Source organism: Anolis carolinensis, chromosome 1, assembly GCF_035594765.1.
Source record: "Anolis carolinensis isolate JA03-04 chromosome 1, rAnoCar3.1.pri, whole genome shotgun sequence".
In the NCBI taxonomy this organism is placed as follows: domain Eukaryota; kingdom Metazoa; phylum Chordata; class Lepidosauria; order Squamata; family Dactyloidae; genus Anolis; species Anolis carolinensis.
Window position 1 is genome coordinate 191,804,538 of NC_085841.1, and position 1,153,433 is coordinate 192,957,970.

General features: G+C 39.9%; 4 protein-coding genes, 6 long non-coding RNA genes and 2 pseudogenes across 25 annotated transcripts; 6 read left to right on the forward strand and 6 right to left on the reverse strand.

Moving 5' to 3' along the window:
• Positions 1–9,189: 9,189 nt before the first annotated feature.
• On the reverse strand, positions 9,190–201,636 carry ccdc141 (coiled-coil domain containing 141). 7 transcript variants are annotated; one of them, XM_062962994.1, is made up of 31 exons: positions 201,445–201,634; positions 178,856–179,097; positions 173,866–173,988; positions 141,286–141,477; positions 135,605–135,713; positions 120,840–121,093; positions 106,176–106,295; positions 92,749–92,943; positions 81,486–81,658; positions 78,601–78,742; positions 76,169–76,288; positions 75,525–75,716; positions 72,949–73,116; positions 71,047–71,226; positions 70,554–70,679; positions 69,088–69,276; positions 68,657–68,836; positions 65,780–65,929; positions 56,961–57,101; positions 54,263–54,457; positions 51,860–52,043; positions 49,512–49,624; positions 48,538–48,666; positions 44,518–44,671; positions 43,782–43,977; positions 39,408–39,580; positions 16,309–16,463; positions 16,081–16,210; positions 15,831–15,993; positions 12,808–13,012; positions 9,190–10,440 (listed from the first exon to the last, which is right to left on the reverse strand). In XM_062962994.1, exons 2-30 carry the CDS (start codon positions 178,955–178,957, stop codon positions 12,904–12,906), a joined length of 4,557 nt encoding a protein of 1,518 aa, XP_062819064.1. In that variant the 5' UTR covers positions 178,958–179,097; positions 201,445–201,634; the 3' UTR covers positions 9,190–10,440; positions 12,808–12,903. The 7 variants fall into 7 exon arrangements, with proteins under 7 accessions (XP_062819064.1, XP_062819027.1, XP_062819043.1 ...); XM_062962957.1 differs by lacking the exon at positions 12,808–13,012 and adding an exon at positions 11,189–11,415 and having other exon boundaries at positions 43,782–44,671; positions 201,445–201,636; XM_062962973.1 differs by lacking the exon at positions 12,808–13,012 and having other exon boundaries at positions 15,886–15,993; positions 43,782–44,671; positions 201,445–201,635.
• LOC134293907 (uncharacterized) lies at positions 112,371–126,478 on the forward strand. Its single transcript, XR_010000876.1, has 3 exons — positions 112,371–112,749; positions 120,832–120,908; positions 125,446–126,478. It is a non-coding gene; the product is annotated as an uncharacterized LOC134293907 (long non-coding RNA).
• On the forward strand, positions 165,062–206,667 carry LOC134293910 (uncharacterized). Its single transcript, XR_010000877.1, has 3 exons — positions 165,062–165,120; positions 175,462–175,630; positions 204,210–206,667. It is a non-coding gene; the product is annotated as an uncharacterized LOC134293910 (long non-coding RNA).
• A 3,952-nt stretch (positions 206,668–210,619) lies between these two features.
• Positions 210,620–391,033, reverse strand: sestd1 (SEC14 and spectrin domain containing 1). 3 transcript variants are annotated; one of them, XM_062963039.1, is made up of 19 exons: positions 390,945–391,033; positions 287,166–287,242; positions 264,587–264,667; positions 257,973–258,081; positions 251,237–251,327; positions 249,472–249,585; positions 237,665–237,778; positions 235,602–235,699; positions 234,188–234,243; positions 230,723–230,938; positions 226,664–226,782; positions 220,861–221,055; positions 218,889–219,003; positions 217,325–217,484; positions 215,152–215,233; positions 214,905–215,027; positions 214,302–214,493; positions 212,682–212,803; positions 210,620–212,186 (listed from the first exon to the last, which is right to left on the reverse strand). In XM_062963039.1, exons 3-19 carry the CDS (start codon positions 264,639–264,641, stop codon positions 212,057–212,059), a joined length of 2,091 nt encoding a protein of 696 aa, XP_062819109.1. In that variant the 5' UTR covers positions 264,642–264,667; positions 287,166–287,242; positions 390,945–391,033; the 3' UTR covers positions 210,620–212,056. The 3 variants fall into 3 exon arrangements, with proteins under 3 accessions (XP_062819109.1, XP_008116404.1, XP_062819105.1); XM_008118197.3 differs by lacking the exon at positions 390,945–391,033 and adding an exon at positions 296,815–297,120 and having other exon boundaries at positions 226,664–226,786; positions 230,736–230,938; XM_062963035.1 differs by lacking the exon at positions 390,945–391,033 and adding an exon at positions 296,815–297,117.
• On the reverse strand, positions 365,555–367,572 carry LOC134293913 (uncharacterized). Its single transcript, XR_010000878.1, has 2 exons — positions 367,206–367,572; positions 365,555–366,049 (listed from the first exon to the last, which is right to left on the reverse strand). It is a non-coding gene; the product is annotated as an uncharacterized LOC134293913 (long non-coding RNA).
• A 1,443-nt stretch (positions 391,034–392,476) lies between the features above and the next one.
• On the reverse strand, positions 392,477–696,611 carry znf385b (zinc finger protein 385B). Of its 7 annotated transcripts, XM_062963059.1 has the most exons (10): positions 691,454–691,605; positions 688,886–688,956; positions 640,153–640,455; positions 501,182–501,321; positions 464,648–464,758; positions 431,509–431,671; positions 405,558–405,818; positions 401,483–401,661; positions 399,125–399,226; positions 392,477–393,886 (listed from the first exon to the last, which is right to left on the reverse strand). In XM_062963059.1, the coding sequence occupies exons 3-10, from the start codon at positions 640,451–640,453 to the stop codon at positions 393,665–393,667; spliced, it is 1,479 nt and encodes a 492-aa protein (XP_062819129.1). In that variant the 5' UTR covers positions 640,454–640,455; positions 688,886–688,956; positions 691,454–691,605; the 3' UTR covers positions 392,477–393,664. The 7 variants fall into 7 exon arrangements, with proteins under 7 accessions (XP_062819129.1, XP_062819122.1, XP_062819145.1 ...); XM_062963052.1 differs by lacking the exons at positions 688,886–688,956; positions 691,454–691,605 and adding an exon at positions 696,196–696,611; XM_062963075.1 differs by lacking the exons at positions 640,153–640,455; positions 688,886–688,956; positions 691,454–691,605 and adding an exon at positions 619,875–624,040.
• Positions 511,574–512,611, forward strand: LOC100558562 (dnaJ homolog subfamily B member 13-like; annotated as a pseudogene).
• Positions 524,695–527,135, forward strand: LOC134293931 (uncharacterized). The gene is made up of 2 exons (XR_010000891.1): positions 524,695–524,811; positions 526,856–527,135. It is a non-coding gene; the product is annotated as an uncharacterized LOC134293931 (long non-coding RNA).
• On the forward strand, positions 661,118–666,389 carry LOC134293914 (uncharacterized). The gene is made up of 2 exons (XR_010000879.1): positions 661,118–661,294; positions 665,963–666,389. It is a non-coding gene; the product is annotated as an uncharacterized LOC134293914 (long non-coding RNA).
• Positions 696,612–721,791: 25,180 nt separating the features above from the next.
• LOC103280868 (small nuclear ribonucleoprotein Sm D1-like) lies at positions 721,792–723,559 on the reverse strand (annotated as a pseudogene).
• A 2,930-nt stretch (positions 723,560–726,489) lies between these two features.
• On the reverse strand, positions 726,490–772,161 carry cwc22 (CWC22 spliceosome associated protein homolog). 2 transcript variants are annotated; one of them, XM_008121145.2, is made up of 20 exons: positions 772,057–772,161; positions 767,724–767,845; positions 767,104–767,171; positions 764,806–764,922; positions 763,590–763,814; positions 761,922–762,050; positions 753,530–753,698; positions 751,827–751,880; positions 750,243–750,378; positions 748,770–748,976; positions 748,589–748,651; positions 746,676–746,786; positions 745,057–745,138; positions 743,811–743,871; positions 738,098–738,175; positions 736,272–736,424; positions 735,756–735,883; positions 732,873–732,974; positions 731,942–732,141; positions 726,490–727,313 (listed from the first exon to the last, which is right to left on the reverse strand). In XM_008121145.2, exons 2-20 carry the CDS (start codon positions 767,742–767,744, stop codon positions 726,742–726,744), a joined length of 2,676 nt encoding a protein of 891 aa, XP_008119352.2. In that variant the 5' UTR covers positions 767,745–767,845; positions 772,057–772,161; the 3' UTR covers positions 726,490–726,741. The 2 variants fall into 2 exon arrangements, with proteins under 2 accessions (XP_008119352.2, XP_008119351.2); XM_008121144.2 differs by having other exon boundaries at positions 767,718–767,845.
• Positions 772,162–964,816: 192,655 nt separating this feature from the next.
• Positions 964,817–980,923, forward strand: LOC134293932 (uncharacterized). The gene is made up of 3 exons (XR_010000893.1): positions 964,817–964,909; positions 975,321–975,367; positions 979,713–980,923. It is a non-coding gene; the product is annotated as an uncharacterized LOC134293932 (long non-coding RNA).
• Positions 980,924–1,153,433: the final 172,510 nt, after the last annotated feature.

The window sequence follows — 1,153,433 nt, forward strand, 5'->3', positions numbered from 1 at the left end:
AGAAAAATATGGGATGCTAACAGAGACTTAGGTGACCAAGAATCATCCGCTCCACAATGGACCCTGCTAGGATCCATCAAGGCAAACCATAGTTTTGCCTCTCTATGAACAAACCAGTTGCTACAAAATGCAAAATGTCAATCCACAAGCCTCCCAAAAAGTTGATCATGTATTGTATGGCATTATTTATTTATTTACAACATTTCTACCCCACCCTTCTCACCCGAGGGGGACTCAGGGCAGCTTACAACAACCGGCAAAATTCAATGCCACACAAAATCAATAAAAAAAAACAAATTTAAAAACCATTAACAATAATCCATAAAATACATTATTCAAGCTTAAAAACTTATAATTAATTACATCCATTCTTTAGTAAAATGTCTTGTTTCAGTTAAACAAATGGTTCTTGTTAAATGTTATGTTTGATATCAGAATGTCTGGCATTTCTTTGCTGAAAATAGTTCACCTATGGCTACTAATATAACTCAGGAAAATAATCCTTTATCGAGTTTCATTTGTTCACATCGTCTGAGGTGTCACTAACCATTTTGATGTTTACCGGCCATGGTTTGGGCTTGCTTACGATACATTAACTCATACCGTGAAGAGTATAATACTAAAAAGAGAGGTGTGAGATTGAAGTTCGTCCCCTCCTTTGGAGAAGGGGAATCAAAAATGTCTTTCTGTTTATGGAAGAAGTGTAGTTTGGGCATAGGCTTCACCATATGTGAGGCTGTCCTTGGAAACTCTTCAGAAATTTCAGAGAGTCCAAAACTGCAATGGCCAGAATGCTGATGAGGGCCAGTTAAAGAGAACATATAACTCACCTGGTAAAATGGTCTCAGTGGCTTTCCACATAATCATTCCCGGGAATAATTCAGTGCACTGGTTGTGACCTATATGGCTTAAGTTCAGATTATCTGAAAGACCGTATCTCCCTATAAGAACCTGGCAGAGTCTTAAGATCCTCGAGATAAGGCTTTCTCTTGGTCCCACCACTATCATAGAGATCCTTCTTGGTAGCTGCTCCCAGACTATGGAATTCTTTCAGAGGCTTGGTTGATCCCCCCCCCCCCCCACAATCCTTTGCATTTATTTTACTGGCATACAAATTCTGTTTAACCTGGGATATAAAAATATTTGGATGTTGGGTGTCCTTTTTATGGAGTATGTGCGTTGTATTTGTCTTACTTTATTATTATATTTTAAAATACTTTTAAACTTTAAAAATGTAATGACATTTTAATATGAGAAATTGTTTACTTGTGATTCAGTTTAATTATTATCAGATTTTAGCTTTTTTCTTGTTTTAGCATTTTTGTGAGCCATCTTGAATCCTTGAATGCTGGAATTAAAAATGGTGTTGTATAGGCAATTTTTATCCATTCCTCTATTCCCATGCAGTCCTTTACATCCACTTAAATGGTGCTCTGGAAGGTTAGAAGACACACTGGTACACCAGTTAGGAGAAAGACATGACTGGCTCCAACTTCTTGGGTATGTTTAATATTTGCTGTCATCCAGATGCTATTTATAGAGTAAAATTGATCAAGACGGTACATAAAGCCAGTTTGAATTATCATAGCAAAGACTGACCTATACATTTAAATGTAGGTACAGTAGAGTCTCACTTATCCAACATAAACGGGCCGGTAGAACGTTGGATAAGCGAATATGTTGGATAATAAGGAGAGATTAAGGAGAAGCCTATTAAACATCAAATTAGGTTATGATTTTACAAATTAAGCACCAAAACATCATGTTATACAACAAATATGGCAGAAAAAGTAGTTCAATATGCAGTAATGCTACGTAGTAATCACTGTATTTACTAATTTAGCACCAAAATATCACGATGTATTGAAAACATTGACTACAAAAATGCGTTGGATAATCCAGAACGTTGGATAAGTGAATGTTGGATAAGCGAGACTCTACTGTACCTCCAATTTCATTTGCTGTCAAAGGAGCTTATTAGTAGATACCTGAGCAATAAGCTAAGGGATTTTGTTAGCAGTTATCCGAGAGGGCCTTCAGATTTCTTAAATTAGTGAACAAGGAAAAGTGTGTTTTCTTTCTCCTTCTCCTTCTCCTTCTCCTTTTGAAAGAGCCAATTGAAAGCAAGACTCAACCACCAAATGCTTCTCAGACTGAGGAGATGCATCTACCACAACATTAAACTCCTCTCTCAGCATGCTCAGTATATACAGGTTTTGAGTGGTTTAAGTACTGAGCTTGAAATAACTAGTGGGCACATATATATCACCAGTGTGAGAAGGATGCTGTCAAAAATTGGACACAGAGTTGTATAAAAGTGTATAGGCCAATTTTATATCACCTGGCAGAATTCTGTTTGTGAATTTACAGTGACATAAGTTACTCATTGTGCTCATTCCAGAAGCTGGAAGTCTTTACTGATTGTGCAAGTAAAGTACCAAAATTTACCCCAAACCCAGTTTTTAACTAACGCAGCTCCTGCAACAAAGCCATTTCCATGCTGTTGTAGTTCAGGGAGATCAATGGAGATTCATCCAGCTATATTCACCAAGCAAAAAGCAATGCAAGGACACCCTCCCCAGAGATATACGGCAAGCCCCAACCCTTTTGAGTTTTAGAAAAGCCTTAAAAACATGGCTATGTGCCCAGGCTTTTAACGAATACATGACAAAGACGACCCAGACTGTTATATGGATAAAGTAGGAGGATATTGGACGAACGGGTTTTAAGCATATGTTTTATATTTTATACTGTATTTAACTGGTTGTAATACATTTTTATATGTTGTTGTTTTTAATGATGTGTCGGCATCGAATTGTTGCCAATTGTACGCCGCCCTGAGTCCTTCGGGTGAGAAGGGCGGGATAGAAATATTGGAAATAAATAAATTTTGGGGACCTCCCAAGGACACAGAAATCACCATATTGAGGCAGGGAGCTGCACCCTTTAAAAGAATGTTTGGCAGGAAGACAATATTGGGAAACATAAGGGTAGGGTAAAGGTTTCCCTTTGACATTAAGTCAAATTTGACTCTGAGGGTTGGTACCCATCTCTATTTCTAAGCCGAAGAGCCGGTGTTGGATCAAGAGCCAGAAACCAGAGCGGTGTGCAAAGATCCTTTGGGGATTCTTTGTATTGTTTCTGGAAGAGAAAAAAATTGTCATTAAATTTCTCCAGTAGGAGGAAAACATACCCCACAATTGGAAGGGGAGTGAAGTTGACTGTTTGTAGTGGCAACAGGCTATTCTATTTTTCCGAGTCTTCATTATTTGTGAATACTGGTTTCACAACTATTTTGCATTCTCCACAAATCGTAGAGCTATTGTGGGCTAGGCAACAAACAGGTTTAAAATATTAATGATGGAATAGTTTTAAAGAAAGTTCTGAAAAGTGGCCGTATACCAAAGGAATGAGAGAAAGGCAACAACTCAGAAGTTCTCTCGGAAAAAAAATGTCTTCTGACATTTGATTTTTATTTATTCATTCAGTGGAACTCTGTCAGAAACATGCCTTGAATGCAAGTTCGCTAGAGTCAAAAGGAAGTGGGTTATAGTCCGTGAAAGCTCAGGTTATAAGAAATGTAATAGTTTTAGAAGCATCACAAAAATGGCTGTTTCTGCTACAAGAGATCAACAGAGTTGGCTATACCTCTGAAAAATCATCAGGAAGTAAACATAAAGTATTTTTTTCAATTATAAGATGCACTTTTTTCTCATATAAGCACCTCTCAAAATAGAATCTTAGAATCATGGGTGCTTTTTTTCTATTGGTGGCACTAATGGCCTCATGAGATAGGGGAAAAGAATCGGTGCATGCTCCACTTTGCTGCTCCTTCAAGCACAGAGCCTGCCAGCTCCCATTACACGATGTAGTAGTATTTCTGCCAGGGCTTAATGCTTAAAGGGGCGGTGAAGTGGAGCATGCCGCCATGATGGCAACATGGGAGGCTTCCCATGTTGCCTTGGAGCAATGGGTAGAAGCAGGACAGTTGACGTTTCCTCCCATGGGAACACCCTGGGGATAAGATCTCAAGACCTGGCTCTTTACTAGAGCTTTTAATCTATGTTAATTTTATCAATATTTGTATGTATGTATTTTTATCCTTTACAATTTTATCTGTAAATCGCCTAGAGCATCTTGGATGGAGGGCGATTAATAAGTAATTAAATGATGATGATGATGATGATGAAGATGGGCAATGTGGGGCGTAGGGAGACAGGTTCCCACACATAACCTTGATGGTGGTTGCTGGATTTGACACAATGCATGGTGATTCTGGTGGCCAGTGTGAAGAGGTCATGAAATTAGTGTGTACCTTACAAAAAATTGTGTTTTGGACTAGAATAAATACAGTATATCAGAATTGTGCTGAAATCTTTACGATTTAAATGCTTAATAACTATGGCCCTTAAACACAATGGTCTCTCTCTTAATTTTGCAAAATATATTTCCATTATTGAGAAGCAACAACCAGTATTAACTTTACAAAGAATATTTCTCACAAATCATGAAAAAAGAAACTTCAAACAATGATGAACTGTTTTTTAAGATTTGCGTCCAACTTTCTTTTTTAAGTGTTGATTTAACACGGCCAAATATATCTTTGGAATCTGTGTTGAAACTACAGTAGAGTCTCACTTATCCAACATAAATGGGCTGGCAGAATGTTTGGGCCGGGCTGTGGTGCAGGCTGGTGAGCAGCTGCTGCAATAAATCACTCTGACCATGAGGTCATGAGTTCGAGGCCAGCCCTGGCGGGGTGAGCACCTGTCAATTAAAAATAAAATATAGCCCCTGCTCGTTGCTGACCTAGCAACCCAAAAGATAGTTGCATCTATCAAGTAGGAAATAAGGTACCACTTATAAAAAAGTGGGGAGGCAAGTTTAACTAATTTAAAACGTAGGAATGAGGAAGTGAGGAAGTGTCATCAGAGTGGATGATGAAGCAGCTGCTCCCCCCTGTAGCCAGAATCGAACATCCCCTCAGAAGAAAATTAAATTGCCTCTGCGTCCGTCTGTCTGTCTGTCTGTCTGTCTCTGTCTCGGTTCGATGTGTTTATGGGCATGAATGTTTGCCCTGTATGTGTATAATGTGATCCGCCCTGAGTCCCCTTCGGGGTGAGAAGGGCAGAATATAAATACTGCAAATAAATAAATAAATAAATAAATAAATAAATAAATAAATAAATATGTTGGATAATAAGGAGGGATTAAGGAAAAGCCTATTAAACATCAAATTAGGTTATGATTTAACAAATTAAGCACCAAAACATCATGTTATACAACAAATTTGACAGAGAAAGTAGTTCATTACGCAGTCATGCTATGTAGTAATTACTGTATTTATGAATTTGGTACCAAAATATCACGATGTATTGAAAACTTTGACTAAAAAAATGCATTGGATAATCCAGAATGTTGGATAAGCGAGTGTTGGATAAGTGAGACTCTACTGTATCTTATTAGAATCTGACTGTCCCAATGTGACCATAAATACAACACATCAAGTCTTTTGAACTGGATGACAGTGGTTGTAGTATTCTTCGTATGAAACAAACTCACCAGCCAGCAGAGTCTTGTAGCAAAGGTGTTTATTCAAACACTAGGAAGGCTACTGAGGCTTTGGCTGCACAAAAATATATATCCCAACCATCAGTAGTTAAATATATTACAGGTGTAACAGCCAGAGTGTGTGGTTTAAAGACACAGTATACCACAGTGGTGAAGCTATATAGAAATAACCAATTGAGCCACTAGGATAGAATTGCACAATGTTGCAGCAGGTAAGAGGCTGCATGCCCAGAACCAGGGCAAAGGATGGGACACCTTGGTCTTGGGGAACCTGCCCAAAAAACCCTTGGTGTCTCTCCAGCAGCCTGGAGTGTGGGGCTTCCTCTGTGCTCCCCATGGCCATCAAGGAAGGTGCCACTGAATCCCCCTCCTTCCCTGTCTTTTCCTCACTCGTGTCACGTGTGGCTCAGTGTGGCCATTCCCCAGCACTACAGAGCAGCTCTGCCTACCAGCCGTCGTAGGCCGCCTGAAATCCTTTGAGGGAAGCCCACGTGGCCTGTGAACTGTATGTTGTTCAGGGTTGTATGACAGTGAAATTTTGACCACACAGGTCAACATTTGTGTAGATAGATTTATTGTAAAAATGAATGAACCGTTGTTAAAATACGAAATGGAGGAAGAACAAGGGAAACACTGCATGCTTAAATGGGCTCACAATATAGGTACACATATTCAGCTGGAACAATAGGAACGGGTGTGGAAAAGGAGTTTGAAATTTACTTTGAGTAATGATTTGACTGTAGTTAACATAAAGAAAATGTGACAGAATCTTTACATTGCCATTTCTATATACAGTAGTCTCACTTATCCAAGCTAAACGGGCCAGCAGAAGCTTGAATAAGCAAATATCTTGGATAATAAGTAGGGATTAAGGAAAAGCCTATTAAACAGGGGTCCCCAAACTAAGGCCCGGGGGCCGGATGCGGCCCATCGAAGCCATTTATCCGGCCCCCATGGCACAAGGGCAGAAGGAAGTAAGTTGGACTAGATGGCCCAAGGGGTCTCTTCCAAACATCATCATTGTTATTATTATTATTATTATTATTAACATTGAGACCCGGAGGCCATCTGCCAGGGGTGCTTTGCTTGTGCTTTTGGTGCACAAAGGCAGAAGGGGATTGGACTCAATGGCCCAAAGGGTCTCTTCCAACCCGCTTTATTATTATTATTATTATTATTATTATTATTATTATTATTATTATTATTAATTATTATTGCTCAGTGGCCAACTATAGTCCGGCCCTCCAATGGTCCAAAGGATCATGAACTGGCCCCCTGTTTAAAAAGTTTGGGGACCCCTGCCTATTAAACATCAAATTAGGTTATGATTTTACAAATTAAGCACCCAAACATCATGCTATACAACAAATTTGACAGAAAAAGTAGTTCAATACGCAGTAATGTTATGTTGTAATTACTGTATTTACGAATTTAGCACCAAAATATCATGATATATTGAAAACATTGACTACAAAAATGGCTTGGATAAGTGAGACTCTACTGTAGAAATGGTTCTCCTTTGCTTGAGTGCTGGTTTATGTCAGCAGCAGGTGGCCGAGCCAACAATGCCAGGCCTACAGGCCATGTTCAGTTTAAAATAAAGCTGCTACTAAAATTAGTTGATGACCAGAGCATGGAGCACTGATACCAGCAGGCCATGACAGTGCACAAGTAAATGAAAAGATCTTTTAAGAGAGGTGTGTAGGGTCAGTTTCTGCCTTATAAGGATCGCTCTTTGGGGGGCTTCTCAATGCAACTTTTCTGTGAGGAAGAACAGTAGAGCCAGACCTGTGGGTCACAGCAGCAACACATTGGGAACAACTCCACAAGGGAAGCCTAGCATGCATACTGAATTCTTCCAATGATCTGGAACCCTACACTTATGGTTGTTATGGTTAGGCAGAACCCACAAATTGAACAGATAAAGTCTTTCTTGACAGACATGTTCTTCAATACATGGACCATAGAAGTGGCAAGGTGAGGGAATGAACATTGCAGCAGGAATAGTGCAATGCATATGGTTCATCCTCCCTGGGTTTACATGGTCTCAGTTGTATGGAAAATATCATCAAAGTCACTCGAGTGGGAGGGCTAATTCAGATTGGTTTTGGAAGTAAAATTGAGGTCCTAAATCTGGGGGAAAGGGGGGAAGCTGTGGGGTAGTGGGGCAAATCTGATGGGCAGCATGGGAACCCATCACCCCAGACCCCACATTGCCCACTTTGCCCCCATGCCAAGGGGGGAAGCATCACCGCCTGACTTCCTTTGCACTTTCCCGGTCCTATCAAATCAGAACATGGGAGCCCTTCTATGTTCTCAGGGCTCTGACATAGGATGCTTCCAGCACAGTTCATGGATGGAGGCCTGCCGGAAGTAGCCATGCATTGTCTGATGGATTCTGGCAGGCTCCATCCAGGAATTGTGCTTCAAGCATCCTACAACGAGTAAGAACACCCATGTGATGAAGTCCTTAATCTCTGTTTCCACAAACCTAAGAACAGGGTGGGGCAGGAGGCAAGAAAATCTATATAACTCTGTAGGTATTATTATGATTTTTAAAATGTGCTTTCCATTGTGGAAATGGCACCAACATGAAATAATATTTATAATAAACATTAAAATGTGGGGCATATTAGCTTTGAGAAACACATCTTTATGTCATTTAGGATCTAACAACAAACTACTTGAGTCATTCTGAACATCTAAGAGTTTACAATGTACCAGTGATAAGTCTTTGCAGAAGGGGAGAGAAATTATTGCTCTCATAGCTGTTCTGGTATGGTCTGAAAACATTAATTTCTTCTGGATCAGTATTACTTATCTATTAATTTTTCAGTGCTACGATAATGTCACTTTATATGCAGTGATTGTGACCAAGCTGCATCCAGTTAACAAAGGGTTAATTTAACAATTTTAGGAACAGATTTGTGTAAGATCAAGGAGATATTATTTGTCAATCAAGTTTCATGTCACAGAAGTTGCAAAATACAGTAGGGTCTCACTTATCCAAGCCTCGCTTATCCAAGCTTCTGGATTATCCAAGCCATTTTTGTAGTCAATGTTTTCAATATATCATGATATTTTGGTGCTAAATTCGTAAATACAGTAATTACAACATAACATTACTGGATATTGAACTACTTTTTCTGTCAAATTTGTTGTATAACATGATGTTTTGGTGCTTAATTTGTAAAATCATAACCTAATTTGATGTTTAATAGGATTTTCCTTAATCCCTCCTTATTATCCAAGTTATTCGCTTATCCAAGCTTCTGCTGGCCCGTTTAGCTTGGATTAGTGAGACTCTACTGTACTGTATTTGGGATCTTCAGATATGTCTTTGTTCTATTTCTAATGTTCTCTCATTCGTGATCTGATGCTCCTCATTGGCATGAGCTTGAAAAATACAGATAAAGATTGGGATCACGAGGACTCTGTTGCATGAATGAATATACATAAATATGTCTTGAATGTCAACTTTGTGTTTTCTAATTTTATCAAAAAGCACAACTAAACCCAACATGCATGAGGATAATAAAAGTTTCCAGTCATTTATGTGTATGCATTCTCTTAATTTTTTCTTCACAATATGTAATAGGGAAGAATTCGATTTGACAATGGCATTTCAAAGTATATTTATTTATATGCTCACAGTTGAGCTACATCTGTTACATTTTTTATTGCATAGTTAGATATAATGGGAATATTAACAGATTTCTGTGTATGCTTTTCAAGCAGGCGGAAAAGGTGAGAAGGTAAAGGAGCCATACATAATGCAAAGTATTCGACAACTTTTGTGAGAGATAAGCCAACCATCTTTTTATGAACTCACATAGAAGATATAGAAAAACAAGAGGGGAAGAGGGGTCAGATCCTTGAAAAAGTTGCTTTTGGATTACAAAACAGCGACCATACTGTTTGGTGGGGAGAGTATAGGAAAGGTTTTTCCAAGATTCATAGTCTCCTCACAACAACACCTCATTTGTTTGAAGTCATCAGTTAGAGTTTCACTGCCTTTTCAGTGATGTACAATAACTGTGCCTGTTAAAATATTTCTGCCCCATAGATCACCTGAGTAGCTTGTGCAGGCTCATCAGCCAGCCCTGAAGGTCAAAAGTCTCAGCTATGTGAACCGTTTAGGCTGGTTTTGAGCAAGTTACAGTTCTTTTTAGCTGTGTGCTGTCTGTTAAGATTATACAGAGATGACTAAGTGTGAAGGACCTGTGCTTCAAATGTTGTTTGAACCACAACTATCATTGGCCATAGTCAACAAAGCCTATGGCATGGGACGATACAGCTAGAAGCAACTTTGGAAAGTTTGTTTTCAAAATAATATGCATAAAATGACAGACAGAAATTGTCTTTAACTGAATGGAGATAGGGTGATGGATTGTGTTCTTGGAGGGTGATAGATAGGAGCTTCTCCGGTGCCCCTGGCCAAACAATAAGCCTTAGGATTCTATACAATATCACAATGGCAGCTCAAGTGGCACCATAGTGCGATTATTGTGAACTGTAAAAAGAACACTGGTGAGATGTAAATTAAGTGTGCAGGATAGGGAAAAAATGAATTAAGCAAACATGCTTTGTCCTTCACTGGATCCAAAAGAATATTCAGCACAGATATGAACACTTTGTACATGATAAACATAAAAGACATCAATCGAACATGAACCATCTATGATACGATATTTCAAAATCATTTTGGCAATATGATGAAAAGCTGTTTTGGGAGGACATGTATTCAAATCTTCATGAGGCTGATTCTAGTCTGTTATTTGCTCGGTCCATTCCCACTACATCTTCCATCTCCTTTGCTGATGATCTTGTTGGGTTCCCGAGGTTCTTAGCAGGCAGCTGTATAGTTTTCTGTAGTTAAAAGAAGGAAGCCCAGTTTTCTACTACAACAGGGAAGCTGAAGATCACCAACAATCATTATTACTGGAGCTTAATTTGTTCCCACAGATTCACCAGAGGTCAGCCCCAGGATCTGCTTTGAATGACAGGGCTTTGGTTCTGGAATGCACGGAGTCATATTTAGAAGTGCCACTGCTGGGCAAACTCTGCCTGCCCTCAGATTCCTTGGTTAAGAGGAGGGTTTCCAGAGCAGATGGTATAGTTCACCAGCAGATTTAAGCTGACATTTATATTTTTAGAAACCAAGTACTGATTATCATTTCCTGTACGTGGGGAATTCAAGACGTGCTCTGTACAACACTCCCTTCCATGAGAGTTTAGCAACTAGCACACTTGCCGGTGCTATATGAATATTAAGTACCCATCTATACCCCCCTCCCCACAATGCCTCATCTCCTGAGTACTGTGAAAATAGTCCGGTCCTTATCAGGGTTGACATGTGAGGTTAGCATTGGACACACACCCTACTTCTCATCCCCTGGTGACTATTGGTTTACCTCCTCTTGCTTCTAAGAAAGCCTTTTATCATTTGCTTCCTCTCTCTCTAAGAAATTTAATGCGAATGGGTCCCAGAAAGGTAGTGGCAATAAAAGAGGAGGGGAGAGCATTTTTCCAAAAATTCTTCTCATTAGGAACAGTTGACACTCTTATTGGTTCTCACAACCAGGAATGAAACAAGAAAACAACAGCAGTGTCTTACAAGTGATTGCATGGGAAGTCTCATGGGATCGAACGTTGCTGCTTCTTCTCCTCTCACATAATGTTACATTCCTATGAGAAGGATTCCCCAGTACAGCTTAAAGATGTTATTTTCCTGGATTGGCTCAAAGTGGAATTAATGAATCTGGGAGAAATTTCTTCAGCCAATTCAAGCACACACACAAAAAACCTTGTACAGCAAGGACAAAGAAAGCTGTGAGTTCCAACCTAGAGGAAAAAGACATACTTTGGTACATCTACTGAAGTAGACTTTGTGGGCCACTAAAGGTGGATTCTCTAGGCATGAAGGATTTTGCTATTTTCTAGTATAGCTATCCTGCATCTATGCTAAAATTCAATTTGTTGAAGAAAAGCAGAGTAATCATTTACGTATATGAGCTTTCATGTGTAATCTGAAGCTATACAGCAGGGGTCCCCAAACTAAGGCCCGGGGGCCGGATGCGGCCCTCCAAGGCCATTTACTTGGCCCCCGCCCTCAGTTTTAGACTTAGGCTCGCCCAAAGTCTGAAATGACTTGATGGCACAACAACAATCCTACTTGATTATCTCATTGGCCAGAAGCAGGCCCACACTTCCCACTGAAATCCTGATAAGTTTACAGTATGTTGGTTAAAATTATTTTTATTTTTAAATATTGTATTGTTTTTTCATTTACCAATATTGTAAATGAATGATATGGTAATAATATAATATATTGTAATAAAATATTGTGTATACATATAAAATTGATAATAAATATTTTAATGTAATACAATATAATATGTATTTATTTATTTATTACAGTATTTCTACCCCGCCCTTCTCACCCAATAGGGGACTCAGGGCGGCTAATAATAATAATACAATATAATAATATTGTATAATATAATAATATTAATTATATATTATATATTAAATGTAATATTACTAATAATATTACGGTATAATGGTATAGTACAATATAGTAATATATAATGCTAATATTGTGCTATGCTAATATAATATATTGTATGTACATACAATTTGTAAGCCACTCTGAGTCCCCTTCGGGGTGAGAGAGGGTGGGGTATAAATGTAATACATAAATAAATAAGTAATTGTTGCTGGGTTGTTGTTGTTTTTGCACTACAAATAAGACATGTGCAGTGATCATAGGAATTTGTTCATTTTTTTTTTCAAATGATAATTCGGCCCCTCAACAATCTGAGGGACCATGAATCGGCCCTCCACTTAAAAAGTTTGAGGACCCCTGCTATACAGACTAGAGCCCCCTCTCTCTGTGCTTAGGGATCTAGAAATGGGGCTACCAAGTGGAGTCCACAACATGCGAGTGTGGAGAAGAGCAAACCACAGACCATCTACTACAATACAGCCTGAGCCCTGCCACATGAACAATGGAGGACCTTCTTAAGGCAACACCAGAGGCACTCCAAGTGGCCAGCTTCTGGTCAAAGGACATTCAGTATAATGCCAAGTTGTTGTTGTTGCGTTTTCAAATACATGATAACTTGTACCATCAGTTCGCTTCTGACACGATAAATAAATAGAGATCTAGAACATTATCCCACGGGTGGGAGTGAAGTGAGGGAAAATGTTTGGAAATGTGGGGAATCCTCTTACCCCAGCAAGGTCCATCTTCAGGGATGGCCAGGCATCCCATGTCCTTTCACCATCTTCTTCCCACTATCCTCTGCAAACTTTTTCTTCAATCAGAAGTCAGATTCTTCTCTCCATTTTCACACACTGACAAGACGGATTCCCACAGGCAGCTATCAGAGGTGGCCATGCATCATGGGATGGCTTCTGTAGGACCCCATTTTGCCAACTTACAAAAATGGAGAGAAAAGGGGGGAACTTACATGGGATAAGGACTTTTGGCTTGTATCTCATCACAGAGGTACGTGAAACAGTGGGAGACAAATATAACAACTAGATACCTTCCTTCAATATTACCACATTTTGCAGTTACAATGGTGAGGTACACCAGTATTTTTCCTGCTCATACTTTACTGTTGTTGTTCCTGCATGTCCTCATGTTATTTTCAACTTGTGGCAACCCTCAGGCAATTCTATCATGGGGTTTTCTGCAGCTCAAAATAGGTGTCATGGCCAAGATCATCCAGTGGGTTTTATGGTCATGTGAGGAATCAAACTCTGGTCTCCACAGTCATAGTCCAATGCTCAAACTACTGTACCATGCTGGCTCAATTGTTTGTTTAAAATCTGTGCACCCTTGCCTCATCAGAAGATTTTAAACCAATTTAAAGTAATAACAAAAATCCAAGCATACGATGGACTTCTAAAAAGTCAGATGATATGAAGCTGCTGTGCTTTTCTCTATTATATTCCTTAGTTTTAAGGTCAACAATAAATCAAGTTTAGGGCATCCCTTTAGCTGTATTAATGCGAACCACTCTTTGCAAAATGCAAATAAAATCCATTAGCGGGATCATACATTATGAGATTTTAGATTTTAGCAAAGCAGCCTACCACAAATGTTAGGTGCTTATAATAAGCGTCCACACACACTATACTCGATTAATTTTTACAACAATCTTCACATTCATGCATATATTGCCATTTCTGTTGTGTTCACATAATTCCAAACTTTCAGAAATGCATATGGAAAATAAAATATCAAGGAAATGAATAAGCCCCTTGGTACAAAATAAGGCTCCTTTTTCCAGTTAAACAGAATTGGGCTGTAAAGAAACCGGCAAGAGAACAAGTGTATGAAATAAATTGTCCAAATCATTGGAAGACTTTATTCCCAGTCCTGGTTCTATTATCCTGCATTTTGCACAAGCCCTGCCCTTCCCTTGCAATTCTCAATAGGCCCACTTTTCGCTTCTGTGATGTCCATTGATGTATTTTATGATGTTTTTATTTCCTTGTTTTAATTGTTTTAAATTATATCACTTTTGTTATGTAGTTTTAATTCTGTACCTTGAATTCTTTGTTTTTCTGGGGTTGGTCCCCATGCAAGCTGTCCCGAGTCCCTTCAGAGAGATGGAGGCAGGTTATAAGAATTAAGTTATTATTATTATTATTATTATTATTATTATTATTATTATTATTAATTAAAGTTTGTTTGAGTTCCAAAAACTAAACCTGCCATCTTTTTTTCTATTTTGTGATGTGCAACGATTTAAATCTATAGCCTCTCAAAGGATTCCCTGGTGCAGGATACACAGATATAATGTCTCTGATTAAAAAGAGAAATGGCTTTCCCTTCCAGTTTTTAGCCAAAGTAGAAGATCCATTGGCTCTTGCAATTTTCAAAAAACTCCTAGCCATATAAACATGAAGAAGTGAGTACAAACAAAAGTATACTGAATCCCCCCCCCCCCCCCCCCCCGGTATCAGCAGTGGTTATGTTCCTGAACTTAAAGGAAATTGAGGATAATAGCAAATCCTGCTGTAAAAGCTAGCGTTCATATGGGACCATTGTACTTCCATGAGGGTGGCGGGCGGGGAGTTGCTTTTTTACTCCAAGTGCTCCTGCTTCAGATCTGTTTACTTTTATCCTTTGTTTTTAGAATTCAGGTCATTTCAGTGCCTTGCTCAGACACAGAAGGGATTCATCAGATCTCCCAGCTGGAATCAAAGTTTCTGGTGAGTCTTTTTATCATGGAGTGTGGAAGTGAGTTGGAACTCGCATTGGAGGGGAATGTCATCAGGACATCCCACCTTAATCTACCTTCAAAAGAGAGTATAGTGCCTATGTGAATGGGGCCTTTAATATGTCTTGAGGGGGTCCTCTCTTTTCAAGGTGTGACTTTGGAGAATGAAGGAAGTGTGGCAGAGCTACAATTTGTTTTTAAAAACCTGATGTATTCATAGAATGTAGGTCTGAAAACCTAAAAGTCATAGTCATTGCTGGTTAGTACTTGGATGGGAGACTGCCAACTGATATCAGGTGTATTAGGTCATTTTTCAGAGAAAGAAACTGGCAAAGCCACCTCTGAATATTTCTTACCAAAACAAATCCTATGACATTCATTGAATCATTGTAAGCCAGTGTTTCCCAACCTTTTTCTGACCAGGGCTCACTTGACCAGGGACCACTTTGATCAGGAACCACTCTCCAACATTAGTACCAAAAGGACTACGAATCAGTTTTTGGTCAACTTTAGATTTGGTTTGGGTATCTGGGATGCTGATTCAGAAAATTGCATTGGATAGACCACATCAGTTCTAGTTTCTGATACAGAACATATGCCATCCAGTAGTTGCCATCTGCTTGCCCACAGAGAACCATATTTAATAATCTAGAGCTGATGTGGTCTCTTCAATGCAATGGTCAGCTCTGCAAGAAGAAGCAGAAATAAAATTAATAAATAAATAAGGAAGAAGGAGATTCACGGACCAGATTTTTGTTCTCATGGCCCACCTTTGGCCCACAGGTTGAGAACCACTGTTGTAAGCCAACTGGCAACTTGCTGGCACATACATACATACAACTTGTCACACAGTCACTGCATTTGGTCTTTGGGCTTCTGGCTAAAGTTTTGCATGCTGTTAGCTTAGCATAAGCTAAAGAGCACATGGCAAGGGTAGTGTGGCAGTTTTGTAAGAGAGAAACATTTCTACAGCTGTTATTGCACTTTTGCCATAGGCAAAGCCCCATAAACTGAAGTTACCTCACAGAACGCTTTTTAGTTTGCCTTTGACCTCTCAAGCAAAGCAAATTTTGACCTTGTAATGCTTCTGGCGTGGCAGCCTTTTCTTCTTCTGATAGGTAACCTCTCTCTCTCTCTGATTTAGTCTCAGTTATGCTGGGAACGTAGACATTTGTATTCTTCTCTGAAACAAAATGAGGATGTCAGCCAGACTAGGAGCAAGGTCTTCATTTATTATACTAACGTGGTCTGATAATGCGTGCCTAGTTACCTATTATTGTTATGAAAGCAGAGCAGTGAGTCTCCCCGGCATCATTACTTGCAAGGCAGATATATTTCCCAGTGTCAGCAAGGACTGCATTCCTTTTAAAAAGGTAATAGGTGTCCCCTAGTTTCTCCATCTGTAGAGCAATGAAATATAGACAAAGGGAGATTAGTGGTGCGAAACAAGATGTATGGTGTTCTTCCAAAGGATCATTTACAAAACATTGAGACGTACACTAATTCCTCTTGCTGCCACTCTGATGCCATCTTTTGTCCAAGTAACATTTGGCCTTGGTCTTCCGGATATTGTACATTGCAGGTTTAAATCATCTCCTTCTTGCACAGTGGCATGGCCAAATTTTTTAACGAAACTTGGCTGTTTTCCTTGAACTGGGGGTGAGGAGATGGGAAGAAAGAAGAGAAAATGCTGCTGCTGAAATTGAATTGGGTGATTGTGCTGTCCTACATTGTAAAACAGAGAAAGAGAGAAGAGGAGAGCCTTGTCTCCAAAAAGGCAATGGAAGACAAACCAGGGCCAGGTTTTTACTCTCTCAGGAGATGAAGCTTTTCAATGCTAATTAAAGTGATTAACTACAACATTCACACTGGCCTCCAACTGACAAAGAGTTCTTCTCTCACCCTGGACTTTCCACAGATATATATATACCTCCTTGCTTAGTTTTTCCATACTTCACACCTCTGAGGATGCCTGCCATAGATGTGGGCGAAACGTCAGGAGAGAATACTTCTGGAACATGGACATACAACCCGGAAAACATACAACAACCCTCTTCAGTTTATTGTTAAGAAGCCTCCTTCAAGAAACTCTCCTTCAAGAAAGAGTTTTCATGTGGCCTGCCCTGGTTTTTATCGCTTTTTCTGAATTTTGGGTTGTAATGTTTGTTATTATTTATTGTATTGTTAAATTGTGTTATGATGTGTTGTTTTATATTCTGTTATATTGTATGGTTTTGGGCATGGCCCCATGTAAGCCGCCCTGAGTCCCTGTTGGGGAGATGGTGGCGGGGTATAAATAAAGTATTTATTATTATTATTATTATTATTATTATTATTATTATTATTATTATTATTATTATTATTTAGCATTAATATAGACAAGTGCAGAGGTCGGCAAATTTCAGTCCTCCAAATATTGCTAGACTATTATTAACTTCACCCGGCTGAGCCCCCAGTGGCACAGCGGGTCAAACCGCTCAGCCGCTGAACTTGCTGATTGAAAGGTCGGCGGTTCGAATCCGGGAAGCGGGGCGAACTCCCACTATTAGTTCCAGCTTCTGCCAACCTAGCAGTTCAAAAGCATGCTAATGTAAGTAGATCAAAAGGTACAGCTCGTCTGGGAAGGTAACGGTGCTCCATGCAGTCACGCTGGCCACATGACCTTGGAGGTGTCTACAGACAATGCCGGCTCTTCGGCTTAGAAATGGAGATGAACACCAACCCCCAGAGTCAGACACCACTAGACTTAATGTCAGGGGAAAACCTTTACCTATTAACTTCCAGCATTCTAGTTTATCTTGATGAAGGTTGAAGGGAACTGCAGTCCAATGACTTCAGAATTACTACCATAGATTGCATACCTCTAGATAAGAGGGACATGCCACAATTATTATTATTATTTATTCATTTCTATCCTGCTTTTTTCCTGTGGGCGGGATTCAAAGCGGCGTACAACATATAAAATTCATACAAATACATCCAACCACAATACATAATCAGATAAAAACCCAATTTAACATTTAAATAAAACAATTTAAAAACTTACAGTAAGCACCATTTAAAGATATCCATAACCTCTGGACACTGAAGTTATTTGTCAAATAATTTCAAAATATTTTATCAGACTGGCAGTGCCTATTATGATTGGTCTGGGAAGGCCTGGCTCCACAGAAAGCTTTTAATTTGCAAACGAAAGGCCAGTAAGGAGGGGCCTGATCGTGCCTCATCTTCTTATGCAAATACTCCTGCGCTATTGTTCCCACTCATATTGAATCCCACCCTTCCCTGATCATCTTTGCCGAATAACACAAAATACTGTAGCCACTGCACTTCAGAAAGTTTACCCTGTTATGATTTTGTTTATAAATGGAAAACTCCAAGGCTCACCAAGTATGCTCACACTAGTACTGCCTTCATCTAGAATAACAGAATAATAAATCTAGAAGAGATGCAATGGGCCATTCAGTCCCTATCATGGAGAAATACACAATCAAAGCACTCCTGACAGATGGCTATCCAGTCTCTGTTTAAAAACCTCTAAAGAAAATGACTTTGTTCTTACTATGTTCATTTTTAGAGAAAGTGATTGTTGTGTTAAATGTGAAGCTATTGTTTAATCTACACAGCAGGAGGTATTACTAATGACCAAGTATCATCAGTTTGTTGTGGAGTTGATATACGAAATCTTCGACTCTGACTCCAACTCTTTCATAATTAGCACATTTATAGCAAAAAATATTTTAGTAAAATGGCAGCACAAGGCTTTCACTATAACCATGTGAACCATTAGGTTACTTACATCGATAAAATGTAAATATTTTCTATTTGATTAACTTATCTGAAATTCCTATGAAAGTAAATATGCAACAAACTAAGCGCTTGATCCGTTTTTATTTTGAAGGTGGAATCTGAATTACAGTGTTCCCTCACTTATCGTGGGGCTTAGGTTCCAGGACCATCCACAATAACTGAAAATCCATGAAGTAGGGACGATATAAATTTATACATTATTTTAGTAGTTATACACTATTTTAAGTCTTTATCAACCATTTGTGTGTTGATAAATCACCTCCTTCTCCTCTCGTTGCCGCTTGAGCTCCTTTTCTCTCCCTTCGGCTTCTCCTTCCTCCCTTCCTTAGGCTGTAAACTGTAATTTTTTATGATTTATAATATTCTTTTAGAGTTTATTTAAAAACCGCGAAACAGCGAATCCACAAAAAGCGAACCGCAAAGTAGTGAGGGAACACTGTAGTGCATTTCTACTGACCCCAGCCAAAATTGCTTCTGACTCTGCAACCCCTATTCTGTTGTTCACCTTTCTACCAGTCTTATATATAGATAGGTACAAGCAGCATAACCCACCCCCTATTCAAGTGTACTGCTATGCTTCTTTCCACATTACTTGTTCATACAACATATCTGCTATGATAGTCTGAACAAGTGAAAGATGGGGAGTATTGTTGCTACATCCCTTACTCTTCCTATACTCCTCTTACGACCTCATCACAAAGAGCAGATTTTAGCGACATATGCCGGCTCCATCCTATATCACCCACAGAGCCCACAGACTTCCATCAAATGACGCTGGTGCCGCTCAGTGGGTGATGCAGAGCGGACCCGGTGCATGTCACCGCTGCAGCAACACAGGAGGTTTCCCGTGTTGCCATAAGAAGCAATGGGGGGATCTGTGTGGTTGACTCTTCTCTCCCCCCTCCCCATGGGATCATCGAATTCTGGACCTGGGCGATGTGAGGCAGGGGGTGCCATGAGGTCACTAGAGTCTGAACAAAACATATATGTAGGCTCTCTGTGGGTAAAAGCTCCTCTACTAGTGGGGTAGTGAATCTTCTGTGTTTAGTCAGGTCTTTGAAGGAGATCTATAAGGTGCCGAGCCAATTGGAAGTGGGATAGAGTTAAGCACCTTGGAGAGCTACTTCAAAGTTCAGACCAAAATTCAGAGTTAATAACTACCATCCCATTGACATGGAAACTACAGTAGAGTCTCACTTATCCAAGCTAAACAGGCCAGCAGAAGCTTGGATAAGCAAATATCTTGGATAATAAGGAGGGATTAAGGAAAAGCCTATTAAACATCAAATTAGGTTATGATTTTACAAATTAAGCACCAAAACATTATGTTATACAACAAATTTGACAGAAAAAGTAGTTCAATGTGCAGTAATGTTATGTTGTAATTATGTATTTATGAATTTAGCACCAAAATATCATGATATATTGAAAACATTGACTACAAAAATAGCTTGGATAATCCAGAAGCTTGGATAAGTGAGGCTTGGATAAGTAAGACTCTACTGTACTTGCTACCACAGGTGCCTCACATATGCAGGACCTTAGGCAATTCCTGATTGACAATACGATAGTGGCAAATGCAACTTTTTCCTTCTCTCTACAAATTCAATACAAATTGGGAGCCCCGATGGCGAAGTTTGTTAAAGCACTGAGCTGCTGAACTTGCAGACCGAAAGGTCACAGGTTCAAATCCCAGGAGCGGAGTGAGTGCCCACTGTTAGCTCCAGCTTCTACCAAACTAGCAGTTGAAAACATGTCAATGTGAGTAGATCAATAGGTACCGCTGCGGCAGGAAGGTAACGGTGCTCTATGCAGTCATGCCGGCCACATGACCTTGGAGGTGTCTATGGATAACGCCGGCTCTTCGGCTTAGAAATGGAGATGAGCACCAACCCCCAGAGTCAGACATGACTGGACTTAACATCAGGGTGAAACCTTTACCTTTACCTTTTTTTAAATTCCTGACATTGTGCAGTCCGGTGACCATTGGTGGAACATTGAAAATCCACTCTTCCCATTATTTCTGTTTGGCTGTTTGTAAGCTCTACTTGAATTTGTGTTAAAGATTTCTGTCTCTTATCCTCCTCCTCCTCCTCCTCCTCCTCATCATCATCATTTTTATTTATATCCCACCTTTCTCCCCATGGGGAGTCAAGACAGCTAACACTCCACAGTAGACCAATTAAAAAAGAACAATACAAAAGTTAAAAACAATTAAATAGTAACGGTGTGGTAACAATAGAATGAAAATACAATAAATACACTAAAATGGCCTTTAAAGCCATATTTTAATCCCATCAATGAAAATATGTCTCATGTATGATGTTACTACACCTGTCTGCTGTATCAAAGTAACTGCATTATAGTAGAGTCTCACTTATCCAACACTCGCTTATCCAACGTTCTGGATTATCCAACGCATTTTTATAGTCAATGTTTTCAATATATCATGATATTTTGGTGCTAAATTCGTAAATACAGTAATTACAACATAACATTACTGCGTATTGAACTACTTTTTCTGTCATATTTGTTGTATAACATGATGTTTTGATGCTTAATTTTTAAAATCATAACCTAATTTGATGTTTAATAGGCTTTTCCTTAATCTCTCCTTATTATCCAACATATTCGCTTATCCAACATTCTGCCGGCCTGTTTATGTTGGATAAGTGAGACTCTACTGTATTTAATCAAATAGGAACAAACAGTCATTGGAACAATCTCTTTTACTCATTGGTGCAATTATGCAATGATGCAAATTCCAACAATCTTCTGCTCTGACTCGCTTCTTACCTGTGTTTTCCCCCGTATTTTATTTTATCTCCCTCCCCCCATTTTACTGTAAGTTACTGCAGGTTTTGGTGTTTTTCGCAAGACTGTTCTCTGCTTTGTTTGTTTAAAGGATGTCTGGAGGACTGTGATATTGGATTGATAGGGTTTTCCCATACATCCAAGTGTAACATGACTACAGAAAGCCAGAACATTATGTAGTAAGCATAAACCTTATCAATAGACACTTTTATCCTGCCATAATTGCGCTTTAGCAATTATAAAGTGATAAAGTTTCGTTACTTTAGCTGTGATAAGTTTGAAAAACTTGGCAAGGGGAACGCATTTAAGACAGGGAGTATAGGCTCAAAAAGATAATCAGGAAAGCTTTCTAGAAAATGGAAAAAGCTAGTTTTTCAAATAGACCATGAAAAGAGAAAGTTTATAGTTCAAAATGTGAAAATCCTGCTGCCTGAAATTTCTACGTCAGTTTACTATGTGTGCAAACATTTTGACTGAACTTTGAATAAATATTTCCTAAATGTATTTGTCCAGTACTTGTTTCTTCTCTAAATGCAATGGGGGTGTGAAAGTGGAAGGGTTTACGTGTGAAATAGTTATTGATCTTCACTCAGTCATTGATGTTGCTTCAGTATGTACCCAGTTTGTAAGACTGCCCAGTATGGAGCCTTCACAGAAAGAGAAATTCTAGCCTGTTGGTTTCAAAACAGGTGGCAGCTCCCCATGGGGTCATAGACTACTGAAGTACCTTCATAGTTTCTTCATCTCTCTGGAACGAGATGCACTTCTTAAAGCTTACTCATTCAGACTATGGATGGGATCCAAAGAAGCAGGCAACTAATTTGGTTGCCTTATGAGGGCTTTGCACTTTGTAGTCTCAAACAGCAACGCTCTTGCGCTGTGTGGTAAACAGTGCTTAGAATTTCAAAAGGAATTTGTGATATGCTGTGTTGTTGGTCAAAGAAAGGAAACCCATGGGATGCATGCAAGTCCCTTGATGTACCTAAAGTAGCTGTTTGCATTCCCAGCAATGGATTTGCACATTTGAGAGAACTGAAAAAGAATCACCTAGTTACAACACCTATCTATACTGCAGTAAAAACCAGATTTCCTTTTGAACCAGGCTAATAATTTGTTCAATCTAAATAGATATGAAGATGTATATGAAGAGAGAATCTTGAAAAGGCCCTGCCATAAAATAGCACCTAGTGAGTAAATCAAGGACGAGAATCATTTTGTGTGTGTGTGTCCCTTACAATATCTTGTTTATATGACACTGTGACTTAGTTCAGATATTACAGCCAAATTGTGATTGGAATGTGATTGTAGCTATGATTCAAGCTCATGTTCCTCCTTTTTCTCTGCACATGCCCAAGTTTCCTCCTGCACTTTTTGGTTCACAGTAACTATAGTTTGCAGTGACACTGACACAGAACAAGTCAAGTTAAATTCATACCATATGGTGCCTTGAGTCCAAAATTATAGAGTTGTTTACCCCATCTGAATAGCATGACAAATTGCAGTTGTTGTAAACTAGGAAGTTGGGAAAACTGGAACATGCAAGGCAGTAAAGACAGAGGGTATTCATAATCCTCTAAATATTTTGCTCCCAGAATTTTGTCCTTACTCCCAACCCAAACCCTGGGATTTCCCTTGGAGAGTGGCTAGATGCTCTCCCAGGTCAACCAAAGGCTGATCCGGGGAGGGGGGGCATTCAGCCACCCTCCAGTCCCCCTATTTTCCCCTTAAAAACCTACCTGAGGGGCCTACTGGCAGTGGAGGCCCCTTTGGGGTTACCCTGATGCACAAAGATGATGTGTCAGGAGGTGGGAGGGGGAAGGATCCCCCCACCTCCTGATGCGTCAATTTCGTGTGTTGGGAGAACTCTTCTGAGGGGCCTATACTGCCAGTAGACTGCCTGGGTAAGTTTTTGAGGGGAAAATGGGGGGGCTGATGGGCACCATCCCATTCCTTCTGGATTCTGGAGCCAGAAGAACCAGATTGCTAAGGGGATTTACTCCCATAATCCCCACAGACTCAGCACCTGTAAAGATCCGGACCTTAGTTTAAGGTTCATATCTTTGCAGATGTCAAATTAATCTGGAGAAAACCGGGATATCCCAGTGGGAGCGAGAAATAACATCATAGGAAAGCTGACTGGCACAACTTGGGGATCACGACCAGACATGGTGGAGACATCTGCCCTTGCGGTTTGCTACTCTGCTGCTGAATACACATGCCCAGTGTGGAATACATCTCACCAGGTTGAAACAGTAGATGTGGCTCTTAATGAGACATTCCACATTTTCACAGGATGTCTATGCCCCACACCACTGGAGAAATTATACTGTTTAGCCAGCATTGCACCACCTGACATCCGCCGGGAAGTAGCAGTCAGCAATGAAAGGACCAAGGCATTGACACCCCCTGTTCGGATATCAGTCAACATGCCAACACTTTAAATCAAGAAATAGTTTTCTAAGATCTACAGAAATTCTCACAGGAACACCTCAAAAAGCGAGAGTCCAAAAGTGGCAGGCTAAAACCCGGAATTTCAATCAGTGGCTGATGCCGGATGAGAGACTCCCTCCTGGGTACACAGAAGACTGGTCGACTTGGAAGGCGCTGAACAGACTGCACTCTGGCACCTTAAGATGCAGAGTCAAGCTTAAGAAATTAGGCTACAAAGTGGAACCCATGGCAAGCGGGTGTGGAGAAGAGCAAACCACAGATCACCTACACAGACCACAGATCACAGACGTTCAAATCCAGACTGACAAAGTTCTGGAACACAAAACACCAGACCTCACAGCCCGGAAAACACACAACAACCCCAATAATAATAATAATAATAATAATAATAATAATAATAATAATAATGAAAAGAAAAAGGATTGGATTATTGATGTCACCATACCAGGTGACAGTTGGATTGATGAAAAACAACAGGAAAAACTCAGCTGTTATCAGGACCTCAAGACAGAACTGCAAAGGCTCTGGCAGAAACCAGTACAGGTGGTTCAGGTGGTAATCGGCACATTGGGTGCTTGTGCCAAAAGATCTCAGCCGGCATTTGGAAACAATAAAATTATGATCTGTCAACTGAAAAAGGCCACCTTACTGGGATCTGCGCGCATCATCCAAAAATATATCACACAGTCCCAAACGCTTGGGAAGTGTTCGACTTGTGATAAGAAATTCAGCATATCCATCTTGTTTGCTGTGTCATACTATGTCGTTGTGTCAAATAATAATAATAATAATAATAATAATAATAATAATAATAATAATAACAACTACTACTACTACTCTATATTTTATCCCTTCTCCATCTCCCCGAAGGGACTCAGGGCAGTTCAAGCCCGACAAACATGGGTTAAAAACACAATCAACAATTTAAAACATCATATAGACATAAAATAACATAAAACGACATAAACAACATCAACAGCAGTTTAAAACCTGGGTAATAATAATTACTGAACATTCAGAGGATTAGAGTTGTGCATAAAACTTTGGGTAGGGCTAATTGATGGTGTCAGGCAGTCATAAGTAAAGTGGAGGGCCGTGTTAGTAAGTATTCCAAAACCAAAAAGAAAATCTAAATCACTTCTGGTTCTGAGCATATTTGATAAGGGATACTCAACCTGTACTTGAATGAAAATGCAAAGTTAAATTTCTTTAAGAAGGTTTGTTGTGTGTAATACGTTGTATGTTTTTGTTTTGTTTGAATATTAGGGTAAACTCTTATATTTAATTTCTAAAAAAAAAAAAAATTGAATAGAAACCTGGATTGAGAGTGGTGGATGACATGTGGAAAGAGCAGTTCTATATGTTTTGAGTAACAGATAATAATATGTACTGTGTTAGAATTGGCAGGCTGGTTGACTAATGTAGATATGCATGTACATTTCAAAATGATTGTTATCTGACTATATTTGCGATAATTTGCTGTTTTGTTATGTAACGTTTCATTAATAAACTGTTTACCCACAAAAAAAAAAAAAAAGAAGGAATGACATTACAGGATGTAGCATATTTTCAATATATCAGCTCATTCCAGACTGCAATGCTGCAAAAGCTTATTTAAATTTGTAGTTGTTTCCACACCCTTCTCAATTTTATGCGATTACGCTATCAAGCATTTGGTAACTGTAACAATATTTGTGTAATCACATATAAAGGGTGAAGCAAACAATCTAAATATTTGCAAAACATGTGTAAGGTACAAAATTTGAAACATTATATACCTTCATGGATGACTCAGATCAAAACAAAACAGGCCTTAAGTAGTCCATGGTGAGAAACTGCAATGATATACTTGCATCCATCTTGAAGGAAATTGAGTCATCTTCCTGTTTCAGGATTGGAGATTTTTTTTTAAAGAAACAAGGAAGTTGGGGATTTTACCAATCCTTTGTTCCAACTTTGTTCCTCCAATGAATCTGAACAAAACTGAACCTGCTGGATAGAAGATTCTTTTGCTTAGTAATTTGGAAATGTAATTTGGAAAAGTAATTTGGACTACAACTAACAGGATCCCTTCAAAAAGCATTCTGGGAGTTGTGGTTCAAAAAGTAACTTTTCCAAAGTTTGCTTAATAGATACTATTATTAGCTGCCCATCCTGGCACTGCAGAAGTTATGGAAGTTTTTTGTTACTTGCTGTTCCATATCCTCCAATAGTCCTGATTAGGTTGGGACAAGCGCAAATAATCATTTCCTGTCTTTTTTTCATTTTTTAAAATAAAAATTATTTGATACATCCCAACAATTAACAAATTTTTGCCATAAAGTACTTATTTCAGAATACATTATTCCAATAGTAACTATTCCTTAAATTACATTTTAAACGTTCCTTAGAAATGTATCACCCACCACCACTGCCCTCCCCCCGGAACAGCAGTTCTAAATATTGTCATTGCATCAGTTTAACCGTGTGAAACGCCTGGTTCAAGGTGCTGTATTTTTTGTCTCTTTCTATTTTATCAATTAGCACAGACCATTTCCTGAACCAGTCTTGTTCTTTTAGGCAATTTGTGTATTTGTTTTTCCTTTGATTAATGAAATCATTACCTATATACTTGAAGATAAGCCGAGTTTTTCAGCCCTTATTTATGAATTGAAAAAGCCTCCTCCGGCTTATAATCGGGTCAAGGTCAAGCTGGCAGGGGAGCCTGGAGGCCATTGCTTGCAATATATGATCTATTTATCTCTCACCTTACCCTCCCTTATCAATGTTTTCTTTTCCAAAGCCTCCCTCTCTCTTAACCAAGGGAATGTTTTGTAAAGGGAAAGAAGCCCTTGCAAGCCCTTCTCTGCCACTAGGTCTACCTTCTGTGCCACTAGGTCTACCTTCTCTGCCATTAGGTGTACCTTCTCTGCCAATAGGTCTACCTTCTCTGCCATTAGGTGTACCTTCTCTGCCACTAGGTCTACCTTCTCTGCCATTAGGTCTACCTTCTCTGCCACTAGGTCTACCTTCTCTGCCACTAGGTCTACCTTCTGTGCCACTAGGTCTACCTTCTGTGCCACTAGGTCAACCTTCTCTGCCACTAGGTCAACCTTCTGTGCCACTAGGTCTACCTTCTCTGCCACTAGGTCTACCTTCTGTGCCACTAGGTCTACCTTCTCTGCCACTAGGTCTACCTTCTCTGCCATTAGGTCTACCTTCTCTGCCACTAGGTCTACCTTCTGTGCCACTAGGTCTACCTTCTCTGCCATTAGGTCTACCTTCTCTGCCACTAGGTCTACCTTCTGTGCCACTAGGTCTACCTTCTCTGCCATTAGGTCTACCTTCTCTGCCACTAGGTCAACCTTCTGTGCCACTAGGTCTACCTTCTCTGCCACTAGGTCTACCTTCTGTGCCACTAGGTCTACCTTCTCTGCCACTAGGTCTACCTTCTCTGCCATTAGGTCTACCTTCTCTGCCACTAGGTCTACCTTCTGTGCCACTAGGTCTACCTTCTCTGCCACTAGGTCTACCTTCTGTGCCACTAGGTGTACCTTCTCTGCCACTAGATCTACCTTCTCTGCCATTAGGTGTACCTTCTTTGCCACTAGGTCTACCTTCTCTGCCACTAGGTCTACCTTCTGTGCCACTAGGTCTACCTTCTCTGCCACTAGGTCTACCTTCTCTGCCACTAGTCTACCTTCTCTGCCATTAGGTCTACCTTCTCTGCCACTAGGTCTACCTTCTCTGCCACTAGGTGTACCTTCTCTGCCACTAGGTCTACCTTCTCTGCCACTAGGTCTACCTTCTCTGCCACTAGGTCTACCTTCTCTGCCATTAGGTGTACCTTCTCTGCCAATAGGTCTACCTTCTCTGCCACTAGGTCTACCTTCTCTGCCACTAGTCTACCTTCTCTGCCATTAGGTCTACCTTCTCTGCCACTAGTCTACCTTCTCTGCCACTAGGTCTACCTTCTCTGCCACTAGTCTACCTTCTCTGCCATTAGGTCTACCTTCTCTGCCACTAGGTCTACCTTCTCTGCCACTAGGTGTACCTTCTCTGCCACTAGGTCTACCTTCTCTGCCACTAGGTGTACCTTCTCTGCCACTAGGTCTACCTTCTCTCCCATTAGGTCTACCTTCTCTGCCACTAGGTCTACCTTCTCTGCCACTAGTCTACCTTCTCTGCCACTAGTCTACCTTCTCTGCCACTAGGTCTACCTTCTCTGCCACTAGTCTACCTTCTCTGCCATTAGGTCTACCTTCTCTGCCACTAGGTCTACCTTCTCTGCCACTAGGTCTACCTTCTCTGCCATTAGGTCTACCTTCTCTGCCACTAGGTCTACCTTCTCTGCCACTAGGTGTACCTTCTCTGCCACTAGGTCTACCTTCTCTGCCACTAGGTGTACCTTCTCTGCCACTAGGTCTACCTTCTCTCCCATTAGGTCTACCTTCTCTGCCACTAGGTCTACCTTCTCTGCCACTAGTCTACCTTCTCTGCCACTAGTCTACCTTCTCTGCCACTAGGTCTACCTTCTCTGCCACTAGTCTACCTTCTCTGCCATTAGGTCTACCTTCTCTGCCACTAGGTCTACCTTCTCTGCCACTAGGTCTACCTTCTCTGCCATTAGGTCTACCTTCTCTGCCACTAGGTCTACCTTCTCTGCCACTAGTCTACCTTCTCTGCCACTAGTCTACCTTCTCTGCCACTAGGTCTACCTTCTCTGCCACTAGTCTACCTTCTCTGCCATTAGGTCTACCTTCTCTGCCACTAGTCTACCTTCTCTGCCACTAGGTCTACCTTCTCTGCCACTAGGTCTACCTTCTCTGCCACTAGGTGTACCTTCTCTGCCACTAGGTCTACCTTCTCTGCCACTAGGTCTACCTTCTCTGCCATTAGGTCTACCTTCTCTGCCACTAGGTCTACCTTCTCTGCCACTAGGTGTACCTTCTCTGCCACTAGGTCTACCTTCTCTGCCACTAGGTCTACCTTCTCTGCCACTAGTCTACCTTCTCTGCCACTAGTCTACCTTCTCTGCCACTAGGTCTACCTTCTCTGCCACTAGTCTACCTTCTCTGCCATTAGGTCTACCTTCTCTGCCACTAGGTCTACCTTCTCTGCCACTAGGTGTACCTTCTCTGCCACTAGGTCTACCTTCTCTGCCACTAGGTGTACCTTCTCTGCCACTAGGTGTACCTTCTCTGCCATTAGGTCTACCTTCTCTGCCACTAGGTCTACCTTCTCTGCCACTAGTCTACCTTCTCTGCCACTAGTCTACCTTCTCTGCCACTAGGTCTACCTTCTCTGCCACTAGTCTACCTTCTCTGCCATTAGGTCTACCTTCTCTGCCACTAGGTGTACCTTCTCTGCCACTAGGTCTACCTTCTCTGCCACTAGGTGTACCTTCTCTGCCACTAGGTCTACCTTCTCTGCCACTAGGGTAGTTTTGCCTAGCCTACCTTCTCTGCCATTAGGTCTACCTTCTCTGCCATTAAGTGTACCTTCTCTGCCACTAGGTCTACCTTCTCTGCCACTAGGTCTACCTTCTCTGCTACTAGGTCTACCTTCTCTGCCATTAGTTCTACCTTCTCTGCCACTAGGTCTACCTTCTCTGCTACTAGGTCTACCTTCTCTGCCATTAGTTCTACCTTCTCTGCCATTAGGTCTACCTTCTCTGCCATTAAGTGTACCTTCTCTGCCACTAGGTCTACCTTCTCTGCCACTAGGTCTACCTTCTCTGCTACTAGGTCTACCTTCTCTGCCATTAGTTCTACCTTCTCTGCCACTAGGTCTACCTTCTCTGCCACTAGGTCTACCTTCTCTGCTACTAGGTCTACCTTCTCTGCCATTAGTTCTACCTTCTCTGCCACTAGGTCTTTAAACTACAGGAAAGGAGATTCCACCTGAACATTAGGAAGAACTTCCTCACTGTGAGAGCTGTTCAGCAGTGGAACTCTCTGCCCCGGAGTGTGGTGGAGGCTCCTTCTTTGGAGGCTTTTAAGAAGAGGCTGGATGGCCAGCTATAGGGGGTGCTTTGAACGCGATTTCCTGCTTCTTGGCAGGGGGTTGGACTGGGTGGCCCATGAGGTCTCTTGCAACTCTACTATTCTATGATTCATTCACAACTGGTGATAGAAGTAAGAAGTCTTCACATCTGTTGTATGCTGAATGACACCATTGTTCCATTTAGATCAATATTGGGTTGCTGTGAGTCTTTCAGACTGTATGGCCATGTTCCAGAGGCTTTCCTTCCTGTCCTGTGGCAGACATCCTCAGAGGTTGTGAGGTATGTTGGAAACTAGGCAAGGAGGTTTATATATCTGATAGATCAGTATTGTTTGCCCTGACAGGAAGTAGCTCTCCAAGATTTCAGGATTTCACAGCACCACACGTTTTGTATTCAAATCATACATTCTACCAACTAAATCAGGACTCTTCCCCAAAGCATTTTTCCCATGGTAGGACCTCTGAAATGAGAGCTAGGCACAATTAGGAGTGATAGTAGGTCAGAGATGCATATTTCTTGGTTTAATTGCTGTGCGATGGGCAAATATTGGATACAGCTTTCCAGTGACTTGAGAAAGAACCTGCTGTATCCCGACTTTCTTGTAATTGCCCATGAATGTTGCCAAGTAAAACATCACAAACTTTCAAAGAAAGATATAAATTAAACAAAGGGAAATTCTTTTTCTAAAATACCATATATACTTGAGTATAAGCCAACCCGAATATAAGCTGAGGCACCTAATTTTACCACAAAAACTGGGAAAACTTATTGACTCGAGTATAAAACAAAGGTGGGAAATACAGCAGCTACGGGTCAAATTAAAAAAAAAACAGATATTAATAAAATGGCATTATTTGAGGCATCAGTAGGTTAAATGTTTTTGAATATTTATATAAAACTGTTATTTAAGATAATTATAAGACTTTAATAAGATAAAACTGTCCAACTCTGAATACCTATATACTCAAGTATAAGCCGAACTGAATAGAAGCTGGCCAGGACTCTCACTTGAGTATAAGCCGAGGGGAGCCTTTTCAGCCCTAAAAAAGGGCTGAAAAACTAGGCTTATACTTGCGTATATATAGTACCTTTCAGTTTTCCCCCAAATTTGAGTGCAAATATTAGTGTCATAATTTACCTGTTCTTCATTTAATTTCATGAACATTCCCATGACATAGGAATCAATAAGAGACAAATACAGTGTATAAAATGCACTGCATAAAAGTCTTTAATTCCTTATTATTTTTAAATTGCTTTCATCTTGTTCGATGTTTTGTCTTGCTTTACAAGTTTGTGTTCTAACCTGCCCAAATATTATATATAAATTTAAAATATTAAATAAGTCTTGTCTTTTAGATGAAGAGGTTTTGTCATGGGAGAATACTATTCTGTCCCTTAGCCAGGGAAAAGTTATTCTGTTATATATCATGAAATGAACCTGCCACCATCTAATAATCTAATAATAGATCCACGTGGCCACATACAAGCTTGCAATAGCATATGTCAAAAGACGGACCGAAGCACATTTCATATTGCGCTGATCATGCTCTTACAAAGGAAGAAAGAATGGAACTAAAGTCTCTTCCCCTTCCAAAAAAAGAAAAAGAAAAAAGAAAACATCTAGGTTCAATTTTTAGCAATGCTAGTCAGAATAAATGGATAAATAAATGCTACAATAATTATATATGCTCAGGGATGGAAAGAACAAGTTATCCAACAGAAGAACGGCTGATGGAAATCTGTGAAACGGTCGGGATGGACCAGTTAACTGTGCTGATTAAGGGGAAATCTTTGACTCACTTTAAGAAAGATTGGCACCAGTTTTCCCTGTTGTTTCAGATGTGATTCTGCAAAAGCCCTGGATGATCTCTGGAACTTTTGACTGGTTTGAGTTGAGGAACCTCCAAAAACCTATACAATTTTCTCAGAAAGGACATATTTCACTTTTCTGACAAGAAAAAATTGGTCCAAAATTGAAGAAATGTGAAAATCATTGGCAGTTCAGTGGAGTTGACAAAGCTTATAGTGGGCCTGCGAAAGGCTGCATACACGCTCCAGCCCACACAATCCCTTATCATGGGCTAGAGCGCATTCAAAGGCCAAATCTGTGGCAGTGTAAGCAGGCAGCAAATCCATTATTGTTTTCTGCAACCATTGCATATTCAGAGAACCATTCAGTGAGTTGTTTCAAGTGATCAGTGGCCTGTAAGAAGAGAACACAAACCACTTGAGAGCCTGCTGTGAAGACTTTGCATAGCAATTTGCAAATTGCTCATGTTGTTCTGACTTGGATGCTTTAGTTGATAAACGTCCCAGTGGATATAAGTCTGGTGCCTGCTTATTCAACAATAATGTTGGTACAGCCTGAGGATGTTGACAAGGTCCTTAGAAACATAACAGCCACCATTTGGGCACTATATCCTGGCTCTTCCTTTCTTATTAGAAGGACGGGCACAGGTTGAGTTGAGTGAAGAGAGTGATGAATACAATATGACCCCTTTATCTACAGATGTGATATCCATGATAAAAGGTAAAAGGTAAAGTTAAAGGTTTCCCTTGACGTTAAGTCCAGTCATGTCTGATTCTGGGGGTTGGTGCTCATCTCCATTTCTAAGCCGAAGAGCCGGCGTTGTCCATAGACACCTCCAAGGTCATGTGGCCGGCATGACTGCATGGAGCGCCGTTACCTTCCCGCCGGAGCGATACCTATTGATCTACTCACATTGGCATGTTTTCGAACTGCTAAGTTGGCAGAAGCTGGAGCTAACAGCGGCCGCTCCCGATGTTTGAACCTGGGACCTTTCAGTCTGCAAGTTCAGCAGCTCAGTGCTTTAACACACTTTGCCACCGGGGCTCCTTATATCCATGTATACTCCAAAAAACATCCCCGCCCCCAAAGTGTTTGTGAGCCCCTTTATGATCTCCAGTGTGATTCCATGTCATGCTTTCTAATGAATTATAGGCAAAATATAGGCTTCACAATTATCCATAGTTTAAGATATCCACAGCAGCAACAGGGATGGAATATATACCCCACAAAAACAGGAGATGTTCCACTTGATTTCTTTAAACCAGCGTTTCTCAACCTGGGGTCGGGACCCCTGAGAGAGTTGCTAGGAGAGTTCAGAGGGGTCGCCAAAGACCAGTATTTTCTGTTGATCATGAGGGTTCTGTGTGGGAAGGTTGGCCCAATTCGATCATTGGTGGGGTTCAAGGGACTCTTTTATTGTAGGTGAACTATAAATCCCCACAACTACAACTCCCAAATGTCAACGTCTATTTCTCAAACTCTACCAGTGTGCACATTTAGGCATATTGAGTATTTGTGCCAAGTTTAGTCTAGATCCATCATTGTTTGAGTCCACTGTGCTCTCTGGATGTAGGTGAACTACAACTCCCAAACTCAAGGTCAATGCCCACAAAACCCTTCCAGTATTCCTGTTGGTCATGGGAGTTCTGTGTGCCAAGATTAGTTCAATTCCATCATTGGTGGAGTTCAGAATGCTCTTTGATTGTTAACTACAACTCCCAAATGACAAATTCATCCCCCCCTCAACCCCACCAATATTCAAATTTAGGAGTATCGGGTATTTGTGTCAAATTTGGTCTAGTGAATGAAAATATATCCTGCATATCAGACATTTACATTACGATTCATAACACTAGCAAACGTACAGTTATGAAGTGGCAACTAAAATAATTTTATGTTTGAGTGTCACCACAACATGAGCAACTATTAAGGGTTCGCAGCATTAGGAAAATTGAGAACCATTGCTTTAGATCAAGTGTGATTCCAACAGGCCTAAAGAAATCAAGTGGAAGACTTCCTTTTTTATTAAGGTAGTCGAGTGTGTGTTTTTGTTCCAACGTCAGCATTTTTTTTGGAAGAAATTGATAACTTCACAGCTGTCCAATCACAAGCAATTGTGTCTCATTGATTTTAGCGAGATTGAGGCTATGCTTTAGAATTAAACATTATGGCATTGCATTTGACCTGCTATTTGTTGGAGTTGCAATGAAAAAAGAACTACCCATATTTACCCGAGTATAAAGTGCCATTGAATGTAATGCACACTTCAATTTTGAAGGTGCACATTACTAAAAAAAATGGATTTGCCGTCAAATGTAACATGCCCAATGGTGCAGACATAGTGTGTCAGGGAAGTAGTCAGCATGAATTAGGCATTTGGGAAGCCAAACCCCTCTGTCAGGCCAGTCTTGTGCAATTGCTGTCTTGCTAGATTATTGTAACGCACTCTACATGGGGCTGCCCCAGGAGAGTGTTCGGAAACTTCAGTTGGTTCAAAGGTCAGCTGCTAGACTGCTTATGGGAGCGGGATATAGAGAACTACTCCGCTCCTGAAGAGCTATTCTGGCTTCTGATTTGTTTCTGGGTGCAATTCAAGGTGCTGGCTTTAGCCTATAAAGCCCTAAATGGTTTGAGCCCAGCCTACTTGAAGGATCGTATCTCCTTCTACCAACCCACTCAAGCCCTGAGATCCTCAGGAGAGGCCCTTCTCTCGGTCCCACCACCATCGCAGGCATGTTTGGTGGGAACGAGAGAGGGGGCCTTTTCGGTGGTGGCCCCACGGCTCTGGAACTCCCTCCCTAATGAGGTACGATCGACCCCCTCCTTACTGGCCTTTTGTTCACAAATTAAAACTTTTTTGTGGAGCCAGGCCTTCCCAGACAAATGATAATAGGCACTGTCAGTTTGATAATAGTCTGCATAGTCAAAGCAATGGTATTCCCCATAGTAACCTATGGTTGCGAGAGCTGGACCATAAGGAAGGCTGAGCGAAGGAAGATAGACACTTTTGAACTCTGGTGTTGGAGGAAAATCCTGAGAGTGCCTTGGACCGCAAGAAGATCCAACCAGTCCATCCTCCAGGAAATAATGTCCGGCTGCTCACTGGAGGGAAGGATATTAGAGGCAAAACTAAAGTATTTTGGCCGCATCATGAGGAGATAGGAAAGTTTGGAAAAGATCACGATGCTGGGGAAAATGGAAGGAAAAAGAAAGAGGCCGACCAAGGGCAAGATGAATGGACGGTATCCTTGAAGTGACTGGCTTGACCTTGAAGGAACTGGGGGCGGTGACGGCCAACAGAGAGCTCTGGCGTGGACTGGTCCATGAGGTCACGAAGAATTGGAAACGACTATGCGACTGAGCAGCAGCAGCATTTGATAAATAACCTCAGTGGCCGGAGGTTATGGATCCCTTTAAATGGTGCTTGTGTAAGACTTAACTGTTTTATATGATATGTTAAATTGGGTTTTTATATTGGTTTATGATGTTTTAGCTGGTTATATACTGTGTGTGGATGATGCCTTCAACACCTCCCTCTCAGTTTTGAAGGCCTCATGAATGAAGCCAATTGGGAACTGCGTAGGACTGAGCCTCAGGGGGTTGGTGGGCGTGACACCCCATGGGCTGCCTGGGAGGTAGGATGTGCAGCCAGGCCCAAGCCCAGAGGGAGGTGGAGAGGGCGATGCTTCTTGCACCTTTGGCCAGAAAGACCTGAAGACTAGTAGCCCCTCCCCAGCTAAACAGCAGGAATGATCAGGTCAGCAGTCGGGCACTTCTCATTTTTCTCTGGACACCACAGAGCTCGGAGGCCACCTTGCCTGTCTTTTCACACAGGTGGGTTTATATGTGCAATTCTAACACGCCATCAAATCTAACGTACACCTCAATTTTGGTGATGTAATTTAGCCAAATAAGATGAGCATTAGTAAAGGTAAAGGTTTCCCCTGATGTTAAGTCCAGTCGTGTCCGACTCTGGGGGTTGGTGCTCATCTCCATTTCTAAGTGGAAGAGCCGGCGTTGTCCGTAGACACCTCCAAGGTCATGTGGCTGGCATGACTGCATGGACCGCCGTTACCTTCCCGCTGGAGCGGTACCTATTGATCTACTCACATTTGCATGTTTTCGAACTGCTAGCAGGAGCTGGGGCTAACAGCGGGCGCTCACTCCACTCCCCGAATTTGAACCTGGGACCTTTCGGTCTGCAAGTTCAGCAGCTCAGCACTTTAACACACTCAGACACCGGAGGCTCAAGATGAGCATTAGACTCGAGTAAATATGGCAACATCGTAGCTACTTTTGTGTAACAAATAATATGTACTTCTTACTTTGCGGCAGGGGAGACTGAAATGCTATGGGGGCATTTTGTAAGCATTGCACCCACATTTCAAAGATTTTTTTGTTGGAAAAAAAGAACTAGAAGGAAATAGAAAACTAGCTAACGATACAGTGAACAATATATATGGCTTTGGTCCAGGTAATTTGAAGTATCATATCTTTCTTTATGAACAAATGTGATCCTTTGTGGAGGGTTCCCATCAAATGCTCAAGCACGTTTGATGGGAACAAGGGAGAGAGCCATGTCAATGGTTGCTCCCAGACTTTGGAACTCTCTCCCTAGAGCAGTGGTTCTCAACCTGTGGGTCCCCAGGTGTTTTGGTCTACAACTCCCAGAAATCCCAGCCAGTTTACCAGCTGTTAGGATTTCTGGAAGTTGAAGGCCAAAACTGCCCCAGAGAGACCAGGAGTGCTCCTTCTCTGCTGACCTTCCGCAGGCAAGTCAAGACCTTTCTGTGCCAACAGGCATTTGGGGGAGGATGAGGTGCACACCGCTGGGGAGGTTGTGAATGGGTTTTAGATGTAATTTTAATTATATTTTACTTGTATTTTATCTTTATAACACAGACTAATATTTAATTATTTATTATTTTTTTATTTGCTCTAGCTCAATCTGACATCAAATTGTGTGGTTGTGAGTCTCCACGGGGAGAAAGGTAGGGTATAAATAAAAATAATACTAATATTAATAATTTTGGTAGCAATAGCAATAATTACTTTGGGAGCACTTTAAAAAAAAATCATCCTCCAGCTGAGGCATTGAACAGGTAATTATTAGGATAGAAAATGCTTCTTCCTTTTTTTATTTTCCAGTTTACACAAATTAACACATGTCACCGTACATCTTGATTGTTAATTTAAACTTTATGTGCCAAGCTGGATATATAAATGGAAACTGGAATCGGAGAAGGTGCTGTATCGACAATCTATCTGTTGAGATATTTCTGGGATGGTGCATTCACATATGCAAGAGCACCACTATTGTCAACGGATGAGTTTGTATGTGTGAAATCATACACAGACACAGCTATATTGCCTTGGGGAAAAGCATGAAGCTGATACCAGAACCACTATGTGGAACTTGAGTTTCCCTTTCCTTGCAGTTCATCAAGGAAAGGGATTTTTCTAATTTTCTTCTTAAAGGAGCATTTTGCTCAACAGAACTCTATAGAGTTGTGGTGATTTTTTTAACGCAGAACTTTTATATAAGGGGAATGCTACCCATCGAATGCACAATATATTCTGTTCACTGAATGAGGATAAGTTGTCTTGTTGGATCAATTGACTTTCCGTATAGCAAGGATGGATGCTGGTGCTTGGAAGACAGATCTTCGTTCAGTTTTACATTCCTATAATAAATTTGTACTTGGCAGCTAAAAACATTGTTTATCTTATACTGGCCAACTCTCACAATTTCCAATAGATACTCTTTCCACATAATGTGGTGTGCATGAAGATTTATTTCCACATTTTAAATTTCTTTCATGAGGCTGGAAATATTTCTCCTTATATATTTCCCCACAAAGTGGTCATTATAGGAAAAAAAATAAAGTTATTCCTCAAGAAATACGCAAATATTTATCAAATATTTTTAAAAACCTTGATAGATATATGTCTTACACCAGTGGTTCTCAACCTGTGGGTTCCCAGATGTTTTGGTCTTCAACTCCCAGAAATCCTAACAGCTGGTGAACTGGTTGAGATTTCTGGGAGTTGTAGGCCAAAAACACATGGGGGGCCACAGGTTGAGAACCGCTGCCTTATACCCTTCCAAAACAGGAGATATTAATGATGATTCACTTCTTATCTGAATATGGTGAAAAATTCTAAGCAAACGTTCTCTTTAAATATTTTATTTGTTTATTTGCTTCATTTGTATCGTGCTTTCCCCTCAATAATGGGACTCGGGGCAGTTTTTGGATTCATTCTCAAAGCATCTCTTCTCTGACCTTTGTGAAAATTGGCATTATACTGTTCTGTGAATCAAAGATAATACATTTTGTGAAGCAAGAAATTCTAATAATATGGTGTCGCGCCATATCCACATTTAGAAAATAAAAACCTGTGCAATTCTCAAGCAAATTATTTCTTTCTGAGTATTGCTCAGTGTGGAATAACTGTCAATTCCTTCTTATTTTAACAAAAGTAGAACATGCTCATTAATATATATAATATAAGAATATATATGATCATGCCCTTGTTTTATTCGTATCGTTATAAACATGTTTCATCATGATTGATATCATCCCTAATGTTTTTGTTGCCTTTGGAAACATTTAAAATGTTAAGAAAACATCTCCATAAACCAGTTTTGCATATTTATACCTTGATAATATATAAAACCAGTGAAAGCAATTGCAGCTCAGACACCTGAGACCATGTAAATGAGCTTCTTTAAGACTTCTTATATCAGTGGTTCTCAGCCTGTGGGTCCCCCAGATGTTTTGGCCTTCAACTCCCAGAAATCCTAATAGCTGGTAAAGATGCCTGCCATAGATGTGGGCGAAAAGTCAGGAGATAATGCTTCTGGAACATGGCCACACAGCCCGAAAGACATACAACAACACAGCTGGTAAACTATCTGGGATTTCTGGGAGTTGTAGGGCAAAAACATCTGGGGACTTCAGGTTGAGAACCATTATCTCATATGCTATATATATCAGTTGTGAGACAGCATGTTTTAGGAGTTGGACTAGGACCCTGGGGGACCAGAGTTTAAAACTTTGCTCAGCCATGGAAGTCCACTGAGTGACCTTAAGTAAGTTCCACTTTTTAAACCAAAGAGGAGACAATGACTGCCCACCTCTGAACAAATCTTGCTACAAAAACCCTGAGATGGGGTCACCATAACTTGGAGTCAGGCAGAATGCACATAATAAGAATAGCAACATATAAACTATATCAAACATTTGTGCCATCTTCATTAAGTGGCATTCAAGCGGCCCTAGTATTTTAAGCAGTACATTTATTTAAGTGATCATGTTGTGCTCTGTGCTCAAATCATAATCCATTAAGACATTTTCTTGGTTGGTTTTGGTTCTAAAGCATATTTCCTTTAACGCACAAAACTCAATCAGATTATTTTACAAAACCTCTTTTCCCATGTCATGTTACTATAACATATAACATCATAACATCATCTAGTATAGCTGTGATATTACTACTTTTAAAAAGCTCCACTATATCCAAAGTGACACATAAGCAGGAGTGACAAAGGTGATGTGAAGTGCAGTGAAAGATGGCCTGTTGCTGTTGTCTCCGGTTGTGAGAATTAAAGTCCAGTGAAGTCAGTGTGCGATGTACTAAGTGAACAGCCAGTGTGCAAGTGATACAACCAAGAGGAGGGCACAGAGGACTATCCAGTTTATTCTTTGTATAGGTGGCCCGTTACCTTTCACATGGAGGATGGCACTTGAGGAGACTGTGCCACTAGAATTTTTTGCACGAACCACATAGAGGCCAGCATCTGTGTCACACACCTTCTCAATGAACAAAGTATGCTTCCTGTCCTTGTGTAAGAGCTCTATGTGCTCATCTCCAGTCAGTTTCTGGCCCTTCTGGAACCTGAAGCAGAGAGTCAGTTTTCAGATCAGGTTAACATGAATGTTGGTGGAAGCAAAACAATTTGTGATGTCAAACATACACTTACAGATCACAAAAAACAGCAGTCACTACCAGTGAATCCCTAAAAAGGTAAAGGTTTTCTCTTGACATTAAGTCTAGTTGTGTCCGACTCTGGGGGTTGATGTTCATCTCCATTTCTAAGCCGAAGAGCCGGCGTTGTCTGTAGACATCTCCAAGGTCATGTGGCCAGCATGACTGCATGGAGCGCCGTTACCTTCCCGCTGGGGCGATACCTATTGATCTACTCACATTTGCATGTTTTCAAACTGCTAGGTTAGCAGAAGCTGGGGCTAACAGTGGGAGCTCACCCCACTCCCCAGATTCAAACCGCCAACCATTCGGTAAGCAAGTTCAGCAGCTCTGGGGTTTAACCCACTGCGCCACCAGGATCCTTATATTTTGATATTTTAAAAAGTGTTATTTAAAGAGAGGGGAAAATAGATAAAAGAAGAGATGAAACAGAGTCCTAAATCCATAAATATGTGTTCTTGAAGCACTTCTAAAGTGATCTTTGCTTGTCTCCAGAAAGATCGAAGCAGAACTAAAATTTCATTTATATGAAAAAATCAATGTTACATCCAATTCCACCCAAAACAACAAGAGAAACCAGGAGCTGAGATTCAATTTCCTCCTGCATACTGAATTAATTACATTTATTCCTGACTTATACTTGCTAAATAGAGAGGAAAATCAAGCTTCAGAACCAGTATCTGTGGTTTCATTTATCCAAATTTGACAAAATATATCCTAGTCTAGGCGTTTTATAAATCCTCCAGTACATCTCTGCTATTCTTGGTCCAGATTTCACTAAGGCAAAGGGAAAGTTTTCCTCTGATACTGAATTCAATTGTGTTCGACTCTGGGGGTTGGTGCTCATTGCCATTTCTAAGCTTAAGAGCCAGCATTGTCTGTACATCTCTAAGGTCATGTGGCCGTCATGACTGCATGGAGTGCAGTTACCTTCCTGCAGAAGCGGTACCTATTGATCTACTCACATTTGCATGTTTTTGAACGGCTAGGTTGGCAGAAGCTGGGGCTAATAGATGGAGCTCACTCCGCTCCCTGGATTCGAACCATTTCACTAGAGTTCACTATTATCTGCAGTTTCACATACCCATACAAAGTCTGGGAATGCCTCCTCTGTAGATGTGGAGGTCGTCCTGTATTGATGTTTGACCTTGGCTCTTGTAATGAAGTTTTTCAAATAAAGTTTTTTAATAAAAAGGTGCTATGCTTCTTGTGCTCAGGCAAGAGGTCAGCATCCTTCTCCCAATTATAATTATTCTCTGCCTTTGAGAAAGGGATTTTTTTTTTATCGTGTCAGAAGCAACTTGACAACGTACTGCAAGTTGCTTCTGGTGTGAGAGAATTGGTCGTCTACAGACATGTTGCACAGGGGATGCCCAGATATGTTAGCTGGGAGGCTTTCTTCATGTCCCCACAAGCTAGAGATGACAGAAGGGAGTTCATCCCATCTCGCGGATTTGAACTGGTAACCTTCAGGTTAGCAACCCAACCTTTCAGGTCAGCAGTTCAGCCGGCACAAGGGTTTAACCCATTGCACCACCGCAGCTCCAGAAAGGGAAATGAGTGCCAGTGATCATCAGCATTCAGTAATGGCTGGGCAATATGAAAACAACTGATAGAATGAAGAATGTAAAGTCTTGCTAAACAGTGCATGGTACATCTGTGCAATTTCATCCTTGACTGACCTCTTTTTTTAATGGTTTGAAGATAACCCACCACAAATGCTGATTAACAAATGCTAGTGATAAAAGTCGGGATAGAAGGAAGATGTATTGATCACTCATTCACTCCTACCCACCACCTGCTATTTAAAACCACTTTTATGGTAAGAAAATAAAGAGCATTCAAGCTAATTACTTTCAGTTACTATTTGCCTGCTTGAATGTTATCTTGGATCTATTAGTGTCATTTAAATATAGAATTCTTGTTATGAGTTTTTCTATGAAAAGCAGGCTTTATTGCCACCAACATTACAGCACAATAGGTTCCAGACTGGGTTTTTATTGTTAAAATCCTTTTTTAAACTGCATTCATAACACTGTGACTTCAGGAAGATCATTCAGTCATAAAAAGTTTATTTCGTTTATACTTTGACAAACCTGCAATAACCTTTTTTGTATTAAGTAAAATTGCCTAAGTATTAAACTTTGCCTAAAGCTGGTAGCAACATTATTCCAAAGGGAAGATGACAGCATTTTAGAAGGAAAAAAAATGAAATTTTAAGAACGGGTTAGTGACCAAAACCCAACACAGTGATAGGTTTTAATTGTTTAATTTGCCTGTCAGTTAAATTCTAATTATCAGATTTTATTCAGCATGGTTAGTTTGGATTTCAGAGCTGTTTTACACACTTAAAAAGCTATTTTCCCTTCTCTTTGTCTGTCTAGTTCAATTTTCTTCCTGCACACAATGCTAGAAATTATAGAAACAAAGTGAAATATTCAGAGTATGCACTGCTGTAAAAAAAAAAAAAAGGGGGGGGGCTGTGACATGTGATTTTTATAAACTTCTCTAAACCCTAAGCTAAAATGAACCACAAACTCCAAAGCATCTATTTTAGGACAAAAATTGATCAGTGTCCCTTGTTTACTCCCTCCTTCCTTGGTCTCTTGATTGGAAGTAAAATAATGCCTTTTGTATGACTTTTACCAAATACCAGAATTCCAAATGTTTGTTTGTAAATACATATATAACAGTAGAGTCTTGCTTATCCAACCTTTGCTCATCTAACGTTCTGTATTATCCAACGCAGTCTGCCTCCCGTCCGGATCCACAGCTATTTCTCTAGATAGGCAAGGATCACAATTTTTTTTTTTTTAAAAAAAAATCCTCACAGGATTGAACTTTTTACGGATTTAACTTCCAACAATGTTGTTACTGTAAGTTCAATTTTATGCAATTCTATCTTTATTTGTAGTCGATTTTTAGTAGTTAATGATTTTGTAGTCAATGTTTTCAATACATTGCGATGTTTTGGTGCTAAATTCATAAACACAGTAATTACTACATAACGTTATCATGCACTGAACTGCTTTTTCTGTAGATTTGTTGTAAAATGTGATGTTTTGGTGCATAATTTGTAAAATCATAACGTAATTTGACATTTAATAGGCTTTTCCTTAATCCCTCCTTATTATCCCACATTTTTGCATATCCAACGTTCTACTGGCCTGTTTATGTTGGATAAGCGAGGCTCTACTGTATGTATATATATGGCTGCTACTGGATCTCACAAGAATATTCCCCATAAATATAGAGAAATTTGCTTCCACAGAGCAAGCATGGTGGAGTGGTGTGAGTATAGGATTGGGAATCCAGAAGACCAGGTTTTCTATCCCTGATTGGCCAAAGAAACTCACAGGGTGACCTTGGGAAAGTCACATACTCTCAACCTAAGAGAGGCAGACCTCCTTTCAAGACATCTTGCTGTGATAGCCTTGCCTTAGGGTTTCCATAAGTGGGAAATCCGTTGAAGGCATTTGTTATCACCAACAAATGTTTTAATCAATTACTCCCAAAAAGGTATAATTTACAATTTAGTTTAGTTTTTTTTTATTGCATGTGGCTTTATGTTAAACCAGAGGTCTGGGTCCAAAAAAATATCTCCTTTCCTCATACTTAGGCCTTGCCAGGAGTGAGCCGAAGTGTTTTAGCCACGGCAAATCCTGGGTGGACATACATCCAACTTGGGTAAACATAAAGGCCAGAACAAAGTAAAAAAAAACAAACTTCACTTTCTTCTCAAGTTTGTGGCCAAGGCAGACATTGGTCTGCAAATTGTGAAATTTAGCCACATGGTTAGAAAATGATTCTGACTGATTTTTAAGTGACTGGAATGTCTTGTCGTCAAAGAAACATGTCCCATTTTATAGCATACTTAAAATATTATTTCAAGTTGGATGTCTTTCAATAACTTATCGTGGTCACATTTGGGACTTACGTTATATAGACATGACAATGATCAATTTGGATTTCAACTGGAAATGTAAAAAAATGTGGAAATGTGATGTGATATGCAAATGTCACTCTGATTCTCACACTGGTGCCCAGATATATTCGACCCAATAGGGATTTCTCTATGTATATTTAAGTTTTATCATTATAAGCTACCCACCAGGTCAGTGTAGGCTCTGGGAATCCCGTTACTTCTACTTCCAAAGTCACCGGAGAACCTTCCATGACAGTTACATTAGACAGAAGCTTGGAGAAGTTAGGCGCCTGTCCAGATAGGCTGACCATGCGGTTCTTTTCAGATACACTTTTAATCTCTTCTCGGGTGACCATCTGCCTCTGACAGCTTCTGGTGGCGTCTGATTGAAACAGGAGATCTGAGAATGTATTGGATGAAGCATGCAGCCTATCTTGGTTTTTAGTAAAGTTATTTATGCCATGCAATTGCCTCTGTGCTTCTGTCATGCCTTTGTGAAGTTTATGGCGTTGCAAATGGCTCTGGCACACTTCACTCGTCATGCAATAGGAAGACTTGGTCTTGAGCGTGCAGGGAACAGGGCTGGCTTCAGGCATTTCTGGCGAACTATGAGCAACGGGGGATTCCACTTTGCATTCTGAATGGTAACTTATGGTCGAGGAGGAAAATCTATCTAGCTCATCTGATATACATTCCTTTCTGTGACCAGGCACGTCACCATAAGCAGCGGAGGTTAAGGGATCAGATTCACCAGCCATTCTTTTACTGCCAGCATTTATCGGCATTTGCACAGTATAAGAGCTGACATGCAGACCCCGCGAGCTACAGCAAGGTGGCTCTTCTAGATCTGTTTCAGAATGCAGAAGATTGGATTCTGGCGTCTCAGAAAGCGGAGGCAAAGAGATATCATCGGGGGATATACACTCATATTCATCGTCTCCAGAGGGCATTTCTTCTGCCAGGAATTCAGCCTGAAAGCTATCCTCTTTGGCAGAAGGCAAGAGTTCGGTGTCCTTTGAAACAGAATCCTCACCAGCCGGACAGATAACTGAAGTATCAGCCAAAATCTTCTCTTCCTTAAAAACAGAACAAGAGGAAGGGAGGAGACTCAGCACAGTTTACAGATTTTTTTGTATGTTTATGATAATTTAATTCCTGAAAGAACAATACCAGCACAAATAACATGGTGTATCGGTTGCTAGTAGAAACAATTAGTTTACAGTTTCTCCATTGCAAAACCAAGCTTATTGTTTCTAGGCATTTCATTTTGCCCAGTAAATATAAACACTACTAGCATTTTGAACATACACCATGTGCCATTTCAAGGGCTTGGTGAGTGGGTCGGTTACACTTTACTGTAGGAAGAGGAAAATAAAGGCCATTCCAAGGCTGATTTTGTATCTTCTGTCCTGACTTTTATCATGAAAAACAGGCTGTGTTTTTTCTTTTTTTATATATTGTGTTTGCCTAGTTTCTTATACACACACACACACACACACACACACACACACTAGAGTCTCACTTATCCAACATTCGCTTATCCAACGTTCTGGATTATCCAGCATAGTCTGCCTTTTAGTAGTCAATGTTTTAATAGTCAATCCTTTCAATACATTGTGATGTTTTGGTGCTAAATTCATAAATACAGTAATTACTACATAACATTGCTGTGTACTGAACTGCTTTTTCTGTCAAATTTGTTGTAAAACATGATGTTTTGGTGCTTGATTTGTAAAATCATAATGTAATTTGATGTTGAATAGGCTTTTCCTTAATCCCTCCTTATTATCCAACATATTCACTTATCCAACATTCTGCTGGCCAGTTTATGTTGGATAAGTGAGATTCTACTGTATAGTGCTTTTAAACATAAAAAGGGTGAGAACAATATTGGTTATAGGAAAGAAAGTGAAAAGGAAGGGGGAGGTGGTGTGGAAAAAAAGGGAGAAGAAGGGAAAAAAAAGAGAGAGAGAGAAAGAAAAATGGAAGAAGAAGAAAAGAGACCACACCAGAAAAAAGAGAAAAAGATGTGTTAAAAAATTTAAAAAGTAGGTTAAAGTTGTACTTCCTGTCTTTTCTTCTGGGTGATAAAATATATTGTTTTATTATCGTTTTTATATGGATATAAAAATAGGCCGTGTTTTTCAAAAGGCAAATAGCAAACAGGGAAAGCAAAGTTCTCATAAGTACTCTTGGATCAAGGAAAGAAGGGAGGAAAGTAGGAAGGAGAAAAATACCCTAGGAAATGGAGCAGGTAAATCATCATCATCATCATTATTTATATTTCACCCTATCTCCCCAGGGGGACTCAGGGCGGAGTCCAGCATACAAAAAGGCAAACATTCAATGCCTTACTAAAAACAAAACATGTAGTGGCAAAATAATCCAGAATAACCTCACATGTAAACGTAAAATTAGAACCTAACATCAATAAATTAAAATGTAAGAAAGCAAAATTATATAACGACATAAAACCTAAGCATGAGACATTCATATTGATTTACAGGAGCCAACCAAAGTTCACAAAGTCATGTGGGTTGATTGTGTGGCCAGTGATGACCGCTGGGCCGACATGGATTAGCACGGCCCAAATACAACCACAGTTCTCAACCAGAGGCCTGGTACTGATATCTCATTATCTAATCCTCCTCAATATACTGTCTCATGATGTTTTACGGCACATGTGCACTGACCACTTTGCACAAATAGATGCCCAGATCAGCATAGAGCTGATCCTATTTAACATGGGACAAAAGTGTGCAATGCGGTCTTGACCCACATTAACCAAAGTCACAGATTATTTTGAATTCTATCCCAGACTTCAGAGCAGGCATGAGCAAATTTGGGCATGAGGGGGCAGGACACATGTTGACTGCCCCAATCCTTCTCCCCCAATCCTCAAGCTGTCCTCTTGGCATTATGCCAGGAGGAGGATGAGACAGATGGTGTCTGAGAGTGCTCTGGAGGACTCTCAGCTGCCACGTGCCTTCCTTGAGCTATCCTCCCATCATAAGGATGAAGCCGCTCACACCATCCTTATGCCAGGAGGAGGACACTGCTGCGTGACTTCCTCCCCTGTCTTTTTGACATAAGGATACAGCAAGCCACCATGTCCTTATGCCAGGAGAATGGGTAAAATGAGGAGGGCCTGAGGTGAGCATCCGGGGGCTGCTTTAGTTTGCCCATGCCAGCTTCAGAGCAATCTGTGACATGCAAACAATTAGGTCACTTCCAAGATGGAACTATCCGCAACAGCTAGTTACACCATCGTCCAGTGTTTGCTGAGCTTAGACAGATTGGGGACATGGGATGGCACTCTCTATCTCATTCTTCCTTGTCATAACAGTGTCTGGGCATGATCTGGATCTTGCTGGTTAGTTGTCACCTGGGGTGATGCTGGCCAGGGAAAACAGGCGATTAGGTAAGTGATTCCTCCTTTCCTCCTTTCCCCATCCTTGTTGTTCTGGCACCTCAACCAACATAACTCCAAGCAAAGACTGACCAGCAGGACCCATACTGCTCCTGGAAGCTGCCATACCAAGGAGAACAGGAGGGGATAGTAAGGGTGCCTGACCAGCAGCATCAAACTGGGCTTGGCACTGAGGTCAGAGACCATGCCAGATTGGTCCTGAAAAAAGGGGTCAGTGTAGATCTGCTTTAATCATGGTCTGTACTGTGGGGAGGAGCACTTGCAGAATGGGCATGTATTCCTTCAAATCTCATGAAGGGCTTCTACGACATCATTTGAGGTCACTCTTCTCAAACCTGATGTCCTCCAGGCATGTCCCTCCAAGCTCTTATCATTTCTGTATGGTATAGGTGAATTTTACATGCTTTTAAAAGACTATGGGTCCATTTTTCAAGTGTCTGGAAAGCTGATATTGGATTACAAAAGTATATTAGAAATAAGTATCACCATACTTCTGTTATTGAATTTAATAAAGATTTGTTATCAATGTAATTACTATTTAATATTATAATATTCTCCAGGAGAGAGTTAAGATCACGGGAAGTATATTGGATTTTAAAATGTCAAAATCTGAATGTTATTCCATAGCTCAACCTTTTCCTGATTCTTCCTGTGGGCCATACACTTATTTCAGGCAAAATTAGAATGTGATTAATCATCTCTTTAAAAGAAAACCGTTTCTTAACTTAACCTTTAGAGCAATGGTAGAAATAACTGTTTTTTTCTGACTCAAAGTATAAATGGGCTTTGAGCTAATGTGTCTGGCTCCATCTAAAAGTAAGACATAAATATAAAGAATCAGCACATTAAACCTAACTGCTAGGAAAGCTAAAGAGTCAAGTACGTGTGGCAAAACTGTGTACCTAACTAGACAAGATTATTTCTTCAAATAATTTCCCCACTTTTTACTATACAAACAACTATATAAATAGGTTAGGTAAAAGTTTTCCCCTGACATTAAGTCTAGCTGTGTCCAACTCTGGGAGTTGGTGCTTATTTCCATTTCTAAGCCGAAGAGCCGGCGTTGTCCGTAGACACCTCAAAGATCACGTGGCTGGCATGACTGCATGGAGCGCTGTTACCTTCCTACTGGAGCGGTACCTATTGATCTACTCATATTTGTATGTTTTTGAACTTCTAGTTTGGCAGAAGCTGAGGCTAACAGCAGGAGCTCACCCCGCTCCCCGGATTTGAACTATCGACCTTTCTTTGTATAGCAGTTTAACCTGCTGGAGTGGTACCTATTGTTCTACTCACATTTGCATGTTTTCAACTGCTAGTTTGGCAGAAGCTGGGGCTAATAGCGGGAGCTCACCCCAGTCCACGGATTCGAATTGCTGACCTTTCTTTGTATAGTGGTTTAACCTGTTGTGCCATCGGGGACATATGTGGGTGAATTTCTTTCTTCACTTCAGTATTCAATAGCCCTGATTTCATGAACACAAACTGAAGACAGAAAAAATGTTCACAAACCTGCTCCAGCTCATTTGACTTGTCTTTCATATCCTCTTGATCAATCTTCTCTTTCTGTTTTTCTTTTTCTGCTTTGATATCATCATCAAAATGATCAGAATTAGCTAGTTTTCCCTCTTGTGGGTCCTCCTGTTAAATGAAAGGAAGAGCTACTGCACTGAGCCAAGCAATAAAAATAGTATCTGACTTGTCAAATAGTTGTATACATATTTAAAGTATGCACACAATTGCCCTCTGTTAATATCCACGCTTGACACTTCTATTTTTACCAACATTTATAGGCCACTTTTCTACCAGAGAGGCCCTCCAACCAAAGCTGCTTACAAAACTATAAAAAGCAATGCAATATAAATAAAAACCAAAGCAAGATGAGAAATTGTATGATCCAGTTATCATACAATTGGCACCCACCATTAAAGATGATGAAACCCAGCCCTGTCAGCATTTTGCCTTTTCTATAATAATCGGGGCCTGTCATATAAATATACGAAAATAAATAAATAAAAGAACATAATTAGACCCCACTGAATCCCAAATTGTAGATCTTTCACTGTTTTTTTGTCCTGTTGTCCACAGAACCCAGTGAGAATCAGAACGGCCATTATCTGAATGGCTCTAGCTGATCTCCATGACTATGTCAGAGTGATGGAACCTAACCATTCTCCATTTCTCCTTAATATGCTAGGTAAATTGTCATGTCTTCTGAAGTCCTGTCCATATCTGACATATTTCCAGCTGGATGCAACAAAAAGCTCTCGTATAATGCTGCCCTGTCACATCTACCAGTGGTGGCTTTTCTTGACACTTTAATGCCAACACATTTCTTCAATGATAATATTAATCTCTTCTGAAAGGTCAGAAGGCAATTCTAGCTCAGCAGTTGGATTCTAAACATTCGCTTCTGGTACAGACATTCATAGGATGGATATGTAAATATCCAAGATCTTTTTCTCTAACAGGAAGGAAAGAATTACCTCCAGCTTGTCTTCCAGTTCTGTTAAGGAACTGCACAGTTCACCGACAGAATCAAGAACTTCTTTGTACTTTGCTCCTAATTTTTCAACATACCGCTTTCCTTCTTCAATACCTGTAATTTGGGGAGGAGGGAAACATGGTGGTAGATCAAGCGTTATTTTTGCACTAGCCTGACGAAGCATAAGGACATGCCTATGTTTAGGGCAGGAATGAGCAATTGTGAACATTAACCCCCCAGAAGACCTTGGTGGACCATACCCCCAATTGCACTTGCTCTCACAAAAATTGCACCTGATCACACTGATCACAGGAGCATACTCTGGGGCATTGCTGAGTTCCTGGGGGTCATTTGGGGATATTCTGAGGAAATAAATGGTCCAGTAAGGCTCTAAACATGGTGGAAATGCCACCCCCTAGATTTCATTTTTGGCATTTTGGAGCAAAACCAGATAGTGGTCCCAGTGAGCCATAAAAATGCTCCTGAGTGAATCACACACACTTCAAGAATTGCCCTTTGCCAACTCCTGCTTTAGGGCAGATACGTTTGTTTGTTTGTTTACATATAGCTCTGTGTAGTGAAATCCTGAATCTCTGATTATGGATCTTTGCTGCCTCTGACATCTTTCCTGTTCTTATATATAGTGCATTTCCATATTATAATACAATTACAGTAGAGTCTCACTTATCCAACGTTCTGGATTATCCAACGCATTTTTGTAGTCAATGTTTTCAATGCATTGTGATATTTTGGTGATAAATTCGTAAATACAGTAATTACTACATAGCATTAATGTGTAATGAACTACTTTTTCTGTCAACAGTATTGTATAACATGATGATTTGGTGCTTAATTTGTAAAATCATAACCTATTTTGATGTTTAATAGGCTTTTTCTTAATCTCTCTTTATTATCCAACATATTTACTTATCCAACGTTCTGCTGGCCCATTTATGTTGGATAAGTGAGACTACTGTATATACAGTGTTCACTCCCTTATTGCGGGAGTTACGTTCCAGGACCACCTGCAATAAGTGAAAATCTGCGAAGTAGGGATGCTATATTTATTTTAATATTTATACATTATTTTATTAGTTATACACTATTTTAAGTCTTTATCAACCAATCGTGTGTTGATAAATCGCTTTCTCCTCTCATTGCTGCATGGGCTCCTTTTCTGTCCCCTTGGATTCTCCTTCCTCCCTTCCTTAGCCTGTAAATTGTACATTTTTATGATTTATAATAGTCTTTTAGAGTTTATTGAAAAACCACGTAACAGCAAATCCACAAAAATTGAACTGCGAAGTAGTGAAGGAACACTGTATGTAAGATTTCCCAGTTTTTATGCAGTTTTCTCTCAGATTGTTAAAACTAAACTAGAAATGTGGAGTAACAAATTGATAAGAGTCATTTAAATTATTCAGAAAGAATGGGAATGATGTTAAAGAACTAAAATAATGAACTTCTAATTTTGGACTATTTTGACAAAGCATTTTAAAACAAATTATTTCCAACATGTAGTTTGAATAGAGCTATCGCTGTTGCTCAGCACACTGTGATTCCTGATTGCTATCATTCTGTATTTCCTTTGTTATGACTTGTGTGAGGTTGACATAGAGTATCAATGACATTGTATAAATTAAAATTAAATGATTGAAAAAGCAGACCCCAAGAAAATGCAGTCTTAAAAATCACATATTGACTATAAATATGTTAAAATGCACACAAATATTGTTTTCAGTGCAGAAAATGCTGTAGCTGGAGAATTTCTTTTGCACAAAATTGTATATGGTATTATTAAGGGAATCCTACATTTTCTTTGCAGGGAACAGCATCTCTTTTTAAAGCAACCCCCCCCCCCCCCCAGCATTTTCTGCACAGATAGGTCTGTTTCCTCTGTAGAAAAGGTTGGGGTTTTTTTGTTGGAAAAAATATGAATTTTGCACAGAGTAAGTTCAACCTGTGAAGATTCCCTTCAGTTATGGGTTCTCATCTGGTCTTCTGACCTCGAGAAACACATTGTTTCACAATTTTCATATATTTTCAAATATATTTTTCATCCCTGTTGAGAAAATGCGTATTATGGTATCTAATATATTTTTATTTTGAAAAAAGGGTATCTTGGAATGATTAAAGCTCTGTTTTTCTTTCCTCTCCTCAGGAACACTCTTGCAGTTTCCAAAGTAATGAACCATCTAAGACAGTGGTTCTCAACCTGTGGATCCCCGTATGGTTTGGCCTTCAACTCCCAGAAATCCTAACAGCTGGTAAACTGGCTGGGATTTCTGGGAGTTGTAGGCCAAAAGACTTGGGGACCCACAGGTTGAGAACCACTGATCTAAGACTTACCATATAAGTCTTTTGCAAGTTTAGTGATTGTTTGAATTCTTTCTTCCTGTTGAGGAACCATAGGCTCAACAAACTTGTTGAATTGTTTGTGTAGTATTTCTACTGCTTCCTTCGTCTTGCACTCTGTTGAATATTTTTCAACTCTAACTACTGTAGCACTCGCTTCTTCACACCAAAACTGGCACTACATTGGGAAAAAGAAACAAAAATCCCATTGTACAAAACAATGTAGTTCAAGCAAATGCAAATTACTTGTCTCATTATTTTCCTATGCAACAAAGAATACCATCCTAAAATATAGTGGATATCAGTGTTCAAGGATGAATTTTGACAATCTCAGATGGTTTATGTTAATGTCACCATATTGGTAGGAGATATATATATATATAATCTTAAATCAGAATTCATATATGTGTGTGTCTGCATGTATATGTGTGAATTAATACATACACACATAGATGATTGATGCTGATTTAAGATGACTGTCAGCATTTATTGATATTAGGACGTTCACCATTTTTTTCAGTAGTGCATATTCATTCTACCATATAAAATGTGTCAAATATTTCTTCTAATCATCGCTGAAGTGTGGTTGGGGGGATTGCTGTTTTGTTTTGTTTTTTAAAATGAGATATAGCTGTTTGACGTATTATGAAATTCAGATTGGTTATGCAGTTAATCACAACTGGGAGTTGAATGGCTTTATTATTAAATGGGAAAGTAGTGAATCAGAAAAATGCATCTTCTCATATATACCTGCAGGATTTGAGGGAAAGAAAAAGTGTAATTTTGAACTATATTTCTTTAAGATAGGAAAGAAAACACAAAACGAATATTAACAATCTGTTTCATGGTGAGATATATGTTGGGAATTTATGCAAGGTTGTTCCATTAATGATACAAATCAAACATAAGTTTAAGTAGTAGTAATGATAGTATTCTAGATTTGCTTTATAACCGATGCTATACATTATAAAGCGAAGCCATCAATTCGGGGGAAGTGGGATTGATGTTTGATGTTTGATTTCTAATTATACAAGAACATTCAGTATGTAAAACTATTGAAATATCAGATTTGGCCAAAATTAATTCATTAGTGTGCATTCTACACCAAGTAGCTATCAAATTGAGCTAACATTTATCACAGCCTCCACATTTGGTTCAATTACTAAACATAGTTTAAATTAGTATAAATATATAATATATATTGGATGGGTGGAATGAAATCCACAAAAACACATGTTGAAATGAATATATCAGTATTGAAAACATTGCTACATTTCTTCCCCCACTTTAACTATAGGATTATGCATTGAGTTATTACAGCAAGTCTTACAGCCTGCTTTGTTTTGTAAGAATTATCTGTTAATTTAAATTATCACCTGGGCTTGCTGATCCCATAACATTTGAAAAATGGTTATAAAATGTTGGTAGGTTTTATGTAGTTCTTCTTGATATTACTTTTAGTAATAGTATTATGATACAGCTGCTGCTTCATTTATGCCATTTAACCTCCTCATCCCTGTATGTCTGACCTGGCTACATAAACAGGCCTTCTCAGTCCCAAAACAGGTTCCTTGTACAGTAGAGTCTCACTTATCCAACATAAATGGGCCGGCAGGACGTTTGGGGAAGCAAAAATGTTGGATAATAAGGAGGGATTTCAGAAAGTTACGTTATGATTTTACAAATTAAGCACCAAAATATCATGTTTTACAACAAATCAACAGAAAAAAGAAGTTCAATACATGGTAACATTATGTAGTAATTACTGTAATTACCAAAACATCGCAATGTATTGAAAACATTGACTATAAAAACACTGACTACTAAAAGGCAGACTGCATTGGATAATATAGAATATTGGATAAGTGAAGGTTGGATAAGCGAGACTCTACTATATATATCACTTGTTGAATCATGCACTGTTTGTGACTGTAAATCTGATACATGTGTAACTGAATACCCAAAGATGTACGTTGTTTTTCATCACTGCATTGCTTTTCAATTAGATGCACATTTAAATACTTCCATATTAGAATGTATCTGTATATCCTTTTATGAAAACATAGCTGGGGAAGTTGTATTTTCAGTGTTATTAGGCTGAAGTTGATTATTATAATAAACGAGCTTGCAAAACTCCATAAAATCGAAACAATGGTTTATAAATTTAAATAAAACAAAAAATCCTAAAATTCAGAGTGTAAATAGTTGGGTAAATTAAGAGTTGGATAAATGGGAAAGAGGTATATTCATTTAACACCAGGCCTGTTCAGTAAGATCTGTTACCATTTCAAAATGCAAAGTGATGACCACTGACACTGCACATTCATAGACATTTCTCCCATATCTCAGAACTGATCTTTTATCCCAACCACAACATGCATTTATGTCTTTTTATACCTCTTCCATCAGCTGCTGTAGGTGTTCCATGAGGTCTAAATTTTGCTTGTAATCTTCCATATTTTTGCCAAATTCACTCAGTTGCTTCTCTAGTTCACTGATTGACTCAGAAAGTATGCCAGCTTTATCATTAGGTAATGCTGGCAGGGAATCTAAGATTTTCTTCTTTAAATTCTCTTCTTTCTTTTTCAGTACCTGTTCCAAAGAAAATAATGATGATAAATGTTATCAACATTGTTAGTGTGTTCAATCTGTATATGTGGGTGTTATGTGTAATGTCAGCCAAGAAATAAGATACAGTTCCAGTTTTCAACAACTACCTAAAACTTGGACCAGGAACTAGTGGTGTACTTGCCTCTGTAAGTGACAATTGTTACCATCCATGTATCTATGCTAGTGAAACAACAGAAATCTGGCCTGTTTTCTTTTCGTTTTGAATTTTGGGTGTCCCCCCCCCCTCCCCAGTTCTGTTTTTGGGAAAATTCTTCCTGAAACAGAAACAGAACTCCGGATCCCAAATTACAAATCCGAACAGCCCACTTCCTAATCTCCCGGAAACTTCCCAAAAACAGCATGGGGGGCGGGGGGGGCGGTGGTGACCCAGAATTCAAAACGAAACAGAACAAAAACAGAACCGATTTCTGTCATTTCACACACCATTAATCTGTGCTATAACCCACTCCAAAGGACTGGGGAAACACATGGAAATGCTTTTTGACATTACAGAGGCCTGCAATGCATTTAAAGCATACTAAAATTATGTTGTTATATCTATTCCCAAATCTATATTCCCCCACCCCTCCTTTCATTCACAAAGTGTTATGAAAAACACACCTCTTTCAATTTTATTTATTCTATTTATTCTAATTTCACACATTACATATAATTATTATGTTTTCTAATTGTTCACCCACAATCATTTTTGGACATTTGGTGGCTTAATTTTGCCACTGATTTTACATATGGAGCTCATAAATGGCTTCCATATAACCCTGATACCATTACCAAGGTGTTGTGTCATCTCTATTAGAATCGGTACCCTGAAGGTTGGACAGATACATGTGACCTCACCTCTGATATACCACTTTGCACATTGCATAGATTGGCTGATACAGCAAACCTTGCCAGATATTTACCAGACATCCATGACTTGATGCCCTGCTTGAGCATTTGCTGGTCTGGAAACCGCTGGTCCAATGGCCCCTCTACCTTACTTTGTCTGCATACTGTACTATCTAATAGAGGGAAAATGTACACTAGAAATGTATTCTTTTCCCAGAGGTTTTGAATCTCTGTGCCTAAGTTTCAATATTTATAATTTTTCCTGTTGTTTGGCACCAATTCTGCTATCCCCAGGAACTGCTATATTTGCAGCCCAAATCGTGCTTTCTGCAACCACAGTTATGTTTGTCATATGTTTTAATGATTTGACTCTTAAAGCCACACAAGATTTTTAATCCAATGTTTTGACAATTTTTAAAGCCTATATTCAGGAGTTTGTTTGTTTTTTTAGATGTTAGCTCTCATACACATGCATAGTGTGAAGTCTTGGCTCTGTCTTTCCTCTCCTTTGCTTTAGTTCCCTCTGTTTAGGTTTTCCAATAGTGTAGATGCCTCCATTTGTATTAGTTTTGGGGTGGAGCATAAAAATCTCCCAAGAGGCTAGCCTTAGTTGGTCTGTTCCATTGGCCTGTTACAGAGTTCTCTTGTTAGACTCCCTTTTTCTTTCTGCAACAGAGCTACAGTCATTACAGGCTTGGTCACTGTCTGGTAATCTTAGGCCCAGCAATCCAAAACAGGCATCCTTAGCACTAAACTCTGCAATTTAGCAGTATTCATATACCATGAGTCCCAGTGACAACAGAAGCTTGTGGTCAGCCCAAGCTTCATAAAGTACAATTCCAACGCTTTACGTCAGAGGCAAAAGACTTTCAAGGATTCCAGAGAGATGACTACGACCAGCTAAGTTTTAAGCTATCTTGCAATAGCACCGGGTGGAATTAACCCTTTATTCATCTTGTTTTCAGTAAACTTGTTTTGGTTAACTTTCATCTTGCCTAAAGTGTCTCTGTATGTTAAAGTCTTGATCTTAACAGAAGGTATACATATAGCCCCTGAGTAAAGCCAGACACTATAGTTTTCCCAAAGGCTCGGGTGTGCCATTACACATAAGTGCCAATGTATAATTGTAGTCAGATTATACATTCAGCTTTTGCAATCTGTTTAGTGTGGTGGGCTTTGTCAATCTAAATAACATAGCTGTTGCTGCTGCTCCACTTAAAGCCCCCATTTCCCCCCTAAATTGGCACTCCAGATAGCTTACAAAATAAAATGGATACAGGTATTGTTTATATATACCAGGACTGTAATATAATGATTATAATGTATATAATGGCAAGGGTTCTTTGATTGTGCTTTTTCTGCATGGCAGGGGGTTGGACTGGATGGCCCATGCAGTCTTTTCCAACTCTATGATTCTCTGATAATGGTGATAGACAAACAGAGATTTAAAAACTGGTCCAGTTTGAAAACCCAGAAATCCCTAAGCCAATTACTAAAAGAAAAAGAGCATATGACCTTTGGTGTTCTGTTACATCAGCTGCTGTAGGAAAAATACCTGATGAATGATGCCTGTCATGTCTACATTTTTGGGATAAATCTTATGCATGAATTACAGTACTTCAGCGGCTATTGTTACCTGCATTTTTTCAGAATATGCCTCAACTTGCTGTATTTGAATTCTTAGGGTCTTCAGGTTTCTTGCTTTTTCGCTTTTCTTGCTATAGTTAAATTTCATGTTGTTGAATTTCTTTTTGAGATCTTTAAATGATTCTCTGATCTGGAAAAAATTAAAGGCGGAGAACTGTGAAACCAGTATAAAGTGAACTAAAAACTATACTTAGGTACCTAAGCATTTGAGTAAAGTAAGATCTGGATCCCATTGGTAGTTCCATAGTGAAACCATTGAAACTGATAGATACATAGGTGCTGATTCACCATTCAACAATTGATTTGACAGATGCACACTTTTTTTTTCAAAGATGGGGATAATTTGTACATGGGAAAAATAGGTAAACTAGAATTTGTAAAGAGTAGTGTAGGTAATTTATTTGGCTGAAAGCCAAGGGTTGTGAAAACAAGTCAGTTCCATCAATAAAGTACTTAAAAACATCACCAATAAATAATTAATGCAGATATCTTCGCTTATCCAACGTTTTGTATTATCCAACACAGTTTGCCTTTTAGTAGTAAATTTTTTTGTAGTCAATGTTTTCAATACATCGCGATGTTTTGGTGCTAATTTTTAAATTGTTTTAGATTTTAGCCTGTTCTTGTAAGCCGCCTCGAGCCCTAGGGGAGTGGCGGCATATAAGCCTGAATAATAAATAAATAAATAAATTTGTAAATACAGTAATTACTGCTTAATGTTACCGTGTATTGAACTGCTTTTTCTGTCAATTTGTTGTAAAACATGATGTTTTGGTGCTTAATTTGTAAAATCATAAAATAATTTGATGTTTAATAGTCTTTTCCTTAATCCCTCCTTATTATCCAACATTTTTGCTTATCCAACGTTCTGCTGGCCCATTTATGTTGGATAAGCAAGACTCTACTGTAATCAAATGCCATAAAGAACACATATTTGCACAAAACTTACGATCCAAGCCCATAAGCTACGATCCAGGAGTAAACATGTACACATTGCTTTTAGACACAGAAGAGGGTTGTAAGCCTCCTCCTTCATTATTTTAATTAAAAACAATATGATAATCAACCCTAAATGTCCCACTGGAACCTTCCTATTCCATCTGTGATCAGGACTGCAGGTCATATTTATTTTTGGTATTTATTCTTTCCGGGTTATCTTCTTCTCCACTTGCTGGGTGGTTTTGTGATCTAAACATGCTGCTTTCTCATTGGTCTTGCTATTTGAGCTCTAGTTTCTGAAATCCAAACAACTAATGTGATTAAGCTCTAGCTCACTGAATTTGATATTCACATGAACTTTCATAAGGGTGTATTTAGAAAGGAATTAATTGCTTCTTGGATATCCCTGGCAAAGTAAGCATTGTGCTGCAAAGTCATGGCACTAAATGCCATCTCAAAAGCAACAACATTACAAAGTTATATGTGGGTTGGTTTGTTAGAAGCAGGTCCATGTTTCGCCAGGATTTCTACATGCTGTATCAAAACAGGAAGAAAGGCAGTTTCTTATAGTCAACATGGTGGATTTGAGTCCCATTTACAGAAAATATTTTTGTTTCCCAGTTTGAAATGTTGTGACTATTGAACATTTCTGGGCTGACAATGAGGTCTATTCTTGGGGCAGACGCAACCCTTCTGGAGGAGTTGGAAAGGACCAGGAGCGATACAGATCTATTTCACTAGAATGCCCAAGTCAAGGGGCACAGCAAAGGCAATGCTGCCTGAGCTTTCCTGGGAAGCTAAAACTACTCATAGTAAATGAAAAGGGAATATGCACACTGTTGTAAAACAAAGGGGAAAACAGTAAATGAGTGTTATTAAGGATTGCAGAAGGGAGAATGGAGTTGTAAATTGAACCCTCTATCACTGCGCTCTGAAGTGAGAGCCAGAGAGAAAAAGAACAACAAACAACAGGTGCTTTTCAATCCCCTTCTTTCCAAGGCCATGAGGAATTATGGGAACTTGAGAGCGAAACAATAGCTGTCAGTTCCACCCTCGCAATATAGAAGATGATCATTTTTGTAACTGTTGAAAATCCCTCCAGATAATAAGAATGTAAGGAGAGTCACAATGGGATCAGACCAAAAGTTGATCTAGTCCAGCTTTTTGTTCACACAATTGCCTATTGAAAGGTCACACTATCAGGACATGAATGCAATAGCATCCTTCTGCTCATGTTCAGCAGCAACCAGACTACAAATAAGGCATTCTGGTTCTTGGGGAGTCATTGATAGCATTATTTCCATGTAGTTATCCAACCCCATTTTAAAGCATCTTTCCCCGTTGTTGATGTTGTTGCACCTTTTGGCACAGTTTAAATACGTGCTGTGCCAAAAAAATTACTCCCTTTTATTTATTCCAAATCTTCCAATATAGCAATTCTACGGATGACCTTGGGTTCCATGATTATAGAAAGGGTTGTCTGTGTGTCTATCTACTTCCTTTATACTGTGTAAATTTTGTACACTTTTATTTTCATCCTTCTTAAAATACTCCCTCTCCCACACCCACTCCCTGAAGTTTGTTACTGTTGTTTCCACCTTTGTTCATTGTGATTACCCTTTTCTGTATTCTTTTCCAGCTGTATAACATCCCCTTTCAGCTTCGCAGCAGTAGTCAATATTTGAATCATTTTAATATGCTATTGGCGGTCTTGTTTTTAATCTGTTTTTTCATTATGCTCATGAAATAAATCTGCTTTAAAAAATAGTTAAAAACTGGGCCAACATTCTCATTGAATGATCTGAAGCCCCAAGAGCTCTTTCTAGCTCATGCACCTATTATGGGATGCATAAAATTGTGATTTTTTAAAAACACTGTAAGTCATATAATGTGGAACAAATACCATTTACGCTCTCCTCCAGCTAGGAGGGATTGCTTTGGAGCGCCTTACACTCTATTAGTCTATTTTCATACCAACCATCCTAATATGCATTTGCCAGCAAGCCTGGCCCCTTCACTGCTCAAAACCAGATAATTATGAAGACCCAAAAATAGGATCACCACACTATTACAGATGCCTGCAGAGCCATTTTTGTTTACTTCCCTCTATTGAGGACGGACATAATTTCTGTTCTTTAGCCAGAAATATGTATCTGTTATGAGATGTTTTGCTTTCTGTTGGCATGCCTTTGATGAAAATTGTCTACCGACTTATTCCCTGAGAAGAAAGCAAGATCTGGATGTGAGAATCCAAGACACAGATCCTGGCTGAGACTTCAGTCTCACTAGCAAGCTGTAGAAAGCCAATGAATCTTTGGAAGCACTTTACAATCAGGTTTCCCCATTCATCTGAGTACAACAGAGCATTGGCTGTTCATTCTAGCCTAGTACAGAACTGCTGTGAATATACAAATTAAGTACATAGTGCTAATCAGCACTTCGATTGGACTAGAAAGCATCCTAAATAAATATTGGACACATGATCTACACTCACATCATCCCAAAATAAGTACACTCTAAAAGGAGCTTGTATGCTCATTCTGTTTGAGTGCTGTCTTTAACAGGCGTTATAAATACCTTTGAAGCTTCCCACTTCAAAATATGCTGCTCAGTTTACATGAAAGTTTTTCTAATAACCATTATTAAGTTAACCCCACCTGCAGTGGTTGCAGCTTCCCTAGTGGAATATCAGATCATCCAAGTAACTAATTTTGGCTTAGTTGAAGTTCTTTATTCCTCCCAAAAGAACAAAGAAACATTAAATGTCTCTTTAAAATATGACATTATTATTCTTTGTAAAGGATGTGGTCCCTAGAAGGAGTAATAAGCCAGAAATGAAATTCCTTTTCCTACCTTATGTCAATTTACCCATGTTCATATAAAAAGATTTTAAAGCTCCCCTTCTGATTGAGGAAATGGTTGAAATAGGATCTCCTTTTTCCAGAAGAGATTCTTCGTATGTAAAAAGATCTGCAGCTGCTGTCCCTTTTCTTGTTCTCAGTGGAAAATCAACACTGATTTAGACACATATGCATTCCTCTCTATATTATACCTACAGCTTTGACTATATTTTCCAGTCAAAGGAATGAGTGGTTCTGGTTCATTTGATAGGTAGAATCCATGGTACTGTTTCATTATCTGGGCAAAGGCCAAAGGGGGGGCTAGACAGAGAAGGATAGTCTATTTTTAGGGGAGGGGGATTAAAAAGTTAAATAATTTCCTTGTTTTCCTGTTATTCCTCCCACCCATGTTGTCGTCATTGAAACAACCGTCATGGGAAAGAGGGAGAGGAATAACCAGTGAAAACGGGAAAATTGTTTTCCTTCTTCAACTCTCCCACCTAAAATGAACTATCCTTCTCTGTCTAGGCCCACTTTTGGAGTCCATCTGGATAATGAAAAAGTACATAATCCATTTGCAAGTAGAAACAGTAATGTTCAGTTCAAGAGATTAGAGCCATGTCTACAATCACTCATAAATACAGGGCCAGCCCAGAAGAGGAAAACTTCAGACCCTCCCAGATCTGCTATGATGGTAAGTTGGAGTCTAATATCCATGTAGACCAGTGGTTCTCAACATGTGGGTCCCCAGATGTTTTGGCCTTCAGCTCCTAGAAATCCTAACAGCTGATAAACTGGCTGAGATTTCTGGGAGTTGTAGGCCAAAACACCTGGTGACCCACAAGTTGAGAACCACTGATGTAGACAAATCCTAGTACAGCGCCATTCCTTGACTTGTTGTGGTCATTTCTTTTTCCTCCCATTCATTTTATACATCAAAGAAGGAGAAAGGACATTAACTGTGTAAGGAAAGGGATACTGCAAGTGAAGCATGGAAGAGGAAGTGCAGACTGGCAGGTCTGAAATGTCTATTATGTTCATAAGAAATATGGCCAAGAAATGACTACTTTACAACCCTTCAATTGTAGAAGTGGTTACTTGAAAGAAGCAAGCTTTAAATCGACTCCCAAGTGTTTAGTGTTAAGATAAGGCTACCCCTGCTTTCATGTTTTCAGAAAGAATAATAAAAATTTGCAGCAAGCATAGTAGCTAAAGTAGCTCACTTGTGTGCTGGAATTAATAAAGAAAATAATATCATTGCAATGTTTAACAGAAAGTGGCATGCCTCATACTGATTTTCTAAGTTTTGGCCCCTGAGAGCCTTTCAGATACATTTTGAACATTTGTCTTGTGCAGCTGTTTGAACATAGGTAAGAAATAATGGAAAGGATGTTTGATGGCAACTGCAGTGATTTTTCACACAAGAAAGAAAAAAAACAAATAGAAGAGAGAGAGAGAAGGACATTGTTTTAATGATCCACTTGTTGCTGTGGTTCTCAAAAATAGAACAAAGGAGACATTTCACTTTCTACGCCATCCCCAGTCCAGAATAAAGAGCTGCAGTGAATTTTGAGACCATTGCCATGAACATAAGCATCCGTCCAACCTATTTTGCCAAGCATCAGGGAGAAAGAGATCTGTTCTGTTGGTGATCAGAACATGAGTGAATGACATTTCTTTTCAGGTTTACACGGGAGGGATGGGCCAGGAGAAGTCACTTAGTTAAGTATACAATACAGAATGCAGAACTTTATTTAGTATATTCCAAACCATTATATTTTAAATTGGGTTACAAGCATTTTGAAGTATGTGTATTAATTTTGCAACCCAATTTAGGGTAACTTCAATTTAAAGGCTCTCTAGACCTTAAAGGTTTCCAATCGAGTAGTGTAATATTTCACAGAAGCATGACTTGACCCTCATTATGTGTCTGCTGGATCTGTAATAATTTATTCCGATTACTATCCATATCCAGATATCAATTTTTTAACTGCATAGTTCTCAGAATATGAACTGCAACCCATACATATATTTCCTCTTGTAGAAGCTTTATGTCCCAAGAAGGTGAAAAAAGTTGCTGATACTGGTCTCTTGTTGATTATAGAAAATTGGTGCAAAAGATGCCGATGGGCAGAAATTACCATTGAAAGTCCACATAGAGAAGATAAGCTCTTTAAAATCAATGCTAGTTGAGAATTTGGTCACCTAATTATTGTCACACACTCTTTGGAGACTCATTTCATGGTATCACACAGAGAAGATGAGACTTGATTCAAAGCTAAACAAACACAGGTGATCACATGCATTTATACTTATATCTGCTTTTCTCTAAACATATCTAACATATTCTAAAATATTCTCTGGAATTCAAATTACACCAGAATTGCATTAAGTCCTCAAGCCCAAAGGCAATTTCAGTTTGTGTATCTTTCACAGTAGCCTGTCTGACTCGTAGGAAACCATTTTTGAAACTGATGAGATTTCGAGAAACAATTTACAACATGGCACTTGGGTCACCTATTTTCTTACCCTCATGCCAGAAATCTTGACCTATGAACATAGCTAAAAGAGCCATTTGCCATTATTTATATGTCATAAAATATTTAAAAGATAATAACGTATTTTGTATGCTCCAGAGGACTTCTATTCTTCAAACTGTTTCTCAGAATTCAACAGCTATATTATTATGCCAAATTGTTGTCAGGTAGGGAGTGGGAGTTGGGCTTAACTTCAAATGTCTCCAAATCGTATGGTACTGAATACAAGGAGAAGTAAAGAGAACTTCAGAATATGCCACTTAAGGCTACAGGAGGTACATGTCTCATACTTTTGACCTTTTCTTTTTCTTTTTGCACATAGAGGCCAGAATCCATCAAACCCACTGTTAGAGCATAAATGTCTACCAGCATCCAAACACTCATCTAGGAGACAGCTACTTACTTTCACTCTCTCTTCCCCACTTCTTCCCCAGGTGTACAATTGCTGGGAGGAGGGATCCCAGATGAAGCTCACCCCCAACAATTGATTGATTGTAGGGATGTGATCAGGTGCTGTCTGGCTGCCTCCAGCATATAGCTCCTCCTCCATTCCCAGTTGATCAAGGGCAGATGGTATACATTCAGGTGGACTCCTGAAACTGATCAGTGGCCAGGGGAGTGGCAGAATGGAGCTGCACCTGGGAGCTTTGTTTTACAAGGAGATATAGGATTCTTCCTTCCACAACTCCCCCAGAAGCACATGTCACCGAAAGATTGCAAGATCCAAAGTTCCTCCATGTGGCATACCAACGGTCAGAAATAAAGACTTAGAACAGTTCTGCTATTACTGGTTTACTACATGGAGATATCATTTGATAAAGGACAGATTATGAAAAGTTTCCATTTGATAAAGGAAAGTAGGCCCTCCACTTTCATGGGTTTCACTTTCATGAACTGGATTTTTGTGAAGTGTTTGCTGCCACCTCTGCTGCTGACCTATGCCATTTTTAATAGGAACTGTAAACCTTAGGGCCCCTGGTGGCTCAGTGTGTTAAAACGCTGAGCTGCTGAACTTGCGGACCAAAAGGTCGTAGGTTCAAATCCTGGGAGCGGAATGAGCGCCCACTATTAGCCCCAGCTCCTGCCAACTTAGCAGTTTGAAAACATGCAAATGTGAGTAGATCAATAGGTACCGCTCCGGTGGGAAGGTAACAGTGCTCCATGCAGTCATGCCAGCCACATGACCTTGGAGATGTCTATGGACAACGCTGGCTCTTCGGCTTAGAAATGGAGATGAGCACCAACCCCCAGAGTCGGTCATGACTGGACTTAAAGTCAGGGGAAACCTTTAGCTTTACTAAGCCTTGCAAGACTGAGGAGACCGCAAACACACAACAAGAACTGTACATTCCTATTAAAAATATAGGGCAGAAGTGGCATGGAGACCATCCTTGCCCCACCTACCCTTGCCTGTTAAGTGGCCCATGGAGGCTGCTACTGCTACTCCACTAAAGCCTTGTCTTTGTGGGGAGATGCCCAGGTCTGGCCATTGCCACTACACCCTGGACCAAAGCTAAATCCCTCCATTCTCCTCCACCACTGCTCCATCTTTTCTCTCCTCCTGTACACAGGAATGGCAGCCTCCACTTAGCACAGAAGGCAGATGGAGGGAAGCAAGCAAGGGTGACATGAGCTGGTACCTTTTTCTCAATGCCAGGACAAGGGGTGACTGTTTAGGTGACGGCAGGCAACATACAGGGTCTGGCACACACAGTAGTAAGCTTTAGGCTCTTAGAGCCAGCAAGAATGTTTAATATAGTTGGGAAGATATTTATATTTTTTCCAGTTTTTGTGGGGGTCTCCTGCCCAAGGTAAAGGTTTTCTCCTAACGTTAAGTTCAGTTGTGACCGACTCTGGGAGTTAGTGCTCATCTCAATTTCTAAGCCGAAGAGCCGGCGTTGCCCGTAGATACCTCCAAGATCATGTGGCCGGCCTGACTGCATTGAGTGCCGTTACCTTCCTGCCGGAGCGGTACCTATTGATCTACTCACATTTGCATGTTTTTGAACTGCTAGGTTGGCAGGAGCTGGGGCTAACAGCGGGCGCTCATTCCGCCCCCGGGATTTGAACCTGGCACCTTTTGGTCTGCAAGTTCAGCAGCTCAGCGCTTTAATGCACTGTGCCACCAGGGGCCCCCTCCTGCCCCTAACTTCTGCAAAAGTGGAGAGTCTACTATATTTTAAAAATACAATTCCTTGCAAGTAACCTGATCTAGTACAATCCAGAACTCTGCTAATTTAGTTTACTACTTTACATCATATAATGAGTGGGTGGAGTCTAAGATAAATATAACTGTGATAAACTTCCAGTCAACTTTTTTAAAAACCAGAAATAACACAACCGTAAGTAACATTTGTGGACACTGGTCATCTTTAAGAGTGAGGATCCAACTTACACAAACATGCAGAAAGAGAACCATGAAGAGTATTGAACAGCAAGAAGTCAAAAGACACAATAGCTTTTGATTATTTAATGAGTTCTTTTCACCAGACCTCATTTATCTCCTCTCTTGTGGTGCAGAAACGTATGGTGTGTGACAGCTCTTCCTCATACTTCTCAGCTTTGGAATCCCAGTGAATGCTGTCAGACTCAAGGGCATCTAGTTGCTGCTGGAGGTTCTTTACAGAAACATTAAAGGAATTCTAGAATGAGATGCAGAAATCAAGCTGAAACAATGAACATTTGCACCTTGAAACTAAGTGGTGGCATAATTTGCCAGTGTAAAGCGGGTCAATTTGTGTAGAACAAGCTCATCACCGATCATGGGATGCAGTGAAGGAGGATCTGTAGAAGAAAGGATATAACTAGAGGCTTGTCTGATAAAGAGTTAGAAACAGGATGAAATAGTAAGGGCCACTCAGAAATATCACTTAATCACACTGGGGGTTTGGACTCTTTGCTCCTCTTCAAAGAGGGCCCTGCCAAGCACAGTGCCCATGCCCCATTGATCACCAAAGTCGTGAGGAAGTATCAACAACAATAGGAGGTAAGGTGTCCATTGGAGCTACCCACATTTTTGGCCATTCTCCCCTGTCTGATGGGGGAAAGGGTTGCCGCAAGGAGCCACGTATGCTTTTTATTTAGCTGGAACTAAAGGGGGGGATCTGTATGATGGGGTCCATAGAGTGAAGGCCAATTAGGAGAGAAATTTGATAAAATACGGAAAGACAGGTCATGTTTAACCTAATTATTATATAATAATCCTGTACTGGTTTTATTTTCTCTTGTAGTTTCTGATTTTTTAAAATTTAAGAATTGACCAAGACCACTAATCATGCTTTCCCACAATGAAACCATTAATCCATACAGCCACTTGACTGGCATTTCACTCACCGTAAGACTTGAGAACCAGATCCAGAGAGGGATCATAAGTGTTAAGAGCAAGGTGAGTTTTAGGGTTGGAACTGTGGGGTTAGTTAGATAGGGAATATATGAAAATAAATAATTTTTGAAGATAGCAAAACCACCAATAAATTTAAAATAAAATTATTTCACATTAAGATTAGTTTGATGCACTATTTTAGGTAAAGGTTTTCCCCTGATGTTAAGTCCAGTCGTGACTGACTCTGGGGGTTGGTGCTCATCTCCATTTCTAAGCCGAAGAGCCGGCGTTGTCCGTAGACACCTCTAAGGTCATGTGGCTGGCACAACTGCATGGAGCGCCGTTACCTTCCCGCTGGAGCGGTACCTATTGATCTACTCACATTTGCATGTTTTCGAACTGCTAGGTTGGCAGGAGCTGGGGCTAACAGTGGGCACTCATTCCACTCCTGGGATTTGAACCTGGGACCTTTCGGTCTGCAAGTTTAGCAGCTCAGCGCTTTAACGCACTTCACCACCACTAGGGGCTGCACTATTTTAAGTAAGATATAAAGATATGGGATTCAGTGCTGCAACTGTTTATACACAAACAAGATGTGAAGTTTCTTTTTTATTTATTATGAAAATTACTTTAAAATTAGATCATGTCTTTTAGCTATTCAAGATTAAAATCATTGGTTTGGTCACATGTGTGAGGGTCATTTTTAATAGTTGAGTTCAGAAAGAAAAGGAGAGGAAAGGAAGTATAATTGTCAGGGATAAGTATTAGGCTTTTCTCACTTTGAATAAGGTACTAGGATTTTCAATTGTGTATTTTGAAGGGGATGGAAGGGTAACTTTCTATTATGCAAATGAACTTATTTTGTTTCTTTTATTTAGGTCTTTAGATTTTGCATTCAAGGCTGTAATATTGGTGAGCACTATATGTAGAAGAGCCATACAATCAAGCCCTCTATAGGAATGGAAGGAACTTTTGGGACAATTGATTTCTGTGTAACTTACTATACAGTTTATCATATTGTGGTTTACTTTTTTTGACTGAAATTGTAGTTGCTGTAACCATTTATAATTGGCTCCATAGAACCCAGAAAAGGGTGCAAATCCCTCTTGTGCAGTTTCCTTGTTTAATGGGTCAAACCCAGGGGTCCTCAAACTTTTAAAGCAGAGGGCCAGTCAACAGTCCCTCAGAGTGTTGGGTGGGTGGGTGGGGGGACTATAGTTTGAAAAAAAAAATGAACAAATTCCTACGCACACTGAACATGTCTTATTTGTAGTACAAAAAAGAAAGAAAGAACAATACAATATTTTAAAATAAAAACAATTTTAACCAACATAAATCTACCAGGATTTTAATGATAAGTGTGGGCCTGCTTCTGGCCAATGAGATAGTCAAGTTAATTAGGATTGCTGTTGTTGTGTGACTTCAAGTCATTTCAGACTTTGGGCGAGCCTAAGTCTAAAACTGAGGGTGAGGGCCAGGTAAATGACCTTGGGGGGCCGCATCTGGCCCACGGGCCTTAGTTTGGGGACCCCTGGTCAAACCAATAATTCATGGAAATTAAATTCATAGAGGTCAGCCAACATTTCATACAGATCAACAAAAATGTAGAAAGTGGAAGCAGCAATAAATACAGAACAATTTATAACTATAACAAAATAAAACATGAAAACAAAGGCAAAAGAAATAGTTAACAGCTTTTATACAACTTTGGCAAAATATTGTCATCATTGCAACTGGAGAAAGTCATATATACCTCTACCATGCCTTCTGAGAAAGTTCAAGGCTGAAAGGGGCAATTTAATTCTGGATTCAACCTGAATAGAATGGGACTCTTTGGACTCACATTTAAATCGTTCATCTTACAAAGTATATTCTCATGAGTGAATCATGTTTTAAAAAAGAAACTACAAACTGTCTTGATTAGCTCTATGTGTTCATACATTTATTGCAGGGTCATCCATCTAGCAATAACCCAGAGAGGGAAAATGCAAATTCTGTTTTATCTCTGCTTTGTGCTGATATACGATCTACTTTGGTTTTGACTTACAGGATTTTTCACTGTTGAAATTATATCCATTCCGAGTGTGAAGGCCAATTTGTACAGGTTCCTAATACGTGTGTGCTTCTCCTGGACATTATTCAGATGGATCTTAGCATGTGAAGAGTCACTGGGCACATCTTTCATTTCTGAGATCTCCAATCCTTGTGATTTTATGAGACTTTCGAGCTGAGAAAAGTCAAAAATGTTTTCATCACAAGCAATCTTCCATTCCTCTGATATATACATTATAGAAGGTTTGGGTCACAGGCATTTATATTTGTCAAGATCTATGACTTGATAACACTTTTCCATGGTTCTTATTGATTAATAGGAGTTCACATTCATTTATGGCAGAATAAGAATGATGGACACACAAACAGACATATAGTTGTAATGAGATACCATGTTTTCATGATACTAATGATGACTCTACTTACTTCCTCTTTGACATGGTGGAACTTGACTGTCTTGTTGAAAATTGCATCGTACTCGGCCATCCTCTCCTTTATCTCCTTATGGAGATGAATTAGCTCACTTACTTTCTCAGACTTTTCTGTGTCAGGTACTCCTTTCAAGCTCAGCTGCTCTGATAACTTTAATGTGTACTCCACCTCAGCACCGAGTTGCTAACAAATCAGATGCAATAAAAATATTCAGATTTTAAACAGAATTATGTTTACATTTCATCCAAGCAAACCACCCTCCACTTTATTTGAGCTATTTATTCTTTTTCTCTGAATATGAAGTCATGTCATGATGAATTCAAACTACCAGCAATTCACCTGATTCCATTTCTTTCTTTCCAGTGCCTTCAGCCTCCAAAGCCCACAATGGTGCTCAGAAAGACCAAGGTGTCTTCTTCATTCAATCCTACCTATTGTTTACATGTTAAATAGGGAGTTGCCTACTCACTTGCTCTTCTATCCCATTCATCAAAGTGAAGAGGCAGAAGCAGCCTTTTATTTGAACTATACTCATTTCAGCCTCCCTCCCTTTTTTGCTTTTTCTCCCTCCCTCTCTTCATGAAGCCAAACACACCAGGAAGAAAAACCACACAAAATCAGTTAACCCAAAGTTCCTCAAAGCAGAAAAGAACAAAGCAGACAGCAACCTCCTGAAGTGGATATGAGCACGAGGCACGGAGGCTGCTCCTTGAAGCAGTGTACTCTCATGCTAGTGATCCCTCTTGCAGTAGAGCTCCCTCTGGCACTAGCTCTTAACTCAAAATGCTGCTCTTATGTCAAAGTGAAACCTGGTCCAAGTGATGGCTTTTAATTCAAAACACTCTTAAGTTGGGACACTTTTACGTAGAGGTTCCAGTGTGCTAAGTTCCAGTTAAAACTTGAGTGGTTTTGTGTCATTCAAAAATGCTGCATTTCTTAAGTATCTTATTTCCCGCACATTTTCTTTATAGAAGACTGTGATGGCCAATTTGCTGTATATTTTCAACTTAGGCAGAAGGAAAAACAACAAGGAAGGTGCCTGACAAGGTTTAAATCTCTCCTAAACTTTGGTACAATATAGGTATATAACCAATTTGTTTTGTGAAGAGGGGAGGATTGCAAAGACACAAAATATAACAGAGGGTTATGTTTCATGACACCTTTTTCAGTTAGGTCAATGTTCCTCCATTTCTCTTGTGTTCCACCCAAACTAATCAACACAACTTTTATAAACAGCTTCTAGAACTATCAATGTGGACAATGCACATTTAAAATATTTACCCTTTCTTTCATACAAAAGATAATGTTTTCAATAGACATACGGTATGTATGTGTATCCCTCCCTCTAAAATTTTCTCTTCAGTTGAAATGATACAGCACTTTATATCTGACTTTCCATAGAAATGAAGTAAAATTAATTCTTCTGTATAAGATATCATACACTTGCATTTTGTCCTTACCTGAAATTGTGGCTTCATTTTGTTAAATTTATTTTGCATTTCTGCAAGTATTGAAGTGTTACTTCCAAGATCAAGTTCAGCAGTAGACCTTAGTGCCTCCTGAAGAGTGTTCAAGGTTTGGATAGTCTAAAAAAAATAATAGAAAATACGCTAATATATATTTTAAAATACACCTTGCTGATGTAACAAGAAAGAACCTGCTTTTTACAAAAATAAATATTAAATCTCTACTGGAGGAATGCTACAAAACCAGGTAGAATTGTGGATGGGATGTTATTGTAACTAACTAAAAAGATGCCAACCACAGTGTTCCTGAAAAGACCAGCTTTTTTGCCCTTCCTGAATATAATTTAAACATTAAGGACATTTCCTAGTCTGAAAATTGATTTGCTGATATGCCCGGACAAAGATAAAGACAACTTGCATCTTTACTTCACAACATTAAAACTACAAGGATAGAATGAGACATAATCATCTTGTCTATTCCACGTACATTTTGAAATTGCTCATTAAATTTCCCACATTGTTGTTTGATGGATTGCACTTGAGTCATATTAAGTTTCCATGTTGTCCAAAGCCTTGTCAATTCTTCTTTTTCTTTGTTCAGAATTTCAATAGTATCTTCAGTTACTCGAACAACATTTTCCACATTCAATATGAGATTTTCATTTACCTAGTCAATTAGAATTAATAAAAATGAGTAAACCTTATATTTTTGAATGTGGGCAATCTAAATAGTTCTTGCAATTTGATATCTACATGATGACCATGAGTCAAGTGAAAATAAACACATAGATTTCACATTCAGCTATCACATTTTGATATCAATAATCCTTGCATCATGGGTTACAGTACAATTGTGTATGTTTACTCTCAAACAAATCTTATTGTGTTCAATAGGGTATATTTCCAAGTACAATACCTGTCCTTTATCCATGGATTTGATATCAGTTTCATTTGCCCACAGTGCAGAGCCGGTCCAACAATGAGGCGAATTAAGCGGTCGCTTTGGGCGCAAAACATACGGGGGCGCAGTCGAGACTGCTTTTTCTGTTGATTTCTTGTAAAACATGATGTTTTGGTGCTTAATTTGTAAAATCTTAATGTAATTTGATGTTTAATAGGCTTTTCCTTAATCCCTCCTTATTAACCAACATTTTCGCTTATCCAACGCTTTTATTTTTCAGTGATTGGTTTGGGGGGGGGGCAAAATTATGTTCGCCTACACTTAAAAAATACCTAGGGCCGGCTCTGCCACAGTGCAAAACATACCCCCCCCCCAAAGTGTTTGTGGATCACTATAGATCAGGCATGGGAAAACTTCTTTGCCTTGAGGTCGCACTGTGGGCCTGCCCGAGAGGACTGGGCCAGGAAGGAGGGTGGCTGGGCATGTGCTGGGTGGGACGGGCCCGGGAGAGAGGGCCTATGAGAGGGTGGGGCCGAGAGGGTGTGGGGCAGGGCCCAGGTCATCCTCAGGTTGTCCTCCTGGCATAAGGATGGGGCTGCTTGCCCTGTTCTTATGCCGCGAAGAAAATGAGACGTGCAGCAACTGCCCTGATCCTCCTTCCCCAATCCTTGGGCTGTCCTCTTGACATTATGTTGGGAGGAGGGCGAGACAGGCAGTGGCCGAGAGCGCTCAGGAGAACTCTCAGATGCTGTGTGCCTTCCTCGGGCCATCCTCTTGGCATAAGGACGAGGCCACATACACAATCCTTATGCCAGGAGGAGGGTGAGAATGCAGTGGCTGAGAGCGCTCCAGAGAGCTCTCAGCTGCTGCATGCCTTCCTCCCCTGCCCTTTCTGCATAAGGATGCAGCAAACTAATGTGTCGTGATGCTGAGAGGACAGGGAAAATTAGGAGGGCTTGAGGTAAGTGCCTAGGGAGCCGCATCCGGCCCCCAGGCCTTAGTTTGCCCATGCCTGCTCTAGATCCTCCAGAGTGATTCTAAGGTGTGTATAGTCAATCTATAGTATCTGCTACTATCCATTGTTTCTTCAGAATGTATCCCCTGTGGATACAGGGGACATACTGTAAAAGTGCAATCTGAACTCACCAAGATGAGCAACATTAGGCTAGCTAAAGCTGTGTTGAATCCAAACCCCTTTCAGCTCAGGATTTATGGAAATTACTTCGGACTATTCTAAACTTAAGCCTACATTTATGCTGTAATTGTGGCTGTGTCCATGGGCTCAAGGCGGTTTGGATATGGCATAACTCAACTTCTCATTCTCTCCATCCCATCTCCAGTTTTATTTGTTTGTTTGGTTGTTGTGCCAGCAGGTCCATCTGCCGACTCATCAGTCATTTCTCAAAACTTTATTAAATGGGCATCAGATTTTTTTAACGTGGAAGATAGTCAGTTCTGGAGTCAATAAAGCATCAGAAATAGTCTCACCATGTTTACTAGATTTAAAAAGCCATGCCCCATATCTTGAGTGGAAAGAATCTTCTTTAAAACCATCTGCCACTGAGTGTCAGCTGACTGTATCAAGTTTTCCATTTTAGCTTCATTTTCTTGAACAGTGATATAGAACTTTTTCAGCCTCTGGGCATCATCACCAACCTAAAGGGATAGAAAAAAAATGAGTGCAGTTAATCTTACCTCTGCATGGGTTTTTGGTGGGGGGGGGGGAGTGAATCATATCATTGATACCAACATTGTTTGAACACTATCGAATATTGTTAATTTTTTTGTAATTCTGAAAATGTTCCTTCAATCTCCTATGAGGTAATGGTTTCCATCTGAAACAAAGACTGAATACCAATGCCTTAAACTGTTAGACTACAGTGCCCATTAGCCAGGACAGTGCTGGTTAGGGCTGATGGGAATTGGAGATCCAAATATGTTCTCCACCCCTGATCGAGAGAGACTTTATTATACAAAGCACAATTTGATATTTCCCTAAACAGATGCTGCAAGTGATAATACGATAAAACAGCATAGATTCATTGATTTACTTAATTTATATCCATCCTGTCTCCCACAATGGGACCCACGAGAGCATACAAGCCAAAAGCAACAACTAAACCAATTTGTAGTATGATTATAGAGTAAGTAATCCCATTTGTAACACTAATTTAAGATAATTTAATCATTTAAAATAATTTTATGTGAAATGTTTTAAGAATTTTAAAACAGGTGAAACATAATGATGATAAAACATCAACATCTTTTTGCAACATACATTTAGCAAGTGAAGGACTTTCTAGACACAAAGCTCTTTGCCTGCAGAGAGGGACCCAGCTACAACCTTATCACATTGGCTTAACTGTCTTGATGTCCTGGCAATGCACTTATTTTAAAGTTTCAGAGTTTCGAAATTTTAAATTTCCTGACCCTTAGACCTGCTGTGTTTGTGCGATACTGTGTTCCTCTTCTTATGAGCTGGTCATTGACGGAAATAAAGTGAACGTGAACATTGGCCATGAGAATTGCCGCAGACTGTGGCGGATTCGGTGGTGTCCAGTGGGGGGCATGTTGTTGCTCCATACCCCACATCGCCCATCTTACCCCAAACCCCATCCCACGGGGGTGAAGTGTCAATTGCCCAGCTTCCCCCATTGATCCGAATGCAACACAAGAAGGCTGTTACCGCCATAGCAATGTACAGCAGTTCTTCTTCAGTTTTGCCATGGAGCCCCACTGGGAGTAGAAATGTCATGAGATGGGAGCCAGCGGGCTCCATAACTAAACTAGAGAGGAACCTGTGTATGCCGCCAAAATCAGCTCCGTCTGATGAGTTCCATTATCTGAGAGTGACCACAGATAATGGATATAATAATAAAAAATAAATAATAAAACTTTATTTATATACTGTCCTATCTCCCGGGTGGGACTCAGGACGGTTTCCAATCATAAAAACAACACATACATTACATAGCAACACAATAACACACCATCAAGCAAAGTAAAACAATACAATTATACAACAATAAATAACACTTACACGACCTTATCAAGAGGACTGGAACCATAAACCCAATATATAAAATGTATCATTTTAGGCTAGATAAATCCTGTGCAATACATTCAGGCCCAGAAATTGGCGGTATTCCAATGTAATTACTCAAAAACCTGCCTACACCACCAGGTCTTCAGTTCCTTACGGAAATTGGATAATGTAGGGGATTGCCTGATCTCTTTTGGCAGTGCATTCCAGATATGTCCGGATATGTCCATGGCAGAGTAAGGATGGAGAGAAAGCCCTCCCCTGAGGATCTTCAAACAGAGGTAGGCTCTTGGGAATGTCATTCTCCACATACATAGTGCTTTAGCACATGAAGAATTTATCATGGATTGGGTTGTTGTGTATTTTCTCCTGGAGTTTTGCCCACATCTATGGCAGGCATCCTCAGAGATTGTGAGGTATATACCTCACAACCTCTGAGGATGCCTGCCATAGATGTGGGTGAAATGTCAGGAGAGAATACTTCTGGAAAATGGCCATACAGCCCGAAAAACACACAACAACCCTGTGATTCCAGCCATGAAAGCTTCGACAACACATTATCATGGATTTCAACCAGTTCTCCAAATCAGGATTGTAAATTTTGACATCAATATGGCAAAAGTTATTAACAAGGAAAAAGCTAGAAAAGGCTTCAATAGTTTGCCCACTGGAAAGGGAACACTTCGTCCCCTCCTCTCCTTTCCACCCTGTTGAGATAAATGAGTGCAAACTACTTTTATATTTGAACTCATTTCGCAGAAACCTAAGTAGGCTGAGGAACAATGGGGAATATAGGAGAAATTTTAAAAGCAACTGAGAAAATGGGGTGACAAAGGCTTTAAATCATGGCAGTTGGAGGCTATGAAGAACTAAGGCAGTATGGGAAGTGTGCAACTGTATCCTCATTTAGTCTTCATCCTTCAAACTGGAGACAGAGCTATGTGAAAAGGGAAGGATAGAGATCAAAACTTGGCTTTTTAAAATTTCTGACATTTCTTGAAAGAGAATTTTGTAAAAGTACCTCACTTGATGACTTTAAAAATGCTACATACGGCTTCAAAATTTCCAGTTTTAAACTAATATTTCTGTTAAGTGCTGCCAGTTCCTCATTTAGAAGGTCAGTTTTGTTAGAAAAGGCTTCCATTTCTGTGGTTTCAAATTCTTCCATTTCCTTAAAAATCCTGACGGCTAATTCCAGTTCGTTGGCTATCTCCTACATTGAAAAAAAATCAGAATATGATACATAATGTGAACATTCACAGCAATCATCTAAAATTTGGATAAATATTTCAGAATTTACAGATTCACATTTTTAAAAACATATTCACTATGCTAGCAAAACACCATTTGCTTGAAAATCAGCTTTCCAAATACCACGTGATTGTATTATGTTACAGTTTTGCTGTTACTGTAGGATATGGGCACCAAGCTAATGATTGACTTTCATACAAATTATAAACTAAATCTTTCATACATTTGTTAATTTTTCTTTCACAGTATCACAATCACATGGAACTATAATATACAATATATACATCAAGAAAAGTAAGCAAATATCTCGAAGTATAATGCAAACGTATTCTATATAGATATGTGGCTTATTTGTATGCTAACATGATTTAGCACAGCTTAAAAATATGCACTTAATAAATAGACTTTTTTTACCTTAGTTTGGTTTGCCATGTCTAAATACTTGTTCAAGACTTTCTCTGATTCAGACACAGACGATCCAGGATACATTGCGACTGAGAGTACTGGACCAAGGTTTTTTATCTTTGCAGAGGCCTTTGGGTTTAAATAAATATCTAAGATTAGTTGAAAGCAACAACAGCTCTTTATGCAATGGAAGGGAAAGTTCTGTTTTGGATATATTGGCCTGTTTCTGGGTAAGAAGCCTTTACTATGAAGCTTTATTGGGGATATTGGAGATATTTTGATGAGATTCCCAGCCCCAAGTTTACTGAATCCTGTGAAAAATAGTGTGCCATTTGTTTCCTGAAATGTTTGGTGTAACTTTGAGGACAAAGAATACAAGATAGCAAAATTTGAAAGGTTAAATTCTGAGCTCTAAGGGGAAACATTCTGAAATAAATTTAGAAATTGGTTTTCTTTTAATTCTGTATGACTGAGATTTTGTAAATCATAATAAGTGGATCATCAGAACCACAAAAACATACATGGGAATACTTAAACTCATTATGCTTCCATTTGCTGCTCTGACATATTTTTACCATGAGCAAAACTGGGACATATTTGTCCAGTGTAGAAATGGTCAAAGTCTCAAAAGTACTACAATATTACTTTGCACTTTGATCTAGGGACTAAAAAATCTATGCTACTTATTTCTATATGCATTTGTTACAGTGTCAGCAGCATGGTGTGTGTGTGTGTGTGTGTATTCACAGAGCCGGTCCAACAATGAGGCGAATTAAGCGGTCACTTGGGGCGCAAAACATACGGGGGTGCAGTCGAGACTGCTTTTTCTGTTGATTTCTTGTAAAACATAATGTTTTGGTGCTTAATTTGTAAAATCTTAATGTAATTTGATGTTTAATAGGCTTTTCCTTAATCCCTTCTTATTATCCAACATTTTCGCTTATCCAACGCTTTTATTTTTCAGTGATTGGTTGGGGGGGGGCAAAATTCTGTTTGCCTACACTTGAAAAATACCTAGGGCCGGCTCTATGTATTCATAGTAAGGAATGTAAAGATATATATATATATATATATATATATATATATATATATATATATATATGAGAGAGAGAGAGTGAGTGTCATTGCAAGGAATGTAAATGGATTTCTGTTGGACTATTTGAGAAATTTCTAAATTAGATTTAAGCTGCATCTATCAAATGGTAGAGCCGATTTTAGCAGCAACCAATCTTTTATAGTGGTGGCAGTTTAGCAAGATGGGTCATTTGATTTAAAGAGCATTGAGATTTCCAATGGAGCTTCCAATGGCTTTAAAAAAACCCGTCAAAATAATTTTTGTCCTTCTGTGAACTGTTTCAGTTAGCATACAGAAATGTTTTAGAAAAATCCTAAATGAATACAATCGACACAATTAGTTATTGTTTTCTTAGAGATATCATTGATTTTCTTAAATACAGAACCATTATTTTCCATTAAGGGCTTGAGATTGCTTTTATGATCATAGTTCTTGTAAAGCCCTGGTTGGTTAATAGAAGTTGACAGTCCACCTTGAATGAGAGAAGAATTGCCATGTGTTCAACTGGGTTTTCTTTTCCCTTTATTCATGCAATTTTGCACTCATATTTTTCTTCTTCAGATAACTGCTTTGCAAAAATCCTGGAAAGAGCAAATACTGAAGGACAGCTGCAGTCCCAGACCTGAAATCATTCCATGCTGTCCCCTTGTCATTCCTGTTCTTCACAGAGCAAACACTATCACAGGGCAAACTAGATAAAGCCTCACAGTAGGAAAATATGCTTGAGAGTCTGCCTGAAACTTTGGAATAATCCCATAGTTTCAGGACAGCGCGGGCAACATGATCGGGTCCGATTTGGACAACACATAGGGCACTGTTGCCTTCCCCTTTTTCCTGTGTTTAGCAGTACAGGTAAAAGGATATTGATAATGCCAGTATCACTAGGACCAGGAAGAAGGTGGATAGATCAGCTCCCCCCTTTTTTTGTTGTGTTGATGCCTCTGCTGATGTCAATACAGGGTGATGCCCAGGAGTTCACACAGAACTTTATAGCTGTTTGGGAGCATCAACAGTAACACGGAATATAATGTGGTGGTGCAGTGAGGCCAACGCAGTCTCAACTTGGCTGAATTGTGTGACTCCGACCCACTGCTGCTACAGATTCAGGCATATGTGTGGCTGTCTCTGGTGCCAATTCAGAACATTTCTGTTCTAGACTGGCCCCATATAGTCCTGGTCTGTGTAGACTCATCCTGCCTCACCTATGTCTTTAGACAGTATAAATTTGCTATGTATGTATCACAATATGAAATGAATGAAATTCTCCCCCATCACTACTGGATGTGATTTGTTGCTTGGTGAAATTTAAGAACTTTAAAATGGGTTGCAAAAGAGTTTATTAATGAAGAACCTTGTTTTCACATACCTTTATGACGTAATCATCTAAAGAGGTGGTGACGGGTTGCTTTTTTGACTCATGTTCTTTGTGACCAAGACACTGTTTCATCAGCTGATCTGTTCTTTTCTGAATGCAACTAACCGTTTCCTGGACACCAGTCATTGAAGAACTAAAGATGTCAACAAAACCAACAGTGATCTTTTTGTGGTTAATGAAATTGTAGTAAGCAGATTTTTTAAATACTTGATGCTTTCTATCTAAATAAAATTTAAGGGAGAATTTAAAATTATTAGCCTTTAAAACAAAAGTGAGTTGCACCTGGAACATAGTTGTTTACCCTCAAATCCTTCAGCAATCCCCCCCAAGCTCCCCCCACCGAATTTTGTAAAATAGCCTATTTTGGATGATTATATGTCCAAAAAAACCCCAAATGTACAAACAACCTACCCACTCTCCACCCTCGCAAACTCAAATCCCTAAAATGCTCTGTTTTCACAGAACAGTGAAAAAAGTGACACAACCACAAACTGGAGTGTTTTCATTCTCTGAAGATGTGTAACCTTGTTGAAGAGAAAGGATTTGCTGTGGACATACATATGAGATTCCCCACCCCTGCTGTGCAATGGTATGCATGAATAATTTGAGTTAAATATGTACAAATAAACTACAAATTGAGTATCCCTTATGCAAACTGCTTGGGACAAGAACAGTTTTGGATTTGGGGGTGGGGGGCATTTTGTATATTTGCATATACTTAATGAGATATCTTCAAGATTGCACCCGAATCTAGACCATGAAATTAATTTATTTCATACATAGCCTGAAGTTACTTTTATACAATATTTTAAATAACTTTCTGCATGAAATAAAGTTTATGTACACTAAAAATCAGACAGCAAATGCCTCACTGTCTCAATCAGTTTCAAATTTTGGAGCATTTCAAATTTTGGGTTTTTGGATTTCGGATGCTCAACCCATACTTCATTTCAATAAATGTATCAAAATCTGATATTCAATTAAAATAAATCTAAAACAAAGATGTAGAACACAAAACATCTCATTTCTTATTGGAATATTTTTTCAATAAAGAATTTTTTACTTTCTTAAAAACAGAACACAATTTGTATTCCCCCAGTGTCACAATATTTATTTAAAGGTGTTGTTTTAAACTGGAAGAAGCAGTAAGTCAATTTGCAAATAAAACAAAAACAAAAAAGAACAACTGACAATCATTCTATGCTTCAGGGTGTCAGTTTATAATAATGCAAAGACCAGAGGCAGTTCATTGCAGTTGTTTATCACAAAGAATTAATAACAGCAAAAACTGAACACTAAGAGAAGATTACATTCTTATATTCAGTTAATTTACATTGGACATTTTCTGTTATAAAATATTGCACAATTACATAGTAACCCAGATTTCATTAAAATATTACTATTATCCATGGAAACCATTTCAGTGTATGGAAAAGGATTATGCTTAAAACTGGAACAATTGTACTTTTGGAATTCACAATTTAATTAAAAAATAACTTGTCTCTTCTGCAGTGTGGGAAGCTATGTTGAAAACTCAAACTGGGAAAAGCACAGGCCTTTGGAATTCAGATGCTCAGAATAATTGGTGGTAATAGGGAGAACTTTCCTAAATTTCATAATAGGTCCATTTAGGATCTGTTAATATAGAGAGCAGTGTCCATCAGACACTTCTAATTAATTGGACTGAAAATCAACCTGCTTTAGATCTGCCTTAGTGCTCTTTTGGATCACTTAAAATTAGCCTTATTCTTTGTCAATCCTATTACATTCCCTTGCACTAGAAATACAACAAGGGACATACTGGAGAAAGAGGGAAGTTGGGAGAGATCCAAACATTCTTATTAACATTTAGGCTTCAAGACAGGATCTTACCATCTTGCATTTTTTCTTGCCTTTTCGTGATTCTTAGTATCCTGAATAATACTGTGTTTGCTTGCGGCTGCACATAAATTATGCTGGGTAACATAGCAATTATTTTTTGCATGATTCCTAATGGGTGTAGATGCAGTTTCACGTGATCATAGTGACATCCACTGCTTAATCCTAAGGGCCGTTTCACACTCTATAATTATAGAACAATTGTCTCACTTTAACTGTCATGGCTGATAATTCAAAATGTCTCTCCTTAATCTACCAATCCAGGACAGAACCATTGAATCATACGACCTCATCAGATGGGCCAAATTCGGCAGTATATGCTGATTACTTTTCCGTTTTGCCAGAGCCTGCTGGTTTCCATCCAACAACGTACATCTACTTCTAGCGGGGATCTATGGCAAAATGGAAGAGGAACCATCATATGCCTCTGCTCCTGCAACATGGGAGGCTTCCTGTGTTGCATTAGTATCAATGATGGGAAACCAGGCTGCGGATGCTTGGGATGGAATAAGGGGGAAGCTGAGTGATGTGGGGCGTGGAGCCCCCCAGTCCCCCGCAGGGCAATTCCAGCAGCAAATGTGACGAAGTTCATAGTATAATAATGATATTGTGTGAAATGATTCTACTATCCATGTATTCCTATTGATAAGGCTTTTAATCATCACCATAACAGTCCATTGCTCAGTAATCTGGGAAAGAGAAATAACAAATTGCTTTGAAGCAACGCAAAACTGATCCATTGAAGATCATTCTAGACCTGACCCTATCACCAAATGACCTAGTGGAAACAGAACCCTAAATTCCAGTGTAGGCATTTCCACAGCTTGAGAGTCCGTCACTATCTATACTTCCATTGATTGACCTTCCCTATGGCCATAACCATATAGAGAAAGTGAAATCTGACGTAGTACAACTGTACCAAGAGATCTTCCAGCAGTAACTTCTGTCTAAGGAACCCTTAAAAATGCCTGTGGAGTTCATTTAAATCCTTAACATACCTTTGGGTGTTTCCTTTACTAAGCAATGTGTGTCCCCTTTGCAAGGCTTCAGCTGTTCCATCTTTCAGTTCTTTCTCCAGTTCCTGGTGTTTTATTGCCAAGGCAGACAAGGTTATATCTTCAGAGTCAAGCAACTGAAGAGAAGCCTCTACTTTTTCAAGTACATCATATGCCTATAAGAAGAAATACAGGTTTTGAAAAGTAAAAGAGGCAGTTTAAATATAATTTAGAGGGGGAAAGCATGCAATAAGCAGCTTATTATTCCTATTCAAGAAGAGCCAGCATGGTGTGGTGATTTGAGCATTGGCCTATGACTCTGGAGACCAGGGTGTCATTCGTTACTCAGCCATGGAAACCCACAAAGTGACCTTGAGTAAGTTATATACTATCAGCCACAGAAATTCCCATTATAGGATTGTCATAAGTTGGAAACATGAAGACACATAAAAACAAAGTTATATTTAGATGTTACAGATTTGGATTTATGAAACACACAAGGAAGGAGAACATGTGAGATGAAACTTTGAAGAGAAATATTTCTTCTTTTCATATGGATGCTCTCCATACAGTTTGGAATCCTGAAGATTCTTATCAAAAACCTCCAGAGCTACAAGTTCTCCTTCTCACAACATCATCACTCAAAAAGATTCATGCAGCAGTGGAGGGGTTACTACTCCTCACACGACTAACAAACCTACTTTTATTACTTTCTGAATAGCACTCCTTCTCAATCTCAATGTACAAATCAATATAATACTGTTTGTTTCAACAGACAAGAAACAATCCATCTTTATTCAGAAAGAGAGATGTACATGGAAAAGCAAGTTTCTGTATTCTGATTTCTACTGGTTTTACATGTGTGTGTGCAGAGGCGGTCCACCGGCGAGGCCATTTAGGCGGTCGCCTGTGGCGCAATCATTCCGGGGGCGCAGTTGAGGCCCCCGGGAGGATGGCGCCACCCCCCGCCTCCTTCTTCGGGCCTTCCTCAGTCCGCCTGGTCCACCGGAAGCCCGCGTTGGGCACTCCGGAGCCCACTGCCATCTGTTGGAAGCAAGGCAAGCTGTCCCTGATTGCTTCCTATCTGGATTTCCCCTGTTTTCAGAGTGTTGTTCTTTATTTAGGCTTTTCCTTGATCCCTCCTTATTATCCAACATTTTAGCTTATCCAACACTTTTATTTTTCAGTGATTGGTTTTTTTTGGGGGGGGGCGCCAAAATTTCTGTTTGCCTATACTTGAAAATTACCTTGGACCTGTTCTCTGTGTGTGTTTTGAAAAATCCTCCTCACGTAGTCTCCAAAGCCACATCTCAATATAGGTGAAAGTCCACAAAGATCATCTCCTCCCTGTTATTCTAGCACAAAAAATCCAAAGAAGTCTATGAGGTCAACGCTAATGGAAGTATTTTGCTATATTGAAACCTGTCTACTTGCCTGCCTTTTTTTCTTTCTTTTCTATCACTGGGTAGGGGGAGATTTTATATTAATTTCTATCATATTGGTTTCCTTTTGGGAGATGGTGGCGGGATATAAATAAAGCTATTATTATTATTATTATTATTATTATTATTATTATTATTATTTCTACTACAGTGTACGTGAAACATGTCTATCACAAAACATAGAATAAGAGAATCCTAGAGTTTAGTCCCTGGGCACACAGGAATACACAATCCAAGAGCTTCTGATAGATGGCTATCTTGGCTGTAGCTTTCATATTATCTAACTTCCTTCTTCCTATGCAGAGTTTCCTCCTAAATGCCACTGAGAAGGAAGTAAAATATCATGTGTGGGGGGAAAAATAACAGATAAAAGCAGAAAAAATGCTTCTTTGGTAAATATCAGGATCCAGATCATATTGCTATTACTGTATAGATTTGTAAAAGTGTATCTCTAAATGTTGGGCTTCTATAATAAAAGGCGGCAAGTTCCAAGGAAAAGGTTTGTCTGAAATATTTTGAAGCTATATTTCACCATATTGTGCCTTCAAACTTCAAATTGTTCAGAAAATGATGGGTGAGGGGGTATTTTTAATTTTTAATCAAGGGCATCAGGCATTAGCTGGAATCCTATTGGTTAGTCCTAGTTGGAGTTGACTTGTTGAATTAATGTTTCAATGGTAAATCAACACACAAGTAAATCTCATTTGTTCAATACATCTATTCCAATTGGGAGTTATGATAGAACCAAAGGCCTTTTCAACACCTATCAAGCCTTAGCAGAAATAGTTTGGAAGTACAAATCAAATTTTATTCACTGTGCAAGACGAGCATGTGTGTGATTTGATTGAAAACCTGCCAGTACCTATAAGATGTTAATGCATGGCTGACCACATTAAAAGCATAACTTCAAATTCATGCCTTTATAATTTGATCCATTACCTCTGCTTCCAAGGGACAGCTATTAGAGTTTACAGTCAAAAAACAACTACCCAGAAAATCTGTAAAATGGAATTCTCTCCGGCTTTTTTTCTGAAAGTGCCATTAAAATAAATGTATCAACTGAAAAAAAAATACCCTGGACAGTGCCCATGAAGAATGTTTGGCCTGTGCTAGTATAACATGATTTGTTTCTTTCTTTCCATGTTATGTATGTGAACCATTTTTAGACATTTGGTAATCTAAACCATCTTTATATAAGAAGACACTGAAAGGCCTATAGGACTTATTTCCATGTTTTCCTGGGTAGATAGAACATTCCAGTGGTCTCTATGGCTATTGTCCTCCAACCCTGTTATACGCCTGTGAAACGTGGACTGTCTACAGATGTCACACACAACTTCTGGAACTCCTGTTGCCTCAGAAAAATCCTGCAAATCTCTTAGGAAGACAGACAAATTTCAGAGTGCTGGAAGAAGCAAAGACCATTGAAGCGATGCTGCTACAGCATCAACTCCGCTGGAGTGGCCACATTGTCCGAATGCCCGATCATTGTCTCCCAAAGCAGTTACTATACTTCCAACTCAAGAACAGAAAACAGAATGTTGGTGGTCAGGAAAATAGATTTAAAGATGGGCTTAAAGCCAACCTCAAAAACTGTGGCATAGACACTGAGAACTGGGAAGCCCTGGCCCTTGTGCACTCTAACTGGAGGTCAGCTGTGACCAGCAGTGCTGTGGAATTTGAAGAGACACGAATGGAGGGCAAAAGGAAGAAATGTGCCAAAAGAAAGGTGTATCCCAACCCTGACCTGGACCACCTTCCACCTGGAAACAGATGCCCTCACTGTGGAAGTCAAGCGGGTCAAGCATAGGGCTCCACAGAAACCTATGTAATCCACCACCAAGACACTACACTTGGAAGGCCATCATACTTGGACAATGAGGGATCATTTAAATATGATTTATCAAGGGAATCATCTTAAAGATGGAAACAGAAGAGCACGCCTGCCTTCTAATGTCTATCTTCTCATCCACGGAAATGTAGCTTTCTGCTGGTAGAGCTTTTAAGTGACATTTTAACTTTTAAGTGACATATCAATTTATAGACAATAATCTTTGAATTGCTTTGACAGTTGCCAAGTTTCTAACTTTAGCAAAGAATATTTTAAAAATAGTTGTGAGTATTGGTTCTCTTGCCTTGAAATGTTGATTCTCTAATGTTATTTTAAATACCATATCCACAGAGAGCATGTTCCTGGACTTTGCGTGAATATGTGAAACTGTGGATAATAGTGAACTCTTACTACAGTAGAGTCTCACTTATCCAAGCTAAACGGGCCGGCAGGAAGGATTAAGGAAAAGCCTATTAAACATCAAATTAGGTTATGATTTTACAAATTAAGCACCAAAACATCATGTTATACAACAAATTTGACAGAAAAGTAGTTCAATACGCAGTGATGTTATGCTGTAATTACTGTATTTACGAATTTAGCACCAAAATATCATGATATATTGAAAAAATTGACTACAAAAATGGCTTAGATAATCCAGAACCTTGGATAAGCGAGTTACCATAATGTTGGGTCACCCCCCCCCCAAAAAAAAACCCAACCAGTATTCACAGTTGGTCATATTGGGTATTTGTACCAAATTTGGTCCAGATCCATCAATTGGGGGCACATTGCTCTGTTGATGTGGCTGAACTCCCAACCTCTGAGCTCAGTCCCCTCGAAACCCCACCAGTATTCAAAGTTTAATATGTTGGGTATGTTTGGCAAGTTTACTAGTTCCATCACCAGTTTGGTACAGAGTGCTATTTGAGTGTTGATGAACTACAGCTCCTAGAATGAACCCCACCCCCACCCCACTAGTATTCAATGTTGGCCATATGGGTAGTGTGCCAAGTTTGGTGCAGATCCATTGTGGACTAGTGTCACAGAATGGCCTACCTTGCAGGTTTGGTGTATACAGAAAATTCTGGGCCTTGGTAGGAAAGGCAGAGCCAGGCAAGGGGAAGAGACTCAACTGTATTTTCAATGTTACTTGTACAAGAAGCCCTAAGAGAATAACTTAAAACTGTATACACGCATAAAGCTGGTCTGTATAAGTTGAGAGAAAGTTTCAGGGCCAACATTATGGCTTTTCATATGACTTGTGGATAAACTGAGGATCATTCTGTGTAGCAGAGAGAGGCCCAATTCCCACCTCAGGGAGTCTGCTGCCTGTGGAAGCCACTGCCATTACTCTGCCCAAGAATTCAAAGTGACAAAGTGACGCCACGGTGGAGAGAGTAGAGAGGAGTAGTGCTTAGGTTCTCCAAAGATGGACTAAGCTATTGACTTTTGCCACTCTGCTAAGAGAAAGTGAGGGTTCTTTTTTTGTGATAATAGTGAAGGTAGCAAGACGTATATTGACTTTTTGACTAACATTTCTAGACTTCTACATGAGTATATAGAATAATGACCTCATCACATTAGTGCGAATTCAGCAACATGCACTGGTTGGCCTCTCCTTTTACGATGGAGCCCACTGGCTCCCATCCTACAACACACCGCAACTTCTGGTGGAGCTCCATCATAAAGGAGAAAGCTTACAGACGCATGCTTTGGATCACCGGTGGAAGCCAGGAGGTGGACGCTTCCCCCTGTGAGTCGGGTGATACGGGGCGTGAGATGACTGGTTCCTCGTGCCCCCGGATTGGCACTGCTAGAATCACCACAATCTATAGCGATTCCAGTGGCACGTTTGATGAAGTTGTATGTGAAACTGTGGATACATGAAATGGCCAATATAAATTTCGGAGATATATGGAGGGGGCACCTTTTACTGCTATTTTATATATCATGATTTGTTCAATTTCATACTATATTTATTTTTTTATATATTTTGGACATCTAAACTTTTTTCTCTTTAAAGAGATGGCAGCATTATATTTTGCACTGATTTTGAGATGACTTCCCGCCAGAAAGCTCATTCTGACAACCTCAAATGACTTGTTCCATAGTCACTCTCATTAATTTCAATGAAACTAAGAAAGTTTCACAACCTCTGAGGATGCCTGCCATAGATGTGGGCAAAACATCAGGAGAGAATACTTCTGGAACATGGCCATACAGCCCGGAAAACATACAACAACCCTGTGATCCTGGCCATGAAAGCCTTCAACAACACATAGAAGGAAGTTTGAAGTCCACTGAGCTCGGTTTTTCCATGACAGCTGTTCTGCCATTCTGGCTGACAGGATTAGCTCTTCCTATAATGCTACAGTTTCACAAATGGTGCCAAGTCAACACAACATGATACTTGGTATCATGGACTTTTCATCCTGCTGCTGTAAGACCTTTACGTGTCTTAATGCAACAGTTGGTTGAGGAAACCTTTACATTGGAAAACACATTGTAAAGATTTTTACTTTTGATTTTAAAAACCCAGCTTCAGTTAAGATTTGATCACATTTACAGCTCATTTAAAAAACATTTGCAGCCCATTTATTCCTACATGAGCAACAAGCCACGGTAATGTTCCAGCCAGTCAAAATGTGTCAGTAAACAACTTGACAGAAACACTGCAACGATATATTGTGTTTCAAGGAGTGGAGACATGGCTGACACTAATTCTAAATGAGGGCCATTGGGTTTTGTACGTTTATTGTATTTTTACAATTTTGTTGGTGTAATTCTGTAAGCCACCCTGGAAATTATTATCGACTGTAGGGCAAAAGGTGCATTTGTAAAATGAACAAGCAAATAAACAAAATGCTTTTGTTTTGTTTTTACTACAGAGGCTTGAAACAGAGGCAGTTCTCCTCAATGATATTATATAGGAGGAGTTCCCATTCACAGATGGACTTTGGAATGGTTCAGTGTATTAATTAAAATTGTCAATTGTTTAGTTGGCCAGTCAAGTATTTGTCTGTTAAAGAGACCTTCAAATAATACTATTTCGGGCTTTGCTGGTTTTTAGGGTGTTTAAAATTCTTACCTAGAGAGCTCTTGTCCTTCACGCAACTACAAATCCCCAGATTCCATGGGATAAAACCGTAGCAGTTAGACTGGAATCAAAATGCTAGAACTGCACAGTGTTGAAAAGGACATTGCATTACTGGTGCTTCAACAGCTATCTTGAGGGCTTCATACTCTCTTAATGTTGATCTGTGGCAAAGAAGGATACCAAGGGCCCTTCTAAACTTGGCTAAAAACCCGGAAGTAACTGGGTTAAAGAGGGACATGCATGTGTGGCTAAACAATGTTTGGCCCAAGTGTGGGCAGAATCGGGTTAACAGCTGAAAAGAACATGTTAAAAAGGTGTGCTTAAAACCCAATTCCATTGGTTTTGTTTTTTTCAAGTGGCAATTTTTCTAGGATTAATTACTTTTCAGGCATCCATTCTTAACATGAAGTTATTGTCAAGAGCCAAAACTAATCATTGGATCTCTTCTGATGTATGAGATCCGTGGAAAAATAACTATGGGGCAATGCATACATTGATATCTAGCCTTTCTTTTGAGGTATGATTAAACAAAACTAGTATCTCTCTAAAGTTAAACTAATTAAATTTTCAAAGGAATTATTTGCTCATTGCTGCTGCCATGCTATTGAAGCAAGCATGGAATTTTTTGAAGAAGAAGGTTATTTATAATTAAAGAACATTAGCTTGATACCAAATTATAGTCTTTATATGTTTCAGGGGGCCCCCTGGTGGCACAGTGGGTTAAACCGCTGAGCAGCTGAACTTGCTGACTGAAAGGTTAGTGGTTCGAATCCGGGGAGTGGGGTGAGCTCCCGCTGTTAGGCCCAGCTTCTGCCAACCTAGCAGTTCAAAAACATGCAAATATGGGTAAATCAATAGGTACTGCTCTGGCAGGAAGGTAACAGTGCTCCATGCAGTCATGCCGGCCACATGACCTCTGAGGTGTCTTTGGACAACGCCGGCTCTTTGGCTTAGAAATGGAGATGTGCATCAACCCCTAGAGCCGGACACGTCTAGACTTAATGTCAGGGGAAACATTTACCTTTACCTACATGTTTCAGGACATATGAAACATACAATAGTATTTTTTTATAAATAGCTTAATTTAATGTAACTTTATGATCAACTGCAGTGTATTTTATAGCCAATTTTGGACTTTCTCCTGACCTTTTTAAACACATATTTTCCATGTGGATGTGCACTAAAGTGCACATTAGGAGTGCACATTTCTAGCTGCTGTTATTCCTCCCCAATAACCCAGATAATTCTGGATTTTACAGCATGTGTGGATGGGGCCACAGAATATCCAGCAGAATGATAGAAAAAACAATAGAATGGCCATCAGTTAGTACAGAGTTCATTTAGCAAGTCAGTAGTTCAGATAAATAAAGCCAGTAAGAAGTCTTATAAATCATATTTATCTGATCAAGAAATCACAATCACTGAAAAGTATTGTGAGCTGAATGTAACAAAACTGCCAGGGATATTTATAGACAGCTGTCTCCAGACACAGGTGCAGAATTAGGTCATTGCCTCTTCCTTAATAACTGTTGGCAGCAGCACATTCTCTCCTTGTCCCTTTGCTGCTTGATGAATGATGGTAATGCATCTTGGTATCTATGGCCTTCTTCTGGGATGTAAGACTCACTCTGCTTCAATCTTTGGCTCCTCAAACTCAGAAAAACCATTATGATCAGGAAATGCATATTCCTGATTAATTGCTTCTTCTCCTTTGTCTGAATTGTGTGATTCCAGAGGATGAGTTATCATGCCTGGAAGCTGCATTTTAACTCTTAAAACAAGGTTATCCTCTCTAGTGCTATTTTAGAGCCCTTCCAGACAGGGCCCAGAATGTGGGCCCTGTCGGACTTTTACCTTTTAAGGATTCCCAGTATCAGCAAGTGTACAATAGCTATCTATCCACCTGATGCCTCAGGTAAAAGAGGATTAATTGGGGACAAAGCAGGAAACCCTTGCTTTGTCCCAAATGAAATAGATACACCATTAGACTTGGGCCCCTTAAAGGCCCAGGTCTAATGGGGTATGGGCCCAATTCGCTTCTTTGGGCGTCATAAGCCTGGAGAAGCGAAGAGGGAACCCCCCATTCACAATCTCACTTCCAAAGCCTTAAAATAAAATAAAAAAATCCTTACTGGGACTGCTCTGGCAGTCCTCCTGGTGCATAAAAATGACATGCTAAAAGACCTCATAACCTCTGAGGATGTATATACCCCATAACCTCTGAGGATGCCTGCCATAGATGTGGATGAAACGTCAGGAGAGAATACTTCTGGAACATGGTCATACAGCCCGAAAAACACACAACAACCCTGAGGGGAAGTGGTAAAAACACTTGGTATTTGTCAGTAATTTTGCAGAAGCAGTGGTCTCATTCCATTACTGCAATACTATCACAGAAATAAATATTAGCTAAGTAGATCCTGCATGATGTAGAGTTTTAAGCACTGGACAGGGATTGTGGAAGATAGGAGTTTGAATCTCCACTTGGCCATGGAAACTCACTGGATGACCTTGGGCAAGTCTTACTCTTTCAACCTGAAAGGATGGCAATTCCAAACTCTGTTTGAAGAAATCTTGCCAAGTAAACTTCGCAACTGGTTCATCTCAGGCCCCTTCTACACTGCCATATAAAATCCAGACTTTCTGCTTTGAACTGGATTATATAGCAGTGTAGGAGGGGCCTCTGGGTCACCATAACCTGGAATCAGTTTGCAAGCATATAACAGACACAGCATCAGCATTATATTGACTAGGTATCTATTGGTGACATGGCATACACTGTGGGGAAAAAAGTCAAATTTAATCAGTGAAGCAGAAGTTGTATGAATGGGCAGAAAAAAATGGAATTAGGAATAATTCAAGTACAAGTGACTCAGGCCTCTTCTACATTGCCATACAATCCAATTCAGATAATTTTGATTTTATTTGGCAGTGCAGAAAGGGCCTCACATAACCCCCACCACACATATTCAAATAGATTTTGCTTTAGCAAACAAAATGGAGAAAATGTGGACTTCTGGCTTTTGCTTACTTATATCTTCCTTCTATTTCCAGGCTGGTTAGTAGCCAGCTGCAATAAATCACTCTGACCAAGAGGACATGAGTTCGAGGCCAGCCCATAGCGGAATGAGCACCCGACCATTAAAATAAAAATAAATAGCCCCTGCTCGTTGCTGACCTAAGCAACCCGAAAGATAGTTGCATCTATCAAGTAGGAAATTTAGGTACCACTTATATATGGGGAGGCTAATTTAACTAATTTACGACACTCCAAAAAATCATCCAGCAAGCGTTTGGAATGAGGAAATTGCCATCACAGTGGATGATGAAGCAGCTGCTCCCCCTGTGGGCAGAATTGAGCATACCCTCAAGAAGCTGGAAGCTGGAGAAGTTTAAATTGCCTCTATGTCTGTCTCTGTTCTATGTGTATATCGCATTGAATGTTTGCCTTCGGGGTGAGAAGGGCGGAATATAAAGACTGTAAATAAATAAATAAATAAATAAATAAATACTCCAGTAGTTAAAGAAATAAAATTTATGCAACTTTTTAAAAACTTTTTTTGTACTGAGATATATTCCTACAGAAGGAAATGCTATAAAAGCCCAACATCTGGGCCTTTTAAATATTTCTAAGCTACATAAAAATGTAATACTATTTAGAAAGCAAAAATGCTGGCAAAAAAACTCAATAATACACAAAGAATAATTGTGAGAGAGGTGCATAGACTATAGCTGAATAGCTTCAGGGTTGTCTGTAATGCTTTATATTTTTAAGACCAACTAAGCCTATTGGAAAGAGGAGCTAGAGATGAGGTAGATGCATGCCTTCAGAAGCTTAGCTGGGCAGCTTTTGTGTGCAACTGATATGACTTTATGCTTTGCCCAGTGATCTTGCGGGAGAATATACTCCCAACAGCTCATGCCTTTGCCATCTGGAGAGAAGAGTTTGAAATTACTACAATATCATCTGTTGCCAGGACCATAAGGGAACACCATAAGTACCTCTAACATATCCCGGATATTTTGCTAGAGAAATGGTGATCCATTCTGAGAACCAATCCTAACACAAAAACAAGGCACAAACAAAGGAGATACCACTTTCTAATCTTAATCTGTGTGACTTGAAAAAAAAAACAGTTCTGGTATATTTTTAGTAATTTTATTACCTTTCCAAGAATGATTTTTTAAAAAGGATTTGAAGAACGTCTATGCAAACAGCACCACCTGGTGATTGGAATATAAGCCACATTTGGGGCATTTTTGCTGTCTAGGAGTCTATCTGTGCTGTAGAATGAATCCAGTTTGACACCATTTTAAAGACCATAGCTCAGTGCTATGAAATCATGATAGTTGTAGTTTTACAAGGTTCTTTAGCTTTCTCTTTCAAAGAGCACTAGTGCTTCATCAAACTACAAATCTCAGGATTCCATGGCCTCTAACCCTAGCAGTTGACGTGATGTCAGACTGTATTAACTCTCCAGTGCATATTTACCCCTATATATACCCCTAGAGCCCCCAGCGGCACAGCAGGTTAAACCATTGAGCTTCTGAGCTTCCAACCGAAAGGTTGGAGGTCTGAATCCGGGGAAAGGAGTGAGCTCCCGCTGTTCGCTCCAGCTTCTGCCAACCTAGCAGTTCGAAAACATGCAAATGTGAGTAGATCAATAGGTACCGCTAGGGCAGGAAGGTAAGAGCGCTCCATGCAGTCATGCCGACCACATGACCTTGGAGGTGTCTACGGACAACGCCGGCTCTCCGGCTTAGAAATGGAGATGAGCACCAACCCCCAGAGTCGCACTCAACTAGACTTAATGTCAGGGGAAAACCTTTACCTTTACCTTTACATATACCCTAAAGAGTCATTTACTAGTATGGATCCAACCTTTGACTAACCTTCTTTGCTGCAGTGAAGAAGTCATTGGCTTCTTGCAATGAAGCCTTCCGGTCATCCATACAACGCTTCACTTCTGTCTGCAACAGATTAATTTTCTGATTTGAAAGCTTTAAGTGCTCTTTTTCAGCATATTCTTCAGAAAACAAAATTTTCAGAGCATCAGATTTCAATTCTTCCACAACAGAGTTCCATTCCTAAAAAGAGAAGATCAGCTTCATTATTGCTGGCTGCCATTTGCAATCCAAATCTATCTACTATTCATGTATCTTATCACCAGCTTTTCAGAAGAAAAATCCTCTCAAGACGAAACACAACAGGATAATTAAAAATACATGTATAAATAAAACTCACTGAAAAGCCCTATACTGTAGAATGCCAGTTTCCTTCTGAATTATTTTTAGCCAGCTTAAATCTGAGAGAGAGAGAAAAAAATCATTGTAGGATTTTTCCTGTCCTTTCTAAAGATTGGTTGAGAAGGAGCTGAAAAAGGAAAAGCTGGTCGAAATCCAGAGTCGAGCTAATTCTTCAAGTGAGGAAACACTGGACAAATATATTAATCAAGCCTTGTTGAAATCAGTGGAACTCACTGAAATCCGTGGAATTGCTGTTAGTTGTGACTGGGTGTGTGTGTATATGTGTGTGTGTGTATGTGTGTGTGTGTGTGTGTGTGTGTGTGTGTGTGTGTGTGTGTGTGTATATATATATATATATATATATATATATATATATATATATATATATACACACACACACACACACACACACACACACACACACACATACATACACGCCAGTGTGTAGTGTTTTGAGTATTGGACTATATTTCTGAAGATTAAGGTTCAATAATAATCTCAGCTATGGAAACTCACTGGGTGATCTCGAATGAGTTGCATACCTTTAGCCACCTTATGATTGGTTTGGTTTAGGGTCCTCATAAGTAAAAAATGAATTGAAGGCACAAAACAACAATGAAAACAACAAGAGATTTAAATCTTGATTTCACTTATTTTCTTGCATAAAGATAAGAAACAGGATTTATTTCTTCTCTATAGCACCTTCTACACTGCCATAGAATCTGTATTAGCAAAGTAGATAATCAAAATTATAAGAGTCTACACTGCTATATAATCCAGTTCAAAACAGATAATCTGAATTTTTATATGGCAGTATAGAAGGGGCCTAAGAGATGCCACCTAGGCACTTCTATTTGAGCCTTGCTTGGGGAGGCATAAAGATCCAGTATATCTCTCTCCTAAATGCAGTGCATTGCTATTTTCTTTCGAGGAGCAAGCTTTCTCTCAAGGGATTGTTAGTCAATCACGTAGGCAATTGGTTGGCTCAAAGGATAAACTTTTTTGTACAAAAATCATCAGTGAAGTATCCCCAAGGAGCATAAAAATGTTATCTCATGCAGCTTCATTCTGTTTTGGGTCTTCTTTCTGAACTCCTACTTTCAGTGTTAGTGCTTCAAGCTTGCATCAGACACTGGCTTATAAAATTGTATTACAATAGCTTTCTTTCGCACATCTTTGGTAGCTTTTGCATAAGGGTCCATCTAGTTTGGGGAAAATGGGCCAATGTGTCCATCATCTCTTAGGGAGCCTTAGAATCAGGCTTCCGAGGCCATTCCCAGGTAACAATGGAACCACATAGGGCTGTAGCCAAGGGGGAGAGGAGGTTAGGTGTTCAACCCCCCCCCCCAAATTTTAAGGTTTTTTTTTTTTAAAAAAACTTGGTTTACTCATTATTGTTAACTGATTAACCAAATCCCCATGAGTATCCACTGAAGTTTATCTGCATTAAGCGTCCACTGAAGTTTATCGACGGAGCCTGATTTCTAAATAATTTTGTGTTATGGAACTACTCTTCATGATTCGCTAAAAAAAAAAAATCAACCCCCCCCCCCCCCCCATTTTTTTTCTGGCTATGGCCCTGGAACCACATGTTGATTTCTGTCCATATTGAATCCCACATTGGTCACTCTAGGTTCTCTCCAATACTAAGGCTGGCAGGGTAGAGTTGCCATTGGTCACCTGACATCTGGATCTTGCCCCACGCTAGGGTCATGCAGAAGGCCTCAAGCATTTTCAGCCATAACAAATAAAGTTGTGGCCATTTGACTTCCACTGCTAGTCAGGCAAAAGGCAGATTTGGGAAGAAGGATTACACCAGAGATGGATGTGGTTATACAACTCATGAAGACATAGGATCACCACTTAGGCCTTTTCCACACAGCTGAATAAAATCCAACATTATCTGCTTTGAACTGGAATATAGGGCAGTGTGGACTCAGATAACCCAGTTCAAAGTATATACAGTAAAACCCCGCTAAATCGAGCCCCGCTCGTCCGAGCGTCCGGGCAATTCGAGCCAAATTCCTCCCACTCACCCCGCCAGATCTCAGTGCTGCCTGCCAGAATCCAGCCGGGTGAGTGAGTGAGCGAGGGATGGAGGGTGGTCTCTCTCTCTCGCTCCTCCGCCATGCTGGGCACCAGTGCTGCCGCCCCCCCCCCCCCCCAGCATGGTGAAGGAGCCGAGGCATGGGTGGGTGGGAGAAGGAGGGCCCCAAAAGTCCTCCTGGCTCACCCACTCACTGCCTGGCTCCTCCTCCATGCTGGGTGCAGGACTTTTGGGGCCCTCCTCGCTCACCCACTCGCTCGTGCCTCGGCTCCCTCGCTTGCTGGAGCCGGCAGTACCAGCATCCAGCATGGAGGAGGAGCGAGCGGGTGAGCGAGGAGGGCTCCAAAAGAGCCCTTCAGTCAATGTTTTTAAAGTTAATGTTTTCAATAAATTGCAATGTTTTGATGCTAAATTAATAAATACAGTAATTACTACATAACTTTACTGTGTATTGAACTGCTTTTTCTGTGTATTTATTGCAAAACATGATGTTTGGGTGCTTAATTTGTAAAATCATAACGAAATGTGACATTTAATAGGCTTTTCCTTAATCCCTCCTTATAATCCAAGTTATTCGCTAATCCAAGCTTCTGCTGGCCCGTTTAGCTTGGATGAGTGAGACTCTACTGTATTTGAGATTTTCTGCCTTGATATTCTGGCTGTGTGGAAAGACCCCCAGATTCAGTACTGGTCTTGGAAGTTCAGGTTTCTGTGGTGGTCAGGTGTGGATTTGCACATTTAAGGCTTGTGAGGCTCTGCCCATTCCTAGAAACATCTTAGAATCATAGAGTTGGAAGAGACCTCATGGGCCATCCAGTCCAACCCCCTGCCGAGAAGCGGGAATCGCATTCAAAGCACCCCTGACAGATGGCCACATTGATAACTGAGGCTGGCTACGGTGAGCATACAACTCCCATGTTGCAACTATGCTTTCTATGAGTATGTGTATTTGTAACACATTGATTCTATTATTTTGGATTCTGCTTTAGGAATTTTTGCCTTTCCTATATAATAAATATACTAAATAATTTTTGTTTAGAGACGTGTATTTTGAATTATTTAGTATATTTTGAACCTCTACAATCCATGTCTGCACATTGAATGTTCTATGACTATAGCATATATATGAAAAACTGTCTTATAGTTTGTTGTCGAAGGCTTTCATGGCCGGGATCACAGGGTTGTTGTATGTTTTCCAGGCTGTATGGCCATGTTCCAGAAGTATTCTCTCCTGACGTTTCGCCCACATCTATGACAGGCATCCTCAGGGGTTGTGAGATATGGAGAAACTAAGCAAGGAAGGTTTATATATACAGTAGAGTCTCACTTATCCAACACTCGCTTATCCAACGTTCTGGATTATCCAACGCATTTTTGTAGTCAATGTTTTCAATATATCGTGATATTTTGGTGCTAAATTCATAAATACAGTAATTACTACATAGCATTACTGCGTATTGAACTACTTTTTCTGCCAAATTTGTTGTCTAACATGATGTTTTGGTGCTTCATTTGTAAAATCATAACCTAATTTGATGTTTAATAGGCTTTTCCTTAATGCCTCCTTATTATCCAACATATTCGCTTATCCAACATTCTGCCGGCCCGTTTATGTTGGATAAGTGAGACTCTACTGTATCTGTGGAAAGTCCAGGGTGAGAGAAGAACTCTTGTCAGTTGGAGGCCAGTGTGAATGTTGTAGTTAATCACCTTAATTAGCATTGAATAGCTTCATCTCCTGGCTTCTTCCTGCCTGAGGGTTTCCTTTTTTCCGAGTTGTTAGCTACTCCTGGTTGATTCATGTCTGGAACTCCTCTGTTTTGAGAGTGTTGCTTGACCGCTCCAACAACTATCATGTCAGACTACACAGAGAAGCTACTGAAATTCACAAACATGTGGACAACTTCAACAAAAAGGAGGACACCATGAAAATGGGCAAAATCTGGCTACCAGTATTAAAAAACTCAAAAATCAGAACAGTAAATAAGAAGCAACACTCTGAAAACAGAGGAGTTCCAGACATGAAACAACCAGGGGCAGCTAACGACTCTGAACAAAGGATGCCCCCAGGCAGGAATAAGCCAGGAGATGAAGCTATTCAATGCTAATTAAGGTGATTAAGTGCAACATTCCCACTGCCCTCCAACTGACAAGAGTTCTTCTCTCACCCTGGACTTTTCACAGATATATATAAACCTTCCTTGCTTAGTTTCTCCATACCTCACAACCTCTGAGGATGCCTGCCATAGATGTGGGCGAAACGTCAGGAGAGAATACTTCTGGAACATGGCCATACAGCCCAGAAAACATACAACAACCCTGTCTTATAGTTCATATTATTGGATTATATTTCTGTTTGTATTGGCCTCTTGCCTTTATACTTTGGGGAATCCCTTCTCTGTACTGTGGCTGAGATTGTGACATCTTTGCTTTTTGATGATTCAATGTTCACAAACTTTGTTTCATGCGCAAATTTATTAAAAGTATATGTGTATAAGGTGTATATGAAACAAATGAGTTTTGTGTTTAACTTTAGGTTTCATCTCCAATATATCTCATTATGTATATGCAAGAATTCCAAAATCTGGGGAAAATGATAGAAATCCAGAATGCCTTTGGTCCCAAGCATTTCAGCTAAGAGATACTCAAGCTGTAATATACTTCTGAGCACAGAAGTACATTTCCAATGGCTGTGATAATCATGTTTCCTTACTTCGTCCCTGGTGCTGAGTTTGAAACAGCTTTCTCTGCCTTACTGAGTAGCATAAAGTCCATTCTGCCAAACCGAGATTGACAATGACAAATGCAATGTAACATTGATATAAAATATTAATACACTTCAGTGCCATATAAATTCAATTATATTGCCTAGGAACAAAGATATAGAGTGTCATGTATTTTGTTAAGTGAATTGCCATATTTCAGGATGGGCCCATGAACTATTAAAATGAATTGAATTAAGCGCTAGACAGTGTATTAAAACACCCCACTGAGCCAAATAATGTCATTCCTATCGCCTGAAAAATGGGCAGTGGCCAAAAACCCGAGAAGCACAAAAACTGTCTGCCCTTTTCTATGAAGGAAAGTTATTCATCTGCATACATTCCAAGAGGCTTCATTCTGTATGAAGAAGTGTGGTAACCACAGAGGATTTTACATAGGCATTTAATCTGTTGAATCAAAGCCAACATTTGGGCTCAACTAGGACTCTGTTTCATTCTTAAAGGTCTTGTGCAGATGACAACAATGATGATGATGATGATAACGCAGCCAGTCCTATGATTCATATGCCCTCCCCCACTAGAAAGCATTGTACAGTTCCAGAGAAAAGTGCCAGTCAAAGCAGTTGGCATCCAGCTTCCAAAGGGGACCATCACCCAGCCAGCAATGCCTGGCTCTGAGGACATATTCTGGACAGCTTGGTGGAAAGCAGGACCCAATATTATACATAGTCAGTGTTGCTCCCCAAAATGAGACAGAGAATGGCTGTAATAGAGATAGATCAAATGATGTGATGAGGGAGTGCGGTACAGTGGACTTCTTCAGGTAACAGATTGCTAAGATTGCCACTGCAAAGGAGAGAACCCTTGGGGACATAGATGAAAGTAGAAATAAATATTTAAGTGCCATAATCCTTAGAAGATCTTCCAGACTGACGTGCCCATTGGCTTGAGGAATAAGAATAACTTGTTTATGGTAGAGAAAACTAAACTTATCTGCTGACTCTCGTGTGCTTCACTTTAATAATATCTGAGATGGAAAGTTATATCACACTGATACTCCTTTCACTGCCTTAGGTTCATCCTGCAGAATTTTGTAATTTAGTAGTTATTTAGAATTTTCCAATAGAGTGGTCAAATACACTCTCTTGAACTAACGTTCTTAAAATGTCCTGACTAAGGGGTTTCAAGATATTGCACGGGATTCCTCAGCCATGTAAATAAATGTACCCCCAAGTTAAAATTATGCTCCTCCGAAGTGACATTTTCATTCAGTCTTCAAAGCTTTCAGTGGGTAAAAAACTCAGGGCTATGTCCGTTTTATTGTTGTTTTTATTGTTTTTATTGTTATTTTAAAGCCAAGTGTATTGTTTTAATCTATTTTTGTAAACCGCTCCGAGCCAAACTGAGAGTAGCGGTATATAAGTTTAATAAATAAATAATAATAATAATAATAAATAATTTTCTCTCATTGAAGAGAGTGAGACACTAAAAATTGTTCACACCTTGAATTCTCATATTTTTTTGTTCTCATTCCATTTGCAGTTTTGTCTGCTCCTTTCCTTTGGATACCTAAACTTTGTTTTAAAATGTTTAACTTTAGTTTTAGGTTACTACAATGCTATAAATTTAGGGACAGAACAAATATATTACGAGAGGCAATGCCTTCATCCTGCCCCATAGCTAAAGGTAAAGGTAAAGGTTTCCCTTGACGTTAAGTCAAGTTGTGACCGACTCTGGGGGTTGGTGCTCATCTCCATTTCTAAGCCGAAGAGCCGGCGTTGTCCGTAGACACCTCCAAGGTCATGTGGCCGGCATGACTGCATGGAACGCCGTTACCTTCCCGCTGGAGCGGTACCTATTGATCTACTCACATTGCCATGTTTTCGAACTGCTAGGTTGGTAGAAGCTGGAGCTAACAGCGGGCGCTCGCTCCACTTCCTGGATTTGAACCTGGGACTTTTCGGTCTACAAGTTCAGCAGCTCAGTGCTTTAACACATTTCGTCACCGGAGGTTCCATAGCTACACGCCTAATAAAACTGCTACTTAAATTCCTTAGTCTGGAAAGAGAATGTTTATTTGCTAATATATTTGAAGGCCAACTGAGAGCTTGTAAAAATCAAATTTCATTCTCATTTCTAATATTTGCTAGGAAGAAAATAATAGAATCATAGAAACCTAGAGTTAGAAGAGACCTCATGGGCCATCCAGTCCAACCTCTTTCCAAGAAGCAGGGAAATGCCAAGAAGCAGGAAAAGTACTAGGAAGGAAACATACTAGGAAGACAATGTACTTTGGCTGGTTTTATGTGCCACAAAAATCTGGTGCCAGGAACACTTATTATATCTATTGAAAATCTTAAGTGTTACCAAATTTCATCTTTATTTTCATCCATTATTTTCTATCCTTCAGTCCTTACACAATTCAAAACATGGTCAGTGCTATACACCTGTTGCCAACTCAGGTCCCAAAGCTACTTAGATTACATATAGGGAATAAGGCAGTAATGAAATCAAATACTCTTCTGATGAACTGAACTGTAGGGATCTCCAGGAGTGAACAAAATGCCTAGACTCATTTTTTTGGCACTGCTCTTCATCGTGCTAAGTAAAATGTGCATTCATGGCAAATGTTTGCTTTGAGGAAAAGATACTAAGCTCATAGTGAAATAAATGACTTTTGTGGAAATAACCCTGTCATAAATCTGTCACAGTTATTACTTCCTCAGTACCAACTGTTTAGATAAATTACAACTAAAATTTACCTTTAGCATTACGCCTATTTTATATCCAACAAGGTTGACTATTTACTCTTTTAATTTGAGTTTGAATTAGATCACATTACTATGATTTAAAGTTTTGGGGGGAAATGCTTATTTCATAACACTGCACACTTTTTCAGGATATTTAATATATTTAAACTTATTTAATAGTCTTCACCTAAACTTGTAAAAATGGGCTCATTATTCTTTAGACTATCTGCAGACAGCATTCTGTTCACTTACAAGCCACATTTATTTTTCAGTTATATAGTCTTTTTTAAACAAGGGCATAATTTATAGGTTTTTACCTAAAATGTGAATTTTCATTATAAGAAGAAAAATAAGTACAAAAACATGCACACAAATTATCATTTTCTACCATGATATGAATTTTGCAGTCAACTCCCGTTCTTCCTGATCTGTGACACTGTTTGAGTAACTATATGCAAACTAATCTCAGTTTCAAGTGAGACGTTTTCACTGGGCAGAATTCCATTTAGCAAGGAAAAAAACTGTTTAATTTGTTTTTGTTACTTGCCTTCAAGTAAACATTGACTAGTGGTAATTCTATCCCAATATTTTCTTAATGGTATTTTTTCCGAAGGATAAATTGCCTTCCTTTGAAGCTCAAAGGATGATTTGCCCAAGGTCACATACTGAGCTTCTGTGGCCAAATCAGGATTTGAATTATGACCTGATCTCCTGGTCTAACACTCAAACCACTGCAGCATGCCGGCTCTGGGTTGTATGCACATGTTTTAACTTTTCAAGTAACTTAATTCAACTTATGGCTACCTCATGAATCTCACAGGGCTTTCTAAGGGTGCATCTACACTTGCACTTTATGCTGAAAGAGGCCAAATCAGCCCTGTGGCGGTTGCATGACAAAGGAGCTGATTGAGATTAATGTGGCCTTGCACTGTGTTAATAAAGTTGCAAGATACTCTGGAGCTTTTCCAAAAAATTCCAGAATAACCTATGACTTTGGGCACATGTAATCAACTGTGCTACTTCCTATTTGAGAACTAGCCACACTGGGTGTGTAACCAACTGTGTCATCCCGCTCAGGCAGCCTGGGAACAAGAGATGGCACTTTTATCTTGCCCCTCAATTATTTGCATAGCCAGGCATGAAAAGTGCCTGTTCCTCACTCAGCACATGGAGTGATGAGGTGACAAGGTGATCAGAGTAGGAAAGGGACCAAAGTAGAGGGAGAATCCTTTCCCCCTTTTCTTTGTCACATCACTTCATCACTCTAGATGTCGAGCAAGAAATAGCACAATTTTCATGCCTGGTGGGCACACCTTGTTTGTCTCCTGAGAAATCTGTATAAAGGCCAAGTAGCCACAGTAAGAACAGATCACAGAACAACAGACTGGTTCAAGATTGGGAAAGGAGTGCAGCAGGGCTGTATACTTTCACCCTCCCTATTCAACTTGTACGCAGAACACATCATGCAACGTGTGGGGCTTGAGGAATCCTAGGCCGGAGTTAAAATTGCTGGAAGAAGCATTAACAACCTTAGGTATGCAGATGATACCACTCTGATGGCCGAAAGCGAGGAGGAGCTGAGGAGTCTTATCACCAAGGTAAAAGAAGAAAGTGCAAAAGCTGGGTTGCAGTTAAACGTCAAGAAAACCAAGATCATGGCAACTAAACCTATTGATAACTGGCAAATAGAGGGAGAAAATGTGGAGGCAGTGACAGACTTTATACTTCTAGGCACGAAGATCACTGCAGATGCAAACTGCAGCCAGGAAATCAGAAGACGTTTACTTCTTGGAAGGAGAGCAAAGGCCAACCTTGACAAAATAGTGAAGAGCAGAGACATCACACTGGCAACAAAGGTCCACATAATCAAAGCAATGGTATTCCCCATAGTAACCTATGGATGCGAGAGCAAGGTTGAACGAAGGAAGATAGATGCTTTTGAACTGTGGTGCTGGAGGAAAATCCTGAGATTTTGGACCGCAAGAAGATCCAACCAGTCCATCCTCCAGGAAATAATGCCCGGCTGCTCACTGGAGGGAAGGATATTAGAGTTAAAGTTGAAGTATTTTGGCCACATCATGAGAAGATAAGAAAGCTTGGAAAAGATCATGATGCTGGGGAAAATGGAAGGAAAAAGGAAGAGAGGCCGACCAAGGGCGAGATGGATGGACGGTATCCTTGAAGTGACAGACATGAACTTGAAGGAACTGGGGGCTGTGACAGTTGACAGGGAGCTCTGGCGTGGACCATGAGGCCACGAAGAGTCGGAAACGACTATACAACAGAGAGAGAGAGAGAGAGAGAGAGAGGGCACAGCAAATGCCTGATTGAGGGAGGAAAGATAACAGTCATGGTTGAGCAGTGCAGAACTGGTTTCAACACCACTTAGCCATGTAGCTGTCATCCAGCCGCGAGGGCAGCTTGGGACCATGTAGTTTAGCTTCCATCTAGCTTTCAAGCCAGCTTAGGGGCATGGAGTATAGGCCTCTGGTGATGTTAATCAGGAGTATCCCACTCTGAATCAGCATCACAATTTCTATCCAGTCAAGATGCTCCCTTAGAAAATTAATTCTGATGAGGTGGTTTTGTCATTTTTTCCTCTGAAATACAGCCAACTACAATTTATTGATGTATTCCATATAAATACTAACCAGGGCTGAACCTATTTAGATTCCGAGATTAGACAAGATTAGTGTCTTTAGAGCAGAGCTTTCCAAACATTTCATGTTCATGACACAATCATTCAGCTTTAATAGCAAACCGAAGGTTAAAAAAAAATTGTGTAAGGAGCGACTTGAGAAACTGCAAGTTGTTTCTGGTGTTAGAGAATTTGCCGTCTGCAAGGATGTTGCCCAGGGGACGCCTGTATGTTTTACCATCATGTGGGAGGCTTCTCTCATGCCCACTTATAAGAGATGCAAACACATAAATAACTAGTAATAACAAAATCCATGGGGACACAACATATTTCATGAAAATCTTTAACTTATACAGTAGAGTCTCACTTATCCAAGCTAAACAGACCAGCAGAATCTTGGATAAGCGAATATCTTGGATAATAAGGAGAGATTAAGGAAAAGCCTATTAAACATCAAATTAGGTTATGATTTTACAAATTAAGCACCAAACTTCATGATAGACAACAAAATTGACAGAAAATGTAGTTTAATATGCAGTAATGTTATGTTGCAATTACTCTATTTACGAATTTAGCACCAAAATATCATGATATATTGAAAACATTGACTGCAAAAATGGCTTGGATAATCCAGAAACTTGGATAAGCGAGAATTGGATAAGTGAGACTCTACTGTATATATTTAAAATATATGATTTATTTATTTTGTATGAACTCAGAGGTTTCTCTTTATGTTTGCACAACACACCTACACACTGCAATTGATGCACTAATACAGTGGTTCTCAACTTGTGGGTCCGCAGATCTTCTGGCCTACAGCTCCCAGAAATCCCAGCCAGTTTACCAGCTGTTGGGATTTCTGGCAGTTGAAGGCCAAAACTCCTGGGGACCCACAGGTTGAGAACCACTGCACTGTGTCTTAACAGCTAGTTTGGAAAGCTAGGTGTTAAGCTATGCTAAATGATGTTTTAAATCTCAAAGATAACCTTGCTGTACTAAAGATAAGCTCCTTTATTTCCCAGAGCAGTGCTTCTCAGCCCTTGGTCCTCCAGGTGTTTTGGAGTTCAGCTTCCACAATTCCTAACAGCTGGTAAGCTCTGGCTGTGATTTCCAGGAATTTAAGTCCAAAACACCTTGATGGCCAAATGTTGAGAAGGACTGTCCTAGAGCTTGAGTGGGAACTGTGCAGCACTCCAGATGTTGCTGAACTGCAATCCCCAGTATGGCTGACTGATGGGGTCAATGATGACATATGGCACAGTTCAACAACATCTCAAGGGCTACACAATTCCTTCCCTTCTAGATGTTAATGCACACTAATACACACTATTTAAGCCAGTAGGCAGTTGGGAATGCTCATTAATTTCCATCTAGGAAGAGAAAGAAATGTGCATGAATTCTACCAATTTCAGATCAATGATAGTATTTTTCTCAGCCTTCATGCATGCTGGGGTCTCTGTGCATTCTGTATCCAGTTCCTGAATAGTGAGCAGTTTGGTGGCATGATCTACTCAGAACCTAGAAGCAAAGTGCTACAGGTAACAACATTATCTGTAACAATCAGATAACGTTTTGGGATAATGAAGGTACGTCTATGTTCCTTTTGCAAAGAAATGCAAGGACTCATCACCTGTTCTCTTTCCTTTTTTATTTTGGAGGCAATTTTCTTATATTTTTTATATATGGTTTCTCCTCCTCAAAAAAGAGGAATAAGAAAGTAATGAGTAACACAACAAGAAAAGCATATGACAGGCAATGCTAATGAGTAATGGTGAAAGCTGAACAACTATTAATATTCCTTTTTTAAAAAAAACTTCAAACTTACCATATCTACAATTAACTGTCACTGGGAGTTATTGAAAGTGGCTGTAAGTATTATTTTTGTCAGACTGTGTTGCTGTTTGGCAATGAGGGGTTACTGTCATTCATTTCCATCAAGAACAAACAAAGGCCCTGCTGTGGCTACGCTTTTCCCTGCAATCTTATCAATACCTCTAAAGAAATACAGAACTGTGCTCCAGTGGATTTCAACAGAAAGGTCATGCTATTTTACTTTTTGTCTGTACAGTAAGTAACCTTTCCAACTGCAACTTTCAATTATCTATGTGGCAAGGAAATTGAGCCCCTTACGGGTCTGTTGATTGACCTGGAAGCTTTTGAAAAAATTAATGCAGTTAAGAGGGGAAAGCATGAAGAAATTATACACTATTTTTATTATTCTTTTCAAAATGTGGAGCATTTGTTCAAAAGAGATTAAAGATATTTCAAAAACATAAAGTGGCTAAGGGAAAAGAAAAAAGGTCATAATCCTACGCAAATCCAGTCACAGTAAAACCATGACCATAATTCAGTGAAAGTTAAGTGGCTTTAGGTTACTGAGTCCAACTGCCTAATAATAACAACAACAACAACAACAACAACAACAACAACTTTTTTCTTATAATCCGTCTCCATCTCCCCAAAGGGATTCAAGGTGGCTTACATGGGGACCAAGTCCAAAAAACAAAAAATTCAAAATACAAGAATTAAAACATAGTCAGAACAATATAAATTAAAACCATTAGGCAATTTACGAAATAAAATATTTAAACACATCTAAAAGCAACAGAGACCTAGTGGGGCCAAAGGGTTTTAGTCAAGAATAGATTTAGCTTAGAATTTAGTGGCATATATAATTGAAATGCTTGTTTACACGGAAATTAAGTTGGGAGGAGATGGCTTATCCACAAGGAAAAAGCATGGAGTTGGAAAGATGGTACAAGTAAAATATATTTAAATCAATGTGGAAAAGGATTTTGATTTTGATTAATGACCAGGACAAATATTTCTACGAAAAAATTGTGTATTCTGAAATAGCAGAACACTTTCTTGAATGATTGGTGTATGGGAGTGTGGATTTTCAAATAAGTTCTTACTTTAACCTTATTTTCCATTTCCTTGTGCTCCTCAAGTAAGTCTTCATTTTCTTTTAAAGATGAACCACAGCCTTGCTTATGGAAATAATCTTTTATATTCTTCTTGTACCAAGAAGTTACCTGAAAACAAAAACATTTTCATAGATATAAGCAATAAACAACATCAGTCATGGTATGAGTGACTTCTGAAGATTATGATGATTGTCTTGTTTTCTTTCCCCACTGTAGTATATTACATACTCCCAGAATTTGCTTTGGAGAATCTTCAAATGAATGAAATGAAAGTGTTCAGTATTTACAGGGACACATTTTTTTTTCATTTGCAGAACAATAATGCATTATACTTTTCTAAAGACTTTTAAATAGTGGTATTAAAGTCAGTTTTCAGCCTGTCAAGGTGACTAAAACTAACAACAGGTTTTAAGTCAATTATTCATAGTGTGTGTGTATGTATACATAACAAAGTATTATCACACACCGGAGCCCCCCGTGAGGCAGCAGGTTATACCACTGAGCTGCTGTACTTGCTGACCAAAAGGTTGGCAGTTTGAAACCGGGGAGCGGAGTGAGCTCCTGGTATTAGCTCCAGTTTCTGCCAACCTAGCAGTTTGAAAATATGCAAATGTGAGTAGATCAACGGGTACCCCTCTGGTGGGAAGGTAATGGTGCTCCATGCAGTTATGCCTATGGCCACATGACCTTGGAGGTGTCTACGGACAACGCCGGCTCTTTGGCTTGGAAATGGAGATGAGCACCAACCCCCAGAGTTGGACACGACTATAAGTTTAGTCAGGGGAAAGTCTTTACTTTACCTAACTCTTATAGTACTATTATCCTAATTTAATTGCTATAGCTGCATCTTGTGAAATTATGGCATTTGTAGATCCAATCAGTCTCTGGCTGAGAAGCCTAAATGCTCCTCCCGAAACTGCAAATCCCAGGATTCAATAGGATGTTGCCCTAGCAGTTATAGTAGAATAAGTGTGCTATAACTGTGTAATATGATTAGGACCTGAGTGGGGATTTAAAGAGCATTTTGCTGGGCATTTGGGCTATATGGGCAAAGAAGGGAAAGCAAGTTGTCATATGCCCAACATTCACAATTTCATTAACGCTCTGAAAGCTCCAACTCATGGATCCAAAGGTCTTCTTCTGCCAGATTTGACTACTTCTGCCAATATGAGAAATTCCTTTTCCAATGAATGAAACCTTATTTATAGCCCGCCCTATCTCCCCGAAGGGGCTCAGGGCAGCTCACAACAAAATATACAACGGCAAAATATTCAATGCTGATAGCAATACACAAATAAATCAATAAACAAATCAGGAACAACTCAGTAAATATAAATCAATATAAATGAACAAGACATAAAATAAGTCCACATAATTTCTAACATATTAAATCCTTAAAATATCTAAAATTAGGCTAAAATTGTTGTGGTGGGAGATAGAAAGCAACAGATTAACAGGATAGGTGCTAGCAACTAGGCAACGTACAAATGGATGTATTTAAACCTCCTCCTCTCCTTAAGCTAAATTGCATAAATGTGTTTTAATAGCTTTTTGAAAGAGAGGCGGGAGGAGGCCATTTGTAACTCTTTAGGGTGGGATTTCCAAAGGTGGAGAGTGATCATGAAGATGCTGCTCTCCATGAAGTATGTTAAACCTGTTGAGCATGTTTTTGGTAACACAGAAAATCATCCAGAATGGGAAGAGGAGGAGAAAAAAAAGTTCTGATTTCATTGATATTGGACAGAGAAGTATACCATTTGATCTTGGCCATAAAGTGAACAAGTAGCCTTTTCCCTGGGAATTAGGAAACTGGGCCCATATGCAGTTCCTATTGCTTATACCAGATAATGCACGTGTGCTCTTTCTTTCCTGAGCCTCATATCATGCCTGAGCAATCACATAAATCTGAGTAATACACTCATATGCGCAGAAATTTTTATCACTCAAGTTAAAATGCAGGTCGCCTATTTTAATCATGTATTAAATAATTACCCACAGCTAGGCCACAGTCAAACAAAGAGTATTCATGCTTAACCTCCATTAACTTCGGCGAAGCTTAAGCATGCATAACTGCACTGAACTGAGGTCGTCCTCTTTCTTTCTCTGTTACCGACTAAACTACAAAGTATCCCTCTAAGAATATTTTGACAGTAAACAAGAATACTTCCAACAAACTCTGTAACAACACACTTGGCAAATTACCCAAGGAGTTCAGCATAGCTAGGGATATAAAAGAGATAATTAATGTAATTAAATTTTAATTCGATGTCACATCACAAAGCTGTTTTGTAAGTGCTTCCAATTTATTCATTTTGATGTTGTTCCACATTCAAGGACCAACTTTATTTTTAACTCGTGGTACTGGAGAGCTGGATACATATATGGGTTTATCCAGAATGATAAAGATGCTCAGTAGCAACAAAGATGACAATCTAATATTTCACCATTGCAAGAGTGATCAAGTGGCCTACTTGATTGTTCTTGAAATGATGCCCTCTCACCTTCCTTCTTATGTTCCAGACATAGGTAAAGATTTTCCCCTGACATTAAATCTAGTCGTGTCCGACTCTGTGGTTTGGTGCTCATCTCCTTTTCTAAGTCGAATTGCTGTTGTCCGTAGACACCTCCAAGATCATGTGGCCGGCATGACTGCATGGAGAGCCATTACCTTCCCGCCGAAGCGGCACCTATTGATCTACTCACATTTACATGTTTTCGAACTGCTAAGTTGGCAGAAACTGGGGCTATCAGCGAAGGTTCACCCATTCTCCAGATTCGAACCATCAACCTTTTGGCCAGCAAGTTCAGCAGCTCAGAAGTATACCCCACTGTGCCACTGGGGGCTTTCATGTTCCAGACACGGAAACCACTAAATTAAAAAGATGGTGTTTCCATAGAAAACACCAAATTCAACCAGGTAGGATAGAAATCCATCACTCCCTTTAAGACACTTCCTAAATACAGACAAAACACAATTTTCCTCAATGAGCACAAGTAACAAATCCACATCCATATAGCTTTGTACCTAGGCACTTCACTCCAAACATCCGATAAAGTAGACTAAAGCTGATGAATGGTTATGCTACCAACTTCCTTGTCTCACTTAGTGTGGATCTACAAACTGTTACTCTGAGGCTGATCTGGCATGGCATATGCTGGATTAGCCTAAAGTATGGTTCCTAAAGTGAGGGAGTCCTCATGCTGTTGTAGATAGAAGAGTACCCACTGCCCAGTGGTTAGTGTAGCTGTGGCCTTAGTTTCAAATGTGCTACAAGATCCTATTTGCATACTGATCCATACTAACAGTTCACCAGATAATTGGTCCCCCCAACTGTAACTTACTATCAACTCCTGAACTTTATCATTGACCCCTGCCCTATAGATTTAGTGCTCTAAATAGCATTGCCCTCCTAGCCCTCATTTATTATTGGCTCCTGCACTTTCTCATCCGCCCTGTCTTGAAACTCTATTGTACAGGCTCCTACCCACCGAGTTTCAGTATTTATTACTGTTCGGGCTATTGATTGTTTGATTATGTTGTTTTTATGTTGTTATGATGTTGCTTTAAATTTTATTGAGTTGTGTTTTTAATCTATCTCTGATCGGGCTTGTCCCCATGTAAGCCGCCCCGAGTCCCTTCGGGGAGATGGAGGCGGGATACAAAAATAAAGTCGTATTATTATTATTATTATTATCATTATTATTATTATTATTATTATTATGCCTCTACATTCTACCTTCCTTCTTTGGAAGTGTTTACTTCATGTCAGGAGCAACTTGAGAAACCGCAAGTTGCTTCTGGTTTGAGAGAATTGGCCATCTGCAAGGACATTACCCAGGGGACGCCTGGATAGTTTTGATGTTTTACCATCCTTGTGGGAGGCTTCTCTCATGATGTCCCCGCATGAAGCTGGAGCTGATAGAGGGAGCTCATCTGTGCTCTCCCTGGGTTGGATTCAGGTCAGCAACCCAACCTTCAAGCCATCAGTCCTGCCCGCACAAGGGTTTAACCCACTGCGATACCGGGTGGTCCTTCTTTGGAAGTGAACTCTGGCCGGAGGAAAGATATTAGAAGAATCATCTTTGAACTTTCAGCAAATAAATTTGCCACTTGGTTCAAATGTGGCAAACTGTGGTTTTATACAAACCTGTCTTTAATCCTCCTGATTTGTGACTATCCACACACACACATTCCTTTAAAATACAAACAAATAAATAGGTTCTTTCTCCCACCCTGGACCTTCCACAGAAATATAAATCCCACTTGCCTAGTTTCCAACAGGCCTCACAACCTCTGAGGATGCCTGCCATAGATGTGGGAGAAATGTCAGGAGAGAATGCTTCTGGAACATGGCCATACAGCCAGAAAACTCACAGCAACCCAAATAAATAGGTGGCAAATTAAAAATTGAACCATAACCAAGCTCTCTTTCTGGAAGAAACAATGGTGTGACCTGTTGGCCCTTTTCACCTTCAACCAACCAATTCAAGCCATCCCTAGTTCTTCTCCCAGCTCCAGTGTGAAGCTGCCCATTTGGGGCAGCCACATGAAAAAACTTTGGGGTAAAAGGCAATTTTTTTTTTAAAGTAGTTTAAGGCTGAATAATCAAGTGGTATGTTAATTGTCATGAATAATGTGTGGCAAGATAGTGACCAATACAAGGTGGGTATGATTTTTTCTGTCCAATAAAAACATTTTTAGGGAAGTCATGGGGGTATATACAAGGAAACTTGGGAAGGAAGGATATATAACAATACTTAATAATGAGCCATGGTTGATGGGGTGTGTTAAAGAGAGGGAGGTGAACAGTTTTTTTAAAGCTCCATTTCTTTTTTTGTAGTATATCTTAATAATGACATTATCTGTCCCTGGTGCTACAGAGAAATGTGTGTGTATGTGTATTTTTGATGTATGGTAAATTACTTGAGATGAATGAAATATGAGTATATTTTGCAAATGTGCTCTTTTAAAATGTGCACATACTGGGAAGCCCTTCTTACATGGAAAGCACTGCAAGCCTATAAATGTATGTATTTCTGACCACAACTTGCCACAAGAGTCATTATTGGTTCCAGGCAGTACGACTTATATGATTTTTTTTTAAAAAAAAACCTCAGTGGTGCAAATTTCTCCCATATCACCTTCAACGGAGCATAATCTGAAAGTAATGAGTGTTGGTGCCAAACTCTGAAGGATAATGTGAATGGTTTTACATAGCAAAATGATGCTATCTTCGCTTCTAACTCATTCATTATAGTGAGTAAAAACATCACATTTTCAACTTTCTGACTTGCTGTCTGAGATGCCTATGCCTGCCTGTCATCTGTCTATCATCCAGCTATCAGATCCATTTTGAAAGGCATGGCATACTATGATCGTCAGTTAAATTAGATTAATATGGTCAACAATCTGCTTCCTGGTATTGTCAATGCCATTGTTGTGCTCAGCAGCTTTCCTCCATATGACTCAAAAGAATTCTCTATTTCACAGGTTGTTGGATGGCAGTTCTTATCAGCCCTACAATGTATAGCTAATTTAGAGGAATGATAGGGATTGCAGTTCAACAATATCTGGAGGGCCACATATTATCCACTCTAGAAAATATTTGAACTAACTGGCTGTTGACAGGAAGATGCAGTTTGTTTGTACACTAGACTCTCTGTGTAAGCCCACCAAAAAGTTGGAATGTTGAACTAGCTTTGGAAAACTGAGAAGAATCACAGGCAAATAACAAGCTCATGTTCAATTACCAAAAATCTTTGGAAGGAGAACTGAGGTCAAAGCAAGGCACAGGGGTTTCGCATGGTATGACTTCAGAAATGGCATTTCTCCCTTATTCGAAAGAAAGAAATAAGAAGTAGGGAGGAGCTGAGGGTTGTTGGTTGCCACAGGGCACTACTGCATTCAGCACCTTTCTTCTGTATAGATGTTATTTGTGAATTACGGCTCTCCCTGTTCAGAGTTATGCAACACCATAATCTGAATCAACGGTTCTCAAACTGTGCCCTGACCTCCAAAACTCTTGAAAATGTGGACTATTACATAATTCAAAATACATACCTAATTCACATTTATTAAACTGAGAATTCTCCTCCCCTCCCCCTCCTCCCTCTTTTCCTCCTTTTCACCTTCACAAGCCCCATCTATATAAATAAATGTAATGTCTGTTTGTGAGGACCTCATATCTCCCAAACTAATTCACCGATTGCTACAAAATGTGGACACAACGTAGCATTCAAACTGGCAAGTTTAAAGCTATTCACATATCTACTATCACAAACCTGTCACACCTGAGACAGGTGAAACCATGTCCCTTAGCAACGGCCAATCAGTCTCCTCCTCCCTTAGCAACTTCCATAGCAGATGGCTCCTCCCCTTAACAACAGTGCTAGCAATAGCCAAGCAGTCTCCTCCCTTTAGCAACTGGCATGGGTGGGACCGCAAGGGATGGCTAGGCCACTCAGTTTGGCTTGGCAAGTTATGTGCAGCCGAGGTTCTGTGGCCTATCCATGGAAAGGAGGTATACTGAGAGTGAAAATCCTTATCGTGGGCCCTAGCGAGGTAAGCGAGAGATACCACTACTTATTATATTATTATCATTGTATTACATTATTATATTTTATTATTATACAGTAGTCTCTCACTTGTCCAACACTCACTTATCCAACATTCTGGATTATCCAACACATTTCTGTAGTCGATGTTTTCAATAAATTGTGATATTTTGGTGCTAAATTCGTAAATACAGTAATTACTACATAGCATTATTTCGTATTGAACTACTTTTTCTGTCAAATTTATTGTATAACATGATCTTTGGGTGCTTAATTTGTAAAAGCATAACCTAATTTGATGTTTAATAGGCTTCTCCTTAATCCCTCCTTATTATCCAACATATTTGCTTATCCAACGTTCTGCCGGCCCGTTTATGTTGGATAAGTGAGAATCTACTGTACTTATATTATTATATTATTATATATTATAACTGTATTATAGTATAATTAAATAAAATATATAAATATATCTATATATCTGTGGAAGGTCCAGGGTGGGAGAAAGAACTCTTTTCCACTTGAGGCAAGTGTGAATGTTGCAATTGGCCAGCTTGATTAGTACAGTAGAGTCTCACTTATCCAACACTCGCTTATCCAATGTTCTGGATTATCCAACGTATTTTTGTAGTCAATGTTTTCAATACATTGTGATATTTTGGTGCTAAATCCGTAAATACAGTCATTACTACATAGCATTACTGCATATTGAACTACTTTTTCTGCCAAATTTGTTGTATAACATGATGTTTTGGTGCTTAATTTGTAAAATCATAACCTAATTTGATGTTTAATAGGCTTCTCCTTAATCTCTCCTTATTATCCAACATATTCGCTTATCCAACGTTCTGCCGGCCCGTTTATGTTGGATAAGTGAGACTCTACTGTAATGAATAACCTTGTAGCTTCAAAGCCTGGCTTCTTCCTGCCTAAGGAAATCCTTTATTGGGAGGTGTTAGATGGCCCTGATTGTTTCATGTCTGGAATTCCTCTGTTTTCTGAGTGTGTTCTTTATTTAGTGTCCTGATTTTAGAGTTTTTAAATGCTGCTAGCCAGATTTTCCATTAAAGGAAGGAGGAGGTACTGGGGTTGCTCCTTGGTAGGGGCCTATGGCCTCTTCCAGCAGGAAAATAACACGATTCTCTATCTTATCTTTCCCATTGAACCGGACTGGGCCACAGCAATGCATGGCAAGGTACAGCTAGTAGTATATAAATCTGGAATGGGACTCCTATAGCCTATAAGGCACACATGAAATCTGGGTTTGTAGTCCCCTTGTACATTCTGTGGTATCCTCTCTAGGTCCTTCCAGTGTGACTCTACAGCTGTATCTACACTGCCATATAAAATCCAGATTATCTGTTTTGAACTTGATTATATGGCAATGTAGATCCAACCCATCTCACGCTAAAATTAAAAACCAGTTCATCTTAAAGGTAGTACTACATTTCTTTTTTCCCTCTCCTTTTTTCTTTTTTATGCTGAAAGAGACTAACACGGCTACTTCTTTGGAAATTACCTTCATGGGCCTAGTATCACAATGATTTAGATAATTCCCTCCCAATACACACACAGATCCGTGGCCATTCGTTTCAAGACACAGAGCTTTGGGGGACAGGTAAGGCTGTGTATGTGTTATGCAATACTGTCACAAACAGCAAGTAATGGTTCCATGTGGCCAATCGAAATTTATTCCATCTTTCTTTTTTGAAATTGACACAAGATAATTAAATTCCTGTTGTTGGCAACCTTATACCAGATGTTACCGAAGGAAATAGATTAAGAAATTATTTTCAACTAACTATTTTTCCTACAACTTAATTTCAAACAGTACATATGAGAGTATGCATTATGACATGCAAACATTAAATTCCAAGACAGATCCTTGGCTGGCCATTTCTCAAGAGAGAAAACAGAACAACGAACAAGTTGGTGTCACATTGAATCTCATGAGCTATGATTTCTGATGTCTTCCTGACTTGCATGGTAATAGCAGTAGCCTCATGTTGTGTATTTCCCCCATTATATTACTTGTATCTTAAAATTGAGATTGTTCTCAGCTACTAGTCTATAGCCAAAGGCTGTGAAGATGACACTTCTGAAGGAAAGCTGGATTTGTCATTCTGGATACAGATCAATCTAGTCAAGAAACTGGTAAATCTACTGCTCCCGTGAGCAATTATTACCATCTGATGGATGCTTCAGAATCCCCGAGCAAGCCTAGGCAAAAGCATAACACCTGACTTGTGGGATTTTATATAAAAATGCAGAGAACAATTTGTGATTTATAATGTACCCATAGTGCATTACAAAACAGGTAATATGCCACTCTCCAGGGGACTATTTCAAGAGCTTTGAGAGGAATTCACAATACCGTGCTATTTGCATATTAAATTTATATGCCCTGCCTGCCATCCATTTCAGGCAGGGCATAAAACACTACTTTCTTATGTGTTTATTAAGATGATTTCTATATAATATTATATGACTTTTCAGTTTAAACTAAATATGCTTCCCATACTATGAATTACAACCTGTCTTTAACAGGTTGATGCTATTAAACCTGTGGGGATACTACAGGAACAACCTAAAATAGTGTGTTACCTGACCAACAAATACAGCCCACTACATCCTGCTCTGATTCCAGTTTTACATCCTTCACTGTCTCCTACTCCTACTCCTCCTCCAACATGGTGGGGTTATAGCTTCACAATGCCTACAATTCACTGCTCCCCTGCTATCTACTGCCCCATGTAGGACCCTTTTTTTTTCTTAATGACTAGGAACGGTTGGGTGAGATGGTCCTGGAAAGCCATAAAGCTGTCATTGGCAAATGCTATTTCAAGTTTAACAACAGTTGTAATGCAGCAGTGGCTAAACCATAGTTGGGCTTAGTCAGAAAATATACATTTCTCTTGGTAGGTAGGGAACTAGTGGTTGGTGGGATCAGCAGTAGCAGCCATGGGTGTTCCCACACATGATCTACCATTCTCCCCAATCATCTGCCTGAGACAAAACGTTCAACATATCTCATGTTAACTGGGTACTCTGTCAATTTTTATTTAATTGTTTAACCTGGTGTAGGTTTTTTTACAAACCAGTCAATTGCATAAAACATGATGTCCTTTTTTCTGGTGAGTATAAGAATTTAAGAAGAACCATGTTGGATCAAGGAGCCCCCCCAGTAGTGTAGCGGGTTAAACCACTGAGCTGCTGAACTTGCTGACAGAAAGGTCGATGGTTCATATCCGAGGAGCGGAGTGAGCTCCAGCTGTTAGCCCCAGCTTCTGCCAACCTAGCAGTTAAAAAACATGCAAATGTGAGTAGATCTACAGGTACCGCTCTGGCAGGAAGGTATCGGCACTCCATGCAGTCATGCCGGTCTTGAAATCAAACTTCAAAGTGAATATGGTCCAACCCACTGTGGCTGCCATAGATCCTTATAGCATCTTCTGTTGTGCCACACTGTTTTGTTATGCATACAATTGGCAAAGTGAGCCCCCAGATGGCGTAGTGGACTAAGTGACTTGAAGGTTGGGTTGCTGACCTGAAAGCTGCCAGGTTTGAATCCCACCTGGGGAGAGTGTGGATGAGCTCCCTCTATCAGCTCCAGCTCCATGCGGGGACATGAGAGAAGCCTCCCACAAGGATGGAAAAAACATCAAAAACATCCGGGCGTCCCCTGGGCAACGTCCTTGCAGACGGCCAATTCTCTCACTCCAGAAGCAACTCCGGTTGCTCCTGACACAAAAAAAAAAAGGTGGCAAAGTGTTACCTGTCTGCAGATGCTTCCAACTTGCTGATTTGAATTACATGTTGTTTTTTTGGTGGTCTAATCTGAAGACTCTAGTGAGAGAAAACACTTTGGAGATGTCTACAGACAATGGCGGCTCTTTGGCTTTGAAATGGAGATGAGCACCAACCTCCAGAGTCAGACACAACTAGACTTAATGTCAGGGGAAAACCTTTACCTTTACCTTATGTTGGATCAAAACAAAAATCTCTATAATCCACACAGTGGCCAATCAATATAAAAATATGATCACATAAAACTGTCACTATGATTTTATCAAAAATACCACAGTTCATTAAATAGATACACATGTGTACAAAACAACACACAAACAAAGAATTCCCTTCAATCTAGAATGAATTCAATATTTTAAATGCATGGAAAAGTTGTATATTTATTTATTTATTTCCAACATTTATATCCCGCCCTTCTCACCCGAAAGGGACTCAGGGCGGCGTACAAAATTGGCAACAATTCGATGCCTACACATAATTAAAACAGCAATGAAAATCCAATTAAAACAATTAAAACAATATAAAAATATAAAACATATGATTAAAATCCATTCATCCAGTCATAGATTCATAGATCAGCATGTGAATATAGGAATATTCTCTTCATCTTGCTGTTGTTGCTATCTGCCTTCAAGTCATCTCTGAGTTGTGGCAAATCTACCAAAAGTATTTACTTGAATAACTTGTCCAGAGAGGTTTGCTTTGGTTTTCCTCTGAGACTGAGAAAGTGTGACTTGCTTAGGAACACCCAGTGGATTGTTACGGGTGATTGGGGGTTCAAACTCTAATCTCCTATAATCTATCAGTCAAACCACTACGCCAAAGTAGCTCTATCTACCAATATCAATTTGTCAGAGTGTAAGAGAGCTTGCACACTCAACATCAGGATACAGATATATTAGAGATATTGCCAATTCCTATCATTCAATTTCCAAAAAGTCAAGCTTTGCACTCTGTTCCTTTATAGGGCCTTGGTAAAGTTAATTAAATGCTGAAGCATTGTTGCCAGGTTTTGCACTGGTATTAGTTACATTGGGTAAAGATGAGGAAGAAATGTGCCAAAGGACATCTTTCACGTAATGTAGGTTGTACTAATTAATTACCTAGGAGCCAGTCATGTACAGCAATTTGTGCACTGAACTACAATACTACAGACTGGAGTTGAATCCCTACTCAGCCATGGAAAGGTACTTCCAGACAAAGCGAAGTAATTAGAGACAAAGCTGGTAAACCTTGCTTTGTTCCAAATTATTTAGATACCCCATTAGAACCGGGCCTTCCTGAAAGGCCTGGTTCTAATGGGATATGGGCCCTGTGGGGACTCACTTATGGATAGTCCTGCAGCCCATCTCTCGCAGTTGAAATCACCACAAGCAGAGTCACTCCTTGTAAGCAATTAGGCACTATGTAAGTATATAACAGTTATATGGGTTACCTTTACTTCTGTTAATACTGCTGGTAAAATACTTGTTACTCTATGTTTTGTTTTAGATATAAGTTCATTGTTGCTGAGTATACCAACTCCTGAAGAAGGGGATTTTCTCCCCAAAACAGGGTACAAAAATACCCGGGAACCCCTGTAGACTTGGGACTTTATTTGGACTTTACTTGCGAAGGCTTTCTTGAGAGCGGTGCTCCATCATTATTTTCTTCATTCCAGTATACAGCAACATGACCAACCGTCTGTTTACTTTGTTTGGAAGATATTTTCATTGATTATGTATCCCTGAAGCCTATATACATTGGAACCAATGTCATACTTGGATAACTTTTGTGTTAGAGCTGTTGCTCCTTTTCATTTTCTCTGGAACTACCAAACTGAGCTTTGTAAGGGGAACTTTAATAATACTATATGCTATTTGGACATATTTTCTTTGTACATAGACCATCTTGTGTTTGTGTAGATACTTTACAAGTATTCTGGGATTTTGTATAGTAGTCCTGCAACTACCCAGGGGCCTGTCCCCACAGCCCATCTCGGTTCTTCAGGCTTCCAAAACCCTGGAGAACTGAGGAAGGCACCTCCCTTCCCCCCAAAAGCCTTAAAAATAAAGGAAAACCTACCAGGTCAACATTAGGCCTCTGTGGGGGCAGGATACAAATAAAGCTTTTATTGTTATTATTATTATTATTATTATTATTATTATTATTATTATTATTATTATTATTATTTTATTGTATGACACAGCAAACAAGATAGATATGCTGGGTTTCGTTTCACAAAATCACAAGTCAAACACTTCCCAAGTGTCTAGGACTGTGTGATGTATTTTTGGATGATGCGCACAGATTCCAGTAGGGTGGCCTTTTTATTATTATTATTACTATCTAGCATTTGTATTTACTAGCTTGGGTACCATGCAGTGCCCAGATCATATGATCATTGCTTGTTTTTAGATGATAGATAATATCAGTTTGGTCATATGTTTCACTAATACTAATACTAACAGAAAGTGACAGGAAGTTCCTATGATTAAAATGTTTTCATCAAAACTAGACAGAAGTGCTATTAAAGGCATCAGCAGTTTAGACTGATGAGTCATATTTGAAAGAGTTTTTATGTGGCCATCCAAAATATTTGACAATTTCTAACACATAGAAATCAGTATTCCTGTGACACAACAGCCCCTTCAACATGCCTGAAAAAGATTTTGATTTTTCTAGTACAACTTCATTGAGGTCAAGTACTGTCTAGATGTAAGCTTCAGTTGTGCTTGCCTTATCCTGTTGAAGTATTTTTGATAGCTGCTTTCTCTACATGGTTTTCCATTATGTTTCTTTCCTACTAGAATGTACAACAGTCTCTCACACTATCCTGAAGTGTTCCCGTATTTATTGACAATCCATGAATCCAGGTACCCATGTACTGTCCTTTAACCCTCGAATATTACCTTTTGAAGATAATACAGCCCAACCAAAAGATGTTCTTGGTGTCTTGATTTTTAGGCCTCTTCCTAGGGTTATTTGGGGCACCGATTCAGACAACTGAATTGGATTGACTGCATCAGCTCTAGTTTCTTAGATATGGTTCTCATGATTTTCTATGGGCAAGCAGATGAAGATTGGCATATGGCATATGTTATGTTTCTCAAAAACTAGAGCTGAGAGGGGTAAAACTGGTGCCATTTTTGGAATCAGCAGGTCGAATATACCTAGAAATAGGTCTAAAATTGAGACACCAAAATGTGTGTTGACCCAGTGTTAATGTTCCTGTTCTCTTTCTAATCAGATACTCAGTTTAGAGACAGCAATGTCCATCATAAAACTGTGAAAAAGTCACACTACCTATGCATCCTATAGTACTTCTCTCATCTGAAACAGTTTCAACACAAGCATGTGGACAACTTTAACAGAAAGGAGGAAACCACGAAAATTAACAAAATCTGGCTACCAGTATTAAAAAACTCAAAAATCAGAACAGTAAATAAAAAGCAACACTCTGAAAACAGAGGATTTCCAGACATGAATCAACCAAGGGCAGTTAACGACTCTAAATAAAGGCTGTCTCAGAGGCAGGAAGAAGACAGCAGATAAGCTTTTCAATGCTAATTAAGGTGATTAACTACAACATTCACACTGACCTCTCTCACCCTAGACTTTCCACAGATATATATTAACCTCTTTGCTTAGTTTTCTCCATACCTCACAACCTCTAAGGATGCCTGCCATAGATGTGGGCGAAACGTCAGGAGAGAATACTTCTGGAACATGGCCATACAGCCCGAAAAACATACAACAACCCAGTTTCAACACTATCATTCAGGTTTCTTACGGCTCGTCTACACTAAGCAGTTCAGCCCAGTCTAATGGGTTCCAGAGCAGCCTCAAATCCAGAACTTTGCCAAATCCAGGACTGTTGTTTACATAGCCGGGGAGCACAGCCGCTCCTTAGGAGCTGTGTGTACCATTCCTTCACCATGTCACTGTCACTCCTAGCTAGCCATGGATCTCAGTAAGAGCACCTCTGCTGGCCACAGAATGGGACATCAGCCATGAAAACCACAGCTCTGGATTCAGCAGAAATGTGCCAAATTTGGGGCTGCTCTGGGGCACATTTACAGTGGTTAAATTGTTTGATGTAGATGAGCCCTAAGTATGCCCCTACCAGCAGAAAAACAGTGCAATCCAAAGTATCACAAATTTAATATTTACATGTAATGTCTAAACAAGTATTTGGTTCCATAAATATATAACAACTGAACCGGAGGACTTGTCTGCATACATTTCTATGTGCTATTAGAAATGCACTCACACACACATTGTATGGGTGTCTTTTTCCTTCCAGAACTGTACCTGATTTTCCTGCTGGTGCCACTGACAGATTTGCAAAACCTGCTCCAGTCCTTGGCGTTGCAGCTTCAGGTATTTGTCCAGTTGCCTTCTCCTGTCTTGGAGAGCTTCAAGGAGACTACCAATTTTCATGCAGCTATTGTGGGCTCCTTGTATGAATGCTGGATTTACGTTCGGGCCATCAGACTTAAATTCCTCCATAAATTCTGTAAGGTCATGGCTTTTGTTTAAGAGAACCAGAGATTTTTCTAAAAGCTCTGTAAAAGAAGAATTGGAAGGATGCACATTTAAACATTGCCATATAACATATTGAGTGCATAGATATGGACATGAACATGGATAGATAGATAGATAGATAGATAGATAGATAGAGTTTATGAGGATCAGTATAAGGTGAAATTGCCTTGATGGCAGTTAACAACAGCAAAAGTGCAATTGAGATAATTATAGCTGTTTGACACCACTTTAACTGTCATTTGTCTATCCCAGGGAATTCTACTTTGCAGAAAGGGAAGGGTAAATACCACATAAAACTACAAATCTCAGAATTTCGTATCATTGATTCCGGGCGGCAGTTAATGTGGTGTCAAACAGCTATAATTCTGCAATGTAGACACAATTGTAATCTATTTGAATACATATGTGAAAAAAACATATTCACAGAAGTTTGCTTGGTCACAGGCTTGGAGCTACCATTAAATAGGACGAGGCAACTGCCTTAGCTGGCAGAAGCAAAATACCAATACTATTCTCCTAGCTGTTCCTCTTCAGCCCTATGGACATTTCCTTCAACTGACAGATAAAACTATGAGTACCCCAAAACTTCTCTTACTTCCCTAAACTTCTTTTCTGCTAACAGGTATGATGAAAAATGCATCATAATACAGAAATTTTTTGAATATCATTAAACCTGTATATAAAAAGGTAAAGGTTTCCCCTGACGTTAAGTCCAATCATGTTTGACTCTGGGGGTTGGTGCTGATCTCCATTTCTAAGCCAAAGAGCCGGCGTTGTCCGTAGACACCTCCAAGGTTATGTGGCCGGCTTGACTGCATGGAGCGCCGTTACCTTCCCGCCGGAGCGGTACCTATTGATCTACTCACATTGGCTTGTTTTTGAACTGCTAGGTTGGCAGGAGCTGGAGCTAACAGCGACTGCTCATGCCACTCCTGGGGTTTGAACCTGGGACCTTTCGGTCTCCAGCTCAGTGCTTTAACGCACTTCACCACCGGGGCTCCTCATAAATAGTAGACTCAAAAACCACAACCGGTTTCAACTCCAGAGAGTCTTCATCAAGTGGAATGTAGCCTATTATTTGAATTGTTTTTCTGAGTTACTATGTGTATTGTAAATAACCTTTAGCCACTATATATGTTCCCTACAGGATCCATATCAAAATAACTCAGAAAAACAACTCAAATAATAGGCTACATTCCACCTGATAAAGGCTCTCTTGAGTTGAAACCGGTCGTGGTTTTGGAGTACTATTCTTAGTAAAGAAATAAGAACAGTTATTATATATAAGAAGAGGAGTCAATTTGTGTATTTGGAGTTTATTACTTCCCAGTAAAGAACAATGATTGTTTACAAGAAGAAGAAGAGTCAATTCATCTTTCAAGAGAAAAATATTATTTTACTGTGAATGTAACAGTCCTTTGTTTTACTGTACAGCAATGTTTTTTTGTATTTGTATTCATATTGATGCATTGAACTAAATATAGGTTTAACGATATTCAAAAATATATCTGTATTACTATAACAGTGGATACTTGTCTTTGTAGTTCCAGGGAACCCATTTTCTTTCATGGAAGAATGCATCATCCCATGCCATCCCATCCAAGTATCCAAATCAAATTAACTGTCAGCCTGTTCAGTTTTTGTTAGCGCAACAGGAGAGCGGCACCATGTTGGCCTCTGGCATCAAAATGTCTCTGGCCACCCCCATTCTGGTTTATATCTTAACACGACATAAAAGAGTGAACCAGCTTCTGTTCTTCAACACTGTGTTTCAGTGAACACTAGGAGAGAGGTTGTGTTTAGCATCATTCCTATCCTTGATCTGGGCTTGTTTTCAATCCCTGCCTCAGGGTTTAATTGCTAAACGCCAGAAACACTGCAGTTCCCTATGGGAAAGAGAGGGAGGCATACAAAAGAAGGATTCAAAAATGCTTGAATATTGAAACCATCAGAGGGCAGTAGTGACATTCAGAAAATAGAAGCCTTTTACTGCCAGGTGACTTTCGACATAAGCTATCCAGGCATGTTGCTGAGCAGAAGCAATCACTTCTGAAGCCCTGAATATACAGCAAGTAATTTGCATACTGTGTCAATGCTATTTACATACATTTGCACATCATCTGCATGAGAGTTGTTCAAAACACCTTCTCATTTTTTAAAAAAAAACTCCTACCTGATAATATATAATATCACAATATGGTAATAGGGACTCTGAGTGCCATCGTTTAAATTGTCTTCTTTGGAAAAGAGATGAAAGGGCAGAGTTCAAAATCCAAGTGCCAATGTTTTATCTCTTTATTGGCACCACAATTTGCTCAAGTAGTTCATCGCTTCATTACCACATCTATGCTCTGACCAACTGACATTTCCCAGAGAACTGACTAATAGTGATTACTGCCACCAGTAAAAACATCTCATCCCTTCAACAGGCATCAGACATCATGTAAACGATCAAAACATTTCATAATATAACTAGCAGGAAATATAAAACACCTTACATATTTTCTTTCCTTATTCCCAGGACTGTGCCTTCTTGAGAGAGAAATGCCTATGTATAGTAAAGCTAAAGAAGACCACTCAACCAACCATTGTGCCAAAATACAACCTGAAGAACATTCTCATAGAATGTGTTGTTGAAGGCTTTCATGGGATCACAGGGTTGTTGTATGTATTCCAGGTGTATGGCCATGTTCCAGAAGTATTCTCTCCTGACGTTTCGCCCACATCTATGGCAGGCATCCTCAGAGGTTGTGACGTCCGGAGAGAATACTTCTGGAACATGGCCATACAGCCCGGAATACATACAACAGTTCTCATAGAATGTAAAGATTATGTGAAATATAGATTTTAACTATTAAGTTCAATTGATTGGAAACCAAAGAGCTCTGGACACTGAAGTCAGGCTTCCAATAAATTAAACTTAATAGTTAAAATCTATCTTTTACATAATCTTTAAGTTCTATGAGAATGTTCTTAGGGTTGTATTTTAGCAAAATTAATTGATTGAAAGCTAAAGAGCTCTGGACACTGAAGACAGGGAGCCCCCGGTGGTGCAGTAGGTTAAACCCTTGTGCCAGCAGGACTGATGACTTGAAGGTTGGGTTGCTGACCTACGGGTTGCTGGTTCAAATCCAACCCGGGAACAACGCGAATGAGCTCCTTCTATCAGCTCCAGCTTTATGTGGGGACATAAGAGAAGCCTCCCATAAGGATGGTAAAAAAAAAAAATCAAAACATCCGGGCGTCCCCTGGGCAATGTGCTTGCAGACAGCCAATTCTCTCACACCAGAAGCAACTTGCAGTTTCTCAAGTCGCTCCTGACATAGAAAAGAAAAACTGAGGCCAGGGACATTGTCAGGGAGAAAGGCAAAAGGGAAGTATCTGCAGCCAAAAAGAAAGACAAGCCTTAATGAATGAGAAATGAAGCTCCTTAAGCAGATGAGAAACATGAAAAAAAGGTGATCGGGATAGGGAACAGCAACAAGTAGGAAAGAGAACTTTGAATACATCTGGTCAGCAACTTGAATGCAGGGACACGGAGGACTATTTAATAAATAATGTTAAAAATAACAACAAAAAGGAAGAACAAGTGAACACTTCCAAAAGATTAAAAAAATAAAAAGACTGGGGATGCTAAATGTAGGGGATCACATTATATGACCACATAAAAAGAAAAAGAAAATGGAAAAAGTACACTAAAAGAGATGAAATGATGGCAGGTTCATTCAAGGAAGACCTATGTGAAGATGAACCTACAATTTTACAAAGTACTTGGGAGAAATAAATCATCAGGAACAGATGGCATACTTATAGAGATGCTTCGGGCTACAGAGACAGAATCAACAATAGTTGATTGATGGAGCACACCAAATTATTTAAAGCTTTTGATTGTGTAGATCACTATTGATACTTTTGATTCCGTAGATCACGGAAAACTATGGATTGCTCTTTAAAAAAACTGGGGGTACCAAAACATCCTGATACTTAACCTGTATTTAAGACATGAGTACTACTATGCAAAGAAACCAAATGTTTTCAATCCACAAGAGGGCCAGTAAAAGCTACATTTTATTTTTTCTTCTTCTTTTTAACTTGTATCATATGTAAAACAGGCTTAGACTCAAAGGAAGGAGGTATGAACATTGGAGTAAAGAATAGCAATAATACCATGTTTCCCCAAAAATAAGACATACCCATAAAATAAGCCGTAGCAGAATTTCTAAGCATTTGCGCAATATAAGCCATACCCCCAAAACTAGGACTTGGAAGGGCAGCTATGAAGCAATTAAAAAGATCTTGAAGTGTAAAGTTATATTATTTGAATAATAAAATTGGGATGGTCTATGCCATCATATTTCTAATTTCTGTGTAGGATTGTGAACGCTGGACAGTGAAGATGATGAGGCCCTTGGCCATATCCCGAGAAGACATGATTCACTAGAAAACGTAGAAACCAGCAAGAAAGGAGGAAGACCGCATTACACATGATGGACTCAATGACAAACACAAACAAACAAACTTCATAAAAATGTTAAAGCGAAAAAGTAGCCTTGGGGAACAGAGAGTCAGAGGGAGAAAACAGCACAAAGAGGGAGTGGTCCAAGAATTCGCTTGCAAACAAATGTACAGAAATATAAAGTTAATGCATCTGTGCTTGTAAAAGATGGAATTGTTACCTGTGTTTTTCCCGTTACTTTTTGCAAAGGCTGCTGGGAGTTTGGGCTTTACGAACAATCAACATGCCTAATTTGCATGTCTAGTTTCAAGACTGTGATTAAAATTGGAAAAAGTACCATCAAGGCATTTCTATTTCTCCTTCTCAACATACCTACTGATAAAATCTGATTTGACTTCACAAAACGAACAATGCAAAAGACAATTTTAATTACATACATGACTTCCCACTTCCTGAATCCTTATCTCTCCGAAAAGACGTAAAAACAAAGAATGAAAGATATTGGATGTCAACCCTTCCTTCTTTGGGAAATAGCCATATTTTAAGACAATTTTCCCAGTGGCAAAGTTTCATTTGATTGTTTTCAGTAATGGAGTCCTTTTGTGCAATAGCAATTAGTTGCTATCAGGAATGCTAACTCAAATTGTTTTGTGATGAGCCTTTAATATCAATGGAGATTGAAATGAGACCAGCTAAACAGGTATTAAACTTCAATTTGCTAGTCTAACTTCTTGAACAAGCCAATAAGTTTGGATCACTATTTTTTAAAGAGTTTGATAAAATGTGATAAAATAGTGTTCTGAGCAGTCAACAGTAGATTCTGAGCAGTCAACAATAGATTTATCTGCCTTCTCTATATTTGGATGAAAACCACATGGCTACACCACAAAGCTAAAGGAAGAAAAGAGGTATAATAAACCCATTAAGAATTAAAAAGGCATTTTGAATGGACTTCAGTTGCTTCTCTTCACAAGATATTGTGAAAAATTGAGTGTTCTAATGTTTTGTTTGTGATTAAGCTTTTAAATGACAGAAGCTGATTGTGGGAATACTTTATTTTAAGGATTAATAAAGAATTGGATATTAAGACTAAGGCTTTCATGGCCAGGATCACAGGGTTGTTGTATGTTTTCCGGGCTGTATAGCCATGTTCCAGAAGTATTCTCTCCTGACGTTTCGCCCACATCTATGGCAGGCATCCTCAGAGGTTGTGACCTCATAACATTATATTATATTATATTATATTATATTATATCTATATTTCTATATAAAAGAGTGATGGCATCAGGGCAGGGGACAAAACGACAAAACTACAGGCCCCCCAACCTCGAAATTTGACAACACAACCCATCATCCACGGCTCTAGGTTGATACAACAAAAAGAAAAGAAAAATGAAGTCCTAATTAGAGGGAGAGAAATAATTGTTTTTATCCAATTGCTGCCAGTTACAAGGCTAAGTTCTGCCCACTTGGTCTCCTAGCAACCTACTCAGCCCAGGGGACAGGCACAAGAGTTTGGAGAGACCCCTAAGGGCCATCCAGCCCAACCCTTTCTACTATGCAGCAGGACACAATCCAAGTATTCACAACACATGGACAACGTATAAATACTATACAATGCTACACAGGGACATAGACCCCCCTCTACCCTCACCACTTTCACAGTACACAAACAACCAAATGCATACTAAACATAAAGACAACCATACAACAGACATCCAATACCACCACTCTCAACAATTTCTCACCAACACCACCAGACAACGCCACAGCAACGTGTGGCCGGGCACAGTTAGTTATATTATATTATATTACAGTAGAGTCTCACTTATCCAACACTCGCTTATCCAACGTTCTGGATTATCCAACGCATTTTTGTAGTCAATGTTTTCAATATATCGTGATATTTTGGTGCTAAATTCATAAATACAGTAATTACTACATAGCATTACTGCGTATTGAACTACTTTTTCTGCCAAATTTGTTGTCTAACATGATGTTTTGGTGCTTAATTTGTAAAATCATAACCTAATTTGATGTTTAATAGGCTTTTCCTTAATGCCTCCTTATTATCCAACATATTCGCTTATCCAACATTCTGCCGGCCCGTTTATGTTGGATAAGTGAGACTCTACTGTATATTATATTATATTATACCTCACAACCTCTAAGGATGCCTGTCATAGATGAAATGTCGGGAGAGAATACTTCTGGAACATAGCCATGCAGCCTGAAAAACACATAACAACCCTGTGATTCCGGCCATGAAAGCCTTCGACAACACATAGGTCTTGAGTTCTGGCAAGCTAGAAGAATTACCATAGAAGGGGTATTATGTGATAGATTTCAGGGAAACAAAAGGAAGCATACAACTGTCGCAACTAGCATTGCTAATGTATAAAAGAAAAGCTCTGGGAAAAATACTTTTGCAGTTGAGTTGTTTCCTGAGCCCATGAATTTGTCAGTGACAACCACCAGGAAACTAAAGATTCAGATATGTGTCCCTATTTAGAATCACCTTTCCCCCTTAAGATAAACTAAAGTGGTTTCTGAAGGGGAGATAAGTGGGTAGAAGGAGCTCTGAGTAAGAAAAGCTACCCATTATAGGCCTGTGGATAAATAAAATGCCCACAAGCTTTTCAGGGTAGTAACTATATGTCGTAAGTGAGTAAGGGCAATTGCACTTGAATGGACAATGCTTTACCTACAGAGGGCAGGTAACTATGGCTGTGCTTTTTCAGCTATCTAATGTGAGGATTCAGCAATTTCCCCTAGTGTGTCAGTCAGGGCCCTTCCACACAGCCATATAACCCAGAATATCAAGGCAGAAAATGCCACAATATTTGCTTTGAACTGGGTTATCTGAGTTCATTCTGCCATATATTCCAGTTCAAAGCAGAAAATGTGGGATTTTATTCAGCTGTGTGGAAGGGGCCTCAGGTACAGGAAGCATATTTAAGCCCATTGGCAGCAACTGTTCTTTCTTTTTTTGAAAGTTTTCCAGAGCCTGGCTGCGAATGGTCCATGAAGCAATACTGGTCCATGGACTAACACCTTGAGTTGTGCTGCTATAGCATGTTCCTCTAAAACAACCCTGCATATGCTCTGTTTACAAGGAAGTGAGTGATCCAGACTGCTTCTCATAACTTGTAAGCAAATTATGCCAGGTAAATAAGTTATACCCCCCCCCCCCCCGCCATACTTTATTATGAAGGCAAATTTGGTCTTTCCTTTGCTGCTGCCACAGCTGCACTACCCAAACTGAGTAGCATGGTAGCAGCAAAAAACCCAAATCCAACAAATACAAACAAAAATGAAAACAGCCACCCCAACATTTGCTTTTGAAACCAGGACTGTACTACAAATGAAGACATACAGAACATTAACCACTTGGTAAACAAGACAGTGTGTGTCTATTGTTTTGCACCTTGTTTTAAGGAGAAATGGTGGTGGCAAAATTTGGTAACAGGAAGCGTTGCTGCAAAAATAGTCTAGGGTTGTGTATTTATTTCATACATTTGTATCCCATCCTTCTCACCCCTCGAGGGATGGGGACTCAGGGTGACTTCACAATTGGCAGTCATTAGATGCCAAAACAAACAATTATAACAATTACAATTAAAGCAGATAATTAAAACATCAATTATAAAACATAATTTTAAAAAATGATGCATCACCCCCTTCCTATGTTAGCAATCATATCTGTGCTGCAATTGTGATATTATTATTATTATTATTTCATATTAATTAATAGTATTTATATTCAATATGATTGAAGCATGTGACTGGCACTAATGTAATTACAGTAGAGTCTCGCTCATCCAACCTCCACTTATCCAACGTTCTGTATTATCCAACACAGTTGGCCTTGTCAATGTTTTTGTAGTCAATGTTTTCAATACATTGCGATGTTTTGGTGCTAAATTCATAAATACAGCAATTACTACATAATGTTACCATGTATTGAGCTGCTTTTTCTGTCGATTTGTTTTAAAACATGATGTTTTGGTGCTTAATTTTTAAAATCATAATGTAATTTGATGTTTAATAGGTTTTTTCTTAGTCCCTCCTTATTATCCAACATTTACACTTATCCAACGTTCTGCCAGCCCGTTTATGTTGGATAAGTGTGACTCTACTGTATTGCTTTTTGATGGTTTTTGATAAATATGCCTCTTGCCTCTGTGTCTCCTGTTCCTTTTAACCTGAGAGGTTTGTGCAAAGGACATGAGAAATGTTCTATATAGAAAAGGTCTTTTTTATTTTACAGAAACTACATGTACTTTAGGTCTAAATTGTTTGGTTACATATTGTCTTATCTGCCTAAGTTGCCAGTAAAGGAGGGAAAGGATTTGAATTTATCTCTTAAGCTCCCTCTGTCTGAACTTTGTTCATGCTCACTTTTTATTTACACCTAGCATTGTTTTCAAAAGGGTTTTAAATAACCATCAGTTTCTGTGTAGATTTTTTTTTAAAGCCAAGGGCACAGAAGCACTATTTTGCAGTTTTTACAAAACAGACAATTTCAAAGAGTGTGCAGAGCATATCAAACAATTCATTTGGAAAGATGGAGTCATTTCAAATGCCTTGATGCCACATAAACAGACCTGTGAGTGCTGCACATTTTGGTCCCAGTTGCCAAGTGGCTGCCTGCAGCTCTTTTTTAGCCCTGCTAATCCAGTTTCCCAGCACAGATGGAGAAGAGCACTCAGCAGACAAGCGATACATCACAGAATTGCATGGTGCCAAAAATGATCAAGTCTTTCCACAACATCATAACATTACCTGGATGAAGAATAACATTTATGTCCTAAGCAGTTAAATGTTATGCTTCCATGATGGGAATCAAGGAATTGTGTCCTGCTCCACTGTTCTGCCTTTTCACGTGCCTTCAAAATTAGGTTTGAGGAAGAGAACCTGTCCACCTTTCCTCCTGAAATGTCTATATCCAGACCGGAAAACACCCAGCCGTTCTGATCTCTCTAGTAGTTGGGTTTAATGCTGTAGAGTTTTGTAAGATGCAGTTTCCAATATTCCACAAGTACCTTCCAGTGGTTCTCAACCTGTGGGTCCCCAGATGTTTTGGCCTTCAACTCCCAGAAATCCTAACAGCTGGTAAACTGGCTGGGATTTCTGGGAGTTGTAGGCGAAAACTTTTGGGGATTCACAGGTTGAGAACCACTGCTTCATGCTATCATCAAACTCCCACTTTTGTGGTTATTTTTGATAGCTCTTGTTTCTAGCAGCTTTGGTGCCCATTTTCCCTATCCAGCCCTTCTTTCTAGGTTCTTCTGATGAACATTGTTTGGCTTCAAGACCCTAAATCCAGGGTAGCTGCCTTTCCGAGTAAAAAAAATGCATGCCCAGATAAGTGCCACAGAATTGTGTCCCTGAGACAGGTGGCTTGGATAGAGCTCTTGCCAACAGCTGCCTTAAAAAAAATGCAGGTTTTTCTGTCCTTTACCTTGGATGAAAAACACATTGACATTTGGACATATTTGTTTTTAAATGTGAAAGTCATCATAAATATTCAGACTAGCACAATGAAGCCATATTTGGAATTTTTATTTAACATATTTTAGCATATGAAGCATTGTTGTTTATCAGCTCATAAAAGAGCCCCCGGTGGCACAGTGGGTTAAATGCTTGTGCTGGCAGGACTGCTGACTTGAAGGTTGGGTTGTGACCTGAAGGTTGCCAGTTCAAATCCAACCTAATTGCCTATGTTTTATTTTTTGTACTATATACGGCATTGAATTTTGCCAGATTGTGAGCCGCCCTGAGTCCCTTCGGGTGAGAAGGGCGGCATAGAAATGATGGAAATAAATAAATAAAATAAATAAACCTGGAGAGAGCACAGATGAGCTCCCTCTATCAGCTCCAGCTCCATGCGGGGACATGAGAGAAGCCTCCTATGGAGGATTGGGGGGGGGGGGGTTCAACAATATGTAACGGAGAGTATTTTTCAAATTGCCAGAATTGCAAAGGCTTTTATTTCTGTTACCACCAATATGTGGAGGATTCGAACTCGCTACCGCTATCAATACTGCCACCAATGCTTTATTCAGGAACCTCTTCTAGGTTGAGATATTGAGAGAGACACACGTGACACTTTATGTGAGAAGAAACAAGAAATGGTTGTTTATTTGTAGTTTGAACAGTAAATATGCATGACGGTTTCATTAACACCGATCAGTAAAGATGCTTAACGGTTTCATTAAAGGCTTATGCTTTTCTTTTTAAAGGATGTTCATATAACTTGTTTTTTGTGTAAATATGTTCCTTCACCAAGAAAACACAAACAGGACAATTTACTTTTAAATCTACTTCTCCTGGGATTTGCACACTTGCAAAGATTGCCCCTGCACTTTTTTGATAGTCATTGCGAACACAAGGCATATTGGTAATTGTAGTCATTTGTACTCGAATGCCATGTTGGTCGGAATAAGTGGGATTTCCTGAGCAATCACCTCCAACTCCTGTGTGTATGTAGAATTGGCTATGTTGGGTCTGTGTGCCAAGTTTGGTCCACATCCGTTGTTGGCTGGGTTTGGGCTCGGGTTGTGGCGCAGGCTGGAGAGCAAGCCAGCTGTAACCAGCTGCAATGAATCACTCTGACCAGGAGGTCATGAGTTCGAGGCCCGCTCGGAGCCTATGTTTGTCTTGTCTTTATTCTATGTTAAAAGGCATTGAATGTTTGCCTATATGTGTAATGTGATCCGCCCTGAGTCCCCTTCAGGGTGAGAAGGGCGGAATATAAATGCTGTAAATAAATAAATAAATAGTGCATTCTGGGTAAGGGTGAACTACAGCTCTCATAATCAAGATCAATTCCAACATACCACAGAATGTTCAGTTGGTCATGGGGGTCCTCTGTGCCAAGTTTGGTCCTGGTCCATTGTCGGTGGGGGTCACAATTTCTCTGGTTGCTGGTGAACTGTAACTCCCATAAATCAAGGTCTGTTTCCCTCAAAATGTTGAAGTATTTTCTGTTGGTCATGGGGAGTCTGTGTGCCTAGTTTTGTCCTGGTCTGTCATTTGTGTGGGTCTCTGTGGTCTGTTGAAATTGGTGCTGAATTGGGTGAAGGTAATGTAAATCCCATCATTTGTGGTCCATCCTCCTCCTATTGGCACCAGGACATGAAGTGGGTAATGGGGTGTCTGTGTACCGATTCTGATCCATGTCCGTCATTCATGGGGATTGCAGTTGTCTGTGGGAGCCGTTTCAGGAGAAGGTACTGCAAATCCCATCATCTGTGTTCTGTCCTCCTCTAACCACACCTGGATGTTAAGTGGTTCATGGGGGGATCTGTGTACCTGATTTGGTCCCGATCTGTCACTGGTGCAAGTCGTAGTGGTCTGTGGTAGCTGAAGTGATTGTATGTACTGCATATCCCATCATCCATAGATCTCCCTCCCTCAAACTCATTTTACTCTAAAAACACGTGCGTATTGGAATGCAATGTTGTGTCCAAATTTCAAGTTAATTGGCCAACTACTTTTCAGGTTCTGCATGCACAAACATACACAGGCTCTATTTATATATATAAAGATTAACATTAAACACTTGAGTCCTTGTCCTGCAGCAGTTAGCCATGTTAATATAGTGAGGCAAAAACAACCAAGAGCTTTATGCTACATTAAGGAATAGACATTACTATTGGCATAAGCTTTCATAGACAACGGCCCACTGTAACATCCATGAAAAGTTGTAAATTTGTCTCTCCCTATGTACCCTAGGAGATCAGTAATCATGGTCATGTCAATACTTATCTTGATGTCATGGTGAAAATAGACATGTAACGTATTAATGGAGCAAAATGAAATGAAGCCATAAAGAAATATGATTTGTTCCACAGATGCCACAGATGTTGTGTGTATGTTTGGGGGGGGGGGGTATTTTACTGGATGGGAAAAGAAAAAAAGTCTGAAAGCATGCTACATTTCCCATTCTTTTTACTATTGTAGCCATGGCAATATGATCACAGAGAAAGTGTGACACCACTACATCCTTCTTCCTAGTCTCTGTAAACCAGCACCTCACATAATACAAATACGTCCAGAGTTTAGAAAAATTAATTTACAGGAATGTCCAAAGCCAGAAGAGGTTTTCCTGTCTATAGAACAAATGCCCCAAATTATTCAAGCAAATTAATTGGGGAGTGAGCAAAAAAGGGAATCAGATGTACAGGGTAAGACTAAAAGTTTAAGCGTGGGGGAAGTGAAGAACAAACCAGAATAAGAGACACAGTATACACATTTCTGGGTCTTTGCACAATGCAAGGATCTCTAGCCCTGCTGACTATGTGGTGGAGCTGTTTTGCATGCATTGCTCAGTACCCTTGCAGATTTATGTATGTGGTTCATCTTTTATTTCGGGAAGCAACATGAAAAGAAAATGGAGAAAATAGAAGGAAACTGAATATTTTGTTATTACCCTCACTTTTCACTTGTAATAGCCTCTGTAACAGATACTGTAGAAATACAGCGTTCCCTCACTTATCGCGGTGGTTAAGTTCCAAGACTACCCGCAATAAGTGAAAATCCGTGAAGTATGGATACTATACTTATTTTAATATTTATACATTATTTTAGAAGTTATACACTATTTTAAGTCTTTATCAACCAATTGTGTGTTGATAAATTGCCTCCTTCTCCTCCCGTTGCCGCTTGGGCTTCTTTTGTCGCCCCTTGGCTTCTGCTTCCTCCCTCCCTTAGGCTGTAAATTGTAATTTTTTATGATTTATAGTAATCTTTTAGAGTTTCTTGAAAAACCGCAAAACAGCGAACCATGAAAAGCGAACCGTGAAGTAGTGAGGGAACGGTGTACTGGGTCTAATAGTCTACCAAAGACACTAAGGCTGACTCTACACAATATAATTAATGCAGTTTGATGCCACATTAACTGCCCTGGTCCAATGCTGTGGAATCCAGGGATTTGCAGTTTTCTGAGGCAACAACACTGGTAGAAAAGGCTAAAGACTTGGCAAAACAACAACTCCTACAATTCCATAGTATTGAGCCATAGTGGGTAAAGTGGGCTCAGACTACATTCAGTCTACAATATAAATGCATCCTCAGTGTATCAGATACACTAATGCAGGTCTACCAACCACTCAGGAGTTGCACTTAGTCCTGCAACACAACCTCACAACCTCTGAGGATGCTTGCCATAGATGTGAGCGAAACGTCAGGAGAGAATACTTCTGGAACATGGCCATACAGCCTAGAAAACATACAACAACCCTGTGATCCCGGCCATGAAAGCCTTTGACAACACATTGAACAATGAGTTAGTTGAAATAGCAGAGGTAGCAGAAGAAATGCACCTTTGACACTACTATCTCTTTTCCTTGTGGTGCCTATAGTTCACAGTCCTATAAAAGTATGAGCTTTGAGTTAGGATCTGGATCTTGTTTTCTATCATTCTTGTAGTGCAACATTCACATCCAGTGGTTTTTGTTTTTCTAAAATTTGGAAGAATGGGGTAAGGACGCCACACCAGGAGAAAAGGGGATGCTAAAAAAGAAAAACAAAGCAATTTTTTTTGGGCGGGGGCATATAGAAAAGAGGTATGGAAAATATAGCTAAAGATAGCTACATGTTAATAATTTCAGTTCTTAAAAGTTCAGACCAGTGAACCAGAAAATGACATAATAGTTCTTCATTCTTGAAAATATTTTTAAACAATATTTATATCTGAGTACCTAAAGGAACCCCGGTGGCGAAGTGTGTTAAAGCACTGAGCTGCTGAACTTGCAGACCGAAAGGTCCCAGGTTCAAATCCCGGGAGCAGAGTGAGCGCCTGCTGTTGCTCCAGCTTCTGCCAACCTAGCAGTTCGAAAACATGCCAATGCGAATAGAGGTACTGCTCCGGCGAGAAGGTAACGGCGCTCCATGCAGTCATGCTGGCCACAAGACCTTGGAAGTGTCTAAGGACAATGCCGGCTCTTCGGCTTAGAAATGGAGATGAGCACCAACTTCCAGAGTCAGACATGGCTGGACTTAATGTCAGGGGAAACCTTTACATTTACCTCATGCTAAATGCGATAAATGAAGAAAGCCTTGTTGGTACCTTTTGTATGGTGTCCATGCTGTTTCAGAAGAGCTCTCAGGGACTCAGGGTTCTCAAACTCTTGGGAATTCTGCACAAAATCTTCAACTTGGTCGATCTTGATGGCAAACTGTTGAAAAACAAAGAGTCAGTCAAAGGAAAAACACAGAATTCAAAGATGTGTGACAAAATACTCCTGAAAAAATACTCAGTGGTTGGCTCAAATTCTCAAAAAACTGTGAAACTGACAATCAAGCTTCAAATGTTTTGAGGTTTAATATACTTGTTATTATGTTCTAAGAGGTATCTCACTGTTTTAACTATAAGGTCCAATAGTGTCTGGACTAAGAGTTGAGTGGCAGAGAGTAGAGGAGATTATTGAAGGAAAAAATGGTATGATCCAGTGGTTCTCAACCTGTGGGTTCCCAGATGTTTTGGCCTTCAACTCCAAGAAATCCTAACAGCTGGTAAACTGGTTGGGATTTCTGGGAGTTGTAGGCCAAAACTCCTGGAGACCCATAGGTTGAGAACCACTGGTGTGATCAAACCACAGTATCTATACACTATAAGCACATTTTAAAGATAGTGTCCCACGGAGAATGGCCAGAAGTAGTTTAAGCATTGTATGATGGACTTTGTGGGACTCCATAAACTTTTTAAATTGTATTAAAAGGAGATTCCACCTGAACATCAGGAAGAACTTCCTCAGGAAAGGAGATTCCACCTGAACATCAGGAAGAACTTCCTCACTGTGAGAGCTGTTCGACAGTGGAACTCTCTCCCCCAGACTGTGGTGGAGGCTCCTTCTTTGGAGGCTTTTAAGCAGAGGCTGGATGGCCATCTGTCGGGGGTGCTTTGAATGCAATTTCCTGCTTCTTGGCAGGGGGTTGGACTGGATGGCCCATAAGGTCTCTTCCAACTCTACTATTCTATGATTCTATGTATGATGGGCTCTGTGTGTAGAAATGGGGGATAATGCATCGGATAAGGTCCCTAGATTAAAAATCAATACTGATTTTACAAAGAAATGTGAATTACCAAGTAAAGAAACGTTAGGCTGCCTCTTACCTTTGTCACTGAATCTATCTACTGCAATTTCTGGCATAAGCTTTAATGGATTCAGCCCACTTCAGTTTTCATGGACTCTCTGGAACTGGAGTCCACAAAAACTTATGCTAAGATCTTTTCCTTCCCCGTTAGCCTGGGTTCATTTTGTGTTTTTACTTAACTTATAAAATATTTGATTTAATGAAAGTACAGTAGAATATCGCTTATCCAACATTCGCTTATCCAACATTTTGTATTATCCACCGCAGTCTGCCTCCTGCCCAGTTCCACAGCTGTTTCTCTAGGCAGCAAGGACTGAACTTTTTATGGATTTAACTTCCAACAATGTTGTTACTGTATGTTCATTTTATGCAATTCTATCTTTATTTGTAGTCATTTTTTTTAGTAGTCAGTGTTTTTGTAGTCAATGTTTCCAATACATTGCAATGTTTTGGTGCTAAATTTGTAAATACAGTAATTGCTACATAATGTTACAGTGTATTGAACTGCTTTTTCTGCTGATTTGTTGTAAAACATGATGTTTTGGTGCTGAATTTGTAAAATCATAACGTAATTTGATGCTTTATAGGCTCTTCCTTAATTCTTCCTTATTATCCAACATTTTCGCTTATTCAACATTTATGTTGGATAAATGAAACTCTACTGTATACTAAAACAAACTAGCATGGCTGTCTTTTTGAATTTAACTAGTAATATTAACAAAGACTAAATGCCTTAAGGCATCAGATCTTGTCCAATATTTGAAACTAAGTAGAGTCACTCATGGTTAGTGATTGGATAGGAGACAACCAATGAACAACATATTCTGTTACCTAAGATTCAGAGGAGGAAACTGGTAAATCTCTGAGTATTCCTTGCCCAAGAAAATCCTAGGAAATTCATGGGATCACCAAGTGACTTCAACATATGCACATGTTTTCTGTTGACTCCAAGTTCCAAAATTACAACAATATTCTACCTTTATTAATTGTAACATCTTGTGTCATTTTTATGCTTTGCCCTTTTTTGTAATTAATGACAATGAACAACAAAAGAAAGAAAGAAAGAAAGAAAGAAAGAAAGAAAGAAAGAAAGAAAGAAAGAAAGAAAGAAAGAAAGAAAGAAAGCAAGCAAGCAAGCAAGCAAGCAAGCAAGCAAGCAAGCAAGCTAGCTAGCTAGCTAGCTAGCTAGCTAGCTAGCTAGCTAGCTAGCCAGCTCAGGATGTTGAAAGTTCAGATTAAACTAAGAAGGATGATAAAAAATAAGCCTTTGGCTCTGCCTGCATTTCTTCACATGTTCCATCCTGTTTTTCTGATCTTTATGATATAAAACAAATACATTATCTTTCAACATGTGGGCTTTGACCTCTGATTTTCATTAAAAATATCCTTGAGATGAGGCTCACACTTTATCATAATAAAACAAAGATTATATATAATCACTTTCTGTCATTTAGAGCAAAACATTTCAATAAGAAATTTCCAGTTATTTCCATTTTGGGTCAATATGACATTTCCCATTTGTCCTTTTGCTCAGACATTTCAGGACATTTCTTGGTCCCACTTCTGTTGCCTTTAAATCAAATAAGCAGTCTTCCAGTCCCTTTTGTGTGACTATTCTCCTACTCGAAGAGAGTTCTGCTTCTCCAGTATTGCAGTTACTGCAAATACTATGAGCTTCTGAGGAACATAAATATTGCCATTGTCCATGTATAGTCCATAAAACAGCAATTCATGTATCTCCCCAGACACTGGAATAATGCTAATGGTTGGCAGAAGTGGAGAAGAAATTGCTATTTTCCTAAGAAAATACAGTTTGAACAGCCTTTATCCAGAACTTAAAAATCCTAAATACTCTGAAATCCAAAATCATCTGTACGCATAGCTGAGATAGCGACACCATTTTTGTCTGATGGTTCAACATACACAACATTTGTTTCATGTACAACATTATTAGGAATATTACCTTCAGGCAGGCCTGTAGCAAGGGTTTTTTTTAGGGGTTCAACACCCCCCCCCCCTTGAAAATTTTCAGGTTATAAAAAAACCCTGGTTTACTCATGAATTTTAACTGGTTAACCAAATCCCCATGCTAAATCTATGAGACACAAAACATTAAGAGTCCCTCCAGGCACTATCTCAAGCAGATATTGACAGGTTTGTAGCGGGGGTGGGGGGTGCTAGGGGTTCAACTGAATTTTCAAACCCCCCCCCCCCCGAATTTTTTTTCTGGCTACGGCCCTGCCTTCAGGCTATGTGTACAATTTACTATATATGAAACAAATGAATTTTGCATTTAGACATGGGTCCCACCTCCAAGGGGCCCCTGGTGGCACAGTGTGTTAAAGCGCTGAGCTGCTGAACTTGCTGACCAAAAGGTGCCATGTTCAAATCCCGGGAGCAGAATGAGCACCCACTGTTAGCCCCAGCTCCTGCCAACCTAGCAGTTCGAAAACATGAAAATGTGAGTAGATCAATAGGTACCGCTCCAGCGGGAAGGTAACGGTGCTCCATGCAGTCATGCCAGCCACATGACCTTGGAGGTGTCTATGGACAACGTCGGCTCTTCAGCTTAGAAATGGAGATGAGCACCAACCCCCAGAGTCAGACATGACTGGATTTAATGTCAGGGGAAACCTTTACCTTTAGCTTCTTACCCACCTCCAAAAAATCCCATTATGTAGGTATACAAGTATTCCAAAATCCAAAAAAATCCAAAAGACTTCTAGTTCCAAGCATTTTGGATAAGGAATACTCAACATCTTATCTTTACTACACTTTTCAAAACTGGCAATTGGATGAAGAGTATCTGTACATTTCTCAAGCATGTGATGCCTTCTGACAAATAATGTCTTTGAAGGCAATATAGAGCGGGAACAGTGTAGGAAAGTTTTTGGAATTCTAAGAATGCCATAGAAATTAAATCAGCAGATTTTGAGATCACTTTACATCTCCCTGAGTTCGTCCAGCAAATTTCCTCCAACTGTATCTCATCTTCCAGGCTATGATGCCAGGTCATGATGCATAATACTGAAAATATTTTGGCCCCTGAGGCAGAATAATTCACCATTTCATGGTTCTCAGAGTCAGCTGGCTGAAGCAACTTCTTTAACTCCAGGCATTCTTGTAGACACTGATTATCTGGATCTGGCACAGTCTGACTTTAGGCTGGGACACGGAGCTGAAACAGTAGATGATCTATGCCGGGAACTGGACAGGGGGAGTGCGTTGGTTCTGATGAACCTTTAATACTGTAAACAATGGTATCCTTCCGGGACACTGGGCAGGAATGGGTCTTCGAGGTACTGTTCTGCAGTGGTTCCGGTCCTTCCTGGAGGACTGCTCTCAGAAGGTGTTGTTGGGGGACACAGCCTTTGTCCTGTGGGGTCCCGCAAGGCTCAATACTGTCTCCCATGTTGTTCAACATCTACATGAAGCCGTTGATACAGATCATCTTGAGTTTTGGGGTTTGATGTCATCTGTATACATATGATGTTCAACTCTATCATTCCTCCCACCTGTTACTAAGGAGGTTGTTCAGGTCCTGAACCAGTGCTTGGCAGCTCAGACGGTCTGGACGAGGGTGAACAAATTGAATCCAGACAAGACAGTGGTCAGTTGCAAGGCCAAACAGGGTATAGGGTTACAGCCTGTGTTGGATGGGGTTACACTTCACCTGAAGACACAGGTTCTCAGCTTGGGAGTGATCCTGGATTCATTGCTGAGCCTGGAACCCCAGGTTTTGGTGGTGGCCAGGGGAGTTTTTGCACAATTAAAACTTGTGTGCCAGTTGTGCCCGTACCTTGGGAAGTCAGACTTGGCCATGGCAGTCCATGCTCTGGTTACATCCCAAATAGATTACTAGAAAGCACTCTACGTGGGGTTGCCTTTGAAGACTGTTCGGAAGCTCCAAATAGTTCAACGGGTGACAGCCAGATAGCTCACCAGAGCAGTGTACAGGAAGCATACAATCCCTCTGGTACGTCAGTTCCACTGGCTACCAGTCTGCTACCGAGCATAACTCAAAGTGATGGCTTTAGCTTTTAAGCCCTAAATGGTTCTGGCCCAGCTTACCTGTCCGAACATATCTCTCTCTACAAACCATCTCGGAGTTTAAGATCATCTGGGGAGGCCCTGCTCTCGGTCCCACCTTCTTCACTGGCATGATTGGTGGAGACTAGAGATACAGTCGTGGCACCTCTGTTATGAAACTCTCTCCCCAGGGACATTAGATCAGCCCCCTCCCTCCTGATCTGCCACAAGAAAGTAAAAACATGGCTCTGTGACCAAGCCTTTGAACAATCTGTGCAATAAACAGATATGGAATGACATGTAGGAACAGCCCGGTTTATGCTTGTGGATTATGTGATCAATTGTGATTGTATGGTTTTAAAATGTCTCTTATTTTTTAAATTGTATTTTATTTTTCTATTTTAAATGTTCATTTTAATTTTGTATTGTTGTTAAGGCATTGAATAGCTGCCTTTATGTAAAGCCGCCTTGAGTCCCCTTCGGGGTAGATAAAGGCAGGATAGAAATATTGTAAATAAAATAAATAATAAATAAATAAATTTTCCCAACAATAAGGTTGGCCCAGAAAAAATATATTAATTTTTTTTCTTAAGGATTAAGGAATGTTTAGAAATGTATACAAACCTCTAGAGCATTTTCAAAAAAATCTGCAGCAAGCTTCAAAAGCGACCTACGCTTCTCCAGGACAGTAATAAGCGAATCCCAAGCATCTCCCAATGTCTCTGCCATGGCATCATACACCTGTTCTTGACCTTTGTTTTCTGCTGCAGTTTTGTCTGCCTCATGTAACAGGTCCCAAATCTGGCCCTCCAAAGGCTGGAAAGAAAGCAAACAAAAATCCGTCAGAATTAAATTCTTTAAATTCTTCTTTTATTTTCAGTGCATGTATTTCTGAAATCATTTTATCCAGTTCTTCAGTGGAGAAAAGCTCCCATATCAGCCTTGTCTGTAAGTCTTGGAAACTATTACATTATTTTATCTGTAAGTCTTGGAAGCTTTTACATTATTTTATTCAAATCAATTTTATTTCATTTTTGTAATATTATTTTCACAGCAGTTTATGAATTAAATGCAAAACATTACTAAAGAACGATACAAATGTAAAAGCAGCCAATAAGCAGCAGTGAGGAATATCAAAATGCTTGTCAGCTGTTTGCTATTCATAGTCTCTCTATATTCCCTAGTTTAGGGGGCACGCAGGGACCATGAAGTCTACTAGGAGAGCTATGCATCAACTTCTTTTCTCTTCTCCCTCTCTCCTGAGATAACTGAGTGCAAAATACGTTTGTGATTTGAAATTGGTTTCCACAAACAGAACTAAGACTATTGGGATTAGGCAAGTGATGGGCTAGGCTAAGCTACATAGGTCCCATTTTTCACTTTTAAAATGTTAGGAAGTATGCAATAGATTAATCTCTTTCAAAAAGATAACATTACAGGAACATATAGCTCATGGGAACATTATATGCTATGCTCTGCTGTACTGTAACATTGCCACATTTCGGGCACAGTTCCACAAACCTGAATCATTAATAAGCTCTGGTTGAATTAGACAGGACTTGTTACCACAACGTTCTTCTCAATGCCTTTCAGTAGGACTTAACTGTGGTTATGTTTTTCTGTTGTGGTTCATGTTTTCAAGATGGAAATCACTGATATTTGCAGTTATATAAGAAAACTAGCTGTGCCCGGCCACGCGTTGCTGTGGCTTAGTCTGGTGGTGTTGGTCAGTCTACATTAGGTTGTATTTATGCTGTGACCTCCACCTTCTTTATACTCACATTAGTAGTAGTATTTGAAGTCTGTTACCTTTTTCAATTTTTGTGTTGATTGATAATTGCTTGAGATCCCTGTTGTCTTTGGTTTGTTGTTAGTTGTAATGTCTGATTCTGCTGAGTGCGGTTTATATTTTTATTGTGGTACAATAGTCTTTTTTTTTGTTTTGCCTGTGTAGGTGTTTATTATTATTGTTGTTGTAGTGGTCATGAAGGTTGGATAGGTTAGATGCTACTGTATTGTTTTTTGGAGGCCCAGTGTAGCACTGACTGGCCTCTCAGCCTCAGTGCCTGGCTGTTTCTTGCCTGTGATGGTGTTGATTCTTATTGTTGTTGTTGTTGTCATTGTTATTATTGTAATTGGTTTTTTTGGAGGCCAAATGTGAATGTAGGGATTGGGGAGGTGGATGAGTTGTGTTGTCAAATTTTGCATTTGTTATAGTCACAATGCGTTGTTGTGAGTTTTGTGGGTCCGGATTGTGGTATTGTGGTGTGGTTGTGTTGTTACAACTGAGAGGCAAGGCTTTTGTGTTGTGTTGCCAAGTTTTGTATTTCTGGGGCGTTTAGTTGTGTGCCAAGTTTTGTATTTCTGGGGCGTTTAGTTGTGTTGTTATAGTCACGATGCACTGTTGTGAGTTTTGTGGGTCCGGATTGTGGTTTTGTGGTGTGGTTGTGTTGTTACAATCAGGAGGGAATGCTTTTGTGTTGTGTTGCCAAGTTTCGTATTTCTGGGGCGTTTAGTTGTGTTGTTATAGTCACGATGCGTTGTTGTGAGTTTTATGGGTCCGGATTGCGGTTTTGTGGTGTGGTTGTGTTGTTACAACCTGGAGGGAAGGCTTTTGCGTTGTGTTGCCAAGTTTCGTATTTCTGGGGCGTTTAGTTGTGTTGTTATAGTCCCAATGTGTTGTTGTGAGTTTTGTGGGTCCTGTGCGGTTTTGTGGTGTGGTTGTGTTGTTGCAACTGGGAGGCAAGGCTTTTGCATTGTGTTGCCAAGTTTTGTATTTCTGGGGCGTTTAGTTGTGTTGTTATCGCATGATGCGTTGTTGTGAGTTTTGTGGGTCTGGATTGTGGTTTTGTGGTGTGGTTGTGTTGTTGCAACCTGGAGGCAAGCCTTTTGCATTGTGTTGCCAAATTTTGTATTTCTGGGATGTTTAGTTTTGTTGTTATAGTCACTGCGCAAACAACTTTATCATTTTATATATATAGATGAACACTATTTTTTGCAGAAGTCAGAAGAATTTATGTTGATTCTTCTTCAGGTCCACTTAATATTAACTGTCTCCCTTCTGTGCTCTCTTGCCACATTATCTGATACACATGACATAGGCAATATGCATGTAAATCATTCCATTATGATGTTCAGATTTAAAGGAAGAAAGGGCCTCTGTCCCTTTAGCAGCCTATAGAGGAGGGAATTCATAGAATCATAGAGTTGGAAGAGATCTCATGGGCCATCCAGTCCAACCCCCTGCCAAGAAGCAGGAAATTGCATTCAAAGCATCCCCGACAGATGGCCATCTAGCCTCTGTTTAAAAGCCTCCAAGGAAGGAGCCTCCACCACAGAATTGCATAAGATGACAAATTTCTCACCAAAGTGACTAATCTAACATACCAAAATTCATTTTCAGTGGAAAGGTTGCTGCTCAGCCATCTTGCTGTCTGGGAGGGAGCAGCAAATGTTCCTCTCTTCATGTCAAGAGGCTTAGAACTCTATGCTAGCCAAGGTGCCTTTGCACAAGGCAGGAAATATCACACAAGTGCCTCTCCACTTACAGTAGAATCCCGGTTATTCGAGATAAAGGGGTGGGCCCAATCTCAGATAGCCGGAACTGCTCGGATTGCTGGGAGGCCCTATTATCCCTCCTGGAAATCCAGTTTAGGGAAGTGGCCCTCGGCCAGGCACTTGCAGGAGGAAAAAGTTTCCTCCAGCAATGGCCTGGCCAAGGAAAACCCGCAGCACGCTCCTCGTTTCTCGGAGGGACAGGCCTTTGCTGCAGCAAAGGCCTGTCCCTCTGAGAAAAGCAGAGTGCGCCCCGGATTTCCCTCAGCCAGGCTCTTGCTGGAGGAAACTTTTTCCTCCAGCAAGGGCCTGGCGGAGGGAGATCCGGGGAGGCGTCCCTCGGGGAGCCCTCGCCCCTTGGGAAGCATCCTACGAGCGCTGCTGCAGTGATCGCAGGGCGCTTCTCTGGGATGAGCCCTCGCCAATCACAAGGTGCTTCCGGGGCACTTCCTCCTCCCTCTCCCTCTCCTTCTCTCGAGCTTCCTTCGCTCGAGAGAAGGAGAGGGAGAGGGAGGGGCGCCCCTGGTGGTGCCTCAAATAATATGGAGACTCGGTTAACCGGGGGCTCAGTTAACTGGGACTCTACTGTAAAAAGGTAAAGGTAAAGATTTCCCCTGATGTTAAGTCCAGTTGTGACCGACTCTGGGGGTTGGTGCTCATCTCCATTTCTAAGCCGAAGAGCCGGCGTTGTCCATAGACACCTCCACGTGGCTGGCATGACTGCATGGAGTGCTGTTACCTTCCCACCGGAGTGGTACCTATTGATCTACCCACATTTGCATGTTTTCGAACTGCTAGGTTGGCAGGAGCTGGGGCTAACAGCAGCGCTCTTTCCGCTCCCGGGATTTGAACCAGGGACCTTTTGGTCCGCAAGTTCACCAGCTCAGCGCTTTAACACACTGTACCACCAGGGGCCCTGCTGTACCTGACAGTAATAAGTAGAATAGCAAAGTCTACTCTCCTTTCATGACTCCCCAAATGTGCTTCTCAAAGTAACTTCTGCTAGATTGTTTTCGTGTAATGTACATGCTGCACATATGGAATGCACTTCATTTAGTCTCTGGAAAAAGTCATTTAGGGCCCTTCCAGACAGGCCCATATCCCAGGAACTGTCTCAGTTTTACCTGAGGCATCATTTGGATGCCTCAGGTAAAACCAAATTAATATGGAGAAAATTGGGATTTCCTAGTTTGGTACAGATTCATTAAACACCTGGAAAGATCTAGACCTTAAGCTAAGGTCTGGATCTTTTCAGATGAGGGCACTGTGGGGATTGACTCCGAGGATGGCTGATGTGATTGATAAGGGAAGCTGCATATTGGGGTTTTTTTTCCTTGTCAGCCAATCAGAAGAAAAATGCCAAATCATGCAGCTTTCTGCAAAGCTGATCTATTCCCTCAGCGTCTCTGTGTCTCTGTGGTATTTGCAGGAGAGAGATTGACGACCTTGTCACATAGCCACCGGAATCAAGAAAACCAAGATTATGGCAACCAGACTGATTGATAAATGGCAAATAGAGGGAGAAAATGTGGAGGCAGTGACAGACTTTATATTTCTAGGTGCAAAGATTACTGCAGACACAGACTGTAGCCAGGAAATTAGAAGACATTTACTCCTTGGGAGGAGATTCCCTGTAGTAACCTATGGATGTGAGACCTGGACCATAAGGAAGGCTGAGCAAAGGAAAATAGACGCTTTTGAACTGTGGTGCTGGAGGAAAATTCTGAGAGTGCCTTGTACTGCAAGAAGATCCAATCATTCCATACTCTGAGAAATAATTCCTGGCTGCTCACTGGAGGGAAGGATATTAGAGGCAAAGGTAAGCATTTGGCCACATCATGAGAAGACAGGAAAGCTTGGAGAAGAGAATGATGCTGGGGGAAAGGGAAAGAAAAAGGAAGAGGGGTGACCAAGGGCAAGGTGGATGGATGGTATCCTTGAAGGGACTGGCTTGACCTTAAAGGAGCTGGAGATGATGAATGATAAAGAGCTCTGGCGTGGGCTGGTCCATGAGGTCACGAAGAGTCGGAAGCAACTGAATGAATAAACAACAAAGCTGGATGTTCTCTGACTGCTCATCAAAATTTCAGTGGTCGTCACTCGGAAACAGGGGAATGAAGTTGAGAAAGGCGATACCCATGTCATGCACACAACAACATGTGGATTCTCCTAATCTCACTGCAGCAGCAGTAGTGACTTTTTGCACCATTGTTAATACCGTAACAAAGGACCTGCAGGAGGCTATCAACAAGATTCCCCCATGCATTGCAAGGTATGACCAATGAGGAAGAAATTAGTATGAAACTGGTTTGAGATGACCTTGTGTAAAAAGCTACATTTCCACTCATTCTTAACAAGCCACTAAAGTGTGCCTCAACTCTCGCGATAATCTCAATTGTCCAGTGCTTAAGCCACTACATTACGCCAACATTCAATTGCTAAAGATACAGGAGCCCCATTCTCCTTTGGATTTCATTATTCTAGCCCATACAGAACTTGAGGTCAGAAAACAAGAATGGTTTTACAGTACAAGCTCTAATTTATTCATGGTTCAAGCTATAGTAGTATAGAAGCCTTCAAAAAGTCCTTTAACTTTCTGTTCTTTTACTATCTTCACTCTAACGAGTAACAAGTGCTGCCTTTTCTGTTCATTTTGAAATCTTCAGAGTGGCTTCCAGAGACTTGATTTATGTTTAGCTGTTTTCATCTTGACTCTTTATCATGACAATGAATGAATTAAGTGCCAATTTCTGCTGCTCCGTTTGGTGCTATCAGTAAAAATGTATAAAGAAAAGAGAAACCTGTAATAGGCAAATTAAAGTCTAGGATAATTCATTCTCCTGATACAGACTCTAATAAGAACTGAAGATATGAAGATCTGAAATCCTCCCGATAGTGGCTGAGTTGAGAACAGGAAAGAATAGAGTACAAATACATCATTGCGCTAAACTCAGAATCACAATCTTAGGTCCTCCCAAGTCATCATCCACATTGGTACTGATTATAGTTTGCATCTGAATAGACTGTTAATCTGTTATCTGTTGTTTTTTTTTAAAAAAAGAATGCTCTGAGAAGCATTCCTCAGAAATAATTCAACCATTATCCCTTAGTTGAAAAAACAGATTAATTGATGTCAGCTAAAGTAAAAATGTGGAGAAAGGAATACATCACTAGTATGTGAAATAGGAACAAATAAAGATGGGATGAAAAGCCACTACAAAGACGTTTCCTTTGACATGGAAGCCAGGTTTATATTAAATTGTGTGCTTATGATTTGTTGAATTCTGCTTTGCTGTGGTGTTGCCGTAAAAGGTAACGGTTTTCCCCTGACATTAAGGCTAGTCATGTCCGACTCTGGGGGTTGGTGCTCATCTCCATTTCTAAGCTGAAGAGCCGGTGTTGTCCGTAGACACCTCCAAGATCATGTGGCTGGCATGATGAAATGGAGCACTGTTACCTTTCTGCTGGAGCAGTACCTAGTGATCTACTCACATTAGCATGTTTTCGATCTGCTAGGTTGGCAGAAGCTAGGGCTAACAGCGGGAATTCACCCTGCTCCCCGGATTCGAACCGCCAACCTTTTGGTCAGCAAGTTTAGCAGCTCAGCACTTTAACCCACTGTGCCACCAGGGGTTCCCTGTAGTGTTGAACCTATTCCTATAAACAAACCATGGTTTGTAGGCCAGCTGCAAACCTCAGTTAAAAGTCACAATTTCTGACCTATTTAAATAATGGCTTATTATTATACTTGAACCAAAGATTATAGCCTCCCCCTAGTTTTTCTCTCTCCTTGTTCCTCCCGCCCTCTAAAGTAGGAACTGACAAAGACGTGAAAGAGAACAGAACTGTGAAAACTGTATAAAGGAAGTCACAATACACAGTTAGCACTCTGCATTCACTTCCATGAGTCAAAGGTTCTTACAGTAAAAACCTTTATGCTGGAAACTCCTACTTAATGGCCTCATTTCGGTCTTATTGAAAAAGGGATAGTCTAATGTTTCTTAATGATATATTGCATATTACATGCTGAGCACAGCAGATATTAAGGGCAACAGAGAAAATTATTGGCTCATTACAACTTTTTACTGCTTATTATTATGAGGTTATAAGATTAAATAAAATGTACAATGTGATCCTATACACTCAGTGATAAATCTCACCGATTCCAAGGGGGTGGACTCTGAATGAGGTTAGGAGCCTTAGAATATCTTCATAAAACCTGTCTAGGTTTACAAGGTACCATTGCAAATTACAAAAAAATTAAAATTACTCTTGCAAAGCAGTGCTATGAACAATCTTTTGCATAGTTGTATTTTCCTAGCAATTGCATATCCATAGGAGTTTTTGAATTTATCTAACATCAAGCTCAACAAAAAAGAGAAGCAATTTCCTCGCTTGAATCAAGAACCAAGTCTGCTTTCCTGTGTTACTTTGGAGTCTGGATGTATCCACGTTTCTGGGACTTTGGCTTCGTTTTAAAGATCTTGTTTCATGCCTAATGTTTCCATGGATTTGTTTCTTTCAGCCTTGTTTTTGTAACTATTTACTGGAACTGAACTTTTACCTTTTAAAATCTATCTTTTCCTTATTTTCCAATAAACTACAAAAGACTACGTTCTGTATGCAGCCTGGTGTCTCTAGCAAGGTGAAGCTAACCTGAGATGCAACACATACATTCACCAAGCAGAGAATGTCAAATGTCTCAGTACTGATATATGTGGCTATCAGCATTTATAAACTGCTCCTAGAACCTAGGATTAGATACCCATGGAGTTTAATATGAAGTAACAGAGAGAGAGAGCAGAGAATCTTAGGAATTTAGATACAGTAGAGTCTCACTTATCCAACATAAACGGGCCGGCAGAATGTTGGATAAGCGAATATGTTGGATAATAAGGAGGGATTAAGGAAAAGCCTATTAAACATCATATTAGGTTATGCTTTTACAAATTAAGCACCAAAACATCATGTTATACCACAAATCTGACAGAAAAAGTAGTTCAATACACAGTAATGCTATGTAGAAATTACTGTATTTACGAACTTGGCACCAAAATATCACGACGTATTGAAAACACTGACTACAAAAAAGCGTTGGATAATCCAGAACGTTGGATAAGTGAGTGTTGGATAGGTGAGACTCTACTGTATATGCATATGGAATTATCTCTATATACAGACTGAATTTTTAAAAAAATGTTAATAGCATGCTTGCCAGGCTAGCCCGCCACAGGAACCACCAACCAACTTGTCCTGCCTACCAACCCCTTCCCAATTCTACCCCATGGCTTCAGCCTAATCCCATTTTGCACACAGGACACACATGTCAAAAGGACATTTTTTTCTTGAAAGTGTGAAGTAAAAAGGTAGTGTTTGAACTCCGAAACTGGAGAAACATCATGTGTTCAAACAGGACCGGGACCATTCTTGATATCTTTCTCGGGACTTCATCAGATGGATTTCTGGCTCCGTTTCTATGCACTTCAGAAATGGAGCCCTACGAGAGTCCCACAGAGGCTATCAGATGACATAAGGACAATTCTGGTGGGATTCCATAGGGCTCCGTTTCTGCAGCACATTAAAACAGAGCTAAAAGTCAGTCTTCAGGAATCGGGTGTTACCCAACTCCAAACCTGAGAAAGTGGGGGAAATCAAGTAAAAGATGGGGAAAAGACCTAAGATGGCTGGCCATTCCAGAAGACTGGAAACGACAGTAGGGAACTGGGTGAGACATTTCCTCCGCTTTCCCTTACCTCTCTGATGAAGTCCTTGGACACTCACCAGGGATTGACAACTGATGGTGTGTGGATTGGCACTACTTCCTAGCTAACCACTTTTAAGTATCACTGAGTTAAAATATCTCCTGCCTTCCCTGGATTATATGGCATTGTAGATCTAGCCTGAGAGAGATTTTATAATTGCTAATAATCTGGGCATCATGTCAGTTGTCTCCCATCATGTCAGGGTGCCTCTTGTATCTGATATTCAAAGGTATGCTGACTCTGAATATGGAGAATGTAAATAGTATACGGAGTATGAATGGATAGAGATCTCCTTTGTCATCTTATCCCATTCTTTTTAAAACCATCAAAAGTCAGTGGCCACCATCAGATTTGACAGCAGTGAAATCCAAAGTTTATGGATTCCCCAAGTCATTTGTTTCTCAGTACTTTGACAAAGCTCTGTTGTTGTTGTTATTGTTGTTGTTGTTGTTGTGCCTTCAAATAATTTCCAATTTATGCTAACTAACCTGTCACGGGTTTTCTGGGCCTGGGAGTGTGTAACTCACTCAAAGTGACTAAGGCCCCTTCCACACAACTAAATAAAATCCCACATTATCTGCTTTGAACTGAAATATATGGCAGTGTGGATTCAGATAACCCAGTTCAAAGCAGATACTGTGGAATTTTCTACCTTGATATTCTGGGATATAGGGCTGTGTGGAAGGTCCCTGAGTGGGTTTCCACAGCCTAGTGGGGGATCAAATCCGGTATAGTAATAATTCAATGCTCAAACCACCACACTAGCTCCTTTGTTTCTAAGTAGTGAGCCAAAACTATCCAAGATAATTATAACAGCACTTTCATGAAGGTTGTCAAGTTTTGTATAGAAGATTCCACACTTGCATATCTGTTACATGCCCATTAAGGACTATACCATGGGTGTCTTTAAAAAACACTTTGGAAACTACAGTGAGAAGTGGGCAGATGCCATCTTCTCCAGTAATTCCACCAGGCTCCAGCCAAGTTAACAAAATGGACAATGATTATTTCATTTTTAGGCATCTCTTCTAATACAATTAAAAATTCTGATTAACCACACTAGAGACAAGTTTGCACTATTAATTGCACATTGCGCTATTGGTTATATTCTGCTGGTAAAATCACTGTTTAAACTTGCAATGTGCCATTTCATTCTGATGCCGCTAATTATGTTAATAAATTTGTTTCTCAGCTTCTGGCATCCTGAATCTCAATGAGCAATTTATTTTTTAATTGGAAGCTATTTGCCAATAGGTAAATGGGCATGTTTGGCCATTATGCGCTTCTCTTGTTAGGCAGAATAGTCTATGAATTCAATAAATATATTTCAAGTCAGCCAATTTGTTTCCAATGCCAGCTGTTCCTCTTACTATTCATTACATTTCGCATACAGAGAAAACTCAGTAACTTGACATTTATGCACTTTCAAAATAGACCTAGGTATTGATTCACAGAAAAGTACCTGGGAACCACAACTACCTTGTTCACAAGAGAATTTTAAAGGCCACCTCAGTGAAAACATATAATTAGGAGATTGAAGCATTTGTTACCATGAATACACGCTCAAGGGCAGATTTGAGACATATTTCAGACTAGTAGAAATGGAGTGGTGTTGTAAATACTGTTACATGTGATTGCTTGAATGCCTATGTCTTCACAATTTTATCTCCAGAACAACAAGCATTGTTGTCCAGAACACCAAGCACCCGGAACTAATAACCGTTGCAAGCATCCATAGCCATTTTATCATCCTGGGGAGCAGGATGAGTTGAGAAATCTGACAATATCTTTGCTGTATCACTGAGGCCCCTTCTACACTGCCATATAAAATCCAGATTATCTGCTTTGAACTGGATATATATATGGCAGTGTAGACTCATATAATCAACTTCAAAGCAGATCATGTCCATGATCTGCTTTGATAGCCTGGATTATATGGCAGTGTAGAAGGGGTCTGAGTTATTTAGCAACATTAGCCAAAATGTCAGAGGAGAATACAATTTACTTGCTCATGCGCCAATGTGATCTACAGTAGAGTCTTGCTTATCCAACCTTCGCTCATCCAACGTTCTGTATTATCCAACTCAGTCTGCCATAGCTGTTTCTCTAGGCCAGGGGTCCCCAAACTTTTTAAACAGGGGGCCAGTTCACGATCCTTCATACTGTTGGAGGGCCAGACTATAGCTGGCCACTGAGCAATAATAATACGTAATAACAACAACAACAACAACAACAACAAAAAAGAGGGTTGAAAGAGACCCTTTGGGCCATTGAGTCCAATCCCCTTCTGCCTTTGTGCACTGAATGCACAAGCAAAGCACCCCTGACAGATGGCCACCCAGCCTCAATGCTAATAATAATAATAATAATAATAATAATAATAATAATAATAAGGGTTGGAAGAGACCCCTTGGGCTATTGAGTCCAATCCCCTTCTGCCTTTGTGCACCAAAAGCACAAGCAAAGCACCCCTGACAGATGGCCACCCAGCCTCAATGTTAATAATAATAATAATAATAATAATAATAATAATAATAATAATAATAATGAGGGTTGGAAGAGAAGAAGAGACCCCTTGGGTCATTTAGCCCAACCCCCCTTTGCCCTTGTGCTGTGGGGGCCGGATAAATGGCTTCGATGGGCCGCATCCGGCCCCCGGGCCTTAGTTTGGGGACCCCTGCTCTAGGCAGCAACACACAGTGGGCCAACACACCCAGCAACAACACAAGTACAGCCACACTCCCAAACAAGTGGCAGACTTGTTGTAAACATGATGTTTTGGTGCTTAATTTGTAAAATCATAGCATAATTTGACATTTAATAGGCTTTTCCTTGATCCCTCCTTATTATCCAGCATTTTTTCTCATCCAACATTCTGCCGGCCTGTTTATGTTGGATAAGCAAGACTCTACTGTGCATCATTCTGTATTGGGAATTGAGAGCCAGCCAAAGTGTAGTGGTTTGAGTGTCTGACTGCAACTCTGGAGACAAGGCTTCAAAACCCCATTCTCTCAGCCTCAGAGGAAGGTAAACACAAACCTTTCTGAACAAGTCTTGTCAAGAAATCCCTTTAATAGGGCCACTTTAGAATCACCAAGAGTCACACAACAACAACTTGAAGGTACACAACAACAACAACAACAACAACATTTCAGGAATACCCCTCTTCACTCTTCATCAAACAAACACTCCATGCCAAAGGAGAAATGGGTATAAATCAACCATTGGCTATATTCAAAAAAACAGATGTAGAGGAGCTTTCCAAGGAAACTTTCATTAGCAATAGTATGAATAAAGGTAATGGCTTTGCAGTACACTACATATATTAATACAGTAGAGTCTCACTTATCCAAGCTTCACTTATCCAATGTTCTGTATTATTCAAGGCAGTCTGCCTTTTAGTAGTAAATGTTTTTGTATTAAATGTTGCAATGTTTTGGTGCTAAATTCGTAAATACAGTAATTACTACATAACATTACTGTGTATTGAACTGCTTTTTCTGTCAATTTGTTGTAAAACATGACGTTTTGGTGCTTAATTTGTAAAATCATAATGTAATTTTATGTTTAATAGGCTTTTTTCTTTATCCCTCCTTATTATCTAACATTTTCGCTTATCCAATGTTCTGCTGGCCTGTTTATCTTGGATAAGTGAGACTCTACTGTACATGAATTCTCACACCGGCACATATAATAGAAGGAATCCCCCAGGAAAGGATTTGAATATAAAGGAACTGATTATTGCTTTCAAAGTCATGCTGAATATAAGTGCATCTACACTGTATAAATAATACAGTTTGACACCACTTTAATTGCCACAGCTCAGTGCTATGGAATTATGGGAGCTGTAGTTCAGCAAGGAAACAGTTTTTGTAAGCACAACTCCCAACTCATTAACCATTTTTCTTCTATTCTTTCTTCTCTTTCTTTCCTCCGTAACTTTTTGGTTTCATGTGGTTGGATGAGCTGAGTCTTAACTTTTTTTTTTTAGTGTCACTACAGATCACTAAAGAGAAGCTGTAGCCCCACCTACACTGCCTTATAATGCAATTTGAAACTGCATTATATGGTCAGTGTAGACTCATATATGCAATTTTTAAACTGCATTATACATGTCTACGCTGATTATGTAATGCAGTTCCAAGCTGCATTATATGGCCATATTACACAGACCCGGGCTGTGGCGCAGGCTGGAGAGCAAGCCAGCTGCAACCAGCTGCAATGAATCACTCTGACCAGGAGGTCATGAGTTCGAGGCCCGCTCGGAGCCTATGTTTGTTTGTCTTTGTTCTATGTTAAAAGGCATTGAATGTTTGCCTATACGTGTAATGTGATCCGCCCTAAGTCCCCTTCGGGGTGAGAAGGGCGGAATATAAATGCTGTAAATAAATAAATAAATATAGATGGGGCCATAGCTTTCCAGTCCATAAAGGGCCTTCTTGCTTTCTGTCTGTCTCCTCCCCTTCCCAACACCTTCCCCACTGCTTTTCCACACACATATTAGAAAACCTTGCTGTAATTGCATCTACAAGTGTTAGTCATCACTGATAGCGTCCAAATTGCAGTTGCTTAAAATATCTTTACAGTACAGAAGGGCATCAGGGGTCACATTATACAAGGATAACATAAGGTCTGTCACAAGGTCACTTGGAAGTTTTCCAGAGAGATTCCTTTCTTGGTCCACTCTTCCAGGTTACAGACTGTTTTGCAATGGTTTGCCCTACAAGAATGCAAATTACAAGCCACTTGAAAACCTGTAACCTGAACAAATGGGTGGTTTTATGGAAGAATATACTGTAAGCATGGACCCAGTGCAGACGTAAGAGATCTCAAGCCAATTCATTTCAATAAATTCTAAGATTTTAGATTCACAGAGAGTACACAGGTATTTCAGAATTCAGTTTCATAGACGTGGTAGGAGCAATCCAATGCTTCCAAACTTTCATTTACTATTTTTGCTCTATTAAGATAGAGGAAAGGGTTTGGAAAAGTTACTTCTTGGAGACTACAGTTCCCAGAATCCCCTAGTCAGTATGAACAGTAATCACAGTGCCCTATAAAAATGTTGGTATTAATTGCAGTCAAATTGGCTTTGACCTACAGCAACCCTATGAATGACCTCAAGATCCTTAGTCATTAATTGATCTGTTCAGGTCCTGCAAATTCAGGACTGTGGCTTTCCTTAATATAACACAGTCTCTTTTTCTCAAATACAGTAGATCTCACTTATCCAAGCTAAACGGGCCGGCAGAAGCTTGGATAAGCGAATATTTTGGATAATAAGGAGGGATTAAGGAAAAGCCTATTAAACATCAAATTAGGTTATGATTTTACAAATTATAAAAACGGCGCTCCATGCAGTCATGCCGGCCACATGACCTTGGAGTTGTCTACGGACAACGCCGGCTCTTCGGCTTAGAAATTGAGATGAGCACCCACTCCCAGAGTCAGACATGACTGGACTTAACGTCAGGGGAAAACCTTTACCTTTATCTTTACAAATTAAGCACCAAAACATCATGTTATACAACAAATTTGACAGGAAAAGTAGTTCAATACACTGTAATGTTATGTTGTAATTACTGTATTTACGAATTTAGCACCAAAATATCACGATATATTGAAAACATTGACTACAAAAATGGCTTGGATAATCCAGAGGCTTGGATAAGCGAGGCTTGGATAAGTGAGACTCTACTTACTTCTACTTTACTGAGCATTGTCATATGTTCCAATGAGTCGGATCATTTCACATCCATTGTACAATAGCCCCAGTTTAATAAGTTTAACTTCAAAGGAGAGTTCAGGATCTAGCACAGTGGTTCTCAACCTTCTTAATGCCGCGATCCCTTGATACAGTTCCTCATGTTGTGGTGACCCCCAACCATAACATTATTTCTATTGCTACTTCGTAACTATAATTTTGCTACTTTTGTGAATGTAAATATGTAATGTAAATATTTAATATGCAGGATGTATTTTCATTCACTGGACCAAATTTGACCCCCATGTTGAGAAACGCTGATCTAGCAGCTTTTAATACCATTGACCATGGTATCCTCCTGGGTCGTATCACTGGGGTGGGACTGGGAGGACCGTGGCTCCTGTCCTTCCTGGAGGGCCATACCCAGAAGGTGGTGCTGGGGGACTCCTGTTCGAATCCCGGGCCGTTGACCTGTGGTATTCCTCAGGGTTCAATTTGTCCCCCATGCTGTTTAACATATACATAACAAATCACAACTGAATTATTATAGTATGCTAGGCTACTTTCTTAGTAAACAATTTGTCATCCTTGCCGGGGTTTTTTTTTTTTTGTGAAAACAGGATGAAATTTCATCACCCTGTTTAATTTGTATGCACAGAAAGCAGGAATAAACTTGGAGAGACAGGTGAAAATTGGATGAACACCAACAAAGTAAAATAGATAACTGACAGCACTTTAATAGCAGGAGATACAAAGGTCAGATCTACACTGACCCTCTATCCCTGCGCTGATCTGGTATGGAATACACCAGAACAATCCCAGGATGGGGTACACAGGCTGCTGCAGAGGCAGAATCCCAACTGCCCAGTGGTGCCAAACGTTTACCATCTCTTCCCATTCCCTGTGTCATGGCTGTGACATTTGGTCATACTGGTTGGCCATTATGTATACTGATGGTAGGGACAATCGGGGAAAGGAGAGGGGAGAGAAGGGAGAAGAGGAGGGGAGAGTAAATCTGGCTCAGAAAACACTGTACCCAAAAGTGGAATAATTCAAGGCTGAACTTGAATCCAAAACCTGGCTATTTAAATGTGTGTTTGATTAAATTGACATAAATTGATGACTGTCCCTTACCTCCACCTAGACCCAGTTACTGCTCTCCTTTCGGTCCATTCAGTAGGTAAGATATTGCACACAGACAACATTTGCCTTGCCCCAGTGGAATATGTTCATTGTGCATGACTAGTAGCTATTGCTTGAGTATATTTTAATGTATTAGATGTTTTATGATTTTATGTTTATATGTTTTAAATGTATTTATGTGATTTTATTATATTGTGTATTGCTGGGCTTAGTCCCCATGTGAGCCGCCCCAAGTTCCTTCAGGGAGATGGGGTGGGATATAAGAATAAGGTTGTTGTTGTTGTTGTTGTTGTTGTTGTATTATTATTATTATTATTATTATTATTATTATTATTATTATTATTATTATTGTATGGCACAGAAAACAAGATAGATATGCTGGATTTCATATCACAAAATCACAAGTCGATCACCTCCCAAGTGTCTAGGACTGTGTGATGTATTTTCAGATGATGCCTGCAGATCCCAGCAGGGTGGCCTTTTGCAGTCGGCAGATCGTAATTTTGTCAATGTCTATTGTTTCCAAATGCCGGCTGAGATCTTTTGGGACGGCACCCAGTGTGCCCATCACCACCGGGACCATCTGGACTGGTTTCTGCCAGAGTCTTTGAAGTTCAATCTTGAGGTCCTGATTATTATTATTATTATTATTATTATTATTATTATTATTATTATTATTATTATTATATGACTGTTGTACTTTAGATACATGAATCATAGAATCTTAGAGTTGGAAGAGACCGCATGGGCCATCTAGTCCAACCTGCTGCCATGCAGGAAAAGCACAATCAAAGCACCCTGACAGATGGCCATCCAGCTTCTGTTTAAAAGCCTCCAAGGAAGGAGCCTCAAGTACACTTTGAGGCAAAGAGTTCCACTGCTGAACAGTCAAGCAGTCAAGAAGTTCTTCCTAATGTTCAATTGGAATTTCCTTTCCTGTAATTTGTACCTATTGCTCCGAGTCCTACCACGGCTGCTGAAAGTGTTCCACATTGCTCCGCTTCACTGCAGAGTGTGGGGAAGCCGCCATCACATGCCCCACATCGCTAGGCTCCTCCGGCAGCTGATTCCATGGGGGAAGTGTGGTGTGTGTGTGGAGCACGTGGCTTCCCCCCATTAAAGTTCCCATCAGCGGTGGCATGCTGATTCTGCCATCCTTCACTCATGAAGCTGGCACAACATCGTCCAATGAAAGCTGGACGGCTCCATGGATGACCAGGTCTAGGTTGGTGTATGCTGCCGATTTTAACCCCACATTATGAGTTCTCTCGTCTCCAGGGCAGCAGAAAACAAGTCTGCTCCCTCCTTCTTATGACATCCTTTCACATATTTATACATGGCTATCATATCTCCTCTCAACCTTCACTTCCTAAACATACCCAGCTCTATATGACACTGACATGACTCACTGGAAATGACAGTGATGCTTTGTAAAGTGAAAGGCAGCAGGAAAAGAGGGAGACAGCTTTACAGGGGGATTGATACAGCAAAGAAATCCATTAACATAGTTCATAAGCTATTAGCAGGATGGTTGATAACCAGGGCTCTTGGAGGTCTCCCATTCACAGGGTATTTGATTAGCCAATTTGATCTAAATAACCACAACTAATGGGAATTTGTTACTTCTAGCAACACTGTAGTTGCTTAAAAGGAAAAGCCATCCTCAGTGAGTATAAATGCTGACTTTATAATAGGAAGGAGAGAGAAATAATTACAAATTTCTGTACAGATTTGCCCTGATTCTTAGAGCTATGACTTAAACATTATTAATTGTTACTTAAAAATAAAATCTCTGGAAAAATATGAGGCACACAAATGTTACATACCTTCTTCTAAAAACTAGTATCTATAAAAAAAAGCCCTTGGTTATGTAATACAGAAATGTTGAAAAAGCTCTTAAATAACAAAGTGGACTCACTGTCTCTTATATAAATCCTACAAAAAAATTTGGTTAAATGACAATTGAAGTTTATGAAATTGTTTTGCTGAACTTATGAAATGATTTGACTATTTTTTGTGCCAAGTTTTAACCCATGGAATTGACCCATGCATCTAAGGCCCCATCTACACTGCCTATACTCCAGGTTTTGATTGTCTGCTTTAAACTGGATTATAAGAGTCTCCACAGCCAGATAATATGAGATAAAAAGATAATATGGGATCAGATTCTGGGATATAGGGGCAGTGTGCAAGGGGCCTAAGATAACATCAATTTAGAAGTGGCACTAAAGAGTCAAGTGTTGGCAAGTTATGAATGCTTGTGTTGCAGCCATCTATGATCTCCAGTCTTTTTGCATATTTCCAGAGCAAATGCAAACTCAGGCAAGTGGTTTGTTTTTATGAGCAGGGTAACTTTGGAGTAGGTACTCATGGATACGAGATCACAGTAACAATGGGAGCAATTATTTGTTCTTATCTGCCAAATCTAATAATGTACGTCCCAACTGATAAAGGATAAGGAAGTGGGCCAGAAGCAGTCTAGCCATTTTTAACTTCCATCCTATAGAAATGAAAACACAGGATATATGGGTTATATGGTTCAAGGAGTACGGCAGGGCTGTATACTTTCACCCCACCTATTCAACTTGTACGCAGAACACATCATGTGACGTGCGGGGCTTGACGGATCCAAGGTCAGAGTTAAAATTGCTGGAAGAAACATTAACTTAGATATGCAGATGACACCACTCTCATGGCTGAAAGCGAGGAGCTGAGGAGCCTTATCACCAAGGTGAACAAAGAAAGTGCAAAAGCTGGGTTGCAGTTAAACATCAAGAAAACCAAGATTATGGCAACCAGACTGACTGATAAGTGACAAATAGAGGGAGAAAACGTGGAGGCAGTGACAGACTTGTATTTCTAGGCACGAATATTACTGCAGACGCAGACTGTGGCCAGGAAATCAGAAGACGTTTACTTCTTGGGAGGAGAGCAATGACCAACCTTGATAAAATAGTGAAGAGTTGAGACATCACACTGGCAACGAAGGCTCGCATAGTGAAAGCAACGGTATTCCCCATAGTAACCTATGGTTGCGAGAGCTGGACCATAAGGAAGGCTGAGCAAAGGAAGATAAGACGCTTTTGAATTTTGGTGCTGGAGGAAAATCCTGAGAGTGCCTTGGACTGCAAGAAGATTAAACCAGTCCATCCTCCAGGAAATAATGCCCAGCTGCTCACTGGAGGGAAGGATATTAAAGGCAAAGATGAAGTACTTTGGCCACATCATGAGAAGACAGGAAAGCTTGGAATAGATCATGTTGCTTGGGAAAATGGAAGGACAAAGCAAGAGAGGCCGACCAAGGGCAAGATGGATGAATGATATCCTTGAAGTGACTGGCTTGTCCTTGAAGGAACTGGGGGTGGTGATGGCCAACAGGGAGCTCTGGTGTGGACTGGTCCATGAGGTCACGAAGAGTTGGAAACGACTGAATGAATAAACAACAACAAATGGATTATACTGTTGGCCCTTCGCATTCGTGGGTTTAACTTTTGTGGATTTGATTACTGTATTCATGGATTCAATTGATGTTATCTCTGGGAATCTCTAAAGCCAGTAAATAAGGGTCCATTTGGAGCAGAAAGGTGGCCACATGCACCCTCTTGAACCCAATGTGGTGGCATGTTGGAATCTACATGATCCAGCCAGGCTGAAACCACATCAGCCCCACTAGACCTTGCTGTCCAAAATCCTGGCCATTGTGGACACCCTGATCTGACAACCATAGAGGGACCTGCATGACCATGAAGAAGGAGGGAGCTGATCTCTCCATTTTCCTTCTGGTATTGTGGGCTCCTCTGTTGATGTCACAGTGGGGAACCTGCAATGGCCAGGAGCTCATATGGAGTTTTGCAGTGGCTGGGACGATCGACAGCAATGGCATGGGTATTTATTTCCCTTTACTCATGTGCTGATGAATAAAAGGAAAAAGTAATGGTGGCAGTGTCCACAATGGATAGTTCCAAATAGGACCCAATCCTGCTCGTCACACTGCCCTGAAGTCACAGGATATTCCAGAGTTTCAAGTAAACTCCAGTGGTCTCCTTAACATCTTAAAGGTGCAGCTTTTTGAACCCAAACAAGGAACTGTCAGATGTTTTTGATCTCAAGAAAAAAAGTTTATTTTGGAAAAATATGTAAAATGTGAACGAAAAAAAGTATAGGAAAGACAAATACTGGCCAGTGGGTGTCAGAAGAACTGGAAAAAAAGAATGATGCAATCACATTCACTTCTATAGGTAAAACAACGTAAAGCCACCCCCTGGGAACTCTCTGAGTTGATGTCCAGTATGGTTCCTCAAAAGTACAAAAGGTGAGATATATTACGCATATCAATAATATCTTACACTCACTGTGTGCTTTTGATATTTTACTTAATAGGCACTGTTCTCCATTAGCTTATCCCTTAGTTTGTAATTTTCAAGGCCATAAATGATGCTTTTTAGCAGAGAGGCAAAAGGAGACAGTTTCTGGCTTTGAGAGAACTTGGTTTTTCAATGGGGAGGACCAGTTCCCTGTCATGGTTTGCAAAGGCACTGTGCTGTGTGTGTGAACTAGAAAATGAAGTGCATGACGCCGATTGGCTGAGCCTGCAAAGATCTGGGCACTGATTCGATACTGTTTCTGTTCTGCTGCTGCAGAACCTGTTTGGACAAGTTTTCAGTGCTATCTGAGTACTGCTGGTGAAGTGTACTCAGAGAGGCCTTGCTATTTTGAGGCCTGTTTGCTTCTGAGAAAAGAGGAAGAAGAACCAGGATTGTATTCTTCTCTGAAGCTGATTTGTGAACTGAGAAAGGATTGTTTATGACTGTAGACTTCTCTAAGTGGTCACAAGGACCATTGTAAATACTACTGGTTATTGATCTCTTGGAATCAGTACAGTTCCTGTATTTTTTGTTCTGCAAACCTGAGTGACATGCTATTGTTCTGCAGGTGACTGGATCGCAGGCACATGTAAGAGCTTCCATTTATCAGCATTAATCCGCTACATTCCCCACTCTTACCCTGACATTTACTGAAGTGAGGCAAAGCTGGATTATCCCAGATCCACAATATGGACTGGAAGTGGAGAAATGTCATGAGGACAGCCAGGAGTCAACATACCCAGGGCCCTTCTACACTGCTATATAATCTAGATTATCAAAGCAGATAATCCACATTATATGCTTTGAACTGGATTATATGAACTGGTCTATACTGCACTGCCATATAATCCAGTTCAAAGAATATAATCTGGATTTTATATGCCAGTATAGAAGGTGCCATATAAAATCCACAAATGCATTTGTGGATGAAACTATGGCCTCTTCTACACTGCCTTATAAAATCCAGATTATCCACTTTGAACTAGATTATAGACTTGTATAATCCATTTCAAAGTAGATAATCTGTATAGGGTGTTTGAAAAAGAACTCCCTAGCTTTAACCTAAAACACATTAAAACTAGGGAGTTATTTTTCAAACACCCTGTATTATCTTTTTTGATAATGTGGATTATATAGCAGTGTGGATCCAGCCTATGTCTGCATGTTAAATATTTAACTATGGATCTGAAATAGTGGTCAGGCTGTGCGGAAGTGATAAGCAACACTATTGATTCTTTATGCAATAAATTCTTTCGCTAACAAGGATTTATAATTTGTAGGAATTAGAAACAAGAAGACTTGCATATTGTGTTGCTTTTTCTTTAAAGCAAATTTAAAAACAGCTGAATCTCATCAGCATTTAATATTCCTTTCCTTCTGAGGCTGTTTTTCAGTGGTGTAGTATTTTGTTATTATGAATATTTTCCAAATGGATTCTCTACAGTAATGTAGATTGAGTCTAATACAAATACTAGATAGTATTTTTTTAATGATCATAGTGGATGAACATATAGATCCCTTTGAAGGGGTTTAGTACAGCCTGTTGGAAATGTAAAGAAAAAGATGGAACATACTTCCACGTGTGGTGGTTATGTGACAGAGCAAAGAAATTTTGGAAAAAAATACAGAGTGAGATTCAGAAAATTTTAGAAATACAAATCCCCTGGAGACTAGAAACCTTCTTATTAGGCATACACGAGATGAAGATAGAAAAAAAACAGACAAACTACTATTTTTGATGACTATGTCAGCAAGAATATGTTATGCAAAGGTATGGAAGAAAGAAGAAATACCGGAAGAAGACAAGTGGATGACAAAAATATTAGAGATCAGAAACATGGATAGACTTACCTTCCTCATGTCAAAGAACAAGGGACTGAAAATGAAGGAAACAGATTGGGAACAAGTAACTACTGTATATACTCGAGTATAAGCCTAGATTTTCAGCCCTTTTTTTGGGCTGAAAAAGCTCCCCTCGGCTTATATTCAAGTGAGGGTCCTGGCTGGCTTATATTCGGGTCGGCTTATATTCAAGTACTGTATATAGGTAATCAGAGTTTGACAGTCTTATCTTATTAAAGTCTTATTATTATCATAAATTACAATTTTATGTAAACATTCAAAAACATTTAACCTATTGATGCCTTAAATAATGTAATTTTATTAGTATCTATATTTATTTTTATTTTTTAAATTTGCCAGTAGCTGCTGCATTTCCCACCCTTGTCTTATACTAAATTCAATAGATTTTGAACACGCCCATTTGTATTTTAGAATGTTTTTTATGAATGTTGATGTAAGTTAATAATTTTTAATCTGATTTATAGTGTATTGTATAATTTTTATATGTGTGTTTATTGTAAGCCGCCCTGAGTCCCCTCTCAGGTGAGAAGGGCGGGATATAAATGTTGTAATAAATAATAAATACAATTTTCCCAGTTTTGTGGTAAAATTAGGTGCCTCGGCTTATATTCAGGTCGGCTTATACTCGGGTATATACGGTAAATACCTTATACAGAAAAATAAAAAGATGTTGATCTAAGAGGAAAAAAAAGATGATAATATAAGGAGGAGTATTGGAAGAAGGAAGAAAAGGAGATGAAAAAACAAAGAAAGAATAATTAGAAAAAAAAGAAAGAAAAGGACAAGACCTCAAGAAGATACCAGATAGCCAAATATATCTTTTATTTTCATATCTTTCTGTATCTCTTTTTTTATTTACAGTTTTCTATCTATATCTTTATATAGTACTACAGTAGAGTCTCACTTATCCAACATAAATGGGCCGGCAGAATGTTGGATAAGTGAATATGTTGGATAATAAGGAGAGATTAAGAAAAAGCCTATTAAACATCAAATTAGGTTATGATTTTACAAATTAAGCACCAAAACATCATGTTTAACAACAAATTTGACAGAAAAAGTAGTTCAATATGCAGTAATGCTATGTAGTGATTACTGTATTTACGAATTTAGTACCAAAATATTACCATGTATTGAAAACATTGACTACAAAAAATGTGTTGGATAATCCAGAACGTTGGATAAACAAGTGTTGGATAAGTGAGACCCTCCTGTAGTACTCTCTCTTGATTCTACAGTAACAATGTTAATATCATTTAAAACTATTATAACACTTTAGATACGCAAGGTTTTCTTTACTTTCTTTATTTTACTTTTCCACTTCCACGATCTACACTTCTAATCTTAACTAAATTTTATTACTGTAACGAAAAATCTTAAGAATATATATATATATATATATATATACACACAGTAGAGTCTCACTTATCCAACATAAACGGGCCGGCAGAACGTTGGATAAGCGAATATGTTGGATAATAAGGAGGCATTAAGGAAAAGCCTATTAAACATCAAATTAGGTTATGATTTTACAAATTAAGCACCAAAACATCATGTTATACAACAAATTTGACAGAAAAAGTAGTTCATTACACATTAATGCTATGTAGTAATTACTGTATTTACAAATTTAGCACCAAAATATCACAATGCATTGAAAACATTGACTACAAAAATGCATTGGATAATCCAGAACGTTGGATAAGTGAGACTCTACTGTATATATAAAAGAAAGGGTTTAGTACCAGAAAATCAACTGGAGGATCTAGAGAGGTCCAGAAATACTTACAGGGACGAAGTACTTTTGAGTGTGAGTAGATTAAACTGTTGGAACTCGACCACAGCCTGGCACAAGTTTGTAGTCCGCATCAAGGATAAGTTAGCCAGCAGGGAAATGCCATTTCCCTATTGGTCTCTTCGTCTGCCTGTCTTCCATTCTCTCCTCCTATCCCTTGTTAGATTTGCTTCTTAGGGACACACCCCTTCTATACAAAGTATCTGAGCACATGGTAAGATTCTCTGTGCTCCATTTTCTCCTGAAAGCCTGGAAAGAGTCTGTGAGTCTTCTGTGAGTTAATTAGATAGCTAAACTCTGTTTTACTTTCCTATTTGGGAATATACAGTAGTTCTTTGAATAATGCCTTTTATAACCATTTAAGCTCGATTCTGCTAATGTATTATTCAAGCTCATTCGCTCTATTGCTGGTACAGTACTAATATTTTATGATCTGCTACTACTGCTTTATAATGTTTGAATGCTTTTTCCTTTTTTTGAAAATTACCCCCAACAGAAACTGGATATTGAATCCGTGACAAAAGGGGGGGTCATAACGTACCAAAATATTAATGTGTTGCCTATATATAAATCAGCATTCTACAATTAAGGATGGAATAAAATTCCATCCCCTGGTGGCACACTGAGCTGCTGAACTTGCTGACCGAAAGGCTGGTGGCTCGAATCCGGTGAGTGGGGTAAGCTCCCGCTGTTAGCTCCGGCTTTTGCCAACTTATAATAATATAATATAATAACTTTATTTTTGTATGCTGCCTCCATCTCCCCATCGGGGATAAGGAGCGGCTCACATGGGACTGAGCCCAACACATCATATAACATCGTAAAATGAACAGTTAAGACAAATATCAACATTAAAACTAATTAAACAAGTCATAATTTAAATAAAACATAATTAAAACAAAAATATTAAAACATTCATTCAGGCATCAAAAGTCTAGTACAGTAGAGTCTCACTTATCCAACATAAACGTGCCGGCAGAACATTGGATAAGCAAATATGTTGGATAATAAGGAGAGATTAAGGAGAAGCCTATTAAACATCAAATCAGGTTATGATTTTACAAATTAAGCACCAAAACATCATGTTATACAACAAATTTGACAGAAAAAGTAGTTCATTACACATTAATGTTATGTTGTAATTACTGCATTTACGAATGTAGCACCAAAATATCACGATGTATTGAAAACATTGACTACAAAAATGCGTTGGACAATCCAGAACATTGGATAAGCGAATGTTGGATAAGTGAGACTCTACTGTATAGCCCAACAATACGGGTGACAGTCAAACTGAGGAGAGAATGTATATGTTAAAGTAGAACATATATCCAATAGACAAGACAAATAGGGAGATAAATCTGGAATGGAAAACAAACTACTGTATAAAATGACAGGGAGATTTTCAATATAGATATGGGACCAGGTTATAATGGGCTTGTCTAGTCAAAAGCACAACAAAACAGCCATGTTTTTAACTGCGGTTTGAAAACATGCAAATGTGAGTAGATCAATAGGTAATGTGCCAGGTAGGTAATGACCACATAACCTTGGAGGTGTCTATGGGCAACACTGGCTCTTCGGCTTAGAAATGGAGATGAGCACCAACCCCCAGAGTCGGACACGACTAGACTTCATGTCAGGGGAAAACCTTTACCTTCACCTGTAATTTTCCTATTCAGACAGGCTCTTCAAGCATCAGAAATAAAGTTTGCCAGTTTTTACATTTCTGATTCTGAGACAATAATGTTACATGCTGATCCATCTGTTTCATGTAGAAGCTGTGAGTGATGTGGGATCAGCATGTGCCAGATGCATCAAGCTTGTTGCATCATTCATGCCATCTGAGTGCACAGATACTCAATGTCTCAAGCTTTTTTTTTCTTCATACCATCCCTATATCAAATTTCTTTCCTGATGACTTCCTCATTCAACTCAACACTGATCCTGTACCTGGAAGCACACTTATTCCCATCAATGGGACTTGTTACTGAGTAGGCATTGCATTTATTCTGATGGACCTTTGAACAACTTGCCTACTTTTCGAGCCCAAGCACAATGCATTTCTATGACTGAAAGTAACACATGAAATTGATCACAACTTTCATGAAAGATAGATTGAAATGAGAGCCATTCATAGGCTACACTTAAAGATGTTCTTGACTGGTAATTGTAAGCAATCAAATACTGGTTTCAGAAATAATTTTCTAGAAATGAAAGCATCTTAGCAAAGATGGAATAAATTAAAGAGCTCATCCTAGTGAAGAGTAGAGACATCACACTGGCAACGAAGGTCCGCATAGTTAAAGCAATAGTATTCCCCGTAGTAACCTATGGTTGTGAGAGCTGGACCGTAAGGAAGGCTGAGCGAAGGAAGATAGATGCTTTTGAACTGTGGTGTTGGAGGAAAATCCTGAGAGTGCCTTGGACCGCAAGAAGATCCAACCAGTCCATCCTCCAGGAAATAATGCCCGACTGCTCACTGGAGGGAAGGATATTAGCGACAAAGATGAAGTATTTGGCCACATCATGAGAAGACAGAAAAGCTTGGAGAAGAGATTGATGCTGGGGAAAATGGAAGGACAAAGGAAGAGGGGCCAACCAAAGGCAAAATGGATGGAAGGTATCCTTGAAGTGACTGGCTTGACTTTAAAGGAACTGGGGGTGGTGATGGCCAACAGGGAGCTCTGGTGGGCTGGTCCATGAGGTCACAAAGAGTTGGAAGTGATTGAATGAATAAAGTGGAGGTAACCATCTTATTTCATTCCTTACCATCTTCCCCAGTCTTCTGGCCATCCCACATCGTCTGCCATAATTTCATGTGGTTTTCCCATTCCCTGTTTTCTGCATTTAGGCATCACATAACACCCAGAGTATTCTCTCCGTTTTCAGGCACTGGCAACACGCATTTCCATGGGCAGCCACCGGAAGTGGCCGTGTGTCATGGGATGGCCTTCATAGGATTTGCCAGCACTTGAAAACGGAGAGAAGACACAAAGAAGACTGCATTCGAGAAGTTCCTAAGAGTGATTAAAATATTCTGACTATAGTGAACAGGACCTCTTAAAAAGGGCAACATCATTACTTAGAGAATGAATTGAGAGTGAGGGTGACTCTACATGATAGAATTAATGCAGGTTGATACCACTTTAACTGCCATGCCTCAATTCTATGGAATCATAGGAGTTGTAGCTTTACCAAGAATGCTGGTGCTTCACCAAACTATAAACAGCATTCTTATTCTACTCAAAATTTGCATGTGATAGATATTGTTGCACAGAAAACAACTTTTGTGTAGAAGTATTATTTTCTATGCAAAAAATTATGTTTTCTGTGTACAAAATGCAGTAGTTGAGGACCTATTCTGTTCAAAATTCACACATAGTATTTTTGCAATATTTTTCCCCGGTGGTGAAGTGTGTTAAAGCACTGAGCTGCTGAACATGCAGACCGAAAGGTCCCAGGTTCAAATCCCGGGAGCAGCTTGAGCGCCTGCTGTTAGCTCCAGCTCCTGCCAACCTAGCAGTTCGAAAACATGCAAATGTGAGTAGATCAATAGGTACTGCTCCGGCAGGAAGGTAATGGCGCTCCATGCAGTTATGCTGGCCACATGACCTTGAAGGTGTCTATGGACAACGCCAGCACTTCAGCTTAGAAATGGAGATGAGCACCAACCCCCAGAGTCAGACATGACTGGAGTTAACGTCAGGGGAAACCTTTACCTTTTACTATCCCAGTTCAAAGCGGATATTGTGGGATATTCTGTGTTGATGTTCTGGATTATATGGCTGTGTGGAAAGACCCTTTGTATCAAGGCTTGAGGAATGAAACATATGTACCTAGTCTCATAATATAAGTATTTTTTTTCTAACTGTGAATGCTCTTCATGAAAAACAAAACTTTTTTATAATGGGCAAAACAGAAGGCTTTGGCTCTACTTGCGCAGTGAATCATCTCTGTAATTAATAAATGGAAGTAACCAAGCACCAAGATTAACAGATAATGCAATACACATCTGATGTATTGAGAGCACCTAAACATCCTTTTTTTTTAAAAGGCAGCAAAAGATTAGAAATGCCAACGAGAAATTTAATAATTTTTGCTTTCAAGAATACTTTCTCTCCCTAATTTATTCCCCTGAATATTTGCATATAAATTACTCTTTTGCTATTTGGATTCTGCAAATGGAGTAAATAAAGTAATTAAGAGCAATCAAAATGTATCTCAAAGAAAATGGACCAAATTACTGATGATGTGTGTCGTCTGAAGACAGAAGGCTTGCTCTGTAGAGTTGGTTGGATGAGTCATGTCCCAAGTTCTCTACTGTAGCTCAATGTGACCTTTATTATGACAAAGTACAGTGCTTTGGTAAGCCATCAAGAACATATGGACAATTTTCACATGAGTCTCATAACCCCCACCCACTCACATTCAAAGGTTGATCCAGATTAATCACAGAACAGGAGGTGCAGAACACCTCTGTGACAACTGGCATATCTTTAATACCAAAATGCACAGACTGCATCAATGCACCTACCAAGTGTCCATACAGGTGAAAAGATGGATGTAGTGGTGTTAATTCTAATTTCTAACCAAAATAGGAATTATATGTCTGGAATACAAATCATATGTCAGGAAAATACAAAGCAGGATTTCATTTTTTAATATAAAACATAACACTGCATTAATAAAAAATATCATTTTTCATAAAATGAGATCTAGAACAAAATTCTGCTTTGAAGTTTTCCCACATGTCATTATTGTTTCTGAACTGGAATGACAAAGAAATTCAACACATTTGAACCTGGAAAAGAGTTCTATGGATACCATGGACTGCTGCAGTCTTGTTGTGGAGTTAGGGTGTGGAAGGGATGTGGCCCTTTGCTGCCACCAATTAATATTATTTGTTTCTTTGCTGCCACCAATTAATAATTTATTTACTTTTGCTGCCACCATTTATAACATATATGTGTCTCTGCTCTCCACTGCCAACATGCAGAGAGACCCAAAGATGGAGGAAAACTCTGTCTTATAAAGTAATGGTTAAATAAGCAAACTGGCCACCTCTGTATAAGACACATGAACTCTTGAAGTGAAGTAAAACAGAATTTTGTTTGTTTTTTTACTTGAACAGAAATGCATATTGGTTTCAATAAAAATAACAGGCTTTGCTTTGACAATGAATGGTTCTTAAACTGGAGTTTCTTGAAAAAAAATGTTGTTCCCTCACAAAGGAATATTAACAGGCTTTTCAAACCTTAAAGACCTTTTTCCAGAGGCTCCAAACTCAAGAGCTCTAAACCCTTAGAGGCTCACAACAGTTCTTAGCACTTCTCTCTGAAGGCTAATTACTTTTCCCTCAAAGAGGTTTCTCTCAAACAGTTCCCAAAACCTTCCTTTCTCCCTCCTTAAAATTCACTTCTTAGCTCTACAAACACCAAACGCTATCACTCTCTGGCTGAATAGCTCCAATTGTCACTTTGGCTTCACCCACCTCTTGTGCTAAGTAACTCCCTCCAATTTTATCAACTAATCAGGCTGCACTTCCTCACTTCAACCTGCCTAATGACTCCCCTCCTTCTTGGCTTAGCTTTTCCAAGCAAGGCCTTGGACTGCCTTATACACCAACCTTGCAAGGTAGGCTAATCCGTTACAGGGTGCATTTACATTGTAGAATTAAATTCCATTTGACACCATTCTAACTGCCTTGGCTCAATATTATGGAATTATGGAGTTCTAGTTTAACATGGTCTTCAGGCTTCACAACCAATGTGTGCTAGTGCCTCACCAAACTACAATTCCCAGAATTCCGTAGCATTGAGTTATGACAGTTATGGTGGTGTCAAACTGCATTAATAAAGCAGTGTAGATGTACTTGCAGTCCCTTTAGACAGTGAAATTTAGTTCTGAAAAAACAGACACAGGATTACTCTGCAAAATACTTTAGGTTGATGGGATTCCTGTTATGGTTGATAATATACATGATGTATTTCATTGCATAATAGTTGCAGCTGCGTAATAGTCACACCATCTTTTTTGGCCCCCCAAAATGATAATTTTGCTTTCATCACTTAGTAGTCACATCCTTCATTTGCTCTCACATGCACACACCCCCTTGGTGCTATGGCACTTCACTCGGCCAGCTGCCAAGTGAAGTCCCATAACTGGAAATGGGGCTTCATTTGGCTGGCAGCCCACCCCTTTGAAAAGGAGGCACCTACACCCTTTCCTTTATTTTCCTTTCCTTTTCAAAGGTACTTGCATGCAGGCAAGTGAAGCTTCACTCGCCCATACACTCACCCCATTTCTAGCTATGGGGCTTCATTTGTGTGACAGCCAAGTGAAGCCCAGTACTTGGATTTTTTTCACCACACAATAGTCGCACTTCCCATTTTTTCATTTTTCAGTCATAGAAAGGAATAAAAATTGTGACTATTATGCAATGAAATACAGTATGTGTCTTTAGCATTACATTATTGATTTGAGGATCTTTTCAGAGAGAGTTGCAAAAGAGCTGTCAATGAAATAAGCTCTGCTGCTTGAAGCGAAAACCCAAAACACACCACAATCTTTAATAAAACACCATGAAAAAAATAGTGGAGCGAATAGAGAAGCAACTAACACAGACGTTTAAGAGCTTCTTATGAGCCTCGAAAGATTGGTGGAATAAACTATTTCACCTTAGATATTTTCATGATATCTATGCCACCTTTCAGCTGAGTTTCCAAAGAGAGTTTCCAAAAGAGCACACGGGAAAGAAAAGATAAAATATTATTATTTAAAACCCAATAATATATTTTTAAAAATTGAAAACCTAGAGAAATTAAAACATATTTTTCTGGTTCTGAAAAGACAAAAAAAATGTACCAAGTGGTCTTCTCTATGGAAAGAAAGCCACAAATGGGATAATATGACTGAGTGCTAGGTTTAGGACACCGTAGGGGGGCCAGCATGGCATAGTGGCTTGAGTGGTAAATACTGAGTGATAAATACTAAAAGGCATCACATCCCACTCAACTATTGAAAGTTAAATCCCTGACAGAGCTGCTTAAGGGTTGCCATATGTCTGAAATGACTTGAAAGCAAACAACATGTATAGAAGACAAACTTATATTCTGTTTTGAAGATAAAGAACCTTAGCAAGAGAGCTACACAACAGTCTGAGCAAACAGGTACAAAATCCACCTCTTCGTAGTCTTCCCTGAAATGGTGAGAAAAATTCCTTTACAGGCATAATTCCTCAATTTGCATCTATGCAGTTTTGTATACAATTCAAAATCCATTTCGTTTTAATACAGATAAGCTATTAAACCATGCTAACCCATGCACTGCCATTTCTATGAAAAGTGAGACACAGCCAACACAAAGACCTTCAGAAGATACTATGCATATTTGCTAAAGCTAGGTAAGCCATATGGTCTTCTCTGTGGCAACCCCTTTTTTCTTTTTCTCACTTGATTAACTTTGACAAAATAAGGGTCACAAAGGGCTCTTCCACATAGCTGAATAAAATCCCACATTTTCTGCTTTGAACTGGAATATATGGCAGTGTGGACACAGATAACTCAGTTCAAAGCAGATATGGGATTTTTTTTTTTGCCTTGATATTCTGGGCTATAGGGCTGTGTGGAAGGGCCCAGAGTGTCTTCTGGTAATCTTTCTGTTCTTGGAGGTTCCAAGGAGATGATGCTTCCCATGTTGAATGAGTTCAGGACCTTTAGGATATACATGGGGGAGCTGTGGGCTGAACATAATCTAGAACCCTTTCTCTAGTTCCCAAACCCCTGACAACAGCTCCAAAGCCTCCTCACTCCCAAAATTTCCAGTGAAAGAATTGTCCTACTCAATGACAATATGAACAGATTTGTATATTATGGAAGCCTCCAGGAGTGCCACACTAGATCTAAATGCTCTCTCCAACTTTGTTGAGAGGGTCTGATTATACAGTAGAGTCTCACTGATCCAACATAAATGGGCCGGCAGAATGTTGGATAAGCGAATAAGTTGGATAATAAGAAGGGATTAAGGAAAAGCCTATTAAACATCAAATTAGGTTATGATTTTACAAATTAAGCACCAAAATATACAACAAATTTGACAGAAAAAGTAGTTCAATACGCAGTAATGCTATGTAGTAATTACTGTATTTACTAATTTAGCACCAAAATATCACGATGTATTGAAAAAATGCGTTGGATAATCCAGAATGTTGAATAAGCGAGTGTTGGATAAGTGATATTCTACTGTATTTGCATGGCAGATAGTTGGACTGGATGGTCTTTGTGGTGTCTTCCAACCTCACTATTCTATTGAATCCCATCTCCTGAAAAGGCCTGACTCGCCACGCTGTATAAAGGTTCAAAAGATACAAAAGGGAGGAGTTCCATCCAGTTTAGTTCTCAAAATCAGATACTATGGCCTCCTCCTTTATTCACTTTGAAGTTCCTACGTCTGTTTCGGATAGCAAATAGCAAAACTTGTACGTTGGAAAACAAACTGGAAGCAAAGGCATTATTTTGGCCACTGTTAGGGTTCCCATTCTTTTTCTTCCTTTGCTTACTGAGTTTTCTTCCTTTGCGTATTGAGTTTTACTGAGTAGTAGCCCTACTACTTTCTTAGAACTGAATTTGGGGTCCTGAATGAACTGCAGTTTTCACACTTGATTTAAAAGCAACAGCTAGCCATGGACAAGAAATGAACAATCCACAGTAATTTAGGAGACTGCTAAATACTCAATACACATACAAGCAGAATACAAATGTATAAATTACCAACAAAAACTGCCAAAAAGCTGTTTGGAAGAGAGATTTTATTACTTTTTATGAAGCTCAAACTACTTATTTCTCTATTTTGAAGTTAATTTCAATAATGTTTAGATGCTCTAACCAATCTTACAAATAGGTTGTGGGTGTAATTTGCCCATGGAAACACGAAGTATTCTGCGCGGAAATCCGACATTCAGATCAGCACCATAATATAACTTGCACTATTTCAGGGCATTTGTAGTGTCTGTCTTACCTTAATCTTAGCCAGGAGAAGTTCGTGATCTTGTAACAACTTTTTGGTCTCTTCTTGATTGCTGCCAATTTCTAATACATTTGGTACTGATTCTGCTAGCTGGAGCTGCACCCATTGTCCACACTGAAATCAAATTATAAATACATATTGTTCTAGGCACTGGTTTTTTGCATCTTTCCGCATTGACTTTGTATGTAGCATTGGCTTGTATGCAGTAAATTCACCAAAAACTAATTAGGTTTCATTGATTTCTCTGGGTCTTTTCCCACAGAAATACAGAAAAGTATTTTACTTCTATAACAAGCAAGGCATGCACTAGCTGAAATGATCTCTCATGTTGGTTCCATAGCAAGGATTTGTGGAAATTGGAACATTTACGGTTCAAGTTATTAAAAGGACAGCACTCTCCCTAATGAACCTTCCCATGTTTTGAAATCTGCTAGACATGCTCTCCACACTCACATGTGTATCTCGTGGGAACATGAGAGAGGGCCTTCTCAGTGGTTGCTCCTAGGTTCTTGAGCTCCCTTCCCAGAGAAGTTAAGACTGGCACTCTCATTTCTTTCGCCCCCTATAAACGTGAAGACTTCTGTTTCGACAAGTGTTTGATGATTGATTTAGAAGACTCTTTTCATCTAAATAATTGATTCCAAAACCCAACCAAAAATAATTCTTGGTGTCTTAATTTTTAGGCCTGTTCCTGGGGTTATTCAGAGCATTGATTCAAAACATTGCACTGAATAGACTGCATGTGCTCTAGTTTATTAGATATGGTTATTATGATTTTCTCTGGGTGAGCAGATTAATGTCATATGTTCTGTATCTCATAAACTAGTGCCATTTTTGGAATCAGCAGGTCAAATATACTCAGAAACAGGTCTAACATTTGAGGCACCAAAATGTGTGTTGGCCAGTGTTTTTCATGTGTGTGTGTGGGTGTGTGTGTGTTACTGTGTATTTAATGGTTTATATTTCAACTTCAACAAAAATAAGAAAACCATAAAAATGAACAAAATCTGGCTAGGTAAAGGTAAAGGTTTCCCCTGACGTTAAGTCCAGTCATGTCTGACTCTGCGGGTTGGTGCTCATCTCCATTTGTAAGCCGAAGAGCCGGCGTTGTCCATAGACATCTCCAAGGTCATGTGGCTGGCATGACTGCATGGAGCTCCGTTACCTTCCCACCGGAGCGGTACCTATTGATCTACTCACATTTGCTTGTTTTCGAACTGCTAGGTTGGCAGGAGCTGGAGCTAACAGCGGCCACTCACGCCGCTCCCGGGGTTTGAACCTGGGACCTTTCGATCTCCAGCTCAGTGCTTTAACGCACTTCGCCACCGGGGAACTCCTAAATCTGGCTACCAGTATTTAAAAAAACCTCAAAAATCAGAACAGTAAATAAGAAGCAACACTCTGAAAACAGAGGAGTTCCAGACATGAATCAGCCAGGGGCAGCTAACGACTCTGAACAAAGGATGCTCCCAGGCAGGAAAAAGCCAGGAGATGAAGCTATTCAATGCTAATAAAAATGATTAACTACAACATTCACACTGGCCTCCAACTGACAAGAGTTCTTCTCTCACCCTGGACTTCCCACAGATATATATAAACCTTCCTTGCTGAGTGTTTCCATACCTCACAACCTCTGAGAATGCCTGCCATAGATGTGCGTGAAACATCAGGAGATAATACTTCTAGAACATGGCCATACAGCCCGGAAAACATACAACAACCCTGTCATCCTGGCCATGAAAGCCTTCGACAACAGGTTTATATTTTCATTAATGTTTTTTTTTTGATGTGTTTTTATTTTTTTTTAAGTTTTGTATTTAGTGATTTTTAATGATTTTTTTTAACCTGTTGTATTCCCATTGACTCACAAACTAAGGAAAAAGCAGGATTGAGATAGTGATGGTGGTGATTATGATAATCAAAATAATATAGATTGTTTTCATACCATCCACAGCACTACCTGCTCTGCTTCCAATGCCTCTACTTTTATCTCCCCTCATCCTAGATCAGAGAAAGACAGGTGAAGTGAGATTCATGGGAGCAGAAAGGGTAATCTGAAATTGGATCCCCCTCTCCGTGTTCAGAACTGCATTTCTATGTTTGACCGGAAGTGGGTAGACTATCCCAGGTGACACCAGGAGAGCTGGGTAACACCTGGCGGAGCAGTCACTTCTTTTCCTGGTCCAGGTGCCTCTACCATCTGTCCACTAAGGCTAATGGTAAGGTACAGTCATCTCCCAACTAACCCTTCCAGCTGCTGGCCAGGCCAGGAAAGTGAGGCTGTGCAATCAGGGGCAAGGCAGGACAGGGTAGCACAATGGCAACAAGGTGGTGTGTGCCGGACAGCTGGGATAAGACAGAGGGTGCGAATAGCTGGGTAGGATGGGTTGGGGGATGGCGGTAAATGCTCCAAAGCAGGGGTCCCCAAACTAAGGCCCGGGGGCCACATGTGGCCCATCAAAGCCATTTATTCGGCCCCCCGCAGCGGCGGCTCCCTCCTCCACTGAGGAAGATGCAGACAGCACGAGGGAGGAGGGAAAGGTGCACGCCTTTCCCACCTCCTTCCTCGCCTTGTGCGTGCCTTCCAAAGCTTTGTTTGTTTATAATGGTATTTTAATTATTATTTAATTAATTATTAATGATTAAGGGGTGCTTTGCTAGTGCTTTTGGTGCACAAAGGCAGAAGGGGATTGGACTAAATGGCCCAAGGGGTCTCTTCCAACCCTCTTTACCATTATTATTATTATTATTATTATTATTATTATTATTATTATTATTATTATTATTACAGTAGAGTCTCACTTATCCAACACTCACTTATCCAACGTTCTGGATTATCCAACGCATTTTTGTAGTCAATGTTTTCAATACATCGTGATATTTTGGTGCTAAATTCGTAAATACAGTAATTACTACATAGCATTACTGTGTATTGAACTACTTTTTCTGTCGAATTTGTTGTATAACATAATGTTTTGGTGCTTCATTTGTAAAATCATAAACTAATTTGATGTTTAATAGGCTTTTCCTTAATCTCTCCTTATTATCCAACATATTCACTTATCCAACATCGTAGCATTACTGCCTATTGAACTACTTTTTCTATCAAATTTGTTGTATAACATGATGTTTTGGTGCTTAATTTGTAAAATCAACCTAATTTGATGTTTAATAGGCTTCTCCTTAATCTCTCCTTATTATCCGACATATTCGCTTATCCAACGTTCTGCCGGCCCGTTTATGTTGAATAAGTGAGACTCTACTGTATTATTATTATTATTATTATTATTATTATTATTATTATTATTATTATTATTATTATTATTGACAATATAACACAGCAAACGAGATATATATGCTGGATTTTGTATCACAAAATCACAAGTCGAACACTTCCCAAGTGTCTAGGACTGTGTGATGTATTTTTGGATGATGCGCACAGATCCTAGTAAGGTGGCCTTTTGCAATTGGCAGATCGTAATTTGGTCAATGCCTATTGTTTCCAAATGCCGGCTGAGATCTTTTGGCACGGCACCGAGTGTGCCCATCACCACCGGGACCACCAGAACTGGTTTCTGCCAGAGTCTTTGAAGTTCAATCTTGAGGTCCTGATAGCGGCTGAGATTTTCCTGTTGTTTTTCGTCAATGTGACTGTCACCTGGGATGGCAACATCAATGATCCAAACCTTTTTCCTTTCCACAACTGTGATGTGTTGTGCTCCAGAACTTTGTCAGTTTGGATTCGGAAGTCCCACAGTATTATTATTATTATTATTATTATTATTATTATTATTATTATTATTATTATTATGCCATTGTGTTTGGTGGACAATTTCGAATTAGTCCAGAGCACTCTCCCGGGCACAACAATGTATCGCTCTTAAGTTTTGAGAGAAGAAACATGGCAAGCATTCTTTTTCCCCCCTGATATTGGTAAATTATTTATGCTGACAATGAGGTGGTGTTGTAAAGTAAAGCTAAATCATTCCAGTAAAAGCTCAAGTAAGGCCTTTCGCCTTTCTAAAATGGAGATTGATGTCTGCATTAATTATTTGTCTGTGCAGAATGTCAAAAGAATTCCTTCAAATAATTTACTCACACTGGATAAGCTTTTGTGCATACTGGTAGCAATTTCAAACAATTACAGAAATGGGGAGTTATGTATTCTGATGCACTGCAATTACAATCAGAGACAAATAAGTACAGTAGAGTCTCACTTATCCAACATTCGCTTATCCAATGTTCTGGATTATCCAACGCAGTTTGCCTCCCACCCCGATCCACAGCTGTTTCTCTAGGCAGCAAGAATTGAACTTTTTATGGATTTAATTTCAGATAATGTTGCTACTGTAAATTCATTTTATGCAATTCTATCTTTATTTTTAGTCAATTTGTTAGTAGCCAATGCTTTTATAGTCAATGTTTTCAATATATTGCGATGTTTTGGTGCTAAATTCATAAATACAGTAATTACTACATAATGTCACCATGTTTTGGACTGCTTTTTCTGTCGATTTGTTGTAAAACATGATGTTTTTGGTGCTTAATTTGTAAAATCATGATGTAATTTGACGTTTAATAGGCTTTTCCTTAATCCGTCCTTATTATCCAACATTTTCGCTTATCCAACATTCTTCCGGCCCGTTATGTTGGATAAGTGAGACTCTACTGTACATATAGCTATTTCCATAGACATCATTTTGCTGTTTATTTAATGTTAAGGGATATTTCCTCCAGGGAAGTTGAACTCCGTTCTAGAGTGAATACATTATTTTGGATGATGCTAAACTAGTTTGTTAAATATTTTACTCAGCATGAAATCATTAGCAAACTTCCACACTCCTACCTTTAAGTTCATTGTCTCGCTTTTTCAGTGCTCTGTATCAATCAGTTAGAGAAATGGGAGCAGAAACGATGAAAACATGGAGCCACTCAATGGCTCAGTTCTATGTGTCCAAGTGTTAAGATCCATTTGGCTTACCTTAAGTATAGCTATGATGATTCTGCAGTCTCCAGCCTGAACAAGAACAGAGCTGATCGTTGTTGTGGAAGCTGGGCCATCAGGACCGTCATTGCTTGACATGGTGTTGCAGCCACAGGACTAAGCGTCGTGTGAAAAGGCTTCTTCTCTGCAGCTATGGGGATGGGTTGGTCATTGCAAAAGGCAACAAGCGGGGTGACTTGGCTCCATTCCGTGAAAGAGCTCAGCTAACACTGATCGCTCTGCCAAAAGGAAAGAACAGGAGGTTAAAAATAGACAACCCCATTGAGCTTATCATGAAGGAGAAGCATGACATATCCCGAGTTTGGTAGTTCAACCCCCTAGGTTAAACTGCTTTTCCTTTTAACCCCCCAATATAATCTCATGCTTTACAAAATGTCCTGGAAAAGTTAGGCACTTTCTGTTTGCTAGGAATCAAGTGTTATAATCTTGAGAGCAAAGGAAGAAAAACAGTAGCTTTCCCCAAGAGCATACTTGCTATCTGTGAAGCGTTGTTTACATTAACCAAACTGTCTTAGAGGCATAAGCTGAAGGAAATCTGAAGTATAATCTCCAGATTTCAAGCCTGGAAAAGTAACACAATCCAGCTGGCATTAAATGCAAAAAAAAAAAAATCTTAAAATTGCTGAGGTTTTTTTTTGTTATTTAATTGTGAATATGCAATTGTGAACACACATCTTGGGAGTTTGCTATGAGTGCGTTAACAGAAAGAAGTATTCCTCTTCCAGTCAAAATTCTGTTCCCACATTTTATAATTTGTAGAAGCAATTAATTTTGTGTTAAGATTTGAAGCTCTGCATATTGTTTTAATATTTGAACCTCATAGTGAGTAACTCCCCTGTTAGCCAAAAGACACTGAGTTTATGAGATGCCTTTTTAACACTACGTTTCAAAATGATATGGTGTCCGGCTCATTTAGACTGAAGGGGTGGTACAAGGAAGAACATTAATTCAGTGTTGGAGAACTCACTGACAGTTTTGAACCATGCCATAGGGCATTCAGGCTATTGCTAGAAATACAGAGCGTGCCAGAAGCAGCCTGCGGTATTAAGCAACAGCTGTCTGATTCCCTGCGACAGGACAGCTGAGAAAGCGAGACTGGCGTTTAGGCTGCAGGCCGCTTGTCAGATGACAGCATGTTCATCACAGAAACCAAAGGGACTCTCCCAGTACATTGTTCCTTTCAAATATGTCATGCATTTGAATGAGCTATAAGAAGACAAGGGGAAAGAAAAGTAGTCAGGGGGGTGCATTGCCTCATCAAGATACAAACTATATTTGAAAACCTGGATTTTGATATGCTGAATGAGGAGATTTTCAAGGCTATGCCCAAACATAGTGATGTCTGAGGCAGAGCAAGGAGTGGCACTCCATTACTCATGTTGGGGTCCTAGTAATGGTACCCAGGAGCAGCCAAATTATTTAGTCACACGAAGTAAAAAAAATTCCCACAAACCTCTTTACATTATTGCTGTTCTGTGCCTTCAAGTCATTTCTGACCCACAGCAAATCTGAGGCGAACCAATCATTTACTTAGCAGAATTTGTTCAGAAGAGGCTTGTCATTGTCTTCCTCTGAAGCGGAGAGACTGTGATTTGCCCAATGTCACTCAATGGGTTTTCATAGCCAAGCAGGGATTAAACCCCATGTTTCTTAGCATCCTTAGAATAATTAAACTACTAAACCAGGGGTCCTCAAACTTTTAAAGCAGAGGGCCAGTCCACAATCCTTCAGACTGTTGAGGGGCCAAATTATCATTTGGAAAAAAAAAACGAACAAATTCCTATGCACACTGCACATATCTTATTTGTAGTGCAAAACAACAACAATAACAACGAAAGAACAATACAATATTTAAAGATGAAAACAATTTTAACCAACATAAACCTATCAGGATTTCAATGGGAAGTGTGGGCCTGCTTCTGGCCAGTGAGGTAGTCAAGTTAATCAGGATTGTTGTTGTGTGCCTTCAAGTCATTTCAGACTTTGGGAGAGCCTAAGTCTAAAATTATTTATTTATTCATTTACTACATTTATTTACTACATTTATATCTCACCCTTCTCACCCTGAAGGGAACTCAGAGCATCTGTATGTACATACAATATATTATATTATTAGCATAGCACAATATTAGCATTATATATTACTATATTGAATTATACCACTATACTGTAATATTATATGTAATATATGATATATAATTAATATTATTATATGGTATTATTATTAGTATTATCTATATATATAAAGGAGTAATGGTGTCCGTTCCTCCCACTAAACAACAAAAGTACAAGTCCCAGAACCTAGAAATTTGGCAACACAACCCACCATCCTTGCCCATAGGTTCCGACAACAAAAAGAAAAGAAAAATAAAGTCCTAATTAGAGGGAGAGAAATAATTGTTTTTATCCCATTGCTGCCAGTTAGAAGGCTAAGCTCCGCCCACTTGGTCTCCTAGCAACCCACTCAGCCCAGTGTTAATAAAAGAATAAAAAAATTACAAATAATACAATAAAAAATAATAATAAACACTAAAATAATTAAAAACACTAAAAAATTAATACAATAAAATACTATAATAACAAAATAACTAAAAATAATACAACAAACTAATAAAATATAATAAATAAAAAAGATAAGTTACAATAAAATTAATTAAAAAAATACTAATAACGTCAAATAAAAATTCCACAACAATTTTTAACCCATACCACCACCACTTTGCCACAGCAATGCGTGGCTGGGCACAGCTAGTATTGTATAAAATGATAATATTATTATCAATATCATATGTATATACAATATATTATATTATTAAAACTGATATAAAAATATTATATTATAAATGAGGGCGGGGGCCAGGTAAATGACCTTGGAGGGCCGCATCCGGCTCCCGGGCCTTAGTTTGGGGACCCCTGCACTAAACCATGCTGTAGCTGTAACAACGACCATTTACAACCTCATCATACCAGCTGATTTGCCCATCGTATGCCACTTCCTTGTTCCTTTCACCATGGAGCACATTACGCTACACATATCTACTTCCAGCTGGGTTCTGTGGTGAAAGAGGCAAAGTGGCATATGGCGCCACAGCAGCAACATGGGAGGCATCCCATACTGCCTTTGCTACAATTGGGAGAAGCCAGGTAGTGGATGCTTCTTCCTGTGGAATGGAGCTGGTGGTAAGTTGGGTGATGCAGGGTGTGAGGCAACGGGTTCTCTATGCCCCTCACTGGGACCCTACGGATTTGCCACGATGTGTGGCAAATCTCTCCCTTAATGTAATAAGCTCCTTAGTTTCTCAAAAATGCACTGCCCTTTTATGACACTTTTGCTTTTGCTGCCCAAGCCAGCTACTTCACTAAGTCAGCCTGGCATCAGAGTTTTGTCAGTCAGACTGAGCAGATTGTGACTGGCTCAATGTTGCTAGCATTTTTATTTATTCGAGGTATTAAACCCTTTCACATCTATTGATACCAGCATAAATATTGATTTGATAGCATTGCTCTATTATGAGACACTGTTTCAGCTAGTAGAAATGTGTGTGTGTGTGTGTGTGTGTGTGTGTGTGTGTGTGTATATATATATATATATATATATAGTAAGACCCCTGTATTGGCAGGGGATATGTTTCTGGACTTGGCATACATTTGTGAAACCATGGATAATTGCAAACCCCATTGAAATGTAGGAATTCTGTCCCACAAATAATTTAGAATCATGTTTGAAGTACAGTGTTCCCCCACTACTTCGCGGTTCTTTTTTTGCGGATTCACTGTTTCGCGGTTTTTCAATAAACTCTAAAAGAGTATGATAAATTATTAAAAAATAACAACCTTAGGAAGGGAGGAAGGAGAAGCTGAAGGGAGACAAAAGGAGCCCAAGTGGCAATGGGAGGAGAAGGAGGCGATTTATCAACACATGATTAGTTAATAAAGACTTAAAATAGTGTATAATTACTAAAATAATGTATAAATATATAGTGTCCCTACTTCACGGATTTTCACTTATTGCAGGTGATCCTGGAACCTAACCCCCGTGATAAGTGAGGGAACACTGTACTAGATAATATGGATAAATTATTTACCCATATTGGGCATGGGTAAAGAAAAGCACAAATACCAGTCCTGTGGATACAGGGGTTTTATTGTAGATATAGCTCTCATCCTTACAAAGTAAAAGGAATGGGACTCCCATGGCCAACTGGTTTCATACAAACCCCAAAGGCTATTTTTTCAGCCTCCACACTTGCATCTCTCATACTTATTTGGAGGGGGGGGGGATAGAAATACTGTAACTCCCAAGAGCCACTCAAACAGTATGTCATGTTTTGAGTGTTGGACTAGAAGCCTATGAAATTAGGATTAGGACCCCTGCTCAGGGCAAGGGAAATGACTCCCTACCCTGAAGTACAGTAAGCCAAACTAAGATTCATTTTATTATGTTTTACACTTTTACATTGGCTTTGATTTATGGTAACCTTATTCTGAAAATAAGGCCTAATTTAAGGAAATACATGCATTCACACAAACACAGGCACACAGAGAGAATTAAAAAAGAGCTCTCATGAAATGTGTATTCTAGTTATGCCTTTGTGAAACTCCAACCTAAAAAACATACAGTTGGCTTCTTCCCTCTTTGCTTTCCAGCAGGCTCAACTGTCCTTTCTGATTCAATCATTTTTAAATTGATATAATTGAAACTGAAGTGTTTAAAATATAATTTCACTTTGTTATGAGTGGCATGGATAGTGGTCTGATTAGAAAATGTTTCACGCTGCGTTTTTTAGTTAAATATTGTTAACTACTGAAGTTAAATATTTTTATGACATCCCTGCAGCTGTAAGTTACCTTGAGAAACCATCTGCTTTTAGAAGGTGGCATTTTTTGAAGCAAGCATGCAAACAAACATTGAAACCCTGAAATAGAAACTGAATTCATCTGAGCCCAAGTTTTCTGATGTAGTAAAAAGAAGTAGCAACAAAGTCTAAGACAGGTGAAAGTAGTGTCTTGTTTAGAAAAATAAACCAGTCATGAAACTATGACTAAAATGCATGGTGAAAGCAAGAGATGAACAGGTCAAGTCTTTTGACTAAACATTTTGGCCACTCAGTAAATGACCATGAACTGACACAGGTAAGTATAGTTAATCATTGTGTCAAATAAATATGCAAACCACAAAATAAAAATAAGGCCCAGCAATTGAATGGCATGACTCAAAGAATGAATTAGGAGACCAAATCATCTTAAGAAGGCTCTCTGTAGTATGGAAAATGATTAATAAAGGGACAAAAATAGCCATCCAATGGAAAGGAAACATGGAGTGAGTTAAAGTAGTCCTGCTTTGCCCTTTGGGATTCTGCTTATAGAGTAGAGTCTCGCTTACCCAACATAACCGGGCTGGCAGAATGTTGAATAAGCGAAAATGTTGGATAATAAGGAGGGATTCAGGAAAAGCCTATTAAACATCAAATTACATTATGATTTTACAAATTAAGCACCAAAACATCATGTTTTACAACAAATTGACAGAAAAAGCAGTTCAATACAGGGTAATGCTATGTAGTAATTACTGTATTTACGAATTTAGCACCAAAACTTCACAATATATTGAAAAATTAACTACAAAAACACTGGCTACCAAAAGGCAAACTGCGTTGGATAATACAGAATGTTGGATAAGTGAAGGTTGGATAAGTGAGACTACTGTACTTCTAAGTTTGGATAACAATGAAGTTCTTCCTATTGTATTTAGGATCAAGATATACAGGGTAAAAGAGAAGCTGCTACATGCCATCAACTGAACATTGACCCAAAATTCATTCCTCAACATCATTGAAAGATGTCCAACAGTTAGAGATGGGTTTGAGAACTAGTGCTGGTGGGAGAAACAAATATTTTAGTCCAAAGTAGAAGTAGCAGAACAGGAGATAAGTCAGTTAATCTGAGGCAGCAAGAAGCACAGGGAGTGCAAACAGCAATGTGACCTACAGACCAAAGATAATATAAGCTTGGGTTGATGTCCATAGTAATACAGAGACAGGGCATTAAAAACAACAAGAATTTCCTTTAGATATACAGTGGCACCTCTACTTAAGAGCCCCCAACTTAAATGTGTATTGAGTTAAGAACTATTGGTCAGATCAGGGTTTGCTTTGACATAAGAGCAGCATTTTGAGTTCAGAGCTAACACCAGAGGGAGTGCTAGCGTGAGAGCGGCACAGCAGGTTAAACCTCTGAGCTTCTGAACTTGCTGACCAAAAGGTCAGTGATTTGAATCCGGTGAGCGGGGTGAGCTCCCGCAATTAGCTCCAGCTTCTGCCAACCTAGCAGTTCTATAACATGCAAATGTGAATAGATCAATAGGTACCACTTCAGTGGGGAGGTAGTGGCACTCCATACAGTCATGCTAGCCACATGACCTTGGAGATGTCTATGTACAACCTCAGTTCTTTGGCTTAGAAATGGAGATGAGCACCAATCCCCAGAGTTGGACACAACTAGACTTAATGTCAGGGGAAAACCTTTCCCTACCTTTTATAAGATGACATACCACTAAAATGCACATTCACACATATAAAAATATTTATATTATTATGTATTTTTTAATTTTTAAAATACATTTTAAAAGTATTTAGAAATGTATTTTATTCAAATCTATGCATGTCTAAATAATATGCCTTAGCCAAAGACACAGGCTTTGAAATGCATTTTAGTACATTTTCAATCCAACAATACCTGTGTCCAATTCAGAAATGTGTGAAAGTCAAAGGATAATTATATTCCAAGGTGCATTTTGGTCCAGGAGCTGCAGGTCACTTTACACTAGAATTATTGAAGATTGAACTCCTATTTCCCTGTTTTCACCTGAGAAAGCCCCCAACACATCAAATGCTCTGATAGTAAATTTTAAATGTGGAGTGTGAACAGAAATAACTTTTTAAAATGTATAGAACCTACATACCCACATATGAAAATAGTTTAACAGCCACAGCATGTTGAGTGTTACCTAGAAGGTATGTAATGGTATTATCTTGGAGCAGAGCATGTCTCACTGGATCCTACAAAAACAGAACTCCTGTTAGGAGGTGAGAACAGCCTACAAGATTTTGCTCAATGTCTCACTAGTTAACCATACTACTTGGAAAACTGTAAAGGAGTTTATTATTTATTTATTTACAGCATTTATATTCTGCCCTTCTCACCCCGAAAGGGACTCAGGGCGGATCACATTGCACACATAAAGGCAAACATTCAATGCCATAACATAGAACAGAGACAAAGACAAGACGCAGGCACGGGCTGGCCTCGAACTCATGACCTCTTGGTCAGAGTGATTTGTTGCAGCTGGCTTGATTTCCAGCCTGCACCACAGCCCGGGGTTCAATCACTTATGATCTTAGAGTTCTAGAATGAAATTGAAAATGCTGAGCCATTTCAATAAAAGGAATTATACAAAAATGTAATTGGGCAATTGCTATATATAAGTAGCTACACTCGTGTAGATACTGCTTTTACTGTAAATTTCTTAAGTCGGTATTCAAGTAACCCAAGTATAGCAGCTTGAAATGGTCTCAAAAGATTAATGAGGTATTTAAAGGAAACACAACATTTTTGTTTAGCCTTGAACCCTGATGATTCATTAACACTAGAGGGCTATGTGGACAGTGACTTTGGTAATATAGCCCTGATAGAAAATCAACAACAGGAATTTTAGTTAAATTTAGTAACAGAGTTATAGATTGGAAATCTAAAAAAACAAAGTTTTGTGTTGTAGCCTTGAGTTTGAGTGTGGCCAAATTTGGTGTACTATCTTTAGCCTACACAGAAGTATGTGTCCTAAAGCAACTGCTGAAGGATTTACAGATTCCAGCAAAGGAACCAACAAACATTTTTGAAGATAACCAAACTTGTGTATTAATGGCAACTCAAGCTAGGGTTGAACAAAGAAGTAAACAGGTTGACATCAAATACAATTGTGTCAGAGATGCTGTGAAAAATGGCAAAATTTCACTGACTTATTGCAATAATTCTCTAAATCAACTGCAAAAAATCAACTAAAACAATGAGATTTTAAAACAATGCAATACAAGATAAAAAACAACATAATAGTTACTTAAAAACCGGAGCATCTTGTGATGCTCTTTGCATCTTGAAATGCTTACAAGGACTATGTAAGTTTGTTACACTGTAAGATTTATGTTTTGATGCAACACTGCAAGTTTATGTTTGGACTCTGATGTAAAGAGTAAAGTTTACAGTTTTTCCTTTTGCAACTGTGCACAGTTATTGTGTATTTGTTACTCTTAAAGTGTAACAACCTTCACCATTAAGAGCCATGGAGAAGAAAAACTACACAAGTTCCTGGACCACATCACTACATCTACCCAAACATCCAATTTACCATGGAAAAAGAAAATGAAGGAAAACTACAATTTTTATATGTCCTAGTCATCTGCAAACCAACTCAACAATTGGGCCACAAAATTTACAGAAAGCCTATGCACACTGATAGATAAAGGTAATGGTTTTCCCTGACGTTAAGTCTAGTTGTGTCCAACTCTGGGGATTAGTGCTCATCTCCATTTATAAGCCGAAGAACAGATGTTTTCGAACTGCTAGGTTGGCAGAAGCGCAACTAACTGATATCTACATAAAAACTCCAACCATCATCCAGGTCAAAAAAGAAACAATTAAAGCATTGATATACTGTGCAAACAGGATCTGTGAACCCCATCTTCTCCAAGGTGAGAGCTGCAAGACCAAGAACAAGCCATGGGAGTAAAGACAAAGATCAACCAAGAGGAAAAGTGTTCTTACCATACATCAAGGGAACCACTGACCACATAAGGAAGCTGATGAAGAAATACAACCTACAAATGATCTACAATTCTGTATTCTAACCACTGTGGGAGTTTACCATATACCTTGCATCTGTGGACAAGTCTACAAAGGGACCACCAAACACAGCGCCCAGACACGAATCAAAGAACAAGACTAATTCAACCAGAAAAGTCACCTATATCAGAGCATTTGATGAACCAACCTGGACACAGAAAATTATTTGAGAACAAAGAAATTCTAGACCACTCTGACAACCATTATGTCAGACTACACAGAGAAGCCACTGAAATCAACAAGCACATGAACAATTTCAACAAAAAAGAGGAAAACATAAAAATGAATGAAATCTAGTTACCAGTAATTAAAAAAACACCAGAATCAAAACAGTAAATAATGAAACAAGAGAACTCCAGACAGCAAGCAATCAAGGGCCAGTTAACACCTCACAAACAGGATGCCTCCAGGCAACAAAGGCCAGGCTACCTCCATGCAGATACCCTCACTGATTCACTTTGCAGCTGCATAGCTACTCAATGCTAATTCAAGCTTGCTATTGCAACATTCACATTTGCTTTAAATAGACAAGAGTTCTTTCTCACACCCTGGACATTCCACAGGTATATATAATTCCCCTTGCTTCACTGCCAACAGAACCTCTGAAAATGCCAGCCAGAGATGCAGGCAAAACGTTAGGAGAGAATGCCACTGGAACGTGGCCATACAGCCCAAAACACTCACAGCTACCCAAAATAATTCTCTATTGTACTTATGCCGTATTGGGGATATTTCCTTAGAGGAAAATTCCACTGAGTTCATGGGTTTTACTACTAAGTAAATGTGCACATCTGTTTTTCAGCACAAACTCCAAGGTGGCTTAAACAAACACACATTTATAACACTGAAAACTCAATTTAAAATGATTCCATCTATCACCATGGAGCTTTATGAAATATTTTGAACTGAGATATAAAGGGGAACACAGAGTACACAAAAGTTAAAGTAATACTACTACTTTTTAATCATAAACCGTTTGCTGCATAATGGATGATGGAAGTGCTAAAAATGTGGCAGAATTAAATACATCTGCTTTGAAGGAAGCAGCCTTTGTAGGAATTGCTCAGACTGCTGGAAAATGTGATAGCAAAATTACTGAAGGGAACATGAGGCATTTGACAGCTATTTATGCAATTTTTTTCAACAACAAAAAAGAGCTAAAGGGGATTTTAGTAGTTGTGCCAATGTTGAGCCTCACTGTGGACTGAATTGACTTCAACAGTTTGCATTTTTCCAATTATTGATGTGGTTGCTGCCCCGTGAAAGCCCTGAACTCACAACAAATGAACTCATGAGCCTGTGCCAAAATGAACTATGCAGAAAAAGCCTTGTCGAAAAGCCGATTAGACAAGGAATCCTAAACTCCTGGGGAGGGCACTGAGGTGCTGTTTGGTAGTGCCTACCGCATCCTCTGTGAGGGGAAAAAAATCGATCATAGGTATCTAGATGTCAAAAACAGAGCCTACATGACAAGGCAGACAAAACAACATGCTCATTTCTTAGACTCAGAAGCTTGATACAGAAATTGTCCCACGGCCTATTTGGAGCTCCAGTGCTGTTCCTCTAATCTGATCCTTGAAATGCTGCTATAATTAAATATGATCTCCATTTCACTTTGACTCAAGTAATCAGTGAACTAGGATGGGAAGGAAATTCACACTGTATAGGACTTTACCATACACCCATTACAGCAGGATAAAAGTGTCTTTGTATGGAGCTTACTGCACGACGTAGTCACATTGTACTTGCAAAGATCATCCCTTTTCATTGACAGGAAAAACCGATCAATGAATTAAATATCATTGTTATTCCATCACTCTTCTTGCAATAATATCCTTTCTCTGCAGTCATGGTATGTCTAAACTGAGGAAGGTCTCACAAGAATGCTCAGACTGTGTGACTGTGCAGTTGCGGCCAAATGGGTGAGGAAGTGCATGTGCTCTTGGCAAGGCAAACCTGGGTATGAAGCAAGATTGTGCAGAAGGTGGCTTGGTTTATACTTATTGTTTATAGCTGGAGGCTGGAGAGAGTTATTTAAATTAGAGGTGACTCCATGTTGCTAAACGCAGCTTACTCAAAGTTAATGCTATGGAGATATACCTCAGTGAATATTGAACATGAAGTTCTGCACTTTTGCCCATTCAGCAAGCTTGCCAAAATCCGGGAGAGACTAGTTCTCCTCTTCCAGAAAGCAACTACTGCTTGAATATCCCTTTTGCAAAATACTTGGGATCAGAAGTATTATTGTGGGGGTTTTTTCGTGTCAGGAGCAACCTGAGTTGAGAGAATTGGCCGTCTGCAAGGACGTTGCCCAGGGGACGCCCGGATGTTTTGATGTTTTTGCCATCCTTGTTGGAGGCTTCTCTCATGTCCCCGCATGGAGCTGGAGCTGATAGAGGGAGCTCATCCGTGCTCTCCCTGGGTGGGATTCGAACCTGGCAGCCTTCAGGTCAGCAACCCAACCTTCAAGTCACGAGGCTTTAACCCTCTCCACCACTGGGGACTCCTGTGGTTCAGTCTGATGATGATGAAAGGGGATTTGGGGAACAGCAGTTTGTTCCAGGAAATGTGCAGCCGCAGTTTGTCTCAGGGAATGTTGTTGACTCAGAAAGGCAGGTGGATTCGGGAACTGAGGATGGCTTGGGCAAACAGACAGGAGGGAATGTGGAAAGTTCTCAGTCGAGCAAAGATAAGGATGACCTTCTACCGGAGTCTGAGAATTGTCACCAGAGCTCAAATGGTAGTGAGGGGGATGAATACTTTTTAGACAGGGATTCCAGATTAAAGTTGAGATCAGGCCTCCGTCACAGTGTGAGAATTGCAGGCAGACGCGGAGAAACAAGAGTGCACAGGAATGTGTTTATGTCTTGCAAGGAGGGTTAAAAGAGATGTAATTTGGGAAAGATTCCAGTCAGAGCAACCTCGCCTTTGGAGAATCATCCCTTGCCATGCTTTCAGTTCAAGCCTCGTTTCATGCCTAGAATCTGTGTTTGGATTACTTTTGAAGCTTGTGTATTCATGTTATCCCAGAACTATTGTGTTCATTTTGGGACTTTGGACTAATAACTACAAAATCATTGATCTGCATTTAAGGATTGTACTTGCAATTGGATTTTACTTCCCTTACTGCTTTTTATTACATTTTGCTATCTTTCTTCAATAAACTAAAAAACCCAAGCCTGCTGTAGTGGAGTTTGAGTGTTGGAGCAAGGTGAACCAGTGCTGAGGTGTGACAAGTATTCTGTATTTTGGATTTTGAGGAGTGGGGATTTCACCAAATGTCAGTGTGCTGGAATATCAGCATGCTGGAAGAAGCAAAGACCACCAGCATTGAAGTGATGCTCCTACGCCATTAACTCTGCTGAACTGGCCACGTTGTCCGAATGCCCAATCACAGTCTCCCAAAGCAGTTACTATACTTCCAACTCAAGAACGGAAAACGGAAAGTTGGTGGTCAGGAAAAGAGATTTAAAGATGGGCTTAAAGCCAACCTTAAAAACTATGGCATAGACACTGAGAACTGGGAAGCCCTGGCCCCTGAGCGCACTAACTGGAGGTCAGCTGTGGCCAGCAGTGCTGCGGAGTTCAAAAAGGCACAAATAGAAGGCTTAAGGGAGAAACGTGCCAAGAGGAAGGCACCTCAAGCCAACCCTGACTGGGACCGCCTTCCACCTGGAAACCGATGTCCTCACTGCAGGAGAATATGCGGATCAAGAATAGGTCTCTTCAGCCTATTGACGGGAGGACCATCATCCTCAGCCTACGAGGGGTCGCCTAAGTAAAGTAAGTAAGTATTTCACCAAAACTAAAGTGCCATGTAATTTAAGGTGCAGCATATTTTTGAAACTTCCGTTTTAGGGGAAAAAACCCCATTTTCTTAGGATATTTTTTAGAATTTCCGCTGCATGTACAATATATTTTGTTTTGTTTAAATGCAGCTTTGTAATGCAATCATTCCTGTGGAGTGCAGAGAGAGTATGAAGAAACCCACAAGTCATTTTGCTTGTATGAGTCTCATTTATTAAGGCTATGTCCCAATGGGAAGATAGCAGAAGCAGGAAGTGGCACTTAGCTAAAATAGTGGTAAGTAGCCTTCTGGCTAAGGCCAAAGAAGAGCTGTTGGGGCTGAGGCCCTTCATTCTCATTCTCCTCTTTCTCTCAGATATAACACTTTTTTTAAAAAAAAGAAAGTGAATCTAAGGTCCTTAAACAGGAAAAGTGCACCTTAGATTTGGTGAAATACTGTATATAAAGAGATATTTTGCACCATGAGATCCCAATCTAAACACAAAACCCATTTTTGTTTCCTGTAAACACTTTCTTCTTCATTCACACAGTCATTTCCGACTCTTTGTGACCTCATGGACCAGTCTACACCAGAGCTCCCTGTCGGCCATACCGCCCCCAGTTCCTTCAAGTTCATGCTAGTCACTTCAAGGTCAATAAAGCAGAAATAGATGTTTTCCTGAAACTCTCTGGCTTCCTCCATTATCCAGCAGATATTGGCAATTAGGTCTCTTGTTCCTTTGCCTTTTCTAAAACCAGCTTGGACATCTGGCAACTCTTGCTCCATGTATTGCTGGAGTCTCCCTTGCAGGATCTTTAGCATTACCTTACTGGCATGTTAAATAAGTGCCACTGTACAGAAGTTTGAGCATTCTTTAGCATTTCCCTTTTTGGGTATGTGGATATAAATTGATTTTTTCCAATCTGATGGCCATTCTTGTGTTTTCCATATTTGCTGGCATGCATCTCCATGCATCGTCTTTCAAGATTTTAAACAACTCAGCTGGGATCCCGTCGTCTCCTACTGCCTTGTTATTAGCAATGCTTCTTAAGGCCCATTCAACCTCGCTCCTCAGGATGTCTGGTTATAGTTCACTCACCACACTGTCAAAGCTATCCTCTAAATTATTATACTTCCTATACAGATCTTCTGTATATTCTCGCAACCTTTTCTTGATCTCTTCAGCTTCTGTTAGGTCCCTGCCATCTTTGTTTTTGATCATGCCCATTTTTGCCTTAAACACTTAGCCCAAAGTTAATATTTGAAAGAACCGTTGCTGTCCTCCATCACAACCCGATGAGCAGCTTCCTTGACTATATAGTCATGCTGGTGAACAAAGAGATTTCTAAAGAGAACATATTCCTCAAATCCACAAATAATCAAGTCTGCCAAAGTTAAACCCACAAGTACAGAGAGCTGACTATCATTGATTTTGCCAAATTACTGTAATTTACTGTTTTGTTCCATCCCAGTTCCCAGCGTTCCTGTCTAACCTGTACCTCACCTCAACAAAATAAAACATCCCAACTATGTGAAGTGCTTGCATATTTCCCTGGGTCATTTTTACATCAATTTTGTTTCTTCTTTGGCACTTTTTCTTCAAGCCACCTTCTCTTCTTTCTTCTCTGACTTCTATCTCAAATGCTGCCTACTTCGCTTGCTTAGTTCAATCCTGTTTCTACTCTTCATTCCTCTTTATTACTCAACTTTCTGGGTATTCTTTCAATCTTTAGCATTTCCTTAAAATACTAATCTTGGTATCTAAATGGCAACTTTTCTTTGTCTTACGGAAGTTTTTTGTAACAACATTTCCGTTCACATTCATTATCACAGAGGTTGAAATATATATGAACACCCTAAGACACATCACATCAGCTTTATATTTTGAAACACAATGCAGTCTCTCAGAAGTGCTCAAAAAACTATGCAAAATTGTATTTCCTAAGATGTTTACTAGGTTTTGGAAAAAATCTCTGCAGTTTGATTATTTTGATTATATTAACAGGGAACATTTAACACACATTCAATTTTACCACTTCATGCTTTCTCAGCAATTTGCATCAATAAACGGCACAAATTCTATTGAATCCTATTGTAGTGTGTGATTCTGATTAATTATTCTGAATAAAACAGCATTCAGTCAGATTTTCAACAACAATAAAAAATCATGTGAGTTATCCAGACTAAGACTTACTCCCTCCCCCTCTTCAGTCATTCCTGTTTGTACAGATTTTGACACCTTTGGTTGTTTTAAACAAATGAAATTCATGGTACTGATATAATAGTATAGAATCTGTTTAGCGGCTGCTTGTCACAAAAAATTATTTTGTAATATGCGGAAGGCAAAATGTAGGTTCCTCATTATTTGATTCCATTAACACAAAGCGTTTTGTACTCAAAGGCTTTCTCAATACTGCCAAACTTTTGTCAAATGCATTGCTTCCTGTAGTGTGGTCCTTTTTGTTGTGTGCTTTCAAATCATTCCTGTCTTATGGTGACCCAGGGTTCACCTGGCACCATTTGTTCAAAGTTGGTTTGCCCTTGCCTTCATCTGAGGTTGAGAGAACGTGACGTGCCCAAGATCACCCATGGCCAAGCAGGGATTTGAATCATGGTCTCTCAGAATCCGAGTCTAACTCTCAAACAATTACAACATTTATTTATTTACTGTATTTTTATCCCACTCTATCTCAGTGCCGAAGGGGACTCAGAGCAGCTTCCAAATTGGCAATAATTCAATGTCACATTAACATAAGACAAACAAAATATAACATACATTTTGCGTTACATCACTAACATAAATACATAAACAAGCTGTTAAAAGATTACACATAGACTAAAAATTATAATCCAGATGCCATTCCAATCACATTGTCATTCACTTCGTAGCTGTACAATAGCCCTGTGCTAGTCCCCAAACACTTGGTTCCATAGCCAAGTTTTAACTTGTTCTCTAAAGGATAGGCGGGAGGGGGCCAATCTAATTTCATTGGGAAGGGAGTTCCACAGATGAGGGACTACCACTGAAAAGGCCCTGTCCCTCGCCCCCCATCAGGCACACCTCTGAAGAAGGTGGGACCAAAAGCAGTCCTCCCCCCAAAGATCTTAGTGCCTGTGATGGTTCATAGGGGGATATGTGTTCTGACAGGTAAGCTGGGCCAGAACAGTTTAGGGTTTTATAGGCTTTGAATTGTGCTTGGTAGCAAATTGGCAGCCAGTGGAGCTGACGCAGCAGGGGAGTTGTATGTTCCCTATACACTGCCTTGGTGAGCAGCTCGGCTGCCACTCATTAAACTACTTGAAGCTTCTGAACAGTCTTCAAAAGCAACCCCACATAGAGTGTGTTGCAGTAATCTAATGAAGATGTAACAAGAGCATGGACAACCATGGCCAAGTCTGGCTTCTCAAGGTAAAGGTGCAGCTGGTGCACAAATTTTAATTGTGCAAAAGCTCCCCTAGTAAAGGTAAAAGTAAAGGTTTCCCCTGACGTTAAGTCTAGTCGTATTCGACTCTGGGGGTTGGTGCTCATCTCCACTTCTAAGCCGAAGAGCCGGCGTTGTCCGGAAACACCTCCAAGGTCATGTGGCCAGCATGACTGCATGGAGTGCCATTACCTTCCCCCCAGAGTGGTACCTTTTGATGTATTCACATTTGCATGTTTTCGAACTGCTAGGTTGGCTAACAGCGGGAGCTCACCCCATATCCCAGATTCGACCCACCAGTCTTTTGGTCAGCAAGTTCAGCAGCTCAGAGGTTTAACCTGCTGTGCCATCGGGGGCTACTCTAGCTCTTAATTAATCTCTCATGCAAGCAAATTAATGCTTAAAATTATACAACAAAGACCTTTACAATAGATGGAGAAATGCCAGATGTCCAAACTGGGTTCAGGAACAGAAGAGGCACTAGGGATCATATTGAAGACATACACTGGGTAAAAGAAATTATATTCAAAATGAATAAATCTTACATTTTATTTTACTTTGTAAAATAAATGTAAACTCATTTAATTTTTCTCCTGCTCAATTGAGTCTTAGTCTCCAGAGCAGCATTAAATTTCAGTTTGTTTGCCTTTATCCAGATCGTCATTCTGGTTCATAGTATAGCCTCCTGTTCCTACAGTAACTTTCCAGATTCCTCCCCTCTGCGCACCTTTCAATGGTCATATTTTTCAAGAAACGTGGTTTACATTTCTTCCTTCACAAGTGGACTGTACACATTTTTGCTTCTTATACCTTTTGGTATGGCTCCTCTCCATATTGAGTGTTTATACCCTTGAAATACTTGCTTCCTTATCTCTCCACTACAGGCGATATATTAACTTCTGAGTCAGGCCAGAACTATTTTGTTTCCTTACTTAAAAATTAAACTACTCGAGCCTATTAATGATTCTGGCCACTCTTAGTTGAGATCCCTCCAACTTGGGTAATTGGGGTGACAATGAAGTTAGCCAATCGTATGGGATGGAAGAATTAAATAACTATGATGCTTCAAGATGGAGAAATGTATAAATAGCAAATAAATTGGTTCACATGTCATAGCAATAGAAAATTGTTCTGATACCCATGTTCACTTCTGCTTTGGGCAATAAAATACAGTAAAATTCTCACCAGACTTTTGATTATCTGCTTCCAGCACTGTTTTTCATGTTTGCCACAGGCTGGCAGAAAGAAGGAGAAGTTGTGTGAAAGTCACATCTAGTAATATTTGTATTTGCTTGCTTAAAAATGCTAAAGACATGGCTTTGTGCACAAGCATTTAATGAATAAGTACAGTAGAGTCTCACTTATCCAACATTCGCTTATCCAACGTTCTGGATTATCCAACGCATTTTTGTAGTCAATGTTTTCAATATATCATGATATTTTGGTACTAAATTCGTAAATACAGTAATTACTATGTAGCATTACTGCATATTGAACTACCTTCTCTGTCAAATTTGTTGTATAACATGATGTTTTGGTGCTTAATTTGTAAAATCATAACCCAATTTCATGTTTAATAGACTTCTTCTTAATCTCTCCTTATTATCCAACATATTCGCTTATCCAACGTTCGGCCGGCCAGTTTATGTTGGATAAGTGAGACTCTACTGTACTATATTGACATGTTCTGAACTTAGGTTTATGTGCAATGGTTCCTCGGAAGAATGGTATTAAGTAATTATATGTTTTAAGCTCGATTAATGTATTTTATGGATTATTGCTAATGGTTTTTAATGTGTTGCTTTTTTTATCTGTGTGGCAGTGAATTTTGCCGGTTGTAAGCCGCCCTGAGTCCCCTCGGGTGAGAAGGGCAGGGTAGAAATGTTGTAAATAAATAAATAATATAATATAATTACAAATGTAAATAGACCAACGTCAGTAAGCATTTCCAAACTTAAATGGACTGAATCGATCTTGATTTTTTATTTTAATAGTCATCAGATAAAAACCATCTCTATACATAATAAAAGTGACAATCTGCATGTGTCTATGTGGCAGAGGTATCCATTTACACAGACAGGTTTCCACCTCCACAAATAGCTATAGTTCCAAGTGCTGAGAAGTCTGCAAAGGCACTCCCTCGACTGACACTGCAGGTTATAGTGAGTACCATAAGCATGTAGCCTAAACTCTGCTAATGTCTTCCACAAACACTACGATCCACCACCCAAGGATTTGGGGACCATTTCATCCTAGATTTTACATGTTTCCTCCACCACAGGCAGGCATCCCAGGGCTCTTTTCTCTTTCCATGGGTGTGAAATTTGCATGACCCCGCCCACTTCCTCTCCCTCAACTCTTTCCTAGTCTTTTCAACTCTGTCTACATAACAAACACTGCAGGAGTGAGCAGCAACAAAACATACTGGAGGAGTTTGGGGGATTGACTCCACATGATGGAAGTTGTAGTTCACCCTTCACCAAGACACAGCACTGTAACCCCCACTGACAATGGACCTGGATAACTTTTGGCACACAGAACCCCCATGACCAACAGAATATACTAGAGGAATTTGGGGGGAATTCACCTAGATTTATACCCATTGTAGGCACTGGGATTTATAGTTCACTTGCAATCAGAGAACACTCTGGACCCCCTGAAAAAGTGACTCCCAACAACAATGGACCTGGACCTAACTTGGCACAAAGAAGCCCCATGACCAGCTTGGATTTGGGGGTGATTGCCCTTGGAATCCGGGAGCTGTAGTTCTCTTTTATTCAGAATTATTCAAAATTGGCGCACAGACCCAAAATGGCCAACTTTGAATACTGGCAGGGTTCAGGGAGGATTGACCCATGATTCTGGGAATTGTCATTCACCTGCACCAAACTGAGAATACATAACATCCAAAAACAAACAATGCCTTTTTTAAATAACCCAGGCATCACCAGGTGCCCAAGTTAGTATAAAATAAATATTGCTTTGCCAAAAATCGTTTTTGCCTACTTTTGTGGCATTCAGTTAAATACAACTGAAAGCCAGTATGGTGTTGTGCAGTGGTTTAAGTATCAGATAACGATAAGAGTTTGAATTTCTGCCCAGCCATGGAAACCCACTTGGAGAGCTTGGGCAGGTTACACTCTTTCAGCCCCAGCGGAAGACAAATGCGAATCCCATCTGAACAAAGCTTGAAAGAAAATCTAGTGTTAAGTTTGCCATAAATCAATAAGTACTTTAAGTCACACAACACCAACAATGAAATCCATCAGCTCTAAAGTGTACAATACACTTCATTGTATTATTTCTCTCCATTTTTATCTCTATTAGTAAATGTATTACTAATTCTCCATTTTCTGATTCCATTAGTTCTTTTATATAAATTATATAAATGGATCTAGTGGCAAATGATAACCTGCTTTATTTTCAGTTTTTGCCAAAGGCGAAAGCATACATTTCCTTACAAATACAGTATATACAACCAAAATCTATAAACATAATAAAAGTGAAAATCTGTATGTGTGTATGCGGCATGGGTGTCTGTTTCCATAGACAGCCTCCACAAATAAGCTATAGTTCCCAGTGCTGAGGAGCCACCAAGTCACTCCCTCCCAGGACATTGCAAGTTACAGCGAGCACATCCCAGTGTTCTTTTCTCTCTTCATTTGCATGATCCCTCCCCCACTGCTTCTCCCTTAACCCTCTCCTACACTTTCCTATGGCACACAGCAAACAGAGGAATTGATCAGGAACTGTACATACTGGAGAGAGAGATTTGGGGAGAAATCACCATGATTTAGAGGAGTTGAAGGGACTGGGATGTATAGTTCACCCGCAGTCTTAGAGCACTCTCGGCGTCACACTTGCCACACGGACCCAACATGGCCAACTGTGAATACTGGCACAGTTTTGGGGTGATTGCCCTGGGAATCTGGGAGCTGTAGTTCACTCTTATCCAGACAACACTGAACCCCGCCAACGACGGATCTGGACCAAACTTGGCACACAAACCCAACATGACCAACTGTAAATACTGGGGGAATTTGGAGAGGGTTGACCTAAGATTTTTGGGAATTGTAGTTCACCCACATCCTTATGCATTTTTGTAATGGGAGCATTCATAAAAAACAAAAGCAAAGACATAGCGTAACGTATGACCACACTGAGATAACCTCATATCCAAAAACAAACAAGGCCCTTTTCAAATCACCCGGGCATCGACGGGTATGCAAGCTAGTATGTGATAAATATCAGTATTTGCTACTCAGCATCCTTAGCAATTTGTAACTCCTGTATTGAATTTGCTCAAGCATCCTAGAGACAGTTGCCATCTAACTGTAACCTTTAAAACCTTTGTCTTTTAAAATAAAACATACACGTTTCCCAATCTTTTTCCAAGTGTGTAAAAAACTACCTTCCTAAAAATTAGTTTTGTGTTTTGTCTGATAGTTAAGATTTTGAAGCAATTTCCCGAATAATGCACTCAGTATTTCTTTTGTATTCTTTCTGAAAAGTAACTTCTCAAATTTTGGTTTGACTAAAAACAATAGATTTATCACATGTGGTACCTGCAAACAAGAAAATAATTTTTATATTAAAAGTCAAATTTATGATGGAAAAGTTATGAGTGGATGGATGGGCATGTGAGTGAGTGGTTGGGTATTAATATGAGGGTTATCCAGAAAGTAGGTTACGTTTTGGAATTAAAAATGAACAAGGTATAGGAGAAAACATTCACCATATGCAGATGAAAGCCACACCCAAATACCACTTCTCAACATAGTTGCCATTCAAATATAGGCACTTACCATAGCGATGAATGAGCTTTGCAAATCCTTCCCCACAAAACTCTGCCGCTTGTGTCCTCAACCAGCCGGTCAGCTGTGCAGTGTCACCAAAACGCTGTGTTGCCAGCCTCCATTGTTGGAAACAAGTGGTTGAGGGCGAAAGTGGCAGAATTTAGTGGGGAAGGATTTGCAAAGCCTATTCATCGCTATGGTAAGTGCCTAGATTTGAATGGCGACTACGTGAGATGTGGTATTTGGGTGTGGCTTTCAACTGCATATGGTAAATGTTTTCTTCTATACTTTGTTCATTTTTAATTCCAAAACGTAACCTACTTTGTGGATAGCCCTTGTAATTTTAATAAAAAGTTATTGTTTTGGTCAAATCTAGCCTACCACATCATTTTATGTTGCTCATGAAGCTTTCAAAGCCAGGACAACAAAGTTCTATTTATACAGGCTTAGAATGATAAACGGCCCTTTGAAGGCAACCATAAAGTTGATGTAGCCCTTGGTGGAAATGAGTTTGACACCCCTGTATCAAAGGGACCGCAACTCTGCCTCTTATTTCACCTGGCAGAACTCTAAACGCACCGTGAGAAATAAGAGGCCTCAAAATCTAATAGGAATGCCACTGCAGTCTTCTTTTTCCACTCCAAGAAAGGATGTCTTGCATTTTTTAACATTTCCTATTGGCTACCAAGATTAGTAGGGGAAGAGTAATACTTCTAGGACAAAATGCCAATCTCTGTGCGCATTCTTCAGAAAACACGATAAACCAAAATGTTTCTGAAATACACATTTCAAGTGCATGAGTTTTCTAGTCTGCCCGGAGAGGAATGGGGATCAAGTACAATCCAGGCATGTTTGGGAAGTCAGAGTGAAATGGGGGATATGCTGTCACTCACTCAGTATTTATAACTCAAGCCTAGGCAGAGAGAGAGAGAGAATGTGAAACCAACAAACTAAGTTAGTGGCACTGCACAATAAGCTTTAAGTAGCAAGAAAACAACACTTTGAAAACTTGGACTTGTTTTGATATGCATTCTATTTTTGTTTCGGAAGCAGTCATAAAACAGGGAATGTGTATAAAAGTGGGGGGGACGGGACCCTATGATATTAAAAGCATAAGAAGCCTGAATTGTTTTTACTCCCAGTGTGCAGGAAGTTTCTTTCCTACTTTTTTATTTTTATACTTAAACTAACACTGAAACAACAAGTCTTGCTCAGACTGCTTAGATGTCACTCAACAAAGCCTTTTGGAAGGCAGAATGCCTAATCTGTAAACTTTAAGACTTTCCATTGTGTGTGATCAGAGTTTTCTGCCAGCACTTTTTTTCGACTTTCTTCCTTGCTGATGCTGAACATATTCTTCTACACATGAGCATATATATATATATATATATATATATATATATATATATATATATATATATGTGTGTGTGTGTGTGTGTGTGTGTGTGTGTGTTTGAACTATACTAACACAATTTTTTCTTTTAAGACTACAGAAATCTATTTAAGACCAGAATGCTGTACTCACTTACTGCTTTCAGAGTGATGTTCTTCTAGTAAACACGTATAGGATTTTTGCTGCCCACCCTGCCCTATCCATGTTTCAGAGCATCTTCTTACTCACAAACCTGGAACAGGTCACTGCAGACAGAGTGAGAGCTTTCTTACCTTCAAGGGATCCTGTCCGAAGCAGATCTGGTCAGTATCATGGGATCTCAACTACCAGCGTGTCCAAGAATAGAAAAGGAAAAGATAGAGGCTTCTTGCTTTTATTTTTGTGCATTACTTATTTTTACATACATTTCCAGAGACTGTAGTCTCTACTCCAAGAAGCCAAGACAGTTGAGCTTATGACATGTGCTATTTGTGCCGTCAGGGAAATGTGGATTGGTTTCAGAACTACAAGTGTGTTCTCTCTCTCGCTCTCTCTCTATATATACCCTGTTTCACCTAAAATAAGACATCCCCAGAAAATAAGACCTAGTAGAAATTTTGCTGAATTGCTAAATATAAGGCCTCCCCCGAAAGTAAGACCTAGCAAAGTTTTTGTTTGAAAGCATGCCCAACGAACAGAATACCAGAGTGTGCAGGATCAGTAAATGTACGTACCATAGAGTGTTGTACATGGAAATATTAGTAGTAACAAGAAATTCTTGATAGGATTCACAGTTTGTCTGGTTTTGCTGGTTTGTGATGACAACTATTGTATAGTATATAATAAATGTTCATTTTTTTTGTTCAACAATAAATGTGAATTCTTTTTCATGGAAAAATAAGACAGCCCCTGAAAATAAGACCTAGCGCATCTTTGGGAGCAAAAATTAATATAAGACACTGTCTTATTTTCGGGGAAACACGATATGCAAACCGTCCTAATGCCATGACCCCTTAATACAGTTCCTCATGTTTTAGTGACCCCCAACTATAAAATTACTTTCGTTGCTACTTACAACTGTCATTTTGCTACTGTTATTAATTTTAATGTAAATATCTGATATGCAGGATGTATTTTCATTCACTGGACCAAATTTGGCACAAACACCTGATACGCCCAAATTTGAATACTGGTGGGGTTCGGGGGGGGGGGGGGGATGGGGGGGATGATGTTGTCATTTGGGAGTTGTAGTTGCTGGGATTTATAGTTCACCTACAATCAAAGAGCATTCGGAAACCCACAAACAATGGAATTGCACCAATCTTGGCACGCAGAACTCCCATGAACAACAGAAAATATTGAAAATACAGTAGTCTCACATATCCAAGCTAAACGGGCCAGCAGAAGCTTGGATAAACGAATACCTTGGATAATAGGGAGGGATTAAGGAAAAGCCTATTAAACATCAAATTAGGTTATGATTTTACAAATTAAGCACCAAAACCTCATGTTATACAACACATTTGACAGAAAAAGTAGTTCAATACGCAGTAATGTTATGTTGTAATTACTGTATTTACGAATTTAGCACCAAATATCACGATATATTGAAAACATTGACTACAAAAATGGCTTGGATAATCCAGAGGCTTGGATAAGTGAGACTCTACTGTACTGGGAATGATGTTGTCATTTGGGAGTTGTAGTTGCTGGGATTTATAGTTCACCTACAATCAAAGAGCATTCGGAACCCCACAAATAATGGAATTGCACCAATCTTGGCACGCAGAACTCCCATGAACAACATGAAATACTGAGAGGGTTTGGTGGGCATTGACCTTGAGTTTGGGAGTTGTAGTTCCCCTACATCCAGAGAGCACTGTGGACTCAATCAATGGTGGATCTGGACCAAACTTGGCACAAATACTCAATATGCCCAAATTTGAACAATGGTGAAGTTTGGGGAATATAGACCTTGACATTTGGGAGTTGTAGTTGCTGGGATTTATAGTTCATCTACAAACAAAGAGCCCCTTGAACCCCACCAACGATCAAATTTAGCCAGACTTCCCACACAGAACCCCCATGACCAACAGAAAATACTGGTCTTTGGCAACCCCTCTGAATCCCCCTCGCGACCCCACCTCCAGGGGTTCCGACCCCCAGGTTGAGAAATGCTGATGTAAAGGATGAGATATTGCAAGTAAGCTTTTATATTTCCTCATATGTAACTTGAATTTAGACTGCAATTTTCTGGCTTTTCTTCCTATGGCTTAGATTCTTCTCATTTTCTTCACCATGGACTCCAGTTCAAATATATTTTGTTGCTGCAAACCATCAAGATGTAATTCAAGATTTAAAACCATAAAATGCATCAAATATTTATTTAAAGTAGCTCATCAAGGGTTTTTAGATTTAAATAGAAGGGAGAAATAACTAAATGCACATACTTCTATTATATTTTTATTGGAATGATTCTATAAAACAACACCTGAATACCGAACCATGGCCTAATATTATTTGTTCATTTCAACTCATTAATTAGAAAAGGCTGGTGCCGTGTTGGCGCAATGGCTTAAAACCTTGTGCTGGCTGGACTGCTGACCTGAAGGTTGGCTTGCTGACATGAAAGTTGCTGGTTTGAATCTGTGAGATTGGGTGAGCTCCCGTCTGTCAGCTCTAGCTTGCAGGGACATGTGGGAAGCTTTCCAGCAGGATGGTAAAACATCCGGGCATCCCCTGGGCACTGTCTCTGTAGATGGCCAATTCTCTCACATTAGAATCAACTTGTAGTATGTTTTCCAGTCACTTCTGACACTATAAAAAAAAGCTTTTGGATGTAGGCATTATAGCAAGAAATGTCATGTTTTCTCTTCGACACTCAGCATAGTTCACTTGCTATTTTTATAACTTTTGAACAGTTTGAGATATTGAAATGAAATCTTGCACAAAAGATGCCTATCACTGGCAAAAGATTTCTTTTTGAAATTAATGACTTGCCATTTTCTTTTTTCTTCCTTTCTTTTCCATTCGGTTTTCTTTCTTTTTTATCAAATAGAAATAAAAAGACAGTGGGAACAATACACGGAAGAACTATTTAAAAGAGATGAAAGGGTGACAAATTCATTCAAGGAAGAACCATTTGAAGCTGACCTCCAATTTTAGAAAGTGAAATGGAAGCAGCACTCAAAGAAATAAGTCACCAGAAACAAATGTCATACCAATAGAGCTACTTCAAGCGATAGTGGCTGAATCTACTCTAAAAGGTAAAGGTAAAGGTTTTCCCCTGACATTAAGTCTAGTTGTGTCCTACTCTGGGGGTTGGTGCTCATCTCAATTTCTAAGCCGAAGAGCTGGCGTTGATCGTAGACACCTCCAAGATCATGTGGCCAGCATGACTGCATGGAGTGACGTTACCTTTTGATGTTTTCACATTTGCATGTTTTCAAACTGCTAGGTTGGCTAACAGCAGGAGCTCACCCCGCATCCCGGATTTGACCCACTAATCTTTCGGTCAGCAAGTTCAGCAGCTCAGCGGTTTAACCTGCTGTGCCACCGGGGGCTACTCTAGCTCTTAATTAAAATCTGTAGGTGAATATACAAAACAAATGGCCCCCAGATTGGAAACACTCAAAATACATTCCAGTCCCCATGAGAAGAATTGCAGTAACCACAGGACCATGGTGTCAATCTCTCACACAAGCAAATTAATGCTCAAAATTCTACAACAAAGACCTTTACCATAGATGGAGAAATGCCAGGTGTCCAAACTGTGTTCAGGAATGGAAGAGGCTCTAGGGATCATATTGAAGACATACACTGGGTAAAAGAAATTATTTTCAAAATGAATAAATCTTTCATTTTGTTTTACTTGGTAAAATAAATGTTAACTCATTTAATTTTTTTTCCTGCAATTTGAATCAATTGCTCAATTGAGTCTTAGTGTTGCACCCCAAGGCAGCGTGAGCACTCGAAAACCAGAGTTAATATAACATATAATATCTTTATTAAAGCAAATATAAAGCCAGATGGAAATAGGTATAGAGTTTGAGTAAGGAATAGTTCTTTTTAGAAAGTCAATGGTAGTTCCAAATGGGTAAAGAAAAAGGTCCAATATTATAATCCACAATGAGAACTCGATAGCTGTCCAAAGAAATCAAAGGGTCCATGAGTTGAAACAGAGAAACAAGGCTGGCAGAAACAGAGTTCAATCCACTGGAAATACTTTGTAGCAATCAAGGCAGCAAGGTTTTCAAAGCTGAGGCAAACTTGAATCAGGAACAAGGAAACAACTGGAGTAAAGTCAAGGTCTACTTGAGAGTCACGGCCCGACTGGATCTGGATAAACCTGGCTTGGAAACAAACAAGAGCTGGAGATGGAGAACCTCTCTCAAGGAAGAGCTACATTGACACTGCAAAGAAGCCACTGAGCAAAACGCTTTTATGGATCCTAAACTGAATCCAAAATAGGGAGAGCAATACTCTCAAAAACTTCCCATGGGAACTCTAACCATTATCCCCTCGGGACGCCAGACATTGACTTCTACGAAGGTTTTGTTTTGCACTTCTCTCACGATTCAGAAATTCTCTTTGATTAAAATCCACATTCTCAGGCGAGCTGAGAACATCTGGCACAGACGAGGAAGAGTAGGAGACTCCCTTCCAATTAACAGCCCTTCCTGGCTGATTTCTCCAGGCACCTGGAGCTGCAAAGGGTTCAGAACTGGGTGAACTGGGTGAAAAGTCATAATAAGCCTCATCTGTGTCAGAGTTCAGCTCCTGATCAGGCTCTGAAGCCATGGCTGGCTGGGATATAACACTTAGTCTCCAGAGCAGCAGAAAAGAAGCTTGCCCCCTCCTCAGTGTGACATCCTTTCAAATATTTAAACATGGCTATCATGTCCCCCTTTAAGCATCCAGACTTTTTGCCATTTTGGTTGCCCATTGGGTTATCTGAAGAATTGATCCATTCATTTTGTCTGACTTTGATGCACCATTGATCAGGGCTGTGGAGTCAGAGGTGGAAACGATTTGAAGTTTAGCCAGTCAGTTGAAATGTGCCAACTTTGATTACAAAATAATAACATAATAATAATGCACTTTGTTTATATTCCGCTTTATCTCCCCGGAGGGACTCAAGAGTGGATTACAGTACATATATAGGCAAACACCCAATGCCTTTTTACACAACGAATAATGCCACGCAAACAAGGATAAGGTAAAAGGCGCTGCTCAACTTCCGGCTATGAGGACGTGCTCTTGTTCCATTTTCCATGTCGAGGTGCCTGCTGTCCATAGACATCTCCAATCTTTTTGCCGGCATGTCAGCATGGGGCGTCCTTTCCCTTTCCCACTGAGGTGGGACCTATTGATCTACTTGCATTGCATGCTTTCGAACTGCTGGATTGGTAGAAGCTAGGGCTGACAGTTGGGAGATCACCCCAACTTGCTGCTTCAAACTGCTAAACTTATAGTCAGCAGCTCTTCCTGCAGCTAGTGGTTTTAACCACTGTGCCATCGTGGTCCCTATCAAAATGAAAAGATATTGTCATTTTATATTTTAAATAATTTTATTTTTCAATCTATGTAATCTTGTATTGTCCAAGGCTTTCATGGCCAAAATCACTGGATTGCTGAGTTTTTTGGGCTGTATGGCCATGTTCCCAGAAGCTTTCTCTCCTGCCGTTTCACCCACATCTGTGGCAGGCATCCTTAAAGGTTGTGAGATATGTTGGAAACTAGGCAAGAGAAGTTTATATATCTGTGGAAGGTACAGGGTGGGAGAAAGAACTCTTGTCTGTAGGAGGCAGGTGTAATAATCAACTTGATTAGCATTTGATGGCCCTGTGGCCTCAAGGCCTGGCTTCTTCCTGTACGGGAGAATCCTTTCTTTGGAGGTGTTAGCTGTCCCTGATCGTTTTATGTCTGGAAATTTCTGTTTTCAGAGTGTTGCTCTTTATTGACTGTCCTAATTTTAGAGTTTTTTTCATACTGGTAGCCAGATTTTGTTCATTTTCATGGTTTCCTCCTTTTGGTTGAAATTGCCCACATGCTGGTGGATTTCAACATCTTCTCTGTGTAGTCTGACATGATAGTTGTTGGAGTGGTCAAGCATTTTGTGTTCTCAAATAATATACTGTGTCCAGGTTGGTTCAGCATGTGCTCTGCTATGGCTGACTTCTCTGGTTGAGTTAGTCTGGAGTGCCTTTCATGTTCCTTGATTCGTGTTTGGGCCATGCTGTGTTTGGTGGTCTCTATGTAAACTTATTCACAGCTGTATTATCGAAGGCTTTCATGGCAGAGAGCACAGGGTAATTGTATGTTTTCCGGGCTGTATGGCCATGTTTCAGAAGCATTATCTCCTGAAGTTTCGTCCACATCTATGGCAGGCATCCTCAGAGGTTGTGAGTTATATACCTCACAACCTCTGAGGATGCTTGCCATAGATGTGGCCAAAATGTCAGGAGATAATGCTTCTGGAAAATGGCCATACAGCCCGGAAAACATATAACCCTGCTATCCACAGCTGCATGGTATACGGTAGACTCCTGCTGTATACACAGACTCCTACATAGGGATCATCAAACACAGTGTACGAACACAAATCTATGTAATTTTGGTTGACGTTTTTTAAAAAATACAAATCCACAATGTCAAAGAAAGTCCCATGAGGTCAGCTCACGATAACTCAAGATGGAAATCATTTCGTTTCAGCATGACATAGGACTCAAAGGAGCACATATGCTGTGATGTCAAAGAGGAGATGGACAGTTGAAAAACAAAAATCAGAATGGCAGTCAGAATGGAAGGTGTAGGGTATTAACTCCACAATCCTGCTATTGATAAAGCTTGACCAGAAGAGGCTCCAATATGTTGAGGTTCACCCTTGTATTGGAAAGGATTGCTTCCTTTAATCTGTTCTCTGTAAAAGTTAATTTGCTTTCTTTTTGAGTCCCAAGCCTTTTTTTTTTAAACTTTATCCTCATTATTAGCACACTGGTTTGAAATGAGAGAGGTAAAAAATATTAGCAACTAAATTTCACTTCAGAATAATTGCACTGTTTCTAAGGAGAGGAGGCAAAAGAACATTTATCTGTTGCAATGCACTGCAGACCTTATTTTCAATTACATAAATGTGCTGTGAAATGCAAGCGAAATGTAGTGCTTTATTACATTTATTAACATACTTTAAAAGTAATTATAGTTTCCTTGCCAAAGAACATTGAGATTATATCTAAAATGCCTGTTCCTAGAAATGGTTACACATTTGACAATTTAAATTCAATATAAGCAGCTTGATTTTGAGTCATTATAAAATATAAGTTAAAAATATAGTTACTGAAAAGGAACATCATCTTTTTGTAGAACAAGAACTGGTGACCAATGAAGTCTTCTGCTTTGAACGAATACCGAAAGCGGATTAATTGGGACTCTTTGTCCATTATTACATATATTACGTTCTGCTTTCTTCCTTTTAAAAGGATTTCACTATCTAAAATGTATGGATATGCCAGAAAATATGTAGGCTGACCATTAAAATATGCATATGTTTCCCAAAGTTTACTCTGAAATTGATAAATCTATCCCAAAGGTCATCTTCTCATATAAGAGGATGGGCCGAGAATTATTTCTGGATCAATTTTAGCTTTAGCATCATTGATAAATGGGGCGGTGAATTCTTTCTGGGAGCCTCTTTCTATAGGGTAGTGTTTTGTCCCAATATCCCCTGCAAGACATGATGGTCTTGTTGCTTTCAAGGAGCTCTCCAAAGTGCTGAACTTGTCTGAGAATAGATTTGATAGCTCTCTCGATGCCTATTTCAAACCTTTTAGAGCAGGTTTTTCCAAGCACTTCATATTGGTGACAATCTTTTTTGAACATGCAATGCTTTGCGACACAGTGATTAAAGTTTACCAGCAAACCAGAGGTTAAACTAACCCTCTGTAAAAGATAGATACATACATAAATTGTAATAACGTATCTCAAGAAAACTTTCCATTTTTATTTTTAAAAACATACGATTTATTGCTCATTTCAGACAGACTCAAAGGTTTCCCGTTAGGTTCATGTAACACACCTACACACTGCAGCCAATACACTAATGTGTCACGACACACAGCTTGGAAAGCTCTGCTGTAGAGGGTTCACTATCCCACTGACATGGAGCCATCAATCACCATTGCACCAGAGATAGCAAGCACCTATTGCTTCCAGTGCTACTGTCTTTCATTGCCTGAAGTCAATACCTTTTAAAAATAAACACAGGGAAGAGGTCGAGATTTAGTATTTGAGTACTATGTCAGTCTATGGGTTGATTGATGATGTTATTTTATGTTGTTGTATGTTGTTTTATGATGTTGTTTTATAAATTTTACTGTGCAGTTTTAATTCTTTGTTTGACTAGCCTTGTCCCCATGTAAGCCACCCCTATTATTAGAGATAGCATAAGCTACCATCAGAACTATTGCCATGAACAGTCAACCAGGCAAGTTATTATTTTGCACTCTTGTCAGTTTCTTTCTGACACCTCCAACGCAATTCAGGTAGTGCAAAGTGAATTATGTAGACACATTTGTGAATGTGAGATGGGATTCTCTGACAAGGGGAAAGTCTTGAGTTCCTTAGTTATATCTCTTGCTCTCCCTACTATTATGTAGGGAGCAGAACATAAAATACACAAAATATTGGTGGTAGTATTTGGAACTTGGAACCTAACATCAGTTATTAATACAACTTGCAGTGTAAAATACTTACTAGGAATGTTGCAAGAATGCAATTTAAATAATTCTTTTCTGAGCTCATTTTGTGTCCCTACTAAAAGGAAGAAGTTTAACAGTGCATTGTGCTTGTTAGTAATAATCATTGGAATGGTCCCTTCATTTCCTTCCCTAAAAAATCATCTGGTGCTCTTAAAAATTGATGCTTGTAGTTCCTAAACATTGTAAGAGCTCAGATATTACCCCCACATCTACAACAGCTTGATGTCCCAGTGGACTCTTCCAGTGTGTATTACAAGAATATTGTGTGAGAGGATAAATCAAATGCATGCTATGACTAAACTGAGCACGGCTGTAGCTGGGGTGTGTGTGTTAAGGGTTCAACACCCCCCCCCCAATGTGTTAGGTTAAAAAAACCTGGTTTACTCATGAATTGGTTAACCAGTTCAAATTCATGGATAAACCATTTTTTTTTACTTGGCACATTTGGGGGGGGGGGGGGGGGTTTGAACCCTTAACACCCCCCCCCCCCTTGGCTACGGTCCTGAAACTAAATTTTGCTTTTCAAAGCTCAAAGCAACGAGTACTGTCTCACTTTCAGGGAACAGAATTATAAACACTTAAGCATCTGAGGAATCAGCTAAAACGAAGGGCAGCTAAAACTGAAAGCTGTTATTTCACAACACACAGCCTTTCAAGAGCTGACAGTGACCATGAGAGTGAGAATGAAAATATGCTCATCGCTCATAAATACATATAAAAACTTCTTTATTTGGTTTTTGCATATTGGAAACGTAAATACAATTTGCACATAATGACAATGCTAATCTTATATCCTACACTGAATAATCTTTCATTACAACATGTAGCATTTTTCAGTTCTGCCGATTGCGTACAGAATGCCTATTTAACTTCAGTTCATCAGTTCATGAGTATGTTAACAAAACATGTATCTGAAATGTTTGCGAATAGCAAAAAGATAGAGCATGACATGGTGATGGAACACTGCACTGAGGGTGCATCTACACTAGAAATAATGTAGTTCAACACTTCTTTTACTGCCATGGTTCAATGCCATGGAATCATGGGTTGTTTACAAGGCCTTTAGTCCTCTCGCCAAAGACTACAACTAATAGGGTCCCATGGCAGATAAAGTGCTGTCAAATGTATTTAATTCTACAGCGTAGAGTCTACACCCTGAGTCTTCCTAGCCATCATTACTCTAATAATTTCAACTGCTTCATTGAATCCCCTTTGCTACAGGTTTTCATATCAAATTTCAACTCCTTTCCTTCATTCTTCCCTCCCCAGCCAATTTTCAGATGGAAGTAGACAGGAAAGACCTAACAAAGTTTGCCTTGCCATTTAGGAAGGCAGGAGGAAATTCATCTTAAGGTGTTCATTTCTATTGACTTCTACCAGATCTGTTTGTCTTGATTATTAAGAAACACTTCCATCCCAAGGTCCACATTGTTCTCATGCATTCCTTTCACATCACCAGAGAGACACACAGAAGAGGAACAGGCTTTCCCCAAATTTGTAAGGCAAGAGGCTGAACTAGACTTCCCATTTGGTACCATACGCCAGGAAATACAGGCTTACATAAATGTTGTCAGATTTTAAAAAGATGGATTTTATTAAGCACAAAACAGCTGTTGGTACATTATCCATACAAAATAACCCAAGTGTAATGAATTTCCAAGATCTAATGGGCAGATCTGATGTACATTGGCACAATAAAAAGACTATTAAAAAGGTAATACAGAGTAAAATAGGGCCACCACTGTCCATACAACAGATAGCTTGCCTACAGCCTAAAAATACTACATCATCTGGAGAACAGAGAATATTGCCATTTTGTATCGAATTTGTATGTATTAGCACCATTCAAAGCTTACATCCGTTGCTGAGGCAAAGAAGTACCTGACAGACCAAGGCAAAGCTTCAAAGCAAAGGTTCGGTGCAACGTTATCATTTCCTTCTAATAATATTTGTAGTCTATGATTTCATTGCATGTTAAATAATTATGGCTTGGTAGAAATACACGGTTATGATGTAAAATTAGATTTGCTCCAAGAAGAATGATATTTTTATAACAGCTGTGGAAATGCATTTTAATATACTATGGCAGGCGTAGAATGCGGATGACATGCTGGGTTACAAATGGGCATCTTATGAGCAGAAACTATTAACTCTCTGTTGTACAGACTTCTGTTTGTCTCAGCTGCTGTTTTCTCAGACAAACTAGCTTGATCTTCTCTCTGATGTGTTCGGCTGTAGAGGCCATATCACTTGGGCTCCCAAAATACTGCTCAGTACTAAAAACAAAGGGAAAACAAACAACGTAGGCTCTACTGTGCATATACATTCATCTTCTCATACCAAAATATAAAATTAGCATACTATTTAATTCAATCACACCTGGCTAATCTAATTTTAAAAGAGTTTCCCAGACTTGACTAGTAAATTAAGCCTTGCAACTTGTCACTAAATACTTGATGGCTGAAATGATCCATTGCTTCTAATTTCAGCTAATGAAAATTGGGCCCCACTTTGAGATGCCACCCATTTTGGGAGAAAAGAAGCAAATAGATAATACAAAATAAACAAAATAAATGAGTTTCATTGTGTTTCTTCACTTAATTCTACAATATACAATGACTGATTGATCTTTTGAAGGAACAGAAAGAAGGCGCTTGAAAACAAGGTTACTAATTTGATTTTTTTTTAAAAATGTTTAAAGCCAAGACATTGATATTTCAATTTGCTTAGTTTGCTTTAAAAAGATCACAATCTCAATTCAAGCTACATACCCATCAGGATAAACTACTGGCACCGTTAATCTGTCCAGAAGCGATTTTCCAACAGATTCAATTTCATCAAATTGTTCCATGTCATTTATGGATTCAGATGGATCTGGGCATTCTTGTAAAACCTGTTTTTTAAAAAAAAGGAATTAAGGAAAAGAAATTAAATGAAAGCACATCTCTTTAAAGAGGGGAATGATCTTTATTTGCTACTCATCTTAATGTTTTCTCCCGGCATTCCTCAATGCAGGTTAGCAATACAACTGAGGACTTAGGATACAGGAATGTGGATTTCTGGGTGCCTAGCACTGCCAAAATCTGATAATCTGTGGTCAACTGGGCCCTAAAGTTATTTTGCTATACAAAGAATCACAGCCAGAAGCAGTGGCAAAGGTTTTTTAAAACCAATTATACCAGCAGGCAAACTTGGAAGCCTTTCTGTAATAAATGTATACATCAGCAGATTTCATATGTTGAATCATACTTGGTTTCAGTTTATCTGTATGGAACTATCACCAGAAATCCTGTAATCAGGAGCTCAGTTGCACAGTATGTTCAGTGGCTTCTTTGTATCATCAGCATATCAAAGCAGATAATTTTGCTGTATGTTGTTTAGTTCATATTATTTCATTGGGGGGGCAGGGGGCAGGGTTGTACTCCCTTATACTGAACTAGCTACAAGCATTCACTGAACAATCTGATTTTTACATTATGTTCAAACAAAGACAGCATTCACAGTAGATAGTTCACAGTGTTGGAAACCCATCAAAGTTTAGGCCTGAATTTTAAAAATACTGCCTGGTTTACATTTTGCAGAACAATTTCAAAGTTTACTTGATTATGTTTATTAAAATGGTGGATTAATGGAAACGAGATCTTGATTCTGTGCACAGTCCTATGCATATAATGTGATTCATTTTCAGGGAATAAAAAAACAAGCATAGACTCAATTCAAGCATACCCTTCTATATGTATGACACTTAGGTGCAACACATTAATTTAACTCAATTACAACCAGTAACTGTGCATTCTACTTTTCCACTGAATTACTTAAACATACAATTTCACTATCTTATTTCTGCTCTAGATTATTGTCAAAGACTGTTGGGACATTGAACCTCTTTCATAAAGCTTCCATGACTGTCTCGTTTTAATTTTTTTAATGCCATACATAACACAAAGGTACAGCAAAAACACCTCCACTCCTGATTGAAGGGATATAGTCCAGGGACCACTAAGCACACAATCAATACTTTGCAGAAACCGTGCCTAATTCACATGAGGCAACAAGACAAGAGGAAGTAAGGAAGAGGAATCTACACTAAAATGTAAATTCACCTTCAGTCTTTCATTATAAGTCATACTGATTTAGATGCTCTTACCAGTTCCCCAGTCTTACATCCCACTAAGTGTATTTAAAGTTAGGACACTAATAATTACAGTGTGATGATTTGTGCTAAAATATTATTCAAGCCAAGGATCAGAACATTTTGAAACAATTAAAATAAACCACCACTTAGATATGTTACGCCAAAAGCCTATTTAAGTTTTTGGAATTAACATCAGTCAATATTCAGGCCTTGGTATCTGGCATTAATATTCCTAGTAGAATGTGGAGCAACTAACTTTTTCAGCATTTGAATGGAATGCAACGGCCATCTCCAAGCGAGTTACTCTCTCTTCTGAAGTTATGGTGAACTGCTTCCATATTCTGTTCAGCTTTGGAAGTGTGTCTCCTGAGGACCTAGATGTGCATCTCAGAGACTGACACAGAACGACAGTAGCCTGTAGTAACTGTCTCCCGTAATCATAAGTACTCTACAAAAAAAGAAAAAATAGATGTAAAATTTGAATTTCAAATCCTAGAAGAGGCTCTCACGACAATACAGTGACGCATCTGAAGAAATGAAATCGAAAACACAAATCACAAAGCATTATTGAACTTATTTTAAGACCATTAAAATATCAGATTGCTTTTATAAGCTTTTTTGAAGCATGAAGGCTGCCTGTAATAGCTAAGCATTATGAAACACAAGAAGGGCGGAGGAAGGGAAGTAAAGGTTTTAGCTCTGGTTTTGAGATCAGTGCCTTAAATAAAGTGGTGGTGATCCCCAAGGGTTATATTAAACAGTCTAAATGACATTTGATGTTAATTTTAAATACAGACAGTTGGCCTGAGTGACTGCATTATGATGACTAAACTACATAGGAGGGAAACATATCACATACCTGTGCCACATCAACAAACTTTCGATGTTTTTCCAACAAAATTTTGGTTTCTTGTGCATCATCTCCCAATCGGATATGAGTTTTCAGTAATGCATCTAATAATTCACTTAACCATTCTACTGCCTAAGATGAGAGCAGAACAGAATGTAACACAGGCAACCAGTGAAATCCATTTCAGATGTACTGGATGAAGTTATTTGTATTTTCTCAATTTTGCATAAGAGGCCTGCCATATGTTAGAGCTCACCTGAGCCGCATCCTCTTCACATTTAAATAACTGTACCATCTGAAGCATCTTTAGCCGTCTCACATCTACCATGTCCTCACATCTGCAAAAGCCAGAGCAACATAAAAAACCTATCAGCAAGACCACTGAATTATATTTTAGTGTTAGCAGATCCTTACAGCAATAATTCTTGTTTCTATGTGTGCCACAAATATACAACTATGCAGTACAGTAAAAAAAAAAATCAAGAATAGTTAACAAAATGTTAATGGACACCTTACCTTTCTTCATTAAAAATACAAAAATTTCAACTTCATTGCATTTTTATCTAAATCAATGTACATTATACACATACATGAACTATTCTTGTATTTTGTATTTATAAAGGTAAGGGTAAAGGTTTTCCCCTGACATTAAGTCTAGTTGTGTCCAACTCGGGGGGTTGGTGCTCATCTCCATTTCTAAGCTGAAGAGCCGGCATTGTCTGTAGACACCTCCAAGGTCATGTGGCCAGCATGACTGCATGGAGCGCTATTATCTTCCCGTCGAAGCAGTACCCATTGATCTACTCATATTTGCATGTTTTCGAACTGCTAGTTTGGCAGAAGCTGAGGCTAACTGTGGGAGCTCACCCCGCTCCCCAGATTAGAACCGCCAACCTTTTGGTCAGCAAGCTCAGCAGCTCAGCGGTTTAATCTGCTGTGCCATCAGGGCTTTATAATTTAGTATTATTATGGCTTATGGTTAAACATAGATTGTTGTTATTGTGTATCTTCAAGTGGTTTCCAACTTATGGAGAATATAAGGTGAACATATCATAGGTTTTCTGGGGCTGAGAATGGGTGACTCGCCTGAGGTCATGCAGTGGGTTTCCACAGCAGAGTGGGGAATTAAATCCTGGCATCTAGAATTGTAGTCCTATGGGCCAATTAACACTACAGAATTACAGTACATTTCTTCCCACTGTTAACATCCACGTTTCCAGCTCATGGAATCCTTGGATTGGCATTTTAGGGAGGGAGCGGTTTCTAAAACCATCAACCAGAGAATTCTCTGTTGCAAATTGCATAGCAGGCAGTCATGGTAGTGACTCATAACATTATAATTCTGTACTGTGAATGGGCCCTACCTTCCTTAAAATTTGTTTTGAACATTGCTAGATGACGATATCATTGCATGGTTATACTCCAGGCTCCTCTCCTCTCTGCTGTCAATGCAGAACTCTGGTTAGTTGGAAATCAAAAATCAATGATTTCCCAAAGAAGCAACACTCATCTGATCTGGACTTCCAAGACTAGTTTTCATTCACCTTCTTGTCATGTATTTAGGGGTATTTTTTTCACAGCCTTTTGTATCATAGTTGGCCTTTTATAGATTTTACAGCCTCAAGTAGCCCCCGATGGTGCAGTGGGTTGAACTGCTGAGCTGCTGAACTTGCTGACCGAAAGGTTGATGGTTTGAATCTGGGGAGAGGGTGAGCTCGCGCTGTTAGCCTCAGCTTCTGCCAACCTAGCAGTTTGAAAACATACAAATGTGAGTAGATCAATAGGTACCGCTCCGGCAGGAAGGTAACAGCGCTCCATGTAGTCATGCCGGTCACATGACCGTGGAGGCGTCTGCGGACACCGGCTCTTCGGCTTAGAAATGGAGATGAGCACTAACCCCCAGAATCAGACAAAACTAAACTTAATGTCAGGGGAAAACCTGTACCTTTGGCCTCCGATTTCAGTATTCATGGTTTTAATATTTTTTTTTTAAGATTCCAAAAAGCAAACCCTGATCTTGTAATTGTATATAAGGGGCACCATACATAAAGTGCCAATGTATATAATAGGACTTGAGCATCTACGGATTTTGGTATCTACGGGGGTCCTGGAATCAAACCTGAGCAAACACCAAGGGCTCACCGTATATGCAATTAATGCAGAAATAAGGGCAACTATATTTTGTGATTTACTTATTCTGTTTGGGACTGACTATGGGATCCATGTTGCAATACTACTTGGCAAATCATATCTTCATATTCTTTTTAAAAAGGAATATTAAATATTGCTGAATTATCAGAAGGCTTCAAGTGAGTGGCATAATTTTAATTACAAAGAATTAAACTCATGACATGGAATTAAACTACAATGGCATCAATACTATTTTTAAAATGAATTGTTAAACAGAAATAAAGCACCACAGCAATTACCTTTGCTTCCTGAGCTGCATGTCGTCCATCACCCCTTGGATGTGATCAACATTCTCTTTGTTTTCAGTGGTTACGTCTTTTCCATAAGCCCAAGATGCCTGATTAGATATTTGATCAAGAAGATTCTGACCCTTTTCACGCAAACCTTGCAGACCCAAGTCTAGAGCACAATAAACCAAATTCTTAATTTCCCACAACGTACCATATCTCACTGCATATATCACAACTGTAATAGTAAAACTCTTGCCCCCCCCCCCCCCCCAAATTGTATATTTGCTTTCATCACATAATAGTTGCACTCTTCTTTCTCTCAGGTGTGCCCCTGTGGAATGGAAAGGAAAGGAAAAGGAAAAGGAAAAGGAAAAGGAAAAGGTGGGCAGGCAGGTGAGTCACTCTTTGGAAAGGAAAAGAAAAGAAAGGGGGTAGATGTGCGGACAAGTGACTTGCACACATTCCCATCGCCTTTCCTTGCCTTTCTTTGGAGTGACTTGCTCATGTGCCTGCCTGCTCCCTTATTTTCCCAAAGTGGCAGGTGTGTAGGCAAGTGAAACTTCATTCGCACACCTGCTCACCCTCTTTCCAGCTACGGGGCTTTACTTGGCTGCTGTCTGAGTGAAATCCCATAGCAATTTTTTTTCCACCACATAATAGAGGAAATCTCCTTAAGGCAAAAAAAGAGAGATAAACATGCAACTATTATGCGATGAAATACAGTACATATATTTATATACTATGAAAAAATTAGACATTATTCTTTATGGCAGTCTCCTTTTCAGCCCACATTACTTGTAGCAATCTCATTTTTTATTAAAATTAACTTCCTTGAATGCTCTAAAATGAGTAATTTTAAAAATCGTATCACACAAGAGTTGGCAATTATTTGCAATTAAAAAGTAATTCGGATCATATTGACATAAGCACAAACACAAAATCCAGACCAGCAATTCTCATATTTAAGCTTCCAGGTGCTTTGGACTACAACTCCCAAAAAACATGGGCAGCACACTGACTGATAAAAGAGTCTGGAAGCTAAAATTCAAAATACCCAGAGGATCTGCCACATAGGAAGATATGCTGATGTTGTTGGAGTGTATTTTTATATGGAATCATTTCAGCTGATTTATGTATAAAAATGCGGTAAGACATCACTGAGCCCCTATTTGTGGTTTCACTTATTTCTGCTTGCAGAAAATTGTCTTTCCAGAAATTTTCTAATTCCTCCAGGCAATTCTATGGCGTGCTTCCACTGGACATTACCACAGACCCACCCTGGAGGACCTAGCAAATTCCAAGGGAGGATACCTCTCTAGGAATTTCTAGGTCCTCCATGCTTATAGTATACTAGTACAAGGACTCCGGTACGGATACAAATTTCTTACTGTACTTCTTCTGAATAAAGTGATCTACTGACTTTTAGCTACAAGGGTTAATGTATATAATTGCGATGCATAGAGAAAAAAAGTGTCCATCAGAAAAATCAGAGTAGGCTTTAAAATGTACTCTTTCTAATTAACACACATTCATATTAGTGTAGATTTTGGCATTTTAATAATATTAGTCTTACCAACACTTTTTAACTTCTCTTCAAGTAATTTTAAAGTTTGCTGAATAGATGCTCCATCGGCAGGGGCAACATCAACACACAGCATTCCAAGTAAGCCATCTAGCTGTTGAGATAACTGGAAAAAAATCACACCCCAAAATACATTATTATCTCATGTTGGTTCTGACCTCAATAATATTGTGTAAAAACAGCAGGATGAATTGTGGTGAAGTTATTTACAAAAGCAGACAAAGACTAGGTGTTCCTAAGCAGATGGGACACATTCGGTAGACAGAATATACTACTCATCTAGCAGAACTTCTGCAAGTCCTAAACAGCAACTGTTCCCACTAATCTCCTGTGATGGAGATGAGGATTATCGACAATAATGGACACACAGACTTGTGTAGATATTGATAAAAGGGCTGAAGTCCAGACAGAATGGAAGATTTAAAATGTCTAGATGTCTTGAAGCAAATGGAAAACACAATTTTTGTTTAAAAATTCTAGCAAAATTTTTAAGTTTATATAACACTGATCAAGACTACGATTATTTTGCTGATTATTATGGAATCTATAATTTATTTATAACATCATTTGGACATAAAGTTGTATTATTTGGCTGTTTTTGACACTTACAGAGCAATCCTATAGGAATGAGTCCTACTCAGTGGATTTTACTTCCATGGAAATCTGTACAGGACTACACCTTAGTTTTGCACGAGACTGACTGTAAATATACCCAACAGGTTAAAAAAGGCACACAAGATAGCTGTATGCTGTGCAAATGGTCTGAAAGGAGTGTTTAAAAAAGATCAGAAGGGAACTTAAAAGTCAGAAAGCAGAGGCTCATTACTTAAATTTCCAAATAAATTTAAAAGGAAACAAAAGAAGGTAAGCAACAAAGCACCTCTAACAAAAATGGTTGAACTCTCTATGTGTGGAAATAAATTACATTTGAAAGTTGTATACATTTAAACCATCCCTTGCTTTTCATAGTTATCTTCATATTACCAGTATATAGGTAAAGGTTTTCCCCTAACATTAAGTCTACTAGCCATGTCTGACTCTGGGGTTTGGTGCTCATCTCCATTTCTAAGCCAAAGAGCTGGCGTTGTACGTAGACACCTCCAAGGTCATGTGGCCGGCATGACTGAATGGAGTGCCGTTATATATACCAGCATATATCTTCAGTTAATTAAGGTTTGTCTTGAACAAAATATTACCCATATCAAATTAAATTTTGCTCATTAGTATCTCCCCAAATTTCCCATTTTCTCATTGGAAATTCATCAAAACGGGCTGGTCTGATAGATAAAAAGCTCCTCCCTGCTTCACAAAGGAATAAACTTAACTCACACATGAAGAAAAAAAATAAGCTTACAACTCTCCATGAATCAGAAGTAAAGAGAGGCAGAGGTTGGAAGGCAATGCCAAGGTAAGTCTGAATCCTTTTCTATTCTGAGTTAAATATGTAACCCTTACAATATTTTGGATCATTTTTGTTATTACATAGTTAAAAGCCTGGTTATTTTGCCAGTGCTGCTGCTGCTGGAGAAAAAAATTCTGCACAACTTTGTTAAATCAAAAAGGACTATATGATACTGCTGAAGCATACTATGGATATATAAACTGTCCTTTAGCACAAAGAAAATTTCCATCAAACAACAACAACGGGAATGCTGCTTAAGAATAAAGGGCTTTTGGGTAAAAATAATTGGGGGGGGATTTCAGAAAGCAGTTAAGAGTAATATACTCCCTTTAAACATGTAAAAATAATCTGTCTTGTGTGCTACATGTTTAGTTTTGCAGAAATGCTGCATTCATAAGAACAGGTTTACAGAGGTTTTTGTATTTACTCGGAAATGGATTAGCATTGTTTAGAGTCTTTGTTTATTCTTGGTAAACAGAATCTGGCTGACCATCTGTAGCAGTAATTTACAAAGCAACCGTGCGCCTTGGCCATGAGTAAACATACATATATTTTACTCACATCTTGGGCTACACCATGGAAGTCGAGTGCCGCTTGTAAAAGATTCTGCCTAAACTCCAGCTGACTGGCTTGCCGGTAGCAAACATCACTCAGTTGTTGTTGCAACGCTTTCAGTTCTACGAGGTCTTCTTCATCCCCAGCATTGAGCAAAGCTGCAATCTGTTGATTAAGTTCCACATATACAGCAAACCACTCCTGCAAAACCAGCCCAGCAAGAAGTACATTGTCAGAATTAATAACTTTGCCATGTTCTTTTTAAAGCAGCACACATTAACAGATGATCAACCAACTCATGTTCTCACTCATTTCTGAAGGTATCCCAAGATATCACCATTTATGGTGTATTTTAATACATGGACTTTGGCTGATAGCCAAATGTTAGAGCTCTTTTTAAAGCCCCCAAATCACAAAATCTTCAGAACCACACTCCTTTTTAAAAAACTATCTAACCTGAGAGCTGCATCACAGACCTTTCCCTGTGTCCCACCATTTCTGGAATTGGAGGTTAGACACAAGAGACAGGGCCGTTTCTGGGGTGACACTGAAAAAGCAACCATCTCTTCAGTGATTCAACAAGCTCCTGATGCTGCATTTAAGGAACTAAAATATGCTGGTTTTAGTACAGGTTTTCCCAAACTAAGGCCCATTGGCCGGATGTGGCCCTCCAAGGTCATTTACTCAACTGCTGACCTAAACTTTAGATTCAGGGTACAGAAACTATGGATGTGAGAGAATACATCCTCTTATGGAACTTTCTTGGTCCTACTGGTGATTTGATGGTATGCTGCCACCAGAAGCTACCATAGAATTGTCCTGGATTATCTAGAAAATTCCTAGAGAGATATCCTATCTAGGAATTTGCTAGGTCTTAAAAGGTGACTATGGAAACTTTTAGTGGAAGATATAAATTTCAATAGTGTTCGCTATTATCCAGTTTCCACTTCCCACGCTCAGTTCAGTAACTATCCCTTGCAGATAACAAGGTCATATTGTACTAGTCTTGATAATTTTGAAGAAATACAGAACTATAAATAAAAGTATATAAATCTAACACCTTAATAAAATAGGAAGCCACGTCTTCCTATTTCATTTGAGAAGTGTTATTTCACTGCTTCCTTGCATGCTATGGTACTGTATTTTTAACTCTTGTTATCTCTAGTCTCGTATTTCAATGACAACATTTTAGGGAAAGGCCTGTTTTATTCACATACTATTAAGCACAGTATGAACATACTCATTTAACTGAAATTCTTAGACAGTAAGTAGCGGTATCATCTTTTAAAATAGGAATCATGACTCAGGTCTTTAAAGATGGTGTAAATCTTGGTGAAAGGAAATGACTCAATGTTAAATGAATATTTAAGCTATTTGTCGTGCCAGTGGAGTAATTTGCTTGCAATAAAGTCTGGATCCTTTTTAGTAAACACAGTTAAAAATAATTAGCTTGTAAATCAATGAGACAGCAGATTAAAGAAACACTTGAGTTATTTAAAAAGCTTTTATGTATATAAGGCAGTAACTTCTAATTGCTCCGTGCACAGCCCTTGGTGTCAATTTCTCTACCTCAGAGGCAAGAGACATATTGGACAATATTCTCTTAACATTTTATTTACTAAGGAGATCTTTCTAAATGAATAAAAAATTCATGAGTCCAGAGAACCTTTGGTTCTTTCAACATTTTTATAAATTCATAATATAAAGGTTAGTGGCGGAAGTTTCTTCTCACAGAGATCCTACTATAATGGCCCACCTTTAGACTTAAAGATCAGAATAATTTCTTGCCACTTCAATGGTACTTTCCTACAGATATGCCATTCTGTAAAGACCGTGAAATGACAATTCCCAATATGCTTGATCAAATTTTCAAGTTCCTTATTATACCAAGGTCATCCACGCCTTGGTTACATCTAGACTGGATTACTGCTATGCTCTCTACGTGGGGCTACCTTTGAAGACGGTCCTGAAAATGCATTTGGTGTAAAGATTGGCAGCAGGAGCAAATACGACTACTAGGGACGAGGGAGAGGGCCTTCTTGGTGGTGGCCCCCTGGCTCTGGAACTCTCTCCCTAGAGAGATTAGATTAGCACCTATCCTGGTCACATTCTGCAAAAATTCTCATTGCCTTGTGTTTTTGCACCTGCCTGCCTTCCCTGTAATTTCTTAATAGCCCCACCGTTTAGTCATGATGCTCCCTATGTATTTTCTGAATGTTATTTTACTGTTATTGTTCTAATTATATATGCTGTCATGGTATTGTTTTATCTGTTGACCGGGCTTGGTCCCCATGTGAACCGCTCGGAGTCCCCTCGGGGAGATAGAAGCGGGTTATAAATAGCTTTATTATTATATTATCATAACAAGCATATCAAGATCAGCTCAAGATTGTTTCTACGCTTAAGAGCACTTGAAAAGTAGTGTCCCATTTTATTTTTAGTTTGATAAGGTACTTACAATCATCAACCAAAGAGCTCTAGTTTCTTCCTAAACTATAGCATAGGGTAGCAAATTTTAAGTACCTCAACAAATGACAAACCCCAGGATTGTGTAGGAAGAAGCCATGACAATTAAGTGGCACCAAACAGCTGAAACTCTGTAGGTAAATACACTTTCTAGCGAAAAGGATGAAAGATTCAAAATGATTGTTATTATTAAAGGGTAGCTATGGAATAGAATCTCTTGGTGACCATCATAGATGACTTCAACCAAGAGATGGACCAGTGTGTGTAGGTTGAATTATTAATCAGGTTTCCCAAGGTGCAGGATTTCAAGGCAAAAGTAAGCTAGGTATCTTATCAAGTTTAAATTTTACTCCAGACCATCACATATTTAAAGAATAATAATAACAATCATCATCATCATCATCACCATCATTTATATCCTGCCCCCTCTTCAAAAAGCTTATAACAAAATTAAATCGTAATACATACATAAGCAAAAGCCAAAAGACAGGACATAATATAAATAACCAACAATCGTAAGCAGGTGAAAATAACTCTGGTCTGGTGTGTTGTCGAAGGCTTTCATGTCCGGCAGGAAAAAGCCATTAGAAGAAGCTTTTCAATGCTAATTAAGGTGATTTACTACAACATTCACGCTGGCCTCCAACTGACAAGAGTCTTCTCTCACCTTGGACTCTCCACAGATATATATAAACCTTCCTTGCTTAGTTTCTCCATACCTCACAACCTCTGAGGATGCCTGCCATAGATGTGGGCGAAACGTCAGGAGAGAATATTTCTAGAACATGGCCATACAGCCCGGAAAACATACAACAACCCAATTCTGGTCTGAGTATCCAAAGCTCAAATTGGGCATTCCTTGTAAATGATTATTATTGTAATAAATTCCAAAAATACTAAAGTCACACACACAGAAAACAGTAAAAATATACAGTTTGCATCAGGCATCAAATTTCCAGAAAGAATGAATGTGGAATATTCTATTTACCCACGCATTCCAGAACTGATCTGTACAATGTGAATCTGACACGTACATAATATTGTAACAAAAAAATTATCATGAAGAATGTGGTGAAATCAGAAGCAACCAACAGCATGGTATACTGGAAGCAACTATTGGCCACTTTATCAAAATCTGTCAAGCAATATAAAGTTCAAAAACATGACTGGATTGTATAATACGATGTCAACTCCTAATTAAGGTTTTTACCTTCAGTAAGTCTTTCTGAAACGCAAGTCATTCAAAAATATGTAAGTGCAAGAATACAAAAAAGATTTTAAAAGACTTTACAGAAAATAGCTGTTTGATACTTCTTCTTCTTGTGTGCCTTCAAGCCATTGCCCAGTTATGATCACCGTGAGACCAACCTATTTCAGATTTGTTTTACCAAACTTGTTCTTGCTTTTCTCTGGAGCTCAGAGAGTATGACTTGCTCCACGTCACCCAATGGGTTTCCAGGGCTGAGTGGAGATTTAAACCATTATCTCCAGAGTCACTGAAATCACTACAATATACGGGCTCCCTGATACGGACTATTCCAAAAAGCTTGAATGAGTTAGGATGATACACACACAAAAAATATGATACAAATATTGCTGGTTGAGAGCTGGAAGAGATAATTGTTGCCAATTATCTCTTCTGGGGAGGAGAGATAAAGTGTTACTGAGGTGTCATTTATCTTTCCATTTTGATGTTTTTTAAAAACAGTTTTATTCATGATTTGTTAATCTGATTTTTCATGGCTAATACAGAAGGCAAGCAAACAGGAGAGAGTGAATGCAGTTAGAAGAGAGACAATTTAGTAAGGAAGTTATCTGGCATGTCATGGTATTTATGATGAGCTAATTCTTCAAAACCGATGGGTGGCTACTATCACATTTCTTGGCCAGTATGACCCTCGTATTCGCTGGGGATACATTCCTGAACTTCATATGGATATGTGAAATCCTATTGTTGTTAATGGAACAAATAACAGACAAACTAATAAGAGGGTGCAGCTGGTACAGGAAGCCCTAAGACAATAATTAGATTAGTGAAACTTTGCATAAGTGAAACCATATATATTGGTTCCATGAATACGGAGATTGTAGTGTATCAGGAATAATATTCCTACTGATGTTAATTTTCAGGCCCAGATGAATCACTTCAAGAGTTGTGCCTATGTCAGTGGGACAGTGAGTCCATTCCAGGTATTGATATAGGCTTTAAAGAACACTCTGGGATGCTGACCTCGGTTCCTAAAAGGGTCCAGCATTGTTGCCAGCTCCTCTGAAATGGGCCAGAACCTGGAATGGATTCACCACCACACTGACTTAGTTTTCTGCCACCACAAGCAGACAGACAAGTACAGTGGAATATGGGTCCATTTGGTATGTATGCTATCCCTTCCTTTTTTTATTCAGTACATTCTACCTCATTAAATAGCCTCTGTATTGAGATGGAAAGGAGAAATGATCCATGTCGAATGTCTATCTAAGATATCCATTATGTAATGCAATGGTATTTACACTGACGTGCAGAGTATGTTTAAAAAGGCAAAACACATAAATGAATGTGAAAAAATGGTAGTATGTTAGCACTACATCTCTGGGTTAATGTCAAGCAGAAAGCCCAAATAATGTCAAATAGAAAGCCCAAACAATATTGATGCTGTAGAGCCATATTATGAGACAGTACTAGCAGAGCATTTTGCAGAACAGTCAACATTTGCCCATGTTCATCAGCATCATGAAAAATATACATGCAGGTGAAAGAATGTACACACAGGTTATCCATACTGACTGGTGACTGGCTGCAATGCCCCACTTGTGTGTATATTCATCCACCTCTGCATACTGTACATTTTTCATGATGATGGCAAATGTGACCAAAGGCTGAACTTGCAGGATTTTGTGTTTGCATTCAATTTGCACTGTCCCCAGACATAACATAATGCCTTAACTCTTGAAAAACAAAGTATGCCTTTACCAATCATGAAGCAACCTGCACTCTAAGTTTATAGGTGATCTGAGCTGAGCATGAAAATAATTACAGTAAGTGTTTTCCAGGGGGAAAATATTGTGAAATCAATGCTCCCTATTTTGTGTTTTGTATCTCATAAGACGTGCAACCATTCTTCTTCTTTTGAACATTAGTACACTGCCACAATGTTAGAATTTAATTAACAATCATTGATATCAGCAACAGTTACTAGGCTGGTACAGAAAAATAAGTGCAGTCTTTTATAACTCATAAATCACTGTCTGAAATTCACGAGAAAAATGTCACTGGAAAATGTTGCACGTAATTAATTACACATAAGAACAATCATGCAGTAACTTCCTTGGGAAAATGAGAACTCACACTGTGCTGGCTCTCAATCTCTTCATGCTTCTGCTGCAACGCTTGCGAGGCTCTAATTGAATCCCCTATTCCCCACTGGGTCCGAAGCTGTTCTGAACCAGGTCCTTCAAGCCAGTTTACTACCTGTTAAACAAACAGCAATGTTACCACCACAGCAAATGATTAAGCCAGCTCAATAATCTAGGTAGATTTTAAAGCACTTCTTTTATCAAAATAACCCTTCTTATAAAGTTCACGACGTGCATTTTAATAGCAGTTACGTCTCTATCACAAGTAAAACAATAGCAGTAGAGGGTGGTGGCATTTCTACTAGATGCAGCAGCAAGCATCTAGGGAAAATAATAATAGTAATAATAATAATACAAACATTTCCTAATGCTTTTTGGGGTATTGCGGGGAGGTGGGGACTGCCTTCCTTTTGAAACTTCATAAGCATTTTCTTAAACTGGAAATCAGAATATCAATCTTGTGCTTTCACCAATCACCAATTGGTGTGCAATCACCAATTCCTACCTGCATCACTAGCGGACCAAAAGCTAAGTTGTATTAATATGGAGGATTACAGTGCTTCACCAAATTAAGTAATTCATTTCGGTGTACGTGCTACTATTTAAATCTTTTTCATTACAGACTGCCACTTTGCAGGTTATTTAAGATAAGTATTTAGCAGCATGTCTAACAAGTGGGGCTAGATGAATAGCTGTCAGAACAGGCAGCTCACCACAGGAAAGATTGCCATACAAAACCCCAATGGATTCTCCTGGCTCCACTTATTTGCACGATGACAGAAACTAAGAACTACCGGCTTCACACAAAGTGGGAAGAAAAGGCATTTTAGAGAGGAAAAACATGAACAAAAAAGCAGGACTTTTGATATATATTGGGGGTAGGGTGGAGAGGAAGGAATTTAAAATATTATTGGACTAATAGCCTAATAATAATTCCAGCCACACATTAAGAGCTGCCACAAGTGTAGCAAACTTTTTATCTTCCCTTCCACCTCCACGGCTCCCACTACCGTGGCTTTCTGTGGTGCATTTAAAAAGGTTCCTTGGTTTTCAAAATCAGCAGTAGGTGGAGAAATTACTGTCAGAAAGGAGAAAACACCAAGAAGCTGGAACACTGACACATAATTATGACTACCTAAATCAGTATGGAAACGGTGCAGCCTGTGGGTCCCATGATCGGTTTTTAACACCAATTACCTCCCTTTTGCAAAAATCACACTTCCAGAGGTTTTCAGGGGCTTGACTCTGATACGTCACTTCAGCAGAAAAAAATGGAATGCAAAGATAGAGAATGGGGGACGCTTGGCTAGACAGCAGTACATGTGAAAAAGATCTTGGAGTCCTTGTGGACAACAAGTTAAACATGAGCCAGCAATGTGATGTGGATGCTAAGAAAGCCAATGGGATTCTGGCCTGCATCAATAGGGGTATAGCGTCTAGATCCAGGGAAGTCATGCTACCCCTCTATTCTGCCTTGATCAGACCACACCTGGAATACTGCGTCCAATTTTGGGCACCGCAGTTGAAGGGAGATGTTGACAAGCTGGAAAGCATCCAGAGGAGGGCGACTGAAATGATTAAGGGTCTGGAGAACAAGCCCTATGAGGAGAGGCTTAAAGAACTGGGCATATTTAGCCTGCAGAAGAGAAGGCTGAGAGGAGACATGATAGCCATGTACAAATTTGTGAGGGGAAGTCATAGGGAGGAGGGAGCAAGCTTGTTTTCTGCTGCCCTGCAGACTAGGACACGGAACAATGGCTTCAAACTACAGGAAAGGAGATTCCACCTGAACATCAGGAAGAACTTCCTGACTGTGAGGGCTGTTCGGCAGTGGAACTCTCTCCCCCAGACTGTGGTGGAGGCTCCTTCTTTGGAGGCTTTTAAACAGAGGCTGGATGGCCATCTGTCGGGGATGCTTTGAATGCGATTTCCTGCTTCTTGGCAGGGGGTTGGACTGGATAGCCCATGAGGTCTCTTCCAACTCTACTATTCTATGATTCTATGTGAGTATTTATGGTAGTCCTCCTATCCAAAGTGTTCAGCAGATAATTTCAAAATTGATTACTAAATTTAGAGTAACAGAGACAAATGCTGGCTTTCATTACTTGCCAAAGCTCAATTCATTTACTATGCAGCATCAGTAATATAGACAGACCAAATGGATGACAATATCTAATCAGAATGATGCAAATAGAGGTTGATGGCCCAGTAAACAAGTCTATTTAAATGCATTAATAATGGCAGTTTGCCAAAACTAGGTTGTAAACTTCATTATAAACAGCCCATCGTCCCTCATATCATTTGAATACGCAAGTTATTGTAGAAAAGAGGGATACCGTTTAAAATGTACATGTATATAATATGCAATTCTCCCCATTTTCAGACTTTTTGAAAAAAAGTGAAGTGCATAAAAATTATGTTCTGCACATTTAAAAGCAGAAAGAATTCTTAATTATCAGAATGAAGAACATCTGCAAAGTAAAATAATTTGACTTCATGCCTTTTGTCAATTGCCGTGATCTGAAAAACTAGTGTTTGAAAGCTAGGTGTTCATATGCATTCATTCCATTGAATACATCAAAATATACACACAGACTACACACATACACAGTATACACACACGCATGCAAATATACATACATCTAATTTCAAATAATAAGCTGCGGAGAATAAATTGAATCCTTTTCCTCTATTCCCTACTGAGAACTGTCAGCAAAAGTGTTGAAAGCACCAATTACATACTGATTTCTAAAACACCAGCCACATCCCTTGTGACCTTTTAGCACTCACTTCATTACAAGGATTTTTTAAACTATTATTACTATTATGATAATTCATTCTAGTCAGCGGCAATCCTCTGTCATAAATGCTGCTTTCTACTTTAATCACTGGATATATCAGTGTATTTCTATATTTGCTTGTTAGAAAAAATCTATTTGTGTTCTGTTTGTCTTAAATTGGTGAAAGAAACAAACATGGTCATGGAAATTCACTCACATCCCATTTATAAAGCAATCCTTGTTTTTTCTAGCCTGCGGGAATCTTCTGTTCAAGACTTTATTAGCAGCTATGTTTAGTATATATAATGTAGCAGAAGTCAATTAATACTGTATTTCTTTGATTCTAAGACACACTTTCCCTCATATAAACACCTCTAAAAATGGGATGGCCTTAGAATTGTAGAAGTTCTTTCTCTATATATCTTTCTTTCTTTTGTACTGAAATTAGATTGTTTGTTACAACTGATGGCAACTTAAAATAGAATAAATAGGGTATAATTGATTTAATGACACAAATGCTTGCGCAATTATGACTGCTCTTTGCCATCCCAACTTTCAAAGTTCTCAAATTATATATAGGATAGGTACCGTCCTCCAATATTCCCAGAAGTTGGCCTACTTAATAAAACGACAGAACAAATTGAAATCTGACAATTTAAATGACTAAACAGGACAAGGATATAAACCACATCTCATAATAAAGTTCATGGACAGTTCACTCACTCACCCTCCCTCTGATTGCCCAATACTTTTCTATCATCAAAGAACTGACAATATCTAAGAATATGAGGCATTGCTGAATTTGGCAGAGCAGTGGGCTCTTTCAGGGAAGTGAAAGATTTAGCAACTGGAGCATTAGCATGCACCAGTACACACATCCTCTCCTAGAGAAAACTCCTCTAATGGGAAACCAGAAGTAAATGAAAGGTTCAGAAAAGTAAGTACTGGCCAACACACATTTTGGTGCCTCAAATGTTAAGACCTGGGTATATTTGACATGCAGATTCCAAAAATGACACCAGTTCCCCCCTCCCAGCTCTAGCTCTAGCTTTCGAGATACAGAACATATGCCATATACCAGTTGTCATCTGCTTGCCCATAAGAAATAATGATAACCATATCTAAGAAACTAGAGTTGATGCGATTTATCCAAAGCAATTTCCTGAATCAGCACCCCAAATAACCCCAGGAACAGACCTAATTACCAAGATCAAAATACTTTACCAAAAATAACTAAAGAAACAAAACACAACCAAGTAGACCTTGGCAACCTACCTGCATTACCTTCTGTTGAATTTCCTCAAGCTGAGTGCGCTTGCTCCGTTGTCGGCATACTTCTTGGTACCGTGTATATTGTTCCCGGAGTGAGTCTAGCAACTTCATAACCTGGGGTTGAGCCAGCAGTTCATCGTCCATGGGGGACCAGGAGACCCCGCCATCTGAACCATTAAACCGGCGTTGTTGTAATTCGGATAATAATTCATGGCCTTTAAGAATTAAACAAGAGTTATATTATTATAGAAACTTAAATAAGGGTTTAGAAATAAGACTGGATCCCCTATTAACATACTGGTGACAGCTCAATACACAAGTACAAATAACCTTTCCCAAGCTTTCAGGCCCAAGCTTCATATCTATGAGAAACATTTACAAATACACGCATGCAAGTATGTACAAACATACATCCATGAAGGAGTAGGATGTTATTATGGGTTAGCTGAGGGAGCAGGAGGTTATATACAGGTGTTTGAAAAGTTAAAACTAGGGCGTTCTTTTTCAAACACCCTGTAATTTTAGTCTCATAATACTGACAGATTCTCTGCTGCCTGCAGTAGGTTAGAAGTAACAATTACGGCAACTTTGGGGCTATAGCTTCTCTTACAATTGTCACTGGTATGGAATCAATGATACCAGATGCTTAAAGGGGGGGAGGCATAGCTTTTTTCAAAATGGACCCCAGATGGGCATGGCTATTTCCTTGCTTCCATTAATGTTGCAGAAGCATCAGTCTCATCCTACAACCCTGATGATGGCAGTTGAGATTTAATAACAATTGATAAAGTAATGACTTGATCAGATAAAGCGTTGATGAGTTGTTCATGGAAGATTTACTATGATACAAGTATCTAACCCAGAAAGGATATAACATTTGTGAAATTCAGTGGTAACATGGCAAAGCAATAACCGCACAGTGTGTAACTGGTCAACAACATAGTAAAGTGGAACAACTGCAACTCATAGTCCCAACATCCCAGCCATTTAATAACCAATCCGGGATGCCATAGCTGATAATATAAAAAAATCTTGGGAGGAACAAGGAAAAGAAGTCATTCTGTGGAATGGATCCAGAATGTCAACATAAAGTCAGCCCTCTACATTTGCTGGGATTAGGACAGCAGGATCCCTGTGAAATTGAAAACCATGAATAAGGAAATTGCATTTTTTTTCTCTAAGAGAACCCTATTTCTTGGTCTTCAAACATGGCTCTATGGTCAATTTCTGCTGGAAGCTGGCCATAAAATCACTTTGGAAACTGCCAGCACGGGGTCAGCCTATAAATATCTATTTGCCCCCAACAAGGAAGAAAGCCCAAACTAGAGCTCTATGGTCAGAATTGGAAAATTACGCTGCAGACCTGATGATGCAGAACCCACCTTTCTGTAATTATGGGAGGGGACCTCAACGCAAGAATGGGATCTGATGATGCCACATTCTTCCAATGCCACAAAGGCCTTCCTCCCACCACTGAATATGAGGTCTCACTTCTAACCCGGTGTTCCAAAGATCAAAAAACAAACTTTGCAGGGCTGTGTCTGGCTCAATCAACATCAAGAATAGTGCTCTGGAAGGCGATCACCCAGCCGAATTCACATATCTTTCTGGCTCTAAAATGAGCGGCATTGACTACATAGCCATCTCAAGGGACCTCCTTCCGTATGTCAAAACCTTGGAGGTTAAGCCCAAGTTTGACAGTGATCATTTTCCTGTCCTGCTGCACCTAAACTCTTTTACTCAAAATACCCACATAGTGGAATGCTTCCAACCTTCAAGGCTTAACTTAGTTGCAGAAACTTGGTTTAAACATTGTTGTTATTCAAGTTATTTCTGAGTAACTGTTTATTTTAACTTCTGGTTGTATGTTGTATGTCTATGTGTTAAATGTTTTGATACGGCCGATGGGCTAATCAATAAAACGTGTTGTTGTTGTTTCACTTTGGAAACTTAAGAGATTCCTAAGGAAGTGTTCTTTCTAGGAATGTTTAGCTCCTCTAGTGAAAATCTATGGTCAACTTCCTCCAGCCATGATAGAGGACTAAGAATTTTCTAGAGAGAAATCTGATCCTTGAATAATCAAATCCACAAAAGAGGAGGGCCAACTGTAGTCCAAAAGAGCATAACCACCAACCACGTCTTTGAGCACAGTGCCCAGGTAAGAGATATAAGTAACCTGTCTGTATTTCTTTCTGTCTTTGGGATGCAAGTTAAACATTTTTAAATGGCTTATAGTGCTATCCCCTCTCCCGTTTAGGAAGTTATCTTTCTAGATCACATGGGCACGTCCTTCCTATTACATGTGCTAAGTCAAGAGGACCAAAGGTTGAACATACAAAGACTAGTCAAGCACACAGCCCATATCATGGAACTAGAAGAGACCACATGGGCTATCTATCCAACCCCCTGCCATGCAGGAAAAACACAATCAAAACACCCGTGACAGATGGCCATCCAGTCTCTGTTTAAAAGCCTCCAAGGAAGGAGATTCCACCACACTCTGAGGCAGAGAGTTCCACTGCTGAACAGCTCTTATGGTCAGAAAGTTCTTCCTAATGTTCAGGTGGAATCTGCTTTTCTGCAAGTTGAACCCATTACTTCGAGTCCTAATTTCCAGGGCAGCAGAAAAGAAGCCTGCTCCCTCTTCCTTATGACATCCTTTTAAGTATTTAAACATGGCAATGATGTCTCCTTTCAACCTTCTCTTCTGCAGGCTAAACGTACCCAGCTCTTTAAGACGCTCCGTACATTTGAAGCAGGCGGTGTTCTGGCAGTTGCCACTAGTAGACACACCCTAACTATGGGATTTCAGTTGTAATGGCTGTGATTAGCATTCTCTCCAATGAAACTTACAAGCTGTTCACAGGGTGGCAGCAAAAGTACAACTAGGTTTCTCTACTGCCAGTTGTAACAGGAGCTTCATGTCTAGAAAATGCAATACTGTGAAGATGTAACACAGCTAGGGAAAGAAGGTTTTCCCTACCAACACTACTGTCACAGATTAAGTTTGATAGAACACTGTGCTTGATGAGATAGTCTACTCCTACTTCAATTCCAGTCATCCTCCCACTTAAGTAAGCATATCTCCAGGTCTGTACTCCCCATTATCTTTCCCAATTGACTTTTTGTAAGAGTTTAAATTCTTAATTGCCTTCTTGGCATTCTTAGAGGTTGATTAGCATTTTCAGCAGAATGGGAGGCTGGCACTTTAATTCTGTAGTCACTGTTCCCAGAAATGAGAGAAGACCAAATGGGGGTGTATAGAAACATGATATTCAAGATCGCGAGGGACAAATTCACAGGATGCATTTTAAATTATAATTGAGTGATTGAGTATGAGTACTTTAGTTAATCGACAGACATAAGCCATTAGCATTATGTCCACATTCATACTAATTCATAAAAATCTATAAATCAAAGAAATAATAACCATGTCACAGTGGACTCTTTTCAGCATACCATACCTGTCTGCAGAACAGTTTCAGGATCAACAGATGGAAGAAAATTTAAGTCTATAGACCTTGAAATAGAGAGGCAAATCACTGTTAATTACTTGTAGATAGAACAGGAATTACAGCCTTTAGATAGGACTGTATCTTATGAAAGTCTAAAAAAATATCAAATTTTACAACTTTCTCATTTTGCACTCTGAGCACTAAAGCTATCTGCATTTAAAAGGACTGTCTATTTTGAGAGTTTTTAAAATCCTAAGAACACTTGGATATTTCACTCTTGGGGACTATATATTCTTTTCAGTTACTTTTCAAAGAAGACACACAAGTAGGTATTAATAGCTTCAAAAACATTATAAATAACACCCAGCTTTCATGTGTCTTGATGGGTCACTTCTGCATAAATTATTTATGGCAGATCAGTGGCAAATGGAGCCATTTGCTTTGACAGCACTGAAAACATATCAGGACCTATGTAGCCTTGGAGACACATTGATGCTCCAACACAGGAAAAAGGTCATGGTTCAAAATGTAAGTGCTGGGATTCCCCCTGCCATGCAAGCACACATTTTTTTTTGCACATGATTATACTTTGAACAAATTCAGAATTAATATGTTTTTATTTTCAATGAATATATTCATAATATACATATATGTAGGCATGAACCAATACAATACTTCCTAACATCTATACAGTATTTGTATTTGGTTAAACATTGAACAAATTAAAACTCAGCAGTCATTTCAGCATGTAATTTTATTCATTCTTCTTAAAGGTAACTTTCCATGTTATACCAAAGGCCCAATAGCAATTATCATCATCAAGCTTAGCCCCTACATATATATTTAGAACATTAGTCCAGTTGTTTGGTCCAAATATGTATGCTTTGATATTTCAATGTGTCATTGAATATTTGCCAAAACTGGAAGCTGCTCTGAATCCCCTCCGAGGTGAGATAGAGCAGGGTAGAAATACAGTAAATAGATAAATAAATAAATTCACAGAGACAATGAAATTTGATAGGTTCACTGGGTATACTTGGGACTACAAATGGATTCAAATTTGGGAACACAAATTTTGGTGCACAAAAACTGAAATCACTGTTGCTTGCAGTGCAGGTTTAGGAAATCACACTAGCTTAGAAACTCAGATACATTTTTAAGTTATAAGCTTGAGAAACTCTTTCCAACATCTCAACATTGACAGGTCACAGAAGCAAGAGTGAAGATGATGGCTAAGGGTTTTTTGTGACAATGCTAAGAGGCATAAGGGCTCAAATTCCTAACTAGATACATTTTTATATAAACACATAGGATATTCCCAAGTGCTGCTCTTGAAAAACAGTTGGGTTGCCTACTGTGACTTGACTATACAGGATTCAGTTGCTCATTAAAAACAAAAACAAAAGCCAAGAATATCGATTACCTCTCTTTTTCCTGTTGGTTTCCTTTATCACTTCCACTGTTGATTAAGGTAAGTTCATCCAGTAATGACGTAGATTCTTTTGTAAATTTTTCAAATGTCTATATAAAATATTTATAGTCAGCATTGTTTTGATTATTATAATCTTCTGCTTGAAGCTCAAATCCACTGTCCTATTCTACCACTGACATTGTCAAATCATCTCTAAAGCAATACACTGCTTAATCAAAGGAAGCATGTTAAGGCATGGACAAATAGCAAACTTAAATAGGGGAGCTTGTTATTTTTAGAATGTCTGATATAAAAAAATAATACAATGGCTTGAATCTTATTGACAGCCCCAACTGCAGCAGACTTACTAAATCAGTGAAACTTACATAAGAATCAACTTTCTATTCAATAATGGCTTCAGTGAGCCTAGACTAGAACTCTTCTCTTCCCAATATAAATCTTTTAAAGAAAACAAAGGCTGAATTTGTCACCTTCTGTTCATTCCAACAGTGCACTGAGCCGAATTGTACACCCAAACTGTGAGAAAGTTGTGCCAAATTTTAATACATATTAATATGACTTACAATATCTGTCCTTCCCTTTTAGCTTTCGTATTTCACTATAACATTCTTGAAATTAAGCCCAATATCCAGATTAAAATAATATTGCAGATATTATTTGAAAGAACCTCCATACAACAACAGTCACTGTGCTGTAATACCTTTCAGAAAAGCCATTTCTGATCATTCCTCAACCACTTCAGAAATGAATACACTTGGTTACATACCTGCCTATAATGGGCATACCATCCCATAGCTACACTTGCTAGCTTTGGACCCAACAGGAAACCCAGGCCCAAAGGATCGAACTATGAACCTTATCTTTAAAACAATCATAGAATCATAGAGTTGGAAGAGACCTCATGGGCCATCCAGTCTAACCCCCTGCCGAGAAGCAGAGAATGTTAATCCATCAAGATGAGGCTCATTTTATGTTAACATCCCATCAAAAGTATGATTGTGCATGGATTGGTATATCTAATCCAGTCTATTACTGCTCCCAGACACTGGTTTCAGGATATCAAGGGTTTCTCTGGATCAGATGGAAAGGAAAGAGATGTCTCCTGTATACTGATTACAATCTAATCCAAATCTATGGACAACAGATGTTCCACAGAGATGTTATACATCTGAGGAAACAAGACAGATAGTATTGTAGCCAAAAAGCATTGGGGTTGAGCCTCTGAAACTGATTTCCCAAAACAGAGTGAAACCTCCATAAGGCAATGCCCCAGAATTGATGAAATGCAGAAAAGTGTCATTAGTTATTTATCAAAAAAAAAAAAATGAAACAAAACGGATGTACTGTCAACTGTCCACATTCATTAGGGTTAACGGCACAGGACCCTCACAAAAGTGAGAAAAAAGAGCAAATAAAACCATTTTTAACAACTCTCCAGGAACCTCTAAGTGCAACTCTATGGTCAACTTATGCTGAAGGCTGATTATAAGAATCTCCCTGGACAGGCATGTAGCCCGGGGGGGGGGGGAACTTGAGGGGCTTCCGCTCCCCCCCCCCAACCGAAATTGGTCAGCGAGAAGGTGGTCGGCGAGAAGGCCTTACATTTATTATTTAAACTGTTATGTTTATTCATATCATGATCTGATCACCATGCTCAATATATCCCATATGCATGGGGGTATTGGGATAACGATACAAAAGGTTTGCTAGGGTAGATCCTCCCTCACCCAGACTCAGCCCTCCCCCCCCCCCCAATCAATCTGCAAAAGTTAAACTCGCAAATGTGGAGGGCTGACTGTAACCACCTAACCAGTTTCCAGCCAAGCAGGGGAACCCAAACAACACTCTACACCCCAAAATCACACCTGAAACCAAACTGGAATGTGTTCTAGAAAACTACTTTAATGGCTGATTACTTTAATCAATCTAAGTTATGTTAAACACTGCCAGAATTGTACATAACCTACAGTTTTTGTGAATGTTTTAACTCCCATCTCCTATGAAAAACCCTACTGAAACAATAAGATAAACATCTGCAAAAAAAAACAACTAACCAGCCTCTTGTTTAGCCAATCCATATGATCGTAGGTAAGGCTTCCTCCAAAATCTTCCGTCAGCTGGCATGGTTCTATATATCGAGTAAGTTTGTTGGCGGATACTAAAATAACCTAAGAATACATTAAACAGAGTTAAAATATCTTAGATCTTTAAAGTACTAAACATTGTAATAAACTTTCAACCATAAACCAGTTTTTTAATAATAGCCATTACAATAATTTTTCCTTTCATCTTGAAAAGCTTTTCACTCACTTAATGCTTTTCTCCTTAGTACTTAGGAAAGAAGCAACAGCCAATGTTTTGAATTGCAAGATGTCAATGTAATATTTTCTTTCCTTTAGTAATACACTCCTTTTCCATCATAAGTGGCTCTTGTCATAAAATCTTCGACTATTTCGGTTTATAAAGTATTTTGTAGAAAGTTACTGATCTTAGATCTTAGTAACATGAATACTATTATTTCTAATTAAAATATTCATAAACAAAATTAATTATTTATTGCAGTTTTAACTACAATACAGTCACGCATATCCAACATAAATGGGCCAGCAGAACATTGGATAAATGAAAATGTTGGATAATAAGGAGGGATTAAGGAAAAGACTATTAAATGTCAAATTACATCATGTTTTACAACCAGTCTGCCACGTGTTTAGGAGAATGGCTGCACTTGTGTTGTGGGGCATGTTAGCTTGCTGCGCGTTGCTCCCTAGAGAAACAGCTGTGGATCCGGGCAGGAGGCAGATTGTGTTGGATAATACAGAACGTTGGATGAGCGAAGGTAGGATAAGCGAGACTCTACTGTACCTACTTACTGTTAGTACAATTTTCATTAGCTCTTCCAGTAGCACAGGGAAAACGTTTCTACAATATATGGTTTTGTTACAGCCCAAACAAGCAAGCAAAGTGTAGAGAGGGGTCTGGGAAAATATAGCTTTAACTTGAGGATAGCAACTGATTTAGGTATTTTTTTCTTGCATGATGGTACTCACCACCAGCATGGCCAGCAGACATGCTGCACTGCCCTATTAAACTCTCTGGCAACATACTTTAAGTGGCCATTTTCTTTCACATATTACTTAATATTAAAAAACAAATAGCAAATTGCAGATAGAGATGTAATGTATACTCTTCAAATTATTTCCAACAGCCAAAATTGTTGTGTTTCTGTATGCCATGAAGCCCCCCCCTCAAAAAAAAAACCCTGCACTTAAGTCACATACAAGAGACTTCATTTTTAAAAAGAAAATGAAGTGTAAATTGTACAGAATAGGTGTCTTCAAAGTTAAACAGGTTATGTACAGACTGAGAGAGTATACTTGCAGCAGCAGTTGTGGATCCTTCGTTTCGTGGTACATTAGGAAAATAATGTAATAAAAACTAATAATAACAATAATAAAAAAACTTATAGACTGCCCTATTTCCCCAAAGGGACTCAATAACTAAAGACAAAGTTGTTTGTCACGGTATAACTTCTGAAGTTGCCTTAGGCTCTGCATCCCAGAAGGCAGGGGATTCCATTCCAGACATTTGAAGGTTAATCCAGACTGAATTAACATGAAGATCCAAGGATTTTCAAGGGAGCCTGATAAAGCCCCATTGAATTTAATAAATCCCACAGAGTTTAACAGTAGGACCTATTGATCTTGATGGAACCACTGGTTTACCCCCTACAATCTCTTCCTTCCCAATTATCCTGGATACATTGCTAAACTATGCTCCCTGGATTCTCATCATTTTGACATTGCAAATCCCATCATATCCAAAGTCTATCTTCCCAATATACAGTATTTTATTTATTTTATTATTACAATATTTATATCCCACTCTTCTCACCCAACAGGGGACTCAGGGCGGCTTACAATAAATAAGAGTTCCGGTTATCCAACATAAAGGAGCGGGCCTAATGATTGATAACCGGAACTGTTGGATAATGGAGAAGCCTTATTATCCAAGCCTCTCCAAAGGAGCCAGGGGGTTGGCGAGGAGGGGAGGGACGTTTCCCATGCACAGGGGACCTCTCCAAACGCCTGGAGCTTGCTGGGAGGGAAAAGTTTGCGAGGGTCGAGTCTCATCCCTCCCGGCAAGCTGCTGCATGTTGCTGCCTAGAAAAGCAACAACGTGCAGCAGGGCTTTCCAAGCGTTGGGCACCCGTGGGGAGGGGCGAGAAGCCGGCGCATTGGAAAATACTGCGCGTCAGATAAGCGAAAGTTGGATAAGCAGAACTCTACTGTATATGCAAAGCTATAATCCTAATCTTCATGCACTGCCATTTGGGCCACTCCCTGCAAAATGTATGTATGTGTGCATGTACACATACAAACACAAAAACAAAGAGGGATTACAATTCAAAACATTGCTATGTTAGGCTGAGTATCAGTATGCAAAGGGAAATGGGAGAAGTTGACAGCAAAACATTTCATAGACTCATTCCTCAGATGCATGGAGTGAAATACCCAGGAACCGACCTTTATAGGTAGGCTCTATGTATGAACAGTCACAAAAGGGCAAACTACTACTACTTTTTTGTTCAGATGGAGTATCTGGGAAGAACTGAACTGTCTTGCAACTGGTAGTTTTTTTCCACCTGACACATATGATTATATTTTGTGTTAAAGTGGCTTGTTTCTGTATGGCCATCTACTCATTTTCAGGATATTAGGAGTGCCTAACATATGAACTCAATATTATTTCCACAATAATTTGATCACACTTCGATCGCAATATTGGATTTCTTGTATTTTTTTCATATCTGCTTTTGATTCTCTTTTTTACCCTTTATGGCATTTACCCTTTTAACATCTCTACAAGTTCTTAGCCTTTCTGAGTGAAATTACATATTTAAACATGCATTAGCAGTCAAAAGACAATGAGAATGACACAGTGATTTATCCTTTTACTGGACCTTAAAGGAAATTAATCCACACAGATTTTTAAAATACCGGTTTGGAAATATTCTTATAATTATGTTTACTAATACCCTGAAGCAGCAAAAGAGAGTTTAAACAACTGTCTTTATTTCGAAAACTGCACTGAATTTTTTTCCAATTTTTTTACTCTAATTCTAAGCCCATGCTAGCCTATATGTCATATTAAAAAGGTATGTTTTTACCCAATTAATGCAGATATCATTAAATATATCCACGGATTAATTTCAGTTAGACACCATGCTGTTTTTAAAAAATAATTCCCATATTATTCAGGCGCATTGCCTAAGGCAATAAAAGCTGTTTTCTGGTTTCATCCACCCCCCCTTGCATCCACGTTTCAAAGCACAGAACAAATCTCTCCTAAGAAATCACATTAATTACCATAATTATATCAGGGTTTTGTCTCACCAACAGAGATGATTCTAAATCTTTCCATGAATTTAGATTTCACTTTCCCTGTATGTAAATATACTTTTAGCATTATTCTTTAGCTTCATTATTTAATCTAAATAAGATGGGGAGACACACACACCTGGGTACAAATGGCTTATTTGGCAACAGATGAGGATATAATATCAATGTATCGTAAAAAGATTAAACATCCTTAGAGACGAGAGACAAAACTGAGCAGATGGTAACAGGAATGAAATAGCATCCATAATTTATGCCTGAGGTTTCTCATTTCTCTTTGGATTCCTATGCCTGACCCATGGCACTATTCGTGGCTAGCAAGAATAGTAGTACAGGGATGAACCCGACTTTAATTTCTCTCCCTCTCACCATATCAAATTGATGCAATTTTTCTACTCTTAATGAAATTCTGATACGTAGCAACATCTTTAACCTTGAAAGGAATGCAAATTTCATGAAATTTTATAACTATACCATTATCATGCAAGGGACCTGTAGAAAACAACAACATTGGGCATAATTCAGACAACTTACGTACTGGATGGTCCTATGGAAACCATTGAAAGACATTTAAGCAAATGCTTCCACTAATATCAGTAGAATGGAGCAGGAGAGAATTTAACTTTAGCTAATATACAATTATCACAGATTTAAGATTAATAATAATTGTGCAAAAATAATGTAACATTTAACACACATTTCTTGCAAATACGAAAATGTACACATGAACAACCAGATTATACACATACATACACACACAGGCAGTCCAACTCTGGGGGTTGGTGCTCATCTCCATTTCTAAGCCGAAGAGCCGGCATTGTCCGTAGACACCCCCAAAGTCATGTGGCTGGCATGACTGCGTGGAGTGCCGTCACCTTCCTGCCAGAGTGGTACCTATTGATCTACTCATATTTGCATGTTTTCAAACTGCTAGGTTGGCAGAAGCTGGGGCTAACAGTGGGAGCTCACCCCACTCCCCAGATCTGAACCACCAACCTTTTGGTCAGCAAGTTCAACTGCTCAGTGGTTTAACCTGCTGTATATATAATACTTGGCTAGAATTACACTTTAAAATGTACCTATTCCAACTTACAAAAAAATTCAACTTAAGAACAAACCTACAGATCCTATTTGGGCACTGCCTGTATAGTGAATGCTATTATGTAGCAGTACATTTTATTCTGAACAATCACTATATTAATCATCAAACAAAGCCTAAATCTGACTATTTAGTTCAATATTTGGATACAACCATTGACAACAGCATATATATGAAAATGGTGCATTTTCCTCATAATATCTCATCAGACGGGCCGATTTGCCTGTTGTACACCGCTTCCTCTCTACTTTAAGCACTGAGCCCATTAGATGATGCAAAGGGATTTCCGGCCAGGCTCCATGCCAAAAGAGGAGAGCCTTCCATGTTGCCTTACCAGCAATGGGGGGAACGCTTCCCCCCATGGGATGGCAGTCTCGCTAAGTCATGCAATGCGGGATGTGGAATGACAGATTCTCCACATCCCATCCCGGGAGCACATTTATTTGCAAGGAATGTGTGAGAAATGTTACATTATTTTTACACACTTTGTGGTGGATCCATTGGCCTTTGTGATGAGTTTCCTAAACAGTACTTGATATAAATCAAAATTTGTTCACTATACTTGTTGAAATTAAGTTTTTTTTATCTCAAAGTTAAGTTATTTTCAATCCAAGGCTCTCACAAAAAGGAGTGTGCTTCCACAGAGATACTCAAGAAGAGATGAGGAATTTAGGTCCAGGGGACCCAGCATGATAAAAATGTTTCAAAAATATTTGGGGGTGGGGAGGAAGGTCTCCTAAGACCATCCCACCATGGTTCCTTCCAAAGCACTTTTAGATCCAGCAGAGGTTTTGTTTTTTGTTTTTTTTTACAATAGGAATTGGCTTGGAAATTAATCAGCCACCTTCCCCACTTTAGTGTCTCTCTGGGAACAGTTCCTTTTTTACAATAACTTTTGACAGACAGTTGTTTAGTAACTTTTGGTAGTAAAGGCAAGGCTATTTCATCTGACTTAGATGAAGGGTTAGAAGACATGATCATCAAGTTTGCAGACAACACCAAATTAGGAGGGATAGCCAATACTCCAGAAGACAGGAGCAGAATTCAAAACAATCTTAACTGATTAGAGAGATGGGCCAAAACTAACAAAATGAAGTTCAACAGGGACAAATGCAAGATACTTCACTTAGGCAGAAAAAAAATGCAAAGATACAGAATGGGGGATGCCTGGCTCAACCGCAGTACGTGTGAAAAAGATCTTGGAGCCCTCATGACAAAGTTAAACATGAGCCAACAATGTGATGTGGAGGCAAAAAAGCCAATAGGGTTTTGGCCTATATAAGTAGGAGTCTAGTGTCTAGATCCAGGGAAGTCATGCTACCCCTCTATTCTGCCTTGGTCAGACCACACTTGGAATACTGTGTCCAATTCTGGGCATCACAATTGAAGGGAGATGTTGACAAGCTGGAAGGTGTTCAGAGGAGGGTGACTAAAATGATCAAGGGTCTGGAGAACAAGCCCTGTGAGGTGCGGCTTAAAGAGCTGGCCATGTTTAGCCTGCAGAAGAGAAGGCTGAGCGACATGATAGCCATGTATAAATATGTTAAGGGAAGTCATAGGGAGGAGGGAGCAAGCTTGTTTTCCGCTGCCCTGGAGACTAGGACGCAGAAATACAGGAAAGGAGATTCCACCTGAACATTAGGAAGAACTTCCTCACTGTGAGAACTGTTCAGCAGTGGAACTCTCTGCCCCAGAGGGTGGTGGAGGCTTCTTCTTTGGAGGCCTTTAAGCAGAGGCTGGATGGCCAGCTGTCAGGGGTGCTTTGAATGCGATTTTCCTGTTTCTTGGCAGGGGGTTGGACTGGATGGCCTGTGACGTCTCCTCCAATTCTATGATTCTATCTGAATGACAACAATGGCTACAAACATAGGGACATTTCGGTGCATTTTGGGGTAAAGAGTGATGGGGGTACAACCCTTCCCCACAAGCCTCTGGGGTCCAATATTTCCACTAAAGACTAACAGTTATCTGGCCTTGTTCTATAGCATCTGTGTGCATTATTTACTCATTATTTCAAGTCTGCATAGACTTCACAAGTATGGACTATATCATGTTGTAATTCTGCTCATACAAGGTAGTGTACGTAATGTTTGCATTCTTCCTTACTGCAGCATTCTGGTTTCCAGAAACTGACAGGTAGAATAGGCAGGGGCTAGAGGGTTGCAGTGAATCTACAACCGGAAACAAAATATCTAGTGTTTTGTATTTAGTGCATTAGTGCATTCGACAATCTTGGATATTTCAAGACTTTAGCATTGTGCATACGTGAAAAGGTACACATTACTTTATAGCTTTATGGACCTTTTATTGTAAATTAAACATGAATGAGTGATGTATGAAATGATGTTTTCCAGCAAGTCAGTGAGATATTTCCTGAAATATATAAAAATAAAATTCTACTTAACAGACAGGAAGTCTTATAGCATTTCATGCTTACTCTTCTCCAAATACAGAAAAATCTAAAATTGGTTTATATTTTTTATCACGTCTTGCCTTCCAATACTTCACATGTTTCCTGCTCCCAAACCTAAATCTTTTAAACCTAATTCTACAATATTCATGAGACTGGTAATAGGCTAGATTTCTTCTCTTCATAGAACTTTCAAAGGAGTAATTCAAAAATTTTGTATTTAAAGGCAGATTTTAAAAAAACATTTAAAAATACATGAAAATATATCAAAATTGGGAGGCAATTTAGAAGCTTCAAGCTTCAAAAAAAGAAACCAATTCTTCGTGGTAATTGAATACCCTCTTTCTCTTCAGTTCCTCAGACAATTTCTATAGATGAAACAATACCATATTTAAAAGTTCCATCCAATGTCTTCATCTTGAAAAACCAACCACACGGGACAGGAAAGAACAGAAAATCCATATGAAAAGGTTTTAGTATCATGCATGTTTTAATCTGGGTTTAGGTAACTGATTCTGAGTAGTAATAAGGACATATTGCTTACCTGTAACCTTGTTTCTTCAAGTGGTCTTCTGTGAATTCACAGAATTGGGTTTGACTGCACCTGTGGAGTCTCAATGGAAACTTTTCTATAGATCTTTAGTTTAAATTTTGGTGGTAACCCTGCCCACTCCACCCAGAGCATAAAAGGGCGCCTTGGTGCAACTGCAGCTAGAAAGGGGGAGGTTTACATAATAGAGGGGAGGAATATGTGGGTTTGTGTGAATTCAAACTTGAAGAAACACAGTTACAGGTAAACAACCTGTCCTCCTTCTTCGTGATCTCTGTGAATCACACAATTGGAGACTAGCAAGCTAAAGTGAAGGCCAGCGGGAATGACAAACCGACTCAGATGTAGCGCAAAAGACACATCACATTTATTGAACATAACATATCAGGATAAATCTGATGAAGGTGAAAGTGCAACTAGCATGAAAACAGTGCAATGAGTCCTACTGTCAACTGAGGTGGATGGTGAGGTAGGAGCATTGAAGTACACAGTCAGGAACAGGTGAACTATGCTGTCAAACAAAAACCAATGTATAGTCCATGTAATAAACTTGTCATAACTCAAGAAACTTGTGTCCTCATGATCATTTAAAGTCAACACGTGAGGCATGGCCTCAATGCCCTGGATTGGTGAGATGCCCCTTGCCTGACCTGGTGGATCACTCTACTGTTGAGGCCACGTGTCCTAGAATCTTTTCTAAAAATTTCAACTTACACACCAGTATAGATGATAAATGGGGTTTCAGATGTAAATAAATGGTGCTTTTCGTCTATTCTGTACTGTCTGTAAGTGAGCTCTTGCTGGGATTTACTTTTGTCAGTTATCATGTTCTTTTATGCTCATTTTGCGCGATACGAGCATCTCACTTTTTGAGCTGACATTGCTAAATATTTAGCAAGTTGCAAAGTAGAAAAAATGTAATTATGAAGGACAAGCTATAGTCTTCTTATATGTTTATGTTATGCAATATATAAGCAGCTTTGAGATTATGTCTGGATTATATGTTTTTAGAGAAAAATACTTTTGGAGCTTGCAACTAACCCTTAAATGTGACTTTATATTATGATGTATAGCAGCTATTGCAATACTACACGTAAACACAGATCAGTAGTCTACAAATAGACTTGTAGTCTATTTTCAAACCAGAGAAATTATTTAAAACACCACCCCAGAACACTAGTCATGTTTTCTCCTTTCATCTCAGTAGATGAATATCAGTAGAGTAATATCGCTGCAAACCCAAGAAGATGATGATCTGTAAAATGAGATGGGAAGTCTAAACAACTTACAGAAACATCATATGTAATTTGGGCAAGAACTACAAAGAAGGGGGAAGAGTAGCCATGGTTTCATTATACTCTCATACCAATCACTATGCCTTAACCAACAACAGTGCAGTCAATAGCCGAGTAATCTCATCTGGAAGGGCAGAAAATCCATCTATCCCGAACAACACCAACTTCAATACTAGCCAGAGTAGAAAGCTGCTTTCTTCCTCTTTTCCCCAGCTACTTTCCTCATTAATTTCAATGGAAAAAGTTTAAGTATGCCAGGTCAAGTCTGGCATATTCCTTGCCCGTTCAGGAAGAGTGCTGGGAGAGTTACAGGGCCTCCTGTTCCACCATTATAGCCCTGTCTATGTCAGTGCCAACTCGTAGCTCTCAGGTCAGTATGGAAGTGAATCCATTCCAGATTCTGACTCACTTTTAAGGAGTTGGTAAAGGCACACAAGCTGTTTAGAAAGAGGGTTGAGCACCCCAGAGAGCTCTTTTAAACCCTGAATGAAGTTCACTGTTCCAGTGACATGGGAACCACTGCAACCCTTTAGCACCAAGAAGGAACAACAGCAAGCAACTTACTTTTCTCTGTAAAGGCTGGTACAGCTAACAATCCCACTGTGGTATTTTACCATGAGATTGCATCAATAATTTGTTTTAACACAGAATGGAAACAATTACATATCTTTGTAATGGTAAACTGTATCACTCCATCATACATGTAGTTAATGAACATATAATATGCAATGAATGGAAAAACGTTTTCCTTTCCCCAGACCAGTAGTGCAGTCATACCATTTCACACTTTTCTCTTGATCTTTAATTTCCTGTAACATTCTCAACAAACTACAGTATAACTCATTTATTGAAACCAACACACCTATATTTCAGTGCAGTTAACTTCATATCATTTAAGCTCAGAGGATTTCATGTTCTTAACAAAGGTTTAGCGATGGAGATGGAAATTATCCACATGGCTACAGTAACACTCTTTATTAAATACGTCTATACCAAATTTAATTAAATACATTTCTATAATTAAATGGGAGAGTATTGAATCAATCCTTCTAGACAAATAATAAAAACTGCCAACGTTTCTTGAAAGTGCTAGAATCTGGATATTATCCCAGCCTAATTAGGACATCAGATTTTTTACTCTAGGCATTCTGCTAATTCATCTGGAAAGATCTCAGTGTCAAGTCTTTAGTAAGAGCACTGATCAGTCATGTAGGGAAAATCCTATCAGAGCTAAATTTTGAACTACATAAGCCTGCAATTTTTATAATTATTACAAACAACATTACAAGGTCCAGTGGCATGGGATAACTCTATATAAAACACCTTCAAATATAAATTTAATTAAAATGATTATTGCTTGGGGAGAATCCAGTGTACCTCCAGAATTACTTTAGTCCACTGAGATACAATCAGGCTTATTAATAGGAGAATCTAAACCTTGTTTTGTTTTAAAAAATAAGTAAAAAAATACTTTGCATAGAAGGAGCTTTATAGAGAACATTTATTATTTCCTCTTGCTTACCAACATCCTTTCATAATCCATGATTTTGTTATCTTTCTTTTATGTAGTACTGTATTTTGTTGCTGCTGTTATTTCTGACTTATGGTCAACCTAAGTTGACTTCGTCATGAGGTCTTCTGAGGCTGAATGTGTGTGACTACCAAAGGTCACCTAGCGAATTTTCGTGGAGGAGTAGGGAATTCAATCCTGGTCTCCAGAATCAAAGCTCAAGGCTTAAGCCATGACACCATGTTGTCTCATCAATATGTAATGACCAAGGCTCTTGTATGTATTGCTTTTTGTAGGATTCTATGTTCAAGCACCAAATTGGAGTTATAGCCACATTTTTACATGCATAAAGTTCTCAGAACAGAATTCTGAGCTCCCTAACGTTTAGGGCAGATAGCGGTATCATCGGGAAAAGGTATCTTCACTGAAGCTTTATCACCAAACCATTTCCACAACAAACCAATTTTTTCAAAATCCAATTAAACAAAGTTTGTGCACACTGAACCATCAGAAAGAAAGGTTATCTCAGCTATCCATGCAGACAATTTCGAGTCTTATTTGGGATTTGTTATTTGGGATGGCTGGACAAGGCATGCTCAACCTGTATTGTCATATGAAGTCATCAGCAAGTTTTATGACTATCTACCGCAATCATAAGATATGAACTATCATAACCACAAGACTTTTTGTAGGAACACTGTTATAGCAGTACATTGTGCTTAATACAGAGACATATTTGAGAGTGTCAGCACCTGTTGTGTTAACTACTTGGTGTCCTAGCAGTTAAATAACTGGTAACCAAGGGGACAGCATAGTGTAGGCGTCTGAATACTGAACTAGGGCTCTGGGACACTAGGGTTAAAATTCTTCCACAAGTAATGCTTTCTCATTCTCAATCTATGTTCCCTGTAAGAGCACTCAAACTTTGACACTCTAATAAAAAGACGGATGGAATATGCCAAATGATCAACCTCTAGTCTAGAGTAAAAGTTACAGATGAAGTACTACATTTTTACCATCTCAGCCCAAATATTAAAATGTAATGCCTTTTCTACTCTCAGCCAGGGAGAAGTAAACATAGATGTCACAGACTGGCCCTATTCTCAAAAGGGAAATTATGTTGACACTGTATTGTGTTCATTTATCAGAAAAGTATGGTTGTGTTCATTTATCGGAAAAGGGGAGGAAAGGCACAGACCTCTAAAAAGGTGTGAAGTGGTTGAATATGTGACTGATGCGCAAGAACATGCTTGCTTTGCTACAATAGGTTAAGACATAAAGAATGAAAAATGCATATTTAAAAAGTCAAAATGCCTGTTGCATCAACCAGTCAGCTAAATTCACAGTAGTGATAGCTTCGTTTAAAGTGGACAACTTTCCTGAAAATATTAAAAGACTATTCTACAGTTCTAGAAGGAACAAAGGATCAGTTTTATGTCAATTAGAACATAATGTTGCAAACTCACTATAATGAAATATCTTTATAGTGATATCTAATCAGACATTCAATACTTGTTTTATAGAGGGAGAGCTATCCATTTTTGCTAGGAACATGGCATGCAATTGTAGTGTAACAACAAGTAAAAGTGTACACTTACCTCAAAGCCAAGCCTATCTTTCTCTTTCCAAAAGCAAAAATGTGTAACTTTCTTGTCCCAGAATTCATCTGGTTTTACTACACAGACAAGTGATACCTCTGCTGGAACAACATTCTAAGAAAATGTAAGATAACAAAGACAAATTTTCAGTTTCAGTAGAACATTACATTTCCATTTATGTTGTAACTCACAAAAAGTGTGGTATTATATTTTTCCTTCTATACAGACCATTACCCACTAGCTTCTACACAGAGAAGTTGCTATGCTACTGAATGTTCTTTCTAGTACTTTAGTAATGGAAAAGATGGTGAGAGCAAATCAAAGCAGAACATAAAAGCAAACACAAGAAGCAAGAAATATTCCATAGAAAAGTTGGAATAATGGTCAAAGCACTAACACTATAATCTTATACTCAGAAATCAGTCCCAATGTGTTCAGCTGTATTTCATTCCCTTGTAGTTTAACATAGAGGTCTGCAGTGTAAATAATGTAAAATTGTTAGTTGGGTACAGTAATCATGAATTTATTTCCTAAGTTGCAAGTGTAAAATACACATAATTTTCTTTTACATGAGAGGTTATATCGAACTATATTGCAGCCATTCAAACAAAAGAACACCCTCACTTCACTAACTCTTTGCAACTGCTTATGGTTCACAGTTGTCACCCACTGCATACAACTTGTTTCTCAAATTTTCCTTCTTTTAGGTGAACACACATATAACATATTAAATAGACAGACAGGAAGAACAAAGTGCTTATTATTCAGTGACCTTGGCAGCACACATCCAGTAAAAGAGCATTCATACAGAACAGAACAGAAAGTAAGCAATATGTCTTGCCATTTGACAAACAATGGTTTAGGGTCAAAGTGTCAAACCTCATTAAGCCAACATCTATTGATAATTTTCATAAATCCAAGAGGGGAAAAAGTGTTGTCCTATTTTTCAATCTAAAGCAGAGGGCAGGTCATTCAAGTAAAATAAAAAATAGCTATTTAGCATTCATTTTTCAATGCAGCCTCAACTCCTGCTCCCCACTAAAGGAAAATTTGCCTTTCTTTCTCCCTTGGTTAATTTTGAAAGGCATTCTTTCCCATTTTTCCCAACAAATATAAATACACCATGCTACTATTTATTGAATGATTGTTTAATTAGAGGTATTTTTAAACTTCCCTTCATTGCAGGATATCAGAAATGTATATAAACAACATAAAATCAAAATAAATTACAGGTAGAAAAAGAAATTGCAAATAAAATCCCATCTGTGGACCAGACCATCACCCAGACAGGGAATATAAATGTGTTTTAAAATACAAAATTATAAATGTCTGAGAATTAACAATGCAGCTCATGGGCATAGAATATTATTAGTAGTAGTAGTAGGTGTAGAAGTATTTATACTCCCCTTTTTCTCTGCCAAAAGAAACTCAATTTTATATTTGAGTATAACTTTGTAACATTATTTTTTAACTGTTTTAGGAAATTATGGAGTTTAAAAATAAATTGTACTTTTGAAAAACATGGTTTCTCTCTATGGAAACAAAAAAGGAAACTTGGGTTTATTATGAACTGCAAATCAAAGCTTCATGACTTCTCCCTGTTGTGGAAGAACAGAGTGCACAGACATGAGGCTCAATTCAGTTTCCACAAATAAACCACACTTGGATTTTATAAATATGTGATGCTGTGCACCAACTATTAATCTAAATAAAACTTAATTTTGTGTTACAATCTCATTTTTTTAAACAAAAAAAGCCAACTTACCTGTAGCATTAATACAACAGTTTTGACAACATTCCATTGAGATTTTCTACCATCAACTATAACAGTAAATCCTCTGGCTTTACATTTTTCACTGCAAAAATAGAATACATAAGATTAAATGAATGTGCACTTAAAACACATGGCACTGTTCTGGTATTCTAACATTGTTCACTGAGTTGGAACAGAAAAAAAAGAAAAAGAAAAAAGAAAAGAAAAGAAACCACAATGGACTCTTGATATCCACTGAGGTTTGGTTCCAGGACTCCCAAGCATACCAAACACTATGGGCGCTCAGGTTGCAGTATATACAATGAAGCAAAATGGTGCCCCAAATTTAAAATGGTAAAATTAAGGTTTGTTTTTGGATTTTTTAAAAAATTAAACCATGGATGGTTGAATCTGTGGATATGGAGGGCCAACTGTTCTCTCTTCCTTAAAATCTTTTTAAACCAGTGGATCTCAACCTGGGGTCCCCAGATGTTTTTGGCCTTCATCTTCCAGAAATCCTAACAACTGGTAAACTGGCTGGGATTTCTGGGAGTTGTGAGCCAAAAACATCTGGGAACCCCAGGTTGAGAACCACTGTTTTAAACAATGCAGGAACATTTTCTCCCAGTTCAAGTTTCCTGGAAAACATTTCATTGGAGGACCAAAGTTCAAAGGTTATATTATGAAAATTTTATGAGTAACCAATTATCCACCTCCCAACAAACCACCCTTCTGTTCACTTCCAAGGACATTTTCTTGTTGGTGGTTTTTCATTTTATTTTCCATATTTAGTATGGAAATTAACACACTGTGTTTACAGCAAAGAGCATTACTTTAAGAGGAAGAGTTACACTTATGCAATTTCTATTGGCTTAGAAATAGGGCGCTCAAATCAAGCCTTCTTGGTCTGGCATTATGTACTGCTAAGCCTCCACTGTAATGTTCTTGCCACATGAATGATGCTCTTGTAAATGTGTTTGGATCAGGACTCTGCCATGGCATGTCGGTGCTGCAGAGCAACGTGACAGTATTTCTGCTGCAACATCAGGTATATTCGAAACAACCATTTATTTTTATGGGACACCAAAATGATTGTTTAATTAGTCCGGGGTGTAGTAGTAGTAGTAATAATAATAATAATATTAATAATAATAATAATAATAATAATAATAATAATCCCCCCCGCAGGTGCCACCTTGACGTGGTGGTGGTGGTGGGGGGGGGGGCTTAACTGCTCCAATGATGACTGAGGGCTGTGCTGTAACTACCGGCAGGTCCAACCAAGCCAGAGAGGCCTATAAATATCTGGGCATATTACAGCTGGACAACATCAAGCATGAACATGTGAAAACTGTGGTCAGCAAAGAATACACACAAAGGGTCAGAAAAATTCTCAAAAGCAAGCTCAATGGAGGCAACACCATCAAGGCCATAAACACCTGGGCCATACCTGTCATAAGATATACTGCTGGCATTATAAATTGGACACAGGCGGAACTGGACAATTTGGACAGAAAAACAAGAAAACTCATGACCATTCATCATTCACTGCACCCTCGCAGTGATGTTGACTGGCTATATCTGCCTAGAAGATCAGGGGGCAGAGGACTCCTACAAGTAAAACAAGCAGTCAAAGAAGAAGAACATGCCCTGGCAGAATATGTAAAGCAAAGTGAAGAACCTGCTTTGATTGAAGTCAAAAATCAGAAACTCCTCAAAGAGCAGCAGACAAAAAACCAGTACAAGAAAACCGCACTACAAACTAGAGCTGACAGCTGGCACAACAAAACACTGCATGGAAAGTTCCTTGACAAAATTGAAGGAAAAGCTGACAAGGAGAAGACCTGGCTGTGGCTCACAAATGGGACCCTGAAGAAGGAGACATAAGACCTGATCCTTGCAGCCCAGGAGCAAGCCAACAGGACAAATGCCATTAAGGCCAAGATTGAAAAATCAGCTGATGACCCAAAATGCAGACTGTGCAAGGAAACCGACGAAACCATTGATCATATCCTCAGCTGCTGTAAGAAAATTGCACAGACAGACTACAAACAGAGGCACAACTATGTGGCCCAAGTGATTCATTGGAACTTATGCCTCAAGTACCACCTCCCTGCAGTAAACAACTGGTGGGATCACAAACCTGCAAAAGTATTGGAAAATGAGCACGCAAAGGTACTGTGGGACTTCCGAATCCAGACTGACAAAGTTCTGGAACACAACACACCAGACATACACAGTTGTGGAAAAGAACAAGGTTTGGATCATTGATGTCGCCAACCCAGGTGACAGTCGCATTGATGAAAAACAACAGGAAAAAATCAGCCGCTATCAGGACCTCAAGATTGAACTTCAAAGACTCTGGCAGAAACCAGTGCAGGTGGTCCCGGTGGTGATGAGTACACTGGGTGCCGTGCCAAAAGATCTCAGCTGGCATTTGGAAACAATAGACATTGACAAAATTACGATCTGCCAACTGCAAAAGGCCACCCTACTGGGATCTGCGCGCATCATCCGAAAATACATCACACAGTCCTAGACACTTGGGAAGTGTTCGACTTGTGATTTTGTGAAACGAAATCCAGCATACCTATCTTGTTTGCTGTGTCATACAACGTCGTTGTGTCAATAATAAATATTTATATACGGCTCTATCACCCTGGACTCAGGGTGGTTTCCAAAGGTGCAAAACAACATACAATACTTAATACTACAAATGATACATCAATTAAAACACAGCAATTTCAATTAAAACAAGAGTCACCATCAGCGCCTTCGATCAAGGGAGCGGGAATCATTTTTTTGCACACAGATATTGACTGGCAAGCAGGACACAGGTACACCTAAAACTGTTTGGCTTGCCAAGCAATGGCAGATGTATGATGCTTCCTCAAAAGCAAGGATGGAAGTAAGTGGCCTTGGCTGCATCCCCCACCATGTCAGTACTGACTAGGGCTGATGAGAGTTGCTGTCTAGGAAACATCTGAAGTGCCACATGCTCCTCTTTTTCTGTTTTAAAGAAAAGTTAGTTTGGAGTTTTAAATATTTAGGTAAGTTAAACGAGTATTATGTGAGACAATATTTCAAAATACATGGAAGGAGGGCACAAAAGACAAACTACTGAAAAAATAAATTTGCTACAAAAATTTACCCATTCATTGTACAGCCCAAGGGTATCCTAGATCTTGTTATTCAAAAAGAATCAGAAGAAACTGCCTTGAAACTAGGAAAACAACTTTTTGGGGGGGTTCTTTCTGACACAAATACAGCTTTATACAACAAACACTCTAAATCAGAGGTAGGGAAATAAATTAACTTTCAGAATCACAAGGATGTTCTAAATTCCTTGTTACAAGGTAATAGTTCACAAATAATGTAAATTGCCTGCTATGATTTACCATGTCAAGAAGCAGATGAGGGCATAACAAAGATAAACTTCAAAAGAAAAACAACATATGAGAGTGGTAACATTCTTATGTATTGGGAGTGGGGGAGATAAATCATTCCACAGGTAGTCCCCGATGGGTCCAGTATCAGTGGAAAGATTAATCTGGTTCAGTTTTAGTCTTAAATTCAAAGGCGCTCTCCAAAACAAACAAACAGATCTTTGTTACGGTCATAAACCAGCATAAGGTTACAGTGTCATAAAAGTGTTGTACACTGAAAATTAAAAGACTAGAAAACAGAGGTATGTTGAAAGATATAAAGCTACTTAGAAAAGGGAAGGGTCTAGCAGGGGATGGAGAGGGAGGAAAATTGATGGGGGTAGGAGCATTCAGGGGAGTGGGGGCACTATTTTATATTTCAATTAGCTGATGTTTAGATGGCTAACTTTTGGAGCCAGTCATCACCCAGCGGATTTTAAGTGCTGCTGCACAGAACTTGGCAACATTATGGGTTATAACTGAATTGGTACCTGAAAGCAGCAAGGTTGCATAAAATTGTTCTGAGTGGCCCTGGTAATTGTATATCAAAGGTAGGATGAGTCTAGATCAAATGTCCCTGTAGGACACTGGAGGAGAACGTCTTCAAGTGCTTTCCAAGGTGCTGAAATTTGCCATACTGTCCCACCTTGAATAGCACATGTAAAGTTGCTATTGTAGATCAATGTGTTTTGTGCACCCCACTGCTCCTTTTCTTCACAATTTTTAATTTTCTTCTCAAACAGCTGCTCTACCTTTAAGATGCAAATACAGATACAAATACAGTATAATCCCTGTATCTAGGAAGGATATACTCCATGATTTCCCCGTGAAACTTGAAACTGTAGGTAATAGCCAACCCTATATTTTGACCATACCTAGGTCAGAAGCATATCATAAAATTACACTGAAGGACCTAGAACAATGTTTCTCAACTTGGGGTCCCCAGATGTTTTTGGCCTTCAACTCCCAGAACTCCTAACTGCTGGTAAACTGGCTGGGATTTCTGGGAGTTGTAGGCCAAAGACATCTGGGGACCCCAGGTTGAGAACCACTGACCTAGAAAGACCCACAAACACTTCTGGAGGGAAACTATGGATATCAAGTCGGTGGCTTGTACTCAACACATAGTGTTATCTCAAAAATTGGGATTGCACACATTTTGAGGTCTTATTTGGCATGTCTAACCTAGCCAGTCTGTGGTGGTATATTACTTGTGTACCCATATCTCATTTGTAAAATCATAATGACTATCATGAGAACTACTGAGCTTTTGTAGGCAAAAAGCTGTGCAAGCTCTAAGAAACAAAAGCACCAGGAGCTGGCTTCTGTTTCAGAAATGAATCTTTAGATCAATTGTTTCTGAACAAGTGGAAAAGACTTTCCCGTCTTTGACATATAGTAATGTTGTTTTTAAAGATTTTGTTAATACTTTGATCATCTACAGTCTTTAATCCCAACAAAGACTGTAAACCCTAGGATGTTCAGTACTGAGCCTACAAAATAAGATACATCCATTATGAACACCCCACTACTATTATTTTAGATTCTTTAAAAGGACAGTTTTTTCTGATTTAGACTGTGATAATAGGTTCTGATCTTTAGCTGAGTTTACATACAGCACTAAACTCCCTTCTCAGGCACAACTGCATTGAGACATCTGGAAGTTTTCATATATCTTTTAAACAAACCACATTTTACTGTGATATCTGAGTATGGACAAAACTGTAAGTCTTACCATGTGACTTGTTCTAATCAACTATAAGTAAGAGATACTATAGTGTAGACTTCGTACGTAATGCTATATTATGGTTAAGCTAAAATGGAAATGAAAGTATAATAATAATAATTTTATTTTTATACCCCGACTCCATCTTCCCGAAGGAACTCGGGGTGGTTTACATTGGGACAAGCCCGATCCAACAAAAATTAAAATCAAACATAGATTAAAACATTTCTCAATAAAATCAACTACATTACAACAAGGCAATAACATAAAAACAGCATAATCAACAGCCAATAGTCTGAGCGGTAATGGGTACTGAAATTCGGGGGAAGGGTATTCTGCAATAGAATTTCAGAACAGGGCTGGTGGACAAAAAAGCAAAGGCCAATAATACATTAGAAGTAAAAGAGCAATGTCAGTTCAAAATGCTAAACCTATAGGAGGGATATATCCAGGGATAAATTGCGGGAACTGCTGGTAGATATAGTTGGGGGCTGAATATCTTGTGAACTGCTTAATCGAAAGCACAATGTTTTTAGCTCTTTACGGGCGTGGACAGTGTGGGTACCAGTCTAATCTCCCTAAAGAGAGAGTTTCAGAGCTGGGGGACCACCACAGAAACGGCCCTCTGAAAGCTTTCATTCTCCTCTGCATAGAGAAAAAAAGGATGTATGGGAGGATGAGGTAGTGTTCCCTCACTTATCGCAGGGGCTATGTTCCAGGAGCACCCGCGAAAAGTGAAAATCTGCGAAGTAGGGAAGCTATATTTATTTTAATATTTATACCTTATTTTAGTAGTTACACACTATTATTTGCTGCCTGGCTACCTCCCAACATGCTTCTTTGCAGCTCCTCCTTGCCATCTGCTTCGAGGAGGAGAAGAGGCTTGGGCGGTCTCAGCAAAGCCTCTGCCTCTGCCATTTGTGTGTGAAAGAGAGGGTGAACAGCAAGGAAAGCGGTATATGTATCTCCCTTTGGGGGGAGGGGAGGGGAAAAACCGCGAAACACTGAAGCCGCAAAACAGCAAACTGTGAAGTAGCAAGGGAACACTGAACCACTTGTGTATATGAAGGTAGTATGTGTGTATGGAGAAGTATATTCAGTACAATTGTCCTTTTCATTATTTGGAAAGGAGAACCAGAGGATGGATTCATACTACTACAGTGGTCCTCCTTTCAGTCAAACACGTTTTGCTTTAGGTTACATGTATTGTATTACTTGTAATTTCCTTTCAACATCACTGTTTGAAAAATAATCAGCATCCGTGCTGTGCCTTCTCACTCTCTCAAAGCAATATAATATTCAGATTTGAAATGTTACAACAGAACACTCCATTACAACACATCCATACTTTAGAACTAAGAAGAGGTGATTCTAATCAGCAGGGTCCTCAAGGACATAAAGTGTTTTTTTTTGTTATTCTTTCCTTGAGCTTTGTAAACAGTGTTTATGTTTGAGCCATGATTCACATTCCACATTAAGGTTTCTGGCTACCCCCTGTACCTCAATCCTCTCAAAGAAACATGAGATGTAATCAAGAAACATATTTAGAAATACAATGATAATAGAAAATATTTTAGAGGCACACTTGATGAGTCACCTTGGAATGCTGAGCAGGTAGTCCAAGGTGACACTCAGCTCATCCATATTTGTTTGTTCAAGGCATAATGGAATTGTCAGAATGAGGCCACTTCTTCGATCTTTCCCACCTGTAAAAGCATAAGAATTTTAAGGTTTGCATTAGTAGAAGGGGAAATGGCAAACTGTTCACCATATTTATATAATTGGCACTAAAATTTTTTTTAAAAGAGTTAATAACATGCTACACTTATGAAAAATGCTGCATGCAGATTTAGTACAATTTGCCCTTTTGGCCACGCTATGTGACAAGAGACTAGAATAGACATGGTGTGTACTAGCATAATCACATGGCTTAAGATCAGGCTTAACTTCAGAGAGAGTTCTATTTAATTCTTCTGGAATGCACAACCTACATTTCCAAAAGATAAGCCATTAAACCGATCATACAACAGATTCTGTTTTAGACACAGATTATGTACAGGTGAAATCTAGTATGTGGAAAAATCTTCAAGAACTTCCAAAAGAATTTATTTTGAGGTTGCATTACATTGTCTTAATATTCTGATGTGCAAAATGCTTATTTCTCAAATGTAGACTCTCTCTCTCTCTCTCTCTCTCTCTCTCTCTCTCTCGCTATATACCATGATAAATGTATAAACTATAATACAGGTTTACCCGGCTTTTTAAAAGTCTTGCACCTTGGATGAAAACACATCTATCTAAACTTATCAATGTAGTAATCTGCCTTTAACACCATTAAGTGTTTTACAATGAAAAACACTTGTTCTTGCTACAGCTGAAAAAGCTGCAAAACAAAGGTGTCAGAAGTTGTCTAGTAGATTGCATGATAAGCTTTTGAGATGTCGTTTTGATTGGGGAATTTCCTCGTGTTCAGTGAGCCACGCTTACAAATTTCACAGCTCCTTAGTCTCAAGCTTGCAAAGCTTCTGTGGTGGTGCCTAGAGTTCCCAGAAGCCTTAAAGTGCCTTTTGGGACATGCTTTTCTCCATTTGAGTGAATGAAACATAGAAGAAAGGTTAACTTGATATGACACTCAAAAGGTAAGAGACAAAACACTGATATGTTTCCAATTCTAAATCATGGTGAGTAAGCTTTCCATTAAAGTAAGCCATTTCCTATGTTTTTATAGTTTGGACCAAAATATCTTCAATGACTGGAAACATCATGAAGCATACATCAGAAGAAAAATCATACTGTAGCCTGCTACATAGAATTCAGTACTTCAGTTGTAGAGGAACATAGTCCCTTCTTCACTAACCATTTAGGTCAGTTTAGAACCGGTTTAGCAGAAACCATTTTTATGTGAAGATTATTAGATTGCCATTTCTAGAACAGATCAGAGGCCAGAAATGGGAATGTATTAATAATCATGAAAGGTGGCCTCCAACCAGTTCCAGAATCCACAGAACCCACAACTTGACAGCTACTTGAGAATGCTGATTTTTTTTTACTCTATTTCCTAGCAAGATGTGCACCAATGTTCCAGCGGCATACAAAGAGGAACCAGAAAGGGAAAGTAACAGTTAGCGGTGGAGATAATGAATTACTTGTCCCAGGGATCAACTGGCCCCCTGTTGCATAGCCATGCTATTGGGGTTTTTTGGTAGCCCCCCACCTGCACATTCCAAATTTTACAAAGCACTTCAAGCACAGGTGGGTGTCTATGAAGCACTTCACATTCCATAGATTTCCCCATGTGATGTGGCTTAACATCTGGGGCTCATTGGTGCACATAACTGGACTTATCTTGGACTTTCCCCCAATTTTGCTTGATGTGCTTTAAACTCTTTAACCCACACTGTAGCACACTTTGGCAGCATGGATTATCCAGCTACCACAATTTTAACTAGCTTCAAACTGCTTTATATGGTCAGTGTAGATATGCCCATAATCTCTCATGGAAATATATTTAATAACATTTAAACTTCTTTAGTCCAATGGCTTTTAAATATTTATTTCTACTCTTTGAATGAACCCAACTGGGTCAAATTGATGTTAAAGAAGCTTTATATATAAGTATCTTTGTCAAGGTAACAGGACATTTTTAAACTGAAAATTTTATAATGAAAATGGACAGTAATGAAGAATCAATTATTTCTAAAATTATTTGGTCAGAGGTATGACTTCATTAGAGCGTGAACACAGTAGTTCATTAAGCAACTTCAAATGCCAAATACAGAGAACAAAGGGCATTCTGTATCCTTTGCAACAGTTGATTTTGACATAATTGCAAGCCAGTTTATTCCACTTCAAGAAAAGGTTTCAATAACTTTAAGCTAAGAACAATCAGATCTGTTTTTATATTGAAAACAGAGCAAATTTTTGTTCACAGACCAATACAAATACAAAGTCACCTAATGGAAGCAAATTTAAAAACTCTACACTTAGCAGAACTGGGGGAAAGATTATTTTTCCTGAAATGCTCTGGAAGTGACTGATTATCCATTTTCAATACATTTTTGTATATTATGGAGCCAATATACAATTGTAGCCAAAAGTTACAATATGGATTTTACATGAAAACATTTGGTGAAGCCACCTGAAAATCTCGATGAAGACATGGGATGGGCACTATTAGAGAGTCAATGTCTTCCTCACCAGGCTACGCTCTAGGTTAAAAATTGAAACTACTGACAATGACAGCACATCTTATTGTTCTCTGTCTCCCAATAGCTATGGGAGGCAGACACAGGAGTGGTTCAGCTTGGCAAAGAATGGAACAAGGGATGTGTGGTTGCCAGCTCTTCCTCTGTTTTTAATGATTTGCTTGCTTTCAGAGTCCTACAAACAAAGGCATATGAGGGGAGGGGAGAGTGACTAGGCAATGACATTTCAAGGTGTCATCAATATGTTGATGACATGCAACTCTCTCTGCTTCTCTTTCCATATTCTGATCTCAAGGAGGTGGTGCATAATTGTACTGGATTGCCTTAGACAATAATGCTTATGAAAGTGGGATCAAATTATATATGTGAAGTACCTTGAGCTTTTTAAAAATGTGCAATATGTAGAATGTTAAATACAACGATTTTGTGATCAATGATTTGTAATGAGTAATTTAGCAAAGACATCAAAAGTTGATTTCAAATATTAAAGCTGATTGTTTTATAAATGCTAAGATTATAATCAACATTCCACCTCCCTAGTTTAACACAGTCCATTTTTTTAAAGGAAATAGTAAATACACTGGATGCACAACATCATTACAGTATTCTCTAGGTAATGTTCTCTGTCTTTTAATGACTGTATGAGAAACTCTCCGTTAATATTGGTTCCCAAACTTTGATCCTGTGGTTGTTTTGGACTTCAGTTTCCATAATCTCTCATTGTTGACCAAGACGACTAGGGTTTCTAGGAATTGCAGTCAAAACACCTGCAGGACCAAAGTCTGGGACCCACTGACCTAAAATATATTTTAGTTTTATAAATTACATCCATATACTGCTGAATGTGAAGGCAATTTCTGTCTTCATCTTGAATGGGGAATCAATTTCTTTGGAGCAAGCCTAGGAGAGGGAAAGAGCCATCCATGAGCAGAAGAACACTATCAGGTACAATCTGTGGTACTGAATCCATCTGAGACTGCAACACCACAACAGATGAGAAAGTGCAAAATAGAAATCTTCCCGAACACTTTTTACACTTTCTACAGGAAGCAAGTTTTGTTGCAACATTCATACATGAACTCTGATCCCTATTTACTAGAGTTGGGCCCGAATACCGTTTCATCCGTTTCTTTTGTGTTTTTGTAACGGAATGGTACAATCCCCTCCGGAACGAAAGGAACAACAAAACAGAAAAAAGGCGAGAATGGTAGCTGTTTGGTTGGCTGATATTTGGTGCTTGGCTGTAGGCTCTGGCTGGACGGCCCTGGCGTTTTGCTGCCCAAGGCCCAAAAATCTTCGTTTTTTCAGACCTTGGAGGAAAAGCTCATTCTTATAGGCACCCGTTTCCAGAAGCAGCGGACAGAAACGGAAATGGGGCAATACCAATGGGACAAATAGAAACAGGCAGCAATTCCATACAAATGCATGAAACTACTATTTACAATCTTAATTAGCATGGTTCTCCTGTAAGACCCTTAAAGTTCCTCATGTCACTAGCAATAATGGCAAATTTAGACAGAGAACTGAAAGGCTCTCTTGCATTGACAACCCATTCTTACAATGGGGAAAAAATCCAGTAAAATAATCCTAACTGAGTTTTCTTCTGGTTAAACTCTAAGTTATAAACATCAGCAACTGAGAGAGTTTGCCTTTACCTCCTCTGCTTCCAGAGAACAGGAATTTAATCAGCAGTAAACAGCAGGTGCAGGAAGAGGAAATGACTATGCATTGTTCAAAATAATAAGATCATATTGATCCTATAACTTGAAACAGCTATGTATGCTTAAGGAAATAGTTTTTGCCTTCCTCTTATTGTACATCTTGCAATCATAATTGTTTTCCTTTTCAATGTGTGTTTGTTTGTACAACAAGACAAAAACTAGACTTTCTTTTCAGATTATTTTTGAGCAGATTGTAAGAAATCAAAGAAGGTTCATTCAAGAGAATAAAAATTACAAAGCTTGACACTATGTTGGGGCTTCTTTTGCAAGAATTATTCTAAAATTTCTCAACGAAAGAAAGGGGGGAAATGTATTGGACAATGGGCCCTGCGTTCAGATTAGAAATGTATGCAATAGGTTGGATCCAAATGCTGGCTTTGTGTGACCAGAAAGGATTTCTAAGATGTAAAGCAGAAAAGTCTCAATGATTCACTTTGCCCACTGAAGTCCCTTATACCTCCAAATAGTAGCTACAAAAGACTGAAGAAACATTTAGTCCACTGTGGGACACAGAAAGCTGCAGCATAGAGAATAAGAAAGGCCTCTCCATTGGATTCAACTCAGAGAAGAATCAAGAATAATATTGGCCAAGAGAAGACATGAACAGAACAGGTTTTTCTAGTCAAATGTTTCCAACAGGTGAAACGTTCTCTGGCTGGAATGAAAATGATTGCCAGAAAACTATATATTTAATGCCTGCCAGGAAAAGGTACCGTAAAAATGTCTTTGGCAGGAAAGAAAGCTGCCCTGCTGCTTATTTATTTCCTCTTCTCTATTATGTTCCTCATCTTTTGTGAACATTATTAAGCAAGAGTCATTATTCAATTATAACAAATCAGCTTCCGTAACTGTTTATTTACTGTGCAAGTTTTAAAGGCAATACAATTATGTCTAGCAGAAAATGAGAGGATTCTTTCGTAATGAAATGCTTTCTTCTAAGAAGCAACTTCAAGTACGTATAAAATCAGCAAAATGCTACAGGAATCTTTCTTTGTCCTGCTCCATGCAAAAGACATAGAACAATTCAACTGGAGGTCAATGCAGCCCTCTCATTCTGGATCATTCATTCATTATAAGGCAGCAGTGGGGAGAATGTGTAGCTTGCTAGATGTTGCTGGGTTTCAATTTCAAGTCACATCCTCTCTCACCACGAGCTACATTGGTTGGAGCCAATCAGTAGAATTTGGAAGGTAGTATTTTCCTTCTCTCTACCGTCTTCATTCCATATCTTACTCATTCTTTGTATCTGTGTCTTGAATCACGTTTCGGTCACAAATACTTCAAGAAAGATTACATAGAGGGAAATACAGACCATAGTCTGTATTTTCTGGCAATGTAACATGGCCAAAGTGCAGTGGAAACTGGGTGACAAGACATAAATGGTACACTAATCTTTAGAAATGCAGTTTTGGAGTGTATTCTTCAAATGATGTCCGGTTATGAGAAAGAACACTATTTTTGAGTTTCATTTAGAACTACAGCTCATTTATGAGTTATAGCCTAAGAGAAATAGTGACATTGTGCAACCTTACCAATGAACAAATCCTCAAATATGATGCCAACCTAGATTGGGAGGTATGATTACAATGTAACGGATACTATATAGGGATCACATTCAAATAAAGTACTTAATAATATATATTTGGTTCTAAAGGAGACAAGAAAAGCCCTTTGTGGTTGCTCAGCAGAAATTATTAGGAACAAAGCTTCCATTATTAAAGGAAACACTCCTCCTCCACAACAAAGTCGGAAATTGGGCAGACAGCCAACTCTCCAGGGTCCAGCTTTGATTTCAAAATTTATGAAATGCTAACCAGAAAGCTGTATCTTTTAAAATGATAGTAAACTACTATCAATAAGACAACATGAAAGTAGTAGTGTTTGATCTCAGTGTAGTCAAAAGAGCAAAAGGTTATGTATAAAGGCCCCCCACACTTTTATAATGAATTATTCAGAAAGAAATTTGAAACTGCTTGAGTTCAGATTAATTCCGCATTTTTCAGCAAAGTAAAACATAACAAACTGTGTATGCAAAGTCTGAATAGGTAAATCTGGAGAGAAACCTGAACATCCTGAATATCATAGCAATTTATAGTCTTTGCACTTAGAAGGAATAACATGTTGCTAAAGATAAAAAGACAACTTCCAATTGGCACACATGGAATTTCGATATATTTGTATGACTTAACAAGAAGGAAGGGACAGAGGTAACCAAGTAACAGTTCAAGAATTCCGTTCTTCAAAACAGAACAAGGTAAAAAAAAGTAAAATCACAGGAACTCTACCTGAAAGGAAGGCCAACTTTTTCTTCAGAATAGGTAATATTACCGTAGCATCCATCTTGTCTTCTGTTAACTTTCAGAGCTCTGAAATACAAGATAGTATTGCAGTGTGTTAGTCAAGGGAAGTAAATTTTCTATGATCTAAAAATGATATTCACGGTTTGTGACAACAAAGGTTCACAGTTGCTTTCCTGGAGAAAAATTACAAAATGCATAATAAAGAAATAGTGTGGTAATTATACAGTAGTTTCCTTCTAAGATCGCTTACAAATTGCAATTACATGTTCATGTGTTTTCCCCACTATAAACTCCTACCTGCATATGTTGTGTGCGGTATTTGTTTATCTGTGTATTCGTTTCGTACCATCCATTCGGACACGAAGGCGACACAAAAGAGAAAGCTGCACAAACACAGTGCTTTGCTTTTGTTTTTGGGCCGTGTGGCATCCACTCTTGCAAACTTCTTCCTCATGTGTCAGAGGAGGAGGTTGGAGGTGGTGATCCTTGGCCAATCAGAGGCCAACGAAACAGTGACATGGACTGGACAGGGAGGGTATATTACGGGGGACTGTCCCTAAAGCAGCCATTGCGGTTGCATCCTTTACTGCGGCTGGGCGCTGGTGGCTGGGTGGTTTGCTCTCTCCCCTCTTGGCTTGGCTTGCTGGTTGCCTTGCCTTGCTAGTGAGGGCACTGGGCAAAGATTTGAGTTTTACTTTTTGCCTGGCTGTTTGGCACATTAAAAAAATATTTGAAGGGAAGGGGCTGGGATTTTTGAAGTGGTAGGGGTGGGTTTGGCTTGGGAGCATGTGTGGGGCTTTTCTTTATTCTTAGTGTAAAATCTCCTTCTTCCTCCCTCCTACTGGTTTTTTAAAAAAAGAAATACATTTCAAAGGAAAGAAATTGTTGGCCTTCCCTTCTCTGTTTAGAAATCAAACCTGTCTTTCTCTCTATAACTGGCCCTTGGAAAAACTACTCTTTTATTTCTCCCAATCTCTCTGTATTGCCTGTGGCTTGGTCCTCCTTCTCCTTTGGGCTGTATAGAGAACAAATACAATAGGATAGTCTTATTATTTGTTATAGATTACATATATTTTTGAAAGCAAATATATTTTTGGGCTCCTGTCTCTATTCAAACCTTCAGTCTCTCTCTAAAGCTGTCCCTTAGGAGAACTATAATTATTTTCTCCCAACGGACCGAATTTTTTTGTTCCCTTTTTGCCCTGTAAAAACATGACTTGTTCAATCTTTCCATCTTTAGTATTTTCCTTGTCTGTTCAGTATCACATTTTTGCTTGTGAATTAAGAGGGAGAATCAACCGTTCTCCTTCTAAAATCAGCAGCTTGTTCAGAAGTATAACACCCACAAGTATATCAATATTAGGAAAACGTTATTTTTAAATATTGTCTCACTCTGCTTCGTTAACTTACAAAAATCCAGTAGTGTTTTCTAGTAATGCTTAAAATAACTATAAAATTTGATTTCACTGGATTCCTAATCAATTATATTATTTCAAAACAAAATAAAAATTAGTATTTTATGATCTTATCATCCTCTCTACTCTCTCACCCTAATTATATTTGGAAGCTTCAGCTTATTATACTACAGCTCATATCCACAATACCCAATTTTCAGTACTGAGAGTTTTTGATTGCACTCATAATTTAGTCACCCCCAACTTGGTACTACAGGCAGTCCCCGAGGCACAAACATCCGACTTTCAAGAGCCTCACAGTTAAGAACGGAGGTGAGACAACGGGAAGAAAAAGCAATCTACCTCTAGGAAGAGATAGAGTTATCATGGGGAAAAGGTGTCTCAACTGAAGCTTTCCCACCAATCCTTGTTTCCACAACAAACCAATTTTTTCAAAACCAATCATCACAGGGACAGAAAGTGAGGCAAAATCTTCTGAACAGGGGCACAGACCGCAAAGCAAACACCACAGGTGTGTTAACCCTTCCCTATGCTATCCAAAGACCACACCACAATACTGTAGCTAATGAAGTTGACAAAATCTGCTTAGATAGGTAGATAGATATGTGGAGTTACACTTAAAAATGTACCTGTTTCATTTTACATACAAGTTCAACTTATGATCAAACCTACAGAACCCATCTTGTTTGTAACTTGGGGACTGCCTGTATTTAGATGGCTTTGGATTGTAATTTTTATCATTCCTAACCATTGGTAATGCAGATAGGGGATGGAGAATATAAAAGGGTGGCAGTGGGGTGAAAGTGCCATAACGTATGTGTTTTATTTTATCCCACATGTGAGTAAACACAACCTACTTAATATACTAATGTAAAAGAGTAGAATTTTTTGTCAAAAAATTAAACTCAAAAGCCTAGGCTGCCTTATCCACGGCCTTATGACCTTCATCCTTATTTTAAAAAAGAATCATTTTCTTCTTCCAAGTGGCAAAAGGCAAGAGCTCAGTTCATCCTGGAGAACACACTCTAAACTACCTTATTCTCTTTGCCATTGCGCCGCTTTGAGCCAATTGCGGCCGCTCCAAGACAGTATTTGTGTTTTTGCCTTGCCACAGAATGAACCTGGACTTTTCCATGGATCATATCACATATAATTTTGCCCTTAGAACCTACCCTCGACTTATACATGACACCAGTTCATACATGAGTAGAAACTGTTATTCTTTTCTTTCGGGAATTAAGCTTTATAGCAACCTGTTTTTTCCATAGACTTATCCCCACCAGTAAATTAATACATAGACTCCTGTTACTATTCTCCATATTTCCATAAAGCCTTCTCCCTTATTGTCTCTTTTGTTTTGTGCATCTCTGAACAACAACATGAATAAACCTTGCTGAAGGCATTAAAGCTCTGCTGAGTACATATAAAATCCTGCAGCTTTTACTTTTAATTCTAACATTAGTTATTTACGCTTATACAGAATAAGAAGCCTCAGGTTCAAGAAAGAAATGAAATTGTTTTACTTTGCTTGTTTGTTAACCAAAGGCAACATATCTATTTAAAACATGTAAGTATTTTATGCACATGTAAGTCTATAACTGAGCAGTTTTGTTTCAAACTGGTCACAATACGGTCAAATCAAACTCATTTAAGCTCTATAGATGGGGAAGGGTCACTTTCCAATCTGGAAAATAATAATGTAACCATTTGAGAGCAGTCGTATTCAATGTAGGACTGGGGGTACCAAAGTGCAATGTACAAAAATACTGCAACTCCGGAGTTTTCCAAAGTGTGTGTTGTGACACATTACTGTGTCTGCTGCAGTGTGTGGGTGTGATGTGTAAATATAATAATGCCAAAAAAATCTTGGAAATGTATATTTCAGAAATCATATATTTTAAAAAAATCTAAATTTAAAAAATCACCAGTTATGTTGTAGCCCCAAACACTTCATTATTGCAATTTATGAATGCCCTTATCTCTTTTAAGAGATTGGTTTAACCTCTGGTTTGCCAGTAAAACTGAATAATAATAAAAAATACCACTTTATATATATTCCATCCTTCTCCCCAAGGGAACTCAGAGCAGATTACAGCATATAAAGCAGACACGGGCAAACATTCAATGCCTTGCTACAACATATAATGAGACACACAAACAAAGGCAAAGGATTCTCCTTTCAATTCCGGCTCTGGAGGCGGTGCTCATCTCTGGCTCTGTGGGAGGTGCTTTTCTCTATTTCCAAGCCGAGGAGCCTGCATTATCACCGCCTGGTCATGCGGCCGGCATGATTGCTTGGAGCAACCTTTTTTTCTTTCCCCCGCTGAAACAGTACCTATTTATCTACTCATAATTTCAAACTGCTAGGTTGGCAGGAGCTAGGGCTTACAGTGGGAGCTCACCCCATCTCACGGATTCAAACTGCCTACCTTCAGGTCAGCAGTTCAGCAGCACAAGGGTTTAACTCATTGTACCAGCCCTGAATTACTGTGTTGCAAAATGATGCATGTCTAAAAGGTGTATCACCAACATGAAACACTTAGAAACCTCTGTTATAAGTGGTAATTTGCAGTCACAAAATACATTCGTTAAGTATCTCAGATAAAAGGGAAAAAAATAATTTTTAATTCAACAGAGATGGTATATGCTGCCTTGCATCTGCTTATACAGTATTTGCAATGTGGTTAGAAACATGCCTTCTTAAAAACAAGTAAAAATGAAAGTTTTTATTTAGAAACAGAGTTAGAAGAGACCACAAAGACCAGTCCAACTCCATTCTGCCATGTAGAAACATAGAATCTAAGCAACCCAACAGATTACCATTCAGCCAATGCTTAAAAACCTCCAGAGGAAACCCCCCCCCCCCCAGACTGCTGAAGTCTTTTTTTTATACAGACACATTTCAAAAGTTGCAAATGCAAAAATCAATTTGCAGACATTTGATGCCATGCCCAATTTGGAATGACAATCAGCCATCCGCATTTGTGAGTTTAGGCTTTGTGGATTGGATAATTCACTGATTAATATGGTCTCTATGGGAATCCTTCGATCAGTGGTTTTCAACCTGTGGATCCCCAGATGCTTTGGCCTTCAACTCCCAGAAATCCTAACAGCTGGTAAACTGGCTGGGATTTCTGGGAGTTGTCGGTCAAAACACCTAGGGACCCACGGGTTGAGAACCACTGCCTTAAATCCTCCAGTCAACTCTAAGGCTAATGTCCACCAGAGGTTGACAGTAGAGTTGCACTGTAGGACCTAGATATGTGTTCTCACATTAACAGGTATTTTTATTCACTTTCCCCCACTTTCATGGAGGTCCTGTGTTCCTAACACCTGTGAATATGGAGGACTGACTGTGTTGAAACTTATTTATAGCACTGTCATGTTTTTCTCATTATAGAATCATTAGCATCCTTTTAAAACAGTTCCTCACGTAGGGAAAATATAAGAATGCATCACTAACAATATTGGTTGTAAAACAAAAGCTATTCCAGAAATCAGATTCACGTTCTTTTGACTATGATAAGGTTTATACAACAAATTCCACATTAATGAAAAGCTAAGAAGCTTTGGATTCTGACCATACAAAACACTAATATCTTCAGGAGTGCCGCAGATAAACATTTATTTTCCTATTGCTTGGTGAAATGAAATAGAACACGTTACAAAGCAAACTAGTTTATTTTTCACAAGATCAAAAACTGGAAATGTTTGAGGTTCAAGACATTTCTGCCATACCGCAGAGATTAAGGTGCTGCACTTGGGAAATCTGGGTTCTAGTCCTCATTCACTTGTCAATCTTACTGGATGACTATGGGTCAATCTCTTTCAGCCTAATCTATTTTAGAGGCTTACTGTGAGGATAACATGCGAACGAGGAAAACCACATAGCCACCTTGAGCTAGTAGTGGAAGAAAAGCAATATATACGTTTAACTAAGAGACAAACAAATAAATAAATACTGAAGTCTCCCCCAAAGTTCTGGATGTGATTCTGCCATCAACCACATTCCCTAAAAGCCTTACATTGAATTCTATTGCGCCAAAATGCTAATGTGTATGTGTGTGTGTGTAAAAGAAATCCCTTGAAAGATTCTTGCAAAGAAAGAGCTCTGCAAAAAGGGAGCTGACTTTTTGCAGAGAGACAAGCCACGCCTAAAACAATGTATCGGTTTGATGGCAGTTGGCAGGCTTCGTCAGTTGGAAATCTGGGCTTCAAGAGAGAGCACAGAAAAAGGCAGTCTCTCTCTAGCTACGGTCAAGTAGCTGTTTTGAATATGCTATGCTGTATATATTGATGCTGATTGATTAGTTATTGATCTTATGCAGCTTACATGGACATTGTACGATTGCAGAACTGTTTATTTGATTTCAACTCAACAAGCAAGATTAAAGTTTCCATTGTTCATTTCAATTCCTCTGCCTGGTGTGAGTCTTTTGCACATGGTGTTAACTGGACAATACTGATTCCGCTATACTCTCACCTGGTAACAAATTCATCTGCCATTTAAAAAATGCACATAATCAGAGTGTGCATGTGATCCAGAGCCAGTTCTCCACCACAATGTGAGGGTAAAGGCAAAGCTGTGCCTGAACACCCCATTTCTGATAAAAACCCTTCTTCTTTTACCTTAGATGCCCTTTATACCAGAGGTAAACTGTGACTGGGGATCATCTGAACTAGCCAGCCAAGCAAGAAGTCTCCAAAATCCAGTGCATGTCTGCAATTTAGCTTTAGATAGCCCAAAGTTGACATCCGGTTCAGAAAAACTAACTTCCTGAAACTATTATTTTAATAAAACATTAAATTGCAGAGAACAGCCTGAAAGTTTAAAATCCTTCAGCTAATGAAACTTCAAGAATGGAGACAGGCTTCTAGTGGTCAAAGTAAAACAGTATTATATTCTTTCACATTTCTGATGTAGTCTATGTTACCAGGTGAGAGTATAGAGTAGCGTAGCGGAAGCAGTACTGGTCCAGATAACACCATGTGCAAAGAACTCACACCAGGCAGAGGAATTGAAATGAACAAAGGAAACTTTACTCTTGCTTGTAGAGTTGAAATATAAAACAGTTCTGCAATCTTATAATGTCCATGTAGTTGCATAAAATCAATAACTAATCAATCAGCATCAATATATACACAGCATAGCATATTAATCAGCTACTTAACCGTAGCCATTAGAGAGCCTTCTCCATTTCTGTGTGCTCTCTCTAGCAAGCTCAAATTCCAACTGTCAAACCAGCCATCTGCCAGCAAAAGATACATTGTTGTTTTGAGGTGTGGCTTTGCCTCTGCAAAAAGAGCTGAGCTCCCTTTTTGCAGAGTTCTTTTTGCAAACCAACTTTTGCAAGGATTTCTTCCAAGGGATTTCTTTTACACATACACATAGCAATTTGGCGCAATAGTCTATGCCTCCTGTCTTTTGAGATTCAGCTGGTCATTTAACCCAAGATGGGCAACGTGAACTTCTTAAACTTTTTTCCACTCGCGACCCCTTTCCACCTGAGAAAGTTTTAAATGACCCTGGATATATAGATATATAAAATAGGCATAAAAACCAAACATTTATTTAATCAGCAAGGCTAGCAAGGCTTGCTAAACACTTTGATATTTCTTTTTCTGGAGGACAGTGAAGAATTTTATCCAGAGTCCACTGTAAACACTGCACAATGTTGCTAACAAATTTTTACTGTTGATAATTTTTAGTGACCCCAACATTGAGCTAAGCCCATTTGGCATCGGAACTCACAGTTTAAGAAATAGTGCTCTGTTGACTCAAAATAGATAATGAGTCTCCCAACCAGATTTGACAATTATGTCTCATGGGCTCTAGACTGTGGTGATAATAATAAATCTTTATTCATATCCTGCCTTTCTTCCTAAACGGGACCCAAAGCAGCTTACAACATTATATAAAAGACAATACAAAACAATATACATATGTAAAACAATTACCTATAAAAACAAATTTACAGTAAGAAATAAACATTTTAAAAACATTTGTCTAATACTGTTACTACAGGCAACTCAACTAGATAGACGATGATCTTAGCAATAAAAATTAGTCTTCTTGTCATTACAGCTGAGTGTCTTCATCAAAAGCTTGTGCAAACAGGAAGGTCTTTACCTGTTTTTAAAAAGATGTCAGGGAAGGGGCTGTTTTAACCTCCTTGGGAAGGGAGTTCCAAAGAGTTGGAGCGGCTACCGAGAAGGCCCTCCCTCTCATCGCCACCAACCGCATTTGTGATGCTGGCGGCAACGAGGGGAGGGCCTCGCTAGAAGATGTTAACGTTCGGGCAGGTTGGTATGAAGAGATGCAGTCAGATAGGTAAGTAGAACCTGAATCATTTAGGGCTCCAAAGGTCAAAACCAGCACCTTGAATCAGGCCCAGAAAGGAATTGGCAGCCAGTGCAGGTGCTTTAGCAGGGGGGCAGTATGCTCCTTGGATCCAGCACCTGTTAATAACCTGTCTGCAAATCTCTGTACCAACTGGAGTTTCCGGACACTCTTCAAGGGAAGCCCCATGTAGGGCCCGTTACAGTAGTCTAAATGGGATGTAACCAAGGCATGGATCACCATCACCAAGTCTGGCTTCTCAAGGTACGGTCACAGTTGGCACACACGAGTTTTAATTGTGCAAAGGCCCTCTTGGCCAGCGTCGACACCTGGGCCTCCAGGCTTAGTGATGAGTCCATGAGAACTCCTAAACTGCGGACCTGTGTCTTCAGGGGACGCGTGACCCCATCCACCACAGGTTGCCACCCTATAACCTGATCCGCCTTCCGACTGACCAGGAGGACCTCAGTCTTGTCTGGATGATTTGCCAGGTTGTCAACATGACTAAAGTGAGGAAGAAACTTTCTCCAGAGCTGAGTGACTGGAAGTTACTTCTAGTTTGATTATTCTTTCAACAAAAAGCCCTCTAACAAGGTTGCTAGGTAGGTAATAAAGGATATCATTTATTTGAGGTCTGGGAAGCTTATCCTTTATACAAAGCTGGCATGCCCTTTATTACAAAGGATGTCCCCTATTTAAAGGTTGGAAAGCTTTTTCTTTTGTAGACTGGTTGATTTTAAAGACTCAGTTTTTGGTGTAGCCCCTTCACAAAGGCAGTGAATCACAAATGCAATTTATAATGGTGAACAATGTGTTACATTAGATACCCATATCCATGGGATCAGTATCTGTGGTTTCATGTATCCATGTCTGACCAAATATGTCCTTTCTAGGCATTTTCTAGGTCTTCCAGGATGAAAGCTTAGGCCGTATACTTGAGGGGTAGAGCTTAAGCTAGGTCACCTGACTTTTCTGGGGGTGAAACCAGTTGCAGAAGCCCAAAGGCTGAAGAGTAAGCAAGTGAGCTGTGCTTGGCAAAACCAGTTTCAACAGCATTTGATCTCTGAATAAAGTGAGGAAAAAAGTGAGGTGGTTTTGAAGAGAGGGATGGGAGTTTTGGGGGAAGTTCCTGCTTTTAAACTTAATTACCCCATTATGAAGCACAAAGATGGAGCTGTGGTCATCTGTAGGATTATGGCAAACTACATCTTCAACAGGTTGCTTCAATGACTGGAGGCCCATTTTCTACACTTAAGGACATGAGGGAACTCAAGCTCTTGGACACAGCCCAGCAGACCATTCTGGATGCACAATGCACATCAAATGAACATGTAGTAGGGTCTGGCTATGAGGAGGTCATGCTGATGCTTGGAGGACTGTCAAACTGAGGAGGAGGACCAGACATTGTTCTGTTAATCTGGAGTTACACAATCAATCTGAAGTTTTCTAATCAGAAACAGATGAGGAAGTAGAACATGTTGGGGAGGAGCGCTTCTTAGATACAACTGAGTGGGCTGTCCTTGACAAATGTATGTGGGATGTTTCTGGGGAGGAGGACAGTTCACAAATACAGAATCTGGAGTTAAAGAATGAAGTAGAGGCTCTTTCCCCAATCATAGACAATGCAGAACAAGAACACACCAGGGAGGAGTGTCTTAAAGAGCTGGGTATGTTTAGCCTGCAGAAGAGAAGGTTGTGAAGACACATGATAGCCATGTATAAATATTTGAAAGGATATCATAAGGAACTGGGAGCAAGCTTGTTTTCTGCTGCCCTGGAGACCAGGACTCAGATCAATGGGTTCAAATTGCAGGAAATGAGATTCCACTTGAACATTAGGAAGAACTTCCTGACTGTAAGAGCTGTTCAGCAGTGGTACCCTCTGCCTCAGAGTGTGGTAAAGGCTCCTTGCTTGGAAGCTTTTAAACAGAAGCTGGATGGCTGTCTGTCAGGGATACTTTGACTGTGCTTTTCCTCCATGTTAGGGGGTTGAACTAAGCGGTCCATGTGGTTTCTTCCAACTATATGATTTTACGACTCTATATAGCTTTTTTGGACCTAGAAAGCCTTCATTTCAGTAGTTTCACTATTATCTATGTGAAGTTCAAGTACACATACCCTGCAGATATGAGGGTTGTACTATAATTTTACAGAGAAATATATGACTTTAAAAAAATTCCATTTGGTATTTAAGTAGACACAAACTTTTAATAGCCACTTTCTGATTATAAACTCTGCCTGTAATTAATTTTGACTGTCTCTTATTGCTATTTTGAAAACCTAATAACACCATTCAGTCTAATACAGCCTGGGAAGAGGATCTAGTCTTCTACAAAGCCTTTTTCGGTTAAAAACTGGGGGTTGTGGGGGACCACACTGGGACCCTAAGGGACTACATGCAGTCCGTGTCTTACAATCTTCCTCCCTATTCAAACATATAATTCTGATTTCTATACATTTCTTCTCTAATTCTCTGACACATTTTCAATGACAGTTTATGAAGCAAAAATGCACATGCTGTTCAAACAGATTTTTAATTGCTGAGCATATACTGAACCGCTTAATTTCACTCAGAAAATGTTATACTGTACAGTAATGGTTTCTATTGCCCTTTATCACACAAAAATAGCTCAGTTCTCAGAATGAAGTTTGCATTTATATTTGCATAACTGGCTTAGGTAATAATTGATTGCAATTGTTTTGGAACAATTACTCCACTTTTCATAATTAGCTTAAATCCATTTCTTCCTTCGGCGGTAATAAATTACTACTTTCAAATGTACTTGGACCGTGTTTTATTGGCCAAGTAAGTCTTTCTTTCTCCCAAGGCCTGCCAAAATGACAATGCAGGATTTTCATTAGGAAATTTTTCTCTATAAAAATAGAATATTGTATTTGATTTTTCCAGTTCTCTACTAATTACAGAGGAACAAGATCCTGGGAAGGTATATGAAAAAATGTTATTGTGCAGTTATGAGCAACGGCACTCAGTTTCTGTGGTGTGTCAGAACTTGATATTTTCAGAAGTTCTACAATGCAGGTAGAGTATCCCTTATCCAAAATGCCTGGAACCAAAATGTATCTTGGACATGGGACGTAAGAGTAAATATGAAATTCATTGCTCCTTAACAAACACCTCACTCACATAGCTTGAAAATAATGTAATGCAATATTTTAAATAACTTTGCGTATGAAACAAAGTTTGTGCATACTGAACCAACAGAGAGCAAATGTGTCACTATCTCAGTTACCCAGGTGGACAATTTTGGTGCATTTTGGATTTCATAATTCCAGATAAATGATGTTCAACCTGTGCTAAATATTCCTTCATAACCAAATACTTTGGAAACAAGCAATCAAATTCAGCAGGTGCAGAATATTAAAAGCAGAAAATCAACATAATGGAAACAGAAGGATAGAAAATCAAAGGCAGAAATTATAGTTACTGAAATATGCCATGAATTTTTCCATGATGCAACTAATCAAAAACAAATATTACACACACATACATATATTTGATTATACACACACACACACACACACACACACACATCAATCTTTCCATATATAGAGAGATAGGAATAAAATATATCAATGTCCGTAAGTTTTCTAATCTCTAGCAAACCTGAACAGAGAATATGAACAAATGAAACACCTAGATTTTCCTGATATGGTTCCAGCTCGCACAGTTTGAAGATCTGCTTTTGCAAATAGACAAATATATTCCTTCAGTGTTTCAGATATTGAATTTCATATCAAATAAAGAAATAACAATTACTAGACATCACCAGCAATGGTACTTGTTATGCAAAAAATCCAAGTCCAAACTTCTAATCAAATGTAAATTCAATCAGTAATTTCATTTTTGGGGGACAGTGATAAAACAGTGAATTGCAGATGCTTGAACACATAAATTGAGGCTTATTATGGGATAGATTAAGTTAGAAATTCCTCAGAAAAACACATCTTTCATGAAACAAAATGAAGTATTACAGAAGTTAGTTACACTTTGTTTAGGAATGTTTCGGGAGACTTATTATGCGCCACTCATGAATATCAGCAAAGAATTAAGGATTTCAGTGCCAGCAGCCTTTCTGAGGAAGCTATTTAGATAGTATATCAAATCACCTGAATGTCTATTCAAGCATCATTAAGTCACAAATACAATAATAAGAAATATGTTATCTTATTTTAAAACTAGATGGAATGTAACTAACCTGGAAGAGTTTGTCTGAAAAGTTGGTAGAAAAATATGCAAAATAAGTAATACCACATTAGGCATGCATTGTTTATTGAAATCTAAGACCTTTTCTTCCACAGAGTAGCAGACCAACATTTTATGCTCGCACAGTTGGGAAAAAGTGGAGTATAAATTAAATAATAAACGGACTAAAAATAGCTATGCCTCCTTCTCATCCTGGTCATACTCATTTGCCTGTTTCAGAAACTCTGGTTTGTACCTTGAGCTTTACCTACCCACAGCCATAAAAATTATCAGAAGTTCAAAAAAGAAGCACAACAGTTTTTTCCTCATTATACCCTGTTTCCCCGAAAATAAGACAGGGTCTTATATTAATTTTTGCTCCCAAAGATGCACTAGGTCTTATTTTCAGGGGATGTCTTATTTTTCCATGAAGAAGAGCTCACATTTATAACAACAAAATGAACATTTATTATATACTGTAAAGTAGTTGTCATCACAAACCAGCATAACCAGACAAACTATGAATCCTATCAAGAATTTCTTGTTACTACCATTATTTACATGTACAACAATCTATGGTACCTCTTGCAGTTTAGGTTTCACAAGGTTTCCACGCTGATTTCTCTCTATTCTAGTTTCAATGTAGTCATGAATGATGAATAATATAATATACTATAATAATAATATGATAATATAATAATAATAATATAATGATATACAATATATTAATGAGATAATATGATAATAGGATATAAAAATAACAGAATATGATAATAATATGGTATTAATAGGATAATATAATAATGGGATATAATAACAGAATAGCATAATAATATAATAATAATAGGATAATATAATAGCATAATAGAATGGAATAGAATGATATAAAATATATTAATAGGATAATATAAAATGAAATATAATAATAAAACAGAATATGCTAATAATAATAAAATAATAATATGATAATATAATAGAATAATAGTATAGAATATAATGATATAAAATATATTAATAGGATAATATAAAACGGAATATAATAATAACAGAATAATAATATAATAATATGAAAATATAATAGAATAATAATAGAATAATAATATAATGATAGAATAATAATAGAAAAATATAATATAATGATATAAAATATATTAATAGGATAATATAATAATGGGATATAATAATAATAACATATATTATGATAATAATATGGTAATAGAATAATAGTATAAAATAATAAGTTTCATGGCATAGGATAGGAATAAGGATGAGAGGAGAATCCCTATGCATCCTGTACCTTTAAGAAACAGAAAGAGCAAGAGGAGTGGAAAGCCCTCTTCCTTCCCTCCCACCCTCCCTTGCCCTGGCTCCAGGAGCCAATCAGAAGCCTTGGGGGCAAAGGGAGCATGGCCAGGATGGAAGGAAGAAACGGCAGCGCAGCAGCAGCCACGGAGGCTGGGGGACAGGCAAGGCAAGGACAGCAAGCACTTTCTCTCCCTCCCTCCCTCCAGTGTGTATGAATGAGTGCTGCTTCTGCCCTGCAGCCATGTTTCCCAATGGAACTCTGCTGCAGCCTTAGCTGCTAGGTCTTACTTTCAGGGGAGGCCTTATATTTGGCAATCCCCCCAAACCCCTGCTAGGTCTTATTCTTTGGGGAGGTCTTATTTTAGGGGAAACACGGTATTAACATAATCATAGAATCATAGAATCATAGAATAGTAGAGTTGGAAGAGACCTCAAGGGCCAATAAAGTCTTCCATTAAAAAAATAATAATTACAAGACAGAATGGTGTACTGATTTGAATGTTAGACTATGACTCTGGTGAGCAGGGTTCAATTCCTCACTCAGCCATAGAAACCTGCTATGTGACCTTGGGTGAGTCACACTCTTATCCCTAGAAAACCCTGTAATAGTTGGCCTTAGGGTCACCCTAAATTGGAAATGACTTGACTGCACACGCAACAATTACTACAATACGAAGATGAAACTGAAAAAAACAGGATTTCTTTTCAGTAACCTATTTTTCTGTCAAAAATGGTGCATGAAGGGAAAAAGTGTTCTTGCGGAATGAAACCATAAGCATATAAGAGCATGCTGCTGGTCCCATAATGGCTCTTCAGGCCACATTCATTGAACATCTGTCTTGAATTGCTTCTAATGCATTTGAGAGATGCCGCTGCACACTGTACAAATCAGCGGAGCACTTTTCTTCTTTCCAGGATAGTCACAAAACTGAATTCTCAGCAGCTTTCAAACTTTACAACACAGGGGTGGAAGCTTTGGTAGGCTTAAGGGGTGATTTTTAGCATCTGATACACTCTGTATGCTATATGGTCTGCTAAAAATACCAGAGTAACAATTTCTGGTTTTGAAAATGCAGCGTTTTATGATGTTATACAGCCCCTGGCTACTCCTGGAGTCCTTCTGGGAAGGCAATTTCCTCTAAAAAGGTCAAGAGGGCCTGGGACAGGTAAGAGTTGCATCTTGCTTTCTTTGTCCATGCTTTATTTTTATATCTAGAGAGCTCATCATAGAATTTTAATCTCAGAATAAACCAGTGACGTGGTGTTGTTGCTGAATCCTTATCCGATTCCTCAAATGGTTATGATGCAATATCTTTTCTTTACTGGAAAGAACTGAATTGGTGAGAGAAGTTATTTACTGATATAGACTATTTAAAATACATTTTGTGGGTGTTTTGCAGATAAAATTGGTCCTGGTGCCCCTGTGAAACAGATTTGGAAACTACAGAGAGGGAAATTGCAGAAAAGCACACTTTCCATATTCCACTGATGGAAGCCTTCTGTTGGCAACCAGAAACTAGTTGGATTCCACTCAATCAGCTGTTTTCTAAGAATTTCTATTCCCAAATATGCTGGAAATTCTAACTGCGGTTTGGTCTCATCTGAATTACTTTCAGCAAGCCTAAGCCTATTACATAATCTTTCCTAAAGAAAATACTGGGCAAAGTAAATTTAATTCTTAAGAAGATTTCCTTACTCTGCCCAGTAAACAATCTGGATTTCTACCAGAATTAAATAAGGAAAACAGACATACCTATCAAGTTTGAACTCTCATATTAGGATGAAGTACATTGAAGTTGCCTGAAATTTGTAGATCCAGGCTGACATTCAACAACACACTGCCTTGACATAAAGACTAAGCAAGAGTACATGTCATAGGCTGAATATTTTCTGCCCTATGAATATTCGTAAGAGGTCTGTTCTCCTGTCTACACAAACAACTAAAAATCAAACAACTGCATTTTTCTGGCTATACATTTGATGTTCATATATATAGTACAACCCACATCTATGGGTTCAATATATAAAGTTTCACTTATCGGCACTACCAAAAGTATTTCCCCTGGAAATGTTTGTGGGCCTATGTCCTTCATTTCAAATTGATTGTATGCTGCCAGCCCAATTGAAGATATAGGGTTCACTATTCTGGATGGGATGGTAAACTGGTTGGGTGGGGAATGGTGAGTTTGAAATGTAATTTTAATTGTGTTTATTGTATTTAACTTTATATCCACCCAATAATGTTTAATTGTTTTTTTACATTTTTAAAGTTTGTATTAAATTGTGAGGTTGTTAGCCACCTCGAGTCTCTATGGGGAGAAAGGCGGAATATAAAGTTAATAACAACAATTGAAATTATAGGCTACACTACTCCTAAATATCCATATCCACTTAGAAAGTTTATTACACTAACATGCAGTTCTCTTGACCTCTGCTGATCAGACACATGGCAGAATGGGAGCAGCAACCTGAGTCCTGAGCATAAAATGACTGACATTTTCTTCCAGTTCAGTATTCTGCTGGATAAGCCATCACAAGTTAAAAGTTTGCAAAGGCGGTAAAAATACTACAAACCAGAAAGAAAGAACACTGAACCAGAAATAGAAGATTGTCTGTTTATATAAAATTAAACACTGCCCTTCTTGGGTAATATAAAACTCAAAAAAAGTTACCAGTAATTAAAACCAATCACAATACATAATAAAATTAACAACCATTATAAAAACAAAGTGGTAGTGTGCAAATCTAGGCAACTATGCCCATGGTATCTATTTACTGCATTTCTTCATATGCATAATTCAAGAGCAATTTCTGCTACCCCGAAGGACCATCTGTACTTTTTAAGGTTCCTTTCTCGAGGGTAAACAAGAAATAGAGAAGATATATGCAAAGTCCTTTATAAACAGGAGAAGAACAAAGTGCCATAAATTATAAATGCACAGATCGACCTAGTTAATTCTGAAGTTTGTCCTGTTCAAAATATGCAACAGATGCACCACTGTCTTAAAATATTTATCTTGCTGTATCTGCTTATCCGTTTTAAACCACTTGATCTCAATCTCTATTCTGACATTCATACCATAGCTTGGATTTTAAACCGTTTGATCTGTGAATCAAAGAAGCAAGTGCTCACTGAAGCAGATCTGCGCGCATGGAAGGGAACTTTCCCATTAGTACAACTCTCCTGCCATTAGTGGAGCAAGAAGTTAACAGCCAAGCTGGTATGAGCTTATGAGATCATAAATGAAACCATTCCTTACATACCTTACTTAAAATGAAAGCTCTGCTTACTGAAGTCTATGTTGTAAATACAAACCAGAATACCTCTAAATATCAGTCATATGTATAACTATCCCTTACTGTACTTTACAAGTCTTTCTCATGTCTCTGGGCACACCGTCAATTACAGTAAGACCAAATGGCTAACTTTTTATTTAGAATATTACACAGCATTCATGCATGCATGGAGAAACACACCAGCTCTTTGGATGGGCAAAGTTGAATCAGTTACATGAATTTCACAGCAACTACTGTATAATAAACATATGCAGACCTTCACTTCCCATTTGAAAGATCTGGGCATCTGCATTGCCCAATGACTTGAATGCATAAAGATATCATCAAACAACACAGCAGGGCTAGACAATACATGACCCTCCAAAATGTGTAACTTGACCTTTGATCATCCCTTATTACTAGAAATGTTGACCATGGTTGATAAAAACTGCAATCCAACAGCACCCTAGGGAGGTCTGACCAGGTTCCTCCTTACAGTCCTTTCATCAGCTAATGAAAACTCCTATTGGGTAATCTGCAAGGCCTTTTATTAACATGGTATTCTACTGTCCCCTCGGGGAGATAAGAGTGGGGTACAAACAAAGCATTAATAGTAGTGGTAGTAGTAGTGGTGGTGGTGGTGGTAGAAGTAGTATTACTGATATTATTTGTAATGGATATGTTTAACTATATATATATATATATATATATATATATATATATATATATGTGTGTGTGTGTGTGTGTGTGTGTGTGTGTGTGTGTGTGTGTGTGTGTGTGTGTTTGTATATTGTAATCTGCATGCTTTAAATTTTCTGTTTGATGTTTTCTGACCCACTTGAGTCCCAGTTTGGGAAGAATAGAAGAACAAAATGGATAAGACGTAGACCACTGCTTCTGAAACTGTGGGTCCTGACCCCAAATGGGGTCTTCTTAGATCAATATCTGGGTTGCAAACATTTTTAGTAACACTTTAAGGTCTTAGGCATTTTAAAGAATCTGTTAGCAACAATATGCAGTAGTCCTCCAGGGGCCCTTGGGGACCTATATACCAGCAAAGTAATTTTAAAAAATTAAATTCTCTCTTTAGAGCTTTAGTCCTGTTTTTTCATGTTTTCATAGGAGTTGTAAAGAGGCCAACAATATGGTGAAATTTTCCCTTTTGGTTATATGGGAGGCACTGTTAATAAGAAAAGAGAGTCAAAGTCTGAGGAGTGGTGAAAGTCTCAAAAATAGCTTGGTGGACAGCCTGCAGCCACCCTTGATGTGGATGTACAATTTACTTGTTCCTCTCTGCTACAAAAATAATCTATGTATTGATCAAGGGAGAAGACTAGAAGGCAGTTTCCCATCACAACTGATTGCCACCATAGTCACCCATTAAGAGACTGAAAAATAAGCTGGGAAAAATTTCCACTCTTCAGTTTTTCAAGAGTTGGTCCGAACAAACAATGGTTGACTAGATTAACAATCTTGTTAATTTCCCAAAGTCCCTAAAGTTTGGATATTATAAGGTAAAGGTTTCCCCTGACGTTAAGTCCAGTCATGTCTGACTCTGGGGGTTGGTGCTCATCTCCATTTCTAAGCCGAAGAGCCGGCGTTGTCCGTAGACACCTCCAAGGTCATGACTGCATGGAGCGCCGTTACCTTCCCGCCGGAGTGGTACCTATTGATCTACTCACATTGGCATGTTTTCGAACTGCTAGGTTGGCAGGAGCTGGAGCTAACAGCAGCCGCTCACGCCACTCCCGGGGTTTGAACCTGGGACCTTTTGGTCTGTAAGTTCAGCAGCTCAGCGCTTTAACACACTTCGCCACCGGGGCTCCATTTGGATATTATTGCAATACATAAAAACTGTTTATTTCACGTTTCTCAACTGTATCATATCTCCATCTCCTTTTATCTTAATTATTATAATTTCTCTTTCTCTGGATTTATGAATTGAAGTTGCTTATCTTCATACCTAAAAACAGAAGATAATATCCCATACTCAGATCTAAAATCTTGGGGGCATTTAAAAAAAGTCTCAATGCTATTTTCTAAAACACTCAGTTTAGCTTCCTAAAACATTGAATTTAGTTTCCCAGCAGTTCTTGTTATTTAGGCTAAATCAGTGATATTCACATTTTCTATTGCCAGAAATCGATTGGCATATTGATTTGTCTTCCAAGAACCAGAACTCCTGCAAAGTGAATAAAAGTCCATTTAAAAAATCAGATTAAAAATTAATAAAGCATACACACACACACACATATGAGAATGACTATAAATATATTTCACTAATAACTAAAGATGTACTAAACTGATTTTGGCTTTAAAAAACAATTCAAGCAGCATAGATATGCAAAAACCCCTCCAAGTACAAACAACTACACTGCTTGAGGTTTAATGGCAAAACAGCCACAGTCGTTTGGCACCAAAGCAAAAAAGTTCATATTTCATTTTCCTGCTCTTAAAAAAGATATGCAAAAATGGTGAGCTGGATGGTTAGGCTCACCTCCAAGATAGGACAGCTGATGAACAGCAATGGAGGTTGGGTAATGGCACTTACATGAATATACAAGCTTTAGGGATGGATAATGGTGTGGGAGGATTGCATGATATAATAAGGGGCTGGGGAAGAAAGTTGTGGGGAGGTTGGAAAGTTTCTTTAAGGGTTGTGTCACAGGTATATGCCTGTAGGCATTGCTTTGTAGTGTGTGTATTTGAACAGCTAAGGATAAACAGTTTTTGTGCAATGGTAGTCTCACAATTCAGAATTCCCTCAAAATGCAGGCTTCCATACCTGACACTTCCCAAGTTTCCAGGGCAGTAGGTACAATTAGGTCCAGCTCCACCAGCTGCCTGTTTGTTGCCAGGTACAATTCAAAGTGCTGGTTATGACCTATACAGCTCATGTCCAGGTTATCTGGAAGATCGTATCTCCCGGTACAAACCAGCCTGGGCCCCGAGATCTTCAGGAGAGGCCCTTCTCTCAGTCCCACCTCCATCTCAAGCTTGGCTGGTGGGAATGAGAGAGCGGCCTTTCTTCTCGGTGGCTGCCCCTCCACTCTCAAACTCCCTTCTTCCCAGGGAAGCCGTAATGGCCTTCTCCCTGCTGTCCTTTCAGCAGCAGGCTGACCTTTCTTTTCAGACAAGCTTTTACAGAAAGAAGTTTTTAAGACCATGTCAAGAGTGTTGAGTGGTGTTTTTATGTATTTAAATTGTTTTAATAGTTTTAACTGTAGATGTTCAATACTTCCCATGTTTAATCCTGTTTTAATGTTTGCACGTGTTATTGTTTTATTGTTAGCTACTTTGAGTCTTCTTTGGAAGAGAAAAAGCAGGGTATAAATGCTGCAGTAGTAGCAGATGCAGGGGAAAAAAAAACAGAAGATGAAGAAGAGGGTATCACTCCCAATAAAGTAGGCACAGGTTTGCAGCCCAAGGAAACATAGGCCACATGTACATCAGTCACTTAATCTGAATCACCTAACTGGGTGAACTGAAACTGGGTGAACCAAACTACCAAAAATTGGGCTCTACGGGCTAATCATGGTTATTCTACGACAGACATCAAAAGAGCTGCAAGACCAAGAACAAGCCGCAGGAATAAAGATAAAGAGTCATCTAGAGAACTGGTTTTCAACCTGGTGTTTTGGCCTACAACTCCCAGAAATCCCAGCCAGTTTACCAGCTGTTAGGATTTCTGGGAGTTGAAGGCCAAAACATCTGGGGACCCACAGGTTGAGAACCATTGGCCTAGAGGTAAGTACATCAAGGAAACCACTGGCAATATAGGGAAACTGATGAAGAAACATAACCTACAAAGAGTCTACAGACCCGCTAAAAAAATTCAACACTACGTTCAGCAAAGCATTTCCTCTAACCACTGCAGGATCCTCTAACCACTGCAGGAGTCTACTGTATACTGTGCAGTCCTGGATACGTCTACATAAGGACCACCAAACACAGTGCTCAGACACAAAAGGCACTACAGACTAATTCAGCCAGAGGAATCAGCAATAGCAGAACACATGATAAAACAAGTTGGGCACATAATATTATTTGAGAACACAGAAATCCTGGACCACTCTGACAACCAGTCCGACTACACAGAGAAGTCACTGAAATCCACAAGCACATGGACAATTTCAGCAGAAAGAAAGAAATCATGAAAATGAACAAAATTTGGCTACAAAATTTCAAAATTTGAAAAGAACTAGAATCAAGGCAGTGACTAATGAACACCACTCAGACACAGGAGTTCTCCAGGCAGTAAGAAATCAAGGGCTTACCCCAACAAAATATGCCTCTACGCAGCAAACAATTCAAAGGGAACAAAGGCCAGTCTACTTCTATGCAGATGCTGTCACTAATTGACTATGCTATCTTCATGGTTACTCATATGCTAATGAGTGAATCCCACTCAACACATGCAAATCAAGATTGCTAATTGCACCCTTTTACATTCCTTTAACAGACAGTGGTTCTTTCTCCCACCCTGGAGATTCAACACCTTGCCTTACTACCATCAGATCCTCTGAAGATGACAGCCACAGATGCAGGCAAAATGTCAGGAGAAAATGCTGCCAGGACAAAGCCATACAGCTCGGAAGACAAATGACACCCCACTTAATCTGTGATCAATCCAGAGCATTATGCTCCCGACTGGCCTCATATCAACTGTGATGATGGCCACAAGCACCAGGGTGAAATCTCTTTGGTGCCACTAATCTTCCTGGGTCGTTCCTTTGGTCTGATCATTGCGGTTGAATACGCTAAAGTTGCAACGGGGTGCCCATGAACAATAAGAGGAGGTAGCACACCCTCTTTGTTGACCATATGGGCGTCCCATTCTGACCTCTCCAAACACAACCACAACGGCCAGGCTCTTGCAGGGAGTTTTGTGATTAGTGAGGAACAGCAGCACTGATAGATGGATGACCTTCCTTGTGCTGAACAGTGCAAGCGATGGGTTATGGTGATAATATACACTGAAGTAATGGATCGGGCTGAAATGGACACTTGATGGCTGGAAAGTATCCTCTGACTTTGCTTAACGCAGAGCAAAGTTAAGGGCTAGAAACTCCGGATACTTAATGGAAGCTGCTTTGGAAGACTGCCATATTGGGGTATGTATTTTTTCCCAAATAGACACAGCATTAGACAGAATTACAGCAAAAAACCCCTCAAACAAACCAAAAACAAATTGACCTGCTTTGCTAGATTAGTTTTAAACTTCAGCTTCTCAGATGTACCACACCAATGTTTCTCATTTTCAGACTGCCAGCATTGGCTGTAATATGGGATTTACATTAGAAATTAATGAGAAACTTAAGTCCTTTAATTTTATAAAAACCAAGGCTTTGATTAAACATCATTGGGCATTTACTCATTCCAAACTAGGCCATGAACAAATTGTAAACTGCAATCCCGCATCTTCCCTACTCTGCCTTACAGCTGCACATTGCAGATGAAGACTGACAGTAGTAGAGACATTTTTCCACCATTCTGCTGTTATTTTCTCAATCAGGGATTCCTGATAAAACTCCTTAGGAACTCTGAGGCTTCCCGGAACATGGTTTGCAGAGTACCAACCTACATTCTAATCAAAAAGAGGAAACATACACCTCATTGAAAGAAACGAATTCTCCATGCCTATGCTATTCCTCAGCTGCATTTGAACATTAAAATGTCTCAATATTTGTATATGTCTTACGACATGGGAGTAAATGTCAGTGAACTAATGGGTCTTACCTCTGAATAAACACACACAGGATTGTGTTTAACAATGCATTGTTCACAAACACATTTGCTAATGAACTTCCTGAAGTTCACACACAATTCAAGACAGTTAAATTCTACTGGTTGGCCTCAGCAGATGCTTCAACCCTAAAGCAAAATGTTTGCCCTCATTTGAGACTATGTCATATGATACCACAAGAATGCAAAATTGACTGTGTAAGTTGTTTTATAAGTTTAGATTCTTATACTAATCCCACAATCAAAATAATACTTCAATATCTGAGCAGTCGTACTCACTGTGTCTGTTGTACTTTTCAGGAACATTAGGATTTCTTGATAAAATACGTTTGCGTGCCAACTCAAGTTTTTAAGTCCTGTTGATGCAAATCAGGATTTTATGTTAGTACAGTACCTGTTTAGAAAATGTTCTTACACCTCTGAATAGCCACCCCTAGTCTAGTACCCACAAAATATGTTAGCACTACAGTTCCCATTACTCAACATTTTTAATCCACCTTGAATCCCAATTTTGGGATGATGATCAACAACACCAGCATGACCAGCTTGCATAGTAGGAAAATATGCTGAGTGGAGATTACAGAAACTACAGTCTAACATGTAGAGGACATCATTTTTCAGTATGCCTTATACCACAACATTTATAGTGAATCATAGAAGGAGACCTTTTTATTATGGATCACTGGTGATTCACTGGTTGACAGGGGACAGAAAATAAGGAATTTATTTCCCCTGGTTCTTAAGACACCGCTTTTCTATTCTCAAGAGAAAAGGGGAAACTGGGAGGAAATCAATAAGGACCAGAGCTTATACCATCTGCAGGTTGAAGTTGCCAAACAGCTATCAGAAGAAAGGAATTAAAAGAAACGAGGAAAAGCTGATTAAAGGCAGGGATGAAGGCATCTAGAAAATCTTAACAGGAACTTTGTGAAAGGAATTTTCAAAATATATATGCAAAGTGTGATTACTTAATTGTTCATACTACCATGCAAGGCAATGAATAATTTCATTCAAATCACCTTTGACCACTATAATTAATTCCCTGACTTGTGGCTGCTAGCCTGTCAGTAAATTCAAGTGGGTACAACAGGCACCAGTATTTCTTTGTTGCATGTTCAGACCCAACAACTTTGGTTTCAGAATGCTAGTGTTCTATTGTTCTAACATGCAGAACATGGGGTGAGAATACCAAAGGTAATTCCCCTCTGGGAAAATGATGAATTATTGAGGTATTAATATTATTTATTATTTACAGTATTTATATTCCACCCTTCTCACCCCAAAGGGGACTCAGGGTGGATCACAATGTACACATCCATGGCAAACATTCAATGCCATATGAACATTGAAACAGAGACAGAGACACAGGTAGATTTAGATATGCTATTAATGGGAATAATGGGTGACACCAGAAATCAAAGCCAAAGAACAAGAAATGTTCAAAAGCATAATTCAAGCAGGACAAGATGTAATTGCATGGGGGTGGAAAGGGGGAAGCCAAAAAAGCATCTTACAGAAAATAAGAAAATTGTGTGCATGGTTAAAGATAATAGAATAAATATGTGGTCGGAGGAAGGAAGTGGGGATGGGCAACACAGGTGGCTTTAATATTTAAAAATTAGTCAAATGTTAATTTCCTTTTTAAAGGATGTATATAAGACAACTTGGAACCCCGGTAGCGAAGTGTGTTAAAGCACTGAGCTGCTGAACTTGCAGACCGAAAGGTCCCAGGTTCAAACACCGGGAGCAGTGTGAGCGGCCACTGTTAGCTCCAGCTTCTGCCAACCTAGCAGTTCGAAAATATGCCAATGTGAGTAGATCAATAGGTACCGCTCCGGCGGGAAGGTAAGGGCGCTCCATGCAGTCATGCCGGCCACATGACCTTGGAGGTGTCAACAGACAACGCCGGCTTTTCGGCTTAGAAATGGAGATGAGCACCAACCCCCAGAGTCAGACATGACTGGACTTAACGTCAGGGGAAACCTTTACCTTTTGTAAGACAACTTACGGTCAACAGCCTGTTGAGTGAAAGTGGAATGTACCATACAATATATGTATAACTGTTAAGGCTGTTACATATCTGATCATATAGTTATTTCAATTTTCCATTGTCCATTTTTTTGTCTTTCCATCCCCATGCAATTACAGCTTGTCCTGCCCAAATTATACTTTTGAATAAAAAAAATTGAAAACATGCAGAACATGGATTTACCTCCCTAGTTCTAAGGTGTTCTGGGACCACATGACAAGACACTCATGATGGTGGTGGTATTTCTAGCATCAAAGTGCAGTGACGTTAGTTGCTATAGAATGCAAGTAGGATGTTATCACACTCCTGCCTGGCCATGGGCTTTCCTTTGGCATCTGGTTGTCCACTTCCAGAAGAGAATGCTGGACTAGCTAGGCTTTGGGTCTGATGGAGCACACTTGTATTCATACAATGAATAGAGCAACTGGCCTCTGAAATAGAGGCAGGCCCAGAAACAGATGAAAAACTCTCCCTCCATTGCCTTGACCTTGGAAGGAGAAGAAGAAATAGGCACATCTTCATCATGTCTTGGCCCAGCAGCAGATGAAAGCCCTTCACATTTGCTGGGGTAAAGTGCCATATACAAAGGTGGGTGAAAAAGGTTTGCCTTCTGTGTCATAAAAACATTATGAATGAACATATAACAGCAGAAGTTGCTACAAATCATAGTCTGAACTATCCTCAACACAAAACTACCGCTCAACAAACTAGTCACCATCAATTTGTACACATTTGCGATATCGTTTAACCCAGGTATCAAAACATTTTGAACAAAATCGGGGTTTTGCTTTGTGACCCATGATTTTGAAGCTGTTTTAATGTCATTCAAGTCATTGAATCTGAAACCACGTAGGTTGTCTTTTCGGACCTCTGAAAGACAACCTACATGGTTTCAGATTCAATGACTTGAATGACGTTAAAACAGCTTTAAAATTATGGGTCACAAAGCAAAACCCTGAATTTTTCCAAAACGGTTTCGATGCCTAGGTTAAACGATGGCACAAATGTATACAAATTGATGACGACTATGTTGAATGGTAGTTTTGTGTAGTTTTGTGTAGAGCAGTGGTTCTCAACCTGGGGTCCTGAGATGTTTTTAGCCTTCAACTCCCAGAAATCCTAGGCCAAAAACATCTGGGGACCGCAGGTTGAGAACTACTGGTATAGAGGATGTTCAGGCTATGATCTGTAGCAACATCTGCTGTTATATGTTCATTTATAATGTTTTTATGAGACAGCAGGCAAAACCTTTTGACCCACCCTTGCACATGTATTTATTTATATAAATAAATATTGCAATAATATGTATTTTCTTTTTTTCTGAGATACTATATAGCAGTGATTCCCAACCTTTGGGCCTCCAGGTGTTTTGGACTTCAACTCCAGAAACCACAGCCAACTTACAAGCTGTTAGGAATTGTGGGAGCTGAAATCCAAAACACCTGGAGGCCCAAAGGTTTGTGAATCGCTGCTTTATAGGTTCTAATTTGAAAAGATGATGAAAATTGTAACAAATGGTGTAAAGTGTCCTTCTGGAGAGGTTGGAGGGATACAAACTATTCCATCACTCTACGGGGATGGGGTAGAAGCCTAAAGGCCACGTTAGATGGTGGCTAACATGCAGAGTACAGATTTACCTCCCTGGTTTTTATTAGACTCCAAGTCCTCCCTCAAGCCTCCGCATATACACCCTCAGCCTTTCAAGTACAAAGAGGGGAAGAAATTCCCCAGCGGATGCCCTGAAATGTTACCTGGAACAATTAGCTTTTCACATTTGCTGAGCTTAGGGACACAAGTCTGATGTGAAAGTGAAAAACTGTGAATAAAGAAATTGCTTATTTTACCTGAGAAAAAAACTTCTCTAGGTATTTCAGCACGACTGTATGATCAACTTTTGCTGGAAAATGACCACAGATTAGCACTACAGGACCTGGATATTCCTAGGGAGACATTCTCTGCAGAAATCTCTAGGTCATACAGCATAACCCTCCACGTTTGCTCGGGTTAGGGGCACAGAGAGGCTTCTGCCCCAACTACCACTGCTATGGCCTTAGATGGGGAGAAGAGGCAGGCAGAGTTTCATTATAAATGGGCCCAAAAGCATATGAAAGACCGACCATTCCTCTACTCCAACTGCCACTGCCCTGGCCTCAAGGGAGAAAATAAAAAGCAGTATCTGTTGGACTTACTCCCCTCCCACACTGTCATCCCCTTTTCTTTTTGTGTCATATACTAATTAGATAATAAGCTTGAGGCAGGGAACGATTTTGTTACTGTTTTACATGTAAAGCACCATGTACACAATGATGGTGCTATATAAATAATAATTTAGTGGTGATAGGTATTGTCTTTTTTCCTTTCTGAGTTATTTTACAAATTCAAATTTGAAGAAATGAGGAAAGCTGAAATAATGCAATGTTGTTAGAAAACAAACAAATGGGGGAAAGTATCCTATCCTTATGGAAAGGTTGGAGGAAAGCAAACTATTCCATCACTCTTTGTGAGGCATGGGCAAACTTCGGCCCATCAGGTGTTTTGGCCTTCAACTCCTACAATTTCGAACATCTGATAAGCTGTTAGGAATTGTGGGAGTTGAAGTCCAAAACAACTGGAGGGTCAAAGCTTGCCCATGCCTGCGCTATGAGGAAGGAGTGGCAGACCACAAGCCATGTGTGGTACCTTTTATTGGCCTCCAAGTCCTCTCTTAAATTTCTACACACACAACCCAGCCTCCCAAGTACAAAGGGGAAAATCATCCAGAGGATGCCCTGAAATGCAGTCTGGAACAATCCCCTGTGAAAGTGAAAAACCATGAATAAATAAACAATCAAGGCCAGCTAACATCTCTCAACAAAGGATTCCCTCAGGCAGGAAGCAGCCAGGCTTTGAATCTGCAAAGCCATTCCATGCTAATCAAGGTGATCAATTGAAACATTCACTCTTGCCTCAAAAAGACAAGAGTTCTTTCTCCCAACCTAGATTTTCCACAGATATATAAACCCCACTTGCCTAGTTTCCAACATACTTCACAACCTCCGAGGATGCCTGCCATAGATGTGGGCGAAATGTCAGGAGAGAATACTTCTGGGACATGGCCATGCAGCCAGGAAAACTCACAGCAACCCAGTGATTCTGGCCATGAAAGCCCTCGCAACACATGAATAAAGAAGACACTATTTTTAATTGCGAGTAAAACTCTTTAGGCGTTTCTAGATATTCCAGCATAACTTTTTGGTCAACTTCTGCTGGAAGCACACCACAGAATCGAGAGGTAACCCCTCTAAGCTCCCTAAAGAGAACATTTTTAATCAAATCTGTGCAGAAACAAGTCCACAAAAGTCAAAACCACAAATGGAAGACAACAGTATACATCTAAACACATGTTCCCAGCTCACAAAACCAGCTGAAAAAAAATCCTGATCAGTATTCCACTGAAAATCCAGCAGCGCAGCCTACTATGGGGATGCCCCCTTCTGTTCTACACCTTGCTCATTTCTTGCCTGTGTAAACTGTGCATCTGAATGCCAAACTTTACCACTGCTAACTTTTGGCAGCTACAGCTGTTTCCATTCCTCTGTCATATGTTCTTCTCTGCTTACTCATCTCTCCTCTTCCCTTCCAGTTCCTGCTGAGGGCTTGTACATAGATCTGTCATAGATCTGTCAAAAAGAAGCAACCTCAGATAGACAAGATTATTTGCTTTTGATCACCGAGTTGAGAAAAGTCATCTTGCTGCCTACAGCAATTTACTAAAAAGCAACAAATGTTAACCACAGCTTCAAATATCAGCCCATAAATATCAAAGAGAGGAATTATCTAAACCAAAAGTTTCACAAGAGAAAAATGCTCAGATTTGTTTCGGCACGTAATATTTTGACTGAGCATAAAACACTTCCTATCCACCTCAATGGGTAAGAAAGCAGTACAGGAAGGCCTCACGTTACAAACAAACAACTTACAAATGACTCACATTTAAGAGTGGGGTGAGACAACAGGAAGTGAGAGAAATCTACCCTTAAGAAGGGAAATTCACTCCTGAAAGATTTATCATGGGAAAAGATGTCTCAGCTGAAGCTTCATCTCCAATCTTGTTTCCTCAACAAGCCAAGTTTTTCAAAATCCAATTACCAAAGGGACAGAAAGTGAGGTAAAATCTTCTGAACAAGGGCACAGACAGCAAAAAAATAAAATAAAACAAAAACCCTAAGGTGTTAACCCTTCCCTATGCTATCCGAAGAATAGAAAGGGTTAACACCCTTACATTTAGATATTTAAAAAGGTAAAGATTTCCCCTGACATTAAGTCCAGACATGTCTGACTCTGGGGGTTGGTGCTCATCTCCATTTCTAAGCCAAAGAGCCGGTGTTGTCCGTAGGCACCTCCAAGGTTATGTGGCTGGCATGACTGCATGGAGCGCCGTTGCCTTCCCGCCGGAGCGGTACCTATTGATCTACTCACATTGGCATGTTTTCGAACTGCTAGGTTGGCAGGAACATTTAGATATAGATACATATATATACATATATATATAGAGAGAGAGAGGGGGGGGGTAGTTACAATTTAAAATGTACCTGTTCCAACTCACATTCAAATTCAACTTCAGAACAAACCTACAGAACTTATCTCGTTCATAATTAGATATTGGGGCCTAGCTCCAAAGGCAGAAAGGAACAGCAACATATGCTTTCTTTGTTTGTGTCAGATATCCACAATCAATACTCATGTGTATGCACTGCAAATGCAGTGATCATGAAGGAGAAGAGGAGGCAAGAATGACATCCAATACACCATTAGAATGAGTCCTTTGACATTTGTTCTGTTCTAACTTACAGCCTCTTTTCCTCTTGCCATGAATCGGTTTCAAAGAAGGCAAAACAGAAACTATAGATCACTGTAAAATTAAAACTTCACCAGGCTGCTTAATGGATAAACGGGACAACTATCCTTAGAAAGCATATAATCCTGGTTTCACCTTAAGAAGTATTATAGGGCATAGAAGAGGAAAAAGAGATCAATGCTGATTGGCTACCCTAGAGATTATCTGAAATAGTATCTGCAGAGCCACCATTTTTATTCTGCTTTAGAAAATGACTGCAAGGATCAATTATATTACCTTGTCAGAATAAAGAGGCAGGACAATAGTAATTAACAGAGATGACACAAATTTCACCTGACTTGGGAGTAATTCCAAATTAACAGGGGGGAGACTCTTGGCCCTTTCTATTTCCTATATAGATGTAACAGGAAGACTTTAAAATAGCTTTGAATCTTGCAGCCTTGACTATTATAAAGTGGCAAATAAGTCAAAGCAATGGCTCTGTCCTTAATCCAATGGCCATGAAAACCATGACTCAGGCCCCTTCCACAAAGCTGAATAAAATCCCACATGTTCTGCTTTGAACTAGAATATATGACAGAGTGGACTCAGATAACCCAGTTCAAAGCAGATATTGTGGGATTTTCTGCCTCAATATTCTGAGTTATATGGCTGTGTGGAAGGGCCCTCAGAAAAAAGTCGGCTGTGCTGAATGAACCCTCTCAGGCCCTTTCCAAACAGCTGAATAAAATCCGACATGGTCTGCTGTGAACTGGAATATATGGCAGTGTGGACACAAATAACCCAGTTCAAAGACGATACTGTGGGATTTTCTGCCTTGATAGTCTGCGATATAGGGCTGTGTAGAAGGGCCCAGAGTCACATAAGAATGTCAGCCATAATATGTACGCAAAAAGGATACATGACCTTTCTTTCCATCAAACAACTTTCAATTCTCACTCTCTTTTATGGGATACGGACAGAGGTTGGAAAAATTGCCTGTGATAACAAATGGCACAATCTGGGTATAACCTTCTGGAAAAATTAGCACTTCTCAACATTGTCCATTGACCTACAGCAGCCCCATGAATCTCATAGGGTTTTCTTAGGCAAGAAGTACTCTTGTCCCTTCTACACAGCTGAATAAAATCCCACATTTTCTGCTTTGAACTGGAATATATGGCAGTGTGGACTGGACACAGATAATCCAGTTCAAAGTAGATATTGTGGGTTATTCTGCCTTGAAATTCTGGGTTATATGGCTGTGTGGAAGGGCCCTTGGAGAAAAGAAGGCTGAGAGGGGACATGATGAGCCCTGTTTAAATATTGGAAGGATGTCAGCACAAGCTTGGTTTCTGCTGCTCTGGAGACCTATTTTCATTGACAATCTCAAGCAAAGACTGAGGGATCTTCCACACAGCCCTATAACCGAGAATACCAAGGGAGATAATCCCATTTTCTGTTTTAAATTGGAATATATGGCAATGTGGGCACAGATAACCCAGTTCAAAGCCGATATTGTGGGATTTTCTGCCTTGATATTCTGAGTTATAGGGCTGCGTGGAAGGGCCCTACGTCTCAAAGCCAAAAAGGATTAGATACCAATGCCATGACTACATGTTAAGTCACAAGAATAGTAGCTCCAGGTTATATTTTTACAAGCAGTAACATGTCACAAGGAGGGGATCATTAAAAAGGCCATGCACATCCATTTCCAGTCAATGACAGGTGCTCCTCTGCCAGGAGAAGCAACTCTTTCTTTTTTCCTATTGTGACTGACAATCTCAAGCAAAGACTGAGGGCCCTTCCACACAGTCATATAACCCAGAATATCAAGGGAAATGATCCCACATTTTCTAGAATTTTATAATTTTATTAAATTTTGAAAATAACAATAAAATCCACCCACATTTTCTGATTTGAATTGGAATATATGGAAGTGTGGACTCAGATAATGTGGGATTTTCTGCTTTGATATTCTGGGATATAGGGCTGTATGGAAGGGCCTTGGGTTATTATGGCTGCGTGGAAAGGCCCTACATCTCAAAGCCAAAAAGGGTTAGATAACAATGACATGACTACTCATTGTAAGAATAGTAGCCCCAGGTTATATTTTTATAAGCAGTAACAAGCCTTAAGGAAGGGTTCATTTTTTTAAAAAAACACATCCATCTCCAGTCAAGGATGGGGACTCCTCTGCCAGGAAAAAGAACACTTTCTTTTCTCCTATTTTCATTGACAATCTCAAGCAAAGACGGTGGACTCTTCCACACAGCCATATAACCCTGAATATCAAGGGAGATAACCCCACATTTTCTGCTTTAAATTTGAATATATGACAGCATGGACTCAGATAACCTAGGGCCCTTTCACACAGCCATATATTCCAGGATATCAAGGCAGAAAATCCCACAATATCTGCTTTGAAATGTGTTATCTGAGTCCACACTGCCATATATTCCAGTTCAAAGCAGATAATGTGGGATTTTATTCAGTTGTATGGAAAGGGCCTGAAAGCATTAGCAGCAGTAAGCTAAATAATAATTTTAAAAAAAAACAGTCAAGAGGTTGGGGAAAATTCTTTTGCAAAAAGGTGGGGGAGAAAGATTGGGGCCTTTTATAGTGAAAGCTGGGAAGTGACAGCACAAAGGGAAGGAAAAGAGGAGGGACAAGGAGGAGGGAAACCTGGAGTAGAGGGAAGCAGCAGCAGCAGCAGCAAAGAAGCAAGGGGGCGTTTACTCGTCTCTGTTTAATATATCATGCATTTAAATTAATAAACACACCAAAAAATCACAAGTTGCAAGCAACCTGTTGCTGCGGTTTGTACCAAGGCTATTGTAGAAAGGGGTGGAAAAAGGAGCACGTTGCTAGACCAGGAGAATGAGTCAAGGGCAAAAATGGCTGAGAAAGTGGGCTTCCTGCTGCAGCCCTCCCCACTCTCCCCGGGGTGCAGCAGTCTCTCTGCAAGGAGGAGGGAAAGCAGCAGAGGGGGAAACAAAAGCCCTGCCAGGCCTCGAGGCTGGGCCTCCTTCTGGGGCTTCTCCTTTATCCTGATGCGGTGTGTGTGTGAGAGAGAGACTCACCTGGAGGCCCGAAGGCTGGCGACCGTGAGGGAAGGAAGGAGGGAGGGCGAGCTGGGTCCGGCCCGGAGCCTTGTGGCAGCAGTGGAGCCGTGGGGAGGGCGGGACACGGAGGAAGGAGGGAAAGAGGGAGGCGCCGCCTCGTTGCTCTCTTTCCTGCCTTCCTTCCTTCGCCACTGGCTCGCGGCCTCCGGACAAAAGCAGCGCTTCTGCTTCTGCTGCTGCGGCGGCGTCTGCCTCTCCAAGTCCCCGCTGAGTCCGGACTGGGCGAGGAGGGCGGGGCTTCGCGTGGCCCGGCCCGCCCAATCGCGGGCTCAGCCTGGGCCAAGGCGCGCGGGTGGGCGCGCGCCTCGCTCCCAACGGCGCGCGCAGGCACTTAGGAGCTGCTAGCCCTCCTTCCTTCCTTCCTTCCTTCCTTCCTTCCTTCCTTCCTTCTCTCTCCTCCGCTTGCTGGGAGGCCCAAGCCCCACCCTGAAAGACAGCAAGCCAGCCAGCCACCCAAGGCACCATCCTTGCTGTCCTTCTACACTGGAGAATGGATGCAGCTTGTCATCTTCTGAATCCTGGGCAGGGCTGTCGTTTTTGTTGAGGATTGTGGGTTATGGATAGAAGCTCTTAGGTGTGCCCATGAACCCAGAGTCACCCTGCAGAATGATGCACCACTCAGCTTTGCTGAACAAATAACATAGGAACTTTTACTAAGTCCAAGAGATCAACAGAACAATGGTACAGTAGAGTCTCACTTATCCAAAGAGTATCTAGGGGACGGTTTACTAATCTGTAATCAGTTTTTGTTTTAGATTATAAAGATAGCCAAATAAACCAACAGAGATTGGACATACAGTAGAGTCTCACTTATCCAACACTCGCTTATCCAACGTTCTAGATTATCCAACGCATTTTTGTAGTCAATGTTTTCAATTCATCGTGATATTTTGGTGCTAAATTCGTAAATACAGTAATTACTACATAGCATTACTGTGTATTGAACTACTTTTTCTGTAAGATTTGTTGTATACATGATGTTTTGGTGCTTGACTTGTAAAATCATAACCTATTTTGATGTTTAATAGGCGTTTCCTTAATCCCTCCTTATTATCCAACATATTCGCTTATCCAACGTTCTGCCGGCCCGTTTATGTTGGATAAGCGAGACTCTACTGTATTTACAATAGTCCCTCTGATTGCTTACAGAAATCAGCAGTCATAAGCAGTCCTTTCTTAGTCCATAAATCTGCTTCAGTGGACATCAGCAGCAAACAAGGCCTCACAAATAGTCATTGGCTGGGTTCAGTGCTCTCTGGATGCATGTGAACTATAACTCCCAAAGTCAAGGCCAATTCCCAGAAACCCCTGCAGTATGCTCTGTTGGTCATGGGGTTCTCTGTGCCAAGTTTGGTCCAGGTCCATTGTCAGTGGGGGTCACTGTTTCCCTGGATGCAGGTGAACTATAACTCCTGTTTCCCCAAACTTGTCCGATATGTTGTGTTGGTCATGAGGCTTCTCTGTGCCAAGTCCACTGTTGTTGGGGGTCACTGTTTCCCTGGATGCAGGTGAACTATAACTCCCCTTTCCCCAAACTTGTCCAGTATGTTCTGTTGGTTATGGGGGCTCTGTGTGCCAAGTCTGGTCCCGGTCAATCATTGGTGGGGTTCAAAGTGCTCATTCATTGCAGGTGAACTATACATCCCAGTACCTACAACTCAAAATTGTCCAGGCCAATTCCCCTCAAAACCCACCAGTATTCAAATGTAGGCATATTGGGTATGCATGCCACGTTTGGTCCAGATCCATCATTGTTTGGGTTCATAGTGCGTTCTGGGTGTAGGTGAACTGCAACTCCTATAAATCCCTCAGTGGGGGTCACAGTGCTCTGCGTTGATGCAGGGTGAACAACTTTCATCATGTGAAGTCAATCCCCCAAACTCCTCCTGTATGTTTAGTTGCTGCCCAGTTCTGTTCTGTTTGTCATGGAAACAGATCTGAAAGGGAGAGGCAGGGGGCAGGGTCATGCAAATGCCACACTAATGGAGAACCCTGGGATGCCTGTGTGTGGCGGAGGAAACACGTAAAATCTATGATGAAATTGTTCCCAAGTGAAAGCATTCCTTGGGTGGTGGGCCGTAGTGTTTGGGGAGAACATTGGCAGAGTTTGGGGCTACATGTTCATGGTGCTCGCTATAACCTGCAATGTCCTCGGAGGGAGTGACTTGGGGGCTCCTCAGCATTGGGAACTATAGCCTGTTTGTGGAGGCGGGAGGCTGTCTGTGTAAGTAGACACCTCTGCCACATACACACATACAGATTTTCACTTTTATTATGTGGATAGATAGATAGATAGATAAATAGATAGATAGATAGATAGATATAATATATATATAATATATAGATAGATAGATATATAATATATATAGATAGATTAATATAATATTATATATATATATATATATATATATATATGGTAAAGGTTTCCCCTTGACGTTAAGTCCAGTCATGTCAGCTTTGGGAGGTGGTGCTCATCTCCATTTCCAAGCCAAAAAGTGACGTTGTCCATAGGTCATGTGGCTGGCATGATTGCATGGAGCGCTGTTACCTTCCCACCAGAGCGGTACCTATTGATCTACTCACATTTGCATGTTTTCCAACTGCTAGGTTGGCAGAAGATGTGTGTGAGATATATATATATATCTCAGCATGGGTAGAGTTTTACATCTCACCACATTAAAATGGTCGGTGTGGCTCTTAATGAGACATGCCATATTATCATAGGATGTCTACACCCTACACCACTGGAGAAATTATACCATTTAGCCAGTTTTTTACCACCTGACACCCATTGGGAATTAGCAGCTAGCAATGAAAGGACCAAGACATTGACATCTCCAATGCATCCGCTGTTTGGATATCAGCCAGCATGCAAACTTCTTAAATCAAGAAACAGCTTCCTATGATCTACATAGATGCTCGCAGGAACATCTCAGCAAGCAAGAGTCCAAAAGTGGCAGGTAAAAACCCGGAATCTCAATTTGTGGATGATACCGGATGAGAAACTCCTCCTGGGCACACTGAAGACTGGGTGATGCGGAAGGCGCTGAACAGACTGGGCTCTGGCACTACAAGGTGCAGAGCCAACCTTAAGAAACTGAGCTTCAAAGTGAAGTCCATGACATGCGAGGGTTTAGAAGAGCAAACCATAGACAGCTTACTACAATGCAGTTTGAGCCCTGCCACATGCACCACTCGGAAATCTAGTATAATTCCAAGTTTTTAACTTTGCGGTTTTTTATACGTTATAACTGTATTCTCAATTCGCTTCTGACATGATAAATAAATAAAATGGGCATACTGTTTGACCAACATAAACTTCACAGTATTTCAGTGGAAGAGTCCAGGGGCCATTCTGTCCAACCCCCTTCTGCAATGTAGAAAAAGCACAATCAAAATACCCCCAATAGATGGCCACCTAGTCTTTGTAATAATAATAATAATAATAATAATAATAATAATAATAATAATAATAATCACACAGTCCTAGACACTTGGGAAGTGTTCGACTTGTGATTTTGTGAAACGAAATCCAGCATATCTATCATGTTTGCTGTGTCATACAATAAAATAATAATAATAATAATAATAATAATAATAATAATAATAATAATAATAACAACATCAACCCAGGGGGTCATCCAGTCCAACCCCTTTCTGCCATGCAAGATAACAATCAAAGCACCCCCTATGGATTTTGGAAGCAAGGAAGGTGAGGAAAAAAGGCTTTGGGGGGCAAGGAAGGTGGGAGGGAGGGGGAGGAGCAGGAAAGAGGAGGAAAAGCTTCGAAAGGGGCAGGAGGAAAGCATGGAGACCTTTAGTATGCATGGAGCCCCAAAGGCTCAGCGCCAGAACACAGTTTGGGAACCACTGTTCTTAAAATACGCTGAAAATTTTTTGTACCTAACTTTTTAAATACAGTGGAATCTCAACTAAAGAGCATCCCAGTTTAAGAGCATTTTGAGTTGCTTGGCCTTGGCTTCGCTTTGACATATCAGCATTTTAAGAGCTAGTGCCAGAGGGAGTGCCAGCACTAGAGTACAGGGCTTTAGGGCTTCAAGTGAGCTGCCTCCGTGCCTCTTGCTCTTGTCTGCCTTGGGAGATTGCTGTCTGCTTTACTGTTGTCTACTTTGATGAACTTTGTGTGGGTTTTTTCCTGGTATGTTTGGCTTCAGGAATAGAGATGGAGGGAGGCTGGAGTGAGTACAATATGAAGAAAATGATGCTTCTGCCTATTCTCTTTGTGCTTTGTTGCCACAACTTTGTGCTTCTACCATTTTAAAGTTGATCTTTCTTTTTTATTGTTCCATGTGAATGTGCAGGTTTTACCTTGCTGTTACACTGGTCATTATGTGTCATTATTTTTATACATTGTTGTTATTTATAAAGTACATTTTATTATTTAAAAACACCTAACATAAAGGAGGGGGGCTTGCTGAGCCTAAGAGTTTAATAGCATTTAAGTGGGAAAATTCACTTTGACATAAGGATATTTTGAGTTAAGAGCTCAGTAATGGAATGAATTAAACTTTTAAGGCAAGGAATCACTGTAACTTGATTCGCCATTCTTGAACATGAACTTTGTAGACTTACAAACCATTCAGAGTTACAAAAATGGGCGAGATAACATGAAGTGAGAGAAATCTACCCCTCAGAAGGTAAATTCACTCCTGAAAGAGTTATCATGGGGAAAAGGTGAAGCTTTATCACCAATCCTTGTTTCTACAGCAAGCCAAATGTTTCAAAATCTTATTATCACAGGGACAGAAAGTGAGGAGAAATCTTGTGAACAGGGACACAGGGAGCAAAACAAACACCACAGGGGTGTTAACCCTTCCCTATGCTATCCAAATGCACACACACATATCTATCTCCATATTTCCATCTATATATAGCTGGGGTTATACTTATTGTGGTAATCTCTGAGCGATCAGACTCAATTTAACCCTCTCTGGGGGAGATTCCACCAAAATCAGTAGAGTAGCAAAAGCAAAGCTTCCAAATGCAACAGTTACTTACACTGGCGAGCAAGAGAAGCCTTTAGGATTGCAATGGACTGCAGAGTCTCAATAAAAGTTCAAAAAGTATTTATTCAGGTAAAAAGAACTCCATTGTAGATAGAAAGGCTTGGGAGCTGTCTAGACTACTATAGACTGGTTTCTAAGGAAAAATAAGAAAGGAAAAATAACAAACATCTACATAGTTACATCTTGCCAGGAGAGATGGCAGGATGCTTCTTGTTAGCTTGAAGAACAAAGGGAGAAGAGAGAACCAAAATGGTTCGACCTCATGGTCCAGTTTATTGGGGCCATAAAAGACATTCTGACCAATGGGAAGTTAGTGTCCCTAAAGATTCACATTTCTACTAACTTCAAAGGGATGTGAGGTAAACAGGATAGAGTAAAACACAGTAAAGCCTGTCTAGGCATGCTTTGGAAACAGGGAAAGGATTCCCTCAATCTAACTACATTTAGACTTGAGTAGTCCAGGATGATTTCCCAACAATACTTTAAAATTTACCTGTTCCAACTTACAAACAAATTCAACTTAAGAACCAACCTACAGAACCTATCTTGTTTGTAACTTGGAGACTGCCTGTAGTTGTGAATGCTGATAGGAAGGAAAGCAATAAATTTGGTGCGAGCCAATGGAGAAGATTTCTGCAGATACTGTGGACTACTAAGAAGAAAAATGGGCCCTAGAGAAAATCTCCTTAAAATGACTATTCTGAGACCATCATACTTTGGTCATATCATGAAAAGACATGACTCACTAGAAAAGACAATAGTCGTTGAGTATCCCTTATCCAAAAATTCTTTGGCTTAGAAGTGTTACATATTTTGGAATACCTGCATGCATATAATGTGAACTCTTGGATATGGGACCCATGGCTGATCATGAAATTAATTTCATAAGTATCAGACGGCCTCATCATAAAGCCCTGGTGAAGCATGCTGTGTTAAGAGGGAAGCGTCTGGCAATAGATTCCCTCCAGTTGGAGGAGAGGCTTCCACAGCAAGCTCCCTTGTGCCATCTGATGGGTAGCCAGCCCATCAGTCTTCCAGACAGGATGGAAGCAGCTTAGGATGCTAAAATCACTCCCTCTGATGAGGTGGTTATACGCATAAACATTTTAGATACAATATTTGTAATAACTTTATACATGAAACACACTTTTTTGTATGTTGAACCATCAAAAAGAAAACAACAAAATTTTGGAGTATTTTGGATTTTGAACATCCAAAGGATGCTCAACCTGTAATGCTTGATACGGTACGGCAGTAGGAAAAGGGGAATACCATATTCAAAATAGAAAGGCTAGGAATCCACTGCTGTCCTGAGTCTGCAGGACATAAGCAAGGCTGTTGAGGATGGGGTTGCCATAAGTTAAGCTGACAGCAGCTAACAACAGCTAAGATGTCCCCATAGGTTGTCCCTGTCATTTTGGGTTCTTTCGACCTTCAAACAAATAGAGGAGGACAGTAACAGCTGCAGTGGCAATACACCAGATAGTTCAGCATTTTTGTATCAAAAATGCCAAGAGCAAAATGTCCTCTAAAGCTGCAGTCCTATGCACAGTTGCCTCCATCCACTCGATCACTATTCTTTGGTGTGATGTTTCAGTTTCAGCTGAAAGGGCAACTTTCCCTTTCCACTGAAACCTTGGTCCACACACAGCCTTGTTCCCAAGAAGTTGAAGTGGCTATGAAAGTTCTTTATTAGTTATCCCTAACTTATCCCTCTAAGACCAAGATGCTTGTTTATAAAGCCATTGTCCTCCCAACCCTGTTATATGCCTATAAAACTTGGATCATCTACAGATGTCACACTCAACTCCTGGAACGATTCCATAAGCATTGCCTCTGTAAAATCGTGCAAATTTCTTGGGAAGACAGACAGACAAACGTCAGCGTGCTGAAAGAAGCAAAAAAAAAAAAAACCAGCATTAAAGCAATGATCCTTCGCCATCAACTTTGCTGGACTGGCCACATTCTCCCAAAGCAGTTATTCTACTTCCAACTGAAAAATGGAATACGGAGGGTTGGTGCACAGGGAATAATAATAATAAAAATAATTAAAAGACTCTGGCAGAAACCAGTGCAGGTGGTCCCGGTGGTGATGGGCATACTGGGTGCCGTGCCAAAAGATCTCAGTCAGCATTTGGAAACAATAGACATTGACAAAATTACGATCTGTCAACTGCAAAAGGCCACCCTACTGGGATCTGCACGCATTATCCAAAAATACATCACACAGTCCTAGACACTTGGGAAGTGTTCGACTTCCTGCATTCTGTCCAACCCCCTTCTGCAATGTAGAAAAAGCACAATCAAAATACCCCCAATAGGTGGCCACCTAGTCTTTGTAATAATAATAATAATAATAATAATAATAATAATAATAATAATACTCACACAGTCCTAGACACTTGAGAAGTGTTCGACTTGTGATTTTGTGAAACGAAATCCAGCATATCTATCTTGTTTGCTGTGTCATATAATAAAATAATAATAATAATAATAATAATAATAATAATAATAATAATAATAATAATAATAACAATAACAACTTTATTTTTGTATGCCACCTCCATCTCCCCAATGGGGACTCGGAGCAGCTCACATGGGGACAAGCCCAATACAAATCACTTAACATCATAAAATCAAACAGTTAAAACAACAAGCATCACATTTAAAAACAAGTTAAATAGGTCATAGTTTAAAAAACATAATTGAGAGCAGGAAATATAAACGATCATCTACAGCATTAAAAGGTCCAATATGGACATAAATGGGCAAACAATCAAACTGATAAAAAGAGTGTCTATATCAAAATACAACATACATCAAATAGACAAAGCAGATAGGGAAGATAAATATGGGATGGAAATCAAACTATAATGTGACAGGGCAAATTTTGATGTGGGTAAGGGCCAGGATATAATGGATTTGTCTAATCGAATGCATGACAGAACATCCATGTTTTTAATTGCTTCCGAAAGACAGCAAGGCTCGGTGCTAACCTAATCTCCCTGCGGAAGGAATTCCAGAGCTGGGGAGCCACCACAGAGAAGGCCCTCTCCCGCGTCCCCACCAACCACATTTGCAAAGGGAAAGGAAGCGATAGAAGAGCCTCCCCAGAAGATCTTAGAGATCGCACAGGTTCGTAGGGAAAGATGCGGTCATGAAGATGGGATTAAAGCCAACCTTAAAAACTGTGGCATAGATAGCAAAGGTGCTCATGCCAGTATGTAGCCACTATCTGTGATAGTGCGACTGCCCTAGAATAGTGGTTTTCTGTGATAAAGGGAGACTGCAGAATTTTGCTTTAGCCTAAGTCTATTAGAAAGGGCCAGGCTTCAGGTCTCCTCTCCCTCCTGCTGAAATTAACTGAATGCAGACTATTTTTGCACTTTGAACTGAGTTTGCAGGAAGTGTAAGTTAGCTAAGGATGTGGAAAGAAGGGACAGAAGAGAGAATCTGGTACATTTTAATAGCTGCTGGGAGGGAAAGCAGGACAGCGGAGGATTAACCAGAGTGATCCCTCCCAAACCAGGACAGTTGGAGGGTTTGATACTCTGGTGATTGTATTCCGTTCTGCAACAAATTGCCTACCATTACCATAGCCTCCTTTCAAATTTCTTTATTTATTGGTTTATAAACTACTGCTCCTATTGAAAATGGGCTCTTCCTGCCTTGTTAAGTGCTAATGGACCGGTCCTCACCAGCATCAATACTGGCATTACAGCAGTGATATATTGTAAGAGCCACATACCTCCAGGACAAATAATACCTACAAAGCTTGTGAGCACCAGAGATGAATCATTCTCATTGAGAAGGATTGCTCTGTGGACTAACTTCTAAAGGCGATTAGATTAATCCACAGTTTAATCACCTTTAGGATATTCTGTGTGTCCTTCTGTTTTAAAGCTTTTCACTAGTTAAACTGATGTCGAAATAAAATCCAAGCTATTCTAAAACATTTCCACAAACACAAAAGCAAGAATTCATCTCCCTTTGCTTTTTTTACTGTTGTAAGATGTAAATAAATATCAAGCAGCTGATGGATGAGTATATTATCAAATTAATCTGTTTTATTAAAATGCTCGGTATGTAATGGTGCTTTATTCTAGATATTACTAAATCATACATCATCATTTATGTGTATAATGCCAATTAGGCTGCTATATTATACTCATTTACCTGAAGGAAAGCCACATTGGACTCAGTGGAACCTATTTAAGAGCAGACAGGAGCTAGATTATGCAGTCACTTAAGAAACCCCTCATAGCTTTCTGTATTGGTATTCATGCTTAGTAAAAATGAAATCTGATTAAAAAAAACGTGGAGGAAAGCCGTCCTTTGAGAGTTAGATCCAAAGTTCCCAGCTATGTGTGTTAAGCAACAGGAAATCAAGTGATCAATGAGGATGCGGTTTTTATGTTATTGTCTTGTTGTAATGTTGATTTTATTGAGATATGTTTTAATCTATATTTAGTTTTAATCTCTGTTTGATTGGGCTTGTGCTCATGTAAGCTGCCTCAAATCCCTTTGGGGAGATGGAGGTGGGATATAAAAATAAAGTCATTATTATATTATATTATATTATATTATATTATATTATATTATATTAATAGCACAATACTCTATCTTAGGGGAAAACAAAACAAAGAAGTCCAAAGGATTTGAAGTTCCACTGTGTTCTGTGGGATTTCATTTCTGATAATCCTGCACATGAAGCCGGACAGTGCAATCCTGTGCATGTCTATTCCAAGGCTTCATTTAATGGGATTTATATCCAGGAAATGTGACCCCAATATCACTTACGTACTTTCAAGAAAATATGTCACAAGGGTCTGCTGTGTTTGTCTGGATGCACATTGCAAGTCAGGAGCCAATGAATCATTAAGCTAATCCTGTCTGCACCCAAGAGACCTTTTCTTTCTGAACAGTAACACATATTGTAATGTCCAGTGTTGTTCGGGATTCCTCTTCAGAAGAGGAAGGGGAATAGGAAAGTGTTCATAAATCTGTGGGTGAGTTGGAATCTGAGGAGGAGATTTTGCAAGTACCCACTTTTCAGGAGAGGCGAAAGGAAACAGAGTAGAGACGTCGTTCATCTAGGATAGCTGCCAGAAATGCAGCTGCGTAATTAGGAACTGCCCTAGCAGCTGTGAGGGGACTTAGGGCTATAAAGCAGAAGCAGGTGCAGCCAGCTCTTGCTGGGAACAAACTGACTCTAATACCTTCGCTCCCCATGAGCCTGCTCCAAGTCTGCATCTGGATTTATTGCTGTTTCTTTGTCTGAAGTAAGACTGCAATTTAATTTGGGACTGTATCAGAGACTAAGAACTGCATTTGCCCTAAGACTTCCTTGCTTCCTTTTGCATTATTCCACTGAGTGTGCTGTACTTTATGTTTTACTGAAGTAAATCAGTTTTCATTTACTTACCACAGTGTCTTAAGGCTGTTCTTGAAAGGCAAAACAGGACAAGTGTGGTGTTGATTGTATGACTGCTTTTCATGTTTGATTTTACAATGTGTAATTTGTCACTGTTTTTATTATTGTTGTGAGCTGCCCCGAGTCCCCTCGGGGAGATGGGGCGGGATATAAGAATAAATTTATTATTATTATTATTTATTGCACACTTCTTTTGGCCCCTTCTACACTGCCATATAATCCAGTTTGTCAAAGCAGATAATCCACATTATAGAGCCCCCGGTGGTGCAATGGGTTAAACCCTTGTGCCGGCAGGACTGTTGACTGACAGGTTGGCAGTTCAAATCCAGGGAGAATGGATGAGCTCCCTCTGTCAGCTCCACCTTCCCATGTGGGGACACAAGAGAAGCTTCCCACAAGGATGGTAAAACATCAAACATCCGGGCATCCCCTGGGCAACGTCCTTGCAGACGGCCAATTCTCTCACACCAGAAGCGACTGTCAGTTTCTCAAGTCACTCCTGACGCACACAAAAAATCTACATTATCTGCTCTGACCTGGATTATATGAGTCTACACTGCCATATAATCCAGTTCAAAGCAGATAATCAGGATTTTATATAGTAGTGTCTTTGGGACTTTAGAAGTACATGACCCCGTTCCCTACGTATATGTTTGTGGACTCTAGTCAAGTGCAACCTGAGAGCAGATATTCTCATTCCGTCCAATACAAAACCCTCATAAAATAAATACTGTGAAATTGCATTGTTTAAAATATTTATTTTCCTAATGGCAAAAAGTGGGCATGGAAAGGCATGTCCTTTTCCACCCCTGTACATAAAAATGGCTAGAATCTGTTTCTAAGTGATTAGCTATCCATTCTGGCTGCTAGAAGCATTTTTCAGATGTTGCAAGGCTTCTGTATCAATTGCCAACTTTTACATCAACCATTACATTATCCCAAGGGAAGGGCTGAAGTTTTAACAATTCTCCATGCAAACTGGCATGTGTATGCAGAAGGAGGGAAGTAGATCGTTCTCAGCTGTTACACAGCCACCTCTTTGCTTTCATACTTTCATTTGAGAGAAAGTTGGGAGAATGGCTGTCTGTCATTATGTTATCTGTAAATACAGGCAAGTTGATGTGAGGCCACCCGGCTTTGATATCATGCCTAGACATTCCTATAGCAGCAGCACGGCATACAATAATCACTGCAAAAATCCATGATTGACGTGGCATTTGTCAAAGTATACAGACTGAGAAAAAGACAATAGACTGCATTAAAGGAAATTATTTTCTCCACATCGCATGGAACGTGCAGCAAAAAAGTGGGGACATACTATACACTTTCACTCTTTTATATTCTGCATCCATCATGTTTTTGTCAGCCCCAGGGGGAAAGGGGGCATATTTTCCCTGCAGAAAAATAAACAAAACGCATACATACTAGAGTCAGTTGTTTGTTACGTGTCTTCACATTGGCTCTTATTTATGTTGATCTTACTGTAGAGTTTCCTTGGCAAGATTCATTCAGAGTTGAATTGCCATTGCTTTTTTCTAAAGCTCAGAGAGGTGAATTTCTGGCTGAGTGGGATTTGTATCTTGGGGTGCACCTACACTGTAAAATTAATGTAGTTTGACATCACTTTAACTTCCATGGTTCCATGCTATTGAATTATGGGAGTTGTAGTTTGGCAAGGCACCAAGACTCTTTGGCAACAAAAGATAAAGACCTTGTTATTTTATTTATCGTGTCAAAAGCAAAATGGGGATACAATTAGGTAAAGGTAAAGATTTTCCGTGACATTAAGTTCAGTCATGTCTGACTCTGGGGGTTGGTGCTCATCTCTATTTCTAAGCCGAAGAGCTGGCGTTGTCCATAGACATCTCCAAGGTCATGTGGCCGGCATGACTGCATGGAGCGACGTTACCTTCCCGCCAGAGCGGTACCTATTGATCTACTCACATTTGCATGTTTTTAAACTGCTAGGTTGGCAGAAGCTGGAGCAACAGCGGGCGCTCACTCCGCTCCCGGGATTTGAACCTGGGACCTTTCGGTCTGCAAGTTCAGCAGCTCAGTGCTTTAACACACTTCGCCATCGGGGCTCCGGGGATACAATTATAATGTGTTAAAAAAAAACCCCCACAAGGTTAGAAAACGTGACATTGCACTAGATTTCTTTTGACCAGAAGCTGGCCACTTGGAGTGCCTCTGGTGTCACTATGTGGCATGTGGCAGGGCTTAGGCTGCATTGTAGTAAGTTGCTTGTGGTTTGCTCTTCTCCACACTTGCATGTCATGGACTCCACTTTGTAACCCCGTTTCTTAAGGTTGGTTCTGCATCTTGTGGTGCCAGAGTGTAGTCTGCTCAGCTCCTTCCAAGTCACCTAGTCTTCTGTTTGCCCGGGAGGGAGTCTCTCATCCGGTATCAGCCACTGATTGAGATTCCGGGTTTTAGCCTGCTACTTTTGGACTCTCGCTTGCTGAGGTGTTCCTGTGAATATCTCTGTAGATCTTAGAAGCTGTTTCTTGATTTAATCTGTTGGTATGCTGGCTGATATCCAAACAGAGGATGGGCCAGAGATTTTTTTTATATTTCATATATTTGTATCCCGTCCTTCTCTCTCTCACACACACACCTCGAGGGTGGGGGGTGGACTCAGGGCAGCTTCACAACTGGCAATCATTAGATGCCAAAGCAGCAATTATAGAAACAAATTAAAATTAAAACTGATAATTAAAACATCAGTTATAAAACATCATTTAAAAATTACACAAGTCTAGGTCATAATCCAGCATCTGACCATTATCAGACACATCAATCGTTATTATTATTATTTTATTGTATGACACAGCAAACAAGATAGATATGCTGGATTTTGTATCACAAAATCACAAGTCGAACACTTCCCAAGTGTCTAGGACTGAGTGATGTATTTTTGGTGATGCGTGCAGATCCCAGTAGGATGGCCTTTTGCAGTTGGTAGATCGTAATTTTGTCAATGTCTATTGTTTCCAAATGCCGGCTGAGATCTTTTGGCACAGCACCCAATGCGCCGATCACCACCAGGACCACCCGCACTGGTTTCTGCCAGAGTCTTTAAAGTTCAATCTTGAGGTCCTGATAGCGGCTGAGTTTTTCCTGTTGTTTTTCGTCAATGCGGCTGTCACCTGGGATGGCAACATCAATGATCCAAACCTTTTTGTTTTCCATAACTGTGATGTCTGGTGTGTTGTGTTCCAGAACTTTGTCAGTCTGGATTCGGAAGTCTTGACATTGGGGGGCGGGGGCTTAACCATTCCGAGGATGCTGAGGGCTGTGCTGGCGGTAGTGTAACTACGGGCAGGTCCAACCAAGCCAGAGAGGTCTCAGCTGAGGAGTGGAACCAAGAGCACCTAACCCATTAGCATTATGGAGAATCAAACCAAAACGAAGTCTGTACTGGCTCGGTCGTCGCCCAGGATAAAAAGGACCGCGGTGGATGCTGCTGATTCTGGACATCCATCGGCAAGTGGGCTATGGAATCAAAATACAAATGAACAGTCACAGAAGCGGCAGAAATATACAATGCCAGAAAATCGCACTATTATTATTATTATGATTATTATGATGATGATTATTATTGCTGCATCTGCTGCTCAAATGCCTGGTCCCACAACCATGTTTTGAGTTTTTTTCTGAAAGGACAGAAGGGAGGGGGCCAATCTGATTTCACTCGGGAGGGAGTTCCACAGATGAGGGGCCACCACTGAGAACGCCCTCTTTCTCATCCCCACCAATTGCACTTGCAAAGGTGGTGGGATCAAGATCAGGGCCTCCCCTGACGATCTTAACCTCTGAGGTGCATCACAGAGGGAGATATGTTTGGACAGGTAAGCTGTGCTGGAACCATTTAGATCTTTATAGTCCAGCGCCAGCACTTTGAATTGTACTCGGTAGCAGACTGGCAGCCAGTGGAGCTGACATAACAAGGGCATGGTGTGCTCTCTATACATTGCTCTGGTGAGCAATCTGACTGCCACCCGTTGGACTAGCTTCCGAACAGTCTTCAAAGGCAACCCCACATAGAGCACATTGCAGTAGTCTATTCGGGGTGTAACAAGAGTTGTTACAAGAGATGTCACTGCTTTGGTCCTTTCATTACAGGGTGCTACTTCTTGGCAGGTATCAGGTGGTGCAATACCAGCTAAAAAGTATAATTCTCCAGTGGTGCAGGGTGTAAATATCTGTGATAATGTGACATATCTTATTTAGAGCCACATCCACTGTTTTAACGTGGTGAGTTGTATTCCACACTGGGCATGCTTATTCAGCAGCAGAATAGCAAATCACAAGGGCAGATATCTTCACTGTATTTGGTTGTGATCCTCAGATTGTAAAACTCCATCTCTCATGAGTTCAAGACAGTTAATGTGGGGTCGAACTGCAATAATTCTATAGTATGTAGATGCACCCCTGGCTCCCCAAATTTTTACATCTCAAACCATTACACTACACTGGCTTTCCAATATTCATTTACAGTTAGTTGCTCTGAGTGAAAAAACCAAATGACCATGGAATCCAATCTCTTTGTATGAAGCAGAAGGACTGCCTTCCTCCCACCAACTTCAATTAATTCCTACATCAACTGACCCAGTCTGGATTATTGCATGCCACAAAAACAACACTGCAAAAATGTTACCGAGCAATTAGCTTGAGACATATGAGAAAGGTCACAAGCTACCCTGGGAGGCAGCTAAGCAACGCAATCATAGAACCATCTGAGTTGATTTCTTTGGCAGGGATTTGTCAGCTTCAAATTCTGTATGCTGGTCTGTCAGCCCATGAACCACAAAAGCTCATTCACCAGACTGTACTGTGTTATAATTCTGTCATTTCTAATTTAGTCTTCAGTGACAGAGAATAACCTGCCCATTGTCTTCAGAACTAAATTTGACAAGTATTTGAATGAAAGAAAGCTACTTATATGTATAAAGACAATTAAGACAGGAAAAACTGGTGGAGAAAACACAACCATAGACACAGGGAGGGTATAAGAGAAATCACTAATACATAATTAAGATGTGGACAAAATAATTAAGATTTGGTCTACTGCGGGTGGCACAGGGAAGAAAACTGTCCTGCATGAAAATAGCGACCCATGCTGTGCCAATATTCAATTTTTCTCCTTCTTTGATGCTATTACCCCTAACTGCAATGTACTCTCTCTTTCCACCTTTTCACATTGAGAAATTTCCCCATCGAAGGACACTTCAGCCTCTTTTCAAGCATAAAGAGGCACGGAGCTCATCACATGAGTTAAACTGCTTCCGGTTGTTATGGTTGAAAAGAAGCAGAAGTGTCCTGAAAGGAAGGAACTCCATGTATACACAAGTGAAGGTATACTAGATGCTACATTTTTAAACATACTTGGCAAAAAGTACATTCCATTGAACTCAATGAGATTTGCATCCAAGTTAACACCTAGTGTAAAACAACTTCATAAAGTAGCAGGTTGATATGCACAGTAGATTCTGGTCAACTGGAACTCAAGCAATCGGAACTCTCAAGCAACCAGACAAAGTTGTTGTTGTTGTTGTTGTTGTTGTTGTTGTTGCTGTTATCATTATTTGTATGCTGCTTTTTCTCTCTTAACAGAGACTCGAATGGTGAATGGTGAACAGTACTAAAAACAATACAATGTAAAATTGTATCACATAATGGTATATTTATATTGCTATATTGTTTTAATTCATAGATTGTGTTTTAACCTATGTTTATGCTGGGCTCGTTATCATTTGAGCCATCCCAAGTCCCTTCAGGGAGATGGAGGCAGGATATAAAAATAAAGTTATTATTATTATTATTATTATTATTATTATACATTAAGTTTGTCTTTATTTACTTTTAATTAATGTATTTCAATATTAATATTACCGTATATACTCGAAGATAAGCCGAGTTTTTTAGCCCTTATTTATGAGCTGAAAAAGCCTCCCCCGGCTTATATTCGGGTCAAGGTCAAGCCAGCAGCGGAGCCTGGAGGCCACAGCATGTTTTCTTTTCCAAAACCTCCCTCCTCTGCTTCTCTTCCCAGGCTGGATATCTTATTTCTTATTTTTTGAGAGAGAGAGACAGAGACAAGAAGCGAATGATTTCAAAAGCGAAAGGAGAGTGTGAGAGAAATCCTTGCAAGCCAGATTGCATGAGTAGAAGGGGAAGAAAAAAAGATATTCTTGCAAATTTGCACAATTCATTACTATTATTATTATTATTATTATTATTATTATTATTATTATTATTACTACTACTACTACTACTACTACTATTGCAAGAACATTTGAGTCCAAAGGGAGGGAAGGAGGGAAAAGAGAGCAACAGAAGATATGTATGTCTTTTTATTCCTAAGGAAACAAAAATGAGGTGGGTTTTTTTTAGGAGGGGGAGAGACGTTTTAAAAAGCCTTTTCTGGCTACTTTTAGAGTTTGAAAAAGGGAGAAAGAAATGAGGTGGGAAAGGGCAGGAGAAAAGAAGACCAAGTTGTTTTTAGGGGGACTTTGCTTGCATTTCTTCCTTGGGTAAATGCATGCCCCAAAGCTTCTAAATATTTATATAGATGTCCCCCCTACAAAGACATTAATATATGAATTTTCCCCTCATATGTTTACAGGTCTTTGCAAATCCTATTTAAATATAGATATCTAGAGATTTCCATGTACTGTATATCTGTTCCTATATGTATACATTAATTTTATATATGAATTTTACCCTCACATGTTTGCAAGTGCAGAGGGAAAATGCGCGCGCGTGCACGCACACACACACACACACACACACACACAGGTGTCTAGATAGATATAAACATTGATAAATAGGGCTTGTAAATATTGCAGGAGGAAAATGCACATAGAGAGAGGATTTGCAAAGGTTTCAGGGGGAAATACACATGTGAAATGAGTATATATAATGATAGATCTATATCTAGCTCTGCATTGTTTATGTAGGCATTATATGTTTGCCTGTTACTATGTTGGAAGCTGCCCTGAGTCCCCAGGGGGAGATAGCTAGGGCAGGGTACAAATGAAGCTGTTGATGATGATAATGATGATGATGATGATGATAAAGTTATTTTTGCTTTTCTACTTATAGAGTTAGCTTACCGTTTTTCTTTGAAATACAGTAAATATTCAAAACATTTAACCCACTGATGCCTCAATTAATGTAATTTTATTGGTATCTAATTTTATTTTTGAAATTTACCAGTAGCTGCTGCATTTCCCACCCTCGGCTTATACTCAAGTCAATAAGTTTTCCCAGTTTTTTGTGGTAAAATTAGGTGCCTCCGCTTATATTCAGGTCAAGTATACTCAAGTATATACGGTAAGTTTAATACAGAGTATGGTATGGGTACATTATGGGTAAAATATTAGATAGGCCTGTTTTAATAGTAATTCTCAAGCAATCTAAACTAGGTTTAACCAGTATCTACCAATCCCCATGCATGCCGATTAACGGAGGCCCCTTCCAAACAGCTGAATAAAATCCCACATTTTCTACTTTGAACTGGAGTATATGACAGTGCAGACTCAGATGACCCAGTTCAAAGCAGATATTGTAGGGTTTTCTGTCTTGATATTCTGAGTTATATGGCTGTGTGGAGGGGCCCTGATAGTCTATTGTAATATCAAAATATATTGTTGTATGTTTGTTTTGTCAATGTTTCTATGTCATCTTGCATTTGTAAAATAAAATAAATTGATTAAAACTCTGTAAGAATGAGAAAAAAAACTGGTGCACTACATTCAGTTTGCTATAGGCTCTTTCGGTGTTCCTTTTCTACATAGAAACAGCTTGTGAAGGGGAAAGGAAAGAACAAGAGCAATATTTCACTCTTCTATAGGGCTCCGAAGTAAGCAAATTTCCTCATACAGAATATTTCACTAATCCTTAAAGCAGCAAATTCAATGAATTATGGCGAGGCCTTAGAATGGGAGACAATGGATTCATTTAAAGTCACCTTGTGATTTAATTGAGAAGGTATCTTTAAGAATCTGGGATTTCCTGGATCACAGTTCTGCCTCAAATCCCCAAATGATACAGTCTGATAGGAAAGAGAGCATGAGTATACAGCACTGAATGACACAAATGTGTTATTGCCAATGCATTAGATATGGAGAACCAGCATGGGCTATGGATGGGATATGGATTTAAATAAAAGGATTTGGGAAATGGACTGGGCCTCTATGGTGTGAACAGATTGTTCAACTTGGTGTTAGGGGGGGAAAGAGGAATAAGAATGTTAGTATGTTAATGAAGAGTATTTGATGCTAGGAAAATACAGTAATGGAAAGAATTTCTGCAGCACATCTGCTTCAACCAAGGAGACAGAAACACAATACACATTTGGCAGTCTTACTGTTTACACACCATTCTCAGGCCAGCAGCATTCAGATGTTATTTGCTGTGAAAACCTGCAGTAATTCCTTTGAGAAATGCTAACATTTATTCTTAAAATATTTTCTAAAAATTCCACCCTCATCCAAACTAGATTCCAGAGTTGTGTTTTGTAATTTCGTAATTTCAAGTAATAAAAAAGAATAGGTGACTATGGGAGAAAGGGACAGTTTCAACGATATTATTTGTAGTCAATGTAAAAAATAAAAATAAAAAACTCCCCGGTGAAAAATAAATATTATTTTCTATTTTGCTTCCTAGATTGAGTATTTTAATCCACGTCATTTCTGGTGGCTTACAATACATAAGCTTACAAAACATAAGCCAATGTTACAATGGTGTACTTAAGCATCAGAAACAAAAGCCATCAGCAAAATCAAATCAGTTCCAAATTTAATTGTGTTCCTTATAATGAAATTAATAAATCCCTTTTACTGCTATAATCTTGTAAATTAGATATGGGCAACCTTCCCCCTTCCCCAATTTAGAGTCATAGGTCAGAAGTGTGGAGAAGGTTGCTGACAATGGTCTAGAGTCAAAAGCAGGTGGTAATCATCTTCTGAGCAGTAAAAATGCAATAATAGGATAACAATTTGATGACAATTTGTTGCTTTTTCATAATACCCTAAATCTGCTGCCCAAGGCGGTTGACGTACTCTGCCAAATGGTAGGGCTGCTCTTGACTGAATAACAGATGTTTCTGAACATCTTAAAAAGTGACATAATGGTTTACTCCCATGGAATAAAATTATTTTGCTTTGAAAGAGGAGTAAGGCTACCACTCTGTCACTTCAAGATGAAACACTGCCCTTGCTCAGACCATGAAAGCCAGCCCTGTACAGCAAAATAATGCATCGTAACAACAAGACAACCATCCACAGAAGATTATATCAGTCATGGAACTGAGACAGCCATGGTCGCCATAGTGGATGATCTCCGCAGATAGCTTGACAGGGGGAGTGTGTCCCGTTTGCTTCTCCTAAACCTCTCAGCGGCCTTTGATACCATTGACCATGGTAGCTTTTTGGGTCGGCTCATGAGGATGGGTCTTGGAAGTACTATTCTGCAGTGGCTCCAGTTCTTCCTGGAAGATTGCACCCAGAAGGTGTTGCTGAGGGGCAACTGCTTGGCTCCGCATCCATTGTCCTGTGGTGTCCCACAGAACTCAGTATTGTCCCCTATGTTGCTTAACATCTACACCAGTGGTTGCCAAACTTATTTGGCCTACCACCCTCTTTCCAGAAAAAATATGACTCAACGCCCCCTGGAAAGAGAGCGTGAAAGAGGGGTGGGCATGGTTCCTGCTCGAGGGTGGGGCTGGTCCAAGATGGGAGGCTGGGAGGGGGAGGGGAGATGGGCGAGGCCACAAATGGGCGGCCAGGACTAGGATGGGTGGAGTTACGAGCTCTGAGGCAGGGCTGAGCTTCTATCTCTGTCCTGCGGCACCTGCCAGGACGGGGCTAGAGGAGGGAGAGGGGCCTCTTCCCCAGTGCCTGATGGGGCTGAACCTCTATACCCCATCCCTTGTTCTAACAAGTGCCTCAGGGGAGGTATACAGAGGTTCAGGCCCTGCCCCCACCCCAGCCCCGCCCTTTAGTCCTAAAAGGCCTCTCAGGAGAGGTATAGAGGCTCAGCCCTGTCTCAGGCTCTTGGGAGGAGCCCCCGCCCCCTTCCCTAGCTCTGCCCTCCTTGTCCCAATAAGTGCCTTAGGAGAGGTGTAGATTCTCAGCCCTGTCTTGGGCTCCTGGGAAGAAGCCACGCCCCTCCTCTGGCCCTGTCCCCATGTCTTAATAGGTGCCATCACCGCCCCCCTGGATCGCTGCAGTGCCCACCAGGGGGTGGTAGTGCCCACTTTGGGAATCCCTGATCTACATGAAGCCATTGGGTGAGATCATATTGAGTTTTGGAGTTCAATGCCATCTGTATGTAGATGACATCCAACTCTATCACTCCTTTCAGATGCTAAGGAAGTTGTCCAGGTTGTGAACCGGTGCCTGGACACTGTGACGGTCTGGATGAGGGCAAACAAACTGAAGTTGAATCCAGACAAGACAGAGGTCCTCCTGTTCAGTCGCAAGTCCAAACAGAATATAGGGTTATAGCTTGTGCTGGATGGGGTTACATTCCCCTTGAAGGCACAGGTTTGCAGCTTGGGAGTGATCTTGGACTCATTGCTGAGCCTGGAACCTCAGGTTGCGGTAGTGGCTAGGGGGGCTTTTGCACAATTAAAACTTTTTTTTACCAGTTGTGCCTGTACGTTGGAAATCAGATTTGGCCATGATGGTCCACATTCTCGTTACATCTAGGATAGACTACTGCAATGCACTCTACATGGGGTTGTCTTTGAAGACTGTCCATAAGCTTCAAGTAGTCCAGTGAGAGTTAGCCAGGTTAATAACTGGAGCGGCATACAGGGAGCACACAACTCGCATATTATGTCAGTTCCACTGGCTGCCTGTTTGCTACTGGGTACAATTCAAAGTGCTGGCTTTGGTCTATAAAGCCCTAAGAGGGCCTTCTCAGTGATTGCCCCGTGGCTATGGAACTCCCTTCCTGGTGAGATTAGACCAGACCCTCCCTCCTGTCCTCTAGAAAGATGGTGAAGACCTGGCTGTGGGACCAAGCCTTTGGGGCAGGGCAATGAGGCAATAATAGGAAACCTACTCGGCTGATTAGAGCCAGCATGGTGTCTTGAATTGGTTTAAACAGCTGATTTTAAAGTAGATATAACCGATTTTAATGTTTGTGTATATTTATAGTTATTTTATGTCCCGGCATGGAATGCTTGCCATATATATGTTGTGCTCTGCCCTGAGTCCCCTTCGGGGTGAGAAGGGTGGAATATAAATGTTTTAAATAAATAAATAATATATTTTGAGTTGAATCTCTGTAATAGTACTTGGATGGAAGTCTCCCAGGTACAGTAGGTTATATTTAAGGAGGAGGAACTGGCACCTCTGAGTATTGCTCTACTAAGAAAGTCCTATGAATGAAATTCACAGGGTTGCCACAAGTGGAATGGTCTCTTGGAGGCACATCCAAGTGACTAACTACTGTGACAAGTTATATATGAAATGAAATAAAACATTGATTGTATTCCCAACAATTTTTGTAGTGTTTCCACTCATAGTTCCAGTTAGTCATTTTGTAGGATTCTGCTTCATGGCCTTCCCTTCTCATTTTCTGGGTTTTTTTTTATTCTTTTCCAACTGGGAGTCAACATGCCATGGTTGCTGGACATGATGAATCTTCACTGTGGTGTTGGAGGTTTTTTCTGAGAGGCGGGGACATTTTGCATGTGGATGACTTCTTTTTTGTAATGTGTATTTATGCTACTGCAAATGTTGGCTTTCTCCTGATCATGTTGATCTCTCTCTTGGTTTCAGTGATCCTATTTTCACCTGTGTTATTTCTTCTCACCTATGTGAAGGAGGAGATGGCTGAATGAGTACAAAGAGCTACCAGGTAAGGCAGGAGTAGCAAGAGACAGCAACTAAAGTAAATGGGTTCGGAGAAAGCAGCAGCAGCTATTTGTTCTGTTTGGTTAGATGCAGTTATACAGGGTTGCACTATATTGCTGGTAATTAGAATTGATCTAAAATGGCACAAGAGGCGATTATGATTATTTTTGAATGCTTAAATATATATTTAATGACAGATTTATTATATCTTGAATCAGAGCAGAAGTGAGGAAGGATCATGCGAAAACCAATACTGAAAGTAAATTGGAAAGTGGTCTCACATATTAAGATTAGGTTCTTTCCTGTCACATGGATTTTTCAGAACGTTTAGTTGTGGGTCTTAAATAACTGTTATCTAATGTAACTTTCACTTCTGTCTTAGATATTTCATATTTAATTTTCCATATGGCAGCTCCTTTCTGATATTAACATCGTTTGCCTATAGCCATGCACTTAATGTAAAGAAGATGAACTATTTTTAGTGACGGGAAGCCAAAGCTCACTGATTTTTCTAAAAGGAGAAGCTGATCCAGTCAAATCTTGACATTCAATGGCTTATTGCTGTGGACATTTTGAGAGGTTTCTTGCACCTCCATTGAGCTTCTTCTGTTTTCAATTAGAAAGGATATTTTACTGGGAAAAATGACAGACAGAAAAAGTATAATGTAATGAAAAATCAAAACGTGTAGTCCACACACTGCCTTGCCAGCGAAAGAAGATATGAGCCAGAGCCACACACATGAACAACAAAGAACAAATGATTTATTCTTCTTAAATCTTCTAAAACCTGCTCAGTTGCACCAACTCACATATTGTCCTTTCTTGAGATATTTGAAATAGTCTTTCATTTGTCCCTGTGGATAAATTCCTTCCAGCAGCTCATGAAACAAGAGCACACTTCAAACTCTGTATCACTCTCTCTGCTTCTTTCTTCCAACAGTCTCTGTCCCTGCTTAGCTCAAGCCTGAACAAAATTGCAACATTACCAAAAACTCCCAGGATTAACAGCTCTCCAGACATGGCTTAACCAATCAGCTTCATGCATCTTATTTTGCAGTTAACACACACACTAATGGATTTCTTACATACCGTAACAAAAAGTACATATTGAAAAAATCTTATTATTATGCCATGTTTACCTTTTGGAGCATATGAAATATTATGGGTAGAGGAACTAATGTTTAATTAAGTTACCTGCGAGAAAATTGAGTGTTTCAAAATTATAATCTCAGCTCCTTGGGAAATGTCAAAATGATTAGAATTATTCTAAAGATTATTTCCATAGATTAATTTCTTTAATGATTAACCATATAAAATGTATTGCCTAAGGGTGCATCTTCGCTGTAGACTGAATGCAGTTTGACACCACTTTAATTGCCCTGGCTCAATGCTACAGAATCCTGAGCTTTTTAGTTTGGTGAGGAACTAGCAGTTTTTGGCAGGGAAAGCTAAATATCATGTAAAATTTCAAATCCCATGATTCCATGGCATTGAGGAAATTAAAGTGGTGTCAAACTGCAATCATTCTACGGTGTAGATGCATCCTGAGCTACAAGTATAGCTTTGGATCAAGACTTACGTATACTAAGGGTAGACCTACTGAAATCGATGGGATGTAGATTAGTCAATATGAATCTGATGAGTAACTTGATCCAATGACTCAATGAGTCCTAGGGCCCTTCCACACAGGCATATAACGCAGAATATCAAGGCAGAAAATCTCAAAATATCTGCTTTGAGCAGAGTTATCTGGGAGCCTGCCCAGACAGTACTTTTATCTCAGGAGCTCCCGCAGCAAACAGGAGGGTAACCAGGTGCCGTTCCCTATAAACCCGGAAGCAATCGCTACAAAAAGCAAAACACACGAGATTTCCAGGTGCAGGAATATCACGGTTTTTAGCAGAATATCCGGATCTTCGCATGTCTCTATGTCCCTGCAATCCGAAACACAGAATTTTTTTTAATCTGGGTTTGTTCCCAGGTTTTAGATGTTTGTTCCTGATTGGTCAGTTCCTTAAAAAAAGGTGACACTTGAGTAGAAGGCAAAAACTTTGTCCTGGGAAGAGGAACTTCGTTTTAACCTGTTTAATGAAGTTTGTGGCAGAAAAATGAAGTCCCTTGGGTGCAACAAGTACTTTCACATTAAGTAGTACACAATGACACAGCAACAGACACTTTCAAACCAGGAACAGAATATCATCATTACTGTAATTCATCAGACCTTGTTGTATGGCTATCTGTGCAGACAGGTTTCGTGGAGTACTTGTGCCATGGAACAACAGGATGATGTTGCCGGGTTATACATGTTGGTTCCTCATTGGGTGTATGCTGACAACATGGGTACAGTTTAGTAAATGGCAAAAACTTACTACTGGCTGTTGGGACATGGATGTGCTGGAGAGGAATGTAAATACTGAGAGCCAAGGTCATGCAGGTGGCTAATAGGAACAGCCATGTATAACCCAGGAACAGCACCCTATTGTTCCATGCCACAAGTACACAATTAAATCTGTCTGGACAGAGGGTCAGGCAGTCAAGCTCAAAAAAGTGTCAGTAATGAGAAAGTTCTACTCCTGGCTTGAAAGTGTGTCATCCTGTTTCATTGTGCAATGCTGACTTGGGCAGAAGTGGTCCTACCCCATGAGGTTTATTTGTGTGGCAGATACTTACAATGAAACATCTGGAGGGCACAGTTTTTCTGGCCGGGATAAAGAACTGAACTTTTGCAGAGATCCACATATCCGTATATCCACATCCTGGGGCTTTTTAAAAGAAAGCTTCTGAGGTTTCCAGCAGAAGTCCCACGTCAGCCATCTTGGGACCCCCTTAATCTTACAACAAAGCAGCAAGTCTGGACAATGGCAGCAGAAATCCCATGACTAACAGTTCTGTATGTGGACATCTTCTAAAGTCCTTGGATTTTTTACCCTTGTATAAAACCCATGATTTAGCCATGTTTGGAAATGCCCTGACTTCTCATTGCCATATATTCCAGTTCAAAGCAGATAATGTGGGATTTTATTCAGGCCTTATTTTAAGTTTGACCCAGTTCCATAATTTTCAACCAAGTATGAACAAGTCTCATAATCTAACCTGTAATCTTTGCCAAAATACAAAAAGAATTAAGGAAAAGCTGTTCACCAAGTATTATCTGAAGAGCAAGTCTCAAATGAAAAGCTATCTGCAGTAGCTAATCAAAACAAATCTTATTAGAAGATTATTTGTAGATGATATATTGATGCCTTTGGATGGACATGTTATGATATCCTGGGGGAGATGGAATAGCTAATGTTATCAAACGTATCACAGCAGAGTATTTACTTGTTCAACTCATTCATAAGTTTTGTTCCTCCATGCAAAAGATGTAATTAATAAAGGAGACAGAGAATTAGTACTAAGCCTCAAAATAGCTACAATTGAAATTGCCAGCAGATGGGAAAGTCTGGATATCTGAGCAGACAATTGGCTTCAGGGAGCGTGCAATACTCTATAATGAAACAAACATAAACAGGTTTAGAGAGAAGCGAAGCAGGACAGGTTTGATGGGGAAATGGAAATTGTTACTTACAGCAATCTTAAATATGGACAAAGGCAATATATTTCTTTCTGAAGCTCAGTACATGTCTTCTCAGTAGTAGGTCCAATTATTGTCAGTGGAACCTATTCTGAGGAAAATGTGTGAAATAATTTACATGGCATATTTGAGACGTGTCCTGTTGTGATTCTTTGTAGATTTTGCATATATAAATTTATCACTTTCCCTGTCACATTAAAAGAGAGCGTGAAGTTAGATATATACCATATCTGTACTTTTGTTTCATCTGTTCGGCTTTGTTGTAAAGCAGGAGTGCAGGTGTGTCATTAAAAAAAATCACTGGTTTTGACAAACATTTTTTTGTTGCCAAAATGGGCATATGTGTAAATATGTCCCATAACCTTCCCTTCACTGGGAGACATTTAGTGCATCTCTGCTGGGATTCTGGAAGCTGGTAATGTGGGCCTCCCAATTCTGTCGACCATATCAAGATGAGGCTATTTTAGCTGGTTCAGCTGTAGTTTGGCCATAGCCCGCTGGTTCCCATCTTCCGTCTGGACTCCATAGCTAAACTACTTCCGTCTGGACTCCATGGCTAAACTAGAGCGGAACCAGTATATGCTGCTATAGCGGCAACGCGGGAGACTTCTTGTGTTGCATTGGCAACAATCATCATCATCATCATCATCATCATCATCATCATCATCATCATTTCATTACTTATTAACCGCCCTCCATCCAAGATGCTCTAGGCAATTTACAAGATAAAATTGTAAAGGATAAAAACATACATACAAATATTAATAAAATTAACATAGATCAAAAGCTCTAGTAAAGAGCCAGGTCTTGAGTGCGAGGGTAAAAGGCCCTAACTCACGCATGGCTCTCATATAGGGCGGCAGGCATTCCATAAGCCAGGGGCAGAAATAGAAAAAGCTCTGCGTCTGGTCCTTTCCAAGTGCACTTCTCTAGGACCTGGTACATAAAGTAAGTCGCGTTGGGATGGTCGTTGCAACCTCCGATGATGGGAGAAGGAGAGACGATCCCTAAGGTACGATGGGCCCTGGCCGTAAAGAATTTTAAAGGTCAGAACTAGCATCTTATATAGACCACGGTAATCAGTTGGAAGCCAATGCAGATGCTGCAGCACTGGTGTTATATGGCATTTCATGGGTGTTCTTGTGCGTAGCCTGGCAGCCGCATTCTGAACAATACGGAGCTTTTGGGTCGTAGACATCAGAAGGCCAACATACAGGGCGTTACAATAGTCCAGCCTAGACGTGACCGTGGCGTGGATGACTATTGCCAGAGCCTCATCAGATAGATAGGGTGCCAGTTGCCTCACTTGTCATAGATGGAAAAAGGCCTGTTTGCTGGCAGCAGCGACCTGAGCTTCCATTGTCAGCTGCGAATCCAAAACGACACCCAAGCTCTTAATGGTAGACGAAGGAGATAGGGCAGCACCATCGAAGGCGGGTAGCAAATGGGTCAGACCAATCGAGCGGCCATGCCAGAGAATCTCAGTCTTCGCCGGGTTCACCTTCAGTCTACTAGCACATAGCCAGTTCGACAGACATAAGGTGAAATTGTCTGGTATTGTCGTTGCTCCAGGCTCCAAGCGCAGAAGGAGTTGGGTGTCGTCCGCATATTGGTAGCAGTCTAGGCCAAAACTCTGAGCCAAACTAGCAAGGGGTCTAACGTAGATGTTGAAGAGAAGAGGGGAGAGAATTGCACCTTGGGGTACCCCACATAGGAGGGAAGATCTTTCAGAGACTTGATCCATATACTCCACACATTGGCTCCGGTTTCGGAGAAATGAGTTGAACCAATTGAGGGCCTGACCGCGAACTCCGGGCATGGTGAGACGGTGAATCATTAGATCGTAGTCAACGGTGTCAAACGCTGCGGTAGGTCGAGAAGTAGCAGTAGTGCTTTTATTTATTTATTTCGTGTCAAAAGCATTGGTACAGCAAATACATTTCAAATAATGGAAATAAAATAAAAAAGAAAAGAAATCACAAGCAACTAAATAGTTTTGGACCAAAAGCGGGCAACAGCAACCGCATTGTCTGTAGCTTTAAACAACTCCTCCTCCGTACATGAGGCAGGGCATTGTGGGCAAGCATACATATGCTGAGTTGTTTGTTCAGCTCCACCAGTAGTGCTGATCCGCTGCTATGGCGATGGAGTTCATCTGTAATGGCAACAATGGGAGGGAAGCTGGCCGGTGGACGCTTCCCACTATAGGTGTTGTAGTTCAGTCCTTAATTGGTCCTGTGCCTGATGTCACTAGGAAGTGGAGCATGGGATTTCTGGTTCTGGTCTTATAAGCCAGCAAGAGATTTTAAGTCCTGAAAGCGAGACATCTCTGGGTCTATCCAGACAGTACCGTTATCCCAGGGGCTTCCGCAGCAAACAGGAGGGTGGCCAGATGCCGTTCCCTGTAAACCCAGAAGCAACGGCTACAATACGCAAAAAAGCGAGATTTCCAGGTGCGGGAATATCACAGGTTACAGCTGAATATCCGGATCTTCTCATGTCTGTATGTCCCTGCAATCGGATTTCACGGGATTTTTTATCTGGGTTTGTTCCTGGGTTTTAGATGCTTGTTCCTGATTGGTTAGTTCCTAAAAGGAAGATTACACTTGAGTAGAAGGCAAAAACTTTGTCCTGGGAAGAGGAACTTCGTTTTAACCTGTTTAATGAAGTTTGTGGCAGAAAAATGAAGTCCCTTGGGTGCAACAAGTACTTTCACATTAAGTAGTACACAATGACACAGCAACAGACACTTTCAAACCAGAACAGAATGTCATCATTATTATAATTACTCAGATCTTGTTATATGGCCATCTGTGCAGACAGGTTTCATGGTGTACTTGTTCCAGGGAATAACAGGATGGGTTGCCGGGTTATACATGTGGTTCCTCATTGGGTGTATGCTGACAACATGTGTACAGTTTATTAAATGGCAAAAAACATACTACTGGCTATTGGGACATGGATGTGCTGGAGAGGAATGTAAATACTGAGAGCCAAAGTCATGCAGGTGGCTAATAGGAAAAGCCATGCATAACTCAGGAACAGCACCCTGTTGTTCAGTGCCGTAAGTACACAACTAAATCTGTCTGGAAAGATGGCCAGGCAGCCAGGCTGTAAAAATAGTTGATTATGACAACGTTCTGATTTAAAAGTGTGTGTTCCTGTTTGATTGTGTACTGCTAACTTGGGGAGTAGTGGTTCTACCCCATGAGGTTTGTTTGTCTGGGAGATACTCATGAAACATCTGGGGGGCACAGTTTCTCTGGCCAGGAAAAAGAATGGAACTTTTGCAGTGATCCCCCTCTATTCCGCCTTGGTCAGACCACACCTGGAATACTGTGCCCAATTCTGGGCACCACAATTGAAGGGAGACATAGACAAGCTGGAAAGCGTCCAGAGGAGGGTGACTAAAATGATCAAGGGTCTGGAGAATAAGCCCTATGAGGAGTGGCTGAAAGAGCTGGGCATGTTTAGCCTGCAGCAGAGAAGGCTGAGAGGAGACATAATAGCTATGTATAAATATGTGAGGGGAAGTCATAGGGAGGAGAGAGCAAGCTTGTTTTCTGCTGCCCTGCAGACTAGGACATGAAACAATAGCTTCAAACTGCAGGAAAGGAGATTCCACCTGAACATCAGGAAGAACTTCCTGACTGTGAGAGCTGTTCAGCAGTGGAACTCTCTCCCCCGGGCTGTGGTGGAGGCTTCTTCTTTGGAGGCTTTTAAACAGAGGCTGGATGGCCATCTGTCAGGGGTTCTTTGAATGTCATTTTCCTGCTTCTTGGCAGGGGTTTGGATTGGATGGCCTGTGAGGTCTCTCCCAACTTTATGATTCTATGATCCACATATCCGCATCTCGCCATTTAAAAAACAAACAAAAAACCTCTGAGGTTTCTGGTGGAAGTCCCGCAGCGACCATCTTGGGAGCCTCTAAATCTCTGAACAAAGCAGCAAGTCTGGACAACAAAGGCAGAAATCCCATGACTAACAGGTCTGTATGTGGCTGTAATGGCATATTATGTTATAACATAATAATTAATAATAATAATAGTGATCCCAGCAAACAAAAATAAAAGCCTTATTCTCAGAAAACTACTACCACCTAGTTACCTCTCCTCTAGAGCAGAAAGTAGAAACATCTTTAAGGAAGCATTAAACCCGAAGCAGAAAGGCGTAAGGGGGAAAAAGGCAGGCACCACTCCAGTACAAATCAAGAGAAGAGAGAGGGCTTTTAAAAGGAAGCCCAGCAGAAACAGATCAACGTTCAGCCGAAATGCACAAGCCTACTTACTAGGAGAAGTCAGCGAGTTTCTGAGCCCCATTCAAGATCCTGGTACTTAAAGTCCTTATTCCTTAATGTCTTGGGACTCAAATATTTGAAAGGACATCTATTTCTATATCAGATAATCAGGACACACTGCCTTTCAAGATTCTTAGGCACATTATGCAGCAATAATGGAGGAATGTCAGATGTAGACCAGCTTCCATATGAAGTTCCACCTAATACAAACACTGTAATCTTTTTAGTGCCAGCTCAAAACCAGTTATTTTCCCCATGGCATTTCAACTAGTTGATATGATCTGTCATCATATTGTGTTTGGTATTCTTTTGAATTTATATTGACATTCTCTCATTCCATATTGGGAGCAAAACTTGGTGGTAATAAATTACAGGTTATGTTCTTACCTGTAACTAGTTACTTCTAAGGTAATGGGGTGTAACAAAATTACAGTTCAAAGATAATAAACACTTTCTTTGTGTGATGTGTATAATTTTTAGTTGTGTTCTAGTTGAAATGTATTTTTAAATTTTTTGTGCCAATCACTTCTCAATCTCAATGTTTTTCCTCCTTAAAAAGCAAGCAAAAGTCATAGAAAAGTAAGGAGCAGTATAAGAAGTAATATAACAAGTTATATTTTAATCACCTCAACAAATAACAAAGCAAGTTACTTTTGAAGAGTAACTCGTCAATTTTTGATTGTATAGCGTTTTGATCATTTGTACTATTCTGTTTTCCATTAGGATGAAAGGTGGTTTAAAGATATGCTTAGAATGGAAAAGAAAAAGAAAAAAAAACCCTGACAATCCGTCCTTGAAACATGTTTAAATTCAATCTAAGCTCTAAAGATTTTCAACCAGTTGTTCCATGATGACCATATTTTCAAGTTATTTTGTTTGTTTGTGCTATTTAAAATATGGTTTTCCCTTTTCAGATTTCTGTCAAAACACATTGCAGGAAATCAGTAACAAATGACTCATTGCTGTCCTGAAAATATTATTCATAATTTCAGCCAAAAGGATGGAGAAGCCCTTTGAAGAAATAGAAAAGTATATTTTATGTAATCATTAGATTATTATCTGTCAGAGTTATGACCTTATCTATAAACACATTACTTTTAAAATGAAAAACAGTAACTGGTGATAGTATTGTTTTTCGGCTAAAATGCAGATGGGGAGGAAGGGGGTTGGCCATATTTGCATTTTGAACAGTTTTTTTTGAAAAACAATAACTAAAAACAGAAAAATAAGTATCACGATGGCTGCTCTTCTAATAATAAGTGATGAATAACAAAATACTTTTAAAATATTAATCTGCTCTATTATCTGGATTTTTATCGTGCTATTTTTTTTAAAAAAAATAATAGACTCACCATGATACATACTGGATATTATCATGCATCTTGGCTACAGTGTTTTGAAATAATGTAGTTAGACTGCGCAAATGAGAAACTAGAGAAACTAATAAAAATGGATGATGCTTTGTACATTATTCCTAGGATAAACAAATTCTGCTTATCGGTAATGAAATAGGACCATGTGCAATTATTTTCCTAGCAGTTGTTATTATGAATGACATTTTAAAGGTCCTATTAACATCATTTCAAAGACCGCAAAGAGTACCACGTCCTTGCTTGCTTAAGGAAGTTTCAGTCTGTAGGGCTGGAGGGGAAATGATTTGCTTAACACTTTTTAAAATACGTGCGGAGATTTTACTCCATTGAATCACAGTGATCCCGTTAATTAGCTGTTCCAAAAACAGTCACTCATACTAATGACTTTCTGTGGCTTAAATAACTAAGAATATGAAAAAGCTGTTTGCACATATGGCAACAGTAAAAATAACATCAGAAACATTGGCTGTCCACATTACAAGTCGATATTCCTGCATCAATGAAAGAACTATTTTTTTCTTTCTCTCAGTAAAAAAAAACTATAAACCTGCAATCCAGTTCAAAATAGAAAGTCAAAAAATAAATGATATAAAAGGGGGAAACAATGGCAAAGGGAAAGCGCTTTGCATATGCTCAGAGAAACCGATGCTGCATCTACAGTGTAGTATTAATGCAGTTTGACACCACTTTACCTGCCATGGCTCAATGCTACACTGTTTTCCCCAAAACAAGACCTACCCTGAAAATAAGACCTATCAAGATTTTTCAGCATTTCTGAGGATGCTCAAAATATAAGCCCTATTTCAAAAATATGCTCTATAGTTCATTTGAAAAGTCAATTTGGAAAAAATAGGAATGCCCCTGAAAACAAGCTCTAAAGCATCTTTTGGAGCAAAACTTAATATAAGATCCTGTCTTATTTTTGGAGAAAAGAGGGTATGAAATTCTGGGATTTGTAGTTTTATGAGGCACCAGCACGCTTTGGCAAACAAGATTGAACATTTTGTAAAACTACAATTCCATAGTATAATAGTAAAGGTAAAGGTTTCCCTGACGTTAAGTCCAGTCGTGTCAGACTCTGGGGGTTGGTGCTCATCTCCATTTCTAAGCCAAAGAGCCGGCGTTGTCTGTAGACACCTCCAAGGTCATGTGGCCAGCATGACTGCATGTAACACCGTTACCTTCCCATCGGAGCAGTACCTATTGATCTACTCACATTTGCATGTTTTCGAACTGCTAGGTTGGCAGAAGCTGGAGCTAACAGCGGGCGCTCACTCCGCTCCCCGAGTTTGAACCTGGGACCTTTCGGTCTGCAAGTTCAGCAGTTCAGCGCTTTAACACATTGAGCCACCGGAGGTTCCACCATAGTATAATAATAATATTATAATAATAACTTTATTTTATACCCTGCTATGATTTCCTCAAAGGGACTCAGGGCGGCTTACATATGAGACAAAAAGTCCAACAGACTTAAAAGCACCAGCATTAAAACAAACCACCTCTAAAATAAAATAAAAACATCGTAAAATACAACTACTGATATAAACACAATTAAACGTAAGAGAAAAAAACAGTATTGAGCTAGGACAGTTAATGTGGTGTCAAACTTTGTTGATACTACAGCCTAGATGCACGCCAGATCTTCTTTTCTCTGTTAAGAGATAGGAACTGTTCATAAATTGGATGGATCTAGATCAGTGGTTCCCAACTTGTGGGTCGTGGCCCAGCAGTGGTCTGTGAGAACGAAAATCCAGTTCGTGAACCTCCTTTCTCTTTATTTATTTATTTATTTATTTATTTTAATTTCCACTTCTTTCCACAGAGCTGACCATTGCATTGGATAGACCAAATCAGCTCTAGATTATTAAATATGGTTTTCTGTAGGCGAGCAGATTGCAGCTCCTTCACAGGCATGACTGGTGGGGACAAGAGACAGGGCCTTCTCAGTGGTGGCTCCTCGACGGTGGAACTCCCTCCCCAATTAAATTAGATCAGCACTCTCCCTTCTGGCCTTCAGGAGAAAGGTAAAAACTTGGCTGTAGGACCACATCTTTGGGCAATAAGCAATAAAAGAAATGATCAGAGATCACATGCAATAGAGCTTGATATTGGAATGGCCCTGGACTTTGATTTTTGGATTATGTGATTTTAATGTTTAAATTAATATGTTTTAACTATGTTTTAATGTTAATGTATTGCGTGTTTATGATTCAATCGATTGTTGTATTTTATTATTCTTGTATAGGCATTGAATTTTGTCATAATGTGTTTGGAAACTGCTTTGAGTCCCCCATCCAGGGTGAGGAAAACGGTATACAAGTGAAGTAAATAAATAAGTAAATCCTGGATGGCATATGCTCTGTATCAGAAACTAGAGCTGGTGTGGTCTATCCAATTCAGTTTTTTTGAATCAACATCCCAAATAACCAAACCGAATCTAAAGTTGACCAAAAACTGATTTGTAACCCTTTTAGTACTAATGGTGGAAAGTGGTTGCCATCAAAGTGGTCCCTGGTCAAAAAAAGATTGGGAACCACTGATCTAGATAGATTGCACTGCCCTGTCTGATGCACTTCATGGGCTTCCATAATCTTCCCCCAGGACATTTTTGATAGTGGAAATGAAATACAATAAGATGGAACTGTAGCCATTAAAGTGGAATTGTAGTGCTATAACTGTGCAGTATGCATGGACCCCTTGTCGCTGATGCTTTGATACAGGAGATAAACAGGAACAATCTAATTGTATGAGACTTGCAATCTTATCAGATGGGCTGCTGGATTCGTCATGCATTATAGCAAATCTGGCGGTGCCTGTAAAGGGGGTGGTGGTGGTGGTGGGGAAACCATCCCACTAGGCCTACCACAAAAAAGAAAAAGAATAAACAATGAAAGAAAAAATCCTAGCCAACTAAAACGTATGCAAAACACAACTTGTTTTGGGAGTATGTCCAACAGAACGCTTTAAGAGCTTCCATAGAATAAATTAAGTAGGAAGAGATGCTCACATCCCAACACCATATCAGTTCAGCTTTCTACAGGGCTTGGAAGCACCTCAAATAATTAGGCGATAGAGATGTGTGCGAAAAATTTTTCCTTTGTTTCCATCGTTTCGTTTCGACCATTCGTTAACACAAAATGAATGGTGATATTTTCATAGGAAACGAGAGGCGAGACAAAAATGAAAGCAGTCATTGTGCTTGCTTTTGTTTTCCTTTCTTTTCAGCCCCCTAACAATAAGCAGGTACTGATAACGGGCTGCTTTCCCATTACAGCTGGTGTGTACCAATGGGTGTTAATAATAATATCAATATAAATAATGATAGTTATTCTGGGACCCTAAGCTGAGTCTGAGAGAGGAGTGCCTCCCCATTATATCTGATGTGTGCCAATGGGTCTTACTAATTATATATATATATATATATATATATATATATATATATATATATATTAATAATGATAGCTACTCTGGGGCTCCAAGCTGATTCTGAGGATGAATGCCTCCCCATGACAGCTGATGTGTGCCAATGGGTGTTAATAATAATAATAATAATAATAATAATAATAATAATAATAATAATAATAACAACAACAACAACAACAACACTCTGGGGAAGACCCAAACGTTTTAAAAGTTGATGGGCTAAAAGGGATCGAGATGCCCTCCGTGTGTAGCGATTTTCACCCCTCTAGCCCAAAAACCGGGGAGGGGGGAAGGTGAGCCTTGGAAGCCCTCCCATTGCCGGCAATGCCACAAACATTTTTGTGTTTTTCGATAGCCAGATGAAAATTCGTGTCGTATAGGCAATCCATTTTTGTTAGTAGGAACCAAATACGAAAATGAGATGACACAAATGAAACTACACAAAATGAACAGCAATTTCATACAAAAGCACAGCACTATTAGGCCACAGTTAAAAATCATCCAAATAATAGAAGTGGCTTTACATATAAACATTAAAGCAGGGTGATAAGAAGTAATAGGGATTCGAATAGTGTGTGCCAAACTGGTCCTACCACTGGAAAAGCATGCTTGCTAGTGGAATCAAATGTGTAAAGTGGGGCAAAACAAGAGGAAAAAGCTCAGTTGGATTTTTATGAGTTTCACAATTGCTTGAATTGTTAGCAGGTATTCCTTTTGCTTCTAATGGAACAAAATTTGTAACAATAATATGAAATGCATATTGCATATGATAAATACCCACTCGAATCAGTAGATTAATCTACAGTAGAGTCTCACTTATCCAAGACTTGCTTATCCAAGGTTCTGGATTATCCAATGCATTTTTGTAGTCAATGTTTTCAATATATTGTGATATTTTTGTGCTAAATTCGTAAATACAGTAATTACAACATAACATTACTGCGTATTGAACTACTTTTTCTGTCAAATTTGTTGTATAACATGATGTCTTGGTGCTTAATTTGTAAAATCATAACCTAATTTGATGTTTAATAGGCTTTCCCTTAATCCCTCCTTATTATCCAAGATATTCGTGTATCCAAGGTTCTGCCGGCCCGTTTAGCTTGGATAAGTGAGACTCTACTGTATTTTTTTTTTTTTTGAGAAAGAGTAACCTTGCTCAATTCTTTCAAAAGGCCTGCCGGGGCCAAAAATGATGGTGGGTTTGTTTGCAAAACTTGGAAAAGTTCATTTTAAGACTACACCTTGGACCTCTTCACATGAATTCTTTTTCAGTGATGGTAGCTGGATTTTTGGGGTTCAACTATGAAGCCGAATGGCTCCCATCATACACAGATAACTACTTGGCTCTGTGACTGAAGTTCTGCCACTGCTGCAAAATGGCAATGGCGGACAACAGTAGGCTCCCTGTCTTTCCATAAGTAAAGTTGGATCGAACTACCGAAAAAAGGCTCCCACTCTTGTCCTGAGGAAGGGGGAAGCTGCGACAAAACAGGTTGTGTGGTGACAGCTCCCCATGCCCCATGCACAACCGTCGCCAGGATGCAGAGATCCTCAACATTTTTGGTGGTACGTCTGACAAGGTCCCTTGTCTCACGTCCCCCAATCTAGCGAAGTTGACTGGAGGTTTATGGGAGTTGTAGTTAAAATGTAACAGTTCTAAATCTCCACTGTTTGGGTTAAAATTGGATTAAGTGCTTGTTTAATATTAAGGGATTTATCTTATCCATGTAGTCAATTATCCATGGCTTAAAAATATTTTTTAAACAACTCTAAAACACAAACTTTGATTTTTCCCATTATATAAGGGACACCATTTGACCATGCCAACTCCCAACAGATACCAAGGGTCCACTGCACAATGTGTTGTCGAAGGCTTTCATGGCCGGGATCACAGGATTGTTGTATGTCTTTTCGGGCTGTGTGGCCATGTTCCAGAAGTATTCTCTCCTGACGTTTCGCCCACATCTATGGCAGGCATCCTCAGAGGATGCCTGCCATAGATGTGGGCGAAATGTCAGGAGAGAATACTTCTGGAACATGGCCACACAGCCCGAAAAGACATACAACAACCCGGTCCACTGCACGTGAGTGAGGCCTTTGGTGCAGAATGACACATTTATCTAAAATATGAGTCACAAAAAGCTTTCCCCCATTCAATCCCTGATGGTAAAGCATTGCATTAAGTGGAAAAAAACAGAGTTCTTCCCATAGACAAATGCCAACAGTAATACCAGATGCTCCTTTCCCTAGCTGCAAAACCAACCCACACTCTTGAATTGGGAAACTAAGTGATTCTTTCAGCCAAAGTAGCTTCCAAACACAAAGTTCAAAGTGCTGTTAGTGCTGTTAGTAAAGTCATTCAGTTCACCATCCATCACAATAAAATGATTCCTCTGAGATATGCAGTCACATAGTAGTGACATTTTATACAGTATGATTGTTAAACCATTTTTTTAAAAACAAAAACAAAAAACAGGTGCATAGTGTAAACTGACTTTTTGTCTCTGAGACTGAAACAATATTTTTGCTTCTACAAAACCTGACAGGTTTCATATCAGTTGTGTTTTGTTGTGCTGTTAGTTCTCAAAATGCCTTCAAGGGATGGATTTCTGTATTCATCTGCACTGCACAGTGGCTTTGATCCTCCAGGAATGTTTTATGCCTTCTCTCCCTGCAGTACAACCCTCCTGTGCCCTAAGGAAAGGTGTTCTGGGTGGCATGGGCACCCTCCTGAGCACTGTGAGATGGGCGATACTGGGGTCCTACATCAGGAAGGAATTACAAGGGTAATCCAACATAGTTTGAACATTGATTCTGGAGATCAGGTTTGAATCTCTGCTTAGCCATGGAAACCCATTGAGTGATCTGAGGCAAATCACACCTTCTCTGTCTAAGAGGAAGGCAGTGGCAAACCTATTCTGACTTATACTGTTAAGAAAATACTTTGATAGGTCTGCCTTTTCAGTTGGAAATGACTTGAAAGTAGTCTTCTGCATTCAGAGCCGGCCCTAGGTATTTTTCAAGTGTAGGCGAACAGAATTTTGGCGCCCCCCCCAAACCAATCACTGAAAAATAAAAGCGTTGGATAAGCGAAAATGTTGGATAATAAGGAAGTATAAAGGAAAAGCCTATAAAACATCAAATTACATTATGATTTTAAAAATTAAGCACCAAAACATCATGTTTTACAACAAATCAATAGAAAAAGCAGTTCAATACATGGTAATGTTATGTAGGAATTACTATATTTGCAAATTTAGCACTAAACATTGAACAGGGATATAGGGCAGTGTGGACTTAGATAACCCAGATAGCCCTCAGTATTAAAAAAACCCTCTAAAATCAGGACAATAAATAAAGAACAACACTCTGAAAACAGAAGAAATCCAGACAGTAAACAATCAGGGACAGCTAACTCCTCCCAAAAAAAGTTTCTCCCAGGCAAGAAGAAGCCAGGCCTTGAAGCCACAGGGCCATTAAATGCTAATCAAGGTGATTAATTACAACATTCACACCTGCTTCAAAGAAAAGTTCTTTCTCCCACCCTGGACCTTCTACAGATATATAAACCCCACATACCTAGCTTCCAAGTTCCTACAGACCTCACAAACTCTGAAGGCCCCAAAGGTGGGCTTGCGTGGTGCGAAGGTGGGTCTGCGCTGGCCGGAAGGCCCAGCGCGGCCGCTGGAAGGCCCGAAAGAGAAGGAGGTGGAGAGTGGTGCCCTCCTCCCAGGACGATGGTGCCCCCGGGACGATGGTGCCACAGGCAAATGCCTATTTCGCCTTATGGTTGGACCGCCTCTGTCTGCATTTGTATAAAAGAGCTACCTGCTTCTGTTTGTTCCATTCGTATAGTCCCATTTCCGTATCTGTCCACTGCTTCCAAAATCGGCACCCATCCAAATGAGCTCTTTCATTTCACCATCCGAATATACAAATGCATTCATCTCATTGGCAGCAATGTGTGGGCTGCCCAAGCTCCTCTTCTGCTCAGTTTTAGGGCTAGAGGGGTGAAAATCCCCACACATGGAAGGCATAAGGTAAAGGTTTCCCCTGATGTTAAGTCCAGTCATGTCTGACTCTGGGGGTTGGTGCTCATCTCCATTTCTAAGCCGAAGAGCTGGCATCGTCCGTAGATACCTCCAAGGTCATGTGGCCAGCATGACTGCATGGAGCACTGTTACCTTCCCGCCGAAGCGGTACCTATTGATCTACTCACATTGGCATCGAACTGCTAGGTTGGCAGGAGCTGGAGCTAACAGCGGCCGCTCATGCCGCTCCCGGGGTTTGAACCTGGGACCTTTTGGTCTCCAGCTCAGTGCTTTAACGCACTTCGCCACCGGGGCTCCTCATGGAAGGCATATCTACCACTTTTAGCCCTCTAACTCTTACAAGGTTTGAGTCATTCCCCAAATTTTAGGGATTTTTTTCTTTCTATAAATAAAATCTCCTTAAAAACATTCCCTCTTTCCTTACTGGACCCGCCCTCGAACCTAAGGGCTTAAGACACCAATGATTCTGAGACATTTTACCCTCGATCTGCAGAGGAGACCTGAGGTTAAAGGCAGGGGCTTAAGGCACCACTGATTCTGAGAGGTCTCCCTCTCGATCTGCAGAGGAGACCTGAAGTTAAAGAAAAAGTAGGCTGCAAGGCAGGCACTGAGGCAGGCAAGAGGAAACAAGCGTGGCATGCAGAGGAATGAACAGCAGCAAAGCAAACGGTTTTGTGCTGCTTTTACTTTTGTTTCATGGCTTCATCCGTGTGGGAAGGGTTCTGCCATACCATGCAATACAAATGAACAGTACGGTACAAAAGCACGAATGAGACATATGAAACAAATTCCGGGCCCTACTCTACTTGAAAGCACACAGCAACAAACCGACGTGAGGAGCCAGCGTACTTTGTGGTTTGAGTATTGGAACAGAAGTTTTGAATTCCCTCTCAGTCCACTGCATGACTGTAGGCAAGTCACATGCTCTCATCCTAAGAGGAAGACAGTAGCAGACCTTCTCTGGACAAATTCTGCCAAGAAAACCATAGGATAAAGTTGTCTGGGAGATGGAGTTGATAATGAAAGACACACAATAAAAATAATTTGCCAGTAACTTTCTGGGTCCTGTTCGAAATGATTGAGCCTTCACCTGAACCATGAGCCCCCGGTGGCACAGTGGATTAAACCACTGAGCTGCTAAACTTGCTGACCCAAAGGTTGTCGGTTCGAATCCAAGGAGCGGAGTAAGCTCCTGCTGTTAGCCCCAGCTTCTGCCAAGCTAGCAGCTCAAAAACATGCAAATGTGAATAGATCAATAGGTACCACTTCTTCTGGAAGGTAACGGCGCTCCATGCAGTCATGCTGGCCACATGACCTAGGAGATGTCTATTTATTTATTTATTTATTTACTATATTTATATCCCGCTCTTCTCAACCCCGAAGGGGACTCAGAGCGGCTTACAGATTATGGCAAAATTCAATGCCGCATTATACAACAAATAATAAATATAACATATCAAATTATAAAACAATTAAAACATATACATGCAATAAAACATTAAAACATAGTTTTAAAGGAGCAGATGTTCCATCAGGCAATGAGACAAAACTGGTGTCGCAGTGCCAGCATTCACTCAAGAGGGCCCAGGTGAGTCAAGGACCATGGCCGGAAGAAAAAATGCCAGTATCTCTGTGCTGACCCCAGGATGCTGAAACGGAGGTGGGTCAAGATGGAGTCTGGCAGCACCAAACGGCCAGAGTCCCCAGGAGCTGAGCCAGGGGCAGCAAGGGAAACAAGCCCCTGGTGATGGTACCTTCACTTCTTGCTTTTGTCTATGGACAACGCTGGTTCTTCGGCTTAGAAATGGAGATGAGCACCAACCCCCGGAGTCAGACATGACTAGACCTTTACTTTACTTTCACCTGATTCTCTGCAAAGCCATTCTGGGGCTACTGCAAAGAGAGGAGGATGAGGAAGCATGCCCCAAAAGTTACATCCTCCACAAAAGGGTGTATTCTCACAAAAGAGCAGAATGTGAACTAGAACATTAGGTGTTTGAGCAATCACACTAAGAGATAGGTGTTTGAGCAATTGCACTTGCAAATCATGGCTATGTTAACTTTCCAGTGAGTCGTGATCAATCTCAAAATAAAGCACATTCACAGCAAAATACATAGGCGAGGATACATATTTTACCACTACAAAGACTTCCTCTTCTAAACATGTCCTATCTTGTTTGAATTATCAAAATGGGATTTACAATAATTCTTGCAAAGTTCTTTACATCTTAGGGTTTTTAGCAAGTAATTCAAAAGGCATTACAGTGAGACATGGCAAAGACGGCATGAGAAGACGACTGCGCTTTCACATCTCCAAGACGCAGCACACAAGCTGGTGTCCTTAATCAAAGTTTCCTGCCAAAAATGATGTGGAAAAGAAAGCGCTGATCTTTTCCATGTCATTGCTGGTACGGAATTTTGTGTACTCTTTGCTTTGCTTTCCGGAGCCAACACTCAGTTTAGCTTAACTTTCCCAGACAAAACAGAACACAAAACTTTCCCTGCCAAGGTACAGGGAATTACATATCAGAGTGACAGGAGTTTGTTGTCCTGGTACCAATACAGTCCATACATTTTCCAGGAAAACAACACAACACAAATCTGATACCCTTGGTGTCACCAAACCTTTGTGCTACATGCATCACTTATCAAGTGGATTAATGAGAGGCTGTGTGAGCCAAGTTTACATAACAAAAATTATTCCAGAAGGAAAACTTTCCAATGTACTTGTTTCTTAATTGCAAGCAACACAATCCTAGGCACTGGTTTCAACAGGACTTATTTTCTCTCCCTCCCTGTATAGTTGAATACAACTACCAGTATTCCTACGCACTGCCTACACAGTCCAGGACTACTGGGAGTTGCAATCCAACAACACTTGCAGGATTGCACTATCCTGCCCCAATCTATATATATATAAAAGGGTAATGAAATTTCGGCCTAGGACAAAACAACAAAACTACACATTCCAGAAACACTAAACTTGGCAGCACAACCCCTCATCCATGCCTCTATGTTCATACAACAAAAAGAAAAGAAAAATAAAGTCCTAATTAGAGGGAGAGGAATAATTGTTTATATCCAATTGCTGCCAGTTAGAAGGTTAAGCTCCGCCCACTTGGTCTCCTAGCAACCCACTCAGCCCAGGGGACAGGCAGAGTTAGGCCTCACTTAGGCCTCTTCCACACTGCCTATAAAATACAGATTATCTGATTTTAACTGGATTATATGGCAGTGTAGACTCAAGGCCCTTCCACACAGCTATATAAAACCATTTATAATGTCAGGGGAAAATCTTTACCCTTTACCTTAACTAACACAAATTCCTCAATACTTTAGTTCCCATACCACCATACTTCGCCACAGCAACGCGTGGCCGGGCACAGCTAGTAGGTTTATATAGGATTACAGCCTTAAGTTTTGTCCTATATTACCTAAAATGAGATTGATGTCACTATCATATGCTTGCTTCTATGCTTTTCAAATTTATATCAGTATCTTTCATAGGGTTGCTGTATCACTTGTTATTTTGAACCATGTCTAGATAGATTGCGACCATAGTACAGAAATATGTGAATAGGGTATTTAGATGTGAAAAAGAACAGGGCTCTTGAATTTTGAACAGTTTCACAGAAGCAGGAATTTGATCAAGTAAAATTTGCATGACAAAGGGACACTTTCTGAAATTCCTGTTCTATGTAACTGTTAAAGGTAAAAGAGACCAGTCTTTTCTTTACTTTTTTTTACATTTGAGCACCCTGCATGTGACAGATTTTAACCACGTGGTCAGAAATTGCAGGTATTACTGGGTATGGCATGATGAAAATGACAAAGAAACACACGCACACCTTTGAGCTATGCACTCATCCAGGGATAATGGCTCCTTTGGATTTTAGCCATTGTCTGCAGCTGAGTTTTTGTTTTGCCAAACAACTTCACTGTTCACTGTAGCCAGATGATACCCACTGCCAAAAACGTTAGCCTCAGAGCTGCCCAGTTATGACTAATGTATTCATGCTGGTGGTGATTTAATTTTTTTTCTCTCTCTCTCTGTTAGGGTTTCTGTACTTTTCACAGTCATGCAAGAGTTAGAAATTCAACAGGTGAGACACCAGATAGGACCGAATGCTGGAAAAATGTCTCTTGAAAGTTCAACTGCCACAGAGGAATTAAATATATAGCAACCCCACCATTGACAAATTAGGTACTTTATATCAGTAGTGGAAAACTTGTGCTCATCATATTTTTTCTAAATATTCTACAGGCACCAGATTCTGATCTGAGCTATACAGGGCCCAACCCTTGTAAATATATGTATGGGAGACTTCCAACAAATGCCAGGTATTTCAGAAGATGGAAATGAAAAAAACAACAACATCTCTTATACTTTCTTGATCAAGACAATAGCATGAAATTTATGGAGATGCCTAAGTCAGCAGGAGACTTGAAGGCACACATACACATGTAAATTGAAAGGAAAAGTGGGGGAGGAAAAAAAAAAAAGAATCTACGGCAATGGTTCTCAACCTGTGGCTCCCCAGATGTTTTGACCTTCAGCTCCTAGAAATCCTAACAGCTAATAAACTGGCTGGGATTTCTGGGAGTTGTAGGCCAAAACACGTGGGGACCCACAGGTTGAGGCCCCTTTGAAATGAACTGATTTATATTTTAGCATGTGTTTTGTGGATAGCCATCTAAGGTCCCATCCACATTGCCATATAATATAGTTTGAAACAGGCCTGAGGAAGTAGACTGATACCTACAAATATAAGTAAATTTTACAGGGATGGTGAGATTCCATTTTTCCCCCTTCTATTTCCCCCTTCTTCTGCCAAGACTAGTCTTTGGGATGGACAATTTCATTGTCCAAAGGAATTGGCGCCTATCATAGCCTCACCCCAAATCTCCTCTCTTTAATTTTCTGTCTTACTCAAGGAAATTCAAAGAGGAAGTGAGGGGAGGAGATTTTATTTTCACTACCTAACCCTAACCCTAACCCTAACCGAAAGGTCCCAGGTTCAAATCCGCGGAGCAGAGTGAGCGCCCGCTGTTAGCTCCAGCTTCTGCCAACCTAGCAGTTCGAAAACAGGCAAATGTGAGTAGATCAATAGGTACCGCTCTGGCGGGAAGATAACGGCATTCCATGCAGTCATGCCGGCCACATGACCTTGGAGGTGTCTACAGACAATGGCGGCTCTTCGGCTTAGAAATTGAGATGAACTCCAACCCCCAGAGTCGGACACGACTGGACTTAACTTCAGGGGAAACCTTTACCTTTACATTACTGAAGCAAATAACATTGAGAGCCATCAGGGTCTCCCAAGTTGTGATACCATTTGTGCAATCCTGTGCAATATTTACCTTGAAAGAAGTCAGTAAGATTTGTATGATAATAAGGACTTCATCAAATGAATTAGTACCAGTGTTGCGATTTGTTAACCTCTGTGACAAATCAGGGTGGCAGTGGGCAGGCATGTAGCCGGGCGTGGGGTGGGGGGTGGTATTTGAGGGGCTTCAACTCCTCCCCCCCCCCCGAAATTCTCAGGATGGTCTGCGAGAATAAACAAATTGTTATGTTTATTCACATCATGATCTTATCACCATGCTCAATATATCCCATATGCATGGGGGTATTGGGATAACGATACATAAGGTTTACTAGGCTAGGTCCTCTCTCACCCACACTCAGCCCCCCCGAACCAAATCCCAGCCCCCTCCCCCCCCCCCGATCAAAATCCTGGTTATGGGCCTGGCAGCGGGGCAACCCCAGGGCCCCAGCTGGCAGCTGATGCTTCAGCATTACGGGACATGGGGAGGCTTCCGCCTTGGTGGCTCAGTGTCCTACCACGCTGCTGCCCCAGTTCAGCAATGGAGCCCCGTCAGAAGTCTGATAGGAGGCGTGGGGCTCTGTGAGTGAACTGGAGCAGAAGCATCCTGGAACACTTTTTTTCCACGTGATGAGGTCTGATGTGTGCATATCCTACAGAACAGCTTTTCTGAAATCTAGCAGCCCCAGCAAGCTTAACCGCCCCACCCCGCCACTATTTTACAGAACACATTGTATCAAAGTTTCCTAATCATTCCAGTCAGATCTCTGCATTTGCAGGTTTTGGATTTGGATTTGATTATTTGGAGATATATTATGTTTTTATAGGCATCTCCAGGCCAGTGGTTCTCAACCTGGGGTCCCCAGATGTTTTGGCCTTCAACTCCCAGAAATCCTAACAGCTGGTAAACGGGCTGGGATTTCTGGGAGTTGTAGGACAAAAACATCTGGGGATCCCAGGTTGAAAACCACTGCTCTAGACCCTTCAGCACAACTCTATGGTCAGCTTCCAGCAGATATTGACTGTAGAGTCGCACTGGAGGATTTCGAAATTCCTGGAGAGAACATTTTTCTAAGCATTTCTAAACCCCCCTAGTGTGATTTTGTGGTCAATACCTGGGGGAGGGGGGAGGTTGGAAGAATGGATGTAATTAATTATATGCTTTTAAGCTTGAATAATGTAATTTATGGATTATTGTTAATGGTTTTAAATATGTTGTTGTTTTTTTTACTGATTTTGTGTGGCATTGAATTTTGCCAGTTGTTGTAAGCCACCCTGAGTCCCCTCAGGTGAGAAGGGCAGGGTAGAAATGTTGTAAATAAATAAGTAAATAAATAGAAATCGAGCATAAGGTCATGCTGGAGGATATAGGATTTCCTAGAGAGATGTTCATGTAGCTTAAAAATTAGTATATTTATTTATTTATTTAATCCACTTTTGTGAGGGTCCTCCTGCCCCAGTGAATGTAGAAGGCCTACGGCATTTCATAATTATTTGTCAGAAACATGGAAATTTTGAGTTGGAGTACTTATGAGTGTATTCCTCTATTTACAAGATGGATTTCTCAACACTTGTTTTTCTGGTGAAAGGTTTTAAAGGCATTAAAAAACTCAGATTAACACCAAATTAACTCCCTCAGCAATGGTACATGAGACAATGAACGCTCACTTCAGGCTTCTGCAGAGGGAACAGCTTCCATGTGAAATTCTGTTTATTCTTCATCACAAGCCATCTTCAGCTCCCAGGTCTGATGCAAGATCTGGCAAACAGGGTTTGGGGAAGGAGGCATTGTTTGCTCTGAAAGGCCACCATCCAGGAACTTAAGGACAAAGGTTAGCAAGAAGAATCAGCAACAGAGCAGGTCTTGCTTAGGACAACAGTTTGCTTTAGAAATATTCTTTTAGAGTTGGAAGAGATCATTTGTTCTAATGGACTGACCCTGACACACCTCCCAGTTGGGAAAGTGCAACCTCAGCCAGAAAAATATGATGGATGATTCATATTTCTACATACCAGCCAGAGCAGATGTCTCTTATTTCAGCTAGATTGCTTTATGCAACCATTCTAAACTGCTGCTGAGATGTTCCTTCACGTCATTTATGACTTATGGCAACCTTACACAAATCAATTACTGGATTTTCTTGGTACGACTTGTTCAGAGGAGGTTTGCCCTTGTCTTCTTCGGAGGCTAAGAGATTCTGACTTGGCCAAAACAACCCAGGGGAATCCTGGTCTCTAGAGTCAAAGCCTAACACTGAAGCCACTACACCATGCTGGCTCTAACTTGCATCGCTCTGATAGACCATTATTTTCACTATCTGCAGTAGATCCTGGAACCCATGGATATGGAGGTCTGTATTGTGCTCGTTTTTTTATAACCCAGATACTGAAGAAGTAACAACCCTATAGTGGATTCCTGATTTCTGGGGCAGTGCTTTGTTCTGCCTAATATTTGGGTCAATCCTCCCTGCTCAAGAATGAGCAACAACACATAAGATCAGATGCTTTGTGATTAAATTATTGAAATACTTCTCTTATAACCCAGATATTGGAATAATAGCAACCCACTATAGTGACTTATTTCTGGTCAGAGCTATGAAATGCACCAAACCAAAGAGATCACAAAAATGTTAGGTGGGACTTGCCTTACAGAGTTCTGAGTTGTGTATTCTAATCTGTGACCTGCATAATAAAGCACTGTTTAAGAATGCTTCATGCATCCCTTCCCCTGGTGTTAAACTTTAAAGAAGGAACCTTATATTCCTGAAAGATGAATTTATTAAATCAATTCCTGACCTTTTCAGGGTTATACAGGGAGAATATTACATTTTGAGCAGAAAATTCTCCATATTTTGCCCCTAAGCACCTTGTAACATGTTCTGTAATCAAATTATACATTTTATTTTAAAACATACCATTTTATTTTGACTGGAAATAACAAAAAAAATAACAGGTAAGCAAATATTAACTTAAATAACAATTCTGCTCTGGAGGCAAGGTTATATAATATAAAAGACTGCTTTTAGACAGAATGCTGAAACATGGATTATTTTCTTCTTAAATTAGATTCCATACAACTATTGAACAACATTGGATTAGGTGTTGTCCTGAATTTGTTGGCCAAGTCTACTCTTGCCTGCATACAAAATTCATAGAATAATAATACAGTAGAGTCTCACTTATCCAACATAAACGGGCCAGCAGAAAATTGGATAAGCGAACATGTTGGATAATAAGGAGGGATTAAGGAAAAGCCTATTACACATCAAATTAGGTTATGATTTTACAAATTAAGCACCAAATATAATGTTTAACAACAAATTTGACAGAAAAAGTAGTTCAATACACAGTAATGCTATGTAGTAACTACTGTATTTATGAATTTAGCACCAAAATATCATGATGTATTGAAAACATTGACTACAAAAATGCGTTGGATAATCCAGAATGTTGGATAAGTGAGACTCTACTGTAATAATAGTATTTTTATTTTTATATCTCACCAAAAATCTCCCTGAAGGGACTTGAGGTGGTTTACTTGGGGACCAAGCCCAGCATAAACGAAGGTTACAAACTAAAACACAATTAAAAACATAATAATACATAAACAATCTAATTACAATGTTCCCTCACTACTTCGCAGTTCACTTTTCGCGGATTTGCCATTTTGCGGTTTTTCAATAAACTCTAAAAGACTATTATAAATCATAAAAAATTACAATTAACAGTCTAAGGAAGGGAGGAAGGAGAAGCCGAAGAGAGAGAAAAGGAGCCCAAGCGGCAACGGGAGGAGAAGGAGGCGATTTATCAACACACGATTGGTTGATAAAGACTTAAAATAGTGTATAACTACTAAAATAATGTATAAATATTAAAATAAGTATAGCGTCTCTACTTCACGGATTTTCACTTATTGTGGGTGGTCCCGGAACTTAATCCCAGCGATAGGTGAGGGAAAACTGTACAATAATTAAAAATAGCAGAGTAAAAACATCATAAAAATACATCAACCACCAATTGATCTATGTATGCATTTAAAGAAATGCCGGCTATTCTGAATGAAGATTTATGAGTAAACTGGGCTTCTGTTTACTATACAAAGGTCTACTCACTGCCATATCACTATCTATCCTATCCCTTTCATGAAGACATGCTCCACCCCAGAAGGATCTCCAGCTAAAGCATCCCTAGCACGTAATTGTCCAGCCTTTTTTTGAAGACATATAGAGAAGAAGACTTCCACTACCTTCCTGGACCGGGCTGTGGCACAGCTGGTTAGTAGCCAGCTGCAATAAATCACTACTGACCGAGAATAGTGGCTTCATATGTTTGAAGCCAGCCCGGGTTGGAGTAAGCTCCCGACCATTAATCGTCTAGCTTGCTGTTGACCTATGCAGCCCAAAAGACAGTTGCATCTGTTGAGTAGGAAATATAGTTACCGTTTTATGTGGGGAGGGCTAATTTAACTAATTTACGTGCAGAAGAATGAGGAAGTACTCCATCAAGAACTCGGTGTCACAAATGGACGGTGAAGTGGCAGCTCCCCCTATGGCCGGACTCGAGCATACCCTTATGAAACCGGAAGCTGGAAAGTGTTAAATTGCCTCTGTGTCTGTCTATATATGTTGTATTTCTAATGGCATCGAATGGTTACCATGTATATGAGCATTGTGATCTGCCCTGAGTCATCTTCGAAGTGAGAAGGGTGGAATATAAATACTGTAAATAAATAAATATATAAATAAATACTGTCAAGAGGTTCCTCCTAATGTTCAATCAAAATCTACTCTCCTGTAACTTCAAACCTTGCCTTACCTCTGGGACAGCAAAAGAATCCATAAGTGCCAAAACTACACACACATACCGAGAGCCATATATAATAGCAAGCTGTCTGTGCTGTTGGGTGACATATTGGGGCTTTATATGATTAAAGGCAAACTTTACAGATGCCTTTCCTATAAAAAGTGCTGCCAGTGACCCCCAACATTTGCAAAGTACCCTAGAAATTGATCCAAGGGAGGGTGGCAGAGAGAAGGCCTGCAAGGGGAAATTGAAGGCTTATGATTACAGAAATAGCTTTTCAAAGAGGAAAACAAACTTCCCTTGTGGAGCTGAGGTTGACTAGCTGGACTAAGAGCATCTCTACAAAACAATTGAGTTTTGAGATAGCCTGCAATTGTCACTCCTGAGGATTCAGACATTTTAACAGTGGTAAGAACATTTTCATTAGCGATCTTGAAACACTTCACAGACCTTCAGTACTCAAGAATCCTTGAGTTGACCTCTCAGTTTTCTAGATCAATTTAAGTTTATCCTGTAGGCATTATCTGATGTTCCAAATGTGAAATACAATGCTTCTTTGATGGCCTATTTAATAAGAAAGGCTATGGAGGAGAAGAAAAACATTTACAAACCACCTAGAACTCCAGACAGTGTTTGGAAAGTTTCTTTGAAAGACGTTATTTGTTATAGGACTGATCACAAAAAACCCCAAAATTACATCATTTTTATGCTATTATATAAAATTATAGTATCACTTGTTGCTTTTTCTTAATCTCGTCAACATACAGTAGGATCTCACTTATCCAAGACTCGCTTATCCAAGCTTCTGCATTATCCAATGCATTTTTGTAGTCAATGTTTTCATTATATTGTGATATTTTGGTGCTAAATTCATAAATACAGTAATTACAACATAACATTACTGCGTATTGAACTACTTTTTCTGTCAAATTTGTTGTATAACATGATGTTTTGGTGCTTAATTTGTAAAATCATAACCTAATTTGATGTTTAATAGGCTTTTCCTTAATCCCTCCTTATTATCCAAGATATTCGCTTATCCAAGCTTCTGCCAGCCCGTTTAGCTTGAATAAGTGAGACTCTACTGTATTTAAAACATAAGAAAGTAGCTTAAACTGGCATTTTTGACAACCAAATGTAATGAGAGAAAATATTAAGTAAACTGTACTTGTTACACAGGGGAAAAAATATTTATAATAATAATAATAAAAAAACTTTATTTATACCCTGCCACCATCTCCCCAACGGGGACTCGGGGCGGCTTTCATGGGGCCATGCCCAAAACAATACAAAATAAACAGCATATAAAAAACAACATTTCAGAACACAATGAACAGTACAATAAATAAAATATCCATTACAATACAAATCAAGAGAACAATTAAAAACAAGGGCGGTCCGCATGAACATTAAATTAAATTTATATTACCAATCCTTGCCTCTTTTGGTAAACTATTGATGCCATCCTCATCATCCTAAAGAGCTATAAATGTTATAAATAATGGTAGTTATAACAAGGACCATACAATTTATTGGGCAGCCCATTTGTGGCCTAGGGCACAGCAGAGCTAGTGACGGGCGGCTGCAGTCATTCAATGGCTTCCTAGGTTCTCTTGAGTTCCTGGAGAGCCCTCAGTCAATGAGTTCATTCCTCATGTTTTGAATTCAATGGTTGGATACTCAGGCAATGGAGGGCATACAAACAGGTGGGAGCTCCCAGCTAAGCTCCCAGCCAGAGTGGAAGGGCTGTTTCCACTTCGGTTTGGGTCTGGGGAGTATAAAGCTACGTGCTTCAGTTGTGGTTGGGCAGTCATTTTTGGTGGCATCCCACCCTTCCAACCTATAGTCCAGGCATACCGACATGTTGTAATGTATGTAAAATTTATTGTGATGTCATGTTGATGTACTGTGTAAGTGAAAGTTTCATGTACTGGTACTGGTATGGATGGTACTGGTGTCTCCTAAGTGGGGACATGGGAATCTAGGAAGAGCAGGGGCCAGCTCCGTCTTGGAGGTGGCAGGCTCCTCCTTCACTCCCCAGGGACTAAGGATCTTATTCAATGGGCAGGAGGGAAGGGAGGCGTGGAAAGAGGGGGAAAGTATCCTTAAGAGTGGGGACGCAACTTACTTTGGCAAAATCTGTCTTTGGGAATGACCAGCCATCCCATGATGTTTTTAGGATTCACTCAGCACTTTAAGTATTACTCCTGCTGTGTAATTATCCCTCCCTGATAATTCGACATTGCTTTGCACCTTGGCCTGGATCTTTTGACCCACATCGTGATTTTAATATTATTTTGTATATTGATTTTCTATGACTGTTTTTAATCATGATGTAGTTTTATTGTTTGGTGATTTGTTTAATGTTTTTATTTGAGTTGTATTGTCGTACCCGGGCATGGCCCCATGTAAGCCGCCCCGAGTCCCTTCGGGGAGATGGGGCGGGATATAAGAATAAAATTATTATTATTATTATTATTATTATTATTATTATTATTATTATTATTATGTTTCCCCGTCCTCTTCCGGCCTTCCTTCGGCATTAAAAATGGAATGCAAAGATACAGAATGGGGGACGCCTGGCTTGACAGCAGTACACGTGAAAAAGATCTTGGAGTCCTTGTGGACAACAAGTTAAACATGAGCCAACAATGTGATGCGGCTGCTAAAAAAGTCAACGGGATCCTGGCCTGCATAAATAGGAATATAGCGTCTAGATTCAGGGAAGTCATGCTATCCCTCTATTCTGCCTTGGTTAGACCACACCTGGAATACTGTGGGCACCACAATTGAAGAGAGATGTTGACAAGTTGGAAAGCGTCCAGAGGGCGGCAACTAAAATGATCAAGGGTCTGGAGAACAAGCTCTATGAGGAGCGGCTTAAAGAACTGGGCATGTTTAGCCTACAGAAGAGAAGGCTGAGAGGAGACATGATAGCGTACAAATACGTGAAGGGAAGTCATAGGAAGGAGGAAGCAAGCTTGTTTTCTGCTGCCCTGTAGACTAGGATGCGGAAAAATGGCTTCAAACTACAGGAAAGGAGATTCCACCTGAACATCAGGAAGAACTTCCTCACTGTGAGGGCTGTTCAGCAGTGGAACTCTCTCCCCCGGACTGTGGTGGAGGCTCCTTCTTTGGAGGCTTTTAAGCAGAGGCTGGATGGCCATCTGTCGGGGGTGCTTTGAATGCGATTTCCTCCTTCTTGGCAGGGGGTTGGACTGGATGGCCCATGAGGTCTCTTCCAACTCTACTATTCTATGTTTCTGTGATTCCTCCTCTTCCTGCTGCTGTCTTCAATGGAGTCGACACCTGACTCCTGAAAATTGAGTCCTCTTTCTGTCTTCACATGCTTGCGAGACAGATTTCTATATACAGCCACTTAATGGCTGTGCATCATGGGATAGCCCCTGTGGGACTCTGTTACACCAGCATAGAAAAATGGTAAAAAAAAAAAAAAAGGGAGAGAAATTAGCGTGGGGTCAGGTGCTGTAGTCCCTCTTTGCCATCTTGCAGATTCCGGCAGTGGTCCAGAATTGTTATGAGCTTATCGATCAACATGTGGTTTGGTTGATTCCTAAATCTGGGACCCATGGAGTGGGACCAATCCTGTGTCAAATGTAACCTACAAAGTTGTGGATTTCAGCTTTTCCAACTGGAATGGTGTTTTTGTTGTGGAGCCTGATCACATAATGTTTTACTTAGAAACTTTAGTTTCAGGTCATACGTTCCTAGAATGGTTGAAGACGCAAGTTCAAGGGAGGACTATGGTGGGTCAAAATATTTTGCTTTCTGAGTCAAAGGATGCCACTTCTTTTCCATTTCACATGCAGGGACAAACTTGCAGTTCAAACGTTGGTGCTGGCAACCAGGCCTGTAGCGTGGGGGGGGGGGGGGGTTAGGGGTTCAACCCCCCCCCCGAAATTTTTCAAGTTATAAAAAAGATCTCGTTTACTCATGAATTTTAACTGGTTAACCAAATCCCCATGCTAAGTCTATGAGATGCAAAACATTAGGAGTCCCTCCAGGCACTATCTCAAGCAGATATTGACAGGTTTGTAGCGGGGAGGGGTATGTGCTAGGGGTTCAACCCCCCCCACCCCGAAATTTTCAAAACCCCTCCCGAAATTTTTTTCTGGCTACGGCCCTGCTGGCAACATGGTTACAGGAAAGGGCAATGCAACACACTTTAGCTCTTTCCTCCATGATCTCACCACTGTGACCGACCTATCCCCGGCAATATTTGAAACAGTTACCTCATTCTGCCTATTCTTAGGCATGCTCTTGCAAGATGAATCCCAAAATGGATCCAAGGTGAAAAATCAGTTTTTCCTGGAAGAAATCTTGTGCCTTTAAATAACCCCATGACAAGCAGGATTTCAGCAATTGTAAATTCTAAAGGCACCCGTGGAAGTTCTGTCTTTCATACAACTGTAACAAAAGCATAGGAGCCTTACTGAAAAGGCAGGATTCTGAACCTCTAGTATTTAAAATATTACAACTGATGGGGTGTCACATTTACAATGGTAGTATTCCAATGGAATGAGGAGTCCCTGGTGGCATAGTGGGTTAAAGCCTTGTGACTTGAAGGTTGGGTTGCTGACCTGAAAGCTGCCAGGTTCAAATCCAACCCAGGGAGATCCGGATGAGCTCCCTCTATCAGCTCCAGCTCCATGTGGGGACATGAGAGAAGCCTCCCACAAGGATGGTAAAAACATCAAAACATCCGGGCGTCCCCTGGGCAACGTCCTTGCAGACGGCCAATTCTTTCACACCAGAAGCGATTTGCAGTTTCTCAAGTCGCTCCTGACACGGAAAAAAAAAAATGGAATGAGGTGTGAAGTTATTTATGCTTTCAGTGGCACAAGAAATTGAGTCCTAAAGTTTACACTTGATAGATCAGCAGCAGTCATACTTAAAATGATGAGATCTGACTGATGTTTTTTCCAGAAATTACTGTGACATTCATATCCTCTTTATTTTTTTAAAAAATAAGCAAAAGCAATGTTAAAACTCGATGTGCTTATTTTCACCTCTGTAGACATCTCACTAGAGTTACTTAGCAACCAGAAATATATTTTTTTAAACTGAGCGACCAAACTTAAAAACAGCATGAGTCTCTGTGTGTGGATTGCTTACAAAGAAGTGAATAACAGTGTTTGATCAAAGAGTGTATCTACATTGCAGTTATAGCAGTTTGACACCACTTTAGGGCTAGATCTACATTGCCAAATAATCCAAATTATCAAACAGATCCAGATTATCTGCTTTGAACTGGATTATACGAGTCTGCACTGCCATATAATCCATCTTAAAGCAGATAATCTGGATTTTAGACGGCAGTGGAGATGGGCCTGTTATAGCTTCCACTACGGAATCCTGGGATGTGTAGTTTTGCAAAGTCTTTAACCTTCTCTGTCAAAGAGAGAGACATGTGACACTTTATATGAGGAGAAACTAGAAATGGTTGTTTATTTGTAGTTTAAACAGTAAATATGCGTGATGGCTTCATTAACATTGAACAGTATGGATGCTTAATGGTTTCATTTAAAGGCTTATGCTTTTCTCTTCAAAGGATATTCATATAACTTGGTTTCTGTGTAAATATGTTCCTTCACCAAGGAAACACAATTAATTATTGATTATTAAGGGGTGCTTTGCTAATGCTTTTGGTGAACAAAGGCAGAAGGGGCTTGGACTAAATAGCACAAGGGGTCTCTTCCAACCCTCTTTATTATTATTGACACAATGACACAGTATAACACAGCAAATGTGATATATATGCTGGATTTCGAATCACAAAATCACAAGTTGAACACTTCCCAAGCATTTAGGACTGTATGATGTATTATTATTATTATTATTATTATTATTATTATTATTATTATTATTATTTTATTATGAGACAGCAAACAAGATATGCTGGATTTCGCATTATTATTATTATTATTATTATTATTATTATTATTATTAACAACAACAACATTGAGGCTGGGTGGCCATCTGTCAGGGTGCTTTGCTTGTGCTTTTGGTGCACAAAGGCTGAAGAGGGTTGAACTAAATGCCCAATGGGGTCTCTTCTAACCCCCTTTATTATTTATATGATGATGATTATTATTATTATTACTATTAACATTGAGGCTGTATTTGTTCCGATTTTGTTTTTTTACTTCAAAATAAGATATGTGAAGTGTTCATAGGAATTTGTTCATAGTTTTTTTAAAAAACTATAGTCCAGCCCTCCAATGGTCTGAGGGACTGTGAATTGGCCCCCTGTTTAAAAGGTTTGGGGACCCCTCCTCTAGACTATAGAGTTCACAATATATAGTTCTCAGCCCTCCCTTTTCCTGGAGACGTTAACTATATTTCTTAAAGAAGCTTCCTTTTCAAAACACAGTTCCCAACTGACTGAATTCCAAAGACCCACTCCTAACTGACTGACTTTCAAACTCTAACTCCTCACTGACTGACTTTTAAACTCTAACTGAAAAAGTATTCTCTGGCTGCTTGGCTCAACTGTCACTTTGGCTCCTCCCATCTTCCATTGCTAAGCTACTTCTCATTTGCATTCAGCCAATCAGACTGCACCTATGGTAATGGCTGATTGACTGCTCCTCTCCCTTGCTCTACTGAGCTGCTGCAAATAAGGCATGCAAAATGGCTGTTCATCAGTCCTGCCTACAAAATGGCCACACACCAGTCCTGCAAGGTGGGCCACTCACCAACCTTGTAAGGTAGGCAAGATCCATTACAGTGCTCATCTCCATATCTAAGCTGAAGAGCTGACTGTAGACACCTCCAAAGTCATGTGGCCAGCATGACTGCATGGAGCCCCGTTACCTTCCCACCGGAGCGGTACCTATTGATCTATTTACATTTGCATGTTTTCAAACTGCTAGGCTGACAGAAACTAGGACTAACAGTGGAAGCTCACCCCGCTCCCTAGATTAGAGCCACTGATCTTTCAGTCAGCAAGTTCAGCAGCTCAGCGGTTTAATTCGCTATGCCACCGGGTGCTCGGAATTGTGTGTAATTCTCATTTAAATGCCAATTCATTTAATAAAAAGTTACAACATTCAGAAAACAGCAGCAATCATAAAACCAATACAGAAGGGACAAGACTACAAAGCCAAGAGAAGGAATCAGTGCCCATCTATTTATTTGCTATATTAATATCCCAGTTTTTCCTCTAAGGTGTTCAAGGGAGCTGAAATGGTCCTCCTCCCAGATATTACTCTTACAATCACCTTGTGAAGTACATTAGGTTGAAATGTAGTTATAGGATAAGGCTGAATGTGGATTTATTTGCACTATCACACTCACGCAAGCATGGGTCCTCAGTCTATCTCTGCAGACCAAGATACTGAAGATGCTTTGTCAGCTAATCTGTTATCTGTCTGGAGATTCCTCACATCTTCCTCTAAACTTATGATCAATACAATTGTCTAATCAAGCAGAATTAGCATCAATACTTCACTTAAGCATTATTGAGTAGTTTGAGTCTTAGGACATAAGTGTGTTTCAAGCTGCCCATTGACCTACGGCAACCCCATGAATTTCATAGGGTTTGCTTAGGCAAGAAGTACTCAGAGGTGGTTTTGCCAATTCTTTCCTTAGAAATCTGGCCTATAATACCTGGTATTTATTGTACTAAACAGAAATAGCCCCACTTGGCTTTCAAGATCAAATGGCTTTTATAAAGCCAGCTTGGGCCCCTTCCACACAGCTGAATAATATCCCACATTTTCAGCTTTGAACCAGAATATATGGCATTGTGGACTCAGATAACCCAGTTCAAAGCAGATATTGTGGGTTTCTCTGCCTTGATATTCTATGTTATATGGCTCTGTGGAAGGGCCCTTGGTCTCCCTTGCTCTAGGAACCAGAAATCAAACTAAACTAGAATTTTCTGTCTTGTATAGAGATGCTAAGGACTCAACTGAGAATGTTTTGCATGCACAACATGTGCTCTACCTCTGATCTATGGCCTTTCCTGTGGAAACTATTTCCTTGGGCACATGAGGGCAGTTTATAATATTGGCAAGACATAAGAGCTTGATTTCTTAAATAAATGATGGCATTAGAAGATGGCTCCAGATCAGATGCACACTTATACATTTAAATAAAGCTCATTAAACATTAACATAAAAGACTGTCATTAGAAAATATGCTCTTTGCCATGTTCTCATTCTAGAATAAAGCCTATATTTTCTCAGCTGAATTTTGGTTAGTTCATAAATAAAAATAACCCTGGAGGATGTGTGATTCCCATAGCCATGAGTAAAATTATTACTATCTGAAAGATATGAGATGACAGGTGAACAGTGAGGATGAAGTTACTTATACATAACATTACACAACGGTTAAAAAAATATTTAAATAAGTAATATTAATACTAGGGAAAGTACTGGGGAGGGTACAATTCTATTCTTACAATAAATAAATGCAGGGGCACTTATTTTCTAACTTTAAAAATAAATCCTCTACAAATAAAAGAAACATCAATTTTAAATGTTGTCAAATGTGTCCATTTCTATTGGGCTCCAGCACATCAGCATTCCTTTTGCAATGCCCTTTCCAAAAGCTGGATATCCCCGGAGAATGTCCCATTCCTGGGAGTGCTTCTGTTTACAGAGTTCTGTCTTCTGTGTTGATATTTCCCAATTTCTATAGTCTGAGATATTTTATTTGTTCGTTTTTGATATGATTATATACACTGTGTTTGATCCTTCTTGAGGGACTCTGTGGCTTTCTGTCAGCCAACAGTAATAGAAATAACCTGATGTTCACTTCAAATCTCAAATAGTAGAAAAACAAATAATTTTCCAGGCACGGGCATGAGCAGGTGCCCACAAGCACACCTATACCTCCCTCCATGTGTGTTTGTGTGTATATGTAGAAAGAGAGATGTTAGGGCACCTTGCTTAGTGAAAAACATCTGATGTTCTCAACAGCTTTTCTATGGATTTCCTCCCAGTGCACAATGCAGCCAAATTTCATTAGTCCATCTGCCTAGGAGGATTCAAGCGTGTATTGCCTTGGGGACACAGTCTCCTGCATACCAAATGTACATGCTAATGTTAGCTGATGGAGATGCAGTGATCACGGGGAATCTTGCAGAAATTTGAGAGTCATCACATTTGCTGTAAGGACTGCAATATTGTGAGGACAGATTATACAGGTATTAGATGTCACCAGGTTATGTATTACTCGCTGCAAATTATGAGAAGGCTGAGCATTAGAAGATAAGATGCATGAATTTATGAATTGGGCTAGAAAATTATGTCCCAATGAAGCACTAGCTTTGAGATTTACTAAGTATAGGAAAGTATGGACTAAGTTTTGACTACAAATGCCTGTCAGGACCCAGGCTGCAGAACACCAATAACCATGCGCAGAGGCCAGACTCTATCTAATATCTTTATTAAAGAAATATATAAAAACAATAAAAACAAGTGAAGGATATAGTTCAGAAGCAGACCTTTCAGATAAGGTCAAATATAGTCCAGAAATGTATTGTCCAATACAAGATATTAGAGTTCAAAGTTTTAATCCACTTGACCGAAACACACACTTTGCCAAGCAATAGTGTGGGGAAATAACAGAGTCTTTAAAGTCCAATGAAGCTTGACAACAAGGCTGAATAAACTTGATTCTCGACTAGATCCTTGACTGGAGGCAAGATGAACATGAAGCATGAAACATAGTCCGTGGTAAAAACATGAGACAAAGGCAAGGCTTGAAACTTGATCCGGGAAGCAAGGAACTGGGATTACGAAGTCCACACACGATCTCTCTCCTCAAGCTGATCAATTGACTCCGCAAAGTATCCCTGGCGCTAAGCACCTATATTGGGTCTCGTTTTCCCGCCAAGAGAACTCTTTCCCTAGAGAACGAGAAGCGAAACCCAACTCTGTCCAGATGCATGACTCCTTAGAATTTCCCAAGGGAAGCAGGCCTAATCAGCCATTTGTTTGGCAGCGATTCTCAGGCTTCTGCGATTAGCCTCCCTGACTCCCCTATCTTTGGTATAATTGTCCCTCCGGGAAAACGGGGGGGGGGGGGGAGTTCTGTCCAAGGCCTGTTTGGCTGGATTCTTGTGGGCAAATATCAACATCCTGCAGGTGAAGAGGCTCCGGCTCTGGCTGAACCGGCGAAAATCCCATGTTTTCCTCTTCGTCTGTCACAATAGTACTAGGAACAGGACTACAAGGCCCATGAGTCATCACAGCCAGAAATCTTAAACATCCTGACCATTAGTGATTCTGGGAGATGTAGTAAAATGAAGATGGCTCCAGATCAGATGCACACTTATACATTTAAATAAAGGTCATTAAACATTAACATAAAAGACTGTTATTAGAAAATATGCTCTTTACCATGTTCTCATTCTAGAATAAACCCTTTATTTTCTCAGCTGAATTTGGGTTAGTTTTTGGCCCACAACTCCCAGAAATCTCAGCCAGTTTACCAGCTGTTAGGATTTCTGGGAGTTGAAGGCCCAAAACATCTGGGGACCCCAGGTTGAGAACCACCGTTCTATGGTTTCTCAACCTGTGGGTCCCCAGGTGTTTTGGCCCACAACTCCCAGAAATCTCAGCCAGTTTACCAGCTGTTAGGATTTCTGTGAGTTGAAGGCCCAAAACACCTGGGGACCCGGGTTGAGAACCACCGTTCTATGGTTTCGCAACCTGTGGGTCCCCAGGTGTTTTGGCCCACAACTCCCCGAAATCCCAGCCAGTTTACCAGCTGTTAGGATTTCTGGGTGTTAAAGGCCACAACATCTGGCGACCCATAGGTTTAGAACCACTGATCTAGAAAATGCCCAGTGAGGACATATTTTGTCAGTCGTGTATACATGCATCCGTGGATATGGGGTCCAAGTTATATTTTATGTTTTACAAGAGAGTCAACAAATTGCAGAAACCATAATTGGTTTCCTTGTGGTGTGAGTGTGCAGGTTTTCTGAGTACCCAATAGAGGTTGATAGACACGTGGCTAATTTCATTTCCATTGATTAAAGTGAGAGAACAGGGCAACCAATGCCAACTTGAAGTGTGTGACTGAATAAGATGTGTTAATAATTCAGAACTCTTAATTGTAAAATGTTGACACTATAATATGAAAAGGCTTCTGCTTTAAATGTCAATAGGGATTCTTATTATAAATTTAAGGAAATATGTGTGAGGATTCTGTTAAGATTTGTAATTTCACCCTTGATAAAGCCCACAGTAAGGTAGGATAAGACTCATAGCATCTAGATATTATATGTGAAGGCAAGTCATAACTTCAGAGAAGGAGAAAGAATGCCTTACATTTTCATGTGCCATTTTCAGCTGAAGTTTCTACAACCAAATCAGGCCTCTATGTTAAGACTGAAGAACACATAAGGTCTCCTAAAATATTGGAAACTCTGAAAAGTAACCTGAAGAGGGATAATTGGAGAAACCAGTAGCTTTAGTCACTGACTTCAGTCTCCTAATTTCATGTGAAATAGAGGGAGAAAGAGCCAGTGTGGTATAGTGGTTTGAGCTTTGGAGAATTGGCCATGGAAGCCCACTGGTTGATCTTGGGACCTCATCACACTAGAGCTTGGATCCACTTTAAATCCACTTTAAGGAAGGGCCTTTAAACAGCTCAGCCAGACAGGTCCTGGGTCTCACCAAACTACATAGTCCAGAATTCTGCAAGAGGCAGAAACCGGATTTAAAGTGGATTCATGCACTAGTGTGATGAGGCAGTTGGACAAGTCACTGATATGTTCGCTGATATGTTCATAAATTGGAAATGACTTGAAATCATACAACAACAACAACAACGGGGAACAAAAACATAATTACTTTCCTAGTTCCTAACAACGTATGTTCTGATGGCTTTCACCCTGCAAATTTAGTAGAGATTTGAAAGGGGACCTGCAGACATGTGTTGTACATTTACAGATTTTTCACTGCATCAGAAATCCTGGGTCAAAATATAATGAGTTACAAGCAATATAGCTAACTATAATTACAGTAGAGTCTCACTTATCCAAGCCTCGCTTATCCAAGCTTCTGGATAATCCAAGCCATCCAAGCCATATATCGTGATATTTTGGTGCTAAATTCATAAATACAGTAATTACAACATAACATTACTGCGTATTGAACTACCTTTTCTGTCAAATTTGTTGTATAACATGAAGTTTTGGTGCTTAATTTGTAAAATCATAACCTAATTTGTTGTTTAATAGGCTTGTCCTTAATCCCTCCTTATTATCCAAGATATTCCCTTATCCAAGCTTCTGCCGTCCCGTTTAGCTTGGATAAGTGAGACTCTACTGTAGCTACTTCAGGAGAAAAGGAGGCCTCATCTACACACTGCCATATAAAACCCAGATTATCTGTTTTGAAGTGGATTATATGATAGTGTAGACCAGGGGTCCTCAAACTTTTAAAGCAAAGGGCCGGTCCATGGTTCCTCAGAGTGTTGGGGGGGGGGGGGGGAAACGGGACTATAGTTTGAAAAAATAAATAAATACAAACTAATTCTTATGTACACTGCACATGTCTTATTTGTAGTGCAAAAAAATATGAAAGAACAATATAATATTTACAAATAAGAACAATTTTAACCAACATAAGCTTACCAGGATTTCAATGGGAATTGTGGGCCTGCTTCTTGCTGATGAGATAGTTAAGTTAATTAGAATTGTTGTTGCTGTTGTTGTGTGCTTTCAAGTCATTTCAGACTAAGTCTAAAACATAGGGTGGGGGCCAGATAAATGACCTTGGAATCGACAGAAAAGGCAGTCCAAAACACGGTAATGTTATGTAGTAATTACTGTATATATGAATTTAGCACCAAACATTGAAATATATTGAAAACATTGACTACAAAACATTGGCTACTAACAAATTGACTACAAATAAAGACAGAATTGCATAAAATGAACTTAAAGTAGCAACATGGTTGGAAATTAAATCCATAAAAAGTTCAATCCTTGCTGCCTAGAGAAACAGCTGTGGACCGGGGCGGGAGGCAAACTGCGTTGGATAATCCAGAATGTTGGATAAGCGAATGTTGGATAAGTGAGACTCTACTGTAATCCAGTTCACATAAAATGGATTACAGTAGACTTTTGCGGGTATTAGGGTGCAAAATTGTAATAAAAGTGGAAAAAACATAAATGTTTGAAAAATCCTGGTATTTTTTAACCTGAGAGAACACCTCTAGGAATCTCTACATCCTGTAGTACAACTCTGTGGCCAACCTCAGGTGGAAGTTGACCATCCAGAGTACTTGTGCCAGAGTACCTATAAATGCCTAAAAAGAATATTAATCAAATCCATGAATATCAAATCCACGAAAGTTAAACTCACAAATGTGGAGTGCTGACTTTACTTCTAGATACAGAGTTGTTTGAAATCTCCATGGTCTCTTACACTTCTGGATCATCCTATGAAGCAGAGGAGAGCCTTGCTTCACACAGGCAGAGTGGATTGAGCATCCTCCCCATTCTCTGTCCACAATCCGGGCCACAGCCACAAAGTTCAGTCAAAGTCTCCCTTGTCTTTGATGCTTAATGCCTACTCACCAATCCCCAAGGAGGAAAAGTCATTGGTTGCTCTATGTGTTGCAAAAAAATAAAATAAATCTCATTTGTAAAAAATAACCAGATGATGTTGTCTGTTTCACAGCACATACAGAAGCAATTTGTGTCACAAACAGAAATATTTTCTCCTATCTAAATGTTGCATTCTTTTTATGCCATAATGCATTGCAATGACAATAAAATTACCATATTTGAAAGGACATGTAGATTTATGCATTAGCTTTAATACAAAGAATATAACGCACAAAACAAAAAACAAAACAAAAGGGAAACGTGAAATAAAGCTATACATATACAGTAGAGTCTCACTTATCCAACAAAAATGGGCCGGCAGAACGTTGGATAAGCGAATATGTTGGATAATGAGGAGAGATTAAGGAGAAGCCTATTAAACATCAAATTAGGTTATAATTTTACAAATTAAGCACCAAAACGTCATGTTATACAACAAATTTGACAGAAAAAGTAGTTCAATACGCAGTAATGCTACGTAGTAATTACTGTATTTACGAATCTAGCACCAAAATTTCATGATGTATTGAAAACATTGATTACAAAAAAGCGTTGGATAATCCAGAACGTTGGATAAGTGAATGTTGGATAAGTGAGACTCTACTGTATAAAGATTTACACACCTATATAACTAAGACTCCTTCTACACTGCCATATAATCCAGATTATCAAAGTAGATAATCCACATTATCAGTTTTGAACTGCATTATCTGAGTCTACACTGCGATATAATCCAGTTCAAAGAAGATAATCCACATTATGAGTCTACACTGTTATATAATCCAGTTCAAAGCAGATAAACTGGATTTGATATGGCAGTGTAGAAGGGGCCTTAAATTAATGCTGAACTAAAACTCAAACTCAGTACTAAAACATTACATTAAAATAACACACACTATCTAACTAGGAGACTAAGCACTAATACCAAAGAATTTGTATGTCCCCCTCCAATCTAGACTGTAATGAAAAGAGAAGGAGAAAAGCTGAAAGAAAATAAAATAGTATTTATCACTACAGATCCCACTACAATTTGCTAGTAACCATAGCCAATAATTATTCATGGTTAGTTTTCTCATTGCTGAGAGAGTCCATCAATGTATTATTGAAGGCTTTCATGGCCAGAATCACTAGGTTGCTGTGAGTCTTTCGGACTGTATGGCCATGTTCCAGAAGCTTTCTCTTCTGACATTTCGCCCACATCTGTGGCAGGCATCCTCAGAGGTTGTGAGGATCCTTACAACCTCTGAGGATGCCTGCCACAGATGTGGGCAAAACGTCAGGAGAGAAAGCTTCTGGAACATGGCCATACAGCCCGGAAGACTCACATCAACCCAGTCCATCAATGGTTTCCAGTCTTTCAGCAGATTTCATGTTCTGATTAAAGAGTGGACCTCTGGACGTAAACGGAAGAATTTATGGTATAACAGATTTTTTTTTTTGGAAAATTGCATCTTCAAATAAAAGAGTATGCACAGTCAGATCTCCAGAGACAATAGTGAACAACATAAAAGACCTATGATTGCCCTGTTGTCTATAGCATTGTGCAGTCTGAATAATGATTAGTCAAACTGTTTACCCAGTTTCATTTTCCCTACTCTTCCTGTAGGCCAGAGGTCCGTGTAGACAAAAATTGTCTTTCTATGTGTTCCAATCATTAATAAATAAGATTTTCTGTTGCAAGAGACCTTTTTTTGGCAATCAGGTCCTATATCTCAAACTCTGAGGGAAAGAACCAGCGTGGTTATCGGGACAGAACAGCAGACCAATTGGCCTGCTTAAAGAAAGCATTCCTCAGAGTCAAGCTCAGAGAAGGCACTTTGAGGAGCTCCCTTGGATAGTTGCTTTCCTGTTGATCAATCTAGAGGAAAAAGGACAAAACCACAGTGCAGCAGAAAATCAAGGTTAAAAAAGCAGCTTGTAGCCACAGAAATCCCTGTATATATAGACAGTTCAATAATCAGCTTCAAAAAAGTAATACCAAATAGCATTTACTAAGGATTAGGGTGAGCTATGATGTGATCTGACCTAGAAGGACGTGCTAACCTTAAAAAAACTCTGCAACCTACCATATAGATTATTTGGAGAGAAGAAAGAACATAGAGAAGCTTTCAGATTTGCCTAGGAACATTTCCAGTCTATAAATGGGGAAAGTGTATTCTTGTAATCCAAGTATCCTCTTCTTATTAAATAAGCTAGGAGTCAGTGGTCACTATAATTATTACTATACATATTATATATTATATGGAGCCCCGGTGGTGAAGTGTGTTAAAGCACTGAGCTGCTGAACTTGCAGAATAAAAGGTCCCAGGTTCAAACCCAGGTTCATGAGCGGCCGCTGTTAGTTCCAGCTTCTGCCAACCTGGCAGTTCGAAAACATGCCAATGTGAGTAGATCAATAGGTACCGCTCTGGCAGGAAGGTAACGGCGCTCCATGCAGTCATGCCGGCCACATGACCTTGGAGGTGTCTACGGACAACGCCGGCTCCTCGGCTTAGAAATGGAGATGAGCACCAACCCCCAGAGTCAGACATGACTGGACTTAACGTCAGGGGAAACCTTTACCTTTTTATATTATATATTATTGCTCATTTCTATTGTATGTATATAACTATATATAGAAAGAGAGAGAGAAGGAGAGCATACAAATATTATAAGCAAAAATATACCATAAGAATATTGTATTATAACCAAAAATTCTGTATAGTCTGGTATAAGACACAACTGAACTCTGAACCAAAAAAAAATTGCTCTCAGTTGACATGTGGTCACAAGCAATGATAAAAGGGTGGACTGTGTGTCAAATATATAGGTTCTAGGAAAAATACAGAATGGTTAAAACTAGAGTGGGTTGTTGAAATAATCCAGTGGTTCTCAACCTGGGGTTCCCAGATGTTTTTGGCCTACAATTCCTAGAAATCCCAGCCAGTTTACCAGCTGTTAGATTTCTGGGAGTTGAAGGCCAAAAACATCAGGGAACCCCAGGTTGAGAACTCACTGAAATAATCGCTAAGCGAGGAAACGCCTGTACAAGCAATGTTGCAGGATACAATCAACCATTTCAACTTATACTGGTCCATGTTTAACCAGGATGGGTTGGTCTAAGGAATTTCTAAGTATCTCCCTTCCAGTTTGACTGGTAGCAAAATATTGTTGCCTCTCTATTGCAACAAGTAGAGGGAGTAGCAGAAACAACGGGTTCTTTACCTAAAGTAGCTACTAGCTATCTTCCCAAGACTTGAAAAGGAAAATATTCAGGACTGGGTTGATAATGCCGCAAGCTCACCTATATGTCTTCAGTTTCCCTCTTTCCCCTTTACTTGCATGAAACAGTGTGACAGGGCTAGAAAAAAACCAGGAAATGTTTTCCTTGAAAAGTGCTGTCAAGTCTCAGAAAATAATTGATTTGGTTCCAGGATATCCAAATCCATGGATTCTCAAATCTTTGTATTCTTAATTTCCATTTAATACAGTGGCATAATTTATGCTCTTTATGTGAAATGTAAAAAAAAAAATCTTTTGGTATTTTATGAGTGTTGTTGTGTATTTCCAAGCTGTGGCTGGTGAAGTTTGTGGATGCAGAATCCATGGATACAGAGGACTGACAATACTTATCAACTAGTTGCCAAATAGGGAATGGAGTCAGAAAACTGTGAAGATGAATACAGCAATACTTCATTCATGCAGCATTTTCCATAGACACCCACCATATAGAAATCTGGATGAGTTTTGGTCCAGGGTTTATTCCAGATTCAGTCTCTCACACTCCATAATCCAGAATGGCTGAGGCATCTCTGAGAGATTCTGGTAGGTCTGATCTTAAGTTTTACTTTGCTCCTAAAGTTCTTCTTAAGAATACACATTCCACTAAATCCGTTTCTTTGCATTTTTGTAGGCTCCAGGTTATCTTGGAAATGTTCATATACATTAACACCCTTTCCGCTTTTTAAAGAAGCACACACAGAGCATATGTGTCCTGACACTTTGCAGATGAAAAGCATTATAATATAAACAACTTTCTTTCCCTTCCTCACTCCCCCCTCTCTCAAAAACTAAATTAAAAAGAACTTCCTGAAAAGATTACTCCAAATTACCACTAGCACTGCATCCCCCACACATTTGAACAAGATCTCTTTGCAGACCTTCTAATCTCTCATTTACATGAAGAACTAAACCACCAGCATAATCTGGTTTTGGTTTGAGGTTTCTGGCTGCTGTCCCAGCATGCTCCCCCTGCTCCTTGGCAAAGGGCTTTGAACAGGCTCTGCACGTTTTGGGGACTTTAAATAGAAATCCTTTGACTGCAAAGCCATTTAGGGAAAAGAGGAGGAAGAGCAGAACAGTCCAATTCAGAAGGGCTGATAAATTAGGGGCAGTCTTTCCAGACACTGAAAACAATAGTACACAATAATATCAAATAATGGAACCAAAGGGCAAGATAGGACCTTAAAAAGCATCTTGTCATCTAATCCTCTTGCACCAAGCAATTCCAAAGAAAATATTCACATCCATGTTTCATTTTGCTGTTGTAGTGATTTCAGCTAAGACTGTGGTTAAGAGGATCTGTGCCCGGCAAGTGTAAGCTAAACCAGAATGGCCAGGTCAGAGAAACAAATTCATCAGATTGAAAACAAGCCACAGAGGTTTATCACAATTCAGTGATAAGGGACCCAAAGACAATCAATTTGCTTCAAAATGTACAAGCATAATGTCTTATACCAGTGGTTCTCAACTTGTGGGTCCCCAGATGTTTTGGCCTTCAACTCCCAGAAATCCTAACAGCTGGTAAACTGGCTGGGATTTCTGGGAGCTGTAGGCCAAAACACCTGGGGACCCAGATGTTGAGAACCACTGTCTTATACAGTTCTGACAACCATTCAAACCTCCCTCTCCCTCTCCTGATTAGCTGGAAAGGAGGCTGATTTGGATCTGGGTCAGAATTGACGTCATCAGAATTTTCAGCCATCACCCCCAGATGGGGTTTTCCTTTGCGGGGAGAATGGAGGCTGGGGATTGATTGGAGATGCAGATATGCCCCCTGGGTGGGTGTGATCTGGGAGAAAACAATACCACTTATATGTTGAGGAGCTCTTGATTAGTGTCAGGGTCTGTGCTGAAGATGATGAAGGACCTTTCTGTTCAACATCTGCGTCAGCAGCAGAATTGGAGCAGCAACCTGACCCTGAAGAAACTAGCTCTGTAGAGTTGATTCAGGAGCCCCCGGGTAGTACAGAGGATGAGTTACAGCAGGATCAAGAACTCTCAGAGGAAGAGCAAGAGTTAAGCATCCCAGCTTGGCTACAGTTAAAGACCAATGCCATCCAGCTGTGAAGATCTAATCGGTTGGCCCAAAGAAGGGCCAACTGGTGAGAGCATTCAGGAAAGTGGCATAAAAGAGCTGGGAGTTTAAAGTGGTAATTCACTGAGAGCAAGGATTCTGAAATAACACAGCCTGAACCTCTGTTCATGTACTCTTGTTTTGGACCTGGTGAATTCATGACACTTTGTAATAATAATAATAATAATCATCATCATCATCAGGTGGCAGAGGACTCTTACAAGTAAAACAAGCAGTCAAAGAAGAAGAACATGCCCTGACAGATTGAACTTCAAAGACTCTGACAGAAATCAGTACAGGTGGTCCCGGTGGTGATGGGCACACTGGGTGCTCTGCCAAAAGATCTCAGCCAGCATTTGGAAACAATAGACATTGACAAAATCACGATCTGCCAACTGCAAAAGGCCACCCTACTGGGATTTGCACGCATCATCCGAAAATACATCACACAATCTAAACACTTGGGAAGTGTTCGACTTGTGATTTTGTGATACGAAATCCAGCATATCTATCTTGTTTGCTGTGTCACACTATGTCGTTGTGTCAATAATAATAATAATAATAATAATAATAATAATAATAATAATGACAGCTTTATTCTTGTATCCTCCCCGAAGGAACATAGTAACATAGGTTAAAAAACACTACATGAGTTAAAACAATATAAACAAAATAAATAGAAAAACAGCATAAAACACATAAAACACAACAATTACTTTCAAACCTGGCCACAAATACAGCATGCGAGGGTTAACTAGTGCAGGACTAAGTAGGATTCATGGGAAGTACAGGGACGATCAAGGATAGGGCAAGAGGAACTATCTCATTTGGTCGGCCTCTCTTCTTTTTTCCTTCCTTTTCCCCCAGCATCGTGATCTTTTCCAAGTTTTCCTGTCTCCTCATGATGTGGCCAAAATACTTCATCTTTGCCTCTAATATCCTTCCCTCCAGGGAGCAGCCGGGCATTATTTCCTGGAGGATGGACTGGTTGGATCTTCTTGCGGTCCAAGGCACTCTCAGGATATTCCTCCAGCACCAGAGTTCAAAAGCGTCTCATCAAGTTACCAAAAATCTAAAAATGTGGGGTAGAGATAATGTGCAATGAGAAATTGTAAACAAACTGCCTAACTGGCGAGGCTATTCACTCAAATGCGTTTTTAAATCCTTACAGAAGGTGGACAATAAATATGCCAGTCTGATTTCCCTGGGGAGGGGTCCAGAGTCAAGGGGCCACCACCGAGAAGGCTCTCTCCCTCGTCCCCACCAACCACGCTTGTGACGGAAGTGGGAGCGAGAGAAGATCCTCCCCGGAAGATCTTAAGGCTCGTGTGGGTTCATAGGGGAGGAGGTGATCACGGAGATAAGCAGGTCCTGAACCATTGAGAACCACTGCCCTATAAGACAAGAAAACTTTATTCTAAGGAGAGAAGCCCTCCATTGAACAGAATTACTACTGAGCATTCGCCAGAATGTTAATATATATATATAAACCACAGTAGCACATGATATGGAGCAATCATCATTTCCAATTCCACAGTGTTGTTTGTTTGTTAGTGTGTGTATACCCTTTGAAATGACAAGCCAGGAAAAGGCAACATTAGCAAATCTGCCTGAAGACAAGATTTCCATTATTGAGATTGATGTATGTGTTTCAGGTGTCTTGTACTTCTTTGAAATTGTGCACAAAGGAACAAATTCTCTTCCACCAACTTCCAGTGCAGCCTTGATACAGTAAACAAATACTGGGTTGTTCTCTTGCTTTGTTGCCCTTCCAGAAAAGCAGGAATAGTGTGGTTACTATTTTCTTACTGAAGAGCAGAGGATTCTGGAGAATTCATTGCTTTCCAAAAACAGCCGTGTCTTGGGCTGGCTTAGGTGAGAAACTCTTGCATGTTAGGATAATCAAACCAACTCCAGTAATTTAATTTGTTGGCAGAACTATGCCTTGAAACTCTTGCTTGCAGTCAACTCCATTCATATGTTGATACCCAGTTTTCTTACTCATTCTTGTGTGTTGAGCATAATGTATAAACATATCATCTGTGCTAGCTAGATAAAAACCATGGCTTGTGAAAACTCTGGGAATAGTTATTATGGAACAGAACTACAATCTTATCTCCACCTTTGTGTGTTGCAGCTTAAACCGAAAGCTGAAAAAGCTGTATTATTAACAGTTGGATTTTGGCTACTATGGAGAATGCCAGCAAAACAGTTTTGCCTGTTCTTACCCAGTGAAGTTCCATGAAGACGTCTTCCCATTTGAGGCAGAAAGCAGAGAGAATCATCTTCTTATCTTAGCATTTGGTGCCTTTCCAGTTTAAAGAAAAAATAATTATTTATTCACCCCGTCTCACGTGATGGACTCCATCTGTTTCTAGACAAATCTTCCATTTACTGAGCTATCACATGAGGGTGTAGTCTCCGCCCATACCACTTAAGTCCCTGCAAACTCTGCCGCTCACTGTCTGAATATCAAAAAGTCCATGCTCATCAACAAGAATCAGTCCAACAAAGGTAAAGGAGACTGACAGTCAAAGTTCAGTCCAAAGGTCCAAGTTTGGCAGTCTCACCAAATACAAGCAGTAGTCCCACCCTGGCCACATTCTATAAAGACTTGAAAACATTGATGTTTCAATGCACTTTTGAATAAATCAGCTTGCACTATCACCATACAGTCTTAATTTCCTCTTGTTGGTTCCAGCACTTTATCTCACGTCTGGTCCTATCATCCGTAATTTGCACAAGCCTACCCTTCCCATGCAATTTGAATAGCCCCACTCTTGTCTTATAGTGATAACATTATGTGATGTATTTTAAGATGTTTTAAATTATTTGTTCTGTTATGCAATTTTATTTCATATTTTGTATTGTGTTTTAATTGTATGTTGAACTTCTTGTTCTCTGGGCATCGTCCCCATGTAAGTCGCCCCAAGTCCCTTTGGGGAGATGGAAACGAGTAATAAGAAATTATATTATTATTATTATTATTATTATTATTATTATTATTATTATTAATTGACACTATGACATAGTCTGACACAGCAAACAAGATAGATATGCTGAATTTCGTATCACAAAATCACAAGTTGAACATTTCCCAAGCGTTTAGGACTGTGTGATGTATTTTCAGATAACGCACGCAGAGCTCAGTAGAATGGCCTTTTGCAGTTGGCAGATCGTAATTTTGTCAATGTCTATTGTTTCCAACTATGTGCCAATAATAGTTGTTGTTATTTTATTATGACACAGCTAACAAGCACAATGTCTATTGTTTCCAAATGCCAGCTGAGATCTTTTGGCATGGCACCCAGTGTGCCCATCACCACCAGGACCACCTGCACTGGTTTCTGCCAGAGTCTTTGAAGTTCAATCTTAAGGTCCTGATAGCGGCTGAGTTTTTCCTGTTGTTTTTCGTCAATGCGACTGTCGCCTGGGATGGCAACATCAATGATCCAAACCTTTTTCTTTTCCACAACTGTGATGTCTGGTGTGTTGTGTTCCAGAACTTTGTCAGTCTGGATTCGGAAGTCCCACAGTATCTTTGCGTGCTCATTTTCCAATACCTTTGCAGGTTTGTGATCCCACCAGTTCTTTACTGCTGGCAGGTGGTACTTGAGGCATAAGTTCCAATGAATCATTTGGGCCACATAATTGTGCCTCTGTTTGTAGTCAGTCTGTGTGATTTTCTTACAGCAGCTGAGGATATGATCATTGGTTTCGTCAGCTTCCTTGCACAGTCTGCATTTTGGGTCATCAGCTGATTTTTTGATCTTGGCCTTAATTGCATTTGTTCTGATGGCTTGCTCCTGGGCTGCAAGGATCAGGCCTTCTGTCTCCTTCTTCAGGGTCCCATTCGTGAGCCAGAGCCAGGTCTTCTCCTTATCAGCTTTTCCTTCAATTTTGTCAAGGAACTTTCCATGCAATGTTTTGTTGTGCCAGCTGTCAGCTCTAGTTTGTAGTGTGGTTTTCTTGTACTGGTTTTTTGTCTGCTGTGCTTTGAGGAGTTTCTGATTTTTGACTTCAATCAAAGCAGGTTCTTCACTTTGCTTTACATATTCTGCCAGGGCATGTTCTTCTTCTTTGACTGCTTGTTTTACTTGTAGGAGTCCTCTGCCCCCTGATCTTCTAGGCAGATATAGCCGGTTAACATCACTGCGAGGGTGCAGTGAATGATGAATGGTCATGAGTTTTCTTGTTTTTCTGTCCAAGTTGTCCAGTTCTGCCTGTGTCCAATTTATAATGCCAACAGTATATCTTATGACAGGTATGGCCCAGGTGTTTATGGCCCTGATGGTGTTGCCTCCATTGAGCTTGCTTTTGAGAATTTTTCTGACCCTTTGTATGTATTCTTTATTGATCACAGTCTTCACATGTTCATGCTTGATGTTGTCCAGCTGTAATGTGCACAGATATTTATAGGCCTCTGGCTGGTGACACTTTATTGTTTGGCCATTAGGCATATTTATGCCCTCACTTTCAATGATTTTTCCCTTCTTCAATGCCACTGTCGAACATTTGTCCAAAACAAACTCCATGCTGATATCAGTGCTAAAAATTCGGACAGTGTTGGTCAAAGACTGGATTTCAGTTTCCGTTTTCCCCATACAGCTTCAGGTCATCCATGTACATCAGATGTGAAATTTTGTGAGATTTCTTAGATATTTGATAGCCAAGATTTGTTTTTTGTAAGATTGTTGACAGAGGAATCATGGCAATAATGAAAAGCAATAATGAAAAGCAGAGAGGACAATGAATCTCCCTGGAAAATTCCTCTTCTGATGTTGACGAGTCCATAGCTTTCATTTCCAACAAACAGTTCAGTTTTCCAGTGCTCCATCATGTTTTCAATAAAGGTGCCAACGTTTTTACAAATCCCGATGGCATCCAGGCACTTGATCCAGCTGTGTGGGAGTGAGTCAAAGGCCTTTTTGTAGTCAATCCACGTCATTATTATTGTTGTTGTTCTTGTTATTATTATTATTATTATTATTATTGTTGTTGTTGTTGTTGTTGTTGTGGGTCCCCAGGTGTTTTGGCCTACAACTCCCAGAAATCCCAGTCAGTTTACCAGCTGTTAGGATTTCTGGGAGTTGAAGGCTAAAACATTTGGGGACCCACAGGTTGAGAACCACTGCTATAAAAATAAAAAATAAAATAAAATTTGTTTATATATCACTCTATCTCCCTGAAGGGATTCAGGGTGGTTTCCAACATAGGTAAAATATTCAATTACCAATACAAAAACATACAACACAACCATAATAAAACATTGACATAATTACTGTGACACAACATACTCATACAAAATAAAACCAGTTCAATACTGACCCATTGGTAAAGTCCAATGGACAAGATTCCAAGGGATGGAAGGGCTAGCCATTATGAGAGGCTGGGCCAGGGCTAGTGCAACGAAGTAACATATGATGGAGAAGGGTAAGGTGCAACCGGTGGGTAAAGTGCAAACTGGATTTCTTGATCTCATGGCCTGTTGGGCCACTATAAGAGGGTTTGAATAGTCCAATGACATGTGGCAGGGCTGGGGAAGTGGGTCAAGTACAAACAGTGTCCTAGCCAGTGGCCAGAGCTAATCATTTTCAAAGGTGTGTTGGAACCACCTATAGGGATTTCTCCCTACATTTAAGTACATGGCAAGAAGACTAAAGAATGTGTGGTGTATATTTTGCTTGGAGGTGATGTCAGGGGAGAAAAGATGGAGGATTGTGACATCAGGGCATGGAGAATAAGGTGAGGTGACAGACTAATGCACATGAAAAAAGGAAATAATGTGAATAAATGGCTGTAGTAGGGAAAGTCAGAATGTGTATAGATAAACAAGCAGAAGGTGGAAAACCTTTAATAGCTGTAGACTTTTCTTTATTATGCACCACCATCTTCTCTAGTATGTCTCGAACGCTACCATTCCATGGCCGTTACTAAGCACTAAGCAGCCTGTTTGGTCCTCGTCACAGAGGAAATAATTCAGAACAGTGTATCATCAGTTATTACTCCCCTGAATCTGGAAAAGCATTCTAGGATGAATTATTTTGCACCTTAATAATTTTACAATATTTCAATTTAGGGAACATGGATTTCGGCACTGTGCAATGTCCCTCATAGATGTCTCAGTCTTATGACTTCAGTCTGCTTAATGATTCGTCTCCTTATCACCCTAATGAAAGATGCCCACACAGCTCCGAACAAGAGCTGTGGAATCTATCACAGTAACAGTCTGTGGTGTCACCCCGACCATAAGTGGCAATTTCTGTTCAAGAGAACATTAGCATCCAAATTATCTTGAGAAGATGGATATCATGACTGGGTGCCACTGGTGGAGTGTGAGCAGACTCCTTTACCCCCTGGATCATGTTTGGAACAACTAGGGCTGTATTGACAGTAGAATTAATGCAATTTGACAACACTTTATCTGCCACAGCTCAGGACTTTGGAAACTTAGGGTTGTAGTTTTACAAGATCTTTAAGCTTCTCTATCAAAGAGAGCTGGTGACTCCCCAAGCTACAATTCCCATGATTCCATAGCATTAAACCATGAGAGTAAAGTGGCATCAAATGGCATTTTTTCTAACATTTAGATCCACCTTAAGTGGATCAACTTGCTATTGAGTAGGGGGATCTGTGGAATTCAGAAACCTACAGATTTATGTGACACAACTTTCCCATTACAAGAAATACCATATTCATCTGTACTTTCAGGCTGCTACCTGGAAAGCTTGGATGCAAAGCACACACTTTTCACAAGAATTGTTTCAAAGGAAATTTTTGTTGGAATTCAACCGTACACTGCCCAAGTCTGCGGTCCTCAATGAGGAGTAGTTAGTTAGCTTAGAATAGGCTGAGGGAAATCTCTTTTCCATTGACTCCTGAATGACCATTGGAATATATCTATTTCTTCTCTCCTCTCTGATTCTGCTCTCATTCTGATTGGTTACTGTATATACTTGAGTATAAGCCTAGTTTTTCAGCCCTTTTTTAGGGCTGAAAAAGCTCCCCTCGGCTTATACTCGAGTGAGGATCCTGGCTGGCTTATGTTCGGGTTGGCTTATACTCAAGTATATAGGTAATCAGACTTAGAAAGTCTTATCTTATTAAAGTCTTATTATTATCATGGGTTGGTAAAGGTTTTCCCCTGACATTAAATCCACTCATGACCAACTCTGGGGGTTGGTGCTCATCTCCATTTCTAAGCTGAAGAGCCGGCGTTGTCCATAGACACCTCCAAGGTCATGTGGCCAGCATGACTGCATGGAGTGCCGTTACCTTCCTGCCTATTTGTCTACTCACATTTGCATGTGAGTAGAATGTTTACATAAAATTGTAATTATTATCATAAATTACAATTTTATGTAAACATTCAAAAACATTAACCTATTGATGCCTTAAATAATGTAATTTTATTAGTATCTTTATTTATGTTTTTTTTGGAATTTGCCAGTAGCTGCTGCATTTCCCACCCTCGTCTTTCCCAGAGCTTTCCGGTACTAATGTTTAATGGCTAGATAAATTCCATTGTTTTCCATTGATCAGACTGCATTAATAAACTTGGAATCACCTTCAAAAGGCTTCACAGATGGGAACATCTATGCCTGATATATACTTATTGATTAGTGGAACATCCTGATTGTCTTCCTATTGATTCCTATTGATTGGTGGAACGTCCTGATTATCTTCTCAAGAGAGGATGTTCAGGGATTCTCTCCAGAAAATAACCAAACAGTGATTATAACTGTGTAGAGGCAACTAGAACTAGGAAAATTATTGTGGAGGACAGAATTTGCATGCAGGCAGAAGGCTGATTATTCCTCATATAAATGAACCCTGAAGTGGCTTTCATGCTCTTCATTTGTAGCTTTTCCTTCTCCATGCTTTGCTCAGCTTCTCTGAGCTGCCTTTTTTGGTGCCTTGGACAGATGCATCAATATACAAACACAAATGACCTTTAGGAACTTGTCTAAAAACAAACACACAGAAACAGCAACAAATAAACATCTAACTCCACAACCTTTAAAGAACAGGATGTCTAATCACCTTCCTTCCTTCCTTCCTTCCTTCCTTCCTTCCTTCCTTCCTTCCTTCCTTCCTTCCTTCCTTCCTTCCTTCCTTCCTTCCTTCCTTCCTTCCTTCCTTCCTTTCTGGCACCTTGAAGATGTCCAGTCCATTCTTCTACTTCCAAAATGTTATCCCTCTGAAAGGTTACTGAAGGGATCCAGAACATCATTAAGAATCTCACCACATCCAACCTAAGCTTACAATGTGCAGTTTGGTGTCAAACAGGAAAATACATAATCATGGATTCCCTTTTTTTTTTTTGCTGGCATGACATTTATAAATGCTTTTGATTTAGTTCAAACACATTTCATCTTGCTGGCCTGATAAAAACGTTAAGTTTTGCAGTAGAAGAACCCATACTTCTGAGATACTGCCAACCTTTCTTGATTAATGTTGTAATAGATATATGTATTGCGATTTGTAAATAGAGGGGAATGGGTTTCTTTTGTGTCAGGAGTGAATTGAGAAACTGCAAGTCGCTTCTGGTGTGAGAGAATTGGCCGTCTGTAAGGACGTTGCCCAGGAGAGGCCCGGATGTTCTGAAGTTTTACCATCCTTGTGGGAGGCTTCTCTCATGTCCCTGCATGGCAAACTGGAGCTGACAGAGGGAGCTCATCCGCACTCTCCCCAGATTCAAACCAGCAACCTTCAGGTCAGCAACCCAGCCAACAAGGTTAGCAATCCTGCTGGTACAAGGGTTTAACCATGGGTGACAACATGCCATTTGGGCACTGCCATATTTAAACCACAAGGCCAATCCCTGGTCTTTAAATTTGGGCGGGTTAGGGAAGGAGCCCCCGGTGGAACAGTGTGTTGAAGTGCTGAGCTGCTGAACTTGCAGACCGAAAGGTTGTAGGTTCGAATCCATGGAGTGGAGTGAGTGCCCGCTGTTAGCTCCAGCTTCTGCCAACCTAGCAGTTCGAAAACATGCCAATGTGAGTAGATCAATAGGTACTGCTCCAGCGGGAGGGTAACGACACTCCATGCAGTTATGCCGGCCACATGATCTTGGAGGTGTCTACGGACAACACCGGCTCTTCGGCTTAGAAATGGAGATGAGCACTATTACTGACTTTTTCAATGGAATGAAAGGGAAAGCTGCATTTTCTCCCTTATGCATCTAAATAATGTGTCTGGCTTTGAGTACTGTAACTTCCCAAGGGGAAGGTAGAAAGATTTGCTGCTCTAGTTCAGGGAGAAAAAAATTCTTGAGCAATCCATGATGTCTGCTTTCTTAAAGAGTTTGTGACAGTGATGCTGTGAGTCGGAGCTTGCTTCAGCTTGTCTCTGTAATCCCTCGATAGTGCTGGCCTGACCAGAGCCTGGGGCATACTGGCTCACATCCCTATTGGTGCATCAGTGGTGCCAAGAATCTCAGGCTACGTCTAGACAGGTCCAACAGGGCACCTTAACAGCATGGGTGCATATTATCATTAGAAGGTGCTTTAACTGAGGAAAGTATTTGCTCAAGTAACATGAAACGCACTGCAGACTAATTCAACCAGAGAAGTCAGCCATAGCAGAGCACCTGATAAACTAACCTGGGCACAGCATATGATTTGAGAACACAGAAATGCTGGACCACTCTCATGACTATCATGTCAGACTACACAGAGAAGCCATTGAAATCCACAAGCAATTTCAGCAGAAAGGAGAAAACCATGAAAATCAACAAAATCTGACTACCAGTATTTTAAAAAACTCTAAAATTAGGACAGTAAATAAAGAACAACATTCAGAAAACAGGGGAATTCCAGACAGGAAACAATCAGTGCCAGCTAACATCTCCCAACAAAGGATTCCTCCAGGCAGGAAGCAGACAGTCCTTGAAGCTATTCAATGCTAATCAAGCTGGCCAATTGCAACATTCATACTTGCCTCAAACAGACAAGAGTTCTATGTATTGTCAAAGTCTTTAATGGCCAGAATCAGTGGGTTGCTGTGGGTTTTCCGTGCTGTATGGCCATGTTCCAGAAGCATTATCTCCTGATAGACCCATGTCTATGGCAGGCATCCTCCAAGGTTGCGAGGTCTGCCATAGATGTGGGCAAAACATCAGGAGAGAATGCTTCTGGAATATGGCCATACAGCCCAGAAAACCGACAGCAACCCAGACAAGAGCTCTTTCTCCCACCCTGGACATCCCACAGAAATCTAAACCCCACTTGCCTAGTTTTCAATAGACCTCACAACCTCTGAGGATGCCTGCCATAGATGTGGGTGAAACGTCAGGAGGGAATGCTTCTAGAACATGGCCATATATCCTGGAAAATTCACAACAACCCAAAGCATATACTTTGCATATATCTCAAAGTATATACTTTGAGAGGGCATTACATGGTCACATACAGGCTAAGGAAAGGGGAATATGTGAGTGTGTGGGCATGCTTCCTTGATTGATGATGTGCATGCATTGAGAATGGTGAGTAAAATATGGGTTGGGTTGTGTGCCAGTATACATACTCACATGTGAATTAAAAATAGTGAATGGCAATCAGACATGTTTATGGCCTCTCTGTTGGAAACAAAGCAGCACCCTGTGTTGGAAATACAACACTTAGCACTGAAGAGTGAACAATGCCTCACTAGTGGGCTGTAGTCATAGGATAAGATAGTTTGAGTAATCCGAAGTGTCCTCCCTCTATGTCTACCCGTCCTGATCCTTTTGTGATGTAAACCAAGACTCTTGGGGATGTTTCTCCACCTCTTCTTCTTCTATGAGTCCTCTTGTTGACGTTTCCATACAATGCAAGACTTTGCACTTGTAACAACCAGGATGTTGAATGTATGTATCACATCTTATTGTCCTGCAGTTTTTACAAGCAGGCCTGACTACATATTATTAACCCACTACTGAGCAACCTGGGGAGCCCCTGATGGTGCAGCGGGTTAAACCACTGAGCTGTTGAATTTCCTGACTGAAAGGTCGACGGTTCAAATCTGAGGAATGGGGTGAGTCCCCGCTGTTAGTCCCAGCTTCTGTCAACCTAGCAGTTCAAAAACATGCAAAAGTGAGTACTGCTCCGGTGGGATAGCAATGGCGCTCCATATAGTCATGCCAGCCACATGACCTTGGAGGTGTCTACAGACAACACCAGCTCTTTGGCTTAGAAATGGAGATGAGCACCAACCCACAGAGTCAGACTCTACTAGATTTAACGTCAGGAGAAAATCTTTACCAACTGAGTAACCTATCTGGTAGATCAACCCATGTAAAGTTTTTAATAGGTGACAATTTCCCCCATGTGACTTTGGCTGTTACCAAGTTTCTCTCTGAGGTAGCCAGGATAAGAAAACTTCTAGTATTAGACTCAGGTTGAAACTTGCCTTGTATATATTTGCAGTATTTTTCCCTTGTTCATATGCATCTAGCATTGCATTCGTCCTGCTTTTAAGTGGTCTTATGAATCTGTTATGCACTTTTTACAGTAAAGCAAACTGGGTCTTTGGACTGTAATAAAGTTTGATTTATATCAGTATCCTGAGTTACTAGCCTAACTTAGAACGGAATTCCTACAGCAAAGCTTAGTTTCTTTCTGCAAACCTGTATGCGACCATGTAATGTCCTGTCAAGATCTCTAACCACTACCATGCAGTCTAACACCCTATAGCTCAGTGGTTCTCAACCTGTAGGTCCACTGGTGTTTTTGCCTACAACTCCCAGAAATCCAAGCCAGTTTACCAGTTGTTAGGATTGTAGGAATTGAAAGCCAAAACATCTGGGGACTCACAGGTTGTAGAACCACGGCTACAGCTCTTGGATTTCCATGTAGGTTACAATGGATTCTGCAGTAAGTAGTGACCGTGGCTCATTCCCATGATATTTAGATATAGAGTGTGTGGGCAAAGTGCCACCTGTGGGCATCATCCTCCCACACGGGACCATTCATGCAGCCCCTAGGAATAACATTTCCTAAAATACTACACAATGGCACTTGGGAATGTGGATGATACTTCTACATATTTGGAGCTCCCATAGACTCTTCAGAAGTCAAAATGAAATTTTGTGATTTTTTTCCAAAATATGTTAATTTCAAAATATCCCAAAATGACATCTAAGGGGCACAGAAAGGCTCAAAACATGTCCCATAGAAGTATTTTTTTTGGAGGCGGGAGGAAGTGGACATAATTTTTATAGGAGCAGGTCTGGCCTTCAAAAGTCTGCTGTTGAGCTAATGTATCTTCCTAGTCTTCCACAGTTGCCCATTGTTCCTAGCAGAGAGAATTCCACGTGCCTCATCAAACATAAGAGCCCCTGGTGGCGCAGTGTGTTAAAGCACTGAGCTGTTGAATTTGTGGACCAAAAGGTTGCAGGTTCGAATCCGGGGAGCGGAGTGAGCGCCCGCTGTTAGCTCCAGCTTCTGCCAACCTAGCAGTTCGAAAACATGCAAATGTGAGTAGATCAATAGGTACCACTCCGGCGGGAAGGTAAGGGGGCTCCATGCAGTCATGCCAGCCACATGACGTTGGAGGTGCCTACGGACAATGCCGGCTCTTCGGCTTAGAAATGGAGATGAGCACCAACCCCCAGAGTTGGACATGACTGGACTTAACATCAGGTGATGTAAAGATCTTTACATCAAACATAGACCTCAGGGTTCCATAGAATGGAGGCGTGACAGTTAAAATAGTATCAAACTGCTATACCTCTGTAGTGTAGAAACACTGTCAGTCTTTCCAGCTCTTTGCCCCAAATACACTCCAACCATTATCTTGAACGTAAACCATTTATGACATCTTTTACTATCCTTATATGCTCAACTGTAACCACTAGGTGGCATCAATAACCATACCATCATAGGCGATCCCTCTGCCTGAGTATGATTGTCTCCCAAGTGTAGAGTTTTGGTGGTAGGTCCGTAAGTCACTGTAGACTAGACACCTATTCTGGATCTACATGTTTTTTCCGTAGTGCAGACATTGATTTCCGGATGGAAGGCGATCCCAAATTCACTTGCAAAATACATTGGCTTATGATTCTAGACATGAAAGTATTCTCACTTTAGCTAAACATAGATTTTTTTTATTGTGTCAGGAGCGACTTGAGAAACTTCAAGTCACTTTTGGTGTGAGAGAATTGGCTGTCTGCAAGGATGTTGCCCAGGGGACGCCCGGATGTTTTGATGTTTTTTTTTAGCATCCTTGTGGGAGACTTCTCTCATGTCCCCATATGGAGCTGGAGCTGATAGAGGGAGCTTGTCCGCGCTCTCCCCGGGTTGGATTTGAACTGACAACCTTCAGGTCAGCAACCCAACTTTCAAGTCGGCAGTCGTGCAGGCACAAGGGTTTAGCCCACTGCACCACCGGGGGCTCCTATCACACTTCATAGATAACGTGTGACTACGAAGTCCAGTGCGACTGGTCATTTCCAGTCCTCAAATTTGGTTTGAAATCCCCATTTACTTGATATATGGGTTTTCTGACATGTTGAGAATTTAAACCCTTTTGATTTTCAGGCTCATTTATCATTGCTCCCGAAGCACAAACCAGCCAGTCAATCTTTTAGAGTTAAAACCAATTTCTGCTTAAAGGCTGTATCTCAACAAATAGCAAAGAGCTCATGCAATTAAGCATTTCATTTACCTGGCACAGAAAAAAATCACTACCTTTACTGAAAACATTAGAACAGATGTAAAATCCAGCTTTCCCCATTTTGCCATATCGACGGCGACCAAATGAAGGCACGTTGTCAAATATGGATTGAATGGGCAATGGATATAGCAGTCCATCACAGTGTAACAAGCCAACTGGAAAATATAATTAGATTTCCTTCTCCTCATTAACAAAAACAATTTCCTTTTGACCATTTATTTTCACCTGAGGAAAGGAAACTGATATTGGCCACAACTGTCTCCTCAGCACCATTCTTTGCTATTTGTCTATTTATAAACATGCTACATGATTTTCGTTAGGTTTTTAGTTAATGATATCCGAGTAGATTTCCAAGTGTCACCGGATAATGGAACCAATTATAAAACAAGTTGCGACAGTGGAATTATCCTTTCGCTTCCATTTACTTTCTTTTCCCCGAAATGCAAACGTGATAAAGTTTATGTGCAAAAACACAGGCTAATTAACTTTTTGAAAAGAAAAACATTTTCTGAAATCATTTCCCCGCCTGAGAAAATCATCTGTTTATAATAGCCTCTCGTAGGTTGATGGTTTTCACTCCATCAGTTGTGAAACTCTCAAAACACATCTGCTCACTTTTGACACTTAAGTAGCAAAGAATTTGTTTAAAGATAACTCTAATATAGCTTCGTCTTCTATTCTCTATTCCAACTCACGGAAATACTGTTGAAAGCATTTTTTACTAGTTGTAAGACTTCCCTGAAGGAGCCCCCGGTGGCGCAGCGGGTAATACTGCTGAGCTGCTGAACTTGCTGTGGTTCGAATTCTAATTCTGCCAACCTAGCAGTTCAAAAATATGCAAATGTGAGTAGATCAATAGGTATCGCTCTGGTGGGAAGGTAATGGCTCTCCATGCAGTCATGCTGGCCACATGACCTTGGAGGTGTCTACGGACAATGCTGGCTCTTTGGCTTAAAAATGGAGATGAGCACCAACACCCAGAGTCGGACACGACTAGACTTAATGTCAGGGGAAAACCTTTACCTTTACTTAAGTCTTCCCTGTTATGGAAACTGTCCATCTTTTTATGATATTTGTTGTTGATATGGCTGAATCTCTATGCCTAACTCTGCACAAAGGTTAAACTAAAAGACAATGTATTTGCAACTCTGGTTTATATAGGTCAGGGCTGTCAAGCTCATTTTCATCAAGGGCCACATCAGCTTTATGGTTGCCACTAAATCTGTGGATGGAGGATCTGTGGATACAGAGGGCCAACTATCATTTCTTTACATAGTGCTTGGTGCGCTTTAGTTTTTACCCAATGTGGGTCTCCAGATGTCATTGAATGAGAACACCTATATGTTCATCCACCATGTGAACTAGGGATAATGAGAATTGCAACCCAATAGCACTTGGTGTCTCTGAGGTTGAGGAAAGGTTTAAGGACATTTTAAAGGTGGACATCGTATCTACAAGCCTTGTATCCAATCCAAACCCCACTATCCTAAGCAGAACAGATGTTACTGTATCACAACTCCCATCAGTTCTAGTCATGATGTTTAATGATGAGCAACACAGGAGTTGTAGTCCAGCATCTGGAGGACTACATAAAATGACATGGAGGGCCACATTTGATCCACAGGCCTCGAGTTTGACATGTGTGCTCTGGGTGAATAGTCCCTAAATCAACATCTCTCTATGTAAGACATGGTTGTGCTGACTGGGATGATGGGAGATGTGATGGGGAAAGCATCGCAGAGAGGTAGCTGTGCGTGGAGTGCGGTGGGAAGCCACATAGTGATGCTTCCCCATGTGTGATGGGGAAGCATAGCTGAGGGTGAGGCATGGCGTGGTGTTCTGGGATTACCCCATTCACCCCACTGCCCCTCTCTTTTCTCCCAGATACCAGGCAAAGCAGGACCCTTTGCTTGGCCTTTATGATGAGACCCATACTTTGTTTTTCAGGAGTAGTATTGTGATGGACTTCCCAGTGTCCAGTGCAGAATCCCTCACAAAAAGCAGGCTGAAGAGCTGAAGGAAGAAAATAAAACAGGTCTATTCCATTTTGTATCTGGATTGGGTCATGTTCACTTCCTATAAACATCACTGTCCTTTGAGGTCATTGTTCCCAGTTCTTTCCTTCAGTCTGCTCTCTTTCCCGTTCCTATAGACCAGTGGTTCTCAACTTGGGGTCCCTAGATGGTTTTGGCCTTCAACTCCCAGAGATCCTAACAGCTGGTAAACTGGCTGGGATTTCTGGGAGTTGTAGACCAAAAACTTCTGGGGATCCCAGGCTGAGAACCAATGCTATAGACTAAACAATATTTGGCTGGGACTGGAAAAGTCACATTCATTCATTTGCTTTTCACTTTTTATCAGACCAGTCAAACAAGTGCTTGTTGATCGATGAAGAAGAGATAAAAGGGGGCCCAAATCCAATAGTGTGTCATTTATATGTCGCTAGTTTTATAAGAAATGCAATGGCTGCCAATTTGCTTCCAAGCTCAATTCAAACTCTTGATTGTAGCCTATGAAGTTGTCTAAGGACTTCATCACACAGGGGGCTGCAAGCATTGTAGGATGCTTTCGCCCCAGTTGATCCACAGAGCTCCATGCTTCTCATCACACAGTGCACACTGATCTCCGGTGGGGCTCTGTCAATCAATTGGGGTGCAAGCGTCCTATGAACACCCAAAACATGAAAGGCTTCCTGTGTTCCATAAGGAAAAACAGGGCTAGTGTGGTGGGAAGCCACATGGCAACGCTTCCCCGTGTGTTATGGGAAAGCATAGCTGAGGGTGAGGCATGGTGTGGTGCTCCGGGATTGCCCCATTGCCCTGCCGATTCACCACGGAGGCTGGCAAATCACCCTGTGCAACTTAATCAATGTGGTGAGGTCGAAAAACTTATTAAAGAGTTCCCAACATATAAGGCAGAACCATACAAATATATAAAACAACAAGAAAATACAAGGACAAAAGATTTAAAAAGGAAATAGGATACATACCAGAAAGATAGAAGTGACTCTAATCTTTTCTTCAAAGATAATTGATTAATCTACATTAATGTATAAGAACCTTCAATGCTTCTCTCATACATCAATACATTTACCTCCTTATGCTTATTAATCAACAATATATATATATGTGTGTGTGTGTCTGTGTGTGTATGTATATACAGTAGAGTTTCACTTATCCAACACTCGCTTATCCAACGTTCTGGATTATCCAATGCATTTTTGTAGTCAATGTTTTCAATATATCGTGATATTTTGGTGCTAAATTCATAAATACAGTAATTACTACATAGCATTACTGTGTATTGAACTACTTTTTCTGCCAAATTTGTTGTCTAACATGATGTTTTGGTGCTTCATTTGTAAAATCATAACCTAATTTGATGTTTAATAGGCTTTTTCTTAATGCCTCCTTATTATCCAACATATTCGCTTATCCAACATTCTGCCGGCCCGTTTATGTTGGATAAGTGAGACTCTAATGTATATATGTTCCCTATAGAAAGTCAGTAATACATTTATTAAGGATATTAAAAATCTTTATTAATAATCTTCAACTATTTTCTTTTCCAGGTTAAACAAAACTCTGTCACTTTGCCTCTCAACTACACGTATTTCCCTCAGGCTTGTCAAATTATCCGCTTCAATTCCCCATTAAACATCAATCTATCAAGCAATCTATCATAACATCAGCAGTGTCTTCAAAATATCCACAGAGAAAACACATTCTTCCATTTCTTTTTGATTATCAATCACTAGCTCCTTTCAAATACAGTAATTATTTTATAAATCGCCCTTAATCATTTTAAAAAGTAATTTTTAATTGATGGCCACTTCCTTCACACTACTAAATAACCACCAAACAAAGAGCCCCTATTAACACCTTACACCAGAAAACCCAATGTTTACCTTTCAAATAAGAAAAAACAATCCTTACTTGTTTGCCCTTTCCTACTTAAATTTCAAATTTGTTGGGTTTTTTTTTTTTTTTGCCAGACTTTGGCTGTTTGCAGCTCAGTGTGGCTATCAGAATAGCACTATGCAGTAAAGGTAAAGGTAAAGGTTTTCCTTGACATTAAGTCTAGTCGTGTCCAACTCTGGGGGTTGGTGCTCATCTCCATTTCTAAGCTGAAGAGCCAGCATTGTCCAAAGACACCCCCAAGGTCATGTGGCCGGCATGACTGCATGGAGCACCATTAAATTCCTGCAGAAGCAGTACCTATTGATCCATTCACATTTGCATGTTTTTGAACTGTTATGTTGGCAGGGGCTAACAGTGGGAGCTCATTCCGCTCCCTGGATTCGAACTGCTGATCTGTTGGATAGCAAGTTCAGCAGCTCAATGGTTTAATCTGCTGCGCCACCAGGGTCTCCAGAAAAGGCTTTACACCTTGCAAAAGCAGAAGTCTTGTGGTTCCATAGCACTGAGCCATGACAGTTAAAGTAGTGTGAAAATGCATGAATTCGACATACATTATTCATGGTATTGCATCAATTCTTAAAAAAACAAAACCTTGATACAGGCAAATTCTAATGCAGGGATATAATCAAGCTGTAAGCTTTACCTTCCAATGTTTATTTCTGTGCACGCGGAGCAAAGCTTGCTTATGCTCATGTCTAACCTTGGCCCGACTTCCAAGTTTCCTTGAAAAGTTATCTGTAAAATTATGTTATATTGCTCAGTCTAGAATGGTGCTAGCCTGGTGAATTCCATAACGGAGGCTATTTTGCTGGGTGTAAATAGCTCTTTATAACCTGGCAGGAGCTTTAAATTCTTTTCCTCTGACTAATGAGATAGCTCTTTGGACACCAAGTGCTTAACCTCTGTACTTTAAAATAAACCGCAAGTTAATAATTGCTTTTCTCCCACAGGGAAGCTACTTATTATTACTATTATTTAAAAGATATAACAGAATTAGACCCAAAAGTGCCTCAAAGAAGCTCGAATAGAAAGTCAGGGTAGTGTGGGTGTGTACAACACAGAGAGAGAGAGAATATGCTAATAATGCCAGGAGATTGTAGTTGAGATTATGTGCAAATGAAAGATAATCAGAGTCCCAAAATAACTTCTTCCATACTCCTGGATAAATGGAATAGAAAAGTTAGTGGGCGAGGGGCATTTCAGCATGAAAAACACTTGAAATATGCAGACAAGCTCAAGGAAATGATGAGAGTAATTGTGCACAATCTGCATCAGAAATGTGGAGCAGCAAACCTTCGATCATTTTTATCTCTTCACTTTGTTGTGATAACAGAATGAATATATATATATATATATATACACACACACACACACACACACACACACACTTTTATCACAACAAAGTGAAGATACGTGTGTGTATGTATGTGTGTATATATATCTCCAAGTAACTACTTTGACAAGGCAGTCTAATCTTTTCCTTGCATGAAAGTAGCACCTTCTTCACCCTCCCCCCCAATGCTTCATGTTTTTCCCTTGAGAAAGGTATTACTTTCCATTCCAGCTGTGCTTTTCTTGACCTCTCTTACAGTTCCTCAAAAAAATAAATCTACACTCACTTTGAAGAACTCTTGGCAATTTAGAAAATGTTTGAAGAACTCCTGGTAATTTAGAAAATGTTTGGCTGGAGATAAGCTACCATTAGAGGTTGCAATAAAAGATACCATCTTTGTTGATAAGTGTCTGAAGAAGCCCCTCAGATCAAATTCTGATATTTGCTAGAGTACAAAGTTTCACTGAGATAGTACCTATGTGTGGTTCCAACACTTTGTGATAAGGTAGCACAGGACTGGGAAAACTTTCATCTGCCAAATGGTTTCTTGGACATCCTAGAAATCCCAGACAACATGACTAACCATAAAGGGCTGTGGGAGTTATAGTTTATCTCATTTTGCTCTTGGCCGAAGGCGGGGAGGGGGAAAATGTGGTGAAACTACAGGTCAGTTATAGTTTTTAATAGCAGAACGGCCCAAAAATTCCCATTGCTGCAGTTTGGAACTACAGTAGAGTCTCACTTATCCAACATAAACGGGCCGGCAGAACGTTGGATAAGTGAATATGTTGGATAATAAGGAGGGATTAATGAAAAGCCTATTAAACATCAAATTAGGTTATGATTTTACAAAATAAGCACCAAAACATCATGTTATACAACAAATTTGACAGAAAAAGTCGTTCAATACGCAGTTATTCTATATAGTAATTACTGTATTTACGAATTTAGCATCAAAATATCACAATGTATTGAAAACATTGACTACAAAAATGCGTTGGATAATCCAGAACGTTGGATAAGCGAGTGTTGGATAAGTGAGACTCTACTGTATACAGTATTATATGTCAATGTAGACCAGTGGTTCTCAACCTGGCGTTCCCAGATGTTTTTGGCCTACAACTCCCAGAAATCCCAGCCAGTTTACCAGTTGTTAGGATTTCTGGGAGTTGAAGGCCAAAAACATCTGGGGACCCCAAGTTGAGAAACACTGGTGTAGACCCATATAATGAATTTGAACTGCATTGAACTGTGTTATATGGGTCTACATTGACTATATATGTAATGTAGATCCAGCCCAAGACACGCTAAAGCCATAAAATGTATCAATATTTAAATCTTCCTGACACTATCAAAAATCATTCTGGAAGAGAGGAAAACAAAAATAACATTCCAACATCTATTTGCATATATATCAGTGCATAGAGGATGTAAATTATATTGCAGCATTTAAGTCTTATTTTTGTCACATCAGAACAATACTGTCTGCTTTAGACTCTCGTTTCCCTCTTTCCCTTATTTTTAATGCAATGCATAAAACTGTGAATTTATCTTTTGAAGAAGATTTGCATTTATAAACCCCTCTAAACACAAGATCCTGAATGGAGGTACTAAGCTGTACTGTAAATTCAGCATTGCCTCCCTATAAGTGCAGTTGGTGATCTCCGTTGTGGCAGTAAAGTAACACCCCATTCTCCTTTTGCACCCACAACTTTGTTCACTGCAACCACCTGGCTGATGCTCCTCGACAACAGCTCCCATAAATCATATACTGAAATGACTTGAGTGTCTAATAATCAAGATTTTCCGCAGATCAGATAATACACTGTTGCATCCTTAATAGAAACATTGGTCATACTCTCAGTTTGACCAGAGTCCTGTAGTCTAATATCCTTACTGCTCCTAAAGAATCTGATACAAATTGAATATCCCATATTCAGAATTCCAAAATCCGAAATACTCCAAATTCCCAACTTGTCCACATGGGTGGCATTGTTTTCTGATGGTTCAAAGTACACAAACGTTTCATGCACAATTATGTATAAATTTACCTTCAGGCTACGTGTATATGAAACATAAATGAATTTCATGTTTAGACTTGGGTTCCAAGATATCTCATTATGAATTTATATGCAAATACAGCTATTATTTATTTATTTTATTTACCCTATTTACAGTGTTCTCTCACTACTTCGCAGTTCACTCTTCACTGATTCGCTGTTTCGCGGTTTTTCAATACATTCTAAAAGACTGTTATAAATCATAAAAAATACAATTTACAGCCTAAGGAAGGGGGAAAGGAGAAGCCAAAGGGAGAGAAAAGGAGCCCAAGTGGAGAAGGAGGCAATGTATCAACACACAATTGGTTGATAAAGACTTAAAATAGTGTATAACTACTAAAATGATGCATAAATATGAAAATAAATACAGTGTCCCTACTTCACGGATTACATAGCATTGAGCTATGACAATTAAATTACAAATCCTTCAAATAGAAGCTCCAGGTACTCCTGAAGCAGCTTCTCATATTGCTTTGGCTCAGCACCAAAATTACTCTATTACGTGGATCTAATGCGTACCCCAGGGTTCCCTGGTGGCGCAGCGGATTAAACCACTGAGCTGCTGAACATGCTGTCTGAAAGGCTGGCAGTTTGAATCCAGGAAGCGGGGTGAGGTCCCACTGTTAGCCCCAGCTTCTGACAACCTAGCAGTTAAAAAAATGCAAATGTGAGTAGATCAATAGGTACCGCTCCGGTGGGAAGGTAACAGTGCTCCATGCAGTCATGCCGACCACATGACCTTGGAGGTGTTTTGGACAACACCGGCTCTTCTGCTTAGAAATGGAGATGAGCACCAACCCTCAGAGTTGGACACGGCTAGTCTTAATGTCAGGGGAAAACCTTTACTAACGCCCACCCTAATTTTGGCAAGGTAATTTAACCAAAAAGGTGAGCATTAGATTCTAGTCAATACAATATTTTGGTCTATTTTAATAGTAATTCTCAAGCAATCCCATATTACATTTATCCGACATCTACCAATCCCATGGGTGCTGTTTAAATGAGAGTCTACTGTACATTATATCATAAGAAAGAAAGCCTACAACCATGTTATCCTTCACCTTCATGAAGCTATATAGTATAGAATAACATTATTGCCAATTGCTGTCTCTTCTAAGGTTTATGTGAAACATGCCTAAGTAAAAGGAGATCAAGAAGCATGACTCAAGAGTAAGAAGAAAAGCCCAATTTAAAAAATAGCTATTATTTTTTAAAATATTCAGATATCCAGTAGGAAAAAAAAATCTAATCTTGATGTCGGCTTTTTAAAAAACGTTGCACTGAAGATCACATTTCATCCCATACTGCTAAACCACAAAAACACACCGTCCTAAGTATCATTAATCAGTTATGTCCAGTTTGCATGAAATCATTTACAGGGAGTAATTGTTGACGTTGATGTATGATTCCAGCACCGGAGCCGGCAGCACAGAACCTCGGTTTGGCAGAAAGATTCAATGCCTTGAAGAAAGTGAGGAGGGGGCTTTGGTGTTCCCCTCCGCTCTGGCTGGCTATGAGCCCGGTGCGGGGAAAGGACAATGACATCCTATTTGCCACCTGAAGGAGATTTACAGAGCGGTGACTGTCACAGGTGAAAAGAGTTGGCTAATGAAGTCTGAACTGGTGCCACAAAGGCAGGGTGTTCCTTTCTGCTAGTCTTCTTTCTCCCGGTGATTAATTCATTAGCAACCATGTTTCACCTGTGAAAGTCATGCAAAATTTGCACACGGATTTCTGTGTGCCTTCCCTTAACAGGAGGGTTATTATATCTTTGATGGAGAAGCAATAGACAACACAAACAGAGGTGGCATGTACTTTCTCCCGATGAAGATATCTTCCGAAATCCTTATAGAAATTGTGAGGCAGGGACTGGTAACAGGAAATGTGTTGTCGAAGGCTTTCATGGCCAGAATCACAGGGTTGTTGTATATTTTCTGGGCTGTATGGCCATGTTCCAGAAGTATTCTCTCCTGACGTTTCACCCACATCTATGGCAGGCATCCTCAGAGGTTGTGAGGTATAATATAATATACAACAACCCGGTAACAGGAAACTGTGTCAAGCACATCCCAGGATACCCTGTTTTCCCGAAAACAAGACATCCCCGAACAATAAGACCTAGTAGAAGTTTTGCTGAATTGCTAAATATAAGGCCTCCCCAGAAAGTAAGACCTAGCAAAGTTTTTGTTTGGAAGCATGCCCAACAAACAGAACACCAGAACATGCAGTTTTGGTAAATGTACGTACCATAGATTGTTGTACATGGAAATAATGATAGTAACAAGAAATTCTTGATAGGATTCACAGTTTGTCTGGTTATGCTGGTTTGTGATGACAACTACTGTACAGTGTATAATAAATGTTCATTTTTTTGTTCAACAATAAATGTGAATTCTTCTTCGTGGAAAAATAAGACATCCCCTGAAAATAAGACCTAGCACATTTTTGTGAGCAAAAATTAATATAAGACACTGTCTTATTTTCGGGGAAACACGGTATCTCAAAGCCCTTCCACTTTCAGGTGGCTGTTCTTCTTAGCGTTATGTGGCCCACTCTGCTATTTTGATATCAGCCATGCATTTCTTTCCCTTGTGCATCTGATAGGATCAGCTCTAGCCATGAGAGCTTATGCCACAATGATTTGATTATTTAATAATAATATAATAACTCCCTGAAGGTACTTGGTGCGGTTCACATGGGAACAAGCCCGATCAACGTGGATTAAAACACAGATCAGTAAAATTAAAACATTATAGCCACATAAAACAAAATAAAGCAACATCAGCAGCAATTTAGAACCTGAACAGTAATAATTACTGGAAATTCAGAGGGTAGGAATTTGTGCATAGAACTCTGGGTAAGGCTTGTTGGATGGTGTAAGGACAATCATAAATAGGGTGGAAATCATATTTACTTATTATTATTTATTTACATCATTTCTATCCCACTTTTCTCACCTGGAGAGACTCAAAGCAGCTTACAGATCTGGCAAAGATTCAATGCCGATAAAAACAAAAATACAACATAAACATAAAACAGTTAAACCATTTACATTAAGCATTCATTTGATGGTCTTCTTTGTTTTGCTTCCACTGACTAGCATGGCTATCTCTCTGGAAATCACTTCAAAACCTACTAAGACCCACTAAGAAAATCCAACCAATGCTACGTTCAGCAAAGGACAAGAGGGATCCTCTCACTTCTGCAGGAGTCTACCGGATGCCATGCAGCTGTGGACAAGTCTACATAGGGACCACCAAACGCAGCGCCCAAACATGAGTCAAAAAACATGAAAGGCACTGCAGACTGATTCAACCAGAGTAGTCAGCCATAGCAGAGCACTTGATGAACCAACCTGGACACAGCATATCATTTGAGAACACAGAAATGCTGGACCACTCTAACAACCACCACGTCAGACTACACAGAGAAGCCAGTGAAATCCATAAACATGTGGACAATTTCAACAGAAGGGAGGAAACCATGAAAATGAACAAAATCCAGCTAACAGTATTTTAAAAAACTCTAAAATCAGGAAAGTAAATGAAGTGCAACACTCTGGAAACAGAGGAAATCCAGACAGGAAACAATCAGGGCCAGTTAACAGCTCCCATAAAGGATTTCCCCAGGCAGGAATCAGCCAGGCCTTGAAGCTGCAAGGCCATTAAATGTCAATCAGGGTGATTAATTGGAACATTCACACTTGCCTCCAGCAGACAAGAGTTGTTTCTCCGCCCTGGACCTTCCAGAGACATATAAACCCCACTGACCTCACAACCTCTGAGGATGCCTGCCACAGATGTGAGAAAAACGTCAGGAGGGAATGCTTGTGGAACATGGCCATACAGCCTGGAAAGCTCACAGCAAACCAGTCTCAATCTACACTGTTCAATGAATGGAGTTTGACACCATTTTCACTGCCACCATTGGCTCAATTATATGGGATCATGTGAACTGTAGGTTTACAAGATCTTTATCCTTCAAGGCCAAAGAGTACTGGTGCTTCACTAAATTAGACTGACAAATGAGTGTCAGAACCTTTGTCAAGGACAGCTCAGTTCCTCTGAAATGAGGCTCTGTTTTGTAACCAGGGAGCTAGGCAAGCAATACTTATTTACAGAAAAGTGGAGGGAAGCTAGTCAAAAACAGACATCCCTAGACATACGGAAATGAGATATCTAAGGTGACTAACTACCTTCGCTCAATGCTATGGAATTATGTGGTTAAAGTTTTACCATTTTAGTTTTCAGCCTTTTCTGCCTCACCAGACTCTCAGGATCCCATAGCATGGCTGTTGAAGTGGTGTCAAACTGCATTATTCTAGTGTAGATGTTTACTGACTAATTCACAGCACCTTTGTAGCTCTACAGGAAGGAAAAAAAAAAAAACAACGAGAAAGGAGGAAGAAGGGAGGTGATATGGTCAGTGTGACTCCTCCCTGATATTTTGAGGGTTCCTTTCCCTTCACAAAATCAAAATTCCCTCAATGGAAACTTGTACCCATATGTTAAAAATATCTGGTGGAAATAGTAGTAGTACAGGTAACAATAAGACACAACACATTCACCATAGCAGCTATCAGTTGAAAATGGAACAATGTGTTGTCAAAGGCTTTCATGGCTGGAATCACTGGGTTACTGTGCGTTTTCTGGGCGGTATGGCCATGTTCCAGAAGCATTCTCTCCTGATGGTTCACCCACATCTATGGCAGGCCTCCTCAGAGGTTGTGAGGTCTGTTGGAAACTAAGCAAGGGAGGTTTATATATCTGTGGAAGCAGAGCCGGCCCTAGGTATTTTTCAAGTGTAGGAGAACAGAATTTTGGCGCCCCCCCCAAACCAAATCACTGAAAAATAAAAGTGTTGGATAAGTGAAAATGTTTGATAATAAGGAGGGATTAAGGAAAAGCCTATTAAACATCAAATTACATTAAGATTTTACAAATTAAGCACTAAAACATCATGTTTTACAACAAATCAACAGAAAAAGCAGTTCAATACCTTGCAGAGGCAGGCCGCAGGAGACAGGAGTTGCCTCGATGGCGCCCCCAACAAGATGGCGCCTAGTTGGCCTGGTGGTTGAACCGCCTCTGTCTGGAAGGAAATTGGAACAGTTCAGCTCAATACTCAATGACTTTCTCTTTATTTCTGTCTGTCTTCCTCTTTCCTTCAATGAGCTCAAAGCAGTGTACATGGCTTTCCTTTTCCTTTCCCCCACTTCATTCTCATGATAACAGATGTAGAAACTATGACTAACTTGAGTTTTATCTATATATATCAAAGGGTAATGAAATTTCGGCCTAGGACAAAACAACAAAACTACACATCCCAGAAACACTAAACTTGGCAGCACAACCCCTCATCCATGCCTCTACGTTCATACAACAAAAAGAAAAGAAAAAGAAAGTCCTAATTAGAGGGAGAGGAATAATTGTTTTTATCCAATTGCTGCCAGTTCAAAGGCTAAGCTCCACCCACTTGGTCTCCTAGCAACCCACTCAGCCCAGGGGACAGGCAGAGTTAGGCCTCACTTAGGCTTCTTCCCCACTGCCTATAAAATACAGATTATCAGATTTGAACTGGATTATATGGCAGTGTAGACTCAAGGCCCTTCCACACAGCTATATAACCCATTTATAATCTTATATTATCTTCTTTGAACTGAATTATCTTGACTCCACACTGCCATATAATCCACTTCAGTATGCAGTCAGACACAACTGGACTTAATGTCAGGAGAAAACCTTTACCCTTTACCTTTACCACCAATTCCTCAATACTTTATTTCCCATACCACCATACTTCGCCACAGCAACGCATGGCCGGGCACAGCTAGTAGTTCATATGGGGATTTGAATCTGGCCCTCCCAAGTCCTAGCTTACCATGTCAACCACTACACCATAGGTTTAAGTAAAATCACAGAGAAGTGGTCCATTAACACTTCATACTCAGTGTATATTCAGTCACTAGAAGCTAGGGATTATCAAACAGGGAACAGATAAAATTGACATACCTTGCTTGCGATCTTCCTAGAAACATCTGGGTGGCAAATTCTGGAAATGGATGTACCAGCTTTCCTTCATCTGAAGCCTTCTGGATATGTGGGCTTCAAATCCCATTATGCCCAGCCAGCAAGGCAAATCAAGTAAATAAACACACCTGGCAGATATCAGGTGGATTTGATGAATCTGTGTAGTTGTTTTCAAACACCTAATCAGGTGCATATTATAAGGTTTTCCTTTATTGCTTTGTCTGATTTCAGTGTTAAACATGTTAACCACTGCACCATAGCCAAAGAGGAAGCAAAGTTTTCTACAGTGACTTATGAAGTACATTCTCAAATTTCAGTCTTTCATTATCAGTGACATTGTAATCACACAACCGTATAGCTGTTTGTTAGTTGCCAGCGTGCTCTACCATAATGGTGCTGCTCACAAACATTTTATAAAATCTATGCAATCATGTTTTAGCAATACAAAGGTCTCATCAGGGGGTCTCACATCAATTCCTGTCGCCATTAATAAGCAATATGCCATTTTCAATTTCATTTTATTAAAAATTTGCATTTAAAAATACACATATATTTTATTCTTTACAGATTGCAGGTAAAGATGTTTTTGGAGAGTACCCTCATTGATCCAAACAGAACACAATAGAACTTCAATATCCAGATTTGGAATTGGGAAAACCTGGAGATATAGAAAGCCGGAACAATAACATTTCAATCCGACAGAAGAGACAATGGATTTTATAAATACTTCATCTCCTATACATTATTGCATCGGGGAGCCACAACTGTATGTAGCATCATTATATAGGAAAGAAATTTTAAAATGGCAAAAATATATATATATATATATATTTAGGAATAAATACACTGCCCTGTTGTCTTAAGAAACAATGAACATGAGCTGTGGTAAACATATACATGTTAGAGCATTTCTCTTTAGCAACAAGCTGTCCAACAATACTGGGAATCAGGAGAGGAGAAACAATGAAAAAATAAGTTAAACAACAGTTTTAAATGAGTCATAATTTTCACTATTGAATATATGGCTTTCTTATTCTGAATCCTTCTAAAGAAAATGTTAAATTAACAGAGACACATTAATTTTTTAAAAAGAAAAAAAGCTTCAATCAAGGCTGCTTTGTTTCCAAACATTTACACAGCAACTAAAATGGTTTAAAAGTAAATGGGAGAGAAATCTCGAGCACTACACAAGATACACTAGTATGGAGGCCTAAAACAAGACACGGTCCCTAGCAAGGAGCACTCTGGAAATAAGAAGCTGCCGTCTGTTTTTGAGATGTTCTCAGGAATCTAAACCTTGTTTTGCCTAGCTTTGTTGCACACCAGAATCAGTCCAGATGGTTCCTGGAGGCCTAGGTACATCCACACAAAGGAGGAAGATCCTGGTTTTCAAGTCAGACAGGAAAGTATTCCACATTCGTTGTTTACAATGCAGGACATGTCTCATTTAAAAAATCAAGAAAGAAACCTATGAATCCTTTATATATTTTGTGCACAAATGATTTTCCATAGTCCATTCCATTGATCTGAGTTGCTATTGTTGTTTTAGAAAAAAGCCCAAAAGGCAACATTCCATCAATGAAGACTTCCACAACCTGCCTTACTTAGGCTGTAACTAGGCATGACAGAAAGCTTTTCTTTTGTTTCTCTTCCAAATGGCCATAGTCTACATGTTGTTGAGAACAAACATCAGTAGGGTGCGAACAGGATGGACGCTGGGGTGGCTCGGAGAGGGCCATGCCCTGCCCGTAGGAGAGCCGTGGGGATCGCAGGGGCCTGGAACAAAGCTGCCGAAGGGCGGCCTGGAAGAGTCAAGGTCGAGGATACCGCAGCAGCCGCGGCCGCAAGAGGAGATGAAAGGAAAGCGGGCGCCAAAGGCTTAATCATATCTTTTTGGAATGCAAGTTTAGCCTGTGGGAAGGAAACAAACATTACATGATTACTTGCCCTGTAAGGTGACTTTAAAATATTTTTTGACAAATGCTTTTAATCATTCCCCCTCCACCTTTTCACTTTCTACACAGGAGGCTACCAATAGCTACTTGGTACTAAATACAGTCTCATAAATCAGAGAGCAATTAATTGCATCAAGTTAACCTTCTCCAGATGGTATGCTTACACTTTGTATGGATGAGGGCAAAGTACAAGGTGTTGGTTTTGACCTTTAAAGTCTTACATGGTTTGGATCCAGGTTACTTAAAGGATCACCTTCTCCCGTACAATCCGTCCCAAAAACTTGGTCCTCTGGAGGGTGGTTACTCCAATCAGCTAGAACTGGTGACCGTCACCCAGAGAACTTTTTCATCGACTGCCCAAGACTGTGGAACAACCTGCTGGAAGAGCTCTGGCAGCTAAATGAGCTCTCGGAATTTAAAAAGCATCTAAAGACGTATATCGTCTGGCAAGTTACAGAATAATTAAAACACATACACATACAGCAGAGTCTCGCTTATCCAATGTTCTGTATTATCCAACGCAGTCTGCCTTTTAGTAGTCAATGTTTCTGTAGTCAATGTTTTTAGGTATGAATTTTAAACTTGGGTCCTTTGTTTAATCTCTGTTTTGTTGGACTTCATCCAGTCCATCACTGATGACAGGCACCAGTCAAATTTACGCAGATGACACCCAACTCTATTACTCCAGATGATTATTGGAAAAAAAATCTGCCTCCTCCTGACTGCTTTCTTACTAAGGGATAACACACTGTAGGGCCACTTCATACCTATATATTATATCTCTAGATTCCATCTGAACTTGCCGTAGAGCTTATTTTATATGCGCTTTTAATTATGATCTGTATTTTATCATTTTATCGTGTTATGTTTTTATGCATATTTGTTTCTATTTTTATGATTGTATACAGCATCGAGTATTTGTCTTTTGTATGTGTAAACTGCCCTGAGTCCCCTCGGGTTAGAAATAAAACAATATTACTATTATTTTCATATGTATTTTATAGAAATATGTTTTAATATGTAACTTTTATACAAATACAGTAGAGTTTAATACAGTAGAGTCTCTCTTATCGAACATAAATGTGGCCAGCAGAACGTTGGATAAGCAAAAATGTTGGATAGTAAGGAGGGATTAAGGAAAAGCCTATTAAACATCAAATTACATTAGGATTTTACAAATTAAGCATCAAAACATCATGTTTCACAATGAATCAACAGAAAACGATATGACTCATGGTAACGATATGTAGTAATTACTATATTTACGAATTTAGTACCAAAACATTGCTATGTATTGAAAACGTTGACTACAAAAACATTGACTACTAAAAGGCAGACTGCGCTGGATAATACAAAACAATGGATAAGCGAAGGTTGGATAAGCGAGACTCTGCTGTATGTGTATGTGTTTTAATCATTCTGTAACCTGCCTTGAGCCACAAGGAGAGGTGGGTAAGAAATAAAATTATTATCATTATTATCATCATCATTATTATAACTGGCCTACTAAAATGCTACTAGTTAGAATTAAAATTATTTTTCTCCAAAGGGCCAGAATAGCATGCATTATGAGTTTTATTTCTTAATGGGGCCTTTGTTTTCACCTCTACCTCCTAAATATAAGCCTGCAGCTTGTTTCCTGCAGTTCATCTGCACACCAACACAGGAATGCTCCTGGAAGGCGGTCCCCGACCGGGACTGCCTTCCACCTGGAAACCGATGTCCTCACTGTGGGAGAATATGCGGGTCAAGAATTGGTCTCTTCAGCCACCTAAGAACCCACCCCCAAGATGGAAGACAATCGTCCTCGAGCTACGAGGGATCACCTAAGTAAGTAAGTAAGTAAGCTCCTGCAAGTACTTGCCATAGCTAAAATTGCAATACGGAAGGTAATTTAATGAGAAAGGAATGCTTGCTGAACCCACAGTATCTTTTGCATTTTTGAAAGGCAGTCAGTTTCTTCCCATGATGACACAGAAACAAGAGTGATAGCTAAAAGTCCTCCTGTGTCCTAAGAATAAAGTTGGAAATTGGTCCTGAGAGTTCCCCAAACTTGCTGTTTGCTTACAGATACAAATGAGGTACTTAACTGAGGCCTGTGCTCTAACACACACCTGCTGTGACTTTAGCTTCCCCACTGTGAAGTTAATAAGTTAATAAAGCCTGGAGCTTTTTAATTTTATTCTGTATAATTATGCAGGGATATTCATTTTCTATTTGTTTCTGCAGGTCAGTTGCAAGATATGACACTTTTAAAACACATCTTCAAAATATACAAAACCCAGTATATTCTTGACTTGCAGTGATATGGTCACAATCCAGCCCCATTAAAAATAATTGCTGCTGACTTCAACAGGGAGCCTGTTTTTGTAGAATGCAAGCAGACTACTTCTCAGTACCCACATTAGCACAGCCAGACCCATAAAACCTTCCAACGCAACATGCTGTACTTGGGAAGAAGGTCAATGAGGAAAAAAGAGACAGGGAAGGAATTTCATGCTGAAGATGAGGATCAAAACAAGCAACCTTGCAATGCTCGTAACCTTTCTGGGTTGCTGTTGCAAATTGGATAAATGTCACTAGAATGGGAAAGAGGAAAGCTTTTAAAATGATTCAAAACCACTGGGAGTGGCATTAGCTCTATGTTATGATGAAACGGTGGGAAATATGCAATCTCCCACATACTTCTAGAATATACATCCTGGGAGACATCGCCTGCACAGCCAGTGAAGAGGAATATTAGGAGATGTAGCCCAACAACATCAGGAATGGCAAGTGATTCTCACTCTTAATCTAAAGGGTCACTTTAAGCACTAGATGCTATTATTTGCAGCTCAGGTGTGGCTATCAGAATAGCACTATGCAGTAACAGTAAAGGTTTTCCCCTGACATTAAGTCTAGTTGTATCCAACTCTGGGAGCTGGTGCTGCTCATCTCCATTTCTAAGCCAAAGAGCCGGCGTTGTCCACACACACTTCCAAGGTCATGTGGCCGGCTAAGGTTAGCAGAAGCTGGGGCTAACAGCAGGAGCTCATCCCACTTCCCGGATTCAAACCCCCAACCTCTTGGTCAGCAAGTTCAGCAGCTCAGTGGTTTAATCCACTGTGCCACCGGGGGCTCCACGATACAGTACAAACCCTAAAAATAAATACATTATAACCTACTAAAATACAATACAGTGGAACCTCAACTTAAGAACATGCCAACTTAAGAGCATTTTCATTTAAGAGCTATCGTTTGGCCCAGGTTTTGCTTTGACAGAAGAACAGTGTTTTGAGTTAAGAACTTGGTCATGGGATGAATTAAACTCTTAAGTATCATTGTATTCATTAAAAAGAATGGTGTGACTTTTGAGAAGAAATTGATATTGTTACAGTAGAGTCTCACTTATCCAAGACTCACTTATCCAAGGTTCTGGATTATCCAAGGCATTTTGTAGTCAATGTTTTCAATATATCATGATATTTTGGTGCTAAATTCGTAAATTACAACATAACATTACTGCGTATTGAACTACTTTTTCTGTCAAATGTGTTGTATAACATCATATTTTGGTGCTTAATTTGTAAAATCATAACCTAATTTGATGTTTAATAGGCTTTTCCTTAATCCCTCCTTATTATCCAAGGTATTAGCTTATCCAAGGTTCTGCCGGCCCATTTAGCTTGGTTAAGTGAGACTTTACTGTATTTGTTAATGGCTGATGATAAGTCAATTTTGACTTTTGGTAAACCCATTATTGAGAGGCACTCTATCATCTACAGCCCAGTGCAGTTTTAGCAGACATAGGGCCATGGTGTTCTTGATTGAGTCTATCCACCTGCAGTGTGGCCTTTCTTTGTTCCTTTTGTGTTTCCACTTTATCAAGCTTTATGGAACCCCCGATGGTGCAGTGGGTTAAACCCTTGTGCTGCCAGGACTGATGACTAGAAGGTTGGGTTGCTGACCTGAAGGCTGCCGGTTCAAATCCAACATGGGGAGAGCGTGGATGAACTCATTCTATCAGCTCCAGCTCCATGCGGGGACATAAGAGAAGCCTCCCACAAGGATAGTAAAAACATCAAAACATCTGCATGTCTCCTGGGCAATGTCCTTGCAGGCGTCCAATTCTCTCACACCAGAAGCGACTTGCAGTTTCTCAAGTCACTCCTGACATGAAAAAAAACCCCAAGCATTATTGCCTTTTCCAACGAGTTATGACATGGTCTGATAGGTCCATAGTATGACAGCTGTGCAACCTCATCAGACGGGGTGAAATCAGCATCCTAGGACACTTTCACTCCATCTGGAGGACGGAGGCCTACATCCACGTGTGCCTTCTGGTGTAGGCTCCACCCTCAATCAGGGTGAAAGCGTTGCTGGACACTTCCACCCCAACACGGGAGTCTTCCAGTGTTGTGTTGGCTTCAATGGAGCAAGCACAGGGCTTTCCCATGAGGGTGATGCTTTCCTTATGTGATGGGGAAAGAGTTGCAGATAGGGAGTTGCACACAGGGCGAGACTAGCCCCACTGCTCACTGTCTCCTCACAGAAGGTCGTTAGTTTAGTTATCTTGGCGTCACAGTGGGATTCATGCCACTAAGACATATTAATTGGCCATTTTGGCAGATGATGGCATTTGTAGAACTTTCTTTCTGCATCATTTTTCAAATGAATTGATTTTCTTCCTGTCAGCATTCTTCATTGTTCTGCTTTCACAGCTATACATAGATATGGAATTTAGACAGTATTGATTTTGGTATTCAATAGTACGTTGATCACTACACAATAAAGCTACAGGAAAATATTCCAGCTAAACATTAGGAAAAACTTCCTGATGGTAAGAGCTGCTGAACACTAGAACATGTTACCTCGTGGTGTATTGGCGCCTCCTTCTCTGGAGGTTTTTAAACAAAGACTGGATGGCCATTTGTTGGGGTTGTTTTGATTGTATATTCCTGCATGGTAATGTGGGATTGGACTGGATGGCCTTAGGGATCTTTTCCAATGTTATGAGATATCTTTACACTTGAGAACTTTTCCAAGTAGATACAATATAGTTTCAATTTCAGGCAGTGTGTTCATCTTTTACGCTGCAGTGCCATCTCCTTTTTGTGTAGCCTGACAGATCCACATCTATCATGCAAGTCAACTCTACTGCATCTGGAATCACTTGATTACTGTCTAGTGTAGACTACATTTAATCAATACTCACTGCTAGAATACTTGGGCTACGCTGTAGTTTGTTATAAGGGCTATATTTCGGTTTTGTGGGCTTCCCTGCCACCTTGTCCTTGTGTCTTCTGCTGGAAATGTGCTGAAATTATAAAAGAAAGTATCCTCTTTAAAAACATAGCAGTTTCTGTACAATAAAGATGCAAATAAACCAAACAAATAACCCAGAAAATCAAGCAATTGAAGCTTTAGCAGCAAATGTAGATATGTACAGGAAAAATTCTCTAAAACTACACAATCAGAAAACTCTCTTGCCAGAATTGTACAAATATTTAGTACATGTGGAAGCAGTGTTTTGAATCATCAGCAAGATATAATCTCTAGTGCATTTTTATTATAATTGTTTGACAGGGAAGAAACCTATGGAGCTGCTATTGGCTTGAAGATTGAGAGATAGAGGGAGCGAGGAAGAAATGTGTGGGAGGCGTTGGAGTCAAACCAAAGAGTATCAGTTAATATGAGTAGAGTCAAAAGGACAGGCAACACAAAGGATTCCATACAATTTGATGTCTTGTGATAGCACACAGCAGCTTCTGAAAGTATGTTTGCACATTTCTCCACTTCCAAAATAAATTTTTACAAATTTGCTTAAGCTAGTGCCTTAAAAAAATGCACAGTGAAGATTTTTCTCTGGGGAACAAAGACATGACATGTTGGAGCAAAAGCACAATATATCTGAAAAGCTAGAAAGGAGGTGCACTTAACAAAGCCCCTGTGTCATAATCCAAGTCAGAGAGGAACTCGCCTGCATTTTTAAACACTTGGATGGAATTGCTGCCACAGCCAGCACTGGGCAACTGCACAATTGCTGACTGAAATTGGGAACAAGCTGCTGAAATTGGCAAGGTTCATCATCTTAGTTAACAACTGCTTTAAGGAAGTGACTCTTAGTTGTTAATAAATTCTGTCTAAACATTTTCATGCTTATTCTTAAACAGCCTGAAATTTTGTTTTATCTGTATACTAGCATATATACCCAGCATTGCCCTGGTTTGCATTTTCTTTATGGCACTTTCTTTTCTTCTTCCCTTCCCCTCATACACTATGTCTCTTTCTCTTTTCTTCCTTTTCTTCCTTCTTGTCCCTCATAGACCTTTCTCTTCTTCTGTCTGTCTGTCTGTTTGCCTTCCTTCCTTCCTTTTTTGCTTTCCTTTCCCTTCTCTTCTTTCCTTCATGTTCCTTCTACCTTCCCTTTTTTCTTTTCCCCCTTCATCTTCCCTACTTCCCTCCCTCCCTTTTCCTCTTTCCCCCTTTTTCCTTTATATTCCTTCATCTGGCCTTTTCTTGGAACTCTGTCTCTTAGCTTCAGAGCAAGGCATAGGCACACACCCCTTCCAAATATAAATCTTTATTAAATTGCTGACTTCCTTATAGGTTGGCTGTCTCGACTGTGGCCTTCAGGGCTGTGTTGTAGACCTCATGGTATGACTATGTTGTCTACCAGTAGCTAATCCTTTCTATCTATATACTGCCCTCTTGTGGTTGCACCTGAGTGCTGCATATATAACTCCATCACTGGAACTCCTGGTGGTGCAGTGGGTTAAACCCTTGTGTGCTAGCAGGACTGCTGACTTGAAGGTTGGTTTGCTGACCTGAAGGTAACCGGTTCTAATCCAACCCGGGGAGAGTGCAGATGAGCTCCCTCTATCAACCCCAGCTCTATGCGGAGACATGAGAGAAGCCTCCCACAAGGATAGTAAAAACATCAAAACATCTGGGTGTCCCCGGGCAACGTCCTTGCAGATGGCCAATTCTCTCACACCAGAAGCGACCTGCAGTTTCTCAAGACATTCCTGACATGAAAAAAAACCTCCATCCCTATAGACAAGTAGCTAATCCCCCCTCTCTCTACACACACTCTGCCATTGTCTATTTTTTTGGGGTTCCTTGCCCCAAAAGAGGGTGAATTGTGTAGTTTAAACATAAGTTATTTTAAATTGGGTTATGATGGGTATGAGTGCTATTTTTGGTCCTGATCCATCAAACCCTGTAAGAGCCTTTATGGTACAAACAAACAAACACTCATATTTTAACGTGTGTGTGTGTGTGTGTGTGTGTGTGTGTGTGTGTATGTGTGGATAGTTCACGACACACACAGATGTATCTGTTGGGGAGGGAGGGCCCTGAAATGTGTGATTCTAACCCACCATCAGATTTTCCCATAATATACCTGGGTTCTGTGCTGATGACCTCTTGGATTTAAGGGACTCGCCTCAGGCAAATTAAACTGAGCTTCCTATTGAACTGAATCTATGATCTGAAACAAAGGACTCTGTGGCCTGCAAATTTGACAGCAGTGGTACTACTAATACAGTGGTTCCTGATGCAGTGAACATACCTGCTTCAGCTGAATTTCAGAATTGACATGCACATCACAGATTTCACAATGAAAGGTTTTGTTCTGCAATCCTGAACCTGTAGTAGTGGCATGGGTCTTCAGTCTGGATCCAGGCCGAGGATAAGACTTAATGGGACCGGCACCATTCCGAGCTTCAACCATGGTCTTGTGCTTGGAACCTGATGAGCCATTTTGCAAAAGAATCAAAACACTGTTCATCCTCTGCAGTGTGAAATGTAACGTTTTCAACCCTTAGATCTTCCTTGAGCTTTTATTATCAAGTAAACATGGAATAACAATGTGGCCTTTTCTATCTCACTCTTTTTACAATTTGGTGTTCTCTGTGTCAGGCTCATCAAGCTCAATTAGCATCCTTAGCCATGTGGAGAGCCTATTTTCTCGATCATGGTTTGTGGCTTCTTTGTCTGTGGGATGGTGAATTTGCCCCAAGTTTTCATCTGAGCTTTAAAGGAGACATCCAAGGTACTGAACTTACAGTGGAGTCAGAATTCAGCATTTTGGAGAGCTCTTTAATGGTTCCTTTTTCTATACTGTATTGTAACATTTAGCAGTTATCAAGCATGTCACCATGAGAACCTATTAACACAACTCTGAACTTCTTCAGGTATTGGCCTTTCAGGTTTCTTTTGCCACATCATCCATAATTTAAAATGTGTGTGGGGGGAATGATAACTTCCCCTACTGCAGGCCCAAACATCCTACCACTTTAGTATTCCTGGCACAACAGGAACAAGTGTTTTTCTTAAGGTTATATAATGCTTATCTGAGAAAGAGAACGTCATTAAATTATTTCTTCTTGATCTGAAAGCCATTTTCGCCATCTCCCATCTCTTTTTATCTGAGCACAAAGAAAAGGGAGAAAATAATAGAGAGCTATGTTCCCTTGGCATTACACATGAAAGCAGGAAAGACTGTTTAACTTTTAGTGCTGATCCTTAATGTGCCATGGGAAGCTCAATGAAAGCACAAATGCCACTGCTGTGGGGTGATCAGTCACAGAAAGCTCCCTGGGCTGAATGTCTTTTCACTTCCACACCAGAGATAGATAGAATTAGGGAGTTGTATGAGAAACTCAGGATGGAAAGATAGTGTGATCCACTTATCCATGGATTTGATGTTCATAGTTTCACCTACCCATCTCCAAAAAAATATCCCCCCAAGGTATTTGTGAGTCTTTCTAAGTATTACAGTGTTCCCTCACTATTTTGTGGTTCACTTTTCACGGATTCTGTTTTGCAGTTTTTCAATCAACTCTAAAAGACTATTATAAATCATAAAAAAATACTATTTACAGCCTAAGGAAGGGAGAAAGGAGAAACCAAAGGGAGCGAAAAGGAGCCCAAGTGGCAACGGGAGGAGAAGGAGGCGATTTATCAACACATGTTTGGTTGATAAAGACTTAAAATAGTGTATAACTACTTAAATAATTTATAAATATTAAAATAAATATAGTATTCCTACTTCACAGATTTTCACTTATTGCAGGGGGTCCTGTAACCTAACCCCCGTGATAAGTGAGGGAACATTGTATATACGTCCAGTGACAGGTATAGTCAAAATATAGGGTTCAATACTATCCACACTTTCAAGTATCCGGTGGGGTCTTTGAACATATTCTCTATAGGTTGAACTGTGCATGTTAGGTGGCTGAAAGGGGAGCCCCAATCCTCTGTGGCTCTCATTGATATAATGAGAGGGACAGAAGGGAATTGGAAGAAAAATCAGGTAGATGAATAAGTGTATAATGCCTTCTTTCACCTGTTAACCTCCCATTTGACAGTATTCTCCATTGATCTCACAGGTAATTCAGAGGCAGGGTATAAGCTTGGTCAGTAGAAGAGGGAAGATATGAGGAAAAGATAGAGAGAGGAGGAACTGAAGAATTAATAAAAAGTCAACTACAAGCTTCTACTTACTAATTCTCTGTCGTAAAAGCACTACATATCATCCTTGATTTATTTATTTGTTCTCTTGTTACCTTAGTAACTTGCCATCTCTCTAAGGATTTTAAGGCAGGGTACACAATTGCTTTCCTCCTTACTTTATAATTGCAACAACTGTGTGGGAGAGTAGGCTCAAAGTAAGCGGCTGGGCCAAAGTAATTCAAGGGCAACCAGAACCAGGATCGCCCACGTCCAGATTCGAACCATTATAGATCCCCTGACTACCTTGAGTTAAGAATCCTAGGTCTGGAAAGCACCAATTTTCTTCATGTGGTTCTGGGAATTTTCAGTTTCTGACTATCAAGACCTGAAAACAGACTATTCTTGACCAGAAAACAAGATGTTAAAAAGACTGTATTTAGAAAAAGGTGTGCAGGTGGGGAAAGGAGAGCTTTTATCCATCATGAAAGTCTAAGGGGAACATATGGCATTTTAGTTGTTGCTGTTCTTTTTAAATACTAAAAGTACAAAAACACTTTGATGGAAGAGACTCAGAGGTACAATTATAGTTTTTTTTTCCAGTGAAGCAATACAGTACCCCCATATCCACAGAGGATATGTTCCTGTACTTTGTGCAAATATGAGAAAGCACAGATAACATCGAACTCTATTGAAATGAAGGGTTTTTTTGCCCAAGAATACTATAAAGCCATGCTGGAGGTCCTTGAAAATGCCTCGAGAAGGTGGTATTTTGTTGCATATGGATAAATGAAACCATAGATTGTCCTGCAGATATAGGAGTCATACTGTACAGAGATGTTTAAACAGTATCTATGACTTAAATATTCAAAACCAATGTTAACACAAAAGAGCTACATGACTATAAACTTCATATGGGAGCAGAAGAGGACTCTGGGCTTCTGTACAATCTTCCTATGGTTTATTCCTCCCATTTAATATCACTAATGCATTACATTTTCTTGTGCATTTGATAGAATGGGCTCTGGCTCATGAGAGCTTAGGTCACAATATTAGAGAGCTTAGATCACAAGACTCTTTCTTGGTTTTGCTACAACTACTTAGCATGGCTTTCTTTCTGGAAATCATTTCAAACCATTTAGATGTTTCACAAATTTGAATTTGCAATTGCACTTATGACAAAAACATTATGGAATCACTTGGGGGTTGTGCTTTAAAACAGATTCTAATCATTAGATTCTGGAGCCGATATCACTACTTTCCTGGTAGTGGGTAAGTAGCCTGAAAAACGAGGATAAAGGGATTTCCTCATACTTGTTTTAAAAGTTCACACTTTTCTATATTAAACTCTTGGATTCTTCTGTAATTCTGCTCCCCCCAATTAATTCCAACCATTCAGTCCCTTCAGCTTATTTTATAAAGGACCATTCTGGATCCCATCCATTTGAATTTCCCCAATAGCGTAGCCTCTGAAGTTGCTCATCAAGATTTAGCACCTTAGCTGACATAGGTCAGTAGGCCACGGGTTAGACATAGCTTGACTTATTGTTTTTAAAATATGCATCTATACATAAAAATGCATATGTGCATTATCACATGCAAATTTTATGTAAAACTATTGGGTGATGCATTTATCCTGATCAATCATCCTATTAGAGAACTGTTGCACAAGTATCCATGCTCTGCATAGAGCCAGAGAGACATCCCAATTAAGAGGCTTTTCATGGTGAAATCTGCCATCTAGAAAAGAAGACATTTTTAGCATTTACTAGATAGGCTCTGACATTTAAAATTGTGCTGAAAGGTTCTCTACAAATCTAGTAGTAACTATTGCTTTCTGAATTGTGTTCTGTGGCAGTATCTCCTGGAGGTAAGGGTGTAAAATACAGAGTTGGGAACAAGCAACAAGAACATTAACTAAAATGGCTTCACTAAGCATGTAATAGATGTCCGTTTCTGTATTAACTAGATGACAAAGAGCTTTAATAAAGAATAGATTTTATGCCTTCTGTGTTGTCTCTTGGCAAGAAACTAGTAATTGCCTCTGTATGTTTTCAATACATGAAGCATTCTTTCCTTTTCAGAAGAAAGAATATACTAAAGAGATGAAGAGTTGCATGCACCACTATGTCTAAATGACACATTCTTTCACAAAACAGTTATGCATTTAGTTATTTCTGGCAGCAGCTTACCTGTGTTATGCGCTTCTAGCTGTGATAGGGAGTTCACAGCCACTTTGCATAAAGAGCAGTAAAGCAATTTTTTGGCTTTTTCCTCTTCTGATTCAGAAATGGCATTTGTGATTCCATTTGTGCGATTGGAAGGAACCGAGAGTGCTGGTGTCACTGTGGTGATGGCGACAGCGGTTGTAGTTGTGGATTCAGATATAAAGGAGGCAACTTCAGCATTGGGAAGCTCGCTAGAACCATTTGCTTTCAGGTTTGTCCTGCTTTCTAGGTTGAGACAAAGGGTGGGGGAGAAGAGAGAGAATGAATAAGACATTAGGTCTCTAGGCTGAATTATGATGATAACATTCACATCCACAACACTTTAGATCATGATCAGTGAATAAACTCAAGCATGAAGCCAATTTCAAGGTGTTCGTTTCTTGCCTGTGTTTTCATTCTGGAAAAGTGACTGAATTAATTCATCTCAATGTATGGTACAGTGTAGTGGGACAGTGACTCTCAATTTGCAGTAAGCTTAGAGAAAGGTTATGCTTTGGGCACACCAATATGCCTACATAACCAATGCCAGTATCACTGCTAATGTAAAGTACCCCCAACATCATACTGCAGAAAAAATGCAAAGGGAAATAGACAGATGGTGCATGTTTACACACACAAATATCCTGGATCATCTGAATGTAGCATCAAGAACAGATCACGTTTCTGTGATCATACATTACAAAAGTTAATATTTCGGCCTCAGGGCAATATTTTCTCAGTTTTATCTACACAAGTACACCTGTGATTGATATTAGAAATATGGATACATTAACTTATTTAATTAAAAGAAATACTGGTAGGGTCATGAAAGAAACAGACTGGTCAAGTTTTGAAGAATACTTACAAGAAGAATTGAGATGAGAAGTTAATAAAGGAAGCAAATGGACGACAGAAGATCGGAAGTCTACCCCCCCCTCCCCCAAATTAGATCATTCTTCCCTGGAGTCTGGACACAGACTCTTCCCATTCCCATCTGCCCCCACCAAGATTTCCCTTAACCTTTCATTTTCCCATATCCATAGTCAGGAACCTCACCACTCCCCAATCCCTATACATCCCCAACCCTTTTTTCCTCTACTCCTCCTATTATCCATATCCTTTACCTACCCCCTTTTTTCCCCTTAGCAATACAACTGTACTATGGTATAAAATCTCAATAAGAATCGTTTAAAAAAAAGAAAATTCACAAAAGCAAAATTTATTGTCTTTGAAGAAGGCATCTCTGGAGGTTCTGGGAGCCCTCTTGAAGAATCTAGGGTTGGCATGAAAGATGCTAGAAGAATAATCTAAAGGAGTTGGACCTCTCCCTAATTTTGGGTGATTCTCCATTCTCACAGCAACCATTCCACATTGCTCAGGAAAGGCTTCTGGAATAGGGAAAATAAATACAAGGAGAAAATATGGGAAGATGCATTCCTTCTTGAAAAGTTTTGATATCTTGGAATCCATGCCAGGGAACTGAGCTTTAGTAGAAACATGTACACCTAATTTTATGCTGTGCAAGAATACCCTACTAGATTCACACTGGTTTTGAATTCTGATGAATTGTTCAAAAGATGTAGATTTTGGAAAAGGATTCAGGTAAGTTCATGGAAGGCAAGGCTTGTCAATGGCTATTAATCTTGACAGCTATAGGTTAGAAGTAGGCGGCCTCTGAAAACTAGTTGTTGGGGAACAGTGATGAGAGTTGGCTATTGCTTCATGTCTACTTGTGGGCTTCTTAGAGTTATGTAAAATATTATTCAAGGTTAGATAGGCCAGTGGTTGGATCCTGCAGGCTTTTCTTACAGCCTTATCACATGGGGTGGAAGAACCATCGTAGGACGCTTATGCCCCAGTTCACCCATGGAGCCCCATGCTGCATATCATACAATGTAGAGCGACTTCTGGTAGGGCTCCATGGGCAAACTGGGGAGGCAACATGGTGGGACACTGGTGCTGACAACACAGAAGCCATCCCATGTTCGCCATGGAGGTTGACAAATCACAATGCTGGACCTCATCAATGTGTTGTCACTGGTGCCTTGATCCCTTATACTTGAGAGTACATTAACTATCCATAAGGTTTACTTTTAATTTTGGAACATAAAACAAGGGCAAAGGAGAGTTTCAGAAAAATAATTATACTATTTGCAAAATAATATGTATAGTGGCAGAAAACAAACACTGTGCAATGACCTTCACAAAAATGATTCACTGGGAGAAGTGCCTGAAATCCCACTTGGGCCTAAATCTGCTGTATGAATACTCAGTTGCCAATTGAACAGAAGCAATGAATCAATTGCTGGAATGTAAGTCATTACTTATGGAGATTTCATGAATTTAATGGATCTGCTCTGGTTGGGTCCAGCAATTTGGTTTAAGCTTGATCAACTTATAAGTGTGTAAACCACAGCAAAATGAAGCAATATTAGATCATTTTAGCTTGCCTTTTGCTCAGCTGATCAGATAATGAATGCTACAAGAATATTTCCACGTGAAAATGAACAAGGCATTTTGTTTAATGCTGCTTTCCCACAAGTACAGGAATTTAGAGAACTTTTAAAATTATGGAAAAAAACAGATGATTGATAGAACAGCTATTGACTGAATATAAACATGGAGAATAAAGGTTATCTTGTATTTTTGCATTACATTTTATAACTCTAGCCTCTAAAGCAGGGGTCCCCAAACTAAGGCCCGGGGGCTGGATGCGGCCCTCCGAGGTCACTTACCTGGCCCCCGCTCTCAGTTTTATAATATAATATATTCTATATGCATATAATATTGATAATAATATTATAATGTAATACAATACAATAATAATACCATATAATAATATTAATTATATATTCTATATTACATATAATATTACTAATAATATTACAGTATAGTTCAATATAGTAATATATAATGCTAATATTGTGCTATGCTAATAATATAATATATTGTATGTACATATAATTTGTAAGCCACTCTGAGTCCCCTTTGGGGTGAGAAGGGTGTGATACAAATGTAGTAAATAAATGCAGTAAATAAATAAATAATAAATAAATAAATTTTAGATTTAGGCTCGCCCAAAATCTGAAATGACTTGAAGGCACACAACAACAACAACAACAACAACAATCCTAATTAAGTTGACTATCTCATTGGCCAGAAGCAGGAGCACACTTCCCATTGAAATCCTGATAAATGTATGTTGGTTAAAATTGTTTTTATTTTTAAATATTGTATTGTTCTTTCATTGTTGTTGTTTTTGCACTACAAATAAGAAATATGCAGTGTGCATCGGAATTTGTTTGTTTGTTTTTTCAAAGGATAATCCGGCCTCTCAACAGTCTGAAGGATTGTGGACCGGCCCTTGGCTTAAAAAGTTTGGGGACCCCTGCTCTAAAGACTCGTGTCAAAATAAACCATAAGCATAAACCACACAAATAAATATAACTTTATTTGTTAAATGTCTATCCATCTTTTCCTATAAAGAGCTCAAGGTGGTGCATATGATTCCTCTGCCCTGTGAAATTGATTATGCTGAGACAGTAACTGGCTCATAATAGCCCAGAAAGATAAATGGTAAACATGGGATTTAAACACAACCCTCTCCAGTCCTCATTTCAAACACTGGCCAGTATAGCACTTTAAGACAAAGAGGAGGAAAGATGCTAACTACTAGGGTTGGGCTTGAATCCTGTTTCATCCATTTCATTTGTGGTTTTGTACCGTTTCATCCATTTAGACTGCACAAAACAGTACAACCCTATGGAAACAAAAGAAACAGTGAAACGAATGGCAAAGGGGAATGGTAGCCGTTTCCCTCTGTTGATTCGTCGCTTGGCTGTAGGCCCTGGCTCACAGGGCCTTCAGACAAGCGCTTGCCTGCTGGTCCTACCGTTTAGCGCTCGATGGCTCGTAGGCCTGGCTTGCAGGGCCTGGCACTTTGCCGACCAAGGCCAAATTTTTTTTGTTTTTTTTTCAGACCGTGGACGGAAAGGCCCATTTGTATAGGCGCCCATTTCCATCAGTGGCGGATGGAAACAGAAATGGGGCCATAGGAATGGAACAAACAGAAATGGTAAGTAATTTTATACAAATGCACAACTCTACTAACCACGGGAGTTGAAAATTAGTACAGATTTGAAGTGTCGAGTATTATGAATGTAGGGGAAATAGGTCATATATACCACTGGCAGGAAAGTTGGAAGTCACCCTTTAATTCAATTATCCTCCCCTTCCCCTCACTTTAATCTGTGTATTTCTTTTCGTTTTAGTGTTTTTCCAGCTAGTCTAGCCAACCCTTGGGAATTCGGAGTTGAAGTCCAAAACATCTGGAGGATCAAAGTTTGGGAAAAACTGGTTTATATTGTGGGGAAGTATTATTTGTAGGATGGGCTTATAGTGGCTTGTATATGTATTGCCATATTAGGTTTTGTTCCTTTTTTCTTTGCCCCCCACTCCCAATTATTCTATGTAGATTTCAGCCAATTAAAAAACCTTGTATTCAGGCATTTGGGAATCTGAGCAAAATAAATACTTGAGGGTGGAAACACAGGGGCTCTTTGTACTCTTCCCCATTGCTCTCCTCATATGGAGAGAGATACCTCGTGTAAAAGAGAGCCTCCTCTGAACCACATTGTAGAAATCAATGGTAACTCTTGTATGCTTCAAACAAATTAGTGAGGACAACTTCCCTCCCTCTCATGCACCCCCCCCCCCCAAATAAAAGCTTGGCTATTGACAAGATGGAAGAGCTATTTCTATCCTTCAAGAGCATGGCTGTGCTGGAAAAAGAAAGCATAATGAATTGATTTCCCTTATTTGGTCTCCGCAGGGGAACAATTTACACTTTATTTGTGAAGTGGACTATTTTAGTTTTCATTCTGATGTCGTAATACTGAGCAAAATAGGTGGTGACAGGACAGGCTGTCCTCCGTTTGGTTTTTCCCATGTTTGGTCTTTGGCCCATGTAAAAGCTTTGCATGACACAGGGGTTAAAACCAACACAGTCGTCCTGACAGCATGACAGCCAAAACAGCCCTGGGCCATTGATCTGAGATGTATTTCTGCTGCACCTCATCTTCACAACTTCCTTTGACAGCATACCAAGTTGTGGGCTCAGACCTGTCATTAGTTTTTGCCAACCCTTACAAAGGAGCTACAGATTTCAAATGTATCTGGCAGACAGCATCTATTGGCATCTTTCTCAAGAGTGCACTATATTTTCCCTTTATTCTTGTATCAAAGTTTGTTGCAAAAAGCATTGGCAAACATTCAGAATCCTAATGCAGCTGCTAACAATAGCACGATAGAGAATGGAAGAAACTCTGATGATAAAAGAGCCTGGCCAGAAACGGATAGGGAATAATATTTTGTGCCCTTTGATATAGTGGTTGATGGTGGCTCCCAAGCCGGAGGGGCAGTAGACTTGCTTCAGGATTTAATCCAAAGATTAAAGGCCCCACTGAAGGCTTTGAACCCTTTCCTCACATAGGTCCAGCACTTCGAATAGCTCCCTTTTAAATCAAACTAAAACCTCTGAGTTGATTCACTGGCAGGAAAGTCACCAGATGTCTTTGCTTTGATGCATTATAATTCTAAAAGGACCACAATTATACTCAGACTCATTATACAAAGAGGAATGGGAAAATTGGAATTCCTCCAATTGACTGCTTCAAATAATACATTTATTTTTACCTGGTTTCCCATGGGGGAGTGGGAGAGGCAGGTTCCTTTCCAGGGCTGAATAAAAGCCTCCATTTATGTTGAAGCCTTGACAAAGGAATCCCTCTAATTATGTATACCTCCAGGCACAATAGCACAAGAGTGCTTGTCTCTCATGTTGTCGGAATCTTTGGCTTGATGTAGTGGCAATGCACTTATTAATGGTTTACTTACACATACTGAGTCAGCAGCTGTGAGTTTTGTTTAATGCAGGTGTGGTTGTGCTCTAATTTCTGTTTACAATGTTGTAAAACTACAATAATACAACTTCTGGAAAATATCAATGTGCCCTTTTCTTTGCAATGAAGTGTTTCCACCCCAGTTGCATGGGTTGAGACTACAAAGAAGGAATTCTCAAGTACAGCTTCTGTGGTAAGGAAGGGAGCTAGCTGAGTAGAGTGAAACAGAAACAGAGAAGCTTGCAGCACATTAAGAATTTACACAGGTAGCACAAGACTTCATTGATGGGATCCAGGCACTTCTTCTTGTTTTGTTGTGGGTATTGTTGTTGCATTCAAGCTATTATTGACTTATGGCAACTCAAAAGCAGATCTATAACAGGGTCTTCTTGGTAAGATATATTCAGAGGAAGTTTGCCATGGCTTTCTTCTAAAGCAGTGGTTCTCAACTTGTGGGTCCACAGATGTTTTGGGCTTCAACCCCCAGAAATCCTAACAGCTGGTAAACTGACTGGGATTTCTGGGAGTTGTAGGCCAAAACACCTGGGGACCCACAGGTTGAGAACCACTGGCCTAGAGTGTGACTTACCCAAGGCTTATAGAGTGTGAATGAGGATTTAAACTCTCATCTTCTGAAATCCTGGTTCAATATTCAATCCACTATGCCACACTTGTCACACTCCAAGGCAGAAATCCTTATGACTGTAACAGCACACCAACTGAGTATACAGCAAGCAGTTTATTGTGAAATATATATATAAAAGCAAAGCAGTAAAAGTAATATAAAGTATAATCCAAAAGTTAGTCCATAAGAATGTTTTAAAATGTTTCAGTGAAAATCCATCATCAAATCTGTAGAAACTTCCATGGAATAAGACAGCCAAAAACAAGAAAAAAAGCAAAACAAAACCATAGGCATGACTTGGATAAAGTAATTCAAAAAGCACATATTAAATCCCAGAGGACTACTTGAACCAGGAAATATCCATTAAAACATGGAGCACTGAAAAGCAGGAACCTTGGAGGTTAAGCGAAAATTGCCTCGACTGGAAAAAGAAAGCTGAATCAGTCAACAAAAGGCTCTTAATCCCAATTCGTGAGGAATGCATTCCTTTTGCCCTTGAAGGAAGCTAGCTCATTATAATTATATCTTTTCTCTTGTAAACGAGCAGATCATCTGAGTCTTTCATAGACTTTCCTATCTTTCTTATAAAACTGCCTTCAATTCAAGGTTAAATTCTCACTAACACCTACCCTATTTTCCCAAAAATACGACATCCTCTGAAAATAAGACCTAGTAGAGCTTTTGCTGAATTGCTAAATATAAGGCCTCCCCCGAAAATAAGACCTAGCAAAGTTTTTGTTTGGAAGCATGCCTGCCGAACAGAACATCAGAGCATACAGGATCGGCAAATGTACATACCATAGATTGTTGTACATGGAAATAATGGTAGTAACAAGAAATTCTTGATAGGATTCACAGTTTGTCTGGTCATGCTGCTTTGTGATGACAACTACTGTACAGTATATAATAAATGTTCATGTTTTTGTTCAACAATAAATGTGAATTCTTCATGGAAAAGTAAGACACCCCCAAAAAATAAGACCTAGCACGTCTTTGGGAGCAAAAAATAATATAAGACACCATCTTATTTTCGGGGAAACAGGGTAAATCAACAGCATCTCAGTCGCTGTGATGCCTCATGGGCCTTGTAGTCCTGTTCCTAGTGCCATTGTGACAGATGAAGACGAAAACATGGGGTTTTCGCCGGTTCAACAAGAGCCGGAATCTTTTCACCTGCCGGATGTTGATGTTTGTACCCAAGAACTCAGTAAAACAGACCTTGGGCATTCCTCGCCCCCGTTCCCTAGGAGACAGTCCTATTCTGCAGACAGAGGAGTGAGGGAACAGAATCGCAGGAGTTTACGGATTGCAGCCAAACAACAGGCTGATTAGACCTGCTTCCCTTGGGAAGTTCTAAGGAGTCTTGCATCTGGACAAAGTTTTGTTTCCCGTTCTCTAGGGAAAGAGGTTGCTGGCGGGAAAACGAGACCCCAAAATAGGTGCCTGACACGGGAGAATTGTTGCGGAGTCAACAGAGCAGTTTCAGGAGTAAGACCGTGTTTGGACTTCGCAACCCCAGTTCCTTGCTTTCCGGATCAAGTATTCAAGATTTGCCTTGCCTTGTTTTTTAACCACGGACCTTGTTCAAAGAATCACTGTTTGCCTTGCTCCTAGTCACGGACCTTGTTTAAAGAATCAAGATTGTATCCAGCCTTGTTGTCAAGCTGCCTAGGACTCCTAAGACTCTGGTTTTTCCCCACACTATTGCTTGGCAATAGTGTGTGTTTCGGTTATTGGATTAAAACTTTGAACTCTAATATCATTTATTGGACAATACATTTTTGGACTATATTTGACCTCATTTGAAAGGTCTGCTTCTGAACTATATTCTTCACTTGTTTTTATTACTTTTATATATTTACTTAATAAAGATATTAGATAGAAATTGGCCTCCGTGTATGGTTCTTGGTGCCCCGCTGCCTCGGGTCTGACAGTTTGACTCCGCCACCCAAAGCACCAAGCAACCTAAGGCCAATATGTCTGTTACACCAGGAGCCGGAGCGGGCACCCCTGCCCAGCCACCACCAGCCATTTACACCATTTCCCAAGATGAATTTAACCGGATCCGGGACAAACTCCGAGAGCAAGAGGGAGAAATTTGGGGCTTGAAGGATCGCGGAGCCCGACTCCCTGCCCTAGCACTACCAACCAAGTTCTCCGGAGAAGCCTCCAAGGTTCATGTGTTCCGTCGCCAGTGCATGGCGTACCTAGAAGCCCACCACAATGAGTTTCCCCAAGAAGATGTCAAGGTGGCGTGGATTTACAGTCTCCTAGATGGACCTGCGGCCACATGGGCGACGGCGCTGTACAATGCGGGTTCCACGTACTTAATCACCGCACAGCAATTCCTGGCCCATCTTCGAAATACCTGGGGAATCGAGGATGACCAAGAGGCGGCTGGCCACAAACTCTGACGCCTCTTCCAGGGGGACAGACCGCTGTCCCGGTACATAGCCGAGTTCCGGGTGTTGGCTCAAAACACCGGCTGGAATGATATAGCCCTCAGAGGACAGTTTTGTGAGGGTCTCAACCATGAGATGCAGGAAGAAATCTCCAAGGTGGAACCGCCAGAGACTCTTGAAAGACTAATCGCCCATTGTTTACGGGCCGAAGTCCTGCTCGCCAACAAGAGACAGTGGCTCCGGGGCCAGAGTGGAAGAGCCGGGGTGAAACCCCCCTCCTCTACCAGTGTCCAGCCTCGTCCAGTCTGGAGACCCCCACAGCCAGCCACTAACCCCATGGGAAGCGAGGAGGAGCCGATGCAATTGGGCAATGTGCGCCCCAGGCTGGATGTTGCAGAAAAGGCCTGCCGCCAACGTTTGAACCTGTGCTGGTACTGTGGGAATGGGGGCCACTTCGCCAGGGAGTGTCCAGCAAAGAAAAAGCCCCCCGCCCGTCTGGCGGCAGTGGCCTCCGCGGAAGCGGAGACTGCCGAGGCGGCTGGGAGGAAGCCGGCGGGGGAAGCCTGCGACCGGGTGTAGAAGGGCTCGCCAACCCGGTCAAAAACTCCACTCAAGAGCCACAAACGGGGGTCCTACTTCTCTTGGTGGTCACGCTGTGGTCAGTAAAAAAGGGACCCGTCATGATCCATGCCATGATAGACTCTGGGGCAACAAACAACTTCATCGATAGAGACTATGCTAACTCCTTGGGACTACAATATCATGATTTCAAGAATGCCCGGGTGATGCAAGCCATTGACGGCCGACCCCTGAAGACAGGTCCAGTAAGCCAGTGGACCGAGCCCACCAGAATGTGGATAAGAGAGCACATGGAAGAAATCTCCTTCTTTGTTACTGAGGTTCCTCATTTCCCCGTGATCTTGGGAATCCCGTGGTTGACACTCCATGACCCAAACATCTCCTGGTCCAACAGAGAACTGCAGTTCGCCTCAAAGTATTGCCAAAATCATTGTCTAGTAGCCAAGGTCTGCCATGCCACAGACACAGAGCCCATCATCACTCTGCCCAAGAAGTATTCGGATTTTTGGGATGTTTTCAATGAAAAGGAAGCCGAGAAACTACCCCCACATAGACCCTATGACTGTGCCATCGATCTGATGGAGGGGGCCCCAATTCCGCGAGGACACCTCTACTCCCTGACTGAACCAGAGCAGGAAGCTCTCAGGGAGTTTATAGAGACAAACCTCCGCAAGGGGTTTATTAGACCCTCTCAATCCCCAGCCGCTTCCCCAGTGATGTTTGTGAAAAAGAAGTCGGGGGACCTACGCTTGGTCGTGGACTATCGAGCACTGAACAACATCACGAAGTGGAACCACTACCCATTGCCACTGATTTCGGACCTACTGGACCAACTCCGGGGGGCCAAGGTTTACACCAAGCTGGATCTTCGCGGGGCTTACAATCTGGTTCGCATTAGAGAAGGGGATGAATGGAAAACCGCTTTCCAGACCAAATTTGGACTATACGAAACATTAGTCATGAATTTCGGATTATCAGGAGCTCCCGCAACATTCCACCATTTTGTCAACGATATTTTCCAGGACCACCTAGATCGTTTCTTGATTATATATTTGGACGATTTTTTGGTGTTCTCAAAATCACAAACAGAGCATGATCAGCACGTCAGAATGGTGCTACAACGGTTGCGGGATCATGGACTATACGTCAAGTTAGAAAAATGCGCTTTCGATTTGCAAGAAGTAGACTTCCTGGGATACCGCATCTCGCCTCTAGGGCTATCCATTGACCCGGCAAAAGTTTCGGCCGTGTTGGAATGGCGGGCGCCAACTAACAAAAAGGAAGTGCAGCGCTTCTTGGGGTTTGCAAACTACTACCACAAATTCATCCCAGATTTCGCTTGCTGGTCTGATCCAATCACCAGCTGCATCCGAGGAAAACAGCCTTTCCGCTGGACAGAACAAGCTGAGAAAGGCTTCCAGCAGCTAAAGCGATTATTCACGACCCAGCCAATTCTACAGCACCCTGATCCTAAAACCCCTTTTGTTGTTCAGGCGGATGCCTCTGATGTGGTAGTGGGGGCTGTGCTGATGCAACCAGTGGGAGAGCATCTCCATCCATGTGCCTATTACTCACGCCAACTAACAGCTCCGGAAAGAAATTACACCATTTGGGAAAAGGAGCTCTTAGCCATAAAGACAGCCTTTGAAAATTGGAGACATTGGTTAGAGGGGGCCAAATTCCCCGTTGAAGTTCATACTGACCATCGAAATCTGGAGCACCTAAGGACTGCACGGAAGCTAAACCAAAGGCAACAACACTGGGCTTTGTTCTTTGAACGTTTTGACTTCCGGATCCACTATGTGACTCCTGCCCAGACCAAGCAAGCAGATGCCCTATCACGGAAACCAGAGTATGCAGCAGGGCGTAAAGATACCTCAGAATCCCGATTGCTGCAACCCGAGAACTTTGCCACGCTCACAGTGGGAAATACTAAATCCACTTCAATTGAGCCAGCTCCACCTAACCCAAAATCCCCAACCACAGATTCCCTTCTCACTCAGGAGATTAGGGCCAGCCAACAGACAGATGCCTGGGCCCAAGAACAGATCCGCCAAGGACTACGTTTCCCATTCTCACTTAAGAACGGACTACTATGCTACAGAAATCATGTTTATATCCCTCCAGGCCCCGGCAGAGAAAAGGCACTTCGTTTGTGCCATGACAGCAAGCCTGCCGGGCATTTTGGGCTATTTAAAACCATGCACTTGATCCTGCGAGATTTCTGGTGGCCCAAGATTCGCAAGGATGTGGAAAACTATGTCAGCACCTGCCCTGTATGCCAGCGTTCCAAGACGCGAAGGGAGAAGCCAACAGGGCTATTGCATCCCCTTCCCACACCTTCTCGCCCATGGGAGATAATTTCCGCGGATTTTATCACTGACCTACCACCATCCCTTGGATTCACCACGATTCTAGTAGTGGTGGATCTTTTCACCAAGATGGCCCATTTCATCCCCTGCGATGGCCTTCCCACAGCCAAACAGACCGCAGACTTATTTCTTCAGCATGTATTCCGACTACATGGACTGCCCAAGAGTTTGGTCACTGACCGTGGATCTCAATTCACCTCTCACTTTTGGAAAGCCCTGCAAAAACTATTGGGCATAGACTCCCGTTTATCCTCAGCTCACCATCCTCAAACGGATGGACAAACTGAGCGCACCAATGCCACTTTGGAACAATATCTTCGCTGTTACGTAAACTACCAACAGGACAATTGGGCATCCCTATTACCTCTTTCAGAGTTTGCATACAACAATGGTGTCCAGAATTCAACTAAAGAAGCCCCGTTTTTTGCAAACTACGGTTTTCATCCCCGTTTCTTTCCGTCGTGGAGACCTCAGAAGTCCCTGCAGCAGAAGATTGGCTACAGGAACTCACAGCGGTGCAAGAACTCTTGCACCAGCAACTTGATCAAGCCAAAGAGGACTACAAACGTCACGCTGACAGCCATCGCCAGCCTGGCCCCGAGATCAAGGTAGGAGATCGGGTTTGGTTGTCCACTCGCTTTCTACCCTCCCAGCGCCCTTGCCGGAAGTTAGATGCCCGTTTCATTGGTCCCTTCCCAGTGGTGGCACAACTTAACCCCGTGACTTTCAAACTCCAACTTACGCGCTCCACGCGCATTCATCCGGTGTTCCATCGTTCCCTGCTCCTTCCGGCGGATGGTGTACGCCCCGACGTGAGTCGACCGCCCCCCGCCCCTGTTTTAGTGGACGGAGAGGAGGAATTCGAGGTTCAGGACATTTTGGATTCTCCCTTTCATCGCCGCCGCCTTCAGTATCTCATTGACTGGGTGGGTTTTGGCCCAGAAGAACGCTCCTGGGAAGATGCTTCCACAGTCCATGCCCCCGACTTAGTCCGCCGCTTCCACCAGGCCTACCCTTCCAAGCCGCGGCCCCGCGACTCTCGGGGAGGGGCCCTAACTGAGGGGGGCCTTGGGAGAGGGGATAGTGTGATGCCTCATGGGCCTTGTAGTCCTGTTCCTAGTGCCATTGTGACAGATGAAGACGAAAACATGGGGTTTTCGCCGGTTCAACAAGAGCCGGAATCTTTTCACCTGCCGGATGTTGATGTTTGTACCCAAGAACTCAGTAAAACAGACCTTGGGCATTCCTCGCCCCCGTTCCCTAGGAGACAGTCCTATTCTGCAGACAGAGGAGTGAGGGAACAGAATCGCAGGAGTTTACGGATTGCAGCCAAACAACAGGCTGATTAGACCTGCTTCCCTTGGGAAGTTCTAAGGAGTCTTGCATCTGGACAAAGTTTTGTTTCCCGTTCTCTAGGGAAAGAGGTTGCTGGCGGGAAAACGAGACCCCAATATAGGTGCCTGACACGGGAGAATTGTTGCGGAGTCAACAGAGCAGTTTCAGGAGTAAGACCGTGTTTGGACTTCGCAACCCCAGTTCCTTGCTTTCCGGATCAAGTATTCAAGATTTGCCTTGCCTTGTTTTTTAACCACGGACCTTGTTCAAAGAATCACTGTTTGCCTTGCTCCTAGTCACGGACCTTGTTTAAAGAATCAAGATTGTATCCAGCCTTGTTGTCAAGCTGCCTAGGACTCCTAAGACTCTGGTTTTTCCCCACACTATTGCTTGGCAATAGTGTGTGTTTCGGTTATTGGATTAAAACTTTGAACTCTAATATCATTTATTGGACAATACATTTTTGGACTATATTTGACCTCATTTGAAAGGTCTGCTTCTGAACTATATTCTTCACTTGTTTTTATTACTTTTATATATTTACTTAATAAAGATATTAGATAGAAATTGGCCTCCGTGTATGGTTCTTGGTGCCCCACTGCCTCGGGTCTGACAGTCGCTATCAGAATTTGGTGAAAGGTCTTCCTTCCCTGGCCTCTCATCTGAACATTGGCCATCTTCTAGCTGCTCTGGCCTCTCAACTAAAGAGTCATTCCCTTCATGAATTTCAGGTTCAGGCATTACAGTGGGAACAACAGGCTGGCATACAACAACACTGGTCAACTAAGGGCATCTAGTCCAATTTCCTGCCTTGCGGGAATACACAATAAAAGGACTTCAATTGGATGACCACCCAGCCTCAAAAAAGTGACCCCGCCACATTCTGAGACAGGGTATTTCACAGTTGAACAGCCCTTCCCATCAGAAAGTTATTCCTAATGTTTAGGTGGAATCTCTTTTTCTGTAGTCTTAATCCATTGCTCTGTGTACTAGTCCCTGGAGCAGGAACCAAGCTAGTTCCACTTTCAAAATAACATCCTTTCAAATAGTCAAACATGGCTATCATGTCCCTTCTCAATCTTCTCTTCTCCAGGCTATACATACTATGCTCCCTAAGCAGATCCTCATAGGACATGGCTCCCAGACCAGAACGACAACCATAAAGTGAGAATGAAGCCTGAAGCTGTGTGTGTTCCAAATGCAGTGAAAGTAATCAAGAAAAGGATGAAAAGAGGTTTTCATAACTTTATACCCAGAGGAAAACTTTGGTATGGTGTGAACTGTTAATTAAGCCCATTGAAATTATATTAAGCATAGAGCAGCAACCCTGAAATGTTGATCAAAAGTTTGGAATTGACATTTTAGATTCCCGGTATATATGTGACAGAATTTGAACTGACACCTTTTTTTTCCCTTTCTAGTTCAAATGCATTTCATTCCTTCCACTATTTCATAAAATATGAAAACAACATCTTTTGGAAAATAGTCAGTTAATCAACTAAGCCATGGAGACCAGCTTGAGGACAGTTCTGACTTGTGAGGAAGGATTCTAGAACAATAACATTTCATAGCACATTTCCCCTGAGAAGAAAATATTGCTCTCTTTCTCTCTCTCTCTTCCCCACTATCCTTGCTGAATCTTTTGAAAATTCAGGATCACCTATTTGAAGAATTAATTATAATTTTTTATGATGGGCAGGATTAATAACATATATCATACAAAGCAAAAAGAATTAGACAACAGAGAAACAGAATAATTAAAAAGTTGTCAGAGGTCAGATTTTACTGCAATTGTAAAGGCTTCCTATCTTCAATTTTCTATCAATGGAAAAACAACAAAAGGCACCACATTACTCCATGACATACATTTAAAAAGTTAGACAGTTATGATAAGGAATTCTAAAACAATTATTTTCTGATTTACTGCCCCATTTTCTGAATAATGACAAACTAATGGGTGTCACCCAGAGTACCAACCTCCTAAGTGGCTGTGCAGTCTATCAAGAAATGAAGCCTCCCCCCTCGTCTTTTTAAGAGATTGTGAAGTAGAAAAAGAATAACCCTACAGACCTGCATAGAAATGTTCTTGGAGCAGAAAATTTCTTAACTCTTTCTATACAAAATACAACAATTCAGAATACAACTTTGCTTCTAAAGTAGGGATAGGCACAGTGTAGGGATGGGCTGGCTGTACATGGCTCACTAAACCCTGCTGTTGCTACCTAGAATCTATTTTGTTCTTCTAAAAATGACATCATGGTGTGCTACTGAAACATTTCAACAAGCCACTAGATCACTGTAGTCAATGGAGAAAGGAACGAAGCCAGTCAAGGTGGTCACAAGATTGGAACTGGAGTCCTGTGGGACTTCAATATACATGTGGCGGTTGCCCTATTGAAAGCAGTTCAGGAATTTATGTCTGCCATGAGAACAATAGACCTATCTTGTTTTGTTGTTATTCACACATACTGCTGAGCTGAACATGCTCTGTACCTTGTTCTCTATGTTGCATGGCACAATGGTGATCTTGGTGTGGAGGAACTTTCTGTAGTTTTGTTATGACAAAGAGATAATTAATTGATTGGGGTTAAACTTAATGGGACTCAAAACCACCAAAGGAGTGGCGATTGATTAGGGAGGTCGTTCCTAAGAGGCAAATGGATCCCAATGGCTTTTGGGATTTTTCTTGCAACTTTCGCAGGTGATTTTGTTGAAGTCTTAATTGACCTATGGAATGTGTAAATGGACAGGGATGTGAACATGATCATTCCTGAAGATGTCCTCTTTTGGAGTGGAATCGATCCAGTCCTATGGTTTTACAAGAAGCTGTCAGTAATGAAACAAGTGAGATGGAGACTCATGGTGACTGTTTGGGAACTGTGCTGTTGTACAGTTCTTCTCCACTACGTACATGTGAAATTGATCCGGGGTCTTAGGTAAACATCAAAATGTCACTGCCATTCTAGGCCCCCTTCCACAGAACTGTATAAAATCCTACATTATCTGCTTTGAACTGGGTTATATGGCAGTATGTATTTGGATAACTCCGTTCAAAGCAGATATTGTAGATTATCTGCCTTGATATTCTGGGTTATATGGCTGCATAGAAAGGCCCTAGACTGCAGTTACAGAACAATATTATGCACATCAAAGGAAGAATTCAAAGACAAATCTGGAATATCAGTATGCAAAGGGGTCTTGTAGTATTTAGAGACTAACATCTTCTTTACTGTGGAGTCCTGCAGCGACAAGAAGCTGGGCTAGATTATTCTTGTTGTTCTTTTCAACTATGTCATTCTATGGTTAATTTTCACAATAAATTTGTTTGCCACAGAAGCAGTATCCTAGAAAGTAATCTTTAATTGCAAAACCAAAAATATTATAGAGTCTAAGGAAAAGACCCATTAGGAATAAATGTAGAAATTTCACAACTAAGATCATGTTGACAAGAGTAGGAAGAGATCATACAGTGAGAGACTCAAGGGGAGTACAAGGCCTTGCATTTATATTCTGAGGAGTATCACTAGACCTCTTTTATGTAGTTCAGAACATATGCATCTATTTTCTCATCCTTTATATCACAACGGAAAAAACAAAAAAGGGGAATTAAATTTTCAGCACCTTCATTCTGAAAGATATTTGTTTTGATTGAGAAGTGTGATCAAAGGATTCCTATTTTTATTTGATAAGTAAACAGATACATTTCACCATTATGTTGTTTGAGTAGCCGGGGCACTCATTTGGTATAGTAGTTCAGGAAGCAAAGTGTCTCTCAGATATTTAATTCAGCCTGCTCTGCACTGAAAGGACTGGGAGAAATATATGTGTGTGCATTTCTCTTACATAATATCCCAAAACAACTCCTGGGATGCCTACATGAACATGTGAACATATGTGATTGCAAAGTCATTTCAGAACCTGCTGCTGGAAGGGACTTTTTTCTGGGGCGAGACCTGTGGTGCTATGATTGTACAACAAATATTTTAACTGATAAAAGGAGGGAAGAGTCACTAGGCATGTTCTATACATAAGGGAACAGTTGACTCCCAACAGCAATTAGATATGTCTTCAAAATTCCACTTTCTCTGTGAAAGAATGAGAGGGAAAAATTCCCACTATCACAGGGAGGGAAACATTCACAAAAATAGAAAACAGGCACATATTGCTAGGCCTCACCTTTAATTACAACCTTTTCAAATTTGAGTTTTCTGAAAAGGGATTCAAGAGGAAAGGTTTATCAGCAGCCATTAGTCAAAGCGTTTAACACTGAAGGATTTTTTTTTAATCGTGTCAGAAGTGACATGAGAACATACAGCAAGCTGCTTCTGGTGTGAGAGAACTGCTGTCTACAGAGAACAATGACTTTGTTCTCTAGATGGAATCAAGATTCAAACATGGTACAGATTTTTTTGATGTGAGAAAATCTGAATGCATGAATATTGCCTATATTTAAACAACAAGAATAAAAAAGCTATCACCAAAAAAGCACACAATACATTTCTCCCAGTCCTTTCAGTGCAGACAAATCTAGCACATCAGCATGTAGGATTTTAAGCTTCCATCTATGTATCTTTGCAAGTGCAGGACATTTCTACAACTTCATCAAAAAGGCCCATCAGGGCGAATCCATGGGTTCCTGGCGGGGGGCGTGGAGAAGACGCTGCTCCATTCCCTGCATTGCCCACCTTAACTTGCTTCTATATTGCTGCTGTGGATTGCTGCTGTGATGGCACACACTATTTTTGTCAGGGAGCCGGTGATCCTTTCTGATTGATGAGTCAGGTCTCACCTCTGCTCACCCGTCAGACCACTTAGCAAACGGCGAAAGTGGCACCGACAAAGAATGACAACTTTGTTGCTTTTGTCTGCTGATCCCAGCGGCACTGAAAGCTTTATTTACATTAATATTTACAGTGCTAATTACCAAAGCTGTCTGGATACATCTTGCCTCCGCAAGATCAAACATGGAGCTTCTCCATCTCTCTCAGAGTCCATTATTTGTACACTGAAGCACCTCCCTTGCACTCCACAACCTGTGACATATCTTCTTGTCAAGTAGCTCAAACAGAAGTCTTTGTCCTTTGCCCTTCTAGCAATCAATCAGGGCTTGCTGCAATTAACCTCTTGACTGCTGGAATGCTTGCCGGAACAAAATCCACACACTTCCACAGCAACAATAGATGAAACATTTCACCACATATCACACAAAACTCTAACAGTTTTCTCTCCCTTTCCAGCACAGAGCCTGACCGGAAGTGCCTGTGTGTCATGTGAAGGGCTCTGTGCCAAAAATGGAAGGAAAGCAGCGTACAACAAGCAAATCAGCCCGTCTGATGAAGTCTTCAGATGAAATATATAAATCACTATTTCAGTATATGCAAGAATATCCCATTCATTTGATAGATGACATTTCAGAAATAGACATCAAAATCCTAACATCATATAATTAAAGTAAGCTATAGTAACCTGATTCTGCATTCTGTACTTTTTAGAGATTATTCAGTACATATTTTCAATGTTTTCCCGTTTGAATTCCTGTGTTGTTTGCTATACCATCTTATTTTGAAACCAGGTTGTTGGTTACCAGATTTATTGCTTTCACACATCAATGCTAACAGAACACTGTAAAAATCTGAAAGACTTGTATAATTTTGCCCAGCCCTTTGAAAATTTTAGCCAAGAGACATGATTTGCATTTTCTGTATCATATTACATTCTGTCTCACCCCTACAACTATATAAATATGCTTTATACCTGAGGCTTTAAGATTATCAATATTGAATGCAGGCAAGTGGGTTTATTTATACCCATGGAAGTTCATGTAAAAGTAAAAACCAGCCAGTCTTAAAAGTGATGCCTCATTTCTTCCCCAATTTCTCACTTTTATTCTTATTAATAATTCTTCTTCCTTCCTCTTTTCCTCCAGTTACTGTTGGCTCCAAGAACAGCTTAGATCTTGCAGAAACCAAAATGCCTATTACTATGTTTTCAAAGTGATTGCAGTGCTGTGATGGAAAACTGGCAGATATCAAAATCCATCGATGCCCATGTCCCAATATATACAATGGCATAGTGAAATAGTGTTTCTTATATATCAAGGTTTTCTCTTTGGGATTGTAAAAATGTTTCAAATTGTAGGCGACTGAAGTAATAGATACAGAATTGGTGGATATGGGAGGCTGAGTGTACATACATGTCTGCTCCACTAAGTGGATGGCACTAGTCATTTGTATCTTCACGAACCCTGTCTTATTTTATTAATTCAACCTCCTCCTCCAAACTAAAGAAATTTAGAGCTGAGTGGTATCTGTGTGATTTATTCTGTTCCTGTGCATTTTCATGTTACTCCATAAAAGAGGCTTATCTCACTATCAAAGGAGGCTTTAAGCTATTAATGCTATCACATGATCATCTTTCATGAAGGAGAAAAAATGGAAGTATAATGCAAGTGAGCTTTCTTCCTAAAAGGCTTCACAACAGGGATGGTCAACCTGCAGTACTGGGCCTATTGCAAAAGCCTTTTGCAGGCAATGAGTGTAAATCCATTAACAACTCTCTGTAGGGAGAAAACTTCATTAACACAGAGGGGAAAGAGGTTGCCCTAAACCAGTTTAGGCTCTTTTTCTCTCACAGCTCACATGCAGCCAGCATCTGTGCCCCAATACCCACATAGATTATCTCATGGGACACATCCCTAGAAAATAATAATAAAAAATAAAACTTTATTTATATACTGCTCTATCTCCTCGAGAGGACTCAGGGCAGTTTCCAACATGAACATAAAAACATTCACTTGTCAAAAAACACCATTGTTTCATCCACACAATGCAACAACTAAAGGGATGGAAAATTTATGGTCCCAGAATGAAAACATCTTATGTCTGTGAGAAGTAATTCTGTTAGATAAGAGGTAGCAATGTGTAGTGTTTTGAGTGCAGAACTATGATTCTGCTCAGCCATGGAAACCCACTGGGTGACCTTGAGCCCCCAATGGCATAGTGCAGGGGTCCTCAAACTTTTTAAGTGGAGGGCCGATTCACGCCTTCAAGTCATTTCAGACTTAGGTCAACCCTAAGTCTAAAGTTTAGGACAGAAGCCAGGTCAATGACCTTGGGGGTCTCATGGGCCTTAGTTTGGGGACCTCTGATCAAGACAATCTCATAAGATTGTAGGTAAGCAAAAAGACCTCCAAAGACCATCTAGATAGTCTCATAAGACCATAGGTAAGGAAAGGGACCCTCAAAGGCCATCTAGATGGTCTCATAGGACCATAGGTAAGGAAAGTGACCTCCAAAAGCCATGTAGATGGTCTCAAAAGGCCATAGCTAAGCAAAGAGACCTTCAAAGACCATATAGATAATCCCATAAAACCATAGGTAAGCAATGAGACCTCCAAAGACCAGGTAGACTTAGGTCAACCCTAAGTCTAAAAATTAGGGCAGGGGCCAGGTAAAAGACCTTGGAGGGCCACATCCGGCCCCCGGGCCTTAGTTTGGGGACCCCTGGCATAGTGGATTAAAGCCTTGTGACTTGAAGTTTGAGTTGCTGATCTGCAGGCTGCCAGGTTCAAATCCCACCTGGGGAGAGCGCAGATGAGCTCCCTCTATCAGCTCCAGCTCCATGCGGGGAGAAGCCTCCCACAAGGATGATAAAAACATCAAAACATCCGGGCGTCCCCTAGGCAATGTCCTTGCAGATGGCCAATTCTCTCACACCAGAAGCGACTTGCAGTTTCTCAAGTCGCTCCTGACATGAAAAAACAAAAAACAAAACCTTGAATGAATGACACACTTTCAGCCCTAAAACACTCTTGTTGGATTTATGTTGCCGTATAATAAATATTATCAAATCAGATAATCTACATTATCTGTTTTGAACTGTATTATATGAGTCTACACTGCCATAAAATCTAGGGCCCTTCCACACAGCCATATAATTCAGAATATCAAGGCAGAAAATCCCACAATATCTGTTTTGAACTGGGATATCTGAGTTCACACTGCCATATATTTCAGTTCAAAGCTGATAATCTGGGATTTTATTCACCTGTGTGGAAGGGACCCTAGTTCAAAGCAGATAATCTTGATTTTACATGGCAGTGTAGATGGGTTTGTGATAGGATTCCCTTAGATTCACTATAATTTGGAAATGACTTAAAGGCACATAACAACTAAGGCAAAGCTCATGTCAATCAAGTACTAGTCTATCATACACACCAACAGGATATATTTTATTTCTCTTAAAATTTTATAGCTGCTCAGAATATTAATCTGACGACCAATTTCTCTGTATTCCTTTCTTCACAATAAGCTTAGTACTCCAATGCTACTAACTCTCGTTAGTATCACTGTTCCTACGTAATTATTGGCTGGTTCTGTTTCGAAGCTTATTCTACTTTATTCAGAATGAGAATACCATAAATTCAGGCTATTCCTTTCCTCTCTCTCTTTCTTAGACTGTAGATCTGCACTGCAATTTTATTTAGGATGCAATACTTATACTGAAAGCTGTATGTGCCAACTTAGATGTAAACATCATCAACTGCATTGACATTTACTCTCAGGATTGCTCCCTTAACAATGCAACAAAGAGTGCACTGAATTTTGGAATAATTTTGAACATTTTCAGATGCTGTAAAAGAATTAAAGTGGTGAGTGGTGTCTTATATTTATGCAAAAACTAATCCATGGACTCCAGCACTTTTCCTCAATTAAAATTAAAATGTGATTATTCCCATCATTATACACCACATTCATTTTTAATACCTTAGTCTCATATATAGGAAAACATCCACTGTTTATTCTATTTCTGTTTTAGATGTCTGGATGCCTATCAGCTGTTTTTCTAGGCAGCAAGGATTGAACTTTTTATGGATTTAATTTCTGACAATGTTGTTACTCTAAGTTCATTTTATGCAATTCTATCTTTATTTGTAGTCAATTTGTTAGTAGCCAATTTTTTTTAGTCAATGTTTTCAATATACTGCAATGTTTTGGTGCTAAATTCATAAATACAGTAATTACTACATAATGTTACCGTGTTTTGGACTGCTTTTTCTGTTGATTTGTTTTAAAACATGATGTTTTTGGTGCTTAATTTGTAAAATCATAACGTAATTTGATGTTTAATAGGCTTTTCCTTAATCTCTCCTTATTATCCAACATTTTCGCTTATCCAATGTTCTGTCGGCCTGTTTATGTTGGATAAGTGAGACTCTACTGTATCTCAGTGTCTTTTAGCTTGAGAGAGGAAGGCTGAAAGACCCACTGGAGTAACTAGACATCCACTGATAATCATGTAGCCACATGATGGGCCAGGAGTTTTATGACACCCTTCCGTGAGACAATGGTAATTTGTTGTCTTGCTACTTCCTTGAAATAATAATCATTCATGAGTACACAGATGATATCTCTACATCACTCATGAATAACTGATTCTGCAAGGCTGCATGTCCACTGTTGTATGTTTCCACTTGATCACTTGTGTGCAGCCTCGGCCCAGAAACTGGGCCAGTTGCTAACTGCTACAGTCACCTACCTTGCAGATTTCTTAACTGGAGCTTCCAGGTTGAAAAAATGGTGAAACTATGCTGGGTTTTAGTTCAATGTATCAAGTGCACTGGATTCTATCCCCCAAACTTCAGAAAGCTCCTTCAACATTTGGACTAGAATTCAAAGCAGATTCACTGACATGGAAGCTCTCAACTGCCACTGTTTCTTAACATGGAAAAAGGGATAAATTATTATTTTTAAACCTAAATTACTGTTAATGCAAATATGGAATTGGGCCCATTATTGTTATTTATTTTATAATTTATATTAAAATTTTGCCTTCCCCTTAGTGCAGTGGTTCTCAATCTTTTTTTAAAAAAAACCAGGGCCCACTTGACCAGAGACTATTTTGACCGGGGACCATTTGACCGGGGAACACTTTGATCAGGGACCACTCTCCAACATTAGTACCAAAAGGGTTACAAATCACTTTTTGGTAAACTTTAGATTTGATTTGGTTATTTGGGGTGCTGATTCAGAACATTGCATTGGCTAGACCATATCAGCTCTAGTTTCTGATACAGAACATATGCCATCCAGTAGTCTCCTTCTGCTCACCCACAGAAAACCATATTTAATAACCCAGAGCTGATGTGGTCTATCCAATATAATTTTCTGAATCAGCGCCCTAAATAACACCAGGAACAGGCCTAAAAACAAAGCTCTATGGAAAGGAGCAGAAATAAAATCAATTAATTCATAAAGAGGAAGGAGGTTCACGGACTGGATTTCTCGTGGCCCACTGCTGGGTTGCGGCCCACAGCTTGGGAACCACTGCCCTAGTGAGTAAGATGGGAGGTAATGTACATGCTTTTCCTTCCCTTACTTTATCCTCACAACAAGCCTATGAATAAGTTCAGGATAAGAGATAGAGAGACCGTCCAAAGTAATCCAGTAAATTTAATGTGTTAGTCAAAAGATGAATGTGGATCTCCCTAATTTCATTAAAGCACCCTAAGCAATACCCCACACTGATTCCCTCATAACTAATGTGAACATTTGTCTTCAACATTTGCTCATTATAAGACCTGCTTTTTGCCATATTTCAAACAATTTGTAGTTACAATGATAATGTTGCAGATATAGCCACATGATAGACAGCTGTGACTCAGTTCTAATATTTCAGAATTTGTATGAGATTTACTAGAGGTTACCCTGTACATATATAAATGAAAGCAATCGTACCATTAGATGTCAATGTTATCAGGCAGAATAACAATAAGTGTGCTATAGAAAATATAAATAGGCATTCCCCTTCTCCTCCTTTATTAGAACATGGAAATAGCTGAGAAAGTGCCAGAAACTACCCTCTGCAGATTGATTATTATGATTTGACTCCAAGAGGGTAATCCCAGGACACCAGTTTAAAGAAGAAAATGGCCCATCTTCTTTCTCGTTATCTTGAATTACAGTTGCTTACAGACCCGGTGAAAGATAAGTGTATATGTGCATAAGTAATACATACCATGCACATTTCCTCAGTTTCTGAAGAAACACATATCAGGATGGGAGCTGTGTAAATTATTCCTGGCACCCAGAGCTCAGGGCTACATGCCAGGCTCCCAGATACAGATCAGACTAGAGGCCTTAGGTCATCTTTTTGTCAACTGTAAGAAATATTCAGTTCTGCACACTTTTCTCTATCCAGAGGAGGAGTGGGAGCCATTTACCTTGACAGTATTGATCATCTGTGGGCAGCTTTGCAGATGATTTTAAATTAACATTTATGATCTCATCACACCGAGAAATTTCCCCATCATAGGACACTTCAGCCCCTTTTCAAGCATGGAGAGGTACAGAGCTTATCACATGGCATTAAACTACTTCTGGGGTTGAAAAGATGCAGAAATGTCCTGAAAGCAGGGAACTCTGAAGATGGGCCAGCAGTCATGTTCAGAGCTATGTAAGATGAATGTATTGCCAGCTCTTAAGTTTCCATGGGAGGCAGAACTCAAAACGGGATAGCTGATGATCTAGAGGGGCGATTTTCTATGCTAAAAGGATGGTCACCTGTGATTTCCCACCTCAATGTGATGAGGTTATTAGTGAATGCACATCTGTTGGGTCTATGCTAACAATAGATCAGAACCAATATTCTCCCCTTTCTCACTAATTGTACCAAGAGTACATTGACTTCTCAATAGCTACACATCTATATGTTGTGGCAGTAGGCAATTCACTGCAGATTAAGCAATAAATAATTTTAGTTTTGGAATGGATTTTGGATGTGTTCTCATCCATCATCTCATACAAAAGTTGGCTCTTATTCTACAATTGATTACATATTCCAGGATGAAACAGGAGACAGCTGAGAACTTCTAGTTAGCTTCCGAGTTTCTATTTCCCAGCTTCAAAATACTGAGATAAAATGATTAGCTCATGTAAAAACATGTGACTGATGTGAATTTAAAAGTGTATCTCTTCCTTCTCAATATCAATGTCAGAATAAACAAGTTCATGACATGGACGCCATGAAGAACAAAAATTTCACAGACAACAAGGAATGATGTGTTTGATATTACTATTTAGAAGTATAAAATTCCACCTACTGAAGTATCACCACAGGGCTAGCAGAAAACAAGAATAATACATGATTCCACTTTTAAAATAGAAAAATCCTAACTTTGATGGTAGATCATAACATGTAGGGGAGTCACTCAACCCTCACATCCCCGTGAGGTGATCTCTTTGTCTATCATTGCTCACCACACAAATGTATACACTAAATTGGAAACTAGAAAAACCAATCACACCATGTGGGAATAAGGATCAGTGGTTTCACTAGTCTCTTTCCAACTACAGAAACAAGAGCTTTGCAAAGTCAACAGATCATATTATATTGCACATTCAACCCATGCTGAAGTACTGAGAACAGAAGATGATAAACAGAACCTACAGGTAAGAGTTCTGCAACTTAATTCCCATGTTTTTTGAAATCTAATACTGTAGGAGAGTGAAATACACCTTACCATTTGCTTCTTTGGCAATCCGAAACTTGGAATAAGAAGAAGAATATATATTCTATACTAAGTATTATTAACCACTTAAGAAAGCATCCATTATTATTACAAGGCACTGACTAACACTGTAACAGACAAAAACTTTGCAGTCAAAATTGCATACAGAGCAAGACAGAGAAGCCAAGAACACAAAGAATGAAAATTTCTTAGACCTGATTTGTCAGTGATGATGGTCACGACCGAAGTAGTAGAGCCATTCACATTAGCCTTTGCGCTGTCCTTGGAAGCACCAGCTTTTGGTTTATTTTTCGTTGCTTCTAATGCTTTGACCTTCTTGGCATGTTTACTTCCTTTGTAGTGGGCCTCGGCCTGGCTCTACAAAGGAGAACAAATCAGGTTCACAATCCATACTTCATATCAGTCAATGGGATGATCATGTTGAAATAAATGTTACACAATTTTCAATAACAGGCACTACTACATTTCTTTGCTTGATGAAATTTTACAGGACTTTATTCTTGGTTTTGCTTTGTGTAGTCAGGAAATAAATAATAGATGGATGTTTTAAAGAAGAGGGCATTTCTATTGCTTACTCCAGTGGCTTCTTAGGAGAAATCTATTCAACATTTAAGCCACTTCATAAAGAAAAATATCAGATTTGGAAAATGCATGTATGTCAAACTTCTAAGGCCCAAATCTATATAGTCAGATGTGTCAAAATGGAACAAGGTTTTGACAAATCTAGTTTGAGCCTATTGAAATCAATGGGGCTTAAATAAATTATGCCTGATTTAAGACTCCCTGGTTTTAATTGCTCTACTCGACTAAATATAGATCCATACCAATGGGTTTAAATGAATTTTGCTCAAGGGAAGATTTGCAGAGAGTCAGCCTGGAGACCAGGGTCTGAATCCCTGCTCAGCAATGTAAACCCACTCATCCTGACAGCGAGAGCTTGCTTTCCTCTGAGGCTGAGAGAATGTGACTTGCCCAAGGTCACACCTAATGGGATTCCATGGGCATTCTCCCAGTCCACCATTAAAACAGCTTATAATTAGCATTTTTATAGCTACTCTTTCTTCTCCTGAGAGTAAACCATGCTCTTTTCCCTCCTAGCACTTTCTAAGTTCATATAGCCATTTCAACATTTAATAGGTTTTAAATAACAGAATATACATTTGCTCGTGCCTTTATTGAAGTGTTAAGTATTAACTATTTAAGTTAATACCATAAAAGTAATTCAGGTTAACACACAGGTCATCTTGTCCCTAAGCACTGCTAATTTGCAAAGAACTGCATTCATTTCAACAGGCTTGCTCCCCTCCCAACATGTTTAGAGGTGGGTGATTATAAAAAAAAACATGCTTCTTATAAATGATACAAAGAAGTGACTAGAGGGTACAAAAATACATCATAAGAGGCATTTCTTGTATTGTGCATTTTACTGTTGAGAATCATATGGCTGATGAGGATTAAATCTACTACCTTTTGGAGTGTTAAGGTGAAAACAAACCATAAAATTAACAGCACAAACTTTCTCAACACCTTTCTTGGATTTCAAACCCTCAGGGTGTTGTTGAAGTTTTGTTGCTACAGAAAGGATAACTGATTTAGTTTTAGTGGAACCAGGTGCCATTGAACAGTTACCCTGGGACTTTATGAAATAACAGAGACTTGCCATTGGGGTTTAAATGATGATAGTAAGAGCAGATGGAATGGAAAGGAAAACACATACATTCATCTGTGTACGGCAACAGTCCTCATGGCACAAACTTGCACTACTAAAATCATTGCAGTTAGGCTACGGAGCACCTAATGCAAAACACAAAACTCTTTTCAATTTAAAAGGAAGAAAACACACTATATACTTCTATGCCCATTTAAAATGAAAACAGAATTGGGGAGAAACTAGAAATAAAAGAGAAGTATATCCAGAAATGTACCACACTATATTGATAAAATATTGGCTACAATATTTTTGCCTAAGACACTAAGGACTTCATCAGAGAGGTAGGGGAAAGTGGAGGGAATCATCTTACTCTGTTTCCTACTGCCTTTCCCCATCTTCTCGGATGGCCAGCCATCCCATTTGCTTTCTGAGCCATTCCCCATTTTCTCCCTCACTTTCCCCTGCTTTCTTCAGTTTGGAGTCAAGTTACACCCAACTTCTGAAGACAACCTTTGGGGTCTGTTTCATGTGCTTCGGAAACGGACAGCCACGGAGTCCCACTGGAAGTGCCCTTATATCATGTGACAGCCTCTGTGAGACTTGCTTCCTATGCACATGGAAACAGAGCCCAAAAACCATCTGATGAAGTCCTAAGGATGATTGATTGTAAAAATATATGAGAACTCCAAACCTTTTTAGTATGATCGAGTATTGTACAAAAAAAGAATGCGACTGCTTAAAAAATCAACAATCAAGAATGGCTGCTTGAATGAAATTTCCACTAACTTCAATAGAATTTCCTTTTAAGCAAATAAGCTTTAGACTATAAGGTTAATTGAATATTCATTATCATAATTGTACATGTGCAGTACTTAAATTAAAGAGACACTGGTCCATTTAAAGCCAATCCTTTGTCAAAATATTCAGGTTTTTTTTTTTACTTAATCCTTCAATATAGGAACAGTGGACTTTCACTTAACTGGAACTCAAATAACAAATAACTGACAAAAATGGAAAAAATAATATTTTTTTAAAAAATAAAATGCACGTACAATGCAGTAAACCTGTTACATTGTGTTGCCTTTATTGCTTTTAATTACTATATTTTTCTATATTAATATTAAGTCAATACAGAGTTTATAGCAGCCTACTGGAAGTTAGGAATTATGGGAGTTGAAGTCCAAAACACCTGGAAGGTCGAAGTTTGCCCATGCCTTGTTTATAGTATGGTATAGTATGGGGTAAAGTATTAGTTAGGTCTATTTTTTAATAGTAACTCTCAAGCAACTAGGAACTACATTGATCTGGCATCCACCAATTCTCATGAGTGTTAACTGAGAGTCTACTGTATACACTTATTAATTTTTAAGAAATCATGTTGTATGGTTGTTAGCTATATTTAAAAAGGAGCTGATATATTGTTCCTTCACCTTTTTTCTTTTAAAACAAATTTTTTATAATATATTAGTTGTTTTCTTTTTTTAACGCAAATTTCTTGGAAGTAAACTGCATTAACTACAGATTGAACATCCTTATCTGAAATGCTTGGGATCCCAATTTCTTTGGATTTTGTTATATCTGTATTCTCATATATGTAGACAATGTGATATATTGAATATGGGAGCCAAGTTTAAACATAAAATTCAAGTTCCCACTGGAGGCATTTTATCACTAGGACACACTTTATTTCTTTCCTCTCTTCAGTTTTCTGTGCCTTCTCTAATAGATGCAAAGGATATTTCATATTCAAACAAATGCAAGTTCTCCTGGCTAATCCTTATCAGGGGCCCTATCTACACTGCCATATAATCTGCATTATATGGCAGTGTAGATCCACTGAGAGGGTGGGGGGAAGAAGGATGGTTTGAACCAGACAACCCACTCTAGCATCTTTCATTTATCTGTTTTGTTTCATCTTGACTTTCTTCTAGGTACGTGCACATGCTTCCCATGACCTAGCTCCCAGGATTTAGTGAGAAACCTTTGAAATGAAGGAATAACAGAGGTTCTTTGCACTGAAGTCACTTGCAAATTGTCACCATAGCTATTAGTCAAGCTTGGAGCATTGGGAGGCATACCCGACTATCAAATGGATAGTGTTCCTTTAAATGTTTTGCCTGTAACTATGCACATTACACAGCTAGTATTGCTAAAAAGGACCAAGGCAAAAGACCTCCCCTCCCAACTCCAACATGAGAGCAGAGGTGCAACCAAGAGAAAGGCTTACTTCATCTAATAAGCCTTTCTGCTGATATTGGCAACGGGGACGCCTGCAATATCAGTGATAACCTACGACTGGCTTTGAGTCACTTCATTCATTCCTCATTTACTGTACATGACACCTGTTGGAAACAAACACGTCCAGACAGATTTAGAACCAATTCACAAATTCAGTTATAAATATATCAAAGTGGTTAATTAATTCTGGTTACCTAACTGAGATATGTCAAGGCTGACTTCAGAAAAATAAGAAAACATACTAACAAATCTCTTCAATCTGAAAAGTGATATGATTACATATAAATTCAGTGATAGGTTCCAGGAGATTAATATCTTCTTCTTTGTTTTAGTTTTTTTATAGCTTATATTTAATTTATGTTATTTAAGCCATAGAAACCCTTATAACACATCAAATGGTCTAGATTGTACAGAACAGAATCAAATTATCAAATAAACACATTTGTATGAGAAAACATGTGAAATCTTACAAAGCACTACTTCTTACCTATGAAGTCTCCAATTCCTGATCTTTGCCAATGTTCCAAACTAACCTGACCAACTGAAAGTGCCTTTTTCTAACTAAACAGAAAGCGTTGTGGGAAGTGGAACTACTGTATATGTATAAATCTAGATCCACGAGTCAATGTAAGTACTGTACTTTACTATCTATCCATTCAACCATCCATCCATCTATCCATCCATCTTTGTGTATATATACTAGCTTGGGTGCCTGGCAGTGCTCGGGTTATTTGAAAGGGGCCTTGTTTGTTTTTGGATGTTAGGTCATATCAGTTTGGTCATATGTTACGCTATGTCTTGGAAAAAAATCTCAGTTGTTGCTTTTGTTTTGTTTTTTTATGAATGTTCCCATTAGAAAATGCATAAGGATGTAGGTGAACTATAGTTTCCAAAAATCTTGGATCAACCTTCCCAAAACTCCCCCAGTATTCACAGTTGGCCATGGTCTGTGTACCAAATTTGGTCAAGATCCGACACTTGCTGGGTTCAGTGTTTTCTGAATACGGATGAACTACAACTCTCTGATGCCAAGGTCAATGACCCCAAGTTGGCAACATTGGGTCTGTGTGCCAAGTTTGGTCCAGATCCGTCATTGGTGGAGTTTATAAGGCTCACAGAATAAAGTGAACGATAACTCCCAGAGTTAAAGGTCAATCACCCGCAAAGTCCATCAGTATTCCCAGTTGGCCATGTTGAATTTGTGTGCCAAGTTTGGTTCAGATCTCTCATCTGCTGGGTTCAGTGTTCTCTGAATATGGGTGAACTATAACTCCTGGAAGTCAAGGTCAATCACCCTCAAACCCTGCCAGTATGCAAAGTTGTTTGTGTTGGGTCTGAGTGCCAAGTTAGTTCCGGTGTGATACTCTAGGCTGCGAGAGCACTGGAAACCAAACACCAAGCCAATAAACAATCTAATATCTTTATTAAAGAATTGAAGAAATAGAACAAAAATAAGCAGAATATATAGTTCATCAATAGACCTTCTGGGAAAGGTCAAATATGATCCAGTATTATAAAGTTCAATGTCCAATATTAGAGTTTAAAGGTGAAAATCCAGTTAACCGAAACACACTCAAACTTCCAAGCAATTTGAGTGGGGAATAATCCGGATCTTTAGCAAGAGTCCCAAGGCAAGGAGTTCAAGGCAAGGCAAGGCAAGGCTGGAGACAGAGGATCCAAACGCGATCCGACTTGACTCGAAGGCGAGGCGTCGCGCCCAATATACACACGAGTAGAACGCCACAAGGACTAGAGGCGAAGTTAACACTCCAACTGACACGTTGACACCGCACTGGCTGGCCAGCGCGCAGAACTTTTAAGGGACTTCAAATCTCCCTTGCAAACAGGTGTCCAACACTTTTCCCAGGGGAAAAACTGACTGGAGACAACATCTTCAGCAGATGCAAACCTCCCTGAAAACTCCCAAGGGAAACTGGTTTAATTAACATTCTCTCTGGCAGCTAATCTAGCGCTTTGTCTCAGACTGGCCTTCTCAGAGCGACTCGATTCCCAAAATAACTGCCTTTGGAAAGGAGGGGAACCGCTGGGAACAGACTCGGCTTCAAGGCCTCTTTTAATGAGCTCTGGGTTTGAATTGTCAACAGGGAACATCTGGAAAACGGGCTCTTGCTGAGCCGGAAAAATTCCCAAATCCTCATCGCTCTGGTCCGCAACGAGTACCGGGTCAGGACCCAAAGGTCTCTGTGACATCATATCCGGATCCATCCTTGGTGGGGTTCAGAGTGCTCTTAGATTGAAAGAGAATTATACATCCCAGTCCCTACAACTCCTATAAATCATGGTGAATTCTCCCCAAACCTCTCTCTCCAGTATGTTCAGTTGCTTATTAATTCCTCTGTTTGCTGCATGCCATAGGAAAGGGTTAAAGGAAGAGGCAGTGGGCGGAGTCATGCAAATAGACAGGGAAAGGAACCCTGGAATGTGCTCACTGTAACCTGCAATGTCCTGGGAGAGAGTGAATATGGAATATGGTTTTCTTCTAGTGATCTAATGATGCCATTTCATAATTATTACCACTAGCATGTACCTCTGTGTTCTCTTATAGTTTTAAACATATGTTCTGGAAATTATTTCCTACTTTGCAATTTTCAAGCAGGAGGACTTTCTATGAGGCCAAAGGAAAACAATAATTGTGACTCTTCTGAGAAATGATAATTTATGCTTGGCCTGGTGCATTGGTTCTATATGGCTCATGTAGGACTATACACTTGAAATACAGTCTAACTGTGAAGACTGCATTGACCAGATATTGTTTAGATATGAGTTCAAAATCTGTGTCTTTGTGTTAAGTTATCAACACTAGTTCACGGGGGTCTTTGGAGATGTTTGGGAATTACATATCTAGTGGGAATGTGTTATGGCCCCCCTCTTGGCATACAGGTCAGTTGAAGTATTTGCCACTTTGGGCCCAGAGTTAGGAAACTGAAAGGCACCATGAATCCCATATTGGAAGAAAGGTGGGATAGACATTCAAGAAACAAAGAAATACAATGCTTTACATATCATGTCCCACTTTGCAGCACTCTTTAAGCATAGTTCAGGTATTCAGATTTAGCGCTTAACTATGTTTTTTTGGGGGGGGATGAGTGGGTAGTTTCCTTATTTATAGTTGTATGAAGGCCACATTGTAAATTATCTTCATAAGGAAATTCATTACTGTGTTGCATGAGACAAATGCATTTAAATTAAAAAATGCAAGGTAAGACATGAGATGGGGAGAACACACCACAGGTCACAGTCCTATTTATTACATCTATTATCCTAGAGAGAATTGCAGTGCCTTTTGTCACTGTATCTGGTTATGCTGTCTGGGCTGAAGACAATAAAGCAAACAAAAGTATTGTGTGGAGTGTCTTATTAGATGTTTCTAGTCCTTCTGTTACTGAGAGTAATCCTCAAGTGGAAGAAGAATGGTGCTAAATTACATCACCATATTGAGATCCCCTGTATTTATTCTCACACCATCTGGTTTCTTTGTTAATACAATCTAGTAAGGAAAAAAGGATAGATAATTTTGTCATGATCAGGGAGTAGACAGCTACAATTAAAATTTCTAACAACATACGCATCCAGATTAAAATGTGGAAAGAATTTCCAAACTTCTCTTGGATAATATTTTTAACCATGCATGTTTTGAGAAATAAATGAATGTATACATAAACAAAATTTAGAGTAGAAGGGTCTCGTGCCTGGAGCCAATAAAGTTGGCACCTGGAAACCAGATGTTCTAGAAATAATACTGAAATAGAATGAACAGTGTTGGGGTAGTTTTCCTGTTTCTCTGCCCCCTTCTACACTGCCATATAAAATCCAGATTATCTGCTTTGAACTGGATTAAATGGCAGTGTAGACTCATATAATCCAATTAAAAGCAGATAATGTAGATTATCTGCTTTGATAATCTAGATTATATGGCAGTGTAGAAGGGGCATCTGTTGCAAGGTGATAAGTGAATCCACTGCATATTCCTATCATTGCCCCCCAAGAGTAGGGCTAATGTCATAGAGTTGGAAGGTGCCCCATGGGCCACTGAGTCCGATGTCCCTGCTCTGTGCAAGAAATCCAGCTGAAATATTCCCAGCAGGTAGTTCTCTAGCTGTTTCTTGAAGACATTCAGAAAGGAAACCCCACCACCTTTTTCAGCAATTGTTCCCACTGCCGAACCACTCTTACTGTCCAGAGGTTCCTTCAAATATTCAGTCAAAAATCTGTTCTCCTGTACCTTAAAACCATTAAGCACTACACTCTGGGCAGCAGAGAACAAATCTTTCCCCTCCTCTCTGTGACAGCCCCTTTGATATTTAAAGAATGCATTTATATCACCCCATAACTTTCTTTTCAACAGGCTGAACATGTCCAAAGCCCTTAAGCTTTCCTTCTCTGCCTTCTTCTCAATATGACTTCTGAAGGGAGCTCTTGTTTCCCTTGCCTATTGTATGCAGGCTCATACAGCTACAGTGAAATCCCACATTTCTTTAAGGTGCGTTGCATTACTTACTACAGAGATGCTTTTGCAATCCAAAACTGAAAATATGTGTTTCACCATTCCTCTGATCCAACTGCTCAACAGAGTTTAAGGGAAAACAGAGGGGCTAGACAGGTATAAGAAGACATTCTAGAACAGTGGTTATCAACCTGTGGGTCCCCAGATGTTTTGGCTTTCAACTCCCAGAAATCACAACAGCTGGTAAACTAGCTGATATTTCTGGAAGTTGTAGGCCAAACCACCTGGGGACCCACAGGTTGAGAACCACTGTTCTAAAAGGTGAAGTAAAAAAGCTGTTTATTTTTTTATTACTCTCAACTTCCTTCCTATTCAAAATGTTCCTGCATATTTGGACTGCAAAGTCTTAGGCATCTTTCTAAATCTTAAAACTTTCTTTAGCCAACCAGTCTACACTGCTTAAAAGTAACAAACATGATGGCACACTCACGTGTTACAGAGGCTATAATGACACCCTAAAAAGAAATGTGGGATGATAGAATGGTGCTACAGAGAGAAAACGTCACAGAGTCAACAGCTTTGTGTTCCACATCAGCGGCATTCCTGGATTCTGGAACACCCTTCCAAATGATTTAAGCTTAATGTGTTGTCAATGGCTTTCATGGCCAGAATCACAGGGTTGTTGTATGTTTTCCGGGCTGTATGGCCATGCTCCAGAAGTATTATCTCCTGACGTTTCGCCCACATCTATGGCAGGCATCCTCAGAGGTTGTGAGATACAGCTGTGATGTACATACTTCTCAACCTCTGAGGATGCCTGCCATAGATGTGGGCGAAACGTCAGGAGATAATACTTCTGGAGCATGGCCATACAGCCCAGAAAACACACAACAACCCTACGATTTAAGCTTAACTTCTCTGCCTTCCCTCTTTTCTTCTTCAGGCAGGCAAAGATTGTCCTGATAAGACAAGTCTTTAACAACTGATATCTGACATTTTAAAAGGGGTGTATTGACCTTTTAAATATTTTATTGCATATATATTAATAGTATGTTATACTTAAACCTGTTTTACTAGGTGTTTTGTATCATAATTTATGTAACTTTTATTTTAATATGTTTAATGGAATGTGCTTTTATTGGAAACTTTGCCATTATGTTGCAAGCAATCTTACACCACAAACTTGAGAGAAAGATTGGCTGTATATAAAATCAAATAAAACATAACTTCTTAAGAGATGCTATTATCCTAGGCCCCTTCCACATGGCTAATTAAAATCCCACATTATCTGCTTTGAACTGGAATATATTGCAGTGTGGACTCAAATAACCCAGTTCAAAGCAGATATTGTGGGATTTTCTGCCTTGGTATTCTGGGTTATATGGCAGTTTGGAAGGGCCCTTAGTCATTCCTTATGAAACATCTATCTCCCTATCTCTCCTATTGGGGTTCTTTGAAGAAAATGAGGCTCACCATAGGGCCATGTACTGCATGTTGGAAAGTATCCAGGAGAAAAATGAGAAGCAAAGAAAACATCAGCAAGAAAGAGACTGATCAAAGAAAATACCAGGTGCTACAAGTTTTTTTTGACAAAAGTAAACCACAAACTCCCTAAATAAATGGAGGTAAATAAATATCCTAGCATTAACACACTTCTCTCCATGTCAAGCTTTTGCTCACTGGCAAAATGCAAAATGATCTTGTAACACAGATAGAAGATAACTTGAAGCAAATCAGACCACTAACTCTTCTAGCTCAATACCATTAACAATTGTTCCCCTTTAAGGCAGAGCTTTCCAAACTATGTGTCATGACACAAAAGTGATCACGAGTGTGTCACATACAACACATGCCACAAGCAAAGGCATGTGTTGGCCACCCTTGGAGGCGCCAGAGTCCAACGCCCTTCTGCCAGGCAGGAAGGCACAATCCAAGCCCTCCCAGCAGAATACCATCCAGTCATAGAACTGTAGAATCATAGCATCCTAGAGTTGGGACACCAAAAAGTTATCCAGTGCACAATCCAAATCTTCCTGACAAATGGCCATGAAGCCCCTGCTTCAAAACATCCAGAGAAGGAGGCTCCACCATCACCTATTCCGTCTTAATGTTTCCATCTTCAAAGTTCATAGAATAGAGTTGGAAGGTAACCTCCCCAAGGGCCACCCAATCCAAGCCCCTTCCTTTTAGGCAGGAAGACACAATCACATTGGCCTTTATGCTGCTGTATCACAGCCTTGACTCTTGTTTAGTTTGTGGCAGAATCCTAGAGTTGGAAGGGAACCTCAAGGGTCATCCAATCCAACCCTCTTCAGCCAATCAAAGTCCTCCCAACACACAGCAATCCAACCTCAGTTCAAAACTCCAGAGAAGGAGACTCCACTTGACTCCCAGGCAGTCTATACATTGTTAGGGTTCACAGAGATCCCCCAAAGGGCATCTAGTCCGACCCCCTTCAGCCATGCAGGAATGCACAATCAAAGTACCCGTGGATGGCTATCCAGCCTCTATTTCAAAACATTTAGAGACGTTTAATCATTACAGATGATTACAGGAGTGGAATGCTGGTGTTGGTAAAGTTTAAGTACTATTATAACTTTTAAAATTTGCACAATATTTTGACTGCAGCAATTGCCACTAAAATAGATAAGCTTTTAATTAAGAAAATAAAATCTGTTGACAATGTTTGTAATGAACCATATGGAACAGCTATAGAGGAAACTATACAAAAATGAAGTGTAGTACATAGAATCATAGAGTTGGAAGAGACCTCACGGGCCATCCAGTCTAACCCCCTGCTAAGAAACAGGGAAATCACATTCAAAGTACCCCTGACAGATGGCCATCCAGCCTCTGCTTAAAAGCCTCCAAAGAAGGAGCCTCCACCACACTCCGGGGCAGAGAGTTCCACTGCTGAACAGCTCTCACAGTGAGGAAGTTCTTCCTAAGAAGTGTGATGGGAAAAAATACAAACCTTGTTTATAAAGATATGAAACATGTGTGTGTTATAATGAGACCTTTTAAGGGTTGGTTTAACCTCTGGTTTGATAGTAAAACTGACTTATCATGTTGTGAAAGGATGCATATCTAAAAACGTGTCACCAACATGAAAAGTTTGGAAAGCTCTGTTCTAAAGTTTCAGACAAGGGTTATCCCAGGCTATCTTGGAGACACCAGATTGAATCTGAGGCTTCCTGAATGCCAAAGTATACCTTGAACTGATTTGTCGGGGGCCATCTCAATTAATCCTCTGGCATCTCATATTTTCTGCTATTTTCAAAATGTCGCAAGATAAGAGTTTCCCTCTTTCCTCCTGCCCCTTTTCCTCTTTGTCCTCAAGTGATTCAGCAACAGGAAGAGGAGAAGAAGGGTAGATGTTTGCCTTTCCCAATAGGTTCAGGCAAAAGCAAGCAGCTGTAACCCTCTCCTAACTTGTGCATTTTTCTTCTTGTATTTTGACATCTTGACCACAACTCTAATGTTGCTTGGCTACACATGTTCTGGTCTTCACCTGTGGAATATTGGATGGAGGGAATTCAAAGCGTGCCCTACTGCTATATCATAAATTGAAAAGGGGAAGATAACACATTCTTCCACTTTGTATGAAGCACAGCTTAACTCTAAGCTATCCCTGTGTCCATGGTACAAAGTAAACATTTCAATTTCTGAATGTGTCCAAAATGTAATCTGCCTCTGGGACTTATAGGAGAATTATTTATAATATATGAATCTCAAGGGCAGAACATCATCATCATATCAAACAGACGCATATGTGAAATGAGTTTCTACTTTACATGGATTTTAACAAAATATGGGCAGCACGACTACATACACATGTATAAAACTGCTCCAGAGTTTTCAGCAACCAATCTCTGACACACAAATTGAAAGTTACAGGAGCATGAAAAGAACAATTTGCATTAATATTTGAACATAAAAAATTCTGCTGCAAAAATTCATAGGCCTGGGAGTATATCTATGAAGAAAGTTAAAAATAGATAAGTATATGTCACATTTAGTCTAATGCCATCTTCTGCTTTACTTCAGATGTAGGCTGCTATTCTGGGTAGTAGAGACAGCCATTCTTACATAAACTGTCAATTTATTCCAGTGGGAATGATGTTTTTCTCTTCTTATATCTTTATAAAAAATTAATACTGTAGTAAACAGGATGCGGATTTAAGAATATTTTATATATAAGTTGAACCTGTTTTTTTAAAAAATGTAACTCAAAACAAGTTCAGCAACTGCAATGAGCAAGTGTTGTGTAAATATTTATTTCTCCACCCTTCTCACCCCCGAAAGGGGACTCAGGGTGATAAATAATATTTGTTGCATGTTTTATAATTATTATTGCAAAACATATTAAAGCTTTTCAATTATTAATAAATTAGTGATTAATGTAGTGTGTTAATTGATGGATTGCAGTTTCTATGTGATCGGTAGTGTCATTGCTTGAATTCATTATATTTTTTGAGTTTTGAATGCAAATATATGTGCACTGTCACCCCTTATGAATCATAGAATTGGAAGAGACTTTGTGGGCCATCCAGTCCAACCCCCTGCCAAGAAGCATTCAAAGCACCCCTGACAGACGGCCATCCAGCCTCTGTTTAAAAGCCTCCAAAGAAGGAGCCTCCACCACACTCCGGGGCAGAGAGTTCCACTGCTGAACAGCCCTTACAGTGAGGAAGTTCTTCCTAATGTTCAGGTGGAATCTCCTTTTCTGTAGTTTGAAGTAATTGTACCACATCATAGTCTCCAGGGTAGCAGAAAACAAGCTTGCTCCCTCCTTATGATTCAATTGCATTTTAATTCCATTACTGGGTATTTATTTATAGTTACAAAATATACATTAGAAATAACAGCAACTGCATTTTGCTAATATGAAGGGTATAATTTAAGAAAATGGGCTGCCTAGAGGTACGCAAGTGAAAAAAAAAAGATTGGGAACTATTGTGTTATATGGACTATTTGCAATGCGCTGTGGTGGGAGACATGTCTGGATCACATGGTGGCAAAACCCCTAGATGGCAAGTAAGTGGAGGAAAATGAGAGACACCAGCAGGAAAGCAGTAGTTTCAGGAAAGGCTGAAAATTCAGTACCACTTCTATTTTGTAAGAGTAAATCCCATATTCAATCCTTGGGTATGGCTGGGTAAGAGTCCTTTCCAAAACTGCAAAGTGTTACTACAGACTACTGCTTCTTTAAATTGTGGCAACAATAAAAGGTTTCTGAATGCCACCCACTTACATGAATCTGTTACCAACAATGTGCATTGTTTACATTGAACTCTGCAGAAAATGCCTTAGGTGTACTCTACATCAAGGAAAATCAGCCTGTTTCACAAGGTGGCGCAATGGATTAAACCTTTGTGCCGGCTGAACTGCTGACCTGAAGGTTGGCAGTTCAAATCCATGAGACGGAGTGAGCTTGTCTGTCAGTCATAGCTTCCCATGTGGAAATATGAGAGAAGCCTCCCAACAGGATGGTAACACATCCGGGCCTCCCCTGGGCAACATTTTTGTAGACAGCTGATTCTCTCACACCAGAAGCGACTTGCAGTAGGTCTCAATTCACTTTTGACACAATTTTTTTAAAGCCTGCTTCACGAGCCTTGAAAATGTTGGCTTATTATCAGTAAATTACTTGGTGTCATGTAAAATATTCTCGGACAGAAAGGGGCCACAAGTGGAAAAAGTTTAAGAAGCCCTGCTGTAGACTGTACTGTGAAGGACAGACCTACAGCCTGACTCACTTGGGAAAAGGAAGCTTCTTATGATTCTGCTACTCTGTATACTGTAAAGAAATTCCATTGCCACCTCATTGTTTTTGAAACAGCAATAACCTTTCAAAACAGCAGGCAGATGTTGAATTTTCTGGTCCAGTCTCAGAAGTAGCTAGCAACCACTGGGAGGACAAAATCCCAGGACTCCCTGCCTGAGCTATGTGACTGCTTTGCAGAGAGAACTGTCACATTCACTTTCGGAGTAGGCAACAGTGACTAAGAGCTCATTGGCAAAGCTAATATCTCCTCCTTGCCAAGGAACAAGCCTGAGAGTTTTTTGATCTCCACCAGCTGCTGGGAGCAGAGTCACTGTCACAAAGGGAGAGAAATGAACAAGTGACAGATGTCAAAAAAGAGAATAAGGAAACTGTATCCCAGCAGCTATTATGCTGCTCAGTATTTGAGAAAACACAAGGCAGCACAACACACTTTCATTCACCTAGAAGTGGGGTGGGATCAGGCAGGGGAGACCCTGAGCCATTTCTATTTTCATATTATGAATCTCTATATGGAGAAAATTGAGATGAATTTTAGGCACAGAATTTGCCTTGTTTCTTTTTTAATTCACATTTTCACATATCTATTCCATCCATTCATGCACCCATGACATGACATACTATATAGTTTGTATTTCTGATGCAAAAGGGAGTCAATGCAATATCATCATTTGAGTGTCAGCCTAGGAACCCGGAAGACCAGGGCTTGAATCTCAATTCATGGAAAACCATTGGGGGGGCATCTACATTGCTCTATATCTCAGGATCTAATCCCAGATTATCTGTTTATCTCAGATTATATGGCAGTGGAGACTCAAATAATCCAGTTCAAAGTAGATAATCTAGGATCAGATCATGGGATATAGGGCAGTGTAGCTCTAGCCTGGGAGACCTTGGGCAACTGTTGCTATCTTAGCTTCAAAAGAAAGCAATACCAAACCTCCGCTGAAGATACCCTGCCAAGAAAACCCCATGATAGGTTTACCTTAAGGTTGCCCTAAGTCAAAACAACTTGAAAATACACAACAACAATAACAATCTTCAGTGTAAATAAAAATCTTGTGCAGAACTCTGTGATCCATTGTGGAATCCTAGACTATAAGGCAGTGGTTCTCAACCTGGGGTCCCCAGATGTTTTTGGCCTACAACTCCCAGAAATCCCAGTCAGTTTACCAGCTGTTATGATTTCTGGGAGTTGAAGGCCAAAAACATCAGGGGACCGCAGGCTGAGAACCACTGCTATAAGGGAATCTGGGTTCATAAACCCTGACCTAGATCTTTACATTGCAACAATCGCCTCTAATGAGACTGCTTTACCATCCATATGAATTGTGGCACCTTAATACAAAAATCTTCTGTATGTAGAACTTGGGTGCTTCCTTATTCATCTGTGATTCGTCTGGGTAATGACATGCAAATGAGCCTCTTCCCACCCACAAATATGTATGCCATAAAATATGTGCCTGTTATCTCTTTGATTAATCTCGCCTTTTGGCTCCACTCTAAAGTTGTGCAGAAGAAGAAAAATACAAAAAAACAAGGTTTTGAATCATTAGGTGTGGAAAGTAGTCTATTTTCATATCTATAAATATTTTAGATTTGGCTTTAATGAACAGTAGCAATTTCGTTTGAAAATGTTTCATGTGGAGAAATGAAAATCTTCCAGCTGTAAAACTTTATTAAATACCTGAGTTTCTCATATATGAGGAAATGATATTGAGGAGATGACCCACACAATACCCAAACCAGCAATTCTGACAGCTGCCTTCTCCTGGCATAATGGCCTTCTAGGGACAAACCATACAATCCTGGGGAGAAACTAATTTCACCTTAGAGCAAATGCCAAGTGATGATTAACCTTGGATGACTATGAAAACAGAATGTATAATTATGTGACATAAGCATATTGGTTGTGACTCAGTTTGCACTAAAGTATGTTTTGGGAAAAAAATCCTTTTTTGCCAACGGATTGTTGCTGTAAAATCTCAGTAGACAACTTCCTAGATTTGCGTTTATTTGTATCTCATCTGATATACAGAAACCAAACAATAGTGTTCTGGGAAATGTTTAACCCATCTCGTACATAGGGAAGAATCCTTTTTCAAGAAACAACTATATTTATTTCTCACAAGTATTTGCTACTCTATTCTTTGGTCCAGAGATGACTGCAGTATCACCAATATCATGTTTTAAATTACAGCCTTCTTGTAAAAGAAAATGTTAGGGAAGAGGTACTGTTTTTAATTTTGCTTACTTGTCTGATATGAGATGCAAGTTGTTTGTCACACTTTTGCATGTGAGGTAAACAATTTGATTTCTTCTTCAAATTGTTTACCCCTAAAGAGTATAAATATTATTTCAAACAAACCTTCCCAATTCACAATCAGCGGCTAGGAAATTCAGTTGTTATTTTTCTTGATTTGGATATGGCAAGCGAAGAAATAGAGACAATTCACTCCCATAAATCTTTTCTCACCGACCTGAAAATGGCCATAGTGGAGCAATGATACCTACCTATGGAAAAATACCACAACTACCTAATGGATGGTAACTCAGCAGTGCCTCACTCTAATCACTCTGTGAAGTATCGTTGCTCCACTAGGTCTAAATTAAGATTAGTCAAAGAGTATCCTGGGAGGCTAGAGTATTCTCCTGTTTTTTTCTTATTAAAAATATGTTACATGTCTTCTCAAAGTGTAACTCAAGCAGAATATATAATACACTAGCTGTGCCCGGCCACGCGTTGCTGTGGCGAAGTCTGGTGGTATGGGAAATAAAGTATTGAGGAATTGGTGGTAGTTAAGGTCAAGGGTAAAGGTTTTCCCCAGACATTAAGTCCAGTCGTGTCTGACTCTGGGGGTTGGGGCTCATCTCCATTTCTAAGCCGAAGAGCCGGCGTTGTCCGTAGACTCCTCCAAGGTCATGTGGGATGACTACATGGAGCGGCGTTACCTTCCCGCCGGAGCAGTACCTATTGATGCACTCACATTTGCATGTTTTCGAACTTCTGGGTTGGCAGAAGCTGGAGCTAACAGTGGGGGCTCTCTCCGCTTCCCCAATTCAAGCCTTTCAGTCCAGAAGTTCAGCAGCTCAGCGCTTTAACACGCTGCGCCATCAGGGGATATTATTTCCTAAAGGTTGTGAATATACAATATTTCTGATTGGTTTTTTTTGTTTGTTGGAGGCAAGTATGAATGCTGCAATTAGGAAAAATGATTAGGATGTAATGGCCTTGCAGCTTTAAAGCCTGGCTGTTTCCTCCCTGAGTGAATTTTTTGTTGGGAGGTGTTAGCTGGCCCTGATTGTTTCCTGTCTGGAATTCCCTTGTTTTCAGAGTGGTGTTGTTTGCGATATTTTATGTGCTTCTACTGTTTGTGGCCCTGAGAAAACAGGATTTGCCAGACTTTGATGATGGGAATACTTTGTTGGGAGGTGTTAGCTGGCCCTGATTGTTTCCTGTGTGGAATTCCCCTGTTTATTTACTGTCCTGGTTTTAGAGATTATATTGTTCTGCATTATTCTATCCCAGTAATTATTTCATATTAAAGAAGAATCTCACTTATCCAACATTCGCTTATACAATGTTCTGGATTATCCAACGCAGTCTGCCTTTTCATAATCAATGTTTTTGTAGTCAGTGTTTTAAATTCATTGTGATATTTTAGTGGTAAATTTGTAAATGCAGTACAGTAGAGTCTCACTTATCCAACATAAACGGGCCGGCAGAATGTTTGATAAGCGAATATGTTGGATAATAAGGAGGGATTAAGGATAAGCCTATTAAACATCAAATTAAGTTATGATTTCACAAATTAAGGACCAAAACATCATGTTAGACAACAAATTTGGAAGAAAAAGTAGTTCAATACACAGTAATTCTATGTAGAAATTACTGGATTTATGAATTTAGCACAAAAATATCACGATATATTGAAAGCATTGACTACAAAAATGTGTTGGATAATCCAGAACGTTGGATAAGCGAGTGTTGGATAAGTGAGACTCTACTGTAAATACTACATAGCATTACTGCGCATGGAACTACTTTTTCTGTCAAATTTGTTGTATAATATGATGTTTTGGTGCTTAATTTGTATAACGATTACCTAATTTGATGTTTAATTGGCTTTTCCTGAATCCCTTCTTATTATCCAACATATTCACTTATCCTGCCGGCCTGTTTACGTTGGATAAGTGAGACTCTACTGTATATTTCTAATCTTATATTATCTGTTCAGAACTGGATTATCTGAGGCCCCTTCTTCACAGCTGTATAAAATGCACACGGAAGTGGATTATATGGTAGTGCGGAGTCAAGATAATCCAGTGCAAAGCAGATAATATAAGATTATAAATGGGTTATATAGCTGTGTGGAAGGGCCTTGAGTCTACACTGCCATATAATCCAGTGCAAATTAGATAATCTGTGGAAGAAGCCTAAGTGAGGCCTAAATCTGCCTGTCTCCTAACTGAAACCTGGCTGTCCCTTGGTTGCTAGGCAACCAAGTGGGCAGAGATTAGCCCTCTAAACTGGCAGCAATTGGATAAAAAAAATTATTGCTCTCCCTCTAATTAGGACTTTATTTTTCTTTTCTTTTTGTTGTATCAACCTTGAGGCGTGGATGATGGGTTGTGTCGTCAAATTTTGAGGTTGGGGGGCCTGTACTTTTGTTGTTTTGTGAATTGCCGTGATGCCATCACTCTTTTATATATATAGATTAAAATCATAGGAGACTGGCTAGGTTTAGATTTTTCAAAGGAGAAATCAGCTTCTGTTCATACGGATTTGCATGCATCTTTAATGCTCCTATTAATGCAGCCTAGAATCACATTGGCCTTTTTAGCCGACACATCACACTGTTAATGTGTATTCAGCTGATGATTTACTAAGATTCCTAGAGTCCTTTCTGCCAGAATCATGGGACCAGATGAGAAGGAGGGTTTCATCCCAGCAGCAGAGACTAAGCCTCAGGAAGAAGAACAGCTTGATGCTATTAAGGCTGAGCAGGATCAGGTCTTTCCAGGAATGGAAGTGCCTGAGATGGATCAGGAGGAGGAGAAAGAACAGGTGTTGGCTCGCAACACCCTGCTCCAGCTCAGGGTTAATGTCCCCCAGCTGCCACAGTCTAATCGATTGGCTGATAGAAGAAAATAGCAGCTGCAAAGGTTCATCAGGAGCTGCATAAAAGACAGTTGACTGCTGGAGGCAATTGTTGTTTGGTGTTACAGACATGAATTACTGATACCCTTGGACCTGGAACTTTTGGGAATATGCTTGTGGATATTGGACTTGTCCTTTGGACCATGTTTGGACATTAGACCTGGCTTTTAACCCTGGACTATGCCTTGGATATTAGGCCTGGATTTGTAGTAAACTTCTGTGTATTTAGACTCCTTGGAATGAATATTGGATTTGGCTTGCTTGCTCCTGTTTACTGAACTGCCTTTGGTATTAAATCCTGGACTGCCTCTGACTATTAGGAGGAAGGCTGCAGATTGCTAACACTTTCACATATACTGTTGTAATGCCAGATGTCATCCATCTTATATCTGTCCATTTCAGTTTTTCTGCCTAAGCATAGTATCTCACATTTTTCATTGCTGAAATTCATTTTGTTAGTTTTGGTCCAGCAATCCAACATGTTAAGGTGATTTTGAATTATATTTCTGTCTTCTGGGGTGTAAGCAAATTCAATCATCCAAGCCATTAATAAAGATGTTGAACAGCACTAGGCCCAGGACAGACTCCTGTGACACCTTTATAATCATGTCACTTCTAATTTACTAGTTTGTTTGCATGAGTATCGTGGAGGTTTTTTGAAGTTATACTACTTTCACAGCATTCCTTTAATCTATCATGAGCATAACTCTATAAAAAAAGAGATAATATTAGTCTGGCATGATTTGTTTTTGAGACTCACATGTTGAAATTTCTTTCTAAGTGCTTACAGATTGTCTAATGATCTGCTCTAGAACTTTTCTTGTTATCGATGTCAGGCTGCTTGGGCAATAATAGTTAGGGTTCTCTTTTTTTACTGTTTAAAAGATGGAGACAACATTTGCCCTTTTCCAGTATGTTCAGACTTCTGATCTCCGTAAATTCTCAAAAAACAATTGTCAGTGATTCTGAAATTACTTCTGCCAGTTCTTTTAACATCCTTGTGTGTAGTTCATCTGGCCCTGGAGACTTTAATCCATTTAAAGTAGCCAGGCATTCTTGCACTTTTTACCTACTGCATCATGTGCTTCATTTTCCCAGGCTGAACATTATTTTCCTTTTGAAGAAGACCAAGGCAAAGAAGGTGTTGAGAAGCCTTTTCTCTCTTCTAACTATCTAACTAACCTAGTGTTGGGAGGTATAACTGAGAACTTTCTCAATAATTGTCCACTTCAAGAAATGCCTTCCACAAAATGTTGGAAATGCGGCGAGAAAGAGGGTACATATTTCCACATATGGTGGAAATGCAGGAAAGCAAAGGAATTTTGGTCAAGCATACACCAAAGTGTAACAAAGATCCTAGAAAAAAGACTCAATAAACTTCCTGAAACATACCTATTAGGATTCTCTAACCTCCCCCCAGGCTCAAATGAAGAAAAAATAATGACATACTTAACAACAGCGGCTAGAATTACCTATGGAAGATACTGGAGACAGAAAGATATCCCCAATGAAACAGAATGGTTAACTAAAGTCGCAGAGATAAAAAATTCGGACAGGCTAACCTTTCTAATGGCTAAACATCAGGGAAAACCAAGAAAAGAGACTAACTGGCAACAAGTAGATAATTATCTAAATAGAAAGGATAAAAAGAAAAATAAGAAATAAGTAAACAAAACCCTATACTAAAACAAAAATAAATTAAAAACCAATAAGTAGAAATAGATAACTAAATAAGAATCTATCAATACATTAAGAAATAAGAAGAAACGAATGAAGACGAGGAAAGAAGAAGGAAACAAATGGAAAATACCTCATCGGGAAAGCTGGGAAGTTCCAGATGTTTTTTTTAAGTTAAGAAATGCCTTCCAAGGCAGATCCACTGGGTAGCATTTAGATGCCAGGCTAAGGCCTTACTTTTAAAAGGCATTCAAATACTTGATTTTCAGTGTTTAATACTTTCATTTACTATTGAAGTTTTAACACTGATAATTAATATGTTACTACAGTAGAGTTCTGGTTATCTGATTTAAACGGGCGGACCGAATCTCGGATACCCGAGTCTGTCAGATAACCAGATCTGTGGGCAAGCGCCCCGGCTTAGAGAAGTGCAGGGCGTGCTGCTTAGCGACACACCCCGCGCTTCTCTTAAGGCCCAAGCGCCTACCAAAGAGAGAAGTTTCCTCCCTTCGGCAGGCGCCCCGACCTAGGGAAGCGCAGGGGGTGCTGCTGCTTAGCAACATACTCCACGCGTCTCTAGAGGCCTACCGGGGAGTTTCCTCTTCCATGGCTGCCTCTACCTCTGCCTCTACTTCCCTCTCCGCCACCCCCTCCTTTGCATCCTCCTCCTTCTCAAAGGTGAGCAAGCAAGGTGCGGGGAGAGCGCCGCCAAGCTCCTGGCGGCGCCTCAGATACTCCAGTGTCGGAACAGCAGAGCTCGGTTTAGCAGGGCGCTACTGTATTTAAATATTTTGCCACTATATTGAATCATTTATGCTTTTTACCATAAAATCTGTGATTTGATTGCTTTTGTTTCCAAAACAAGGCCACTTACCTCTTGGGTATCATATAACTTTTCAGACTAATAAACCAATTTTCCTACAACACAGCAGAATGAAACCTCATATTTTAAGACAAAAGCAACATGCTTTCCTTGCTACAATACCAGCCCACAGCAATTTTCTGCCTGTGATGGGGAAAATGCTATTCAGCAATGTATACAGAAACCAGAGGTGACCAGGTTTCCTGTCACTTTAAATACCACATTTTACAAATAAATATCTCTGTGCTCAAGTAAATCTAATAACTAACCAACCTCTGCTCACTTGTGACACTCAAACCATCTGTCTGTGATGGCTACCTCATCTTGTTTAAAGATAATGCCAGCTCTGCCAGTGTTTGGGTGGTATAGGTGCTTATGTCAGCTATTGACTTATGGGAATTTTATAGAGTTTTCTTAGGCAAGAAATAACCAGAGGTGGTTTTGCTAGTCTCTTCCTCTGAAATATTGTCGACAGTACCCAGTATTCCTAGAGGCCTCCCAACTTGCACAATGTCTTTTTGAAATTAGAAGTACCTGTTTCATCTGAATAAGTTAATGGACCATTGTGTGTCAATGTAAAGAATGTGAAGAGTGAAGACATTCCTTAGGAAGTAACAAGTACATGGATTCTTGCTGAAAACAACAGCAAAAACACTTTTAAAAGGCTTTTGTTAAATAGGCATTACCAAAGAGAAATTTCAGCACATTATGCCCCTATAGCCTGTAATCATGTAATATTTCTGTCATGTTGGAACTGAAGTGTTCATCATTCTGTCAGCTCTGCCTGCAAAGCAGAGAATTACCTTCATGGGCTTCCTGAGATTTATGCTTTTAATTACCTCCTATCTGCTTCAATACTTAAAGAATCAATATAAATAGTCTTATTTTGGGGGGAGAGGGGCTTTTGAGAAAAATTCAGCTATGCTTTTGGTACATTTCCACTTAATGTTAATGTTATTGATTCTTTCTTCAATGGTAGTATCAGTTAGCATTCTGTGTCAAATTTTTAAACTGGCCCAGGGCTTTAGGAGTACTCCTGGCTGCAAATATACATACATGAATAATAAACAGTTATTGGAAATCTGCAAAAGTTATTGGTTGTTTCATAATCCTAATTTAGACTAAATTTTCTTTAGGGTATTTTCATTTCACAAATAAAACTGTTGTCAACATTTCAAGTATTATTCTTCTATTGGGACTATATTTTGGCATGTTCCAGGGCATTTCTTTGGGTTTGATAGGTTCTCTCTAGTACTTTGCGAGATTTGCTTTATCTTACCTTACATTAAAACTGGGGTCCTAAACGTTTTACTGAGCTAATATGACACCTGCAATTTATTTTTCAAATCTGTATTTTTCATTACTAATGGAATGGTTTCCACACTAAAGATACAAGTCCTCATAGTATTATAATTCCTGGTACTCTGCTCTTCCAACTTCACATAGCCCTTATTATTTGCACCAATAGCAAATGAACTAGTTCCCCGTCTGGATGATGATGTTTATTTACACCCCGCTTCATCTTTCCCGAAGGAGACTCAAAACAGCTTACAATTAAAAGTATGACCACATGTGTACATACTTTGCAATTGCTATAATTATGATGTTCCCAAACTGATGTAGAATGACACATTTACGGTACATGCCTGTGTGTGTGAAATCTACACATTTTGAAACATCACGTAAAATCTTTGCCATTCAATATTTAAAAACCCATCTTCACATTGTTCTTCATTGCAACACCTTGTGGAGAAAGGTCATACGGAGGTAATGATCAATCAATATTGTTTATAATGATTTCATAAGATCTTTCTATAAGTGGATGTAACCTTATCTGCATATGTTTCTTTTGCAAAAAAAAAAAAAAAGTCCAAAAATGGAGTGGGGGGCACACATATTCTTCAGTAGGTTCCTTGATGTGTCAAGACATATTTGATATAAACTAATCAGGAAAAAAACAACAACACACACACACACACAGATTGGCAATTGTTCAAAAACTATTTAAAAATGAAAAAATGAATATTAGTGTGAAGGGGGAAAAAAAGGAAGAGAATAGAAGAAAAATATCTGTTCCTAATTATTAGGGAAAAAGAAAAAGGATGCTAGAAGAAATAATATGAAATGCATCAAGATTTTGGGAAATGTTTTTTCACACACAACACCATGTAGTAGATAGAAATCAATATATGTATATGTATATAATTTGTGTTTTTTTCTCTTTTCTTCTTTTTTTACTTTTTTTTCTTCTGTTTTATCTTTCCTTTTTTGCTTAATAGTCTTCTGTTTTTATTATTTTTATATCACACTTATGGAAATATTCTCTTTAATAAAAAATATTTTTTAAAAAGACAGGTCTTTTTCAGAAACTTGAAATAGTGCCCAAATTCTTCGCATGGCTACTGGCAACTCTGAGAACACCAATCTTCTATGGGATGGTAAGGGTACTGAACCAAGTTGTCCTTTGTCAGAGTGTCTCTTGAATTTCAGGGTGAGCCATCTACTTGGCGGGTGTAAATGTGGAAATCCACATACACAGCCACAGCAGGATTTGTGGATTGAGGAAGCTATTTTTTTTCCTCAGATAGTTGACACTACAGAACAATTCCAGGGAAATTCTGCCCAAGACTGAACAGCTGTTGAGGAGGATAGCTGTCACATGGCAGATGGTGACAAAAACTGCACATGTTTGAAAAGGAGACACTTTCAACTCCTCTGTTATTATTTGGGCTGCTCTGTTGGTTAACACTGAAAAAAGAAGACAGATAGTAAGGTTTTGATATTTCTGCATGAGCTATTTAGAAGGATCCCACGGAAAAACAAAAATAATAGATTACATTTTCAAAGAAACTGTCTATCTGCTCCACCTTGATCACTTTCATTTCTATCTGAATAAATTTTCTTAGTTAGGAGCTTTTGCATCAGCTTCATGCTTTTGATAATCCAACTGTATTTTTGCACTCTAGACTTCCACACCATGCACTTTTGACTAAAAAAAAAGGGGGGGGGGAAGAGGCCAAACATAGTCAGACTGGGGTCTTACCCAGTAGTCGTCCCTTACCATTTTAAAAATTAATATGCAAGTCTTGAAGTTTTTTTTCTGTTCAGGAGAGTGTGTGAACTGGATAATGTTTGTCACACAAACATTAGTGCATCGTAGTTGACCATGGACCTGTAGCTGTTTGTCATTTCTTTTTAATTTCTATTGGTCATGCAATGTGCTCTCCTGCTGGTTGCAGAGCATCCACAGTCTTAGCTTAAATTTCCCTTTGATTTCTCAGATCTTGTGAAAGACTTCTCTTCTTCTTTTGTTGTCACCTATTTCCCTGCCTTGACTATTATAAAAGTTCTACTTGTCTTCTTCTTCTGGTTGTTGTTGTTGTTGTTGTTGTTGATGATGATGATATTATTGCTTCTTCTCCTTCTTCTGTAATTGGACCATAAACATGGGTATTGATGGGTTTTCTGTGAAGTTTTACACTAGCCAACACACATTTTGGTGTCTCAAATGTTAGCCCTGTTTCTGGGTATATTTGACCTGCTTATTGCAAAAATGGCACCTTATGAGCTCTAGTTTTTGAGATACATAACATGTGCCATATACCAGTCTTTATCTGTTTGCCCATAGAAAGCTATGATAACCATATCTAAAAAAATGCAGCTGATGCAGTCTATCCAATGCAATTTAAATTGGGTCCCCAGTGGCGCAATGGGTTAAACCCCTGTGCCGGCTCAACTGCTGACTAAAAGGGTGGCACTTCGAATCTGGGAAACGGAGTGAGCTCCTGTCTGTCAGCTCTAGCTCCCAAGGCGGGGACATGAGAGAAGCCTCTACCAGGATGGTAAAACATCAAAAAACATCAGGGCATCACCTGGGCAACATCCTTGCAGATGGCCAGTACGCTCACACCAGAAGCAACATGCAGTTTCTTAAGTCGCTCCTGACATGAAAAAAAAGCACCCCAAATTTCAGGAATAGGCCTAAAAACAAGGACGTCAAGATTTTTTTTTGGTGGGCTGTTATTGATGTAATTTGGACAGACTTTACATTATACTCTTAGATAGCTTTTGCTACAATTCTTATTATTATTAATACCACCAGACTCCTTCTGAGTTTTCATTTTCTAAGTAAAACATTATGTAATTACCTGATTCAAAATGTCCCATTCTTGCGTCCTTTAGTTTGGTCACCTCATGTGTTGTAACAATTCATGTTTCTTACAATCCATGTTGTTATAATATGGGTTGTGCAGATTCAGACTTTCCTTTCACCCCTGAACACACCAACATCCGTTCAAGATGTCCAATTGCATTATTGAGTCCACTTACATTTCAGTTGTCCTCTGCTCTATCCCAGCAGATCATTGAATGCAATCTGACCTGGGGATTCTCATATTCTAGCACTACCTCTTGTTTAATTTTAGATTGTCTCATCATAGGATTTTATTTAGAAAAGGTCTTCTGAATGAGGTTTATTGTATCTCCTTTTGTACAATACTTAAAGGTATCTTGTTTCTCTGAAAATAAGGCAGTGTCTTATATAAATTTTCGCTTCCAAAGATGTGCTAGGTCTTATTTTCAGGGGATGTCTTATTTTTCCATGAAAAAGAATTCATATTTATTGTTGAACAACAAAAAATAAACATACTGTACAGTAGTTGTCATCACAAACCAGCATAACCACACAATAATTCCTTGTTACTACCATTATTTCCATGTACAACAATCTATGGTACTTACATCCTGCATGCTCTGGTGTTCTGTTAGGCGGGCATGCTTCCAAACAAAAACTTTGCTAGGTCTTACTTTGGGGGGGGGGGCTTATATTTAGCAATCCAGCAAAACGTCTACTAGGTCTTATTTTCAGGGGATGTCTTATTCTCAGGAAAATGGTATTAGCTATGGAGCCAATGCTATTGTCTTCAACAGATCCTTCACCCGTGTCACCTCCCAGCACAGTGATTGCCTAGTAGTTGTTTGGGCTATGGTTGGTTACTACCTTTTAAACTGTGATGTTCTGATGCCTCTAACATTAAGGGCAGCAAAGATCCTTGTGCCTTGGTTGCATCAAGGTATAATTCTCACCTATGTAAAAATGAATAAAATAATCATTTCAGCAAACTTTATGTAGATGGGTATGAAAATGTTTGCTTGTGGCCATTGACAAACTAGGACAGCAGATATAGGTTTAGCGCTTGACTGAGACATTTCTCTGGTACTCCAGGATGCCTATGTTTCTACATATGAACCTCTAGTGCCTAGTTTACAGAGAACAGCTTTATCAGTTTAATATGGATTGCTGTACGGTAGACCTAGTGAAGTGATTACATCATAACAATAAAGTTCAGAGACACCTAGAAAACTGTTTTAGTGTTGAAAGTTTACATTGAGCAAAACAACAAGAACAAAAAAAAACCCAGGGTAATTCAACACAAATAATGCCTATTCAATTTTCCAACCCCTAAAGATCTCTTTAAGGGACAACTGAGCAAATCAGTTACATCAACTGTAATGGATACTTTTTAGTTTGTTATGAAACTAAGGACACAAACCAAACCAAGTGCTAACATAATGCATGCCTGAAACATACAAGTTATGCAACATTACATATTTCTATGTATCAGAATATCAGTGATCATCATGAAATAGCAACGTTTATCAGAACCTCAGTGACTTTCAAGAAATACCAATATTTAAAAAGGCAGTTCAACTTTCAGCAAGCTCCAAAACCTCAATTTTTATGTGTGTGGTCCACATTCTTAAATTCTGTCTAGAAAGTATCTACAAATTAGTGTGTGTTCGTAGTTCTTATGATAATATTTCTTAATCTGTGTATGGCCAAAAAATGTGTAAAGAAAATAAATTAAGGATATTCAATTCTATCTTTATGTTCTGTTTGATTGTCTTTTTGATGTTTTTTCAGAACTGATGGTAATTCTCTCAATGGGATGCAATAGGACTTTCTAGTGTATAAGGACAATAAATACTTCATGGTAGGCAGGCATGCAGGCCCCTTCTACACTGCCCTATATCTCAGGATCTTATCTCAGATTATCCACTTGAAACTGGATTATATGAGTCTCCACTGCCATATCATCTGGGATAAACAGAAAACCTGGGATCAGACCTGGGATATGGGGCTGTGTGGAAGGGGCCACAGATATCGCCGCATACTGAACAATTTTCAGAATAGTTCTGTTACATTGAACTTCTTAATTCTTTGGGTCCCTGAAACTAAATAGGTTTAGGACACTCTGCTCTGAACTACCTCTGTATGAAACTATTTCTCTGAAGGTACTTACAGTACAAAAAGGGTTTTAAGCTTATGATCGTGTGAACTATAGAACAGTTAATTGTTTCTTAACATGTGCTGATCTTTGGAGAGACACCTGCTCAGGAAGTCTCTAAATTAAAAAGCACTGGAGAAATGAAGGACCCCTTCAGAATAATGGTTACAAGAAAGTGATTCCCATCTCCTTCTTCTTTGACAGCTCTATTAATCTGCACCAACTGAAGAGTGGTGAGAAGCATTCGAATAAAAAAGGTATAGTGGCCAGGTAAGAATGGAGTCTGATCAGATAGCTTTGGGAGTCAAAATAAAGGCAGATTCTTTGGCAAAGGCCATACATATGTCCACACTCAAAGAAACTATTCTTGGTTTATTATAGTTATAGGAAAAAAGTTAAAACTTGTTCAGTGAAAAATTGTCATCTTAGCATGCCCAGAGCAGGAGATCAAGATGTAATATAGTAGAAGTCCAGAAGAGGGAGTCTGACCTCAAAGGTGAAAAGACAAGAATAAAGTCTGAGGCTGATAAAAAAAAGGAAAGAAAACACAGTAGCAGCAGGAAAAGCAGGCAATGTCTAGCTTTGCCTGATAGTAATTTAGTAGGAGGGAGGGAGGGAAGACAATACAAAACTCTTTGAAGAGGCATTGCACACTTTTTGTTCTCCTTCAAAAACACAGCAAATTTAACAGATAGGTATAATGATATATTAAGGAGAAACTGCCATTTTCAGTGTAAGAATGCAATTAATACAAGGAAAAAAGAGGAAAATTACATAGCTGGAGTTAGTTCTCAAGCTTGGCAAGAAGAGGGAAAAGAACTGCAAAAAATGAAGTTGTCAACTTGACAAACCAAATCTTATTGAACCGTTGAGCCAAACCTGGATCAAGGAAAGAAGGTAAATGAGAGCTCTTTCTCTCAGAAATCCTGATGCTGAAAAGCAGAGTAGAAAATCTAGAGCTTTAACGTCATGTCTGCTGCCTTTGTTGTCTTGAAAACCTTATCACAGTAAGGATCCAACATGAGCAAATTGAACATTGGATTCCAACACAGTCATGCTGCATTTTCTGCTTAGTTTGAAATTTAGTTTGGCTGGATCTTAAGGCTGTGAGTGATTTCAAGTGTTTCTCCTCATTCTTGGCATTTATACAGCGGTCTTAAACACAGTTTGCTTACAGGCAAGACCTTTTCATTCAAATAGGATTCTGAGAACTACACTGGGCCCTTGGTATCTGCTGGGGTTTAGTTCCAGGACTCCCCATGGGTATCCAAAGTTCATGGATGCTCGAATTCCATTACGGTGCAGTAAAATGTTGTTTATATAAAATGGCAAAATCAAGGGATGCTTTTGGGTTTGTTTGTTTTTTTGAGGGGGGGGAGTAGGTATTTTCAGGATGACTGAATCAATGGATGCAGAATTTGTAACTATTACTCCAAAATGTCACTATGGATATGGTGGGCTGGTTTTAATTGGATCTAAGTCAGGCATGGCCAAACTTTGGCCCTCCGGGGTGTTTTGGACTTCAACTCCCACAATTCCTAATAGCAATGGATGTACTGTACTTTGAAAGTTTAAATGACTGTTTTCATATTATATAAACTATGTTGCATCTTGATCTTGGAGGGTGGGGGGGGGAGAGAAACAAAGAGACATAAAATACAACTACTGATTTTCGTGCAACCAGCACCACCACATTTTAAGCAAACAAATGCTCATTTTAACTGGCTAGCAGTGGTTTCCTGCCAGATTTCAATAACAAACTGCTGCAATGCAATGCTCCCCCACAGCTGCCATCAAATTTTATTGGAAGTTGGCAGAGTAAGAAGTGCAGATCCTGGGAAGAAAAAAATGACCTTAGACCTGCCAACGCTTCGAGCAAGTTGTCTGACAGGGTTGGTATGAATCTAAAATGCTATTCAGAGCACAGAGGAAAGAAGGGAAGCAAACTCATGAGCTCTTTCAAACAGGCCTATGAGGCCTTGTATACATAGCTTCCTATTTCTTGGGTTGCTTGTTTTCTGCAGGGAGAATTTCTACAGCCTTTGAGGAATTCCAATGACGCTACAGTACATTTGGTACAAGGGATGGATGCAGGCTTGCATGGCAGGTGTGTGGTCCTTTATTTCCTCTACTCCTTTGTAAATATTAACAAATGTTAACATTGCAATGTATTTATTTATGTCACAGATCACTCAATTTAAATGTTACAGAAAGAGCATTTGATTGATTGCAAATGCTTTAAAAACCTTAGGAATATGTGAGTGTCATTCCCAGCAATATGGTTCAAAACAAGATGTCTTCCACTAGACTACTACTAGGAAGCATCTGCCACATCATAATGCATCAGATCATTCCCAGAACCATTCCTAAAACAGTTTAGAAGCAACTGCTTTTCTAAAGGGTTTTTTTTTGGAAAAGAAAATTTACCAATTATAAACATTCCCTGCTTCTTGAGGTCCTCCCGCCCTCTGTAAATGTCTGCTTCTCTTTCCAGATCTTGGGTTCAGGCTTTGCTCTCCCTTCAAACCATGAGCATTCCGAAAAGTTCCCCTGAATTGGGCATTCTGATCAGCCTTAATTTTGATTTCATAAATGCACACACTTTCTCTTTATGACAAACTTCACGTTGGTGTTAATGATGGTGACAATGCATTAATGGCGATCTTCAGTAATATGCATAATAATATTTTAAATTTGTTACACACAGTAATGAGTTGCCTTGAGGTTAGCTACCAAAGGATAATGTTAATCAGATGGAAAGTTATAACAAGGAATAATTTATATCATTTTAAAAAATGGCGGGCATTTTGAATTGGCTGATTTAAAATGTTTCATGGAAGAAATGATCAAAGCAAAGTATGCAGATGTAGGAAAGGGGTAATGGTTTGTTGTTAGATATAGTATTTTGAGGCTGCAATCCTATACATACCAGACTTTCCCCAACATGGTGCTGTCTATATCTATTAAATCATGGCTAGATGGCTTTTCCAGCCCCAAACTTCTAGACACTGTGACGTTGAAGAAAGCTGCAACACATACTTTCCTACAGATAGTGTCTATCCAACACAGCAGGTAAAGTAAAGGTAAAGGTTTCCCCTGACATTAAGTCTACTCGTGTCCGACTCTGGAGGTTGGTGCCCATCTCGATTTCTAAGCCAAAGAGCCGGTGTTGTCCATAGATACCTCCTAGGTCATGTGGCCAACATGATTGCATGGAGCACCGTTACGCATAAGCGGTACCTATTGATCTACTCACATTTCGAACTGCTAGGTCAGTAGAAGCTGGGGCTAATAGTGGGAGCTCACTCTGCTCCCCGGATTCGAACCGCCGACCTTTCAGTCAGCAAGTTCAGTAGCTCAGCGGTTTAACCCACTGCGCCACTGGGGGCTTTAACACAGCAGGATATACAGTACTTCTAAATAAATGTGTATAGGAGTGCACTGCATGTATTGTAGTAAGATAATCACCCAAGTATTTAAAAAGATAATTTAAACATGATAAAAATTAGAAATATTGGTGAAAATAGGAAATTTCTGTCCTAAATTCTTTTGAATTAGTTGAATTCATCTTGTGAAATGTATTAAGCCTCTCAGAAGCCAGCATGAAAGTTATTTTTTAAAAAACAAAATGAAGCCAGAGGTTAATTTCAAAACAATGCTGCACTGATTTAAGTTTAATTTTTGCCATGTTTTCTGATGAGCAAATCATATTCTGAATCTTAGATGTGTAGTGTGTACTAGGATCATTCTGTCATAAAGGTAATGCATTCCGACTAAATTTATAGTTCTCTTTATTACTATTTCATGTGTTTAAAAGGTCGACCTTGCATATTAAGAAATGGTTTTCTGGTTGTGGCCCCTATTATGTTAATGTCTATAACTTTTTGAAATAGCTTGTCAAGAGACCAAAAACATCTTAGCTTGTTAGCACGTACACAGACCTGCCTCTATTAATAATAAAAAACATTCTCCAATACAAACAGTGCTCTCCAGGGGATATATCATATAGCTCAAACAGCACCATCCAAATACAAGAAGGAGATAATCGCAGTGTCTGGGAGGCACTATTGTTTGTACTAATACAAACAAATCATCAGAAGGAAAAAGTCCAGGGTACGTGTGACCTTAAAACATCCCAACAAAGACTGAGTATGTTCAGAGACTAAGATGAAGGGGAAGCAGAAAGCACATGGAACAAAGTACTCCATACCATAACATTTTGCTGCAGGTTCTCCCGGTTATTGCCTGCTTTTATTTTCCAAATGTTCATAACAGGTTATAAACTAGTATGTACAGTTACCATATAGTGATGGTGCAATCCCCTTGACCATCTAGGCCTTCTACCTGGATATTTAGTTTCCTTCAAAGTAGAATCTGTAATATTTTATTCCCTTTTTATGTGTGAAGATATGGAAAAAAATGCTGCAAAACAAATCAATAGAAATTCAGCCTGTTCCCACTACCTGGTGATCTTGGTACTGAACACAATAGTACATGAAATGCCATTGAACTTTTGTTTTTTAAACTACATCAAAATAATATTATTAAATTATTAAAAAATAAAATATAACAATATTTTAGCTATCTACTGTGTAACTAAGAGTAAGCTCAGTGGAACTCAATTGGGCATATTTCTGAGTGAGTATGTACAGGATCGCATTGTGCTTGGAACAGTCTGTCTATTGTTATGGTCTAATTCCTCTGCAAAGATTCTCTGCTTTTCTCCATCAAGTTTATGGAAACATTATGCTCGTACCCTATTAAAATAGTAGAGGAGGATTGTACAATCAGCTCTCCACATTTGCAGGGGTTAGGGGCACAGGACTTCCATGGGAAAAAAACCTGAATACGTTTTTCTAGCCAAGAGACCATTTCTCTAAGCATTTGTGGGTTCTCCAGAATTGTTCTACGGTCGACTTCTATCCAGGGATTCTAGAAAGGTGTTCTCTCAAGTTAAAAAATGTTCTTCAATTAATGTTTTTCCCACTTTTATAGGGGTCCTGTGCCCCTAACCCCAGATAATGTGGAGGGACAGCTGTAGTCTGAAAAAAACTGACATCCAGCAAATTTTAGAAGGCCCTGAACCAAGCAGTTGATAAATCTTAAAAATCCAAACTTGAATACATTCTTAGAAACAAACATCCTTTGACCACATGGACACAACAGAGCAAAACTATAGACATAAAGCAGAGAATGAAGATACTCACATCAGAATTAAAGCGAAGTTGACAAACGTTACAAGAAATGACTTGTTTCTTCTTAGGTGGGAGTGACACGCCAAATGTATGGTTTATAACTGCTTTTTGCACTGGATCCATCTGGGGGGAGAAGAAAAAAATATCACAAGTTAGGAGAAGTATACATAGTAAAAAAAGGGAAAAGCTAAAAATAAGCCTTGTGTCTTATTTGTATTATAAGGAGGAATAAGATTCCAGATCTAACAAGATGATGGCAAAGATAAGAACTTTGTAAAACAGCAAATCTTTCTTTGACCTTTGAAATTCAAGAATGTCTGCTGCTAGCCAATACCTCATCCATGTAATTATGCAAAAAGGAGACATTTGACAGAATGCAAAACTCCCTGACTAAAAACAACTGTCGGAACCTAAAACTTCTTTTTGCTCCACCCTTTATGCAAAACTATTAAGAGCCAATTGAAATCTCACAAGCAAACATTTTCTCATGTTCTTTGCACTGTAGCAAGAGAAAACAGACAGCACCTTTCGATAAGGAAAGAAGGAAAGGAATGTGAATGCTCCACACTCGTAAGATTTTCTTTTTGGACTACATCTAGCTTGTTTGTTGCCAAACTGGTCTTGCTTCTCAGGGTTATAAATGAGAGCCCTTTGGCAATATACTTAGTCCGTATTTGGGTAATACCCTTTCAGCTAACTCAGAGCTCAGAGGACACTGTACAAGATTTTCCTGAACTTTTGGCAAACAAGGTCAACAAAAGGAGGGTGGGAAGAAAAAAGAGAAAGTTAATGCTGAAGTCTTGTTGGGAGCATTTTGTTCCTGCCTTAAGACAGAATGTGGAAGGAGGCTACGGGCAATTAGATTTATATCTAGCAGGTATTGAGATGGTTTCACTTTGTGCAATGGGCTCCACCGAGGATTACAGGGACGAAGAAACAATAATGTTCAATCACAATTTATGAAAATATAAAACCCGGATCTTCAAAATGTTTCCATACTTAGGTGAAAGAGTCAACTTCTTAAAGGCCAGAGAAAACACAGATTTTATAATAAAGCTGGGGCGTATTGAGGATGGGCTACATAGCCCTTAAAAATCAAAGAAAAGCCTTATTCGGAGCCATGAGGCTTGGCTTCCCTTCCTGGGACTTGAAAATGAAACAAAGGACCTATTCACATTACCGGGAGAAAGTGGGAGCATCCGTGGGACAGCGGGGCAAATCTGGTGGGTAGCAGGGCAAACCATCACTTTGCACCGTCCCTTTCCCCATCCCACAGGTGAAAACGTTATTGTCCAGCTTCCTCCTACACTTTCCCAAGCTTACCTTATGAGAACACGGGAAACCTCCTGTGTTCTCAGGGGTCCATCCTAGGACACTTCCAGGATGGAGAAATAGGGGGCCAAATATGCTATTATATAATTTAAAGCACTTCTACACTGAGCCTATAATCACTGAGTTTTAACCAGTTTAGACAAAACTGGTTTTGGTATGTGGTGCCTATACAAACACCATAGAAATCAGTTTAAGGCTGGGTAGTGATCACAGTATCCACTGAATGCAGATTGGAACCGAACCCAGGAACTACATTATCCACCAGAAAATACAGGTTTTTAAGAGCCACAGTTTGCTAGGACCCGTTGATGCAGAAAGTAGGTGTTCTCATGGAGGGAGTACTTGGCAACCTGCTTCCCTGAGGGCATTTACCTTCTGGTCAGCTATGTTATTGTGTTTTTCAAAGTGCTTCAGCACTAGCAGTGTCCTTACAAGCACTCTGCATTTTCTGGTTCTGGCTTTGAGGTGGGTATGCATGGGATATGCCAGGATCACTTGCAGTGCATTTTAATGCTTGTTTCAGACTTTCGGGTGAGTATTCTTAACACAATATTTCTGGCTTGATGTGTGGTACACTGCACATTGGGGGTATAGAGGGGTGTGTTTTATGGCCACTGTGACCTCGAGCTGGCTTTGAACTGCATTATATAATCCGTGAAGAAGGGCCCTTAGTTATTCAGAATCCTGGGTGTATCTACATTATAGAATTAATGCATTTTAACTGTCAAAGCTCAGTGCTATGGATTCATAGGAGTTGTAGTTTGGTAAGTAGAAGCACTCTTTAGCAGAGAAGGTTGGTGAGCCTGTTAAACTGCAACTCCCATGATTCTATAGCATGACAGTAAAAGTGGTGTCAAACTGGATTGATTCTAACATTTGTTTCATGTAAAAATACCCATAAATTCTTTTAATTTATTTATCTCCCTTTAAACCCATTAAAACTACCAGCCTTGTTTCCAGGTTGAGTATCTTATTGGAAATTCTTGGGACCAGAAGCATCCCATATTTCAGGGTTTTTTTCAGATTTTGGAATGCTTTGAAATATATGATGAGATATTTTGCAGATGGGATCCTTGTACAAACACAAAATTATTTATGTTTCATATACACCTTATACAAATAACCTGGAGATCATTTTATACCCATTTTAAAAAATACAATAGTTTTTTACTTAAACAACGTTTGTGTACAGAAAACCATCAGAAAGCAAAAGTGTCAGCAGCTTCGGTACCCATATGCACCATTTTGGTTTTTGGAGTATTTTGGATTTCAGAATGCCAGATAAGGTTTACTCAGCCTGTAATGCATTCCTTAAATCATTTGTGAATAATGTCAATTAGTTCTTCCCATGGACTGTCTAAAAACTTCTGCCAACCAATTTCACTGTGTTATATGTCTTACAATGTTTCTAAACCATTCACCGTTTTATATGACTTTATTTGGTTCCACATTTGCACTTATTAATTGGATCCAGATTGCCTTTTGAGAAGAATTGTTCTCATGAAATGCCCTGCTAAAGGAACGGAAAATGATTTGTATCAATTCTCCTTTACTCTTTTCCATACCTCCTAAAAGTCAGAAGCCTCTGTAAAGGTATGAGAAGATGGCACAAAGGTTGCTTTATACAGATGAATTACTTCTCCATTCACACACTTCCTCTGTCTGCGTCTATTCTATGAATAGAAGAACCTACAGCCTTGATTCAACCTAATATTTTTTTCTAAACTAAAAAATGCAAATGTTTTAATTTGGTGGGGAGGGAATGTTCTCAAGTGAAATATATGCTAGAGGAAACGAAGCATATTCCTGAATTCTTGCATACAGAAATTAATTGGAGGAGTCATCTTAGTAAGAGTGCTTATTTTAAAGCTATGCCATGTTTCATACTTTTGCCTTACTAGGAAAAAGAGTCTTTACTCCCTTGGGCATTCTGCTACAGAATCAACAAGTGATGCAATTCTACAGACAACTCAAAGAAAACCTTTTTCAAAAACCCACTTTGCATTAATACAATCAGTACCGGTGCTCAGGGTGATAAAATGTATAAATATTTGGATATAAAGCAAAAGCTCCAAAGCTCAAAAATATTTAATTTTGTGGCCAGTGGGCTTCCACCCCCCCCCCTTGGAATTGCAGATGCTGAAGACTCTTTCTTAAATACAATAACAAGTTGATATTTATTCTTATGGACTCCAAGTATAAAAGGCACCTCTGTTAAAACGACCTTCTCAATAAAAAGTGGAAGAAGGACATGGACACAACCACATTTTTACATTAAAAACATGAAATATAATGAATTGAAACATCTAACAAGTCACACTATAAGCGAATGAGAATTTTATCAGGTCCTATGCTGCCTCCAACTTGGATGGAAGTAAAACTACCAAGAGAAGAATAAGAAATGATTCTGAACAAAAGTAACTCTTTTGTCCTTAAAATGCTCTCTGAAAATCCCCATACCTTTTAGCAGAGGGCTATTACTAAATATCCATTTGCTTCTAAGACTATTGATACCAGGCACCTCCTGACATCCACGTTTCAAAGCCAATCACTCAAGTTCTTCTTCTTCTTTTTCCAGCCCAGAAAAAGAGAGCAGCAATGTGGCAATAGGGTCAAGGAAAAGGACCTCTAGATGCCATTCCCAGATTTTTCACTGTGCAGTGTAAAAACTGAACCCAGATGGTGGGTGATGGTGAGGTTGGTGCCAGAAAGAGTGCATAGTAAGGGAGATGTAGTGGGCCGTGAAGTTACAGAGCTATTTTCCACGATATAACCTCTCTCTCTTTGCAGGGTTGCAGTGGCGCAGTGGGTTAAACCCTTGTGCCAGCTGGACTGCTGATCTAAAGGTTGGGTTGCTGACCTGAAAGGTGCCGGTTCAAATCCACAAGATGGGATGAGCTCCCATCTATCAGCTCTAGCTTGCAAGGACATGAGAGAAGCCTCCCAGCAGGATGGTAACATTCCTTGGGTAATGTCTCTGTAGACGGCAAATTCTCACACACCAAAAGTGACTTGAGATACCGTATATACTCGAGTATAAGCCGGCCCGAATATAAGCCGAGGCACCTAATTTTACCACAAAAACTGGGAAAACTTATTGACTCGAGTATAAGATGAGGGTGGGAAATGCAGCAGCTACGGGCAAATTTCAAAAATAAAATAGATATTAATAAAATTGCATTATTTGAGATATCACTAGGTTAAATGTTTTTGAATATTTACATAAAACTGTAATTTAAGATAATAATAAGACTTTAACAAGATAAGACTGTCCAACTCTGAATAACTATATACTCAAGTATAAGCTGACCTGAATAGAAGCCGGCCAGGACCCTCACTTGAGTATAAGCCGAGGGCAGCTTTTTCAGCCCTTAAAAAGGGATGAAAAACTAGGCTTATACTCGAGTATATACAGTATGTTCTCAAGTTGTTTCTGACATGATGAAAAAACTCTCTCTCTTGTTAAATTCCAGAATGAATGTGCCAGGTGGTTTTCTTATTCTCTTAATCTCTAGGTGCCAATTTCTGTTAGCCTCCATGTTTGCTGGGGTTAGGCGATCAGGTCCCTCATAACAATGAAAAAACCCACAAATAAACAAACCACTACTTTTTTTAAACCTTAGGGAACACTTTTTTTAGGAATCTCTAGGTTCTCCAGTATGACTCTATGGACATAGAAATTCTTAGAGAAATTGTATTAAAACTGTGAAAAATCAAATCTGCAAAAGTTAAGTCCTCAAATGTGGATAGCTGATTATATTTCTGCTTCTGCTTGTTCTTGGTTGTCACAGCTTCTCTCTGAAATATGGACTATCTGCCATTTTTACTCTATAGACTTGATGTCAAGGCTGCTTATTCTTCAGTCACATACACTCTACTATGCTTAACGCATTACAATTTTCTGTCTTCTTGATGCTCTGAGTGCCTTGTTGACCCAGTTCATCATGAAAACAGTACTGAAAGGCCATTTTTAATTTTTTCCACACCGGTTGTTGTCTTTTTTTTCCCTTTTATTTACAGCTTTCTCCTGGCAAGTAATCCAAGGCAGCTCACAATAATGCTAAAACAAGATAAAAATAAAATCTTATACAGGCAGTCCTCAAATTACAAACATCCGACTTACAAATGACTCATAGTTAAGAAAGAGGCTAGACAACAGGAAGTGAGAGAAATCTACCCCTTGGAAGGAAAATTCACTCCTGAAAGAGTTATTATCATGGGCAAAAGGTGTTTCAACTGAAGCTTTATCTCCAATCCTTGTTTTCACGGCAAGCCATTTTTTTCAAAATCCAATGATCACAGGAACAGAAAGTCAGGTGAAATCTCCTAAACATGAAAACAGTCAGGAAAACAAACACTGCACAAGTGTTCACCCTTCCCTATATGATCTGAAGCTAAACCATATATATTTTTGACTGGAGGTAGTACGCTTAAAAATGTACCTGTTCTTACTTACATACAAATTCAACTTAAGAACAAACCTACTGAAGCTATTTTGTTCGTAACTTGGGGACCGCCTGTAATAGCTAAATTAAAAATTTGAACACAAGCCACACGATTAAGCTTTATGTAATAGCGCAGCAGTAAAGTTAAAAGTCATATACATAAAACATCATGTGTGCACACCGCGAAAGGACTCCTTGAAACCAATTAACCATGGGATGCCTATATGAACAAAAAGGTTTTTGCTTGCCAGCAAAAGGAGAGGACAAAGCATGCAGACTAGTCTTCCATGGAAGGCATCCCACAGCCTTGAATAGTCCCTAAAACATCTCAGATGTCCTCACCAGATCAACCTCTTGTGGTGACTGACCCAAGAGAAAGTCTTCTCCAAAAGATTTCAAAATTGTAGCAGGCTTATATAGGGAGGTAACATCTTTATGAACCTAAGCTGTACGTGGTTTTATAGGTCACAGTCTCCACTTTTAAATTCTACTTAGAGGGGTAGGCAATGAAGCTGTTTCAACAAGGCTGTTATGCATTCTCTGTACTTGCTCAAGTAAGCACTCTGATCACAGTGTATTCAACCCACATGAAGTTTCCAAGCAATTTCCAAAGGTTGCCCCATGCAGAGTGTTACAATATGTAATCAATACCCTACTTCTTCTGCAACAGGTGCAGCTAGCACATGACTCTTAACTATTCAAATGGTGTCACAACCATTTGTTTGATGTGCACATCCATTCACCAATCTGAAGGGCATGAAAACTTGCTCAAAGGGATTCTCCCAGGTACACAGCTGCTGATCTGTGCTGCAACTCAGTATCTAATTTTGTCATATAAAATCCAAGTTAGGAGGCAGTAAAGGACCAAATATGAGCTCTGTTGGCAATACTCCCAAGAATGTGTGGGTGTGTGTCTGTATATATGCTCCTTAGCATCTTATTGGGGTTTCACGATGCTCCTGCCATCATAACACCAACTTCCCTGATCACAGTGCCTGTTCTGCTATCCCACTGTTGGAAGGATGGGAGGAAACATTGCTTTTGTGGCAAATATTGTTGCATTCCATAACATTCTGCAATGTTACCCTTGTAACATCCAGTGTCAATGACTGAAATTTCTAGGCAACCAAAACTGGCAAAATACTGTCCGAACAGTAGAAATGCCATGATAGCATTGAGGATCAAAGATGTGTATCTCAAGATGGATGTATACGGCAATATATCCAAGGATCTGATCTGAGATTTTCTTCTTATTCCAGATTATCTGGCAATATAGACTCATATAATCCAATGCAGATTATCTGTGATCAGATCCTGGGATATAGGGCAGCGTAGATCTAGCCTTAGACATTTCATAAAGGGACTTTGACTATGATCAGCAGTTTACTTCTGTCCAAGTCTGTGAAGTTACCAGTCAACTGAATTCAGGATTGAATTAATAGTTTAAAATTGATTGGGTAGGCTCATTCAGCGACCGAAAATCTTCCGGAAGGTCATTCCACAATACAGGCCAATTAAAAGTTCTGTGGGTGATAGTTACCAGTTGAGTTCTGGCTGGTTGAAGTAAATGTCCTCCAAAGGATCTGAGTATATGGGATAGCTTGTACAGGAGGAGGCAATCCTATAGGTAACCTGGAGCCAAACCATGTACAGTAGAGTCTCACTTATCCAACATAAATGGGCCGGCAGAACGTTGGATAAGCGAATATGTTGGATACTAAGGAGGCATTAAGGAAAAGCCTATTAAACATCAAATTAGGTTATGATTTTGCAAATTAAGCGCCAAAACATCATGTTATACAAATTTTACAGAAAAAGCAGTTCAATACACAGTAATGCCATGTAGTAATTACTGTATTTACGAATTTAGCACCAAAACATCGCAACATTTACTACAAAAACATTGACTACTAAAAGGCAGACTGCGTTGGATAATCCAGAACATTGGATGAGCGAATGTTGGATAAGTGAGACTCTACTGTATGGCTTTAAAGGCAATAACCAGCAGATTGTACTTTGCCTGCCAACCAGTGGAATGACTTCAGTATAGGGGTTATATGCTTACTTCTAGATGTTCCTATAATCAATCTAGCTGCCATAATTTGAGCTACTCGGAATTGCAGAACTTGATACAGCCTAATGTATAGTACATTGCAAAAGTCCAACTTTAATCCATCCCAAGAGAACCAAAAGAAGTCCCAACCTCCTCTACCTCTCTCAGTGCTCCTTTAAGAGGAAATGGCAGATCTGCTGCTGAATTTCTCCATCCACACATTTTTAAAAAGCTAGCAATGGCACTGTGGCATAGAAAAGAGAGGGGACCTGTGCTTCTTTTAAGCTTTAGGACAGACTAAATTCTTGCCTTTCACCACTCTGCAAGGAGAAGCAGATGGCTTAATAAGAGTTAAATTACAGTATTTACATTGATAAGTCCATCTAGGTTATTTGGGGTCATTTTAATACTTAATTTAAGTATTTTAATTACATTGTATCGGTTACCAAACTAATGCGGACAGCACAGATTTAAACCTTTTAAGTGCTTTTGCTTGTTATTGCTGCTGCACACATTGTACTTTTCTTACATGGTGGCAATCACTATGGGTATTAATTAATCTAAGTAAAGCATTTTAAAACTCCGTTTATAATAGGATTGATTTAAATACTAATTTCACTCTCTCATGGAAATCTGTGTACTTAAAAGCATTTAATTGTGACTGGACTGTACCTTGTGTTAGAAAACCTGCATGTGGTGTGAATACTTTTTCTTCTGCAATAATAAAAATGAAATCAGTAAAATTAATCAGAAATACCTCCTTGCAAATTTGCTTTTAGCATCCAGTATTATGTGTTTCCATTTCATCCTCAGTGCTTTGTGCCAGATGTAGAGCTCATTCAAAGTTGTGCCACTGATGGATATGGACTGAAAGAGTATAGGATATTTGTTTGTAGGTGTGTGTTTATATCACACCTTTCTCCCAGACAGGACCTAAGGCAGATACAGCATAAGAGTACTTGCCCCTGGACTCCACCCTATTCCAGCTATTCACTGGTGTAACTAGTGGACTGATTCCTACAGCAGACTTCCAATGTATCAGAAATTTCCTACTAGCATACCTAGTATTCTACTGGCACTCTGTGGCTTCTCACAACCTCTGAGGATGCCTGCCATAGATGTGGGTGAAACGTCAGGAGAGAATACTTCTGGAACATGGCCATACAGCCCGGAAAACATATAACAACCCTGTGTGGCTTCTGCTAAATCCACTAAACAGCTCCTATGCTAACAGCTTCCTGAGTACAGAATGGCATCCTAAAGTAATATATATTATAAGCAAAATCCAGTAAGGTAACAATATCTTACTTAATCATTTAGCAACACAGTTATTAAGTATGATATCAAATGCATATGTTCAAAAGCTTCACTAAAGTGTCTACATCTTCAAATGACATAAATAAATAAATATTATTCTTAGCATCAGAGCAACAGTTTCTTTCACTAAAGTCCACCTCCAAGAGAATGTCTATACCCATTAAATGTCCTAAGGCAGATTATTATATTGACACATGCAAACACTTGAGACATGCCTTTCCTAATAATGTGCAAATTAAGCTCTTACACACATCACAGTATAATATTCTGCATTTCCTACTGCTTCCATTAGCACACAATATAATATACATCTTGCTGCATTTATGCAGCAAATCCTTTACCAGGAGAAAGCTTTTTTAAATGCACTGTGATTTCTTAAAAAGCTTCTCCCCACCACCAAACACGCATTAAACTATTAATTACTACACCAGTAATAACAGAATATTGGAGCGATGCAAAGTACCTGAACCATCTGAAGTGTCTGGCACCAGTAAAAAGGAACAGCAGAAAGAAACACTATTGTCTGTGCAGAACTGTTTGAAGACTCGGCAGTACTCCTCCTGAGATTTCCAGATAATAATCCACAGCATTAACACCAGGCAATTGTAGTTAAAATTAAAAAGGCAACACCACAATGCAACACCGTCTGTGATTAAAATCTTTGTCTCCAAAAGCAAGCTGTGACAGGAGAAACTCACATAAACAATACGGCTGGCTGACGGAGTCTCCGGAGGCTAAGCTCAGGACTCCTGGGGGGAGAAGCAACTGATGTGCTCTCCCCAACTGGAGGAGTGAAAGCAGCTTGCGCTCAACCAGAATCCAAGAAGCCTCAGCATTAAGAATTAATACACTTTAAATATGCCAGAAAGCAGGGTAGATTACAGCTTGTTTGAATAGGGAAAGAGTACATGTCCACCAGAAGGTTGATGCTATGTAAACTGATCTTGGGTTGCTAAATAAAATTAAACATGCCATGATAAGTAATTGGCATAATTTGTTAGTGTTCGCTGTTTACCATTGAGAGAGAGAGAGAGCTTGTCAGGCACTAATAGTTGTGGACTATTTAGCTGGAAATAAATTGTCAAGCATCTAATCCATTAGTCATTCTATTCTGGGTATGTTGTAGTTATTGCAAAAAACATACAATTAACACAGTTTGTGATATAGGCAAGTTTCAGGAGAACGGAGAGATTAAAATCTCCATTTAATCAATTTTTTTATTCACACACACAGATCTGAAACAGAAGAATGGGCACATCCATACAATTAAACTATTAAATGGACAGATAGAACTGCTTTTAGTTCCCCCCCCCCCCCCCATATTGTTTGAAATAATATTTATTCTCCCTTTGAATTGATGCTGTTAATTTTTTAATGTTCTTAAGAAACATCAGGATTTAACAATAAGAACATATAAGAGTCCTGCTAAATAAATCAAAAGTATGTTTCCAAAACTAGACAAGTAGATGGTTCTGGGAAACCCACTAGGAGGACAGGACAGGACCCCAACAGAACCCCACCACTTTTACTCCTTAATAAAGTAGATAAAAATGAATATTTAAGGAAACATAAAAAGGAAATAGTTTGTATGTTAAATGCAGTTTAATTTGTTTCAATTTTCAGTATAGTTTAATTTTAAAAGCTGATCCAATGCAACAATATTGAGTCTGGGCTATTTGTATGTTTTTTCTGTTCTATGAAAGATTGTGGCTGTTGTTGGTGCCCATGTCAGTGGATGGGAAATCTATTCTGGGTTTTAATGTCAACACTAAATATACTGAACTCTACCTCCAAATAATATTCACTACACTGGATACCTCTTTTAAAAATATATACCAAAATCTGGATTGGATTTATCATCTTACTGACATGGCAGCCACCAATGCCACAGCCAAAGTCTCAGCTTATGGCTAACAAATGCTTACAAGTCATTTCTGGAAGATTCTGAGCATAGCTATCAAGTAAATGATCCTGTTCAGTATTCCTGATCCTTGCTAGCTTCTGTGTTTCAAAAGGTTTGCCCCAAGCCAACACAACTTGGTGTCAACTCAGTGTTGTTTAGATCAGACATGGCTGCTTGCTGAACTGACTATTGTAAAATTTTAGCATGGCTTCATAAAAACCATAGAACACAGCAGTGTATGTGGCCAGCTTGATTCAGCATTTTGAGTTAAGATATCCAAAAGTATGAAGGTTCTGTTAGTTGTAAATGAACTACTGTCTATGGTTCTACTGGCTAGTTATTGTGTACTTTTGCCTAGGAAACAAATAAAGTACTAATGGGACATGTGATTTAAATCAAAATTCATCTTGATTTAAACTAATCCAGCATGGAACATCAGAAATACAACTCCATTCCTTCCATGAACTCAAGCATGGTACACAAATGTACTCACTTTCAAGCCTGGAAATTCTTTCACCCTAAAACAGGAATACTCATTAGATTTATAGTCCTACACAAACAGCAACCGTAAATCCTGCTTTCATTATTCATTTCTTTATCTATCAATCAATATATAGACCTTGCACTCTCTTTGTCTCTCGAAATCTCCCTCTCTTTATCTATTTGTATGTATATAATACATACACACATCTTGAAATATCCTCCACTGTCCTGCTCACTTCAAAGGATCAGTCTGAACGCAGATCAGAGATAGCTGCTCTCAAATCCAATCTTTATTGAAGAACACATGACTTTGGAAAAGTCAAGAATGACCTAATGTTTACATACAATCATTTTTATCACCTCTGATGCTACGTAACACCACACGTAAATATCATCATCAATCCCCACCCCCAATATCACATTACTACCATTTTCACACACTAGACCAATTATAATTGTTTATATTTTCAACCCCAAGTTCCCAGGCATATTCTATCTTCTTCTGCCAGGTGCTTCTAGGGTTGTTTATGTTATGACTCCCAGTTCAGGGCTTGGTAATTCAGCCCTGTAACTGGGTTCCATGACATGGTGCCCTCCTTTTCTTCGTCCTCCTCTTCGGTTCTTCTTTCATCACAAATCTGAAACAAACCAAACAATAATTCTATGTGTCCATTTTGTCCAAAGTACCCCTATACTTTTTCAGTAAGCTTCGATGGAATACGGGGTGTATTTTCCCCAAGCTTTTTGGCAACGCCAACTGGAAAGTCACCTCGTTGATAACACTCTGTATTCTGAATGGTCCAATATATTTAGGGCCCAATTTTTTTGAAGGTAGCCCCAATTTGATGTTTTGGGTACTTAACCATACTAGATCTCCTTTCTCCAATTTATCGCCTTCCACCCTTTTTTTGTCTGCGAATGTTTTATACTTTTTGTGTGCTTCCTTTAAGGATGCAGTCACTTGACCCCAGCATTCTAGCATTTGATTTTTCCATTTCCCTGCCCCTGTTTCCTCATTCTCTGTCCATTTTGGCAACTGGGGCAGAGGTTGTATTTCATACCCGTAAACTATTTCAAAGGGAGTTTTATTTGTTGCTGAATGTATAGTCGAATTAAAAGCTAGTTCTGCAAAAGCCAACCACTTAGACCAGTCATTTTGTCTTATATTAGAATACATTCGAAGGAACTGCCCAAGTGTCTGCTGAGTACGTTCCACTGCTCCGTTTGTCATGGGGTGAAAAGCAGAACTTAGACTCCTTTCTGCTCCCAGCATTTCCAAAAATTTTTCCCAAAATTTTGCTGTGAATTGAACTCCTCTGTCACTGACCACCCTACTGGGACATCCATGAAGTTTGTAAATATGATTTATGTATAATTCAGCTAGTTTCTCTGCCGATGGTAATTTCGTCAGTGGTATAAAGTGGGCCTGTTTAGAAAATAAATCTAATACTGTCCAAATATAACGATGTCCTTTGCTGACCGGCAGTTCCCCTACAAAGTCCATAGCTACACATTCCCAAGGTCTGGTAGGTTCCACTACTGTTTGTAATAATCCCATTGGCTTCCCTCCTCTTGATTTATTTCTGGCACAATCATCACATTGAACAACATGATTCTTTATGTCCTTCCTCATTCCTGGCCACCAACAATGTTTTGCTATTGCCTTTGTTGTTTTTGTGATTCCTGTATGACCAGCGCTCTGGTTATTGTGAAAACGCTCCAAAATCTTAATCCTTAATATTGCTGGGATATACAGTTTTTTGTTCACGAACCAAAATCCCCTCTTCTGCTCCCCCTTTTCCGAATTGGATGTGATCCACTGATCTCCCTCATAAGACTGTTTCAGTTCTTTTCCCCAATCATTTTCCCCGTCGAGTTCAATAATAGCAGTGTTCTCTTTTTGTGTTTGCGCTCTTGTCCTGACCGCTAAACCCCATTGTTTATCAGAGAATATTGTTCCCTCTTTTGCTGCGGCCAGGCCTTCGTGTTGAGGCATGCGTGAAAGAGCATCTGCCAAGACATTTTGCTTCCCTTGGAAAAACTTTAATTGGAAATCGAACCTGCTGAAGTATTGCGCCCATCTAATTTGTTTGGGGGACAATTTTCGAGGAGATTTTAAATACTGGAGATTCTTATGGTCGGACCAAATTTCAAATGGGATTCCGCTCCCTTCGAGGAAGTGTCGCCAGCATTCTAAGGCTTTTAATATTGCTAATGCCTCTTTTTCCCATATGGGCCAGCATTTTTCAGTTTCACTGAACTTCCGGGACAAATATCCACAAGGTTTTAAGTTCCCATTTTGATCCTTTTGCAATAGTACTGCCCCGTATGCACAATCTGAAGCATCGCAATGGATTATGAAAGGGCTTTTGATATCGGGGTGTTTTAGGATGGGTTCTTCTGTGAAGCATCCTTTTAGGGTTTCAAATGCCTTTTGGCATTCCGGCGTCCAACTCAGTTTGGCGCCAGGAGCTTTCACTTTTGCTGTCTCCCCTTTTCCTTTTGTTTTTAAAAGTTCAGTAAGGGGTGCGGTTATTTGTGCGAAGCCTTTTATAAAGGATCTATAAAAATTTGCAAACCCCAGAAATGATTGCAATTGCCTCCTTGTTTGAGGTACTCCCCATTCTTTTAGGTCTGATACTTTAGCCGGGTCCATAGCTAATCCTTCTGGAGATATCCGATACCCCAGAAAGTCAATTTGAGTTTTATTAAATTCACACTTGGATAATTTTGCATACAGCTTTGCTTCCCTTAGTCTCTGTAAAACTTCCCGCACCAATTCCACGTGCTTTTCTTTATCTTCAGTTACGATCAAGATATCATCAAGAAATATGAATACCCCTCGATATAATAATGGGTGCAGTATTTCATTTATAAGCTGCATAAAGCAACTGCCGCCGTTTTTTAATCCAAATGGCAAAATTTTATATTCAAAATGGCCGAATGCACAGGAAAATGCAGTTTTCCAAGTATCCTCAGGTTTAATCCTTAATTTATGATACGCTTCAATTAAATCCAGTTTAGTAAATATACTCCCCTTCTTCAATACGGTAATTAAATCCTTTACTAATGGCATAGGGTATTTATTGTCCTTAGTAATTGCATTTAAATTTCTATAGTCGATACACAGTCTTAGGGAGTTATCTTTCTTTCTTCTAAATAACACTGGGGCTCCTAGAGGAGAATTGGATGGCTTAATAAAGCCTCGGGCCAGGTTCTTATCAATATATTTCCTCAATTCCTCCTTCTCCTGAACAGACATGGGGTATACTTTTGGTTTCGGTAAGGTTGCTCCTGGGGTTATTTCAATTTCTACTTCTACATTCCTCTTGGGGGGTAATTTACTCGCCTCTTTCTGATTGAAAACATCCACAAAGTCTCTGTATTCCGGTGGCAATAGCTGTGGGTCTATTTCGCCTGCTTCATCTCCCTCGTCCTCCTCTCCTGCTAATTTGCTTATCTCCCATCGCGTCTGTTGTTCTTTAAATGCCAGGCTCTTCCCTCTCCAATCTACTTCAGGGTTTGCCTGTTCAAGCCACGGTATCCCTAGTATTACGTGGTATGTGGCAATAGGGGCTATCACAAAGGATATTCTTCCTTCCCATTTGCCTATTTTACATGGGACCCCTTGCATTTCCTTTGTAGATACTTCCCCAGCAGCAACTGATCCATCTAGCTGCGAAAATGCAATTGGGGAGTCAAGAAATGTCTGCTGGCATTTCAGTGCTTCTGCTAGTTCCGGAGTTATAATGTTCCTAGAACAACAGCAATCCACGAATGCCCTGCAGGTGGCCCGATTCTCTAGCCCCGATAGGCAGATCGGCACTACTAGCATGCGTTTGTCTCGACTCACCAGCCTTTCCGGAGATTCTGGGGCTCGCATCTCCTCCTCCCCTCGCCTCCCGACTGCTGGCTTGGGCTTTGAGGGTTTTGGCGGCTCCCCCTTCCGGGCCCAACATTCCGCTGCTCGATGGCCCGTCTTCCCACATACAAAGCATCCCGGTTTGGGTTTGTTGTCATCTCCTTTGAAGGGGATCCCCGGCCTTGCTCCGGGCCTTTCCTGCTTCCTCGTTTCTCCTCGACCTCTCGCCGTCGGTCTTTGCTGGCCGCCGCCGCCCCTGAAACGCTTCACTTGGGCTAGGGTGGATTCAACGCGCCCCGCTAGTTGTATCCAGCCCCGTAGTGTTTCTGGGTCGTCTCTATGTGCCGCCCAACTAAAAACCTCGGGGCGTAGTCCCTCCTTGAATATTTCCACTTTGGTCACTTCAGACCACTCTGGTACCTTTTCTGCGAGATGGAGGAATTCCTCTGCGTACTCGGGCACCGTTTTGTCCCTCTGCTTTATTCCTTTAAGCTGGTCTCGAGCCCTCAATTGCTCTAGCCGGTCTCGGAACCGGTTTTCCAGTGCGGCGAGGAAGCGGGGCACTGACCTCAGGCACGGGTCGCTTCTGGCATGTAGTTGTACATACCAGCTGGCCGCTCCTCTCTTTAGCGTGTTGCCGATGGCCCGAACCATGCTTGCTTCGGAGGGGAATGTGTGTGCATTGTCTTCTATATATCCTCTGACGCTAATGAGGAAAAAGTTCAGTTCAGATGATTCCCCTCCGTATTCCAGTTTGAGATCTTCCCTCCTTTGCATCCATTCTACGGCCCGCTGCTGTTGTCTGGGGGGCATGGGGAAGGGTTGCATCGGGTTTCCTTGGACGGCTCCTTTTAACACGCCGCGCCCCACTCCGGCGGTCGTCCTGCGCGGCTCCCGAAATTCTGCCGCTGCTGTCGGTCCTTCCACCCACCCGAATTCGGGCCTCGCTGTAGCCCCCGCATCTCGCCTTTCCTCGCCGTACGGCATATTCTCCTCCCCTTCCTGGGTCTCCGGCTCCTCTCCGCCTTCATCTGCTAATCCACTGGACCCAATTCCTGGCCCCAGGGGTCTTTCCACCCCGACGCCCATTCGGGGGGTTGGAAGCTGGATAGGAAGTTCTATTGGAGTCGGTGGTCTCAGAGTTCCCCGAGTGTGCTGGTGCTCCACCTCGCGCGCCATTCTGTCCCGGAACTCCAGTTCCTGCCAGTATTCTTCATCCCCCTCGCTCCTCGCCGCCATGGGGCTCTGCGTTGAGGCGCGTTGGCCCCTTTGGCTCCAAACTCCTTCCTTACGTGGCTCTGTCTCGGTGCCATATCGGGTGGGTTCCTTCTGGAGATTTTCTTCCAACAGTGGCACCAACCTCCCCACGGTTTCCGACAGCCTGGATAAATTCGTTTCCAGGATGGATAACCGCAGGGCCACGGTCTCCGGCATGCTTCCTCCAGATCCCCAACTGGTTTCTGCCGCCGCCGGAACGCCTCTTCCTCCTCTGGGAATCCTCTGGGTCACGCCGTCCAGCTTGGGGTACCCCGTAGAGGAAGCTATGGCTTGCAACGTTTCTTCCGCCAACGGCCGAGCCCCTAGCAAAGGCCTCTCTGCTCCGTCAGGGCTTTGATCTCCTTCTCCACTCATTATCACTTCACTGCGAATTCGCAGGAGGGTGAGAACGGGATTCTTGACTTAATTGTCCTGCTCACTTCAAAGGATCAGTCTGAACGCAGATCAGAGATAGCTGCTCCCAAATCCAATCTTTATTGAAGAACACATGACTTTGGAAAAGTCAAGAATGACCTAATGTTTACATACAATCATTTTTATCACCTCTGATGCTACGTAACACCACACGTAAATATCATCATCAATCCCCACCCCCAATATCACATTACTACCATTTTCACACACTAGACCAATTATAATTGTTTATATTTTCAACCCCAAGTTCCCAGGCATATTCTATCTTCTTCTGCCAGGTGCTTCTAGGGTTGTTTATGTTATGACTCCCAGTTCAGGGCTTGGTAATTCAGCCCTGTAACTGGGTTCCATGACACTCCACCATATAGATCAAAATATACTTTGGAGGTGGACAAATTTCAAGTACAAATGCAATAAAAAACAATGTCTTAATTAATCAAAATATAAGCATAGCTTTAAGTTGATATTCTTTATATCTAGCCAGCTGTGAAGTGCATCTAGTGTTGACTACACTCTAAGGCAGTGGTTCCCAACATTTTTTGACCAGGGCCTGCTTGACCAGGAATTACCTTGACCAGGGACCACTTGAACAGGGGGCACTTGAACAGGTACCACTTTCCAACATTAATACCAAAAGGGTTACAAATCAGTTTTTGGTCAACTTTAGATTCTGTTTGGTTATTTGGAGTGCTGATTCAGAAAGGAGCAGAAATAAAATAAAATAAGGAGGAAGGAGGTTCATGGACTGGATTTTCGTTCTCGTGGCCCACTGCTGGGCCACGGCCCAGGGGTTGGAAACCACTGCTCTAAGGGGAGAGAAAATCTGGGCATTTTAAATACATTTCAGAAAGTGAGATGGCGGATGATTAGCTGCAGCTAACTCTGCTAAAGTAAGACAACTGGATGGTATGCTCCACTCCAACGGACACAGGGTGATCCAAGTAAGCCAAGGCACATGATTGGCATGGCAAGGCTTCCTTGTCCTTATGGTTAGGGATTGCACAATATATAGAACAGGTTTACTCGCAAAGGAGGACAAAACTAAATATTCTTATTTGATTCCTTGTGACTTTGATTAAGTCACTGATCTTGTGCTACCCACAATAGGAGGCATCAACCTAACTTTGGGTAGGAGTAGAAGAGAAACAAATGCTTACAGAGCATATATTCCTCATAGGGAGATAATGGGGCTGCACGTCTTAGCATCTCCTAAAGGAAAAAATGCAGTTTTTTCAAGTGCTTTTGATATGCTTGGAGTCCATGAAAAAGATGCACATGCTTTCATGAAATGAATAAAAATGATCACATCCAGTTCAGAACTACCGATTATATATGTATGAGCCATTGTGATGGCAGCATGGGGATGCACACAGAAAATGTCTTAAGAGAGCTGCCAATTCAACTGTATACTGGGCCCTCAGAATCTGAGGGAATTATTATTATTATTTACCATATTTCTGTCCCGCCTTTCTCACCCCAGAAGGCGGCCTTATAATAGGCAGCAATTCAATGCCATACATACACGTATCAAATAAACAATTACAATTAAAAACAAACAATTAAAACATCAATTATTAAAACATCAATTAAAATCATGCCATCCAAAGCATAATCCAGGGCAGTTCCATTTATCAATCACATTGATTCATGGTCACTTGTTGCACTGCTCCAGTTACTTGTCAAAAGCTTGGTCCCAAAGCCACATCTTAAGTTTTTCCTGAAGGTCAGGAGAGAAGGGGCTGATCTAATTTCATTGGGGAGGGAGTTCCACATATGTGGGGCCACCACTGAGAAGTCCCTGTCTCTCGTCTCCACTAGTCGCGCCTGCAAAGGAGGTGGGACCGAGAGCAGGGCCTCCCCAGAAGGTCTTAACCTCCATGATGGTTCATAGAGGAAGATACCTTCAGACAGGTTTCCACACTCCCATGGATACCAAAATCTGTGGCTGCTTAAGTCTTATGCAATAAAATTGCATCCCTTATATAAAATGGCAAACAACTCAAGGAAGTGAAGGAGAAACCTTGGGGCCTATGGTATGTTGGGATGGTACAGCAGGGTGTGCATGTAGAGCTTCAATTTGTTGAATTCATGGATGGAGAAACTGTGGCTGACTATCAACTTTAGCTCACATCTTGTATTGACTAGAACCTTCAGAAATGTAGGTACTTTCATTTTACAAGAAAGTCTAAACAAAAGTGATTGACGTTGTCGAAGTGTAATGAGAAATAATAAACTAAACCCGAGGCTTTCAATGACTTAATAGTGATGACAGGTCTGAACTGAAACACCCTTTTTCTTTGCTTGTTCCTAGAAACCTGCTGATATTCTTATGGTCTTGTCAATACTGCTCAGATTTTTTTCTTATACCCTCTTCAGACTGCTGACAGTACAGAATAGATATTGGTAGAGTTTCCCTTCAAACAAATCACAGTTCTTACAATGTTACACAAGAAATGTTCACTAACTTATCCTTTCCACTTACGACAGCCAAATAAGTGTCTTATTTCTTAATCACAAAGCACTCATCAAGATATTATTAGTATCAATTACTGCTACTGTTGCTACTACTACTATTACAAGTAAAATACTATTAAATTTATCCCCTGCCTTTCCGCAAAAAAATAGTGGCTAACAATACTAAAAGTGTATTGTTCTTATTCCTCTACTTTCGACCCAACATTAGCACTCAAGGATTACAGTTTTAAAAAGCAATATAGTTTAAAATATCCAAAAAGTAAACAATGAAGTAGAATTAAATTAGTCACACTAAAACATTTCAAATATCTAGTTAAAAAACCAAAATATAATAAAGATTTATGAAGACATTAAAAACAGTTCAGTTTTAAACAATATAGCACCCCCATCTCATGGTTTAAATAATCTGTATTAAAAGCCTGCCTAAATAAGAAGGGTTTCGCCTACTGATGGAAGGGCAGCAGAAAGTCTCAGGCTCTTCCACATTGCCCTTATATCGCAGGATCTAATCCCAGATTATATGCTTATCCCAGATTATCTGGCAGTGGAGAATCATATAATCCAGTTTAAAGCAGATATCCACATGGGCGGCTGAGGTAGTGATACCTGTGCTTTCTGATGCACAAAAGCATTGTTTCATACATGACCTTGTTTAAAACACTCACCCTCAGGGTGTGTGTATATAAAGCACAAATGAATTTCATGTTTAGACCTGGGTCCCAGCTCCAAGATTTCTCACTATGTACATACATGCAAATACATGTATTCCAAAATTTGTGGGGAAATCCAAAATTCAAAACACTTTTGGTTCCAAGCATTTTGGATAAGGAATACTCAATTTCCAGTTCTGTTTCGTTTTCATTCAGGATTTCTGTAATATCTGCACCAAGCCTGAATTGTCAGTGTACTACTGAATCAGAAACTAGTTTAGCAGTTCTTTGGACTGAGAAAGGAGAAACAAAATCGGATGCCACCAGCATTTTAATGACACCATTAAAAAAAAGCTTAGAGACATATTTTTCAAACATCCTCCCACACACAATGTGAACAAACATTCCCATGACAAAAGCCTCTGTCATCTACTGTCATTGGCCAATCAAACCTGGCTCTTCTTTGCCGCATTGTTTGTTTTTGGATTTGTCATTCAGAAGCTTCATCCAGTCCCCCTGTCCTGGCCAGTAGTCCCAGCTGCTTTTTCTCTAGTATGAAGATATTACTTGGACCCCTGATTCTTCCATTACAAATCCCAGGCTTAATTGGAATGCTATGATGTAGATCTCATTACACTGGTAAAGTTTTTTTTTAAAAAAAAATTGGAAGTAATAATCAGAATACTTCTTAGGTATGCATAGCATGCCTTCCTCTCTGTACTAAGCATCAAGTGTTTCTGGATCACGTGATATTGGTTTCAACCTTGTTCACATTCTGATACTTAACAAAATTGACAAAGTTTATTACTGCCTCCATTAAGTTGCTCTGATATGTCTGAAGTCTGAATCAGAAATTTAGTCCCAAGGTCTCCGAAATGGCATTTAAGAAATGTTCATTCCTACAAGGTGTAACTATGCCACTAGAAACTGAGAAATCCACGGAGTCAAAACAATCTGCAGCATCCTCTTTCAGCATCCTCTTTAGCTGCCAGCAGATGTCAACATGAATCCACAGTAAGCCTGAATTCCAGCCTGGACTTTCTCAAGAGACTTGTTGTGGATACAGGCTATTATGAAAAGCCTCCAGTACACCCACGACATACATTTATCTGAGAACAGTGCTATCTACAAGACATAACCTGGTCAAAATCAATACATGGTAAATTATTTCAAGGTGGTAAACAGAAATATACCAAACTTTAGGTTTTTCCTTTATGAATTATAAGTATACGCATTGTCAACAACATGTTACAGTAGTGGCATGCTATAGATTTGGCTGTATTGTTATCTGAGTTGGATTATTCTGAATATCCGGAACAAAGTGAGGCTCTTTATCCATCACATCCCCCAAGAAAGCATTGTTCGTTATTTTAATATGAAATTACATGAAGCACTAGAAAGAATTGATAGTTTTCCCTAACTCTTGATATAAAGTATTTTTTTTATGTAGAGAGGGAGAGAAGAGGTATAGTTTGTGTGACAGCTCCCGCTCCTAATCCACCAGATATTTTTACCAGGACTCTCAAATCTGAGAGCTTTGGGGTAGAGATGACAAAGTACGATATCATTACACTTTTGGGATTCAGTTATCTTTGCTAGTCCTGTCTTCTGAGCAGGAATGTTAAAGGAATTTGTATGGAGCCCTTTTCTCAGCCACTTCCTTTTGCACTTGACCACATATTAATAATAAATAAATAAACTTAATTTATATGCCCTTTTAACATGCTGCATCTCCTGCAAGATTCATCCAGTTTTGAAAAACAGGAGAATAATTGTACCTATTTGCTGATTTTCAACAAGGCAAGAATGTATGGATTCCTGATTTGTATTTGAAACTGAATGAATTTGATAGCCTCCAAACTAGTAGATGCAAAATCTGTTTATATTCCAGATTGACAAATCAAAGCCAAAACTGGATCTTGTTGCCAGTGCACCCTCTTAACCCTAACTTTATAAATATCAGTGTTATTTTTAATGATCTGCACCCCTTTGTAGCTACTATGCACAGAATGCTTTGTTCCCAGTTAATAAAACACTTTGACAATACCCTATTTTAACAATTAGTTTTATTAATTGGGAACAAATTTTATTTTGTTAGCAGTAATCCCAGACTGCAAGATGCAGACGCATATTATTTCACCATTATCAGTTTTGGAAATAATTCTTCCTTCTTTAATGCAACCTAATATTTGATAGTCAACCTGTAGACATAGTGATAGCAAGGAATGTTTAGTAAACGAAGGATGTAAATCCATTGTTGTTTTCTCCATGTAGCAACAAGAAATGGAAATAGCTTTCTTTTTCACTGCAAAGCATTTTTCTGTCAGTCTCAATACATTTTTGTACTTGCAAAAAAGATGTTTGTGTACATTCTGCAAACTGCTCTAATTGTGTTTATATACATTCTGTAAATTGCTCAAATTACATAACTGCTGTTGTACAATAGCTACTGCCTTATTGCATTTATTGCTTCTGTTAAGAGTTTTGAAGTCAACTCTGATTCATTGCAACCCTATCTTGTGCATATTGACCAACAAAGGCAGCAATTCATGCATCTAAAGAAGTGGCTGGAAGCCACAAGAAGTGTGTGCCTGATAAAGCTTGTAGTTCTATTAACTGTAAACATTAAGGTTGTGGCATTTCCTGCAAAACTCCTATTGCATCATTGTGTGTTAGTTCTCAGCTTCTTTTAGTCTGCACCAGCCTCAGTCAATAGTCTTCCAAGAAAGATATTTTGTATAGTTTACAACTACTTTTCATACTTCATGAACTTTTGTGGTAAAAATTTGTTCACAGAAACAAAAAAAATGGAGAACAACATTTTTCACAAAAATCAATCAACTAGTTTGCTTGATATCATAGGAAAACTTTTATGCAAGATATCCTTTAAATCAGGTAATGCAATTATGGATAATTGTGGGTTTTTATGCTTTTGCTTGTAACATCTCATCAAATGTATGGCAGAAGCCCTTATGTTGCATTTATTGAACTTAAAGCTGCATTTGACTCATCTTTGGATGTCTTCTGTGGAGAGAATTAATTAATCTGCTAAATTTTGGCTGCTAGAATGAGTAAAAGATGTTTATACTGATACTACCCTAAAGGACAGATCTGATATCCATGGTCAATTGCTCTACCCTGTTAGAATATCAAAAGAGGTTGCCAGCTTGGCCATAGATTGCTTGCCAATCTATATATATAAAAGAGTGATGGCATCACGGCAATTCACAAAACAACAAAAGTACAGGCCCCCCAACCTCAAAATTTGACAACACAACCCATCATCCACGCCTCAAGGTTGATACAACAAAAAGAAAAGAAAAATAAAGTCCTAATTAGAGGGAGAGCAATAATTTTTTTATCCAATTGCTACCAGTTTAGAGGGCTAATCTCTGCCCACTTGGTTGCCTAGCAACCAAGGGACAGCCAGGTTTCAGTTAGGGGACAGGCAGATTTAGGCCTCACTTAGACTTCTTCCACAGATTATCTAATTTGCACTGGATTATATGGCAGTGTAGACTCAAGGCCCTTCTACACAGCTATATAACCCATTTATAATCTTATATTATCTGCTTTGCACTGGATTATCTTGACTCCACACTGCCATATAATCCACTTCAGTGTGCATTCTATACAGCTGTGAAGAAGGGGCCTCATATAATCCAGTTCTGAGCAGATAATTTAAGATTATCAATATACAGTAGAGTCTCACTTATCCAACGTAAACAGGCCGGCAGGATAAGTGAATATGTTGGATAATAAGAAGGGATTCAGGAAAAGCCAATTAAACATCAAATTAGGTAATCGTTATACAAATTAAGCACCAAAACATCATATTATACAACAAATTTGACAGAAAAAGTAGTTCCATGCGCAGTAATGCTATGTAGTATTTACAGTAGAGTCTCACTTATCCAACACTCGCTTATCCAACATTCTGGATTACCCAACGCATTTTTGTAGTCAATGCTTTCAATATATCGTGATATTTTGGTGCTAAATTCATAAATACAGTAATTACTATATAGCATTACTGTGTACTGAACTACTTTTTCTGACAAATTTGTTGTCTAACATGATGTTTTGGTGCTTAATTTGTAAAATCATAACTTAATTTGATGTTTAATAGGGTTATCCTTAATTCCTCATTATCCAACATATTCGCTTATCCAACGTTCTGCCGGCCCGTTTATGTTGGATAAGTGAGACTCTACTGTACTGTATTTACAAATTTACCACTAAAATATCACAATGAATTTAAAACACTGACTACAAAAACATTGATTATGAAAAGGCAGACTGTGTTGGATAATCCAGAACATTGTATAAGCGAATGTTGGATAAGTGAGATTCTTCTTTAATATGAAATAATTACTGGGATAGAATAATGCAGAACAATATAATCTCTAAAACCAGGACAGTAAATAAACAGGGGAATTCCACACAGGAAACAATCAGGGCCAGCTAACACCTCCCAACAAAGTATTCCCATCATCAAAGTCTGGCAAATCCTGTTTTCTCAGGGCCACAGACAGTAGAAGCACATAAAATATCGCAAACAACATCACTCTGAAAACAAGGGTATTCCAGACAGGAAACAATCAGGGCCAGCTAACACCTCCCAACAAAGTATTCCCATCATCAAAGTCTGGAAAATCCTCTGTTTTCTCAGGGCCACAGACAGTAGAAGCACATAAAATATCGCAAACAACACCACTCTGAAAACAAGGGAATTCCAGACAGGAAACAATCAGGGCCAGCTAACACCTCCCAACAAAAAATTCACTCAGGGAGGAAACAGCCAGGCTTTAAAGCTGCAAGGCCATTACATCCTAATCATTTTTCCTAATTGCAGCATTCATACTTGCCTCCAACAAACAAAAAAAACCAATCAGAAATATTGTATATTCACAACCTTTAGGAAATAATATCCCCTGATGGCGCAGCGTGTTAAAGCGTTGAGCTGCTGAACTTCTGGACCGAAAGGCCACAGGTTTGAATTGGGGGAGCGGAGAGAGCCCCCACTGTTAGCCCCAGCTTCTGCCAACCCAGAAGTTCGAAAACATGCAAATGTGAGTGCATCAATAGGTACTGCTCCGGCGGGAAGGTAACGCCGCTCCATGCAGTCATCCCACATGACCTTGGAGGAGTCTACAGACAACGCCGGCTCTTCGGCTTACAAATGGAGATGAGCACCAACCTCCAGAGTCAGACACGACTGGACTTAATGTCTGGGGAAAACCTTTACCCTTGACCTTAACTACCACCAATTCCTCAATACTTTATTTCCCAGACCACCAGACATCGCCACAGCAACGCGTGGCCGGGCACAGCTAGTCTATATATATAAAATGATAAAGTTGTTTGCGCAGTGACTATAACAACAAAACTAAACATCCCAGAAATACGAAATTTGGCAACACAATGCAAAAGGCTTGCCTCCAGGTTACAACAACACAACCACACCACAAAACCACAATCCAGACCCACAAAACTCACAACAACGCATCATGCGATAACAACACAACTAAACGCCCCAGAAATACAAAACTTGGCAACACAATGCAAAAGCCTTGCCTTCCAGTTGTAACAACACAACCACACCACAAAACCACAATCCAGACCCATAACACTCACAACAACGCATCGTGACTATAACAACACAACTAAACGCCCCAGAAATACGAAACTTGGCACACAACTAAACGCCCCAGAAATATAAAACTTAATAACACAACGCAAAAGCCTTGCCTCCCGGTTGTAACAACACAACCACACCACAAAACCACAATCCGGACCCACAAAACTCACAACAATGCATCGTGACTATAACAACACAACTAAACGCCCCAGAAATACGAAACTTGGCACACAACTAAACGCCCCAGAAATACAAAACTTGACAACACAACACAAAACCTTTTCTCCTGGTTGTAACAACACAACCACACCACAAAACCACAATCTGTACCCACAAAACTCACAACAACGCATCATGACTATAACACAACTAAACGCCCCAGAAATACAAAATTTGACAACACAACACAAAAGCCTTGCCTCCCAGTTGTAAGAACACAACCACAACACAAAACCACAATCCGGACCCACAAAACTCACAACAACGCATCATGACTATAACAACACAACTAAACGCCCCGTAAATACGAAACTTGGCAACACAACACAAAAGCATTCCCTCCCGATTGTAACAACACAACCACACCACAAAATCACAATCCGGACGCACAAAACTCACAACAATGCATAGTGACTATAACAACACAACTAAACGCCCCAGAAATACAAAACTTGGCATACAACTAAACGCCCCAGAAATACAAAACTTGACAACACAACACAAAAGCCTTGCCTCTCAGTTGTAACAACACAACCACACCACAAAACCACAATCCGGACCCACAATACTTACAACAACGCATTGTGACTATAACAAATACAAAATTTGACAACACAACTCATCCACCTCCCCAATCCCTACATTCACACTTGGCCTCCAAAAAAACAATTACAATAATAACAATAACAACAACAATAAGAATCAACACCATCACAGGCAAGAAACAGCCAGGCACTGAGGCTGAGAGGCCAGTCAATGCTACACTGGGCCTCCAAAAAACAATACAGTAGCATCTAACTTATCCAACCTTCATGACCACTACAACAACAACAATAATAATAAACACCTACACAGGCAAAACAAAAAAAAGACTATTGTACCACAATAAAAATATAAACCGCACTCAGCAGAATCAGACATTACAATTAACAACAAACCAAAGACAACAGGGATCTCAAGCAATTATCAATCAACACAAAAATTGAAGAAGGTAACAGACTTCAAATACTACTACTAATGTGAGTATAAAGAAGGGTGGAGGTCACAGCATCAATACAACCTAATGTAGACTGACCAGCACCACCAGATTAAGCCACAGCAACGCGTGGCCGGGCACAGCTAGTCTCTATATAAAGAACATATTGGATTTCCTATCAGGACCATTACTTTTTCCAATAACAGTAGGTGTAAACGCTATTCCAATCTTTATGCAGATGATACAATGTTAATAACAAATTGCCAAATTGGGTCTCAGGAAATTATTGAAATACTTTAGTGACTATTGCAAGCATAATTTGCTTATAACTATTGCTATAACTATGGTTTTAGAAGAAGACTATTGTCCATTTCACAAGTGGACAATGGTAAAAAAAAAACTATTGGAAAAGGTGTCATGTTTTAAGTACTTGGAGGTTGTAGTCCACTGGTCAGATTCTTGTAAAACTCGTATTAATTATTAACACAGAAATTTCAAAAAGCAGTGTATTGCATTCTTGGATTTTACACTAGAGGTGGTTGCCTCTTCCACCAAATTGTAGAAATCTACTAAACTCCTTCCACAGATACTAGATTTGGGGAACTAGCAAATTACAATCCCTACAAGTTATCCCAAAACAAATTTGCTCATTTATAGCTTGTTACACAGCCTTCAATAGCAAAGTTTTAGTTAGACTGGAATAATCATTTTCATAAATAGTGATCCTGATACAGAAAGCAATAATTACTGTACTTATTGACTAAACATGTTATTTTGCACCTTTTTGGATGTTTTAAAATTAGCATATGACAAGATGAATCTCCATTCATGGAGGATATTTATATCGAATTAAAGAAGGCTTCTAGGTTTTTACATTACTAAACTCACAATTAAACAGAAATTGTGAGATACAACTATCCAACAGATTTAGGATTATTACATACTGTGAGATCAGTGAACCTCCACAAAGAGAGTTGCCCCTTCCTTCTGACCCTACTATCCTATTCTACTGATATTGCCAACTTTGACTATAGAAAGGTTTTTACAAAGGTTCATCTGAACATATTGCCCATTGTTGGATCAGAAGGCTGTTATAATGGAACTCCTTATAATGAAAGAGTTTGTCTTTGTGACAAGTCTATTGAGAATTTCGCACATGTGATACTATGGTGCCCTATATTTCTGGCTGAGTGAAAGAAACTTCTGCAGTTTATCTTAGAACAAGTCCCAGGACTTGTTACTAACTGATATAGACAAATTTATTACATTCCAAATGACAAGGCTTATGGCTTTGGTTGTCAAATCTAGGTTAATGGCACAACTCAAGAGTGCTGTGGCTAGCAAAAAGCATAGACTAGGTATTTCACTCTCAGTTTTGTTTCCCCTTAACTAAACAAGAGTGTAAATTTGTAACTTTTAGTCAACTCTATATTGTGATGCTATTTTTCAGTAGTTTTATTATGGTGTGTTTTAATTTATGGAATTTTTTATCATGTTGTACATCAGTACTGTACTTGTTGATGGTATTATGATTTTTGTGTTGCTGTTCTCTATGGCTTTGTACTAGGAATGAAAGGAACACAAAAAGTACAAAACTGCAAGTCTTTCATTCTCATTGTTGTGTCCCTGTCCTGCCACGAGGAGGCAAAACATTACCTGCTGCCCTGTCTCTTTAAGGTTCCAAAGGGGCGGAGCTTAGCCTTGGCTCCTGCCAGCCTGAAATGGCAGTTATTTTTGTCAGTTAGAATTTGTCAGTTGGTGAGGCACTGGAAGGAAGTGTAGGAAGTAAAAGGATCACAGAAATTCACGTCACGTTGGAACTGTATTCAAATTAGATTAAAAAGCCATAGACTACAGCAATAGAGAAAGCCATGTCAACAACACTGCATTGAAGGCATCTCAAAGATACAAAGAATCCAGTCATAACAAAACTTTATACTCTGTGGCAATATCTATCCAGAACTGCATAGACTCAAAGATTTCTTTCCTCACAAGAGACTTCATAGTGGCATCAAGAGGAAAAGAGATCAATTTTGTCTATTAATAAAATATTTTGTTTCACAACTACAGTCTCCAATCTGTCCTTCGTGCCATGAGTCCTTCCAGTTCATTTAATTAAGCATGGAGGCAGAACAGTCCCATCTAACTGATTCTGACTTATGGTGACCCCAAGGTAATCCTGTGGTCACCATGACAATCCTGTCATGGGATTTTTGTGACAAAGGTTTTTTCAGTGGGTTGCCATTGCCTTACGCTGAAGCTGAGAAATTGCGGCTTTCCCAAGGTCACCCAATAGGTTTCCATGGCCCTTGTCTTTGAGTCCCAACAGTCAAACCTCTGCAATCTCTCCTCTGTTTCTTCCCATGTACTATCAGCAGATACCATCCTTCCATGTGGAGACAAAATTTGTGAGTATTCTTTGCTGACACTTGATAACTATACTACGATAGATGGCAGGGATAAAATGCTACTGAAGCAACTGAGAAGAAGGATGGAAGAGTATATGAAGTTGTTTTTGGTTGTATCTACACTACGAAATCAATGCAGTTTGACACCATTTTAACTGCTATGGCTCATTGCTATGGAAACCTGGATAACTAGTTTAATGAGGCACCAGCTCATTTTGACACAGAGAGCTGGTAAAACTACAACTCCCAGGTTTCCATAGCAGTGATCCATGGCAGTCAACGTGGTGTTAAACTGCATGAAACCTTCAGTGCAGATGTATCCTCTGTCAACATAATACATTGTTTTGCTGCCTAACCAGTTGCTTAGAAGCTAGAAGGGGAACACTTTCTTGTGTCAGAGATGGCTTTGTTTTTTTCACCCCAATGCTATTCTGAAAGTGCCTTATGCTATTGTAATAATGGAGCATTAAGCCAATATAGGTTATCAAGAGGATTCCAGCCATTGACAAGACTCCAAATATACAAAACAGCATGTAGTACAAAATGCACAATGGGATTTAGTGCAGTCTTCTCCTAAAATCAATTATTAATGTTCTATCAGCAAACTTCATTGACCAATATCCTTTGAAAAACATGATAAACGTTCATTTTGGAGTAGAATCAATGACAGAATCTCCTTGAAGCTTAAACAAAGAAAACAGATCTACACCATAAATGAAGGAGATTAAAGACAAAAGTCTTTTAATCCATAAATCTATAAATAGTCCTGTGGATCAAAGCACAAGGGAAGATGTCTGTTTATTGCATGATGCAATTTGGTAGCTAGACATTGGTAAAGCTTTCTTTTGAAGAGCGTTTATCATTTAATAGGTTATCGTGTCATAAGCACAGGCAATACATAAAAGGTATATAAAGTCTACACCCATGCATTTTTTTTTGCCAGTAATTGCATATGTTCAAAAATGTCTATCCATACTGTTGGGGGAGATGCATGTTCCAATAGTGATAAAATATTTAATGTGATTCAACACAATTCTGATCAACATTTACAAATTTTGCATAGTATAAATATATGCCAGTGTAATTGTGCTGGATTCCATGGTTGTGACACAGACTGTTACAATGGTGCCCCGCCGAAAGTTATTTGATGGGCTCCGGCGGACTCCGTGCCGGCAATGTTCTGACAGCACGCAGAGATGGAGAAAACCGTCCATGTGATGAGGTCGTAAGTCAAAAGTGTGAGATATGGCTGTGATTGTGGAACAATTGGCTTTACAAAGGCCTACATGTACATAACCTCTGAGAAACTGCAACTATTCTGATGAGCTATAGGGCCTCCAAAAGATTTCAGCCTAAGTTACACAAGGATATTCTAGAGCAGGGTTTCTTAAACTTTTTCTACCTGTGAACCTTTTCTACCCAAGAAATTTTTACATGACCTGGGGTATGTAGGAATGTAGGTGTACAAAACACGTATAAAATAAAACATCTACTAACAATAAATCAGCATTTGCAAAGCTCGTGAAACAGGCTGATTTTCTTTTTTATGAAGCATTTTCTGCACAGTCCATTGTAAATATTGCTCGTTGTTGCGAACAGATCTGTGTAAATGTTTTAAACAGCCACTAGGGGCATTCAGAAACCTTTCACTGTTGCCAAATTTTTTGGGACTCTAACACAGAGCTAAGCGGTCAGGGCTCACAGTTTGAGAAGCAATGTTGTAGAGAACTAGAAGTAGCAGAAGTGTCTCTCTTGCAAAATGTTTGAGGAGGAAATAATGTCTGGGAGAAACAGAATGAAAGATACCTGCTCATGATGACACTGAGTAGATCTTGGGTATACCATACAAAAATGACCTTGTGTTGTTGAAGGCTTTCATGGCTGGACTCACTGGGTCCTGTGAGTTTTCTGGACTGTATGGCCATGTTCCAGAAACATGTTCTGGAACATGGCTATACAGCCCGGAAAACTCACAGCAACCCAAAAATGAGTTTCTCCTTCAGATAGAAAGACTGGTTTCTCTTGGTATAAGTCTCTCTTTCCCACAACTGTTTTTAACAGAGGTTAGACACATGATCAAAAAGGAAATGGCTTGGCTGTCTTCTGTATGTGGCATCAGTCCTCATCAAAGTAAAGGGAACTATTGCAGGCTTCTCTCAAGAAACCTTAATTACCAGACTAGGATCAGAAAAGAAATTGTTCCAAGTGCCCTAGACCTGAAGCGTTGAAAGATCAAGTCCAAAACTAAAAAAAAAAACCCTTCCTAGAAGTGTACTCCTTAAAGGCAAATTAGCTGCTTCACATGAATTCCAAACTCTTCTGTCAAGAAGACTCTGACAGCAGTGGGCTAAAGCTCAGAAAATAGCCTTGCTACATTATACTCCATCATAGATTAATAATGACATCTGGAAGAAGATGTTTCATCATTCGGCAACCTCTACAGTGATCCTCCAAGCCTTGCACGTAAGTGTGTTTACCAGGCTTCATGTAAAACAATATTTGTATATTATCTCACCTATAATATGAAAGAGCATCTTTTCAACCATCATGAGACATATTTTGGGACTCTTTTCATAAAAGAGAGACAGGCACTGGGGAAAGAGTAGATTCTGTGCATGGAAAATATTGGTTTTCAATAAAAAAAAATTCCAGAAAAGTCCAACCAGCAAAAAATTGAAAATGTAAAAACAAAAAAAGGAACTGTTGCAATCCCATCCAACATGGAAAAAAACTGCTGTTCCTCAATCTTGCATGCACAAATGCAACAATGATTTAAAAGCCTAACTTGAAGCTTCCACAATGGAGGAATGATGGAAAGATATCTTCCTTCTATTTTCAGTTATATTTATCAAATCGCAAAGTAATGCATCAGAGACTTCACTCAAGTTGTTTCTTGCTGCAACTAGGGCAGGTGAGTGAACATGAAGATTTAAGTTTCCCCCAGCACAAATTAAAACACAAGTCACAGAAGTGTGGACGATGCAAGAGTGCTTAAAATTACAAATGATTATAGTAACCACTGGGGTTCATATTTTGAAGAAATAAAAGAAATAATGGCATTATTAATTTCTGCTTGCCTATCGTTGCACTGCTGGAGTTGGAGCCTGGGGGCATAGACTCCAACTACTCTTATCAGTGACCCATAGCACTGCCATTTGAAACTCATTGAGCCAAAGCATGACTGGGGGCCCTTCCACACAGCCATATAACTCATAATATCAAGGCAGATAAACCACAATATCTGGTTTGAACTGGGTTATCTGAGTCCACACTGCCATATAATCCAGTTCAATGTTGATTTTATACAGCTGTGTGGAAGGGGCCACAGTGTATAGTAAAATACAGCATTCTGAATAGGGAAGGTACAAGTATAGTTATATCTATACTGTTATATCCATTTAAATAAATATGAGGCACATACTTCTCCAGTTCTCAGATTTTCCTGTTTTGAAATGAATATATTAATATTTACATGCATTATATAGTCCTGTTTTCACTACATAATGCTATCCTATCATCTTCCTGTGATACTTTGTACTACAACAAAAGTTCTGTCAGCAGAATTTATTTACACGTAATAATGGAAGATGCCTGTTTCTTCTCTTTCTATCACAGGCAAATGTGGAACATAACCTTGCAAAGGCAACAGTTGGCATTAGTTCAAACACCCATCGTCTGGCAGTGCTGATAATATAGACTTTGCTCTGCTTGAAATTACAATCACAATCATAATGCTTTGCATCTTTTGTAACCATCATGTATGAGTAAACTATATTTACTCACTGGACAGCATTATCCAAAGAATGACCTAAATCAGTCTCCTTTCTATTGCTATGAGCTTGTTACTTACACAATGGATTTCTGATGAATTGTTTGAACATGGCAATACTGGTTCTTACAAACATGCAAAATGTTGTTTTAAGCCATATGCAATGCACGTTTATAGGAAAATTCTATGAACCATTCTGTTGTTAGAGATTTGAAAGCTACTTGGGACCTAATGTAGTAAGAGCACTGAGAAGATGAATTGTAAACATGTAAAACATTTTTGGAATCACAATTCAACATTAAGACAATAATTAATATTTATTAAACTCCTGCAATTACAAAAGATTTACAAAGATTAAAGAGAGTGGTGCCTGCTGATTGGTTTACAATGTAAGAGGAAAAATACAGGAAACAGAAGAAACAATTGTAATTCATAAAGCCAAAGTTCAAATGATCTTTCTGAACTTTGTGAAGATGAAGACAAATGAAGTAATTAAGACATTGGAGGAGAATTCAGCTATGCATATAGGTACGGAATGCAGATAGGATGTAGAATTTCTCTTCTTTAAATGCAGCATAAAGCTTAATAAGGAGAATAAGGAGAGGAAAGCAAAATGGGGTGGAAGAGGCAGCGGGCAAGGTGGAGGAAGGGAGACTGTTAAAGGTAAGTGTCTTTTGGCACCCATAAGACTAACATTTCTCTTCTCATGAATTTTAATGGATTCCAATTGGCTTCTACACAAATGATGTATTATACTCTATGGGCCGTAATCCATAAAACCTTGTGCTAAAATTATTCTCCTGGGTTTAAGTGTGCCATAAGGCTATTGGTTGCTTTGCTCAAACAGACTAACACAGCTGCCCCTTTGAAAACAACGTGAAGGAAGTATGTGGATCTTGAATCAGGTCACATAAATTAATAGAAGAATATTTAGCAAAGGAATACAAAAACTGTGTATCTCTGAGGCCACTGTAACATTAGTGTAACAATGATGTCTTGTTACACTGTATTAACAGAACAAGTATGGTTTATCCTAAACAATTTGGCATGTGAATAGTAGGTTCCCAATTTTTCCATGTGACACACTCCTTGCTTAAATTTTGTGGAAAAAGAACAAAATCCCATCAATATGAATGTAAAGCTTGTTCTTCCTCAAAACTCCTTGATAATTCTACAATTTCATCTTGTAGTGTTGCAAGGTTTTGCACTGCACTTCATACAACACACACACACAGAGACGGCCCTAGGTATTTTTCAAGTGTAGGTGAACAGAATTTTGGCGCCCCCCAAACCAATCACTGAAAAATAAAAGCGTTGGATAAGCAAAAATGTTGGATAATAAGGAAGTATAAAGGAAAAGCCTATAAAACATCAAATTACATTATGATTTTAAAAATTAAGCACCAAAACATCATGTTTTACAACAAATCAATAGAAAAAGCAGTTCAATACATGGTAATATTATGTAGGAATTACTATATTTGCAAATTTAGCACTAAACATTGAACAGGGATATAGGGCAGTGTGGACTTAGATAACCCAGATAGCCCTCAGTATTAAAAAAAACCCTCTAAAATCAGGACAATAAATAAAGAACAACACTCTGAAAACAGAAGAAATCCAGACAGTAAACAATCAGGGACAGCTAACTCCTCCCAAAAAAAGTTTCTCCCAGGCAAGAAGAAGCCAGGCCTTGAAGCCACAGGGCCATTAAATGCTAATCAAGGTGATTAATTACAACATTCACACCTGCTTCAAAGAAAAGTTCTTTCTCCCACCCTGGACCTTCTACAGATATATAAACCCCACATACCTAGCTTCCAAGTTCCTACAGACCTCACAAACTCTGAAGGCCCCAAAGGTGGGCTTGCGTGGTGCGAAGGTGGGTCTGCGCTGGCCGGAAGGCCCAGCGCGGCCGCTGGAAGGCCCGAAAGAGAAGGAGGTGGAGAGTGGTGCCCTCCTCCCAGGACGATGGTGCCCCCGGGACGATGGCGCCACAGGCAAATGCCTATTTCGCCTTATGGTTGGACCGCCTCTGCACACACATAATGGTAAAGGTTTTCCCCTGACATTAATTCTAGTCATGTCCCACTCTGGAGGTTGGTGCTCATCTCCATTTCTAAGCCGAAGAGCCAGCGTTGCCCATAGACACCTCCAAGGTCATGTGGCCAGCATGACTGCATGGAGTACCGTTACCTTCCCGTCGGAGCGGTGTCTATTGATCTACTCATATTTGCATGTTTTCGAAGTGCTAGGTTGACAGAAGCTGGGTCTAACAGCGGGGGCTCACCCCGCTCCCGGATTCGAAACTACAACCTTTCGGTCATTAAGTTAAGCAGCTCAGCGGTTTAAACCGGTGCACCACTAGGAGGCATATATATATACACATACACATACATGCATACATATATACAGTTGGGTGCATTTAAAACACATACACAAACACTGAAACCAATTCCTATTCCAGGCTAAGCTATGTATCTCCAATATAACTCTCCACCCTTGAACAACACCCACCTACTTGCCAAAACATGAAACCACCAACACGTTTCAAGTGGAATGAAAAAAGAGAAGCACATAGCCTTAGTATGACAATAGCACAAAGCCACATGCTGCAAAGAAAGGCAAAAAACCAAATGTCCTTTCACTGCTTAAATCCTATAATCTCAAAGTAAGAGGAGAGGGAATACCCAAATCCCTCTCCTAATGGTTGCCTAGGAAGGATATAATTTAGTAGTCTCTTTGGGGGCATTAAAATAATGGATGGATAGAATTTAGAAGATACACAAAAAGTGGTTTTTCCATGTATTGGAAAGACACTCTCTTTAGTTAAGATAAATGAGAAACAATAATGACTATAACTGGGATCCAATACAAATTTAGCACAACATAAATATGCAATAGCATAGTTGTCCTAAACAGTGAGTGTGGGATTGTGATTTCAGCATTGAACTACAACCCAAGGGAACAGAGTTCAAGTCCTCATTTGGCAGAAACCCAAGAAGCATTTGGGAAGAAGCTTTCAAGTAGTCCCTAGAAGAGTCAGAATGTTTCTGCTTATTTATGCAAGGCTTGCCTGACTGTGTTTCTTTTCATATGTGCACAAATATTAGTTATTAAGATATTATAATATATTGAACCGCTCTTCACTTCTTTTTATACTGTAGGAATTTATGGCTAATATTTCCATGTTATTTCTACTTCTAGTACCAATGTTTCTGTTAAAGAAGGAAAGCCCTGGAACAAAGCTAAGTTTGCTAACTGAGGTATTAATTATGTTCCCTTGAAGCCTGAAAGAAAAGAAGAGCAATTGTTACTTACAGTGTTAAAATTTGGGAAGAGTCCAACAGTAGAACTGCCATCCATTGGGAAAGGCATAAATGGTTTGATATCCAAAGAGGGTTGCATCATCAGCGTTGGTGTTCGGACAATAGGAAGTGTAGTAGTATGGCAAGTGCTGCCTGCAGAGAGGGGAGAAAATGAAATAATGTTTTCTTTAAAAAAATTACTACCGTAATTGAAGATACACTTGTATCCAAACCCCTGTAGCCATTAACCCAGTCCACATATTTCTCTCATGTATCCCAGTTGAATTAAATATCATCAACATTGGAAGTAAGAATTGATGCCATCATGAAATCACCACTTTCTTAGAGAACTTTTAGCTAGCTGAAAGTTCAGACTATGCAAAGCAAACAAAAGGTTCTGAGGTTATGTTGGTGTGTGTAGAAAAGGTCTGTTGCACAATTTAACTGCTCTGTCTAGTTGAAATGTCATGCACAGGCACCTATTGAGACCAGATGTCTTGGCCATTCACTGTTTGCTCTGTGATCATCAACCAAGGACTCATGCCAAGCTGAAGAAGAGAGAGGATTTTTCCTTAGTCTCTATGAATATAGATTTTGCACATGCATAATTTCGTAGTCCTTGAAAAAAATCTGTATCCCCTTCTGGCCACCACTCAAAAAGATGGCATGTATATGTAAAAGCAGGTTAATTGTGGCATCTCTAGTGATATATCTAGAAACATCATACTAGTGAAACCCATGACATTTTCCAACAAAACTATGCAAAATTTATGACAATGAATGAATAGTAGTAGTTCATCCACTATACTGGTGTTTTAGTACAGATAGGTAAAAAATAAAGTATAGTTGTTTTGATGGGAAGTTAGAGTAGACTTAGCTTCAAATTTATGAATTCCAGCTAAGTAAACCCACTGATTCAATAGGCCCTATATAAATGTTGGCTGATCAAATTCCCCTTGATTCCATTAGTCTTTTCTAATCAAGGCTAACAATTTGATTTGATGGTAATGCATAGGAACATGACGGATAAAGCTCCCCTCACACACACACAAACACACACACACACACCAGTGTGGAAATCACATATTGGACAGATGACAAGCTCTTTAACCTCATCAGGCTGAGAGCAGAAAGTAAGCTAATAACTTCTGCTATAGAACTCTAATATGCTGATGATAAAGTAGTATATACTCATTCAGAGACAGACCTACAAGCCACTTTAAACACTTTTGCAGAAGCGTATGAAAAACTTGGTTTCTTAACATATAGAAGACCAAAGTGCTCTATCAGCAGGCATCAACCAATCTCTCTGCAATCCCAGAAATAAAGTTTGGTGGTCTAAAGCTAAAAAATGTTGACCATTTCTGCTACCTTGGCAGCTACCTCTCCACAAAAGTCAACACTGACGCTGAAATACAACACCATCTGAGCTCTGTTAGTGCAGATTTTTTCAAATGAAGCAGAGTTTGAGAATCAGGACATTCATCAGGATAGCAAGATGGTTGTTTATAAAGCTCTTATCCTTCGAACTCTTTTGTATGTCTATGAAACATGGACCATCTACAAACATCGCCCTCAACTTCTGGAAAAATTCCATCAGCGTTGCCTTTGAAAAATTCTGCAAATCTCTTGGGAAGGCAAGCAAACATCAGCATATTGGAAGACACAAAAACCCCAGCATTGTCCACGTTGTTCAAATGCCCAATTACTATTTCCCAAAACAGTTACTTTATTTTCAGCTCAAGAATGGAAAACAGAATATCGGTGGAAAACAAAAGAATTTTAAAGATGGTCCGAAAGCTAACCTTAAGAAAAGTAGTATAAACACCAAGAACTGGGAAGCCCTTGCTCTCGAGCTCTTTAATTGGAGGTCAGCTGCTATGGATTTTGAGACGGCACAAAGAGAAGGCGAATGGAAGAAACATGCCAAGAGGAAGTTGCATCAAACAAACCCTTGTCGTGACCACCTTCTACCTAGAAATCTATGTCCCCATTGTGAAAGACCATGCAGATCCAGAATAGGTCTCCACAGTCACTTACGGACCCATCACCAAGACTTTACTCTTGGAAGACAATCATACTCAACTATGAGTGATCACCTATGATAATGATGGTGATTATATATATACTGCTCTTCTCCAAACATGGGATCCAAAGTGACACACAGCCTTTTAAAAAAATGTAATACGACGGGAAAACGTTCAATAGAAAAGTTAAAATACAGTGAAATCAAATTCAAGTTAAAAATACTCGTTAAAATGCAGGTTAAAACATATATAAAATGTAATAAAACAGAAACTATGCCCCTGATTAAAAGCTTGGTCTGTCTTGTTATATTAAAAGCCAGCATCGATATCTTTCCAAACATGTATGGTAAGCAGGATATATATGAAATTGCTGGAAGCCTAGATAAGGTGTTGGGAAACTGTGGGCCTTGAGAAATCATTGGACTGTTAACTCCCATAATCCATCAACATTGCTTGTGCTGAGTAGGGCTGATGGGTGTTGCATGAATGTCACTGTTGCTCATCTTCTTTGAGTCCAATTATGTATGGCTATTTTTCGGGCTGTCAAGAGCAACTTCTTCCAATCAGTCCCTTCTGGGTGCCAAACATAACTAACGACGGCTGGTCCAAGATTCAAACTGTTGCTTGGAAACTTGCTCCATCCTTCCTTTACTTTCTGAAGAATCAAAGTGCCTGCCTAATGATAATGATAATGATAATAATAATAATAATAATAATAATAATAATAATAATAATATACTTTATTTATAACCCACCCTATCTCCCAAGAGGAGCATGCTTTAGAGTCATAAGAAGAATTAGATCTCTATCTTTGTAGTTTATATGGTCCACCTCAAGGCAAACCACCCTATCTCATTCTCTCACCCTCTAATCACAACTACAAGCGCTTTGTAGATAATAACTAAAATATTAAGAAGGAGGCTAGTGGATAATTGGAATACATACATTGTGTAAGGCAAGAGGGGTCAGCCACTGCCTAATTCTTTCTAAGTTGCTTGACTGTATAAATTCCCTTCTTTGAGGCATACAATTTTTTTTTAATCTGGTTCTGTGGCTAAACAGAAACTACATGGCTTTTCATACCTAATTTTATTTTCCTGTCTAAAGAGCACTGTCACTATTCTGCTCTATTTTTTAGTCATTATTATCCACCCTGTTTCAAGACAGTTGAATATTCTTTTATTCTTGGTTTTTATGCCTCTGGGCTGGCCTGTCTTTCCTCTTATTATTTTAATTGTACTTATATTTCCATTCATGACGCTTTACTTTTCCTCCATCTGTTGAAGCTCATAAAGGTCCATCAGTCTTTTTGCTTTTTTATTCCTTGTTTTAATACTTCAGATTTTCTTTCAGTGTTCTTTTGTTAATTATCGTGTTTGTGCTGGTGACATTCAGTTTTCAGGTTTCTACTATGTTATTTATTAATTTTTCAGTGTGTCTTTTTACTGCTTTCTTTTGGCTCTTTGATCAGTCTTAAGAACTACATGCTCAAAGAAGTAATTTCTTATTTTTTATTGATTAGGAAGTTACCGTTTCTTTTGGTGTTCAAATCCAGCTGTTTTTTGGGTCCTTCTCTTTTTTCTCAGATTTCAGCATTTGTTGTGACAAGCCATTTTTAGCTGACAGATACTGATAGATAGAGTCTTCTTCCTCTTGATTCTCATCATGCATTGGTGTCTTATTTTGTACCAAATGGATTACTGCAATATTCTTTTAGCTAGTCTTGTCTATTTCAACCTTAAAATGCTGGTTTCTGTTGCTCATCCTGCGGCTTGTCTTATTTTTTATGCATGCAAATATGATCATGTTTCATTTCTCTCCACTAGCTTATATTTCCTTTTAATATTCAGTTTAAGATCCTGTTACTTATTTTCAAATGTATTGATTCTATGGCTCCTGTTCATCTTTCATTTCCAATTTCTTCATGTTCTTCTCTTCTGACCTGAGACATCATTAGACACTGAATACCATTAAAAATTATATGCCTGCCCCTCCTCCTAGCTTCTAAAATATCATTACTTCAGTCTTCCAAAACTCTATTACCTTAACCTCTTAGGATTCTGTTACAAGTTTTCTAGTGTTTCATTGCTTGTTAAATTCCTATCTCTCTTTTCATGCCAATGTGTCTCTTAGTACTTTCAATTTTTAAAAACTATTTTGGTTTCATTTTGTTTCTGGCATATAGAGATCTAAATTAGATTGCACATCTCTAGTTCCAGGACTGTCTTTCTTACATGGTTATATCGGCTTACATTCCCCTTGCAGACTCAAATTCTCAGGTTGGGTGCATTCCTGGATTTAACTCTTAGATTTAAGATTTCTGGCATTGGCCAGGATTACATCTATGCAGTTGAGGGTAGAAAAGCAACTAAAAATATCTGATTTGGACATAGTGGCACATACCGTAGTTATAACCTAACTTTAGGTTGGGCTGTTTCTAAAACGTCTCCTTATGGAAGTGGCCAGACCATTAACTCTTGGTCAGTTAAACAGAACGGACCATCCATTTGTTCCAGCAGATTTATTGGTCTATTTCTTTACACAGTTTGAAGTGATGGTTAGGACCCCACAAAAGCCCTGTATATGACTCTTGGTTATCTGAAGGCCTATAATTTCTCACAGAAGTTTGCCTGGGTTTTAAGATCTTCTCTCAGCCAGCATATCTTCAGGATCACTCGAGAATGACCAAAGATGTTGGGATCTGAGGAGAGTTATGGCATTCTTCCTGTTATCTTTTGGGGGTAGTGAATTTCTATTATCTTTATACATGGTGAGGAATTTTCTTTCTCTTCTAGGACAGACTGTGCTTAATGATATATGTCCCCATCCATTGTTTCTGTTGCCCAAGTGGCTGATGTTTGGAAATGATCACAGAGGTTTTCCACTGAGCTTTTTTCCCTTGATACACTTCTGTTTACCACATCAATTTTTTTCTTTCTAACCTGCTTTTCTTTCACAACAATAGTGTTAAAAGCGGTGTACTTTAGTGCTTGAAATAAAATATACATGTGCAAGGCAGGGAAAGTTGATATGGGGAAGAGCATGGATGGAAATGTTGAGTTGACTTAGGAGTCCATCTGGCACTTTATTTGTACTCTGTCTTCTCCTTCAAATTCCCTCTTTTCTGTCCCCTGAAATCCTTCACTGACCGCTTGAAACTTTCCAGTCATCAGATTATGTTTACCTAACATTTTGCTAAAATGTAGGAAAATATCAGAAAATGCCCCCAAATTCCCACATTACCTTAAAACTCACTCCTGCAAAATAACTATTTTTTTCAGCCACATATTAGTCATAACGTCAATGAGAAGTGGTCACTCAGCCATCATTTTTGTCAATAGGTGGCCAAAAAGGGAGGCATTTAGGTTTATGTGAGAGTAGGTATGACCCAGCCCACCAATATGGTTGGCAGAGAGAAATGACCCTTATAAAGTGATACATTAACTTAAGAGTTTGATTCGTTCTGTGATTGAGCTCTTAACTCGAAACACTCTTATCTCAAAGTGAATTTTCCCATTGAAATGCTATTAATCTGTTTTGGCTTCCCAAAACACCCCCCTTTTTGTTATGTGTTGTTTGTTTGTTTTTTTGGAAAAATAATGAAAGAATTATCGACTTTAAAATGGTAGAAGCACAAAGCACAATGTGAAGAGGCAAAGCACTATATTCTTTATACTGCACTCATTCCAGCCTGTGTCCCTCTCTTGTTCTCTCCCTCTCTCTCCTCATGAAGCAAAACACACCAGGAATAAAAACCACATAAAATCAACTCACCCAAAATTCTTCAAAAACAAGAGCAAAGAAGACAGCAATCTCTCAAAATAGACAAAAGCACAAGGCATGGAGGCTGCTCCCTTGAAGTCCTAAAGCCCTGTACTCTCATGCTATAGTGATCCTTCTAGCTCTTAACTCAAAATACAGCTCTTATGTAAAAGGGAAACCGAGGCTGAGCAACAGCTCTTAACTCAAAATGCTTTTAAGTTGTGATGCTCTTAAGTAGAGATTCTACATTACTTACATAACTGCCAGCTCCTGGTGTATAGTGTCTAATATGTTAGGCATTTCAACAACTACAGTAATAACTATAACAAAGATTATTGCTATATAAACAAGTACAACTAAACTTACATAAGAGGTTTATGAACTACATTCTTACAGTTCTAGTAGACTTCCTAATCTCACTGATGGAGCTAATAGGCAACAGGCAAAGGAGGAGCCTTTGAGCATTGTCTTTATCAGAATAAATGGCCCATGTACATTTCTCCAGACCATTCCCTTTCTGGAAATCTAGATTTTTTTTAAAAAAAATGTTTCCATTTATAAAAGTTGTATTCTCAGCTAAGCAGATTTCTGTGTAAAGCTTGTGCAAATGTTGGTTTTTCTCAATCAATTTAGGGCACAGATGCATAATCAATGGTAGCCTGAATATATGAACTGGATGGCAATATGAGCCAGGCTAGCTACTACCCTGTTTCCCCAAAAATAAGACAGCCCCAGAAAATAAGACCTAGTAGACGTTTTACTGAATTGCTAAATATAAGGCCTCCCCCTAAAGTAAGACCTAGCAAAGTTTGTGTTTGGAAGCATGGCCGCCAAACAGAACACCAGAGCACGCAGGATGGGTAAATATATGTACCATAGATTGTTGTACATGGAAATAATGGTAGTAACAAGAAATTATTGATAGGATTCACAGTTTGTCTGGTTATGCAGGTTTGTGATGACAACTATTGTACAGTATACAGTTCCACAATAAATGTGAATTCTTCTTCATAAAAAAATAAGACATCCCCTGAAAATTAGACCTAGTACATCTTTGGGAGCAAAAATTAATATAAGACACTGTCTTATTTTCAGGAAAACATAGTAGCATAATATAAGGAGACAGCTGGATGAGAAGAGCTGGTATGGTATAGTGGTTTCAATGTTGGACTAGGACTCTAAGGGACCAGGGTTTGAATCAATCATGAAACTCAATGTGTGATGTTGGGCAAGTAACACTTTCATAGTCCAGAAGAAGGCATGGCAAACCTGAACAAATTTTGCTGAGAAACTCAAGACAGGACTGCCTTAGGGTAAATATAAGTTGGAAACAGACAACAAGCTGGATAGTGAAACCGAACGAAGGAAATGAACAAGATAACCTTTAGTCTCCTTCAATTTATATGATTTTCTGTGAAAAGCATACCCCAAAAATATTGTGTGACTGTAGTTCAACATTCACCTACTAAGGATCTTGAAAATAATAATAACTTTATTTTTATATCCCGCCACCATCTCTCCGAAGGGACTCGGGGTGGCTTACAAGTGGGACCAAGCCCAGTGTAACAAGGTTTACAAGCTAAAAACATATTTAAAACATAATAATACATAGCAATCTGATTAAAACAATTAAAACAGCAGAATATAAAAGCAATATAAAATAAAGCAAACTTCAACAACCAAAACCAGGGATTAGGCGGGCAAGATCAGAAATTGGAGAGGGCTGGGCATAAAATAAAGGTAAAGGTTTTCCCCTGACATTAAATCTAGTCATGTCTGACTCTGGGGGTTGGTGCTCATCTCCATTTCTAAGCCAAAGAGCCAGCATTGTCCATAGGTCATATGGCCAGCATGACTGCATGGAGCGCCATTACCTTCCCGCCGGAGCGTTACCTATTGATCTACTCACAATTGCATGTTTTCAAACTGCTAGGTTGGCAGAAGCTGGAACTAACAGCAGGAGCTCACCAGGCTCCCCAAATTCGAACCACCAGCCTTTCGGTCAGCAAGTTCAGCAACTCAGCAGTTTAACCCGCTGTGCCATCGGGGGCTCAGGAGTTGGGCTGGACATGGGCTTGTGCAAAAAGCATATTAGAGAACTAGGGCTGGGGTAAAGTGCCGAGTTCAACTGTAATGGTCGGTTTGGGCTGGACATTCATAGACAAGGGCCTATGATAATATGCAGAGCCTTCTTCAACAAGCAACCAAGAGCTGGCAATACCGACTAAGGAAGTAAATGAAATATAATGTTCTGCAATGAATGTATGACACACGATTTCTGTTGATAACATCAAGGAAGTAATGGAAGATCCAATTATTTTCTACTAAATCAATATTTAATAGAAGATTTAAAAACGAGTACATAAAAACATAGCCTGTACCAAAAGCAATTGTATTTATCACAGTACTCACATAACTATATCAATCTAACGTATGCCATTATCCAACCCCAATGAAATAGCAGCCAAATTCATAGCTGGCTTTTTTACAGTCTCAGTCAATGAATCAATTGTATTATTTTGGCAAGCACTAACGCAGCTTCATAATCCATCTCTTATTTTTAAAGCTCGAACCACATGCTTCATTATCTTTTCCACTCAGTTCATCAATACAGCCTCAACTCCCATCAGTCTCATCCTATAATCCTTTGCTGGATGCTTCTCTGTATTTTCTTATAATTCTTGATGAGAAAGCATTGCACTACCTAGCTTTTCAGAGTAAACTGACTGACTTCCTCAAGACCAGCAGCTAGTCCACAAACATACTCACACACATTTTTCTGGCATGTACCTTCAAATCACAATGATGTGTACACAAAATGAAAAGTTTGAGCAAAGCATCCAGATTTTTTCCTTCTTAGAAACATAAGTGAAATTCTTCCCTTTGCCCCACAATTCCACATGCATACTATTTGATCATGTCTTATCAAGCTGCTGCATACAGGCTTTGTAGTGAAGAAAATGTATAGTCTCAACCAACTTTAATTGGAAACCAAAGTATATCTGTGGCCTACATCCAACTGCTAGTCTCATTGAATCACTGGGAAAATGTTGTGTCGAAGCCATTCAACTGATGCAGTGGGTGATCTTCTGTGGTCACATTATGGTTCAGTATAGGTTTCTTGTGGGGACATGAGAGAAGCCTCCCACAAGGATGGTAAAGCATCAAACATCCGAGCGTCCCTGGGCAACATCCTTACAGACAGCCAATTCTCTCACACCAGAAGCAATTTCTGGTTTCTCAAGTTGCTCCTGACATGAAAAAAAATCAATTCGCCAATATGTTTACAATAGGATAGTGCATTCTCTTTTTCTTACGCTAGCTTGGTTGTCTGCCATTTGCCATTCCATATATAGTTAACAGTCTTTGTGGTTAAAATCTTGATGATTTGCTTGCATGGGAGATGGATACAGTACTCCAAAGGTTACTATAATCCAAGTTATCCCCTTTCTAGGGCACTGGAATGTATATTGATTCTATTCTGCGAAGCATTGTTTTATTTTCTTATTTATTGGCAGAGTTTTATTAGAATTGGGATGAATTCCATCTCTTTTAATTGAAACAGCTTTATCAGTATGCATGCCATCCTTGGTAATTTATTTCTCATGATTATTTTGAGAGTTCTACTCCAGTTTCTAAAATTATACATTCTTCATCAAAAGATTCTGTTTTGAAGGATTCTGTTAAAGGGTCTTGCCTCTATTGTCTTTTTGTTTTGATCATACAATGGGTTCCCTAGTTGATCATTCAGCATCCCTAATCTTCATTTAAATTTCCTTTTGATTTTCAGTTCTTGAGGACAAGCCCTCCTGTTCTAATGTTTGTTATAGTCTTCTGTTTCTTTGCACGGATTTTTCTAATAGTTCTCTTTGTTCCTAGGCAGAAGTTATTGAAAGTTGCATACGGATTCTGGCACCTTTTACTTCCACTTTCCCACTTATCCTTAACTGTTTGAAGAGTCTCATCAGTCATTCAATAAGGTTTTTTCCCCATTTTTTTGGCTACAGATACTTTATTTTTTGTGCTTCTCTCACAATGCCTCTGGTTTTGGCTTACATTGATCTGGAAATAAATATTAATACCTTTTAAAAACTGCTGTCACAATTCCTCTTGGAAATTTCCAGCCATATAGTAAAATTGTTACTTAAGGTTATAAGTACAGTAGAGTCTCACTTATCCAAGCTAAACGGGCTGGCAGAAGCTTGGATAAGCGAATATCTTGGATAATAAGGAGGGATTAAGGAAAAGCCTATTAAACATCAAATTAGATTTTGATTTTACAAATTAAGCACCAAAACTTCATGTTATACAACAAATTTGACAGAAAAAGTAGTTCAATACGCAGTAATGTTATGTTGTAATTACTGTATTTACGAATTTAGCATCAAAATATCACGATATATTGAAAACATTGACTACAAAAATGGCTTGGATTATCCAGAGGCTTGGATAAGTGAGACTCTACTATAGCAACATTCACAAAACTATGTAACAGACACCACTCCCCACAACCCTAACAATCTCCTTCCAAATACATAACCCTCTAAATGTCTCAACTATACCCTTGCTAAAGCTGCATCCCTAGCAACAGGAACCCTGCGGCAGGTGGAGTAGACCCAAACCGGGAAAAGAAGGCAGAGAAGTCTGTGATGGGGCAGGACTACTACGCCGTGCTGGAACTCACCCAAAGCCCCAAGGACGCCGACATCAAGAAGGCTTATTGGAAACTAGCATTGAAGTACCCTTATAAGAATGATGCACCTTGGGCTCAGGAGAATTTCAAGCAAATTGCAGAAGTCTATGATGCCTTGAGCAACCCAGTGAAGAAAGGAGTCTATGATAAATTGGCGGAAGAAGGCCTTAAAGGAGGGATTTTTCTGGAGTTTGGGATTAACACTCCCTGGATAGAAGGCTATGTATTCCATGGAAGGCCAGAGAATGTCTTGCACGATTTCTTTGGAGGAGACAACCCTTTTGCTGAACTCTACATTGCTGAAGGGGCGGAAGTGAAGATGGCCTTTGGAGGCCTGCAAGGGCAGTGAGTGAAGAAGCAAGACCCTCCCAGTGAACGAGAACTTTCTCTCTCCCTGGAAGACCTATTCTATGGGTGTACCAAAAAAAATCAAGATTTCACGCAGGATGATGAATGAAGATGGCCACGCGTCCACCATTAAAGATAAGATCCTCACCATTGATGTCTAGCCAAGGTGGAAGCAAGGGACCAGGATCACTTTTCCAGAAGAGGGGGACCAGGGCCCCAATACCATCCCAGCAGACATAATCTTCATTGTCAAAGAGAAGATCCACCCCCAGTTCAAACAAGACAAGGACAACCTGATTTATGTGATCAAGATCACACTGGGAAAGGCTCTGATTGGGTACACCATTGAAATAAGTACGCTGGATGAGCGCCTGCTCAACATCCCCATCAATGACATTGTCCACCCCAAATATTTCAAGATTGTGCCGGGAGAAGGGATGCTTCTGTCCCAAGACCCCACCTGCAAAGGGGACCTCTTCATGTACTTTGACATCGTCTTCCCCGCAAAGCTGACCCCCGCCAAGAAGGACCTCCTGCGGGAACCCCTCCTGACATGAAGATAACATGAGCCTGTTTCATTTCACCCCCAAAGGAGAAATAAAGATCATCTATTTTTTAAAAATGTCCCAGCTGTATTCTCGGGCTCACTAATGTTGAGGTCTCTTGTGGGGATGGGTCCCACTTTTCATTTGCCAAAAGATTACACTGGTTTATATGCTGCGAACAGCCATTCATCCCAAGAAAGGAGAAACAGGACAAGATCTCTATAGTCCCTTTGTTCTGAGAATGTGGGGAAAGGGATAAAGCATCTTATTATCTTGTCTCTCTGGGAGGCAACTTCTAAGCATTACGCATAGCCTCTGCTTGTATATGGGAAGGCTGCCTCTCTTTCTCACATTTTTTATTTTTACTCAAAAGCACCCTTGTAATTTCATCACATTCCTCCCTACATGTAATTTTGGTTCAGGAGACACCTTTACTCAAAACTGGCACTGATTTTAAGTTTTACCAAAAGTCACCTTGAGCCAAAAACTATTCTTGGAGAACCCAAATCCTGAAAAATGATTTATTTATTTTATTTTATTTTTGCTTCCAGTTGAAGTTCTTACAGAGAAAAAAGTGGGGTGGCTATGGGTTAGTCCTAAAAATTGTCCCACTTTTTTCTGTAAAAAATATGACTGTCACTGGACTTCCTAGATAACCACAAAAGGTCCATGGGCCTCATTTTGTCCACATCTGAGGTAGAGCTTCATGTTTTATGATGAGGGCTGCTAAGTGTTGCTACATTTTCAAAATAGGAATAAGGAACAGCTGAAATTCATGATGTGCTGAGTTGTCAATCTAGAAACTGCAATTAACAAGTTCGTGTTTATTTAAATACCAAAAGCATTGATTTCAGTTTATCTAGCTATGTATTTCTTCATAAAATTAACATATTCATAAATTACATGACGCACATACTTTTGTCTTTATGAAGGATACACACCCTAAAATACATAATCTTTTTGGCATCTCATTCAGTCTCTGTAAAAGGAGAAGTTTTCCAGTCCTCAAATAAGGAACATCTTTGATAAGAAGGGATATTTGCCAGCTTCATGAGGCAGAAGATTTCTGGATATCCCATGAAATTTATCTTCCAACTGCTTCACCTTGGCACATTTTTGGCCACTTCTAAAATATCTGTTTCTCTCCTCTCCACCCACTTTCCCACTTATTTCAATTGCTGCAAACTGATCTCAAATTCCAAAAGTATTGTTGACTCTGTTAATGGGGAGAAACAGATTAGGGGTTGAATCTCATCTTTTCCAGTAGGTTAAGGCAAAAGCAAACCAATGCAGTCTCTTCTAGCTTGTGTGTTAATACTTTGTATCTATACTGTGGAATTAATGCAGTTTGACACCACTTTAACTACCATTGCTCAATGTTACAAAATCCTTGAATTTGTTGTTTGTTGAGGTACCAGCACTCTTTGAAAGAGAAGGCTAAAGACCTTGTAAAACTACAATTGCCATGATGGCAAGTGTTAAGCTATGGCAGTTAGTGGTGTCAAACTGCCATAGCAATGATGTTTTTTGGCTGTTGTATTTTTCATTTATGGAGTGATAGGTGGCATGTAATAAGAGTCAACTGGCAACCTGGGGACTGTTTAAATACTTTTATATATCTCAGGTGGTACTTTTAAAAATACCTAACCAGATTACAGGTCTTGTTCTGATCTATCGCATTGTTTGCTCTACAGAAGTTTTGCTCAACATAGCTGTTCAAAATTGTCCAGCGCAAGAACCATCCCTGGTAGACCTGATATCACAGTTCTGCAGTTTGTGAACTTGCCTTTGTCTATATTGACATCTGGGTTTTTTTTAGAGGCACTAGAGTGACTTTGGAAGGCATAGCCTAAAAAGTAAACTATCAGTTGTTAATGTCCTTACCTGGCTCACTTTGTGGGGAATTCATCCTGACAGATAATGTGTTAAAATATGATCCCCTTTCCTCCCCCATTGTTTATCGAATGCAAAACTTTCCTTAAAATCTTCTAAGTAAGCCAGTTCCTGTAGTTTGCATAAGCCTGAGAAGCACATTGACAGTTGTGCTTAATTATCTGTAAGTCAGGAGCTTATTCAAGTGTATTCATAAATACAAAAAACCTTACTAAAGGCACTCTAACATGCAAATATCATCCTCTCCAAATCTGCAGTGAAAAATATATCAGCAGGAAATGAAAAGTGCAGGAAAAATGTCTGAAGTTTTAATAGCTTTTACTCTGAGTTATTAGAACCACTGAGTCCGGTAGGATACCCACGTACTTTATTTAAATACACATCATCCTCCCAATTAGGAACTGTTACAGCCATTGTGAAGTCTGTGAGCACATGTTAATAGCAATCAATCTTATTTTTGCTTATAGGAATATATTCTTACCAATTTTACAAACCTTAATTGCACTATAGCACTACTTAAAAGGTTGGGAAAAGGGTGGAGGAAACAAAAGGATTGAATGTTCTTTGGTGATTTTAATTCTGGTAATTCAATATTGACAAGAGTTTTGGAGAGGAAAATGGAGGCAAATGGGAAAAGTCAACAGTCTGAGTTGAGGAAGATGCAAGAACAGTGGGTGAACTTAGATATTTTAACAGATGTTGGTTAAAACTATACAAGGGGCCAGTGGAGGATGGATAAAACAGCGGCTTTGAGGAGGGAGGAATAGGATGCAGTATTTCCTGTTGGAGTCTATCTGCCTCCATAATAATATAATTTAGAGGTTCTTGCTAAGCTCCCAGTAAATATAAGTTTGGATACCCCATGTGATAGCAACCTCAAAGAATATATATGTGTGTGTGTGTGTGTGTGTGTGTGTGTGTGAACTCTTCTTCAGCTCAGAGAAATCCCTGACCTTTATCATGCCTTTCCAGATTCCTAAAAACAATAAGTAAATAAATATTTTAAGAATGCAGTCCTGGCAATAAATCTCACTGTACACAATGGAACCTACTTCAAAGAAAGCATGTGCTGATGCTATTACAGGTGTAATGCTGTACTTGCTAGCCTGAGAATAAACTGGATCACTATTGATGTTAAAGGAATGATTTGCCAAATTTCCTTAAAAGCTTCTCAGAACTTCAGAAGTGTCTCCTAGCAACTTCACTGAAATTGTGCAAACTAGGCTGAACTAAGGATTTTGTATCCAGGAATAAACTAAAAAAATTAACAAGTCGAGAGAGGGTAATTTACAGCTCAATTCTATGATTTTTACTCAAATGCATGTTCAACAGGACTTACTCATAGGCAGTGGCAACTAGTGGCTTCCATGTCACCTGGGCAGTGAATCTGAACTTTTAAAGAAGTTATCAAAGTGCCAAATCTTATTCTCTAAATTGGCCTATCTCCTTGGATAGTTTAAAGTTTGGACTACAATTCAGTGTGAAGTGTTGCATATACCTTTATATAAATGGACATGGACATGTATAAGTCAAGGGCAGGTTTTAGGATCAAAATTCTTGATATGACCCATGGATAAGTTGAGGGACATTCCACAGAGAAAGGAAAGCACTTATGCAGCCTCTGGTGCCACTACAACCATTTCCCTGTCCAGGCATTCAAAAGGATCAGAAGCAGTGCCATGGCAGATAATAGAGGAGGTTGGTGTTTCTTTTAGGTTCTCAAGGAATGGAATAAGCTCTTGCCTTACACCAGTGGTTCTCAACCTGTGGGTGCCCAGGTGTTTTGGCTTACAACTCCCAGAAATCCCAGCTAGTTTACCAGTTGTTAGGATTTCTGGGAGTTGAAGACCAAAACATCTGGGGACCCACAGGGTGAGAACCACTGCCTTACACCATTCAGATAAGAACATAGTTCCTTTCTCAATAAGAGTTAAGGTGCAGGACTCCCAGAGACCCGTGGATATGCTGATCCAGTTCTTTTGGGTTATTTTGTGAATAAAATTTCTAGACTTACACATGAGTATACAGGATAATTGTGTCAATGGCATAAAAGCCATTGGCCGGGGCCATAACCAGAAACATTGTGTGTGTGTGTGTGTGGGGGGGGGGGGGGGGGTGAATTTTTTTTAGCGAATCATGAAGAGTAGTTCCATAATGCAAAATAATTTTGAAATCAGAATCCATCAATAAACTTCAGTGGACACTCATAGGGATTTGGTTAAGCAGTTAAAATTCATGAGTAAACTAGGGTTTTTTTTAAACCTGAAAAGTTTCGGGGGGGGGGGGGTTGAACCCCTAACATCCCCCCCCCCCGGCTACAGCCCTGACACCGGCCACTACTGATTGACTACTATCACTGATAACCCCGTATAAAGTCATAGCCAAAGAAGAAAGGCTTGCACTAGCAAATATATATATTAGCATTTCCCAGTTTCTTTTTGTTCTGAGGCCACTGTCAGGCAAGTGTTTCCCTCTTCCTCCCTGAATATTCCTGACAATACTACCAAGTTAAAGATAACCAGAGGGGCTGGCTCCATTCAATCCCATCAAGAATGATCACATCAAAAGCAGAATTCTGCCAGCGGTTCCTCTAAAGGTCAGATACATTTACACCAATGCCCAATCAAATTTGTATGCAAATTGGACCTAAGCAAGAAAGAACACTGGCACAAGAAAGATGTAGCTGCCAATGTTTATTATAATTATGAATGTAACAGATGTTTACAATTTAATTAGCATTTTAGTGATAAGGACAATTTAGCGTGCAAAACACAGACTGCTTTTAAAGGTATTAGTAAACACTGGGAACAAATATCCATTCTAAAGATTTGTAACCTGCCTTACCAGCGTAGCTATATGCACTAAATAAATATTATACAACAAAAACTACATGTCAGTCACCCCTATACTAAAGCATAAATGTTACTCATTCATCCTGTAATGTTCGGCTAGAGTAGTGGTTCTCAACTTGTGGGTCCTCAGATGTTTTGGCCTTCAACTCCCAGAAATCCTATCAGTTGGTAAACTGGCTGGGATTTCTTGAAGTTGTAGGCCAAAACACCTGGGGTCTCACAGGTTGAGAACCACTGGGCTAGAGGCAAGGTATACTTTTGTCCATTCAAGGGGGAAGGGGAGAGGACTAATTCATCTTTCAGCCTCTTTGTTGACATACAAAGTATAAGATATGGTCATAGGAAAGGGGGGTTGAAAAGATTCAATCTCAACACAACACCTTTGAATTCTGATCTTGGGTGCATCTACACTGTAGAACTACTAAAGTTTGACACCACTTTCATTGTCATAGCTCAGGGCCCTTCCACACAGCCATATAATATCAAGGCAGAAAATCCCACAATATTTGAACTGGGTTATCTAAGCCCACACTACCATATATCCCAGTTCGAAGCAGAGAATGTGGGATTTTATTCAGCTGCGTGGAAGCTGTGGAACCATGGGAGAAGAAGTTTTATAAGGTCTTTAGCCTTCTGTCAATGAATGCTGATGCCTAACAAAATTATAAATCGCATGATTTCATAGCACTGAGCCATAGCAGTAAAAGTGGTGTTGTTAGGGCAGTGTCAAACTGCATTAATTCTATAGTGTCGATGCATCTCTTATTTTCCCCAGCCCTTTCCCATTCATGCTGTTCGGGCTATTTTAACAACTATTTTTTATGGAAGAAATAAAATTTTCTTCATGTACATTCTCACTTTTAGTTGTATGCAGGCTGCATATTATCTGTTTGAAAAGGGTCTTTGTGTATGTGTTCTTTAACATCTTGTTTAGATCTTCAGGCTTCTTACACGTTTAATTACAAGCCCACATTTTCCCTCTTTGCCCACCAACCTCCCACCCTTTCCCCACTTCAGTTTTGCAATTTTACTTCGTGCAAATTGCTTGTAACAATTCAGGTTTTGTGAGAAAAAGGAGCAGGCGGCGGGGGGGGGGGGGGGGGGAGGGAAAAGAGAAGTGAGGCAGAAAGGAGAAGACTAGGGAAGAAAGATGAGCAGCACGTTATAGTTTGTCATCTTCTGTGGTGTGCTATGTTCTGTGGCACAGGTCTTTCAATGAATTTGTTTTATAAGGGCCCACAAGGATCCGTTGCTCTCATTTAAATGTTCCCACGTTCATCCCTGTGGACTGATGACCTGTGTGGATTTTTAAAACCTTAAATTTATGAGATTTGCACAGGTATGTATCTGCAGGAACAGTGGAGGTTGCAGTTTATTGACTCACATCATTCCTGAGTATAGTTTACTTCGCTGTGAGTGGCTCTTCAGGATTTCACCGGGCAGACAAGTTGTTTACACAAATCTCTTTCTGTTTTCTTATGTTCAATTCACTTAACCCATACTCGCTTCTGAAAAAAATGTGGCCACTCCCAGCATAAACTGTACTTTCTTTGTTTGTTATAAAAGCTATAATTTAAATTGTTTCAATTTCAGTTGCTTCCTAGTTTCTGTGTGTATCACAATCTCAAAAAAATTTGTACCCTGCTTCCCCTAAAATAAGACATCCCCAGAAAATAAGACCTAGTAGAGGTTTTGCTGAAATGCTAAATATAAGGCCTCCCCTGAAAGTAAGACCTAGCAAAATTTTTGTTTGGAAGCATGCCCGCCGAACCGAACACCAGAGCATGCAGGATCGGTAAATGTACGTACCGTAGAGTGTTGGACATGGAATTAATGGTAGTAACAAGAAATTCTTGATAGGATTCACAGTTTGTCTAGCTATGCTGGTTTGTGATGACAACTAATGTACAGTATATAATAAATGTTCATTTTTTTGTTCAACAATTAATGTGAATTCTTCTTCATGGAAAAATAAGACATCCCCTGAAAATAAGACCTAGAGCATCTTTGGGAGCAAAAATTAATATAAGACACTGTCTTATTTTCGGGGAAACACGGTATTGTTTCTACACCAACATGGTATAGAAACCACTTCCTCAGATACAAAATAAATCAGCTTGTCAGAAAGTTGGCACTAGATTCCTTCCTCACGCCCTTTTACATTGAAACAGACAAACTCATCTTTCCTTCTGAAATCTGGGAAAGAGAGCTTTATGGAAATGCCATAGTGATGTTTGTGGCCTTCTTATCCACCCAAGCATTTGAAATTACTGTTAACAAGTAATTGACCCCCCCCCCCCCCCCCCCTGATAATAAACACAACCAAGCAGAAATTAAACATTAATGCATTTTCTTTTTTCTTTTTATCAGTTTTGCAATGACGAAATGCTGTTCTTCCCCAACTCAAGAAATATCTGACCAGCATCATTTCCTTTTGTATATGAAATCTACCTTTGTGAAATTATACAACTGTATCAAATGAAATTAATTCTTAAAGTGTAAAACCACCTTGCTTAATATCATGCCTTGGGCCAGGAAATGGGCTAAGCCGGCTAATGTATGCATGCCTGGGGGTGTCCAAGCCCACTGATGGGATTTTCATTGTGTTTCTTTAAACTAAAACTACCTCCCATTGACAAACCTTTTCTTTATTAATGTGCTGGGAAACTTCCTGGCTTCCATTGATGAGATGGAGCCATCAGCTAATACACACTAGCGAACCCGCTGTGGGCAAGACCAGACCATTGTTTCATGAAGTAATCTCAATCACCCTTTTGTGTTTTCCAGACTGTCTCTTTGTGTTTACCTGGACTAAACATTAAGTTAATCATGGGAATATTTGCATTTAATGTCAACAAATTCCTGGATTCGCATCCCTCACAGGAGCGGACATTTAAATGGACTTGGATTCTAAACTATCCAACCACCGCTGTTTCTTTTTCCTACCATGGAGGGCAACACAGACTCTGTACTGATATCCTTTCTCACAAGAAACAATAAACTTCTGTACATTGCCATCTAATCTGGTTTGTTTCCCGATCTGCCTTTGCAGTAGTGAAGCATACTGAGCTCTGAATCCCTGACTTTTGTGGTCAGCTGAAATCGCTCAACAATACTGTAATATATGGCTTGAATGCAATAAGAAAGAAAGTACACTGTAGATGTAAACTTGTAAACTAGGATTCTAGTTTCTCCAAGATCTTTTTACTCATGCCCCCTGGATGCTAAGATTTATGTTTACAGCTCTGAGATGATTCCAGACCATCTTACCTATCATATCCATTGTACATTCATGCAAATAAACATTTAATGCAGATGAAGCAATGAAACTGTGCCACAAATAATGTCTTATTGTGCTTGGGATCACTCTTAAAGCAAGTACCCTATATACTCCTGTATAAGTTTAGAAATTTTAGTCAAAATGAACTCCAAAAATCTGGATTGACTAAGCCATAGTTCAGTGAAAGTACAGTATCTTAACTCTTATCAAAAAGGAACCGTTCCCTCCTCTGAGTAGAATGGTGAAAGGCAAGAATTTAGTTGGGATTTTATGTGCATTGTTGTTTTTATACTTATGTCACTGTGTATATATGTATGTATTGTTGTTTATATGCGGCACATGGAGTGCTTCTGTGAACCACCCTGAGTTCCTTCAGGGAGATGTGGTGGGGTATAAATATATTATTATTATTATTAGTATTAGTATTAGTTCATCCCAGGAGAACCTAAAAGAAGCACCAAATCCTTCAACTCTATCTGCCATGGCTTTTGGCCTTTTTGAATGCCTCAGTGGGAAATGGTGGCAGCACCCCTAGGTGACTGCTCCCCTGAGTTGACATTGGTGCTTTCCCTTTCGCAGAATGACCCTGAATTTATCCATAGGACATATCAACATCCCAAACAATTTCTTATGGGAAGGAAGAAAATTTACATAACACATTTTTAAATAATTAGGGTGATAGCCTTATAAGTACTTCAAACCTTCAGGAGGAAATCTCCCATACATTGTAAACACTAGTTTGGAAGGAAGCCCTAATGAACAAAGTGAGACATGGTTCAGAATAAATTTTCATACGACTGGCCATATAATTAGCAAATCCAAGTTCAGGATGTAGTGTTGCTACAAGTTTATAGATTGTGATGTAAGGCCAGCATTATAGGTATGTTAAAAGGAACAACACACACACACACACACACACACACACACACAAGATTTGCATCCCATTTTGACTAGCTTTCCCAGCATTCATTAAGTGCCACAAAAGTAAATAACACGATTTCATTCAGAATCAATCTGAATTTTCTGAAGTAAGTATTCTAGTTAAATTTGTATACTTTGTATAATTCAGTTATAGACTGATAGATATCTGCTAGATATCACATTGCCCATCCTTTTGCTTTTAAATTTTTATTCTACAATACAGAATTATAAAGAAGGGTAACGCTAATGGTTTCTTAAGTGCAGATATACATGAAGTGCCATGAAAAATAGAGAAAATGTGTTAGAATAAGGTTCATTTTTCAAATATGAACATTTATTTTTATTAATAATATCTTTTACCTTTGTAGACCTAGAGACAACTTGCCTAAAATACAATTCAATTAATTCAATGGTAACAAGATCGATGTTCATTCTGTTTCTATCAAAAAATTGTAAATATGTTTGCAATTGGATTTACCAATGGCTGCTCTAATGTAGTCACATAGTTATATTCTCTCAGTAATATGCCGGCACGGCAGCCGAATACCTAGTTTTGCACTTGATTCATTTGCTATGCAGTGGAGTAATTAAAACCAGCCTGGAGTGAACTTTGACATTATGACTGAATTCTTATTTTAAATATACACATAGGCTGGAGATAACAAATGAAGACATAGCAAGGAATATGGAATTCAGGAAGATCATAAATATTCAGTCTGATCCATCATCCAGAAAACAGTGGCAAAATCTTGGAGAAGGCAGAAACATTACGTTTGTGTAGTTTTCTTCAAGAAAAGTTGCATTATGTGAACAAAGATTTATGTATAAACACACACAGGTGGAAAATATGCTAAGGCTACTGAGAGACCTTCATTCTGTAATCACTCATGGAATCTTATGCGAGTCGTGAAAGAGTCCAAAGGATGTCATTATCCATTTGTAACATCTCACAAGTTTTCCTCTCATTTTTCCTAAATAAATCAATGAAGGATATAAAGACAAAGTTTTCTGACTGGTAGCACTCTATAACAGTGATTCTCAACCTGGGGCCCCCAGATGTTTTTGATCTTCAACTCCCAGAAATCCTAACAGTTGGTAAACTGGCTGGGATTTCTGGGAGTTGTAGGCCAAAAACATCTGGGGACCCCAGGTTGAGAACCACTGTTATATAATGAAGCATTTCAAATTCACAAAGGATATAACTCTTTCATTATGGTGTCTGCAATTACCAGTAAGGTAATAAGTAAGGGATATATCTATAGAATGCGATTTTACCATCTTAATGCTATGCCATTACTAGTTGGCTGCCACCAGCAATACAGTAGCAACAAAATGCATGACACTTTACAAAGCACATGAATTACAAAGAGAAAACTCAACTTTTTGTGAACTCAATGCCATTCAACAACTCGCTCACTGAAATCAACAAGATTTTAAAAGTGCTGTGCCATACCCTCTAACTATCCCAATCTGGCAAAGAAAGCACCAATTAATTCTCTGTCAGTGAACTTTTTCAACTGTTTCTCCTTCTCACACTTTCCTTTTATCCTTTGTTTCAGTTGCTGCAAGCAGAGTTCAAAGTGCAAAGATAGCTTGCATGCAGTTAACTCAGTAGAAGGGAAGGGATAGGAGGAGGCAGAATCCTTTTCTTCCCTGTAGGCTCATACAAAAGCAAACTGCTGCAGCGAGTCCTATCTAGTGCTTTTTCCAGTACTGTTCCATTATCCAGGTGGACGCTAGACAGAAAAGGATAGTCTATTTTATGGGGGGTTATTGAAGGAGGAAAATTTTCCCCCCGTTTTCACTGGTAATTTCCCCTCCCCATTTCATAAAACAGGGTTGTTTCCACAACAGTGACATGGATGGGGGGAATAACAGAAAAACAGAGGGAAATGGTTTTATTCCTTCAAACCCCCTCTCCCCTGTAAAATGTACTATCCTTCTCTGTCTAGCACTCCCTTTTGGCCTCTGCCCGGATAATGGAACAGTATCCCTTTTCCTTGGTTTCATCTTGACCACACTTTCCTTTTGATTGTGTCCCCATTTCCATCTGTGAAATGTTGGAAGGTAAACTATACTTGGATAGAAACAGGACTTAATATTTACCTTTACCTGAGCAAACCTATGAATCACAAGCAAACTTCTGCATAATCATCTACAGATCTGTATTACAGTTATCTTTTTTAAAAAATCAGAGATATCTTAAAGTTATAAGAATAAAGCATCCATAGCAAATGACATTCTCCACCACTGTCTTTCTTACATTACCTTTTTAATGTTCAGTTTATACCCGTTCATTCTCCTACATAGGAGCTGTCAGTTAGCAAGCAGGTGAAAGAAGGCACATGTTTTGTTATATTCTCTACAGGCTGCAGCCTTGCTATAAACTGTCATATCATTTTACCCAATTTTTTTCTCTCTTTAAATTTTTTTGCTGTATTAGCCATGGGGTGAAAATGGAAGACTTTTAAAAAGTGTTTTTTGGGGGGAAAATTCAACACACCATTCCCAGCCTCTTCAGAGATGTAAAGTATCAGATAGACTTTAATTATCTGTCACCAAACACTTGTGACCCTTGGAAAATGTATCTAAGACATCTTTTGATTTCAAGGATGTGAAATCTTCAAACAGACATTTTTCTACCAGAGGGAACGTTTTTGCTTCCCGCCCAAATACAATCAGCGCCAGTGTTCATGGCTGCTTCATTCAGTGCTGAAATGCTGAAGGCTGGCCGGAGTGCTGTAATCCACTTCGCCACCTGCAGCTTGTCTTCATGAGCTTATCCAGCCAACTGGCAATCGGCAATGGTGCTCAGCCTGGCATGAAACAGAGAGGCAGGGTTTGCCACTGCCATAGTTTATTACTCCAGAATGTCTCTGAGTCCCAGTGTCCATTTGTGCTGGGGGCCCTGGTAAATTTTGGCATATGCTATTGGCTGGTGTAATGGATCACCAAGGAGGTGAGAAGGAGAATCTATAAAGATTCATTCACAGTTGGATGTTTGGGGTTATGTGAGATTGCCCAGGTCTTTTTAAGGTCAGAACCTTAATTACATTGGAAATACTTCATTAAAAATTACCCCTTTAAACTGACTTTAAAGGCAGAATCATTTTCAAAGCTCAGGATTGACTACAGTTGGTCTTCCACATTCATGGGTTCAACTTTTGCCATTTTGATTGAAATGTTCTCTTTGGAAATCTCTAGATCCCTTGGAATAATTCTATGGATACATCTCTCAGGGATTTCCTAAGTCTTCCATTGTGTTTATCTCCAGAGAACGTTGTTTGGAAGACCCAAACAATCTAGAAAGGTGTTATCTCAGGTAAAAAATAGTATTTTTTAATTCAAGTTTTCCCACTTTTGCAGGAATCCTGTATCCCTAACCCAGCAAATGCAGAGGGCTGATTGTAATTGTAAATCACTGAACAATGAATTACTCCTACATCTTCATTCTTGATTATTATCCCAATACAGCATTCTAAATTTCATCTGCAAAATGCAAACTTGTTATTTCTACTTGTTACTGTGACAAATCTATACACAAATAAAAGTGAAGATCTATATGTGTGTATGTGGCATGGGTGTCCACTCACACAGCCACCCTCTGGCCTCCAGAAACAGGCCATAGTTCCCAGTGCTGAGGAGCAACCAAGTAACTCCCTCCTAGGATATTGCAGGTTATAGTGAGCGCCATGAACATGTATGTAGCCCAAACCCTGCCAGAGTCCTTCACAAACACAATTCTGCCCCCTCCCAATCCAAGTGAAGGCTTTCATGCAAGGACAATTTCATCCTAGATGTTCTGTTTCTCCTCCAGAATGGACATCCCAGGATTCCTTAATTTTCATGATCACACCCACTGACTCTTCCTTAAGCATCTCCTACTCTTTCCTACCACACATAGCAAAAAGAGGACTTGATCAGCAACTGAATAAGAGGCTTGGGGAGAATTCACCATGATTTACAAGAGTTGTACTTGACCGACATATCCAAAGACCACTGTTAACCCAACCAACGATGCATCTGGACCACACTTGCTATGGATGATGGGACTTGTAGTACCTTCACTGATATTGTGACCCCACTGACAATGGACTGGGACTAAACTTGGCACAGAGAAGCCCCATGACAATTGCAGGGGTTAGTTGGAATGGACCTTGATTTGGGAGTTATAGTTCACCCTTATCCAGAGAGCACTGAACCAAATTTGGCACACACATCCAGCATGGCTAACTGTGCATACAGGCCTGGTTTCGGGGTGACTGACCACAGATCTGGGAATTGTAGTTCACCCTTATCCAGCAAGCCATGAACCCAGCTGACAACAGATCTGCACCAAACGTGGCACAAAGACCTAACATGGCCATCTGTGCATACAGGCAGGGTTTGGGTGTTATTGTCCTTGGCATATGGGAGCTGTAGTTCACCCTTATCCAGAAAGCACTGAACACAGTCAACGACGGATTTGGACCAAACTTCAGTGATATTACCTAACATCCCAAAACAATCAATTCTTTCTTCTAATAACCCGGGCACCACTGGGTCCCCAAGCTAGTTCATTATATATTTGAGTTCCTACTGAGGAAGTTGTTCACACCTAAATTAGCAGAGGAACTTCAGTAAGATTTTACCAGAATGTGAGTTATTTCTTAAATGTACAGCTACCACAATATTTGTGCTCTCAGCATCTAGCTGGATGTTCATTTCTGCACCTGGACATCTGTTCCATTTCTGAAACATCATCTGTTTCACTACTACAGGCTGTAAATGACTGATCTAGAAAAAAATCTATGCTTATTTAACAATGCCAGGAATCTTCTTCAATCTACTATTTGTATCCACAATAACAAGGAAATTGAATAGGAAATTCAAGGAGATCACGGGGACACAAAAGTGCAACATATCACCAAAAATGATAGCAGTAATAATATCAGGAATGCCTCTTATCTTACGCACAATATTGTCCTGCTTTATTCCTAAACCAAACACCCTCAAGGTAGCTTACATACTTCCCCACTGCCACCTAAAGATTTCCGTCAATAAAATCAAGCCTCTTGTTATAATGCAGTCAGCCACTTCATGTGAGCATCGTACACAATGACTAATATCTGTCTATCATTATCAACAAGATTTCTGTAATTAGTCTGTAGCTGAGATGTTTAAGATGTGCCAAATTACATTCATCCTGAGAGCAATGTGCCATCTTAAAGACTAGCAGATTTATTGCGTCATAATTTTTCACAGTAAATCTACTAATACTGAAGTCAATGAGGAACTGATTGTTTATTTGAATGAATGATTGATTGATTGGACATCTTCTAGAACAGTTTCTGAGAGTGCTTTTAAATTATTTCCATTTTTTTCAGAATCAGATCAGCAGTTTACAGAAGGTACTTCCAAAACCACTCAAAAGCAAGAGGAAATAATTGTTCTTTTTTGCTTTCCCAGATTGGGAGCATCACCACTTTTCACTCATGAAGAGACCTATGTTGTTCCTTCAAGGACTGATTTTGAAGAAAGCCATCAGCAGTCCAAAAGCACATTGAACTGCATTAATTTAACAGTATAGATGCACCCTGACAGAGTTACCTGAGTGGTTCCTTTGACTTTGGCAGCCTCAGTGGATAAACATTCTTCCAGCCTGGATTTGGGGAAGTGCTTCCCTATTTTAAACCATATATCTCTCTCCAAAGGCTTTGGACTTCATCACATGGGCAAAATCTCCCATCCTATGACAGTTCGACATCACTACAGGCACGGAGTCCACTGGATCCCATCACATGATGTAGATCTATTTCCAGCAGGGCTCTGTGTCTGAATCAAGATCGAATTGTCATAACAGGCAGAACCGACAACATGGGAAGCCTCCCGTGTTGTCGGTGCTGTCTGTTATGATAGTTCGACCTCAATTCAGGCATGGAGAAGAATGGGATGAGGTAAGGGGCAATGCGGGCCACGGAATGAGAGGATCTCCATGCCAGATTTGTCACAATTCATGGCAAATCCCCCTGCTATTCCCCGCAATTGTGACCTCAATATGATGAGGTCCTTTGTTTCTGTAGCAGGCAGAGAGAGTTGCCCTTGATCAAACACTGCAATAAGTATGCATTCCAGTGTGCATTCCAAAATTGAAAAGTGTACTCCTAGAGTCATAGAGTCATAGAACCGTAGAGTTGGAAGAGACCTCATGGGCCATCCAGTCCAACCCTCTGCCAAGAAGCAGGAAAATCTCATTCAAAGCACCCCCGACAGATGGCCATCCAGCCTTTGCTTAAAAGCCTCCAAAGAAGGAGCCTCCACCACTGTCCAGGGGAGAGAGTTCCACTGCCAAACAGCCCTCACAGTGAGGAAGTTCTTCCTGATGTTCAGGTGGAATCTTTTTTCCTGTAGTTTAAAGCTATTGATCCGCATCTTAGTCTCCAGGGCAGCAAAAAACAAGCTTGCTCCCTCCTCCCTATGACTTCCCTCACATATTTGTACATGGCTATCATGTCTCCCCTCAGCCTTCTCTTCCTATTGTTATGAAGTCAAAAGGTGGTATCTGCTAAATTCTGGAAAAGCTTTATTGGCTAGTAATTCTTACTGGAGTTTATTCAGTAGAGTTCCCAGAATCTTCCAACCAGCATAGACATGTATTGGGAGATTTTGGGTACTGTAGTCCATTTAAATGATTTTCCTAAGCTCTGATTTCATATGTTTCACCCATTTCTCTGCAGTAGTTTGGAGATTGTTGTTTCAATGCATTATCCTGGACAACCCAACTTCTTACCACAAATCAAGGTATGAGTGCAAGAGTGAGCGAAGGAAAGTGAGCTCTCTAATCTCTGTGTAGTAACAGTATAAACATCTTATAGTGTCAGGCCTTTAATTTATATTTGGTCTGATGATGTCATTGGATAGGTTGCCCTCTTTCCGGAGTCAAGTTGCAAACCATCTCCTCAACTGTAATTAGATCTAAGCAGTGGTGTCAGGGAGTAGGATTTGTTCAGGCTTATCGCTTGCCTGCTGTCTCTTAGCACTAACTATCACAAAAGCACTATGGTAAAATGATAGAATTATTTATGCCAAGATATGTCGTTTCACATCTAACGCCTAAGCACTGTCATGGGCTATAATCTTATAACCAAGGTAAGCATTAAAGGATCTGTTTAGCCCACATTGCAGGATTCTTTATTGCCTTTATAACAATATAAAATGTGTCAGCAGGAAACAAGTTGGATAAAGACAAAAGAAAGGGTGCAATCAGGATAACCCTGGAATTTGTGGACTATGTTTTTTAACCTATTTCAGTAAAGGATAGGGCCAGGTTAATTCCTGATGTAACAGCATAAAATTCAGTTGAGTTATAAAAAAGTCAATTGGTGTAGAAAAGGAAAGCAACTTGAGCAGTTACTAAAGCCATCACACTCAAAAAATTTCATTCAGGATCCTTACAATGAGTTGCAAAGGATAGTATTAATTATATTAAAATAACTTAGTTTGTGATGTATAATTTGATATAATTGTAATAGGTTTCTTCAGCCTGTTCTCATTGTCATAACAGTTTTTTCATAGCTTGTTAAAATTTTCTACTGCCCTGCTTTGTTGGTATAACTTCTGAGTTTGAGAAGAACATTTTTATTGATCATAGAGTGGAAAGTCTTGGGCTGATATCTGATGGTTACCAAAAAAAGGCAATGTGAATGTATCTAAAGTTCTGATTTGGAGGGGGAAACTGGGTTACTGGTGGTACTGTATTTTGATTACTCATTTATCAAAAATTAACTATGCATAGCTTTGTCAATATGTTGTCCATGTTTTCCAGCCAATACAAAAACAGATCTCTGAAGCCTTTAATCCATGAGTATTGCTAAATGAATATGGCATATGTTTGCTTATGCAGGAACTGAAATGTAGGCTGGTGAAACTTTTCAAATTCATTTTGTATTGGCATATAAAGAGGAACATTCACTACTCCATATATTGGGCAGTTGTTGAAGTCACAGAAATAAAGCCAACAACCAGGATACCAATTCTAACCTTAAAAAGTTTGGATCAGCCTTCAATCAGAGAAAAATTAGAGATTAGAGGGGTCAGGACCATAGCCAGAAAAAACATTGGGGGGGGGATTGAAACTTTATTTAGCGAATCATGAAGAGTAGTTCCATAATGCAAAATAATTTAGAAATCAGGCTCCACTGATAAACTTCAGTGGATACTCATGGGGATTTGGTTAATCAATTAAAATTCATGAGTAAACCAGGTTTTTTTTTTAAAAAAAAAAAAACTGGGTTGAACCCCAAACCAACCCCCCTTGGCTACAGCCCTGAGAGGGATCATCTATAAAGAGGTGACAGTTTGGGTTCATCAATTAGATATGCAGAAGCTTTGGCAAAACAATGCCTGAGGGAGGGCATCAGGTGTTTTGAATATATGAGCTTTCAAAAACACAGTTTACAGCTGCCTCTCATAAAAGAGGAAAAATCCTGGTTTTCTGAATACCCCACTTACAATACCTAACAATTCTGGGGGAGCCAGAAAAAACAACTTCTATCCTTTACTCACCCCTTGTTTCAGTCATTTTTGGCTGTTCTACTGAATATGACTGAGACAACATCAGGAAACTGAAATGTTTGCATTCTTACAAGTAACCACCTAGCAATTTGACAGACAAAACCGGGGTTCACTGGATAGATCCTGCTCCTTCATATTTATGTTCAGTCCATTTACTATGAGATGTTTCATAAAGGCAACAATTATGTAGCATATCTGGCTCACCAGCTCTTTCCTTCACCTCATTCTCCATGCTTGCCCTATGTAGGCATAATAAGATAACTGTCAGAAAATGGCCAAAAGGTTAATGAAAAAAAATGAATGATGGTGATTCATCATCATTTAGAGGTGTCATGAACAGCCCAATTTATCCTTCTGGTTTCTATATAGAAGCAGACTGACGACCTCATCAGATGGCTGGTTTTCCCCATCTCTGCATGCTGCTGGCATGCTGTTGGGACAGAGTCTGCTGGAGCCCATCAAATGATGCAGGGCTACATCTGGTGGGGCTCCATTGGGCTCCATGTCAGTAGCAGGCCAGCAGCACAGAGAGACTGAGCCCTGAGGAGTCGGGTGACTACCTGACTCTGCACAGAAGAAGCTGGAGACGGCATAAAAGGAAGATTGGGACAGCAGGGAAACATTGTGAGATGGCAACCCATGACCCACAACTGTAAGGGGACAAAAGCAGAATGCGGCTCCATGGTTCCCCCACTGTCCGTCAGCTTCTGGACCTTCATGTGTTGAGGTCTTGAGAGGAGAAGGATTTTCATGCATCCTGCAACAGAAGCCTAAAGTTTTCTCCTTGCTGAAAAATAACTGATATTGGGATACAAGTTCAAGAAGTATTAACCATCCCTTTAAACTTAGGAAGAACTCACAGGAGTCCTACCAGTCTATAAATTTCCTAGGCAGAGCAGGTGCTAAATAAGATGGAGATTAACAAGCAATATAAATGGATTACAAGAAAGCAAAACGATTCCTTTATTTTTATTCCACAAAGCACTCATGACTTGAAGGTTTGAGAGTGTTTTACAACTTTGTTATATTGAGAAATATATTAAGTGTATCAAGCCTCAGCTGAACCTTCTTACTTGCACAGCTGTTTTCTTGTGTCAGGAAGGGTTTTCAGAGACTACAAACCTCCTTGATTAATATGGTGTTCTGCATATTTCTCATTACCTGGCTGTTGCTCCTCTTCCTTCCTCCCCGAATACACTCTCCTCAATCTGCTCTTGCCATAATGTAACTCATGCCAGCTATTTTTGTTGATCACCCTATATACTTTTGTAAAAAATCTAGAAATTTTGATCAAAAGCATCAAACCCCCAAACCAGGGTCGCCCTCTCCACTGGTCTCCACTGGTGTGAGTACTGTACCTTAACTTTTATCAAAAAACAAATCATCCACTCCTATATGTAGAGTGGCAACAGACAAAAGTTTGGTACAACCCCAGAAGAACCTAAAAGCAGCTCTGATCCCTCTAGTCCAGGGATGGGCAAACTTTGGCCCTCCAGGTGTTTTGGACTTCTACAATTCTTAACAGGCAGTAGTTGAAATCCAAAACATCTGGAGGGTGTGCTCTATTCTCTCCGCTATTGGACCATTTCTGACCTTTTTAAAATAACTGGGAGGGAGAAAGGTGGTAGACTCCTGAGGTGGCATTGTTGCTTTCTCCTCTTTATGGAAACACTCTTAACTTATCCATGGCTGATATCAAAATCCATAATTCTGGCCTCAAAACCCACCATGTTGACCATACATGAGGTCAACATACATGAATATTTATGGCATACCACAACGTCATATCTGACATGAAGGGATGATGAACATAAATGAGAAAGACAAATAAAAACCCACAGCAAACCTAATGGCAGGTGTATGCTATAAATATTTCCAAATAGCTGACCAGTAATTGATGTGCATACATGTTTTGGGCCTGGAAATTTGATACTGGGTACATCTATGCTGTTGATATCATGCAGTTTGACTGCCATGGCTCAGTGCTATGGGATAATAGGATCTGTAGTTTTGTGAGGCACCAGTAGGTTTTGACAGAGAAGGCTAGAGACCTTGTAAAACTACAACTCCAACAATTCCATAGCATTGAGCCAAACCAGTTAAAGTGGTGTTAAACTGCATTAACAGCTGCACCCCGATTCAACAAGAAAGGTTAAAACTATGACTATGAGGCCCTGGTGGCGTAGCAGGTTAAACCGCTGAGCTGCTGAACTTGCTGACCAAAAGGTTGGCGGTTCAAATTTGAGGAGCAGGGTGAACTCCCACTGTTAGCCCCAGCTTCTGCCAACCTAGCAGTTTGAAAACATGCAAATGTGAGTAGATCAACAGGTACCACTCTGGCAGGAAGGTAACGGCGCTCCATGGAGTCATGCTGGTCACATGACCTTGGAGGTGTCTATGGACAACGCTGGTTCTTTGGCTTAGAAATGGGAGATGAGCACCAACCCCCAGAGTTGGACACGACTAGACTTGTTAGGGGAAAATCTTTACTTTTACCTTAACACATGCCCACATTTTCCCAGCCACAGTGAAAGGAGAATACAGTAGCCCCTATGGATACCAAAATCCATAGCTGGTGTAATAAAATGCTATCCCTTATATAAAATGAAAAAAATGCTTATGCTTTTAGAACTTAAAAATAATATTTTTGAACTATGGATGGTTCAGTCTGTAGATACTGGGCCCGACTGGTACATGGAACTCCTGTTTTTGAAAGGAATTCTGCATCTCCAGTCACTGCTTATGTCCATTCTAAGTCACCAATAAAAGGCTGAAAGGTAAGGAATAATGAACAACATTTCCTGTAAGCTCAGATCTGGCTTTTCCTTTTGTGACTAGTCTAGAAAACTGGCACAATGTCTAGCCATTTTTGTTTTTCTACTAATGTATTGGTAAATAAGCATTCCTTCTGAATTATTAATAACATCCTCCTAATACAAAGCTAATGGGACCAACGATACCCAGATGATCAATATGTTTTTCCTTCAGTAGAGAGACAGCCCACAAAATAAATTTTAACTGCTTTCATTCATCAACAGTTTAAAAGAACTTCAGTTTAAAACAATTATACTTTAAATGTATCTAATGCAGTTGACATTAGTTTTTAATCTTAAAAACTTTTCACTGTCTTTACATCCTATTGCTTCATTGTGCAAGTGGGGATTCTTTATTGCATGACTTATTAAAAAGCCAATAGCACAAAGCAATACTTAATGACACATTAATGATATGAATCTTCAGTACATGGACAACAAAGCAGCAATGCAGGCTTTATGAGAAACAGCATGGGAATGCCATTAAAGATTTTAAATTATGTTGGGAATAATGTTAGCCAATAAACATCTTATTAAATTAATGAGATGTTTATTGGTATATGTTATTCCTAACATGATTTTCCACTTACGACCTTATGAGTTCTTCCTCCTCATGAGAGGCGAATGTAGAAGAAAGACAGGGAAATCTATGTACCTGCCGTTCTTCTCATTAACTATGTAACAAAATTTGAAAAACATTATGTTTCTGGTTTGAAAGCATTATTTCCTGTTATTTTGAAAGTAGTTGTGATACTCCAGAAACTTTGTTTTCATGGCTGCCACAAATTATGTTGAATTGGTTGAGACTCTGTAAGACATTCATAGCATCTATAGCAAAATGTGTTGCAGGTTGTCCCACAGAAACAACGTTTTTGAAGTTTTGCACCCTAGACAAACTCACATGGCATTCACTTCACGCAACAGATTGTTCAACTGCCAACATTTTCTCCAAACATATTTCTTATAAAATCATATTAGGATCTGAACACAATCAATATTCTGACATTTGATAAAAAGACAAAGTATGCATGTCCAGTATTTGCCAGATGTAGGATGGGGCAATTATGACCAACTATAATTTTCCATTGTGACTATATGAAGTGAATCAGAAATGTTTGAAGTCATCACATAATATGTGGTATATTGTTTGTGCCATATGTATGCGTAAGTCACACTATGAATGTAAAGGAAGTCAGTTACTATGCAACGTTGGACATATAGTATGACCCACGTATCAATGGGGCACACATTCCAAGACAAACAGATACCAGAAACCATATATAATAGTGAATGCTAGATTTTAGTCTGGAAGCATACCACAGAATAGCAGTGAAAGACCTAGAGCAGGGGTCCCCAAACTAAGGCCCGGGCGTGGATGATTGATCGTGTTGTGAAATTTCGAGGTTGGGGGTGTTTAGTTTTGTTGTTTTGCTCGGTGCCAGGATTCCATCACTTTTTTATATATATAGATTGTATGTACATACAGCTGCTCTGAGTCCCCTTCAGGGAAAGAAGGGTGGGATATAAATGTAGTAAATAAATGTAGTAAGTAAATAAATAAATAATGTTAGACTTAGGCTCACCCAAATTCTGAAATGACTTGAAGGCACACAACAACAATAACAACAACAACAACAACAATCCTAATTAACTTGACTATCTCATTGGCCAGTAGCAGGCCCACACTTTCCATTGAAATCCTGATAGGTTTATGTTGGTTAAGATTGTTTTCATTTTTAAATATTGTATTGTTCTTTCATTGTTGTTGTTGTTGTTGTTTTGCACTACAAATAAGACATGTGCAGTGTGCATAGGAATTTGTTCGTATTTTTTTTTCAAATGATAATTCGGCCCCTCAACAGTCTGAAGGATTGTAGACCGGCCCTTTGCTTTAAAAGTTTGAGGACCCCTGATCTAGAGAGACCCATAAGAAATTCAAAGGGGGGGGGGGTGACATTGTTTTGGAGTGTTGGTCAGTGAATCCATGGATACTGAGACTATGGATACGGGAGCAGTAGTCTAATCTCCTGATAGAGGGAAGCAGAGGTGGACATCAAGAATACCATGCATTGTGCTTATGTGTTGCAATTATACATTACAAGAGAGTGCAATATCTCTTTCTATGAACCAGCACGTGTTTTGAGATCTGCAGGGGAGGCCCTTCTCTTAGTCCTACCACCGTCTCAAGCACGGTTGGTGGGGATGAGAGAGAGGGCCATCTCGGTGGTGGCCCCGCAGCTCTGGAATACCCTTCCAAAAGATATTATCCTCCAATCCTTTCAATCCAGCTTAAAAACATTGATTTTTAAACAGGTCTTTGACCTTGAGTAGACTGTAATGGGCCCATGTGAGGTTGACAGTTTGGCACTTTAGTTTGTGAATTGACGGCAGCTAGTTTTATCTACAGGTGTTCTGCATTTTAAAAATGAGTAGTTTTATTTTGTTGGATGCGTTGCAATAGCAGACTCACAGATTAGTTTAGTGTTTACACCTTATTTTATTTTTTTGGTTATTTAATATTTAATGTTTATTTTACTTAAGTGATATTTGTCTTTACTGTTCTAATGTAGCACAAATCCTATGTAAAATCATACTATGTATTTTTGACATTAATATTGAAATCTGAAATATATACAGAAAGTCTTTATGTCTATTGATAATGGCTGTTGTTATAATTTTATGTGTTATTATTTTATACTTATATACCATTTTTTGTTATTATGCTACACCCTGTAGCATATAACAGCCTTTGTAAGCCGCCCAGAGTCCCTTCAGGGAGATGGTGGTGGGACATAAATAAAGTTGTTTATTACTACTACTACCACTACTACTACTCTCTGTACTGTGGTAGTGCATTGCATAGGACACAATGCAATTGATTGGACATTGCAAAATGGCACCAAAACATGTTACATGGTTTTGTCATTGTATGTAAGAGTTTCATAGTAGGGCATAGCGTATTTTTTCTTAGGGGTATTAATGCTGCGCTTAGAGGAGACATTGGTTGCAGGCAATATAATTTAGACAGATTTATTATGTTCTAGGCAATGCCTAGAAATAGCTCTCAAAATTGTTTTCTGAGAACCAGAATTAAATCTTATTTACTTGAATTTATCTAGGAAGAAATGTAATATTACTCAAATATTGCAATATACATGTCACAGACCAGGCAAATGCTAGTCTTTTTTTCCAATACTTGCGGTATGATTATTTTATAGGCCACCTAGCATTTCATTACAAAGCCCAGGCAAACATGAACGAGATGAGATAAAAGCAAGAAAAACAGCATGTTGAATATTTTGACAGATAAGAGAATATTCATTGTAAGATATGTATCCCCCAAAAATAGAAATGGATATATAGAGGGAAACTAATAAATACCTAAAAAGATGCCCCCATCCCTAGGATTATAAAAAAGGGAAAGAAATGAAAGGAAAGTAGGCAGTTTAGATTCAAGCTATATAAGAAAAAATAATTTAATTTAATTAATTGTATACGTAACTGCAGTACTCAGAATTATAATGACTTCTATGCTTATTTCAAGTACTGTCTATACTTATGTATAAGTCAACCTCATGTACAAGTTGAGGACAGTTTTGGATTAAATATTTTGATATGATCAATGTTGAAAGTCATTCTGTGGAGAAGGAAAAGAGCCAGTCCCATCTCAGTGAGGCAGCCAACCTGGCTGCTTCTGCCGCCCTTTTCCTGCCAAGGCATTTTAAAAGGTAAGAAGTAGTCTGTTGCTAGAAAGAGTATAGTGGGTTGGTGTTTCTTTTAGGTTGTTCCAGGATGGATTGAATTCTCACCTTTTGCCACCCTACTCAGCAATGGGGATGGCTCCTTTTTATATATAAAAGATATTCAGTATGTACATTAATCTGTGGATAAACTGACCCAGGATTTTGGGGCACAATGTTTTTATTAACTTGAGTATATGTCCAGACTTATACTTGAGTATAAGTATCCAATATGTTTCTAGGTTCTGAGATGAAAGTCTCTATGGCCCCTTCTACACTGCCATATGAAATCCAGATTATCTGCTTTGAACTGGATTATATGGTAGTAAAGACGCATATAATCCAGATCAAAGATAATGTGGATTATCTGCTTTGATAATCTAGATTATATATGGCAGTGTAGAAGGGGCTTTTGTCACTGGATAACATAAAGAGGCCCATGTGAAATCACACAAAGCAGTGAGGATAAACATAGGATTATTCATTTTAGAGGAAATGAAAACAGAAAGCCATGTAATAATATTTTCCCATTAAATACTGCAAGAGTACCCCTACTTTGCAGCACAGATAGTCCTTATTTTTTAGTAAAAGATGGTTCTAAATAAATGTGGAAGAAAATTATGCAGATCAGCAACTTAAACATAATAAGTGATGTACATAAAGTCTAATTTCTTGGAGATGCAGATGATAAAATACTTTTAAATCGCAATTATACTAAAGGTGTCTAGAAGGACTTTCCCACTTGGGCAGAAAAAAAGCTCTCCCACTCTGTCCATCAGTTTAGCTTGAAAGAGGTAATATAGACCTGGTCTCACGTTGTACACAGAGACAGAATCTTCACTCATTTTACATTTTTGTATCATTAATCATAAAATGAATAATGCACAAAAATAGTGGCAAGGATTCCTGACAAACAGGCTAAGAGAAGAGTATCTCTGGTTTTTAAATTATTTTAGCACTGAGGTTTTCCCTTAGAGAATATTTAATAACCAAATTATTGAAATAGCTACAGCAAACACAAGATACCGTTGTGATTGCATTAAGCCTACCTAGTACATCTATTTTCCCCAGACTATACATAAAACATATTGAAGTGAATCAGGAGAAAAAAAACAAACTTAAATACCTCATCAAGAAAAAAATGAATACATTTGGAAGAAACAGACTCACCTCTAGCACTATTTTCCACTGCTTTACATGCTTTCTCCATGACATTTCAAGTTATGTCCGGTGGAAAGGAAAAATATGTATTACAGTTTTTGAACTGCTGGATAATTCTTTCACTCAAACCACAAAGATTAATGCAACATAGCAGCCGCCAAAAATAAGGTCACAGCCACAGGTGTCGTGCAATTTGATGCACTTTCTCCATGTAAAGCTGTAGTGGAAAATAAGACTTTGATGGCAAGACGTTTCTAAATAATAACCACCCTTCATCATATGAACTAAACTGAGTAACATGCTTCACATATTACGTCAGGGTTAGCTGGAGGTTGCATGCCAGACAGATGCACTGTACTTGGACCATATGAACTATGCAAAAATAAGCATGCAGAGCATCAGAGCTTGGAAAGAATTTGTTACTTGTTACTTTGGTAGCTGCAGCCACAAGCTTGCAACCAAGGATGTTATTAACCACTTTTCAATGGAATGTGAATGGGATATTTGTCCACTACTTATTACTATTTGTGTGTATGTGATGACTCTGATCAATGAGAGGGGAGGAAGAAGGATCACATGCAATCATTATTTGGAAGGTATTATGCAGCTAAGTAGAAGACTCCAATAAAAAGAGGGAGGAGTAGGAGACCCCTTGAAAACATGAGCTCTACTAAAGACTCAGGTTGGAAAATTTAAAACAAAACACCTAGAAATGAGTGGAAATACTAAACAATTTTCATTGAATCAGAGATTGGGGATAAACAGTAATTCAGGATCTTGAGTTCTGTTTCTGTTTTGGGAAGAATGTTCCTGAAAACAAAATGGGGGGGGGGGGGAGTACTCGAAATTTGAAACGAAAACAGAACAGATTTCTGCCATTTTGAACACCCCTACCAGTTAATGAGAAAAAAGCTGGAAAATACAGTCAAGAAGTTAAAATTAAAATTCAAGTTTCCAAAGAGGGAATTGCTAGCTAGCTGCAGCAAAGACCACAGAAATCCGAAACAACACAGACTTCCGGGGCACCTTAGAAACTAACTAGTTTGTCTTAGCATGAGCTTTCATGGGCCATAGTCCACATTATCAAAAATATACAGCTAGAGAATGAACAAAAACCTTTAGTCAGAAGAAAGATGACTACAGTCAACCTACACCCCAGGGACAAAAGACACTGAACTCTGCTATAGCTGGAAGCTGTGCTAGTAATTGGTGAGGATGTGGTAGGGAAGCTTTATTATTAAATAGGGAAAGAGTCTAGACGGGAATTATATGGATATGATTTCACATGCTTCTTTCGTTTGCTTTAACCATTAACTATGCAAATTGTTTTTAAATTAGTTTCTTCTCCTAAACACATATTCTCAATTGCTGTGTAAAATCTTGCCTATCAAAACTGTTTGGAAAAGTAAAACCTATTTATGTGTATACAGTAGAGTCTCACTTATCCAACATAAACAGGCCGGCAGAATGTTGGATAAGCGAATATGTTGGATAATAAGGAGAAGCCTATTAAACATCAAATTAGGTTATGATTTTACAAATTAAGCACCAAACATCATGTTATACAACAAATTTGACAGAAAAGGTAGTTCAATACGCAGTAATGCTATGTAGTAATTACTGTATTTACGAATTTAGCACCAAAATATCATATTTTGAAATCACTGACTACAAAAATGTGTTGGATAATCCAGAATGTTGGATAAGTGAGACTCTACTGTACTTGTCAAAGGCTGGATCTACACTGCACTATTTCCCAGGATCTCATCCCAGATTATCTGCTTTGAACTGGATTACATGAATCTCCACAGTCAGATAATCTGCTATAAACAGATAATCTCTCTGTGCTGTAATGTCCCCAAAATGATGCCAGAGATGTGTAAAGCTTCTCAGCCTGCCTCCTCCTCACAGCAGAGTGGCCACATGAGAGGAACCAAGGCAAAGGTTGGTTGGGCAGCATGTTACATGTCATGTAAGCTGGATCTACACTGCCCTATATTCCAGGATCGGATTCCAGATTATCTAATTATCTGTGGTGCTGTGGTCTTTAACTTTGAATATGTTTTAAGGATATTAGAGGCAAAGATGAAGAAATTTGGCCACATAATGAGAAGACAGGAAAGATTGGAGAAGATTATGATACTGGGGAAAGTGGAAGGAAAAAGGAAGAGGGGCCAACCAAGGGCAAGATGGATGGATGGTATCCTTGAAGTGACTGGCTTGACCTTGAAGGAACTGGGGGCGGCGATGGCCGACAGGGAACTCTGGTGTGGGCTGGTCCATGAGGTCACGAAGAGTCGGAAGCAACTGAACAAATAAACAACATCATTTAGAGTAGATCTACATTGCCATACAATCCAGTATCTGATCCCAGATTATCTGATTTGAACTGGATTACATGAGTCTCCACTGCCATATAATCTAGTTCAAAGCAGATAATCTGGGATTGTAAACTGGATCATAGCACAGTGTTGATGGGACTGTAGATCTAGGCTCCCTTAACGTAGCATCGTCCACAGTATTTCTGTCTATTTAAAGTACATTGCCACTATTAGTATCCCCAAACAAGCAAACAAATATGCTTTTTAGCATATTGCTTCTCAAGACTACAGAAAACTCTGCTTTAGGGTGCTTGTACACTACAGAATTGAGGAAGTTTAACACCATTTAAACTGCCATGGCTCAATGCTATGAATTGTAGTTTTAAAAGGTCTTTAGCCTTCTACCAAAGAGTTCCAAGGCCTCACCAAATGACAGCTCCGAGGATTCCATAGCACTAAGCTGTGGCAGTTAAAATGGTGTCAAGCTGCATTTCATGTGCAGCGTAGAGGCAGCTTTACATACATTTATATGAGTGTATGTGTACATTTACTTATATAATTATATATTTATATTTACTTACTTATATGTACATTTACTTCAATTCTGAATGTTTAAAATGGAATGTCATTGTAAAGGGCCATGCAGTGTTTGAGTAAATGCTGCTCAGTTTATGCCATTATACAAGTTAAACAGCAGTTTCCTGCCAAACCTAAAAATATACTATCATGGATAATTTAGATAACAATGTCAGTTGCATTTGACTTATTCACTGGTATGTTTTCTACTTTAAAAGCATCACGTGAAATACCTCAGGGATAGGTGCTGTGCCTATTATTGTCTGTTCGTAACTCTTGCCGTGGCATCTGTTGCGTTGCTATCAACAATAACTTGAACGTGAGATTTTTAGGTGACAACCTCAGTGGCTATTTTTTTGTTGTGAAGACTCTCTGTTGTTATGGAGACAACGGAACAGACAAAGACGGATTTTCCTCATTGGAAAGACTGCTTTCACTGAAGAGACAATTCACTCTGCCATGTACTAGCTGAAAATTGATTCATACATGTGTGGACACCTGAAATGGAACTGTGTGCGCCAAATGCAAAGGCTGGAAACTGAAAGTCACATTTCATTTGTAGGAGCAAGTCCCTCATGTATTTCACCCTTCTTTTGGAAAGACCTGAACAAGTTATTCAGAAATCATCATTATTTGCTGTTTTTTTTTTTATCTTGTCCTATTGTCACTACCCCTATGAAGTGGGTTAAGATGACAGCTAATGGTTGCAGCATAATTTATCCAGCAAGCTTTGTGGCCAACCTGGAATTTGAACTCTTAGGCTGAAGATGAATATTCTGACCACTGATTGATGTTGTGGCCATAAAATGATAAATATTAATTCATGAACCCACAGTGAGACTCAAACTGTCCATCATACAGACATGGGTAACCCTGGAGTGATTTTTATGGCAAGGGCCAAATGATGTGATGCTTTACTTGTATAATTTGTCAACTAACAGCTGCAGCGATGTCTATGGGAAGATTTGGCCACACTTTACTTTCTCTGTATTACTGAGGATCTATGGAAGATTTTGAATAATTGAGGTAAGATTTTGAGAAGCTTCTAGATATCTTCAAAACCACAACTTAGTTGTTAGCTGTTATGGTGCAAAAAAAGTTCTGACAGTGTGCACAAATAGACAAGAAAGAACAAAAGAAATAGGAAGGATAGCTATTTTTTCCATGTGAACATCCTACTTTAGAGAAAAAAGTAGTCTTGCAGTTTGAACACTTTGGGCTTAGCAGCACCAGGATTCCCAGCTATAGTTTATGGAAAGCTGCTCAACAAAGGCTATTAACCCTTTGGAATTTGCACAGCACAGGTCGCAAGCGAAGTGCACTTCAGTTGTGAAAGTTTTATGCAAAATATTCCAGCTCTGTGATTTTAGTGTGGCCAATGTGACCTTCTGTGCTGTGTAAGTTGCCAAGCTCTGCCTTAATCCTTTCCATCATTTTAAACAGCTGCCTGGCTTAGAAAACAGAGCCATTTATAAGCAGCAGCACTTGAGATCCCTGTCATCTTCATTCCAAACTGCATGTTACTGTGAAGTCTAGAGGCTTACTACAATGTTTGCTCAACATATTCATTCAGAATATTTACAAAAGTGTGGAGAGATCGGGGTTGAAATTGGTTGTTCAAGAGTCCTTGAAAAAGAATTCAGTTTGAAAGACATTTAGTTTCTTTTTTAATGTGAACCTGGCAGTTTCCTTCTTTGCTGCAGCAGGAAAGAGAACGTGGGCTGAATATCATTTGTGCATTTGGTTTGGGTGAATGGGCATGGAGGTATACAATTAATTACTGCTACTTTCTCCTTTTGTTAAGACTCTGATTCCTAGGTAACTGAAGGGAATGTGGCTCAAATTACTTGCCAGATTAAAGTTTATTATTTATTTATTTATTTATTTGATTTATATACCACTCTTCTCCCGTAGGGGGACCCAGAGTGGTCTTACACAATGGCAGAATTAAATGCCACATATAATACAACATGTAGTAAGACCAAACATAAAACACAATTAAAAGCCGGTATCCAAATCAAATTAAAACAATTAAAACAATGTGACCATTACAACAGGGCAGTTTTGAGCCAAAGTCGGAGCCAGTCTGTCTTCGACTTAATATTAATTCACAGATCCCATCAGGTCATATCAACTAATATCTTAGGGTGGGCCAAAAGCTTGGTCCCACAGCCAGGTCTTCAGCTGCTTCCTAAAAGACATGAGTGAGGGGTCTTCTCTAATCTCCCTTGGCAAGGAGTTCCCCTCCATGGTTTCACCTGAAAGGCCATTTAAAAGGTTTAAAATAATAACGTGAGGGAAAACTAACATATATACTCATCTATAAACTGGACTCATATATAAGTCAAGGGCAGGTTTGGGGGCCAAAATTATGGATTTTCATATGACTCATGGATAAGTCAAAGGTCATTCCATGGATAAGGGAAAACACCAAAGCTGCCCCATGGAAAGAGCAGAGGAGATTGGTCCTTTTAAAATATTTCTCCTGTGATGGATTAAGCTCTGTACTGTACTTACATTGACCTATGGATAAAGCAACTCAAGTTTGTGGGCTTGATTTTTGACTGACATTTCTAGACATCTGCATTAATATATATGGTACATGTGATCAATGTTAAGTGTTGCTTGATTAGTATTTGCTTGAAATCCAAATCACTCACAAATACTATGGATTCATTTATTGTTTACCCAATTCATTCAAAATAATGTTCCCTGTTTCAGAAAGATTCTTTACATTTTCACTCTGATTCTGAATCCCTTTTGTCCCCAGATATTTCTTCAGCGAGTTCTTCAAGGAAAGCATTTCTCATTTTCCAGATGGGTAGTTGGGATCATTAAAAAGAATAAAGCAGTAGTTCTCAACCCGTGGGTCCCCAGATGTTTTGGCCTACAACGCCCAGAAATCCCAGCCAGTTTACCAGCTGTTAGGATTTTTGGGAGTTGAAGGCCAAAATATCTGGGGACCCACAGGTTGAGAACCACTGGAATAAAGCATTCTATGATAACTCAAAGACCTGCAGCATAAACTTTCTTACATGTGTATCATATGCAAGTTGTTTATAATCCCTATTAAATCTGAAGCCACAAAAGGGCAGTAAGTCTTCAATTACAGTAGTGTCTCACTTATCCCACATAAACAGGCTGGCATAACATTGGATAAGCAAAAATATTGGATAATAAAGAGGGATTAAAGAAACAGCCTATTAAATGTCAAATTAAGTTATGATTTTACAAATTAAGGACTAAAACATCATGTTTTACAACAAGTCTGCCACTTGTTTGGGAGCGTGGCTGCACTTGTGTTGTTGGGCATGTTGGCCACTGAATGTTGCTGCCTAGAGAAACAACTGTGGACCCGAGCGGGAGGCAGACTTCATTGGATAATAACAGAATGTTGGATGAGCAAAGGTTGGATAAGTGAGACTCTACTGTAATGGCAATGCACTTATTTTGTGGTTGCTTATCTTCTAGAATCTTCTAGCCAGTTTTTCTCCCTTTGATCAACTAGAATTGTCTTCTGTTATCCTTCAGACATTCAACTTATTGGATGACTTAACCAAAAAATATAACAGTACATTTGTTGAGCTATTTGTATAGCCATGTTGATAACTGCCAAAGATTTCCTTTACTTTTACTTTTTTTTGCCTTGGGTGGCCTTAAACACCTTTGATATTTTACTAATGAAAACTACAAAATCAAATTTCTTCGTCCTGACAAACAGGCCTGGACTCTGCACCTATCATTTCCAGTGAAGTTTTCAGGTTTTTTAAAAAATACTTTTTAAATAGTTCAGAGAACTTCCAAGTGAATTGATCATAATAGAATATTGGTGAAAAACACTTATTGACAAACAGAGATGGCTAAATGGAAATGGAACCTAAATGAGCATATCTCTGAAGCATCTGTTAAATTGAACCATTCAAGCTTTTAATGTTTTTTTTAAAGCACTAAACTATTCAAAAATGAGTGCTTAATTTTTTGAATTGATGTTATTGTGTCACACATTTCCGCAGCCCCATTTTGAAGACTTCTTGAGTAGAAAAAAAGGACGCTCTTTTAGACAAATATGTCTTTATTCGCAGGATGTTAGTATATGAGGTATAGGTCGCATATCTTTAGCATACTAGTGTTCTAAATATGGGGGAAATTAAAAAGGATGACACTAAAAACATATTATCCCCTTCCTCTAAATTCTGAAACAACATAGTTCCAGTAGTCTTGTTACATAAGAATAGTGGAGCAATGAACAAAAGAGCCAAAACTGTTGTTTCCAGTACATATATTTACATGCAAGTATGGTCAGCCCCCAGTGGCGTAGCGGATTAAACTGCTGAGCTGATGAACTTGCTGACCATAAGGTTGGCGGTTCAAATCTGGGGAGTAGAGTGAGCTCCTGCTGTTAGCCCCAGCTTTTGCCAACCTAACAGTTCGAAAACATGTAAATGTGAGTAGATCAATAGGCACCTCTCCGGCAGTCATGCCGGCCACATGACCTTGGAGGTGTCTATGGACAAAGCTGGCCCTTTGGTTTAGAAATGGAGATGGCACTACCCCCCAGAGTTGGACACTAGACAATGTCAGGAAAAAACCTTTTCCTTTACCTATGGCCAGCCCTTCCATATCCACAGATTCTTCATCTATGGATTTCACTATTCATTATAAAATGTTCCAAATGCAAGCATTCATTTTGCCATTATTTTTTTAAGGACACCTTTTTACTTCATCCCTGTATTTAACGGGACTTGAGAATCCACATGTCCCACTGTACTGTGAAAAACATCAGTCTGATACTCCAAGGCTGAAATACACTTGGGCAGTTAAACCTGTCTGTTAAACAACACAGCCTGGCGAGTGTCAAGCTGCTTCTGAAAAGTCGTGCACCAGGTGCTGCCCCTGACCAGCAACAAAGGGCTGTCAAAGCTAATCTTTATCTGTTTGCTCAGGTTTTATTTCAGAGACACAGCAAGTGCTCCTGTGTAATGTGTTTGTTTAATGGAACAGATATTGTTGATGCAATTCTGATAGAAAACCTCTTCACTTTGGCTATTTCAAATAGGTAACAAATCCTCTAATACCATGTTATCTATTCTGTGTGAGCTAGCAGACCATTTAAATCAACCTTGCGAAACATAAAATAAATCTTCAGGACCTGCTGCATTTTGTTCATGACATTTTAAACATACACTGTCAAAAAGAAGATATAAGCAGAGATCTAACAGTGATTTTAAAATATATAATAGTATATATGTATTAATATTACATAGACAACTGTCTATGATTTCATTTGCTTCTTGTGTTGGGAGAGTCATAAATCTACAATTAGTTGTCTCTAATCCCCAAGTGCTGGCTTGTGCAGATCAAAACACACTGAACAAGAGAGGTGCCAGTTTCAACAGTAAGATTGAAATGTCCAAATTCTAAAATTAATCTTTTACCTTGCCCCACATTTTCCAAACCAAAACAATTGCTGCACTCAAATACCTAATGCACACTTATGTGTTCTGCTCTTCCCTTTGATGCAAACAGAGTTGTGTCCCAATGCTCAGTTGAAATTAAAAAATCCATGCTATTCCAGTGAGAATATCAGGAGATATTTAGGTGAGAAAAGGCACTTCTACTGTGCTACAACATCATCCACTTTCTTGCATCAGTTATGACTTCCCCAATGAATACCTGGAGGACTGCCTCCAGGTGTTGCCTCCAAACTCCTGAGCATCATTATAAACAAGTCTGCACACACAGGCAATATTTTTGTTTTTAGTTTCCTTCTAAGAAAAGGTATTTCTTGTAAAGATCATAATATTTTCTATTATTTCAACCACAACATATATTATGACAGTTAAAATTCAATGTACTGAATTATTTAGGCAGGAAAAAAGACATTAACAGGTTGGAGAGGACAGGTTTATCAGGAATTGTGTTGTCAAGTGAGATTATCTATATGAGAGATTCTAAAGCAGGCATGGGCAAACTTCGGCCCTTCAGGTGTTTTAGACTTCAGCTCCCACAATTCCTAACAGCCTAGCTGATTCCAAAGCAATGTTGAGGTTGCATGTACAAGCCATATATCTCCAATAAAAAACCCTGAAGTCTGCGGACACTACGGACCAAATTGAAATAAATAATAGCATAAAGAATGTAAGATTTTACACATCTGGGGAAAATATATTTGTGTATTTGCAACAAAAAATGTTAATCTATACCAGTATTTTCCAAGACTCTGTTTTCCAGGGGTTTGGAACTTCAGCTCCAAGAATCCCTGATCATTAGTCAAGGCAGCCGAGTCTTCAAGGAACTGAAGTTCAAAATACCTGGAGAACTAGAGTTGGTGAATCAATGATCTCCTGTATCTAATAACAATTGTCAAAGCAACATGAAAACATCTTCCATGTGAAATTCCCTTCCAAATAAACTCTTCACTGCCAAATGCCTGCTCTTTAGCTGGAAGAAACTGATCAGAGTTGTCAGCTAAAGGAATTCAAATACAGAAAGTATACAGTCAGGCAGCAAAGCAACTGACTGAGTTGTGGAGATCCTTCCAGCAGAAAGACAGCTTTGAAACATGATTTCTTATCTGTGTATGCTGTTACTTTCTCTTCAACCTTTCTTGCGTGTCTTAAGGCCAAAACAGAATGTACTTTTAAAGGTGAGGCTGCCTGGTTTATACTTTTAATGTAAGAGCAGGATCCAACTGGAACTATGGAAGGAGCACCAGTCTTTTCCTTCAATCTGGACCAGGAGATCTAGGACTGCAACTTTCATTTGTTAAAAATTGCTCATTGTCAATACAGGTAGATAGATAGATTAAAGAATTGGTTACTTTGATTCAATACAAATTTTAATAATCTGTATTGTATTTCTGCAAGGTATGTTCTCCTAACACAACTACAGATGGGGACCCACCACAGTTACTATCAACTTGCACATGTTAGGTCCCATTAATTTCATGTAAATAATTAAAAAAATAAATTCAAATTCTAGCTACATTCAAGGTATTAACTACTACTCTTGGCACGAAAACATCTCTATTAACTATCCAGTCAATGGAGCTACAATTTCTGTTGATGAGTCCTCATGATTATATTATAGTTGTGCTGGGTAACCAAAGTGACCAACAAAACAAGGCAATGCAATGTTAAACAATATGACCATGGTTCACATTTCAGAGGAAGAAATCAGCAAGTCAATCTCTGTAACACCCTAAGAAACCTATGAAATTCATGGCATTGCCATAAGTCAATGGGTTACTTGACAGTATAGATTATACTTTACCCATAATGAAGCTGGCAGAGGTATACTCCCCACTTCTCATCCTGTAACAATTCTCCTACACCCGAAAAACTATACAGAGCATAAGGAAGATATAGACCAAATATGTTTAAGAAAAACACCTCTGCCTGATTATCCGGAATTTCCTTCCTATGCCTTCACCTTATCCCATACAGAGTTAAATTATCTATTTTAATTATTTTTATTTATAAATTTATCAGTCAAAATGTATAAGTATACATATAGCTAAATTGTCTATCAGGTTGCTGAATTTCTGAATTGCCTGCATGGGAAAAGGAGAGTTCAGGGAAATTTGCCAAACATAATTTTGGCTTCAACACATATAGCAACAACAGCAAATACAACAGCAAATAAAAACAGGGAGAGAAATAAAATGATGCAGGAGAAAAGCAGCCAACACTGAAAGAAAAAAAACAAGAGGCAAATAGGCATCGCCAGTTTGAATGCTTACCTGAACAGGAAAGCCTTAAAAGGTTAAAAGACTAAAAGACATAGAAAGAGGAGGGTTATGAAAATTTCCTATCAGGGAGGTCTGGCAGTGCAGGTATAGTTGTAGAGAGAGAATTTTTTTCAGGCTCTCACTGAACTCATGCAACTATCACAGTCAAGATGGCATGGATACATTTATATAATAAAATTGGTGCAATACTGCATATGGTTCTATTCTGAAAGGTTTCTAGTGGCAGACAGAGGCTGTATTCTGTGTGTCGAAGTGGAACACAACTCTACTAGGTACCAGAGATGGGGAGCCAAAGCACTGTAGAGCAAAGGGGGCCTTGGCTACCATCATTCAATTAAGCCATCTTCACTTCTGGCCAGTGAAGGTGAAACTGCAGCACCAGATGGGAGAGTGAGTGGCTTTAGGGCAACATCAGGCAATCTAACAAGCTGGAAAATTTGCTTATTTATTTTGGAAGGAAAATATTAAGTAACCCATATTTTCATTTTAATCTACCCTATATTAGCTGTATATTGCTGTACTGCCAACCCTCCACTTTTGGACCTGCCTATCTTCGTGACCGTGTCGTCCCCTATGAACCTACGCGCTCTCTGAGATCTTCCAGGGAGGCCCTCCTCTCACTTCCGCCTTCCTCACAGATATGTCTGGTGGGGACGAGAGAGAGGGCCTTCTTGGCTGTGGCCCCTAGGCTCTGGAACTCCCACCCTAGGGAGATTAGGTTGGCACCCTCCCTACCATCCTTTAAGAAACAATTGAAAACCTGGATGTTTGGGCTGGCCTTTGGAGAGACAGCTATTGGATGACCAGCCTCATTATAATTCTATCCTGAATGTTATTAGGCTCCTTTCATCGGGGTATTTTAATCTAATGATTTTATCTTATATTGCTGCTATAGTCCCCCCCCCCCCACCTTTGAAGTTGACGGATTTGCATTGGTGGTTGTTTGATATTATTACTGTTATATAAACCTTTGTTTTAACTTCTGTTTTATCATCTTCTTGTGTTTTAAACTGTGTATATTGTTTAATGTATTTGTGCTGTTACTTTTGTAACGTTGTGAGCCGCCCTGAGTCCCCACGGGGAGATGGTGGCGGGGTATAAATAAAGTTTTATTATTATTGTTGTTGTTGTTGGGGTTAGGGGCACAGAACACCTACAAAAGTGAAAAACCACAAAGTTAAAAAATGTTATTATTTTATCTCAGATAATAAATCTCTGGGAATCTCTAGATTGAAGGATTTTATGGCTGGAACTTTTCAATGCTAATCAAGGTGATTAATTGCAACATTCACACTTAACTTCAACAGACAAGAGTTCTTTCTCCCACCCTAGATCTTCCACAGATATATAAACCTCACTTGCCTAGTCTCCAATAGACCTCACAACCTCTGAGGATGGCCGCCATAGATGTGGGCAAAACATCAGGAGATAATGCTTCTGGAACATGTCCATACAGCCCGAAAAACTCACAGCAACTCAATCTCTAGATCCTCCAGTATGACTATGGTTAACTGCTGCCAGGAGTTGAATATAGAGTTGCACAGAAGGAGATTCTCAGAGAAAACATTTTAATCAAATGTGACTACTCAAATCCACAAATGCCAAACCCACCAAAGTGGAAGGCCAACAGTAGTTAAGCATCTGCTAGAGTACAACCACACGGAAATGATTTATAATTCAAAAATTTAATTTACCTCTGATTAAGCAGAAGGTTATAAGAACATTAAACTTCCAGACTTGCACACAAGAGATACGAAAAATAAAAATGCTAAATAAGTTGATTCCCAGCATTTGTGTACCAATACTTTGAGCTGAGTGGACCAAAAGTGAGATGGGCATAGGCTGGACAATCAGGAACAGACTAAAAGGAGAACAAAATATATGGTCCCATCTCAAAGAAAAGTGTGGATATCTTTTTCTTTATGCTCTTCAAAGCCATAATGCTTATTATTAATTTTATGTATTTGATTTATAGCTTATCTTTTCCAACATGGGTCCCAAACCCCAGCACAGATATCAACACTGAAGCTCAGTATAATGTGCTTGATCAAATGGAAATTCTATGAAATACACAAATACCTCTCTGAGCTTCTCAATAAAAGAGTTGTACATAAATACAACATGAAGATTTAGGACAGATCATGACCTTTTAGGACACAGAAATATTCCAGGGGATCTGGGAGCTATAGTATAAGTGACACATAGTTCCTTGTCTTTGCCCACACTTCTTTATTAGGGGAAATATTGTGACTACAAGTCTTATGACTTTCCATGGACATCTAGTGGGCAGGGGGAAGAAGGAAGTGGCAAGAAGAAACATTGGAAATGGCTGTAAGAATGTAATAGAAAGTGGCCTACGCTTTGTGTGTATCTTTACATCACTTAAAATATGGATTTATTTGGGGGTTCACACTCTCCTAAGATGATTTCCAACACACAAACTGGGATTCAAAATATAAAATCAATACTATATAGCAAACTATGAAAACATAATAGAAATTCAGTTAATAAGGATCTTTGTGAACTACATTCTGTTCACTAAGAACAGCAAAATAAAATAATTGTACAGTAAGACAACAATATTATTTTCATATATATTAGAGAAGACATTGAAATATGATGAAGCATATGCACAAAGTTAAATGTTAAGCCCTCAACAATGATCTGCAGAACTCAGTTAGTCAACCTGTACAGTTCAATTACCCTATGTAGAAGCAGATGTCCTACAGCTCACAGAAGTATAGATTTGTACAGTTGGCAACTTCTCAGCTGTCATCTAGTCCAAATCCTTGTCAATGCAAGGATATCCATAGCTAAAGCATACCCAACAGATGACAATCTCATCTCTGCTTAAATATCCCCAACAAAGAGAGTCTGGCAGATCCATTGCCAAATTCCTCTTCTTTTTCAAAAAGTTCTTCATAATGTTTGGTCAAAATTCAGTTGTCAGACCATATACTGGATATTGTCAAAGAAACAATTTTTTAGAAAGGAAATTGGAAAATACAGAAAAATATATGTAACAGTCCACCTTGAAACACACACACATGTAAATCCTAATCAGTCCTGCCTTCCAAGAAAATCACACAGCCCAGCAGCCACCCCCTTAATAAAAGCCAGTGAACATGACCTACACAATCCATAACACCACGGATTTCCACTACCACAATACATTTCCGTTACAACAAAGAAAAATACATGAAAAAGCTGTTAGAATTGAGACCAAAATCTCAGTTTTTCGATCACAACAAATATCCTTTAAAGCCCTCCTTTTCTATGCAGTTTGGTTGGGCATGCTGCAAGACAAAGTATTTTTGTCACTATCCTCTCTAAAAGTTTTCTCTCAACTTCTTTTGATGTTTGAATCTTGAGTAGCAGCCCACCACCGTCCCATATTGAACCAACTCTTGCCAGATACAGGGATGCTATTGAATTTCAGAATCCTTATTTAGAGTCCATAATTTCTCTTCTCTCAATCACTTTGTCTTATTCTCTCCTTCTCATTTGAGAAGTAAGACCACTGCTAGGCTGCACTATCACTTGTAGGCAACCAGCACTGCTGTCATCACACATGTGTAAATGATGATGTTTACATATGTGTTCATGATGTCCATTCTCTGTTGCTTAGCCCTGGTGCAACTGATATTTTAAGAGACTTTGACAGAGGAGAGAGGAGGTAGCTAGGCGAACCCACTGGAGAATCCGTAATAGCTTTCTGAAAACAAATTGCAGAAGCAAGAAACAAATTTCTGAAAACAAATTGCAGAGCACATTTAAAAAGCTCAACTATTAAAAATATGTTCAAGGCAGTGCTCTTTCTCTGAAATTTCACAATTTTCCTGGTAGCCCTGAAAAGGAAATCAGGCTTTGAGAGTTCGGCTGTCTGGAATCCCATAACTGATAAGACATCAAGTGACCCTTCATTAAACTGGACTGTCAATTGTATTAGGCAAAACAAATAGCAGACTTTACTTTTGCTCAGTCACTTTCCAACTTTATATAGCTGATCTACTTGTGAATAAAAACCAATACCTGCTCTCCTAGCCACTTAAAAGTAATTAAACCTTCATGCATGGTTGTTTTATGTAGTTTGTATAGAAAAGTGGATACGTGGGTGGGATAAGGATTAAAAAACGGAACAGGGCAGTCATAAGGAAAGGTGGTCAAAGCATGTGCGTGCATTAGGAGAAGCAAGTGTGTGTGGAATAAAACAATATTTGCATAGCACTTTCAACTGATCACAGTGTTTCATATGCATTATGTACTTGTAATCCTTTTAAAAACACAGCAACATGTCAGTATAATCAGATGAAAGGGGACTGAACCCAAGAGAGATGAGTTTGCTTAAGGCAACTAACCGAAGTAAAAACCAAACCAGGGACTTCCTGGCTCATATATATGTCTCTGAGCCAACTCCATATGTCTGCGTAAAAAAGAAATTCAGCTGAAAAATGAATGAAATGAAGACATGTGAATATGGTGTTGCTCTTGAGAATATTTATTTATATATTTATTATTTAAGACATTAATGTATCACCTCTTAGCTTGTCAGGACCCCTGGGTTGATATAGAATAGATGAAAACAATTTAAATATTAAATGCATGAATAAAAACTTCTAAAAGAGAATAAAACTTCCAAAAATAATTTAAAACCAGAAATTAGAACAATTAATGGATCAAAGGCCATATAGAACAGCACCATCTTAGCTGTCCAGCTTAACTTCCTTTGGCAAAAGAGATGAAGCTCAGAAGAATTGGAACTAGCCCAATTTCCTATGGTAAGGAATTACAAGTCAGGATGACACAGCAGGAAAAGATCAGCTGCCTTGTTTGAATCCCTTAGACCAGGAGTTCTCAAACTTTTTCAGCCGTGGAGCCCTTTTGGAAGCAAACGTTTCTCGTGGAGCCCCAAAAAATATTTATTTATTATATTATATATTATATATCTTATATAATGTGTGCATATGTGTGTGTGTGCGCGCGTGTGCATATCTGGTAAGGACAAACTTTTGGACACAAGGGCCACATTGCATTTTAAAATTTGACAGATGGGCCGGGCCAGAGGCAGATGTATGGAGAGTGTTGGTGGGCAGTGAGGGGGGTGAGGGAGAAAGGATCTGTGCCCTGCGAGGATACTGCTACTGCTGCTGTTTTGGCAGCTCCAAACTTCCAATTTCCCTGCATTTCTCAGGAGGAGGAAGGGGGAAGTAGCATGTGGATCCCCTGACTATCACTCATGGAGCCCCAAGGGCTCCGTGGAGCACAGTTTGGGAACCTCTGCCTTAGACTATTCCATTTAGTTTTATTGGCTGAAGGCAGAAGACAACAGATTTTGTCACTGTGAAGTTACACATTCATTGAAGTTTTTTAAACAATAAAATAACTTTAAATAGAGTAAATATGACACATACATATACACCAGATATTGTTGGGAACTCTTCTCAGCCTTAATCAGTTTGGGAAGGAATCCTGAGCAATTCAGTTTAGCAACATCTGGATGGTCACACACTACACAACTCTAATTTGAAGACTTAATAAATTCATGGTGCATTTTTTTTTTGCAGGAGAGAGAAAACTAAAGATTATGGGATGTATGAAATGATAGTGAAAGTAATTAGGATATTACATTAATTGTTAGGATTACAACATTTGGCCACATCAGGAGTCTCTGAAAATCCCCATGACAAAAATAAAAGGTAAAGGTAAAGGTAAAGGTTTCCCCTGACGTTAAGTCCAGTCATGACCGACTCTGGGGATTGGTGCTCATCTCCATTTCTAAGCCGAAGAGCCGGCATTGTCCATAGACACCACCAAGGTCATGTGGCCGGCAAGACTGCATGGAGCGCTGTTACCTTCCCGCCGAAGTGGTACCTATTGATTCACATTTGTATGTTTTCGAACTGCTAGGTTGGCAGGAGCTGGGGCTAACAGCGGGCGCTCATTCCGCTCCTGGGATTTGAACCTGGGACCTTTTGGTCCACTAGTTCAGTAGCTCAGCGCTTTAACACACTGTGCCACCAGGGGCCCTGACAAAAATAAGAAAAGGTTATTTATTTCATTTTAAAAAGGGAAAGGTTAGCGCTTTCTTTTCAAATGCTTGGTAATATTTTAAATCAGATTCCACTGTAGTGCGAAAAGCACAAATTATAAGTGACTTTTGAGGGATTAATTTATTTTCATAAACCTTCCTTAGAGATGGAGGATCAGATTGAAATGATCTGTCATCATGAATCTGTACACATCTTTCAGGCACTGTAAAGCTCCAAGTATTTGTTCCAAGATTCAAGGACATCATATAATTTTCGGTTATACCCTAGAAAACTTGCTCGAAAATTAATTACTGGCTTTCAGTGATCCATCAGGGCTTTTTACACTGTCGACAGCCAATCTACTGCTCTTTATAAACTCCACACAAGTTACCCTCTTCAGACATTTGAAGGTATAAATCAGTGTTAACCCTATTATCCTTAATGGGCTTACATTGATTTATGTGAAAAGAAAATAAGACTTCCTGTGTGGATGAGCAAGCAACAAAACACTGTCTCAGATGAGAAATGTTATCAAATGCCTTACTATTTGGGTAGCCGTGCATTAGCAGCTCTATGTAGCATAACCCATACCTAAATCCACTGAGCACTGATTGATCGTACATAGGTCTGTTAGGCCTTGGTTATTTATCAGGATCCCCTGCTGTGCCAGCTCTTGAAATGCTCTCTGTGTAACTGATCTGGAACCAATGTGCTAATATTACTGAAATTAAGAGTGGATACACATGAACATTTCAGATAAACCAAAGGTATATTCATAGTTTTATGGTTTTTTCCACTAGAAGAAATGATGTACATTTGAAAGTAAAAATGACTGATCCAGCTGATGTCAAATAAAAATATTTTGTCTGAGACAAAAAAGCTAATTGAATTAGTAGATTCTAGATATATAACACCATTCTGATAGCCTAGTGAAAAGGTCAACATAAAAAAGGACTGGGCATCCAAAAAACAGCAGAGGCAGAGCAAATGTTATTGATTTGCTCCTAAGGATGCATCTGCTTTCCCAGGAACATGTATGACAAGGGTTGTACCCAGGGTTCAACCCCCCCTGAAATTTTTCAAGTTATAAAAAAAATCTCGTTTACTCATGAATTTTAACTGGTTAACCAAATCCCCATGCTAAGTCTATGAGATGCAAAACATTAAGAGTCCCTCCAGGCAGTATCTCAAGCAGATATTGACAGGTTTGTAGCGGGGAGGGGTATGTGCTAGGGGTTCAAACCCCCCCCCCCCCCAAATTTTCAAAACCCCTCCTGAAATTTTTTTCTGGCTACGGCCCTGGTTGTACCTTCAAATCATTTCCAACTAATGGCAACCCTAAAGTAACATACTATGTAATTTTCTTGGCAATATATCTTCAGAGAGGATTTGCTCTTGTCTTCCTCTGAGGCTAAGAGGGGTTGACTTGCCAAAAAGTCACTCAGTAGGTCTCCATGGTCAAGCAGGGATGCAAACTCTGGTCCTGCAAGCACTCAAACCACTACGTTATATTGGCTTTCATACAAACAATGGACATTTATACATATTCACATTAGTACATGAACTGGAAACATAGGAAGACAGAGCTTTGATGCCAAATTTGTATTATATTTCCTTAGAAATGTTTTAATTAAAATGGATACATTCTAATTAAATCAAAATATACCTGTCTTGTATTCATATCTGTCTATTCCTATGTTTTACAGTTCAATTTTATGGTCACTTTCCTGACCCCATTTCCAAAATGAGAGAATAGAAAGGTAATACTAAAAGTGGCTGTATGTTTCAAAATTGTATCAGGTTGGATAATAACAGCAGTGGATTGATATAGACGCGGCTAGGGAAATTGCTAAGTGTGATTGCAACAGTATTGACAGACGTAGATAACAGGGAAGTTGTATAAAGTATCCATTGTTCTGTGGCTGCAGCGTGATGTAAGCTGCATTAGTAGAGTTAAAAATATCAGACCTATAATTACTGGACATTATCAGTTTGTGGAACGTAAAGCAGTAGACCTCACAAATTGCTAAAATTGCTATAGTTACCCACAATGGATTCTAAACATATAACAGAATTACATAGGAGAGATATTAATTCAGTAATGCTCAGAATTTCTTTCTCCATTATCTTTGGAAATTGCTATGGGCTCAAAATGCTGCAGCCACAATGCTGACAGTGGCCAGTTATAGGGTGCGCTTAACTGCCTTATTAAAACAGCTGCACCCATTTATTTTCAGGCACAATTCAGTATTGGTCATGACCTATTAAGCCCTATGTGGCTTGGTTTCAGACTCTTTGAAAGACTATCATCTTCTGATATGAACCTGTCAGGGCTTTAATTCTTCAAGGGAAGGATTCAGTCCTTCTCAGTGGTTGCCCACATTTTCTGGGACCCCTTCCCTCCATTCCTTTGTCGACAAATACATTTTTCTTCAAGCATACTTTTAATATGATATTATTCTCAAGGAGGCTTTGCTTTGGGATGAATGTTTTGTTAGGTTTTAACCATTTTTATCTGTGAGCCATTTTGCTAACTCTCTCCCAATAATCATAGCTGAGCCTAACTAACTTTCCTGAGTCTAAGTAAATCTCTATTTCTCCCTGACTCACTTTAACTTTGTTATCTTTGGCAGATTCATATGTTACTCTCTGACTTTTTTTCATGTCAGGAGTGACTTGAGAAACTGCAAGTTGCTTCTGATGTGAGAGAATTGGCCATCTGCAAGGACATTGCCCAAGGGAACCCCTGGATGTTTGATGTTTACCATCCTTGTGGGAGGTTTCTCTCATGTCCCCGCTTGGGGAGTTGGAGCTGACAAAGGGAGCTCTTCCCAGATACGAACCACTGACTGCTGTCTGTCATCAGTCCTGCCGACACAAGGGTTAACCCACTGCACTACTGGCTACTCACTGACTGATATCCATCCTTGCCTTTTAAACATCCCATTCAAACAATCATCCAACCACCATTAACCTTCAATATTCCTTTCTCTTGTGCCTCTTTTACACTGTCCTTATATCCTAAGATCTGATCCCAGATGATATGGCAGTGGAGACTCATATAATCCAGTTCAAAGCAGATTAAAAAATCAGATCCTGGGATATAAGGCAAGTGAATAAGGGGTCTTGGACTCTCATAACACATCCTTACCTTCTGACATATAGTATACATTGCATATCAAACCATGTTTTACTTTAATTCCAACAGTAAACACAACTTTTTTTTTACCTAAGTCCATGGGATCAAAGAATTACATAAAGCACAGATGAAACAATAAACAGGCAAATGTTTTACTGATTGCTAAATCATCCTAAGGGAGATAAAATCACAATCTAAAGAGAGTTCAAAAATAATTGTTAGTGCCACAAAAGACATGTTTAATATCACTGGCTTAATGTTCTATGGTTTACCAAATATCCATATTCACAGCACAAATGATGCAGAATTCCTGGTCCAGGAATGGGCCTACTTGTTTTTCTTCAGAAGCATATTTAAATTTCTTATAACAAATATAGCCATAAAGTTGAACTTTCATAGTCCATTAGAAGTAAGACAGAAACCAAAATTGTATTTTCATCTATCTGTGGTTATATCATATCCAGGCTAGAAGGTGGGACTTAAGGCCTAACAAGATTCCTTCTTTATTAGTTATTAATGTTTAGAAAGACATTTCTTTTGCTGGATGTAATCTTGAAAAGCATAACTCTGACCTAGAGACACAGTCTCCATGGATATGTTTAATCAGTGGCCAGTTACTTAATTCTCTACCAGCTACATAATTAAATTAGTTAAGTGCACTTAATTAAGTAACCTTCCCTGGCCTGATCCTCCCAAATCTGATGTAAATGTCATCCACCCATTCTCCAAGTAACAGTTTTACATTCATAATCACTGCTTAGTCACAACTGTAGCATTATTGCTGTGATCATAAATCCCACATCCCAAGTCTACTTTATAGGGCATCAACTGCATGGAGAGAAAGAGGTCCATTTTGCCAGTGATTGTTGCATGGATGAATGATGTTGTAGGTTTAGAAGAAGCAGAAGTGATTAGTCAAGTGTACTTTACTAAGTCACTGATAGAGAACACTGCCCAGTTATTTCCGTATAACAGAAGTGAAACATTCCTTAAATGACACTTTTCAGTATTGCTGAGACTGAAAAAAAATACAAACAACAATGTTTGGAAAGCTGAACTTCTATAACTGAAGTTGCAAAATGCACAGCTTCACATTAGAGATTGACACTTAGTTTTATACTTTAGACCAGGAGTCCTCAAACTTTTAAAGCAGAGTGCCGGTCCACCATCCTTCAGAATGTGGAGGGGCCAAATTATCATTAGAAAAAAAAACAAAACGAAAAAATTCCTATGCACATGGCACATATCTTATTTGTAGTGCAAAACAACAACAATAACAATGAAAGACCAATACAATATTTAAAAATGAAAATAATTTTAACCAACATAAACCTATCAGGATTTCAATAGGAAGTGTGGGCCTGCTTCTGGCTAATGAGATAGTCAGGTTAATTAGGATTGTTGTTGTTGTGTGTCTTCAAGTCATTTCAGACTTTGGACGAGCCTAAGTCTAAAATTATTCATTTATTCATTTACTACATTTATTTACAACATTTATATCTCACCCTTCTCACCCTGAAGGGAACTCAGAGCAGCTGTATGTACATACAATAGATTATATTATTAGCATAGCACAATATTAGCATTATTTATTACTATATTGAACTATACCACAATACTGTAATATTATATGTAATATATAACATATAATTAATATTAAAAAGGTAAAGGTTTCCCCTGACGTTAAGTCCAGTCATGTCTGACTCTGGAGGTTGGTGCTCATCTCCATTTCTAAGCCGAAGAGCCGGCCATGTGGCCACTGGCATGACTGCATGGAGCGCCGTTACCTTCCCGCCGGAGGTAGACCTATTGATCTACTCACATTGGCATGTTTTCGAACTGCTAGGTTGGCAGGAGCTGGAGCTAACAGCGGCCGTTCCCACCGCTCCCGGGGTTTGAACCTGGGACCTTTCGGTCTCCAGCTCAGTGCTTTATTATTATTTATATAATTAATATTATTATATGGTATTATTATTAATATTATATTGTATAATGATAATATTATTATCAATATCATATGTATATACAATATATTATATTATTAAAACTGATATAAAAATATTATATTATAAATGAGGGCAGGGGCCAGGTAAATGACCTTGGAGGGCCGCATCCGGCCCCCGGGCCTTAGTTTGGGGACCCCTGCTTTAGACCCTTATGAGTGAAGTAGTGGCTGCCAAGAATGTTGCCATGATACACTCATACAGCAATGTAAGGGAAGGGTCAGTTCAAGTCTATGTGAAAGGCTATTCCACATCAAGGGAAGGAGCTAACCCTATAACTCTGCCTATAACTCTGTTATATCTCTGTCTATACTCCTTTCTGTGGCTATCACCACCCACACAATTTCAATTTGTTTGACTGCAAAGCTGGTTAGGAAAGGTTGCCACCTCTTGACTGAAATGCCACATTGTGATTACAGTACTGCAGTCTTCATACACTGCCATGGTTAAAATAATTAAAACATTTTTTAAAAAAAACAATAATGTCAATATTGCACAGAGAAAGTTCCCTTCAGTGTACATGCCAAGTTTTAACATAAATTTCATTGTCTTGAAGCTCCAGTTTTCAAATAGATCAGAAAGAAATTAGGCTAACCCAGAACTGTCCAATAATCACAGTTTATGGAATGCGGTGGAGAAAATAATCTAAAACTAGAGGGCTGTCTGTCAAAAGAATCAGATACGGCCAGTTAGAAATAGAGATAAGAATAGGGCAGATAGGAATGAAATCTTGAGAAAATCCATCAAAGATAGATAGAGCTGGTTAGGAACAGAGGAACTGATAAGATGTGAATCGGACATTTGGTTTGATGGGAGCAGAGAGCGTGGAAAGATTTCAGGGAAAGTATTACTTTGATTTAAACTAAGGTTTTATAGTATACTGTGTATGAAGGCAGTGCAAGATTGTCAATTTAATATGCTTGTTGTACAATAATTCTTGATTGAATTTATTTTCTATGCCTCTTTCCGACTTCTGGATTTACTAATTATCATAGAAGAACATTATACTTTACCACACTGAACCAGTGACCAATACATCAACTTGTACAGTAAGCCCAGGAACCAGATTTAGGAAAAGACCTTAAGGGTAAAATGGCAAGGTGAGTGATAACAGTCAAGAGTTGGAACTGTGGGGTCAACCTGGTGAGAGGATCTATCACACCATTTTTATAGAAACAAGACAGATCAAATCATTTCACTGTGTCAACAGAAGGATTATATAGCACTGTCAATATCAAGGGAATAGTGTTTGGTGTGCTATACAGAATTACACTGCTTAAAGAGACATAATATATTCTTAGCATTGGGCAGACCTTTGTGTTTTAGAACAGATAGCTTTTCTTCTTTTTTTCTCCTCCTTCTCCTCGGATCTTAGGAATTTACAGATACACTGACACACTACAACTGTATATAGCAGCCACACACCGTTCTCCATTTTTTTTAAAAAAAAATGCTGGGTTGTTTTTTTTTTCAAAGGCACTGTGCTTAAGGAACTATTAAAAACTCCACAGGTGGTTTGAGCACACAGAAAAAATAACACACGTTACTTTAATAGTCCCCCAGAATCATCCTGAAAAATGTAATTAATTTTGCAGCATCTCACAATTTTTTTCAGATATTCTGGCTAGAAGCAAATACAAATTATTTTTCAAGATTCTGTTTTAGACAAAAAAAAATTCCCCAAGTTATCATGTTTAGAACCTCCTCAGAGAATCTTACTGTTGGCAAAGACAAATACCATTATAACATTTTTAGAGAACCAAGGCTGATTGAGAAGGGTTCGGCACAAATGTCCCTTAGTCTCTCAGACTGAATTTGGTGAGTGAGACAGACAGGTGAAAATTCTCTTTGGTGATTGTACTAATCAAGAAGTTGTAGATGGTGTTGATTAGCTGGCATCCATGATTCATCATAAAAGTTCCCCTATGCTCTTCTGAATAGCTTTTTTGTTACATCTCATTAGTACTCATTTTATTTATACTTTGTCTTCAGGACCAGTTTTGGGGATAGACTGGGTATACATGATGATGATCATAACTGTTTGAAGGAAAGTTTTCTATGCTTAATTCAATTCACAAAGTGGTGAGAAATTGCAGTGGTACAATATTTCTCTGGGCATAGCTTCCTTTGAAAGAGGGTTACTGGAAGCTTATAGTGCTTTATTTCATTTGTATGTATTCAGAATAAGGCAGGCTTGGTAGAAAAGTACACAGACTAAACACAACAAAAGCAATTGCCAATTACCTATATCAGATTGATATAATACAGTGGTTTCCAGCCTTTGTTCCTCCAGGTGTTTTGGACTTCACATCCAGAATTCCTGACACCTGGCCCAGCTGGCTAGGGCTTTGGGAGCTGATGTCCCAAACACCTGGAGGACCAAAGGTTGGGAACCACTGCTGAACTGTATCCAACGTTTCTAGATCACAACACTCTCTCCATTGAGATATCTTACTCTCCAAAACAACTGGAGAACATCATCCTCTGCAAGGAAGAAAAATATCCCGACAACTCGTTCTCTTTTTTTCCTTTCCAAAATATCCCTACAGTAGATCCCCTAACAAACAAAGTATAGGGAACCAACCAGGACTTGAAGTTGGTTTCCTATTCCTGGTTGATCGAAGGATACATTCCCAGACTTACCAGTTAGCAAGAATCATGGATAATAGCAAACCCTATGGCATGAATGAAGCACACCCTAGAGTCACATTGGAGGATGTAGGAGATGACTAAGAGAGGACATCTTTCTAGGCACTGCTAGATCCTTCAGCATAATTCTGTGGTCATCTTCTTGTGGAAGCATTCCACAAACTAATGCTAGAGGATCTAAGAAACATTTAGAGAGGAATATTTTGTTAGATGTGGATGAATGAAACCATGGGTACCTGTCCCACGGATACAGAGGTAATTTTTTTATGTGTTACATTCAAATACATCTAAATAATTTTAAATCACACAGTATTGTATTTTGAGTCACCGTATGAATTCCACAATTTCTCTTACAACTTCTCTCCTAGCAAGCTTCCCCAAATCATGCCAGCTTCCTCAGCCCTTTCAACTACAAAGGGGTCTACAATGAGGCTGCCAGGTAGCTGGTTGCCTGCCAAAATTGCAAGGAAAGAGGACAGGAAGGGGTAAAAGAATAACAAGAATGGAAAGGGTTGGTTTTTTCAGAGGAGGCAGATAGGAACTATGAAGCTTTTCATCTAATTCCAAAATGTTTCTTCCACTGAAGCCTAAATTCCAAAATTAGTTCACAAGGTTTAGAGATTAGGTCCAGAAGGGATATCATCTCTCTGAGTCAATCCTAGAGGCAATAGTCTCATCTCAGCTGCTACAGGTAAGATGAATCTTTTCCAAGAAACTTGGCTCCTGCTACAAAAATCAAAGGCAAAAGAGATAAACAAGGCTGACTCCACAACACTTTGATAACTGACAAGTACTAATAAAAGGTATCAACAAATACTTCAACACGATGGGATGTGTGTATGTGAGAGAGAAGGACAACTGTCCTACAGGGAAATACCGTGTTTCCCCGAAAATAAGACAGTGTCTTATATTAATTTTTGCTCCCAAAGATGTGCTAGGTCTTATTTTCAGGGGATGTCTTATTTTTCCATGAAGAATTCACAATTTTTGTTGAACAAAAAAAATGAACATTTATTATATACTGTACAGTAGTTGTCATCACAAACCAGCAGAACCAGACAAACTGTGAATCCTATCAAGAATTTCTTGTTACTACCATTATTTCCATGTACAACTGGTATGTACATTTCCCGATCCTGCATGCTCTGGTGTTCTGTTTGGCAGGCACTGGGCATGCTTCCAAACAAAAACTTTGTTAGGTCTTACTTTCAGGGGAGGCCTTATATTTAGCAATTCAGCAAAACTTCTACTAGGTCTTATTTTTCGGGGATGTCTTATTTTCAGGGAAACAGGGTAATATAGGCAGAGTGATTGCAGAAGTCTAAACAGTAGTAACTTCTTGTATTAGGGTGGTGTAGTGGTTTGAGCACTGGACTATGACTCTGGAGAGCAGCATTCTGTTCCCTGCCTGGCCATGGAAACCCACTGAATGACAAACCCAGTTTTTTAAACATCTGTTCCAAACTACCAATAGTTTTATTAGTCTCTTTGTTTAGGTGATGCAAGAGAAGCTCCTAAAATCTCCAACCAGTTTAAAGCCTGGTCTTGTAGCATAAGTCACTGCAGGTCCTTCTCCACACTACTCTATTGATTACTGTATAAATATTGGACTTCCTGCTTATGCAAGGTCTCTTTCAGTTTTGTTTGCATATTCCAAACCAGTTCAGTCTAAAACAAGGAACTTTATGTAATGTTCCAAAAAGTGCTGTACCTCGTGGCAGGTATGAGTATCCCACAGAGATGAATGCACAAATGTTCTTTTCATCAGAGATTCATGCAGCAACTATTTCCCACTGGATAAAGCAAGTTTAGTCACTGGATCATTTTCTGAATCATCTATCTAGTAATAAGGGGAAGAAATAGCTCAAGAATAACTCATATTTCTTTCATTTATTCAGAAAAATGAGTCTCTGACACTGGGGTATTTTTCCAGATTTAACATCTATGAACGAGTGTGTCACCTCAAGTGACTCATTTTACCAATAAAAGGATAAAGCACATGACTCCATTCCACAGGTGTTGATTATATATGGCACTTTTCTGTTTTCCTCCAACTCTGAAGAGGTCATGTGGGTTCTCAGAAGTGATGAAGGTAACTACGTGATCAGATGGTCATCCACAGAAGTTTATTTAGTCTGTCTGTCTGTCTGGATTTGCCAAGGCCAATTTTTCTTGGTTTCAGGTTCATTATACTGGGCAGCAACAGAAAAAATCCCAGAGTAGATTATTTCTAATCCTCAAAGTTCATTAGCTCTATTCATGTATTATACACAGGAAGGAGATCCACCTGCCAAAGGGTGAATAAATATTGTGTTACCAATTCCAATGTCATCTGCCTTCTCTAGGTCCCTGAGGTCCATGCTTTAGTCATAAATGCCTTACTTAAGAAAAGCCTACACATGCAAGTTTTCACATGATCAGAACATCATCTGCCAGGATTCCAGTTCCCAATAATACACAAGATTCCATGGCTAACTTGCAGATGTCAGAAGACAGAAAGGTGGGAGGTATTCAGAGCAGGAAAAAGTAGTTTGGCCATTCTGCTCCCTTCAATTGATGGATCCCCTTTAGACACACTCATGTGTTAAAAGAGCTATTCTGAAAGGCAGTGTATTTGCAAATGATTTTTAGCTTGACATGGTTCAGGGAAATGCTCTCCCAAAAGCATTTCTTTATCACCATACATTTGTTTCCCTTCTCCCAAGTCTTATGGGTCCCACTGCAGGAAGAAAGCCAAATACAGTCCACTGCTCTTCCCCCCCCCCCCCCCCGCCCTTTTGTACATGTTCCCACAGTTACAGGAGAAATTTGAACAGCCAATAAAACCAAACAGAGGAGCAGGAAGGCCAGGGACTCCAAGGGTTGATGCTGTTTCCCCTGCTGAGGAACAAGCTTTGGGAAATGTCTGGTAACTCTATCATCTGATGTCTAACTTCTACGGATGTACCTTTGACTTTTGCCCGGGAGATGCAATTATTTACTTAGCAAAATAACCAAGTGTGAATAAAGCTCTTTCATCAGGATGAATGCAGTATGGGTCATAGTTGCCAATAGAAATCCATACTGCCAGTCCAGTGCATAATGGAGCAAATAACACACACATTTTTCAGAGTTATGCTTCTTACACAGAAGAACACATCCCTCCTTCTTCAAATTTAGATTGCTTTAAATATCTGAAAGCAGAACTCTTAAATTCTGGAGTGCTCTTTACTCCTTTGAAACAGTCTTTATGAACCAGGTTTTCAAGGGAACAATATAAAAATGCAAGGTGTTCAGACATTTCTAGCAATCACAATAAGTGTATACCAAACAGCAGATGTGGCAATAGCTTAATGATTTTTATACCCCGCCTGAGAATAAAGATCAAGTGTCTTTATATAGACACACACAGAGAGATTTAAACAATAAAGAAAAGTGGCAGGTAATTTCTTTTGTACCTTGCATGCAAAAAAATGAAGGGATAAGCTCTAGTAATATTTAGTTCCTATAGATTCCAAGTCACTTCATGCTAATAGTTGCCTATAGGACTTGGTCCCAAAACCTCTACTAAATAAAATTCTGGGCAAATATACCAATATGACACCTCAAAATTACTTAAGGTATTTTCACTAAAATATAATTGTGAGGAGATCAAGAAAACATGCCAAAGAATGAAAGAAAATGACAAATATACTGAAAAAAGTCTAGTGATTGGGTAAAAGTGATGGGTAAAATTAAATTACAGCAAAGAACATCAGGATTCCTCAGAGTTTTCATTTTTGTAAGTATGTTTGCATCTCTTCAAATAGGTTCTGATGACATTTCTTCATTAGTATTACAACATGAACGTATTTGGAACATTTATGATGGGGAAAAAAGCTCTAACCTAAAAAAAATTCAGCCAATAAGTGATTTCTATAGCAATTTGATACATATGGCAATTTACAGAACAGCATGATCATGCAATAGGTATTGCAGGTTTTGATGGTTATGTCAGTCAATTAAAGTTTTGTGCAATTAATGTGTGGAAGTCAATTTTAAATCACTGAGAGCAAATTAATAGATGAACATTACAATTGATGATGATGGAGTGTTTGAAGACTATTTTGGTTCCTCCACAGAATAAAAAGGGAAATTCTAAGACAGTCTTTTCATCTAGCATTGCCCGGTACCTATAGCTCATCTAAGTACAAGTTATCTTCGACTATTTTAAAGGTATATCCTCATTGAAATTTTGATTTTCTGAAACATCTATACTTCTATCCAATGCCCACTTGGCTAGAGTAAATTCCACTAAATTCAATAGGATTTATGTTTGAACAGACTTGCTTAAAAATATAGAATTGATAGTATGACTGGGAATCCTCCAGAAGTCAGTGGTGAGATACTATCAGCTTAAGCCAGCATACCTAAGGGTCAGGGATGCTGGGAATTGTAATCCAGAAACATTTGAAAGATCCCAAATTCTCAATTCCTGTTCTAACTCCATGCTAATTTCTCATATACAGTAGAGTCTTGCTTATCCAAACTCCGCTTATCCAATGTTCTGCCTTTTAGTAGTCAATGTTTTTTTAGTCAATGTTTTCAAAACATTGTGATATTTTGGTGCTAAATCCATAAATACAGTAATTACTACATAACATTACTGTGTTTTGAACTGCTTTTTCTGTCAATTTGTTGTAAAGCATGATGTTTTGGTGCTTAATTTGTAAAATTATAATGTAATTTGAGGTTTAATAGGCTTTTCCCTAATGCCTCCTTATTATCTAACATTTTCGCTTATCCAACATTCTGCCAGCCCGTTTATGTTGAATAAGCGAGACTCTACTGTATAAGCCCGACTGAAATCAATGAGATTTATTCTAAAATAGCTCATTTGGGAGATAACTGTTAAAAATGAGGTCTTACTACTTTGGAGTAGACCACTAACCAACCAAATTGTACAATGACTATAAGGATACTCATAAGACATTGAGAAGAAGCATCACTAATTTTATGGCACCGTTCTGACATAAGGAAAGTATACGTCCTACATGTTAATAGGCATTCTAACATTTGCATTCTACTCACTCTCTTTCACAGGTTTATTACTGTCGTAGAGGAATAGGGTAAAAATGGCAAAACATTAATATTTTACAAACTGAGTGATTTAAAAATAACATTCTTTAAGTATATAAAGATAGCATTCTTCAAGTACCTGAAACGGCTCTAATTCATTATAGATGCCATCATGAAGCTTGCAGCAGAATCTTTAAATGAGAAGTATATAAACCTACGTTATCTACTTCTAGAATCGGGAATGTTTTCTAATAAACCACCTTAATATACATCTTAAAGAAAATGTCATGATCTTCTCTTATGCACTGGCAAAAGCAATTGCATTTCTGTACTGCCCAGTCCAATACTAAAGGGAGGCACAAAATCAAGATATGTGAGAATATTAATACAAGATATATTATAATATAATCTGACAGCTTGTGTTGATATAATTTGTAGCTGTGCAACAATAAAAACAATAAAATTTATATTCCTCTTTGTTTATGAAGGCAATTAAGCATGCTATGTATCATTTGGTCCTGCTAAACCCACACACAGGACCTGAACATGTTTACTGAGAAGCCAGTATTAAATCTAATTGATTTCAGTGGGGCTTACATTCAGGTAAGTTTGTGCAGAATTGCCGTGTTACAGCTCAAGTCAAGATTAACCAGATGCCTCCAGAAATAAATGCCATTTTATTTAAACCATGGGATTTATTTCCAAGAAAATTATGCTTATAAAAACAGACATGCAGTTTGATCCCACGGTTCATTGCATAGAAGTATGGCCCAATGATCTCAATGGGACTTACTCACAAGTAAGAATCATAAGAGAAATTAATATGCTTGGCACAGTTTTACTTACCCAGAAGCATGGTTCTCATCTGCATATAATTCATCAATGCTTTTTAAGTCCTCAGAAGCAAAGGATCCTAACAGTTGCTTTCAGATTTAGCAAGACTGGAGCTGAAGCTGTTGAGAAGTATGCCCTGAGCCGAAACTGCATATGTACAGTGTGCTTCATTCCTATTGGTCAACAGATAGCTCAGAGGAAAATAACTGAAACAAGGAAGACACTGTCAAGGAGTCTTTCCACCTCGCATGGCAAGGCTACAGTCCTCCTCAAGGAGAGGCCAACATGCAGCAACACAGCATCTAGGAAATAGCAGGTTCGGAGTTTTTAAAATTTTCCAATAAAATATTGTGTCGGGTTAGGAATGACCTTTGACTGAAATCCAGGAGAACTACCACTAGTATTGGATCAATTAAACCATCAGAAGTACTCAGGATAATACAACTTCATAAATACCAAAACCTAACCAGGCATTTTGCTACCTTGAAGAATATTATATGATGTAGATTTTAATGTACTACCCATTCTAATAAAATAAAAACAATCCAATAAATAAAGTCTGAAATTTGAAGATGTATTTTAATGTATATAAGGACTGGCCACCACTGAATGGTGGAGAATGGCACCACACCAATATATGTCTACTTCTTTATCCATGCTTAAAGGAAAGGGAAGATGTTTCTTCAGCATACCATCTGATTGCTGCAATATATTTCATTAAAAGCTACTCTAGTTCATTGGGATGTTGCATGGAATGAATCAGAATTATTATGCTGGAAAATCTGAACCAGTGCTAATCATACAAAATAGAAGTGGGTGAAACATAATAGAATTAGAAAGACAGAAAGGGGAAGCAATACATAATGTGGCCATCACATTCCTTACTATTTGAATGGAGAGTTTCAGAAAATTGTCTACATCAGAAGCTAGTGCACAGGCTTACTTCTACCTTAAAGTGAAAAACCTAGAAATACTAGAACAGCCATGAACTTGTTACCTATAGAAAGTCAACTAGCAACTGCAGCCTTCATCCCAACTTCTTAACTTCTGATACACTCTGTCTCAGATACTGAAGGACATCCATACTGGTAGCACTAGCCACTGATCGTCTTAATCTCCATTAATTGATCTAATCCCTCTTTAAAGCTCTCCAGATTTGTAGCCATCATGTCTTGTGACAGTGAATCCCACTATTTGCACACTATAAAGAAGCACCTCCTTCCCTCTGTCCTGAATCTTTCATATAAAATTATCCCACTCCAGTTTACCTCTTTTTTAAAGAAAAATTCCATAAAACTGAAATGCCAATTTGTTTACAGTGTTCCCTCACTTATCGCTGGGGTTAGGTTCCAGGACCACCCACAATAAGTGAAAATCCGTGAAATGGGAACACTATATTTATTTTAATATTTATACATAATTTTAGTAGTTATACACTATTTTAAGTCTTTATCAACCAATCGTGTGTTGATAAATCACCTCCTTCTCCTCTTGTTGCCGCTTGGGCTCCTTTTCTCTCTCTTTGGCTTCTCCTTCCTCCCTTCCTTAGGCTGAAAATTGTAATTTTTATGATTTATAATAGTCTTTTAGAGTTTATTGAAAAACCGCGAAACAGCGAATCCGCAAAAAGTGAACCGCGAAGTAGTGAGGGAACACTGTACTTGAGAAACTTAAGAACTGGGCTTTTTATTCAAAAGGCACAGAAATAACCAAGTTTCCAAAGAAGACCTGTTCTTCTGTTTTCTGGGAGGTTTAACACCTTGGGGCTTTAAGAACTTTTAAAAAAATGATTAGCCTTTCTACCTGAAAAGAAGGCCAAAGAATGTGTGCTATAAAAGAACAATGGGCAAGATGGACCACTGAACCAGCTGCTGTGACTGGTCCTTCAGGAAAAATAGGTAAGGAAAACATCTCTAGCTACACAACTATTGCAATCCATCTACCTGAGGAGATAATACTCCACTTGCTACTGCAAATGCTATACTCAGTCCATGGAGCTGGACAGCAGACATATGAACAGAAGATACATTAAGTATGAAGAAACCATTCTTGAAGTTTATTTAAAACTCTGATTAAAACTCTGAGAAAGGCGTGATTAGAAAATGGACTTTCTAACCAAGGATCATAGAGTTGGAAATGATCCTATTGGCTACCTATTAATCAAGTTCACAAGGACACCTAGTAAAATCATCCACATGTCTATGCATCATCAGTGCCTATCCTCACACTTCTATAGAGGACGGCATCATTGCATAGAGAACCATACTACGTGGCAAAAGAGATTCTGGGATCTATTTTGCTTTCTTCCAAGAATTTTAAGATCCACCAGTTTCAATTAGATGCAATAGTATGACTTAGTAGTAGTAGACATAGACTTAACTACAAATATAAATGTCTGGATGCATCTCAACCAAATAATTTGTGTTTAGTACTAGAATTTAAGTCTCAGTACTTGTATTTTAAAAAATAAATTCATAGTTCCCATTCCTCAACATGACCTGAACTTCAATAGCCTAATTTGTGGAGGAAGCAAGGTCCAATAATAGGGAGTGAAGCAGTCTTAGTGAACTCACTCAAATCGCTCAGAAATCTGCTGTAGATCTTGAATTACTTTATGTCTATCTTTACAGTATTTCAGACCTCCCTGGGAGTTTGAATTTCTCATCTAAAGTAAAACCTATGATGCCATTTTATTTCACAAAGGTTAGAATCAGAGTTGAGAGGTGAATTACAGCTTGCAGTGTTCTCCATATAATGGTAAATGGAAACGCCAATTATATCCAAAAAGCAATTTAAGACCAATGCAACAACTGTTATCACTACCTATAATCCAAAATCAGAATGTTTCTTTTTATTAAACAGGTCAGGTGATCTTCAGTTATTTTACAAATCTATACTATACTTTATTCCAGTGGTTCTCAACTTGTGGGTACCCAGATATTTTGGTCTTCAACTCTCAGAAATCCTAACAGCTGGTAAACTGGCTGGGATTTCTGGGAGTTGTGGGCCAAAATATCTGGGGACCCACGGGTTGAGAACCACTACTTTATTCGGTCAATAAAGAAGATGCACATTTCACAGTTTGCCTAATTAAGATATTCTACAAGAAGGATTTGGAATCTCTCTCATGATCAATATTATTTCAGGTCATTGGGGGGGGGGGGGTCCTGTGTGCCAGGTCTGGTCCAGATCCATCATAAGTGGAGGTTGCAATGGATGTGGGTGGACTGCAACTCATCCTCTTTCATTATCCCCAAACCACGCTTGTACTTAAAGTTGTTATGATTGCGTGCCATATTGGCTCCAGATCCAGCATTGGTTGGATTCACAGTGGTTTTTGGATAAGGGGCAAACTATAACTCTCATCATCCTAGGTTAATCCCCCCAAAAGCCCACCAGTATTTTCAGTTGGTCATGGGAGGGGAGCTGTGTGCCAAGTTTGGTCAAGATCCATTGTAGTTGCGAGTCACAGTGCTCTCTGGAAGTGGGAGCCATCTTGGAAAATACATACAAACATAGATGTATAGATACAAACATAGTTTTACTTCTATTATATATACTGTTCAGATATAGATCTAGATTTAAGTATAGGTATAGATGTATATGGCAGATATAGATAAATATGTCACTGAATTAATTTAATAAACCAATCAAATATCTGCACAGTTTTGCAACAAACTCAACAGAATTAAAATTTGTGACAAAAATGTGGGGTTTGGATTTGCAGATCAGACTACAATGGAGCCATGTTAACTTAAAAGGGGCGAATAATTTTAATGCTTCTGATTCATGGTTTCTAGTTCACTTTTGTTGAAGAAAGAATGGTTAAACCTCAAAGTAATGGTTTAGGCAGTGTAAACAATGAAAGAAGATACAGGATTCTTACAAACTCAAGAGAAATAAAACGTCAAATGCTTTCAATGCATGCCACAATGGTATTTCCAATATATTCAGCAACATCTGCTCAAACATTTTTTAAAGGGAAGGAATTTGAAATTTTACAAGCATAGATTGTTAGAAACACATTCCTTAATTGCTTTTGGAGTTCATCTTGATGCTGAAAATGTGAAAATAATATAGTGACACTGAAATAAAGTAACATGCTGGGAAACTGTCAACTATCAGCCAGCCTCCTTTCATAGCTGCAAGGAGTAACAGGAGATTAAAAACTGATCACTTTGCATGACTTAAGTAGAGAAAAAGATAGCTACCAAAATGTCATCTTGATGATTTTAAAATATTTTAAATAGAAAGACATCTATATTTACATAATGCAATTTTACACTGCAGAATTAATAGCCTGACACTACTTTAACTGCCATATAACTCAATGCTATGGAATAGGGGGAGTTGTAGTTTTACAAAGTCTTTAGATTTCTCTTCTAAAGAATATTCATGCCTTACCAAACCATAACTCTCATGATTCCATAGCATTGAGCCATGGCAGTTAAAATGAGGTCAAACTACATTAATTCTGGTCGGGGAATGGGGAGTTATCTTTTTAATAAGAATGTTACCACATAAACCATTCCTGGTGCTATCAACATTGTACAGCTATCACATATTTTCCTCATTGGCTGGTATATTTGGAACACAGAAAGTAGGGCTAGAAAACTAGTAAGGGAAAATTACTGAAAGACACTTTGGAGAAGCAAGGCAAAAGCTGTAATGAAAAGACCTAAACTCTACAGAAGGAGCAAGAATTGTGTACTGCCTCCAAATGTTGTTGGACTGTAACTTCCAACAACTATCCTCACCATAGCCAATGGTGACCAGAGTTGTAATTCAACATTTGGAGAACCACATGGTTCTCACCTCTGCTATACTGGTAATTTGGAGTTCTGGTTAACAAACTCACCAACCTATCCTGAGAGTACTTAGAAACTGGGTAATTCCACTAAAGTGAGTCTCCCAGCTTCACTAACTGAGTACGGCCCTCTAGGAAGGAGCGGAGCCACTGCAAGGCAGTACCCCCCAATACCCATTCCAGAGAGCCAACTCAGAAGGATACCATGGTCGATGGTATTGAAAGCCGCTGAGATGTCCAAGAGAATCAACAGGATCACACTCCCCATCTAGTTCCATGGGGAGGTCATCCACCAAGGCGGCCAAAGCTGTCTCGGTACTGTAACCAGGCCTAAAACCCGACTGTGATGGGTCCAGATGATCTGTCTCAATCAGGAATCCCTGGAGCTGTGAGGTGACCATATGCTCTAAAACTTTGCCCAAGAATGGGAGATTGGAAATCGGGCGGTAATTATTCAGCAACAACAGATCAAGTGACGCCTTTTTCAGGAGAGGTCTTACTACTCTCTGTTTAAGGTTAGATGGAAAACACCCTTGATCTAATGGAGCATTCGCAGTCGTGGTGAGCCATGACGCCAATCCCCTGCTGGCCAGTTTTATCAGCCACGAAGGGCAAGGGTCCAGAGCGCAAGTAGTCGCCCTCACAGCTCCAAGGATCCCCTCGCCACCATCCAGGCGAACAATCTGAAACAAATACATTAAAATAGGACAAGCAGATGCCTCGGTTATCTCCTCTGGAACTGCTTTAAGTCTGGCATCTAATTCGGAACGTATCCAAGTGACTTTGTCTGCAAAGTGATGGGCGAACTCGCCACATCTGGCTCCTGGGTGGTCTGTGGTCTTCCCCCCCCCCCCCCCCCATGTGTACGGAGAAGTTCACCAACCACCCAAAACAGCTCTGCTGGTCTATTAGTTGCAGACGCAATGCGAGCAGTCGATAAAACTTTTCTGGCTGCCCCCAAAGCCATAGAATAGGCCTTAAGTGAGGCTCTAGCCCGTGTTCGGTTGGGCACGCTCCGAGCCCTCCGCCAGCGACACTCTAGTCTCCATCTCGCCCGCTTCATCTCGGCCAGCTCCTCAGTATACCAAGGAGCTGGGTTGACTCTGCGTGATGATAGGAGATGCAATCACAGATCTTGCATTCAACAGCAAAGCCTTAAGTCTGAGGGGGACTGGCATGTAGGCTCTCCTGCCTATCTTTACTCAGGGTCACAAGAACTCTGCTGCGCTTCTCCCTGGGTAAGGCACACAACACTGTTTCTGGATTTTGTATCAGTGTAGATCGCTCTTTGATCAAAATGAGTTGCAACATATTGTAGCAGTGAAAAGCAAAACTGAAGCAAGAACAAGCAATACTTTCTTTTGTTTGTACAATAAGAGTCTTGCTTATCTGACCTTCACTTATCTGACTTTTTGTCTTATCCGATGCTCCTATCTGACACCCCCTTTTCCTCCAGCATTTTCCCTTCAATTAAAGGAGCTCTCCCCATTCCCTATAAGTGAAAAAGGCAAGACAAGGATGAGGAGAGAGGAAAAAGGCAGGGCTGGAAGCGGAAGCATCCTCCCTCCTTCCCTCTGTGATTTCCATGCTCCTCTTCCACATCTGGGCACTTCCTGCTGGGCCACTCTAGCTCCGAGGCATTGCCTTGCCTTAACCCTTTGAGTCCCTGTTGCTAGTATTCTAGGTGTCTAGCACCGCATCGGACGGGCAACAGTAGGAGACTCCGTATTATCTATTTTTATCTGACGTTCTGCTGGCCTGTTTATGTCAGAAAAGCTGTGTCTATGAGAAGATGAGATTATGAATCTGCGGGATCACATGACAGAAACAAAATTTAGGAAATATATTCATATTTGCAAGAAATGAAGTACTTTTATAATAAACATATCTCACCACTGCACTGCAGGAAACACTTTCTGGGATCAAATAACAGGTCCACAGAATTAAATACATGAAGTGACTAAAAGTGACCAGGGCTAAAGCATGTATTTCTATTGACACAAATTTCAGAACACCCATTCTTCTTTCTGTTCTCCACACATAATATGGGTATGTGATGTACAATCTCATGCAAAAGAGCCCTTAAAATATTTAGAATTGTATAATTCATTTAAGGATGCAAATTCACACAAGTGTTTATGCATGACACAGTTTTCCTTCTTACCCAGGCAAAAACAGTGACCTTTTTGTGCTTGATTTGACTGCATTTGCCAAGCCATTGTCTTAAAATGTATTTACAATACACACACGTATGCACATCAAGCTGTGCTTCACATTTTTACAGTGTTTTAGCTGCAAACCTGAACTACTCCACATAAATGTAATGTCAAAGATTCTTCATTATGATGTTCAAATTTTTATAACAGAATATTTTCAATCACCATATCAGTTGTGAAACCCATCTATACTGGTTCATCTCTACAATCATTCAATCAAGATGAACTATCCTGTAGACCTGTAAGTGTGATGAGGAGGTAAGGAGATAAAGTTTATACTTCTTTTTCTTTTGTAAAATGTGAATAATTTTGCATATTTGTGTTGCCATTTGTACATATTACTTTACTTGCTAATTCAGCCCATATAGATAGCAATGGGTTGACAACACTGCCAGCAACTTTGGAAGATGTACAGATTAATTAGATGTATAACTAAAGCTGAATAACTATAAAAATAACTTTTTCTCCATGAACAGGAGTTAGAACACCACTAACTAATGGTAAACAACCACACAAGGGAGAAAAGTATTTGGACCTTTATCCATTCTCAGATATGTACAGCAAGTGAAACTGTGTTAGTTTCCACTTTCCACTACACTTTGGAAGAGATTCTATACTGCTTCATTCTGGACCTCTGTGTAGCTTTCAATAAGTGATCTAACAGAAAAGAAACCTCCTACTGTGTTGCCGAAGGCTTTCACATACAACAAACCTATTTTTATTTGTAATAAGAGTCACTTCAGATGAAAGTCAAAATTCTCCAGTTTTTTTTTGTTGTTGTTTTTTTGCATAGTTAACGCTGCACTGCATGCAAGGGATGTTGTGGAAGACCAATATGACTAAATGACGGCCCTTCCACACAGCCATATAACCCAGAATATCAAGGCAGATAATCTATAATATCTGCTTTGAACTGGACTATCTGAGTTTATACTGCCATATAATTCAGTTCAATTTGGATTTTATACAGCTGTGTAGAAGGGGCCTAAGACAACAATTGTGAAATAACCCTTTTGTGTGTTCCACATTATAATACTCTGCCAAAGCAACCAAAATGTATTGGCTTTCCCCCACTACCGGGCTACTCTACTACCATAAACCTTCCACTCTTTTAGGTAGGTGTCCCTTTAAATAGGTGTCTCAATATAGAGATTTGAAAGCAATATTTTAAAACAAATATTGGTATGTTAACACACATTTATCCATTTTAACCTATCTTCATAATATAGGGTGTCCTTAAAGTCTCTTTACCATTTAAATGGCAAAGAGACTTTATTAAACTCAGTACTGATTTCTGCCACTTAAAACAGTGTGGAAACTAAAGTTTCTCTCCCTCTTTTATAAGATGATTTGCTTGGTATACTCCACCGTATCTAAATTATACATTCGGGTAAATCTATATGGGTTGGACCTTGATGATGACTAGAATGCTGCAACCTACTTCCTCCTGTGATGTCTTCATTTAGGTTCACTGTTTACAACTTAATCTAGTTCTTTTCTCAATTTGTTTTGAGGCCATAGTGCATGCAGTTTTCTTTTTGTTCCTCTAATGCAGTCAATTATCCACTTTGCCTTCTTTAGGGATTTCAGCTGTGATCCCACTGCTGACTATTTGCTGCCTTACACCTAGCTCTTCCCATTGTGAAACATTATTGGATTAAAATCACATAAACAAGCCTAGAAATTTTGAAACTTATAATGGAGGAGTGTATGTTTTTTCTGATATGTTTATAAGAAAGACAAGATGAGCTCAAATTAGAAAACAAATTCAGTATTTATAATATCTCTTCTCTATAATTCAGTGACTTGTTAAAGTCTTCTTTTAGATCTTTTGATTACAAATTCTCTAGATTGTTTTGACTTCACATTTTTCAGATGTTTCTGAATTTCACATCCATTGCCATGTGAACTGGGAATTATAACAATAATAGACCAACAAATGACACCCAGGTTGAGAAACACACTGGGTTGGGGAAGAAACAAATTTTTTTCTGACACTTTAAAAACAACATTGACTGAAATGTAAAATGACTTTAACAGTATTCTTTAAAGATAATAGGTTTCCTCTGTTAATTGATGGATTATCTAAATTTAGCATTTATACTTGCGATCTAAATTAGTGCCAAGAAATGTCAAGAGACCTACATCTATCAGCCTAGACGGGGACGTTTCTACATATGATACTAACATCTGCTTTAGAAAATCTTCAGCCACTTGTACCGAGTTATTTTTAAAACAGTATGTCCATTATAAATTTATTCACAGAGTAAAAAACTGAAATTAAGTCATTGTGAAAAATTAGGTACGAAAGCACTCAAAGGTCAGATAGCTTTGCTAATCACACACTCTTGCCTCCTCTGTCTTAACACTAGTGGAAATACTAAGGAATCAAATACTCTTCCTTCCTTCCTTTTGACAATACAGGTTGATACCCTTATCCAGAATGCTTGGGACCATAAGTGTTTTGAATTTCAAAGGTTGTCAAATTTTGAAATACAGTGTTCCCTCACTTATCGCAGGGGTTAGGTTCCAGGACCACCTGTAATAAGTGAAAAGCCGCGAAGTAGGGACACTATATTTATTTTAATATTTCTACATTATTTTAGTAGTTATACATTATTTTAAGTCTTTATCAACCAATCGTGTGTGGATAAATCGCCTTCTTCACCTCCCGTTGCCGCTTGGGCTCCTTTTCTCTCTCTTTGGCTTCTCCTTCCTTCCTTCCTTAGGCTGTAAATTGTAAATTTTTATGATTTATAATAGTCTTTTAGAGTTTATTGAAAAACCATGAAACAGCGAATCCGCAAAAAGTCAAGTAGTGAGGGAACACTGTGCCATATTTCATTGCATAATAGTCACAACTGCACGATAGTTACAACCTCCCCCCCCTTTTGGGGGTCCTGGTTAGGGACCCCAAAATTTATCATATAATAATCTCATCCCTATCTGCTTGCCTGCCCTCACAGCAGCCCTTATAGCTCCAAGGGGCAGGCGCACAGGTGGGTGAAGGTGCAAGATAATATAATAATTATTAAAACTTAATTTTTCTATCCTGCCTCCATCTCCCCGAAGGGACTCGAGGCAGCTTACATGGGGACAAGCCTGATTCAACAAAGATTAAGACCAAACATAGATTAAAACAGAAGGCTTCCCTCAGCTGCTGCCAGCTAAGGGAGGATTCCTAGCTCAGGCCAGCATGTGCATGGGTGAGTGAGCCTTCCACTGCCCATGTGCCTGCCAGGGAGAGCTACCGGGGCAGGTGAGGCCTATGTAGTCTCTTTCAACCATCAGCAGCCAAAGGAGGCCATTTAGGTTTCACTTGCCAGCATGTACCAGCAACCTCCCTGCATAATATTCGCACCCTCCCCCTCCAATAAAGAAAAGAAGTGTGACTATTATACGATGAAATATGGTACCTGCACTTGCATATATGCACATAATAAGCTAACCTGGAGATGGAACCAAATCTACATAATAAATTCATTTTATTTTCATAAACATCTTTATATACATAGCCTAAAGGTAAATTTAGCGGAGCCCCAGTGGTGAAGTGTGTTAAAGCACTGAGCTGGAAACCGAAAGGTCCCAGGTTCAAACTCCGGGAGCGGCGTGAGCAGCCGCTGTTAGCGCCAGCTCCTGCCAACCTAGCAGTTTGAAAACATGCAAATGAGAGTAGATGAATAGGTACTGCTCCGGCAGGAAGGTAATGGCGCTCCATGCAGTCATGCCGGCCACATGTCCTTGGAGGTGTCTACGGACAACGCCGGCTCTTCGGCTTAGAAATGTAGAATAGCACCAACCCCCAGAGTCAGACACAACTAAACTTAATGTCAGGGGAAAACCTTTACCTTTACCTAAAGGTAAATGTATGCAACACTTTTAATAATTTTGTGCATGAAACAAAGTTTGTGTACATTTTGGGTTCTGGAGTATTTTGGATTTTGGAATGCTGGATAAGGGATGCTCAACCTGTAAGACCCTTTCCTTTAGCCCAGTAAGTTTACTTATAAGTGCCAAATAAGTGTTATCATGTAGACAAACTGTAATATCTGTGTACACTTTATAGGCGTAACCTTTTTCTAATCAAGTTGACCAAAATTGAATCCATGGGTCATACATCTTGTTTCTGCAGTGAATTTTGCTCCATTGGGCTGTGAAAGATCTAGGCTATGTTACCTTGCAAGTTAAGCCTACAATCTTACATGGGAGTACATGCCTACTTACCTGCTATTATATATCAGTAGATTCAAGCAGGATCTATTTTTAAGTTAATGCATGTGGACAGGATTACACTAGTTGACACTGATCTAGTTGACCTAAAGACCTAATGGCTTTCACCACAAAGGTTGCTCAGTGGTGGGGGAGGGGGAGTCAGAAAATACCATAAAAATTCCAAAGCGCTTCTATGCAGACAGTAGATTTGAGGTGTCATGAAAAGACTGCAAAAATTGGGGATTTGCTTTGGTCTTTGTGATATTTTTTGCTTCCAGTGGTGAGAAGAAGCATTTGTGGGATTTTCTGCATCATATATCGAAGTAACTTGGCTGGGATGGTGGATGTGATGCCATTTGCTATTCCTTATCAGGCAGCGAAATTGGTCTAGAAGAGGTATTCAGAAATAAAGAGGAAAATGGTGCTAAAGGAGGCCACATTTTGCTGGAGCCAGAAAACATAGTTTAAAAGATATTAGTTATTAAACGAATTCTGAAAGAAAAGCCAGCTTAGAGTTTCTTGGCTGCTGAAATTGAATGTTTTATCCAATGGCTTAAAGATTAGCCTTTATTTATACATATGATTTTATGTCATCATTCTTCTCATGTAGGAAGAGGGTGCCCTTCAATATCTCAGCTAGGCAGGTTTGATTGCATAATGGATACTTTTTCAACAATTATTGCTTCTAACCCTAAGAGCCCTTTCATACTGCACAAATTTGGTTGTTGTTGTTCAATGCCTTCAAGTCACTTGCAACATATGGTCACCTGGAAGGATTTGTTCATAGGAAGTTTGCCTTTGCTTTCCTCTGAGGCTGAGAGAGTAGCCTGCCATTGATCATCCTGTGCATTTCCTCAGATGAGTAAGAATTCAACTCCGGAGTCATAATGAATTGCTGAAACCACTACACCATACTGACTGTCATCATTTCAGATTTATAGTACTACAATTCTCCTTTAATTGCTATGATTCTATCATATGACATCCTGCACTTTATGGAAAGATCTTTATAACTCTCATTCAGAATGTGGTACTTTTAACCAAATTCCTGGATTCCCTAAGATGAACTCATGACAGTTTGATTGGAATAATAGAAGTATAGTGACCTAAGGTTATGGGGTTGAATTCTGAAGTGAACCAGGCTTTAATGTAAAAATGTAGTGGATCGAGGGCTCTTAGTAGACCTGTAGTCTATTAAGAGTTCTATCATTTGGCAGAGTGAATTGTTAGTGGGTTGCGTGCAGCAATGGAGGATGCTTAAGCAAAAACAAAAAAACCCTGTAACTTCTGTATGAAAGAGCCCAAGGATCCCAGGCACCCCTTAATATTAAAATCAAAAGTTTCTGCACTTTCCAGTAAACAACCAACTATTTCAAGACATATGTAGCTGTGGTTCTTGACTATGAAATTAATCCAAGCAATTTAAGGTGACTGAATCACTCATTGCTATTCAGTAATGTGACCTAACTCCTTAGTTTGCATATTAAATATACCATTCTTCAGGTAAGCATTGGAAACAATGAGTTCCCAGCATCAAAGTATTATTTTTAACTGGATTTTCAGACATTCTTCTGGTTAATAACTAGAATTAAATTAAATATTCTTACTGTCATGAGTTGTATCGTTTCCGAATCTGTATTCACTTGTGTTATGGCCAATATGCTTTATGCCTTTTAAAAAATTACAGCTTGACAGCCTGCCCACTAGGAAGCTAACAAGGTTATCTGATAACGGATTGACTTCCGGGTGAGCGCACATGGCGGCGGACACGGGTCGCTAGGCTCCGGCGATTCACCCAATGTCGCGTCAATAGGGTCGTAAATCCTAACCCCCGGCGTGGATTGAAGCGAAGGGGGGTTGCCAAGCTAGTGAGGTTCCCGACGACCCCAGTGATCCCTCACTCCTCAAGAGTGGGGGCTCGAGAGGGTCCGGGAGCTCTGGCGTGCAAGACGCGGATTGGGAAGCGAAGATAGTTCGGCACAAGCCGCTCGCCGCGCTCGCTCCAATAAATAACATGGAGAATACAAGAAACAGGAGTATCTGGTGACTGGGGGCCCGGATAAAATGTAAGTAATTGCTTTTTTGAATCGCTAACTTCTGCGAAGACTATAGGCAATCAGATAGAAACTTCAGTATCTACAACAGGAGGGACTAGCCACAAGGGAAGGAAGGGAAGAAAGGTAAAGATCCTACCAAATACCAACCAAATCTACAGCTAATGATGTGGATAAAGAACTCAATATAGCACTGGGTTAGAAGAGTAAAGAAACGGCATATTTAGGATAATAACTGGATAACAGCACCAGATAGAACTTTTGCCTTCACAGCGGTTTCCGAGAGCTTCTCCCAGTCTTGTCGGCAGAAAGCTTGCTGCAGAACACACATAATTTGTTGCTCTCCCATGTGAATTTGTGAATTTGTGAATTTGAATTGGGAAAGAAGCTGCACGGGCGCCACAGTAATGGGGGAATAAAAAAACAAAAACAAACAGAGCTCGCCAATTTGCTAAACAAAGGCTGCTAAACAACTTGCTAAACAAAGGCTGACCTTGGCTGAGAGTGACGGAGGGAGGTGTTGTGTCTGAGAGGCGCATCCCACGATGCATCGTGCGAGAGCTGGGGAGTAGTCCGCAACTCGAGCTGATAGCGGGATTAGTTCCTGGCGAACAGGAAGTGAGTGAGGGGGAAACCCTTCGAAGCGACACACCAAAGAGTGACACACCGGATAGGCGGGTTCACAGAACTCTTATCGCAAAGGCCAGCCAGAAGAATCCCCCCATATTAAAGGAAACCAAGAACACGAGTACAAGAGCGGCAGAGTACAAAAGCGGCGTTCTCCGACACAAGCTAGGTGTAAAAAGCAGAAGTTTGGTTGCACTATGGCGACACCTAAGGGCAAGAATGACACAAAGGATACCAAAACTATACAGAGAAGGAACTCGGTGCCGGAGGACTCCAATTGGAGAGAATTACTACGGGAGATTCAGAATATTTCAGCGAAGCAGGATCTTATACAGAAAGAAATGCATGAAATCGCCACCAAACAGGACACACAACAAAGGCAACTGCAAGAAGACGTGGCAGATCTCAAGAGAGAAATTAAAGAGGAAATATCTAAGATTAAATTGGAAGTCCAAAACAATGCACGGGATATTTCAGATTTAAAATTGCAAAATAATAAAATGGAGAAAACTCAATCTAAATTACACAACAAAATAGAAGCGATGGAATTTAAAAACATTAAATTAGAAAAAACACAAGAAAAGTTGGAGAGAAGTGAAACAGACCACCAATTAAGATTTAGAAATATTACTGAAGACCCGAAAGAAAACATCAGACAAATTATTGTTCAAATAACAGCCAAAATACTGAACTGCACAGAAATAGAGGCAACAGGACAAATAGACACTGTCCACAGAATTCATACTAACTATGCCAAAAGGAACAAGGTAGCCAGAGACACAATTGTCCACATGGTGAAACGAACGACAAGAGAAGAAATAGTCAGAAGGTCCAGACTTAATCCGATTATATACAAAGACAAGAAAATCATGATTTATAAAGAGTTCCCCCAGTCCACCTTGAACAACAGAAGAAAATACTTCTTTTTAACGGATGAGCTAAAACGCTTACAAATCAGGTTCAGATGGGAGAGGCAGGAAGGCTTAATGTTAACCTATAAGGACGAGAAGGTCTGGATAAAATCAGAAGAAAAAGCTGATGAATTCTATAGAAAGTTAAAGAAGGACCAATCAAAACAACAACCACCAAGTTGGGGAAAAATCCAAAATAGTCAAAGAAGAAAAGAGAAGAGTCGCCAAAGGACATTCAAACACCTCTGTTCACCAGAAATGACTCAAAGGAAGCGTCGGATGAGGAGGAGGGAGCAGCAAGTGACACAGCTACAGATGAGTAGTTTTTTAAGCTCAATAAAGATTTTTTCTAACAACATTAACGGTTTAAATTCTCAAATTAAAAAAAAAGGTTATTTAATTATTTTGCTAAAAATAAGTATGAGGTTATAGCTTTGCAGGAAACGCGTATTGCCAATAAACATATTAGTCATCTAACAAATAACAAATTGGGCTCTTCCTTCCACTCTTTAGATGGGAAAAAAGAGGGGTTTCATTGTACATAGATGAAAAATTAAAACCGGAAGAGGTATTCAGAGACAGTGAGGGAAGAATGATCGCGGCTAAAATAATATTGGATCGGGAATCTATCCTAATTTGTAATGTCTATATGCCAAACGGGCCAAAGAGAAAATTTATTAAATTATTAAGGGAAAAATTTAATCAAGCAGAAGCGGACCACTGGTTAATAATGGGGGACTTCAACGGTATTATAGATAACAACTTAGATAAATCAACACAAAAAAGAAGTAAACAAAAGAAGGAAAATAAATCACTTCCGAAAAATTTTCTACAGTTAGTAGAAGAATTCGATTTACTGGACACCTGGAGAATTAAAAATCCTAACCAAAAAGATTTTACATACTATTCAAATAGACATAAACTATGGACCAGAATAGACATGATTTGGGCCTCAAAAAGTTTGATATCTAAAATACAAGAAACAAGAATACTTGAAAGAGATCTGTCAGATCATTGCCCGATAAGTATGTTAATCAATAGAAGTAAGTTAACTAGATGCTGGAGATTAGATGAAAATTTGATAAAACAAGAAGGAGATATTGAGAGGATGAGACAAATGACTAAAGAATATTTTTTATTAAATGATAATTCTAATACCAACCCACAAATTATTTGGGATGCATACAAGGCATACGCGAGAGGGTTCTTTATACAACAAAAGGCAAGGAAAAACAGGATCAAAAACCAAAAGACACAAAAATACAAAGAGAAATTGAGGAATGGGAAAAAAAATTGAAATTATACCCAGGTAATAGTAATATCTTAATAAAATTAAAATTTTTACAAAAAGAAAAGATAAATCTCCAGCTAGAGAATGTGGCTAACCAATTAAAATGGACAAGGCAAAATGCCTTTGAAAATACCAACAAGCCAGGAAAATGGCTAGCTAGGACAATTAGAAAGAAAAAAAATAAACAGCAAATTGTTAATATTAAAACAAAGGAAAAAACTATATGTACAGATGATGAAATAATAACTGAATTTGAGAAATTTTATAAAAAATTGTATAAAAAAGATGAAATTAACCTAGAAGCTATAACAGAATACATCTGTAAACAAAAGATACCAAAAATGTCAGAAGATGAAAGATTTAATCTAAATAGAGAAATTACAGTAGAAGAAATCAAAAAGGCTTTAGCAAAATGAAACTCAGACAAAGCCCCGGGCCCGGATGGATTTACCGCCGGCTTTTACAAAATTGATGAGGCAACAACATTGGAATATTTTTTAAAAATAATGAATATAGCTCTAAGCGAAAGCAAAATACCAGATTCGTGGAAAAAAGCTGAAATTATTCTGCTACATAAAGAGGGAACAGACCCAAGCAACGTAAAGAATTACCGGCCCATATCGTTACTGAATAATGATTACAAAATTTATACCAAGGTATTGGCGGAAAGATTTAAAAAATTTCTAAATGAATGGATTGCGGAGGATCAGACAGGTTTCCTGCCCAATAGGAGCACAAAAGACAATATCCGGATTGTTATTGATTCTATCGAATACCTTGAACAAAACCACCAAAAGGAAGTCGGCCTCTTAGCATTAGACGCTGAGAAAGCATTCGATAATGTAAATTGGGATTTTTTTAAAAAATCTTACTTGGGGAATTGGACATGGGAAATCAATTTCTAAATGGGATTAAGGCAATTTATGAAAAACAATACGCAAAAATAAAAATAAACGGCATGTTGACGGAAGAATTTGAAATCCAAAAAGGAACAAGACAGGGCTGCCCACTGTCCCCCTTAATCTTTATATTTACGTTAGAAATCTTATTGAGATCAATAAGAAAAGAGGAAAATTTAAAGGGTACTAAAATAGAGAAACAAGAGATAAAGGTACGGGCATTTGCCGACGACGTGATTTGTATATTAGAAAGCCCAAAAGAAAGAATAAAAGCCTGGCTGGAGAAAATAGAGGAATATGGGACCCTGGCAGGCTTTAAAATTAATAAGGAGAAAACAACAATTTTAACAAAGAATATGTCAAATAAAAGTCAGGAGGAACTTAAAGATATTTCGGGATTAAAAATTGTCAAGAAATTCAAATATTTGGGAATCTGGATAGGAAACAGAAATAATCAATTACTAGAACTTAATTATGGGATGAAATGGAATGAGATCAAAAGGGACTTAGAAAATTGGAAAAATTTAAATATATCACTATTGGGTAGGATAGCTATAATCAAAATGAATGTATTGCCTAAATTATTATATCTTTCCCGTAATATCCCCATTATCAGGGGCAAAAAATTATTCAATGATTGGAACCGCGAGCTAAATAAATTTATCTGGAAAAACAAAAAACCTAGAACTAAATTAGCCACGATGACCACTCCAAAAGAAAGAGGGGGATTTGACCTTCCAAATTTAAATCTATACCACGAAGCATGTGCATTAGATTGGATAAGAGATTGGGTAAGATTGGAAAAAATTAAAATACTATCATTAGAAGGAAGTGATTTGCGATGGGGATGGCACGGCTATTTATGGCAAGACAAAGCTAGAATAGATAAACAATTCGGTAACCACTTTATTAGAGCAGCATTATTGGCAATCTGGCAAAAATACAACAGATTTTTTAATGAGAAAACTCCACTCTGGTTGTCTCCGTTAGAGGCAATGCAACGTAGATTGCTCGGCTGGCAAAAATGGCCGACATATTCGGAAATAATTAAGAAAACAGAGGCGGGGATACTTATACCCCCTATGAAAGAATGGGAGGTTATTAAAAAAGAATATAAGAATGTCACATGGCTACAATATCACCAACTAAAAGAATATTACAAAAAAGATAAAATATTAGGTTTCAGTACCACTACAAGCTTCTGGGATAATCTGCTGAAAAGGGAGAAAAAAATTATAACAATCCTCTATAAAAAATTGCTAGAATGGAATACGGAAACCGAAATAGTCAAAGAATCAATGATAAAATGGTCCAGGAACATAGGTAGATCTATAACTATAGATGAATGGCACACTATATGGAACAAAAAAATTAAATTATGTTACTCCACTGATTTAAAAGAAAATTGGCTGAAAACAATACATAGATGGTATTTGACGCCTAAAAAACTAGGATTTATGTATAAAAATAGAGACAATAGATGTTGGCACTGTAGGGAACGAGTAGGATCATATTATCATATGTGGTGGAACTGTAAGACAATAAAAAAGTATTGGAAAACAATCCACAAAGAATGTAAAAAGATACTAAAACTGGAATTTGAGTGTAAAACGGAATATTATTTATTAGGTTTGTATAACTTTAAAGAGAGGGAGACAACAACTACAGAACAAGAGAAGAAGAATAAGGAGAGACTATTTACATATATGGTAACGGCCGCCAGACTGATGATAGCAAGAAACTGGAAGGAGGGGAAAAACCTCTCAAAAGATTTGTGGCTGGAGAAACTAATGGAAATTAAAAGTATGGACAGACTAACCTTTCTGATCAAAAAAACTACAGGAAGACCAATGAGAGAAACAAACTGGTCACCCCTGGAAGAATATCTTCAATGAATGATGAAATGAAGAAATTATACGCGTTGAAGATGGAAGCTAGCTGATTGGAAGTCACGTATCCATCCCCCCTTATCCTACCCCCTAGGTTAGGGTCTTCCTCCCCCCCATACTTACCTATCGCCTCCCCCTCTTCCCATTCACCTACCCCCCCCCATATTCCCTTCCCTTTTCTCCCCTTATGCCTCCCCTCACCTACATGAGTTTTACCTTTTCCCCCCATACCCCTCCCCACAATTCATTGTAAAATACCAATAAAAATTATTTTTTAAAAAAACAAGGTTATCTGATAACAGTTCTTATAACTGTCCAATGTACAACATTAAGCATTTGAACTTATTTTCACTGTCTATAAATGGTCAAAAAGCATTATTTTAAAGGTTTGTCCTTCAAACAATACATAATTTAGGTCAGATTTGGCTAAAGAACTGTGGTTCTAGGAAGTGCAAAAATGAGATTTCTGTTAATATAAATGGTTTGGAATTAAACTCCCTTGCTAGGTTACGAAGAGTTAAGAAAAATGTACCTAATATAAAAGCTCTCATTTTCAGCAAAGTATAATGGCTGTGTCTTCTCATTTTAGTGACAATAAATGAGTATGGAAAATTGCTAATGTCTTTCAGGATTCTACATGAACTATTACATTAATTTTTCCTTGTGCTTCTTAATCTTTCATAAATTGTGGGGACTTCTTGCAAAGTGCTGGTAAAGACTTGGATCTCTAAAGCTCCCTTATATCCCATACCAGGGTGTCAGAGCAGGCTGATGTTGGCTGTTTCTTAGAGTTTTGCTCTTAAAGGGAAACTATCTGACTCGATGGCATGTGCTATGTAAAGTCCTTAGAAACAGTAGCATGATTGCTTTTGATCATCACAATCAATTATTAACGTATACAATTTATTCCCCAGCCTACAGATACAAAAGGAAGAAAGGTTGTTCTCATCACTGTTATTATTGTGTGCCTTCGAGTCATTTCCAACTTACAGCGACTCTATTACAGGGCTTTCTTAGCAGGATTTGTTCAGACATAGTTTCCTCTGAGCCTTTTTCTTCTGAGGATTAGAGAGTGCTACTTGCTCAAACTAGCCCATTTATTTATTTACCCTATTTATACTCCGCCTTTCTCTACCCCGAAGGGGACTCCAGGCAGCTTACATATAGCAATTATTTAAGATATCTTGAGTCTCCTTCGAAGTAGAGAAAGGCGGGGTATAAACAGGATAAATAAATAAATAAATAACTACATGAACTTTAGCAAGTAACATTCTTTTATCCTTACCCAGTGCATTTCCATGGCTGATTGGGTATATGAGCTAGACTCAGTCCAATGCTCAAACCACTATACCATAGTGACTTTCTGAAGGAAGGTGACAAATGATTTAAAATGTCTCAGCTAACATTTTAACCAGAAAGAAATGAAATAATACTTATCATGAAAATAATCCAACAGCATACAATTCACTCAGGGATCATGGAGATTATACATTTAAAGTGTAACATACCCATGAAAATTAAATTGAGTTAATGGTGTAAACATCATAGTAACACCTAGGATTCTACAGAAAACAAAATCAGTCCTATTGTGCCTCCTACAAACATACACTAAGTGTGACAACAATGCTCATTAGGGTATTCTTGTTTTTTTAAAAAAAAATAAACATGGAAAGTGAATCTGCTTTCAAGTGCAAGAATACGAAATACCATATCCAACAAGCTAGTTAGAGGTCTGGAAGAGATTTCTTGACTAATATTAGGGAGGCTGGAGACACAGTCAAGCATCAGAAAGAAGAGGAATTCACAAGGGGAAGTGGTAAGAATGTTAGGCTGTTCAACTTCAGGCAATAGGATTTGGAAGAAATATTAATATTGTTGCGCGCTTTCCATTTCACAAGAAAGTTCCCTCCAAAAGTATTTTTCATAATCTTAGCAAAGAAGTAAATTACAGTCTCTGACATATTGGTCCCCCTTTCCTCCGTGTGTGAGGAGTTTTCCACCTTCTACCTGAACTGGTACAAATCCAATTCCAAAAGTACAATTTACAATCCATCAACTCTGTATAATGACCATATTATCATACCTTTGGCAGGGGCTCTCAGCAGCGCTTAGTTCACACACCCCGCTTCACCAGGCTCCTCTGGCAGCTCTTCACACAAAGGGGAGCATGGTGTGTGCATGGAGTGTGTGGCTTCCCCTATTGAAGGAGTAGCAATACAGGAGGCTTCCCATGTTTCTGGGGTGGTGGAAGCATGCTGGTTCTGCCCTCCTTCACCCACAGAGCTGGCATAACATCATGTGATCGGAGCCGGCTAGCTCCGTGGATGACCAGGGCTAGATCGGCGTTTGCCACCATATCTAGCCCCGTACAATGAGGTTGTAGATCAGTTCTGAATATAAGGCAAAAAATAACTATAGCCTGCCCTCCACATATGCAGTTTTGACTTTTGCAGATTTGGTAATTCATAGATTGGATTAAAATGTTCTTTAGGTAGCTAGTGGAAGTTGACTGAGTAGAGTCATGTTGGATGACCTAGAAATTTCCAGGTTATTGAAGATTTATATATATATATAGAGAGAGAGAGAGAGAGAAAGAGAGAGAGAGAAAGAGAGAGAGAGAGAGAGATTTATATAGTACCAACAGACAAGAAAAACAACAAGAAAGCCATTATTATTCAAGTTTTTTCACTTTCATGGGGATCTCTTGCCCCTAATCTCAACAAACGTGGAAGCCTGAATTTATATATTTTCAAAGCAATATATGTCAATTTCTTTATGCTTGATTCCACTGAGGTGGGACAATGCTGAATGTTGCATCTTTCTTGCTGGGTGGTTCGTCCCCAGTTTGTTTTCCTAAAGTATTGAAAGATAGTGAGGAAGAAGAATGGAAGGGGGGAATGCAAGCACTGTATGTGTGAGTATATGAATAAAGGAACTTTTTGTGTCCAAATTTTCCTTTTGATCTGTTTCCTCTTTATCAGGAAAAAGATACAATGACTCAGAAAGATTTACACAAGAAATTATTTGGACCTCTCTTTGCAGTCAAAGAACCTGTGAGGAATAGGCCCTGGGAGAGAAGAAAAGTCAGGCTTGCAAAGTAGCAAAAACATGTCTTCTCTGTAGAGAAAAACAACCATACGTTAAATATGCAGACAGTGTAAATATTTGAGTAACTCGGATTCAGGTTTGAAAGGAATGTGCTCAAGAGATAGGAACAATATCTCAGAGAGCTCACGATGACAATCTATTGATTTTCTTCTTATCTTGATGACCTTGTAGTTCCAAATAATGGTCTCTCAGTGGAAAGCAAGAACAAGACAGCTTTGAAGCAGAATGTAAAAGCCTAGTCATCCTCCTCTGTACAACATTACACATAGTTTTGGACACCCCCCTCACCCCTTACTCATAGTATGCCTACAAAAATTCAGATTGTAGTCTAACTTCAAGCTCTCGACTGGGAACCTGAAGCATATTTGCCTCTCCCTAATCATTTTGATTAGGAATTGGTAATGTGGGACCTACAAGGTACATAAGAAGGGTGCATCTAACTGTATAAGTTTGGTACAACTTTAACTTCTATAGCTCAATGCTATGGAATCTTAAGAGTTATAGTTTTCTGGCCTTTTCTGCCAAAAAAGTACTGATGCCTCACTAAGGACCTCATCACATCAGAGTAGTGGTTCTCAACCTGTGGGTATCCGGGTGTTTTGGCCTACAACTTCAAGAAATCCCAGTCAGTTTACCAGCTGTTAGGATTTCTGGGAGTTGAAGGCCAAAACATCTGGGGACCCACAGATTGAGAACCACTGCATTAGAGCATGGATCCACTATAAATCCAGTTTCTGCCTCCTGCAGAATTCAGTGGCTCTTAGTTTAGAGAGGGGCCTTTAAATAGCTCAGACAGGTAATGGGCCTCACTAAACTACAAACCCTACAGAATTCTGCAGGAGGCAGAAACTGGATTTAAAGTGGATCTGGTGTGTTGAGGCTGAAAACTACAAGTTCCGGGATTCCATAGCAATGGGCTATGGTAGTTAAAGTGGTATCACACTGCATTAACCATCCTTTAACAGTTCTGCAGACAGCAGATGCAACTTTACCTGCTGAAATCCACATTTTCATAAAGTAACCCTATATAAAGATGTCTGCAGGTAAAAAAAGGTAGGCAAGATAAACTTCATGCATTTTGTGAAAAAATGAGCAAATAAATTAAATTCAATTAAAGAAAATTTCATGTTTTTATTAATTACACAAACCTGAGTTATGGGCTCTTGGAATTACTCTCTAGTGTTAGCAATAATAACGCTGCTTCTAGTCTATGTCTTGGGCTGCAATAGGGGTTCATAATCAAACTGAAAGGCAGGCTAACAGGTATTCAGCTTTGTGTTCTCTGAAATCACCTCAACAAACAGATATGGGCTAAATTTTTAGCTTCTGTAACCATGTTTCCTAAAAAGAAGAGGGTTCAAAATCAGTGTCAGTGCTATCTTGCAAGCATTTCTATCTTGCAAGCATTTTTATATCCAGTATTGTTTTTGAGCAAGGAGCTTGTAGGAGCCAAGAAGAAAAAATAAGCCATCAGCATTTAGGGCACGTTAACATGTAAAAGCAACCATGGCTTGTTTCTTAAGCTATTAAGTCTACAAAGGATGACTAAAACAAAAACAAAAAAGCCCAACCCTGAAATTAAATGACCTGTAGCTTGTCTTCCTCGTGTCTCATAGAATCATAGAATCATAGAATCATAGAATAGTAGAGTTGGAAGAGACCACATGGGCCATCTAGTCCAACCCCCTGCTAAGAAGCAGGAAATCGCATTCAAAGCACCCCCGACAGATGGCCATCCAGCCTCTGCTTAAAAGCCTCCAAGGAAGGAGCCTCCACCACGGCCCCGGGAAGAGAGTTCCACTGTCGAACAGCTCTCACAGTGAGGAAGTTCTTCCTGATGTTCAGGTGGAATCTCCTTTCCTGTAGTTTGAAGCCATTGTTCCGTGTCCTAGTCTGCAGGGCAGCAGAAAACAAGCTTGCTCCCTCTTCCCTATGACTTCCCTTCACGTATTTGTACATGGCTATCATGTCTCCTCTCAGCCTTCTCTTCTGCAGGCTAAACATGCCCAGTTCTTTAAGCCGCTCCTCATAGGGCTTGTTCTCCAGACCCTTGATCATTTTAGTCGCCCTCCTCTGGACGCTTTCCAGCTTGTCAACATCTCCCTTCAACTGTGGTGCCCAAAATTGGACACAGTATTCCAGGTGTGGTCTGACCAAGGCAGAATAGAGGGGGAGCATGACTTCCCTGGATCTAGACGCTATTCCCCTATTGATGCAGGCCAGAATCCCATTGGCTTTTTTAGCAGCCGCATCACATTGTTGGCTCATGTTTAACTTGTTGTCCACGAGGACTCCAAGGTCTTTTTCGCACACACTGCTGTCAAGCCAGGCGTCCCCCATTCTGTATCTTTGATTTCCATTTTTTCTGCCGAAGTGAAGTATCTTGCATTTGTCCCTGTTGAACTTCATTTTGTTACTTTCGGCCCATCTCTCTAGTCTGTCAAGATCGTTTTGAATTCTGCTCCTGTCTTCTGGAGTGTTAGCTATCCCTCCCAGTTTTGTGTCGTCTGCAAACTTGATGATCGTGCCTTCTAACCCTTCGTCTAAGTCGTTAATAAAGATGTTGAACAGAACCGGGCCCAGGACGGAGCCCTGCGGCACTCCACTTGTCACTTCTTTCCATGATGAAGACGACGCATTGGTGAGCACCCTTTGGGTTCGTTCACTTAGCCAATTACGGATCCACCTGACCGTAGTTTTGTCTAGCCCACATTTTCCTAGTTTGTTTGCCAGAAGGTCGTGGGGGACTTTGTCGAAGGCCTTACTGAAATCCAGGTACGCTACATCCACAGCATTCCCTGTATCGACCCAACTCGTAACTCTATCGAAAAAAGAGATCAGATTAGTCTGGCATGACTTGTTTTTGGTAAATCCGTGTTGACTATTAGCAATGACCGCATTTGTTTCTAAGTGTTCGCAGACTACTTCCTTAATGATCTTTTCCAGAATTTTGCCTGGTATTGATGTGAGGCTGACCGGACGGTAATTGTTTGGGTCGTTCTTTTTTCCCTTCTTGAAGATAGGGACCACATTCGCCCTCCTCCAATCTGCTGGGACTTCTCCCGTTCTCCAAGAACTCTCGAAGATAATTGCCAGTGGTTCAGAAATAACTTCCGCTAGTTCCTTCAGTACTCTTGGGTGTAGCTGATCTGGCCCTGGGGACTTGAATTCGTTTAGAGAGGCCAAGTGTTCCTGGACAACTTGTTTCCCTATTTGGGGTTGGATTTCCCCCAATCCTTCGTCCATTCCGTGTTGCTGAGGTTGAAGATGGCTTTCTTTTTCTGAGAAGACCGAGGCAAAGAAGGCATTAAGTAGTTCTGCCTTTTCCCTGTCCCCTGTCGCCATCACCCCATCTTCTCCTTGCAATGGCCCTATCGCCTCCTTTTTCTTCCTTTTTCTACCAACGTAAGCAAAAAAGCCTTTTTTGTTGTTTTTTATGTCCCTGGCAAGCCTGAGCTCATTTTGCGCTTTAGCCTTGCGAGCCTTTTCCCTACAGGTGTTGGCTATACGTTTGAATTCTTCTTTGGTGATTTCTCCCCTTTTCCACTTCTTGTGCATGTCACTTTTGAGCTTTAGCTCAGTTAGAAGTTCTTTGGACATCCATTCTGGCTTCTTTGCACTTGTCTTATTTTTCTTCTTTGTTGGCACTGTTTGCATTTGCGCCTTGAGTATTTCACTTTTGAAAAACTCCCATCCATCCTTAACTCCCTTGTTTTTTAATATCGGCGTCCATGGAATGCCGCTCAGTAATTCCTTCATTTTTTGGAAGTCAGCTCTCTTAAAGTCCAGAATGCGTGTTTGACTTGTCTTAGTTTCAGCATTCCTTTGTATTGCAAACTGCAGGAGCACATGGTCACTTGCCCCTAAGGATCCAACCACTTCAACTGTATTGATCAGGTCTTCCACATTTGTTAAGATTAGATCAAGAGTTGCTGATCCCCTTGTTGCCTCTTCTACCTTCTGGACCATAAAATTATCTGCAAGGCAAGTGAGGAATTTGTTGGACTTTGTACTCTTGGCTGAGTTTGTTTTCCAGCAGATATCGGGATAATTGAAATCGCCCATGACTACTATATCTCTTCTTTGTGCCTGTTTGGTCAGCTGTTGACAGAAGGCTTCATCAAGTCCTTCATCCTGACTCGGAGGTCTGTAGTAGACACCCACGACAAGATCTTTTTGAGTCCCGGTTCCCTTGATTCTTATCCAGATGCTTTCAAGCTGGTTTCCCGGATTACAGTCTTGCATTTCTTCTGCAACGTAACTGTTTTTGACATATAAAGCTACTCCCCCTCCTCTCCCCTTTGTTCTATTTCTGTGAAAGAGGTTATAGCCCTCAATGGTTAAATTCCAGTGATGGGAGTCATCCCACCAGGTTTCAGTGATGCCTATGACATCGTATGTGTGGTGCTGTGCTAGGAGTTGGAGTTCGTCTTGCTTATTTCCCATGCTCTGAGCATTAGTGTAAAGACATGTAAGCCCCTGTGACCTCCCCTCGAACTGTTTATTTGGGATTATTGTGCTCTCTGTACTTGGTCCTTGCTGTGTTTGTGCAGCCCTCCGTTTAGCCTTTCGGCGGTTCCCTGTGGTCGTGGGTCTCATCTGTTTCTCTCCTGCTTTGTTAGCTCCACTTTCAGGGTGGGCAGCTGCTTCAGTGGTTGCTATCCTAACTTTACCATGTTAATTTATGAACCTCAACCCCCCCTCCCTCTGTAACTGCCGCAGTTTAGGACTACAAAGTGAAGTTTACATACAATAAAATCTACAAGAACACACTAATTGTGGAGCTGCCGGTGGCACAGCAGGTTAAACTGCTGAGCTGCTGAACTTGCTGACCAAAAGTTCAGCGGTTTGAATCTGGGGAGTGGGGTGAGCTCCTGCTGTTAGTTCCAGCTTCTGCCAACCTAGCAGTTCGAAAACATGCAAATGTGAGTAGATTAATATGTACCGCTACGACAAAAAGGTAACAGCATTCCATGCAGTTATGCTGGATCCATGACCTTGGAGGTGTCTATAGACAATGCTAGCTCTTTGGCTTAGAAATGTAGAATAGCACCAACCCCCAGAGTCAGACTAAACTTAATGTCAGGGGGAAATCTTTACCTTTACCTAAGGTGATATCTTGGGGAAATGAACACACCAGCTCTCACTTCTATCTTTTGCATTAAACATTTCTCCCCTGGCCTCTACAACAGATGATCTTGTGATATCCTGGAATATCCTTGCATCTTGAGAGGGAGGCCCCTTTCACACAGTTGAATACGATCCCACATTTTCTGCTTTGAACTGGAATATATGGCAGTGTGGACTCAGATAACCCAGTTCAAAGCAGATATTGTGGGATTTTCTGCCTTCATATTCTGGCATATAGGGATGTGTGGAAGGGCCCGGAGAGTGCATAGCATTGTCCATCCAAACTAGAACGATTGCAGCTACGTGGTAAAAATGGAAATGGACCTACCTCAAACTCCATCCTTGGGTGGTGCATTCTTTATATCTTGTGGACTTTGGAGATCTGAGATCTCACAAGAGGAAAATTACTGGCCTGAACAAATCCACATAAAAAGGTGACTAGAGGCCACCTAATCAGCTTAGTTCACATTAGCTAAACTCCAGCTAACAAACAAAGCCATTTAGAAAACTCTTTGTGAAAACTGCTTACCAACTTTGCTGGCCTTCCCTGTACAGTGCATCTACATGTGACTTTAATATCAAATAAAATTTCAATGATAATTTCAAAAACATTGATAATAGCTGGAATGCTACTGAACAGTTACAAATTCACAATTATACCTAGGGCCCTTCCACACAGGCATTGAACCCAGAATATCAAGGCAGATAATCCACAATATCTGTTTTGAATTGGATTATCTGAGTCCACATAGTCATATAATCCAGTTCAATGTAGATTTTATACAGCTGTGTGGGAGGGGTCCTAGTTTAGCTGATACACAGAGACTGTGAAAGTGCCCCAATTACCAGACAGCATTATGGGGAATCCTGCTGAGTTCAAATTATAGGAAAAGAGATGCCACTTGAAAATTAGGATGAGCTTCCTGACTGTAAGAGCTGTTCAGCAGTGGAACTCTCTGCCTCGGTGTGTGATGGAAGCTCTTTGCATGGAAGCTTTTAAACAGAGGCTGAGTGGTAATCTGTCAGGGGTGGTTTGATTGTGCTTTTCCTGCATGGCAGGGGGTTGAACTAGATGGCCCAAATGATGGTCTCTTCCAACTCTATGATTCTATGAACAGATTTACATTAATTGCTGCTGTGCAGTAAGTGGATATTTGGGAGATCTGGGCAAGAATGACTGTGTGGCACCATAAATAAGGTGCTTAGACATTCACAATTCTACAACAGTATTGCAATCAACATTTAAAAATACGAATGCTTAATAATATTGATAGTGATATCAATAAGGTCAAGGAAGTCACACAAAAAAACCTTCATGAGTTTACAAGAGAATAATAAATTTTCACCTTAGACATTTCTTTTAGAAAGCTGCTTTGTAAATGGTAGTATATGGTATCATTTATTATTTCAGTTATTAAATTGTTTTAACAGGCTATTTGTCACACACATGCATTTGTCGCATGGGATTTTTCTTTTTCCTGCTTGTGTTAGGTTCTTCCAATTTACTCTAGACTTTACCAAAAATGTCAAATGACACATTTTGGTGCTTGATTATTCATTGTGATTGACTACAGTGCTCTCCTGGCCCTATTTTCCCCTTTACATAGGATATGTATATTTCTTTCTGCATATTTTTCTCCACAATATGTTGTGCTCAAGCAGCAACTACAAAGATCCATCAGTTCTTTGTCTTCACTCAAGGATTCCTTTTATGAGTTTTTTTCCTAGTGTGTTTATTTTCCTAGTCATATTTTAAAGAATGTCATTCTGTGCCAAAGTAAAAAAAGTGTGTTGATGTTCCTGTGTTGTTAATGCCTACACCCAAGTACATTGCCCTGAAATCACTTATATAGGTCTGCAGCAATAAAATCTCCAATGTACTGCTGTGGCAATCCACCAAATCCAACATTTGAAAAGGAAGGATTACTATGAAGAGGCAGCATGTTTTCACCATTGATTAATTTGATGAAATTGGATTGGATGAATCAATTCCCTTAGTACAAAACCTGTCAATGGAATAGCACAATCAACCAGACTGATTTTGAAGGGACTTCTGATCCATTCAGTTTCTCATAAGAGACAAAGAGAAAGGGAAATTCACAACTGTTGATGGATGGTGCTTACTGCTGATTTAACTTGCTTGCTCACATCTCAAAACTATGGTTGAGTGCAAGGATGAGTAACCTGTGGCTTTCAAGTGGAACATTTCTGCCATTTTAAACTTTTTGCCCTGGCAGCTTTTGTGCTACTGAAAAATCCCAGATTGTCACTGTTTTTGAGAAAGTCTGTACTTTTGAGGCTCTTTGAAAAGCCCTTATATAAAGGAGTAGAGTTACTGGTAGCTGGTAAAGATTTCCAATGATGACTAGTTCTAATCCAGTGGTTCTCAACCTGTGGCTCCCCAGATGCTTTGGCCTACAACTCCCAGAAATCCCAGCGACTTTATCAGCTGTTAGGATTTCTGGGAGATGAAGGCCAAAACATCTGGGGAGCCACAGGTTGAGAACCACTGCTCTAATCCAATTGCCAAAAAGCTGACTTTCATTACAGCATGGCAAGTAATAGATGGTATTCTAGCAGGTGTCATTTGACCCATACATATGTCTAAACTCCCAGGATATTATAATTATTATGTTGCAAATGCAAAGGCTGAAGAACCACTTAAGTTATGATACTATCAGTCTCATCTCTCTGAAGTAGATATTGAAATATGAAAAAAGTGTTACAGTTGCTAGTAATTTATGTTTCTGAATATGGAAATAAGTTTAGCGTGGCGTTCATCATTCTAGCATCTACTTAAAATGTAGTAGTACTTTCTCTGTTCACAAAGCTTTCCCATGCTAGAGAAGATACTCAAGGGAATAAAGTGCAACAGACTGGATCATTAGCCCATAAAGAAGTAGGAGGAAACTTGGTCTATTCTTGTGCCATTTCACTTGTTGACATATTAACTGCAATCGAAATCCATAAAGTTTACTTCAGGCAAAGTCAGGGATTTTACTGAGGAGCTGACCTTCAATCAATTTATAGTTTCTTAGATCTATTTTTTTGTATATACAGATCACTGCCCAATGAAATATTAAATAAGTGCTCAGGGGGAGAGATGAAAGCTTATTTTTAAAGAGATGTTTTCTCTAAAACTGTTCCATTTGGACTGCATGCAATCCTATGAACACTTAACTGGGAGAAAGCACCTCAGAATATGATGGGACTTCCTTCTCAGTAAATATTAAAAGAAATGCACTATTGGAAAGGGAAAATGTAATCTTATACGATAACCAAAGCTGCATTTGCTCAAATATTCTGAAAAAAAATACTTGAATGCAAGTCATACCAAAAATAGAAAACATCACATAAAAATTTCAAGACGAAAAGGCTGTGGAATATAAGACGGATGTTTCTATGTAAAGTATTACTTATGGCACATATTCAGGAGCACTATACAGTTAACTATTTTAACCATATTTGAGAATAGCTTAGTACTTCATAATGTATACTGTATATTTTACAGTTGGCCCTACACATTTCCAGGTCTAACTCTTGTGGATTTGATTATTCATAATTTGAATAATTTGTTCCTTCTTGGAATCTCCAGGTCCTCCAGTGTGACTCTATGGTCATGGGTCCAAAAGAAGTGTTTGGTTAAAAAAAAATGTTTGTGTTTTCCCCACTTTCCCGGGGGCCTGCACCCCTAGCCTCTGTGGAAATAGAGGGTCTACTGTCAGAACCCTGCTACTAGAGCCTGTATGTGGCTCTGAGTTTCAGGGTCACTGACATTGATAAGACACCTGCGTCTCAGGACTCGGAGAAGAAACGGCTGCTGGACTTGGCGGGGAATTTGCGCGGGGTTTTACTGAGCGGGAAGAGACTTTTCAAATGAGGGGGAGGGTATATAAAGGATGGTTGGCCGGAGTCTCCCATTCTTGGCTTTTCGGATGTTTATGTTTCCTGCAGTAAAGTTTCTGGTGATATCACAGAGAGTCTCGTGTGTTCATTCAGGAGCGGCTGTGGTGAGCTGACACTAAGCCAAGAATATAGACACCATCCCGCCGTAGCGGTGAGGTGTAACATGCAAGTGGAGGATGAAGAACTCTTGGGCGCAGGAGGAGGAAGGTCGGGAAGGGCCACTCCCGAGCCGGACGCTGAGTTCCACCAGCTGGCGGCCCTGGCGTCATCCACCGCTTATGCCCAGCCAAATGGGGTAACCCAGAGGCGTGGAGTGGTGCGGGGAGACAGCACCAGAGGAGAGGAAGGTTCACCTTCCCCAGGCCCACAAAGGATGGTGTTTCTGGAGGAGAGGATGTCGGCGATGGAGACCACCCTGGCAGTGATGTCGAGGGCGATGGAGCGCCTGGCGTTTTTGGCGGAGCCAGAGAGAGGAAGGGAACTTCGGTCTGGCTCAATGTGGGACGTGAGCGTGGGAAGCAGCCAGGGCTTTGCAGACCTCCCAGCACCGAAGGGAAGGGAAATGCGAAAGGAGCCCGGCGCCCGGCCCAAGACCCAACCAAGCCTGACGCGGGTGGAGGAGAGTGACGACGAAGGGGAAAAGCCTCCGAGAATCCCGGCTACGCTCCCAGCTGAGACCCTAGTGCCCCTGGCGAATGCCGGGCGTGGCACAGGGCCAAGAGAAACAGCAGCGGGGCCCACTGGTCCGCAAGGGGGCTTGCGACGGGCGGAGAATTGGGGATTGCCACCACAGGGACCCCTACCAAGACGAGAGGAACTAAGGATCGAGTTTGGGGGAGAGTCCTCTGAACTGGACTTTTTCCTTACCACGGTGAGGGGCTATATGGAGGACAATGCTCACACTTTTAGAACGGAATCCAGCCGGATACGGGCCATTGGCGCGGTGTTGAAGAGGGGAGCGGCTAGCTGGCACGTTCAGCTGCACGCGCGGCGCGACCCATGTCTGGGGTCAGTCCGACGCTTTATGGGGGCCCTGGAGACCCGTTTCCGAGATCCATTGGAGCAGATCCGGGCGAGGGAGAAGTTGAAGACCGTCTCCCAGGGGCAGAGGTCGGTATCTGAGTATGCGGAGGAGTTCCAATGCCTCGCCGAAAAGGTGCCGGAATGGTCTGCAGTGACAAAGATGGAACTCTTCAAAGAGGGGCTCAGGCGGGAGATCCTCTCCTGGGCGGTGCATCGTGATGAGCCTGACACACTGCGCGGATGGATTCAGCTGGCGGGGCGCGTCGAGACATCGCTGGCCCAGGCGAGGAGGCACCGAGGAGCGCTACAGCAACGGCCGCAGATGAAAGAGGGGAGCCGGAAGGAGGGATCAGCCCCAGCCGGGAGGAGAGCGGAGCCGACAGGGAATGTGAGCGCCAGCAGGAGTGGCTGCTTTGTGTGCGGCCGGTTGGGCCACAGAGCTGCCGAGTGCTGGCAGAGAAAAGGGGAAGGCGGAGGCCAGCCCAAACCAAGAGCCGTGGCAGGAAAACGCGCCGAGGAAGAAACACCGATGAGGCACCATTCGGGGGGGTTGGTAAGTCAGGACAAAGCTATGATAGTGGTCCCCATTCAGCTTGAAAATGGCAGCAAACAAGCAACCTGCAAAGCGTTTGTGGATTGTGGATGTTCCAGGAACATCATTTCCCCTGAATTAGCCGAGGGATTAGGATGCGAAAGGACGAACCTAGAATCCCCAATAGCATTTTCGCAGTTGGACGGATCCACAGCATCAGGATCGTTAGCTAGGTACAGTGCCGAAGATGTAAAGTGTAAGATAGGGAGTTGGGAAGGAAAGGTGTCATTTGTGATATCACAAATAGCCAGCTATAATGTTATACTAGGCATGCCGTGGCTGGGGCAGGCCAACCCGCAAATCAACTGGGAGGATAAGAGCATGATTTTCGGGATGAGTTTGGAAGAAGGGAGCCAGGAAGTTGAGAGGGAGCCGGGGAAAAGGGGGGAGGAAGACTCTATCAGAATAGCAGAACTGGCAGATAAATTACCCCCAGAGTATCGGGATTTTGTGGACGTGTTTGACGAGAAGGAAGCAGACAATTTCCCACCGAAGCGGAGAGTTGAAGTGAAAATAGAGCTGGTCCCAGGAGCAGAGCTTCCCAAGGCAAAGATATACCCGATGTCGGCTAGGGAAAAGGAGGAACTGAGAAAGTACATTGATAAAAACCTAGCGAGAGGTTTCATAGAACCTTCGAACTCCCCTTTAGGGGCCCCTGTGTTGTTTAGGAGGAAAAAGGACCAAACGCTGAGGCTCTGCATTGACTACAGGGGCCTGAATGCAATCAGTACTGTAAATAAATACCCTCTACCCTTAGTGAAGGACTTGATTGCCCAGTTATCGGAGGGACAGATATTCACTAAATTGGATTTAATTGAGGCTTACCATAAATTGCAGATCAAACCAGAGGACAGGTGGAAGACGGCCTTCTCCTGCGCCTTCGGATTATTCAATTATTGTGTGCTCCCATTCGGTTTATGCGGGGGAGGGGCTGCGTTCATGCAATTAATCAACGAAGTGTTGCATCCATTATTGTACAAGGGAGTCTTTATTTTTTTAGATGACATATTGATAATGTCTCGGACCAAGGAGCAACACGTAGAACTAGTCAGGGAAGTCCTACAAAAGTTGAGGGAAGCGAAGCTGTATGCGAAGCTTGCCAAGTGCGAGTTCAATAAAGACCAGATAGACTTTCTGGGGTATAGGATTTCCTCCCAGGGAGTGGCGATGGACCCTGCGAAGGTGGAAGACGTAAGGGGGTGGGAAGCCCCCAGAACACGGAAGCAGCTGCAATCCTTCCTGGGGTTCGCAAACTTCTATAGAACATTTATCAAGGACTTTGCGCGCCTCACTTTGCCATTAACGGATTTGTTAAAGACTAAAGGCAGGGGAGAAACAGCCAAAGTGAAGGCCCCAGGGGCCAAACTGACCTGGACAATAGAATGCCAGGAAGCTTTCGAAGCCCTAAAAAAGCGTTTTACCGAGGAGCCTGTCCTACAGCACCCTGATATGTCTAAGGCCTTTGTACTACATTGCGATGCGTCAGACCGGGCATATGGGGCAGTTCTGCTGCAGAAAGACGAGGGGGGGAACCTGAAGCCATGTGGCTATCTGTCGAAAAAGTTTAGCGATACAGAAAAAAACTGGCCGATTTGGGAGAGAGAAGCCTTAGCGATTCTGAAAGCACTAGAGTGCTGGAGACACTTCCTGGAAGGAAGTGGAACACCGTTTGAGGTGTGGACTGATCATAGAAATTTACAGTATCTGAGATCCCCTCGTAAACTATCAGCGAAGCAGATTAGATGGGCCCAATATTTCAGCCGTTTTGATTTCAGACTCAAGTTCTTCCAGGGGAAACACAACATACTCGCTGACGCTCTCTCTCGGATGCCTCAGCACGGGGGAGGAATTCAGGAATCTGAGGGGAGCCTTTTCCTAGATAAGCAATGGGGCCTGGCAGTACTGACTCGAGCACAAGCAGCCAAAGAAAACAAACGCACTGCCATTTCCATGGGGGGAGGAGAAATATGGGAGGAAGAGTTGAAGCGAGCATATGGAATGGACAAATGGTTACAAACGAACAAAGAACAGGGAGAACTGTGTGGGGATTTGGTGTTTGTTAATAAGAAATTGTATATTCCTGAATGTTTAAGACAAGAAATGTTAAGGAAATGCCACGATAACAAGGGTGCAGGTCATCTAGGCCCCACCAGGACTATTAAACTGTTGGCCAAACAATGCTGGTGGCCCGGAATGAGGAAAGACGCCAGGGGGTACGTCACGCAGTGTGAATTATGTGCAGAGGGCAAGACACCGCCTGGGAAGCCCCAGGGGCTATTGCAGAAGGTGGTGGAGCCCATGAGGCCATGGGAATGCGTGGCAATGGATTTTGTAGGCGAACTACCCCCCAGCAGAGGCCACAGATACATTTGGACAATATTGGACCTATTCTCAAAACAGGCACACTTTGTGGCCCTGCCAAAACTCCCCTCGGCTGAAAAGCTCGCTGATTTGTATGTGAAGCATGTATATCGCCTACATGGGTGCCCCGACAAAATAATTAGCGACCGGGGAGTCCAATTCACTGCAAAATTTTGGGGAAAATTCTTACAGCTGTTAGGAGCGGAAAGGAATCTGAGCTCGGCTTTTCATCCCGCGACCAACGGGGGGGTCGAACGTACCCAACAGACACTGTGCCAATTCTTGAGGATGTACACCAATTATAGACAGGACGATTGGGCGGACCTTCTTCCGTTTGCTGAGATGGCTTTTAACGGGGCCGTACATTCGGCCACAGGTCGTGCCCCATTCGAAATAGTATACGGACAGGAGGTGGCACCTTTCCCCAGGCTACCCGAGTGGAAGGAAGGAGAGGGCCAGACCGACAAGGAATGGCCGGCCAAAATTAAACAAGGGTGGCAGACCGTGGTGGAGGCATTGAGGGAAACACAAAAGAAGTACAAGCTCTTTGCAGATCGTAGGCGCCGAGAGGGGGACAAATTGGGCGAAGGAGATCTGGTTTGGCTGAGCACAAAAAACCTGAAATTGGGATTCCCATCTAAGAAATTGGCTCCACGCTATATAGGGCCGTTCAGGGTAGTGAAAAGAATAAACGAAGTGACCTATGAGCTGAAGCTACCCAAGGACCTAGGGAAGGTACACCCGGTATTCCATTGCAGCCTGTTAAAAAAGTATAAAGGAACTCTGGACAGCGGAGAACAATAGTTGTGTTTAATCTTTTCCTTCCAGGACGAAGGGGAGGAGGACGCCATGTCAGAACCCTGCTACTAGAGCCTGTATGTGGCTCTGAGTTTCAGGGTCACTGACATTGATAAGACACCTGCGTCTCAGGACTCGGAGAAGAAACGGCTGCTGGACTTGGCGGGGAATTTGCGCGGGGTTTTACTGAGCGGGAAGAGACTTTTCAAATGAGGGGGAGGGTATATAAAGGATGGTTGGCCGGAGTCTCCCATTCTTGGCTTTTCGGATGTTTATGTTTCCTGCAGTAAAGTTTCTGGTGATATCACAGAGAGTCTCGTGTGTTCATTCAGGAGCGGCTGTGGTGAGCTGACAGTCTACTATGTACTGAACTCTGAACAAAAATGAATATACTGAACATATAGAACAACATATTTAAAGGATATTTGCTTTTTGTGAAAAATAATGTATTTTTCAAGTAGAGGAATCAAATTGGCAAGGCTGAACTGGTCCCATGCCTACCTCAATCCACATCATTATCATTATTACCTGACTACTGAAAAGATCTAGTAGAGAAATAAACAATCTCAGTCTTCTTTGCAAAACAAGCAAAAGTACTTCCTTAAAATTGTGCATAATCAAACACATGATCTAATTGAGAAGAAGGGAAGAAAAGAATGTCTGTAAGTTAGTGATGAAGAAGGAGTGTGGCAAAACAAGCAAATAGGAAGGTACCATAATGCAAACTAGCATCAGTATAAGCATTGTGAACATAAGTATGCAAAGGTTGCTTACTCTAACTGTAGATCCTAATGTCTAGCATGCTTCTCATCTCACTACTCTCTATTTAACCTCGTTTTAAACCTTCTAAAATTGAAGGAAAGTTATGTGAACACAAAGTATAAAGCTTTTCCAAGAAATTTTAGAAAGGCTATTCATCTTCAGGTTTTCAGTGACCATGATAATGCAGCAGAAACAGGACTAGTATACAAGATGGGAAAATGTTTACCGAACTATAACTCTATATGCACAACTCTTCCATCTTATTTCCTTACTGAATGAATTCAAGGGGAAATGGGATCACAACTCCTGGCTATGTTCTGAAATGCACTAATCAGCCATGCCCCTCCCAGTACTCACATATTTGGTATCAGTGACAAAGGGTTCTATGTTTCTGTGCCTGATTACATGCAGGGCTCTAACTTCACGCAGGAAACCTTTATTTAGCCATAAGGATCTGCATAATCAGTAGAACTTGCATGCAAGCCTGTAGCCGCGGGGGGGGGGGGGGGGGGGTTAAAAAAAACCTGGTTCACTCATGAATTTTAACTGGTTAACCAAATCTCCATGCTAAGTCTATGAGAAGCAAAAATTAGAGTTCATCCAGATTTTCAAACATTATCTCATCAAAATGTTGATAATTTATTCACACTGTATTTACCTACATTTCTGCCAATTTACACTTTTTTGTGTCAGGAGCGACTTGAGAAAATTTTAGACAGGCCCTATATACAGGATCTGACCCCAGGTTTTCTGTTTATCCCAGAGTATCTGGCAGTGTGGACTCATATAATTCAGTTTAAAGCAGAAAATCTGGGATCAGATCATGGAATATAGGGCCTGTCTGGAAGGGCTCTCAGTAAATCTAGCTTTGCAAAAACTTGCAGCATTCTACCTGTCAGCAACTGACAAAGAACAATATCATCTGTGTGCAGTTTCTTCAGAGCATCATCCATCAGACTGGAACTATTGAAGAAAAATATAAAAGACTTTCCCTGAATCAAGAGCAAACAACCTTTTGTCGCTTTGTGAAACCCATTGGGTTGAGCGACATGTTACAGTTTAATGTTTTGTTGAACTGTACAGTGTGGTAGTGAGAACACTCGAAGAACTAAAAGAGAGTCCTCTAAACAACAGTGAGAGTTCTTCCCAAGCTGGACACCTTCCTTTAGGAGTTCTAATGGCTCAATTTGTACTGACTAAGAAAGCTTCTGTCATCATCCCTTCAGCTTAGCAAAACATTACAAAGAGTATATTATTATTATTATGTTTATTTATATCCCACTTTCTCTCTTAATAAGGAAACTCAAAGCAGCTAATGCCAAAAGCACTACAAAACAATTTAAAATATACAAATATTAAAACAGTATTAAACATCATTAGTATTAAAAACAATTCAGATTAAATCCATGAAAACATATAAGAAGGTTTTAGTCTGCCACTGGAAGGACAACAGGGAGAGGGCCATTCTGGCTTCCCTAGGCAGAAAGTTCCAGAGTTGGGGGGCAGCCACACAGAAGGCCCGCTATCTCATACCCACCATCCGAGCCTGAGATGGAGGTGGGACCGAGAGAAGGGCCTCTTCTGAAGATCTCAGAGCCCAGAGAGGTTCGTACAAGGGGATGCAGTCAACAAGTTTGGGAGGGGGACTCATATGTATGATGGGATCCTAAGAAACTAGTGTGGTTTACCAATGTAATCCTCCAAATTAGTGCCCCAAATAATCCCAGGAACAGGCCCAAAAACCAAATCACCAAGGAAAAAGGTTTTTTGTTGGGCTGTATTTATTGGAGATATTTAAATGAGGGACTCATCATACCCAGTTTCTCCCACAATCTCTATGGGGAAATGGTTGAGGTATAGAGGGTTAAGTACCGCATGTAGTACATCATCTTTCTTAATAATATTTGTATTAATTTTTATTTATTGAAATATTTATATTCTAATCCACATAAGATCTTTGGGAAATTTAATTCTCATTTAAAAAATCACCCAAAGGCTGAAAAATGTTCCAAGAAACCGTATATAATGTCTACATTGTGTCTCATCTGACTATAGAGTCTGCTTTATTTTAGAACCTTTTTCTAGAAAAACAGGTTCATCCATAATTTTGATACTTATAAGTAATCTCTAACTAAACCCACAAAATCTTTTCCAGCTCTTCAGAAACTCTAAAAATCACTTCTCACTCAATCCACCAAATTGCAAGCTCCCCAAAGCATACCTACGGTGTGTTACAAAGATGAGAGAGTGAATATAACTCAGCTCTAATGCAAAATTTTGAAAGGAAGAAATATCCTGACAGTTCACTGCTTATCAAGTATGTAGTTATGACAACAAGCAGACAGAGGAACAAGACTGTAGTAAAGGACACTGCTTTTAAAACAAAGATATTTTGCAGCATACGACTGATATGTGACATTCCCCACCACAGAGAAGTATTAGTGTCAGCATTCCTCACCTGCTAACGTTTGAAGTATATATACTGACCTAAAATCTAACCCATATTGAAACATAAACTCAATATTACCTGTAACATTTTTCATACCTTTATAACTCATACCTTTATAACCCAGAAATGGCAGTTCTGGATAAAATAATCAAGCATTCCATAGTCAAAGGGATTTCTCTAATAATAACAGATCATCTCTATAAAAAGTAATGGAAATGCATCCTTCCATCCATAATTGCCTCCAGAGACAAAACAGGACAGTCACTCTGTTTTGACTCTTAACATTAGGAAAAAATATCTCTGTTCACTGCTATCCAGTGTGATGCTGGTGAAAGAGTTTCACAGCCTTTTGGAAAGGTGTCTGTCCTGTTGGTGAACCTCCTTCATTGTTTAGACCAGTGCGCATCACAACATTTGAACCTCCAGGTGTTTTGGATTTCTACTAGTTTGGGGCTGCACCAGCCCTCTTTGGCAAAGAAGGCTAAAGACATTGTCAAACCAAAGCTCCCATGAATTTATGGCATTGAGACATGGCAGTTAAGGTGGTATCAAACTTCATTGTTTCTTTAGTGTAGATGCACCCAAAGACACCTGGAGGACCAATGGTTTAAAACCACTGGCTAAAGAATGATAGTTGCATGAAGCTGTTTTTCCCTCAGGAGATATTTCAGTCATGTTCTCAACATGTCTCTAAAATGGATCAGCATAAAGACTTCACCCAATACCTATCAACTACCAGCACTTTGTCTAATACCCATTACCCACTAAAAAAAACCTTCAACAATAACAAGATAACTTGTAATGATGAATTAAATACTCTAATGATACCAGATCCTATCTGATCCTGGAAGCTAAACAGGGCCAGCTCTTGTTAGTACTTGGATATGAGACCACCACCAATCCTGGGTGCTGTGGTGTATATTTTAGAGGAAGGAATTGGCAAAAGGCACCTATGATTATTCCTTGTCTAGGAAAACTCTTTTGGAATCCATATGGTCACCATAAGTCAAAACACAACTTGAAAGCACATACTTGCACAAGTTATCCTTTTTATGGGATTTCATTTGAAAGCAAACAGATGTATATTTGATATATGCAGAAAATATATTTTATGGAGTATAAATTGATTAATACCTTGTAAAGTGGCTGAAATTTTAGTAGAATGTAAAAGTCCCTTGAGATGTGTTATGGCAACAGATATACAACCACCACTATTTGCCACAACTTCCTCCAGTATATGTAATTGTGTAACACAGACATTTGCAAAAGTGTTCACTGCATGCAGGTTACCTTTTGCACACGTTTTTCAAGCAGACATCTGTCAATCTGTGTACATGAATGTACATTATTGTGATGTCTCATGGGCCTTGTAGTCCCGTTCCTAGTACTATGGTGGCAGACGAAGAGGAAAACATGGGATTTACACCGTTTCAGCCAGAAACGGAGCCCCTGCACTTGCAGGATGTTTGCCCTCAAGAATCCAGCCAAACAAGCCTTGGGCAGAATTCTCCCCCATTTTCTCGAAAAGACAATTATAATAGAGATAGAGGGGCGAGGGAGGCTAATCGCCGCTCTCTCAGAATCGCTGCCAGACAATTAGCTGATTAAGCCTGTTTCCCTTGGGAAATTCTAAGGAGTCATGCATCTGGACACAGTTTGGGTTTCACTTCTTGTTCTCCAGGGAAAGTGTTCCTTGGCGGGAAAACAAGATCCTATATAGGTGTTTTACCGCAAGGAGATCCTTGCGGAGTCAATTCGTCAGCTTCAGGAGTGAGATCGTGTGTGGACTACGCAACTCCAGTTCCTTGCTTCCAGGACCAAGTTCCAAGCCTGCCTTGTTCCCCGGACCTCGCCACGGACCTTGTTCTTGCTTCTTGCTTCTTGCTTCTTGTTGCCACGTATCAAGTCTTGTTTGCCAAGAATCTAGTTTGTTTTCCAGCCTTGTTGTAAAGCTCCATTGGACTAAAGGACCTTGTCATTTCCCCACACTTTGCTTGGCAAAGTGTGTGTTTCGGTTATTGGATTATAACTTTGGACTCTAATATCACATATTGGACATTGTTTTCCTGGACTATATTTGACCTTTCCTGAAAGGTCTACTTCTGAACTATATTCTTCACTTGTTTTATTGACTTTATATATTCCTTTAATAAAGATATTAGATAGATTCTGGTCTCTGCGCATGGTTATTGGTGCTCTGCAGCCTGGGTCCTGACAGTTTGACTCCACCACCCTAAGCACCAATTAACCTAGGCCAGAATGTCTACAGGAACCGGGGCAGAAGCCCAACCACTCAGCTACACCATTTCCAAGGAAGAATTCGACAGGATCCGAGATACCCTCCGAACACAGGAGGGAGAAATACGGGGCTTAAAGGAGCGCGGTGTCCGGCTCCCTGGCCTAGCGCTTCCAACCAAGTTTTCTGGAGAAGCCTCCAAGGTTCATGTTTTCCGTCGCCAATGCCTGGCGTACATAGAAGCCCGTCAAGCCGAGTTTCCCCAAGAAGAAATCAAGGTGGCGTGGATTTACAGTCTCCTAGAAGGGCCAGCGGCCAATTGGGCGACAGCGCTATTTGATGCGGACTCCATGCACCTATGTTCCGGCAAAACTTCCTGAATCACCTTAAGGCAACATGGGGGATCGAGGACAACGTGGAGGCGGCCGGCCATAAACTCCGGCGCCTTTTCCAAGGGGACAGGCCGTTGTCCCAGTACATAGCCGAGTTCCGGATGCTGGCCGGTTGGAACGATATAGCCCTCAGAGGACAGTTTCGTGAGGGTCTCAACATCGAGATGCAGGAAGAAATCTCCAAGGTGGATCCTCCAAACTCTCTTGAGAGACTTATCAATCAATGTTTACGAGCCGAAGTCCTGCTTGCCAACAAAAAACAGTGGCTCCGAGGCCAGAGTGGAAGAGCCGGAGCGAAACCTCCCACTTCCGCCAGTATTCAGCCACGTCCAGTGTGGAGACCCCCACCACCAGCCCCATACCCCAGAGGAAGCGAGGAGGAGCCGATGCAGTTGGGCAATGTGCGCCCCAGACTAGATGTTGCCGAAAAGGCCCGCCGCCAACGTTTAAACCTCTGTTGGTACTGCGGGAACGGGGGCCACTTCGCCAGAGAATGTCCAGCCAAGAGAAAGCCCGCCGCTCGCTTGGCGGCGGCGTCCTCCGTGGAGACGGAGATGGCTGAGGCGGCTGGAGCTAAGCCGGCGGGGGAAGCCAGCGACCGGACGTAGAGAGGCTCGCCAACCCGGTCAAAAACCCCACTCAAGAGCCGCAAACCGGGGTCCTATTTCTCCTAGTGGTCACATTGTGGTCAGCGAAAAAAGGACCCGTCATGATCCATGCCATGATAGACTCAGGAGCAACAAACAATTTCATCGATAGAGAGTATGCCGACTCTCTGGGATTACAATATCACAATTTCAAGAACGCCCGGGTGGTGCAGGCTATTGATGGCCGTCCCCTAAAGACGGGTCCAGTAAGTCAATGGACTGAACCCACCAGAATGTGGATAAGGGAACACATGGAAGAGATTTCCTTCTTCGTTACCGAGGTGCCCGACTTCCCTGTGATTTTGGGAATTCCATGGCTGACGCTCCACGACCCAAACATCTCCTGGACCAACAGAGAACTACAGTTTGCTTCAAAATATTGCCAAAACCATTGTCTAGTATCCAAGGTCTGCCATGCCACAGACGCTGAGCCCATCATCACCTTACCCAAGAAATATTCAGACTTTTGGGATGTTTTCAATGAAAAGGAAGCCGAGAAACTACCCCCACATAGACCTTACGACTGTGCCATTGACTTGGTGGAGGGGCCCCCGATCCCGCGAGGACATCTCTACTCCCTGACTGAACCGGAGCAAGAAGCTCTCCGGGAGTTCATAGAGTCAAATCTTCGCAAGGGATTCATCAGACCCTCTCAATCCCCAGCTGCTTCCCCGGTGATGTTTGTGAAAAAGAAGTCAGGGGACCTACGCTTGGTTGTGGACTATAGAGCATTGAACAATATCACGAAGCGGAACCGCTACCCCCTGCCTTTGATCTCGGACCTATTAGACCGGCTTCGAGGGGCCAAGGTTTACACCAAGCTGGATCTCCGGGGGGTTTACAATCTAGTTCGCATCAGGGAGGGGGACGAGTGGAAAACCGCTTTCCAGACCAAATTCGGATTATTCGAGTCCCTAGTCATGAATTTCGGTTTATCCGGAGCTCCCGCAACATTCCAGCATTTTGTCAACGATATTTTCCAGGATTATCTAGATCGGTTCTTGATCATATACTTGGACGATTTTTTGGTGTTTTCTAGATCACAATCGGAGCATGAGAAACACGTCAGAATGGTGTTACAACGATTGTGGGATCATGGACTATATGCCAAGTTGGAAAAATGCGCTTTTGATCTACAAGAGGTAGACTTCCTGGGATACCGTGTCTCGCCACTAGGGCTCTCCATGGACCCGGCAAAGGTTTCAGCAGTATTGGAATGGCGGGCGCCAACCAACAAGAAGGAAGTGCAACGTTTCTTGGGGTTCGCGAACTACTACCGCAAATTCATCCCAGACTTCGCCCGCTGGTCTGACCCAATCACCAGCTGCATCCGTGGAAAACAGCCTTTCCGCTGGACGGAGCAAGCAGAGAAAGGGTTCCAGCAACTAAAGAAGTTATTCACGACCCAGCCAATTCTACAGCACCCTGATCCTAAAACCCCTTTTGTTGTGCAGGCTGACGCCTCCGATGTGGCAATTGGGGCTGTACTCATGCAACCAGTGGGAGAACATCTTCATCCTTGTGCCTTTTACTCCCGTCAACTAACAGCCCCAGAGAGAAATTACACTATTTGGGAGAAAGAACTTTTGGCCATAAAGGCAGCCTTTGAAAATTGGAGACATTGGTTAGAAGGGGCCAAATTTCCCATTGAGGTTCACACTGATCATCGAAATTTGGAACACCTAAGGACCGCACGGAAGCTAAATCAAAGGCAACAGTGCTGGGCTTTATTCTTTGAACGTTTTGACTTCCAGATCCATTATGTAACCCCGGCTCAGACCAAGCAGGCAGATGCTCTATCCCGGAAACCAGAGTATGCTGCAGGACGCAGAGAGACCTTCGAATCTCGATTGCTACAACCCGAGAACTTTGCCACGCTCACAGTGGGAAAAACCAAATCCACTTCAATTGAACCAACTCCTTCTAATCCAGAACCCCTTTGCGCTCAAGAAATTAGAGCCAGTCAGCAGGCAGATGCCTGGGCTCAAGAACAGTTTCGCCAAGGACTACATTTCCCTTTTTCACTTAAGGATGGGCTACTGTACTACAGGAATCATGTTTACATCCCTCCAGGTCCAGGTAGAGAAAGGGCACTTCATCTGTGTCATGACTGCAAGCCAGCAGGGCATTTTGGACTTTTTAAAACCATGCACTTGATCCTACGGGATTTCTGGTGGCCCAAGATCCGCAAGGATGTGGAGAAATATGTCAATACCTGCCCGGTATGCCAGCGTTCCAAGACAAGAAGGGAGAAGCCAACAGGGCTACTGCATCCCCTTCCTACTCCATCTCGCCCATGGGAGACAATTTCCGCGGATTTTATCACTGACCTACCACCCTCCCTTGGATTCACCACGATCCTAGTGGTGGTGGACCTTTTTACCAAGTTGGCCCATTTTATTCCCTGCGATGGTCTCCCCACGGCCAAAGAGACTGCAGATTTACTCCTTCAGCATGTTTTCAGACTACATGGATTGCCCAAGAGTTTAGTCACAGACCGTGGATCTCAATTCACCTCTCATTTCTGGAAGGCACTACAGAAACTATTGGGCATAGACTCTCGTTTATCTTCAGCTCATCATCCCCAAACGGATGGGCAAACTGAGTGCACCAATGCCACTTTGGAACAATACCTTCGCTGTTATGTGAACTATCAACAGGACAATTGGGCCTCCCTATTATCGCTGTCAGAGTTTGCCTACAACAACGGTGTCCAGGCTTCAACTAAAGAAACCCCGTTCTTTGCAAACTATGGATTCCATCCACGTTTCTTCCCTTCTATCATTGAAACCTCAGAAGTCCCCGCAGCAGAGGACTGGCTGCAAGAACTCACAGCGGTGCAACAACTCTTGCACCAGCAACTGGATCAAGCCAAAGAGGACTATAAACGCCACGCTGACGGTCATCGCCAGCCTGGCCCCGAGATCAAGGTAGGAGATCGGGTTCTGTTGTCCACTCGCTTTTTGCCCACCCACCGTCCCTGCCGGAAGCTAGATGCCCGTTTCATTGGTCCCTACCCAGTGGTGGCGCAACTTAACCCCGTGACTTTCAAACTGCAACTCCCGCGCTCCATGCGCATTCATCCGGAGTTTCATCGTTCCCTGCTCCTTCCGGCGGATGGAGTACGCCCCGATGTGGACCAGCCGGCCCCCGCCCCTGTTTTGGTGGACGGGGAGGAGGAATTCGAGGTTCAGGACATTTTGGATTCTCGCTTTCATCGCCACCGCCTTCAGTATCTCGTTGACTGGGTGGGTTTTGGGCCCGAAGAACGCTCTTGGGAAGACACTTCCACAGTCCATGCCCCCGATTTAGTCCGCCGCTTCCATCAGGCCTACCCTGCCAAGCCGCGGCCCCGCACCTCGGGGAGAGGGCCCATTTTGGAGAGGGGCCTTGAGGAGGGGGATAGTGTGATGTCTCATGGGCCTTGTAGTCCCGTTCCTAGTACTATGGTGGCAGACGAAGAGGAAAACATGGGATTTACACCGTTTCAGCCAGAAACGGAGCCCCTGCACCTGCAGGATGTTTGCCCTCAAGAATTCAGCCAAACAAGCCTTGGGCAGAATTCTCCCCCGTTTTCTCGAAAAGACAATTATAATAGAGATAGAGGGGCGAGGGAGGCTAATCGCCGCTCTCTCAGAATCGCTGCCAGACAATTAGCTGATTAAGCCTGTTTCCCTTGGGAAATTCTAAGGAGTCATGCATCTGGACACAGTTTGGGTTTCACTTCTTGTTCCCCAGGGAAAGTGTTCCTTGGCGGGAAAACAAGATCCTATATAGGTGTTTTACCGCAAGGAGATCCTTGCGGAGTCAATTCGTCAGCTTCAGGAGTGAGATCGTGTGTGGACTACGCAACTCCAGTTCCTTGCTTCCAGGACCAAGTTCCAAGCCTGCCTTGTTCCCCGGACCTCGCCACGGACCTTGTTCTTGCTTCTTGCTTCTTGCTTCTTGTTGCCACGTATCAAGTCTTGTTTGCCAAGAATCTAGTTTGTTTTCCAGCCTTGTTGTAAAGCTCCATTGGACTAAAGGACCTTGTCATTTCCCCACACTTTGCTTGGCAAAGTGTGTGTTTCGGTTATTGGATTATAACTTTGGACTCTAATATCACATATTGGACATTGTTTTCCTGGACTATATTTGACCTTTCCTGAAAGGTCTACTTCTGAACTATATTCTTCACTTGTTTTTATTGACTTTATATATTCCTTTAATAAAGATATTAGATAGATTCTGGTCTCTGCGCATGGTTATTGGTGCTCTGCAGCCTGGGTCCTGACAATTATTTTGGGGGGAACGCAAATGTCACTGTCTAATACAATGGTTCTCAACCTGGGGTCCCCAGATGTTTTGGCCTTCAACTCCCAGAAATCCTAACAGCTGGTAAACTGGCTGGGACTTCTGGGAGTTGTAGGCCAAAAACATTTGGGGACTCTAGGTTGAGAACCACTGGTCTAATAGATTCTAATGGGGGAGCATTTGTCAAGTTACTTTAAAAAAGGAACTCATTCATGTTACTTGTTTCAATGTTTTAAAAGTAATCCATAACAGATACTTATTACACTGTTTAAAAGGTAACTGTATGATTTATTATGGTCTCTGTTACTTTTTAAATCCCTTTTTGTTAATTTTGTGTTGTTCTTGTTAAAATGCATCAAAATGTCCCTTTAAATATAAAACCACCTAGAACCTTTATGCCAGAGGCAGGAACTGTGTAATCTTCCAGTTACTACCGGAAAGCAATTCCCATCAGTCCCAGACAGCATAGATAATGCTGAGAAATGCTGGTAGTTGCACTCAGCAATATTTAGCGGGCCACACAGTTCCCATCCTGTATTATAATAAGACAGCAGCCTTAGTTTCTTTTGTTGCATTACTTTTGAAGTGTGGCCTCATTATCTTCTCATTGAAATGTAGTGAACTTGTAGCTCACTGATGTCAATATATAGGCTTAAAGTCAAGCATCAGAATTATCACCTTCTTTTGCCAAAAAGAAGTTGAATATCTCTTATCCAAAAAGCTTGGGAACAGATGTGTTTTGGATTTTTTTCAGATTATTGGATGTGTGTACTTGCATATATATGTGTAATGAAACTTCTTGGAGACAGGGCCCAAGTCTAAACAGAGAAATCATTTACATTTCATATACAGACTGTCCCCGACTTACAAATGACTCATAGTTAAGAATGGGGGTGAGACAACGGGAAGTGAGAGGAAATCTACCCCTAGAAAGGGAAATTCATTCCTGGAAGAGTTATCCTAAATAATAATAATAATAATAATAATTATTATTATTATTATTATTTTATTTTTCTATCCCACCTCCATCTCCCCGGTGGGACTCGGGGCGGCTAACACAGGGCAAAGCCTGAAGACAATAAAACAGAATAAAACAAATAGAATAGCATCTTCGAATAAGTAAAAACACAATAAAATCAGACATCAATATAAATGCAATACAATAACAATAAAAACCAATTTAAAACATTACATAATAAAATAGAAAGACCGCCAATTTGGAGAGTGGAGTAAAATGGGAGGGCAGTTGAAGAAAAAGTGCAATGATGTATTTTATGGTGCCTTTTGGGGGCGAAGAGGACAAAGTGCTAAACATTCTCAAACATTGGAGTGGGGTAGGATGTCCAGTTGAATCTAGGAGAGGGTGAAATAAAGTGTGAAGTATGATGCATTCATTTAAGTAAGATTTTCATCATGGGGACTAGGTTATTCAAAAGTGCACTGGAAGAGCCAAGTTTTTAATGCCAAGTTTTTAATTTAATAAGCTGTTAAGGTGGGTGCTTGCCCGATATCTCTAGGAAGGGAGTTCCAGATCCGGGAGGCCACTACAGAGAAGGCCTGTTCCCTCGTTCCACAAGCAGAGCTTGTGATAGGGGTGGGAGCGAGAGAAGGGCCTCCCCAGCTGGTCGAAGAGATCGTGCAGGTTCATAGCGGGAAACACGGTCATGAAGATAGGCGGATCCCGAACCTTTTAGGGCTTTATAGGTAAGAACCTTCACCTCAAACATTTCATGAGGAAAAAGTGTCTCCATTGAAGCTTTATCACCAATCCTTGTTTCCACGTCAAGCCAATTATTTCAAAATCCAATGATCAGAGGGTCAGAAAGTGAGGGAAAATCTTTTGAACAGGGGCACAGACAGCCAAACAAACACTACAGGGCTGTTAACCTTTTCCTATGCTATCTAAAACATAACAATATCTATTTTTGGTCTGAGTTACACTTAAAAATATACCTGTTCCGGCTTACAGACAAATTCAACTTACAAATAAACCTACAGAACCTATCTTGTTCATAACTTGGGGACTGCCTGTACAACTTATACACATAAACAGACCATTTGATGCAGTATCTTTTAACAAGTTTGTGCTTGAAAGAAAGTTTGTGTACACTGAACTATCAGAAAGCAAAGATAACCCTGTCTCGGCCATCCATGTGGACATTTTTGGATTCTGAATATTTCAGGTTTTGGAATTCCACATAAGGAATATCCAACCTGTACTATTTGTGGTACACAAAGTAAAACAATTTTTCCTTGTATGGTTTTATGCAAGCCCAAAACTCCTATGAAAGTTTACCAAACCATCCTACTGTTCAGCCTGAGAGGACATCTCACACCCAAAGAGACTGCTTCCTCTGAGAGTTGCAGGCTATTTTAATCTGTTGTGAGCTAATCCCACTGAGTCCAGTGAGATTTACTTCCAACAGAGCCCAGATAGGAGTGCAGTCTGATGCTATTCACATTTACACAGAGGAAATTAAAACTGTGTTTCATAGGCTTTATTTCTCAGTATGTTTCAAAGCATCGCAACCTAACAGTGCAATCGTTTGCCTGTCTATTCAGAAGTCCCTCTGAGTTTCCATGGGAATTATGGTACTCTCTGTAAGTGTAATTATTGTATTGTAGCTTCACAGCCTAAGATCAGTGCTGTGAGAGACTGCATGTACAAAATGGAGCAATGGATCCAGCCTGAATCAAAAGAAACTGACTTTTTTGTTATCTAGTAAGGTAACTCTGAGGAAAGCTAAATGAAACAGTCCTGGAAAACAGATTACCAGAAAAGCCCATAAGTTCCTTTCAAGAGCACTTCACATGTAATAAAGCTCTTTCCAAGTTTTGTTATTTTTTATGAAAGAAGTACAAATAAAGAATATGCAATGACAATAAAAATAGTGAATCGACAGATGAACTTCAGAAATAATTCTGTGAATAGATATTACTGCTGGGAGCAGTTCCATTCTTTCAGTTGTACTAAGTGTTTCTCTCTTCTCTATTTCTTTATTTTCAGTTGTTATCTCCAATGGACACCTTACCAAAAGCTTTGACTGAAGACCCACATCTTGGCAGTGAACCATAAATTGACCATTTCCATAAAAAGAACTACTAAATGAGAAACCATGTGCTCAGTATAAAACTAATTTCATGCTTTCAAAAGCACACAGTGGTTTCTAGGAAGATAGTGGCCCTGGGACTTGCAAAGACAGATTGGCTAATACAAAATGGTTTTGCTCCCCTGCTTAGCCATGCTTTACATTTACTGTCAGTTAATGGAAATTCTCGAATCTTTTGACAAACAAACATATTCTTATCTATTAACTCTGTGGTTGGAAGCTATAAAAACAACTGCTTCGTGAATAATTGTACTGGGAAATGGCATGAGACAGGTGAGTTTCTTATGAAAGGGCTGTAAAGTTCTTAAATAGTCATTCAATAAACAGGAATCTCACTTTTCGTATAATGGCTGCTATTTTTCTCTAGGCAGGATACTATCACCCAGAGCTAAGACTAAAGCAACCCATATCACAACTAAGACAAACAAGTCAATAACATGGTTTAATGAATAATTTTAACATCAGAATGATTGACTAGAAGTTTTTAGATAGGTAAACACAACTTAATTCTCTGCCAGTCTGTTTCAAAACTTAAGCTCTGGTAATACAAGCTTTGCCAATTTATTTCAGCAATGTAGTTATGCCTTAAGTAAAGATTTGTGACACTTAAAATGTCATATTTAATTAGAGCATGGTTAGGCTGCAGTGACAGTAATTTTATGCCCATCATAAAACAAGTTGTCAATGCAAATGAATTACTGGAGGCTGTCCTGTGTCTGACAGGTCATACCATTTAATTATAACAAAGTCAGATCCATATCACTCCAGTCTGTAGTCTCTTGCTTTTATCTTATAAGTTGCAATGCATCTTTGCCATTTATCTCCAATACATCATTTTTGCTTATAGTTGGTAGGATTTAATGCCCAGCAGATTGTATTCTGTCCACAATCACACTGGCAATTAATTAGCCTGATCAATGATTAGCAAATCATATCCAATCAATAGCTACATTCTGACAAATCTGAAATGTATAATTATTGTCTATTAGGTCAGCCTCTTCAGCAAATCAAATGACACAAAAAAGAGAGAGAGATTAACTCATTTTATGGAAGTGTGTTTACAGTGCAAACCAACAACAACCATCATAATCTGATCTGGTTTTGTCATGCTTTTAGCTTTTGTGCTTGCGCTCTTGGCATAGCAGAAGCATACAATGCCACTTCCACAACATAACAATGCCAAACACGTGAGAATGCATAGGAATGTATCTCAAAGCCATTCTGCAATGTTTATTTTTTAAAACAGAAACAAATCATTGCTCACCTCTGCTAGGAAGTCCACTCCACATTATGACAGTAGCAGCTTATTAAAGAAACCAGGATAGAAATACAAAACTTCCAGATGTGACCAGAAAGAGGTACAGAGATCTGGCTTTCCAGCCCTGATCATCCGTGTGAGAGTAAACTGTTATACCAGTGCAGCTTCAAACCTTCTCCACTGCTGGCTTATTTGCACTGCTCATTGAAAATCCTTTACACGCTGGCAGCATTTTAGGGAAGGACAAGCACACTGAGTCATTTGTAAAGAAAGCAGAGCAATTTCAGTTCCAACCACTCATTTGTATAGAAACACACACACACACAGGCAGTGTCAAAGTAGAAGGTCTTTTGAGGTGGATTTTTGCTGAGAAATAGACAACCTTAAGGCTTCATTATCAATACATGGAATCAGCTCCTACGATCAAATTCAAGCAAAGACAGATGATTATGAAATGACTATAGATATACTGTAGCTCCAAACCACACAGAATGAAGAATCATCTTCCTAAACTGTTTGAGCGTTAAAATTAGCTCTGGGTTTTCCTCAGTGACAGAGGAGCATTCATAGCTAATATCTACACTGAGGTTTATTATCGAAGGATGTTATTAAAATGAAAATAGTGATGTATTGACTGAGGTTGTTGGTATTTTTCCCCCCGCTCACAAGAAAATGCTTAACACATGCTCACGAAATCAAGAAACATCAGTCATACTATGCCTTAAAACAGCTAAAGGCAGAAACTGTTTTTCTCAAAAGACAGAAATGAATATGGAAAACATGAAAGAGTCAGACTATGGGTTACTGACCTTGATAATTTAGACAGTGTGGAATCCATCTGGTATCCAACTACTCCATCCAATGAAATGCATGTTGGGATAATCACTCTCTGCCCTATTGCTCTTCCACTTCTCATCCAAGCTCTCTGCAGCTTCTAACTGATCCAGCTCTTCTATTCTTCTCCTCAACTTACAGCTTTTCCCCTCTAGCACTGTGACATCCACCTATCCTCTCTCTCTCTCCGATTCTCATCCCCAATCACTGCCTCCCACTGCCCCCTCCTTTCCTTTCCTTTCCTTTCCTTTCCTTTCCTTTCCTTTCCTTTCCTTTCCTTTCCTTTCCTTTCTTCCTACTTCCTCACTCTCAAGTTGGCACACACTAACTCCATAAGCCCTTCCTTAAATGCTCCCTCCTGGCCCAACTAACACCTGCCTCCCTCCTTGAATATTGACCCCACTGTGAAGGTAACAGTGGTACCCCCACATTCAGGCCTTTTCATTTCAAATATCTAGTGCTAATACCCACAGAGGTACAACTGGCAGCCCACCCACCCACTAGACCGATTGTGAATTCCAGCCTCTGACTTCTTCCCATACAAGCAAGTTATTTGTATAGATGTCTGTGCCTCCTCTTGCACTGCCATATTGCTGTACAGTCAGCCTTCCATGTTCCTTGAAGTTAGGGGTGCCTTGAGTCCCATCGGGTGAGAAAGGTGGGGTAGAAATGAAGTAAATAAATGATAATAAATAGGGGTGCAGGACACTGCAAAAGTGGAAAAAAGCAAATAAAAGCCAGTTGTTTTTTTTTACCTGAGCAAATACTTCTCTACGAGTCTCTAGATCCTTCAGAAGTTGACCATAGAGTGGTGCTGGAGGACCTAGTGATTCCTATCAGGTGTTCTTTTTAGGAATGTCTACATATTTCAGCATGACTTTATGGTTAATCTGTGGGGAAGGGATATGGTGGAAGTTGGCCATAGAATCAGACTGGAGGACCTAGACATTCCTTGAGTCCATATTAATCATATCTGCCTAGAAATTGCTAAAGTTAAACCACAGACGTGGAGGGCTCACTGCATTGTCACTCCTTCATCCCCACTAGTTCTTTGTATAGAACAATAGCCTTGACACATAGTTTGCCTTTGCCCTCTCTTGGGGACCTCATTCTATTTGAGGGGAAATCAGGGGGAATCTTCTTTTTTTGCATGGTGTTTCATGGAGTTCTGTTTTTAAAGAAGACAGAGAATTTATGGACCTCCATCACACAGGATTGCTTCCTCCCATTTCTAGCTCAGCCGTTCACTTAATTTCCCATCACATGACCTGGCAATGTTTCCTCCCATGTCACAGTTTTAAAACACACTTTTCAATGGGATGATCCCATTCTCTTTGAATTATTCCTCTTGAGTAGACCAACACAATTTCAACACCCTTTCCCGTGATCTTTCCCACTTTTGAATCCCTCCACTTTTAACACTCTTTTCAAAGGAATCTTCCCTCCACTTTTAACACTCCTTTCAATGTTCTGGTCTCCCTCTAGAGTGCCTGGCTTTGAAATCCTCCCACTTCTAGACACTGGGAAGATGAAGACCCATGAGCAACCACTGGAAGCAATCCTGCATTGTTTAATGGGCTCTGTGGGAGTCCGTCTTTGAAAACGAAGGAGGAAAATTGCCTGGTAAAGTCCTAATATTTTAGAGTTGCTCCTTGATGAATTCAGTGCATCACCAATCCAACTAACTACCAGCTGCTCTCACTAAACTCCTGCTTTGTCCTGAAACTTTGGACTCATTCCACTAAGACTTGCCACTCTTTCATTATCTGAAAGCTGTCTCTTTCTACAACTGACTCCCCACTCTATCCCAACACACACATAATCCATTTCTGTAGACCTCAACTCTGATCATAACCTACAGTCTAATGCTATAACAGCAGTCTTGCCCAAAGATTTTCCTTTTATTTCACCTGTCACTTGTGATCATGTTCTAAGCCAGCTTCCTCAACCAGATGCCTTCCAGATGTTTTGGGTTTCAGTCCAGTGATTCCTTACTACTGATCATATTAACTGGTGGAAGTTGCAAGCCGAAACATCTGGAGAGCTTTCAGGAAATTTAGTTAGGCAAATCTGTTTTATACTCTTGTTTTCACCTTCAGCATCTCCTCATCCACAAATCTCTACTAGTTTTCTCTAGTTTCCCATAAAAACATTTACCCTACTGACTCCATCTAACTAAGTACATTTTCAGAAAAATAAAAGATCTGAATTTTGCTCACTTTGACGTCTTCCTCTTTTTACCATTTCATCTCTTTTATTACTGGCTAAGCAACATTACTACACTGCTTTCACCATTATTGATTTCAGTGATCCACAAAACATCTATTTTTGATGTTATACCAAGATGTGCCTTGCTGAGTCCTCTCCTCATTTTTACCCAGGACATCACTCCCCTTAAAGACAAAATTGAAGTAATCTTCCAGAATTCCTTCCTTCCCCACCTTATCCTTCCTTTCCCTACTTCTTTCATTATGATATGATCACCATGTGCTTTGACTGTATATTCCTGCATGTCAGGTGGTTGGAACAGATGGCCTTCCAATTCTATGTTTCTATGATTTCTATGCTGTTTCTATCCAACTTTCTAGATGCAATCTTTATTCCACAAATCCAATTGTTCTCCATTTTGGCCATATCAACAATATTGCATCTCTACCACCTTCTCAACAGCATTCCAACATTTCACTATCACAGTCATGCCTGAAAACTAAAGATGCTGTTCTTGGCCAGTTCCCACCTTCAAAACTCTTGTCCAATCATGTTTCTTTCCCCTCAGAGCACAATAACCATTGCTCCAGATTCTTTCAAACCTTGGCATTCCAAGGATCCAGCTTCTGCTTTCCAGTGAAGCTGCCTTCGTCAAAGTTAATCTCACTACCAGGTCTCAACTTTTCCCTATTTACCTGTCTGCTATCTTTAATGGATGACCCTATTACTCCTCTTCTTTCTCTCTTACATGGTCCTGTTTCCTTCTTACAGTCTCACCATTCCACATTTCCTCTGTGAAAGCTCCTCTTAAATCTCTGTTTATCCTGTTTTTATATTCTCTCTTCTTGGGTGTCTTTAAGAATCCATATGGCTTTTGGTAACACATCCAGTGTGGTGCAATGTTCTGAGTGTTGGACTAAAACTTTGGGGGGAATGGGGGGGGGGGTTATAGCCCTGTTAAGCCATGGAAATCCACTGGATGTCTTGGGCAAGTCTCCCAGCTTTAGAGATCTTTAAATATATATTTCCAAGAATACCCCATGAGATAGTCACTTTGAGTAAGAGTCAATCTAACATAACACATAACAACAAAATACTCGTATTTGCCTTCTCCCCAGACCCCTTCCTCTCTGATAAGACCTACAGTTATATGTACTTGTCCAATATATTGACTTTACTATCTCCTTGTCATTTGAAATCTAGAGTAACTGCCTATCTTTAATCCCAAGCCTTTTTCTCCTTACCCTTTCTGTAACTATTCACAACATCACAATTCATTTTTTAAAAACAGACACACAAAGCAAGATAAAAAATAAAATATTTTAAAAGTTGCTCATATTTTTATTTCCCTCACATTATTTTTAAAAACTATATAGCAGGTAGATTTGTAGGCAATATTGTGTATTATATCCCATATAATTATAACTCATGTATGTCTCCTTAGCATTATGGACATTCTGGGAGACAAAATATCTTCTTCTTTTTTTTTACTGAAGCTGATGGTTTCTTTTCCATTTATTTGTCTTTTTTGCTTATTTCTCATAAACTGGTAAAAACAAAACCTTTCCTTGTACTTTCATTTGTTTTAGAAAAGATTTAAAGATCTTTGTAATAGTTTTTTGAATAAGCTGTTCTTTCAGTAAATCAAACATGCTAATGTTAAGCCAAACCAAATGTCGCATAATGCATTTTATGTTCCTGAAGGAACTTTTTATGTTCCAAAAGCAGTTTTCAATCTAAATATACATTGGTTTTTTTTGTGTTTAATGGCCATTTCCATTTTGCTCCCACTTGATTCCATTCAATCAGTTTTTAGCTTTCTGTCCATTCTCCCACTGACTCAGCATCATTCTTCAGACTATTTTACTGGCTTTCACTTTTTATTATAATGCTTCACTTAGTAAAATGTTGTTGTTGTTGTTGTTGTTGTTGTTGTTGTTGTCGTCGTCATCATCATCATCATCATCATCTTTATTTGTATACTGCTCTATCTCCCCAAGGGAACTCAGGGCAGTTTCCAACATGTAAGGCAAACATTTGATTGCCAGAAAGAAAACCATACAGACAATACATCGAAATAGACACATTCGACAATATAACACAACCTAATTAACTTAACAAAAATATCTAAAACCTGTTAAAATATACTAAAAGTAAAAATAAAATATTTAAAAACCCATTTCATTGTAGCTCCATTAGTAAAAAATTCAACAGATCAATGGCCAAGATTACAAGATGAACGTGGCCAACTATAAAAAGGCTGGGCCAGGGATAGTGCAACAACATATCATAGGGCCAGGGAAGTGGATGAAGTGCAGGACAGAGTGCTATCTGGTTACCTAGGGACTGGGCCTAGGGACTAATCATTCTCAAAAATTTGCTGGAACATCCAGGTTTTCAGATTCCTATGAAAGGAGGTCAGTCTGGAAGCTTGCCTAATTTCCCCGGGGAGATTTTCCCTGTTCCAGAAACAGGGGGTCATTGCCGAGAAGGCTCTCTCCCTCATTGCCACCAACTGTGCCGTCCCCAGAGGACCTTAGAGCCCACGCTCTAATAAGTAATTGCTTACTAGGTTAATGATACATATTATTTTGCTGCCGCATTTAGATAGGAAATATTACAAAGCAAAGAACAGATTAATGGTCCTGATGTGCAAAATGTTGTCACTCAGTTGTCAACAAAAAATCCCAAACAAACTCAGTCACAGATAATTATGTTGGCATTCATACATCAGCCAGTCTGTGTATTTGTATCAGGTCTCTGCATACACTTCTAACTAGCTGCAGTCTACTGATGTCAGAAGATTACCCACATACCCTTCCAAAATATCAAAACTTATAGTAGTGTACTTTAAAAAATAAATATATAAGACAATAGAGACTAAAATATTAATGTAAAATTGGGGAGCCTCTGGTTGGATAATTGTTTTCCATTAAATATACTGATCCTTAGTTGACTCATTGTTATTCAGTTTATCTCACAGAGGATAAAATGAAGGAGACCATAGACTCTACCTTAGACATAAGGCAAAAGGTTTCACTGTTGGTTTTGCAGCTAGACAGCAAAAGGATATACTTATTCTGCAGTATATGTGAGCTTCTGATGAGCAAACAGCTCATCAGAAGCTCACAGTTCAACCAGTCTTCAAATTACTGGTATGGAGAGAGGTAGTGGTTTGCGCATTGGACTATGACTCTGGAGAACATGGTCTGAATCCTCGCTTTACCATAAAACCCTCTGGGTGACCTTGGGCAAGTCACAAACTTTTAGCCTCAGAAGCTCCTGTGATAGGTTTGCCTTAGAGTAGTCAAAAGTTGGAAATAACTTGAAGGCACACCACAACATTGTGCATGATGGCATTGCAAAGAAAGCGAAATTCATTCTGCAGCTAAAGGATGTGCTATGAATTCTGTCTCTACCTATGCCTTTTTGGAATTATCGTGAAATGTAAAGGCAAGATGCATACAAACAGCTTTCACCATGACACAGAATCTTCACTGTATACACAAAAGGCACATCTGCTGAACATCTGTATTGGTCCTTACTGATAATGATCTGATTCTCACATTCCTGAAAACAAGTGTTTTCATTTTGTTATACTTCAGAGTTACAGTAATTTACAATTAGGTATTTTTGGGGGGAATAACACTTTCCAGCTGTTTAACTAAGCAATAGCAATAAACAAGAAACATTCATGTCCTGGGACTTAACAGCTATCAGTTCAGCATCTGGAGAGAGCAAGTTACAAAATATATAGGGGGGAAATCCGTTTTCTTTGGTGGAGACCTGACAAGTGAAAAATATTCAGGATGCCTAATAAAGAATTTCTACATTTAGAACAAGTATGATAGTACTTTCATTAATCAAGAAACAGATGTAGCTAATACCATGGGGGGGGGGGGGGTCTGTAGCATGCTAGAGAAAGACTATTTCAAAAAAAAAATTCAAATTATTGTATACAGTTCTAAGTTGTTTGCAGTACATCTGTTTTAAAGATCTAACCTAAACTTTTAAATCCATTACAAATGATAATTATGTAAATGAACCATTTTAATCATCTAACATCAGAAACACAGATTTTGTAGGTGCATGTAACTATAGTAGCATAGCACAATTAGTAGCTGTTCTGATAAATAAAACATGAAATAAAATAAGTGCCTTAGCATTTACTTCAAAATTGCTGGAGAATGCTGATTATCACTACGGTAGTATTTCACATTTCTTAAAGAGAAAAAAATCACTCTGATGATATACAAATATATGAACCTTGAAGGGGAAAAACTGTTGGGTTTTGGGGTGACAGGGTGAAATCCTAACTTCAAAGCAATGGTGATCTCATACATTTAGAAAATATAAAACCACTAGATCAGCAATAACTGCACAATGTTGACTTAACAATGGTTTTACCATGGTTCTGAAACTCAAAATAGTCTATAATGGATCTCCATGAATAAGGAAGAGAAAAAAAGTCCTTTAATAAAATGGCACGGGGAATTTTTTTTTGAAAAATAAGAATTTGCAGCAGAGTTAGTATTTCTTCATTATAGATATATGTTTTTCAATGTTACTAATACATTACATTTGCTCATGCCAAAGGATCCCATCCAATATCAGCTGGTGGCTTCCATGTCTGTGGGATCTGTGAATATGCATTCAGTTTTAGTCTGGACTTCAGATATGCTATCCAAGGTACTGAATCCTGTTCTGGGGATGGAATTCAGCATCTTGGATAGCTCATTTACTTTTTTGAACTTACAAAAGATAGGAAGGACATTAGTCTAATCTCAAAACATGAGCAGGCTCACATAAAGAGATATGACCCTTTAGAGACCATGGACCTGTGCTGTATAGGGCTTTGTAGGTAATAGCTAGCATTCTGAACTATGCCCAGAAGCAGACTAGTAGCCAATGAAGCTGTTGCAAGAAGGGAAATGAGCACTCCCTGTAGACAGTACAAGTTAACAACTCTTTGAGTTGACTGACATTTCTGGACACCTTTAAAGGCAGTCAGGTAGAGGGCGTTATAGTAATCCATGTGGGACGTAAGCAAGGCATGTATCACTTCGGGCAGATCTGACTTCTCAGAGAAAGGATACAGCTCATGCACCTCCATACAGTAATCCTGTTGTCACCAAAACCTGGTTCAATAGTTGAGTCCAGTAGTATGGCTAAATTCAACCACCATCTTCAGTACATGCAGTACAGGCTGAACCCCTCTCCCCGATATACCTTTTGACTGATCAGAAGCAGCAGTTTTAAATTGTTTGCCCAAAAGAAGTTGTGCTGAGCTATGAAAATAGACAAAGAGGCAACCAAATCACTTCCAAATCTGCAGTGGCACAATAACTTTATTCGAATCGAGCGAACTGCCACAAAACATCCAAATGCTATGTTGGGGTCTGGGAAAGTCAGGGAGAGTCACTTCTTTTTGACGGAAAGCCCACTCTAATGGCATAAAACAGTCCAGGGCAGGGGAAAACATTGTGAAATTGCCCATCATGCTCCCAGACTAAAAGTTCTGGAGAATGTGAACAGTGTCACAATTTGCTTGATTCTTAAAAATGTATTGTCCAATTGGTTTGTTTGCTTACTTGCTTGCATGAAACAATTCAACCACCTTTTTAAAAAAAAAACTCTACAAAGCACAGAGTACAATAGGCCAGTATCTGCTGAGGTTTCCAAGCACTACTGTGGATACCAAACTTTGTGGATGCTTTTGTTCTACTATATGTACTGCTATAGTAACAGGATGTCTCTTTTATAAAATGGCAAAATCAAAGTTTGCGTGTTGGAATTTTGTCTTGAATATTTTTTAAGCCGTGGATGGTGGAGGCAGCATTGGGAATATGGAGAGCTGGTTATACTCTTTTCATTTCTGAAGAGATGGGATCTTCTTTGGGTGTTGGACAATCTTTGTTGGGTACATCTGCCTTTAAGGGCTAAATGTAGCATTTTCCAAAGCAAATACAAAATCATATAACTAGGTAGTACACCTGTGAGACTGATGAAAAAAATGTTTAAATACTCATTAGAAAATTAGGGGGAACCGGCGAATTGTTTTTAAAGTGTTTCTAAAATATCGTTAAGTGTCCACTTCATTATTATAATGAAATAATAACTTCGGTGGCAAAGTGTGTTAAAGCACTGAGGTGCTGAATTTGCAGACCGAAAGGTCCCAGGTTCAAACCCCGGGAGCAGAGTGAGTGCCTGCTGTTAGCTCCAGCTTCTGCCAACCTAGCAGTTCGAAAGCATGCCAATGTGAGTAGATCAATAGGTACCGCTCCGGCGGGAAGGTAACGGCACTCCATGCAGTCATGCCGTCCACATGACCTTGGAGGTGTCTACAGATAATGCCAGCTCTTCGGCCTAGAAATGGAGATGAGCACCAACCCCCAGAGTCAGACATGACTGGACTTGACATCAGGGAAAAACCTTTACCTTTACCTAACAAATTATTCGTTAATATTTTTGTTAAGCAATTGCATTGGGGGGGGGGGGCTTCCGGGGCTCTATTCTCACTTATTTCTAGAGCTATTGGGGTAAACTTGCTACAGTCATAGAACATATTTACCACTGTTACCCCCACCCCTGCAAAGTTTCAAAACATTTCACTTATCTATTTTTTGTTGATTTACAAAAATCTTTTTTAAAGAAACAAAGTAGAAGAGCTATGTCCTTTAATTTCTCTACAAATACATAATATAACCAGGGCATCACCCCCCCCCCCAAAGTTTCAGAAAGATTAACACATCTCCTGATTTTCGGGGAATTTATATATATATATTTTAAAAAATTGAATCGTTTCTAGCTGCTATGGCTGTTTGGAGTGGTTTTTGGCTCAATGCACACAGGTAGCACAGCAGTAGCATTAGAAAATGTTGCAAAAAGGGCTTGTGCCTGACTGAAACAACTTGTTGTGTGGTGGTTGTTGGCTGCCAATAGATCAGCAGTGTATTCAGCAGTCCAGTAGTCCTCAAAGATTTTCTGAAATGCAGCAAAAAGATAAAACAGTCATAAGGCTAAAGGTGTCCACCCACCCCAAAAAAAGGATAAGCAAAGCAAGCAAGCAGTGCAAAGCCAGGCCAGTGCCTGCCTAGCCTACAGCATGCAAAGCTTTTATCTTCTTTCTCCAGTGTGGACTTGAGTCAGCCTCAGCTAAAGAAGCTAAAACATGGCAAGCTAGTCTCCTTTCTTCTCTTTCTCTCCAGAATGATGCCTGCCTATAATACTACCCACCCTGCAGTGAAAACTGAACCTGGCACAACACGGAGTCTCTTTCTCTATCCCTGTCTGATCACAAATGTAGCAACAGTTGTGCCTCCGCCTCCTCTCCCCCCTCCCCCAAGCCCTGATTGGCAATGCCCTCATGTTGGATATTGCGTCATATGTGTGAAGAACCAACAGCACCCTTTTCTAGGATATTCCAGCCCCATTCTGCAAAACATAATTATCCGTGCAGTTTTGTGGCATAATAATGTGAAACAACAACAACAACAACATTGCACACTTGGGGGCAAACAACCACATCTGGACAAAAAAAAAGTGAAAACTGGATTTAAAGGACTGTGGGCTTTCCACTTTGTATTGTTTCACTCAATATCAATATCTGCAGAAAAACTATTAATTCAATTTTGTTAAATTGCAAAGGCAACTCATGCTTCCTAATCTAGTTAAAGTATTTCTATAAAATTACCTATATTTAATGGGCTGGTGATATTTTTAGGGGGCTTTTGGAAGACTCTGGCTGTAAAATTCATCCTACCTCATTCACAAATTTTTACAAGTGGCTAACAATGACAGCTAGACAATGCTTGCTGGCAGTTAAAAAGAACTGCACACCCTGAAGCAGTCTTATTCTCCTTCACTTTAATGTTATTTGCATTTCTGGAAGCCTCACACTTAATTCCAGTCTATGCCTCTTGGGTATTTCTTGTAGTAAATTGCATTCTGCATGTGCTTGCATATTTCAAAGTGATGCCTCAGTTTTGCAAACTACTGCATCAGATTTGGTGCTCAAAAAGGAATAGATAAGTGACAAATGTCAGAATTTGTTTTTGTATAATAAATAGCTTGGGAAAACATGTGAATTCCTCTCTTCCTTACATCCGAAAATAAATATCCTAGCAATGCCAGTGGCAGAAGGATGTAAACAGGGGCGAGGAGAGAGGCATTTGACTCATAAAGCTGGGCCATATGTAGAATGATTACCTCTCTCTTGCCCAATAGTCATTACGAGTGGAAAAGAGAGACATATTCCCCAGATGAGCTGAATGATGCCAGGAGGAACTAGAAGGTTAAGTGTCTGTAACTACGACTGTGTGAATGCTCACAGCACCATCTTGTGGACACTTGTTGTTGCTACATTGAATCCAGCAAAATGCACACAGAAAATAATTATAGGATTCACTATTTTCTCTGGTGATAATAATGTATTTGTGATAGTACAAGACTACTTCAGGATATTCGTACATATCATGTAAGTCTTTTACAAATATCACAATAGGAACAAAAGCTAGAAACCGTATTACATTTTACAGACACATTACCTGATATCCTTTAAAATTCAGTGTGACTTCAACTGTACACTCTACTTTAGTCTTTCTCTTTTTAACACTCATATTTTCACTTATATTCATTCCCTTTCTCTTCTTTCTTATCATTGCTTTCCTTATTAGTATAATTTCTGTTGTGTTTGTTTTTAAAGGTAAAGGTTAAGTCCAGTCATGTCTGACTCTGGGGGTTGGTGCTCATCTCCATTTCTAAGCTGAAGAGCCGGCGTTGTCCGTAGACACCTCCAAGGTCATGTGGCCAGTATGACTGCATGGAGCGCCGTTCCCTTCCTGCCAGAGCGGTACCTATTGATCTACTCACATTGGCATGTTTTCGAACTGCTAGGTTGGCAGGAGCTGGAGCTTACAGCAGCCGCTCACGCTGCTCCCGGAGTTTGAACCTGGGATCTTTTGGTCTCCAGCTCAGTGCTTTAACGCACTTTATTTTTTCCTTTATCTGTACTGTCTTCAGCAAACAAAGTTCAGAAAAGGCTGGAATCCTGCAGGCTAGATGTAACTTTACAAGTGTTGCATACGAAAGCCTAAGACCTTTTCTTAAACTACCCACTGACAGTTCAGAGGGTTAGGATGCCGAAAAAAGGAGATTACTTTCTAGATGCTTCTAGGGGTATATTTACAGTAGCTGCTTAATCTGTGGCCAGTCCGGACCAGTAATGCTCTTGTTGGGCTCTTGAAGCAACCACACATTCCCTGACTCATAGCAGCAGCAGGGCAAAGATGACATAGTCCAGCCATGCTGGAATATCATCTTGCCATCCCTGTTGCCGAATGGCCACAGAGCTCTTAGGACCAGGCAGACAGTACCTTTATCTCAGGAGCTTCCACAGAAAACAGGAGGGTGGCCAGATGCCGTTCCCTGTAAACCCAGAAGCAATAGCTACAAAAGGCAAAAAAGCAAGATATCCAGATGTGGGAATATCACGGTTTTTAGCCAAATATCTGGATCTTCGCATGTCTGTATGTCCCTGCAATCTGAAATCACTTGATTTTTTTAATCTGGGGTTGTTCCTCGGTTTTAGATGCTTGTTCCTGATTGGTTAATTCCTAAAAAGAAGGTGACACTTGAGTAGAAGGCAAAACCTTTGTCCTAGGAAGAGGAACTTCATCTTCACCTGTTTAATGAAGTTTGTGCCAGAAAAATGAAGTTTCTGGGGTGCAACAAGTACACAATGACACAGGAACAGACACTTTCAAACCAGGAAGAGAATGCCATCATTACTATAATTACTCCAGACCTTGTTGTATGGCCATCTGTGCAGACAGGTTTTGTGGTGTACTTCTGCCAGGGATCTAGGAGGAGATAGACTGGCTGTATTTTCTTCTCCAACACTCTGTCAACACTCAGTCACTACTCTGCCTGGCACCTGCTGAGTGCTCACTCAAAATAGATCCTGCTATGCAGCAACAGCACCAGCTGAATGGTCCATGTGAGAAAAGCAATGCCTGCACATGTGTTGCAATGCATGGTCTAAGAAGATTGGTTCTCTTCATGATCAGTCGAGGATTTCCCCCAACAGTTGTATCTCAGATGAACTGAGAAGAAGGGGGCAAGACTGAAAATCCAAACTAGACAGAAGTGAAGTCGAAATTCAGCTATCCACCAAGGAGCGTGTTTAGGATCTGGTGCCCAGTACACTACTCTACTTTACCAACCAGATCAACATGTAAACTGGGTTTGAAGGCAACAGGAACAGAAGTTTATTACTTTCAGGCTTGAAAGGATGTCTGATACAAAGTATATGTTCAAAAAGATCACACCTAACCATCAAATACAGTGCAAGGCCATTTATCCCCTTTGACAGCCATTCAAAGTTCCCACACCCTCCCGATTGGTCAGAAACTAGCCTAGCTTTAATCTGAGTTCTTATTGGCTGGGGAATCCTTGTGATGTCAGAGGTGGATGGAGTGGGAAAAATAAACAGTTAGCATTGGTAGGTTTGGAGCTAATGTCATTTGGGAAGGCCCACCCAGAAGGAGAGTGTGCAGACAAACATATGCATGTAACAGTCAATGCTGGGATTATTGACCAAATTTGGTTTGTACAAAGGGTGAGCCTCAGAACACAATAGGGCTGTTATGCAGATATGATTAGTTCGATGAAAAACATACAGATTTTATCTGTATGTTGTTGGAGTCTGGCAGCATCTCATTTCCGGATTCCCTAAGGAGACTGAAGTTTCTGTTCACAGGATTTGGGTCTTCCGGCCAGGATTCTCTTTCACAGTAGGTGGGCAGCCCCGAGGAGCATCTGTACATAAGCAGGATATTTTATTTAAAACTTCCCCAAATGTGCTGGACTGCATCTATACAAATATGCTTACCCACTCCAGCGCAGCATATTTATTTTTAATACAAAGGGTCTCAAAAGGGTTATAACCATGTGTATATTAGAAATGGTAGTTGAAGAGAAACTAGAGATGCATAGTTTTGAAACATGGAGAGAAACTCCTTTTGTTAGGGAATTTTGGGGAGGCTCATTGTTCTGGATTTTGTGGGTATATATTCCCTCTTTATTTCCCTTTGGGGATTACTTTGGTAAAAGGTTAACTAATCCCTTCCAGAATTTGTAGTTTCCAACCGGACTGTTGGAAATGAAGTCTACTGTGGAAGGTGATGTTTTGACATTGCAAAATTTGAAATAATGTAAAATATATATAATAAAATTCATTTTCTGGTTTTGGAACTTCTGTTTAATTTATACTTTGGGAGGGGGGTAATTTTTTGATAACATAACCAAGACCCATGGCTGCTAACAAGAGGGCAACTCAAAAGGATGGGAATCCCCAGTAGGGATCAGAGGTCCATCCATCCATTTCCTCTCATTAATCTCATCTCCCTCCAATTCACATGTTCCTCAGCCCTACTGTACATAAACAAAAACAAATGTATTTTAACATATCAGTAGTGAATAAACAAACATTTACTTTAAATATCCAAAATATGTATGTGTTAAACCAAACAAGATCATTTTAAACACAATTATTAATGTGTCAAAAGAGATTAGTGTATGTGTCTGTTCTAGAGTTTAAAAACAACCCTGAGATCCTCCTGCTAAATAATACAGAATTTTAAATATCACCTGTATCATCACCATAATAATCCCTGCAAATCTAATAGGTAGAAAAGTATTATTCTTTTAATTCAAGTTAAAAGAGTTTTTAAAGCATGTATAATTAAACACCAAGTAGTGTTCCAAAGGGCAACTCACAATCAAAATAAGAACAGTGGCCAAGAGGCAAAATAATATCCTTAGATGAAATTTATTTGAGGGGAACAGGCTGACAATGAGGTCTAAATACCATAAAATAGGCCTCATCAACCAGTGGCCCTCCAGGTGTTTTGGATTTCAGTTCCCAGAATTCCTGACCATTGAACAAACTGGCAATAGGGGCTTCTGGAAGTTGGAGACACAAACTCCTGGAGTGCCGCAGGTTGAAGAGGCCTGGCTGACTCTGGAAACTAAACAGGGTCAGCCCTTGTTAGTGCGTGGATGGGAGACAGCCAATGAATACCAGGGGTTATGTAGACTTTATTTCAGAGGAGGGAATTGGCAAAACTGCCTGAGTATTACTAGCCTAAGAAAACCCTATGAAAGTTATGGTGTCATCATAAATCAACAGGCAACTTGAAGGACTACACATACACATTTCTTCCTACAGCATCTGACAGCAAACACCAGCTCAGATATATGTGAGTGAGTGTGAGTGTGAGTGTGAGTGTGTGTGTAGGGGGAAGATTCTGCTGCAGTGAAGAACTCTCCTATATCTGTAGAGCATCTCTGGAAAGCCACTGCCTGCAACATTTGTATCACTGACATGCCTAAATACAGTATAATTAAATTTCATGAAATACCAAAGCAAGTATTTCCCATCAATGACATAGTATGTATTGCTGCGAAAGCTGGACAATGAAGAAAGATGACAAAACACACACACACACACACCAAACAAGCAAGAAATAAAATCCCAAAGCCCCAAATCATCTGGAAGGTGGTGGTGGAGGAGCATCTGATGGCTATCAGGGACTGCCAAAAGGAAGAGAGTAAATCAAGTCTGAACTCTCAATTAAAACCACAATGATTAAATTGAGGCTATTATACTTTGGATACATCATGAAATGACATAACTTACTAATACTTGTTGCCACCGTGTGCCTCCAAGTCCAATTATCACAAGGACAGGTCTTCCGAACAGGGGCACAGACAGCAAAATTAACCTTCCCTATGCTATCCAAGCTTGCATGCATGTGTGTGTGTGTGTACACACACACACACACACAACACACATACACACACAGAGAGAGCTGAAGTTACACTTTAAAAATGTACTTGTTCCGTCTTACGTTCAAATTTCTCCATAAGAACAAACTGACAGAACCTATCTTGTTCGTAACTTGGGGATTGCCTATATTGTTAATGTTCTGATTCAATAAAAGAAGACACAGCCTTGGGTTTACAAGATCTGAGCGGGGTAATTTATAATAGGGTCTCTTGGAGCTCTCTTTTTCATAGTTGCCACAAGCTGAAGCTGACATAATAGTATGTAGCAACAGGAGGCATTTGATACACTGGGGCACATTGCCCTTCAACAGCACCAACATTAATATCAGTTGAAATTAACAAGGACATCCCTTAAAACATGATTAAAATTGTAGTTAGAACTGGGGATTCACATCCTGTATTCAGGGAAGCCTTTTATGGCTGCCAGAATGTTAATAGGAATGAATAGATCAGGAATATATTACCACAACATTATGTTAACTGCACTTGTCAACAACTTATTTCTTGTTTCAGAAGTATAGGAAATAAAGGAAATAAATACCTAATTGTTTAATAATAAAATACCTCCAAGGCATGAAAATTCCTTGCTGGTCAAAACCTTGCTCTTCCGACAAGCTTTCAATGAGTGAAAAACTCGGGGCTATGTCTGTTTTTATTGTTGCTTTTATTGTTGTTTTTATTGTTTTTATTGTTATTTTAAAGCCAAGTGTATTGTTTTAATCTATTTCTGTAAACCGCTCCGAGCCAAACTGGGAGTAGTGGTATACAAGTTTAATAAATAAATAAATAAATAAATACAAGTCTGCAAGTCCTCAATGCCTTCCAGAAAAGTTTCAAGACATATTTTTTTGGTGGATGTATTTGAAAACAGTCTGATTTTCATACTTCTGTACATCTATTCCAATTTTATTCTCTTTTCAATATACCTTGATTTTACCACAGGTATGATTTTGGAACAATAATTTTTCTATCTCTCAGTACAAGCCATTCAAAAGGAGGATAGGAAAGAAGAAGTTTTTAACAAGTATCAAGGTTTTACATGATAAAACTGCAAACAGAATTAAACCTCCAAAGTTTAAAAGGGCAAATCCTTCATATCTATGAAAACAAATAAGCTCCTTCCTAGGGAGATTTTCAGTCTGTCAGTTCATTAATACTTTGCTGTACCAGCAGAAGCTGTTCAAAAGCAGCTAACTCTGTCTCCTCTAGATAGCATTGCTTAAGCAGAGACATACTTTTCCATCTGTCTTGGTATAAGAAAGGATGATGGATATTACTTTTATAAAAGGTGACCCCTAAAAGCTTATGTCTAAAAAGAAAATAAGATCCAAGCACATTTCGCATCTTTATAAAGTGAAGAAAGCCACTTTTATTTTTTATATATATAAACAGCCAAAGATGAAACAGCAATAACTTGGAAAAAATAGATTTGTAATATTTATGTAATATATTTATGAGTACACCAGGAATTATCAGATTGTTTGTAATTTAGATTGTTAAAGCATTCAATTTCAAGACCTGAGGCAGGTTTCTCTAAGGACACATGCATAACTTCAGGAAGGTAGAAACTTCAGTTTGAGCCTAACTCGAGCCGTGTCTACATGAAGCAAAAAGAAAGAAAGAAAAGAAAACATATTCCACTCAGAGCTAGCAGGCTTGATGACACATGGTAACTTCCTGAAGTACCTGGAATTTTCAGCACTTAGCCCAACTTCCCTCTAAACCAGGTAAGTTGGCTGGGATTTCTGGGAGTTGAAGTCCAATACACCTGGAGGGCCACGGTTTGCCCATGCCTAAACTAAGCAAAGTTGTGTACACTTTGGCGTTTGTAGGGGACTCTTGAGTATCCTTGGCCTTTTGCAATAACTTGAACAGCTGGATCTGATTCCATTTGGCTTAATCCACTGTCCATGTGCAAACTACTACCACTTCCCTTTACCTGTACTGATCAGTGCAAGGAAGGACATGGGTTGTCCGCATGTCGCCACCACCACTCCTTCCTGGCCATGTCTGCTGAGATCAGAATGGGGCATCCACGTGATCAACAAGAAGAAAGAGAAGCCACCCATCACCTCCTTACTGATTATATGGGTACTCCATTCTGACCTCAGCAGATACGACTGCATACCCAAATGCTCGCAGGGAGCCCAATGGCCAACAAGGAGCAGCGTTAGCAACATGGAAGATAAGGGAATAACCTGGTGGGTACAATGTGGTCTCTGCCTGGTTAGCATTTGTCCCAGTGAATGTGGCCACCATCACAGTCGATCCTGGACCTGTCCGTAGCATAATGCTCCAGACTGACCCTGAATAAAGCAGTGAATATAGACAAGGCCTCAATGAGCCTTAAAGAGACTGACATTTAAATAAAATCAGTTGTGTAGCCTATCTTCTGATTATGCCACAATATTCACAAAAACAAACAATAAGATAAAAACCAACCTAGCAAATAACATCTCTATTCCTATAACCCCAATGGTGCAGCGGATTAAACTGCTGAGCTGCTGAGCTAACTGAAATGTCGGCGGTTCAAATCTGGGGAGCTCCAGCTGTTAGCCCCAGCTTCTGCCAACCTAGCAATTAGAAAACATGCACATGTAAATAGATCAATAGGTACCGGCACTCTATGACGTCATGCTGGCCACATGACCTAGGAGGCATCTACGGACAATGACGGCTCTTCGGCTTAGAAACAGAGATGAGCACCACCCCCCAGAGTCGGACATGACTAGACTTAATGTCAGGGGGAAATCTTTACCTTTTTTAACACCTAAACTAAATCATCAATATAGTTGTGAGACTAGAATACAAATTTAACCATATGATTCTGGCCATTCAAACGATACTTATTTTTGCTACACTCATGCATTTGGGAGACTGCTTTAAGTCAAGAAAGTGATGGAAAAATGTCTGCATCACTTTTGCAGCTATGTCGTTCTTCTTTCTAGATTCAGAGGTGCATGGATGGCTTGCCATCCGTTTTTCCAGCTGATTACAGCCGGGTAGACACCACCTGTATCTCTCTTGAAGTGTAGAATTAAATCCCTGTGTTCTGTTACTGACAAACTCAAGAAGAAAAAAACAGAAGAAGAGAAAGAAGAGGAGGAAGAGAGAGAGGGAGAAATCGTAGTAGACAAAGAAGAGAAGGAAGAGGAGGAAACAGGTGGAGGAAGAAGAAGAGGAGGGGAGGAAGAGGAGGAGAAACAGAAAGAAGAGAACTAGTAGTAGTAGTCGTCGTCATCTTTGTCGTTGTGACAGGGGAAAGAGTGGACACAGAAAAAGTGTGAAGTACCAGAGACAGAGGGAAAGAGTATATGAAAAAATTAAGAGAGTTAATAAAAGAGGTTAATGAAGAGTCAGAGCCATAGATGAAATGTGAGAATGTTATAACATGCAGATGAAAATGGTTCATGGGAAATCAAGAAAAAAAGGAATTAAATTTATCACAGAAATGCTTTTGTGTGATCAACATTCCAGTGCCACCTGTCTGGTTTCATAAAAATGTAAAACTGGCCTTAAGCTTTGACACTCAACTTAAATATTCAGTACCATATTTGAAATTATATTTGAAAAGATCCAAACGCATAAAATATTGCCTCAAGAAAGGTTAGAGTAGGCTCCTAAAGAAGCTTACACACATGTCCATGTAACTGTCCCAGTTGTCATAAATGTAATATTTTCCAATCTGTTCAAAAAACAAGACATTATGATGAAATCCTTTCACCTGAAGGTGATCTAGAAACAATGTGACAGGCCCTAAAGACAGTACCTGGCAGTTTCCTTCCTGAGTAATAGTTAGAATGGAATGATGAGAAGAAAGCCCTTGAATGAAATAACTCCAGTTCCTACCGTGTTTCCCCGAAAATAAGACAGTGTCTTATATTATTTTTTAATCCCAAAGATGCGCTAGGTCTTATTTTTAGGAGATGTCTTATTTTTCCATGAAGAAGAATTCACATTTATTGTTGAACAAAAAAATGAACATTTATTCTATACAAACCAACATAACCAAACCAGACAAACTGTGACTTCTGTCAAGAATTTCTTGTTACTACCATTATTTCCATATACAACTGGTATGTACATTTACCAATCCTGCATGCTATGGTGTTTTGTTTGGTGGGCACCGGGCATGCTTCCAAACAAAAACTTTGCTAGGTCTTACTTTCGGGGGAGGCCTTATATTTAGCAATTCAGCAAAACCTCTACTAGGTCTTATTTTTTGGGGATGTCTTATTTTAGGGGAAACAGGGTAGACAGAATTTTATGCAGATTACATCATTTCAGCAGCCTAAGGAATTACGTAATTTCCAGTACTATCTGTGTGTGCGTGGAGAGGGAGGTATCCATAATGAACTATTGCATTCTCAAAAAACCTGAGGGAGGAAAATTTGGATATCTGACCCATAAGACCATTGTGATTGTAGTGATCTCCATCATAGTGTAGGGGACTGTTTATAAGTCACTCATCTGTGCATACTCTTCTTTATCCCTTCCCTTGTATGTCCAGCTTGTACCAGTTTCTATGACCATTTCTCAGTAAAGTCCAAACTGGGAAACTGTGGTTTAAAGTTTATCTACAAATCAGTTCTTGGTCTGATTTCTTAATTTGTAGAAAGCACCCCAGCCACAGTTTCCCAGGTAGTATGTCACTGATGGTTTGAACCATGGTTTAAGAAACAAGCAAAGCTTTGGTGAAGTAATGAACAAGAGGGGGAAAATGGAGGTGAAGAGACACTTAGGTTATTCCTAAGCCTCATGCTTACCAGGACAGGGTCATTATAATGGAACTGAAACATAAAATGTGAACTTTCCATGGTATCAGCAGTTATAGAAAACTCACAGGACCCAAGGCCTTGGTCTCTATTTAAATGCTACCTTTTTTGCTCCACTGGAAGAAGGATTAATAAAATTTTGAGCTAGGAGGGATGGGGGAGGAGAGTGTGCAATTGTCCTACAAGGGTAATATTAGTAGTGCCATTTACTTTTGCAACTCATACTAAGTTCCCATAGGTCAAGAGATTTGATGGGATGGTGCAACACAAGACAGAAAACATATTACCTTTCTCTACTGAGACCAATCAAAATGTTACTGGCCTTATCAGGCCTAGTGATATCAGACCTAGAATCTCTTCCTCCCACTCTTCCCCACCCCATTAAAATTTACCCACAAAAAAGGTACATTTAAAGATATACCTGTGCTGTTGCTTGCAAACAAAGTGCCAGTGGCTGTGTTTGTGGGTAGCTTCCCATTATTCAGCTGCTTTATTCTTTTCAGGTGAGACTTTCCATTGTAATGAACCTGAGCTTGAGCTGCTGAATTCAACTGGATATTGCACACATCACAAAAAGAAAATAATATCTTCTTTTTCTCTTTACTTGATTGATGGTCTGGCCTATCATGCCTCAGTCCTTTTTCTTCAAGGCTCCGCAAAAATATTGCTGGATTCATAATTCCATCTCTAAAGATGTGGTCAGAACTCACGGGGTGCTTCATACCTATAAAACAAAAAAGCAAAAGGGGTGACTCAGAAAAGTATACTGAGGTCAAAAACCAAATAAACAAGTGCATTGAAGTCAGCATTCTCCTTCATGCACCTATTACTTTACGTGCATCAAAAGATGCAATTCAACAAATCATAAAATACAAAAATAGTACAAGCAGTATTGCCCAGTTTTGCAGAAGCTGCTGTTCATGCAGAAATATATAGCTGTGACACAGACCACAATTTAATGGTTAAAAAAACTGAGAGCACACATCTCTTGTACTCAACAATCCTCATAACTGTGTCACAGAATTTACAGAAAGAATTGTCTCCATCCACTCCCGAAATCACAGACTTTCACATGCATTTTCCAATTTATTACTGTTTTTTGCTTTCCTTTTTATTTTGTGGGGAGCTGCCTAAGATAATCAGCAATATATCAAAGAGAATTGATAGAAGTTTTGTCCTCTTTCTACAGTCAGTCCTCCACATCCACTGGAGTTAGGGGCATAAGAGCTTAAAAAAAGCATAGACATATCTAGAAAGAACACATCTCTAAACTTTTTAGGTCATCCAATGTAATTCTGTAGTCAGCTTCTAGTGAAAGTCAACCATGGAGTCATGCTGTAAGACACAGAAATGTCTAGAGATGTGTTCTCCCAAGGTAAAAAAAAAAAAGCTATTTCTTTATTCACGGTTTTTCACTTTCATGAGGGTCTATGTCCCTAACCACAGCAAATTGGAGGGCTGACTATAATAACGTTTGCCTGGTATTTCTTGGTCACATGATTCCAATCTGTATAATGTTGGAGGGTGTGAAGTATGAATGGGTTCTTATTTGACTGAAGAAGCAGCACCAGGGGGAGAGTTTCATTTTCAGAAAAATAATCTCTCTCTTGACTTGTGCATATTCCAGTCTAGATGTTCCACTCCTGCTATCCAGGTGGGAAAATACTACTCAAAATACTATCTCAAAACTGATGGCCCAACTTTTTACAGAGTGAACAAAGGAATAGACAGCATAGTAAAGAACACAAAAGGACTAGCCCAAAGATAATTCAACAATATATTCAGTGAAATGTTCTACCACTCCGCTGCTTATTAAGAGAATTAGTTTTTTAAAGCTGTATCCCCAGAGCATACGACTATAGCATTTTTCATAGTAACTAATATTTTTGAGCTGCATATATACAACTATTATTCCGAAAGCCCTCCAAGTATTATTTACTATGATTATTGAAAAGTTGTGTTATTTTAATGCAATTCTCAATTTAATTCAATTTATTCCAAAAAAAAAAAAAAAGCAAAACAAGTAAAATCATATTTAGGAATAAATGAAGGAAGTGCACCTGAGGAAGATACTGAATATTTTTTATCATATTGTTAAATGACAGCTGGCTGTATTACAGGTAGGCACATTATGCTGGTTGTCTATTGTGACATCACATATGCACTGCCTGAAGTAGCTGCCTATTGATAGGTAAACCCCTGACAATCAGAAATGAAGCCACAATGGAAAAAAGCAAGTGACATAACATTTAAAGAGCAAAATGAATTTGCCAAAATGTTCAAAATATTCATTTGTTCTCGTTTAAAATTAGAATAGATTCCCCTCCTAACTAAACAGAGGTTGTTGAAAGGAAAAATTAACTTTTCACATACCACTTGATCTTTAGCACTTTTCTGTCATTAAATAAAATTATTATAATGACTACTTTGCACTTATTTTTAGCCTTTGATATTAATTATATCCACAAGAGCCTACTGGAATTGATTTCTATGCTGCAGTACCATCCTAGATATTAGTTCTTATGCAGAAAAATAACAGCCTTTATTTTCCCATATTCCCAATCATATCCATCCCACATTGCTTTGTCCTCTGTATTTGTCCTATTAAATTGAAGTACTCTAAGACTCATAAAGGCCTATATGGTCTGGGTCCAGACTATATGAAATGCCATAATCTCCCCCTATGGACTAAATTCTGAAATCTTAAAAGACAGGATTTTACTGTCCTCACAGGAACATTTGGTGAAAACATCAGAGACTTCTTTCTCTATGGCAGCTTCCAGGCTGTGAAATTTCCAAGGTAGGATAGGCTGGCCACTTCTCTGCTCTCATCTGCCAGCAGGAAAAGTCATTTTTATTGTGGTAGGCTTTGGACATTAAATAGTAGTTGCAGAAGTTGATTTTAATTGAGTTTCTGTACCTTCTGTTAAATATTTAAAAACTTTAGAAACTTTTTTTAATTTAGTGCTTGATTTTAATGGTGATCGCTTCTTTATACAGTTGTTCTTTGCTCTAAAAATTGATTGCGTTTAGGCAGTATTTTGTTTTAATTTATATTCTAAGCCATGTTGAGTTCTGTATTTGGAGAGAAGCAGTATAGTAAGGAGGTAAGTAAACAGAATCTGGCTTTTTTTCAGCACACGGTTCAAACAGATAAGCTGAAGACAACTGGTATAGGCAGGAATGCAAAGTAGGCAGACCAAGTACAAAGCCTAGTGGATCTTTTCACTTCCAGAGCCAGTCCTGACATGACAACGTGAACAAAGTACAACAGCAGGTATTGAGAGTAGGGATGCCTAAATGCCCTCAAAGCACCAGATTCCCTCCAATCGTGTGCACAGAGCTGTTCAGTAAGTCCTTGAACAATGCCACCTCTGCCACAGTTAGCAAGTCTGCTTCAAAGGTCACATATGTGACCCTTGGCCTTTTAGTGGCTGGGAGAGGCTGCACATTGGGGAAACCATCAAACTGCAGCTGGAGAAAAAAGTGCAAGTGTCTACAAAGTACTGTTTGCACTCATCTGCAGAAGAGCTACAGTAAATTGTTTCCTCAACTGCTACATAGCGAAGGGAGTGTACCCCTGCCTTTTCAATTAGGCACATGGACATAGGCAAACAGAGGATTATGCTCTGTCCCATGGAATGAAAGATCTCAGAACATTACTAGGAGCCATCCCGAGTCTTCAAATCTCAGGGCTCAAGATGCTCTAACCCAGACATAGGCAAACTTTTTTGCCTTGGGGCCACATTGTGGGCCCGGCTGAAAGAGCCAGGCCAGGAGAGAGGGCGACCGGGCATGTGCTGAGGGGATGGGCCTGGGAGGGAAGGGCCTGGGAAAGGGTGGGACCAGGAGGAGGTGGGGCAAGGCCCAGGTCATCCTAGGTTCTCTTCCTGTCATAAGGACAAGGCTGTTCACCCTATCCTTATGTCAGGAGGAAAACAAGACATGTGGTGATTGCCCTGACCCTCCTCCCCTACTGTTGCACCCCAAGGCAGCGTGAGCACTCAAAAACCAGACCAGAGCCAATATAACACACTATATCTTTATTAAAGCAATTATAAATCCAAAGGAAATTAGGTATAAAGTCTGAGTAAGGAATAGTTCTTTTTAGAAAGTCAATGATGGTTCCAAAAGGGTAAAAGGAAAGGTCCGATATTATAATCCACAATGAGAACTCGATAGCTCTCCCAAGAAATCAAATTCCATGAGTTAAAACAGGGAAACAAGGCTGGCAGGAAACAGAGTTCAATCCACTGGAAAAACTTCGTAGCAATCAAGGCAGCAAAGTTGTCAATGCTGAGGCAAACTTGAAACAGGAATAAGGAATAACAACTGAAGTAAAGTCAAGGTCTACTTGAGAGTCGCGGCACGGCACGGCCTGACTGGAACTGGAATACTTGGCTTGGAAACAGGAGCTGGAAACGGAGAAACCTCTCTCCAATAAAGCAACATTGACACCACAAGGAAATCTACCGAACAGAACACTTTTAACAGATTCTGGGCTGTTCAGAATTTAGGGAGTACAAACTCCCAAAACTTTCCCAAGGGAACGCTACCCATTATCCCATCTATTTGCCAGTTTCTGGCTCCAGCGGATTCCTTGTTTTACACTTCTTTCTCTATTTACAAAATCTCTACAATTAAAAATCCCGTTCCCAGGCATCTCAGCCACATCTGGCTCTATCTGCGAGGGAGGAATAGAAGAATCTTCTCCAATTAGTAAGTCTCCAGAGCCAATATCTTTGGGCACCTGCAGCTGTAAAGGCCCCTCCGTGGAGGGTGAAATGTCATTATAACCCTCAGCAATATCTGTGTCAAAGTGCAAGTCCTGAATCACTGCAGGCCTTGGTGCCTTGGCTGGCTGGGATCTAACACCGATCTTCCTCTCCTGATATTTGGGGTGTCCTCTTGTCATTATGTCAGTAGGAGGGCGAGACAAGTGATGGCCGAGAGCGATCTGGAGGGCTCTCAGCTGCTACGTACCTTTCTCGGGACATCCTTGTAGCATAAGGATGGGGTTGCTCACACTGTCCTTATACCAGGAGGAGGGCAAGACATGCAGTGGCTGAGAGTGCTCCAGAGGGCTCTCAGCTGCTGTGTGTCCTCCTCCCCATCCTTTCTATATAAGGATGTGGCAGGCCATCATGTCCTTATGCCGAAAGGACAGGGGAAATGAGGAGGGCCTGAGGTAAGCACCCAGGGGGCCACATTCGGGCCTTAGCTTGCCCATGCCTGCTCTAACCTCTGGTGACCCTAACAAGGATAAAAAATTTTCTGACTTGACTTGAAGAGAGGTATTAATAAGAAAATATGGCACTGGATGGTGGAGACTGTCCATCAAAATATTGCTAGACATCTCAACTTCTGCAAGACCACAAATAGCTCAACTCAGTAGTAAATTAAGTGGTTTTGCAGGACCTCTAGTTTATCATAGTCTCCTATTTACCCTGAGAAAGTAATTTATGAATAGTACTAAAATAATGAGAGCCAGTGTGGTATAGTGGTTTGAGTGCTCTACTAGGACACCGGGGCCCCTTCTACACAGCCATATAAAATTCAGATTATCTGCTTTGAACTGGATTATGTGGCAGTGTAGACTTGTATAACCCAGTTCAAAGCAGGTAATGTGAATTATTTTCTTTGAAAATCTGTATTATATGACAGTGTGGAAGGGGCCTGGGAGACCAGGATCTGAATCCCCATTTGGCCACAGAAACCTACTGATTACCTTTGGGCATGTCATACTCTATCATCCTTAGAGAAAGGCAAAGGTAAACTCCCTTTGAACAAATTCTGCCAAGAAACTCCCAGGATGAGATCACTTTGGGATAGCCATGTCGGAAATGACCTGAAGGTACACAGCAACTTTTAAAACAGTATAGTGTGGAATCAAACTGCATGAAGAGTTGTTTTTTCTTCTTCTTACCACTCAGCATATTCACAGAAAACGTCTTTGGGTGTCTCAAATTTCTTTGAGTGTTTGTGGAGCGTAGTGTTCAATCTGTTGTTTTCATCCATAATACAAATCTGTGACTTTCCACACCACAAAGTGCCTTTGACTGTTTCACTATCCCAGATTCTTCAGCATTTTCACAATGGAAAACACTTCATGCCCTTGACATTTCTAGTTGTAATCTATTCCTTTAACAAATTTATGATATCACTTTTGAGATGGAGTAACAGGAATTGTACATAGTATTCTAAATTTGACCACACCATTGATTTATAAATTTAATATTCTATTACATTTGCTGTTCTTAGCTGGAAGAACCAAAAATAAAAATACCCAAAATGAGCTAAACTTGCATTTTCTGTTCTTTCCGTGCATGTCACGATGTCTTATCAGTGGGCAAATGTGTCTGACAACTTGAAAGGCTATGGCAGCTGTGAATGTTTAAAAATGCAGTTCTCTTTGAGTTAGTTTTTTAATATGTTCAATTTTGTAAGAATTATACTGCAATTATAAAAAATTGATGTCAGTATGTCATATAATGTATTTGAACCAGTTCAGAACTGATGTTAACTAGTTATTAAATCATTTATTGTAATTAGGATTAGAAGAAGCATTGTATGGAGAGTTATAAGTACATATGGCCATTGTTGTATAATGATTTCCTGATCACAAAGACTAAAATATTTTTAATGAAATCTCAATACTCTCAAAAGGTAACAATGCCCAGATTCTTTGGGGTCACTGCAAATCAGGACAAGTGATTGGAAAGCCAGTGCTATTCATAATTGCATTTAAATTCCACCCTTTGCCTATAAAGTTCACATATGATATTCAGCCACTGACGAAGCAAGTGTTCAGGCTAACCTAGACCCCTTCCACACAGCTGAATAAAATCCCAGATTATCTGCTTTGAACTGAAATATATGGCAGTATGGACTCAGATATCCCAGTTCAAAGCAGATATTGTGGGTTATCTGCCTTGATATTCTGGGTTATATGGCTGTATGGAAGGGCCCCTAGTGAACAAGAGGTTTAACCCTGACTTACTTGGTCCTATTCTGGTGGATAAGAACTGATATTCTGAGCAAACACACTATCATACCTGTATAGTAGATGGGCAAACTCCAGCTACTAACATTCAGACCCTTAGGAACTTTCCACCAATTATCCACTTTTTTTAAAAAAAATTAAAAATCTCTTGGACAGGACTGGGGGAGGAAGAGCAAGGCACACGTCTTTGAAATCAGAATCTCTGTTCTTTCAGGCATCTAATAGTGACAATTCTTTTTTTAAGTCAATGTCTTTTTATGGGAGTGACTCTATAAGCCACAAACACAATATGGAGCACAGGATTGCTAACCCTAGTATTAATAATATATCTTAAATCAACTAGTAAACGAAATATGTGGAGAAGGGGCTGCACAAGTCAAAAGATTGCCGCTGTTTGCCTACTTAATGCATGATTAATAGTGTTATGTGTGGAAAAGGGTAAATTAAATATGCTGAAATATTTACCATGTCATCTGCAGTTTTTTTATTTATATATTTATTTTATTTCTACTTCGCTTTTCTCACCCTGGAGGGGATTCATGGCGGCTTGCAAAATTCAACAAAAATTCAATGCTGTGCAGATACAGAAAAAAAAACCCACATCCACCAAATATAAAACAGTCTGAACATATAAACAATTAAAACATGCATCAACAAAACAGATTAAAAATCATGTAAATTATGAGAATTCACAGATACATTCTGTCTGTGACTTTTTTATGTCCAGTCTTCATTCCCCTTCACACAGTTCCACTGACACACTCTATGCATGTAGTGAAAGAAGAACAAAAATGGCTTTGCATGTGCTAACCCAAAAGAGCTTATATCCCTGTTATTTATGTATCCTATATTAGGAGGTAATTGCTGAGAACTTCCATTCTGTTGACATTCTGATGTGTCAGGGTAACAGACAGAAAATGCGGTTCCTTTTCTAAATAGAGTTGAACCCCTGATTCACCAGACCTGGTCTTCTAAGTCCCCTTTGGTGCTGCTTGCTCACAGGCAACTTGACTGATGTTGTTATAGTGTTACAGTAGTCTTGTTTATCCAACATAAACAGGCCGGCAGAACGTTGGATAAGCAAAAATGTTGGATAATAAGGAGGATTAAGGAAAAGCCTATTAAATGTCAAATTACATTATGAATTTACAAATTAAGCACCAAAACATCATGTTTTATAACAAATGGACAGAAAAAGCAGTTCAATACATGGTAATGTTATGTAGTAATTACTGTATTTACGCATTTAGCACCAAAACATTGCAACATCGACTACAAAAACATTGACTACTAAAAAATTGACTGCAAATAAAATGAACTTAAAGTAAAAACATAGTTGGAAGTTAAATCCGTAAAAAGTTCAGTCCTGTGAAGGCTTTTAAAAATCTGGGATCCTTGCCTGCCTAGAGAAACAGCTGTGGATCCAGGCGGGAGGCAGAATGTGTTGGATAATACAGAATGTTGGATGAGTGAAGGTTGGATAAGCGAGACTCTATTGTGCTTTCTTTCTCTGTACTCCAACCAGCAGTTCTGTCTGTGATGCTAATCTCCAAAGCAATCTTTTTTGAGATTTCAAATTAATGGTTTTTTATCTGAGGTGGGGGATGCTTTCCTGAAGATCCAACACCTGCAAGTGAGCAACTCTAAAGTAAATGTTGAGAATCTCTCACATACCTGATGACTGCTGAAAAATACAGAGACAGTCCAGTTAACATACACACACATTGCCAACATCAATCTCCACCATGCAATTTCTTCTTAGAAGTTATGTGATGCTCAAGCAGCAGCTCTTTCCATTAAGGATCCTCCGGTGCTATAAGTCACTGGAAGGCATGATATAACATTACAGCTAATCAGATTAAGTACCTGTCCATCTCTATTACCAAGTAACGTTTAATTCATAAGGATAAAGGGGCCAACAACTTTGGTCATCCACACTCATAACAGGTCTTGGGTCAAACATTCACTGATCACAGAACTATATAGCTGGGGCATTTAATCCTTTGTCCTCAAAGACGATATACATATTTTAAGACCTCCTTGGTTGTTTAATGACAATCATTTCCTGAAAACTACAAAGGAATAAATTACACACCATTTCATGCACAAAAATTCTTTACATTATTTCTATTTCTAGGTTAATCTATTTATTTTTTAGAACTGACTTACTTGGTTCTATTCTGCTGAAGTATGTGAAGATTTCAAAGCAAAGTACAACAATAATAAATCATAAAAAATATACAGAACATGGTACACACAATTTAAAATGCAATATTGTACCATGAAACAGAGGACAGGTTGGTAAATTTCAGACTGAAAACTATTCCACAAGTTTGAAGGGGTGCTAGGCAGATTTCAGGAGCATGTGGTCTTATGAGGAGGATCCTGACATCTGATATCAAGGGCTGAATAAGTCTATAAAGAAGTAAAGCAACCAGATCCCAGTAAAAATTTAAACCTGGTCCACCAGCAAACAGCAACTTGGTCACTTAAATTGGTCCAGGTATATTCTTGTTCTGTGCAATAATGTTTTTACTGACTGTCATGTTTAAATTTATTGTTTTTCTAATGTGGAATTTTTATTATAATGTGTATGTTATTGTCATTTTATACTTTTGATATTCATTAAGAAATTGTGGCATTGAATGTTTGCCATTTATATGTATGTTAACCGCCTGAGTCCCTCTGCAGAGAGAGGCCGGTCTAGAAATAAAGTTGTTGTTGTTGTTGTTGTTGTTGTTGTTGTTGTTGTTGTTATTATTATTATTATTATTATTATTATTATTATTATTATTATTATTATTATTCAGCCACTGCAGATCCTTCAAACAGAGGTTATGGAAGTTGTTCATTCAGAAACATTAAATGTCCTTGTGAACAGATATGGTTGACATCCTAAGGGAAGTATACATCTCTTCTGTAGTTTTGTCACCTTTTCTCCATTTACATGGGTTTCACCGTAGAACGGCACATTCTTGAGCATCCACTGAGATTTTAGGCTCTAAAAGGGATAATGCATTTTCTCTGCAGTGCCGGCCCAACGTAGTGGCCAATGTAAGCACCCGCTTGTGGCACATTTCACCGGGGGTGCCGTCTTGCAAGAAGAGCTAGGCCTCAATTGAAACCTTCCGTGTTTGGCGAGGAGGGACCCGATAAATAAGAATTTTGGATCCCCAATGAAATTTTCTCAGTCCCCAAAGTCTTCAAATTTCTAGCATTGCAGAGACAAAGGCACTAAACAAAAATCATTCACATCTAGAACTCTTATATCTGCTGTTTTATGTCCTGCTACAACTTTGCCTATCACTTTTTTTGGATGCCTAAACTGTATTTCTAAATGCAAAAATGAAAGCTTAAATTACTGAAAAGCTAGACATTTAGAGATTGAAGTAAACTTTTAATGTGGGGGCAAAATTGCTTTTAGGTGGGATAAATTTTTCCTGAATGAATTCTTAAATTATTCCTGAACATTTTGCGTATCTACCACGTAGGGGCTGGCCCACAAAGCTTGTACCACAATGTGTTTATCAATTACTAACTCGCTGCACGTTTCTTCATTCCTCAGCTTTTTCCTTAAACGTGTTTGCCATAGATTCCTTAGAGACAAATATGAACAAGCATATTTTCCCTTTTCAGTCTCTTATGCTAGGGCAAACTCATTCAGATGTTCCACAGAGTGTATGCCTAAGGCTATCATTACTTTCCCCAAAGCTTTGCTTTACTCTGATATCCTCGCTCCATCCCATTTATTACTATTCTCCTTGAGCAGTGGTGCCTAAGACAAAACAGTGTTCTCAACATGAGGTCTTCTTAGTGCTGCTGACTGCAGCAGTACAGTTTAATTCCCAAGACTTGGAAATATTATGCCTATTAACAGTAGGAAGGGCAGAATTGACAACTTCAGCACTCTTTGGGCTACCCTCAGAAAACCTATGTTGGCTTGAATTTACAATGCACATACTTCATTGGTGCATTATCCTTTGTCGTGACTTCTGACCCTTCCTCTTATTTGTGTGTGTCCTCCAATATTGCTTTTCTTTTTCTCTTAACAAGAGACTTTACATCACCTCACAGTAGCTGCAACTGATTTTCTACCTTTGCTTTTACTTCTCCTATGTGAACAGGTTTACTTTTAACACTGCTTTTTCTATGATTTTCTGATCATTAAGAAGATCTCTGCCCAAATCACATCTGTTTGCAATTATTCTCACCCTTCTCTTTCTTCTATTTTGCACGGCTATAGCTCATGATTATGCTCTTGGCGTAATAGTTTTCAAAAGCTGCCAGCCGCATTCATACGGTTCTTTTCATATAGCTTAATCTTTCTATGGTACTTTGCTTAATGACACTCTGGGTTTGTCAAAATATGCTCTTCTAAATTCTATTGCCAGAGGTCTTCCTTTCTGTTTTTTCAAATAGGAGCCCAGGTTCTGATATATTGTAGTTCTTTTTACCAAGGTGCCTTCTAGCTTCACCCAAAGAAATCGAAACAGTGAGAAGCACAAGGTCAAAAAGTCTTCAAAAAGCACTTATTAAAAATTGGTATTGCACTACTTGAAATATTGCAGTATCATTTGCAGCACTAAAAGGTATCCCCCCCACTATAATTTGCTGGACTACAAATCCTACCATCCCCAGCTAACATGAACAATAGCGATCCTCCAAGCTCTTAGCTCTATCACCAATTTTTCTTCTAGTGAGCTCAGGGCAACATTCAAACTTGTTTCTCCTTTGTTGATCCTCACAAGAACACTGAGAAAGAATATCTGGATCAAGATAATCCTACATATTGCAATGGAGACATGAATCTGGATCTCCCAAGTGAGTCCAACACTCTCTTGGGAGACACACATTTTGTGACATGGTAATTCAGTTTTACTAGCAAAGCAGAAGTTAAACTAACCCCTTAAAAGAGATGTAGGCACATATAAGGGGATACAAGTTATTTCATTTATATGATTTCTTCCTTATTTCACATATATTCAGAAGTTTCTTGTTACATTCACGTCACACATTTACACACTGCAGCTGACATGTCACTAACGTGTAAAGACACACAGTCTGAAAAGTTCTGCTATAACCACTACTCACACACTGACATGCTTATAAGCAATTGATTCAATTATTCTGCAATGCTATGAAGGATTACTGTGCAGGTTTTGGTTCTGGGAAAAGGTTATACATATTTCCTGAGAGCCTATGTATAATCCCATGAAGTATAGCTACATTCTGTCGAAACATATGGTCTGAACCATCTGGGCAGCAAGTTCCACTGGGATACCACAGTGAAGAGCATATGCAGAACACCTTGCATACCATATCCAACAGTGCTAACAAAAATACAAGCAGGGCTGTGTTTTTCTTACAGCAATTCTGACAGTGACAATATCCCCCATGTGTTTCAGCAGGAGAGGGAAGCATGATTCTACCCACAGACCGACTAAGCATTGTGACATGTAAACAATCATCTGTTATTCTTGTTCATGAAGTCATATACTTCAACAGAAATACACCACAGTATATGTCAGGTATCTGTGCTGTCTGCTCCCTCCTCCTTTACATCTTTTTGTAAACAAATGGCATTACTTCCAAAAGGTTAGTAATACTGAACTGCTAGGAGGTGACTGCTGATGCTTTTCAGGTGCCAACTGGTGATGTTATTTGTATTGTACCTAGGGTTATTATGCATACAACTGCTCCTCCTACAAGGATCTGAATTTCTTTCAAGGGTTATATTGGAACCAAAGTATCTTGGCTTCCTTTGAAATACCTGCTATACCCTGTTTCCCCGAAAATAAGACATCCCCGAAAAATAAGACCTAGTAGAAGTTTTTCTGAATTGCTAAATATAAGGCCTCCCCCGAAAGTAAGACCTAGTAAAGTTTTTGTTTGGAAGCATGCCCAGCGCCTGCCAAACAGAACACCAGAGCATGCAGGATTGGTAAAAGTACATACCAGTTGTACATGGAAATAATGGTAGTAACAAGAAATTCTTGATAGGATTCAGAGTTTGTCTGGTTATGCTGATTTGTGATGACAACTACTGTACAGTATATAATAAATGTTCATTTTTTGTTCAACAATAAATGTGAATTCTTCTTTATGGAAAAATAAGACATCCCCTGAAAATAAGACCTAGCACATCTTTGGGAGCAAAAATTAATATAAGACACTGTCTTATTTTCGGGGAAACACAGTAGTTAACCAAAGTATTAAAACACAGCATGAGACCCAAATACCTGAGGAACCATCTCTTCAAGTGCCCTTCCCATCTGGTGGCATTTTGATTCTGGAGGGCCTCCATAGTGGAATGCTCTTTTGGTGCTCCCTTTTGAGCCCAGAAATGAAGTGTTTGTATTCTGTTGCCTTTTAAAGTTTTAGTTTTATATCTTTGATCCATTTTTAGTTTTAGGGCATGTGTAGGTTGTGTGCAGCTTTGGTTTTATTTAGTTTTAGTAAGCTGTTTGTAAATGTACTTTGCTAGTATAACATTGTTCTAACATTCCTTATTTTTGAAGGATAGGAAATAAATCCTTAAAATATTTAACTGTGTATCTACCATGCATACATCTTACAGAGAGAGAAAGAGGGTGAGAAGGAGAGAAAGGGTTGATGCACATGCCACCACAAGATGTCATATCGATTTATAATCCAAATGGAATGGAAAAGAGGAGGAATTAAGGAATGAGAAATGGGATGTGTCTGCACTGTAGCATGAATGTAGTTTGACACCACTTTAACTGCCATGGCTCAATGCTTTGCAATCCTGGAAGCTGTGGTTTTGCAAGGTCATTAGCCTTCTCCACCAAGGCATGCTGGTGCCTCACCAAATTATAATTCCCATGATTCCATAGAATTGAGAAATGACAGTTAACGGCAAACTGCATTCATTCTACAGTCCTGGGATCTGGGAGGTGGGACATTTGAAGTGGGAGGGATTTATGTGTGACAAGACAACAAAAGAACATCCATAGCTAAAGTTGGGCTGTTGGAAAGTTAGACTTTAAAAATCCTAACAGATGTTCCCAAGTCTTTGAGCACACCTAAGTAGTTCTTTGGCTTCTAGCCTTACTATTTTATTTGGTTTTCACTTTTGATGTGGAATCATTGAACTGATTGATTTTGTATACAGTTTTGTGTGTGAAACTCAGAAGCATTATGAAGAAAATGTACCAATGGCAAAATTTATGAACAATTAGAGAAGAAAAATAAACCCAAGATAATTCAATTCCAATCCTCTACATTGGTCTTTCATTGTGAAATACTATCAACACGAACAATTAAATAGTATACTGCTGTACATTGGTTTTGCAGTGTCTGGATATCACAAAAGTTAGGTATTAAATATTTTAAACATAAGCAGAAAGGAAGAATTCAAAGTAAGATAGCAATCTCAGCTGAAGTAGTATTTAAATGACTCAATTAAAGTTCAGCTCTTTTATTAAATTACTATTCCATAAGCAAAACAAAGACATCAACCAGATGAAACACAAATAAAACATCTGTTAGAAACAACAACAAAAATCCACAAAAACTGCAGCATAAAGTCTATCAGAATACAAAATGTAATCAAAGCATTCCAGTCGTAGAGTGGCTATATTCAGTGTTTCCTGCTTCCAAATGTCATATAATATCAGGCTCAGCCCAATGTACGACTCAAGCATGTGGAGCAAGTGAATTGCCCACTGCAGTCATTTCTCTGCCTCCTTGTACTTCCAAGGTGATGAACAATGCTTCTATTTTTGTAAAGAACATTAGTAGTCTTTTGGGACTGAAGAAAAGAACTATAAACTGAGCATGTGTTTATTAAATAACACAAACACTGTCTTTTATGGGGTAAGAAGAAATGAAAAATATCTATTTTGCAACTACAGTATTTAAAACAGCAAAAAGGAAATCAGGCAACACCCTAATTAGGTACAATATTAGTTATTAGCTGAAATATCCATGTTCAGAGGCAGTATAACTCTGACAGCATACCTTTGGAAACTAGTTGATGGGGGCAAACAATATGTAACAAATCTTGCTTTCATGTCCTCCATTAACTAGGAAGCATCTTATAAGTCAACTCAAAGCAGCACGGAGGAACAACAGATGGATCAAGTCTGATCTAGCAGAACTCTTGTGCTCTTTAGGCTGAGATTACCAGTCTATACATACTTTCCTGAGAGTAAACCGCACTAACATTAGAGGGGCTTACATCGCGTAGGTACATGCAAATTGGCTCTGTAAAAAAGATGGAAGACTTTCAAGTTAATATCCCCCCCAGCCCCCATGTTCAGCTTCCTTAAAATTATCTCATGGCTAGATGATCATACAGAGGAGACACCGCTTAAAGCAGGCAGTGTATAGCACTTCTGGGAGACAAGACTTGGTATTCCTTTAAAAGGGGGGGGGGGAGGAACTCTGCAGATATGACTTGTGAAGGTAGAGAGGACAGGATTCACTCTCTCACTGAAATATATGACTGAAGAAGCTAGATATGGTAGGGAGAAGAGTAGATACACTTTCATTTCCCCATCTGCTTTTTGGAAAAATTATACATGTATGTGTATGTCAATTTCTTCTCTAGTTCAGATTACTCCCTACACATGCTAAAGTTTTGTAATTCTCTTCCAAACAATTCCAGCAATTTAGAAAGACAAGGAACTTTGGATCCACTGATGTGGGCCGTAGCCAAAAAAATGTCCACAAGAACAGTACACATAAGCAATTTTTGTCTTCCTTCCTAGAGAGATGAAACATATTTTTCTACATGGTGTACTATCTAAAATCTATAAAAACACAGTCTGACTCCAGACTACAATAGGACAGGAGGGAAACTGTACATATACATAAGACTACAAGAATATTGTTACCCTTAGAATGCCGGTCTTAAAATACTATGTACTGCCTTTTTAACCATCTTTTTGGAAGCAACCAGATTATTCTCTGAAAATTATTAAATATGAGGTAGAGAGGAAAATATTGGGGCCGAGATGCGATGTGGGGGTGGGGAGAGACTGAACAAAATCCCTCCTTCCTCCTTATGCTTGAAAATGCAGACTACTCTGATTGATAGAAACAGGGGAGGACCTTAATGGAAAAACAATCAAAACAAAACTGAGTAGCCACCGCAGGAGCAAGAATTATTCAAATTATCTTTCATTTGAGACATGAAAACGGAAAAAGATACATCAATATTCTAGAAACTCAGCCTGAAAGAGCAAACTCATTTGGGCACTACAGCTGCTGTGCTTTAGGGATTTGGATTAAAATCCATCATTATCTTTTGGTTAATACTCTTTCATGGACCAATCAGTGGTCATATGGTGTTTACCGACCCTGGACACTTAAACCCACTTGAACGGCCTTTGTGCTATAATTTGTACCTCAATACAATCAGATTACTTATAATCTAGATGATTTGTGTCCTTTATGAGGACAGATAAACCCTAATCCTCAGAGTCCTAAAGCAATTTTCAGTTTCCCATTTTGTGACGGATGGCACAAGCAAATATTTCATCATGATTATGATGATGATACTCTAATTTTAAGGCCTTAGCTTTAGATTTGTGAACAAACCAATAACAAATGCATGTGTATTGCAAAAACAGTAAGCACTAAATTACAAACTGCAGGAGAAATTAGCAGGATTGCTTAATGCCATTATACATAAGTTTAAAAGAATTATTTAATATTGTTCTAAACATGGTAAATAATGATACTGCCCAACACAAGAGTAAAACCACAACATAATGGAGTGTATAGATATGTTTATACTACCTGTACTGCATCTAATAAATAAATGTGTTGTGTTCAATGTCCCAGGTTTGCCAAGTGTTTACCAGACAGCTTTCTGTGACCTTTGACAAACATAAGAAATAACAACCTTCGCATAATAACACATTGTTGTGTAGTTTTATCATTAATGGGGAATGCACTTAGGGATCTGTATCAAAAACTGCATTTGAATAGCTAGAACCATAAGCCTTGTTCCATTAGGAGATTAAGCCATGGAAATGAATTTACACAGACACTTGCTGACCAAAGGAAGGACTGCTGGGTTGCTGAGAGAGCATTTCATTAAATGGAGTGTTATGTCAGTAAGTCCCTAATTCCTGGGAAACTTCAGGCCCTGGATCACAACCTCAAGGATTTTTCAGGATCATGATCGGAGACTGTCTGAGGCTGCTGTACTGCTATAGCCAAACAGGCATGGATACTGGAAAGCAAGGTCTGAGCCCTTAGGAGGAACACGTAATGGAATGATCTCATGCCCTCTCTTATATTCACATGCATTGGTTTGATCCTATGGTGTTTCAAGTAGGTCTGGTTCTGTATTTGTTTGTTATGCTATTAGATGCAATTTGGCCTCTTGAGGCTTGTCTACACAGGCATATCCTAGAGTAAGTGAAAAGTCAGTCGTGGATGTCTACATGGTAACCAAGAACTTCCGGTCCTTATTGTGGGATAAACTGGGTTAATGTGTTGTCGAAGGCTTTCATGGCCGGAATCACAGGGTTGTTTTGTGTTTTCTGGGCTGTATGGCTATGTTCCAGAAGTATTCTCTCCTGATGTTTCACCCAAATCTGTCAGGCATCCTCAAAGGTTGTGAGGTATACCTCACAACCTCTGAGTATCCCTGCCATAGATGTGGGCGAAACGTCAGGAGAGACCATACTTCTGGACCATAGCCATACAGCCCGGAAAACACACAACAAAACTGGATTAAACTAGTTTAGCCCTGCACTAGAAAGGTTTGGGGAAAACCCCATTTGAGGAATATTCCAAAGCAGCCCCACATTTTGGACACAGTGTGGACAGTAGATCCTATGCAGACTGGTCCTCTATCCGCATGTGCCGTCACTGTCAATGCCTTTTCCCTGCACTCATTAGTGCAGTGGTTCTCAACCTGGGGTCCCCAGATGGTTTTGGCCTACAACTCCTAGAAATCCCAGCCGGTTTACCAGCTGTTAGGATTTCTGGGAGTTGAAGGCCAAAAACATCTGGGGACCCCAGGTTGAGAACCACTGCATTAGTGCAGGAAAGGGGGTGGATTGGGGCTGTGTTTTCTTTACTCCTCGCCATCATGGGTGCCCCATGTTGACATCAGAAAAGGAGACCATGCAATCAGGGAGAAGAAAGGGGGAGTGATCCCCTCTTTTTTCTAATTAAGCATTTCTGCTGATGTCGGCAGAGGGCACCTGTCCTAGCTGGCCATCCCACATTTATAAGATACCATACAGCTGGCCAGATGACCCAACTGGATCATACAAACTCTGTTTCACAGCCACTGTACATTGGATACAGAATGTGTGGACACCTCTGGCCCACTGGGGTCAGTTTGGAGCATCTCTGCTTTGGGACTAGCCCTACAATAACTGGCCAATGTAGATAAGACCAGAGTTAATAAAAAAGGCTCCTGTTACAACCACTTATTTGAGTGTTATATGCTGAGTGCTAATCTGAAGGCAGGAGCAAGTGGGGCGTAGAAGCTAAGTGAGCCACACCTTGCCACAGAATCCACTCGGTGAGAATACATTACCAATATAATTAGACACCGTTGAGTATTTTTTTAAACTGGTCATTTTATTTTTACTTTTGTGTGGGATGAAGTATAAGAGAAAGTCCTGTCCCTTCATCTTTGTGCAGAGATCTTTCTTGATGTGGCTTATGAAAGGAGCTTGTCTTAGAATCACAGAAACGTTGTAGCAGCAACCCCTCTCAACTTTTAAGTTCACAAAGGTTATTTCATGATTCTTGGGATGGTTTGACAGAACTGTTCAGCCTTATTGCAATTGTCCTGGCTAAAGGAAATATAACTCTGTGCATTCTCAACTGACACATCTTTATTACAGTTTGTGTATATTAGTATAATGTTTAAAACCAGATTCAGAGCATAAAGCTAATTGATCCATGTGCATACATAGGGTAAAATAAATGACAAAGATAATACCAAATTTAATACAGTTAGACTTTTCAGAAAGACTCTTAAGGACTGCAAGACAAGAAATGAAAGCAGTATTATGGACAGCCATTTTAGCACAGTATCATTTATCATCAGCCTTCCATGTATATGATGTTTGGATTATTGAATTCAGAGATAATGAAATGGAAACCAGCAATCAAGAAGGCGCTTGAAGCTATATATACACATCATACAGAGAATTGTGGGGTCATTGTTTGCCTAGAACATAAGACCTTGAGTTTAAAATAAAATCAGCTGACAAAAAGGTCTCAGTTTGTAAAAGCAAGGTTACCGGAGACAAGAGTATGCTGCTCAGCAAATAAACTCAATGGTTGGCATCTAGAAAAGCCAACAAATCAGTAGGAAACAGTTAATCTCATTTTTCGTTTTGTGAGGTATTTCTTCAGACTGGGGAGGAGCTAAAAATCTCCATACTTTGTCCTTAAAAGATCACAAAGTTAATAGACCAATTGACTAGCAAGACTAGTCAGAATTAAACAACTGGAATAGTTGCTCTTTTTTAGCTTTGGCAAAGGCAGAAAAAGAGGTGTGTCAGAAGGTAATGGTATAGGATATCTCCTCAATGAATAATCATATCACCAATGTGAATAATGGGTGGAAAATATGCTTTAAAATATTCTAAATTTATACACTTCTAGGATTGATGTTACACATCATGTGTTATGTGTGATTGATCATGGTTTAAAAGTGCTAGACACCAACTAGCACACTGCAGATGCTACAGCCATTATGCATGGATCCGTTGACAAAACAAGGTTCCAAAAGTGAGCTAATATAGCACTTAAAATGGGACTAGGCAAAAGCTAGTGTCATGAATGGACCAACTGATTTTTGAGAGCTGTAATACCTGTTTAATAATAATAATAATCTGATTTTCATGTATTTATTTGTTTGCCCTATTTGTGAAAGACCTCTGGTCCAAGCATCGAATAAAATTTGACTAGGAGACTGGTGCTTCTTTTATATTGTAACGTAGCATTGAATTTTGCCATATCTGTAAGCCACTCTGAGTCCCCTTTGGGGTGAGAAGAATGGGTAGAAATATAGTAAACAAATAAATCTTTTAAGTTCTCATCCTTTGCCACTATACTCTATAATGTCTTTTTAGAAGATAAGTTCACCGTTTTCTTGGTCATGGTAAATGGGCTCTCCATCATTTGAAATAGCTACCCCATTCCCTGAAATATGACAAAATTGCCTTTGGAGACATTTGGGGGTAATTGTCTTCCTTCCACCCTATTGCGGGATGTTGGAGATAAAGGACCTTAAAGTGTGTAGAAACAGAGATTTTGGAGTCAAGGAGCAATCATCTTCAACGTTCCTGATTCGTGCAGAAATAGCTAAATGAGGCTTGCTTAAACGTGTGATGGGAACTGTCAGATTCTCCCGTTTTAGATTGTTGTAGTGATGTCAAATTATGGGCAGTCTCAAAATGTGCCTCAATGCTCTTTTTCTCACCATTAATACTCACGCATGAAACTTTTACCATCATTTAAAAATATAATTTATTCTTCAGGAATTGCGCAATTTTGATATATTACCAGTTGGCTGTATCTATATTTTCTCCCTTTTTAAACCTAGATTTTGGACTTCTGATATTTCCTCTTTTTTATAATGGAAAAATAAGCAAATGTGGTATAGGTGGAGACAGGGCCGTAGCCAGAAAAAAAATTCAGAAGGGGTTTTGAAAATTTCGGGGCGGGTTGAACCCCTGACCCACCCGTCCCCTGGGTTCAGACCTGTCAATATCTGCTTGAGATAGTACCTGGAGGGACTGTTAATTTTTTCCATCTCATAGACTCAGCATGGGGATTTGGTTAACCAGTTAAAATTCATGAGTAAACCAGGTTTTTTGTTTAACTTGAAAAATTTCAGGGGGGGGGGTTGAACCCCTAACACCCCCCCCCCCCCCGGCTACAGACCTGGGTGGAGACTACATTCGCTTGTTTGGTAACTCAGAACATGGAAGATTACTGTAGAAATTGACAAAAGTACATAATGTGTGATGGGGTGAATATATTATCTGTTTTCTTTATAAACAAACAAGACCAAAACACTACAGTAAAGAACATGACCCCCCCCCCCCCAATGAGATGAGGTCCTAAGACAGCCTCAAAGAGGCCTTGGGGGCACATGTGGCCCAAAGACTATACTTTCTCCATTCCTTTCTCAAAGTTATAAGCATAGCTATTGAGGATACATGTCTCCTAAGCCTGAAAGTGCCACCCCATGCTTATTTCACCACTATTTACCCACTCCCACCCCCTGAACGATTGGGCCCCAACAGGAGTTGGACAGTGCCAGCAACTCACTCCTGTGCCACGTTATATGAAATTGCAAGTATGTCACAAAAGGAAACAATGCTGTATCTTTTCTGAGTAGAGTCTCAGTAGTTTCACAGTGTGCAGGGCACAGCAGGGAGAAACCAACAGCAGGAGCTCTTAGCTGCTGGCTTGGAGCCAGGGCTTTCTGTCAAGGGGATGGCTGGAAGCCGCATCAGGCTTTAGTCTGCAAAGTGGTGCAGCAGAGAATGCCTTCATAGACACACCTACCCAAAAGAGGATGGACAACATGTACAGCCATACGAATGTAGCTACACACCCTCTCTTCCTTTTTACTTTTGTTTATGGGAAAACAGGATCTTAATGCAGGGAGAAGGAACTGATTTGAAATTTAAATTCCAGTAATTATTGCAAGATTAGCATCATGAAATATGAATTAGCCCTTTTTCTTGACTGTTTTTGGTGTGTGGGGGAGTATGGATCTTTTTAGTGATGCGTAAGTCACCAACGTCACACACACCTCAAGAGAACTTTGAAGTGGAACCTGTATTTTATTTTTAAGGCTTATATTGGCATGCTTGAAGCAAGGAACTTTATTTTAATCTTGTCTCTAAGCATGTACAGAGAGCATCCCTCTTACTCTCAATTAGGTTACACATAAACTATGTCATAACTACACCATCTTTTAGTGTGTAGATCAATGTATAAGGTTACATAAATCATATGTTTATTTTTATTTCTAAATATACATTCTAAAAATTGTGTAACTCATCATCATTCACAACAACAACAACAACACATTCATTTATAGCCTGCCTTTTGCCCAATAATAGGACTCAAGGCAATTTAAAACTTCTTTAAAATGATGTAAAACCTTTAATAAAAGTATAATTATAAGAATTATTTATAAACAATTAAATAATTTATAAAGTTAAAGGCAGTAAAATTCATTTAAAACTATATAAAGATGGCATGTCACATCCATAAAAGCCCACCCTTGTCAGTTTCTAAAAGCCTGATGGGGTAAAAATGTTTTGACTTGCTGGCAGAAGAGCAAGGAGAGAGCCATACTTTAAAATATAAATTGACAGGTGACCTCCTGAAGGCAAATGTATATACACACAAGAACATACTGTTTAAGCAGCAACACTAGGTGTTGTAAATAATAGATTGTGTGGAGAAGGATTCATTCCTAGTTAGTGGCTCCCAAGCCAATGAAATGTGAACTTATGCCAGTTTTTGTTGACAAGGGCATCACGATTCCACTTTCTGTGTTTCAAAATAATATGTTAAGGTGACACTCTTTATGTGTCAGTTTTCAATTTTGTAATGTGAAAAGGGAGTTCCACATATATTTGGAACTCAGGTGTCATTCTGTCAGAGAAAACGTGCCAGCTCTTACTTTTCCTTTTAAAAGACAGTGCAAAAGCAGCAGCACTGACCACACAAGTGCTATAACTTATTGCAGCAGAAAGCAAAATAAATAAATAAATAAATCAGTATTTTGCTTTCTTCTGCTGCTTTGTCCAAGTAGCTTGCTTATCTTACTTTTATGTGAGCTGTGGTCTATTTAACCCCAGTTATTGGTGTCTGCATTTTTCTTACTCCCACTGCAAGCAAATTATCTACTTTGATCACACAGTCTACTTATCTTACATATTTACTGAAGAGGACTGTAATTTTAGAGTGATCCGGAGTCAGCAGTTCAAGGGAAGTAGTATTTTTGGGACCCTCTTCTATGATTTATATCTAGTCCATTTTAAACTCATGGTTTAAATCTGTATATACACAGACTACAGTCTCTAGGTCAATGATGGGCAACCTTTTGCGCTTGGTGTGTCAAAATTCACCAAAAAACCTAGCATGACTTGGGTGGTGTGTCACTTCGAGAAAAAAACCATAATTTCACAATATATATAGTTTAAATAACAAAAATATATAATTGTAATATATAACTGTATTTAATAAATCAAAAACTATTTACTACCATTATTTCCATGTACAACAATCTATGGTACCTCTTGCAGTTTCCACGCTGATTTCTCTCTATTCTAGTTTCAATGTAGTCATGAATAATGAATAATATAATAATATAATAGTAATAATATAATAATATACTACAATAATAATAGAATAATAATAGAATGATTATATAAATATATAAATGTAATGTGCATAATTCCCATGGAGTAAACAACAAAACCACTGGACCAAATCACACCAAATTTGGCCACAAAAGACATTAGTCATCCAATCAATCAGCATGCGGCAGCGTGTCAGCAAAAATGGCTAGGCGTGTCAGTGCTGACACGCGTGTCATAGGTTGGCCATCACTGGTCTAGGTAATCCTAGGGTTCATCTAGTGAATGTAGTTTGACACCATTTTAACTGCCATGGTTAAATGCTATGGTGTCGTAAGTGCCATAATTAGCCTTCTCTGTCAAAGATCACAAATCCCAAGTTTCCATAGCATTGAGCATGGCAGTTAAGGTGGTGTCAAACTATATTAATTCTACAGTGTAGATGCTCCCTTTGTTAGGCCATGAATGGCTATTTCTTTGCCCACCCAGATATTTTTGCCTCTAACTCCCACATAACTTACGGATTATAGAAGGTTTAATCCTAAATACCTGGAAGGTTAAATGTCCCTCATCCCTAAAAATATTATTTTAACACTTCAACTGCAAGTGCCAAATGAACAAAAGCAGACTGACAAAGTAGCATGTTGCCATTCTTGCTTGATCTTAAATATTTACAATTCAAGACGCTGCTCTACTACAAAAGTTCCATGCAGCAACCACAACAAGTCAAATCTCTCCAAGTGCATTATTTGTACCATGTAGAACATGCAGTGCCAAGGTGGAAATTGTGCAGCCTTCCTAATGTTGCTGGAAGAAGACTCCTAGCAGCCATAGCCAATAGTGAGAACTTTTGGAAAGTTGTTCTATAACTTTTGAAAGCTTCCAAAAATCCAACATGAAATTGAGTCATCTCTCAATGGAACCAGCCAAAGACAGTATAGTACAGTTGCTTGAATGATGGGCAAACTGCTGAACCCCAAGTTCAAATTCCCCTCATATTTTTGTTGAGAACTTTGAAATACATTAAAAGAAAATCATACCAATAGAAAAAAATAAGAAACAGAAACAGCAAAAGATAAAATACAGAGCAAAGAAAAACTAAGGAAAACAATTATTTTGCTTTTCTTTGTTCTGTATTCTTTTATCTTTTTGTTGTTTGTTTCTTTTTGTTACTTTCATCTATATATCTTACCATATAAAGTAAGTTCTCCAACTAAAATGCTATTCTTAAACTTCTTCTGCTTAGCCAAATCTATTATCAAAACCTACAGTTAATTTATTGTTCTCATTTTTCTTCAAAAATAAGCCATTGTTTTCTTTAACCATTGGTAGTTAATTTATCAATTTCAGCAAGGTGGGTCATTTTCAGTGGGTTGATGTGAGTTTTTGGGCTATGTGGCCATGTTCCATAGCATTCCCTCCTGACGTTTCACCTGCATCTGTGGCCAGCATCTTCAGAGGTCTGTTGGAGGTAAGGCAAGCAGAGTGTATGTGGAATGTCGGGGGGGGGGGGGAGAGAAAGAACCCTTGTCTGTTTGAAGCAAGTGTGAATGTTGCAATTAGCAAGCTTGATTAGTATTGAGTAGACATGCAGCTGCAAAGTCAATCAGTGAGGATATTTGCACAGAGGTAGTAGCCTGGCTGTTTGGGAGGTGTTAAAACTGGCAATTGATTATTAGCTGTCTGGAATTCCCATTTTTGAGTGGTGTTTTTTATTTACTGTCTTGATTCTGGTGTTTTTTTTAATACTGGTAGCCAGATTTTGTTCATTTTCATGGTTTCCTCCTTTCTGTTGAAATTGTCCACATGCTTGTGGATTTCAATGGCTTGTCTGTATAGTCTGACATGGTGGTTGTTAGAGTAGTCTAGTATTTCTGTGTTCTCCAATAATATTCTGTGTCCAGGTTGGTTCATCAGGTGCTCTGCTATGGCTGAATTTTCTGTTTGTATTATTCTGTAGTGCCTTTCATGTTCTTTGATTCATGTTTGGGCAATGCTCTGTTTGGTGGTCCCTATGTACACTTGTCCCCAGCTGCATGGTATACAGTGGTCATTTCCATTTCCAGTCTTTGTTCATTGGAAATCCAGCATTCTTCCATTTGTATGCGCAAAATAATTTTCACTCAGTTTGGGCATTTATTGGGTGGCAATGGTCCAGTTGCTGTATATTAGCCTAATCTTCCCTACAAGATTGTTGTGAGCATCAACTGAGAAAGAGAGCCATGTTTTAGTTCCTTAAAGAAAGGTGGGATACAAATGCAAGTAATAAAATAAAAATCTTTGGAAAATAATTGCCTTAATTGTATTTTTAAAAATTATTACAAGCAGTCTTGAACCATGGTCCTGGAGAAAGATGGGGCATTCCTCCAACAGGTAGATAGGTGATAGATGGATAGAGAGATAGCTTACAGCTATAGCACTAAGTAACTATAATGGATATGTTTTTTCATTATGGTTCCCACAATGTGAAAACTAAACCATCTTGATTCACAAATATTTCCATAACAAAGAACTTGTAACAGGAAACTTGTAGCTCATATATACTCTTGATCATTCATTGCATCCTACAAAGGAATAGTTTTGGTTAGAGAAAAAAAATTTAATCCATCACTGAAACTTGCAAACAAGTAGGAAACTAGAAAGCTGTCTTATAGTAGTGTCAGGGCAGGGGTCCACCTGGCTCAGTATTGCCTACTAGGATTTACACTTTGTGAAAAGAGTCTCTTTGTCTTATCTTTTCCATATCCATGGATGTATGGATTCAGTCATCCACAGCTTATATATATATTCCCAAAAGAAAACCTTGATTTTGCCTATTTTATATAAAGGTTGTCATTTTACTGTGCCATTGCATATGATGAGACTTGAGCATCCATGGATTTTGGTATCCACAGGGGTCCTGGAACCAAACCTACCGCAGATGCCAACACAGAGTTTTGGATCTTTCATATGCAAGACATGCGGAATACCAAAAGACTACAGTCTCAGTGAAAGTTTCCTCAAACAGCACTTACACTCTTAGGAATTGCTGCAGTCTGCTGAACTACTATGATTCTCAACCTAAAATTCAGGCATCATTTAATTTTATGTTTATATAAGCAAGAAAAGAAAAGAAAAGGAAAGGAAAGGAAAGGAAAGGAAAGGAAAGGAAAGGAAAGGAAAGGAAAGGAAAGGAAAGGAAAGGAAAGGAAAAGGATTGTTTGTGAGTTTTGATGACTCCCACACTGGACCATTCCATCCTCTCTGTGGGAGATGCTGACTTCTCTTTCCTTCTCTCTCTGCCCACAATAGCCTCTCCAATTAAACAGAGATGTGAGCTCATTCTGGCTTTCCACTTCATTAAGCAATATTTCACTTTTTTTACATACTCGGTGTAAAGCTATTAATCATGTAAGACAGAATGAGAACTAATTAAAGGGTCAGCTAAGCATATAATTTTGAACTGGTACATGTCTGAAAAATTACCAAAATGTACAATATTTTACAGAAAACACTGCATTGTTAAGAAAAATACTGGAGTAAGTGATTTTCTATAGATTTTCTAGAGAGAGAGCTACATGAAACAGCAGGCAATGTAAGAAGCTCCAGTCACATCTAGACTTTCATTGAATAAAATGGAAGGGGGTACCACACAAAATACTTCTTGCTCAGGACATTTCTTTTCCAATATGCTTTATATATACAGTATCAATTAGGATAGGAAAAGAACCTCTTTTCTGCAGCCCCAAGTCTTTCCCAGCCTCACCTCAGTCCAAGTTTTTAAAACTTTATGTAAACATTGTATCTCAAAGCTCTGACTTAGGGAGCACCACACAAGAATATAATCCCAGCACTATCAAAAATAAACAAACAAGCAAACTAACAAAAAGTATCAAGGAAAATGCTGAAAATCAACTAAACACTGGCCCAGATAACCCCAAGGAGTTACTTTCATCCTTTTTCTGGACAAAACATTTGGCCACTTTTGGGACAAATGTACAACCTTGTGGTGCAATGCATCACAGAAAGGCTGCTTCCCCTCCTGCAAGCAACCACCCCAATACAAAGAAACATCAAGTAAAGTAGGAGCCCCTGGTGGTGCAGCGGATTAAACTGCTAAGCTGCTGAAGTTGCTGACCGAAAGGTCGGCAGTTTGAATCCAGAAAGCAGGGTGAGCTCCCACTGTTAGCCCCAGCTTCTATCAACCTAGCTGTTCGAAAACATGCAAATGTCAGTAGATCAACAGGTACTGTTCTGGCAGGAAGGTAATGGCACTCCATCCAGTCATGCCGGCAACATGACCTAGGAGGTGTCTACGGACAATGCCGGCTCTTCGGATTAGAAATGGAGATGAGCACCAACCTCTCTCTCTCTCTCCCTCTCTGCTGTTGGGAATTGTGGAAGTTGTAGTCTAAAACACCAGCTGAGCCTCTGCTTCTGCCGTTCCAAATGGGATTCCCTCCCCCACCCCCCCCCCACCCCCCACCCCTCTCTCTCTCTCTCTCTCTCTCTCTCTCGGCTGTTGGGAATTGTGGGAGTTGAAGTACTAAAAAGCAACAAGAGGGATGGTGGATGGGGCCAATTGTCTGCAGGGTGGAAACCTCTTCATTGAAAAATATGCAAGACAACTGAGTGCACTAAACAGTGTGATCCCAAGGTAAGGAAAAACTCCCTTTTTATTACGGAATGGAGTTAGACTGAACTCTCTTCTTCTGAACACTTCTGAACACTTCCCAGTATAATCTAATGAAGCCTTCAATGTCAGGGGGAAATTTTTACCTTTACAAGTAAAGTACCCTGTTTTTTGGAATGCTGCAAGCTAAAATTGGCTAACAAATATTTTGTTTGTCCACATCCCAACACATTCCCCCTTTTAAGAGGAGAAAGGGAGACTGAGAAAACTGACCAAGATGGACAATGTTGTGAAGTGGAAGAGACGAAGGCAGAAACATAGAGGAGGAGATTAGGTGGATAAATAGAAGAAAACAAACCATCTGAGAAAGAAATGTCAATTCTAACTTGTAGCTTGAGAATAGCATATGCCTACGGGCTGAAACAAAAATTGAGTCCCATAGCACATAATTTTAAATGCCTACACACTTTATATTCAGTCTTAGTGAATAAAAATAATGAACCACCATGTCATCTTACCTTAAAATAATGCACATCTCAGAATGTATTAAAAACCTGATACATAGATTTAGGACACAGTCCAGGTCAGTGGTTCTCAACCTGTGGGTCCCCAGGTGTTTTGGCCTTCAACTCCCAGAAATCCTAACTTCTGGTAAACTAGCTGGGTTTTCTGGGAGTTTTAGATGAAAACACATGGGGACCTTCAGGTTGAAAACAACTGGTCTAGGTACAGATTGTGCCCTAAGTACAAACAGATACTGCATATATAGGATGTAGCAACACCCTGTGAAATTACAATTATAGTAAACATATATATAAGTACAGGCATTATAAAACTCATTCCATACACAGACTGCTGACTTAACTAAAAGCAAAATCCAGAGACACCAAAAACCAACAAGTATATACAGTACTTCAATCCTCAATCTAGATTTAAGGAAGTATTTAAAAATGAAGAACTCAAAGATATGAAAAACAAACACAACACTTAAGTTTCTTAAAGTGGATTTTAATGCTATGATAGGAAACCCATGATGATTTGCCAGAAAATATGGATTAGGAACAAAGAAAGAATATACTGCACAATATGTGAGAAAGAAGAAATTAGTTAAATTGCTACCAAATAGAACTATGCATATAGAAGTTGAACAACTATATATATGATAGATATACCGGTATACATGGAACAATAATGATGTATTTGCTTAAGCTACCTTTACATTCTACTTTACAAGGTAGAATGTACAAGTAGCATATGGAACCATTAAGAGATAATTTGGATTCAGAAGAGCATTTAGATTCAGGAAAGCAAAGTTTTGCATATTTTGGAAGAGATGCCACAACATGAATATGGATCTATATATTTGCTTTATTGACCATGGGAAAGTACAAAATAGCATGTAAATGGGGTTGTTAGTAAACAAAGGTCTCAATTCAAGAGAGACTTGTATAATCGACACTTTGCACCGCAACCAAAAGATTCAGTGTAAGTTTACAATAACGTCACAGAGTACAAAGAGAGAGAAATAGGAGTACAAGATGAATGTATACTCCCACTACTGCTTGTAATTTCTACTCCAAGAGCTCTTGATTCAAATGATTGGTATCATTGTTAATGGAGAGTTTATCAAAAACATCTGATATGCAGACAATATCACTAACTGTCAGGTTAGATGGTATATAAACATTACTCAATAAAGTCAGTGGAGTAAGTAATGACCATGATCTAAAGATGATCAATGGCCTTTAAATTAAAAGATCTTTGACGTGACATTACAGTTGCTAACAGCTTCAACTTGAAAATGTTAAGAAAACTTATAATTAGATGTCACAGACTGGTTATAAAAACAGCTAAGGGGGAAAAACAGCTGAAAGAAAAAATATCATTCATGCTTTTGACTTAAAGCCATGGCTGGCCAGGGTCTGGGTTCTTACAAAAGTATGTAAAGTTTCTTAATGCCCCAATGTCACATGTTTTGATCACATTCAGTCTAGTTGAGATCAAAGTGGTCTTATGAAGACTTGTCTTTAAAGATGGTGGGAAAACATCAATGTTGTGAGAAGAATTATATTAAGCAATTCAGATCAACTGACTGGTTTTCAGTTTAGTTTCAGGCCCAATTTAAATTACTGTTATTAGTCTTCAATGTCCAAAATGATTTGGGATCAATTTATTTTATGGATTTGCTTTCAAGCATACGACCTGCCTGTCTTGAAGATTTGTATCTGAAGCTCTGCTCTGGTGCATCAGTCTGAACTGTTTGACTGACAAATAACAAGGGCATAATATTTTCTGCAGTGGGCCTGTATGTCTGGAGGACCCATCCAAAATTTCATCTTTAGCGGAGAAATTCTTAAAGGTCTAAATCCTGATTTTAGTCCTGAATACTAATAGGGTAGACTTTTGGATTTTTTCTGTGCTAACTTGCAATTCAACAGTTGGTTGAATGGATCTTCTCTAGTAAGGACAAACCAGCAGGATACCAACCAAAGTTATTTTGTTCTAGTACACAATCTGTTTTTTATCACAAGGTGTTATGATAATTGCTTTCTCTGTTAGCAGCACATTTTAAACATTCTTTCTGCTATTATCTTATTGCTGTTGTCTCAAACAGGCAGTGACAGGATGGAGACAGAATGGAGACAACCTCACTTTTAAATCTAGCATCACTTAGTAGGAAAGATGTCTATTCAGAAACACTGGAATCCTAGTCAGTGTAAACAATATTGCATTAAACAGATGAATGATCCTACTGCATATGAGAAACATTTTCCTACAGTCATCTTGGGAGTATAGGGTGTCCTTTTCTGGACTTGATGCCCGAAAGGTGAACTTGCTGCCTGGAAGGAGTTCATATGCTACTTTCTTCCAAGTATGTTCTATTTCCATATTTATAAATATATTTGGAAGTTAAGAAAATACATAACAAAAACGCTATTACATGACCAGTGCTCTCTTTCTTCCAAGGAAATACAAAATCCAACTTGCAGTATTACTCACAAAAGTTAGCAGCACTCAACAGTATTGTACTTGATTACATCAAGAAAGAAGTGTCCCCAAACTGCCTTGCGATATATTTATTAGGTACAAGTGCACAACCTTTTTATGGCTCTATTTTCCCATATTCCCATATATCTCAGAGGTGGTGTGGAGACACCACAAGATACAATACCACATCTAAAAACTTGCAGTTGATTTTGTGAAAACTAAAAATATCTGTTTGAATGCTGACAGTTGCTGACAGCATGGCAAGCAGGACCCAGCATACCTCCAATAGTACTGATATTCAAACATTTCCTACTCAAGACCCAAAGTCAAGTAACTAACCTTGGGCATGGGTGAAGAAGTGGCAAGTGTTGCTAGGTAGAAACTAGATAACCTTTTTTTCAATTGGGAAGTCCAACATTTTTTCAAAGTAATTTTATTGTAATACATAATTAAATGCATTTTAAATAGAGCTTTCAAGTATGGGACACAGGAATAGGATTGTTGGGCAGGGACAGGTGAAAAGTAAATAAGGAGAAAATATAGGGGTTGAGAAGGTTGCACAAAAAGAAACATATAAAAAAAAGATAAAAAATAAAAATAGACAAAGAGTAATTAAAACAAAAAAAGTGATAAGAAAAAGTTTATGTGACTTCCATCTATTCCTTGATGGTCGTTTTATGTTTTTTTCTTCCACAATCTTTCCTTTCTTTTCTGACTTCCCCTTCTTTCAGTCTATATCTCACGAACATTTATTTCTGATATATTCTTCTTCTTTTGGATTATTAGTTCCCTTTTTCATCTTTTAAAATTGTCTTTGACTGGTTGCCAGTCAGTCTGCTTTTTAGGTATTCCTTGGTTTGGTGTTATCAAATAAGTAAGTCTGTCCATGTTCATTATTTCCAATATTTTATTCTGCCAATCCTCTATCTGAGATGTTTCTTCGAGCCTCCAGAAACTAGAAAACCTTGAAAGAGTTACATTTTCCTGCTAGGAATTTTGAGACTGCTTAGCACCAAGCACACACACACACAGCAGCAGCAACTTTAGTGTGCCAGTGCTTGAATGTGTTTTTGCTAGAAAAAAGCAGTGAGTTTTGAAATTCTCATGCATCTCCCTAAAACTTTTATCATCATAAACATTTGGGAAGTTAGTCTTTCCTTATTTTATTCTCATAAGCAAAAAAAAAAAACATTTCAAAAGATTTGTCCTTGCTGGGTGCAAGCGTATGAACTTTGGTACATTTTTCTACTTTTTAATTTGGGGACTGTTTGCCAGAAAGTACAAATACTTTTTTAATGCACAGAATACAAGAAGTTCAAATACAATTCATTTCTGCTGGACATTTTTTCTATTACTGCTACTGCTAGTCTTTTTCACTTACAGGTAGCAAAAAAAATAATAATCTTGCAGTAGCTGACAATTTTTCCATAAGCATTCAATATGTTGAGGCACTTTCTTGTTGACCAAAAGAAAAAAAGGATTTTACATCTGTAGCATATACACAATGCCACAGACTGTCACATTGGATGAAGGTGAAAATCTTCAATTCCCCCAAGAAAGGAAACCATATTTTTCCTTATGTGTATGTGTTCCACCACTAACATCATGGTTCATGTACTACTCAAATGTTCAGAACAAGCGGAAGAAACCAACAGTTGGTATACAGTGGTTGGAGGCTTTGACTGAAACTGTTGAAACAGAAATATTATAAAGTGCATGCATGTTCAACAATCATTGCTCATGTCCCTCAAGGAGAAGCAGAAATCTGGTCCAAAGTTTTTACATGGCATTGGGCTCGTTTGGATGTCTTTAAGGTACACTGATTTATAGCTTGGCGCTTATATTTATACATGATTGAATCTGAAATTGATCAGCTCAACATAAATGTGTATGTTTTAAATTGAGATGCTTGCCAAAATTCACAACAGCCTATAGGAAAACTGCAACAAGACACGAGCAACTTGAAAAATTGTGTATGAATATATCTTTCAGAGTAAGAGAATGCAAGCATCAGAAGAGCAGAGCAAGACAACCATTTTGTGGAGTTGCTTACACATTTCTGACCACAAGTTATAAAGAGATTGGGGGTGCTTTGGAATAATAAAAAGTGAAAAATCACCACTACCTAATTCAGAGTACTCTGCAGCAAGCATTTACCTCACTAAGCAGAAAATAATATCATTTGTGCTGCAGTACTGCCACAAACTGCAGTCATTTGAGGAAGTCAATTGTCATTGAAACATAATTTCCAGAAATGACATGAACTTGCTGTAATCCCTGAGAGATGCCCCCTCTCCATGCAGAACCACTGTATAATGAAAGGCTATCTTCTTCATTTCATAGAGGGAATTCTTCCAAGAATAATGGAAATTTTCATCCAAAAAAATGGCAGATGTAGCATATAAACCAGCTCCTGTTCTCAAATTTAAGACAGTTATAGCCACAAAAATCATCTTGCAAGATAATTTAACTATTCCCCACCTTCCTCCTAAGCAGAGGACCCAAGGCAGGCATCAATCAGAGTTAATTAGAAAATGAATGAATAATTGGTGACTTTGAGTCCTGAGTAGGGACAACGTTGACAATTAAATTATTTAATTAACTAACATCACAGTCAAAAAAACTATGGCATGACCTCCTCACACGACAAGGAAGAAATTACTCTTCATATTTACCTAAAATTAAAAGGAAAATCTGATGTTTTTATAGTGTTTTGTTCTTCAGTCATCACTATATATCTGTGGAAGGTCCAGGGTGGGAGAAAGAACTCTTGTCTGTTGGAGGCCATTTGTAATTGATTTGTAATTAATCACCTTGATTAGCATTAATGCTCTTGCCAGCTTCATGGCCTGGCCTCCAACAAACCTTCTACAAATATATAAACCTCCCTTGCTTTGTTTCCAATATACCTCTGAGGATGCCTGGCATAGATGGCGGCAAAACGTCAGGAGATAGTGCTTCTGGAACATAGCCATACAGCTAGAAAAACTCACAACAACCAAGCTATGTTCTAATGCAAACAGCCTATTCATTCTTACTAAAATGCTCCTTTCACATGAGCAAATAAACAATCATGGAAGAAAAAGCTTCATGTGAAGTCCATACCTATACAGTAACAGCTTAAATGCCAAAACAAGCTAAGATAAATAGCAAGCTGTATATTTTTCTATTGTTTATGAATCTTGATATATCGGGGCACACGAAAACTTGGTTTAGACATGATATGAATCTATCTCCTTCCTAGACTAGTTCAACCACTCATCTGAGGGGAGGAATAAACAGGTTGAATGCACCAATATTTATAGCATAAGCCAAACTTTCTGTAAATTCTCCAAATGCGAAAACATCTTACCTGATAGAAGTTTCAGTATACAGTACAGGCAGTCCCCAAATTATGAACAAGATACGTTCTTTAGCTTTGTTCTTAAGTTGAATTTGTATGTAAGTCAGAACAGGTAAATTTTTAAATGTAACTCTGCTATGTTTGGATAGCATAAGGACAACACCCCTGTGGTGTTTATTTTACTATCTCTGCTTCGGTTCAGATTTCCCCTCACTTTCTGTCCCTGTGATAATTGGATTTTGAAAAATGTGGCTTGTTCTAGAAACAAGGTTTGGTGATAAAGTTTATTTATTTATTTATGTCATTCCTATCCCACCTTTCTCACCCGAGGGGACTCAAGGCGGGTTACAGATCTGGCAAAGATTCAATGCCAATAAAACAACAATACAGTAGAGTAAAAACACAGAGCAATTAAAACCATTAGGCATTAACACATGTAACAATATACAAAACTTAAAACATATAAAGTGCATAAATCCATTCGTCTAAAACCTTGCACATAATCCATGAACCAGAAACGTTCGGACAGACAAGTTGGACCAGAGCCATTTAAGGTCAAGACCAGCACTCTGAATTGGGCTCAGTAGCATATTGGCAGCCAGTGGAATTGTCACAACAAAGGAATAGTATGCTCCCTGTATGCCACTCCAGTTATAAGTCTGGCTGCCGCCTGTTGTACTAGTTGAAGCTTCCGGGCCATCTACAAAGGCAACCCCACGTAGAGCGCATTGCAGAAATCCAAGCAGGATGTAACAAGAGCATGGACCACTGTGGCCAAGTCAGACTTCCCAAGGCAACTGGTAGACAAGTCTTAGTTGTGCAAATGCTCCCCTGATCACTGCTGAGACCTGGGGTTCCAGGCTCAGCAATGAATCCAGGAGAACACCCAAGCTGCAAACCTGTGACTTCAGGGGAAGTGTAACCCCAGCCAAGACAGGCTGTAACCCTCTGCCCTGTTCGGCCTTACAACTGACCAGAAGGACCTCTGTCTTGTCTGGATTCAATTTCAATTTGTTCTCCCTCATCCAGACCGTCACAGCTGCCAAGCACCGGTTCAGGACCTAAACAGCCTCCTTACTAACAGGTGAGAAGTAGTGACAGAGTTGGACATCATATGTGTACATTTGACAACGTACACCAAAACTCCAGATGATCTCTCCCAGCAGCTTCATGTATATGTTAAACAACATGGGGGACAGTACTGAGCCCTGTGGGACCCCACAAGACAATGGTTGTGGGGTTGAGCAGGTGTCCCCAATGACTCCTTCTGGGAACAACCCTCTAAGAAGGACCGGAGCCACTGTAGAACAGTACCTCTGAGACCCATTCCAGCGAGGCATCCCAGAAGGAGACCATGGTCTACGGTATCGAAGGCCGCTGAGAGGTCCAGCAGAAACAACAGGGACACACTTCCCCTGTCCAGTTCCTGGCATAGATAATCTACTAAGGTGACCAATACTGTCTCAGTTCCATGTCCTGGCCTAAAGCCAGACTGCACTGGATCTAGATGATCAGTGTCTTCCAAGAATCCCTGGAGTTGCGAGGCAACCACACATTCCATGACTTTGCCCAAATAAGGGAGATTAGAAACATGCCGATAGTTGACTAATTGAGTGGGGTCCAGTGATGGCTTTTTCAGCAGCGGTTTTATAAGAGCTTGTTTTAAGCTGGCTGGAATCTTGCCTTCCCAAGGGAGGCATTTACCACCAACACCACCCACTCTGCCAAACCCCCTCTGGCTTCCTTTACCAGGCAGGATGGGCAGGGGTCTAGGATGCATGTGGTTGGTCTCGCCTCTCCAAGAATCTTGTCTACATCCTTGAGCTGCACCAATTGAAGTGAATCCATCAAAACTGGACAAGCAGGTGCTCATGTTACATCGTCAGAGACTGTTGTTAACATGGAGTCCAACTCGGAACGGATCAGAGTGACTTTGTCCACAAAGAAGTTTCAGTTGAGACACCACAATAACTATTTTAGGAGTAAATTTCCATTCCTGGGGTAGCTTTTCTGTTGTCTCACCGCAATTTTTAACTATGAGTCATTTGTAAATCATTTGTAAGTCAGGTGTTTGCAACTTGGGGACTGACTGCATACCATTTTTGTATCTGCTCTTCATATTCTGCATGCAAAGCACATTTTCAATAACTCAAGACAAACAAAAGCACTGAGAGTACCCAAAAGGAAAATTGTACATGGGAGTGCCTTTAAAGGATTAGTGACACCCCTATGGAATTCATGTAGCAATTATAGCTAAGTTCTTACTTGTTATAATCTGAACCCACATGTATGCACTAAACTACTCAAAGGATAAGCAAATCAGTACTACTTTCTTCAAGTAGCATTTTTTTCACTATTGTTGGTTGTAGTGCCATGAACACTTATTAGATTTAGTATGTACGGTCTGGAACTAAACAGCTCCATATTTGTTGGACTCCTGTCCTTATATGTGTGTGTTACATGGAGTATAGATCAAGCATATTTATATCTTCTGTAAATGGCAATACTGGCTGATATAACTGGACTTATCAAAAGACAACAGACAGAACTTTTTGTTGCGAATAGAATTAGTTGGGTTCAGCTAATATGTGTTTTCTACAACTTTCTCAATGGAAATTATGTTGTGCATCTGGCAGTTTCCTCCTGTTTCCATCAACAGACTTAGGACCTCTTCAAATGGGCTTTTATTTTATATTTTTTTTTTTGGGGGGGGGGCAGGTTTTTGCAAGTTTGGCTATTGAGCCCAACGGTTCCCATCACACCCCAGAGAAGTACTTCCGGGGTGGCTTCATGGCCGAAATGGAAAAAAGCCCTGCCACCGCTGGGGAGATGGGAGGCTTCCCGTCTTTCCCTTGAAATCAAAGGAAAGAGCTGACTTCTTCACGCTTCCCACTGAGTGATGAGGTAGTGGGGAGCCAGGACGGTGTGGGACATGATTCTGTCAGCACATGTGATAAGGAGCACCTTGCCTCCAGACCAACTCTTATGTTACGGTACTTGGAATGCTGGCCTAGGACTCTGAGAGATGAGGGTTCAGACCTTGGTCATCAAACTCAATGGGTGGTCTTGAGCAAATCACTCTTATTCAGCCTCAGAGGAAAGTGGAAACAAGCCCCTCTGAACAAATCTGACCACAAAAAGCCTGTGATAAGATTACCATAAACTGGAAATGGCTTGTCAGCACACAATGATAACCACAAGAACATTTCTGAATCTACAGGCAATCAGAGGTCCTGAGATGGCAACTTATAAATTGGAAGAGGTGCTGACAGGAGCAAAGAATCCTGTGGGTATGCAGTTGTCCATAATCTCCCATCTACTTACTTCAATTTGGCAAAATAACTGCATCATATTTGCCCTCATCACAACCCTGGAACCAGGTGTGGTAAATGAGAAATACCACCAAGCAACCAGAGCTTGGAAGTTTTTTATAACTTTGAAAGTTGTCACTTCTCCTGCCAAACTCAGCCCATCAATATATTTCTAATGAATAAAACAAGTCTATGAGGAACGATAGCCAAATAAAGTTTTGGAAATACTTGCCAATGATACTTCTAGATAATTTCCAAAAACAAAATCTTAAAAGTATTGATTCAAACTTCAATTTAGTTTTGAAATATGAAAGTTGGAGAAGTGTTTCATTCTTCTTCATTCGAACAATGTATTAATCATAGCTCAGGTACTTGCCAGATATGCCTTTTGCTACAGGGCAGTTGGAGATTGAGGTACAGTTATAGTATAGTTATGCACTCTCAAAGTACTTAATTAGAATCACTATTACAGGGTTTTTTTTTAAAGAACCCCATTTTCAGGAGTAACTAACATAGTTTACAGCTTAAGCCTTAAAAACATGTACACTACAAATCACCGACCTGAGGTACAAAACGCACTTTCTTCCTGTCTCCATCACCATCTCCTCAACATCCACATCAGAACAGGAGACAGCAGCACAAGGCACATCAGTTAAAGTATGTTGTAAACTTAGTCACCCAAAGCCATAACTATAAATTTAGTGATTTAGTAGTCATAACGTACTTGTTCCTTCATTATTGGAAACATGAATTATCATAGCCAATTAATCTTTTGTAAGTAGTTGCATCCAGATTCTGCTATTAACATACCAAAAATTCAGCCAAACAATCTTTTATTGATTGACTCACTGAGAGCACCTGCAGATGTCCACATAATACAGCAAGTATACTATTAATTGTCCCGCTTCAAAGCAAATGCTGCCATCAAAGCATTCTGTGGAACTTCCACTGAATCTCATAACTTAGTAATAATCTCATAATTTAGTAATAATGTATCTAAAAAAATGATCAAATTCAGATATTGAATTAACATACTATAAATAATGGAGGTATATATTATTAACTCAACAGTGGGGAAAAAGGAAAAACTGCAGATTATTAATTGGCAAATTCTGGATTTCAATGTGTAAATGTCATGGATGAGGGATAGATATAAAAAGGAAAAGTTTAGGCTCATTTTTGTTTAAAAAATCAGAGCTCTACTTAAAACGCATTTAATTATGTGAAATTAAAGAATATATTAAGAATAATACATTTAACTGTGGAGCTTGTTCCAATAAGGAGGAATTATGTCAAAGCTATTTTTTGAAAAATACACTTAATAGCAATGGTCAATAGGACAGATTCTCTAAATTTCCATAGATCATTATATATGTGTATTAGGCTTGATCGATCCACGAAAAATTTGATTCTAAACTCGTTTCAAAACTAGAGGGGGGCAGCTTTTCGTTTCTGATGGTATTTCCGAATTTGGCCCCCCAAAAAATTCGAAATTAACAAAAATTCGTTATTTTCTAAATTAATTCGTTAATGGCGGACGCGCATGCGCAATTCCCAAAAACAGCACAGAGGGAGAGGACTTTACAGGACTCTCCCACCCTCATTTTTTGAGTGATCTTCTTCAAACTTGGTACAGTAGTAGAACACATTTAACACTGATAGCTCACCAAAATTTGGAACGTTTCCCTTATCCTCTGATTTTTGGCGAATTTTCATAGCTTTTATAATAAACCATTTTTTAATAATTGCAGAAATCTGTTCCTGCTTTGAAAGTCTTATTTCCTGTTAAATTGGGTTGTCTTTACTGTGAAAGTCATTGTTCTACTTCAGAAACTTTGTTTTTGTGGCTGAAACTTTGTTAAATTGGTGTGTGTGTGATATATACTGTGTATATATATATAGTCCCTGCATATGTGTGTGTGTGTTTGTGTGTGTGTGTGTATAGGTAAAGGTAAAGGTATCCCTTGACGTTAAGTTCAGTCATGTCTGACTCTGGGGGTTGGTGCTCATCTCCATTTCTAAGCCCAAGAGCCAGTGTTGTCCATAGACACCTCCAAGGTCATGTGGCCGGCATGACTACATGGAGTGCCATTACCTTCCCGCCAGAGCGGTACCTATTGATCTACTCACATTGGCATGTTTTCAAGCTGCTAGGTTGGCAGAAGCTGGAGCTAACAGCGGGCACTCACTCTGCTCCCGGGATTTGAACCTGGGACCTTTCGGTCTGCAAGTTCAGCAGCTCAGTGCTTTAACACACTTCGCCATCGGGGCTCATGTATATATAATATACATACACATACACACAATGTGGAGAATATGTGGAAAGGTAGATAGATAGATAAGTTGGGAGCCACAGCGAAGGCACCTTCCTGGGAGCAAGGTCTAATAATAATAATAATAATAATAATAATAATAATAATAATAAATCCCTTACAATATCCAAGATGGGTACCATTATTGGCAGAGAAAGCCAAGCTGTAGGAGTTGAAATCCAATCATTTATCCTCCCTATAGAATCAATTTTATATGCATTTTTAGCTACAGAAAAGCTAAAATCAGGACAGTAAAAGAACAACACCCAGAAAATGGGAATTCCAGACAGGAAACAATCAGGGCCAGCTAATACCTCCCAACAAAGGATTCCCCCAGGTAGGAAGCAGCCAGGCTTTGAAGCTGCAAGGCTATTCAATGCTAATCAAGGTGACCAATTGCAACATTCACACTTGCCTCCCACAGACAAGAGTTCTTTCTCCCACCCTGGACCTTCCACAGATATATAAACCCCACTTGCCTAGCTTCGCACAGATGTCAAAACCTCACCGCCGGGCCCCTCTCTGTCTCTCTCGGTCTCGGCTCCATCCGCCGCCTTCCCGCCTCAGAGAGACACCAGGCCTGAGCTGAGGCGAGGCGGCGGCCATTTCCCCCCTCCGTCTTCCTCCTCCTCCTCCTCGGCCTCCTTCCCCCTCGCCCCCTCCCATTGGCTGAGCCCGTGACGCCCCTTTTGCTGAGGGGCAAAAGGAAAGGGCCTGAATGGTTTGGGTGATTTGCAAAAGCTTTTTTTTCCTAACGAAGAAAACGACGACATAACGAAAAACGGCCTCTCGCGATTCGAAACCACGATATCAGACGTGTGGACAACCAATGCTTCAAAATTGCTTCAAAACAAACGAAAATAACGAATTAATAACGGTTAACGGGGAAAACAAATTATTTGAGCAAGCCTAATGTGTATGTATATGTAAATATGTGCATTTTGTAAAAGTAATGCAGTTTGACACCACTTTTACTACCAGGAATCAGTGTCATGGAATGATGGGAATGTAGTTTGGCGAGGTACCAGCACTCTTTGGCAAAAAAAACAAAACCAAAAGCTACAGACCTTGCAAAACTACAACTCCCATGGTCCCACTGAACTGAGCCATGGACGTTAAAGTAGTGTCAGCCTGCAATAATTCTATAGTGTAAATGCACCTTGAATGTTGGTTTCACAATTGTTTATTTTTTCTACCAGAACTTGATATATTTTCTGTATGTCATTGGAGTACACCAAATAGCCTTTATGACCAGTGATTAGTGCATAAAACAGAAATGGAACATGGTAGAGTGCAATCATATTTATGACACCTTATGTGTAATACTTAAATTGTCAGTGTAACTTCCCTACGTGTTAACAATCTTATTATAAAGTTAACAATAATGCTAATTGGTGGAACTGAAGTGCTCAGATTAGTTTACAGGAGTTGCATATCTACAAACCTCAGCAGCTCAAGTTCTCTAATGCATTTTTTACACGTAAATTAATATGTGGTTTATAGAAGACACTGTCAGTTTTTCAGCTGATGCATAAGAAAAATCACAGCTCTGTGCAGAATCTATAACAGCTGTGCTAAGGCTGCATGCCCAAAGTTCACTAAACTGCAGCTTCCTTTGAGATTAAATAACAATCACGATGGAAATTCTAATGAAAAAAGTATGTATCTCAGGATAACAGTCAATAAAAATAAGGAAGTTAATGGAGTTGATTACTTAGCTTCAGGAGGATTATGTTCAGGAACATTACACAGAATCCAGAAATATACAAATCCACCATAAAATTGTTGTCATTTTTATCCTGCCCTTTTCCTACTTAGGTTCTCAAGATGGCTTACAACAGTTATAACAAGCATAGCTAAAAATTCATAGTGCACAAAATATTAAGTTAAGAATGTAATTAGGCTTTCAAAAATTTAAACTAGTTAAAATTAAAAGGAAACAACAAATAGAAAACCTAGCACATTATGTAATCCTACCCCTACTCCTAACGCATTCCCCCTAAGCAATCAAACGTCAAAAACCTGACAACACAGAGAAGCCTTCATTCACAGGCAGAAAGATAGCAGAGAGATTCCTAATCTAATCTCTCTGGGAAGGAGCTCCAGAGCCTGAGAGGAACCACTGAGGAATCCCCCTCTCATGTTCCCATCAGATGTGAGTGTGGTGGGATCCAGAGAAAGATTTCCCTAGGAGATCTCAAAATATGGGCAAGTTCATATGGGAGAATATAATCTAATGATGACCTGGACGTGATCTTTATAGAATTTATAGTAAATGCTCATAATAATAATTAATTAATAATTTCCCTTTTTCTCTTTCTCCTACGTCAGTATTTTAATTTGCCCAAAATATATTTTCGAAAATGTACTCAGTGCTATGAGGATGTTCCCACACAATAATAAATCCTAGTCATAACAACTCATTTCTCTGTGACTACTTCTGTCATCCCCCAAAAAACCAGAGGAGGTACATACCCCTCATGTATAAGTCTAGAAAAAAGCAACCACTCCAAAGCTCAGTGTGAGTATCCTTCTATGAGTAAAGCGGCAAATGGCAGGAGCTTGGTCCACCCTGGGAGAACCTAAAAGAAATACAGATCCGGTTTACTCTCTTTGCTGTGGTGCTGCCTCTGGCCTTTTTGGATGACTGGTATGGGAAATGCTGATGGTCTTCTAAAGTGACATCGGTGCTTTCCCCACTCCATAGAATAGCCTTCAGCTTAACCACTAGTCATATCAAAATGCATATTCTTGATTCCAAAGCCTGTCCTTGTCTTATATGTGAGTATATATGGTAATAGTATTCTAGGTTTTAAAGGAAACTCCTTCATGCTACTGCCAAAACTGGTTTCAAATGCGATGTTACTATTTTAGCCACACAAAATTCAATACATTTGAATATCAATGGTAGAGATTATGGATTTTCTAAAATGTGCTAAAATTCCATATCTTTTTATCATATGTATGTGTGTATAGTGTAAAACTGATGCAGTTTGACACCACCTTCCAATGTTTTCAATCCAACCTAAAAATTTGGCTCTTTAACCAAGCTTTCTGATAGATATAGAGCCCAAAAGGTTCAATTTGTAGACTCATTGGTTTTCTCACTGAAAGCACTTTATATTACTGATTGGTTATTATTCATCTTATGTCTATAATTACCATAACATTTTATTGATGTATATTTTAGGGTTGATTGATTTTACTGTGGCATTTTTATGTATTGGTGATGTGAATTATGTTTCCTTTTGATGTTTATGTATCTGTATTTATTACACCGTATGTATTATTACATTATGAGTGCTTTGTAAGTCGCCCTGAGCCCCTTTTGGGAGATGATGGTGGGGTAGAAATAAAGTATTGTTGTTGTTGTTGTTGTTGTTGTTATTGTTGTTGTTGTTGTTGTCAGGACTTGTTGCTATGGAATTCTGAAAACTATAGCTTGGTGAGGCACCAGCACTTTTTAGCAGAGAAGGGTAAAGGCCTTGCAAAACTACAACTCCCAAAGTTCCACTGTATGAAACCATAGCAATTAAAGTAGTATCAAACTGCATCTCAAAATAATAATAAATAAACTTTATTTTTATATCCCGCCCCATCTCCCCGAAGGGACTCGGGGTGGCTCACAACAGGGACAAGCCCGAAAACAACAACACAAGACATTTGACCAAAAACATTCCAACGATTCACAAAATAAATAATAAATACATTAAAATCCAAGCAATAAAATCAGAGAATTAAAAACAAACCAGCGGGGACAGGTTTCATAAAGTGCTGTGTCATGGAAATGAGTGATAAAGTGCCGTACGCCCTTAAAACAGAGAGAAGCATTCTAATGCCAGCTGTATTGGGCCTGTTCATTCAAACGCACTCTGGAACATCCATGTTTTTAATTCCCGGCGGAAAATGGGCAGGGAAGAAGCTAACCTGATATCCTTAGGGAGAGAGTTCCAGAGCCAGGGGGCCACCACCGAGAAGGCCCTCTCCCTCGTCCCCACCAGCCGCATTTGAGACAAAGGCGGGAGCGAGAGGAGCGCCTCCCCGGATGATCTCAGGGCTCGCGTTGGTTCGTAGGAGAGGAGGCGATCACGGAGATAGGCAGGTCCTGAACCGTTTAAGACAACTTCTTCACCTTAACAACAATTTGTGATTCTGCAAAAGCATTTTAGTCCCATTTATCTCAATAAGATAGACCAGAAGTATTTGCACATATCCTTTTGACTTTTTCCACATTTTGGTGTATTACAACCTGCAATTCCAATAGATATACCATTGTTACCATATGCTGTATAAAAGATACAATATTATTTATTATTATAATAAAATATACTTGACACTTTGAAGATGAATTTTCTTTACTGTGGCACTTGTTAGCACACACACATGCACACACTTGGCAGCAATTACAGCTGTGAGTCTTCTTGGGTATTATTATTATATTTATTATTACATTTATTTATACCCTGCTTCATCTCCCCCGAAGGGGACTCAAAGCGGCTTAACATAAAAGCATTAAAAAAGGGTAAATGTTTTCCCATGACATTGAGAGAAGCCTCCCACAAGGATGGTAAAAAACATCAAAACATCCGGGCGTCCCCTGGACAACGTCCTTGCAGATGGCCAATTCTCTCACTCCAGAAGTGACTCAAGTTGCTCCTGACACGAAAAAAAGTCTTGTAGACTCTGGGGGTTGGTGCTCATCTCCATTTCTAAGCTGAAGAGCCAATGTTGTCCATAGACACCTCCAAGGTCATGTGACTGCCATGACTGCATGGAGCACCATTACCTTCCTGTGAACTTTAAAACAAGATTAAATATAAACAATATTTTTTAAAAAATTAATTAAAAACTGTTAAAGAAAATTTAAAGCTAAAACCAGCATCTCCTGAACTGATCTTAAACATCTTCATCTTTAAAAGCCTGCCTGAATATAAAGGTTTTAGTCTGCTGCTGGAAGGACAGAAGGGAGGGGGCAATTCTGGCTTCCCTGGGCAAAACCAGTTCCAGACTCGAGGGGCAGCCACCGAGAAGGAAAGCCCACTCTCTTGTTCTCACCAACGAAGCTTGAGATGGAAGTGGGACCAAGAGAAGGGCCTCTCCTGAAGATCTCAGGGTAAGTCTCTGTCAGCTTTACCTTAACCAGATTCTGCATTTCTTCCCATTCTTATTAACAATTAACTTGGGTACCCAGTGCTGCCCAGGTTATTTGAAAAGGCCTTGTTCGTTTTGGATGTTAGTAATATCAGTTTGGTCATATGTTATGCTATGTCTTAGAAAAAAGTCTTTGCTGTTGTTTTTTATGAATGCCCCCATTAGAAAATGCATAAGGATGTGGGTGAACTACAATTTCCAAAAACCTTGGGTCAAACTTCTGTTTGCTGTGTGCCATAGGAAAGGGTAGGAAAGGGTTAAGGAAGAAGTGGGCAGGGTCATGCAAATTCCACACCAATGGAGAGAGTAAGAAACACTGGGGTGTGGCTCGCTGTAACCTGCAATGTCCTTGGAGGGAGTGACTTGGTGGCTCCTCATCATCCTCCTGCCCTCACCAAGTTTGTGGAGGCAGGAGGCTGTCTGAGTAAGTGGACACCTCTGCCACATACACACATACACATATTTCATTTTATTATGTGTATAGATATTGTTCTGGCTCTATCAAGCTGAGTAGCAACCACTGATGGATAGCAATGTTGAGTCTCATATAAGAGAAGAAAGCAGGATATAAATTTAACAACACCATTTTTTTAAATTCTGCCATAGATTTTCAATCAGACAGAGGGCTAGGCTTTGACTAGGCCATTCTAAAAGATGTGTGTTCTTGTTTGTAAACCATTCTGGTGTAATTTTGGCTTATCTCAGCTGTGGATTTTTCCCGTTCCTTCAGAATTACTATGAGTCTCTTGGTTGCTCCTCTGACTAATGTCCTTCTTACCCACTCACTGAGTTCCAGTGGATGGCAAGGTTCTTTAGGCAAAGTTGCAGCAGAATAATTTCTTCTCATTTTGTAACAAGGGACTTAACAGTGTCTTGGAAATATTAATTTTCAGAGTTTTCTAAAATACAGGCTTGCTTTATCTTTGTTGCATCATTTTTTCAACAAACCTAAATCATAAGCAGTGTATAACACTTTTGACTCCTGGTCCACTCTTTTGTCCAGGCACTGCCTCCTTTTCCCTCTCCAAATTGACTTGTCATCCTCTAGTGTTTAGTCAGGCTAAAAAAATAACTGGGTTCCATTTTATCATTATTTTCTGTTTTTGATATTGCTCCCTAACTTGTCAAATAAGTGGGGTATGCCTGCAACCCAATGCTGATTGATGCTTCTTCACAACATTGCTCTTAACTTTAAAAGTTCTCAGGGCTTCATGATGTTGTTCCTGAAGATGTGCTTTTAAAAACAAAAACAAACAACAAAGCAACATCCCTTTGGTACAGTTCATGAACAGGCAGGTGTCTTTAATCTGAGATAACAAGACATTAGAACAGCACTCTGGTGGACTCCATTCAATGGCTTATGTGACTTTTGGATTCAGAGGGTTGCACCAGAGTTTATTCAACGTGTCACAATAAAGGGACATGAATACTTTCGCAAGCAGGTTTTGCAAATGCCAGTTTGTTTTTGTTTACTAAACTTTTGGGTAACAAAATATTGTGTACTTTCAGAGTGCTGAGTTTTTTGTGCACAAAAAAGTGATGCTAATTAAATCAATTTTGCTTCCAAGCTGCAACGTAATTAAATGTGAAGAAGTCAAAAGGAGGTGGATACTTCTGCAAAGCACAATATGCATAACTGTACCATGAAGCCTCATGTAGCAAATTTGAGAACATTGTTTTTAAAGTGCCTACCTACATTGTTTTAATTTTCAAGTACACTAGGGTTGGTTCAAAAGAGCCGTCTTTGACTGAGAAAGTGCACAGCTTAGAGACCTTTTCCAGCTCTACACTGTCACTGAACTCCCTATGGAATTCGTGAATGTTTCCACAACCTTGAGGACCGAAGCTATAATGAGCTCCAAATAGTCTACTGCAGAAATAAACCCAGAACCATTATTTAATAATACAGAATGCTACTACTTGCCTATTGGCATAATGGATTCCTTGCACACAAATAAGGATATAAAATACCCTCTACAACCTAGACATCAACCTCTTTAGAAAAGTTATTTGTGATCTAGTTTCATTCACAGTAGTAGGGACTTGAACATTCAGAATGTACCTTTAATGAAAGTTATACATCTTTTCAGTCACTTTCAATCACAGGAAAATCAGTAATTTTCATAGATAAAACCCAAGGTTGATGGGTACTGTTCTATTATCCAGGCGGAGGCCAAAAGAGGGTGCTAGACAGAGAAGGATAGTCCATTTTATGGGGGAGTTGAAGGATGAAAACCACTTCTGCAGTTTTTGCTGGTTATTCCCCTTCCCCAATTTTCATTTAATAAATGAGGGTTGTTTCCAGAAAGACAACATGGGTGGGGGGAATAACAGGAAGACTGGCGGAAAAGGTTTTACTCCTTCAAACTCCCTCTCACCCAACGTAAAATGGACTATCCTCTGTCTAGCACACCCTTTTGGCCTCTGCCCGGATAATAAAACAATACCGTTGATAGTTTGCAGATGCCATTGATAATGTGAATTTCTCCCGCAACCCACCTGCAAATTTGTTAGGGGACCTAAGGAGTAGGTTTAGAAAGAGCAGGAGAAAAGAAATAAAATATCTCATTGTACAGATAGATACTCACATAACTGACACTGGATAGAAGCCATAATATTTAACAAAAATCAAATGCTTTCTCAATGTGGGATAAAATATGAGTAAATATTTTACCCATGGCAAAATGATTATGCTTTGAAATACCCAAGATAGGTATGGAAGTTAAAGGCTGCATCTTTATTGCTACGGGGTTTGTTTGTTTGCAATAGTCTGGAAAGGAAATATAGTAGAGTCTCATTTATCCAACACCTGCTTATCTAACGTTCTGGATTATCCAACGCATTTTTGTAGACAATGTTTTCAAATACATCATGATATTTTGGTACTAAATTCGTAAATACAGTAATTACTACATAGCATTACCATGAATTGAACTACCTTTTCTGTCAAATTTGTTGTATAACATGATGTTTTGGTGCTTAATTTGTGAAATCATAACCTAATTTGATGTTCAATAGGCTTTTCCTTAATCCCTCCTTATTATCCAACATATTCACTTATCCAACGTTCTGCCGGCCAGTTTATGTTGGATAAGTGAGGCTCTACTGTATATCCAGTTGATTTAAATGCATCTTGAAGGTATCACATGAGTACAAGGGAACTTAAGCATGAAAATGATGCTGGGACTCTGACACCTTTCGTTTCTTCTGAATAAATAAAACACTGACCAGATCTTTGCAACTGAACTAGAGTGTGGTAGGGATAACCTTATACTGAACTTTCGTACCCAATTACATGCTGACATTAGCTAACTTCCCCAAGATGAAGAGGCTCAACAACACAGTAAAAGAGATGTATTCAGCAGTGCAACCACATTACAAAATTGCATATCTTCAAAACTAAAATCCCTGGACTCATGTTATTGACCTACAGACTGCAGCAGACTAGTGAGAAATATAACACTTTTACTTAGAGACACAAGTTCTGATACAACACATTTTTTCTTTGAATCTGGCCTCAGCATTACATTATATATTATATATTCCAGGATCTTCCTGGCCTTTTTTGGTCAAGGGAAGTGGTGGGAGAAACGAGGGGAACAAATGTGTTAAAACACCAAAATTAGAGACAGTTGAGAACTAAAGGATACAAGGAGTCTCTATGAAATTATGATGAAGTAGACAAGCAATATGCTTCTTTATTCTTAGAAAGGATATAACAGTCAAAGGAGACTTTTACATTCATGAGACAGCAATCTGGAAACCTGTCATACTTTTTCCTCTTCAGAAACCAACCTGCTTGTAAAAGTAGATTGGTTATATTTATTTAGTTAATTATTACATATCCACCCAAAACATTGCTTGTGGTTGCGGAGAGTGGGAAGCTTTAAAAGGTATATATAAGGTTGGCTATTAGTGAGCGAAAGGAATACCTTCAACAATTTATCTTGTCTCCTATGAAGTCTGTTTAGAGCAAGAAAACCACGCAGTCCAACAGGGATCAACTGTACCTGTGTTCTTTCCCTGTCCCTGTTCTTCTGCATTCACAATCATGGTTATTTATTTTATATCCCTTTGCAAACATTTGGTCACCCCCTTACCTCCTGATATCACCTCTTATGAATAGGGTGGTTTTGTTTTCTTCCTGAAATGATCAACCTCGCTCCAGAAGCTAAAAAATCAAGATAATATTTCTATAGACATGAAGTACTATGAAAAGATAAATATAACAAATCAGGTATGAACTCTCACTACAAGCCAAGATAACTAAACTGAGGCTGTCGTACTTTGGACATACCATCACATAAGATTCACTGGACAAGATGGTGATTGTAAAACTGGAGATAGCAGGAAAAGAGGGAGATTATACTGCAGTGCAGATGGACTGGTTCAATCAGGGAAGTCACAGTCCTGAGTATGCAAGACCTGAATAAGAAAATTGATGCCCAGGGCGCTTGGAGATCTCTCATTCACAGAGTTGTGTATGAAAATGATCATTCTTACTGTGCTTATTCATTTTCCATTTCTTCTCTAATTCTATGAATTCCCTTTTGATTGTTTTGGACTACAAGTACTTGAGCTAGTAACACTGAAATATACTAAGAAAGAAAACTCTTAGCAGTAATAGTCAAAAGACATTGTTCAACTCTCACTTTTTTTCTTCAAACAAGGGGGCAAAAGCATACAAGCTTTAGGGAAAACATGGGAGAATAAAAAGTTTACCGGGGGGGGGGGGATTGAGTAATCCTGACAAGAAGAAACCTGGGGTGTCCAGAATCTTAACAGTTTGGAACTTATTCTGCACAAAATTTGCACATTGTTGTTTTTTACAGAAAACACCATTTTCTGAAGGGAAAATATCACTTCATTGTAGAAATAGTAATTCCTGTGCAGAGAAATTTCCTGGGTGAAAATGGGTTGCAGTTCATTATAAGGTGACAGCTACAATATTTTTTTCTGCCACCACCACATCTGTACTGATTTGCTCAACAACAGTTTTTTTTAGTAATTAAGGGCCCATTACATTCAGTGCTAAAAGAGCCCTCGGTAGCGCAGTGGGTTAAACCCTTGTGCCGAAAGAACTGATGACTTGATGGTTGAGTTGCTGACTGAAGGTTGCCGGTTCGAATTCAAACTGGGGAGAGAGTGGATGAGCTCCCTCTATCAGCTCCAGCTCCATGGGGGGATATGAGAGAAGCCTCCCACAAGGATAGTAAAATATCAAAATATCCGGGCATCCCCTGGGCAACGTCCTTGCAGACGGCCAATTATCTCAGACCAGAAGCGACTTGCAGTTCCTTAAGTCACTCCTGACATTAAAAAAAATTCAGGGCTAGAGAAAACATATACATTACTTGACTTAGAGACCAAGCTATCCTGATTTTGATATCATAACTGATATAAATCAGAGGGGCAGTAGCCAGTTGTTTTGGGACTGCAATGGTCTTCCGCAGGCTCTAAAAGGGCCACATCTCTTCATGAAGCTGCCCATCACACTTGAGCAGATTCTCATCAAAATTTGTTGAAACCACCTTCACAGCTGGCTGGTGGGCTGATTATGTTGGTGAAAAGGTAACACTAAAGAACATCCTCATGGAAATATATGCCCCTCACCAAGGCAAAGACAAAATTAAAGGAAATACAAAAGATAACGCCTCTGCCATATTTCCTGTGAATCAAGTTTTGGCTTCTCTATCAAGAACACCACATATCAACTTGCTGCTATGGCTCTGGAAAAGCTTTCATTGACAAGTGCCCAGTCAGTTCTGTTTTTTTCTCCTGAAATAAGAAGTAACTCTCAGCATGAAGCCAAGAGAAAAGGCAAAGGCTTATCAATGAGGTGTTCTTGTATTTTCTTTTTAGTTTAGCTTTCTCTTTGCTTTGAAGAGGGCAGATTTTTGGCATATCTTTGCCAGACAGGAGGACGTTCTCTGGCACTGCACAACAAAGCAGTGGTTTGATGGCACTGTATAGACTGCTGCCACCTGGTCGTCATCTACATGCTAGACCTAAGCAAAACACAGCCAGCTCTTATTATGGTATGATACAAAATTTCAGCAGGAAATCACTCAAGTGAGCTTGTGGCTTTATTTTTTCATGGGGGCGTGCGTTGTGGGAATCCTGGAGAATCTGAAGGGACAGAGAAAATATGCTGGGGAGCATGTGGCCTAAGGATCACTTATTCATCACAGTTCAATGAATTCAAGTTTGGGTTCTGCTCATCCGTTATGCTTTCATATTATACTGAACAAGGATGTGGGTGCAATTTTTGTAGGGATAACATCTGCCATGTGCACTTAACTTTTGCTCTTCCTGCTTTCTTAAATAGGTTGAGAGGGGAAGATGGGTAATGAAAGTGGTGAATGCCATGAGTAAAGATATGGGTGAACTCCTCTTTGTGATGAGGACAGGATTCAATTGTAGAAGTAGTTGTCAGAATTTTTTTATTTTTTTATTTGTTAAAGCTTCCCTTAATTCTGTTATTTTGTGATGGCAATTTCAGGCTAGTCTTCAGCATCCCCTTCTTGCATCTCAATTCCACGGATTTCTGGATTAGATGGATTGTGCAGATCTCTTTCAATGTGCCTATAACACTATGTAACAAAGTTTGAAAAAAATATGTTCCTGGTTTGAAAGTGTTATTTCCTGTTTAACTGTGTGGTACTTACTTTGAAAGTAGTTGTTAGACTCCAAAAGCTTGATTTTTGTAGCTGCCACAAACTATGCTGAGTTGGTTGAGACTTGATAAGGTATTCATTGAAGAACTATAGCAAAATATGCTGCAGGATGTTCTGCAAAATCAAAGTTTTTGCAGTTTAATAAACTTTTTTCATATTTTAATGATAGAACTAATTAGGAAATGGCATTTATAACCCGAGAACAAAAATTGTGTGATATAGATATTACACTCGTCACGTTAGTCAATGAAGGAGTGAGTCCTAGTTCATTTCTACTTCCAGTTCATCAACATGGGATGATTCTGGAGGGATTGTGATGCAATGGCTCCATTCCTTTCTAGAATTGAAAGTTCAGAACATAGTGCCACAGGGTTCATGCTGTGTGGTTTTGTGCCCCGGGGTTCCTTCCCAATGCTATGTAACAAATATGAAATCACTGAGACAAACAATTCAAAATCTGGGGTTTCCCTGGTGACATTCACTCTTACATTAAGGAAACCCTTATCCTAAACATAACCAGGGAACATCTCTAGCTAAAATTGGAGCCAGGAATCAGTATCTGAAACTCAGTATGGAAAATGCACACACCCTATAGGAATTTTATTTGCATTCCACACCACAACCAAAGACAAGTCTCTTTCATCTTTAACAAATCAACAAAAAACAGTATCAACTCACAATCCATTTGACTACTATAAACATTTAGTACCAATGCACTTACTTCATTTGTTTTGTTCTTCATTCTGATAATATTCATATGTTTCTCCCCCTTCATTTCAATTTAAGTGTATTAGTAATCCTAACTTGACTTTTTGCCATTGGAACAGAAGTCAAAAATTACCAAGAGCCCTTCTAAACTGCATGAAATTTTCTCCATATATTACTAGCAAAGTGAAAACTTCAATTACCTAGGTAGTGTAGTCTCCTTTGATACAAAAGCACGGATTTTTGAAAAACAACCATAATCATCTGCTCTGTACCCAGCAGATGAAGTAGTTGGATTTAAGCTGAAGCAACCATGCCACAGTTATATAATCGCTTCAGCCAATGACTGAGGGATGGACAAAATTAGAGATCTAGGCACAGTTATTTCTTTCAGCAATTAACTAAAGTGGAATATAGCTGACCATGTGTCACTACTATTTACTAACCAGATGTTTTCTAAGCAGGGTTCCAGGGACATCATGCTGCAGCACCTTTTATCCCCTAATTTTAGCTTCTACCACAGCATCCCTTCCAACCCTACGTTATTCACTGCCAGAATTAATAACATTTAACCTCCAGCTCAATATGCATCTGACATGAAAAATGTATTGGGTTCTATAAACCAAATAAAGTTGTATTAGACACATGTATTCAAAGATAAGTTGAGAATACTATATTTCAAGATACCTTTATACAGTTCTCTTGATGACAGGTTATTTTCTTTCCCTCTTTCTTTCTTTATAAATTATGTGACATCAAAGGGAATTCAAAGTAAAACACAGTATCAGTTTCAGCAACAGAAAGACATTTCTAAATTTATCCTGAACTTTTTTTGTCAACAAATGGCTGGCTGCCCACATTCACTCTATTGAATTGATTATAAGGTTACAAATCCCCCCCCCCCAACCTTCAGCGTTGACAACACAGCTCCTGAAAAAAAGGGGGGGATAACTTTTTACTGGCGTCGTTTATGAACTGGTGTGTTTCAGTAGATTAGAGGGCACTACTGTATAATAATCCTACAAATGCTAGCTGCTGCAGCAGCTGTTTCTAGACTCTCTTTACACCATCAAGGATTTTTTATGGTACATATCCGAAGTAGTGTATTCAATAACAAGCACTTGTTTCTTCACTAAGAACTTGTGGGCCATGTGTTTTTGATATGCCCTTAGTGACATAATCTTGGTGGTACTATTTTGTTATTGTTGTGTGTTTTCATGTTGTTATGGCAGCCTTAAACACCCTAAAAACACCAGATACTGTCTGATCTTGGAAGTTATGTAAGGTCTGCCATGGTCAGTCCATGGACAGGAGACCACCAATGAATCCCAGCCGCTGTGGGCTTTATTTCAGAGGAAGAAACTGGCAAAGAGAATTCCTTACCTAAGAAAATCCTATGAAATTATTGGGGTCACCATACGTTGAAAAACAACTTGAAGGCATACAGAAGACAAAGGTCTCATTCCTCCTCCCAAAAGAAAGTGCTATTGCAATTCATATTTACTACACTATGTAACATATTTTTTGTTCCTGGGTTATAAATGTCATTTCCCAATTGGTTCTAGTATAAAAACATGGAAAAGGTTTCTTAAACTACAGTTTGTTTTTGTGTGACTTCTTGCAGCACATTTTGCTATAGTTTTCATCCAGTCTCAACCAATTCAACATAGTTTGTGGCAGTCACAAAAACAAAGTTTCTGGAGTATAACAATTACTTTCAAAGTACTGAACAGTTAAACAATAAATAATACTATCAAACAGAAACATAATGTTTTTAAATTTTTGCTTCATTGTGTTATTACACCTCACAAATCCAATAGCTGAATAAATCCACAGTGGATCATCATAGAGGGATGTATACATTTTCTGATGCTTGCACCCTCTGTGCAAGCTTCAGATCTCAAACACAACATGCACACACCACTATGCTCGTAATTAGATCATGGAGGATGAATCCTTAAAGTAGGCTAATTCCTCATTTGTGAAGGAAATTCCGCTCTTTTAAGAAAAGGCAATGAAGTCAAGTGAGGTTAAGGGGACTGTGGGCCGTTCCACACAGCTGTATAAAATCCACATTGAACTGGGTTATATGGCAGCGTGGACTCAGATAGCCCAATTCAAAGCAGATATTATCTGCCTTGATATTCTGGGTTATATGGCTGTTTGGAAGGCCCCTGTCTCTCCCTCTCTCGCTGTCAGTATGAAAAACAAAGCCTGTCCTCTTCCTCCAAAAGGTTTCCCTCCTGATCATGACCCTCCCCTCCCCTCTCCCCACACAGTCATATAACCCAAAATATCAAGGCAGAAAATCCCACAATATCTGCTTTGAACTGGGACCCCTTCCTCGTAGATGTATAAAACCCCACATTATCTGCTTTGAGCTGGGTTATATGGCAGTGTGGACTCAGATATTCCAGTTCCAAGCAGATATTGTGGGTTATTCTGCCTTGATATTCTAGGTTATATGGCTGTGTGGATTGATCCTGGGTTATCTCAGTCCACAGCAGAAAATGTGGGGTTTTATTCAGCTGTTTGAAAGGGGCCTAGGACGCATAGAGGTGGAGGAGACTCCAAGGGCCCTCTAGCACCATGCAGGAAAGGTACAACACCAAAGCACCCCTAAGAGATGGCCATTCAGCCTCTACTTGAAAACCCCCGGAGAAAAAGACTCCACCACATTCCCATGGCCCTTCCAGACTGTTTCTATATCTGAGGATCTGAATCTGATCCCAGGTGAACTGGATTATATGAGTCCACACTGCCAGACAGAAAGGAGACCCTGGTGGCACAGTGGGTTAAACCGCTGTGCTGCTGAATTTACTGACCGAAAGGTTGGTGGTTCGAATTCGGGGAGCGGGGTTAGCCCCAGCTATACCGTCCTATCTTTTTGAAGGGACTCAGGGTGGTGAACAACAAAATCATCAAACATTCAATGCCTTACAACAAACATAAGTAAATACTCATCCCACCAATCCCAAAACGAGTACACATTTATACCACAAATAAGGGCTCTTCCACACAGATATATAACCCAGAATATCAAGGAAGAAAATACCACAATATCTGCTTTGAACTTGGAGCCCTTCCACACAGCTGAATAAAATCTCACATTTTCTGCTTTGAACTAGAATATGTGGCAGTGTGGACTCAGATAACCCAGGGCCATTCCATACAGCCCTATATCCCAGAATATCAAGGCAGAAAATCCCACATTATCTGAGTGTGGACTGAGATAGCACAGTTCAAAGCATATTCTGGGATACTCTTGATATTCTGGGATATAGGGCTGTGTGGAATGGCCCTGGGTTATCTGAGTCAACATTCCCATATATTCCAGTTCAAAGCAGATAATGTGGGATTTTCTGCCTTGATATTCTGGGATATAGGGCTGTGTGGAAGGGCCCTGAGTCAACATTCCCATATATTCCAGTTCAAAGCAGATATTGTGGGATTTTCTGCCTTGATATTCTGAAATATAGGGCTGTGTGGAAGGGCCCTGAGTCAACATTCCCATATATTCCAGTTCAAAGCAGATATTGTGGGATTTTCTGCCTTGATATTCTGAAATATAGGGCTGTGTGGAAGGGCCCTGAGTCAACATTCCCATATATTCCAGTTCAAAGCAGATATTGTGGGATTTTCTGCCTTGATATTCTGAAATATAGGGCTGTGTGGAAGGGCCCTGAGTCAACATTCCCATATATTCCAGTTCAAAGCAGATAATGTGGGATTTTATTCAACTGTGTGGAAGGGGTCTAAGAATAATTAAAACAGATAATAGCATATCAAATTTATATGGAGCTCCACTGTGGTCTCCAGAGCAGCAGAACCCAAGCTTGTGCTGACATCCTTTCCAGTATTTAACCAGGGCTCTCACCGTGTCCCCTCTCAGCCTTCTTTTCTCCAAGCTAAACAGACGCAGCTCCATTAAGTTCGCCTCCACCTGTCACTGGGGTCCTCGACGAGCAAAGAACCGCAAATCCCCCGAAGAAGTGGGAAGACAACAAGAAAGAGCGCTTTCCACTTACCTGCGCCAATGCTAGAGCTGGAGGCGTCTCTAGCAGGACCCCGGAGCCTTCCCAGAAGCAAAGCCCTCCGCCTGCTGCCATCCCAAAGCGAGAGCGAGAGACAGAGAGAGTCTAGGTCTGGCCAAACTTTGCTGGGAAGCGAGGCAACAGAGGAGCAGAGCGGCTCCGTCCTGAGGCGACGCTGCCTCTCTCTGGCTCGCTCCCTCAGTCCTTCCCCCGAGGCTTTGGTCCCTCCTCCTCCTCCAAATCCGGCGGGGCGGGCAGAGCCACTAGCTCCTGGCTCCTTCTGCTTGTCTCTCGGGCTGCTTCAGAGTTTGGCTCCAACTTCGTGCCCGTCCTCAAACCAAAGGCACCTGCCTGCCTGCCTGCCTGCGCGCGCACCGCACCCCCTCCAGTTTCCCTCGCGCCCCATTCATCCAGCCACGCGCCCTGCCTCGGAAGCACGCGCGCATTGGCGCTGCCCAGCCTGGGAACCGAGGCAGCTGGAGGCATGCCCGCCCGCCCTGCGCATGCGCCCGCCCTACCTCTCAGGTGCGCGAGCCTCCTTCTCCCCTTGGCATCAAAGTGCCTCCCAAACTTTGGATGATGAACTTGATGAACCAACCTGGACACAGCATATTATTTGAGAACACAGACATGCTGGACCACTCCGACAACTACCATGTCAGGCTACACCAGGCAGGGACAAACTTTGGCCCTCCAGGTGTTTTGGACTGCAACGCCCACAATTCCTAACAGCCTACTGCTAGGGAAGATTAGGCTAAGATACAGCAACTGGACCATTGTCGCCCAATAAATGTCAAAACTGATTGGAAATTATTTTGTGCATACAAATGGAAGAATACTGAAATTCCAATGAACAAATAATAATAATAATAATAATGATAACTTTATTTTTATACCCCGCCCCATTTCCCCGAAGGGACTCGGGGCGGCTTACATGGTGCCCCGCCTGATACAACAACACAACAACAATAATAACAAAACAATAACACAATTATCCCAACAATAAAAACATCAGCATCAATAAAACAGTCATTAAAATCAACATGCAGCATAAAATGTTAAAAACAGGAGACTAATTCATAGATCTAGACCAAAGTGCATGGGGAGAGGTAGTTTCACAGCTAAAATGGACAATAAAGTGCAATGTAATAATGGCAACGCATCAACAATGGAGCTATTTTAGAATGGGCAGATAAATCAAACCCAAAGACTAGAAATGGAGATGTCCACTATATACCATGCAGCTGGGGACAAGTCTACATAGGGACCACCAAATACAGCATTGCCCAAACATGAATCAAGGAACATGAAAGGCACTACAGAATAATACAAACAAAAAAGTCAGCCATAGCAGAGCACTTGATGAACCAGCCTGGACACAGAATATTATTGGAGAACACAGAAATGCTGGACCACTCTAACAACCACCATGTCAGACTATACAGACATGCCATTGAAATCCACAAGCATGTGGAAAATTTCAACAGAAAGGAGAAAACCATGAAAATGAACAAATCTGGCTACCAGTTTTTAAAAAGCTCTAAAATCAGGACAGTAAATATAGAAAAACATTCTGAGAACAGGGGAATTCCAGACAAGAATCAATTAGGGCCAGCTAACATCTCCCAACAAAGGACCTGGAGAACAATCCCTTAAAGAGCTGGGCATATTTAGCCTGTAGAAGAGAAGGCGGAGAGGAGACATGATAGCCATGTATAAATATGTGAGGACAAGTCATAGGAAGGAAGGAGCGGGCTTGTTTTCTGCTGCCCTGGAGACTAAGACGCAGAACAATGGCTTTAAACTACAGGAAAGGAGATTCCACCTGAACATTAGGAAGAACTTCCTCACTGTTTGGCAGTGGAGTTATCTGTGGTGAGGATGGCCATCTGTCAGGGGTGCTTTTAATGCAATTTTCCTGCTTCTTAGCAGGGGGTTGAACTGGATGACCCATAAGGTCTCTTCCAACTCTATAATTCTACTATTCCCCCAGGCAGCTACTAGCTAGGCCTTGAAACTGTGTGCCATTCAAATGTTTATCAAGGTGGCAAATTGCAACATTCACCCCTACCTCAAGCAGACAAGAGAGAATGCTTACATCCCAGAAAACTCACAACAACCCAATGAGACTTTTATTTCCATCCCACTCTATCTCCCCACTGAGGACTCAGGGCGGCTTACAACATACTGAGCGGCAAACATCCCATTCCCTATAAAATACAAAATAACATAAACCAAAAGATAAAACCCAAGCAAGCCCGTAGGGAACAGTTTAGGGGTTCAAATAACCTCCAAAAATTTTCAGATAAAAAAACCTGGTTTACTCATAATTTTTAACTGGTTAACCCAATCCCCTTGCCATGTATATAAGAAGCTGCAAGCATTATCTCAATCAAATTTTGATTATTAACACTATCAATACCTACCTTTCTAACAATTTGCATTGTTATGTTCTTCTTGATCAGTGATTTTTCCAGAGGTGGTCTCCACATATTCATGGAGATTTACATTTGCCAAAGGATATGTGCCCATAGACTTATGTTCGAATAGCTTATGCGGTAAGTTGTTTTGCAATAGGTTATGGAATGTCCAATACCATGTTATAATGTTGTTGTTTTATTTTGTTTTATATTGTTGTTATGTATTTTAATGTACTACATTTTAAACTGTGTCATTCAGGCTTGGCCCCATGTAAGCCGCCCCGAGTCCCTTCGGGGAGATGCAGACGGGTACAAAAATAAAGTTATTATTATATTAATATAATGCTTTTCTGTTAAACCACTTTGGGTCCTCTTTGGGAGAGATAGAGCAGGGTATAAATAAATAAATATAGTAATCGTAATATCTATGGGTTGCCCTGAATATTTTTAGGCTGTATGGTCATGTTCCAGTATCATTTTCTCCTAACGTTTGCTGCATCTGTGGTAAGCTTCCTCAGAGGTTTGTTCAGAGGTCTGTTGGAAATGACGCAAGTGGAGTGTGTGTGTGTGTGTGTGTGTGTATATATCTATAGGTAAGTGTCCAGGGTGGGAAAGAACCCTGTTTGTTTGAAGCAAATGTGAAAGTTGCAATTAGCAATCTTGATTAGTAGGCCGGGCTGTGGCACAGGCTGGAAAGCAAGCCAGCTGCAACAAATGACTCTGACCAAGAGATCGTGAGTTCGAGGCCAGCCCGTGCCTGCGTCTTGTCTCTGTCTCTGTTCTATGTTTATGGCATTGAATGTTTGCCTTTATGTGTGCAATGTGATCCGCCCTGAGTCCCCTTCGGGGTGAGAAGAGCGGAACATAAATGCTGTAAATAAATAAAATAAATAGTAGCCTTTCAGCTGTACAGTCCTGGCTGTTGTGCCTGGAGGCATCCTCTGATTGGGAGATGTTCATTGGCCTTTGACTGCTTGCTGCCTGGAATTCCTGTTTTTGTGTGGTGTTTTTTATTTATTTATTTATTTATTATTTATTTATTTCCCTCACTTGATGCCGAATTGCATTCATTTTGCAGTATACAGCCATGTAGTTTGACACCTCTTGTAACTGCCATAGCTCAATACTGTGGAATCATGGACATTGTAGTTTTGCAAAGTCTTGAGCCTTCACTGCCAAAGAGTGCTGGCATTTCCTGAAACTATACTGTAACAGTGATTCCCAGCCTTTGGTCCTCCAAATGTTTTGAACTTCAACTCCCAAAAATTCCAACCATCTTACCAGATGTTAGGAGTTGTGGGAGCTGAAGTCCAAAACACCTGGAGGACCAAAGGCTGGGAACCATGGTATCACTTTGGTTTCAAACAGCATTTATTCTACAGTGTAGAGACAGCCTCAGTTATGCTCAGAGCAAGGAAGGAAGAACAAGGTGAGGCATTCTTTTTCACCACTGTGGGCAGTCTCTTATTACAGAAGTGTGTGGGGAGAGTTCAGTGCAATTAAGCTGCACTTTATGAGTCTACACTGACCATGTAATGCAATTTCAAACTACATTATATGGCAGAGTAGATGGGACCTTCGTCTCTAAAGCTTAATATCATTTGCTGATTTTAAGGTACCTCAAAACATGCTTTTTTCCTCTTCTTTCTGTAGCCAGAAGCTTTCTGATTCCAAACCTTCAATAAAAGAATGAAAATCACTGGTTGCCAACTTATTTGACAGAGGAAAATAGGTAAAACTTTAAGGACATAGCTGCTGAGATAAACATGCCCCTACACTCGGTGTGCTATATAACAGAGCCTCATCTCACATTGGGCAAAGTGAGAATGAACAATCAAAGTTGTAGACTTTGGGCAGCATTATAAGAAACCAAATTACAGTACTGAATTTTCAGATGCATGGAACACATCCAGCCACAATAAAGTGTATTATGACACTTCACCAACTAACCAGAGTATAGCTCTATCTCAAAAGGGAATTACCAGTACCAGAACAGCACACATTTCAGCAGTCACCAGAGCTGTATGGTGCCTCATGGTACCTTTTCTGCCTGTTCCATTCCACGTGCATTTTTTTCCTTACCTCTCTTTTAAATATGGAAAATGATAGTATTTCTACATTTCTGGAGTGTAAAAAACAAACAGGAAACAATAGAGATTTTCTTGATTTCAGAGTTTCTGGCCTACAAAATTTTCTCCTTAGGAAGAGAAGGGGTCTCTCTGTATCCACATGTTTTTATTTGTTTGCAGCTCTCATATTCTATCAACTCATGCAGCAAGACTAATGGAAACTACAGTGCAATATCTTTGGAAGGTCACATACCCTTTTTGAAATAGAGCTATACCCTGGTTAGTTGGTTTTTAAAATACTTTTTGGAAGGCAGGAACAGGACACTAATTTCCCCTGAATTCACTGATTTGGGTTTAAAGGCTCAAGCTGTTTCAATGAGCACTGCAATTAGTTGATTTCAGCAATTTATGACCTTAAAAAGAGAGACCTAATGATATTCAGTAATTAGTAGGTATAATTTAAGCTTTGCACCGATTGTTGCAGTACAGATTTTTCTAGGCTTCATAGCTCCCTGACCTTTTCAAGTGGTCAGGCATATTAGTATATGATTAGAAACAATAAGCTCAGACTCTTACAATGAGCTCTATAATTGGTTAAGTTCAGCAATTTATGATCCCAAAAAAGAGCCCTAATGATGTTTAGTAATTAGTAGTTATAATTCAAGCTTTGGATAGATTGCTGCAGTACAGACTTTTCTAGGCTTCATAGCTCCCTCACCTTTTTAAGTGGTCGGGCATGTCAGTAGTATATGATTCAAAACAATTACAGTCTAAAGTCTGAAACCTAAAAGGCACATTATCATACCTACCTAGATTCTAAATCTGTGCTTTTTGTTTAATTCAAGCTACATAAAAACTGAGGAAGTTGCAGATCTTGGATATTTACGTTTAAGGTGATTGAATATAATGATGACCTGAAGCCAATTACCCTAATATAGTCACGTCTAAGTCTAAAAATTTTAGTTAAAAAAATCAATACAGAAAAATCTTGGTCATTTATCCATGGATCAGGGAGGTCACTGTATCTTCACTCTTATCAAACACAGAGTGGCGAAATGCAAGAGCTTACTCCATTCCTGAAAACCTAAAAGAAGCACCAACCCCCTCTACTCTCCCCACTGTGTGTGCCACTTCTGGCCTTTTTGAATGTTTGGGTAAGAAATGGCAGTGACCAGAGGATCCCTGAGGTGGCATTGGTGCTTTCCCCTCTTTACAGAATGACTCTCCGTCTATTCATAGATCATATCAAAATGCATACTTTTGGCCCGTAAAACTGCTCTTAATTTATACATGGTTCCAACTTATACAGTAGAGTCTCACTTATCCAACATAAATGGGCCGGCAGAATGTTGGATAAGCTAATATCTTGGATAATAAGGAGGGATTAAGGAAAAGCCTATTAAACATCAAATTAGGTTATGATTTTAAAAATTAAACACCAAAACATCATGTTATACAACAAATTTGACAGAAAAAGTAGTTCAATACGCAGTAATGCTATGTAGTAATTACTGTATTTACAAATTTAGCACCAAAATATCACAATGTATTGAAAACATTGACTACAAAAATGTGTTGGATAATCCAGAATGTTGGATAAGTGAGTGTTGGATAAGTGAGACTCTACTGTATATGAATATATACAGTAACATCTGAGGAAAAGCTTAAGTAACTTAACTTTTAAAAAAATCACAGGGCAGATTGTGTGGTGTGCTTTTCAGTAGTTTCTAATGTATGGTGAGCCTAAGGTGAATCTATCATACAGTTTTCTTGGTAAGAGAAGGGTTTACCTTTGCCTAAGATCATCCAGCGAGTTTCCATGGTCAAGCAGGAAATCAAACGCTTGTCTCCAAAGTTAGAGTTCAGTGCACTCAAATACAAGACAAGTTATAGAGATTGAGTATCCTATATCCAAAATGCTCGGGACCAGAAGTGTTTTGAGTGTCAGATTTTTTTTTGATACTAGAATACCTGTATACATAATGTTTGCCTTGAATGTGATGAAGTCCTTCTAATTTCAGTAAGAGAGGGTTTGCTGCTTAATTCTCTCAGCAAAATCAGTTCAACTCTAGTTTGCATCATTTTTGTTAGATCACATCCCTTGTTTGCACTGCTTCAGGTCTCTGTTGCCATAATGATACACTTCCTCAAAGCAATCCAAAATGAGTGGGTGAATGGCAAGCCTGCTAAAATGTCTGTAAGCATGAGTAGTAATGGAAGAGAGTATTAATATGGTTTCGCAAAAACGTGGCCTACGTCCAAGGCAAATGATGAAGCAGATGCTTCAAGATTGCTCAGATTATGAGAGAGAAAATATCTTTTTTTCCCACCAATGTTATTTCTCTTGGCAAAATCAGAAGTTGTGAACCAGATCAACTACCGTCAACATTTTCTGATGCCTCTAAGAAGTCCTTTGCCAAAAACTTTCCCAGGGTAGTGCTTCAGAATCAGAATTCCTTTGCCAAAAAATTCCCAGACTGGTGCTTCAAAATAATGTCTGATTGAAGTAGCCTATATGGGAGTGTATAAAAGTGCCTTGCTTGCAGCCCAGTGTGTATTTAGTTTGCTGAACATTCAGATCCTCAGGAAACCATTGAATCAGGACAATATTTCATGATATAAAATTATTATTGAAAAATAATGTTATTTGAATACACAATTTTACAATATTTTAAGAAAACATGCATATTAAAAGAATAATCTGATGTATTGCAAAAGGAGACAATAATCTATCCTCAGGTATTCTGATTGATTCATTAGATAACATGTCATTACTTCTTAAAATTATATATATATATTCCACATATATATGGATTACACACACACATACACACACACACACACACACACACACACACACACACACATTATATATATATAATGATTGTGTCACTCCAGCACTTGGATTGCTAATTTAAGACTGACAGTTTTATCCGCAGGCACTGCTGCATTTTATGAATTTTAATTTTTTTCTTATGTGTCATTTTTTGCATGTTTCTGTTATAAATTTATATTGTTATAGTCTATATGTTTATGTATTGTTTATTTTATGCTCAGCACTGGTAATACTTCTGTGAGCCACCTTCAGTCCCTTCAGGGAGATGGTGGTGGGATATAAATAAAGATTATTATTATTATTATCATCATCATTATACAAATTATCAGTGTATCATTATTACTTTACAGGTTGGACTGTGGTGCTGTAAAACCATTTCACATTTGCTCTGAATGAATGAATGAATGAATGAATGAATGAATGAATGAATGAAACCAACGCACTTCCAAACTGTCTGCATCTCTTTCTCCTCTTGGCATTTCATTTAACAGGTAGCTTCTTTCCAGAACACAGTTATTTGCATCTATTTTAGCCATGCCTTTAATGAAAAGTTATATTATGATTTCTCCTGCTTGACCTATACAACAATTAAATTACACTGAGATCCATGTCGATATGATTCTGTAAATCTCATGTAGTGTGAACATATAGTAGGGTTGTTTATTACATGAGCTCATTATACAAAGTTTCTGTTTTATGTGCTTTGAATACCATAGACATTTTCTCTCTAGGTTTCCAGTGCAATTCTAGGGTCATTTCCCACTGGAAAATCCAAAAAAAGTTGACGAAAAATTGCACTGGAGGCCTGAAGAGAAAACTACTCAAAGCAATTGTAGGTCCTCCTGCATGATTCTATGATATATTTCGGACAGAAATCAAGCTAATATTCAAATCAGGCAAGAAAAATATGGTTCCAGATTATACATGAACATCATATATAAAAAGTCTTGAACCTACTGTATTTGTGTAGTTTTTGTATCATAGGGTTTTAGCTATCATGTTAAAATAGATTTGAGTCTACAGCCTGGGGTTAGGCAGCTGTAGACACATGATGGACCGCACTCCACCATTAACCAGAAATAATAATCTGGTTGCTTCCAAGTGTGATTTTGAGTATTTGTGTAGTAGAGAGCATCCAAAATAGGAAGAGTCAATGAAGGGGAAATACGTTTTCTGGAGATCTCTAGAAGTGTGATTCCTCATTTCTTTCATCAATTCTTTTTATTTTGGAGATGATGGGTTGTATGAAGGACTTGTGGGTCACACAATTACCATTTCAATCAATTAACAGTGAAAACCCAGGTGGGATATGAGCACAAAAATGCACTGAGAGGAAGTTAAGTGCAATGCATCAAAAGTCAACAATCATCCAAGTAGTTACACAGCTACTTGAACTGTTATTTTCACATCTAATCAAAGTTGCTAGGATTTAGAAATTGCTATATGAATTAGTCTTTATTCCACTTTATAGTTTCACAGAGGTTTTGACAAATAACATAAACTTAAGGGATGAATGAATCTAAGAGCAAAATCATTTTTACAAAAACTTTGAAGGAAGGCACGCACTGGACAAGGCACAAGGTGGAACACAACCAGAGGCCAATTTGGAATTAAAGTAAGACAAATATTTGGGTTGTCTAGAAAAGTGCTTTTAAATGGCAGAAAAAGAAGTACCATGTTTAATCCAATTTTTTGCTGCTCTGCAGCTGTAAATAAAAAACACTTCAATCTGATTGGATAATATTTCCTTTATACTTCAATCTGTGCTCTTGGAAAACTACAGTTCTACTTAATAGCATGAAAAATTACATCACATGCTGTTTACAGTTCCATTTATAACATGACATGAACAAATTCTGCCTTGCTTAATCTTTCTGAGGAAATATTTATGATCTTTACCCTATCCTCTGTTCTAATTTGAGATACCATGTCCTTACTTATTATCTCCTCTCAGATGAAGTAATTATTGTATGGAGAAGAGAAGAGGGGGTTCTGAATGCAGAAGAGAAGCATCCAAATCCCCTTTTAGCTGTGAGTGCCTTTGTCCAATCCACTATGTCAGGCTGTTGTGAGAGCAATATGTGATGCTGCCTTATTGCCCTTTGCAAGAGATGGTCATGTACTGTTGTTATGGCCTTAGACCGAATGAACAAATAGTCTGCTGATCAGTTCTGAGAATTGTATTATGTGACGCAGGGAAGACAGAACTCTTAGGAATGAAACTCTGGGATTTAGCACCAGGTTGTTGTTCAAGAGTGGAGGGAAGGACTTTCAAAAAGACAAATAATTAGGTTCAATCTAGAGGAACTCAAGGATTAACTCTTTCTCAATCCAAAATGACCGAACTGAGGCTATTGTGCTTTAGATGCATCATGAGATGACTCATTGGAAAGGTGGCAGTGCTTGGTAAAGTGGAAGGCAACAGGAGAAAAAAAAATCCACAGTGATGGTGGATTGATTTAATCAGGGAAGCCAGACTTCTGAGTTTGCAGCCCTCAGCAATACCTTTGATGACAGAGTATCTTAGAGGTCTTCTCATTTATATTTTGTCACAAATTGAAACTGATTTGCAAGCAGCTAACAAACAACCCTACTGAGCTGAGTAACTGTGATGATATTATCACCTGTTCACCTTTTCCAAAGTTTCTCTATTTTCCAGTTATAATTGGTGGTCTCCCTCCAGTGAGCAGTGAGTCTACTGTGAACACTCACCTGAAATTGTAAACACCATAAACACAGTTGGAGTAATAGTGGAAGAGGCACACATAGTATTGCATTGCTAGATGTTCTTGATCTCTCTTTCTCCAGAGAGTAGAACCCCAGGTTTGAAGTTACACAAGGGAAGATTTCAATTAAAAGGAACTTCTTGACAGTAAGAGCAGTTTCACAATGAAACCAATAGAGAAATTCTTATGTCTCCTGCTCTGGACATCTTCAAAAAGAAGCTGGGCAGCTACCTGCTGTAGATCATCCTTTGAGCAGGGTATTGACTCAGTGTCCCATCAGGCCTCTTTGAACACTATGATTCTGTAACTCTAGGGCAGTGGTTCTCAACTTGTTGGTCCCCAGATTTTTTTGGCCTACAACTCCCAGAAATCCCAGTCAGTTTACCAGCTGTTAGGATTTCTGGTAGTTGAAGGCCAAAAACATTGAGGGACCCCATGTTGAGAACTACTGCTCTAGTGTATAAGCAATGCTGATTTTAAAGTAATCAAACCAAGCATGATTAGTCTTGGTAAGGACATGGATGGAAGACTACAAGAAAGACCAGGTGCTGTAGGCTTTATTTCAAAGGAAGGAACTAGCAAACCCATTTCTGAGTATTCCATGCTTAAGAAATCCCTGTGAAATTCATGAGGTCAATATAAGTTGACAGGCAACTCAAAGGTACATACACACATTGATTTATTTTGCTTTGTGTGTGTGTGTCTATGGCATCCAGCCCTGCTCATATATTGCTCTGAGATAACATTTCTAATATATCCCTGAACTTTCTTCTTCTAATACATTATCAAGCATTGCTTGCTTTTCCAGTCATTTTTAGCATGTATGTTTTGTTGGTTTCATTGACAGATTATTCTTGCATTCCTTGGCAGAGACAGATGGACTGATAACTACTCAGAAGTATATATCATTGAGTTCAATTGAATTTGCTTTCTGTATAATTCATTCATTTAAAATTGGAAATGTACAACATTCTTCTTGTTCTCCATCCTATACCTGTAAACTAGAACTAGGACAGCTATTTATTCAATATAGTTCATATTCCTTAATTAGGTTAAGCATTTCAGTGATAGAATAACTTGTGCTGTACATCAGTATGCAAATGGACCTCGTAGCACCTTAGAGACTTGGAGAATGAAGTTGGTAGCATAAGCTCTCATAGATTAAGGGCCAGAAGTTGCTCCTGGGCAATCAGATGATATCCAGGAACCTCTGGGCTTTAAAGAAGGGTAAAACCTATTAATCTGGTTTTATGCCACATTAACAGAAGTTAAGGAATGCTTTAGAGCAATGGTTTTCGGGACTACTAGGGGGCTCGCAAGGAGGGTTTCAGGGGTCACCAAGACCATAAGAAAACACACATTTTTGATGGTCTTAGGAACCCCTTTGGCAAAGAAGGCTGAAGATCTCTCTGTCTGTCCTGCTCTATGTGCCAAGATTGGTTCAATTCCATGAATCAAAGTTCAGAATGCTCTTTGATTGTAGGTGAACTATAAATCCCAAAAACTACAACTCCCAAATATCAAGGTCTATTTCCCCCAACCCCACCAGTATTCAAATTTGGGTGTATCAGGTATTTGTGCCAAATTTGGTCCAGCTCCATAGTTGTTTGGGTTCATAGTGTTCTCCGGAGGTAGGTGAACTACATCTCCCCTAAATCACTGTAAATTCCTTCCATAAAACAAAAGCATTTGACAACACAATTCCTCCTAAATCCCTTCAGTATTTTCTGTTGGTCATGGGGTTCTGTGTGGGAAGTTTGGCCCAATTCTATCGTTGGTGGGGTTCAAAATTACAATTATGAAGTAGCAGCTAAAATAATTTTATGGTTGGGGGTTACCACAACATGAGGAACTATATTAATGGGTCACAGCATTAGAAAAATTGAGAACCACTGGTCTAAGGATTAAGTCAAATATAATTCGATAGGATTTACTTCTACGTAGATATGGCTGGATTTTGTTCCTGATAATAAGGCTTGATAAAGAATTGTTCACAAAGTTATCCACAGCCCACTGAAGCTCCTTATGCTGGCTGCTATCTGATCAGTGTCTGTTCAAATAATTCCAACAATCCTTTTCTCAAGAGCCACACTTCCAGACTACAGAGCTGCACTGTCAGAATACATCCAATCATGACATTAGGAAAACCTACGGATGACTACATATGTAACCAAGCACAACATTTGTAACACATATGTAACCAAGCACAACAGAAATTGCAGTGTGACTGTCTGCATATTATATCTTGTAGTACTGGAGTTTTTGTATTGCTTCTACCACTGTCAAAACACAGTAGATCGATAGCCTAATCCCATAGAGAACCCCTTCAATGCACAGAAATTCACCCAAATGTCTTGCTGTCTGGCCATTACGGCAGAAGCACAGACAATTGCAAAAGTTTAATGTTCCCAGCCTCTGTTTTCCAAGTGCACAGATACATGCACACAATCTACCAAACTGCTGGGATGCGATGTTGGGAGTTATAATCTCTCAAACCAAAGTTTTGCAAATTGTATTTTTCACATTGAAAAAAAACTATTTGATAAACCCTTTATCACACACATATAATCATACGATATATGCAGCTTGTGGTTTTAATGCATGGGAGAGGGGTAATAGTTTAATATTGCAATGAGTGGTAGAAATACAGCTCTGGTGCTGTTATAAGGTGTTTTTTTATGAGGACTACTGCTACAAGCATTGCAACATCCATGTACACAGGATGTGTACTGTATAAGCTCTGATTTTTTTTTCTATTGCCATGTTGACCCCATTTTCTTGCACTGATGACTGTTCATTTATTTCCACAGGAGTCTAACATGTGCAGGTAATAAACAGAAAAAAAATATTTTAAGGGACTTTAAGAAATGGAAGAAAGGACCAAGCTAGCACAGCCATTTAAACCTCCTGCTATAGAAGATTCTGCAGACCGGTAGGTTGGCAGTTCAAGGCCGGGTTGGGGTGAGCTCCTGCCGTCAGCCCAGCTTCTGCTCAGCAGTTCAAAAACAACAATGTAAGTAGATAAACAGGTACAACTTTGGCGTGGAGGTAAAAAGGCACCCTGAAAAGCATACTGGCAAAATCTGATCAGGAAAGGCGTCCATGGATGACAGGCTCATCGGCGTGGAAAATGAAACAATAGCACTTTCCTATGGCCAAGTCGAGCACAGCCAGATGCCAGAGATCAAAAGAGGGAAGCCTTGCCTCTGCTTATGTACTGCCTGTCTTTGTCAATTGTATAACAGCATCGAATGTTTGCCATATATGTACCTGCAATCTGCTCTGAGTCCCCTTGGAGAGATAGAGTGGAATATAAATAAAATATATTATTATTATTTTATTATGACACAGCAAACAAGATAGATATGCTGGATTTCGTATCACAAAATCACAAGTCGAACACTTCCCAAGTGTCTAGGACTGTGTGATGTATTTTTGGATGATGCATGCAGATCCCAGTAGGGTGGCCTTTTGCAGTTGGCAGATCGTGATTTTGTCAATGTCTATTGTTTCCAAATGCCGGCTGAGATATTTTGACACGGCACCCAATGTGCCGATCACCACCGGGACCACCTGCACTGGTTTCTGCCAGAGTCATTGAAGTTCAATCTTGAGGTCCTGATAGCGGCTGAGTTTTTCCTGTTGTTTTTTGTCAATGCGACTGTCACCTGGGATGGCGACATCAATGATCCAAACCTTTTTCTTTTCCACAACTGTGATGTCTGGTGTGTTGTGTTCCAGAACTTTGTCAGTCTGGATTCAGAAGTCTCACAGTATCTTTGTGTGCTCATTTTCCATTATTATTATTATTATTATTATTATTATTATTATTATTATTATTATTATTATTAATGAAAGGAGAAGGAGTGGGAAATCCCAGATCTATGATCCCAAAACATGTTCTTTCCAGGTTTGGGCACAGTAGTCCACACTGTAGTGCTATAGTGCACAAATAATTTTACTACAATTGCAGCATATCTGGGCAGTGAAACAAATATAACAAATGCTCATCAGGGAAGAAAAGTGAATTATAGGTTGAATGAATCAGGTTGATGATATTGCATGATTTCTGAAGTGTGACTCATGGTTGTGAGGTGCAAGCATGCGTTATTTTTATCTTTATTCTATTTTTTAAAATTTTAACATTAGCCAAACACACTGTGACAAACCTTTTTTAAAAAAACAAAGTTGGTTGGCTAATAGAAATTAAAGGAATGGTTGCCTGACTTTACAAGATAAAGACAAGTTGGAAGGTTTTTTTGTTTGCTTGCTTATGTTGAGAGACTGCTTATCAGCAAGCTTTAGCAATACAGTTGTCCCCCCACATTTGTAATTTTGACTTTTGCAGATTTATTTTAAAATAATGCTTTTAGGACTCTGTAGGTTCTCCAGTGTGATTCTATGCATAACTTCCAGCAGATGTTGACCACAGATTTGTGCTGGCTGTCCTAGCAGTTGCTAGACAAGTGTTCTCTCAGGTAAAAATAGCAATTTATTCACTTTCCCAGAGGTTCTACACCCATAACTACAGCAAATGTGGAAGGATGACTATATATCAAATAGCTCTTAAGCATCTGAGACAATTCATCCAGGTCTCATAGCTATTTGCCCATGCACATGATATAATTTTCCAGTGCTACTATTATCTCATCGTTTATTACTTCTTATTACTGCTGCATAACTTACCCTAGAAATGTAAATGAAGGGGATAGTAAGCACATTCTACAAACAAACATTGTATTAGGATTAGTGGGTACTATCATGATGTTTACAATCTTCACAACTTTTACTCTTCGGTCTGTCTCATTTAAATAGTATGCCACCCATATATAAAGCCTCACAAGCCCTTCCTCTCACATTGGCATCCAATATAGTGTATGTAACCTTCAATAATTTCCTACCTCGTATGTTGCCACTGAAAGATTTGTGTGACTGCACGATACATCCTTGCAGATACTACCAGCAACTGAAGTGATACATTGACAGTGAGTCCTTTATATCCACAGATTCTGTATCCATAGGTTCAACCACACACAACTTTAAAATATTATTTTTAAAAAATCCAAAAAACAAGCCTTGTTTTTTTAAGTTCTAAAAGCAAACGCAAAGCAATTTTGCCACTTTATATTAGGAGCATTCATTTACTACACCACTGTAATATAATGAGACTTGAACAGTCATGGATTTTGGTATCCACAGTGGGCCCAGGGACTAAATCCCAGCAGAAATCAAAGGGCCACTGATCTAGAGATCTAGACTATTTTAAATAGTCCTTACTAGAAAACAACCATCAAATCAGTAGCTGAGTTGTGAGTCAATGCTTATGCAAATTCATTTGAGCCAATGGGCCTACTCTAATCGGGACACACAATTGATGTTAGACCATTTCCCCCAGGTGCTTAAAACTAAATAGTCTGTTTCAAGCTAGTATGCAAGCTGCTGGTTTTAACTGATTTTTCTTTATCAGGTCTGGGAAGTCACAGAAAAATTTCCCAGATTGTATTTGAACGTCCTTAGTGTCTGTATTCCACTTCTGCCAAAGAGGATGGCATCAGATTTATTAATATTAGTAACTAAATGCAAAAAGGATTGAGTCATCTCAAATTATATTTCATAGCCGCTTGGGATGTTGAAAATAAAATCATATCATTGGCATCTGTTCCAAATCTTGGGCACATTAAAACTTTGTTTACACAAAACTGACCCAATATCATTCATGTAAAAAATTAAAAAGAAAGGGCTTGTCAAACTCCTACATGCATATGAATCACATCAGTAACCACCCAAGCTCTAGCGTTGTTTCAGTGCAGAGTGTCCTAGTTAAAATAATAATCTTAGATCAACGTTCATTTCTGGTCATTTGTCACAGTTATGATTTTATTCATTTTATTTACGGACTCTAAAACTGTTCTTATGTTTTATTGTGTATTTGGATATGAGTTGAGTATTCCTATCTGAAATGCTTGGGTCAAGATTTTTTTTCCATATTCTGGAATACCTGTATGGCCATAGTAAGCATCCCACCCTATCTCCCCAAGGGGACTCACAGAGGCTCACAACATAAAAGGCAAACATTCAGTGCCATAAACAATACAACAATAAATTAAACAAATTCAAATAGACGATACAGCACATTCAACAATCATACAAACCAAACAAGAAGCAATAATAACAAGTTAAAACAATGTCAATAAAATGAGGGTTAAAAGCCATGTCCATATTACATTCCCTATTTCATAAGGCCAGGTCTTTATACATATATGTACTGTACATAATAAGATATCATGGAGATGAGACTCAAATCTAAATCCAGTATTCACTTATGTTTCATACACACCTTATGCACATAGCCTGAAGTTATTTTATACCCAATATTTTTAATACTGGTAATTCTGTGCATGAATTAAAGCCTGTGTGCATAAGAAAGCAAAGGTGTCATTTTCTCAGCAACCCAACTGGATAATTGTAGATTCAGGAGTATTCCAGATTTCCAGATAAGAGATGTTTAACTTGCATCAGATTTAAATAGCGTGAAATACCTGCCAGTGATGGGTCTTCTTTTCCCAAAAATGTTCTGCCATTTTGTCAGTATTCTCTTTTGCCAGAACCTCTAATTTTCAAAGATGTTTTGTACATATTTTGGCTGCAATATCAATTAGACTGACTGGTCTATACTTTCTAGGTGTCTAGTGGTTATCTTTTTGTAACATAGGGACTACAAAGGATAAGTTTCTAGATTCTCAGTATACATCTTGCATGATTTATGGGTAAACAAGCCAGCCAGTATTGAAGCCTACCAGTCATTGTTGTGTTTAAAGATTTCAGGAAGGAAGAAACCTTCTCCTGAGGCCTTATTAACCTTCAAATTCAGTGTAAGAGCGTTATCCTCTTGAGAAGATACAGAAAGCCACAGAGGGAATTAGTAATACCCGGTTTCAGGATATTCTCTACAAGTATTTCCTACTTGGATTACTTCGATAAACAAAATTAAACTATTTCCAAACTGAATCAACTCCTGAGATATCAAGAAAGAATTTGATTTACCCAAGTCTCCTGGAAACTACTTATTTCCAGGAACTGTTCAAGTCAGACCAAAATTTCATATGAAAGTCTAAGTGCTTTACTGAAATTAATTTTTTAACTCTCAACATTTTTGCGTATGTTAACTATATTTGTTGGGGCACATTAACACTATACAATTATAACGGTATGATTTCAATTTAATCTCCATGTTGCATTCTATGGAATCTTGGGGTTTGTAGTTTGGTCAGAGTCACCAGGAGAGCTCTTTGGTTAAGGACTCTAAAGGCTCCTTCTCTAAACTGAATGTCATGGCAGTTAAAGTGGAATAGTTGTGCTATAAATATGAAGTGTGAATGGGCCCAGTTGGAAGAATGGGGTAAGAATCATGAGTGTTGTCCATGCTAGGTAAATATGATAAGTGTTGGAGTAGAAGTACTGGAGGTTCCTTGTGCAGGTTATTTTCTACTGGAATAAAGCGTAACTAGCTTTATAGCTTTAATGAATCTGGGTTGCTGTAAATTTTCCGGGCTGTATGGCCATGCTCCAAAAGCATTCTCTCCTGATGTTTTGCCCACATCTATGGCAGGCATCCTCAGAGGTTGTGAGGTCTGTTGGAAACTAGATGAGTGGGGTTTATATATCTGTGGAAAGTCCAGATTGGGGAAAAGAACTCTTGTCTGTTTGAGGCTAGTGTGAATGTTGCAAATGGCCAGCATTTAATAGCCTTGCAGATTCAAAGCCTGGTTGCTTCTTGCTTGAGGGAATCCTTTGTTGTAAGGCATGAGCTGGCCCTGATTGTTTTATGTCTGTTAATGAAACTGTTTGGAGCAATGTTTCTTGAACTGTGCTCCTCCAGGTGTTTGGACTTCGGCTCCGACAAATTCCAGCTAGCTAACCAGCTGTTAGGAACTGTGGGAGCTGAAGTCCAAAACATCTGGAGGAGCAGAGTTTGGGAAACTGGTTTAGAGCATGAGTGGGAAAACAGTGGAGCAGAGACATGTTGGGGAGGGGGTCCGATACAATCTGTATTCCCAAGTCTTTCCAAGTCAACTGTAGCTTAAAAAAAAAAAAACACTGCAAAACACTTTCAAAGGGGTGGTTGAAATAGACTCATTATTGAAATCTTGAGAACACTTCATCTTCTCACTACCATGTTTTTACATCTTTACCTTCTAATGTACTGTTTAATCATTAGCTGCATTTAATTTCTGCTTTTCTAGGGTTCCCAGAACTGAAACATCCCAAGTTCCAACTCTGGGAGATTTCAGGGTCAAAACCAGAGACCTTAGTGGTGGCATAAAGGGCTGGTCCAGGGCAATATCATCACGGAGAATACATTTACAGTTGCCAGAATATGTCATTGAAAATATCTGGTTTCTAAGACATGAGAAAATATTTCTCTAAACTCTGCACTAAACTGAAAAAAAAATCCCTTAATTCTCAAGCATTGATTTTAACAATATGTAGGAGTTGTATGCCAACCCAATTTTTCAAGCAAAATTTCAGACCCTAATAGTCTTCTTCCATTAACCGGTGCCTCTTACCATTCTCTCTCCCTTCGTCCCTTCTTTCTTCTTTCTCTCTGTCAGGTTGAGGAATCTTCTCTCTTCCCCACCATAATCCCCATCATAAAGTTAGCATTGTGGGAAGGGAAGATGAGGACAGAGATAATGATACTGATGAGAGACCAACAGGGCAATAGAGATAAAAATAGCAATCGTGCGTGTCTATAAGAAGCAAGCCCCGTTGTGTTTAATAAGACTTAACAGCTTTAAAATGTTGAGAATCTAACATATTCCAGTCATGCCTTTAAAGGGTTTTTTTGGGGGGAGGGCGGAGAGGGAATAAACAAGAACAAGAGGCAGAGAGGAAGGCAGAGTTTAGTTAGGAAAAGTAAGGGTTGAAGATAAAAGAGGGAGAAAGGCTAAGAGATGGGGAAGACTAGTTCAGATATAAGAATTGGGGCCCCTTCTACACTGCCATATATTCCAGATTATCAAATCAGATAATCCACATTATCTGCTTTGAACTGGATTATATGAGTATTCACTTCCATATAATCCAGTTCAAAGCAGATAATCTGGATTTTATATGGCAGTGTAGCAAAGGCCTGGGAAGGAGGAAAAGGACAAATGGGGTAGGGAACTAGGGAATGGGGAAGAAGACAACTTGGAAATATAAGATGGAGGGGAATTAGAAATAAAGAAGGAGAATTCTGGAGACATGAGTGGGGCAAGGGCAGTGGTTCCCAACCTTTTTCTTTTAACCAGGGATCACTTTGACCAGGTACCATGCTCCAACATTAGTACCAAAAAGTTACGAATCAGTTTTTGGTCAACTTTAGATCCAGATTGGTTATTTGGGGTGCTAATTCAGAAAATTGCATTGGGTGGATCTCATCAGCTCTAGTTTCTGATAAAGAACATATGCCATCCAGTAGTTGCCATCTGCTCGCCCACAGAAAACTGTATTTCATAATCTAGAACTGATGTGGTCTATCCAATACAATTTTCTGAATCAGCTCTCTAAATAACCCTAGGAACAGGCCTAAAAACAAAGACACTAAGAAAAAAATTTTTTTGGTTGGGCTGTGTTATTATCCATAGTAGTAACGGTGAGGCCGTGGACCATATTTTAGTTCTTGCAGACCACTGGTGATCCACGGACCACAGGTTGGGAATCACTGGGCTTTGGGTCCAACCTATCTTCCTGACCACATCTCTTTCTATGAACCAGAACTGGCTCTGAGATTGACAAGGAGGCCCTTCTCTCGGTCACACCACCATCTCAAGTGTGGTTGGTGGTGATGAGAGAGAGGGCCTTTCTGTGGTGCCCCCCTCCCAAAAGAGCTTAGATTAGCCCCCACCCTTGAGTCCTTCAATTTCAATCTGAAAACATGGATGTTCAGACAGGCCTTTGACTTTGAGTAGGCTGAATGGGCTCATATGAAGCTGACACTTGGCACTTTGTGAATTGACGGCAGTTAGTTTTATCTACTATTGTTTTAAAATTGTATTATTTTGATTTTATGCTATATGTGTTGATGGAGGTTGTTATAATTTTATGTGGGTTTTTTTATACTTTTGTACCATTTTTACCTGTTGTATGTTATATGTGCACCCTGGAGTGTCTTGTAAGCTGCCCTGAGTCCCTTCAGGGAGATGATGGTGGGATATAAATAAAGTTTATTGTTATTTATTATTAATGTTATGGTAAAGAAGAAGAAGAAGAAGAAGAAGAAGAAGAAAGATGAGAGAAAGGTAAGAAAAACTTACGATTGGCAGGTGGGAAAGAGGAAACAAGAGACAGAAGGAAGTAAAGAGTACTGAAACTCACAATTGAAAAGGAATAGGGCCGAAGAAGAAAGACATTCAGACATTTTAATTGCACAATCTATGTGTATTTCAGTCCAAGAAATTGTAATGTAAATTTGACTACTGAAATAACACGAGTAAGTTGGGATCAGTATCATGAATAGCCACAAAACAATCCTGTGTTCAGCAGTTTTGGAGGTAGTAAATACTGTGGCGGTTAGTATTTTGCCATGTAAACTGGAGTTAGGTGAGAAGTTGGAGTTAGGTATCTGTCATGTTTCTCCTTTTGGTATGCATACTCACAGATGAATGATATGATAACCAGAAGACTGATTTTGAATATCTTGCTCCTCTTTTTGAATGAATTTCATTTGGAGGCTATGGGAACGTTTTTTATTAGGTCACAATCGTTTTGTGAACACAAGCAAATCTGAAAGAAAGAGGCATCCTTGGTTTATAGGGCACTAGCAAGATAAAGCAGCAAATGGCATCCCTCCAAATCACCCAAGTAAAGGCGCATGTCCAAAGACAGCCAAGTTAATTTGGCACATGAGGCAGAAAATGACACAAACCCCATATCTCAAACCTGGCAACAACTATAGAGTCATAACAAACAACAATTTCCTTGTTTTTCCATACAACCAACAATCTGGTGTCTATGGCAGATGCCTCAACTCTGTTTAATAGTAGGATGGGTCTTGATGGAAACTCATCTCTTTTTCTTCCTAAAGCGGTGGTTCCCAACCTGTGGGTCCACAGGTGTTTTGGCCCACAACTACCCCATTTATCAAACTTAAAATCATATTTCGTAGTGAAGTAGTAAAGGCACATGTATAGGCAGGCTGTGTTCTTAAGTAACCAAGAGCATCTATTTATCTGGGATTAATGGGCTAAGGTTTTCATGACATCCATAGGCTTGGCAGTTCTCCTTTTAAAAACTAAGCACAGAAGGGAACAAGTGGTTAGAGTTAAAACAGACATTAATCTTGTCTTTCAGAAAGGCAATTCCATAACGATTCTATAAATGAACAATGACTGTGCAAGTGACCTTGGAAATGGCTATTTCAACCACAGGACACAACATGCAGAGGGATTGCTCCCTGTGGATTGTGTGTGTTTCTTTCTACATAAATATACAAGCATTCTGGAAATAAGATGATCTATAAAAAGTATAAAATTGAAAGCTATTTAGATGATAGAGGCCTAAAAATGAAGTAACCTCTAGTTATAATTTCTGCCCTTTCTGAGCAAACCAATCATTACCTCTGCCACATGTGTAAGCAAAGGAAGGCAGACTGCAGAATGTGGCACATGCTGCCATAGGGACACGAAAAGCAAAGGCCCGACTTGACATGGACCTCCACTTCCATTTACTTTTGGAGTCATATAAAAGGGCCCTCCAACAGACGGAGGCTCCTGTGAGCAGATGTACACTTCCGTTTCACAGTCCTGATCACACAATAAATAGACATATCTCCTCCCTTGAGTTTAAAGAGCTTAGTCCCAGGCAAACCTTTATGGTTACTACCAATGTTTATTTTCTCTGTGTGTTCATTTCTGGACTTCACTACTCAGAGCTTTCAACTTTTACAGAGGTATCACGTCATGTAAAGTAGAATTCAAAAGCCTGTACTTTTAAATATGAGGTCTATAGAAGTATATATCTCAGATCTAGCTTTTCTAATATAGAGGAAGATCATGTGTGGCACTCTTTTTCATAAACCAGTCTTCACTACACATCAGATATTCTGAATATGTACAGGTAATAAAGATCCAATCCCTAATAACAAAAATAAAATCTACCTCCGGCAAAGAGTTTCCATAACATTCCCATATGTAGAAAATTATTTTGCTTAAATTAAACCTTTTGATTAAACCTAGGCAAACATTTAAGATAAATAAATGGCTCAGTGTGTTAAAGCGCTGAGCTGCTGAACTTGCAGACCGAAAGGTCCCAGGTTCAAACCTGGAGAGTGGAGTGAGCGCCTGCTGTTAGCTCCAGCTTCTGCCAACCTAGCAGTTCAAAAACATGCAAATGTGAATAGATCAATATCCGCGAGAAGATGGAAGGGGACAGCTGTGATATTAATGCCAAAAACAAAATCCAAATTTAAAATTTACTATGGACAAGGCACTAGTTTTACTTACCCTTGCCCCCGCTTAAACCTTACCTTAAGGGAATAATTAATTTTAATTTTAATCTTTTTATTCTGTATTTGCACAACTACCTAGGAGTGGGTTGGTAGGCTAGTAGGCTGGGATGCTTTGTTTTTACATGGTTTTACATGGTTTTACTGTATGTATGGGTAAGTGTGTACATTTTGTATGTTTCACATGTTTTGATATGGTCAAAATTGTCTAATCAATAAAGAGTTGTTGTTGTTGTTGAATAGATCAATAGGTACTGCTCCGGTGGGAAGGTAACGGCGCTCCATGCAGTCATGCCAGCCACATGACCTTGGAGGTGTCTACGGACAATGCCGGATCTTCGGCTTAGAAATGGAGATGAACACCAACCCCCAGAGTCGGACACGACTGGACTTAACGTCAGGGGAAACCTTTACCTTACCTTTTAAGGCAATTAATGTACATGTGTAAATCCCATTTCAAAATCTTCTTTAGAGAAAAAAAGAATTCAAAAGTAATGAACAGGACTTGCAATCAGGTGCAAGACAGTAACTATGCAAATACAGTTGGTCCTCCATATCCATGGTTCTGTATCCATGGTTTCAACCATCTACAACTTGAAAATATTCCCCATCTCCCCAAAGTTCCATAAAGCAAACTAGTTTTTTGCCATTTTTAATGGGCACCATTTTATTACATCAATTTTTAAAATGGGACTTGAACATCCACCCAAAGATTTTGGTATGCTGGTACAGGGATCCTGGAACCAAACCCCAGCCATCAGTACCAAGGGTTCACTGTAGAGTGATGAGCATGTATATGTAGACCAGTGGCTCCCAACCTGGGGTCCCCAGATGTTTTCAGCCTACAACTCCCAGAAATCCCAGCCAGTTTACCAGCTGTTAGGATTTCTGGGAGTTGAAGGCCAAAAACATCTGGGCCCCCCAGATTGAGAACTACTGATTTAGACTGAAATAACAAATTAACATCTTTTTCACTAAGAATATAAATGAAGAACAGCTGAGTCCTAAGTGTAGACACTTACATAAACCAAGAGTTTGCTTATGGCAGACATGAGTCAACTTGTGGTGGACATGAAAGTTCTCGACGGACGATTTTATGGAAAATGTGCATGTCACAGGATTTTAAAATTAGCTAACATAAAACCACAAAATCATTGAAACTACCTGCTCTATGAGCCACAAACTGACCACTTTGTTATCAAGGCATCACATGGTAAAGCTCTGTTGCAACTGGAGTTCTCTACATTTCCTACACAGGGTGAGATTGTAATGTTTCACCACTTGTGGTGCAAATCATTTAATGGTGGCATGCTCTGAGAGAGCATGACATCAGCTATTTGGACTGGATGTAGGAAGTAGTTGGGTAAGAGTCCTGCATTGCTTGTAAGAGGAGAAAATGACATCTGTTTTGTGAGAGCACCACAGCAGGTGTTTAAAAGATCTAAAGGAGAGCATACAGGCATTGCCACTATCCTGGCATCGGACTGTGTCTGTATTCTTCCATGGCAACTAAACAACATGTTTTTTTCTTCAACTTACTATGGTCGCAACAATAGTCATAGCAGGATGGAGGAAAATATCTGGAAGGTAGAGCAAAGCAAGAATCTGAAATGCAATGTGCACAGGCCAGAATCCACCAGCAGATTCACAGTTGCAGTTTCTGCATTAAACTGTGATGATGAAGGTTGAAATCCCAAGTATGCTTTTGATGTGATTGTGTCACTATGTGGGCTTCAACCTATGCCAATGCTGTGAATGAAGCATCAGCAAGACACCCTGTTATTGATAGTCTGTTATTGCGAACTCAAGGCTGCGGATTCTTTTATTGAGTTAATCCACTCATAATGAACTTCTCTGCTTTTCCTGCTGCCATCAAATTTATTGAAGGTAATTACACTTTTCCAGTGGGTCAGAGCATGCTTGCTGTTATGCACAGAGATTGGAAAAGATCAAAATCGGACATTTAAACAATAAAGTATTGAGACATATATTCGCCTATATATTTGATGCATCACAGAATTAAAATTGTGGCTTTGCAAAAGACAAAACAGCAGAACGTTAGAGAGCTGTACCCATCACATTCACTAACAGGTTATCAAGGAGGAGAGAAAAATTAAAGGGTCCTACAAAATCACACGGAAAGGCTTTGCTTCAGATCAAATTTGAGCAACTGTTGGAAGGCTAGGGTTTGCATTAGATCCAAGAAGACCTTTGAGCTCCAGCAAAAACGAAAAGCAAGGAAACAACAAACTAAAAAATCGCCCTAAATGTATGTTTAAAAAAGGTCTTTTCCTAGGCCTGCAATATGTCGTGGAAATAAATGCATCCCATGCCCCTGAGCATTTCAGGCAATCTCACTACCAGAAATATTTTTGTGATCTGGGGAAGAAATGGGGTCTCAAAATGTGGTTGAAACACCGTCTAAGCCCCACAGACTGCACTTGGGGCCATGGAGTGAATCAGGGGAGATTGGGATCTTTTCATGAAATGCTTTGTAGCTTTTAATAGAAAGATTCCAATTTTCCATTAACATCCAACTTTTCTCAAAGCTATTTGCTGCTATTCTTTCCTTTACTTATTGTTAAGTGTTGTTTTCCTTTTGGATTATTTTTACAGGCAATGCTTCTGAAATGAAGGCCTCATAGTAAAAAGTTATTCTCATCTATCATTTATAAAGTAGCTAAATTTTACTGAGTGCTGTGGAAACATGAAAAACAAGACTGCCTTCAAGCCTTACAAGTGAAAAAGCATAGCAGGGGAAAAAAAGAATAAACTCCAATATCATTTGTTAAAAGCTTGTAAAGCTGTTACAAGTCTATTTAGGCATTATGAAGACCAAATAAAGCAATGTGGAATCAGGGTAGTAAGACTAGTTCTTGTCATTTCTATTGACATCTGCATCCTGCATGTAGAATGAGATTGAAGAAGAGAGCATCCTTTATTTATTTTTTCCCCATTTTCACACTGGTTTATTAAAAATTGACATTAAACAAAACCTGTACAAAAAATAATCAAAGTTGCCTGGCATTTTATTTCAGTTGCTATAAAGAAATTATCGTCTTGGACGTCCTGTTCCTCGACAGTGTCCTCTGCCTCTCCCACATCCTCTTCTAACAACTGCTTCCCTTTTCTTGGATTTGACTTTTGGTTCAACATCCACCAAGAGGGTGTCCAGCAGCAAGTTGTCTGGCATAGTGAAATATCTAATATTATTGCCTCTAATACTCAAAGTTTCCTATTGGATGGGTTCATACTAACATCCACTCCTGTGATGGTTCCATGAACCTGGGTCCCATTTTTCAGTTCAAGTTAGTTTCATGACTTAGTTTCAGAAAAAAATCTCACGAGCTTCATGGCGGCAAAACCGTAGGCCGAAAAAGCTTAAGCAAGCCTAAGAGAGCATCCTTTATTTCTGAATTTTAATTATATATTTTTGGAAGTTTTCTCGATTATCATAGAATCATAGAATAGTAGAGTTGGAAGAGACCTCATGGGCCATCCAGTCCAACCCCCTGCCAAGAAGCAGGAAATCGCATTCATAGCACCCCTGACAGATGCCATCTAGCCTCTGTTTAAAAGCCTCCAAAGAAGGAGCCTCCACCACAGCCCGGGAGAGAGAGTTCCACTGCCTCACAGTGAGGAAGTTCTTCCTGATGTTCAGGTGGAATCTCCTTTCCTGTAGTTTGAAGCCATTGTTCCGCATCCTAGTTTGCGGGGCAGCAGAAAACAAGCTTGCTCCCTCCTCCCTATGACTTCCCCTCACATATTTGTACATGGCTATCATGTCTCCTCTTAGCCTTCTCTTCTGCAGGCTAAACATGCCCAGTTCTTTAAGCCGCTCCTCATAGGGCTTGTTCTCCAGACCCTTGATCATTTTAGTTGCCCTCCTCTGGACACTTTCCAGCTTGTCAATATCTCCCTTCAACTGCTGTGCCCAAAATTGGACCCAGTATTCCAGGTGTGGTCTGACCAAGGCAGAATAGAGGGGGAGCATGACTTCCCTGGATCTAGACGCTATACCCCTATTGATGCAGGCCAAAATCCCGTTGGCTTTCTTAGCAGCTGCATCACATCGCTGGCTCATGTTTAACTTGTTGTCCACAAGGACTCCAAGATCTTTTTCACATGTACTGCTGTCTAGCCAGGCGTCCCCCATTCTGTATCTTTGCATTCCATTTTTTCTGCCGAAGTGAAGTATCTTGCATTTGTCCCTGTTGAACTTCATTTTGTTCGTTTCTGCCCATCTCTCTAGTTTGTTAAGATCGTTTTGAATTCTGCTCCTTTCTTCTGGAGTGTTGGCTATCCCTCCCAGTTTGGTGTCATCTGCAGACCTGATGATCGTGCCTTCTAACCCTTCGTCTAAATCGTTAATAAAGATGTTAAACAGAACTGGGCCCAGGACGGAACCCTGCAGCACTCCACTCATGAAGTGCTGGGAAATTAGAAGTTCCCTTCTTCAAACTGTGGTTTTCCATTTGCAATGAAGTCATAGAAACGGCCACTGAATGGCAGAATTGATGTGCTCCCGCTCCACTCATGCTTTCTCCTTCAAGGTTTCAGAATAGCTATCTAAAGTATATCTCATAACAAGGAGCTTGAATGAAAGCAATGCAAAGTTGGCAGGAGTCACCATATTTACTGAAGTCTAGTGTACCACTGAATGTAATGCATACCTCAATTTGAAAAACATGAAACCCAAAAAGGGATTTGCTGGCGAATGCAATGCGTCTAACAGTGTAGGCAAGGTCGCCTCAAGGAGGCTGGCAGCAGAATGGCCAACAGGCCCTCTTGCCCTCCAGGATCCGGTCACCTCTCTCCATCAACCGCTACCATCTCCTCCCCTTCTCCCTCCTGTGCTGAGGTGCTTCTTTCCCAGATTGAGGCCCTGCTGTGCATGAAGGCAGCTCAATCGGCCAGGTTCCTCAGGGAGAAGCAACACAGGCTGAGCCTTTCTTCACCCAGCCTGGGATTCTGCCATCACAGTGATCACGCCCTAAACAGTGCCTTAAAGAGCAAGCCTGTCTGGCAAATGTGATCCATAACGTGCCATCAAATCTAATGTGCACCCTTATTTTGGAGAAGTAATTTAGCCAAAAAAGGTGTACGTTAGACTTGATTAAATATGGTAAATAGCATTAGAGTTCTACCCTATCCAATCAGATTTATGAAAATTTAGATCATCCTTTAGTTTGGAGTGATCTTACGTTGCTAACTTTTGATAAGACAATGTTGATACAATAGGATAATTTATTCTTCTGCAGCCTTCTTATGTTTCTTGAAACAAATAATTGTGCAGTCAATCCATTAAATATTACTTGGTGCCATAGAAGAAAATGGATTGGTTCTAAAGGTTTTCTTCTTCAAATTGAAATGTCCCCTACTAAATTGTAGTTGCTGTAACAATGCCAACCCTAGTCACTAATTGGTGGTCTCTGGTTTTTCCAGGAGGAAAAAAACTGTAGGCAATGAGCACAGATATAGTTCTGATCCCTGGCACATTGAGAAAAATAATTGCTTGAGAAGCCATCTTTTGTTAAAAGATGGTAGATCAAACTCAACAGCACACATCAAAACAATTTGAATAAAAATGATATTTGAATTCCACTAGTAAATTATGCTTAAGGAAAGGCTTCCTTGCACTTAAGACACAGGGAAGAAAAACAAGTGCAAAGCTCTCCTGGGATAACAGTAGCGGTTAGATGTGTGCACAAAATTAGTTCCTACCATTTTTTCGTGTCTTTGAAAGAAAATGAGAAGCTCCCTTCCCACACGAAAATCTGCTCGACATGAAAGCCTGCACACTGCTTTTGTGTGCATCCAAACTTGTTTCTTTGCCTTGGAAAGAGTGCAAGATGAGTGCGTGTGTGGTGGGGTGTGCAGGCAGAAAGGCAGGCCCAGAGCTCGGCTGCAGGTTTGCTCCAGGCATGTCTGCACGCCCCGCTACACATGCACTCTCGGAGAGTGTCATGGGGTGTGCAGTCAGGCCCAGAGCAGCACACGTGTTTTCCAGGCTGCCTGCACTCTGCCACACACACTCTCTTTCCAAGGTTTGTGTGTGTGTGTGTGTGTTGGGCATGCAGGCAGGCCCAGAAAGCATGCATGCACCTGCCAGTACCTACAGCCAAGTGCATCTTACTCTAGAGTAGAAACAGAAGGTGCCAGGTAAGAAGAACACAGACCTGGAAGGGGAGCCAATGAGTGGGAAGCCCCTTCCAACTGGTCTGATTTTCGGGCTCCAAAACAAAAGTACCGAAAACAACCCTTCTAATTTCGGGAGGCTTACGAAAAATGGATCGGGGTGCCCAACCAAAGCATTTTACATTTTATGATGTAATACTGATACCAAGAAGGCTTTTTTTGGGATTGGGGGGCGAGTGTCCTTCCTAAATGTCCCATCAGTTCCTCATAACAATGTCAGTGTTGGAGATTGTCACAATTTTTGCTCAGATGCTAACACCTTTTTGTACTTTATAACTGATGTATTTTGACATGGGTTCTTGTGGTAAATTGGATTTTTTAAAAACTCAAGATAATTTGCAGCACAAAGACATGAGAAATATTGAAACATCCATCATTAAGTCTAGAAGCGATCATCAGTCTAAGACAGTTGCAGTTACAAAAATCTTTGTTCAGTGAATGAGAAATAAGTTATCTTGTGAGGTAAATGCAACAAGAAAAATGTATATGCTGTGAAAGAGCTAAAATATTAGACCAGTACCTGAGAACTCTTTATGTTTCAGAAAAAGCTAGGCAGGCTATTTTTTGTCAAGAAAGTACAATTTCAAAATATCAATTATAATTTAGCCATACATAATTAAAAATACAAACATTTTTGGCAGTAGCAAATGCATATTATATAATACACAAGCCAGCTTCATGTAACTCTTGTAGCCGTTGCACCCATGTTTAAAAAAGGCAAACTAACCTGCGAATGCTTTTTTATGACAGTTATAAAAGAACATATAAAATGACATTCTTTATTCTATAATCATAAGTAATCTTTATAGCAACATTAGCTGGAGGGGAAAACTGCTATTTTCAATCACTAAATTATATATTCTAACACTCCAAATAAAAATGTAAGTTTTATCAGCTGCCTGTCTATTACTGGTGGATATTCACAACTGTCTCCAAGTAATAGCATAACATGGCCAATTAACAAAGCTCCTAATGTTACTTATGTGGCCCATGTTTATTTTTCCATATTGATGGACGGTTCCACAATAGTTCTTTGAACTTTATACTCTACCCAATGAAACCTGGTCCTAGATACTATTGAGCCAACTTCTTTATAGGGAAACCATGGCACCATTAGTTTGAGTGTTGCTACTCCCACAATGGGCCATACAAATTTCATTAGTCAAGTGCAAGGCTCATAGGATCACCATGTGTCTAACAGCAAGCAGTGGCAAATTTGTGGTATTTAAACCAACATGGATTCCTTGAGCACTACCCTTCAACTGGGCTTAGGGAAACAATTTCATACCATAGTTTTGTATTTTTCTCATCAAAACCCAAATACTCTGCTCTTCTCCAGCATCAAAGTAAAAAAACAACAACAACTGTTTCTGTGAACATCTTCAAAGTCCATACTTAGGCCAAAGACGTGTTGTTTTTGAAATGAAACATTTCAACATATGTACTAAATCATGATGTCATATAGACAAAGCAAACGAAGGCTTGTCTAGCACTTTCAAGGGACATGCATAAAATATACTGATATTTTTAAAACAGAAATATTGCAATGAAATAACATTTTAGCTAGTTTTTATTGACAAATAAGCTGAGTTTGATTTCTCTTGCATTCAAACACCTCTAAACAGCAGCTTAGCCAAAAGCTTCCACCATTAAAAAGGATAATACATACAAAGATAGAGTTCTGAAGACATTAAAAGGTTCAAAGAGTTATAAGAAATTTGTACAAAAGGTCCTTTTCAAAAAATGTTCAGCATGTTGTAAAAATCCAACCAAAAGGTAATGTTTCAGAAGTTCTCTACTAGAGTCATTTGCGCCTACGTGGGGAGTCCCCCCTGTGTTTTCTCCTGCCTTCCTCTCTCCTTGACTCTTTAAATTGGTCCTGGTATCGGCCACGTTCCTCCTCCTCCTCCTCCTCCTCCTCCCTGGGACTGGGATAGCTACGGGGTCTCTCTCGCGAACTGGATCTGTTCTTTCTCCGCCTCAGGAGCTCCCCCTCCCCATCCTTAGAGCGGTGCCTATCCCTCCCTTCATCATCAGAAAAAGAATTTCTTCTTTCTGCCCGTTTCTTTTTAGAATGGCTAGTTTTGCTTTCAAAATGCATACTTCTTTCTTGATCCCTGTCCTTTCCACTCCAGTAACTGTTCCTGTCACCAGAATAATCTCTGTCATAGAAGAGTTTCTGTGACGCCTCTTCTCTCCTATTTGAGTCTCTTGGATTTCTGTCAGCTTTCCTTCCTGGGTTTCTCTCAGTACCGTTTTCCCTCTCTGACTCCCGTCCTTCCTTTTTCTTTTCAAGATGTTTCTTTCTACTTCCTTCTGTTCTCTTAGTATCTTTGTCTGATGTTTTCCTCTTTTGTGACTTCTTCCTTTTCACATCTGGAAAGATTTGAAAAAAATTAGGTTTTGCATTTTCCTTAATTTATATGTCAAAATATATCAGCTTGAATCAAGAGATCCCACACAAGTAGAGAATTTTCCTCCATAAGCTACTCTAAAGGGGCTCTTGTTTTTCTGTAGCAAGTGGGAGGTCATACAAAATGAACAGATCAGTGGCACACCACCTTCATTAACTGAACTGCATCTTACTCAGGTGATTAATATCTTTGGATCCAAGGTATTATTGGGAATACAGGTACTTTTAAATAACATCCTATGATTATGATGTTTGCTAGCCAGAAAGCTTGATGCATTTCTGTCTCTTAAATAGAATATTTGCAAAGCACATGAAAATAATTTCGTTTGCTCTTCAATTTGGGCAATAATGTTTAGCAAAACAAACACCCACATAGTACTAATATGGTTCACCCTCTCACTTCCTACAGACTCATAAAGGCAGCTGAATGAACTGGCAGCAATTCAGCTCCCTTTAATATGAAGCGAGGCATCCTTTCTCTTTTCATTCCACTGAAACTAATAGGTAACAGCAATAATAAATTTTCAGACTTTAAATTATATTGCTAAACAAATAAAGTGCTTTATAATTGGGACATTCCAATTCCATTAAGGGTAAGAAATTTGTTTAACTGAAGCAAAGTCATGGAGAGTCATAGCTGAATATAAAATGCTCAATACCAGTTACCAATAATGACCTGTCCACATACTACTTCCACGGATCTGAAAGATGCCAAAATATGTTTCTGTTTTGAAGAAACATACTAATTTTACAAAATAATGATTCATGGACCTCTAAATCCATAGAGCTGACTCATTAATTTGGGCTATGCAGTATTTTATGATGCATTGCCTGTGTTTTGCCTTTCTTTTTACATATCCCCAGTCCTGCTGTGTTAAACTTTAACTTGTCCTTAGGCACTTTATTCAATATTTACCATGAAACTGACATTTTTCAAGTCTAATATGCAATTTGATGATACGATGACATGTATTGTAGGAAATGTGTTTGGTAAACGTTTGGTCTAGAAACCTTACACTTAGATATTTATTTACGGCAAGATAAGCACTTCCATGTGTTCTAATTATTAAGAACTTCACCTAAAACATGAATTGACAAAATGAATAAAGTTATTTCACCATCAGCAATAGCAGATTTGCTTTTGGGAGCAAAAGGTGACTAAATAACACACTTTTGAAAACTGATCACCGTCTCCCGACTTCCTGCAGCACAAGAAATAAGGAACCAGCTAATCAGATTTTGGTCATCACCCTGTCCCCCCCCCCCCCCCCCCACTTTACTATACACTTTTAACCTTCTTGGGGGCAACACTTAATTCCACAATGCACTTTATCAACCTCTCCTTCATTGCTGAAATTAGTCCATCAATCCATGAAGATAACAGAAACTTTTGTTTGGTTGCTGATATTATTTATTGTTATAATGTAGTTGTTCTATTTTGTTTACACTGTGAATTGCATTTTTATATAATTTACATTTAAATTGTGTTGTTGGGCCTTGCCCCATGTGAACTGCCCCAAGTCCTCTAGAGGAGATGGAGGCGGAATACCAAAATAAAGTTGTTGTTGTTATTATTATTTACTATGTAAAATATAGTTTGGGTATACTGGGGTTTCAATGAATGGCTTTTCTTAATGTAATTCACTTGTATTAACACATCCACAGCTTTCATAACCCATTCAAACATAAAACACAGCTTTTCATCCCTTCGCAAAAGATGTGCTGGATTAATATTGATGAGAAAATCTAAGACAACCATTTTTAAAACTGATCTAAAAATTCTGATATGTGAATGCCACTGAATTTTATGATCACCAACGTAGCTGTGATAACACGCCACTATGATGAAGTCACATCAAAATGAAAAATGGGGCGGGGGCAAGGGAAGCAGAGAAATACGGTGGACTCTTCTTTTTGTAAAATTAGATCATTCTTTTAAAAAGACTGTTTGAAAACCCAGTTTTCACTAAGTCAACAGACTCTGTCCAAAATACCACAGAGAAGCTAACTCTTGCACATCAGGCTGTATAAATACTGATGCATTTAATCATTCTGGCATTATTTCTGCTTGTGATGTACAAAAGAAAAAAAGGGGGGAGGGAGAGATCAGAACACTGCTGAGACTATCAAAATGTTTCATTACTGAATTTGTTTTCCCAATGGAATAAAGACAAAACATTAAAATAGAATGTATTAAAATAAAAAAACTCAAACAGAAGCCATTAAAAAAGCTATGATCATGCTAACAGACTTTGATAATTTGTCACTAAGGGCTTACCACCCTGGTTCCCCTCTCGCTGCAGCTGTCTGTGCTTAAGCCATCTGGCTCTCTGCTGAAATGCCACTTTTTTGACCCTGCTCCATTATGCCTGCCTTGAGTGCTGTGGTGTTTCTAATCTATTTGATTTGTAGTTATAGGCATCATAAAGTGAACTTAAAACAAATTGTAATAGGTCTCCTTTGTGGCATACTGAGTATATACTACATTTGTGAACTAGAAGATGTTTCCTTTTAAAACAGTCAACGGATCAAATTTGTTTCCAATCAGCATGTTTTTGAAAGGCAGAAGCTCACGCTGGGCGATCATCTGCTCGCACAACTGAGCACAGGGAGACTCCGAAGTGTACTAGTAGGCACTCTTTTGGATTAACAACATTCATGATATTTCGCGTCAGCTAAGTGGGAAAAATCGGCAAGAGGACTTTTGCTCAGAAATATTAATCATAATATGGAAGTGATTAGCGTTCTGTCAAGCAATGGAATCTGGGACAAAACAAAACATAATACACAAACTGCCTCACATTATATTAGTTGAACTGCCATATACTACCCTTAATATCAAAATCCTGATTCTCCTTGTAGCTAAACGTGAGCTTGCATTTCAAACTAAGTTGGTGGGAATAAAAGGGACAGAAGAGGGAAGGGGACAGGGAGGGCCTTCTTGGTAGCTGCCCCTCGACTCTGGAACTCCCTGCCCAGAGAAGCCAGAATGGTCCCTTCCCTGCTGTCCTTCTGGCGGCAGGCTAAAACCTTTTTATTCAGACAGGTGTTTAAAAATGAAGGTGTTTTACGTCAGGGGATGCTGTGGTTTTATATGCTTTTATGGTTTTAACTTGAATTGTTTTTAATATTAATGATGTTTAATACTGTTTTAATATTCGTATATTGTAAATTTTGTTGTACTGTAATACTTTTAATACTGAGCCACATTGAGTCTACCTTAGGAAGGGAGAAAGTGGGATATAAATAAACATTGTATTATTAATAATAATAATAATAATAATAATTAGAAATCCACTACGGTAAGCAATACATCACTGACTGCTGTAAATGAATTTAAATGCATGTCCTATTGAAACACTGTTGTTTCTTTCATTTATTGTGAAAGGAAACAGTGAATTTCATTTTATGATTAATACCTTGACGGCATGAACAAATCAGAGAAAGGTCTCAAATTAGGGGTCTTTGAATCTAGCCATTTCAAGTTTATTAAGGATACAGTGTTAAAAACGAAGGCATACGCCCAACACAGCAATAAACATGACTGTATATGGGATAGTACACAGGAATAGTTATCAGGAACCAGAGGTCCTTCATAGCGTCTATATACAAATTGGTGGGTTCTACATTTGTGAGCATGTACCACTGTGCCTTTCTTTTCAAGATGGGGCTGCCCCATAGACATCCACACTGCAGCCCCATGTTCAACAGCATACTGTGAAAGAAACTGCTCCATCAAAAAACTGCCTTTTTTCTCAATAATATTAGAGGAGGGTCTTTGAACCTTTCTGACTTTATTCTTTCAACAAATGTTTTAACCTATGATTGTGGATGATTTATTGTGCGGTTTCTGATTTTTTTACTTTTGAAAAAAAAAAGATTTTGATCGCTTAACGTCTTGAGAGTTTTTAGTCTATTAGGGCAACTAACACTTCAGAATAAACTCTTACAAGAATGAACTGAGGTAATATGGCCTATACAAAGAAAAACTGAAAATCTTTATTTGCCTGTATTATTTATTTATTTTATACAATCAAGTCTCCTAGCAGAACTTCGCAGATACTCTCAAAATGATTTACATGTATCATGTACTGATTTCTTAAGGCTGATATTGTATTACACTATGTAACAAAATTTGATTTTTTTTTGTTCCTGCCTGATTTGAAAGTGTTATTTCCTGTTTAATGGTGCAGTGCTTACTTTGAAAGTAGTTGTTCTACTCCAGAAACCGTTTTTTGTGGCTGCCCCAAACTATGTTGAATTGGTTAATACTCTATGAGATATTCATTGAAAAAATATAGCAAAATGTGCTGCAGGATGTCCAGCAAAAACAAAGTTTTTGCAGTTTAATAAACACTTTATATGTTTTAATGATCAAACCAATTAGGAAACAACATTCATAACCCAGGAACAAAAATTGTGTTACAGTGTTATTTGAAGATTCCCATTAACTCCCTTCTGCAAAAACCCTACCCTCAAAGCCACAGACATTGACACATTAATACATAGCCATCATCATTTTTCCTCAGTCCAAGTGAATCAGAATATGCAATTAAATAAAAAAAGATGGATGACAGATAAAATTTAATACCAGAGTCACTGCTGTGATCACTGTCAGAAGATGATTTGCTCTCGCTGGAGGATCCTGAGCTATCACTGCTGCTACTACTACTGCCAGCATCTTCATCTGAATCAGATTCTGAGGATGAAGATGAATCAGATGATTCCACATCTTGCTTCTGTGTCATGATGATTTTGGGTGCATTTTTCAGATGCTCACGTAGTTCATCCCTATGGAAATACATAGAAAAAGATAGACAATACATGGAAATGCATTTTTAACCACAGGTTTATCTCACTTCAAGTTTTGTTGTCATTTTATCTATGCTCCAAATGTCTTTATCGTGATTTTTTTAGGTGTTTAGCTCCTCCCCAGGGTTAGATCTAGTTTTAAATCTAACCCACACAGTCATTTCCTGCTTCCAAGATTGCTGATTATCCACACAGGTGAAATGTTTCAAATTACCAATTCACAGGGAGATGCAGGTATTATTATTATTATTATTATTATTATTATTATTATTATTATTATTGTTATATTTTGAATAGAGTATATGTATGTTAAAGATAAGAGGACATTCTCAACTCCCCAGTGTTCACTGTGAGGATGACCTCAATATGGGGTTATGAGCATGGATTTTAGACAGAGAGAATGTAGGGCAAAGCTTGAAGGGGACATATTTTTTCTCTACTATCATATTTCTTCAATTATGTCACTGTCGATTGTAAGATGAATCCTTATTTTAATACCACCACCAAAAAATACATAAGACAGCCTGCGATTCTAAAATGCACCTTATTTTTAGTGGTGCAACTTAGAATCGAGGAAATACAGTATACACACACACACACACACTATGGGCTCAATCAGAGATGGTTATCATTTAATTTCATCTTGAGTCAGAATTTCAGGAATGTACACATGCAAGCATGCACACATGCAACAAACTAGGTTCTCTTACGTCAGTCCACCAAGTCCAATTGAAGTGAAGAAGTTGATGGCAAATCTAGTATTTCTTGGATTATCCCGAGGTAACAATCCTTCAAAGAATGGTTGCAGAGTTCTGGTAGAAAATAAATACTGGAATTATATCTCAAAGTATAACCTTCTAGAAGAAATGCAGGAATGAGAAATATCACATTAAATAACCTTCCACAGGAAACAAACACACAGTACTTCCACTTCCACAGCATCTACATTTGTAGAAATGTGTAATCTAATTAAAGAAGTGTTCCTTGGCTGACCAGGAATTAAGTATTTTTTATACACAGCTTCTTTGCACTGAAAAAATCTATAGAAATCGTACAATATTTAGTAAATATTTGAATTTAAAAATAAAGGGGTAGATCAACATTTTACCCTTCACTATAGTTATTAATCTCAGGCTAATCAATACATTATGCTGACAGTCATGACATGTTTTTGTGAATAAGGCATTTCCTAGCACATCTGCCTGTGAAAATAATACTGTGGAGCAACAGTATATGGCTTACCCAAACAATCTTAAGATCACTGACAATTACCCTGAGTCCTAAAGTTAAGAGTGAAATGCATCTATTCATTCAAGTCAAGACAGAGTAAATATTCCAGTCTACCTAAGGAAATAAAAGTTCACTATAGTTTACAAGTGTCAAAATTTTTTACACCAATAAATGGTCCAATAAATAAATGTCGGGTCCTTCTATATACGTGTCTCACTTTTTGGAGCTAACAAAGCAACAATACAAGACTGATAGATTCATCATTATTTATTGCAGTTGCAAAAAAAATATGTTTGCTTGAACAGCTCCACTAGCTAGGATTCTAAGGAGACCGTTGAAACAAAATCCCAAAACCACAAACCAACCAAAATATACAAGACTAATTATGCAAGCTTTTCAAGCTCTGCTGGCTTCTTCATCAGACAAAAGATGTTTAAATAATCAGAAGAAAAGTGATGGCTTTAAAGTCATAGGTCCACATTTTATATCAGGTGTTTCTCTTTTTGTACTATTGATATGAAAAACAAAACTCAACAGAGGCCACTCGCCTCTTGGCCATATGGGAACCAAGACAAAGACAGTAAAATGTAAATTCTTTATACTAATGGAGCTAATGTTTTGAAACAAGTGTCTCTATATGGATTCAGAGGAATAATGTAGAGGGGAGCAAAGAACATAAAAGCTAACAAATGTTATGGTAAACAGAAGTTGGTATGGTAGGGAGAAAGGCAAGAGATGTCACTTTCCATGGTATTGATGGGCTCACATCTTCCACGGCTCGTTACATAACACAAAATCAGTGGTAAATGTCAGCTGTTTGCTGCTTAATTAAAGATGAAGCTAGTCTGAAATCCTGCTGTGTTACTGCTAATACATTGCCTGGATATAGATATGGGCAAGCCAGAAATCTAAACAACAGTGAGATACTAACAGTTGGCAAGGCTTACGTTTCTCTCCATGGCTGTATTTGTAGCCTGTAATAAAGTTGATCTGAGAGGCTGAAGTTTTAGCCTATTACAGGTTTTCACTTGTGTTAACTTGCTTTAAGGAGACATTTCTCATATTTTCCACCTCTCTTTTACTTCAGGATACAGCAGAATAGAAATAAGGAAAACTATTTCACGCTGATGAAAAAAGCCAGTGTAGTACAGTGGCTTGAATATAGGATTAGAACTCTGGGAGAGCAGGGCTCGGATCCGTATTCTGCAATGGAAAGCTACTGGGTGGCCTTGGTCAAATCACACTCTCTGAACTTCAGAGGAAGGCAAAGGCAAACTCCCTTTGCATAATTCGTACCAAGAAAACACTGTGATTAGTTTGCCATAGACTTGGCATAAGTTGGAAATGACTTGAAGGCACACAAATACTACTATTCTCTGCTAAACAGATATGAGATTCTAACAAAAATGCTGATAAAGACGTGAGGAATCCCAAGTGATGCTATTGTTTTCTGCCATTCCACAAAGACAGGAAATCCATGACCAGCCTACTGCCTTTAAGGTTTATCAGTCAAATGGGCCAAAAAAAGAAAGAAAAAAAGTTCTATAAGCAACAGAAAAATTCCCCATGGCAAATTAGTACTGATCATATTTTCCATTCTTACTGTACTGTTAATACTTGAGTTGTGGACATAATGTATAACTACTAGGTTAATTGGTTTGATCTGATTAATGAACTGGCTTTATTAATTGGATGGATTACTCCATTCTTTCACATAACTAAAATAATGTCCAAAGGAGCATGTTTAAATATACACACTACTACAAATAACTTGTGAAGCAGAGATGAGGCCTGTGTTAGAAGAGTCATTTTCATGCCTCCCTTACAGAATAAGGAATGTCTCAGGACAACGGTATATTAAGGACATTAAAAATACATGTTGATTCTTTTCCTTCATAGAAGGGGCTGCAATTCAGCAAAGAACTCCTCCCACTATTTCACATCCAGGAAGAGATTTTTGTGACACAAGGGGAAAGAAGAAATCAACAGAAGTTGATTTCCTCCTGCTTTCAACAGTGAGAGCACCCTATGAATAGAGTTCTACTCACAGGAATGCTGAATTCAAGTCAAGGAATATATTAATTTAGTGTCAGAACTGCTGTTCTTACTCAAGAGAGAACATAATTTTGAAAAAAGGGAAGAAAACAAACATTTCTTTTTATTTAAAAATTCAGTTCTAATGGAAGTTTATATTCTGAAATACTTATGTACAAATAGATTTACTTCTATAAGACTGCAATAATAATGTTTTATACACACACATATACACACAAAGATACTCTTTGTGGAAGCTTAATAATATTAAGATCTAAGACTAGAAGACTGCCTGCAAGACTAATTTACATGATGAGGTTTCTACTTACTCATCCTTCAATCTTGTATTAAGATTAGGAAGGCCCATATATTCGCTAAGCTCTTGGAAAAAGATCTTCACAAAAATTCTACTGGATGATGTTGTTGTTTCTTCACTCAGTGTTATGCATTCAAGGACCTAACAATGGAAGAGGTAGTAGATTAATGCCAAACACCCAAACTCTATTCTAACAATCCCATTTATTATTTTCCCCATCCTTCAAGGTGTGTATTTCTGTGACAAAGTCATCAAACATGCACTAGGTGGCTTAGCATTACTTTCACACAGCAGTGATACTTTCACTGGCTTTCTCCAAACAATTTAGCTGAACTTCTGTTCTAAGGTAAGTCTACTTCAAAGCTCTCGTGGCCCTTGTCAGTACCAACATCAATGCAGCATTCAGCTTTTGACCTGAATTTTAACTGACAGCACCTCTGTCTGAAGTCTTTCAAAAGAGGAAAAACAACATCTTGTCCTTTCAAATCCTACATACATATCCTGCAAGACTAAGAACATTTTTACTTACACTCCATGGAAGGGAATCTGTATACAAAAGGTGTGCAAACATCTTGGCCACATTCCTCAACTTGTTTGTTTCCAGCCGATGGATAGTATCATACTGTTCTTTGAAAATGCCTTCAAATGCTTCCATGTATTCTTTTTTCAACATACAGAAACGCTGAAAATGCAGAAAAAAGCACATTTAAAAAAATCATTTCCACATGTAAGCATATTATATTCGATCGAAGCTTGCATTTGTTCCTTAACATTTTTGAGCATAGGATGGAACCTAACAGCATTCCCCAATAAGAGAACATGTTTCCATAACATTTCATTGCATGTGGAGGACTTTCAAAACTTTTATCAATGCCTGTGCTAAAAACATATGTACAGTAGAGTCTCGCTTATCCAACGTAAACGGGCCAGCAGAACGTTGGATAAGTGAATATGTTGGATAATAAGGAGAGATTAAGGAAAAGCCTATTAAACATTAAATTAGGTTATGATTTTACAAATTAAGCACAAAAACATCATGTTAGACAACAAATTTGACAGAAAAAGTAGTTCAATACACAGTAATGCTATGTTGTAATTACTGTATTTACGAATTTAGCACCAAAATATCACGATGTATTGAAAACACTGACTACAAAAATGCGTTGGATAATCCAGAACGTTGGATAAGCGAGTGTTGGATAAGTGAGACTCTACTGTATAAGCAAATATATTATACGTGAAAACATAGCTCAACCCCCCCCCCCAAATACCTTGGTGTCTTGGTTTTTAGGTCTGTTCTGGGAGTTATTTGGGGCTCTGATTCGGAAAATTGCATTATATAGACTACATCAGATATAGTTTCTTAGATATGGTTATCATGGTTTTCTATGGCTGAGTAGTTGAAGAGTGGTATATGACATATGTTCTATATCTCAAAATCTAGAGCTGATAGAGGAAAACTGGTGCCATTTTTGGAATCAGCAGGTCAAATACATCCAGAAACAGAACTAATATTTGAGGCACCAAAATGTGTTGACCAGTTTAATACATATAAGCATTTCTAAAAATACACAAAATTGATAGTCAAAACTTAATGATACGCATGTTTATAGGTTTTCCATAATAGCCAAGATCCAATTTTATAATAGCCAAGTTCCAAAGAGTTCCACAAGTGAACAAAGTTATGTTTTCTGATGGCAGGCAATGTCTCAGGTCCCATGGCAAAGCTCTTCCACAAATTACTGAATAGGTTTCTGGTAAGAAGTATGGAAATGGATAAACCTGTAAAATGTCACAATCAATTAAATCTTGAATATTTTATGTTTTTTTTTTAAAAAGAAACAAATATAAGCTTGCTTACAGCTCCGCCAGCATTTCTGAATGAGCCTTAAGTTAGTAATCCACACCTGCCTTAGCTTTAAAACATTGATAGCAAAGTGTCTGTCTCAGAAACAAGAGAAAAGAGGAACACATTGTAGCAAGCTTTTAAATCTAGTGACCTCCTCACTAAGTCTGACAGGAAACACATCTGTTGACTGTCTAGGATAACAAATGCTTCTTCTTATCCTTCCTAAGTGCTTTTATGCCACCCAATTTTGATAATGCACACAAATGAATGGTGTCAAAATACCCGCTTTTTGTTTCCTGTCACTAAAGGACAATTCACACACTTTTGATGGCTGAGTGCCGATGAGCTGAAAAGCTTTGTTTGAGGTGAAGAGACATGGATAGCTGATGTCTGATGGCTGAGTTACGCTTCCAAAGTTGTCATCTGGTGCAAATATAGCAGTTTTGTAATGCATCCTGAAAGATGCTTATGCTATGGATGAAAAAAAAACAAAAACAACAACTCACCCCAGCTAGTAAACCAAAGAATTTCTCGTATGTTCGCTGTTGGGCACAACAGTCGAGTATCATGTTGCACAGTTCTTTCTGTTAGAGAGAGAGAGAGACTTCTAAGGGATTGAAGTGTTATGATCAAAAGAAATCAGTTCCTAAGCTAAGAAACAACATTTAACGCTCCATTATACTTTGAAAATCACAGATCTATTGATTTTTTAAAGCTATAAATTAAAAATAGTGGGGGGAGGGGGGATGCAATATGTTCAAAAGGTAAAAACAATTCAACATACTCCTTTCTTCCATAAACCAACTGTTTTGTTCTAAACTGTCATCAGTAATGGACCAGAGGAGGATGAACAAATTGAAAATCAACTCAGTCAAGATAGAGCTGCTCCATGTCATTTGGAAGGCAGATCAGGCAATATGGATTCAGCATGTGCTGGATGGGGTTACACTCCCCTTGAAGATGTAGGTTCACAGCTTGAGTGTACTTCTGTATTCAGCTCTGAGCATGGAAACTCAGGTTCCATGGGTAGCCAGGAGTGCATCTGCACTGTTAAATGCTTGTGCGCCAGTTTTTCACATTCCTTGAAATATCAAATATGGTAATGGCAGCACGTGCTTATATTACATCCCAGTAGGATTACTGAAATGCACACTATGTGGGGCTGCCTCTGAAGAGTTTTTGGAAACATCAACTAGTTGCAGACACATTGCTAACTACAGAGAATACACTGCTCCCTTGTTGTAGCAGCTGCACTGGCTGCCAGTCTATTACTGGACCAAGTCAAAGTGCTGGTTTTTAACCTATATGGCTCAAGTTCACATCATTCAAAGGTCCTTATTCTCTCTTATGAACCTCCCTGTGTTTTGAATTCTGCTGAGCAGACCCTTCTCTCTGCCTTACCACTTCTATAGGTACATCTGACGGGAATATAGGAGGAGGCCTTTTCAGTAGCTGCCCACTTCCCAGAGAAGACACTGGCATCCCCCCTACTTTCTTTTTGCAAATAAATAAAGACTGCTCTGTTCTGACAGGCATTTGATGACCGACTGTTGAAAATCTATCCCACCTAACAATCTTGCCAATTATGCTGGTATAGGTGGATATGTATGTGTGTTTAACAGTTAATGTTTTAAAGTAGTTGAAATGTTTAACAGTTCAATCCCTTTTGAACTTTTGTTATGCTTTTTAATTTGTTGAGTCTTTGAGTCTCAAAATGAAGAAAAGGTGAGATATAAACAAAGAAATAAACAAATGGCATGAAAATATCCCAACTGAATCAAATCACTCTGAGTAACTTTCAAGATAGATAATTACTCTAGCAGTTGTAGGACCTGTTCACAAAGTCTTTTTGATACAGTATATTTAAACATTTCCATTCAGAAAAAAATGTGTGACTGAACATAAGCGACCGTACCTATTGTTCTATATTTAACAAGACAAAAGCACCCACCACTAAATATTCAGGGAAAATGAGAAGTGTGTTTTATGGTGATGGGTTAAGGCAGTCAATGCCTTATGCGTTTTTCACCCCTAAAACATTATACTAGTTTAACTCTTTATACTGTTCTATTATAGTAATGTTGCAGTTGATCAGTTTTTATATAATAAAAAAGGACAGAGTGCTGATGCTGTTGCAAATGAAGTCAGCAGAATTTGCAAAACAAATTACTTTTTGCACTCTCAATTGCGGGAGAAATGTTATAATATTCCCTATAGGTTAAAAGTAATTAAATATATTAACTTCTCAATGTAATGTAATAATTTCTGGCAGACTATCCCCAACAGTGCACAGGAAAATAGATTTGCCTACACAGACACCCATCATAGTTTCTTCAAACAAAGAGCAGGTTAAACCCAAAGTATGTTTCCTAGAGTAAGCAAAAATATTCTCAATTATTTTGCATGAATGGTATGAGGGAACCCACAAAATCCTTCTGGCAGCAAACCACAGCTTCAAAGTTTAGAGTAACTTTTATTTCATGTGCCAAAATGTTTGCCTAATTCTGATCTTGGAAGCTAAGCAGGGTCAGCCCTGGTTACTACTTTGATGGGAGATTACCAATGAAGACCAAGTGCTGTAGGAAGGAACTGGCAAAACCACCTCTAAGGATTCCTTGCCTACAAAGAATTCATGAATTCATGAACAGGTAATTTGAAAGCGCACACATAAACACAAGTTTTATAAAGTTACTGGCAGGTTGTGGTTGCAATTTTTCTTAAAAAGAAAAAAAGTGCTCATGTAAACCAAATTCTCAACATAGTTTAGTTTATAAATGTGAGCACTTTTGTGTTGTCTTTCTTCAATGCTTGTTATAGCCATATGGAAATGACAAAATTTCTTCACCAAAATCTCCTCTTCCTGTCCTTTTCCTGTCTTATATACAGAACAGCTATTAGCTTTTCAAAAATAATATTTGGTTTGTGAGGCTATTAATGAAGACACCTCATGGATCTGTCATTTCCCATTATTAGGAGGAATGTCCTATTCCTCCTACTCTTTAATAGCATTCTCTTTAATGCTATTGCTTCTATTTTCTTCTCATCGAATAGTTATATTAATTGGGTTAGACAAGGGTTTGAAGGGTTGACAGCAATCCAGAAGAAATTGAAGGAGATGCCTTTCTTATCTTTGCTTCACTTCCAGGTACAGCATCTCTTCAGAATTTTCTGATCTTCTTACCATGGCTAAAAGAAAGGGAACAGTTCACATATAGCACCCCCCCCCCCCCCCGCCTTCTAACCCAGTGGTTCTCAACCTGTGGGTCTCCTAGATGTTTTGGTCTTCAACTCCCAGAAATCCTAACCGCTGGTAAATTGGCCGGGATTTCTGGGAGTTGTACCCAAAACACCTGGGGACCCCAGGTTGAGAACCACAGTTCTAACCCTTCCCCTCCTGTGAGGAAACCCTCTCACCTGTGAACATTAGTCATTTTAGTGCTAATCAGGATTGCTCTTAAATCACATTCTATAAATCTAGGTCTTGGTATACAACAAAAACTATGGTTATGGTTAACAATGGTTAACAATATAGAAATCTACCCTGCAGGAATTGCTCTTTCAGGAAGATGGGACCCTGTATTCCTGCCAATTGTTGTAATGTCTTACACTTACAGAATTCTCCACACCTCCACCAAATAATTAACACCAGTTTTCAATAAAACAGATGCTTCAGGATCCCAATTTGACAGCTAATGAAGAAACTTTAGCAGAAATTAGCCATGTAGTGGTAAGATCTGAAGACCAACAACTGGAAATTGTAAAATGTATTTTACAACTGCAGGTACTTTGCCATTTCTACCTTTTCTCCAATCAAACTGCTACCACCTAGGTCTATTGACTTCAAAACATTTTACCACCACATCACTTCTTGCTCTTATTCAGTATCAGGGATGCTCCTTAGATTAAAAGCAAGCAGCAGTGTCACACAACATCTGGTTTCCTAGCCAAGTCTGCTAGCCTCTGCCTCATGTGATTATTCCTGCTGACCATTTCCTTATAATATTGTGTTCATTTAAATATATTTTACTTCCTTCAAACATTGATTCCCTGCTCCTAATGAACCAGATTAATTAACAGGTACATTTCCTTGCAACTAGAAATGGGGCTGAGAATTTAAGATACTCATTAAGAAAATATTATTGAGTACAGCTGTATGAAGATAAATTGGATTGGATCAAGTATTCACTTCTTCCAACGGAAGAGCTCCTTCTGTCCAGAGAAGTTTTTTGATCCAGTAAAATGGTACCAATAAAGGGAAGAGAAAGAAGGGAGTCAGTTTACTGTCTCACCACATATACTTCTCTGAAGGGTCCCAAAACTTTCTAGAATAGCTTATCTGAGGCTGGAATGGGTTGCAAAGTTGTTCTGCTTATAGTTATGGGATGCAATCCTTTACATATAAAAAAAATACATTAGGCAAGGTTAAGCAGGTTTGTAGTATGCTATAGGAGATACTGGTACCCTATCACATTTCAGCCAACAAAAAGGCATCAACAAGATGGATTGTACTGAAAGAATTATAAAGTGTAAGCTACAACTGTATGCAGCTTCCTGCAATATTCATTCATATCAATATCACCTAATTGGTGGTGTCGTCCCACACCTCACTATATTAAACAAATGCCAGAATCACTACACAAAAATAAAGCCTTGTCATACAACTCTCTTGCTATGGAACAGAACAGAACACTAACGTAACAAAATGAAATACACACACACCCCAGGATTTCTGTATGTATTCTCTCCTTCCAAAGGTTATATAAGTGAATGTAGTATTGAAATCCTTAAACAACACATCTGAATACACAACAGAAAAATTTCAGAGACGAAACAAGTAAAACCTTTTTTAAAAGTAAAGCATCATTATGCTTTAAGATGAAGAAATTATATTGGCCATAAGACTCATGTGTGCCCCACCCTCAAAGTGTACAGCTTGCATTTGAAATGCTTGATGTCCTGTTTTCAACGAACCACACGTTTATTGTTATAATTGAAACAGAAGACTGAGATTAGGTTCAAATGATGGTTTCTTTAAATATTCAAGCTGTTAAACGGGTTCATTCTGGCTTCTCTCAATAAACAATAGTTTAATCCAGTTGTGAATCATGTTGTATATTTGCAGTTTTCAAGTGCCTCCCAGACACATAAATGAGCTTCTGTTTTTATGGGCTTGATGTCACATGTTGGTGAGTTTCCAAAAGAAGGCGTTCGGCCTTCAGACTTTGCCCATTCAAATTTAAATCAACCAGTTTCTCCTTTCTTTTGGACAAAACAATCAATTGTTTTTAAAAAACTGGAAAGGAGAGCTTCTCATCTCACAGATAGGTGATGGAACAGGAGAATGGAAGAGCAGAATTTAAAGGCTTTTCTTACGTATTACAATTCAAAAGCTTTTTACGTATCACTATTCAGAAAAGGTACAAAATAAATTTGTCCCTCCTCACAAAAAGCAGGTCACCATATAGGAATAAAGTCCCTATTATGTGGCATAACTATGGTGTTGTGGACAAAACAAGGGCATGTGCTCTTGCAAAAAAGAATCCTGACTGCCCTCACCAATGAAATTTTATTTCAGTCCCAAACTGACTCATGGAAATCAGCAATTCCAGAAATTTAGGAATTAAAGGAAAATTTCTTTCAGGGGTCAGTGATTACTAGGGTGATAACACCCCCATTTCAGACACATCCCATAGCTCTACCTCTTACTATTATTTACTTTATTTATAGCCTACCTTCCTCCCCTAGTTGAACAATAGCAAAAATATGAATATGTTTCTGAAGAAATAGCTTAAAAGAGCTCTGGCTTTCTTCAAAATTTTTGAGTTTTTACATATGAGCATTTTGTGAAAATTGTTTAATAATAGTGTCAGTAAAGTTACACACAACACAGTTTTCTGGAAATATTTTCTTCTGGTCTCAGAATAGAATTGCCTGGCCTCAATGTTTTTCAACTGTTACACAACTGTATTTCAGCAGAGCAAACATTTTTACACAAAAAACAGCAGGGTATCATTTTTCATCATTCTAGTGAGACGGATATTCAACAGTAAGGATATTTAACATTAACTCCTACTAGGTTTATTTTTATTATAAAGATAAAGCTCTGTCTATAATTTAGATGCTTTACTATATATTAGAGACAATACGCTGTGTGATATGACACTGTCAATATCTGATTGGGAAAAAAGTGCTAGAAGGAGGGGAATTAGAGAGAATTACCGTTTGGCTTTCAGGAAAATCCATCTTCAGCAATTTGTGAGCACATTCTTCAAAGTCTAAACTGTAAAAGGCAAAAAATATATCCAGAACTGACTTATGACCATAATAGCGCAAAACATTGGTGTGCTGACAATGCTAATATCAGTATTATAAAAATGAATACTTGTGGGCCTGAAATAGACTTGGTTTTTTTTAAACCCCAGCAGCCTCAAACAATGCTGATTTAAGCTAGTTTTTGAGACAAAGGGGGATTAAGTCAGTTATCCTTCCATGTTTTCTGATGTGAGAAAATATTGAAGGAATATCCTAAATCCTCCACAGCACCTCATCTATATCTCCACCTGTAACCTGTTCATTTATCTGACATAAGACAAACAGATCCTTGCTGTCTATGAACTTCAGATCTATTGTACTAAGCAAGCTAATACAGGCACGGAACAATAGCATTAATCAATACTGTAATTGCAATTAACTGAAAATCTGCCACAGCAGTTTTTGAAATTTCTGACATTTTATTAAAACAAGCATTTTTCTCCACAATTCTGGTAAACATAAAATTCTGTTTTAGCCACTTCACATTACTATATGAACCATGGCCAAAACCAATAGATTTTCAGACAGACTAAAAACAAGATGACTCTCATGAATGAGTCATTATTGCCACAACACCATGCTAAACAGAAATGTACCAGTAACTAAACAAATGAAGACATTATGGTCATTTCAAATGTTGCTTTGGGCTTCTCATAGAAAGTACTGACGTTAGTTTTAGAGGATAATTTAAAATATCCTGTTATTAACAGATTCATTTACTCAGGCAAGCCTCTTTCCTCCTTCTGTGTCATATCCTTCCTCTACTCTTACCATCAGACATGAACTGCACATATTTTCTTTTCTTTATTATATGTGGAACAACTCTGGCTGTCATAGATGCCCAGAAGACCCAATGAATTTATCTGAATGGCAATGACAAAGGATTATGGGAATTGCAATTTAAACCTTCTGAAAAGCTAAATGTCCCTTATCCCTTAAAAAAAATAAAACCAAAAGCATTCTCAAGAATGAATCAAAGACAATGCTGCTTCCTAAGGATGCTAAGAATTCTGAAACTGGTAATCTGGTATTTTGATACATGCCATTAATTATAGATCTCTACTGCCAAAGAATTTGAGTCCTAAATCTTGAACATCACACTTTCACTGATGAGGAGATTATTTAATTCTTGAATTTATATATTTAATGTTACCTTGATTGAATTGCGAGGTAAATCGTTCGCCGGAAGGAGACCAAGTTAATTTCTGTTTTATCATGGATGGTTACTTTTTGTCCTTTAAAAGTGGGGAGAAACAATGCAGGGAATTAGCATTCACAAGTAATGTTATTTCAAAGCACGATTAATATACTATTTAAATGGCAATGGCCTGCAAATAAATTATCCATGAAGTCATCTGTACAATGGGTAAATGCCAGTGATTGCGTTACTTGGATATCCAAGGTGCATAGCCATGTTCTGCTAATCCTCCTTGACCTACTGTAGTCCACTATGCCCCCTAAAAACATGGTCCTGAAGGTTAGGAAGAATATGAGATATGGGATAGATGCTTTGCCATGAATAACTAGACTTGTTCACAAAGTTTTCCAGTTAATCTCAAAGGGGAACCATGATCTGTGGAGGGCCCTGCATTAACTGACAAGCACCAGACTATTTCTGTCTGTGTGCATTTGCTTGTTTTTGCTTCTACATATAGGGATACTAGAGATCTATAATCAGCACAGGGTGTCTTATGACCAAACATTGAATCAATAACTAAGCCAGCTGCTTTATAATGAATTAATGTCCCATTTCTTACAGGAGTGGCTGCCACAATTTCCATATGAGTAATGCAAGCGATGACAGATTTCTGCAATTACCATGGTTAATTGCTTTCTGCCTGGAAACAGAAATTTATTTTTCTCTCCCAAAAGCATTGCTAATGAAACAGTGTCATTTGAAATAGTTTTATGCTAAGAACCCATCTCAAAGTCTTCTTGCCCTCCTGTCCAACTAAGTTTAACATTTTTGATTTCACTATTGAAGAGAATAATCTAAATGTAATCACAATTCTACTGAACTCAGGAGATCTGGGAAAACTGCTTAACTTTAGATAGATTATGCTCTTGCATAGACACGTGGAGGCTAAAAAGAGAAACAGAACACAACGCGGCACAGCACTTTATTATAAAATGGCTGTTAGGATTATACTGAGTATAATCCCCAGTAGCAAAGGAAACTGAACACGCCTGATATGCTTCTGAGCAAAAACCTTAGAGTGTGCATATTTTTTGTATGGTGACACAAGCAGATTGGAAAGGGGTGGTATTTTTGAAAGCCAAAAGGCTGGAGTTTAAAAAAAAAGTTATGAAATTCTGAATGCCTCAGAAGCAATGGACTACTTCTTTTCCTTCCCCCACATCAAAGGGAAAAGCACTTTTGAAGTGGAAAGAGTGTTCAAAGGCAGATACAACACAAAAACCTTCTGACTGTTTTTAAAAATAAAAAAAATCTAACTGGGAATCTATAAAATAGCACATTAGGTTGGTGGAATTTATCCAGACACTGGAAATTCCTTTGCTTTGAATAGCAACTAAGTAACATGGTAATACGCCACATTCAGTTTTGCTGTTGCCAATGAATCCAATCATAATCTGCATCTCTTTGAGGCCAATACGAAAACATCCACTAATTTATATAGTGCATGAAACAAACAGTACAAACAATAGAAAAGACATTTTAAATGTGAACAATGGTCATATTATTGGCCATCAACACAGAACTTCCACAGCTTGTAGCGGTACATAAACCCATTTACTACACAGCACACTCACCATCTTCATCCTCTTCTTTATCCTCCCCATCCTCCTCATCATCTTCCTCCTCTTCACTGCTGCCAGCATCTTCACCGGATTCTGAGTCAGTGTCACCTTCATCAAGAATTTCTACAAAAAAAGAATAAAAAAGTAAGGCAACACTAAGATTAGTTTGTTTGCATTAGCAAAGAAGGTATGAAGGATCTTCCTACACATTGGGAAGAGGAGACTTCAGAAGGGAAATAAAAATACTGCTGTCTCTGGCTACGTTCATTCATTTATTTATTTGGAAGCAAGGCCCAATGAGCTCGGCAGAACTTTCTTCAAACTGTGTGTTGCAACACATTAATGTGTCAGGTGCCGTGTGTAGGTGTGCTGTGCAAACGTAATGAGAAATGACAAAAATCTTGGAAATGCAGAATATTATCTTTAAAATCATGAATTTTTAAAAATATAAATGAAAGCTTTTCATTTATATTAAATTCTGTTATTACAATGTATGTAACGTTACCGTATCTTTCATAAAGGGTTGGTTTAACTTCTGGGTTGCCAATAAAACCAAATTATTGTGTTGCGAAATGATGCATGTTTAAATTGTGTTGCCAACAGGAAATATTTGGAAAGCTTTGGTATATACAAAGGATTGTAATGTTGCCACACAAACAACTGAATATGGGACTCTAATGTAGGGTTGTAGGTAGCATTGTCAACATCACAATTGGATTATTTTTTTAGAAAGAGAAAGATGGCTAACCAGTAAAGTATATACTGACTTTTGAGTAAAAGAAAAATCAAACTGTTTTCTGAAATATTTATTTATTTATTTATTTCCGGTATTTCTACCCCACCCTTCTCCCCTAGGGGACTCAGGGCGGCTTACAAATTCGCACACAGTGCCATCAACATCAACAATACAATACAAAAGGCATTAAAAACTAAAAACATTTAAAACATCATAAAAACCAATATACAATAATAAAACATTACCATGCACCAAGGTAATGTCCTTTCATTCACTAGAGCTTGTTAATCCAGTCTTAAAAACCGACCGTGCCAAGCACGAAAGTTCATTCATTGAACGCTTGAGCACACAGCCATGTCTTTAGTTTTTTTCTGAACCCTAGAAGGGAAGGAGCCTGCCGGATGTCACTGGGGAGGGAGTTCCACAGCCGAGAAGCTACCACTGAGAAGGCCCTGTCTCTCGTCCCCACCAGCCGCGCCTGTGAAGCAGGTGGGATCGAGAGCAGGGACTCCCCAGATGATCTTAAAAATTCTTATGGGCTCATAGGAGGAGAAACATTCAGATAGGTAAATTGGACCGGAGCCATTTAGGGCTTTGTAGGTCAAAACCAGCACTTTGAATTGGGCTTGGTAGCATATCGGCAGCCAATGGAGCTGGCTTAACAGGGGGGGTAGTACACTCCCTGTAGGCTGCTCCCGTTATTAATCTGGCTGCTGCCCGTTGTACTAACTGGAGCTTCCGGGCCGTCTTCAAAGGCAGCCCCACGTAGAGCGCGTTGCAGTAATCCAAGCAGGATGTAACCAGAGCGTGCACCACCGTGGCCAAGTCAGACCTCCCAAGGAACGGGCGCAGCTGGCGCACAAGGCGGAGTTGTGCGAATGCTCCCCTGGCCACCGCCGAGATCTGGGGCTCCAGGCTCAGCGATGAGTCCAGGATCACACCCAGACTGCAAACCTTCAGGGGGAGTGCGACCCCGTCCAACACAGGCTGTAACCCTATTCCCTGTTCAGCCTTGCGACTGACCAGGAGGACCTTTGTCTTGTCTGGATTCAAATACTTGTGTAAGATGAACAAAACTCAAGTCGCCTTCATTTATCTTGAGTATAAGTGAATACTGCTATACTTAAAATATTAGCTGACTCAGGGATTTGTGTCAGGAGGAAAACCAGCATAAGCTTGACCTACTTACCTTTTTTAAGAGCTTTGTACTTCTCCTCATTCTCCACAAAATCAGGGTCCATCTTGAACACATCTTCAGAAAAAGAGAAAAGAAAATTACCAATAAGAAAACAAATAGCAACATTGTAGCAGAGCCTTTAAAAACAATTCAGGGCTATAGATTGACATGTTCAGTTCCGTGTTGTACTTACTAAGAACATCATCCGGATTGTAGTCATCTTCCAAAGGCAGCATATGGGTGAATTGATCCTCCTCCTCAACAAGATCCAATCCATCTAGAATTATTGGGTGATCTTTGAACCCATCTTTGCGCACAGCAAACATGACTTCTATCATGTACTGAACTCGCTTGTCAGTTTCAGATTCATGCAGAATATGACGTAGGCGGTCAAAGATGGCTGTTGATTTAAAAACAAGGGGAAGGTCAATTGACAGCTGTGGGGAAAAGAACTTTTAAACAGACTGATAATGAAATTTTCATCCAGTGATCTTTAATATGGCTATTTAATTGTAGTTTAGCATAATAACTTGGCCCATTTTGTGGGAAATAGCAACCTCCCAATCCTCTATTTGTTTATTGATGTATACATTTTCTAAACTGTATTCTATGTGTATGTTGTTTAGACATGTGATTGTACAGAGCACGTTCACTCAGGACTCCATTTTGTTATTCAGTTTGCATCAGATCTCAGTGGAGGTGGATGCATGTATATGTTTGGTCTTCAATGAAAGCAGGCTGCTGTTAGGACTTCAGTGAGAAGTACTATTATGGACTTCAGTGAGAACAAGTATACTTAAAGACTATGGAATAAGGATTAAGAATGATACCCTGTGAGTTCAACACAGAGAGAAGTTACATCCTATCCATAACTGAACTTAGAATCATAGAGTTGGAAGAGACTTTATGGGCCATCCAGTGCAACCCCCTGGCAAGAAGCAGGAAGTCGCATTTAAAGCGACAGATGGCCATCCAGCGTCCGCTTAAAAGCCTCCAAAGAACTTCAATAAGACATGTGCCTGTATGGTGAATTCATACAAGATGTTTATGAGTAAACAAGATATATTATTTTTCAACTAAAGAAGACTTTGTTTTTATCAATGAGTGCATATTTTAAACTAAGAGGTTTCAAGTAGTGTATATGTTTTGGGCAACTGTAACTTCAAAGAAACAACCATCCTCTGCTAACCAAATATATTTTTGTAGTGGCATTTCTTTGTCCTTGGCAGTTCAAAGACATGGTTCTTCAGTTTAACAGCTGAGTTACCTGTATCCCATTAAATAAATGCTTATGAATATCACTTGTTCAAAGGGTTGACTTCCAACAAGGCCATGCTTTTCTTGACTAGTAGTTTTCAAAAGGTGGTCTCATGGGCTCATGAATGATGTCATATTCGTTTGGCAAATGAATTCGTTTGGCAAATTTGTTTGGCATATTCATTTGCCAAACGAATATGACATCATTCTTCCTTTTCAACAAGGTCATCTTTGTCATTTATTTCCAAAAGGTTATTGCCCCAGAGAGTGGGTGCAGTAATTCCCAGAACAATTTTAGCCATATCTCTTTTTTAAGCTTCTTGTGAGATTCACTGAACTCAGAAAGGAATGAAATACATCATAAAACAACAGAAGTCACAAAAGAAAGGTTTCTGAAGTATATTCGTACCATTAACACCTCTAGGAGACACTTCAGTCAACTTGAGGCCACATTCTTTTAGGAACCCAATCGCCACTTCAACGCTGTCATCTGTGGGTCTTTCCAGAAGCAATGTCAACATCTCCAAACATAAAACTTCATGACTCTTACCAGGAATAACAAATCAAAGACTCTTGTTAAACAACAGAAACACCAAATTTGTTTGATTGTACATATTTCACATCTACCTTTCAGATAATTGACAAAAAATCAGTATGGCTTCAGAAACTAACTAAAATTCATCAAGCAGAGTTTGGGACAGGTGGTTCTCAAAAAACTGTCACAGCTCAAGTTTTGGTTGGTCAGGGGAGTTTCCAAGGAAGAATCTATGGCTTAAAGTTTGGCTCCACTTGGCATATCAGAAGTGGTTCTCTGGGCATTTCAAACACTGGTAATATAACAAGACCTATGGTTGGAAGTGAGATTTAAAAGCTATCAGCAATGGCTCTAGCCATAGAGATATTTCAATATGAACTACGTTAAGGAGAAATGGCTTAAGAGTCAACTTCTAAGGAGAGACTTTGGAGCACCTTTCAGTATTCACCTGAAAGCAGAAGGCAGGTCTAGCGTTTCAGATGGACTCAAAATAGCCAGCCAATACAACCAATGCCTTGGGGAAACTGTAGTTGAAAACATCTAGAATAGCCATGATTCCTCATCCTTGGTTAAGGGCCCCTCATGTTTAATCGAGAAGAAAGTGAGAAATGCCCAAAGGGAGGGAAGAGGCACAGTATCCACAGGGTGAGGGACAGAACAACAGGGAAACTGCCTTCAGAATCAGAGGCCAGATAACAACCCTGAAGTTGATTATTAAAAACTGTGTTTATAGCTGCTTACTCTTCTAGTCTGTGGCCATTTGCTGGTTTAAAAGAATAGACGTATCATCATATTCATATCCCTCACCCTCAAACAGTAGCTCAGAAACCCAGACAGATAAATAGACATACATTGCAGCTCATTTTTGAGAGGCACAGCCTACTTCTGTAGGCACTAGTAGATAAAATTAATGAAATTTACTCCTTTGAAAAAGGAAGCTAGCAAGTCAAATAAGCAAAAAAGAAAAGTAAGGTATTACTCTTTTTTAATGGGAAACAAGTCACTAATAGTTTATTTTTCTACTCAATAGCCTGGATGTAATTTGAAGTTGGTTTTAAAGCATAATGCTTCAGTCAGATTTGCTCTGGTTCTGATTCTACAGCAGACATGGGGAAACACCCTCCAGGTGTTTTGGACTTCAACGCCCAAATCCCAACCAGCTTACTTGTATTAGGAATTGCGGGAGTTAAGTCAAAACACCTGAAGGGTTGAAGTTTAGCCATGCCTGCCCTACAGGGCTCAACTTTTATTCAAGCAAATGAGCGAGGGAGCATATGTATGTATGTATGTATGTATGTATATATATCACCCAGATGGGAAATAAGCCACGAAACTGCATTCTGTAAATGCTATGGACAAAACCTCATTGCTTGAGCATTTGAAATAAAATTAGATATACTTTAATATCAAAAGCTACAATTATTTCAGATACACTATTAGTAACTCAGAGTATCTTACCACATTCTGATTCATGAGATGTGCAACAAACTTCGAAGCTGTCAGGCAAAGTTGCTGCAAATAAATACACAAAATGTATTACTATTTCTATTAAAAATGCTTGAAGGCTTTTCTATTTGTTTTTATATATTTTACTATTCCAAGGACTTTAAATGACTTGCATATACAATTTAACATTTTACATGGAAAAGACAAAAAGTGTATTTCTTGTGTTGGAATTATTACATTATGGGTCAGATCCAGACTTGGTCAACTTTAGAGTACACTCACTGGAATCAATGTGGCTTAAGTTAGTCATGACCTATGCACATCCTAATAGATCTAACACTACATATGATGAAATCTGAATACAACAACAGTGATAGTATCTAACCATGAATTTAAATAGGCAACAACTTGCATTCAATAGTTCATTTCTCTTTTTCTAGAAAGTGATTAATTCTATAATGAGCAAGTTATTAAGAAACGGCCTGCTTTTGAGAATTCAACATGCAATGTGCTCATGACCCACCAAGCATTGGACAAACTCCAAACATTTTACTTGTTGCAACTGAGTAAAAAAGCAGAATTGACTTAGATTTTAAGAGATAGGGTGTTGCTGAATTCTCTACATCCATAGATTCATACACAGAAAACCTTTTTATCTGCACAATGAAAGTGTAATGATGAAAATATATCATCTCTTCCATAGAAGTTACTATATTCTGAAGAATGCTTTTATTTTTTGTGGTCATCAGGACAAAGCCAGTTGCAACCTTTTCATGGATGGATGCTTTCACATAGCCATTTTCCAAAGTAAAAAAGTAAGTCAAAGTTAATACAGGATATTAGAATATAGTTTTAACCTGCACTTCTTCCAAATGTATTTTAATAAGACAAGATGGGAGAAGCTTAGTATTAAAAGCTGTTGATCTACAAGAAAAGGTTAAGGGGGAGCAAAACCAACAGCGTGTGGATCAAATGTGGAACATAAGATGCTGTACTATCTAATAACGATGTACCTCAAACAACTGTTATGAGAGAAAGAACTGTAAGAGTCTGAGTCCTAAACACCTAGAGGGCCACAGGTTGTTCAGGCTTGTCTTAGGCTATTCTCTTCAAGGAAGATGGAAACAGTTTGAAAGAAGAGGTTTTATTTGTGGAGTGAACCGTTATCTCACATCTCTTGACTGAACTACATTTTTCTTTATTATTTGAAGGCCTGAGCAGTAAAAACTTTTGTTGGTTTACTACAATGCTGATGGTTTCTGTTTTACACTCTTTCTGCCTATTTTTAAATTGTTAAAAACTAAGAAATATTCAGTATGTTAAGATGCAGTATCTTGCTGTTTATTATGTAACCTAAGGTAAGTCTGTAATTACCTTGAATAAAATTAAGGTGTTCTTACTTTTGAAAATCATAAATACAACAGGAATGCAGCTTTATCTGCTAGGTTAGCATAGTCAAGAAATTAAGCACTGGATGTATTTCAGTTTCTGAGTAAATCAATTGCATGGGGTGGGGGAAGAGAACATTTCCAACTCCTCGCCTCAAAATTCCCAAAAACGGTGGTGAAAACACAAGGTTCCTAAAACCCATTAATGTGGAAATCAAACTCACTGAATACAATGTCATCTCCTCATAGCAGTATCTGAGATATGAGCAAGGGAAAAGCATAACAAATCTTGTCCTATCACTTTGTACAGTAACTTTTCTTGCATACCTTATCATTCCTTCTGTATCCTTTGCGAAAATTCAAAATGAGCCTCTTGAGAATCAGTTCTCCAATATTTGGAAACTTGGAATTGATTATTGCTACAACTGCTGCATAAACATGAGTGAAGATCGGAGAAGCACTCTGAGCTTGCAGAATTGATCTTGACAGTAATCCCCTGTAAATGAGGATACAGGCATGAAGTACTTTTCCCGGAAAAATAAAAGAAGTGTACAGGTTGAATTTACATAAAGGGATCGCCAAGAGGGCTGGGGAAAAGCAGCCATTATATTAATCTTCCTTCCCTCCAGCAGCCCCTTCAGCCCCATTAAAACCCTATCCTGAGGATCAGGTAACCCTGTTCAGTATGGCTTCAGTGACTGAGAGAGGAAGAGTCCTGGAAAACTGAGCAGATGCATCTTTTGTAAAGGGACTCTTCTCCTCATCTACTGTACAACAGTTTGTTTTGTTCAGTAGCATCCCTTGAGCCTCCATGTCAAGGACAGAACGCCACAAGATTCAAAGTAACAGAGTTTATTAGATTACAGAACTCAAAAATGCCCGTAAAACACAAGGGCCAGGCAGTTTTTGCCTTTAGGAGCAAAAAGGGGCAAAAGTAAATGTTCAAAAGATAAACCGGATTAAACCGGAGTTTAATCCGGGTAAAAACAAACTGCTTGCTTCAGCCTGGGTATAAACGAAACGAAAGCCAAGGAACAAAAGATACAAAGAATGCAACTAATTGGCAGCAGATTCCTCTCTGCTGCCAACACTGTGCTTAGAGTAACTTGCGTCGCTCCCCCACACACACAGCAGACAGGATCTCCAACACGAGTAAATCAGCCAAGGATTGTAGCAGTTGAGTAGACCAGTTCCGTTCCGTAGATCAAAGCCAGAAGCAGACGTTTGTAGTTTTTCCAAGTCCAAGAAGGGGGGAAGACAAGCCGTGGTCAGTTCAGTCCGAGTTCTCAAAGCAGGAGATGGCGTCCGTCAAGAAGACGACGGAAGGTCAAGCTAATAAGAGTAAGCACAGGTTTGCACAAACAAATGCCCACACAATCCCTCCCGCCGTCTGACCCTGGATTCCAATCAACTTACGTCACAGCACAGGAAAGCACACAAGTCTTCAGGGAAGCGTCCCACACACACACGGATCCCAAGCGTTTGCCCAGATTACCTTGCCCAACGCAATTTGCAATTGCTCTCAAGCCCCATTTTATGCCAGTTACAAATCTTCATCACTGTCAGCTGTCCTCCTTAACCCGGGCGTTTCCTCATCACTTTCCTCGTCAGAGCTGGAACACCTCTGACTACGCCCAACAGCATCTCCAGCTGTGGATCCCGTCCCATCCCTCCAGCTAAACCATGGGTCTAATCCTGAAGGTCCCCATTCATCTTCTGTCCCATCATGGCCAGTGGCACCCACTTCCTCCCTTACCCGAGTCCAATCCATCTCATCCTCCTCTGAGCTAACCAGCCCCTCCTCCATTCTCTCCGTAAACCCTTCGAAAGACTCCTCGTCAGATGGTGCTGCAAATATGTCTCGCAGTCTTTTTCTCTCTCGCTCCTCGAGAGTATCTGACTCTCGAGGAGTCTTACGCCCACGTCTGTCAGTACCAGAGCCATGAGGCTCAATCATAACACTATCCCCTCTCACAAAGGCCTCCTCCCCCGATGGCGGAGAAGTGGCAGTGATACCCTCCGCTATAGCACCACGACGACTAGAGGTATCAAGTTTCAACAGCGAACGATGAAAGACTGGATGGACCTTTAAACTAGACGGTAAACGCAAACGAAACGCAACAGAAGAAATCTTTTTAACGATAGGAAAGGGACCCAAATACCGAGGCGCAAACTTTCCCCCAGCCTGTTTAATATGTTTGGAAGATAACCACACCAAATCCCCTTCTTCCAACTCCTCCCCTGCCTGCCTGTGGCGGTCAGCCTGAGTCTTCTGCGTTGCCTTAGCTTCCAACAGTAAGCGACGGGCAACATCATGCAATGCAGCCATTTCCGAAGAGCGGTACACAGGGTCCGAAGAGACCACATTGGTCGACGGCGCCACACCTCCCCGTGGGTGAAAACCATAAGTTAGCTCAAATGGCGTATGCTGACTAGACGTGTGCACCGCATTGTTGTAAGCAAATTCCGCCACCGGTAACCACTTTACCCAAGCCGTGGGTTGATCTAAACAAAAACAACGCAGATACTGCTCTAAGAGCCCATTAACCCGTTCCGACTGTCCATCCGTTTGCGGATGGAAAGCTGAAGACACGTTTAACTTAGTCCCCAAACACTCATGGAAGTGTTTCCAAAAGCGTGACACAAATTGCGGAGCCCTATCTGAAATAATCACCTCGGGTGCTCCGTGCAAACGATAGATGTGCTTTGTAAATAGTAAGGCCAACGTAGGGGCCGCCGGAATGGTTGAACAAGGAATAAAATGAGCCAGTTTACTAAATAAATCCACCACCACCCAAATACAAGTATAACCCCCAGACTTAGGCAAATCTGAAATAAAATCCATGGAAATGATTTGCCATGGCCTCTCCGGAACAGGTAAAGACGATAACAACCCTCTAGGGCGCCCAACAGGCGTCTTACTCTGCTGACAAACGGCGCAGCTGTCACAAAAGCGCAGAATGTCTTGCCGCATCTTTGGCCACCAGTAGCTCCTGGTGATAAGCTGTACGGTCTTGAACCTGCCAAAGTGCCCAGCCATGGGTTCGTCATGGTGGGCTCTAATCACCTCCAACCTGAGGGTCCCTACTGGTACGTAAACCTGCCCCCTACGCACCAATACCCCGTCTTGATCCTGGAGATGCGGCAGTATGGTACGGTTACCTGCAGAGAGCAGCATCAGTTGCTCCTGAGTCCATACATCATCCTTCTGAGCCTCAAGGATCTGGTCATGTAACCCAAGCTCATTATCTACAACACACAGAGAGGCAGTAGGCAAGATGGTCTGACATACTACCTGCTCATTGGTCTTAAATTCCGGCTTGCGGGATAAAGCATCGGCCCGCAAGTTTGCCTTCCCCTCCACGAACTGCACCTTGAAGTTAAACCTGGAGAAAAACAAAGCCCAGCGGATTTGACGCTGGTTTAACTTCTTTGCTGTTTGCAAGTGCTCTAAGTTCTTGTGATCAGATCTGACCACGATCTGGTGCCGTGCCCCTTCAAGCCAGTGCCGCCACACCTCAAACGCCACCTTAATCGCCAACAACTCCTTCTCCCATATGGTATAGTTCTGCTCGAAGGGTGTTAGTTGCCGCGAGTAAAATCCACAGGGACGCAAGGTCCCTGAGGAATCCTTCTGAGACAATACAGCCCCCAACGCGTAGCTAGAAGCGTCCGCTTCTACCACGAACGGTCTGTCAACATCAGGATGGGTTAGTATGTTGTCCGATTGAAAACTAGACTTTAGTTGTAGAAACGCCTCGTGAGCTTCCCGCCCCCACACAAATGGCTGTTTCTTGCGCAGAAGCTGCGTCAAAGGTACCGTGAGCTTTGCAAAATTCGGAATAAACTCCCGGTAGTAATTAGCGAAACCCAAGAACCTTTGTACATCCTTCTTAGTCTTCAGCTCCTGCCATGAGTTGACGGCGTCAACCTTATGTGGGTCCATTTTAAGTTCCCTACCTGACACTACATGACCTAGGAACTCCACTTCAGGCACATGAAAGACGCACTTGGAAGCCTTGGCGAAAAGCCCATTAGCCCGCAGTCGGTGCAGAACCTGCTTGACATGTTGACGATGTTCTTTCTCGTCCTTAGAAAAAATCAAGATATCATCCAAATAAATCACTAAAAATTGGTCAATTAGGTCCCTGAACACATCGTTCATGAACCTCTGGAATACCGCAGGAGCATTACAAAGCCCAAAAGGCATGACTCGGAACTCGTGGCATCCGAAACACGTGTTAAATGCCGTCTTCCATTCATCCCCTTCCCGTATACGGATTAAGTTATAGGCCCCCCGCAGGTCAAGCTTGGTAAAGACCTTAGCCCCTTGCACCCTTGATAACAGTTCCGAGATTAAAGGCAGCGGGTACCTATCCCGAATGGTGTATTTGTTTAGGATCCGATAATCGCAGACCAACCTAAGTTCCCCAGTCTTTTTGGCTACAAAGAATACCGGTGCCGCAGTTGGAGAACTAGATGGGCGAATAAACCCCTTGGCTAAATTTTCATCTAGAAACTCCCGCAAAGCTTGCCTTTCCGGTACAGTCAAGGCATACAGCCTCCCTGCTGGCAGTTTCGCACCTTCTGCCAACTTGATGGCGCAATCATATGGCCTGTGCGGTGGTAATTTGTCCGCTTCTCTTTTACAAAATACATCAGAGAACTCCCCATACTCAGCAGGCACTCCCTCCATATCAGAATGAGTAACATTTAGAGTGCAACAATCCTGCCTCTTTAAGATCACTTTACGTGTTGCCCAATCTACATGTGGGTTTACTACAGCTAGCCAATCCATCCCCAGGATCACATCATATCTAGGCAAGCTCGTAATATCCCACACAAACGTTCCCGTTACTCCCTGCACCTCCCACGTTACTGCTGAGGTTTCATGGTTAACCACCCCAGTCTCCAGCAGTCTCCCATCTGCTCCTTCCACCCACACGTCGCATGCCTTGCGCACTCTAGGAATGCCATGCTTCTTAGCAAACTCAATATCTACATAGGAGACCGTAGCCCCTGAGTCCAGCAGTGCCAAAGTAGAAACAAGTTCCCTTCCCCCAACAGATAATGTAATGGGTACGAAAACATGCTTCCTCCCCTCAGTTGACTGCTTGAGGAGCCCTAGTGCGTTGGACTCACGTCGCACTAGGGCTGGCCTTTTCCCGAAAGCTGGGAAGGTTTCACATTACAATTTTTGGCAAAATGCCCAGCATTCCCACAGTACAAACACAAGCCCAGCTGCCTCCTACGGCTCTTTTCCTCTGTAGACAGCTTTTTAAGGACCCCAAGCTCCATGGGCTCTTCCCCCATCACCACAGGTGCCCTGGTTACATGCATGGGTGGCGCACACATTGCTTTTGAGTGTTTACGAGCCTCGAACCTTGCGTCTAAACGCAGCACCTTAGCTACTAAGGCGTCCCAGCTTTCAGCCGGCTCCAAGCGTGCTAATTCATCCTGGAGCATATCACTTAACCCGGCAGTAAATAAAAGCATGAATGCATTTTCCCCCCAATCCAGCTGGTGGCGATACAGGTTAAACTTATTTAAGTAATCCAAAACAGTCCCCTTTCCCTGTTTCAACCGATACAGAGCCCACCCAGCGTTCTCCGTGCGGAGAGGATCCCCAAAAGTATCAGTTAACAACTTTTTGAAATTATTCAAATTGTCCTTGACTGGGTCATTTCCCAAAATTAAATTAGTGGCCCATTGTCCTGCGGGACCGGTCAACAAACTCAAAATAAAGGCCACCTTGCTAGTGTCTGTAGGAAAAGCATGAGCACTGAGCTGAGAAAAATAAAGCTCCACTTGTGCCAAAAAGGTTGGCAACTTGCACCTGGTTCCGTCAAAGCGTTCAGGAGTCAAAACATGTCCTTTCACAGCCTGAGCTGTTTGGATAACGGTAAAAGCCGTTTGCAATTGGTCTACTTTGGCCCTTAACTCATCCATCGTCTTCCTGACGGGTTTATTGCTGCAATAAACTTTTTATGGGCGTTGGGCAATCTGTCAAGGACAGAACGCCACAAGATTCAAAGTAACAGAGTTTATTAGATTACAGAACTCAAAAATGCCCGTAAAACACAAGGGCCAGGCAGTTTTTGCCTTTAGGAGCAAAAAGGGGCAAAAGTAAATGTTCAAAAGATAAACCGGATTAAACCGGAGTTTAATCCGGGTAAAAACAAACTGCTTGCTTCAGCCTGGGTATAAACGAAACGAAAGCCAAGGAACAAAAGATACAAAGAATGCAACTAATTGGCAGCAGATTCCTCTCTGCTGCCAACACTGTGCTTAGAGTAACTTGCGTCGCTCCCCCACACACACAGCAGACAGGATCTCCAACACGAGTAAATCAGCCAAGGATTGTAGCAGTTGAGTAGACCAGTTCCGTTCCATAGATCAAAGCCAGAAGCAGACGTTTGTAGTTTTTCCAAGTCCAAGAAGGGGGGAAGACAAGCCGTGGTCAGTTCAGTCCGAGTTCTCAAAGCAGGAGATGGCGTCCGTCAAGAAGACGACGGAAGGTCAAGCTAATAAGAGTAAGCACAGGTTTGCACAAACAAATGCCCACACAATCCCTCCCGCCGTCTGACCCTGGATTCCAATCAACTTACGTCACAGCACAGGAAAGCACACAAGTCTTCAGGGAAGCGTCCCACACACACACGGATCCCAAGCGTTTGCCCAGATTACCTTGCCCAACGCAATTTGCAATTGCTCTCAAGCCCCATTTTATGCCAGTTACAAATCTTCATCACTGTCAGCTGTCCTCCTTAACCCGGGCGTTTCCTCATCACTTTCCTCGTCAGAGCTGGAACACCTCTGACTACGCCCAACAGCATCTCCAGCTGTGGATCCCGTCCCATCCCTCCAGCTAAACCATGGGTCTAATCCTGAAGGTCCCCATTCATCTTCTGTCCCATCATGGCCAGTGGCACCCACTTCCTCCCTTACCCGAGTCCAATCCATCTCATCCTCCTCTGAGCTAACCAGCCCCTCCTCCATTCTCTCCGTAAACCCTTCGAAAGACTCCTCGTCAGATGGTGCTGCAAATATGTCTCGCAGTCTTTTTCTCTCTCGCTCCTCGAGAGTATCTGACTCTCGAGGAGTCTTACGCCCACGTCTGTCAGTACCAGAGCCATGAGGCTCAATCATAACACTCCATTTTGGGGATACTGACATAATTATTGCAGGGAAGGAAGGGTGCTGACCCCATAGCATGTACTGCCAAATCAATCTAAGCCTTTTTTTAAAAAAATGTGTATGTCAGCATGTATCCCTGTGATTTGAAGGAGATTGGATTAACTTAGGATTTCAATTCCAGCAACAGTCAAGTGCCAAAAACAGTTACATAATACTCATTAAGAACATCCTTGGCTTTCTATCTTCTTCACTGCTCCATTATGATCCTCAATTCAGGTTTATACTGCAGTGATCTAGTCTTTCAAGTGTTCAGACATTGTACTTTGAGAGGGGCCAGTATTTTCGAAAGCAATAATCAACACATCTTTGCTCTTGCTATAAACCACTGTAAATTGGTAAGGTCTAATGAAATATATTCACGGATCATTAAAACAAGAGGGGAGGTTGCTATACAATTGGGAGGAAATCACTTAATTTTTTTAAAAAAAATTAAGACAAGTAAAAAGTTAATTATTGCCCTCATGTTGAACAGTAACCTGGCTAAAGGAAAATGCCTTGGCTAGAGCTCAAATACATTTCTTTAAGTACTATCCAAGCTGAAATCCAGTCAAGAGTTAATATTAAAGTACAAAAGTTAATTATTTTCACTGAATATAATTTGTCTCCTAATTCAGCCATAAAGTTATTTTCATGACTGCTTATAAGTTTTACATTTTTACAAAGCTCCCAATGTCCTGAAGAAACATGTTTGTTCACATTCTAATTTGTTATTAAGGAACTTGAAGGATATTAGAAAAGGATTTTGTTGATTGCTAGTTCATCTTATGCCAATGTTTATTCCTCTTCAAGAACAATAACTTCTATCAGAATGGCCATGTCTACTTAGAGCTAATTATAATTTAAGAAGAAAGTGAAAGAGCTAATGATTGAGTAGTGTATTACATAAACAAATTGCTGTTCTCTTCAATATTATGCATTTTATGTGTTTACACATGACACTAACTAATGTTTACCATTATTTTCTATTCTATCACCTCCTCCAAGTTACAAAGTTATTCTTTTCTGGTCACTCCTAAGCCTCACAAAAACTCCTCCTATGTAAACTCAGTAACTCTGATGAACAATAAGTATGTGTACAATCACAAATCAGAAAACATCGAGTTGAATTAAAAGGACCAGAAGGTATTTCATAAAGCTTTGCAACAAACCTACTAATTTGAAAATCAAGTTTTTATACTAATATACGATACCAACAGAAACTGCTTGGTGATTGATGTAACAAGTGTGGTGGCAACTTTATTTACAATTTCACTTATTCCCACATTCAATTACAAAGCTTTTAAAATAAGAAAGATTAAACATTTTGAATGCAATAGGTCTTACTTCCAGGTCAGCCTTATTTGAGACCCGCAGAACCCTCCCAGTATAACCTTATTTCAGACCCACAGAACGTAGATCAAACTGCTCTAAAAACCCTAATATTACTCAAACAAGAACTAACAAAAACCTTACGGACAATGTAAGATTTGCTCCCTGAATATAAAATAAGCAGATGGCTCTGTTTTAAGAGCCAGACACTCACCTTCCTCTCACAATATTTTCTTGAAGGAGTTCATGAATAATATTCTCAATATTAGAAACATTCACTTTATTGATGAGACCATTGATGGATTTCTTCAATGCTTCCCAACTCATCCTTTGATACGCTAAACTGTGTGCCAAATGTGACAAATTAAGTTATGGACTAAAATAGTAAAATAATTAGAAATTCAATACTTAGTTTGAATGCTTAACACATTATAACACTTTTTTGGAGAAACGTTTCCCGAGAATAATGCATAAAACCACATATACTTGCCTCTTTCCATTTTTAAGAGCAAATTATTTGCAGAAGAATTAGCCACAATGAATAAGTACTATGCCAATAAATCAGTATCATTGATAACATTAAATCATGACCTTACTTATGCCATCCCCAACAACCCCCAAAGGCATATCATGAGACAACTAAAGCTGGATCTACACTGCCCTACATCCCTGGAACTGATCCCTGATTATATGCTTTGAACTGGATCATGAGTCTCCATTGCCATATAATCTGGGATATAGGGCAGTATAGAAGGGACCTAATAATGGTAGTTGTTGTAGTTGCCTGTCATCCCAGAGTGTTTTATATGTGGTTAGCAATGGCTGAGGACAAATCTGGACCATCCCAATCATAATTAAGCAATTGACTTTATTCATACATGTTTGAGAATGTGCTGACAAGCATACAGCAACTCAAGCACAACAAATCTGATCATCATAAATTTGCCTTTGATATTCCTACAACTTCAGATAACACCTTTGAAGAGATCCCATTGGGCTATGAAGCCTTGGGTTGCAAAATGAAGAGTTTAGAGCAGGCCTGCATGACCTGTGGCCCTCCAGATATTTTGGACTTCAACTGCAAAATTCCTGAGCATTAGAAGCCCAAACATCTGGAGGGTCACAGGTTGTGCAGGCTTGGTTTAGAGGTACAAGTGATTTTCTCACCAATTCTACCAGTGAAAGATAGAGGATAGAGTAGTTGTGGTAGCAGCGAGCGCCTGGGGCAAGCAGGGTAATCGGGGAGCCTTCCTTTGCAAAGAAATAAAGAAGTTGCAGGGGGAACAGAGAGAAGAAGAGAGATTGAGAGAGAGAGGGAGAGAGAGAAAGAAAGAGAGAGAGCGGGAAGGGACCACTGGGATGGGATGCCAGAGACTAGAACCACCTGAGCAGAAGACGACACATAATCCCGAGTAGCCCACCTTTTTCAGGGCGCTGATCCCCAAGAATGAATGAACAAAGAGAGGGAAGAAAGAGAGGGAGGCCTGGAGAGAGAGTACCAGTGGAAATTTGAACAGGGGCTGCAATTGTCCTAGACAAAGGATTACTGGCTACAGATAGACTACACCTCATGAAAAATGTCTTTGGCAAAACCTTAGCAAAACTGATCAAAGAGGATTTAAATTAAATACCTGGGAGAGTGGAGATGATAGATCAAATACCTATACACATGCAGACTCTAAACAAAAGGATGTGAAATCTAGATGAGAACCTGAATGAAAGAGTGGGAATCACAGTTGAATTCATAACAGAACAGACCATGACAACAACCATTGTTTTAGATGCCTGTAGCATAATGCAGAGTTTGGGAAACAAACAAGATGAGCTTGAAGTCAGAGTGCAGGAAAGTAGATATGACGTTTTAGATGTATCAAAGGCTTACCTATTTTTATCAGTGATTTGTGCCTGCATCATTCGAAGCTTTGCTGGAGGTATGTATGCACCCCCAGTGCGGGTAAGAATGGGATCCACCTCTTCCTTCTTCTTTTTTGGAAGGGGTTCATTGTGCAGTGTTGATCTCTCCGCTGCATGTTTTCTGTCAGGTGAAGGAGATCTTCGGTATTTTCTCCGATCAGATTCCCTTTCTCTTTCTTGTCTTTCTCTCCCCCTGAAGCATAAAAACAATTACAACATTCACACTACTACAGTATTTGAAATATAACTTGAAAGTAAATGAATTAAATTGAAAGGAGTTCAAAATAGAAGAGCAATGAAATAATATTAAGAAAGTTATGGGGAAATTATATTGCAAGGATCATAAGTTAATTCACTAAACAACTCAGAGAATGTTCCAACAAAAGATATTAAAAAGTAAAGGATTCCCCTTGACATTAAGTGTAGTCAAATCCGAACTACTAGGTTGGCAGAAGTTGGGGCTAACAAAAGGAGCTCACCCCATCTGTGGATTCAAACTGTCAACCTTCCAATCAGCAAGTTCTGCAGCTTAGAGGTTTAACCTGCTGCACCACCACAGACGATATTAATATTGTGGATTTTTTAAAAATTGAGATTTAGCCAAAACATGCTTGACGTGTGTATTGAGAAGGGAGAGTTAGGCCTCTCACCAGAAATAGCTTAACTCTAGAATGTACTTAGGCTTCTGCGCAGATGCTAAAACCCATCTGGATGACTTCACAGAGATCACAACTAAATTCTACTTATATCCTGTATTTCTCCATGATTTGAGATCCAAAATAGCTTCCAATATAGTTTTGGTTTCAGTAAAAATCTATCTATTGAAATAAAAATTAAATCATATTATTAAAACACATATTCCATTGCAATATTTTATAACCATCTATTAAGAAGAAAAAAATATTTAGAAATTGACCAGATTAATTTCATAACCAGTGTCCATAACAGGCAGTCAGACAGGAAAACCAGCTAAAATAGAAAAAAATTACCAGTGGATCTATAACAAGCGTTCAGATAGCCTAACATTTCTTGGAAAGGCGCTTCATGAGAGATCCTTCTCATGAGCTACATTCTATTAATAGATGACATCAAGCTGAATTAAACAGAAAAGAAGCTAACTAAAAGAGCTTGCTAAAAGCTAAGCAGCATGATCATTAACTAGTTCATTACTGCTTGACATTTACCTTGACTCCATGTATTTGTCACCATAACGTCCCTTTTCTGAATGCTCTCGGTTGGGTCTGCTATGATCTGAATAATCTTTGCCTGGTGGTGACCGAGATCTCCCACGTTCTGCATACCTACATCGGGATTGAGAGAAAAACTGTAATATTTGGGGGTTTATTTTAAAAACTAAAGGATTTTCACATATCATAGAAACCGCAAATTTTGTAGGCTATGTTTTAATGTCAAAGCTCCAGTATTTCAAACAAATAGACACATATTTATTGTTTCTAAACTTTTTTTATCCATAGTAGTTGAAATTAAGGGAAGTGTCTTATGCTGCAAAGCCAAGAAAAGTAGAAAGGGTGACATGTAACAGAGGTTTTAGTATTTAAGCAATGGAGCTTTTGTGTTCTGTGCCGCAACTTGAAGAACTACATTGCTCCTCAGCCTGCTGTTGGGTACCCTGTGATGCAGCCCATTCTTTCTTACTCTACATTCTGTTACCTAAGTCTGACATCCGACAAAGGCATATTTAGCCTATTAATGTGAACTTTTGACAGAAGGGGATGAGTGACATCCACAAACTGGAACAGGTCTTTAACACATTGCAAAATCTATTATCTTTCCTATTTTATCTTATCGACTCAACAGTATAGTATAGTATGACCTCCACATTTACAGGGAATAAGTTCCATGAACCCCCCCCCCCCCCACCACCACCACCACCACCATGAATACCTGAAAGTGTAGATAATAGTGAACCCTGTATTTTGACTAGGCTGGAGGATCTGGCATGGGAGGGCAGATAAGTGAAACCATGGATCTCGAGTCCGTGGATAAAGGAGTCAGTAAACTTTTCTATGAAAAAAGCACTGCATGGATTTCATAACATATTCTAATAAAAATTAATTTAAACCGGACCACAAACCTCCACAGGAATTAAAATATGTAAAGGTGCATACAGTGACCATATCTCCTAATTCATCATACATTCTAAATTTCTGGTGTTGTGCCATAAAAACTGAAGAGGGGTTTTTAATGCATATTTACCTAGACACTTATAATCCCCTTTAAGGCCTGCTCAATCTGGTGAATGACAAGAAGGGACTACTATGCATGGGTCTTCTCAACCTCCTTAGGTTGAAATCTGCTAACAGGACTCACACAGGAGTAGGGTCTGAGTGGACATGATAATACAGGCTGTGGTTCAGTGAAAAGAACTTTACATGGAAGCAGCTTTTTACCACAGACTGACCCCCCTTTCCCTTTAAGGTGTACACATATGTAGTAGTAATAAGAATAATAAGAATAACTACTTTATTCTTATATCCCACCCCATCTCCCCGAAGGGACTTGGGGTGGCTCACATGGGGACCAAGCACAGCAATACACAATAAAACACAATCACATAAATACATTTAAAACATATAAACATAAAATCATAAAACATGCAATAGCTACTAGTCATGTGCAAAGAACATATTCCACTGGGGGCAAGGCAAATGTTGTCTGTATGCAATATCTTATAAATCTCTACTGAATGGACCGGAAGAGCAGTAACTGGGTCTAGGTGGAGGTAAGGAACAGTTGTTAATTTATGCCAATCTATATGTATGTGCATGCCTGTCAGAGACAGAAGGTTGCTAGAGGTTTCAACGGCAATACTCATGTTAATTTGCATCATTTCATAGTAGTGAAGGAACTGTTCTGAAAAATTCTTCTGTTCATCTACTACATAGGGGGGAGGGTTATGGATGTACGAAGCAGCAGACAGACATTTCACTACTGCTGCCATGGTTCATTAGAATGACAGATGTGTTTCTATAGAGATACCATTTCATTTACCTTTTCTTCACAGTTAATCTGCCTTTTGAGAGCAGTTTTGGTTCCCACTGTTTTAACAGATAAGGCATTTGATATCCATTCTCAAAAGAATCCACTGACCCTAAACCAGTATTCTTAGATGTCATCCATACGTATAATAAATGAAACTATCCAATAGAATATTGTTATTATTGAACTTTAGTTATGTAGGATGCCAAGTACAGTTGGAACTCCACATTTCCAGGTTTAACTTTGGCAGATTTGATTAATATGGACTCTAAGAATCTCTAGGTCGTTCAATATGATTGTATGGTTAACCTACATCAGACATTCTACAGAATTGCACTGGGTGACCTAGAGATTCCTAGAGAGGTATTCTCTCAGGGGGAAAACATTTTTAATGTTCTGCCTTCTCACTTTCAAAGGTGCCCTGTGCTCTAACTCCAGTGAACGTCAAGGGCTATCAGCAAAAGGAAAAAAAAAACCTTTACCTGTCTTCTGGAGACAAACTTCTCTGTCGAAGATTGTTAGCTTCTTTCCTTTCATAACTGGAACTGGACTATAAATACAACAAAATTTAAAATTAAAGCACAAATACACCAGCTAGAGCTTAAAGAATAGTATGCCACTTTTTTGTATTCCAAGATCCCCCCATTACATTCTCTTGCGCATCCAAGAAAGCTGTTCATCAGATGTACAGAGTGGTGTAGAGAGAAATTTGATGTTGGACAAAAAAGACTACAATCACAAAAGAAAAACACAATTCCCTCTTACCATCCATTTTCACTCATGAAACGATTTCAACAATCTAGTCCATGGATTGGGAACATGTAGCACCCCAGATGTTTCTGGATTGCAGTTCTCATCATCCCTCACCACTGGTTATGGTGGCTAGAGTTGACGGGAGCAACAGTACAACAACTAATAGGAGACCACGTTCCCCCAGCTCCCTTCTACCATATGTATCAAAAGAACTCATTTACACTGGATACAGCATTTCCAGTTCTACTGTCCACCTTTTCTGCAGGCTGAATCTATGGTTTCAAACATATGAATTTTATTTGAACATAACAGAAACAAACAGGTCCTAGTTGAAAAAACTTACATTCACCTGTGTCACCCCACTCTTCATTTTCTTCCTCTAAATCCACTTCAAGCTCTGAATTGATAATGAACAGTGTGCAGAAATCAATTTGCAGGATATGTGTTATTCTTCCAGTCAAAAGAGTTCATCTGTAAATAAAAAAACATAACAATGTATTTTTAAAAACACTGGGAAAAGGCAGAAGCAGACTAAGGCAATTCGGCAAATCTCCCATTTAATCTAGCACAATTACAATCTGTCAAGAATGTTCTCAGAAAATCCCCCCCCCCCCAAATTTTTTTCTTGATAATTAAGAAAATTACTATGTGTGCACGTAGAAAATGACGTGGAGCCATACAAAACGCAGAAGTGAAAAAAAAAAAGGCAGACCATGGCATAGATGAGCGATATAGTTATGGATATAACTCACATGGCCAGAATTCAACTTTTAAAGTCTGGAAGTGGAGGGGTTGAATATGGGCAAACTGGCATATATTCACCAATCCCACATATGTTCACATGCCTATACACAAAATATTATCTGAATATAAGCTATTTGGCCAGAAATGGAAAAGAATAGTACAGGATCATATATTTTGACAAATGGTAGGTTTGCATGAAGTCCAAAGGATGGATTGACAACAAATTGGATAAAGGAATATACTGTACACAAGTTGCTAGAAAAGAGCAAACCAACACATCCAAAATGACATATCACAGAAGAAATGATTCCATGGCATTGAGAGGTTGAGCAAAGAGGAGGCAAAGAACCATATTCACCCAACCCTGCAAAGCTCCATCCTATTTAGGGAAGCCAGACTGAAAACTACAGAGGGCTCCTGTTCCTTTAATGGCTGTGTAGTAAGATTTCAGGAAGTTTTTGACTGTTACCCAGCTATGGGGAAAGTAACATCTACCGAAATTCCTTCTTCTGTGTCACCAATAACAGTAAATAAACAATAACAACTGCAAAGCCTGGCTTAGAGTGGTGATGGTTGTTGTTAATGGCTATCAAGTCAACTTTGATTTATGGTGACCCTATGCATGAAAGGCACCCCTACTATCCACAACTGCCCTGTTTATATCTTGCAGACTTAGGCTGGAACTATACTGCCATATAATTTGGATTATCAAATCAAATAATGCAGATTATCTCTGTACAGATATCAGCCATCATGCCAACGTCTTAAATCAAGAAATAGCTTTCTAAGATCTACAGAGAAACTCGCAGGAACATATCAGAAAACGAGAGTCCAAAAGTGGCAGGTTAACACCTGGAACCTCAATCACTGCTGATACCAGATAAGAAACTCCCTTCTGAGCACACAGAAGACTGGGCAACTTGGAAAGCGCTGAACAGACTGTGCTCTGGTATCACAAGGTGCAGAGCCAATCTTAAGAAATGGGGCTTCAAAGTGGAGTGCACGACATGCGAGTGTGGAGAAGAGGAAACCACAGACCACTTACTACAATGCAGTCTGATTCCTGCCACATGCACAATGGAGGACCTCCTTACAGTGACGCTAGAGGCACTTGAAGTGGTCAACGGAAATTTAGTACAATGCCAAGTTTTTAACTTTGTGGTTTTTATGCATTATAAGTGTATTCTCAATTAGCTTGACATGATAAATACATATAAAGATTATTTGCTTTGAACTGGATTATATGAGTCTACACATATGCATATAGATAGGTAAAGGTAAAGGTTTTCCCCTGACATTAAGTCTAACCATGTCCGACTGGGGGTTGGTGCTCATCTCCATTTCTAGGCCAAAGAACCGGCGTTGTCCGTAGACACTTCCAAGATCATGTGGCCAGCATGACTGCATGGAGAGCCATTACCTTCCCGCCAAAGTGGTACCTGTTGATCTACTTACATTTGCCTGTTTTCGAACTGCTAGGTTGGCATAAGTTGGGACTAACAGCGGGAGCTCACCCAGTTAGGGGGCACATATAGATACATATTCATATATGAGTCTACAGGGGTTACACTCCCCCTGAAAGACTGTGTTCACAGCTTGGGAGTACTCCTGGATCCATCTCTCCAAATGTCAGCACAGGTAGATGCAATAGTCAAGGTTGGACTTCTGCAATGCGTTTTACATTGGGCTACCCTAGTACCAAGTTCGGAAACTCCATCAAGTTACAGGAACATCTAGGAGGGAGCATATTACACTGATCCTAAAGTCACTTCAGTGGCTGCCAATTAGTTTCCAGGGAAAGTACAAGGTGATGACTTTGACCTTTAAAGCCCTATGTGGTTTGGGTCCAGGTTATCTAAAGGATCAACTTCTCCAATACAATCCACCCCATACACTTCAGTCTTCTGGGCAGTGTTTGCTCCAACCAGCCAGAACTCAACTGGCAACCACCACTCATCGGCCACCCGTGACTGTAGAACAATTGGCTGGTAGAGCTCTGATAGCTGGATCAGCTGTCGGAATCTAAGACACAATGAAGACCTGTCTCTTCCAGCAGGCCTACCCAGGGCCGGCTTTGTCCGTAGATGCCAAAGGGGAATAGGGAAATGCCACCCTCCAGGAGAGTAATGTGAACATGACCAAATCACTTCTATTTATGTAATACCAGCAATTCTGTACTTTTCATATTGCAGAGATGATCATTTACCTTTTAATGAAACCAAAGAACGACACAAATTACAAACTAAAAACAAAACATATCACCACAAGGAATTTAACCAGTTCTTCTCCCAAGCAAAATGAGCAACATACAATTTACAAAATTCACATCCACATACGTAATTTATGTTCAATAGGCGTTTTCTTAATCCCTCCTTGTTATCCAATATTTTTGTTTATCCAATGTTCTGCTGGCCTGTTTATGTTGGATAAGTGAGACTCTAATACAGTAGAGTCTCACTTATCCAACGTTCTGGATTATCCAACCCAGTTTGCCTCCCGCCCCGATCCGCAGCTGTTTCTGTAGACAGCAGGGATTGAACTTTTTATGGATTTAATTTCTGAGAATGTTGCTACTGTAAGTTCATTTTATGCAATTCTATCTTTATTTGTATTCAATTTGTTAGTAGCCAATGTTTTGTAGTCAATGTTTCCAATATATTGCGATGTTTGGGTGCTAAATTCATAAATACAGTAATTACTACAAAACGTTACCATGTTTTGGACTGCTTTTTCTGTTAATTTGTTGTAAAACATGATGTTTTGGTGCTTAATTTGTAAAATCATAACGTAATTTGACATTTTAGGAGCCCCGGTGGTGAAGTGCGTTAAAACACTGAGCTGGAGACCGAAAGGTTCCAGGTTCAAACCCCGGGAGTGGCGTGAGTGGCCGCTATTAGCTCCAGTTCCTGCCATCCTAGCAGTTCGAAAACATGCCAATGTGAGTAGATCAATAGGTACTGCTCTGGCGGGAAGGTAACGGCGCTCCATGAAGTCATGCTGGCCACATGACCTTGGAGGTGTCTACGGACAACGCCGGCTGTTCGGCTTAGAAATGGAGACGAGCACCAACCCCCAGAGTCAGACATGACTGGACTTAATGTCAGGGGAAACCTTTACCTTTTAATTTAACATTTAATAGGCTTTTCCTTAATCCCTCCTTATTATCCAATATTTTCGCTTATCCAACGTTCTGCTGGCCCGTTTATGTTGGATAAGTGAGACTCTACTGTACTTCCTTCCCAAGCCTGACGCTCCTTTCCTGTCTTCTCACAATATGGCCAAAGAACAGCAGCCTCAGATTACTCATCCAGGGAGATTTCATGCTCCAGGACCCATTGATTTGTCTTTTTTGGCAGTTCATAAGATGTGTAGAACACCACAACTTCAAACGCGTTTATTTTCTTTCTCTCCACCTTCTTCGCTACACTGTAGGTTTAATGAGGTGTGAGACAATTTTAACTGCTATGGCGCAATGCTAAGGAGTAGGCACGGGCAAACCTCGGCCTCCAGGTGTTTCGGACTTCAACACCCACAATTCCTAACAGCCTACCGTTTGTTAGGAATTGTGGGAGTTGAAGTCCAAAACACCTGGAGGGCCCAAGTTTTCCCATGCTCACTATGGAGTTTAACAAGGCCTTGAGCCTCACCAATCAACAGTTCTCATGATCCCCTAGAATTGAGTCATTGAAGTTCAAGCGGCTTAGAATTCAACCTGCCAGTCAACCTGGGAGACCGAGTGGGAAATAAAGCGACGGGCTCCTGCCTCGCAGTGCACAGATGGGAAGCCTTTTAGGCTTCTCAAGCAGGAAGGCCGTTGCCACGCAACTCCTGCCCCTTTCCCGCCCCCTCTCTTCGAACGGAGAGGCAACGAGGAAGAGAGAGTGAGGGAGAGGGTCCCCAACGGAAACTTCCGCTTCGCTTTCTTCCCCACAACTTACCGCCAGCTCCGGAGCTCCGCCATAAACGCGCCCGCGCAAGCCCTGACGCTGCGACGACGCCACTTCCGCCAACTCGCCCGCCAATCAGCGACGAAAGAGAAGGCGGGACTTCCGGAGAGAATAAATATTGTGCGTTGCTGTGAGTTTTCCGGGCGGTCTGGCCATGTTCCAGAAGCATGCCTCTTTGACATTTCGCCCACATCTATGGCAGGCATTCTCAGAGGTTGTGCGGTTTGTGGGAAACTAGGCAAGGGAGAGTTATATATATATCTGTGTAATAATGTCTAGGAGAAAGAACTCTTGTCTGTTGGAGGCAAGAGTGAATGTTAAAATTGGCCACCCTGATTAGCATTGAATGGCCTTGCAGCTTCAAAGCTTGACTGCTTCCTGTGTGGGGGAATCCTTTGTTGGGAGGTGTTAGCTGGCCCTGAATGCCTGCAATTCCCCTGTTTTTGAGTGTTATTCTTTGTTCAGTATCCTGAATTTAGAGTTTTTAAAATACAGTGAAGTCTCACTTATGCAAGACTCGCATATCCAAGGTTCTGGATTATCCAAGCCATTTTTGTAGTCAATGTTTTCAATATATCGTGATATTTTGGTGCTAAATTAGTAAATACAGTAATTACAACATAACATTACTGTGTATTGAACTAACTTTTCTGTCAAATTTGTTGTATAACATGATGTTAAGAAAATTTGTAAAATTATAACCTAATTTGATGTTTAATTGGCTTTTCCTTAATCCCTTCTTATTATCCAAGATATTCGCTTATCCAAGGTTCTGCCGGCCCGTTTACGTTGGATAAGTGAGACTCTACTGTACTGGTAGCCATATTTCATTCATTTTCATGGTTTTCTCTCTGTTGGAATTGTCCACATGCTTGTGGATTTCAATGGCTTCTCCGTGTAGTCAGACATGTTGGTTGTTAGAGTTGTCCAGCATCTGTTTAAAAGCCTCCAAGGAAGGAGCTTACACTACATTCTGAATCAGAGAGTTCCACTGCTTAATAACTCTTACAATCAGGAAGTTCTTCAGGAAGTCAATCAGATGGCCAATACAGACTTTATTAAAGTTTCACACCATACACACTTTAACAATCACAGGCTGTACAACATGACAACAATGAATGTATTTTGAGCCAGTAAGGCAGCGGTTCATAATTTCTCCCAATCAGAACAATATCTATTATTCTCTAATGTCTATAAAATACCAATGACTGTAAACGGAGGGAATATTAGATCTGGAATTCTCCCCTGTCATCCTTCTTTGGCCATCAATGCAATAAAGGGATCTCTGTGTCTTGATTGGATCCAGTTGGAGATGGCAGCCAGGCACAGCCCCCTGAATTCCATACAACAACACAACCAGCTTAAAGCAGTGTGAACAGAACAGTTTAAAAATGTGAAGCACAACTATTTTGAAAGTTAAAAGATTTAAATTGGTTAACATAATTCAGAACCATTCATATGTGCATTTTTAAAAAAGCCAGTTAGTCCCAAAAGCCTTGTTGAAGAACCATCTTTTTCCAGATACCAGAATGACAACGAACTGCCAACAAGGTCTCTAAGGACAGCAGAGCTTTTCATATGTTCTTAGTGCTTTGTGTTCTAGAGCTGTGGTGGTGCAGTGGGTTAAACCCTTGTGCCGGCTGAACTGCTGACGGTTGGGTTGCTGACCTGAAGGTTGCCAATTCGAATCCGCAGAATAGGGCGGGCTCCCATTTGTCAGCTCTAGTGCTTGAATATAAATAGGAAGGGTATTTGCAGCCAGTGTAATTCCTTTAAAACTGGTGTCTTGCAGGTTCTTGACTTTGGCTCTGGAAAGTTGTTGCCACCTTAGCATTCCGTAACCAAACTGCTAAGAGGATAAAACCCTTAGTTCAAAAGGGCCGAAATGTCAGCCAAAATGCACATGAAAATCAGTAGGATAAAATAATAATGTAGCTGTATGCTTTTTCAGGATAGTATTTTTCATGCAACACTTGTCTGGTGAAAATGCTGTACTGCTAATTAGCATTTCCATTTGAACGCAGTGAGATGTTGCTGAAATTGCTACAGTTCAGTCGTCTCATAGAAGTACTAACTGTTTTAACACTTATCTCATAGGAGGAAATATAACACTTATCTCCTCAGATGCTGGCTATAAACCATTTTGCTGATGAAGCAGCAGGCATTTTCACCACAGGAATGCTATCCCCTGCATTTCTTTTTTCTGAAAGGCAAGACTAAAGATGCTTCGGTATACAGAAACCACCTATGGTAGTCTGACTTTGAAGGAGAGGGAACAATTTGTTTGCAAAATACTTTTCCTGCAGCAGATGGCATAAAATGTGCCTTTACCTTCATTGGACTCCAACGTCCTCAAATCATTATGAGAAGTGCCATTCACTTTATGGAGGTCAGCATCAGCAAAATGTTCCCCAAACATTGTAATAAGCTCTCTGAGTTTCTTTTATGAAAACATTTCTGCTCACTCATATCTCTGACCTTTTAAGGATAATTCCAGTTCTAACATAGCTATTCTCTTGCCAAATATTACTTTCCTACATAAAGTTTCTTTTGTCCTGATATAGCAGCCAAGAATGAATAATGATAATAAAAACGATGAATAATTGTATCATCATCTTGGCTTTCCAGTTGCTTCACAGTACCTTGCCCTACCACTTCATCATATTCATTAAATTCTGCTGAGCCACCCAATTAAGAAACGGCAACCTATTGTGTTCATCACATGACGTAGGCTTTAAATGTAAGGTAGAGATATGTTTTAAAGGGTTATCTTCAGATGCTTTCTAAGCTGGTTTGCAAGTGACTTTTTTTTTAAATTATATGCATAGTTATGGGCAAAATGGCCAATTCCCTGCCAAACATTTGACCTGTTCAATGGGATGAAGTGGCAAGTTACACAAAAAAGGTAACAGTTCTGTAGCCCACGTTTTGTCCAGTCTCCAGGAACTCTGACACGTCATGCGGTCCTTCCCAACCCAGGCAATGATTGATCTGGTGTTGGATTTTGCAGCACATTTACTGTGCTTTTGACACATTTAGTTGGCCTCTAAGCAAAATGGATCTTCAGAAAAACTATGCAGTCTTACCAATATGAAAATGCTGATGCTAAAATTCAGTCTGATAAAACAAATAGAACATAATATGCCAGACATAGCTGTGTTTGGAAAAAAAGGAATTTTCAATTATAGTTGGGAGGTAAGGTAAAAGTAAAGGTAAGCTTAAGTCTGGTGGAGTCCAACTCTGGGGTGGTGCTCATCTCCATTTCTAAGCCAAAGAGCTGCTGGTGTCCATAGACAGCTCCTAGGTCATGTGGCCAGCATGACTGCATGGAGCTGGGAGGTAGTAGGAGGAAAAAACGAGTGCATTGAGTCAGTCAAGAAAGCCCTGGCTTTGTTTTTGCAAAACATGAGCAGAACTGCTGATGACAGAATGATTTGAAGGTTTTTCAATCAGAGGGTCACTATAAATCTAAGCATATTAGATAGCAGTTAATGAGAAATAGTTTTTATGCCTGTGGGAAAAGAGAACAACTATGATTTTGGTGATTGATGTGCTGGGAGTAATTCCAAATGGTCTTACAAAATATCTGAATCAAATTGCCATATATAGGATCACAGTAGCATAGTTACAAAAAGTGACACTACAGGCACATCCAGATAGCTCAAAAAATGCGTGAGTCCCCGTTTTTTTACCTGGGGCATCCAAGCGATGCCTCAGGTAAAAACGAATTAATTTGACACGTGAAAAGACCCAGGTCTTTCAGAAGACCTGGATCTTTCCAGCTGTGGGCCCTGTGTGGATTGAGCCTAGGGATTGTGTGCATAATTTCCAGGCCCAATTCACACAGCTGTTTTGGGATTTCCAGGCTTTAGAAAACTCAAGACAGCCTCCACCCCCTCCCCAAAACCCCTTAAAAAGCCTTAAAAACTGAAAAACTTTCCCAGTCACTACTATCACGTGTTGCCAACTGGAGTTTTGGACCATCTGTGTTTTAGATTCTACCCAATAATCTTGAACTCACCAGCAGATTGTCAGATAATGTGGAACATTCCTAGACCGGTTCTAAAAAGCTGCACGATCGATGCTTTCCCCCATGGGATCACTCTTAACTGGAGCCGGGTGATGCGGGGCGTGGGGTGCTGGGTTCCCCATGCCCCTCGACAATGCGGATTGATTCCAGCGGCCGTGTGACAAGGTAGTAAGAGTGATAAATCCAGTAACCACACTTTGTGGTCAAGAGGAGAACTGAAGTTGCCTTCAGTGCTTTGGCTGGGGCAAGCCACCTGCTTATAAAGGTAGCTAATTCAAACAATGGCCTGATTCCAGGCAGTTTTTATGGAGCACATTTCACAAGTTGAGCTCGTCCTGATGCCTCAAGCACAACCATTTTTTTCCATCTGAGAGACTAAAACCTCCATCTTTCTTGAGGACGGATTCTCTTCAAACTCCTCTTCCTACTTTAAAGCCAACTTGGCCTACTGAACTGCAGGAGGGCTCAGCTAGTTATCAGACATATGCTCCAACTCCCCCACTGAAGAAAGACGAAATCTTGGGATGTGGGGAGTAGCACATAATAGCAAGGATCCATAAGAGTGGCTTAAAAATGACTTTTTCCCAATATAGTGATACTTTGACTTAAGAGTTTAATTTGTCCTGTGACTGAGTTCTTAACTCAAAATGCTATTACCTCAAAGCAAATTTTCTCATTTTAATTGTTTGAAATTCTATTAATCTGTTCTGGCCTCCCCCTCCCCCCCCCCCCATTTTTGGCTATATGTTTTTAAATAAGAAAATGTACTTTATAAATAACAAATAATGTATAAAAATAATGACCAGTGTAACAGCAAGGCAAAACCTGCACATTCACATGGAACACTAAAAAAAGAAAGATAAACTTTAAAATGGTAGAAGCACAAAGTTGCGGCTAGGAAGCACAAAGTGGAGAGGCAGAAGCATCATTTTCTTCATACTGTGCCTTCATCCTGCCTCCCTCCCTCCTTCGCTCTCTTTCCATCTCTCTCTTTATGAAGCAAAACATACCAGGAATAAAAACTACACAAAATCAACTAACCCAAAGTTCTTCAATGTGGACAAGAGCAAAGCAGACAGCAGTCTCCTAAAGTGAACAAGAACATGAAGCATGAGGCATGGAGGCTGCTACCTTGAAGCCCTAAAGCCCTGTACTCTGGCCCTAGTACTCCCTTTGGCACTTCCTCTTAACTCAAAATGCAGCTTGTATGTCAAAACACCAGGGCCAAGCTAGAGCTCTCAAATCAAAATGCTCTTAAGTCAAGGTTCCACTGTATTCCTGAAAATGGTATAGAAAAGCTGTGAGGAGAGGTGGGTAAGAAATAATAATAATAATAATAATAATAATAATAATAATAATAATAATTTGATACACAACCAGATGAGTACACAGCAAATAAGATCACTATGCTGGTTTTTGTATTGGATCACATGTTGAGCCCTTCCCAAGTATTTAGGACTATGTGATGTATCAGCGGATAATATGTGCAGATCCGAGTAGGGTGGCCTTTTGCAGCTGGCAGCTGGCAGCGCTGATTGTTTTCAAGTGCAGGCCAAGTTCTTTAGGCACTGCACCCAGTGTGCTGATCACCACCTGGACCACCTTTACTGGCTTGTGCCATTATTTCAGTGTGTTTGAAGCCCCTTTCTTGACCTCTCAGGGTTCAAAGTATGTTTTATGAAATTTTTCAAAAATATTTTTTACCTCAAAGTGGTCCAGAACATTTTTTGGGGTGTGTGTGTGTGTTTTTTTTGGGGGGGGGCAGGGCCAGGGATGGCGCTCCAAGGTCATCTAGCGGGCTACGTAGCTCCTAGTCTTCCATACTTGTTCATTTCAGTGGTTGAGGAACAAGTCAAGTTCTGTTTTAAGAAAGATAAAAAATGGAAGAACAGGAGGCATAACATTTCCTGTTATTTCCTCATCATTGTCAACTTCAATGCTGTCCTTAGTTGATATAATAAAAAAGTCCTTTGATGTCTGATACATTTCTTTTCAGGAAGTTCAGGAATGCCTTTACATAGACTTTGCCATGCTAACCTATCTAAATCATATTGCATTAACTTGTGGTTGACCCTACCACCTGGCACTATATTATGTCAGACCAAAAATACTGTTGCGCTACACAGCAGAGCCAGATGTTTTCGAAACAGATTAAAATACTAGGAACATCACGTAATATAAATAGAATGGTGCTGCTACTCTGTATCTCAGTGTTTTAACTGTGATAGTTTAAATAAATTTGAAATTGAACAAAATGTCTCTTTGCTTGTCTTTAATGAAACATCAGGTCATTCCTGTGGGCTTTCTGAATAGCAGTTAGGTGGTTAATCTTAGTTATGAAACCCTGCCCTGAAATTAAACAATACACCATCTTATCTCCAGTCCTCTGAGCCATCTAATCCCAATGATTCTGACCTTGCTTTCTGCTGATTTTATATAAGAGTAGTTGCACTGACTTACTGGAATAATACCCTCACCCCTGATTTATGCTGATGTATTTGAAGGCTGAATTGGCTTGTGCATTTTTAAAAGGAAGAGAGTGCTTCTGTGCAATTTTAAAATAGCATCAGTTGGCTGACTGACAACCGTCTGTTACAACAGAAAGTGGAAAAGTTGCAGCTCTCCATCTGTAAAATGAGGAATCACATATGCCACAGGCTGTTACAAAGAATGTGTTCAGGGCTGTAAAAATGAATAAAGAGTTCTGCATAACAGGGTCAATCTTGTTGAAATAAAAGGGGAGCATTTAAGGCAGCATGAGAGCCAACGTACTGTAGTGGTTTCGGTATTGGATTCAATTCTCTGTTTGGCCATGAAAACCTATTGGGTGGCCTTGGGATGAGACACACACTCTCAGCCCAAGAAACCCCTATGAAAGATTCGCCTTAGGGCCACCATGAATTGGAAATTGCTTGGAGGTATATAATAAATATTAGCAAGTATGAATGAGATATAAAGTCCAAATGGAATATTTTATCATTCAGATGTTTTCAACTTCAGCCCCCACAATTACATACTATGGGACATGCTGACTTGGATTTCTGGGACTTGGAAGTTCAAAACATCTAGAGCAGTAGTTCTCAACCTGGGGTCCCCAAATATTTTTGACCTACAACTCCCAGAAATCTCAGCCAGTTTACCAACTGTTAGGATTTCTGGGCGTTGAAGGCCAAAAACATCAGGGGACCCCAGGTTGAGAACTGCCAAAGCCAAAGGGCCAAAGCTTTTTTATTCTTTATCTATGGCAAGTACTGTCAAGATAATATTGCATGCAAGTAGGGTGGGAAGTGCTTTGGGATGTAGCCCTATCTGCCACTGGATTAAGCTTTTCCTACTGCTGGTTTGTAGTCTTGATAGGAGACCACAAACCATTGCCTATCCCCCATTGAATAGGTGAGAGTTCTTTATCATCTAAGGGAGAAATGATTTCTATTGCTTGCACCAGAAGGAGGAAATAGCAAGAGGAAGGAGAAAGGACTTGAATATTTCAAATGTGTGTGATTTCCAACTAGAATGGTCCATATAGTAAATGTAGAGAATTTTGGTTCATGGCTGGGGTTTGCAAAGGAAGCTTTAAGGAAGAGGTTTTTGTTTTTTTTTCCGTGTCAGGAGCAACCAGAGTTGCTTCTGGAGTGAGAGAATTGGCCGTCTGCAAGGATGTTGCCCAGGGGACGCCCGGATGTTTTGATGTTTTACCATCCTTGTGGGAGGCTTCTCTCATGTCCCCGCATGGAGCTGGAGGTGATAGAAGGACCTCATCCACGCTCTCCCTTGGTGGGATTCGAACCTGGCAGCATTCAGGTCAGCAACCCAACCTTCAAGTCACAAGGCTTTTATCCCCTAGGCCATGGGAGGCTCAGTAGGAAGAGGTCAATACCATAGATAGAGCCTGGAAAAATCCTGCCTGATAGCTATGAGCTTGGCTCATCCTTGCACTGAAAAAGCTCACTAACATTTGAACACAATAACAAAAAAATAAAATAAAAACCCAGATTGTGTTGTGCCAAAAAGAAGTCACTTTTGGGATTGAGCCCGCTATCTTTCAGTGGTCAAAACATTTCTAATATCACATTGTCAGCGAAATAATCAAAACAGACGAGTGTCAGCTAGAGGCTAGTGTGAATGTGAAGACTACAAGCAGTGAATTGCCTTTACACAATGCTTCATGCTCTCCCTGCAGTGCTATATTCCCTGCTGGCAGGCAGCAAATGGAGATAAACTTTCAGACAGTGCCACTGCTGCCCTGTAAGGAAGATTTCATCTTCTTGTGACACACTGAGAGCAGGTGCCCACGAATAAAGAGACATATGGCTGTCGGCAAAGCGAGCTCCTTTTCCGAAAAGGACTTCCTGATTGAGGATGAGCCATACAGCGCTGCCAGGCTGTCTATTTGACATCAGTGAGAGAGGAGCAAATGTTTTGGACTAAAATAACAACAGGCCAGTAGGTGGGCAAGTTCAAATTAACAGCTCTTGTATTTCAGAGATCTGGCAAAATTATGCTTTTGGAATACAATCCCAGAATCCTGCAGACTGCATGACAAACTAGCCAATGGCTGGTCAAGCTAGTTGGGGAAACCTGGAATTTGTCATGTTTTTCAAAACGAACCTTTCAAAACTCTACTGCGATACATTAATTAAAAATTACAATCATACACTGCTGTCTTCATGTGCAGGTAAGTCACCATGTGGTGGCAAGATGACACTTCTTTGGCCAGGTGAGCCCAATCTTACCCATGTTTTCGCAGAAACAACTCACCTTGAGTTCATTTGGGTTGTGGCACCAGTGGGTTTAATACTGCAAAAGGATCTTCTTGATTGTCTAACACAAGAAGTTCAATCCAGTGAACCTAGATTTTTGTATCTAGAAGAAGCAGAAGCCTCCATGATACACAATCCATTTTTCCCAGGAGCTCTCCTTTCAAATTGATGGGAAGAATAACTACAAAACTGAAAACCCGTAAGATAACCGATAACTCATTATCAGTTATTGCACTTTATCACTGTTCCTTACCCTTTATGGTCTTAGTGTTTACTGAGATTACTCCTCCGCCCCTATTTTTGATGGCCCTTATACCTCTTAGGAACTCTATTCAGAGTTCTACACAACTTTACCCCCTGAATGTTTAGTTATTATTATTGTCCTGGTTTTAATTCTATTGATGTATTTTATTATTTATGTAGTTATAATATTTTTAATTGATTGTTCTGTGTTTTAACTTGTGTTGTTGGGCTTGTCCCCATGTGAGTCGACCTGAGTCCCTTCAGGGAGATGAAGACGGGATACAAAAATAAAGTTGTTGTTGTTGTTGTTGTTGTTGTTATTATTATTATTATTATTATTATTATTATTATTATTATTATTAATGTAGGGATATCCCAGTTCTGGCCAGAAGATTCGGATCTTCAAAACTCTGTATGTCCCTGCACTCAGAAAATGCGGGATTTTTTTATGTTGGTTTGTTCCTGAATTATGCATGTCTGTTCCTCATTGCATCTATTGTAAAAACATGGAGAAAGTTGATTACATGGTAAAAACTTTGTTGTGACAAGAGGGATATCACCATCCACCCGTTTATCAAAGTTTGTGGCACACAAACAAAGTTTGTGGAGTATGACAATACTTTCAAAGTAAGGTTTAGACCATTAAACAGGTACTCACACTTTCAAACCAGGAACAGAATTGTGTCATTATTATCATTATTCAGAGACTGCATAGCCATCTGTCAGGACAGCTTTGGTAGTGTATTTGTGCCTGGAAGAACTGGGTGATGTTCCCGGGTTATAAATGTCAATTCCTCAACACGGGGAAAGTTGATTACATAGCAAAATTTTTGTTTGTGTGTCACAAAATTTGATAAATGTGTGGATAGTGATGTCCCTCTTGTCACAACAAAGTATTTGCTCTGTAATCAACTTTTGCCAGGTTTTTATGATAGAATTAATTAGGAACTGACATCAATAACCTGGGAACAAAACTCATACGAACAATGCACATACTCGCATCAGTGCATTAAAATTTTTTTTGAAGCCACCGAATTTTCCAGTGGACATCCCACAGCAGTCATCTTGCAGGCTTCTAAATCCCGGAACAAAGCAGTAAGTCCGGACGTCACAGGCACAAATCCCAGTGCCAACAGGTCTATGTGCGGTCCTGATCTCAAGTCCCAGGGTTTTTTTTTTGTCCCTCATAGAAATACCTCAGTTTGGTACTGCCTGGAAGTGCCCTTAGTTTGCTTAAAGAGTACACAATATAGAATACAGCAACAGTGTACAGATATAGTCACCAGATGTCATTGGATTAAACTTTCTTGCACTCCTCATCATTGGCTGTACTTGCAAGGCCAATGAGAATTGACACCTTGCATCATCTGGAGGACCATGCGTATCTGGGGGAGAGGGTGTCTTGCCACTGGCAGAAAATTCAAGCCTGATATGAGGAATGACACATTCCTGATATATTAGTGACTTATAGGAATGTTGGACAGGAAAAGCTGAAGTATGTGAAGGCAACTGAGTACTAACAGGAAAATAAAAGTTGACTAGCTAAGAGAGCAAGTCCTCCCTATATGTTCATCCACATTGCAGAAACTCTGTTGTATCACCAGATAAATTTGTGAAGGGAACTGAAAAGCACCAAAACATACACTGTGAAATGCAGATTCATGAACTGGCCGACCTCATATCTAATCAGTGCCTGCAATTTATTTCAGTCCACATCTTGATTGCAAATGAACATTCAAAACAGTTTTCTCTCTATGCTGCAGGCATGTTACTGATAATGCCTTTTTCTCTTCTTTTTACTCCTTTAAATTACACAGAAACAAGAAAGCTGTTTGTGAAAAGAATATACAGGAAATCTACTGTGAACTCTCAGAAGCTTAACAAAAAAGTACCAGTGCTTTTAAAGAAACAAAACAGGTAGTCTTATAAAAGTGACTTAAAAGATAACGAAATGTGATGATTGTAAACAGATGTTTAGGAAAGTCAGTCAGGGTTTTCATAATAGCTCCTGGTAATAATTTTTGTTGCAGAGGAAAAACACAGAGGCTAACACAGATTTATCCTGGAGTTTAAAACCTGAAAATTATTCCCAAATTAAGACAAATAATATAGTTTGTGTGCAAATACAAATACATGGGACACTTCCTTACTATTTTCTAAAAATATATTGTGGACATGTACTTCCCTCGTACAACACAGGGTTTTTTCAGTTTGAAGCTGGCTTGAGGTTGGGGTGTCCACAAAACACACAACTCCAATGCATCCTGCAATATGCATTCAGCCAGAAACACCATATTTTAAAAAAATCACCAGAAATTCCAGAATAAGTCATAAAATCTGCTGCAGTTAATCAACACATATCCCATGCAGAGCAGGAACCTGAGACCAAAATGCGGAGCACCTGTTAAGACAGAGCTAGAGCTGACACATTCAGGGGAAGAAACCAGATACACAGTTTGGCCAGAAAATAAACACCTTCTTTCCCCAGAGGAAACCACAGCATTCTAATGCTTTGCCCTGAATTCGTCTAGCACTGATGAGGTAGAAAGAAACTCCTTTAATTGGATTTATTTGCAATCCGTGAATCTTTGTGGACACCGTCCCAGCTTCCAACTGGTTCCTGTGATCCCTTGTGTAGATGAAGCCACAGCCTTATGAAGGGATAGTAATGTTTGATCTGGCAGTTTCTTAATATAGCCTTTGTCTGTGGGCAGCAACTTATATTTTGTTACTTCTCATTGCTATATAGTACATTTATATAGTATATTTCTATTTGTGACCCTTTTCAGTATTCTCAATTTCCAAGGGTACTGGTACTTCGAATACTTCATTAGGGAAATTGATGGAATCACTCTTTGCCCATATGATACTCTCCTTTCAAGGATGGATTCTCATAGCAGTTGAAATCATATATAGTCAGCTCTCTACATTTGCTGGTGTTAGAGGTACAGGGATCCTGCAAAAGTGGAAGAACGGCAAATAAATACCTTTTTTAAACCAGATGAATATCTCTCTAGGAATCTCCAGGTCTTCCATTGTGACTCCATGGTCCTATACTTTTTTAACACGTATGGACCTCTGGTCACAGTCATACCCACTGTGTTTGGGCATACTATATTTCTGTATAAAATTCAGTTATGATTTGTGTTGTCGAAGGTTTTCATGGCCGGAATAAATTTGTCTTATAACATGAGCCTGTGATGTTTACTTAGAAATAAGCTCAATTGACTTCATTTGACTTACTCTCAACTAAGTTTGCCTAAGACTGCAGTCTCAGAAGTTTTGCCCAAGGTTTATTTGATTAGATTCTGATGCACCACTTGTGAAGCCATTACTGCTTTTTAAAAAGTAATATTCTTGCCAGTTTGATCTCTGTGGCATATATTTTGTAGTTCTCAGATGCATTTTGCAGTTTGTGCAGAGCTTTTAATGCCCTTGGAAAGTACAGAAATATCATCCGTTATGCAGACTCAAGATATTTTCCAAGTAAGCCTTTGGCACCATTGCTGAACAAAATTAAGATCAGGTTAGAAATAAATTGGCTTTATGTCTGAAGTTTCTCGAGCTGTTTTGGGGCTGGGTGAGGGGTGGTCTGATGATTCAGCAGAGAAAGTAGGTTGAGACAAGGATACCTTGCATCTTTAATGAAATACAAATTTAAATGTTAATGAATGAAAAAGAAAAAGGAAAAGGCTAAGGTAAGAAACCTATATAGTTAGCCCTCCACATTTTCAGGTTTCAGTATCATGGATCTGATTAATATGTTTTTTTCTAGGAACCTCTAGATTCTCCAGTGCAATTCTATGATTAACACCCCAGAGAGGACACTTTTTTAGGCATTTGTAGCTCCTCCAATGTGATTCTATGGTCAACTTCCAAAAGAGATGCACTGGAGGACCCAGGGATTCCTAGAGAAGTGTTATATCAGGTTAAACGTGGTTTTCCCATTTTTACGGGGGTCCTATGGTCCAGTCCCGGTGAATGTGGGGTTTTTTCGTGTCAGGGGCAACTTGAGAAACTGCAAGTCGCTTCTGGTGTGAGAGAATTGGCTGTCTCCAAGGACATTGCCCAGAGGACTCCTGGATGTTTTGATGTTTTACCATTCTATGGGAGGCTTCTCTCATGTCTCTGTGTGGAGAGTTAGAGATGACAGATGGGAATTCACCCCACTCCCCGGATTCAAACCACTGACCTTTCGGTCAGCAGTGAATGTGGTGGGCTGACTGTATAGTTCTCCATAAATCAAGAACCCTCTAGCTAGGCAGCAGATAATAGGGAACCACAAAGACAATCCAGTTATCTCTTCTGATATCCACTGATACTGCTTTCTGCTTGAGAGCTTTATATGTCACAGAACTTACCCTGCTTCCCATAAACGTCCTTATCCTCAGGTGTGATGGAAGATGCTCTCCTATACTCAGCAGTGTAACCCCTTCTGCACTGCCATATAATCCAGATTCTCAAAGCACATTATTTATTTATTTATTTCCATCATTTCTATCTCGCCCTTCTCACCCGAAGGGACTCAGGGTGGCTTACAAAACTGGCAGAATTCAATGCCAATACACAACAATACAAAAGAATAAAACATAAGCAATTAAATACAGATGTAAAATAATACAAAATACTTGAGCCATTCATCCACAAAACCTTGTACATAAACCTTAGTCTAGACCGAGTCGAAGCCAACAAAACTTATTGTTTGAACGCTTGCTCGCATAGCCAGGTCTTCACTTTCTTTCTAAAACTCAAAAGGGATTGAGCCTGCCGGATGTCACTAGGGAGAAGTTCCACAGCCGAGGAGCCACTACTGAGAAGGCCCCATTATCTGCTTTGAACTGGATTATATGAGTCTATATAATCCAGTTTAAAACAGATAATCTGGATCCAGAAACTGGGTTATATGGCAGTATAGATGGGCCGAATGTTTCATCAGCTTGTGGTGGTATTTTATTTTAATATGTAAAGCACTACATACAATGATGACACTATCTAAATAAATAATTATCAGAAATAATCCTCTGGCCACTTTTGGGTTGCAATGAGGTGACACAGCCTAACCATTTGTACTAATAGAATATTAGTGGTTTAACCTGTCCACCACAACTTTGATAATTACAGTGGCTAGCAAACCATCATAAAATGGCAACAAAGCAACAATTAGATAGTTTTAAAATACTATTAAACTAATGTTCTGGCAAAATGCTTACTCTTATCCCATTGTGCTGCTCTCTCGTTAGCCACTTTCAGTATAAGAAATTCTTACAACAGAAACAGGGTTTTTTGAGGAATACTGCCCTCCTGTGCTTATAAATAAATGGGCCCATTTAGAAATATTTTACAGCTCCCCATCCATTATTATAGTGACAATTTCTCCATACTGCTGTAGGATTGTTATCCATAGGATGGTACCTTGTTATTAGGAGTCGTGTGTGTGGTGGAGAGAGTTCCCACACATTTTCTGGGGACTTATCTGGGAGACAGAAACAGTGGGCAGTTCCACATTGCCAAAGAAATGGAAATGCCTAATTGAAAAAGAAAAGAGAAAAGGACATCTCCTCATATAAAAGCTGCATATACTAATTCAGAGGTATAATTTTTAGAAATAGATATTGTCAATCAGGGGTTGATGGTACTATACATGCAATGGAGTTAGGAGTGCAAGATCCCCAAATAGTGGGGTGGGGGTTGAAACTTTTTTTTAAGTGAATCATAAAGAGCAGTTCCATAACGCAAAATAATTTCAGAATCAGGCTCCATCGATAAACTTCAGTGGACACTCAAGACAGATAAACTTCAGTGGACTCTCACCGGTGTTTGGTTAACCAGTTAAAATTCATGAGTAAACCAGTTTTAAAAAATGGGGGGGGGGCTGTAACCCACTAAACCCCCCACCCCCAGCTACAGCCCTGGTCCAGATCTTTCCAGGTGTAGTCCCAGTGGGAATTGCCTCCAGGGACTGCTTTCGCAATCCCCACAACGATTCTGGTTCTTCAGGTTCAAGAGTCCGAAGGACCAGAATGGCATCCCCACTCTCCCCTCCCAGCCCCCCTATTTTCCCCAAAATGTACCTAAGGGGCTTAGCTGTATGCTCAGGCCCCTCTGGAGAAAGCTCCCGGTGCATCAAAATGACACTTCAGGTTGTGGAGGATCCCAGGGGTTTGGGGTAGCTGTGAGGTTTCAATCCCAGAGGGATATGGGATATAATATTCCAGTTCCTCTCGGGATTGAGGCCTGTGTGGAAGGGCCCTCAGAGAGTACATTTTTACCATATCCATGAAATTTGCAAAAGTCCAAAGTCAGTAAGTATTGAGGTCCAGTTATACATGATTGGTGGGCTCTGCAAAATTCCTACCCATATTTACTGCTCCCACACCAGTACATCACCAAATATGGGTGATATGAATAAACCCATCAGCACCTGACCTGCTGCCTCATCACACTAGAGCTTGAATCCACTTTAAATCCAGTTCCTGCCTCCTGCAGAATTCTGGGGATGGTAGTTTGGTGAGGCTCAGGACCTGTCTGGTTGAGCTGTTTAAAGCCCCCTACTTAAAGTGGATGGATCCAAGCTCTAGTGTGATGAGGTCCTTGTAACAGAAAGAGTAAACTTCCAGTACATTTTATTCTCAAGCCGTATGCAACTCCTTGAAGGCTCTTGGAAGTGCAGTTCTGTTAAAAACAACCTGCAGTTTTGCCACATAACCTTGTTCTGCTGGAAGATCACCATTTTCTTTAGACACCACTCAAATGCAACAGTGGAGCAGCAAAGTCAGTCTTGTAGCAGAAGCAGGAGTAAGGAATAGCACTTTGTGGGTTTGGATTTTTCCCCAGCATTATGGTTGCCCATCCTTGGATTAAATAAAAGAGTAGGACATAATAGAAGAAACAATGACTTCCTGATCTACTGTATATACTCGAGTATAAGCCTAGTTTTTCAGCCCCTTTTTTAAGACTGAAAAAGCCCCCCTCGGCTTATACTCGGGCGAGGGTCCTGGTTGGCTTATATTTGGGTGAGCGTATGCTCCCCCTCTATTCTGCCTTGGTCAGACCACACCTGGAATACTGTGTCCAATTTTGGGCACCACAGTTGAAGGGAGATGTTGACAAGCTGGAAAGCGTCCAGAGGAGGGCGACTAAAATGATTAAGGGTCTGGAGAACAAGCCCTATGAGGAGCGGCTTAAAGAGCTGGGCATGTTTAGCCTGCAGAAGAGAAGGCTGAGAGGAGACATGATAGCCATGTACAAATATGTGAAGGGAAGTCATAGGGAAGAGGGAGCAAGCTTGTTTTCTGCTGCCCTGCAGACTAGGACGTGGAACAATGGCTTCAAACTACAGGAAAGGAGATTCCACCTGAACATCAGGAAGAACTTCCTCACTGTGAGAGCTGTTCGACAGTGGAACTCTCTCCCCGGGGCCTTGGTGGAGGCTCCTTCCTTGGAGGCTTTTAAGCAGAGGCTGGATGGCCATCTGTCGGGGGTGCTTTGAATGCGATTTCCTGCTTCTTAGCAGGGGGTTGGACTAGATGGCCCATGTGGTCTCTTCCAACTCTACTATTCTATGATTCTATGATTCTATGATTCTTCATCTTTAAATTGGAGGATACTTCCAAAGAGAGGGGCTTTCAATTGATAGGAAATCAGAAAATTAGTATTCTGATATAATAGCAAAAATTCTTGTAGCACCTTGAAGACGAATGTGCTTTATTTGACATAAGGTTTCGTACGACCTCATCAGACGGGATGAAATCAGAGTCGTAGGATGCTTTCACCTCTGCTGGGGAAAATTTATTTATTAATTTATTTACAGTATTTATATTCCGCCCTTCTCACCCCGAAGGGGACTCAGGGCGGATCACATTGCACACATAAAGGCAAACATTCAATGCCATGACATAGAACAGAGACAGAGATAAACGCAGGCACGGGCTGGCCTCGAACTCACGACCTCTTGGTCAGAGTGATTTGTTGCAGCTAGCTGCTAACCAGACACCAGACACAACGTTATGTGACATCGCTGAACGCTTTCACCCCAACACGGATGGCTCCTCCAATGGACGATCCCCTTGAGGGCAATGCTTTTCCCATGTGATGAAGAAAGCGACGTGAGAGGGAGCTGTACTCGGGCTGACAGAGTCACCCCACTGCTCCCTCTTTCCTCACCAGAAGCAACAATGGTGACAAACGGTCCTCTAATGGGGGAAGACATCCCAGGACCTTCAGGTCTGTAGGCAGGTCCTGGGTTTTCTTATTCCTCTTTGAAAATCTACATTTTGGCACTGTTTGGAAGCTCTCTGAGTGACAAGGACAAGCCACACCCTCTCAGGCCTCACCTACACTACCATTAAAGCCAATTTCAGAATGCACATTACCTGCATTAAACTGGATTATATGACAGAGTAGCCTGATATATTCCAGTTCCCTGCAGTTCAATCTGCATTATATGAATCTACATTGACCATTATAATATGCCAGACTCCAGAGGCCATCCACATTGCAGAATCATAACAATTTGATACTGCTTTAACTGCCATACCTCCATCCTATGGCATCCTGGGATTCATAGTTTGTTGTGGCAACAGAGCTCTGACAGAAAGGTAATTATCTCACAAAACTATAAATCTCAGAAACCATAGCATACGACATGACAGTTAATGTGATGCCAAACCATGTAAGCCGCCCCGAGTCCCCGTTGGGGAGATGGTGGTGGGGTATAAATAAAGTTTTTTATTATTATTATTATTATTATTATTATTATTATTATTATTATTATTATTATTATTATTATACTGCTATAATTCTGCACTGTGGATACAGCCTCAGAGGAAGATAATGACAAACCTCTGAATAGTTGTGCCTTTTTGGGGCTGTATGGCCATGTTCCAGAAGCATTCTCTCCTGACATTTCACACACATCTATGGCAGGCATCCTCAGAGATTGTGAGGTATATTGGAAAACTAAGCAAGGGAGGTTTATATATCTGTGGAAGGTCCAGGGTAGGAGAAAGAACTCTTGTCTGTTGGAGGCCAGTGTGAATGTTGTAATTAATCACCTTGATTAGCATTAATGGCCTTGCAAGCTTCATTCCTGCCTGGAAGAATCCTTTGTTCTGAGGTGTTAGAATAAATATCTCCTCTGGATAAATATTTCCAAGAAAACATCATGATAGAGTTGCCATCCGTTGAGTGTTGATTTGCAAGTACATTACAACCATGTGCACCAGTCACTCTTCTTAAACTTTTTCTTTTTACAAAAACAATCAAGTTCACTTAAGCAATAACTGAAAAAGCAGCATACTTGATGTTCTTTCTGTTCCTGGCATTTGATCTGTGATGGCTCCATTTTGTATTCAAGTCATCGAGCTGATGCTGCCGTCTCTCAAGTGATTGATATGCATATGTGAGCCAGTGTTTTGGTGCATGCTCCATCCTATCCACCCACTCTCCCCATGCTTTTTCATTCTGTTCTTGTCAAACTATGAATATGGCACATGGTAGGAATCAGAAAACTCTAAAATAGTAAGAACAGTGTTTTTCCTATACATGCAAAATGAACTTTCAGTAATGTTGATAACAGTTAAAGCAACTTAGACATTTAAGTAATGGGTTGCTGTGAGTTTTCCGGGCTATATGGCCTTGTTCCAGAAGCATTCTCTCCTGACGTTTCACCCACATCTATGTCAGGCTTCCTCAGAGGTTGTGAGATCTGTTGGAAACTATGCAAGTGGGGTTTATATATCTGTGGAAAGTCCAGGGTGGGAGAAAGAACTCTTGTATGTTTGAGGCAAGTAATGTTAGCAATTGCCCACCTTAATTAGCCAAGAGTACAAAGTCCAAAAAATTCCTCACTTGCCTTGCAGATAATTTTATGGTCCAGAAGGTAGAAGAGGCAACAAGGGGATCAGCAACTCTTGATCTAATCTTAACAAATGTGGAAGACCTGATCAATACAGTTGAAGTGGTTGGATCCTTAGGGGCAAGTGACCATGTGCTCCTGCAGTTTGCAATACAAAGGAATGCTGAAACGAAGACAAGTCAAACACGCATTCTGGACTTTAAGAGAGCTGACTTCCAAAAAATGAAGGAATTACTGAGCGGCATTCCATGGACGCCGATATTAAAAAACAAAGGAGTTAAGGATGGATGGGAGTTTTTCAAAAGTGAAATACTCAAGGCGCAAATGCAAACAGTGCCAACAAAGAAGAAAAATAAGACAAGTGCAAAGAAGCCAGAATGGATGTCCAAAGAACTTCTAACTGAGCTAAAGCTCAAAAGTGACATGCACAAGAAGTGGAAAAGGGGAGAAATCACCAAAGAAGAATTCAAACGTATAGCCAACACCTGTAGGGAAAAGGTTCGCAAGGCTAAAGCGCAAAATGAGCTCAGGCTTGCCAGGGACATAAAAAACAACAAAAAAGGCTTTTTTGCTTACGTTGGTAGAAAAAGGAAGAAAAAGGAGGCGATAGGGCCATTGCAAGGAGAAGATGGGGTGATGGCGACAGGGGACAGGGAAAAGGCAGAACTACTTAATGCCTTCTTTGCCTTGGTCTTCTCAGAAAAAGAAAGCCATCTTCAACCTCAGCAACACGGAATGGACGAAGGATTGGGGGAAATCCAACCCCAAATAGGGAAACAAGTTGTCCAGGAACACTTGGCCTCTCTAAACGAATTCAAGTCCCCAGGGCCAGATCAGCTACACCCAAGAGTACTGAAGGAACTAGCGGAAGTTATTTCAGAACCACTGGCAATTATCTTCGAGAGTTCTTGGAGAACGGGAGAAGTCCCAGCAGATTGGAGGAGGGCGAATGTGGTCCCTATCTTCAAGAAGGGAAAAAAGAACAACCCAAACAATTACCGTCCGGTCAGCCTCACATCAATACCAGGCAAAATTCTGGAAAAGATTATTAAGGAAGTGGTCTGCGAACACTTAGAAACAAATGCGGTCATTGCTAATAGTCAACACGGATTTACCAAAAACAAGTCATGCCAGACTAATCTGATCTCTTTTTTCGATAGAGTTACGAGTTGGGTCGATACAGGGAATGCTGTGGATGTAGCGTACCTGGATTTCAGTAAGGCCTTCGACAAAGTCCCCCACGACCTTCTGGCAAACAAACTAGTAAAATGTGGGCTAGACAAAACTACGGTTAGGTGGATCTGTAATTGGCTAAGCGAACGAACCCAAAGGGTGCTCACCAATGCGTCGTCTTCATCATGGAAAGAAGTGACAAGTGGAGTGCCGCAGGGCTCCGTCCTGGGCCCGGTTCTGTTCAACATCTTTATTAACGACTTAGACGAAGGGTTAGAAGGCACGATCATCAAGTTTGCAGACGACACAAAACTGGGAGGGATAGCTAACACTCCAGAAGACAGGAGCAGAATTCAAAACGATCTTGACAGACTAGAGAGATGGGCCAAAACTAACAAAATGAAGTTCAACAGGGACAAATGCAAGATACTTCACTTCGGCAGAAAAAATGGAAATCAAAGATACAGAATGGGGGATGCCTGGCTTGGCAGCAGTGTGTGCGAAAAAGACCTTGGAGTCCTTGTGGACAACAAGTTAAACATGAGCCAACAATGTGATGCGGCTGCTAAAAAAGCCAATGGGATTCTGGCCTGCATCAATAGGGGAATAGCGTCTAGATCCAGGGAAGTTATGCTCCCCCTCTATTCTGCCTTGGTCAGACCACACCTGGAATACTGTGTCCAATTTTGGGCACCACAGTTGAAGGGAGATGTTGACAAGCTGGAAAGCGTCCAGAGGAGGGCGACTAAAATGATTAAGGGTCTGGAGAACAAGCCCTATGAGGAGCGGCTTAAAGAGCTGGGCATGTTTAGCCTGCAGAAGAGAAGGCTGAGAGGAGACATGATAGCCATGTACAAATATGTGAAGGGAAGTCATAGGGAAGAGGGAGCAAGCTTGTTTTCTGCTGCCCTGCAGACTAGGACACGGAACAATGGCTTCAAACTACAGGAAAGGAGATTCCACCTGAACATCAGGAAGAACTTCCTCACTGTGAGAGCTGTTCGACAGTGGAACTCTCTCCCCGGGGCCGTGGTGGAGGCTCCTTCTTTGGAGGCTTTTAAGCAGAGGCTGGATGGCCATCTGTCGGGGGTGCTTTGAATGCGATTTCCTGCTTCTTAGCAGGTGGTTGGACTAGATGGCCCATGTGGTCTCTTCCAACTCTACTATTCTATGATTCTATGATTCTATGAATGGCCTTTAAATAATATTTATTCTACAATCATTTTGCTATCTCTGCTGCACCAATGAGTCATTTCTTTTTTTGAAAAAAAAATCACACCCAAGGATAGTAATAGTTTAATTTTAAAATCATTGGGCAATTCTTCAATTAGTAATAGAAATAAATACATGGCCCATAGACCAGTGCTTCTGAAGTGATTTAATATGGGAGATTAGCAGTTTTTTCCTTCAATGTACTGGAAAATGGCATCATATTGGTGTCCGTTAGCTACAATTGTTTCTAGCCTGGAAAATTACTGGCTGATATATTGGGGATCAGCATCAGTTTGTCAATCATTGCTTTGTGGAGTACAACTTGAGAGTTTTGTCTCAAATTGTGGTTTTAAATAGAGTTAAGTAGAAGGAAAGGCCGTGTAGCATTACCAAGCCGATGAAATTTTTTTGGGAATATTACTATCCTGAAAAGTGGAGCCCCTGATGGTGCAGTGGGTTAAACCCTTGTGTTGCTGACCTGAGGGTTGCCGGTTCAAATCCAACCCAGGGAGAACGTGGATGAGCTCCTTCTGTTAGCTCTAGCTCCAGCTCCATGTGGGGACATAGAGAAGCCTTCTACAAGGATGGTAAAAACATCAAAACATCCGGGGGTCTCCTGGGCAATGTCCTTGCAGACGGTCAATTCTCTCACACCAGAAGCAACTTGCAGTTTCTCAAGTCACTCCTGATACTAAAACAAAAAAAATCCTGAAAAGTTATAAAAAATTATCTTTTTATGGTTGACTATAACAGTAGACAAGTCAATAATGGGAGAGCTGGTTCTATTTCAATATATAAGGACAAATAGCATGTATATCACATAAGGTAAACCAGACAATTGGAATGTAATTCTCTTACACTTATTAATGTCCTTTGGAATATCACAAAACTAACTTATCCAGATATTCTTGTTATTAGCCAGATCTTCAAACCAACCTACAGTCTCATTTGAGACCTTCAAAATAGCTAAAGAAATATTTTTGAAACATGTTTGGAATCACTTTGCATTGATACAGCAACTCCTTTTCGATCTTGGTTTTGGCTTCTTATGCTGTTGTTTTATCTTGTTTACCTTTTATTGTTGTTTCCTCTAAGAAGGAAAGACATAAATTTAATTTATGAGTTAGTAGGTAGACAGTGGAAGAGCCAGCATAATGCAGTGGGTTGTGGGTTGGGCTATGAGTCTGTACATCCATTTGTATTTATAAAAACCAAAACTAAAGCAATTTAACTTTTCAGAGTGGGCCAGTTAACTTGGGTTAAATTTCTGATTTTTTTCCAGAAAATATTCTATTTGACATGCCCTTTTGAGAAATGATATCTTGATGTCTTTTTGGTATGATAATGATGTCAAAATTTCCAATAGATGGTGCTAGAACCTTAAAAAACCAGATCTTGCTTTTCTTGCTATTTTTGTACATAATGATTATTCACGGGCCATTTAGGTGGCATCATCATCATCTCATCTTGCCTTTCCCCCAGGCCTAGGATTCAAAGCAACTTACAAAAGTTAAAGCTGATACACCTTAAAGTTCACATAATACAAATGTTAAAATATAATTAAAATATTAATATAATTTAAGGCAATGAATAGATTGTCCACTTAGTAGGAAAAATAACAAATATAGATAATACATTAATAGATACTTTCCCCGTGTTTCGAAAAGGTTCTGCCACAACAACAACAACGACAACAACAACAAAGGATCCCTCCAGAAAGATAGTAAGGTGGGCACCAATGTAGTTTTCCTGGGAACAAAGTTCTTGAGTCTGAGAACAGTCAACAAGAAGAGTGTCTTACCAGTTATACCTATGAAGGTGAGTAGACCAAATACAAGCTACCTCTGCAAAAGAACTCCGAACATGAGCAGGACCATATAATTTGGAATTGAAGTGACTTGAGAACATACTGCGAGTCGCTTCTAGTATGGGAGAATTGGCCGTATACACAGACGTTGCCCAGGGGATACCCAGATGTGTTACCATCCTGCTGGGAGGCTTCTCTCATGTCCCCGCAAGCTAGAGCTAACAGAAGGGAGCTCACCCCATCTAGCAGATTTGAACTGGCAACCTTCAGGTCAGCAACCCAACCTTCAGGTCAGAAGTTCAGAACCCATTGTGCCACCACAGCTCCTTGGAACTGAACTGAATAAGGCTTTATAGATGATCACCCGCAGCTTGAATTGAAAGAAACCAGGGTTATAGCTAGAGAATGTCACTGGGGTGTCCAGCAGAACTAATAGGTTCTGCTGGACACTAATAGGAACTAATAAGCATCTTGTCTAATTCCACCTAAAGTTGTCTCCGGTCCAAAACTGAGGATAGAGGACGAAAATGGGGAGGAAAAGAGAGAAACATATGGATTTTTAAAGTAGCTAAAAAGTGAGACAGCAGAGAGGTAATCACATCTGTCCCCATCAAATCAGGAGAGAACGTGAATCGAGTCATGTTAAAAATTTGTTTGTAAGCACATTGTGGCCCAGTTCTCTGCAGTTCAGCTTTTTTGTTTGTTTTTTACCTGAATATATTCCTTATGTTTGTGATACGGATGCAAAGAATGCCTGTGATAATCATCCAATTCTACCCGTGGAGATTTGAGAAAAATTAGTGTGCCTTTCATTTTTATGCAAAGATTTCTTTTTGTATTCCCCCCTCCACAAGATGTCAAGAAATTAGAAAAATAATGGAAAAGTGCAAAAACAAAAACACTCATCCAACAGAGAGAAGAATTTTGCAGTTTTTCATTTTGATGTTGCAATATGCAGGTGGATTTTTCCAATGTAATACAGCATAGTCAGTGTATGTGGTAATGTTTATAGCGTTGATGCTTTCTCTGTCATTGAGTAATATTTTTGAAAGGAAATAAAAATGCTGTTGATCAAGTCTGGAGACAAAGATTATGATATGGTCCACACTGGGCAACTTGTATTGAAGTTAATGTTACCAGTGGCTAGCAGTCATGATGGCTATGTATTATCTCCAGTGTCAGAACACCAGTTGCCGGGAACATGTACAGGAAGGTAGCATGTTTCCATATCCTGATTGGAGGTTTATTTTATTTTGCTTTATTCATTAGCAACACTGAGCTCCTGGTGGCACATGGGTTAAATCCTTGTGCTGACAGAACTGCTGACCTGAAGATTGGGTTGCCGATTCGAACCCAGGGACAGCAAGGTGAGCTCCCTCTGTCAGCTCCAGCTCTCCATGAGAGAAGCCCCCACAAGGGTGGTAAAACATCAAAACATCCAGACGTCCCCTGGGCAACGTCCTTGCAGACGGCCAATTCTCTCACACCAGAAGCAACTTGTAGTTTCTCAAGTCACTCCTGACTCACATAAATTTAGCAACATCTATATTCTTTCAGTTCCTAGCAGCACAAACACTTATTCTCTCCATTTTATCCTCACAACAATCCAGTGGGGTTGGTCAGGTTATGAAAAAGTGATTGTCTCCAAGACTACCAAGTGAATTTCCAGTTCTCTGAGAGGTTTGAAATCCTAGGTTCTGCTTTCCCAGCTAGCTCCAAATTGACTTCAATGAAGACATGCAGAGACCAAGGGCATAATCAGAAGCCAATTTGTTGTGTTGTTGGCCAAAGCAAGACGTCGGGGAAATGTCCAAAATCTGACACAAATCTTATTTGCAGGCATGGACATTTTATAGACATTTTCCAGACATGTGAAAAAATGGACATTTGCTATGATCGGTGTGATTTATGATCCATGACCTCATTGGTTAAAAAGTACATTCATTTACAGTTTGTGATTGGTGCATGGTGCGGTGGGAAATTTAATAAAGATTTTATTGGAGGAATTTTGGAGCCTGTCTCTTGTATCTACGCTGCTTCTTTCTGCCATCAGCTACAGGATGGGATTAATTTGATAAACAATGCCTGTTGCCGAAGGCTTTCATGGCCAGGATCATAGGGTTGTGTGTTTTCCGGGCTGTTGGCCATGCTCCAGAAGCATTCTCTCCTGACGTTTCACCCACATCTATGGCAGGCATCCTCACAGGTACCTCACAACCTTTGAGGATGCCTGCCATAGATGTGGGCAAAACGTCAGGAGAGAATACTTCTGGAACATGGCCATGCAATCCAGAAAACACACAACAACCCAATGCCTGTTGATTGACATGGCTGGCAAAGGGGAAGATTCCCGTGATAAGACAGGTGATAAAGGTAAAGGCTTCTTCTTGACGTCAAGCTTAGTTGTGTCTGACTCTGGGGGTTGGTGCTCATCTCTATTTCTAAGCCAAAGAACCATCGTTGTCCATAGACACCTCCAAGGTCATGTGGCTGGCATGACTGCATGGAGCACCATTACCTTCCCGCCGGAGCGGTACATATTGATCTACTCATATTGGTACCTTTTCAAACTGCTAGGTTGGCAGAAGCTGGGGCTAACAATGGGAGCTGACCACGTCCTGCTGATTCGAACTGCCAATCTTCCAGTCAGCAAGTTCTGCAGCTTAGCAGTTTAACTCGCTATGCCATCGTGGCCCCCTAAACAGGTGATATATTCAATTAAATGGGTTTAGTATTTCCAGTGGGGCCTCTGGTGGCAGTGTGTTAAAGCGCTGAGCTGCTGAACTTGCAGACCAAAAGGTCCCAGGTTCAAATCCTGGGAGCGGGGTGAGCACCCGCTGTTAGCCCCAGCTTCTGCCAATCTAGCAGTTCAAAAACATGCAAATGTGAGTAGATCAATAGGTACCGCTCCGGTGGGAAGGTAACGGCGCTCTATGCAGTCATGCCAGCCACATGACCTTGGAGGTGTCTACGGACAACGCCAGCTCTTCAGCTTAGAAATGGAGATGAGCACCAACCCCTAGAGTCGGACACGACTGGACTTAATGTCAGGGGAAACCTTTACCATTACTTTTTACTTAGCATTTCCAGTGAGAGATCTATTGTAAAGAAGGATGGAAAGGTGGTGTTTTCACAGTCTATTTTGCCAAAGTCTAGAGCTGCACCCTTGTTGGTACTTATGAGTCCTTAGAGAGGAATGAGGAGTTGGCTATGGGGTCAGTTTTTTTGTCATTCCCCTTGGTCTTTTGAATTGAGTGAGGCAACTTGCAGTCATTCCCAGACCTCAGTATTTTCAGGGTCCCCATTTTAGGGCAACTACTTTTTCCGGCTTGAAAAAAAAAGCGTAATGGATCTCTTGGGGCATTTATCCACCCCTGATTTTTGTAAACGTGAAGCTTTTCCCTTCCATATGTGCTTCTGTTCTTTTCTCATGAGAATAGCTTCTAGAAAACACTCCACAGGGGAAGGCCGCTGACTCACTCATACATTCACCTCCTTTCTTTCTCTGCGTATTTACACACAAGGTAAAAGCCCCTTTTGTGTGACTGCTTTCAGCAAAATGATCATAAAAACTCTTCTGGCTGAAAGATATGATTGCATTCTCTCTTGCTGACTTTCCCAACTTAACAACCGCCTCACACCACACAAATGCCACAAGAGAGGCCCAAATGGGCTGCTAAAGTGTTTTTGTGTGACAATATCTCCAGATCCCGGGGAACAGGAGGCAAAATGTATTACTTTTCCTCTCTCGTTCCTCTGTTCCAGGAGCAGTTTGTGAATGCTGACCCTCCATGCAAACCACACAAGGAATTACATCAGCATGGCTCACCTTTACAGCTGAACAGTGAACACTCTGTACTTGGCAGGAATTAAATGAATTCTGGCGTCATTTCTTGAGGGACAAAAGGACTTGTTGTAATGGTGGCCATTTCCCACAAGATGGCAGCAATTTCTTTGAAGACAGAGTGAAATATCTACTGTCCCTATCTTCTCGGATATAACTTGATCTATTTCCATTACATTTCTGCGTGCAAACACACACATTTTGATACAGCCTTTACACGCACATACTGAGGTTACAGGGTTGATTTTGGTGAATTTGGCTTTTCTAGGGCAATTTTTTTTAATGGGGCCCCTGGTGGCACAGTGTGTTAATGCGCTGAGCTGCTGAACTTGGAGACCGAAGGATCCCAGGTTCAAATCCCAGGAGTCAAATGAGCACCTGCTGTTAGCTCCAGCTCCTGCCAACCTAGCAGTTCGAAAACATGCAAATGTGGGTAGATCAATAGGTACCGCTCTGGCGGGAAGGTAACGGCGCTCCATGCAGTCTTGCCGGCCACATGACCTTGGAGGTGTCTAGGGACAACGCTGGCTCTTCAACTTAGAAATGGAGATGAGCACCAACCCCCAGAGTCGGTCACGACTGGACTTAACGTCAGGGGAAACCTATTACCTTTACCTAGGGCAAAAAAAGTCAGTCTTTGCAGTCAGGGGATAGTGGATGTTGTTGTTGTTATTGTATAACTTCAGTAGCATACAACACTGATGGCACAGTGGGTTAAACCCTTGTGCTGGCAGGACTGATGACTTGAAGATTGGGGTGCTGGCCTGAAGGTTGCTGGTTCGAATCCAACCCGGGGAGAGCATGGATGAGCTCCCTCTATCAGCTCCAGCTCCATGCGGGGACATGAGAGAAGCCACCCACAAGGATGGTAAAAACATCAAAACATCCGGGCATCCTCTGGGCAATGTCCTTGCAGACGTCTAATTATCTCACACCAGAAGCAACTTGCAGTTTTTCAAGTCGTTCCTGACATGAAAAAAAGTGGCATCACTAGGGGGGTGCAGGGGGTGCAAACCTCACTGGATGATACTGTCAGAACGGGTGACACCAAAATGACTGTTTACAAAAAATTGTGCAGTATTTCAGCAGAAATTTATCAATTTTATTAAAAAATATATAAACCCACATTACATAAACTATATCAATATATCCACAAGGTTAAAATTCTATGCCAATTTACTTTTTGAACCTTCTAATGCATATACATTCCAGCTAGAGATATCATTTCCCCCCAGTTATGATGACACCCTGAATCATGTGGTTTCTCTTGCTCATGCAAGAAGCACATACTGTTGTTTTTGTTGCTGCTGGGTTTTTATAGTTTCAGGTTTTGTCACATTTACTTGTATTTTAGCTACAATATTGTGGTCTGGTCTGGTACAGGAGTAGGTCCATGGGGTGACATCACAGGTTATTGCAGCAGGGGACACCAACCCCAATAATACCTCTTTGAGTCCTTTCTTATTAGTCTGAGTCTAAAGAGAATGAACAGCACAGTTAAATGAAAAATAGGTAAAACACAATACTTGTGAATACATTGCCAAATAGGGTCCATATCCTCCCAACAGTAAATACCATAAATATCCATGAAGGGGGGACAGGGAGATCAATGGTCAAAGGGACAGAAGGCCAGGAGGATATTATAATAATAATAATAATAATAATAATAATAATAATAAGAAGAAGAAGAAGAAGAAGAAGAAGAAGAAGAAGAAGAAGAAAAAGATGACTACAAACAGAGGCACAACTATGTGGCCCAAATGATTCATTCGAACTTATGCCTCAGGTACCACCTTCCAGCAGCAAAGAACTGGTGGGATCACAAACCTGCAAAAGTATTGGAAAATGAGCACGCAAAGATACTGTGGGACTTCCGAATCCAGACTGACAAAGTTCTGGAACACAACACACCAGACATCACAGTTGTGGAAAAGAAAAAGATTTGGATCATTGATGTTGCCATCCCAGGTGACAGTCGCATTGATGAAAAACAACAGGAAAAACTCAGCCGCTATCAGGACCTCAAGACTGGACTTCAAAGACTCTGGCAGAAACCAGTGCTGGTGGTCCCGGTGGTGATGGGCACACTGGGTGCCGTGCCAAAAGATCTCAGCTGGCATTTGGAAACAACAGACATTGACAAAATTACGACCTGCCAACTGCAAGAGGCCACCCTACTGGGATCTGCACACATCATCCGAAAATACATCACACAGTCCTAGATACTTGGGAAGTGTTCGACTTGTGATTTTGTGATATGAAATCCAGCATATCTATCTTGTTTGCTGTGTGATAAAATAATAATAATGATATGCTTTATTTATATTACGTTCTGTCTCCCCGAGGGGACTCAGAGTGGCTGACGGGGCGAGATACAGGGCCATTTTAGTGATGGCCCCTCGCCCTCCCAAAATGAAGTCAGACAGGCTCCCTCTCTCCTATCCTTCCGTAAAAGTGTGAAAACTTGGTTATGGGACCAGGCTTTTTGAACAATAGAAGACGCATCAACTATTACTACTACAATTTAAGATATAGTGACAGACCCGGATCGGACTCGGAATGCCCCTTGAATGTATTTATATGAATGTTATGTGAATGTTTTAATGTAATTAATTTATCCTGTAATGAATTGTAATTGGAACTGTTTTATGTGTGTGTTTTATACTTGTAAGCCGCCCTGAGTCCCCCTCGTGGGTGAGAAGGGCGGGGTAGAAATGTTGTAATAAATAAATAAAATACATATATGGCAAACATTTAATGCTATTAAACCAATGCTGGTTTATCTCATTGTGCTAGCCTGGTCTCCGTTTTACTACATTGACTACTGGTCTGGATTGCACCAGTCCAATAATGATGACTTTACAAGGAATGTCCTGTGGAAATGTCTGACTTGGATTATGTTCAGTGCATATAATAACTCTATTCCACAATGGATGCTGGCCTTAACTTGTTTACTATTGCTGGATAAATGATTAGGCAAGATTCCAGAAATATATCGTACCAGACTGCTAAAATTCCAAACCCATTCAGATTACAGATATGACATTTAACTCAAGATTTAAGTGTTTAAAGTTTGTTGATGTCTTTTAATCTGAGCAGGCATCAAATATGAATGCTCACGAGATTCCAAAGGCATTGCATGTCAATAATTTGTTACCAACAAGGAACAATTATATAATAGTGCATGTCATCATCTGTCACATACTGTCTAAGACTCATACGCTTATTTGTCAGTTATCAATTATCGCCATATATCTGAGACTAAAACCAAAGATTAATGGCAAACACCAGGCATCATGGGATAGAAATAGGAGACACAGAAAAGGAGAGGAAGAGACTGTGGTCAAACCTTTCAGAAAACACATTCTTTCTGTCATAATCTACTCAATTTTAAATCTGGGCAATTCCTTAATTTTTTGTCGAAGGCTTTCATGGCCAGAAATCACAGGGTTGTAGTGTGTTTTTCAGGCTGTATGGCCATGTTCTAGAAGCATTCTCTCCTGATGTTTCGCCCACATCAATGGCAGGCATCTTCAGAGGTTGTATTCCTTACAACCTTTGAGGATACCTGCCATAGTTGTGGGTGAAACGTCAGGAGAGAATGCTTTTGGAACATGGCCATACAGCCTGGAAAACACACAAGAACCCTCCTTAATTTTTACTGTTTTGCTACCTGTGCCAACATGTTGACTATGGACACTCACATTATTCATCAACAAGGGAACTTTATTTTGCATTTATTCTCCTTTTTTCCTCTTCCCTTTCAACCTTTCCTTCCTGAGGTTGGAATACAAGGCATTTTACAGCATATTAAAACAGCTGTTTAAAAACTCAATAATTTATAAATGTTAAGGAAAATGTTAATGCTCTGTTTTTCTAGTGGGTAGATGGTAGCAGTGAAGAGTAGAAGACACACATTGCTTCCGCTTCATGATTCTATTAGCTTCAAAATACTGTCTTGCTGTAGCAATTACAAAGTAACCTCTATTTTACCTGTATGTAAGATGGATCTACAATTCATATTGCACCAATGAAACTCCATCATGAATGGAATGTTATTGTTATTTGTCATCAAGTCAACTATGAGTGATGTTGACCCTATGAATGAGAGACCACCAAGAGCTGCAGTCTACAAGAAGAACCAGAAAGCACAATGAAGGCTGTCAACACATTGACAAGTTTTAGCAACTATCCGTCATAGGCTGGTGGAAACTAAGGATCAGGAGAATCCCTAAGGTTCAGGAAACCTAAACTATGACCACGATATAAAATTCATTATCTGCTTTGAACTGGATTATATGGTAGTGTAAACTCATATAATCCAGTCCAAAGCAGATAATGTGGATTACCTGTTTTGATAATCTGGATTATATGGCAGTGTATAAGGGGCCTATGTATCTTTAGAGTGCTGATGCTGGAGGATGGAGGACTCTAAAACAACTAAGAAATTCAGGACTCATTCAAGGATTGAGGACAAACCTAAAGCAGGTTACGAAAGGGAACACAGAGGCTGTTGTATTTCAAAAGAATTTTGAAAAGGGAGAGAAAAAAAAGTTAAAAGTTGGAAATACAGTGACAGATTTGGATCTGAGAGCTATAAAGTAATAGCTGACACAGCTGGATGTGAACTTTGATGTTGAATTACATCCAGATTTAAGAAGCCTTGGGGTTTTTCAAGAAGACACAACCACTGGAGATGCCAGAGGGTAAGGGAAAGGGTGAACGAGGTCAAGGTATCCCTATTATTTCCAAAGCAGCAGTCCTCAACAGGTCATCTGTGTCAAGGGAAGAGGAAGTATTTAGGGCTATGAACTAAAATAACTTACAGTCTGAGGAGGAAATGAAACGAGGCAATTGGGCAGCTGGACAACAAACAGAGCAGTCTTGGAAGTGATTCTGAAAGACTGTTCTCTTATACCTTTGCTGCCTAAAGTTTACTTGTCAGACCCACACTGACCTGCCTCAACATTTATTATATACTAGCTTGGGGGCCTTGCAGTGCCCGGGTTATTAGATTAAGGCATTGTTTGTTTTGGGATGATAGGTAATATCAGTGAAGTTTGGTACAGATCAGTTGCTGGCTGGATAACTCAGATTCCCAGGGCAATCACTCCCAAATCTTGCCAGTATTTGCAATTGGTCATGTTAGGTCTGTGTGCCAAGTTTAGTCCAGATCCGTTGTTGGTTGGGTTTAGGGCTCTCTGGATAAGGGTAAACTACAACTCCCAGATCCGAGATCAGTCACCCCCACACCAGGCCTGTATGCACAGTTGGCCATGTTGGGTCTGTGTGCCAAGTTTGGTCCAGATCTGACGAGAGCTGGGTTCAGTGCTTTCTGGATGGAGGTGAACGATAACTCCCAAAATCAAGGTCCATTCCCACTAACCCCTGTGGCATATTCAGTTGGTTCAGTTGGTCATGGGGCTTCTCTGTGTCACTTTTGGTCCCAGTCCATTGTTGGGGGGGGGGGGGCACAGTATCAGTGAAGATACTGCAAGTCCCATCATCTGTGGCAAGTGTGGTCCAGATCCATCGTTGTTTGTGTTCACAGTGCTCTCTGGATGTAGGCCAAGTACCTCTTGTAAATCATAGTGAATTCTCCCGAAACCTCTTGTTCAGTTGCTGATCAATTCTGTTAACTGTGTGCCATAGGAAAGGGTTAAGGGAGAGGCAGTGGGCGGGATCATGCAAATTAAGGAACCCTGGGATGTCCATTCTGGAGGAAAAACAGAACATCTAGGATGAAATTGTTCCCGTATGGAAGCCTTTACTTGGGTGGGGAGCAGGATGGTGTTTGTGGTTTGGGTTACATGTTCATGGTGCTCACTATAACCTGCATGTCAATGGAAGGAGGTCAATTGGTGTCTCCTGCTCAGTGGGAACTATAGCTGTTTGTGGAGGCAGGAGGCTGTGTAAGTGGACACCTCCTACACATACACACATACACATTTTTCACTTTTATTATGTGTATAGATGCGCTGACGTTACTTCAATTGGGATGGTTTAATCTAATTACGAAGACTCAATCCCGACGCTGCCACCAATTGTGATGGTGCTAAAGCCAATTGGGAAGACTCAAGCCAATTGTAATGGTGTCAAAGCAAATTGTAAATGCTGTTTCCACTGCTGAGGGGATTTTTTAAATCTTTTAATCCCTCTAGATTATATATATATCACCTGTATATGAGGGGAAGGATTACAGGGGGTGATCTTTATTTCAAGATCCCAGCCTCTGTCTCTGTAGTTAGGGATTTCTGTGTTGTTGTTCCCTTTCTGAGATAACTGTGACTATTACTCTTCCCCAATTAGGTGATTTATTAAGGTAACTGCCACCAACATGAGGCTTTTGAATTATCACCGATGGAATTTGGCTCCACAGACGCAGATGAGATGTAATGAGTCAATTGTTAGCAAAGAACAAGTTTATTGCGTACAAGGCTTATGGTTGCAGGTTGACTGATTTACTTATGGAACTTTAGATAAACAAGTGGTTTAATAACTCTTAGAACCACCACAACAGTAGTCTCTGGTGTACTTCCACTCTCACTCTCTTACTGATATACATTGTAGCGAACTCTAACCTCAGCTGAGCTCCTTAGTGAACAATGTCCCAACTACAATAAAAGCCTTTAATTTGATCTACTACCGATCAAATTCCTGATCACTAGTCCTTCCCAACTAGAGATCTTGACTAGGCTCCCTTTTGTCTGCCTTGACTAAAGATTTTGGCCAGTCCTGTCTCCTCAGCCCTTCTTGACTGAAAAGCCTCCAGCCACGCACTCCCTGGCTTCTTTTAAAACTCTCACTTTTTTTCTTTTCGTGGCTCCGCCCACTTCTCCCTCTGGTGAGCTAGCCAGCTCCGTCTCCTTGGTAACAGCACTACTGTGGATTGAAACAAGATGGCTTCTGTTTCAGCTACTGTGTCAACTAAACACAAATACATACTCTAACAGTTAAAATTAAACATAATAACTATGACTTCTCCACAATAGATTACAAGGGTATTACAATAAATCTTACAATTAATATAGAATAAAAGCAGGGGTTGTGAAGAGAAGGAAGGTGCAAGCTTTCTAAACCCCATGAAGGGCTATTTTGTTGACTGAGGCAGGACTGAAAATGGTGCCCTCTCTCCATCTACCCAAGTCAAGGTGGATATTGCAGTTGGACCTCCATATCTGTGGAATCTGCACCCATGGATTCAACCTGCCTCACAACCTCTGAGGATGCCTGCCATAGATGTGGGCGAAATGTCAGGAGAGAATACTTCTGGAACATGGCCATACAGCCCGGAATACATACAACAACCCTGTGATCCCGGCCATGAAAGCATTTGACAACACACCCAACCATGGCTTGAATATATTTTTTAATCTAAAAAACAAACCTTGATTTTACCACTATATATAAGGGAAACCATTTTATTACACCACTGCATATAATGGGACCTAACAATTCTGCTGCTGGTAGTAAAAACATGTTAATAACAAATTAAAAACTAACAATTTATTACCCTTTCATGAAGTTTCACTCTACATAATGGTATGGCTGGCCTGTATATATGATAAAAGACTTCATCACACTTACAAATGCAAGCGTCCTAGGATGCTTTCCAGCCAGTTGAGGGACGTATGATGAGGTGGTCCACTTTTTCAACTACAGTAGAGTCTCACTTATCCAACATAAACGGGCCGGCAGAACGTTGGATAAGCGAATATGTTGGATAATAAGGAGGGATTAAGGAAAAGCCTATTAAACATCAAATTATGTTATGATTTTGCAAATTAAGCACCAAAACATTATGTTATACAACAAATTTGACAGAAAAAGTAGTTCAATACGCAATAATGCTATGTAGCAATTACTGTATTTAAAAATTTAGCACCAAAATATCAGGATGTATTGAAAACATTGACTACAAAAATGCATTGGATAATCCAGAACGTTGGATAAGCGAGTGTTGGATAAGTGAGACTCTACTGTACTTTCAACATGTCCCATTTTATTTCCCTTACTTCTACTTCCTTCCTTTGCCCTCAGCTTACTTCAACTACTATAAACTAAGTACAAAATGCAAAAGGTAGTTAATGTTTAATTAATTCAGGAGTGGGTTGTAAGGAAAAGAGAGGAAAGACAGGATCTTCCTCAATAATTTTCCCCATCTCTGATGCTGCTTGGACTCTGTGCTTGACAAGATTGTTATACAAACATGAAAGCATTGGAACAGCTAAGTCAGATTGTTCCTGTTATTTCAGGATCCCTTTTCCCCACAGAGGTCTACAAAATATAAGCATGGTACACAGGCCCTCTCTCACTGCTTCTCCCCAGTGTCAATGCATTGCATACCTCAATGTTCATACCTATGAACCTGGAGGTTACCTGTAACCATTGATAGCCTTAGTCAATTGGTCTAATCTCCTATTAAGTTCATCTTGTCAACTATGGATGTACACACAAGTTGGTAATATATGTTTCAACATGCTTTTGAACAGTAGGTCTGTTTCTATCACAATCCAGTCTTAACTATTTACTGCCCCAACCCTCAGCATTTTACCCCATTCCTGAATCTCATTGCTTTACGTTTTGAAATCCATTGCCTTGCGTTTTTTGCACATGCCTGCCTTCACTTGTAATTTCTTAATAGCCCCACCATTTAGTCCTGTTGCTCACTGATGTATTTTATTAATGTTATTTTATTGTTATTGTTTTAATTATGTATGCTGTCATTGTATTGTTTTATCTGTTGATTGGGCTTGGTTCCCATGTGAACCTCTCCGAGTCCCCTTGGGGAGATGGAGGCAGGTTATAAATATTATTATTGACACAACAACATTGTATGACACAGCAAACAAGATATATATGCTGGATTTCGTATCACAAAATCACAAGTCGAACACTTCCCAAGTGTTCGACTTATGATGTATTTTCGGATGATGCGCGCAGATCCCAGTAGGGTGGCCTTTTGCAGTTGGCAGATCATAATTTTGTCAATGTCTATTGTTTCCAAATGCCAGCTGAGATCTTTTGGCACGGCACCCAATGTGCCAATCACCACCGGGACCACCTGTACTGGTTTCTGCCAGAGTCTTTGAAGTTCAATCTTGAGATCCTGATAGCGGCTAAGTTTTTCCTGTTGTTTTTCATCAATGCGACTGTCACCTGGGATGGCAACATCAATGATCCAAACCTTTTTCTTTTCTACAACTATGATGTCTGGTGTGTTGTGTTCCAGAACTTTGTCAGTCTGGATCGGGAAGTCACACAGTATCTTTGTGTGCTTATTATTATTATTATTATTATTATTATTATTATTATTATTATTATTATTATTATATGGGGTAGGGATGAGCAGTCAATAAACATAAAAGATAGTGTGTATATGTGTGCGTGTGTTGGTAATACTTTGATCCCCAGCCTTTCTTAATCCGGCTGTGAATCTCATAGCAGCCACTGTTATGATTTGTGATAACAAACCTCATGAATTAAGTAAGCGTTGTGTGATGAAGCACTTCCTTTTGTCTGTGAAGGCCACTTGTTTGTGCGTTGCCAGCAGAGGTATACAAATGCCTGTTGTGTCATGGCTCTCTCCCGCTGCTCTGGTAGCATGAAAGAAATGGATGATGTGAGCACACTGCAGAATGCACTTACCTCAAGTGTCAGCGTTGACTTGCCCTGAGGTCTACCAGCATTGTTGGTTAGAGAGCATTCAAAGCATTTCACATATATTTTCCCAGATTGGTTGCATACATTACCACCAGGAGTGTGGCTGCTCTTTCACTGTCCAGTAATGTTTAACAGAAGTGATTTCCACAGAAAGAAAGCTTCTTCCCACATCAGCGCTGCCAATACCCAGAGGGCGGAAAAAGGAACCAAATCTTGAGCCTTGCCCATATGATCTGTGTTTCTGCTGCAAATGCGTTTTGAGGGTCTATTCTGCTCTATAAAAAGGAAACGTAATTATAATGACAAGTGGGGAATCCAAGTAAAGTGTTTTGGTCTATTTCCAGTTCCTAACCAGAATGCTTCTCAAAATCAGACTGGTCTGAAAGAAGCACCAGGCTCAACTCGAGCAAATACCAAATAGTACCAATCTAGTCCAGCATTCCAAGAGCCACCGTGGTGCAGTGGTTTGAACATTGAACTACAACTCTGGAGACCAGGGTTCAGTTTCCCACTCAGCCATGGAAATTCACTAAGTGACCTTGGGTGAGTCAGACATTCTCAGTCCCAGAAAATCCCATGTTAAGTTCACCTTAGGGTTTCCATGCATCAAAAATAAGAACATTCCATGGATAACTGTTCCGTCTCCCAGGAGTTTGATTTGCATTGTCCCATAGTTGTAGGAAATAGCACCTGTTTGCATTTCTTCCAGGGCTGTTGCAGATTCTGCAGCACCCTGATAGTTAACCATTAGCAGAGTTTGTAGCCAGCTCAGCAAAGTCTTTGCTGCTGAAAGCTTGCAAAGTATCTTTTTGTTCTGGAGACCACCCCTTTTCCTGGGGATGAAATTTCCATTTTGAGAAGCCTTTTGCCTTCTAGACAGAAGAGAAAAGAACTCAGATGTGCTTGTGTGGTCAAGCCAGGCCAGCTCAGACAAGCCACTGTAAGTACTGACCTCTTGCCTATAAAACTGGTGCTGAGTTCAGATAGGGGAAGACCTGCTCTTTCCAAGATAGCAACTCAGCACTGGGGCAAAGAATATCCCAGGATTTCTTTGCCATTGGAAGAAGCTCTAATTACTTCGTCTCCAAGCTAGCTTTGAGCTTAGATAGTGAAAGACCTGCTCTTTTTGATATAGCAGCTCAGGGTTAGGGTAGAGAGGATCTCAGGATCTCTTCGCCTTTGGAAGAAGTTAACCCAGCAACTACTGTGTTCACTTTTTTCCAAGTGAAGAGGCCCCAAGTATTACTCAGAGTTTAAGGGTTAGAGGATTCTGGAAGGAGAATAAGATACCCCCAACCACACTTAATTATTCTTATCATATTTTCTCTTCTATGATGTTTCTATCTTCTTATTGGATTGCTTTCTCATCATATTGGTGGTTTGGTTGGAAATATTTCTCAGAAGTAGTAATAGGGAAGTGTCTTTTTATCTCTTCCTCCCTCTCTTGAAACCACACCTGGTAGTCAAACTGTCTCATGTAACAGTATTCAGAATTTCAAACAAAGCTCATGGAAAGAAATGACAATATGTAATTTATATTCTTACCAATTTTAAAAATTGATTTGCTGTCATTTCAGTTTCTCTAGTGAACGATGAAAACAGTGTTTGTGGACTGCCTAGATGCGATTTAAATATGATTATCTTGCTCTTCTCTTACACTTAAATCTAACCTAGCTGGGCATTCAAATGCCAAGGGTTTCCCACCCCCTTGCTTCATTGTTTTTCGTATTGGTATTGCTAACTTTTCCCTCTATGATGTGCAAATGATACGTTGCAGTCAAGGGTTTGTTTCCTTTAACTGCAAATGCCAACTCTCCCTGCCAACTGGGTTTAAAACTTCAATTTCCTTCTTCATATTTGCATTTCTTATGAGTTGATGTCATGTGCCTGCAAGACCTTTCTGTGAATAGATGATAGAATTAGATGGGGGATTAGAAGTCGCAGCAAGCTCCCACATCAGATGAGAAAGGGCACACTGCAGGGTGGGCTATTGTGTGCATGCGAGACGTCCAATGCATTCCCTACACAGAGCTTTCACACACAAGATCCATTTTGAACATTGCAAACAAGCAGTGTCAGACATTTTCTGTCTTGGAGGGGACAGATTAATTCTCATTTTGGACTAACGCCATGTGAAAAGGAGGAGGAAAAGCCACGGGAAAAGCAGATTCACTCCTCTTTTCTAGTACAAGCAGAAGAGAAAACTGTGTATAGGGAAGACACCATAGCTTGGACCTTCTAGAGATGCTAGCAGCTCCTTTCTTTGGTTTCTATCCAACATGCCTGCAAGGTTCTCCCTGTCGCTTTATTATCTCCAGGGCATTCACATCTTTCCACAGGGCCAGTCCTACCATGAGGCAAAGGGAAGCAGCCATCTTGACCAGCAAATTTTAGATGTCACAAAACACTGCCAAGTTGTCAATCTTTTAACTTGTTATAATCACATTTTTATTGCCAGGGATGGAGAAAAAAATTCAACCTCATGTGCCAGAATACTTAGTCTGGCTTTGGTCTTAGCATTTTGATTTCAATAAATGCATTTGTGTGTGTGTGTGATGGATTATTGTCATTTGCTGCTCCACCTTATGTCTTGGGTCAGTCTTACCTCTTAAATAGTGTTGTCAGCCAGATGGTTTACTCCTGCCTTTTTCTCTTGTCCCAGCTGCTTGTCCCTCCATGATTTGCCAATAGTATACCTTCTAATATTTTGCAGATGAAAATGAGGACATACGTGGCTGTCAGCTCACTCCAGCCGCTTCCAAATGAACACAAGAGACTCGCTCTGTTATCACTGAAAACTTTACTGTAGGATACTTTGACACGCATAAAGCTGAGATTGCTGATCGGCCCATAAAGACTCCCTTATATACACTCCCCCCCCCCATATTCAAAGTAACAATTCCTGCCCAGAGAAAACCCCGCACAATTCTTCCTGCTCAGCACGCCAGCCGTTTTCCTTCAGGGCTGGGAACCGCAGGTGCCTTATCAGTTTGTGATGTCAGCGTCCTTGATTTCTGGCGATATAGGGCTGTGTGTGGAAGGACTCCAAGAAGTGTTCAAGCTTGATGTCTGCTAGGATCCATTTATTACAACTTCATCAGACAGGAGAAGAATCAGCAGTATGCTCCGCTTCACCGCCGCTTTAAGCGCAGAGCCCACCAGCTCCCATTACAAAACATACTACTACTTCCAGCCGTGCTCCATGCTTAAAGATGCAGTGACGTGGAACATGCCACCACACGGCAACATGGGAGGCTTCCTGTGTTGTCTTGGAGCCATGGGGGGAAGCTGGACAGTTGATGCTTCCCCCCGTAGGATCGCTCCGTGGGTAAGCCAGATGATACGGGGCATGGGGTGACGGATTTCCCATGCCCCCCCAACAGCAGTTGCTGGATTCATCACAGTGCGTGGCAATTCCTGTGGCCAATATGAAGAGGTCCTTTGCAGAGCCATAGCCAGAAAAAAAATTGGGGTGGGTGGGTGGGTGGGTGAAATTTTTTTTAGCAAATCATGAAGAATAATTCCATAATTTGGTGCTGGAGGAAAATCATGAGAGTGCCTCGGACCAGAAGAAGATCTAACTAGTCCAGGAAATAATGCCCGGCTGTTCACTGGAGGGAAGGATATTGGAGGCAAAGTTGAAATATTTTGGCCACATCATGAGAAGACAGGAAAGTTTGGAAAAGATCGTGGTGCTGGGGAAAATGGAAGGAAAAAGGAAGAGAGGCCGACCAAGGGCAAGATGGATGGGTGGTATCCTTGAAGTGACTGGCTTAACCTTGAAGGAACTGGGGGCGGTGACGGCCGACATGGAGCTCTGGCGTGGACTGGTCCATGAGGTCACGAACAGTCGGAAACGACTGAACGAATAAAGAAGAAGAGCTCCATAATGGAAAATAATTTAGAAATCATGCTCCATCAATAAACTTCAGTGAACACTCAAGACAGATAAACTTCAGTGGACACTCATGGGGATTTGGTTAACCAGTTAAAATTCATGAGTAAACTAGGTTTTTTTAAAACTTGAAAAGTTTCAAGGGGGGGGGGTTTGAACCCCTAACCCCCCTCCCCCCTTAGCTACAACCCTGGTCCTTTGCCTTTTTAATAGTACACACTATTTGTACAACTCCTCTCTAGCACCACATTTCAAATGAGTTGATTCTCTTCCTACTGTTTTTCACCAACTTCTCTACTCCCTACGAATACTTCCTGCTAATATTTCCAACCATTTTTCAGACTAATCCTCTTCCCCGACATGGTTAGTCTAATTCATTCATCATACATAATTGGATGTGGAAAGTTCTGAAGAAAACTGTATAAACAATTTAGTTCTTCCTGCATATCCATCTTTCCCTCAACAAGAATATGGGAAGAAAAAGATGCATTCTATGGAATCCCCAGCAGCTCAGCCACTTTCTCCTTCTGCTATCATGAGAGGAGGGAGAAAAGGTCTGGAGAGAAGAATGTCCAACAGTGATACAATTGAAACTTTGATTACAAAGCCCTGATATGACAAAATGAAATCAGGATAGGGAGAATAGAAGTAAGAAGCACAAAATTCAACGTAGTTACCGCTTCACGTTCACCGGTTCACTCCAAATCCTGTTGCTCAATGGGTCATCACTTACCAGTTGAACTTATAGTTTGCTTGCCAAGACGTTATAGGTCCAGCTATCAGCTATGGGAGGCTATCAGCTATGGGAGGTGTAAACCAGTAGCTGTTGCTTGGTTTGAGTGGACTCCCTGTGCCATTTTGCAGTTGCCCCGTGTTGTTATAATGTAAAGAGGGACTCAAGTACTTGGAGAATAGAATGTAATGAGTCATATAACCAATCTGAATGATCCCCCAAATGGCAGGATAATGAAATACTCACAGGTACTCTATAGAAATGCTCTTTTAATTGTGTTATATTGTTCTGGGACATTTCCGGGACACGCAGTAAATTAATATAACAAGTATGAAATAATCATACAGAAAATATATGTTGTGTTGCACAGCGCCAAGGTGTGTGTGTGTGTGTGTGTGTGTGTGGGGGGGGGGGGTTAAGGTTTTCAATCTCTCTTTTGTTATTTACTAGATTGTGAAAGAATGGCATGTACCAACATATCAAAATTGCCTAATATTCGTAATAGAAGGTTGTGAAGGAAGAAGTGGGGAAAGTCAACTCCTGGAAATTTAAAAAAATAATCAATCATGTTAATAGATTCCTGTTGAGTAGCCTTCATGACATGGAGATACAGTCAGCCTCAGATAAGACTGTCTTCTCACATTTCATCATTGCATTGCCCGCTTGACTGGTTTGCAGTTAAAGTACTAGCGGCTTAATCCTAATTTCCAAAGCACTGTCAGCAACTCTTTCTTCCCTTGGAAATGACATGACAAGGCTGTAGTGGAGTCACAGATTTGAGTACCTCTGTGTAATCCATTTTACACATAATGGAACTCAACACACACATACACAATCATATCAAACAATACCCTATATTAACCTCTCCTTAGCTAGTACCAACTCTATTATGGAGCAAAATGAATAATCTGCTTTAGATGGCAAATGCTGGAGGGTAGCAGTGGGAGCAAACCAGATGTTTATTTTAAGTTCTGTGGCATGTCTACTGTCTTGGAAGACAGAGTAGTATGGTTAGTAATTGAACACCAAGCACAAAGTCGTTGCATGCAAAAACATCCTTTGGAAACTTACTTCCAGTGCATGGTGTGCAGACCCAAAATTAATAAGAACATCAGCCTTGGTCTTATCTTACTCAACTGGCGAATATGCCTGTCCTGTGTGGCACAAGTCTGTTCATGCAATGCAGGTGGACATAGCACTGAATGAAACATGAAGAATAATCACAGGATGTCTCAAACTCACACCTGTTGATAAACTATATAAGCTAGCTGGCATTGCCCCTCCCCCTAATGTGCGACAGGAAGTTGCTGCTAACTGAGAGAGAAATAAGGTCAAACATTGTGAAAGCCACCCACTGCATGACTATCAGCCTCCTCCCAGTAGACTCAAGTCAAGGAGGAGCTTCATGAGAACCACCACTCCTCTTAACATTTCCCCAGCAAGAGCAAGAGTATATCTCAGGGCAGCTAAACCAGGAAATCTCAATTGGATTCTCCCGCCCCCCAAGAGGTTCTTCCTCCAGCGGCTAACCAAGAATGGGCAATTTAGAAGTCCCTGAACAGACTCAGAAGTGGAGTGGGCAGATCAAAAGACAACCTGGCAAAATGGCACGACCTAAAAGAATCTTCCACCTTGTGCGACTGTGGAGCAAAACAGACAACTCTGCATCTGTATGCTTGTCCACAATGTCCTGCCTCATGTACAGAGAAAATTGTTTGAGGCTACAGACAATGTGGTTGCTGTTGCCCGTTTTTGGTCAAAAAGATATTTAGCCGCTTGTGCTCCTTCTATTTTTATCAGTTTTATACTAATTTATGCAATGCTTTTGATACAAAATAAATAAAAGTCATTGATTCTCAACCTTTGGTTCACCAGAAGTTTTACACTTTAACTTCTATAATCCAGAAATATTGGCCCAGATGGTTAGAAGTTCTGGGAGTTGTATCTATTGCCTGCCTGCCTGCCTGTTGGAATACCAACTGGAATACCAGGAGCTGTCCTCTACACATCCTCCTGATTCTGTAAACTGCCCCATGTGTGGTAAAGGTCCGTCTTCTATGAGCAGAGCCGCCCCGAGGTAATTTTCGGGAGTAGGCGATTGGAATTTTGGCGTCCCTCCCGAATTTTGCTGCCCCCCCCCCAAATTGTTGATAAATACTGGCAGCGGCGGAAGGCCCAGCCACCCGTCCATGTGGCGGCCCTCCTGCTTTCCCTCGCTGTCGCCCGCTGCCCGCCCATCGACCTGGGAGCTGTAGTTCTCCCTTCACCAGAGAGCCCTGCGCCCAGCCAAGGACGGGCCTGGCTCTCATCTCCCAACACAGGGTGTGCCTCCTCCTCCTCCTCCTCATGACGCCACGCGAGAAAGCAGAGAAACCCACAAACAAGGAAGGCATGTCCGTAATCTCCCTCCCCTCTCAGGGCTTCTCCTTCTTCTTCTCTCTGAGACCTCCATCTTTCTCTCCCCCCTCTCTCTCTGCCCACACAAGCCCTCCTTGCCGCCCATCAATCAAGGCCAAGAGCGGCACGCACACAATGGGGGGCCTCTGGTGGGTGGGGTCTCACGGGCTCAGCCAATGGGAGGGAGGCGGGGGCGGGCTCCGGGGAAGGAGGCCGAGGATGATGGTAGATGGTCCTGTGTGCATGCGCAGGACTTCCAATCAACCCTGGGGTCGATTGAAAGGCCTGTGCACACGCACAGGACCATCGACTGGCGGGCGGTGGGCGATAGCGAGGGAGAGCAGGAGGGCGGCCATGCGGACGGGTGGCTGGGCCTTCTGCCACCTCGATAGCGCCCTCGCATGGTCTGCGCCACAAGCGATGGCTTAATTGGCCTTAATGTTGGACCGCCTCTGTCTATGACCAGTGTTGAAGTAATGGTTTGCTACTTGTCCAGTCAGGCTCCAGAATGAGGAATAGTTGCTACCTTATCTTTGCTTTCAAGCTGGTCAAAATTGACTATTTGCTCACCCTATCTCATGAATACTTTATATCTGTTTATGATCCCTAAAAGAAAAATCTATGTAGGATCCTTATATTCTGCCAATTTGTTGGCCCACCAAATTTTTGTCCACAAGTGACCAATTTGAATAGAATAACACACAATCCAATATCTCTGTATCCCTTCATATTACTATCTTAGGGACGATAATTTGTCAACTGTGGGTGAACCTATTTCAAAATGGGCCACTTGTGGACAAAAATTTGGTGGGCACCCAAATTGGCAGAGTATGGGGATCCTACATAGACTTTTCTACGATAGGGTGGACAAATTTTTATGTTATTGGATCAAATCTTATGTGTAGATTTGACTGTTCAGGATGATCCCAGAACATGAGTCTTTTGGGCTAAATCTGAGACTTAGGGATGATCCCCCTCCCGGGTGATGCTATTGCCTGTTATGTATTAAGTATCGACCACAGTTGCTCAGGCTTGTCACTCAAACACCTGGGAAGAGAAGGAAGAGAGAAAGAGAGAGAGGGAGGGAGAGCAAAATAAATCATATTTTCCTTTTCAGGGATTAAAAGAAATCTCAGCTACAGGGGCTGTTCTTAGATCAAGGTGAAATTGTATCACTCCACCTCTCTTAGAGAGACAGGATAAGGAACATTTAATCTAGCCTACTTGCGGTATTTAGATGGGAGACCACCAGAGAATATGAGGTGCTGTAGGCTAAATTTCAGAAGAAAGAAATGGCAAACAACCTCTGAGTATTCCTTGCCGAAGAAAACTTATGGGGTCACCATAAGTCCACAAGTGATGTGTACATAACATTTACTTCTAGCCAGAAGGTGGATGTAGAGCTGTAGATAGGGTAGCCCTGATAGCTCTCAAAAGCTGAGAGGGTGGAAAGAAACCACATTAAATAAATATATAAGCTCCCCATGGAGCTGTGGCAACAAATAAATCAACAAAGCCTTGGAAATTATAACATTCTGCTGCTCCAATTGGTGAACTGGAATTTTGCATACAATTCTTTCCTCTTGCCTGGAGCTAAGCCCACCAAAGATGAAGAATTTCCTGCAAACTCATTTCCTGACCCATGCAGCTACAAGATTCATGGCCAAACCCTGAGATCTAGCAACTCTTCTTTGACCCAAGGACCCACCACATGCTTTATGTGCAACTTTTTTAAAAAACAGGAAGTAGAAATTTCATTCCAGTTTCATTTTGTTTTTAAGTTTTGTGATTGGCAGGCATCCAGAAATGGGAAAATTCAACTTTTTCTTGGAAAAAATTGTAACGTATGGGAGAAGCTAGGGGGTGGCCTGGATCCACTTGGTCAGCCTTGAGTCTGGACGTGGCCTTTCTCCTCCACTTTCCCCACTGTGTTGTAAAATATTGTTAGACTTCCTTTTTTTTTCTTCGTGTCAGGAGTGACTTGAGAAGCTGCAAGTCGCTTCTGGTGTGAGAGAATTGGCCATCTGCAAGGACGTTGCCCAGGCGATGCCCGGATGTTTTGATGTTTTTACCATCCTTATGGGAGGCTTCTCTCATGTCCCCGCATGGAGCTGGAGCTGATAGAGGGAATAATACCTAAAAGGACAATGGGTTCCCCTAAACTATGAAGACCAAAATCCACTGCTTGTGGTAATATGAAAATAATCACACAAACTCAATGTATATCCAAAAATCAATGTCTATCCAAAAAACAGGACTGTCCCAATCGCATATAAGTAGAAATCAGCAGTTCTTCTCTTGAAGTATAAGGACAAGTTTTTCATGTGAGTAAATGTCCTGTTCTTTATTGTATGAGTAGACTCCAGTTTCCATATAACTTGACTCAAACCTGCAACCGGTTTCGACTCACAGGAGTCTTCGTCAGGCAGTTGGGTCTACAAATAATACACATCATAAATATATACTTGCAAACCAGCAATTTGTAAAGAAAGTTTACAAAAAAAGATTACAACAAGGTATGTTCAGGCACTCTACTTACTTAAATAAACAGAAAAGGTTCAACTTTTAAGGTGAGAAGTTCACCATCAATTTTCTGGGTAGGTGGATCCTAAGGGGACATAGACAGTGGCTAAAGGTAGTATTACATTATGACATGAATAATAGAACATATATAGAATACAAATTCTGTGAACCCAAAAAATGACTGTAATACTCATAGCTTGTCTTTATTGCCCCATGTACTCTGCTGATAGAGGGAGCTCACCCGTGCTCTCTCCAGGTTGGGTTAGACTTCCTTATCTGGGGGGATATGCCCCAAGACCTCCTTCTGTGCATGGTTGAAACTGCAAATAGTACCAAACTCTATATTTTCAGACCACAGATTACTACTTAAACACAACCCACTACCACAGATTTAAAGGGGACTTGAAAACAATGCTTTCAATGCCTGGAAGGAGTGCCCCCTCACTCATCTACTGCCTTGCGGTGGGTGGGAGAAATTGATCAGTTTCCAACTTTCCTCTCATTGCTTCCACAACAGATGTTTCAACAACAAGCAAATGACAGGTCAACTTCCAACCCAAGTATAATATAAACATACTGGAAGACCAAGAGATGTTCACAAATACTTCTGTTTTCTTGATAGCAGTGACTGAAACCATGGAAAAGAGCTCTAAAGATGGATGACTGGTCATTTCTAAGCTGGACCAGAATAATGATTTTAAATAGGAGCCCCTGGTCAGACAGTGGGTTAAGCCCTTGTGCCGGCAGGACTGAAGACTTGAAGGTTGGGTTGCTGACCTGAAGGTTGCCGGTTTGAATCTGGGGAGAACGTGGATGAACTCCCTCTGTTAACTCCAGCTCCCCATGTGGGGACATGTGAGAAGCCTCCCACAAGAATGGTAAAAACATCAAAACATCGGGTGTCCCCATGGCAATGTCCTTGCAGACTGCCAATTCTCTCACACCAGAAGCGACTTGGAGTTTCTCAAGTTGCTCCTGACATGAAAAAAAAACGTTTTTAAATATCCCTTTGAAACTAGTATAGAGTCAGCATTATTCATTGCAGATCTAATATTTCACTTTGTGCCCACCGTTATTTGAAATTGGCAGGATTTTCCCTGATTGAGACACAGTTTGTGAAATAAATCCCTCCCAGTGAAGGCAGAGAACTGTATCTATAGGACCACAAGGAGTTTTTAAATAAAAGGTAGTAGCTGCATTTCACAGATAACATGACCACTTGCAGTTGGGTTCTCTCTTTTCACACCTGAAATATTAGGTCACATTTGATTTTTGCTATCCAAAGTGAAAGCAGCAGGTAGTCACTTTAATTGATTTTCCCCTCACTCTTTCAGACATGTTATATCACATTAGCTACTACTTGTCGCCTTCTATCAGAATGCAACAACACATTCCCTGCCTGGAGAAAATGATAATTTAAAAATCAATGAATAATGTAGCAAAGAATCAGATGTTAATCTTACATTTTATACAAGCTATTTCACTTGTTCAGCTTCCCAAATGCTTTCTAGCTATCTTGAATAGGAACCTTTATTGAGTATTGAGCCATATTCTGGGAGACAACCCACCAATAGGAAGCATGCTGTACAACCACAGCTAAAATGAAATACTACACTTGCTTTTTAGACTAGGACAATTTAATAGACAATGTTCTCTCTGTTGCACTTAAACGTGTGAAGAGATGCCATTATGCCTCATACAGCATCTTTGGGTGAAGAATTTCATAGTGGAAATATTTTCCCCACATGTTTTAACAAAAAAAAAAAAAATCTCAGAGTTTCACTAACAGGAATATTATTGGAAGACACCCTATTCAATTATTTGGTTAGCAGACTTTATTAAGTTCCCACAAAAGTCCTTCTGGTCCAATTTCTTTTTGAGGTAGAGAATTTTTTGGAAGAAGACCAATGGAGATAATAAATAGTTTCCTTCTTGCCTTTGGAACACTGCTTATAGTCATTATCTAAAATAATTCCTGCAGAATAACAGCAGAACAGAGGGGCCGGGCTGTGGCGCAGGCTGTTGAGCAGCCTGTTGCAATAAATCACTCTGACCATGAGGTCATGAGTTCGAGGCCAGCCCATGGCGGGGTGAGCACCCATCAATTCAAAATAAAAAATAGCCCCTGCTCATTGCTGACCTAGCAACCTGAAAGATAGTTGCATCTGTCAAGTAGGAAATAAGGTACCACTTATAAAAGTGGGGAGGCAAGTTTAACTAATTTATGACTTGGAATGAGGAAGTGCCATCAGAGTGGATGATGAAGCAGCTGCTCCCCCCTGTGGCCAGAATCCCCTCAGGAGAAGGTTAAATTGCCTCTGCGTCTGTCTCTGTCTCGGTTCTATGTGTATATGGGCATTGAATGTTTGCCCTATATGTATATAATGTGATCCACCCTGAGTCCCCTTCGGGGTGAGAAGGGCGGAATATAAATACTGTAAATAAATAAATAAATAAATAAACAGAGTCATAAAAGTCAACACTCAAAAATGGTTTTATCTTGTGATTGTGTGAGCAGAAGGCAGCTTCTATCACACATCATCTTCTTCCCTTCTTTCCTCCTACATCAACTTGGACTGTCAGAAAACCCTTTCCAGAGCATCATCATGAATTTATTTATTTATAGTCTTCTTGTCACACATGCATGTTCCCCATCCTTTCCTCTGTTGTTGCCCACATTCAGAACCATCACATGGACAAGCTTTGTCCCCACCCACTCTGTATTCATTCCTTTTCTTTTCTTTTTTAAAGAAAACATCTTTGAAATTTCCAAAATCCGAAAACTTTTGGAACTTCAGCAGAGGAATTTTATTAAAAAATACTTTAAAGCACCTATACAAAAAGAGCCCTACTCATTTCAATGAGTACATGTGATAATGAATGTTTATAGCTATACTTTAAATTGACAGCAGTGGGTACGTAACAATTTAAAATACGTTTTGTGCTATTTTGAAAGCAAAATGTACTGCATGGAGAAAATCATGCCATAATTTCCTGTTATTTAATGAGGAATGTCTCAAGGAAAGTAAAAAGAGGTGCCAGGATTCAGCTACACTATGAATCAAATACACAGGGATCTGAACCCAGATTTGTGTGGGTTCAGGACTTGAGTCCTTCACTGGGTAAGGGAATATGTCAGTTTTACTTTATCCCACATTCAAATATTTTAAATCTGGAGTTCTTTCTGCTGTAAAATTGAAGAAACTTGTGCTGGTACGACTCTTCCAGAACCTTCAACTTTATTTTCTTGTTGCAAATGTTTGCAATCATAGGACATGCCACCTGTCAATCATCATTAAGTTTGGTTCTGCCCCTTGTTCAGGGCTCTGGGAAGGAAGGAGCCATTTTTAAGTCTGTCTCTCTTAAGGAAGCTAAGCTATAGGACGTAGACCAGCTCGTCCCGTAGAAAAGCTTCATATCTCAAGAACATCCGGGGATATAGAACATCCGGGGATATAGAACATCTGAAGAAACAGAAACAGAAATTCCAGGGGAAAAGTCCCAAAAGCTCTGGCTGAGAACTTACAGCCTCTCAGCCTCACAGCTCCTGAGGGAAACAGCCCTAAGTTTCTAAAGACTCAAAGAGAGAACAGCATCACAGATCCACGGAACCCCAGCTGAAACATCTGGAAGCCTTGGCTGGTAGGTCCACTCGATACCCAGATGCATTTGGAATCGATAGTGGGTCCCACATCCGCTAAGCCCATATTGATAGACAGTCTGGGAGAGGTTATAAGAGGGTTTTCACAGTTATCCAAAGCCAATCGCCTGTCCCTTGGGGACAAGACTCAAAGGGCCAACAGTTTATTAAGGAAACCTTGAAGTGTTATTCGACTCCTTGAAGATTTATTATTTGTTCATCAATAAAGACTTTGTTATTTCATTAAAGACTCAATAGGCCATCCTTCTTCAGGGATATCCTCAAGAACTTCTCTTTAGGCGCCCTGGCTTCCCGCTGGGCATAAAGTATATGTCCTATACAAAAAGACAATAGTTACAATCCCAGAGTGTGACAGAACAAAACTCATACATGTTGATGCATTTTTGTCAAAACCTGTAATCAAATCCTTATCAGTTCTTTTATAAGAAAAATAGGAGTCCCTGTTTCTCTTGTTCAAAGGCTATCAAGACCCAAGACTCAGGCTGTCTATTTTAATTTACTTTTGGCTATGGGAGGATCTTTTTCATTCACCTTATTATTAACATAACATCCCAAATAGCAACATTGTTTTTCCAGAACTGCCTTTTTTGCTTATGGAATAAAAACTAGCCAAAGGCAAACTGGAGGGCAAAATTCCCCAACATGACCCTAACAAGTGCATTTTGTAAACAGGTTTAGAAATACAAAAAGGAACCATCTATGTATAATAATCTGGAGGTGCAGCCATGTATATAATTCTCCTCAGTTGTATCTTATATGCTCTTTATTTCACACCAAAGTGAGTCCCAGAACAACTACATTCAGAGTTCTACTATAACAAATGAAGAGCCATAAAAGGAAAACATTAGCCCAGGGAAGGTCAAGAGTTTCTTCAGTCTCCCAGCAGAAACACACAGGACAGAATACTAATGTTATGGCCAATCATAAAAACAACATTCAGGAGAAAAGTAAAACTGTGAATGCTTAAAATGACATGGAGGAAGGACTTCATCTTTTCCATGTCTTCTCAACAACAGCATTTTCATACACACTCCACTCAAAATTATTGCACAGAGCAAAAAGACACTGACTGACCATGCAGGGTATCTAATGAATAAAGTACAAGTTAGGAACACACTGCCCTTTAGATGCTGTGGGATTGCAATTTCCATCTTTCCTCACCATTGGCTCTGCTGATGAAGGTGGGTGTTAGTTGCAATCCAAGAACAGAGGCATGATTTTGTCAAAATCCATAGACAGCAGGTGAGGTTTAGTTGTTAAAAGAATGTTGGTCTGAGGACTTGAGAAGATCCAAGGTCAAGACTCTACTCAGCAATGAAACTTACAAGGTAGCCTTGGTGCACTTCCTTCCTCATCCTATTTCTCTATTTCAAAACTTGATCTACCACACAATATTATTTTGAGCAGTGGTTCTCAACCTGGGGTCCCCAGATGTTTTTGGCCTACAACTCCCAAAATTCCCAGCCAGTTTTCCAGCTGTTAGGATTTCTGGGAGTTCAAGGCCAAAAATCTCTGGGGGACCCCAGGTTGAGAACCACTGGTTTTGAGAGTAAAATCAGAAGACAGCCAAATAATACCTTATTGAAGGAAAGATTGGATGGAAACATACAATACATTATGTTGCCGTGTGCCTTCAAGTAGCTTCTGACCTATGGTGACCTAAAGGTGAACCTGCCACAGGGATTTCTTGGCTAGATTTGTTCAGAGGTTTGCCATTGCTTTCCTCTGAGACTGAGAGAGTGTCACCTGTTCAAGATCACCAAGTAGGTCTCATGGTCGAGTGGGGAATTCAAACCCTAATCTCCAGAGTCATAGTCCATTGCTCAAGCCTCTACAGCAGTGGTTCTCAACCTGGGGTCCCCAGATGTTTTTGGCCTTCAATCCCAGAAATCCCAACAGCTGGTAAACTGGCTGGGATTTTTGGAGTTGTAGTCCAAACAGAGCCGGCCCTAGGTATTTTTCAAGTGTAGGCGAACAGAATTTTGGCGCCCCCCCCTCCCAAACCAATCACTGAAAAATAAAAGTGTTGGATAAGCGAAAATGTTGGATAATAAGGAGGGATTAAGGAAAAGCCTATTAAACATCAAATTACATTCAGATTTTACAAAATTAGCACCAAAACAACATGTTTTACAACAAATCAACAGAAAAAGCAGTCCCGAATGCGCCCCTGGATGTTTCGCGCCCCAAGCGACTGTTTAATTCGCCTCATTGTTGGACCGGCTCTGAGTCCAAAAACATCTAGGGACCCCACATTGAGAACCACTGCTCAGATAGCACAATATAATTTGTGTGAGCGAGGCTTAAATATTTTATGAAATTATATTCCTGACCCCACTCTCCACAATAATCTAAGCAATATGAATGAAATAGTGAATTTTTTCAATTGATGTCTCCTTTCAAAGTTAAAAATAAGACTGCCAATTCATTCTCCCACCCCTCATGTGACCGGGGATGTTTTATGTTTAGGCATCTGGAAATGCTGCCATCATTTTCTGAGACATCCAAATCCCAATTGCACTTCAGCTGTGATAAGAGAACCAGGGTGAGGTGAATGAGAGATGGTAAGCTGTGTTTTATCAATATAAGTAATGGTAAGAGGTATATTCCTTACCATTCTTTGAAGCGGAAGAAAGGCACGCAAAGCTGATATGTTCTGCTTATAAAAGCAGTGTGAAGTGGGATAAATCACACTGTCAATTTAATGGTTCGGTGTTCACCGCCTCTCTATTATCAGCAAGATTATTCTTCGTATTAAGAGGGAAATGGATGGGCATATATAAAAGAGCTCCAAAGTATTTCCACCCCCACCCCCCACTAGAATGCTAGAGTCTTTTGTCACTGTATTGCACAAGCTGACACAAGATATACAAAACAAACAGATTGCTTTGTTTTGTACTCTTTTATTATGATGATGCATTAGAGAGTAATGCTGCTTTCTGTCACTGAGAAACATTTAAACAACGTTTCTATGTTTGAAAAAGTGCTCTATGTCAAAAAGGTAATTGTAAGTAAAATAGCATCAGCAAATAATTCCCTCCATTCCCACCCTCACCAAAGGAATAGATATGCTATGAGAACATTGGAGAAAATCAGGGTAATTATATCTGCTAGTAAGGATTTGCCACATGACACACAAGTTCATTGTTTGCCATCTTTACCATGTGAAAAATTATCATGACAAAGTGTACTTAATATTTTAGAGTGATAAGAGTATTGGATGTACAAATACAACTCTCCAGATGCTGTTGGATGGAATTCCCATCAGTCCTAACTAGCGTATCATGACACATTATCATGACAAAGTCTACTTAATATTTTAGAGTGATAGGAGTATTGGATAAACAAATATATCAAATACATTCAGGATGCTGTTGGATGGAATTCCCATCAGTCCTAACAAGCATAGCTATTCATGTGGTTTGATGAGAGTTGCAGGTCAGGCCTGGTTGACAAGGAGGAGGTACCACCAAGGAATATTAGGTACCATAGCTGTATTTCAGAGACAACCTGAAATATATAAGGTTACTGTAAGCCGTCAGATCAATGGTTCTCAACCTGTGGGTCACCAGATGTTTTGGCCTTCAACTCCCAGAAATTCTAGCAGCTGGTAAACTGGCTGGGATTTCTGAGAGTTGTAGGCCAAAACACCTGAGGACCCACAGGTTGAGAACTACTGAGCCAAATTGTTATCAAGAAATCATACACCCACCACAGATAAATTATATAAAATTATATGAATCTCCATGAACCTGCAAAGCCTTGCAATGCTTAGCGGGCAGCTTCCTCTGCCTCCTCTTCTCTTTGTTCATCAAAACACCATGGGTAGCAGGTTGGTTACACACAAGGGAAGATCTACATAATCCATTTTATTAATCAGAATTGCCTGGGGGAATCAGTTTAGAAGGAAATGGTTAAGCACTCCAATCTCCATGATATGATTAGGGTCAAGCCAAGCCCATTCGTAAGTTTCCCCCATTCAGGAACCTGCAAAGTCTGTTCTGATCCCTGGCACTCATTCATAACTTATGGAGATTCATTCATAAATGTGTATCTGATATTTGTCCCCCAATCCCGCAATGCCAGCGGATTGCCTTTCTAGATTCTGCAACCCAGTTGGTCATGTTTTTATGACAGATGACACCATAGGTTATTGGTTATGAGTTCAAATTGTGGTTTTATATACTAGTGGTTTTATTTTTTATTGTACATTGTTTTTGCGCATCTTGTGCCATATGTAAGCTGCCCCAAGTCCCTTTGTACAAAAATAAAGTTATTATTAACGGGGCCAAACAGCCCCTTTTGGCCCAAAGTTGGAGCCTGGAATGTCTGTTTAGCTTCACCCAGATGTGCACCCAATTTACATAGTCTCATCATAATAGGAAAGGGGGAGAGAGGAAGGGGCACTTCAGATACACTCAAAATTCCCATTTCATTGATATATTTTCCATTTCATTGATATATTTCCTTCTGTCATTGAGAAGTTTTTTCTGGCTTTAATTTATACCCACTGATGAGGATCAGTGCACAAGTTTATCACTCACAATTACTCGGTCTCTTTACCAAACCCCCTCCTTTGTGTGCACCAAATTGAATTGTTAAGTAAATCAGGAACTCATTGACATATAACACCACCCCAAACTTTGAACCTTTGGTTTAGTGTAGCATGCTGGGCTCTGACCCACAGTTTTAGCAACTACTGAAATCACTCAAAAAGACGACTCAGGGTACTGGGTTTTAGGAGCAAGATCCTTAGTTTGAAGTGCTGATATCCTGTAGGCCAGTGCTTCCTCAGCTATCTGATATGGAAGGACATCAGGCAACCCCTGCATATGTCAGTGACTAGCATCATATTTATGTTCATTGACTGCAATTATTTCTCTTTTCCCCTGGAAATTTGCTGCAGACCAATGGCTAATAGAGTAGCACTGGTCCAAGGATCACCATTTTGAGTAGCATTGCAATAGGTGGCATGTGCTGGTGCAACTGTGGTTATGCTGCTTTACGGACTGCTTAAACATGTTCAGAATTTCATCAAACCATAAATATCTGAATTATTCTCAGCATTCCATGTATAGGATGTGGCATAAGGAATTTTTCATTGACTTATATCATGTTATACATGTAAAAGTTATTAATTTAGCCTTAAAAGACTTCATTTTGGGTTTAAGTATGCTGATTCCCTCCATCCCCCAAAGTCCTTTATTGATAGTATATTGCTGGGTACTCGGCTCTCTTTTTTCTTCCCTGGCAAACCAAACCAATGAACCCATCTATACATATTTATTCCTTTGATAGGCTTTCTCTTTACAGTCGAAATGCACCACAAGTTAGAATTTATTGTCAGCTTCACAGTATCACCCTATATGTCTCTTTTGGGATGTAATAGAGTGACATTGGCGGAGAACTTGAAGTAAATCTGACCGAGCTTGGGCCAGAGAATATTTGAAAGCCTACTCCATGACAATGAGGGTAGCAGAGAAATTGTTCACTGCTGCTAATACTGTACCTGCAAAAAACCGTCCAGCTATTACATACAGGGCTATTACATACTGGTCCTCAAGGAGAAATCTCTGGCCATTCAGCAGCCTGCTGTGAAGAATTTGTATGGCATTTTGCAGATAAAGTCACTCAGATCCGTTCTGACTTGGAGGCTGTTAATGATACAGTTCCAATGGATGTGACTTTAGCTCCTGCCTGTCCAGTGTTGATGAATAGCTTTCAATTTGTGCAACCTGAGAATTTGGACAGGATACTTGGAGAGGTGAGAGCTACCACATTTATTCTAGATCCTTGCCCTTCCTGGCAGATCAAAGAAACTGGAGGGGGACTGGCAGAGTGGGTGAAGGTAATGGTCAATGCTTCCTTAAAACAAAGCAAAGTTCCAGCTTGCTTAAAGAAGGCAGCTGTGAGACCTGTTTTAAAAAAGCGATCCCAGAATCCCTCTATAATGAACAATTATCGGTGAGTGTCCAACCACCCCTTTCTGAGCAAGGTCTTGGAGCGTGTGGTGGCCTCCCAACTCCAAGGATTTCTGGATGAAACAGATTCTCTAGATCCATTTCAATCTGGTTTCAGGCCTGGCTGTGGAACAGAGACCGCTTTGGTCACCTTGGTGGATGACGTATGAAGAGAGCTAGACAGGGGGAGTGTGTCCCTGTTGGTGCTTCCTGGACCTCTCAGTGGCTTTCGTCACCATTGACCATGATATTCTTCTGGATCATCTTGCCAGGATGGGACTGGGAGACATTGTCTTACAGTGGATCCGATTCTTCCTGGAGCGCCGTACCCAGAAGGTGGTGCTCGGGGACTCCTGTTTGAATCCCTGGCCATTGTCCTGTTAGGTTCCTCAGGGTACCATTTTGTCCCCCATGCTGTTTAACATATACATGAAACCGCTGAGAGGGGTCATCTGGAGTTTTGGAGTACGATGCCACCTGTATGTGGATGACACCCAGCTCTACTACGCCTTTCCACCTAATGCCAAGGAAGATGTTCCTATCCTAATCAGTAATTTTATTAGTAATGGACTGGATGAGGACAAACAAATTGAAACTTAATCCAGACAAGACAGAGGTACTCCTGGTCAGTCAGAAGGCAGACCAGGGAATAGGGATTCAGCCTGTTCTGGATGGGGTCACACTTTCCCTGAAGACACAGGTCTGCAATTTGGGGGTCCTCCTGGACTTGGCATTGAATCTGGAGGCCCAGATATCAGTGGTGGTCAGGAGGGCCCTTGCACTATTAAAACTTGTGAGCCAACTGCGCCTTTTTCCTTATGAAGCCAAATCTGGCCACGATGGATTTGTTATATCCTATCTGCATTACTGTAATGTGCTCTACGTGGTACTGTCAAATCAGGACAGTTGGAAAGTATACCAGCTTTGAAGGAGGCTGTTTCCTGAGAAATATATCAGAAGAGAGATCTGTTAAATGTCACCTGCTTGCCAACTCTGTTCTCATAAATTATCAAACACTTTCTTCCCATTGCTGCAATTTGTATTTTTTTAATTCCTACACATTAGATGCTAGGATGCATTTAATATATATTGTGTAGTTTGATTCACAGCAACTGTGTCAGGAAACTAGTCTGGGTGGGAGAGGTCTACCAAGATTGGAGAAGGTTTTAACCCTTGTGGAAAAATACCAATACTAAATAATGAGATGAGCAAGAGTTTGATCTCTCCTCACTTTTTTTGCAATGTGTTTGAACTTTCAAAGCATTATATACAATTGCCAGACTTAATAGAGATGTATGCCCACCATCTAATATTTCAGCAAAGTGAAAAAACGTGCAGCATCAGTTCAAAATAGCTTATACAAATGTACTTTATTTATTAATGAAGCGTTTGTAGATGTATTTAATCTATAATTAAATAAGATTCAATTATTTAACAAAGCAAGTGGAGCCAATTTGCCAGCAACCTATGTGAAGAGCACTGGCATTCCCAGCTATCTTCTAAACAGAGCTGTGTAGCTTATGTGAGGTTCATGCTAAAATTATTGATGGCTTTATTTTGAGGAGTTAATTTAGCATGGTGTAGTATAGTTGTTTGAACAATGGACCAGGGGCAGTTCCCTGCTGGCCATGGAAACTCATTGAGTGACTTTGGATGAGTCACACACTCTCATTCCGAGAAAACTCTGTCATAGGTTTACTTCACCTTAAGGTTGCCATAAGACAGAAAGACTTTGAAGACACACAGCAATAACAAAGGCCAAGACACCGCCAGCTACTTGCTCTCCCTCTCCATGTGACTATCATCTCCATTAATCTCTAAATGAACTAGGAAATAACTAGTTACTTGGAAGTAGGTCTTTTACCTAATAGCAAATTTATATTGTGACTATATCTGATGAAAGGATAACTTAATTTTGCATATATCTTTAAAATTATGGAAATGAGACCTCACTAAACTGTGGAGTGAGTATCTCACAAGGTTCAAATGCTGGCTTGAGCTGGTATTTTATGTGTTTTTCTGGTGGGTGGGAGGAAGATGATAAGAGAGCATGTTTACATCATAGGCTAATACCTAATAGGCCTGTGTTATCAATGTCGCAAAACTGAAGAGAAATTGACATATGCTGCTGATTTTTATCCCGTCTGATGAAATCATAAACTACTGTTGCCTTGCTCCTTATTCTGATTTCCTGGCTGCAGTCTGCATCTGCAGTGATCTTCGCGCCTAGAAGTATAAAGTCTGTCACTGCCTCCATGTTTTCTCCCTCTATTTGCCAGTTATCAATAGGTGTAGTTGCCATGATCTTGGTTTTCTTGATGTTTAACTGCAGCCTGGCTTTTGCACTTTCTTCTTCCACCTTGGTGATAAGGCTCCTCAGCTCCTCCTTGCTTTCGGCCATCAGAGTGGTATCATCTGCATACCTAAGGTTATTAATGTTTCTTCCAGCAATTTTAACTCCGGCCTTGGATTCCTCAAGCCCCGCATGTCGCATGATGTGTTCTGCGTACAAGTTGAATAGGGAGGGTGAAAGTATGCAGCCCTGCCTCACTCCTTTCCCAATCTTGAACCAGTCTGTTTTTCTGTGATCTGTTCTTACTGTGGCTACTTGGTCTTTATACAGATTTCTCAGGAGACAGACAAGGTGACTTGGTATCCCCATACCACCAAGAACTGAGCAGCAGCAGCAGCAACCACTACATGCACCGTATCACAAACTACAAACAAATAAGACACTTATGTCAGCCAGCTACCCATTCCTCCAGCTATGCTTCTATCTGATAGCAGCACAGAGAAGTTGATAGAAACTTTATATTTCCCACAATGCCCCTAGGCATCTAAGGTACCATTGCTCCTTATTGCTGTGGGAAACACCATTAAAAGGCGTGTTCCCAGATTCAGATTCTGCAAACAAATAAAATGTAGTCATGGTGGGATTTCACCTTGGAAGCTGGCCTATAATGGAATCTCTTCCCTCCTATTAAAGAGTGAACTGAGGAGAAAGCAATGCATCCGCTTTCTGCTCTAAAATCCAGATGCTGATGCATTGCCTCTACTCCACCCACAAATCTGTTCCACGTCTCCTCTCTTTGTCACTTTCTTAGCAAAGGAGCCCAGAAAGCGACAAAGGCGGAGAATGTTGGAAAGTGGATATTACGCAGACAGATGATGGCACATAATATTGCATGGTGGCTTTTTTTTAAAATACAGTCCTCAAAGAAATAAATCAGAGTTAAAATCTCATGATTGTTAAAGTTGCTGAACTTGATTAAGGAGATTGGGATGGACAATGATTTACACATGTTGCACTTTAAATACTGCCGGAAATATTTGTCAGAAACATGTTTAGTAGATCTAGTCATAAAACCATCAAACTTTGAACAACAAAGAGGAGAGAAATGGTTGTTACAAAGAATCTATAACCTGCAGTGAATGTGTTTTCCAGTCTATTCAATATGCTGTATTTTGTAAGAAGTCTATAAAGAGAAAATATGGTCAAATACATCAAATCTGAACTTTACCTAAAAAAATGAGATAAATGGGAAACCAAAAGAGCCCAGGGAGAAAAGGTAACACTGCAGCATTGGGAAACACACCAACAAATTATACTAAACCAACAAGACTGTATTCTTTGGTGTGGTCTGGGAATTCTTTCAAATTCCCACACATAAGGTAGATTAAATAAAGACAGCTACTTCTTCTTTAAGCCCTGGAGTGTGATAATACCTTGAAATTAACTCCCTTGTATTCTGAGGACTGCATTTCTTAGAAAATAAAATGCTGCTTCCTGAAAGATGGGGAGGGGAATCTATTACATAAAGTGTGTAAAAAGAAATTCTACTTTGAATGAATGACCCAAGGCTGCTGATTTTATTATGCCAGAATTACAAGATAATTTGGCTTCAGTATGGATTAAATCGGTAGCCACAGAAAATTTTGAGAGTAAGGGTATGAAGAAGTAACGTGGAGGAACTAAAAATTGCTCCATTGTCATGGACCGACAAACATCTGATCAGCTTTAGACTAACTGTAGCTTCTAACCTCTGCAGGGGTGGAGGACCCATTAAGATGGTCTACCCCAGGAGACTTATGGATCCGGATGGATTCCTGATATCTCTTGGGGAATTTCCTGTCATGGTGGCATACAATTCTGGCAATGCTCTGGTCAGCCTCTACAACTTGGAGGTGGCTAAAGCGATAGACATGATTGCCCCTGAATGCCCACTCTCAACTCTGCAGAATCAAGTCAGCTCCTTGGTTCACTGAGGAGCTGGCGGTGATGAAGCAGAAGAGACATGGACTAGAGTGCCATTGTTGGAAGACTTGAGATGCATCTGACCAAGCATGGGCTAGAGCCTCACTTAAGGCCTACTCCGCAGCAGTGAGGGCAGTCAGAAAGGCTTTCTCAACTGCCTGCATTGCGTCTGCAACTAACAGACCTGAGGAGTTGTTTCGGGTGGTCAGGGAGCTCCTCCATCCTCCTGAGAGGGAAGAGACCCCTAACCATCTGACAACTTAATTTGGCAAGTTCCCTCATCATTTTGCAAATAAAGTCACTCAGATACGTTCTGACTTAGACTCCAGCTTTAGAGAAATAGCAAAGGATGTAACAGAGGCACTTGTCTGTCTGGTTTTGGTGAATTTGTTCTAGCTTGTTCAGAATGATGACATTGACAAGATCCTTGGTGCAGTGAGAATGACCACATGTGCTCTAGACCCTTGCCCTCCTGGCTTATCAAACTTGCCAGTGGGGGCTTAGTCGAGTGGTTTGCAAAGATCATAAATGCCTTGCTGGATCAGGGGCAATTACCAATTAGCCTAATACAGGCAACTGTGAAAAAAGCATCCCTAGATTCCTCTATTCTTAACACCTACCGGCCAATTTCTAATCTTCCCATTTTGAGCAAGTTTCTAGACCGAGTGGTGGCTTCTCAGCTCCAGGGATTCTTGGATGAGACTGATTATCTTGGTCCATCGCAGTCTGGTTTCAGGCCTGGTCACAACACAGAGGCAGCTTTGGTCACCTTGGTGGATGACCTCCGCAGAGAATTAGACAGGGGGAGTGTGTCCTTGTTGGTTATCTTGGATACCATCAACCATGGTATACTCTGGGACGGCTCTCTGGAATGGGTCTTGGGGGCATTGCTTCGCAATGGCTTCACTCTTTCCTGGAGGATCATACCCAGTTTATGAAGCTGGGAGAAACCTGCTCAAACCCCTGGTCCCTGACCTGTGGGGTCCCGCAAGGTTCCATTCTATCTACCATGCTTTTTAACATTTACGTGAAACTGCTGGGAGAGGTCATCCAGAGCTTTGGAGTTCGGTACCATCTCTATGCAGATGACACTCAACTCCACTACTCTTTTCTAAAACATTCCAAAGAAGCTCCCTGGATCCTGGACCAGAGTCTGACATCTGTGAGGGACTGGATGAGGGCCAACAAGCTGAAGCTTAATCCTGACAAGACAGAGGTCCTCCTGGTCAGTTGTGGGGCCAATCATGGTATAGGGTGGCAACTTTTGCTCGACGGGGTCACACTCCCCCTGAAGACACAGGTCTGCAGTCTGGAGGTCCTCCTGGACTCAGCGCAGATGCTTGATGCCCATGTGTCGGCAGTGGCCGGGAGGGCCTTCACACAGTTAAAACATGTGCGCCAGCTGCAATTGTATCTTGAAAAGCCTGACTTGGCCTCGGTGGTCCACAACTTAGTTACATCTAGAATGGACTACTACAATGCACTTTAAGTGGGGCTGACTTTGAAGATGGTTCAGAAACTGCAGTTAGTGCAAAGGTTGGTGGCCAGATTACTAACTAGAGCTGGTTATAGGGAGCACACCATGCCCCTACTAAAGCAGCTCCACTGGCTGCCAATGAGTTTCCGGACCCAATTCAAAGTGTAGGTCATTACCTACAAGGCCCTATACTCTTTGGATCATCTTTGCCACCTCAAATAAGAATTTTCCTTCAATTTCCAATTTTTTTTTTAGTATTGCTGTGACTGAAAACTTCAGCTGATCTTTAACAAATTTAGTTTAAACATCTGAAGAAAAGGGGAAGGCAAAGATACCAAATGACTACAAACACAAGAGTTCTGTGTGTGAATAGTTTGCAATGTCTCAATCCCTTCGGTGCTGAAAATGGAGACCTGAATGAAAATTTCATTTGATGGAATTAATATTCTTACTTGGGTTGAAAATCCCTCCCCTCATTCTGGAGCAGTAGTTTTCAAACTTTGGCTTCCAGATGTTTTATCCTTCAGCTCCAAAAATTCCAGAATCTTGGGCTTTGAGGAGTTGAAGTACAAAGCATCTGGAGGATCAAAGTTTGGGAATCACTGCTCTAGGCTGTAACAATATTTGGTCTGCTTCCCTCCAGCATTACAGAGCCTTGCAACACAATATCAATGTGCCATTGTTTCAGAACTGGAGGGAATGTGATTATTTATTTTCCAGAGTGGTGTGTTTACAAGTGAGGTAGCACAATATTTAGCACAGCTTTCAGAAGCTTTGCAGAATGTGTCACTGAGCTTCCCTTCTGAGAAAACATTTGAATGAGAAAGTAAACGATTTATAGTTAGCAGCAATAAGAAAAGACAGTAGGAGGAAATCTTTATATCTAATGGTTCAGTCCTATTTGTAAGCTATACAATGTTTACAAGTGGAATCCTATATATTTGGCTCGCTTGGGACTAATCCAGTAAACATAAAGAGATTTCCTCTTCTCCAAATATGGATCAATTTGACGGGATTAAAAAAGATGTTTTAATTTAGTATAATACTATGGTATTAATCAGTTGTTTGTGGATATTAACACTATCAGAGCCTGGGTTTCATTTTAGTTTTTCTACACAGCTAGTGATGTGCTATATAGGGAATGGGGTGGATTATGCTCATATTATGGATTGCCTTTAGTTGGGGTGGAGTTAAGGGACAAGAAAGGTCCATCAAGGTTAACACAGAGAAAGAGTTGACCTGTAGTACAAATTCCCTTGCTTTTATTAGCATAGCTTTAGCCAAAATACATTTTCTTTAAACCCAAAGATCATGTTTCCTCTTTGGATAATATGAAGAATTTAATACTGTAGTTACTGCAAGTACACAAATGTGCCTTACTGTAATCAATACAAGTGGGTTTTGGAATAAATTGCAAAGCAGCATGTAGAATTCACTGAATGAGTTGTATCTGAGGCTGTCCCTCTGGATATGGAAGTATCTTTGACACAACGAGGTTTTTTGTTTTTGTTAAGAACAGATAAAAAGTATTATGAGAGAGGGAGAGAAACTGTTCCCTTTTCTCAATATTACAAGCAGGAGACATTCCCTGAAGACAAATGATAGGAGATTTTGGAAAGATAAACAGAATGACTTCTTCACATTGATTTAACAATAGTTTAACTGAGACATTCCCCCTCTTCCAACAGTCCACAGAATAAAAGCAAGACATTTATCCAGACAACATTAGAGTCTGAGGAAGATCGCAAAGGTTTTATTTATTTATTTCCATCATTTCTACCCCGCCCTTCTCACCCGAGGGGACTCAGGGCGGATTACGAAATTGGCAATTAATGCCGATACACTATAAAACAGTAAAATAAAACATTAAAACAGATTAAAACAGTTATAATATACAATATACAAAGATTAAAAGAGTGCAAAGTGCTTATGCCATTCGTCCACCAGACCTTGTACAAAAACCTTCTTCCAGAGCAAGTCGAAGCTAGTAGAAACTTATTCTTTAAACACTCGCGCACATAGCCAGGTCTTCAGTTTCTTTCTGAACCCCAGGAGGGATGGAGCTTGCTGGATGTCACTGGGGAGGGAGTTCCACAGCCGAGGAGCCACCACGGAAAAGGCCCTGTCTCTCGTCCCCACCAGCCGTACTTGTGAGGCGGGTGGGATCGAGAGCAGGGCCTCCCCAGATGATCTTAAAGTTCTCATAGGCTCGTAGGGGGAGATATGTTCTTCCTCTTCATAAGGCTATGAAGAGGAAGAACACACTAGCTGAGGGCCTTTCCAGACAGGGCCCAAAATGTGGACCCTGTTGGAGTTTACTGGAGGTGTCCAAACGATGCCTTCAGTAAAAGAAGATTAATTCAGGACAAAGCAGGTAAACCCTGCTGTGTCCCGAATTAATTTGATACCCCATTAGACTCTGGCCTTCCTGAAAGGGTCTAATGGGGTATGGGGTCTTGTGGCTTGACCCATGGGACCACTTCTGCAGTCCCAGGGTTCAATCCCCACAGCCCATCTCGGTTTTTTGGGTTTCAAAAGCCCGGAGAACCGAGGAGGGCAACCCCCTTTCCCCAACACCCCCCCCCCTTAAAGCCTTTAAAATAAAATAAAACTTACTGGACTACCATGCCACCTCTCTGACATGCCTCCTGGTACATAAAATTATCTTCTACCTCCCTGCCTCCTGGCCCATCATTTCTACATGCCAGGAGGCCCACCAGAGAGGTGTTATGATGGCCCGGTAAGTTTTTTTTTTTAACTTTTAGGGCTTTTTGGGGAGGGTTGGGTGTCTCCATGCCATTCTGGAAGTTAGCAAGATGGCATGGAGACACCTAACCAAGAAAGCCTGGGTTTTTGGGAAGGGCATGGGAACTTACACCCACAACAAAGCGGGCTTAACCCTTGCCTGGAAGCGCCCTGAGAGAGGTAGCACCAGTTTGCTTTTTCCTGAGTCTATTGGGAAGGGTGAATTTCTGCCCCTCCTATCCCCCCTTTATTGAATGGAGACAGCATTTTGCACTTTGAACTCAGTTTTCACCAATAGAAGGAAGCAGAGAACAAAGGAGGAAAGTGGAGGAGGAAAGAGAACTTGGAATGTTTTTTAAAGCAACTGATAAAAAGAGCATTAACAGGGACAGTCACTGCCAAAATGGAGCAGTTGGGGTATGGAATTCACTCCTGCAAGATAAAATGATGGTTGCCCACCTGGACAGCTTTAAAAAGAAAGTCATGGAGGTTGGGGGCTGTTTAATGATTTCTTGCCATGATGTATTAGAAAATTTTAGAGTTTTAGAAAAGCCCTGAAAACATGGCTATGTGCCCAGGCTTTCGATGATTAAATGATAAAGACGACCCAGACTGACTTACAGCCACAGTACGAGGATATTGGATGAATGGACTTTAACCATATGTTTTATATTTTTATATAGTTTTAAGTGTTGTAATTGGATTTTATTAATTGCTATGTTTTAACTATGTGTAGGCATCAAATTGTTGCCAATTGTGTACGCCGCCCTAAATCCCTTCGGGTGAGAAGGGTGGGATATAAATGTTGTAAATAAATTCAAAAAAATATGCACATTTCTATCATTTAAAACATTTCTCTGGCTTTCTTTCTCACTCTCTTCATTTCTTCTCTGTAGTACCAAAAGCAATATGCCTCTGTATACCTGTGGCTAAAAAGCACCAGTGAGAGGGCATTGTTGCATTCAAGTCCTGTTTCCAACATCCAACTGGTCAATCTGTAATGTTGGAGGAGAGTGGCCTCTGGTGTGACCTTGCTTGGTCCTTTGAATCTGGTTTGGCTGATCTCTTTCATGCATGTTATTCCAGAGTGAAACAGGTTTTAAAAAGTGTGGACAGCAGTGTCAGGAAGGAAACTGGTGAAAATTTCTTCCCTTCTCAATTATAAAAGTGGAAACCTGAGCTGGACCAAAGGCCTTTACATTGGGTAGACCCCAGTGTTTTATGTTTTGCTTTATTATTCTAAATTAAGCGGTCTGCTATTATCAAAGCCATTTTAGTTGAGAATGGGCTCATCCAGACTGAACAAAAAACCTTAATTTTTGCCAGACTCAGAAACTTTTAAATAAGCAGCAGATGATGATCTGACTTTTAAAACTTTCCAGGAGTTTTTGAGATGGTGTTTAAGTTTCCCATATGGCTTTCTGCCTTTTGGATCTTCTCGTATTCCTGGTTGATCTCCATAACAAAGATGGGTTTGTGCCCTATCTTGCCTTTCCTCTGTGTGTATATCTGAGGAGGGAGTAAATCCTGCTCACACCACATGTCAGTCTAAACCACAAACCCATTATGTTTGAAGGATGTGGAAGCAGGAGAAACTACACTGGATTGTTGACTTTAGGTACAGGCCAGCTTGACATTTACTGGGGTGTTTGGCTGGTCAGGATGACTGGAGAAATTTATGTTACAAAGATGTTCCATTATGCCACACTAATACTAGTCCATGACTGGCAAGACTTCACAGACTCACTAATAGCAGTGACGTTATTTTATCTTTAGTTTTGTCCTCTGGCTTGTTTGATCTTTTGCCTGACAATTTGACTGTTATTACATGGATCCATAGACCCCTGCTTTCATTTCACAATTGCACCATAGGTTAAACCCTTGTGAACTGCTGACCTGAAGGTTGGGTTGCTGACCTGAAGGCTGCCGGCTTGAATCCACGAGATGGGGTGAGCTCCCGCTTGTCAGCTCTAGCTTGCAGGGACATGAGAGAAGCCTCTCAGTAACACATCCGGACAACCCCTGGGCAACGTCTCTGTAGATGGCCAATTTTCTCACACCAGAAGCGACTTTCAGTATGTTCCTAAGTCACTTCTGACATGATAAAACAACCTGCAGAACTTGGAAAATGTGGCCATGCTGGAAGGAGGAATTTTGGAGTGGTGTTTCAAAATGTTACCTTTTGACATTGTTGATCATTAGTCAACTATAGAGAAAAGAGTATTAAAAGCTGCATGCAACCTAATGGATGCCTACAGTAGCAAAAGTGGTAGTGCATAGTTTTATTGCCTTACAAGAATTTGTTGTTGTGTGACTTCAAGTCATTTCTGACCTAAGCTGACCCCAAGGTGAAACTATTATAGGGCAAGATTTGTTCAGCAGAATGAGACACATCTTTTCCGAGAAGGGAATCCATTCTCTGTCTTCTTTCTTCACATAAAAGAAAATAAATTCTTAAACTCCTACTATATAAGGGGCATTGTGCTCTTTCTTTGAAACCCCCCTCTGCAAAAAATCCTTTCAAAAGCAATCTATCCCCCTTCGAGCAGTCTGCTGGGTAGAAAATAGAGGAAGAAGGGGAAGGTGGGGAAGAAGAAGAGGAGGAGGGTGTTTTTAAAATGGCAAAAGAAGGAAGAAAAGGCAAAGTGGAAAGAAGAATGAGATGACCCATCCACTCTTAGCTCTGGCCTCAGCAGTGCTCAATAAGAATTGAAAACATGAAAAGAGCTGGCAAAATATTTTATTTTAACAGTGTAAGGGTTAGGTTTGGTGCTGTGTAAATAGGTTTTCTTGTATTTTTACTTATTAAATTATTTGTTTATAGCTTCATAGCCTGCCAGGACACCTAAGGTACTATACAACTGATAAGTCAATAAAACATGATTTTAAAGCAACAAATCAAAACATAATTTAAAACAATGTAATAAATGCACAGAATTAAATAGTCTCCAAATCCAACCTTGGTGCCAAAGATCCCACTCTGATGATTTATAGTTCTTTATGGACACCCAAATGAAATAAAATAATTTCCTTTTCCTTCCCCATGGGACCCATCACAGCCCAACCTTGAACACACAAACAAACCAGCAGCCATTACCTTCCCACAAAAGCCTGTTTTCCAATATATCTTTTTATTAAAGGTCTTTTGATATGCACTGGTACTTATCAGCACATGTACAGGTCAGATCTGCAGCAGCAAATCTCAAAGACTAGCCTTTCCCAAATGTATCCTTTTCTAATAACCTTTTATATATTTTTATATTCTTTGCTCCCTGCCTTACCTATAGTAAAGGTAAAGGTTTCCCCTGACGTTAAGTCCAGTCGTGACCGACTCTGGGGGTTGGTGCTCATCTCCATTTCTAAGCCGAAGAGCTGGTGTTGTCCATAGACAACTCCAAGGTCATGTGGCCGGCATGACGGCATGGAGCACAGTTACCTTCCCGAGGGAGCGGTACCTATTGATCTACCCACATTTGCATGTTTTCAAACTGCTAGGTTGGCAGGAGCTAGGGCTAACAGCAAGTGCTCATTCCGTTCCTGGGATTCGAACATGGGACCTTTTGGTCCGCAAGTTTATCAGATCAGCGCTTTAACACACTGTGCCACCAGGGACCCTACCTATATCTCTATCTATCTATCTATCTATCTATCTATCTATCTATCTATCTATCATCTCTACATAAGCAAGCAACAGGGGTCATCATTTCTTGCTGACCCTGCTGAAGAATTTCTTGGACATGAGAAAAGAAGAGAAACAGATTCCCAATCATAAAAACAGCATGAACTAATGGGTGGTTGTGTTCTTAAAGAAAAGAAATGTATATTTCTTAAAAAAAATATGGACATTTTAAACTTCCATGGAAGAGATCGGAAGTTAACAAACTCTTTATTTTCTTTTTCTTTTTTTCTTCTTCTTTTTTTTTAACACTCCCTTACTACTTTCCTACTTACCTTTATTATTTATGTTCTCCCACTTTTATTGTAAAAGGAAAATACTTGCGGGTTTGTGTATATATATGTATTTTTTATGTTTTTTAAATACTTTTTATTACTATTTTTTTCTTTTCTCTTTCTTCTCTAATAAAGATAAATAAAAAAAAGAATTTATTGGACATGTGAGACTGGGCAAAATCCCTAGACAAAGTTGACAATCAATGAACCTCACCTCCTCCAAGGTGAACTCAACCACCTAAACTGGGCTCTACAGGCCAATGGATACTCCACCACAGACATCAGAAGAGCTGTAAGGCCAAGAACAAGCCATGAGAGTCAAGACAAAGATCCACCCAGAGGAAAGGTGTTCTTACCATACATCAAGGGAACCACTGACCGCATAGGCAAACTGATGAAGAAGCACAACCTACAAACTATCTACAGACCCACAAAGAAAATTCAACAAATGCTACTGTCAGCGAAGGACAAGGAGTCTACTGGATACCATGCAGCTGTGGACAAGTCTACATAGGGACCACCAAAAGCAGCGCCCAAACAAGAGTCAAAGAACATGAAAGGCACTGCAGACTAATTCAATCAGAGAAATCAGCCATAGCAGAGCATTTGATGAACCAGCCTGGACACAGGATATTATTTGAGAACACAATGCTGGACCATTCCAACAACTATCATGTCATACTACACAGAGAAGCCATTGAAATCCACAAGCATGTGGACAATTTCAACAGAAAGGAAGAAACCATGAAAATGAACAAAATCTAGCTACCAGTATTACAAAACTCCAAAATCAAAACAGTAGATGGGAACCAACACTCTGAGGGCTTGACTGAACAAAGGAGGCCCCCAGGCAAGAGACAAAACATTTCCAATGCTAATTAGGGTGATTAACTGAAACATTAATGCTGGCTCCCAGTGACAAAGGACTCTTGCCACACCCTGGACTCTACACAGATATATATTCTTTCCTTTCCTTACTTAGTTTATCCATACCTCACAACCTCTGAGGATGCCTGTCATAGATGTGGGCGAAACGTCAGGAGAGAATACTTCTGGAACATGGCCACACAGCCCGAAAGACATACAACAACCCTTTACTGAAAAAGATCATCACCTTTTGTTCCAAGGCTCCTCACCCTAGTCTTTCCCAGGAAACTTCTTCATCACCCAAGGCCAAAACAATTAAACCAATCAAAGACTCATTTACATTTCTTAAAATGGACATAGACTTCTCAGGGCTTGGCTCCTCCCAGGGGAGCCACCCCCCAATAGCTGATTGTATTAATAAAATATTTAATAGAATGCATTGCACACACAGCAAGCAGAGAATTTCAGACCTTCAGATATCCAAATGTGCAGTTATCTGCTTACATACACTGAAAGTAAATGGGTTTATAAATGCAACTTCATCTGAGTTATCTTTACTTGAACCTGAGGTTAGACTGAGTTTAATAAAATGTAACACACATACACCAGAGAGCAGAGAATCTCAGATTTTCTTGTATTTGAATATGTGAGTACACTGAATGTAAAGAAAAATATGGGGGGGGGATGGGGGACTGGATGGACTCTGTTTGCTGGACAAGGATGCTAACTGTCCTCTAACTTTCCCCCACATTCACCCTGATTCCGATTTAGGTGGAGGATGTGTATTGCAAAATCACATTAAAGTCCCTCCAGTATTTAAAATAAGTACTTACACTTCAAAATCTGTGGCACTTCATATGTTTTAACAGCACCTGGATTGAGGTAAGTACAAAATTATTTTGCAGGAGTGGATTCAGCCTTGCCCTCTCTCTATCTCACTAATGACTTAATAGCTTTCTTTGAAAAAAACAATTCCAGCAAAATACAAAAAGACAGATATAGAAAAAAATGTCTAAAGGTATTTGTATTAAACATCTATTAAGAAATCAAATTGGCCAGGAGCTAAGAACATGGTTTTGATGAATTTGCACTTAGTGCTTCACAACAGACAGGCAAGCAAACAAATGAAATCATTAAACAAACTTACTCATAATTCTCCCTCCCCCCCAGCTTTACCCTTCTTTTAAAGTTATGTGTTCATCAAAAGATTAAAAAGCTTTATTACTACATTTTATCTACAGAACATAAATGTATGCATTTTTTCTATTGTTAGAATCAAAGAATCACAGAGTTAGAGCAGAGTAAGGGCCATGCAGGAATACATGATTAAAGCACTCTCTCCAGATGGCCATCCAGTCTTTGTTAAAAACCTCAAAATAAGAGGACTCTACAACAGTGAAGCAATGCACTCCACTGTCAAACAGGTCTTCCTTATGTTTGGATGGAATCTCTTTTCCTGAAGTTTGAATTGCTGTGTGTTCTAGGACTCTGTATATTGACACTTAGGTCAGTTTGGAACCTGTTTGAGAGAAACTGGTTTCACTGTGCAAATTGATATTTCTGGAAGAGGTTTCAGGCCAGGAAGGTGATGGCTGTTCAGTTCTACACCAGAAACAGCCTTAGACAGAAGTGAAAGCAAATAAAAAGAGCTTTACTTCAGCCAAATTAAAGACAACACAATTTAGAAAACAGAAAGTACTATCTCGATGTTAATCCTCAAGCAAAAGCAAAACAAATGTCTTTACTGGAGACATCAAATAAAGTCTTTGAGAAACAGGCTTACAAGTTGCCAGCAACAGGAGGTTTCAGAGATTCCACGCTAGACATGAGGCTGGGTTCAGGCTCTTTCTCGAAAGTAAGACGGTTGCAGCCAGCACTGGCCTCTAGCCTTGCTGCTAATTTATAGCCCTGAGCTTTCCAGCTTTCCAGACCCTATGGCAAGGTTTGGTTGCTCAGTGTTTTCTTTGCTAGCCAGCTGACCTTCTTCTGTCTTCTTTCTTCCTTCGTCTCTCCAAAAAAGTAGGGATCTCCGCCATATCTGTTATTTCTCCTCCCTCATCTTCTTCCTCACTAGTTATGCTTTAAAATATACTCTGTTACTACATTCCAGTCATGAGCCTCATACTGCCAAATTTTTGTGATGCCTATTATATCATCTTTGCTTTGCTCTGTTAAGAGTTCGAGTTCATCATGTTTATCTCCCATGCTCACACAGAGGCATATAGCTCATTCCTCTTAGCTGCTTAGTTTTTCCTCTCCCAGTATTGGGTTCTTTTCTGAGTTCCCCCTAAAACATTTGGGCTATTATGCTCAACAATTGATGAACTACTTAGCAAGCTTCTCCTTAGGTTGCTCTAGTTGTCACTCAGATATAACCAGGATATACTAAAGATTGTAATGACATCATACCCTTATTGATGTTGTATTTTTACATGTGTTCCTTTTCTTCCTTTCTTCTTGCATTTCTCAAATAAATTCAGAAAGAAAGAAAGAAAGAAAGAAAGAAAGAAAGAAAGAGGAAGATCTTTTTTGTCTAGTTGCTTTCCTGAGGCTAGTAAGAATATAGGAAAACCACACGAGGGAAGCATCACAAATGTGTCTAACACATTTTTCTTTAATTCTTTTCAGCAAGTTGTGGGAGCTAACCTGTCATTAAGATTCTGGAGTGCTTCCAAGTGTGGGAATATAGCTTGTTTAATCACATTCCTACAGGAAGCCCTGGCAAAGAAAGTCTCTCTGTGTATTCTGCAAGTGCATATTTGACTTTCTTCAGGGCTGTTCATATAGATTTTCCTTCTCTCCCTCCTACCCTTTTGGATGACACTGTGTTTGCATTTGCCTTAGAAGTTTAACTGGAGTGCGGTCTTCCCTGCACCCATAATTTACTTCTTTCTAGGCCAGCTGTTTTTCCAGCTTTTGTCTGTTAGCTATGCAATTGAAATATTTCATCTCCACTCTCTTGCTTCCATACTTGTCAACAGCTTTCAGCTGTTATGGCTTCAAAAGCTTTTAGAAACACAGAAATGTGTGATTCTTAATAAGACCAGCCTGCATAGGAACCCATGAACACATTACCACTTCCCACTCTATATCTTTTAGCTGAAAGAGGACATGCTAGTGTGCCAGTTTGGTTCTCTCATCCAGTGCAATTTGTCAAAATATGAGGCCAGCCAAAGTTACTAGTCACATTAATATTCCCTTGGACATTTTGTGACTTCCATATGAAGATGGCCGTCGTATTATTTAGCCCCAGGGGCTGTACAGACAGACCCGAAGTCGTTTTTGCAGACCTTCACTTCCCAAACTGACTTTTCTTCTGGTCAATAAATTTTGACCAGAAAAATTTGTTTATCCACTAGTAGTAATATTTGGTATTGTCTGTAGTCATTGATTCCTTGTTGTTTGTACACTGTATGGTCAAAGGCTTTCATAGCTGGAATCACTGGGTTGTGGTGAGTTTTTCGGGCTGTATGGCCATGTTCCAGAAGCATTCTCTCTTGACGTTTCACCCACATCTATGGCAGGCATCCTCTGAGGTTGTGAGGTATGTTGGAGACTAGGCAAAGGAGGCTTATATATCTGTGAAAGGTCCAGGGTGGGAGGAAACAGACTCTTGTCTGTTGCAGGCAGGTGTGACTGCTGTAATTGATCACCTTGATTAGCATTTAATGGCCCTGTAGCTTACAAGGCTGGCTTCTTCCTGCCTGGGAGAAATCTTTTGTTGTTTTGTTAGCTGTCTTTGATTGTTTCATGTCTGGAATTCCTCTGTATTCAAAGTGTTGTTCTTTATTTGTACACTGTCCAGATTATTAATCTATGTATTGCACCTTTAGATTTTCAATAATCTATCCATCTAATTGGTTATCTGTTCACTTCCAGCCTCAGTTGAAAGCACCACTACCACCACCACAACAACATTTATTATGGTCCATAGACCCATCAGTAAAAGCACCACTACTTAGCCACATATTTTAAAACCCAAAGAATGGATGTCCCCACATTAGGTCACCCATTTACTGAAATCTACATGTAGGGCTCTTGTGCAGTTGTTTTCACCATTGGATCACAAATGGTGAATGATTTTTAGTAGTGGTGCCCAACCTGTAAATGCCTAATCCAGCGAGTCCTGACTGACTGGCTAGTGCCCAGTTTGATGTCATTTTGCATTAGACATCTTCTTTTCCAGAGCTTTTAAACATCATAAACTTTCAACATTTTTCAGTATTTTAAGCCGCTAGACATTTTTTGGTTGCATATTTATCTTCTTGTATGTAATGACACAGAAAAAAGTACTCTTATTCTCAATGTTTTTGTGATATGTGTATTTTTATTGTTTTCTAGGTTTCCTGAAAATGCAGAGGAGTAGTCATCATATCTATTACACAATGGGCTAAGTTATTTTTTTACTCCCAACTGAAGTAGACCCATTGAATCAATGATTTAAAGGTTTGAGGGGAAGGAGTTTGGGGGAAAGAGAGCTAACCTGGAAATATGAAAGACTCAACTGAATAACTTTTCAAAGTTGGGGCATCAACACTGAAAAGGGTCTCATTCTATGCACTGCCTGTCTTAATCCGACCAATGGTGGGACTTTCATCTGACTAAGATCTTGAGATATAGGCAGGCTTTGACTTTTCTCATCCCAAGCAAGCAAAGTATGGACATGTACAAGTTATGATGAATTTAGCAATACATTTTAAATTTAATGGGACCCCTGGTGGCACAATGTGTTAAAGCACTGAGCTGCTGAACCAAAAGGTCTCAGGTTCAAATCCCAGGAGTAGAATGAGTGCCTGCTGTCAGCCCCAGCTCCTGCCAACCTAGCAGTTCGAAAACATGCCAATGTGAGTAGATCAATAGGTACCGCTCCGTCGGGAAGGTAACGGTGCTCCATGCAGTCATGCTGGCCACATGACCTTGGAGGTGTCTATGGACAACGCTGGCTCTTTGGCTTAGAAATTGAGATGAGCACCAACCCCCAGAGTTGGACATGGCTAGATTTCATGGCAGGGGAAAACCTTTACCTTATTTTATAAGAGATCTTTATAAAACAAATAGCTCCATGTCAAAAGTACACCCCTAGTGAATTCCTATGCCCAGAAGTAAGAGTTACTCTGATCAATGAACTTACTCTAAGGTAAAGAGTAAGATGAAGAGTACGTGCATGTAGATGTAAGCAATGACAGGAAAAAGAAGGTAGTAGCATTTTCTTATTTCTGGTGTGTGTAAGAGAAGCACAACCTCAGTCAAGCAGTTCTCAATAATGCATCACATAATCTGTGCTGATATAAGAGAATGCCACTTACATGGTGAGTCTGATGTCAACATTTCAATCAACGGATGGAAAGGAAAAGAAAAATCAAGTTGAAACATCTGGACAAAAACCATATAAAGAAACATTAAGCTTTGTAGATGATCATTAAGAAAACAAAAATAAGGATCACAGATGATTTACATAATTTTGAAGTAAACAAGGAAGCCAAGATTTTTCATGCCTTGGCTTAACTGTTAACCAAAATGGAGACCACAGTCGAGAAATCAGAAGAAAACTATGACTTGAAAAGGAAACAATGTAGAAACTAGACAAGATCCCTATGTGACAACATATTGAACATTAAAATTAGGATTGTCCATGCCATTGTATTTCCCATTTCCATGTAAAGCTATGAAAGCTGAAGAAACTGATCAGGAGAAAATCAACTTATCTGAAATGTGGTGCTGGAGAAGAGTTCTATGGATTCCGTGGAATGTTAAAAAGACAAATACATGGGTTCTAGAGGAAATGAAATCTGAACTTTTCCTAGAAGCCAAGATAACTAAGCAAATACTGTTGTGCTTTAGCCACATCATGAGAAAACATGATGCAGTAGAAAAGTCAACTGTGGTTGGTAAGGTAGAAGGCAGCTAGAAAAGAGACAGACTGTATTCCATGTAGATATAGACTCAATCAAGAAAATCACAGTTCTGTGTCTGAAAGACCTGAGCGGGACAGTTGAAGTTAGTAGGGTGACTTGGAGGTCTCTCATTCATAGGGTTGGCATATATTGAAGTTGACTTGATGACAATTAATAACAACAAAAGTGGATGACAGTATAAAGTGAGATGGGCCAGTCATAATATTAGGCAAAGGCAGAGTATGGCAACAGATATAGAGACCATGAAATGGGCATGAATTGTTAGGTAACTACTAGTTTTGTGATTATTGTGTCTTTATTGAAGGAGATGTATAGAAGCGCATGATGTATTGTGTCCTGTGCCAAATAACTTGGCTGCCATTGGGTAGAAACTCCTTGATTTGGATGATGCTATGCCTCTGGCTATAAATATCTTGAGATGGTCTAGTAGTATGCTTTTGCATTAGCAATCTGAATACTTACATAAGCTTACATGAAATTTTCTGGAAAGAAGGACATTGATGGAAATCAGTGGACTACAGAGCAAACATATTTATTTATTTACTGACTTACTTTTTATCTTGTCTTTCTCTCAATATAGAAGTGGTTCTCAACCTGTGGGTCCCCAGGTGTTTTGGCCTACAACTCTCAGAAATCCCAGGCGGTTTACCAGCTATTAGGATTTCTGGGAGTTGAAGGCCAAACATCTAGGGACCCACAGGTTGAGAACCACTGCAATATAGGTACTCAGGTTTTTTTTTATATAGTTGGGGTGTGAATATATTACTTTTCTTTGTGCATTTTACACTTCAGAATTTGCTATCGTCTCACAGCTCTTTTTTTGAACAAAATTGTCATGATGACAGAAACCATTTCATTTTCAGGGAGAATATTGTGCCATCCATAGCCAACCAAGACTGGCATCCTATTAGTGATATATATGCAAATGTAATTCCAGGATATACAGGCAGTCCTCAAGATACAAACAAGACAGGTTCTGTAGGTTTGTTCTTAAACTGAATTTGTATGTAAGTAAGAACAGGTACATTTTTAAAATGTAACTCCAGATATGTTTTAGCTTTGGATCACATAGGAAAGACTGAACACCCCTGTGGTGTTATTTACTTAAAATACCATCTTAGAATACACCTCAACCACTCTATAACATCGACCTGTACAAATATGAAAGGGTCAAACACCTAGAGCTTATACCTGACGCCTATGTGAATCCCATACTGGCTTTATCTATTGTTGTATCTGTCCATGTGAGTTAGTGCCTATGTCAATGCTATAATACTGGGTCAGATCAACTATAATTCCAGCACTGCTGCAGCTATGTTTCAGTGCTTGCTGAAGGATTGATTTGTGGGTGGGTTATAGCCTCAAAGAGTAACTTTTACATGCTATGGTCCATATGCATGATCAGAGCACTACGCTCAGAATCTATTTTGTGACGTCCTGTTAAAGAAATATTCCCAGCTCTTAATTATTATTAAATTATTAATTATTAAAAAAACTAGCTAAACCCGGCCACGCTTCACTGCAGCTCAGTATGATATGTAATGAATCTGAAAGTAAATAAAAGTATTGTAGCACTAGCTAACATAGATTTAACAAGAAAACATATCATTCAATTCAATACCCTGCCATGCATTGCTGTGCTTATGTGGAATGTATTGAAAGGAAGAAAAAAGAGGGTTTTTTTCAAAAATCATTTTTATTGTAATGCTTGTGGATCGACTACATTTTTGGTTGGTCATTTTTTCTGCATAAACAGTAAGATCAGACTTTTACCAACTCTGGAGCATGCGATGTGTAATTGCAAAGATTGCCCCTGCGTTTTCTTGATAGTCATTGTGATCACAAGTTGTGTGAACTCAAACACCATGTCGGTCAGAATGAGTGGGATTCCCAGGGCAATCACCCCAAATTCCTGTGTGTATGTAGACTTGGCCATGTTGAGTCTGTGTGCCAGGTTTGGTCCAGATCTGTTGTTGACTGGGTTTAGTGAACTCTAAGTAAGGGTGAACTACAATTCCTATAATCAAGGTCAATGCCCATAAACTACAATAGTATGTTCAGTTGGTCATGGGGGTTCTCTGTGTCAAGTTTGGTCCCGGTCCATTGTCGATGGAGGTCACAGTTACTCCCATCAATCAAGGTAAATATTCCCCAAACTTCTCCAGTATTTTCTTTTGGTCATGGTGAGTCTGTGTGCCAGGTTTTGACCAGGTCCATCATTTGTGTGGGTTCTCAGTGGTCTGTTGAAGTTGGAGCTGATTTGGGTGAAGGTACTGCAAATTCCATCATTCATGGTCCATCCTCCTCCTATTGCCACCAGGATGTGAAGTGGGTAATGGGGTGTCTGTCTGCCAAATATGGTCCTGGTCTGTCATTCGTAGGGGTCGCAGGGTTCTGATTTGGGTGGTTTGTTCATCAACCATGTTCATCATCTGTGGTTTGTTCTCCCCTAATTGCACCAGGACGTAAAGTGGGGAATGGGGGTCTGTGTGCCAGGTTTGGTCCTGATCTGTTATTGGTGCAAGTCGCAGTGATCTGTGGGAGGTGAAGTGATTGAAAGTACTGCATATCCTATCCTCCCCCAAACTCATTATTAAAACATGCGTGTATTGGTATGCCATGTTGTGTCAAATTTTAAGTTGATCAACATACGTTTCGAGTTATGCGTGCGCAAACATATGCAGGCTTTATTTTATAAATAAAGAAGATATAGCAAACAGGGGTCCTTCTGCACTACACCACCATAACCTTATTATTCCACTAATTGTCATGGCTACATCCTAGAGAATTCTCCTGGAATCTGAAATTTGGTAAGAGGCACTGGTGGAAGCTTCTAATGGTCTCTCCCTCAATTGCCAACCCCAGGATTCTGTTGGATGGAAACAAGGTGGAATCACAGTGCTATAATTATATAGTGTGAAAGAGACCTGGGCTATGGCTTTCTTTGATGCCACACAATAGCAATTTTGTTATATGATTTATGCACTAACAAGCTGCTTATCTCTTGGGCCTTTGGGACAAAAGGCTTTCAAGACATTTTAGTAATTTGATTTCAGATGATTCCACACTGAATAAGATATATGAGACAAATTAAAATGACAGGCATTAGATTCCGAAGAGGGGGGGAAATCAATTGACTTCTTCCAGAATCTCAGAGCTGATATTTTCTTTTTTTTCTTCTTCTTCCTCCAGAACTGCCCCTTGCCAGCAATTTCATATGTCACCCATCCCAGTGTGTGTCTGTCAAGTTAAATATTTTGTACCAATTAAATGAATGGCATTTTTCCACTGACAGGGTTGTCTGAAGACTCGTCCACTTGGCATTTCCTCTCCTGAAGCTGATTTCATTTAACTTCTCCAACTGTATATTTTCTAACCAATTCAGATGGTGGAGCTGGCTGTATAATTTATCCCATGTATACATGGAATATACACAAGGCTAACAGTTTTCCCTTTAATCTCGCAAAAAATGAGCAGGTCTTATCTAGGAAAGAAAAAACACAAGATTTACTATAAGGAATCTATACACAGGATTCCTTTTTCTCTTGATTTCAGTTCTCTCCTCCCCCCTTTAAAATTAATCTATTTTTCCAATTTATATATTTCATCTTGTACTTTTTAATTAAAAGAACTGGCATCATTTTGCCTTATCAAAATAACATTAGTAAAGGGAACAGAATGGTGTCGTCTTTTGAGCATTGGACTAGTACTCTGGAGACAGGGCTTTGATTCTCCGCTTAGCCATATAAATCTACCAAGTAACCTTGGGAAAGTCATGCATTCTCAGCCCTAGAAAACCCCATGTTTTCATGTTAGGGTTGGCATAGGTTGGAAATAACTTGAAGGCACACAACAACAACAACAACAATAACAACAACAACAACAACAACAACAACAACAACAACAACAACAATGGAACATAGCTCTTATACAACTACATGAGCATATGTATGTGCATTAACAATAAGAAATATCAGAACCAAGAAAACAGATACTGAGCAAAGGCATGTGTGAAGTATGATATGGAGAATGCTTCTTCTGTTTTCCCTGGCATCAGAATAGCTGAACTTTATTTTCTTTTAGCAGCACTATTGCTGTTAGTTTTCACCTAGGACCTCATCAGACGTAGGGTTTTTCTACCAATTTCACACTGGTCTCTGCTTCTTTCAGGGAATTTTATGGCCACTGATGAGTCTTTTCACATGACACATGGCTGACCATACCCCCTTTCAGCATTTTCACTGCATCTTGCATCAGGCGCTGCAAATTTTGTCAGATTTCTACATAATGGGTAGTGCTATTTTCTACATTTTTGCACTAATTTAATGTATCCTCCCATGTGATGAGGAGAAGCGACAGGACACCCTATGCCCCATTGTGATTCTTCCACCCTTCCCTTCCCATCACATGGGAAGGAGGAGGGTGGGGATGTGGCTCATGCAGCAACTCAAGTCTCTGTCAGGGTGGATGCTGGGATAGGGAGTTGAATCAACCATCTGTCGCCCTGACTGATTTGATGAGTCAGTTCTTTCCGTCTGCTCATCCGAAGGACCACCTGATGCAGCAGCAAAAGTGGCACCAACAAAACTACAGCTTCGTTGTTGTTTACTGCTGATCCCAGCAGATCTAATTATTTTATTATACAAATATATACAATTACTCAGAGCCATAACTCTCCGGACACATGTGCATCTTCTCTGCTCGGCAAGACTGTTATCTGTACAAGCAGGCACCTCCTGCATTCCTTAGTTCATGATTAAAGTTCCGGTCAAACAGTTCAAATGGAAGCCCTGACCTATTGGTCCCGGGGGCAATCAATCAAACTGGTTTAAGCTTAACTCATGCACTGCTGGAATGCTTTGCCAGAAACACACAGTTGCAAACACCCAACAGCAAAACTTGTTATAACATTTCAATCTAACAACAGAAACACACTAACAGTCTCCCCACAGCCTTCCTCTTCCTGCTGTAAACGTTGCGGGGGTGGGGGGTGGGGACAAGTCTGATGAGGTCCCTAGTCTTTACTGAGTTTTCCTCAAGAGGCTTGCTGCATCCTTTGAGCCAATACAAATGGCCACCAGAAGTGATAAAAACCTTCTTATCACAAGGAAGAATGATCCAGGTGACCAAGCTGTACCACACTGAGATCTCACTTGAGTATTTTGGTCATATGGATTTCCAGTGTGAAGTAGGGCCACATCATATATCTGGTACAGTTTGCTATAGCCAGCCATGCCATTTGCTAGAGTAAGGGGGTCACCTGAGATGGCAGATATTGAACAATTAGGAGCAGTGACACTCCCTGGAGAACAGAGCAGTGTGCTCCAGGAAACCTTCAAGAAGCCTATGAGAAGTAGATGCTATCTTCCTTGATTTCCCACATTGTTTCTCTGTGGCAGATGAGGGAAGGAACACAGCTGGCCACTGCTTGGCTGCCCTCATCCCTCAGCTAGTAAATTGGTAGTACCCCTAGAAACAGAAGGATGTGATGCAGAATGTCACTTGTATATGAATGTGTGCCTATGTGTGTGAGTGCGTGAATGAGTGAAAGAATGAGTGTTTTGCATGTGAAAGGGATTGAGAGAATAATAATTAAGCTTCAATTATCAACATAATTGATAATTATCATAGATGTGGGTGAAACGTCAGGAGAGAATACTTCTGGAACATGGCCACACAGCCTGAAAGGCATACAACAACCCTGTGATCCCAGCCATGAAAGCCTTCAACAACACATTGAACATACACAAAAATTTGGACATAAAAATTAGCTATGTAGGACAATGCCATCAAGTGAATGTATCTCATGGTGGAGGTCAAGTAGCAGCTACTTTATGATATTATTGCATCCGATTGCTAGTCTACCTTCTCCCTACGATTAACATGCTCTCTCCTGTTGATGGGAAAAACCTGTCAATAACTTCCATTCCTGCAACATTCTTGACACCTGTTTGATATGATTAGTCTCTTCCATTTCTGTGTCTCTCTCCCACTCCCACTTCCCCATTGGTATTCCAGAGCTGCTGCTGCTGCTGCTGCTGCTGCTGCTGCTGCTGCTGCTGCTGCTGCTGCTGCTGCTGCTGCTGCTTCTTCTTCTTCTTCTTCTTCTTCTTTTTTACTTTACAGTGATTTTGTGGGATTTCTTATCAACCAGTTCTAAAACTGCATAATTGTGTTAAGTAATAATAACAATTAAATTATGGAGCAGCAGAAGTTTGGGTAGGTGCAGTTATGAAAGTATGAAGATATACAAACATGGGACCATAGATTGGTAAATGGGCACAATTTCACAATGGAAAGAGGGACAATTATGAAGGTGCTGATGTTGGTATGTATTTGCTATCTTGCACAACTGCTGTGGAATAATGACTTTGTGTGATATTTAGTCTTGTATTTCATCCTGCAGTTAGGTTTTATTAAATTTCTCAGAGAAAGTACAAGAAATTAATGGGTCCAAGTATAGTACAATAGAACTCAGAAAAGTGCAATTAATATATGATCATCTACATTTAGAATACATATTCATGGTTCTCCTGTCACCATGCAGTGATAACCATGGAATTCTAAATTACAGTCCTGACAACTAGAATTCCTTTCATGTCACATTTAACTATGCCCAGACTGCAATGCAACCCATCTTCTGTGGGGGTACTAATGAATATTACAGTGAAACTCATGTCAGCCTTTCTGTGTGAATCCTAATCAGATGTCAACGGATCATTGAGAGGAACACATCTTCAATAAAAGGAGACATTTAACCATTCATTCTGCAACACAGTTTTGACACATGCATTAGGAAGGAAGAAGAAATAATGACAACATAATATTATGCCTATAAGTAGAGAAAATGTGATAGTACAAATGGTCGCTCTGCTTCTGGGTTCATAGTTTTCTTGTTTACAGTATGAACGAAAATTCACTGAAGTTCAGTGAATCCACTAAAGTTCAATAAAACTTTTTTATCAAGTAGCCTAAAGGATTTGGGGAACTCTAATCCAAAAAAAGGAACTTTTTCATTTACTGAATAGAACCAATTATTTGCCTATAACACATGTATCGGCGGATACATTATCTGGCTGGGAATGGGATCCCTGTTCTGATTCATAGCCTTATTGATTTTTCACATTAGTGAAATCCTCTGACAGGTCAAAGCTTCTGGCTTTGTTTGGATGTAACAATAAACTAGGGTTTATTGCTCTATTCATTGCTTCACTTCATTGACAAGTCTTGGGCCCACATACACCTCTCTTTCCATTCTTCCACCAGTGTGGCTGTAAGGATACTGGAGACCATAACAACAGTCCTGTAAATTGTAGGCAGTGGTAGCAAGAAGGAAAAGGTTATAGGAAAAGAGCTATGAAGGAAGTAAGACACTGGAGAAATAGATTGATCAGCACTGGCAAATTTTATCTGTCTTGGATCAGTATTGCTGCACAATCACAGAAAAGGTGAAGTGACTTTGGCTTCTATTTCTAACACAATTTAGTATTATCTCCCAATCTTGATAAATTGGTTATGTTCATGAACATTTTACTGAAATGAATCAACGTTAAACCTCAATTTATTATGTTGCTTTGTTTCACTAAACCATAGTTAGGACTAATTCATAACTACAGTTCAGCAGTCAACAGAAGCTTTGAATCTTCTTCCTGTGGCTTTACCCTTGGAAGAGAGACTCTTTCATATCAGAATTTATTTATTTTAACCAATTTATTGTTTATAATATCAGTCAGAGAAGTCTCTCTTTCAATTCTGGGAAGGTTTTTTTGAGCTCATGTAATGTAGCCAAACATTTAGAAATCATAGACCCTGGAGTACACAACCATTTGTTTTTACTTAATCACAGGCCATATAGGTGTCTTCCTTATGTCAACTTCAGAAGAATTGTTTCTTTTTGGATTTCAGCGGCCAGAATATCTCAACCATCATAGCTGGAAAATCCTGGAAACTGTAGTCAATCAGTAATTTTTCCAAATTTTGGTTTTCCCTTTTTTCCTCCAGGCAACCAGGAATGATCAACTGCTCATTTCTAAACAGGAAAAAATGGCTTGAAACTACATCTATTTCAAGAGTGGTGCTAATAAAACAGAATGTTTTTTTAAATTTTTTATGATATTCTAACAATTTAATTTATTCTAATAATTTTAATAATACAATTGTTCGAATACATTTAAATTAACAGTTTTAATCCTGATACCTCCATCTGCCTATAAAAAGCTAGTAATTTGTTTTCTTTTCCCTCTATTCTTCTCTTCCACCTACCTTTTTCTAAATCATGAAGTCATGAATCTAATCCCCATCAATCACCATAAATATGATTGTCTTCCAAATATTTACATGTTGTATATACAGTAATAATAACATTCAATATTCATTTTCAAATATCTCTCTTGATCTGAAGCAGATTGACATTCAGTATTGCCTTGAGAAATATAAGCAATCAATGGCTTCCAGGTAATTTCAAACATATCTTCCTTTATGTCCTCCATTGGAACTCCTACTTTGTATGTTAATTTTTTTTGAAAGAGCTATCAACAATATTGTACAGTAGAGTCTCACTTATCCAACATAAACGGGCCAGCAGAATGTTGGATAAACGAATATGTTGGATAATAAGGAGGGATTAAGGAAAAGCCTATTACACATCAAATTAGCTTATGATTTTACAAATTAAGCACTAAAACATCATGTTTAACAACAAATTTGACAGAAAAAGTAGTTCAATATGCAGTAATGCTAAGTAGTAATTACTGTATTTACGAATTTAGCACCAAAATATCACGATGTATTGAAAACATTGACTACAAAAATGCGTTGGATAATCCAGAATGTTGGATAAGCAAGTGTTGGATAAGTGAGACTGTATTTAACCACTTTTGTATCAAGAGATTATTATCTGTCGTCTCATACAATATAGCTATCTGTAGTCTTGTGGCACTTAACACAAACACTGTAAGATTTTTTTTTGGCAAGTTTTCATTTTCAGTTTTCAATATTGAAATTAATAATACTGCTTCACTGAAGTAGACTTTTTGGCCCAAAGTTTGACTTATCCATCCTAATGCATCCTGAAAGAAGCAGTGTATTTTTGGACAAGTTAGCTATCCATGATTCCAATCACCTATTTTGCCACAGTGTCATTAACATAGTGTCACACTTCATTATTGATCTCATGGAGTTTGAATGGATAGTAATGTATGAATACTTTTGGTGCATTTTTTCTTATCTGACCAGATATCGATGTATAGGGCATCCTTTCCCAAATTTCATCCAGTTATTTTTATCCCCAAAACCGAGTAGCAAAAAAGTCTCATTCCTTTAGGTTTGATATAGTTTTAAAGATTCTCTTTTTGTTTCATGTATGCTGTCATCAGTTCAAAATAGCATTAAGGCTTTCATAAGAAATCAAGATATCACCAGCTGAGTTCCACAAGAGGGCAGAACAATCCTCTGCCAAAGACCTGTCGGTTTTTTTGGCTGTCTTATCAAGAACGTTTGTTGGGGGTGGGGAGACAATAAATGGGGTCATTTGGCTAAAATAAAACAGTGGAAATAGGTGGGAATGCAATTCTCCCCCATTTGCACTGGGCAAATTCAATAGGTACAGCTATTCCCAGCATGGAGACAACCATCTTTTTAAAAGATGGTGACAGTCTCAGAGGGAGAAGAAGAGAATGGCAACCATAATTCAATGCTAATGAGGTTGAATAAACAATCCATTTTTTAAAAAGTTCAGCACTCAGAGTTTGGGTCTGGATGGACAATTCTTTCAGTTTTATTTCTGCCATATCCATCCTACAATCAGCTTTCCACATTTGCTAGGGTTAGGGGTGCAGGACATCTGAGCAAATGGAAAAATGCAAATCCTACTTTTATGTTAATCAAAGAGAACACCTTTCTAAAATGTCTTGGTTCTTTAGTGTGACTCAATGATCAATTTCCACCAGGGGATGATTATAAAGTTGCACTGGAGGACCTAGAGATTCCTAGAGAGACCATAAAAGGTGTTTTCTCTAGGAATCTCTAGTTCCTCCAGCACAAATCTATGGTCAATGTCCAGTGAAGGGTGACCATAGGATCACACTGGAGAACATAGGGATTCCTAGAGACATCATATTAATGAAATATGTGAGTAATCAAATCCATAAATGTTAAAGATGCAAATGTTGAGAGAGAACTACATATATATTTTTAAAAGCTCAACTTTATTTCAATATCATCTTAAGCATATTTTCAAATTTTGGTAAATTATCAGAAAGGACGTGAAACAAAAATCTCATCCACATAGACATATGAACAGATTTTATGCTGAATTGGCTCAATGAACCATCTCACAACTTGGGGGGAAATAATTTCTTTCATACTACAACTAAGAGAATCCCTGCCATTCTATCCATGTTGGCTAAAATATTCTAGTAGTTGCAGTTCAAAAAGTAAGTTTCTCAAGCTCTGCCTAAGTTGGATGATCTTTCAGATATCTTTGCTTTAGGGTACTTGGGTTTTCAAAGGAACTGAATACAGAAACATAGGTGAGGAATTGGTATAATGAGTTCTAAAATGGATACACCAGAGGAATTGGATATACCCATGTCCTGTACCAGTTGTAGTTTCCGAACACCTTTGAAGGGCAGCTCCAGGAATAGTGTGTAGCTGTTATCTTTTTTTTTTTTTTTTTGCATGGTGGCCAAGATAAATATAATAGCTTGAGTTTTCCTTATCTGAAATCTTTGAGACCATTATTCCATATTTGCACCCCACCCCCAATTTTGGAATACAGTAGAACCCAGTTAACCAAGCCCCAGTTAACCGAGGCTCTGCATTATCCAAGGGGCCACCGGGGGCACCCCTCCCCCTGCTTCTCCTTCTCTCCAGTGAAAGGAGCCCTCACTCCTTGGAAGGAGCCCACAAGCACCACTGCCTAGCAAGGCTCAGCCCAGGGAAGTAGGCCATGAGCGTTCTGGCCTCTCCCTCTCCTCTTGCGAGAAGACGCTCCTTTGCGCAAGAGGAGAGGAAGAGGCGGGGCGCTTCCTCCTCCCTTTCCTCTCGCGAGAAGGAGCTCCTTCTCACGAGAGGAGAGGGAGGAGGAAGCGTCCCGGAAGGGGTCTGCGATCGTGGCCTGCTTCTTTGGGCTGGGACACCTGCTGAAGGGAGAAGTTTCCTCCCTCCGCTAGGTGCTTGGGCCTACAGATCGGGTTATCCGATAAATCCGGGTATCCGAGATTCGGTCCGCCCATTTAAATCGGATAACCGGGGTTCTACTGTACTTGATGAGATATTGTGGGGAGGAGATCCAAATCTGAACACAGACTTCATTTATGTTTCATATAAACCTTATACACATAGTGAAGGTATACAAACTATTTTTAATAAACAAAGTTTGTATACTTTGAATCATCAGAAAGCAAGGGTATCACTGCTATCCATGTGGGCAGGCATGTAGCCGGGGTGGTCCGCGAGAAGCCTTTACATTTATTATATAAACTGTTATGTTTATTCATATCATGATCTGATCACCATGCTCAATATATCCCATATGCATGGGGGTATTGGGATAACGATACAAAAGGTTTGCTACGGCAGATCCTCTCTTACTCAGATTCATCCCCCCCCAAAAAAACAAAATCCCAGCCCCTCCCCCCCTTCCCCGAATCAAAATCCTGGCTACGGGCCTGCTTGTGGGCAATTTTGGATTTGGGGGTTCCAAAATTCTAGATAAAGGACATTTAGCCTATACTATGGATGAGTCCATCTTTTGACAATTGAACACATGAACTAATTCTGTATAAACCTGCAGGCAAAGTATGTCTGGTTGCAGTTCCCAGCGCTCACATTAAAATATGTTTTTGAATTACTACTAGAATAGTTATTTTGGTATAGAACCCAATCACACATAATTCTTTTGCTCCATATCACATTCATAGTAAATTGAGTTATTGATTTCTCTATATGACCTCATGGGCTTGTTGAATTAATGGCATGGTATACCATGCTTGTCTTGTTCTGTTTATCAATGACTTGATTAATGAAAACAGTAAGACACTTACAAGTGGTTACCAGTCTTAAAAAGATGCCTGAAATGACTTGTGTATTATATCAAAAGATATTTGATTGAGGACATTCGGTGGAGACAGTTCAATACATAGTGGCTTTTAAAGGGATTACTTGGAACTGAACACATATCAATATCTAAACTGGTATTCAAGAAATTCAGATGCTCACTATGTGTTTGAATAATAATTGGAAACCATATAAAACCTGACCTGGAGCAAATCAATATCACCAAATAAAGATTATGTTTGAATGAGTGAAACATCGTTATAACTAGGAAATGCAATCAAGTTAAGGGCATGACATTGTTCCACTTTTAACAGTATCACTCCAAAGAGAGGCTGTAAAGTGTCTGGATACTTAATGAATGACCTGAGGTACTAAGCCAATATACTGCAGAAAGGAAATAGCTTCTCTGACCTAATTAATGTTCTCCATTCATACCTCAAGATACAGGTGGAAGCCATTCAATTACAGCAAGAATGCACTAAGTGAGGAATCGTTGGAGTTATTTCTGCCCGTGTAACAAGTATGAAAATTTCTCAACAGCTTTTTCAAAGTGCCAGGAAGTGATACATCTTTTCAAGTATGGCATGAAGATTTCTTCCTGGAGGATTTCTACTTTGCTGTCACTGTTTATTTATTCTAGTTGCTTATAATAGTAACAGTAGTGTATTAATTGCGGCTCCTTATGTTCTGAAACAGAAAAGGATGTCCTCATGACAACACAGCATCAACATGATGAAACTTCCTACTTCTTCCCTCCCATCTGCAGACGTGAGCACCCAAACAGGACTGTAGTGGGGAGATCACCTCAACTGATTCCATTGACAAAAGTAATTCAATTAGTAGATACAGTAGAGTCTCACTTATGCAACACTCGCTTATCCAACGTTCTGGATTATCCAACGCATTTTTGTAGTCAATGTTTTCAATACATCGTGATATTTTGGTGCTAAATTCGTAAATACAGTAATTACTAAATAGCATTACTGCATATTGAACTACTTTTTCTGTCAAATTTGTTGTATATCATGATGTTTTGGTGCTTAATTTGTAAAATCATAACTTAATTTGATGTTTAATAGGCTTTTCCTTAATCCCTCCTTATTATCCAATATATTCACTTATCCAACATTCTGCCGGGCCGTTTATGTTGGATAAGTGAGACTCTACTGTACTCTCTTTCAGCATCAAGTTACACTGTCCTACAACCTTCAGCTATAATATTTTATGTACCATCTCTACTGGTGATGCTGAGTATGTAGTTCTCCAGTTGGACTGCACCCCCATCATGCCTCACCATTGGCTGTGGTAGCTCATGTTGGTGAATCTTAGTCCAGCATCAGGAGGGCCAAAAGTCCAGCTTTACCCTAGTTATTTTGCTTAAAGAGTGTGATAAAAGTTCCATGTCATTGGCATAATGAATTGGCTTTTGGGTTTAATATGGACTTTAAAAGAGCTCTAGAACCCTACTTTCCAAATAGGTCCAGCATTCTGGACAGTTCCTTTAAAGTTTAGATCAATACTTTTAGTGGATTCGCTAACTAACAGACATGGAACTCACCAGTTGCCACTGGTACAAAGGATGCTGGAACTTGAGTTCTACTATTAGCATTTTCTGCAGACTGACTCGGTATAACTACAATTTCATGCAGTGAGGGATTTTTCATGATAGCTTTCATTCCCCACCCCTGCTTTATAACAAGTGGAACAGGACATGAAAGGTCAAGAAAGAGATTTTTAGATTTTCTTCTGAGCAGGTAGTAGCTGTGTAAGTAATAGATGAAGGAATCAGCCCATCTATCCATCTAGATCAGTTTTCTTTCCCACACCTGAAAATGTCTGCAACTGATTCTGGAACATGTCACAAATAAAACATGTTATTTATTATTTGCGTGTCTATCGAATTTTGAAGACAGCTCAAGACAGGGAACATATTTTTTTCCTACCATCTCGATCTTTGAAACAACCCTGTGTAAAGTAGGGGAGATGGGAAGAGGGGGAAAGAGGAGGGTGGGTGGGCAGAGGCTCATGGTCACCCTGTATGTTTTGGGTTTAGGAAATACTAGAACTTGAATGTTTAAAATTCTTGTCCAACCACTACACCAGACTGACCACCTATTTAATCATCAATGACATTGACGTTAAACCCTGATCACGTGAGGAAGTCAGCATATTTTATATTGTTTTTCTGGAGAGAAGAGAAGTAGAATTAACATTTTCTCTTAATAGAAAACATCACAAGTGCTTTGTCTTTGCACAATTTACATTTCATATTGTTATGCAGTTACCTATGGTTGCTGAACTTGCAGACCAAAGGATCCCAGGTTCAAATCCCGGGAGCAGAATGAGCGCCCGCTGTTAGCCCCAGCTCCTGCCAACCTAGCAGTTCAAAAACATGCCAATGTGAGTAGATCAATAGGTACCGCTCCATTGGGAAGGTAACGGCGCTCCATATAGTCATGCTGGCCACATGACCTTGGAGGTGTCTATGGACAACGCCGGCTCTTCGGCTTAGAAATGGAGATGAGCACCAACCCCCAGAGTCGGTCACAACTGGACTTAACATCAGGGGAAACCTTTACCTTTTTTATGGTTACACATACTATGTTGTGCGTCACAGTTGTAACATCATGTGTTGTGCATTGCATAGTGCACAATACCTCTAGTAACTAACATGGATTGTGCAATGCTATTCTAGATGTTGCTTACATAATTCTTCCATGGAGTATCTTTTTCACATTTAGAAATGCCATTTGCATGTTACGTTTCAGCCAAAGTGTGATAGGGCGATCTAGTAAGAACTGAGAAGGATCCTGCCTCCCACTTGAAAATGCAAATAAGTTTTATTACGGTGATATATTTTAGGTATTTAATAGCAACTGTACTTCCCATTTCTATGTGTAGTTGTGAAAATTGGACAGAGATGAAAACTAAAAGGAAGAAAACAAACTTATTTGAGATATGGTGTTGAAAAAGAGGTCTGTGAATACTGTGGGACTGCTACAATGACAACATTGTAAATGGGTCCTCAAGCAAATTCAGGCTAAATTCTCCCTAGAAGACAAAATAACTAAATTGAGGCTGTCATACTTTGGCTGTATCATGATAAGACAGGACTCACTAGAAAAGACAACAATGCTTGCTATGGTAAATCAGTAGGGGAAAAACGAGGCCACATTTCAGATAGATAGACTCAATCATGCCATGGCCCTGAAGACCCTTCTACACTACCATATACAATCCAGATTATCTGCTTTGAATTGGATTATATGGCAGTGTAGACTCATATAATTCAGTTCAAAGCAGGTAATGTGGATTATCTGCTTTGATAATCTGGATTATATGGCAGTGAAGAGGGGGCCTGAGTCTGCAAGACATGAGCAGAGCTATTGATGACAGGGTGACTTGGACATCTCTCATTCATAGGGTCACCACGAATCAAAGTTAACTTGACAACAGTTAACGAAAACATACACATATAGTTAACAAATCTAATTTTGAGGAGAAAATCTGATTGCCAAATAATTAGATGTATGAGCAGAGCACTTCAATTTTTTCATAACAGAGTTATCAAAAATAATATATATAGTGTTGATCTAAACAACATTATAGCTGCTTTGAGTCTCCTTGTGGAGAGAAAAAGCGGGGTATAAATAAACATAATAAATAATTATCAATTCTTTTTACAACTGATGTATCAACCGTAGAATAGATTTAGAAGAAAAATGTATTGTTTTGACTTTGCTCATTTTTACGCAGGCAGATGAAGTATATTGATTTTACACTTACAATCGTTTCAAGATGAGTCTGCATCTTGTTGTATAAAGTGGAAGTCTAGCAGCCTCTTGATACATTAAGGATTGCCATGCGCCTGTACTTACCAAAACATCTTTCTGAATAAACAGGCCAGGGACTGTGCAGTAGCGCCTGATCCAGTCAAAGTGCAACACTCTTTGAGTCCATGGATCTTATGGAGTAAGTGGCAATATCTCTCTCTGAAAAAAAAAACCCAACACGGTTTAAAAGGCCTTGATGTCTAGACAGAGCCACAGGTAATCTTTGAAAATATTAAGTGTGAATGTGAAGACTCACAAGAGAAGACTCTGAACATTTTTGTTTTACAGAGGGACCGACATCAGAAAGCTGAAATCACAAGTAACAGTCCCCAGTTGTATGTACCTTCAGTGAATCCAAACATAGTTTAAAATACCAATTTCTGTCAAATTTATGGGGGGGGGGGGCAGAATTTGATAAATACTTATAAAATGCCCCAGATTAAATTTTCAGCTATGCAGAATGGCCAAATTCAGTTATTGTATACTTTCGGATCCATACCAAGTACAGTAGAGTCTCACTTATCCAAGCTAAATGGGCTGGCAGAAGCTTGGATAAGTGAATATCTTGGATAATAAGGAGGGATTAAGGAAAAGCCTATTAGACATCAAATTACGTTATGATTTTACAAATTAAGCACCAAAACATCATGTTTTACAACAAATTTGACAGAAAAAGCAGTTCGATACGCAGTAATGTTATGTTGTAATTACTGTATTTACGAATTTAGCACCAAAATATAACGATATATTGAAAACATTGACTATAAAAATGGCTTGGATAATCCAGAAACTTGGATAAGCGAGGCTTGGATAAGTGAGACTCTACTGTAGCTGAGACTGATGGCCAGGTATACTGCTCTCCTGGAAGATATTTTTTGTAGCCTGCAGGCCATCTTTATGGAGAAGGTTAGTGTAAATGGCTTCAGTATACTTTTTGTTGCATACAAAGTAGCTGAGATTGATGGCCAGGTGTAGCTGAGATTGATGGCCACCTCTCTCCTAAAAGCTATGCCAGCTGAGTGTAAATAGTGTCAGGTTCTATCACGTTGGCAAGGCTTTCAGCACAGCCATGAAAATGGACTGTGGTTCTGTCTTTTGAGGACCCGCCTGAGTATGGAGAGGTCCATTACCCAAAGATTGGCCAGCAGGTAATAAGTTAACCAAACTATGCATGGGATAGTTGCAATCTGCTTTAAGTAAGTACTTGCGATAGTAAACTCATAGAATTCCAAGGTATTCAAGGCACACATATTTTAATAAACTTGTGGAGAATTTTGGACAAATCATAAATGCACACATACTCATGCATATACACATTGATCATAGCTTTTTAGTCAAAGGGAAACTTGTCTGAGTTCAAACAGCACACAAGAATATTTAACAATCAGAAATGTTAATGAGCCCACAGTACATGTAAGAAGCTAATTACAGGTCTTTAAAACAGCCACATACTAATGAATTAATTTTATTAGATCTCTGGAACATGATACAGATGCAGTTTTTCATTCATGTGGAAAGAAAGGTTCTGGGTGAGTCAGACCGATACTTGAATTTAGAAAATTATATGACAAAGGTACCAATTACAAGCTAAATATAGCTCTCTCTGTTGCCTATACAGAGGGCAAAAGAACACTGTCTTGTTTGAATCAAGAAAGTACTTTACTTAATTTTTTTTATTTTAAGCCTAAAAGGATATTAATGACATTTTGCTGCCTGAGGTAGTGCAGCTGATAGTGTTTTACTTACCCCATCATCGAAGCCAAGGCATGTAATATCCAAAATCAGCCAAGTTATATTAGAACCAGAGCTTCAAAAACCCCTCTGTCTGTGTTTAGCCAATTTTTAATTTGATTATCAAACATGCCCTTTTTTCATTATCTTGCCAGGGCCGATGTTCATCATTTTACTTATGATCTGAATGAGACAAAACGATGAGTTATTATATGTTTGCTGCAAACCATCTGTGCCCTTTTGTCAGCAGGTAAAGACTTTAAAAAAAGTTCTTGGCAGATTTTGAAAAAGGCAGGCTTTAAAAGAAAGGACTTTTAGGATCGTGCTGTATTGTTTATACACACTGTTTTTAATTGCTTTAAAATTGTTACTGTGCAATTTAAATTATTTTTGGTTCTGTTAATACTTAAATTCTATATTAATGTCCACCCAGTGTATTTTAAACTATGTTCCATTTTTGTTAATTTGTAAGTCACCATAACCCATGCTTTTGGGGAAAAGGCAGGGTATAAATAAAGATGACTAAAGGTGCATCTACACTGTAGAATTAATGCAGTTAGACACTGTTAATGAAAAATTGATCACCCTCCCAAAAGAGGGACTCAGCATGAATTCGGAAATCATATATTATTTTTTTCTATTTTTTTACATTTTATAATATCAAAAGAGTAGTATTTCCCCCCCCCCCCCCCCCACTCAAAATGAATCTCCATTTTCAGTAGCCTGGCCAGGAAACTACATATTCCATAAGGGATTAACTAACCTTTCACACACACAAAAAAAACCTGACTTAGGGGAACTGAAGAGGAAATGCGTAAACAAAAATCCTATCTGTAAATCCTTTTAACAAGGAATAGAATAGAATAGATTTTATTGATTAACCCATAGGCCATATCACAATACCGAACCAAACAAGAATAGGACTTGATTACACTCTATATAGAATGTTAAAATAAGACACTTATAAACAACACAGTAAATAAATATGATAAAACTGAATATATACATCATTTTTCCTTATCACCCCTACAATTTACCCCGATCAGCCCCACATATGTGGTTCTCAAATGTATTGTTTTGCTTACATACAGAGCTGTTTTATATGTTATTTTTGGGTCTTGGCGACAGATAAAATACATTGTTCTGATGTGAGATTCCCAGTACATTGTCCAGTTGATATATGAACCAAGGTAGAAGGCTCTTGCCTCCTGGTACAATTTACAGTAAAATACAGTAATATGTGTTTTTTAACAAAAGTTTCACCCACTGTCTCAAAACCATACATTTGCCCCATTTAAAAATTAGTCATAAAACACACATGATCCACTTCATAATTCTTTGGGACCTTCACATACATGTTTTATAATAATGATAACTAAATGCGCTGGAGCATAGGAACATATCTGTGCCTATGCAGTCCAGTGCTCACTTCTTGAGAAAATTAAAATAATATAATATGCTTGTATGTATTTCCCTGAGGAGCTTTCTGGCTCCTCACCTGCTGAGAGGTGAGACCATCAGGAGAAGACAATGCCAGTTGGAGAAGTTAATTCCATTATTTTAAATCCCCCCACATCCTGAGGCCACACAGAATTAACTTTGTATACTTTTTATTGAACTGTTTATGCTTACCAAGAAAGCCGTTGTGTTCTCTGAAGCTCACCCTTTGTGTAAATCAGATTTGACAATTAATCACATCACGGACTGCTTTACATATTGCCTCAAAACTTTCCACTTGTCTGTGCTTATTCAAGGTGGACTTTCTAAATGATACCAGTTTTAAATCTACGAATGACAGCTGTTCATTTTTCCCACCACTGAAGAAACCCCGGTCAACTATAACATCAGGAGGAATACTCAGCCAACAGGAGCTCGGATTGAAACTTGACCGGCTTTCTGACAAATCAGGGTGGATGAGGTATAGTTGAGGGTATTTTGAATGGCTGTCAAAGATAATAAAGTATCTTATACTGTACTCCATGCCTTATGTCCAGTAATGCATGATAACTCTATCCTTTCCCCCAGAAACTGAGTCCAGCTAACATCCACAGACAACCTCTACCCCAGATCTACAGTTGCACAAGTATTACATACACACATACCAGGGGACACACACACATATCAGGGCAAACCCATTATTTCTTTAGGCAGTGGTCATAATCACTTAACAATAAACCTCATGCACCCAACAATGAATTCAGACCAAGAGATCACAAAGTTCCCCAATGCCTGCCTTAGGAATCCATCAGGTGTACTAACGCCTATTGTCATCCATTATTTCACCAATCTGAACCCATTGTCTCATCCAGACTGGAAGGAAGACAACTAATAGGACCCATCAACCTGAACCCTACCCACATTCCTTTCCCTCATATACCCACCAAAGGCGGACCCAAGAAACAGCCACAAACTTCAAACTGAGCAATGGCAGTTTATTAAAGTTCCCACCAGTCCAGGAGTCTAACCAGCTATAGTAGTAGATATCACGTCTCAACCAATCAGCACGTGGATCCTAACCTGTACCGATCGGCACTCAAATAGCAAAAGTTCATTGTTTGAATAACTGTCTAACCTCTATAAATGTCTTTGATTGGATCCATTGCCCTCATGACTAATTTGAGAGAGCAGGCTCTCCTGACAGCCACTTTTGGCTGAAGTGCATAAAGCCTCTATTATTTGCCTTCAACCTGTTCATGTCTTATTCAACCCTTTGGAGCCTAGGCATGCTGGGACCCCGAACCTACAAAATAACGGAGCTCAAATTGGCACTATAGAAAACATATGCTGATTAGATGACTGTTGATGTGACCCAGTGGGGTAATTCCTGTTACTTGTTTGCATGAGAAAGAATAAGGCTGGGAAGAAGGATGCATGTTGAACTGATACATCAGCATCATGTGCCATGGGTGGCACTATGGTGGGAGTAGGAATGAGTTAATTTCTGATCATGCATGTTATGGTCAATTTCCAATTAATCTACTCTGTGTTATCCTACTCTAAAATGTATGTTGACATTTTAAGGCATGTACTGATACTTTTTCAAATGGAACCCATGACTAATTGAAAATGCAAAATCCAATAGATAGCTGAATTCAGATCTTCTCAGGAAGTACAGATGAGATAAATTCATATTTCAACCAGCAAAGATCAAATCTATCAAATAGCTGTAAAAGGGAGGGGATTATGCAAACACTCCCATTTATTAAGGGCTAGCAGTTGGTAGGCAATTTATTTATACAAAAGTGAACTTTCTTGTCAAAAGCAGCTTGTCAATAAAACCAATACAAAACATTCATTTCAACAATATTAAAATAAAATAAAATTAGTTTATTACAGTTTTAGGCTACCTTAATATAATCACCATTATGCTACTTTAGATAGCTTATCATAAAACTGTAATTGTCAAAATGTTATAATTATGATTGTTGTGTTGTTATAAGCTGAGAAGGCATGTTATTATGCTATTGCTAATTAGCATAATCATAGTGGCAATTAATTATTTATTACTGAATTATTTATAGCATCTCAAATGATACATCAGAAATATTAATGCTTTCTAGTATTAAATTATTTTATTCCAAATTACAATAGGCCTTTGATATAATAATAAATAATAAACTGTATTTGTATTCCACTCTATCTCCCCGAGGGGACTCCTTTGAGGTTTTGCTCCATGACCCCCATGGGATCAAGTCCCATTATATAAACAGTGTAATAAGTTGACATCCCTTTATAAAATGGCAAAATCAAGGTTTCCTTTTTGGATTTTAAAAAATATTTCCAAGCCATGGATGGTTAGATCTATGAATGCAAAATCCCCGGCCACACAGATTTTGTTGTATATGATGCCATACATGTCTCTGTATGAAAAATTAAATCTTTGGGAAATATTGACATTTCTATATGTGAGAACCCTACACTAACCATTAACCCTACACTAGCCATGGGTGGGGCCACTGGTAGCACAGTGTGTTAAAGCGCTGAGCTGCTGAACTTGCAGACCAAAAGGTCCCAGGTTCAAATCCCAGGAGCGGAATGAGCTCCCGCTGTTAGCCCCAGCTCCTGCCAACCTAGCAGTTCGAAAACATGCAAATGTGAGTAGATAAATAGGTACTGCTCCAGCGGGAAGGTAATGGCGCTCCATGCAGTCATGCCAGCTACATGACCTTGGAGGTGTCTACAGACAACACCCGGCTCTTCGGCTTAGAAATGGAGATGAGCACCAACCCCCAGAGTCGGTCACGACTGGACTTAACGTCAGGGGAACACCTTTACCTTTACCTTAGTCATGGATGTGTGATTGTTTATAATTTTATATTGAAATTAAATACTGAAATTTTTATATGTCATAACCCTTCACTAGCCATTAAAATGTCCCATGGCTGTGTATTATAATTTTAGGACTCTAATTTTTCACTAATCACAGCTCGGGCTGTGGCACAGGCTGGAGAGCAGCTGCAATGAATCACTGCAATGAATCACTCTGACCAGGAGGTTATGAGTTCGAGGCCCGCTCGGAGCCTATGTTTGTCTTGTCTTTGTTCTATGGTAAAAGTCATTGAATGTTTGCCTATATGTGTAATGTGAGCCACCCTGAATCCCCTTCGGGATGAGAAGGGCGGAATATAAATTCTGTAAATAAATAATGAATAAATAAATAAAAGCAACTCATGGTCCTCCAGTTGTTATTGGACTGTAGCTATCATCATCCCTCTCCAATGACTAGGTTGGTTAGGACTGGAAAGAGATGTGCTCCAGCAACATTTGGAGGCCCACATGTTCTCCACTCCCGTTATATGAGTTTCATTTTGAAATGCTTTTGTCATGGAGTTGAATTGCATTATGCTATAACACTTGAAAGTTGCTTCTGTTGGGAGATACTGTAAGAATACATACATGACAAGTAAGAAACTTCAGCTGAAGTTTCATGCCAAGTGAGCTTCTGCTAAACCAGATCAGCCAGAACATAGAACTTGGGCTTTGAACTCTGGCTTTGAAGGCAGACTACAGAGGTTTATTACAATTTGGCCAAAAGGGGTGCAAGTATCATGTTATCACTCAAAATGTACAAAGACACATTCACAGTAAAATACAGGACATGTTATACATTTTGACAGCTATTCAAACTTTCCTTGCCTCCTCCTGATTGGCTGAGAAACAAACCATCTAGGATCCATGCAGGGATTTGCTGGAGGTTTCCCTTTCATCACAGACAGGAGAAGAGGATCTCCATGACAGGAAGAAGAGCTGATTATTGGTACAGTAGAGTCTCACTAATCCAAGCCTCGCTTATCCAAGCCTCTGGATAATCCAAGCCATTTTTGTAGTCAATGTTTCCAATATATCGTGATATTTTGGTGCTAAATTCGTAAATACAGTAATTACAACATAACATTACTGCGTATTGAACTACTTTTTTCTGTCAAATTTGTTGTATAACATGAAGTGTTGGTGCTTAATTTGTAAAATCATAACCTAATTTGATGTTTAATAGGCTTTTCCTTGATCAGTCCTTATAATCCAAGATATTTGCTTATCCAAGCTTCTGCCGGCCCGTTTAGCTTGGATTAGTGAGACTCTACTGTACTTTAAATGTCCAGTCTGTTTCAGAGATGCCACTGTGGAGGGCATGAAACTGAAGGGGATGATGACATGGATATGCAGATGATTCTTTGATTGATTTAAATGTCCAGTTTCTGAAAGACAAAGGTGCAAGGCACGGAAAAGAAAAGGTGGTAATCCTGGGCAACCAGGAGCTTGGCTGTCCGTTCAAAAAACTAATTCATTCATCTTTTTCTTAGTCTTCTCTTCCACGTGAATTATAAATCTCCAGCCACATTTACTTAAGTAAATATTATAAACACAACACCGGTGATAAAGGGATTATCTGTCTTTCATATATACACAATGGAAATTGTATTATCAAGTCCAGGAGATCACTGGAAGGACCTTTTGATGACTGAACAATCTGTGTTCCCAGAAGCTTAATGCTACTAAGAGGCATTAGGGGAATGAATGCCTTCACAGCACATTTGATAGTTTTATACAGTTAAAAATTGATACAGTACACAATCAATTCAAGTTACACAAAAATATCATTTAGTACATTTATTAAAAGGTTTAGTTTAGTTTTAATATGTATTTTAGGGAAGTATGTTTTAATATGTGTATTAAAACATATTAATGGGACAGGCTGTGAAGCAGCTGGTTAGTAGCCAGCTGCAATAAATCACTACTGACTGAGAGGTCATAAATTCAAACCACCCAGGGGCAGATTGAGTGCCCGACCAATAAAAAAAAGCTTAGCTCATTGTTAACCTAAGCATCCTGAAATAATAATAATAATAATAATAACTTTATTTTTATACCCCGCCCCATCTCCCCGGAGGGACTCGGAGCGGCTTACATGGGGCCATGCCCGACATAAAAATACAATAACAGCGATAAAACAGTAAAAACAATTTTACACATCAATAAGACATCAACATCAGTAAAACAGTCATAAAAATCAATATACTGCATAAAATATTAAAAACGGGAGGCTAAAAACAGATCTGGGCCAAGATAGTTGCATCTATCAAGTAGGAAATGATAGATACCGCTTATGTGGGGAGGCTAATTTAACTAATTTATGACACCATAAAAATCGTTCAGCAGCATGTGGAAGAACGAGGAAGTATTCCATCAAGGACTCCGTGTCACAATGGATAATGAAGCAGCAGCTCCCCCTGTGTCCAGAATCGAGCATACCATCATGAAGCCGGAAGCTGGAAAATGTTAAATTGCCTCTGTGTCCCTGTCCCTGTGTATGTCTGTGTCTGTATGTTGTATGTCTAATGGCATTGAATGTTTGCCATGTATATGTACATTGTGATCTGCCCTGAGTCCCCTTCAGTGTGAGAAGGGCGGAATATAAGTACTGCATATAAATAAATAAATACATAAATAATTCTACAGAGTCTTTTTAGATGATTATGTGCTTTGATTATGTGTTTTAGTGTTGTTGTCACCCGCTTTGAGCCACGAGGAGAGGTGAGTAAGAAATAAAACTATTATTATTATTATTGATATAGTTCGGGGTACAGTTCCTGCTGGGTCCTCCTGAGCCTCTAGTGGCTTCAGAGCAGCAGAACTTCAAAAGAGCAGAAAAGGTTTTAAAAATAAAGAGAAAATCATGTATCTTGCTTGATGTCTTTTAAATGTCCAAAATGAGTGCTGTGACTTGACAACACAGCTATTCCAGAGAGCTACAGTCAGATTGTTAACTGGGCCTAGCTACAGGGAGGACACAACTGCCTTGAACAACTCTACTGTCTAACTCTCTGTTTCTGGGCAGAATTCAAAGCAAACATAGAACCATCTATGTTTCCGTACCATGCTCTTAATTACACACTTACCCATGCTTTGAAGCCTGTTGGAGAGGTTCTTCTGTGTCCCACCATCCCCAGAAATACACCTGGTTGGAACATGGGAGAGAGCCTTCTTGGTGCCTGCCCCCAGGCTTTGAATCCTCTTCCCAGATAGGCAACACTGTCCTGTTTATGACTATCTTTCTACAAGCAGATAAGAACCTTTTTATTCTGCTTTAGATCTATGGATAGCATGCAATACACATGTAGGAAATAACAATTGAAATGTACTTTGACCATAAAGGGAACTACACAGTGCACTAATAATGAAAAGCATGCAGGGCTCCAGACATTCTTGGGAAGCAACTGCCAAGATTGTTCACCATCTAAATAGCTCCAAGTTTGTAGGGCTCGTTGAAATGTATCTAAAAAACATGCAGGTGGAATCTAAGAGTCTCTGAGTATAATCTTGAGAATTCATAAATACTAGGTGAGGTCCTTGCAGTCAGAAGGGCAAATATTGTCTTCACAGACAATATGAGCAATTATTGATCTATCTGGCTGGCATCAATATCTGTGAAAGTTCTGAAACCGATCATTATACTGTCTGTTTCTGTGTGCTTAGTAATGAAAGCTCTAGTTACAAAGAGTCAGCATGGTTTTTTTTAAAAGCTAATGTTCTTTTCTTTTGCCAAACTAATACAGTGTACTTGATAAAGACACAGGGTCTATTCCCATCCCAATTTGCACTTCCAAGAATTTGCAGCACTTTATCAGTCACCTCGTGTTTACAATATTTATATGGTGCACCTTACCCAGTCTACTTTTACAACTTCTCCATTTTAATCCATGTCTTTATTAGCTCTTGTCATTTGTTTTTACTGGCTAATGTTTAAATTTTTATAATTGTGCATGTTTTTTGTTTATTGTTGTGTTTTATATTGCTATTGTTTTTATTCGGGCTTGGCCCTATGTAAGCCGCCCTGAGTCCCCTTTGGGGAGATAGAGGCGGGGTATAAAAATAAAGTTATTATTATTATTATTATTATTATTATTATTATTATTATTATTATTATTACCCTCACTTATCGCTGGGGTTAGGTTCCAGGACCACGCGCAATAAGTGAAAATCCGCAAAGTAGGGACACTATATTTTAATATTTATTCATTATTTTAATAGTTATACACTATTTTAAGTCTTTATCAACCAATCGTGTGTTGATAAATCGCCTCCTTCTCCTTCCGTTGTCACTTGGGCTCCTTTTCTCTCCCTTCAGCTTCTCCTTCCTCCCTTCCTTAGGCTGTACATTGTAATTTTTTATGATTTATAATAGTCTTTTAGAATTTATTGAAAAACCGCAAAACAGCGAATCCGCGAAAAGTGAACCGCAAAGTAGTGAGTTGTCTCTTTGTGATTAATGTACAAGCGTGATGGGTCAGGAAAAAGTAAGCATTTCAGTAAGGCTTTTAATAAGATCCCCCATTATATTCCCAAGGACAAGCGGATAAAATGCAGGCTAGACAATATTACCGTTAGGTGGATTTGTAGATCATGGATGGGCTGAACTAAAAGAGTGTTCACCTATGGTCGTGGAGAGATGTGACAAGAGCTGTGAGAAGGGTTTAGAGTTCTGTCCTGGAGAAGTAGCTCCTCACAAAACAGAATCAAAATTCAGGATGACTTTCTTATTAAGAATACAAAACTGGATGAACAGAAACAAAATGAAAAGATAAAAAGGTAAATGTAAGCTTTTACATTTAAATGAGATACCTATAGGATGGATGTTTTCGAACCTAGCAGTTTGAAAACATGCAAATGTGAGTAGATCAATAGATACCGCTCCGGCGGGAAGGTAACAGCGCTCCATGCAGTCATGCCGGGCACATGATCTTGGAGGTGTCTATGGACAATGCCGGCTCTTCGGCTTAGAAATGGAGATGAGCACCAACCCCCAGAGTCAAACATGACTGGACTTAACGTCAGGGGAAACCTTTACCTTTACCTATAGGATGGATGACACCTGGCTTGATATCAATGCATTATATTGATACATGTGTAAAAAATCTAGAGGTCTTAGTAGACCACAAACTAAACAAAAGGCAATAGTGTGGTGGGACAGCAAGAATAAAATACAAATTTAAAAATGAGACAATACAATTATAGCTACATCAACAGAGGTATAGCATCCAGAACAAGAGAAGTATAGGCAGCCTGAGTTACAAACATCCGACTTACAAATCATTCATAGTTAAGAACAGGAGTCAGACAACAGGACGTGAGAGAAATTTATGTCTAGGAAGGGAAATTCACTCCTGAAAAAGTTATAATGGGGAAAAGGTGTCTCCACTGAAACCTTATCATCAATTCTTGTTTCCACAGCAAGCAAAATGTTCAAAATCCAATTGTCACAAGGACAGAAAATGAGATGAAATCTTCTGAACAGGGGCACAGACAGCAACATAGACATTCTAGGGGTATTGGCCCTTCCCTATTCTATCTAAAGCTTTAGATAGATAGATGATAGATAGATAGATAGATAGATAGATAGATAGATAGATAGATAGATAGATAGATAGATAGATAGACAGACAGATAGGCTGAAGTTACACTTAAAAATGCACCTGTTACATACAAATAATTCAACTTAAGAAGAAACATACAGAACCTATCTTGTTTATAACTTGGGGACTGCCTGTCATAGTATCACTCTGTTTTGATTTGGTCAGTTCTTAGTATTGTGTTCAGTTCTTGGCACCATAATTCAAGTAGGATTGTGGAATGTGGAACATATCCTGAGGAAGGTGATTATGGTGGACAGAGGTCTGGAAGCCAAGTTCTACACAAATCATCCTAGGTACTTCTGATGTATGATATGATGCCTCTCTTCAAATTTCTAAAGAATGTCATGTGAAATGTGGAACAAACTTGTGTTGTTGCTGTTTTCATCCTCTGGGAGACAGGACTTTAATGGATTCCATGTATAAATAGGAGATTTTGAGTATACATTAGAAAGAACTTTGTTTGACAGAGCAGTTTGTTAAAGCTGTTTGACAGCAAAATAGATTCACTATTGGTATAGATAGTATACAAATATTCCTGAAAGCTTCTTTGCTCCCAATTCTCCAAATACTTGAAGATTTCCTAATAGAAGTTGGAAGGACATCTGTAAACAATGCTTTAGTGGTGGATTTTAAGAACAGACACATGGTTGATATTGACATTTTTGGGGTCCCCTCCAATTTTGGATTCTATGATTCCATGTATATCCCCCCCCCCCCCACTTACTGCAGGCGTGAGCTGTTTGGAACTCATGTTTGAAATAGATTTTTATCATATTTCAACAACAATAAAAGCAAAGACAACAATAATAGGAAAAAGGAGGGTGGGGGGAGAGGGAAAAAAAGAAACAAAAACCAATATCAAAAGCCCAACCAAAACAATCACTATTGTACCACCAACTCCAGTGCCAAATCTAAACATATTAAAAATTAACTCCCCACACCATAGCCAAAGACATCAATAAACTATAATAAACTTCTCACTACTACTTAACTAAATTTAAACTTTTGCCAAAAAAGAAACAATATAACACAATCTTTAAATCCCTTGAGATGTTATGATTTCTTTCTTCTCTATAAAAAAATAGAACTGGCTCCCAATCTTTTAGAAAATCATCCACAGATTTCTCTTCGATCAAAATAGACAATTTGACCAGAACCCTCTCAACCCTGATGTATTGTGTTTTATTTGGATTGGTTTTCTTGGTATTCTGGCAAACCACTCTAGGATGAAAAAACCACTTTGGGATAAGAACCACTATGGGAATACTTCTGATAATACAATTTCTGATGTAGTAAAGAGAAAGAAGAAAATTGGATTCTGTGCTTAGTGCTTCCACATAGTTTGCTATATCTGCCTTGTCTGGAAGAATCCACTACAACATTATATGTTTCTTCATAGCAGCTGAGAACATTGGGTGCTGCTGATATGGACAAACAGATGCAGATATGATAGCAGCAGGCTATTGAGCAAATACGTTGCAGAGATAGGAATAAGAGATTGTGAAATGGACAGAAGGATGTCATGTGCAGCATCAGCTCTACCCTGAGTGTAACAAGAAGTTACTATCATGTTCAAATTATATCACATTTTGTATTGTCAATTTGTCTGCTTTGACATGACACAGCTTGCATTTTCATATTTCTTGAATCAATTCCAAAAGTTATTATTACTGTCATTTACTGTGGAAATGTTGTTTTTATCAGCATGTTCATAGCATTCCCCTGTAGCTAAAGAAAATCAGTAAGAGCTGTCCCATGTTTTAATGTCTTTGTAAGAACAAGCTTTCTCAGTGGAACTCTCTGCAGCAGGAAACTTGGGTGGCCCCCTCCTTATGCTGCTTTCCTTATGCTGGTGTTATGTGACTTTAAGTCTGCTACAATTGTGAGTTTAGGGAGCCCAGAGTGTCTAGCTAATCCAGAAGGCCAGATCAGACAACTTAGAAGGCAAAAGCAGAGGCTTTTATTCTTCCTAGTGAAAAAGGATGTCAGCCCTCCCAAAGACAGACATATTACATCTGTGAATACATGAGTTTACATACACAGAGCCATGTCTGGATGGGTGCTGTAGATCAGGCAATGTTCCCAGGGCTAGCCTAGATCATATAATGCTAGATAGATAAAGAACATTTTCATGGAAAATTACTTTTTGAGACAATTTGAGATGAACATGTTACTGGCTATATTTTCCAGTGGAGTCCCACCTTATAATTCATGTATTTTATATAATTCATATTGTTGGGAGGTCTGATTTCTTGATAAAGATCTTTTTAGCTGAACAAGCATTTGTTGATTAAGTGGCTAATGCAGAAAAGTCTTTAATGGAGAATATATGTGCTGTATTTTAATCCTCTTGTTATGCTTTCGTATAACTTTATATTGTTTTATAATATTGATGTTTGTTGATTTAAGTGTTTTAAAAAGTTTTTATTATTATGTTCTAATATACGAGCCTCATTTTAATCACACTGTAAACCACTTTAGTTCCAGTTAGGAAGAAAGATGGGTGATATATTCAATAAATAAATGCAATAAAGTTTCATTTGAAAATGTCTCTCCTAAATTGGGACCAAAATGTGTGGCTGTTAGCCACCTTGAATCCCATGGAGAGAAAGAATGGGTATAAATAAAGTAAATACATAAAATAAATAAACAATTGAGAGTATTGTTATATGATCAGAGTCATGGAAAAGTATTTCATGACCTTCCTTCCTTCCTTCCTTCCTTCCTTCCTTCCTTCCTTCCTTCCTTCCTTCCTTCCTTCCTTCCTTCCTTCCTTCCTCCCTCCCTCCCTCCCTCCCTCCCTCCCTCCTCCTCCTCCTCCTCCTCCTCCTCCTCCTCCTCCGTCTTCTTCTTCTTGTAATCCCATATACACTTACTTGAGAATAAGTCTCACTGAATGTTATTGAGACATATATAGAATTGCTCTATTAGGCTACAGTCCTAAATATAACTTACTTTGGTGTATGACTCCTTGAATTCAATTGGACTTTTTGAATTCCAGAATAAAATCTGAGTCAAGAACCTATGGGTGTCAAATGGTGTTGGGCTTCAATTTTTGTCAGGGATGGTGAAAGTTATAGTTCAACAGCATTAGGATAGTCATTGGTTCCTATCCTCTGGAGACCAAGCATTTCAGATTTAAATCGAAAAACAACATAAAATGCTACTAAGCAAATGCATGCATGGAGCAATAGCATTCCTTTTCAATGGAATCTTTATTGCAAATTGAATTACCACTGTACTGTTACGCAAATGGTAACAGGAAGATCAAAAGAAAATTCAGCTAAAGGCTCAAAGAGATCAAATGGCCTACATGCACTTTTCACTTTCAATATATCTCATCTTCTCAAAGTGTCAGTGTGTATCCTGACTTCCTTCTTTTTAGCAATAGCCTAGTTGCAGAACTTAGAAAAATTGCTTTTTTGTGGACTGCAATTCCAAAAAGGTTGGCAGTGTGATTCGAAGGGCTTTAGCCCACAAGGATGCTAAAGAGCAATTAGTAAAGGTAAAGGTTTCCCCTGATGTTAAGTCCAGTTGTGTCTGACTCTGCGGATTGGTGCTCATCTCCATTTCTAAGCCGAAGAGCCAGTGTTGTCCCTAGACACCTTCAAGGTCATGTTGCCGGCATGACTGCATGGAGTGCCGTTACCTACCCGCCGGAGTGATACCTATTGATCTACTCACATTTGCATGTTTTCGAATTGCTAGGTTGGCAGAAACTGGAGCTAACAGCGGGCGCTCACTCCGCTCCCCAGATTTGAACTTGAGACCTTTCGGTCTGCAAGTTCAGCAGCTCAGCGCTTTAACACACTATGCCACCAGGAGCAATTACGGCATGATAAACATGCCTATTGAAGGGGCTTACTGCACAATGTTGTGGCTGTCCCATATTTGCATCGTGTTTGAATCATTATTAGATCATAGTGTTCCATTGACAGGAAAAAATTGCCAATGAATCCAATATCCCTGTTGTTCTGCTGGAAATTAACCATAGAGATTCTCTGAGAGGTGTTCCCCCAGATTAAAAACTAACTTTTAAAAATTAGTGCTTTCCCCACTTTTGAAAAAGATAAAGGTTTCCCCTGATGTTAAGTCCAGTCGTGTCCGACTCTGGGGGTTGGTGCTCATCTCAATTTCTAAGACGAAGAGCTGGCGTTGTCTGTAGACACCATGTGGTCATGTGGCCGGCATGACTGCATGGAACACCGTTACCTTCCCACCAGAGCGGTACCTATTGATCTACTCACATTTGCATGTTTTTGAACTGTTAGGGTGGCAGAAGCTGGAGCTTACAGCGGGCGCTTACTCCGCTCCCCATTTTTGAACCTGGGACCTTTTGGTCTGCAATTTCAGCTGCTATAATTCCTGACCATTGGACAAGCTGGCTAGGGCTTTGGGGAGTTGGAGCCCCAAATACCTGGAGGGTCAAAGGTTGTGCAAGTCTGATCCACATTGTAGAATGAATGCAGGTTGACACCATCTTAACTGCCATGGCTCACAGCTAAGGAATCATAGGATTTGTGGTTTGATGAAGGGGCCTCAGATAAAGGGGTCTAAGATAAAGTCTGAAACAGATAAAGTGCATAACATGTGGTAGTTTGTATGAGCCTATGCAATGTCTTGCATCATTTTGCAAGGGTCTGTAGTGAGATAGCAGATGCAATGCAATAAAGAAAGCTCCGATAAGCATAGCTTCTCACCTTCCAAATGATGGTAGTTGGGATAGAAAGAATATATTCAAAATGGGCAAATGATGATAATTATCATATATTTTATTAAATACTGTATATACTCGAGTATAAGCCTAGTTTTTCAGCCCTTTTTTAAAGACTGAAAACGCCCCCCTCGGCTTATACTCGGGTGAGGGTCCTGGTTGGCTTATATTTGGGTCAGTTTATACTCGAAAATATATGGTACATTTATTATTTTTCTCTATTATTATTGGTATTATTACGTTTATTATTTTTCTCTATTACTGTTGCTACTATTACATTTATTTTACTCTATTTTTATTATTATTATTAATACATTTATTATTTCACTCTGATCTTATTATTATTATTATTGCATTTATTATTTTACTCTATTATTATTACTTGTATTATTTTCCTGTATTTATTATTATTATTATTACATGTATTATTTTACTCTATTATTATTATTAAAAGGATACATAAGCACATTTACATTGAAGAAGATGAGAATAATGATTGGATCAGAGTTGGACAGTCTTATCTTAAATTTGAGCTTAATGTAAATATTCAAAAACATTTAACCTACTGATGCCTCAATTAATGTAATTTTATTGGTATCTATTTTTATTTCTGAAATTTACCACCCTTGGCTTATACTGGAGTCAATGTTTTCCCAGTTTTTTTGTGGTAAAATTAGGCTTATATTCGGGTCGGCTTATACTCGAATATATAGGTATATGATCACATACATTACTGTGGAAAAGAACAAACCACTACAATGCAGCCTGAGCCTTACCAATGCACAATGGAGGACCTTCTTACAGCAGCACCAGAGGCACTCAAAGTGTCCAGCTTCTGGTCAAAGGAAATTTAGTATAATGCCAAGTTTTTAACTTTGCGGTTTTTTATACATTATAACTGTATTCTCAATTAGCTTCTGACACAATAAATAAATACCACATGTTTAAGTGGAAACATATCTACTGATACCATACAGCACAACGAAAAAGAAAGAAACATGCAATCTGGCATAAAACAAGTTCACAAAACCACCAACTACTAAATAAACCTATCTCATCACCCTTACTCCCATCTCCACCTAACTCACCACCTTAGGAAGTTAATTTCCCATTAAAAGAAAACAGCATATCACTTTATCTTTTAATTATTCCTATCACATCTTATATTTTTATATAAAGTTCACTAGCTGTGCCCGGCCACGCGTTGCTGTGGCGAAGTATGGTGGTATGGGAAATAAAGTATTGAGGAATTGGTGGTAGTTAAGGTAGAGTCCCCTGGGCTGAGTGGGTTGCTAGGAGACCAAGTGAGCGGAGCTTAGCCTTCTAACTGGCAGCAATTGGATAAAAACAATTATTCCTCTCCCTCTAATTAGGACTTTATTTTTCTTTTCTTTTTGCTGTATCAACCTAGAGGCATGGATGAGGGGTTGTGATGTCAATTTTCGAGGTTGTGGGGTGTTTACTTTTGTTGTTTTGTCCACTGCCGTGATGCCATCACTCTTTTATATATATAGATTCTTGATTTCTACTCTTTCTAACTTGTTTTGTAAATAGCATGTCCTGTACAGCAAAGAGTATTTTCTGCATAGAAAATAATATTCCTGCAATTTTTGAAGGATTTTGTCTTACATTTAGCAAAGAAAATATTACCTGTTGCTTCCTTCAAGAATAAAATTAGCAAAGCATTACATCGCTTGAAAGGATTATAACATTGGTATGCTGAATGAGATCACATCATGAACAGAAATATTTCCTTCAGTGCCAATAAAAGCATGATAACATTTAGGTTAGACATTGAGATCACAGTAAAGGTTATTCCTGAACCCATTCTCCTAAAATATATGACAAACCCCTCTGAACAGAGCACAGAAAATCAATCTAGAGGCTTATAGTGTAATGGATTATATATCCCAAATAAGGGCACATGAAAGTTAGGAGTTCAGCAGTAGTGTCATTTCTGTACAGATTGTAATTGTACCAGGGACATTAGAGTCACTTCACAGGTTAAAAAAAGATAGGGATTATACTCAATTAAAATAGTAGATGTAATACAAAGAAATGTCAAAGGCAAGAGAAATGATAATTTTCTTTATATATTTGAAAGACCAGGGAAATTACCCACTGCACAGAAAATACAGTTGTTAAAACTCAACACATTGACTATGTAACAATGAATGTGCTTTTATCCTTTATCAAAATAGCTGAATAAGGAACTAGAGAGACTCACTGAACTGGGCAGAACTGAAAAATAGAGAAGCCAACTCCGTGGGTCTATGTTTTAGCCATTAATGTGGAAAAGGGATATCTATATGACATTGCATGCCAGGATTCCAAACAACTGAATCAATACATCAAAAAAGAACATTTCCCCATTATCAGAAGAAATAAACTTTTGGAGACTATGCTAAGTGCCACACGTTTCTCCACTTGTGTGTGTGTGTGTGTGTGTATATATATATATGTGTGTGTGTGTGTGTGTGTGTGTGTGTATATATATATATATATATATATATATATATATATATATATATATATGAGTGATGGCATCACGGCGACCCACAAAACAACATAACTACAGGCCCCCAAACCTCGAAATTTGACAACGCAACCCATCTAGGTTGATACAACAAAAAGAAAAGAAAAATAAAGTCCTAATTAGCGGGAGAGCAATAATTGTTTTTATCCAATTGCTGCCAGTTTAGAGGGCTAATCTCTGCCCACTTGGTCTCCTAGCAACCAATTTAGCACAGGGACAGCCAGGGTTCAGTTAGGGGACAGGCAGACTTAGGCCTCACTTAGGCCTCTTCCACAGATTATCTAATTTGCACTGGATTATATGGCAGTGTACACTCAAGGCCCTTGCACACAGCTATATAACCCATTTATAATCTTACTAGCTGTGCCCGGCCACAAGTTGCTGTGGCTTTTTGGATTTGTTTGTTGGCCAGGTGGATTAGCAGTGAATAGCCTTGCAGCCGCAAAGTGTGACCGTTTTCTTCCTATTGTAATCCTAGTTTGGTGAGCTGGAATACCCTGAATAGTCTCAGTGTGGCAAGTGTGGCAAGTGTGCGTGCTGTTATTAGTCGCCTCTCAGTTATCCAACATCGACCGCTCCCCACAGGTGCCGGTTAAATGAGAGCCAACTGTCATAGTATTAATACAAACTCTCAAGCAACCAGAGATGAGTCTCTAATGTTCTGACCATTTCTAATTTAAACTAAACAGCGAAACTGAGGCCCTGGGCAGAGTGGGTTGCTAGGAGACCAAGTAGGCAGATCTTAGCCTTCTGTCAGCAGACCAAGTGGGCGGAACTTAGCCTTCTAACTGGCAGCTATTGGATAAAAACAATTATTTTTCTCCCTCTAATTAGGACTTTATTTTTCTTTTCTTTTTGTTGTATCAACCTAGAGGCGTGGATGATGGGCTGTGTTGTCAAATTTCAAGGTTGGGGGGCCTGCAGTTTTATTGTTTTGTGGGTTGCCGTGATGCCATCACTCATTTATATATATAGATATTATCTGCTTTGCACTAGATTATCTTGACTCCACACTACCATATAATCCACTGTGCATTTTATACAGCTGGGAAGAAGGGGCCTCATATAATCCAGTTCTAAGCAGATAATATAAAATTATCAATATACAGTAGAGTCTCACTTATCCAACATAAACAGGCCGGCAGAACGTTGGCTAAGTGAATATGTTGGATAATAAGAAGGGATTCAGGAAAAGCCGATTAAACATCAAATTAGGTAATGGTTATACAAATGAAGCACCAAAACATCATATTATACAACAAATTTGACAGAAAAAGTAGTTCCATGCGCAGTAATGCTATGTAGTAATTACAGTAGAGTCTCACTTATCCAACACTCACTTATCCAACATTCTGGATTATCCAACGCATTTTTGGAGTCAATGTTTTCAATATATCGTGATATTTTGGTGCTAAATTCATAAATACAGTAATTACTACAAAGCATTAATGTGTATTGAACTACCTTTTCTGTCAATTTTGTTGTATAACATGATGTTTTGGTGCTTAATTTGTAAAATCATAACCTATTTTAATGTTTAATAGGCTTTTTCTTAATCTCTCCTTATTATCCAACATATTTGCTTATCCAACGTTCTGCCGGCCTGTTTATGTTGGATAAGTGAGTCTCTACTTTATGTATGTATATATATACATAATTGTATGTACAATTATGTGGAGAAAGTGTAGATCTATCCCATGGAAGTTATTGCTTCGAGATACTTCTCTTTGGTTCATGTTCCACTAGTGAGTATTCCAGAGAAAGGTTCAGCATAGTTATTTGAAAGACTTAAAGGAGCTGTGGTGAATATGGATGATATGTTGATCTGGGGAAAACCTATGGAAGAGCATGATAATGAGATTCAGAAGGGCACCCAGGAGAACTAGGGCAGCAAACTAAACCGAAACAGAAAAAAATGCTTAGGAACTGACAGTGTTTTAAACTGCTGTATTGTAATATTCTTAGCAGAATTGTTTATTTAGTGGGTTTTAATTTTTTGTATGAAGATAGTTTTAGTTGTATTTTCTTTGATGTGAGCTGTCTTGGGTCCTGTGCTAGAGACCTAGGATAAAAGATAACTAATTAAGCTGTGCAAATTGACCGAGTCATGATCCAGGGTATCACTAATAGGGCATCCTCAAAGGAAGGATTGCACACACTTTGGGGGATGGTTAATTTCATAGGAAAGTTCATACGCACTCTGACAGGTAAAACACCTGAAGATGGCCAGTGCGCAAGGCAACACAATAACAACAAACACTTTCAAAATCTCTTACGTATCATCAGAGATATCCTGTCCTCAGCTATTATGACACTCAACTATTATGGAATCTACAGATGACATAGGGGCTTCTGTGCTATAATAACATAGAAATTGTGGAAACCAGTGGCTTATATATCCACCTCAACTGTATATTAATGTGCCTTGATTGGTGTGAGGGAGCCTTGGAATTGATATATGGATACCAGTAAATTAATGGACTTTTTTCCTCCTGCACAGCTGGGGGAGGAGAGTGATTTGCTTTCTTCCCCCGAACAGAGACAAAGAGTAGTCCCAGCTGGAACTACTTGGAAAGGGGGTGGAGCTGATCCAAAAGATCAGCCAGCCCCCGGCTTCATTCTTCAACTGATTTTCTCATGGTTGGTCCATGAGAGGCAGAAGAGGCTTGCATTGGGACTGCTTCGTCCCCTTGTTACTTGGTTCCAGGAGTGGACCCCCTCCTGACGTTTTGGTCATCCACTTAGGTGGAAACGATTTAGGCCTACTTAAGGGTAGAATCTTGTTTTTCTAAGTGAGGGCCAATTTCTTCAGAATTTTGGAGGCCTGGCCACATACACGTATTGTTTGGTCTTCTATGATCCCATACCTCACGTGGCCTGATGGTGGAGATGTTAGAAAGCTTGAGAGGGCTCGGAAAAGAGTAAACTGAGCCATTCGCACCATCCTGACATGGGGTGGAGAGTCATTCATACATCACATTGAGATCATCGATGACAAGACACATTTCTACCATGCAGATAGACTCCATCTCTTGGATAGGGGCAACAAGCAATTTTTGTTGGGTTTACAATTAGGCATTAGGGCTGTTTTAGATGGCTTGCTGGGGGATAGGGACAAATAGACATCTGCCCCCAATCTGTGGCGGAAAACAGCTAAGGGAATTCGCAATTGGCATAACACCCAAGTCACCCTCCTGGGTGAAGGCCATAAACTAAAACACTCACCTGGTGTTCATTTAGACGAATGAGGTGAAACCAAATGGCCTAGGAATGGGGAGAGCCTGGCCTCAACAACTTTGAGGGAGGCTTCTCTGGCACGTTTCCCTTAAAGGTTGTCCTGGTTGGGTCACCAGGGGACCCTTGTGTTTTTCGCCCTAATCAGCCGAGGGGTAGGCCGGGCAGGGACAAAACCTCGGCTCTGACACACCAAGTTCATGACACCCATAGGAATAGAGTTAATTTCAAAGTTAAATAAGGTAAAGATAAAGGTTTCCCCTGACAAGTCCAGTCGTGACAGACTCTGGGGGTTGGTGCTCATCTCCATTTCTGTGGCCGGCATGACTGCATGGAGCGGTGTTACCTTCTCGCTGGACCAGTACCTATTGATCTACTCACATTTGCATGTTTTTGAACTGCTAGGTTGGCAGGAGCTGGGGCTAACAGCGGGCGCTCATTCCGCTCCCGGGATTTGAACCTGGGACCTTTGCTGCTGCTGCTCAGTTGTTTAGTTGTCTCAGACTCTTCGTGTCTTCATGGACCAGTCCACGCCAGACCTCCCTGTCGGCCGTCACCGCCCCCAGTTCCTTCAAGGTCAAGCCAGTCACTTCAAGGATACCGTCCATCCATCTTGCCCTTGGTTGGCCTCTCTTTAGGTAACAGTTAATAAAAGTTACCATATTTTAATCCATAACTGCTTTGTGGTCTCATTATTTTGGGGGTTGGCAGGCAAATATGTATATGTGTAAAGCCAATTGTTGGTGAAACATTCTACTTTTCATTTTACAAAAGTTCCTGGTAGATATGCCTCTACGGTTACAGAAACTTCAGCCACATTTGTATGATCATCACATTTTCTGCAAACCCAGGAAAGAATGATGAATAGCAGATGACTCATCATGTTCTTTGATAGGATGAAGGCATCACTACCAGGAACAGACATCATATGTGCGAACCTTCATTTTAAAAAAGTTCTGTCCCAGATTCAGAAGAAATGTGGTCAGTAATTGCCCAGGCTACCAGCCAGGATGAAATAGTGTGAAAGATAATGACAGCCATTGGAATGGGATGTTCATATCATTATATGCTGAAACTTTACTATTACTCCATGCAAGGGCTCTCAGTGGTAGATGTCATCCTGTATAAAAGGACAAGATTGATTGTAGCTAAGACTTTATAGGGAAACATTGTAGAAAGAGTTAATGAGGGCACCTGAGCATCAACAAATGTTAATGGACAGCAAGGGTTATGCCAACAGGAATGCTGACATTAAAAAATGTAAAAGCCTGACCAGTACGTCAGAAATGTAGATCAAATGATGGTTCTGTTACTTTGAGTTCATGAGCATTGACCTGACAAACCAGCAAGAAAGAACTTTTTACGCTTAATGGAATATTTCTTCAACTATTTTGAAAAGCCATCTCAATCATGTGATGGTCAGTCATGCAGTCAGATTTTGTACAACATGGCACCCGTGGGCAGATAATGGACAACAATTCAATTACTAGGAGTTCCTGGACTTTAGAAGACATTATGGGTTTATTTTAAAAAATTCATTCCAATTGTCTTGTTGGGAAAATTATACTAATAGTTAAGAAAGCATTTAAGAGAGCTATAGATAATAAAGGTACTCCTTTAGAATTGCCTGATTTGGAAATTTAGGACTAGTCCAGTGTTCTCAACCAGTTTACAAGCTGTTAGGATTTCTGGGAGTTGAAGGCCAAAAACATCTGGGGACCCCAGGTTGAGAACCATTGGACTAGTCAAATGTAACACGTCTTTCCCCCAGCAGAACAGAAACTTCAAAATAAGATCACAATTACAGAAGAAGACCATCAATCGATATGGCACCTGTAAACCAAGAAATCCAAGTGAGTTGAAACCAAAATGGTCCTATTGAATTACAAAGTGCTGACTTCAGGTTGCAAACCATGAACACACACAGCCACAATGCCCCACTGTTACTCCATGGTGGTTTTCCCAAGTATGTACATCACAAGGACATACAGATGGTACAAGAGATGCCTACAACTGGTTCTAAAAGCGATGTTGAGAAACAATCACAGACAACACCAATTAGCCAGCCTCCGTTGGGAAACTTCTACTTGAAAAGGGGCCCGAAAGATGGAGAATAATTCTGAAACCACAGAGGAAGAACAAAACCAAGGTTCAGAAACTGAATTACAGATACAGAGATCCAGCAAAGGTACAAGGATGCCAAACAGACTCACCAAATGTTGTTAAATAGGCCATCATTTGACTGTGTTTGCATCAACACAAGGTACAGTAGAGTCTCACTTATCTAAGCCTCGCTTATCCAAGCTTCTGGATTATCCAAGCCATTTTTGTAGTCCATGTTTTCAATATATCATTATATTTTGGTGCTAAATTCGTAAATACAGTAATTACAACATAACATTGCTGCGTATTGAACTACTTTTTCTGTCAAATTTGTTGTATAACATGATGTTTTGGTGCTTAATTTGTAAAATCATAACCCAATTTGATGTTTAATAGGCTTTTCCTTAATCCCTTCTTATTATCCAAGATATTCGCTTATCCAAGCTTCTGCCGGCCTGTTTAGCTTGGATAAGTGAGACTCTACTGTATTGTTAAAATTGCTTTCACCTTTAAAAAAAAAATAGGAGTGAATGTAGTGATACGCTTCAAGGGAATAGTGCATCTTCAGGAGAGGATTCTGGGAAGAGACTTTTGAAGGTTGAAATAGGAAGGAAACGTTTAGAGAAAAAGCAATAGCATGGTGTGTAAAGGAGCAGGGAGAGGTGAGCCCTAAAACAAGCATTGTTCAAGATTGCCATTAATTCCATACAGCTGTAAAAGTAATCCAAAGACCCAGGAAGAGACTCTGAATCTCAGTAAGACAGAACAACACTGTTTTATGTCTTTTAAAACTCTCCGTTGTGGTGTAACTTAGGCAGGGTGCAATAAATAAACAAAGAGCCAGAAATCCTTTGTCAACCTAAAATACTCCCTTAGTTTTGCATTTGATAAAATAACAATAATTACAAGGACAGTTGAGACTTGTCTCTGAAAACCAGCAATTCTAAACAGAAGTGGCTTTTATCCATGACAGTTACTAAAGCATAGGCTTTTAAAGTGTGTCTATTTCCTACATGTATCCAATTTCCTCGTCCCACCTGAATTATATGAAGCAAGCGAACCAATGGAGCAAATAAAGAGGCTTTAATCATTCACTTTCCCAAATCTGGCTGTCCAAGTATGATTGATTGTAAGTTTTATGTAGAGGTTTTTCCTTAAACAGTAAGATTCCCTATCCACAAGTGAAACTTTCCCACAATGACCCAAAACCATGAATGAATATGAACAAATACCACTAAATTACAGTGTTCCCTCACTTATTGTTGGGATTAGGTTCCAGGACCACCAACAATAAGTGAAAATCCGTGAAGTAGGGATACTATATTTATTTTAATGTTTATACATTATTTTAGTAGTTATACATTATTTTAAGTCTTATCAACGATTCCTGTGTTGATAAATTGCCTCCTTTTCCTCCTGTTGCCACTTGGGCTCCTTTTCTTTCCCTTTGGCTTCTCCTTCCTCCCTTCCTTAGACTGTAAATTGTAATTTTATGATTTATAATAGTCTTTTAGAGTTTATTGAAAAACCATGATACAGCGAATCCGTGAAAAGTGAACCATGAAGTAGTGAGGGAACACTGTATTTGATTTCCAGTCCTGGCATACCAGAGGGTTGTGCTGGAGGACCTAAAGATTCCTAAAGAGATATCTTCTAGCAATTTGTTATGTCTTCCAGTATGACTCAGTGACAAATTCCGCTGAAAATGAATTTTCCGGATTCCCAAAGAAACCATTTTTTCTTCAGATGCGGGAAATGAACCCGCATATAGGGGTTCTTCATTTATTAGAGTCTTCCTGTATGTTGATCTTACTATGTTGATCAGGACGATATGATTGTAAACTGTGCAAATAAATTATTCCACTCCTTTTAAAATTGCTGCTTCTTTCCTCAACAGAGTAAGGTAGGAGGCCATAGGATGGAAGCCTAGCTGAGCAACAGGCACAGAGGTTACATAAGACTAGAGCTAAGCCAGGAATATAAATAAAATTTTCATAAATGTTGTTCTCACCAGCAACAATGAATAATTTAACAATATGTAAGAAAACACTATATGTGTGTTTTTTTTTTGTTTTTTCTACTCCCTTTAATGCTTCTTTTATTATCCTTGAACGTTTTCTCTTAATAAAAATAAAATTTACATATTTTACAATTTTTCTCTATGCTGTGAGAAAGTGACTTAAAACTGTGCAGTTTTCAAAGACTATCCACAGCTTGACATTTATTATGTGGAAAACAATACACGTTTTGTGCAGAAAATGACATTTTCTGTACAGGGAGTTGACTTCCACATAGAAAGCTTGTTTTTTGCTCAGAAATGTTATTTTTAGTGCAGGAATGCTACTTTCTGTTCAATCTCTCCAACACATTCTTCATACAGATATGTGTTGAAGTCTACAATTCCTCCGTATTGGGGTTTAATTTTCAACAATTTTTTAAAATTTTCAAATATTCTCTCCATCTCTAAATTAAGCTGCCCAGGTCAGACACTATCATCTCCACTATGAAGACTATGAGCACCTTAATTTAGGGATGAAAATAATATTGGAATAAAGTGGACCTCATTGGATTATATCTGTTTTTCTTTTTTCTTTTTTTTTTCGTGTCAGGAGCAACTTGAGTCGCTTCTGGAGTGAGAGAATTGGCCGTCTGCAAGGATATTGCCCAGGGGACGCCCGGATGTTTTGATGTTTTTACCATCCTTGTGGGCGGCTTCTCCATGTCCCCGCATGGAGCTGGAGCTGATAGAGGGAGCTCATCCGCGCTCTCCCCAGGTGGGATTCGAACCTTGCAGCTTTCAGGTCAGCAACCCAACCTTCAAGTCACGAGGCTTTAGTCCACTATGCCATCGGGGGCTCCATTATATCTGTAATGCTACATCTTCTTAGGGTAGGCTCTGGGGATGTAATGCATGATGAGTGAACCAACCCCATCTTGATGCTGGGATTGGGGAAGAAAAACAACTGCAGCGTGATTTCCAAAATTATAACCATGCCGAGTAAACAGAAAAAGTCCACATTCTCCAACCATCCCAGTTTGGCAGGGACAGTCCTGATTGCTTCTCTGCTGCCCAACTTTTTCAGTTAACATTTAAAATGTTCCAGTTTCTCTCTCTTGTTCCCACTTTCCACTTTTGTTTTCCACTTGCTTCAGTTGCTGCAAACCGAGTTCAATGTGCAATTGTCGTTGTCTCACTCATTCAGTCGTTTTCGACTCTTCGTGACCTGATGGACCAGTCCACACCAGAGCTCCCTGTCGGCTGTCACCGCCCCCAGTTCCTTCAAGGTCAACCCAGTCACTTCAGGGATACTGTCCATCCATCTCGCCCTTGGTTGGCCTCTCTTCCTTTTTCCTTCCATTTTCCCCAGCATTGTGATCTTTTCCAAGCTTTCCTGTCTCCTCATGATGTGGCCAAAATACTTCAGCTTTGCCTCTACTATCCTTCCCTTCAGTGAGCAGCCGGGCATTATTTCCTGGAGGATGGACTGGTTAGATCTTCTTGCGGTCCAAGGCACTCTCAGGATTTTCCTCCAACACCAGAGTTCAAACGCGTCTATCTTCCGTCGCTCAGCCTTCCTTATGGTCCAGCTCTCGCATCCATAGGTTACTATGGGGAATACCATTGCTTTGACTATGCAGACCTTCGTTGCCAGTGTGATGTCTCTGCTCTTCACTATTTTGTCAAGGTTGGCCATTGCTCTCCTCCCAAGAAGTAAACATCTGATTTCCTGGCTGCAGTCTGCATCTGCAGTGATCTTCGCACCTAGAAATATAAAGTCTGTCACTGCCTCCACGTTTTCTCCCTCTATTTGGCAGTTGTCAATCGGTCTGGTTGCCATGATTTTGGTTTTCTTGACGTTTAACTGCAACCCAGCTTTTGCACTTTCTTCTTCCACCTTGGTGATAAGGCTCCTCAGCTCTTCCTCACTTTCAGCCATCAGTGGTATCATCTGCATACCTAAGGTTGTTAATGTTTCTTCCAGAAATTTTAACTCCGGCCTTGGATTCATCAAGCCCCGCATGTCGCATGATGTGTTCTGCGTACAAGTTGAATAGGGAGGGTGAAAGTATGCAGCCCTGCCATACTCCTTTCCCAATCTTGAACCAGTCTGTTGTTCCGTGGTATGTTCTTACTGTGGCTACTTGGTCTTTATACAGATTTCTCAGGATACAAACAAGGTGACTTGGTATCCCCATACCACCAAGAACATGCCATAGTTTATTATGATCCACACAGTCGAAGGCTTTAGAATAATCAATAAAGCAGAAGTAGATGTTTTTCTGAAACTCCCTGGCTTCCTCCATTATCCAGCGGATATTGGCAATTTGGTCTCTCGTTCCTCTGCCTTTTCTAAACCCAGCTTGGACATCTGGCAGCTCTCACTCCATGTATTGCTGAAGTCTGCCTTGCAGGATCTTGAGCATTACCTTGCAATGGTTGTCCTCAATTAACTCAGCAGGTTAAAGAGGAGAGGGGTGGAATCTTGTTTCTTCCAGAAAGATAAGGCAAACGGAATATACTGCAGCCTCTCTTGGCTTGCCTGTTCTTCCTTATTAATAACCGTTGTCCTCTTGGAATCAACCATAGAATCATAGAATTAGAAGAAACTACAAAGGCCATGTAGTCCCACCCCTTCCTGCCATGCAGGAACATAGAATCGGAGCATTCTTAACAAATGGCCATCTAATTTCTGTTCAAAACTTCCAAAGAAAGAGAGAGACTCCACTCCAAAGCAGTGTATTTTACTACTGAACAGCTCACACAGTTCAAAAGATTTTCATAATGTTTAGATAAGGGTAAAGGTTTTCCCCTGACATTATGTCTGGTCGTGTCCGACTCTGGGGGTTGGTGCTCATCTCCATTTCTAAGCTGAAGAGCTGGCATTATCCGTAGACGCCTCCAAGGTCATGGGCCAACATGGCTGCATGGAGCACTGTTACCTTCTTGCTGGAGCAAGAAGGTAACTATTGCTCTACTCACATTTGCATGTTTTTGAACTGCTAGGTAGACAGAAGTTGGGGCTAACAGTGGAAACTCACCCCGCTCCCTGGATTCAACCTGTTGACCTTATGGTCAACAAGTTCAGCAGCTCAACGGTTTAATCCGCTGTGCCACCAGAGGCATTTCCCCCCTGCAGTTTGATTCCATTGCTCCATCTCCTCGTTTTTCGGGTGGCAGAAGTCAAGCTTGCTCCCAGTCTTTCCTCAATGAGACATTGGTTCAAATATTCAAACATGGCTATCATGTCCCCTCACAGCTTTCTATTCTCCATGCTAAACTTTCCGGTTTCCAGTCTGTCAATATCCTTCTTGAATCGTGATGAACAGAACTGAACACAGTATTCCAGGTGAACATAACAAAATGGTACTTCCCTCAGTCTAAAGAGTAAACTCCTATTGATGCAGCCTAGAATTGCATTCGTTTATTAGCTGCTGATGCCTTGACCTCACTCTGAAGCATCTTGGCCTGACATGCTCTATTTTTCATCCGTAGAAAGGTGAAGGCCACGAAAATCACCTCTGTGGGCAATACAGGTGTCACCTTTGGACAATAATGAAGCCAAGTGATTGTCTAGCTTGTTTCAGAGTTCAAGAGGCCTAGTGCCCTGTGTGAATCCTTGGCAGGATATTGCTTATTTAGGGAGAAAAAGTATTGCCCGGCACAGTTATTGGAATGGGTGTTAAGGGTAGGTGAAGAGGACTTTTTTAGGGCTTAGCAAGCTCCCTAGCCTAAAGATGCAACATCCTGTGTGAATGGTTAGTTGAATTGCGTGTTTATATATCAGTTTATCTTGTACATTCTTCCACATTCTGAGGCTTCCCAGATGCTTTGGACTAGTGTACCTAACATCTCTGCCCATTGGTCCTGCTGGATGAGGCTGATGAAAAAAGCAAAAGGTTTGAAGGGCTTTGGGCCGCAGAAGACTGATCTAGGTATTTACAACCTTATCACAAAGGTCCATGGATATGCCACACATCATGACAAATCCATGGGGTCCTGGCGGGGGGCATGGAGAACCTGTTACTCCACGGCCCGCAATGCAGGACTTACCAGGGACCTCATCATATGGAAGGAAGCATTGCCGCACAGATTCCCCACATTGTCCTGAAGACAACATGGGAAGCAGCCAGAAGTTGGTGTGTGTCATGTAATGGGCTCCATTGGGAAAGAAGAAAGGAAACGGTGTAGGACGGGGAAAGGAGCCTGTCTGATGAAGTCATCAGATAGATTTAGTGTGTCAAGTCTACAGACTGTTATACAGTTTTTTTTAAAAAAAACATCCATCCATAGCACAAAGACATCCCACCTTTCTTTTTCTTACTACACAGTAAAAAAGGGATAAAGGCCATGTATATATATATAAAGGTAAAGATTTTCCCTTGACATTAAGTCTAGTCGTGTCCGATCCTGGGCATTGGTGCTCATCTCCATTTCTAAGCCGAAGAGCCGGCATTGTCTGTAGACACCTCCAAGGTCATGTGACCAGCATGACTGCATGGAACGCCGTTACCTTCCCACCAGAGCGGTACCTATTGATCTACTCATATTTGCATGTTTTCGAACTACTAGGTTGGCAGAAGCTGGAGCTAACAGTGGGAGCTCACCCTGCTCCCCGGATTTGAATTGCCAGCCTTTTGGTCAGCAAGTTAAGCAGCTCAGTGGTTTAAGCTGCTGTGCCACTAGGGGCTCCTATGTGTGTGTGCGTGTGTGCGTGTGTGCACGTGTGTGTGCACGTGTGTGTGTGTGTGTGTATTACTGAATCTTCAGCCACCTGCAAAACAACCTTTTTTTTGATGAAGAATAAAGTATTCAAAAGGACCAAGTATTAATTTTGCATTGTCCGTATGAGCCAGCAGGGAGCAGGTTAATCTTCAAATGCAATGTCAATGAAAAGTTGTTCCCTTGCGGTCAATCAATTTTTCCCATTTCCCTTGGGCATTCCAAAAGGTCAGACAGAGAACTTTACTCTTTGTTCTTCTGTATGTCATTTTCTGTTTTTAGATGCCATCTGACTTTGCGAGAAGAAAAAAAAATAGCTTGGCTGCTGAGGCTTTGACAAGACACTCTGTCCATAGTTCAGCAAATCTCTTGTGATGAGAGGGGAAGATGAGTTCAAATACAGAAAAAAATTATCAGGTTCACTGGATGAATGAAGGAGCCTGCTCATTTCTCTAAAACATTTAGTGTGATACAATATTTAAAAGAGGCTATTACATGGTCCTCCTGATAAGGTGGGTCACTTGGGAGAGATGGCTGTGTTATAATTAAAAAGTGTCCACAAAATAAAAATATGATGAAGTTTGGGGCCTTACAAATTGTAAGGGAGGACCTGCTGCTAATAGGATGAGCCAATGAAGAACGAACATGAGCAATAACCATAGAAGGTTGCGTGGCTGATGCAAAATCAAATTAGAGCATGGGGTAGAAATATAATCTTCTGTTGTTGAAGCCATCCTCTATCCAAAGAGCAGTCCAATCTGACTGCTTACAAGATAAAGAATTTTTAAAAAGAGAGCACAAGATATTGGGTCTTGAATATGTCCATCAATATTTAGAAACAACTGAAGAGACCTATGGTTATTGCATAACAACATTCTTCAATATGGTACATATTTCACAAGTCAGTTGTTTCAAGTTGTCCCTGTTCAAAAACTGCTGCACTTGTACTTCCAGAGACAGCTGAAAGCTGACACTGTGTATGACATGTTTTCCACATGTGTGATTTAATAGTATAACTTCTACTGCTACTTCTAGTGCTTTCTTTTCCACACGATAAATCCATCCGTACTAGTGGCAATACCATTTGCATCTGTTGCAGCATGATTTGTTTCTCTTTATTTTTTAAAGCTGTAATAACACTATGATGTCATGAAATTATAGTGCTATTACACCACTGTTTTAATTTTTTAATTGTAAAAATACACACACAAATGCAACCCTAGTGATAAAACTATGGTACGTGGGAGTGCAGGAAAGTAGGGGAGAAATCTTTGGATGCAATAAAATAAAATAATAAAGCTTAACAGGTCAGGATTGTTACTGTACAGCAAGTCACACACACACACACACACACACAAATATATTAAACATCTAAATACCCTAAAAACACCAGATTTCATCTAATCTTGGAAGCTAAGCAGGGTCAGCCCTTGTGAGTATTGGGTGGGAGACCACTAGTGCTGCAGACTATTTTTCAGAGGAAGATACTGGCAAAACCATTTCTGATTTTACTTTGCCTTAGAAAACCTTATGAAATTCTTAAGAGTCACCATAAGTTAACAGTGACTTGAAGGTACACACACAACATACAATACTATTATTATTATTATTATTTTATTATGACACAGCAAACAAAATAGACATGCTAGATTTCGTATCACAAAATCACAAGTCGAACACTTCCCAAGTGTCTAGGACTGCGTGATGTATTTTCAGATGATGCACGCAGATCCCAGCGCGCAGATCCCAACTTTTGCAGTTGGCAGATTGTGATTTTGTCAATGTCTATTGTTTCCAAATGCTGGCTGAGATCTTTTGCCATGGCACCCAGTGTACCCATCACCACCGGGACCACCTGCACTTGTTTCTGCCAGAGTCTTTGAAGTTCAATCTTGAGGTCCTGATAGCGGCTGAGTTTTTCCTGTTGTTTTTCGTCAGTGAGACTGTCACCTGGGATGGCAACATCAATGATCCAAACCTTTTTCCTTCCCACAACTGTGATGTCTGGGGTGTTGTGTTCCAGAACTTTGTCAGTCTGGATTCAGAAGTCCCACAGTATCTTTGCGTGCTCATTTTCCAATACTTTTGCAGGTTTGTGATCCCACCAGTTCTTTACTGCTGGCAGGTGGTACTTGAGGCATAAGTTCCAATAAATCATTTGGGCCACATAGTTGTGCCTCTGTTTGTAATCTGTCTGTACGATTTTCTTACAGTAGCTGAGGATATGATCAATGGTTTCATCAGCTTCCTTGCACAGTCTGCATTTTGGGTCATCAGCTGATTTTTCAATCTTGGCTTTAATTGCATTTATTATGATGGCTTGCTCCTGGGCTGTAAGGATCAGGCCTTCTGTCTCCTTCTACAGGGTCCCATTTGTGAGCCATAGCCAGGTCTTCTCCTTATCAGCTTTTCCTTCAATTTTGTCAAGGAACTTTCCATGCAATGTTTTGTTGTGCCAGCTTTCAGCTCTAGTTTGTAGTGCGGTTTTCTTGTACTGATTCTTTGCTGTGTTTTGAGGAGTTTCTGATTTTTGACTTCAATCAAAGCAGGTTCTTCACTTTGCTTTACATTATTATTATTATTATTATTATTATTATTATTATTATTATTGACACAAAGACATAGTATGCCACAGCAAACGAGATATATATGCTGTATTTCGTATCACAAAATCACACGACGAACTCTTTCCAAGCGTTTAGGACTGTGTGATGTATTTTCGGATGATGCATGCAGATCCCAGTAAGGTGGCCTTTTGCAGTTGACAGATCATAATTTTGCCAATGTTTATTGTTTCCAAATGCCAGCTGAAATCTTTTGGCACGGCACTCAGTGTGCCGATTACTAACCGGGACCACCTGTACTGGTTTATGCCAGAGCCTTTGCAGTTTGATGTATTATTATTATTATTATTATTAATTATTTAAAAAACAACAATCATACTATGCAGTCCAGGAAACATAGCTGTTTTCTAGGGAAGTGTTGTTCTCACTGCACAAGCCCCAGAAGTTGTCTGAGGTTTCCCTGCTGGAGATTTCCTTAGGAATCCCCAAGGGAGGGATAGCCAGATCACACTCACATTGCAACTGCTATTAATCATTCCTTCAAAGTAATGGAATGAGACATTCTCAGTCAAACTGATTACTGATTACTGAACACTAGCAGAAACATGGAATGAGACATTCTCGGTCAAACTGAGTACGGAACACTAGCAGAAAAGAGAGTCATTAATGGATGATTTCCAGCATGAAAAAATTGAATTCCCGATTACTTTACAGCACATCATAATGATGTGCAATAAAACTGAAGCCAAGGCCAGATTAACCAACTACCATAATGGTATAACAGTGCCATGCGATAGGCACCTCTGGCAAAAAGTTTCCATTTCCATTGCAATTTTTTTCTATCAGGATACAAATCAGAATAATTGAACTTATTGGAAACTATGTTGGCTTCTATTCGCTCTCTCTTTTCCAGTGCATTTTCTCTTTCCCAATGCTGCGTCCACCAGGCATTTAATCCTGTGTGGTCTTGCAGCAATGTACAACTAGATTCTAATCCACTGTAAGATTTCTTTCTACAGTTATGAGATTGAACACTCTGGGTGAAAAAAGGGAGGTCAGTAAAGCACGTCATGACTCCTAAAGGTCCCACAGGCTGTAAAATAGTGTTGCCCACTGGTGCACTTCATTCTTCTTTCTGTCCCTGTACCACACAGGAAAGTGAGAAGTGACTGAACAGACGTAGAGTGACAGAAACAAGTTTTCAGCTGGGTGTAAGAGTTTGCTGCTGAACACAAGAGAAAATTCCCAGCAGGTAGAACTTTTCTTTGTGCAGAAGTGTGTTGTAATCCTTTAATACATTCCCTGAGCAGCACTTAGCAATATTTATCTAGACATTCATGCCTTGCACATCACATCTGTTTTCCACATTTATCTATCATTCATTTTCTGAACACTGCTAGTGGAACAGCCATTTGAAAATGAAAGAAACAACAAAATATCTTATATACTGAAAAAACTCTTTTGAAAAATGCATAACTTGGCAGATTATTTTTATAGTTACTACCTGAGGCATAATGTCCTGGGATCAGTCAACAGTTTCTTGGTTTTACTTTCTGACCCCATGGCTCAGCAGTGTGAGAAGGCATTAGGTGCAGCAGATATATGGTGGTCACTGTTTATGGAATGGTGTTTAGTGTCTTCCATTTGGAAAATGTTGTCTTTTAAGCACATGATGCATATTCCCAAGGAACAGGTTTAGTTTGCTGACATTTACATACTTTTGCTTCTAGAGCAATGGTCTGACCTTCAGTTGTCAGATGAAATGACTTACTGGTTAACCTTTTCAGTGATTGCAATGGTACTTTGAATTCATCTACACTTTAGAATTAATGCAATTGCAGGACTTTAAAGCACAAGTAAAGTTAAACCCTTGTGCCGGCAGACTGCTGACCAAAAGGTCGGCAGTTCGAATCAGGGGGGTGGGGTGACCTCCGGTCTGTCAGCTCCAGCTTCCCATGTGGGAACATGAGAGAAGCCTCCCACAAGATAGTAAAACATCAAACATCCAGATGCCCCCTGGGCAACGTCCTTGCAGATGGCTAATTCTCTCACACCAGAAGTGACTTGCAGTTTCTCAAGTTACTTCTGAAATGAAAAAAAAAAAACTGCATGATGCCATGTGCAACACATTGTCAGTCTGCCACCTCCCCAAGATAAACCTGCCCCTTGCATCAATAGCTCTGGATCTTGCCATAGTCCTGTCACTCATCTTGTTTATTAAGCTTGATCGACTTCTGTGAAAATGGCTGTGAAACCTGTCTGGATGGAGATGTATTTTTCCTAATTGATTATGTATATAACTTGAAAATACTCCTTTGTCACGGGGGCCCAGACGGACACCATGTTTCGAAGTGTTTAATGCTAACTGCTCCATAAGCTATGGATTTTGCTGGACAAGGATAACTTAGGACGTTATCCCATGGGGAGGGGGAGCGTCATTTATCCATGTCATTATGTTCTGTTGCATTGGGAGGCAAATTGTATTGATTCTCAGATCCCATCACACATTGTTCTTTCATGTCTTTTCTCCTGAAATCATTCATTTTCAAATTTATCACATGAGTGAATGCAGTCACCGAACACTCACATTTAAAAAAAAACTTTGAGGATACTATAATTTCCTTCCAATTCTGCCACTCCCTAGGAGACAAGAGGAATTGGTCTGAGAAGATAGGCACCACTTTGGAGACTTTCCCTTCCATTTCCCCCCAGTTTCACAAGCCAGCCATAGTGCGATTTCAAAAGGCAAGATTACTATGAAGGAGAAATGACAGGAAAAACAAAGAGGTAATATTTTTAAATTTCAGTATTTCTCGTGATTAAATTAAATTTTAAAAAAATTACCATGTCAGGCTCATGAAGCAGAATTTTGAAACCGCCCATTAGAACACCCTTTACTCCACTTCATCAATTCAATTCAATGTGGGGAATTTGAAAGATCCCATGCCACGTGCTTTTGCAGTTTTCTCCAAATTTATTCCTGAGCTCAGAAGACAATCTCTGCCAATTCTCTCCCCCCCCCCCCCCCCGCCCTGTTTCCAGGAACTTAAGAAACACTTCCTTAACAAGGCATGACAAACACAGACAGGAATTACCCCTGTGTTGTGAGATGGGCTCCATTATACACTGTTTCCTTTCTGTATTACAAGTGTGTAGAAATGGGGAAGGGGGCTGCATGGGATAATGTCCTTAGTTACAACAGTTAGCTAGTAACAGTGTGACTTTGTTGTTTAGTTTAAGTTAGATTTATGTATTTTACAGTATATGTATTTTATTGTATGCATGCTATGTTGATATATTTTTACTTATGTTATGTTGATATGCTATCCAGCCTCGAGTCACTAGGGGAGGCAAGTAAATAATAATAATGAATTATAATTATTATTAATAAATAATAATAATAATAATAATAATAATAATAATAATAATAATAATAATAGTGCGGTTTTCTGGCATTGTATATTTCTGCCACTTCTGTGATTTTTCATTTGTATTTTGATTCTGTAGCCCACTTGTCAATGGATGTCCAGAATCGGCAGCATCCATTGCTGTCCATCCATTGGGCGATGACTGAGCCAGTATAGACTTTGTTTTGGTTTGTTTCTCCATAGTGCTAATGGGTTTTTAGTTCCATTCCTCAGCTGAGACCTCTCTGGTTTGGTTGGATCTGCTGGTAGTTGCGTTATCGCCAGCACAGCTCTCAGCGTCCTCGAAATGGTTAAGCCTCCCCCACCACGGCAAGGTGGCACCTACGGGGGGGGGGGGGGAATTATTATTATTATTATTATTATTATTATTATTATTATTATTATTATTATTATTAACCCCACCACCACCACCACCACCACTACAAGGGGGTAATTTCCTTAACAAAATTGAAGGAAAAGCTGACAAGGAGAAGACCTGGCTATGGCTCACAATGGGACACTGAAGAAGGAGACAAAAGGCCTGATCCTTGCAGCCCAGGGACAAGACATCAGAACAAATGCAATTAAGGCCAAGATCAAAAAATCAGCTGATGACCCAAAATACAGACTGTGCAAGGAAACCGACAAAACCATTGATCATATCCTCAGCTGCTGTAAAAAAATCGCACAGATGGACTACAAACAGAAGCAAAACTATGTGGCCCAAATGATTCTTTGGATTTTATGTCACAATTACCATCTATCAGCAGTACAGAACTGGTGGGATCACAAATTTGCAAAGGTATTGGAAAATGAACACGCAAAAATACTGTGGGACTTCCAAATCCAGACTGACAAAGTTCTGGAACACAACACACCAAACCTTACAGTTGTGGAAAAGAAAAAGGTTTGGATTATTAATGTCGCTATACCAGGTGACAGTTGAATTAATGAAAAACAACAGGAAAAATTCAACTGTTATCAAGACCTCAAGATCGAACTGCAAAGGCTCTGGCATAAACCAGTACCAGTGGTGATTGGCACACTGGGTGCCATGCCAAAAGATTTCAGCCAGCATTTGGAAACAATAAACATTGACAAAATTATGATCTGTCAACTGCAAAAGGCCACCTTACTGGGATCTGCACGCATCATCCGAAAATACATCACACAGTCCTAAACGCTTGGGAAGAGTTCGACTTGTGATTTTGTGATACAAAATCCAGCATATCTATCTTGTTTGCTGTGTCATACTATGTCTTTGTGTCAATAATAATAATAATAATAATAATAATAACAACAACAAGATTTATTATTGTTTATTCTTTGTTGGGTTAATATGAAATGAAATTGTAAAATAACTTTGTTTGCCCTTGCCTGCAGGATGGCCTCTTTAATTGTACACAATGAACTCTTGACCTGCAACCTGTATTGTACTTATGGATTTGTAACCTAGAGGTACAGTTTTGTAAGTGTTCTGCATTCAATAACACGGCATGCTTATGATCATGAACACTATTGGCATGATTTTAATGCCCCCTTCAACCTACCTTAACAGCAGTGGAGTGAGCTCCCGCTGTTAGCCTCAGCTTCTGCCAACCTAGCAGTTCGAAAACATGCAAATGTGTGTAGATCAATAGGTACCACTCTGGTGGGAAGGTAATGGCACTCCATGCAGTCATGCCGGCCACATGACCTTGGAGGTGTCTATGGATAATGCCGGCTCTTTGGCTTAGAAATGGAGATGAGCACCAACCTCCAGAGTCGGACACAACTAGACTTAATGTCAGGGGAAACCTTCATCTTTACCTAATATTTTCAACTAATGGATGTTTGAATCCATAGGTGTAGAATCCATAAATACAGAAGGCCAATTGTAAATCAAAATAAGAGGCACAATATATTATGTCTATGTATGAGAGTTGTACACTATTTACAAGTTTTTAGCATTCCCTAATTTACAGCTGGGGGGTTGTATTCATCGGCTAAAAAACTGGGTAACCCACGTTTGGGGATAATGTTTCATTCTCAATACCATTCAATAGATTAAAAGCCTCAGTATTTTCTTAATACTGCTTTCCTTCATCTGTTTACTTATGGCTGTAGTTGCAGCATCTATTGAGTTGTCAATCCTACCACGAGTGACAGCAGTGTCACCATAATTAGTCTTGCTATTCTTCCAGATTTGGCTGTATGTGAAAGGGAAAGCAAAGATAAGGGGAGCAGGGGATGCATTGTGATTTCAGCCCTGAAAACAAGAATAATCAGCATGTAAATGAATATGTTTTTCTCAGTTATCGCAGTTATGAGTACCCATGTGTTAACAAATGGGAAAATAACACACTCATGGCAGCCACTCTATAATAATCCCCATATGAAGAATTCCAGCAGTAAGCTTGCCAAGCTGCTTTGATTCTCAGCATGATGATCACACTGATTTCAGTGGTCACAAATGGGGAGCAGCAGTACATGTTTCTGTTGAATGATGGCTTGGTAAACAGCAATATAACTAAGTGCATCAGTTCAACCAGATTGGCAGGCGTTTGCTTAAATCCTTGAAAAAAAGTTTTGGAACCAGATGCTCAGCATGTTTTTAGTTGCTTATTGATTTAAAAGCATTACATCTGGCCCCTGCCATAGTTTGGGGTGCTTCCAAAGAAGGAAGCGAGAATCAATGGTCTTCCACAAGCAGGTCAAGACTTTTTTCTACAAGTAGGCATTTGTTGAAGGATAAGGGGAACATTGCTGGGGAGGTTGTAGGTGAGATTTTGGCTGTGTGTTCAATTGTATTTATTGTACTTTAACTGTATTTTAACCTAACACACAAGTACTGTTAAATTGTTTTTTAAATTTTTATATTTACTTTGTTTTAAATTGATCAAAGTATGTGGCTGTTAGCCACCTTGAAGTATATAAATAAAGTAGTGATTCATATTTGCAATTCGCGTTGCTGGTCCACCACCTGCATGCGATGAAGCCGTCAGGGGCTACTGATAGGAACAACCCATCAATAGTCTGTGACTGTGTCACGGTCACAGGTATGGTGAGTTTTGGTGCTTCTATGGTAACATTGGGGCCCCTGATGGCACAGTATGTTAAAGCGCTGAGCTGCTGAACTTGCGGACCAAAAGGTCCCAGGTTCAAATCCCAGGAGTGGAATCAGCACTTGCTGTTAGCCCCAGCTCCTGCCAACCTAGCAGTTCGAAAACATGCCAATGTGAGTAGATCAATAGGTACCGCTCCGGCGGGAAGGTAACGGCGCTCCATACAGTCATGCCGGCCACATTACCTGGAGATGTCTGTGGACAATGCCGGCTCTTTGGATTAGAAATGGAGATGAGCACCAACCCCCAGAGTCGGTCACGACTGGACTTAACGTCAGGGGAAACCTTTACCTTTTAATGGTAGCATTTGCCATGCTTCCCCCACTCTAAAAATAGTTTTTAAAAAATGTATGCAGTTGTAAAGTTTGCATAAGATAAACTAAAATAGAAAACAAAGAGGGGAAGGGGCACAGCAGGAGGGCAGTTATGTCATGTCAGCAGCTGTTTGAAGCTGCCTGTCACCATGATGGTAAATTACCAGTATCTTGTGATATGGGAATGGCACATGGTAGCATTATGTTTGAGGTAATGTCTTTGATGTCATAAGTGAGACCTGTAGAAAATGTTGCAGTCTCCTGTTTAGGATGTACCTGTTTATTTGTTGCTTAGATATATACTGTACCCAATTTCTTTTAAAAGGACCTAAATCCATTTGCTAGCTTCAACTGGAGCAGAACCAAAGGAATTAATATAAATGCTGGTTTATCATTAAGCAATTGATTTAATACATGGATGCAACTTCTGAAGGAAATAGTAAAAGGTAAAAGGTAAAGGTTTCCCCTGACGTTAAGTCCAGTCATGTCTGACTCTGGGGGTTGGTGCTCATCTCCATTTCTAAGCCGAAGAGCCGGCATTGTCTGTAGACACCTCCAAGGTCATGTGGCCGGCATGACTGCGTGGAGCGCCGTTACCTTCCCGCCGAAGCGGTACCTATTGATCTACTCACATTGGCATGTTTTTGAACTGCTAGGTTGGCAGAAGCTGGAGCAACAGCGGGCGCTCACTCCGCTCCCGGGATTTGAACCTGGGACCTTTCGGTCTGCAAGTTCAGCAGCTCAGTGCTTTAACACACTTCGCCACCGGGAAATAGTACTCAGCAAAAAGACCGAGAAGCTTTAAAAGGACTTCATCACATGGGGGGGGGGGGGGGCTGAAAGCGTCGTAGGAAGCTTGTGCTACAGTTGGCCTATGGAGCCCTACACTGCCCATCACATAATGCATGTTCACTTCCTTCAGGGCTCCGTGGATCAACTAGAGTGCAACCATCCTACAATGCTGCATCCAGAACACAGGAGCCTTCCTGTGTTCCATTGTGAATAACAGAGCCAGAGCAGGGAGAAGCTGTGATGGAGAAGCATTGCGGGGCATGGGGTGCCGGGATTTCTTTGCTCCATGCCAATTTGCCATGGAGGCTGGCAAATCGCACCGCTCGACCTCATCAATGTGATGAGGTCGCAAGTCAACAAATGAAAAACTTCCCTTGCTTCAGTTTGAGAAATATCTTGAGAAAATATCTTGACAAATCTAATCGGGGGTGCTTTGAATGTGATTTCCTGCTTCTTGACAGAGGGTTGGACTGGATAGCCCATGAGGTCTCTTCCAACTCTACGATTCTATGATCCTGTGAATTAAAATTTGGTTCACCAGAAACAGATGTTTCACATTGGGCAGAAAGAAATGGGTTAAATCAAGTAAATCTTGGTGATACTGATTGTCTGTAACATATGTGCAATTATTCCATGGTTGTCCCAATTTTGTACTGGAAAACTCTGGATTTATATTAAAGGAACAATAAAATAAGTCAAATCCAATGATTCATTCTATTAAAAAAGATTAATTAAGTCACAAGGTAAGTTCAGAATAAATTAAAAATGTATCAATGGGGGCGGGGGAAGAGAAAAGATGCCACCGGCCTGAATTCAAGGCTGTTCTGACTACAGTTTTAAAATATGTCCATTTTGAAAAAGGTGTACCGAAAATATACACACATTTCCATGCAAGGGGAGGGGGAAAAGAGTCAAGCAACACAATACAAAAGCAGAATGGAATGTGAATGTTTAGCAGTGAGACTGGCAAATTTTCTCATTCCTAGTCCTATTGAAGTCAAGGAGACTTATTTTCCAATAAAGAGACATACAGTTGGTCTATGAATGTAGGGAGGGAACGAATCTAAGCTTTACTTCCATAATCTACTCCGTCTCTTGTGGCATATACACAGTGGGAGTACTGAGTTATTGTTGGTTGAAAGTTTGTAGACCTCTTTGATGCAATCATTATGCACTGGCTGTTGCATTTTTCTTTTTCTTTTTGTTACCCATTAAGCTACTTTAGAACTTGCAAATTATGTGCGTGTGTATATAATCTGAAATATGTCTTGCACTTTCCTATTTAATAAGATATCAAAACCCCAGAGACTTCTGTGCAAGACAAATTTGTCGGCTCTTAAACTGCATTAACTTTCAACTCTAGCATGCCCTGCTAAATCCCTTAAGCAACAATTAGTGTGATCAATATTTGATATGTAACTTATAATTCCCATGCACATTGAATAGGAAAAAAAAGATTTTTTTGAACTTTTGAAGTTGAACTCAGCCAGCAAAGGTTCCTCACAGACAAAAAGAAGTGCACAGTAAAACAATATTAACATTTGGACCCAGTTAATGAGTGTGGCTGGAATAGACAGCCTTCTCTCAACTTGGTGCCCTAAGACTTCAGTATCCACAATTCCTCATAATGCTGGTTGTGGCTGTTGAGATAAACTACCCATCAAACCTGGTTGAGGTGTTATGATGCCATGGTGGGAAAGGAAAAGATGGGCTGGCACTGTTGGCAGGACCAGAGAAGAGGAGAGAAAAGAAACTGAGTTAGCTAAGGAACAAAATTGGATACCAAATCTTATATAATAAGAGACTCAGCGCTTTCTGGAGGTCATGCCATACCTTGATTTCTTTGGCATCAATATTAAACGATTGCGTTAAAAGCATACAAACTGCAGCGTGTGAAGAACAGTCTCTTCCCACCCACGCATTTTCCAGCTTTGGATTCTTGCAGTATTCCTGGCAGAATTCCAATGGATGGAAATGAGGGGGAAAGACACAATGCCCTTCAGACACTTGTTTTTGATCTGTTCAACATGGAGATCAATCTCCATGTAATGCAGGAAGAAAAGCCAAATTGCTTGGGCAATTCTTGGTTGTATACAGAAGTATGATTTAAGTACAGGATACAATTTTGACATTCTTGTGCTGCATCAGTGCTCTTTCTTAAACAGAGATGGGCACAGTTAAATACCGTGCCTAGTTTGGATAACTTACTTACAGATACAACACCAGTTAGCAAAAAACCCAAACATCTTACTGCCAGAGGGAAAAACTTTGGGGAAAATATGTAACAAAACATTTACCAATCTTTTAAAATGAACCAAGTACTATCGGACAAAAATGAGACATCTCCTTCCGGTGCATTTCAGATACTAAATTGGCACTACTGGCTTCAGAAAACAAGATTGTCTTCTGGACTTCAGCATAAGAGAGAAGAGTTAATGAATTTAGCAAAGATGTAGTCTCTGCCTGGGGCTTTCCCATTCTTTCATTGGTGTATTAATTCAAGGACAGTGTCAATAGACACAGACTTTCAAACAGGAGTGATCGGTATATGACATCCTGGACTATCACAAAATCTGGTTCAGGGCAGGTAGTTACGGTAAAGAAAAATCTAAAATGATCTTCCCATACCTGTGCTGGAATTACACCACGAGGAGCACTAGATCTATGAATTAGTCTCCTGTTTTTAACACTGTATGCTGCATGTTGATTTTAATGATTGTTTTTATTGATACTGATGTTTTTATTGGGATAATTGTGTTATTGCTTTGTTATTGTTATTTGATTGTTGTGCCGGGCAAGGCCCCATGTAACCCCGCCCCGAGTCCCTTCGGGGAGATGGGGCGGGGTATAAAAATAACGTTATTATTATTATTATTATTATTATTATTATTATTATTATTATTATTATTATTATATTGAGCTCTTTTCTTCAGCTGACACTCCTTGTCAAACCAGAAAGGGCCTAATGACCAGGTGGCATTAATTTGGGAGTGACTAGGCTTGGGAAGATAAATGAGATCTTCCTGAAAAAGCTGAATTAGCTTTTCATAAACCTCTGTAATGAGAGCTGCTGGTCAGTCTGAAAGTATTATTGATCTTAATCGAGTTACAAGGGAGAGGGAATTCTCAGTGGCTGCCCCTTCCCTATGGAACACCCTCCCAAAAGAAAATAAAACAGATCCTTCCCTTGCTTCTTTTAAGAACCAACTTTTTAAATATCAGGAGCAACTTGTAAAACTGCAAGTTGCTTTGGTGTGAGAGAATTGGCCGTCTGCAAGGACGTTGCCCAGGGGATGCCCAGATGTTTCGATGTCGTTATAATCTTTGTGGGAGGCTTCTCTGATGTCTCCACATGGAACTGGAGCTGATAGAGGATCTCATCCATGCTCTCCCCTGGTTGGATTTGAACCGGCAACCTTTTGGACAGCAACCCAACCTTCGAATCAACAGTCCTGCTGGCACAAGGGTTTAACCTACTGTGCCACTGGAGGCTCCAAGAACCAACTAAAAACCTTCCTGTTTAAACAGGTTTTTAACAAAGAAAATTAATCAGGAGAGACAGAAAATATTTGTTATGGACAGGAGCAAAGTACAATATAAATCTCGATATAATGCCACATGAATGTGAATGTACATTGTAGTTGTTTTCTTAATTTGTTTATTTTATGATGCTTATATTTATTTTTGATGTATTCCAATTGCTGTTTATGTGATTTTAATATGTTGTCAGCTGCTTTGGGTCCCATGAGGGAGAAAGGTGGGATATAAATAAAGATTATTATTATTATCAACACAACGACGTTGTATGGCACAGCAAACAAGATAGATATGCTGGATTTCGTTTCGCAAAACCACAAGTCGAACACTTCCCAAGTGTCTAGGACTGTGTGATGTATTTTCGGATGATGTGTGCAGATCCCAGTAGGGTGGCCTCTTGCAGTTGGCAGATGGTGATTTTGTCAATGTCTATTGTTTCCAAATGCCGGCTGAGATCTTTTGGCACAGCACCCAGTGTGCCCATCACCACCGGGACCACCTGTACTGGTTTCTGCCAGAGTCTTTGAAGTTCAATCTTGAGGTCCTGATAGCGGCTGAGTTTTTCCTGTTGTTTTTCATCTATGCGACTGTCACCTGGGATGGCAACATCAATGATCCAAACCTTGTTCTTTTCCACAACTGTGATGTCTGGTGTGTTGTGTTCCAGAACTTTGTCAGTCTGGATTCGGAAGTCCCACAGTATCTTTGCATGTTCATTTTCCAATACTTTTGCAGGTTTGTGATCCCACCAGTTCTTTGCTGCTGGGAGGTGGTACTTGAGGCATAAGTTCCAATGAATCATTTGGGCCACATAGTTGTGCCTCTGTTTGTAGTCTGTCTGTGCGATTTTCTTACAGCAGCTGAGGATATGATCAATGGTTTCGTCGGTTTCCTTGCACAGTCTGCATTTTGGGTCATCAGCTGATTTTTCAATCTTGGCCTTAATTGCATTTGTTCTGATGGCTTGCTCCTGGGCTGCAAGGATCAGGCCTTCTGTCTCCTTCTTCAGGGTCCCATTCGTGAGCCAGATTATTATTATTATTATTATTATTATTATTATTATTATTGAAACAACAACATTGTATGACACAGCAAACAAGATAGATATGCTGGATTTCGTATCACAAAATCACAAGTCGAACACTTCCTAAGCGTTTAGGACTGTGTGATGTATTTTCGGATGATGCGTGCAGATCCCAGTAGGGTGGCCTTTTACAGTTGGCAGATTGTAATTTTGTCAAAGTCTATTGTTTCCAAATGCCGGCTGAGATCTTTTGGCACGGCACCCGATGATGATGATGATGATGATGATGATGATCATCATCATCATCATCATCATCATCATTGGTTCTTACTTTAGGTAGGCTGTTAGGAATTTTGGGAGTTGGAGGTCCAAAAGACCTGGAGGACTGATGTTTGCCCATGCCTGGTCTAAACAGTATGATGATATTTTGGGTTTTAAAAATGAAAATACATTCATGAAAGAATAATTTAAAACCGAATTTTGTTCTGCTGTGTGTAGGTGAGCAACTAGTAGCTTCCAGATGTTGGACTATAGTTTTCATCAGTAAGGACAGTCAGTGGTGACTTCAAAGTGATGCAGTTGTTAACTGCAGCTATAGAATGCCTTGTGTGAAGATTTGCCTCATGAAGGTATAAATCTGTTACTCTTAATATTTTTTTAATTTTATTTTTGGCAATAAGCAATAAATACAGAAAAGAATATAGAAGGAAAAACAAAAGCAGAATAAGAACAAGAATGAGAAGAACACAGTCAATCAAGCATCACAAGCATTGATTTTAAATTTAGTTTTATCAAAAACAGTTATATGACATCTATTTAATAGTATAATTGTCTTACAGATATGAGATCCAAAATGATGGTGCACCACATAATCATTCTTGCTCCAGTACTGATAAAATAAAAGTGATAGTAAACTGCTCCATTTTTTTTTACACACCCATGATTGAAAATGTGATCACAGGAAATATTGGCTCTTAAAAGTTTTTTCAGTCTCTGATGTAGCTCCCTTTGGCAGGAAGATAGTCTTCTGTGTGTACTGCCCTTAACATGAAAATTGCTGTGTGAGTTTCTCATCAGAATCCATGTTCATAGAAATGGTAGATGGTATTCTTGATCTAGGGCTTACAGGACAGGAGGCTGCTATGCCTCAGAGATTTATGATTGGTCAATCAGATAAGGGGTTGGGGCACAGGTAAAGTGGAAAAATATGACTGAAAATGTCTTATTCTTTATCTGAAGAAACATCTTTCTAGGAACCTCTAGATCCTCTAACATAATTTGCCAGATCTTGACCATTGAGTTAATCTGGAGTATCTACAAATGCCTATAGTAGTATTCTCTCTCTAGGAGCCCCGCTGGCAAAGTGTGTTAAAGCACTGAGCTGTTGAACTTACAGACTGAAAGGTCCCAGGTTCAAATCCCGGGAGCAGAGTGAGCGCCTGCTGTTAGCTCCAGCTTCTGCCAACCTAGCAGTTCAAAAACATGCCAATGTGAGTAGATCGATAGGTAATGCTCCGGTGGGAAGGTAACGGCGCCCATGCAGTCATGCCAGCCACATGACCTTGGAGGTGTCTACGGACAACGCTGGCTCTTCAGCTTAGAAATGGAGATGAGCACCAACCCCCAGAGTCAGACATGACTGGACTTAATGTCAGGGGAAAACCTTTACCTTTACCTTAGTTTTCTCTCTAGGACACCATTTTCATGGGCCACAAAATCTAAGGCTGGTCCGAAGCACTGTCATGATGTTTACACTGACTATCCAGTCTGACCGAATGGTCACCATTGCTGTTTGTCACCACAGAAGTGGCCACTGAGGTCCAGAGAGCTCCTGGCCTCCACTCATCAACTTTGCTGATGTTAGCAACAGTGTTCTAGCAACTTGGAAAAGGGAAGGAACTTGGAGTTGTTTAATGTAAATCTCTCCAAGTTGTGCAGCTGTGTTTGCTTACATTGGGAAAGGTGGCAAGCGATGGTCAGTAGCTCTTTGGAATTCTAGAGAAATATTTTTGCTTCCACTTGTGGTGACAAAAACCCACACAGGTAAGTACTATTCTTTTCTCCTTGTGCTGAAGAGCATGGTGAAAATGGGATGGTAGCACTAGTTTATCTGAACAGTGGAACTGGTTCCTAGTCAGAACCAGCCCAGCAGTTCATACACATACCAGCACGTGTTTTTTTCTAACACTGGGTATAATCAGGATAACCAGATTAATCCCATGTCCAGGACTGGAAGTCTCTGGACATCATCTGGACAAACTCAGGGTATGCCATTGTAGGCAGGCCTTAGGAATCTTGATGGTCCGCTTCCTACAGAAGAGAGAGCATATTAATCAAATTCACTAATAATCAAATCCACAAGAGTTAATCTCACCAAAATTAAGGTCTGGTAGTCTGATTTAATGTCAAGTGGAAACCTTTACCTTTACCTACTGTTCTTAGTTACCATACTTAAAAAGAAAAAAGAACATAATTCTGTCTTCAACTGAGCCCTCAAAAAATGGCAAAAACCAATCTTCTTGTAATCCTGCTCCTGCTGAAGAATGATCTCCATAGCTGTCTGTTTGCTGCCTCATGCCCCTGTATGGTTGAAGGAGAGAATGCGCTGCCATCCTCAGAGTCATCAGATGTGTATCTTCTCAACCTGGGCATGGGCAAATACAGAAAGGAGTGTCAAGGCTTCCCACCAAAGTTTAACTATTCTTGGTACTGGATCTCAGAAGCAGGGAGCATGAGAAAATGCTTAATTAAGATAAAGGGACATGTAGGTGCTTTACACTTGCCATTTCAGCTATTCATAAAAAGCCTTTTTTTTTTACCCCAGTGGTTCTCAACCTGTGGGTCCCCAGGTGTTTTGGCCTACAACTCCCAGAAATCCAGCCAGTTTACCAGCTGTTAGGATTTCAGGGAATTGAAGGCCAAAACATCTGGCGACTCACAGGTTGAGAACCACTGCTTTTCCCCCTCAAAATGTTTTCACCTAAAAATATAATTGTGATAGGTGACAAACTGAAGTTTTAAAATATAGGCAAGGTAGAGACAAAATCACCAGTGGCTTATTGTCAAAAGTCCAAACCTGGGTTTGTTGCTGTGCAATGTGTGCAATGGTTTTAATTGATTCCTGAAGCGACACCCAGTAGGCAAAGGATTCAATACAAGTAAGGATGTCAGAACCGCACCATTAAGAGCTTGGGAACAGAGGTTTTAAAATTCCTGTGGTGCTCGGATTGTTTAAGGTCATATGTTCACAAATGTCAGAAATAATCCTGTGTTTTAACTCCACACTTCAGGCGCTGTTTAAAGTTCACATTGAAGCAGATCATATGGCAGTTTAAACAAGTGCTGAGTGACTTCTAAAACTGTAAGACAGGTCAATAAAGAGGAAGGGCACTTAGGAGAGAAGCACATGCAGTCCGCTCGGGGGTTCTTCCTACATATTGTGCCCACATTGTGCCTCTGGTAGGTAATGACATATGTGCAAATGACTACTTTATTACTTTGGATTGTATAGTTCTCTCTAGAAGTCAAGTTCACATTCAACTACTGGGAAGAGAACACTTGATAACAGATTTGCACAGTTTTCTTTGTTACTAAAGTGGGGCAGTTTTGCAAACCTTGGAACATTAGGTGTGAATATTCATTTGATAGAATCAAATGCTAGAATTGTAAAATTAATTCATTACTATAAACATTACAATAGCAGCTTTCTCTATCTAGTGGGCCTTTACTACAATTTGATTCCAGCACCTGCCATGGATAAGAAAATCAATGAATGCTCCAACTCCATTATATACAATGACATAGTAAAATGGTGTTCCTTATATAAAATGGCTAAATCAAGCATTGCCTTTTGGATTAAAAGAAATACAGCTATGGTTGGTTGAATCTGGGGATGTCGGCTTCATGGATATGGAGGGTTGACTGTATATGTCTTCTTGAGAATTGATGTCTGTTGGAGGTGCCCTCCTCCGTACTCACTAGTGGGAGGAAAGCAATGGGAGAACATAGTGATAGAGTATATATTTTTTTTTGCATACCAAAGCCAGAGTTTCCAACATTAATCTGTTGCATCAGTTTAGATTATTGGGTTCATGATTTTCTGCTCTCTCTGTTGTGACACCTATGAGAGGGCTCTCTCTGTCGTGACACCTATGTTATGTAGTACACTTCCCTAACAAACTGTATTGGCACTAATAGGGGTGCCGTTTTTGTGCTAAGTCAAGTTATTATTTTTTCTTAAATCCCTTTAGAGTCTAATCAATTTTATGCAATTCATACATGTACGATGGTTAGCATTCGTTTAAATTATCTGGTTCCAAATGAGAAATTATTGAAATCATTACTATTTATTGTTGTAAACTAATTTTATTTTATACCACCTGGATGGCCTTATTTAAAGTGCAGGATAAAAATATTTTAGTTAATAAACTAATTACAGTAGAGTCTCGCTTATCCAACGTAAATGGGCCGGCAGAATGTTGGATAAGTGAATATGTTGGATAATAAGGAGAGATTAAGGAAAAGCCTATTAAACATCAAATTAGGTTATGATTTTACAAATTAAGCACCCAAACATCATGTTATACAACAAATTTGACAGGAAAGGTAATTCAATACACAGTAATGCTATGTAGTAATTACTGTATTTACGAATTTAGCACCAAAATATCACAATGTATTGAAAACATTGACTACAAAAATGTGTTGGATAATCCAGAACGTTGGATAAGCGAGACTCTACTGAAATTAAATATTAATTGAAAACATTGAATTATTTTGGTTATTGTTGTTTAACCTGGGGACATTCTATGGGATTTACAGAAAAAGGCATGGGGATTGCCACTCTTCATCCTAGGGGCACTGCTTGTTATTGGCTCCTTCAAAAGTTCTCTTTTTGAGCTCCTAAAGTTGCTTTTGTCTGAATTAGACTTTTTCCTGACATGGAGAAAAAGGCTGTAATATGATTGTTGCCTTGGAACTGTGGGAGTTAAAACGTATCTAGTAACTGTCAGATTGAGAAAGACTATCTAAAACCGATTTCATCTTAGAATATCTTTAATTAAAGCTGATACTCATCTGCATCTTTGTTTTCTTTCTGTCCCAACCAGTGTGCACATTTCATTCACCCTTCACTCATCTTGTTTGTTAAAGGTTAATAAGGAATGATTTATTTTAGTCAGGGGACAACAATACACAAGTACAGCAACAGGAGGACAGCATCAAAGATCAATCAGTGAATCAAGAATGGAAGACTCTGAATAGGAAATGTTTTCAGAGCCTTGGAGTGTATGAAAAATATTTTTCTACACCAGTGGTTCTCAACCTGGGGTCCCCAGATGTTTTTGACCTACAACTCCCAGAAATCCCAGCCAGTTTACCAGCTGTTAGGAATTCAGGGAGTTGAAGGCCAAAATATCTGGGGACCCCAGGTTGAGAACAACTGTTTTACACAACTGAATCACTGTATACGTTCTACCTCCCCTTTCCCCATCAAGAAGTGTGGTCTGCAAAGATCAGTGATAGAGTATTTTTTTGCATGCTGAAGCCAGGGTTTCCATCATTAATCTGTTGCATCAATTTAGATGACTGGGTTCATTATTTTATGCTCTCATCTTCCTCTGGAGGACCTAGAAAATGTCAATGTGGCTAGTTGAAGCCGGTACAGTCCTGCAGGTATGGGTGTCATAGTGTATACAAGTTTCTTACTAGACTCATTTATTCCTGAAGTAATGACAAACAAACAGAATGGACACTGTTCAGTTACATTTTTTCATTTATTCTGAAAAAAATATGTATTATTTGTTACACAATAGAGTTTAAAATACACTTTTTCCCCAGGCCATGTTGGCTGGCGTGTTCTGAGAGTAACTCTGGCCCAGGAAGAGAAAACTAAAAATATTCAATACAGAGCAGGGGTCCTTAACCTTTTTTATTTCACAAACCCTTTTGCCAGTCAAGTGAAAACCACAGACCCCCTTCTCATAATGTAGCAGCAGATAGTTTTATGACACTCAACATCAGCATGTCTTTGAATTAAATTTGAAGATTACCTTATTCAAAACTACCTTTTACAATTTCCCAACAATTTCAATACATGATAACCTAATATGATGTAATATCTGTTGAAATGATGTTTGAGACATGCAACAACTGTAATGTGATATGAAATGAATACTACTGTAATTCATTGCATACATTCATAAGTGAAGAAAATGTAAGATTTCAGCTACAGGTCAGAGAAAATAAAGATAACACTGTGGACTTCTTCACATGGGTTTCTTTTCAGTTGCAGAAAATGCATTTTCAAGTTCAGCCACAGAGACCAACGGCTCCCATCACACCCATTACAAGTACTTTCAGGTTGGCTCCATCGCTGAACTGGTAAAAATCCCCGCCACTGCTGAAAAGAAGCTGGTGGCACACGACAGGAGGCTTCCTGTCTTTCTATAAGGAAAGATGGGTTGAGGTGGCTTATTGGGGCTTTTACTGTCTGATGGAGCAGGGGGAAGCTGGGACAATGCAGGGAGGAGGGAGCAAGCTTGTTTTCTGCTGCCCTGGAGACTAGGACGTGGAACAATGGCTTCAAACTACAGGAAAGGAGATTCCACCTAAACATCAGGAAGAACTTCCTCACTGTGAGAGCTGTTCGGCAGTGGAATTCTCTCCCCCGGACTGTGTTGGAGGCTCCTTCTTTGGAGGCTTTTAAGCAGAGGCTGGATGGCCATCTGTTGGGGGTGCTTTGAATGAGATTTCCTGCTTTGGCAGGGGGTTGGACTGGATGGCCCATAAGGTCTCTTCCAACTCTACTATTCTATGATTCTATGATTCACATGGTGATATGTCACCACACCCCCTGGGTGGGCTTATGGTCCCAGAGGTTGCTCAAAATATGAAAGGACCGTCTCTTTGATTCTGCACTCTGTTTTATAAAAAAAAACACACCATTTGTAAATCAGCCTAGCTTCCAATGCCTATGCATATGAATGCTTGCCTGCTTCTGTTTGGAGAAGCGTGGATCCGACTTGCGCTTCCTTTGGACCCCCTCCCTTTGGTTGGGAATGGAAGAGAGACTGAGAGCAAGCAAAGCAGTGCCTATGAGAGCATCACCTTCTCCTCCTTCTCCTTCTGCTCCTCTGTTGCCATTGACTTGTCCTGCAGATCTGGAAGGGTGAGAATGTGGTGGTGGGATGGGTGCTCTTCCAGCGGCACCTGCAGCCCATCCTGACCTACTGGAGCGTCTTCTTCAGCTTCAGCCTCTGCCTCACCTTGCTAGGGGAAAAATCAGTTTGCCTTGGCTTTATTTATCAACTGGTGTGTGTGTGTGTGTGTATGGTAAGGGGTGACTCTCTCTCATCGGAGGTGAGGGATCACTGTTCCCCCTGGAGCTCCTCCCTGGCTTTCCTTTCTTCCCCCATGTGATGAAGGGAAACCACGATGGAGTGGGGCGTGTGGCAACAGGTTGTCATGCCCCTTGTGCGGGCACTGCCGGTATGAGGCGAGACAGCCCAATTCTGGCAGCACATGTAAAGAGGTCCTATGAAATACAATTTTTGTTCCTGGGCTATAAATGTCATTTCCTAATTGGTTCTGGGGGCCCCAGATGGCACAGTGCGTTAAAGCGCTGAGCTGCTGAACTTGCGGACCAAAAGGTGCCAGGTTCAAATCCCGGGAGCGGAATGAGCACCCGCTGTTAGCCCCAGCTCCTGCCAACCTAGCAGTTCAAAAACATGCCAATGTGAGTAGATCAGTAGGTACCGCTCCGGCAGGAAGGTAACGGCGCTCCATGCAGTCATGCCGGCCACATGACTTTGGAGGTGTCTACGGACAATGCCAGCTCTTCTGGACTTATTGTCAGGGGAAAACCTTTACCTTTTACCTAATTGGTTCTATCATAAAAACATGGGAAAAGTTTATTAAACTGTACAAACTGTTCAACCCAATTACATATACTGTGTGCAGTGTTGGTATGATCCCTTGAGTGTGGTGTGTATACAAAGATACGAAAGAAGGGGAATACACTAGTGCAACATACTAATCGGCACCTTTCCTACGTATAAATGCATGCAAGTTGTTAATGTATTGCTCAATTTTCATACATTCACATACACTTGGGGTCGGGCTTAGCACAGCAGACTAAACTGCTGTGCTGCAGAAAAATCCTGCTGATTGAAAGGTTTATTTGTTTATTTATTTACAGTATCTATATTCCGCCCTTCTCATCCCAAAGGGGACTCAGGGCGGATCACATTGTATATACATATATGGCAAACATTCAATGCCATATACACATAGAACAAAGACAGAGACAGACACAGAGGCAATTTAACCTTCTCCTGAGGGGATGTTCGATTCTGGCCACAGGGGGAGCAGCTGCTTCATCATCCACTGTGGCCATCATCCAATGGCGGCTGGATGATTTTTATGGAGTCGTAAATTAAAGTAGCCTCCCCACTTTATAAGTGGTACCTTAATTTCCTACTTAATAGATGCAATTATCTTTCGGGTTGCTAGGTCAGTAATGAGCAGGGGCTATTTTTTATTTTTTAAAAATTGTCGGGTGCTCACCTTGCCATGGGCTGGCCTCGAACTCATGACCTCTTGGTCAGAGTGATTTATTGCAGCTGGCTGCTCACCAGCCTGCGCCACAACCCGGCCCACAGGGTTGCAGTTCGAGTCTGGGTTGGGGTTGAGCACCCACCATTAGCCCCAGCTCACCTGCTCACCTAGCAAGTCAAAAGCAGAAATGCGAGTAGGTAAATAGGTACCGTTTTTAGCTGGGAGGTAATAAAGGCGCCCTTAAGGCCATCGATTGGAGAAAAGCTCTTTGGCATGGAAGATGGAGTGACAGCACCACCACTACAACCCCCACCTCCTCCCGTGGTTGGAGTTGAGCACAGCCTCCAAGATGCTGGAAATAAGATGGGAAAACTGCCTTTACTTTTGTTTGTGTTGTCTGTCCTTGTTAATGTATAATTGGCATTGAATGTTTACTGTATGTGTGTTCTGTAAGCCACTCTGGGTCTCCTTCGGGGTGAGAAGGGTGGGTAAATACTGTAAATAAATTGTTACGTTTGCACAACAAACTTACACAGTGCAGCTGACACACTAATGTGTCATGACACACGCTTTCGAAGGTTCTGCTCTAGGGGGTAGTGGTTGTTCTTTTGAGTATATTGATTTTTGAACAGAACAGTCATTTATCTAAGCAAGTAAAGCCTCAGATTTCAGTAGCAGTTCTTGGAAAAGTTCACAGCCTTTCTTAATTCTCCTGCTGGAAGCAGCTCAATGGTTCTAGCATCTTGTGTGTCTTTTTTGCTGCTTCAGTTCTCATGGGTTCCTTTCACCCCAGAACCTTGAATGCTGCTGAGGCACTGCTTTTCTTTCCTGGGTTTAATGGAAAGTGCATTAAAACAGTGTTCTTCTCATTTATTTCCTCCTGTCCCCGCAATGATAAAGCAGAGACTCCAGCCATGTTGTTTCAATTGTCAAGCTTCCTTCTTGTGAATTCAGTCTCTTTTACAGTTTCCTGATGAGCCGGATGGAGGATTAATAATGAAGAGCCTATTCACTTCTCCTTGAATTATCACAGTATTAGTTTTTGTTCCTAGGTTTAGGAGACGTTAATCACCTGGTTTGTATGATCTTCATTTTTTGAAAGAAAGAAGGTACTTACCTCTAGCAACCATGACTATAAACCTATGATTAAAACTTTCAGGATCTGCAGACAGGAAATGCAAAGGTCACAAGACTTTCAAGAAATCCCGAATAGCATTGTTCCTGTCCATATGCAACAAGCATGAATTTGCAATTGCATTTTTACACACACACATTCACACTACCCAAATCATGATGAATTAAGTGCAAACAAATTTGGAGGAGAATACAAAAAACACTGAACTTCATAGCATTGCCCAGGCATTTCTCATCTTAAAGGGCTTTTGTGTGCACAAGAGTAGGTAATTTGCAGAGCTGGAAAAATTACTTTTTTGGATTACATGCTGACTAGGAAATTCCAAGATTTGCAATTCAAAAAGTAATATTTCCAAATTCTGGAGAAAGCATTGTGGATTTTCAGAGAAGACGTTCTGGTCAGCATCATCTGGTTTTTTTTTGTTCTATGATGAACTAAACTTTGCACACCCATTCACATTTGGCCATAATGATGAAAAAGTTCTTGGCAGAATCTAGCTGAAGTATGTTCATTAGCTTTAAGGTTTTCTAATGGAAAAAACATACCCTAGAAATAACAATCTACATAGAAATGGGATGGCATTAATGCTGAGGAGAGATTTATTAAATGTAGATAGAAAACAGTATATGAAGTGTGACTAAATAATATCAGAAAAACCAAAGCCGTGAACATAATTAGAGAACTATGAAAAAGTCATTATTTGTAATCAGCTATGAATATGTATTATTAATTATCAAAATGAGAATTGACCCTGCCAGAGTACAGTATTCTGATTTCTGTATATGGCTGAAAAAGGTGGGCAATGAAAAAAGCTAACAGGAAATAAAATCAACTCATCTGATATGTCTGCAAATACCGAAGACTGTGAAAACGTCAGCAAATCAAGCCTAAACTTTTACTAGAAGCAAAAATGACTTAATGCTGCTGCTGTATTTTGGTCATATCGTATGATGACTTGACTTACTGGAAAAGATAATTCCTGGTAAATTTGAAGACAGTGGGAAAAGAGAAAGATTTCTCCAAATGGATTGGTTCGACCAAGGAAGCAATGGCACTGAGTTTGCATAGGTTTGGTCTGTCATGCATTGGGTTACCATAAGTAAAAGTCAACCTGACAACAAATAAAATAACAACGGAAAAACAAAAGTGTGATCATAGCAATTATAACTATTGGTATTTTATGAATAACTGTGCTTTCATGGAGGCATTGTTATGAAGGTATTGTAATAAAGAGATATGCCTCAGGAAGTTCATGATAGGTTTGCTTTAGGATCACGTTAAGTTGGAAATAATTTGAAGGCATACAACAACATCTCTGCAAACATAAAAGGCCATTATTTGTTGTGTAACTCTCCCCACTATCATACCAGGATAATTTCTTCCATGTTGTCCTCCGACCAACAGTTTTAACATGTTTTAACATGACAGTAATAATTTCATTATTTTTTTAAAAATCAAGTTTAATTTGCTTACTTAGTTTTAATTCTTGTTGTGAGCCACCTTGTGCCCTTCTACACAAGCCCAAAATTTGAAAGGAACTGAGATAAAAAAAGGGAGAGGTAGCTAAATGACATTTAAGGAAAATGCGCACTGATTCAGATTAACAGCTGAAAAACACATGTTAAAAAGATGTGCTTAAAACCCAATATCGGCCAATAAAATGGGCTTATTCGCATGACTCTATATCCCCGTAGTCAAGGAAAATACGTTACTTCACTCCTTTATGCTGATGTATACTGCTCCATCATATGTTCATATTTTAAAATCCTGAAACAGCGGATCTCAACTGTAAACAAATGAAGCCATGGACACACAGGTGGCTAAATGGAAGCACAATTGGAAAGCAATTACAATGAGAACTCTCTGCTACCATTCCTTTGTTCTGATTTTCATGAAATTAAACAAAGCTTAAATTTACAGTAAGATGAGGAGAGACAATAAGAAATCTGCTTGTGTGCACATTTAGATATTTACATCAGCATGTATGAAGTCCAGAACAACTAGGAGATTCAATAAAAAAGGTAAACTTCCACCAGGTGTCCCCTGTCCATTTTGCAGATTTCTAAAATCCGCTACAAACTAATGTGTCAGGACACTAGAGAAGCATGGACTGGGACTAACTTCTCTGTGTATGGACTCTCCTTAAGGTACCACAGTTTTTTTGTTCCACTTATCTGTCCCGCATTTTGATGCTGTCTGGAAGTGCTCCTTGTGTCCCACTGGGACACAAACAGGATAGGAATGAAATAATAAAATAAATTAAACCATGCAAAACAAAATTGTCCCATTTCTTTTCTCTCTGGTGATTGCGTTCATGGCTACAAAATGGAAACAATTCAGTCCCTTTGGGAAAAGTACCTCCTTTGGAGCAACATTTGTATTTATGGGCCCTTGAAGTGAAAGCATTGCATTCAGCTGGCTTGTAGAGTGTCTTTCACTGCAGCTACTCTACTGCAGACAATTTAAAGCTGGCACCATTCATTATGTAGTATCTCTTTTCTGTTGTGCTCTTTTTTAAAGGTTTCCCTTCCCTTTTCCTGGCTGCTGCCCTCTATTACTGCTTGCATTTAGCAATACAAACACAATGCAGGCGGCTCTCCTATAGTGTAGGAATCTGTGTAATTGGGCGGAAAACTCTGATAATGAGACTTCATTACTGCAAGGGAGATGTTGCATGGTGCATCCTGGATCAGCAAAATTTGTTTCTGGAACATTTCAAGGACTCTTTGTACTCACAAATAGGGCAGACAGTCATACAGCATATTCTTTAAAAGACTTCAGGGTGGTGTGTGTGTGTATATACACACACATATATGCCGAACTAACACATACACCAAACAAAGCAGTACATCAACTGCAACAAAAATTACGTTAGGGAACACAAAAGAGGAGAAGAGGAGGCCATTGGGTTGATATTTTGTAGGAAGGCAGTGGTGAAGCTAGACTAAACAAATATTTCCTGAATCTTACTCTTTTGGATTTTTTTGAGGTATTGCTCTGGAAGCTTTTTGTTCAATGACTTTGTGTGTGCGTGCGTGTGCATTCTGTGGGATTGTTGTAATTCAAATTTGCTGTAGGAACCAGAATGTGCCTTTTCTGACACAGTTTGAACAACAAAATAGGCTCAACTGCGAGCAGTTTTTCATACTGTGGCTTTTTCATGCCACACAATTATAAACTGTTACTCCACTTTATCTGACCTTATGCCATCTTATAAGATATTATGATTGATAGTTGAGAGAGGGACCTTTAGAATACTCTTTCAAGGAACTCCTCTGATGTTTCTGACCAAACTATAAACTTTATGACTCCACAGGACAGAATCATGGCAGTTGAAGTGGAATGATAATGCTATAATTATGCATTGTGAATGGGTCAGTGATATTTCAAGCCAATGGCTATTTTGCTTTTATTTTTTAAAGTAATATCTCTAAGCCAAGAGCTGAGTGAGTTGGAAAACATCAGACACCTCAATGTCCAGAATTAGAAAGAAAAATGAGAGAACAGGCTGGTGTGATAAAGTCCTAGGGGTAGCTGTGAGTTGTATTTTGCTGATTCCTAGTTATATAAGCAACAGTTTCCCAAGCAACAGAAGAATCAAAGTGCCAGTATATTAACAAAAAAAACACCCCCAAATGCTAGAGGCCTTGTAAGCTAACAATATTAAGATACATACACATGCAAACCATTGAGGGTGGGATAAAGTCAAAGTCCTGAGTCAAAGTTGTCATGGTCATGCCATGAAGTTAACAATTGGCACTTTGTGAGTTGACGGCTGTTAGTTTCATCTATTGTTGTTTTAAATTGTATTATTCTGATTTTATACTATATGTGTTTTATACTTACATACCGTTTTTACCTGTTGTATTTTACATGTGCACCCTGGAGTGCCTTTGTAAGCTGCCCCAAGTCCCTTCGGGCGGATGGTGGCAGGATATAAACAAAGTTTCATTTATTATTATTATAAAGGAGTATCAGAGATTATTCAGGAACAAACACAAGTCAGAATCTCAGACTAAAGTCAACAAAGTTGGCCATCTGAAACAGCAGTCAGAAATCCAAATCAGGAGCCAAAATATCATAGTCAAAAGCACAGTCCAGATTCATCAAAGCCGATAATACAAAGAGCATCAGAGTCCAGAATCACAACATGAAGCAAAGACATTGTCTTCCATGATGAGGCTTCACTTTGACAGCCTTTCATCCTATGTTCTCAGGGGCTGCCTAAATAGAGCCTGTTCCTCTGCTAACTGTGTAGAGCTACAGCCTTCTTTAAGTTGTTGTCTGTTTTATTAAAAAAAGTGCATTTTACCCCTCATCAGTCTGCCCTGAGGTACTGACTTCTGCTTCCTCGTCCTCATTCTCAGAGCTAACCAGGACAGTAAGTGATGTTGATTGTTTGAACACTAACACTCAATTTATTTGCTTGGATAGTTCATAATCTCCCAACCAAATAATTTTTGGACATATCAGTAATTAAAAATAGATTTTAATAATAACTCAATATAACTGGCAAATCACCATTGAATTCGTCTTGCCTAAGAAACCCTTCATGTAGGTTGACAAGAAACTTGGAGGCACATACATGCACATGGTGTAAAAATCAAAGGAGTAATCAAAGACATGCAGAATCACCTAAGTCAACAAAAGTCGTAAGAACAGGAAGATTTGAAATAAAATATTTTCTGAGTATAAAAGTAATTTGAAGTATAATGGGAAGGAAGAAAGATAGGCAGCCTGTTAGATTTCCTTCAGGGCAGAAAATTCCACAGTTGTGTGAAGGATAGGAAACCAGTTCTGTAATACCTGCATGGGTGGGTTTGTTGGGGTTTAATCCGAAATGGGTCATTGTAAATAGTGTACCTCAATTTTTATCAGAACTGAATCATGCCCTTCTTTGTGTAGAGGGCTTAGTCCTTCTTGGGAGAAGCAAAAGAAACACCAGCTGTCTCAAGTCTCTCCACTGAGGAAGGTCTTCTGGTCTTTTTTTAATGCTTGGTTGGGAAAACGGTGATGGCACACAGGAACAACTTTACCACAGATATGATATTGGCACTTTCCCCTCTCTGTGGAATGATCCTCAACTCATATTAAAACCCATAACTTTGACTTCCTAACTTGCCCTAGACTTATACACAAGGTTGATTTATATAGGAGTATATATGGTACAGTAGAGTCTCGCTTATTCAACATAAATGGGTTGGCAGAACATTGGATAAGCGAATATGTTGCATAATAAGGAGAGATTAAGGAAAAGCCTGTTAAACATTAAATTAGGTTATGATTTTACAAATTAAGCACCAAAACATCATGTTATAGAACAAATTTGACAGAAAAAGTAGTTCAATACACAGTAATGCTATGTAGTAATTACTGTATTTACGAATTTAGCACCAAAATATTATGATGTATTAAAACATTGACTACAAAAATGCGTTTGATAATCCAGAACGTTGGATAAGTGAGACTTTACTGTACTTTGTTAAGATGGCTTTGTTAAGCTCCAGACATAGATAGCAGTTTTGTACTTGTATTTGTTATATGAAGTCTTTCTCATCCTGAATCTGGTTCCTATCAACTCAAAACAGATAAATAAGGCACAGTTTTTTTCTACCCCACAACATCCCTCCAGTCCAGCCACATGCTTTACCAATAGATATCATGTGGATTCAATTATAAATACAAATGGTTTTAAAACTCTTACTATTTTAAATACTTTAAAAATTTAAACCGGAGAGTAATGGGAATTGCTTTTCTCCCAAAGCATTAAATAAAACAAAATGAAACCGACATGATGAAGACATCTCCATCTCAAAATGGCTCTGCTGCATTCCATGTGCTTTGCACAATGAGATTTGTTAGAGTCTCTCTTTAATGGAGCTAAGCACCATAGAAGCCATAAATAATGCACAGCTGCTAACCACCATAATTAGAACGCCTACTGAGAAATCGTGGCAGCACACTAGTGGGATGGCAGTGAGGAAACGGTTTCAATGGCCTGGCTCAGAGGATTGGGGAAATGCACATGAAGCATTTCTCGTCCTTCTCACTGCATTAAATTGCGTTGGCCAAAAGTCATCAACACCTTTCGCTTTATAATTAAAATATGGTATGTCATTGCAGTACTTATTGTCCAATTCCTAGTAGTCATTATGAGCCCTAGTATGACAAGCCTATTCAAATGGAGCCTGATTACCAAATGGAGCTTGTAAACACAGAGGTGAGTTTCTAACTGGTGGAGACAGAGACCTTTCCTTTTAATCCAAATCAGATTCAAGTGTAGCAACAGGTGTAATCTTCCAACCTTCAGGATCCTTTGAGATAAACACTTCATCCCTGAAAAAATTACTTTTAAAATGGAAAGGAAGTAGGATTTGGCAGAAAGTTAGACTGGGTAGTCCTTGTAGTCTCTTCCAACATTATGACTCTTGTATTCTTGACTCTTGAGTGATTATATTCCTTCTGCTTATGTGATTGTTTTAGTCAATTGTTATGTTTTGTTTTTGTTTCTAATTCTTATAGCATTTTATAGTGTTTTCAGTGTTTTATTGTACAATGTTTTATGCTGATTTTATATTGGAAACCGCCCTGAGTCCCTTTCGGGAGAGAGGGCGGTATACAAATAAACTTTTACTTACTTACTTACTACTTACTTCTATGGTACAGGGATTATTAAAAAAACTATTCTTTTGTACTGCTACTTTGCATCCCCTAAATCCTATATTATTTATTTATTTATTTATTTATTTACAGTATTTATATTTTGCCCTTCTCACCCCGAAGGGGACTCAGGGCAGATCACATTATGTACATATAGGGCAAACATTCAATGCCCATAAACACATCAAACCGAGACAGAGACAACAGACAGACAGACGCAGAGGCAATTTTAACCTTCTCCTGAGGGGATGTTCGATTCTGGCCACAGGGAGGAGCAGCTGCTTCATCATCCACTCTGATGGCACTTCCTCACTTCCTCATTCCAATGTTGTAAATTAGTTAAACTTGCCTCCCCACTTTTATAAGTGGTACCTTATTTCCTACTTGATAGATGCAACTATCTTTCGGGTTGCTAGGTCAGCAACGAGCAGGGGCTATATTTTATTTTTAATTGACGGATGCTCACCTCGCCACGGGCTGGCCTCAAACTCATGACCTCATGGTCAGAGTGATTTATTGCAGCAACTGTTTACCAGCCTGCGCCACAGCCCGGCCCTTATTATTTTTGTTGGCCCAAGAAGTAACATTTCCACACTCTGTCATGATTTCTAATGTAAATGGAAATCCTGGGGAAAACATCACCTCTTACATAAAGTCAGAGGTGTGGCTACAAAGTCAGAGTCTCGATCTTGGGATGGCAAGATCTCTTTCTCCTTCTTTCCTTCCTTCCTCTCCTTTTGAATTTCCTTCCTTTTCTTTTTCCTTCCTCCTTTCCTTCTGGGGCATGTTTAGCTGAGAGAAAAAATGATTGAGAGGGAACATAAGAACCATGTTTCAAGATCTAAAAAGGTGTCCCATTCAGGAGGAGGGAGGGGAAAAACTGACTTTCTGCTCCTCTAGAGACCAGGGCACAAGGGAGCAATGGGTCCAAATGTCAGGGGAAGAGATTTGACTAAAAAGATTAGAAAGAACTCCCTGGAGAGTGGTTTAAGCTGTCTGGGAGTGTGGTGGAGTCTACTTTTCTTGAGGCTTTTCTGCAGGGGTTGTCTACTGGGAGTGCTTTGGTTGTGCCTTCTTGCATGGCAGGGGGTTGGACTGGATGTCCCTTGGGAGTCTTTTCCAACTTTAGGATTCTAGGATTATATATCAGGAGTAGGCAATACGGGGTCTAATGGATACTCTTTTTCTCTTCCATCCACCATCTCACCCTGACCAAGACCAACCCTTTTGGGATCCAAACATTTCCTGTCTTTCCTTCACTTTCTATCTCCGAAAGAAAAGAGGAAGGGGAGGAAAGGGCAGGGAGGGGATTTGGGGAGAATCTCCTCCCTCCTGACCTGTCCACCCCACTTTGGCCCACTATGCATCCTCCAAGTTAGAAAGTTTGCCCATGCCTGCACTAGCAGCTGGCAGGATTTGTGCTTTGGGAGCAGTGAACCTGTGGTGGATTTTGTTCTAAACTTTACAGAAATTTTCCAATGTGCTGAATCTATTTTGGGAATAGGGTTCAGCACATTGGAGAGCTCCTTTAAAGTTTGCAATTAAACTGAGGGCTCTTCCACACAGTCATATAAATCAGAATATCAAAGCCGATAATCCACAATATCTGCTTTGAACTGAGGCCCCTTCCACACAGCTGAATACATCTCACATTATCAGCTTTGAACTGGAATATATGGCAGTGTGGACTCAGATAACCGAGTTCAAAGCAGATATCATGGGATTTTGTGCCTTGATATTTCGGGTAATATGGCTGTGTGGAAGGGCCCTGGGTTATCTGAGTCCACACTGCCATATAATCCAGTTCAATGTAGATATTATACAGCTGTATGGAAAGGGCCTGAGAGTGGATTCATTGAAATCCTGACATAGAAGCTAGCACCCACCACTGTTAGGAACAGAAGACTAGCAGAAAGCTGTCTCTGCTCAAAAACAGCATCAAATCCCCCAAACACATAATGACTTCACTATATCTGTAATATTTGTTAAGCCTACAAGGGAGCTATAAATATTTTCCAGTCTGCTGCTCTGTGTTTATAAGAGTAAATGTGAGCAATTGTTGGGGGATATTGTTAAAATGCTCATGAAAAGGGAAACTACTCAAAGCCACTTTAAAAAAAGAAAGAACACATTAGCATTCAGAATACATATTTCTCTTACAGAATAATTCTTATCCAAGGTTTTTGCTGAGAATTCCACAGCAAACAACAGGGAACCTGGAGTGTGGTGGGGGTGGGTGATTTCAATGCGATTTTCCTGCTTCTTGGCAGGGTGTTGGACTGGATGTCCCATGAGGCGTCTTTATGATTCTGTGCTTCTAAAAGGGATTCTCAACCTGTGCTTCTTGAAGATAAATGTGCAATGGGACTTCAGAAAAGTTCCTGTGTGTATGCATGAAGCGGACTGCATTTCAGTTATTTTTCGTGATGATTTTGACAGGAAATATTTCTCATTGCACAGGTATTTGCAGAGATGCTTTGTGGGGGCTTATAAAAGAAAATGTTGAGATCCACTTAATCATCTTATTCTTGGCTTAGAGTATTAACACCCAGAGAAGGATGGATCGTGCTCTTAATCAGTTCAAGCAGTTGAAATAAAATGGCTCAAGTCAGGGGAAGCAGGGATGCCTCAAATTTAACAGCATTCTAAGACCAGCCCACAAAGATCTCCTGTGTCTTTTAAAAACAAACGAGTGCTTTTGTGGGACAAATTAGGCAACAAGTGAAATATGTGATAATGTGTCATACAGCTGTTTCGAGGGCATGTTGTTGAAGCAGCTGCCAAAGAAGAATTGGAACTGTAATGCATGGGGAAGAGAGTTTCACTCTTGGTCTCCAAGGCTATTTGAAAGTCATCCCCAAAGCTGCTACTTTCCCTAGGAGGTCACCTACCAATGGTGCAGACAGAGCCGGCCCTAGGTATTTTTCAAGTGTAGGCGAACAGAATTTTGGCACCCCCCCCCCCAAACCAATCACTGAAAAATAAAAGTGTTGGATAAGCGAAAATGTTGAATAATAAGGAGGGTTTAAGGGAAAGGCTATTAAACATCAAATTACATTAAGATTTTACAAACTAAGCACCCAAACATTATGTTTTACAACAAATCAACAGAAAAAGCAGTCTCAACTGTGCCCCTGTATATTTTGCGCCACAGGCGACTGCCTAATTCGCCTCATTGTTGGACCGCCTCTGGGTGCAGATCACTAGCCCAGTGCTTTGGCTTCAAAAAAGTGCTGAGGTACATATCAAGGTGATGGTAGCAAAGCTATGAAGCATTAGTTATTTGGATGACAGCTCCCAGAATCCCCAAGCACCAGAGCATTGGTCTTGCTGCCTGGGAAATTCTGACCTTTTCCTGCTTCGTGGCAGGGGGTTGGACTGGATGGCCCACAAGGACTCTTCCAATTCTATGATTATATGGTAAAACATGCCGTGGAAAGTAGTGTTGTGTATTTTTGTATTGTTTTGTGTAGTTTCATTTGTTTTGTTTCATTTTCATATTTGTTCCCATTTCTGAAAATGGGGTGCCTATACGAATAGAATTTTCTTCTCACAAAAAAATGAAAATTTTCGTGCCATTGGTGGCAATGGGAGGGCTTCCGATTCTCAATCCCCACTAGTGCTAGAGGGGTAAAAATCACCACACACGGAGGGCATATCGACTCCTTTTAGCCCACCAACTTTTAAAATGTTTGGGTCTTCCCCTGGTTTCTAGTGATTTTTTTTCCTTTTAACAAATAAAATACAGAAAGAGCCAGTGAGATAAATGGAGAAGGGAAGCCCAACAAGGAAAGGGATTAAAAAAAATAAGGCAAGCAGCCAGTCAAAATCCCAAACCCAAAACCCAAAATCCCAGTCCCAGTGCCCTCACCAACAAGGCAAGGCACAAAAGGAGAAAGACAAGCCAAGCCAAGTGGAGACACAGCAACAGCAACCCACAACCAGTCTCAGTAGCAGCAGCAATGGCTGCTTTAGGTGCAGTCCACCCCTTATATACCCTCCTTGCCCTTCCTGCCCAGCCCACTTCAAGTATTCCCTGGCCTCTGATTGGCCAAGGATCACTTTCTTCCCGCCTCCTTCTCTGATGCATGAGGAAGTGATTGCAGGCATGGAGGCCATGTGGCCAGAAAACGAAAGCAAGCACGATGACTGTGCAACTTTCATTTTCATATCACCTCTAGTTTCATATGAAAATGTCATCATTCGTTTCATGTAAACGAATGGTCGACACAAAACAAATGCATGAAGGAATTGAAGGAAACGTACGGTATATACTCGAGTATAAGCCGACACGAATATAAGCCGAGGCACCTAATTTTACCACAAAAAAACTGGGAAAACATTGACTCCAGTATAAGCCGAGGGTGGTAAATTTCAGAAATGAAAACAGATACCAGTAAAATTACATTAATTGAAGCATCAGTAGGTTAAATGTTTTTGAATATTTACATAAAGTTCAAATTTAAGAGAAGACTGTCCGACTCTGATCAAATCATTATTCTCACCTTCTTCAATGTAAATGTGCATATATATCCTTTTAATAATAAGAGTAAAATAATACATGTAATAATAATAATAATAATAATAATAATAATAATAATAATAATAATAATAAATACAGGAAAAGAATACATGTAGTAATAAATAGAGTAAAATAATAAATATAATAAGAAGAAGAAGATCAGAGTGAAATAATAAATGTAATAATAATAATAGAGTAAAATAAATGTAATAGTAGCAACAATAATAGAGAAAAATAATAAATGTAATAATACCAATAATAATAGAGAAAAATAATAAATGTAATAATACCAATAATAATAGAGAAAAATAATAAATGTACCATATACTCTCGAGTATAAGCCAACCCAAACATAAGCCAACAAGGATCCTCACCTGAGTATAAGCCGAGGGGGGCTTTTTCAGTCTTAAAAAGAGGACTGAAAAACTAGGCTTATACTCGAGTATATACAGTATATCGTGCACATCCCTAATGGAAAGCAACATGTTCTCTCTCTCTCTCCCTCTCTCCCTCTCTCTCTCTCTCTCATATATTTTTCTATGGAATTCTCAGTCACTTATTTGAGTCATTTTAACTGGAAATGAATGACTAGCATTAATTTATATCTAGTAATGTGAATATCTCATAATCATAATGTACTAAAGCACGAAGAGGGCAGAGATAAGACAAGCCTGCATGGAAACCTGCTCTCAGTATTCATGCTCGAAGCAAGTGGGACACAGTACATCGGCGCATTATTGTACCCACTAATCCCCATCTGTCAGAATGGAATGGTGCCGGATCAAGTTAATTGGACTCCTGCCCTAAAACGCAGGTGTCTGGCATTAATTTGCAACCATTGCCAGCCTACAAAGCCTTTTGGCTGGCACTTCCTCAGTGGGAGGTTTCTCCCCTGTGCCAACTCTGAAAAACACCAGCATTGGGTTGACAGTGTGGCACATGGTTCAGAAAGTGGCAAAAAGGAACAAGTGGAGGGGCCTTTGTTTTCTTGCCCTTGTGTGTACACTCCAGTTTTGAATATGTAGGGTTGAGCTCTTAAGAGTTGAATAAAATGGTGCAGATGGACACAAGATTTGCATTTATATTTATTATTGCATTGATATCCCCTATTCCTTCCCTACTTTACTTTCACTACAGCCCTAAGAGAGCATGATAGGTACAAAGTCTTCCAAGGACTTTTATGGCTCTGTGCCATGGAAATGGCCAGGCACTCCAGATGTTGATGGACTGCTACTCGCATCAGCCTCAATCAGTATAGCTCAGGTATGGACAAACTTTGGCCCTCCTGGTGTTTTGGACTTCAACTCCACAATTCCTAACAGCTGGTAGGCTGCTAAGAATTGTGGGAGTTGAAGTCCAAAACACCTGGAGGGCCGAAATTTGCCCATGTCTGGTATAGCCTATTATGAAGAATGCTGATGTGTGGATGTCAAAAATGACATGAAAGGAACATCATTGTTGGGGGATGGGGGTGTATATATACTCATCCCGTTGTTTCGCCATCAGTGTCATTGATTCTCCTACTGAACATGGCAATAAGAAAGATTTACTGGTACAGTAGAGTCTCACTTATCCAAGCTAAACGGGCCGGCAGAAGCTTGGATAAGCAAATATCTTGGATAATAAGGAGGGATTAAGGAAAAGCCTATTAAACATCAAATTAGGTTATGATTTTACAAATTAAGCACCAAAAACATCATGTTATACAACAAATTTGACAGAAAAAGTAGTTCAATACAGAGTAATGTTATGTAGTAATTACTGGATTTACGAATTTAGCACCAAAATAGCACGATATATTGAAAACATTGACTACAAAAATGGCTTGGATTATCCAGAGGCTTGGATAAGCGAGGCTTGGATAAGTGAGACTCTACTGTATATGCTTTCCACCAACACCCACAAAATTGGCTGTATCAGAGATGACAGTGGGATGAAATGAATGGATGTGTGAAAAAAAAAAATCAGTTGAATTTGTCTAATCTATCACCAGTTTTGTTTCTTTAAAAATCATCTCCTTCTTTAAAAATCATCTCCTGCAGAAATCTTACGTTGCATTTTAAGATTAAGAGGGGAATTAATATGTGATGTTTCTTTTGGTCTATGTTCGCCACTGAGTAAGAAGACGCAGTACTTGTTGCACGCAGAGTTATATAGCATAAGTCCATCTTGATTAGAGTTGTCTTCACTGACTGGCAATGTTTTGTTTTGTTTGTTTGATATCCTATCTTTCTCTTGACATGGGACCCAAGGCAACTGACAAAAAGGCTAAAACAAGAGAAAGCTAAAAACCTGATACGTTGAATATTCCTTCTCTGAAATGCCTGGGAACAGAAGTGTTTTGGATCATAGAATATAGTAAAAGATAAAGGTTTCCCCTGACGTTAAGTCCAGTCGTATCCGACTCTGGGGTTTGGTGCTCATCTCCATTTCTAAGCCGAAGAACCGGCATTGTCCGTAGACACCTCCAAGGTCATGTGGCCAGCATGACTGCATGGAGCGCCAGTGGTACCTATTGATCTACTCACATTTGAATGTTTTCGAACTGCTAGGTTGGCAGGAGCTGGGGCTAACAGTGGGCGCTCATTCTGCTCCCAGGATTTGAACCTGGGACCTTTCAATCTGCAAGTTCAGCAGCTCAGCGGTTTAACATACTGCACCACCACCAGGGGCCCATAGACTCATATAATCCAATTCAAATCAGAAAATGTGGATGATCTGTTTTGATAACCTGGATTATATGGCAGTGCAGATCCAGCCAGTGCACGTGGTAGACCTACTCAGGCTGGATATACACTGTCATATAATTCAATTCAATGCAGATAATCTGCATTCAGAATCTGCATTATATGGCAATGTAGATGAGATATCTTGGGATAAATATATATTGGGATAATGAGATAAATATAAAAATTAATTTATATTTCAATATACCTTATACATATAGTCTGAAGGAAATTTTTTAAATAATTTTGTGCATGAAACAAAATTTGTGTACATCGAATCATCAGAAAGCAAAGGTGTTACTATCTCAGTCACCCAAGAGGACAATTTTGGAGCATTTCAGGTTTTGGATTTCCGAATAAGGCATATTCAGTTTGTAACAGAAAGGTAAAGCACACTTAAACAAGTTATCAAAATAAAATATGGGTGGTCCTCTGTATCCATGGATTAATATTATTAATATTATTAATAATAATTAATATTATTATTTAAAATCCAATGTCATCCTTGATTTTTTCTTTCATATACGGGACACTATTTTACATCACAGGACTTGAGCAGTCATGAATTTTGGGATCCATGGGACTCCTGAAACCAAACTCAAGCAAATACCAATTTGTACCAATTTGTACCATTGAATTTTTATAAAAGAAAAAGTTTTTTAAAAATAACAAACCTAAAGAAACACAACAAAATATACCAATGTCAGAAGAGTGGATTGCAAAAGTTTTTGAAATTGATTTAATAGACAAATTAACCTTAGTGTTACAACAGACTAATACATTCAAGAAGAATGAAAACCCTTTATTGAATTTATGGAAAACCAGAGGACGATGACCATGGTAGAATTTCTGGACTAAATTAACACAAATGACATTATGTATTGTTCGCACATTTTATATGTAAGAGACTGGTTTGAACAGAAATGATTGTAAGCTTTGTTATTTAGATATTTCAGCAGGACATACAGTTATGTAAATACATGATTTTTCTGAAGTGTTAAAAAAGAGAAAAAAGATATGAATATATAACAATGCAATATAGTGAATTCTCATGTATATAATACTAATTTACTAACAAAGAGAATTGATTTCCATGGATTTATAGGGCAATAACTAAAACTAGAACAATACAGCCAAAGAATGGAAAAGGAATATTGAAAGAGTTCCGGTGACGACAAGTTTTGAAGTCGGATGACAAGATAATGTGTCTGCTTTGCTATAAAAAGACATTTTGAACTTTTAAAACTTTTGATGATGTGTATAACAATACTTGTGTGGAGAATATGGATGTAACAACTAAAGCAAACATTTTTTGTCTCCCCAATTCTCTTCTTCGGTGATATAATAAATATTTGTATGACTCTAATTTACTACCCAGAGCTCCACAATCCCCACCCCCTTTTCTATCTTTATATTTTTTTGTGTGTGCGTGAGAACGATATTATGTGCTTTTATTTATTATTTTTAAAGGTATAATAATAAGAATAAAAATAATTCAAAGAGGAAAAAAAGAAATACAACACATGCCTTTTTTTTCATGTCAGGAGCGACTTGAGAAACTGCATGTCTCTTCTGGCGTGAGAGAATAGGCCATCTGCAAGGAGGTTGCCCAGGGGATGCCTGGATGTTTTACCATCTTGTGGGAGGCTTTTCTCATGTCACTGCATGAGAAGCTGAAACTGACAGATGGGAACTCACCCCACACCCAGGATTCGAACCACCGACATTTCAGAGCAGAGGGGAGCGGTGGCGTGGCAATGGCGACAGGCTGGGTCCACCGAGAGCTCTTGGTGTGCCAACCGCAGGTCTGACTTGGTAGAGCCACAGCTCCCTCTTTCCCCTCGGATCGAGACTGGGGAAAGACGCCGGCATCAGTGGATCTCTCCGACGGCCCCAACGACCCTCGCCCCTCAAGGGAGAGGTTCTAGTGGGTCCGGAGAACCTCGGCCGGCGAGTCGACAGTGGGAAGCGGGAGCAACCGCACTAGCTGCCAGCCAAGCCTCGCCGAACCCATCGGAGAGAGAACAGCAACGGCGGGCAAACCAATCGCCGCCGGGTCGCTTTAACTTTACAACAAGTAGTCTGGGGAAGCTAAAACCCTATGGTGAGTCAATTCTCAGTAGTGATAGAACATTTTGGAACTCTCTTTAGTTAAAATATAGGTATAATATAAAGTATAAACAACCCAACTTACTGGTGACTCCGCTGGCGTTGTCGGGAGGAGAAGGAGGAGGGCGGAAAGCGGAGGCGGGAGCGGAGGTGGAGGGAGGGAAAGGAAGGAGGAGAGGGCTCCCAGGGTGGTAGAGCGAGGAGCCCGGTGTTAGACTTTACAGTGCTGGGGCTTTGTTTGAATATGAGAAACGTCCTTGGGCGCCATATTGTTTAGTCTACGGACTACCTTCTTTAAACAATTGGAAGAGGATCTGACGTAAGCGAGAGCAGCGGTGCATCAGGCAATTTGGAACGAGGAGGTAGGAACCTTCAATGCGGGAGCGTTTTCCGGAGAGGCCACATTGTGAAGGACACAGGGCTGGTACGTGAAGAGGAAATCACAAACCGAATAAGAATTAAAATATAAAATATAAAGAAAATAGGGGAAAAGCGAAGCCAAAAGAAAAGCGACAGCCCCCTAGGGGAGTCAAGGGTCTAGAGTGATAGTGGAAGGAAGGAAGGAGGAGAGAGAATTCAAGCAAAAGGCAGTACCCGAACTCGGGCCTCCCCCACGTGGGGTTCCCCCATCTCTGGTCCCCACTCCCCTCGCCCCCCTCTGCTACAAACCCCGCGACCTAGCAGTAGATTGCATCCCCCAGAGGCAACAACTAACCACACAACCTGGGGCAATGGCGACATCCAAATGGAGAACAGATAAAGACAACAAAGACTCTAGGCTAAATGTACGAAGAACCTCCCTTCCAGAGGAGGGGGGCTTAAAAGATATTTTGAGGGAAATTAAGAAAATTTCGGAGAAACAGGACCAATTGCAAAATGAGGTCCAAATGATAGCCAAAAAGCAAGATTTGCAACAAAAAACCCTGCAAGAAGAATTGGCGGATTTGAAAAAAGAGTGGAGAGGAGAGATGGGGCTATGAAAAAAGAACTTATAAAAAACTCTAATGACATAAATGAATTAAAAATAGTGAACAAGAAAAACGACAAAATGCAAATGAAACTACAAGAGAAAATGGAGTCCATGGAGGAGAGGGAGAAAAAATTGGAAAAAATACAGGAAAAATTGGAATTCCAATCATTGGAATACCAATTACGATACAGGAACATTCAAGAGGAGGAAAAAGAAAATATCGGTTGGGTGATCACACAAATAACAGCTAAGCTCCTACAATGCACAGAACAGGAAGCCTGTGGCCAAATCGATAGGGTGTACAGAATTCAATCGAACTTTACTAAGAAAAATAAAGTGATCAAAGATGTTATGGTACACTTCTTGAAGAAAACCACAAGAGATGAAGTGCTCAGGAAAAACGCCTTAAATCCCATCTGGTATAAAGAGAGAAAGGTGATTATCCTAAAGGAATATCCAAAATCGATACTAAACAGAAGAAGGAAGTATTACTTCCTAACGGACGAACTCAAGAAAAGACAAATAAAATACTGATGGGAAAAATATGAAGGCCTAATGGCTACATACAAGGATGACAGAATATGGATCACTTCGGAAGAAGAAGCAAAGGATTTTTATAGAATGCTAAAGAAAGACTCAAATGTAAACAGATTATCACTATCCTCAAGTAATGGTAAGAACCCTAAAGAAACCAAGAAGAGAAGATTCAATTCGCCGAAAGACAACGACCCAACAGTAGCAGAATTGGACTTGATTACAGACCAAGAAGACTCTGACACGGGAGAACCAACAGAAGATGATGGAATCCTCAAAGATGAGTAATGTCTGTTGTCAATTAAAATGTTTCTCAAATAATATTAACAGGTTAAACTCCCCTATTAAACGGAAAAGACTATTTAACAAATTAAGAAAAGAAAAATATAATGTCATAGCTTTGCAGGAAACACACATTGAACGTACACACTCCAATCTTTTAAATAATAACCAACTAGGGAAAGCATTTATCTCGGCAGATGTCAGGAAGAAAAGGGGGGTGGTTTTATATGTAGACGACAATCTCACAGTAAAAGAAGCATTTAAAGACAATGAAGGTAGGGTTATAGCGATACTAATTGACCTGGAGAAAGAAAAAACCTTAATCTGTAACATCTATGCGCCAAACGGCCCCAAAACAAAGTTCACCAAAATACTGAGAGAAAATATTAGTAATGTAGAATTTGATCATATTATAATCCTCGGTGACTTTAATGGAGTATTAGATAAAGAAATAGATAAAACTAAACAATCAAAGAAAGTTAAAGAAGCCACCTCCCTCCCTAAAAACCTCCTGGCACTAAAAGATGAATTGGATCTAGTAGACACGTGGAGAGAATTAAATCCCCAAGAAAAAGATTATACACACTTTTCAAATAGGCACCAATCATGGCCGAGGATCGACATGATATGGGCTTCTAAATCCCTGGTGACAAAGATATCAGATATACGTATTTTGCCTAGAGACTTGTCAGACCACTGCCCAGTAGTAATGGTATTCAATAAAAAGAGGTTTATAAGGAAATGGAGGCTAAACGAAAATCTATTAAAAGATAAGCAAGACATAGACAAAATTAAAGCGATGACGAAAAAATATTTTAGCCTTAATGATACTAATGAAATGAACCCACAAATTGTATGGGACGCTTATAAAGCAGTGGCGAGAGGACACTTAATCCAACTAAACGCTACGAAACGAAAACAAAAAGAAGCAGAATGGAACAGACTGAATAAGGAGATTGAGACAAAAGAAAAAGAATTAAAATCCAACCCTAAAAACAAAAAGATAAAAAGAAGTTTAGATTTTTTAAATAAGATGAAAGAAAGCAGAGACTTAGAGAAATTGGCAAAACAAATAAAATGGGTAAAACAATACGCTTTTGAAAATGCAAACAAACCAGGCAAATGGTTAGCCCGTTTAATAAGGAAGAAAAAACAGAGTATGAAGGGGTCACATAGCCCAAAGTGACTCCATTTTAAAATTGCCTGTCTGCTTTGAAATGGAGGATCAGTCTCCCCTCTAAATTATAAAGAATTGCAACTTGCTGTTTTTGCAGCATGTGTCTAAGTTTAGCAATAATCAGTTTCGGTTGTACTTGCGGTTAGGGTAATTCCGAGAATTGTATGCAACATATATACGTTACATATGTTATGCTTGCACCTGCTGAAACCTTGCGGTTAGAACATCCTGGACTTGTTGACAACGCAGGAAACTCTAGCTCACCACAAACTGATCTGGGGGATTTCCAGTAAATTCCAGTCCAGAAAGAGGAACTAAAATGTGATAAACAACTGCCCTATAAATTGGCCGAGATGGGAACACTCTTGGCCGACAGCATTTGCCAGCCACACACTGCTGTGTGACTCTGTCTGCCGGTAGCTACCAATAAAGGTGTTTTGTCCTCAACGAATTTTGGGCTCTTTAATGGTCTCATAGCGGCTTGGCGAACTCGGGTAATTATCAGTGATTGGGGTAGTTCCCAAATCACCCCTTTCATTTCTGGGGGCTCGTCCGGGATTTTTGAAATTTTGGGATTTCTAGTACTTCGCCAAGGTTCCGTTGTAGACCACTCAAGAGCTGCTCTTGGGAGCAAGGCGTGGCCACTTCCCCCTTCCGGGGTGCCGCGTACGGTCCGCGCTGAGACGTGCACGGCCTCTCGAGGTAAAGACCAGCGGTTCCCTACGTGACACCCGAGGCAAGGAAAGGTGAGCTCTCCTCCAAAACCAACTTGTTGGGAGACAACCATCGCTCGTGGGAAGGCGGCCGCCGCGGGACAGAACGCCAGATAGGCAAGTATATCTCTTAAACCGCTGTTGTTTAGCATTGCGGGGAGGGAGAGTTTTAAATTGTAGAAATTGTTCTGGGTCCCGTTAGAAGCCCTTGGGAAAACGTGAGAAACCCAAAGGGAAGAGCTCTAGGAGAGACCTGATAGGGAGATCCAACCAGGTCTAGGAGGCAAGCCCTATCAACTGGACGTGCACGGGAGATCCAACCACAGTCCGAGGGACATACTCCACGGGAAAATTTATTTCTGTGCTTTCTTTTCGCATCTTGTGGGAGGGCGGAGAAGACCTTGCGTTCCCGGTTACTGGCCATTGATCGTCTGGGGGTGCCGGCCAGGGTCGACTCCACATATCCCAATGGGTGGGAAAGAATCAAAGAAATCCAAAGGAGCAGAGGGGTCAGTGACCCCTCTCCAATGCATGTTAGAAAATTTTGATAAATTTTCCAAATACACATATGAGAAAGGAATGAAGCCAAATAAGTTGCGCTCGCTGTGTGAGGTGGAATGGCCCTCATTCCCCCTCACTCCCCAGTGGCCTCCTGAAGGGTCACTCGATCTTGCTTTGACTGCAAATGTCTATAGATTTGTTGGTGAGGTACACCCTGATCAGGCCAAATACATCTCAGCTTGGTATGATATTGTAAGGAAACCGCCTGATTGGTTGAGAGAATGCAAATGCATGGTGGTTGAAGAGGTGATGTCTGGGGGGAATAGAGGACTTGCCTCAGGTAATTCCCAGAGGGGAATTGGCACCCCAATGGGAAAGAGAGGGGGAAGGCAAATTGCTAAACCTCCCCCCTATCAAGATTCAGGGAATCCGGCTGACGAACCCATGCCGGCTCCCCCGTATATACCTACCCTCTATACTCCACTGACATCACACGTAAGGGGAGGTGCGGTGGGGGGACTTGACCTCACGGCAGCGGCAAGCGCCCCCAAGCAGGAGCAGCCTGCTGTGAGTTCTGGCCCCCAGCCGCTCTACCCCTCAGAAGAGATAAAGCGAACGGAGAGGCAGGCAAAAATAGATGCCCGCCAGAAGCTGGTAGAATTGAAGCAAGCCCATTGTTATAGTGAATCAAGTGATGATGAGGCAACATTGTGCCCCATAAGGGAGGTGCCGCAACTTGTGCCATTGTCCCTAGATGATCAGGGACGCCCTAGATTTGAGACTAGGACGTTGTTTCAACACGTTCCTTTTACTTCTTCGGACATTCTCAACTGGCGAACGAACCGTCCCGCCTGGTCAGAAGATCCGAGAGGCATGGCGAACCTGGTTGAAGGTATCATTCAGACACACAATCCAAGCTGGGTAGATTTGAAACAGTTGTTAGAGGCTTTGTTGACGGCAGAAGAACGAGTGTTGTTGACGCAAGTGGGTAGACAGGAGGCTGCAAAGGAACATGCAACCTCTCATAGTATAGATGCGGTGGATGTGTACCAGGAAAGGGTATTCCCAGTGAGGGAAGACCCACATTGGGATTTGAATGAACCACGTGGCCTTGGTAAGGATGCTCTGAGGTTGTATCAGAATTTAGTTGTGCGTGCTTTGAGGAGAGGAGTTCCAAGGGTCCCAAATTTGAAAAAGATTTACCAGATGGAGCAGGAGAAGAATGAAAGCCCGGTCGCATTTCTGGAAAGGCTCAGGGAAGCGTTTGAGAAGTTTTCTCCCTATGACATGGATGATCAGAGGGATCAGGCTGCAGGGAAGATAGTGTTGAAAAGTGTTTTCTCAAGCCAGTGTAGCCCAGACATACGGAGAAAGTTACAGAAGGATGCTGGTTTGGCTCATTTGACTTTGGAAAGGATTTTGGAGATTGCAAATCAGGTTTACTTGTCTCGTGAGGTTGTACAGGCAAAGAAAGATGAAACAGCGGTGGCTCGCAGGGCCAAGGTCATAGCTGCTGTGTTCCAAGGGGGACAGCCGCAAAGACCCAGAGGATCAGGCTGGAAAGGGAAAGATCAAGGAAAGAAAGGACCAGGGGGCAAGCCACTGGGAAAGAATGAATGTGCAAGGTGCCACAAGCATGGGCATTGGGCAGCTGATTGCAAAGTGGATCTTGAGAAAGGACAAAATAGAAAAGTGCAGAATGGAAATTGGAAAGGAAAAAGGCAGAACCGTGGAGCTGCCGGCCAGCCCAGATGGGCTCCGGTTGCAGCTGGATTGGTAGACCCCGCGTTAGATGTGCATGGATTGGCCTCCGTGAGGGAGGAAGATGAGTATGAGCAATAGGACAGACCGGCTCCCGGATCCCCGGGTAGCCATGGAGTGGTTAGGATTGAACCAGGGGAGCCAATGGTCAATATGAAAGTTGGAAATCAATCCGTTGAGTTTATGCTTGATTCCGGGGCTTCTAAGTCTGTGGTGAACACGGCTGTGTCTCACCCAACTGGAGAAGATGTAAATATTGTAGCAGCAACAGGAAAACGAAAAGCTTGTCCCTTGTTGGCTGAAAGAGAATGTTTGCTAGGGAGGCATCTGGTCAGGCATAGGTTCATTTATATGCCTGAGTGTCCAGTGCCTCTAATGGGAAGAGACCTTTTGTGCAAAATGCGAGCTGCTTTGCTTTTTGAAGAAGATGGTTCAATGTTGGCAGGCTTCAGGACAGGTCCGGATAGGCAACTGGTAGAACAGCAGTTGAAAATGGCTTTGGAACTACCTATGGAGGAAGAGTGGAGATTGTATTCTGTATTGGAAGAAAGAACCGACTGGGAAGCATTCAATGTCCCAGAGGTATGGGCAGAAGATAACCCTCCGGGGTTGGCAAAGGATGTTCCACCAGTCATAATTGAATTAAAGCCCTTCGCCAATCCGGTGGCAATCCGACAGTATCGGCTCCCTCGGGAGGCGATTGTTGGAATCGCCGCCTATTTGGAGAAGTTGGAGAGATACGGAATACTGGTTCCTTGCCAGTCTCCATGGAACACACCCTTGTTGCCAATCAGGAAGCCAGATGGGTCTTATCGCCCTGTCCAAGATTTGAGGGCTGTAAATAAATTAGTAGTCCCTCTTCACCCGGTAGTTCCAAACCCATACACACTGCTTAGCCTTATTCCACCCCATCACCAATGGTTTACTGTCCTGGACCTTAAAGATGCATTCTTTTGCATCAGACTGGCTGAAGAAAGCCAGAAGATTTTTGCCTTTCAAAAGGAGGATCCTGGGACAGGGGCCAAAGGTCAACTCGTTTGGTCAAGATTGCCGCAAGGGTTTTGTAATTCCCCGACCATTTTCGGACAAGCCCTGGCGCAGGACTTGCTGCCAATGGTCAAGAATGATAAAGGATGGACCATTCTCCAATATGTAGACGACATTCTTCTCTGTGCAGATAGTAGAGAGGAATGTTTAGAGGGAACTCAGACCTTGTTGCAGTTCTTGGCAGAGAAAGGTTACAAAGTCTCAAAGAAAAAGGCTCAGCTGGTTCAGCAGGAAGTGAAGTATTTGGGTTTTCGTTTGGCCAAAGGTGTTCGGAGGCTAGAGGTGGAGCGCAAGGAAGCCATCTGCTCCATCCCTACCCCCCAAACTCGGAAACAGGTCAGAGAATTCCTGGGAGCAGCAGGGTTTTGTCGTATATGGATTCCGAATTTCGGACTATATGCCAAACCCCTCCATGAGGCCACGAAAGGGAAGTCAGGAGACCCCTTGGTGTGGGGAACAGAACAGCAGGATGCATTTGAGCAATTGAAGAAAGCCTTGATGTCTGCCCCAGCTTTGGGGTTGCCTGATTTGGACAAAACTTTCTACCTGTATGTAGGAGAACGGAAAGGAGTGGCTGTGGGAGTATTGACTCAGTTGGTAGGCGATTGGCCCCGGCCAGTGGCTTATCTGTCTAAACAACTGGACAATGTGGCCTGTGGATGGCCCCCATGCTTGAGAGCTGTAGCGGCTGCTGCAGTTCTAGTGGAAGAGGCAAACAAGCTGACCTTAGGGCAGCCTGTGATTTTAAAGTGTCCCCATGCAGTAGTGACTTTAATGGAACACAGGGGACACCATTGGCTCACCAATAGCCGAATGCTCAAGTATGAAAGCATGTTGGTGGACAATCCACAGGTTAAATTGTCAGTGTGTGCCACTTTAAACCCAGCTACCTTGTTGCCAGTGGAAGAAGGAGAATTGATGCAGCATGATTGTTTAGAAGTGATGGATGAAGTGTATTCAAGTAGGCCAGATCTCAAAGACTTGCCTCTTCAGGTTCCAGAATGGGTGCTTTTCACAGATGGGTCAAGTCGTGTGGTTGGTTCCGAAAGGAAGGCGGGGTATGCAGTGGTGAATAGCAATGGGGAGACCCTAGAGGCAAAGGGGTTGCCTCCGGGGACTTCCGCACAGCGGGCCGAGTTGATTGCTCTGACCAGGGCCCTCCAATTGGCTAAAGGAAAAAGAGTCAATATTTATACTGACTCGAAATATGCCTTCACCACTTTGCATGCCCACGGTGCCATCTACAAGGAAAGAGGACTGCTGACCTCTGCTGGACAACAAATCAAGAATGCAACAGAGATTTTACAGCTTTTAGATGCAGTTTGGGAACCAAAGGAGGTAGCAGTCATGCATTGCAAGGGACATCAGTACGGTGAGGATCAGGTAACACAAGGGAATCGCCTGGCAGATCAACAGGCTAGGAAAGCAGCAGATGAAAGTACATCAGAGGAATCAGTTTTGCAATTGGATGTCACACCCACAGTAGAGTCCATGACTTACTCTGCACAAGAGAAGGAGTGGGCCCTAGCAGAAGGGGCAGAATGGAAGGGTAATATTCTCATATTGCCCAATGGGAAAATCTTCGTCCCAAAAGCTTTGGGATGGGGATTGGTGAAGGAGGTTCATAGACAAACCCATTTAGGTGCGACAGGAATGGCTTCACTCTTGGAACGGCAAATCTGGGTGGACGGCTTGCATGCCCTGGCCAGAACCGCTGCTCTAAGATGTGAAATTTGTGCTAAGAACAATCCCAGGATGGGGCCATTGCTCCCACCTGGAGTTCAGTATTTGGGAACGACACCCTTTGAGTCTCTAGTGGTTGATTTCACTGAAATGCCAAAAGTCCAAAGATTTCATTACATGTTGGTGATGGTATGCACATTCTCAGGGTGGGTGGAAGCATATCCTACCACCTCTGAGAAGGCTGTAGAGGTCAGCCGTGCCATGATGAGGGACATAATCCCTAGATACGGAATACCTTTACACATTGGGAGTGACAACGGCCCGGCCTTTGTCCACCAGGTCCTAGGGTGCCTAGCCCAGTTGTTAGGAACCGCTTGGAAATTGCATTGTGCATACCGGCCCCAATCTTCGGGGAAAGTGGAAAGGATGAATAGGACCTTGAAAGGAACAATCTCAAAGATGTGTCAAGAGACTGGGATGACATGGGTTCAAATATTGCCAATGGCATTACTAAAGGTCAGATGCACCCCCACCAGGGTCCTGGGTTTGTCACCTTATGAATTGTTGTATGGAAGACCCCCTCTGAAAATTAGACCTCTGCAAGGAGACATACATGAATTAGGAAAACAAGAATTGATAAAAGAGGTCCAAGCTTTGGGTACAGTGTTGAACAAACTGTATAAATATACTGGCATGCTGCGTTACCCTTTTCCCGTTACTGCGTTACATTCTTTCTCACCAGGAGATTTTGTTTGGCTGAAAGATTGGAAGTGCGATCCCCTCGGCCCAAGGTGGAAGGGACCACTGGAGGTGTTGCTTACAACCCCTACTGCTGTGAAGTTGAAGGGTGTAAAGCCGTGGGTACATTACACTCGTGTCAAGAAGGACTATACCACCAAAGATCCTGATTTCTGGAAGGTAAACCTACACAAGGACAATCCACTGAAATTCACACTCACACGCCCTAAGGGTCAAGCTACCAAGAGCTGCCCTGAAGAGGAGGGGCCCGAAGCTACCTAGAGCTAGCCCCAGAGGTCAGGTTACCAAGAACCGCCTTGAAGAAGGAAGGAGGGTACACTTCCGAGAGTGTCCCAAAAGACCGAATGGACACTTGGTTTTGGGTGTGGGGAATTGGGGGTTCCTGTGTGGGTTGTATTTTGTTTCTGTGTTGGCTGAAATTTTGTGATATTAAGGACAAACACCACTGTGAAAATGAGGACACAATTATACTTATTGATATTGATAATGATGCCATTGGTGCAGACTCAGATGGGTTGGGACAAGAACATGTTCCACCAATTAATTAAAGAAATAGCCAAAGAAGCAGAGGTCGCAGACTGCTGGATTTGTGCCCATAGCCCTCACTCTCAATATGAGGGCTGGGTCATGAAAGCAGGGCCACTGCTGGATGTATCTGGATGGAAATTGTTTACCCCTTGGACATATGCAAGTGAAGAGGGGTTGACTGATTCGGCTCAATTTTTATTGGCCCTTGATGATTCTGCACCAGATGCATCAGCCTGTCTGACACGGTCAGAGGAAGGGATTTCAGAAGTTGATCATAAGAACTTCCCCCAAGCCAAACTCATAAAAGTAGGAGATTACCCCCGTTGTAATCTCACTCTCCCTGTGTATTATGACAACATACACTTTGGAGTTGAACAGCCACAGCCACAACGAGATGGTCACCTGCAGAGATTAAAAAGGCAAGCGGCCTCACCAGAGGGGGGTGACAAGAAACCGCCCTCTCGTCCGGCACGTAATGGGAAAGTTAACACTCCCCCCAAAATATATGTGGTTAAGCCCGGGTCGGAGCTGCCTCGGGCAGCAACTCAACCACCTGAGGCGGGAGCGGCGGCTCCACCACAACCGCCTGTGGGTGGTGCTGTTTCTTCACCACGATCACCAGTGGTGAGAGCCGCACCCCCACCGCGGCAAGATCTGCTCCGGACACAAGGAAACTTCCCAATGGAATACCAAATTCCTGGAAGGCCAAGGCCCGGTATACTGCTTGATAACCATGCAATGGGAGGATTGCCTCCGGGGTACTTCTGGATATGTGGAAAGTGGGGAGGTAAAGTCTTACCCCCACTATGGGTTGGTACCTGCACCATTGGTACCCTAATCCCCACTAATATTGGGATACACCCGCGAGAGCAGCCCCTGCATGCATTGGAAGCAGCTGACCGGTGGAACAGGCCTAAGAGATCCTATGATGAAAAACGTGGCTATGATCCTGAGAATACATACCTAACAGAGGGAGAAAGATTTGGAGCAATCCTGTTCCCTTGGGTGGGAGTTGCCCTAAATGTCAAACAACTAAGGAGGCTTTCCGCACAGCTGGAAATTTTGGCCAATCAAACCGTTATAGGCATGAAGGCACTCCAGACTGAAATTGACTCATTAGCAGGAGTCCTTATGCAACACAAGATGGCATTAGATTACCTTCTGGCAGCAGAGGGTGGCTTATGTGTATGGCTGAACACAACTTGTTGCCATTATGTCAATGAGTCTGGGCTTATTGAATCTGATGTGGCCAAAATCAACAACGTTGTCTCCACCATAAGGGCTACTTACACCCCCAAGGGAACCGGCTGGATGGATTGGCTTTTTGGCTGGCTCCCGAATCTTAATTGGTTACGAGACCTCATCAAAGTATTGTTTATAATTTTGCTAATTATACTTCTTGCTTTGCTCTTTTTGCCTTGTATTATGTCATGCTTAAGAAACATGATGGCGAGACTGATCACTGCCACCTTCAGTCAGCACAGGGAAGTTCAACGTGTCATGTATATGCAGTTAAACACCATGGAGCAAGACACCACCCCACTGTAATTGGGAAGGTGAAATTGCCTGTGTAACCAAGAAAATGTCTTCCTTGGTTACAAGAAAAAACGGGGGAATGAAGGGGTCACATAGCCCAAAGTGACTCCATTTTAAAATTGCCTGTCTGCTTTGAAATGGAGGATCAGTCTCCCCTCTAAATTATAAAGAATTGCAACTTGCTGTTTTTGCAGCATGTGTCTAAGTTTAGCAATAATCAGTTTCGGTTGTACTTGCGGTTAGGGTAATTCCGAGAATTGTATGCAACATATATACGTTACATATGTTATGCTTGCACCTGCTGAAACCTTGCGGTTAGAACATCCTGGACTTGTTGACAACGCAGGAAACTCTAGCTCACCACAAACTGATCTGGGGGATTTCCAGTAAATTCCAGTCCAGAAAGAGGAACTAAAATGTGATAAACAACTGCCCTATAAATTGGCCGAGATGGGAACACTCTTGGCCGACAGCATTTGCCAGCCACACACTGCTGTGTGACTCTGTCTGCCGGTAGCTACCAATAAAGGTGTTTTGTCCTCAACGAATTTTGGGCTCTTTAATGGTCTCATAGCGGCTTGGCGAACTCGGGTAATTATCAGTGATTGGGGTAGTTCCCAAATCACCCCTTTCAAGTAGACAAATTATTAAAATCAAAACCGAAGGAAAAATAGTGAATTCAGATGAGGAAATAAAAGAGGCATTTCAAATATATTATGAGAACCTATATTCCAAAGACAATATCAATCCCGAGGCTATAACAGGGTACCTAGGAAAACAAAATCTGGATAAAATCACAGAAAAACAAAGACTTGAACTCAACAAAGAAATCACAGAGGAGGAAATCCTTAAAGTAATTAATAGTTTAGATAGCAATAAAACCCCAGGGCCAGATGGATTTATCGCGGGCTTTTATAAATTAGGACAAAAAGAAGTGACCGCTTTTTTGAAAAAATTAATGAATCAGGCCCTACAAGGTAAAGTTATACCAGACTCATGGAAGGAGGCAACGATAGTAATGATACCCAAAGAGGGCTCAGACTTGTCGGAGGTGAAGAACTACAGACCTATCTCCCTCCTAAAAACAGATTACAAAATTTTCACAAAGATCCTGGCTAATAGGCTGAAGGATTTCCTTGCCGAGTGGATAGGAGAAGACCAAACGGGCTTTCTCCCAGCCAGGTCTATTAAGGATAATGTAAGAATAATAATTGATGCTCTGGAATACTATGAACAACATAATCAAATAGAAGTGGGCTTTCTCTCATTAGACGCGGAGAAAGCCTTCAATAATTTAAATTGGAATTTTTTTAAATTGTTATTTCAAGAATTGGATCTAGGATTTCAAATTCAAAACGGCATCAATAGTATTTGTGAGGACCAATGGGCAAAAATACAACTAAACGGTCAGGAGACAAACAAATTCGCAATTAGCAAAGGCACGAGACAAGGTTGCCCCCTTTCGCCCTTAATATTCATCATGGCATTAGAGATCCTACTTAGGGCAATAAGGAGTGACGCGAACTTGCAAGGAATCAGAATAGACAAACAAGACTACAAATACCGAGCGTTCGCAGACGATGTGATATGTATCATAGAAAACCCAACCCAGAATATACAAATTTGGCTTTTGAAAATTGAAGAATATGGAAATGTGGCCGGCCTCAGAATCAACACAAAGAAAACAATGATCCTTACTAAAAACATGTCCAAAAAGAAACAGAAAGAACTACACGATATTTCAGGTCTGTAAACACCCTCCAAAATAAAATACTTAGGGATCTGGCTATCAGCGAAAAATAATCAATTATTAGATTTAAATTACGTAGGGAAATGGAAAGAAATCTGAAATGACTTGGAAAAATGGAAGAACCTAAATGTCTCTTTATTGGGAAGAATAGCAATAATTAAGATGAATGTCCTTCCCAAGCTACTTTACCTATTCCAAAATCTACCAATTATAAGGAGTCCCAAGATATTCAAAGACTGGCAAAAAGATATCACGAAATTCATTTGGAGAGGCAAAAAACCCAGGATCAAACTTAGCACAATGATTTCACCAAAAACGCAGGGAGGTTTTGGCCTTCCTAACCTAAAACTTTACCATGATGCCAGTGCTCTTCTCTGGATAAAAGAGTGGATTAAATTGGAAAAAAAATAAAATTCTAAATTTGGAAGGCCATGAATTAAGAAAAGGTTGGTACGGCAAAATGAAAATTGAAAAACAATTCGGCAATCACTTTATTAGATCTGTCTTATTGGGAACGTGGGATAAATACAAATGCCGCTTCCATACCAAGACACCACTATGGTTATCTCCGATTGAAGCTGACCATAGAAGGCTACTAGGTTGGAGGAAATGGCCGACTTATAGTCAATTGTTAATTACGGCAAATGATAAAAGAATCCCTCCCAAAGTAAAAGAACTAGTCGAAATACAAAAATTAAACAAAAATGTGTCCTGGTATCAATACTTCCAAATTAATGAGGCATACAAAAGAGACAAAACAGTTGGATTTGATCAAGAACCAGGATTTTGGGACAAATTTATTCATGTGGACAGGAAGAACATATCCATATTGTATAATAAACTACTGTCCTGGGAAATTGAAACGGAGATAGTAACAAATTCCATGATATTATGGGCCAGAAACATAAACAGACCCATCCAATTGTGTGAATGGGAGTCAATTTGGAATAAAAAAAAATTAAATATACATACTCAGTAGACATGAAAGAAAATTGGCTCAAGCTTATACATAGGTGGAACTTAACACCAAAGAAAATAGGGCATATGTATAAGAACGCAAATAATAAATGCTGGAGGTGTAAAGCCCAAAAAGGATCCTACTTCCACATGTGGTGGAAGTGTAGGAAATTAGACAAATTTTGGACTATAATCCTGGAAGAGAGCAATGATATATTAAAAACAAAATTTGTGAAAAAGCCGGAACTACTCTTGTTAGGCTTATACGACCCCAAGGACAGAATTGACACTAATACCGACAAACTTTTCACCTTTTTCATCACCGCAGCAAGGCTCCTGATTGCAAGATTCTGGAAGTCAACGCAAGCACCGACAAAAGAACAGTGGTTGGATAAAGTGATGGAAATCAAGAATATGGACCAACTATCCTTCTTGATCAAGAGAAGTAACGGCATTCCATTAAAGGCTACTGACTGGTCTAACTTTGAGGACTACTTAAGAAAAAAATTAAAAAAGAAATAAGGACTGAATTAATGGATTTAAAAGAACATAATCGGAAGTCAAACCACCACCTTCCCTATCCCCCTGCCCTAACCCCTACCCTACCTCCCATGTCCCACAGCCCCCTCCCCACCCCATCTCTCCCTTACCCTAACCCATGTATTTTCCACCACCTTAACCCTATCCCTAAAAGTTACTACTTGTTTGTTTGTGTACCATTTGTTGAGAAAAATCACAATAAAAATCACTTGTCAAAAAAAAAAAAAGAGCAGAGAGGGGACCAGTCATGCCTCCATTTTGAGCAGGAATTCATGGGGATAGAAAGCAGAATAAAGTCTTATGAGGATGATTAAATCTTCATTTTTTTTATTTCAAGGGAGATTGAAGAGTTGAAACATACAAGGAACAGGAAACATGGAAAGATATACGTGTAGGAGAGACAATCTATAAAGCAAAAGGGTTAACATTTTGAAGTTATTGTAGGAGAGGAAAAACAAAAGAGCAAGGTAATCTGAAGAGAAGAGGGAAAATGTCTCCCAGTCCCCAAGAGAGAGATCAACAGCCCTGAGTGTGAAAATAGTACCTTCTCCTCGAGCTACCAAAAACAAAACAGCTTAATTATTTAGCACAAAATGACTCTATCCAAATGTGTGTCCGCATTTGAGTGTGAGTGTGTATGGAGAAAATGACATGAAGAGTACATCTACATGGTAGAATCAATTCATTTGAGATTGCTTTAACTGCCATGGCTCATTGCAACGGAATCGCTGTAGTTTTACAAAGTCTTTAATATTGTCTGTCAAAGAGTGCTGGTGCTTCACCAAACTACAACTCACATAATTACATACCACTGAGCCATGGAAGTTAAAAGAATGTCAAACATCATTAATTCTGCAGTGTAGATACACTCTTAGGCCCCATCTACATCGACCATTTAATGCAGTTTCAGTATTGAAGAAAGTGGTTTTGCTGTGCAGATGATTAGTAGGAAATCATGGAACCAAATTGAATCCCAGATGGTGATAACACAAGCCACAGAGCATTGATGCACATTAAGGGCATTCTTTTGCACACTTTTGTTGGGTTTTGTTGTCTAGCCACCATAGTTTAGATGGGGCCTAAATCTCACCCAGCAATACCTTTTGCATTGTTCAGTATACAATTTATTCCCTTACTTTGGCACTGCTTCTCATCCAACCACTGATGTGTCACACTTGGAAAACTGTGGTCCTCTGTATATGGATGAGGTGTGACTCCCATTATGTCTCAGCACTGTCCAGATTAGAGGAAATGAGCAACATCTGGAGATCCACTTCAGTTCTCTATGATCCATATATGTTTATCAGTGTAAACATGATCATAGCATACTTAAAGATTCATTCACATTTTCTGAAAAAGTGAGAACCTTTTGGTCCCACAGCTGTCCGCAGGAAATGAGTCCAACTTTCCGGACCTAAGTTTTTTAGTAGATAGTTGGCACTGATTTACTTTCATGCCCCCAGTTCAAGTTGAATCAAACTCTCCCTCTCGTTCAAACCTTTAGTCTGATTAACTGCTTCATCCTCCTGCCAGAGTGGCATTTTTCTCTTTGAAAAAGAGCCTGGCCTTCTTGAAGTGAACTGGGATATAAAGACATGTGCCCTGATTGATTGACCAGATGCCTTTACACTTTACGGCAGCTGCTTGAGTTTCCCTGCCAGCAAACGTGGAATTCATGGACACTTCTGACTGCCACTGCCAAGACAGATTGCAGGAAACAGCAGGCACCCGAGCAGCTCACAAACATTTTACAGATGAAATGGCTGTGAGAGCAAAGCATTTGTTCTCCTGCCTGCTATGGGCGATAACCAACAAAAGGATGCAGAGCGCTACTACATCCACCCCCACACAGAGAAGGGTGAGTCATAAGAGGTAGTGTAAAGATTTCCACAAGGACAACAGTTAAGGAGGTCCATGCCTGGCAAGCTTCTGCTAAACCAGAGCAGTTAGGATTAAGAACAAGCGCTCTGGGTTGAAGACAAAGCTACAGAGGTTTATTACGATTTGACCAAATAGGATGTAAGTACAAGCAATACGCTTCAAAAGGTACAGGCACAAATTCATTGAAAAACACAAGACATTTTATGTGTGGCTGTGGCGCAGCTGTTGAGCAGCTGCCTTAAATCACTCTGACCATGAGGTCATGAGTTCGAGGCCAGCCCGTGGCGGGGTGAGCACCCGTCAATTAAAAATAAAAAATAGCCCCTGCTCGTTGCTGACCTAGCAACCCGAAAGATAGTTGCATCTATCAAGTAGGAGATAAGGTACCACTTATAAAAAGTGGGGAGGCAAGATTAACTAATTTACGACCTGGAATGAGGAAGTGCCGTCAGTGTGGACGATGAAGCAGCTGCTCCCCCCTGTGGCCAGAATCGAACACCCCCTCAGGAGAAGGTTAACTTGCCTCTGTGTGTGTGTCTCTCAGTCTCTGTTTGATGTGTTTATGGGCATTGAATGTTTGCCCTATGTGTGTTATAATGTGATCCGCCCTGAGTCCCCTTCGGGGTGAGAAGGGCGGAATATAAATACTGTAAATAAATAAAATAAATAAATAAATAATTTTGACGGCTATTCCTACTTCCCGCTCCTTCTGATTGGCTGAAAAATGGGACTGACTGGGATCCATGCAGGGATTGGTTGGAGGTTCTTCTGATCTCTGTGGTGTAGAATCATAGAATCATAGAATCATAGAGTTGGAAGAGACCTCATGGGCCATCCAGTTCAACCCCCCGCCAAGAAGCAAAGCACCCCCGACAGATGGCCATCCAGCCTCTGCTTAAAAGCTTCCAAAGAAGGGGCCTCCATCACAGTCTGGGGGAGAGAGTTCCACTGCCGAACAGCCCTCACAGTGAGGAAGTTTGAAGTTTGAAGCCATTGTTCTGTGTCCTAGTCTGCAGGGCAGCAGAAAACAAGCTTGCTCCCTCCTCCCTATGACTTCCCCTCACGTATTTGTACATGGCTATCATGTCTCCTCTCAGCCTTTTCTTCTCCAGGCTAAACATGCCCAGTTCTTTAAGCCGCTCCTCATAGGGCTTGTTCCCCAGACCTTTGATCATTTTAGTCGCCCTCCTCTGGACGCTTTCCAGCTTGTCAACATCTCCCTTCAATTGAGGTGCCCAGAGGTGTGAAGATGAACAGCTGAAGGTTGGACAGTTAAAAGGTCCCGTCCATTGCAGAGATGCCCCCTGGGAGGGCATTAAAACTGGGGGAAATTGTGACATGGGTATGCAGATGATTCCTTTATTAACTTAAGTGTCCAGTTCTGTGAGAAACAAGTGTATAAGATTCAAAAGACAAAGCGTGACAATCTTAAATGACCAGAGGCTTAGCTGCCTATTTGACCCTTGATTTTCTTGAGTTCTAGGCAAACACACAAACCACTAAACCAATTGTTCTCAACCTGTTGGTCCCCAGGTGTTTTGGCCTACAACTCCCAGAAATCTCAGCCAGTTTACCGGCTGTTAGGATTTCTGTGAGTTGAAGGACAAAACATCTAGGGACTCACAGACTGAGAACCACTGTCCTACACCACACTGGCTTTCTCTGAATTGTGACTGCTACCATTGGAATACTCTTTCCCAGAATAATCTCATCAAGAGCCATTCCATTCAATCAGTAGAAGAACAATTTTGTAACTTTTTGGAGCTTTAAGAATCAGCATTGGCACTTATTTGTTTTCCTCTTGCATTGCCTCTTGTGTCATATCAGACTATGAGTATTTCTCCACCTCCTCTTTAATTACCAGCTTCTCTTCTCTGCTCCCCATCACCAGGATATATGGACAAGGAAATACTGATAAGATACAATATTTCTTCCCTTTCCCACATTCACATCTCCCTCCTTGTATATTTGTGCCTATCAGTGGCAGTTATTGATTGGACGAATGTAGAACTGAGCTGTAAATTAGCCACATCATGTTAGCACAGCTTACTGTGCAAATACCCACAGTCTTGCTGGCTGCAGCCTCTTATTTGCTATCTTAAAAGCAGAGGGTTTCCTTTTTGGAGGATAACAAATATGCTGCACGAGGATAGACGGGCAAGGAAGAAGGGAAAGGTTTTCATTACCTCCAGTATTTTATTTATGGTCTGCAAGGAGAACAGCATACGTCATTAGCAAAATCATTCTATTAATTTTGGTTGTAACAAAAATCTGTTTGTCTTAGAACAGATCCTGCGAAGATGGTATCATGGGATCACAAGATATATAGGGCCTCTAGTGAGGTTTTCTATTTAACTATCAAGAGTTAGTATGGTATACTGGTTTGAGTGTCGGACTAGGAAGCTGAGAGAGCTGGGTTCAAATCCAGATGAAAGACAAGGAAGAAATCAATTGAGCAATCAATCCGTCACAGAAACCGCAAGCTCTCACTTTGTAAGAAAGGTGAACCAAAGTGATTTTTTCAAATTGCAAATGTTGAGAAGGATACTTTGAGTCTTTCACGATCAACGATACATTAAAGCAGGGGTCCCCAAACTTTTTAAACAGGGGGCCAGTTCACAGTCCCTCAGGCCGTTGGAGGGCCGGACTATAGTTTTTTTTTAAAAGCTATGAACAAATTCCCATGCACACTGCACATATCTTATTTTAAAGTAAAAAAACAAAATGGGAACAAATACAGTCTCAATGTTAATAATAATCATAATAAAAATAATAAAGAGAGTTGGAAGAGACCCCTTGGGCCATTTAGTCCAACCCCCTTCTACCTTTGTGCACCAAAAGCACAAGCAAAGCACCCCTGACAGATGGCCACCTAGCCTCAATGTTGTTAATAATAATAACAATAATAATAATAATAGTAATAATAACTTCCCAAGTGTTTATCACCAAAAATACATCACATAGTTGTAAACGCTTGGGAAGTGTTCGACTTGTGATTTTGTGATACGAAATCCAACGTATCTATCTTGTTTGCTGTGTCAGACTATGTTGTTGTGTCAATAATAATAATAATAATAATAATAATAATAATAATAATAAATCACACAGTCCTAAATGCTTGGGAAGTGTTCGACTTGTGATTTTGTGATACGAAATCCAGCATACACATCTCATTTGCTGTGTTATACTGTGTCCTTCTGTCAATAATGATAATAATAATAATAATAATAATAATAATAATAATAATAATAAAGAGGGTTGGAAGAGACTCCTTGGGCCATTTAGTCCAACCACCTTCTGCCTTTGTGCACCAAAAGCACTAGCAAAGCACCCCTTAATAATTAATAATTAATTAAATAGTAATTAAAATACCATTATAAACAAGCAAAGTTTTGGAAGGCATGCAGCAGGCGAGGGAGGAGGTGGGAAAGGCATGTGGAGGAGGGGGGCCGGATAAATGGCTTCAATGGGCCGCATGTGGCCCACGGGCCTTAGTTTGGGGACTCCTGCATTAAAGTGTAGTGGGAGGAAACAGCTAGATTCAACCTATTATCCTCCAATAGCTGATCTGCTCAAACTTTAGGTTATGTGTTGATATATGTGCAACCATATTTAATTTTGTGTACATCTTAACCTCTGTTCTGTTATATGCATTTGTTTTCACTGAAATGGAATACAACCATGGTGACTTACAAACACAGTCGATCATTAACCCCATTGTTTCTTGAGATTTGAATTAGAAAGCTTTAAATTTTACTTTAAAAAATCTCTTGGCTACTTGTGTGCATAGTTGGATTTTAAAGAGAAGAAGAAAAACAGTGGAGAATGTTTTGAGCGAGGTGTTCGTGCCAAATTATTTTTAAATTAAAGATTTCTCCCTTTTCTGTCCAGATCTCAAAGCACAGGTGGGGATCCCTTAAAACCATAGGGGAATGGGATTAATCTGAGGCACTTCAGGTGATAAGAGGATGAAGGAAAGAGAAGCTTTCATGATGAGTGTAAGGATGTTATGAGTTAATGGGAATTATTGATATGATTTTATTTGTTTATTAAAAGGAAAAAGGGGAGTTATGTATTGATGAAGACAGGTCTCACATGGAAGCCAGCTGTGTTCAGCGGGTTGCCATGGCAACGTAACCTCTCTCTGGAGGAAAAAGGGGGTGTGGCTAAGATGACAGTTGGAGCATATTCCCTTTTAAAAGTAGAGTTGCTGTGAGGGTTTTTAAAGGAGTGGTTGTTAGGGGTTTGAGAAGAAGAGTTGCGGTTAGGTTTTGGAAAGATTAGGAGCTGGGGAAATCAGCTAAGGACGGCAGCTTATGGTCACTCAGGGGAAAGGCTGGGAATATAAGCTGACCAGGGGAGTTTAGTATACTGTGTTGAAGAGAAGTTATTTAAGAAATATCCATTCAAGAAAGACTACATTGTAACTTAAGATCCGGAACGTTTACTGATTGAAACCATACGCTTATGTACCAAAAATAAACTTGAATTTTGTTATTGTTCATAAAGATAAGTCTCCTTGCCTCTCTGTAAGCCTGTTACCTCACGTTGGTGGCAGTTACCGTACCTATCTATATAAGTTACCGTACTTTCCTATATAAGTTACCATCTTTACTCATTTAAACCCAATCAGTTCTGTTATCCTTCCTTATCCACTAAATCATCCCTGTCATACATTCACACATCCTCCACCCCTCCCTCTCATACGCGTGCACAGTTCTCCTCAGTTGGAGGCAGTGGTGGGATTCAGAAAAAGATTCCTTCCCTGCCTCACCGCTCTTCAATGAGATATAATCATAACGGACAAAAGAAAAAAAAGCCCATCGTCAGTTGAAAAGAATACAAGGTCAGGGCGACAAGCACTTCATTCATTACTCATGGGAGCATTTTGAGTACTGTATATGTTTCAGAAATCACAAGAGTGCTTGAGAATCCCCCAGATACTCTCTAAATATATATATAAATAAATGAAGATATGTTTATCTGAGAGTGAGCAGGGAGCGGGTTGTAACAAAAGGATGTCAAAAGCCTCTTGATGAATATGAACAAATCAAGAAGAATACTTTATTCTCAAGACTTCAATGATGCACATAGTAGGACCGTACAAGCGTGAACCATTTACTAGGCTTACCAGGTGAACCAAATCAGTATTAATGAGTAATAATAGTTGCTATTTATGTTGCCTTTGGCAACTTCAAAACATTTCTAAATATTACCTTAATTATGTTGAAACAGTAAGGACGAAGGGAAACCTCAATATTAAGGCTATTTGGTTATAGACCTTGATGCTGGATTTGCATTTAATACAATTGACATTGAATTAAATTTTTTAACTATTTAGGTCAACTACAAGGAAGACCTTTGTGAGTTGACTGCCCACATGGTGGCTAGTAAAATCCTTCCCAGCTAGTTGCTGAGCTGGTTATTATTATTTTATTGTATGACACAGCAAACAAGATAGACATGCTGGATTTCATATCACAAAATCACAAGTCGAACACTTCCCAAGTGTCTAGGACTGTGTGGTGTATTTTCGGATGATGCGTGCAGATCCCAGTAGGGTGGCCTTTTGCAGTCGGCAGATCGTAATTTTGTCAATGTCTATTGTTTCCAAATGCCAGCTGAGATCTTTTGGCACGGCACCCAGTGTGCCCATCACCACCGGGACCACTTGCACTGGTTTCTGCCAGAGTCTTTGAAGTTCAATCTTGAGGTCCTGATAGCGGCTGAGTTTTTCCTGTTGTTTTTCGTCAAACGCCAGTTGTTGTTGTTGTTGTTGTTGTTATTATTATTATTATTATTATTATTATTATTATTATTATTATTAGTGTTTCCCAGTCTGATCTAACTGAGATACCAAATCAATGGTTGCTTGGGGTCTTAAAGGTAAAGATTTTCCCCTGACATTAAGTCTAGTTGTGCCCGATTCTAGGTGTTACTGCTCATCTCCATTTCTAAGCCAAAGAGCCGGCATTGTCCGTAGATGCCTCCCAGGTCATGTGGCCGGGATGATTGCATGGAGCACTGTTACCTTCCCGCTGGAGCAGTACCTATTGATCTACTCACATTTGGATGTTTTCAAACTGCTAGATTGGCAGAAGCGTGGGCTAACAGTGGGGGCTTACTCCGCTATCGGGATTCGAACTGCCAACCTTTTGGTCAGCAAGTTCAGCAGCTCAATGGTTTAACCTGCTGTGCCATCAGGAGCTCCTGGACCAATGAGAACCACAGTGGCAAAATTGAAAGGCCTATTGAGTCTAGCATTCTCAGGGCCAAAATCTAAGGCTAGATCTACACTGCCTTATATTCTAGGTTATGATCACAGATTATCTCCTTATCCTAAATTATCTGGCAGTCTAGACTCATATAATCTAGATTATCTGACAGTGTTGACAAGCCATCCAAATGTCAGCCAAATGCTTTCTTCAGTACAAATGATGGGACTGCATCCTTTGGCTGACTTGGATAGCTTAAAGTTATCAAAACCTATTTAATTTAATTAACTTGTGTATTATTTAATGTATTTTCAAATGTTTTCTGAACTACCCTCAAATCACCATATATTGTTATGGATACTTCTGATTATGCTGTGAATTGGTTTGTTACTGTGATATTATAAAAGTCATTGTGAATGTCGATTCTTTAGACTTCCCTCCCAAAATATACTTTTGTTCTGGTTTCCATCACACCAGGGTCAATTAAAGATGTTTTTTAAAAAGCAAAAATATTCATCAAACAGTTCCTTTCATACAGGAACAAATTATTTTGAATGCCTGAAAGTGCATGCCTTTCCAGATGAATAGGCATCCAGTCAGGATGAATTTTTTTACTCAGCAATAATTCTTGAGAGTTATTATTAGATGGCAGATGAAAAATTTCAATGCACTTGCTTGAAAGCCTCAAACAAAATATATTGTTTGGATTTGTCTGCCAGCTGTGTTAAGAATCAGATTAAACTACCCCAACTGTTATGTTATCAACAATTAAACCCCAAATTTATGAATTATTATCTGTGGCTCCATTGAGATATACAACCAGCATGCATTGGATTTTTTCTTGCCTGATGGTAACTTTTCATGAATTTTCCCTTGGAATGTTTTAGGATGAGCCCCACCCCCCGGCGCACATTAGAACTTCGGAGATTGCTTCATAATTATCATAAACCTCTCACACTACCCTGGAAAAAATCCCAGGATACACAAGGGGTTTTCTCATGAAGAGACATAAAGGTTTCCCACCTTTATCTGATTTTATCTAAAACTTTTAAGGAGTCCCGGTGGCAAAGTGTGTTAAAGCATTGAGCTGCTAAACTTGCAGACCAAAACGTCCCAGGTTCAAATCTTGGGAGCGGCTTGAGCGTCTGCTGTTAGCTCCAGCTCCTGCCAACCTAGCAGTTCGAAAACATGCAAATGTGAGTAGATCAATAGGCGGGAAGGTAACAGCGCTCCATGCAGTCATGCCGGCCACATGACCTTGGAGGTGTCTACGGACAACGCTGGCTCTTTGGCTTAGAAATGGAGATGACCACCATCCCCCAGAGTCGGATACGACTGGACTTAACGTCAGGGGAAAACCGTTACCTTTAGCTTAAAACATAGTTTATTAACTGTTCCCTTAACTTATAATGGAAGTTTACTTCTTAACTGAATTCTTGAAAACTTTAACTAATAACTGCCTGAAATAATCAATCACTTTGGTCTGAGGTGAACTGGTTAATTTCAGCTGGAGTAAAGTCACAGAATCAATGGAATTTACATACTGTTGAAACACTGCAACAATTGATTCCAACTAGGATTGGATTTAGGCTTTTGTCTGCATTGATAGTAAAAAGCTGATGACTAGGACTGCTTATTCCCATCTGGTTTAGCATTTCAGTGTTTTTTTTAATTGGGAAAACATAAGCAACTGCAGTTGATGTGATTTGCTTCGAAGTTGAATTTCCCTTATGGGGACTCAAGAGCCATGGTTGTCAACATTTACCCACAGGTCTTTCAAAGTCAGGGCTGTAGTTACCTTGATAGAATCAATCCACTGTAGTATGGTCTCGTTTGTTACATTTATCTACATTATTGACTTTTCCAATAACGATAAAATCTTGCAATACATCCAAACTACAATAGCCTCAAATTACTCATCATCACATCTAGTGACTTGATTTGTTCTAAGACTTTGTTCCAAGTCTTCTTTCTTTTTCTTTTGCACTCCATTGCATCTATGAAACTCTCCCAAAGCATCATATTTCAGAGAAGTTGATTTTCTTCTTGTCAGTTTTTTTCCACCTTGCATACAAGCAGTCCCCAAGTTACAAACATCCAACTTACAAATGACTCATAGTTAAGAATGGGACAACAGAAAGTGGTAGAATTCAACCCCTAGGAAAGTAAATTCATTCCTGGAAGAGTTATCCTGGGGGAAAGGTGTCTCCACTGAAGCTTTATTACCAGTCCTTGTTCCCACAACAAGCCATTTTTTAAAAATCCAGTTATCACTGGGACAGAAAGTGAGGTGAAATCTTCTGAACAGGGGCACAGACAGCCAAACAAACACCACAGGGATGTTAACCCTTCCCTATGCAATTTAAGGAGAGAAGTTTAGAATCCTCAGTCAGAGGTCTCAAGGCTTTGGGGACCAAGAGGAAATGACACTTCACCTTTGAAAAACACACATAATCATATATTAATAAAACCTGTCTCACTGTTTTTCACCTTTAATATGAATTTGCAGAGGGTTTTCATCAAAGAACAAAACAATTCTAAACATCCCTGAATACAAAAAAGAAGGAAAGAAAGAAAGCACAAATCTCTCAAAATCAAAAGGGGACTCCCTGTGGATACAAAATCCATGAATGCTTAAGTCCCATTATATACAATGGCATTGTAAAATGGTGCTCTTTTTTATAAAATGGCGAACAAATCAATTAGTGCTGGAGGGAGCTTGAGAATCTGCAAAATGGCAGGAGGCCACAGCAAGGTAGTGCACAAATGCAGCAAAATTAAACTTTGCCTTTTGGAATTTTCTCCCCAAGTATTTTCAAGCTGTGGATTATTGGATCTGTGGCTTCACAACCTGTAGATAAGGAGGGCTTGACCACTTTTCAGCCAATCAGGGGAGGGCCAGAGATATGAATGGCTGTCAAAGGTATTAAAATATCTTGCACTATGTTGCATGTTTGTGTATGATTGCTTTTGAGCAGAGACTCTGTATCAGACATCCTTTCAGGCCTGAAAATTAATAAACCTCTGTTTTTTGCCTTTTAAACCCAGTTTGCATGATATCATCTGGCTGCCAAAATAGCAAGGCATGCTGGTGATGGATTCATACTTACCTCTTGATGGACAGCTAGAATTTGGCTTCACCACTATTAGATCTATTTCAATATAAGTCCCATAATCTCTGTCGTGTCTCTCAGACTATAAGCACATTCTAGTTTATAAGGAGAGAATATGCATCTCAAAAGCATGAAAAGCTATTGTTATTGCTTTGACATGACTAGTTTATTGAGAAAGAACAGTGATACCTTCTTCTCTTTAACCAAAATAGCACAAGGCAAAAGTTGCCCAATACCCCACTATTTATTTCTCAAGCAGAAAATAAGCAGAAGAGTCAGAGCCAGCAAGACAAATTAATCCTCTTTGCCAAACAGGACATCAAAAATCCCAGTAATTCGGTAAATGGCATTTACTGCTGCAACTGAAATGTTTTGATGGTCCTCAATAAAAAGAGCTGCAAAAGAGGGATGAAATGCTTTTGCGTTTATCTGGCGGGTTTCACAGTTACCACCTCAAAGCACAGGGATTACTGGCTCAGTGCTAGCTTTGTGCACAACCTTGTTGCCAGAATGGGCCATGGTTTTTTCTTCGGGGGAATGAATGTCTAATTGAAACGATGGCATAAGACAGAAAGGTGAACCCGAGATACCAATTCTCTTCAGATTGAGGGAAAGGAAGCTATGCTGTTTCTTTTCTCCTTCTCTTTTCCCCAGAACATCTAGTTTTCCATAAGGATGGGTGAGCATTTTGTTTCAGTTCATTGATTCAAAAGAAGTGATCAGAATTTACACATTTCTTCGTGTTCAGGGTGAAAATAATTTCTAGCTAAAATATCAGATGTGAGAGAACTTTGCTACTTCATTGTTCCTGATGTCTCTCCAGGAATTATATGATTATGGTCTCTTCTAAGGGCCCTGAAATGTTAGTGACCATGCTGGTTTAGGGATTCTAGGAGCTATAATCAAAAAGAAAGCTTTACATGTACTGTGTATTCTATTGTGTTTTTCATTTGCATTATATCTGGACTATTTATTTTGCATTTCTGTTGTTTAAGGTAAAGGTTTTTCCCTAACGTTAAGTCCAGTTATGTCTCACTCTGGGGGTTGGTGCTCATCTCCATTACTAAGCCAAAGAGTGTTGCCCGTAGACACCTCCAAGGTCATGTGGCCGGCATGACTGCATGAAGCGCCGTTACCTTCCCACCGGAGCAGTACCTATTGATCTACTCACATTGGCATGTTTTCAAACTGCTAGGTTGGCAGGAGCTGGAGCTAACAGTGGCCGTTCCCGCCGCTCCCGGGATTTGAACCTGGGACCTTTCGGTCTGCAAGTTCAGCAGCTCAGTGCTTTAACACACTTCGCCACCTTAGGCCATATCATAGTAAAAACTATGATTTTCCACCCCAGAGATAGCATATATAAAAATAATTTTCAGTAGTCTTTTGGGATAACTTCCTCTGCCATGAACAAAGTTGTAAGATAATAAGCTGTTTGTATTATTTTATGTTGTAAGCTGCCTTGCATCCCACACCGTGAGAAAGGTGGGACATAAATAAATAGTAATAAATGTACTCCGAGTTTTTGAGTGCTCACTTGTGTAAACCTGTGAACATCTATGGCTCCCTTTTGTGTTTCTTTTCTTTGGCGGTGAGTTCTTGTTATAAGGAGCTTAAAGTATAGCAGTGGAATGCTGGATGTGTTGTGTGCCTTAGTTCTAAATCTTTTTAGGCTTTTGAGTTATTGTTCTTTCTTCAAAGGGCCAAGAGATTTGTAAGTGGTTAGAGGACTTTTATGAGTTAGAGCTGGGTTTTTTGCCAGATCATAGTGAGCTTTGGCACCTGAAGCTATTCTACATGGGGCCAGGTCATTGTTCCATCTAGCTCTATATCCTCTGCTCTGGCAGCAACTTTCTCCCTCTGCCTTCCCTTCAACAATCCTGGTGCCTGACATCATGTGCTATGCTATTCTATCCCTGTTTACTCTGAAGTGAAAGCCACTGTGTTGAAACTTACTCCCAAACAACTGTGCATCAGTCTGCAATCCTAAATAGAGAATCTAGGGGTTGTTGTGTGTTTTCTGGGCTGTATGGCCATGTTCCAGAAGTATTCTCTCCTGAGGTTTCTCCCACATCTATGGCAGGCATCCTCAGAGATTTTGAGGTATATGAGGTATATGAGATATATTAATCTAGGGGTTAACTGTACATCAGGGATGGTCAACTCTGGTGTTGATCTACAATTTCCATCACCTCCTAGTTAACATTTTTGTTGTTACTGCACTGCTATAGTTTTGTGTCTGCAAGTCAGAGGGTTTTCTGTAGCTGATGGTGTGTAACTTGTCCAAGTATGTTTTCTGTGTATCTATAGCTGAATGGAAAATTGAACTCTACTTTCTAGAGTTGTAGTCCTGTGCTCACACCATTTCATCATGCTAGTTTACAATTAGCTAATATTGAGATGTTATGGAAACTACAACCCAAAAAGCTTTCATACTTGTTCATCTCTGTTCACCTTCAGTGTGCCTGTGCTCCCTCATTGAACAACAATCATTTACCATATGCAGTTGAAAGCCACACCAAAATACCACTTCTCAACATAATCACCATTCAAATCTAGGCACTTATCATAGCGAGGAATGAGCTTGGGAACTCCTCCCCCACCAAACACTGCCGCTTGCTTTCTCAACCAGCCGGTCTCCCCTCCAGCAGCTGTGCAGTGTCACCAAAATGCTGCATTGAGAATGCAAGCGGCAGAGTTTTGTGGGGAAGGAGTTTCCAAGCTCATTCCTCGTTATGATAGGTGTCTAGATTTGAATGGCGACTATGTTGAGAAGTGGTATTTTGGTGTGGCTTTCAACTGCATATGGTAAATGTTTTCTCCTATACTTTGTTCATTTTTTATTCCAAAACGCAATCTACTTTCTGGATAACCCTTGTATATCACAGTGTAGATGAGGCCTGGGAGTAACCACCAAGAAGGTCTTCTCAGTAAATGAGTCAAGAAAATGGTGGTAGACAGAAACAAGTCTTTCCAGATTATCTTAGAGTTCTAATGGGCTCAAAGAGAGAAATTCAGTACTTCAAATAACATGGACCCACTGCTATTAAAGACGTAATGCCCAGAAACGGAGCCAAAGCCTCATGTGATAAGGTCCATAGTTAACTGTTCAGTCATTTACTGTTTATGGGAAGTTTCAAGTTTCTTATTCTGGAGCTTCCATATTTCTCAGTTGGATATAAATAGGAAGGCTAAATAGAGAATGCCTTCAACCAAAGGACCCTCCACATTTTGTTCAAAGAAAAGACTGCTCTTTGTTAAGAAAGGCACTTGACTATCTCTTAGGCTGGAGCTGAAGACACAAAGGCATGTGAATGACAGGACAGGCTTTTCAATGTCAGAATAAAATTCAAACCCTATAGCTTCTGATGGAGAACCATTTTAAAATCCTGGCCTGTGTAAAAATAAACATTCACACACATATACTGGGATTTTGACTGCATCCTCTTCTTTTCTGCAGGCCATTCTTCTTCCACTTGAAGATTCTTCTAGGCTTATATATTTATTTTTAAATTATGTTTATTTATACCTCACTTTTTCTCTCCACAAGGAGACTCAAATCACCCACAGAGACAAAACTTTGGATAATGAGACCTGGAAATGTCTGTTCTCTGGAGCATTTTTTTTAGTTGTTAGTCTTTATTTGCTTACATGTTATCACACCACAAATATGCATGCCATCCAAATCTGAGGTCATGAACCTCTCCCTCCCCCCTCCCCCCCCCCATCATCTTGGAAAATTTAATCCTTTTTTTCCCAAAATAATTTTTATTGTGATACAAAGTTATTTTTCCATTTAAATAAAGTCAGAAACTACAAGATATGGGACACAGGGATGGAAATGTTTGGGAGGGGGGAAATAGGTTGGAAAGTAAAAGAGGAAGGAGTAAAAAAGGTTAAAAAAAAGATGTACAAAAAAGAAACAGGAGAAAAAATAGAAATAATAATAATAATAAGAAAAATTAAAAAGAAGTCAAAAGAAGTCAAAAGAAAATATTTAGATGACTTCCATCTACTCCTTGATGGTCATTCTGTTTCCTTCTTTCATGTACTTTCCTTTCTTTTCTTACTTCCCCCTTCTTTCAGTTTCTATCTCCCGAACATTTATGTTCTCTGGAGTATTCTAATTATCTCTCTCTTTCACACACTTTTATACAGTTACGTATTAAAAAGCCCCGGTGGCGAAGTGCATTAAAGCACTGTGCTGGAGACCAAAAGGTCCCAGCTTCAAACCCTAGGAGCGGCGTGAGCGGCCGCTGTTAGCTCCAGCTCCTGCCAACCTAGCAGTTCGAAAACATGCAAATGTGAGTAGATCAATAGGTACCATTCAGGCGGGAAGGTAATGGCACTCCATGCAGTCATGCCGGCCACAAGATCTTGGAGATGTCTATGGACAACGCTGGCTCTTCGGCTTAGAAATGGAGATGGGCACCAACCTCCAGAGTCGGTCATGACTGGACTTAACGTCAGGGGAAACCTTTACCTTTACCTTTTATTAAAAATAAACTTTTTTTAAAATGCAGTTATCTGATAATTTATTTGCATTTGATAATTTCAGAATGGTAGTCAAGTCAGCTTTCCTTACGAGACAGAAAGAAAGATTCCTGGAATTGTGTTCATGTATTGTGGAGAAAACAAATGAGGTAACTCTTCCCCCCTTTTCTGTTTTCACCCTCTCCCCCCAACTTGTTGTTGTTGCCTTTTGTTTCAAAGAGTTTCCTTCCCCAAACAAAAGAATCAGATTTCAAACTGTGGTTTTGAAAATGTGTACAATGCCAAAAGAGATTTGATAGGGCTGATTTCAGAGATTTGTGTGTGCGCATGTATTGTTTCTATTAAAGAGATTACAGAACAAATTCTGCTGGGAGAAAAATGATGATAGAGTTGTCAACACATGGAATCAAGTCATGTTATAACATCAAGAACAAAAATAACAACAACCTAACTGAACACAGTGGGAGTTATTTCTAAGTAAACATGCTGCTAGTTTGATGCCTTTCAAGCTCACTGCAATAAAATGGAGCACTCACGTAACTGTTCCTCCACCATCCTCTTAAACTCAGCTTTAACTCTAAAGAAAGATGCGGACTTCATCATCACATCTATGTATGCCAAAAGACTTTTAACATCCATGCCTAGTGAAGATGCCTGCAAGATTTGACAGCTTGCATAACATATTTTGTGCCATTTTATTGACCTAATAACGTTATCATAACTATGTGTGTGGTTTTGGATTTTAAAAAATGTTGGATTTTTTTGTATTTGCTGCATGGCCCACACAGCAACCTCAGAATATGCTTCTTCTGGATTGTAGCCAAAGTGTGCCAGTAAAATTTCATTGATTTAATGAGCCCGGAAAACTCATAGCTACCCAATGAGGGTTTTATTCCATCTATACGATATTTTTTTTCTATTTTAGATACATTATTTCCTGTTTTAAAGTCAAATGCACATCAAGCAACCCCTTCTATCTCTCCCCTCTCTCATTTTTCTTATCTTCAACTCTCTTGAAGTACATGAAATCTAGAGATATTCACTTAGATCGGGTGTAGAATTAATGCAGTTTGACACCACTGCAATAGCTCAATGTTATGGAATAGTGGCAGGTTCTAGTTGTATCTTAGCCTTTTCTGCCAAAGACTGCTGCTGTTTTACCAAACTATAACTCCCATGGGGGCAACCTGCTACCGAGCACAATTCAGCCTATAAAGCCCTAAACCAGTGGTTCTCAACCTGGGGTCCCCAGATGTTTTTGGCCTGCAACTCCCAGAAATCCCAGCCAGTTTACCATCTGTTAGGATTTCTGGGAGTTGAAGGCCAAAAACATCTGAGGACCCCAGGTTGAGAACCACTGCCCTAAATGGTTCTGGCCCAGTTTACCTGTCTGAAAGTGTCTCCCTCTATGAACCTTCTCAGAGATTAAGATTGTCTGAGTGGCCCTGTTCTCGGTCCCACCTCCTTCGATTTGTTGGGACAAGAGACAAGGCCTTTTCAGTGGTGGCCCCTCAACTATGGAACTCCCTTCCCAGTCAGATTAGATCAGCTTCTTATCTCCCAACCTCAAGAAAAAACTCAAGATGTAGCTTTGCGATTAAACTTTTGACAAGAAATTGAAGCAGTGCAATATGTGACTATGAATCAATGTGACTGACAAATGGATCGGCCCTGGATTATGTTTTGGATGATGCGATTTTAACTGATGTTTTTTAATTCATGTTTTAATTATTGGTTTTAATCGTGATTGTTTATTTGATATATGTGTGTATGGCATCAAATTGCTGCCTGTTGTAAGGCCACCTTGACTCCCCTCCGGGGTTGAGAAAGGTGGGATAAAAATATGGTAAATAAATAAAACTTGCATACTTATACAGCGTAGATGCATCCTGACATGGATAATTTCTGCTGGGTTGGGCCATTTTAAAGTCTAGTCAAATCTCCTGGGGTCATGCTTTTTTGTTTTTCCTTTTTTAAAAAACCCATAAAACAGCTACATTTATACATGAATTAGCTAGAACTAATTGAAATTAATTCTTTATGGAATATTACGACATTCATTGAAATTTCTACTGCTCATTGTTGACAAATAAAACCCTCGCCCAATCTTAATTATTATTGAATTTATACTTAGCCATACATGAAGTACAAATACACTTACATTGATGTTAACTTGTAAACAATTGACTATGATGTTGACTATGGATGTTGAACTAATTTGACTAGGATATTGATTGTGACATTGACCACCCCATTGATGATAATGTATTCCGTTCCTTTCCCCATCAGCTATATTTTAGTTAGCGGTTTGTCACTGAACTTCTTTGCCAAGCTGCAATCTCACTTAGGCCCCCTCTACACTGACATATAACCCAGATGATCAAATCTGATAATAGGAGCCCTCGGTGGCGTAGTGGATTAAAGCCTCGTGACTTGAAGGTTGGGTTGCTGACCTGAAGGCTGCCAGATTCGAATCCCACCCAGGGAGAGCGCAGATGAGCTCCCTCTATCAGCTCCAGCTCCATGCGGGGACATGAGATAAGCCTCCCACAAGAATGGTAAAAACATCAAAACATCCGGGTGTCCCCTGGGCAAAGTCCTTACAGATGGCCAATTCTCTCACTCCAGAAGCGACTCAAGTTGCTCCTGACACAAAAAAACCTGATAATCCACATTATCTGCTTTGAACTGGGTTATATGAGTCTATGTTACCATATAATCCAGTTCAAAACAGGTAATCTGGATTTTATATGGCAGTGTAAATGGGATCGGAGATTCTTCTTTTGATGATCTTAAATTCACTTGCTGGTGGAAGATGGGTGGGAACATCATTCCCTCTGCATCACGATAGGAAGCTGAATGGATCTCCTTCACCCAATCCAGATGCTGGCTATAAAGGTAAGCTGGGCTGGCATTTATGTAGGTTTACCTGTTCTTATTGGTTTAATGTCTGGTTAGTTCACTGTTTCAGAACTATATATTAAATTGATGTTCCGCTTAAATACACTAAGGCACCAAATTCTTGAAAGCTAAGCAGAGTCAGTCCTGGTTGGTACTTGACGGAAGAGTACCAACAAATAGTATGTCAAAATGCCAGGTGTTGTGGGATATATGCAGTATTTCAGAGGAAGGAATTGGCAAACCACATCTGGATGTTTCTTACCTTAAATGACTATGAAATTCATGGGGTTACCATACATTGACATGCAACATACACACATAAAGTCTCACTGGATACAGATCCATACTTGCAATATTGAGTACTTGAAATTATTTTCTTAATACCCAAATAATAATTTCAGAACATGTTTACACTGAATACTTGTAATTATTTTCTTAGTAATTTCAGGACGTGCAACACAGCTTATGAGGGGTTGATAGAATAACGAAAGATTTGAGATGTCTGTAGCATCAAGTCATTTTGCAGGTTAAAGTTCTCAGTCAGCTTTACCTGTATTTTGTGTTAGTTCTTATTCCTTTCCCTATTAGTTAAGGACAAAAAAATGCCCGATTATTTTTAAGTTAAAGGTTTCCCCTGACATTACGTCTAGTCATGTGCGCCTCTGGGAGTTGGTGCTCATCTCCATTTCTAAGCCAAAGAGCCAGGGTTGTCCGTAGACACTTCCAAGGTCATGTGGCCGGCATGACTGCATGGAGCGCCATTACCTTCCCGCAGAATCGGTTCCTATCGATCTACTCACATTTGCATGTTTTCGAACTGCTAGGATGGCAGAAGCTGGAGCTAACAGTGGGAGCTCACTTGCTTCCCGGATTTGAACTGTTAACCTTTCAGTCAGCAAGTTCAGCAGCTCAGCAATTTAACCCGCTGTGCCATGGGGGCTCTTCGATCATCTTTAGTTAACACTAAATGAAAACCTAGCTGTATATAATGCATTTTGGAGTAACTTAACCTGCTTTCTTATTGTGTGGCCAAGTGTAAACTGTCTTTGTTATCTGACATGGGAATGTAACACAGTACAAGTATTTGGGGAAGATACCGTCTGTCACTTGTCCCTGTTTGTCAGGAATCAATTGTCTGTTATCAAGTGCCAGACCAAAGTCTACAGAATAAGGAACATTTGGCATAGTAAAAGTGCTGTTCATAAACAGGTAGGCAATACTGCTTGTTAATCTCATTGTATATGTGTGTTTTAAATTGACCAATTACTGTGTATACTTGTGTATAAGGTGACAGCATGTATATGTTGAGGGCAAGTTTGGGGGTCAAAAGTATGGATTTTATTATGACCCATGGTTAAATTGAGGGTCATACCACTAAGGGTCTTTCTTCACTGCCATATAATCTAGATTATCTGCTTTGAACTGCCAGATAATCCAGTTCAAAGCAGATAATCTGGATTTTATACAGTTGTATAGAAGGGGCCTAAGAGGAGAAAGCACTAGCACTGACCCAAGGGGTCATCTATCTGTGGCCCTATGATTTGCATTGTCTTGCTCACGCATTCAAAAAAGGTTTTTGCCACGTTATTCAGCAAAGGGGATGTTTTCTTTTTAGATAAATATTAAGATATAAAGTACTAACTCTTATAAAAAAAAGGAACCATCCCCTTATCTCAAGGGTCCTCAAACTTTTTAAGTGGAGGGCCGGTTCATCGTCCCTCAGATTGTTGAGGGGCCGGATTATCATTTGGAAAAAAAAAAGAACAAATTCCTATGCACACTGCACATGTCTTATTTGTAGTGCAAAAAAAACCACCCAACAACAATTATTTATTTATTTATTTGCTACATTTATACTCCACCCTTTTTCACCCCAAAGGAGACTCAGAGCGGCTTACAAGTTGTATGTACATACAATATATTATGTTATTAGCATAGCACAATATTAGCATTATATATTACTATACTGTACTATACCACTATACTATAATATTATTAGTAATATTACATTTAATATATAATATATAATTAATATTACTATATTATACAATATTATTACATTGCATTATTATTATTATTATTATTATTATTATTATTATTATTATTATTATTATTATTAGCCACACTGAGTCCCCTGTACTGTAATAAATAAATAAATATTATATTGTATTACATTATAATATTATTATCAATATTATATGTATACAAAATATATTATATTATTACTATAGTACAATATTAGTAAATGAATGAACAATACAATATTTAAAAATAAAAACAATTTTAACCAACATAAACCTATCAGGATTTAAATGGGCTTCTGCCCAATGAGATAGTCAAGTTAAGTAGGATTGTTGTTTTTGTGTGCCTTCAAGTTATTTCAGACTTTGGGCGAGCCTAAGTCTAAAACTGAGGGCGGGGCCAGGTCACTGACCTTGGAGGGCCGCATCCGGCCCCCGGGCCTTAGTTTGGGGACCCCTGCCTTATCTGAATAGGTAAAGGTAAAGGTTTCCCCTGACGTTAAGTCCAATCGTGACCAACTCTGGGGGTTGGTGCTCATCTCCATTTCTAAGCTGAAGAGCTGGCGTTGTCTGTAGACACTTCCAAGGTCATGTGGCCGGCATGACTGCATGGAGCGCCGATACCTTCCTCCAGAGCGGTACCTATTGATCTACTCACATTAGCATGTTTTCGAACTGCTAGGTTGGCAGGAGTTGGGGCTAACACCAGGCGCTCATTCGTCTCCCGGGATTTGAACCTGGCACCTTTTGGTCCGCAAGTTCAGCAGCTCAGCGCTTTAACACACTGTGCCACCAGTGTGTTAAATCTATCTATCTGAATAGATTGACAAAATGCAAGCATTTGAGGGAAAGTGACAGAGGGTTGCCACTACCTTCCTACCCAGGCATTCAGAAAAGCTATTCTAAGGTTATTCTGGGAAGCTCTTGCCTACTCAAAAAAGGGGATGGGTTCTTTTTTATTAGAGTTATGGCACAACACTTACACTGATCCATGGATACATAGACCCAGATTTGTGGGTTGATATTTTTGACCAGAATTTCTAGACTTATGCATGAGTATACACAATATGTGAGAGGTATACATGGGCACACATCTGATGTGAGAAATGCAACAATTCAACTTTTTAGTCACTTTGATGGCTTCTCTATATAGTAATGTAACAGGCTCTTTATTGGATGTGGATATTATGGAACTGCCCAGTTCTAATTCCTACAGGCTTAAGTCCATTTACAGGACACATATCTGCAACAAAATTCCTATTGTCAAGTTTATTTATATGGATTAAAATCTATTTCTGTTTGATTTATGGTGTCCCATAGAAAACATATGAAGGTGTTTTCTTTGTTCAGATGGGTAGCCATTTTTTTCTCTCGGGGGCTGAGAGAATGTGACTTGATAAAAGTTACCTAGTGGGTTTCCATGACCAAGTGGGAATTCGAACCCTGACCTCCAGCCATGTGTCCAGTAAGGCCTCTTCTACACTGCCATATAAAATCCAGATTATCTGCTTTGAACTGCATTATATGGCAGTGTAGACTCATATTATCCAGTTCAAAGCAGAGAATGTGTATTATCTGATATGATAATCTGGATTATATGGCAATGGAGAAAAGGCCTTAGTCCTGCAGTATATGCAGGGGACTAATAATAATAATAATAAACTTTATTTATACCCCGTTGTCAGGACCCAGACTGCAGAGCACCAATAACCATACACAGAGGCCAGAATCTATCTAATATCTTTATTGAAGTAATATATAAAGTTGATAAAAACAAGTGTAGGAAATAGTCCAGAAGTAGACCTTTCAGGAAAGGTCAAAATTAGTCCAAAGAAACAATGTCCAATATGAAATATTAAGGTCCAAAGTTGTAATCCAGTAACCGAAACACTCACTTTGCCAAGCAAAGTGAGGGGAGATGACAAGGTCCTTTAGTCCATGAAACTTAAGCAAGGCTAGGAAGTAAACTTGATTCTTGGAACACTAGGCTTATTTCAAGGCAACAAGAAACGTGGAGCAAGAACAGGATCCATGGTAAATTCATGGTGAGGTCCGGAAAGCAAGGCAAGGTCCGTGGAGCAAGACAAGGTCCTGGGAAGCAAGGCAAGGCTGGAAACGGGAACAAAGGGCTTGGACGCGGGAGTAGCGCAGTCCACACACAACCTACTCCCGAAGCTGACGAATTGACTCCGCAAGGTTCCTACGCGGGCAAAACACCTAAATAGGGTCTCGTTTTCCCGCCAAAGAACAATTCTCTGGGGAACCAGAACCGAAAGCCATTCTCTGTGTCCAGATGCATGACTCCCTAAAGTTTCCCATGGGAAGCAGGCTTAATCAGCTGAATGCCTGGCAGCAATCCTAGCGCTCCTGCGAGACGCCTCCTGAGCGCCTTTCTGTTGTTTATAATAATCACGGCGAGAAAATGGGGGAGATTTCTGCTCAAGGCTTGTTTGGCAGACTTCTGGAAGGCAAATCTCCTGCAGGTGCAAGGGTTCCAATTCTGGCTGAACAAGCTCCAATTCTGGCTGAAACGGTGGGAAACCTAAGTTTTCCTCTTCATCTGTCACAACAGTGCTAGGAACGGGACTACATGGCCCATGAGTCATCACACCCGTCACCATCTCCCCAACGGGGACTCGGGGCGGCTTACATGGGGCCATGCCCAGAACAATACAATATAACAAAATATAATAGAACAACAAATCATAGCACATTAAACAACACAATAGAATAAAATATACACTACATTAAACAAGATCAAAGAACAATAAAACCAAGGGCGGGCCACATGAACACTAGATTAAAACTCGAGGTGAGAAAGGAAGTAGGAGTAAAAACCACAGAGGACAGAGTCATAAAGTGGCGGTGTAATCTGGAGGACAATATTGAAGGAGAGCAGCAAAAGGGATGTATGTAGTGATTACTCTCCAAAGGCACAACGGAAGAGCCATGTTTTCAGCTCTTTCTTAAAGGCTGCTAATGTGGGGGCTTGCCTAATCTCACCGGGCAGTGAGTTCCACAATCGGGGGGCCACAGCAGAGAAGGCCCTCTCCCTTGTTCTCACAAGGCGGGCCTGAGATATTGGCAGTGGTGACTACAATCCAGGGCTATTATAAAATGCTCCCTGCTTTTGACGGACAATCTGTTTCTATTACAATGTGTTTGTGTGTCAGTAAAGCACCAGGGGGCCCTGGTGGCACAGTGTGTTAAAGCGCTGAGCTGCTGAACTTGCAGACCAAAAGGTGCCAGGTTCAAATCCCGGGAGCGGAGTGAGCGCTTGCTGTTAGCCCCAGCTCCTGCCAACCTAGCAGTTCAAAAACATGCAAATGTGAGTAGATCAATAGGTACCGCTCCGGCGGGAAGGTAACAGCGTGCCATGCAGTCATGCCGGCCACATGACCTTGGAGGTGTCTACGGACAATGCCGGCTCTTCAGCTTACAAATGGAGATGAGCACCAACCCCCAGGGGAAAACCTTTACCTTTACCTTTAAAGCAACAAAACGTGCAGAAAAAAATTGCATATTTGAAAAGTGTTTTGTTTACAAAGCCCTCCAACCTGTCCTACGGATACTGTAAACTAAAATGCAGGACTGTTGTACACCATTCTTACAATCCAAATTACAATGTAGGGTTAAAGAAATGGATAAGCCCTTCCAGCTGCTTTGCTCTTTCAGCTTCAGCCCAAACTACACCAGAATAGTAATAGTATCCGTTTATCAATGCAGTTATATTGCCTTCAGGAGCCTCCGGTGGCGCAGTGGGTTAAACCGCTGAGCTGCTGAACTTGCTGAACGAAAGGTTAGCAGTTCAAATCCGGGGAGTGTCAGCTCCAGCTTCTGCCAACCTAGCAGTTCGAAAATATGTAACTGTGAGTAGATCAATAGCTCTGGCTGGAAGGTAACAGCGCTCCATGCAGTCATGCAAGCCACATGGCCTTGGAGGTGCCCATGGAGAACACTGGCTCTTTGGCTTAGAAATGGAGATGAGCACCAACCCCCCGAGTCGGACACAACTAGACTTAATTTCAGGGGAAAACCTTTACCTTTATATTGCCTTCAAAATCTGTGCCGCAATATTCATTGTGAATTGTGCGTCCAAAACTTTCATAAGTAATTCTCACACAGCTTTAGCCCCTTTACAAAATGCAGAACAGAAAATAGACTGTAGATTATTCCAGATTTGCATTACTAGGATTAAAAACTCCAACTCAATGTTTTAATAACTTATTTGAATGAGGAAGCTATCAGCTCCTTGCTGCTAGCTTTGGGAATTGGGAGATATACTTGTGCCCAGGTTTATTAGATTTCTTCATCAGCATCTGTGGGCACCTTTTAGTAGCGTATTTTAAAATTGCTTCTCATGCTAAGTCAAGAAATTATCCACAGAATGAGATGGTTCATTCTGCACTCTATTTCTTTGTGTCTTTTCTTCCTTTTCTCTTTCCAGCCACTTCATTCCACTTTCCTTCCCACTCATTTGTCAGGATCCCCCCCTTACATTTCTTGGTATCCTGGAATGGCTGTTCCCTTCCTGTTTTACCAAATAGTTAAATATTTTCATTTTTCCCAGGTATGTCATCAGGCTCAGGAATTTCTCTTGAGTTTGCCATCAATTCCCTGTCATGTTGCCATTTTAGCTGTATAGATTAGTGGGCACTATTTTCCGAGATTTGGGAATAGATGAGGGTCAAACTAGAATCTTAAAATCATATTTTTACCATGTTTTTAGAAAGGGTGCCCTTTAAATGATGAGAGACAACTGTTTGTCATAGCACATGGTCTTTTTAATATTGTATCTTGCATTCAGTGGATTTTACTTTATGATTGGTCCCTGAAAAGTAAACACAAGCTTGATTGAAGAGCCATGCATCTCTTAGGAAAACTTGTACTGATAAGAAAAGTGCATATGCCTATGTATGTGTGTGAGAAATCTTAAACATTGCCAAAAAGTTTAGTTTGAACAGCAGACTTTAGGAAAATGCCATATTTCACCACGTACTAGTAGTCAGTGCGGTATAATTGTTGCACCTCCTCTTTTTGGGCCCTGAAATAAATTTTTTCCTTTCCTTGTGTAATTGTGGCAAGTAGTTTTAAACCAAACAAAAACAAACTATAGCTCTTCTCAAAGACAGTTTAAACAAGCACAGAGCTTTCTCTCCCTCCTCTTCACCTTGTAGGTACAGTGAATGCAAGGCACCATTTTATTTCTTCACATAATATTCGCACCCTGTCTTCCAAAAAAAAAAAGGGATAAAAAGAGAGACTATTAAGCGATAAAATGTGGTAGTTGTACAGAAGCCTGTTAATTTCATTTTTCTTCATGGTCGAATCTTGTTTTTTTGTGTTTTATTTGTGTGTTTTTGTAAAACTGTATACTGTATGCTGGTTTTATATCTGTAAGCCGCCCCGAGTCCCTCTGGGGAGATGGTGGCGGGGTACAAAAATAAAATAATAATAATAATAATAATAATAATTATTATTATTATTATTATTGTTTCATCCTCTTCCTCATTGCCTACCAATTACATGGCTATCAAGGAAAATCAAGACATTTCTGCAAAGTGGCCTTATTTCTGACCAGTTGATTAGCATTCTGAGTAACTAATGCAGCTTATTCTTTTTCTAAAATTCATCCTAGACCATGAGGTAATGGAAGCATATCCAAATAATGGCTGCACAAAAAGAGTAAGTATCACTTGAAGCACAATTTCCCTACTCTTCTTCCTATCCTGAAGAGTTGTCCTTATTATCCAAAGAGCTTTCTTAGAAATCCTGCGGTTAAGATCTACACATTATAGAAATCCACTTTGAAATATGGAATTTCCTTCTCTCTCCTGGTGTGGAAAGATACAGCATATTTTTAGCACTTGGCCCTAAATCAAGAACCATCTGCAGGTGCCCTACCTCTATCATAAACATATATGAGGCCTGTATTACTTTAATTCTTATGGCTATGGAGCATGATTTAATATAATAGTGCCATATTAATTAAATGAAATACCCAGCTTGACAGAACTGGAAGGTAAGGGCACTAGCAGATCTGGTCGTCATGAATAATTTAGCTAAACTGGCTACTGCAGAGGCTTTGAAATGTCTTTTTTTTTGCAAAAAGATGAGATTCAATCTTGTGTCAGGAGACACACTCAACCAATTAAGTTAATCAACAACCTGATGCTTCTTGAGTGACTGACTCCATGTGAGGAGTCCTGTTTTCTTAGGAGGTTTACTTATTTGTCTTAGCAACATGTAGAGTTGCTACATTAGCTTTATAGAGGGCAGCCTTGAACCTGAAGAGTGGTCAGAAATAAGAATGTCAGTTCAGGATCATCCCAGGCCTTGAGATATCCAGTTTGGTGTCATCTGCAAACTTGATGATTGTGCCTTTATTAACGACTTAGATGAAAGGTTAGAAAGCACAATCATCAAGTTTGCAGAAGACACCAAACTGGGAGGAATAGCGAACACTCCAGAAGACAGGAGCAGAATTCAAAACGATCTTGACAGACTGGAGAGATGGGCTGAAACTAACAAAATGAATTTCAACAGGGACAAATGCAAGATACTTCACTTCGGCAGAAAAATGGAATGCAAAGATACAGAATGGGGGACTCCTGGCTCAACAGCAGTACGTGTGAATAAAACCTTGGAGTCCTCGTGGACAACAAGTTAAACATGAGCCAACAATGTGATGCTGCAGCTAAAAAAGCCAACAGCATTCTGGCCTGCATCAATAGGGGTATAGAGTCTAGATCCAGAGAAGTCATGCTCCCCCTCTATTCTGCCTTGGTCAGACCACAGAATACTGTGTCCAATTCTGAGCCAATACTGTGTCCAATTGAAGGGTGATGTTGACAAGCTGGAAAGCATCCAGAAGAGGGCAACTAAAATGATCAAGGGTCTGGAGAACAAGCCCTATGAGGAGCGGCTTAAAGAACTGGAGATGTTTAGCCTGCAGAAGAGAAGGCTGAGGGGAGACATGATAGCCATGTATAAATATGTGAGGGAAAGTCATAGGGAGGAGGGAGCAAGCTTGTTTTCTGCTGCCCTGCAGACTAGGACACGGAACAATGGCTTCAAACTACAGGAAAGGAGATTCCACCTGAACATCAGGAAGAACTTCCTCACTGTGAGAAGGGCTGTTCGACAGTGGAACTCTCTTCCCCGGACAGTGGTGGAGGCTCCTTCTTTGGAGGCTTTTAAGCAGAGGCTGGACGGCCATCTGTCGGGGGTGCTTTGAATGCGATTTCCTGCTTCTTAGCAGGGGGTTGGACTGGATGGCCCATGAGGTCTCTTCCAACTCTACGATTCTATGATTCTAGGACAAACTTAAGGCTCTTCTACATTAACCTAAAACCTGAGAGGAAGCAGCTTAAAATAACCCACTTCCTCTCATGTTTCATTCCGCAACCCAACTTAAACCCCAGGCTTTCCTGTGATGGATGGCTAGACGGCTTCCAGCCCCCACCCCCACCTCCCCCCAAACTTACTGGAGGGGGCTGCAGGCAGTGCAGTCCCCTCTGTACAGTACTCCTGATGCAAGAAGATGACATTAGGAGGTGGGGGGGGGGAAGAGGAAAATCCCTCTTCCTTCCCATCTTCTGGTGTGCCATTTTCTCACATCAAGAGTGGGCTGTACTGACTGTAGGCTCCTCCTGTAAGTTTTTTTTTGGGAGAAATGGGGGCTGGAGGAGAGAGGTGTATGCTCTCTTGCTTCTTTAGACTTTAGGAGCCCAAAGACCTGGAATAACTGTGGGGATTGATCCCCGGGACTGCAAAAGCAGTCCCTGGAGTCAATTTCCACAGGGCGCACACCTGGAAAGATCTCGACCTTACCTTAAGGTCGAGATCTTTCCAGGTGTTTAATTAATGTGGATTAAACTGGGAAAGCCCAGTTTAATCTGCATTAATTTGCTTTTACCTGAGGCATCGTTTGGACATCTCAGATAAAAAGCAGGACAAGTCCTGCATTTTGAGTCTGTCTGGAAATGTTGGGTTATCTAGCAATCATGCATGCATTTTCATTGTGGGATGGTTTATGTAGTTAGTTTTGTTTGTTGCTTAGTATCCTGAAGCCAAAGCTGCATTCCAGAGTTGATGGCACCATTTTAGGGGTTTTGCATGTGAAGTGGGAAACGGGAGTATACTTCCTGGAGACATACAGGAAGTTGCATACACCTTTAGAATTTGGGGTATATAAGGGGAGACTTCCTTTAGGTCTCTCATTCTTGATCCTGCCACACGGCCTGCTGCTACTTCTTGCTAAGAGATATACTTACTTAGGCAATCCCTCATAGTTCGAGGATGATGGTCCTCCATTTCTTGGAAGACGCCTGTACGTGATTTTTTTTTTTATGTGTGGAGGTTGGTGCATGGCCAGTCAACACACAGTCTTCACAGAGTGAGGTCCCAGCAGTGGTGTGATTAAGACAACGAGAGTGGCTTCTCAGTCTGTTGCAGCCTTCTTCTTGTAACATGTACCATGTTATCCTCCGCCTGCTCTGCCGTTGAGATCTTTGGGTCTTCGGATTGTGCTTGGTCTGGAACCTCCCCTGTGGCCACTCCTGGAAGTGTGTGACTCCCATGGTTGTGCCCTCAGGTTCATTGGAACACGCAAGCCCCCTCACCACGACAAGGTGCCAATCCATCGAGGGGGGCTAAGAGATATGTAGTATCCTGAATGAGATAGGCCCTGCATGATCCTGGCCTATGATATTTTGTATCCTGAACTATATTCTTTGGAACTAAGATGTTTTACCTGTATGACCATCATCATACAGGATTGTGAGTAAACATATGTTTACTATTTTACTTTTGGGGTCTCTGATGTTTATTTTATGCACATGACTCTTTAAAGAGAAAGGGAGGCTGGCTATTTTTGTTTTTCATACCTCTGCTCACAGAAACCCCTAGCCTTCTGTATTTTGCTACTCTGCACCAATATCTAACCATATTGGTATCATAATTCTAACAGGTTACGATCATATTTTCTAATAGGAAAGGCCCCTAGAGCTCATTAAGTGCTATGCCCTAAATTGAATATATAGTTACTTGTCAGATGTGGAATATATGATCACTCAGTGATTTAGAGATTCCTAGAGCTTTTAAGTAAAGAGATAATTATTTTTAACCATGAATTTGGAAGGTCTACTGTAGTTGCTCATAGCTTGTCATTCAAAAGAGACAAATGATCTCATCAGATACGGTGAATTTAGTGTCCTAGGACCCTTTTACCCCATCTAATGGACGGAGCCCGACACTGGACATCACACAATGTTCTGTGATATCTGGTGGAGGCCCCAACCCCAACCAGGGTGAAAGTGTTGCTGGATGCTTTCCTCCCAAAATGGGAGGCTTCCCTTGTTTCGCTGGCTCTAATAGAGCCAGTATGGGGCCTCTCTGCGAGGAAGTCGCTTTTCCCATGTGATGGGGAAAGTGTTGTGAAGAAAGAGCTGCTAAAGTCCAATGAAGTGGGGGGGGGGGGAGGGAGGGGGAGAGAGCGAGCATATTTTTCTGTTTGGAAATCAAGACACAAAATCATGCCTAAAAGTTGGGTTACTTTGAGTCTTTCGGGCTGTATGGCCATGTTGGGTTTCTCTCCTGATGTTTCGCTCGCATATATGGCAGGCATCCTCAGAGGTTGTGGGGTCTGTTGGAAACTAAGCAAGTGGGGTTTATATATCTGTGTACGGTCCAGGGTAGGAGAAAGAACTCTTGTCTGTTGGAGGCAGGTGCAGATATTGTAATTAATTAGTTTCCAACATGGCTCACAACCTCTGAGGATGCCTGCCACAGATGTGGGCGAAACATCAGGAGAGAAAGCTTCTGGAACATGGCCATACAGCCCAAAAGACTCAAAATAATCCAACTTTTAGACATGATTTTTGTCTTAAAGTGATTCTGGCCGTGAAAGCCTTTGACAATACATTGTCTAAAAGTTCTTAGATCAAAGTGAAATACAAGTATCGTTTCTTCTCACTTATTTAGAGAGAGTGGATAAGGAATAATTAATCTACTTGCTCCTACTCAACAGAGCAGAAGACAAGTCCGGGCACTATTTCAACTGGAAGGGAAGGAAGAAGCTAAAGGACTGGAGAGTTTCCCTCTAAATTACGCTTTAAATATGCTTGAAATTGTTTTAATGTTTAACTTAAGATAATTGTTTAATTGGTTTGTCTTAATTTGTGTACCAATTGGTTATTTTCATATATTTTCCATCTGTTTCTATTTGTTGTAAGCTAATTTGGATACTGTGTTGGGAGAAAAGACAGGATATTAACTAACTACATAACTAATTAACATCTGGAGAGCTATCCATTTCCCATCCTAATATGTTTCAAGGATTGTCCAGTCCAAGTCTAGTTTGAAGAAAAAGAAGCACAAGAAGGGAGAGCAAGAAGGGAACTTGATTGGAACCTGGTTATCATCAGCCTACACCTGGACATCAGATTGACTAAACACAGGTCTGGTCACAATTCTCACTACCATCTTGAGATGTAGTTTATTTCTATAAACATTCTAATTACAGTGTTCCCTCACTTATCGTGGGGTTAGGTTCCAGGACCACCGGCAATAAGTGAAAATCCGCAAAGTAGGGACACTATATTTATTTTAATCTTTATACATTATTTTAGTAGTTATACACTATTTTAAGTCTTTATCAACCAGTCATGTTTTGATAAATCACCTTCTCCACCTCCCGTTGCCGCTTGGTCTCCTTTTCTCTCCCTTTAGCTTCTTCCTCCTCCCTTCCTTAGGATGTAAATTGTAATTTTTTATGATTTATAATAGTCTTTTATAGTTTATTGAAAAACCGCGAAACAGCGAATCCGCAAAAAGTGAACCGCCAAGTAGTGAGGGAACACTGTATATTTAAACTTGTATCCGTACCGATAAAAAAAGCATATGAACATTTGTTGCCTCTTCCTCTGTTTTCTTCTTTTGGTAATGTGCAAGTGGCCACACTGGTTGAAAGTGAAGTCTATGGGGCAGAGCAAAGACTAGCCAGATACCCAAGGTTTGGAATATATATGCTTGCATCAGTCAACTTGAGACTTATAACTCTTTTTTAACTAGCTCTCCTACCCTGTGTTTACACGGGGTAAATATAACATATTCCCCTCAAATTCATTGCAAGTGGTCTACATGTCATACAATTTGTTTAAGCACAAAAGCACAGCTTCCAGGCATTAATCTCACAAGAAGCTTTCAGGTGGAACTCACTCCCGAGGGAGATTAGACAGGCCCCCACCCTCCTTGCCTTTCGAAAAAGCCTTAAAACCTGGCTTTTCCAGAGGGCCTTCGACGACTAATTTTTGGGGGTTGATTTGTCTGCCCATTTAATTTAATTAGAGAGTGTTCTGCCATGATTATTGATACCTTGCTGAGTACTTCTGCCTCAAAGCTACAGAAGCCCTCTATTTCGGCCTAGAACTGTTTTATCTCTTTGTTTTTAACATGTGATGTATGTATTGATTGTATGACTGCTTTTTATGTTTGATTCTACAATGTGTAATTTGTCACTGTTTTTATTATTGCTGTGAGCTGCCCCGAGTCCCCTCGGGGAGATGGGGCGGGATATAAGAATAAATTTATTATTATTATTATCAGGTGACCCCCAGTGTTTTGATATGTGGAAAGCTGGATTGGGCTGGATTCTGGGCACTCCAGTATTCACACATCAAAAAAGACCTTTCACTTTTTTGCCACCCAGAAGCAGCTCCCCAGCAGTGTTTTGCTGGCAACATCACTTCGGGTGATCACATAGCTAAGCGCCCTATTGTGACCTAAACAAAAGTGTAGTTGGCGTCAAGGTTCTGCTAGGGAGTTGCTTTTGGATGGAGAAAAACTGACAGTGGCAGCTTTCAGGGGGAAACAGAGTTGATGCCAATTCATGTGGACTGAAAGAGGGCTTTGGGGTACTTCCATGCCAGTATGTGTGGACTCCAGGGTGGTTCCGCAGGAGATTACTTGTGTAGGTGCAGCCTTGAAGCCCCTGGTGGTGCGGTGGGTTAAACCACTGAGCTGCTGAACTAACTGACCGAAACGTTGGTGGTTCAAATCAGGGGAGCGGAGTGAGCTCCCGCTATTAGCCCCAGCTTTTGCCAATCTAGCAGTTGGAAAACATGCAAATGTGAGTAGATAATAGATACCACTTTGGCAGGAAGGTAACGGCATTCCATGCAGTCATGCTGGCCACATGACCTTGGAGGCATCTACAGACAAAGCTGGCTCTTCGGCTTAGAAATGGAGATGAGCACCAACCCTCAGAGTCGGACACGACTGGACTTAATGTCTGGGGAAACCTTTACATTTAGTCTGCTTTTCTGCCATTTAGTGCTTGGGGGTTATAGAATCTCACAAATTTTCCTGAGCATTCAAGGAAAGGATAGGCTAAAAAAAATATCCAAAATTTAATTTAATTAAAATTTAATTAGCAAGGCCATCTGTTATTTTGGAGAGCTGGTCGTTACAGCCCCATAAAACTCTCCTGATAACAAATGTCTTTTTTTGAACACTGCAAGAAAATTAGCTGATCAGAAAAGCAGAAAGAAGCAGCATTTTTATAATGGGCTGCAGAAAGCACTGATGATTTCCTTCTTTCAAATTGTTTCCGCTAAGCTGCTGTTTTACAGTGTGCAATGTTAGATGAATTATTAAAGGGCTGCAAACACTTCAACTCACAGCTCATTCAATTAGTAGCTGTCTGCCTTTAAATGACATGTCAAAAAGTTGCTTGGAACAAGGTCGTTGGTTGCAGAAAGCAAATCTAATATTAAATGCTAAACATTTCTTTCCGTGCTTTTTCTTCAGTGCCTATTATCAGCTAAAGTGGACAATGTGGAAGAAATATGAACCTATATAAAACAACATTTAAGGTTTAACAGCATGAATAGAAAAGTAGCCACTGAGAACAGTTCGTTCAATTTATTCATTCATTCATATATACATACATAATACATATGTATGCATATCTCTCTCACTAAACTTATACTTTATAAAATATAATGAATAGATATGTATATAAAAGAGAAAGTTGGCATGGTAACATATTTAAAGCTTAAAAAATGCATATATATTATATTCTAGTAGTCCAGTAATAATATTTTAGAATAGTTAACCATTCGAATTTAGTAGCTAGTTACTTATGTTACATGCTGCTTAGGGTCCTTCCACACAGCCATATAACACAGAATATCAAGCCAGAAAATCCCACAATATCTGCTTTGAAATGGGTTATCTGAGTCCACCCTGTCATATATTCCAGTTCAGAGCAGAAAACGTGGGATTTTATTCAGCTGTGTGGAAGGGACCAGAGTCTACACTGCTATATAATCTATTTCAAAGCAGATAATCTGGATTTTATACAGCTGTGTACAAGGAGCCTGAGTCTCCTTGTAGAGAGAAAAAGTGGGGTGTAAATAAACATAATTTAAAAATAAATAAACATATAAAGTAGCCTAGAAGAATCTTCAAATGGAAGAAAAATTGCCTGTAGAAAAGGAGAGGATGCATTCAATATCCCAGTATGTATGTATGTATGAATGTCTGGGTTTTTTTTAAACAAAGGCCAGGATTTAAAAATGTGATTCTCCATCTAAAGCCATAGAGTTTGAAGTTTGTTCTGACATTGAAAAGCCTGTCCTGGAATTCACATGCCTTTGTGTCTTCAGCTCCAGCCTAAGAGGTAGTCAAATACCCTCCTAAACAAAGAGCAGTCTTTTGCTTGAACTAAATGAGAAGGGTCCTTTGGCTGAAGGCACTCTCTGTTTGGCCTTCCTGTTTACATCAGCCGAGAAATATGGAAGCTCCAGAATAGGGAGCTTGAAACTTCCCATAAACAGGGAATGCCTGAGCAGTTGACTGAGGACCTAATCACATGAGGCTTAGGCTCCATCGTAGGATGCTTCCAGAACAGAGCCCAATGGAGTCCATCCCATGATGCAGGGCTACTTCTGGCTGGGCTCCATCCAGGCTCTGCCCTGGAAGCATCCTAGGAGGAACAACAAGAACACAGAAGGCTTCCTGTGTTTTCATTAGGTAAGCTGTGGGAAGTGCAGGGGGAAGTCAGGCACTGTGTCACACCTCAGGCTAGTTTCACCTTGCTTAATACACCAGGCTTCACACAGGTTGAAGTCTTTTGTAGTTTATTAGAAAATAGAGAATAAACAGTTCTTAAAAAGCAAAGGTAAAGTTCCAAAAGATTGTTGCAAAACAAGGCTTCAAAGAATAATCCAAGAAATCATAAGGAATAAACAAGGTTTCATTAAGGCATGACAAAGTCCCATGAACATGAACATGAACACACAAAGGCTGCAAGATAATCCAGGAAAACGAGAGCTTGCTTCTTGGCTTGAGCGAGAAGTTGCTTTGACAAAGGTTTGTCTCCCAACACACTGTTTTAATACCCTTTGCATAGCATGAAAGCATTTCTTTGGCCTCTGTCCTCCTTCTTGTTCGCTATTCTAACACTCCTGCGAACCTTGAATTCCAAACGGCCAGCTCAATCTGAAGATTCCATTTCGTCAAGGCCAGCCAGCTTGTTAGCATCAATCTGCTGGCAGCTATCAGACTGAGAACTATCCTCCTTTTCTGAGTCAATTTGCATCTGACTAGTTTCAGTATCATCAACACCATTCCCTGCTGTGGGAAAGACTCCCTGTTCCTCATCTTCTATAACAGGAACACTCTGAACCTGAATTCCATAATTCCCATCAGAGTCATTTTGAACCTGAATCCCATAATCACCATCAGAGTCACTCTGAGATTCCAGCTGAGTCACAACACATTGACAGTTTCCCACGTGTGATGGGGAAGGGTGGATACGGGATGATGGATTCCCCTGATGCCTGATGGATTTGCCCTGTTGCCCCACAGATGCCCCCGCTGTCCCCCAGTTTGAGGAGCTCAATGTGATGAGGTCCTAAGGCCCCATCTACATTGCCATATAACGCAGATTCTGAATGCAGATTATTTGCATTGAATTAAATTATATGACAGTGTATATCCAGCCTGAGTAGGTCTACCACGTGCTCTGGCTGAATCTGCACTGCCATATAATCCAGGTTATCAAAGCAGATCATCCACATTTTCTGATTTGAATTGGATTATTTGAATGTATACTGTCATATAATCCAGTTCAAACCAGATAATCTAGATTTTATATGGCAGTGTAGATCCAGCCTCAGTCAACTATGCTTTTGGGCATTACCTCATTAATAAGCATATCGAAATGCAACAAAAACATCACTTACACTGGAAACACAATCAGTTTCTTAGGAGTAAGCCCCTTTCAAAAAAAGAGACTCACACTGGATCAGACTTTTAAGGGATTGCATAACTGGGCTCATTTCATGCATGATCTATATTATCCATATACCTTATAAATTTGATATGTTTGATTTCCAAACTATTAACTTAAATCAGTGCCAAAAACAAATGTATCTGAATATAGTGAGTCTAAACACTTTTTTCCTTGGCTGTGTGGAAGAGGCCTTAGAGACAGAAACCCAGTGTTTGATGGGATAAGTTTTCATATTAGTCCTATTATTGATTGATTGACTGCATGCCATAACATCCTTGCAAGAGTGGCCTAACAACCTGGAGTTTTTCATTAGTCAGCCAATTTCATTTTTTAGAAAGGAAATATATCCTGATGGACAGCCAGATCATTAGTAGTTCTATCTACTAAACATTATAAATTATATTTAATTTCAAAGGGATTAGTGGATCTGCTTTTCAGAATCAGATGGGTTATTGGTTTATTAATCCTGTTTATTATGCATTGCTTCATAGAACTCAGCTGTAAGTGAATTGAATATGTTGAATGCTTATTGATCAAAGACTACTGTAAGAGAAGAATACGAACCTGAGTGATGTGTCATGATCACTCTTTTAGAATATTCTTAGACTCTTCATTAAAGATGTCATATCAGATTAATGTTATGAGATAAGTAACAGAACAGTAGGTGAATCTACACTGACTACTTATTAGGACTGTGCAATCAATAAAAAAATGTTCGAAACTCATTACAAAATTACGGGACGCTGGCATTTCGTTTCTAAAGTATAGTTAGTGAAAATTTAGTTACTGTAACGAGAGTAATGAAATTTTGTTACTTTTCCATTATTGTAATTGTGCATAATTACTATAATTGGGGAAATTTCAGGGGCTCCATTCTCCCTCATTTTTACAGCTATTGAGATGAGACATGGTACAATGGTAGGACACATTTACCATTGTTCGCCCATCATGTTTCACTTATCCACGGATTTTTTGGGTGAATTTTCAAAGTTTTTTATAAACAACATTAAGCCTTGAATTTTCTATACAATGATACTAGATAACAGAGGATCATCCCCCAAACTTTCAGAAATATTCATACATCTACTGATTTTAGAGAATTTTTGAAACTACAGTAGAGTCTCACTTATCCAATGTTCTGGATTATCCAACACATTTTTGTAGTCAATGTTTTCAATACATCGTGATATTTTGGTGCTAAATTCATAAATACACTAATTACTACGTAGCATTACTGCCTATTGAACTACTTTTTCTGTCAAATTTTTTGTATAACATGATGTTTTGGTGCTTAATTTGTAAAATCACAACCTAATTTGGTGTTTAATAGCCTTCTCCTTAATCTCTCCTTATTATCCAACATATTCGCTTATCCAACGTTCTGCCGGCCCGTTTATGTTGGATAAGTGAGGCTCTACTGTATTGACAAAAATGTTTTTTTAAAAAAAAGCCACAACAGCTATCTCATTGATTGTCTCTCATATTAACCAACTGAACTTCCATTTAGGGATTTCTTCTCAGCTCAGCACAGAGATATATTTACAAGAAGTATCAGTCAGTCCTCCCCTTTGCAGATTCAAATGTTTATTGGAACTCTGTTTAGCTCTCCCGTCTCCTGATTGGGGCTTTCTGGTGCTGAGCAGAATTCTGGGAGATGTAATTTAGTACAAGGCCTTTTGAATTATCTGGAACAGGGCTCCTTGCCTTCCCAAATTATATTTCCCAGAATTCTGTGCCTTCGTGCTCTCTTTTCCAGCGAACTCTGCTTTCTCCCTGCTGCTTCCCTCTCCTAATGGTGAGACACCATTAATTTAAAGATGAAAGGCAGCCTTTTTGGCTTTGCTTTGCTTCCTTGCACTGAAAATGAAGCTGACTTTGGGAGGCTTCCAAGGTTTACAAAATTCAAATGAAAAAGTATTGGGTACATTTTGATTCTTAAGTTTTTGGCACAGGCTATGCCCATTTGTTGGATATAGGATCGTAAGTACAAATTTAACAAATTTGATCCGACTTATCAGTACTAATGATAATTGTGCACAGTCCTACTACTTATCCTGGGAACGATCTGGAGTGATGAATGCTGGACTGGTCCTGAGACGGTTTAGAACCACCACTCCTGGATGCTACGAAGGTGGGAAAGAATCCTAACCATCCAGTGGCACTGAACTTGGTTTCATGCCATGGGGTAACCATCCTTACCATTCCCCTCCCATTGTCTTTGTCACAGAGCTAGCGAGTGCAACATGGCTTGTGTTGGTCACTCATCACCTGGAATGATGTTGAATGGGATGCTGGATTAAGAGAAGAATCCCCTCCTATCTCCCCTCCTTTCTCCAATCATCTCGTCACTCCAGAACACAAATGACCAATATGGGTCTTGTTACCCCCACTGTGCACTGAGACTATGAGAACAGGAGATGGGAAGTCAGTGGTATTTCTTGTTTCTTTGCTATCTTAATCTGGGAAATACAGAATGGCCATGTAAACAGTTGTGGCCAGTTCCGTTATGGTACAAAAGTAGTTCAATACATAGTAATTACTGTATTTACAAATTTAGCACCAAAATATCACGACGTATTGAAAACATTGACTACAAAAATGCGTTGGATAATCCAGAACGTTGGATAAGCGAGTGTTGGATAAGTGAGACTCTACTGTACATACAGCTAAAGGAAGAATGATAAAGGAAGAAGTTGCATTTGGGGAAGTCTTTAAATGTTCTCTGTGCAATGCTCCTGCTTTACAAATAGATCAGGTCAGATCCATCAAGCAATAACTCCACATTAAAGTAGAAGATGAATGTTAAGCATTGCTAATACGCTTTTGTGAATACTGTATGACTTGCACTTAGTTAACACAAAAATACCAGGGAACCAGTGAGTAGAGAGCTGGAAGAGGAAGTAAAATTGAGATATGGAACTAGAGACAACCACAGCTCCTTCTTTGATAGATAACAATTATACGTGCTTCTTGTTTTTAATATTGTTTCTCTCCATCATTCAAAGAGCAGATGAGAAGCTGTGTGTTGCAAGTTGCTTAATCAATCATAAACAATGCTTTGATTTTTTTTTAATGATCAGCATGCTTCAAGAACAGTTAAAAAACAGGGGGAGCACAGCAGGTATTCAAGTCAGAAGCTGAAGAATTTCAAGGGGACCCTCACCAAAGCCAAAACTGATAATTAAATCAACCCTTCATTTTGTGAAGCTTTGCTGCTAAGCATAGTGTGCTCACAAAATCTCAATTAAACATCTTCTTTTGGTCTCCAATTCTTTTGCAGACATACGCATGCACACTATGTACACCTGCATCCTCCTCTCTGAATGTTGCTCGTCACATCAGAATCCTCCCCTTTAATTTCTAATTTGATGAGCATAGAATTATTTGTCATTGGCAAAGTTGATACATTTTTATTGTTTTGTTTCTTCACGTGTTTCTTGTCTGGTTTTAGGGTCTATTTGTACTAGCTGAAAATACTAAGACTTTCCAAAACCTTTTGTTTCAATTGTATCTGCATATCCCTCCTCCCAGCTCCAAATGTTTACTTGAGCTATCTCAGGTTTTCTGCTCAGACTAGCATTTTTTTCCCAAGGACTTCAGATCCACAGGGATGATTTTTCACTCCCCCTCCCTCCTTGTCTCAGAGAGTTGTCCTTGGTTTGTCTTTCTGTGGGCATGTTGCTATTATTATTAATATTATTACTTTCATTTATATCCTGTCTTTCTCCTGATAATAGGACTCAAGGAAGCTAACAACATGCAACAACAGGCAACAAATAATACAAGCTAAAAGCAATACAAAAGTGTAATATAATATAAATACAATAGTTATAAAGCAATAAAATAATTCATCTGATAAAAAACCCATGAAAATTAATATGCATTTAAAGTCCCTATAAAAATCTTAGCAAAATCTCAGTTGTTACAGAGGCTTCATAATTTAATTTGTTCGAATTTTTGTATGGAATTTTAAAATATTATGTTAGAACAAAGAATGAAAAAGCACATTACTGGGAAGGATATAATTGTACATGACTGTCTTCTTTTTTTAATATAATTTTATTGAAATTTTGCAGTGTTACATTAGCATAGACGAAGGGAAAAAGCAGGCAATGAGTATTGGTATTTCAAGGTGAGGGGGGAGGATGAGAGGAGAGGATGATATCCTAAGGGTACGGTACACATATAGAAGGTATTGAGCATATATCTAAGAAAGAGGGGTGTATAGAAGGCTAAACATTAGGGAGGGAAGGTTGGGGAGGGAAGGTTGGGGGGGGGGTCTTGGGAGAGTAAGTGGGGTCTATTAATGGACTCCAAGGTTAGGTAGCCCTATCATGGGTAGGGCTTCCAATCTTCTAGCTTCCAATAGCGTCTTATGCAGTATCTTCATTTCAATGTTTCTTGAAGGTATTCCTCAAAATTTGACCAGTTCGTTTCTCTGATTGGTCTTCCGGTGATTTTTTAATCAGAAAAGTCAATCTATCCATATTTTTAATGTCCATCAGCTTATCCAACTACATTTCTTTGGTGGGCCTTTCCCTACCTTTCCAGTTTCTTGCAACTACTATTCTGGCTGCAGTCACTGCATAGGTAAAGATTTTTTCCTTATTTTCCTTCTCTTTCTGTGAGATAATTTCTCCCCGTTCTTGAAAATTATATAGTCCTAATGAATAGTATTCTGATTTACAATCAAATTCTGTTTTAAATTTTTTTTTACATTCCATATGAATTGTTTTCCAGTATTTTTTAATTTCTTTATAGTTCCACCACATGTGGAAATATGATCCAACCTGGTCTTTGCACCACCAACATTTGTTGTCTCTATACATGAGTCCTAGTTTTTTGGGTGTCAGGTACCACCTGTGTATTGTCTTTAGCCAGTTGTCTTTTAAGTCTGTGGAGTAACATAATTTTATCTTTTTATTCCAAATTGTATTCCATTCATCTATAGTTATCAGTCTACCCACATTTCTGGACCATTTTATCATTGAATCTTTAATAATTTCTGTTTCCGTATTCCATTCTAATAATTTGTTATATAATATTGTTATGATTTTTTATTTCTTTTAAATAAATTGTCCCAAAAGTTACTAGACATATTAAACCCTGTTACCTTATCTTTTTTATAACTCTCTTTCAGTTGGTGATATTGGAGCCATGAAACATTCTTATAGTCTTTTTGAATCTCCTCCAATTCTTTAATTGGTGGGGTATCTGTCAAAATAGTAACTTTTTAAATAATCTTGTTGTATGTCGGCCAATTTTGCCAGCCAAGTAGTCTCCGTTGGTTTGCTTTTAGGGGAGAGAACCACAATGGGGTTTTCTCATAGAAGTATCTTTTATGTTTTCGCCAAATTGCAATCAAAGCCGATCTGATGAAGTGGTTTCCAAATTGCTTGTCTATTTTAAGCTTATTCTGCCACAAATAGCCGTGCCATCCCCACCGTAAATCATATCCTTCTATCGTTAGAGTTTTAATATTTTCCAGTTTTACCTAATCCTTTAATCTTTTCCAATTTGTACATGACTGTCTTCAACCCAGATCAGGGGAGGTCACTACAACAGGATGGATGGGAGAAAGGAACTGCATAGTCTGTCGCACCCCAGACCTGAAGCCACCTATGAACAGCGCATCACACAGAAGTCCGGAGTAAAGGCAAACAGTTTATTGCAAAAAGTACACAAAATACAACAAAAAGCAGGAATAAAAAAATTAGGTATAAAATCCAGAAAGTAAGCACTCAAATGACTCTTGCAAATCCAAAGCAAGACAGTTCAAAAATAGTCCAAAATCTAAAAGCAACTTGAGTCCATAGGCAAAAGTTGGACAAGGATACACAGCATGAACATAGAAAAACTCCCAAAATACTTGAATCCCAAAACCAAGATGAGAACTAGGGAACTCAGGCCTGACTGTAAAAATCACATTGCCTGAACTGAAAAGCAAGGAGCCCGTAGTTCCTAATTTATAGACATGAAAGTATTACAACCCCCCCCCCCCCCCGGAACTTTTGCTTCCCACAGAGGCATGTTGAGAGATGTGCTGCTGACCTACAAAGCTAGCTATCTGCTTGAAGTTCCAGGCGAGCCTCCTTGCTTAGGTCAATGTTACCAGGCGTGTTTCCATGAAAATTTCTCATCCCTTCATCTTCTCTAGACTCCTTATCTAGAGAGGATGATTCCTCCGGGGATAGCCTTGAAGGCCTGGAGGATCAAAAGCAATTAGGTTCTCAGGCCAGCTGTGCCTGTGTCTAAAGTACGTAGTTTCACTTTCTGGCTCTGTATGAGAATGGCCTTCTGCATGAGATTGAATCCCAGGAAAACCCACAATCCCATCTGACTCAAAATCATCAGTGACCCCATCAGCCTGCTGTAACTGCTGCTGGGCTACAACCGTTACCAAAAAGATGTTAGGAAATATTGTATTTGTTTACATGTATATGCATGTGTATAGATTACAGTGTTCCCTCACTTATCGCGGAGGTTACGTTCCAGGACCACCCGCAATAAGTGAAAATCCGTGAAGTAGGGAAACTATATTTATTTTAATATTTATACATTATTTTAGTAGTTATACACTATTTTAAGTCTTTATCAACCAATCGTGTGTTGATAAATTGCCTCCTTCTCCTCCTCTTGCCAGTTGGGCTCCTTTTCTCTCCCTTTGGCTTCTCCTTCCTCCCTTCCTTAGGCTGTAAAATGTAATTTTTTATGATTTATAATATTATTTTAAGGTAAAAAAGGTAAAGGTTTTTCCCTGACGTTAAGTCCAGTCGTGACTGAATCTGGGGGTTGGTGCTCATCTCCATTTCTAAGCTGAAGAGCCGGCGTTGTCCGTAGACACCTCCAAGGTAATGTGGCCAGCATGACTGCATGGAGCGCCGTTACCTTCCCAATGGAACTATACCTATTTATCTACTCACATTTGTATGTTTTCTAACTGCTAGGTTGGCAGGAGCTGGGGCTAACAGCAGGCGCTCATTCCGCTCCCGGGATTTGAACCTGGGACCTTTCGGTCTGCAAGTTCAGCAGCTCAGCACTTTAACACACTGCACCACCATGGTTTATTAAAAACCGTGAAACAGCAAAGCCGCAAAAAGTGAACCGCGAAGTAGTAAGGGAACAATACATACTGTATATATAATTTTAAAAGTCTCAAAAACAAACTCCTGATTTTTTTAAATTAGGACTTATGGACTATCAAAGGGAGAAGAAATATAGTAGACTACTATAATATACGACTTGGGACTTCATCAGATGGGTGGTTTTCCACATTGCTAACTTAGAGGAAGCCAGGGTGGCACAAAAGGAAACTGATGACAGTGAGGAAATTTTGTGGAATGGCAGCCCACGACAGTAAGGGGATGAAGTGGAACGCTGCCCCATGGTTTCTCCTGTTGTCCTCTGGCTTCTGGATCTCCATGTGATGTGGTCCTATGGCAGCAAGATTATTGTATGCACAAAAATGTAAAAATACTGAAATCTCAAAAAGTGAGAACTGCTTGCTGAAATTGACAGATTTAGCTAAAATTTATATAGAATGTATATTGATTAAAAAAACCACGGGTGACATTTTTGAAGGACTGACAAATCTTGACTTCTTTTTGCAGAAAATGGAAAATAATTTGTGAACTGTAGCTTTTGATAATCAATAGGTTTGTTTAAGTTAAAATACATGAATAAGGCTTTTTAGCTGGAGACATGATTTGATATTGTATGATATATTGGCATAATTAAGACAATCAGAAATTAATGTAAAAATTGCCATTTTTCTGTTCTTGGATGGTTTTTCTTTCTACATTTTCTTTCTCCTTTCATTTTCATTGTTTATTTTTTATTCTTTTAATGTAGTGTATATTTTTAATTTAAAATATTAAAAATATTATATATGATACCTTGCTATAATTCTTAGAACTACCCTGTAATATAATGTCAGCATGATTGTCCCCTGGTTGCATGTGAAGAAGTAGCACTTAGAGAAGCTTATGGCTTGATAAGAAAACAAATATCATGACCACAGATTATTCTCAAAACTTTTAAGTAAATGATAAAGATATTGAAATAGCTCCAGATTATCTATTCCTTGGCTCAGTCATTAATCAAATTGGAGACTACAGTGAAGATATCAGAAGGAGACTAGGAATTAGAAATGCAGCAATGAAGGAATTACTGTATATACTCGAGTAAAAGCCATGTTTCTCAGCCCTCCATATAATAATTATTATATGGACCAGTAACATAGTTATTAGTGTCATTATTATATACACCAGTATTATTATAATACAGATGATGATGATGATGATTATTACATAGGGCAGTATTATTATTATTAACACAATTATTGTTATTACTATTACCATTACTGTAGTTGTTGTTATTGACACAACAACATTGTATGACACAGCAAACAAGATAGATATGCTGGATTTCGTATAATAAAACCACAAATCGAACACTTCCCAAGTGTCTAGGACTGTGTGATGTATTTTCGGATGATGCGCACAGATTCCAGTAGGGTGGCCTTTTGCAGTTGGCAGATCGTAATTTTGTCAATGTCTATTGTTTCCAAATGCCGGTTGAGATCTTTTGGCATAGCACCCAGTGTGCTGATCACCACCGGGACCACCTATACTGGTTTCTGCCAGAGTCTTTGAAGTTCAATCTTGATGTCCTGATAGCGGCTGAGTTTTTCCTGGTGTTTTTCGTCAATGCGACTGTTGCCTGGGATGGCAACATCAATGATCCAAACCTTTTTCTTTTCCACAACTGTGATGTCTGGTGTGTTGTGTTCCAGAACTTTGTCAGTCTGGATTCGGAAGTCCCACAGTATCTTTGCGTGCTCATTTTCCAATACTTTTGCAGGTTTGTGATCCCACCAGCTGGGAGGTGGTACTTGAGGCATAAGTTCCAATGGATCATTTGGGCCACATGGTTGTGCCTCTGTTTGTAGTCTGTCTGTGCGATTTTCTTACAGCAGCTGAGGATATGATCAATGGTTTCGTCGGTTTCCTTGCACAGTCTGCATTTTGGGTCATCAGCTGATTTTTTGATCTTGGCCTTAATTGCCTTTGATCTGATGGCTTGCTCCTGCTTCCTCACGCCCCACATTGCCCAACTTATTCTTGTCCCCATTCAACTGGGGAAGCATCTGCCACATGGCTTTCCCCCATTGATCTCTATATAATGCAGGAAGCCTCCTGTGTCACAGCCAGGAAGGCATATGCTGGTTTCCTTTTGTGATGGTGCCCTACCAGAAGTAGATGTGTATTGTGGAATGGGATCCAGCAGACTCTATTGCAAAGGGGAAGAGGAACCAGCGTAAGATGGGCAATTTGGCCCGTATAATGAGGTCATAAGTCCAATCGCAAGGCTGAACTGGAAATTTTGGTATGTTGAGCTTATTATGTGGAGATGGGGGAAAGGAGAAGTTGGCAGTGCCACTTGATTGGTGGGGGAGGGGGAAGGCGTTTTCCTGCTTCCAAAGGCAAGCAAGGCAAATAAATATAATTTACTTGAAACTCTGCTTTCTTAGCTTCCCGTTTGGTGCTGGTGCCTCACCAAAAAAACAGTTCCCCATGATTCCATAGCGTTGAGCTGTAACAGTTACAGGGACACCAACTTGCATTTATTCTATGATATAGATGCACCCCAAGAAATGGATCTTAGAACAAATTGAGCCTGAACTCCTTAGAAGCCAAGATGACTAAACACTGAGACAGTCATACTTTGGACATATCATGAGAAGACAGAGCTCTCTAGAGTAGATAGTAATTCTTGGGAAGACAGAAGGCAGTAGAAAAAAGACCACATTGTAGATGGACTCAATCAGGGAAGTTCAAAGTCTGGAAGACTTAAGCAGGGGTAGGGTGAGGAAAGAGTGACTTGGAAATCTCTTATAGATGTGCATTAGCCGAAGATGACTTGAAGGCAGTTAAAAACAGCAAAACACTTGCATTGAGAGTTTTCTGGTTTGCAACAATGCAGCCATTTAGCTGAGACACAAGCAGAGATGGCAGGAGTCTCTCCTCCTAAATTCCTTTATAGTGTTGTTTCCTGGAGAGAGAATCCCATTGTTGAGTTAATCTGAAAGAAGTGAGCTGCAGACAGCACAGTCCTTGAGTGCGAAATGGAGAATTCCTGCATGGCTGCCCTCTGCCTCCAGGCTGTTGAACTCATGAGGTTTGCTTCTTTTATACAGGGATAATATCCGCCTGGGAAAAGAACTCAGTAACTTGTCAAAAGAGGCATGATCTTGCTGGAGGTAAAAATGCCTCAATGGAACATTTCTCATTAACATTGTTGGACAAATCAAACACATTTTTAAAAGCCCGTCTTTGTGTACATTAGTGGCAAACTCCGTTTTGTTGAATGAACATTTCACATCTCCCAAAATAGAACACAAAAGGGAGATTTCTGGAATACAGTTGAAAACATAGAGCTTTCTCATTCTTTGATGTTATATTTTATTGATGTGCTAAATGTTGAATTGCTCAAATACATTTGTTTCACTAGTGTTCATATCAAAATTACAATCTCACACCATCCTTTTCCAGGATTCTGTGGTGACAGGTTGATATAGCAATTTCATTGTTTGACTTAGGCAAAAGCAAACTGCTGCATCCCTTACTAACTTGTTTGTTTTTTCATCTAGTGCTGGATCTACAATATAGTTTTGCAAGTACAGTAGAGTCTCACTTATCCAACACAGCGTTCTGGATTATCCAACGCATTTTTGTAGTCAATGTTTTCAATACATAATGATATTTTGGTGCTAAATTCGTAAATACAGTAATTACAACATAACATTACTGTGTTTTGAACTACTTTTTCTGTCAAATTTGTTGTATAACATGATGTTTTGGTGCTTAATTTGTAAAATCATAACCTTATTTGATGTTTAATAGGCTTTTCCTTAATCCCTCCTTATTATCCAACATATTCGCTTATCCAATGTTCTGCCGGCCCGTTTATGTTGGATAAGTGGGACTCTACTGTATATGGTTTTATGGCCTAAATGTAGAATTTTGTATTTGTTTCTGTTTAATATCATACCATTAATTTCAGCCAGACCACTGGTGGCGCAATGGGTTAAATCTTTGTGCCAGCAGGACTTTTGACCGAAAGGTTGATGGTTTGAATTTGGGGAGCGGGATGAGCACCCATCTGTCAGCTCTAGCTCCCCATGCAGGGACATGAGAGAAGCCTCCCACAGAATGGTAAAACATAAAACATCTGGATGTCCCCTGGGCAATGTCCTTGCGGACAACTAATTCTCTCATACCAGAAGTGACTTGCAGTTTCGCAAGTCGCTCCTGACACACAAAAAAATCAGTCAAGTTTCCTGGGTTACCAAGATCCTTTTGAATTCTGTTCCATTTTTCAATGTATTAGTTACCATTTTCAGTTTTGAACTATCCACAAAATTGATAAGGACTGCCTCCAACTCATAATCTAAATAATTGATAAAAAATATTGACAAGCATCAGCCACAAGGCAGAAACCTATGGTATTCCACTTGAGAACTCCTTCCTCAGCCACTCATGGCAACATTTTAAACACAATTTCTCAACAAAATATGGATTTGATGTTTCCATCTATTCTATATTTAGTCAGTTTTCTAATAAAATATCATAGGAAACCTTAACAAATGCTTTGCTGAGATAAATGACATACACAGTTTTGTCATCACTAAATTAATGACCCAATTAAAAAAGAAAGATACTAAGATGAGTTTGGCAGGATTTGTTCTTGACAACCCCATGGTGGTTCCTAGTAATCTCTGCATTGTCACTAAGAAACCTGCAAAAAAAGATTCCTGTATAATCCTTTTTAATATTTTTCAGATATTGAGGCAAGGTCAGATTGACTGCCATGTAGTTTTCTATATCCATTCCCCACTTTTTTTTTTTTTTTTAAGAAGGAACAATGTTTGTCTGTCTTCAGTAGTTTAGCACAGTACCATTTCTCCAAGATTTATCAGAAATAATGGCAAGTGGTTCTGTGAACATGTCAGCAAGTTCCTTCAATTTTCTGGGATGCAGTTCACCCGGTCCTGCAAATCTGAACTCGTTTAGCTAAATTTTGTACATTTCGACTACCTCCTTATCAATCTTGATTTATGATTGGGATTCATTGCCAAAATCTCTGATGATGCACGAAGCACACAGCTCTCTTTAGGGGAAAAACCTGAAACGAAATAGGTGTTGAACTGTTCTGCCTTTTCATTTTGATCTGTTAGTATTTTACAGTCCTTGCTGAGCAGCAGTCCCACTGTTTCCTTGGCCATTCTCTTGCTTTGAAAAATCCTGTTTTGTTGCTTTTTGTTTGCCCAGCCAGAATCAGCTCATTTAAAGTTATACCTTTCCTTACACTGTTCCTGAAAGCTTGTGCTGCACATCTATATTCTTCCTTAGTGATTCTTCCTTCCTTCCATTTGTTCTGCATGCTCTTTTTTCTTTTCAAGTCCTCCAGTTTGCTGGGCAGACAAATAGATTATTTCCAATTTCTTCTTCCTTTTAGCAACACCCACCATGAAATTCTGCCCATTATTTCCCTGAACTTGAGAAAATTAGTTTCCTGAAATCCAGGGTCTGTATTTTACTATACAGGCAGTTCTCAAGTTACGAACAAGGTATATTCTGTAGGTTTGTTCTTATGTAGAATTTGTATTTAAGTCAGAAAGGTACATTTTTAAAATGTAACTCCAGCCAAATATGTTGTCAGGGTCTGCAATACAGATGAAGATGAACAACAACAGCTGCAGCTTGGCACTGAGGAAGCTACCCCTGCAGTGCAGGATCAAGTGCCTCAGGCAAGTGGGAGTCCTGAGTTAAATCAGGTTCAGGAGAGCAATGAGGCAGAGTTAAGTATCCCAGAAAGACTGCAACTGAGGACTCATGCTATTCAGCTGCATAGATCCATCCAGAGAAGGGCCAACAGGTGAGAGCACTTGTGCTATGGAGCATAAAGAGTGGCAGTTTGGATTTGGTCTTAAACATTTGGAATATGCTACAGCTTGGAGCTCTGTTGGATGACTTCATGTGCATTGGGCCTTGGCTTTGGACTTTAGATTATGTACAGTTTGGATGCTTTGGTAAGGACCTTTGGACTGGACTATTGAATATGTCTTTTGGATTACCCCTGCATGGTTTGGTGTTTGAATCTACTTTGGCTTGGATCCTGGACTGACTGACGACGAGCATAGTAAGTGGCTGTTTATATTGAGAGATGCTGTGCAGGGTTGTGACATATGTATATCTTTTAGTTTTGGATAGCATAAGGTAAAGATTTCCCCTGACGTTAAGTCCAGTCATGTCTGACTCTGGGGGTTGGTGCTCATCTCCATTTCTCAGCCGAAGAGCCAGCGTTGTCCGTAGACACCTCCAAGGTCATGTGGCCGGCATGACTGCATGAGCACCGTTACCTTCCCGCTGAAGCGGCACCTATTGATCTACTCACATTTGCATGTTTTTGAACTGCTAGGTTTGCAGGAGCTGGAGCTAACAGCGGCCACTCCCGGGGTTTGAACCTGGGACCTTTCTGTCTGCATGTTCAGCAGCTCTTTAACACACTTTGCCACCGGGGCATAGGGATGGGTTAAATAGCCCTGTAATGTTTCTTTAACTGTCTGTGCCCCTGTTCCTTTACTTTCTGACCATGTGATAATTGGATTTTGAAAAATTTGGCTTGTTGCGGAAACAAGGATTGGTGAGAAGTTCGCCAATGATAACTCTTTCACAATTGAAGTTCCCTTCCTAGAGGTAGATTTCTCTCAATGCTTGTACTCTTCTTTGGTGTGTCCCACAATAATGAATTATAGCATTACATGGTCGCTCCCCCTAAAGAACCAACTACTTGGATTCCAGGTTCTAGCTGCGCTCTATTGGTTAGAATCAAGTCCAGGATTACTGATCCCCTTTTTCCTTTACCTTTTGGAAGAAGAAATTGTCTGCAAAGCATATCAAGAATTTGTTGGACAACCTGTGTTTATCAGAATTAGTCTCCCAGCTGATATCAGAACAATTGAAATCTCCCTCCAATTCCTAATTCTTAAGCCCCTTCTACACTGCCATATAATCCAGATTATCAAAGCAGATAAAACACATTATCTGCTTTAAACTGGATTATATAAGTCTACACTGCCAAATCAAATCAGATAATCTGGATATTGTATGGCAGTGTAGAACGGGCCTAAGTCTCAAGGAAGCTACAAGATCTGTTGGCATACTGATGGTCCTGATTAGGTGCAATTCTACCTTAAAACAATATATATGTTCCGTGCACACCTTGTTTTCAAAGATTGTTGTCACTTTTCATTACCCCAAGGGAAACTCAGTGGTGCAGGGAAAAATTCGAATCAAAATCAGGCAAGCCCCCACCCTGGTAGCATTCAGAAAGAGCTTGAAAACCTGGCTCTTCACTCAGGCCTTTGGATAACGATTGCTCATCCCCATAACAATCCTGTATCTCTGACCATTCTTGTACCAGTTTGCACTTTTTACTTTTGTCAACTTGATATAGACACAGGGTCTATTCCCATCCCAATTTGCACCAAGAATTTGCAGAACTTTATCAGTTACCTCATATTTACAATATTTATATGGTACACCTTACCCAGTCTACTTTTACAATCTCTCTGTTTTAATCCATGTTTTTATTAGTTCTTGTCATTTGTTTTTATTGGCTAATGTTTAAATTTTTATAATTGTGCATGTCTTTTGTCTATTGTTGTGTTTCAAATTGCTATTTTTATTCGGGCTTGGCCCCATGTAAGCCACCCTGAGTCTCCTTTGGGGAGATAGATAGGCGGGATATAAAAATAAAGTTGTTATTATTATTACTATTATTATTTTATTATGACACAGCAAACAAGATAGATATGCTGGATTTTGTATCACAAAATCACAAGTCGAACACTTCCCAAGTGTCTAGGACTGTGTGATGTATGTTCGGATGATGCGTGCAGATCCCATTAGGGTGGCCTTTTGCAGTTGGCAGATTGTAATTTTGTCAATGTCTATTGTTTCTAAATGCCAGCTGAGATCTTTTGGCATGGCACCCAGTGTGCCCATCACCACCGGACCACCTGCACTGGTTTCTGCCAGAGTCTTTGAAGTTCAATCTTAAGGTCCCGATAACGGCTGAGTTTTTCCTGTTGTTTTTCGTCAATGTGACTGTCACCTGGGATGGTGACATCAATGATCCAAACCTTTTTCTTTTCCACAACTGTGATGTCTGGTGTGTTGTGTTCCAGAACTTTGTCAGTCTGAATTCGGAAGTCCCACAGTATCTTTGCGTGCTCATTTTCCAATACTTTTGCAGGTTTGTGATCCCACCAGTTCTTTACTGCTGGGAGGTGGTATTTGAGGCATAAGTTCCAATGGATCATTTGGGCCACATGGTTGTGCCTCTGTTTGTAGTCTGTCTGTGCAATTTTCTTACATCAGCTGAGGATATGATCAATGGTTTCGTCGGTTTCCTTGCAGAGTCTGCATTTTGGGTCATTAGCTGATTTTATTATTATTATTATTATTATTATTATTATTATTATTATTAATAATAATAATAATAATAAAATCCACTGATGACCCAATAATAAAAATCTTGATAGGAAAGGCAAAGAAATTGAATACAGAGAGCAGAACTCAGGTCTTCAAGATGTTTGTTCACACTCTTAAGTTGTTTAGACTGAAAAATATCCACTACTGCATCTATCTACTGCTGAGTGAACTGGCTAATCCATAATGTGCTTTTAATCTACTTTTTATTCTAGGGCCTGCACAATTATTTTTAGTGCATAGTTGCCATTTTGAGTCCTTAATTCTCACACGGCGATATTTGCCATGGAAAGTGAACTTAAAGTTTCCATAGTAAATACCGTATATACTCGAATATAAACCTTTTTCAGTTCTTTTTTGGGTTGGAAAATCCTCCCTTGGCTTATATTTGAGTCAAGCTGGGCAGGTAGCCTGGAGGAGAGGTTCTGAAGCTGGCTGAAGGAGGACGACGACAAGTGGCGGAAGAGGTGCAGGGGCCTCCAGGTGAGGCTCCTTTGCCGCAATGGCCACTGTTCCTGCCAATCCTTTTTCTCCTCCAGCTGGCCAGTAAGGAGGAAGAGAAGGGGCCACTGCCACATTTTTGCTCTTCCTCCTCTTCCAGCTGGCCATAATGACTACTGTAGTTAAAAAACTATGACAATTATTGTATTATTATTATTATTATTATTATTATTATTATTATTGTAACATTTATAATTTTACTTTATTATTATTATTATATTTAGTATTTTACTATATTAATAAATTATCATTATTCTCTATTATTACATTTATTTTACATTTATTACTTTACTATATTTCTTATTACATTTATTATTTTACTCTATCATTATTGTTCTCCTGCTAACCTAGCAGTTCGAAAAACATGCCAATGTGAGTAGATCAATAGGTACCGCTCCGACGGGAAGGTAATGGCGCTCCATGCAGTCATGCCAGCCACATGACCTTGGAGGTGTCTATGGACAACGTCGGCTCTTTGGCTTAGAAATGGAGATGAGCACCAACCCCCAGAGTCAGACATGACTGGACTTAACGTCAGGGGAAACCTTTACCTACCTTTACCTATCATTATTGTTATTATTACATTTATTATTTTACCCTATTTATTATTATTGGAAGGATACGTAAGCACATTTACTGGTACATTGAAGAAAGTTAGAATAATGATTTAATCAGAGTTGGACAGTCTTACCTTAAATTATAGTTTTATGTAAATATTCAAAAACATTTAACCTACTGATGCCTCAATTTGTGTAATTTTTTTAGTATCTATTTTTATTTTTATGCTTGAAAGTTACCAATAGCTGCTGCATTTCCCACCTTCGGTTTATACTCGAATCAATAAGTTTTCCCCATTTTTGTGGTAAAATTAGGTGCCTCGGATTATATTCGGATCAGCTTATGCTCTAGTATATACGATACGGCAAAGTAGTAAGTAAACTTTTATTGCGGTCAATGACCAGCTCGTAATGGGGGTACCCAGTTCTGTACATCCATGTTAGACTTCATTAATAATAAAATTATAATAAAATTTTTAAAAAAAACTATTATAAAATTGAATTATTTACCAATCTAAAATCTAGGTTAAAGACCACATACAAGTTACTATTGAAGCTCAACTAATCCCATAGGATCCTCTGGGGCAGTCTCAAGGGAGGGAGTGGGGATGACACCGAGGGGAGGGGGGAAGTAACCATAACTGTAAATAACAGTCTAGAACTATAATTATCAGTCTATTTCTGATTCCCCATCTATACTCTGTAGGAGATGCTTAAGTCTTTTGGCTCTCAATCATCTTCTGCCGAATTTTAATTGCAGCCGTGCAGAACTTGGCAACGTTGTATGTCACAGCCGAGATGGTATCTGAGAGCAGTAAGGTTACATAAAATTGTCCAGAGCGTCCTGGGTATTTAGTTGTCCATGGCGTAATGAGACGCAAACGAATGTCTCTGTAAAACAGGCACTGCAGAAGCACATGTTCTGTTGTTTCTATGTGACCTGAGTCACAGGGACACAGCCTCTCAGAGTATGGGGTCTTCTGGTAACGACCTTCCAGTACTGCAGATGGAAGCACATGGCATCGAGCCAAGGTGAAGGCTCTTCGATGGTTGGCTACCTCCAACATAGTGAAATATTCCATAGGGGAGGTAGAGCCCCTACTGTCTCTACTGGTGATAAAGGATGGGGCATTAGACAGATCTATTTGGCGTTCAATGTCTGTTATGCGTTGTTTGATCTGGGCTTTGGCCTGGTCATATCCCATGCTGGTTAGTATTTGTGGGGATAGACCTAGAGATGCAAGTTTGTGTAGTATCTCCTTTTGCCAAGTAGATTGAAAGTTGTCCTTCATAGAGAGTGGTGCAAGGCCCAGGGGTGCGAGGGATAGTCTGAGCCAGTAATTCAATATTACCATCCACACCCTGGCCTCAACTCTCAGGAAGCCAGTCTCCAGGCGAAGGATGGCGTTGGAGACACACCTTGGCACCTGTAGGGCGGATCTTAAGAATTTGGACTGGACAGTCTCCAGTGGGGCAAAGTCAGAAAATGGTCCTATTTGGGCCCCATAAAGGAGTTGGGCCATTGACTTGGCTTCAAAAAGTTTGAGTGCCGCTGGTATAAAGTGCCCCCCTTTTGACCTCAGATATTTTAGTATGGCAGACGAACTCCTTTGTGCATTCTCTGCCACATAGCCTCCATGTGCTTTTCTGCTGCCGGAAGAGTGGAGGACTACTCCCAAATATTTGAAACAAGGGACCTGCTCAATTTTGTTTCCATCTATAGTCCAGTGGTGGAGCTTAGGTCTTTTAGCAAACACCACGATTTTTGTTTTCTGATAGTTGAGTTGTAACTGTTCATCCCTACAATATTGTGCTAATGCTTTCAAAGCTCTTTTGAGGCCTATTGGAGTTCTTGAAATCAGTGCTGCATCGTCTACATACAGTAGGGTGGAAATATGTCTCCCTGCGAGTTTTGGAGGGTGAAAGTCCATGTTATGCAATTGGTCGACCATAGAATTGATGTAGAGGTTGAATAATAATGGGGCTAATATGCAGCCTTGTTTAACCCCTTTCTCTGTTCTGACTGCATTAGTGAGGTGGCCTTGAGGGTTACATCTTATTTTGAGTGAGGTCCCTTCATGGAGCTGGCGAATAAGATGGAGAAGCCGTCTGTCGATTGAGGTGCTTTCTAATTTTCCCCATAATTTGGCCCTAGAAATAGAATCAAAGGCAGCCTTGAAGTCTATAAAAGCCACATACAGGGATGCAGAGCTATTGGTAGTATATTTTTCTATCCAATGCTGGAGCACTAGGCAGTGGTTCACTGTAGACCGTCCTTCCCTAAATCCAGCTTGTTCATCGGCTAAAATGCCTTCTTGCTCCATCCAATCTTGCAGTTTCCCTTTTAGGTGTCTAGCATAAATTTTACTGATAATGTTAAGGAGGCTGATAGGTCTGTAGTTTGCTGGATCATCTCTTTTCCCCTTTTTTTGTATATGGGGACGATGATTGCCCTCCCCCAGTCCTTGGGAATTTGGCCGTATTTGTCAATGCAGGTGAAAAGTGATGCTAATGTGGGGGCCCAGAAGTCTAGATTGTACTTGATGGCTTCTGAGGGAATGAGATCTTCTCCTGGGGCCTTCCCTTGCTGTAATTGATTGACAAGTCTCCTGATCTCTGTCGGAGTAACTGCAGGCCATGTGGGGAGATTTTCCAAGTTTAGAGTGGAGCGAGCATTCCCACCAATATGGTCTTTATGTATGTCCTGAAAATATGCTTCCCAGGACCCTGAGGGGATATGGCTTTCTATCGGAGGGCTAACATAGTTAGCTGTACACAGGGCCGGCCCCACCATAGAGGCCACGTGACGCCGCCGCCTCGGGCGCAGGTCCCCGGGCGGCCTTGTGGCTCCCTCTTTCGCCGCCCGGGGAGGGGAGGAGGGATCCCCTCCTTCCCTCCCCGGGCGGCGAAGCCTGCTTCTTTCGCCGCCCGGGGAGGGGAGGAGAGATCCCCTCCTTCCCTCCCCGGGCGGCGAAGCCGGCTTCTTTCGCCGCCCGGGAAGGGTTGGAGAGATCCCCTCCTTCCCTCCCCGGGCGGTGAAGCCGGCTTCTTTCGCCGCCCGGGGAGGGGAGGAGAGATCCCCTCCTTCCCTCCCCGGGCGGCGAAGCCGGCTTCTTTCGCCGCCCGGGAAGGGTTGGAGAGATCCCCTCCTTCCCTCCCCGGGCGGCGAAGCCGGCTTCTTTCGCCGCCCGGGGAGGGGAGGAGAGATCCCCTCCTTCCCTCCACGGGCGGCGAAGCCGGCTTCTTTCGCCGCCTGGGGAGGGGAGGAGAGATCCCCTCCTTCCCTCCCCGGGCGGCGAAGCCGGCTTCTTTCGCCGCCCGGGGAGGGGAGGAGAGATCCCCTCCTTCCCTCCCCGGGCGGCGAAGCCTCCCTCTTTCCAACCCTGGCCGCGCCTCCCACGCTGCGTGGGAGGCGGGGCCAGGGCGAATAGCATGGGAGGCGGGGCCAACCCTGGCCCCGCCTTCCACCCTGCGTGCCCTGGCCCCGCCTCCCACGCAGCGCGGGAGGCGGGGCCAGGGCACGCTGGTTGGGAGGCGGGGTCAGGGCGCAGGAGGCGGGGCCGGCGGGGGGCGCTTTTCAGCGCCCCCGCTTAATATTTAAATTTATCTCCGACCGGCCCTGGCTGTACATGATATGATATGCCAAAAAGTGGCTGAGTCTTTAGTTTGAACAGCTTGTATGAGTCGTGCCCAGTTGTTTTTTGAGTGTTCCCTTTTTTTTTTTGGGCCAGCAGGTGCTTATAGCGTCTCTTCTGATGGAGAAGCTCTTGTGCCACTATTGCTGAATTATTAGACTGGAAAGCCTGGTAGATGGAAATAAGTGATTTTTTTTTTTTGCATTTATGCATTCCTTATCAAACCAGGCTCCTGTACCTTTAATGGTTGTGCAGAATCAATATTTTTAGCAGATGTTGCTTGTAACTTGGTTGCATGAAAAAATAATACCTGCTGAAACCCCTACTTTTATAAAGCCATTAAAGCAACAGAAGCCACATCCAGTTTTTGGTTGACAAACATAGGCAAGACATGTGCATTCCATGAACATAAGTAAAGCTCTAGGTAGATCATTGCTAATGTCTTTTTGTAGACATTTGCAATGGTGCATCAACACATCCTCCTACCACTACCTGAAGTACCTGTCAATCAGCTAGGTGGCTGCGTAAAAAAGAAGATAGGCCTTCTACATCATCTTTGTACATAGTATTTCAACAGGTAGAGAGTGAGAGAGAAAGAGCAATCTAGAATGATAATTTAAAGACAAATGTATTAAACATCATTGGAAAGACAATTGAAAAGACAAGAGTATTGCTCCCTGGTGATTTTATTAATTGAATTGTCTGTATGTACAAAGACAAATGAAATTCAGTCTTGGTCTTTAAGTGATGGCGCTGTTTGCACAGCAGTACGAACCAATATTAGGAAAGTATTTATCTTTACATTGTTAATATATGGACATGTTTAAAGGAACAGCCAAGGGCAAAAGTGTTTATACTCACTATATTCAGATACAGCTGAATATGGACAAGCTCCTTAATTCAGCCTTTTAAACATTTGTTTTTGGCACTGATTTATGTTAATAGTTAGGAAACCAAACATACGAAATTTGTAAGGTATGTGGATATAGATCATGCATGAAATGAGCCCAGTGACGTAATCCCTTAAAAGTCTGCTCCAATGTGAGCCTCTTTTTGTTAAAGGGGTTTACTCCTAAGAAACTGATTCTGTTTCCAGTGTAAGTGATGTTTATTTTGTTGCATTTCAATATGCTTATTAAAGAAGTAATGCCCAGAAACATAGTTGACTGAGGCTGGATCTACACTGCCATATAAAATCCAGATTATCTGGTTTGAACTGGATTATATGACAGTGTGGACTCAAATGACCCATTTCAAAGCAGATAATGTGGATTATCCACTTCAATAATCTGGATTACATGGCAGTGTAGAAGGGGCCTGGGTTTTACATTGCATGCCTATACATGTCTTAACCAAAATAGCTAAGAGTTTTGGGAATGCAAATACTGTGGCCCAGGCTGGTTTGCAGCCAGCTGCAATAAATCACTCTGACCAAGAGGTCATGAGTTCGAGGCCAGCCCATGTCAGGGTGAGCATCCGACAATTGAAAATAAAAAAATATAGCCCCTGCTCGTTGCTGACCTAAGCAACCCGAAAGATAGTTGCATCTATCAAGTAGGAAATTTAGGTACCACTTATATGTGAGGAGGCTAATTTACGACACCATAAAAATCATCCAGCTGCCGTTGGAATGAGGAAGTTGCCATCGCAGTGGATGATGAAGCAGCTGCTCCCCCTGTGGCCGGAATCAAGCATACATGCTTCCTCCTCTTGCATATGGGGGAATGCCAAGTAACAACCTGCAATTTTTTTTCAATGCTGTGAATTGACCTAGATGACTATGTGGGAGACCTGAACCTGTAATTCTCTCTGCTAAGTCCTTTAGCTGCATTTCATTATAGGATGGGAAATGCTATGTTTTTTTTCCTAGACCGTAGGATATAGTACACATTTTCACGGCACATCATGTCATTTAATGTTGCTGTTGCATTGCTATTATGTTCAAGATCACCGTCATTACGGTAGCACACTATAATGCCCAAGGTTCAGCAACAGGCACCAAACTAGAGTTGTAATGAATTGTATTTCATTTCTTTGAATCCAAACACAACAATAACAGAAAAGCCACAACAGCTATCTCATTGATTGTTTCTCATATTAACCAATTGAACTTCAATTTAGGGATTTCTTCTCAGCCCAGCACAGAGATTTATTTATTAGAGGTATCAATCAGTCCTCATCTTTGCGGATTCAACAGTTTATTGGAACTCTGGTTGGCTGCTGCTACAGAGGGACAAATCTCTCCCCTACCTCATTGGGGCTTTCTGATGCTGAGTAGAATTCTGGGAAATGTAGTTTAGGGCAGGACCTTTTGATTTCTCTGGCATAGGGCTCCTTACCTTCCCAAACTACATTTGCCAGAACTCTGTGCTTTCTCGCCCTCTTTCCCAATGAACTCTGCTTTCTCCATGCTGCTTCCCTCTCCTAATGGCGAGAGGCCATTAATTTAAAGAGGAAAGGCAGCCTTTTTGGCTTTGCTTTGCTTCCTTGCACTGAAACTGACTTTGGGAGGCTTCCGAGGTTTACAAAATTAAAACGAAGAAGTATTGGGTAAGTTTCCATTCTTAAGTTTTTGACATGAGTCATGCCCGTTCGCGGGTTATCGTACCATAAGTATGAATTTAACTAATTTCTTACGACTTACAATGACTAACAAAAAAATTGCACACCCCTAATAACTATAATAGAAGGATTGCAACTAAACAGCTGTTTGGACCTCCATCCCGAAAGGAAGCAGGATATAAAATCCAACTTCCCCTCAGATTTTTGGCCTGTCTGGAAGGGCCCTCTGATTCCAGAAGCTATGGATGATCACTGAAGTATGCTGAATGAGATGGTGTTGATGAGGAGACATATCTCCATAGGTAACATTGTGTAAAGAAAGGTTGTGGTCTCTGATTGACATCTTTTGCACCTTTATGTCAGGAGCAGGAATTCTGTGGTCTTTCAAATGTTGATGGACTGTAACACCTGCCAACCTTAGTCAACATAACCAGAAGTGACAAATACTGGACATTGTAGTGCAAGAATGTCAGGTTGGCCACAAGATTCATACTCCTGCTTAGTGTCTAGACAGAAATATTTCTCTTGGGGATCAAAATGATATTTTGAAACAATATTTGAGACAAATTGCTCACATGAAAAATCCAGTTATGCCAATGGATACTAACCTCTTCTACATAGCTTAACTGAAATAATAATAATAATAATAATAATAATAATAATAATAATAATAATAAGAAAAACTCAGCCGCTATCAGGACCTCAAGATTGAACTTCAAAGACTCTGGCAGAAACCAGTGCTGGTGGTCCCGGTGGTGATGGGCACACTGGGTGCCGTGCCAAAAGGTCTCAGCCGGCATTTGGAAACAATAGACATTGACAAAATTACGATCTGTCAACTGCAAAAGGCCACCCTACTGGGATCTGCACACATCATCCGAAAATACATCACACAGTCCTAGACACTTGGGAAGTTTTCGACTTGTGATTTTGTGAAACGAAATCCAGCATATCTACCTTGTTTGTTGTGTCATACAATAAAATAATGTGAAAAATGTGGTCAGCAAAGAGTATGTCCAAAGGGTCAGAAAATTTTTGAAGAGCAATTAAATGGCGGAAATAGAATCAAGGCTACCAACACCTGGGCTATCCCTGTCATCAGATACACTGCTGGAATTGTGAACTGGACAAAAGCAGAGCTGGATGATCTGGACAGAAAAACAAGAAAACTGACGACAATCCATTACTCATTACACCCACGTAGTGATGTTGACAAACTTTACCTGCCCAGAAAATCAGAAGGCAGAGGGCTTCTCAAGTGAAACAAATGGTAGAAGAAGAGAAACATGCACTGGCAGATTATGTGAAAGACAGTCAAGAACCAACATTGATGGAAATCAATAGTAGAAAGCTGCTTAAAGTGCAAAAGACAAACAGCGAATACCGTGAAAATAAAATGCAGAGCAGAAGAAGGCTCTCCATTGACAGTTCCTGGGGAAAATTGAGAGCAAAATTGACAAGGAAAAAACATGACTGTGGCTCACAAATGGAACTTTGAAAAAGGAGACGGAGGGCCTGATTCTGGCAGCCCAAGAGCAAGCCATTAGAACCAATGCCATCAAAGCCAGAATTGAAAAGTCAATGACGGATCCCAAGTGCAGATTCTGCAAGGAAGCAGATGAAACATTGGATCACATCCTCAGCTGCTGCAAGATCGTGCAGACAGATTACAAGCAGAGGCATAATACTGTTGCTCAGATGATCCATTGGAACTTGTGCCACAAATACCATCTGTCTGTGACAACAAAATGGTGGGATCACGAGCCTGAAAAGGTTAAAGAAAATGAACACATCAAACTACTATGGGACTTCTGAATTTAGACTGACAGAGTTTTGGAGCACAATACTCCTGACCTCACGATTGTGTTAAAAAACAAAGTATAGATTGTCGATGTTGCAATTCCAGGTGACAGCAGAATCAATGAGAAGCAACTGGAAAAGCTTACACGATACAATAATTTAAAGATCGAACTGCAGAGGCGTTGGCACAAGCCAGTAAAGGTGGTCCCTGTGGTGATGGGCACACTGGATGCCGTGCCAAAAGATCTCAGCCAGCATTTGGAAACAATAGACATTGACAAAATTACAATCTGCCAACTGCAAAAGGCCACCCAACTGGGATCTGCACGCATCATCCGAAAATACATCACACCGTCTTAGACACTTGGGAAGTGTTCGACTTGTGATTTTGTGATATGAAATCCAGCATGTCTATCTTGTTTGCTGTGTTATACAATAATAATAATAATAATAATTAATAATATCTTTATTTATATCCCACATTTCTCCCTAAACAAAACCCAAAGCGGCTCACAATATTTTGAAAACAATGCAAATCAACCATATATATAACAATAAAACCAACTATAAAATAAAACATAAGCATTTTAAAATCATTTAACAGATGCAATTATTGTGGGAACTAATATGGGAAAGTAGTGCGACTGTAAATTGTTAGACCTATTATTTACAATGCAAAACAGGATACACAGACACTAAAATACATTATCTGCCTTACAGCTAACATTAATGCAAATGCTTCTTTGCCTTTAAAAATCCTATCAAATTGAATGAAAATGATAGAAGTGTAAAGTCCTAAAAGTATACATTTTCATGTAGTTGGTGGTATATATCACATATATTCTACTTTTGTAGTTGATATAGTAATCTCTTCTTACATGGGAAATTGATGTCACTGTTGCTAGTATGATCTATCTTTAGTATTTTGAGAATAAGACTCTTCTTCACATCACCCTTCTCCACAGCACATGCTGGGAGGAGCAGATATTAAATCTAACAATGTCTGGCCCAGGTTCACTAGTCTGATCTACAGTGACTGGCACTCTAAAAGTCTCTCCAGGATTTCAGGAAGGGGATTTTAATAGGCCTTTCTGTGCACATTTGGTACTTGTGGTGGAGGCTGACTACCATATCAGTGGCATAAACTGTGCAAAAGACTCACAAAAACATAAGCAAGAATACAATAGCAAATATCAACGAGAACTATATTTTTGTGGTTTATGCATCTGAGTTTGAGATTTGGTGTGAATTCATGTTTGATTTAACAAAACTATATAGGATGCTGAACCTATGGAGGAGATAAGGGCCAGCAACCACGCATAACTCTTTTAAAGTGCAAGAAATTCCCCATTGGCATGGGAAGTCAAATACCACCACTGTTGGTGACTAAAGCTAAGTAGTTGTGAACAAAAAGTGCTTTTCATAAAGCTATGGCTCTCTCCCTGTGAGTCTTGCAATAAATATTTAAACAATGTCTATTGAACTAATTTTGCCGTGATTCGTAATTGGTTATTTAGTTACTTAAACTGGGGTTACCGGGCAGCAACTGCTTTGAGAGACAGTGGTCTATTATCCTGTTCACAGGACACTGTAGACAGATGTTTCCACCTGTCCGCATGTGAAAAATTTCTAATATGATTATCAGAAGCAGTATCCCTGTCGCAATTCTTCTTTGCTCTGGAGTAGTGGCTCCCAACCTTTTTTGACCAAGGACGACTTGACCAGGGACCACTCTCCAATATTAGTACCAAAAGGGTTGCGAATTAGTGTTTGGTCAACTTTAGATTCAGTTTGGTTATTTTGGGGGCTGATTCAGAAAGTTGCATTGGATAGACCACATCAGCTTTAGTTTCTGATACAGAGCATATGCCATCTGCTCACCCATAGCAAACTATATTTAATAATCTAGAATTGATGTGGTCTATCCAATGCAATTTTCTGAATCAGCACCCCTAATAACCCCAGGAACAGGCCTAAAAACAAAGACACCAAGGCGCCCCCACTTCCAGATGCCACATGGAACGGCTCTGCTCCATGGGAGGGAGGAGGAGAAGCAGCAGTCTGGAGGCTTCTTGTTGTGCCTTTCGTGGGTAGTCAACCTCTCTCCTCCCAACATCCCCATTTCCTTGGCACTATAAGAGGGTTTTGCAAGATCAGTCACTCTTGTTGCAATGGTGTAGAAAAGGTGAGGCTGCGGACCATATTTTAGTTCTTGGGGACCACTGGTGGTCTGTGGACTTCAGGTTGGGAATCACTTCTCTGGAGGTTAGAAAATTTGGTTTGCTGCATTCTGATTGAGAGAACAGATTCCTGTCATTTTCAGTTACTGCTGCCTGGTAAATCAGGTTGAGGGATTTTTCTGATTCCTACGTATTACCTACTACAGTAGAGTCTCACTTATTCAACATAGACAGGCTTGCAGAATGTTGAATAAGTGAAAATGTTGGATAATAAGGATTAAGGAAAAGCCTATTAAACATCAAATTACATTATGATTTTGCAAATTAAGCACCAAAACATCATGTTTTACAACAATTTTTTTTTAAAAAGCAGTTCAATACACGGTAATTACTGCATTTTTGGATTTAGCACCAAAATATCACAATGTATTGAAAACATTGACTATGAAAACACTGACTACTAAAAGGCCGACTGCGTTGGATAATACAGAACATTGGATAAGCGAGACTCTACTATATATTGAAAGCATCAGAGTTATCGGTGTGAACCAACTACAATTGTTTTACTCCAAGCTGTACCTTTATTTTTTGATTGATTTACCCTATTTATACCCCGTCTTTCTCTATCTTGAAGGGGACTCAAGGCGGCTTACATATTACATTCTTAACTGCACTTGTGAATTCCAGACCTTGCTTCCTTGTATTGTTTTTATATTGTTGGTACAGTGGCTGTTTTTAATATCAGTGCTTGAGCAAAATGGGCATGGGTTAGTGGCTGTAGGCTGTTAGGAATTGTGGGAGTTGAAGTCCAAAACACCTGGAGAGCCCAAGTTTGCCCATGCCTATTCTATAGACTTGCCATTTGCTGTTAACAGTACAGCTCTTATTCAGAAGCATGCCCAGTGGGACTTGTGGCTAATAAATATGTTTTTGTCCTTTGTATTTATCATTGAAATGTGAACAATCATGCTCCTTTGCTCACTCCCCTCAACTCTCTCTCTCAAAACAGAAAAATGTTCCAAGAACAGCTATCATCTCACCCTTATTTGTCTCTTTTCACTCTCTGAAATGGATGGGGTAATAACACTCTATAGCAAACTGCTCTTAAGTTAATGTGAAAGGGAAACAGCAATAAAATCCTTGATTGACTCAGAAATGCTTCCATTCCATTTCATTTCCTGGGCTTATACTACACTGGCAGTTTCTGGGCACACTGATCCCAGCAACAAAACATTACAGTTAACTATTTTATGAACCTCGGGATTATCATTTTTAAAATGTAGGCTAGCATGCTGATTTGTGCTTCGCTCTTTTTGCTGGCATAATTAGATTGGGTGTTATGATGAATAATGTTTACTGTTGCCAGAATATATTCTCAATACAGGACAGTCAAGTTATGTGATACTGAATGTGCTCCATATGAAATGCAAATGAAACCACACATTCTTGAATAATTGCCTCTAGCTAAACTGGTCAAAGCTCTAAAAGAGTCCAGTAAAAATGAATCTGTGATCAGGTGTGTGTAAGAGAAAGAGGAAGCCCTCGATGGCGCAGTGGGTTAAATTGCTGAGCTGCAAAACTTGCTGACCGTAAGGACAGCAGTTCGAATTTGGGGAGTGGGCTGAGCTCCCGTGGTTAGCCACAGCTTCTGCCAACCTAGCAGTTCGAAAACATGCAAATGTGAGAAGATCAATAGGTACCACTCCGGCTGGTAGGTAATGGTACTCCATGCCGTCATGTCGGCCAAATGACCTACGGACAACGTCAGCTCTTCGGCTTAGAAATTGAGATGAGCACAGATACCCAGAGTCAGACATGACTAGACTTAATGTCAGGGAAAAACCTTTGCCTTTACCTTAAGAGAGAGAAAGGGAATCCATTTACTTTGTTGAATAAATGTAATTTTACACTGCTTCAACCGACGTGGGTCAAAGCTATAGAATCATGAGAGTTGTAGTTTTGCACTTGTAAAACTACAACTCCCATGATTCCACAGCCTTGAGCCATGTCAGTTAAAGCCTGCTCTTCCAGAGAGTTCTAGTGGTTCACCAAACTTCAACTCATAGGATTCCATAGCATCGAGACACGGGCAGCATAAGTGATGTCAGTCTGCTTTAATTCAACAGTATAAATGCATGGAGAGAGGGGGCGTGGCATCCACACAGATGTATAAAATCCATATTGCACTGGATTATGTGGTAGTGTGGACTCAGATAATTCAGTTCAAAGCAGATATTTTGGATTATAAGCATTAATATTATTCTGGGTTATATGATTGTGTGGAAGGGCCCAGAGAGAGAATAAAGAAATGAGAAGAGTGGGAAGACACATGCAGATGTGAAGCAATGGAAGAGGAAGTCCAGGGTGGTCAGAGTCCTAGATCTAGCAGCAGAGTCTTGTGTGGTTTCCTACATGACCTCTCACTGTTTTGAAAGAGGATCTCAACTCTTGGCTTAGCAAAGTCATAAAACCTGAGTCAGCTATAAACTCTTATTGCAAAGGGGACCCTTTCAAATCGAGACCTTATAAGACAAGGTAGTTTTTTGTTGCATTCTTTTCAGGCGAGAAAGATTCCAGACAAATCAGGAAAAAATGAATCAATAATAAGGTGTGTGTAAGAGAAAGAGGGAGCCCCCGATGGTGCAGTGAGTTAAATTGCTGAGCTGCAAAACTTGCTGACCGTAAGGACAGCAGTTCAAATTTGGGGAGTGGGCTGAGCTGCCGTGGTTAGCCCCAGCTTCTGCCAACCTAGCAGTTCGAAAACATGCAAATGTGAGTAGATCAATAGGTACCACTCCGGCTGGTAGATAATGGTGCTCCATGCCGTCATGTCGGCCAAATGACCTTGGAGGCGTCTACGGACAACATCAGCTCTTCGGCTTAGAAATTGAGATGAGCACAGACCCCCAGAGTCAGACATAGGATAGGCATAGGATGGAGCCATTTTCAGCAAGAATTAGCCAGGCAGCTCAATGTCTCTGCAGCCCAGGGCCCTTCCACACAGCCCTATATCCCAGAGTATCAAGGCAGAAAATCCCACAATATCTGCTTTGGACTGGGTTATCTAAGCCCAAACTGCCATATATTCCAGTTCAAAGCAGATAAGGTGGGATTTTCTGCCTTGATATTCTGGGATATAGAGCTGTGTGGAAGGGACCCCAAATAGTTCAGTTTCTTCCAGCAAATACTGAAAGTTGACTAAAGCTTTAAAAGTCCCTCCATCCAGATCTCCCCATCTGCTATCCCCCTACTTACCTGAAGAGTGTGACAAATCAGAAACATGAAAGTGTATTCTTTTCCTTTTCTTGGTACTGTTCCATCTGTGCCTGACACACATCCTATGCTATTGAACTTTTTTTATCATGTCAGAAGTGACTTGAGAATATACTGCAAGTTGCTTCTGGTGTGAGAGAATAGGCCACCTACAGAGATGTTACCCAGGGGACACCCAGAGGCGTTACCATCCTGCTGGGAGGCTTCTCGCATGTCCTTGCAAGCTAGAGCTGACAGACGGAAGCTCACCCTGTCTCACAGATTCAAACCGCCAACCTTCAGGTGAGCAACCCAACCTTCAGGTCAGCAGCTCAGCCAGTACAAGGGTTTACCCATTGTGTCACCGTGGTTCAATGAGCTATTGAGCTAATATTGGGAAGTAGGAGCTGTATGACTGCAAGGGTTATGAGCCTGAAGAGAAAGGCCATTTTCATGCAGTGCCGCTGGTGGCGCAGCAGATTAAACAACGCAGCTGCTGAACTTGTTGACCAAAAGGTTGGCGGATCGAATCCAGGGAGTGGGGTGAGCTCCCATGGTTAGCCCCAGCTTCTGCCAACCTAGCAGTTCGAAAACATGCAAATGCGAGTAGATCAATAGATACTGCTCCGGCGGGAAGTTAACGGTGCTCCAAGCAGTCATGCCAGCCACATGGCCTTGGAGGTGTCTATGGACAACGCCGGTTCTTTGGCTTAGAAATGGAGATAAGCACCAACCCCCGAGTCAGACACAACTAGACTTCATGTCAGGGAAAATCCTTTACCTTTACTATTACTGTGAAACAAAAGAAGTTCATGTGTATGTATGTGTGTGTGTGCAAAGTAGCATTACTTGCAGCCCCTGTTGTTGAAAAAGTTGTCCATCCTTGCTGTACCTACATTTACCCCAGTTTGTAAAAGTCTGGATTATAGATTGTGTCACTTGATATATAACACACACACACACACACACACATATATATAGAAAGCATTGAGAAGACTGATTATAAGGACGACTGGAAATGAACTGCAAAAGATTTATGATTTATTTTGATGCTGCGATACAGCCGTTTAATAGTAACAACAAAACTAATGATAATGGCAATGCAACTCTTATTTTCAAAGGAAAAGAAAGCAAACACAAACACAGTTCAGCTGCTGCTGAAGGCTACAGTCAAAACATTGTTCTTCTCTCGTTTGCAGAAAACAACGCTTGTGAAATATTGATGTACAATCCACTCGTTCTTTTCCCCCATTTTTTGTCATTATTTATTGTCACCGTCCAATGGTGCTCCATTTCCCCGAGCTTGACAACCACTATCTGTCACCCTCCTCTGTGATTTTAAAATAATATAGTAGACAAATGAATAATACAGTTGGCCCTACACGGAATAAAAATAGCCAAGGATGGCTGTATATTGTGCCTGGGTGGTTCTGAAGCCCCTGAGAGCAGAAGGAGGGGCAACACACAGCGTGTTGTAAATGCATACCAGTACCTAAGGGTAAAGTAGTATTGCCACGTTTTCAAAACAGCAATAAGGGACAGCCGAAATTTATAACTGGGAGGATTGACCTTCAGGAAACAGCAATTAATAAGATTTTATTCTTCATAAATACCAAATGAAAGTATCGATTTCAGTTAACCTAGTGACATATTTCTCTGTAAGATTAACATAGGATTTTATTGCATGAAGAGGGGGGAATCAGGATAGGATAATGCAGTGTTTATCCTGCAGCCGATCTGCCTCTTCCTTTTGATAAACCAGTCCCCTGCTATTGATGCAGAAACTTGTCAGTAGCTGCCAGTCCAACCACATTCCCATCTCTTCCCTGGTACTACGGAGCTGTTAGTTTTCAATTCCAGCATATGGGCATTGAAGTGATGTCAGGTGCTGAGATTCTCCTCCTCTCCCACCTTCCCTCTGTTATTTTTGAGGCAGTATTTTTTAAAAGTTTTAATTGAATTAAAAACCTTAGCTGGAATTGCAAAGTTGCTATAAAAATTATTTTAAAAAACTATAGAGCAGTAGAATGGTGGAGTTACAAGATTATTTGGAAATAGTGTGGGGCCATAGATGATGATGATGATGATGATGGTAATGGTAATGATGATAATGATAATAATTAAAGTTTGTTGTTGTTGACAGAATCCAGCGTATATATCTCGTTTGCTTTGTCATACTCTGCCTTTGTGTAGTAGTAGTAGTAGTAATAATAATAATAATAATAATAATAATAATAATAATAATAATAGGCCACCCTACTGGGATCTACACGCATCATCCGAAAATACACCACACACTCCTAGACATTTGGGAAGTGTTCGACTTGTGATTTTGTGATACGAAATCCAGCATGTCTACCTTGTTTGCTGTGTCATCCAATAATAATAATAATAATAATAATAATAATAATAATAATAATAATAATAATAATAATAATATAACACTTTTTTATATTCTGCCCTATCTCCCCAATGTAGTACACAAACACGGCAAACATTTAATGACATTTGGACAGACATGACATACAGACAGCAAGGAAGTATGTAGTATCGACATACAGCTTCAACTTGGTTTGATAGCCCATCCCCATCCCAATATAGTGCCACTGTTGGTAATCACTACTGTAGAACAGCAGCTTCATGCGTTAAAGTCCGCATTGACTGCATTCATCAATTATATGTCTTAGAGAACAAGCCCTATGAGGAGCGGCTTAAAAAACTGGGCATGTTTAGCCTGCAGAAGAGAAGGCTGAGAGGAGACATGACGAGGGCCATGTACAAATACATGAGGGGAAGTCATAGGGAGGAGGGGAGCAAGCTTGTTTTCTGCTGCCCTGGAGACTAGGACGCAGAACAACGGCTTCAAACTACAGGAAAGGAGATTCCACCTGAACATTAGGAAGAACTTCCTCACTGTGAGAACTGTTCAGCAGTGGAACTTTCTGCCCCGGAGTGTGGTGGAGGCTTCTCCTTTGGAGGCTTTTAAGCAGAGGCTGGATGGCCATCTGTCGGGGGTGCTTTGAATGTGATTTTCCTGCTTCTTGGCAGGGGGTTGGAATGGATGGCCCATGAAGTTTCTTCCAGCTCTATGATTCCATGATTCTGTATGATGCAAACATTTATGTTTTTGGGAAGGACCCGTAGTCCAAAATACAGCATTTGGAGACATCTTGTTCAATCTACAGTGATACCTTGATTGAAGAGTTTAATTTGTTCCATAACTGAGCTCTTAACTCAAAACATTCATATCTCAAAGTGGATTTTCCCAGTGAAATGCATTGAAATGCTCTTAATCTGTTCTGGCCCCCCTGCCCTCCTTTTTTGTTATGTGTTTTTAAATTAGAAGATGGACTTTATAAATAACACATATTGTGTGACCAAACCTTTGGAGAAATTGTGCAATAAATAGATACGAAATGATGTGCAATTGACTATTGGAACTACGTTTGTGGATCACATGATTAATTGTGATGGTATTGTTTTAAATGGTTTTTTATTGTTTTAAGTGCATTTTATAGTTCTATTTTAAATGTTTATGTTATTGTACACTGTTTTTAAGTGCATCAAATAGTTGCCTATGTGTAAAGCCGCTTTGAGTCCCCTTTGGGGTTAAGAAAGGCGGTGTAGAAGTGTTGTAAACACATAAATATTGTATAAATGCACATACACATGGAACAATAAAAGAAAGATCAAGTTTAAAATAGTAGAAGCACAAAATTGTGGCAAGGAAGCACAAAGAGGCAGAAGCATCATTTTCTTCATGCTGCATTTGTTCCAGTCTCCTTCCCTCCCTTGCTCTCCCTCTCCCTCTTTCCTTTCATGAAGCCAAACATGCCAGGAATGAAAAGCAGACAAAATTAATTAACCCCAAGTACCTCAAAGCAGACAAGAGTAAAGCAGAAAGCAATCTCCCAAATTGGACAAGAGCACGAGGCATGGAGGCTGCTCCCTTAGAGTCCTAAAAGCCTGTACTCTCATGCTAGCACTCCCTCTGGTGCTAGCTCTTAACTCAAAATGCTGCTAATATGTTAAAGTGAAGCCTGGGACGAACGACGGCTCTTCACTCAATACGCCCTGAAGTTGGGATGCTCTCAAATCAAGGTTTCACTATATATAAAAGGGAAAACTTTCCAGCCTTCAGATAGGTGGCATCCGTTATCATAAGAGACACCTGCCAGCCCTGTAAGGGACAGGTTTTCCAGGTCTTACATAGGCAGCATTGCTGGCAATCTTAGGCTGGAGCAGTGTTTCTCAACCTGGGGGTCGGGACCCCTGGGAGAGTCATGAGGAAGTGTCAGAGGGGTCGCCAAATACCATCAGAAAATTTATCTCTTGGTCTTAGAAACCCCTTTGGCAGAGAAGGCTGAAGATCTCTCCGCCTGTCCTTCTCTTCCTTTTGGGAAACAGATGGCGAATCCTCCCAAAATCCTCCCAACTACAACTCCCAAATGTCAAGGTCTATTTTTCACAAACTCGACTAGTGTTCACATTTGGTCATATTGAGTATTCGTGCCAAGTTTGGTCCAGATCCATCATTATTTTGAGTCTACAGTTCTCTCTGGATGTAGGTGAACTACAACTCTAAAATTCAAGGTTCAAGTCCCCCAACTCAAGGTCAATTCCTAACAAACCCTTATTGTATTTTCTGTTGGTCATGGGAGTTCTGTGTGCCAAGACTGGTTCAATACCATCGTTGGTGGAGTTCATTATGCTCTTTGATTGTAGGTGAACTATAAATCCCAGCAACTACAATTCCCAAATGACAAAATCATTCCCCCTCCCATCCCCACCAGTATTCAAATTTGGGCATATTGGATATTTATACAAAATTTGGTCCAGTGAATGAAAATACAGTAGATCCTGCATATCAGATATTTATATTACAATTCATAACAGTAGCAAAATGACAGTTATGAAGTAGCAACAAAAATAATGTTATGGTTGGAGGTCACCACAACATGAGAACTATATTAAGGGGTCGTGGCTTTAGGAAGGTTGAGAACCACTGGACTAGAGTCTATGATCTGGGGATCTATTTATCTCCCTTCCTCTACTTTTCTCCATGATGTACATTGCCATAATGTATAAACCCAATATGCAAACAGACATTCCAAAAATTTCAAATGTCAACAGGCAGATTAAAAAGACAAAAAGCAAATTAGAAACAACAGTTAACAAGAAACCAGCCATCAAGAAAGCAACAGGCTGAAAACTTGCCTGAACAAAAAGGCATTTACCCAAAATACCAGTTGGAGCCCTGGTGGCACAGTGTGTTAAAGTGCTGAGCTGCTGAACTTGCGGACTGAAAGGTCCCAGGTTCAAATCCCAGGAGCGGAATGAGCGCCCACTGTTAGCCCCAGCTTCTGCCAACTTAGCAGTTCGAAAACATGCAAATGTGAGTAGATCAATAGGTACCGCTCCAGCGGGAAGGTAAGGGCGCTCCATACAGTCATGCCAGCCACATGACCTGGAGATGTCTATGGACAACGCCGGCTCTTCGGCTTAGAAATGGAGATGAGCACCAACCCCCAAGTTGGTCACGACTGGACTTAACGTCAGGGGAAACCTTTACCTTTACCTTTACCTACCAGTTGAGGAGGGCTAAGAAATGTTAGGGCTGTGAAAATCTCCAATTCTTGGCTTCATTGAATTTCACACCATGTGATATTAGAAGGCTTTAATGTCTTCTTTGTTTTTATGGCTGTGTTTTAAGATATGATTTTACACTCCTTAAAACTACTGTCTGGTTTGATGTGATCATTTATTTTTTAAAAAATTCATTATCAAGTTTTTAGTTATATTTTGTTATAACCTTGTAGTATGCTGTTTTGATTCCAGCATCCAAAGAAAGTCAGGATTAAAAGAAAATTCCTATTTTCTTCCCATCCTGACTGGAGAGTTGAGACATAGGGTTTTTCTGCACTGACAACTGATTTTAAAAAAAATTAATGTATTTCTCTGTATTTTACACATTTGTTTATATGTGTAGTTCTTACCTTGAAGCTGCCTGTCTTTGTTTAACCTTTTTATTGTTGTTTTATTGTTTTATCCCACTCCCACCCTCCCCTCCTTGTACATGCAATTTATACAGCAAACTACAGAAGTCACATTTGAAATATCAATCTCAGTCTTAATGTTTCCACTCCACATCTTAGCACATTCTCTAAATAATTCCTAACTGGTTGCCACATCCTCTTAATTATTGTGACCTTTTCAATTTTATTTATATTGTTCCATTTGCAGTTTGTTATTTCCACATTTAACATATTAACTATGTGCTTATACCAATTCATCAACCTTGAAACCACCTGTCATCCTATAGCAACTCCATGAATTTCACAGTGTTTTCAGGTTCAGGAAATGTTCAGATGTGAGTTTGTCACTTCTTTCCTCTGAAATATAACCTACAGCACCTGCTTCCTTTGCCTCCCATCCAAGTACTAACAAAGGCTGGCCCTGCTTAGCTTCTAAGATCAGATAGGACCTGGTGTCTTAAGAGTATTTGGGCCATATTGTCTTCCTAATTCATTTCCACATTTCACCACTGACTAAAATGTGTTCTCGCCTTCTTCATTTTTTAAGGTGCACATTTGGGATATTTGCATTTTAAAACTTGCACCTTGACGTATGCAGTTCATATTTTGAAAGCTTTTTCTGTAAGCTTTGCAAATGTGTAAATGCTTGAGGCAAAGTATGCATTCTGTCATGGTCTGAGTATGTGTGAAAATACTACTTTTGACAAGACCCTTGAGTCCAACAAAATTTCTTTCCATTCCTATCACAGAAAAGAATTTCCAGTATCCCCCTTTGAAAACATTAATGATGTTTCCCCAAACCAGAATCTGTCCAGGTGATAGTTTTATTTCCAGAGGATTAGTCCTGTTAGTCTGTAGCAAAAACAGTAAAAAATCTCATGGCACCTCAAAGACTAATTGGTTTCATTTTATGTAAACTTAAATGGACAGCAATCCACATTATTAGAAGCATCAGATACCTCCCAGGAGGTAGACTCCTCTTCACAAAAGCCCAATCCAATACAAAGTGTTAGTTTTAAGGTGATGCTTGATTAATACTCAGATGGGGGACTGCCAAGGAATATGAGATGTTTTGTGTTGTATTTTAGACGAAGGCAATGTCAAACTATCTCTAAGTACTACTTGCCATAAGAAAGCCCTATACAAATTCATGGAGACACATGAATGAACCTGTGAGAGCCAATCCCAAGATAAAGGCTGGGTACAACTCCAATAAATAACAAATAAATAAATTGACAGATGTCTTGATGTCTTTTTGTAAAAAAAATATGGAGAGTAAAGTGGACCATGTGTAATCTTCCCCTACTTGCCCAAAGTTCAGAGTATGTGATGAACAGATAATTTTGTGACAGACTTGGCAGAGTTTTGAATAAGACTGAAACTAAAAAAATAAAACAAAACTTAAATGGTTGGCTCCCCTATAAGCACAGACAATAAATCCATTCTAGGTTTTATTTTGTTTAGTTATTATTATTGTCTTGGTTTTAATTCTGTTGATGTGTTTTATTGTTTTATGTGGTTATAATGTTTTTAATTGAACTGTTTTAACTTGTGTTGTTGGGCTTGTCCCCATGTGAGCCGCCCGAGTACCTTCGGGGAGATGGAGGCAGGATACAAAAATAAGTTGTTGTTGTTATTATTATTGACACAAAGACATAGTATGACACAGAAAGCGAGATCTATATGCTGGATTTTGTATGACAAAATCACAAGTCGAACACTTCCCAAGTGTTTAGGACTATGTGATGTATTTTCGGATGATGCATTCAGATCCCAGTAAGGTGGCCTTTTGCAGTTGACAGATTGAAATTTTGTCAATATTTATAGTTTCCAAATGCCGACTGAGATCTTTTGGCACGGCACTACAGGCTGTTGTTTTTCGTCAATCTGACTGTCACCTGGTATGGTGACATCAATAATCCAAACTTTTTTATTTTCCACAACCATGAGTTCTGGTGTGTTGTGTTCCAAAATTTTGTCAGTCTGGATTCGAAAGACCCAAAGTATTTTTGTGTGTTCATTTTCCAATACTTTTGCAGGTTTGTGATCCCACCAGTTATTTACTGCTGGCAGGTGGTACTTGTGACATAGATTCCAGTGGATCATTTGGGCCACATAGTTGTGCCTTTGTTTGTAGTCCGTCTGTGCGATTTTCTTACAGCAGCTGAGGATATGATCAATAGTTGTTGTTGTTGTTGTTATTATCAAAGGTTGTGGACCTATTTTAGAGACAGGATTCAGCACCTTGGATAGAATGAGTCCCAGATGGCACAGGGGATTAAATCCTTGTGCCAGCAGGATTGATAACTTGAAGGTTCGGTTGCTGACCTGACAGTTGCTGGTTCGAATCCAACCAGGGGAGAAAGTGGATGAGCTCCCTCTATCAGCTCCAGCTCCATGCGGGAACATGAAAGAAGCCTCCCACAAGGATGGCAAAAACATCAAAACATCTGGACGTCCCCTGGGCAACGTTTTTGCAGACAGCTAATTCTCTTACACCAGAAGCGACTTGCAGCTTCTCAAGTCGCTCCTGACATGAAAAAAACCCAAAAACCTTGGATAGATATTTTTCAGTCATCAGTGGACTGGCTGAGTATTCCCCAAAGGCTATTGCAAAAGAACCACTACTACCACAACACAAAACTACAAATAGATAAAACATGAAATATGAACAAAGCATGAAATATAAAAGATCTATCTATCTATCTATCTATCTATCTATCTATCTATCTATCTATCTATCTATCTAGCTAGCTAGCTAGCTAGCTAGCTAGCTAGCTATCCATCTATCCATCAATCTATCCATCAATCTGTTGTACATATAAAACAAGTATTTACAAAGCTTGGCTTCTGCAACACTTAAAGCACCATATGGGGGACTTTGGAGCAACCTGAATTTTTTTTTTTGCTAATGTACTGACATTTACTTTTTTAATGCAGTCTTACTGATGAGTTTTCACAAAGCTCTCTCAAATCTTCCTTGCTGTCAGAGCAAAGCTGGTTGTATTATAAGAAATCCCTGCTACACTATGGATGAATACATTTAGGAAACAATTTCATATTCACAAGCACTGTATAGTCACAGTTGTGACACAATTGCCATGATTTCCTCTATTGGGTTTGAGCTGAATAGGAAGAATTTTTGAAGCATGGATAAATGATGTTTCCATCAGATCGGGAAGGATATGTTGAGCCAGGAGAGGTTACTTGGTTAAGTATATTCAAAAATACTTTTTGTTTGGCCAGAAAGCTCTTTCCAGAATCCTCTGGAATACACTAGGACATTTGAATACTGGGAGAAAACTGTGCAAAAATCTTAGTCTATATAAATAAAAATATAATGTCCGTCTGTTAGGGACATAATATCTCACAAACTATTCCACCAATGGCAATGAAATTTGGACATAACATAGTATTTGACCCAGCAAGTGTTTTAAGCCTACTCTCACAAACCTAGCCCACCAGAGAAAGGTAAAAACAAACCCCAAAGCATCAGCCAATCAGTCACTTCCACCCTTAGCTACTGTCTTAACAGATGGCTCCTCCCCTTAGCAACGGCCAAGCACTCCCCTCCTCCCTTAGCAACCGTCGTAACAGACAGCCACTCCCCTTAGCAATGGCGCAAACAATGGTCAAACGGTCTCCTCCCTGTAGAAACCGGGGTGGGCAGGGCCATACGGCATGCGGGGAATGGATTCCTTGAGTCTTTTTTTTCCCTTATGAAGACCCCTCCTGGAAAAAGAAAGGGAAAGGGAATAGGAAGAGGCCTGAGGCTGTTAGTAATGGTGGGAGTTGAAGTCAAAAACACCTGGAGGGGGGGCCCAAGTAAGCCCAGGCCTGTTGTGCTTCTTTATGTTATAGAGCAAGCCTGGCCCAACTTGGTCCCTCCCTTTAGGTATTTTGGACTTCAACTCCCATCATTCCTAACAGCCACAGGCCCCTTCCTTCCCCCCCCCCCAGCTGCTCAAGTGGAAAAAGAAAGGGAAAAGGAATAGAAAGGGGCCTGAGGCTGTTAGGAATGGTGGGAGTTGAAGTCCAAGGCACCTGGATAGAGGGCCCAAATTGGACCATGCCTGTAAGAGAGAGAGCATTCAACATCTTTATTAACGACTTAGACGAAGGGTTAGAAGGCACGATCATCAAGTTTGCAGATGACACTAAACTCGGAGGGATAGCTAACACTCCAGAAGACAGGAGCAGAATTCAAAACGATCTTGACAGACTAGAGAGATGGGCCGAAACTAACAAAATGAAGTTCAACAGGGACAAATGCAAGATACTTCACTTCGGCAGAAAAAATGGAAATCAAAGATACAGAATGGGGGACGCCTGGCTTGACAGCAGTGTGTGCGAAAAAGACCTTGGAGTCCTCGTGGACAACAAGTTAAACATGAGCCAACAATGTGATGCAGCAGCTAAAAAAGCCAATGGGATTTTGGCCTGCATCAATAGGGGAATAGCGTCTAGATCCAGGGAAGTCATGCTCCCCCTCTATTCTGCCTTGGTCAGACCACACCTGGAATACTGTGTCCAATTTTGGGCACCGCAGATGAAGGGAGATGTTGACAAGCTGGAAAGCGTCCAGAGGAGGGTGACTAAAATGATTAAGGGTCTGGAGAACAAGCCCTATGAGGAGAGGCTTAAAGAGCTGGGCATGTTTAGCCTGCAGAAGAGAAGGCTGAGAGGAGACATGATAGCCATGTACAAATATGTGAGGGGAAGTCATAGGCAGGAGGGAGCAAGCTTATTTTCTGCTGCCCTGCAGACTAGGACGCGGAACAATGGCTTCAAACTACAGGAAAGGAGATTCCACCTGAACATCAGGAAGAACTTCCTCACAGTGAGGGCTGTTCGGCAGTGGAACTCTCTCCCCCAGACTGTGGTGGAGGCTCCTTCTTTGGAAGCTTTTAAGCAGAGGCTGGATGGCCATCTGTCGGGGGTGCTTTGAATGCGATTTCCTGCCTCTTAGCGGGGGGGTTGGACTAGATGGCCCATGAGGTCTCTTCCAACTCTACTATTCTATGATTCTATGATTCTATGATTCATGCTCAGAGGCACCCTGGTACTTGCCCTTTTCCCTCCCTCCTCCCTCCCTCCAAGGAAGTTGCCCAAGGGACGCCCGGATGTATTACCTAACCAAACTGGGCCACAGCAACATGTGATCGGGAACAGCTAGTGCTCAATATAGGATTTCCCAACTACCAGGAAGTTCTTTTGAATAACAGAAAATATTTTGAATGAATAACAGGAAATAAAAATAGGGAGCTGATGTTCCTCATGACCCAGGAAAACTACATCCCTGCAAAAAGTAATATGTGTAATACTGGAATTACTTTGATAGCACTGCACTCCAACCTGTTTTATCCTAATGTAAAACATATTGGCCACCATCCAGTACCCCCTCTATATTCACATATAGAGATACGTAACCCCCATAATGAATAACAGTAGTGTACTGCATGTGTGCCCAAACAGAACCTATTGCACAGTATTTCTTTCTCACTTTCTGCAAAAAAATGTTTACTGCATCATGGCAAATTCTTGGTGAATGAATGCTGGCTGAATGCTGACTCTGCCCCTCTTCCGAGTCCTCCATGGGAGTTTCCCGGCATGGCCCGGCAGAAGCTAGACCTGGCTGCCTCTTTCAGGCTCTTGCTGCTGCCACTGGCCTTCACTCTCTCACCCACCCTCTCTTGCTCACTCCTCAGGCTGGAGCAGCGTTCCTTCTTCCCTGGCTGCAAGGAAGCAGCCAGAGCTACATGGCGGGCCCAGAGCAAGGCCCCAGCCAGCGCTGGTAGGGAAGGGGCTTGCAAAGGGAAGAAAGGCCACATAACAATTAAAATAATGTTTAAATATTAAAATTAAAATAGTGTTCCTACTTCGCAGATTTCCACTTATCGCAGGAGGTCCTGGAACAGAACCCCCGCGATAAGTGAGGGAACACTGTACACCAAATTTTCTGATAAATTATATTCCAGAAAATTCAAACTTAAACCTCCCTTTGAAGTGTTTTTTTTAATGGAAGTATGGAAACTTTGAGGTCAGCAGTCAATGGAGACGGGAGTCAATCAGAGAAGAGATCAAATACTGTAGCTAGAGGACACTGTTTATAGAATTATTTCAGTCTTGTTAAAGACTCCTTAACTGAGTTTTACACAGCTGCTGTTTACTGACCTGACACAGAAAAGCCACTTTAGTTATTTCTTAACATCAGTGTTCAGCTAATGGCACGAAGCTTTCAGACACTAAAACCAGATCAAAATGCACTCTGCCATTAGGGTGAAGGTTTGAAAGCTTCTGAGGACACTAGTTTGTTAGTCTTCCTAAAAATGTTCCAAAGGAGACTTTCTCCCTATTAGCCTATATGTTGCAGAGGAGTAGAGAACAAAACTGGCTTTCTCAATCTTCTTGCCTCCCACAGCTTTTAAATATTCTTTTTAAAATTACACATATTTTCTTTTATAAGTCAGTAGGCTATTCTCATGCATGTGAATCTCCATATTTATGTGTGTACATGTTAGTCGATTACATGTATATCCTACTTTTCCTTCAATGACTTTGGAAAAAATTCCTATGAAACATGGTTTTCCTTTTCCTCACCAATTACAATCCTGTGGGGAAAGTGTGGTTAAAAGGAAGTGACTGTCTTGAGGAGCTCCTGTTTCAGGAGCTCCATTGGCTGCCGTTTGTTTTCTGGGCCCAATTCAAGGTGCAGGTTATCACCTACAAAGCCCTAAACGGTTTGGGACCCACCTACCTTAGAGACCGCATCTCCCCCTATGAACCTGCACAATCTCTTCGCTCTTCGGGGGAGGCCCTCCTCTCGCTCCCACCACCTTCGCAGTTGCGGCTGGTGGGGACGAGAGAGAGGGCCTTCTCCGCTGTGGCCCCCCGCCTCTGGAACTCACTCCCGAGGGAGATTAGACAGGCCCCCACCCTCCTTGCCTTTTGAAAAAGCCTTAAAACCTGGCTTTTCCAGAGGGCCTTCGACGACTAATTTTTGGGGGTTGATTTGTCTGCCCATTTAATTTAATTTAATTAGAGAGTGTTCTGCCATGATTATTGATACCTTGCTGAGTACTTCTGCCACGAAGCTACAGAAGCCCTCTATTTTGGCCTAGAACTGTTTTATCTCCTTGTTTTTAACATGTGATGTATGTATTGATTGTATGACTGCTTTTCATGTTTGATTTTACAATGTGTAATTTGTCACTGTTTTTATTATTGCTGTGAGCCGCCCCGAGTCCCCTCGGGGAGATGGGGCGGGATATAAGAATAAATTTATTATTATTATTATTATTGAGGTTTGCCCATTCATTTCAGAACTCACTGGGAAGCACAGCCTTGAATCTTCCAAGTATCAGTCCAATACTTTAACCAAGGAACTAATCTTGCTGTCCCATTTCAGTAATATTTTCTTACCCCATAGATGAAACACGTATTTATATTCAGACCAAAATCATCTGTCCAGGTGATAGTTTTATTTCCAAAGGATTCATTCTGTTGGTTTGAATTTTTATAAAGGAAAGGCCACAATTCAATTTCAGAGCAAACATTTGTTGACCTTGTTCCATATAAGACAGCTTCCTATGTTATGTTCCTATGATGCAAGAAATCAGCGTGGTTGAAAAATACATAGCCCCCCAAATGCAGTTGTACTGTAACTCCATGCCTAGACAGCATAGCCAATGGCAGACTATGAGTCCCCCACACCTGTGTTCCTTGCCCATGTGGATTTTTATACCCATGTGGATTTTTATACAGAAAAAAACTTTGCACATATTTTAGCCCAATGTTCTCTCTATAATACCAGGAACAACAGCTTGAAAGCATCACACTATGAAGATTACCCTAGAAACATCTTCACCCTAAAACACCTTGGTCATCTTTGAATAAATAGCATTTGCTGAAGATTCTTTATGACTTGTGTCTTCTTTTGTTATATATTGTTTTTGTCTCATGATGGGCAGGAGATTGTTTGGAGCTCTGCAACCTTCTGGGAGCAGCAACAGTAACACAGATGGTAAGGAGATGGTTCAGTGAAACTGATGCAGTCTTGGCCTGGCTGCCATGGATTCAGGACATGGTGTGTGGTCACTTTGGACTGGCTTCTAGTTCAACCAGGCAGTCTAAATAAGTCTAAAATAAAAAAATTTGGTAGCATTGGGAAAATGCTTCCTGGCACATGCATTGGCAAGTAGGGAATCCTTTACAGGTGAACCTCAATATATGTACGTCCATCTGGAGCCATCAGTCCCCAGCTCATTTTGAAATGCTGCATGATTATGTTAAGATGTGTATATGTTCACAATTCTTTGTTTCATCCAATTGATGAGTGGTGAGAGCAAGGCTTCAGTAATGGATGAAAGATGTAGGTCTGGCTCCCTTTTCATCAGACTTTGCCCCTTCATGTGACTAGTGAGTGAGAAGAAGTAATGTGAAAAGTTTGGGTTTCGCAACTATCCTCTGTGTTAGGCTAGGATAAGAAATAACAGTTTTCTGTACCCAGAAGACTGCCGGTAAACTTGGTAGCTTTTAATTGTGGCTGCATATTTATGACCTCATCAGATGGGGCTGTTTTCAGCGGTATACACCGATTCTGCTGTAGTTTAACTACAGAGTCCATTGGCTCCCTTTTCATAATGTATAGCTACTTCCAGGGTTCTATGGCTAAACTACAGCGGAACCGGTGTATGCCTCCATGGCGGCAACATGGAAGGTTTCCCATGTTGCACTGGCAACAAAGGAGGGAACTGGGACAGTGCAGTCTTCTTCTTGGGGAGGGGTTATGGTAAGTCAAGCGATGAGGGGCATGAGATGACAGGTTCCCCACGCCCCATGATGGGCACCACTGGATTCGCCATGATCCATGGCGATTCTGGCAGCCAATATGATGAGGTCCTTATACTTCCATTTCTCCCATGAAAAAAGTCAGGGAAGTGGCAATTCATTCTGGGTAATTTTCTTTGTTGAATGTTTCCTTCAACTGCTGGTTCTGATTCTCCATCCTCACAAACTTCTATATTTAGTGTCAGGTAAATGCACACTCATGACACCTGAAGCATGAAGTAACATTTTAAATTACACTTCATTTTCCATTTTAAATTACAACTCCAGCAAGCAACAACACACTCTACTTAAGTTGAAAAGAAAGTCATTTAAGAAAAATAATCAGACAATGTGCAGATCGAAATACAAGGCATTTTAAAATGCATCTTTCAATAATTATTGCATTGAATTAATTTGTGTGCATCACTACGTTCCTTCACTCTTGCCTGAAAGATTGCATCTTGTAATAGAGCATATTGATTACATTTATTGTATTAAATGTTAAATCAACATGACACATTTGACCTTATTGATTGCTCAATGTAAATGATTTAAATCTAATCTCAAAACAGAAGAACACACATTTCTCTAATTATTTGTGTGGTTTAGACAGATAGTCCCATCTTCCTTTCTATTGTCCAGAAGAGAAACCTTGTATTGAAATGCTTATTATATTATACAGCAATGCCCTGGTTTGATTACTCTGAAAAACAAAGGGAAAGGTTTTGAACGCTAAGAAACACAAAACAAAAAGACTACCAATAGTAAAATAAAGAGGAAACAAAAAAACAAATGTTCAAAAATCATATGAATACAATCAGCACTGTGTAACACCATAAAATGAGATTATTTTTAGAAAATCAACAATGAATATATATTTGAAATGAATCCTGTGTAGTGACTAATTATACTATCTGGAGAGCCAGCATAGGATAGTGCTTTGAGCTTTAGCTTTGGACTACCACTCTGGAGACCAGAGTTTGAATCCCTGCTTGGCCATGAAATAAAACCCACTGGGTGACCTTAGGCAAGTCACATTCCCTTAGCCTCAGAGTAAGGTAGTAGAAAATCCCACCTCAACAAATCTAACCAAGAAAATTTGTGATTGATCAGAATTGACTTGAAGGCACAAAACAACAACAGCTCGTAGAATGTATATACAGTTACACCCCAGAATGCAATTGTGTTTTTAATAGTCACAACCCAACCATTCCCAATGTTCACTCAAATTTCCATCAACTTCTGATAACATCAATTGATTTGATTAATACATTGTTTTAAGAGGAGTATAGAGAGCATGATTTAGTGCAGAATTAGATCAACGTTCTGAGTAGCTTGGTGTCCCAGCATCTCTTGGGCAGAGAGATAATACAGGAAGTTTACAAACTGGAAACTCTCAATGGAATAGTAGGACATAAGGAGAAAGATGAATACAAGAGAGAGAAAAAGAGAGCAAAGAGAGCATGAGATTTTGAGAATCCTTAATGTTTCAGAATAAGCCTTATAGGTTTGAAACAGAGTGCATTTTCTCATGCATTCCTCTCTTAACACCATTCATGAATTTATACTCCTTAAACTTAGATATAATGATTATACTCTTTCTCCTTCATTATCACTACACAGCACCTCATGAGTTCATCTTCAAGATGAAAGCAATCTTCACACAGTGAACTTTAAGCACTTCAATTCTCCTCTCCTCTACCACTTAGAGCTACAATCTCCTTATGAAAAAGTGGCAGAACAAGCAAGGCAGGGTAGAATTCTGATGCTGGCACACCACAAAATGAATACAGTGTTCCCTCACTACTTCGCAGATCGCTTTTCACAGATTCGCTGTTTTGCAGTTTTTTAATAAACACTAAAATAATATTAAAAATAATAAAATAATATTATAAATCCTTCTTTCTACTTCCTTCCTAAGGAGAAATTTAAGTAAGTAAGTAAGTAAGTAAGGAAGGAAGGAAGGAAGGAAGAAGCCAAAGGGAGAGAAAAGGAGGCTGAAACATCTTTGTTTTTGCCTCACAAGGCGGTGGCAGCAGGGGGAGCATCTCTATATAGCATCTAAATATAGTGTCCCTATTTTGCGGATTTTCACTTTTTGCAGGTGGTCCTGGAACGTAATCCCCGTGATAAGTGAAGGAATATTGTATATTACAGCTATGATGTTTCCTGACTTATTCTTCTTTTACACCACCATCTTTATGTGTTTAATTCTGTTTCAATGTTTGTATATTTGTAGATTTAAAATTGTATTGCAATGCCTTTAACGTAAGCCACTTTGAGTTCCTTGTGGAGGGAAAAGTGGGGTATAAATAAACATAAACATAAACATAATAATAATGCCTTCCTCTGAAATACAGCCTACAGCTCCTGGTATTCATTTGTGATCTCCCACCCAAGTACTGCAGCTGTACTTAACACAAAAATCGACAGACTCTGGGAAGCTGCCATTGACATAACACAGCATGCAGCAGCTATTTTTTTTTTTAAAGGAAAAATGACAAAATGAAGAACACACTCGATAAATGTTTGAATTGCAACAGGAGCATATTTAATCCTTATATTGTCAAAGAAGCATATGCGCTTTGTTTCGCATTTATGGCTATGGTGTTAACATTCCTTCACAACATCCACTTAACTCATGTTAACTGTACAAATAAGGATGAAAGGCAACAACAGAAGATGCAGTTCTACATTCTTTTTCCCTCTCTTTAAACAGGCCCTTGGAGTTTCACAAATAGCTACAAGTACTTCCTTTTGCAAGCAAAATACCCTTTGGATAAAAGCCAGGGGGCTTTGCATGAAAAATGATCCAAGACTAAATTGGCCACAAATGACAATGTGGCCAATCCAGCAGAGTTGATGGCATAGGTGGTCTTTGCTTCTTCCAGAACGCTGACATTTGTCCTCCTGTCTTCCCAAGAGATTTGCAGGACATCTGAGGTCTTCAGGTCTTCAGATTGTGCTTGATCTGGAACCTCCCCCATGGCCCCTCCTGAGAGTGCATGACTCCAGTGGTTGCACCCACAGGTTCATTTCAACATGCGAGCCCCTGACCACGACAATCCATCGAGGGGCCACAGAAGAAAAGGCTAAATAGATATTAATATATTACTTCTGAATAGGCAGCCATACCCCTAGTTATTTGGGATTGTTAACTTTTGTCTTTTGGGTCTTGCAGCTTTGTCTCTACAAAACTAGACACTTAAGGCATTCAAGGAATCATCTTCATACCCACTCACCACCCTGTTCTGTTTCGTGCCCTCCATGTCAGCATCTCTGCAACAGACTGGACCTTTAAACTGACCAATGATCAGCTGTTTTTCTTCCCACCATGGGGATCTCCTTCTTCTGTCACTGACGTCAGGCAAATCTCCAATCAATCCCTGTGTGGATCTTAGCCGACTCAGTTTCTCAGCCAGTCAGGAGAAGGCACAAAACATCTGAATAATTGTCAGAACTGTACAAAATGTTTTGTATTTTTCTATGCAGTTATTCTTGTACATTTTGAGCATTGACTGGTACTTGCATCCCTTTTAACCAAACTGCAACAAACCTGTGTAGTTTGCCTTCAATTTAGAGTGCTTGTTTTCTGTCCTGGCTGATTTGGTTTAGCAGAAGCTCAATAGGCACGGACCTCCTTATCCACAGTCCTAGCTGAAATCTCATCACTTTCAAATATTATTTTCCCTGATTTCACTCCTCTCCTTCTTTTTTCTTTTTTTCTTTTTCCATTTTTTTTTATTTATGGAAGGGTTATGGAAGACAAAGTAGCCCGAACCACCACATTTCAGTGTGATGTGGTGGTTTGAGATAACCTTTTCACATCCTCCCCTTCAACACCTGGGCAATAAAGCATTCTGGGTTCATCCTTGATTTTATTTTCCAAGTCTATTTTTGAAATCTAAGGCTTATGCAGCAGGACCTATTGCTATTTCATAAGAATAGGTTGCTAGATTTATTTAAAGATTCATCCAAGCAGACAATAATTTGTCTGCCTCTGTGTTTGCATCTATGATGCGTATGCACACAAAAGAATCTGTATATGTGAGTGAGATTAATTCCTATTATTGATTAGTCCCATCAAAGTGTATACAAATTATAGACATATCAATCTCAATGTCGGATAAGATCTATTTTTGAAAAAATACAAAAATCCATCAACATTGTGAAGAGTGATAGAAAAATCAACTCTTTCCTGCAAAAATTAAATAAATGAAACATCTGGAGTCCTTTGAAGCATAGAATTCATTACAAATCTAATTTAGGTGCTGTCACAGCCACATGTTTCATCTTCCAGAAGACATCTTGTCTCAGGTTTTCCCCTCTTACACTATTCAAAATATCATTTATTTTCTATGTTCAAGAAGGGTAGAAGTAAATTATGGGATTCTCTTATGTGTGAGTAGGTATGTGAGCAATAAAATGGGATGGATTATTTAATACAGTAGAGTCTCACTTATCCAACACTCGCTTATCCAACATTCTGGATTATCCAACGCATTTTTGTAGTCAATATTTTCAATGATATGATATTTTGGTGCTAAATTCGTAAATACAGTAATTACTACATAGCATTACTGCGTATTGAACAATTTTTTCTGTCAAATGTGTTGTATAACATGATGTTTTGGTTCTTAATTTGTAAAATCATAACCTAATTTAATGTTTAATAGGCTTTTCCTTAATGCCTCCTTATTATCCAACATATTCACTTATCCAACATTCTGCTGGCCCGTTTATGTTGGATAAGTGAGACTCTACTGTATATGGGATAGATAGATTAGAGAAGTGTAGAGAAGGCTAGCTTTCCCCCACTGTGTTATTGTTAATTTGTAGGTGAGAATCCTGCCACCTTAGGAACCACTCTCAGCCCCAAAGACTATATTTGAATCTATAGACCCCTCTTGGACCCACCTCCCAGCCGCTCAAATAAGGACATTTTGTACTGTGGAAACCTCCGGACTGCAAATAGATCCTTGTTTTGACTTCAAATAGAATTGTCCTGCCACTTCCATTTTTGCTTTGTTTTGTTGGGCTGTTGGGAGCTAGGGTTGTGCACAGATCCGTTTTTCAAAATGGATACGGACTGTTTTGGCTGTTTTGTCTCTTTCGGCCAACTGTAATGGCCCAGGCTCTGCCACCATTATTTCCAGCTGCAACAGACCACATGGCTGCCGATAACAATGGTGTTCTGTTTCTTTCGGCTACACGTGGAGCACAGAAAGGCAACAGCACGTGCACGAATACCTCTGTTAATGGCTTAGAAGATGCTAGCTTCAGGCTGATTGCCTGTTGAGCCAATTAGAACAGAAGAAAGCCATGATGTGTCTTTTAGCCAAGTTGGGCTTCTAGCTTGCCCAATGGATTGTGGAGGTTGTAATTCAACACTTTTAGAATATGCCTATTCTGGTACAAATCCATGGGGGTCCCAGTAGGGGGCATAGAGAACCTGTCACTCCACGCTCTGCATTCTGTGCCTTACTCCAACTCCCATCCCATGAGGAGCTGTGCAGTCCGGCTTCCACCCATAGCTCCCAAGGCACCATGGGAAGCTTCCCGTTTTGCTGTGGTGGTGTGTGCCGCTTCCTCCCCTCTTTCACCACGAAGCCCAGCTGGAAGTTGGGGTGCATTGTGTGAAGGGCTTCATGGTGAAAGGGGAGGAGAAGTGGCATATGATAGGTCAGGGGTCCCCAAACTAAGGCCCGGGGGCCGGATGCGGCCCTCCGAGGTCATTTGCCTGGCCCCCGCCCTCAGTTTTATAATATAATATATTGTATATACATAAAATATTGATAATAATATTATAATGTAATACAATATAACACTAATAATCATACCATATAATAATATTAATTATATATTCTATATTACATATAATACTAATAATATTACAGTATAGTGGTATAGTTCAATAAAGTAATATATAATGCTAATATTGTGCTATGCTAATAATATAATATATTGTATATACATATAATTTGTAAGCCACTCTGAGTCCCCTTTGGGGTGAGAAGGGTGCGATACAAATGTAGTAAATAAATGCAGTAAATAAATAAATAATAAATAAATACATTTTAGACTTAGGCTCGCCCAAAGTCTGAAACGACTTGAAGGCACACAACAACAACAACCCTAATTAACGACTATCTCATTGGCCAGAAGCAGGAGTACACTTCCCATTGAAATCCTGATAAATGTATGTTGGTTAAAATTATTTTTATTTTTAAATATTGTATTGTTCTTTCATTATTGTTGTTGTTGTTGTTGTTGTTGTTTTTGCACTACAAATAAGACATGTGCAGTGTGCATCGGAATTTATTTGTATTTTTTTTTCAAATGATAATCTGGCCCCTCAACAGTCTGAAGGATTGTGGACCGGCCCTCGGCTTAAAAAGTTTGAGGACCCCTGGGATAGGTAAATCAGCCCATCTGATGAGGTCGTAAATTCAGGGAAGACTACGCAGATACTAAATGTGTACTGAAGAATTTGCCTTGACGCAATTTCTTTTTTCCAATGAACAGTACCTTTCACAACAGTAACATGTGCCATGCCCTGAAAATGTCATATATCCACTTACTATTTCTATTAATGTTCTGCTATGCAAATCCTTTTATGAAATTCCTATGGAGTTTTTTTTTCCTGTTTTGTTCTCCTTCAGCAACTTCAGAGCTGATGTTTACAGTAAGTAGCTTAAAATAGATTTTGCATTCTTCAGACAAAAGCCCATAGTGTTCTCTGTGCCTTTACAAGGTATTGGTATGCTGATGAATGAATAATGGGAAACCAACAAATAAAGGTGACCATTAATAAAATATGGGTAAGTAATAGAGGAGCCCTGGGCATTTTTAAAAAGATTTTGATTCACCTTCTTTTTCTTTCTTAAACTCCAGATGCTGCAGACAAAAAAAAAAACCTCCAGCATTAACAAATGTTTACAATGGGAGTGAGGGACACTGGGAGTGTAGTGCAGCTGGTGAGCAATAAAATATTTAGAAATCATACCTCTCAAGCATAAAATATACATATGATGAAACCTCTGTTAATGGCTTAGAAGATGCTAGCTTCAGGCTTCCATTTTCTTGTGCCTGATCACTCAACATTTGGTCCTTGGGAGAGTATGTGACAACCATTCAGCTCCATATGTTTCATGTTTTGCTGGAAGAAGAGAAATGTTATTAGTTAACTAATTTAGAAACTGTCTCAAACTAATTGATGATTTTCCACTTCACTTGGCTTTCTGTACGTACCTGCTTCTCTGTGTTTTAACATACTGAAGCAAAATCGTACTTCTGAGTCAATAGATTGTGCAGTTCAAAGTAGGATCTTGCAGAATGAGTCATTATCATCAAAGTCTAGGATCCTATTAGGATTCCATTAGGTATACTAGTACTTGGACTTTTGGGAACCTTGTAGAAGTAGGCAAGTGATACCCTGTTCTATTTGCTGTATTTTTCCTGCTACTAACCCCAACAAACTTTTCTCAGTATCTGCTTTTTCTTCCTCCTCTTCCTTCTTAGTTCTTTTCTCATTAATTCTGGCATTTCTAAAAGACTAAGGCCCCTTCCACACAGCTGAATAAAATCCCACATTTTCTGCTTTGAACTGGAATATATGGCAGTGTGGACTCAGATAACCCAATTCAAAGAAGTTGTTATGGGATAATTCTGCCTTGATATTCTGCATTATAAGGAGCCCAGGTGGCAAAGTGTGTTAAAGCACTGAGCTGGAGACCAAAAGGTCCCAGGTTCAAACCCCGGGAGCGGTGTGAGCAGCCGCGGTTAGCTCCAGCTCCTGCCAACCTAGCAGTTCTAAAACATGCCAATGTGAGTAGATCAATAGGTACCGCTCTGGAGGGAAGGTAACGGCGCTCCATGCAGTCATGCCAGCCACATGACCTTGGAGGTGTCTATGGACAACGCCGGCTCTTCGGCTTAGAAATGGAGATGAGCACCAACCCCCAGAGTCAGACATGACTGGACTTAACGTCAGGGGAAACCTTTACCTTTACTTAAGGCCCCTTCCACACAGCTGAATAAAATCCCATATTTTCTGCTTTGAACTGTAATATATGGCAGTGTGGACTCAGATAACCGAGTTCAAAGAAGATATTATGGGATAATTCTGCCTTGATATCCTGCATTATATGGCTGCATGGAAGAGCCCTAGCTAAGCAGGAATGTGAGTGAAACAATTGTGGCAGCAGCCATTGTTGTGGAGGGGGAGGCATGGGATGGGGGAGTCATAGGTATAGTTATCACTGATGCTTCTCTAATTGAAATAGCAATTTTCCCCATTTTTATTTCACTCAAAAAGGCCCTATGCGCTTGTTTAGGAGGAATGGAGGCAGCATCACTTCTTTCTCTCCAGTTGTATTAAGACCAATGAAGAATCCATGAACAGAAGACATGTGCAGTTTTTAATGATACTGTCTTGCCTCGGGTTTAGAATAGCCAAGCCACTATCATAGCAAAGTTAAAGGGACAAGGACTTTTTCATTTAAAAGTAGAAGCTCCCAGAGAATTGAGAGGTGAAGGAAAACAGGAATGTTGAGGTGACCACTCGTTGTCCGCCCCTTACTTAAAAATATCAAAGGTGTTTATTGCTCTACAATGGTTCTCAACCTGTGGGTCCCCAGGTGTTTTGGCCTACAATTCCCAGAAATCTCAGCCAATTTACCAACTGTTGGGATTTCTAGAAGTTGCCAGCCAAAACATCTGGAGACCCACAAGTTGAGAACCACTGCTCTAACATCTCTTCATCTGAAAATGTTGTGAGATTACAGAATCTGAAATTTTGCTCTCTGTGCCTCCATGTCTTTGCAACTCTGGTTCAAACTATAGCACTATTAGGAATATATTCATAACCTGTTAGGATTATGATACCAATATGGTTAGATATTGGTGCAGAGTAGCAAAAACGCAGAAGACTTGGGGTTTATGTGAGCAGAGGTGAGAAAAAGCAAACATAGCCAGCCTCCCTTTCCCTTTAAAGAGTCATGCGCATAAAATAAGCATCAGAGACATCAAAAGTAAAATAGCAAAAATATGTTTACTCACAATCTTGTAGGATGATGGTCATACAGGTAAAAACATTTAGTTCCAAAAGAATACAGTTCAGGATACTACATATCTCTTAACAAAGAGATCAGCATGGCATGGCAGGATCAAGAAAACAGGAAGAGCATGGAGAGCCAAAGAGAGCCAAAGAAGAGAGAACAAATTCCCCAAATTCTAAAGGTATATGTCGCTTCCTGTAAAGTCTCCAGGAAGTATACTCCCATTTCCCACATCACATGGAAAACCCCAAAATGGCGCCATCAACTCTGCTTTGGTTTCAGGTTACTAAGCAACAAGCAAAACTAACTCCATAAACCATCCCACATTGAAAATTCATGCATGATTGCTTAGATAACCCAACAAGCACATTGTTTTCTTTACACACTGATAGCTAGATCAGGGATGGATAGGAGTTGATACATTTCTCTTAAGCATTATTGTCTGTGAATTAGAAATGGTTGTTGACTCCCACCTATTAAATATGACTAAGTTAGGCTGCTAAAACAAAGAAAGTTTAGGATTACTAGGAGCGTACCTTTTTGTGACAAAAAAAAAGGGAATTCAGTTGAGTTTGTTGAGGAGCCCCCAGTGGCGCAACGGGTTAAACCTCTGAGCTGCTGAACTTGCAGACCGAAAGGTTGGTGGTTTGAATTTGTTAGCACCGGCTTCTGCCAACCTAGCAGTTCGAAAACATGCAGATGTGAGTAGATAAATAGGTACCGCTCCGGAAGGAAGGTAACGGTGCTCCATGCAATTATGCCGGCCAATGCTGGCTCTTTGGCCTAGAAATTGAGATGAGCACCAATTCCCAGAGTCAAACATGACTAAACTTAATGTCAGGGGAGAACCTTTACTTTTACCTTGTGTATCAGAAACAAAGTCCTGTGCTCTAAATACACCCAGGGGCACCCTGCTCTTTGACTAAACTGCATTCCTTTGGATCTAGTTGGTGGGCCTTGGGGAAACCAAGGTATATTCAATAAGCTTGAACTCTGCCTGCCTCAACTTCCATCATATTATCCTTAGCTGGCATGGAACTGTTTCTAATATTAACATTCAGAAGATGAGCTTCTAAGAGCAATCAGACATTATTCCTATCAAAAGGATAGGACTTGACAACTTTGATGAGACTCTTAATATAGTACCTAGCAGTATTTCTAGCTCCATTTACCCTCTCCTATCCAACCTTTCAATCTCAGAACAATAGATTACGTTTCATCCTGGAAAATATCACACAAAAGGCAATTGAAGCAGCCCTTCTAGTTTCGTCTCTGTGAGCTGGTGCTTTGATGGAACTCAAGAAACAGGCAGGATCAAAATCTACACTTTATGAACTAGGGCTTGGTGATTCTGTAGAGACAGTAGTTTCAAGGTGAAATTGTGAGGCACCATGGACCTTCAACACAATTATTCCTGAAATGCCTTCCTCAGTACTGAGTGAACTGAGTGCCCCTGGTGTATCAAGAAATTGATCAGCAGGTGGTCGAAATATAATTAGAGCAAGATGAATAATTATGAAAACTATATAGCAATGAAATCACAAGGCAGTGAAGGCAGAAAATGTTTACTTACTGGCCTCGAATATATCTTGGAGTAACCATCTCGTGATTCAGGTGTTGCTTTCATCTCTTTTAGAAAATCCAGTATGGATGTCCTTGGAGGTTTGCTCTGAATGGTTTGGAGAAATGAAAACATCCCCTTTTTACTAGCCTTCATGCAAATTTAAATGCTGCTACTGACACTTTGTCTTTTGATATGTCTAGCCTTGGGCTCTATTTCACTTTTTAGAGTTAATGGAGGTGGCCAATTTTTCATAGACTCACAGCTTTATCGAGCGATCCATGGGGCCTGAGTACATAAATCCCTTCTTGGATTTGATGCTGTATTTACCTGGATTCTTCCCATTATGCTACCAGCTGGGGAAGTATTCTTTCAATGTGTTTTTAACTATCCAAAATTAATATTTTAAAGCTGATTATTGCATAATGCTTTTAATTTTTGCATTACAAATTGTTTTCACTAATTTGTTTTAACATATGGTACAACCCCTTTATTGACAGGACCAGTGCCTGTGGTTTCACCTACCTGCTTATGACAAAATATTCTTATCTAAGAATTTTCTGGTTCATTCAGGGGATTTTATGATATGGTTCTTCCAGAGTCATGTTGGAGAACATAGCAAATTCTTAGAGAGGATATCTCTCTAAAAATTCCCTAGGTCATTCAGGTTATTCTGATAACTTCCAGCAGAGGTGGTTCATTTCAATAGGGTTCAATACTATTCACAGTTTCCTATTTACACAATAATTTTAGGAATGTATCTCCCATGAATGCCATTTATAAAGTACAGTGTAGGCCACTTTGAGTCCTATACTGGAGAAAGGCAGGACATAAATAGATGTTATAGATATTAATACATTTTCCCATCATCCATAAGAAAGGGTATATTGAAACGTTGAAGCATATTGAAAAAAAGTCAGCCACCAGAAGATGATGACAGTGACTGCTGAATAACAATGAAAAGGCCAGAATAAGATGCAGCAAAAAACAAAACAAAATGATTTATGTGTTTGGCGGGGTTGGGGAAGCCTAAAATGTGAAGGATCATTGAAAGGGACTCAAAAACTCATACTCACAATCAAGGGAAAATCCAAAATTTGTTCTTATTATTTGTTTGCACATCAGAATGAAAAATGTGAAAATTTGCACCATTAAAATACTGGTGGGGATGTTAGTCTTTCTCATATCTTAGTTTGAAGGTGTTTTTTAAAAGAATAACGTTGTGCTGAGCTGTGTAGATTGCCATATGAAAGTCTGTAAACCCAATGCTAGTCAACATCGGTATGAAGTCAATGGTAAGAGAAATTTAGAGATCTGGGGAATGTTTCCCCAGAATTACAATAATGTTCTGATCTAGTACTCTGTAAAGCCTGACCCCATCTATGCTGCCCATATAATGCATTTTGAAACTGCATTACATGGGCAGTGTAGATTCAAATAATGCAGTTCAATGCAGTTAATTACAGGAGTCTACAAAGTCTATATAATGTCATTTCAAACTGCATTATATGGCAGTGTAGATGAGTAAGTGGGGTGCCATGTATGTTTGAACTAGTGTTTGGATCCACTTTGGGTATAGATTAGATTAGCTGGGAACTTCCCACCTATAGAGTCTTTGATCAGCTGATTCTGATCAAAGACTCTATAAGTGGGAAGTTCCCAGGTCCAATAACAGGGTTGTTTAACAGTTCTAGACAAAGTTGTAGTTCCTCTGGGTCAGTGGTTCTCAACCTGTGGGTTCTCAGGTGTTTTGGCCTAAAACTCCCAGAAATCTCAGCCAATTTACCGGCTGTTAGGATTTCTGGAAGTTGAAGGCCAAAACATCTGGGGACCCACAGGTTGAGAACCACTGCTCTGGATGAACAAACACAACCACAGTTTGGCAATGCCCCAAACCTTGACCGATTTGCTAGTCATGCTTCCAAGATCCACCTCTGTATATTTATCCATTTAGTACTCTTGGAACTTTAATGGCTCCCAAAATCCATAGATGCTCATTTTATACTATGATGTAATAAAATCGTGTTCCTTTTATAAAGCGGCAATTATTTGGGAAATATCTTCAAGTCATGGATGCTTGAATCCATGGATGTAGAATTTGTGGCTACAGAGGGCAAACTGTAATCATCATCATCATCATCATCATCATCATCATCATCATCATCATTTAATTACTTATTAATCGCCCTCCATCCACGATGCTCTAGGCGATTTACAAGATAAAATTGTAATAGCAACACAGTGCAAATACTGACATATGGGGAAGCTGCTCCGACAACAATAATCGCGTCAGAATTTAGTCAGCTGTAGTAGCATCAAAGGAATAAAACGGTTTCATATTACAACGAATTGTATATGATTATACAATAACAGGTTTCTTGCCAGTCATATTTGAAAACAAGGTTTTGACAGTGCTTTCTTGATGGGTCCTTAATCCATTGTTACAGTTTGCAGTCATTTTCCACAGCCTTGATTATATTTCATACTTCTCTAGAGAGATGTCTTTTGAAAAGAATTAAAGCCAGGATTCACGATACAGTGTTAAGTACACTTAAATTCTCATTGCTTTAATTGAGCCGAAGGGGTGTGCTGGGTCACAGCTGAAGAGTTTCAAGTGGATATCTTTGAGACGAAGAAATGAATCAATGAACATTTACACTCCTGAGACCCAGATTGTTATTATACAATTTGAGAATCTGAAGGGATCTTTTGAGGAATTTAGTCCAACTCTCTTATTAGCGAGGCTACATCCTTGTAACTATAGAAGTTATTAGCCGTGCCCGGCCATGTGTTGCTGCGGCTTATGGGAATAGGTGGAATAGCAGTGAATAGTCTTGCAGCCTCAAAGCCTGGCTGTTTTCTTCTTTTGGGAATCCTTGTTTGGTGAGCTGGAATGCAACGGAATAGGCTTGCTGCTTGGAAGGCTGGGTACTTGAATTCTAGGGGAATGTTTTTTTTGGGCTGCTAGAATTTCAATGAATTGCCTCACTACTTCAAAGCCTGGCTGCTTGCTACCTAGAGGAAACTTTGATTGATCAGCTTTAATATTACAGAGTAGTATCACTGCTTCAAAGCCTTGGCCGCCTTCTACCAAGGTTAATCCTTTGTTGGTCTGGTTGAATTGCACTGAATAGCCTTGCAGCTTGCAAGCCTGGCCACTTTCTACCTTGTGGAATCCTTGGTTGCCCAGGTTGAATGGTAATTAATAGTCTCTGTGGGGCAAGTATGAATGCTGCAATTAGTCACCTTGATTAGCATTTAAGGGCCTAGCAGCTTCAAAGCCTGGAGACTTCCTGCCTGGGGCAATCCTTTGTTGGGAGGTGTTAGCTGGCCCTGGTTTTTTCCTATCTGGAATTTTCCTGTTTTTAGAGAGTTGTTCTTTATTTACTGTCCTTTTAGAGATTATATTATTCTGTATTATTATACCACAGTAATTATTATATATTATATTTATAATCTTGTATTATCTTCTTAGAACTGGATTATATGAGGCTCCTTCTACACAGCTGTATAAAATCCACACTGAACTGGGTTATATGGCAGTGTGGACTCAAGATAATCCAGTTAAAAGCAGATACTGTGGATTATGTGCCTTGGCATTCTGGGTTATATAACTGTGTGGGAGGGATTTGAGTCTACACTGCCATATAATCCAGTTCAAATCCAATAATCTGTATTTTATAGGTAGTGTGGAAGAGGCCTGAGTGAAGAGGCCCTGGGCGCCATTCTGGCTGAGTGGGTTGCTAGGAGATGAAGCAGGCGGAGCCTACCCTTCTAGCTGCCAGCAAGGGGAAAAAACAGTTCTTCCTCTAATTTGGATTTTATTTTTCTAGGTTTTTTTGTTTGAAAGACATAGATTGAATGAATACGTCTTTTGTGGCCAAATTTGGTGTAATTTGGTTCAGTGGTTTTGTTGTTTACTCCATAATAAAATGCACGTTATATTTTTTTATATATAGACTAGCTGTGCCCGGCCACGCGTTGCTGTGGCTTAGTCTGGTGGTGTTGTTCAGTCTACATTAGGTTGTATTTATGCTGTGACCTCCACCCTTCTTTATACTCACATTAGTAGTAGTATTTGAAGTCTGTTACCTTCTTCAGTTTTTGTGTTGATTGATAATTGCTTGAGATCCCTGTTGTCTTTGGTTTGTTGTTAGTTGTAATGTCTGATTCTGCTGAGTGCGGTTTATATTTTTATTGTGGTACAATAGTCTTTTTTTTGTTTTGCCTGTGTAGGTGTTTATTATTGTTGTTGTTGTTGTGGTCATGAAGGTTGGATAAGTTAGATGCTACTGTATTGTTTTTTGGAGGCCCAGTGTAGCACTGACTGGCCTCTCAGCCTCAGTGCCTGGCTGTGATGGTGTTGATTCTTATTGTTGTTGTTGTTGTCATTGTTATTATTGTAATTGTTTTTTTGGAAGCCAAGTGTGAATGTAGGGATTGGGGAGGTGGATGAGTTGTGTTGTCAAATTTTGTATTTGTTATAGTCACAATGCGTTGTTGTGAGTTTTGTGGGTCCGGATTGTGGTTTTGTGGTGTGGTTGTGTTGTTACAACTGAGAGGCAAGGCTTTTGTGTTGTGTTGCCAAGTTTTGTATTTCTGGGGCGTTTAGTTGTGTTGTTATAGTCATGATGCACTGTTGTGAGTTTTGTGGGTCCAGTGTGGTTTTGTGGTGTGGTTGTGTTGTTACAACTGGGAGGCAAGGCTTTTGCATTGTTTTGCCAAGTTTTGTATTTCTGGGGTGTTTAGTTGTGTTATAGTCACGATGCGTTGTTGTGAGTTTTGTGGGTCCGGATTGTGGTTTTGTGGTGTAGTTGTGTTGTTACAACCAGGAGAAAAGGCTTTTGTGTTGTGTAGTCAAGTTTTGTATTTCTGGGGCATTTAGTTGTGTGCCAAGTTTCGTATTTCTGGGGCGTTTAGTTGTGTTGTTATAGTCACGATGCATTGTTGTGAATTTTGTGGGTCTGGATTGTGGTTTTGTGGTGTGGTTGTGTTGTTACAACCGGGAGGCAAGGCTTTTGCATTGTGTTGTCAAGTTTTATATTTCTGGGGCGTTTAGTTGTGTGCCAAGTTTCGTATTTCTGGGGCGTTTAGTTGTATTGTTATAGTCACGATGCGTTGTTGTGAGTTTTATGGGTCTGGATTGTGGTTTTGTGGTGTGGTTGTGTTGTTACAACCTGGAGGGTTGTGTTGCGAAGTTTCGTATTTCTGGGGCGTTTAGTTGTGTTGTTATAGTCACGATGCGTTGTTGTAAGTTTTGTGGGTCCTGTGTGGTTTTGTGATGTGGTTGTGTTGTTACAACTGGGAGGCAAGGCTTTTGCATTGTGTTGCCAAATTTTGTATTTCTGGGGTGTTTAGTTGTGTTGTTATCGCATGATGCGTTGTTGTGAGTTTTGTGGGTCTGGATTGTGGTTTTGTGGTGTGGTTGTGTTGTTGTAACCTGGAGGCAAGCCTTTTGCATTGTGTTGCCAAGTTTCGTATTTCTGGGATGTTTAGTTTTGTTGTTATAGTCACTGCGGCCGCAACTTTATCCTTTTATATATATAGATTAAAAAATTACAGTTACACTGCAAAAGGTGTTACACTTTCCCCTTGTTGAGATAGTCATAATATAATTCAGTTATACCTACAGTATTAAAAAAATGAATTAATTATGAACAAATACTTATGCGTAACAAGCTTTGCAGCTTAACATGAAAGTTCCTCTAGAATAGGATGTACATTTTGGTGCTTTCATTTCTGACATTGATTGGAGTGAATAATACATTCATTCATCTCTGTATGATTTGACAAGGAATTCTTCACCTTCACTGACCTTAATGAAAAGAATGCTATTTATTGGAGGAAGAACTATGTGGAAAATCAAATGCTTCAGAGAAAATATGTATTTTCTGATAAATCCTATACACACAGAATTTATCAGTTAACCTCTTTGTAACTTGTATCTACTTCACACAAATTCTTTACATGTTTTAGTGCAAACTATTTGTTTTACATACTTTAGCACAGTTTATACACTGGTGCTTTGATTCTTGAATATTTTCCCCATTTGGGACAACTTCAGCTTCATTTCAATGTCAAGTTAAAATGTGACCTTTTAGTAAAGCTTTTTGTGGTGTCTAATGGTTTTAAATAGTCTGCACTTGTAACTGATTTTAATTTGCTAGATATTTCAATATATGTTTACACTGCAAATTAGGCCTGCACAACTCAGCAGTAGTAAGGAGCAAAAATTAAAATAGGCTAAACTTCTTCAGTCCTCTCCCTCTGTCTTGATTGGCAGCAACTCCTTACATGACCACCAGTTCATCCCACCCTTCTCAAACTTTTCTCCTTTTTGTTTCCCCTAACTTCCTTTTCTTTGTCTTTCTTTCCTCACTTTTTTTTGTATTATCTCTTGACATTTTTCTCCCACCCAGTTGTTTACAAGAAACGTTGCCCAAGGGACACCCAACTGTATTTACTCAGTCTTTGAGGAGGCTCTTTCCATGTCCCCCTCCAGGGGTCTTCTTCCAGGGACAAACCAAGAACTGGCAACTTGGAAGTCCCTGAACAAATTCAGAAGTGGAGTGGGCAGATCAAAAAACAATCTGGCAACATGGCATTACCTAAAAGAATCCTCCACCCTGTGTGATTGGGGAGTAGAACAAACAACTCCACATCTGTATGCTTGCCCACAATGCCCTGCCTCATGCACAGAGGACGAACTACTGACAATATGATCACTGTTGCCTGTTTTTGGTCAAAAATTATTTAACCACTTGAGTTCTCTCTATTTTTATCAGTTTTATACTTATTTATGCAATGCTTTTGACATAATAAATAACTTTAGCCCTTCATCATAATATACTTTGACCTTGGAAGAATTACCCTGAATTTTGCTAGATATTGGGGGGGGGGGGTGAAAAATGAGGAAAAAGGTAAAACAAAACTAAAACTACATTTTCATATCTATGTCAAGTTCTGGATCAGCTTTGCCAAAAAGATGGTGAAAGAAAAGCACGGACATTTACATAAAATGTGTATATACTAATTTCTATTTATACATGCAAATATATACAGTGTTCCCTCACTTATCACGGGGGTTAGGTTCCAGGACCACCCGCAATAAGTGAAAATCCGCAAAGTAGTGATGCTACATTTATTTTAATATTTATACATTATTTTAGTAGTTATAAACTATTTAAGTCTTTATCAACCAATCGTGTGTTGATAAATCGCCTCCTTCTCCTCCCCTTGCCACTTGGGCTCCCTTTCTCTCCCTTTGGCTTCTCCTTCCTCCCTTCCTTAGGCTGTAAATTGTAATTTTTGATGATTTATAATAGTCTTTTAGAATTTATTGCAAAACCGCAAAACAGTGAATCCGTGAAAAGTGAACCGCAAAATAGTGAGGGAACATTGTACATAGTTGCCATATTTCTATATGACTGTTGCATACTACACCGCACTATAATGATGTTGTTATTCCCACCCATCTCAACTTACCAGTAAGCAGCCTGATATAGTGTAAACTACTCTGCATCTTATAGTAGTGGAGAAAACTGTAAAGAGGGGTGAATTCCTCCTTCATAGAAATGGGTGGAGGATCCCATTTCTTCAGTTCTCCTCCCCACACAAATCAATTAAGCAATGAAATGTGCATTAACTTCGTAATGCCTTTCCAGTGTTGGAAGACACCTGAAAGTACCCAAAGTGACATGTGATCCTGCCTAGGCCAGGTACTACATTTCTCCTCTTTTTTCTGGGGACCCCATCTCTTTTGATGGGACTTGGACTAGTTAGAAGACTGTCCTCTGATGAGAATTATGAAGGTGATCATGATCGTATGCATTTATATGTGACAACAGGACTCACGGCAGAGTATGTCAGAAATATTGAAAATTAACAGTGTATTTTTAATTAGAAAAATGATGTACAGGCACTGTTAAAATGATGCAATGTCTAAGCAAAACCAGTAGGGTAATATAAGCAGGTGTGCCTGTGAGTTACTTGCTCCTCCTGTGTGAAGACTTCCTTCTGTGTAAAGAATGTCTCGGTGTAATGAGTGCTGTGTTTGACTGCTCCAAGGAGAGAGCTGCTTCAGAGAGAGAAGCCCAGCTTGAAGGCAAGAAGCTGAAGCAAAGCTATAACAAGGAAGTATAAAGAATTTTGTTTATGTTATGGAAACCTTGTTTTTGTCACCATATTATTTTTCTACAAGAAAAGCCTCCAAAGGATGATAACAATAGTCTGTATATGTTTTTATTTCATCTTATACTAGCTACTGGTTCTGGGTCATGCTGCTGCTGCTGCTGCTGCTACCATGTTTCTCCGAAAACAAGACAGTGTCTTATATTAATTTTTGCTACCAAAGATGTGCTAGGTCTTATTTTCAGGAGATGTCTTATTTTTCCATGAAGAAGAATTCACATTTATTGTTGAACAAAAAAAATGAACATTTATTATAGACTGTACAGTAGTTGTAATCACAAACCAGCATAACCAAACAAACTGTGAATCTTATCAATAATTTCTTGTTACTACCATTATTTCCATGTGCAACCATCTATGGTATGTGTATTTACCAATCCTGCATGCTCTGGTGTTCTATTTAGCGGGCATGCTTCCAAACAAAAACATTGGTAGGTCTTACCTTCGGGGGAGGCCTTATATTTAGCAATTCAGCAGAACTTCTACTAGGTCTTATTTTCTTGGGATGTCTTATTTTTGGGGAAACAGGGTAGATGAGCTACTCTGCTGTATACTTTTATGGTGAGGGTCTTTTGCTATTAAGCCCATTCGCCAAAGATAGTACAGTAGAGTCTCACTTATCCAACACTCGCTTATCCAACGTTCTGGATTATCCAACGCATTTTTGTAGTCAATGTTTTCAATATATCGCGATATTTTGGTGCTAAATTCATAAATACAGTAATTACTACAAAGCATTACTGCACATTGAACTACTTTTTCTGCCAAATTTGTTGTCTAACATGATGTTTTGGTGCTTCATTTGTAAAATCATAACCTAATTTTATGTTTAATAGGCTTTTCCTTAATGCCTCCTTATTATCCAACATATTCGCGTATCCAACATTCTGCCGGCCCGTTTATGTTGGATAAGCGAGACTCTACTGTACCAATTTTTAAAACTAGTACCAAAACCATCTCTGTATGTTAGTTAGAAAACAATATATAAAGTTAAAATCAGTCAGAATTCACAATACATTCATAACTGATTCATATTTACAATTTCAATGCATTTAATAATGTAGGGAATAGTTAAGGATTATAAAGATTCTCCTATTCCTGACTTACTGGGGCCCCTTCCACACAACTGAATAAAATTCCACATTATCTGCTTTGAACTAGAATATATGTGGACTCAGATAACCCAGTTCAAAGCAGATATTGTGGGATTTTCTGCCTTTATATGGCTGTGTGGAAGGGTCCTGGGCATCAGCTGCTGCAAGTAGTGGTATCTGTTCTTCTCTTGTTCAGGATGCAGAAAACAGGTGTTTCCAGCCTCCTCTTGTGTGTGATCTCCCATGGGAGCAGGAATTGTGACAAGGATCCTGCTTTTGACTGTCATACAGGAGGAAATAGGTTGGAAACATCAGTTTACTGATCCTCATCAAGAGTTGAAAAGACTTCAATTGCTCACAGTATCTGCTGTCTGGCAATTGAGGTCCAGGCTGGGAGACCCTACTTACCTACTTATCAAGGTAGTCACATGGCTAGGTATACTGGCCAATGCAAAAAACAACAAAACAGCACAGCATACCATTAAAAGCCCATCATAGTCAATTGCAAATTACTTGCTTACTGACTGACATAGGCGATATCTCATAGCCTGAGGATGATGACCCTCCAAGTGTAGTGTCTTGGCGGTGGATGCATAGGTGGCTGAAGATACCTATTCTTGACCTGCATGTTCTTCTACAGTGAGGATGTCAGTTTCCAGACAGAAGGTGGTCCTGGTCAGGTTTGGCTTGATGTGCCTTCCTTTTGGCACATTTCTCCCTTTCGTCCCCCATTCATGCCCCTTTGAATTTTGCAGCACTACTGGTCATAGCTGACCTCCAATTAGCCCGCTCAAGGACCAGGGCTTCCCAGTTCTATGACACAGTTTTAAGGTTGTCTTTGAGCCCATCTTTAAATTTCTTTTCCTGTCCACCAACATTACATTTCCCGTTTTTGAGTTGGGAATAGATCAACTACTTTGGAAGACAGTGATCGGGCATTCAGACAACTTGGCCAGTCCAGTAGAGTTGATGGTGTAGGGGCATCCCTTCAATGCCTGTGGTCTTTGCTTCTTCCAGCACACTGACATTTGTCCTCCTGTCTTCCTAAGAGATTTGCAGGATTTTTCAAATAAGCCTAATATAGGAAGAACTTTTACTTGCTGCTAGAAGGATAACCAAGAGGGAGCCATCCTAGCTTCTCTAGGGAGAGAGTTTGACAACCTCATCAGATGGGGATGAATTTGTTGGCATGCTCCACTTTGCCTTACCTTTAAGCACAGAAACACCCAGATCCCATTCCACAATGCACAGGTACTTCTGGTGGGACTCTGTGCTTAAAGGGAAGACGAAGTGGAGCAGTCGGCACTTCCACCCATGGGATGGTGAGTCAGGTGATGCAGGGTATGGGGCAATTGGTTCCCCACACACCCAGATCAGCACCGTCGGAATTGCCACAATGCGTAACAATTCTGGCGGCCTTTGTGAAGAGGAATTCTTTCCAACCCCATAAGAAGCTGTGTTTATACTCTCAGCTTAGTGGTGGTGGAATCTTTCTCCAATCTTAAATATACAATGAAACTGGCTGGGGATATACACGGAGAAAATGAAATCAGAATAGGTGGGGTGAGGCAAGAAGCCAGTTTGCTTCATTCATTTCCTATCCCCAAAGACTGCTTTTGAAAGTTTGAAACCTCAGCCAATGCAGGTTTCAGAGGTTTGCTTTGTTGCCAAAGGCAGAGATTGCTATAGCATGAATTTTCTTCACATTGAGCAATAAAACCTGCATGAAGATATATTTTTTTTTTTAAAAAAAAAAAAAGACCTCTGCTGCTCCCAGGGGCAAGATATTTCTCAGTTCAGTAATAAATTGCTCAGTCACAATCAGACACCTGACAGACTGGAGGGCATGGAACTTGCTGCTGCTTTTCACCCCACAGTTTTGGGGGTTTTTTTTGTTGTTTTTTGAAATGCCGTCTTGGTGTATATGTCAGATTGGAGCAGCAGTCCCTTTCTTTGCCATGGATCCTCTTTAACTATCTTTTGTCACCACGGACCCCAAGACCTAAGATTTTAAACAGTAAAGGGCATCAAATATTTATCTTAAGCTGTTCATCAAGTGTCTTCATATTTGGAGAAAAGGAGAAAATAAGAAAAAATAACATGCTCCTATATTTTTCCTGGAATGATTCAAGAAGCGAGGGGGGGGGGGGGGGAGGGAGTCTGAAAAGCACAGTTCAGGAGCATCTACACTAGAGCATTGTTACAACCATATTCTGATTGAGTGATGTTCTCTCCATCCAACCATATTGTTCTGTGTGCTCTATTCCAAAAATATAACTGATGAGAAGAAGGTGTTAGGTTGTTAGGTCACTGAGAAGGAGAAGTGAAAGACAAAGGGTTAAGCCAGAACTTGGAAAAGTTGCAAATTAGAGTCAGCCCAGCTTTTCACACTAATCCCAATTTCTCCCAACATGGAATAAAACCAGATTAACCAATTTTGCCCTGTGTTATGGACCAGGTGTCCCTGGTTGTCCAGGAGTAATTTCTGGCCTGATATTTGTATAGAGCAGTGGTCCTCAACCTGTGGGCCGCGGCCCAGCAGTGGGCCACAAGAACAAAAATCCAGTCCTCTTTATTTATTGGGTTGTTGTATGTCTTTCGAGCTGTGTGACCATGTTCCAGAACATGGTCACACAGCCTGAAAGACATACAACAACCCTGTGATCCCGGCCATGAAAGCCTTCGACAACACATCTTTATTTATTTATATTATTTTATTAAATTTCTGCAGAGCTGACCATTGTATTGGATAGATCACATCAGCTCTAGATTATTAAATATGGTTTTCTGTGGGCGAGCAGATGGCAACTACTGGATGGCATATGTTCTTTATCAGAAACTAGAGTTGATGTGGTCTATCCAATGCAATTTTCTGAATCAGCACCCCAAATAACCAAACAAAATCTGAAGTTGATCAAAACCTGATTTGTAACCCTTTTGGTACTAATGTTGGAGAGTGGACTCTGGTCAAAGTGGTCCCTGGTCAAAAAAAGGTTGGGAACCACTGGTATAGAGCGAGGGTAGACAAGTCCTTGGTTGCTAATGGAACACCTTTTTAGCTTGCATTGTGGTTTCAGCTTTGTTTCTTGCAATTGTGAAATCTGGAAAGCAAGTCTAATAACGAAAAGCCAACACCCAGTTTCTTTCCCTTTATCCCCAGATGACTGGGCATTCAGTTTGAGAGGTTCTGGGACTACTGCCAGCAATTGGCAGGCCTGTGCAATTACTAGACAGCTCATTTTACCAATGATGCTGATGCAGGTCAGATGGATGTTGTATCCCTCTACGCTCATATTTCACAGATTAAAACTGGGACATGTGTGGCCAAGCCAAGCAACATCAGACTGTGGTCAAGATGGCGAAAGTTATTAATGAGGAAGAACAGACAATCTGGAGAGCCTGCAGTAGTCTGATCTGGCTTGTGCCTACTGGGAAGGACACGGTTCTGCCCCTCTCCCTCCATCCACTGTGTTATGGTAATGTTGTATAAACTAGGTAAGCTGAGGACAAAATTAAAAAGTAAGAGGAGGAGTGACAAACTGGGATATTTTGAAAGTAGCTGAAAAAGTGGGATGACAGAGGATTTATTGGGATTATACCTGCCAAACTGGGATAGTTGAAGGGTATGGTGCTGAGCATGTTAGGCATATGCATTCTGTTTAACTTCTTTAACATGGTGGTGGTAGCCAGCACATATGGGTTGTCCAGGCAGCCCAGAAAAAAGAATAGTCCAGTGGTAGCACTAAGTGGATATTAATGGCACTATCCAGATATTAGAGGGAAAGGTGCAAAGGCAGCCCATCTGACAAGGGTAAACAATAGCCACTGAAGTGTTTCCATGATAGACCTTGGAAAATGGACAGAATGTGAGGAAACTCCCAGATGCATTTTGTTGTATTCAAATACCATGAAATAATTTTTTTGTAAAACTCAAATCTTTGGATTTCCCCTTTTCCTTTGAACTAGGAGAAAAACCAATAAGATGCCTGCATTTTAAGAGCCCTGTCAATGAACTGTTAAACACTGCTCAGTTAAAATCTCTGTGTGAAGACTAGATGATTCTACATAGGGAGGGTGAGTCATGCAGCAAATGCATCTTAATATTTCAAGATTAAAAGGAGATAACTCCAGGGAAGTGGTTACTGGAAGCTTTCCTGTGGCATTTCTAATATCTATGTACTCTAGGTTTTAGTCATGCATATTTCACAAGTAGAAAATCCAAATGTTCATGGTATCTCACTTTAGATACTGTAATTATTATGGTTATTATTATTAAAGTTGGCCTTCCATATATGGTACACAGTTTCTGCATCTACAGATTCTATAATCCATGGCTTGAAAAAAATTTTAAAAATCCAAAAAGCAAACTTTAATTTTGCCGTTTTGTGTAAGGCACATCAGTTTACTATAGCATAATGGAACTTGAGCATCCACAGATTTTGGTGTCCACGGGAGGTCCTGGAACCAAACCCTAACAAATACTAAGGGCCCACTTCTATAATGTATTCCAATGTATTTGTACTTGCTTGTTCATCATATTGAACTGCACTGAACTACATTTTATGGCACTATATAAGGGGCCAAAGGACCTCATCACGCTTACCTTTTTTAGCATCCTAGAACACTAAAGGGACATTAGTGATGGATAGGCATGCTGCCCATCACATGATGTTACTGATCTTTCACCACAGAAGCTGGCAAAATGTCACTGGGTGTTATAAATAACATTTCAATAACTTTAAAGTATAGGTTCTTTTTATTGCAATTTCAGTGTGAAAGGGTATCTCAGAACTTATACAGAACAACATTTAGATATACATACAGATTATATGCAACTACATTGGATTCCCAAACAACATGAAGTTACATTGGCTAATAACAAACAAAGGGGGGTTACATTTTCACTCAGCATTCACACACATGTACATGCATTTATCCTCATGCATACATCCAAATATTACCACATCCTTTTCTCCCTCCTTGGAGAAGCACCTTCCTAGACTAGGCCCTGCTTTCCTTGCAGCCTGCCAACACATAGTTCCAAAACTTCTAAAACGTCAAAATGCCAAAACTTCTCTTTCCCTAAGAACAATGCTAGGGATCAGAATCCTGTTTACATACAGCAGAATTGACTCCCTGCAACACATACCATGACTCCAAAATGCACTCCTTCCTCTTCCCTTGAGAAAAGGAGGCCCAAAGTGAGCAGACTCTGTGTTCCATTGCATATCTGCTGCTTAATAATAAAATAAACTTTATTTTTATATCCCGTCCCATCTCCCTGAAGGGACTCGGGGCGGCTCACAACAGGGACAAGCCCGAAACAACGACACAATGTATTTGACAAAACCTTAAAACATTTCAGCGATACACAAAATAAAATAATGGACAATACATTAAAATCCAAGCAGATAAAATCAAAGTAATTAAAAGCAAACCAGCGGGGACAGGTTTCATAAAGTGCTGTATCATGGAAATGAGTAACAATGATAAAGTGCCATACGCTTTTAAAACATAAAGAAGTATTCTGATGACAGCTCTATTGGGCCTATTCATTCAAACGCGCCCTGGAACAACCATGTTTTCAAGTCCAGGCTGAATCTCCACTGAGTATGGTGGGTGAACAGTGTCGCTGTCTACCACACTTTCTGGATTGTCATAAGGTCACTTATATAGCAATATTTTGCTGATGTTGTCCCAAAGTTGTAAATGAATGACAGACATCTTCCATCCTAGAATATCCTGGCTCTATCTCAGTTTCCTGGACCAGATGTTGATTCTTCTTAATTAGTGTTGGCCTTGTATTGACTTTCTTCTTTACATCCTTAACTTAAAAGAGCCATTATCTCTGCCCCAAAAGTTCATCAAGTCAGCAAATGTTGACAGATGTAAACATTTATTTTATCACTACCACAGTTCTTATCACAGTTTACCAGGCAAGTCAACCATTTCAGGTCTCATTAGTAACCTTTATTTACACTTCAGCAAGCATGTAGTTAGTCTTTGCAGGCCTTAATATTTTGGAATGGTATCTTCAAAATTATTAGGTTTCATTCATTCATCTTTCATACAGTTCATAGAATCATAGAATCATAGAATAGTAGAGTTGGAAGAGACCACATGGGCTATCCAGTCCAACCCCCTGCTAAGAAGCAGGAAATCGCATTCAAAGCACCCCCGACAGATGGCCATCCAGCCTCTGCTTAAAAGCCTCCAAAGAAGGAGCCTCCACCACGGCCCCGGGGAGAGAGTTCCACTGTCGAACAGCCCTCACAGAGAGGAAGTTCTTCCTGATGTTCAGGTGGAATCTCCTTTCCTGTAGTTTGAAGCCATTGTTCCGTGTCCTAGTCTGCAGGGCAGCAGAAAACAAGCTTGCTCCCTTCTCCCTATGGCTTCCCCTCACATATTTGTACATGGCTATCATGTTTCCTCTCAGCCTTCTCTTCTGCAGGCTAAACATGCCCAGCTCTTTAAGCTGCTCCTCATAGGGCTTGTTCTCCAGACCCTTAATCATTTTAGTCGCCCTCCTCTGGACGCTTTCCAGCTTGTCAACATCTCCCTTCAACTGTGGTGCCCAAAATTGGACACAGTATTCCAGGTGTGGTCTGACCAAGGCAGAATAGAGGGGGAGCATAACTTCCCTGGATCTAGACGCTATTCCCCTATTGATGCAGGCCAGAATCCCATTGGCTTTTTTAGCAGCCGCATCACATTGTTGGCTCATGTTTAACTTGTTGTCCACAAGGACTCCAAGGTCTTTTTCGCACACACTGCTGCCAAGCCAGGCGTCCCCCATTCTGGATCTTTGATTTCCATTTTTTCTGCCGAAGTGAAGTATCTTGCATTTGTCCCCGTTGAACTTCATTTTGTTAGTTTTGGCCCATCTCTCTAGTCTGTCAAGATCGTTTTGAATTCTGCTCCTGTCTTCTGGAGTGTTAGCTATCCCTCCCAGTTTTGTGTCGTCTGCAAACTTGATGATCGTGCCTTCTAACCCTTCGTCTAAGTCGTTAATAAAGATGTTGAACAGAACCGGGCCCATGACAGAGCCCTGCAGCACTCCACTTGTCACTTCTTTCCATGATGAAGACGACGCATTGGTGAGCACCCTTTGGGTTCGTTCGCTTAGCCAATTACAGATCCACCTAACCATAGTTTTGTCTAGCCCACATTTTACTAGTTTGTTTGCCAGAAGGTCGTGGGGGACTTTGTCGAAGGCCTTACTGAAATCCAGGTACGCTACATCCACAGCATTCCCTGTATCGACCCAACTCGTAACTCTATCGAAAAAAGAGATCAGATTAGTCTGGCATGACTTGTTTTTGGTTAATCCGTGTTGACTATTAGCAATGACCGCATTTGTTTCTAAGTGTTCGCAGACCACTTCCTTAATGATCTTTTCCAGAATTTTGCCTGGTATTGATGTGAGGCTGACCGGACGATAATTGTTTGGGTCGTTCTTTTTTCCCTTCTTGAAGATAGGGACCACATTCGCCCTCCTCCAATCTGCTGGGACTTCTCCCGTTCTCCAAGAACTCTCGAAGATAATTGCCAGTGGTTCTGAAATAACTTCTGCTAGTTCCTTCAGTACTCTTGGATGTAGCTGATCTGGCCCTGGGGACTTGAATTCGTTTAGAGCGGCCAGGTGTTCCTGGACAACTTGTTTCCCTATTTGGGGTTGGATTTCCCCCAATCCTTCGTCCATTCCATGTTGCTGAGGTTGAAGATGGCTTTATTTTTGTGAGAAGACCGAGGCAAAGAAGGCATTAAGTAGTTCTGCCTTTTCCCTGTCCCCTGTCGCCATCACCCCATCTTCTCCTTGCAATGGCCCTATCGCCTCCTTTTTCTTCCTTTTTCTACCAACGTAAGCAAAAAAGCCTTTTTTGTTGTTTTTTATGTCCCTGGCAAGTTCATTCAAACCATACATAATATATTTCATGACATTATATATTTCATGATATGGGGGCATCCATGTGATGAGGATGTAAAACATAATTTTACCAGTCAAATGCAACTTACTCCACTTCCACATTGAAAAGGTCAGTACCTCCCTAGTAGTCCATTTGTTCTGGAATTTCCGTTCTCTAAAGAGAACCAAATGGACAATGGAAATGCTTGACAGTATTAGATGCTATATTATCAACAGTGTGATATATTCGTGCAAAAAATAAATCATGGTGTTTGTGTTTTTTTAAAGCAGCAAGAGGGTTAGCATGAGTGCAAGATTTTAAATTGTTTGAATAGGATTAAAATAATACTTTGAGGAGCTAAATTTCTTTCTTACTGCTTCTCCTAAGTTTTCTCCTGACAGGAGACCAAACACTTTGTAGCTGCAGGACTATCCATTTGGCATTGGGCCTGAAAGATGACTTCATCCAGACAGCTTCATGAATAAGAAATAATGTTGATTAGTGCTGCCCGCTGCCTGCTTTTAATTCTTAATAATAGTGGCTGGAATTCACATGGGGAGTTATGTATACATAATTTTCATACCTATGTAGCCATGGAATGTTTTCCCCACCATCTTTACTTACTGGGCAACATCCACCATGTTTGCTGGGCTTGGAAAGTGTAGGAGTCATACACTGGAAGGAAAGGTCTACCATGAAACTATAGCTGCATGTACTGTGGAGGAACACTCAACCCAATGGGAAAAGATTATAGCCCAGCCAGGTCTTTAATGAAAGAAATTCCCCTGGCCTCACCAAGAACTCAAATTGACCATCTTCTTTCATGAGTCAAGAGGAACAGTTCATTGGTTAGTTTTCACACATTTATGAGTTCACATTGTAATGAACTAATGGCCATTGCAGTACATGTGCGGATAAAGATAAGTTTAGTTCTCACACTAAAACTTAATGTGGCAATGGTTACAATATTAGTTGCAATACAGGGTGATTCTATTCTGTCCCCAAGGAGTTACATTTTATTTGTAAAGGCAGGTGAGAATTGATTTAGGCTATTGACATGTTAACACAGACCCAAATGCATTCCTCTTCTCTTGTATTTTATCTACGAGACAGAAAATCAAAATGAGATTTGTACAAAAAGATGGAAGCATTTTGGTTATGAAGCAATAAATACCTGGGCCCTTTTCACAATCTCCACTCATACCAAAGATCACTTGTGTGAAAGGATGGGTCACATCATAAGCCAGGGGCTTCTCGAAATTGGGGGAATAGTAGGAATTGGGGGAATTTTCTATATATACACAGCATTCAAGGAAGTGTAACTTTAGGTTTAATAATTCATAACTGCCTTCCAGTCGATGATAGTAATATTAACAGTATCAAACATCAACAGCAATTGTGACTTTCAGGCATAAAGCAAGAGTAAACACAACTGGAATAATATAGCATGGTGTAGTGGTTTGAGCATTGGACTATGACTCTGGAGTCTGGAGACCAGCGTTTCAATTCAATCATAGAAATCCACTGGGTGACAAGTTGGAATGGGTCCAGAGGAGGACAATAAAGTTGTATGGAGAACAAAACATATGAGGATAGGATGAAGGAGTTGGGCCTGTTCAGCTTGATTAAGAGAAAACGGAGGGGTGAAACAATTGCACTCTTTCAATACCCCAAGGGCTGCCACAAAGAAGAGGGGCATGTTTTCTGTCCCAAAGGTTTAATGGCTTGAAGTTAAATGAGGGTAGATTTTGACTGACGATCAGAAAAAAATGCTTGAAAATGAGACAGTTTGGCAATGGAAGCAATTGCCTAAAGTAGTGGTGGAATTTCCTTCTCTGGATGACCTTTGAAAGAGGTTCGGCAGCAATCTGCTTGGATTGCTCTAGCTCAGTGGTTCTCAACCTGTGGGTGCTCAAGTGTTTTGACCTACAACTGCCAGAAGTCCCAGCCAGTTTACCAGTTTTTAGGATTTCTGGGAGTTGAAAGCCAAAACATCTGGGGACCCACAGGTTGAGAACCACTGCCTGGAGGTCCTTCATTGAGCAAGGGTTGGACATGATGCCCCATGAAGATCCTTGATACATTCCTTGGTGGTTTGTCCTTCCTTCTATTCCTTATGCATACTCTTTCCTGCCATTTCCTTCTTGAGTTTGCTGTGCTGCCATAATGGCTTATTCCAGTGGTTCTCAAACTGTGAGTCCCCAGATGTTTTGGCTTTCAACTCCCAGAAATCATAACATCTGGTAAACTGGCTGGGATCTCTGGAAGTTGTAGGCCAAAACACCTGTTGAGAACCACTGGCTTATTCAAATGTATCTCATTTATCTTCTTCCATGGAATTATTTGTGATTGTGCTTTTGTCAGCTCCTTCCTAACAAACTCCTGGATGTCTTTGTCCTTTAACATCTCTGCTCAAATGATCTGCTCATATAATTCCTACACTTACCCTAGATTAGAGTCGGCTTTATCTCCTCTTTGCCCACTGTTTAAAGACTTCAAAAATGAAGACAAATGGTATTTGACTAGTCTAACAGCAGTTTTAAAAACCTTCTCAGCCTGATGACTTTCAGATTTTAATTTCAGCTAGCCTCAGTCAACCTGACCTATGCTTAGGAATAGACCATAGAAAGCTGCTTATTTGTTTAAAAAAGTATTCCTGTTACAGTATCTGGAACATAACCCATTGTCATTGATTGTTGCTCTGTTTAAAAAGCAATTTGCTTTAGACTATTACTCATTTTTTCTATTTGCTTTCTTTGTCTTTTGTGGAGACAAGACTGAGGATAGGAAAAAGAATATCAAAGCATATGAAACATGAATATACTCCCAATGTCTTAAAAGTAATTTTTGATAACTTTATTTCTATCTCTTGCATTTTTTATATACAGTAGAGTCTCACTTATCCAACACTCGCTTATCCAATGTTCTGGATTATCCAACGCATTTTTGTAGTCAATGTTTTCAATGCATCATGATATTTTGGTGCTAAATTCATAAATACAGTAATTACTACGTAACATTACTCTGTATTGAACTACTTTTTCTGTCAAATTTGTTGTATAACATGATGTTTTGGTGCTTAATTTGGAAAACCATAACCTAATTTGATGTTTAATAGGCTTTTCCTTAATCTCTCCTTATTATCCAACATATTCGCTTATCCAACTTTCTGCCGGCCCGTTTACGTTGGATAAGTGAGACTCTACTGTATTTTTATTTGTTACATTCTCATTACCTTCTCCCTAGGTATCCAGTTAGAGGGAGCTATGTTTCTTCTAATTCATGACTTTTACGTTCTATTCAGGATGCTAAAAATTCTATTCCAAAGCAAAGTTAGACTGCCAAGTTGAATAACATTGGTTCTAGTGCTGCCATAGGGATAGCTTAATGCCTTGATAGAAACTGCACACCTTCTACATATATCCTTTTTCCACTCCCACAGCTTCTGACAAGGGTTTGCAAGTGAATTGGAAATACAAAGGCTGTTTGAGACATTTTACAGCCTGAGGAAAAGGGCAAGTTGTCCTTGCATCCACTTTTCCATGTATAGAAAGAGACAGATCAGCAGCAGAACCATACCTCAGTACTGACAATGTAACAACGTCCTTGACTTCACTTGTAGGCTCATTTGGGAGTGCAGGACAACTTGAATGGTATAGCAATATCTTCCAATATAAGGAAATAAAAATCAGAAGACTCAGGGCCCTTCCAGACAGACCCTGTATCCCAGAATCTGATCCCATGTTTTCTGTTTATCCCAGATTATCTGGCAGTGCAGACTCATATAATCCAGTTTAAAGCAGAAAATCTGGGATCAGATCCTGTCTGGAAGGGCCCTCAGGCAGTATGAAATAGGAGTGTTCAGCCTCCACTGTCTGAGTCAGTTGCTTCATTTTGCCCACTGATAAGCCAAGCTTGATCCTTCATGATTATTGCAATACTTTTCTTTCCAGGTGCAGGAGGGCTGGCAAGAGCATCCCTTAAAATGACCCATGCTGAAGCAACAATATGTTTCGCATTAGTAGGCAATTACCATATTTATTCTCCTGACAAGCCTGCATAGTTTACAAACCACACTGCATAAATAAATGGGGAAAAATGCCTTGTGGAATTGTCTCATAAGGTTCATTATAACCCTAAACCTACTATATTATTTAAACAAGTCTGTTACAAATGGTTTCCGGTGAAGACATTATTACGTTAATAATATACTTTTGTTTTGTCGTTTCTGTGCAATTACACACGGATGCTTGGGGGAGTTTCTCCCACCCAGTCTGCCCACAGTGCCTTGGTAAGCTGTTTGTTTTGATTGGCAAGTGTATTTCACTTTCAAATAACTCTGGGTAAGAAAGACTGAATCCTATTAAACACTTTTGTGTGATCCTTTTTGTTTATTTATAAAGGATTAGGGTGTTTTTTCCCCCTGGATATTTCTGTGATTCCCTGAAGCTCTGGTGAGGTCTTTAAAAAGAAAACTTGATTGAAAATTGTATTGCTTTACTGAAAACATGAATAGGAGAGAGTTGCATATTTTAAGTCCCCAGACATAATAATACAATGTTAACAGTTATCGTCGTATCTGAAAGCTGCACGGCAACAAGAGAAAAACAATAATTTATTGCAATAGATCTGTGTGGAAAGAAGGGTCAAAGAAGCTGTTTTCCCAGTGGAAAAATATATGTATCTGTCAAGGGTTTCTAAACTGAACACTGAGCATCATGTTCACAATTCTCTTGACAGCACAGCCCTGCCAACTTGGTGGAGGAGAAATGCAGCCAAGTGCACTTAGTGTCCTTTCCATTTTCTTAATTCAAAAAGAAAGTAAACAAGCATATCAAATGCTTTGGCTGCAACATCTCCCCGTTCCTTTAGATGACGATCTTTCATTTTACTCAAACATATCCTTGTATCATATCTGTGAGTAATGAGAATGTAAGTGTCCAGTGCTGTGCAGAATGTTCTCTGTATCTGTGGGGGTGTTGGGATACATTATTTATTATTTATTATTTATTTACAGCATTTATTTTCCGCCCTTCTCACCCCGAAGGGGACTCAGGGCGGATCACATTACACATATAGGCAAACATTCAATGCCTTTTAACATAGAACAAAGACAAGACAAACATAGGCTCTGAGCGGGCCTCGAACTCATGACCTCCTGGTCAGAGTGATTCATTGCAGCTGGTTGCAGCTGGCTTGCTCTCCAGCCTGCGCCACAGCCTGGGCCCATTTACACTTGCCTCAGGCAGACAAGAGTTCTTTCTCCCACCCTGGACATTATTCCAACGATACATAAACCACACTTACAAGTCTCCTTCCTACTTACAGGGTCCTCTGTTACCCACCTTGAATAGAACTGAACAGCCTTGCAGCTTCAAATACAGGCTGCTTCCCATTACATTATTTTCCATTACAACAGGCTACAACACACCAATGCATGGCTGAGCACAACTAGACATATTCCAGACAGGAAATAACCAGAGCCAGCTAACATGTCCCAAGAAAGTATTCCCCCTCAGTGTCATCATCATCATCATCATCATCATCATCATCATCATCATCATCATCATCAGGTTCCTGGGAACCATCAAAATGAACATAACCTGGCTGTCCAGTGCTGTGCAGAATGTTCTCTGTATCTGTGGGGGTGTTGGGATACATTATTTATTATTTATTATTTATTTACAGCATTTATATTCCGCCCTTCTCACCCCGAAGGGGACTCAGGGCGGATCACATTACACATATAGGCAAACATTCAATGCCTTGACATAGAACAAAGACAAGACAAATGCAGGCTCCGAGCTGGCCTCGAACTCATGACCTCTTGGTCAGATTGATTGGTCTCAGCTGGCTGCTCACCAGCTTGCACCACAGCCCATGTGAAGTATTGGACTTCACATGGATACACAAAACTGCGGATAACAGTGAACCCTATTGAAATGAAAGATTTCTAGCCCAAGAATATCATAGATTCACATTGGGAGACCTTGAACATGCCTAGAAAGAATACGTTTTGTTGGACGTAGATAAATGTAACTACAGATACCAATCTCATGGATATGGATTTGCTGCACTGCATTCCTGAGGCATCTGCTGGTGTAGAATGTGGCTTAGGCATTATCTCAAATAAACTCTTGTTATATTGATACAGGTAGCATAGGTTGGGTCAAGAAAAAAAAAGTTGAAGAAATTTAGCACCATTTCCCCCCTTCCCCAATGAGGAATGGCTAAGGCAAAAGGGGAGAGGGCTAGGTCATAATCCACAGACTGTAACTCAGGTTGCCCAAATAAACTGTACCTTAGTTCTTCCTAGAGTCTGCTTGATATGTTGAATGGCTGTTTAAGGAGCTGTAAAGTGGGGATTTCTAATGTTCAGGCTGTCCATTTTCTACCTTTCCTAGACTATGGTGGGTCTTAGCACTGCTTCCGCCCCCTATTTTTAATTTTTTAAAGGCAAACCACTCTCTTTTCACAGATACCCGAGGTTGTGATTTGCTGCTTAGATGTTAGTTTTCCCTCCTAGTAAACCTGGTTTACACCAGAGATTACAGTATGACTGGCATATTTGTTGAAGGTAGATTCCACAAATTTCACGACTCTAGATTATGTCAGTGGTTCTCAACCTGGGCCCCCCAGATGTTTTTGGCCTACAACTCCCAGAAATCCCAGCCAGTATACCAGCAGTTTAACCCTCTGCGCCACCGGGGGCCCATACGGATAAAAATGGAATATTTCCTAATGTGATGAGAAATTGAATATTTCCTAATGTGATGAGGTCTTAAGATTTTTTTAATGGCATTGTTATTGTTATGGTTGAGCCTTCGGGCTCCGATAATAGAAGAAGGGGGCATAAGACTCCTCGAGAGTCAGACTCTTTCGAGGAGCGTGAACGAAAACGGCTCCGGGATTTGTTTACAGACCCGACAGATGAGGACTCATTTGAGGGTTTTTCTGAGGGTTTGGAGGAAGAGATGGCCAGCTCGGAGGAGGATGACATGGAATGGACTCGTGTGAGGGAGGATTTGGGTGTTGGGGAAACAGGCAATGAAAGCATGGGAGGTGAGTGGCGGGTTGCAGGATCAGACCCATGGACTGGCTGGAGGGATGGAGCGGGATCCACAGCTGGGGATGCTGTGGGGCGTAGTCAAAGGTGCTTTAGCTCTGATGAGGATGATGAGTTTGGGGCGCCTGGAATTGGGAGGGGCAGCTGACAGCGATGATGAGCTTGAACTGGGATAAATTGGGGTTTGGGATCAATGTCTAATTGCGTTGGGCAAGGCAATCTGGACGGACGCTTGGGCTTTTGTTGGGGAACTTCCTGAAGACGGGTGTGATTTGTTGCTGGATACGTAAGTTTACCAAGGACACTGGGCATCGACGGCGGGAGGAACTGTGCGGGGTTTTTCTCTGTGCAACTTGTGTTTAATCTCAATAGCTTGGACCTCCGTCGTCTTTTTGACGGGCAATACCTACTCACACTGGATTGACGCTGGACTGACTGACTTCGATTCTGGATTATCCCTTCTGCTGCTTATCGGTGAGACCTTTGGATTCCTAGACGGCTACGTTTGGCTATTGACCTCTGGACCGGATTGGGACCCTGCTGACTGCCGTTTCCCTGACTGCTGAGCCTGGACCTGGATATCGTTGGCTGTTGAACCTTAAATTGAATCCTGACTACGACCACATTTTCCTTCGCTGCAGGGAGGAATAAACAAGCCTGGTTTAGTCTCCTGCTGTTTCTGAGTAGCAGAGAGGAATCTGCTACCAGTTTGTTGTTTACATTCTGACTCCTGTTAATCCTCCTTTGTTTGCATTGTTTGCCAGGCTGAAGTAAGCACTTTTGATTTAATCCGGATTATACTTCTGTTTAACCCGGTTTTTCCCTTTGAGTTGTTTAAGCTCAATCTGAGTTGTTTTTTGTTACCTATCACACTGAAGTCAAGTGTTTGCCCTGTTTTTTTGTCTCCTACGGGCATTTTTAGTTCTGTAATCTCAATAAAATGAGTTTTGCTTTACTCACTGGCGTTCTGTCTCTGACAGTTATAGTATGAAAGTTTATTCAGAAGGAGTTTGCCATTGCTTTCCTTTGAGGCTGAGAGAGCATGATTATGGTTTCCATGCCTGAGCAGAGATTCACATTCTGGGCTCCAAACTCATAGTCTTTAGCCCACTATGCCAATTTGGCTCAAAGTGTTTTAAGTCCTACAAAACTGTATGCCATTCATGGTGGGATGCTTTGGGGGGGGGGTGTATTCTATTTTTTAATTTATACACACTTCATATTTTACATCTTATGGATAAGTCCAACATTAGATGCATTGTTGGAGCTTCTATTCAGTGAGAAGGAAGGCGAAACTTTTATTAGCAAGCCAATCTGACTTTTGTCAAATGCCAAATAAAATCCTCTGTAACTGCTTTCAGCTGTGCATGAGGGCATCTCTGTGCTGAAAAACATTTTGACAGATCTTTGCAAATGGCTTTTGCAAAGCATAAGGGCCCTTTGGAGAAAGGCAGAGAAGATTGCAATTAAGCCATTAAGGAATATGTACCTGAATTGGAAATCATTCTGGGCCAAGGCTGGGGATTTTTTTTAAAGCAAAAAGCAAAGTGAAACTTGAACTTGGGAGCATGGTTCAAAAGAAAAACAATATGCTGAATTAAATCCAGTCATGCAGCCACTTAAGTCTTATGCCCTTCAGCACCTTTCTGCCATTTATATGTAATCACAGCTTTGTGTGGTGCAGAGCAGACACAATAAAACACCAATTCCCTTGCCACAGACATAAAGCAGTTTGACGACACTCTCTGTGTGCTCTAATTGGTGACGACTGAAAACACCAGGACTGGAGTGGCGTGTGATGAAATGCCTTCATTTGCTTGTGCGGCAGGGTTGCAATTTGTTCTATGATTACACCTTATTTTTGCAGAACAGTAACCATTTTCTGTAATGTAAAATGAGGTATTTTCTGCTCTCGCCAGAAATGTTATAGTAGCTATAAGCTTGTTTGTATTAGAAAACAGGCAATCCCATGTCAAGTGCATACACCAGCATGTTTGTGAGTTTCTGAGCAAGCCAGGTGTCTCCAGAGGAGATGGTAAATGGAAAGAAGAGAACTGAAAAGTAAACAACTAATTGAAAGCTTAGTCTAGACAAGACAGATGTTAACCCGATCAGTTGAAAAACTAATTTGGAAATTGGATTAAGCTGGTTAGGTCTGGTATTGGTTTCATCAGTGACCTGGAGTAAAGCTAGTGCACATACTGTGGTTATTCCTAGAAAAGTTGGATCTGATCACAGTGGTACATCCCTCTTGGATTATTGCAATGCACTCTATTTGGAGCTGCCTTTGAAATGTGCTCAGAAACTTCAGTGAGCTCAAAGAGCTGAGGCCAAATTGTTATTTGTGGCTGGTTACAGGGAGCATACAATATTTCAAAATGTTGGCTTTGACTTACACATCTTATGTTCAGATAATTTGAAGGCCCATACATCCCTATATGGGAGCCCCGGTGGCAAAGTGCGTTAAAGCACTGAGCTAGAGACCGAAAGGTGCCAGGTTCAAGCCCCGGGAGCGGCGGGAGCGGCCGCTGTTAGCTCCAGCTCCTGCCAACCTAGCAGTTCGAAAACATGCCAATGTGAGTAGATCAATATGTACCGCTCCAGCGGGAAGGTAACGGCGCTCCATGCAGTCATGCTGGCCACATGACCTTGGAGATGTCTATAGACGCTGGCTCTTCAGCTTAGAAATGGAGATGAGCACCAACCCCCAGAGTCGGTCACGACTGGATTTAACGTCAGGGGAAACCTTTACCTTTTTACATCCCTATATGTGTCCTTTTGGTTCTAGGATCAGCAGGGCCTCTCATTTCTCCTTGTCATTCTCCTATCCCAACTCCCACTCTGCTGCACTTAGAGAGCACATTGTCTGAGGACAGAGTAGATGATCTGAGAAGGTATCTGAAAGGCAACCCAGTTGTCTCCCAGTTCAGCTTGAGGTTCAGCTAAGTTCTTATTTAGAGCAACAAGATTCTCAGCAGCAGCAGCAGGAAGTGTGGACTAGAAGCTATCCCAATCTAAGCAGGAATGAGTTTAGAAGTTGAAGTACAAAGAGGATCCTATAAGAAACAGTCTGAGGTAAAGAAGCCATAAATAAAAACAAAGCCCAAGTAAATAAGTCAGTAAGCAATCTAAAGTCATAAATGCAAGAGGTATAATAGCAAGATCAGGTTATCAAGAGGTAGACTGAAAGTTTTTAAGCCAGTGGTTCTCAGCCTGTGGGTCCCCAGATGTTTTGGACTTCAACTCCCAGAAATCCTAATAGCTGGTAAACTGGCTGGGATTTCTGGCAGCTGTAGGCCAAAACACCTGGGGACCCACAGGCTGAGAACCACTGTTTTAAGCAGTCAGTTCAGGCAATGTCCCAATACCAGATTGTATTTAAAATACTCATCTCACACATATGAGCACAAAGCCCTTTTGCTGCATTTGTGAGGGAAGTTTAGTGCCAGCCAAACTGAGACTTGCGACTTCATCAGATGGGGCGAGTTCAGTGGCATGTGCTGATTCGCCTATCCTTTTATGACAGAGCCCACGAGCTCCCATCCCACGACACACTGTAACTTCCAGCAGGATTCCATCATAAAAGGGAAGGCGACCCGGCATATACCACTATGGTGGCAACACATGAGGCTTCTCATGTTTCCTTGGATCAATGGGGGAAAGCTGGGTAGTGAATGCTTCCCCACATAGGATAGGGACTTGGGTGAGTTGGAAAGATTAGGCTTCCTATCAGGTGGGCCAACTTTGTCCTCAGATATTGAACTATGGCACTTCTCAATCTCAGTCATCCAATCCAATCTCATGTCTTCTTATGAAGGAGAGAGGCCTCATCCTGCCACTATTACTTGCTTCAGTATTAATGAGCTATTGTAAGGAGGTTGAAGACCTATGCCCTAACATCATCACCATAATCATTAATCCAGCCCTATCTTGAACAGGCATAAAATTAAGGATAATGTATCTCAGTAAGAAATAGACAAATGCTCCCTGATGTGCTCCCTCTATGTAACTAATGCATTGCAAGTCCCCCTAGTGTGCTGAAATAATTTATTGGTTAGCTAGTTGTTTGAGGGAAAATTATGCACCATACTCCCCCTGTCCACATCATTATAATATCTTTAAATTATATGTTCTTTCTCATGCTAATTAATGTTACGGAAGTATAAGTTTTATATAAATGGCAGTAAACAGTAATTTAAGAAACTGCTTCCATCATTCAGATTAACTGCTGCAATGGGAGATCACTCAAAATAAAGTGTAAACTAGAAAATGTAATAAATCTTTCAATAGAAAAGTAGAAAAAGGATATGATGCTTAAATATTCTATAGACAAATGTATCCAAAATAATATACGTACTTTGGGACATCACACTGTCTCTGAGGTATGGGCAGGGGATCACCTGAGTATCCATGTGTTGGTCTTTAACAAGGATGAGAACTTTGAATATCAGCTCCACTGTGTAATGCTCACTGCATAATCTTAGATTGCCAGGGGACACAAGACTACTACCTTTTCAGTGCTTACAGAAGAAAGTCGCTGATACCTTTGTTTGGTCTGGCCTGGCTGCAGAATGTAATAGTCAGATGGCTCCAGGTACAGTTCTGCACCCTCAACCTGATTGATGGTGATGTGTACAGTAAATTCTCCCTTGTACTACCATTTGACTAGCTCCTTTTTCCTCCTAGCTCTCTTTAGGTTGTTATTCCTCAAGTTGGCAATGACTTATGGTGATCCCATGAATGAGAGACCATCATTTCCCTCTGTCCTCAACAGTCCTACACAGGTTTGGGAGACTCAGGGCTGTGGCTTCCTTGATTGAACTTATCCATCTTAAATGTGGCTTTCCTCTTTTTCTGATTGTCCTCAACCTTTCCAAGCATTATAGCCTTTTCTAGTGAGCCTTGTCTTCTCATAGTATGATAATAGTTGGACTGTCATCCAACTATTCAGAGTTCAGGCCTGATTTACTCCAGAGATCAATTTATTTGTTGGTCTCTGCAGAACTCTTTTCTAGCACCATATTCAAAAGGAATTGTTTTCTTTCTTCACTGTCTAATTGTCACAACCATACATAGAAATGGAAAATACAATGGCACAAACTAGTCTTACTTCAGTATCGAATTATATATCTTGACATCCAGGAACTTGTCTAGATTCCCCTTAATTGCCATCCAAGTTCTAGCCTTTTTTTTATTGCTACACCAGTTGCATTTTCATTAATAATCAGAGCCTGTCCAACAATGAGGTGAATTAAGCGGTCGCTTCGGGTGCAAAACATATGGGGGCGCAGTCGAGACAGCTTTTTCTGTTGATTTGTTGTAAAACATGATGTTTTGGTGCTTAATTTGTAAAATCTTAATGTAATTTGATGTTTAATAGGCTTTTCCTTAATCCCTCCTTATTATCCAACATTTTTGCTTATCCAACACTTTTATTTTTCAGTGATTGGTTTGGGGGGGGGGGCGCCAAAATTCTGTTCACCTACACTTGAAAAATACCTAGGGCAGGCTCTGTTAATAATTGAGCTAAGTTATGAAAAACCTTCAACTAGAGTAGAGTCTCACTTATCCAACACTCGCTTATCCAACATTCTGGATTATCCAACACATTTTGTAGTAAATGTTTTCAATATATCATGATATTTTGGTGCTAAATTCGTAAATACAGTAATTACTACATAGCATCACTGCGTATTGAACTACTTTTTCTGTCAAATTTGTTGTATAACATGAAATTTTGGTGCTTAGTTTGTAAAATCATAAATTTTTTATGTTTAATAGGCTTTTCCTTAATCCCTCCTTATTATCCAACATATTTGCTTATCCAACGTTCTGTCGGCCCGTTTATGTTGGATAAGTGAGACTCTACTGTACTTCAATGCCTCCATCATTTGCTCTAAAGTTCTGCAAATCATCTATGGTTATTATTTATGCAGAGTGTTATATATATATATATATATATATATATATATATATATATATATATATATATATATATATAATATCCTGATGGAACATTAGGCTTTAGATAGGTCCATAATTTTAGAGATAGTGGTAGATAAATGGGAATTTCTTTATATACATCTCAGATGTTAAAAGTCTGTGTAAAGAAGAAACTGGGTCTATCCAATTACTAGGTTTTGAGTGCTTAGCACCTACAAATCTGGGCTTGAATCCCTGTGAAGTCAACCATGTGAGTTCTGTATTAAGATTGCCACTTCTTCTTTTCTTCTATCATCTTTTGGCATTGTTATAGGAAGCAAGTATATATCCCCAGTGTTGAGAACAGTTCTGCTTAACCAATTGGACTGATGGGAATCGTAGAGTTTTTTTAATTTCCATTCATTTTTGAATAATTTGCCCAAAATATTGTTGTTTGCTCATTCCTGGGATGGAAAAAGCGTGTGAAATATGGGGGATATAAAACAGGCAGATTTTCCTGTATCTAGTTGGAGATCACAAAATCCAATCTGTTCAATGCCAAGTTGGCAGTGCAAGGCCCGATTCACACTACACAACTATTCAATGATTCCAATTCAGTTCTCATAGCAATATCCTATGTAGTTTTGGGAATAAAGGTTTGGGAAGGGGCCTTTAGAATATCCAGCCGGACAGCCAAACAACCAATTGCTAGATTCCATAGGATGCAAACTTGACACTTAAAGTGAAATCATAGTACTACATACAGTACCTGCTAACATTTCATAGATGGAAACTGGAGAGCTATGACCAAGTAAGACCAGAGTGCAGTCAAAATTACAAACTTTATAAATGCGGAAGAATAGACAAGTCTAAGCCTACTGAAAGGAGCAAAATTCCAAACATTCTATGTTTTTCCCTTGTCTTCTCCCTGCACTCAAAATAAATATGTGCAAACTAATTAGCAGCAATTGCAGTTAACTGCAATAATAAAAGTGGAAGGAGGCGCGAGAAACTGAGATATTTTAAATACAGCTGGAAAAGTGTGTGGCACAATTCTTACCAAATTGGAGGATATTGTGCTATAATTGGGTACAGTCAGCCCTCCACGTTCTTTGGGGTTAGGAGTGCAGGAGCCTGATGAAAGCTATTGCTATTTTTTTTAACTTGAGATAATATCTCCCTAGGAATTTCTAGGTCTTCCAGCACAACTGTATGGCCAACTCCCATTGGAATTGACCAGGGAATCACATTTTAGGACCTAGGACTTCATCACATGATGTGTTTTAAATGTCCTGGGATACCCGCAGCACAACTGATTGACAGAGACCCATGCCACCCATCACACAACGTAGGCTCACTTTTGGCAGGGCTCCATCGATGAACTGGGATGTAAGCATCCTACGACACTGTGCCCAGAATATGGAAAGCTTCCTGTGTTCCATGGAAACCACAGGGCCAGTGTGTGGCAAAGTGTTGCTGCTGGTGAGGTGGAGTGCGAGGATTGCCTTGCTGCCCCGCCAGTTCACCTCGGAGGCTGGCAAATTGCTCCACGGGACCTCATCAATGTGATGAGGATCCTAGACATCTGTAGAGAGGTTCTTTCTCTAGAATTGTCTAGGCCCTGGCATGACTGGAGAAAACTGATCATAGAGCCACCCTGGAGGACCCAGAGATTCTGAGATAACTTTTAAAATCAAATCCATGAATGATCCAGTTCACAAAAGTCAAATCTGCAAATGTGGAGGCATGAATGAAATGTAAACAGGCCCAGGGCCAAGCTGTAGTAGTCCTGATTCTTGACAAGTGTCCATCGAACCCGGCCATAAACATCTACAGTGACAGACAGCCCATGATCACTGTAGGTATTTGATTGCACTGCCAAACATTCTCTCCAATTAGGAAACTTCATAACATTTATCCCAGACCTGATTTCCATCCATTTCCTTCCATTAGCTTCAGTTTTGCCCCCTGAAGCAATAGTGAACAGGCCTGGTCCATTCTGTCTATGGTGGTTCCTCGGAGACAGGAAAGCATGCTCTCAGACCAATTTATTCTACAGAGCTGTTGGCAAAATTAAAATGAAAAAAACAATGGAAGAGTCCCTATGTTCCTGCCCATCTGAGCTGCATGAATATAAGGTGGAAGACCTGTTAGTTGAATTGTTGTAGTGTGTGTGTTGAGGGAAAGGATCAAGTTGAAAAGAGCAACTAGGTTTCCTTCCAAATCCATCATTTGTCTTCAATGTAAAATTATGAAAATGATACCTACAGCATGTTTAAGATGTGTGTGTGTGAGAGAGATATCACTTAGATTAGCACTGTTGTGTTAAAATGGCTCAAAAGGGAGTAAGACAGAAATACTGTGTGTGTGTGTGTGTAAAAAATTAGAAGCATAATCTGTGCCCCTGGTGTAATCTTTAATGGACAATTATGAAAGAAATTATTCAAGAATGATTTGGCCCTAAAGCAAGAGATGATGAAGGAAGATGTCACTCGTTAAAAATTCATGTATATATTTCAGTGAGCAGGCACATGTCGGGCAAAGCGGTATGCATACATTTGTTACTGTCACCCTAAAATATTCATTTTTACAGTATATAAAAATATATGCCTTCTGATCATTTCGTGCAATTCATTGATGAAATATGAATGGAGGGTGAAAAAGAAGGAAACAGTGCTTCTTACTGAGTTGGAGCAGGGAGAAATAATTTACTGAAGAAGTCTAATGCGAGAATAAATATCTCAGTGACTAAACCCACATTGGGGTTTTGTATGATCGTGTCTCTTTCTTATATTCCAAAAGTACTATATTTTACACAATTTATCAAATATATCAAATAAAGTTTCTTACTAAAATACTGTATTTTCTATTTCTTAAAACTGTTTTAGACATGATATAATATAGTATAACTTTATTCTTATATCTTGCCCCATCTCCCTGAAGGGATTCGGGGCGGCTCACATGGGGACCAAGCCCAGCAATACACAATAAAGTACAATCACATAAATGTATTTAAAACATATAAATATAAAATCATAACACATATAATATATTAAAACATACTCAAGCAATAGCTAATAGTCAGGCGCAGTGAACATATTCCACTGGGGGCAAGACAAATGTTGTCTGTGTGCAATATCTTATAAACCTCTACTGAATGGACCAGAAGTGCTAAATGGGTCTAGATGGAGGTAAGGGACAGTCGTCATTTTAATGCCAATTTAATCAAGTACATATTTAAATAGCCAGGTTTTCAGATGTTTACGGAATGTGGCCAGGATGGGGGCTAGTCTAATTTCTCTCAGGAGGGGGTTCCAGAGCTGGGGGGCCACCACCGAAAAGGCTCTCTCCCTCGTCCCCACCACCCATGTTTGAGACATGGAAGAAGCGAGAGGAGGGTCTCCCCAGCGGATCTCAGAGACCGGGCAGGCTCATAGTAGGAAATGGGATCACAAAGATAAGTTGGATCAGAACTGTTTAAGGCTTTATAGGTGATAACTAGCACCTTGAATTGGGACTGGAAACTTATCGGCAGACAGTGGAGCTGTTTTAATAGGAGGGTTGTCCACCCTCTATCATTTGCTCCTTTTAACAACCTGACTGCTGACCATTGGACAAGTTGAAGTTTCCAGGCCATCTTCAAGGGCAGCCCCGCGTAGAGTGCATTGTAGTAATCCAATTTGGAGGATAACATAACGGGTAACATGTTGTTTAAAATGGGACTAAATGTAAAATATTACATAAAATTACATAAAGTATATCAACTGCAAAATTATAACATAACAGCATTATGTGATGAGATCCCCAGTCTCCCTCCAATGTTTGCTGGTGCTCTTTTATTGGCTTCCTGACCACTTCTCTTTGCAGAGCCTTTAATTGGGGGCATCACCTGGCTCACCTTTCTTTCTGAGGCTAGGGAAATGGGAGCAGCTAAGGCAGTGCTACTTGTGAATCCTCTTCTTCCACAGCGAGGAATTCTGAATACCATTGCCTCAACAAACTCCAAATCACAGGATACCATAGAATGTAGCTATGACAGTTGGAGTGATATCAAACTGATACAATTGTGTAGTGCAAGCTTATGTTCCTAAAGTTGTTCCTTTTCTCTTATGTAAAGAATAATACTAACAGTGAAACACATTTAACTCTTGAAGTTCTGTTCATACAGAGAAGAAAAACCTACAAGGACTGTATGAGAGTCTATTTTGATAGGAGAAACTTGTTAATTTTTTTTGAGGGATGACCTACCATAAAAAAAACAGTGAGACTAAATCATGTTTACTTTTAATCAAGGTATTAGCTGTTTAACATTTTTATCCTGCTTAAATTCATAATGTGTGATTATGTTCGTTAAGGTGGTCAGAGTTTTATTTTTGTATAATTGCCATTTGATATTAAGTTCTAGTAATGGTTGTTTTATTTTTTGACTTATTTTCGACTTATTCTGTTTTGATGTACCGTATATACTTGAGTATAAGCCGACCCGAATATAAGCTGAGGCACCTAATTTTACCACAGATAAACTGGGAAAACATCGACTCAAGTATAAGCCAAGAGTGGTAAATTTCAGAAATAAAAATAGATACCAATAAAATTACATTAATTGAGGCATCAGTAGGTTAAATGTTTTTGAATATTTACATAAAGCTCAGATTTAAGATAAGACTGTCCAACTCTGATTAAATCATTATTCTCATCTTCTTTAATGTAAATGTGCTTATGTGTCCTTTTAATAATAATAGAGTAAAATAATCCATGTAATAATAATAATAATAAAATAATAAATACAGAAAAATAATACTGTAATAATAAATAGAGTAAAATAATAAATGTAATAATAATAATAAGATCAGAGTGAAATAATAAATGTATTAATAATAAAAAATAGAGTAAAATAAATGTAATACAGTAGAGTCTCACTTATCCAACATTCGCTTATCCAGCATTCTGGATTATCCAATGCATTTTTGTAGTCAATGTTTTCAATACATCGTGATATTTTGGTGCTAAATTCGTAAATATAGTAATTACTAAGTAGCATTACTGCGTATTGAACTACTTTTTCTGTCAAATTTGTTGTATAACATGATGTTTTTGTGCTTAATTTGTAAAATCATAACCTAATTTGATGTTTAATAGATTTTTCCTTGATCCCTCCTTATTATCCAACATATTTCCTTATCCAACGTTCTGCCGGCCCGTTTATGTTGGATAAGTGAGACTCTACTGTAGTAACAACAATAATAGAGAAAAATAATAAATGCAATAATACCAATAATAATAGAGAAAATTATAAATGTACCATATATTCTTGAGTATAAGATGACCCAAATATAAGCCAACCAGGACCCTCACCCGAGTATAAGCCGAGGGGGGCTTTTTCAGTCTAAAAAAAGGGCTGAAAATCTAGGGTTATACTTGAGTATATACAGTAATCTATGTATATGTTTCTTTGTTGGCATTGAACGTTTGCCATATGTGTTGGAAACCGCCCTGAGTCCTTCCGTGGAGATAGGGTGGTCTACAAATAAAGTTTATTATTATTTATTATTAAATAATAAATGAATTAAGAACTCTGGAAGAATTTTTTAAAAAAATTTCCACATAGTGGGATGGATTGGTGAAATAAGAACTTTTAGAATGAAGGGGGTTATACAATATGATAGTACTGAGGTCCTCTTACATCAGTGTTGTGGTTGTGGAAAATTTAGGCACCCAAGATAGATAACATTTTGTGGACAGTCTTGGAATATAACCTTCAGTTGTTCTATAAAAAAAGGTAAAGGTTTCCCCTGACGTTAAGTCCAGTGGTGTCCGACTCTGGGGGTTGATACTCATCTTCTCATTTCTAAGCCGAAGAGCCGGCGTTGTCCATAGACATCTCCAAGGTCATGTGACCGGCATGACTGCATGGAGTGCCGTTACCTTCCCTCACATTGCATGTTTTTGAACTGCTAGGTTGGCAGGAGCTGAAGCTAACAGCGGCTGCTCACGCCGCTCCCGGGGTTTGAACCTGGGACCTTTCGGTCTCTAGCTCAGTGCTTTAACGCACTTCACCACCGGGGCTCTTTCAGTTGTTCTATAATGTGGTTAAATATACAGAGTGCACTGCCTTGTGAGGCATTCGCTTCACAGGCAGAGAATTTGTGTTCCAATGGCTTTTGCTGTACTTCAGAACATTCTGTCATCATTCTGAATGGTTTTCTAGTCACTTTTGATACATTTTCTTGTCATCTTCTAGTGCGCACTCCATGATGCCGATATAACTATTGCCAAACTTCCCTCCTGCCTTCGAAACTGTTAGCACAACCAGCAGTTGTTATCAATAGATTCAACATCTCCCCGTTGACAGTGAATAAACCCTGGAGACAGACAGGAATTTTAAAGGCTGCTGAAGGTAACCAGACACGCAGAAGCCACAATTCTTGGAGCGTATGAGCTCATTTCTTTTGGCCCAGCATCCTCTCTGGTCTGTGAAAGGAATTTGGTGTTGCACATTCCTGAAGTGGTACAAACACTCGCAAAACCTGTGAATAGGAATGATTGATCACCTCATGTGCAGTAAATGCTTTATCATAACACATTCAGCCTTCAAGAGGGGAATTGTCTGTTTTCTGTCCCTTTTCTCACAGGGAGGCACAGGTGATAAAATTGCAGCACGGCGAGAGAAAAGGAGACAGCATAAAAGAAAGAAAAAAGAGGAAGAGAGAGAGGGAATATGAAAGAGAGGTATACCTAACAGTAATTGTCAGGCAGTGACATTCTTCATCACAATGGCCCATTCATTTTATTATTTAAGAAATGACTTCAATTTGGATTAATGCTCTGTTTTATATGTTGTTGTAGCTGACAGCCATTCTTTGTGAGTTTCCATTCTAATCTATTTTCAGAGTCCATTATATCAGGAGCAAACATAAGAGAGATCTGGCTCGGCTGTGAAGTCTTTGCGTGGTTTGTAATAGATCAACAAGGACCTCTGGACCAGTCATTTAAGAATAGAACTAATAAAAGGAATTTCCTCTCCCTTAAATCATATTGTGGAAATGCATAAAGTGAGATCTAACCAAGAGGGGATTTCTGTGTGGCAGGGCTGTAGAGCTCTACTCAGTTGCCACGACCAGCTCAAAAGCAAATTCCTGCAGCTCAGAAAGATGAAATTCGGCATGTATGTTTTTTAGAAGTAGAAAATGTGTCTACTACATTTTCAGAAGGGCTCCCTCAAGTGATGAAAAATGCCTGCAGTGCTTGTCATAGCATGTGATTTTTAAAATTTGGATGTCTTCATGATGCATTCTTTGCCATGTGTTTGGTCACTGGAGGGTAAACACAAGTTTAATTTGAACACTTCTCTGAGGAAATGCCATTGTGTAAAAGTAACCGGATTTATTGTATAGGACAGAACCCTTTAGGTATCTACTTTGACCCTAAAAACTAATCAAATCCTGAAAACTAGAACACTAGCCACCTCTGCATTTGATTTTAAAACACAAATCCACAATGCTATGACAGTTATATAATAATAATAATAATAATAATAATAATAATAATAATAATAATAATTTATATACTGCCCAGTCTCCTCAAGAGAACTCAGAACAGTTTCCAACATAAAGTAAAACATTCAATTGCCAAAAGGAGAACAACAACAACAACAATAATAGAAATAATAAAACAAGAACATACAAATCTAATATAACCACAGCCTTAGAATGGACATGGCCAACTATGAGGGGCTAAGGGAAGACTTGTGCAACAGAATATCATAGGGCCAGAAAGTGGATAAAGCAGGGTCCTCGTTGACAACCAGGGGGGGATCTAGGGACTAATCCTGCTTGAAAACCTAAAGGAATCACCAGGTTTTCAGGTACTTCCAGAAAGCAGACAGTGAAGGGGCTTTCCTGATCTCCCTGGGGAGAGTGTTCCAGATCTGTGGGGCCACCACTGAGAAGGCCCTCTCCTTCGTCCCCACCAGCCGCGCTCGTGACAGCGAGAGGAGAGCCTCCCTGGCAGATCTTAGAGCCCGCACTGGTTCATAAGGGAAGATGCGATCATGAAGATAGTCAGGGCCTGAACCATATAGGGCTTTATAGGTCCTCACCTGCACCTTGAATTGGGACTGGCAGCTTATCGGCAGCCAGTGAAGCTGCTTTAGTAGAGCTGTTGTATGCTCCCTATAGTTAGCTCCAGTTAGAAGCCTGGCTGCAGACCTTTGAACCAGCTGACGTTTCTGGCCATCTTCAAGGGCAACCCCACATAGAGAGCATTGCAGTAATCCAATCTGGATGTAACCAAGGTGTGGACCACCATGACCATATCTGACTTCTCAAGGTATGGTCACAGCTGGCGCACAAGTTTTAACTGTGCAAAGGCCCTCCCGGCCACCATTGACACCTGAGCATCAAGCGTCACCTCTGAATCTAGGAGGACCTCCAAGCTGCGGGCCTGCATCCTCTGGGGGAGTGCAACCCCATCAAGCACATGTTGCCACCCGATACCCTGTTTGGCCCCATGACTGACCAGGAGGACCTCTGTCTTGTCTGGATTAAGCCTCAACTTGTTTGCCTCATCCAGTCCATCACAGCTGTCAGACACTGGTTTAGAGTCCAGGAGGCTTCCTTGGAATTCGTTGAAAAGGTGTACTAGAGTTGAGTGTCGTCTGCATAGAGATGGTGCTGAACTCCAAAACTCCAGGTGACCTCACCTAGTGGTTTCATGTAGATGTTAAAAGCATGGGAGATAGAATGGGACCTTGCGGGACCCCACAGGTCAATGGCCACAGGTCCAAGCATGTATCCCCCAGCTTCACCAACTGGGTGCAATCCTCTAAGAAGGAGTAGAGCCACTGCAAAGCAATTTCCCCAAGACCCATTTCCAAAAGCCACCCCAGAAGGATACCATGGTCGATGGTATTGAAAGCTGCTGAGATGTCCAGGAGAACCAGCAGGGACACATTCCCCTGTCTATCTCTCTGCAGAGGTCATCCACCAAGGCAACCAAAGCCATCTCTATATTGTGGCCAGGTTTAAAACCAGACTGTGATGGATCTAGATAATCAGTCTTGTCCAGGAATCCGTGGAGCTGAGATGCCACCACCCACCTCAGAACCTTGCCCATGAAAGGGAGGTTGGAAATTAGCCGATAGTTATTTAATACTGAGGAATCCAGGGACGCCTTCTTCAAAATAGGTCGTACTATAGGTTTTTTTTAGGCATGATGGTATATGTCCCTGTTCCAAAGTGGCATTTATAATCCTTGTAAACCACAGTTAAAATGGTGTCAAACTGTATTAATTATACAACATAGATGCACCCTTTATCTCTACCAGCCCTCACTGTTTACTGTTGACTTTATCATTCGAAACCACTATCCCGTGGCAGCCCATACATATACATATTGGGATGAGCACCTATGACATTCCACCCCTCTTCATTCAAACAATTGCACTGATGCAACAAGCAGTTTCCCCGCAATTGAACTTTCATATTCACTCAAAAACCTGACCTCCCACACTTTTGCATCTTTCTAAAAAAAATTATTTTTACAAGGTATTCATAAGTTTTGCTATCAATAGTGAGGGATGGGTTAATGACAGGGGGGAGGCAGACTGGCAGAGGGATGTGCAGGGCATCATGCAAATGGGACCTTCAACTTTGGTGACAGTCCAGTTTCAATGCCAGTTTGCATGTTTTATGCAATGAAGTTGTGTGACTGCAATAAACACCATTAACTGACAAAGTATTCCATCAATGAATAGTGTGAAAAAGTGTGATGGCAGATATTTTTCTTTTACGAAACATTGACCAAAGCAATCCCTCTCAATTGTTTTTGGCAATAGCACACTATTAAGACTCCAAAACGTAACATTCACCTGAAAAGCTTTTGTCTTATTTTTCTGGAACTACATTTGTAAACATTGTCTGAAAACAGAGATTGGAGTTGTGTCTAGTGGGTGACAGTGGGTGTACACATTTGTAATGTACAAATTTGTAATCAGGTTTTCCTTTTGCAAAATGCATGCCTGTGTAAATGATTGTATGCTATAAGGAAATCTTCTAATATTTCTTTCCAGACACATTGCTTACTTAATTCAAAACTGCTTAACTCAAGCTGTGCAGCCTCTTTTATATTTCAGCTCCATTCCAACGCGCATGACATCATGACTCGCTGCAAGCGATTACTGAATTATAAAATAAAAGGGGGTGGGGGAGAGAATAATGATTTAGTATTCTAGCTGGCAGAAATATCTCATAAACGAGAGTAATCTGTCTTCCACAGTGAGCATTTGGATTCAGTTGTTGGACAGACGGCTGGGGATGACCTCAGAAACAATGTACAACCTTGCAATATGTTCAGGTCGGAGGTGAACTTCACCTTCTGTAGCCTAGTTCAGCATGCTCACTTCTGTGTGGTGTATGTGCTTTTAAAAAACCATATTAGGCTCCTTCTGCCCCTAAAAATGTTTTTTTTTAAAAAAAAAATTGAATCGTTAATGGAACCATAAAAACATAGGGTTTTCCAAGTTTTTGGCAGATTATATTGCTCAAATAATCTGAGAATCAAGTCATAATTAGGTTCACCAGTTGGATATATTTTTCCAAATAGGCCTCCCATAGAAATGAACCTGAGATTTGTTGTGCCCCAGTACATTTTATTATTACAATTTATATATGTGTCCATATCTCTTAGCAAATTAGCCTTTAATTTGCTAGGAAAACTGAATTACTATGTTGCAAAATGATGCATGTTTTAAAAGTATGTCGTGTACATGAATGTTTCGAGAGGGCTTACAGTCCTAGGCCCTTTCTACAGTGTCATATAATCCATCTTTTCAAAGCAGATAATCCAAATTATCTGCTTCAAACTGGATTATATGAGTCTACACTGTCATATAATCCAGTTCAAAACAGATAATCTGGATTTTGTATGGTAAAAGGGGCCCCAGAGAGGTGTTCTCTCAGAAAAAAGGGCTATTTTCTAATGTATATTTTCCCCACTTTCTGGAGTCCTTAAACCCAATACATGTGGGTAGCTACCTGTAGTTAACTCAACTATACCTTGTTATTTTTTTTTGTATTTCCCAAATTGTCTTCTGAAAAAATATGACTATCCCGTTTTCCTAACACCTGCTCCTTAATTTGATTATATGCCTTTTTCTAGATATTGCCTGATCTTAAATCTGATCCTGAACATTTGATCATGCACCATTGTATGAGTATTTGTGTGATGTTCTAAACTAGTGTTTCTCAAAATCTGAATTTCTAGCTGTTTTGGATTTGAGCTCCTAGAATCCCCGGGCATTGACAAAATCAGATAATTGAAATATTGCTATAATATTCCAACCAGGCTGCTAAAGACTGGTAACAAGGTCTATTGGATCACCAAAGATACAGGATTGTCATGAGCTGTCAAGACAGATTTTACTTTCTACAAGCAATATTTCTTTCTCCATCCTAGTAATCTCTGGGTGACAATTTGTGTGATTCATTGAAACCACTCATATCTAGAAGTATTACATTTGCTGTTTTGGCATTCCCCTGGTATCTTTGGTTGCCCCATTCATCTGGAGCCCTAAAATGTATTTCTAAGACCACAACTGAAGTGTTAAGTTACTGCAATGCTAGACATTTGAGGACTGAAGGAAATTATCACTTGGGGGCTGGATTTACTTGAGGGAAATAACTTCATCCCCTCCCCAACCCACTACACTTCAGTAATAAAGAAATCACTTGTAGTTTTTCCCTCTGCTTGAAAGCCTCAGTGGCAGGGGTACATTTCACCATCAACCCATTGTTGTCTCACTCAAGCACATTTCATTTGCTTTCATTTGCTTTTATGAATACAGGGTATGCCAGAACACTGTCTAATTCTACTGTATATCAACCTTGGTTCATTACAGCCAACTCAGACACTTTGGATTGAGCTTAATGTTGCCACAAGATTGTCTAAACACATAACTACATCCATTGATATTTATTGTGCAGCTGCTAATTCTTTCATTTCCACCAAACATATATATACACACACAATGTATCTCCCACTTCTCTGGTAGAATATTGAACCTTTCAGACTTGTGTGTTCAACTTCTGTCTCTTTTATAATGAAAAGAGAATAAATGTTAATTCATGGGGAAGGAATTGTTGAATTGTGCCCAGAACACTGCACTTTGATTTATAGACTATGCGGTATGTTCTATACTGGCTTCTATGACTGTCACCCTACAGAGTCGGTAAATTCAGAGCTAATGAATTTTATTAGTCTGAGTTTCTAAGGAGGTTTGACTGTTCCAAAAGGGTATCTTCAAGCCTCTCATTTGGCAAAGTATAGTGGCACCCTCAGGCAGAAGATGCAAGGTAGTTGGCAGTAGCATCAAGATGTTGGAGAACAACATTAGCTTGCTGTCTGTAGGGTGAAAAGGCTTTAAAGGAGCTGAGGTGACATGGAGAGATATGGTTCAGCTACTTGGATAGCTCCTTTATTGCTTGGACCACAACAAAGAGTAGATTGACTGCCCCCTTACATGGAAACCATTATCTTCTGTTGGCCCTTGGGGGCAATGGGAAACACTGTCTTCCTGGTCGGTGTCAAAGTAGCATGCCAATCTGATCAGCTTCCATGTTTACAATGTAGAGGCACTATCTTATCCTTAATCTCAGGCACTCACATGTCTTAATAAGGCTCCTGAAACAGATGCAGATCATATGTTCCACCCTACGTTCTTAGGAGTATTATACTCTGTAGCTGCTGCTAGGCTATGATGTTTTGGAGAGATCTCTGAACATAGGAAAAGGGAGCCTGGAAGTTATAAAAACTGTAGCAAAAGTAAACAATTTTGTGAAATAAATATTGGTTGAACACATTGTATTGAATATGCTTGGGTCTGGAAGCGTTTTGTTTTTTAATTCCAGTTCTATGAATATTTGGATTTGCATATACGTTCATAATGAAATATCTTGATGATGGGGTTCAAGTCTAAACATGAAATACATGTTTAATAAATGCTTTATACACACAACTTGAAGGTCATTGTGTACAATATTATTTAAAATGTTGTGCATGGAACAAAGTTTGTGCACCCTGAATGATCAGAATGCAAAGGTTTCACTCTCTTAACTAGCCAAGTGCAAAATGTTGGATTTGGGAGTATTTTGGAAGTCCAGGTAATTTGTAATTAGAGCAAGTGATTATTATAGAATAAGTCAAGCAGTACGCTTACAGGGTTGTTGTGTGTTTTCTGGGCTGTATGGCCATGTTCCAGAAGTATTCTCTTCTGACGTTTTGCCCACATCTAGATCAATAAGTACTGCTCCGGCGGGAAGGTAACTGCGCTCCATGCAGTCATGCCGGCCACATGACCTTGGAGGTGTCTATGGACAATGCCGGCTCTTCGGCTTAGAAATGGAGATGAGCACCAACCCCCAGAGTCGGTCACGACTGGACTTAACGTCAGGGGAAAACCTTTACCTTTTTTATGGCAGGCATCCTCAGAGGTTGTGCAATACCTGTTACACCTGCTTGCTATGCCTTTTCTGTTTCATATTTAAATGAAGTCCACAATATAATTTCATCTCAGATCTGTCTTGTCCTGGGGTCCACTTCTCATGGTAAAAAACATGGTCCGAAACTGTCATGGTCACTGAGGTATGGTGTATTATGCATGCTTGTGTTGGGTAGAATTTTTAAGTAATTCTTGAAGTGTGTTCTCATATTTCTGTCTGAGCAGTGAATAATACACTTAAATCATAATCATGTGATCATTGTATAACTGTAGCACAGTCTCTTTAAGGTAGAAGTGGAGCAAAAATGCAAATTGGGAAATGAATAATTAGTAAGAAGCAATTACTGTCAAAATGAGGAGGAGGAAGCACTGCAACTTATGATGAGAACAACTAAACAAACACAATGTGAGGAATTATTTGGCATTACCCTCATCACCAGAAGAGAGAGGTGGTCTAATCTCTGCAACAGAACTACAGTATAAAACAGCACTATTGAATAAAGTATCATTATTATCATTATTATTATTCACCAGGGCTTTCTGATGAGATGCTTATAGTAAGCCTATGAATGAGAGGCCTGTAAGTAATATCAACATATTTACATCTTGCAAATTTATAGCTATATATAAATAAAATCTCACACAGGAACCCTCACAGATCCAATAGTAAGTGTGATGAAGTTCTAAGAGTTTCCCCTAGTTAGTGGCCACAGCAAGGCAGAAGGAGGTCCTCACATTAATGGCAGAGGTAGGGAAAAAGGGAACTCCAGAACTCATTCCCTGCAGCCTTTCCACTATCAGATAGAGACTTTTCTATTTAGCAATTGGTTCTCAATATGTTGCAGAAAATTGAAACTTTAATGGGGCGGGGGGGGGGGGGGCATTGTGTTTCTATGTTATTATGTTTTAAATATAGATTTACTTGTATTTTCAAACAAGAAATTGAGTTTGTCTTTTAACCTTTGTATTAATAGATATATTTTTTTATTGTATTGCATATTTAAAGGGCTGTAAGCTGCTTCGAAGGGAGCCCCGGTGGCGAAGTGTGTTAAAGCACTGAGCTACTGAACTTGCAGACCGAAAGGTGCCAGGTTCAAATCCCGGGGGGCGGAATGAGTGCCCACTGTTAGCCCCAGCTCCTGCCAACCTAGCAGTTCGAAAACATGCAAATATGAGTAGATCAATAGGTACCGCTCCGGCGGGAAGGTAACGGCACTCCATGCAGTCATGCCGGCCACATGACTTTGTAGGTGTCTACGGACAATGCTGGCTCTTCGGCTTAGAAATGGAGATGAGCACCAACCCCCAGAGTCAGACATGACTGGACTTAACATCAGGGGAAACCTTTACCTTTACCTTTAAGCCGTTTCGAATCCCAGGACAAAATGCAAATTACTTAAGTAAATATATAAATAAGAAAGTGTACATGGCAGTGAGTGATTGAACCATACTGAACTGAGCATAAACATATACTCAGCCAAGTGCCACCTCATGCTGAAAAGGTCTCTGGCTGAAAAATTCTCTGCATATGGAAAACTAACATGTCAAGAAGAAGATTTCTGTCAGCCTCCTGCTACATTATCTGACAAGAAACGAGAGTGGGGAAAGGGTTGGCTTACTGTGAGTGACAAACCAATGTATTAGTGAGCTTGCATTGCTACAATAGTCCAGGGGTACTTTGGGGCCCCTTGGATTCTGTTCCAGTCATTGAGAATTAAGTGTTCATGACCAGAACTTGGATGGAGGCCAGAAGAACAAAGCTGGTACAAATCTAAGTATATTTGATTTAAAGCTGGCTTGGCTTTAACCTGCCTGTGTATATTTTAAGAGAAATATAATCTATTCAGACTTTGTGTCAAGGACAGAACGCCACAAGATCAAAGATAACAGAGTTTATTGGATTTACAGAACTCAAAATGCCCGTAAAAGACAAGGGCTAGGCAACATTAGCCTTAAAAAGCAAAAAGGGGCAAGAAAAAACGTTCAAAAGATAAACCGGATTAAACCGGAGTTTAATCCGGGTAAAATCAAAACAGCTTGCTTCAGCCTGGGAATAAACAAAACAGAAGCTGGGGAACAAAGAGTTCAAAAGAATGTAACTAATTGGCAGCAGATGCCTCTCTGCTGCCAGCACTATGTTTTGAGTAACTTAGAAGTCACTCCTCCACACAGCAGGCAAATTCCCAATACAAACACAACAGCCGAGGATTGAAGCAGTAGCGTAGTCCCAGTTCTTTCCGAAGGTCGATAGGCAGAAGCAGACGTTTGTAGTTCACCAAGTCCAGGTAGGAGAATCCGAGCCCGTAGTCAGTTCAGTCCGTAAATCCAGAGTAGCAGATGGCGTCCGTCAAGAAGACGACGGAAGGTCAAAGCTATTGAGATTAAGCAGAGGTTGCACAAACAAAAGCCCACACAATTCCTCCCGCCGTCTGAACCCAAATTCCAAAACAACTTACGTAATCAGCACACGAAACACACCCGTCTTCAGGAAAACGTCCCACACAGATCCCAAGCGTTTGTCCAGATTACCTTGCCCAACGCAATTTGCCATTGCTCCCAAACCCCATTTTATGCCAGTTACAAGTCCTCATCACTATCAGCTGTTCTCCTTAACCCGGGCGTTTCCTCATCACTTTCCTCATCAGAACTGGAACACCTCTGACTACGCCCCACAGCATCCCCAGCTGTGGATCCCGTCCCATCCCTCCAGCTTGTCCATGGGTCTAGTCCTGAAGGTCCCCAATCATCTTCCATCCCATCATTGCCAGTGGCACCCAATTCCTCCCTTACCCGAGTCCAATCCATCTCATCCTCTTCCGAGCTAACCAGCTCTTCCTCCATTCTCTCCGTAAACCCCTCAAAAGACTCTTCGTCAGATGGTTCTGCAAAGATATCTCGCAGCCTCTTTCTTTCTCGCTCCTCGAGAGTATCTGACTCTCAAGGAGTCTTACGCCCACGTCTGCCAGTAGCAGAGCCATGAGGCTCAATCATAACACTTTGCCCACACACATTTGTATCCATTCTTGAGTGCCCACCTATAAACCAACCTACAGTAAAAAAAAAATACGCACTTATATTGAACAGGATACCTGATCTAAATAGAAGCAAAAAACTTAAAAAAAAAATGAAACATTAAAAAAACAGAAAAGGTCAATTTTTCTAAGAGGTGAAAAGAAATCAAACTAATCAAGTTCTGATAGTAACTTTTCAAAGGTTTATCCAGTGGGAGCACTCCTACTGCCCAAATATTAAAGGTAGCTGTTACTGTATGCTACTCCACAAATCAAATGATCCTCTAGTAAGTTGGAAAAGACTCAACGGCCAGAGCAATTCAATTACTAATGACATGGATGTTAATTGAATTGCCTATTTCCATACAAATGAATTGCAAAAAATAGCACCAAATATTTACCAAAACAGAAAACAGATTATGGATAAGACTCGCAGCTGTTTTACTGGCATGTCTGTGACAAGCATCTCTTACAGTTTAAAATATAAATGTGTTTTGATTGATGCAATAATTTCTCCTCCACCACCCACCCACTCATGGCCATTAATTTTAAAGAGACAGAGAGAGGGAAAATAAGAGCTTTAGCTGGTTTAGTAGGATGCTATGGACCTTGATTTAAAATGCCATTTAGACCACAAGCTCAATGTCCGTACACCACAATTCACAGCTACAATACTTTGGTACCACATCAGCTACTCTGGCTCCATTCTACTGAATCCTGGGAGCTTATTGAGATATGTAGTTTTCTCCCACTGAAATTGCCTTTCTACAGAGAATTCTAAATATCTTATCAAATCATAATTCCTCTCATTCTGTAGGATGGGCAGCAGAGGCGGTTCAACCACCAGGCCAACTAGGCAGTTGCCTGTGGCACCATCTTGTTGGGGGCGCCATTGAGGCAACTCCTATTTTTTGCGGCCTGCCTTCGCAAGGTATTGAACTGCTTTTTCTGTTGATTTGTTGAAAAACATGTTTTATTGCTTAATTTGTAAAATCTTAATGTAATTTGATGTTTAATAGGCTTTTCCTTAATGCCTCTTTATTATCAAACATTTTCGCTTATTCAACACTTTTATTTTTCAGTGATTGGTTTGGGGGGGGGGCAAAATTCTGTTCGCCTACACTTGAAAAATACCTAGGGCCGGCTCTGATGGGCAGTTAAAGTGGTGTACCAGCTTGCTCTAATTGCACAGTATGGATACATCATTAGTCACTCACTTTCATTTAACCTAAGCTTCCATTTATGGTTGCTATGAAGATATATGTGGGGTGCTGAGGAGGTCCATATACATCAGGCATGGGCAAACTAAGGCCTGGCGGGGGGCGGATACAACCCCCGGGGTGCTTACCTCAGGGCCTCCTTATTTACCCTGTCCTCTTGGCATAAGGACAGAGCGGCCCACAGCAGCTGGAGCCAACTGGAGCGCTCTCAGCCACTGCATGCCTCATCCTCCTCCTGGCATAAAGACGGTGTGAGCGGCCCCATCCTTATGCCAGAAGGACTGCTCAAGGAAGGAACATGGCAGCCGAGAGTCCTCCAGAGCACTGTCTCTCCTGGCATAATACAAAGAGGACAGCCTGAGAATCGGGGGAGGATGATCAGAGCAGTCGCCATGTGTCCTGCCTTCCTCTCAACATAAAGATGGAGCAAGGAGCCCCATCCTTATGCTGGGAGGACAACCTGAAGATGACCCAAGCCCTACCCCTCACAGGCCTGCACCGACTCAGCATGCGAATGGGCCCACTCTCTCCTGGCCCAGGCCTCCCAGAAGTTCCTGCAACATGGCACCAAGGCAAAAAAAGTTTGCCAATGCCTGATGTACATGGTGGTGGTCAACTGTGGTCTTTCCAGATGTTTTTGGACTACAACTCCCGTAGTCCATCACCATTGCCTATGCTTCCTAGGGTTCATGACAGTTGTGGTCCAAAAAATATCTGGGGCACATTTTCCACCTATGAAGTAAAGAAAGGATAAAAGGTAAAGGTTTCCCCTGATGTTAAGTCCAGTCATGTCTGACTCTGGGAGTCAGTGCTCATCTCCATTTCTAAGCCGAAGAGACACCTCCAAGGTCATGTGGCCGGCATGACTGCATGGGGCGCCGTTACCTTCCCGCCGGAGTGGTACCTATTGATCTACTCACATTGCCATGTTTTCGAAGTGCTAGGTTGGCAGAAGCTGGAGCAGCAGTGGGCGCTCACTCCGCTCCCGGGATTTGAACCAGGGACCTTTCAGTCTGCAAGTTCAGCAGCTCAGTGCTTTAACACACTTCGCCACCGGGACTCCAAAAAAAGAAAGGATAGGATTGTGTATAAATAATTGTCATATAACTGTATGAAGAGAGTTAACAGACAAATCATTTGTTCACTCAGAGAGTTGCCCAGAGAAATGAAAGTGTTTCTGCTAAGGACTGCAGTTATATAAGTTATGGACAATGTGTTGATGGACTGCAGATCCCATCACTCTGTACCAATTTGCTAATTATCATTGCTGAACCTACAATCCAGCAATATCTAGAGAGTTGCAAGCAGTCCTCCCATGGTTTGGGTTAGATATGAGAATTGGGATGGCATTCCCATTGCCTATGCTGACTAGTGATGCTTGGAGCTGCAACCCAGCAAGATCTGAAGGTCTATATGATTTTCATCCTTGATTTTGAGGAAAAGGGAGACTACATGGAAACTTGACATAATCCTTGGAGTGGACATGGACATAATTTTAAGTTACTGTATGTGATGCCTATCATCAAAGCCCATTGTGGGCTAAACAGACTGGTTGATTTCTCTTGGGTGCATCACAAATTACTTTGCCTCCCACTTACCTGCATAGTCTAGTCTGTAACAACATAAATGGGCTTGTCATGTGGCAGAGTCAAATGTTTTCTGAGTGACTCCCTGCATGGTGACTGCTGCCACCAAGCCTCCAGTTTATAAGAGCCTATTGCTTAAGGCTCATTAAATTTATTAGTAACCTGCAGTATATAATGATCAAAAGCACAGGTCTTATGTGCACCCACGCATTTTCTAGGAAACTGGTTACAACTATATACTCTGTAATTCAGCTTTATTGAAGATCCATTTGGAAAGCCAACGCGGTGTTTGAACTCCTCCTTATTCCTTATTATAACAACACTAAACATTTGTGAGAATGCACCTTACATTTTTATGGTGCAAAGTAAATGAGCCTGTACTTGCCCCAGCATCTCGTAAATTGACTGCATAAAACCCTTAAAAGGTGAGATGGGCATTCAGATTGGCAAGAATGACATGCAGCAATAACTCTTGGACTATAGTTCTCCCATGATATAGAGAATTATTTTTTAAAAAATCCTGGTTTATATTATTAGACGTGTACTGTTGAATTTAAAGGTTTTTAGATCCCTGCTTTACAGCCTCCTGATCACTCAAAAGTAAGTCCTGATGACTTCAGCCCATCTTCTTCCAGACAGACTGTCATAGAATCATAGAATTGCAGAGTTGAAAGAGACCTTGTGAGCCAGCCAGTCCAACCCCCTGCCAAGAAACAGGAAATTGCATTCAAGGCACCCCCGACAGATGGCCCTCCAGCCTCTGCTTAAAAGCCTCCAAATAAGGGACAGAGAGTTCCACTGCTGAACACTCTCACAGTTAGGAAGATCTTCATAATGTTCAAGTGGAATCTCCTTTCCTATAGTTTGAAGCCGTTGCTCCGCATTCTAGTCTCCAGGGCAGCAGAAAACAAGTCTTCTCCCTCCTCCCTATGACTTCCCCTCACATATTTATACATGGCCCTCATCATGTCTCCTCTCAGCCTTCTCTTCTGCAGGCTAAACATGCCCAGCTCTTTCAGCCGCTCCTCATAGGGCTTGTTCTCCAGATCCTTGATCATTTTAGTCGCCCTCCTTTGGACACATTCCAGCTTGTCAACATCTCCCTTCAACTGCGGTGCCCAGAATTGGACACAGTATTCCAGGTGTGGTCTGACCAAGGTGGAATAGAGGGGTAGCATGACTTCCCTGGATCTAGACACTATACTCCTATTTATGCAGGCCAGAATCCCATTGGCTTTTTTAGCCCCTGCATCACATTGTTGGCTCATGCTTACCTTGTTGTCCATGAGGACTCCAAGATCCTTTTTACACATACTGCTGTCGAGCCAGGCGTCCCCCATTCTGTATCCTTGCATTTCATTTTTTCTGCCTATGTGGAGTGTCTTGCATTTGTCTGTGTTGAACTTCATTTTGTTAGTTTCAGCCTTTTTCTTTAATCTGTTAAGATCATTTTGGATTCTGCTCCTGTCTTCTGGAGTGTTAGCTATCCCTCCCAGTTTGGTGTCAAACTTGATGATCATGCCTCCTAACCCTTCATCTAAGTAGTTAATAAAGATGTTGAACAGAACTGGGCCCAGGATGGAACCTTGCTTATTGCACTCCACTTGTGACTTCTTTCCAGGATGAAGAAGATGCATTGGTGTGCACCCTTTGGGTTCGTTCACTTAACCAATTACAGATCCACCTAACTGTAGTTTTGCGTAGCTCACATTTGACTAGTTTGTTTGCCAGAAGGTCATGGGGAACCTTGTCAAAGGCCTTACTGAAATCCAGATAGGCTACATCCACGGCATTCCGTTCATCGACCCAGCTTGTAACTCTATCGAAAAAAAGAGATCAGATTAATCTGGCATGACTTGTTTTTTGATCCATGTTGACTATTAGCGATAACTGCATTCCTTTCTAAGTGTTTGCAGACCACTTTCTTAATTAACTTTTCTAGAATCTTGCCTAGTAATGACGTGAGGCTGACTGGATGGTAATTGTTTGGGTTGTTTTTTTTCCCTTCTTGGAGATAGGGAACACATTTGCCCTCCTCCAATCTGCTGGGACTTCTCCCATTCTCCATGAACTTTCAAAGATGATTGTCAGTGGTTCTAAAATAAGATTGCATTGCACAATAACTGAACAGCAGCAATATTGGAGCCATTGACAGGATTTTTTTCCAATCATTGAGAAAATGCAATCCAAAAACAATAGAAATGAATTGCAACAATGGAAGTGTCATGACATCATGTAATAAGGAATGATCAAACATGGAATTAACACAATGGACTTGTTCAACAAACCTAGCATGTGATAAAGTCCACTGTAGTAGAGGTGTGATAGCAGAGTGGATTAAATCAGCATGGAGAAAACTTATGTAATGAAGAAAATTATTACACTATCTTGTAATGAAAATCAATACTTCCTAGATGCCTATGAATCCCAGAGCCCTGGTGCAAGATGATTGCTGGATAGTCAACAATGCCTGAAACACTACAATAGGATTCAAAACAACTAGGTTGATCTTCATGCATAAATCTCCTTTGGCAGAGCTAGAGCATCCCGATAGTTGGCCCTAATAATATACAGTTAATATAAACTTATTAAGACTGAAAGGTTGATTTTCTACTTTTTATCATTTTTAAAATCAATTTGCTTTCATAAACAACCTTAATCCAGATAGAAGCCCATATTGTCAATTATGCAAAGACCTACTATCCATTTTATTTTCCCGCTGTACCAAAAAGTGCCCCTCTCTTTAGAATAAAGTCTGTTTGTCAGTTCCTTTGAAGAAATGCACACTGCTAACAAGACACATATATTCTTCTCTCTGTGTGAGTGGCTTTGTATCCAAAGAAAAGAGCAAAATAATTATAAAAAGTGAGAGTTCACAATGAACTTTTAGATATAATCAATTCCCCACTGGCCTTTTTTTTAACAGTGTGGCTCTGTTGATGTGATTTAACTTAACAAGTCATTTGTTGTCTGATGAGGTCGTCATAATGAAAGATGGTTTTGTTAGAATAGTACATTTTTCCCCAAAAAGCAGTCCCTTTTTCATATTGATTTGTTGGTTAATTGTGAACAATTATCCATTTGGTTGCAAACAGTAGCCTGTACCATGTGCTTGTGAGCTATTATAACTAGGAAAGAAAATAGTCCTATTCTGACATGTAATTATGAGGATAACTCTTCATGCATGCCAACATCCTTGACAGAATTTCTGGGCTCTCAATGTGAAATGCAACTCAAATAAATCTGGAAAAATAATACAATGGCACACTGTGGTAGGATCTGATACTTTGTTAAAGTTGTTGTCAATACAATTTCTATCTTTTTTAAAGAAAAGGTTGGAAGGATATGGGAAGACTCAAACACAAGGAAAACCACTTTCACAATGTTGAAGCCCCGGGGTCTTTTGAATGGTTAGGACATATAATGTCATCAGACTTCTTCTCATGTTTAGTTGCAATTCTCATAAATATCACAAGAAAGGGAACTGATTTTCCAAAAAAAAAAATCATTGTGGATAATAGTAATAACAATAACAGCTTTATTCTTATATCATGCCCCATCTCCCCAAATGGACTTGGGTTGGCTTACATGGGGATCAAGCCCAGTAATTCAATTTCATTGAATTAATATATAAAAACATATAAAAATCTTAAAAGCATAAACTCAACAGCAACCGATAACCAATTGCCAATAGTTATGATTATCACGATTGTAATAAATAAATACAGAAGAGTCTCACTTATCCAACACTCACTTATCCAACGTTCTGGATTATCCAATGCATTTTTGTAGTCAATGTTTTCAATTAATCGTGGTATTTTGGTGCTAAATTCGTAAATACAGTAATTACTACATAGTATTACTGTGTATTGAACTACTTTTTCTGTCAAATTTGTTAAATGTTCTGCCGGCTCGTTTATGTTGGTTAAGTGAGACTCTACTGTAAATATCTAAGTATTATCTGACTAGTAGATAAACCATAGGAAGATATACAGAACATTCACCATGTGAGAGCAACAAGGAGAGCAAGATAGATAGGCTCTGCTTGTACCAGGGTCTACTACAAAGTCAACTGGCCCTATCATGCATGGTATATTAATGACAGCAACCTTAGCATACCTATGGCTGATAGTTTGTATCTCTAAGAGTTTAGACATAGCATATATTCATTTTGTCTGTTTATTGGTCTTAGCCAAATCCTTTCTTACTGCATCATCTAGTCTGCAATTTATCTGAATTTAGTCATAATTGATTTTGTAATCTGAGGTGCTCTCTTCCTCTCCCGTGTTTGAAGATCACATAATTACAGAGTTTTTAACCATGAGATATTGTGAAATCTTTAGTATTTGTCTGTAATGCTACTTCATATGTTTTTACAAATAAAACTGACAACCTCATCAGACGGGGTAATTTTCAGCTGCATGTGCCGGTTCGTCTTTACTTTCATGAGGGAGTTGGTGGCTTCCCATCTCACAACATAGAGCTACTTCCAGCGACAACGCAGAAGACTTCTTGTATTGTATTGGATCAATGGGGGAAAGCCAAGTGACAGACGCTTCCCCCCCCCCCCCCCCCCCCCGTGGAGTGTGGCAACAGTTAAGTCAGGTGATGTGAAGCTTAAGGCAATGGGTTCCATCCCGTCCCCCAATGTGCACCGCCGGATTCGCCCTGCTGCATGGAAATTCCAGCAGCCCATATGATGAGGGCAAAAGCTTGCATTATTTCTCTGATAGATCATTATGTAGGGATGGAGAAGGACTGATTGTTGTTCACCTTTTGTTTGTAAATATTGACTACTCTTCTTGTGAGATACACTGCTATTTCTCATATTTCCCAACAGAATGAAATAGCTTTCTCGGGCAAATTGTGAGATGCATTAAGGAATACCAAATGTTCAGTTATTTAATCGGCTATTTTGGCATTTTAATAGGTAAAGTTGGAGAGAGGCACTTATGAGATTTTCTGCTCAGGAGACAATTATCAGGCAGGCTTTAGGTACTATTCACCTAGACATGAGAAAATTGGTTGATTCTCCACCTCTGACAGCAAAATATCTCAGGCTGGATCTAATAAAATTCAACATTTGAAAGAATAATTACTTTGCAACTCAAATGTTAATCTTAGCAGAGACTTTTTCTAATTAATTAATAATTAATTTTTAAAATAATTTAAAAACATCTTCCTTTTACACAACACTTCTTGGGGTTGTTTTTATGTGAAATGGTTGTGTAGTTCTAAAAACTCCAGAGGCAGGATTTTTGTTGGTTTGATAATGCTATGTACTTCTGACAGGTAACAGTGTAAAAACTGCCTTGTGGCATTCTGTATTGATTTGTGTCTCAAAAGAAGCAGCTGAGAATTTCTTGGGTGAGAATTGAAATGATGGCATTAGTCCTCTACAGTAAGTATCTGTCCTCCAAACAGCCTAGATAACCTGAAAGTGAAATGGAGCTGGTTGAATGTCCCCCATCACATGCACCGCCCCTCTCTACTTGCTGATACATCAATTGTGGGGATAATTATTCTACACCTCAAATGCTAATCCTTTTGACAGAAGATTTCTCTGACATTTCTTTTGACACTGATGAAACTGTGAAGGGTTTAGGAAAGCTGAGCATGTAATACGTTACCAGAGCCGGCCCTAGGTATTTTTCAAGTGTAGGCGAACAGAATTTTGGCGCCCCCCCAAACCAATCACTGAAAAATAAAAGCGTTGGATAAGCGAAAATGTTGGATAATAAGGAAGTATAAAGGAAAAGCCTATAAAACATCAAATTACATTATTATTTTAAAAATTAAGCACCAAAACATCATGTTTTACAACAAATCAATAGAAAAAGCAGTTCAATACATGGTAATGTTATGTAGGAATTACTATATTTGCAAATTTAGCACTAAACATTGAACAGGGATATAGGGCAGTGTGGACTTAGATAACCCAGATAGCCCTCAGTATTAAAAAAAACTCTAAAATCAGGACAATAAATAAAGAACAACACTCTGAAAACAGAAGAAATCCAGACAGTAAACAATCAGGGACAGCTAACTCCTCCCAAAAAAAGATTCTCCCAGGCAAGAAGAAGCCAGGCCTTGAAGCCACAGGGCCATTAAATGCGAATCAAGGTAATTAATTACAACATTCACACCTTCTTCAAAGAAAAGTTCTTTCTCCCACCCTGGACCTTCTACAGATATATAAACCCCACATACCTAGCTTCCAAGTTCCTACAGACCTCACAATCTCTGAAGGCCCCAAAGGTGGGCTTGCGTGGTGCGAAGGTGGGTCTGCGCCGGCCAGAAGGCCCAGCGCGGTCGCTGGAAGGCCCGAAAGAGAAGGAGGTGGAGAGTGGTGCCCTCCTCCCAGGATGATGGTGCCCCCGGGATGATGGCGCCACAGGCAAATGCCTATTTTGCCTTATGGTTGGACCGCCTCTGTACGTTACAGAAATATAAAGATAGGCTGGTCTCAGATTTTGGCACATGACTGGCCCAACCTGTTCTCTGAAAATATTGAGTGGGGAGGTGTTATGATGAATGGAATGACTTAGGGTACTTATTGTCAATGAAGCCAGCAGATATCTCACCTCTCTTATGGCATGTTTCCAATCATTGGAGGCCCTTCACCCTGGCTCGATGTTACACCCTTCTATCAGCTGTACTCGAGGGCTGATACAGGAAGATTCCCTACTTAGAGAGACTCTGCCCCTGTGAATCAGATCAAGTAGAAACAACTGAGCATGTGCTCCTCCAGTCCCTGTTCTACAGGGACATTCAATCCAGATTCATCCCGCCCAGGCCATTCAGGACAATTTTACACCACCCTGCTGCTCTCAAATACCAACCCAATTATAACCTACAATGCTGCCAAGTTTTGTGTAGCAGCACTTAAAATCCGCCGAGTGATGACTGGATCCAAAAGTTAACAATCTATCCGCTAACTGAAATATAAATCAGTTCTTCCCACCCCAGGCCCTAGACTGAATGCTCCTACCCCTCCATCAGTCTCCCTCCCTCTCCATCCCTTGTTAGTCCCCTCCCTTCTCTAAATAGTTTTGTGTTTTAGCCTTCAACATACCTTTGTTTTTTCTCCTTTTAGATTTTAATGTACAATGCTTCTATGAGACCGTACCCCACTTATGCTGGTCTATGACCATAATAAAGATTTTGATTTGATATGACTTAGGGTACAAGTGAAGGAGTCCAGTGGCGAAGTGAGTTAAAGCACTGAGCTGCTGAACTTGCAGACCGAAAGGTCGCAGGTTGAAATCCCGGGAGTAGAATGAGCGCCTGCTGTTAGCTCCAGCTTCTGCCAACCTAGCACTTCGAAAACATGGCAATGTGAGTAGATCATTAGGTACTGCTCCGGCGGGAAGGTAACGGCGTTCCATGCAGTCATGCCGGCCACATGACCTTGGAGGTGTCTACGGACAACGCTGGCTCTTCGGCTTAGAAATGGAGATGAGCACCAACCCCCAGAGTCAGACATGACTGGACTTAACGTCAGGGGAAACCTTTACCTTTTTACCTTTACAAGTGAAGGAGCCCCCAGAATCAGCCAGACAGATGAATCCATGTGAAAAGTTGATTCTGGATCCAAACTGAGATTTGAGATACTTATACTAGGGATCTCATCAGACGATGTGAATTCAGAGTCCTAGGACATCGTGTGATGTCCACCAGATACTTTCCCTCCAACATGGGAGGCTTACAATGGAGCCAGCTGGCAGGGCCTTGCTGGCGGGGTGACACTTTCCCCATATGGTGGGGAAAGCATCATGGAGAGGGAGCTGCATGTGGACTGACAGATTCATCCCATTGCTCCCTCTTTCCTCCCAGATGTCAGGTGAAGTGGGATGCTTTGCCTTGCCTTTATGATGAGGCTGTAAGTTTTAAAGAATAAGCAAAGAATGCATCCCATCTGAAATCCTGTGACTGGCTCCTGCAGAATTCTGGGTCTAGTAGTTTAGTGGGACCCAGGACCTCTCTGGCTGAGCACTTTAAAGGCTCCTCTCCTAAACAACAAGCTCCAGAATTCTGCAGGAGGTACCCTGTTTCCCCGAAAATAAGACATCCCCGAAAAATAAGACCTAGTTGAAGTTTTGCTGAATTGCTAAATATAAGGCCTCCCCCGAAAGTAAGACCTAGCAGTTTTTGTTTGGAAGCATGCCCAACGCCTGCCAAACAGAACACCAGAGCATGCAGGATTGGTAAATGTACATACCAGTTGTACATGGAAATAATGGTAGTAAGAAGAAATTCTTGATAGGATTCACAGTTTGTCTGGTTATGCTGGTTTGTGATGACAACTACTGTACAGTATATAATAAATGTTCATTTTTTTGTTCAACAATAAATGTGAATTCTTCTTCATGGAAAAATAAGACATCCCCTGAAAAAAAGACCTAGCACATCTTTGGGAGCAAAAAATAATATAAGACACTGTCTTATTTTCGGGGAAACACGGTAGCCACCGAATTTCAGATGGGATTCATACTCTTTGCCTACTCTTTCAGCTCTAGTGTAATAACATTACAATTTATAGTTTGTAACCTCACTGTGTGCCAGCAGGAGAAAAATCCAGCTCACATTTTCTACCATTCTATCCATTTTCTATAGCTTTTATACCTATAGTCTGCTTTTCCACCCAGGAGTTCAATGTAGTGTTTGCAGTTCTCCTCCCCCCATTTATTCCCACAACAATCTTCTGGTGTAGGTGTGGTAAAGAGATAGTATCTGGGTGCAAGATGTTAACTAATGAGCTTCAAGATTGAGTGAGACTTTGAACTTGGATATCCCCACTCCGAGTTTAATATTCTGAACACCATACTATGATTACTTTGGCTGTTTTTACACTAGGTGAAAAATTCCTGAGTAGTCGGGCACAGAGGTGTCCGGGCTACACCATTAATGAGCACTAAAGCCATTCTGTTGTCCAGACAGTGGTACAGATGCCCTGTCCTCTTGGCTTTGAGATCACCAGTGATACTGCCAGCAAGGCTCTTCCATAGAATTGCTTTTGGCCAGAAAAACACCAGTAGTTTTTGGGGTTTTTTTGACATGTGGGCACTGGAAAGCCATGGATTGAGTTTGATCAGTTTCACCACATGTCAAAAACACCGTGCGATGTTTTAGTGCAGTGGTTCTCAATCTGGGTTCCCCAGATGTTTTTGGCCTACAACTCCCAGAACTCCCAGCCAGTTTACCAGTGTCCTAGATGGAGATATAGACAACTGGTTGACAGACTGGGTTGCCAAGTGAAATAAGGGTTAGAACTATCTTTTTAACAGTTGTACAGACGAAGGAATTTCAGTAGGTGTACTTAGAAAAAGAAAATCTGGAGGGATATTTAGTGTGAACTATCTACTTAGATCAGGACAGCAGTAATAATATTGGAAGATTACTGATCTTAGCACAGATATGGGAGTAGACTATGGTGTAATTATATCACAAAGTGCTGCATGCAAAAGCAGCCTAAGAATCAAATTTGACTAGAAATCACATTTCACATCATTAAAAAGCCATATTCCTTTCACTTGAAATCTCCAGTAAATCCAGATCAAAGGTAGGGATTATATAATAGGCCATTTTAAGACAGAGGTAATTTTACATTGCTTATAGGAAAAACTGGCGAAATATAATTACAGAGTTTACTGCCAAATGTTGTTTCATTAAGTTGGAGATAAAGTGGATGGGCTTTTAAAATATGCTCCTGTATTAGGAAATGAGCCGATAGAAACAGCAGCATCTTATTAGCAGATTTCAACACATATTCAGATTCAAAGCTGTTTATCAGGATACATTTCTATTGAGATTTCTGTGCCAGCCTGTTGTAGCAAATGAACAGCAAGTCTCCTAGCATTTTGAAGACAAGCAGGTTTGTTGCAGTGTCAGCTTATCTGAACTAAAAGACCTATGAAGTGTCATCTTCAATTTTTGTTAGGATTATACTATACTACACCCTAAAGGTACCATGGAAGTTATGTAAGGTCAGCCCTGGTTAGTATTTGAATGTGAGACTGCCAGTGAATACTAAGTGCTGTAGACTGCATTTCAGAAGAAAGAACTGCCAAACCACCTCTGAGTAGCCCTTTCTTAAGAAACCTGTATGACAGTGGTTCTCAACCTGTGGGTCCCCAGATGTTTTGGCCTACAACTCCCAGAAATCCCAGCCAGTTTACCAGCTGTTAGATTTCTGGGAGTTGAAAGCCAAAAACATCTGGGGACCCCAGGTTGAGAACCACTGATCTAGGACCATGTCTATAGGGGGAAAATATAGTAAATTCCCCTTCCAACTGCCATGAGGAGTCCCCAAGATGTACAGCTGGTATTGTAGTAAAAGTGCTGTTTCCAACCAATAAATTGGCACAAGGGGAATAGGATGCTCTGGAGTGATGCTGGTGTTTTTGAAGTGTAGACAACTGGGTGAGGCTCAGTCCAGCCCACTGATAGCAACAAAATTTCTGTTGATCCTATGGCTGGGCACCCTGTTGTGATCTCATCAGAATTGACTTTTTGAAAGCTGTTTTTGGTTGGCAAAAGAGCAATGGTGACCACAATACGCTGCCAGTCGGGCCAACTATCGGGACACCAAAAGCACCACTACTGTGTTGCATTGGGGTAGCTCCAAAGCACAGTACTCTAGATTATTTTGGTAAATGTAGATGCAATCTAAATGACTTTTCAGAGTTATTCTGAAGGAGATGTGTAGGTGGTAATTTGGTGGATTTGATACATGTTTGCCTGCAAGCCTTACAATAATACATATGTCTATGTTTGATATTTTTATAGTTTTAATTGTTTTAATCTATAGTTGTATGTTTTTTATTTAAATATGTGATATATATATATATATATATATATATATATATATATATATAGCATTGAATTTTGCGATTTATTATGTTGTAACCCGCTTTGAGTCCCCCCAGGGGTGAAAAAAGCGGTATAGAAATGCAGATAATAATAATAATAATAATAATAATAATAATAATAATAATAATAATAATATACATTGACAAAATTACGATCTGCCAACTGCAAAAAGCCACCCTACTGGGATCTGTGCGCATCATCCAAAAATACATCACACAGTCCTAGACACTTGGGAAGTGTTCGACTTGTGATTTTATTCTCTTTATAATTTTTATTATGTTATAAGTAATGTTACAGTGAAAGCTAGGAAAACATAGTAAGTATAGGATAGTGAGGAAAAAGTGCTGGAGAATAAACAAAAAAAAGAACAAAAAAAGAACAAAAGAGAAGAGAAAAAAATAAAAAAAATAAAAAATATATAGCGGGACTTCCCATTGTCCTCTTAGGGAAGTACTTTTGTGGATTCGTCATTGTCCTTTGTGTTTCCCAGTTTTCCTTCTTTAGATTTTAGTGTTTTCAAACGTCGGATAAGTCTATTATAAGAGTGTTTCCTCTGTTTCAAATAAAAGCGTAGAAACCAGACCAATCTGTTTTATCCTTGATGTCTCTTAGTTTCTGTGTCAAACTGTCCATTTGTATTAAATCAAACAATTTTATAGTCCAGTCTTCGATAGTAGGTATATTTTTTTGCTTCCAAACTTTAGCTAGAACAAGTCTTGCGGCTGTCCCTATAAGGAAGAGCATTTTATCCGGATTTTTATTCAGTTTCACATTTGTAATGCCTAACAAGTACATTTCAGGTTGTGATTTTGTGAAACGAAATCCAGCATATCTATCTTGTTTGCTGTGTCATACAATGATGATGATGATGATGATGATGACTTGGTGCAAAATGAAAGAAGCCATCTGGCTTGGCCACAACGTTATGGATAGATAGCCCTAAGGCACAGTTTCTGAGACTCAACCCAACACCTGAATGACTCAAAGGCTTCAATACAGCTCATCATCCTGATCCAAAGCAGAAGGTAGCTAATAGGTCAGAAACGGTATAACTACTAGGGATCAATTCCCTTGATTGGTTCCCTGACACACAAACACATGGGTGTGTGAGTCAAATATTCCAAGGTAGATGTTGGCTTGTATATGTCCTTGTATGTTGGCTTGTATAGACATCCTTCACGATGTCTGTGAAGGATGAAGAGCTCAGAAACCCAATTCTGACTCACAAGATAGACCTCTGCCCCACGTCCCACCACTTGGGAAGCACCTCCTGACACAGCCGATGATTGGCTACTTCTTCCCCAAAACACAGAAACAACAAGGGAACCTGGGAAAAACCTGCTGAGGCCAAGGAGAAAATTACAACTCTGTTACCCCTCATGCATTGCTGCAGCCCACAAATCCACCCTAAGAATGCATTGGCCTTGACGCTTCCTTGACCACTGTAGAAGAATTGTAAAATAAATCTAATAAGAAAATAGCTTTTCAGATCCATTCCTTGCTACCTAACATATCTATATCACTGACAAGTTATATAGCAGAATAAATCTGAAAGAATGACAGAGAATTTCTGCTGTTATAAGGTCACAGTGATTTCAGATAAGAGCATGTGGCTGGAAGGAAATAGACTTTCAAAATGAACTGAGATGACCAGATGGATTTTTTGGAGGCTAAGAAGCAATATCATCATGCACTCAGAGGAAAAAAAGATAAATAAACGTGTGCTACTCAAATGTCCCTATAAATGTTTCATGAATGATGTGTGTGAAAGACGGAGGAAAGGAAGGATGAAATATTGAAAATAATTGTGAATGTGAGTCTGGCAGCTCTTTCTTATTACACTGGGTGGCCAGGAATATAGAAATAAAGGAATTATTTGTAATTATCCGTTATCTAGGGAGGGTATTGGCTGCTATTTAACATTTAATATGAATTTAAAATCCAATAAATCAATCCCAACATATTTTATTCCTAATAGAGCATACAGTGATGGTTGCCTTCATAGCATTTCATTTACCTAATAAGTCAAACATTTACATTTATTATGCAGCTTGGGATATCCAATTCCTCTGCACCGATCTCTGTGCTAGAAGAAAAAAAAACATTTATCCAGTTCTCCTCTTTCACATGATCTTTAAATAAGCCTGACTTATTTATGTAAATGTCTGAGTGACCTAAAATCCCATTTGAAAGAGAACTTTAGAAGCTGCCATTTGGGTGTTTTCCTGCCCCCCCATGTCATATCCACTCTTGTTGTTAAATTATTATTTTTTAAAAGGCAGCCTATTTCAAATGCTGAAGGCACTGAAGGCACTAAAAAAAACTCCACTGGGTGTTAAAATGACTAACTCGACAGACATCAATGAGCCAACTAACCGAGGATCACTCTTTGAGTGTTTATCTCTTTCATTATGTCTAAGTGGAGCAGATGAAAAACAGGGCTGAACTCCAAGGCATAGGCAAATACCAGAGAGATCCAAAGACTGCTTACAGGGATTTCTATCAACTTGCATTCACCTTGCAGTTTCCCAGTCTGGAAAAGCTGTGTGTTTGACAGCATTACTAAATTACAGAACTATGTTTCCTGAGACAATATCATGGCAAACGTAATAGGGATGTCACTACATATTATGGTTGCCTGGTCAGAATGATCACAGTCCCTGATGTTTCTGGGGAAACCAATGGTCAAATCATAAAGATGCCACTAAGCCTTATTCATTAAGTACTATCTGCAGGTGTTTGTAGTTTCCCATTTAAATACATACAAGAAGCATTTTCTTATTTGGAAATAAAGACAGGAACTTGACAACTTCCCCTACATTGCACTGTTATAGTGCTAGTATTCCACTTTAACTTCCATGGCGATATTCTCTTGAATCCTGGAATTGTAGTTTAGTGAGGCCCAAGAACGCTGTGACTGAGAATTCTAAATGCCCTTCCCTAAACTGCAAATCCCAGAATTCCATAGGATGCTGCCATGGCAGTTAAAGTGGAATAGTATGGTGCTATCAACAGTGCAATGCAATAGGACCGTTTCACTAGCACAGCTCTGCACACACTCCTTTCCTATAGCCCAGTGCTAAGCCCATGAAAAATGGAAAATCAACATCCTTGTTTCACACTTATGACCTCATCAAATGTGCTGCTGGAATTGCCACGGATTGTGGTGATTCCAGCAGTGTCCTCATTGTCTGACTCCGCATTATCTGACTCACCAGTTGCCCCATCCCACTGGGGGAAGCGTCAGCTGTCTGGCTTCCCCTAATTGATCTTAAAGCTTCCCATGTTGCTGCTGTGGTGGCATATGCCTGTTGAACTTCACTTTTGCAATGAAGCCACACCGGAGGTAATTTGATGTTGTGAGAGGGGAGTCAGCTGGCTCCGTCACAAACTAGATCAACTGGCATATGCTGCCAATTTGGACCCCGTTAGAGATGACTCCCATCCTGACATCTAGCAACCCTACTGCAATACAAATGTCCCATCCACCCTCCAAATAATAAATATGTAAATGTTTGTTTGTTCATGGCATCATATCTCCCAAACTACTTCACCGATTGCTACAAAATTTTGACGCAACCCAGCATTTGAACTGGCGACTGTTTTTATGTACCCACATACCTACTATTACACAGATGTCACACTTGAGACAGGTAAAAACATGCTTTGTTTCAGGAAAGGGTTTTCTGAAAACATGCTGATCATTATTATATGGACCAGTAACATAGTTATTAGTGTCATTATTATATACACTGGATTTCGTATCATAAAATCACAAGTCTTCTTCAGAATTGACATCCACGGTTCCTTATTTTGCATGATCCCGCCCACTGCCTTTCCGTTAACCCTTTCCCACCTTTCCTATGGCACACAGTTAACAGAGGAATTGATCAGCAACTGAACAAGAGGTTTGGGGAGAATTCACTATGATTTACAAGAGTTGTATTTGAGCTACATCCAGAGAGCACTGTGAACTCAACCAACAATGGATCAGGCCACACCTGCCACGGATGATGGGACCTTCACTGTTTCTGCGATCCCACCGACAATGGACTGGGACCAAACTTGGCACAGAGAAGCCCCATGACCAACTGAACATACTGTAGGGGTTAGTGGGAATGGACCTTCATTTTGGGAGTTATAGTTCACCTGCATACAGAAAGCACTGAACCCAACTGATGTCAGATCTGGGCCAAACTTGGCACACAGACCCAACATGGCCAACTATGCATACAGGCCTGCTTTAGGGGTGATTGGTCTCACATCTGGGAGTTGTAGTTCACCCTTATCCAGAGAGCCCTGAACCCAGCTGACAACGGTTCTGGACCAAACTTGACACACAGACTCAACATGGCGACCTACAAATACTGTCAAGGTTTGGGGGTGATTGCCCTGGGAATCAGGGAGTTGTAGTTCACCCTTATACAGACAGATCTAAACCCAGCTGACGATGGATCTGGACCAAATGTAGGTGATATTACGTAACATCCCAAAACAAACAATGCCTTTTTCTAATAACCCAGGCACTGCCAAGTCCCCAAGCTAGTATCTATATAAATGGAAGAACAAAAAATTGTATACACGCAAGCATTGTGAAATCAGATATAACAGAAAGCTGCTCTTTCTCTTTTCTTTCTTTTCAGTTTCACCAGACTGGGCCACAGCAACGTGTGGCAAGGATCAGCTAGTTATATTATACATAGCAATCATGTTTATATAATCAGTTTGAGAACTTAGCCACACATGATTTAGTTATATAGTTTCAGTGCCAGTCCTAACATCAGACAGATTGAAGCCGCCAAGTCAGATGTTGTGTGTTATGATAGGATAGAAAATTGTTAATTATCTTGTTGTTGCTGTAAGTATGTGTGGTCATGCTTTTAACTTTACATCCAAAGATGGGGGTGGGGGTTATTTGTGGAGTTTTTTTCTGCTTCATGTGCCAAAATAATTTGAAGATGAATATGAGTGATTGGGAAGCAACATCAGCTCTTCTGCCTCTTGCAGAAAAGTCTCGGGCCATCTAGTATAATCAGTACATAATTCATGAGCCATGATTACTCTCATGGCCTATGCTGGATAGAAACCTGATTGCAACCTGTGCAAGTTGTGGAAATGCCTGTGCAAGCAGGCCTTGCTTATGACCCATTTTAATGGTGGAGTTACTCACATGAGCGAGGTTTATTTGTGTCTTTGCTATTAATGATAGCTGATCTGCTTTGAATGGCATTCTGGCCATTGATGGTGGTTGGACAGATGAATAAGTGGCTCTTGAGGTTGATATTGACTTTAATCACAAGTCATCGGTGTGGCAACACAAATGTTATCATCTGGGCTGTTTACAAAACTAAACAAAAAAGCATTTCTACTGGGGTATATTAATAATAAAAAGTGGTCAGATATCTATGCGAATATTTTAGTCATGCTTGGGCCCAGAAGCAGATTAAATACTGTCTCTCCATGCCACCATCACTGCCCTAGCTGTGGAGGAAGAGAGGAAAAGGCAGTATCTGTTGGACCTAATCTTCTGCCATCCCCTTTACCTTCGTGTCATCTCTTAGGACTTTATCACAGGGGCTCCGTCTCAATCACGGTTGTTGGGGACGAGGGAGATGGCCTTCTCGGTGGTGGCCCCCCACCTTTGGAACACCCTCCCCAAGGAGATAAGGCAAGCTCCGTCACTATCCTCCTTCTGCAGAGACCTGAAAACCTGGTGGTGCCAATAGGTCTTTGAAAATGATTAGCTCCAGATCCTACCCTGGCCATCAGCTTAGACCCTGCTTGCACTTTACCCACTTCCCCAGTTCTACCATACATCGTTGGACTAGTCTAACCCTCTTATAGCTGCATGAGATAGAGAAACCCAGTTTGCACTTTACCCGCCACCATCTCTATATTACTTCATTGCAGTAGCCCTGGTCCAGGCTCTCATAGTGTCTAGGCCTTCCCTGAAATCTTGTCCATTGGTAGTTGAACTTCAACCAATGGATTAGCATTGAACTGTTTTAATTCTATATGAGTATGTTGTGTCATAGTAATTATGTTGATGTTTTATTATGTATGTTTTTGTGTTGGTAATTGAATGTTTTACCTATGTTGGAAACCACCCTGAGTCCCTTCAAGGAGATAGAAAGTTATACAAATAATAATAATAATAATAATAATAATAATAATAATAATAATAATAATAGTATAATAAAACTTTATTTATACCCCGCCACCCACCGGGGACTTGTGGCGTCTCACATTATTACAAAAGTAACAACACAAATACATTAGCACAACATACACAGGTTAAAACACAATAAGGTAATAAAACAAAAGTTAAAACAAAAGTTAATACAACAGTAATAATATCAAACAACCACCAATACAATTCAGTCAAACTTCATAGGTGGGGAGACTGCAGCAGCAATATAAAGATAGAATCATTAGATTAAAATATCCAGATAAGAGATATTATAAATAAAGTTTATTACTATCATCATTTTAATGACATCTCAAGTTTTATTTAGTACAAAATAGCTGTGTTGTATCATCATCATCATCATCATCATCATCATCATCATTGAATTGCAAACCTGTGGTAAATGCACCTTGGCTGAGATGGAGGGTTCCCCCTACTTAGCTCCACTTCTTACCATATCTCTTTGAAACTTTTTGAAGCCACTTTTCAGCTGTGCTGTGCAATGAGGAGAAGCCACATGGGTGAGATGGGTGGCAAAAGTGTGACCTCTCTTCCAACAATTAAACAAAACTTAACCCTTCCTCCTCTCTCCAGGTGTAAATCCAATACTAGATTTGAAATTTCACTTGGGTTTTAATAGGATTAGGTCTTCCTTTAGTCTTCAGTGGTGTATACACTTAGAACGAATTGTACAGGAGCTATTCAAGCTATCATGTAACTGGGTTATAGCAACAAATGGCCTTTCTAACTTCCAGCCCCAAGTTAAAGTGCACTGTATTCATTCCCAGCAAAATGTAGTATATGAGACAGAAAAATCCCTGATGCATTTTTTCTCTGCCCCTAGCAGTTATTTTAAATGCACAATATTGCATATATAACTATTTGCTGCTCTTTGAGATCTGCTACCCGAGGCTTCTACCTTTTTTGGCCATTGGTAGAGTAGGCCTTTACAATTACTTCAATTATTGACCTCTTGACCATTTGTACTACACCAGTGCACCCTGGTGTTTGTGTAAAAAATATTCAAAAAAAGCATATTATATCAAAGCTGCCAATGAGAGAGAAACTCAGTGGAAGAAAAGAGGTATGGAGAGATTTTTTTTATTTCCTGATCCAGTGGCAATTTTTTCTTGGAGAATGACAGTGCGAATGAGTTTACCATGATATGAAATCAAACTACCCTCCTTGTATGCAGGTCAAACTTGTTTGTCACACTATGTGTTTGATGTAAGAACAGTGACATCTCTATTGGTCTTATTGAAGGATCCAGATAATATTATTTCTTTGAGCAATACCTTGTCTCCCGTTTCCTCAACACGATGAACCTTGTTCTTTCATCTTATCTGTTTGATACAATTCTACCAGGGCCACAATCGTAACTCTTCCCGGAAATTGGAGGCTACGGCTCCTCCAAAGTGGTTGTGGGCAATTTGCCAGAACTGTAAGCCTTGGGGAAAGGTAAGTAAAGAAAGTTGCAATCTAATTATTCTTTTAATTAGAGGTAGAGTTTTGACCCAGTTGCAGAATATGAATGACTGAAATGTGCTTACACAATCTTGGAAAGTGAACCCTTACATAATAATGAGCAACAGGACTCGCTGAAGTGGGAACACGCAAATGCATCATTCAAATGAGCAGCCCCATCAAGTGCTGGCAAGTGGCGCAGCAGCCGTAATGCATTCAGAGAAACACTTCATGTCAGCAAGAGAAGAGGGTTATTGTTAAGATAGGAGGATGGAAGCTTACATTGGAAGACAGTTGGGTTACCAGGAGCAACGGGCATCCATGGAAATCTTCGTTCTCTCTACAGTCTAATTTTCTGGGCACACTGAAATTAATCTGGCAGTCTTGTGTGTCTAGATTTTATATTATCAGGATGATTAGATCTTAGCTTACTAGTGTCTGATATGGGAGGTAATATATAGATGTTGTTTAGGAGCCATTGACTGCCTCTTTCTTTGAATTTATCTAAAATCCTTCAATGCCATCCAAGTTGCTGTCTCTATTGTTTTCATTCCCTGAGTGTACCATCACACTGTGGAATTTTGAAGGAGTTATCGCATAGACTTGTTTTCAGTCATACCTCTCTGTGTATTATTATTATTATTATTATTATTATTATTATTATTATTATTATTATTATTAATTTATTTCTATCCCACTTTTCTCCCATGGGTGGGATTCATTCATACAAATAACATTCATACAAATACATGCAACCGCAGTACAAAATCAGATTAAAACATCATACTAATATAAAAAAGCCCAATTAACATATCAAATAAAACAATTTTAGAAACTTGTATAGTATTGTTCAAATTCTGCTATTTAAGACTTACACTGTTTTTTTTCCTGTCTATACTTTCCATAAGGGCATAAAACAGATTTCTATGTTTCCAAGTTGACTGGGCTTGGCCCCATGTAAGCCACCCAGAGACCCTTCGGGGAGATGGGGCGGGGTATAAAAATAAAATAATAATAATAATAATAATAATAATAATAATAATAATAATAATAATTATTTCAAATAAATAAATAAATAAATAAATAACACTTTTAACAAAAATTAATTAGCCAATGTTGTGAAAACAATCACCACTACCATTCTCTAAATATTAATTAAATTCTTTATATCAGTGGTTCCCAACCTTCTTTTGACCAGGGACCACTTTGACCAGGGACCACTTTCCAACATTAGTATCAAAAGGGTTACAAATCAGTTTTTGGTCAACTTTAGATTCAGTTTGGCTATTTGGGGGTGCCGATTCAGAAAATTGCATTGGATACACCACATCAGCTCTAGTTTCTGATACAGAACATGTGCTATCCAGTAGTAACCATCTGCTCGGCCACAGAAAACCATATTTAATCATCTTGAGCTGATGTGTTCTATTCAATGCAATTTTCTGAATCAGTACCCCAAATAACTCCAGTAACAGGCCTAAAAACAAAGACACCAAGGCACCCCCGCTTCCAGGTGCCACATAGAATGGCTCCACTCAGGGGGAGGGAGGAGGAGGAGAAGCAGCAGTCAGGAGGCTTGTTGTCGCACTGTTCATGGGTAGTCAGCCTCTCCCCTCCTGACATCCGCATTGCCTCAGCACTATAAGAGGGTTTCATGAGACCAGTCACTCTTGTTGCAATGGTGTAGTAACAGTGAGGCTGTGGATCATATTTTAGTTTTTGCGGACCACTGGTGCTCCATGGACCACAGGTTGGGAACCACTGCATTATATGATGTAAAATAAGATTCTGCTTATATTCATCCTATTACTATTACCTTTAAAAAACAGCAAACAACAACAACAACTTTATTTTTATATCCCGCCAACATCTCCTGAAGGGTCTTGGGACAGCTTACATGGGGACCAAGCCCAGCATAAACAAAGATTACAAGCTAAAACACAATTAAAAACATAGCAACACATAAACAATCTAAGGGCCTTTGGGTACAACTCTTGGTTCCTACCCAAGCAATATCTGATTGCGTGAAGTTCTACCCTACTTGAGTCAAAGAACTTGCAGTGAAGTATAGTGGTAGCTGGTGGCTTTTATGTTGGCAAGGCAGGGAATCCATTCTGGGATTTTATCCTGATTTAAAGGTATTATCCAGGGTGCTCAACCCTGTTCTAAGCACTTAATGGCTCCTGGCTAGCCCAAATCGTAGCAGTGATTTACTGATGGGAATCACCAGCCACTGCTGCAGAGATACTCCAGATACCCCGGGGCTGTGGCGCAGACGGGAGAGCAATGAGTCACTGACCAGGAGGTCATAAGTTCGAGGCCCGCTCAGAGCTATGTTTGTTTGTCTTTGTCCTGTGTTAAAAAGGCATTGAATGTTTGCCTAATATGTGTAATGTGATCCGCCCTGAGTCCCCTTCGGGGTGAGAAGGGCGGAATATAAATGATGTAAATAAATAAATAAATAAATAAATAATCTTCTGCTGGCTGAATTGAAGCACATTACCCTGGAATCTTTAGCATTCTGCTAGATTTGTCCTGCTCAGTCTGATCCAGCAACTTCCTCCACAGAACTCCATCACCTGTGCAAACTTGAGGATGTGTCTATGGATTAGGCACTCAACAAAGCCAGTGTTATTTTCTTTGAGGAAACATATTCTTAAAGTTAAGTCTAATTAATGGGGGGGTTTTGGTGTTAGAAGCCACTTGAGAAACTGCAAGTCAATTCTGGTGTGAGAGAATTGTCACTCTGCAAGGATGTTGGCTAGGGGTTGCCTTGATGTTTGTTGGGGTTTTTTTTGCCATCCTTGTGGGATGCTTCTCTCAGGTCCCCGCATGTAGCTGGAGCTGATAGAGGGAGTTCATCCGCTTTCTCCCTGGGTTGGATTCGAACCAGCAACCTTCAGGTCAGCAACCCAACCTTCAAGTCATCAGTCCTGCCAGTTTAACTCACTGCACCACCAGGGGCTCCTGTCTAATTAATGTACTATCTTACATTAATTAGACTTAACTGTATTCATTCCAACTTAAGTATTTGCATCGGTGTGGCTGAGATGTTCTTGGCACTTTGAATCATGGAGTTGGAAGAGATCACCAGGCTTATCCAGTCCAAATTATAGATTAGTGGAGGTTTTGTCACCTGGTGGAAGAGTGAGAAAAAATGTGGTTGCCCTTGTCTATTTCTGAATCACTTTTAGTGCTCACTAATGATGATTGACAAGATTTATGTGTGTGGCAGTTCATTTAGAAATAGCTGCAAGCTGGAAAGGACTTCCTAGTCTATCCCTAGACAGATGGAGATGTTGATAGTGGATATTTGCCTTGATTAAGAAATTGATTACCCCGTCTAAAGTGTTGAATAAGATGACTGAAAACTGTCAAAGTGTTTGGTTATCATAACTGAATATGTCAATAATAAATGAGGAAGAATTGGTCTTTCTAGGTCTTGGATGAAGCGCTGAATTGATGTGCTCTTTTCTTAAATTGTATGTATGTATGTATGTATGTATGTATGTATGTATGTATGTAAAACATTTATATTTCGCCCTTTTCACCCCAAAGGGGACTCAGGGTGGAGCACAACATATATACGGCAAGCATTCCATGCTGGGAGATAAAATAATTATAAATATACACAAACATTAAAACATTAAAAGCATTTAACTTTAAAACATTAAACATTAAAATTGGTTATATCTACTTTAAAACCAGTTGTTTAAACCAACTCAGGACACCATCCTGGCTCCAGTCAGCAGAATAGGTTTCCTCTTATTGCCTCATTGCACTGTCCCAAAGGCTTGGTCCTACAGCCAGGTCTTTACCATTTTTCCAAAGGACAAGAGGGAGAGGGCTGATCTGATCTAACATAGAATCTGCACTTTTAAGAACATTCCTATTTGGGGGAAGTCATCTATTCTAGGATTGTTTTGTTGTTACTGTTGGTTTTTAAATTTTATTTTATGTACTTTTTACTGTATTAATAAAATGGAAATATTTCAATTTAAAAAACAGTCAGCTAGCATGTATACATATTGTGCAATTGACTTTTGATCGGCCTTAGACCATGCTTTTTGAATCACGTGTCTTAACACTGGACTGTATCTTAATTATGTATGCTTGATTTTAATTTAATTTATTTCATGTTTTCATGCTTTAGGCACTATGTAGTGCCGTTTGTAAACCGCCTTGAGTTTCTCCATGGTAGATAAAGGTGGGATATAAATATGGTAAATAAATAAATTAATTAATATAAACAATGTAAATTTCTGCCAATCAAAATCTAGAACAAATTACATTTCCCCCTTTTTTCTGCTTAATTCTTTCCAACAAAATGCTCACTGCTAAGCAATACCGTGTGATTTTCTCTCTCACACAACTTCACAGCTTCTTCAGGGAGCATCATTCTTTCTTGTGATAATCTGACTGTGATCCCTGGGAAGAATTGCTTCCTATTATTTGCCACAAATTTCTCTCTATTCAGGTGGATGAAACTTGGTTCTAGTATTATGATATAACGTTATCCACTTTTTTCAATTCCATGTGTAATGTGATTTCAGCTCCCCCAAATCGTTGTGTTCCGAAGGCCAGAGTAATAAGCAGCCAGAAGGTCGAAAGAAGCACAGACAGGTTTAAAGGCAAGGCAGAGGTCTTTATTCTCAATGGTGAAAAAGAATATCAGTAGAGCTAGTGATTAGAGTACTGACATAAAACACTGGAAAATACAGAGCATTTTTATTTACTTTGATAGCTATTCAGAATATTCGCGCCAGCCTCTAACTGAAAGTGGTCCAGCTCGGATCCATGCTCCCATTGACTGGGGATTCCCTCTGATGTCCCCACTGTTTGGTGTTCTTCAGTGGCAGGAAAAATAAACAGCTGTCATTTGTTGGTTCAATGTTTCAGTCCATTACACCACGCTGAATCCTTTTCCAGGTGCGATGACCAAAAGTGCACATACTTCCAAATATGATTGCACCAGTTTGCATAGGAGCAGCCTGACACTGAATTTTATTTTCAGCTCTTCTCTAATTATGCCTAACAGAGAATTTGGGGTTGTTGTGGATTTTTTATTCATACAAGCCACATGGTCTTTTGATTGTAATCACTAAGCCATCCACTACAACACAACAATCTTTCTCTTGGTCTGCTACTGCCAGCCAATGGTTTCACTAGTGTGTGCAAAGTGTGTGGACCACACCAGGTGGCACCAAGTGTTTCAGCAGAAATGCATTCTTTTTATAATAAGTATTTTGGACATTAGATAGATAAGGGTAAAGATTTTCCCCTGACATTAAGTCTAGTCATGTCTGACTCCAGGGGTTGGTGCTCCTTTCTATTTCTAAGCCAAAGGGCCGGCATTGTCTGTAGACATCTCCAAGGTCATGTGGCCGGCATGACTGCATGGAGCACCATTACATTCCTGCCGGAGTGGTATCTATTGATCTACTCACATTTGCATGTTTTCGAACTGCTAAGTTGGCAGAAGCTGGGCCTAACAATGGGAGCTCACACCGCTCCCCGGATTCGAACTGACAACCTTTCGGTCAGCAAGTTCAGCAACTCAGCAGTTTAATCCGCTGCACCACTGGGGGCATTAGACATAACCACAAAAACCCTTTTCATTAAGCCAATCTAACATGCACTTTATCAATATACTTACACAGCTAGTAAAAGGTAAAGGTTTCCCTTGACGTTAAGTCCAGTCATGTCTGACTCTGGGGGTTGGTACTCATCTCCATTTCTAAGCCGAAGAGCCGGCGTTATCCATAGACACCTCCAAGGTCATGTGGCCGGTATGACTGCATGGAGCGCTGTTACCTTCCCGCCAGAGCAGTACCTATTGATCTACTCACATTGGCATGTTTTCGAACTGCTAGGTTGGCAGAAGCTGGAGCTAACAGCAGCCTCTCATGCAGCTCCTGGGGTTTAAACCTGGGACCTTTCGGTCTGCAAGTTCAGCAGCTCAGTGCTTTAACACGCTTCGCCACCGGAGCTCCTTACTTACACAGCTAAAATTAAGGTTTTTTTAACTTTCTTGTGCACATGCACTCCAGACAAAAACATTTTTCATAGTCCAGTTTACATGTACCCAGAAGGCTAAAATCCAATGCCAAAATCCAATACCTGATTTTGTCTGCATGCGCTAAAAGCATGCACTGTTGTTTTTGTTGCTACTGGTTTTTTATAGTTTCAGATTTTGTCAAATTTTCTGACATTTTAGTTAAAATATTGTGACATGGTCTGGTATGGTAGAAAGTATATGGGAGTGACACCAGGTGATGCCAATTCTAGTGATGCCATTGATGTTAGCTCATCTCCAAAAATTGTGTATGCAAAGTTGGGATTCCCCCTCCCCTCATTGTATGTTACATAACATTGCATTTCACTTAATATTGGTTTATATGAAAGTATGGAAACTGTCCCATTCAGGAAACAGAGGCATCGGGTTGTGGGTGTAAGAGTTCTTATTATGCACTTCTCTATCCCCCTGAAAGTAGGAAGGAGAGGACAAGAGAAGAATTGGTGATACTATGCTGATTATCTGGTACCAAAGGAATGGGTTTTCCTATCCATTTGCATTCATTTTAACACCAAAGCAATAAGCTAAAAATTATTTGCCCATCTAGTTTCATCACTGGAAGCTTTGGTATGGTGCAGTGAAAGGTGTAATCCCTACGATTATTGCAAAATATCCCTATTGCTTATGCGATAGGATTTTCATTTCATCTCTTTCTTGGGTTGCATAAATACCACTGCTAACTTACGAATGCATAAAATGATCAAGGTCTTTGCAGCCCTGGCTTTTTCAAATGATTTATCCTTCATTAAAAGTCATGATAGCACATAAGAGCAGGGACAAATTCACCCCCATCACAGGGGTATTATCCCCTCAAATGAGCAACATGTACAGTCAGATAATAAAAACGTAGATTTCTCTCAATAAAAAGAACCAGAAAGGCACTTCTTTCCCATTCCAAGCTTCATACTGTTTTGCAATGTGAGGAAGAGGAAGAGGAAAAATAACAACTAGAAAAAGGATCAAAACAGTTTCAAATGTACAAAGATAAACAACAACACCTCTGCGGGAAAATACATCTTTTCTTCTTGGTACATTTCTCTCTTTTAAGGATAATTGTCTTTAAAGACAAGTGAAATCTGTTAAATCTGTTTCAGACAGTCACAATTTTTCTGAAGTGATGTTGAACAAGGAGCTTGCAGGTGTTTTTCCCCCAGAGGTTGTTTTTTCCCCGTTGGGAGAGTGAGCCGGTGAAACTGCTGTATTCATGTTAGTTGCTTTGTTTGTTGTTATTGTAAAGATAATTTTCCCCTGCAAGTGTTTTACAGTAACTAGTTACACAAACTAATTATTTTTTTCCAATACCAAAAATATAACTACTTTGGAGTTGGGACTCAGTAAAGGATACTTTTATTTGATTTCTAGTCTCACTTTACATTTTAGTTACTTTTACAGTTATGGGAATACTGGAGGAGGAATACGGTTTGGGCCCAGACAACCCATATCCCCATGTACAAACCTTTTCAGACTCTGTGATCAGCAGAGGGGGCCGTCCTCTCGGTCCCACTCACGTTTCAAGAGCGGCTGGTGGGAACGAGAGAGGGGCCTTCTCCATGGTCGCTTCTTCCCTCTAAAACTCTCTCCCTAAAGAAATTAAAGCAACTCCCTCACTCCTCTCCTTCAAGAAAGAATCAAAAACCTATTTCTGCTCATTAGCTTATGGAGAGGAGGATGAATAGTTTACCACCGACTCCATCTTGGTGGACAAAGTTGACAATGACTATTTTAATTTATCGAAGAACTATGTTTTATGTTTTTATACAGATTTTAATTATTTAAAGAGGGCTATCCACAAAGTAGATTATGTTTTGGATTTTAAAAAGGACAAAGTATAGGAGAAATCATTTATCATATGCAGCTGAAAGCCACATCCCAATACTACATCTCACGCAATCCCCATTGAAATCTAGGCATGTCTCAGATAGATAAATGAGTTTGGAAAGTTCTGCCCCAGGAAATTCTCCCGCTTGTGTCCTCATCCCTTCCCCCTTCTCCCTTCCTGCAGCGTAGCCAAAACGCTGCATTGCCAGCCATGCCCCCATTGTTGGAAACAGAGGAGAGAGGCAGCTGAATTTCCTGGGGCAGAACTTTACAAACTCATTTATCTGGTTAATATGAGAGACATTCAAACAGATAGCTGTTGTGGCTTAAAAATGTTTTTGTCAAAACTCTTCAAAAATTCCCTAAAATCAGTAGATGTATGAATATTTCTAAAAGTGGAGGAGAATGATCCCCTGTTATCTTGTGTCATTGTATAGAAATTTCAAGGAAATGGTTCTTGCAGTTTCTTTTTAAGAAATGCTTATAAAAACTTTGAAAATTCCACATAGATCTGTAGATAAGTGAAACGTTCTGACACTTAGTGGGCTAACAGTGGTAAATGTGTTCTACCATTGTAGCAGGTTTCACCCTAATAGCTGTAAAAATGAGGATGAAAGGAGCCCCTGAAGTTTCCCCACTTGCGCAATTTCTATAATGAAAAAAATAATGAAATTTTATTACTCTTGTTATGGTAACGGAATTTTCACTAAAGATACTTTAGAAATACTTTAGAAATGAAATTCCTGTGCCCCCTAATTTTGTAATGTTTTTAAACATTTTTTTCATCTATCACACAGCCCTAGTAAACACCCTTTTCTTCTGGATACCCTGCTCTTTGTTCTTTTGAACTCTGCTACTATTTGCCTGGGTCAATAGAGATCTTCAAATCAGTGCAAGAGGTAGTTCTGCATCAAAAGTACATTAATCAAAATCAAAAGTTAAAAATCACATTCTATGTTTATTGTGTTTTAACTTTTGTCTCATTTATTTTAATATGCGTGTGTTTTCATATATGCCTTTATAGTTCTATTTTAACTATGTTTTAATATGTGCTTTAATAAATATATCTGATAATGTTGTGCCCTGCCTCAAGCCAAAAGGAGAGATAGGTAATCAATAAAAAACTTACTTTTCTTGTTGTTTTTGTTCTTGTTATTATTGTTATTATTAAAATGATAGCTCTACTGATGCATACCAAAGTGCTTATATTTCCTACTTGTCTTATAATTAGGTTGTTAGAAGACCGTTATTAGAATATATAATGATACTGTTGTCTGTTGAAAATATATTCATCCCTTCTTGTAGAAAAAACCTATAAGGCAGCCTTCATTAAAATCCATTGCAACCTTGAGAAAATGCATTCATCTTTCCCTTGTGTATAAAACTGATAGATAAAATATACATCTTCATAAAACAATAATTATGAGGTCAGCTTGCATCAAACATATAAAGTCATTCTTTTAATAATATTTACATTGTAATTTTAATACAGAGAAGAGGTTAGGAGCAAGTTTCTTTTCTAAAAAAAAACAAAACAGCAAATTGCTATATATGTTAGACATGGACCATTTGATCACAATGAATGGGCACTTTCACATTATTCATATGTCTTGTTATTAACCATCATTTCAACTTTGACTTATGAAAACTCTATGAATAAGAGATCTCCAAGATCAACTTACTCAAAGTTGTGAGTTTCTTGATTGACTCCATCCAGAGTGAAGCAGTTGGCTCAGGCTGCAGATTTTGTATGTGTGTGTCAGTTAAAGGCAGATAATCATCTACAGTAGAGTTTCGCTTATCCAACATAAACGGACAGCTAAGCCTGGAAGGAGTGGCAATGGTGACTGGGGAAAAAATGAAGCAAAACTCCCCAAAGCAGCATGATCTTATGCTGAAATTGAAAGAACTAGCTCTGAGTCGCAACCTGGCAATCCATGACAAGCAGCCAATATTACTTTCGATGTGTTGCTAGTTTAAATGCACATGTTAAATGTGCTGTCCATATCCATCAGCCTATGAACTACAAAAAGGCTCATTAATATAATATCAAAGAGACACAGAATGTGCTTAAGAATATAAAGACCGGTGTAAATTGTAAATCAAAGGAATTATGAATTATTTGTCTGTTCTCTAGTAATAATCATGAAATTTATATACTTTATATTTTTGTTCCGCAGTTTCACTACTAATTATTTTTTGTGGTTGTTTTGAATCTATTTTCCTTCTGCTTTTTGATGTAAAGCTTTTTTGTGTCAGGAGTGACTTGAGAAACTGCAAGTTACTTCCGGTGTGAGAAAATTGGCCGTCTGCAAAGACATTGCCTAGGGGATGCCCAGATGTTTGATGTTTTTACCATCCTATGGGTGGCTTCTCTCATGTGCCTACATGGGGAGCTCCCCGGATTCAAACTGGCAACTTTCAGGTCAGCAGTCCTGCCAGCACAGTGGTTTAAACCATTGCACCACCAGGGGAAATACTATTTCATGCTCTGTTGTCCATGAAGGACAGTTGTGTGTGGTCTTTTGAGCCATGTGTGAATCATGTGTAACTATATACTATTTTCTCTTCTGAACAATGTAGGTTATGTAAATTGTGGTTTTCAGGTATCATCATGAGCTACCCATATTTGGGCAAAACAAATCTATAGGAAAACCTGTAAGTTTTGCACCTTTACTGAGAAGGGTGGAAAAGAGCAGCAGCAGATTAACTTCAAATATTTGCATAGAACCTATTGTTATAGGAAATGCTTATAAAACTTCCTTAGAAGTATAGGAGACCCTCCTTTATATTGGAAATGAAAAATACAGGATCTTTTCCTTACCAGGTATTTGGAAGTGATGCAAAAAGACAATATGCTAAGGCATTGAGACCATTCATTATCACTTTCTTTAGGGGAGAGATATGCGGGACATGATGAAAATGTACTTTTTTGGTATTGGGGTTGTATGTTTTCCGGGCTGTCTGGCCATGTTCTAGAAGTATTCTCTCCTGACGTTTCGCCCACATCTATGGCAAGCATCATCAGAGGTTGTGAGGCATGGAGAAACTCAGCAAGGAAGGTTTATAGATATCTGTGGGAGGTCCAGCTTGAGGAAAGAACTCTTGTCAGTTGGAGGCCAGCATGAATGTTGCAGTTAATCACCCTAATTTGCATTGAATGGCTTATCTACTGGCTACTTTCTGCCTGGGGGCATCCCTGGACTTCCCACAGATATATATAAACCTTCCTTGCTGAGTGTTTCCATACCTCACAACCTCTGAGGATGCCTGCCATAGATGTGAGCGAAACATCAGGAGAGAATACTTCTAGAACATGGCCATACAGCCCGGAAAACATACAACAACCCTGTGATCCCGGCCATGAAAGCCTTCGACAACACATTTTTTGGTATTACTTTGAATATATGACTATTTGAAGGAATACGAAAACAATGGTCCTCTTTTTGAAAATGCCGGCTCTTTCAGAGTTGTTGATTGCATCTTCTGCAGATAAGAGTGCTCACAATTCCATGAACATCCCATAGTGCTACATAATACCTGGGAAAGATACTGAAAGATACAAATAGCAAACAGTAGCATACAGAACATCCAAAACAATATGGAATACCAATATTTTAAAAAGCATTAAATCATACGTTCACTTAAAACACCTTATTTAAAAAATTAAAATGAACATGCATACTACATACTAAAAACAACATGTTCAATTGCACATCACTCTACTCTGGTTAACCAAGGCTGAAGGCCTGTTCAAGCCAAAATATTTTGCCTGCCAGTGAAAAGACAGCACAGAGGGGGGAAATCGAACCTCCCTTGGGAGGGAGTTCCCAAACCTAGGAGCAGCCATCAAGAAGGCTTTCTCCAGATGAACCTGAGAGGGTGGTAGAAAGGAGAGAACGCCCTCCCATGAAGTTCATAAGACTTAGACAGGCGTATACACAAGGCTATGAACAAAGTTGGAGCTAAGTTGTAGGAATGGAGGAACATCAAATACTAATAGACTGCAACTTCTAGTATTGCTGGGCAGTACAGATAAGGATGATAAATTATAGAAAATGAAATCTAACAACATCTGGAGGGCCACAAGATCCCCTCCACTGTGGTTTTAAGTACACCTCCTTTGTCCCCTGCAGCTTCACACCTACCACCATTTCCACCAGTGGAAAAATATCCTTATTCATAATGGATTTCCTGGTCTGTATAGACCTCGTATTTGCTTCATTAGCACCACACAATGTGGTGGGTTCATCTTAAGTGGTCATAGAAAACTCCTCCATTTTCACTATTGGAGGCCACACAGCAGTATGTATTACGGATGTGCGATCCATTAAAAAAATAATTCAAAAGTTATTATAAAACTGGAGGGCATTGGCGTTTTGTTTCTAAAGTATAGTTAGTGAAAAATTTGTTACTATAACGAGATTAACAAAATTTTGTTATTACAGTAGAGTCTGGCTTATCCAACCTCCGCTTATCCAACGTTCTGGATTATCCAACGCAGTCTGCCTTTTAGTAGTCAGTGTTTTTGTAGTCAATGTTTTCAATACATTGCAATGTTTTGGTGCTAAATTTATAAATATAGTAATTACTACATAATGTTACCATGTATTGAACTGCTTTTTTTCAGTCGATTTGCTGTAAAACATGATGTTTTGGTGCTTAATTTGTAAAATCATAATATAATTTGATATTTAATAGGCTTTTCCATAATCCCTCCTTGTTATCCAACATTTTCGCTTATCCAACGTTCTGCTGGCCCGTTTATGTTGGATAAGCGAGACTCTACTGTATTTCATTATAGTAATTGTGCACAATTACTATAATTGGGGAAACTTCAGGGGCTTCTGAATATCCCTGTAGTCTAAGGAAATACTGTTTGATTATAATAAGAGGTATTCTGTGTATTGTGATTTTGCTTTTGTTACTGCCATCAATTGAATGCTGCCTGTAACCTCAGTGTTTGATTGCTTCTTTTTAACATTCTTTACTTTATATGAGTTTAACTTTGTTTTGTTTTAACCTTTACTGTGAGCTTCAATCTCATATTGGGAGAAATGTGGAGTACATAATTAAATTACATTACTAGATAGTTTTTTTTTATCCTGCATTACATTTGACATGGTCTGAACTAAGGTCTACGTACAAGGCTCTTGGAAGAATGGAATTTAGTAGCTACATATTTTAAGCTTGTATAATGTGTTTTTATTAATTACTGTCAATCATTTTAGATATGTTGTTGATTTGTATTGATTGTATTTGGGCATTGAATTTTGCCAGTTGTTGTAAGCCGCCTTGAGTCCCCAGGCGGGATAAAAATGCAAATAAATAAATAAATAAATAAGCATGAAACTGACTTTGGGAGTCTTCCGAGATTTACAAAATTAAAATGAAAAAGTATGGGTTAAGTTTCGATACTTGAATTTTTGGCACACGTATCGAATATTGCCTCATAAGTACAAATGTAACAAATTTTGTAAGTCTTACGAGGATTAACAAAAAATGCACACCTCTAATATGTATACATGTATTTACATGTCTTTAGACTTTCTCAATTATCCACATATATATGGCAATTTAAAATTAAAATTCATTCTTAACTTTGCTCTTGACCTGCTGGCTTTTGTCATTTCCCATGAAATCGTATAAGCCATCCTAATTCATCCTCCAGCTCCAGTTGAAGTTGCCTATTGGAGACAGCCACATAGATAAAATTCTGGACCTTTTTTGATCTTATATAGAGCCCTGCTCTTCTCGAAGTAGCACATCATTTTCCTGCCTAGCCCAAACACAGCTCTTCATTACAGTTTCCATCCTGCAATTCCAGTCCTAGTTATTAGGAACAAACTGAGATCTCTTGCCACTTTTGTGTGACCATTCACACACAGGCCTCCCTCTGAGGTCTGCCTGGTTGTGCTTTCAGAGCTGTTCAAGGCAGTGAGCCAAAAGACAATTGACATTTGAAGGGAGTAACTGTTTTTACTTCCAGTTGCTGAGACAGCAAAGATTTGTTTCTTCTTCCTTCTCTTTATGTTTCAAACAGTGACAGTGACACTGAAAACTAAGGCTGAACTATGTTGGATATCTCTACTATCAAATGCTAAGAAAATAGAGCCAAGGAAACAGGGGCCCTTTGCCAAAATTTCAACAGGTTGAAGACAGAGAATAACCAACCAACTTGAAATAACTATGGAAATGTAAACTTGCTTTATGAATTTGGATTTCTATTTACATGCTTTGCATTTAACTATTATTGGCCTCTCGCTTAATAACACTTTTTGCAAAGTCAAAAAATGAGAAATAAAATTCATAGTTTCCCCCTCCCCGGATCTGAATTATGTTGCTCCTTTCCCCATAGTTTTGTTGATTCTCCCCAGTAACATTTTCATAGATACAGAGGCCCTGTGTACCTAAGCAATCACCTCTTTTTCCCTTGCTTATTTTTAGTTTGTCACAGTACCAAAAAACAAAAAAACAAAAACAATTCTGCAGTAACAAGACAAAGTATATCAAGGGCAGTAGTGTTTTCATACTTTTTTGTATGACCTTGTGGATTTCTAAAGAGATTAAAACTCTTGTTAAATCTGACTTCCAAACACATTTATATGCCATACAAAGAAGCTTTTGCATCTACACACTGCATACTTTTTCTCCTCTGAGTACCATACATTTTCTATATAATTACTGGGAGTTTTGCTGATTTCACTAAATGCTGGATTAAACCCAGAATGAAGGTTTCAATTTCACATGAAGATACTGCTGGCCATCCACATTTGCGGGTTTCACTTAAGATCATTCACAGTTTTTTTTTATAGTGAAAGATGATACATTGAAAGTGGTGGAACAATATATCAATAGAAAAGTGGGAAAGTATCAAGAGGAAAAATAAACATAGAAATAGAGGTTAAAAAAAAGACCAAAAAAAAGAAAAGAAAAAAGGTTTTTCCCTTCTCTTACATTTTGTGTTAACTTATCCATTTGTACTATGTCTAGTATTCTTATTATCCATTCTTCGGGGGTTGGGAGTCTTTTACCTTTCCAGATCTTTGCAATTGTTAATCTTGCCGCTGTGCTTAAATAAAAAAATATTTTATCTTCGTTTTTCTTAAATTTTGCATTCGTAAAACTTAATAAATACATTTCCGGTTCTGATTTAAGTTTAATTCCCACAATTTCTTGTGTCATTTCGTGAACAGTCTTCCAAAATTCCTTAATTTTCTCACAGGACCTCCATTGATGAAAAAATGTCCCAATTTTTCCCCGCATTTTCAGCATATATTAGATTCCTTTTTATTAAATTTTGATAGTTTTTCTGGCGTGTAGTACCACCTATACTGCATCTTGTACCAGTTCTCTCTGATATCAGTTGTGGCCGTATATTTTAATTTTTCTTTCCAAATTTTTTCCCAATATTTCCGATTCAAACTATGACCTATGTCTTTCGCCCATTTTATCATACATTCTTTTATGTATTCTTCTTCTGTTGCCCATTTTAGCAGTTGTTGATATAATATTCTTAATATTCTTATTAACTTTTTATCTTTTTTATTATAATTTCCCATGTTCCCATGGTCTTGATTGAAGCCCTTTTTTGCATCTTCCTTAAAATTTATTTGTAATTGATAGTATTGATACCAAAAAATTTGCTTGTATATTTGTTGGATTTCTGTATGAGTTTTTATTGTGTATTCATTATTATTCTTTTTTAATATTTGTTGGTATGTTAACCAGTATTTTTTACTGAATTCTCTATTGTGCTTGGCTTCAATAGGTGATATCCAAAGGGGGGTTTTGCTATAAAATCTATCCTTATAATTTTCCCAGACTTTAATTAGGGAGGCTCTAACAAAATGATTACTGAATTTTTTTTTAAAAAAAATTAAAATTATTCACACAAAAAAAGATCCTGCCAGCTTTACCAAAAAAAGAGATCATTCACAGATTTGATTAATAAAGATTCTTACAGATTTATTATCTCAGCTTTTTCCACTTTCACAAGGGTCTTGCTTCATTAATTTCTGTAAAAGTGGAGTGTCTACTGTACTTAGGAATACAGACCTGGATTAGACTATGTCAGTTCCATGTTCTTTTCTGTTTTCTACCCCTATCTCTACTTTTCTAAACGAAAGCTCATAGTATTATTAACTTATTTTTTTCATTAGATGCATTTTATTTACAACTTTAAATAAGTGTTTTACACAGACTTTGCAATGACTGAGATCAGACATAATGTCACATAATTTGGAGAAGGTGCAAAACAGAAGTGTGTCTGTGTCCTGATCTGTGCATTACATCACAAATTGCAAATCAGGTTGATTTCATGAAGATTTGACTGTTCAAAATCTAGAGGCTAAACAAATATGAATACATTAGTCTTCTGAAGAAGCAGCAGAGCCCCTGATTATTTAGTATTGTGTGTTGCTTATACTTGCATCCCTTTTGGGCCAAATCATAATAAACCTCTGTAGGTTTGCCTTCAACTTGGAGTGATTTTTCTCAATCTTGGCTGATTTAGTTTAGTGGAAGTGTGCCGTCGCGCCTGGGGCTGTACTCTTAGTGAAAGAGGCATGGACGTGACATCTTTCCCCAGGGGATTGCTTCTTGCCCTCCTTTAGGGAAACTGGAACTCCCAAGGACCAAAACACCGTAGATAACTCAAAAACTGGGTTTATTGTTCACAAAGGGGGTAAAAGAAAATATACATTACAGTCTTTGATTGTTTAAGTCCATGAAGCTTGTCCAGATCCCTCTTTCTCTGGCTGTGAATGCCGGAGCAAACTCAGCCTCAGTCCAATGACCTATATCTGAAGACAAGAGTCTTCCTCTGTTGCCAAAGGACTGATGTGAAGGCGCTTGAGACTCCTCAACGTTGTTCAGGTTGGCCCTGAACATGAAGTGTGAGTCCCAAGGGTAAGAACCTCAGAATTGGTGCTGAGAGGTAACTTTTGAAGGGCTTTTTGAGCCAAGTCTCTCTCTCACGTCCATCTGGTAGAGAGCTTGCTGGTGGAATAAAAAGGAGGAAACACAGTCCTACTCCAGGAAGAGGTGGAGCCAACAGTTTAGCTGAGTAAGCAATATAACAGGTACAAACAACATTGATTGACAGATATAAATAACCAATCCAACTACATTTACAGGGTAAGGGCAAAATCAGGCATGATACAATTCAAATCTTGAAACTTATAGTTTGACATATAGATGGCGCCACTCGCGCCGTCACAGGAAGCTCACCAGACATGGATCTCCTTATCTGTGGTCCTAGCTGAAATCTCTGCATTGGCACATGAAATAGAAAATCTCACAAGCAAATCTCCCCTTCACTGTTAGTAGAAACATAAACCATTCATAAATTTCTATCTTTCCTGAAGTTTTCTTGCCTAAGAAAACGTAATGAAATTGATACGTTACTTGAAGGCACATACATGCATACATAAAGAAAACAACCGTAACAAATCCATTGCTTTGAAGCAATTGGATCTCCAATATACTGAAAAGCAAGCGTGTGAATATTGCTGTGAATCTCCCTCTGAAATTCTGTCTCTACAAAGGGTCTTTCATCAACACACACAAAATTCCAGGGTAGTCTACTGTATTAAAGATGTTTTTTGATTGTGACACATCAACTGTAATAAAGACTCCCCAAGAAATTTGCCTGATAGTGACATAGATGTCTTTCTGAGATCCATTGAAGATCATTTCATTGGCAGCAGGTTTTTTTTTTTGAGGTTTACATTTTCAGATCATGTGCCTGCTTACATGGAAATAAATTTCACTGTGACCCTGTGGATCTTGAATCAAGCTATGAGAGTGTAGCACTGCCACATTGCTTTGTTTTTTAACCTGTTATTTTAACCTGGTCTAGCTTTGCTACTCGCTAGCTACCCAGTTCATTTTTTTTACTGTATTGATTTTATTATTGCTTTAAACAATTGTACTGGAAGTCCTTTGGCTAAAGAAGGTTAACAAATACCCCAAATAAATATATTCTCTTTCAACATTTATCTCAACAGTAGTAAGTAGTAAGACGCCTTTCTACATTTGGTCTATAGGCTGCCCTTGCATCTAAGTGTTATTGGTCAGTGTTCCAATCTTTTCTTCAAAATGCAAATAGGTATACAGCAAATCTCATAATTGTATAAAAGTAATTAAAATAAATAAAAATGAATGACTTTATCTGAAATCCTGTGTCCAGATCTGGATGCCACAGTTCAAAAGGGACATCAACAAGCTGGGATGTGCCCAAAAAAGGTTTATGAGTGCATTACACCATAAAATGAATGTACATTGACTCCACTTTAATTGCCATGGCTGAATTGCCATAGCAACTCTTGTGCTATAGAACCATGAGAATTGTAGTTTTACAAATTCTTTAACCTTCTCTGTAAGGGAGTGCTAATTCCTCATCAAATTACAACTCCTATGATTCCATAGCATTGAATCATAGTGCGCAGACGTTACTTCAATTGGGATGGTTTAATCTAATTACGAAGACTCAATCCCGACGCTGCCACCAATTGTGATGGTGCTAAAGCCAATTGGGAAGACTCAAGCCAATTGTAATGGTGTCAAAGCAAATTGTAAATGCTGTTTCCACTGCTGAGGGGATTTTTGAATCTCTTAATCCCTCTAGATTATATATATATATCACCTGTATATGAGGGGAAGGATTACAGGGGGTGATCTTTATTTCAAGATCCCAGCCTCTGTAGTTAGGGATTTCTGTGTTGTTGTTCCCTTTCTGAGGTAACTGTGACTATTACTCTTCCCCAATTAGGTGATTTATTAAGGTAACTGCCACCAACGTGAGGCTTTTGAATTATCACCGATGAAATTTGGCTCCACAGACACAGATGAGATGAAATGAGTCAGTTGTTAACAAAGAACAACAAGTTTATTGCGTATAAAGCTTATGGTTGCAGGTTGATTGATTTACTTATGGAACTTTAGATAAACAAGTGGTTTAATAACTCTTATAACCACAGCACCAGTAGTCTCTGGTGTAATTCCACTCTCACTCTCCTACTGATGATATAAATTGTAGTGAACTCTAACCTCAGCTGAGCTCCTTAGTGAACAATGTCCCAACTACAATAAAAGCCTTTAATTTGATCTACTACCGATCAAATTCCTGATCACTAGTCCTTCTCAACTAGAGATCTTGACTAGGCTCCCTTTAGTCTGCCTTGACTAAAGATTTTGGCCAGGCCTGTCTCCTCAGCCCTTCTTGACTGAAAAGCCTCTAGCCACGCACTCCTGGCTTCTTTTAAAAACTCCCACTTCTCCCTCTGGTGAGCTAGCCAGCTCCATCTCCCTGGCAACAGCACTACTGTGGATTGAAACAAGATGGCCTCTGCTTCAGCCACTGTGTCAACTAAACACAAATACATACTCTAACAGTTAAAATTAAACATAATAACTATGACTTCTCCACAATAGCAATTAAAAGTGGTGTCAAACTGCATTAATTCTACAGTGTAGATGCAGCTTAATATGATGAAAGATTTAGAAACCAAGCCTTTGTAATAGCTCAGAGACTTGGCATGTTTAGCCTGAGGAAGAGAAGACTGAGAGGTCACATAATAGCTGTCTTTTAAATACCTGAAGGGATGTCATGTAGAAGGCAAAATAAGCTTGTTTTCTGTTGCTCCAGAGACTAGAACACAAACAATAGGTTCACATTACAAGAAAAAAAATCCAAATAAATATTAGGAATATGTACAGTAAGAGTGGTTCAACAGTGGAATAGAATATTTTGGAGTGCAGCAAATGTTCACTTTTGGAGATCGATAAACAGGGGTTGGGCGAATATTTTTCAGTAGTGCTGAATTGTGCATTTCTGCATAGCACTGTGTTGAGCTGCTAGATGGTTCTGGTGATCCCTTCTTACAAAGATACTGTGATTCTATAATAATAACAAAGTAAATCTCTTAGTAATTTTCTGACCTTTTACAGCTCCCAAAATCTGTTGCCTGACATGACACCCCACTGTGTCTTAATATGCAGATTTAAGAGAAGCAAGGAAAAGAAAATAGATTTGCACTGTCAATCCATTGCCTTTTCATTTACAAACATAAAGGTTATTCTGATCTGTATATCTTCCCCCCACACGCATGTGCACAATGGATTTTTATCAGATTTAATGCCATTCTCAGATTAAATTGATTAGGATTCAAGGAACGATGAAACTACCACCTTTAGCTTATGTTATCTTTTTCTCCATACTGAGGCTCACTCTGTATCTCCAGGAATGGCATGGGAAAGTGCTTTTGAATTAGAGAGAGCTTATTTATTTTGATTCTATGGGGATATTTCCAAAGCCAAAATTTCAAAATATCATAAATTCAGCTGGGTGAGACTTAAGATCCATTGTATGAGCTTGCATAACTCTTTATCTATCTGTAAACAGCAGACAGCTACAGGTATTTCACAAACTATTTGTCCTACTTGTTCCTTGCAGCAATTTTCCTGCAGTAATTCATGTCTGCAATTGCAACTATATAAGTTTGCAGCCAGACCAAACAAATGAGTGATCCATAATAGAGTTGCAGGGTTGTTGTATGTCTTTCTGGCTGTGTGGCCATGTTCCAGAAGTATTCTCTCCTGACGTTTCGCCCACATCTATGGCAGGCATCCTCAGAGGTTGTGAGGGATGGATAAACCAGGCAAGGAAAGGAAATATATATATATATCTGTGGAGCGTTCAGGGTGTGACAAGAGTCTTTTGTCAGTTGGAAGCTAGCATTAATGTTTCAGTTAATCACCCTAATTAGCATTGGAAAGGTTTGTCTCTCTTCAACATCTACATGAAACTGTTGGGTGAGGTTATCTGGAGTTTTGGAGTTGGATGCCATCTCTACGCAGATGACACACAACTCTATTATGCTTTTCTACCAGATTCCAAGGAAGCTTCCCGGATCCTGGATCTGTGCCTGACAGCTGTGAGGGACTGGATAAAGGCCAACAAATGGAGGTTTAATCCAGACAAGACAGAGATCCTCCTGGTCAGTCACGAGGCTGATCAGAGTATTGGGTGGCAACCTGTGCTTGATGGGGTAATTGCATCCACACAATGGACTACTGTAATGCACTCTGTATGGGGGCTGCCTTTGAAGATGGCTTGGAAACTGCTGTTAGTGCAAAGGTCAGAAGCAAGAATACTAACTGGGAATAGCTATAGTGAGCAAACCACGACCCTATTAAAGTAGCTCCACTGGCTTCTGACAAGTTTCCGGGCCCAATTCAAAGTGCAGGTTATTACGTATAAAGCCCTATACGCTTTGGGTCCAATCTAGCTTCAAGCTAGCTATCGGAAGCATACCACGGCCCTATTAAAGCAACTCAACTGGCTTCTGACAAGTTTCTGGACTCAATTCAAAGTGCAAGTTATTACCTATCAAGCACTATCAGCTTCAGGTCCAATCTGTCTTCAAGACTGCATCTCCGGCTCTGATATATGCCGGGGAGGCCCTTCTCTCACTCCTGCCACCGTCTGAAGTACCGTTGGTGTGGATGAGAGAGAGGGCCTTTTCGGTGGTGACGCCTGGCTCTGTAATGCCCTCTGTAAAGAGATTAGATTGGCCCCACTCTCCAAACCTTTCAATCTTGCCTAAAAACATGGCTTTTGAAACAGGCCTTTGATCTTGAGTAGACTGAAATGGGTGCATGTGAGGACAGATTATTCACATCGGCAATTTAGTTCATTAATTGATGGCAGCTAGTTTTATCCACAGGTACTTCTGCATTTTATAAATTTTAACTATATTATTATTAAGTGATGTTATGTGCATTCATTGTGGTTGTTGCTATAATGTTAGTTTGTTATTGTTATTATGCTTCTCTATTGTTTATTTTATATGTAGCACTCTGGAGTGCTTTTATGTGCCGCCCCAAGTCCCTTTGGGGAGATGGTGGAGTGGTATAAATAAAATTTATTATTATTATTATTATTATTATTATTATTATTATTATTATTATTATTATTGATGGAGGAGGAGGAGGGAAATAAGAAGGAAGGAAAGAAGGAAGGAAGGAAGGAAGGAAGGAAGGGGGAAGGAAGGAAGGAAGGAAGGAAGGATATTCTGGTGAATTAAACAGCGAACTTGCATTTTGCAAATGATCAAGAAAGCTAGAATGTGCAGAATAAAATAAACTACACTTCTCAAACATATTTCCTTTTAATATCCTGATTAAAAAAAAAAGGGACGAGAAATATCACAGTTTAACCCACACACTTACTTTCAATAATGCAGCTGTGGGGACCTTATCTGGGTGACTCATGACTGGACTGATTTCAAAGGTGGCAAAAGGCCAGCTGCCTGGAGAATGAGTTGGCGCACACAGCCTGGGTCTGAATATGCCCAGGAAAAGTGAAGGAATAAGTGTCAGTTTTAAATTACTCATACCTAGCCAGATTGTACTCCTGCAGGAGGCCGTGGTGATCTTAGCTGCCTTCTGCATGAATTCCAGTAGTAAATATTCATCCATGAGTGCTCCATTTTTCCAAATTTAGATTTTATATAAGCAAGGGAGTGAGAGGTGCATGCGGGGCTGTTACCAAGTGCTGCTGAAAGGCATTCCAGTCTCTGGAGTAATGGAAAGAAATACTGGCTAACAAAATGGTAATGAAATCCTAGAGAGCAGTGGGATGACAGAAAGGCGGGACTGGAAGGGAAAAAATCCAAAGAGAGCATGTTTTTTATGCACTCTTTCTCCTCACAAATCACCAAATGTTTTTCACACTAACTTATCAAGCCTAGTGGGTGTCATGTTTTTGAAATATTCTGTTTGGAGGGAATGTTGCTCCATTTCAGCTTGTCTCCCAAGGAATCCCAGCATATCTCCCACATGACAGGTAGGCATTACAGAAGCTTCTGGGATGATCTTGTATACTTGATACAAATCCCTGGATAATGAAGTCACTGAAAGGCAAGATAATACACAGTTCCTCCTGTATCCCCATCACTACCTATTCATTTGATGTCCCGCACAGAGGCGGGCTGGGGGCTGGTTGACGTGGGAGGACATGTAGCCACCCCACCCCCAAGGAAAGCCTGGAGTTTGGGGTGAGTGTGGGGACTAAATTCCAGGAGGAACTGGGATATAATATACCAGTTCCTCCCAGCATTTAGCCATGTTCAGAAGGGCCCTTAAAGACTCTGGAGTGGAATCATAGCACGTTAATTGTATTGTGTGAAAGGTCACAACTATGTCTCCTTTCTATACTGTCCATATGTGAATTGCAACTTTTGGACTCACTCTTTTTAATACCTAGGAAACTTGGTTTTGGACTATCCTGCAAATACAGGATGCTGTCTTTTATGTCATTCAAACACAGGATTATGTGAAAGCTGAACCGATGGCTATCCCAGGATTCTGAAGAGCCCCAGAACATGCTTTGAGAACCAAAGTCATAAAATCTAAGGCTGGTCTGGAGTATTGCTGGACTGGCACTGTGGGCATCTACACTAACCACTTCTGGATCACAGCAGCAGTAGGATGGAGTCTAGACTGTTTTGTCATGCTGAAGTGTCAGCCCAGGTAAGGTCCATTTCCTTTTCCTTGCAACACGTATCACTACGAAAATAGGAGGATGACATTGGCCCATGCGGATAGCGGACTGGCTTGAATTAAAACTGGTTCAGCGGTCCATACCAATCCCGAAGTGCACATTCCCCAGCTTCTGCTAAACATGGGAAATGGACTGGAAGTTCTTGAGTGTCATCTAGACATTCAGAAGACTTCTGCTCCAATTTGGAGTTTCTGGCCAGTGTAGACAAGGCCTCAATCTCAGAAAGCCTGTGACATTCTTCATTATTTCAGTTTCTTCTGTTAACAGTTTTTTCTAGATGCCTGTCCAAAACTAGCAGCAATTGCATGTATATGATACATCTCCCATACATATTTCATAGTTATCTCAGTAGAATATTGAGAGGCTGTTTCAAAGATTAGTTGAAAAGTGCACTTTTAATTCATATTTTATTTAAGAAAGCCACCATTATCCTTTTTCTAGCCTTTTAGAATTAGCTGTGCCAAAAGAAACTTCAAGCATGATCAAAAGTTCTGCCTTGTCTTAAATGACATGCATCTTTTCGCTGCCTCCGCAGTCTGTCTAACTAACATTACTCAAACCCCTTCCTTTATACTCAGCTTCCTACAGGGTCCTGAATAGCATCCATTCCTCCATTCTTATGCAGAAGCGGAATCATGGCGCCCATAGAAAAAAGGCCGAGATCAAATCTCACCTTCCACTGCTACTGTACATTGTAATATTTTAATTGCTTTGTACTGAAAGTTTGTATAAATGTGACTGAGAGCTAGTGTGGCATAGTGGTTTAAGCACTACTCTACAACTCTGGAGACCAGGGTTCAATTCCCCATTTAACCATGTCACACATTCTCAGCGTCAGAAAATACCATGATAGCGTTACATCAGCATCACCATAATGAACGCACACGAAGGAGGAGGAGGAGTAGAAGAAGAAACTAGAGAAGGAGGAGGAGAAAGTAAGAGGAGGCGAGAGAAACTGACACTACTCAATCATAAACCCCATTGAATCCAATATGGCTTAGTTCCAAGTAAATATGGAATTAGGATTGTGTAATCATGTTCACTTCTGCCAACCTAGCAGTTCGAAAACATGCCAATGTGAGTAGATCAATAGGTACCGCTCCGGCGGGAAGGTAACGGCGCTCCAAGCAGTCATGCCTGCCACATGCCCTTGGAGGTGTCTACGGACAACGCCAGCTCTTCGGCTTAGAAATAGAGATGAGCACCAACCCCCAGAGTTAGACATGACTGGACTTAACATCAGGGGAAACCTTTACCTTTACCCAATCATGTTCAATTTTTCTTCCCACCCCACTCCCATTCCTCTTCTTCCTCCTTAAGCTGACATTAATTTTTAACTGTCATCCAATGCAAAATTGGTGTTTATTGTTTCAAGATCTCCAATGACCCAGGGTATTTACTTGGCTGTCAACGTATCTCTCTTTATGTGTGCTTATCTTGTGTTCATAACAGTTACTAAGGAAGATAGACAAACCTGTAGCCAGAAGGGTAGTTAAGATGCTTCCTTGCACCTGTGAAAAGGTTTAATTACTGCAGCTGTCAAAATGTTTCAATGTAAATGGGCTTCCTGATGGATCACATTCTGTACCTGGAATGATCACTCCCTGAACACAAGCAATTTAGTAATAGTGCTTGAATGTCATAAAATGCCATAAATTAGTGCAAGGGAGGCTTTCGTGATTAAAGATGCCACTCTTTTTTCTTTATGTTCCATTGATTAAAAACAGACTTCCTTGTTAAAAATAAAATAGGACTGGGGAGATCTGGAATTTGAGGTAGGGCAGCTGGAATTTCCAGGTCAACACTGCAGCTGTGTGCCTGCTTAAACTCCGTTAAGGAGGCCACCCTTGTGGTGAGTGTCGATTTCTCTATGCCTACAGTGTTCAGAGTCATCAGATTGCCTGAGGAATAGGGGTCAGTCTGAGAACTCTGCTGTGTGATCTCAAAGTACACAGTCCATCAAGCTAGCTGAAGCCAAGCAGATCTCTTCAGTACCTAGACTGGATACTTTTTAAGCAATTACAAATTTCAGGACTCACAGTAAACATTTACTTGGAACCCCAACTTGAGGTCTCTGTTGCAAAACTTGCAGGGAGTGGGTTGCTAAAAAATGTTGAAAAACAATTGCAAAACTTTTGTACAGGTTTGCAGATGATTTCAAATTTCAGAGTTCATAATAAGCATATACAAGTCTCACTTATCCAAGCTAAATGGGCCGGCAGAAGCTTGGATAACTGCATATCTTAGATAATAAGGAGGAATTAAGGAAAAGCCTATTAAACATCAAATTAGGTTATGATTTTACAAATTAAGCACCAAACATCATGTTATACAACAAATTTGACAGAAAAAGTAGTTCAATACGCAGTAATGTTATGTTGTAATCAGAGCCGGCCCTAGGTATTTTTCAAGTGTAGGCGAACAGAATTTTGCCCCCCCCCCCCCAAATCAATCACTGAAAAATAAAAGCGTTGGATAAACAAAAATGTTGGATAATAAGGAGGGATTAAGGAAAGGCCTATTAAACATCAAATTACATTAAGATTTTACAAATTAAGCACCAAAACATCATGTTTTACAAGAAATCAACAGAAAAAGCAGTCTCAACTGCCCCCCCCCCCCCCCCGTATATTTTGTGCCCCAAGTGACCGCTTAATTCACCTCATTGTTGGACCGGCTCTGGTTGTAATTACTGTATTTACGAATTTAGCACCAAAATGTCACGATATATTGAAAACATTGACTACAAAAATGGCTTGGATAATCCAGAAACTTGGATAAGCGAGGCTTGGATAAGTGAGACTCTACTGTACTTGAGTTGACTTCAGGTGTCTGGATTTCATTTTGGGGGTTATTACAAAATGTGGGGGTTTTGTTGCAAAGCATTTCAAAAATTTAGCACAGGTTTGGTGGTGATACCAAATTCAAGGGTTTGCAATAAACAAAGCTTAAACTTTTGAGGATCTGTAATAAACCAATCTTTTAAAGCATGTGTATGCTGCTTTGAACTATGAATATAAGTGCAACAAACAATGATAATCCAAAAATCAAAAGATGTGTGGACTGTTGTAGTCCAGCCTGTGATAGTGTCTGATGTGTATGATGTCAATGAGGTTTTTGGGCATGTGTCTGATCTCAGTGGGGATGGTGGGGTTATTGACAGGCCTGGCTTTGAGCCTGAAGTTTCTGCAGAACAGAGGGAGGATGCTCAAGACCACATTCCTGAGAGAGGCCTTCCATAGGTTTTCTCTGAGAATTGGTTTTCTGAGGAGGATTTGTTAGATGCAAATATAGAAGTAATGAGGTTGAAGACTTTTGTAAACAAAGAGAGAGTACACAGGTCCTTCGTAGGTCAGCCTGTATTCAGGAAAAGAGGGAAGATAAAGTGTTATCTGGTGAGAAAGTGAAGCAGAATGTCTTCTTCTCACTGAATGAGGCAGGAAAGGTTTTAAAAGAGACAAGACAAAGTTTTACCTCAAGGTGGTCAACACTGAATATTCATGCCAGTCGCGCCAAGTTCCTGCTCTATGATTCCAAGTGGATTCCTAGTTCCATGGTTCCAGTTTTGCTAAGCTCATGTTCTGAGTATTGCAAATTTTACGCTGCCTTTTGTTTCTGGATTTTGCAACCTTGTACCTTGTGTTTTATCCTTGGACCTTGGTAGTTATTGATTAATGGTTACACTTCGAAGATACCTTTTTGGACTATACTTTTGTATCATTTTTATTGCTTGGCTTTTATATATCTATATCTATATATATATAAATGTAATGTTCATTTTATTATAGAGTAAACAACAAAGCCACTGAACCCAATCACACCAAATTTGGCCACAAAAGACATAGTCATCCAAAATATGTCTTTCAAACAAAAAAACCTAAAAATATAAAGCCCTAATTAGAGGAAAAGGAAGAACTGTTTTTCCCCCTGCTGCCAGTTAGAAGTGTAGGCTCCGCCCACTTCGTCTCCTAGCAACCTACTCAGCCCAGGGAACAGGCAGAGTTAGGCCTCACTTAGACCTCATGCACACTGCCTATAAAATACTGGTTATCTGATTTGAACTGGATTATATGGCAGCGTAGACTCAAGGCCCTTCCACACATCTATATACCCCAGAATGCCAAGGCAGGATAATCCACAGTATCTACTTTGAACTGAAATATTTAGCTTCCACACTGCCATATAATCCAGTTCAGTGTGGATTTTATACAGTTGTGTAGAAGGAACCTCATATAATCCAGTTCCAAGAAGATAATGTAAGATTATAAATATAATATCTAAAATTATTGCGGTATAATAATACAGAACAATATAATCTCTAAAAGCAGGACAGTAAATAAAGAGCAACATTCTGAAAACGGAAATTCCAGAAAGGAAACAACCAGGGCCAGCTAACACCTCCCAACAAAGGATTCCCCCAGGCAGGAAGCAGCTAGGCTTTGAAGCTGCAAGGCCATTAAATGCTAATCAAGGTGACTAGTTGCAGCATTCATACATGCTGCACTGAGACTATTTATTGCCATTCAACCTGGCCAACCAAGATTTCCCCTAGATAGAAACCCCTCAGGTTTTGAAGCCACGAGGCCACTCCGTCCTGTTCAACCTGCCCAAGGAAGGATGCCCCTATATAGAAAGCGGCCAGGCTCTGAAGCAGTGAGGCTATTCAGTGCAATTCAAATTGGCCAAAAAAACCATTCCCCCAGAACGCAAGTACCCAGCCTTCCAAGCAGCAAGCCTGTTCCATTGTATTCCAGCTCACCAAACAAGGACTCGCATAAGAAGAAAACGGCCAGACTTTGAGGCTGCCAGGCTATTCACTGCTATTCCACCTGGTCAACAAATGAGTCCCATAAGCCACAGCAATGCGTGGTCGGGCACAGCTAGTTCTTCAATAAACTGCTTGCTGATCTGGGATACAACATGGACACATCACCTGCTGTTTTGAGGCCCTGTCAGATTACATCATTATAGCACTATATTCCACTTCAGCCCTGACAACTTAGAATTAATACAGTTTGACACCATTTAACTGCCAAGGCTCAATAATAATGGGAGCTGAAGTTGGTGAGGCACCGGCAGTCTTTGGCAGAGACGGCTAAAGATCTTTAAAACTATAGCTTCCAGGATATTTTACAAATAACCACGGTAGAAAAATTCATTAATGTGAGGAGAATTTTGACTGTAACTCTGGGAAAAAAACCCCAAGATATCTGATATCGTCACCATCTGAAGTCTACTGCAAAAGATATGTACTTGACCTAAAATAATGCAAAGCCCAGGATTTTGTTCTGAGTGCCTGCATGAACATAAGTCATAAATCCACTTCTGGCTTTATTTCAGCAGTATAACTGAGAGCTGGAGGAAAGTCATTCTGTTATTGCTATTGCAAATCAGCTGGAAGTTGGAATCGTTTTCTATATCAGTCACCAAGAAAATTATCAGTAGATCCTAGTCTATCTTATGCCAACTCCTGCCATGGAAGAGGTACCTGCTACGATTGAAGCTACATGTTTGGCTTTGAGCAGCAGTGCCTGGTTTTATGTGATGACCTCACATCTGCTAAAGTTTGACAGATGTGGAAGGAAAAGCCCTCTGGGTGCAAAAATGATTTCATGCCAAGCTGATATCTAACCCATTTTCAAATTACAGTTCTTCAGGGGGAGTTCTCCAGCAGTTGATATGAAAACAGCACTGTACTCAGATTTACAGTTCATAAAAACACCTGCTTTCTTCAGGCTTAGCTTGTTGGAAAATCTCTCTTGAGGACAAGCTCTATATTTGAAATGTACAGGTATCAGCTTGGCATTTAATCATGTGTGCAATGGGGATACGTTCTTGTAAAATTATTTTACTACTACTATTATTATTATTTAGGGAGAGCTTTATATAAAAAATATTTCAATAAATTATTTTTGATGTTGTTTTGCTAATTTGTGTTTTGTCCATTCATTTTCATAGTTTCAGTTTGGGAAATTGTGAGTTGGGGTGCGAGCAGGTGACGGACACCCAGGCCCCTTCCACACAGCTGAATAAAATCCCACATTTTCTGCTTTGAACTGGAATATATGGCAGTGTGGACTCGGATAACCCAGTTCAAAGCAAATATTGTGGGATTTTCTGTTTTGATATTCTGGGATATAGGGCTGTGTGGAAGGGTCCCTAGTCTTTACAAAGTAGTTTGTTGCCCTAAGAGTGATCCTAGTGGGCCTTTAAACACAATTCTTGGGGCAAAAAGTTCCCTTCCAAATTTCCAAATTCATTCTCTCCTACGTCTCTCAAGAGAGATGGTGCTTCCATTGATTTCTTTGGGCGACCATGGGAAGGCAAAGGATCACATGGACAAATACGATCCCTTTGCCCTCTTCCCCCTTCCTTTAAATAAGTGAAGAAAACCACATTTCCACTGATACACTGGGAAATGTGAGCTGTGCCCCACTACAGCTGCAGATGGAAATTGTAACTGCATGAAAGACTATTAAAGAATTCGCTCCCTGTAAACCTTCAGGATGGGGATTTTCTCCTCACCTGGCATTTTTCCTCCATCTTTGCCTTAAGGAAAACAACTGGAAACTGGGGAAATAATATAATAATACAAAAGGTTTTATGATTATTTTGGAACTAGGTGGTTAAGATTTGCTTGCATTTTTTGGATAAATGTTCTATTTTATGGTGGAGGATTAAATAAAAACACTCACCTGCAATTCACACCTAGTAGTATTCACTTTCTGCATAGTAAATGGTCTTCTCTCTGTTTGCTTTTTGGCCCTATGGCCACATAAAACCATCATGGTCCATAGTCAATGAGCTGCATTTGGATGATGGTTGCAATCCTATACACATTTATTGAAATAACACAGTAGTACTTAGCTCTTGATGGGAAACAAATATCCTCAGATTGTTCTTATCTTTGATGAGAAATGGTGTCACAACAGGTCAAAGTTGCCTCTTGAGAAAATGGTCATAGCTGCGAAATTTCCCATGTTTCAGGATAGGCAAGATTTATTTGTGAAACTATTCTGTTTTACACACACAAGCAAACAGTATTGTGCAAAGTACAAGGGTGGTTTGCACAATATTTTTTTGCCAAAAAGTAAAAAAGAAAGAAAACTGTTGAAACATCCAGAAATATTACTTTCTGCAGAAAGTAAAAACATGGCTCTGTGACCAAGCCTTTAGAGAACCTGTGCAATAAAGAAACAGATATGGAGTGACATGTTATGACTATAGGAACAGCCTGGTTTATGCTTGTGAATTATGTGATCAATTATGATTGTATGGTTTTTAAAATGTTTTAAATTGTTTTACTTGTATTTTATTATTTTTAAATGTCTTTTAATGCTGTATTGTTCCTGAGGCATCATATAGCTGCCTTTTATGTAAGCTGGCTTGAGTCCGCTTAGGGGTTGAGAAAGGCTGGATAGAAATATCGTAAATACAGTAGAGTCTCACTTATCCAACATAAACGGGCCGGCAGAACATTGGATAAGCAAATATCTTGGATAATAAGGAGGGATTAAGGAAAAGCCTATTACACATCAAATTAGGTTATGATTTTACACATTAAGCACCAAAACATCATGTTTAACAACAAATTTGACAGAAAAAGTAGTTCAATACACAGTAATGCCATGTACTAATTACTGTATTTACGAATTTAGCACCAAAATATCATGATGTATTGAAAACATTGACTACAAAATGCGTTGGATAATCCAGAACATTGGATAAGCGAGTGTTGGATAAGTGATACTCTAAATAAATAAATAATGCAATTGCACCTAGGATGGATAGGACTTTTGAAAGCATTCATTTTTGGGTACACACATAGAAATAAACAGGACTTAAAGAATGCTAATCACAGTGATTTCAAGGTGATCTATGCTATTTTAATTTAGCCTCAACTCACCAAATTGTCTGGCTTATCCTCATTCTTATTAAGTCATCGCTTTGAATTGGACAAGTTGAATATCTTGAGCAGAGGTCTTAAGTTCAGGCTTTGATGTATATTCAGGTTTTGGAAAACCATCTGATGGGAAATGCTATATAGATATAAATATAGATATAGCTATATAGATATAGATCTATATCTCTCTCCTGTTCTTATAAGGCTTCAAGCATGGGTAGTGTAATAAAAATGGAGTTATTGTCTTAACAGAGCTAATGCATTTTTTTGGTCATTATAGTCCTCTGGCCTTCTCCAACCTGATACCTTCCAGATGTGTAGGATCTCAGTCCCCAAAACCCCTTGGTCACCATTAGAGCTGTAGGAAAAAGCTGGACTATGACATACAGTTTTTTGATGTAGGAAGCACAATGTTTGAGTCCCTTCTCAGTCATCAAGTTCATCAGGTAGCCCTGGGCAAGAAATATCTCTCAGCCTAACCTTTCCTTCACAGCAGGTTAAATTGCTGTTCTGAGTTTCTTGGGGAAAGGCTATACAAACATCGTTAATTTCTAAATGGGATGTGTAGAGTTTCTAGCCTGTCTGAACATCACACCGTTGTGCCCTAAAACCCCTTTCCATAATCCCAGATGTGTGTTGACTAGTTCAGATGAGTCATTGAAAAGACAACAACATTTTTCACAAACACAATATTTCCCTCTTGGTTTCTGAAGGCATATGTTCAAATACAGCATCCTGGCATGTCCTGTTGAACTCTCTCTTATCCAAAGGTGGATCACACCATGATCCAGAAGACTAAAACATATCTAAGGACCCATTTGGGCATTACAGCTCCTTTGAATCATAGAAGGGCCATTCTGCTATGTGAGAAAACACAATCAAAGCACTCCAGAAAGATGGCTATCCTCTGTTTAAAAACCTCCAGAGTAGGAGACTCTACCACAATGGGCGGCAGTGTATTTCACAGTCAAATGGCTCTTAATATCAGGAAGTTCCTCTTAATGATTGTGTGTGCACATGTGCCTTCAAATGACTGTCAACTTATAGTGACCCCATGAGTTCCCTAAGGTTTTCTTAGGTAAGGAAAATTCAGAGCTGGTTTTTATTTTCTGCAGCACATCATATATTAAACAGACAGCTAAAGACTGGTTACCTAATGAGTACATCTGAAGGGCACCAACCATGCTGGAGAAGGCTATTTTCCATATTTTAGATAAAGGCATAAAATATCTTGGATGTACATCCAAATATTCCAGCATGTAAAGTGACCATAAGGCATACAGGTTTGCTGTTGTCGTCTGTCTCATAAAATCAGAGCAATAAAAAGGGCTCTTTAATACAGATAAAAGTTCCCAATATAGTGTGTGCCTGGGTGCGTGTACACATGCTTGCACCTCCCTGCACAATTGCAATTTTGCTGTTACATCTCCATCTGCTCTTCCTCCCATGCTTTCAGATTTTCCTTGTTTGGAAGGGGGAAAAGAGAAAAGGATGCCATCTTTGAAGAGAATATAAAAGGCATAACATTACCTGTTCACTGTCTCTTGTAGATGTGTAACAGGCAGTGGATGGTTGATTCTCTCCAGGTTTCAAAAGGGATCTTTTGTCCTGCCAGCAGTATATTGGTTTGGATTCCTGCGTTATTATCTGCTACACTTTCAGAGCAAGAACTTTCCAACATGCAGTCCAAACTTTGCATACTGATTGGTACTTACATAGACCTCATGTATATGTTGAGGACAGGTTTTTGGGACAAAATGTAGATTTTGATATGACTCATGGATAAGGTGAGAGTCAGGCTGAATCACACTGCCATATAATGAAGTTTCATAGTGCAGATTAACTGCATTGAACTGGATTATATGGCAGTGTAGACTCATATAAACCAGTTCAATGCAGTTAATCTGCGTTCTGAAACTGGATTATGTGGCAGTGTGGGTCCATCCTCAGTCTATGGAATGGGGAGAAACACCCTTGACCAGGGGTAAACTGTAGGGGTGATAAGGAAATATGTTTATATTCAGTTTTGTCATATTTATTTATTGGGAGCCCCGGTGGTGAAGTGTGTTAAAGCGCTGTGCTGCTGAACTTGCAGACCGAAAGGTCCCAGGTTCAAATCCCGGGAGCGGCTTGAGAGCCCGCTGTTAGCTCCAGCTTCTGCCAACCTAGCAGTTCGAAAATATGCAAATGTAAGTAGATCAAATAGGTACTGCTCCATCAGGAAGGTAACAGCACTCCATGCAGTCATACCGGCCACATGACCTTGGAGGTGTCTACGGACAACGCCGGCTCTTCAGCTTAGAAATGGAGATGAGCACCAACCCCCCAGAGTCGGACATGACTGGAATTAACGTTAGGGGAAACCTTTACCTTTTATATTCAGTTTTGTCATATTTATTTATTGTATTGTTATAAGTTATTTTAACGTACTACATAGAGTGTAATAAAGTCCTATCAAGACTTGTTGTTTGGTTTAGTATTGTGATATGGCCTAAGGGCTAATAAAAAATATTACTATTACCCTTGACCAGCCATCCCCTGGTCAACTTTAATAATGCTATGAGTAACTTCTCTTATACAACTCCACATATTTGCTGTGAGGCAAATTTCTTTCACGTGCATATTCCAGCATGTTAATTTCTAAAGGATTAAGTTCTTAATCCTGCAATCAGTCCAAAAAGGAATAGTATGAGATGCTGTAATAATTGCTATTACTTACACCATATAATTTGAAATATTATTAGTTTGGTGTAATGGTTGATGAATCAACAAATGTTTTAGTTAATTAATCAGCTGGTGCAATTCTTTGTTGGCGATAATGCCAACTTTAATCAGTGAGACTGGCTATTTTGCGTCTGTTCTATGAGTGAAACAGGGAAGGAATTAGACTAGAAATGTGCAATGAGCTAATCAAAATAATATATAAATAATGCCAGAAAGGGAAAGTGAAACTTATTTCATTTTTCCTTTCTAGCATTAAGGGTGCATAAAACATTTCATGTATACATATGTGCATACATATGCACACACATACATGCAAACATACAGAGAGGCCTCTTCTACATTGTCATATAATCCAGATTTTCAAAGCAGATTATCTGCTTTGAACTGGATTATATGAGTCTACACTTCTAGATAATCTAGTTTAACTCAGGCAATCTGGATTTTATGTGACAGTGTAGAACGGGGAAGAGGGAGAGAGAAGGAGACAAAGTGATACATCCTCAAAAATGTCTCAGGTTAATAGTGCTGCTATTGGTCCTGCATTAGCAGCACTATTACACTTCTCTTTGGATGTCTATCTTTCCTTCACATCTGTATCTGTAAAAACCTATTTATTATTTGTTTGCTATAATAATGTCCTGCCTTACCTCTAGTGAGCTCAAATCAGCATTTTCTTTTTTGGGGTTGTTGTGTGCTTTCCGGGCTGTATGGCCATGTTCCAGAAGCATTCTCTCCTGACGTTTCACCCACATCTATGGCAGGCATCCTCAGAGGTTGTGAGGCACTGTTTAGCCAGGGAACTCTACTTGGTGACCCTGGACAAGTCACATTTTCTCAGAGGCCTTCCATACAGGCATATAACTCAGAATATCAAGGCAGATAATCCACAATATCTGCTTTTAACTGGATTATCTGAGTCCAGCCTCCGGTGGCTCAGCGCTGAGCTGCTGAACTTGCAGACCAAAAGGTCGCAGGTTCAAATCCAGGGAGCGGAGTGAGCGCCCGCTGTTAGCTCCAGCTTCTGCCAACCTAGCAGTTCGAAAACATGCAAATGTGAGTAGATCAATAGGTACTGCTCCGGCAGGAAGGTAACGGCGCTCCATGCAACCATGCCGGCCACATGACCTTGGAGGTGTCTATGGACAACGCTGACTCTTCTGCTTAGAAATGGAGATGAGCACCAACCCCCAGAGTTGGACACGACTGGACTTAACGTCAGGGGAAACCTTTACCTTTACCTATCTGAGTCCATACTGCCATATAATCCAGTTCAATCCATACAGCTGTGTGGAAGGGCCTCAGCATCAGAAGAAGGAAAAAGCAACTACCCTTTGAACACATCTTGCAAAGAAAACCCTACGATAGAGTTGCTATATGCTGGAAATGATTTGATGGCACACAACAACAAAGAAGTTGAAACCTATTGATTATTTGCTTACTATAAAAATGTCCTGCCTAGTGAGCTCAAATCAGTATTTTATTTTTTGTCACTTTCTCTTTGCAGCATCTGTGGCCTCTTCTACACCCACATATAAAATCCAGATTATCTGCTTTGAACTGGATTATATGGCAGTGTGGACTCATATAATCCATTTCAAAGCAGACAATGTGGATAATTTGATTTGAAAATCTGGATTATATGACAGTGTAGAAGGGGCCTATGAGAGAAGGAGAGAGAATAACTGACCTCAAATCACACACAATAGGTTTCACAGCCAAGTGAGGACTGCATCTTGGATTTCCCAAATCCTGTCCAACACAGTAAGCAATGAGTAGACCCCATAAATAACATGAAGAATGGAGGAGAATTTGCTTTGTATGCATTTCCCCCCCTTGATGCAACCTCATGACTGCTACCATAATTTCTCACATTACTTTCTGTAGTCAAGAAGGCTCCCATGCCAATTTTTGCAAAATACGCACATGTATTTCTCGCCAATTAATTAATCAGCTTAAAAGGGTGAATTATTAATCATTTAAGAGAGTCAGCAGTCCTACAAAGTCTGTTTCTGTGATTTGCATTCAGACTGAATATTTGCAAAGGCTGCTTTGGTTTTGTCTTTCCAAAAAAAACCAAGTGATTCCGACTCAAACATCTGGTACTTTTAGGACCAACGACATTTCTAGAAGAATATTTATTTACCTGCAGTAGAATTTGTGTAGGAAGAAAAATGGTATGCCAAAACACCGCGAAACAATGACATTAACTGGATTGTTCGTCTGTGGAAGGAAAAAAAATGTTTTGTAATTGCAAATAAGAGGCACCAATTGTCTGAAAATGCTGTTCTCTCGGTGACAGTTGAAAACCCATTATCTGAAATATGGAAGGCAGATATTCACACTTATTTTTCACATGCTATTTCAAGACTGAAAAGAGCATATTCACCTCAGTGACCTATAATCCAAGTTGTTTGATTATATGTAGCTAGCATTCTTTTCTTCCCTTCTCCCCACCACCCTCTGGGTAAAAGTAATCTTAAAATATCTTTAAGACTTTGTTTTTAAAAAGCTTTGGAAAAAGATACTATAGTCATGTTCTTTGTTGTTCAAGAAGTGGCAGAATATTTTAACATTCTTTTTTGAGTTAGGAGCGGAGGCGACTGCCATAATCCCATCACTTCAGGAAAGTCTGGCTTTCAATTTTTGTGCTCCTCAAAATCAGAAATATAAAAATGATAATATCTGCACAAGAGGTTGACACATGAGCCGAAGACAAGGATTTTCTCCAAAGGCTGTAACTCCCATTGCAGCTGTGTGTTACGGGTTAGGAAATACATGAGTGATGATGAATGAGAAGATTAGAGGTTTTAGCCCGACAGATAACATAACTCTTTGTACAAGTGACTTTTCAACTGCTCCTCCTGTCTTCATCAGTCAAGTCGGGAGTACTTTAGTGAAGCAAAATGGGATGAAATAAAATTGACAAAAATGTGGAAATATGAGAAATCTCTGGACTATGAAAGTGCAGTGACCAAAATCTACAGATGCTAATGTATGTTTGGAAAACGGCCTAGGGGAGTAGAACCCAAAAACAAAAACAGAAATAAGGCAGGGCCAGCATCACTGTCAGGCAGAAGAAGGCAATCATTTTAGGCTGTTGGCTTGAGATCTTATGACAGGACAGCAAATGGCCATTATATAGAAGGAGAAGTGTTTTGGAGATTTTCTGCCTCAGGAATTTCACCAGCTTGATGTTTATGCATGAGAGTGGAAGGTCAGTGGGGTACCATTTGGATCAGATGATAAAATGTAATGGGCTGGCACTGATAATATAGACGACCTATAATCACATTTCTGAAATTAAGTATATTCTACCCTTCAAGACAATTGTGCTCATGCATATTTTCCTATTGTATTTTGTAGCTCCTTAATTTCCTCCCTACTTTCTCCTACAGTGCAGCTAATGCCAACTTAAGGAAAAGGAAAACAAGGAAGCATAACATTTTCCAATTTTTGCTGTCCGAGGGCCCATCTACACAGCCCTATATCCCAGAATATCAAGGCAGAAAATCCCACAATATCTGCTTTGAACTTTGTTATCTGAGTCCACACTGCCATATAACCCAATTCAAACCCGATAATGTGGGATTTTATTCAGCTGTATAGGGCCCTATACATCTTCAGCCTCCTTTGTCAAAGAGTGCTGGTGCCTCAGGCAACTGGAAATTCCAGGATTTTATAGCATTCAGTGATGGCAGTTATTTTAGTGTCAAACTGCATTCATTCTACAGGGCAGATGCCATCAATACTGAAGTCATCAGCACTCGAATCTAATTAAACTCCCCAAGGCAGCTTTTTGTGAAGTTATCACTGAAATTTCAGCATTACATAAGATGGTATGTGATATCTTCACAGATTATTTAGTAGAACATTCTACAGCATGAACTTGATAGCACTGCTGCAAAAAGGGTGAACTTCAAATGGCAAAATTCCCATTAACTTCTATGAGCCTAGTTGGCTCCTGTTTTAATGAAGTGGAAAATGAGGATGAATAGGTGAGGAATTTGTTTCTATTCTGCTTGACATGAGTTTGATAAAATCCACAAAATTCTACATTTTTCTGAGGATGGAATACATTCATAGTGTTTAATCTGAGAGTAGGAGACACCAAAATTGATACACACAGAGATTTATCCTTTTAAACAACTAATCCATCCAAGCCCATGGATTTGTTGTTTGAAAGTATGGATCTCTGTATGTGCAATGGGTGAATGAGACTGAATGAGTGAATGAAGGTTGCCACCTTTTTTCCTTCTGGAAGTATCATTGTCTTAGCCCAGTGTAGTGGTTTGTGTATTGGACTAGGGTCCCTTGTACACAGCAGAATAAAGCCCCACATTATCTGCTTTGAACGGGAATATATGGAAGTGTGGACTTAGATATTCCAGTTCAAAGCAGATATTGTGGGTTATCTTGCCTTGATATTCTGGGTTACATGGCTATGTGGAAGGGTCCTAGGACTCTGGAGGCCAGGGCTTGAATCCTTGCTTGGCCAGGGAAACCTACTGGGTGATCTTGGGCCAGTCATAATCTCTTAGCTTTAGAGGACCATAAAGGCACCCCCTCTAAACAAACTACGCCAATAAAACCCTGTGATAGATTTCACCTTGTTGGATGTTTATTCATTCAGTTGCTTCTGACTCTTCGTGACCTCATGGACCAGCCCATGCCAGAGCTCCATGTCAGCCGTCGCCGCCCCAGCTTCTTCAAGGCCAAGCCAGTTGCTCCAAGGATCAGTCCATTTTGCCTTTGGTTGGCTCCTCTTCCTTTTTCCTTCCATTTTCCCCAGCATCATTCTCTTCTCCAAGCTTTCCTGTCTTCTCATGATGTGGCCAAAGTACTTCATCTTTGCCTCTAATATCCTTCCCTCCAGTGAGCAGTCGAGCATTATTTCCTGGAGTATGGACTGGTTGGGTCTTCTTGCGGTCCAAGGTCCCAAGATTTCACCTTAGGATCACCATAAATTGGAAATTAGTTGGCCACACACAACAGCAATTCTTGGTTTGTTTTACACCTGCATAGCAGGCAGCTACAGCATGATCTTATGCTGAGATAAACAATCCTATTGAAATTGACCAGTGCTAATGGGGAATAACTTCATTTCAATTCATTTTTGAAGAGCTTTCCAACATTGGCAAGCATCTCCTTATTGATACGTACAAACCTGAGATTTCAAAAATCCAACAATGCTTAATTGTGACATCAAAAGATACAAAACCGTTTGCAGCATCCAATGCCATATGTTCATATTCCTACTCCTCTCTGAGTGAACAGATCTTACCAACCCTAATTCCCTAAAACAATGATTCTCAATCTTTAGGCCTCCAGGTGCTTTGGACTTCAACTCCCAGAAATCCCAGCCAGTTTACCAGCTATTAGGAGTTGTGGGAGCTGAGATCCAAAACACCTGGAGGCCCAAAGGTTGGAAACCAATGCCCTAAAGGCACCAGATCCTGTTTGATCTTGGAAAGCTAAGTAGGGTCAAACCTGGTTACTATTTGGATGGAAGACTGCCAATAAATACTGGGTGTTGTAGGCTATATCTTCCAGGGAAAGGAACAGGCAAAACCACCTCTGAGTATTCCTTGCCTAAGAAACCCCTTAGAGGTCCACGGGGTCAGCATAAGTTGATAATGACTCGAAAGCATATGCGCGCACACATTTGAATATGCCTTGGCTGATACTGGACAACTTACGGGAAATAACTAATGCTCCTTTTGGTGTCAGATATCTTCTTGAAGACTGACCTTAGTCATCTGGCTCAATGGCTCCACTCAGTGCTAGAAACTCATACTTCACCAACTTTAAGAATTACACTATATGAACCCAAGCAATGCAACACTAGTGTCCTTCTCCCTTGTGCCACTAAGAGGCAGTCTCGTCCTCAAAACAGTTAAGCCAATTGAATCATGAGCTTAGATAAAGGACGCATACTTGCTGACAGCATTTTTGAAGGATTGATGTTGCTATTGGCTGCAGTCCTTTTCCAGGCAGCTGTAGTTCAAGTCAATCATCCATGTTCCCCAAAGAGTCAGTCTTTCTCTTGATAAGAGAGAGAGACAAATATATAAGAGAGGTGGGATTGGGTGCTACAAATGGTTCTACAACTTTTGAGATCATGATTACCTACATTCCATTTTTTGATAACTTTATTGGTTAGGATTTGAAGACCATGCAAGATCAGATATAAATATAGAGGTCTGCAGAAGGGGGAGACAAAGGTACCACTGCCTTCGCCTGAATGTAAAACATCATCAAATGTTTCATTCACTACTCAGGAATTGTTGAAGTGGAAACCTATTATTTGTGTGGACCTTTCAGGAAACAAGGTTTGTCATGATCCAGGATTTCCCAAATTCTCCTCAAAGCAATGCATACAATTTTAAAATCAGTGGCAACAGGCAGAGAAATCCTCTTAAACATTCTTTCTTGAGTCCAAATAATCCTTAAAATGAAGGTGCGTGCTAAACAGGATTTTGCCAAGAGATTTGGCTGTGCCTCCTGCTCCAAATATAAAAGCCAGTTGGCCATTTCTTCACTATTGGTCATGGGGCAATGTTTAAAAGGAGCAGGGCATTTAATATACAGCTCTTATTTCCAACACTTTGCTGCTCCTACTAATTATTTGCACATGAAGCAATTGCCTCATTCTGCCTAATAGCAGATGTTGCATCCCCTCCAGTGTATCACAGGTGGCCAATGATATCACAGTGTGATCAAGATGGCAAAAGTTTAGAATGAGGAAGAACATAAAAGCTAGGACAGGCTATAGCTGTTTGTTTTTGCCTGAGCTTAAATGGGAGGGCAAGATCTCTCTCTTTGCCAGCCCTCTCCCACCTGATGAGTTAGAACCTCATCACATAGAGCTTTTTCCCCATCATAGGAAGCCTTCAACATGGTATGGAGCCTGCTGGAGACCATCACATGATGTTGGCCTACTTCCGGTGGGGCTCCATGTTGAAAGCATGCTGGGAGAAGTGACTGTCCGGGGGGAGGGTGCAATGCGGGGCACAGGGCAATGGTTTCCTCCACTGTCCCACAGATTCCCCCACCGTTGCCCAGCTTCAGGACCTCAATGTGATGAGGTCCTTAGTTGCATGCAAACATTTTTTTTATATATAAAAAACAACAAACGATGAATTCATTTTACAGCAATTGATGACAGTGGAAATCAAGCTGGGAAAGTCAGAGGAAAGAAAAACTGGATATTTTAAAAGCAGATGAAAAAGTGTGATGGCAGAGGATTAATTGGGATTGTCTCCACCAAACTGGGACAGTTGGAAGGTATCAGTTGGCTCAGCAGTTGGGCCTTGCTTAAACAAGGCAAGAGTTTTTTGAGTTTACCAATCTAGATTATTTTTCATCCTCTTTATTATAGTAAGTTCTCTAATGAAATGAACTATAGATATTTCTTTACACACCAGTGCTTTTAGTAACCTAGTGATTTCCTTGCAAAACTCTCACTTTCTGAATATAGCCTTAGATAAAGGATAACTTAGCAGTGTCAACTGCTTCAGAACTCTTATCTTTCTGCCCTTTTCTTTTCAAAACCCTTGATCCACATATTATGCTAAGGATGCAAACATTTTGTCAGTCTCGGTTTTTCTTTGAATCCCATCTGCATTCTCTTCCTGTCTTCCTTCCTGTGATAATCACACCATTTTAAACATCTTTTTCTTATTTATTTTGTGTGACTTGCCTAATTTACGTAACCTTCCCCCATTGACTAAAACATGTCTCCGTGTATTTTAACAAAACGTGTAAAAACTATGGGCATTTGTTTTGAATACTTTTCTTGAATACTCACAAATGTGGGAATGCTTAAGTTGAGCTGCATATTTCCTCATAAGAAGTCACAAGAGGTTCAAAGATGTTATTTTCCTCAATTGCTACTTTGGCCAAGTCAAACAGAATATGTTGCCATCCTTACATGGTGCACTGAGGCAATGAATAAAGTTATAGAACAAGACAGTAAGACAAGGCAAGAGCTCTTATTAGACCACAGGGCTGCATCATTAATTTGGCTGACAAGTGAAGGCAAGTGAGTACTGTAGAAATCAGGGCAGAAAGTTAGAATTAAGAAGCGACCAAGGGCAAATATCAGAAGCAGACATTATTTCACCAGGGAGCAAGACCAGGTGATGTGGAACAGTGCTTAGGTGCCCTGTCTCTGCCCACCCCCAAAAGGTAGGAACACAGAATTAGAAATTGAAAATAAGAACATAAAAAGCACCCAATGAGATGTCTCAAGAAAAACCTGACATGTTCAAAGCATTCCTTTGTCTCCTGCCTTTGCAACATGTATTTCATCAAATCTTTGCTAATGGATTTGGAGACATGATGCCTCCAAATCCATTTACATACTCATTCTGCATATTTTGCTCAATTTGCTTTCAAACCCTTCTATGGATGTGTTTGTACCTTCAAGCTGCCTTCCAATTTATGATGACCTCATGAATTTCATAGGGTTTTTTGAGACAAGGAGCACTAAGGTGGCTTTACTAATTTCTTTTTTGAAAATATAGCCTCCTAGTGGTACCCGGCCACGCGTTGCTGTGGTCTAGTCTGGTTAAATGGAAAAGAAAGGATAGGGAAAGAGCAAGTTTCAGACATATGTGATTTCACAATGCTTGTGGGTAGGCAATAATTATAGTTGTTTTATTGTCTGTGCAGATATAGAGATTGTCTGGTTTGGTGAGTCTGGAATATAGATAGATGGATGGATGGATGGATGGATATAGATTTCTTTCTTTCTCTGCCCTCCCCTTGGGAAGAATGGCAAGAGGTGGGGCTTCTTCGTGGTCCACGTGTGTTATTTTCCTGCTGGGAGTGACCCCAGTGCCCCCTCATCCCTATTATTGCTGTTGTAGTTCTTGTTAGTGGTTGGGTGGGGCCCCAAAGATGCCCCCTCCCTAAGCATAAGGAGGGTTGCAGAATTCTAAAGATTGCCTCTGAGTGGAAATATAGATGGATGGATATCAATCTCTCTTTGTAAGCCCACCCCTTGGGGAGAATGACAGGGGGTGTGGTTTCTTCATGGGCCATACCCCTGTGTTATTTCCCAATGTCTTCCTTCCTATTATTTCTGTTGGTGAGTGGGGGCCCAAAGATGCCCCCCTCCCCAAACGTAAGGAGGGTCTTCCTAAATGTCTCCCTTTCCTGCCAGTCAGTCCTCAGGCCTCCCTGCAGGGAGGCAATTCCCATTGTGGCCTGTCTCCAACGTGGAGGGAAAGGCTCTGCTTCCTCTCCACTGCCTTTCTCCATTCCCTTTCCCCTGCTGCTTTTGGTTTTGCCTCAGTCCTACTGTCTCCACATGCCCTTCTCCTCCTTCCTTAAACAGTCATTTGTAGTACAGCAGCTGTTGCTTGTTTGTCCATCAGATGGTGGTGTTTGTGAACCTAAGCGTGGTTTTACCTGTCTCAGGTGTGTCAGGTGTGTAATAGAAGGTATGTGAATACCTTAAAACACTTGCCAGTTTGAATGCTATATTGTGTCCAAATTTTGAAGCAATCAGTGAAGTAGTTTGGGAGATATGAGATCCCTCACAAACTGACATTACATTTTTGTTTATATAGATGCCTGATATTTATTGGTGGTTTCCCCATCCAAGTACTAACTTGAGCTGGCTCTGCTTAACTTCCAAGATCAGACAGGATCTGGTGCCTTTAGTATACATAAGGTAAAGGTAAAGTTTCCCCTGACGTTAGGTCCAGTCGTGTCCGACTATGGGTGTTGATGCTCATCTCTATTTCTAAGCCAAAGAGCTGAGAGTTGTCCGTAGACACCTCCAAGGTCATGTGGCTGGCATGACTGCATGGAGCGCCGTTACCTTCCTGCCGGAGCGGTACCTATTGATCTACTCACATTGGCATGTTTTCGAACTGCTAGGTTGGCAGGAGGGGTTTGAACCTGGGACCTTTCGGTCTCCAGCTCAGTACTTTAACACACTTCGCCACCGGGGTTCCTTTTTAGTATACATAGGGACCATCAATTTATCTCCAGATAGCAAATTCATAAATTAACCATGGATTGTGTGAAGACATATCTCCTTTGTGATATATCTGATATAGTCAAATTTAATTGAGGTAAAGTGCATTCAGCCTTCTAGGTGTTGTTCGTGTTCAGTTCACATCATCCTTATCCAGCATAGCTAACAGCGAGGAATGATGGCAACTGCACACCAACAACTATTGGAGGGCTTCCCCATTCTCCAAAATAGGAAGATGTCAAGGCTATTGTCCCAGTCTCAGTGTTAAAGTACATTCGAACTGGCTGTACTTAGAACTGGGAGGTCACCAATTAGTCTTCACAAATTATCTATGATCTCTAGTCCAAAGTAGGGAGCATTAAGTTGTAGTGGGTAAAGTGAAACCTGTAGCTTAATGCTGCTTTGTGTTGCCCCCATCCCATCCTCCAGATTTGGAATTCCAGTGTTTTTGACCCCAAAATGAACTACGAGAGACCTGCTGACCAGTCTGCTGACTTTTCAGACATTTTTCATCTCATATACTTTTTATTCTACAAGGCTTTCCCCTCCCTGCAAAATAGGAAGGGCTGTGATGTAATATCAGCCATATGTAAATAACATCTTGACAAACATGATTTCTCTGTACACCCCATGAACTTTGATGCTTTTGATTGTTTCCTTAGATGAAATAGTACAATTTTGGGCAGCCATAGTAAAGCTATGGCTGTTTATACCCTGTTTTTTATTCATGTTCTGTAACCATTATGCAAACATTGGGCTGTACTTTACCATATTTGCACACTATATTTAATCATTTCACTTGGAATTTGAGTGAGGTGCACAATAAAATTG

What these genes read in the sequence shown, in the direction of transcription:
- sestd1 (XM_062963039.1), bottom strand. Translation starts at nt 264,641, where the DNA reads ATGGATGCTACGGTAATATTACCTATTCTGAAGAAAAAGTTGGCCTTC. An exon ending in CTGTTGTATTAATGCTACAG is followed by an intron (nt 249,586 to 251,236) that starts GTAAGTTGGCTT and finishes ACATTTTCTTAG; the next exon opens with AATGTTGTTCCAGCAGAGGT. An exon ending in AACCAACAGGAAAAAGAGAG is followed by an intron (nt 234,244 to 235,601) that starts GTAATCGATATT and finishes CTCTATTTCAAG; the next exon opens with GTCTATAGACTTAAATTTTC.
- ccdc141 (XM_062962957.1), bottom strand. Translation starts at nt 178,957, where the DNA reads ATGTCAAGCAATGACGGTCCTGATGGCCCAGCTTCCACAACAACGATC. An exon ending in ACATGGCAAACCAAACTAAG is followed by an intron (nt 75,717 to 76,168) that starts GTAAAAAAAGTC and finishes TTTTCAATGTAG; the next exon opens with GAGATAGCCAACGAACTGGA. An exon ending in TGCTTTCATAACAATAATAG is followed by an intron (nt 15,994 to 16,080) that starts GTAACTAGGCAC and finishes ATTTTGTTTCAG; the next exon opens with AGAAGAATACAAATGTCTAC.
- znf385b (XM_062963052.1), bottom strand. Translation starts at nt 640,453, where the DNA reads ATGAAGCACCCCGTGAGTTCTGACCACATCTTTAGAGATGGAATTATG. An exon ending in GTTTGCAAGCAACAGCACAG is followed by an intron (nt 501,322 to 640,152) that starts GTATATCTTTAA and finishes CCCTCTCTGCAG; the next exon opens with GCAGCACTTGCCATACTACT. An exon ending in CTGAAATTCAGCTGAAGCAG is followed by an intron (nt 399,227 to 401,482) that starts GTATGTTCACTG and finishes TTATAATTTCAG; the next exon opens with CACATTTCCAGCAGAAGACA.
- cwc22 (XM_008121144.2), bottom strand. Translation starts at nt 767,744, where the DNA reads ATGAAGAGTGGGGTGACACAGGTGAAT. An exon ending in CAAATCACTGATAAAAATAG is followed by an intron (nt 762,051 to 763,589) that starts GTAAGCCTTTGA and finishes TTTGGCACACAG; the next exon opens with TTTAGCGTATCAAAGGATGA. An exon ending in AATACAAGATTGAAGGATGA is followed by an intron (nt 732,975 to 735,755) that starts GTAAGTAGAAAC and finishes ATTTTCTACCAG; the next exon opens with AACTCTGCAACCATTCTTTG.